This window comes from Corvus moneduloides, chromosome 1 (assembly GCF_009650955.1).
Source record: "Corvus moneduloides isolate bCorMon1 chromosome 1, bCorMon1.pri, whole genome shotgun sequence".
Classification (NCBI taxonomy): domain Eukaryota; kingdom Metazoa; phylum Chordata; class Aves; order Passeriformes; family Corvidae; genus Corvus; species Corvus moneduloides.
In genome coordinates this window covers 143,302,277-144,455,709 of record NC_045476.1, presented here as the reverse complement: position 1 = coordinate 144,455,709, position 1,153,433 = coordinate 143,302,277, and the positions used below count along the sequence as shown (strand labels likewise).

Below are 1,153,433 nucleotides of genomic sequence, written 5' to 3'. Positions count from 1 at the left end.
GCTTCAGAAGGGGAAGAGGTTGTGCTCCCTACACAGTGAAGGGGAGCAGAGGGATGCTGTACTCATAGCTGATTCACCAGCTGGCTCAACTGTGTTAGTTTGTTCCTCGTTTAATGTTCGATTTTAGGAATGCTGGATGTATTAGACTCTCAGAAATTTAATCATCAGGGTCACGCGAGACCTTTGTGCTCTTTACTACTAATCAAAGCTAAATAAATAGAGTTTCTTTCTTGAACATTACAACTTTGCCCAAATTCCCTGAACGTTGCCATGATGTGATCAGTGCCACTGCACTTGCTGGTGTATTGGCATCCTTTTTTCATCCTTTTTTCTTCCCAGCTCACTCCTCTGCTGAGAAAACCCTTGTGGCCCCACTCCCTTGAGAAAACTTGTCTTTATGCCCATAACCTGCTCAAGCTTTTCTCTCTCTCCTCTTTTCCTCACATAGCTCCTGGGCCAGGGATCCTTTCCAAGCTGCCCCAGCCCTCTCCAGTACTATACTACCTTTCTTCCTTTCCCTCAGTGCCTTGGGTGCCCAGGAAATTCCCTTAATTAGGGCATGCCCAAATCCCTCCTTTCTAAAAACCATGAAGGACCTCACCAACATAGCTAAAGCACAGAGCCAAATCCACAGGGCAAACCAACCACCCAGCTGGTGTGCTGCCAACCAGAGTCTGCGGTAAGGCAGGACTTTCCCTCCTGCCCTCCCCTCCTTTCACATCCTCCTTTTGCCTCAGAGCTCATTTCACGTGGTCCCAAGACGGGCTGCGCAACAACACAGCTCTGTGAACCAGCACCCACGGCACACGCCAGCATCTCAGAAGAACATGCAGCATTCTGGCTGGTGTCCCACAGTATTCCCAATATTTGCATGGAGCTGGGGCTCCTGCACTGTGCGGTGTGCTGGAAGGCAGTGGGGTTCAGAGCATCAGCATCAAACAGGGTTATGATTAAAACATTCCTGTTTTATGGCAAAACCTCTGCTTAATGCTACAATTTGCATCATGATGGACATGGACCAGATGCTGCAAATAGGGCTTAAGCTACATACATATTTCAGAATCAAGGCAGTGAACCAGAGGAGGCTGAAAGTATCCCTTTATCCTTTGCCTTCATGGGAGAGCTTTCACATGGTAGCATGCTCTGGAGCTTGTGGAGCTCTTGTGCTAGAGCATCAGGTCAGGACTCCAGGATGCCAGTCTCCCTGCCCTGATGGAGAAACCTCACCACAGATGCTCCTTTTCATGCAGAAAGAACAAAAACCCACTGAAATCCACCTTATTTTGGTATTCCTGGGTCATGGTGAACCTGGTGTGGTACTGGCAGAGCAACCAGTAATACATAGTGCTGTATGAATAGCTACAAAAAAACCAAGAAAAAGTTTGGTTGCTAGATTTGTCCAAAGTGACACAGTCAGTGTCAATCCTGCCTTGCAGCAGCCTGATAAGCAGTAAGGTATTCCAAGACACTGCCAGCTCTGTTTTCTGTGGCTTCCATTTGTCAGTTCCTCCTGTAATTGTCTCATCTTCAGTCTGGGGATCTGCCTGTGGCTGGGGCTCATCCTCCTGCATGACCAGTTCCTCAGAGAGCAGCTCCTCTGGCTTGATGGGGCCAGGAGGTGCTGGCAGGAGGTCCCATCCTGCTGGCAGCTCCGAAAGACAATCTTGGGTCTGTTGCTGGCCTTCTGGAACACAAAGCCAAGCTCAGGGGAATGTGCAGTATATCTTTCCTTGGTACACATATTCCTGGGGAAATTCCTGGGCAGCAGCAGTTCAGCACACACTCCCTTAACCTGGAGAAGGGTTTGCAGCTTTGGGCAAAAGGGCAGCATTGGCTCGTCGCAATCACAGGCTCTGACTAGCAGCCGAGGAGAGTGGCACCAGGCTGCTGCATAAGCAGGTGCTGAGGCAGAGCCAGAGCGTCTCTCACCTCTGCAGTGAGGGAATGGGCTGTGATCCAGCCATTCCCTCAGCCAGCTGAGCCCCTGGGTTACTCAGAGCACAGTGGCCCCAGCCCAAAAGGCCCCCAGATTGCTGTGGAGAGGCAGCGTGAGCCCACGTCTGCTCCAGGCCATGACCAGCGGCAAGCTCCAGAGAGGCAGCTCCTCTCTCTTTGCATCCTGCCCTCAGAGAAGCTGAGAACACTTCTGCATTGTGTTTGACAGCTCAGGCATCACTTCTGAAGGCTGCCAAGCTGATAACAGCAGCAGAACCCAAATAATCCACGTTTGCTAGAGCTGAGCTCCCACCCCAAGTGCTGCAGAGATGCTCACTGTTCTGACTCAAGCAGTTTATCACAGGGTCTCTCCTCAGTCGCTGTATTTCTGCAGAGCAAGTACCTACTCCCTTCACTCTCCCATCTCTTTACCTACCATATCTAATACATACTATTCTAGCAAGATAATTTTCGTATTGCCAGAGGTCACTGGTTTAAGAAGGCCTGTATATCTAGCCTTGGTCTACAGTAGCAGTTCTTCCTAACCTCACTCACTGGAACTGTTTGTATAGCATAGCTAGGGTTCAGCAATATCAAGGCCTGTACAAATTTGTTGTGCCATTGAGTTCTCACAGCAGTAATTAGTTTAAAGAAACCAAGGGGTTATGAAGTGGTCCCATGAGAGCAGAGGTAACTGGACTTAGGCTATTGCCATGACCTCTTGCAACAGCTCCCCGGAATATCTCTGCCAGCAAGATGCAAGGCTAGGAAACAGGGACTCCTCTGACTCCTCTGGACTGGCTTACCTGTCAAGTGTCACCACCCCCCTTGCTGGCCATAGCAACATCTCTGATCAGAAGATGCTTCTTCCCCACAAGACAGCTGAGTTATATGCAGGCCATGGTGCTGGGACACCTGTGTCTCTTGGAAACCAACGGAGTTTTATAACCTGTATTCAGTAAGTGCCTTTATGTAAGAAGGTGAGGTTGGACACTTGGGGTCAGGCCAGCTGGGTGTGGGAGATGCCTACAGCAGAGGCCATGTGCTGACAGGAGCAGGGTGCACCCAGGAGGCACTTGTCCCAGCACACCTTCAATTTCCAGCCATTTTCAGGAGAATAAAACAAGTCACAATTGGCTGACATAGTCTTTTTTTTCCTCGTGCAAATTTCCCCTGAGCTGCGCTGTTGTTATTGTGCAAAAAATAGAGCAAGATATGTATTAACTCTCAAAGGAAGGGAACTAGAAAACCAAGCAGGAGCAGGGCACCCTCATTAACTCCTTTGGCTGAAAGGGGGGCACTCACCTGCAGCAGCAGCAGCCTCTGCTCGGGCTGGGGGGCAACATGTGGGGGCCACTCACCCATCACCCATGGGCAGTGGTTGGGTGAGAGGGGTTGAGGGTCATATTGAGATGTCAAGCCACAGCCCTGCTGCAATCCCAAAACATGAGGGACCCTAAAGGGCCATGTCCTGGCTGACAATCCCACTGGGTGCCACAGAGGGCAAGTCCTGGGTCTTAGGTAGGGATAGGCAGGGATGGGCGTCTAAAACTGTGCTATCACCCTGGTTCTGGAGCATGTGATGTTTCCATCAAATGCTCCAATAACCTTTTCTTACAGCTAGCTGAGCAAGAGTAAGGGGATTTCAACGTGAAGTGACCTCTGTTTTGTGCAGCCCCTCTGTGTGAGTGCCCATGGTGAGGCAGCACTGAGGGTCCTCCACTGCCGGGCAGGCTGAGCTGCGGCAGCCATTAACCGGCAGCGGTGCTGCTGGCAAAGCACGCTCTGCTCTGTGCAGCATGGGGCTGGTCTGCTCTTCCCTGAGACACCTCCAGCACCTCATGGCCACCTGCCTGTTCCCTTGTCCCTCCATAAAGCACAAGCCAATGCTGAAACAAGGCCAGAGACTCAGCTGACTTGGTCTGAGTTCCCTGTCTCCAATAGTTAGGTGATACCAGTATCCTAGGGCCTCTTCTATCTCTGTTTCACACTGAGATTCAAGGGTACTGTTGGAGAGCTGCAGCCAGCACCTAAGCCAGCTCAGCTCAGAATCTGGACATCAATATGGGTCAAATTTTGTTCAGGTCCATTAGCAATTGCTCTGTTGGATGCCATGATAAAAATAAGGATGTGCACTCAGCTGGTGAATCCCTGCTTTGTATTGTGCTGGTCTTCTGGGATCAAAGTTACGATGGCTGCATTTGCTCCTTAGCCTAATAATGGCAAAATGTTTAGCATATTTTATATATTCAGGCCTCTGCTTTAGACCTGGGTGACAGACAGTACTTCCCAGAGAAGCAGCAACCTTTGAGCAGCCCAGCATGATGCATCACTGCAGTCCAACAGGGGACGTTGAGCAGAGTTGGAGCAGCAAGAAAAGCCTTAACAGGAAAAATAATGAAGCTGTAGCACAGTTTCTGGATATTACACAAGCAATGTTGCCTGGGGTACTAGAGCTATCATATCTACCTCTGTGAGAAAAAGTCACAGACATTTTACTCATAGAGAAACTGCCCGTCGTGAATAAACCAGGAAAGCTCTGCTGGGGCATCACAAGGGGGTGGAAAAATGACTGTAAACCCAGCAGAAGGTAACTGAGCATCATCTCCTCGTGTTCTGGTTTGCTGAGCTGTCTCACGGAAGAAGTGGTTCAAAGACTGACAGGAGGGGCTTTAGTTCCCTGCAGACCTGGGAATTGGAGCCCAGGGATGCTCAGCACTGTCAGGTGGGGTTCAGGTCTCCAGCCATGGGCACTGCAGTATGGGGAGATGCAGGATGGGGATACAGGGCCTGGAGACACCCTGGGAAGAAACATGAAACCACTGCTCTGCTTTTGTGTAGGATTTTGTGGCTCTCCCTGGCTATATGTACACAAACATTTAATGGGAGTTTTGTTTGCTCTGCCAGGAGCTAGCACCCCTCAAAATCCCCTGGCTAAAACAGTGAGAATTATTGCTCCTACCTGCCATCCTCCAAGGTGCAAAGACAGCACTGCTGGCAGCAGGGCCGTGGGCTGGCAGGGGGCGCGGGGCTGGGTGGGGTTCATAGGTATCAGTCCCTGCCAGAAAATACAGCCCAAGAGCTTGCAGGGCTGGGGCTGCAGTGCCTGCGCACACTGGGGAAGCCATACATTTGTTTACTGCAAATGTCTCCATAGAAACTCCTTCTCCAGGGCCGAAGATGTGGATCCTGGAGCTGTGGTGGAGTGAGCTTTCTGCCCCCAGCACACCTCGAGCAGCCTTGGCAGTCTTCACAGCAGAATTGTTTGGCAGGAAATAATTCAGACTAATGTATCCCCCTGTGCTCCTGAAACTGCGTGGAATTTAAAATGCTAAATGAACTAAATCATTCTAAGTGTGCAAGCACTGTAATTGTGAAGAGAGGCAAAGTATGCCTGCCTGTTCCAATGCTTTCCAGCTATAATTCTTGAAACCATCTAGCTTCAAAACAGAGCAAGCTGAGAAGCAGAGAAACTGCACCAACAAAGCACTGCTCCAGGCTCTAAAAAGGCACTGCAAACTTAGGACTTTGAAAGGACAGAAACAGCTGGAATGGTTGAATTGCTACCCCTTCCTCAGACAAACACAGTGTCCCATGCTACCAGGAAGGTCCCAGTTGCTGACATGGGCATGACAGAAGTGCCTTGCCACCTCTTGGCCTGTGATTGACCCAACGAACAAGCAAGAGAACACATAAAGCAAAAGAAAACAGATGAACAAGATATCTAGGGAAGCAAAGGTGGTGACTGAACTGAGAAGTAACTTTGCAAGAGGCTGCACTGGGAAAGGGAAGATGAAATGTATGAGAGCAGGAAATCTGGTGAGCAAGGCAGAGCCTTGGGTGTCAGATGGTGTTAGAAGCTGCAATGCCACAATGGGATCATGAGAGAGAAGAATGCAAAAACCGAGGGGAGGGGAGGGAGGCAGCCGACATCCCAAGTATTTAACAAGCAGCAGGAGAAGGCACAGTCCAATTCTTCTTTGGACTAACTGCCTTAAAAAGAAAAGAAAACAATTATGGCCCTGTACCATGGCTTCTTCCTCGCAGGAGAAGCCCTGGGGACAGGCAGGGTCCCTGAGGCAAGGAGCAAAGCCAAGGAATCACATAACCCTCTTCCCTGGGCTACGCAGCCAGGTGGCTGCTGCAGCACTATGCCTCCCCACCCTCACCCTTTGCAGGGTCTTGCTTTTGGGGAACTGCCTTCCTGTTTTAGACCCTTGTATTTCACTGTCTGGAGAGAGAAAATGAGGGAGCTTGTAATGCAATAACCCATAATAGAGCTGTGCTCTTACACCAAGCTGCACTGCATGATAGCTTTAAAGATGCTACCACGTGGCAGCCCCGAACTGACCTTTTAATTCTGCCTCCCTCTGTTTAATTACTTTTTTTTATATATAGATCTGGATTGTATCTGCACTGAAGTCTCAGTTGCCACCCTCTCCCCTTCCAACCCTCCTGTGCCTGACCCCACCCACCACCCAGTGTTGTCCCCCTCCTGCCCCAGCTGGGATTTCATTGTGCCATGCCTGCTTGTGGACCTCCCTGAGGAGCCAGAGCTGCCCAGCAGGAGAGATCACACAAGCATAAATGCTCAGCTAAAAATAAAGCAATAAAAAATAATAATAATGTTAACAACAAGTTTTGGCCTCACACCAGTGCCCACCGTAGATCACAAGCTTGTCTGTGCCACAGTCGGGAGCAGGAGCTGACCCTGGAGGACGCAGGTCTTTCCCACCGAGCCTGACAGTCATCTCATGGCAGTGGGCAGTGCCCAAACCCTGTCCTTCCACCTTCAAGGGACAAATTCTGCCTCCAAGGCCCTGGGCTGGCTGCTGGCAAGCTGTGAGCAGGAGGGAAGGGAGGAGGGTGAGAACCAGGGACAGGCTCTCCTCTCCCTGCAGCCCCCACAGCAGCTCCACCACCCTTGTTGCCTCCCCCCACAAACAGTGGCACCTGGGCCCCAAATGCCCCTTGCCCATGGGGACAGCAGACCCCCACCACTGTGTCCACATGGAGATGCCAGGCAGAGGGAGCTGAGGGGGAAGACAGCTACAGTGACACACCCTCTGCCAATGTCAAGTCACTCCTTGCCCCCTTCTGGTGCTGGAAGCATCACTGGCACAGCGCGTGCTGGGCCCTGCCACACCTTAGACAGCAGAGACAAAGGTGGCTTTGGCAGGACCTGTTGGGGCCATGGCAGGTGCCACTGTGAGCAGCTCAGTGGGTGTAGTACAGTCAGTGGTGCTCAGGCTTGGCCCCTTGTCCCTGGCAGCTGCCAGTCTGGGGCAAGGGAGATGAATGTGGCTGCTTTTGTTTTAGTTCCTCATGGTTCCATGGCTTTTGGCCTTCACCCTGACCAACATGGGCCTACAGGACAGAATTTAAGCCTATCTGGGCATTGTCTTCCCCTGCTGTTATGCACCACCAGGCTTTCCCAGGCTGGTCCCTGGCGAGGTCCAAGTGTGACTCTGCACCCTCAGGAGGTGCCACACCTGCCCTGTGGTTCCCTGTGGGTCTTGCAGAGCTGCCGCCAGGGACAAGTTTCCCCTTTCCATGAACCACATGGATGTTGACAACATCACACACAGCCTGTATTGCAAATAGATTGTTTGTGGGCCCAGCCTCCCTCTCATCAGGTACTAATGAGGTTCTTGTATACAGCCGCAGTGCCTCGTGTGGCAGATGGTGCTGGGTTAGATTTGGATTATTCCTGTTCTGCTGGTTTGTCTCTCCAATGTGCTAACTCGTGGATAGCTTGGCTGTGTTTATTGCAGGAGCCGTATCAAGGACCTTTTCAAAACACATCTGCCCAGGTGTTTGCTGGGAGCTGCAGCTTTGTCTAAAATGGAGAGCAAGGCCTTCTGGTAGTGCTGAAAATAACTATTCAGCTCAACCACTGCCTGGCTGTTGAGGCACTTGGAAAATATTGATTTTCACTTCTGCTAAAACAAACAGGTTTTATTGTGCCTTGTGATTTCCTTGTCTGGAAATCAGTGTCACGGGTGGGCCACCAGCACTGTGCCTAGCTCTGGGGCTGGGTCAATCACCACATGTCCATTCCCACTGCTGGCAAACAGTGTATGGGCAGAGCACAGAACTGTAGGTCCTACGGAAACACACCGTGATCTCTTGCTTTGAAGTTCAATACACATGCTAGGGAATTCTGACTCTTCTCTCTCTTCTGTCTTTAAAAAGAAAAGAAAATATAATGCTGTAGTAGCCTGCTTGAAGTGTGGCTGAACAATCCTTCAACACAACCTTGCTTTGCTGTCCAATAGAAAACACCCAGAGCACACTGGGAAGCTGACCTGTGGCTAGTCCTCAGTTGGCTTTGTCTTCAAATGCCATGGCACTAACGCCTGGCATTGGGAAAGCTGGGCAGAAGGCGCTGGGCTGTGGCCAAGCCGAGGGCAGTGGGCAGGACCCCCCTAGGCACCAGGCTGCTGGGCAGCTGCATCGTGCTGCAGGCTGCCCTTTGAGGGACAGGCTCCCCGAGCAACTGGCAAACTGCTGACACCTCAGGTCATGCCAACAGGCACCGTGCTGTCCCCTCGCCCTCCCAGTGACACCATTCCTACATCACATTGGCTGCTTGCTCATTTCTCAGCAGATTGATTATGCTGCTTGATGGATTCATCAAATTCTTCCATCAGAGTCCTTATTTTTTTCTGCCTGCTGCTGCTACTGACATGGAGAAGGGCTTAATCAGTCTCACAGACTTCATCTGTCCCATAGCTCCTGCACCTTACAATTAATTAATAAATACTCAAATTGTGGTAACTCTCATAGGCATCAATCTTGTAAATAGCATGTAAACATAGTATTTCCCCAATCTTGCAAACAGTTAGGATATTTGAACTATACACAATATTTTCAGGCCCAACTAAAACTGTGCTGTAAACTGATGGGTTCCCTCCAGGAACTGGGAACTCCTGTGGATGGCCCATACCTAGCCTGCCATGAGGCTGTACTTTGCTTTTTAATTTGCTTCCAGGTTGAATATTGACGGTTAATACACAAGAAGTTTGGCTCCTAAAGGGTGCTATTCAAACAGGCAGTGTGATGTGCAAGACACAGGTGCAGACTCCCAGGAATCTAAGTCCCTGCAAAAATGTTTTGAGTAGGTCATCCCTTGCCATCCTGTTTTCCTACCTGTGCCCTCCAGTAATGATGTCTTGTACAAATATCAGCCTTGCTCTCCAGGCTCCTGCTCTGTGTCTCTCTGCTGAGCTGGCAAAGGGCAGGACTTGTGCAGGTTGCTGGGAAGCTGGAGCTCCTGTTCCTTGAAATCCACACCACCAGATTCACCACAAAGCATCATTACTGAGAGCTGCTGATGCCTGTGCTAGGTTTGGCATGGGGACCCAAGCACCCGAGGCCTCAGGATCACTGGTGATCTCCCAAGCCCATCCCCTCTCCTTTCCTCCATCCACCTCTCATCTGAAAGCCCCATTTCGACTCCTGCCCCTGCAGCTCACAGTCATTTCAGGATAAGCATCTATTCGTTATCATTCATTCCAGGTTGCTTACTCTGTGAGGGAGGAAAAACAACTTCTGCATCAAGAGATAGCTTGCTGCTGGGGTCACATGCCTTACAAGGCAACTTTTCTTCTGTAAAAGGAACCAGAAATTAATCTAAGGCTGCTTGACCTTGATTGCGTAAGTCACCTCCACTTCAAACAAATATGCCCATTTAAAAGGAAATGTTTCCTTAAAACAGTCATAAAGCAGCCTGTAGCTGGAATAAAGCAAGGTACCCATGCTCCAGGGCCCTTGGAAGTCCCCCTGGTCGCTCTATTTGTGTTATAATCAGTCCACTCAAGTATAAGAAGTTTTTCAGGCAAAGTAGCAAGATAAGAGGTGCTCCTGATTGTGTGTGGAGGTGAACTTCAGACACATGCCAAGCACTATCTCCATGGGAATTCTGCAGACTGCACAGCAACAGCCTCTGCCTCCCGCACGAGAGTGCTTCCCCCAGCTCCTTCTGCGCCAGCACAGCCCCAGAGACCAGGCAGGAGAGCACTGAATGGGCCTGAGGCTGCCCATGCTGGGCAATACACCATGCCCTGAGAGAGTCCTAATGTGCAGAGCCATAAAGTGCTATTGTGAAAAGAAACTGCTGGCCCCAAATATATGCTAGAACTTAAAGCCAAACCTGATTCAAAGGGCTGCATTAGCCAGCCTGTTCAGATTAAATATATCCCATCACACTGCAGGCTCCACAGGAAAAAGTCAAGCGGCAATTTTCTTTACTCCTACACAGGCAAAGTCAGAAGGACCTGCAATAAAAGCAGCTGATTTGCTCCAATCTAAGTAAAACCATCCTGGTATGGTCCCACAGCTTGAGCATTAGGCAATATTTCAGTGTCCAGAGGTTTCTTCTGTTCATGGGAGAAACCAAGGCACAGGGTTGGGCAGCTATGGTGCAGCTGTTCACAGCATCTGCTGGCCCTGCTGCATCCCTGGCCATTGAAGGGGCCCAAAGGACAGAGCTGCTTCCCTTGGCAGCACCGAGCAAGAGGCTCTGTGCCCCAGCTCCCTTAGCTCCTACAGACACTGCTCCTGCCTGTGTGTTCACCTCCTCTGCCTTGCTTCTCCAGTAGCAGTGTCTCATGCTCCTCCAGTGGCATCCAACACCCTCCCCAATGTATGTGAGGAAATCCCATGACTCCATTTCTCCACATTAGTCTGCATGTTGAGAAAGGCCTTGATTATCATAAAATAGAATAGTTTGGGTTGGAAAGTCATCTAGTCTGAGCCCCTGCAATGGGCAGGGACATCTTGCTTTATGATATTTTATTTTATTGCTGCCCATCTTAGCTGAAGTCCTGTACAACTGCTGGCTGCAACCCTGGCAGGAATGGCTGTAATGCAAACATAGACCTAAGGCTAAAGTCCTTATCCAGGTACAGCCAGGGCTTTGATCTCAGCAGGAATTTAGCCCAAGCATCTATCAGGGGTTTCATTGTTCATTCCCAGTAAGCTCTACCAGTATTTCACATCAGAATAAACCTAAATTGAAACCACATGTAAAACTCAAGACTTGAGACTGAAGAGCAAATGGAACTGGGAAAGGAAGTGCAAAAGAGGGCAGACAGTAATAAGAGCAGGCAGCTGTTGTCATGATGCATCCCACATGCCTGTAATGAGAGGGGCTTCAGGTCATTGTCTACTCATGCTTTAGTACAATGTTGGAGACAAGATGAGGCTAAGGTTGAGGAAGTCTGGAGGATGCTCATTTTTTACTCCTGATCTACCTGGGAACACCGACAAAATGTCTTCTTATTCAAATTATGACAAATAACTTCACCCCAGCGTGGTTATGGAAAACTGTATCTCACCCTATGGCAAGGCCAGGCTAGCACAGTGTGCTACACAGCCTCTGGCTACTGAGCCAGACACTCCAGGATCCTAGAAAGCCACACCGTGGGAAGCGCACACCCAGTCTAGAGAGAAATGTATCAGACTCTGGGATGGAACTTCCATAGTTTCACTATTGCCAAGACTGTTGCTGCAAGTAGATTACTCGTGCTTGTGACTGACCACCATCCAGCAGCTCTGGGGCACTGTGAATGGGGACACAAGGCCATCAAAGTGAGGTTGCTAATTACAGCTGGTGGTTAATGACATGGCCTCTTGAGTTACTTATTTTAAACAACCACTGAGTGCAAAAATAGCTCTGGCTATGAGAGACCCACAAAGACATAGGCATCTCCTGTGAGAATCAGACGTGTAACTCAGAAAAGGTGATTTTAAAGCAGCACAGTCAATCCAGGAGACTTAGAGCTCTTTGTCATTTTAGGAACAGCTTCTGAGATAGACCAGGCCACTCTGGGTGAGCCTGTGTAGTTTTCAAGACCTTCCACTTACTTTCTCTTGAAGCTCATTTAAACTAACAAAAAAAGTATGGGAAAACACCTTCTGGTTGCAAAGATACCTTTAAAGACAGTGTGAACAAACACAGGGGTGCACACATGGAAAATATTGGCTTGCATACCAATGATCTGCCCAGTTCCCCTCATGCTGGTCAACACTCTGCCCCTGGTTAATTATTTTTCCACCCTATTAGCAGGTAAGGAGGACAAGTGTTTTGACCTTGCTGTAAGTGGTATTTTGTTTCTCTCTTACAGCTTGATAGAGCTTGGGTCAATCTGTTTAAAGCGTTGCCATCCAGGTCTGACCATGGTGCTGGGAACAGGATACTGGGTGGCATGAGCAGGAGCTGGTGCCCCAAAGAACAGCTTAGTGGCAACCCCAGAACACCCAGAGCTGGGGCTGCCCTGTGGCATGACGGGAGCGGTGACCTGTGTCATGTAAACAGTCACGCTTCAGACTCTGGTTGGCAGCTGTGAGGAATAAAATCACTTAATTTTACAGGGAAAGCTCCTTTGCTGGTGCTCTCAGGAGCTGGGTTAGCAATGCTGCACGCACACATGCATCCACATACATGTACTTACCACCAGCCATCTCTTTTTTAGTGTTACCCCACCTGTACGACAAGGAAGAACTGCATGGAACATGCATACCTGACCTCCAGGCTCAAGCTAACCTGAGCCTCCAAGGTGTTAACCATAGCTTGACAATTCTTTTGAGTTAAATTCCCTCCATGATTTCTCTATTGTCCCAACGGGTTTTGTTTTATTAAAAATTAAATGTTTTTCTTGTTAAACTGCAGATCTTGGATACAGTAACTCTATGCTGATTTTCTTCTTTTGCCTGTAACACTTCTGTACCTTAATGCTTCCAGCTTTCAATCTTCCTTTTTGTTCCCCAGTGACTCATCTAGGCAGGTATTTTCTTACCATCCTAGGCAGCCTCCTAAGAGACCATGTTCTTTCCAGGTATCAGCTGAAAAATGCAACTGCTCAGAATAGAGCAGAAATGGGAAGGCAATCTGTCAGTCTGGAATGAGTAATTCAGTTCTTTGCAAAGCAGGGCTTGTTTTTGTTAAAAGCAAAAGAGGGTGAAAAGATCTTAAAGGCAAGATACCTCCACAGCAAGTTATACATTCTTGCATTTAATTCACTCCTCAGGTGGAGTTGCAAGCAGCTCTTACTCTCCAGTACTTTGCAGTGGCAAAACAAGAAGTATCTATAATTCCTGTGTCATTCTGCCTGCCTTAACATCCCAGGAATATTATTCTAAAGAGACAGGTTCTTCCTGGAAATAAATAAATAAATAAATAAATTTCTTATAAGATTTGAAATGCCATTTCCATGCCGTTAAGAGCACATATAAAGGCATCTCCTCAAGGAGCCATGCCAATGAAGAGTACAACATTCTGCTTTTACACATCGTATTAAAAGAGGATCTCAAATGCTGTCTTCTGGTGTCCAGGTCTCGGCATGAGCCCTACCTGTCTGTGCCACCCACAGCACCAACCATAGGAGGTCTCATGCAGACTTCATCCTGGTTTTGAAGGATTTTTTCTGTAGGATGACATAATCCAAACTAATCGAATCCCAATTATTTCATAGTGCATGCTAACATAGAACAGGAAGACCAGGCCAGCCTTGAGCCCAGATTTGCTTGTCTGTGCTCAAGTAGAAATAAAAATTACTACTAAGCCAGGTTTTCTTGCATGGGCAAATTCTCATGGTGAACAACCACAAGTGCTGAGGTCCCAGCCAAAGACTTGAGCTCCCACATTTGATTTATGGCACATAAATCAAGATGGCTTATGTGATGAAAGCACTTGTATTATTTGTCTGTCTATGCAGAGCTGTCTTGCTTTTTTAGTTCTTTATTATGGAGAAAGATTGTAAAGGCTCCCCAATAGAGAAAATTATATCTCTTATTTCCTGATGGTATTCAGAATGAAGATTTTCTCATATTTTTTAAATTACAGTGTCCAAACCCTAAATTAAGACTATCCCAGTGTGGTAAAGGAAGGCTCTGCAAAGGAGGTAATCCTCCCTCACCTAACCATCTTGGTGGAGCTCAGCATGTTTTCTCTGGAGACGCCTGACAGCTGGATCCAGTCCATCCAGTTGTGGTCTGTCTTAAATACCTGGCAAGTTTCCTGCCTCATTCACCATCCTAATGAACATCACACTTTCTGGGAAAAATTACTTCATCTCTCTGAAGATGCAGGGGAACTGTGAAAATCTTGAATAAGACTCTTAGATTTTTCAGAGCTCTGAAGAGGGAAGATTTCCAGCTCCCTGACTAGCAGCTCCCTTGCTGAGATGATATTTGACACTTTCTCCTCCTCTTTCTGAGGAGAGACAGCCAAGGAGGAACCAGCCTGCTTCTGTCCTGGAGATGTGTTCACACACTCACACACACACAGATATGCACACTTGCACGCTCTGCCCCGGCTCCCCTTCCCCCAGCTCCTCCTGGCGCCTTCCCTGTATGTGGCAAGTGAATAAAATGAAATTAACAACTGTGGCTGCTGCAGCCAAAATAAGGCAAAAGCATGGAGAGGGAAGAAGCAACAAGAACAGAGGCAACAAACACACAGCAAATCTATGAAATCAGGCCAGGTAAGTGTCGGCGATTGAATCCCAGACCCAGACTGGCAGGGAATCGGAATCGTTTATTCAAAGGAGTGCGTTGGGTTTATACACCTTTCTAAGGCACAGCATTTCCTTCAATGGCGTGACCGATCCCCTGTTGCCACATCGCAACACACTTCGTAGGGCTCTGCCGCATGACACTTCTTCCCCCCCTAGGCCCCGGTGGGGACAAGCGTCTGTGTGCCTCCGTGTGCTCCTTTGTTCTGCCATGTACCTCTGCAGGCAGGTTTTACAATTCTCTCTTACAATTCTCCATAGTAAGGGGAAGGGGTGGGGCTAACCTGGTCAGATGGATTCCTTTGGCTCCCAGCTGAATAGCATGCCCTTGCTGGGGGCTCAGCAGTCACACCAGAGGAAGATAAAAACCTTGCTCTGGAATGGCATAGTCCTGAGAGGGACGTTGGGTTTGCCATGCCCACACAACCACCACATATCCCATTTTTGGCCATGTTACCCCAAAACCACCCCACCAGTGATGCTTCCTGTGCAGCTCCTTGTTGTCCAGCCCTGTGGTCACCTCCATGCCACAGCCACGCTCTGCCGGGTGGCTGAGACCCTGCTGGGGCAGTGTGGCTTCCAGGCTTCTCATGGTTAGCACCCATCAACCTGTCCTGTAACTGCCTGTTCCCACCCAGATGGAGAAACTATTGGCTTGCATGGGACCATGCGAGCCTCAGGCTTTCTGCATGAGCATGCTGCCCCTGGCCATGGGTTGTGGCAGCTATTTTGGGTCAGAAGCAATCCACCTCCATTTCTTTCAGAAGCAGGTCTAATCAAAGAAACACAAAAGACAAAGTTGAAAGGGACTTCAGGAGGTCTTTTGTCCAGTCATCTGTTAAAGCAGAAGTGCCACTAAATCTAGGTCTTTACAGTCCCTTCCAATCCAAACCATTCTATCGTTGAGAAGATCCTTGTTTAGGCAAGTAGTTCTTCTCCTGAAACTCTTGGTCTGACTGCCCAACAGGAAGTTATGTTTCTCAGCTTTTGATGTTTTTTTTTAAAAGTTAGCCAGATTCTTGGCACCTTTTTCCCACTGGTTTCCAAGTTAACTCTGCCTAGCAGTTTCCTAAACAAGCCCAAATCTGCTCTCCTGAAGTAGAGACTCCTAAATCTGCAGCTTGCCTACTCAGTCTTCCTCTAGAGCCTGCACCCAGTCACCTCAGGGTAAGGAGATGGCCCCATGGTCTCCATCTGTCAGCTCACACACCATTAGTGATTTTCTTTCCTATTTTCATTACTCACTGAGTTTATATGCAGACTTGCACTGATGTTTGGCACTTCAAGGCTAGAAGAGGTGCCTTTTTGAGCACTTCTCAATGCACACTCACAAGTGGCTGTGTCATGCTTTACCTCATCCATGTACCAAATAGAGACTGAGCAACCAGAGGTATAACACTAGCAACTCTGACAGAATGTTAAAGGTTGGACAAGAAAACAAACCATCATTGCAAGTGGTTTGGAAAAAGGCACTTCAACACTCCTCACCAGGGTACCTAGTGGGGTCAAGGCCTGGGGACAAGAGCAGCTCTGCTCTCCCCATAGTTTGAAAGGGGCTTCTCTGCCCCAGGAGGAAGAAGCATTTACATTACAGTATTCCCAGTTTTGCACCTTTCCTTTTGCTACCTTGTTGTCACATCCAGTCCTCAAAGACCTTACTCCTCTGGTTTCTGCTATGAGAGGGCTCCTACTGCCAGCAGCTGCTAAGGGTTAGTCTGACTCAGAATCCAGGCCCGCATAGTCTCCTCTGGCTTCTTTTTGAATCCGCAAACTTGCCCTTTCTCAGCCTTCTCCGTGCAAAGCAGAACACAGAGTGACTCTATGTACAACTGCTATACCCTCCCATAGGGCTGCATCATCTTTGCTGCCTCCCCTGCCAGAGATCACTCTTGATGTAACTGCTTCCACCTGCTTTTATGCCAGGGTAAATCTGGGCCACAATTAACCTATTTTCTATTATGTAACTAGCTACACCCATGAACAAGAAATAAGATGGGTTTTATCCAGACCCCCTGCCTAACAGCTTGGCCTCAAACTGCTCTCCCAGGTCTCCAGGGAGAGAGCTTTTAGTAGTGCAACATTCTAGGAGGTAGTTCCTGTCTCTGGCTCTCAAGGAGCTGCTGTTGGAGACCCAGCCCTCAGCTAGAAACCCAACTCTGCAAGCCTGTGCAATCAATTGACCTGAATGTCTACTGGCATTTGGTAAGGCAGGTGACTAAACCCGAGGGGCCACAGCCAACAACCGTTCACCCTAGAGACTAATAGCTGGGGACAGCGTGTGTGGAAGTCCTTGAGACTTCCCCACAGACACCCACTGCAGCATACATGGAAAGGGAGGGGAGGTGATGAGAGGTGTCAGAAAGACAGGCAGCCTACTGCCTCCTGGGGAGAAGGTATCTCCTGGGAGGCTGGCATTGCCCAGGGCAAGGGGAGACAGCTTCTTCTGAGAAACCTCCAAAACGGTGGCAGGCACGCTGGCCCCACAAGCCTGCCTTGAGGCAGGGAGGTACGTGCCTGAGCACCAGGCACAGCTGTGTCCATTTTTCTTTTCCTGCTTATTAGACCAGTGGGTGCTTGATTTCACTATGCAAAACAGGAGTTTGGGAGCACTAACTCTCCCGCCAATGGTAGGAGCTGATACCCAGTTGGCAAAGGGTTCTTGTAGCAAATGGGGATATGAATTCCCTCCAAGAGGGGCTTGTACCCTGTTGGAAAAGGATTGGAGAGGCATCCCTTCCCTTCTGAATGGCCTGGTACTTCCCCTTGTCTAAGTTTGGAATAAAGATTTAGGGACATAATTTCAGGGGGAAGAGGGAGATAAGGGCAGCAAATCCTGAGTGCAGGATTCATATCTCCCTCAAATCTTGATAATGGGCAGAATCCAGCCCCAAGAGCTGTCTCACATGTTTCCTGCAGGCTACCATTGGGAGGGGCCCTGCTTGGCACATTGTTCTGTGGATCCTGCTTGGTGGACCCTTCTTCCCTGCCTCCAGGTGGTCTGTTCTGCAAATGTTAGACAGTCCTGCAAGGGCAGAGTGTCCAGCCTTGGAGCATCGTGGCCTGGCACCAAAAGCTTCCAAGTTTCCAAGCCAGAGGCATGAATGGCGTAAAGCTGTTGCTGGTACCTTCACCCAAGGGAGCACAGCAAGGCAAAGTAAATGCTGTTCCACTCAGCCTGCTGGGGTTTGTTCCCTGTGCCCCACACAGCCCCACACAGCACATGCCCACTCAGAGGGTTGCTGGACCCTGCAGAGGCAATTGTCTGCTGCAGAAGCTGCCAGCATGCAAGAACGTAAGCAGGAAAAACAGAGAATTGTGCTGTGAGATCAGGATGTGGGATTTCAGTTTTTCCACCCATCTCCAGACTGGGAGCAGGGTACTCATGGCATTAATTGCCTCATCCACATTTCCTCTGGGTTTTTTGACAGTGAAATACGAGCATCATATTTATCACCAATACTTACTGTGCTGGACATATGTGAGCATGTTCAGTGCATAGCTCTGGGGACTCTGTGGTTTCCATGCAGGACACCCTTTTGCAGCTGAGCCTGCACTAACACCTTGGGGCCTTGAGCTGGGGTTCTGCGTTGCTGCCAGGCCTTCAGGGAACCTGTTTGCTTCTCCTTCTGAGGCAGCCTCTTCAAGCCCACTGACCACCTGGGGAATGAAATGTCACCATTTTTTCTCATACTAATCCTGGTGTTTGTACTGAATTTCAGCTGGATGATCACCAGTCCTTCTGGAGTCAAGCTGAGCTGTAGTACTGCTGGGATGCAAGAAGGGACTTGTGTCCCTTAGCTCCCAGTTAGGTTTCTGGCGATGTAGTTTTCATTCCCATCTTTGCTGCACAATATTAAGCAAATGATCTGCAGTCAGGTTTTTCAAACAGCCAGCATTCATCAGCAAAGCTCGGTCTTCAAAGCATGGAAGTCTTGCTAATGCATCATGATGGAGCGGCAGATTTTAGTAGGAGATTTTAGACATATAATCTTTTAAGTTTTAAATTTTTTTTGCCAACCAGAGTACTGCTATCTTAGAGCAGTCTGGCTCACTGCATTCTGTTTTCTCTCTGGTTGATCCTATACATCAAGATGCACACATCACACTCAGAATATGAAATAATACCAAGTCAACAATACAAGTTCAGACTTAGTTGGTTTGAATGGTACTCTCAGGCTTTCCTGAATGTAATTGTTATTTGTAAGTGTTCTCAAACACTTGAGAAAAAAAAAAAATATGCTGTGGGTTGTCTGCAAATGTTCATTTTGACAAGTTGCTGTCTGTTACTGGTATTGGACTAGTCACACAGTGTATCTTATGTTCCCTAACTGGATGACAAGCTTGGAAAACAGAAGAATAGCAAGTGACAGATACTAGCATGATTTCTGGTTATTTTTTATAGTTCCTGATTTCATGGGCACTGGAAGCTCTACAGATTTCATGAACAAGATATTAGGAATGAGGAACTTGTTGGGAAATATGCCAGCCATGGCAACTTTGTCACAAAATGAAAGGCTTAATGATGACTCAGGTAGCTTCCCTTCACACAGCACAATTCACTTACTGAGATGTACAAGGGAAGGCTTATAGGAAATAATCAATAGGATACAGTAAGGTTTGATATGTGAAAGACTTGTCTAAGTACCCTTGCACATCAGAAAAAGTGTTTCACAGGCGTTTCCTACCTACTTAAACACAGGGGAGAAAAAAGGGAAATGTCCTTAGAGCTCAAAACAACAGCCTAGCAGCCCAGACACTAATAATCTTTTTGCCCTCTTAAGATGTTCTTCATACCACTCTCTTTCCACTCTAAGAAGTTCAACACAGTTTCAAGCTAGAACAACAATCTTACAGAGACACCTTGTTCTCAGGAACTTCTACCTAATGTGTACACAGTGAGCGCCTGGTTTCCCAATCAATTCTTGCACAGAACTGCAATAATTAACCATCTGGTTCTTGGGTTACAGCTCAGTGCAGTTTACTGGTCTGACAAACATATGCCATCCATCAATCAAATAAGCTATTTAATTTAACTGTAAGAGTTATAGTTAATAGAATTTTAACTGATTTTTTTAAATATATTTCAGAATAAAACTCATGCTTAAAATATTAATGTTTAGCTAAAGGGATTGTCATTTGTTCCAAAGAGAAACTGCAATATGAGATATGTGGCTTTGGTAGCATTCCTTAACCACAAGAAATTTGGCTTGGTAGGATATTCCCCCAGAGCTTCTGTTGCAGTTACTCCCCAGATTCAGATCTCCTCTTCTCAGGGCTTCATAGTCTAACCTGTCAGAATCATGGAAAGGGATTTCGAAGCTGAAACATGACCTTCAAGTGAACACATGAGTGTGTCCAAACTGAGAGGTGGGTAGTAAAGGAAAATGTTCGTTTCAGACCCCTCTTCCTTAAAGCTCTGTAGTGGTTTGGTCCAAAATACTCATTACTGTTTACCTTCTGTGAGATAAGAATTAGGAGAAATGCAAAGCAGGCACCAAACTTGAAAGAATATAAAGAAGTTTATTAACAGACCTAAAAGAAGGGATAAAATAAAAATTATACCACACCTTCAGAACTCTTCTCCTCCCCCCACCTTCCTCCCTTCTCCCACTGACAATGTAAAAAGACAACCCTTAAGATGTTCAGTCTGTTTACCACTTCCGTAATAACCTTGTTTAGTCCATTTAGAAGGAGAAGTCTCTTCTTGCTCATGCAATGAAATCATTATCACAAGAAGACAGCCACTCACTTCCAAATAACTCTGTTCAGTCCATTTAGGAAGAGGAGTCTCTCTGCCTGCGTGTGAGTCCCTTCCCCCGACTTGCCGCTTTTCCCACAACTGCTTTCGAGGGTCCACTCTTGAAGGTTTTTGGGGTACAATTTTAAGGTTGAGCCGTTCAGAAACAAAAGTTCTCTTCACCCATCTCTGGGAGCATTTCATCTCTAAGAACAGAGGCCCTTCTCCTTTCCTGGGAGCAAAGGGTCTTCCTCATCTTCATCTGTAGGACTATCTCTGGGAGCATCTCTAGGAACTGAGGTTTTCTCCTTTTCCATTTGGAGCAAAAGTCCTCATCTGGTCCATCTCTCCCTGTCCAAACTTCTCATGAAATTACAGCTGCGTCAGCATCTGCCTATCTCAGCGCAGGTGCTTTTGCTTACGAGTTGAACACTCCACCCCCCATATCTTCATGAAATTACAACGGGTACTCTGATATATCATAGCTTCACAACGGAATTTCAGCTTTAAGCATCTCCTCTTTCTCTTCCCTCAGGTTTGCAGCTCTTCAGAGCAATAAAAGGGTTAATCTCACCTCGGCCTTGCAGCTGGAATGTGGTTTATCGAAGCAGAGAGGGGGGAAGCCGGAGAGGGGGGAAGCCGAGCCGCTCCGTCTGCCCACCGCCGCGCTGGGGGGGGGGGGGGGGGGGGGGGGGGGGGGGGGGTTGGGTTCCGTGGGTGGAACAGGGCCCATCGGCTCCAGGATGGCCATGGCCCGGCCCAGCCTGGCCCGAGCAGGGCCTGGCCGGGCCTGCTGGCCCCCACACGGGGCCCGCAGCCACCTGTGCCAGCGCCGGAAATGAAACAGAGCTGGGGGGGGGGTTGTCTATTCTTAAGTGTGTATCACAGAGGCGGTCACAATTTTAAGTGGCTTAAAGAATTGTCCATATTCAAACTGGCCAGCTGATAGGTTCTGTCAGATCATGGGGGAAGCTGTAAGCACTCCTTTGCGAGAACATCACTTCCGAGACTATGCTAGCTAACCCATGACAAGCTCCTTAAAAAGAAAACAGGCCTGCTTTGGACCATGGCATCAGCACAGACTGATGGGAACATCTAGTTGGTATCAGCTGGTCCAAAAGGTGTCATGTACCACAACCTATATGGTAGTAACAGATTTGGCCTGAATTAGGGTATCAGAATAAGAACACTTTTACCACAGTTGAAAGACCATGTCCATATTATCCACACTGAATAAGAAGCATTCTTCCTATCATCTGTGCAACTAAACTTCCTGGAACTCAGACTGTATGACTTTTGGTCATTTATGGATTTATGGAAGATTAAGGTCAGGTAAGAACATCCACAGATGTCAAAAACTATATTCAAATTAGTACATTTGTGACCATAGTGGTGAAAATCTTTGAAGAACCTAATCTAGCTGAAGGGCAACTCAAGGCACAGGAAATGCAATGCAGATAAATGAAAGTACCTGCTAAAAGGAAAAAAAAAAATCTACACATCACAAGGTCCTAAATGAACCCACTGACTCTGTAGAGACATGGATGTAATGCTAGGTTTAGGCAGGGGCCATGTAAGTAGCACATAAATGAAATGGGTAAGTCTGCATACAAACAGAACACGATTCACATACCACATGGCCCCTGCCAGCCCACTGAACATGATGGGAACTAGGATGAGGAAACACCATGGGCCCAGCAACAAGGCCTCTCTCCCTCTGCTTGGCAGACATCAGCAATTTAGAAAGGACTTAGGAGGCCCTGGTAAAGAGCAGGTCTCTCCTATAAATGCTTTCAGCTTGACTAACACTTCTATAGGCAGCTCTCAAAGATGAACAGCACAGGCTTAGAGAAGTGAAGGGATTCAAATTTGTATATAAATTGTGAACAGAAGTGAAATGAAAAAAGAAGTTCCCCAAGGAACTATTTCAGCCTCTGTACTATCATTTAAATCAAATCTCATTAATCACTATGCCAACCATACAGGTTTAAAGGCAGAATTACCCATTTCTGATGGGGGATAGTAATTGAGGGACTGCAAGTGTTCATGGCCCTCTCTGCAAAAGAAAGACAGAAAGGCCTGAAAAGGACAAAATTTACCTAAGCTGAGGTGGTTCTGGACCTCGTTCTAGAAATGGCTTCCAGCAACTAGTGCTACCTTATCACTGTATATTTAACAGGAAGGACAGAGATGTTACTCCTCACTTGCCACCACCACAGACAAGGTGAAGTCACCCATCAGCTGAGGCAGAATTCACCTAACACCAGCCAGGGAGAAGCTGGGCGGCTGCTGTGTGTTGGCTGCCTCCCAACTCCTCTGCAATCAAAGGAGAGGGATCAGGCACTGTCATGGGTGACTCACCACTCCTAAGAGAGGTGTCTGAAGTAGGTGGGGTGACTCATCCTTGGGGTGGTCCTCTCCACAGATGTTCACAGGATCCTAGATCATAGCATAAATTACATGCCTGCCTTTCTGTCCTGTCTTGCATTACGAGACATTTCTTTCTCTGTTATCTCACACTTACTTAGGACTTCTGGAGGAATGCACAACCTTGTCTGGGACTTGATGCACTTAGTTAAGGCCTTATCTATGCAGGGGGCTAGAACTATAAAATGGTTTTCACAACTTTAGACAATTTGTGCTTCAATTATGTTACATCTCAGGCCTTTCCTTTCATGTAACAGCAGTATCAGCAAGGTCAGGGTGAGAGTAAGGCCCAAACTCTGCCAGATGACCAGCGTGGGCAGCAGGACACTGGTCATCACGTTCTAACCAGCAGTGCAGACCGTTTTATCACTAAGGTGGTAAAACATAGGACATTGAACACAGAACATTTTGACATCCTATCCTGTGTTTTCCATCTTCCGATGAATCCACAGCATCGTTAGCAGAAATGCTGAGGAGTGGATTGTCAGAAAGTCTGTAGTCTTATAAATATAAGAGCTTGTTATGTAAAGACTAAAACTGAATAAATTAGAAAAGCTTAATAAGTAGCCATCTTGCAATATTAGAACCAAGGAAAAAGTTCTTTTGTTAGGTCAGATGCAGAGAGAAAATTAGTAATTATCTGGAAACTGCACCAACTCAATAGGCCTGGGCACCTGTGGCCAGATGTCTCCTCTCCGCCTGGAGGCTGGAAGAACTGCCTGCACAGGACACAGAAAACAAAAAGCAGGACTCAGAAACAGTACTAGGATTTCCTTTTGGGGAAATCCGGAGATCTGCCAGTGGGACGTGTGGGATGCCACCTCTACTCTCTGATCTTTGTGTTAACACATCTCTGAATAAAAAGCATTAAGTCCTCCTGAAGGCAAAAAAAAGATTGACTTCAACATTTATGGAGTCAGGCCACAAGGAAGGGATCCAAAAGCTTTGCTTTGCATCCAGATGTGCTTTTTGTTGATATCTTCCCTAAGGGCACAAGCATTTTTCTGTCTGTCAGACTGTGGTTATGTTAAATGCTTTAAACCCATGTCTCATAATGAGCACCAGTGAGAGCACTGGCTCTGTACAGCAGATGGCTGCAGAACATGAGCGCCTTGAGAAATCCAAGGGATGGTCTTGAGCTGTGTTTTTATGTCATCTGCCTTGGAAAACCCAATACATCACTTTGACACTGAGGGTGCTAAGCCTCCACCAGTGTAATACCCCAGCAGAGGTGCTGCCTTCCTGAGGTGCACAGTTTGGGAGTGTGATTTCACCGCCTGTACACGCAGTAGCAGTTTTCACCTGTAAGGAAGGATAACTTTTGTGCCTTTTATGACTATGTGTTTTTTTTCTTGGCACATTTCAAAATGACACCTTTCTGGGTATCTTGGAAATGAAGTGAATAAAGAAGTGGATCAAATTGCCTGTCCTTGAGTAGAGGGACACATAATAAGCACTGTATTTCAAAACTGGTTAATAATGTTCATGGAGGGCTTGATTCCACCAAAGTTAGTCATGCTGAGTAGTTTCTTTTTCCACAAGTAGCCTATTCATCTCAATTAGATTAGTCACAGCACAAGGAGAACAGAACTGGACTCAGAATAATTTCAATTAATTTTCTGCTGTAAAAAAGCACTATTAATTAATATTTCCCGTTTCCTCAGCATTTGGCAAATATGTTTTAACTATGCATAAATATTACTCATTTTCTACATTTTCTTCACATAAAACATTTTTGATAGTTTGTCAAGTTCCACTTAGCTTTTTAAAACAGTTTTTTGTCTAAGCATAATTCACTGCATGATCTAAACAGAAGTGCCAGTCCAGAGCAGGCATCGCTTTATTCTGTTAAAATTTAGAGTATTTACGATGAGGGCCAATTTTTTTATGTACAGAATTGGGAGAATTATTTGACTGATCTAATGAAATTACTAACATTTAATGTTATCTTTTCTGTGTCTTTAATATTATCTTGCGTATGTAGGGAAATGCTGAGTTCTGCATTTAATCCTCATGGTCGAACGTGATGCAATTTTGAATCAAAACTCTCTTCCACTCTTACATGCTGCTCTGGGTCTTCTTCCATGTAGGATAAGATATCCTCTTCTGAAAACCACAGTGTGGTAAATAAATTGCAGAGTATCAGTGTGCAGGTTATCTATAAATACGGGAAAGGGGGATCTTGCGGAGAGTCCAAAGCATACATATGGCCTCAGGATCAGAGGTGGTGACTGCTCCAATAACTGAAGGAAGGAGCTGTGCTTCCAGAAAGGTGCTACAGCTGGATGAAATTCCTACATCAGAGGGCAGTGCTTCCCCTGCACCCAGGCAGGAAGGGAGGGAGTATTGACCTCCAAAAGCAGGGGTGAGATGTTGTTCCTGAGTTTAGCCCTGCTGGTCCCACTTGCTAAAGGGCTCAGGTTCTGTATCTCTCCTTCTGATCATAAGCAAGGGTATAAATAGCTTAATGAAAGGTTCAGCATAAGCTTCCAGAGGGAAATGGAGGGAGATTTATCTGCCTTCAACAGCACCAGTGGGATACTGAGGAGGTCAGGGCAGTCAGGTGAACTTTGGGATTAAGGTTTACCAGCTCCAGTCTGACAGAGACATTTCTGGACCACTTCTGCAGACAGAGGTGTTCCATGACTCGGTACCATCAGGAAGGGAGGGCACTAGTTGTTTGCCTGATCTGCTGCCAGATAAATGCCAGTACTTAGTGGCACCTAGACAGTTTGCTATCAGAAGTATCTTTAGCTGATGAAAATATCTGGCCAGTTCTGCCCAGGGGAGTCTTCTGCGAAAGCCTCTGGAAATATCTGAACAAGTTCCACCTGCTGCCTGCATATCCACAGGGATTTTAGGTGGCATTTGATGAGGTCATGTCTAAGAGCTTGTCTTTGACATGCTACAAGTGAGTTACAAAGGTTAGAGGAAAATCTGAAAAAGGGAGAAACTGTTTCACTCAATGCTTAGACATCTCTCTTTTTAACTTCTCCTGTGAAACTGATACCTGCCAGAAGTTTCATGCTGTTGTCTTACATAACTATACCAATTCTGCCCCTGGCATCACTGCTCCTGACAGACACACAGCCATCCCCTCCCAAACACACAGCTGATCTCCATAAGGCTAACCAGAAACTTAAGGAACCAGATCAAGAACCACAAAGCAGACAGATATCTCACTTCTGTATTTTCTATGAATATTAGGCTGTGCTATAGATCAGGACCTTAGTTATTCTGAACACAGAGCATAAGCAAAAGAAAAACTCATGTTATGAATACAAAAGAGGTACATTTGTTTCACAATGCTGCACTGGGTTATACAGATGACATTACAGGGGAGTAGCTTCGGGGAAAACAATGTTTGTCAGCATCCTTGAATACTGAAAATTTAAAATCCATGAGCAGAGAAACTAAAGAGATGATCAGACCTCTTCAACCAGTCATCCAGAATGCAGCATTAATTTGCTGCTCTACCAAACCCTGAAATGCCATTCTTAATAGATGGGGAGTGATTTGTTAAGATCCCTGTTATTTGCCTCTGGGATTTATAGAGATAACAGCAAGATCAGACAGAATTAACACCTTATCATATAATATCTCATTTCTCTGAGAACATCTGAAAACACATTGCAAGTAGCAGTGATCCTTCCCTGATGCGTGGTACACCGAAGACACCGTCACCTCAGTAAAAGGGACAAAGGACCACTGCTGCTCTCCTCCTTAGCAAATATAATCATAGGCAAGAAACAAGAGCAACTTTCCATCACTGCTTTACTTCATGGACATTTCTTTTAGAGTATTCCTTGTAAAATAATTAAAAATAAATGGTGCACTATTTTTCCTTGCCATAGAAAAGGTTTTCCCATAGGACCAGTAATAGCATACTACAGCAGTGATACTGGTCTCCATTATCTCAGAAGCTGCATTTTCTCATTGCTGACACTGAGCAGCTGGTCTGATTTGTTTCACATAACAAAGATAGTATAAATTAAGTTGCCATGTGAATCAAGAAGGAATCCCCCACACAAAAAGATATGCAATACCTTTTATTTAGCTTTGTGCCCTAGAAGTGTTCACAATACTGAAGCCTACCATCCTGCAGTGAGGGAAAGACACATGTTGGGCCATTTCTTCAAACACCAAAGACATTCCTTCAGGCTTTGACTTTAAGAGTAGGTGAATCCATATAAAATATGGATTTTTATCTTTACAGCTTTAAAGAAATTTCTGCAGTATAGTTGTCGTTTTCTTCAACAGTGTAGGTTTTTTTCCTGTTTGTCATTCACACAAACACTGTTATATATGGGGGTTAATGAATATCCGGTTTGCTGATGGTACCCCAGGGACCTGTGCTTTATGGTAAGGATGCTCCTTCAACAGATACCTCACTTACCTGTCAACTTGGAGGTGTAAGACTGAGGATTTCTATATTCTCATTTCACTTATACAAGTACTGCCTTTAAAAGAAATTGTTTCTGGCAGCAGTCCACTGGAGTTTCTGAATGACCTAGTTCCCCCCTGAGGCATGACTCCTAAAACCACTTAATCCAAAGGCAGTTACCCTTAATTCTTTAAAAAACACTTCGGAAAAAAAAAAAGAATCCCAAATCCAATGTTGTGTTTATCTGGCCAGCACTTTTGTGCTGGCTCAGAAGTACCTTCAAGTTCATTTTGGCACATCCAATCAAGTAAGGGATTAATGCCTCTCATGCGGGAAAAACAACAGATAGGCAGCTTCAAGGAGTCATCGCACCACCTTGCTCTTTGACCATTCTTGGTTTAGAATATTGCATTTTGTCTGCCCTTCCAAGTGCCAGCAAGGAGAGAAAACGGGAACTTCGCAAAAAGAACAAATCGAGCCTAGCTGGGCCACCTTCTCCTTTCACTTTTTTGTGCAAAAACCTCTCTGAACCCATCAGAGGTACAGGCCCTTTCTCTCAGATATTTGAGCACATATCTGCATCATTTCCTGGAACAGTGCCATCACGTTTCCCTTCTTGGAAGCATTCTCCCAGTGTGCAAAGGCCCTTACCAGTGTGCAGCCCCCAGTGAAGGATGTGCTGATGGCTGAACTGTGTGAGGAACAGCACGACTGCAGTCCTGCCCACAGCCATAACCTGCTGCATAGTTTTCGTGGAGTGAAAATGCTCTCAAAATCCTGCTTATCTAGCAAGAAGATTTGCAAAGAAGGAGCCCTCTGCCCCCTCATCTTGCACAGACGGTCTGACTCACTGGACTCAGGATTCCCATCTGGATGTCTCTTTGAAAGATGGGTGCAAGCCAAGGAGTTCGTCTATTCTTAGCCTTATCTGTTATAAAGATAGTTTTCCCCATAAAAATCTGCTGTCGTTCAGCCATCTCAGAGAACACCTGTCTCTAAGCAAAAGCAGCAGCAGTGTGAATCCTGTTCCCTGCTCATTTTAATGCGGTGTTAATATCAGAGCCCGATGGAGATTATATAAGTGCTGACATAGCTGAGGAAAACCGCGAAAGAAACAAAAATAAATGGAAGTCAAATAATTTGAACCCTGTCACCATGCAGTGCCAGCTACAGGAATATGAATGGCACTTGGAGGCAGAAAAATCTTCTTACACCTCCTGTGCTCCAGAAATGACACCACTTGCTTGCCAGCTTCTCCGACCAGCATCTTCCCACTTTCTCCTATGCTGCCTGAGGACATGGCATGTCCTGGCTGACGTGATCCATAAAACTGTGCCTCTCTCTGGTTCTCTGCAGCGCTGCTCCCCTCCCCTTGTGCTCCGGATTGCTGTGGGAGCTTGGCCCCTGGCAGCCAGGCAGCAGCAGAGAGGGATGCCAGAGGGGGCAGTGTATATTAAAAAACAACATGCAGCCTCTTAAACCTCCTGGAACAAAATTGTGCAATAATTGGTTTGTGCAACCATGTGATCTTATCACTGTGAGCCAGGGTTTTCAGAGGAAACTGAAAGGAGTGAAACACCCACTAGATCCTGCTTCAGATCATCTGAAAAGCTCGGCTGTTTCCTTCGTCCTCCTCTCTTCATGTTTTACATTTGCTTGTGGTGGTATTTCTCCCTGAGCTCCTGGGAGGCCAGGCTCGTTGCCAGACCTGTTTGTACACACTCGCAGGGTGGGTTTGGGTTGTTGGCCAGTTTCCCTGTGTCCTGGCTTTCCCTGTAGCTTGGAGCTGAGGCAGCCCCGGTCATCTTCCAGCAAAAGTCTGGTATGGCCAGGCAGGGCCAACCAAGCACAGGGTGGGATTGGCCGTGTCTCTAAAGGGCTCTGCAGGCTGCCACCCTAACAGGGCCAGGGGTGTGGGGGGGGGCACCTTGAAGAGTGATGTGTTGAGACAGACAAGATATGGAGACTTTAAAGGCCTGAAGAGAATGAGGAAAGAGAAATCTTCCTCACTACAGACATAAGACAGAAAAATAAGAGTCTGTAAAGATAGGAAGAAATTATAGCAGAGCATCCTGGTGTGCTGTGTGGTTCCTGTGCTGGGTTTATGAAGAACATTCAGGACCACTGTGTTTCTAGTCTCTTGGCTATCCATGACAAATACCTGAGTGTCTCCCTTTCCCACAGATGTATCTTGCAGCTTGCCCCACCTTCAGAAAGGATCTCTGGTTGCAGCACTGTGTGTATCATCTGCCAGGGTTACATGGTGCAGCTGACTGCATTTCCTGCCCACACATGTTTCCTGTGGAAGCTATGATCAGTCAGGGATGCAGGGAGACATGAGTGGCATGGGGAGCAAGAGGACTGGGTGCTGGGATGGCAGCTCCAAAATAACTCCTCTGATAGTCAGTGGAGAGAAATCAACGTATCCAGAACATGATTTCTCTTGTCCTTGTGCACATGTAAAAAGAAGATAAGGCAAAACACCTTTTAAGTACCTGTTTCTCTCTTAACTACAAAGGGAGCCCCATTGCTTAACTGAGAGAAGAGATGTGAAAAGCCCTGAAATCAGGTGGTATCAATCCCACCACAGCTTTAGAAACCAGGGCAATTTCACACAAGCGCTTGATATATGGCACTTATACGTAGACACAATTGTGTGGAGACACGAACATGTGTAACATTATACCAGTGTGCATGAGGAACTGTCATCCTCAAGATGGTATAAACATACCCTTAATAGCTTTACCATCATATAGCCACTTAGTACTTAAAACTGTGTAAAACACCAGAATGACCTTAAAGAGTCATCAGGAAAATGCCTAGAAGTAATTTGGGACCAGAGTGACCCCAGAGCTGCCAAGCCCCAAATTGGAAGAGTGTGGGGCATGAGGCCTCATCTAGAAGTCATGCATGTGCCACAATTTTTTTTCTTTTTTAGTACAAACTGCCCTTGATTAGTCATCGACCTGGTTTAGAAGTCGCACCACTACCACTCAAGCTGTGAGTGGAGTACATATTTAAATATAATAGACTCTGTGATCATTTTAAAACTGGCCTAGATCTAGGCCCACAGGGACCTATAACTAATTTGATAGAAGCTGTAGCTTCTAAATAGATCCACCTGAGACCTCTCCAGAGTTCAGCTATGGGGTTCACTGTTCCAGCACAAACTCTCAGCTCAGCTCCCCTGACTTCTTCACAGCCCTTCTCAGCAAACTGAGGCCAACTTGAGGGGCAGCAGAACTCAGTTTCCTGATGGGTATCCTTCCCACTGGAAATTATGAAGCAGAGGGAGGAGGGGAATTATGGTTTCAACTCCCCAAACCACTGGAGGGATGCATTTTTGCACAGTTTTGAGTCAAAACCATATGCAGCACCACAGTTTTGGCTGTGGTTTGCCTTGGGTTTTTTTGAGCTAACTGCAATAGTGACTGATCCAAAAGGTAGGAGTAAGTAAAGTCACCGTATGTTTTAAACCTTCCATACTGGAATGGTTTTGCAGTATGCAAGTCCCGCTTTTAATGTCAGAAGCACTTCCCACCTTAGATTTTCACTTCTTCAGCATTGACTAAGCACCTCTGCAAACTCAGGACTAAATATCTGCCTTTAATCCACAACCACAACACTGTAAAGCAAGTAGGTTTGTGTGTCTGTAGTGATTTTGGTTGCATTATTTGCAATAGCTGGTACTCCTGTACCTTCCAGACCAGAACATCACAGGGGCTGGCTCTACTGAGTGAACAAAACTTCGGCTGATTGTGGGTGGCACTTCAATGCTACTGAAGAAAAAAGCATCAGCCTTCAGACGGCACCATAGCTGAGATTGCTTTGCCCATCTCTGATGTCTGCTGAAGTGGAAGTCAGCCATTGCCCCAGGCTCTTTATTCAAATTTAATTTTTTTCAAATTTCATCAGTTCCCTCTCCAAAAAAAAGGTTTAATGGGAGCTTTGCGTGAGAGTGCTGCTGTGTTTGCCTCCAAAATCTCTTTCCCACTCCTGTACCATAGTATAAATACCACAAATCCATGAAAAAAAGAGACAGTAAAGCAAGTGTTAGTACTGAATTCTAGGATCATTTTATTCACAAAATCACAGAATGGTTGGAAGGGACTTCTGGAGGTCACTTAGTCCAGCACCCCTGCTAAAGCAGGTTCACCTAGAATAGGTTGCATGGGATCATGTCCAGGCAGGTTTGAATATCTCCAGAGGAGACTCCACAACGTCTCTGGGCAGCCTGTTACCCAGGTTTTCTGTCACCCTTGCAGTAAAGAAGTTTTTCCTCACATTCAGATGGAACTTCCTGTGTTTCAGGTTGTGCCTGTTGCCCTTATCCTGCCACTGGGCAGAACTAGAGAGAATCTTGCCCCATTCTCTTGACACCTGCTCTTAAGATATTTGTATGCATTATAAGATGCCCTCCCAGCCATCTCTTCTCCAGGCTAAACAGGCCCAGCTCCCTCAGCCATTCCTCGTAAGAGAGATGCTCCAGCTCTCTTGTCTTCTTCACAGCCCTCCACTGGACCTGGTCCAGTAGTTCCTTGTATTTCTTGAATTGGAGAGTTCAGAACTCGACACAGCACTCCAGATGTGGCCTCACCAGGGTTGAGTAGAGGGATCACCTCCCTTGACCTGCTGGCCACACTCTTCCTATCACCCCAGGATATCACCCCAGTGGCCACAAGGGCACACACACTTCTGGCTCATGGACACTTCATTGTCCACCAGGACCCACAGGTCCTTCCCTGCAGAGCTACTTCCAGCAGGTCAGCCCCCATTCCGTGCTGGTGCATGGAGTTATTCCTTCCCATTTATTCCTCCCCGGGTGCAGGACTCTGCACTTGCCTTTATTGAACTTCCCTCCAGCCTGTCCAGGTGTCACTGAACAGCAGCACAACGCTCTGGGGCATCAGCCACTCCTCCCACTATTGAACCACCAGCAAAGTCGCTGAGGGTACACTCTGTCCCTTCGTCCTTCACTGTGAGTCAGGTGAACAGACTGGGCCCAGTGCTGAGCCCCGGGAACACCGTGAGCTGCAGCCTCCAACCGGACTCTGCATCCGCTCACAACGCGCTGAGCTCTGCTGTGCAGCCAGCGCCCAATCACCTCACTCTGCTCATCCAACACACGCTTCCTGAGCTCGCCTGTGAGGACGTTATGGCAGACAGTGCCAAAAGCCTTGATGAAGTCGAGGCAGACAACATCCACTGCTCTCCCCTCATCTACCCAGCCAGTTGTGCCATCACAGCAATCTGGCTGGTCAAGCATGATTTACCCTTGGTGAGTCCATGCTGGCTACTCCTGATCACCTTCTTTTCCTCCACATTCTTAGAGATGACATCCAGAATGAACTGTTCCATCACCTTTCATGGGATTGAGGTGAGGCTGACTGGCCTGTCAGTTCCCTGGCTCCTCCTTCTAGCCCATTTTGAAGACTGAAGTGACATTGGCTTTCCTTCAGTCCTCAGGCACCTCTCCTGTTTTCCATGACCTCTCAAAGATGATGGAGAGCAGTAACATTTGCCAGCTCCCACAGCACTTGTGGGCACATCCCATTGGACTCCATGGATGTGTGTGTGATAAGTTTGCCTAAATTAACTCTAACCCGATCCTCCTCGACCAGTGGGAAGTTCTTATTTCTCCAGGCTTTGTCTCTTGCTGCCAGGGTCTGGGATTCCTGACAGCCACTCCTGCAGTAAGGACTGAGGCAAAGAAGGCATTCAGTAACTCCACCTTCTCTGTATCTTTTGCCATCAGGGTGCCCACCTCATGCAGAAGCAGGCCCGCATTTTCCTGTTTTCTTTTTGCTACTTATTCATTGCAGATGATGCTACAATGCACATTCTGAATTCAGTGCTATGCAACTGACCAAATATTCCAGTGTAGGTAAAGTTCACCTATAAAAACATAAATATCAAGTGCAACTTATTTGCTAACTAACTTTTTTTTTGCATCAAATGAAAGCGGACATTCCTAAAATGTTGATTCTGTTATGCCCTCTCCACACCAGCACAATCAGTGTTGCAAAGTCTGCTATATTCATAAAAAACTCCACATCCCTTAGACCCTCGTCATCAGAACGGTATCATGCCCTTTCTTGCCTGGGGCACAGGAACGATGCAAAAGGGAGACGTTTCCCCCGGATTTGAATAGAGGAGGGATGTGGCTCACTTTACATGCAGACAGGGTTAATTTTTTCTTCTTCCTGCATTCTTTCGAACAGCCATCCCGGGGAGGAGTGTCATATTACCTTACCTCTCATTCCTAGGCTTCTAAGTTGGACCTGGATTTGAATTTCCCTGGCATTAGAGAGGAGTCTCAGTATTCTGGTTTGGGTCCATTGCACAATGGTGGGTGGGAACTTCACATGAAGGGAGTTTTGATTTGCTTATTCCCATTCCAGATTCTCGTTTTACACAAATCCTGTGTCTAGTCTCCCCCCTTTTGTGCAGCTGTGGAAGATACAGGGACGAATCACTTCTTTAAAGAGGAAATGAAGCATTGCCTTCCCACGGGAGAATTCCTGAAGACAGAGACAGGGTGGTTAGCACTGCAGCCTTGTCCTGGCTTGCCTACACATGAAAGTTATTTCAGAATAAGCCAGGGGTTGAATGTAAAGCAGCATAGGCATTCCACAACTGCTGCGTGTGTTGCTGAAATCTCAGCAGAAGCAATGGGCCGAAGTAGCTGCATGCTGATTCATTGGGACTTCCCTGTGTCTTCCTTAGCTGTGTCCAACAGAAAGAAATAGGCGAAGATTTTTGGAAGTCTGTGTTTGGTGCAAACAAAAGCAGAACTAAACTACTGCAGAATAGTCAGAATTAAATAAAGAATTCTTATTTTCCTAACTTTATAATACTGAAGCAATGAGACATCTCCAGGCCTTCTTTTCAGAGTAGAATAAGAAATCAAGGTGAAGATACATGGAAAGGTGACTTCAAACCATTTTGTTCCTTCTGGGTCCCATACAAAAGCCATTTCAATCCTGCCTGTGCCCCTTCAGCTGCACCATGCCTGGCTCTAGCACAGCCAGTGGAAGCTCACAGGTGCTCTTCACCACTTGAAAGGCACGCTGTGGTGCATGACTGCTCAAAGGAGCCAGACCACAGTCCAGAAACATCTACTCCATTTCCCACATTGGCACAGATGCAATCCAAAGACAAACACTGCCTGGCATCACTTTAGCCAGATTCCACCCAAGTATTCTATGCTAACCTGAAGCACCAGGTTTACAGAGCTGGCCTTTAACAGAAACTTCATGTCTACCATTTCCTGAACAGGCTGGCAGTGCACCTTTGGCTCCACCTCCATCCTGCCCTGCTGCTCACTGCAGGACAGAAGAGCAGTCAAACCAATATAAACCCCACCTTGAGGGTGGAGAGACGCCGGAACAGTTTGCCCAGAGAAGCTGTGGCTGCCCCATCCCTGGAAGCGTTCAAGGCCAGGCTGGATGGGGCCCTGGGCAACCTGGTCTAGTGAAAGGTGTCCCTGCCCGTGACGAGGGATTGCAACTAGTTGATCTTTAAGATCCCTTCCAAACCAAACCAGTCTGTGATTCTATGGTAATATGTTGGAATAAAATGTTTTCAGAAGGGTGACTGCTGAAATGAACACCATTCAGCGTGTTCAGCATAAAATTAAATGTTTTTAACATCCTTTCCTCCCCTGAATGGGGTAGACTCCAAACTTCCCAGCTGGTGGAAGCAGAAGCACTTTATGCCCCCCGAATTTAGGAAATATTTCCCCTGGATTTATAAGTATGCACATTTTTGTCTTCTCTAGAATGTGATCAGAGACTAATGAGCAAAATTTACTGTAACAATGGCTTAAAGACTTGTTTGGGTTTTTTTTCCCAAGAAGTCCTAGGCTATGTCTTTACCTTGAATAAAAAAAAAATGTATTTTAATGTACCTATAAAGTCCAAATTGAAATAGGTTTTCCTACTGTTCTGCCACAAACTGACTGCTAGAACGGGGGTTAGGTTAAATTTTTAGAGGGTTTATCCAAAAAAATAAGAACACTTAAGCATTTTTTTGTACTTCCATGGAGAAATCTGGGGAAACTCCATTATATTACCTGGGCCTCGTTGTGTGAAACATCTCCAACTGTGAGCAATAAAGTAAAAATTGCATTTGAACAGACATAACATCTTTGGAGGGGGATGAAAGAAAAGCTCAGTAAATCACATCAATTTGGTAAATCTGAACAACACTCTCTAACACCTTTCACTTGGCACATTGGCAGTAGTCACAGATATTTTCTCCTCTAGCTGGAACTGCTCTGCAGTGAGCAGCTCCTGCCCTCTCCCCTCCCTGCTCTCCATAGTACTTTTTCTCCAGCTCAGAGATGCAGTCAGGGAACACGCTGATGTCTTGCTCCTGTTTTCTGCAGCAAAGATATAATTCTTTAGTCAAACACATCAATTCTATAGAGGTAAAGCTTCAAAAACAGACATACGCACAGTGCTCCAGAGAAGAGTTACCATCTGCCTTCCCCTCTCCTCCTCCTCCTCAAAGGAAGGAAGAAAGAAATGTAGCAGAGGCTTAGCTCTTCATTACCTGCTTGCACTGACATTCATGAGATTCCCTGCAGGATTTTTCTTGCTAACCAGGCAGGATGAACACCCACAAAAATTGGCAAGGAGATGACTTTTAACTCATTTTCACAAACTGGCTCTATTTCAAGTAGACAGTGTCTCTCTGGTATCAAACCAGGAAAAAAATTGGTTTTGCTTTCCTCTGAAAAATAGAAAAGGCAAGTAGCCATCCTACTGGTTGCCTTGAATACTAACAGTGAAACATGATGTTTCGAGGATTAAAAGGAATTCAATTTCACCTCTCAAAGCCTGAGGATGAAGTTCCATGTTGGCCTGATACTATATTTTAGCTGAGCATTTTAAAAACCCAAAGTGGAGTTTGCTTTCTGCATTGTCTGCTCCCCTGCCACTACTCTAGAGGTGCAGGCACTACTGCCTGCAGCAGGGAACACACAGGTGTTGAATTCAGAGCTTAGACATTGTGTCAGGAGAGAGCTGACACTGCTATACCAGTTGTTAGAGTGCAATACTATGCATCCACATGATATTTGTGTCCTGGGAAAAGCAGACTCTTTGTACAGAAGCAAAAAAGTAACTTTGTTGGGATAGGTTTTTTGGATTGAGGAAAGTTAAACCATCTCCCTCAGGGAAAAAAAAAAAGAAACCCAGCAAAGAAAACAAAAGTAAACCAATCAAACTTCTTTTATCCAATGTACCCTGAGTAAGGAAATTTACTCTCTTGGCAGAACTATACAAGGCTTGACAAGGCTTGAGATAGACATGACAGATGACTCAGATCAGAAACACAAAGAAGCAGTGAGTAAGAAAGTACTGTTGTAGAAGTGTGGCTGCAGAGTTACTTGGTATAGGAAAGCATGTGCAGCCTCAGATAATATTAATCTTAATTAGCTTCAATTTAAGTCAGTTTGTTGTCTGGGCACTACCACAAAGTGTTATGCCAAACAAGTTATCCAAGATAGTTCCCTATCTTGGAATGGTTGCTTCTGGACTTTGAGCTATAACTCAGCTGATTTGAGTCTCTTGGGGCAGTGAGGTTCTGCAACTGCACGTAAGAAGTGGCATGTTTGAAAGAAAACAACCAAGCTTTGCTTGGAAATGGCCAAATTTGCTGTACACTGTCTCTTTTGTATGGCCCCTATTGCAAGATCAGAAAGCAAGGCACTGGGAGGAAGCAGCACCCAACAGAATTACATGATTGAGGCTTTTATGAGTTACTGGAAGTCTTCCACAGCCTGAAGAAACAGTTGCAGTTTATTGCATCAATAAGAGTACACTTTACATTAGAAAGTAAAAGTACATTGTTTGTTCCAGGAAATTATTGCCATAGCTTGACACCACTTACTCCTTGAAGGTGAAGAGCAATATCACTACCTTGTCATCATTAGCAATAATTCTGAACAGCGCATAAACCTTAGTACCTCCTGTGGCAGACAGGGAAGCTTTGACTGCAATTGCTACCATTTACAAGTATAGAAAGCAAGTGAACTCCTGAATATCAGCAACAGTGGGATGGATGACACTTTGTGTTGCTACAAATATATGCAGCACCAGAATCAGTTACTTTCCACCACTTTGTCTTGATCAAGCATGAGATTTTTTACTTACCATAGGAATTTATATGGTTTCCTTTCACCTATACTTGTCAAAAATTTTATAAGAAATATTGATGTTTCCTGGCTTATTTAATGTTTCTCCAATGCCATGTTAGGTATAGAGTCTTGGTCCAGGTAAACACCAGTTGAATCAGCTTGTCTTGAGTGTGCTTAGTTAGCTCTAGATGGTCCTGCCACTGCATCTGGCTGCTCTTTGCTTTAGATTCAAGATGGATTCAAGATAAATGCATTGTTCAGATTTACCACCACTTCTGGCCTGGACATGATCTAGCAACAAGAAGAGACTCCTCCGATTTCATTCATCTATGATGAAGGTTTGAACCCAAACTCCAAATCCACATACTCCAGTCACTGCAGATATTTGCATTTTGATCCGACACTACAAAAGCTTTGCTAATACTTATACACACAACTTCCCAGTAGGATGGAGAAACATTTTACATTAGCAATGGAGACCTGTTGCTGCTGACAGAGTTAAACCATCTCCCTGAAAAATTCCAGCTCTCTAGCTTTTTTCACCTTTATGTGTTGTGTCTGCTTTGGCTTCAGGTTTCCAGGAGAACTGGCAAATCTTTGTTAGTGAGAATATTGTTTTTTCTACTCCTGAGCCAGTGGGGCTGTGCTGGGAAAACTTGGTAACCAGGACCTGCCTAGCATGACTCCTGTCCACTTTCACCTCTCTCTGGGCAGACTTTACAACAAATGATGTGCAATATCTCACTTCAGGCACCTCACCAAGTCTCCTTCCCCAGATCATGTAGCTGCTAGGAAAACCAGTATCCCTCAAATTAGACACCTACTTTAAAGAAGAACAGTGTGCTTCACAGCAACAGACATGATAAATGCTGTGAGTAATGACAGATCCATGTGTTAACCACACTATCAGCCACCTACTGGCTCCTTTCTTCTTTTGATAAAGGCTTTTCTCCCCGGGTTTTGCATGAAGCATACTTCTTGTGTCAAGGTGGATCTCTCTGCAGAAGCAGTGGGAGCAGAAGGCAGAAGTTCTGAAGTCCTGACTGCAACAGTGACACAGGCTCAGTGGTGATCAAACAACAGGGGCTCTTTGCCTCAGTTTCCCCACTTGTAATAGGAATAATGTCTGCATTGCAATCATGCTGCAAGGTGCAGTTAATATTTGCACAGTGGTGCTTGGGAGATACCAAGCATCAGATATTCCCAGGATGCACCAGTAAATCAATTGTATCTACGCAGTGAACAAAAGCAGACACAGATGCTAGCATAATGTTATGTATTTTGGTACAAAGCAAAATAAAAATCTTGCCTTCTGTCCTTAGATTTCTTGTCAAATATCCATTGCTTCACATGCTGAAGCCGTTAGTAATACAAAGCATATTTCTATCCTACTTTATTTTACACTAAAAAGCGAAGAACCATGATTGAATCTTAATACAGAAAAAGGGCTTAAGTTACATTCTCCTGGGATCATCTGTAGCAAAGCATAATAAGTTTCTCAATATCTGACCTAATTATATCTGTCCTTCTAAGTTTTGTTTCCCATAAGAGCTAAATGTCTGGTTAAAAATAACATTTGAAATTCCTCCATGTTCCAACAGAACTTTTTCAGCCTCTCTCAAATTTAATATCTATTTTTGTTTTAATTTTCACCCAACTTTAAAAGTTATGGTTTGAAGGCTGGCATTCTGCTCTGTTATCCAGTTCCTAAATATGTTTGTATCAGATAAACTCAAGAAATAGGGAGGAAAATCCTATTATGTGTGCTTATTTCATGTTAGAAAATTATGGCAGCTATCGGAACAAGTGACAGATATACATGGGGAAGGAAGGATGTCTTTGTGGTTGGAAAGGAATTGGCTGTATTAGAAATGTACCTTCTGATTCTCATCAAGGTCTCTTGATAGAAAACACCAGGCAATTCTACAGTGGTTGTTTGTATCATCTGTCCTACCTAAGGACCCAGTGTAAGTCACTGCCCCGGAGCAATGGTGATGGAAGGTGATACAGACCCCAGGCCCTGTGACCCATCAGTCCTGTTTAGAACTCCCCATGTCCAGGCAAAAGCTGGCAAACTGTACTACTGTTGGGATGGCAGAATTCATCATACTCATCTCTTCCTGCTGGCCCTGTTACGAGAGGGCTGTCACAGACCTGAAGCTGGAATGATTTGCATTTAAATCCACTTCACACAGCAGTCAGAGATGCCAGTGGCCATTTAAGACCTTTGTGCCTCAGTTTCCCACCTGTAACCCATGGATAACAGCACTGACCTTCTTGAAGAGACGTTGCAATGCTGAAGTGCTAACATTTGCCAAGGGTTAGGAAATCAGAGCTAAAGTGTTACAGAAATACAAGGGATTATTGTAAACAGTCCCACTCCATTCCCAGGGAGGTTGATAATAAATAATCTTTATACAGCACCCTCCACTGTAAATAGGCCAAGAAACAAGTGAGTCTGCAAACAGAGATACAAACAGGATTTTTGTATGGGAAATTCAGATTAGCCCTTTTCTACTGAGAAGCTTTTCAAGCCTTGTGAAAGGAAGAATCTGGAGACCAGACTGACTGTTTGAACATCGAGCTTTGTGCAACTGCAGGAGTTGTGCATCCATCACTGTGGATGGGCCATAAAGCCCCATCCTGGAGGTTTATAAATGGTGCTGCCTGCTCACAAGAGCAGAGCCGGCGTGAGCTCTGTTTTCACGGTTCAGCTCACGGGAGGGGGGCACAGGCTGAACAACAAATGCAGGTTATAATTGCCCAGTCGTTCTGCTTCAAGGGTCTGGGACACTTAAATGTCACAGTATATAAATGGTAATTGTTGGAAGAAATAGAGCAAAGTGATTTCAAAGGCATCCGAGTCCAGTGCTTTTGCTAGTTCATAGTACAGGTTCAAGGCTGGAGCAGATTGCCTAAATTCCCTCAGAAAGAGGCAGCGAAGGGCTGGAGGATGAGGCAGCAGCTCCTCTGTGAGTCCTGCAGTGAAAAGGTCTGGTTTGGTTGGATGGGCAGCAGCACAGTTTGGTGGTTATGATATTCCCGATGGATATGTGCATTCAGATCCCTGCAGGCTGAGACGGGCTGAGCTCTCCAGTTTCACTGATCTTGCCTTAGCTGGGAGGTTATTCTGCTGGGGCAAAACCTGATTGCAAGCTCTGAATCCTAATATAACTAAAGCATTTGATTTTTCCTTAAGAACTCCTGTGACGGACATATTCATACCTTTCCTGTGGGCTGCCTTAGGACCAGGGGATGCTGTGAGTCCCCAGCTTTAACTGCAGCACTCTGCTATGGGGAATTCAAGGCAGAATCAATCAAAGGCTCCTCAGAAGAGCTGGTGGCACTGAGAATTGCTATCCTGAGAACAAGGGGCCAGGGCTGAGTTGCTCCTGCCACAGGAAAGGGGAAGGAAGGGCAGCACTGTGACGGAAAACCAGGCTTGCTACTGCCACCCCTACTGCAGAGATAGGAAGGGTGAAGACAGAAATGCTGTTGCAGGATGGGGCCCTCCCTTTACCCCCAACAGCGAACACTGTCCTGGCTCCCTGCGCTCCTCTGCCGGCCACTGCAGCCACCAAGCACCAAGCCTGGCAGAGTTCAGGCAGTGTTTGAACAATGCTTTCAGCCTTTGGTGTGACTCTTGGGGATGGTCCTGTGCAGGGCCCAGATATGGACTCGATGGTCCTTGCGGGTCCCTTCCAACTCAGCTTATTCTGTGATTCTGTGATTCTGTGAGCCTTGTTTCCCGGGTCTGATTCCTAGTGTTGCTGTGACAGTCTGAAGTCCTGTGCCTGTGCTGTTTGTGCCCAGCACACACCCTGTGTGGGGAGCATGTGGCAGTGGATATTTCCCTGGGGAGCTGGGGGTCTGCATCTGCAATCTGCACTTGGTGACAAAACACTGTGCAGCCCCTGTAGAAGGCTTTGCTAATATCTAATATCTGCTTGGACTAGATGATCTCTGTATGCCCCTCCCAACTATTCTGTTCTATTCTATTCTATTCTATTCTACTCTACATTTCAGACCCATCTTACTCTTCGCAGTGATACGGCCCCATACAGCAGGCACTTTATAAAATGTCTGGAATCAAGGCCTCTCTTCCCGAGACAGAAACCATTGTGGGGTGGCTGGGGCTGGCAGGGAGCAGAGCATCCCATGTTCATCCCCAGAACAACAAAACCACCAGGCAAAGGAAGAAGGAAGACCAGACAGCAGAGCTGGGCTTTACTTACATGGTATTCCAGCTAGTTGAGGAATGGAATACAACAGTGGTACCCTGGCTCACTTTTAATGCAAAGGGGATGTTACCTGTGAATTAAATACAATGTGCTTCTATTTTCTAGCTATTCTCCCCTGTATAAGGTTTAGATCTTATATTTCTTTTATCCACCTTTTTTTTTTTTTTAGAGTAAAGCATAGTATAAATTATGGATCTTAAACACTTCTGAAGGTTTAAGTAGCCCACATTTTGGAAACTGGGAGGCTTTTTTCAGTAAGATGTTTTCTAATTAAAAATGGTTTGCATGCACTGAGCCCATGATGTTCTCTGATGATCTGTCACAGCTCTACCACTACCACTTTGGGAAGCAGTACATAGGAAAATGGCTATTATAGAAAAGCCAGTGAGATAAATATTGAAATAATTTTACCAACAGTAGGCATCTTATTTTGGGAAGAAACTGAAGAGAGGAATATTTTTTTTTCCCAGAAAATATTGACATTTCCAAAAGCAAGATATTCATAGGTGATGAGACTGATTTACAGCAATATGTGCACACAAACATTCACTTGCTCCTAGATTGTGAGCAGGAATGTCAGACTCATTTCTAAATTGGGCACTTGCACCTGTGTGTGTAATATTCCAAATATAGTAGGTGCTTCTTACTGTTTCCCTATGTCTGATTTTGAAAAATCTGTTCCTTGCTAGATTGAACTCATTGCTTCTCAAGTATCTTCTCTAAATACGAGTTTGCATGTGACATTCACCTGGGAGTTCTCTGCCGATTCAGTTCTGATGCTGTACTTTCAGATGTTATTTGTTTTCATTCTTCCGTAACATTGTTCAGTCCTCCCTTTCATTTCTATCTAGCTCTCAGTAAACCTTTATAATCCTGATATGCTGTTTTCATAGTTTCTCCAATAATCTCTTTGAAGAGGCTGGACAAGCTAGACCGTCTCTCAAATGATGCAAAACATTTCCCTAATGTGGATATTATGTGTGCCAAGAAATTCCTGAATTAGTTTGAGTACTCCCATACTGCATTCATGAATGTCAGCAGCAGCCAGAGGAGCTGTCTGTCCTTGCTGGAGACTGCTTATTCCCAGGAAGGATATTTTGCACCTCTAGGTTACCACATCTGCCACTGCCAGTTCTAATAAAGAGTTTCCCATCCCTCAACAGGAAATATTCGATCACCCGCCCAAAGCCCATCAGGACCAATTCTATTCAGTATCTAAGCAACAATTCAGATAGCAAAGGTGGGGGGCGAGGGGGGAGGAATTTTGTGGCTAAATACTGTCCCAATGTCTCTTTTTAAACAATGACCTTTTTTTCTGCAGCTTGTCTAGACCAAGTTCTGATCACCCAGGAAAGGCCAAAGCAAAGACACTTTAAGCAGAGAGACATAAAGTCAGGATCCTCTACCACGGAAATTTTGGATTTCCAGCAGAGCTGCTCTTCAGCTGTTGCAAGAGCCTTTACACAATCCCTGTTCCTTTGCTCCTTTCCCTGCCCTGTAGGGAGGTTTCAGCGCCCTGCCTCCCTCAGCACCCTGGCTGTCACGGGCTGACAGGCTGGGGCCACATGTGGCAGAGGTGCAAAGCAGTCCTGGGCCTGAGAGCTCTGCTGTGCCCTGGCTGGGAGTCAGAGCCTGCCCACTGCACCCCTCTGCAGCCTGCGGGACCCTGCGCTGGGCAGCAGGGCCCCCGCTGCTCCTGCCTGCTGCAGGCCTGCTGAAGGGAACGAGGGCTTCTTCTGCTATCTCTATTTGTGACAACTTTCAAATACCACAGTTAAATCCAGGCTTATCCTCTCTTTTCTTTACATAAAAGCTTCCACTCAAAGCAGATGTTCTCAAATCTATTATCCTCTATATTGTTCGTATTGGTTCTAATTTTTCCCATGTTGCTCAAAGCTCTATCCTCAGGTGACTGTTCTCTGAGCTTTCCCAGCTCAGCTTTACCTTTCAAATAAGATTTATCCATTAAAAAACAATTCTACTGCTTTTTGCAGCTATCATTTTGTCACATATGGATTTATTCAATAAATGCTTTTATTAGCAACATTTCTAGGCTTTGTTTGTCAAGAGCTGCCAGGCTTTTACAAGCCAGGGTTGGCACAGACGCTGAATTGCCTCTCTGTACCCAGGGGAGAGTCTCCTGCTGGTCATGACAGAGGTCCTGCACACACAAATAAATGAAAGGAAATTAAAAATATGGGTAGCTACATAATTCACAGCCAGTAAGTGGTGAAGAGTATCAGGCTTCCAGCAACTTCTGGACTTCAGCAAAGCTTCTAATAAAAGCTGGGATATGTGATATTAATTTGCAGTTCCAAAATCTACTGAAAAACCTAAAAGCCCAAAAGTTTCAACACAAGCACCAGGACAAGGAACTATATAAAGGCCATCAGCAAGAGCAAATTCAGCGAGCCCAAGGGCATTGGGAAGTAACAGCTGACAGGACAGAAGAGAGGTCAAAATCAGTATGCCAAAAATCTTTCATTCATGGGTCAGCCTGAAATTAAACAGCATTGCTGTTGCCTGCCTACTGCGTGCTGTGGGGCAATGGGTGTCCAGTGTTTGTGTCTTGGTGCACCCGGCATCCGCCCACGCAGGACTTCACGGGTGTCTCCTGAACTACTGTGGAAGGTGGTGGTTATGAAAAAAAGAGGGAGTCTTTCCCTCTGTTCTGTTTCCCCAGTTCCTTCTGAGGTCTTCAGATGTCTATTGCTAAACTGTCCTCCTTGAAAGTGGCACAGCACTAAGTTTGTCTAAAGCAAAATCAAAAGAGAAAATACATTGCCTAATATTATTTTTTAGGTTTTTCAAGAACTCTAAACTTGTTTTGGTGCATCTTTTGCTTTCTTTCAATGAAATATTTAATACAGTCAGACATTAATAGGATTTCTTTTTGCTCATTTTCCTCCATTCTTTCCATACTTACCCATTCAGTCCCACAAGGACTTATTAATTAAATTCTCTCAGTACAGTGTTATCTCTCTTTGACTATTTCTATTTTCTGTACTGCAGCTTGTGTACATTGTAGAGAAGAACCAGAGAGAGCAAAGAACCAAATAAAAAGATCCCTCCAGGAATACAGTATTCAATTATACAAAGAAAACCAGCAGTTCCGATTGCTCATCCTTATTTCCCACAGGAGGCCTCAGATGTCTTTGTTGTTTGGCTCTTTAAAAAGAATTTCCTTTTCTGGTAAAATCATTTTACCTGTGAAAGCAGGCCAGGCTTTTGGTCGCATTCACCTGCTTTTCCATTAGCAACTGTTACAAATTATTCTTTCCCATGCTCAGCCTCCAACAAACAGCTGTGGGGTATTTTGCAGCTCCCCATGGCTTTGTGCCCGGGCTCCAGGACCTTCCACCAGATCTGGGTTTCCAGGGGGGAACATGCCTCATGTGAACCACACAGTGGGCTCTTCTCACAAACGCCAGAGTGTCATAAATGCATTATTGTTGACAACAGTGCTGATGAGATCCTGCAGAGGCCCGGAAAGGAATGAGCATGGGGCCCCAAGCCCCCTCTCATCTCCTGAAGGGCTGTACCTGTTTATGGACAAAGAACAACTTCTGCTCCCAGAGTTGTCAGTCAAAGTCAGCTTCCCCAGTGCTAAAGTGACCACAAATAACAGAATAACTCTTACAAACTTCAATGGGAAGTACAGTAGTGTATATAACTAACCAAGCATTTCAAGCTGTGAACTCCCTGTGTCCTTGAAGTCCACAAATCGTATGACTCACAGCCATCACACCTAGGGTACATGTGCACACATATACATGCTTTGATATGTTCAGTATTTTGTTCTTGTCTAAAACTAAGCTTGCAAAATGGAATGGGAAAATCCATTTGCTCCCTGGGAACCTGGTATTACCTCCAGTTTACCATCTTCCCAGCTGGCTAGATATTGTACCATTTATGTTGGGCCTCCGGCAAGATTAATGGCATCATCTGTACAGTGTTAACAGCCTAATCTTGCTAAATCTCTTTGTTTTGAAATTTGATTGTGCCTGATCTTCATTATTTTAATTGTTTAACATATTATAATTAATTAGATCTAACAGATTCCAATTCAGCCCAACATATTCACATCTGTCTGCGAGCTGTGGGAAGCACAGGACAAACCAAGCTGATTCCATGCTGGCTTTTCAGTCCAGAGACCACGTACTATTTTTGCCACCGTCTTTTATGTTTGTCTGCAGGCAAGTCATCTATCTTTCTGTTTCTCCAAGGGATTCCAGCTTGCTGTGTTTATAGCCTAACTGGATCTCAGCACAGGTTGACATTTTTACACGCAAGTGTTACGGAAGTAGGAATAACAACCCACAGCCCATCCCATACACAGCTGCCTTCTAAGTGGGACTGGCTGCTGCTTAAACCCAGCACACCAATAAAGACCGTGAACATGGAGGCTTGTGAATATGCATGTTGTTTCAGCCTAAAACATGGAAACCTCCCTTTCCTTCCCACCCACCTCATGTCAAGTTCTGGCAAGATTTTGGTACTTCCCAGAGGACGGACTTTCTGCCTACACAGAGGGATACCTTTTACTTGCTGTGCACGACAGAGCCCCATCGGAGTCTTGTCAGTTTTTTCCTGAAAATGCTGCTGCTGTTGCTGCTGCATGCACAGGCCTGGCATCCAGATCCTTTGCACCATCTCTCCAATGGTGCACCATCATTCTGCCCACGTGCAGGTTGAAGAGAAGAATATCTTTTTGCTGGAAATTAAGAGCTGATTGTTTCTTCTTCTTCTTCTTGTGAGCAGAGCAAGCTTTCCTTTCCAACAGTGAATGAAATTGCCTACCTTCTCTTCCCCATCACCTTAACACAGCACTTCAGTGGGAAGAGCACTCACCCGAGACATGGAGAACCCAAATTCAATTCACTCCTCCACCTGAGAGAACGCAGATCCATTTCTTCAGGGCACACTCTTGCTATCAATCTCCACAAGGGGATCTTTAGCTCCTGCTAAATGTTTGTCATATTTATCCAAAATTAATAACAGAGCATTGATCCTAAGAGCAACAGCAACAGCAACAGTCTGCTATCCAGAGCTCACAAACAAGGGTGAAAAGATTTGGTTCTGCTCTGTGCCCTAAGGACTACTTTTGCATCTTATCTGGTGATTGCTGTGTAAAACAAACTCAGGATATCTTTCCAAGGAGTATCAGGATTCCCTAGCGCCCTCCTTGCAGCAGTAAGCAGTACAGCAAAAGACCAAAACTCCCCCATATAAAACAAATCACACCTTGACTGAATTCATCATGAAAAAGAAGATGGGAAGAAACAAACATATGCAGAAACCTGCTGCTGTCATCTCCACAAGAAAACCACGTTAATGCCTCCCAACCTGATTAAAGACATTCCCTTCGGCATTGTGGACAGCCAACTGCCCGGGGTCCCTTGACAGTAATGAACAGATGCTCCAAGGAGGACACAACAGGTGTGCCATGAAAAGAGCAGCATGCACTTGGTCCAGCAAAGATCTCCCCACAAGGTTACAGAACAAGCCCCCACCAATACCATATCTCAGAAATACTGCCTTTGCAGTATCCATGTTTTTGTGGCAGCCAGCCTTCTCTAAAAATGTCTAATCAAGATTAATTAAGACTCTCCCCCAAAAGCCCCAAGAAAAACATTATCTTACTTGGGAACCTTGGTTCAAGAGAGCAGAGAAAAGTGTCTCTAGCAAACATGGAGATCGATTTCAAAACACTAGGAGGAAAAAAACTATGTACCTCCTGTATTTTTGAATCCCTTTAATAATTGTCAGTTCAGTAAAAATATTCAGTTAGAACAACTGTAATCAAAATAATATACTGTGTGCTTTTGTCATCTTGTTTGGGGATTCTTTCCCACTCCCAAAACTCAGGCTTGGTTTTAGGTAGAGACACTTTTCTTTTTGCAATTTATTTTTTCTCTGAAGAAAATGCACTTTCAAATTACATGCAGGATGGATTAATGAATTTGAAGCAATTTGCAGGCTGGTAGGGGTGAAAAAGGAGTTTGTGGCGTTGGGGCCAGGTATGCTCACATGCAGCCCTTTTCATGGAGCCAGCCGGATGGCTGGGTATGGCTCAGCTGGGACTTTGTGCTGTCAGAGGAGCTGCCGAGCAGTTCTGACTCAGATGGGCAAAACACTTCACACCCCAGTAGCCATCACCACAGGCTGGGAGGAACCCGGCAGGAGCTATTGTAGCCAAGGGAGAATTTGTCAGAGCAAGAAGCTTGCTGGGGAAGGGAGGAGCAAGACAAAATCTCCAGCAAGGCTGGTCTGTGGGAGGAAGATCATGGCAGGAGGGAGAGCGGGAATTTTTGGTTGGTGGCAAAGCACCAAGGCACAGGAAAAAAGCACTTTAGTGCTGTATATATCCAAATGAATGTATTGAACAGTCCTTGACCACCCTTTGAGCTGCTATGCCATATTTACTTGGGGAAGTGATCTGCTGGGGATATAAACTGTATGAATGTCAGAGTGGTGCCAGGGAATGTGTAAGCCTTGGGCAGGACATGTCAAGCAAACTCTCAAATCCTCCTGGGAGCGGCACACTGTACAAGTGCCAGGAGAGGCTTCATTTACAGCCGACGTGCAGGTACATCAGCCTAGCTCATTACCCAAAAACCTGCAGGAAAAATCTTCCCTGAGTTTGTGTCCAGATGCTGAGGAGTAGGTTTGGTGTTGCAGATCAAGTGCCTATGCACTGAGAACTTAAAAGCTTCATCAGAAAGAAAACTCCTAACCATGCTTTCCCCATCACCAGCTACCAGTAGGAGATGGAGAAAACAAAAAGTTCAGAGAGTTTCTTCATCAGTGCTGAGCAGCTGTACCATAGACTGCATTGATAGACGGATATAAGCCTGGAATTCAGGACATTTTGAGAACTTCCTGCTTGAACATCAACCGTAGCTATAGCTGGACACCTCCAAATCTCTACTTTGTCTTATAAACTGCTTCTTAAGAAAACCCCTACCCCATGTGCTTTCTGATAGTTGCAGGATACAGTACAGATCTTTCTACATCCTGTAAGATCATCTATGGATCTCATCTGTAGTAGTGATTTTTACTACTTCTTTTTCTTCAGCCACATTTTGACTAGATAGGCTTCATTCTTCTTTTATTACCCTCCTCCCTTTCTGTTTTCATAGTAAGTGGAACATTTTCTTCAGCAGGTTCTTTTCCCCAAATCTTGTCCCTCCACCTATTCTTCTTAGAAAGGCACCTAATCTCTGCTTTTGAATTCTGAGCTTTCCTTGTGCACACCTTCTTCTCTGAAAATTGACTTAATCCATAGCCTAGTAAGTCTTCCTGTGCACTGTTGTCTCCACACAACTTTTTGCATTTGCAGGCGTGAGCTGTAACCAGCTCTGGTGACAGTTTTTCTGTAAAAGAAGAAAAATGACATTGTAAAATCTGGAGCTGATCAACAAATCTGTTGGTGAAGCTCAGAGCAACTCAGCATTCTGAAGTTAGTCTATTGCTATTATTGTTCTCACATGCTGCTTATCGTATCATAGAGATCATCTGGTTACAGCCTAGTTGCACTCTTAATTAGCCAAGCCAGAAGCCTGCAAGTTTGGAAAAAAAAATAGCTTAACTGAGAAGTGAGACATTAACTATTTGAGAGATAATATCATCTATAAACTTGGTAGTCTTGTTCAGCAGTTTAACCTCTTTCTCATTGAAACATCTTTTTCAAGTTAGGTAATACAAGAAAGAGAATCCAAAAGTTGGGAGAAAAAAAGAGTGCCTGCCCTGTGAGACCTTAGGCCTGGATTTTTTCTTCAAAAATCTTTCTTTGGGGCCTAGGTTTCAAAGTCTGCCCTAGATAAATGACAAGAAAGATTGGCTTGGTAACTCTGGCACTAGCCTGCAAATGTGATCTCAGCCCCTTTTTCAGCCTCAGGTTTTTCCATATGGCCACAGGGAAATCATATGGACATTTGCCTGGGAGCTCTGTCCCTACAGAGACTTTTCCTGCAGGACTGGGTGTAGATGTCAATTTGCTGCTGACCTTTAAACGACTGTAAAACTGTGACTTGGCCACACTGCAAGTACTCCCACTAATTTTCTACTTCCTGGGGCTTATCTATTATGCAAAACCAGTCAGGTTTCACAAGCTGGAAGTTGTGTAGAAGAGCAGCTTTTATCACAGCCCAGCACTATGCATGTGTGTAGTCTTTGTTTTGACATCAGCTCAATTGTGTCCTGTTTAGATAATTGACCAGAGAAGAACAACAAAAATTTCCAGGCTAGATAAGCTATCCATCTTGTGAAAGAATCTGACAGAAAACACAAAAAGGAGGCAAGCATTTTTCTTTGTTTCTCTAGCTAAGCTGATTTGTAAAATATACAACACTCACACATTTTTAGAGTAATACAGACCCTGTAGGACAGTTGTAAAACTCCATATAGGAATATTATAAAACCACTGCAATGTACTATTTGAAATGTGTGTATAGATTAAAAAAGTAATAATTCGCTTCATTCTAGTTAGCTTCTCTTAAACTAGATTAATTAGTTCCCACACACAACAGCTGGGTCTTCAAAATGTCAGGTAGGTGGCAAGGGGGCATGATAAGAATGCACAAGTGTTTCAGGAGTATAAATATCAAAGCAGGAGATTCTCCAGTCAGGATGGAAAGGGGTAAGTACCAATTAGTTTTGTTACAACTATTGACAGGAGCACATCCTAACAGCCTGGTTGAACTTCTTGGAGGAAGAAACAGCCAGCCATTAACTGGCTCACACCAGGGTGTATCTGAGACCTCATTTCTAAATCAGACAGAATTCTTAGACTGGTTCAGTTACAGGAATTGATGCTAAGCCAGGAGAGCAAAGGGAATACAAAGATAGTAACAGACTCCAGAGATCCTGGGAGGATAAAAGGTGTTCAGGGCTAAAAGGAGGAAGAAGAGGCAGAGCAAGAGAATCAAGTTGTTCTGTAAGAAATTGAACAAACAAGGTGGGGTTTGATTGATTGTTTTCATAGACTTAAGTTCCTTGTCTCCTAAAATCTCCTCTGCCGTTACAACCTCAGGACCTCTCCCAAAGCCCACTGTCTATAGGGCACATGCTATGCTCAATCAAAAATCTTTGAGCACAGTCCATCAGGCTGGCAGCTCTCAGCCACTGCAGAAGGGCTGCATCCACCTGCCTTTCCTCGGCACAGGCATTTCATTACACGCTTTGTCCTCTGTACAGCTGCAGTTTTTCACAGGCCTTATTTATCTTGAGATTTCAGCTCATCTTTCAAATTTGCTTGAAACCCAGTCCCAAAGTTTTTCGGGGGAATTGCTGAATGTACAGAGAGATAAACAACATAATCTCATAAACCTAACTTCAAAGGCAACCAGGCTAAAAAATGCCAGGTTTTAATTTCTTATCCTGTTCGTGCCAAATGTTGTCTAACATTTCGGCAGCATGTGAAATGCTGTGGCCCTGAGAGCTTCCCTCAATATCCTATCATGAATATAAAATAAACTCTGATAAATGTAGTCAGTATAAAATAAAATGAGTTGAAATCGGTTGCTGGGATGCAAAACTGAAGCTGACAGGCAGTTGTGAGGAAACTTGCAAGAAAATGCTTATTTTATGTATTTCTTTGGGGCTTAGCAGCCTGGAGCTGTCAAGATGGTTTTGCACATGCTCGGCAGCAAAAACAAGGGAACTGAGCAATTTTACCCGTAGAAAATATAAATTCGTACTGCATTAAGCAAAGCTTCAAGATTAGAAGTGCTATTAATGCCTATAACTTGAATAAAGTTACTTTAGTATGTATTTAGGGGCCTAAGTTTTCCTTGTAAAACTACATTTTGAATTTTTTTAGTAGCCTGTTGTGATAATTTTGCCAAGGGCTTGTGAAAATTTAGGTAAAATATATTAGTAAATTCACCTTCATCCACAGCTCTATCAAATCATTCAGATACCAGTAAGTGACTAATGTGGTTTTTTTACTCTAGAAATTGTCTTTTATAGGACCACCTCATAAAATGACCTTTGAAGTGCTGTCTCATTTTACTTTTAACTTCAAATTATTATCTGATAAACAATTCACTGTATTAGTAATTCCTTGGATTACCTTACAGACATAGTTTCAATATGTGACCCATTGATCCTTTTAATGGCAAATGTTTATAGTGAGAGTTTAGAACTTGGCATGTATCCTATAGGAGCTATGCTGTTTCATTTTTTAGGTCCTCCAGAAATCCTCAGAACATACCCTATAAGACTTGCACCTTAGCATTTTTTCCTGAGCCCTTCAACTCCAACAACTACGTTCTATTTCTAAAGAATGCAAAGAAAACAAATAATTTATCTTTAAAAAATAAGAGACAAACTCACAATAAATGCATGCAACATGAGAAGCTCCGAAACTAAGTGGCACAACTGATTTGAACCAAGACATTATGGAGCTTTTCTCCTGACAAACAACATTAAAATAACATTAGCTAGTAAGAACAAATAAATAAAAAATAAGTCCAAAAATAAATCAAAGTAGGTATAATAGAATAATGTTAGTCTCAAGTTTGCTTCAAGACATCCTGTCTCTTCTGGCAACACTTTTTAAGTGTTATCCTGCTCACTCAAGAGCAGTTACACATAGTGGAAATGAATACAAGCTAAGAGTTCTGAGTTCCCAAATCCCAATGGCTATTGTTAGCAAAGAGTAAAGAACTGTATTCATCTATAAATGATAAGGATTACTCTGGATTCAGTAATTCAGTAATTCAGCCCTATGTGAATGACTGGGATAAGACTGACGCACAGTGAATTTATCAATGCCATGCTAAGTTAACTCAAACTCGTACCTGCAGCCCCAGGGGACTCAGGTTCAGTCAGTGCTCCCAGTGGAGTGGGTGCCCAACCAGCTTCACACATCCCAGGGCACAGCGTGCCCCTTTCAGCACCATCCATCTTGCTTCCTGTAGGGAGAAATGGTGAAGAAAATAGATGTGATGGGCTCTTTCAGTGTGTCTTTGGAAGACATGCAAATACCTCAGCATTAGGCAATCAGATAGGAATGAGAATATAATAAAATTATAATATATAAACCATGTATATTCTACTTGCAGGCCTCTGTCTAGCCAAGTTTTTAAACATTCATGTTAAATCTCCTTGTTGCTGATGGTGGGGATATTTCATTTGGTTTCTTCAAAGTTCTAATGACTGCTGCAGCATCCCCAAAACACTTGCTCCCTAGCTGCATCTCAAAATAGTCTGAATTATCAATCTTACTCATGTGTGATGAACTTTATCCTTACATGCAGCTTTTGAGTTCATATCTAGTATTGTAAGATCAGTGCAGGTAGAGAAACAAACCGGATTTTCCCTAAGAAAGCAGATACACCCAAAGCAATGGCACGATGACTTTTTTCAAAATCAGCTCTCAACAGCTCAAGAATTTGCGCACTTTTACAATGCCGCTAACGTACTTGAACACGACAATGAAAGGAAATAAATGAGATTCAGAACCTATACATACATACAAACATATATATATGTATGTGACAGCCTCTCCACCCAGACCTCTCAAACCCTCCTTTCAGCTAATGGATTACTGGAAGTTATTGCAGCCCTGTAAGTGCAGCCAGTTCTTGACGTTTTCCCCCATCTCATACATTGAGGGTCAGAAATTAAGTTCTTTAGAGTAAATTCAGCTCTTAGTGACCCCTCTGCAAACTTACCTTCATAAGTTTCAGCTTTTTCTAAACAAGGAAGACCAGCATCTATCTTCCGTTCTCAGAAAGGTCAGTAGGAAGCAAAGAACAGTGCTGATTTATCTTCATCACTTGGTGACAGGTTCTGTGAAGGCAGTTGCCATTTTACATTACTTTTTTATCAGAATCAGGGAATGTGGTAACTTGCAATTCATCATTTCTATGCCATTTATTTGTTGGGTATCCTGACATCCTTCTTGGATACTTGTCACTGTTGACAAGATGTTTGCAAACATCTTTAAATTATTTTGGTGGAAAGGATCTTTGCATTGTACTGACAGGTGAATTGGAGGAATGACCCTTAGGGACACTTCCAACCATGCACTAACTCTCTAATATAGATACTTAAATCCACCCATATACAAAATCATTTGAGGATTTGAATTCAAGGTAAAGGATTACTCGCACAGGACTCACTGGTACACTGATTCTTTGGCTAGATTTGTAATTTTTATAAAAAAACTAGACTACAGATAGATGACGAGGTTACATAAGGTTCGATGAGGCAGAGAGAAAGGCCATGTGAGATCCAGCAGCTCCAACTTCTTTCCACTCAGTGATGGAAAATAGTAGCCTTATCCACAATTCATGTTTTATCACTGGCACCAGACAGAGAGTCAGAATCTGACTCATTTTAGAACACTGGGGGTGGGGGAAGGGAACAAAAAAGAAAAGAATACTCTAAATGCATGCATCCTTCACTAAAGTCTTTTGGTTGGGTCAACCTACAAGAGTGTCCTGAGGACGAAGGGTATCCGTTGATCCAAAAGCACAATCAGACTACAAAGTAGATGAACAAAAGATCTCATTCCCTTGTGCAAAGCTTGAAGTTCGGCTTGCAAATCACAGGCAGCGGCCAAGGAAAGAAATAAAGATAGGTAAGACATATTCCTAAAAATGTCAATAAATGTTTTATTCCAGAAAGGTTGTAATAATCAAAGGATCTTACTTTTGCTAAGTGGAGGGAAAGAAGTTCAAAACCCTAGAGAAGCACACAAAAGCTGCATAAAAATACACCCATATGCATATGATCATGTAGCCTGAGAATCAGCACAGAAAGGTATGTAACAAAATCACAACAGTCAGGATTTTAAGCAAGCAGCTTTTGGAAATGTAGCTCTTAACAGTAGGAGAGCACACGACAGAGCTGCCAACTCTTCTTTTCTTCCCTCTGCAGGCCATAAATTTGCAGAATCATCTCCTGGTCTCTGGGGAAATGCCCTTTGCTAGGCTGCTTTTCCTCATTTTCCTGTTCCCAGAAAAAAAAAAAAAAAACACCACCACAAAGACCAACCAACAGTAACTCAGAACATCTCCATTTTCTAGCAGCAGCCTGGTTAGCACCAAGGGTCACCACCACTGAGCCTTCCAGTCCTGACAGCATTCACCAACTTCTAAAATCTATTCCTATGGATTTCCTGGGTTGTCATTCCTGGTGTATGTGAGGGTGACCCCCAAAAATCCTGCCATCCTCTTCTAGTATGGGGATAACCCTACCTTGTACTCATCTACTTTTAATTAATTATGTTTAAGCACAAGAAAGAATAACTACACACTTGTGGAGAAAGGATGGGAGGGAAGAAGAACGAAAAGCTGTTTTAGAGGGGAAATAAAAGATACTGGAGTCATTTTCTCCCCTCCCCATCCCTCCATTTCTTCTTCTCATGTAAGAAAGTAAAGTAAGAATGAGTGTAAATAAACATGCATATATGTACTTTCATATGTAAATGTTTCTAACTCTACAAATGAGTTTTTGCTGCTGGCTGCCGCCTGAGAGTCTGAGATAGTGAAAGTGCAAGTCATCAAACAAAAAGCTGTGAGGCGAGCAACAGAGAAAATGCATCTAAAGAACAGGAAAGCTGCTTAAAGCCTAGGTTTTTAGGAGACCAAGTTCCCTGGTCAAAACTGCAATAAGCAAGACAAAATAAAACATTCCACAATAGGGGAAAAGTGCAGGAAATATAAGAATAGTAGACAGCAGGAGAGTATCTGTTCAAGGGACAGCATATGCAAAGGTGAGTAATGTCTAATTCCTTGGATCTGTTTCAAATGGCAGTGTTCATGAAATCCAGAGGAGTGGAAACGGTGTTCGGCAAAAATAGCGCACTTAAAGGGGAAGGAGTGCAGCATCTATTGATGCACGGGGCTGTTAGCAAACAAAAACTATGGTTAGTGGCAATTAGGGTTGTTGCAGGAGATGTTCCGTTCACTCCAAAACTGAAAATAATGGAAAGGACAGAATGGAAAGGCTGATGTTTTCCTTCCACAAAACTATTAACACTGCCTACAGTATTGCAGCCTACTTCACAAGGGGTTCCACCATATATTTCCTGGAAATATCAAAAAGCAATACACACTTGTGCTTCATCTAATGCATACTCCAGTCTGGGTTCTTTATGCACTTTTAAGGATTACAATTTTTCCTGTATCAGTTAATTTTTCATCATGTTACCACGAAGTGTTCAAGTACCTCTAAAAACGTATAGTCTATATTTGGGTGGTTGCCATTTCAATGAGACTTTTCTACAAAATAAAGCGTTTTAGCTTATGTTAAAAATGAACTCTGTAACATAACTTGAAACAAGTTGCAGCAAATGCTGTGCCATCATACCATCTGTGTTCAAGTACAGCTCTAAAGCTCTCCTCCTATTGCTTCCTAAAGTGGAAAATAATGGTAAAAAATAAAAACAGATAAGATGAAGAAGCACTATGTATTGGAATACATTATGAACCTAAGCCTTACAACGTTTGTTTCAAAAAAACCCCTCTGCACCTGTATACTCCAACAAAGCATTGTTCAGAAACCAAAGAAGAAGGTTACATTCTTCACATTTAAATTAAGCAACAGTGATGTTCTCACCTGACACAGCAAGTAAATTCTGGTGAGCTTCACTCTACACAACATTGCCCATTTTGGTTTTTTTAGCTCTCTCTACATATCGTTGGAATATTTCCAACAATATTCCATAGGAACATGAGCGAAATTCATTAAACCTTGGAGTTAATGGAAGGAACTAGAACTGATGAGAAATAATTTTTTAAATATCCCACTGTTATATTAATGTCTAAGAAAACAGAGGCTGATGGGCAAAACTTACATGGAATAAAATATACATTATGACAAACCCCAAGATACATCTTAGGCCACAAGGAAAAGTAGTAAGAAATCCAGAAACAAACTCTGATGGTAAAATGCCACCATGGAAGAACTAACTGCTCTTTATATGATACAGTGAAAAAAAGCCCAGTTCTTAAAAAGTCAACTTTATCATGAGGAGCTTAAAGTAGCACTTTTCTGATATTTAGTCAAAATACAGGATCACTGTTTTGAAGATTAAAGTGACTCCATCCTTATAACTTTCTCACTCTCAGGTCTACAGTCACTTTGTCACTGCAGGGTGGAAGGAAAACAAGGACCATGCCGGGAAGCTATCCTGGAACTGCCTGGAAAAGACACAGAGAGGCGTGCAGGCAAGAGCAGGAGGCAGCGCATCTGCGGGAGAATCTGTAGATGCTGTTTTCTCTGGTACCGAACCAACCTGCACCCTGCCACTCTAGAACGCAAATACATCCATAACTTATTCTTGCTTTCCCAGAAACAAGCACCTCACTCTTCCTACGCTACTCCCTCACACTACCCCACCAACAGATTTTTATGACTGTCGACATAAATACAGGCCCGTCCCCTGCCGGGGCTCTTCCTGCGTGAGTTGTTCCGAACAGTCGAGCGAGTCCTTTCGGTGCGGGCGGGAGTGGCTGGGGAGCTGCTGCCGCTGGACTCGCAGCGCGGCTGCACCGCCGGAGGCAGCCCCGGCGCGGGACCCCCGCCGAGGTTTCCGCGGTTTGCGGCCGCCTGCAGCAAGCCCCGCGAGGGAATCCCCCTCCCACTCTGGAGATGCCCCTGTCCCATGGCACTGCCAGATTCCACATGAGTCTAGAAGAGAACCTTTAGCCTAACTGGCCTTTTTCAAAAAATATATCGAGCGGCTTTCTCCATATTATTATTCTCCATTTTATTTCTAATTCTGTGAGACAGCGCTGATCCCAGAGCCCAGGAGAAAGCAGGAGAGGTCAGGACACTGCATACTTGAGACAGGGATTCAAGCTGGGGCGTGCTGTTCAGAAAAGGGACAAGTGAATACCGACTTCCAAGACCTTTAGGAAACACTTTTTTTTTTTTTTTTTGAGAAAATGAAAATGCGTTCCCAACAACAGCAATGTTTAATACTCTTCCTACTCTTGTCAGCACGTTCTCATCAACGTTTCGGTGGTGCTGTCCGAAATGCCCACTTGCCTTTCCAAGGGAGAGGCTTCCAGAGGGACGGTCCTGCGCCTGCAGAGCCGCTGCGCTCCCATCTGCCAGCCCCGGGTCTCCCAGGGCCCTGCCGCCACCCCCGGGTTCCCATCCTCTTCTACACCTCTCGTTTTTAACCCACAGCATGTGTCGGGCTCCCGGTGCACGATGAGGCTCCCGGGGCGCGGTTCGATGCGGAGCCGTCCCGCAACCGCGCGTGTGCCGGGACAGTCCCGGTCCCCCCCGCACCCTGGGGGCTCAGCCACCTAGCCACGCGCGGAGCTCGGCGGGGGTTACTGGGGACACTGGGCGCTCTGGGCAGCACAAAGCCTGGAGAGCCCGCCCGGGGTGCGCGGGGGGCGGCGGTGACATCCGCGCACACCCGGCGGCCACACGAGGAGGCGGTGCTGCCGCCCCCGCTCTGTGCCGCAGGCGCGGGCACAGCTCCGCCGCGCACGGGCGGGTGCGGGGGTCTCCCCGCCGGGCCGGGGCCGGTGCTGCGGGAGAAGCGGGACGCGGCCCCGAACCCGCGGCGCCCCGGGCCGCCCCGCTCGGCTCGGTGGGTGGGGGCGGGGGGGTGCAGGCGCGCGCCCGCGGGCGGGGCCGCCGCCGGCTCTGGGCGTGTCCGCGGGGTGGGGGAGCGAGGAGGGGGGAGGTTCGCGCGCGCCCTCGCGCGCCGTTGCCATGGCGCCGCTTGACGTCACGGGCGGCGCGCGGCCCGCGCGGAGCGGCGCGGTGATTGGCGGAGACGCCCCGTGCGCGGCGCCGGGAGAGGGAGGGAGGGAGCGAGGCTGCAGCGCCGCGAGCGCCAGAACCGCACAGTCCGCGCCGGCCGCCCGCCCGCACCGACGCACCCGCGCCTGCCCGCCCGCCCGCCGCGCACAGGTAACGGGGCCGCCGCCCGGGACCGGCCCCCCCACCCCCGCACACGGCAGGTCGGGAGCACTGAGCGGGGCGGCCGGCGGGCAGCGCCCAGCCCGCCCTGCTCCCCCCGGGGCGGCTCCGCGGGGAGGGAGCGGGACGCGGGGGCCGCTCCGCGGGGCGGCGGGGGCTCTTCTCCTCCGGGGATAGGAGGGAAAAAGGGGGGAGCACCGGCGGAGGGGGCAGCAGGTGAGGGCGACCCCGCGGGCAGGGGAGCGTCGCCCCCGCCGGGCGGGGGCCGGGGCGCGGGCGGCGGGCGCTGCCGGGTGTGGTCTGCCGCCGGGCGCGGAAGAGTCGCGGCGGCGGCCGCCCCTCGGCCGCGCTCGCTTCCCTCCCTCCGCCCAGGCTCCCCCCCAACCCCCCCTTCCGCCGCCCAGGCCCCCCTGCCTCCGCCCATCCTCCCCGCCCCGGCCGAGGGGTCCGGGCGGGAGCGGCGGCTCCCCCGGGACTGGAGGGGGCTCCTCCTCCGCCGCTCCCCCTCCCCCGCGCCGAGTCCCCCGGGGATGGGCCCGCGGGCTTTCCCTCGGCCGGGGCGGGGACGCGGCATCCTCCCCCGGGGGCGCTGGGCGGAGGGGAGCGGGATCGGGGCGGGCCGGGCTCCGGCGCCCACCCGCCGTGACAAAGGCGGCGGGCGCGGCGCTCGGTGTCCCCGCGGCGGGCGCGGCGCGGGGAGGGAGGGAGGAGCGGCCGCAGCGCCCCGGGGCCGCCCGCCCGCCCCGCCCTTCGCTCCGCCCGCCCCCGGGCCTCTCCATTTTCTGCTGTCACCGCGCTCGCCGTGCCGGAGCCGCGGCAGCGCCCAGCCCGCGGGGGCGGCGGGCGGCCCGCCCGCCCGAGGATGCTGCCTCCCGGGGATGCTGCCGCGGCAGCCTGCGGTGCCCCGAGGACTAGCGGCGGGGCCGGCGTTCTGACCACGTTTCCCCGGTCATGCCGAGTGGTAAATAACCACCGCCGAACGCTTGCTTTAAAATGGCTCCTTAACCCCGCCGCGCGCGGTGCGGGCAAGTTCTTCAACGCGCGTCTGCAAACAAACGCCGGGTTTGTGCCCCTCTGTTGGGGACCGGAGCTATTAAAAGTTGTAGTCACCTGGAATGTTAGAATGTGCTTAATTTATTCCCAAAGACGGAACATAGCCCTGCCATTGTTTCTCCTAACATCACATGAAAGGACAAAAGTCAGAGTGGTTAAAAATTAAGGTGCTTGGTGGGCATGTGTGGAACATACATAAATATATAAAGCATTCATGACTAAAATTGGTTCATGCTTTAATAATCTTGTCAAACTTTAAAGGATAATGTATCCTAGTTCCTCCAAATGATCACGTTAGGATACACGGAAGGATGGGGGGTGAGGGGCAAGTATTTTTTCCTCCTGTACGAAAATAAATTTCTCAATACCTCTGCTCAGCAGAGCTTGATTTTTTTATGTTCTTTAAGTGCTGATAAGACAGATTATGAAGCATCTCAGCCAGGTTGTGCTATCTGAAATACTCATGTTGAAGTAATGTTTTTAAGTAGTAAAATTTTCTTTTGTCTCTCAAAGCACAGCCTGTCGGGCAGAGCAGCAATACCTGACACACAACATCCCATAATGGGGATTTCCATTTTGGGAAAGGGAGTTAGCACTGTGGGAAGGTGTACAACTTGTGATTTAGATATTTGTTGCATTCTGACTTTTTAACATCCATTGTGGGTTTTCATCTGCAGATCTGTATGTGAAGTACTTCTGCATGTAACTATGATTCTGTTAAGGCTCAGAATGCTGCTTGGTATTGTTTGTCCAACCTTTATTTGGTTGTCTCTTTTGAAAGCTTACTACTGGGTATTTTCTTTGTTAGTTTTTTTACACTGATAATGTAGTCTTATGAAAGAGTGGTGGCAAAGAATTGGGATCATTTTTGTGCATAAGATAGAAATTATTTTGTTTCAGTTCACCTTTGGATGCTTTTTTTGTGTTTATTGAAATAACATACTTTTAAAAGTTAACAGTTTTTCAGGAGGAAGCAGTGGCTTTAACTCTTTACTCCATGTGTCCACGTGTTTGAGCATCAAGTGCTGTTAGTATGCCTTTGTTCTGGATTTCAGTTGTACCTCTTACAGTTCCAAACTACTTAGAGAATACAGGTTGCTCTGCTTATGAAGTTAAAACACCTTTGTCCTTGACCAATGTCTGAATAATGCCTCACTATTTTTCCTCTTTAGAAATATCAACATGGATAAAAATGAGCTGGTGCAGAAGGCCAAACTGGCTGAGCAGGCTGAAAGATATGATGACATGGCAAGTTGCATGAAATCTGTGACTGAGCAAGGAGCTGAGTTGTCCAACGAAGAGAGAAATCTTCTCTCTGTTGCCTATAAAAATGTTGTAGGAGCCCGTAGGTCATCTTGGAGAGTCGTCTCAAGTATTGAACAAAAGACGGAAGGAGCTGAGAAAAAACAGCAGATGGCTCGAGAATACAGAGAGAAGATTGAGACTGAGCTAAGAGACATCTGCAATGATGTGCTGGTGAGAAATAATGAAACTGTTGATCCATTTTTACTTACAGTTGCAGAGTAAATGGTACTGGGCCCTCTGGGAATATTTCTAGTCTGTCAGTAAAGCTGTGGCCGCCTTTGCTATTTCTGATGATAAGGTTTAAAAAATGTCTGAATTTTTCTTTCCCTGTAATGTGCTGATTATTTGTATACAGATTATAGTTATGAATGCTAATAAATTTGGAGACATGTAGAAACATTATTGTACATAAAGTAATAGTTATGAAGGGTCAACGTATTTCCCTGAGACTGAACTGTATACAGGTTTAGTTTGAGGGTTTCTCCTCCCCCGGTGCCCTTCCCCCTTAATGCAATATTTGTATCCTAGATCTCTTTGATTTCTGCAACTTTAATATGCTGCTGTAATTGTAAGAGGTAGTTCTTACTCTACGGAAATTGTGCCCCTCCCTGGGTAAGATGATGTAATGTTAGTTATGACTCAGCTGTGCAGAAAATTGCCTGCGGGAAGAGGCAGTAGAAATGCTGTGATACCCGCTTAAACTTAAAATTTTTAGTAGCAAACTAAAAGGGTGTTCAAGTTAGGCATTTTCTGAGACTTGTAGTTACATTAAAATGTGCATGTACACAGCAGGCAATGCTGTATTTTCCCTGGGAGGCTGGTTTATGAAATCCAAGCCTCTTCCAAATGCTTATTCCAGATTGTCAGGTTTTTTCAACTGCACATGCCTTTGGTGCTTCAATGAGCACACGAGGAGCAGCTGTTCAGTCCTGCGACCACTTGAGAGGTAGAGGTTAATGTCAGCAATAGAGTTGTCCACTGCACTATGGACCCTGCTGGTGCGTCATCCCATATGTGACCAGGGATCAACTGTAGGTGACAGAATGACATGCGACATGAGGGAGGTGTTAAATAGCTACATTTATGCCTGAAGATCTGATACCAAATGAAAATTTAAGATCAATGAGTAGCGTAAATTTTGCTTGATGTGTGAGATAACTAAATGATAGGTGATGATAGCTTCTAGAAGACTGGTTTTCCAAGGGTTTGTAAGAGTCAGCATGAATAACTGAGTCTTGGCTTCCAGTTCAGGCTGGCCGCTATGGTTATTGTAACACACACAATTTTGTATGTTTTGTTGTCTTGTGTAAGGATAGCTCTTTAACTTCCACTATGAAAATGGAAATGCAGAACTTATCATAGGAAAGAACTGATTTACTGCTACTTGTGTTGTAAAGTGGTGGCTCATCTATTCAAGCCAAGGAAATGAGGATCCAAATCTGGCATTCTAATTGGTTGTTATTTCTTTCTTTGTTTTATTAATGGGAAAGTCAGGCTGGGGGTAGATGCTTTCAGTTGAGAGTGATCTGAAATTCTTTTGTAAGCTGCGTTTTGATTTAAGAAATTATTTTAATTAAATCTGGATTTAGAAACCTTAGAAGAATTTAGTGTTTGCAATTAATTTTTTGCCTGATGATGGAAACAGGCTAAGGTAAAGCTAGCTTTTACTGTGCATGCTAAATACAAAAATTAAAACAAAACCCAGCTTTTGAGTTTGCTGCAGCAACTAGAGTGCCTGGGAGGGGAGGAATATGGGTGGAGAGTCTTGTTAAATCTTCTGAATCTCAAAATGGACTTGAATTTCTTTGTGTTAATGAGACATACATTATTCAAAGAAGTTATTGTTCTCTGACATGTTACTATTTTTAAGAAGCTAATGACTAATTTTTAACACTGCCAGTCCAGTTTTTCTTAATATGTTAAGGAAAAATTACTGTCCAGAAGAAACAATGCCTTAGGCAGTGATTAGCAGTAAAAAACCTACTTTTTTGACTTAAAAAGAAAAAAATGAAAACTTTTGTATTCAAAGGATAGGATTTAAAAATACTTTCAAATGACATGTGCTACCTTTGATGTTGCCAATTCCACTGAAGAATTAGATTTATATTTAAAAACATACTCTTGTTTTCTTTCTTGAAGGATCCTATTCATGTATGTTCTTACTCACCCAGAAACGTGGCTGACTGTATTGCTTTATCTGACATCCACTTCTCTTTAACAGAAAAAAAAAGAACTGTGGTAACATGTAGTTGTTTATTATGAACAGAAGTCTGCACAGTGCTACATGCAAATATAGAACTAGGGTTTGGGTTTAGTTTTTGGGGTTCTTTTCAGAAGATCTCTGTAACTTTTATGCAGCATAATCTAGTCTATAACTGTTTGCGGATGTGAAAAAGCGAGGCTTACCAAACCTTAATTGGTGTGAGGTATGCCGCTGATTAATAAGACCTAAAGTGTTAAACTTTGAAAGCTTTTAGTTATGAGCCTTATCAGTTAAGAGTACAAAAGCAGCTCAGCAACTTTTGTATCTTTTATTGAGTCTGTGGCTCTGTTTGAGCTGTTGTTGTGTCTTCAGTTGTCTGCTAGTGTCTTAAGTAATATTTAATGCCCAGGGGTGTTACATCACAGCTGAGTATGCCTGCTGTCCTAACTTCAGTGTTGAAGGGAGGAAAGCAATTTAGAGAACGTGTTTGTGACTACAGAAGAGTGTGGCCAGAGCTGGCTCCTCTGCAGCTTCCCGCTCTCTTCCCTCATCTGTTGGAATGAAATCTAGTGTTCTGGAAGAAATAGCTCCTCTAATCCTGTAGATACCGAGTATACTAAGTTCTTCCTGGACTTTGTTTCTATCTCTTCTACTAATTTTCAGAGAGAATAGGAGCAATTAATGATGAAGTTCTTTCTTGCTTCATCCCTATTGGGCCCAATGATAAAATTTTTGATAGTTATGTGGTCAGGTCCAAATGTTTCTTTCTCTCCTTTACACTGACCTTGCAATGGGGAAAGACAGTATCTGCATCCTTGCTACTTCCTGAATCCTTTTTTCTTGAACCTGCCATGGAGTACCTCTGCAACTCTACAAAGAGTTGAACTCATCCTCTTGTTTGCTGCAGCCTCAGAGTGCTTCTGTACAAAGAAGAGACACCTAAAATATCTTGTTCCAGCACCAGTTCTGTCATATATGCATTTAAGTATATTAAAGTGTAATGTAACCAGCTCTAGTTTGGAGTTGGTCTGGTAGTGCTGGTAAACATCAAGTAATTGTGACACATTGAGTGTAGTACAAGCTCCTTGCACTGTGGCAATGAAGACTGTATTTCCAAATTCTTCAATAGTAATACAGTCTGTGTGACACTGTGTGTAAGGAAGTACATTGCTATACTTGAGCATCTGAAAAGTGCTTGAGTATTATAGAAAATTTCCAATTGATACAGGAAATTAAGCTTTTAGTTAAGTACTTTTCCTCATGTTAGCTAACTGTGTGCTTCACGTCCTGTTTCAGTTTTTATAGTAGAAAGGAGGGTCTGTCTAAAGTACCAGTATAATGATCTGTTACAATCTTTTGTCATTTCCACAATAAAAATTGTTATTAATGTAACAGGTGTGGATTTTCTTTAAACTGCTTTTTGCCTTTAGTAGACAAATGAGCTGTAACTGAAGTGGTTCAAATTAAATCTGCAGTAAGCTGAATTTTTTAGCTAACAAGGGTTCTGAAACACAGAAGAATGGAGAGGTCTTTGAATAGCTAACTCCCTGCACTGCTTGTATGTTAAAAGTTCTCAGGAGCTCTGGTAGCTTTCAGGTAGACTCTGACATGAGCTAAATGTAAACTAGTAACTGAAAACATGACTGGCTGTCTTCACATTAGTATGAATGTAATTCCAGACAGTTGCACTCTCTTCCCTAGGCTGGCACATACTGCGGCAGTCCCTGCATGCCCCCCAAGTGCACAGTATGGGGCAGTTCCCATGTTCTTGCCCGATGCCCAGTCTTCTGGGTGATGTTGCTTCCCCCTCCAAGTTCCACCACAGAAATACCCTAAGTAAAACTCTTCTCTGGCAGCGCCCAAGCACCCTTTCACTGTTTCTTTGCCTTTGTAGTTGTTAAGGTCTGGAGAACTTCCGCAAACCTTGGCTCCCCTTCAGCCTTCTGGAGTTACTGTTGCACATAGGTGCTACTCATCACTTTTTCCTCACTCCTTTCTTGCCAGAAAAGCAGCAGGTTAATGGTGTTGTTCAGGACCTTCCAATAAGATGAATTGTTTGCTTTCTTCACTACATTATTTCTTCCTAATTTCACGCTCAGAAGCAGAAGATGGTACTCCTTGTGTGCTCATACTTGAGATTTCCTTGCACTTCTTATGGATGCTTCACTTTTTAGAAGTGGTAGTTGCGAGAACAGAAGGTTCAGTTACCTCTCAGATTAGTGAATTTAGGTTTGCATTTCATTTTTATGTATATTGTTGAGAGGGGGAGTAGAATGTTTAGTAACCTGTCATGGGGCTGCAGTTCACTGGGGTAAGGGAGTGTAGTTCCATTCCAAATGCATCTAAATGGCTTTTTAAAGAACATACCACAGAATTAATGCCTATTGCCATCGTTCTCAAATTACTGTGGAACTATTTTCTCATTGCCTGCAAACATCTAATAGGTTACTATGTTAACTTCTATAAAACCTGTCTAATAATTCTTAATGACAGGGTTAGGAAATTTAATCTTCTCTCCTACAAGAAGCCATATGCTTTTTGACTTGCACATGTGTGAATTGTCTTCTTAAAACTCAGCCACTGTATGCTCAGTGTGTCCTCCTGATGGATAAAGAGCACAGCTAACCTGTAGTCTGACAATACCATACAACCTTGCTATGATGATATCTGATACAGAAAATTCAGTCTTCCGACTGAAAATCACTACCTTAAGTTCTGTGACCCCTTCAGGCTTGCTTAAAGTTTTTTTTTTTTTTTTTAACTGCACTTTGTCTTTGAGATGTGTCATTTTTTTCAGAAAAAAAGGGGAGGCATTTATTGAACCTTATATTTGCAAAAATGTCTGTTACAGAAGGGGATGGTTAATGTGTTGAAATCCAGGAGTTAGGTGCCCAAAATAATTGAGGTTGGAAGGGAGGACAGATCTGGTTTGATCACTTTGCTCAAGGCCTTGTCAGTCAAATTTTTATTATCTTTAAGCGTGGAGATTCCACAGCTTCTCTGGGCAGCCTGTCTTAATATTTGTTCACTTTTATTGTTAAAGAATACTTGCATGTAATCAGAGCTTCTCATGTTGCAGCTTGTCTGCTGCCTCTTGTCATGTCATTGTAGACCTCACGAAAGAGTCTGGCTCCATCTTCTCTAGGCAGCTATATGCAGCAGTAAGATCTGCTGGTCTTCTCCAGCCTGAAGAAAGCCGTCTCTCTCAGCCTTGCCTTGTACCTCATGTGCTCAGCCCCATAGCCCCTTCAGTGTATCTGTGTCTTTCTTGTGCTGCGGAGCTCAAACCTGGATGTAGAACTCAAGATGTCATCTCAAGTTGTTAGAATTTGCATTAAAAGATGTCAATTGATAACGTGTGTTAGTGGCGTATGTGAAAATACTCTCTGAGTACTCTGGTTCGCAAATGCTTCTCTAAATGAACTTTTATATATTGCAGAGCAAAATGTAGCCAGGGCTTGCTAAGGGTGGTTATAATTTAAGCTTTTGATTAACTCTCCAAGTCTGGCTTTTTCAGTAAGGGTTTGGTTGGTATAATTGCTCACATACACTGAAGGTAGGAAGCAGAGGCAATTTGTATCAACCTCATTATTTCACTTACTTGCCTGATTGTAGCTGCACCCTTTCGGGTTTGGGGGGTTTTTTTGGCTGTTGGTTTTTTATTTTGGTTTGGATTGTTGGTTTGGTTTTTGTTAGGGTTTTTTTTTTTGCTTTCCTGTAGTGAAAGCAGTACCTAAGCTGGAGTAATTTCCTTTACTTTTTTAAGCAATTAGACTGTTGTAGAACTGTTGAATCTTTGATAATTAAAACATCCTTCATGGATCAGTTTAAATATGAGATTACTTGTGTTGTTTTTAATTTATTCTAATCGTAGCAAGAAGGGCATCCATAATGTTGACATGTATGTTTAATGCTCCCATTAATCATAAAATCAGCTAAGGTGCTCTGCATAAATGCATCTACTTCTTATATTAACTGTGCATGCACATGTGTATACACGTATGTACATGTATCTACATCCTCTTGCATTTATTGGAAGTAGAAGAAACCTTTATTATAACCACTAGCCCACTGTACTAATTTCATTTGGCAATAATGTTTAATAATTGGCTTTGATTTACAGTAGAAAGGTACAGAGTGCTTATACTGTTCAAAAGTATCCAAGTGACAACTTGCTTTATTTGACAGCAACCTTGTTATGTACCTGCTGCTGACCTGCAGTTCTAAACAGCGCAATAAAGTAAGTTGATCAGTTTAGTCACCTGTGACAGATAACTCTTCATCTTTGTGCTGCTGAAGAAAGAACTTCATTGCATGTACTTGAAATTTTGTGAAGCTGCTAGGTGTATTTGTTTCACTGGTTGGTTGCTTAGAAGTCTAAGAGCAGAAACACTGCATTGTTAATATATCAGCTTCTCCTTGTGCCTGTGGAAGCTGTAAGTGGTAGAAACATAAAATTTAGAGTGTGAACAGTGTTAGTGCATTATCTCTGCACATCTGTATGATCAAATACTGCACTATCTCTGGTTTTATCTAGAAACTTCTGTCTCATTGCCGTGCACATGACAGAAGTGCATTTCTGAAACAGGTTCTCAAATGCTTCACTTACTCTTGGCTGTGGGCAGACACCAGCTCCTGCCTCTGAAGCTGGTTGTCCATTCAGGCAGTAGTTGACTACTATTTTGAAATAGTTTGAGAAAGCTTGTGGTATTAAAGTTGATGGAAGAGAATTAAGTTTGTGATTATTTCTTAAACTTTTTTTTTACTGAATGTCAATCTTGTGCAGTGGATTATTTTTCTTGAAATCTGACAGAAGATTGGCAATGCCTCTTCAAAGGAGAAGTAATAATAAGTCATGTTCTGCTGAGACCAACAGTAAATTCTTAAATTTTTTTATCAGATAAAATATGTTGGACTTAATGATCTCAGAGGTCTTTTCCAGCCTACTTGATTCTTTGATTCAATGAGGCAGAGAAGTTGTCAGTTGGTTTTTGTTGGTGGTGCATTTTTTTCTGGGTGTTACCCTTTGTGATTATTTTACAAAGGATTTAACAAAGGTAATCTGATCTTTTAACGGGTCATTGTCTCCTAGTGCAGAATAGGTTTACATTGCTAAAATGGCATTTTTCCTAATAAAATGTTTTTATTAACACTGTGCTATAGTGAGCCCCTAGTCGATCCACATTCTGCTTCAGGAAGTTTCAAATCTGCTCAGAGTGCAATATGCTAAAGATAAATGGCTCCTGCTTCTATTTCTGATCAAGGATAAAATACATCATATTTATGGGGAGTTCTATTGTATTTGTTTAGACACCGAAACTGTAGAGTCTTAAGACAGCTTAAGAGGTGTTCTGGTTTGGAGTACAGCTACAATAGCTGTAGTTGAGACCTACCGTCTGAGCAGAAATTCTCACCCAACTCAGTTGGTTTCAGTTTTTTATTATCTCAAGTTTCTCAGAGGATGAAAAGAAAACTCTTTCTGAAAAGAGTAATGATCGATGTATCTGGTACCATTTAATTTTGATGCAAGTCCCCAGTTTTCAAGAAGCAGTTTAATGAGGTGATGATGAAAAAAAAAGGGCCCAGGTAAAAATTGCATATTGACTTTGATCCTCAGTGGAAACTGTTTATTAGTATCTAAAGCTATGCCTCAAAAAATTCAAGACTTCAATCCTAATGTTTTTCTGTTAAGTGTCTTTATAGCTGCTGCCTTTCATATGAGTTTCCTCAGAGTGGGTCACTAAACTGGAGAGGTGTTTTTGCCTGTGCTTCAGAATTTGGTTCCTTTACCATCATGTCTGTTATGAATGCTTTGGTAAAAAACAGTAATGATTGGCATAAAACACATGAGCAGTCTTTTGAATTCTCTCAAAAGAGCATATCCTGATACAAGGCACACTTGCCTCCCTTGCCATAAATACTAATTGGAAAGCAAAATAGTAGAAGAAACTAGCTAGTAAAGGATATGGTAGTCTTAATTTGAGGAAGGCAGCTCTGCAAAGGGAGCTACATGTATGGCTGTAAAAGTGTGAACTGAGATGCTGTTCCTCGTTGCCTCAGGTGCTGTCCTTTTCTTTTTTTGCTGACCAGTGGTGTGTCCATGCCAAGTAGCCTGTATGCATTTTTGTGCATACACCTACTTCTTACTGACTGGTGTCTATCCCTCAGCATATGTCTCATCATGAAGATGATTTTTCAGGGTGTCCTACTTCTTCCATGTTTCCTTTGCCTGCCCATACGTGAGGCTGCTTTTGTTCTCTTTTCTAAGGAAACACATTTAGACTGGTTTAGTAGTATTTTTATGTATAAACTAAGATTTCTTGCCATTTTTTCTGTCATATGGGAGTCTCTTCTGTCCATTAGTCCTTTAAGATCTTTTTTTCAGTTACCCTCTTACTACTCAGACTTCATTTCCTCTATTTTCTTTTATAGATCTTCACCAGATTGACTACAGCAAAACTGCTAATCAAGTGTACCTTTCTCCTGCTCTTAGCAATTACACGTGTCCCTATGCACTTCACATCTGCCACTGTTGCATAAATGCTGCAAATTACTCTGCAGTCAAATTCTTCCCCCCCCTTGAAGGTTCTTTGTCCTAAATTCTGAATTCCTCCCCTGCTGAGGGTCATGCTTCTCACCTCATCTCTTCCAGCCATCCTTGTCACCTTTCTCAAACTTCTGCTGCTGTTTCTGTGGGCAGCCAATTTGATGGGAAGAAAGAATAACTGGTACTGAGGACAAGCAGCAGGCTGGTTTCCTTCTTCAGCTGATGCTTTAGCAGAGATCTCCAGTGCCTCAGCAGCCACTAATAATGACAGCTTTTCTTGTATTCCTGTTCTGGTGGGCAAATGAGTAGAGAGTGTTCTGTAGCTAACTTTAAACTGTAGCTTCACTTTTGATTGGAGTAGAAGGCTGACAACAGTCCTTTTGGTTTTCCCACAAGAGGGTTGGAGGTCACCCATGAGGCAGCAGTTGCAGAGCCCAAACTCTGGGCAGAACTGTAATCAGGAGCAGCATAGTAAACCTAAACAGGGTCAAAACAGGGTTTGGGAAGGGATTGTCTAAAAATATTCCTCTTAAAAATGCAAATATTCATCACTTTTCTCCAACAATTCAGATGGATGCGTGTAAATAAAATGACTGGCCACGAATGGTTTAATTAAACCGTTTGTAGTGTGTGTGCCAATCTGTGCAGTGCAGCTAATTGCATGAGTTGTTTTATAGCTCATAACTTGCCTAATCCTTGTGTGGAAAACATTTATGCAAAATCACTTGCTAGCTTCTAATGGGAGTTGATAGGTGTCTTTTCTTTTTTTTAATGAAACTGAGAAGTAAATTAAAGACAAAAGTGGCACTCTTATGTACAGGTAGGCAGGTATCTACAGCTTCTCTTCTGGTGCATTGTGGGTATTAAGGTTATTTTGATGTAATGGGAGTTTGAAAAATGTGTGGAATGTGGACAAGAAGCCTGTTAAAAGGTTATTACCTTCATAGAAACCACACCTGGCTCAGGAAGTCCCTGGACATTGATGAAGGCTAAGAGAAGCATGACACTTTCTTGCTTTGTTCATGTGTTTTTCTAGTGGCATCCTCTTTTGGGCAGTGTTGCAGTGAGGTTAGTAGACAGAGGAGTCCCGTCAGCCAGTATGATCCCTCTTGTGTTCTTATAATGTCTTGGAGAAAGATAGTGGAATGCTGATTCCATCATGAAAATACCAGGCTCTTGTCATTAAGTATTAAATTAATTTTAGGCTGAGCTTAAAAAAAAATACCCTTTTTTTCATGAATTTAAAAAGCAAAGAGTTCTTCCATGTAATCTTCATCCCTATGTCGTACACCATAGATGGATGACAAGTGAGTTGAAGTTCAGCTAGTACTCTTGTGTAATTTATTCTCAAAATTAGAAAAAAATGTCATAACTATTGTCAGGTGTCTTTTGATACTGCATGAAAACAAAAAGCCTGTTTATTTATTAAGCAAAAAGTCAGGTTATCTCAGAGGAGAACAGATACTATTTAAATTACCTAAAGTTTATCAGTGTATTCTTTTGGAGTTTTGCCATTCTGCACCTTGGTTCTTTTGTGCAAGAATAGTATCTTTTTATTTCTCCAATAGTTCTAATGATTTTACTCAACTAGATATCTTAATAATTAAATTTTTTTTGTATTTAAAAATAAGGCTTCTTGTTCTCAGTACTTTACCCTATGTATTATCCACTAATTTCTACTTCATTTTTCTAGAATCTGACTCTTATTTTCTTGCTTGTCAGGAGGGAAATACATAAATAGAAAATCGATTTGTTGTTGCAATTGTCTCTAGTGCTTTTATAATTATCTAAAGTTTCTAGGCAATAACATGTACTGAGACGAAGCCTTTAATAAAGGGAAATAAGCACTGAACTAGAAGCAACAAGGCAAAACTGAGCACTAAAATAAAATTAATTTAATGCTCTTAAGGTGGATTTGGGAATAGATTTCTGGCCGATGCAAGATGCAAATGCTTTTAAAACAAGAGTAGTTTTAAGCTTCAAGTGTCAGGAAAGGACTCTTCAAGTCTTTGTGTTGGTTTCCTGTCTTCAACTGCAGTCCTCACCACAGTTTGACTAATGAAGCATGTCCACTTGCAGTAAGAAGTAGACAGGCTTTTTGGAGAGGGTTGGCTATTGGGAGTTTTTTTGTTACTACTTGTTAGGCTTCTTTCATATTCCTGAGTAAGTCTGGTAACTCTGAACCTTTCAGACTTTATCTTGCAAAACCGCAGGAAAAGGTACATAGAGCCTTTCATCGAAATGGGCTTAAAATGTGTTGTGCTTCATGTTGCCACTTGTTGACTGTATCCTGTTCAGGCAGTAGAATGTGTGAAAGAATGAAGAAAGTCAATCTCTTTCCAGTTTAGTGTTTAAAATAAGCCAGAATTGAAGTTCACCATTAGAATAATTCAAGTTGTGTGCAGACAGCTTCTGGTGCGTCTGTGGAGACAAAGACTTTTCTCTAGTACGTACATGCTGGGGATGAGGGAATGTACCAAATCTTATCAATGGTATGTGTGAGCACAGCTGACATCTCCCAAGTCTGAACATGTTTGTTTGCCAGTCCAGAGAACCAGAAAGCTGTTGACTTAGTCATAACCAGAATTGCAGGTGTGAAGTGTTGAAGCCTGATCTTTGAACAGCCAGCATATTAGTAAGAGTTGATACTCAGATTTAGTACATCCTTTCAAAAAAAAGGTAATTCCCATTAAATCTTTCTGAAAAGACTTACAAAAAGTGCTAGGAGCACTTGTACAAGCTGTTACAGGTTTGGGCCAAAAAGTACTTTAAAATGCTGGGCATCTGCCTGGTTGACTACAATGGTATGGTTTGTTTCACAGCAGTTAGACTCTTGCTGTCAAATTAAAAGCTCTTGACAATTACTGCTGTGTCCTTGGGGGGTTTCAAGGGTAGGGAGTGGTCGTTAAGTTTTGTTTGGAAAACTCTTCCTACCAGATGCTGATCAAGATGCTGTAATTAACTGCTCATGTATTAGCATATATGAAAACTGGATGAGAGTTTTGCGTGATAGCAGGAACATCATGAACAAGCATGAGACCTTAACTATATCTAATGTAGCTATAATATACATGGGCTGTATGGGCTGCAGTTGTCAGGGCGTTGTATGCATTGCAGTGGTGCAGATCACACAAACTCAGTAAATACAGATCACTTACTGATCCAGTCTTGGTCTAGCTGCTACCACTTCAGTGGCCTGTATGGTGATCAGCTCTATACTGATAAACACTGCCCTATCAACTGGTAAAGGAGAGGGAAGGTGGGGCATGTATTGCTGGTACTGCTGAAGCTTTGGACAAGTCCTATGAACAGGACTTAAATATCAAGATATTCTTCCTTGTGGGAAAAATTGTATCCTCCAGAGACACTTTGCAGTTAAAGCTATTAAAAAAATCCACAAGATAAACAGTATTCCCCATAAGCTGACGTGTTGGCAAATAACAAATTGTTAGATTTGTTGTGCTTTTGATTCTGCTATCTTCCGTAATTGAACTTTTAAAGGTTAGTAGTTCCATTGGTCTTACCTGTCTGGCTTTCTGTAGCCACACCACCTCCATGCAGGTTGTGCTCTCACAGCCACTTTCTAGGATAAAAGAGTGTACTCTGAATCTTCAGCTAACTTTAAAGGAGTGGTCTCTGTCTACTTATGCCAGTAAAAGAAAACAGATCCTGAAATAAATGGACTAATACAAACAGAAAAAACCGAATTTATAAAACTAAACAAATAATAGGGTAGAGGTCTCCTTTCAGTCATTCCACATGCTAGCTTTTAAATGTTCATCTGCTTACAGGTTTTATTGTTGCTATTTATTAAGTATTTGGCATAAATAAAATTCTTCCACAGATAGTGGCACACCAGTCCTACGTGTTGTTTGTATAGAATAGACTCTTTCATCCAAATATGAGTAAGCGCCCAGTGCAGTTTGAGTCGGAGTCTCTTTGCATTGGCTATATTCTATGAATAGCTGTTCAAAGGGATTTTCTCAGTTCATCAGTCTTTGAAATTCGACATGGCTGTAGAACTTTTTCCAGTACAAGATTTACAGTGTTCAAGCTCCTGTTGTCCTGCTAGTATTGGTCTGTTTAAGAAGACAATGAGTAGTCTTTCCTACTATCTGTCTGCCGGTGCAATTCGCCCATTTAGTTTGCAAACAACTTCACCTGGTTTGTGATCTAAGTGAAGTTTAAATCTTGGAGCTTGGTCGCTGCTGTGGGAGTGAGTAGAGCTGTATGTTTTAATCAGATGACTTACAATACAGATGAGGAATAATTTCTGTTTCTGGAATCACTGAAAATATTTTGGTCTTGCCAATTAATGGAGGAGGCAGAAGGAGGGCAGCTTGGTGCCAGAAGGGTAGGTGCAGACTGACACACCTGGCTTAATTGAAGTCTCACAGAGAAAAACTAATAAGGAGCCTCATTCTCAGTAGCTGGTAACCTTCAGTTGTAACTGGAGTTTCTTGGGACTCAAGAAAACGTCATAGCTACAAAGCTCGAAGCTCTCTAATGGTGAGGACAGAGCATGTGAGTAGTTACAGAGAGCTGAGGGGTGTGACTCATAAACCTGCCAGCCTCCTGCTACATCCCAGCCTCACTGGGGCAGAGATGGCTCTGAACCCTTCTCCTGGTGTGGTGGGATGCCTTCAGATGGGTGCCTTTGGCATGAGGCAGCTCGGCAGCCCGTTTGACTGTCTCCAGAGAAAACACTATTGCTTCTGACTGGCTTGTGTTGAGTTCCTTCTGTTGCCAAAGAATTGTCTCTGCTGTCATTTGGATGGGAAGCAAGGACATGCAGTATTTTTCAGTGTCTCCCTGCGTGGTTATAAAATGAAGTTATATACCAAGCCCCATAGTACTGGAAAGGCCTAATATTATAGATGAACGAATAAATCCACTACATTAAGGCCACTAAAGAAAGTCTACTTACAGGTTTTTATCTCATTGTAGCATAGGCACAGCTGACCTTGTCTGACTTTGGTTTCTGTCAGCCTGATGTCTTTATTGTCTGTATGGTGAGATAGAAATGATGAGAGAGATGGGTCACTCCATTTTGAGCAATTTCACACAACTTTGAGTCTACCAATAAATATTCATTATTAGCATTAGTACCAAATTAGCAGTGCTTTGATTAAAGAAAAAAGCAACCAAAACAAAAACCAACACCAGATTTGCTCTTCTTGCTCTTGCTATGAATTAGTTTTCTGTAGCTTAACAGTTGGCCTGTTAAGCAGGGCAGGTGTACCACAGGTGCCCATGTCACAGTGCAGTAGTTGCAGCATACCGTATCCAGGGTATGCCTATCCCAAGAGTATGTCCTGTGAGACATTCATTTAACCTTCTGGATGGCCTTGAGAGGAAAGTACTGTAAAGCAGCCATCATTCTGTAAGTTGGAACTAAATTAGTTTGTCCATTTCTGTGGTATCATTGGAAATACAAGCTAAAAAACTGAAGCAAAACTGCAATGTCAGTCATCTAATCTACAGGGGAAAAAAAAGATGGCCAAAAATTTGTACTAAAATTTCATTTAAAAAATTATTTTCTGCATAGCCTTCACCAAGTATATGTAACAGCCTCTGATTAAATTCTGACTATTCAGGCATGCTGTACCTTTTTTGACTTTTAAATAACTGGCTTTTCTTACAAAGTCTGACTTCAAGCACTCAACATCACAAAGTTTGACAAGCTTGTACCTTAATTTGACTAAATGTGTTGGAGATAGTGATTTTTTTTTTTTTTTTCATCACAATAGAACTCTTGCTAAATTATGTGACTGCCTCAGCTGGGAACTATGCTATAGTTAGAATAATCTAGAAAAACCTGGTCTTAACTGTCAGCCCATGGGGAGTATTTGGTGGAGTGACTCCAGAGAGCTACCTTTGCTTTGGAAGATAGAGGAAACACCTATTAGGGCAGCACATAAAGTCAGATAGAGGTGCTACAGAGCTGAATGTCAGATTGTTAGCTGTCTGGAAGATTGTACAAGAATCCAGGTTCACCTTGTGGTTTCTTGCTGGTGATGCCAGTAGAGCATTCAAGTTAATGGGAACTGGGCTAAGGAGGCTTATTTATTGCCTGTGTTTGTAAAATAATTGAGTCTCTGATTTGGCAACTGATGTATCAAATGCTTTTATTGTATTTTGTGGATGGAGACTTTCTTCCATGATATACCCTCTGCCCAGAATCTTTGGACTGTCTTATTTTTGCCATGGTTCTGTATAATGGCTTGTAGAATGCCATCCTTTGGTCATATTCATCTGCTAAATTGACACAGCCTCCTTCTCCCTATCAAGGCACACAATGCAGCATTCCTTTTATATCTAGAATCGGAATCCAGAACACGTTCTGTAGCTGACTGTGTTATGTAGGATGTGAAGAAAATAAGCAAAAAGTGAAGCTGTCTTGACTTTGAAATAAATTGAAGTATAATTGAATTGTTGGTTCAGCATGCTGTAAAAGTATGTATGTTCAAAAAAACACTGTGTTCTTTGTTTCCCTTTTAGTCTCTGTTGGAAAAGTTCTTGATCCCTAATGCTTCGCAAGCAGAAAGTAAAGTTTTCTATTTGAAAATGAAAGGAGACTACTACCGTTACTTGGCTGAGGTTGCTGCTGGAGATGACAAGAAAGGTATTGTATGTCAGCTCGTGGATGGACATTGTCCAATTAGATTGCCTTCGGTGGGGCAGCGACATAACTCTTAATTTTAGAGTATTTCTGATTTGGATGTAAATTTCTTTAGTAATAGGCTTCCTGTTTTCTGAAGGAAAATTATGCATAAATTGTTGGCTTTCAGATGAGTTACAAAAATTTCCATGTACATGCCGATGGAACCGCGAAACAGGTGTTGAGTCACAAAAGGTTGAAATCATCTCCAACTTCTGCATGCACCTGGTTTATCACTGAAGTACAGGTTTATGCATTTCTTGTCTGTCTGAATGTTAGGGGTTTTACTTCCTTGTAGTCTTGTAGCTTTCTGAAGACTTACTCTTGCCATTTTTCCTGCATTTCTACAGAATATAAGAAGTCTGCATAGGTTCAGTGAGCAAACAGACTAGAAACGACCTGGGGGTTGTTTCTCCTGGAGGAGAAAAGGTTTAATAAAATTAATCTTACTGTTAGGAAAATTTCTTCTGTAACCATGGTTGTTCAATGTCCAAATGTCTTCTATCTCCTCAAGTTTCCGATATTTTCATGTAAGCAGCTTGTTACAATTGCAGGTAAGTTGCCTTCACTTAAATTTAGTTAGAAAAGTTAATATGAGGTACTTAACATTTTGGGTTCCTTACCTGCTGTATTTGGAGACACCCTAACAGCATTGCTGCCTCCATGCAGAGTCACCTTCAGTTCAGAGCAATACATTAGCTGAGATCCAGCTTGCAGCAAACAGTGCCAGGCTGTTTCCTGGAGCCACTTCAGGGCTGCTGGCAGCATGCCCTGGGGAGCAGCACACTTCAGCACAGAGCCAGCCTGGTATGTCAGACTCACTTGGGCTGCCCTGAGCCTGCAGGAATTTGGGATGCGTGGGAGCGTGCAGACAGTCTGAGCCCACGGAGGTGGCACCCTTGGGGGTGTGGGCGCTGAGCTGTGCAGCCGGCGCTCGGCACCGCTCTGCCCTTGGCAGCACCCGCTCGGCTCCTTGCAGAGCTCCTGGGCACCTGCAGCCCCTGTGGCTCGTGCTGCTCTCAAGCTAATAAACCCCCCAGTATGGCACAGAACGATTTTGGTGGGACTTCAGAGACCAGATTGAGTTTGGTATAGAGGTGAAACAGATGTGGAATAATTTCGAGGGGATAGATGTGTCTGCTTTGTGGCATATGTGTTATATCCACGTTAACACAGTGAAGCCCAGTTTCCCCAGCATGCTGGATAATAGAGAGTTACACAAAGATCCTAAGGCTTAGTACAGAAGGCTCAATTTGATTTCTGATGTTTACTGACCCAGTCTTGGTAACTGCAGAACTGTATGTGTTAGCAGTACTTTAGATCTGTTATAGAGAGTTACCATGTTTTCCTTTGGTAATTTTAGTGATCTCTATTCACATGCATAGGAGGTAAAATATTTTGAATCCCGGAGTTTCTTATTCTGTTGAGGATTAAGTTACAGGCTCTAAAATTAGACTGTGAAAATCTTTGTTTAAAGTGCTTTTAAAGTTTATTTTTATTTTACCCAGTCTCCTGGTGGAGCAGCTTTTGGTGGGTTTCCATTTTTTCAATTTATCCCCCACCTCCAGTGTTTCATGTCACAGGCTTTTCCTGTATGTTGTCTGTGACCTTGAAGAAGAGCAGTCAATAATTATTATTTAGGAAAGAATGGCTGTTGAGTTGGACACTATTCTTCCAGCCTTTTGCAGTAAATACAGCAACAATATAAAGCTCCCAACTCTAGGAATTGTATTTTTGTTTATTTTATCAAATGAGGCTTCCTTATGGCAGTCTAGCAGACAGGAATGTCAAGCAGGTACCTTACTCTTATTTTATCCTTGAACTTTGGAGCTGCACTTTCTAAAGATCTCAAGGTTAAAAACTTCTATACTCTGTGGCTGATTTAAAAATTAACAGAATACATCAAATTATGCATTAAGTGCTCCGAATCATTGCTCAAAAGGTAACTGTTTTCTCAAATAAGGAGAAAAAAATACGCTTTTTGTTTTGAAATTATGTTAAAGAAAAATTACTAAAAAATAAAACTCTCAGCTTCATTCCCTGAAGTTACTTGTTTTTCATTCTTGTTTTGACTTTTATAAACAGCACCATTTTCTAAGGCTTTTCCATTATGAGAAGACTTAAACATTTCTCAAAATTTCTAAATGTAACTTGCAGTAAACTTAGTTCTTCTAAACTGTAATGTACTAACATCTGGTAATTTTCAAGATATTAGGGCAGCTGTCTGATCTGAAGCATTCCATTATTAGTGATGAATGTAGAGAGGACAGTGCTGATGAACTGTGCACTGAGTGTCCTCACTCTTCCATGTGGAAGAGAACAATATGATGCTTTAATTTTTGTGAGTATCTAAGGGTGAACAAACTGATTGCATAAACATCCTGAGTATTGATATTTAGTTGTTTCCACTCTTGGAGTCTGAAAACTCCTTACTTAAATACTGCTGTATTTTCGAGTCCTTAGCCTTAAAATTCCTTTCTTTGTTTTTGAATACATGTGACTGCACTCTTGCAGACATCATGCTGGATGCCTTTCTGGTTTGATCCAGAAGTGGTAGGATTGAAGACCTTTTGCATCTGAATTGAATGACTTTCTGCCCACCTTTTTCTCAGATGCTGGTGGGGAGCTGAGGAACAAGGGCCCCTTTGTGCTCAGCATCCAGAGCCTCCCTGGCCCCTGCAGCTTGTGGGCTGTGTTGGGCCTGATGTCTGACTTGTGCAGGCAGAACCTGCTCTAAGTTCAGGTGCCTTCAGTGAGGAAAGAAACTGCTGAGCTCTTCAATCTTCATATACACATTGTAGTTTCTGCTTTTTGCCAAGTGTTTATAACTTGTACGACTGAATCAATTAAGGGTGACAAGAGATTCATCTCTAAAAGAAAAGAGCCAAATTATTAATTTTTCTCCCTTGGAAGTTTATAGGCTCTAGAACTTTTAAGTTAGGTAAAAATGCTTTTCATATCTGCATTGGAAATAGAACTATGTTGGAAGCTTTTAAAAATATGTATTTAATTTGAGTTGAAGTATGCCACAGTATCTTTGCCAAGCAGTTTGAATGGAGACTCACAGATGACTGTTACTGGAAGGGTTCAGCATGACAGGCAAAGGTCATCGGTGTTTCCTGTGACTAAAATGTGGATCTCTAATGCATTGCAGTGTTTAAAGACATTGAAATTGTGGTAATGTGTCAAGTAGATGGTGGGTTTTACCTTCAGTGCTACAAAACTGCTGCAAACATTTGTAAATAAAAGTAGCCACAGGAAGAGAAGAGACAGTCAGGAAAGACTCAAACCTGCAATTTGGTCAGTAACAACTTCCCTCTTTTTTAGTAAATTGAAAATGTAATTTAATATAATCTCCATTAAATAGTGACTTGTTAGGTAAAGTGCTCATTCACAGGTGTTCACTCCTGACATGGTTTCTTCATGCAAGCATGAACACAGTCCTGATTGTGTGTCTGGATACAGTGTGTGAATTACTTACTTGTTGTGGGTTTTGTTTGTATTTGTTTTTTTCCCTAAGGGATAGTGGAGCAATCACAACAGGCATATCAAGAAGCTTTTGAAATCAGTAAAAAGGAGATGCAACCAACACATCCCATCAGATTAGGCCTGGCTCTGAACTTCTCTGTGTTTTATTATGAGATTCTCAATTCCCCGGAGAAAGCCTGTTCCCTTGCAAAAACGGTAAGTCAAAGAGGGGGAAATTCCGTTTAAATTATTTGCATAACCTTTTGTCACATGGCTAATGGAGTTGTTTGTTTTTATAACACTAGGCTTTTGATGAAGCAATTGCTGAACTTGATACATTAAGTGAAGAGTCATACAAAGACAGCACGCTAATAATGCAGTTACTGAGAGACAACTTGACAGTGAGTATCATCAAAGTTTGCATATAGGCGACAGGATTGGTCTTCCTGGCACTCTGAGTTGTCCTTTTTGTTCGCTGTTCTGTCACTTAGGAACAGGTCTACAGTACATCATTCTTCTGAGCTAAATCTTTCTCCTGCCTACTTTTTTTTTTTTTTTTTTGTCTGCATGCTAATTAACATTTTCTGACAGATGACAAATGAACCACATTTTTCAGGTTATTTTATTCAAGGAATCTAGCATGTTTAAATGATGCAGTCTGGACTGTGACTAGCAAACCTACTACACAATGTTAAACAGCATTTGAGAATAGTTGCATTTCCCTCTTTAAACCTTATGTCAAATTTCATATAGCTTATTCTGTGTGAATACATCTGCGAGGAAGAGATTCTGCATGAAAACTGGAAACAAAGCTAGCAGCTAGCAAGCCCATTTAAGCACCTGTTGTTTGCAGGTTTTAATTTTGGTAAAACTGAAGTGGAAATCAGTGCTAGCCAGGCTATTTCCATCGCAGTTGTAAAACAACTGTCTTAATTCTTTTTTTTTTTTTTTTCCCCTTGATCTCACAGCTGTCTTTGGTGTAAGTTGTCAGAATAATCAAAATCTTCATCTTGCGTGCGGATTTTTTTAACCTACTTTGAACTTTAAAACTGGGAAAGATAAACATCTAAAGCAAATGAAATTAAATGTAAGCAAACATGCAATTGTGTGATTAATGGCTTAGTTCACTCCTTGGTCTGTGGGGAGAAGAGCTGCAAGCAAGAAATGAAAAATAAGAAGCACCTCTTGTTGTCACATGTAGCCCCTTGTTAACACTTTGTGCATCTAATATCAGAGACCTTTGCAAAATAAATGCACTGCTTTAAAAGTAACTGCAAGTAGAATTGTACAGTTGCATAAAATTGGAGTTGCCATACTTCTTGCTTTTGTGTCTAACATTTAATTTCTCTCTTTTGGAGCCTTTTCCACTGGAATGACATTGCTGCAAAAACTACTTGTAATTTTTCCATTTGTTGCTTACAAAACAAATTGAAGTGATTTCTCAACCTCTGTATTGGAGACAGATACAGGGTTGGTATCACTCTCAACGTCTGCGTGTACTGTCCTCTTGAGTGGGATTGCTCAAGAGCTGCCCTCTGAATGAGTGGTTTTGAAACAGAGAATAGAAGCTGACTTCAATTGCTGCCTTCCCAGTAAAAATAATGTAAAGCTTGTCATAGCAGTTGGAAAGCAAATTGTTTCGCACAAGCAAAAGTTGGCCTGAGCTACCACAGTGTGTGAATTAGGGTAGTAGGCCTGATAATTGATGAGAACTTTCCATTATAAGGGAGAAAGCTGTAAACAGATGCAAGATTCCATATTCTTGAATGAATGATGTGTCTTGCCGTGAATGCTTAGCGTGATCTGTACGAGTGCATTGATTCCATGTTTATCCGCAACTTCTTGAGGTAGAAAATAACTTTTGATATGTGTGTGACTGACAAAAGACTACAGTGAATTTCATAAATGTAAAAAAGGTCTGTTTTGCCAGTTATGCAAGTTGTGCAGGCTGGTGCACAGCTGAGGTAGGTGGGCTTTAGACAGTGATTCAGAATGTTGATCAGTTCTGTGCAGGAGCACTTTCCTCAGTTGTTGGTTCTGTTTTGCCTTGAATCTTGTATGGCTGAAGAAGTCTGTGTTCATTCTCAGTGGGGACTGAAGGCAGAGGAGTGTTCAGAGGGCTGTCTAACATACCATCAACATCTGTTTTACTGGAATTGCTAGATTGTTTCTTTGCTCTGTTATGAAATTGTTTTGTTTTCTTTTATTAAATAAAAGGCATCCCTTCTTCTTAAGCAGTTCCCCCCCTCCCACCAGCAGATTTGTTAAACTGATCTCAGTACCTCAATTGGTAAAATTGGTAATGCCCCTTTCATAGCACTCAGGCCTTTTATCTTAATGAATGTGTATGTTTAGATTGGACATGAGGAAAGTTTTCATCACTAAAAGAGTTGTCAAGCATTGTAACAGGCAGCCCAGGGAAGTGATTGAGTCACTGCACCTGGAGGTATTTAATTTGTGTAGATGTGGTATTTGGGGACATGGTGGACTTGGCAGTGTTAATGGTTGGGCTTGATGTTGAAGGTCTTTTCCATCTTAAATGACTCTGTGGCTGTATTCTGGGGGTGATGATTTAGGATAGAAACCTCTGATAGAATTCTGATAAAACTGTTCTTACTAACTCTTCCTTACAAGAATAGCACTGAAATTGAGACTAATGTGGTAATATAATAATGTAGTAAAGATCACAGTGCAGGTCTAGAAACAGACTACTGGTGTGCAGTTGTCTCCAGTAAAATAACTTGTTGCTTAATGCCTTCAGCAAGGAAGATTAAGTGCAGATACCGTGCATTATGTTCAGAACAAGAACAAGGCTACTGGTCTTGTGCAGGTTTCACTATTGCCTTCTGCTCCTGAAAGGATGAAAAGTTCCTGATGATGGATTTTAAAAATAAAGGCATTCTGTGAGAGTTCAGTGGTATAGCACTGTACGTGGAGAGAATTAGTTAGTTTTATGTTTTACCACCTTATACTACGGAGTGTGAATGATTCATTTAATGCTTCTCTAACTCCATAAAGTGAGAGATGACAAATCATTCTGGACTGGTAATAGTTTGGAAGTAGCCAGCATGGAGATACTTGGTTCACAAAATAATTTCTTGGCCCTGGCTGTTGCTCTGGAACTGATGCTTAGTTTCCTTAGCTGGTACTTAATCTTGATATATGGCTCCTTAGTATGATTTTATGGAGCTGAAAATAACATTTTGTGCATAGTGCACGCTTAGCCTGATGTTCTTCCCTCCTGGCCCTGCCTGCCAAGTTGGCAGCTCCGTGTTCTGAAAGTTGCTAAAGAGGAGCACAACTAACTGAACAGAGCCAAGGGATAGAGATTTTGGTGAAATATTTTGGGGTTTAAAAAACAGAAAAAACCTTCAGATGCCTGTTCTGAAGAAAAGGTAATGTTCGCTATAGCATTGGGTGTGGAGAGATACCTTTACTGGAGCTCTCCTTCAGAAAGGCATGTGAAACTTGCTTGAGGAGAAACAAATTGCTGTTAGTTCCTGATTCTCAATTATCTGTTCTGTAGATCTGATTCTTGCCTGCTTGTTAGTTGTATATTACTCAGCCTCGTGGGTAAGAGACGGGTATTTGTTGGAACCCTGGGTTGAGAAAATTTAGGTTTATGGGATATAGTAATATAGATGTAACAAGATGGAGGATTTTGGGTGTAGGTTAGTTCCTCTTCTTTCTTCTTCCTTCTTCCTCACAAGTTTGGGTGATCTGGTATTGGTTCAAAAAAACCCCAGTGCAGAACATGAATGATTAGTTATTAGATTATAAGTAAAAATAAATTAGTTGGTATTCCATAATTGGGTAGCTTGGGCTTTAAAAGGCCTTGGAAGGTAGAACTCGAGGGCCATTGCCACCTTGTCAACTTAAAGGCACATTCCATGCAGCTGTACCACAGATAAGAAATAATAAACATCTGAGTCAGAAGAAAAGCTCAACATCTCCTGTGTTTTAATCCGAACTCTGAGTAAAAGAACTCACAAAACAGAGGCAAAGAAGAAAGGAATGGAAACAGACAATTTAATAGGTATTGACTGTTCATAAACTTACTCATTAAATGCAGTGTAGGGTTGGGTCACCTAAAGCTGAATTTCCATTTTGTCATAGCCAAGAAATAGATTCATGTTACTGTGTGCTTTTTCTTCACAGTGCTTAGTAGGACCTCTTAGAAGTTATTCTTAAGACATAGGCCTTCTTTCTAAAAATTACTTACTAATTATCAGTAATAAGTGTATAATAATGTACCTGTTACTCTGTTTCCTTTGCTAAACAGTTGTGGACATCGGATACCCAAGGAGATGAAGCCGAAGCAGGAGAAGGAGGGGAGAATTAACCAGCCTTCCAACTTCCGTCTGCCTCATTCTGAAATTTAAACAGTAGACCATTTGTCATCCATGCTGTCCCACAAATAGTTTTTGTTTACGATTTGACAGGTTTATGTTACTTCTATTTGGATTTCTGTATTTCCCATGTGGTTTTGTTTAATATTAGGGGAATAGAGCCAGTTAACATTTGGGGAATTTATCTGTTTTCATCTGAGGTGGCCAATATAGGGTTGTGAAATTTTTATACAAGTTTTACATGTTTGGCATAGTACTTTTGGTACATTGTGGCTTCCCACAGGGCCAGTGTTAAAACAGCTTTCTATGTCAGGCAAAGATGACTGCTTGCATATTGGTCTGTCATGATGGAAAAAAGGGATAATCAATGTTGCAGCCACAGGTGTAGTTAGTATGAATATCCAAGCTGGAGCACACATGGCTGCAAATACACTGATGTCCCATAGATATTGCATGTCACGTGAACATGTGACATCTGTGGAATATTCCAATCAAGTGTACATCTTTGATTGCAGCTGAAGTGTTCCTTAAGACAGTTTGATAACCCAGTCAGCTTTCTCTAGAGAAGGACAGAGAAACGGTTCACATTCCATTATTTGTAAAGTTACCTGCTGTTGCTTTCATTATTTTTGCTACACATTTTATTTGTATTTAAATGGTTTAAGCAACCTAAGAACAAATGTACAAGTAAAGATGCAGTAAAAAATGAATTGCTTGATATTCATAATGACACTGTATATCGAGCACAGCAGTAAAACAAAAACCCATGTATTTAACTTTTTTAGGTTTTTTGCTTTTGTGATTTTTTTTTTTGATACTTGCCTAACATGCATGTGCTGTAAAAATAGTTAACAGGGAAATAACTTGAGATGATGGCTAGCTTTGTTTAATGTCTTACGAAATTTTCATGAACAATCCAAGCATAACTGTTCAGAACATGTGTATTAAGTTGATGTAAGTGGAATAAAAGTTTTATGAATGGACTTTTCAACTACCTTTGGTGTAGATTTCATGTCATCTCTCTTCCCACACCCTTTAGAGTAATGGCAATACCATACAGAAATTTAATATGAAAGTGTGTTTCTATTAAGGAAAATTTTAATACACATCTAGACATTTAGTTCATGTCAGGGAAGTTGAGATTGAATACATCATACCTGATTTTAAGATTGCTCTAATTAATTACTTTACAACTTTTAGCTGCCTAAGCTTTTTGACTGTTCCTGATTGGAACTCTGGAGATACCTTAAAAATGTAGATGGTCTCCAGACTTACAGCAAGAGGCATAAAAACTTCCTTAAGAGCTGACCTTTTGGAATAGTTCTATTTATCCGGAAACCCCTGGCTTGCTACTGTTGGGTCTGTAAAGGAGAACTGGGCCAGGAGTCTTCATGTTGTCCAGAGGATTCAGACACTACAGCTCAGTTTGTGGAAAAGCCCAGAGTAATGAAGCCAGGGTGCTCTTCCATTCCACTTCCCCAGGGAGGTGTGCACCCACGGTATTCAGAGTAACTGTGGCATTTGTGGATACTTGGTGTGAAACTGAAATAGTTACAGAGAGATTGAGACTGATTTTCAAACAGTGTCACATCCCTGTCATGTACTTACCTTGGAAAGTAATTGAATTGTATTAAAATATTAATGTTATACTTATGTAGTCAACATGGGGGAAGCTTGAGCGGCTTTTTCTTGATTGAGCCGCACCTGTAAGTACAGTGTAAGTATTTTCTAGTTTTAGATACTGTTTATTGGGGTGAAAAGTTACCAGGTTGATCTTGATTCCTGGAGGAATGAGTTGAACCACCTCACTGATCATGAACTCAGTGGCCTTACCTGTTTGCACATGGAATTGACTTAAACTAAGTTACAGATCTTACTTTGACAAATTAAATATTCTTGTATTAAAAAAAAGTTTACATCATTGCATTTAGATCAGGACGTTCCATTTCCAGAAGCACCTAAGCCCTTTATCCTGGTATTTAAGGGTCAAGATATTGGTAGTAAAGGTGGTTAGGATAATGTAACACCTTTATAAAAGCAGTTAGGGCCATAGTCACCATTCCTAGAATTGGAAGGTGTTACAGTACATAATAAAAATTGGAACCTGATTAAGAACAGGAAAAAGGGAAGAGTATGGAGGGCAGAGGTTAACAAGGTTTTCTAAGGAGAGCTTGGTACATCTCTCAGTCACCAGTGAAAAAGTAACAATGACTTCTTTAATACATGAAAGCACTTGTCAAAAGGAAAAAGCAGTAATCAAATACATTTACAAAACAAAGGGCTACATTCCAGTCTGGAATCGAAGCAAGTTGACAGGCCATGACTAAAAAAATTCCAGTGGGGGTATTTGATCCACTTTTAAAAAGGAAGGACCACAGCTCTGTGGCAAATGTGAGTTCTGTCTCTTAGGCTTTAATGAAGACGTTGGCTGCTTCCCTTGCTAAAAGGATGTGGCTTTCAGCTTGCATGGTAAATATTTAAACTAGATGAAACAACGTGCCTTGGAAAATGCCTTTTTTCTTTTTTTAACCTTTGTCCAACTGTTTAAGGAAAGCTTTGAGTAATAGGGCTCTGTGAAGCTATTCCATGTACCTGGAGAAATCAAGGTATTCCTGAAAATTAAGAAGCACATATAATCAAGAGAGTATAATATTTCTTCTGCTGTATTCCACTCTTGTGCCTTTAAACACAAAATACAAAGGTATATTTATGTAGGTCACTGGATGGTGTGGTGGGTTTTGTTTAAGAAAGCCTTCTCTGATCTCAGCAGTTAGGCTGATCTTTTAAATACCACAGGAGGTTCACCTGGAGTCTTCATTTCCCCCATTCTTCCACTCAAGTGATCTACAATTTGTGATGATGAAAAAATGTCCTGTATTGAGTGATCAGCCTTCTCTTACTACAAACATTTTCACGTATTTTGCATCTTTGTTCTGACGCCGAAGCCCCTGAAGTGTGGCACTGCTGCCTCCTGCTTCGCTGAGCAGAAAATGCTTCTGGCGGCCTCACGTGCTCTGAGTGTTGAGTGCAAGACTGACACTGCACACTGCAAACATTCCTCTGGGATCCGCACAGGGCTACAAACGATGGATGGGCAACAGAGCTTGAACAGGCGAAACCAGGAGGGGTTGGGGGTGTCTGCGTGGAACCCCGCCATTGCACCTAGGGCAGCCTTGCCTCCCCAGCAGCCCTGTGCCCCTCTGAAGGGGAAGCTTCCCAGGATGACGGCCTGGCCATGCATAAGCTTTAAAGGTGCAGTTCAAGGCGCTGCAGAGGCAGCCCTGACAGCCTAGGTAGTGCCTGTTGCACTTCTGGGAAGGCAACTCACTCAGCTGGCTGCTCTTTCTGCTGAGGCAGCTGTGCAGCAGGCATCGTGTGATGGGGTGTGTTCCTTACTGCCACTAACAGCTCAGCAAGGTCCTGGCAGGCTGGTATCCCAGGTTCTGGACAGAGGACAGAAGGAAAAAAGGACAGACAGCCCTTTGGATAAGAAAATCTATTCAAAGTCAAGATGTAGTTGCTTTTCCCAGCTCTCTTGGGATGTTTTTTTTAATGGTAAGTAGCTTTATCTTCTTCCAAGGTACAGTTAAAATCTGTTGGAAGATAGGAAATTCCAGTCTTTCTGAAAATGGTTACTCAAAATACCCTTTAAACAGGGGAATTTGTTTGCTACTGTTGTGGTTTTAAGGTGCCTCAAAACTCACATGAGGAGAACTGTTCTAAGCAATCACTGTTACCTTTGAGCTCTTTTCAGAGACCTTGCATTAATCCTATGGATTTAACTGAGAATAATTTTTGCCTACCCCACTCTTTGAAAAACTGGCATTGCCTGTCAGCTGTAGTAGTAGGAGCTGCTAGTTATGATGAGTGAGACCTAAGCATGCTTTTCAACTCTTGGGGTTACAAATTCTACAGTAAAGGTTGCTTTATATGTTTATTCTTATGTAACAAAACCATTTGTCCTAAGGATTGTTCTCCCTTTTTTTTCCTATCCTCTTGTAGCTGGATTTGAAATAACAGAAAACATTTTTAAACCTACCAAGTACTAAGTGTCATAACATCTACTTGATCTTTGAAAAATTGAGAAATATTCATGAGACAACTTCAATATTAATCCAGATAATTAACCTCAATTCAATGTTCTTTACATTGTGCTCTGCTGTCTCCAAACTCTGCTTTTGAGAGATGAGTGACAGAAAAGTGCTCTGAAGACTTTGTGTCCTGTGTTAATTCAGTTTCCAGCTGAAAGCAGAAAAGCTGAGGCAGCTCTCGGTTTAAGTCTCAGGGTTGGTGTGATTTTCCTGGAGTCAGCACTTCACATTGTCACCAGCTCTTTGAGTTGAGAGTCAAATTACCTTCTCTCCTCGGCGAGGCTGAGGTGTAGCTTCAATAGATGCAAAGCACTTCCATCTTTAACCGTGTGCTTGAAACAGAAGGAACTATTGTAGAGGTGTAGATTTGCTTTACAGATGAGCAGGGACACGAGGGGCATGAGCCATCCTGTCAGCACTGGCTGGTGTGGGAGGACTCCTGGATCCTGGGGTCAGGCTGTAAACTGGGCATCCCTTATCTCCACCATTTAGATGAGGGATGCCCCTGCTGGTTTTCCAGTGTGCTAACACTTATTAGCAGTGAAATACAGGGTAGAGCCAAGTCAATCATGCCACATGCCAAATTGCCTTTTCAGAACTAGGGAGAAAATGACAGCTTCAGGTTCTGGTTCCAGGCAAAATACAGCAACAATTATGGCTTGGAAGTAGGAGTTCCTAAGGGCTTTGGAGGTTCACTCTGCAAGCCATGCAGTTTTGCTTGGCCTCTCAGGAGCCCACATTTCTGGAACATTCAAGGTTCCTGTAGCAAACAGGGCTGTTTGAGATATCTTTGGAGAACTTTCTGGTAGAGCTGTTCTGCAGAAGTTTTTTATTTTTCAGAATTTTTTTTTTTTCAAAAACTTTTTAAGGTCACTGCTCAGATGGTTGTTTTGCCCTCCTGGCAAAGCCTCCAGATATTACCAGACTGTAGTGGCTGAAAGTAGCCTTGAAAGAAGCTGAAAGGCAGGGTCCCCCTAACTCAGCTACTTGATGCAGATCTGGAATGCTGTAATTCATTGCAGATCCATTATTTCATGTGACTCCTGACTGGGAGGAAGAGGGAAAAAGGGTTTCAAGGACAGAACTTCAAATATGTCACACCCTGGATTACGTGCCTGGAGCTTGTCTTGGATTGGAAAATAGTTGAAGAAAATAAGCTTTTTCAACCATAGGCTCCCTTCCTTTTGTTCTTTCTTAGGCTGAGTGTGTTTTATGGTGGTTTCTTTCTTACTACAGATGTGCTTCTCTGAAGCAACTTAGCAAATTGTTTTTGTTGACCGGACATTTCTTGCCTGGCAGGAAACATTGGTTTCAGTGGGAGAAATTACTCCTTTACTGTTTGTTTGCTTTGTGTTCTTTCCTCTCCTTGCTTTTAATCCTGGTCCCTTGTATAAACTCTACTAGAGTGCTTTAAAGTTGGAGCATTTCATCAGGAATCAACATCTTTTGGTGAGTAAAATGGTATTGTTGGAAGCATCCACTGGCAGTGCCATTAGCTGTAGATGAGGGTGCCAGCCACGTAAAATGTAAATGTCACACACCTGAGCTACCATCCCAGGCAGGCTGGCATGGACCCCAGGTGACCTGTAGGACAGACACAACAGCTTGTCAATGTGTAAAATTGTAAAGCCAAGTCCCTGCTGCTGAATTTTTTAGGTTCGTTAGAGAGGAAAGAGTTGCTTAAGTATAAATCTTTATCAAGGTAGAATATCCTTAGATTAATGTCAAATTTAATTCCATCAGGTTTTTTCTTTACATCTAAATTTTATAATTTTTATTTCTTTACGTTTGAAAACTTGGAAATATTTTCCTATGTATTAATGCTTTCCGCTGCTGTGTAGCCCCACAGGGAGGTGAGAGGAAGACTGATTCCCAACCTTGTGCCACAGAGCCAAGTGCTTGCCCATTGCACTGAGTGTTTTTTAAGAGGCTCATTGCAGTTTAACCTTCTGGGACAGGGTATTTAAGCTGTTTGGCTGCTAATGCTAAGCCATTTAGCATCAGCACGTCTAATTCCACTCCCACTGCCAAAAGAAACTGGAGAACCCTTCTAGGTCAGTGAGGTTGTCTCTGGGTTGCCAGCAAGTGGCATTTCATGAATGGGAATTTTTCTGATCAAAGGGTGTTCCTGGGGTGGCCAAAGGGGATACCAGTAAGCTTTGTAAAGAAAACACTGAACTTCACCAAAGCATCTTTTTGTGTTTTGAGACCTGGCAGCTTTTGTTTATGTGGCTTCACAGTTCCATTCAAGGTAGAGGAAGGTTAACTCCTCAGTGCTTGCAGCTGAGCTCTCACCCAGGCTAAGTGATGGAAGGCGTTGCAGTGTGAGTTCAGGCCATTCACCTCCACGTGCTCATCATGCCATGTGTTGAGGAGCAGTGACCATGAGGGGTGACAGGCTCTTGCACTACAGCAGAACATTACTGAAGCAAGGTGCCTACCCTGTAATGGGGAAACAGAAGTGTAGGTCTGTTACCTAAGGCAGCAAACACCAGCAATGAGCAATTTCCTCCTCCACGATGAAGCAGATTAATGGTCATTCTGCAATTCCAGCATAGCTTGACGTGCCAAGTCATAAGGTTTCTGGCCAGCAGGTCACGCAGGTTTTACTTCCTGCTGCCCATCAGTAGTATTAAAGAAGTCTAACATTTGCATAGCAAGTTTTGTAGACTATCCATCTTTTCCCAGTCTATTTTTGTCAGGCTTGAAATTCATTGTGTGCTAAAGCCCCAGCAAAACAGCAGGTTGCACAGCTGGGCTATAGAAACAGTTTATGTTTAAGTGTTAGGGAAGATAGTCTGTGGCATTAAGTATTCTGGAAGATAAATAGCTGTTTTCCAAAGAATGCAAACAGACGCTTTGTTGAGGTGAGCAAAGAAAATGCTGATGGCAAGACTAAAACAAAAGGAAGTAAGAAGACATGCTGAGAGAGATAGGGAAGTGAGGCAGCAAAAATTCAACCTCAAAGCACATTGGAGATTACACAACCCGACTTCCAAGCCAGCCCTCTGAGCTGGGACCATTCGAGTGACACATGCAGTGGGACCTTCCATGTTGTAGGACTGGGAGGTGTTTCACAAGCTGTCCACACGTGGACTTGACACATGAGAATTTTTAGACAGAATGCAACCTAGAGAAATGGTCTGGACTTAATGTGAAATGGGATCAGGTTCATTAAATGTGACCTTCAAAAGCACAGTTATATTTGTATCTTTTTTCCCACCTTTTTCTAAATTAAGAATGTATCTGTTAAGCATGTATCAGGCTTGTGTTACTGACAAAACTGATGAGATGTTGATGAAAATCTGGTTTTGGTTGTACTGCTATCCACAATAGAAATTTAGGTCACAAGTAAGGTCCTAGGGGAACCAGTAAAATGATGTCATCATTGGAGTGAAGATACCAAATGCTGCACAGATTAAGACTTTTAAAGGGAGTGCGTAATTTATTTGGAGTTTTCTTAGCTAAAAAATCTGCCACTGCCTGGTGAGTGCTGGAGCATATCATCACAGGCTCAACAGTTTCTCCTTTTCCATTACTGCAGGAGCTCAAAATTATTATCCTGAGGGGTTGATCAGCTAGGGGAGTTCAGCTAGGGTCAGCTAGCTTCAGTAACTGTTTCAGTGATACAATATGTACCAGGAACAATTCTTCCCTGCTCTGGAATCGGCCGTATATAGAAGGCCCAAGGTTTTGAATAGGCTTGCAAAGTAAAATGAAAATCAGACTTGACATTCCCAGTTGCAGTCTGCTCAAGCCAAGGACAATCTCCACCCATCATGTGGGAGCTACCTGCCTGCTGCCCACCCAGTTGCCTTCCCTGGCTCCTGCTGCCAGGAGCAACTGCCAGGATAGACAAACTGCCTAAGGAAGCCCTGGGGCTTCTCAGAAGTGTTCAGCAGATTGGGAGAGAGGTGTGGGGTTAGGAAAGCAGAAGGCGATGGTTTTTCAAGAGGAGGAAGGAAATAGCTCTAATGGTTGGGGTGCAGTGGACAGTCTTCCTATGGTGGGGTAAACATAATAAAAGCTGGGGAAAAAAATCTCCAAAGAAGTCCCTTGTTAAACATTTTTGCAGTACCTCATGTTCCAAACCCATGGAAATGTAAAGGATGGATCCAGGATGGTTTCTAGTCAAACTGCACTTAATTAGGGAAACCCCTGGAAGTCAGATCAAAGGCTAAAATGGATGCCTAGATGGCCACTTGGTGATGACAGAAAATGTATGTCTGGAGGGGGAGGGTGGCTTCCAATGATCACAGGGATGAAGTTTGTGATGAGTTTGCAGCCTCCCAAGACTGTGCCTCATACCTTAAAGAGCCACTGATTCATGAGTCACCTTCTCCTTTATCCTACTAATACCTGGGGACTGATAGCAAAGGGAAGAGAAAAAAAGAAGTTGCAGGGCTGGTTTCAGCCAAGTAGGTGACTTAAAAAGAAACTTTACGCTAAAAACTTTAGACTAAAAAAGATCTGGATTTCCTATCTCTGAATTTCAATATTTTTCTTTTTTTCTCTTTTCTTTATAAAATGGATGAAACAAGGTGGCCAATTACTGAATTGCCTGTTCACTGGTAATTCTGTATATACGGTATTTTGTTACAAAAGGATAAGGAATCTTCTTCCCCAGAGAAGCTCAAGAGCTCATTCCCCTGGTTCTTTTCCTTAAGTCATGCTGCTTCCCTGTCTCCATGAGCACCTGGAGTGGGCGATGTGTGTGTTGAGCACCTGCTGCTGACCACAGGAGCGCTCCAAGGGCTGCACCCCCAGCTGTGTCTCTCTTCTCTGAAACCCTGAGCAAATTCCAGCAAAGCCATGAAGTTCCCCTCCCAGCAGGTAGGTACAGTGGATGCCTGAGGCATTTTTGCAGGTTAGTCAGTTAATGCATTATGGTCATTAAAGTTTGGGATGTGAACATCCTGTCCGAGGCTGACGCTGTGAATGACAAAGCCAGGGAATGGAGAGCCAGTCCTGAGCCGTCACTGTCATCACTGATGCAGTATTCCAGACTGGTCCCCCAGGAATTCAGTTCGTTTGAACCTGGAGTGACAATGTGATCGATCTCCTTCCCCTGTTTGTCAGCTCCTCCTCCACCAGGGAAGGCACTGTGAGGGATAAACCCACAAGGAGCTGGATGGATTTCCTGCAGGCCTCCAGTGCAGACTGCAAGTGACACAGCTCACCCATGGAAGGCCAGCCAGAGAGAGGGGCAGCTCTCTGTGCTGCAGTCACACCAATCCTCTCCAGTGCTCTCTATGTTTTGTGGGATGATAATAGGAAATTACATTTTCTTGGAATGATAATGAGAAAGCCTAAGCTCTTCTCTGCCCCTACATGCTATCCTTACATGCTGTCCTTAAAGGTCACACCTGAGACATTGGCAGAGAAATTCAAGGTGGCTGTGATGCCATGATGATTTTTTGCCTTTTCTTTTATGCCCCTTTTATACCTTATAACTTCTGTATTCTTAGTGGTTTTTAGCCTACATTCTTAGACTTATTTATCAAGCTAGGAGACTAAACATCTTAGAAGCCTCATAGTTAGGGATCAGAATGCCCCAGACACCAAGGTCCTCTCCAGAACACTTTTTGTAAACTAAGATAGAACCATCCAGGGGAAGATTCCTTGGGGAGGGGGGGCTCATTCAAGCCTCTCGTTGGGGAATCTTTGATGGATATGCTAATTAGTAAAACCTATAATGTTATATTTGATCTATTGTGTGAGTGCATTGCGGTGTGCATTGGAGTGCATTCCACCTGGATGTGGTACACCTAAGGATCTTTAAAATAAATACAAAGGTAAAACCCCTTTTTCCCTTCTAACCCTGTTTGATTCTTGATTTTAAGACCAAGAAAAGGCATCAGCTGACTGCCTTGCTCCTGCTCCTATCCCCTGGCTAAAGAAAGGAATTCAGTCTGCAGGGCTGCCAGGTTTGGCTTAAGTTCATATAAGAGATCTTTTAATTGAAATGTTTGATTAAAGCATTTATTATTCAAACAAGGAACTTCAAGATGTACTTAAAACCTTATACAAAATCACAGATATTTTTGAGGGAGTGTAAGCTGAATTTGGAACAGACTCCGTATCACATATGGAGCAAAAGCTATATCACACTCTCCCTAACAAGGTTCCTGGAACAAATTAAAAAATCAATTAAGAATCCTTCATGATGAAATAAAATGTCCATGAGAGATGAGCCAAATGACCTTCTCTTGATTCAAGAAACGTCTGTTACACTCTGATCATACATTTTTCTTTTACTTGCAAGTCATGCAGAACTGACTCTGATACTATTTCTTGTGACAAGATCCTCTTTATTTATGTCTTTTCTATCATGTGGCATGTGCTAAGGCTTCCAGTTGTGTCATAGACCGAAATGCCTTCCTATAAGACCATATGCATCTGACAATAAAACACAAAACCTGTCGCTGTTGCGCGCAGGGACAGCGAAGAACAACATGCACTCAGGTCAGAGAAGATGATCAAAGCTGACCTTTTAATGCCAAGAACCATCTTTTTATAGCATGGATCGCAAAAGAAAAATTACATGATTGGCCCATCAGTTCAAGGTGATAGGCTAAGAGGTATAACCACCCATTTCAAAATATTATTCCCAGTAAACTGAAAACAATTCCACTTCGTTCTCACAACAGCCCTGCACCTGCAAATGTTTACCAACTAGCAAACCATCAGAGAGATAGCTTGCATGAGAACAGAGACTTTCACGTGAGACAGTAAAAAGTGGAGAATTTTTCTCTGCTAGCCTCCTCAGCATCTACAAAAACCCACCAAAATAACAAGAACCTATCAGACATTCTAATGCAACTTCAGTGGTGTGTTACAGCAAGAAATAAAATCCACCTTTCAAAAAATGAACATGTTGCTCATGTTGTTGATGAAAAACAAGTATTCTTGTAGTTACTTAAGAGCTACTGTTGAAACTATTTGACACCCACCTTCAGCTGCCTCTCTGAGGAGAGCCTGAGGATGCTATACAGAAGTCTGACTATTCTGTAGCTGAGGAAGGAGTACTGAGAGAAGGGTGTGTTGTTTCTCAGAATTCTCAGAAGATACAGAATTATCTGAGAGAAGAGGAAAACTTCTCAAGAGATGTTTCTCCTGTTGATAATGGTAGCAAATGATGTGCTGGGCTCCACAGGGCATAGCAAACACATGCCCTCGGGGCTTATGCTCTCAGCTGTTGTTCAGTGCACCTGCAGAATTCTTCCAGAGGCTGAACACCATGCTGAAGTTCATTTCTCTGTCCATAACTGCCTGGCAGCTCCATCTGCTAAATGTCCAGAGACCGAAGTACTAAAGCCTTGGTGCTTGCAAATGAGCACTGTTGGCCGTTCAAACTGGGACTTTATTTTCTGCATTAAATAATGAATTCTAGCACTTGTGGTAGAGCAGCAACATGTTTTCTGTCCAGAATACCCAACATCTTTCTTTTTGCCTTGATTATAGGACAACATCATTATCTATCTCCTGACAGCAAGTGTCTGGTGTGGTAGGTCACAGACTAGAAAGATGTCAGGCTCCACATTTCAACACCACATCCAGCCCAATGGAGCAGTTTTGAGCCCAAAGACCCCTGGACAGTATTCCTCAGCATCAGACCATAGAAGAGGCCATGGTGCCAAACTGTAAAGCATCTAACTTTCGGTCTTGATACTGTAGATGGGGAAGGCAGAGTGGGAGTGTTCCCTCCACTTGTCTCCAGGAGCAGGCTTCAACGTGGCCCCCTCTAAAGCCAACAGAAAAGAATGGGTCCCTCTACATGGGTGACTAATGCTGTATGTGACAGATACTGGGATCTCCTGGAGATGCCCTTCCCTCCTGTGATGGGCAAGTGAACCCGTGTTTCTGACAGCTGAAGTCAGAGGAGCTGCCCCTCTGCATCTTACTCATGCCTGCTCTGTTTTGTGTGTGCAGCCTTGTCCATCATTGCCAGGCTCTGTGTGTTTAAAGGTCCCTGTCCCAGGAGCAGGCAGCTGTGGCACTGTTCTGGAGCTGGTGTGCATGAGGAGCTCCAGAAGGGCACCTTCTGCATGGCTGGAGACGACAATACAAGGAGCAGGGGGATTCTTAACCCTCTTATTTTTATAACGAATTCCCTCTCTGCCAAGCAGTGGGGAAAGCGACTCCTGCAAAACCCTCCAGGTTTCTCTTAATTCTGTGCTTATGTGGCTGAAGCAGGAGGGCAGCGGAGCCACTCCTTGACCGGGTTGGTGCCTGCACTGACCCCTGTGCCTACAGACACCCCAGGGCCTCAAGAAGCTGTTTCTTGCCAAAATCATAATCTCTGAAGAAACAGAGGAGCTGTGCAGACAATAAACCTTTGATTCAACCTGTCATACATGCAAATCCAAATGCTGCTGAGAGTAAGTGTTCAAGCAGAAAAAGCACTTGGGAAACCTGCAAATGGGACCTGGATATGTTTTTCTTATTAATTCAACGCTGTCTGCAGCATGTTGGTGCTACCTGCATGGAGTGGTGCTCACCAGGACACTGACCTCCTCTCCCCTGCAAAATGAAGGAAAGGAGCCCTGTTTCCCCACACAGCCCCCACACAGCCGGGGGGAGTGGGTACAGGTCAGGTTTGGAGGCTGGTCTTTGTGCTGTGCTGCGAGAAATCCCGGGCAGGGAATCGGCTGTTTCTGAAATCAGCACGGGCCTTGCTGTTACCTTTCAGAGAAACTATATTGGAAGGTCAACAAGGCAGAAAGCACGTGCTGCAAATGGAGAGCAAAAGCATCATGGAAAAAGCTGTAGTTTACACTGCAGGGAAAGATTTACGATCCTGCTGTTTCTTTCCCAGGAGGACTGGGCTGTCCAATGCATCTCTTCATCTGGTTTCACAATCAGAAAACTGATGCAGCTGAAAACCAAGCTGCATCTTCTATTGGGTGAGGTCCCTGATCTCAAGGGCATGAGGCACAGCGTCAGCACCGGGACTAGGGGACGACCCTTTGTGATCACAGCCCATTAGGAAACACAGCCTGCATGAGGAGCTTGATTCTGCAAACTTGCAACAGCCACGTGCAGTACTCAGCTTCTCCATCCAGTGGAGCAAAGCCATATTTTGTGTGAGCATTTATGATCTAAACCAGACTGATTTGTCCATGAGCCACTCCTGTGTGAAGCAGAGGTCGCTTGCTGCTGGATACTGTCCTGCACACACTCTACTCCTGTGTAAGATATAAATTGAGGCTAAAAATGTTTACAGTTTTTTCTATTCCTGAAAAGAAACTAGGTTAGGCAATAAAAAAGCACTTTGCTTCATTATTTTTTCCCAAAAGGAAAGAGGAAGGTGAACTTTCTGTTTATAGACAATACACATGAAGGCTTTTCTTAAGTGAGTTTATCTCATCCTCGTGTTGTTACTTAATGAAAACAACATGCTGGTGAGATCTCCTAACATTTGCTGCAGGATTATGATTTTGGGGGCATGCTGCAGTAACCAGGATGAGCTGGAGACAGAAGCCATGGAAGATTTGTAAGGAACCAACCTGTACATCGTATCAGACCAAGTTTAGATTGTAAATGTTGGGCACAGCATCTCTTGGTGCGTTTTCACTTGATAATCTCTCCATGACACATAGGTAGGACCCTGGGTAATAAACTGAATTTTACAGTGTTTGCCATCTCCTATGAGCTCAGTTGGAGGAAAGGGGATGGAAAGGGAGAGTGGGGGGTTAATTTGGTTTCCATTGCCCTGTGACAATTCTTCTTAAAACAGTTCACCCACCATGTGCCCAGACTCCAGCACCTCTTCCAGAAACAACACAGGATTGTTTCCACCTGCCCTCATCAAAAACCAAAACTCTGGCATTGCCTGCAAGTGAGGGGGTTGCTGCTTGTCAAGATGAACCATGGTAACTGAAAAGAAGGTAGTCTCTGGGGGTTCTTAATATTCCTAAATTCCTGAAGTACATGTGCAGTAAGATAAAAAAAGCCTAATTCATTTTGCATTTGAATAAGTCCTTTGGCAAAGAACTTTCATTTCACAATCAAGAAGACTGGTAACAGCTGCTGAATCGATGTCAGTATGGCAAAAATTTAGTGGCACCTCTCACCTGAGATCAAGACAGTCTGAGAAACTGCCTTTGAAAACACACTGCTGGAGGCAAAGGTACAATCCAGACATTGTTTTTCATGCTTTATAAGCATGATGATATAGCAGCTTTATAAACATGATCATCGACAGCTGATGTTAGGATTGCAGCTGCTTGGCCAATGCCGTGCTAAACCGCTGTAACCTTGGGCAAGAACCATTCCAAGTAGCGCCATCATGAACGGCACCTGTGGGAGGCACAAGGCGGGGCCACATCCCCTGCCCAGCTGTTGGCATGGCAGAAGTGAATGTCCCAGCTCCTGCAGCCCTTCCTCTCCCCTCACCAGAGCCCCTGTGAGACACCAGTGGGTGCTGAGGCTCTGGCAGAGGCCCTGGGAGGCTGCCAGAGAGCGCTCCTTCACTGGCAAGAGCAGCAGTTGTCTTCCCACACTAAGATTTGCTGAAATGGACATGCTCATGTTGGAATTAAATCCCAGCCTTTTGGGTGTTATCAATAATTTACACTGCTGAAAAGGAGACCATGAGATCATCTGAAGTTGTCTTTTGTATAAGCTTAAAACTACACTGTCTGGGATGTGATGAATACTGCTCACAAAGGCTCAGGCGACCACCCAGGAGTTAATATGATTAAGATCATTTATTCCTTTTGTAATTCTAAGAAAGCTTTCAGGTTCATCAAGTGAGTGGCTTCTGTTCCTTTTATCCTGAGATGGGTACACCTACTAGAGCTCGCTGTGTGTCATTTTGACAAAACACATTTTCTGAGCCTTATTTACATGAAAAAAATCCAGATTATGATAAACATTTCTATTCATATAAAAAGCATTTTTATTTTGCAAGCATTTCTTTGTTATTTCCTTTGCTACTGAATCACAGCTGCTGAGGGATGCTGGCATGTTGCTCAGCCTTCCCACCCACCACTGCTGAACCAGTGGGGTTTCCATTCCTGCACAGGAATGTCAGGTCTGCCACCAGTGGCCCAGGGACGTGTGCACACTCAGAATAACCCCTGGACTATCCATGCTGAAAGCTTCAGCCCCAGGAGAGTCAGGGAGAGTTGCAGGATCCAATGTCCCAGCATTGTTCTGCCCAGGTTTTCCCATGCATGTGTGGAGTGACCATCCCTCATGCCCCACCATGAGCATTGATGACCAGAGGTGAGAGACAGACACCAAAGTCTCAGCAGGGAGCCAGGAGGAGGAGGAGCAAGAGCTTCCAGCACCTAGCCCCTGCTGAACCGCAGCTCCTGCATCTGCTGGGCACCGATGCAGCTGGGCAGAGGCAGCAGGAGAGGCATTGCTGGCGGGCGATGCCAGCCTGAGCGGGCCCTGGGAGACACAGCACCTCAGTGCTGAGTGCCATGCTGCTGGGACGGGGCCTGGCCTGACGTCTGGAGAAACAGAGGAGACCAGAAGCTCCTTTTCAAGGTGGGAACAGGCTCTGGTCAGCCCTGGGAAGAATGTGGTAACTTGGCTGCTGGGCCTCGCCTGCAGAGCTGAGCTGCAGCGAAACAGGACATGGCCATGGCACACAGGTACAGGTGCCACTGCACGGCAGCAGAGTGGCATCTGGCCTTGCAGTGTGATTCCACAGTTCACTGTGGGCTGTGTTCTGGGCCCCTTTTTCTTATTCTGCTGATAGCATACTTGTTCACAGTTGTCTCTCTGTGAAGACCCTGCAGCAGTCACACGAGATGTTACATAAATCAGTTACTAATTTCTTCACGGACTGAAATACCAGCCAGCCCGCGGAATGGCTCAGCTAAAGAAGCAAACCTGGCGGGGGTGAGAGGAGGGGACAAGAAACCCCCCACAAGCTCAGCAGAGCGTGGGATGCAGGCAGCAATGGCAGCTAAGCTGAGAACAGTGTTTGCACCTGCCCAGCAGAAGGAAAAATTAACCCATCCAGCATGTTTTCAGCACAGCTGTGAGCCTGCATGCACCAGACAGCCAGGCCGGTGCCAAGCTGCTCCCTGCACCAATGCACTGCTCTCCTCCCTCATGCCCAGTGAAGCCTCTTTGGCTCTCACTGCATTGACCCATAAAATTCTCAGCCCTTCAGATCCAAGCAAGGTAAGCAGGCTGCAACCTGCCTGGGCAGAGGCGATGCCACCTCCTGCCCCTGAGCAGGAACAACCCCAGGCACCAGCACGAGCTGGGGTCAGATGACTGAGAAGCACAGGACTGCTCACAGCAGCCTTCTGCACCCTTTCATTTTTTCTTTCTTAAGTAATTTGTTTTATAAACGCATACGTTTCTCAGCCCATGCCCTCAACGGTTTGGATATTGCTGTGCACTGCAGTGCTAAGCAATGCCCTCTGGCAGGAGGCTGCTCCCAGTGAGTGCGGGGTGTCAGCGTGGTGGGGCCTTGGAGCTTTCACCTGTGCCTGAGCAGGTGAAAGAAACCAGACTGGGGGCACTGAGGATGCAGGATGGTGTGGCCTCAGCAGCCCAGAGAAGCTGAGCTAAAGTCTTTTGGATGGCAAAACCTCACTGCCAGAGGTCATCCCCTCATGCTTGGAGCCTCGTGCTGTCATTGTCCCTGCCAGGTCTGTGCATGGTCTCAGTAGTAGGATGGGGAAGTTTTGCCAGGGGTCCCATCCAACCTACATAGCCCTGTGACAGCCTGCCAAGGGTTCTCCTGGGTGTCTGCAGCATCAGAGACTGGCTAATAACTGAGTAATCATACAAGCTAATTACAGGGTTACTTTTGCCCTCTACAATAAAGTGCTACCTCATAATTAAAAATAAAGAGAATGGCAATCCTAATTATTAGGCTTTCATTAGGCTGACAGGGGCACATACGGCACTGCAAGGACTGTTCTTGTGACCTGCTCTCAGTCTCCACCCACTCCTGCCCATGATACTCCTGGGGAAGCTGAGAGCAATGTCTCCCACTGAAAGCAGAGGGTGAAACATCCATCTCCATGTAGACTTCACCAAATGCCACACAGATTGGAGGATCTTGAGCTTTCCTCAAACTTGGATGCCTGCTGCCATCCGACCTGCAGCCTGCTGCTGACGCTCAATCCTCGGCCACCTTAGCAGCTCATACATTGCAGTTTTAACATAAATTACACCATGTTTCATGTGTTCACATCCACATGGAAAATAATCACAGTGTGATGTGTCTTTGTGCTTAAAATACTGCAGCAAATACACTGTGTTGTTCTTCCCAGCCTTCCCGAGCAGCCTTACCCCTGGCATGCTGGGGAAGGACAACCTGTGTGGGGCTGCGCCAGGCTGCCTCTGCCAAAGTGCCAGGTACAGGCAACTTCTCTGGAAGTAGGAGGGTTTACAAGCTTAGCAGCTATAAGTCTTGTTTCCACTGATAATGAAGTGACAAAATATTGTGTTAAGAAAAAGTGAGCACTTTGGCATTGTTTGTAAGGTGGTACAGAAGAGATACCAGGTTATTCCTATTCAGCAAATGCTGAACTTACATTAAGATGCCCCCATTACAGGAAAGACACTTTCACAAGGTCTGTCTCTGCCTTTCCCTTGCAAGATACGACTTTAGCCAAAGACTTGAAGGCCTCAGATGTAAGCTCTGTGCTGAGGGAGTGCTGCTACAGTCAGAGCTCGGGGTGTGAAGGACAAAAATTTGGCTCTTGAAGGTGTCTCAGTCTGGGCAGACAGTGGATTTTCTCATATTCCTTAACGACCCTCTTCAGGTGTGCATACAAGTCCCATTCACCCAAGCAGGCAGAACTTCCCACCAGCAATGCCTTCAATTTCAACTGGACAAAACACACAAGAGCTCCCTGCTGAAGAGAAGTGTATCCCAGCCCTTAGTCTACAACAAAGTGGATTGGATACATCTCAACAGACATGTGGATCCGATACATCTCAACTCAGATCTGCAGAGGCAACTCTGCTTTCTGGGAGCTGGACTGAGCACCTGACGTTAGAGGAGCCCCATGGTTTTGCACTGCAACCAAGAAGCTCTGGGGTCTGTTTGACACATGGCACTAAAAACAACCAAGCAAACCTGGGGCTGCTGCAGCACTGCCTTTGCCACTGTGCAGGTTGGAATACAGAAAAAGAGGAATCAAAGTGATGAAGTGTAAATGTCTGGGAACCAGGGAGAACTGAGATAAGGTATATTCCCAAGGCAGCCCTGCAAGCCCTGTAAGCCAGCCCTTTGCACCTGGTCCCTATCCCTTCCTGCCCCAGGCCAACCCTGCCCAACCCTGGTGCTTTTGTGCTTACTGTCTACTTGGAAGCAGCCAGGAACAGCTTACTCCTTGTGTCTGAGGCTGTGACTGAGGAGCACCCTGACCTGAACACTCTGTGCTCTGGTACTCAGAGTGCACGGATATGTTACCTGAGCCAGCTTTCCTTTTCTTCCTGGTTAATCAGTGCTAATTGATTGATTTGGCCTCACCCCCCCACATTTGGAAGAAGAGAGGCAGCATCACTCTTGATGAAGCACATGTATTTGCTTTCAGAAAGCCACCAGCATCCTTTTGAACATAGCCAGGTACATTCCCCAGCATAAAAAGAAATCATCATGTAAGAGAGATGGAGAGTTGCCATGTGCCTGCCCATCACTCCAGCACCTCTGCCTGTCAACAGCAAAATGCCCAAGTGCCACTCAGGAGTGATGCCCCACTGCTGTCAGGAGCCCTGAAACCCTCCTCCGCTCGTGCCACACCGAGATCTCTCAGTGCATTTAGCATGTACCATCTGGAGCAGCTTTTTCCATTGTCCTTCACCTGGGGATGCAAGGGATCAGGAGCACAAAAACAGTGTGGGGATTTGGTATTTCTACCAGGGGCTGGAGGTAGCACTGGGGAGATCAGCAGGTACCTGGCTACCCCAGGGAACAAGACAGGGAGGGGCCGGAATGGGTTGTGGAAGGAAGCAGTGGTTTTCATCAGCAGCAGGAGGGGAAATCCAGCAAGACAGCTGCTTCATCAGTGCTGGAGCCTCCCAGGGCCACATCATCTTGCTGAAAAAGGAGCTCATGTGCTGGAATAGCAAAAAATTGACTCCAAGGTTATTTAGTCACTGGCCACAAGCTGGTGGTGGAGTTACGAGCGTGAACACGGTGATCTCCCAGCATCCACAGCACAGTGCCTGGAGGACTGGCTGTCTTTGCTCCCACACACCTCATTCCCTCTCATCCCCGGCAGTGTGGTGGTACAGGGGACATGCAGTTGGTGGCCTCTGAAAGGCAGCTCCAGCCAGCCAGGAACCCTGCACTGGGCTTCCCTCACCACAGAAGGGGTAATGCTGGCCTCTCCTCTGCTTGCATCTAGCCCAACTCCAGCCCAGGGGCATGGATGCCCTGCAAGCACTGGTAGCCTGCAGAGAAAGGGGCTGTGCTCTGGGGACGTGCCTTGGGGACGTGCCTGGGGAACATGTCTGAGGGGATGGACCATGGGCTAGCAGGAGCAGGCTGAGGCTTTTTGATTCAGTTATTCCTATCCAACTGGGAACAATCTTGGACATTCCTTCAGGGCCCCACATGGTTTAGAGGAGAAGCTGTCCTCAAGGTTAATCATTTTGCACATTTTAACACAGAAAGAAGAGCAGACTCCCATCCTGTGCCACAAGAAAGTGGATGGCAGGAGACCCAAGAGACCTAAGCTTCCCCTGAGTGGAGAGGCAGCGCTGCCAGGAAAAGTGAGTTTAAAAGCCTGGTGACATCCTTCCTTTCTCCATGAAGGTTGCAGGACATGGCCATTTGGAGATCAGAAAAGGAGATCAGCAAAAGGAGATCAGCATTTCAGGACAACCTTCCCTGTTCTGCTGTTACCTTCTTTCTAAAACCTCTGAAGGGTGTGAAGCAACAGGAAGGAAGCCAGAGGAGCAGTAGAGGCAGTGAGAGCTGTGTGCCTCACCGTGAGGTTGAGATTCGTTACTCACAGAACGGGGATGGCAATCAACTGTTAAAAAAGTGGAGGCTGAAGGAGAACTCAAGAAAGGAGAAATCAGCTTTTTCACAAGAAAATAAGCTCCTCTGGATTGCTATGGTCACCTGCATGTGAGACATCACAGAGCAACAAGTTAGGAGAGATGGCTTTCTTAAATTCACTTTTTTGTTACACATCCCAAATATGGCTTTCCACCCCATGTTGTTCTGGGGTGACAAGCTGCCCAGGTCTGCAGGGAGGATTCCGCAGCCGCTGGAAGAAAGGTCCTCTCAGGATACAGGCTTGTAACCATCAGCTTGAATTCAGACTGTCAAATAAACACAGGTTAGATTCAAGCTGGAGTAATAGTTGTACAGGTGAAATAAGAGAGGTGTCCAGACCCACACAGCTTGAACTTCAGGGGAAGCAGAGCCCATCCTCACGCATTCGGTCCTGAGATACTAGTGGAAGCTAGCAGCAAATTTTGGACATGAATCAGATATTTACAGAAACATATGCAATTTCTGAGATCCCAGCTTCTGGATCAAGCCCCCCTGTAAATTATAGTTCTACTTTTCAAAAGACAAGGTAGGGAGTGTTAATTAGCCAAAAAGTTCTTGCACCAGCCTTTTGTAAATGGTGTTACAGGACTATAATTTTCCATTCAGCTCTCCAGGCAAGCTTTTGCAGATAGGATCTCATTCCCTTCTGGATTGTCACTGTATTTCAGAGAAATGTTTCAATCCTTGTTGCTGTCAGAGAAACTAGTGACTAGACAGCTCTACCTGGCAGACTCTGTCCTATAGCACACTGGGCACTCCAACCTTGGTCCAGCAAAGGGACAAAAAAGCACATGAAGATTCCCACAGAAGTCAGTGTAAGGAGCCAGTAACCTCTGGATCAGGCCACCAAAAATGCATGGAGGAGCCACCAAGTGGCTAATACTGTCATCTCTGGATATGGTTCTTCAGAGCGATGAAGTGGTGAGTCATGGTCAGTTCCTAGTCTGTACACCTCTGCTATGTGACACTGGATTTCACTGCAAACATTTTAAGTTTCTCCAACATGTGCCCCATCCTCCTTGTTGACAGAAATTAGTGAGTCATTTAATTAAAAAAAAAAAAAAAAGCTTCCTATTAAAGTAAGGAAACCATGACAAAGCAAGATACATCAGTGGTAAAAACAAATACAGCTTGCCTAGCAGAACAGCTATCCTATTATCTCATCCACATGGCACAGGCAGGGGAAATTATAAATAGCAGCAGCAGTAGTGCCTGGGAGTTGCATCTTGGAACCAGTGCCTCTGGCCACCTCCTTCAGGCTCCCAGCGGTTGGCAGTGAGGTAGAGGGCAGGGCACAGCTAGAAAATTCCCGTCAGCCCTCTGCCCCCTGCTTAGGCAGGGCAGGCCCCAAGCCAAGCACTCGTGGGGGGTGCAGCAGGCAGGCTACCACCAACCTGATCCCAGTCAAAACAGCAGTGGAGAACAAGGCTCTTCTGTTAGGAAACACAGATTTTCCTGGTGCAATAGCTGAAAGGCCATGGGGAAGAGATGGAGAAGGTAACTGTTCTTAATTGGTTGACCTGACACTTGCGATAATGGTAGATGATGTAGCCTTGGCTGTGATAGCCCCGTTTGCAGCAGGGAGAAAGCCTTTGTGCCACTACTATGATAGTGGACTAAAGAATGGCAGGAGGAGAGCCAGTAGAGCTGGGAGAGCCTCTGTGGGCTGGCTCTCATACCAAAGCTGGGAACAGAGGGTACCAACTACTCACTTGTTTTGGGATGGCTTTGTTAAGGGTGTAACTATGTTCATGGAGAATAGTGAAGGAAACAGCCTGAGCACCATTCTATTGCTTGCATATTGTTTCAACGATATTGGGAGACATGGATGTACATGAGCACTGAATTGCAAGACCCTCATGATAAGAGACACACAGATCCAGACCCAGCCCAGTACTCCTGAGTGGTTCCCACTTTCTTTTGGGTTTCAGACCAGCACACTTTACTGGCAGCATGAAGAGACATTAGTCACAATTGATAGTTCATCTGATGGACAGTAATTTGGGAGGTCTGGTAATCTGAAATATCTTACCTTGTGTAGGGTCAAGCCAAGCTCAGCAGATGGGATGGAACTCAAGATAGAATGAAGAAGTTTTTTATGATGAGGGTGGCAAAACACTGGAACAGTTGTGCAGAGAAGTAATGGATGCCCCATCCCTGGAAACATTCAAGGTCAGCTTGGAGTTCTGAGAAACCTCATATACTTGAAGATGTCCCTGTCCATGGCAGGAGGGTTGGACAAGATGACTATAAGAGGTTCCTTCTAATACAACCTATTCTAGGATTCTATTCTACAATTCTAACCTGCTAACTTGACTGCTTCAAATCCTGTGTCCCTAGCCTAAGATCTGTATTTAGTCAAGATACTCACTCCTGGCTCCACAACCAAGGCAAACTTCATCTCCATGACCTATGTGAAGGTCAGGAGGTAGGTGTGATACCTACTGGTTTTCAGTATGGAAATCATCCCCAGGTACAGATTCAAGGCACAATCCAGCTCATGAGCAGCACATGGAGGCAGCATGTGCTCCAGGGCCTTGATGGGCCATGGGACATTCTGCACCAAATAAGACCAAGCTGGGACCCCTCTGCTCCCAGTTTGTCTTTCAGGCTGATTTCCTCAGTGACTGAGAAAAAAATCTTGCAGAATCTCCATAATAACAACAGGAAATGCTTAAAAAACAGGCTATGGCTCAAAACAACCTGCCTGGTAGCTGCTTGCAGGAGAAGGGCTGGGACACAGGAAACTGTGCCAGGCTCTTCAGAGCTGGTGATTCATGTTCTGCAACCACAACCTGGCCACAAACTTCTGTGCCAGCAAAGAATGGGGCAGCAACTAAGGGGCTTCAAATGGTCCAAGGTAACAGCTAGGGATCTGTCAGGAGGCTGAGCGAGAAACAACACAATGATTTAAAAAAAAAAAAAGTAACTCAGAGAACAGGAAACTCTTGGACGGAACTCTTGTTCTGACCATCTTGCAAAGGGGGAAAAGGGGGATGAAGAGAAGCAATTTGCAGATGCGTGAGCAGGGCAACGGGGGAAAGGGGAGCTGCAGAGTGCCTCACCACCACCAGCAGCCCTGGCAGTGAGGCGAGTGAGGGGGTTCACCCACACAGGCAGCTGGGTTCAGCTGGGTTCACTTCTCCCCATAGCCCTCAAGTACTTCCTGCAGGTTGCTCAGAGGCACTTGGAGATGGCCCAGATCTGTGTCCTGCCTTTACAATGTGCTGGCAGCCTGTCTTAGCCAGGTCTCAGCATTGCCAGGACATCTCCTTCCCCATGTTTTCTTCCCCCATGGCAAAGCCAGGAGACAGCAGTGTGGAAGGAGCACAGGGTGCTGCTGGCTGCCGGGACTTGTTCTGTGTAGGTAATGGCAAACTTTTTCCTTCAGGGAAAGGAGTTGCACAATGGGTTGTGTATTCCTGCCTGCTGCAGTTTCTCACCATACAACCCTTCCTTCTGATAAGCCAAGCAATACATGTCAGGGCTCCTGTTTGCTCCCTGGCAGTGGGAATTAGTGGTACATCCTGGGTATAAAAAATGCTGGCTTTCAGGCGGACCCAACAAAAAGAACAAAGACAGAAAGGGGATAGGCAGGAAAATTGAAGAGCAGAGATGAGTGCAAGATACAGGTAACTGGACATCGGGTAAAGCATGGAGGCAAATCCCTTTCCAAGGGAACAAAATGCAGAAAAGAAAGCCTTTCATTTTGGTGCTCCAGTCCCAAACAGCCACCATTTGGCTACAGTGGCAGAAGGCTTCATCTATGACAAAGAAGTGAAGGTGGGGCAAAAGCAAAATTATACAAAAAATCAGGAAAGCCAAAGCTAATTAGCAGCAGAATTTCCTGTGGAGTGGTCTGTTTTGGGACACTCATGCCTTCCTGGGACTGATCCTTCTGGAGCAGAATACAGGATTGTTTCCACTCTCAAAATGACAGAATTACTCAGAAAGTGAGAATGAAGAGCCATGGGAAGCCAGCCCTGTTTTTCAGTTCCACATTCCTGTAGCCCAAGGGTAGTTGTGGATTCTTCACAAAATCACAGAATGGGTAAGGTTGGAAGGGACCACTGGAGATCATCTAGTTCCACCTCCCTGCATGAGCTGCGTCTCCAGAGCACATTACTCAGGATTGTGTCCAGGTAGCTTTTGAGTCATTCCAGAAGGAGACTCCACAGCCTCTCTGGGCAGCCTGTTCCAGTGCTTTGTCACCCTCACAGTAAAGAAGTTACTCCTCATGCTCAGACAGAACTTGCTGTGCACCAGTTTCTGCCTGTTGTCTCTTGTCCCATTGCTTGGCACCACTGGGAAGAGCATGGCTACATCCTCTTGACACCCTCCCTTCAGACACTTACAGACATTGATGAGGTTCCCTCTCAGTCTTTCCTTCTTCAGGCTAAACAGGCCCAGCTCCTTCAGCCCTTCCTCCTAACTGAGGTGCTCCAAACCCCTAATCAATTGGACTAGATGATCTCCAGAGGCCACTTCCAACCCTAACCAACCCTGTGATTCTGTGAATCACCTCCATTACCCTCTGTTGGACCCTCTCCAGTATTTTCCTGTCTTTCTTGAACTGGAAATCTCAGACCTGGACACCGAACTCCAGGTGAGGCCTCGCCAGGACTGAGCAGAGCGACAGGATCACCTCCCTTGATCTCCTGGCACCCTATCCTAATGCACTCCAGGGTAACTTTGGTCTTCTTGGCCACAAGGGCACTGCTGGCTCATGGACAGCTTGTTGTCCACCAGGACTCCCAGTGCAAAGACTTCCTCCTGAATTTGGGAATTTTTTGGATAATAATCTGGCAACATCTTGGCTGTGCCCCGGGGAAGAAATTGAAGCTGTTAAGTCTGAGCTGCCCAGCCAGCTCTTATGAAGATGGAGGGGGAATTGCTTTTATGCAAAATAGCTGAACAGTGACAATTTGTTTTTGAAGACCAGTAACCTGGCTGCAGTGGCACTGTTGCAGGAAGCAGAGGCTGCTGTTAACCTCCTTTTGACTCCAGTGAAGCTGTGCTGCTGCCATGTGAAGCTGGCTGCAACACTAGGGAGCACAGGGACTGCTGAACAACACCCAGCATGAGCCCCACGGGACAGTGATGTCAGAAAAGACATGGAGGAGTTAGAACTCCCCCATCCCTCCCTGCTCAGCTGTGCTAGCTGGCATCAGTGCCCTTGGGCTTTGTTCTTTGCCAACATGATATGGAAGATGATTTTGGATCACTGTGCTCACTGCTGCAGATCCCTTGGGAGTCTGCCAGTGTGCTGTAGTGATACCTGCTTATTCATGCCCGTGCAGCATGTACCACAGGCAGAGAGCACAAAAACATCAGCAGCAGAGCTGAAAGGTGTAGCTGGATGAAACAGACTTGTTCTTACAAAGAAAAATACCTGGAAAAAAACCCTAGCCAACTAGAAGAAACCAGTCTACATTCACGTGTAAGTCAGATCCTTGTGACTATCAAAGACAAGTTGTTTGACTTTGCATTTCTGCCTCTCCAAATCCAAGTGCACATTCACAAAGACTTCCACACTCAAGACCACTGTGGTACGTGAGCATCCCTGCTCTCAGCGCTGGGGCATCTGACCTGCTGAAGGCCCTCACACCTCACACACAACAGGCACAACCCAGGCTGAGAGCTGCAGAAGATGGCAGCAGCAGATTCCCACCAGGTGAAGATCTGCACTGGGATGCCCATCCCTATGCTGGCTGGACATCCCCTCTGGTGCTGCATGCCTAGCTCAGTGTCATGTTTGGTGAAAGTACTGGGTGCCTCTGTGCCACAAAGCACATCACTCAGTCTCTGGCACCCTGCAACAGCCAGAGGCATTTGCTACTTTTCTGAGCTCTGGATTTATTTTCAGTCTGCATTTCATGAAGGCAAGAGACTTGTATAATCCCAAGGCCTGACAGCCTGTTTCTTTTCCTCAGTATCCCTAGGTAACCTTGGTCAACTTTGGCCAGGATGCCTCAGATACACTAGAGTTCTGATAAATTTACTGGAAATTGGTAGCTGGGCATAGAAGAAAGAGATAGCAGCAGCCCTGTCCAGGGAAGGGAGGCTGAGCTCACCTGGTAGGAGCTTGGTCTGGTGGCAGATGACATGCCACTCAGCACATTCCCCAGCCACCTCTCAGCACCTGGGCACAGCTGGGGTGGCCATGCCCCCAGCTGCCTCTGGCCCAGCAGCAGCATCACTGGCAGTGAGATTTCATGGGCCAGGCAGCTCATCAGAGCTGCGTTTTGGGAGCCTGGTTTTATCCATTCCACTGCTCAACAGCTTGTTTCCTGATGCTTTCAAAAACTGGCAGCTTGCAGTGTATGAAAAGACCAGTCTTTTTTCTACATTTATATATTTCCTTGGGTTGCTTTTGCAATGACATTTTTAGTAGCTGTTTCTATTTCATTTTCCTTTCATTTTGGGTTTCACTATGCTCCTTCTACTGTAGTTAAGAATCACCAGCCACTTAATGGTTCATCTTCCATTTTAAGCAGGCATGTTTCAAGTATTGCTTGTCCATAGGCCTTTGCCACATCCTCAGTGGATGACAGCTGACATCCTGTGCTTATTCAGAGGATCCTGTCACTTGTACTGACAGAGCAAGTGCAGAGCCGGGGGGAAGGCTGCACGTGAGTGTAGTAGGAACCAGGATGGAAGGGTTTGCCTCAGGATGCTCCCCAGACTATGCAGGCCAAGCAAAGAGAGTATCAGAGATGTTTCTGAAGCTCTTGTTTTGAGTGAAGTCTGTAGTGCTGGGCTAGATGTAATTCCCTCTATGCTCCCTTTCTTCCAGTCCCCTTTTGGATGGGTTATACACAGCCCTAGTGCTATGCTTTGCCCTCCCCTTCTCCTCCCAGCCAGCAGCTCTGTGTGGAGCAGAGCTCGTGCTCCACCATACAACACCCGTGGCACCCAGTCCTGGCCAAGGTGGAGCAAGGCTGATGTTGCAATGAACTGCTGGTAACTCGCTCCTCTGGGCCCAGTCACCAGTGTCTGGCTCTCTTACTACATCCACCAGACGCATCAGCCTGGGGGAGGAAGCCCTCACCAGGCATTCATCATGAGGCTTTCCAGTGAGCTTGCATGGGAAGAACACTCTATCACAACTAAGGGTTTGGGATTTCTCACTAGAACACCGTAAGTTCGGGACAGCAGGTGCATGCAACGTATGGATGGACACTGAGGTATGGATGCTTAGAGCAGGATGAACATTTCTAGAAGCAGAAAGGCACCAAAGCGTTCAGATGCCTCTAAGACACCCAGAAGCAGGCAGCATGTGCCACAGGCTCCAGCAGCCAGTGCTTTTGCTCTGCTCCTCTGCAGAAATGGCTGAGACTCAACATCCCAACACATGCTTCAAAATAAGTCCAATTGCTTCAGCTCCCCAGTCAAAGGCGGCGAGTAGTCATCTTTCCTAGGAAGGGTGGGGAATTTGTATATTGTTACATCTTTTGCTAATTTTTGCTTTACTTGTCTCTTGGAGCTGCAGGTAACTGGACAGGATTGACTCCCTTGCACCAGGGGAAGCAGAGTCACTCTCAGCTGGGAGGAGAACAGCCCCAGCTGTTGAGGGGCCAAGGACCAAAGATGGGTCTTTTAGCTTCGCGGTTATCTTAGTTGGCTGGAGAGCTCCTGCTCCACTTCCAGCCCAGTGCTCCTCTTCCTCTGCTCACTGACTTTCTTTCTTTGCAGACTCATACAAAGCCCAAGGGGAAAGGTGCAAACCTGGCAAGAGGAACAGAGGCAGTTCTAGGAGTCTAAATTGATGACCTTACATGACAAAAAAACCTAAGTGTGTTTTATCTGACACTGATAATGTGGCAGCAATGGGAGAGGAATCTGGGTCTTCAGAGAGACCACGGTGCTTAGCCAGAGACACACCATCTATTTTCCACACCAGCTGGGCCCTGCCCTTCTGTGAGGACAAAGGGGACACGAGCCAAACATGTTAGACATTTAATCCTGCCCTAGACACCTCTTACAGTTCTTAGTGAAATCCCCCTTGCCCTGGACAGTCACTGAAATCCTCTTCCCATCCCCAGCCCCAGGACTTGAAGCCCCTCTTGATATATCATCTCTCTCTTCAGTCCTTTCACCAATATTCAAGCCTTAAATCTCTCTCCTTCCCTTCTGCTCTCCCCCTTTTTTAGGCAAAACAGCATGATCAAAAAATAGTGTTAATTATTCCTCCAGAATTATGCTGCAAATGACATAATTTCACAGGAGGCCATGAGGCCATTTAGCATTTTATCAGCACTGGAACAGTTTCCCTTTGTCTCTGGGCCACACACCCTGCTGCTATCTTCTGTCAGCACTGGCTCTGGGAGCAGATCTAAATCACTAAAACATCCCAAATTAACTCAGTGCAAAAAATAAAACCCAATCCTACAATCAACCAGCCCTTAAGAGGGAAGTGGTCAGGACAGCATGGACTGGAGAATGGGAGAAAGCCCTGAGGACAAGGGAAGAAGGGAGCAGGAAAGGGGAATAGTCATTCTCAGTGGTAACAAGCCCCTGGGTACATTCAGCAGATGATGGAACCACAAACAATCAGTCAGTGCCCTCTAAAGGATGGCCAGGCAGGGCTATGTTCCCAGTCTGTGAAAACACCAGGTTTGGCCACAATGGGTCCCAGCTGTAACCCAAAGTGCTTTGGAAGCCAGACACCACAAAACATAGGTCAACAGAACAGTTATCATGATATGTAACAATGGCAGCACCCTGCTCCCCACCTCACACAGGTAAGAGCCATATTGCAGGGCAGTGGCTGCCGGCCAGTCTGATCCCTTTGAGCCGTGAGAACTTTGCTGTGGTGTAGTAGTGGAGAGGGGAACAGGGTCAGCTTTAGCCACAAAGCACATGTCATGCTATGGGCAAGTGGTCTGCCTCCTGTCACAAGCAAGGCCCACAGTTTGGCAACGCAATAAATCAAGCTGCAATGTCCTAAAATTTGGTTAAAGGCAGAAGCATTTACTGAAATAAACTCCTCACAGTGCAACACATTTGTCCAAACAATTGTGTTTGTTTAATTTATATGAGATGGGGCTTTATGCAGGTTCTGTCATCTGTGCCTGGGTCAGAGTTTCATGGCACTTCCTATAAAGAGCCTTAGAATATCTTGAGTTGGAAAGGACCCACAAGAATCAATGAGTACAACCCCTGGCCCTGCACAGAACCTTGGAGGTTTTATCGTCTGTTCCTTTTTGTTCTCCATCTGCCCCTTTATCCTCCACGTCACCAGCTCCCTTCAGTCACAGATCCTTTCAATCCTGTTTGCACCTTCTCTCTGCTATGTGCCAGTCTCTTCCTGCCTCAGATCTCAGGTCTTGTGTCCGACTCAAAAACATGTTTCTCCAGCCCCTCCTGCCACGGATGCAAAGTCACACTGGAAATGGGAGCACAGCATAGAGATTGTGCTGGCAGTGGGAGAAGGGAGCCTGGCAAACCGATCCACAAATCCTTAGGTGGGTGCAGCATTGTGGAGCCGACACATATTGACCAACGTGAGGAGTGAGAGTTCAATCAAGCCAACAGAGAGTCAACAAAATCTCATTCAATTACGCGTCTCCATGCCCTGTGCGCTCCTTCCTCAGCAAGCATCCTTCCCATACCATGCTGCCCCTGTGGACCCACCCCAGTGCTCAGCATCAGGCTGCAGGAGACACACAGTCTGCCACCCACTCTGCCTCTCTGCCCTCCCTCAGTCTCGCACAGGCCTGTGAATCACATTCTACTTGAGTTTCATTTTGACTTTTCCTCTCTGTACTTGGTTTTCAGACAGTCCCTGCAGTTTTCTTTTGCTCACCATGTGAACTGAGATAATTAATCACAGGCTGGCAGGGCCTGCAGGGCTGCGCTAGATGAGCTGCAGGCTGGTGTCTCAGACCAGCAGGATTTCAGCACTGGGTTAGGAGATTACAGGCTACTGATTCAAAGGTGGCAGGACCATAATAAAACAGTCAAAGCACCTGGACTGAGACTGTGAGAAAATTTCAGGGCAAAGCATTATCCATGGAACACAGAAATTTGTCCTGTATGTGGGTAATCTCAAGTCATAGTGAACAGCTAAAGGACTTTATCTATTGAAACGGACCAAGGCATCCTTTGCTATTTGGTCCTTCTGGTTCTCCTGGCAGTTGAATGAATTGCAGATGGTCCAGTGAAAGTCCATGTTTTCTCTCAAGCAACACACTCTTATGGTACTACCATCAGCCTTTTGTAAATGGAATATCCACACAAAATCCCCACAACACAAAAGGTCTGGCACTTCATCATGCACAAGTTGTGGACATAGCACAGCAATAGCAGCTTCCTCTGGAACAGGGAATCACAGATTGGCACATGCTGGCACAAGAATCACTATCCTGTACACATGCTAATTCAGCAATGCCCATCTGAAACAGATTATCTGTTCATGCCAGAGCTCACTCTAGTCTGACCCACTCCCTGAGCCAGCACCACAAACCAGAACACTTTCCATGCCCTGGAAGAGCAGCATGAGAAAAGAGAAAAGGAAAGAGAAAAGAAAAGGAAAGAGAAAAGGAAAGAGAAAAGGAAAGAGAAAAGGAAAGAGAAAAGGAAAGAGAAAAGGAAAGAGAAAAGGAAAGAGAAAAGGAAAGAGAAAAGGAAAGAGAAAAGGAAAGAGAAAAGGAAAGAGAAAAGGAAAGAGAAAAGGAAAGAGAAAAGGAAAGAGAAAAGGAAAGAGAAAAGGAAAGAGAAAAGGAAAGAGAAAAGGAAAGAGAAAAGGAAAGGAAAGGAAAGGAAAGGAAAGGAAAGGAAAGGAAAGGAAAGGAAAGGAAAGGAAAGGAAAGGAAAGGAAAGGAAAGGAAAGGGAAATTCTGCACTTCCACTGGGGATAGAATGAGAAGGAACTGCAAAAATGGAAACCTCGGTCAGACATTAGGAAAATAATTTCCAAGTTAAGGACAGTAAGGCCCCAGACCAGAATAGACTGCCTTAGAGAAGACTGAACTGCCATTCTTGGAGAATTTATATGAAAAAACTTGAGAAATCTCTGTTGGGATGATACAGTGTTCATATTTATCATGTTTTCTTCCTGTCTCTTCCCTACACCATCCCCCCCGTCCCTCCCCAAAATTCTGCGTCTTTAACAGTCTATAATCTAGGTGCTCACATAGAAATATGGCAATAACTTTGTTTCCCCAAGTACACAACATTTTACAGTCACTGTGTGGCACTTCAAGGACACTCGGGAACAGCAGCGCAATACTCAAATGTTTTTGATTAGAGTACTTCTATTACTGAGTTCCCTGCCGGCTCCGTGGCTCACACGCACGAACACACAGACGCAGGGATGGCTTCAGTAATATTAAGCTGACGGCAAGGAGTTGAGAAGGGTCCTTGTGTAGAGTTCCACAGAAAGCAGTTTATTGCTACAACTTGTGAAGGTTTCCAGAGGCAAACGACCCCGAGCATGTGGCAGCTCAGGGTAAGTACAGGGGTGAGGCTGACACCAGGAGCCAACCGGGGAACCTGAACCGGGGTACAGCACCATAACTGAACATGGCATTCTGGGAGACTGCCTTACCAAGAGCTCCCTCTGTCCCTTGTGCCACTGGCCAATCAGCCACCACATACTTCAACTCTTTAGGAAGAAATACTGGAGCTACCAGTGGAGGGAGCAAGCCTCAGAGTTAACCAACTCCAACTGTAGCTAATAAAGGGCAGAGGGAAACACCAGTCTGTTTTTCACAGTACCTTGATTTGGTGATTTCTTAGTGAGAGGGGTGGATTGTATCTGGCAGAGTGAAATGGAGCAGAGGATGTTGCTGAGAGGCTGTATTAAGGACAGGGATGGAGCAGCACGAAGCTCACTCTTGGGAAGGAAGAGAGAACTGTCAGAAGACCCAGAGCAGCTGAGCCTGTCCTCAGTGCAGTCAGTGACAGCCGGGCATGGACCTGCCCTGCTCCTGCGTCTCGCTGTCCCTCTACTCCAGACACAGCCTTCCCAGATCAGCTCCTTGCCCAGCCCCAGCTCCAGTACCTATTCCTCTGCCCATCCATCTTTCCAAACCTGATAGTATCTCCTAAGGCTTAATAATTAACCAATTCTTAGAGTGAGGAGGGGGAGACAAAGTATACTCGAGGCAATATTCCTGACCAAACTTGGTTCACTACATTCCTATTTCCTCAGCTGCACTGGGCATTAGGGAAAACAATCCCACTGCATAAGCCTGTTGCTTTGTTTGCTTCAGGCACATTACAAAGTAATTAACTATTACCTTTCCAATGTCATGATTGCCTGAGAATGACACTTCTTTCCCTGTTCTGTTGCCAAAATGATTTCTCCTTCACAAGTTCAGTGAACAGATATACAGCTCTTTGTATGAATGCAGAATAGTCCCAAAAACAAGAGAGCAAAATTGCTTTTGCCCACATTCAAGAAGACTCAAAATACAGAGCTCTGAGGTCTTGACATACCTTCCCCCCCCCCCCCCCCCCCCCCCCCCATTTTTTATGAAATAAATTACTCAGAATTTGTGTTTGGCTGGGCTCAAAAGATTATCTCGCACTGAAAAGACTATCTGGACTAAGTAGGCTACCAAAAGCAAACAGTGTTATCAGTCAGGCACTTAGTTTAAAGAAACTGGCACTCCCCTTCAAAAGGTACATGTTCTTCCTTATCTCTTTAACACAGACCGTCAAGGTTTTAGCTTTCACACTGCCAATTTAGCACATGGCAGTGCTCTGTAGCTGAACAGAAAAGGAAAACGCTGAGATGTGAAAATGATCAAGCAGTTCCTGAACTCAGAAACAATGTGTGTATTCTAAACAATAAAACCTTAACTATCAGCTGTGTTAATAAAAAAATCTTCAATATTGGCACTTTACAGATACTATTTAAAAATGCTTCCTGTGGCTAACTATAAAGCTGGGTAAACAATAAAACCTTTCTAACTATTCAGCTGTGTTAATTAAAAGAAAATCTTCAATATTGGCACTTTACAGATACTATTTAAAAATGCTTCCTGTGGCTAACTATAAAGCTGGGTTTGCATAATTTCCAACAGTTTAATGCTATCCATCGTGTATCAAAAAGTCATAATTCCTAGGCAAGAGAGAAAATTTATTGAAGTCTGAATGAATTTCAATAACTTCCCTACTTCCATGATAACCTAGAATAAAACCAATTGCATTCACAAATCATAATACCATTGGCACAAAAGAAAAATCTTGTGTCTGCTTAGAGCTTTAAGTTACAAAGGATCTTTATCTAACTTTGGTAGAGCTTATGCTTAGAAATAATGTATCTGGAACTCTGAAATATTTATCAATTATTGTCAGTGAAAAATATTGTGTACACTTTACTTTTTTTCCTATTTGTTAGTTCTATGAACAGTGAGCTGAAAGGAGGCAACATGTCCAGGTAACTTATCTGGATTGCAAAAATACTTCAAAGATTTATAATTAAAGCATTATTGCCCCCCATTCAATCCCTGTTTGACTGCAATTCCCTGAAGCTGAGTTATATATTCTAGCTAAATCTCAAACCAGGGGTTTCAAAGAGGAAGTTTCTGCTAAGAATGCCAACTTCCAGGCCCAGCCACCCACGTGTAACACCTGCAAGGACAGGACACACACCCGGTCTGGGCAACAAGCCCAGCTGATGACACAGGTTCTCTACAGTGACTTTTATCAGACACCATGAAGAACTTGAGAGCAGCAGCAGAGCTAAAATGAATCTTGGAGAGATCCAGATGAGAATATCAGGTAATACTCAACAAGGGCTCTCCAGCTAGGATTCCTCCCAGACCCCAAATCTCACTCAGGGCTCTGGACTGCAGTTCTGGTGAGCAGTCAGCAGAACCAAGCACACAAACGTCTACGTCCTTTGCAAGGTTTAATCCTAAATCAACTAGGAGAATTTTGCAGTATTAGAATCTAAAGTTTAATGCAAATTCTGTGCCTCAAGCATGAAAACATTCTTTCCTGTTGCCTTAAAACACTTACGCCACATCTTGAAAAGTCAATTTGTTACAGAGGAGGACAAGATACTGTTCTGGGCACCATGAGAGGGGCTATACCTACCTCCTACTGTGACAGGGCTTTTCTCTATAGTCCCCTTTGCTGCTTTGAGGGGGGGCAGTGGGGAGGCAACAGACAAAACTTTTACTACGTTACACGCTTGTTTCGGGTCAAAGCCAAAGGAGAGCAATTTTTGAGGACAAGACTCAAGAATATGCTATTTTGCTGAAAGAACAAATACTAGACAAGTTTACTTAGAAAGCTACAGTGCTTTTAAGCAATAATTTGAACTCTTTTGGATATCCATATAAGGTTGAGAGTGCATTTTTACTGCCTTAATCGCATTTAGTGTTAGAAAACTCTGAAGTCATACCTCGTTAAGAGACAAGATCTCCAAGAAGTCCCTCTCTATGCTGAAAAAAACTTGCAAATTTGATTCCTTAAATTGGGTAAAGGAGAAATGCCTTACCATGCTTTGGGCTCTGTCTTGCCATTGTCCAGGAGTGCCAAGGGTAGAAACAGAGCAACTTAAATCACAAGAAAGAGCAGGAATACACCAAGGGAAGAAAAAACATGTAATAATATGACCAAGTGCCAATGACAGAAAAGTGTGAAAGAAGCAGCAGTATGAAAAAAGACAGTTTAGGGAAAGGAGACATGCTGAAGAACAGAACCATGTAAGGAGAGGAAAGACCAGAAACAGTACATAGTACATCCTAGGGAGGGCATTATAAACCAGTATATACAGCAGGATGTGTTCATGTGTCAGCTGCTTCAGATTCAAGTTGGTACCTCAGTTTAAAGCCAGGGCAGGGTGCGGGCTGAGCAAAGATGTCACACTTTGCCATGGCACACACAGGGAGATGCCAGCTCTGCCATGGTTTTGATCACCTACAACAAGAGAGAGTGAAACTGCAGCAGCTACAGTGCAGGTGGAATCTTCACACTTGACAGCAAAATTCCACAAGTACTCCCCCCTACGACTCTACTTAAACGCATAATGGCAAATGCTGGTCAAAGAAAAATAAAACATCATACAAAATATAAAACAAGACAACAAAACAAGATACAAAACTGCAGACCATTCTTTTTCTTTATGTTGAAATAGAAGAGCAGTTATCTTCAAGATTTCTGCAAATCCACGATCTGGCTTCCTGCCTTAAACTTGCACTAATGTTCAGCGTTTAGTACAAGTGTAAGTACATGTACATTTGTTTAGCAGAAACAAAGCACATTTTGTTTGACTCTACTATTTTACAAGAATCTGAAACACATTTAATTAGCTGGTAATAAAAAGCCCCATAGAATTCTAATTGATAGGAAAATATTTTCCTTTCTCACAAAAGGATTAATTTTTTTCAGGACTAGAGAAGCCAGCTAAAAATAAAGCAAGGTTTTTCAAACTGCACAGGATTGCTTTGGTGTTTAAGGAAGGACTAAAGGCGGCACTTTGTACGATAGTGTAGTTGACATGGTGGTGTTCAGTCAAAGGTTGGACTCGATGATCTCACAGGCATTTTCCAACCTAATTGGTTCTGTGATTCTGTGTGTGATTTTCCCTGAAAAATTCTGTATATGGCACAACTCACGAAACTCAGCTGACAAGTTTCCACAGGTATATTCGCAATGTGGCCTTACACCACCTCCCCAGACCACCCGGGATAACAGCGGTCACCTCACCCACCCACAGAGCTGCAAAAAGATGCCCAGTCAACTCCCAACGCCTTTCAACCTACAGCCCGAGCTTCTTTAGCACAAAACACAGCGATAAAACACGCTTAACTTAAGGAACGACCAGAGCAGAGCCTAAACGCTAAACTCGGTTTATTCCCGGCCTAGTGACACTATTCCTCCCGAAGCCGCAGCAGCTCCAAACTTCCCCCCCCGCCGCTGCGCACGAGCCGAGCGGGCCCCGCCCCCTTCCGGCCCCGAGCGCGCGACCTTCCCCCGCCCGCGCGCTCCCCCGCGCGGCCCGGCCAGCGGCGGGGTGGGGCGCGCGGAGCTCGCGAGCGAGCCGCTAACCCCCCGCCCCGTGCCAGCCGTTGGTCCGCTCGGCGCGCACGCGCCCTTCTACCCGCCCCCCCCCCGACCCGCGCACATGTGCGCTCCCTCCCGCGCGTGCGCTCTGCCGCCGAGCCGCCCCCCCCCCTACACCGCCCCCCGTGACGCCGAGCGGGCGCAGGCCCGCTCCCCGCGCGGCCGCCCCCCCACTGCGCCGCCCCGCCCTTGCGCATGCGCCGAAGCCGCCGCTCCGCGCCGGCTGCCGCGCGTGTCTCCACCCCTGCTCGCAGGTGCGCGTGCGCGGTGCGCGCGGCGCTCTGCGTGGCGCGCGGCGCGGCGGGGGCGGGGGGGCGGGGCGGGTATATATAGAGCACGGCCGGGGCGGCGGCCGCCCCCTTGTCCCCCGGCCGCCGTCGGAGCTGTGTGCGCAGTGCGTGTGCTCCGGACCACCCGGACACGCCGGCCCGGCCCCGCAGCACCATTTATTACTAAAAAAATATTTAAAAAAGCCAAAAAAAATCCAAAAATCTTAAAAAAAACCTTTTAAAAAAATAATCCTCTTTCCTCATCCAACCTTCCCGACAACCTTTCTGCAAACGGCCGGTTTGATATAAAATAACCCGGTGAAGCGAAGTCCCCGGACCCGGCGCAGCCGAGAGGAGACATACAGCGAGCCCGACTCCGCCGAGCGCAGCACCCGCCGCCGCCTGCTCCACCCGGCCCGCACGGAGCGACCCGACCCCCGCCCGCCCATCCGCCGCACCCGCTGCAGCCGTTGAGTCCGAGCGGCCCCTCGCCGCCTCCGCCGGCCCCGCTCGCACCGACCGCCGCGGCCTCTGCCTCGTCAGCGCCCCCCCCCGCGCCGGGAGACGGCGGCAGGATGAACCCCAGCGCCCCCAGCTACCCCATGGCCTCGCTCTACGTGGGGGACCTGCACCCCGACGTGACCGAGGCCATGCTCTACGAGAAGTTCAGCCCCGCCGGGCCCATCCTCTCCATCCGCGTCTGCAGGGACATGATCACCCGTCGCTCGCTCGGATACGCCTATGTCAACTTCCAGCAGCCCGCCGACGGTGAGTGCCGGGCCGCGGGCGGCGGCGGAGCCATGTTTGTCCCCTGCCCCCCGCCCCGGCCGCCGCCCCGCATCCATTTTGCCGCCCGGGACGGGGCGGACCCGGCGGGGCGCGGGGGGAAGTTGGCGGCGGGGCTGCCGCTCACACGCGGCCCGGGCCGCCCGCGCCTCGTGGCGGCCGGAGAAGCGGGGGGGAGGCGCTTCCGCGGATCGAGAGCGGCCGCGGGGCCCCGGTGGTGGGCGGGGGAGCGCCCGGGGAGGCCCCGGGGCCCGGCGGGGCTGCCCCGGTCCAGGGGAGGGGGTTGTGGATGAGTGTGCGAGCGGCTCTTCACGTCCGTCCGAGATGAAGGGTAGCTTGAGGAAAACATCGCAGTCATTAGCACCTTTTAATAACCGCGCAGGAGCTGTGTGTGTATGAGTGCGTGATTAAGAGGCCGGGAGAAGGAAGTAGGGCGCACCGGCGTGGCTGGGTAGTTTCACAGGCGTCCAGGCCGAAGCGTTTGTTAAAACACCATGGCAGGTCTGTCACGTGCAGGGAGGGCATGAAACTACTCGGGCCTCCATGTGCTTCTTCCTCATGTAGCTGGAGCCCGAGCTGTGCTCTCATCCGTGTGACTTCGCACGAAACTCTGACATTGTTTCCCAACTCGTGTTTTTATGAAACTTGGTTTTTTACGAAGTGTTGTTGCTTCTCTGAAGTTATATCGGTAAAGAAACTTTCTCTGTAACACTGGGAACAGTGGGATCCATTTGGAGGGTGTTTGACTAAAAGAGCCGAATGTGACGGTTTTAAGTTTTATGGAGTCCAATTTAAAAAAAGTAGTAACTGACCAACTAGAAAATACGTGATTTCAAGTACATTTAAGTAAACAGCTTTCTATTATAATGGTTTTATTTTCAAACGTTTGAAAGTGAGATACTGAAATTACAAACTTTTCAAGCAATTAAATTTAACTGGCTTTCAAAATTAGCTTTAGCATACAACCATTATCAGATCAGACTTTGGTGTACCGATGGTATCTGTATGTAAGTAGTAAAAGTTACTGCCTCATATTCTTAATAGGCAGATATTTCACCTGTTAACAGCTCTCACAATTCAGAGAGCTTTTGATTTATTCAGCCATTCTTTAGGATGAGACGAGTTGAATGCTTGTTTTGACATACTTTGCTTTTATTCAATAAAAGTGTATATGGTACAGTTTCTCAGAAAGAAAAACAAGAGGGGGTTAGCACAGGTCAGTACTGTGATACAATAATGTCAGGGTATAAGCTGAAGGTGATTAAAATGCTTCTTCTCCTTAGTATTGAGAGAGTTCCATAAGGGCTGACTTTATCTTGAGCAAGCAGTATATGTTATGACTTGGTTTGTGATTTTTCAAATGTGGAAACAAATACAGCTTTTTCACCTGAGCAGTGCTTAATTCAGAGTTTTTGGATATGTCTCTTAGAAAGGTGCTGTTACTCCAAATGTTACATGTATTTTTCAGACTTTGGGAGACACACATATTTTAGGCTACAACTAGTCTAGTTCAGCTAAAAGAATTTTTCATCTGTATCAAACTGCATCTGGCACATATCTGGAAGCAGTTGTTTAAAATACAGTTCAATGGTATTGCACGATTATACTTTTTCAAGATTTTCAGAATTTTATATTCTTGGCAAATACCTAGAAAGCATTTGCTGGGGGCTCTTTGTAGATCATTATGTTAATTTATTGCAACCTTGAAATAGGAGTTTTGAGGATGAATGGTTATTCTTACAATAATACTGGTTTTATTTTGCTTCCAAACTAGATTCCTTTTATTGGTTTAGCCAAGTTTTTAGCTACATCTCAGGCGATGCCTATTAAATAGCTAGTAACAACTACCTTGGGTTTTGAAAAACAGCTTTGAAGGTGTGCTTGACATTACCAGCTGTCTGTAAACGAGAGATCTCAAAGCTCTTCCAAAAACTAATTAGGCCTGATGACACATTTGTGAGGTATGCACACATTTCAGAGTTGTGACTTTTCTGAATTTGAGTCATAGTCTGGAGTAAAACTCGGGCAATCTTACTTAATCACTAAACTAGAAATATTCTTGAGTAATCTGAAACTGCACCAGAATCCTTTGGATTTTTAGAATGGTTATATTCCCAGAGCTATTTTATTTCATAGCTATTGCTGTTTACCTTTAGCACAGGTTAGCATTAAGTGTGTATTCTGTGTGATTTTGAAATTGTTAAAGTGGACTGTCCAGTCGACTAAAATGGGAGCGGGTGAGTCATTGAACGAGAGCTCCAAGCAGAATCAGCAGAAGTACAGCCTGGGTAGGTGTGTCCATTGGTAACAAGTTCGCTGCTGAATGGAGCTGCCTCCTGCAACCGGCACAGCCTTTTATGACTGAAATGTAATGAAAGTGAGCCAGTTTCACTCGTTGGTAATTTTAATGACAGTAGCTTGTACCTGGTTGTAGATGGAGTCTACTCATGTTTTAAAAATCTACCGTGGAATGAAAATGTGGTGTTGATTAAGCAGAAGTATTTAAGATTCTTGTACTGCTGCTCCATAGGAGAGATGAGGAGAGCTGTTGGAGTTTCCATGCTGTCCTTGTGGAGAAATTGCTCTGGTCTAAGACATGGGCTCACTATTTGTTAAGAGTGGTAATGCTTGCGAAGGACCCGTGGACCCAACTTTGAGTCAGATGATTGGGAAATGTGTCTAGGAACACACATTTTTGAGGAGTGTCAGGATTATTCTAGAAGCAATTAGCATGAATTAGAAAAGCCTCTTTTCTAGTAAAGGAAGCCCTGTTACAACTTCTAGAAATAATGAACTGTTTGTTGCTGGCACATCTATTGGTGCTGGTAGTAATAATTCTAATGACATCCAGGGCAGTAGTGAAGTCTTACAAGTTTCTACTGTGGTCAGTCTGATATCCACAGGTTTTTTTTTGTTTTTAATTTTTTTTTCTTTTTTCTTTTTCATTTCCCCACACCCCCCCACATTTGTAGTATAAAGCCTTCCAATTACTTTTATTTCTCATTAACAGTATTAGGTTGCCTTTTCTCTCCTGCTTAATTTATATTAAAGTTTTTGAAAGCTTTATTAACTTACTTAGAAGACTGGCATGTAGTTTTTGTGGCTTCAGTTTAAATCAGTTGCTGAGTTGCTACTGTCATGTGAATATGGTAATAGTATCAATAATATTTTTCCCCATGAAAATGTTAGATATCCATCTCTTTAATGCCCATAGATGTCTTTCAGAGAATATAATCTTCAAATTTATTTCTAATCTGACAATGTCACAAGAAAGGATAATTAAACATGTTGTGTATCAGCTGAATTCCAGGCTCATTGCAAATTGTCTTTGGCTGTGACATGCAACAACATAGCTCAAGATAACAGCAGGACTTAAAGAACAAAAACCTTAAATAAGGGTTTTCATAATGTGATTGGCCTTTGGTCCTCGCCAAAATATTAACTGACATGGTTGCTGTTTTTAACTAACACTAAGCTGATTTCAGTTGTGTTAACATGGTGTTGTTCTGATATTTGCAAATTACAGTGAAGTGAGTTAATGCCAATGGCTGTGACTTCAGGTATTTACTGGGACTTTTTTCAGTGTTCTTCCAGACTTACAGGAGCAGGGATGAAAAGGAACTGCTGTATTTGAGAACTATTGCTCTTTTGTGCTTAAATATGTTGCTGACTTAGAACATCACAGACATGTCTTGTGGCTTTGAAGAGACATGTGAAAACTGAACAGGTCTTGATACTTCCCCATCTAAATACACAAATAAAATCCCCTGATTTTACATGCAGGATTTAAAAAGTTAGTTACGGAGTTCTACTGGAAAAACTACTCCATTGGAGTAACAAAACCTGGTTTACATTACCCTGGTTTGCTGTTTTAATTCTTGCTCCTTCATTGAGCTCTTACGTATTTCATTGTGAGCTTTTAAAATATATGTATCATTTCAGATTCTCAAAACTTAATAAGTGCTAGTGTTGAATCTCTTTGAACTGTCTTGCCCAGAATTTCATCACAGATCTTTTTGGTCACTGACGAAGGTGTGTGGAACAGCTGCCTGAGCGAGGTTTGAACATCCACCTAGAAAGGAAATTTTGTTGGTTTAGAGGTATTGGTACTGTAGGTGTTCTTGGGTTGACGTTTGCAAAAGGCCTCATATAGGCACAAGCAGTACCCCTACAAGCATTTTTATTGGCACAGTATACACCTATGTGATCTGGGATAAGCCAGCTGGTTTTCACAAATGTAAAAACTTTGTAATGGCCACCACTTGCTGCCTTTTTTCCTGTCACCATACCATCTTTTCATAGACCTAGTTCTATAAGCTCATGAGATTTCTACAGCCTGCTCAGCTGACTTGTGCTACTTCCTAAGTGCATCTTTCGCTGATGAGTTTTTGCCAGTTCTTCCTTGCATACAACAGACTACATTGGAGGCTTAGGTTTGCATCTTGGTGATGGTGCTGGACTTGAAATAGTAAAAATATTATTAAGCATTGTAATTCAGCTGGTATTTGTGTGCTTATTAAGATAACTAGCATTTTCTACTAATTCCATAATGTTTTTCCAGCTGAACGAGCTTTGGACACGATGAACTTTGATGTCATTAAAGGCAAACCAGTGCGCATCATGTGGTCTCAGCGCGATCCATCTCTACGCAAAAGCGGTGTAGGAAACATCTTCATCAAAAACTTGGACAAATCAATTGATAACAAAGCTTTGTATGACACATTTTCTGCTTTTGGGAACATCCTGTCTTGTAAGGTTAGTGGAAAATAAAACATATTGACACAAAGACTTCTCAATTTATGCTGGAAACATTCCATGGGTATTACAACAAGGTTTTTCATTAATAGGTGGTGTGTGATGAAAATGGATCCAAGGGTTATGGATTTGTACATTTTGAGACACAAGAAGCTGCAGAAAGAGCAATTGAAAAAATGAATGGTATGCTGCTTAATGACCGCAAAGTGTAAGTACATAAATACGTGTTTGGCTATCAGCAAACTGAAATTCATTTTACAGCAAAGGTTTAAAAGCTTACTTAGGAAAGGAATGTTCTAAAAATTTCTTAATTTGAGATGATGTAGAGTTTTAGTGCTAGGGATTTTAAGAATTGTGTTATCTGCCTATTCTAAAGGCAGACTAAGTTCAAAAAGGCAAATAATGGACTCTGGAGGAAAAAATCATTGTGTTAATTGTCTTCCAAGCCAATACTGTAATGAGGATTTGGCATCTTCCCTGGTTTTCTGATCTTATGGTCCGAGATAAAATACAATCCATTGAGTATTCTGAATAATATTTCCTTTGTAAGAGTTGTGAGATAGGTGTGTTATCCATATTTTGGAGTCAGCTGATACTTAGAGTTACAGTTACTTGGCACTTAAGAGTGGTCAGATCAGACTAGTATTTTTGTATGAATGTCTGTTAATAGGCATATCTAGGGAGTAGAAAATAAAACTTAGAGAAGCGTAATGTTTTAAACATTATCACTGTTCACCGTTGTAGGAAAAAAGTTATTTGGCAACTTGTTTAATAATATTTAGGCTGGGGGAGTGAGTGTGCCTCACAGCTATGCCTAGGGGATCATTATGGTGTTTGGTATAATTGCAAAAGAACAGCTTTCTAAATACTTAGGAGGGTTTGGAAAAAAGATAACAGAAGTCAGCATCAGGTTACCATCATGGATTATTTTTATATTTAGAAATGGATAGATCAAGTCGCATATAGGGAGGACATACATGAAATGCCAGTCTTCCTGCTTGTTCTGTTCTTGACTGCCATACTGTGGATGCTTTTATTCAGCATCCATGTTTATATAACCTTAAATTAATAAAAATGGTCAGCATGCAGTCATAAAAGCATGTGGGTAAAATAATATCATGAGAGTTAATTTTGCTTTGAATTTCTATTCAAGCTAGTCTTTTAGAAGTCAATTAAAACACTTCACTCACTATCAAAATCTGCTGAACACACTGCACTTCCATTCTTACTATACTTGATTGCTATAAACTGGGTGAAATGTTCAAAGTTTAAAAATTACTTAGTTACTGGATGCTACTGTATTGCATTTGCCAGATTTGGAACTATAAGGTTAGTACAATAAAATTTTAAAGGGGGAGTCTGCTACAGTCAGAAATCACTGTCAACCACGTACACTCTGTGCTAGGGCAGGTCCTTGGGCTGCAGAATGTTATGTTCAGGTTCTGTACTTTCTGACAGTATGAGCTGTCATTGACATTGGTGCTCCCAGCCAATTTGCAATGGTATTTGACTCAAGAGCAAATTAACTATTTATTTCACTATGTCTTTAAAAAAAAAAAAGTCTTTGATATAGGCTGGAAAGGTGTGTTAGGGAGTGGGGGCAGTTAGTTAAATATTGCTTGCTTAAAAACTGGATCAGAGAGCAGTGACTGCTTTAAGGCTGCCAAGTTTTTAGTATGGCAGAGGGATTATGCTGTTACCTAGAATTTCTGTTTAGCCTCTTTACTTAGTACTCTTTCCATTGTCGAGCTCTTGTTGTCAGAGGCTGTTTTGTAAGAGTGAACAGTCTCACCAATGGCTTGAAAGCATTTTCATGCCTCTTAACTGGGATAAACATGCTGATGTAGCAAAGGATAGTGGAGTTTTTTCTGATGGAGTTTTATCATGAACATTTTAACTAAAGAATTTCATACCTATAGTGAATGAGACTGATTAAGAATAAAATACAGTGCTAGAGGACTAAAGTAAATGTTTAAACCTTGAGAGACTTGCTTTAATCTGTATTACTCTGTTCTTCCTACAACTAGATTTGTTGGAAGGTTTAAATCCCGCAAGGAACGTGAGGCAGAGCTTGGAGCCAGAGCAAAAGAATTCACCAATGTTTACATCAAAAATTTTGGAGAAGACATGGATGATGAGAGACTTAAGGAACTCTTTGGCAAGTTTGGTAATGTCTTAATGTTTATATAAACACAAGTGAACTTCAACTTACTACTTGTATCCTATCTGTACAGTGCCCTGAAATACAAGGAATCAGGGCTGTCTGATGTTGATTTAAAAATGTAATAAAGGTTACTAAAAAGTTGGTACTTAATTTCAGTTTCAAAAGTGCAGTAATATCTGAATTTTAAATAGGCAGAATAGCATATATAATCCTGTCATCAGAACTGTTTCCAATAATCTGAAAATAGTGTGTCTATGGGTTCGGCCATTTTTTGAAAGTTGCAAATAGAAGTGTTCTTTGGTTTAGTACAGACTGATGTTATGAATGCACCTACAGGATGTGTGACAAATGAGTTTACTGTTGCTTTCACTGACCTGCAGACTTACCTCTGTTATTCAGTTGTATTGTGGTGGTTGACCTAATACAAAATTATAAGGAACTATTCCAGTGCCAAGCTATGACATTCTGCCTTGATCCTCAGTTACACACAGGGCAAAATTATGGCAGACATATGACCATGATCTAGTAATGTATATGATGTGTCACCATCAAAATAGGAAATGGCAAATCCCTTAATGCAGTTACAGGTTCTTCACCTTTTTATTTTCAGCCTCAGCTTTTTTAAAAAATTTTCTTCCCTGTATGCTTTTGATGTTCTCCAGTGGATATTATGTAAAGCAAGGGAAGCCCTTGTACAAGAAATACCCTGTAGCAGCCTTAAGCATCATTCCTTAAGCACAGGAAATTCCTTTCTGCTCTTCAAGTATCTGTGGTTGAAACAGTAGCAAATTTAGCTGCTACAGCTAAATTAGCTACTTCAATTGAGTCTGTGAACTCCAATTTTCTAAAGATCTGGAATTGCTGAACTAGGATGCCCTTTCACCAGGAAAAATAGTAAAATGTATACCTAATTGCAAGGCCTCCCTCTGGCTTTTTCAGTACCTGTTTCAAAGGATGGAAGTGCTAATACTTTTTTAAATGTCATAATTTTTAATGATAAAATAAATTTCATTCACTTTGAGGTAAAATTTTGTTTGAAAATACAGTAAAAAGAAAATCAGCATGGCAGACTTCAGCCATAATGGATGAAGTTCATTGGGGCAAATTAGTAATTTCTTATTAATGGGTGATACTATTATTGGTGCAGGAGTCTTTTGTATTACAAATGAAATAAACTAAATATCTTCTAAAGAGGATGTTCAAAAGGTGAGAAGAATACACTGTATATGAAGCATAAGTATTTCATTCTCCTTTTAGGTCCTGCTCTAAGTGTGAAAGTTATGACTGATGAGAGTGGAAAATCTAAAGGCTTTGGCTTCGTTAGTTTTGAAAGACACGAAGATGCCCAAAAAGTAAGCTTTTGGACTTAATTTTAGGAATTCTGTAACTGAGACCCAAGTAATACGTTTCATTGAGTGATTAAGTTTTTTTAATTGGTCAAGGACACTACAAAAAGAAGTGCTCACTCCTTAAATTACTTAACACAGTTTCTGTAATTTAGAATGCTTTCTTATGAGTAAATGTCAATTGGTCTAAGGAGCCTGTTAAGTCAAGATACTGTGATACAGCTGGAACTAGTGCAGATATGGGGAATCTTGAATAATTTAAAAACCTGTTGTAGTTGGGCTTAAAGGGCTCAATGATATTTGGACTCTCTCATGCTGAGGAACATACAGCATAGTAAATTACTACATCTCTGAATCATTGGATCCAATTCGGTTGCACAAAATGTTTGTGCAAGGCAGAAGGAATTGTGTTTTCAAACTGTAGCTCTGCAAAGTCAGCAGGAAAGCTATTAGTTTTATAAAGCATGTTTGGCACAGCTGTAAGAAAATAGTCATAGAGCCATGTGATGTTGCTTTTACTCTGAGGGGTAACTTTGGAAGAAGGGTCCTTTTTATTTGTATATATGTCTATAACATGCCAGTATGCTGTATAACTTAATTCTTTGTCAATTGGTTGTTTTGATATGTCAGTTGATTGTGACAGTAGGGACATAGCATCAGGAAAAAAATGCAGTACAGAACAAATCATGGCAACAAACAAAAGTTTGCTTTTCAAAAGGCATTTTGGTGATGTGTCACTACTGCGAGTGTACAAGTGAGAGATTAGAACAAATTCTGTCTGTCTTAACATCTACATTTTTCAGTCTAGCATACATTAATTGATGAGTAGTTTCTCTTACTGTAGTCAGAATCATGTTGGGTATTTTAAATGATACAAAATTCCATTATCTCTGTAAATATGTCTAAATTGATCATAAATATATACAATAAACTGGTGACTTCTGGTTTTAAATTAATTGAGCACATATGTGCCAGAGTTTTCACATCTGAAGAGTTGTAACAGAAGTAGTTCATATTTTCATACTTCTAAGTATTTCCTTAATGAAAGACTAAAAGTGAAAAATAAAAAAATAAGCTATACATGCTATCCATAGCTTAACATGTAGTATAGAAAGATCTGATAGGTACTATGGTTTCAGATGTTACTTTTAAAGATAGCACTAGGTGAATTAAAGCTTTTCAACTTTATTTCCTTACTTTTCTCTGCTGTTAGCAAGATAAGGCTGGAGAAATAGTTCTTGCAACTTGGGATTTTTCATCCAGCTTCATATAAAAAAAAGTGGTTTGCATCCCTTGTGACTTGTCTTCAACAAGACAGAAGCATACTTGGAAAGCAATTTTCATGTTAGCATAAGTGGGGAAGTTTGGGGGTATTTTGTTTCAATTAGTGGTATTTTAAGATGGATTAGCTCTTTTTCTATAATCCTTATGTAGCTTTTTATATTTAAATTGCATTTTTTTTGTATGTCTGAAAAATGCTTGAGTACGAAGCACTGCTAACTTGTTTTTTAATGAAGGCTGTAGATGAGATGAATGGGAAGGAGCTCAATGGAAAACAAATCTACGTTGGCCGGGCTCAGAAAAAGGTGGAAAGACAGACGGAGCTGAAGCGCAAGTTTGAACAAATGAAGCAGGACAGGATCACCAGATACCAGGTTCAGTTTTAAAGCAAGAGGACTAACTCTATTACATGGTATTTTGAGATTTACACAGAACACTTGCTTTTAAAAATAACTTGCCTGTTTTCTTAGGGTGTAAACCTTTATGTGAAAAATCTTGATGATGGGATTGATGATGAGCGTCTCCGAAAAGAGTTCTCCCCATTTGGTACAATCACTAGTGCAAAGGTAAAAGTTCATCAGTTGTGCTTATCTGTTCTCTGAAAATTAGTAGTAATCTGTCACCAAAGAAAAGTTTATTTCATTCAGTAACAGATGTGATCCACTATAAATATGGGCATAAGCTTTCTTGATTATTGTACACGTCAGGTTAAATACCATATGATCATCCTTTCTTGAAATAAACTAAGTCGTGAGACTAGTGCGAGAAAAATTACATCTTTCCAGTGCAATATTGTGCTCATTATTATTTCAATGAGATTTTCATCTCTATTCAGGTAACAGTTAGCTATTAATTACACAATAATACTCGTTTTTATAAAAAATTCAGTAAAACAAACTGTGGTCTCACTTCTAATAAGCTGAAACAAGAAACCCATGCAAGTTCAGTAGGCATGGCACAGGACATTTAGTTATAAAATTAAATTTTGTACTGACAGGTGATGATGGAAGGTGGCCGCAGCAAAGGATTTGGATTTGTATGCTTTTCATCACCAGAAGAAGCCACCAAAGCAGTCACGGAAATGAATGGTAGAATTGTGGCTACTAAACCATTATATGTAGCTCTAGCCCAGCGTAAGGAGGAGCGCCAAGCTCATCTCACCAACCAGTACATGCAGAGGATGGCAAGTGTAAGAGCAGTACCTAATCCTGTAATCAACCCCTACCAGCCAGCACCTCCTTCAGGATACTTCATGGCAGCTATTCCTCAGGTATGTGTAGAGATGAGTAACTGTATATTTTTTACTGTGTTTAAAATCTGCTTAGATTTAACAGTAAATATAACTTAGCATGTGTCCATGATTCCAGCATTTCAATTTCATAGTAGGATGGTGATGGGCTGTTCAGCATGCCCTTCACAGACAACAAAGTTACGTGATGTTGTTGTGTTTGGCAGACTCAGAACCGTGCTGCGTACTATCCTACTAATCAGCTTGCTCAACTTGCTAGACCTAGTCCTCGCTGGACTGCTCAGGGTGCCAGACCTCATCGTAAGTCACTTCTTTACCTCTTTCCAGTGATTGCTGTAAACTCTGTAGCATTTACCTTTGCACTTTCAAATACATTTTCATGGCATTGCAGTATCAGTCTTCTCTTTGTTGTGTTGTCACCACTCACTGTTTCAGCATGTAACAGTATATTTTTTCCAAACCACAGCATTCCAAAACATGCCTGGTGCTATCCGCCCAGCAGCACCCAGACCACCGTTCAGTACCATGAGACCAGCTTCTTCCCAGGTTCCAAGAGTCATGTCAACGCAGCGTGTTGGTGAGTTTGATTTATGCAAACTTTAGGTATTAGACTTCTGTTCCAATTTTGCTGGTTCAGCCTGATCTTGCAAAAGCATTTGGAAGTTTATTATCACACATGGTAACACATCCTCCTTTTATGGCTCTTCCAAATAAATAAGCTAGTATCACCTTCTAGTAATTGCTTTAAATACTGTCCCAGCAAAGACTCCAGCTGTGATCCCATCTCTTTAGGATGAAGTACTTATTCTTGTGTGTGCTTCAGTAATACAGTATGATGGCTTCTGTAATTTCTAAACATAGTTGCAGTAATTGTAATAGTAGGTTGCATGTAGAAATAGAGATGATACAATTTTAGCTCTTACTAATTTTTTTATATTTCATATATACATATTTTATTATTGTGAGCCAGTATCATGAATGCAAAATCTGCACATCACTGAATGAAACCAGAATTGGCTGTAATCATAGAATGGTCTGGGTTGGAAGGAACCTTAAAGGTCATGCAGTTCAACCCCCAGAGGCAGGGAACTCTCTACTAGGCCAGGGTACTCAGAGCCCCCCATCAAGCCTGGTCTTGAACATCTCCAGGGATGGGGATTCCACAACCTCTGGAGGCATAATTCTCCCAGAATGTATTAGACAGCCATCTACTTCCTAAAAGTATCTTTTTTAGAATGACTGACATAATGTGCTCAGGAAATCAAATGTCCTTTAGCTTACAATGAAATTACATTAATACTCAAACAAAGTGGATTTTTTATCTCAGATCTTTTTTCAGTAGCATGTAAAAAGGGTAATTCATGAGTGAAGTGACTGGATAGTAGCATCCAGTAAATTTCAGGGTTTGAACCTTTGGATGTGACCAGTAATGTGACAGTTGACAGCACTACTAAGACGAATCTATAACACAATACCTAATTTAGGTATTTGATTCAAGTTGGTTTGTTGGGCAAAAAAATAATTATAATTATTTGGATATGGAATTATGTTACTATTTTTTCAGCTAATACATCAACACAAACAATGGGTCCACGTCCTGCAGCAGCAGCCACTGCAGCCACTCCTGCCGTGCGCACAGTACCACAGTACAAATACGCTGCGGGTGTTCGCAATCCTCAGCAGCATCTCAATACGCAGCCGCAGGTTGCTATGCAGCAGGTATGTGATCTGGGGAGCTGCTCTGTGCTTTTACTGATGCTCTTTGCACAGGAAGGTGGTGAGGGTGATGGGAGAGCAATTCAGGCTCTGCATCATGGCAGTAGAGTAAAAGCACTAGGGAATTGAGTATATTTCAAGTTCACATGGGATAGGATGTGATCCTGTGTTGCTTCATACTTTTCAGTTCCCTCATACCTTAGCCTAAATTCTTGTGTTTGCTCCTCAGTGAGGCAGTTTCTAATAACCTTCAGCATCATCACTCAGCTCTAACCAGTAGTAGTTGATTAAATAGACATAGCTGTTAGTTTCTTTGATGTTTCTGACACTGTAGGCATTGTGTATGCTGAGTTGTGGATTACTGGCTATTTGAAGCTGTACCTAATTATGAAGTAGAATTTCATTTTCAAATGTTGTTAAATTAATTTGCAGCCTGCTGTCCATGTGCAAGGTCAGGAACCTTTGACTGCTTCCATGTTGGCTTCTGCCCCTCCACAAGAACAAAAGCAGATGTTAGGTATGTACATGATACCTTTCTCTACACATTGTAGCAGAAGGACAGTCAAAGTACACTTTTATCAATCTTAAAATGCAGAGTAAATTGTTTTAGCAGTAGAACAAGGTGTTGTGTTTCCCTTATCCCTTAAATTTAGGCTAGATTTGTCCCTGATTAGCTTCTTTCTCTCTAGGTGAACGTCTATTCCCCCTTATTCAAAACATGCACCCTACTCTGGCGGGTAAGATCACTGGTATGTTGTTGGAGATTGACAACTCTGAACTCCTCCACATGCTTGAGTCTCCTGAGTCTCTTCGTTCGAAGGTAGGGGGACTTTGGCCTTGCACTGGTTCCATAGGTGGTTAAGGCTTACATGGATCTAACAGGTGTTTGTGCTGGCACAGTGGAGTAACAGCAATGCAGCGGTGGCTCAGGGCAAGAGTATCCTCTCAAAGGGTGACAGTGACTTACATTGCATAAACTGGAATTGTAATGTTCTCCTTTTTCTTTTTAACAATGCAGGCGTTGTTTATATATATGATTTCCACTGTATTATTAAATATAAACGAATTGCTGTGCTTCTCTTAATTAATTTTTCTTTTTTACTGAACAGGTTGATGAAGCTGTAGCCGTACTACAAGCCCACCAAGCTAAAGAGGCTGCTCAAAAGGCAGTTAATAATCCCACTGGGGTTCCAAGTGTTTAATAAGTAAGTCGGACCACTGTAGTTCCATAGGTTGACTGGGGCAAGTCTTTGGTCCATGGCCTTGTAAGCAGCATGTGTCCAGGCTCTGTGTCATTTGCAGCCACAGGAAGTAACAGCTATGGTAAAAACCTTCTGTGCTCACTTGGTTAGCAAAAGTTACTGATGTGTCGTTGTTTTTAACAGCACATTTAGCTGGAATTTGTTCTAGGCATGTGTACAAAAACGGGCAGTTCTGTCAAATGCTACTATTCATACTGTTGTTTGAGAGCAACTTATGGAATTGAAATAAGCTTAAAAAGGCATTCCAACCCCCTTTTACCTTAAGTCATTAAAGAGCTTATTTACACTGTAATCTGAATATACTTACCAAATTCTAAAATTGTACAGTAAGTGAAAATTAAACTATATATTGTCTTGACTTCACATTTGGGTGAATTTAATGTCAATTAAAATAATGATTTTTCTTCATTGCCTTCTGTGGGGTTGGTGTCTTAATTGTGCATGACAGAGGCAAATGGTGGTACCTTAACAATTTTGATAGGGAAGAAATGTGAAGTTGAACATAAAAAGGAGTCTGTTACCTCTTCTGTCTAGTTAGGTTTTGCCTGTGAACTTGCTTACCACATTTGTAGCTATCATTTGAAGGTGTCTGCTTTAACATCTGATCACACAGAATTTTCTTTTTTTTCTTGATATTTTAATTTCTGCAATTTTCCTTTTGGGGTCAAAATTTGAGTCATGATTTTTACACATTTTTTTTTTGCTAGTGACACTTTCACAATGGAGGTAAGTGCTGAATAGGTTGTCTCTCCTAAACTAAGATGCCCAGACTTTGAGACCATTACTCTGTCTTCTGCATGATGTTTTAATAATTGAAAATTGAAAATACTACTAGAGTAGTTATTTGATGAGCCTCAGTGTGCTGGCCTCAAGAGTAGATGTGACCTGAGGTCAATCACTGTAACATTGTGCTTAAAGTGGTGCTGTCTGAGGTACTGCCCAGTTCTAGAGTCAGTTTTGTCTTGCCAAGGATCACAGACTTTTGAATACTTTTGTGTCCCTAAAAAGTGGGGGGACTTCTGATACTCTGCTTCTAAAGAATTTTGGTGTCATTGATACAGTGAAAGCCCGGAGTGCTGTGTGGCATACAGCAGCAGAAAGCATATCAGAAAATGTGTAAGGTGCTGCTTTCATTTTAAAATGTAACAGCATTGTTCTTCTTTGCAGAACTATCCGGGACTACAATCTAGAACTTCGCTTCACCGAAGAAAAAAAAATCTAAACATGGAAAAACTATTAAATATTGAGAAAAACATTGCAAAATATAAAATAAATAAAAAAAGGAAAGGAAACTTTGAAGCTTACGTACAGAGCAACGCCGGGGCTAGCAAAACAAATGCTGGTCCTAGATTACTTATTGATTTAAAATTTAAAAAAAAATAGTAAAATAAAAAATACAAATTAATGTTTTATAAACCCAGGGGAAAAGAATTTTCAGCACAGTACAAAAATTTAAAGCATTCCTTTCTTTAATTTTGTAATTCTTTACTGTGGAAAAGCTCAGAATATCACCACTGTTTTAGTTGACAGTGAGAATTGATAGCTGAGCAAAGAAACATAATTTGGATTATAAAATTCTTGGTTTAATAAAAATTCCTTAAACACTGACTTAGTTGTGATGGTTTCTTTTGTACAGTGTAATTTTCATAAACTTGTCATCCAGAATGCCAAGTTAGAATCCCACTCTATAGTATGCTTTAGTGGATTGTAGAGAAGATTAGCCTACACCTGTAGACTGGCTTCTAAACAGTAGAAGTGAAGGGAGGGGGAGAAATGTTTGGGGTTTTTTTAATAAATTGCTGCTTTATCTGAATCTGGTCTAGTGTACAATAGCATAGAAGTAATTCTGTCTTTACCCAGGGATGATGGGATCTTCAGGTCCGTTTGTGTCACTAGAAGGAGTTTGCAGTGAAATGGCTAATGGCACTAAAGTGGGAAGAGGTAGCACTGCCACGTGAGCTGTTTCATTTGCTACAGAACCATACTGAAGTTGGGAGTTTTGTGGGATTAACACTTAAATGCGTAATCAAGCTAATTTTTAAATGCATAACTGAGAGAGTAAAAGGGCTTTTGTTGTAAAACAAACTTTCCTGTGTGAGTTAGCAGATACACTGAAGTTTGTCCATCCACAGATGGATTATCCTACAGTTGCTGCCCTGTAGCTGCTTTCCTCCCCCCCCCCCCCCACACTCTTTTAGAGAGGGAGTACTTTCTGCAGACCTGTGGAATGGGAAGGGATATTTTCTGCCCAGTTTAGCCCATAATTAGCTTTAAAAGTTGCTTTGTCAAAATTGATAATGCAAAGGGAGAAATGAAGCAGTGAAAAATGGCATGTCCTGCTTTTACAGAGAAGAGGGTAAAACTTGGCATGCTGGGATGGGGTTGGGAAAAAGGCACTAAGATCTGTTAGTCAGGGAGGAAGGCATGACCTTTAGCCACTGGAATCTGTTGGGTTTCAGTTGCTGTATGTAAAGAGTAAAGGCTTTATGGAATTCACAAGAAGGGAGTAGTTTGTTCTGGAAGTTTCTGAAATCCATGTTGTGTGGCGGGAATAGCAGTGTTCTCTGATCTGTTGTTGCAGTCAAAACCCTTTAGTATGCTTTCTGAAGTCCCCTAAAAGACAGTTCAAGAGCCCCCTTATTTTTCCTGTCTTGCAAAGATCTTCATGTTTTCTGTTACGGAATTTGAGAAATAAGCTTAACATAATGAGGTGAAATTGGTCTGGTGTAAATGGATTCTAATTAAAATCCTTTGCTGTAAAAGCATTAGGTTAAACTTGTGTAATTCTTACACTCAGTCCTGTCCTGTCCTGATGGTGACAGACTGGGATAGCCTTTCAGTTGCAGTCTTGCTGAGATGTATGTCTAGAATTAAGAATTTTTGAAATTGGATGGTAAATCCTACAAAAGAGAGAGTTCAAGGAAGATATGTACATGTTAAGAGGCTGAATTTATAACTTTGATTTTATGTAATGTCAACTATAAAAACATTTAAACTTCAGAGACAGTTTTAATGACCTAAAAATATTTAGCACCATAATGGGAATGCTGAAGAATCTGATGATATTAAAGGTTTAATGGAAGGTCTAAAGGATAATACAAAAATCTTCAGGATTCTCAGGGCACTAGCAGGAAAGTAAGAGGCCACCTCACTTGTGCTTGTTTTCCTAGATAAGTTGGGTGTTCTGTGAGTCTGCTGGAGTTAACCAAACTAATTTTTGTTTTGTAAGAATCAGCAAATTATTTAACATCTTGCCTATGGGGAAACTGAAAAAGGAGAACAGGAAGTCTTTTGGTTTGTACAAGATTGCTGTAGGTGTGTCATGCACTAGCATCTGTACCAGCATGAAATACTGGTAGTAACTTCTGTGATGGAAGGAAACAGTGAGGCAATTCTGCCAAGGTGATCATAACGGCTTAAGAAAACAAAGCTGTGGGTTGATTGGGTTTATTTCTTCATCACAGTCTTGATTACGAGGTAATTCCCTGCTGCAGATGTCTATTTAATAAATGTCTTCTATTTTATTTCCTTAAATATTAAAGATAGCAAACAAGTCATTTTTTAGTGTCTTTACCAATGTGTCTTTGCAATACTACTGTAAAACAATGCAGCATGCAGAAAAATCAATTTTTTCAATGGCAGTAGAGAACTGTTCCCTTGGATTAAGAGGCAGCCTGACTAGTAAGCACTTCCTACTGCCACACGTTCCCTCTAGTATGTGTCAGAGGCTTATGCTGATCCTCTGCACCCTGCAGCCAGCCAGTGCTAAGCTGATTTTGCTGGATCCTCTGGCATTTCATTCCTTCAGTCCTTTCGTGTCTTCCATCCTAACCACAGCAAACACTTTAGAGTTTAGCAGCAGCCAAAAGCCTGCTCCTGAAATGAGTAGCGGTTTGAATGAATGTGCAGTATTATATTTGCCATCTGCTTTTCCAAGCAAAATGTGGCTATATGAGCAACTAAATCAAAGGTTTGGTGCAGAGGTAATCTGGATTGTGCACATTCTCTTTGCTGCTCTGCTGAAGTCTAGGGAATTCAGAGTTCACTGGGTCCACGGGACGAGGGGGCAAGGTGGTGGAAATTACGATGTTCTAGAGTCTGGCAATGTCTTATTGCCCTTTTGCACTAATTAGGTGTCTACCCTTGAATAAATGGTGTCTTCAGTCCTTGCATCTTGAGTTTCCTTCTTTGTAACATTCTTAATGATTGCTATGGACAGATAACTGGATGTTCAAAGGTAGCCACTTAACATTTTGAGTTAGGAGTCTTGGAAAAAAGATTTCCTGAAATCTACGTCTAGTAGACATATTTCTGCTTGGGATAACTGAAAAAAAAAAAATCCAAAACCTCCCCCAAACAACAAGGATTTGTAATCATTTTCAATAGGTCTAGGAGTTGTGGTCCAAACTAATGCGCTAGGGAGAGCCACACTCCTTGGGGCTGCAATTCTCACTAGACTTTTGTTGTTATGTGTGAGTCCATGTGGTGTGACTACCTCGCTGAAGGAAAACTTTTAGTCTCGCTTTTCTTCTACAGGACGTGGTCAATGAGAAGGAGTGGCTGTGTGGAAATGAAAATGCAGCTGGCAAGGTTACAAATCCTTAGGATGTTGCATTTGAAGTGAATACAAATTTGAAACAAATGTTTTAAGCTACACTAAGACCACAAGGTGCGCACGTAGATGCAACTTGGGTAAAAAGAAAAAAAAAAGAGTATTTTCAAAAAAATAATTTGAAACTTAGATTTCTCACTTGTATTGGGATGAACGTAATCATTAAGAAAGAAAGAATTGACAAGCTAGGCCAACATAGTGGCCCTTTTGTACATGAAGTACTAAGAGCAGAATATCTGCCAAATTGACTCCTATCTCCCATGTCACCTGCTAAGGAAACATCCCTCATTATGTAGTGTTCCAACTGGCTATAGCTGGCAAGACATCTGTACTTTTTTATAGCTCTAAGCATGTTTTAAAGTATACCGCATGGTGTCTGAGCATTCAAAAACTAAAAATGATGCCCTGGGCAGGCTGTGTCACATTTCGGTTACTGGGACCTTGGGTTACATGAGTTCTAGGTTAAACCTGAAGTCACTAGATGACATAAAACAGAGGTTACACTTCAAAAAGTGGGCCCCAGGCATATTATGTTGTCATATCTATAAGCAGAAGCTTACTTAGTCCTGTCTCTTACCACTGCTAGAGATTTGCCACCTGTGGCAAATCCTTAACACCAAAGATTTAACTAAGTAAGCCACCTACTTCCCCCCTGCCCCTTCAAGTAAGAGTGGGACAAAGGCAGAGACTATGGGTTGGGATAACAATTTACTGAAAGCAACAAGCAATGGAGTAAGAAATGCACAGTAACAGCAGCAGTATTAGTTACAAGAGTATGCAAAAAGAGAAGGTGCTTTACCCACAAAAAGGTGTTCACCACCTCGATTTAGTTCCACGTGGTCCCGGAACAAAGCCAAGATGGTGGCTGTTACCACGCTGGCAGCTCCCTCCTGTCCCTGGGCCTGCGACAACAGAAAACAACAATGGACAAACTCCCAAAAGCAAGATTGTCCGTGTTGTGCTGGGGCTTGGGGAGCGCTGCAGATTTGACTCCACACTGCTGCTTTGGATGCTGGACTCAATTCTGCACGGTTGCTACCAGCACCACCAATTTTGATTGCTCTGCCCGACTCCACCCAACTCTGCTCAGCTCCTTTCAGCTCAGCTTGGCTGGGCTTGGCTCAGCTTCCCCTGGCTTGGCTGGATTGGGGCTTGCCCCCCACTTCCTCCGTTCCCCGGCGCCATCCTTCAGCACCACATGGATTCTGTGTTTCGATGCTTTTTCTTCAGCACCACGTCCTGTAGCTGTGTCTCGGAGAAAACAGGAGGGGATGGATGGCAATGGCACAGGACAGGGTCTGCAGGGCTGATGCTGACAGCCTTCCCACTGGGGAGAGGGAGGTGAAAATAGTGCAGTTTGGGGTGCACTTGTTGGAAATGATACAGCTTTTAAATTTTTTGAGGTAACTTTAGTCAGGAGGCTGCTCACCTTTGCCCCAGGGGGAGCGGAATTAAGTTTCTCTTCAAAAGATTCTGTTCACCAATGCTGGGTGAGGCCTGATGAGCTTAACATCTACAGATTTGGAGTAGCCACAAGATACACAGGAGATAACCAAATATTAACAAACATCACCCCCTGGTGCAGTCAGAGACACCTGGTCTGGGAAAAGATTGATAAGAGAACCATAGAATGAGGACCAAATTAGCATCAAAGGCAAAGGGATCAATAACCAATAGGAGATTGAATGCTAAGAATTGTGTAATTTAGGACCAATGAATGAGAATGTCTTTGGGGTTTTTATGCATAAATATGTGAAAAGTTTGGTATAGTACTATGTGTGATGGAATGATTTTCACTGCACAACCCAGGTATGTGTGGATGAAATTATTTCTATTGCACATCCAGGCCAAAATAACATCATGGCCAGAATAATGTAATGCTAATTCTCTAACACTGAAAAGATGATGTTGGAGAGTTTCTGTTTTTCCTGCAGTTTCGGTGACACACTCACCTTTGCTTCCCCCCAAAACCATGTCCCCAACAGTGACATGTGGGTGGTATAGAACAGCAACAGAGCCACGCCACACCACGACCTGCAACCGGGACACCACCAAAATAAGCTCAGTTTCCCCTCCTGTAGGAGGGTTCCTCCAGGAACCAGATTTAGGCAGATCAGAGGAGACCAACAACCTAGAAAAACAACAGTAGAAAATTCCTGTGACCTGGAGCGTAGCTCTCTCCTCTGTCTTCTATACCTCACATTTTTCCATTAAACTCATTCTGCAGGTGCTTAACCTCCCAGGTTACAGAAGTGGAGATATGGATTTGCAAAGTGGCTTAGGATACAAACAAGGATGCACATAGCAGCCTTGCTCAGGAGTAGAAGAAAAGCTCTTCCAGAGCTCCTTAGGGTGTGGGGAGCTTCATCTCCCAGGTACACCAGAGCAACTGTGACACCAAGGCTGTAAAGTTGGCTAAGAGTTGGTTGTGGGGGTGCTCCTGAAGTCACCAGACTAGTTACATTTGGCTGCACAGACGAAAAATAAAAACAAATCAAGTTATTGAACACATTATACAATTTTATTTTACTTAGTCTTCTCCATTTCATCCACAATACTCACAGTTAATCCTGTTTCTTGAAAAATATGTATAAGCCTTGTTTTACTGGGAAGGGGTTTTCCCCAAGGTCATCCAGTCAATCACAGCCTTCACAAAGCAATTTTCTTCCTTCTGCAAAAGGGCCTGTTGGTGAGGCTAGCATAGCATACTTGCATCAGGCCCTCTGCTGCAGTGGCATCATTTCCATGTTAATGAACTCATTCCACACCTCCAGCAGTGCTGCTTGTGTAAGTCTACAAGGACTTTCACATGAGAAGACCCAGCCCTGCAGTGCCTTTCCCTCAAGGGTACCAGAAACATGGGAAAGGAAGCTGTGAAAAACAGCAAGAATAAATCACCCTTATTGTCTGGGAATTAGCGATAAACAGAAGTCCCAAGCCAGAGATGGATGTGCCATTTTAACTACACTTGACCTCCAGTGAGGCACTTTGTGAAGAAAGGATTTAGTTTTCTTACAAACCTGCTGCGTACCCCTTTCACCAGATGGTCGCTAGTTCATCTTCCTTGAGAAACAGTGAATTACCATCACTTCATAATGAATTACCACTTCGTAGGCTCCTTCCCCAAGCTATTCTGAACTTCTTCTCTGCCCAGCCCCTGTGCTTCAGTGCCTGGGTCCCCCCTAAGGCACGGCGGGGCCAGGTGTGGTGTAAGGGCACGGCGTGAGGGCGCAGTGTGAGGGCACGGCAGGGCCAGGCACAGGGTGAGGGCATGGTGTGAGGGCGCAGTGTGAAGGCGCGGTGTGAGGGCGCGGCAGGGCCAGGCACAGGGTGAGGGCGTGGTGTGAAGGCGCGGTGTGAAGGCGCGGTGTGAAGGCGCGGTGTGAGGGCGCGGTGTGAGGGCGCGGCGGGGCCAGGTGTGGTGTAAGGGCACGGCGTGAGGGCGCAGTGTGAGGGCACGGCAGGGCCAGGCACAGTGTGAGGGCATGGTGCTGCTGCTGGGCCCAGTGCTGCGGCTGGGTCCTGCCAGGCCTGGTATGTGTGGAGGGGCTCCTGCTCCGCAGGGTGCGACACAGCCACAGCTCTGAGCCGGTGAGGGTGCACCTGGTGCCACCCTGAGCCCTGCCCTCCCACCTGGCCCTCACACCCTCCTGGTTCTCCTGATGCTGCCGTGTCGGAGGGCAGAGCGCTGCTTGCGGAGCACACACATTTGCAGGGTGAAATCCAGCAGCGCCTGAGAGGCAAATCCAAAAGAAAGCCAAGAGTTGTGGCAGAAGGGTACGGTAAGCCTGTTTAATGGGAAACTCTGGCCAAACAGCAGCAGCTGTTGGCTCCAAGCGCCTCTTTTCCTTGGCCTCTGGCAGAGAGGTGCAGCTGCTTAATTTGGGTCATTAATCCCATGAACAACTCTAGAAAGTGTATGGCGGTCAGTCCAGGCAAATTGCACACTTGATTGCAGGATTTTTTTTTTGACAAGCTGGGGGTTAACCAAGTGTTGGATCTTGAATTGCCTAAATCGATACCTCCGGAGTGACCCTTTCCACAGAGACAGTTACAAAACAGCTGGAACACAGGTTTGAAGTATTCCAAGAAATAGTGAGCTTCAGAGAATAATGTACGGCCCCAGGCAACAGAAGTGGATGATTTCAAGGTAAATCTGCCAGTTTATTTCTACTTTTGCTTTGTTCCTTGTTGAGTTGCCTCTGTCATGTCCCCCTCTATCCTTCCTCTGGATTTCTTAGGAAAGTAAAGGGCAGCATGTGATGCTGAGCTTTTCTGTGAAAGCAGAGTGGCTGTCAGCCTTCTCTTTGCTAGCCTTCTCTTTGCTCTCTGGCCTTTTCCAGTCCTTGGCTCCAAGCAAAATCTCTTCAAGCTTTTCCACAAGTCAGGGTACACACTGTTATCCTTTCTGAGCAGCATAGTTTTGCCTCAACAGCCCTATTTCAGGGCTCTTTTTGATGAACACTTATGCTGGTGGGTTAGGTAGGTGCTTCTCTTGGCAACTTCCTTGCTGTGCTCTCAGTTGCAGTGATGGGACCACTCTGAAGCAGTTTTAAAGCCGGTAAATCTGGATGGGTATCAATCTATTTCTCCCAACTATGTATGACTGCACCAACAGTAGGAGTAGCACAGCTAAAAGGCAGTTGAGTCACAGCAGGGCTGCCATGAGAAGCAATGTTTGCTGAGGTACACCCTTGGAGTAGCAGCTCTGCAATTCTGTTCCCTGTTGGACATCTCACAGTAGTGTTTTGCTTTGGTAAATGGAACATTTTGGATAACCTATCTGAACTAATAAATCTGCTTATGCATTTGCTTCCATTTTTAAAAGTCCTACTGTTTGTTGCTCAACAGGTTTTAACATCATTAGTCCTCTCAGCAAAATCATTCCCTTCTCTGCATCCCTGGTAACTGAGAGTTTGCCTCATGCTGGGCTTTAGAACTTGTTAGCTGATTTTTATTCTCAGTTCTTTCATTCCTGCTGTTGGTAGCTCCCACACTTAGTCTTGAAGTTTACAACTACACTGTTGTCTCTTAACTGCCTTCCCTATTCTTCTCAGAGGTTGCTTGTCTATAATTATTATACCCTGTTCTGCTTCTTCTACTTGAAATACTCTGTTAATGTAGAAAAAATGCACATGTATGAGAAGCCTTAAACTCCAGGATAAAGTAATTTTCACGACAAGTGACCAGATCACGTCATGACCACAGTGTCCCACAGATGAAACAATTCTGTGATGTAAAGGATGTAGATTTCAAATAAACTTTGTCATGGATAGATTTCGGCATTGCTATACTTGAGGGTATTTCTTGAATACTACTCTGGAGGGTTCTCTGGCATCTGTTGGATAAGCTGCTGAACTAATTGTGCCCCTTTCAGGGTAGCAATTTTAAAAGCTCTCCTATTCCACCTCTACAAGCTCCTCTCCTAACTTGTGATGCAAAGGACACATAATTCTTGTTTGTGAGGCTGTGCCTTATCTGCCCCTTTTCTTTTTCTGTGCATCTTCCTGCTTCCCATCACTTTTTAGTCTGAGAGTGCTTCTGTTGTTGGACGCTCCCAAAGTCTGTTTCTTCACTGTCTCCCAAAGCAGTTGTTCTCTCAAAAAGGACAGTATGAAGGGAACAGCTGTTCAGAGGCACTGTGTGGTGATGGAGCATATGATGTTTTGGACGCATTGTTGAATGGGGAGGTGCAGATACACTGACTGTGAGCAACTTACCCCTTGGTGCCTCATCTCCTGAAGGGTTTCTCGGCCTTAAGCTGAGGACCCATGGGAAATCATAAAGTGGGAAATGTGATCAACCAATAATGATATATTAAAAGAGATCTTGCTTAAAATGAGTTGCTTAGGTAGAGCTGTCAGAAATGTTGAGGAGACTGGTGCAACTTTAGCCCTTGTCCTCTTGCATAGGCACTTGGCTGCGAATTGACAGAAGGTGCCTGTCTTGGTATGAGGATCTACAGGCTCAACCTTCCTCTGGGAGATGGGGCTTTGTATTGGCTCTAAGAGAGTCCAGAGGTGGCTCTATGTTCTCCCCTTTTGCTTCTTCTTTTAGGAGCTAGAGCATTTGATTGCTCTAGCAATCCAGTTTTCATTTCCTCTTTTGTCTTGGTATTTTATTTAGTATTAGCAGTAGGAAGGAGAGCTGAAGGACGAGTCTCCCTTTGCTTGGGATGAATTCCACGTGTATTGGGCTGTTTTCACTTGCTGAACTGAGATTTGTGCAGCCATTCTCTGCAAATGACTGGGAACACCTTCAGCTGGAGTGTCAATGGACATGGCAGATGGACGTGCATTTGAAGGATCTAAGCTTTGGCTTAGATTTACCTGAGGACAGCCAGGCAGTGCTCTGTGATGTACTCATGCTCTCTCCTGAGAGGTCTCTGGGGATTGCACACTGACCAGAGCACCCCTAATAGAGCTCTGGGGATTTATTCTACTTATGGAGAGGTAAGGCTCTCTTGCAAGACTAAGTTACAAAAGCTTCTAGAGTGGGATCGAGATCATCTGGACAATGGTTTGTGCTTTAAAAATGTCGCTGGATTTCCAGGCCCTTCCTGGTTTCTGCCTTCGTGATTTTTTTGTGACGGTTGCATTTGGCTTTTCAGTTTGGCAGCTGCTTAACAGGTCCCTCTCTAAAGAAATACCACAATCATTAACCGACTAAAGAATTATAATAATTAAGCTACTTCTATTGCAGGACTGAAAAGAACAAATCATTTCTTCCAGTTGTTGGAGTATTCACTGGGTTACTTCAAGGCAGGGAGTAAATAGGAGGTGTCTTCTGTAGGGTTAAGAGCGAAATGCAACATTGGTGGATTCTGGTCATGATGCCACCCTTGACTGAGTCACTTAGCATCTGTGATACCTATAAATGACTGTTGGGGAAATAGTTCGAAAAAAATCTGTTAGTCATGGCACAGCAATTGGTAAAAAGTAATTAAATATAGAAAATATCTTTTTAAGTTTCATTTAGTCAGTCATGTACCAGAATAGCTTCATACCTTTGATTGTTTGACAGTTTCTGCACACATAAATTTTTATTTTCCCATGAAACATGTTCAGGCATTTTTATCTTAGAATGGTGTCTCCTCCTTTTTTTAATATTTAATCAAATGACTGAGAAGGAGAGGGCTATAGGTCTGTTCCTTCTGTATATAATCCATACATAATAGCTGTATAGTTTTAATGCTGCTCTATTTTTTCTGTTTAGCATTTTTGTCTCTGTTATTCTGTCTGACTTCGAGATCTGCACATTTCCAGCATGGCCCTGGGTGAAACAGCTGATCTAGACAGCAGAGGCAGGACTAACACCAAAGGGACCAGCCCGGTAGCTCACAGCATCAGCTTCCCCAGATCCAAATGGTAAAGGTCTTGCTGCACTGGGCAGGGCTCTTGATCCACTAGCTGGTCTGTGTGTGAAGGCAGAGGCAAGAAGGAAGAGGAGGCTCAGGTAGAGTATTTGAAGCAGCACATTACCCTCAAGGGAACCAGGGACTGAAAAGCCCAGAACAGCCAGTTACACAGGATTTTAAAGGGAGGTGGGGCGAGGGGCAGGAACAACTTCAGGGCCAATAGAAGAAGTGAAGGGGAGGGGTCACGGGCAGGGCTGTACACAGCTACCCAATGAGAGTGAGCTTGGGGAGGGGAGAAATTCAAAGGGACCAATGGGACATTGAGGGGAGGAGAACTTTCTAGAACAGGGGAGGGGAAAGGGGTGGTATACACGGAGGATTGCCAAACAGAGCAAGGCATATACAATGCTAAAAGGGGAGGGGAAGCAACAAACTGATTGACAACATTTTAATTTGGGACAAACCATGTACGGGAAAAAGGGGACACCGGAACACTAGGCTAAGTAGGAGGTAATTAATTTTGGTCAACTACACTTTGAAACTGGTGATGTCTCCTGCTGAGGAGAGGAATATTCATTGCAGAAAGGTGAAAAAAAGCCAGCAGCAACTATGGCCTGTGTCTTTACTCCTCTTTTTGAAGATAATAGCTCTTAGAGCTTAAAATTGTCATAGTTAGGGAAGCTACTCTATCTATTTTAGGTGGAAGTCTTGGATGAAGACTAAGTACCTCTTCCACCAGGTTGGAATGCCCTATCTGAGTTTTCAGCACTGTACACAAATACACACTTAAAGTTTATGGGCATTTTCCTTTAATTCTTTGGGACGTGAAAAAATGTAATCAGTTGCAAGAAGTTTCTCTTCTCTGTAGCCCAGATCCTGAGGACTCACGATTTCATCCTCAGCAGCAGGCACCGACATGAATTAATTATTTTTTTAAGTAGGCCAGAGTCTCAGTTTGTGTGAAGTGATGATAACAGACGGCACCACTTTGTGTAGGTGAGGCATGGTCTGAACACAGAGGGAAGGGAGAGGACCACCTGGTTGTCAGACTCCTGGAAAATTTTCTTGCTCTATTTCCTCAGTTTGCCTGCCTGTAGAGCAGAGATAAGTTTTCCCTGGAGGAAAATCATGTATGTGAAGAGCTTTGAAAATAAAAACCACTCTACGCTCACTATTGCAGTTAGCTTTACATTAAACCAAAGCATGTACTGTATCTCTGAGTGATTCAAACATCATATCTAAAAATCAAGACCTGGGAAATGCTAGTGTGTTGTCAGTGTAGGGAAAGTGGAATTGTGAGAATATGCTTCACTCCTGGTTTTAGCCAAGAAAAAGAAAAGGCATTGCTAATTCTTGCAGTAATAAACTTTTTTCCTTCATACTTCAGTTGCTGGAGTCATGTGAAAGACTTAGGCAGCAAGGGCCAGAGGGGAAAATGTCATCTTTCACATGATTTAATGACACTAATTGCTGAGTAGAATACTGGTGCATAAATTTAATTAGTAGTAATGTCTCAGCATTCTGTAGGGAGTCTCATTTTACTGATCAGATGACACATTGTTTTGATTTAGGTTAAAGAATGTTTCCAGGCAAACTTGCTGTATTTTGCTGTGTTTAGTAATGTGCATTTTGAGAAAGTAAACATAGCTTATCCTTCTCTTGAGAGTGTTTGCCTACAGTAGACAATTTTTATACTTTCAAGTGACCAAATACTGTCAAATGTCCAAACCTATTGGAGCCATCTTATATCAATTGTAAAGTAGTGTAATTGTGGTTTTCTAGTACTTCCAGGTCTGTTTATAGATGATGTAGGGTTGGTACAGAGATGTTATGCCCATCTTAGCCAGCTGTAATAACTGGAGGAAGAATCAAACTTTCTGATAATTTTGTTCATTGAAGATTTTTGGGGGTTTTTTTGGTTTAGGGTTTTTTTGATTTAGGATTTTTTTGGGTTTGTTGTTTGGTTTTTTTTGTTGTTGTTGTTGGTTGGTTGGTTTTTGTGTCTTTTTTTCCCTTGTCAATATTAGATGATCGGATAACTTTTATCACCTCTCACAGACAAAAGAGTAAAAGCCTCTGAAGTAGCACAAGGACAAAAGTTACCAGCTCATAAAAAATAGTTATGTGGGTACAGAACAAAGAAATCCCGTATGGACATACTGGAAAGAGAAGACATCTGTAACCAGACCTTACTTGGGTGTAAGACCTAGCTGCTAAAGTTAGTATAATACTAACTTTTGTGGCTTGGAGCAGGAGCTCAGAAGTGGTAAGATTCTAAAAATGGGGACCTCACACAAAAAGAGGTTGCTCACTTGGGCTGTCTTCTGGTGGCTGCCCTGATAAAGGCAGTGCCCTTGCTGTGGGCCCTGAGGTCCATCAGGGAGGTTCTGCATGGGTGCCCTGTGCCTTTTGCAGGACATCATGTCTTGCTGTCAAAACAAGAGAGCACTGAAAGCTCCTTGGAAACTATGGATACTTCCTCATTTTTGTTTAGCTTTCCTTTGTCTGTTTTGCAGCTGAGGCAGCTTTTTGGGAGCACTGTGCCTGCTTTCCCATCCAAAGTTTTACCGGACAATGGCCAAACCAATGGCAGATGAGAGAGAGGCAGTCGCAGCTGGAGCAGTATCTTCAGAATGGTAAGCTTGGCTATAACAACCTGATCAGCTTTCATATGTTGGCTTAAACCTTCAAGGATGTGTCTACAACTGTGACTGCAGGGTGCTCTACCTTCTATACTGAGCTGAGTTAGGGTGTTATCTAAAAGGCTGGGGCTAAATGTTGCCGCCCTGTCCTGGCTGTTGGTTCACTGGGTTTAGAACATCAGGGTATCATATTTCTCTTATTTCTGAAGCACCTGCCTTTCAGCAGGTTTCCCAAAATGTAAGAGTGTTTCACACTGAACAGTCTCTAGTCTGTCCATTCGCTGTCCCTCTGGATCAGTGAGTGGAGCCACCCACCTCTGCTGCTCCATAACTGCCAGAGCTGATGTGGGACCCAGTGTGTAAAAGGCAGAGGCAAAAAAGACAGGCACTTGGACAAGCAGAAGTGTAACACAGACCTCCTCCCTTCAATGGTTTGCAAGAAGACTTTATGAGAATTATAGGAAGAGTTTGTAGAAAAATTAAATCTCAGTGCAATGTGCTGTGTCATAGGGATCTGCAGGATCCCTAGAATGGGTCTTGTGAATTTCATGTAAGCCAAGAAAAAAGAAAAATCCATTTCAACTACCCAAAGTTGCAGGGGAACGAGCTTCAAGAGGTTTTGTAGCCTCTGGCCTCAGATATTTTGTGCCAAGACTTACATAAGAGAAACTCAGGGTTAGTCTTTAAAGTTTTACTTAGTGATTATTCTCTTTTTCCACTTGAGTATTCATTTCTTTTAAAGTTACTGTCCATGAGTGACCACAGAGTTACATGGCCAAGAACATTACTGAGGTCTTGCTTTGGGAGAGCAGCAGCATTCCATGTATTTTTTCCCTGCTCATAGCTTCAGTGATTTAACAGACTGATAAAGGCAGTTGGGCAGAAACCAAAGGATGAGTAAAGTAACACTGACTGTTTAGTCAACAGTCATGTTTTGAGACAGTGGCCATGTTTTCATCTGTTGGCTACATTTGGTTTCCTCCCTCCCCATTTTCCTTTTGTGTTTCAGTTACTTTGGATTCAAATATTACAAATAGTGATGTCTTCATAGATTCTTTTTGAAAGCTACAACAGGTAAGTTTTGAATTTTTCAGCCAAATAGTTTGCTATATGAAAGAGTTGAAATATTATCCTACCTCCCAAGTTCAAGAATTCCTTTGCTATCTTCCTTTCCTTGTGTTCTTAGCGTATCACTCTGCCTTGTAAAACAGTGAGTTCCAATGACAGAGTGCTCTCTGTGAGGCCTGGGTGGCAATAATAATAGTATTGCTATTGTTTTTTTCTCCATGTACAAACTTGTTTCTCACATGGAAAGAACTGCTTCCTTTGTTTTTATATTCTGTGGCATATCTGATGAATCTTTTGCCTCTAAACAGTTCACAGGAAAGTCTTTGTGAGAGCTCAATAGAAGGATTACACACATTCTTGGATTTTGCAATTGTAAATGCTTTTTGATAGTGTCAGTGGTTTGCACTGATGAGTGTATTGATGACTGCTGGGAAAATGTCGTGTTCTCTTATCTTGCAGTTGTATTGATGGGCAGAATCTGGCATATATTTAGGTTGTTGTAGCCTAGATGACTTTTCAAATCCATTTTAATGTGGCCCATGGCATGTCTGATCTTTCTTTGGCAGGCTTGGAGCTTTCATAACTTTTGCTTGTGTCTGACTATTGGAAGTTGCCATATGTCCCTTTTCCATTCCTCCTTTCCTGTTGCTGTGGTTCTAATGACAATAGTAGTGTTTTGGAGCAGGGGGGTGCAGTATGATTCCACAGCATTTTTAGGGAGGGGATGCTGTTTTCATTTTCTGGGAAGAGCTTGGTGTGCTGTGATAACCTTGCTTGAAGTGAACTGTTCTGGGAAGTGGGCAAGTGTTGAAGGACCAAATAAGAGGTTTGTGTCTCCATAATGCTTCACTTTGCTATGTGTGACTAAGGTATGTAAGGGGAGTTCAGGAGGGCTATAGAAAATGGTGCGAATAAGTGTTTCTAACAAATTCCAGAAAGGTTTTTCCTACCTACTTTGTAAATAAAAAGATACTGTTTATTTACAGTCTCTTAAATTCGGACCTACTGGAGTGCTAAAGATGGTGAATGATTTCTGATTTCTGTTGTGAGAAGCAGTCTCTTTAGTTCTGATCCAATGCCTGCTATAGCCCTACAGATGACTCCCAGTAATTACTGATGAGTCTTAATTAGTCTTGATGAGACTGATAACAGGGCTGCTAAAGAAAGTTAAATCCATCAGGAATGCCTGCAATATGTCGTCAAACACTGCCAACTGACTTTTCTTCTACAAAGTTCTGGCAGGAAATAATTCTTCAAAATATCAGTCTCCAGGGTTTAAAGATGTCTTTTGACATGACAACATTGTGGATTTCTCTTAAGGCACCAGCAGAAATAATGTATATTATTTTTTTCTCTACACCAGGCCCTTTTGGTGAGGAGGGGTGATTTGGTAAGTACATGTGCAGTACTAATTTTACAGGTTATGTACACGTGTGTATGCTTATAAAGGCAGGTGATGACTGTGCTACCAAAAGCAGACAGTTATTTAGTAGAGGTCAAGATAAGCACAGAATTATTCCTTAAATGGTACAAAGTCAGTACATTCTCAAGACATAAAATGAACCCAAATTTCTGTTCCACAATACAGTGGATTTTAATAAGCTATGTTTAGGCTCCCTGGTTGGCAATGACTGTAGTTCTACAGCTTTATTTGCTTACAATTAAAACTTAAAATGGCTGTGCTTTCATAAATGCTGCTTCATAATACAAATAGCAGTAGTGCTTTTTGTGTTCTTTTATTATGACAAAGAACAATCTCCAAATAGAGATCAAATAACTCTGTGAAAGACAAGAGTGCATTCATTGTCATCACCTGCGCACAGTGCTTTTTATTGGTGTGACTGAGAGTTGAATAAGTATTCATTTTGGCTGTTAAAGAATCTCACCCAACATACTGGCCTTGTGCTGCATGTTCTAGTATTTATTAGCATACTGTGACTCGAGAGATGTTTTATGTCAGAGTGACAAAATTTCTCTAGCAGCATTGAAAGATACAGAGTGAAGTTCATTCTTAAAGCACCTCTGTGCTGTTCTTTTCTTCCCCATTGTTGAAGATGTGTAGGCAGCACTTAAGTGTCCTACGTGTTTCTCAGGAGGGAAAACATAGTGAATGTTTCTGTGTTATTGAAACTTAGTGTTAAAACCAGTCATTACCCCAAACTTGCTCATGTCATATTGCAAGAGGGATGATTAATGAATAAAAATATCATTAAAAATATGAAAAAGTATGTTCCTTTACTGGCAATGGCATGGACTGCCCTTGAGTAGTCCATCTTGGCAGCCTGAAACAAGTTAGCACACATCTGTGCAAGCAACCTGGCAGCTGATGTGGGAGAAGTGGCAGAGGGATTGCACTGCAGGTGGTGATGAATGGGAAGCAGTCACTTTTCTGCCACCATAGCAATTTATTGAGCACAGATATGTCTGCAGGTCAAACCAGTATAGCTTTTACAATAGAAATCTTCATTTTTAATAGAATGAAAAGATGGGAAACTAAAGGTGAATGAGCTTGCTAGGGTATTTTTCCCTAAAAGTTCTATTGCTGACCTTTTTTCACCTTCACTTCTATCTTTTACTATGAGAGAGAATAGGGCTATTCGCTCAAAAAATCCGTTAGTACTTACTTCATTTTCTTGATTTGCCTTAAACAGCAGTATTTAAGCTTCTACCTGAAGGGATTTGTATGTGTCACTGACTAAAATATAATATGCAAAGGGGAAAATCAAACTGAATTTAAGACTTTTTTGGTCCTTGTTCTGTCTTTCTTCTGAATGGGGTTGTGAAGTGTGTGCTGGAGTGGGAGTGCTGTGCAAGGACCATGGCTTTACTGCAGCTACTTGACAGTATTGAACATAACTCATCTGTGTCTGCACTCAGCATCACACCAACCAGCTGTTTCCCCCAACCTTATCTAACAGGGCCAAATTTCCAAGTTTGGAACAAGCCCATGCAGGCTAACCCTGCTTTCCAGGCGCCTGGTTTTGCCTGGCACCACCTTTTCCTGCTGCAGAGGTCACAGCAGGCATACTCTGGCTGTTGGCCCAGTAACTTATCTCATGGGAGGAGTTGTCAAGGGACAGCAGAACACCCAACACGACGGGAGACAGCTTGACAGAATGGATGTTTTGCTCAAAACAAGCATTGCTGAAATATTTACCAACACTATCATGTAGTAGAGTTGAACACAGAGTTGAATGACCTAACACCCCTGCCCTTCCACTCTTTCAAACTCTGCAAACTTGACCAATCTGGAAAGACTGATTCCATATATCCCTTACTACCTCCAGCTCCTAAAGACAAATGCTGTGGTTCTTGCAAGAAGCCACTAACAAGAGGAGACCTTGTGACTATGTTGTGTCTTCTCCTTTTTCATCAGGAGAAAGACAGTATGAGCAGGTACATATAATCCCTATCATTTCCATGCAACTCATCGATATCCTGGAATGTAACCTGAGATTATGGTCTGTGTTGGGCACCCATGGAATAATGTGGTGTATTCAGGATGCAGCTGTGAGGACAGCCAGTAATTATGCACTTATGAATAGAATTAAGACATGTTTCCTTGAAGTAGCAGAAGTTTGGAGTTGGCAATCTAGGAGGCTGACCTTTTCCAGTCTGTGTTGAACACCAGCCTCTAACATGAGAAAAAGGATTCAGGTGCTGATGAAAGGACAGATGAAAAATTTGAGTACTTGAGCAAATATAACAGAACAGAGCCCGATAACAGGCAAAAAGTAGCGTTCTTATGTGGTTCTTCAGCAAAGGACTCTGATATAAGGTGGTTCCCTCTTTCCAAAAAGCAAGCATGAGGCCAAGGATTGAATACCGTAAGAGAGTTGTGGTGTGTATGGTATTGGAAATGTAGGTAAAATGTGACCCAGAAATCTGAAGGTGTTACCATGAATCAAAGCTGGTCTGATCACAGGCTGTGTTTTCTCGGCTAGAGCCCCTGTCTCTGACCATGCAATCTCTGCTTCCCTGACCTTGTAACACACCATTTGTGCAAGCAATGGAGGAATGCATGTTTGGAACATTCCTCTCTTCCCACTCAGTAACTCACAAATGCGTTGGATGTGTATGTACACAAACAGAAGACTGAGTACCTAAGATTTCAGCACTGCCCTAAAAATGTTACTTGTTCATATCAAACTAGGTTGTGTTTCTTATTTATTTAACTTCTATTTCAAAAGTGCAGCTGGACACAGAACTGAATTTCATCTGAATTTCATATGGGAAGTTCCTATACTTTCAGACTTGTATTGTGTGCTGGCCAAGGGGGAAGGTTTCTGGCATAGAAAGCTTTGAAGAATTTTAATTCAAAGATGTCTGTTTTATTTTTGTTTCAATGTTGAGATACAGTTCAGTCTCCTGACCTGCTGTTCTTTTCAAATCTGTTGTAATAAGGACCTCATTCTCATCCTTTCTCCTTTTATGGTCCATGCTTCTTAGCTGAGCAACAGACCCACTGAGAGCTTGCTGAGGATTCAGGTTTGACTCCTGTTAAAACAAAATCACTTAACTTTAAGTTCTCTAAAGGAAAAATGGGAGGAATAAAAAGATATATAGATATCTTTCTTGCTATATTAAATACATATTTTTGAGGTCTTTCTGCTTGTTTCCATTTTTGTTGGCTTATTGTTTGTTTCTGTTTTTCTTTCTTTATGGAAACTTTTCTTTTTTTCATCAAAACCAAAACCCAAAGAAAATGCCTTATCAGCTCTGTACTATTCTGTACTCCTATGTTAATGATTGAGCTGTGCTTTAAGCTACTGGGATAGACTAGTGGGTAGTAGACAGCAGTTCTAGATGTTTCAGGAGATTTTACTACAGGTAATAGTAACACTGTTAAGGGGATATTCAAACAATATTAAGGGATACAAAAAAGTGTCCAATTCAAGTTACATGGCATGTTTCCTGAATTTCAGGAGAAAAAGTGTAGGAAACATGAATAATTCTACTGAACATCTACTGTTGCCAAAACACAAGGTTTCTTTATGTTGGTGCCTGTTTTGAGTAGATAAGACTCTAGTGCTCTTTCCAAAACTGAAATAGTTGCTTGGGACAAAATCTGAGCTTTTGCTGCAAATTTATTTAAAAAGAAATTTCCATCAATTTTGGAAGTGATTAGGATTGCCACATGCACTTACTGAATGGATCATTGCTCACAGTGGTAATTGTTTTTTCTGTTGTATTTGTATTAAAGTTATGCTTGATTCTATCATGTTATTTTTGGGACATGTCTGTATTTGTATTCCTTCACTTAACACTGTCTTCTCCTGCCTTACAGACTGCACTGTTTCCTCCTTTTATGTAAGTAATTTTCTTTGGTCTCAACAATACTTCACTGATAAGAGGCTAAACACAAATATTTGTAACACTGAACAATGTGTGGAGTTTCTGGCATGGACAGTTCTGCCTGCTGGGTTGAAAGCAGGTGATAAAAGGAAGGGGGAAGGGAAATCCCCAAACGCAACAGTTTAGGATGATTCTTATTTTTGGTTTGCTGTATCATAACCTTACTAAGGGAATCACAGAATTATGGATTGGTTTGGGTTGGAAGGACCCTTAAAGATCATCTAGTTGCAATCCCCCTGCCATGGGCGGGGACACCTTCCACTAGACCAGATTGCTGAGAGCCCTGCCCACCCTGTTCTTAAACACTTCCAGGAATGGGGCATCCACAGCTTCTCTGGGCAATCTATTCCAGTGTCTCAACACCCTCACAGTAAAGATTTTCGGCCTAATATCTAATCTAAACCCACCCTCAGTTTAAATCCATTCTCCCTTGTTCTATTACCACATGTCCCTTTAAAAAGAACAGTAATCAAAAGTTGGAGATAAGTAGTGAATTTGTCCCCAATGCCACGATGTGAAGCTGTGCTTGTAGTTCAGTAGAATCAAATAAAATAATGCCATTTAAAAAAGACAGATGTGGAAACTGCTGGTTTAAGTATTAAACAGTGATACTTAATGTGACTGTTCTACATGAGACAGATTTCATTTCCCCTAACACATCCTTTCTTGAAGATCCTCAAATTAATCTGCCTATTAGTATGTTGCACAGTGTTCTTGGAGAACTGAAACTGCTTGGAAGTAGCTTGAACCTTTGAATCATGCTTGTCTTTTTTCCCCTCAAGATTGCAGAGTAGAGAGGTGGCAAATAGGCTAGTGTGCTGTCAGATGGGACTCCCTTGGAGTGGCAGAAGGGTAACGTGATCCCTGTGTTCCCAGCCCTGGGCAGCCGCAGTGGATGAGGTGCCCTGTATCCAGGTTGTAAAAGCTGTAGGGGTGGCAGTGAGGATCTGGGAGAAGTAGATGTATGAAATCCTCCATGTCCTTTCCCTGTGGAGGCTTCATCATAAACAGCACACACCCAGGAGCACTTACTGCGGTACTTGAGCCTTTGAGCACACTTTAGCCCCCAGCACTGCTGAGCCCCGGCAAGTAAACTGGCTCTGTAATAACCTGCTTGCTCCTCGTTGAGAGTCAATGATGAGGGGTGGGTCTTTATCTCATTCTGATATTTGCATGTGTTTGTTCCACACTTCACATACATTTTTATCACATGTGAAGTATTTAATACCAAAATATGTGCGCCAAAGGTATTTGTGAGGAAGTGTCTGCTCCTTCCCGTGTCAGGAATACAGTAGTCAAGAAAGCATGGCAGATGATCCTCTGTGTAAGAGACAGAGGGGCTTTTGTAACTTCACAGAAGCATAGTGCTTATTTTAATAAGAGGAACAACTAGAGCTATCTCCCAGATAAGAAAGAAATAGATTTGGGGATAAAGATTAAATCCCTAGAAGGACTCAATGCCTTGAGAAGAGGTTCTTTTATTCCTTAATACATGTAAACAGGTGTGTGGGTATGCAGATAGGTGAAATACTGGGTGTCAGGAAAATCCATGAGAAGTCTGTTTAAATAAGAAAGATTGTTTTGGTTTGGCTTTCCTCAGCTTTTCCCCACATATTCTACAAACTTTTATAACAGGTTCTTAATTTTCAGTTCTTGTTGGGAAAACCCCCAAACCAACACTTGTTGTTTGTACTTGATCTTACCTTGAAACAATTCTTAATTGAGTCAGATTTACTGTTGCAGTGGGGATCCTGCAACATACATATACCAAACCAGGAGTCCCGTGGAAAGGAAATATATATGGGCAGACGGATTCTTGATAGCTGTTTCAGAGAGATGTTTATTTCTCCAGCCGCATGGCCGGGGCTCTGCCGAGGAACTGTTCCAGTCACCGGACCAAGGGTCCTTCTGCCCGTGCAGGGAACACAAACCAACCAATGGGAACGAGGCTGAGCAGGGACAGGGAAACCCCGTGTCTGTGCCCTCAGGGCCCCTCTCCCAGGGCTCCATGGCAGGGGAGGGACCCCAACACCTCACCCGTTTTATTTTAATAAAAGGAGAATGAAAACAACTGGATAAACATAACAAGAACAGTTTCAAAACAAAACAAACCACCCTCCTGAGTCTTTAAATGTCCAATCAGATTCTGTGGAACATCTTAGGGCTGACAGAAGGGAGACAGAACTCTCTGAGCATGCTTTGTGGGGAAACTGAGGCAGGAGAGGGTTTAACTTCTTCCCTCCCCCTTTTCATCCCCCACTCGGCATTGGAAAGGGATTTTTGGGGAAACAATTGGCAAAAGCATGGTTTTGTGAGGGAAACCATGGATAAAAAAACGGATTGGGAATACACTGGGGGTAATAGGACATAGGGTAAAAGGGAAAGGTGGGATTAGGAAAGGGAGACTGTAGGGGGGGTTTACAAGGGAGATATTGTCTAACATGACTACGATTTTTAGCATATATACTGCCTTTCACAGAAACACCATCAGGCCCAGTGACCTGCGATGCTTGTAACCCTTTTCTACCTCGTATAATTTTGAATTCCACTACCTCTCCATCTCCCAAGCTTGGGATGCATTTTTCAGGGTTATTCTTTTTAATAGCAGTTCTATGCACGAATATGTCTTGCTGGTTGTCACACCTTGTTATAAAACCATAATTTTGCTTAACATTATACCATTTTACTATCCCTAAGGTCTTAGTTACTATGATCTTTTCCTTTTTCCGAGTGGCTGCTGTTTTCTGTCTCGCTGCGTCTTTGCTCTCTCCTTCGGTCGCTCCCGTGTTGGAATTGTCGGGGCTGCTCGTGCCTGCGCGCTCTTCCCGGGGTCGCGTTCGGGGCTGCGCGGGCCGGGCCGGGCCGCGCCGCTCAGTTCTCCGTGCGTCGCCTCCTCTGGTCGCAGCTTCGCTGCCGATGCCGGGCGCTGCACCCACGTCTCGGCCGGGCCCCCGAGTGATGACCCCCCCACGCCCTGCTCCAGCGCATGTTTCGGCCGGGCGCGGCTCCGTTCCACCGCCATCGCCGCCAGCCGCCGCCCGCACGCCGCCCCTCTCGGCCGGGCGTTCACGGGGCTCGCTCCACCACGCGCTGCGCGGGACCGGGCGGGCACTGCCGGGTCCCGCTGTGCCTCGCTCCGCCACCGACGCTGCGGCTCGCGTGGCTCCGCCCGCGCGCGGGAACTGCCTCGCTGCTGCTTGCAGAGCGCTCGGTGCACGTGGCCTGGGCCGCACGGTCCCTGAGGCAGGCTTCCCTTCGCCAGGACACAGCTGACATTGCTCAGCAGTCTCGGTAACTAAATAATATTCACGAAAATATTCTTCCATCGGCATATATTTTGACTCCAGTATTAACTGTGTCCAAACGGTTTTCCAAAAGCCCTTGGTAATAATTAAATCCCAAGAAACATAGAAAAAGTTCTTAAACAACCATGCCAGGAAGTGTTTCAGTTCTTTTTGAGCTTGAATCAAGCTAAAATTCACAAATCGTTGTTCAAGAATCATTTTAAGTTTAAGATAAATGTCCATATGCGGCTCTGAGAGCCAAGAGTCTTCCCACGGTTCCTCCATAGTTTAGATATGGAATAGCAAAGCAAAACCAAGAAGAGGAATCCAAAGTTTCCAGGGTTTACTCACACAAATCAGTCGCTTAGGGATCGGGGATCGTTCTGCTCACAATTCTCCACCATTATGTTGCAGTGGGGATCCTGCAACATACATATACCAAACCAGGAGTCCCGTGGAAAGGAAATATATATGGGCAGACGGATTCTTGATAGCTGTTTCAGAGAGATGTTTATTTCTCCAGCCGCATGGCCGGAGCTCTGCCGAGGAACTGTTCCAGTCACCGGACCAAGGGTCCTTTTGCCCGAGCAGGGAACACAAACCAACCAATGGGAACGAGGCTGAGCAGGGGCAGGGAAACCCCGTGTCTGTGCCCTCAGGGCCCCTCTCCCAGGGCTACATGGCAGGGGAGGGACCCCAACAATTTACGGGAAATATAGTCTTTCTGACTGAAAAAAGTTACCAATGTGAACTGAGTCAGTTAATTGGAGTCATGCATCCTAGGATGTTCTCTAAGGTACCCAAAGAGGGGTAATAGAGCACACAGCATAAATGTCAACTCTGCCACCCTGCTCTTGCTAACCTTGCAGGAGTTGGGAGATTCTCCTATATACAGACACCATGAAGACTCTGCAGAAAGGTGCCAAGAGTACTGTATTGGGTTGACCCTGAGTTGATGGACAGTCTTTGAGACCAATGACGCTTCTCACAATTTACATATTTAAACCGCACGGAAAGATGGGACTTCCCCCTTTTGTCCGAGCTCATCTGCTGGAAGGTGGGGGGGGGCTCCGAGCCTCCAGGCCCCGCCGGGCCGGGCCGGGGCCACTGCCCCTTCCCCAACGCTGCGGTACGGACCCTGGGTCGCTGGGGGGGGACTGTCCCAGAGCCGCAGGCAGCTAAAACCAGCCATGGACTGCCACAGCTAAACCCATCCAGCGCGGCTTCTGGGGACAGGCGGGTCCCTCTCCTCTCCATGCGGAGCCAGCGGAGTCAACGGGAGCCGGCAGAGCCTCCTGTCTGCAGCCAGCACACTTCGCGCTGAACTGAAGAGGACACCATGCAGCCAGCAGCACAAAGGGAGCGAGGCTTTCTCCACCGTAAAGCCTGAACAAGAACACCCTTCAACATGGCGGCTTCGGAGTCAGAGAGAAAGAGAAGTGAGTCCCGTGAGACGGAGCTGAGCATGGCGACGGGAGAGAAGAGGGCGGTGCCGCGATTCTGGCGCGCAGCTTAAAAAACCTTCTTGCATGCCGTGGTAAGAAACTGTAATACCACAAACTGTTTGTCTCTTTAATCCATTTGAAGAACATGGGGGGATGGAGAATCCTCATGTGGCCTGTGAAGATTGTGAAGAGTGCCTATGCCAGGCTATATAGAAGTAGTAAGAGGCTGTTAGAGACTTGTGGCAAAGAAAAGCCTTTGTGTGCAGGCCAAAATAACTTACCCTTAAAAAGATTAATAACCCCATGTGATGGCCCATGTTTTGCAGTGTGAAAGAACTGTGAGATTTTTCATGGGAGAGATGTTTTACACACAGCAGATTGTTTGTTTCCGAGCGGGTCTGCTGTTGGTGGCAGTTTGGGAACCACGTGCAACTGAAGGAAAACCCTTTTTTCCTTAAGCATAAGAGAGAGACTTTTCAAGAACTGGAACACTGACTAACATCCCATGTTCTGTTATCCTTGTGTGAGCTGGGTAAAAGGAGAGAAGTGCTGGAAAGGGGGGGGGGGATTTGCTTTAATTTTTTTTTGTTATTTTTCTTTACTTTTAATTCTATTAGTAATAAAACTCTTTTCATTGTACTGCAACTGTTTAAGGTTTGTGCCTGCTTTGCTTTTCTCCTAATTCTTATCTCACAGAAGGAAAATAAGTAAGTAATGAATATTTTGAACCAAAACCACTACACTTAATTGGTGTTTCCGCCCGGTTTCGAACTCAACCCTCTACAAGTACTTGAAACTTAAGGGTTCCCAGGAGCCCTTCTATATTTTCTGCCAAGCTAGCAAAGGTGGATACAAGGAACTAAAATTTAATGTTTCATGCAGTTATGTACACTTCCAGCATTTTCCTCTGCTATGATTGTCAAGGGAAGTATCTCTTCTCAATTAACAAAAATGCCAGAAGGACCACTGCTGTCTTCTGATACAGGGCAGTCAACAGGAGGAGGAGATGCAGTGATGAGTTTCTGCCACCTAATCCAGATGGAATCCTGAAGGTGTTCTCAAACTAGTCCCCATCTTCCTGAAATGAGTAACAGACTTCTCATGCAGAGCAAGGCATGGCACTTTCTAAATATGAGCTCAGGAAAGTCTTTTAGGGACATATAAAGTCTTGATATAAAACCAGTAGAGAATAACCCATTTCTGTGCACTACCTCACTGTTAGAAATGTCAGCTTTGCCTCTAGTCTGACTCTGTGTATCATCAGCTGACAGCCAATGGATCTAGCTTCTGTGCTTTAGTTTTCCAGATTGCAAATCACCCCTTTATTATGTCTACACAAAGGACAGTTCTCTGAGGTCACTTATTTGAGACCTGTTTTCTTATGACCTAAATGCTTTCCAGTTTCTTCTTTATACCCCTCTCACTGTGCAGGGGTTTGGACCTTGGGCACTGGCACTGCACAGTATTCCTGTAGCAGTGGCTCGGTCTATTCAGATACTATAGGCTCATTATTCTCACCAGATGCTTTCCTAGGTGTAGTTACAGGGATGCACTTTTTCCTTTTGGCAAGACTGTGGCTTTAAATATTCACCTGCATTTGTGTATCCACCTCCTCTTTTTGGAGTCTCTACTTCCTAGGAAGCCACTGCATCATGCCTACAGACACTGAGACACCAGGTAGCCTGTGTCTCTTAACACCAAAAAGACCCTCTAATTCTTCGGTATCTTCCCATTTGCTGTTCTGCATATTTATTTTTTGTCATCTGCAAGCTTTAATAGTAATTTTAATAACTTTATGTGTACTAAGTGGTAATATCAATTGTTTATTTTACTTGGGTAAATAGGGAATGGAACATCAGCATCTTCAGAAGTATTTCAGCAATATGGAAAGCTATAAAACAATGTTGCATTTCCACCCAACAGGATACATTTAAGATCCAAACCCAGAGAGCCTTTTTGGACGTTCACCTCCCTGATGGCAGCAATATTAGACTTTATATCCAGACATCAGGGACTGTAGAAAGAATATTATAGGTAACGGCTTTCTAGAATTGTGTTGAAAGTTCCCATTTGTGAGAAGTGGACAAAAATTAATATAATTTCAATTAGGAAAGGATAAACCTCTCTATTTGAAGATATACAAGAGTATTTTCTATGGGCTTTGAGGAGTTTATTGTTCCAGAGGGCTGGGGAGCATTGCTGGTTTTGCAGATGAGATTTTTGGGTTCTTAGAGTAATCCAGAATTAACTTCTCAATGTTACATGTCTTCTGCTTCTATGGCATTTAGCTGTCAAGTTCAGGTTTCCTTCACATATGATACAATCAAAAAAATATATAGAGACACATTCATTATTAAGTTGCCTTTGGTTTGGCATAGTGTGGGTGAAAGTTCTTGAATACTGAAGTCAGAAATTATCTGGTCTTCACTTATGTCTTGGCTGGCAGCTGCTGTTAAAACTGAGTGCACAACTGATGCATCTTTTTTTCTGCGTGCTTCTCTTTACTTGTTTTGTGTCCCTTGGTGCTTTCTGCGGAACTGTGTGTTTGCAGTGTTGGTGCAGTTCTAGCAGTGGCTCTGGGATGTCTGTAACAGCTGTTGGAATACACACAGTAAACAATTGCTAGTTACAATTTGAAACCAGTAGCAACCAAATATTGTTTACACAATTGGTTGGTTTGTGTTTGAAACTTTAGCTGAAGTTCCCTCCTTATGCCAGAAGAGGAGGAGCAGCAATGGCTCTGCCTATTTTGTGTATTTGCACGTGTGTGCATGAGCAAGGCTTCTTTGGTTGCCCTCATTTCCTAATCCTAACAGCAATAACAAAGCACACATCTGTCAGATAGGTGCTGCTCTTTGTCATGGGATTCTGACATTTCCTCTCACCGTACAGAAAAGTGTGCACCGTGTTTCTGCTGTGCCTTTGCAATCTGAGTTTGTGAAGGCAGTTCTCAACTGGCCACAGGTATAAAGGAGCTGAACATGTATTTGCTGTGCTCTGTCTAGCTGATGGGTGTTAGTCCAGCCTCAGAACTTACACTATCTGTGCACAGGAACCATAAACTGGGTAACAAAAGGTGACCCCTTGCTGGCTTTGTTCTGCCCTGGGGTTTGCACCACCTGAGGCAATGCTGGGACGGGTTCTTCCAGGGAAACGTAAGTGTCAGAGTCGGCCTTAGACCCTGCAACAGGAGACTCATGAGGTGGGAGATGCCAAAGGCAAAAAGCCTTGAGGGTGGTAGGGAGATAGGAATTCTGATTTGGGGAGAGAGAAGTAGGTGCTAAGAGGATGGAAGAAGTAAGGAGACATTTTTAGACAAGAAATGTGTATAGGAGCCTTGAGTAAGGAAAGGATTTTTTAATATACTTAAAACGTTAATAATTTTTGCTTGATAAACTTGTCAGTTTGCAGTGGGTCACGGTAATTTCCAAGCCAGTCAGTGGTGTTGTATATTGCTTTGTATGTTGCTTTTATATATGTTTAACGTTTATGTGCTACTGTAAAGAAACAACAACATTTAAAATACTGCAGATACCATTTCTTCTCTTGTGGTCTTAAAGATGAAATAGGACTTTTGGGAATTATTTAACTTTTGTCACTGTAAATTGCTACTACATTCACTGTTATTTTGTGGTGGAGGTCGGTTTAACAACCATCACTCCCTACTATTCTGGTATTCAGGCAGCATAAACCAGTTTGTGCTTTGAACCAAGAAATAAAACCAGCCAAAATCATATTAAATCTGAGATCTGTGTTTGCCATTCCTTGGAAATGCCATCTGGTATGCTTAGTATTATACTACTAAAGGATAACACATTAGTCTGTGGCTAGTTTCTTGAATTAATTTGTGACAACAGCACAGTGGCAGAAGAATAAAAGGTGATAGTCACTTTTTTGTCGTTTGTGTTTGGACTTCTGAAACTTTCTTCCCATCATATCTGGTGTCTGAATTGACTATGAGACAAGTGATTTTAATGGTCTGCTGCCCTCTCTGGTAACAGCCCTGATATTAAGAGGGATAAGGGAAACCTCACTAATGTGTTTTTTAATTTTAACTGCGAACAGTTCTTACCTTTACCTTGGTATCTATTTTTTTCTATGCACAAAACCGTCTGCTTTTTAAAACAGCTGATACAGCTGGAGAAAACCCTTCTGAACTGTGAAGATGAATTTACAATGCCGTCACTGTGGCACAGAGTTTGAAGTGTATTGGAAGAAGAGAAACCTGACACTTCCACTTTATGCTCAAAGTCCATCCTCTCTGACCAAAGCATTAGGTTGCATGATCAATAGCTATGACAGTAGTATTCTCAGGACTGAAGAGATTTCTTATAATTGCCACACCACTTTTCCTGAGCAAACTCAGGGGGTTATGGTCACTGTGGAATTTAGGAATGCTTCAATGGTACTGAATTCTTTTAGGTTATGGCTGTTTAAACTTAGGCTTTGATTTTTCAGAACCTAAACCATAATAAGACAACTGTCCCAATCAGATTCAGTGGTTAGTGGGCTCACCTCTGCCTGATTTTTCTGTCCCCACTATCCCATTGTGCAGCTGGTTCTCAAATATTGTCTGCATTTTCTGTTGGTGCTACTTCTGCCCTTTTTTCAGAGAAGATGTAGAGAGGCCACAGCAAATTAAAAGCAACCCAAATGTCAAGCCAGATAGTGTTTCTCCTCCTTATGCACTATTGATAATGAAAGCTCAACAGAGCTCAATTCTGCTCTTGCCAGAAGCCTTGACAGAGAATGCTACGAGACTGGTGTTTTCACTAAAGGGGCAGGACATGTAGATATTTCCTAGAAAAACAAGAGAACTTTATCAGCCTGGAAAAGACACAAATCCTGTAAAAATACGTATTTGTGATGCTCATAAGTAATGTTGTTAACTCAGAGCACATAGTGCTCACTGTAAAACAGGATTTGAGGATTTAGTAGTGAAGATCTGGAAACACATGGCAGATGCCTTGCATTAGAGAATAAATTCATGACAGTACTAAACACAGTCTATTTTATTACATTTTTACATTGCTTTGAAAGTTATGAAACTCATCACAAATTCACATGCTGGAATATGGGAGTGGTTATATTTTCTTTTAAATGAGCAGTTAAATGGGACATAAGGGAAAATTTAAAAACAGTTACATTAATAGGTATTGAACACTTCTTTATTCATGCTAGTGTATAGTGAAGCTTCTGACCTTCTTTGTTTTTGAAGGTTACATTGTGTGAGGTGGGTCTGTCGAGAGAATTATAAAATATTTTAGCCTATTTTTTTTTTCAAGATTGTGAGGATAAAGCTCTCTGTTAAGTTTTACAAGGTGCTTAACTTAGCCCTCCCTTGGATTTTTTTTTTGCTGTTGTTGTTGTTGGCTGCAGTGACCGAACCTGAAATCTGAACAAGGCTTGCATGATCCTGCTCAGGTTAAAAGACCCATCTGGTGTGATAAATTCCCTCAAGCTCTCTCTCCCTACATCTTGGAAAGTCTGGTAGTGGGGAACAAAGTATGGCAAGAGAGAGTGCGGTGTAGGGGTAAGACTTTCACATATGAATGTCATCCCTTTGAGTTTGTAAGTCACGTAGCAACTTCATCACATGGGAACTATTGGGTGTGTATTCTAGGTAGGCATTTAATCAGATGGCCATACCTACATAAAACAGTTCTTAATTTACAGATCACATGCTGAGTTTAACAATAGGACAGGGAGCTCTCTTGTTATATTTATAACCAATGTCTCTAGCTTACTTTCCTTTATATCATTACATGTTTCTTTTCTTAACTGCCAATAACTGAAGTTTGACCACAGTGTTATTAAGCAAGCTGTAAATCAGGGTTGTGAGTGTGTGAAGAGGCTTTTGTGTCTTCATTGGTCTCCTGATGTCCTGTTTCCCATGCGGGTGGGTATGTGGATAAGGCAGGATCCAGGCCTGTGTGACTGGGATAGGTTCAGGCCACATGAGGATGGTGAACACTCTTAGCTGTTGACTGGAGTTAAGTTAGGCATTGCAGTCTGTTATAAACTTATATTGTAATATTGGCTTCTCGCAAGTATTAAGGTAGGTATTATATAACGTTAGAAATGCTTTTGCTGTGTGGATGTAGTTTTCTTTCTTTTTAGCAAGAATATTAGCAAGTGTGAGCAAGTAAGATAACCTCCAAGCGAACAGAGGGTGAGGCCCGAGAAGCTGCTGATCAACACTTTGTCCAGGGAACAAAGGGGCCCAAAGGCTGCTCTGCCCGGAGAATGGGGGGGCCAGGGGGCCCCAGAGCCGCTATCACCGCTCCGCCCGGGGGGCAAAGAGGCCAAAGGTGCAATCAGCCCTGACTGTCTGGGGAATTAAGAGGCCCACTCAACTATCAACTCTCACCTAGCGAGCCCAAGAATCAAAAGAAATAAAACCGCAAGGCAGAAGAATACGCATGCTCTAAAAAGGCGGAACCAAGGAATGGCCATGCAGAACAGCTCCTGGAAAAGTTTGAATATGCATAAAGAACAGACAGTAAAAATGGCATAAAAAGGACTATCCTCGAGCATCAGGTGTGTTCTTGGCAGAGCGCCAAGGCACCCGGCCGTTATCCCTTTGCTTTATTTTATGTGTCTCTTATTGTCTTTATATTTAACCCTTTAAATTCTCACAGGAGAGTGAACCCCGTTTTTCACAAGTCATTTAGCTTTTTTCAGTCTTTTCATTGGCATAGAGATGTTAGTGCTCTTCTGAATGATTTTTAAAATGAAGATCCAGTTACTACTAGACTTACTAAGGAACTCAGGCTTACTTAGTGAGGTAAGAACTTTACAGTCTGTGTCTATATTATTTATTATTCACTTGCCCATTTCATTCAGCTGTGAAAGATATCTCTGAGTACACAGTTGGCAGTTACTATGTCTCAAATGTATCTTCCACTGCAGTTCCAGATGAAATTATTTTTGCCTTGTATTGTGATATGATCAGATACAGAAGAGAATAGAAAAGTTTTTCAGTTGATTACATTTCTATGCATCTTTGATAATCCTCACAAATACATCAAGTCCAAATGTAATCCACATTCCACTGCCAAAAAATGTTGAGATGCTCACAGGCTCGAAAAGGTATGTTTAAGTGTTCTGCTGAATCATGCTATCGGCTTAAAATTAAATGGTTACAGGTTTGGGCCTATTAGACTCACATTTTTTGAAAAAATAAGCAGAAAAGTAGTGATCTCTGAAGAGTGACATGCTTTTCTTGCTGTACATTGACATTTTATACATCTCATCTGGTGATCTGTTCCAGAAAAGCACCAGTCCTGGAAGTTTGCACCCACGTGTCCTGTAATTAGCTTGTCTCCTTACTTTACTCCAGAATTTGTATTGTTTTTCTTCTCTAAAAGCACATTGCTAGCCAGCAATAATTGATACATGAAAGTAGTTGAGCTATTTCACTAGATTTCACCAAATGTCTCTGTGATTTTTCTTCTTTTCCCAGTGGCGAAAAAGTGGCAGAACTTGAACTTCCTTATGTGAGTCTTCAGAGCATGAAGGAGTTGCACTGTAAGCTTGGGATCAGAAAGTGGTGAGCAAGAAGCTTAAGTGAAACTACTAAGATGCATGACAACTACTACAAGCAGAGAAGGAAATCCCTTGAATAACTTAGTTATGAAGCCTTCAAGTTTCAACAGCTTGACTGTTGGGGTTTTTTTTTTCGAGGCCAATTTTTAATTGGAATCAACTGGTTTCTGTGGTGCTGCATGTTTTAAATTTTAGCACTGTAGTACTCCTGAAGGGTCCTTTACTGTAGCTAGCTATTTATTCCCTCTTTCTTTCAGAATAATAGAGAGGTGTTTTGTGGCTCCTTGCCTCTTAATATTTATACTTGCACAATGCAGTGGCCACAAATAAAAATATACCCGTAAACAATATAGAAGAGAACTTCAAGTTCTGAGTTGTAAGCTGCCCCTCTGGGCAGAGATGGATTACTTTTTTTCATCTGAAGTGCTCATTTCTATACACTAATATACATAATACCTGAGACCATAGCTTGAGCATTTCTTTTGGTAAGTGGCCTGGCTTAAACAGCAGAGCATTCCTCCCCTTTCATTTGCTTGTTCCTTGGGCTACCCCTCAGTTATGCTGGTGGAATTGTGTGGGCAGACAGTGGTGAACTGGACTGGTGAGCTAACCTGGTCTAAAAATACTGGCTCTTTATTTTTTATTTGGTTTTGATGGCCTATTTTTGGCCTGAGTCAGTCCCCTGGTTCTGTTTGCTTGCAGCAAATGGTAATGCTGACTTGTGGGTGAGGATAAACCCTGGGGACAGGGAGCCTGGTGCCAAGGTCCCATTTGTCAGAGTGCCCCGAGGGGGCAGTTAGGCAGTATAGCAGGGCCAGTCTAATGGCTCCTTGCTGCAGTTGTGCTCTGGTCTACTTCTCCCTACAATGAAAAAGAAAACAAAAGAAATCTACTTTTGCTTGCTTAGTGAGTTGTATTGACTGCAGCAGACGAATGAATGGAGCGGAAGAGGAAGAACAGACCATGTCTTTTGGTGGCAGCAAGGAAAGTTGCTTGGCTTGAAGGTACTCAAGAACCTGTTGTTTGATGGTGGTAACTTGTCTGGTTTAAATCTACTGCAGTAGAGCTTGGCCTCTATTAATCCTTCTCTGTTTCCCTATACATGCCTTTATGAACTGCAGAGCTAGCAGTCCAGTGAAATAACTGCATGCTTCTCAGCTATGGCAAACTGTCTGAGTAGATACTTCTCCATCTAGCACTGCTCCAAGCCCAGAGGTAGGAAATGGGGCTGTCTGGGCTGCAGGACCCGGAGTAGTGCAAGTGATACATCTGTATTGGCTGTGGAGCCTGTGCTGCTCCAATTGTACGGTTGTGGAGATTTACCCAGGCTGCTTTAGATCAAAGGGCTCAGGCCAGCTGTGCCCCCAGCACGTGGATCACTGAGTGTTCAGTTTGCTCTGCTGCTGCACTGACCTCAGCCTGCTGCAGCTCCACAGTGGTTGGTGGTGCAGCTAGCTGGCTTCAGGCTAGGTCTTGTATGCCAGCACTGCAGCATGGCAGTGGCTGCTCTAAGAGCCTTACCAACTACTGTGTAGAGAAACCCAGAGCTGTTTGAGAAAAGGAGGGAAAAATGTTAGCTCTATGTAACTTCTGTGCTTGGTACTACCAAAATCAAAGTGGAGAGATTGGATAACCTGACTCTAGTTTATTTCCATTCTGCTACAATGTATAAAGAATGAGTACAGTACACACTTCAAGATCACATCTGTTGTTTGGCTGGGTGGTTTTTAATCTGGTAAGTAATGACATCTTTCTGGATTGTGTTCCCATTTTATTTAGCTGAAAAAAATCAAACCACCATTCAACAGAAGCATTTCTTCATGTTTTATTACTTTTTTCCCCTTGGCTTGGGATCCTTCTCTCGATACACTGCTGATGGATTGCAGCACTTCACTGACCTTGCTACATATGCAGGTAAAACTGAAAGGACTTTGTAAACTTTAAGGTTACCTTTTCCACGTTAAATTATTCAAATGCTTGACATATTTAGAAATGGTTCCTGTTGGCATTGCTTTGTGGCACTTTTCTAAGTGTTGGATATAGCTGTTGTTGATAGTGGGCTTGCTGGTGTTTTCGGTTTTTTTCTCCTTCAAACCCTTGTATTAGAGATTCTAACTCGCCTATGTCTTATGCATGGGAAAAATATTACACAAAAAGGACACATTTAGGTATCTATCCACTGTATTTTCAAGGTGATATATGTATCCTAATGTTCCTAAGATGTAGGCACTCTGCCATGATATGAGAGCATGTAAGTGAACTGTAGGTGTGTTGAATTGTACACCTACACTCAACTTAGGAAACTATTAATTCATGAGGAAAGAACAGTGTAGAGTGAATTTGTCCTAAAATCAAAGGCTTTGTTTAAAAAGCTTGTTTAAAAACCAAAATAAACCACAAGCTTTCTATTTCTATGTATTTCTAAATGTTTATGTAAAAGGAAATATGTTTTTGCTGACTTTTGCTGCTATTTTTAAAAATTCTTTTAAGGCAATCCAGGAAGTTAAGAGGAATTGGGTTAAATCAACAGACGAGCAGATGTAGGAACTTGAATTTCTACAAAAAATATAAACAAAGCAAAGGTAAAGTGGTATTTAAAAAATCAATTTAAACAGAACAAAGGAGTGGGTTTTTTTAAGAAATGGTACTAGGGGCTGTGACTTCAAAAACAGAGCATGGTTTTGTGGAGTCATTTGAACTAGAGACCCAGGTCTCCCATCTCCTGGTAAGATACTGAATGACCAAATAGAAAAGGAGATTCCTATTTCTGTTGATATTTTTAAAAAATCCCAACAGAATGAGCTGGATCCCAAGGACTGGGAAGAAGTTTTCGACTGAATGCTATTCTTCTCTGCAAAACTCAGGTCCAAAAGTTTGTCATTCAGCTTAGGCAACCAGATGAAAATTCAGACTGCTGGGTCTGTTGTTCACAGTATTTCTTACTTGTTATTTTTATCTCTTACTGTCATCATATCTGATAATCATCCAAAAGACCCATTTCATCATATCCCGTTTAAAAAAAAAATCAAGTTTCTAACTCTGGACTGTGAGCACTATTCTCTGAATCAAGCACTGAACCTATTGTGGTGAATCTGTGTCCTTCCAGAAGAAAGAGTATTAGGAATTTTAAACATTTTTCTTATAGCACTTTTTCTTTTCTTTTTTCCTTTTTTTTTTCTCTCCAAATCACTAGACCTACTTGCCTTTACAGCAAATTGCATTAGTTCTGTCTTTTTGGTGCAGTTCCCAATGCAGATTTGAGAAATGCAGTTCTGTGGTATGTTCAGCTTAATGTTTGATCCTTTTATTTGTGACTATCCAGAAGAAAGCTGTTCAGCTGACATCCATGTTGGTAATGATGAGATCAGCTGCTGTATAACACCACCTACTAACCAAATCAAAGAGGTCAGCTTTAAAATCAACAGGTTAAGAATTTGGCAGGTTACTCTTCTTATAAGTACTTCACTGACTTTGTATCTACATTCACTTCCTCTTCATGAAAAATAAGGTTGGAAGGTCTGGGGAGAAGGGGATGATGTGTTTTAAATCTCTTCCACTTGCCCATGTTCCCCTCCAAACCTCTTCTGAATCATACTCCCTTGGCAGCCTTTACAGCAGTGAAATATCTTGCTTTACTCTGCCATTTTCTTCCTTTCCTAGCATTCCATGTCATGCTTTACCTGCCCCTTTCCTCTCCTTTTGGAGGTAGAGTTGTCAGAGTTTTGTGAGGGAGCAAAATAACTGCTTTAGCCAGGTTTATGCTCACAAAGACTCCCCCTTCCTACCTCCCACTTGCTCCTTCCCACAGGGAGAGTGTTCTGGTAGAGATTTCAGCTGTTTTATTTGTATACTGTATAAAATGAACCTAATTGACTGGTTCTGATTTAAGGCTGAACACATTAATGCTGTTTTTAGCTGCTCCCTGTGTTCATTGGCTAGAGGGTTTCTGGTTGGTTTTTCTGTTTGTTTGTTTTTCCAGGGTGCTGCAAAGGATAGTAAAGACGACACACTGGAGCTCCAATTTGAGGACAATGACTCAGGCACATGAAACTGGATAATTTTGTACACAAAGCAGGTTATTTCTCAATCCTTTTAGGAAAGGATCAGAGTAAAATGTAATCTTACAGGGTTAGTCATGCTGAGGCTGGGGCACAAGGAACTGCAGCTCGTTTGTTGCACTATAAGGATGTTAAGAAGAGAGTCAAATTAACTGAGTCAGGAAAATGATAGTTCAGTAGTTAGGGACTGTAATTTTCTCCTGGAGAAGGAGTGGAAGAGTCAAGTATGTCATTTTGAAGAAATCAGAAAGTTCTCTGGTCTTTAGACCTTTTTGTTCAGTAGCTGCTTGAAGAAAATGGTATCAGAACAGATGATGAAGGCAGCCAAAGGCCAAGAAATGGTGAGCATGTGTGTTGGTATAGGAATTTGTATTTAATATGAGATAAGACTGCTACTCTATCACTCTTACAACTGTGCTGAGAGAAGTACCATTGAGGAAAAGTATCTTGCACATTCCAAGATTTCAGTCCAGGATTAATTGATTAAAAAGCACATCTTTGCTCAGTTTTACTGAAATAATATTCTGAATGTTAGAAGGTTTTTCATCACAGCTTTAATAATATGTTTTACATTCTCTCTCCTTGCCTTTGACTTTTTCTGAGTATGGTAAGGATATAGATGGTATAATTTTTTGTATGTTCTGCACTACCCTGTTATATCCATTTCTGGCTTTCAATTTTTCCCCACTTCACTTGCTAGCTCCATCTGCTGCAATGTTAGACCAAATTGAGATCTGTGACATTCACACTGAGAAAATTTTTGATTTTAACTAGAAGTGTTAATAAACTAAAAATCTGATTTGCAGCTAAAATACTTCTGTCTTTTGTGTGGGCCTTTCAGGATGGAAGTATGTTTAGATATTGATATTTTAAAAAATTATTTCCAGCATTAGTAGTGTCTTTGTTTAACCTTGTGATATCTAAAGACTTTGTCTGCCAACTGAAAATGTCTGAAGAGGGAAAAATAAAAGACCATGTGTGATCTTGTAGGCCCATGCTGATTAGAGTGAGCAGTGAGGCAATGAACATCATGTTATTTCATAGTTTTAAACTATAACTGATTCAGAAGAAAAGACCAATTTTAATCTTGGGAAAGATTGGACCTCATAGACGTAAACTTTTAATTATTAAGATTGGCATTCATTATGTAACTAATCAGCTGTTAATAGGTGTTTGTACTAAAACAGAGAAATTATGAGAGAAGGGCCACTCTCCCAGTTCATTTCCTACACTGTTGCTGCTGGTTGTAACTGAATGCTGAATTGCTCAGCATATTTTATTACAGTACTTGGAAGAACATTTCAGCTTATTCTAAATTTACATTTGTCAATCTGTTCCAGAGATTAAGATGCCTGAATAGATGAAAAATAGTAAGAAATCCATCATCCAACAGAAACAGGTTAGTGAGTGAGAAATTGTCTCCAAGATGTAAAAACACTGTGTACTTGCTTGTGGTGTTTAGCCCAACCTCTGTTTTTCTGGTTACGTAAACTTCTAAAAAATTTAGTAAGAACTTCTTTGGGTAGGAAAAGGAGGAAAACTTGAATTTTGGGAGGAAGAAGAGGGCAAAAAACATGTCTGAATAAAAAATTTTATTTTAGCTTGATGGGTTCAACACCTTGCTTCATTTTATTTGCTTATTGCAAGTGTTTCTGAATGACACATTTGAAATTTACAGAAAGACAGAATATATTTGGAGATCAGGTATGTATATCCATATGCACCTGCTGATATATTTTACAGACTCGTACTTAGATTCCACACTAGGATTGTTTATGCATTTGTTTTTCTCTCTAGTTGAGAATCATACCCATTCGGAAAATTTAACATTACGTATCCATACACAGACATTCCCATCACCTAAAATATGCAATTCCAAGTTCATTTGCAGGAATCAGTATCCGTTGCTGATGGTTCCTGAACAGCTAAATGACTAAAAGATGTTGCTCTTTCAAGTAATTTGTTGAATGAAGGGGAATAATGTAAAGTGAATTAAAATAAATACCTCTGTTACAGTGTGTGATTGGCTGGAGAAAAACATTTCTAAAAAAAAATATTTCTAAAAACTCAATCTGAATTTAAAAAAAGTGATGTTGCTGTACCTTCAGAAACCATAAAACCAATCACTAACTGCTCTTCAGTAAGCAAATCGATTAAACTGTGTAGTGGGTTCACTTGCTCCTTTCTTTGAAGTGCTCTGTACTTGTTACCACTGGAGATGAGATTCCAGGTTTGGTGTGGCCTTCAGCATTCACAAATAACTTGCAAATAATATTAAGAGAAACAACACTGACAACATTTTCTGAATAGAATTGCAGCTGTGCTGGAGACTGAAGGATGTGGTTTAGTGGCTTTGCTGTGGCGAAGTTTTAGCAAGGACTAAGTTCTGTGGCACTCTGGGCTTGAGGCCATTGCTCTGACCTGAACATATTTAAATTTTTTTTTTTTTGCGAGAACAGCAGCCTTGGACAGGGCAACAGAAAACCACTGAGCTTATCAGCTGTGTCTGGCTGCTGATACAAACTCAGTGAGCTAAGAAAATTAAAGCTGATAATTAGAATAGAGCTGTTAAGGTCAGTCAAGGTATGCTCTTGAGTTAAACAGTGGTAGTATGGAACAGTATATGTAATTTTATACAGCAAATTTGAAGTGGTTTAGGTCTTCACACATCAACCTGTGTTTTTAAAGAATTAATATAAAATCTTAAACCATTCTTAGCTAGCTTCTAAATGCTGTGATCTCAATGTTATGGTTCTTAATGATTTTCTCTGCTATTTCTCTATTTTTCTTTCAAGCAAGATGCTTGAAAAATGTTTTAAAAGTTTATCTTTTGTACATTCTCATTTGAAAAAGTGTTGAGTTGGGTCTTTATAATTTTGGCATTAGCATCCCCAAGAGTCTTAGAAATCTTTGCTCTGAATTGGAGAAAAGTTTAACTGATGCTGTTGAAAGACTCTGGAAATTTATACCAAATATTTCCTGCGGACTCATGAGAAGAAAAATGTAAGGTTTATTTTGTTTCTTATCCTGTAGAGAGTACATGATACTACAAGATGAGCATAACAGCCTGAAAATTCTTGTCTGAATACACAATCTAGTGCAGCAGTAAGATTTAGCAGGAGAACGAAGAAGCATAGATGGACTGTGTAGATAGTGAGGCTGTGATGTAGAAGTGCCTGCACCTAGGCAATTCTGCCGTTATGTCTTTTAGAAATCTTGAAACAGGCATGAAATAACTTTTACAGAGATAATGTATGCAAAACCTGGTTCCAGCTTCCTAATGCCTTGATGTTAGTTATTGCAGCGTGGTTACCATAGCTTCATGATAGACACTTTTATTAGATTTTCAGGACATTTACTTTACAAACATATATTAAGAAGAAAAATCAGTGCCATAGATTTCCTTAATACAACAGAAGAAGGCAGATACAGGCAACAGAATAGTATAATTTGCCTGCTTATACCTGCCAGATGATATGGTATTCAGAATCTTCAGACAGTACTCGGTAGCCTTTAGGAAAAGTAGTGTTGAAAGGTAACATTTATGCAGTTGTTATGGTTACAGAATGTGTGATTAACAGAAGTCAATCTAACTCAGAAGGCCTATTAGGCAGTTAAAGCACCTGCATATATGTCCTTGTGGTCACTCTAATGCCAAATAACATCGATGGTGGCCCATTTGGAACTGTTCAATCGACACGTACAGTACATTGTAATAAGCCTTAGAGCAGAAACAACTGTTCTTGTGTTCTATCTCAGCAGAAAAAAAAAATTCTGTTCTCTCTGAAATACCTCAGAGATCAACCAGACCAGTATTATGTGACATTTTCTAGCTTATGTTTGTATCTACCTATGCTTGTTGAAATGCACATGCCCTTCTAACTGTTTATTTGTTCCACTGCATGTAGTTAATTTGGGTTCTATCTCAAGGAAAAGATTTTTAGTTAGGCCAAATGAAGATGACTGTGTATTTGAGAAAATAAGAGAAGAGGACCTTAATAATTTATTTTAGATTCTGTCGTTCAAAATGAATTGTCTGAAAATAATAAACCCATTGTTGAAGTCCTGAATTATAAAGCAAAAAAAACCCCAAAAACCTTCAGTGTAATTCCTTGACTGTGCACTGTTCTTTAGAGTTTTTACAACTCTAGTTACTAATGAGAATGGGTGCTGAGGCTCTGCTTTTATGTTTTGTTTTGTTTTTCTCCAGACACTGTTCAAAGAGAAAGGGCGGGGTTGACAGGAAAAGGTGCTACTCTATTAGCAGGGAAAAAGTATTTATGTATCAGTTTATAATGTTTCTGTGAGTGTCTGTAATTGGTGTGATGGTTGAGCAGGCTATTGCCACCTAGGCATTGTCTGGGAAGGGCACGCATTTCCTCTGATCCTTCCAAGCAGACCAGACTGTTGTGGTTCACTTAGTGACCTGCTGAAGTATCATCCATCCAAAAAAAAAAGCTACACTAATATTTTGGGTGAAGTCAAATAACTTCAGTCCCCACCCTTTCTCCCCTCTCACCCCCGCCCCCATTCACTTTTACTCAGAGAACCTTGGTGCTAAAGCAAGGTAGGAACAGAGGCACTGTACTTTTGCCTGAATTGTTAGCTTGCTGATTTTTGTGGTGTTGTAGGGATAGCACACACTGCAGTGTCAAAATGGCAGAATTAGAGAATCAGGTAGGTTGGAAAAGACCTCGATCGAGTCCAACCTCTGCTGGAACACCACCCTATCAACCACACCATGGTCCAGTCTTTAAGTCCTTAAACACCTCCAGGGCTGGGGACTCTCCCACCTTCCTGGACAGTGTCTAATCGCCCTTTCTGTACAGAAATTTCTCCTAATGTCCAACCCCAACTACCCCTGGCACAGCTTGGGGTGGCGTTTTTCATCCTGTCACTTGTTACCTGGGAGAAGAGCCCGACCCCCACCTGGCTACAGCCTCCTTTCACGGAGTTCTAGAGAGCAACACGATCACTACCGAGCCTCCTTTGCTCCAGGCTGCTCCTCACAAGACTCGTGTTTCAGACCCTTCACCAGCTCCATTGCCTTTCTCTGGACTTCCTCCAGCTCCTGAATGTCCTTCCTGAATTGAGGGGCCCAGAACTGACCCCAGTGCTCGAGGTGTGGCCTCCTCAGAGCCGAGTACGGGGGGACAATCACTGCCCTGGTCCTGCTGGCCACGTTATTCCTGATTTCCTGCCTCTCGGCGGGCCGGCACCGCACCGCGGGTCCGTCCCGTCCCGGTGCCCCGGCCAAGGCGCGCCGTGAGGCGGCGGATGGTCACGGATCGCGCGGCGGCGGCGGCCTCCGCCCAGGAGGGGGCGCGCGCACCCGCCCCGCCTCTCGGCCGCTCGCTCCGCCCGGCCCCGGCGCCCCCCGAGAGCCCCGCGCAGGTACGGCGGGAGCGGGGCCGGGACCTCGCGGGGCCGCGGCGGCAGCGGGAGGCCGGGGAGGGCGCGGCACGGCAGGGCGCTGTCACCCCCGCTAGGGCTGTGCCGGGCCCGGGTAGGGACCGGGGACGGGCCCTCGGCAGAACCCGGCCCGGGAGCCGGAGAGGTGGAGCGCTATGGTGCCGTTTGGTGGGAGAACAGCGGGAGCAGTGCCAGCCTTCACGGGAGGGGGGGAAACGGGGACGGGAATGGGAACACGGCCGCCCTGCTGACAAGGCGTTGGTAAGTGTGCGGCTTTGAACGTGCTTTCCAGGAGAAAACAAGATAAGTGAAACTGAAGTACGTATTTTAACCTGCTCTCATAACTGTTCTTGATGAAGCAATTACTGTTTTTAAGGGAAATGGAGTAGTTCCGTTTTTTATTTTCTAGACCACACTAAAGCTGCTGCACGTTGTTATTGTGGTGAAAAGGTAGGGATAACACCTGAATTGTTGACAGGATAGGGAAGTAACTAGAGGCAAACTATGGTGGGTAATATTGAATCGAAAATCCATCACGTCTGAGTATCAGAGGGTATAAAATTAGTTCTTTGAAGATCAGTCTTGAGACCAATCTTATTAAATATTTAATAGAGGTCTTGATGTAGTATTTGAAACTTCGCTGTCTTAATTTGGTAGTAATGAAGAGTTGGGAGGTATTGGCAATATAGAAGAGGGTTATAGTACTATGCAGAAAGAATTGGGTGATCCTGAGAACTAGAGTATGAAGTAGGTACAATAACAATTTAAAGAATGAGGGTTTACAGTTGTAACCTTGCAAGTAAAAAATTTGTGGAAGAAATTCTTACCGGTTGAAAGCAACGCAAAACCAAAGAATGTTAGGTAGTTACAAGATATTGAATTGTGGAAAAAGTAAATGCTGACTACAGTGATCCAGTTAAAGGAGTTACTATTATCCATGAACAGAACTCTAGAATTCTTTGTATAATGTTAATCATTCTCAGTTAAAAAGTGGAAGAGAAACAGGAAGATATGCTAAGGTCAAGCAGGGAAATTAAGAGTGTTGGAAGAGGCATTTGGCTTTTTAAAATTTTGCAGAATAATTTAAATTTTGCTTTTTATTTAAGTGTCAAGATAAACACCATGAAGTGAATAAATTGAGCTGAAGGATGATGTTAATACATGAATAATTTAACATAAATTTTAGGATTAATAATATATGAAAATTTCTAAGCATCAGAGAGCACTGATATTCAGGACCAGCCTTCCAAAAGGTCAAGGAAGAGCAAAAACCAAACACTTATTAGATGGAACGTGACTGGTTTGTAAAAATAATGTTTTTGTTTGCTGCAGCAGAGTCCTGAGCTTAGTGTTACCTGTATACTATGGATCAGTTTTTCTTTTTTGTTCGTTTGTGAAATAGATTATTGGCAAGAACTTAAATTGTTTTTTAGAAGAAAAATATTTATATAATGTTTGCAGTCTGAATAGTAGGGTTGGTGACAATCAGGAAATGACAATGGCTAATTGCTGTCTTTTTTGTGTTGAAGAAAAGGCGTGAAGAGTAAGCCGAGATGAGTTGAAGGTTGAAGTGTAGTATGTGCATCTGCTGTCTTCTTAGCAGAGCAGTGTGAATTTGCAAGAGGGTACTCTAAAATTCGGTTCTGATCTGTAATCAGCAACACGTTTCCTCTCAGCAGGTTTTGGCTAACCCATGACATTTAGGTAAAGTTGTCTCACCAGCAAGAGCTAGGGATGTGAAGCAATGCTTTAAGTTGACTGTATTATCTCACCTCACATTCTTTTGAACTTAATGTTTGAGCACATGTGGCCTTGAAGTCCTCATCTGCAGCTCAGGACCTGAGATACTCTGTTGTCCAAGGAGTGAGCTACTACTAGAGGCTCTTCTAGGGATTTGGGTATGCTGGAATTTTGAGGGCTGCCACTCTTTTCTTTTGATTAGTCTGTCAGTTAATATCTTCCCACATGATCTCAAGCTGTGGATATTCCACTTCCAGATAGATCAGTTAATAAGCACGTAAGATATTTTATAAGGCATTGGTTTATACATGTTATGTGAAATACATGATCCCTGAAGCATTGAGCTTTCTGGAGAGACCGTCCATAGAATGCTGTTAGAGTAGGTGACAGGCCTGTCTTGAATGCATGGGCTTGTTCCACCAAATTTCCATTGTGAGTGTTCTATTGTGTTTCTAAGTCAAGAGCACAAATACTGAAATGGTCGGTTTTGTTGTGGTTTGCTTTGCTATTTAAAGGTGATACTAAATATGTGGAAAAAAAGGTTTTATCTTGTGCAGTCCCTCACTGCAGCCATGTCTGTACTTCCAGGACTTAGATTCTGGCTTTCATTCATGTATCAACACCACTTTTCCGAGTGGCATTTGTTCTTTTACTTTATCAATAAAATTTCAGTTGGCTGAGTGGAACAGAGCTGCTTAAACACCAGTTTTGTCAGTCAGCAAATTTCTGACATCCAAGTAATGCAGCTACATCAGCTGAATTTTATAATATAAACTCAAAGGCATAAATCCTGTAATGCTCACTGAGGATATTCTTTCAGCATGCTCAAGACCTCTTAAGAGTGTCTGACCAGCAATAGTGGATGGTGACAGAAGAAGGGCAGCAGCACATTTCAGGAAAGGCTTCTCGTGTATGGGCTTCCCATGGATGGTGTAAAATGCTTGTCTGTCTTCTTCACCTTGGTGGTTTTTATCCACAGAAGAATATGCCTATCCGTGTTACATGTTAGGGGCTGAGATCAGGTACATTTTCAAAGAGCTTGCTACATCCAAGGCTCATCAGCTTTTACTCAGGGTTACTGAGTAGGGTTGTAGGTACAGGTGATGTGGATCTTCAGGAAGCATTAAAACTAAGTACCTTACCAGAGGCTTTTGAGGAGACTGGATGCTTACGGCATCAAAGAAATTTCTTACATGCAGAAGTGGTTGAGTTGAAAAATTATGAAGAAGGCAAAAAGAAATTGCCAAAAAAAGGAAGGAGGCAGAAAGATGGCACATGAGCTTCAGTGTGCATAAAGTAAGATGACGTCTTGGGTAGAATAATCTAAACCATGCTCACATGGTTGTGAACTCAAAACTGGCAGCCACCAATCAAGAGAAAGTGCTTGGAGTTACCATTGAATGTTCCCTGAAAACCTAAGCTCAGTGTGCTGTGGCAGCCAGAGAGCCAGGAAAATGGTAACTGTCCTTAGAGAGAAGAAGAGAGAGGGTACCATTTTTTGCTGCAGCTGGTGCACCTGTATCTGGGGTAGTGTGTATGGTTCCAGTGTCTGCATTGGAAGAAGGATACAGTGGGATAGGGAAGGGCAACCGAAAGGGACAAGGGGATCAGCTTCCTTAAGAGGAAAGACTGGAAAGTCAGGATTGTTCACAGAGGAGATTGCTAGGGCATGACCAAGACTTACACAATGAAGGCAGTGAATAAAGTGAGAGTTATTCATCCAGTCTTGAGGCGTTGAAATGGGAGTTGCTTGCTGGGGCTGTTGGGAGGGTGGTTTCAGATGGATACAGGGAAGGATGACAGGGCCACTGTGATGGCAGTGTGAGCAGGTATAGGAAGGCATTAGAAAGCGGACAAGAAGTCTGTTGAGGGGCTGCTAAAAGAGCTGCTCAGGGAGGTCCCCAATGTACTGTAGTGGCTACTGGGGTGTGTGTGGAGAATGGACTGCAGGAAGCAGAGAGGCTCATGTGCTCTCCCAAAGGGGGATCTCTGATGGCCACTGTTGAAGGCAGAGCACTGGGTGAGTGGGATCAGTTTGATCCAGGACACCAGTTTTAGTGAACTTATGATCAAGACTGGAATAATTGTAGTTTTGGCTTCTGAACTGTTAGAATATGCATGTCAAGCCTAGAAAAGGCAGTGAACAACAAGGTGATAGTGTTTGCCTGGACATGGGTAGTAAAGCTAGGGTCAGCTATGAAAAGCTGCTGAAGGACCCCTGTAAAACTGAGTAACTGGATAACGCAACGTACTGGCACATGAGTTCAGTGTAGGTAGAGGGATTCAGATAGCATAAAGAGAATCCTAAATTCCCATATGAAATACTGGGCTCTCTGTAATGAGCATTTTGTATTTAAGATTAGCGGTTCAATGAAAATATAACAACAGTGTTAAGCAGCAGTGAAAAAGATAAAATGAACAGTAAATATTACTGAGAAACAAGTAAAGAACAAAGAATACTGTCATACCACTGTGTTATTCCATGGTTCACCCTGAACATCCTGATTGAGTCACTCCTGCTCTGTCTCCCAGCTCAGAAAACAGAGTTAAAATGAGTGAGATTCAGAGAAGTAAAACAAAACTGGTCACAGACACAGACCCACTTCCAAATGAGGAATGACCAAGAAAGCTGGACTTCAAAATTCATCCTGGAAAGGGATGTCTGAGGAGCCTGATGAAGGCCTGTAGAATGATGAGAGGCAGGAAAAGAATGGGCAGAGGTGCTCTGTCTGTTCTCCCCACAGCAGAGGTGAGGGTTCACAAGGGAATCTACCAAGCCCCTGATTCAGCAAGATCAAAAGATGTTGTTCTTCACAGGTAGCTGAGTTGGAGAACTTAGCAGAGTATGTTGTGGGTATTAGAAGTGTTTGTGTTGAAGAGGAGAAAGAGCAGATGTGGAGGGAGTGCCAAATATATAGAAACCCCATCCATTTTGAATAGAAGAAGCAGTATTATGTATGCTTTTGGCCACCATTTGAAAAATTATACTAGGCCTAAATGGATCTTTGTTGTGATCTGCTGTGGCTAGTTTTGTGTTGGGTTCTTATTCAGAAAAGTAATAACTGACATGGACTTATTTTTACAGTTTCTCTTCATCCTTTCTCAAATAGAACTTGTCAAACCTGTTTAAAGAAACATGGGTATTTCCTGTTCATTGACTAGACACCAGGTTTCATGTTCAATTTTGAGTCTTTTACAGACAAGTTACTGGTATTTACTAAGTTACCTAAAGGCAGAAGTTTCCCCTGTATATGTGATGTCTTTTGTTTCCAGGCTCAGCAGGATAAATTCATGCAATTGATAAACATTGGTTGAGCTACTTCACTCTCAGGTTCTTTTCAATCATCTTTCATTGCATTTTTGCTCAATTCCAGCCCCTGTGCAGATCAGGAGCTTGAGGCTGGCCTCCCTGATTCTCCTCAGACTTGCCTGTTGTCCTGGGAACGCTTAGGCTGCTGGTTTACTCCTTTCAGTCCTTTAAGACAGTGTTGGGTAGACACTAGCACTACATATTTGCCTACATGGAGGATTTTTTTGAGCTTAAGCATGGTGAAGTAACTATTTATGCCAAAGTAGTATCACTATGTATATATTAATTAGAAATACAACCTTAATAGTATTACAATTTCATCTTACTATGTCACATAACATGATCCACCATGATACAATTAAGTTTTTAGTCATGCTGTGTTGATAGATATTTAGAATACTTGAAAGAGTAAATATATCAGTTTACTATTTGTCTTTGATAAACTGGTTTAATGATTTACTGTGTGAATAGAAAAATTCTGAGCAGAAATATGTGTATCCAGCAATTATAGTAAGAGTCGCATATTTGACAGTGTTAGTTGTCTTACCATCGGTATATTGATATAAATACATCATTGGTATAAAATAATGAACTTCAATGAACAAGCAGAGCAATATATTTTTTCAAAGGTAAAGTCAAGCTTACAGTTATATATAAATGACTTACAGATTTAGGAGACATCTGCTTTCAGAAGTGACCTGCTTCTGTTCACTAGCCACTAAACCAGATTTGATGTTGCACACTAAGGCCATGTCATCAAGGTTATGTATGACTAAGGGCATAGAAGCTATTATATATATTATAAGGAAAAAAAGGAAGAAAATATGAACAATATAATAATAAGTCATTTGTGACAGGTTCTTAGTTTGGTTTATTGCTCTTACTGAGTTCTGATTTCTGATGATTCCTGGTGGCCACAGAACATTTTTCCCCATTTTAGTAAATGTGTCATCTCAGACTTACTGTTTGTCTAGGTAAGGACTGGGCTTTTTTGGGAGGGCGGGGGGGTGTTTTGGATCAGTTTGGGGGTTTTTTTAAGAAACAGGCATAAATACATACTTTTTAAAATTAAATGCCTTTGGTTTCAGAACTCAAGCAACATACCAAAGTCCTCATTTCACTAACAGAGGATCAAAGCTTAAATGTGAATGCTGTTTATACTGCAAAGAAGTAGCAGTTTGGATTTCAGGATCCTTTAATAAAGTTTCATAAAACCTTATTTTCAGGCTGTTCATAATTTCCTTCCCAGGAAAACAGAAAACACCACAAATGTAGAAAAAGTGGTCTGTGTGAGTCCAGGCTTACACACCACACCAGTACCTAAAGGGAACAAAACTACAGGAAAGCTGGAGAGGGGCTTTTTGCAAGGGCATGAAATGATAGGACAAGTGGGAATGGCTTTAAACTGACAGAGGGCAGGTTTAGATTGGATGTAAGGATGAAATTCTTTCCTGTGAGGGTGAAGAAAAACTGGAATAAATTGCCCAGAGAAGCCATGGATGCCCCATCTCTGGAAGTGTTCAAGGCCGGGCTGGATGGGGCTTTGAGCAGCCTGGTTTGGTGGTGTCTAAGGTGTCCCTGTCCATGGCAAGGGGGTTGGACCAGATGACCTTTTAAGGCCCCTCCCAACTCAAACCATTCTATGATTCTGTGCGTCCCTCCCGTCAGGCACAGGAATTCATCAGTCCACGTGGTGGCAGTGTCCATCCAGACTCCGGTGCTGTTCCTGCCTGGGCAGCCTGCAGCCAGCTGGAGCTATCCTTTGTTTCTCTGTCAGTGTTGTCTTCTTTTCCAGAAGACTGCTCCTAGTCTGCGGCAAATTTAAACACAAACACTTAATTAAGACTGGAAAAATTCTCTCTACTCTTGTTAAAAACCAGACAAATAAACCAGCAACAAAACCATATGTAGCAACCTTTAAATATTTTCTTGACCAGCATACACCCTACATGTTCCCAGCAGCAACAGAAAAGGAATTAGAGTAGAGGTTTGTGAAGAGGTTGATAATTATGACTGATATGATTCAATAACTTTATATAAAAACAGATGTATTCAAACTGGCCACAAAGATCAGAGAAGTACTGCAGTTATATACTGGTTTAATTGAGCCATTTGTGGGGAATTAAAGTTACAGAGTATTTGAAGAAATCTGTAAATTGCCTTTTTTCCTAAATAGTTCCTGTGCAGAAGATGAAAGATAAGCAGTGTTCAAAAATACTTAAGTATATATTTAATAGAAGTTAAATGTGCTGGAACACGTAATGCAACTGAATTAACAGTTAAGTTTAGCAAGGATAAAATGTTTGTGAATCTGCTTGTTGATAAAGGTGTTTTAAGAGAATGATCTCTTTCTTATTGTTCCCTTCTTTTGTGTACATAAATACACAAAGCTTGTACTGTTTTATCTGGGGAAGCATTCTGCAACCCTGGATTGGCATTTGAGGTCTTGTATATTTTTTATCTTGTAGTGTTGATATACTGGGCAATAATGAGCAAAGCTCCCCGTTTCCCAATGCCATCGTCTGCTGATACCTAAGAGCAGTAATAGTTGTTAAAACTTTTTCATAAAGCACTTTGTAGCCTGTACTTGTAAAGTAGTGCATACTTTGTATATGCAATGCACCAGAGTTTCTACTCACAGGATGGTCCTGACATAAAGAGAGCATTACCTGTATGTCTCATGTCTGCATAAGGGAATGAGAATGATTGAAAACAAATGGCATAAATAATGTTATTCTATTATCACCTACTGATGTGGCTGACTAGGGGCATGAGAGGGGATGAATGTGTTACAAACCTGCTGTGATACCTCAAATCCAGGAACTGTTGAAAAAATAGCTAAAGTTAGAAAGGGAAAATGCTGCAAAATACAGCGGTGTGTAAAATAGGCATCATGCTGTACTTAATCTGAGGTGCTGCTTTTAGCAGCAGTTCCATATTAGTGGAGCCATAAAACTGTTCCAGTTGTACTGAAAAGATAAAGGTTTCTCACAGAAAATACAGAACCTAAGTGGATTTTGATGTACATGCTGGGGTTCTTTCCTAAATGGAAATGAGTTGATCACATTATTTTTTTACTAAATATAATATTTATTCAGTTAAATGACTTCTCAGTAACTTACACATAAACCTCACAAAAATACGTGTGCATGAAAACTTAGCAAGGAATTTCTCCCTCAGCATTTTAAGCAAAGTACTGGAATGTTTTTCATTCACTTAAATAATGAAGAGGAAGAGCTCTGCAAGCCACTGCCACTGAAGTGCTCTCAAAGTGCATTACAGAAAGAGGATGCTGTTTAACCACAAGGGAGTTGACAAATGCAAATTTGTCAAGTAATGCATATTGTGTGTTTGCTGGCATAGGAGGTTACTATTTCTTGGTTTTGTTTTAGTTTCCATTTCTTGGTAGTGGCAGTTTCTCTATTAGTAATCGTACTGATGCCTAGGTTCTAAATGTCAAAAGTGTGTGTTAATACTGAGACATCTCAAGGATAGAGCAATCTGGTATTGTTCTGTTGTACTGATAGGTTGTTTTACAGTAGGGACAATTAGTTCCGTTTTCCTGAATGTGCTGGGAAATACTGTAGTTCTGCAGAACTGGTATGTCCTATGGAGCAGTGACTGGGTGATTAATCCCAATTTGGCAGGTTCGTTAATACTTTTGTAGAGGAGGGATGGGTCCCATGGGTGATTCTGTCTCTCATGTGGAGCCGTTCTCTCCTGTTCCTGGGGCTGTTTGGTAGCTGTTGAACCTAATGAGAAAGTAGAGACAACAGCATATATTTACTGTGAAATAAAACTCTGCAGAGTTAACACAAATTTTAGGACTACTTTCAGAGGTGAGAGAACTTGCATTTAGCTCTGTGGTTTGAATTTTTCAAGATCACTGCTGCCTTCTGCAGGCGAGAACATGTCCTGCAATAGATCAGTGTGTGACACTGAGTTACCATTGTACCCAGTATAGTGAGAGACAACTGACTCGTATTAAATAAATTGGTTTTACAGAATGAATTAATATAAGCATTCCTTTGATTAAATTTTCTTATCCTGTACTAATCCACGTATGTCATTGAAGAGGCTTACAGCATAATTTCTAAAATTACTAATTAAGAAGTACAATGTGTTGAGGCTATATAAATGTATAAATCTAGGGAAAAATGTGTTCTTATGCCTTTCTAATGGGAATCCCTCTAGCTTGGGAGGATGTATTTGAATATACTTTTTTTCAAAAAACTAATTTTCTGTCAAAGTACCAAGTTATTAAAAGCAAACCTTTTTTTTTAACAAAAATACTATTTAACAGATACATTTTCAGTAGATAGTGATGCATTTTTACAAGCAGTCATTTAATTCAGTCTTTAAAAATTAGATTTATTTAACTGGTAGTAGTAATTTTTAGGGATGTTCAGGATGGTCATTTTGCAATATTTTGTGTCTTATTACTAATGCAAGTCCATTTGTCCTAATTGGTGCCTGGGAAATCAGTCCTTACTGGTAGTGTACCAGCTTATGGACAGGTTCAGAGTGGTTACCTGATTCACCTTTCAGAAGCAATTTAAAGGGAATGGCTAATGCCATTTTGTTTCTAAGTTTTGCTCCTAAATCTGTTGTGTGTTAGATAGTCATTGAAGCAATAAGCTTTTTGATACTGTGGGCCGAAATGTAAGCACCATTGGTTTAATCAAAAATACCTAATTAAGTTGACTTGAAATTTTTTTATGAGTTTTGTTACACAGGAAATTTTGCTAAGTCGGGTTAATTTTGAGGCAAGAACATGTCGTTTGGGGACTGACATTTTAAAGATGGTGCATAGTTCAGCTTTGTATGCAGCTTGTATTTGGCATAGGTTAGCTAGCCATATGTGAAATAGTAGAAAAAATCTTTTTAATCACAAAGATAAATTGAACCAGATGGTCCAGATTTTTTTTTTTTTTTGTGAATGTATTTGCTTAGTCCACAATCTTCAAGTATTGGGAAGAAGGATTTGCTTCATCTTTGTCTTTCTTATTGTAAAATACTAAGGTTTTACTTTAGTCTTCTACACATCAGTGATCAGTTCTAGAAGATTCTAGTGATAATAAATTCTGAATCAGAATTATTTCCGGTTACACTTTCTGTTAACTGCTAGTCTTTGCACATCCTTTTCTGAGAAGATAAGGAGGTGACTTTTTTGTCTTGGTATTATTAGCTAATATTTCATCAAAGTTGGGGAATTCTGTAAGGCTTTACCAGACATACATATCTGATATGAAAATACAAACATTAGCTTACCTTTAACAGAGCATGCCATGCTGTTTCTCAAATAGCATAAGTCTCTTCCATATAATATTCTCATGTTGATTTATGTTAGGCCTTGTTTTATTAAGCAGGTTTAAACACTTGAGCATTATCTTACAAGCGAATCACAATCTTTTTGTCAAGTGTGAGTAGAGGTTTGTGCTATTGATCTGCTGCTACTATGGCTGATAATTGGAGGTTTTAAAATTATTTATGATCTTGCTTTAGGGAAGATTTAGTGCAGAATATAAAGGTCACAATCACATCACAGAGAAACTGGGCCCATTTTTTTTCTCAGCGAAGACTGGGCGAGCAGAGTGGAAGAATTCTCGTATCGTTCGTGATTTGGGTGGAAAATGGGCAAGAAAATTGAATTGCTGTCATCTGGGAATTCTTAGCTTTGTAGCATCCAGGGGATTGTAACATATTCATTGAAAATGCAAGTAATTACATTGTCCTTTCTTGCTGTATAGGGTTATAAGGAAGTGCCCTACATGACGCCAGTCTCGTGCGAAGTTCTACAATGTATCAGTGAACTGGCCACTTGCTCTTGGAGATGGTTGTGGAAAAGGGTTCTTGAGCCAGTGATGTGCTGTCTCGTGCTTAAAAACATACTTGCAGCCTAGAGGAATGTACTCTGCTTAAAATCATTCCTTATACAGATACCAAGACATAGAATTTATTTCTGTCTCTTTCTCTCCAGCATCCAATAAAGAAAAAAAGGTTCTGCATTTCTGCACTGGAAAACTAGACAGTGTTGATATATGTAGCAGAATTTGTCCAGATAGGAAACACAGCCTAGTGAAGTTTAAATATGATCTATTAATCTCAACAGCCCCCCAGTGCTAGAGCTGTTATTCAGACCAGTGTGTGAACATTTTGAAATTACTTCTGTAGGTACTTTGATATTGAATTTGATCTAAAACATAGGGGAAGAGCTATAAAATACAGACATGAACTCTCAAAAAAGGAGAGGTTTTAAATTGAATTCTTTGGCTACTGGCCATGTTTCCATTCTCCGGGCTGAATGAGTGCACTGGTGTGGAAGGATACCTTATATAGATGAGAAAATTTAAATCTGTGTATAGCAGTTTTAATAAGAGGTTCGGATAGTTAATTAGAGCACTGCTACACCATGAGCCCAGAATAGAAACCTTGGTCAAGTGAAAAATACTGTTTCAAGTGATGTTTCAGTTCACTCTCTATTCAAAGCTTTTCTAGTAAAATCACTTTTCCCTCCTGTCACTTGAACTTTGTCTTGTCTATATTGCGATTTCTTCTAGAGGATTTTTACTTGTTTATATGATTTTTTTTCTTTTTTACCTCCTCTCTGAGGCAATGCAAAAAGAGGACTGTTGTCCAGTCTTCTAGGTGTTTTCATTGCTTCTTAAAATTGCCTCATGAACATTTTACCATTCTCTTGCTAAATCATTCTCTTTTTCCTTATTGTTTTCAAGTCATCTTTTCTGTGTCCCATAAGCACACAGTCTCATCATACCCTCATTATTTGACTTATCCTTAAAATACTCTTCTGCAAAACTGAAATCATAGTCCATCAAATATTCTAGACCAAGTAATCCATGGTGAAACATTTATCTTCCTCTTTCATGTCCTGTTACAGAAAAGGACTTAATCCTTTATTTACTATTAAGCCAAGGAAACTACATGTGTGTTTCTTCATGTTGAGATTCTAGTCAAACCCACAGTAGCTCTGTACTTGATTTTACCATTGTCTTCCTTGTACCCACTTCCAGTTTTCAGTGGGCAGTTTCACCTAATACATTCAGTTTTCTGTGTTCTGTATTGCTGTTTTTGTTTGTTCAGTAGTTTGTGTATCTCTGGCACTGTAAAAATAATGTTCTGGAAAGGCTACTGAAAAATATATTTCTTGCAGAATGGAGAAATTAGTATTTTTATTAATCAAGCATTTTTAGCTGTACTGTAGTTTGTGCATTGAAGTTCAAATTCAGAGGGTGAAAATCCCATTAGAACAGCTTTGCTTATAGCTGGTAAAAATTGCAGTTAGTGTCACTGTACCAGTGGATTGAATTGTTTATAGAGTTTTCCCATTTATGAAAGGTTCTTCCTTTCTGTCCCAATCTGTGGTGTTTTGCCCTTTAATACCAATACTACTACGTGTGATTTCTTACTAGGTTGAAAACGAATCACCCATCTTGCATTTGTGGCAGAGATCTTAGCAGTTTCCTCTCATAACACAGCTTTGCTGCGCTTTCCAGAGGTGTGAGCTCTTTCCATATCACCAGAAGGGAATGCAGCACATAAAGTTAACGTGTATTAAAAGGAAGATTTCAGAGTTGGCCTATAAGCTAGTTTGCATTCTTGTTTGGGAACCTGAGCAGTCTACTGAATATTAGCATTGTGTTTATTTGCCTGGTTTCACCATCATTTCTTCACTCTTCCTTGCAGGTTAGTCAGCTCCTCCTAAAAGAATCAGAGCAATGTCCTACGTTTTTGTGAACGACTCCTCCCAGACAAATGTGCCGCTGCTGCAGGCTTGTATTGATGGAGATTTTAACTATTCCAAACGACTGTTAGAGAGTGGCTTTGACCCAAATATTCGTGACAGCCGAGGCCGAACTGGCCTTCACCTGGCTGCAGCCAGAGGAAATGTAGACATCTGTCAACTCTTGCATAAATTTGGTGCTGACCTACTAGCCACTGATTACCAGGGTAACACAGCCCTTCACCTGTGTGGGCATGTCGATACCATCCAGTTCCTAGTTTCTAATGGACTTAAAATTGATATTTGGTAAGTCACTTTTTACAGTACATATTTTATAATATATTAATCTTCTCTCACCAGAGCCTCGCATGTAAATCTGCTGTTGCTGAAATGCTGTATTTGGTGCAATTCTACTTTATAAAGATACCACTTAATAAAAAAAACAAAATAAAAAGGCAGGAAAACAGTAAGAGGCCACTTCTGCTAGTCTGTGCAGCAAGCAAAGCAAATGAGAATAGCTGGTGTGGGCTGCTGAATCTGATTCTGCCTCATTGATGACATCGCTGCCCTGGTTTGGCCAGACAGCCAGGTGTGGGTGGTTGGCACCAAAGAAAAAATCACATTGACTACTTTAAAAGAATTTCCTCCACCCCAGTTTCTATTGTTGTACTATATAAGACAAAAAAAATACAGTATATGTGTGTGTAAGTTCATTCCCGTACTCCTCTGGTAACAATGCTTCCTTTCAGTGTTTTTGCCCTCCCTCAAAGTCTATGACTCAGAATATTGTATATTCTTTCCTTCTGGCTTCCAGCAGCTGTCAGATGCCAGTGTTCAGATGGAAGCTCTCAAGCTGCAAAATAGCTGGCTGTGTCATTCCTGTACTGAATCACTTTGTTTGTGGAACTTTCTGCATATTCACAACGTGTGCAAAAACCAGGAGTGAAGTCAAAACCTTTGAGTTTTTAAATCTGTGCCTTTTTCACCTGTCTCTCATTAATGTTTTCAACTCAGCAAAACTAGTTATTGGTAAACCGGATTATTTATGGGTTGTGGGGTGGGATTTTTCCCCCCTCATTTCAAACAGCTCTGGTGGAAATTCCTGGTCTAAAGGCAGCTCTGGACCTATTCACTATTATTTTAATAGCAGCAGAGGGACCATCTGTATTTTATTTCATTTTTGCCTCATGTCCTAATACCCTCATGGAAAAGGAACTATTAGGAGCCAGATTGCACAATTCTTGAAGTTAAGGTTAAACTTGAACATTACCATAAATCTACTGGGGGTTTTTTTGTGTTTTTTTTTCTATAACACCCAGAGATTCCAATTATATTAGAGTCCTAGGAATTCTGATTTTATTACAGGGGGGAAAAGAGTTGTGCAATTTCAAACCTAAATACACTGATTTTCTTCTATAGCCAATTGTGCTGTAACTTGAATAGATTGGAATTTATTACTGCCTGATAAAACAGAAAATAGTTCTGAGGACTTACTAAATTGTAATATGCTGAGTTGACCTATTACAAAAATTCTATATTAAAATTTTCTTATGTCTTTTTATGGGCTTGTTTTAGCAACCACCAAGGTGCAACACCACTTGTTCTTGCCAAACGAAGGGGTGTGAATAAAGATGTGATTAGACTGCTGGAATCTTTAGAGGAGCAAGAGGTGAAAGGATTTAACAGAGGAGCTCACTCAAAGCTGGAGACAATGCAAACAGCTGAAAGCGAAAGGTATTTACCAAACAAAAAGAATTACTAGGAGAAATAATGTTTATGGCTTTTAGATTTTGACTTGATTGTTTATTCCTCAAAACAGATAATATCAAATTTGGCCTGATACTATCAGACAAAATCTAAATTGAGTGTTAAATTTTGGAAAAATCTCTTTAATCAGACCAAATGTAAGGAAAAAAAGAGCTTCTATTGAGATTTTAATTCTATGGTAGAAATTTAAAGAAATAATTATTCATTTTCCATTATAGAGTCCCAAACACAAATATTCTACCACCTGCCAAAAAGCCAAGCGGGAAATAGTGTGAAATGCAAAATGCCATTATCACAGGCTAACCTGACATCCTTTTGATGATTGTCTATGCAAAGAAGGGGTAGCAGACTTTTCATCCATCTGAACTTGAATAAAAGATTTATATGGTGCTGTATATAAAATTTCTATCGTTAGTAGTCCTGGAAAAGATGGAGAATAAGAATTTCGTGGTGGCTAAAGAGACAGTTAATGCAGAACTGAAGGTTTTGAGAAAATTGCTGACCATTTTCAGGCAAAGTATTGGGTTAGAGGGAAGTTACTAATGAATTCCTAAGGGTCTGGTTTTGGGACTGTGCTTGCTTAGAATTTTCTTAAATGAAAAAAGCAAAAGCATGAGAAGTAGAAGCATGTTAATGATACCAAGAAGTGAGATACAGGCAACCTTGAGGAAAATTGGGATGGCGTGGACAAAAACCTGGGGTTACAAGGAAGAGGAAACCAGTAGGAATAAATTGTAATTTTGTAGCACAAAATGCAGCTCTTAGTTACTGAAAGCTGTGTGCCATAAAATCAAAGTTTCTCAGTGGAAAACAAACATATAGGAGAACAGGCTTGGTGCATTAGTCAGTTGCAGGAGTTAATGCTACCCTGAAAAATGCAATGAAGTCCTACAAAGCACAAAACATGTATTTCACTACATAAAGAAAACTCTCAGTCCTGTTGTATAAAGCAATGGTGACTTCTGCTCTGTAGTACGTCTTGTTATGCTTTTTACCTGCATTCAGAAGGGTTGTGGCTTTCTTTATATTGTCTAATGATGGCCATGAACTATGACTACTGGAACAATATATCACAAAAGACAGGGAGTTTTGTTGTATAACTGTTGCTCGGTTTAAGTGAAAATGTAGACAAGCTGTACTGTAAACAGGAAAGAGGCTGTATAGATGGAGTTAGATCTAAGCTGAGTAAACAGAAAAGGTGAAACTAACAAAACTGCAGAAATAATGCCCAATACTCCCAGTGAGCAGACATGAAGTTCTTATACATCGGTATCTTATACCCCACCTGTCAGAGAGACTGTTTTAAGCCCTGAAACAGAAAATGAATTTTATTTTCAAAATTACATGGTTATACATTATAAGAATTAGTGCATATTACCTTTCTGACTTCACTAACTTTTATTGAAAATTTCTTGACACACAGAAGCGCACTTAGGCTGGTTTTGTTTAAACATATGAACCAGCAGCTCAGCCCCAGTTAAATTTTGATTTGATGGTGTCCCTTTACCGAACATAGCTTCCTTTCTGTTATTTGACCTTCATAAATGTTACATTGTTTGCTTTGGCCAGGAAGTCAGCAACTCTCCTTGGGGACAGGCATAGAGACATAAACAGTGCAGTACCCAGCTTGTTGGGAGCGTGTTTAAAATGTCTGAAATACATTATTTTTAAAGTAACAAATAGCAGATGCCTACAGGAGCCAAAGCAAATGAGCTTGTGTGCTGTTTGCTTTGTAAATAAATAATGTCTTTTTACCAGTTGGCTTTTCAGACCTCCACAGTTTCACTTCTCCCTCTTCGTATTATTTTCACATTTTAGAGACACTTGGATTAATGTCTTCTGTCCTCTGCCCTCTGATCTCTTACATTATGTATGAACCTATAGAGAAATAACGCTCTTTCTAAAAACAGCCTCTGACTTCAGTTTTTTGCTCCTTGTTACATGCAGTTGCTGGTGCTCTGGAAGCAGAGGCCAGAGTTCTGTTCCCAAGTCAAATTTGGTTTTGCTTGCTTTGCCCTCCTGCGGGTGAGGAGCAGCCGTGCTGCCAGGAGGCAGAGCTCCCTCTGTCCCTTTCTCACACAGACATGTGTCTTTCTGCACAGCCCAGCAGGACCTGTGGCTGTGCCACAAGTGTGTCCAGTTGTGAACTCCCACCTGCTGTTGGACACAGGAGAACCTCTGTGCTGTGTGGCACAAACTCTTCTGAGGACATGTTGCTGCATTACCAGTTCTTATGCAGCTGTAATTTGTAATAAGAAAAAATATTTTGAATAACATTGATTTTAATTGGCTCATAATATAAAATAGCAAAAATATTTTCTTTGTGCCCTTTTTAATGAGCAGGCATGTGATCTTTTCACTTAAATTGTATTGCACCTTTATTTAACCTCTCTGTGGTTACGTATTAACTAGTTAGTACTTACTAAGAAGTTCAGTTCTACACAAAGGGCTGTCTTTTATTAAACCCTTTGTTTTGCTTGGGAAATTGTAATAAGCAAGGAAGATGACTAAATCCTGCAGCTATGGGCAAGTTAAAATACCTTTACAGTGTGGTAAATATTTAAAAAACAAAAATGCAGGCTTTTAGTAGGAAATTCCTGAAATCTTGTGCATGGGATGCTGCAATACTTGAGCAAGCTGTGGTAGTTCAGGCTAATTGTTCTTCACTGGTTGTACTTCCTGAGAAAAAATACTATATGAATAGTGTGAAGTTTTCCCATGGTGTAATCTTAGAAGAGAGATTCATGAATGAGACTTTTTTCTGATAACCATCATTTTTCAATTGATTTCTGTCATGAAGAACAGCAGCATTTCTACAATTAGTTTTGCCTTGGAAATTACTTTTCCCAGATTTTTTTTTTTAAATTTTTATTATTAGTCCTATAAGAAATATCTAGGAATATGGTAACTGAAAGCAGTTAAAAGGGAGGAGAAAAGATACGGGTTTTTTTCCTCTACTTACATTCTGCTTTTGACATCATTGCGTATGTGGTTGATTCCACCATTTCCTTTCTGTGGTTTTCAGGGCCTGATCCTGAAAACACCCATGCATGTAATTTCACTCAAGAGAGAAGTAATAAGGCTGCAGATGGCCAAAATTTAAGTGAAATCAAGCTATGAGGAAGCTTCCCTAGTCTTCATGAGATTTTTCGTAAGCAACAGATAGTTTCATGTTATAATTGTCCAACCAGCAAAATTGGGAGAATTACAGAAGCAGCCATGCAATATTTTGAGACAACGTACATCTTTTCTAAAGGTCATCCATTGTCAAGAATACTGCCTCACTCAGATTTCATATTTGCTTTTCGTTTAAAAGTGAGATCCAGTCCCTAATTTATAGTCTGACAATTTAAGGGGGCCTGATGGATTGGTAGTGGAATGCTAAAACATCAAAGCAGTCACTGCCATATGGCAGAAAACACAGCAATGCCAACTATTTCAGAAAGTTTCTGAACTTCTTGTTATCCAAATTTATTGTTTTCTGTGATTTTTTTTATGCTAGAGAAGTGGCATGTAACAAAGACATCCAGGAGAGTAGTAATGGTTACTGCAGAATTCAGCATCTAAATTAATATTAGTTAAAGTTTGCATTTTATTCATCAGAGTTTATTTTTAGTCATGCTTTGTTTTAACAACAAATAATGTGTGCCTCTTGAGGTCTTAACTTATGCTTCATTATATTTTACTAAGCCATATTTAGTAGGAATTATGGGGACTGACCTTTGAAGGCTTCTGGGTAGCAGGCCTGAAAACTCAGTGCAGTTGTACATAAACAAATATCATTCTCTTTGCACAGGTTAATAAAATGTCCTTTCAGCTAATACAAGTTTAGGAGTTTTTTCCTGATTTGATTTGTCTTGATTTACCAGAAGCAATGCTATAAATCATTTGGGGGGTTTAATTTTTAATTTAGAATTTTTCAGTTGCCCTTAGTAGGATCACTGTCATACTTACAGGTGCATTCTTTTCCTCTGATGTATTTTTAACTTTAATCCTTTGTAGTGCAATGGAAAGCCATTCCCTTCTTAATCCAAACCTACAGCAAGGTGAAGGAGTTCTTTCCAGTTTCCGCACAACATGGCAAGAGTTTGTGGAAGACCTGGGCTTCTGGAGGGTGCTGCTCCTCATCATTGTCATCGCTCTTCTGTCCCTTGGAATAGCATATTATGTTAGTGGGGTGCTTCCTTTTGTAGAAAACCAGCCTGAACTGGTGCACTGAAGCAAATGCAAAGAAGTACAGTGTCCTTTTCCCTGTTCTAACCTAATCTTATTTTGAGCTTCTTGGAATTATTCTCTTGGTGCAGACAGTGGCAGCTGTATATACTGTTTGCCTTTTGTACTTGCTATTAACTCCTATGAAAGAGGGATTAATTAATTTCAAGTAAAACACTAAATTCTAAAGCATTCCTAAGCTACCTCTGTCTTATGTTGACTTGCAAGCAAGATGTGAAGATAGTCCTCTCTGATAAAATACTGTGATTAGAAAAGGCCTTTCATTATGAATACTAAATTCCTGCATATGAAAAATATATTCTAGTACAGAACCAAATTTGGTTTATTTTTCCTATGAAGAGAGGTAAATATATTGTTGGATTTTTTTGTATGTGCTTCAGTTGAAAGAAAAATACTCTTAAAAGTCCTCCTCAAGAAATCTAAATAATGTAATAACACATTCTGATATATAGACAGTGATAAGCTGCGACTCCATAGTTATTTTAATGCCTCTCCACAGTTTCTTATCTGCTAGTTTATAAAAAGAATGAGAAATAGTTCAAGTTTTACTATGTCTCTGATGTATAGATCACTCCTTTATTTATTAGGTTATTAGATATAGTGTGTCTTCCCAGATGAATTTAATGTTGTTAATACCTGCCTGAAGTAAATATTGTATAATAAAACTGTCGTGCTTTGGAAGAAGCCTTGGGCTAAAAATTTTGCATTTTTGTTGAAATGTTGCTAAGCAAACCTTTCTTTGTAAGGGTAATTAAAGAGTGATTTAGGTGTTCTGTCATGTATGTAATAGTTCTGTAAGGTCATTGTGAAAAATGTCATGAAGGGTAACTTTTTCTTCATCCCATAAGGATCGGACTGAACCATATAACTGTGTTTTCATGTTTGTGGAGAGAACTCGATTGAATAGAATTCCTTTTTAGAACTGTTTTCCATTTCAGTTGCTTTCAGACAGAACCTACAAGCTTGTGAATTATTTTCTGAGTATGCAGAATACAAGTGTTTAAAAAACTAATATTTAGGAGCATTGTATGAAATTAAATCTTGATCCATTCTGTACTTTGAAACCCTTTGTTGTAAATAATCTAGGGATAAAAATCCATTAGATATTCCTTTATGAAAGCTAGAAAGGTATTGAATAGTAAGTTGGAGGTTTTCAAAGAAAGTGGATTCTCTCACCCCATGCCCATTAGACATCTAATTCTCTTTGTTGCCATTGCCTTGAAAATCCCAAACAAAATGAATTCTGCGAGCATAAGGAATCAATTTTTATTTTTTTAATTAGCCACTCCTCAGTTGTTGCTAAATAACATGAAACATTTATTGTACATTTAAATGTAACCTACATCATTCTGTTCTGGTACCATGTATATTTTTCTTTCTTGTTTATTGATTTGAATGAAGGGGGTTGTTGTCTTTGTTTTGATGTGTTACATGGGTTTTGCTGGAGCTGGACCCCATTCTAAATTGCATCTGAATAAATCTTGATCTCAGTTCTTAAGTTAGAGCTTAATGACACAATACATTTTTAGCAGCACAATGCTGCAGAAAAGAAAGCATCTTAAAAAAAACCCAAATGAGAGCATATTCCTCTTCTGAGTATTTCAGTTATGGTACCGTTGTTCATGAACAGATAAATATAAACTCATCATATACCTAAATTACATTTACTTTTCTAAATAAGTACATTTCTGTTAATAATACCATGCATCTTGATTAATGACATTGTCTTTCAGTATGTATTATCTGCATAATTTGTAATTGTATTCTCAGTATGGGTGAATGCCACAAATAAATACATATAGTCAATATGTTTTGGTTTATTATTACATTAGTGCAGCAGTAACTCATTTTACTGAGTTTGATGTGCATTGATAATGAGTATTTCAGAAGTGGGGAGGTTCCCTACACAAGAAATGGCAACCATGGAGTTGCTGTAAATGAGGTTTTAAAGCACAGTTTCTTTAGATTTGCCTGTTTTATTTTCAGTATTGTTGCTGAATTAAAATTGCTTCTGTCTGTCTCTCTTCTCTTAGATTCAGTTGTTGAACATGTGGTCTAGAGGCCTCTCAAAATTTAAGATTACCTGTGAGGGGGTATGAAACATAACCAAGAAAACCAAGCTGTAGCCTTTCCTATTTTGCTGCGTGCATAAGCACACATACAGGAACTACACATCAAAAAGGTTTGAAAAATTTTATTTCAAATTAAGATATTTCATGTTTTAAACCAGAAAGAAATCCAAAGCACTGTTTGAACTTCACTGTGTAATGAATATTGCTCATTGAAATAAGGACATGATAAATGTCTGATAAAAGTGGAGTTTGTTCTGTATATACCTCTGTTATTGAAAAAGGTCTGCTGTGCCTTTCAATATCTTTACAAACACTAATGTCTTCCTTTTCAAGGACTTCTAAAGAATGAATTGCCTCCTGTAACTTTAGCTTACTTGTCTTAGGGGGTTTTACTTTACTATTTCAGTAGTTTTTTAGATCTTGGGTTGTCTGTAAATAAGATATCTTTTATTTATTATTGCAGTGGTGTCTTGGTACCTTGATCCAGGTACTTACTTTTGTGCCAGGCAACACAAAATTCAGCTGAAGTGCTTAAATATGATTAAGATAACAGGTGCATCATATTATCCTGCAAGTGCAGGTACAGAATTATCCCTGTTGCCACCAGAAATTAATTTCATAATGTTAATACAGATTCAAGATTAGTCACTCTTTAAATTCAAGACAGATTGTTGTCTCAAGCTGTTCTTAGACTAATGAGCTGAAATGGAGTAAGGAATTGAGAGGGGAAACAAACATGGAGGTATGAAGTGATTTCTTTTTCCAGTGACATGAAACAACTTGGTGGACTAGATAGCGCAGGGTAAACTGGAGTGTAAAAAGGATAGACACAGGCTCCTCTGCAGTGGGCTGTCCTGGTGCTCACATTTATCCCATGGCAAGATCACACCTATCTTACCTCATAGTAACTTATTAATGTACCGTATTTCTTTATCTTCAAGATCTCTGTTTTCACTCATATTGGTAATTTGCATTGTAGAAGGGGATGTTCTGTTGAGTGACTGTCATGAGTAGATACTGTTTCTGGCTGCCACTGCACAACAGGTATTTAATTACTGGACATGATCTGGCACTGAGAGGCTTTTCATAATGAAAAGCTCCTATGAGAGAAAGAACATGGTTTCACTTTGAAATATTGAAACATAAGATCTAGGTAGTTTCTGGGTCTGCAGGTAATGGGGAGTTGGATTTTACTATCAGTCAATGAATATCTAAGGCTGTTTTTAATAGTTAAAATAAGTAAAAATTATGAGCTCTGGCTAGTTAGCTAAGTAGCTCTTTTTCTAGTCAAAATATATTTGGTCATAATTACTTAGGGAAATGCAAATTAAGTAATTTATTCAGAAGTACAAATTGCAAGTGATGACTTCCCTGAAAACTCAAAAAAAAGGGTGATACTGTCTGGTGTCATATTCAGGATTTATAAAAATGTCTAGCATATATTTAAATGTTACCTAAAGTTGACGTTTAACAGAACAGATAGTTTCCTTAGCTGACACAAATTAACTGGTTTCTGAAGTTGTTCCTGTTTCTGAAGTCAGCTCTTTATTAAATTCATATTGGAATTGGTCGTTAAAATAAGTCTTCAATGATGTGAGAATTAGGTCAGAATGCTTTTCCTTCATTTGTTGTTCTTTTTTTTTTTTACATTTTGATGTTCATCATTGTAGACTGATTACTTGTGATACACTTTGTAAAATTTCCTCAGTGATTCAAAGTGTTACAGAAAACGTTGCCAGTTGTTCCTGCACTTTTCATCTGTGGTGTTGGAGCTTTCTAGGAGAATTCAAATGTCATTGCAGTTTCATAACCTGCAGTTCTCTGTGAACTCTCTAACTGCTGAAATACTGTTGAATCATGAATCCTGAATCTGTATTAATATTATTAAATTCATTTATGGTGACAACAGAGATAATTCTGGACATGCACTCACAGAGTATTATGATGTGCCTGTTATCTTAATCATATTTAAGTACTTCAGCTGAATTTTGTGTCACCTGGCATTTTTTGTACTGCTCTGACAAATGCTTCAAGGGGAGAACACTTTTAAAACACTCAGTATTAGGAAACAAATGCAACTAATTGGTAGTTCTTTGCTATTTATTGCTGGGAAGTGAAGTGTTCCCAGAGTCATGCTGCCAGAGAAATCTGAGATGAACAGTAGAAGTCCCCGACTGACAGTGATGTGGTGTGTCTGTGCTCTTACGCAAAGCAGGATGGGTGCTCTGATGTTGCAGCTGAGCAGTCTGCGTGTGCAGAACCCTGAAAAATGTGTCTCTGCTGTAGGCATTTACAGTTTGTAATTCACTCCTGTAACTAAGCATTGAGCAACTAGTATTTCCTAATGACTATGATGAGACAAAACTGTTGTTCTTCATTAATGCCAAGGGAACGGGGAATCTACTGGAAATTCCCATAACTAAAAAGCAACAAATTGGAATATCTTATGAAGTGAACAAGTCACAACCATGGCTTCAAGTGACACATCCTTTCCATTTGTGATTTTAAACTACCTTCTGGATAAGGAAAAAATAGGGAGAGAGACATTTGGAACAGAATTTGTTGTGTGCTATGTATGGTTCACAGAAACTAGGAGGGAAGTGACTGCAGTGAGCCAAGACAGCAGCACGGCAGGCAGAGCAGTGTGATACCTTCATGAATCACTGCTTAAAGGCCAGTCCCAACGCTTGCAAGCAGTGCGAGGAGTGACCAGTAATAGCTTCCTAGCAGGAGAAGGATTTCACTGGCTTGTGATTACACCATCTCACAGGGGTGGCCGTGCAGCCCTGCAACCTGAGCTGGCCCTTCTTGAATTTCAACGTCTAGAGCGCTGCTATTTCAGGCAACTGCGTGTTTGAATGTGTGCCTACATTAACAGCTGCTCATGTGGAAGCCAAACTGGTTCCTCTTGTACAAGGATCCCTCTGCACATAGGTTAGCAAAAGAAGTTTTACCAAATGTGAACAGAAGCTCTTTGTAAAACATTAAATATTTCTGGTGTATTAAATTATGTTTATCTAAATATCAGAAGGCAGGAATCCAGATGAAGGATCAAGTATACGCAATAATATCTCATTTTCCTTTGCCAAAGAAAAAAGAACAAATAACATTCTCTTAATGCAAAGCAAGAAGAAAATCACAGTAAGTTTGTTTTGATCTGTAGAATATGAATTCCTTAATAAGCCAAATTCCTTAGTATGAGGGGTTTTTCAAAGAAATACTCTGGCAGGTAAGTTTTCTAAAAGAAAAGCTGACATAGCCTTGCAGGGGTGCAAAGGTAGTAATGTTTAAAGGCTGTCTGGTTTAATGAAGTGTGCATACTGAAAACTAGGTAATAGAGTGAATTTTTGCTGGGATGTAAGAATTGAAATGCCATATGTTCATCCTCATATTGTTGTCTCATTGCAGGCTGAACATCTGGCTTGGTTTGTTTGGCTACAGATATTTTCAGACAAAAATAAAGTGTGTGGATATCAATAGGTTTCAGCTGGCAAGACCAGTTTCTGTAGACGACATGAAGGGTAATGAAGTATCCTATTGAGAGTCATGACAGCTTGTATGTGGACTGCACAATCCTGCCAGATGTTTTCCTTACAGAACTGGTGGTTTTCTCATTTATGGTACTGATTTGAACCCTTGTGTCAGTCAGTGAACACCAGTGGTGAACATAGGGCTTGAACTGAAGGCCGTTCTCAAAGTTTTTAATTATAATGGAAGTCAAAGCTTTATTCTTTATTTCAAAGTTCAAGGAACTTTTTTTTTTTTTAATCTAATGTTTACTAGAACTACAGCCTGCAAGTGTACACAGATAATGAGCACGTAGGTGTCCTTACTCTGTGCACTCCTATGCCAAAAGGGTATTTAGTAATAGCAAAAAAGACCTCCAGTGAGATCAGTTTGAAATAAGTCTGATTTAAGGATTTCTGGTGTTTGTAATTTGTCATCAGATTGGTATTTAATATACCACCAGTTCTGTTTTTATTTGTTGTGCTGACTTAGTGACATATTTTCTTGGTCCTGGTGATAGAAGAAGGGTAGATAACATCATCTACCTCTCAGAGGTGTGCTTCCCCCACGGAGCACCATTACTTTGATAGTAAGTCAATTTGTCAGTTTAAAAATGTCAGCTCTCTTTGGTTTTTAGAGTTATGCTGTCTGTTTTGCAAAGTGAGAAGCTCATTTGCTAGTGTAGTACAGTTTGTTTAGTTAAACACTTGGGTTTTTGTCCCATTTTTCACGTGAAATTCAACACTGGTTAGAGGAACTATTGGCCTTGGCTTAACTTTGTCCTCTAGAACAACCAAGGAGGTGGAAGTGGAACAAACACTTGGGAGAATTAAAAGACGGTGTGGCAATAAAGCTGGAAAGGTGTCTATTCACAGCATTTTCAGGCTTTCCAGGACCCTGGGGATTTTGTATTGGCCATTCTGAATCATTCTACCCAAAGGACAATAATTTTGCAGAAACTTTAGGCCATTATGTATGTTCTGAAATTCAAAGGTGTATTTTGAAAACTTGTGTCTTCTTCCAAGAAACAAACTGTGCTCCAGTGGAACAATTAGGAATACTTTATATGCATTTTTAAGCCAAGAAAGTAATCTTAACTGCAAGTCAGTTTTTAAATCTTAATTAATGTAAGGGTACAAGGCCACGGACTTCACCTCCTGCCAGCACCCAGGCACTTGCTACTTCAATCTCAATGTGCTTCCTTGCCATGCCCTGGCACTAGTGCTTGCATACCTCTGACCCCATGGGCTTATACTGGGAAGCTGTGTGAGGTAGCCCTAACAGAAATTTACTCTCACTCCCACTGCATTCTTCCTAATTCTGCCCCTTCTTGTAATTTCATCTTCTGTCCTCCACTCCATGCCTCTGTTATGCTTCACTTTGGCTTGAGATTTACCCCATTTCATATGCACTGAGGATTCTGCTCATAAAACACACTTCTTCCCTGTAAGTTCTTTCAATTTTTTCATCTTTATTGCTTATAGCACACTATCCCCCATCTTACTTGAGCCATTGTCATTTCCAAGGTATCTTTATTTGCCTAGCTTTGTCTAGAGTGACAGCCCTTTATGGGATGGAAGAGACCATACTTGAAGAGAGGGTTAACAGTTGGCTCCAGTTCACTAGTTCACTGCTGTCAGTAGTAATCATCTTTTTAATTTAGACTTTCCTGTAATAAAGATACAAGAAGCTAACCTTGTTGTGTGAGCCTTGTTTTCAGTTTTACTTCCCTTCTTTAGTGCTGTAGTTAATTCTTCTGTTACTTTTATTAAATCAAACTGAGTGTGTGGATTACTTCACTTGTCAACAGAAAATGTCCAAAATGTGACCTGTGAACAAGCTGAACTTGGTTTAGGTCAGAGTGGATGTAAGGAGTCTGTGCACTACTTGTGAGACTGGATAGTGGGACTGGAAGGAGACCACTCTCTGCTTCATGGAACAGGGTGTTTGTTGTAGTCTCTGGACATTCGTAGTGCACAGCAGCAGCACAGATCAACATACAGGGATGGCCTAGGTTTACCACCATTCTTTTGGCTATGGCTTCATAATAGACAAATGGAGGATGCTGAAATAGCCTCTGGAGTGGACACACAGCACTGCAGATGCTCCCCTTCTGCTGGAAGTGGTGTAGGACATAGCCTGTCAAGGCCAAACCAGATGTCAAGAGTTGAGACCACTGTGGTTCCCAGTCACCACCCAGAGTCTGTGAGCTGGCAGAACCAGCTGCATGGCTACCCAGCTTTGTGAACATACCATGGCATTTGTGGCTGTGCCCTGTCACTTCAGAGAAGAGACAAGGATTTGCACCCAGTGCCACCGTGGGGAGGAGAGGAAGTGGAGCCAGTGCCGTGTAGTCTGCGCTCTCTGCATGGCCAGCTTGGAGGCCACACACCATGTGTGAGAGCCACTCATGCACAGCACAGATCATATTTTCTTCATAAAAATATTTCATTTAAGTAACTTCCCCTGGTTTGGGTAGGTTATGTTTGGGTAGGTTATGATCTGAGTTTCAGTGTGACTTTTTGGCGCATGAAGAAAGAATGCTCAAAGTAATGGATCAAAAAGAGTAAGGAGAAAGATTCACAGAGAGATTAGTAACTTCCTTAGAAACTACAGATGTTTCTGAGGAAAACTGGGCAGACACAGACATGCTGCAATGCTCCTGGCAAAAAGAAGAGTTTGGGGGGAAGTCTTTTCCTTCTTCCAGTTACAGATACCTAAGTGTAATTTTACCAGAGCTCTCAAAGTGAGCAAAATATTCCTAGTTTTATAACAAGAAATATTAGCAAAATTTGAGTTCTTTCTCTTGGCTGAAACTAGTAAGATTCTTAATGTGAATTTTATTTGCAACATTATTTAAGATGTTTCTATATACCGGGTCTCAGAAGTCAGTTTCTGAAACAGTAATGCATAGTAGGAGTAGTGTCTGGCTCTGACTTAACTACCCACAGAGTAAGTTTAGAATGTCAGGTTCTAAATTAAGTATCAGAATATGTGATTTCTCCATCTATTTTTTACATGTGAGTATGGGATCAGGAGCTTTTCCAGCTGCTTGACTTTAACCAAAGTCAAGTTCAAACAAGGCCATTGTTCTTTAATCTCTAAGGGGGTTTTTGTTGATACTTTGTCACTTGACTCTCAGTACCAACCTCTCTTTCAGTACTTGAGAAAGATTGTTGCAGGTACTTAATTTTAATCTGCCAGCAATAGGTTGGGATTTGTCCCATGTCATAAAGTGTGTAAATGTAAATGAGGTGCAGTCAGAAAAGGGAGAAGGCAGTTTGCAGCTTAAACCACTGTGTGCATTAAGGCCTCTGCAAGTCCTGTCTGATTATTCAGGTAGCTGTGTCAGGTTGAGCAACTCCCTTTGTTTACCTATAAAAGGAAATTAACTTTTTATGGATGGAGACTCTGGATGGAATGGAAATGAATTCTTTATTCCTGCTCCAGATTCCAGATGGTCTGGTTGTAGTATTGTCACGTAATCAGCACTTCCTTTCACACTTGTCTTGGTTAATGTCTGACAAAAGGTCTTTGAAATTTCAGGGTCAGTTCCATTTAATTTTCTTGGTTTTCTGAAAATGGTTCATCTTTAAAACAACTAAATTAATATTTAAATTCTTAATTTGCTTAAAACAGGTTTGGGTTTTTATACGTATTCCAGTACGGACAGATAGGTCCAACTCTGAGGAGCAGACTTATATAATATAGAGCAGTAGCATAGAAATAGTCTTCAAGAAGCTGAAATAACAGTATCACTGCTTGTTTCTTACGGTCTCCTGGCTGCCAATATCCACATGGAAGGGAACAGTTCTGGCTTCTCTGAACTTTTCAGCTACATTGGGATAAACCTCCATAAACTTCATTTGAAATCTCAGACACATATTAGATTTCCTTTGTACTGGAAATCTCGTGACATAAAGCTGTTGTGTTTATTTTAGTTTTGTTAAAAACGCTGTCAGGACAATTTCCCTCATGTTCTTCTAGTGCTTCTGTTCCTGGCTAACGCACTGATGAGGTATGACACCTTGAACAGAAGTTGACTTGTGTTTTTTAAACGGTGGAAAACTTTTTTTTTTTTTTTTTAGAATTAATGCTTACTTTTTTTTGTACCTTTTGTTCCTTCTGATTCCTCTTGTCCCTTAAGAGTTTTTTGGAAATATGCATTCCACAGTTAATCAGCATGACCTGCTGGACCGAGCAGAAGGCAGATTTGGGAGTTATAAATCCAAGGACTTACTTGCTGTGTGGCCTTAAAAAACTTACTTAACCTCTGCTTCTCTGCCAGTAAAATCAGAATAACTTACAATATTTGAGCGATGTTGTCATTAACATGCATAAACAGTTTTTAAAATTAATACTGGTACTGATAGCCTGTAGGGTTTTTTACTCAACATAATTATATTCACTTTACCCAATATATTCATGACAAAAGAACATAAATTCCTTGATACGTCAATTAATAATCTCATTGTTAATCATTATTTCTTTAGCACTCTTAGGCATGCATGAATTGCAGACAAAAGCTCTGATCTTACATCATCACTCTCCAGCTGAGACTTCTGCTGTGTGTGAAGTCCCATTGATTTCAGTGGCTGTGGGCAAAAGTAATTGATGTCCAGAGAAGATTTAGATCCAGTATCATGGCCAAGGATGGAAGACCTACCTGTTTTCAGCTAGACATAATGGAAATGAAACAAGATTAAAACAGAGAAGCCAAACCAAGTGTTTGCCATTTCTTAGTTTCTAAGAAATTCATTCCCTGTGTCACTGCCTCTGACTGAGGTTCGGTGTAAGCAGAGTAGGAAGGATTGTGAACAAGACACTTCCCTTTCTTCTTTCTGATGAATGTAGGGGGGGTCTCACATTTCCCTGTTGAGCAGGGGATCAGTTTTCATTCTGGAAACAAGTTTGGCAACAAGAGGATGTATGAGCTATGGATCAGAGCTTTGGAAGGTCTTCAGTGACATTTCTCCATTCTTAGCACATCATTTAATGACAGCACTTGATGGCCAGATCCTAAATCTAGCATTCAGTCTCAGAAGTCAGGCCAGACACTGCATGTTTGAATGCAAGAAGCTGGGAAGTGCTCTCCAGCCATGTCTTGGACTAGCTGTGGAGCTACTTTGCTCAGACTGCTCCAGTCCCACAGTTGAGTTTGTAAAAAGGAGCTGTTTTATTTCCTGTAGCACTTCCAAGTCCCATCCATTCTGCTCACTGCGTTTCCAGTCCAGGCAGTCACACAGGATCGTATCTTAAAGGTCTTATTCAGTTCTCCTGCAGCCCTTGGCAGCACCTGGTCCTGTGCAATAGACGTCAGGGCCAAAACTCCTCACAGCATTAGAGGAAACGAGCAGTCTGTTCTCAGAGCTGGAGCCCAACTTGGTATCCAGCTGGTATCCAGAAGGAAGAAGCTTGGGAAATTTCAAGGGAAAAAGAAAATTAAACGCAATCAAGAATCCACTGAGAGACAGGAGGGAGGAAGAGTAAAGGGAACTCAAGGTACTGATAGAGGCTTGTAAGGCTTTATTTTGACTGTGAAACTCATTGTTTTCACCACCCCTGTGCACAGTGTTGGACTGTGGGGAAAAAAACACCACTGTTCAGGGTGCAGCATTGTGAAAAGCTGCCTTGAAGTGTCACCCTAACTTTGGGGAGGCTCTTGGTGCAACATCAGACACTTGTCTGGTAGGAAACAGCAAGACTAAAAAATATTCTTAGCGCTGCAAGACGTATGAGTTAAGCAGTCTTAGACCTCATGCGTAAGCTGTGTTGTTTCTATTTTCTGTTGTGTTGTACTTGAGAAAGTCCTTTACCATATATTTTATTGCACTAGGTTGAGGCAAGATCAAGTGTGAACCCCTCTCCTTAGATGTTCATGTTGAAGCCTGTGTTGGCCACATTGACCACTAAGAGGTCTGTTGCTTACAGTGATTGTTAAATTTAAAAATAATAGCAATTCTGATTCTCCCTCTGCAATCTAAGGTCTATCTTCCTTTGGAGCAGCTGAATCTTTTGCATTCTCTTACTTGGCTGCTTGCTCATCTCCCATGAGAATAAACACAGAGTTTAAGGGAATTTCCCATGTGGAAACTCCCTGTTCTTCATGAGAACACTGGGTGCAGCATTAACTGTGTGCAACAGCCACTTCGCTTTATTTTTGGTCTAGTTTCTTTTTCTTTAGCTTCATTATCTTTCTTGGGGAGGAGAAAAAAGGTGAGAAAAGGATTTACTGACCCATTATTAGTTGTTCAGATTCCAATCTGACTTTCTGCACTGTAAATCCAGAATAATTCCACTGAAGCAATGGTATTGCTCCAGCTTTCCACTGTGGAATTGCCCATCTTATTGTCTTGAAGCTCATTGTACATAGAGATACCCAGTAGAGACTGACAAAGTTGTCTAAAAACCAATAATGTCTCTTTCCAGCTGTGAGAATTGCAGGCAAGTTTCCAACCATTCAAAGCTCAGAAAAAAATTTTTGGATACGGGCAGCTCATCCATTCACAGAAATACTGGTATGCCTCAGCAGGGCAGCTAACTTAGGACAAGCAGCTATGCAGTGGACTTTGTCTTAGCAGTTCAGTGATATGTAAATATCTGATTATAGTTTATGATAGAAACACAAAAGGGTGGGAATATTGATTGACAGTTACTCTGGGAATGGGGGAAGAGATGGATAAGCCAGGTGACATTGCTTGAATGCTGCAACTGACAGACTCTAAGCATCATTAAAACCCTGTGTAAAGTGTAGATTCCTCTTCTAAACACAAGATTAATTTCTAAAGACAAGATGAACTGTTTTATATTGCCAAATACTCTTCAAGGAGTTGTTATAATTTGTAAACAAACAACTATCTTAGCTATTACAAATCACCAGGCTGGGCAGATTTTAGTCTCTGTATCCCCAAGTCACCCTGCTGTACTCTCCAGGTGAAGGCACACTCCTTTTATTCTGCCACAGCTGGGTTGTTGTTTTGTTGTGTTTTTTTAATGAACCAGCTCTAAGATGAGATGCTGTCGGGGTCCCTTCCCTCCTGCCGTGGGGTCCTGGGAGAGGGGCCTAGGGTTTCCCTAGCCCCTGGTCAGCCTCGTTCCCCAGTGGTTGTTTTGTGTTCCCCTGCACGGGCAAGGACCCTCAGGTCCCGTGATTGAGCAGTTCCTCGGCAGAGCTCTGGCCATGCGGCTGGAGAAATAAACATCTCTGAAACATCTACCAAGAATCGGTCCATAGATATTTCTTTCCACCGGCCTCGTTGTCTGATACATCGTGTTGCAGTTTCCCTGCTGTAACAAATGGTTGATAATGCAGGCAGAACGATCCGTGATCCCTAAGGACAGCGACTGATTTGTGAGTAAACTCTGGATTCCTCTTCTTGTTTTGTTTTGCTGTTCCATCTCTAAATTATGGAGGAACTGTGGGAAGACTCTTGGCTCTCCGAGCCACATACGGACATTTATCTTAAACTTGAAAAGATTCTTGAACAAGTTGTAAACTTTAGCTTAATTCAAGCTCAAAAGGAACTGAAACATTTCCTTTCCTGGTTGTTTAAGAACTTTTTCTACATTTCTTGGGATTTAATTCTTACCAAAGACTTTTGGAAGACCATTTGGACACAGTTGATTTCTGAGTCAAAATATATGCCAATGGAAGAATATTTTCGTGAATATTATTTAATTACCGAGACTGTTGAGCAATGTCAGCTGTGTCTCGGCGAAGGGAAGCGTGCCTCAGAGTCTGTGCGGCCCAGGCCACGTGGACCGAGCGCTCTCCGAGCAGCAGCGAGGCAGTTCCTGCGTGCGGGTGGAGCGGTGCGAGCTGCAGTGTCGGCAGCAGAGCGAGGCGTGGCAGGAGTGGCGTGACCCGGCGGTGCCCACCCGGCCCCGCACAGCGCGTGGTGGAGCGAGCCCCGTGAACGCCCGACCGAGAGGGGCGGTGCGCGGGCGGCAGCTGGCGGCGGTGGAGCGGAGCCGCGCCCAGCTGAAACGCGCTGGAGCAGGGCACGGGGGGCTGCCGCTCGGGGGCCCGGCCGAGACGTGGGTGCAGCGCCAGGCAGTGGCAGCGCAGCTGAGAGCAGAAGCGGCAGCGCGTGGGGAGCTGAGCGGCGCAGCCCGGCCCGGCCCACACAGCCCCGAATGCGACCCCGGGAAGAGTGCGCAGGCACGAGCAGCCCCGACAGCCCCGGCAGCACTGACAACCCTGGCAGTTTCAACACGGGAGCGAGCGAAAATGAAAGAGAAAATAAAAACGCAGTGAGACAGAAAACAGCAGCCACTCGGAAAAAGGAAAAAATCACCATAGCTAAGGTTTTAGGAATAGTAAAATGGTATAATGTTAAACAAAATTATGGATTCATAACGAGATGTGACAACCAAGAAGACACATTTGTTCATAGAACTGCTATTAAAAAGAATAACCCTGAAAAATGCATCCCAAGCTTGGGAGATGGAGAGCTATTCAAAATAGTGCAAGGAAAGAAGGGTTTACAAGCAGCAAATGTTACTGGGCCTGGGGGTATTCCAGTCAAAGGCAGCCATTCTGCACAAAATTATAAACAATATCCATCCCAGCAACTTCCCTACCCATAACCTACTTTCCCCTTTCACCCTATACCCAATATGAACCCTTTCCTAAGTGTACCCCATTCCCAGTTTATTCCTAATCTGTTTTTCACCCCATGGCTTCCCTATACAATTCCCTTTCCCTACAACTCCTCTCCGATGCCAAGGGGGGGATGAAGAGGGGGAGGGAAGAAATTAACTATTTTTGTTTAGTGTTCCAACAGGTACAAATGGAAGAAACCCTCTCCTGCCTCAGTTTCCCCACAAAGCATGCCCGGAGAGTCCTGTCTCCCTTCTGTCAGCCTTAAGATGTTCCAGAGAATCTGTTTGGACATCTAAAGACTCAGGAGGGTGGCTTATTTTGTTTTGAAACTGTCCCTGTTATCTCATGTTTATCCAGTTGTTTTCAATGTTAAGTTTCAAATCTCTTTTTGTTAAAAATAAACGGGTGAAATGTTGGGGCCCTCCCCCTGCCATGTGGTCCTGGGAGAGGGGCCCCGGGGGGGAGGCACGGGGTTTCCCTGCCCCTGGTCAGCCTCGTTCCCCAGTGGTTGGTTTGTGTTCCCCTGTGGACAAGGGCCCTCGGGTCCCGTGATTGAGCAGTTCCTCGGCAGAACCCGGCCATGCGGCTGGAGAAATAAACATCTCTGAAACATCTATCAAGAATCAATTCATAGATATTTCTTTTCCACGGGCCTCGTTGTCTGATATGCGTGTTGCAGAATCTGCATTGTAACAAGATGCTTGCCGGCTTTTGTGAGTGTAGATGACAGAGTCAATCACTGTGCAGAAAGCTGAGGCTTTCTGAAAGGTCTTTCAGTTTAGGTCTATCCAGCTCTCTGTGACATCAAAATAAGCTTAAGCTTGGAAGAGGTAGTTTTACAGCCAAGTTATCTTAATCCTTTCCTAAGGATAGATAAATAGATATATAATAGATATAAGATAAATAGCTATAATAAGTACAAAGTGTGAGCTTCTAACTTGTTCTCTCAGTCCTTGCAGCAATGCTTGTGTTGGTAAAGATTTCCTGCAAAACCAAGAGGTGCAATTATTAATGCATGGAACTTGGCTACTCAGAATTAAGTAGCAAATCTAGCTAAATTAAATATTGATTAAGATGCTTAGTCTCTGCTTGCACCATCTTTAGCTTTAAACTCTGAATGCATTTTCTGTGTATTGGGAAAAATAATAATAATAATGATGGTGATGAAAATAGGTAACTTGGGGTTTTAATGATGAGGTGCTTTGAAGACCAAGTCCTGAAAGCAGGAAAATTATTCTGAATGGCATATTGGAAAGCAAATGAAGGTAAAACCAGCTCTCCATAGGTAAGGGAGAATTGGTTAGACTTCTCAGCCAAGTAGAAAACAGAAAGGCTAAATGAATGAGACTAGAATTGTCTTTCAATGTAGAGAGTGACTTACACCAAATAAAAGTCTATGCGATTCTGGCAAGGAAAACTACTCTCTCACTGGAAATAATGGGGTATAACTCTTTTTAAAATAAAATTAGGATTCAGTTCTGTAGTTCACTCACTGCATTGGAATGGCACCCTGCCTCATGAGTTTTCAGTAGCTTTGTCTTTACTTTCCATGTTTATTCATCATTTATATTAAACTAAAGGCCTTTTTGTGAGAAAGCAATATCATCTTGCCATGATTGCTTCCTGGGTATTAAAAATGGAAATAATAAACTCTATGTTGGTTTTTTTTTTTAATTTATGTACCCAGTATCTTTTTTTCCCTGCACTAACGATGAAGGACGGAGCCCGGCACAGCACAGCCTTTGTAAGTCATAGGCAGTGTAGTTCTAAAAAGGATGATGTGCATAAGATTACCATTGTGAAAGATTTCCAGAGTCCTTGCAGGTACTGGATCCCTGACAAGAACGGTCATTTATCAGAAAGACTATTGATGACTTGAAGGGCAGCAGATTCAGCCCACTGGCTATGAGTAGCATCAGAAACCACACCAAGCACCCCAATTCTTTGTGTCATTTGTTTGAAATGGCACCCCTCTTTTTTTTTTTTTTTTGACCATCATAGCTGCTTTGGGAACAAAGATATCGCAGGTGGGTATGAAGCTTTATAATGTTCATAACTGTGTTCTGTTCAAGTAAAACAGGGCAAGTAGAAGAAGAGTGTAAATATGGGTGTGGACAGAATGGACTAAACCAGTGGAAGCCTGGTAGTTGGTGCTGAGAAAGGATGCAAAAAAGCAAGCAGTGAAAAAAAGAAAGAGAAAGTGCAGCATGGAAAATCAGGGACCAATTCTACCAAACTAATTAAGCAAATATGAAGTAAGTAGATTCTGTCTTGATGGAGTTACTGAGGTAAATACGTGTTTACCTGAAAGCTGTATCTGCCCTTAAGCGCTGACTGTGTGCTTCTCCACATCTTCTAGTTCTTGCCCTGAAATAACCATTTTCTGTCAATAGAACATGATTCACCATTTTTCCAAGAGTACCGATGTTCTTTTTCATGTCTAACCTTGTGTTCTGCAGCTCAGAGCCAGACCAATTTTTGTTAGGCATGGCACAAGCATCCTGTTCCTCCACAGCATGCAAACCCTGTTCAGACATTCCCCAAGTATTAATCACCACAGTACCCTTAAGTTGAGACTGCTGATGGCAAAGCTTGGTAACAATAACAGGCTTTTTATATCTACAAGGCTACTTCAAGAAATAAATTACTTCTGGGGAGATACCACCTGACATTACAAGAGTTTGAGCCATAGTCTGCAGAAGTCAGCAAAATATTTTCTGTAGGCAGCAGTGCTCCTGAGCAGAGTTGTCACTTTTCATGCTAAACAGAATGAAAAACACAGACCATTTAAGCTGACCTTAGTGTTCCTCATTCTCTGACAAGCTTGAGCATACATCATTATGCAAAATGGAGGAAAATTGTCATTTTCCTCCCCAAAAGTTACTTCATTCTGTTTTGTGCCTATGGCATTAATTTGCAATCAACTTTGGGATTTCTTCTAAAGCATACCATTACTTTTTAATTTATATTTTTAAAATATCACCAAAATATTTGCATTAGCATTAAATAGTAACCATCACTCATGCTGTCCAGCCATCAGATACATGGCTTGCTATGAGGATAGTCCTCAGAGAGTAAGAGCATGGTAAGCCATTGCTCTCCTGGGTCTGTGGGTCCCAATGTATGCTGAAAACTCAACGAAAAAAGCAAGAAACAATTTTCCACCCTGAGATACAGCCATTTGAACTTACAGCAATGCCAAATTTTACAAAGCTTTTATTCTACATCAGCTCTTATGACTAGCCACATCTCCATCATCTCTGAGTGCATTCCAGTACTGCCTAAAGCACTGTGCCCAGCATGTGTCCAGTGGGGTTTGTTCTCTCACTGTTGCCTTGTGTTCGTGCTTTCCAATTTAACTTTTCAACAAGAAAGCATGTCTCTCTAGGCTCTGCTTCCTGCTATTTTTGGTCAAGTTTCGCTTCCTCAGATATCTTCATCCAGATATCCAAAGCAACTTAGCAGGCTAATGAATAGCTCCAGCTGTTGCAGTTGCTGTGGGAAGACAGAGACTTTTTCTCAAAATAGCTTTTTTGTGAACTTGTGTGTTATTTCCTTTTCCCACTTTCTAAGACCTTGAATAGTTCCTTAATTTTGGTTGTTGGAAAGCTGTCACTAAGCTCTTCTCATTGTCTAAGCAGACACAAACCAGAAATTTCAGTGAGATGACCATCTCCCAGCCAATGCCTGCTGTAAGCACACGATTCTGGGATGGCTCCTCTGATAGTGAGACCTGGTGCTGGCAGGCAGTGACAGTGCTCAAGCTGCACCCACCCCACTGTGTGACCCACTCAGCAAGTAAGCTTTTTTATGTGTGTCTGTTGTGACATGCAGGGCTTTCCACCATCCAAACTTGCCAGAAGTGCCTGCAGCTGGTCCACTAGTACAAAAACCTCTTCTTCAGAAGTGGATGTTTTATCTGTGGAAGACAACTAATGTTGTCTCCAAAAGCCCTGTCTGTCTTTTCGGTGCAGTAAAGAGTCCTGAGCTTTCTTAATAAGTTTTCTTCAGTTTCTTTGCAAAAAAACCTTCCCTTCTCAAATACAATCTTTCCATCCTCCCCACTGTTCCATTTAGTGTTGGCTATGAAGTAAATTCAGCATCTGTTCAAATGGACTTCAAAGTTTCTCAGCACTGTAAGTGAAACTAATTTTTTGCTGTTGCAAGGATGGCCTAGTCTTATGTGAAAAGGAAGGGACAGACGGAAAGATTGGGGTGGTCCTGAAGTCAGATGTGCTTCTGCCATTGCCAGTGCCATGGGAAGGTAGTGACTGCTGCAGCTGGGAGGACTGTCTTCATGAACCACAGGTAGTACAGAGAGGAACAACAGGCAAACAGAGAAACCTGAATAACCACATAATCCATTACTGTAGGCAGAAGATTTGTGGGAAAGTAGAACATTAATAGTATTGGTCACTGTAGTTGCAGTGAGTGAGATTCATCAGGAAAAATCACACAGTTGTTCCCACTGCATCTTTCACCCACAGGATCTCAAAGCATCTATCGGAAAAAAAATACCAAAACAAAAACAAAACAAAAAGCAACACATTAGCATACCCACATGCACATCCCCCAGCATTTAAAAGGGTTTGAGCCCCATATTAACACTTTCCACTTGGTATAAATATAAGTAAAATTGTATAAACAAAAACTCAGTTAATTTGCAATGTCAAGCACTCAGAAAATGAAACAAATATATTTTAATCCAAATTTATTGTGCTTTTCTTTTCATACATGATCTGCAGCTCCCAAAACATCTTCTAGACACCCAAAAATCTTCACTATGTCTCTGTAAGGTCAGATACGGAGTGTATAAGTAACAATAAGGTGGACAGAAAATTGACTGGACTGCCTGATTCAAAAGGTTGGGATCAGCAGTACAAAATCCATCTGGTGGCAGGTTACAACTGGTGGTGTTCCCCTGGGACTGGTACTGGGGCCAACAGTTTTTAATGTGTGTATTAACAACTGAAACCTTTGGATAATACCAAATTGCAGGGATGTGGTTGATATTCTGGAGGGCAAGGCTGCTATTTACAGGGACCCTGACAGTGGGAGGAATGGACTGACAGGAGTGTCATGACAATCAGCAAAGGCAAATGCCAAGTCCTGTTCATGGGATGGAATAACTTTGTGCAACATCTCAGTCTGGCCAATTTTCTAGGAAGCAGCTTTATAGAAAGGGGCCTGGGTGTCCTTGCGTGCCTCAAGCTGGATGTGAGATTAGCTCAGTTGGTCAGAGCATGGTGCTAATAACATCAAGGTTGTGGGTTCAATCCCTGTATAGGTGCCGTGGTTTGAAGCTGGCTAAGTGCCAGGCATCCACGAAAAACTACTCACTCATTTTCCTCTGCTATAGCTAAGCAGAGGAGGGGAAACTAAAACTTCATTTTCATTAGTTGAGATAAGGATTATTGAGAAAAAGAAAAAAACTTTAAGGCAAAACAGGTTCAAAACTTAAACAGTATAAAGAAGATTTATTATTAACAGAATTAAAAGTAAAAAGGGTAATGAGAACCAAAGCAAATCTTCAGAACACCTTTCTTTCCCAGTCCCTCCCTCTTTCCACTGACCACGCAAGGAAACAAAACATGGGGTTTTGGTCAGTATTTTACTTCTTAAAAATCTTTCTTCAGTATGCTTAAGGAAAAGAGTTTCTTCTGCTGTGCCGTGGGATCCTTCCCACGGGAGATAGTTCTCTGTGAACTTTTCTAGCGTGGTTTTAACTTCCACAAGCAGCAGTCCCGCCCCAACCTGCTGCAGTGTGAGTCCCTCCCACGGGCCAAGCAGTCTTCCCACAACTGCCAAGCGTGGGTCATTTTAGCTCATGGGGTTTAGTCTTTTAAGGATGAGCCGTTCTAGTTTGAAAGCGAAGGCTCTCTTCCTCTATCTCTAAAAGCAAGGGTCATCGCTCTCTATTCAAGTTCCTCACTAGATTACAGCTTTGCAGCATCCACACGCTCCAGTGTGAGTGCTCTTCTTCACAGGCTGCGCGTGGATCTCTGCAGCCCCCATGCACCTCATGAATTACAGGGAAACAGTTCGTTGTATTGTAGTCCTCACCAGGGCTTGTAGGTGAATCTCAGCTCTGATGCTTGGAGCACTTCCTTCCTCTCCTTTTTTCACTGACCTCAGTGCTGCCATGTTGGTTCTCCTTATGTGTCTTCCCTTTTCCCTTGTCTCTGACTTGGGAGAGAATTGGTGTCCACAAGTTTCATTTGGTCTCAAGTTCTATCATTTGAAAAGTTTTTATAGAGTTCTACAATGCTGAGACGTTGATCCTGTCTGGGCTCTGTATTGGGGAATTGCTTGCCATCCCCCTCGCCACTGGCCCTGTGGTCTCCGCTGGCACCGCATGGGCCGTGCCGGCCGCTGGCTCCACTCAACGCCTCTCTTCATGTGGGGCGCTGAAAAGGAAAACGTTACTGCTGCCCCTGCCCTTCTGTCTGCAGCATGGGTGGTTAAAAGCAGCTAAGCAAGTAAAGTTCATTGCAAGCCATGCTGAGATGGTAGCAGCAGTGCCATCCCAGCCACATGGGCGCTCCCGGTGCTGGTCCTGGCCACATGGTCTCTGCCACGTGGCTGCTCAGAGTACTGGGATGGCCCCCCCGGTGGCATGGCCCTGGCTGCCAAGCCGGGAAGGGCCCAGCAGCCCCTGTCCAGGAAGGGGCCTGAGGGCTCCCTCACCAGCCCTCAGAGTGGAGCAAGAAAGAGAGCTTCCCCCGGTTTTTCCTTTCTTAAATATGTCATTACAGAGGCATTACCAACTTGTCTAAGTGGGCTAGTAACCTGCCCATCGTCAGAGCCTTCAGCAACTGGCTCTGTGCCAGACATAGAAGCTCCAAGTAGCTCTTCCTGCCCACTAAAAACTTAACTGTTTTTAAACTAGCACAATGGGCCATTCATTTAAGAGCTGGACTTGATGGTCCCTCTGGGTCCCTTCCAACTCAGAATATTCTGTGATCTGTAGTATGCTGGCAAAGACCAACCATATGTTGGGCTGCGTTAGCAGGAATATAGCCAGCAGGTCAAGAGTAGTCATTCCTCTCTGGTATTCCACACTTGTGAATAACACAGCTGGGGTACTATGTCTGCTCTGGAGTTCCCCAGTTCAAGAAGTTCACTGACAAACTGGAGCAAGACCAGCAGAGAGTCACCAGGGCGGTGAGGGGGCAGGAGCACATGGTGTTTGAAGAGAAGCAGTCAGAGCTGGTTTTGTCCAGTCCCATGAAGAGAAAGCCAAGGGAGATGGTTTTGCTCTCCCCATCTCAGTAAGGTGAGTCAGAATCCTCTGTGTAGTGCACACTGATAGGATAAAAGGCAATGGGCAGCAACTGCAGCATGGGAAATTCATTCAGCTGTTAGGGAGATAATTTTCACCGTGAAGGGACTTCCTTCCAGAACAGGCTGCTCAGAGAAGCTGTCTCATTTCCAGACATTCAAAACTTGACTTACAAGGTATTGGGCCATCTGATCTTGCTGGACTAATGTTTAACGGGAGAAGGGACAAGATGATTTCTAAGGTCTCTTCCAAACTAAATGACCCCAATTCTAGAGGGAAGGGCTGCTGAGGGGAAGTTCAATCCCACTAAAAGATATTGCTTCCGTTATGAAACTTACTGGTTGAGTGGGATGTGAAATGAAAAGCTCATGCCATCCCACAAGAACAGATTAGATTTTAGAATTTTCAAATTATTTTAGTAGGTCAACACCAAGGTCTTTTAACAGTTTTGTTTTGTTTTTTGTTTCTCTAAAAGGACATGAGAAAAGATTAGATGTAATCAAATAGTAACTAAGTCTCGAGCTCTTTCATCCAGAAAAGGTGCCCTGACCTTCAGGCCAGAAAGTGTTAGCCTCCCTCCTCTTTCCCTGGCACAGCATATATTCTATCTGGAAAACTAGCTCTGAAAGGGTAAGTGAGGCATTTTTACAGGGAAAATAATTCAGTTAGAATTTTTTGATCAGGTCTACATGGCCCCCTCAGTGCAGGACCACCCAGCAACTTTAAATCAAGAAGTAAAGAAAGAACTTCCCCACACTGCAACCACTGTAACTTCTGAAATAGAAGGATATTGTGAAGACAAAGAAGTTGGCCAGTATTTTGAGATTAACACCTCTGAAATGTAAAGTATGTCCCAAACCAGATTATAATCATAAATTATAAAGCTCTGCTTTTGTGTCTCCCACAGTAATGATGCATTTGATCTAAACAGGGACTTCCCACAGGAAAAAAAAAGCAAGAATGAGACTTCAGACTTTGAGCTCATGTGGTTGTCAGTGTCTTGTGACTGTGATGCTTTCGTGTGTGGCAAGAGGGGTGGTGGTAACCAGTTTTGGAGCAGACTTCATGATCAGCTACAAGATTAAAATGCTTTCAGTGATACTGGCCTTTATCTTCCTTGCATCATTCGGACAGTACAAAGAGGTGTAAATCTGTCCTAAGTATCACATAAAATCTTTGTTGCCTGCTTCTTCATCACCTCTTTTGCCAGAGATGGTTAATTATGGATGGAAAACGCTCTCATTTGCCTGACAGCATTCTAGACATCATCCTGTAAGCCAAGTCTGAAGAGGTGATCATGGGGAAAAACTGGCCCTGATCATTCTCCTTCAGAAGAATCCAGACTGCATTCAGATGAACATTCAATATTTCATCTTTCCATTTTCATCTTTCGTTGCAGTCTTGAGTTCTTCCAAGTGGGCATTGCCTCTGCCTGGGTAACCAGTGCCTACCACAACAAGTTCCTGGCCCCTTTTCACTACTGCAATAGAATAATACTTATCCCCAGCCATCCAGATGTGGGCATGCTTGTACTGTGGAAAATGGTGATAGCAAAATGGGAAGCAGGAGGAATTTATTTTTATGCTGTTGGTAGCTACAGGGCATTTGGGGAGAGCATGTGGAGCAGCAAAAGCCATGCTGCCGTCTGTGTGTTAGCTATCAGAGTTGAACTACGTTGTCTTGAATGGTACAAAGACTCTTTTATATCCAGTTCCCAAATTGGTTGGTGAATACAGGGAAGATTATGCTTCATGGATTTGATGGTCAAAAATTGACCATCCTGACTTGTAACTGGCTTGTACTTGGGTGAGGCCCAAGGATGCTTAAAGCTGCTTTTGAACACCACAGGCACATTTGGGAGTTCCCAGGGAACCTAAGAGGACTTGGCTTCCCACAGACACCCTGGGAATTCCAGGGAGTCTTTCGTTACAACATATTTGCTGGCTTGATTCTGGTTCTGCTCAAATATTGATCCTGGATCCTTACTTGGATCCCTGTATCCCACTCCTCTTCTTGGTTCTTCATTTCCTGCCCCAGCCATTTGCACTGGCCCAGTGCCGCCCCCACTCCCTCCCCCCCCCCCCCCCCTTTTTGGGGGTGTGGAAGGGGAGGATGTCCCTGCTAGACTGCTAACAAAGTTTTTCTCAAAAAATGCTTTACCACATCCTAGCCAGGATATATCTCCAGAGAAAAATGTCACTTTACTCAACGGGGCCATGGTGTTCAAATCAGGTAAGCAGAGTTTTTAAATAGGTTTAGTAAAGTCTGTCTACCAAGCCTGTGAACTCTCAGGCCATGAGAGGAAGCTTTTAAAATGCTCTTCATGTACAGGAAAGCCTTTTCTCTTCAAAAGTTCAACACAGGCCCCTGTCCCAGCTGCACAGTCCTGCTTCCCAGAGGGCTCCCATCCTTTACCCCCCTGCTCTCCACTGCTTGCTGGAAGTGAAAGATGCCACATCAGGCAGTGCTGCGGCCCTCCGGGTTTGGAGAGGTTCTTATCTTGTGTTTATACTCTCAGAGTACAGTTCATGGTCACAAAAGAAGCCTGCCCAGATCTGCCTGCTATGGCTGGTGGTAGAAAATGTGCTGCCTGATGCGTTCAGAGGGGTGACTGAGTCAAAGGGGTTTCAGGTTTTTTCCATCACCCTGATATTTTAACTTTTTCGTTTTCTGTTAATAAATCTTCATGTTTAGAAAGACATTGTGTGTGAGAGGTTATGCATAAATTGGCGGGGGGGTGTTAGCTGTTAGACTATTAGCCTTAATAAATAGTTATATGTCATGGTAATACGACCAGTGACAACAGACCTAAGAAGTCTGATCCCCAGAATTAAGTAAAGGAGTTTTTTACAGCTCAGAGACAGGGGAAAGGGTCAGGCACCCAGCTGCCATGGCACCTTACATTTCCACAGTCAGCTCTGCCACTGTGGTAATTGTCATCAGGAGCTGATGTCACACAGTTGTCCCCCATGGCCTCTTTTCACATCTCTGTTATCCCGAGGTCTTCACAGGAGGAAAAAATCAGTGTGATACAGTGAGGAGTAAGGCAGAGTTCAAGATACTTGGGGTTCTTAATTGTGGTTTTAGACTATCCAGTGTTCATCATTGGAGAAGCTGGTTTATTAAAGATGTTTAACTTTGGAAGTTTCACACTTGAAAAACACCCTATTATATTCTTACACATTTTGTACCTGTAAGTAGATATACCTATATAACAATTTGAGACCCAGATGGATGGTCTACTTTTCTAGAGCTTATGGATGGAAATAATCTTGAGCTTTTAAAAATACTTGCACTTTTACATATAAAAACGAGTAGATTACAACATTTTGATATGTGGTTTTGTTTTTGGAAGATGAGTTGGAATGTTTTCAAGTTTGTAATTTTCCTTACTGTGCAATCTCCCTAGAAGAGATGGTAGATTTTATCTTTTCAAGAGGAACTCTCAGGCCCATATCTGCCACAGGCTGTATCCTCTCTTTAACAGTGTGTTGGAACATTTATGAACAAAGTTATCAAAGCTCAAATATCTGATCAGTTCCAATATAGTCTGTGCTCAGGGACTCCAGCATCCATCCAGTGCAACTTAGTTTTCCTTCCTCTGGATCAATAATAGCTAATAGGGATGAAGGTAACACATCAAATGCCTTCAGTATAACTATTGATGCTTTCTGACAAGCTGTTGATTGAAGGGAGGGACCCCACAGGCACTTTTTGTTAAGAAGAAAAAGATAACAGTAAACATTTTTTCAGTGCAATCCCTTTCATTTACAAAGCATGTGCAGAAGTCTGTTTCTTTTAGAGCTGAAGAAATCAAATAGGAGTGACAGCATCTTGGAGCTGGGAACAAAGACATTATCTTTCAGCCAGAAGTCTCTACAAGGGTGGGGGATTTTTCCTGCTATGAAGACTTCTATGTTTGTCCGCATATAGTTGCTAACATTTTTTTTCTCTGCTGTGTCTGCATGTCTTTAACATTCACACAAACCACCAGAGATAGCAAAGGAGCCACTCTGCCTTTGTTGTGAGTCAAAATCTTTGTTGTTTGAGTGATTTGGTTCCATAAGGGAGCCTAAGCCTTCCTGTAATAATGGGAAGTGTCTGTGTCCAGCCCCTGACATTACATATCATATCATCATAATAGCTCTGAAGGTCTAAGGACATAAATGAGGACAGGACTGTAGGTGTAATTTAACAGGAGACCAACCTATCTATGCACTCAAAAACTATGCATAAAACCTTGGGAATCTGAGCTTGTATTATAGGTCTGAGACAAGCAGCAATTTTCATGGTACTGGTTAGGAATAATTGCTTTGAGATCAGTTTATTTTTCATGCAATAATTTTAATAGACTAAGGTAATACACCCATGGACCACAGAGAGTGTGGTAAGGGGAGAGGTGGTATACAGCAAGATAGGAAGTACTGAGACTGTGAGGGATTAGCAAGTGAAGGATGTGTGAAACATTGCAGGATGACATGAAGCAAATGTCTCTGCCGATCTGCTGATTTTTAGTAGCTAGTAGAGGTGAATACTATTCCCTAGGCTTATTTTTGGTAGGTCTTTCTTGAAAACTGCTGAGTAGAGAATGGGTTAGTTGTTTTACAAAAAATGTTCTTTCGGGGGTAGCTGATTTAAAGATGGTCTGGGCATTGGTCCCGGGCTTGCTTGCTCAGACACCACTGCACATGCTAGCTAGAGTCTTCCTCAGATTCTGAAATGGGCAAAATAGTAATAAAAAGTCCAAAATACAGTCATGTGAATTTTCTTATGATTTAATACTTTTTTCTTGTCGTCTTGTCTGATAAACTTGCCCAGCCATCCCCAAGTAATTTTGAGTATCTCTTCTGATGCAGGAAAAAACACACAACTGATTCCATTCAGATTAGTTCAGCTATGAGAGGGCGTGAGTGTGGTTGTGGAGGGTGTGGTGCATGCTCATCAAAATCAGATAATGCGGGGAAACTAATTACAACTTTTAACTGTTGTTGCAATCTCTTCCGTGGAAGAGAAGTTTTCACATGAATATTTCTTGTATTAGAGGTGAAATCAGATCCTCATCCCGCACTTGCTGTGTTTGGAGTGCTGCCAAAAAGCTCTTTTAAAAAAGGCATTCTTACTGGAATATGTCATGGACTATTCTCTGCTCCCAGCTCATGTGGGGAACTGGAATGCAGACCTCCCAGTCACACACTAGTGGCGGCATTTGGGAGGCTCACATTGCAATCTAGAGAAAATAAGCATCAAGGCAGAGGCAATACCACATGAAAATGACAGGGAGAAACAAGCAAAAGCCATGTGCTGTCTGCAGGGAGCTCAGCAAATCCGCAGCCCTACAAACCTGTGTTTTACACAGGCTGGAGCTTAAGTCAGCCTAACAACTAGCTGGGATTTACATAGATGTACTTCTACTAAAAAGTTATTTTATTGCAGTATCTCCACAAGAGAATGAGCTGCCTAAAGAGTAGAGTGAAAAGCAAGAGGAGAAGGAAGCATGTGAGCTGAAAAGGTGAGAGTCAGATCATGGAAAACTCTTTAAAGAAGAGCACTAGATGCAGAGTCCTCCTCATTAATCTTGTGGTTAGCTCGTCTCCCTTAGAAGGGATTACCCTTCTGTAAGGAGAAAGAAGTGCAAATAAATATAGTCTGAACTAGAGATAATTTTGCTTTAGATTCTCTGTTTCCCAGGTTTATTTTAAACAAGCAGACACATTCCCCCCACTCCCCCCCGCCCCAGTATATATTTCCTGCTTTCTTTGGTGTCATGTCAGATTAAAACTGAAATATCTTTCAGAGACCATGTGAAAATGGTTCTATTTTTGCTGGGTAACTGTCATGAATATCAATATACTAAATAGAACAGACTGTGACAATAAAAATGTTGATCTCTGTGGCTGCTGAAAGAGTGACATTAAGTGACTCTCATTGATATTTAATTTGCAAATTGAATTGCACCTATTGAGGGAGAGGAAAAGCAGCAACGCTTGTGTTGATGAGAAATTCTGCATTTGAAAGCGCTCCTTGTTAATGATTCAAAACATACAGCTCCTAAGAACTGTAAACAAGTCCAGTATTCTGCACACTAATCCATAACCATTATCATATGTAGAGAACAAGAAGTTACTCATAAACAGATGTTCCCTTTGCCAAACCCATTCATTTAATGCACATTTTACTTTCCGAGTCCTAGTTAGCAACTTTCTGTGGTGGGTGGATTACATGAAAGGATGGAAAAGCAGGGATAAGTTTGCCTGCAAAGGAGCAATGTTTTCATGACTGTTCTTTTTCCATCTTGCCTTGTAGTGGAAGAGTTACTCATCTTGGACTTGCCCTCACTGCCCTGGAGGGCACTCAGCTTTATGCTTCCAAGTACTGTGAGGCAGTGGGAGATGCCAAATGTGTTCTGTTACCAGAGAGCTGTGTCATTAACTGTGCTCTCTGCTCTGACTGGGAATGAAGCCTGGCATTCACAAATGCTTATGCCCAGAGAAGGCAATTATCTTGCCATAAGTTATAGGTGAGCTTTAAGGAAAAGGTATGCCAAAAACAAGGGTGGAGGAAGAATTACTGCTCAAAGCAAAACTAATTTTTAAGTTACTTCATGTTTCTCAGGGCCTAGTTCAGCCAGGTGTTGAGTGTCTCTAAGTATGGAGATCCCACCACCTGTCTGAGCAACCTGTTCCCCTGGTTAAGTACTCCCATGAATTTTTTTTCCATATGGCCAGCTGGAATTTCTCTCCTTTTTCTATGCACATCCAAGAAGCATGTAACTCAGTCTTTCCTGTAACTCCCCATAAGGAAGATGTATGCAGCATAAAGACCTTCCCTCAATCTTCTCCAGGTTACACAAATCCAGTTTTCTCAGTCCCTGCTCCCACAGTGAGGGCTGCATCACCACGACTATCTTGGTGACCCTCTACTGGACTCTCTCCAGTTTGTCAGTGTTCTACTAGGAGCCCCAGACTGGGCACAGTAGTCCAAATGTAGTCTCATGTGTACTAAACAGAGGGGATGTTTACATGGATCCTAACAAAGAAAAGGACAGTCATGAATTAAAAACCTGGCCAGGCTGTGCTGAGATCTCTCAGAACTCTGTCACTGCAATTACTTAAAGGGGGTTTCTCAAATATATTTGAAGAAAGAATGAGAGATAATGAGCAGAAACCAAAATACAGGAAATTCCATTTAAATGTAAGAAAAAAATCTCTCACTGTGAACGTGGTCTAACAGTGGAACATTTTGCTAGAGGGATTGTGAAACCTCCATCCTTAGAGATACCCAAAACACAACTGAACACAGCCCTGAGCAACCTGCTGTGCCTGATCCTCCTCTGAGCGGGGGTGGGTTGATGAAGTATCTTCCAACCTCAACTAAGTTTGATTCTGTGATTCTGTGAACTGTTAAGTGAGATTAAAGCTACATGTGTAAGGCAGTTTCTAGGATGATCCACATTTGAATCTTTATCAACATGAGATGCACAAACACAAATAAAAGATTGTTTAAAAAAGAAAACAAACCAAACCTAGGCATAGAACCCACAAAAAGATGTTATTCTGGAGTTGGTGTTGGGTGGCACACAGAACCTACTTCAGATTTTACTGGGAGAGCAATTCTGTGTCAGTAGTCACAGTACAGTCAGGGCAGTGTTTCAGGGAGAGAACAACCCAAGCAGATTCAGCACATGGATATTCATTTTCAAGAGAGGTTTATCAAAATGAGATTAAAAAAAAAACAAAAAAGAAAAAGAAAAAAAAAAGGAAAGAAAGGAAGCAAGTCTTAAACAGAGAGGTCAAAAGCCAGAAGGGAACAGGCAGCCTGGATGCTGATAAAAAAATACTGTATTAAAATCTCAGGTGAAAATGTTGACACAATTTGAAAAGAAAACAATGTGATCCAAAAACAGCTCAAGAGGTACATTAAGGATGCTATCACAAGCAGTAAGTTAATGTTTTAAAAATGGGAAGCTTACCCAAATTAGGAGAACAGGAAAGCCCGTAAAATAAGGCAAGTCAACCATATACCAGAAATTAAAAGGGCTAAAAAATAATGTGAGTTGAGCCTTGCAAAGACTGATAGTAAATAGTTCTTTATATAGCAAAGGCAGGAAGCCAACTAGTTTGAGGACAAATATGTAAAAGGCCACTTGAGGAAGACAAGAAAACAGCAGAAATGCTCACTGGGTTTAATGTTCCAGTCTTTTCTGGTGAAGACATGAGAGGGCCCCAAACCCAGCATATTCTTGATAGCCACTCTTCAGAGGAGTTAGTGCAACCTGAATTGAATTCCCTGGAAGTAATAGACCAAACAGATAAGCTGGAGGTCAGTAAACCAGTAGGACCAGGCACCATTGACAGAATAGTTCACATGTGAAGCTGCAGAACTGGTGGCCCAAGGTGTGTAAACTGCCATTACAAGTGGCCTCTGTGCTGGAGAAGGAGGGCAGAGCTGCCACTGCAGCCCCCCAGCTAGAGGGGTCTTGGAAAACAACAGGCCCGAGAGTTTGACTTCCATCCTGCCTACAACAGCAGAGCCAAAAGACCACGTACACACAGGGAAGTGTGATGTCAAGGGAAGCAGTCAACACGATTTCTGTAAGGGACAACCTTGCAACCAGTCTGCTGGAAGTCCATAGGGGTGGTAACAAGAATGTAGACATACTGGACATATTGTATTTAGATTTTCAGGTAGCTTTTGGCTGTTTGTCAACAAAGGCTATGAAGATACTAAGTCATCATGGACTGGATGAAAGGTCCTTTTGTGCTTTGGAAATGGAACAGAAAGGTAAGGGCTCAAATGTGACTTTTTTTAGGATGGAGAAGCAGCAGCAACAGCAGCCCTAGAAATCACTCTGGTACTACTCAACATCCTCACCAGCAGCCTGGAGTAAGGATGTGTGTGTGGTTTGCAGTCAATGGCAAGCTCATTTGTCTGGTGAAGTGCTGAGCTGTAGGTGAAGAACTCTAGAAGTACTTAAAAAAGCCAAGGGAGGAGGCAGAAGGGTGGCACATGAGCTTCAGCGTTCACCAAGGTGATGTCTTGGGTAGAATAATCTGCAGAATAATCTGAATCATGTTTACATGGTTCTGAACTCACAACTGGCAGCCATCACTCAAGAAAATGCTGTTGGAGTCACCATGGACTATTCTCTTAAAAACTCAGGTCAGTGTGCCGTGGCAGTCAGAAAGCCAGGAAAATGGTGGACATCCTCAGGGAGGCTCTTCCAGTGTGGTGCACCCACATCTGGGGTAGTGTGTGTGGTTCTGGTCTCTGCATCCCAAGAATACAGCGGGTTAGAAAAGGGCAACCAAAAAGGACAAAGGGATCAGCTTCCTCAAGAGGAAAGCCTGGAAAGCCAGGATTGCTCACATTAGAGAGGAGATGGGTGTGGCGTGATCACGACTTTTTAATGAACTTATCTTTCACAGAATAGAGGTGGGTGTGAAATCTAGAAGTGAGGGAGAAACTTGCCTAAAAGAAAAGCATTTGTTTCCAGGAAACCAAAGGCTTTGTTGATGGTGTTGGTAGTACCCCAAAGCAACTTGTCACAAGGACCAGGATTATTCCTCTGATCTCCTCACACCCTGTGCCCAGGAGGCTCTGCAGATGGCTAGGCAATGTCCTGTGTTCTATAGGAAGTCAAATTTTTGCTCTGTCACTCATGAGCCAATGGCTGATCCAATCCGTGGGTGTGCAGTGCTGCTGGAGCTTTTACTTCAGAAGAAGCAGAGGGCCTGAGATCAGCAACAGGGCTGAGGTATTTCCATATGAGCCAGGCATTTGCTCCATTCTTCTGGCCAACTTGTTTTGCATGTCTTTTTCCATTATGTGGTTTGCAGTTGTGTCCCAAAGGAAAAAAACTGGTAAGTGTGCTGATTATGCTCTTTATAGTATATTTAAAAAAGGGGGGAAATTCTCAGTTTTGAGTTTCCTTCCAAACAGGACTTTTTGGTTGTCTTTGGATTTTTTTGCCTTAATTTGTTTCACTGGGTAATGTCATCATTCATCTTTCCTGTTTTTGCTGTAGAACTACTTAGATGGTTCAAAGATGTGCACTGGAAATGAAAAGGTAGCATGCTGAATCCTGAACACAAATAATCTTCATTTGTAATTTGAGCTGTTATTGCTCACAAAAGAAGACAGAAAAGAGATTCCACTTGATCTTGCTGCTTTGGTTTCTCTTTTCCCTGGAATTTTAAAAAACTGCCTCCCAAGACTTGCGCAAGAACCAAAACAAGGTTTTTTTACAATAACATCACAGCTCAATTGGCAACCTTCCCCAAAACAAGTTTTCCTCATCCCATAGTTCCTTCAGGCCTTTGCTAAATGCAATGGAACTTTCTAATCAACAAGGCTGTGTTTTTTCTTTTCCTTCATCTCTTCCCACTTAAAGCAGCTTGTTGTCCTGGTCAAGTATCTATTTATATTGTTTACTGCAAAAAGCCAGGCTGATCTGTAGACACATTTCTCTGGTTCTCCCTATCAGCTGTTTTTTTCAAGATCCCCTTTATATCTATTTTCCCACTCAAACATGTACTTGAGCTCATAGACATGACCCCCTCTCAATCTTCCAGGTCTGAACAGAGAAGCTGCTGACTCATCTGCTCAACATGCTGAACATCTTTGGAGATGGACCCTTCCTAATTTTGCATCTTTCTGTTTCAGATAGGACATTCTCTTCTTAGAGGAAAGACACGACTCTCGAGGCACACAGTGACAGCCCTATACCATCTGCCCCTGTAAAATATTATTCCCAGCTATTTCAAGTGTGTGTAACATCATATTTTCTTCAAAACATGTGGTAAAAAATACTTGGTTGGAATGTGAACTATTCAGTGGAGATGGTGGCAAACATCCCCATGCCTGGGGATGTTCCAACAGTGGCAAGAGTGTTAGAGTTGATTGTGTTCCTGCAGAGAAGCTGTGTGACAATTCAGCAGAGAAAGGTGGATGAGCATTAAGTATACCAGGCATCTCTGGAAATCATGTCATGTTGTTTTCATTAGTTTCCAATCTTGGTAAACTGGGATTGACTAAATATTCTGAAGGAGTTCAAAATGAGAATAGCTGAATCACAGCAGACTCACTGGAGTGATCGAAGGCAACAGCAAGCAGAAATCTGCATGAGTCATCCTAAAGAAGAGGCCAGAGAAAAGGGTGGGTGTGCTTTGTACTAAAGTACATAGCTCTTCTGGGAACATGGACTTCTCAGGAGCTTCTGCTTTCCTATTCTGGTGTAAATCCAAAGGGAATCTACTATTTTCTATTAATTGCTCTAGATAAGGATAGGTTCTGCTGGAAACAAGAGGTACAGCCCAAGTTTTTACACCCATTCTATCCTTCAATCCAGCTGTATTTCACCTGCTGCAGATCTATGTAAGTGGGAAGGCATCACTCAAGAACCAAGGCCCAGGGCTGAGCAGGGACAAAAATTTTCCCAGAGACATTTCAGGACCATTGCCTTAGCTTCTTCTACTGTGATATTCTAAAAGTGTAAAGAAAAGGATCTACTCATTTTGGGCAGAGGCTGCGAGCACAGTGCCTCCCACAATAGGGCCATTCCTTGCCCTCACATTGCCACCATGCACAGCCTTCCTTCCACACCCTGTCTGACCAGGCATGGTGGCGTTCACCCTACTACACTTCCCACAGCTGCCAGTGCTGGCAGCAAGAGCTAGTTGATGTGACAGGTGGATGCATGGATTTTTTTCTACTTTTTCCTTATGTGGATTGGTGATTGGCAATGCCACAAAGGATCTTGGTCTGAATCCCACAAAGCAGTGTCTCAGCACCTTCACATTTCGACAGTAGCCCCACAGCCTTTGTAAAACTGTGTTGTCTACTTCACAGTAAATATCTGCCTGCTAAATACAGCCACCACCAAGCCTTTGCTTGAAATCCTTGAAGGAAACCAGTTGCCCGGTCCTCTGCATATCCCATGGTTGTTTCTAGAAGGGTGTGTGTTGTAGCCTGCTATTCTCAAACCAAATAATACCTCCTGCTGCTCAACTCTGGCGGAGACAGATGTCCCTTCAGCATGTTGGTGACACTGCTCCCAAATGTCCTTCTGTTGGAATCAGCTGGGTGAAATGACTCACTGTGAGAAATGAGACAACTCTTAAAAAGATTAATTTATTGAAAACAGAAAAATTGAAAAATTACAGAAATTAGAAAAATATAAAAATTTGGGATCCTACGGCTCGGTAGATGGTATGCCCCAGGAGCGCAGGGATTTGAGATCTTCTGGCTGAGACAGCACTAGACCTCGGGTAGAGAAAAAGAACTTGCAGTGCTGGGCTGACTTTTAGCTGGTCCAAAGTCAGGAAAAAAAACTACTAAAGGCTCCTTAATAGGAGTAGGCTTTTAACACCCAGCACTGGCGTCCCCCACAGTTAGCCTGCAGAGAGCGAGAGGGGAAAGAGGCCCCGCCTCTCTGCCTCGTTCTTTTTATAGTGTCTTTGCTCCGCCCCCAGTCTGCCCACAGCCCGCCCCTTCGGTTTAAAGTGATTGGTTCTTTCCCTTTGATAGATCATCTCTGTCCACCAATGGCTCATCGTTTGTCAGAGGGGTGGTATTAGTTGAGATAAGGGAGCTACAATGCCTTCATTAAAATTCAGGTATTCAGGTTGCCATGGAGCTTGCCTGCAGAGTAATGGCTCTGTGGCTAAAAATAGCTGCTGGCTGTTAGAACTGGGGTTTTTGGCCTTGGAATCAGAATGCAAGTGAAAACACCTAAAAAAGGTATTAAAATACATCCAACACATCTTAAAACACTTGTAAAAGTATACAGTAAACACAGGAAAGGTAACTCTTATGGTGTACCGGTGGTTTGAAGTTTGAAAGGGGCAAGTTAGTGATTTTTAACTGGGGAATTTTTAACTGGGAAGGGTGCAACTCTCTTAATAAACTACTTTGAACAATTGAAAACACTGATAATGGAACTAGATTTTTGTACCTGGGCTGATGGGTTAATTTTAAGATTTAATCTAAAAATATTTAACTAAAAATTAATTAATTAAAGCACTTAATATGCAAAGACCAAGCACAAATAGGGATTTCATGTATGACACTCACTTTAAATAATCTGTTGTCTTGATAATTTGGGTCCTTTTAACCCCAGAAGATTTGGGACGGCCCAAATGAATACCCACCCTTGCAGTCTGCCAGCACACAGGGGCTGAGCCACTGAGCGCTCACTCACACACTCCCTGCTGCTGAGCACCAGGCAGCATGTTTGAGGGACTCCTTCAGTGACTCCAAAGGCTTCCTCTGGCCAGGCTCCTGCCGAATTTTCCACTCAGGGCACTGTTATCTACAAAGTGTCATGCTTCCACAGCATGGTCCAAGCAAGGATCTCAAAGCTCTGTACAGATGGAAATTAGCACCATCTCAACAGCGACCTTCCCAGCCCCAGCCTGGAGCCACAGTACCCCCCAGGTGCTCCCATAGCTCACCTCCCCTCTGCCTGGCTTCATTGTCCTAAGTTTATTGCTTTTGGTGTTCTGTTTGCCAGAGGAAGAGTGCCAGCATGACCATAAATTCTGTGTTCCCCTGTGGCAAGGCACCTCCACGTTCAAAGGAACTAAGTTGTGCTAATGTTTACAAGAAATATTCTAATTCCAGTGTGTGAAACCATCCTCTTGACAACATCCTTCTGTGGCCAAGCATTAAAATGTTTATTCAGACTGGACCAAGATCTATTTCAAGTCAAAACCCCACAGTCAGACATTCCTGCATTCTACAACAGCATTCCCTAAAGCTGACTGTGACAAAGCTGGCTGTTGCTGTCTGGGGGACAGAAAGATTCTCTCCTGCTCATGCATTGTCTCCTTGTTTCTGAAAAGTGTTGCACAGTCACAGTAAGTGATGGCTCACTAGGTAAGAAGCACTGCTCCTCTGCATGTGAATGAGTGCCCAGCACTTTCAGGAAACTATGACATGGGCAGTTCCCCTTTTTAATGCTCTTTGATGCCCAATAAAAAAATATATGTCAAAATATGTGCACCAATTGCTTTCAGCTAAGCATTGGATTTACCTGCATATTCCCACCAATTTTCAACTGCAGGAAATTATCTCATGCAAGTTTTCTTCCTTTCTAGTTTTGCTGTTTCTTAATGTGAAAAATCTAGTGTCTAATAAAATATAGCTGGGTTTTTTTCAGGTTTGGTTTGTTGGGGGTTTTTTTTAATCACATTATTAGATTTCTCCCAGAAAGTTTCTCCTTGTGATCTTATGGTATGGATAATCTTCAGGGTATTATGCATGTATCTTCCCAGATGAGTCTAGGAAATGTAATCAGGTAAACAAACAGAAGTATAATTACATATTCCTCCACCTTCTATATATATGAGCATTTGATATGTGTATAAAAATACAAGGCTTGCATTGATAAATGCGATTTTCTGCAGAGAGACACTGTGGCAACAAATGTGTGTCCGTCTACCTGTGTATATTATACTTTCCTTTTCCAGAGTGTGGTATTACTAACTTGGAAAACTGAAAAATAAGAAGAAATGATCACACTTCCTTAAAAATTATGAGATTTTAAAACATCAATATATAGTGAATTCTCTGTCTTTCAGTCTTCAATCTTCAGGTTCTGCTCTAAGAGATACTTTCAAGCTTAAAAGAAAAGCATTGTTGAGATTCCTATATAATCAAACCAGGGCTTGAAAAGACACCATTTGTCATAAGCCACATACTGAATCTGTGAGAGCTGGCAGCAGTGACAGTATTACAATTAAGAATAACATTTTTTCCAGATAGGATAAACACCATTTGTCACTTTGGATGTGAAAATGGAATTATGACTATTTTCTTTTCTCATCCAGATGTAGATGATGTTACTTCATCTTCTGACAATGTATTATTAGACATCATTACATGAAATTTAAAGCCTCCTCTCTTTCAGCTCCCCTCCTTAATCCCCAATTTTGACACTATTTTCTTGATCACTGATACAGAAGCCATCCGAGTGCTTTATTACTGGTTGGCTGTATCACTTCATACTCAAAATGTGCTATACCAGAAAAGGAAGACACAAAAAGGATGACAAAGAACATGTGGGAATATATGAAGTTGTTAGTATCCATACAGCAAAAATCTGGTATTGGTTATGACAGTACATTTCAGAATTGCAGGTCTAGGGTCAGTATGACAGAGGTAAATTTGTAGCTAAATTGGATGCCTGGGTATCTTTTTGTTATGACAGTTGCACCCTTTACAGAAATGTCAATAAAGCTGTTAGCTATCCATTCCATATGTCAGCAAAGAGGAGAGGGATTTCTGTGACCACATCCAGGGATGCAGCTGGGAATGCTTACTGCAGCACTGCAGAGCAGAGGAAACGAGAAAAGATCCTGGCCAGGATTTCCAAATATTCCAAATGTAATATTCTGGTACACATCATCCAGGAAATCTGTGTGAGTGCTGGGTGTATAACAATTTTTAACACCTCTGAAAATCCTTCAGCCAAAAGAAGCATGCCACCAAGGGAAGCACAACTGCAGGGTGCTGGACGGACCATTGTTTTTCTCAACAAAGTTAAAAAGGGATTTTTAATGACCACAGATAATTAGCATCCAGGTAATGCCTCTTGCTGCTGAGATGTTGTCTTGGTTTGAAACAAATTAGGAGGAAACATCCCTCCAATAGAACGTAGGTTTCTGCAGCCCCACCCCCACCAGGTTCAGAAAAAAATTTCTTGGAGGAAAATGAAAAAAGCTGTTTATTTAACAAGCAGGGTGCATGCAGGCACAAAAAAGAATGAATAATGTTAAATAATAAAAACTCTCGCTGTGGAGAAGACCTGGTAGATTCAGAGTCCTTTCTGTAGGTGTGGCTCTGCTCTCTCCGGAGCTGGGTGTGGCGTGGGGCCTCCAGGCTGCGGTGTGGGGCCTCCTGGTGATGGGGTTCTGGACTGGAGCAAAGCTGAACAGTTCCAGGAGAAGAAGAAGCCACAATCCCTGGAAAACTCCTTGCTTCAGCTAACAGGCTAGCTAAAAAGCAAAGAATTTTAACTCTCCATCTCTCTCTCCTGAGAAACAGAGCCGAAAGCTGGCTAAAAGCAGGAAGGTGCTCCCTTGGCTCTGCAGCGGTGAGAGCATAGGGGAGTCTGTGAGTTCTTGAACACAAATCACGCTGAAGAATTCACTCGGCTTCCCCCCCCCCCCATTCTCTCGGACCCAGCTTAAAGAAACTCATGTCTGGGCAATAAGTAGATGTCATGCGTTAGCAAAGACACAGAGGAAAATCTGCCCAAAAATGGCCATCAGCACATCTTGTAGTTCTTATATATTCCTTTCTGAAATCTCTCTTGCTCTCATATGCCCAGCTGTGAGCCACAGGGTTATCTCCTTGAGAGATTTTGCCTCCTTGAGTGACTATCAGAGTTCTGCTTGCTGGTGTGCTCTGCTCCTCCCTGGGCTTTGGACACTGACAAGTCATAATCTTTCCAACTGTTTTTCTTTTATTGGTCTGGATTTTGATTTTTTTTCCCCCAGACAATATGCTCCAAAGTGTTGAGAGGCAGCCTGGATGCAGATATTCAGGCCAGAAGCCTCTCTCCCTCACAAAGACAAAGAAAATGTAGATTCCTTTGCAGACTCATCGCAAGAGACACACAGGTCCCCTCTGCCCATCCCTGTCCTCACCTTGGCAAGTGGTGGTGCCCATGTTTGGGGGAGAGAAGCGTGGCTGGGCTGTTCCCTTTGCCCTCCATTGAGGAGAATGTCCTTCCTGGGTCCTGAGTTGATGCCTGTGTTAGTCTGCACTCAATACTCCAGCGAAGAGCAGCACAACAATGAGCACCAACGATTCACCTTGTTCACCAAAAACAACTCATCAAAAAGGAATGGTAACTTAAAGGAAGACACTGCATTTACAGCTCTTGAGAGACAACACCCTACAGCCACCACTAGGAACAAAGCAATGACTTAAACAAAGTCACCACTTTTCGTGGTGTTTGGCACCTAACCAGCGTCAAACCACGACATGGGGGACAAAAGTTCCACATCCAAGAAGATGAGATGAAGCTTGTTAGACACTGCAAAGTGACATAACCTAAAAAACTCAAGTAAGTGCTGAACAGCCTCAGCTTAACTCTGTGTATCGCAATAGTCTTTCCCCACATTGTTGTACATGATGCCTTCACCAAGGCCAGGTACGCTGTGATGGGCCATGAATGACACAGGTGCTGTGCCCCCAAGCTTCAGCCCATTGTTCAAGGCCTGGTTTCCTGCCCAATGGGCAGCCCCAGCCTTGCCCTCTGCTCCCACATGAGAAGCAGTGCACTGAGGCAAAGACTCCTGCTTTATCCCCCATATGGCATCCCAATTCTGGGGAGAATGAGGACCAGCCAGAAGATGGGCCCTTCACCCTCTTCTGTTCCTAAAATACCTTGTTTATAACCTTAACAGCCTGGACACTTGACATCTCCACTGTCTTTGATCGTCTGACATCTACTCTGTCTGCCTGCAGTTTCCAGCCTGGGAAGGATGGAAATTTCATGATAGTCCCCCTCCATTTAAGCACGTGCCTGCCTTAGGGTTGAGTCATCCCTGTTGAGATGATTTGCAAAGCAAAGTTGTCCCAACCTGAGCTCACTGTGCTCTGGGTGCTGCCTTGCCTGTCCTCCTGGGGCTGTGAAAAGAACACTCGCAGGCATCAGCTGGTTCACAATGCACAAGCTCAGAAGCATCAGAAAAAGTGTTTGACCTTTGTGTGTCGGGAGCCTTTTGAGCAGGAGAAAAAAGGAACTTGGCAAGCCTTTTGATGTGTCTCAGTGAGCAAGCAGCAACATCAAAAAGGACAGGAAAAGATTTAGAAAATCATACTTGTAATAGCTGAACACAAAACTGTCCAAAAGTGATGATTTTGATAGTTTCAGAGACAATTTGCCTTGTGTTGTGCCTGATTTGCTGTCTTTTCACATAATACAAAAACTTGAAAATAAGACACAGTCAAAATGTTCTGGAGAGGTAATGGCTGCTTCGTTTCCTGGGCTAACATCCTGCCTCAATTGCACTTTCTCCGTTCTACAGTCAAAGGTGGAAAGTGTCCATAGACATCAAGATGGAGATGATTTAGGCTGTATTATTTAGAGCTACTCTAAGTGAGGGGAGAGACAAGGAGATGAAAACAATCCTTCCCTTTTACCTTTCTGCTTGCCCTCCTACAGTGAAAAATCTCCCCTTCCAATGGGCTTTGCTATAACCCTGGTCTGGGAAGCTCAGGTGTTTAACCAACAAAGTCCAGCAAAGAAGAAACTATAACAAGGACTGTGACTAATTAAGATGTTATCTTGTGAGAACATTCAGATGAAAGTTCCTGGGAAGAGAATAAAAAATTGTAAGTAGCTGTAAAGTGGTTCTTTTCACCAACCTTAAAGCAGGGTACCACATAACAACTCACAGCTGTGCATATTTGATCCCCATCTAGCATCAGTTCATGCATTATTTACATCCTTATTACTGGCAGTGGAGTTGAACAGAAATGATGGGAATATCTGTTACACCTGATGGGAGACAAGCATTTTGCATAGCTCACACTTGTGGCTGAGCATGGCCCAGAAAGGCTGGGGCAGAGGAGGTAGGAAAGCAACTGAGCTCAGAGAAACTGGAACTCCTTAGAAATCAGATAAATGGGAAGAGGAAGCATATTTTGGATTGCGAGCAGACACTCAGTGGATGGGAGAAAGAAAGAAAACTTGCTCACTTTGCCTCTACCTAGAGCTGCAGCAAAGAGCAGTTGAAGTAAGGAGAGGCATAAGAATTAGCAATGCATGAAGCACCAGCATGCTTCAGAGAGTGAGCTGAAGTCCTTGTTAGTAGTGTCCTTTGATTGACACTTGATGCTAAAGGTAAGGGGTCAGGCAGGTTTCTTGGCCACTAACCCAGGCAGGGAGCTGCTTCCTGGCTCGGAGATGTCTAATAAGGCACAAAGGGCCTTGACACTCCCTTAAAAGAGATGGTGAGGCACACCACACCCTGTGGTGATCAGGCAGTCTCCTGCCATCAGGAATCCCACGACTGCTGTCGTGTAGTCCGGTTTTGGAGGTGACTGGTGACAGCTTTTATATGGATGACTGCTCATGGGGAAATGGATGGACACCACCAATTACACTTCCGCAGAGCACTCGACAGCAGGTGGCAGCTGAAAACTTTGCTTCCTTTTCAATGAGGTCTAGAACAAAACCATAAAAAGCTGTGTTTTCTATACCTGAAAACCATTTTGGCTCCTTCATACTGTCTCATAGGCACCCTGGAGCAGATTACTTCTGCTGTCTTTACATAAATGCTCCAAACTCCTTGCTGGACAGAAGGGACAACCTTTCAGACAGGCTGCCAGGCAGAATGGTTTGGCTCTACTGCTGCCTCATTGTTATTAGCAGAAGTGTATTCCAGGACCACATCCAACTGCAGGCAGAAGCAGGCAGGAAGCTAGCACACAACCTCCCATACGCCATCTGCCCTAAAAACTGGAATCCAACCCCAACCCAGCCCTTCAGGCAGTAACATGACTATACCCAGGTCAGCTGAAACCAAACTCTCTGCTTGAATAAGCAGACCTCCAAGGATGACTTTTCTGATGCACACTGTAGCACCATGCTGGATCATCACACATAAGATGAAATTAGCCTTTTTCCTGCCCTGAACACCAAGTCAGAGCCAATTTTTCACAATTGGTCCACGTGGGTCATAAAACAGTAGCACAAGATTGCAAAATCTCTGTGTGCTGGCCTGGCTGCAGAGGAGGAACGTGAGGAAGAAGTCAGCAGCACGAGGCTCACGTCTGGTCAAGTTCCTGTATACATGAAGGGTTTAAACTCAAATGTTACCAGCTGCAGCCACCCAAGGCAGCCAAGGCTCAATGACAAGCAAAACTTCTGTGTATGAAGGTCACAGGAAGAAAAAAGGTCCAGAGCTGTACGAAAGGCCATGGTCCATTTGGAGGACCTCTGAGCAGTGGCCCCCTGGGGAGGCATAGCTGCCAGTGTGCATAATTGCCAAGAGGTTTACAGGGAAAACCCACAGCACAGCAGGACTCTTAATGTTGTCCAGATCAAAGCAGTTTTGTGGTTTAGAAAATGTGTCATCAGAGGGAGGGAAAAAAATTAATGGCAACCTCTTCCAGGACAACCTAGTAGCGCCTACTTGGTACAAATACCTTGTGTGAGATTTGTATAACTCTCACAGACATCTGGAAAACTGCCAATGGGCATGAGAAAAGAGGGCACAGCAGCCCCAGCAGCCCCAGACCAAAGACAAGTTCATGTGCATGGACTAGGTTTGTAGGCTACACCACATTGCAGCCAGTTCAGCCTGCTTTCCCCTTCCAGGGCACCTGGACAATTTTGACTGGTCTTGCATGTTTCTAGTGTTTCATGGTGGTTTGGGAAAATGTGAGGAGACATAGCTTCAGCTTTCCAGAAGCTTCCCTTGCAAGGCAGCCTTGCACAGGAGAGCTATAGAAAAACTCCTTATATACCAGCCCTCCCTCCCTTCCCAAGTTCTTCTATGCAGGGGTGAGGTGCAGATGCACCTCAGCATTTGCTGTTTGGAGACAATCCTGTACTTGAGACCTTTATTTAACTCACCTGATTTGGCCTTACTCTGGGGTAAGGGCAAATCACTCCATGCGACTGATATAAGCAAGCAGTAGGACAAGCCTGGTGTGGGGGGAATATGTTTGTTAGCACATTCCATCCATCCAGTTATCCACAGATGCCTAACGAGACCCAGGAAGGCAGCCACAGGCCAGGCAGCTCAGACTTCATCTGTAATTGCTGCTTGTGCAACAAGTTGCAATCATATGACAGCTACAAACTTTAAGACTATTGCCCCACCAGGAACATAAGCAGGAGGAGAGACCTCCCTGACACAATTTTAATTCAGATCATCTCAGGAACCCTGTGTGCTATGAGAATCACAATTCATGGGCTAAATCCTGAAGGCCTTGCTCAGCACTTTTCTGGAATTGAAAAGCATTTGTGGAGGCTGTGCAGAAGCCCTTACCTGGCTAAATGCTTTGAGACCAGGAGCCCTGCTTTCCCTGAGCAGGTATCTAGCACCACAAAAGCCTGCTTTGCTTTACAAAGCACAGAAAAGGGATTCTCTGACCTGAGGAATCCACAGTATAGGAGATGTCAATATGAGGGTGGGCAGTCTCTTAGTCTTGTAGTGGATTAATCTCCATTAACCTTTAGGTCTTTTAGATTTTGCCATATTTGAAACAAACAAACAAACAAAACAAGCAAACAAACAAACAAACAATACCAATGTTGTGAATCCTTTTAGAAACCAAAGGTAGCAGGCCACTCTTGCATGTTTTCCAGTGAGACTGGACAAGAGCAGTGGCTGGGAAGCTTCAGAGGAATTCTTGCTTGTTCATAACGTTATGGCAGGTGCTGACTGGGGGTACATTTCTCAGCCCTACCAGGAAAATGGAGAGAGAGCTGGGAAAGAACAGGCATCTGAGTCCTTGCTTTGAAACAGGCGATTAAGTTCTACCTTGTGTAGCACTGTGTATGTTCTGGTAATGCCTGCTGAACCCAGTGAAGGCAAGGGGTCCTGTGGCATTAGGTACAGACACTCAGCCTATAGTAGGCTGGGGGCATTGTTTCTTACAGAACACAGCAAGAGGTCACACAGAAAGATGCCTCTCCTCTTCAGTATTTACCGTTAGGGCTGAGGCTCTTTCAAGGATTCCCTGCCCTCCAATCTCTGACAGACTGAGGTCAAATGAGAACACAAATCTCATTGATAAGGTTGTAAAATATGCCATTTGAATGCCAGATACAATTAGAAATGAAGATAATAGTGATGTGATAGCATGTGGGGAGGAGATGCTGAATCAGTTGTAAAAATGGGCAATATGTTAAAGGAAGCAGCAGATCCCAAGCAGAGTGAAAAGGTTTTACACTGCACAGCAAAAGTAAAATCTGGATGACAGTGCAGGAAGCTTTACTATGAGCACACCAGTCACTGTGGGAGGGTTTGGAATATCTTCAGGGAAATCACCCTCTTATGACACCCAAATGGTTTTGGGATAACTTCCAGAGATACCTGTGATTTCACTACATTAATGTGTTGCATTAGATTCCCTGGTACACTGATTTTCAGCCTGGACATCTATCTAGCTGAACTGTCTCTAGGTGATGGTGGTGTGTGCCCTTAAAGAAATTAGTTCTTTAACACTGTTTGTGCAGCACCAGGGATATAGCAAAGAGAGGGAATCCCCACACACACCCCATTATCAGGATCACAAGGACAATTTCCCTATTCCTTATTTGCATCAGCTGCTGTGGCATATATGCTCCAGGTCACGCAGGAATGGCCGTACAACTCCCACCACTCAGACTACAACCCCACGCATATTTGCACAAGAAAAGGCTGGAGACTGAGGTGGAGACGGAAGGAAAAGGCTGGGTAGAGTACTGCACTGCTCTAGCAATGAGAGTTGATGAAAGGCAGGACAGGTGTCACAGTGCCCTTTCAGCCACCCCAAAGCACCTCAGCAGAACTGAGAGGTGATGTGGTCCAGGTGAAGAGGACCTTGCCTGTACCTCAGAAGAAGGCAAGGCACAGGGAAGAGCTCTTGCTTTCCTGGCTCATGGTTTCTTGTTTATGCTATTTCTGAGATAGTGACCCCACATGAAGCTTCAGACACAGAAAACAGGCCACTTCACCCTAATCTCAGCCTCCTTTATTGCCTTGTGTTCCAGTTTGTTAGTACGGGAAAGTTGGAGCCAGCAGACCCTGGCAGCTCAGCCCGACACACCCCTGGGCCCTTTGCATACTGTGGCCATCCACGGGTACACCATGCCCAGGGCACTCTCTTAGAGTGCTCTGCCTTTCCCTTCCCAGGCACACAAGCACCCTCCTTATCCCCAGCATACCTCTGCATCTCCACCGAGTCAGAGCTCCCATCTTGGCCGAGCTTAAGGAAAAGCAGCAGAGAAAGCAAATGCTCCGCACCCGTGAGAGGGTGTTTCTGTGTAAGTAGTACTGGCACACACACAGCCCTGGCACAAATGGACCCAGCTGTAACTTTCACACAACAAAACTCCAGACAAGCCTAAGCTGATGGTGGGAGCTGAGGCCACCAGGAAGGAGGTTTCTGGCCACCAACCCCAGAAATTTGGGTTAAGCTTTCATATCAACAAATCTTCCCTTTATATTTAAAACTCCCTCTTGTCTTTCTGCTTTCATACTCTACACCAAACATGCTTTACCTACTGGTGGCTTACTGATAGTGAATCAGATGGAATAACCATTTTTCTTGCACTATCACAAAGCCCCATTTTGGGGTAACTGCATGTGTGGAATTTTCCAGGTGGTTGTGATAAGCAGCCCATGTGAACAGAAAAATAAACAGTATGGCTTTTAGATGCTACTCAAATTGCCCTGGATTGTTTCCGCAACACCTGCACAGGCCCTTAACCAAAGCCTCTGGCTGCCTCCAAGTGAAACGGGGCATTTGATGCTATCACGACAACCAGATGCTGAGCAGAGAATTTAGAAAGTGTCAGCAAACAATACTGGAGTTGTTGGGATATTTAAAAGTGTCTCGAGCAACTAGAGTACATAAAAGGGAATAGCAATTAATTCACAGTGGTCCACACCATTGATCTAACACACAAATGGGAGGAGCAGGTGACTAAATGTCATGCTTCTGGCTTGTACCTGAAACCCAGGTAACAGATTTCCACTTCCTTATCAGACATGGTAGAAAAAAATGTGTAGTGATGTACCGCAGTGGCTGTGGAGTCAGATAACTCCAATAAGAGGGGTTGTTTTCTCTAAACCATAGAAAAATGAAGAGTATAGAAGAAAAGTCCAGTTTCAAGTCAGTTGCTTCCCTCCTATTGTTTTCTTGAATATATTTTAATTTTCACATTTAGCTGAATTATTTCTAATTAGTGGTATGTTATATAAATCCCTCTTACCTGAAATCAGATTTTTACAGATTCTTCCATCCACTCCTGCTCTTCTTAAAGCCAACAGAAGTTTTGTTGATAGGAGAACTAGTTCCAGTGCAGATCCTGGTCATGAGAACCAGTGTACAGGCATCAGAAAGGTGAAGGCATGTACATGGGATAACTGTGTACCTCCCTCCACACATGTCTTTTAGCAAAAGGCACAGAAAGGGCATATTTAGAGGGCAGTCCCATGTCTGGGCTCAGCAGGGATGCTGTGCTTGCTGTATGAACCAAATGCCCTCAGATGATGCATTGTGCAGCAATATATATGCCCAGGCTAGAGAAAAGGGCTAGAAAGGGCTTCTGGGATGATCAAGCTGAGCTCTTGACTGCCACAAACACTGAATCTTAATTCCCAGTATGAATTTTCAGACAGGACAAGAGGGGATAGTCTCACTTTCCCCTTGCACCCCTGCCCCATGACACTGCATACCACATGGTGGCCAGGCTGTCCAGTCCCCCTGCCCTGTGTGTGTGAGCTGGTTTCTCACTGTGCATCTGCTTCTCAGAGCCCCTGAGGTTATCATGTGTCCCTGAAAAGCCTTTGAATTGCCTGGCAGTCTTGTTCCCAGCCTTAAGCATTGAGCTGTACGAGGGAAGAAGGCCATACACCTTATTGCTCCTGCAGCTACACTTGTCGGTCTTGGTCTGGCCCTTGACCCCTTCCAAAACTCTTCAGTTGCCATTTTCCTAGAGTGGACCCCCCACTTCACATCTTTCACAGCCTGCCCCATGCCAAGGACTCCGTCCTCCCTCATCTCCTCTCTGCCACACATCCGAGCCTTCCAGTCCTTCGCATCCCTGGTTGCTCACATGGTCACCTGCACACTCCTTCCCCAGAAATCCTCTGCACTTTCAGTCTTCTGCCTTCCCCCTCCCTGGTGAGCATTTGGCTGCAACGCCAGCTCTGTGGCCCACAGGTGATCCAAAAGAGGCAAAAAGAGAGCAATCCCTGTGACACTGATACCTACATCTCCCTCTCTTTGCTTGTTCAGTCACATGGGACTGAAAAGTACCAGAAAGGTGCAGGCATGGGATATCATTCAGATACAGCTTACATCTATGCAGGCATGGGATATCATTCAGATACAGCTTACATCTATTTTGTGAATTACAAGCAGGAAAACTTACGGGGTGGTTGTGGGCAGCTCCCAAAAACAGCCTCAGTGTTTTTCTTCAGCCGGTGCTGCACCTCAGGTAGTCCTTCAAGGCTGGAGCTGAGGCAGCACGCAGCAGCTTGGAGACTGCTCTGTGTGTGGACATGAATTCAAAGGTCACAAGAAAAGCAGAGGCTCTTGGAGTCATGCACAAATTCTGGCTGTGCCACATGAGCTGGGAACACCATGCACAGAGCAGACACTAGAGCCACATAGCCCATGGGAAAAAAATCAGCCCAAAGGCTTGAAAGGAGACAAATTTCTTACAAACCACACTTTTCCTGCAATACCAACAAATTGTGCTCACGAGATCTACCTCTTCTTTTAGAAAAATTCACCTGACATGCTCCTTCTCGTGAGAAATGTTTCCAAGCCCAAAGTGAGTGCAAACAGATGCAAGTATGTCAGAGGCTGTGAAAAGCTGGAGAATCTTTAAGGGAAATGGCAGCCCCAAAGAAATACACCCAAGATTGACTTTGAAACTTAATGATGGTAAGGAATGGTGTCAAAGGGGATGACTTTCATGAAATATCCAGACAGCTCACCTGTTCTGTAGCTCTCAGTGCTGCTGCTACCTTCCCAAAGGCCGATGCTCCTGATTCTCCCTGCCTGGCTACCAAAACCTCCACTGCTCGTCTCAGGATATAGCCTGGGATTTTTTTTTTTAATCATTCTGTAGTGCAATGACAATGTAATATTTAAGAGGAGTATGAAATTAAATGTGGTCTCAAAGTAGGTCTCTTCGTGAGTGCTGAACAAGGTGCATTATTCATTTTCATATTTAATTCATTCCAAAACTCCATTTGTGGATCCTGTTGATGTGTGCTGACCTGAAGCAGCACAGAATCAGTGTTTCTCACCACAGAATATATGGGGACCCACACTACATCTTGGAGAGCTCTCTTCTACTTCTTGGGTATCTTGAACATAAAACACAGAAGTTCATATCTGGATTCAGATGGCTCAGTGGCTTGGGCTGTTGTCTGCAGTTAAAGGTGGCTTGGTGCTCTGTGGGCTCATTTTTCAGAACTGCTGAGCATCAAACTCGGCTTCAGGAGCTAAGCTTTGAAATTATAAGTATTATTTGGTGATGAATACTGTGAAAAAATAGGTATATCTCAAATCATGTCCCCCAAGTTTTTTAATTTTTCACTTTAATCTATCTCAGTTTTGTCAAATCAAAACTACCTTGCCTTAGTCTAGCTCAGTTTGCCATTAGCTATGGACATCACCCCTACAGAAGAGTGGAAACAACCATTTATTTCCAGTAGCAGTGTTTGAACAGCATGCAGCAACTAGGATGCAAATTCACCTGTGGAACAGTCAGGGGAAAACTAATTTTGCCTCACTGCTCAGTAAGTTAGAACCGCACATTTCAAACACTGAATGAGGTGATGAAAAAGCTAAAACCAGAATATATGATCAGGTAATTAGCAGTATGCAAAGGGACTGAATTAAAGTGGCAAAGGACTCCCTGGTCCTGGTCTTTCCAATCTCTGTCTGCTTGACTTTGCAGCCTTAATGTTCTCTGAACACAGATTTTGAATTATAAATTAATATTGTGTGTGATTCTGTGATTTATATTACAGGATTACCCTCATTTCCCCCTCAAGACAAGATGCACCAGTTCAGGCATAGCATCTGATCCACAAAGCCTACTGCCTAAGGAGACTAGTATAGGAGGAAGGGAATAAAGGAGAAATAAAGCTTAAACACATATGGTTGTGTGTATATATATGCACACACACATACACAAGAGTGCATCTCTATATTTAAGTTACATATGTACTGATTTAAATAGCATTTTTAATAAATGTATATGCATAGAGTGCTCGCAAAACTATATGTGTATGTATATATATGTGCAAATATATATATATTTATATACGTCTTGAGTATGTAAGAGAGCACTGCCCTTCCCAGCTGCCTTGCAGCTTAGATAACATACAGTGGCTGGTTTTCCTGCTGGTGTCATAGCATCAGCAGGCTGTGAGAGGCATATCAACGACAAGGCCTTCCAGGTTTCTTCAGGGACATGCTCAATGCGTAACGTGCAATGGTAGTGCAAAAATGTTGGTGAAAGGAATGAGAAAAATTTTGAAAGCTTCTAGGAAATTACCTTTCTTATTAGATTTGGCTGAAAAAAGAAGCATTCTCACAGGAAATTATTTTTCAATTTCTTCTATTTACTTGTCTTTGGTAGACCTTGCCCATTTTGCTTATTCAGTTTGAAGGAGAGAGAGCAAAACCTGATATTTTTACTTTCCAAAACTATTTTTATGTGCATCACATGAAAATTGAGATTTAATGTATGAGTTTTAACATAAGAAAACACTTTTTCACTGTGAGGGTGACTGAGCACTGGTGCAGGTTGGTCAGGGAGGTTGTAGAATCCCCATCCTTGGAGACGTTCAAGTGCTAAATATGTGAATCTGATGATTTAGATTTTTCATTTATATAATGTCATTTACTGTCATCTATCTGCAAATGGCAAAAGTGGTACTCAGTAGTTTCCAGTTATTTTTGAGTCATTAAGCACTAAATGTTTTCCAGTAGAAATACAGATTTATCTCCAGTAAAATGAAACCTAATCACTGGGAGTTTAATTTTCTTACTCATGGTTTACTGAGTCTCCTGGTCCTGGGTCAGAGAATCCCAGCACAGCTCCAAAGGCTCCAGTAATCTAATTGTTATCATTAATAACCATTTATTTTCTTGGAAGGACTTTGAGCTCTATAAGGCACATTCAAATACCTACCAGTGAGTAATAGAAATCATTGAGTATTGAGCCACATGGCACTGCTCCCATCCTTCAGGTACTAATAGAGATGCCCCATAAACATCTGTGGGCTGTTCTTGGGGCACAGGTAAAGGAAATACCTGTCAGTCTCACACACAGGAACCCTGGGTTCTAACCCTTAGTAGGGTTTGTTTCTGGAGTTCCACTGATTCATTTTTGAAGCAGGCAATTGCCTATTTTAACCAACCTTACCAAAACCAACACACCTCTTACAAGAGCACCGAACATCCCATGAAATCCATGCAAATACTCTTTTGCCTTCTTGAAAGCCTACTTGTGCCGTGTACAGACTAACAAATCAAAGTGCCTGCAGTGGTGACTAATGCCTCCCTTGAAGAAAAAGACTGGTTTCTGCGATCTGCTGTGCTTAGCAAACCTGCCTTTCCTCATTCTCACCAGTGTAAATAAAGACTAATTTAACTGAAATCAGTGGTTATACTGCTGGGTGTAGTAGGATTTGATTCAAGCCCATGGTGGTGAGTATACAGTTGTTGACAAGTGTGCATAAAACAAGCCAATTACTCAGCTCTCAAAAGGACTGGGAAACCTTTACATCTGTACCAGCTAAAGTCTGTTCTTTGGAATGACTGATCTCATCCTGGCCCAAAAGGTAAAGGAAGAGAAAAAGAAAAATTCCCTTGTTCTCCTTATTCTGTTATTAGTTAGCATTTTTATTAGTTAGCATTTTTCTACATATTAATAGCACTCCAAGTGCCCACCCTTCCTTCAGGGCCTGCTATGAAGGGATGAGTGTAAGAGGAATGACTTTTCAGTGGAGGAAATGAGTGGACCAATGAATCAAGGAGACAACACCTTCCAAAACATGGGGAAAGGCAAGAAGGCATGGCTGAGAGGAGGCAATCACTCACATGCCACATGCCTCTTAGAGTCTTTGTGAGTCTTTTTTTTCATTCAAGCTTATTTCACAATTGCATTCAGTTGCTCCAGCCTTCGCACAGACTGACATGAGAGAAATTGTCCATCAGTGTTACAAATGGTCTAATTCTTACTCGACAGTCGTCTGCTGTCACACAGATTTTATATTAATCCTGGCCGCCTGGAACACATGGCTCAGAGTCTCATCTTGAGAACCTTGCCTTAAGTCTGAAGTTAAAAGCAGGGGGTTCTTTTCCTATTTCTGATATAATATACTTGAAACACATGTACTGAACTCTGGAAATTTCTGCTACTTTATATTCCTTGATAAAGGCTCTTCCAAAAAAAGCTCCTGTATGTGTTGCAGTGTTTGCTAGAGGCACAGTGGTAAATGGGTACTCTGTGTCCTTTTGGTTGGCATTAAGATTGTAATGAATCATTGATAAAGCTAATAATGTACTCAGTTTAATCTAATATTACAGCACAGTAGCTGCACCCAGGGCTTACAGCACAGGAATATACAAAAGTAATTAATTTTACACTACTGCTGCTAACTGCGGTTAAACCTCTCCAGGTCATGAAAGTTTGCTAAAGCAAGTGAAGAAAATGATCACTGTAGACTGGGCAGGTGCTCAGTTTTAAAGAGCTGTGCCAGACTCGGTGGCACTTTAACAAAAGAGGATAATTATATCTGATACACATCTGATGTATCCCAAGCAGCCCATAACAGAGCTATTGACAGCTACATATGAAACTGAGCTACATGGGAGCTCACTTCAGATAGGAATTGTTGCTTCCCAAGTCTTTCATGGAGCATGATGGATGTTTACTTCACAAGCAGACTCATTTCATTTGCAAAGTAAGAATAGATAATATGGGCCCAAAGTAATCATAGCCCTGAAGCCAGCCCCTTTGTTGGCATGTACCATAATAGCTCCTTGATGGGAGTCATGCAGTCATGGGCCAGGTGGAGCTCTGACCCACTCCCTGAAATTACAAACTAAGCATTGTCTTTTAAATTAACATTTTTTTAAAGTTTAGATCGGAGTATTATATTCCAGTTTGCTATACATTTAAGTAGTGTCCATAGACAGACAATTCTCATCTGGTATCATGTCCTACCGAGGTGGAAAAATTTAGTTGAACTCACTCCTCTGACAGCAAAAGCCAGAACCAAATTAAGCCCAAATTTATGCTGGTCTGTGGATCATCACAGCCCAAGACATTCACAAGGGCATTGACTGCTTCCTCACTAACAACAATGCTGCATTTTCTGCCTCTTCAGAAACTGTACTGTTAGCTAGAGCATAAGAAGCAGGGCAGGATAGGAAAGGAGAGGATGCGACAGGACAAGGATACATTGCTGGCTTGAGCTTGTGATGCCGTCAGACTCAGTCTTCTGCTACGTTGGAAATGTTTCTGTCTCAGAGACTACCATCATGCTACCCATCTGCCAGGCTCACTCTCCAGACTGATCAAGGAAACATCAGCTCAAGCCTCCAGCCAGCCTCTGAGGGAAACCATCCTCTTCCTACTCAAATGCCCAGCATGTCCTATCTTCAAAGGAAAGTCAAACAGATGGACTTGACCAAACAGGAATTTATTGGGCAGGAGACTTGAAGAGCAGAAAAAGCTCCCCAAAGACAAGCAGTCATTCCACAGCCCCACATGAACTTGTCTCTTGGTGGAGGCCTATTTGGCCAGATAGCCACTGCCCCCCACTGCTTAGGGCAGGCTAACCAGAGATGCCCTCCTCCTCAGCCCCTGCAAACTGCTCTGCTTTGACTGATGCCTTTCTGCACCAACTCCACAACGAGCAGGGAGGGCAGCAAGTCCCCTGCCTGGTCCCTTCCCTTGTCCATAAATTCTTTACCTCAAGATGACAAAAGCAGGTGGTGTTGCTACTCACCCTACTCATGTGGGGTTGGTTTGCCCTCTGGTATCATAACAGATGGGTGTATTTCACATCAGGTTATGACACAGCTACTCTTTTTCCTCACACTACTAGGACTAGGACAAGTCAGACATGGTGGGACAGAGCTGGGATTCAGGTCCTAGCAAAGTCAACAGTCTCCAAAAGGTTAGGCTCCTGCGTCATGTTTAGCAGCAGTGCTAATGAAGCAGAAGAGCTCAGTGGGAAAAGAGTCCAAAGACAGATAAAAACATTAACAGAGATGGAACAACACAAGGAAACAAGAGTACTATAGCCAACTGAAATAACACTGAACGTTGGAAAACTGCTATCAATCTAGGAGATAGCCTGTCAGAGCTGAAAAACAGGGCTTTGGCACAATCACCCATGGGTTTGCCACCTCTTGATTTGAGCTTTAGAGCTAATCTATTTTTTTGTACTTGTTTTACAAACCTTGTCCAGCTGGATGGAGATTTACAGAGAAAGTTCACTGTGTTGATCAACATTGAGGTGAGTTTTGTCAAAAACACAACTCTTCCGGCAGTATGTTGAGTTTTATGGTGATAGTCATTTCAGAGTCTTATTTTGAACATTCTGCTGGGAAGTCTTTATCACCAGGACCATTTGGTTAAACAGAGAAGATTCTTAAAACTATTCAATGTTGCTTTTTAACAGCAAAAGTTTCTACGGAGTCATTGTTTTATCTCTAAAGTTGCCATAAATTTCCATCAGCTACTTTCCTCTTTCACTAGAGATCTGTGATGATAACAACAATAATAGGTCAAAAACAATTATGAAAGGTCCTAGCAAACTAATTTGTATTCAGAAGGATAGGACCTGCTTTGACTATTGTCCCTGCTATTCACAAATCCCTTCATCAGTTGAAGTTTCTTCATGTGCTCATTTTCTTGCCATTTGTCTTGGCTTTCTTCAACTGCCCTTTAGTTTTGCATAGTGGAGATTAAAAGGCAAAAAAAGAATAATGAAGAAAAAAGACCCAATTGCTTGAGATGATTTTTCTGCTTGGTGGGAATGTCTGTCTCTTCAAGGAGACCAATTAACATTCTCATCATCTCTCTGGACCTAATCTAAATATGAATAAAATATCAAACCCTTCCTAAAATTGTTCTTTGTTCTTCTTATCATACTGAAATTAACTTTTTGACAAGATGCCTGGCAGAGCTTCTACAGAAAAGGCATGATTCCTCCCCATCCACATTTGCATAATATAATGCAGTTGCATGTATCACTGGGTAGTGCTACTGTAACAACGGACACCCATCTTCCCCAAAAAATCCCGTCACGTAACAATTCAGAACTGTCCCAAAGTTTGGGGAGTTTGGATATCCAGATTATGACACGTCATTTATGAACATACGGCACCACACTTTTTAATTTGCTTGAAGAAAAGAGATTGTACTGAGCACTGAACATCTCATAGAAAGATGAAAACCTTGCATATGGAAACATTTGCAAAGTTCTTGCTGACTTCTGGCTAATTATGGTCATTCCCACAAGTAATTACATAAAGTGCTCTTGCAATCAACGTAATTGTGCTAAGTTGTTGAAAAATAAGCTTCATTAGATTTTGCCTGGTAAAATGTACTGTTTTTCAAAACCTAAATTTTTATCTTAGTTGTCAACAGGACTTTAAAAGTAAATAGGTTTTCTTTTGTCTTCCTTTTCCCTTTCTTGCATGCTGGTGTGAGATTTTTTACATTCATTACAGATTAACTGTAGTCAGAAAATTGACTATAACCTCTTGTAAAAAGCTATTATGTGTGTCTGCAAGTTATTGTATGGTTCTCTTTCATTTTGAAAACCATAAGATCTCTAGTCTTTATGGTTCTGGAATTAAAGGAATATTTCAAAATGTGAATATTGAGTGTTTAGGTAATTCTACCCTAAGTCTGTCGTGGGCTGAAATAACAAATAGTCACACAATAAGCAGAGCTGTTCCCTGACTCCTGCTGCACCCACACAACCATGCTTTGGAGGAAGAGAGTGATGTGCCAGAAGCATGCTCCCTCCCAGCAGTTTCAATTGCATTCTGTCTAGGATATAATACACCACCACCTCTCCCTTTCTGACCCCACATCTCTCCCTGGCAATCCGCCTGCTGCTTTCATTTCCTTTCCAAATGGTTCCTCTTTACTCAGCCATTTAAAAGGGGAAGCTGTAACTGCAGTAAGGTGCCCTCTGTGTCCTTCACTGCAGCTAGGACTGTTTCATAGGACCTGCTCATGCTGTTAGCAAGCATTTGGACTGGCATCATAAGCATCTGCTGCTCAGGAACAGTGGGAAGTTGCTTGTGCTCTGGAGGGAGAATGGTGCTGGGGTGAGAGGGAAGAGCAGCCCTGAGAGGAGGCTGAGGCTGCCCACAGCTCTGCTCCAGTGATGCATCAGAAGGATATAGCCCCTTCAGGGGTATATTTAACCTCACTGGTATCCTCCATGGAGGGAAAGCCAGCTCTGTATCAGCTTAGCAGCCCTGGGTTACACCAGAGGTGCTAATTGTCAAAAGGATACAGTAAATGCCATGCTGAGTGTGAACATCCACTGGTACGCCTCTGCAATCCTCTGTCTGACACATACTTTTTCACATCATGTTTTCTTTTGGAATAAAAGCTACTTGCTTATCAGCAGTAGGTACTTGAGTCTCTCCTCTCTTTTATATTAGCTAAAATAAATCTCTTGTAACCCTAAGGACATACCGGGGTCACTATTTGTTCCAGAGAAGGAAGACAGATATGGAGAGAATTTCATTAAATAGGATCTTGAATTTGGTATGGGACACCAACTGAGTAGCGTGAAATGGGTTGTAGTATGAAACAGACTCTCCCTGGCTTCAGTGCTCAGAGATGAGTGGGGTATCAGGAGCCAGAGCCACCCCTCAGAGGTCTGTGGAGGCAGGCTGAACCTCTCAGCTCTCCAGCCTGCAACCCAGTCACTTGGGTACTAAGGCAGGATTGACCAAAGTCTTCTTCTGAAAAAAGTAAATGACAAGCCCTAAGCACAGTTTCAATAGATTTTCTCTTACTTTCCATGCCTTCCTTTCATTGTAAAGGAGATTTTGTCAGAGTCATCTGTAACAGCTGCACTGTAAAATACCTCAGTCATGTGGCTTTAAACAACCCAGAGGGAAAAAAATCCCAGTTCTTTAAATAAAGATACATGTATTCTTGTGACATTTCCATACAATTGCAATTTTCAAGGGAACCAAACACTCATTACTACACAGTTCTTCAGAGGCCAAACCTGACCTTTAGTCAGAACAAATTCCCATTTGGCTAGGCTTATTCATACAGCCTACAGTTCTGTTTGAATTCTACATTGACTGAGAAAATTTCAAACTGGACTGGAGAAGAAATTAGATTAAGAGTAGGACTATTAAAAAAGCCTACATTGGCAGAGTAATGGGATAAGATCCTTAGCCTTAGGAACTAAGTTTCTCATCCTACATGTATGTTCCAGAGATCTAGATTTGGAGAAGAAGTACTTTAGAATAGTGTATTGTAACTGTAGGGAGGAAAATGAGGGTAAAGAATGACTACAAAGAGGTTAATCAAACTAGGATTTAAAAGCCCACTCAAATGTCCAACTTTTCCATATGGTAGATCACAGGTCAGAGAGACTGTCTTGCAAATTCTGTCTCCCCTGCTTCCAGGGTTGTGGAAATCTTCTTTTCTCTGGTACACATTCACATAATGCCCCTGGGGCAGCTGTGTTCATTACTTCTGTGGAATACCATTTCCCCCCTGCTTTTACTAGAAGCTAGCAGCTGGAAAAGATGAGGAGCCAGCAACACAAGACAAGTCTGTGGGGACCACTAGGCAGCTCTCCATAGGTCACAGTAAGAAATTTCTAGACAGTTTGAAAAGAATTGGTCTCACTATTGCTCTGTGCACTGACACTGAGACATCATTTTTAGTTTCCGCAGGAAAAAAATATTCAGTAGAGTATTATATGTGTAAAGTTATGGCGGTTTTTTTCTGCATTTTCCTACTAATAGTTTAAAGGCAGGTACAAACAAGAGGCAAATGAAAGTCCACAGCATGCAGTATTTCCAAAGCTGTATTGAAATCTTGGCCTTTTGGATAAGATATTAGAAAGCATGATTACTCCACTGAAAAACAAGAAGGGACAGAAAAAACCTGCAAAACACCAAGGGAAAAAAAATCTCATTAAATTGGAAGGTATATAAGAGTTGGGGAAGTGAGCAAGCTGCAGAGAACTAGGAGTGCATGGCAGGGCTCTGCTCCAGCAAATTCTGGCCAAGCCAGTTGGAAAAGCTCCCCATATTTCCCAAAGGAAAGTGAAAGTCATCAACACTTTCCTCCAAGCCTATCTGTGCATATGAAAGAAGGGTAAGAAAGAGTTTTCTTCCGTGTAACTATTTTTAAACTGTCTTTCATTTACCTGGCTCTAGAGAATGGCACTAGGATTAGATATATACCAATGGCAGGTTTTATTTATTGATCAAAAAATTGCCAATTGAAACATTATAATGTGAAGATATCCATAGGCAGCAGGGATGAGGCAAAAGGAACTTTGAAATGGAAAATGCCCAGAAGATACATCTAGGTGCTTTTCTTTAGCAACACGAGTACTAGTCAGTTTGGACACCCAAAGATTTTCTTAACTCCTGTTAAGACATTACACATGGTTTTCTTGTTGCCCTGCTACTTAATTCTATATATGAACTATTGAGACTATTTCTCTGACATTGGTATATAAGTACCTTATATTCTGCCAGTCTCCTTTTCAGTTTCAGGAACTTAATATTTAGATATAATTGATATTCTTTCTTGCAATTATACTAGCTCAACAAGTTTAATTGCTCAACTTGATTAAGCTCAACTTCATTTGTGGCATAGAACTTCTCTCTTTTCTCCAACATACTTTAGCATGGTTAGTGAAGAGCATACTTTAGTGAAGTTCCATTTGCCCTTAACTTCCCTTTTCTATAGATAACAATCTATTTTCTCTAAGCATTCTGCTTAAATTGATTTCTCAACTGAATGCAATGTTTTGTCGTCTTCCTCAGAATTCTGCAACACTATTGAGATGGCCAGAACTGACAGCCTCATTGCTCTTGTTATGTGTGTGTGCCTATGTGTAAAAGAGAGCACTAGACCTTGCAACAAAAATATATATCCAAATTACAGATTCACTGGCATCATGTCTTCATACAGTGCTAAAATAATCTCCTGCAGTCTATATTCAGTGTTTCTGTTTATGCAACTTGTATTTTGCTTAGCAGTTAGACAAAAAGCAGGCCATCATGGGCACAGCATTGAGAGGATGTTAACTCTCTCCTCTCTGGATTCTTCCTAACCTATCAGTATTGAGGGTGATTCTATGAAGAGCGTGAAAATGACAGTTCAGTATGGTACAAAGACCTATGATCTTGTACTTTCTCATTCTACTTATTCTAACCCTCCCTTAGTCCTGACATACTTTAAGCCCACATGGAGCACTCTCAATGGCTGAGGGACCTGGCTGTACAAGTCCTGTGGCTTGACCCTTACTCTGGTACTGCAGAAGCAATAAATCAAGGTTTCACATGGAATAAAGAGGAATAAAAACCACCAACCAGCTAGCTGACATCTCTGCACAGAAAAAAAATCCTTGCAAAGAGGTTCCCTCACTGCTTCCAGTTGCCTGTTGTGATTTGGCTGACAGAATCCTCCAGCTGTGGAAATGGTATAAGAGTCTATTTGCAAATTAAACTATGTAAGCTATCATCACAGACTACTCATAGCACTTTGCTTTTAAGTATGAACATTTATTATATCAAATAATTCTTCAAGGATCACTACCTAGATTTTTAGTAACGCTGTGGAGGAACGAAAAAATGAATATTTGATATCTTTTCTGATATTTCGCTAATTTGAGGACAGAATTCATCTTACCTAACCTTAACTATTCAAATGGTAAGGTTGAACCTAAGATCATAATCTGTGCTTTCTCTACACTGAAAGAAGAAAGGCAGATGAAGCCAGAAGGTGATTCATACAGCTTCTTCAGAGACTAGCTCACATGAGGCTACAGTATGTCACAAAAAAGTGACCTGCCTAAAATGTTTATACCAACCTATGTCTTCAGTGTCAGAATATAAACTGTTTAAGTATCTCCAGTCTTCAGAACACTATGGTTCATCCTTCATGTCCTAATTGCAGGTGGTCAGGCTCCAAGTTTTACTTACCATGGTAAGTAAAAAAGATTTTAAAAATTAGTCTTCACACATACTTATAATAGATTATATGAACCCAATTTGTGACACTTTTTCCTTTTTTGTCAGCAAAACTAAAATAAGCAGCATCCCTCCAAACCTTTGATAACTACATTAAACTCATTTTTGGGATGGGAACATGTTTCACGCCTGTCCATTGCAACCAAGAAAAATCTTAATGGTGACACTAGTTTCTAAATTCTAGCAGTACGTAGAAAGAAATTGCAAGTGGGAAAGCAACCACATCAGAGCAGTGGAAAATTGCAAGCAGTGAAAAGATTGTCCCAATAAATCTAGAATACTGCAAAAAGGAAAATAAAAAAATACAGAAAGCAAATAGGAGATGGCACAGAATCCAAAGATTTCATAAAAATAAATGTATTGTCATTTTGTCTTCCCCTTAGGCAGTGATACTGTTTTAATGTAACCAAGCAATACAGTTGTCACGACGCAGGTGCGGAATCAGAAGGAGTGTGTCATGAGATTGCTGCTGTCAAGCTGTAATTCAGCACCATGAAAAGGATTTCCACTGATGTCATTGGAGTATTTGTTGTCATGACTAAAGTAATTACTCCACTGAGCCCTGTCTCCAGTAGCAGGCAACATCTGAGGCTTCAGAGGAACCCTCTCCTATGAAGACTGAATACATGTGTGGAGGTGCATATTCTTCCCTGGTCAGGGGTTAGTAGATTGCATCGTTAGCTTGTTGTCTTCTTCAGCTCTGTAGTACATGAATTTCTTTTTGATCATAAACTTATCCAACCTTTTGTATATGTCAGCTAACTATCTGGGCATAATAATGAATTCCAGTCACCAATAACTTCAGCTTCTATATTTTATGGCCCAGACCTGACAGATAAATAGATAGTGAACTGGGATGACCTAAAGCTTAAAACACACAGCCCTGGCATTGCAGAGAGACCTCCACATAAGCAGAGATGTGTGTTGCCTGTTACTGTTGCAGGGAATAATTTTGTACCAAATCTCATAATCTCAGTATTCCCTAGGGAAGTGAAGGCCAAAAAAACGGAAAATTCAAGCAGCAGTGGAAAGACTAGGGTCACAAGATCTTGACCAACTCATTGTCAGCACTAATGCTACAAACACAGAGCACTTCACAGCCTGGAAGGCTGGTGAGCTGTTGTTCTTCACTGAGCTCTGTGCTTGCACAGCAAGCTGAACCCAAGTAGAACTGGTTCAAATGCATAGATAAGCCCCCCAACAACATCAGAGAGCCTGCCTACTGAGCAGTATGGCTGCCCTTTTGTTGCTTCAAGCAGAAGCCTGGACTATCTCAGTGGTTAAACTTTATCAAAACTTCAAACAAACAAACAAAAAATTAAACAAGTTTCAGTGCCAAATGTCAATTCTAACCCTTTAGGGATAAATGTGGTGCAGAAACACCTTCCATAAAGCAACGAATAGCACTGCAGTCTCCAGGGAGGACTCACTTCTGCAGGTCTTGTAGTAGAATGCATCTGCAGTGAGTGTAGGATTAGGAATGGTATCTGAAGGAGAAAATGATCTCCCATAAAGCAGGTGAAACCCTAACCCTTCCTTCTAATCATCCAGACTTTGTGACTCATTATCCTTGGGTGAGAGGAAATCTCTGTCCATGTATCTTGGCCAGAACTGAGTGCAGGGGGTGGAGCAGGGGGCACAGCGAGTGTAGTCTTAGGTGTCATGTGTTAAGTTGATCTAATGCAAAAATAGAAAGGAATCAAGGGAAAAAACCCTGTGAAAACAAGCCAAGGAAAAAGAAAAGGGAAAAAAGGAAGCAACACCAATACACACAGTACCTTCTGTAGAACTTGAGGCAGACACAGTCCTCAGAGAAGCCAAATCCTCTGATTCCTGACTTGATTACTTTGGGACAGTAGGCAAATTCTAGAATGAAAATAAAAAGGCTAGTTCTGGTTCCAGAAATTAACAAGCATGGCCTCAAACACATATATTTTTAAAATAAATTCTGTTTTCTTTTTGAGAAGGAGAGGCACAGTCAGCACATCATCCAAAAGCTGTAGCACCCAACTTGTAGCACAGCAGAGATGAAGCTGGATGGAGTACCAGCTCCTGGGGACCTTGTTGGACAGCAGGGAGAAGAAAACACATCACAGCATTTTCCTCACTTTGACATCAATGCAAATGCATGTAAAGTCCCCCACATAGGGCCTTGAGGTGAAGCCATATGAGGAGCATCTGAGGTGACACGTCTGTTCAGCCTGGAGAAGAGGACACTGAGGGAAGACCTCATTGCAGTTACAACTTCCTCATCAGGGGAAGAGGAGGGAAAGGCACCAATCTCCTCTCTGTGGACCCAGTGACAGGACCCAAGGGAATGGCCCGAAGTTGTGTCAGGGGAGGTTTAGGATGGATATTAGAAAAAGGTTCTTCACCCAGAGAGTGGGTGGGCACTGAAGCAGACTCCCCAGCTGTCTTGGGGTGATAGCACAAAGCCTGACAAGAAGCGTTTGCACAGTGCTCTTGGGCACATGGTGTGACTCTTCTTCGGCTGCTTCAGGTACTTCTCTTGCATGAGCAAAAGACATTTGAGACCAGCAGTTCTCTTCCAGTCACATAGCATCGTGGTCAATGTAGGCACGTCCTGGTATGCTGCCTATTGTGAATCAAAAACAGTATTTAGAGCTCTCTGTCAAAGATTTCATTATGTACCATTACTGGGTAAACTCACAGCACTGCAGTCACTGCCCTCTTTGTGTGACACAAAAGAGGCTTGAAGTCTTGGAAACCGTTGGAGAGAGTATTGGAATTGGGTGCTCCTGACCACAGGAAATTGCTGTTATTAACTTGTGTCCGGAGTCAGCTTCATCCAAGGAAGCAAGAGTTTCACACTTCTGGAAGGCCTGGTTCTGGCTAGCCTGAGGAAGGAGAGACAACAGAGGAGACTTCTGGGCAAGAGGTAAAGGCCAGAATTGCTGCTTTATGAGGGTCATGCTGAGAGCAATCACAGTAAACAGAAACTTGCCAGTGATGTTGGCAGGAAGGCAGGCACAGTCACGATGCTCATGGCGAAATGGCCACCCCAGTGCCAGCCTCAGTGCATAGAGGAGAGCACTGTAGTTGTAGGACTCACCTGACGATGCTGAGGAGAACCAGGCTGCATCAGAGTGCTCTGCTCATGTCCTCTGCCCTTGGCAGTGGCTGGGGCTGCAGAATGTTTTACCATAAGTGGGAATTGCCAGACAATGGGGCAGAGATGTGTTTGCAGCTCCCCACGTAGAGCAAGCGACTCTCTCTTATGGCTTGTCTGCCCTGGTGAGGCCAGGAAGGACAACACACTTCTGAAAAGCTCACTGTGCACAGAGGTCCTGTGTCCTACTGCTGCCTGCTGTTGGCTCTCACAGCTATAGTATGAGAAAATGTGTTCCCTAAGCAGGGGCTAAAGGCAACTGCTCCTCACCACCTCTGTAGTTTTCATCCACCAATCCAACTGCACACAGCAATGCTCCTGGACAGAGCTCTGCTTCTGTGAGCACTTCTTGAAGTCAGCCAGAGGCAAAGCCATATTGAGTCTCTCCATAATGATGTGTTGGGACCCTGAGGTGCCCGCCTATGGCCCAGGATCCCATGGAGCCACCAGCCCCTGCCCAACGATGGGTCTTACTGAGCTAGGCACACCTGTGGGTTCATGTCCCAACCTGGCCTCAGCCTGTCTCCAGGGAGGTGCCCAATACCCAGGGCTGGGGCTTTCCAGGGCTGGGGCTGCCCCAGGGCCTCCAGCTGCCTGGCTTAGGGCTGGAATGGTGGGACAAGCCCTGGCGGCCAGGTCCTGCCCTGCCACCATGGGGAGTCCCTGGCCTGTGCTGCACCCTGACGAGATGGTTTTGTGGCCACAGGAGGGTCAGACGTTGTACACTCCCTGTCCAGCCAAGAAGGACACCTTGCTTACTGTCTTTATCCAATGTGTGCTCATGTGGGACATGTAACACCTAGCATGATCGCACATGACAGCATGTGACTGTGGGTTGTGTCATGTCATGCCTGCCCAGAATCCCTTCCTTCTGCTGTCCAGGCTGGCAGCTGGTACCCCAGCTGCAAACACACGCTGCCTTCAGGTCCACTGACCTCCTGGCCATGGACTTGAGGCAGGTCAGCAAACACTGTAAGGTGCTCTTGAGGAGAAACACTCTGCTTCTGCACATCCCACAGACAGTTGACAGAGGCCCCTCATTGTCACACAGATGGTTTATATTTTTAAATGCCTGTGATACTTAACTGTGGCATGAGGACATGCAGAGAGAGAAGGCCACAAAGGCCTGCTGCAACACATTTGGAGGTCCTGCACCACCAATAGCAGAGTGCAGCTACAGTGCACACTGAAGTGGGGCCCTTGTGGGCATCAAGCCCCTCCCTCACCAGCCTCCCAAATCCCAGTTTATTCATGAAGGAACCTGTAGATAAACTGCGGATGAGCCACCCCATGAAGAATTAGGCAGTAATGGGGCAGGACTTCGGGGTGCAGTGCGTCACCATGAAAATATGGAGTAGCTGTTTGTGACTCAAAGGACAGCTCAATCTGAGCAGATACTTGCCCTTCATTTCAGTGAAGGTCAAGTCTAAATGCTCCCTGGCTCTGACAAAGATGGACTGTATATGCTGCTTGAAGGACTTACTTGAGAACAACTTTAGAAAAAGTATAGGTCTTCCCTGAGCAGGGTTATTTTCACCATGATTTTCATCTCTTCATATCTCTTCATTGTGATGAAAAAGTTATTTAGAAAACCCTAAAGCACTTTTACCTTTATGCAACATTTCCCCCTATCCCACTGTTCTCACACTTAAACCAGCAAAAACATTCTTGCTCAAGCTTTCCACAAACAATTTCACCTTTGGGCAGAGAATAAGCACATAACTTCTGAACCCAGAAAAACAGAAATTTCAGGCTGTTCCGACTAACAGAGGAGGAAAGCTCAGGAGACTAGAATGGAAACAGTGTTGTGCAACAGAAATGATAGCCTGCTGCTTTTTGCAGTATAAATCTTACTTGATTTTCATTTATTTCTCAAACAAATTGAAGTTTTGTAAGGATACTGACAGTGATAGCCAGCTGGCCTTTAAAAATGGCTAACTCCAAGAAAATACACAGGCATCATTTTTGCATCCTGCAACTCCTTACCTCCAGAGCTTAAATAGTACATCTAGAAGTAGAGTTTTAGGCATTTGAGAAACGTTAAGCTCACATAGTAGTCGTTTGCAGACTTTTGTAGTCTTGCAAGTTGAGTCACATCTTGTATGTGTTTAGGAGCATTTTTTGGATTCAGGCACCCAGATTTCTCAACCTGTTTTTATTCTCTGTCATTGGGACTGGAAATAAACCTATTTATTTAAACAGATTTTCCTTCTTGCAGTAGGCATGTTCTAGGGACTGCAGTTCTATATATTATAAATGTTCTACTTTTACTTTTTCTTATTGACTACTACAGAAATGGATTAGATCAGATGACATAATTCTAAGATATCTGAGATGTTTGAAATGGCTATGGAAGCCTTCATCTTTAATGTTTTATGACATGCCAAAAAATTTGGAAAGTTCTCAGCTTGCACATTATTTACTGGTATCTTGCCACTTTGTAACTTGGATCAGTGAGATTGCATCTACATTAGATAGCTCTATTTGTCACTAATCTCATTATCCTAGCCATGTTTTCATGGTACACAGGTATTAATTTTTTTTTTAATATCTACTGCATTCAATATAATTGATGACAATCAGTGCATGGCAAATAATCTTTCACAATGGGCAAACAGAAACCTGATGGTATTCAACACTTATTCTTGTCCTGTGCAATTTGTCTCTTAGCTGTATTTATATATAATATTTGTTATGTAGTGGTATTTATTAATGTTTCCTATTTTTGCATGCCTGATCTCTGTTTCACTATCCATGCGTATTGCAGATATTTTGATTTATCAAAGGCTTTTATCCTTTCTTCTTTATTTGCAAGAATGCATTTCCATACTACTTTTTTTCCGGCGGCAAAATTGATCCAGACAGTTCTCTTCCTTCCCTATGCCACTTGTTCCTGCTGCCACATCAATCTTCTGCAATGCTTTTTGTGCAAATGCAGCCATCTGTGGGGCAACACTGTAAGACAGATGAGTAAAATCAGGGGTGCTAAAAATAAAGTCTCCAGGAAAAAAATTAATTGACGAGACAGTTGAGCTGGAAAATGTAGGAGAGTGGTGAATCTCCCAACAAAGGGTGTTCTTCAGAACAAGATGAAAGAAAGATCAAGGACATAAATGTGTGCATCAAAAGGGGAAGGTTTGAGGACAGGTTTTTCCCTAAAAATGATGGACTGGAGACCAGATGATGACGGAGCCTGCAGGAAACATGCAATTACCTATACAAAAATAGAGTTTGGCTTTGCCAATTTTATGTTGAAGATGATGGTTGAATATTCAGATAAAAGATTTCAAAGGGAGACTCAGATGTGGGATCAGAGACATGGAAACATTTACCCATCATATTTGATACTCTTCAAACATAAGTTTAAAGAAAAGACTACCAACACATCCAAGTCTGGCCCAAGGTGCTGATTTCACACTACCATATGAGATAGCAGTGTTTCATATGTAAATATCGAAATTACACTGAGGCCAGAAGTCCAGACAAGCAGAGATTATGAGAAGGATATACAAAATTGAGATGAGGTTGTCCATCTCATACCCTTTTCTCCATTCCTTACCATGGAGAGAAAAAGCCCTTCCTCAGCCCTCTGTGCTCCCCTCTCTTCATGCTGACATGATTTTTATCCTTCCACGTTTGACAGCATGTTGTGTGTGCTTATGCCTCCTTAGAACATACCAGATGCTTTGCTTGGAGGGCAGTATTTTTGTATTGTGATATAATACTTTGTACTTTTCTGCCAGCAACTGAATTAAATACCCACAAAGGTTAAATCCTAGATGTTCTTCAGAAAGTGTTTTGGAAAGACAGGCTAGTTTGCATTCTTAAATCCTGTATGCCTCACCAAATGCAGTGTGCATAAGGTATTTCCTCTCTGCTAAAGAGTTTGAGTAGACCCTAGTTTTCCTTAATACCTTTTTGTCATCCTGTTTTACAATAATAAGCTAGCAAGCAAGCAAGCAAGCAGCCAGTTTTGCTCTACAGCTTGTCTAGAAAAGGTTTTCTTTCTTCCCTATGATTTGTGTATTTGGTTAATTGACTCTTTTGAATACTTCTGATGAAAAGCATCTATTTGGCTGCAGGCTCTCTACTGCCAAGCTCTCAGGAGGGTGGCTGGCTGGAGATTTGCTTTGTCCCTCATCAGCTTCAAGGAGAAACCATCTGACCACCACAGTGACTGCTCAATGTCTCACTGCAGAATTTTAAAACACCTGGGGTCTGTTCCCCTCCTATTCTCCAGCATTAGCCAAGAGATTTCAGAACATTTGTACTGATGTGCTGAATCCCTCTGGACATTTAAAAACTAATACATTACTGCATTGCTTTGCTGGCTGGTTTTTGTGTTATTTGTAGCTGCACATTTGAGCTGGTAGAATGCTTTGCTGTTGCTATTCCAAAATTTGTTCACTATCCTATCTTGCTATTCTATATGCTAACCTTCTTGTTTCTCTCTTCATTGTCTTTCCGTCACACACCTCCATTCTTATCTTTTTCTCCTTCCCTTTCTCTAATTCCCTTTTTCTGTATCAAATCCCATACATAACAAAATGTCCAAGACTTTACTCCACAAGTTATTGTATGCAATAAACTTCTGTATATCTTATCCAGCTGAACACAATGGCACCATTTACACGCCCTAAGCGACAGGTATGTGTTTGCAGTACTGGAGCCTGAACAACTCACCTAGCCACTGGCTTTTACAAGCAAAGAGGGAACTGCTGTGGTTTGTATACAACATGCCAAAATTCCAGTATAATCTCATTGCCTTTACCCTTACTTTCCACTTCCCCTCCCTGTTTGTTGTAATTGTCTATTCTGTCATTTCAGATTAAGTATCTCACCATGGAATGACTTGTATTTACTTTTAATTTGATGTACTGGAAGTAGTCCTATTGACTTAAATGGAATGATGCACATAAATAAAGGTAAGTATACGTGCAAGCTTTTAACTGATGGAACACTGCAAATCCCACAGGAAAAGCATGGTACATTTTATTCATTTTACTGTCTTTGCACACGTTAAATGCAGGCTGGGTGATTAATAAGTTTTCCCAGCGTAAGTTTTCAGGTTTCATACCAGCTTAACGGAAGAACCACTAGCCATAAGCACAGGATCAGCTCCAGTTCCACAGAATTCTGAGATGACATGAGACAGTATGAATGATTAACTAGGAAAAAAAAAGACCAATGTAATAAGAATGTATGCAGAGAATTCTGCAACATGCTAGAGGAGATTCGGAATTGGGCCAGAAGTGGAGGTCAGGAGCAGCGAGCAGGCTGTGGAAAGAGGGCGGCAGCTACGATAGGGTTGCAGAAGGAGGGAATCCCGTGGAAGACGGCATGAAGGTCGGTAGCAAAATGAGACGGAGAACCCGAACTCAGGGACGGGTGAGCGATACAGGTCGGCCGGAGGCAGCCCAGGGCTGCGGCTGCTGGACGCGGGAGACCAAGAAGCCCGAGGCTGACCGCAGCTAAATGCAGAACAGGCCATGCCACGAAGGAAAAGCTGGGGGCTTCTGGGCAAATTCTGAGGCAGCTTCTGTTTCAAATGGCAAGGGGAGTGAAAAGAAGGTAAATCTGTATCTTACAGCACGGAAACAGGGTTTTGTCATTTTGGCAAATGAATCAGCGCTCAGCAGCACGACCCTATTGAAACGCCCCGATAATTCATTCTTCGCCTCGCACTTTTCCATTTCCATGGGTGTGAAGCCCACGGAATTGTACATACATATAACGTTGTACCTTGTGCTCCTGCTGCAGCTGACAGCGCTGCGGCGTCCCCCACCACGGGGGCAGAGACACCGCACCCACCCCGCCGGCTCCGAGCATCCCCCGCACCGCGCCGGGAGCGGCAGCGAGTGGGGGTACAGAGACGCACCCCCGGCCCCACCGCGGGGTCCGCAGCGTTCCCGCCCGCCGGGGCCGCCCTGCCGGGGGCGGGCGAGGGGCGGCACCGCCGTGCGCGTTGAGCTCAGCGCGTCGCGGAAACAGACGGCCCGGGCGCCGCCTCCCTCCCCGGGCAGCCCCGGCCCCGGCCCCGGCCCCGGCCCCGGCCCCGGCCCCGCGTCGCCCCGCCCCGCCCCGGCCGGGCGGTGCCGCCCCCTCCGTTCCTCACTCACACACACGCACACACACACACAGACACACACACGCACGCACGGAGGCGCTTCCTGCGCGGCGCCGGGCTCGGGCGGGCGGAGCGGCGCCGCTTCCTCTCGCCGACTCGCAGGTACCGGGGCTGGGTCCGCGGCGGGGCGGGGGGCGCCGAGGGGCCCGGCGGTGGCGGCGTCCCCCGGCTCGGGCCTCCGCCGGCGGCCGCCGCCCTGAGCGTGGCGGCGAGTGAGGGGTGGAGCGGAACGTCCGAGCCGGAGCCGCCTCTGGGCGGGAGCCCGAGCCCGGGGGGGGGAGAGGGCCCGGGAGCGTCCTGGGGGCTGGGGGGAAGTCGGCGGCGTCCCCCGCTGCTCCTCACATTGCTGGAGGGTGAAGTCATCGTGCCCATTGTCTCCCCCCGGGCGGAGCGAGCGGCCCGTGGTGGAGGAGGGGGGCACGGCCGGCCCCAGGGCTCGGGGAGCCCCGGGTGGGTCCCGCTCGGCCCCGGCGCGGCGGACGCGGTGTGTGGGGAGGAGCTGCCGCCCTCTGCCAGCCCGGGTGGGCCGCGGGGGCCCCTCGGCCGGCGCTGCGCTCCCGCCGCCCGGCAGCGGCATCGGGCCGGGGGCCTGGGAACTCCGGCACTCGAACTTGCGGGGCACCGGCAGACCTGGCACAGGGAGAGGAGCGCGAGCAGCTCCCGGGGCTCCAGCGCACTCCGGGGGCACCGTTCGCACCCTCCCCCCTGAGAGTTTCTAGCTGATCTCTCTGTGGTCGGTTGCCCGCCCCAGATCCGGTGGGTCGGAGGAGTGGAGGGGTTGGCAGGGATACTGGCATCTCGGCTGTGAAGGTGGTGGGGGACAAGCAGTGGGAATAGCCCGCGTCCTGCCGAGTGTTTTCCATGCACAGGTCCTTCTGCAAAGCTGGGAGTTTTCCACCTGGCAGTTTGCTATACATACACAGCAGCTACTGCAGGACCACGTTCGAAAGATAGGGAAGAATTGGTAACATACTGTGTGAAAGCCAGCGTGCATGTAAGTGAGCTGAAGAGGTGATGGCTGGCAAAGGGAAGGCGTCCTTCTGCCTTTCTTCTTCTGCTCCAGTACTGCCTCTTGACAGAAGGAAATGGGGCTTTGCCAGAGAGGGTAGTATGGAATGGAATTATGGGGATATGCCAAAGGGACAGTACTAGAATGCTGTTACTGCTGAGCAGAGAAAACAAAATTTGAAGCCTTCATGCCCTTATGGTTGCTTATTGGATATGTGCCTGTGTTTCTCCATGAGCACAACAAATCTTGTTTCTGTTAAAATAGTGTAGTTGGCATTGGTACTGATAAGTGCTTTAGCTCAACTATTATCAAGGATAGCATTATTTTATTAAGGGCAGTTTGGGGGGGAAATGTGTCTTGCAGGGTTTAATTCTGGAGACAAAACTACACATAAATTCATTTCTTAAAATTAATTTCCCCCCTTGGTGTTTTTTTTTAAATAATTAAACTTTTTGTCAGTCAAAGAACCGTATTTCAGTATCCAATTAAGTGTTTCTTACTAAATTCATTGGAAAAGAAAGTTTTTTGTTTAATATCCAGGTCAAACTGAAGTAAAATTCTGAAGTGCCCAGCTAACAGAATTCACCTGAATGCTTAGAAATGATGGCTGTGTAACATTACTTAACAGTTTACAAAATCTGGTACTTACTTAACTGTAAACATTTAAATGCTTGTACTTCAAGCTTTCAAAAAGCTGAGAAAGCACTTTTTTATTTTTAATTGCATGTGAACTTGGCCTATTTGTCCAGAAAATGGAAGTTTCACCTTTGCATAATGAAAATAATGCTAATCATAAAAACAAGTTCAGTAAAAGTCATACATATGTGTAACTCTTCTGTGTGCATATTTCTTGAAGTATGCCGGTTTCAACTGCATTTTATACAATTCAGCATTTATAAAATGCTGAATTCTAGCTGTTATGTTTATGTTGTCAGCTGTTTTTGAGTTTTGGACATGAGAGCACCATTTCTAAAAGGAGTTGAAATGCTTAAGTGTGGTTTTCTTCTCTCCCCTTCAACTTAAATCTGTCAGATAAATGACACATTCCTTATGCCAAACAATCATCAGATTTTGATTAATCATGCTAGCTGAGGCTCAGGAGGAAAGAAGATACTTGACAGATGTATTTGTTTACTTTTATAGTGAGTACAAATTCTGGTCTCTCCATTAGTAAATGAATCATTAAAACTCCCTTAGCTATGGGATTCCCAGTTAGCATTAATACATGCATTAGGAAAACTTGTTTTATGTGAATATTATCAACCTGTGAAAGAACACAAGCCTTTGAATTCGTTTGGCAGTTGGGTAGAGCCTTCCGTGGTGGAAAAGATACGGTTTATGCGTTTTTTCCCATATTCCTAATTAACAGCATTTAGCTACTATTCCCCACTAGAAAAACTTCAGACTGAATTTGTTCAGTGGTTAGGTGATTCTTCCTAACTAGTCCAGTATGTAGGGTTTTCTCCCGTTTACTGGGTCTCTTAGATCCATGCTTAGTCTTACTAAAGTATTCCTTACAAAGATCCAGCCCACACACCACCCTCCTTCCTTCCAGGATGACAATGTAGGATGCCTCAATCTTTTCATAGGACTTCTGAATCCTGGTTTGGAAGCACTAAGAAAGATCTTTGAGCTCTGAAGTACAACTACAGTACTCTGGACCACAGTCCTCTGATGGCCTTTAGCCAAGCTTGTGGTCTCCATTATGGGGTCAGTTCACTCTGGCCCATGGTCAGACATCCATATTAGCTTTGTGATTTGTTTTCTGAATTGTATGTAAACATAATGTACCAGCAGAATAAGTTTTAATACCTGAATTAAATGAGTTGATGGATACATGTTTTGGGTTCTATTCTTAGTGTGATTTCTGGTTTGTAGCTGAGATGTGAGTCAATCCAATTCTTTCTGAGGGTCAGCGAAAGCTCTTTGAATGATTAATAAAAGTCTTAATTCTAACACTGGCTTATCCATAAAGAAGTTGATTTCAGATTTTTGTCTTGTGTTTATCTTAGCTCTGTTTCCATTGTGCCTTCTGTGTTAACTGATGGAAGATGCGTAGCTGAATAAATTGGTGTGCCTAATACAGCTTCAAGACACTGGGAATGGTGTTGGATCTTACTGCTAAGAACATGTGAATTGCACCTGGAGGTAGACTTCTACCAAGAAGGTAAAAAGTTACACTGAGACTCAGAGAACCGATTGTTTTTATTAGTGTTGCAATGTACCATTTTTTTCCCTAGTAGGAAGAATATGGAAGAGGCTGTATCAGTACCTCTTAAACAGTTAGGGGTTTTTTTTTTAATGTTCCTATTTTTCACAAGAGGAGGCTTCCTTGTATTTCTGAGTCTCTGAAGTGGAAGTTTTGTTCTTGTTTTATTCTAATTTTAGTTAATTTCAAGTAGTTTGTATTTTAAATCATCAATGAAATAATCTTTAAAGAAAAGCATATACCTTTGTATGTTATATATAGATTACACTTCAGATACTTTTGTGCTGTAGTTTAACTCAGAAAGAAACTTACAAATAGAATTCAGAGTAGAATTACGCTCTTCCCTCTTAAATATTCACTTGAAGGATTACTTCAACAGATTTCTTCAGGCACTTTTTATGATTTATTTTATTTCTTGGTGCATTGTGATAATAAATAGGTATTTAGTCTATTGCTGATATTCATGGATTGACAGATTTCTTCCAAACTTCTGTAAACTAATGTTCACCTCATTATTGCAGATTTTCTTGTAAGTTTATTTTTAGTTGATGAAAAGAGACTTTGTGGAAGAGACTTCACTCATCTGAGTCATAAGGTGGCTTAGTCTTTTCTTCAGTGATCTTGATTGTTTCATGTACATTTCTGGCAGTTCTCAAGCACTTCATAACTGTGTTTTACAACTTGGTTTTGGTGGCTGGTCTTTCTCTGGCATGGGTTGCTTGTTTTTTCTGGTTTTTTTCTCTTAGTGCAAGTACTGACTCAAGGATCCAAACCAAAGCAATGGGTATCTATAAAGAGCTGTAAATGTTGTGTGGGGCTCTACAAGAAGTTTTCTTGCTGTTGTGAGCATGTCTTATGCCAGCTTTAGAATGGTCTTTGAGTTCTTCAAAGTAGAATTTGGACAAGGAAGAAAAGCCCCATAGGTGAGCTGTTGAGATGTCATTTGTGATACCACCCTTACATCTTTCATCATTAAGGCAAGGGAAAAGGGCTTTCAGTGTCTGTTTTGCTTTAACTTCATTGATGTTGTAGCATATTTCTTAAAAGAATTAACTATACCTTGGGGCTTATCCGTTGAACAAGAAAAAGTAGGAGTACTTTCATTTTAGGTTACTTTTTTGTGATGGAAAGATTACTGTAGGCTTTTCCACCCTTAAACTGTGGACTGAAGTCAGTCACCTACTGGGCAACTGGTAGCCTCCTGTTGGACAGGTAGCCAAACACTGTAATTACCTTTTACAAAATGAAAATAGTTGTTGTCCTTTTTTTTTTTTTTTTTTAAGGGCAAGTTTCCAAAGATTCGCTTTGCATCTAGACATACTGCACCAGTCTGGAAAGGTGATATAAGAGTTATTTTAACCTAAAGCAACTTAGCAAAATGACCTAATGAAATGAGCTTAAAGTTTCATATATACAGGTGTTTCCTCAGGCATTAAAACTTCCTCTCTTTAGAGGCCAGCATATCCCCTAATGATGTCTTCAGCAAGACATTTGAAGGGCATCTTGCAGAAATAAATGTTTGTACCAATTGAGTTTGGTATAGTCACTTGTTTTTGCTTCCTAAATAGAGCACAACTCTGTTAATGCAAGTATCCTGTTATTGTTCAGCACAAACCATCATTGCAGGACTATGTCAGATCTGTTCTGCTTCCATTTATAGTTGAGACAAATTACTGTTAAACAAACATTTTTCCATAGGTCCTTTAGCTGCTCCCATAAGGCAGATTAGAGCTTACTCTAAATTGGAGCCCCTGGCTGTCCCCTTCTGTTGTTCCATTTAGTGGATGAAGAACTGCTTCAGCAAAAGGACTAACTCTGGGGAAATTATGTGCAGTAAGAATCATGTTGCTTTGTTCTCATTGTGTTTCACTGATGCTGCATATCCTGAATAAATAAAATTATCGCTTTTAAGTTTCTTGGTTAATGATCAGATTTTTCACATAAAACCAAACTCTGTGAGCCACATCAAGTAATCAAGTTCTATTTTTATCCTAAAATGCTTAATCTGTCAGACCATTCCAGATGTAGTGTTCCGTGCATTGTGTACGACTTCTGGTGAGACAAATTTACCTTGCATGTGTGTGCAAGAAATGTTTTTTAGGGAGTGCAAAGTAGTCTTGAACCTCGGGGGATCTTCTGAATAGTGCAGGTTCTGGTGGGACTGAAGGTTTTAGTTGAGGCATGGGGCTTTCACAGTGCTGCCTGGCTTGGATATGATGGCACCACAGCACTAGTGCGAACTCAACCAAACTTGTTTTTATTTTTAAATATTTATATTAAATAACCTTGTTAACTGCTCTTAGACAAATAAGAGTCTTTCTTAGCACCATAACAGTTGCATTCCAGAGGAAAAGACTACTGGTGTTGCTGTGCCTAAATGTATCATTCATCTGTTTTCTTCGCTAAAAGTACATGGTGCTCAGAACTTACTGTATATTTCTGTGAAACTGGACAAGGGGAGGGGATGTTTAGGCAGATCTTTTGCAGTATTGTCATTCAGAGCTCTATTTCAGGAGGAAATTTTTATATGTTTTTTTGGGAAATAGAAGGCTTTTATTTTGTGTAAATTAGATAGTTGAGGAGTGCTTTAGGCTTTTTATGACCTGAAAATTGGGGCCATATGCCAAGCCCATATTCATTGTTGCAGCCCTTCCTTGTATCAAGATCTAACAGGACTTTCACAGTAAATGTTTTAGTGAGTATTAATTAACATTTGTACAGGAACTGTATGTAAGTGAAGGTGCTGACAGAGTGTGGTTGTTGCAACATAGTGTTTGGCTTTTCTCCTTCATATCAAAATGCATTATGTAGGGAACTTCCAGGTGTCCCTCAGACTTCTGATAGTGAAAGAACATTTGGATGGGATTAAATAATGACTGCAGTGACATGATCCTGCTGGCAAAGACGAAGCCTGATAAGAAACATTTTCTTCTGGTCAGCCATTGGGAATATCTTGCTCTGGGTCTGCCTTTCATGTTTCTGTAATAAGCAATCTAATATGTTGATCAATGCAAAGAAATGTGTCTGGAAGGTGGTGTGTGTTCAAGGTTACTTTATTTTTAGATTGTGTACTGGAAAAGTAACTTTAATCAGCATGTTCTCCACTGTGTGTCCTGATGGAGGTGCTCTGATTTTGTGCTCTACTATACTGTTAAGTCCAATATAAACAGAATAAAGCCTTTTAAAATACTTTTTTTTTTCCTGAGTTGAAGACCTTGCTTCAGTTTACTGAGAAGAGCAGCTACCTTTTCACTTTCATTCTACCTGTGAGGCTGTATCCGATACTTACTTTTTGGTTGAGTTCGCTTTTTTCAAAAGAAGAAGTTAAGCTTTCCTTTATATGATACTGCTAAAAATACATCTTGGGAAACCAGGAGCCCTTTTACTCAGGGTCAGAGATGGAGGTATCAAACTTCTAGCTCCTTTTTAAGCAAAGGAGACCTTAGTGCTTATAGTCTGTGAAGCCAGGCTGTTGCTTTACTAAAGTGTAAGATTTTACAGTCAGTGTAAGTTTTATCTGTGGGACAACACAGGGGAGAAACCTGCAAAGCTGTTGTGCACGCTACTCTTCATTTCACACCAGCGTGGTTTTAAGCCATCTGCATTTTGATTGAGTTAAAGTTCCTATGTGACTAGTTTTTTTTGTTTGTTTTATCTCTGGTCTTTCTTCACCTTCCTGTTCCTATTTGCTACTGCATTTTTTTCTCCTTATGTGCCAGTATGCTTTGTTTGGGCTTTGTCTGTGATGGTTGTGCATAGCTACAGAAAAGCAGACTTCGCCTTCTGTGACCTGACACCAGGCAGAAATTCAGCCAGGGCAAGAATAGAAGAGAGCCTGTAAACTCAGCACAGGAGTCCTGAGTCTTTCCATTATTAACAATTAAAGATGATTCCAAGATGAATTAGGTAATGGATTAACTAACTCATGCAAAGAGATCAAGGATAAACAAAGAGATATATCCTGCTTTGCAAGAATTTAGATTATTAGGATTACATGCTGCCTGCATGTCTGGGAAAGGAAGAACAAAATTCCCTGTTTTCAGTGTCTAACTTTGTTAGTAGATAAGGTATATGATGTGCCAGATTAATTCAACAGCAAAAGATAAGTTTAAGCTTTGCAGGAGGTGTTTTTACTGGGGAATGGGTTAAGAAGTAGAAGCATCCTGTTTAGTCCTGCCCAGCAATGCTACAGCTTTTTCTTTTAAACAGTTACGCAGTGCAAATGATTTCTTCCTACTTCCTACACCCTGTCCTAATCAGCATAATATCATGGCTGGATCTAGACCAAGAACTGTTGATTGAGTAAAATATGAAGACGATGACATGGTTTTGTTTTCATTGTTCCTTTTTTCTGTTTTGTTTCTGAGGTGTGAGATATTGCTGGCTTTTTATTAGGGCTATACAGTCATATCCTTTTTCTTATCTCAAAGGTGATACAATATTATCTTTCTGTTTTAAGGGTAAGAAATAATTTTTAAGTCACAGTTGCAACTTAAATTACCTTTCACAAGCTGTAGGGATCTTTGCACTGTATGCTTTTTAAAGCCACTTTATGGAAAACTGCATATGCACAATTAATGTAAAGCCACAGTATGCTGCATTTGTGGGATGGAGTCTCTTAAACTATCTGTAAGTTTGCTTTTGTTTCTCTCTGGTGGATAAAAATAATAAAAAATACTGGTAATAAAGAATATTTGATATGGTTAGTATTCCTCATGAAATGATGAAAATGCACCTCTAAGTATGTAGATGAATAGTTTTATTGTGCTAAAAGTCATTCAGTGAGAGAATAAATTAGAATCCTGAAAGGAAGGAGCTTCCAGTTGGCAGTACAGTGAACAGAAATGCAACACTTTATGGGTAGCCTTGGGTAGATTGATACTTTTATCTGCAAAAACGCAGTGTGGGTAGTGAAGCTCTCTGTAAAATACAGTCCTTCTGCAGTTAGATCTATTCGCCTTTAAAGTTCATCCCTGAAATAGATGCTTTGTACAGCGTTACTATAGATTAATACCTGCATTTGGGTGGTTTTTGGAGTATTAGGTGATGAAGTCTTGTTTTGGTGATATGATTTCCTTCAAAAACAGGGGGTTTATTAGATTTAGCTTCATTATCACTAGTGTCAGGTCATAAAAATAGTTGACTGGAGTATGACTTTGAGTATGTATTATCGAAGTTAGTACCTACTTGCAGTGACTTTAACTTACCTAGTGTGCATTCTGCAAAACTGTGCATTTTGTAAGTGAAGAATGGCTCAGGTTTTCATAGTGTATAGAATGCAGGAACTCTTGTCTGTTGTGAAGACAGGGAAGGTAGCTTTAGGATCCTGGTAGTTTTAACTGTATTTCACAGGAACCAGTTAAACATGATCATGAGTGCGCTAGAAATACCAGAAATGATAAGGTATGACTTCTGCAGCAATTACATGACTTGTTTGCCCAGGCTTTGTAATGTGAAGGATTGCACATGTAAATGAAAAGTGAAACTGATTCTGCCACTGCATGCAATTACTTGTAATTTTAAGGTTTCAGGTAAAATCTTCAAATGTTAAGAAAGGCCAGAATTAAAGTTGAAGAAGCAACCATAGTTGGATTATCTTTTCTGCCTACCTTTATTAAGTTACCGTTCTTAATTATACAGCTGTGGTTTTTTGGTTTTTTCTTCCCCTGCAGAAGCATTCCTCAGAATACAGGTGCTCTGTCTACTGGGGCATCCATCTACTTTGGGCAGAAATAAACCTAGTCTCTAGGGCAGTTATTTCCATTGAATAAGAGATATAATGCAAATAGAGCAAAAAAAGATTTTTATCTTGTCTGACATAGGCATCTGAATCTTGGCTGTATTTGGTAGGGGTGGGGGTGTGTGTACACAATTGATACTGCAGGTATTTTTGGACATATTTGCTGTGTAACATGCCCAAGAACTTAGTTTCATTTAGGCTTTCTCAGGTCAGGCACCTGAGATGGTAAATAAATTAATCCTTAATCACGTTCTAATACTGTATCTGTTAACAGGGATAATAACCATGCTACTTAAGTGGAATGAGTATGTTTTTTGACTATTTCAGCAATATTTATCTAATATATTGGTGCTCTGCAATGACTTACGAGGAAATCAATTTTTGCTTTCAATGTAGTATTATGCAGCAGTTATTTGTTTGTTTATTTATTTTTATAGGGGACACAGTGAGTAAGAACAAACAAAATCCTGACCAGTGACCTAGTAAGTGTATGCCAGGCAAAAATACTGGGTGGGGGGGGGAAGGGATGAAAGCCATGCAGTTAAACTGTCATAACATACTTCAGCAATCATTTCCAAATGCAACTTCATCAAGTGAAGAGAATTATTTCTAGTGTACTTTGTGTGTGGTTTCCTAGCCATTACAAATAATAATTGCAGTCATATCAGGAGGTTTGGAAGCTGCTCACTAGGCAGAGTGCTGTTTGAGTAGTAGTATCTAATAATACTCTGTCATGCTTTATAGGGATTGACCCGAGACAGTATGATCCATGTGCTTGTGTAGAGTGTTTTGTGGATGTCTTTGGACTGTAGAGGATGGGCAGTAGCGGAAGACTTGCTTTGACAGTACGAGCTGCTTTTGCTGCTTTTTCTTTGTCACCGGCAATGTAACTTTTACTTTCCTCATCATTAACAGTGTTTTATGCAAATCCCATTCATATTTAGCCAGTTAAGTTTTTTGTTAGGATGATACCCTAGCTGATCTAAAATCATATCCTTTTCAGTACCTAATCTGATGTCTTTGCTTTTTCTCTTGTGACATGGAGATACTTTTCCTCTCTGTTCCCTGTTCAACTACTCTGTAGAATCTCTTTCTTGCCTTTGTTAACTTGTTTTCCTCTAGTGTTTGGGATCAGCCAGTCCATTCTGTCTCTTGTATATAATCTCTTATTATTTGGGCTGAAGTTCACAGATTACTTCCCCGAACAACAACTGTTGGTTTCCTCAATCTGCAATCCCCATTTTTTTCTTACATTTTTCTCTTTATCATGCTTTGAGGGAGTTGCTGTTCAGCTATCCAATTTTGGTGCAGATTTCAGTCACCTTTCTGGCAGCCACCACTTTGACTATTGTTAGAATTGCGACACGGTTTAGGTTGAAATCCAACCCCCCCTCCACGCTTGGTTGAAGTTTCTTCTGCATTGCTGCCACCTAATAGTTGGATGTTGTAAAGGATAAATCAGCTTCCTACCTTTATTTTCTGGTACTTTGATCCAGTATATTGTTTACCTGGAAGTGAAAGGAAGATTGTATTCAGTTCCAGGCTGGATCAAGTTTAGTAGAGATATTAGCAGATAAAATATACGCTCTTTGCTGAAGACTGGGTATCTTTTTCTCACATTCCCAAAAACTTGCAAGCATGGATATATTCACATTGCTGGAAGGGTGATAAAATATACATCCAAGTTACACAGGCCAGAATGCAAGTTCCAGCTTCAAAGTGTGCTAGGGCTGAACATTTCCAGAGAAAATATTGCCAAGTTTTTGATTTATTTTCTCTTCCAGGATAATCTTCTTCATTAGATTGTTGTGGTTTTTGAGCCGTGGTGGTTTTTTTTTTTGTTATTGTCTTAAGTATATTGGTTGAAATAAGAGTTCTGAAGAAGATCTTAGTATATAACTTTCAGCCCAGTTTGCTTGAGAAGGTTCTAAACTGGTTGGAAAATAGGATGTTAGAGTGGGAAGTGTCAGGCAGTCATAATAATAACTAGCCTTTCTTTTAACAAGAAATTACTGTCTTGAAGTAAATTACTTGCTAAACTGTAAAAATGAGGTGAGTCACAGTGCATTTAACTTACTACTTTATTTTCTGTTTTCAATAGCATGGTTCTATTTTTCCAATATGACTTAATCTGACTGTGCGCTTACAATCTCCTCCCCCATAACATCTGCTGTTTAACCATGAGGTGCTATATCCATCCTTGCTTTAAAAGCCTGCTGCTGCCTTTTGTAGGACTGCTGTACTCTTTTGTGTGCTACTGGTATCTGGCATCTATAGAGTGAATTCTGGTAAATGATTGCCTTTGGGAGTTAGTCCCACAGAACAGTGTACAAACTAGTTTGGAAACTTGGCTGCTAGCAGAAGGACATTGTTAATTTAGCAAATAGCCACAGTAATTTAAAATGTTATACCTTCTGTTTATTACTGCCCTTCTCTTGGAATTTACTAACCCACAGCTATCAATATAATGCAGTGAGTGTCCTTGCTCCTATTCAGATCAAAAGATTTTGCTTAAACCTCTATTACCGGCAGTTTAAATAAAGTATGTGACCTCGGTCTAAAGAGTGAAAGGTGGTCTTGTTCTGAATTTCTGCTTTGGGGTGGGTTAACCTGCAACAGGAGACAGCATGGGCCACTGCTTGTACTAATTTAACCCTTTGAAGCTAAGTCAGTGTGGGCTGCTTCTGTAGGATTCTGAAAATATGTAGTGAAGCTTACTGAGCATAAAGTCTCTCTATACCAGAGCCTCTTGCTCTGTACATTGGAGAAGTTGTATTCTCTTTAAATATTTTAATACATTCACATCTATCTGCCTACATTCATGTAGATCTGCCGTGTCTCTGTCCACACCAAGTTGCTTTGTACATTGTTGGAAGAAATTATATTAAAATACAAAAAACCTGCAAGCTGCCTAATTGCACATTAATATAATTTTGTAAATGTATTGTTTCCTGCTGAAATACATTTCTTAAAGCTATATTTAGCTTAATTAGTCTTGAACAAGTCCAGATGTTACTGTAACTTCAGTGACAACTGATTTATAAAATAAGAAGTGTATTTGAACTAAAACTGAAGGCACATTGAAAACAAGCGATGTAGTATCTCATGGAATTGTGCAATCTAGCTTAGAGGGGGGTGTTGTGTTGTTTGTTTGTTTGTTTTAATGATCATGTCCCTAGGTATTCTACGGTATTATTTTGGTGATGCTGAGGATTTTCTTCATATATTTACAGCTTGAAGTGGCATTGGTCTTTTCTTGGCACTGTGATAATTTTATTTTGTGTTTAGGGCCATAGAGTATTGCTTGCTAGTACTGTGAAAGCAACCCTGTGGTTGCTTTCTTTTAATAAAGTAGCGAGATAAATATTAAATTATATGTTCTAGCAGGTAACATAAGGAAATGCTTGAAAGATCTGTGCTGTCATAAAGTTTGTTTTTTAGAAGTTTAAATAGTTTTTCAATGAAATTATACACCTGCTTCCTCTAATGTATTTGTGTAACTGTTTTCTTTGGAATTATAGGAGGAAGTAAATGGTTTCAAGTAAACAGTGAAGCTCCTGACTTCAAAGTACTTCCTTCAAAAGTGAAACAGCTTCACTTTCCTTTCTTAAATAAATAAAAACCAAACATACCTTCCTATCTTACATTTTTTATTCATGTGTATAAATCTGAAGGATTTTTTATCTTGAGTCTTTCATAGGAAAAGAACTATTGCTTTAGGACACCTCAAATTAGATTATATTAGGGAGATGGTTTAGTGGTGGTCTTAGTAGTGTTAGGTTAACACTTGGACTCAATTGTTTTGGTTGTCTTTTCTAATGTAACTGATTCTGTGAATTTGTGTTGGAAAAGGTTTCCTGGATTTATTCTAATTTTGCATATCTTTATTATAGTGGTGTACAAGGAAAAGTTTTCCATGGAAATGAGCTCCCTGGTTGAAAGAGGCAATACAGATAATTTTTTTTTGTAGTGATACTGCAGTCTTTTCTCTTTCAGTGACTCCTTACCTGGAGTATTCCAAAAACAGACCAGATAGCATCTCTCTCATGCTCTGCTTAACCAGGACATTACTTAAGGAATATAATTAAAATACAGTAGTTTTCACTGGCAAAGGTTGCTTAATTAGGATGTCTGCAGGTACTTCATTTTCAAATAAGCCGATATATGCACACAAATAGGCAAATGTGTTGGACACCCATTTGTTTTCATTTTTCTTACTACAGCTACAGTATTGAATGCTCCTGAAATTCTGTCATGTTTAGATTTCACTGCCAGTTCACTTCTTCTGCAGATCTGACCTGTGAGGACTGCTTCCCTGCATTCTCTTGCGATGCCATGTGTTTACTATTCTTGGTGTGTCTCTATAAATGTGTGGTTAGCATTTTAAAAACCATGATGCTTCTTGTTTGCTTTGGTCTGTTACCAAAACTGTTCATTAAAATGTGCTCCTTTGATATTATGCTCTGTAATAAAGTACTTTCAGCAATCTCCTGGAAATAATGTAATTTCCAAGATTTTTACCCGTTCAGCTCTATTTCACAGCCCCTTTTTGGTAGCTTTGGAGAAACATTTATCAAGTCCATGATCAGTGAAATATTTTATTCTTGTTGACAAGCCAGACCAGGTGTGAACTACAAAAAACCAAAGGACTATGTTTTTTAAACTTAATGTTTTCCCTGGCTTAGTAATTAGTCTGACTTCCTCTTGCCTTTACTCAGGGCCTAACATTAAATGTTTGCATCAAAACCATGAAATTATTTGGCATAAGAAATCTGTCACAGCTAGATGAGACTGTACTTTAATTCATTAGAATGAAGTTAATTCTTTTTTAAGGAGCTTTTCTTCACAGGTTTGTTTATTGGTTAGAATAAGTCAGTACCCTTACATCATAATATAGTATATTGCTTTCCATCATGTATTTGGTATTTTGGGAAGGATTTTAAAAAAACCCAACAAAACACATTTGTTGGAAAACTGAAATACTAATGCACATTTATATGGCCATAAAATTTTAACTTCAGGGTTATATGTGTAGTTTAACACTTGACTAGCTTGTTCTTCAGCAAAATTTGTATACTAGTACTCTTTTTAAAAGTCAGACTTTGAGTTACTAGAACATCTGAGATCCAAGGCATCAGTTTAAAAATTCTCCTTCTTGCCAGTTGTGATTACTGACTATTCTATAGCTAATTAATAATTTCTGAGGCATTTAAAATAATGAGAAAAAATAAGATTTGGAATAAAAATAATTCTTTTTAATAACTGGATTGGTATTACAATATTGGATTTTTTAAAAATTCAATTAATTTGATAAGATGTGTGGACTACTGTAGATGTTATATGTAATGAGAAGGGAATATGGAAATAGGAGGGAGTTACTTCACCCTTTGCTGTAAAGGAAAAAAAAGACAGTTTAGTGATGTGCAGGGGATCAGAATGTTCCTGCTGTATTCCTTTTTTCCTCGGTATCTGATACAGTGATTGACAGGAGTTCAAATTTCCCCTCCACTTATAAAATGAAACCAATTTGAATCCAGGTTCCTTCCTCAGCCCAGACTGGGAAAGTATGTTGTTGAAATTATATGTTGGTTTGGGGAGACAAGTTTGTTTCTGACCCCTCTGGGTGACTGGTGAAAACTTTGCAGCCTGGGATTAAATCACTAAAACCGATACTAGTGTTAGCTGAAAGACATCCAGCATGCTCCAGGGTGGTTCTATCACACCTTTAATAATACTTCACAAATGAGAAAAAAATGTGCTTTCAGTTTGCCATAAAATTTATTATTAAGACAAAAACTGTGCCTGCTCAGAATGCAGTTTTGTTCATTCGTTCATTTCCTTCCCCATAGATTAGTTTTGATTGGGGGAGGCTAGGGGATGGGGAGAATATTTGGTGCAAAGTTGAAATTCAAGAGATTAGTGTGGTCTCTGGTTGGAGTTACAGCCTGGTTCTGTTCTTCTGTATATGCAATTAGAAAGCAGTCTTAAAATGTCATGTGACATCACGAGTCAAAATAATCTGGCTGTTGACTGCCATTTTAAATTTTTGTGGAAAGGCATTCTCTTGAATAGCTAGCTTCTCTATTTTTTTTTTTTTTTAACATGGTTATTTTTCACTCCTTTTAAATAACAGATGGGACAGACTAGAAGAAATGATGCTCAAAGATGACAGGATTTTGCACTTGCATGGGAAAGTGATTTCAGAACTTGTCATTGCATGTTACTTACCACAGTTCATTGAAGGAAGTCCTAGTAAAATGTAAATGTATTATCAACAACGTATCTGTAAAATGGAGGCCCAGAGATGTTGGAAATAAAGCTTGTTTTATGGCAAAGCTGGAAAGAAAATGAAGGGATCACTGTAATTTGGCACTGATTTTTGTTTGGCATCCCTCCCGTCTTTCTTATCTTGGCTGGTGTTCCATCAGTCAGTGAACTTGTATATGGATCATGATGCGTCAGAAAGACTGTGGAAGACACCTGTGATATGACATAATAAAAGAAAAAGAAGACCCAAATCTGTTTTCCTTTTCTGAACAGTCCATAGTTGCTCTACTGTCTGTTAAAACTATGATTTTTAGATCAATTTGTCTATTGAAGTTCCTGTCACTTTAAAAAATAATGAATCTTATGTAAGACGAAGAAATTTCATGGTGTTTCTTCTCAAGATTTATATTTCAGCCTGATTCATTTCCTGGTTTTGTGCTAATCACTGACAAAAGGAGAAACAAGTGTTCTCCAACTGTTTGTTTGTAAATCTAGAAAGTATGTAATTTACTGTATTACAGGTGGCTGTGTGTGGCTGTAAGTGATGCAGAGATTTATACAGTACTTCCCTCTGTCAGTCTCTGGTCATGCACTTGCCTTCCTGGCTAACACTGCTGTTCCAAGGCTTTACATCTTTCTAGGTGGAAATTCAGTTCTCATATGAGAAAGATGAGGATAAGCTAGAACTTCTGTCCTCATACTATACTGTGAGAACAAGAATATATTCAGTCGGATTAGTAGTAAATTAAGTACTGATTTTTGGAGGAGCTGTTTTTTGAGCTGTTTCATTAGGCTGTTGAGCTCATTGCCATAGATCTTCTTGGGGTATTCACAGCGCTGAGAGAGAGATTTGGTATTTACATGTATGGCAGTATAGAAGGTACTAGAACGTACTGGCTGGGAGATGAATGTACTTTTTGGATCTGAAACCATTCTGACAAGTTAAAAGTTCGTGTTTAGGTCCTGGGACCAATGGAAGATTTGTTTCACCTGTCATTTGCACCGTGGAGTCTTACATACGCTGGAGACAGGATCCTGAACTCAGGAAACCAGGAGTGACTTGTTACATTCTGGTGAACTTGGAGGGTAGTCAGGAATGTTGATTTATTTAAATAACAGCATGTGTTTTCTCATGGTTAGTGATATCTAGAAATGTATTAAAATTGTAACATTTTAATGCCTTTTTGTATTATTTACATTTGAGTAGATTGGCCTTTAAGGATGTTTTGAAAGAATGTCTTACACAAAAGCTGCATCCCCTCCCTTTCAATCAAGTACCTGACCACTTCCAACAGGGTTTTTTTCATGTAGTTCATGCTGTAATTTGCAAATTTATGAATTAGTAGACAGTTGGAAGTTTGCAATTTCTTTACAAAACATAATCAAATTAAGTGATTGCTTAAATAGCTTTTTTAAAATTAAACTTGGGGTTACAGTAGTATATTATTGAAATCCTTTTAGAACTTATACTTCTGAATTAATTTGAGTGATAATATAGCTGGTTTGGCCTTTTACATATTTATTTCTTGGTTAGGGAAGAATGCTTCACTTTGGAGAAATGGATCAAGACCTTCAAGCTTTTAAAACCATTTCATCATGACCTTTCCTTCTAAAGTTACCAACACTTTTCTGTTATAATTTAAGAAGTCAGTACATTAAGTTCTTTGAAATTGTTTTTCTGTTTTTTATCAAGTGTTTGTCTTTCCTTCTAGATATGTATGTCTTTCCTTCAAGGATGAGAAAGATGTACTGTAGAATGGCATTAAATGCCCCCAGGCTACCATTACAGACCATATATTTTGCCGAACAAAGGAAAATGTAAGGGGATTTTCTCCAGTGATGTCAGTCTTGTGGAGGATATTGTACTGTAAAATGAGCAGGAGATAAAAGGGAGAAACAGTTGCTTGTACTGACACAGTCTGTGGATATTTGGGACAGATCATGGAGTTACATATGAAGGAGGAAAAGGCATGCTTTATTTCTGTTCCAAATGGTGGTGGGATTTATAAATGCTATTAAGGACAGCCCGTTATGGTGAGTGGACCAGTGTGCTACATATATTAGAATACAAGCAGATGAGTACAAGTTGTGGAGTTACTGTGGCTTAGTGCTTAGCAGCTCAGACAGAGGAGGCTGATCATTGCTGCCATCCCATTCTGGCTGTGAGGTAAGACACGTTCTCCTCTGTCCATCATCAGCTGTTCTGTGCATTGTCTCTGAGAGTTTGGCAAGTCACATTATCTGTGTGCTTCAAACATCTATCTGTAAAATGAGTGATGCATCCTTTCTCTTTATGCTTTGTTTTTAGAATTTATACTGGATATGAGAAAATGCACTTGCACATATATGCTATAAGTATATGGTACAATGGAAATGGTCTTGATAGGTATTAATTTGGACTGGGGCTACTACATCAAGTAAACATCAAAGAATTCCTCTGTTTAGGAGTTTTTAGGAGCTCCAAGTATTGTGTATACAACTGTGTATACAATACTTAGAACTGTCAGTATCTTATTTATATAAGGTTAATACTTCACATTATGAAACCAGGCATTCAGGTTTTTGGTTATATTTAAGTCAAAATGTATTTGGTCTGAAGCATTTATATTTTGCAGCTCAACCTGGATATTAAACAAAAAAAAAAAAAAACCCCACCAAATATTGTTTCTGAGAATGCAGAGGAAATGTTTCTTAATGTTTAAAAATACAGTGCGGTGCAACTGCTCTGAGAATGTTATAATGTCTGTGTTTTGGATCAGAGGTCGGGGGTTTTTTTCATTTTCTTTTGCTTTTATTTTCTTAGAGAAACCTTGCTCCATTTTTATTCTATCTCTGTGAAAACTGGCTAGGAATGGCAAATTTTTAGAAAGTGGTTTTGAGCATTTTCTTTAAAGACTGATTGATTGCTGTGGCACCAAAATTCTAAACATTTCACATACGGCCACACTTTTTCAGCCATTGTAGCAAGTGGTGAGATACTTAAATTTTGAATCACAGCTGCCAGGCATCAATAATAATGAGAGACCCAAGTGAGAAGTGGGATTGCTTCCTTCTGCTCTTGATTCTCTGTCAGGATGAGAGGCTTCAGACAAAGTGGGAGCTGTCTACCTTCAGTTCAAAGGAGGTATAGGAAAACGTGATGGGTAGAGGCAACAAAAGAGGTAGAAGGAAAAGGGATATGTGAGGAAGAGCAGGAAGAAAAGGTTGCATGAAGGAACTAAGGGTGAGGTAGACTGAAACAGCTATTTTTTAACCAGATCTCTCTTTTTATGATAGCTTTCTCTGTTTCACATTTTTGCTCTCAAACTTGACCACCTGCAAAAGAAAATGATAAAAGAAAAATAGGGACTGTTCACAGGTCCTTAACCCCTGCTAATTATTGACCAACATCTGGGGAGGAGGGATGGAAAGGTTTACATGAAGCTTTGCATGCACAGCCCTCTGAGCTACCACCTGTGTCTGCTGTTGCAGGAGCAGGCATTTATTTTACAGGGTTCCTCCTTTGAGATATAGTCCACAACCCCTAGTTCAAAACATGCTGTAGCAGACTGTAGTGTCCTTGAGAGAAGACATTCTTCTAGGTTTGTCGTCATCTTTAGAAACCCATTGGCCAGTGTTAATCAAATCTGTCACGGGGATAGAAGTTTCAAAGAGAAACTAATTCTAGTTAATGCTAGCTGAATCTTTGTCACTTGGTGTCTGCAAACTATTAAATTGCAGAAAATTTGTGTAAGAGAACATTCTCATGCCCTGACGACGGAAAAAATACTATTGGCGTTTAAAACATTAGACAACAGCCACATTATTTGATGTGTGCTGGGGTATAAGCTTAAGATAGGGAATGCTAGAACAAGGAGTCTGTGGCACCTCATTTGTAGAGTGTGGTGTTGGGCAAGGCCCTTATAGAGTAGTTAGGTGTTTTCCTCTGTGCCCATCTTTAGCCATTCAGGTGTTGATCAGCAGGTCAGTGCTGTCAGTGCTCAACCTAAGTTTTGAACCTATACAGTCCTATGTTGATGCAAAACAGCCTTACAGCTTTGGCAGCCCACAATATCTTAATCTCATTTCAAGTGACACCATTAGCCTTGGTGTCTGTTTCCCATTTTGCAAATTTGGAAAAATAATCTTCCATTGCAGAATTTCTATGATGATTTTGCAGGACTGCTTTGAAGATCGATTTGTTAATGGTTTTGAAGCCTTTAGTCTAGTAAAAATGTCTTAAGGATTTGTGTGGTATTTGTGAATTCAGTGTTGTATAATGTTGTTATAAAGCAAAAAATATACAACATGTAGATATGGAGCCTCATTTAGCATGGAAATGAGAAAAAGCCATTGCTGGAATGAGGCCAGCTCCAGAAAAATCAGTATGTCTGTGTGATTCTACCGGAAGTTGAGAAGCTGGACACAGCCTTTAGGGTCTCCCAAAGGCCTGGAAATGACTGCTAGAGCACTAAGTGGCACCCAGCAGTAGTCTTCCAGCTTCTCTTAGTGGAGCTCACCTACCTGGTGCTGTACTCAGCACTGCTTGGGTGGGAAGCAACTGGCCCCACTTAATCTATATCTGCCTCTCCTGGTAGTTGGATATTTGTTGGGGACAGGGGAAGAGATGTCCTGATGTCCCTGGAAATGGTGACAAGGATCAGATATCACAGCCAGACGTCATACGTGCTGAAACTGGACCAACATTTGCATTGCCTTCCAGTGCATCAGCTGTGCTGTCAAATGACTGGATATGGGGGATGCTGTATTTAGTTTTTATGGACAGCTTGCTTTCTGGAATCCTTAATTTTTGAGTGCTCAAGTGTGCAATATTAAATGTCCTTATATTTCTTAGTGTAGGTTTGTGTGCCTCTGTTACCCGAAGAGTGTTTGATAATATTGTAGGTCACAAGATGATTGATTTACTGGGAAAAGGACGTTTTAGGGGGCAGAAGGAGGGTAAGAATTTTGTTGTCTATAATCACATTAGCAGCGGTGTGATTACAATAGCGTTCACTTGTTTTTGCCAGGTATGGCATGGCAGTGTAGAACTTCTAGGTACTATAAGTACACTCTAGGAAACGGTTCTACATGAAAAAGTCATTTAACACAACAGTTTTATTGTCATCATGGCTAGAAAAAGACTTGGTAGCTCAGTTTTCTTGGTGAATCGTGATACTGCAGACAAACATAAAAGGATTAGAAAAAGTGTTTTTACTAAGGTAGAAAGTCAAAGTAGAAACCAGAGTAGTCAGGAATGCTGAAACATAGACGTGATCCAAACTTTTATATTAATTTCCTTCTTTGTTATCTAGCCAAACTTAAGAAAGGAATAGATATCACTTACACAATTACTCTACACCAGTGAGTACCTAATAAGGAGGAGGAAACTTCTAGATATTTGTGGGTTTTTTTCTTACTGTCCTGAGAACAATGTGTCACATCCTCCCCCTCTTTCCCTTCTCTCAGTAATTTGTATGCCATATTGGTGAGGTCAAATCAGTGAACAAACAATACTGCATCTATGTGTCAGTTGTATATATCCTTGTGCCTTTTATCACAGGTTGACTTTCTCTCCACCCATTTCAGATTTCTTTTCTCTTTCTCATTTTTCTTCTCCCCCCTTCTGTCTCAGAGAACAGTCTTCTAGGATTGTGGCTTCTGAGGTTACTATGTGACTGGACATTTGGAGAGAAAGGAGAGGGATTGTACCAAGACAGGGAAACCTGTTAAGTTTTAGTAATGGTTTGTTCTTCCATTGCTGCAATGCAGCTGAAGGTGCTGTAACTTCTCTAATGGGGAAGTGTGGGCAGATACAAACTATTTCAGTTATATCAAAATTGAAATTTAAACAAAATGGTATGTTTTTTAGTGTAGCTGTTGCCTTCCCAGTATGGAACAGTCAGCCTGACCAGCAGGTATTTAAAAAGGCTGCACTCAGCATACATTTAATTTTAAATTAAGGCTTGCTAGTATAAGTAAATAATATAAGTCTTGTGAGCTGTAGCAAACCCTTTTCAGACATAGTGTTGGGACATGTGAGTTGACCTGGCATATTGTTCTTGTAGTTTATTTGCATTTATCATTCATAATCCCTACCTGTTGTGATGTTTGAATCTTTTTAAATGTGCCTTGACCTTTCAGCTTTCTTAAGTTCTATCACACAACTCTCACAGTTGAACTGCTGTGATAGTTGTGATAGCTGCAAGGTGACAACAGATTTGCTCTTCAGAGGAGGGCTCTTTAATAATACTGGCTAAAACTACAGCAGAGTACTTCTGTAGTTGCACACAACTTTAAAAGAGTGAAGAATCATTTATGTTCTTTCATACAGTATTTGATAATTTTCTGTCACTGGAATTACTTGAGGATGAGTGGTGAAGAGTGGGATTGCAAATCAGAAAGGTCAGAAATAAGGACAGAAAGTGAATTGTTAAAGATACCTTTTTTCATAATGGTGATCCTGAAAGATGTGAGAATGAAAGAAGTGAGTGAAAGAACAGTAAAAGAAGTAAAAGAACTTCAGAATTAATTTCTGAATAACTTTTCAGTTACAGCCTTTTTGTTTTCCAGTGCAGTGTTGAGTAGTTGTTCAGAAAACAGAGTAAGTTCCCCTTACTGAAAATAGCCAATATATCAGAAATGTTAAAGAAACAGCATTTTTTTGCAGAATAGGATTTATTATCTACTGTTTTCAATCATAAAGTTGAAGCTTCTAAATAATTATTAAATCATAAAAGCTCCTGTTTTATCAACTTACCTATGTTAAAATTGTCTGATTAAAATGTCTCACTTCTACACTACTAGAACTTTTTTGACATTTTATATGCCTTATCTCTCAGGTAAAGTAACTGAAAAAGTTAATCCTACAATGGAAACAGATGTGCAACCGACATTTTTGTAGGGGACTTTTGTTCCTCAATAACAGTGATTGCATTTGTTTTATTCTCTGTGCTGGCACTGGTACAGTGTATGATTCATTTTTGTCTCATGCTAGCTGTAGCAAGGAAACCACACACATACTGCAGTGTAACAAGGCTAGAGAAGTACATTTCAGACTGAGTATGAAACAGTCATCAAGAATATTTATTCATTCTGTTGAGAGTTTCACCCTGCCTTATAAAGCAGACTTGCAGAAAAAAAATAACCTCTTGCACAGATGCGTTTCATGTTTTTTGTAGGCACTTCTGTGCTGCCTGAAGAATGGAGCTGGTGGTAATAATCCGTTCTTGAAATCTTAAATACTTTCAGAGTTTGTTTATTCTGGCTGTTTCTTCCTCGAGGCCCAGCCACCCTGAGAAAACATACCACGTTCTAAAAATTTGTTTAAAGAGCCAAAAGAAAGATTTGGGTTCAGACCAGAGCCTAGGAGTTATACCTGTGTAGTAATCCTTACAGTTGAGGGGAAGAAAGCTGTGATATCTGGACTTTCTAAAGAACAGCTGGTATCATGTCCAGGTATTTTGTACTGATCTGGTCTTGCTGTGAGATAGCAAATACAAATACAGGGGTTGTCCAGATCACAGTGCACTGAGTTAGAACAGGATAGTAAGCTACAGTTAACTCAGTCATGTTTGACAGTGTCACCAGGTTATCTAGAGACAGATGTGGCCCTTTGTAAACATGAAACTTGAAGCTCTTTGTGTTGGTTTTTGTTCAAATGTCGACATCATCTCTGGTGTGTCTGGTGTCTCTGTCACATGCTCAGTTTTCTCCCAAAGATGATTTTCATTAATGAACAGACTCATGTCAAGGGCTGTGGAAGCTAAATGTCATTATCTTTAAGTATTCAGTGCAGGTTTATAAAATCCATGTTATAAATCTGTTTCAGAATGCTGTCCTCAGTGAGGGTTCTTCTGTTTCATCTGGCACTTGCTGGATGTCAGGTAGAAGCTCTAACTGAAATGAGGAGCCTTTTACTGTAAGTGTATGGAGTGCGTAGAGTAAGGCATGAAGATGGTTGCAAGGTCCGATGGCTTACAGACTCGAGTGTGAGGATCTATGACATGAGCTGTTACAGTTATGAATGTGCCTTCATGTTTTTGTGTTGCTTGCTGAGTGTGAATGCTACATTTCTGAGTTAAAATTCAGAATGTTACTGGTGTTGGATTGGTGCAAAGGTGAGCCCTGGCCGCTGTTAAAAAAATTATTGTTCATTCCCCAGGCAGCCAGTGTGAGGTATTCTGCCACCACCACGGACCAGTGTCCGCAGGCAGTTTCAGCAATCCCGTAGTCTTCAGCAATCTGCAGTGTGTCCAAACTGTTAGCTTTGGCTCTGGTTTCTGCTTTTAGAATAACTCAAATGTTTCTTACTTGAGGCATCTGGTTTGTTTTTGGAAGGTGGAAAAGGCGGCAGATGCACTGCCGTCTGCCCTCGTTCTGTCTGGGTCAGGCGGTGTGGCCCGAAGGGACAAGGTGTACCAGGTGGGGGCTGGTGCTGCCAGCCCGGCCGGGAGGACGCACGGGGCAGGGCTGTGCCTCTGCCTTGCCAGCTCTCCGGCCGCCGCTGACCTCTTCGGCTCTCCTGCCACTGCTTTGTTCCCTTCCTGGCTCTGCTTGACAGAGAGAATTTACCTGAAGCCTGCAAAGCGAGCCAGTCACATGGTCAGACTGTGCCAGATACAGCTGTAATCTCGGGTTGAAAAATTGAATTTGTCCTCCTCCTCTTCCTGCTCTTTTGCATTCGTTTTCCGATTCAGGAATGCAAGCTCTGAGTTACACAGCACAATGGAGACTTAATGTAACTATTTCTAAAGCGTCTGCTGGCAAGAAAATTCTGACGTCAGCAAAGTTAGGGTGAGGTTTTGCTTTGCGCACATTCAGTCGCTCCCGTCTGGAATAATGGCATGCTGGAATGGAAACAGTGTTTGTGGGGATGTCACTGGGAGTTGTCCTTGGAGCCTGCTACTCGCTGTGTATCTTTCGTGGGTAGAAAATGTACTTGATAAACTATGTTTTGTCCCATTTATTTATTACAGGCATTTCAGAATATTCTGTAAATACTTGTTCCTGACACTACTGGCTGGCAGGATATTGCTTTTAGCTCTCTAAAGTGTGATTACTGTAACAGTTATTTGCTGGTGTTGCAAGTGAAGGTATTTTTTAGAGGCAGACTAAATCTATTACTCAAGGACTTTTTTTTTCCACCCCAGTGTTAACACTAGGTTTAGATAAGCAAAAAGAAAATAAATCAGTAATCATCTACTGCAATTTGAAATTCTTAATGGTTAACTTGCAAGTAGAAAGAAAGCAAGGACTCAAAGACACTGTGAATTCATGATCCACTAGAGAAACTGGTATTTTGTTTTTAAGGTGAACTGAGATTTGACTTCTGTTATTGCTGATTAAACAAATACTTTTGACTTGAAAATAAATACGAAAGCCGGTGTGTTATATTCAGTTTAAGGTCCTTGTTTCATCTTAAGGTTTATCTGGATGCAAACAGCTTAGGAAAGCTATATTTAAGGCCATCAGAGCAGAACTGTGCATGTCACTGTGACAGGATTCAGAATCAAGCTGCAGGATTGCAGCTGATCTTAAAAATAAACAAGAAGCTTTTGTAGTGTTTGCAAATTTACACTGCTTTTTAAAGGAAAAAAGAATCTCGACCTTTGAGGGCTATATCTTAGGTTTAGGCTAACAGGTAGTCATGGCTGGAGGCAGCACCTTCTGTACTAATTCAGTTTACCAAATCTGATGTTTCTGTGGTCTGGGAAGCTTAAAAAACCCCAACACCTTAAGTCAGATTTAAAAATATTTACTAAAAAGGGTACAGTTGAAGGCACATTACCAGAGTTACTATTTAAAAACCACAATGTATGGTTTTACCTCAGAACCTGAAATAATACAGGTTTGTTTGGAGACTATAATTAGGAAGTGTTTAGCTGTTCTAAATAATGGAGAAAATAAGCACAGTAGCTTTTCTAGGAATTGCATTATGCTTGCTTTGTATTTTCTACCTGTAATTGTTGGAAATAGATGATGTGTCACAGTCTGTTGCACAAAGGGCCCCAACTAATGATGTTTCCATAATTATGTAGAAAGAGCTGTTTAAGATGATGCTTTGGAGGGAAAAAGTAACATCCAACACAGAAAGACTATGTGAGTTTGAATGTGAGGGCGTGAGTGGAGGGGAGAAGGCTTTACAATCTGTCTTCAAAAGCATGCGGGCAAGGGAGTTGTATTTCAGAATACAACTGTGTTGTGGGGCCTGGCAATGGAGGTGTAATTAACCAATTTAAAAGTAGTAGAGTAAGTGGAATAGTGCAGCTACATCTTGACACATTCGTTTGTGTCACTAAGCTCTAAGAACTGCTGCAGCATCCTCTGATGGCAGAGGAACATCACTGTAGGTCCTCTGTGGGTTTTTTTGACTTTGTATTCTGTTGGTAAAATATGAAGCATAGCAGGAAACTTTTGAGTATTTATTTTTTAAAGTTTGATGTGAAGCTTTCTGACCATCCAGAACATGGCAGCACTGCCAGGGTTTTGTCAGCACTTTGTGACCCACTGTGTCACCTGACACAAGGCCTCTGGCTGATGTAGTGGCTTGCAGGGGATTCACAAACTCCCCTGTGTTGAGTCATGCTTGGACACCATTAGCAAGGCAATAAAGACTAAGAAAGTTTCACAAGATAGGTCTTTAAAGCCATGAGGTGGTGTGTTTGTGATGACTTTTCTACCCGTCATGTGCAGCAGTTGTTCTACATAGAGAAACACTGCTTATTCCTCAGTCTGTGTTGATGTCAGTGAAAAATGTTGGAAAAACTCTCATCAATCTGGCTAAATCCTGCTATGTGCTGACATAGCATATCTTTTGGCATAGTATGATGTTTTTGTAGGTGGGATAATTGTGCTGGCAGAATAACTCCTCCTATTGGCATGTATTGTATTTCCAGCATAGGTTAGTACAGCATGCGATGTACTTTAAATGACTGTCATTCAGCTTTTTCTTGCTTTGTGCTTTTTAACTAGTGTTTACACTATTTACAGTGCTAGTAGAGTCTGCCTGTAAATGCTGGTAGATCATTCCCCTTCTCTTTTCAACCTGGCATTTTTTTATTTATTTTCAGTAGGACTAGAATAATCTTTTCCATTAATTCTTTCTCCAGAGACACATCAGTAAGATTTAAATTTTCACCTAGTGTATTCATAAGCAAAGATCTGTGGCTAGTTGGTTTGTCTTTACCTTCCTTTTCTAATGTTCTCCTTTCATTTTACATAGGTTCAGCTGTGAGATAAGTTTCATGGTACTTCTGCCCTTTCCTGACGCCAATGGTTTTTCTGGAGGCAATGAGTTTCCTGTCTGGAAGCTACAGGCAGTGTTTCTGGCAGGATGAAGTATTTTTGTTTCCCTGGCTAGACCTTTCCCTGTCTTTGTTTTTGTCTCTTTTTCTCTCAGTAGTTCTTTTTTTTTTTTTTTCTTTTTTTTTTTTTAAATCTTGGACTGTATTTGATATTGCAGCAGTTAATTTAGAACTATCATTACAAAAAACTGACTTGGTAATTTGAAATATATCCATGCAGGATTTTTCAGTTAACATACTGACAGAATAAATTAGTAGATCAGGTTGGAGGAGAATTGAATGTGTTTTGCTAGGTTTTGACCTAATCTCACCTCTTGAGTGAACAGGAGCGGTTGGTTAGGCTGGTGCAACTTTGTACCTGACCTAAGGGCAGTTTCAAAAGTTGTGGCATTAGCCATAACAGAGTTCAGAAAACTCTGTCATAGTTTCTGTCTGTATCCTTGACTTGTTGCTGCTCGAATAGACAGGCATGGATTATTCACTCGGTCATCCAAGCTTTTCTGAAAGTTTTATATTGAATTATATTTACCAAAATTACTAGTTCTCTGTAAAGAGATATATCAAAGGAGACCAATGCAGGGCAGTTACTCAGTTCTCAAGGGCTGAGATGCTGGCAAAGTAAGTTACTGTGAGTTGTCACAGTGACTTTCAGAAACTGTGACCAAGTTCTTATCTATCCCCATGGTAAGGTCTCATTTAGTCAGCCTAACTTGATGTCGCTGAAGAATTCAAAACTCTTTACTAACTCGGTCCCTTTTAATTAGTTTACTTTAAAAGTTTTATGCAAAGTATATCTGTCTATATGGGGAGGATTAAAATGGTAAAATAGCACCAAATGTTTGAAAAAGTAATCCATTAATAGCTTCCAGCATTTCTTAGTTTGAGGCAAAGGTATTTCAAGATCAACCGGGGGGGTGAGGGGGGAGGTGGTGGAATGTTGGTGTTTGCAGGTTTTCCTGTATTTTTTTGTCTCCCCTGCCTCGAAAATGGAGGTTGGTTATGCCAGAGATAAAACAGAGCTGGAAGATACTGCCAGTCAGACAGTCAGTCAGTCAATAATGTCTTCCCTCAGCACAAGACAGAAACTCTGGCTCTTGCTGAATTTAAAAATCATTAGGAGCCAGGAACTGCAATCTGTAACCTCTTATATGTCCCCTCAAGCTGCTGTCTCTGGTATGCTGTTCAAATTCTGTGTGCTCTCTCTGGAACTCGTGCTCATGCTTCCAGATCCCTCTATTACAGTGTTTGTCCCACCTTGTATCTTGGTACACTTTATTTGGTTTGTTTTTATAGTAGGGCTAACTTGTAAGCCTGCTTGAAAACAAAAGTTTGTCAGAACTCAGTATGTAGCCATTACTGTTTGACCAGGCAAAATTACAGACCTGAAATTAAATCTGCTTGTTCTGGAAATCTGTTGGTATTGGTTATTTTCATTTTGGAACAGTTTTCTGTAGAACTTAGCTCATCATTCAGAAGTGTTGCAATGTTTTCCACTTGCAGGACTGGTGACACTGCAGGGAACAAAAACTGTCTTCTGTTATTTCACTGGTGTATGTCTTTACTCTGATTATTTTGCAATGTATAGTGTACAATAAAAAGCAACTGCAGGAGTGAAAGTATTAATACAGTTAGATTAAACCTCTTTTTTTGGTACATAGGCAGAGGCAGCTTGTGCAGTTTTTAAATCCATTAGTGTTGCTTTCACTTTTCAGACCACTAGCTAGTCAAATATTTTAGAACATTGCTTATATGTCTATATGTGGATATGGATACATAAAAAATAAATCTCTCCACTATATTCAAAAGAGAAAATACATGCTCCTCATTGCACTAAGAGAATATATTTCAATTACTTTTGCAAGGAAAACATTGTCCTAGTGTGAGGATTTTAATGATTAAAGGATTAAAATAGTTAAACGTTTTGGTGATTTTTGTTTTGCTTCCTGTTTGGTTTTGTTGTGGGTTTTTTTCCCCTCAGTGTTTCCAAGAGTTTGGTTTCCTCTTGGCAGAGTTTGGTGTACATTTGTTTGCAGAATGCACCACAGTGCATAGGAGAAGCTTTTGACACGCAAGTGAGTGCGTGGTTGAACTAAGATTGCTCTGCTGAGTTAGATAAGGGAAAACTGCAAAGTCTTATTTGCAGCAGATGCAGGCCTGCAGATACACAAATAGAAAGCATCTCTCCACTGAGTTCTTAGTTTTGGTCAACCACTGCACACAATATACCCAGATTTAATGCTGCTGGTTTGGAAAATTAATGTTTTTAGAATTTAAGGAATTCTTTCCTTTTTGCCACCAGACTGAGGGAGGCACTTTGAGTGTACTCTCTTCTCTACAGGCATTATCTGCAAGAGGAACAGTTTTGCTGGAGTTGCCAATCATTTCTTCAGAGACTTTCAGAATGAGTTGAGCAGCTTGCAAGACTTCCTTTCCTAATAGCAGCTGTCATGGACACATGATACAGGATGTATTGCTCATAAATTTCTAAGGAAGAAGCATAACTTTTTTTTTTTAATAAGCTGTTCAAGATTCTTCTAGCTGTCAGGATTGTTTTGTCATGTACTACATACCACTGAGAATTTTAAAACAGAACATTGTATATCAGTTCACTTTTGGCAATTCTGTAGGCTTCTCTGTATTTTACATACTGTCAATCTTTCGATTTTTATGCCTAATCAGTCTGACTCTCTCAGGCCTTGAGCCCAAGTGGGCTCATAGTCAGTCTGTTTGTGTCATTGTTTTACAAACAATATTGCTTTGTTCTGTAAGTGAGAATAGAGTTTCCAGATAATTGACACAGGACCTTAAGGAAAAATAAAGTGCAGTCAGAACAAACTGAGACATGGTAACAGTGCAGTAGAGATAATTTAATCTCTGTCTCACAAATGCTTTTCTCTTAATTCTTTATAATAGTATGCATGAATATCAGGGGTTTTTAATAACATTGAATCATAGAATTATGGGCTGCAAGGGATGTTAATCTTGCTCCAACCCCCCTGCCCTGCGTGGGCAGGGATACCACCCACTAGGTGAGGTTGATCAGAGGGCCCCATCCAACCTGGCCTAGAAGACTTCCAGGAATGGGGCATCTGCAGCTTCTCCTCTGGACAGCCTGTGCCAGTGCCTCACAATCCCCTTGAGTAAAGAACTTCTTCCTAACATCTAATCTAAATCTCCCCATAAGAAGTCAGGAGGGACCAATTATTAGAAGACTTTCCCTAAAATAAACTGACTCTGCATTGTAGAATCTTTCATATGTTAAAGCAATTCCTTTTGCTCCTGGAAGACCCTCACTTTGCACTGGTCTAATGGCCTACGTGTGCCGAGCTGGCTTATTCCAGAGGGTTTGACTTCCTTTCGAATTGGGGATAAGGGCCCTACCCTGTTCTGCTTACTGTGCTGATATGGGCATGTCCCAGATCTTGTTAGCACCTTTGCTGAGCCCACTGTGAGCTCCAACATGAAATTAGTGAGTGAATGCTTGGTATGGTACTTGCTGGGAACTCTGCTCCCAGCCTTTTGGATTTACATAAATTGAAGAAGTGATATTATTTCAGTGCAACTGTTCTTCTGTCATTTAAAGATGATATGTGAAGTTTAAATCTTCACATGGCAGATTTCTAAAGGTTTTTAAAAACTTGATTAGTTGTGGATTTGGGAATTCTGTTTTTGAAATAATGGCCTCTGCAACTATCAATAGTCCATTGTAAGTATAAAGAAATTAGATGTAATTAGCTAAATGATCAAGTACTTTTCACTCCGGAAAGGATTTACTACTAGTAGGAGCAACTCCAGTAACATTTGTAATAAATGTTCTTCATGCTTTAAGAGAAGCATTCACATACGTGGCTGTTAGAACAAAGCAGGATAGAAAGTAAAAGATATCTTCCTGCAAAAGTGCCTGAAAGGTAAGACTTTCATAAAATGTAAACTACCATACTGGTGCCCTTTTTCGAAGGAGAACAGTAATAATGAAGTAAAATTTACATGAGTATATACTGAAAGTAGTTTTACACAGTTCAGTTTGATTTAAGTGAATTATTTATGAGGCTTTGACAACTTTTTTTCCATCCTGTACGTCATGCTGTAACAAATCACTGTAAATGTTTGATAAGTATCTGTATGTCTGAGTTTGTGTTAAAGGGTTGAGAAATCTCCTGATACAAATTTGTTAAGTTTCTTTTGTAGAATTAACTTTTCAGTTCAATCCAAATACTATCAACCCTTTATTTCACCTTTTATTAGAAATCAGTTAGAAGACATCAAAAATGCCAAACAAATTAAGTTGTACCTTTACAGTCTTTGAAAAATTACATGGAAAATGTTGCTATTCTTGATTTTAGTTTATGAAGGGAAATGTTCTGAAGGAGTCATAAAGGTATTCTGCTAATTTTTGCAGTTAAGCATTTCACCTGCACAATATGCATGTGCCTAACACAATATGCTGTATTATGTTACCATTAAAGGATTTTATTTTTCATCTTACTGTATATAAAGGTTCTGCCAGAACCTTTGTTGTTTCAACATAATTTCCATCTGTTTTCTTCCAAGTTGCAAAATGCTTGTTCTGCTTGTACTAAATCATCTGTAATAAAACCCAAGTAACAGTCCTAACATGCACATGACACCATGTGCATTGACATGACTATAGTGAGATGTTTTTAATGGGGCAGAGTGTTGTAGGAGCACACAGATGTCAAAATCTAAACTTGTCAAGATGTTTAACTTTTCCAGGCACTCTTTAAAGTAAGCAGTGCCAGATGTATACTTGAACCTGAGGCATGTGTAAAGCAAGTAGGGGTGTATTCTTTTAGAAATCCTCAGGCGAAAGTGTTTGTATTTTTCCCCTGCTTTTAAAAATGGTTGTGGAATGAGCTGACATTTAAAGAATGGCCATTGAAATGAGGCACTTGCTTGCCGTTTCAAAATCCTGTGCCTTGGTATTTCATTTAGTAACTTCAGCTTTTGCATATTTTTGTTTTACATTTTATTCCACTGTGTTTATAGTTCTTAGACCATGGATTAAATTAAAAGGAAAATTTGTTTTTGATGCCTCTTTTAGATAGTTAGAGATACCTCTATGTTAAGAACATCACAGCTTAGAAATTTTAGGATGCTGTGTGATTGACAGGAGATGCTCATTGGAAGAGGGAGGCAGGAATGATCTGTGATGGTGGTTGAAATTCAAGCTCTGAATGGTTTGTTTTTTTTTTTTACAGCTCTCTTTAAACTGGATCAGTGAGTGCATTTCAGAAAGCCGCTAGAGAGTATAGATGTTGGGAATTGCAGATGTCAGAAAGGAAGCTATTAGTAGTCAGTTTTAATCAAGAAGTAGCTTTCAGTGTGCTAACAGAATTGGCGCTTGGTTAAATCATTGGAGGAGCAAATGTCTGAGATGAAGAGAGTTTGTTTGGAACAGGAGAAGTCTAGATTTGCCATTTAAGCACCAATTACACGAGGGAATATTTAAGGGATTTTAGTGAGGATGTAGTTACATCTGTGTTCATGGTGGGTTTTCTCCTTTTCTACACAAGGCTGTTTAAGCCTGCCTTTGTTTTGCAAACATATGTGAAACTGTTTGTCCTGATGGCCGACTCTGATTTTTTGCCCCTGTACACCAGGTTGAGCATGTAATGGAAGAGCATGCTGAGCTTGTGCCTCTGATGTGTTTGGAGGACAGTTAGGAGCATGCGGGAGCTAGTCTCCCCCAGCAGCTGGCTTATGGAGGTAGGCCTTTGTCACTCTTTCCTTGCAAAATCAGCAGGGTTATTCTCAGCTGCCCTTAGGGCATTTCCAGAGTGTTTTGAAATTGATGAGAGAAGCAAAGATTGTGCTGTGGAGAGCCATATTAGAAGATACTTGTCACCCCCGTCATCTCTTGAGTTGAAATCTCCCTTTGCAAGATTATTCCCATCTCCTTTCCCTCCCCTTTCATTACATGGTCAGCAATAGCATTTTCTTAAAAGAGCATGGTCGAAAAGAACTATTGAAAGAAATTAGCTGCATGCTCATTAGGTTTTCCTAGCAAATAGTGTTAGGCAGGGTTGCAGAAGGAACAGATAGCAGCTTAATACTGAGCTTTAGGTGAGTTGCAACTGTAAATGTCATTTATGCATCTTCAAATGACAAGGTGAGTTTGTGCTGTGGCAACTAGTGTTTTGTGGTAAGTCTGTGGCACGAGCAGAATGCAAAGCATGGCTGGAATTCAGATTTGTGGTAGGGCTTTGGGCATGGCGGGAAGCCAGAAATATGGTAATCAGTAAGTGCTTTTGAGGAAATGTTGAGAACAGTGGTGAACTTAAATTTTCAGGATTTGCACTCTCTGGTTTTTCTGTCCCTTTGCTGTTGCCCATATTAGTTTCTTCTGTGTGTTGACAGAGTTTATACTGGTCAGTTAGAGTAATGCAAAACTTGCAAGGATGTTGCCTCAAAATCAGATTATTTATTATTACCATAGCTTGTGTGTCTCAGCTCATTTCAAGTAGTTGGATTTCGGAGCTTCAGTTTGCAAACACCGTATCCCCTTCATGTGGACTCATTGTGACTGGAATAATACAGGCATTGTGTTCTCTGGCTGTACAGAATCAAGTATTTTTTACTTCTTTTTGTCAGCAGAAACATGCAGATGCTGTGTTGGGTTGGGCAACATGAGAACTGGCCAGTGCTCCAGATTGCGCTAGTAAAGCTTTTATGATTTTGTACAGCTCTGATCATTATTAGCGTTGTAACATTTGTCTTCATTTTTTCCTGTAATAAATCATCTGCTGAATCTTTTCACTTCGACAGAGTCATCCTTGAACGTCACTAAAATGTCAATCCAAAATTACTATATAAAGAAGAGCATGGCTTTTAAAACTAGTTTTATGCTTTTAAATCTGAAGAGCATAATTTATGATTGTCTGAAATAACTGGAAACTTTTCTTTTCAAAAATCCTGTCAAAGTTTAACTATTTTCCTTAGAAGAGCAATCTACTATTTTAGAGAGACTGCTTATCAGATTCCATTATGCAGAGAGAACTATGGGGACATTCTGGTCTCTTTTTTTACACCATGGGAGAATCTGTGTTTATTTAAAAAGTAAAAAAGTACAACTGGTTCATCACCAGAGCTGCTATTTCTTGATTTTGTACATCTGTTGGAACTGGCAGAAATGCTGTAATACGCATTCTTTCCTCTCCAGAGGAAGGGAGGAGGGGAAGGCTTGTAGTCATAGATTTGGCTATGTTACTGTGTTTACTTCCTACCTTTTTCTATTTTATTTTTAAAAACAAACAAAAACACAAAGAAACCCCACCAAAACAAACAACAACAAAGGACTTTTTGCCTGAAATGAATGCTTTCCTTGCTGTTCATTTTGTTCATGAACTCTCCTGGTTTAGGAGGATGGCACTTTCCTCTGCCCTGGTAGTATATGTGTGAACATACCAATGTTAGTAATTATCCAATTATAAAAATGATTTTAAGGTTATTCTTGCACTTCTAAACATACAAATATAATTTATTGTCAGCCATGGCTGTATCTGTAGTATATTTCAGACACTGTCTACCAGTTGTGTCTATCTATGATGCATCATACCAAGATCCTGGAGGGAAAGGTGTTGTCTTCTGTCAAAATTATGGAGCAGTTTTTTTCACTTTCACTTTTTTTTTTTTTTTTTAAGGTCAGGGAATCTTTTAGTTCATTTAATGAGAAACAGCGGCTGCAAAATTATTAAATTTGTTTTGGGAACAGGAGCAGGTAAAGCATCCAAGATTCCTTTTGACTAGATTTTTTGACTAAAAATGTTCCCCTTAGGAGGGAAGGAAGAGTATGTTATGTTCTTGAAATATTTAGACTCTTTATTTTAGACTCTGGGAGTAAACTAAGATTATTTTTTTAATACGTTCACAGTGGTAATATTTTCCTTTATTAGAAAAAAAAAGAAGAAAGAAGAAAGCAGTAATAATTCAGCATTTGTAAAATAGAATGTAGTGGCTTTTTAATTCCAAAAAAACTTTGGGGGCTCAAAATGTAAGACCTCTTTTTATCAGAGCCAGATGTACAGGTTTTTTGGTTGGGGTTTTTTTCTTTTCCTTTTCTCTCTTGTCTTTTTAATTTTTATGCTTGAGGAAAGTAGTGTTCTTGTGCTGTACTGCTATACTGGGGGGTAGTCTAATTTGAGTAGTGTTGTCTTGGCTGCCTGCTAGTACATACATAACAGCTACCTGTGGTGGTCTGAAGAGGGCCCAGCAGTGGCTCCTGCTGCGTGCATTGCTGTGGTGACGTGGACAGCCTGTGGGCTATTTCTGTGTTTCCTTTTTGGAGAGGGATTCCTGTTTCTGCTGCTGGTCAGCCATCCTCTGAAACTTCCTAGTCTTGACCCACGCAGCTCAGTGATCCCATTCTGGAGACTACAGCAAGTGTTTGGATTTGTGCCGGTCTCTAACCAGTGTGCAGACTGCTTAGCTCTTGTAAACAGAGGCATTCATCTCTACATTACTTCGTTTCTACCTTCGGACTTAGTTTTAGTATCCAGTTTCTGATTTTATCTTTTGGTAAAGTCATAGAAACCTATTCACGCCTTTCTAGGGGGTAGGTTGGGAAGCACTGAGGTAAGAAAGGATGCTGGCAGTAGTTACATGCAGATATGCAACACTGGTGCCACATAAGAAATGCCTTCTCATTCTTCTGTTACAGATGCAGTTCACCAAAAGGTAAAAAAATTCCTCTTGTACAGTGAAGCTTCCAAGAAGTGGGAATAGTTGAATGTTTAGGGAGAAGTTAGTGGTTTTGGTTGGAGATAGTCTGCCGATTTTTCCTTTGTCAGAGGAAAATAGGAAGAGTTCTTTCTTTCTCTTCTCACTCTGCAGTGAGTTAGGCAGCAGAGAACAGAAGGAAATCCTTGGTGTCATCTTGTACATAGATAATAACTGAAGTTTGATACATGATGGGAATCTGGTTTGGAGGCTTTTTGTTTTGTTTTGTTTTTTGTTGGTTTGGTTTTTTTTTTTTTTTCAGAAATACATCTAATAAAAAATTCAAATGTTGTCACCTTAACTGTAGTCTTTGCCATGCCCTTCAACTTCCATACAGTCAGTGTTGGCTGTCACTCACTCTGCAGCTCTGCTCTCTGAAATATTCAGATGCCTTATGCTATAAATATGCATACTTCTCTGAGAACCCTCAGATTTTGAGAATATCTTGAGCTCATGAGCTGTTTAGACACAGTGATTTAATTTTTGCTGTCAGTCTAAATGGATTCAAAACACGCTGAGAAATCTTTCTTTTAATTAACTGTATTGGATTTGTACTTGACCTTATCACATGTGCAGAAAATGTAAGGTAGAGAAAACAGAAAAGTTTCCAACGCTGTAAGCCTGTTGCTAAGCTTTACAGAAGAATTTGCACATTTACTTGTGCAAATTGTTGTCACCCTGAGTTTTGGTAATTTCTACACGTGCATAGACGCATGCACCCACTCCTTCAGGGAGCAGGGGAGTGCAGATGCCATTCTCTGCACTGATTAAGTGTAACAAAGATAGTCCTTGACCAGAAGGAAGTTTCAGGCTTGTTAAGATAAGAAGGATGTAAAGGGTAGAAAAAGCTGACAGAAAGAGAGATTGGGTCAGATGGTGAGGAAAAGATGGTAGTAATAGGAATAACAGGTGTGTTAAAACAGGAGTGCTGTGACCTTTCAGAAGCAATAGTGGTGGTTGTGATTCTAATCCTGCTTTTTTTCATCTCTCCTCCGAACACAGGGAATTCTTCTGAAGAATCTGCTGGACGCAGACACATGTGAATTTTCTGCCTGAAGGCTCTCAAACTGGATTACATAGTAATATGCCTGTGTCCTCTGCCTCTGTTTGATCCTTAAAAATGATTAGGATTGTATATGAAATTTAACCCCTTTCTGATGAGTGACCTAGACATGAGTTTACATCGGCAAATGGGCTCTGATCGGGACCTCCAGTCTTCTGCTTCCTCTGTGAGCTTGCCATCGGTTAAAAAGGCACCAAAGAAAAGAAGAATTTCATTGGGCTCGCTTTTTCGGAGAAAAAAAGACACGAAACGCAAGTCTAGGGATTTAAATGGAGGTGTTGATGGAATTGCAAGTATTGAAAGTATTCATTCAGAAATGTGTACAGACAAGAACTCTATTTTCTCCACGTGTACCTCTTCTGATAACGGAACAACCTCTAGCAGCAAACCAAGCGGAGGACTTCATGGAATGCCCCTTGTGCCTTTTGCGGCACTCCAAGGACAGGTTCCCAGAGATAATGACTTGTCACCATAGATCTTGTGTGGATTGCTTGCGTCAGTATCTCCGGATAGAAATCTCTGAGAGCAGAGTTAATATTAGCTGCCCAGAATGCTCAGAACGTTTTAATCCTCATGATATTCGTTTGATATTAAATGATGACATCTTGATGGAAAAATATGAAGAGTTTATGCTTAGGCGATGGCTGGTTGCAGATCCTGACTGTAGGTGGTGCCCAGCTCCAGATTGTGGGTATGTATTTTTCCTATATTTGCAAAAAAGTGACAGTGTAAATACATAATTTTCACAGCATTATGATTTTTGAAAAGTTGCCTGTTTTACTTAGTGTGTTGTCACAGTTGTACGAGTAGGTAGCAGGCGGAATTCTCTTAAAAAAAAAAAAACCCACAGGAAATCAGAACAAATAAAAATGAAAATGACGATAAGAACCACCCAAGTCACAACCACCTTCCAAAATAAAATGCTCTCTCAAGTAGGTTTTTCTTTTTTTTGCACAGAGAGAATTTCAGCAATGTCAAGAAACTTTTATTGGTAGATGCTTGCCATTTATTTACTGCAGGCGAAAGAAATTTAGATGTTGCACTGCCAAGGTAATGGTGCAAAGCTCAAACTAAAGAGAATTGAAAACGTGGTGACTGTAGTTTAACTTAATTTGTTAAAGCACAGTGGGTATTTTGGCTTTTTTAGCTCGTGAAAAATGATTTAAGCTTTTCTTTTGAATTAAAAGGCCTCTCCCTGCTTCAGATATCTTCCGTCTTGTGGCTGGTTGAGACAGCACTTGTTGCCCGTCAGCAGGATTCTGATATAAGATAATCAGCTTGTTCCTGCTTATTACCTGGGGAGCATAATGTTTTAACTTTGCTTTAATACTTTAAACAGTTCTGAAACCATGCTGAATTCTAAGTAGCCTGAATACTACTGAGCAGCAGCTCATCATGGTTTTCTGCTGGTGTCTCATAATGCCATTCTTCAGCAAGCTGCTTTTTTAGGGATTGGTTGTGTTATCATACTGCTTAAAGATTTATAATCTTTAGCCATGACTGCAATCCAGATGTGCAGTGCACACTAATAACTCAGGATGACAGCTCTGTTTCAAAGCCACACAGATGAGCAATAAGTAGAATGAAGAAAAGGAAGATTGTTACAAGAGAACAAGCAAAATAGGGCATACTGGTAGGTAGATTAAATACTCCAATACTAATAACCAGGTGCTTAATGTTTAGGACTTATTTCAAATACAATTTTGATTTCTTACTTTGAAAGAAACAGAATTTGCTAATGCAAGTCAAAAGCAGGGACTGGAAATGTGATAGTTTCATATCTGGTCCAAAGTGGATGGCATTGCTGTGGTGTAGTTTGAGGACAAAAGGAGAAATAACTTGAGGGATGTTTTGATTGCATGAGCTTGTAACGATGTCATATGGACAAAGCCAGTACAGCTTACTCTTAATATTTTGATTTTTTGCAAAAAAAAAAACCAACTAGAAGGTATTGCTTAATAGGCAGAAGTATGCTTTGCCCTGAGTTTTTGTGTTACAGTTGTTATTCAAGCTGAGGAGAAGCATTTAGGAACTATTAAAGTATTCTCTATTAAACCATGTTTCAGTGGTTCAGGTACTTTTTTAGTTCTTAATTAAGTAGGCCAAGGCAGGTTTGTTTAACCTGTTTTGGTTATTATGCTTCAATTTCCTTATCTGTTTTTTAAAAAAAAACTCCTAAGGATCTTTCAGTGGTCAGAAACTGTGATGATAATTGCTGAGGATAACATCATTATAAAAATAAAAAGTGGGTCTTCAGAGCCAAGTTAAAGTTCCATGCAGTCGTGTGGGGCCACAACAATGTGTTAGTGTGTGGCAAGTATTTAAATCATTGCTCCAGAACTGCTTGTTGTATGCTCCATACTCTGGGAGTGGAGTCCTGTGGAAAATACAGTATATTGCCAGGTAGATAAACTCTGCCAATGTCTCTGTGAAGGGAACAAACTCATACTGCATGGGCAACCTTATGTTGCACTTCTGATACCATGATTTTTCCTAATATGGTTAAAGTGGCAGGGAAATGCTTCACAGTGATAGATTAATTCTGCTTTTAATGCACAGACAGTTCTTCCTCACTGACTTCTCATTACTAGTTTAAAGTGGCTTAAAGTTGGCTATTTGGATGCTTCTCAGGAGGATCACTGTTTCTGGTGGTCATCCTAAACAAACAAGAGCTCCTGCAATCATGTTTTGTCTTTTTCCCATCCTTCTTCTGATTGTTTTGAAACCTTCAGAGCAGTTAGATACGTTGGGCAGCAGGGTTTGAGCATTCAGCAGAAGTTAATCTAAGTAGTTTAGGGAAAAGGGCATACTGCTTGAACAAAAGAAAAACCATCAGTAGTGCCTCCAGCAAGAGTAATACCTGTGTATGAATCCTCCAGTTAAAAATTTAAATTTGGCTTTCAGGCAGCACCACAGCACTGTCTGACAAGTCTGTATGTGCCTAACTGAGGGAAAGCACACAGAGGGACACAGGAAGGAGAAGTGGGAGTGGTATAGAAAATAATAACAGAGATTTAATGTTGTGGTGGAGCATAGAAGGAAGGTGAAGGAAGGAACTGTACAGGTGTAAGGTTTAGGGAAGCAAACACTACTCAGACTTCCACAGAGGAGTCTTTGCTAACAAACACTGTTCAGAGATTATGCATGACATACAGTACACACCAACTTCAGATCAGCAGGCGTTTGCTTTAATAATTATGTGGTGCAACAGTAGTCTCAGTTTCTAATTGCTTTGGCAGCTAATCAAGTTGTACAATATGCAGTTAAAGCTGAGGCGTTTTTTCTTTTTCTGAACAGTTCTTGAAATGTAGTACTAGCGAAATGCATTAGGTTTATGACCTTTTAGCATGGATCAAATATTTCATGAAGGAGCTGGATGGAATGCATTTACAAATTTGCAATTAATCCTGAAGTAGGAGAGGTGCAATAACTTCATAGGGTAGCATCTAGGAACAAGTACTGTAGGAAATAGGAAATAGGTGAAAAGTGGAGCATTTTGGTAGGAAAAACTTACTGCACAAATAGGTAAAAAATGGATGGTGCACAAGAGTGCTTCAGCTCTTCTCAGCATTGATCCAGCATCCCATGTAATACTGTTTCAGGGTTTGGGCATCACACTAAGTCAAAAATCTGGACCAGATAAAGAGCAAATAATTATAAAAACTTTGATCCCTGAAATGAAAAAATGGAGAGAAGCTAGATCAGTCTGTTAAAACTTTGGGGGTTTTTTTATATCTTTGGTCTCCTGGGTTCTAAGGAAACAACAGTTAATAGTTAAGAAGTAAATAGCTTTTTCCTCTCTGTTTCAACTGTTTGGATAAAAACAAGTCCTGGGGACAGGAAAACATGACCCAAACAGATTTTGAAGCAAAGTTATCTGCAGTACCAAGTATATTGCTATTACTTCTGTCCCAGTGGGGAACTTATCCTCCCAACAGGAGAACTGCAAATCAGTTTGGAGGAGAACCTCTGCTGCAGCAGCTCTGTCCTGGATGGGCTGCCTTGGAGCTGAGGGGTCTCCTGCACTACAGCAATCCAGTGCCGGAATGGTCCATACCACTGGCACCACAGACTGTCTGACCCTAGGGTGCTTAATCCTCAGTTTTTGTTGCAAGCTCAGATGCATCCTGATCGTTTTTGTTACCTGAAACACTGTAAAAGCCTGGACCAGCTGTAACCTACCGGCAGTGGTTTGATAGGAGACACTGTCACATAGGTGATCCTTCCCTGGAGAAGGAGCACTGATAAGGAAACCTCATGAGCCTTCTCCTGGACCAATATTTTTATATTCTGTTTTCATACCAGTTCTGTAGTGTCATTTTAACAAGCATTACTGAATCAGTATTCAAAATGTGTTGTCTTTTCTTCTGTTTGAATTATTTAATGGTTTTGCTCTGAGATTGTATTGCTGACATCATTAGAAGAGAGAAGCGATTCCTAAATTTTCATACCTTTATCATGCAAAAAGCAGATCATGCAAAAGAATACAAATTCTTCATCCGTCCTTTCACTGTGCAGCCTTCAATTAATTGCTCACTGCCTCTGGTTTTTGTTTTACTGGGTTTTACTGGGTATTACTCCCTTCTCTCAACCTAAACAATGACTTCTGGCTTTCCTTCTCCTTTAAAAAGAATGCAAATGTTAAAAACCTGTAATCCTGTACAGTTTGAACTGAGATTTGCTCTGGTCTAAAAAGTTACTTTCTAAAGGTGTGCCTAGTACATCATTCCCAAATAGGTAATGCTTTCAGGGATGTGCCTATGCTTTATTAGTGGTAGGAAGGAGGCAGGATATAAATTGATACTTCATTGTGTCTTGCACTTGAGTTTTTTTGGTCCAACGTTAGCAAGCCTTGAATGTATCCCTGTATGTTGAAGAAGTGTTTGGGTTGGAGGCTCTTTGTGTACATGCAAAGCAATTATCTCTTCAGTTTGCAAAAAGTGGGGAAAATGAAGCTGATTAACTTGGCAGCAATATAGAAGAGTCTAGCAATTATTGAAATAAATTTCTACTTGGAAAGCAAGAAGTATTTGCAAACAGACAAGCATGTGTATAATTTGTAGCTGCATCATCTCTAAGTTAAAGGTTGAAAGTCCTCTATTTGTTTGCAGAGTTTCTTGGGAACCTCAAATATGCTGTTGTAAAACAATAATGGAAGGGGTAGGATTTGCCTTAACTTTGCAGAGTTTCAGCAACTTTTCAGAGTTTTTTAAGCTACTCTTAAATAAAAGTAGCTAAATTTTAAGATAGGCTTGTGAGTGGGAATAATTTTTAAAGTATCATTACTAATAAAGAATATTTCGAGTTAATTTATGCAACTGCTCTAAAACAGACGGGGTAAAAATAAAGAGTCTTTTAAAATAAAATTACCCTTATCTGAACAGACAGAAACTTCAGTCTTGCTGCATTTATAAATCTGTTGAAGTCTACTCAGGGACCCTGTTCATGTGAATAAAACCATACATCTATTTTAAATGTTCATACCAGTGAATTTAGTATTATATATTTAAAAGAAAACCATTGCATAAAATCATTGAAAAAAGCTACAATGGGTAGGAATTAAGAAACATATATACATAAGTTTGTATTTTCTGTTAATATGAACACATTGTGTTTTTATTATGTGGACTTTGAAATGCAGGTCTAATGAAGGAATAGATTTGTCTCTACAGCTGTTCATGTTGTGTCTGATTACAAAGTAGTGTAACACAGTTTTGTAAGTCTCAACGTTCTTGGAGGTTTTGAGCTGTGTAGTATTGTCAGAGTAAAGGTGGCTTCGAGGCCCTGAACTCTTTACCAATCTTTGCAGTTCCAGTTTGAAACATATTTTTAAAAATGCACTAATTATTGAGAAACCAAAATCCTATTAATAAAATACTTAACAAATACCTATTTAAAGTAAATAGTGGTATTCATGATAAAAGGCAACTAGTAAAATCCTAAAATCTTGCAGTGCCAAATCAGATGTCGTAACAGCTATAGGTTACACTGCAGATCACTTAGCAGGGATCCTCCCTCACTATAGACAGGGTCAGACTTAGATATACCCATAGTGACTGGGACACCTCTGAAACGATAATTTTTCCTCATTGCTAAAACACCTTTTTTGGGTTTATTGTCCCACTCTTCTAAACTGTGGTTTCATTGTGACTGTAAACATTACAGTATTGCATTCAGCTTTAAATACAGTATATTTGAATACTGCATGGAGTAAGGTAAGTGAGTGTTGCAGTGATTATGGTATTTCTGTACAATCTTAATCTAATGCAATGGCAATAGAGTTGTGGAAAGAGGTGTTCAGGAACCAGTGCTGGCCACCTCCTGAAGGAGGTAGTCAGCTCCTGATATCCACTGCCTTTGTACCTGCTTCAGCTACTCTGACAGCTGTCTTGTCAGCTTTGCTCTATACTTAGAACTGGTTTTATTACCAAAATTCTCTCTTGCCCCTCTTGATCGTTCAAGATACGCTGTAATCGCATTTGGATGTGCCAGCTGCCCCAAACTGACATGTGGACGAGAAGGCTGTGGAACTGAGTTTTGCTACCACTGTAAGCAAATTTGGCATCCCAACCAGACCTGTGATGCTGCTCGCCAGGAGAGAGCTCAGAGTCTGCGCCTGAGAACAATTCGTTCTTCATCTATTAGTTACAGCCAGGAATCTGGAGCAGCAGGTATTTATTATTAGGGTGCTGTGTCTGTAAAACATCTCTTTTGTACATTTGCACAATTAACCCTAGAAAATGAAAGGATGGAATAGTGACATGGTAGATAGATACTAGGTGCTTTGTCTTTCAGAAACAAAAAATTACAATTCTAAATTTGGATTAAAATTTTAAATGCTATACTTGGAAGTACTCTGTGGCCAGAACATCTGACTTAAGTCTTAAAAGCTCATCAGCATTTTAAGTGCTTACTTCGTAGTTGAAAAATGTGAAATCAAATGAACTTGCTGCAAGGCATCTCACATGTTTAGCATGTTGACTTCTTTAGTTGTATCACTTCCACACTGGTACACTTGTTTTCTCCACTGTAGGTGAAATTTCCCAGCTGTTAAAATTAAAACTCGTAACCACTGATTTTCTGTTTTCAAAAAGACTATTACTCTGATGCCAGCTCTGATGTTTGACATCTTTTTTAGTACTGATTTCTAGTTTTCTAGGAAATGCTCATCTGTCTTGTCTGCCACAAAGCAAACAATACCATCTCTCAAAGCTGAGCTTATTTGTAATTCCCCAAAAAAGAGGATAAACTATTCAGAGTAGTATTTAGCACATCGATTCCGGTTTGCTGTTGATAGGAACTGGCTCTGAATTAAATCAAACTCTGATTTATTTGGCAGCTTTTGTGTCTGCCTGTAAAGCAAGGTAGATATTTGGGGTAAAGAGTCTCACTTGCACGTTGCAGTTAGAGCTGTTTTTCTCCAATCCAGCCCCAGACTTGAGAGTCTCTAATTTGTAGTTTGCACTGGCTTATTTTAACAATGCATCCATCCCATCTTTCCCTAAAAATTGGCATCTTGCTCTAGCTTTCAAATAAATTTAAAAATAAGCTAAATAAGTTAGCACACCAGCTCCTTTCCTTACCCTTTCAATTTGTCTCAGCCTGAAGAGCAGTATCTCTGCCTTTCCTGTGCTGGAGAACTTGCTCAGTTTACTTACCGCCCTGTAGGTTGTGCATGTGCTCCCATATGGGAGTAGCTAATGAATCCTTCCAGCTGCTTATTCCTTGTGCACTGGAGTTGGTAGAGGTACTTTTTTCTGCTGGTTCTGCACCTCTTTAGGTATTCTTTCTATCAAATATGAACTCTCCCTTTATCTTACATCATAGCACTGAGGCAATAGACTTGGAGTTCTGCACTAGGAGCTGCAAGGTATTTCTGCTGCTGTGAATAAACAGCTTGTCCCAAAGTGCCGGTGCTAACCAGGAATGAAGATCATAACTGTGGTGTGCGTGTATTTCACTGTTGCTCAATGACCCCTCGTTTGACAGAGCAGGTCACTTAACCTCATTTTTCCACATTTGACTTGGGAACATAGAGATTCTCCAGAGTTTTCTTCTGTATATTTTACTAGGAACTAAGTAACTAAAAAGTAGGGCTGTGAAAAGGACTCAAGCAGAGGTTGGCAAAGAAGTACATTAATGTGAACGGAGAGATGGATTTGAGATACGTGAACAGAGTGGAGACTGAATATTCAAGTATAGGATTCATAACAGCATGAAATGTAAAAGGAGATTATATTTGAAGAGACCATATTATCAGTCCTGTGTTAGCATACATATTTAATGTCAGACTCTGTTTCATTAAGCTTAGAAAATCCTTGAACAGAGAGTATGCATTAACTATTCAATTACTTGAATGTGGTCTAATACACCTTGTTTTCATTAATTTTACTCAGTCCAAGGTTTGTAAAAAAAAATTTGATAACAAGTCACTGCCAAATGAAGATTTGTAAAGCAACCTTATAAAAAACTTCTTCAGTTTTTCAGATAATGGTTCAATCAGTTTTCCCAAATGTATGTCTGTATTGTGATTATATTTGCTTGTCTAAGAAACTGATACAATTTTAATATTCATTTTTAAACAGCTGATGACATAAAGCCATGCCCACGCTGTGCTGCTTATATAATAAAAATGAATGATGGAAGCTGCAATCATATGACTTGTGCTGTCTGTGGCTGTGAATTCTGTTGGCTATGTATGAAAGAGATCTCAGATTTACATTATTTAAGGTACATTTAATAAAAAAAATTCTATGTGGTTGGTAATTTGTTTTCTAAGGTATTTAGAAGGAGGTTCCCAAGTGCTGTAAGTCTGGCTTTCTTCCTCTCAGAGTAGAGAATCACAGTTGAAATACCCATATTGGAGAATTAAGTCAGTTTTAATACATGTATTTAAATTAGTTCTTTATTGTTTTTTATTTTAAAGTATTTTGTAAGTTTTATGCATGCAACATGTTCTTAGTACAAATCAAGTATTTTAGATTAACACACCCTCTTTTTACTAATGTCTTAATACTGCTGTATTGTCTTTCTATTAGGCAATCCAAAAGTTCTGATTGTGTTACTGTGAGCCATAGATTGGTGTGTGGCAATATGCTTCTTGTTACATTGCAAAATATGCTGTCAAGGCAAAAAACAATCTGAAGAAATAACTGATGATTTGGTATCCATAATGTCTGTAACTTGAACCTAAGGACAATAATTTTGTAACTAGGGAAATGTTCAGTAGGGTATAGCTATGTTGATTTATTTACAGTTTCTTTACAGTTTTCTTATTTCTTTTTATTAGCCCATCAGGTTGCACATTTTGGGGGAAGAAACCATGGAGCCGTAAGAAGAAAATCCTTTGGCAGCTGGGGACACTTGTTGGAGCGCCTGTAGGAATTGCCTTAATTGCTGGCATTGCTATTCCTGCTATGATTATTGGAATTCCTGTATATGTGGGACGTAAGGTAAAAAGTGCTTCAACTCCCAGTATGCTTCAGGTTTTACCTTCTGTTGTATGGCTTGGGTGATGCTATGTTCAGTTGGGTATCTTAACTGCTGCTAAAAAAATCCCAAACAAGCCCAAAACAAAAACCCAGTCAATCTCCAAAAAACCAAACCAACCAATCCCTACTTTGTTTAAGGATATTTGTGTCAGTTGTACGGGAACAAAAAGCAGTGTTTTTAAGGATCTAGTTTCTCTTAAAACATGCAGAGCAAAACACTGAACAATTTCCAGTTTCTGCATCTTGCCATGAAAGCTCCTGCATGCTTTTTCAAAATTGCTCTGGTTTTAATCTCTGGTTCCCCTTGTGTCCCCTAGAATTAAACAATCTTTAGAGGACAAGGAAGAAATTTTTTTTTTTTTTCTTAAAAGCAGATAGTTACCAGAATTTTAGTATAAAATTATGCTAGTTCAGGTTTGTGCATGCACATATTTAAGCATTTATACTCAGCAGCTTGGTAATTGCCTTGGGTCGGTCCACCAATGTGTGTTTGGTGCTAGCTAGCCTGTCTTCATTTTACTTCTTTTGTGAAGGAGCTAGAAATGATCATGTTAATCAGAAGGCAGTTGATGTATTTCCTCTTAAAAAATATAATAGCTTTTACTATAAAGTAATCAACAAACTCTTATATGTAATTTAGGATATAGTCATAAGTTATCTAGATCTTTTGGAAATGGGCTTTTTGAAATGATGGCTTGGAAGGTTTGTTTTTCTGCTTTTATCAGCATGGATTCTCACAGTGACTGGCACAGACTCATAATTCTGCATTTATTGGGGGAAGGGGGAAGAGGGAAGGGGGCAAGTGTCAGCTAGACAAAAAGTTCAGGGGTGCAGCTTTTCCACTGTATTTATTTAATCTTTTTCTTTCAAGCAAGTACCCTGCTTTCTGCTACAGTTGGTTTTTGACCCTTTTATTCTGTTATGGTTTAGTCCCATATAGTCATTGGAACCGTCTAAGTGAGAAGAGGAAGAAGGCAGCAGTTAATCTGTTTCAAATTACATCTGCATGATTAGCTTTTCTCGTTTTATTTTGGGATAGGACCCCATCACAGAGCACCTTTCATATATGAAAGTCTCAGAGCATTAGTCTGTGAGGGCAGCCTTATGAGAATTTCTGTTGTACCCCACTGCTTAGTGGTCATTTCTCTGTGACCCCTGTTACGCGTTTGCTGTTCAAAACATCTGATGATGGAGATCTCACAGGGCCCTTAAGCTTGGTTTTCATAGAAAAGTTTATTGGTTTTAACATTGGTATAGGACGAGAATTTACATTAAATTCCTACTACCCTATTCTTCAGCTGATGTAGAGAATCCTTCTATTCTGCAATATGCTGTTACATGTTTAATGGTACTTTTAAGTCCATTCTTAACAAACTTAGCGCTTCCAGCTTTTCTTGACAAACTGTCAAGAAAACACACTAATTTAGGTTTCTCATTCTCTTCTTCTGGATTTCCTTGTAGTTGTTCATGCCACCTTTGTTTTTGTCCAGTTTGAATACAGCAGTGAAGCTGCAGCATTACTACTGCTGAGTTAAATGAGAGGGTGATTCTGTGCCAGTAACTAGCAGTTACCTCTTCTTCAACAGCGTGCTATTTGCATTTTGTGTACACTGAAACGCAAACCCTTTCCCACTGTACTGGTAATTCAAGCAATTGGCTTCCTCCTGAGGGTGTTCTTGAACTCATTGCCATTTCAGCTGCGTCTGGTCATTTCAGACCATTTTTTCAGCTTCTCATGATTGGAGTGAATTCTGGCATTCTTGCAACCATGCTAGATTGTATTGGCCTGAATTTCAACACATATATTCTTCTCCTTCCATCTTCCACTTTAATGAAAATGTTCAATACTCGGATCCAAGGCATACCTCTTGGAAAAAGTATGGAGTGAAGAGTCTCAATTTGGGTAGTTATAAAACCTAATGACTATTCACATGTTTTCTGTAGTTTCACATGAAGCTTCGTAGATTTCTCTCATCCATTTTTTCAGTCTGGACCATTATAACCTGCTTGAGTTTGTCATACAAGAATGTAAGAATTTCATTAGTCAGTGTGTGACATCTGTTTCTCCCCATCCTCAAGGCTAAGTTATCTTGTTACAGGAGAAAATTAAATTGGCATGATTTCTACTCGGGGAAAAAAAAAAAATCAGTGTGACCTTTTTGTTTCCTTCATTTGCTTTGATGTCTACAAGTTCCCAATTTTCAGAAAATCAAAGTTCAGTTCAGTGGTCTTTTACTTCCTCAGCTTATTGGTTTGTATTGTACCCTTTTTAAGATTATAATTGCCATTTAACCATTTCCAGTTTTCCTGGATTTTTTTTTCAGACATCTACTACTAATAATTTTCAAAAATTACTATTAGTGACTCTGAAATTGGGCCTGCTGAGATATTTTTCAGATCAGCTCATGTAAGTACGCGCCAATCTGCTGCATTTGTACTGATCTTACTTCTTTGTCACCAGTTGTCTGGCTCACCATTGATCTTCAATGACAACTGAAGGGAAAAGGAAATAGGAACAGGTCTCCAGTTTCATTTGCGGGCTGTCTTTCATTTTTGTTGAACAGCAAATTGATCCAATTTGGTCTTCCTCTTACTAGCACTGTACTTGAAGAATAATTTCTCCTTGACTTTGATATCTCTTGCTTTTTGTCTCTTCTATTTTAACCTTTCTGATTTTGGCCTAACACCCTCATGCTGTTCTTCTATACCCATTCATAGTAATCTGACCTACTTTCTATTTTCTTAATGCTGCTGCTGCTTTGGTAAAGGAAGCTTCATTGTTCTTTTTCAACATTCTGTCTGTCCTTTGCATTGGAAGAGTTTGTGCTTGTGCTTTGATAGAGTTTCCTTGAGGAAGTGCTAGTGCTCTGGTTTTATACATACAAGTCTTGTAACCTAATAGGTTTCTGTGTTTATATAAATCTCTCTTCTGGCCTAGTATTTTTGTTTGGTTTTTCTTTATTATTTAGTCAATATTTGGAAGTCTCTTATTTCATAGTAGTTTCTACCAGTGTAACCTTTTATCTTGATGTTTTAAATCAGTTTCTGCTCTGTAACCTCTTCCTTCCATTTCTTTATTTTTTGCTTTGTGTTTAAGGAATCCAGTAACCTTTATGGATATCTGTTTGTTGTATTATGCCTTTTGTTTTGGGAGTTATAATTGTCCATAACAGTAAAATTCAGCACCTGAGGTGATCCTGCTAATTGCTCAGAGCCCCATGAAACCTAATCTTTCTGGGTTTGTAATTCTTACACACTCACACTGTGAGAGCGTTCACGTTCAATTTTTCCTTTTTAATCCATACGCATATTCAATATTCATGTGCTCCCTCACTCCATGTTTCTCTCTGTATAATGTACCTCAGAGCAAGTAAATGGATTCTCTTTGCACAGTGCCTTCTCTGCCCTTTCCTTGCCTGTCTTGCCTGAACAAGTACAAAGACTTATTCCAAAATGAGAACAACCCTTCCAAATCTCTAATTGAAATTATATTTTAGGAAGCACAGCATTCAATAACGTGGTAATTTAGAGAGCATGACATCCAGCTCATTTTTTGTCATTATCTTCTTTGGGTACTCATCTCTTGTGTTCTTCCTTAGATGGAGTGAGGATTAACTTGGCTTTGCGACAGCCATTAAGATACCTGTTGTTCCTTTGTAATTCTATCTTAGCCAAGCATGATGACAGATGTAGTGCATACCTCTGAGAAACCATGTTCCTAAAGAGAGTAAATGAAACACAAAAATGTGGGAAATCTCTGTAGAGCAATGTTCTTTAAAGGCCTTTTAGCTTCATGTGGGGTTTGTGGCAGGGAAGTTTAATTCAGTCACATTTCAGAGTTATTGCAGACTTAAACCATCAGTAAGAGGTTTGGGTAGCAGATTCCTCAGTAAACAGACTCAGGTTTGCAAAAACATTTTCTATCTCAGTAGCTTGTCATGAGGGGGTGCTGGAGCAACAGTTCTTGCTTTCCCCTCCTTCCAGGCTATGTTTGGTGAAGGCTCTCTGATAGCTCTGTTATGTCAACCTGTTTCCATAGATCTAGTAATTCGTGAAAGTTTTAACTCCATACTGTTCAGGGAAAAGATGACTGGGAATAAGAAGTGTCAATTTGATCACATGTGGCAGTTCTTTTATCCTGAAATTTTGTCTACTTTTCCCAGCCATGTAAGCTGGAGTAATGGTTAAACAAAGCCATTCAATTACTTAGCTCTTCAAACTTGAGGCTGAGAATAAATGCTTAATTGCTGGATGGGAGGACTTCTTACTTGTAAGAGGTTGCCTAAAATTAGGATATGTATAAATTTTATTTTCTTTGAGATAAGAAATCATGACATAGAATGTGGTCTCTCTGGAAGAGAGCAGGATACAGCTCCAAACTAATATATATAATATAATATAATATAATAATGTCACTTCTTTCATCTGTGCAGCAATGTATTCTTGATGTTGATAATACTCTAAAACCCCTTTCTTTTCTTCTTTCAAGATTCACAATCGATACGAAGGCAAAGACATTTCAAAGCACAAGCGAAACTTGGCTATAGCAGGTGGTGTAACCTTATCTGTAATTGTTTCTCCAGTTGTAGCTGCAGTAACTGTAGGTAAGCAAATACTATTATTTTGTGTCTTGGTAGCACCTTGCAACCAGAACTCTATAAACACTCATGAATAACACAGGTGAGATAGGTGCTGTAGTTTCCTTTTATAGGTGAGGGAACCAAGACAAGGAGGAGTCTGAGGTTATACATTTATTGTGGCAGAATGAAGAATACAGTACTTGATTTTAATGTAGCATTTCCTGAAGAAGTAAAAGTAATTTTTATCTTGAAAATTGAAGTTTCCACATTGTCACATCTGGCTTTTAAGATGGAAGTATTTAAAGGTTTTTTAAATGACCAAGAAAAAAACTGTTGCCACAGAGTCTATTCATATTTTAATAACTTCATATCAAACTTTTCTCAATGCAGAACAAAAACAGTCTCTTACTCTTAGCATTGCAGTAGTTGACACTTGCTTTGCTCCAGGAGTCAGTTTGAATTGCATTACACTCTTTCTCATGGTGATTGTTGAGGATAGCATTTAAGGAAAATCTTGCTGTTCGTTACAAAATAGTTGTCTCATCTTCCCAGGTAATTTCAAGATCACTGTAAACCCAGATTTTTTTTGAAAGGAGGGGACTTGTCTGACACTGCCTTGCTTCTTTGTTGCAGCACAGGCATCTTCACAGTTGCACAGTAAGCTGCTGAGGATATCTGACTCACACTAAGACCTACCATTGCATTTTAAGCTGGATCATCCCCATGTACACACAGTGTTGTCTGCAGTGTTCCCCCTTGTGCCAGAATCAATGCTCAAAGAGTAATGAGTAACCTCCGGAAGACAGGGCCACTTTTAGCAAGTGATGGTTCAAACTGACCAGGAGGCTGTGGCTTTAAACTGCCTGTTATCAATGGTGGACCACTGTGCAAACAAGGATATGCCAGCCATGAAACTGGTGTCAGTCTGCATTGCATTTTTCTCATGTGGCTGTGGTGTCAGATCCCTGCTAAACAGGTGGTGGGACACAAAGTCTCATAGTTGTATTTATAGGTCTGTCTTACTTCATTTCTCTCAAGCTGTTTTCTTATTCCTGAACAGAGATGAAATGTGGCTTTTCAGGGAAAGCAGTTAGGTTTTATTTTGTGGAGTTTCGCTCTTGCCCCATTGCCATTAACACATGGCCTCCAGTCTCAGGGCATTGTGTAGTTTCCAGAATAATGACCATAAGAATATGGAATTCCTCCTTGAATGGGAGAAATTTCTAGTGAAGACTTCATGTAATTGTAACCCTTCTTTTAGATTAGACTGAGGAGCCTTTCTATTAGGTCTGCTTCTCTCCTGACTTTTTCAGAATGTGCCAACTTGACATTTTTCAGTCTGCTCATTTTTGCACTTTCTATATACTTCCATCAGCAAAGCCCTAGGATGATTTAATTCGTATGCCAAAGGACTAACTTTCACATTCCACTTGAAGTGGTGGGATTGGATGTGTGTATATCTGTGTGTGCTTTAGTCTGCAGAACCTTTAACTGGTTTCCCTTAATTTCTGCCACCCTGCTCTGCAGAATTGTTTACTTTTAAGGAAATCTTATATTGAAAAATCCCAGAGTAATAATAATGTTAAGGCCTATTAAATTGATAGCAAAGCCATGTCTGCCTTCAGTGGATGTAAATTGAAGCCCCTTATTAAAGCAGTAGAGGTACTAATATTTTTAGTTGAATAACATTTGAAATAGATCTCTGCTATTTCTGCCTCTCAGGTGGAACATTATTACAGCCCCCAGTGGAGCTTTTGTGAATATTGAAAGTACTTTAATTTTGTTTGTAAAGTATGTTATGGACATACTGAAAGTATTAATTCATCAGTCATTAAGCTTCTCTTCCTGCCAGTGCTGACAGAGGACATTCTGCCTGCTGAAAGTACTTTCCTGTCATTTCGCCGTAGTGATTTACCAATACTTCTTAATTTTGCTCCTTCCTTATCTGTTTCAAGTGTGATATTAATCAAATATTAAGTAATCTTGGAAAATGAAATTGCCTTTATGAAAGGCTCTACAATAAAAGTCACTTTTAATGAAAGACTACTTCCCTCTGTAGGTATTGGTGTTCCTATTATGCTGGCTTATGTGTATGGAGTTGTTCCAATTTCCCTCTGCCGAAGTGGAGGCTGTGGTGTGTCAGCTGGCAATGGAAAAGGTGTCAGGATAGAATTTGATGATGAAAATGATATAAATGTTGGTGGAACAAATGCAGCTGTAGGTAAGAAAATTCAGTGTTCCATTTTCTATAAATACGGGCTTTGTGAGTTGTATTTTCTATCTTAGATACTAGAGTAGTTATTTGCATTTGAGGCTGCTTCTGCTCATTGCTGAAATTGAACTTCTCAGATGATAATAGCTCCTCTGTGTCACTTTGTGTTGGGCTATAATATAAGTATTAAAGCTTTTCTTGCCCACTTTAATCAAAGCCAGACTGAAGTCTTCTCCATAGGTAAAAGCTTTAACGTAGCATTACTGTTGCTCTTTCAGAATCCTGGTTCATGGAAGCTGGTTACATTTTTTATTTTCAATAGGGCAAACTAAAGACGGGTCTGATGCTCCAATTTTTTGATTACATGGCACTATCCTGTGTGATAGGGTTTCTCTGTATTCTTTGATTCCATGTTTCCGATCCTATCCATGGTTAATTTTTTGCTATCTTAAGTATGTGATGTCAGGCATAACCATTATAGCAGCTCCAAGAAAGGTGTCTTTTTAAATTATTTCGGGTTGTTTATGGTTTTTTGGGGTTTTTTTTGACAAAGTTCTCTTTTTGTGACAGTATGTTTTGTAAATCCTTCTCAGCATAATTTCAGAAACAGCTTCTCTGATCACATTCTAGAAACAGCTGAGTGCAGCTTCTGTACCTGACGAGCCTTCTTTGTTTCTGCCCAGATACCACCTCGGTGGCAGAGGCGCGTCACAACCCCAGCATAGGGGAAGGGAGTGTCGGGGGGCTGACGGGCAGCCTGAGCGCCAGCGGCAGCCACATGGACAGAATAGGAGCCATCCGGGACAACCTGAGCGAGACAGCGAGCACCATGGCCCTGGCTGGGGCCAGCATAACGGGGAGCCTCTCGGGGAGCGCCATGGTGAACTGCTTCAACAGGTGAGGGGCGCGCTCCCACCCTGCTCTGTCCTGCTCTGCTCCTGGGCACAGGAAGTGCACCTCCTCGGTTTTCCCATTTTTGGTTTGTGATACTGGTTCCTATTAAAAGGAACTGTCTCTGGGAGATAAACAGTTCATCCCTGACAAACTTACTGATTTTCAAGAGATCCTGCCTGACCACAATCCTCAAGACTTTGTTTAGGGTAAGTGGGATGTGAGATCGTGTTCTCCTGCTTCCCCAGGAGAGCTGCCTGTAGGCAGGAGCCAGAGGGAGGCAGCTCATGTCTAATGCAGTTTTGTTCTCTGGTGCACCTCACCCAAAAGTCAGAACTGCTGACTCATTCTGTCATCCAAGCTGTGCCTTCAGAACACCTGTGTGGAGTGTGCATTCCACATGGACTTCAGGCAGGAGGGGAGGCAGATGAGCACCTGGCCTTGCCAAGGTGGCAGCTTCTTGTCGCGTGCTCAGTGCCTTCTGTGAATTTGGACCTTTCTGGTACTTGGCTCTTCTGCACCCTGAAGAGAAAGGGAGTGTGTACAAAGGATTGTTAGCATGTAGAATTCAGGATGGAATTTGCTCCTTAAATTAGCTGCCAACACTGCTCAGTTTGAGTAATTTCGCAGTCCAGGCCATAGAGAATAAAGACAGTGGGATAGTATCAAGAGTTCCCCTATGCTGGGACAGATGTTTCAGGCTGTGACTGCTGAGTGAGGTATGCATACCCTCTTCTTTAAAGAGCTGAGAGTGAAAAACAAAAAAAAACACTTCAATTTCACTGTCAGAACACAGATAAACAAAACATATGGAAAAAAGCTTGTAATTTGATTTCTGGCTTATCTGCTGAGCCCAACTTAAGATTGCTCATGTTTCTATTATTCCTGTTGCAGTTGATAGCAATACAATATAAAGCAGAATACAGAACACAGTTCTCTGCCTCTTATTTGATTAGTAGTAATTTGCAGCAGGGGAAACATGGGAACTATCATGTCATGAATTTATGTACCCTTCTGATTGTTTCTACTGTTTTTAGAGTATAGTGTACTATCTGCAAAAGAACTGTAGCTGAACCTGGAAGTTGTCCTTGTGAATCTCAGGAGGGAGAGAATCCAGAACTTTTGGTTAATGCCTTTAGGAAATTAATCTGGTTTTGCTTTGAGGTGTTTCTGTTTGCTTGGTTTTAATCAAAAAGTAGTCATTTTTGATAGTGGGAATGGAGAACATGTGTCAGTAGAGTAATTAAGCACATCAGTACTGGAGTGACTCAGGAACTCTATTTATTACTGACTCACTTACTGCCATCTACAAGGTGACACTAATTTTCAGCTAGTGTGCTTTAACTGTTGTAGTATGTGTAACTCTCTCTCTTTCTCTCAAAGACTGGAAGTACAAGCAGATGTGCAGAAAGAACGATACAGTCTGAGCGGAGAATCTGGCACAGTTAGCTTGGGAACAGTTAGTGACAATGCCAGTACCAAAGCAATGGCAGGATCCATCCTGAACTCCTACATCCCTTTGGACAGGTAAGAGAAATGTGGTGAAAATGGAATATTTATAAGCCTTGCTTACTAAAGGATATTCTAAGCATGCCTCAGCTGTTCTACATTCAAGATCACACTTTGAAACAGCAGATTTTGTTACAAATGGAATTACATGTGACTGCTTACATTTTGCCAGGGTTATTTCCAAAGAGGAATGCCATTGCTATAGCTCAGTAAAGCGTTTGGTCTTTCAGACTTTGTGTTTTCCTTTGGGCTGTTTATGTGGTTAAATATTTCTCTTTACAAGATACATTCCTCTCGCTTTCACTGTGGTATATTGGAAAGCAGCAAGAGTTTGTTCTGCCCTCCGATGGCCACTTAACACTCACGGATTCTCCCCTGTTGTAGGGAAGGCAACAGCCTGGAAGTGCAGGTGGATATCGAATCCAAGCCAGCCAAGTTCCGGCACCACAGCGGGAGCAGCAGCGTGGAGGACGGCAGCGCTGCCGGGCGCGGCTCCGCCGGCTGCTCCGGCCCGCCCGAAGGCAAAGCCGGCGCCACCAAGTGGTCCAAGGACAGCACGGCGGGGAAGAAGTGCAAAGGTAAGCTGAGAAAGAAGAGTAGCATGAAGATTAATGAGACGAGAGAGGACATGGATGCTCAGCTGTTGGAACAGCAAAGCACAAACTCCAGTGAATTTGACTCTCCCTCTCTGAGCGATAGTATTCCATCGGTAGCAGATTCGCACTCCAGCCATTTCTCTGAGTTCAGTTGCTCAGATATGGAAAGTATGAAAACTTCCTGTAGCCATGGTTCCAGCGACTATCACACTCGCTTTACCACAGTCAGTGTTCTCCCAGAGGTGGAAAACGATCGCTTGGAAAACTCTCCACAGCCAAGTGGAATCCCTGTGCCTGTTCCAACAGCTCCAAGCACTGACGTTCCACAGCTGAGTTACATTGCTGAGGAAAGCATTAATAATGGATCTTCGACAGACGTAGATTTAGGTGTTGGTGAAACATTGAAAGAAACAAACAACAACCACTCACAACATGCTGTGGAATTAAGCACTGCTATTCAGACTGAAATTTAAATCTGTAAGTGCTGCAAAAATATCTTTGCCACTAAAGAACCCTGTCTGAAAGCTGGTTGAATCATAAGCGACTTCTGTAAGTTTCAGGTGACCAGCAGAAGCAAGGTTTTGATATAACTTCGTTTTCTATATACTTGTCTGATAAGGCAAAATACTTCATATGCATCTTCAACCTGTGTGAAGAGACATGAAGGCTTTAACCAAGTGCATTACAGCAGTACAAATATGTCCATGTTTTGTATTTTTGCCACAACTTTGCTTGAAAGCGTATACTTGGTGTATTTAGATAAAAATTGGTAAATTCTTAATATGTTAAATGCTGAAATGAATAATATGTCCTGCACTGTTCACTTGGAAAATATGAGGTTTGGGGTAAAGGGTGTTAGCTGAGCATTAGTGACTTAAAACCATTCTTGTGTGAACCCTTAAATTTAAGGGAAGCGAAGACCTGCAGAGACCTATACAAACATACTTCAACAGTGAATATTCAGAATGATAATTTTGTTTCATAACTGGACACACTGTATTTAGAATGCATGTAGAATGAACTGCATATCTTGAGATGGATGTAGCCTGTGTCAGAAGTGTTTGTGTGTGTGTACACTTTGAGCAGGGTTATGGCTTTTACGTAATTGTAAAACATAAGAAATTGGTACTTAATAGGAGTGGAGACATCACCTGTGTAGAACAGTGGGGTTACCTATTAATTCATGCAACCAATCATGCAGCAGATAAGGCTACTATATAGTGTGTAAAAACTGTAAAATAACAATCCAGTGATTTATAAGCATTGTAGACAAGCAGATGCAGTCACCTTTCATTAGGGGGAAAATTGGTGCCCCATCCATTCTTGGTGCCTTTAGAAAAGACTGGGTTTGAAGTGCCTGGTCGTTTGAGGATTTTACTGTAATGTTTTCCAGAATGTCCTCTTTGGCCACCTTGGATCACAAAAGAAAATCCTAGTGAATAAAATGACTGTCATAGATATAATAATGAGGTATTGGCCTACCAAAGACTCACTCAGGCTTTAGTGGACTTGACATCTCTTTGCAAGACATGCCTGTCTTCAGTCCCGGAATCTTAAGTGCAGTGCAATGACTGCCCAAGTGCAAAGATGGGCTCCAAATATGCTTTTTTCTTTTTCTTTTGCATATGGAAGATGTACAGCTGAACACAAGCTGAAGTTGGCCAAAGCGCCTGCACTGTTAACATTTTTTTGCTAAGTAATTCACTAAAATGGAAAAAAAAGTTGTGAATCTCAGAATAACAGTTAACAATGTTCTGTCTTGTGTTTCATGTATTGCCATGCCATTATGGTGCTACTGGAAGTTTAGTTGGATGAAAAGAATGCCATGAGCTACAGTCCTCTTCCATGACTTACCCTCACCAGTTTCAGTAATAGCTTATAACACTAGTGCCAGTTATGTTATTTGGTAATGCTTGTTACAGTATTTGTATATTTGCAATTTGGTTTTGCTCAATAATATGCGTGTAAACTGCATATCTGAAATAAATGTCTAAATACTGACTCCTGGTGGTCTGTTGTGTAATGTGCTGATCAGCCTTTAAAAACGGGTATGTTCCCAGGGAGCCGTTTTCCCGGTAAGGTGCTGGCTGCTCTTACCTCTTGCTGCCTTTAAATATTTTCATTTGATTAGGTGTGCTTTGAAAGTTGAATGCTCTGATTCTTGGAAATGTAAGATCTAAAGTCACTTGCATTTTGTATAAGACTTCAGCCTTCTCTAAGATGAAAAGAAATCTGAGCTGCGTCTCTGGCAGGCAGGACAGTAAAAGGTTTTGTGAGAGGGATGTGGTTCTGGCATGAGCTCTCTAAACAAAACTGCACCGTCTTGGCACAAAGATTGCTGACTAAACTCAAAACTCCACTTTCTTCATCTAAAGTGATGCTCTTCTCAGTTCACATGGCCTGCACAGAAACACCACAGATTGGCCAGAGTTTCTGGGTAACACCTGTTGATTTTTGCTCAGCAGAACTGCCTGTTCCTTAGGCTCATTTTCTCACCTGCATCATGAGAGGCTGGGGAAGTGAGAAACTAAAACCGATGCGGAGGTATTGCAGAAGCCCAAGCTGGATTGCCTCATCCCACACCCATATGTAAGTTATGCTTCTGTCAGATGGAAGAGCTATTTCAGCAAGCTTAAACCTACCTCTTAATTTCTCAGGACCTCAATTTTGCTGTGCAGGTAATTGAAAATTACTCTTGTAAGTAAGTTTTATCATATAGTACCATTATTTTCAGTCACTCTGAAATCATCTGATAATTTTATGCATCACTTTAAGAGGTAACGTTGACAGACGGGTAAGTTTTTTCTGGAGATAAGTTTTTAGCAGAAAACTGTTTTGCTGATTAATTTTGTAACATTTTTTAATTCAGAGGTAATATTTCATATGTGAGAAAGTCTTAATAGCACCAATAAATTTAATGCAGCACCGAATTTTGAGTCTATAAAAAAAGTAAAATATACACTTCCATTAATACACTAATGCAGAAGATGCTTCTGTTATTTACGGATCTATTGTAAGAATTCAATAAAGCAAAGCTTTTTTTTTTTCACTGAAATAAATCTCAGGAAAGATCAAGTTTACATCTGGTCTCCTAACACGGTGGTTCTTTTTCAGAAGTATTTTTCATGATTCATGGCCAATTTGACTAATTCATGTCAGATTGTGGATCTTGAGGAAATTTATTTTAATATCAGCTGTATCCGAGACTATTTGAGATAGTTACAACATTAAATAGATAAAAGCTATCATAAAAGCTTTCCTCATGATGTTTGCATGTCTTTTGTAGCAAAGCATTTAGGCTTGTACATCCATCCTTTCGTTCAATCAGTGTCACAAAGTTTTGCATTTATGAGCTAATTACTTTTTACTGTTGCATAAAGATTTTTTGACTGACTTGCATCTCTTCCAGTCATTCAGATTGATTTTTAAATAGTTGCCTACTTAGTAATGCCACCACTCTCATGGATAATAATGCATTATAAGGATAATCAAGCAGAAGGTTGAAAAATACTAGAATTAATGAACTTAAAATCCATTAATATTCTATCTAATTCAGGTGAAACTGTAGCAGTCTTGAGTGGAAATTTTAGAATGACATTGAGATTTATTTAGAATGACTTTCTGAAACAACAAAGATCTGAAGAGCACATTGACTGCTCCTGCCAGTCCTAGAGGTGACATGCTGGTCTTCTCAGATGGAATAATCTGGTGTTGCTGTGGGAGTAAAATGGTCTCCCTGTGAGGACTGAAGAACCCCCAGGCCCGATCTGGGTGAGCAGCACAATCCCAGACTGGTGACAATGTCCTTGTTACCTTCAGTCTCAAAGGGTAGGAGTGGCTATGAGGTACTTGGTAATCAAGAAACTGGTGTGGAGGAAAAGGAGGAGTTTGATCCACAGCCTCATGGGTGGCACTGAAGTTTTGTGCTGAACACACCCCCAAGTCTTGGAAGATGACTCTGGAGCTGAATCTGCTGTCGCACCTCACTTGTGTGCCAGGCCAGGTAACTGAGTGTCCTTGAGATGTGACTGTCTCAGCACCTGCTTGCACACAGGTACCCAGTAAGCTGCAAGGCACAGCTCTCCTTGCACCAGATCCTGCTGAGCTGGCTTGACAAAAGGACTATTTTTGCTTCCATCTCAGCAATAAGGACATTAAAATTCCCAACAGCCTAAGTTGGAGTGGCTGTGTTTAGGCACCAGAGCAGTGCTGATGGGGTTGCGTGGGCTTGAGCTTCCCTTTCCTCGCAGGTTGCATGCTCAAGACATTTCTGAGCAAAGCATTCTGTGTGATGGGCACTTCATCCCCTTATAATCCCCCCCTGCTTACAAGGGAAACCACTCTTACGTCACTGACTGTATTTACAAGGGTGGCATTTAGCAAGGGGCAACCGAGAAGTGGCACAGGGTTGCAAGGAAAGGGCACTGCCACAGCTGGAGGCTGTGCCTCCACTGAAATGTTACATCCCAAGGGGTGGACGCAGGCAGGCACCCAGGGAACGAGCGAGGACTGGGGGGGAGGTGATATTTCATCCCCGTTCAGCCAGCCGGGGGGAGCCCCTGCTCCAAGTTGCCAGCCCTTTGTCCCTTGGGGTAGCTGCAGCTCACAGGCGCTGAGCAGAGTTCCACTGACTTGGGTCATAAATCCTGATGTAGAGCAGGGAAGAAGCTTTGTTCCCTGCTGTTCAAAACGATGTTGTTTATTGTAATGAATAAGTCTAAGTCTTCTGCAAGGTCTGGCAGCCACAGGAGTGTTTGTGTGCAACCGGATTACGTAAAGCAGAGCAGGTTCTGATGAGTGGAAATACATCCCACATAAGGGCATGGACTGTGGTTTGCCAGCACCTGGGCTCTCACCACTGCCTGCACCCCTACACAGGGAGAGTGAAAAGAGTGGTAGCCCTGTGCTACATTGACTTTTTGGCCAGGGAAGCAACCCAGCCACACTGACACTCAGCCCTGGTAGCACCTGTACCCTTTGGGTGACAGCAGCTGTTCAGCCTGGAGCTAGCTGGCTTCTCAAAAAATGTCAAAAATTTTCAATGAAAAATTTCATTTGAAGGACCAAAAATAACAACTGTGTGACCTTCTGTTCCCGTGCTATTCCCTAGCCCCAGACTGCATTTTTAGTGGCTCCAGAAATAATCTTGCTCTCTTGTGTGAAAAGCACAGATGTGCTCCACGAGCAGCTGGGTCTCTGCAGGCCTGGTTAGCTCGGCTGGACAGGACAGGTCCTGTGTGTGTGACTGGCTGCATTGTTGCCACCATAGGGTCACATTCACTCCCCTGCTCCCATCACCTGCAGAACCAGTGCTCTCCTCCTGCTTTTGTCCCGCTGGTGGGCTGGGTTGGTTTGTTTTTATAGAGGTGGATGTTAACACTGAGGGGATGAGTGACAAGCCAAGCGTGTCACACCATCCTGGGATTTGGGTCTCCCTGCCACAAAGCCAGGTAAGACATTTGGGGTGCTCTTCCCCCCCCCCTTTGCCCACTCTGTTGTTTTTGGGCGCTGTGTCCATACTGAGCCCGTGCACTGCAGTGCTGAGGTGGCAGCTATGGTCTTTCTTACTTTTGCCTGGCAGAGCAGCCAAAGCTGCAGCAGAGATTATGGAGGGCAGAGGGAAACAAAACAGCATAAATAAAGGCCGAGCAGAGAGTAGAAACAAGATCTAAAATACGGGAGTGTTGAAAAGTCAGAGGGGCAATATAGACCAGAGTGTCAGGAATGGGGGACTGCCCAGGGGGAGATAAGCTCCTGGCCCAGCAGCGAGGAAAGCAGGAATTGAGCAGCTCTGTGGCTTCTCTTGCTGACCATTACACAGATGGGACACAAAACGTGTTTTGCAGCAAGTCCCACAGTGAGCAAGGAGCTACTTGTGGTCAGCAGCTGCTCCAGTGCCACACCTGGGATGATGCCTTAGGTTTTAACTTCCATATTTTTCAAATCCTGTACTGCCTAGTGTGTAACTCTGAAGTTTCCTGTAGCCTGTTCACTTCTGCTCTCTCAAGCTAGGTAGACGTAACAAAGCCTCTCCGGGCCTGCTCTCCAAGGACACTCAGACTGTCCTAGGCCAAAAATGTGTAAACCAAAGCCTCTAAAGGGGGGGCAAGCTTGGGGAAATTACCTCATTAACTGAAGCTTTAATTGGAGAATTAACCCTGATACGCAAATGAACCAAACTTACAAAAGTGTGAAGAACTCGTGACCTGTCATCCATCTTGGGGTCCATCTTGGCAGTAGCATCTGGACTCCCCAGGGTGTATCTTTGAAGGCCTTCCAAATAAATACCTACCTTCATTCCCTTATTCTTGTCTAGTCTGTGTTTTTAGGTGGCCTCTCAAGGCATCAGGGATGCTGTGGCTGCCTCTGCAGAGGCCACTTGGCCTCAGCTGGCCAAGGACATTGTCTTTGACAAGTGAGCCCACGTTTGCTGTTCAGCTGCAACTGTTGGGAGCTGCAGAGATTTCTCCCACTGGCCCTGAGGCAGTCTCCCAGACGAAGGCAAGAGGAACAGACTTAGGCAGGGCTTACCTGTCAAACAAATGGTGAAATCCACACCTACATATTCCATTCTGCACCCCATGCCTCCAAAATGCCTTCCACTGGTCTAATGCTGCCCCTTCAGTTTTGAAGACTGGCGCCCTTGGCTTGAGCTGCTCAGGCCAAATCAGCAGTACAGTCCCTTACAGGTGTTTGATTCAATTTTTTTTCTAAGTTCTGTGCCTTTAGAAATTGTTCTGCTTCTCCGTCAGGCCCTCCCAAATGCTGTCTAAAAAAGTAGCCAATCTCAATGAAACCTGAATGAGGCAGGACCAAAATGACAGAAGGCAAATGCTAGTGCTTTGTATCTTCAACCAGCCAAAGTTCAGGGTCTACCTTAATCTGAGGCAATCACACACACAGAAAGTGAAAACCTGTTAATTGCTAAATATCAGTTGTACTGATGATGCTTTAGGAATTAAAAGACTCATTCGTGGCACTCCAAGATGAAAGTCATAATACAGGTCAGAATTATAAGCCTAAAGAGTACTGAACGAGAAAAGAATCCATAATTTTACTTTTCAAGAAAAAACTTTATTAATTAATATATACCTGAGAAAAATTTTTACTAGAACAATATACTTAATGCTATCTCTGAAGTGCTAAGTGAGTCTGATATACATTTATATCACCTGTGCAAAGAAGGCATTCGGGTATTTAAAAATTTAAAAGCTTCACCTTTGAGGGAACTTTGTCAGAATCAAATATAAAACATAAGTAATGCCTGAAATAAAAAAAAAAACCCAAACCATACTGGTCCAAAAAAATTGTTTTAGTTTTATAACTGTATCTGTAAACAGAAATAGCTAGTATTTTAAATAATCTCATTACAAACCTCAGAGCTAAATACTTCTATTGTGAAGTGCAACCACTTGTTCTTCTGTCACTGCCCAAACAAAGTCAGAAAACCAGCCATCCTCTGGCACACACAGGAAGAAAAGTAATTCTCTGCACTAAAAATTACTCACTTGTTAAAAACATACCCATCCATTTAATAACTGTTTCCATGACAAGCTAATATATTATTCATTCACCTTTGTTGTTGAGATGTATTGAGCCAAAATATTTAAATCTGTTTTGTACAGACCAGGAATACTGAACAAACAGATGGCCTATAGTAGTTTTCTGAAAAATGTTAGTACTTTTTGTAAACTCATTTTAGCGAAGTTACTTCTAACTGACCCGTTTATCTTGAAGACACTTCTTTATCACAAGAACATAGAACTCACAAAATGATTAACAAGGGATGACTGAAAGTGTATTTACCTACTGTACCATCAAGGTACTTCACAATGCACATATAATGTAAAATGTATTTTTCTGTATATAAATAACCATCTAAATAAAATCAGTATGCCAAATGAAATGAACTCTCTTACTGAACACAGATGGGCATTAAATTCTAGAGATGTATACAACTACAAGAAGAAAAGAGCAGCAAGTTTTAAATGTGCATATGCTGTCAAAACAAAATAGAATTCCATCTGTCCAGGTGAAGACCCACTTGAATCCAGGCAAGTCTGCAGAGTTCATTCATTCATCTTCTACACATGCACTATATGCATGCAGCCAATAAACTTCTCAAAGTTCATAAACCTTTTTAAGTCTCTCAAGATCTTCCAGCGAGTACTGATCACTCTGGCTTTCTGAAAGTAAGTCGAACAGTTGCTGCACCTCTTCTTTTTCACTTTTGCTAAGAAGGGCCAGCACCACCTGAAAAAAACCCCCAACAAATTATTTTATAATCAGCACAGGTTGACTGAAAATCATGGTATCTGACAGAGATACAAAAATATGTGCATTGTTTCCTTTTAAGATATGAAAATTTCCTTTAGATTTCTGTGCAATTTAATACACATTCAGTCTAGGTTCTTACCTTAAATCTTTCTGCTTTGCTTAAGTAGAAAAGGTGCTGATATGCAAGGCCAGGATCTTTTCCAGCTACGTAATGTTCCAATGACTGGATAAAAATCAAAAGGATTTTTCCTTCAAGTTTGTTACTTAGCAGCACTGGCAACTTTTTTGGATCAGTAATTGTTAAAAGATCTGCACAAGCAGCTTTATCCTTATTGGCATTCACTGCATTTATAATCTGACCAAAGTCATAAGCATTGGATGGTTCTGAAACACAGAGTTTCTCAGAGGATTTTTGTGGCACAAGCTTTGGAACAGCTTCCTCAGCAAGAACGTGATGAGTCTCAGCATCTTCTGATGTAGCAAACTGTCTCTCTTCCTGTTCATCAGGTTCAGTCACCTTCACAAAGAAAGTGGCAACAGATCACTTAATGTGGACATAGAGATAACCTCAAACTTCATAAACTGCATATATCCATCATATCAATGGATTAAAGCTGGCATCCTGCTCTTCATAAAGAAAGGCACCCCTGTTCGAAATTTCATGTCCTACTGCCCCCCAGAAAAGCAGCTCTCTAATTCTTCTAAAGGCTCATAGTCACAAGTGTGTATTTACACTGCCTTTCACTGCTTGGCACTGCACCAGGAATTACACCTGGTGAGCACTGGAGAAAGGAGGACTCTACACATGCATTAAATGTGAAGTTCCAGAAGATAAGGAGAACTGGAGTCAAGGTAGAAAACAAACATGTTTCATTTCTCTGCTGTGCCTCCAGGGCAGTATAGGCACATGGCAGCTGGATCAGGTTGTTGTTTGGAGTCTTACTGTGGAAGGAGAAAGCTCAGCATGAATAAACTGCCTCACTGTCCACTTAACTTCTCCTGAGATTGCAGCCTCTATCATCAAGTTTCATGAATTAGTCACTAGAAAATTAACTATGGGGCCAACTACATTTGCTAAAATCTATTTCAAACCATCAAGAGTTGTGAAATTAGTATAACCTGACTAAAACTTATTGAACAGGATCTCTCAATGCCAAGTATTTTGAAAAGTCTGAAGATATTGTATTGCATAGAACAGGGGATTAGTAATTTTTGGAAAATACTGCATTTGGCTTACAGACATTATGTTCTGTTTTTCAACAATCCTTAGAATTGAGGGAGAAAATGTGACTGTCTTTTATATAATTATAGCTTAATTAACACGGAATAATGATGATAAATTATTTTTCTAACTTTATTTTTCTTTGCAGTCTGTTTTCATGGAACCACCTTGGACTACAGCAGGTAAAAGAGGAGAGCCTCTCCACAGGGGCAGTTTGTAACTGTGACAGCAAACGTAAATGCTTCCTGCATCACACATAGAAAAATTACCAGTGCCAGCAATGTAGTTAGCTGGTCTCTGAACAATGCGGTCACTTCCCAAACCTTCTCTAAACACTTGCCAGGTCCCTTTGTTTGTTGCAACTCAGAGCTTAACAAACACTATATCAGCTTATGCCCGTTACATAAAATCCATGAGCTCGTGACAATCTGAAGTACTTCAAGAACATATTTCTTTTCCTGTATTAGTAACTGCAGCCTCCATTATACCACATTCTGAAATTACATTATTGAATTACAGTATCACTGTACAGACTGTAACTGTGTATTTTAACTAGACATTTTTAAATGAAAAGGGGAAAAAGAATTCTTAAACAACCAGAAAAGCTACAATCCAAAAAATCAGATGACTGAGAAAATCCTTTCATCACCTAATTCTATCCAGAACTGTGCAAAGCTAACATTTTGATCCTGTACGTAACATTACATCCTGTGTTTCTTTTGTAAGATCCTACATATGTTTTACTCTTGCTCTTTAAGGCAGGATTTCATTTTTCACACCCATAACTTTAGGACCAGCACAGGAGCAGCCAGCACATCTGCTGATGACAGACCTCTGCCAGCACAGCCCCAGAGGCTGCCCAAGAAGTACAGACTTCAAAAGCAAAACTGCTACTTCACAGCTGCATTCTGTAAAACATGTATTTCAAAGTTTAAGCAGCTTTTGTTTACAAGGAACATATCCTCAAGTTTAGTGCCATCTAAATGGACTATTTCCCTTTCTGCTGTAGTTCTAAATACACTTGTGAGCAGTCCAAGCTTTATCACATGTAAAAATCCTCCAATATGCCCTCAAAATAACACCATCCCCCCAAAGATACAGATTCAAGATGGGCAAACAAAAGCTTTAACTTTATCTCTTCATATGTGTGGCTTCTGTTGTGTTTGCTTTTAAACAATGAACAAGTATACCACCTCTTGTATGGTTATTTTCTTCCCTTGCTTTTGTCGACTGCCAGCTCCAGCACTGCTGTCAAGGTCAAGCAGTCGGGTTACATCCTCTAATTCCTTTTGTGCTTCAACAACACTTGGATCTATTAGAAGTACCTTGTTGAAATCATCAACACTGGCTTCATAATTCTGTAAATAGAAGAAAATATTTTTCTCATAAGCACATCACTAGAAAAATAAATCTGAACTACCATACTGTCATAAACAAGTAAGAAAGGTAAAAACACTGGGATCGGGACACTAAGTAGACAAAAATAATCTAAATATTGATACTGTAATTTCATTAGAGGGGAAGAAGGAAATGAGAATGAGTTTGAGTTAATACTCTAACTAAATACTTCCAATTAAATATGTAATATTAAATATGTAATATTTAATTTAATTTAATGTAATATGTAAATATGTAATATGAAAACCTATTCCCTGTATCAGAGAGCAAATTATTGAAGTTTTCTGCTTTTAAGCATAATTGCTTATAGTGTAACACTGCTTCACAATGAATACAATGTGAGTCCAGCAAGTCTGCGTACTTGCTTTGCAAATAAGAGAGCTAAACTGAGCTGTGATTAAAGATGTATCTTCCTGGGCTCCAATCCAATGGACCATCTCCTACAGCGAAATTTTGCTAATACTTGAGGAGACTGGGATTATGTTATGAACTCTGGGCTAAACAAGATTAGGACAAACACACTGAGAGTGGTATTAGGACACAGTTCCTCAATAACCAGTCTTGTAATTTGTTTAATGCTTTTATTTTGGATTTTTTTCCATATAAATTACTATTTTTTAGACTAAATTTTCTGGAGAGATGAAGTTAATAGCATCAATTGAGGAAGACTGGAATTATCACATATAAAAACCAAGACATCTCAAGGGCTGGAGTATCAAAAATAAAGATGAAATATAGCAGTAAACAGTAAAAGACCATGCAGACAGTAAAAGACCAACATAATTTCTTGTGTGGGTGGTCTAGTATTTCTTCTTTTCCCCAGCAGTATTATAAGGTTAATATTAAATCATTTGTGTATCATGGAAAAAAGTAAATCCTTGTGTACCACCTGAGGTACTTCCTCAGCACCTCAACTGTAACAGAGGAGCCAGTGTCCAAGTCACTCACACTCTTTCCCACAGAGAATATTCTGTTCCACACTGGTGGCCAGTATTCAAGGTGCAGAGAGGCTGCAGGATGTCAGCAGGTGAACTGAAGCCTGCCAGGTCATGAAGGAAGAGGGAGAGAATGAGAATTATGTGTCCCTAACAAAGGAATGCACAAAGGGGCCAGGGGGCTTTCATCAGAAAGCCACTACTAATTAAGTTAAATAATTTGAATTACAGCTGTGAGGATTCACGATTATAGAGAAATGAGATTCTGGAACAGACTTCTGAAAACAGTAACAAGGGTCAGCAACCAACTCTACTGAATTTAGAACTGCAGCCTCCCAGACTGCCCAACAAAAATCATAGATGATGACTGTACCCAAAGCAAGAGAGTGGACTACCACCTGTAGGAGATGCTGTGTGGGGTCCTGTGTCCTATGTCACAGGCCTAATGCATCTCACTAACACTTTGTCCTGATCTTCCCTTAACTACATCTCGGTAAATCTGTAAAAAAACCACCTCATTTACTACATTAAATTCCACTGCAGCTTTTGTGGTTAAATGTCTGGCTATTTGTACACAAATAATACTTCCCACCTTAGCTAGGTCTTTGCCAAACTACATGCCTTTAGCTTATATAATTTTTCATTAGAGAGTCATTTGTCAACTTCAGATTACTTTTGTTATTCTCTCTGGCTTTACCTATCACTTGTATCCCTGAAATGAGCAATAATGAAGGCATTAAATCCAACCACAACAAAACATTTTCAGAGTCCTCAGCTCAGACTGTTCTGAAGGAGTTCACGAACACTATGTTTCAGGTTGTCTTCAGTAATAGAAAAATAGCAATTTTTTTCTAGGATATGCAAAAAAAGCAGAAGTTATTTCTCCAATTCTCGACCTTCTTCGTGAGTGTGAATGGGTAATACCCTTTTTTTCTGTCTGGTAGAATCACTATGTACTTATATTTATACTGACTTTTTATCACGTTCAACAACATAAGGTTAGAGATGATTAATACCAGGTAGAGCTTAGCACAGTTACAGAAAAAACATTACACAAAATTAGGACTTTTCACGCTTTCAAAATTTCATAGCTACTGCAACAGAGGAACAAATGTATCACATTCCTAGGACTTGCATTTGGAATTACAACATGGGTCGAGAATAGGCTGGTATGCTGCTAAGCAGAAACAGGGTCTCAGGTGATTTGTAAGCTGAGACACCATCAGCTAGTTTTTTGTTAAGGCATCAAACATAATGGAGGTCTGAGGTTAGTGTCCATTTGAAGGATGAAGATGAAACTTGGTGGACCTCCAGTCCACTCCTGCAACATGGAAGAAAGCACTTCAGATGCTTGTTTAAAGACACTTGTAAATTTAATACAAAGCAGGTGACGAGAGCTGCCATCGTGAGCCTACAGAAGCAAGAAGCTGATAATTCAACACCAAGTAAGAGCTGATGGGTAAAGCAAGGATTGCCATGAGAGAATTATGGAGGGTAAAGACTAATTTAACATCACTCAAGATGGGGAACCACCAGAGGGAGGGACAAACTGAACGACATGTTCAAATGATGGAACATGAGATTTGAAGTCACATTCAGGATGGATATGAACAATGTGTCTGCACTTATGGTGATGAGATAAAAGGGTACTCTAAAAACTGTATGTAAGATGAGCACTGTAGAGACACAACCACCGTGCAGGTGGAAAAGGCTGAGAGTACTGACATTGCCACAGAGTGACAAAGTACAGTACAGGCAAAGGGTTGTAATGCATTTGGGGGAGAGAGAAAACAATAATTAAAACCCTGGTTTAGTATGTTAGGCACTTAACTTGAGCAAATGCCAAGACAGCTTGAGATTTTAGTTTGGACAGATGAAGACAGACTTGGAGAGAATCCATTTGTCATCAGAAAAGTTATAGTAAACTCCTTGACAGATAAAGCAGACCAGGATACCCAGAAGGAGAATATTAGGAACATTAGAACAGATTTGAAACTTGCTTAAATAATCTCCAGTCAATCCTTACTTATTACAATATTCTTGTATTTTCTCAAATTATTACATCAACATGCAGGTTTTTATGTAGCAAAAGTATTTATATAATGTTTTATGTATGCCTAATGCTCTACAAAGTAATAAATCATCACACCAAGTACTTTGTATTCACCCATTGACAGCAACTACCTCATTGCCTTTGAAGACGATAAGCAAGTTTAGAAGTGCTGAAGCATACCTGCCATGTTATTTTCCTCACCTGTAATCCTTTGTATGCTAGTGCTCTTCTATAAAATGCTTTAATATTAGAATCTTCTATCTGAAGAACATGATCACAATCCTGCTTAGCCTCTTCATATTTATACAGTTTCAAGTAACAGAGAGCTCTAACACAGAAAAAAAGAATATACTGCAATGTAAGTAAATTCTACACTGCTGTAGTGCCAACATTATCTGACTCGCAAATGTTAATTACAATACCTCACACAATTCAGTCTCAATGGATTTTTTTTTTAAAGTACATAAAACTATTAACTATCAAGAACATCACTGGAAAAGGCCAATTCCTGCAATAAAAGTCAAAATTCAAGTATCCCTAATGCTTAAAGTTAAGCAGATATGCAAGTATTTTAAAAGCAGAGCCTATGTTAGTATAATATGATAGTATAGTGGTTAACGTAATATGGATTTCATACAGCCATTCTGGGTAAAAAAGTGCTCTGGATTAAATAAACAACACTGCTCTCTGTACCTAATTATTACTTGGAACTCTCCTCTTCAAATACTGGTCTAATCAAATCCTTCTTAGTTTGTAAAAGCTGATAAGATTACAGCATAAAGAATTATACTGCTGAATTAGGTCAACCTTTAAAATGAAGCTGATGTATGACTGTGTTCTTACTTTTATTTTCTCAGAATGTACATTTTCTCTGAATTATTACTCTTTGTATCTGAGATACTGCTACTGCATGTTAAGTTTTTAACTCAAATCATACCAGTATTCTCAAAAGATGTTGCAAAATGCTATGCCAATTAAAACACCTACTATTGCCTACTATATTTATATAGACGATTTTAAGATATGTATCAGTGACATTAATACCTGCTCCCCTTGAAAAATGTTGTTTAACAATAAATCCATTTTGTTATTATGAACACTTACCAAGCAGGAAAAAAATCCCTTTTTCACAACAGTGAGTGAAGTACGCAAAATCCCTATCTGCAGTGAGAAAACGTAACTACTGTTATCCCACAAAGCAGCATTAGATTTTGGATCTTTACCTGTTAGTGTAGACAGTACATTCCTCAGTATTTAACTTCATGCACTCACTGTATTTATTTGCAGCTTCTTCATATTCCCCCATTTTTACAAAATCATTCCCTTCATTTTTCAACTTGTTGAACTTCTCCATAGCTTCCTCACCTACACCACAAAAGGATCACAGTGTTACGTAAGGTCAGTTCATTAGGGGTAGCTGCATGATCTGTGCAGACTAAGGATTAATGCCTGGCAATGGAGTCTCTCTGTCAATCTGCACGCAGCCATTCCTGTCCCCAGCCTCCCCTGCTGCTCTAACAAAGGCATAAACCACCAGATACATTTGGCTCAACAAATCTTCCCCATCCACCAGCGTAAATACTCTGCTGAAAGTAACAGGAATGCAACAGTCAGCTTTAAGTTTTCAGTTTCTGTGTGGTAGAGAAGACCTACCTGTCTCCACTGAGATCCTGGTTTTACAATGGTGGAGATTTAATAAGCAGGACTGAAGGCCTTCCAGACCTCCATCATCACACCAAGGCAGCCACAGTTTGATCTAATATTCTCTTTGCAATCAACTACCACAATTACTATGCTAAACTGACAATGACAAACAAATCGTCACATCAGTTGGAGTTAGGGATACATCAGTAATATTCTGTTAACAACTATTTATAAAAGATGCAGTGAGGAACCTAAAAATACCTAACTACACTTTTTTTTTTATTAGTAATACTGTGTTACTCCATAATTGACTTTCCTTCTTAATTCCACATCATTTGCTGCAGATATTTTCGCTTAGGCTACAGTTTTTAGCTGTGTTTGGAGTGAAAAACTGATCCCGACTGCAGCTTCATGCCCCTGTTGTGAGCAGACAATAATGAGCAACACAGCTCTAAGTAAACCATAATGAAATAATCTACTTTTTGCACCCTACTGAAGAATATGAGCCCCTTGCCAAGCTTCAGGTTTTCAACACTGTATATAACCAACAATTTTAACCAATAATTAAGCTCACTGAGTTCTAGGAACATGGCAGTTTCCTATGCCAGAAAACTACATGTGGACTTGGGGAAAAAATAAACTACATGAAACACACAACTAAATTATAACTCAAGTTGTAAGACACAAAGAGAAACACACAATTGTTGCAGAAAAGAGTCAGCCAACAGTGAGGCTTAACTACTGACTGAACGTTATTGCTGGCAGCCTTTCAATACCAGCTATCGCTGTCAGGTCTCACTGATGCAGCACAGGCCTGAGAAGGCAACCAGAACCTTAGAGTCAGCCTTCTGTGAAGAAAACAGTTACACAACAATTGTTTAATAAACACAGCCTAAACAAAGCCTGGTCTATTTGAAATAGTCTGAGACATGTTTTGCATCAAAATGCTGCCCAAGCATTTGGAGGACATTTGGTACTGCAGTAATGCATTATAGACAGATAACCCCACCACTGTGACATATTTGGCCAACAGCCCAGTCACAAACTGCAGTCACCCCTGTATTAAATCAAGGGGAGATTATCTTCAGTACTACATTATACTGAAATAAACTCAAAGGGAAACCAATACTTGAATAAGGAATCACAGGGTTAAAGCCTTTGCAAAAAGAGTGTTTGATGTCAGTAACAACTGAATCAAAGGGCTTCCTTCACCTTATTTACTGAAGAAGAAAAATGAAAACTGCAATGAAGGGAAAAAAAAGGAAGTTTCCTAGTGTTCAGCACTCAGTGATTATGCATAGACAAGTTCAGAACATCTCTGAAACATGTCTCCTGAATGTCTTCTGCCAAATGTCTTCTGTCTTCTGGATGTTTGTTTGGGTGGTGGTTTTTCTGGGGGAAAACTGTGTTGTAACTGTATTATGTGTCAGGGAAACCACCGATGCTCGTCCTGAGGGGCATCAGGCACAGCATCGCCAGCCAGGCAACGGAGGGGATTGTCCTGCTCTGCTCTGCACTGGTGTGGCCTCACATCGAGTGCTGAGGGCAGTTTTGGGCACCACAATGTAAGAAAGATATGAAGCCATTAGAGAGCAACCAAAGGAGGGCCACGAGCATGGTCAAGGGTCTGGAGGGGAAGCTGTATGAGGAGCGGCTGAGGTCACTTCATCTTTTCAGCTTGGAGGAAACTGAGGGGAGACCTCACTGAGGTCTTCAACATCTTCAGGAGGGGAAGCAGAGGGGCGGGAACTGATACCTTCACTCTTGTGACCAGTGACAGGACTCAAGGAAGCAGAGTGAGGGGATGTTTAGGCTGGGTATCACAGAAAGGTTCCTCACCCAGGGGGTGGCTGGGCACTGGAACAGTCCCCAGGGAAGTGGTCACAGCACCAGGGCTGACAGAGTTCAAGAAGGGTTTGGACATGGACAATGCTTTCAGGCACACAGTGTGACTCTTGGGGTATCCCATGCAGGGAGGGCCAGGAGTTGGGGTTTGGTGATCGTGCTAATTTTGCCGATGACTATCTGCTGATTTTAGATAACTTCAGAAATTACATGCTGCAGACTACATCACTTGGTTTAAAAACATTACCATAACTGTAATCCACAAAGCACATTAAATTCAATCACGTAAATTACAGTCATCTACTTTGGCTTTTCACATAGGTCTCTAAAAAGTATTTTCTAAAGCAGTTTCTTTGACATTGTTAAAATGTATTCCATTTTCTAATTAGGTTTTTTCCCTGAATGTGTATTTGCATTAGCTATACATACGATTCATCTGCAATTGTTCTTCTCTGTTGATGTCTATAGTACTTGGCTTATTTTCTGAAGTGAGGCTTCCTCCATCCCACCTGTGTAGCTGAGCAGCAACTGGAACAACTGGAATTGGTGGCAGCTTCTCCCTCCAACTGGGACCATCCTGATCGATTAAAGTCTTTGTTATTCTGAAAAAGAACAGCCCCACCAACATGACTTTTCATACATTTAACTCGCACTTTAATTAAACTTAAAACCAAATTAAATAATGCAACATTCTAATTTAAAATAAAACCAAACCTGAACAATCATCCTTAACAAAAAAAAAAATTGTCACAGCAGTCAACAGTATTGCATCCATTTAAAATTCAGACTTTTTCCACTTATTTTAGAGTATTATGCTGCTCTTCAAAAGACAAGCTGATTTCTGCACAATCTGTAAATATTTAAGCCAATAACTGATGCTGCAACTAAGCTCTAAATGCTGCCTACCACATCCAGTAAAGAAATACGAAAAAAAATCCATGTATTTATTTTATTCTTCTCAGCCGTTCATAGGTGTTACTTGTAGTAAGTGTATATTACAACATTCTCAGGCAAAATGTGATACTTAAATTTGCAAATGTCAAATGAAATCTCTTCTACAACAACTGTCTAAAAAAAGCAATGCAGGTCACAAAGTAGTCTGCATTAAGTTGCATTTTATAGTTATATAGTCAGAAATGTATCAACCAATCCCCATTTAAAAATATTTTAATTATCTATAAAGACTGTGTCTTGGGGTGACTTGATGTTGCATTTCCTATTGCTGCACTATGCCCAGAAATTAGTATTAAACTGAGCCTGAGAGAGGAGAGAGAAAAGCGTACTTTTTCAAAGCAGTTTGTTTTCATGTTCTGAGGTCACAGAGATAAAACCTGTCTGCTTCTGCAGAGCAAGGGTGGGGAAGCAGCCTGCTTGCTTTCCAGCCAGCTTTTGGCCAAGTTTTTCAGCTCCTTTTCCTCCGGAGAGTTGAATTTTTGTTTTCCTGGGACTTCGGTTTTTTTCCTTTTTTCTCTGCTGGACTGTTTCAACATCAGAATACATCGGGAGGAATTTCCACAGAGGCCTTGGCCCTGGAGGTGGGCCCACCACCCCATCCCATCTCCAAGGAGGGGGTGAGAGAGAGATCTATGGAAGGACTCTGAAACTCTCCACAGCAAGAGGTTATATTATTTAGCATTATTATTCTTTTCCTGTGTGTTTGTTAAATAAATAGTTTTTATCTCTTTCACTTTCCTTTGAGGAAAATTCAATTTTTCCCAAACCTGGTGGGGGAGGGGTGATTGTAACCTGCCTTCTATCAGAGGATATATTTCTAACTTTGGCCAAACCAGCACAGACTGTTTAGTCTTTCTTAAACCAACACACATATATATGTCAACTATTTCCATATATGAGTTGTTCAATCCAAAATCCATTTAAGTGGGAGTTTCCCATTACCTTCTTCTCTTTTGGAGAAAGACGTAAGTAGACATAGAAAGTGAAGCCATTTAAGATTTCATGGTTCCCTTTGAAATTTTGTAGTGTTTAAAAAAAACCACCACCAATTATGAGAGTAAGAGTGAGATACACATCTCCTAATCTCAAAATGGGCTTAAGAATCAAGTTCAACTGGTAATAAGTCTAATTCGTACTTTAACAAAGGAAAATTCTGAACTGAGTAGCAAAGCAAGTCACATTGATAGTACAGCAAATAAAACTGAAATTTTTATATCAGGTGCACTTCCATCTAACACAGGTGTGAAAAACATACTACATGAATACACATCCAAAAAAAAAAAATTAAGAACCTTGAAAGTGACATGAAGAACAATACAGAATGAACATAAATGACCCAATGGAGTTTTCTTACTTACTTTTGTTCTTTTAAAGTATTTTAATAACAGCAATTAAAAAAAAAGAATCATCAGTATAATACTTTGGCAACAGAGTCAGAGCACTCAAGACATATTCTTTTCCCATTACGGTCTGATCAAAACACTGATACAAGAAACAACACCAGTTCTAATTGCCTTTATGTAAAATAGAAATTACCAAAATATTTTAAAGAATCATAGAGACTAAAAAGTCTGTTTGTAGAGCTGTATAATGAGTGAGTTTACGTCTTACACAATGCTGCATAAAAAACGTGGTTTTAACTTGAAAGTAAATTTTTTCATTCACAGAATATCTTATTCCATAGTATAATGTAGTTGCTTTGTTTGTTTTCTAAGTGACCAAAAAGACTATTTTAATGTGTGTTAACCACATATGCCCTTGCAGGGGCTCTCCACTGCCTGCGCTATTCCCAAGTATTTTAAAGGACATACCAAGAAGGTGGCTTGTCCAAGTACTGCTTTGCTCTAATTTTACTAAAACTTTAGGATTTTAATGATAGCCTGTGAACTCAACTGCTAAGAAAAAATGTGGCACATCATCATAAATTGAACAACCCAAAGATTTACTCAGGTTGTTTTATTAGGCAACAAAACAGTACACTTCATATTAACACGTCAATTAATTACATTTAGATATTTCCCATAGAAAGTAATGGAGCAATTCTACAGGAAACCAGAGTCATATTGACTTCCTATTTTATTTATTTTTTCATTTATCAGAATGGGCTTAAAAAGTTGGAGGAAGAAACTCTAATTCATCAAAATCCACTGAAAGAATCCTGCAGTATCTGATGATAACTGACTTCTTGTAATATCATAATGTAAGCAGAGTCTTTTGCAAAAATGCATACCTGTGTGCCATGATTAGTTTAAAAAGCACAGGTGTCTCATGAAAAAGCTGGGACAAACACATTCATTTCCCACCACCAACACCCAACTCAACCCAATAATCCTGCAGTTCTGGAGTTGATCACAAATTTCTTTCTGCAGCACAGTGCTCATACAGGACCTTGTAAAAATAGCTCCCAAGCCATTTGATGCAATTTGCTCAATGATACTAAAGGAATTGAGACAACTGGAATGAAACTTTAATTTAGTAAGACAAAGCGCATAAATATATTTCCACACATTAGAGCTTCTGTATTTCTAACAGAGAAAAGCAAAAAACTAAACACACCAGAGGAAATTAAAATACACAAAGCAGGAAATCTGTGGATGTTCACAAAGCTAGGAAAATGCCACTAATTAAAAGCACACTTGAAATGCAATTTCCAGTTATTTGGCATATACCATTAAAAGAGACAATTCTTCCAGTTTATCTAAAAAAATCACCTCAGGAACCAATAAAGAACAGTCAAATAACTGCATATACTTGTTTGGCTTATGTACATAAACTCAATTATTTCCTTTTGATTGCATAATGATCAGGTAAAAGCTTGGTATTAAAATATGCAACTGATTATAAGGTTTTTGGAATGTCTGCTTAGCTATGTAAACACAGAGACAAGCTTCAACATGGTTTATCAAACCCACCCTCAGACACAAGCAGGATGATGAGTTTTTCCTGTCAGCATCCTGTAGCATCGCCATCCAACTTCGCACAGAAAATTAAAAACAAAAAAATTCTCCAATAAAAGAAGGTTGTTAAGACCTGATCTTCCTAATATTAAAAAAAAAAATTACATTTGGGGTTGTTCCTTTAAGTTAAAAGGCAGTAATGTTTTCTTAAAATTTGTTTTTGGAAAGGTCTCTTACTTTGGAAATGAAAATTAATGCTTTAGTAAACAATTTCAGTTGAATTTACAAAGATAAAATATTTTTTAAAGAATATAGTTGAAGTTCAATTATGCAGGAGGTCTATGGTTTAGAAACTAGTAATTTGCAAGCAAAAATGAATTACCAGCAGAAGAGAAGAAGGAAGAAGCAGCTGAAATAAGGTGATGGGTTGCCAGGGAGGAAAGAGTAATGAGCAGTGAAGCTAAAAACATAAGGAAGGCCTAGAGAGGAGAAAAGGAAGAGTGTTAAGGGGAAAAGGGAAATAAGCTTATTACTAAGCAAGTTCCAAGTCAAGGAGAAATACGAAAAGAATTATCTGCAGATAAAATAAGCCAACAAGATTTTTAAAAAGTGTAATAATTACACAGGTACCAGAAAAAGCAGCTTTTCCACCAATCCAAGTGCTCTATTATCACCACAGATACAGAAGATCACTAATGATTTGTTGTGTTATCAAAAAAACAGGACTTCTAAGAGATGATGAAGTGTCACAATTTCCTCTGGTCAAATAAGCAGAATTTAAAGAAAGATATTATGGACTTTTTAATGAATAATGCAAGTGCTCATGGCCTTCCCTTAGGAAGAAAAAAACCATACTAGATTCCACTGTAAGAGTTACACATGTGGATTCCTTCTCAGTGATTAATGGCTGTTCTGTTTTCAACTTTATAGTATTAAAATATGATTAGAGAAATTCAAACATCTTCTCTTGGCAGCAAAAATTAATGTTTTAAGTATTAATACTTGAAAATAATATTCAATTATATTTTTTACATGTCCAAGCTTTGCAGCCAACCACTGTATTAAGCTACTTCAGTATTTCCACAACTGCAGCATGCAGAAGGATCCACACTTAACATAAATCTCCAACTGCCACAGAAAGATTGTTAATATGAAAAGGAAACGGGATGTCAGAGAAAAGGCATGGACCTTAAACTAGTACTTTATATAGTATAAAATAGAAGTTAGGAAAGAGAACAAGTAGAAGCACTAGTAAAAAAAAACCCAACCTTAAAACATTTGCAATATTACCTTTTTGAAAAAAAACAGCAAAGGGACTCACTGCCAGGAGACAAAAACTGAAATTATGGGAACACAACTAAATGAACAGCCAATCCTCTAGCTATAATGTACTAGTTGTGCAACAACTCTGAGGGTACAGAATAGAGGGAGCATATAAAACAAACAAATTTGAATTCTACTTTTCTATTTTCTATTTCTATTTTTTATCAGAAAATTTCTGTGTGGAGTTACCTGTTAGCACTATCATTTGCTGCCTGGATGCTGCTGTCTATTTGTAGGACTGTTTTATAATCAATGTATGCCTGTCGATACCGCTCCATTGACTCATTTGCCATTGCTCGGCGTAGAAGAGGCTTAAGGGAAAATGGCTGAAGCTCCAGAGCTCTGAAGAAAACAAAAAGAAAAATGCAGGATTGAAAAAGAGGAACTGAAATAAGAATAATAAAACTATTTTATAATATACACAACTATATGTAACTCTGTGATTTCAGATGGCACTAGTAAAGTAACTAAGGAAAATGGGTCTAAGTGGTTCATATTAACACCCTACATTATACCCAGTTTTGAAATCGTTAGTGTTTTCACTACAGCTTACTCTACTCAAAACCCTATCTTCCATCTGGAAAACTGCTCTCATTGCCAAGATATGATTAAGGTAATGGCACCTGCTTAAGAGCAAAAGCTATTTTTCTTAAGTCATGCCTAGATCTACAAGGATTTCAAGTATATGCTGCTTTTGCTTACGTGACTTTCAGCTCTTCTTCCTTAAATGAAAGTATGCACTTAAAAACCCCATTGAGTAGGACATGAATATACACCTGTCTTTCTTTGGACTTTAGGTTTTTGCCTGCCTTTTGTCTGTTTACACTTCTGATTGTCTGCCTGGTCAATACCAAGATCAACCTTGTGCAATTAGAACTCCTTCCAAACACCATGCACTTTTCCAGCAATACGAAGCAGTTCACAAAGGCTTTATTTCTCAACAACTACCTTTTTTTAATGATTCTTGCTAAAGAGAGATAAACTTTTGAAAGAGTGAAATTAAGGTTAGTCTAGACAATTTGATTTCATGAAGTCATAAAGCAATCCAGACCGAGATGTCTCAACTTTCTGCTACAGGTATGGATGGTCAGCTCCAAGATCAGACAAGGTTGCTTGGGGCTTGATACAGCTGGGCCTTGAAAACCTCCAAGGGAATCTCTGCCCAGCATCTCTGGGCAAGCTCTTGCAATGCCAAGCACTGTTCATGGGGAGAAGGTTTCTCCTAATATAACCCTACATAATTTTTTACTTTGAAATCAAGTAACCTATTTGTAGATCATCTATTATATTGTGTTGCCTACTGAAGATTTATTTGACATTGCCTAATTTATGTGTGTTTGCATATTTGCAGTTCTGCTTCCCAGTCTCTATATTATTTCTACCTCTGTATTATTTCTACTGCTAAGCATCATGGGTCCTTGTGCATCCAGGAAATATGCATGACATTAAGGACAGCATCATTAAGTAGTAAGAAAAAAAGCTTCTAATTGGTAAGAATACAAAACCTAAAACCTTTGTATCACTGATTTCAGCTGAAATCTTACGATCTTCGCACTTCCTGAATAGAAAAACGTGATGGCTCTTAAATATGCCATCTCAGCCAGCTGTCTGTGATCCTTCATCTATTTTAACATGTCTGTGATCCTTCATCTATTTTAACAAAATACTGCTAATAAGTAATTTTTTTAGGAAACTTACTCTGTCAGGTAGAATACATACAGCAAGTTAAATGTTTTGTACCTTTGTATTACAAAGGTACATCCATATTTTATTTTTAGTTTTGGAGGGCTTTTTTAATTGTTGAGTCTTGCTGTATAAAAATCTCAACTGATTAATTAATATGATTTCTAATTATTTTAAAATACTTTTTTGCACCTTAAGCCTCAGCATTACAAACTCAATCTATGGAAATATTAAAAAACCCCAAAACATCAAAAATACAGTAATCATTTAGTGGGACACAGTGTTTGGAAGTTATTGACGGTGTCTGATCTTCTCTAACTCCTGCATCCTTAAAAGCCACAATAAACAGGAAGGATTTTAGTTCAATTCCTTAACAGCTGTAATTACCGTTTATAACTGTGTCAAGTATATATTAAAAAAAACCCAAACCAAAACAACAAACCAAACACAGAGAACACACACACACACCATACATGTGCTCAAAAGCAATTTCCAATACTGTGATAAGCATCTGGCTTAACAAAGCTTTTACATATAAGTTACTGCAGAACACCACTGTCAATCTGCTTTTATATTAACGATTTTAATCCTGCTATGCATTTCTGTGTACACAATAAGCTTAAAAACTGCCCTTACACAGTAAGACAGTAACTTAAAAGTTGTTCCTTTCCTAGTTTCCATGTGACTGTTTATGTAACAAAGGTATCTGTCATTTAGACAGGGAATCAGACTTTATTGATACTGTTCTGAGTCAAACAGCACTAGCATTGTATCAGTTAAAATGTTTAATCATCACCAGGAATGTTGTTGTTCCACATGGGAGGTTCCAATTTACCTGTTACAATCCTGAATGCAGTCACTGCAGTTCCCTTCTTTGAGGTAACATGCTGCTCTGTTTGAGTACAGGATACTTAAATCGTCTGGACTTTGTTCTCCTAAAAGAAGTCACAATTAAAATCAAATTGTATTACTGAAATTAGGCTCAAGAATTAAAGACTCGCATGCTCCAAGTTGCTCTGCAGTGATGCAGTTTGCAACACTGCAAAGCAGTTAAGAGTTTTCTTTTATCGTGTCTAGAGTATCTACGTATTCAAACATAAATAAATGCTGACAGCTCTACCGCAAGAAAATTGAAACATTATTTCACTCATCGTCCAATGTTTTCTGTCACATGAATTGCTGTCTACTGAAATGATGAAAGATTTACTGCACAGTAACTCCTGTCAAAAATCCAGGGGCAGGTTAAATTTGTTCACTTGTAGCTCCTTTAAATCATCTAAACAGTTCTAGATTTAAGTATAAGGTATTACACTCACCTAGACCAATGACATATTCAATTGCTTCCGAGTATTTGAGCACAGCTTCTCCAAACTGTCCACTCTTAAATAACTCATTTCCTTCACTTTTTAGTTTTGCTGCAGTAAGAGGAAGTGAAGTGGAACTGCCACCACCAGCCGACTGAGACCCTTCTCTATGCGGTTTGGAGATCTCCTCAGCTTCGGGGCTTTCACTCTTCTCATCACTGCGTAAATAGCCATTAACTTCACCTTCACGGTCTGACAAATGCTTTCCTGATTTCTTCTCTGATGCGCCTTTTTTTGATCTGCTCTCATCGGAGTCCTTCTGCCTGTGCGTCTCTCTGTCCTGCGCCTTGCTGCCGCCTTTGCCGTGGGACTTTCTGTGCGCGTTGCCCATCGCGGGCTCCCCGGCTGCCGCCCGCGCTGCCGCTGCCGCGGCGGAGGCTGCAAGGGCGTTAATGAGCGGGGTTAGAGACGCATCATCAGAGCGAACTATCGGCCTGCTGCGACAGGGGGGTGCTGCAGAGAGACACCGACCAAAGCCTGCAGCATCCTAACGCTAGGGGGGCTTATCTGCCTCAGAAAACACTGCTAAGGACACAGAAGAATTCCTACTTACAAGTAACTTTCAATTGTTATTGAGAAGGGGTTACTGTGAAGCCTCATTTCTCCTTGCTGGGCACATGGGAACCCCTGTCCTGCGGTGTCAGAATGGTACAGGGCTCACCTTGAAATTAACTCTTTAAATACAACCTATTACAACACGGACACTTTGATTTTCCATGACCAAATCAAAATGCTTGCATGTTAAAATAAGATCACAAGCGAAAAAACCAGGAATGTTATACAAAACTCTCCTCAAATACAACATAGAATAGGCAGGACAAAAGCTTATAAATCCTTCTCAAGAAGATTTCATTTAGACATGTCAAAAATCCTTTTATGCATACTTGTGATCATTCAACTTTCATGTTTATTTATTACAAATTTATTTAGGAAAAATCACAGAATAAGGATATTAGATAATAACAGCTCTGTCTTCCTTATTCTGCTGAATTCCTACCAGATTAGCACCACAGTATTCAAATACAGATTTCTGCAGAGCCTGACTCTCGATACTACTAGCCACAGAAGGACAACTTGTCTTTTGGTACTACTAAAATGCTCTCTTCCTCTTCCCTTCACTTGATGTATTTATCTGTCCAATAGAATTTTTTCATATATTGGAGTGATACTTTCAATTGACTTTAACTAAACATCTGAAGCTGACTCAATACGGATGAACTCCAGATGGTTCCAAATGAAAGAAATAATTTTTTTTAAACACACAAAATGTTACTGAAATTAAACTGAACAGGATGGGAAAGCGTAAGACTTGTAGAAACAATTGATGCTCTAGTGCCTCCTACCTAGCTGTAGTCCCTGTTTTGAAATACCATGTTTAATAGTAAGTTCTTACTCCACAGTGGGAACAACAATAGGCTAAATCTACCCACACAGACATTTTTGTAAAACTTAAATTATTTATATTTGAGACATCCATCCACCCATCCAATTGGTGGTGCCAAATATGCCAAGAAGGTTTAAAGTCTATTTGCTAGGGAGAACGGTGGTAAAAGGCATGCTGGGCAGATGAATGAAGACAGCAGTATATTAACAACTTGGTTAAAATACATGCTAAAATGCTTTCATTGTACATACACCAAAACAGAAAAAAAAATTTAAATGTCACAGATGAACAGGTGATAGGACGAGCTTTTAGAAAACACAGCAAAACACTCTCAAAGAGCATCTTCTAGACACAAAGAAAAAGCAAGGCAGGCACATGTGATGTGAATGTGCATATTACTTCCTGAATACAGGAGGAAATTTCCTAAAGATGAGGTGCACAGAACCAGCCCCAGACTAAACAGGAAACATTTATAGCATTTGGAGTCTGGAGTCCCCCCCGACAATAAGAATACTGATAGTTACCTTGCTTAGCTGCTGGGTAATGCTAATTAGTTAAATATTTCATGTCTGAGTAAACAGCATGCAAAAAATTGTACAGCTATACTTCTCAAATATAATTCTCACTGTCTTTTAGTTTCAGTGTTTATAAACAATGTTCCTGTATCTACGAAGAAATGTATTCACGAAAGCAGTATTCTGGGCTAAAAAAAAATACCAACACTTCTGAACTTTTCTTAAGGGGAAAAAAAAAAATGCAAGACACATTATAAATTCCAAGGAGAACTTAAAGAAAGGTACTGAAAAGTATGGACATAATTTTGACCAGAATGACAACAAATACACACTAGAAAGAATTTTAATTTATGTTATTACTAAAATAACAAACTTAAAATTGAAGGACCATCATAAAGCTAAAAAAAAAAAAAAAACCACTGAATAACAGGAATATTTGAAGTTTGGGGATTGTTTAATATCATATATAATATTCTTTAATATTGCAATAGACCAAGTAAATACCAGACAACTCAACAAATTTTTCTTGATTAAAAGGGGATATTTAAAATATATCAATTTATCTTTACACTGTATTTATCACTTGAGGTTATAACTACTAGAAACATGTCAAAATACCAGGTGCTTTTTCAAGTACATACATGATTTTTAGGTTTTACAGTATCTGAATACTGCTTTTTAGAGTCTCTAGGATGCAAGCAATTTTCCATTTCTATGGGTACATAAAGGGTTCTATCTACTTTTGCTTTCAGTTAAATAGAAGATGAAGAGAGACTACACTCTATTTAGACTGTTTTGCTCAAAGTTCAAAAATCAACTCTTCAGAGCTAAAGAAAACAAACAATATTTTTATTTTTTTTTCCAATCTCTAAATTGTAAATTTAGTAGGAATGCATTAGGCTTACCAACTAGAATGTGAAAAAAACGTGACTACATGACAGGACTACATGGACTACTGGACTGTCTATGACTACAGGACTAGACATTTAGTCTACTTATTGCTGTTAGGTTGACAGTATGTTTTCATTCATTTACTGAACTGAATTCATATTTGTTTCCAGTTGTACAAGAAAACACAGAGTAATCTGTGAAACTGCTTGCCACTTAAATCTCAGAAATATTTATGTATATCACAGGAACACATTTGCCATTGGCATCAGTTGACAATCTTCCTTATGTTTAAAAGCCTAACCTTTCATCAACAGAATGGATGTCTTCCTATGGAGCTAGAAGGCACATAGTCATCTGAATGCTCACAATAGAAAACAACCCCAAATTACCTGACATTTAAGGCCAGGGACATGATACACCTTTTCTTCCAAGGTTTTAGGTAAGGAGATTTGGTACACACCAACTGATTTGGAAAAATGTTGTTTTCCCTAATTTTGTGCCAATAATGCATTATTGTATCACACATGTACAGTCCAACATTCACAATTAAGCTGCAGAACCCACAGACTGATTTAGTTTCAAGATAAAACACACAAAACATAAAAATCACAGCTGTCATGCCATGACACCTTAAAGAACCAACATAACCAACAGAAAAGAGAAGGGTGAAATCAGCCTCAGGATGTTATTCTGTTGCAGGCTGGAGGCCAGCCACGCAGCTCAATCTAAAAGCAACCTGCCAATGCAAGCCTTCATAGCCCCTGCTGCCGACTTCCTCCTGCAAGCCATGGATTCTGATTATGCCAGTGGCTTCATCTCAGCAGCCTTGCATTTAGTCACACACTAATCCAGGAATGGGAGATACACTTCAACTGCTTGTAAACTACATACAGTACAAGAATTACATGTTGTTTACCTCTAATAGAAACTTTCAGAGCACAGAGATGACCTCTTACAATTAAAAAAAAAAAAAAAAAAGAATGAGAGTTTCCAAAACAAACAACAACAAAAATTACAGATGTTGACAAATTACACTTGACCATTTTTACACCCTTTGATGCAAGCACGGGAAGAAAAATGCAGAAGAAAAATATGCTAGTAGGAAGGCAGGAAAGCTGTGTGTGAGAAAGATCTCAGGAACAGAAAATGTTCACTAACACCAGAAGAAAATTTTAACCGGGTTCACATCAAAGGACAGGTATAAAATTACACAGAGCACAGGAATGTAGCTGATTTATAGCAGCATTTTCCATTTGCCTCTGTTATGCCCATTCTAGAAAGAATTACAAAGATGTGTAATAAAACTGGATTCTAGATTTCACACTCAGATCTACTTTAAGTAGTCAGTGTAATTTTAGTCTTCAAACAGACAAAATTCTTTGCAAGAAAATATGGATGAATTTTGTGAATAAATATTGCAATCTCAAAGACAACAATTTTTTCATCAGGACATAAAATAGGAAATAATATGACATTACTTTTATCTCCACCACGTCTTTCACATTCTTCTGTATTTTCCCTTCTTTCTTCGCCATTTTCTGAATCATCCAGCTCTTGAATGAGTATTCTTTTTCCTTTGCCTTGAGGCTCAGATACAGGCTCTAAACCTCTCAGTTTCTTTTCAATCTCTAGCAGACTTTTCTATAATAGAGGAAAAAAACAGCAATATTTGTTATGTATATAAATTACAATTTATGTACAGCAAATACATTGTTAAATAATCCATGTAAGATCCTGAAGAACTATCAAGATAAATGTTGCCGATATAAAAAGAGGGTAAATAAATGTGAATTTTCCAAGAGTCAGCATCAAACCAAGATTAATGGTCAATTTCTATCTCTTACAAAGATAGATATAAGATATCTTCACATCTTTGTGTGAAGATATCACATAAACAAATAAATAAAATACTTTCTTGAATGCACTACTTAAGCAAAAAAAAAAAAAAAAAGAAAGGAAAAAAAGTAGATTTATGATTGTGAGATCTGGCATGGTCTACTAAGAAGAGATGTGGAAAATGGGCTCTCTAGAGAATCTCCAAAAAAGCCTAAAATCAGAATCAAAATTTATGCTACAGAGAATCTGATGTCAAACGGACATCTGATGGAGAAATATAACTGAGAGAACCAGTTACAGTCTCTTAACCAGAACAGTCTCTTAACAGTGCAGCAGCAGGACACGGTTGAATAATGATAAGGTTTGCTCCTCTTGTAAGAGCTGCAATTCGATGATCAAACAGTTTCTCATTCCATTACATTTTTCCATTACTCAAAAAACACTCTTTAACTGCACTTAGAATTGTCAAGGTTGGAAGAGACCTTTAAGATCAAGTCCAACTGTTAACCCAGCACTATCACTGTAACTCATAAACCACTAAACCACTTTACACTGTTAGAGTAAGACACACCCAACATTATGTGCTATTCTGAATGTAATTCCATGCTGTGCAAGGAAGTGCTATCTCAGTACTTCCTGTCTCAAGAAGCAGGTAAGAACAGGATCAAGCAAAGATTCACATGGACAAAGCACCTTGAAGAATTCCAGTTACTGACAACCAATTCACTTTTATATTAGTGATTCTGGATATAAACATGCACTCTGTGTATGTTCCATACATTCGTATTTAGCTCAAGAGGGTTTTGAGGATCCTCCAAGCAATGAGAAACTTGAAAAAATGCCCTGCCAAGCACTTGTCATTTCTAGATGTGCCAGCTAAGGCATAATAGCTGGCATGGATAAGGACAAAGTACAGACATCTGCTTTCAGCTACAAAAGCACTGCTCAGCAAAGGAATTAATGGAACGGTCTACTCAAAATGAGTGACTGTCTATGTCTGGTATTTTAAGAAGTCTCAGCACAGCCTATTTGATACATCTTTTCACAAAGACTGTTGTGGAGTTTGCCATCACAGACTGACAAGCTATTTAGTGATTCAGTCTTATAAACAGAAAAAAAAAAAAATAGACCAAAATCTCTTTTAGAACTCAAATCTTGAGACATGTAAGTCCTTGGCTGATGTGAAACTCAGGAACTTAGCTCCAGGAACACCCTAAAAGGGATAAATGCTGTATACGGTGAATTTGACACAAGAGACTTGTACCACTTTCACTGGTTCAAGCAATAGCAGTGATCAAGTAACTCCATGGGAAGAAGCAGCAATGAGCAAACTGCTAGCAGCTTACAATATGCCACCAACAAGAGCTGGACAGATTTCAGAGGGTGAGACAATTGCACAGCATCCAGAAGCCATATGTAAAAAAATTGGGAGGGTAGTAGTATGATGGATTCATAATTAACAAAAAGAGCAATTTAGTACCGAAACTGCCCAGTACTGAAGATTCTCAGGACATGCAGAGTCCAAATGCAAGGACTGTTCTAACCTGCAAAACACCCCTAAGATACCAATGAAAGGATATAAACCAGTCCTCTCCTAAACCGCTGAAGTAGTACAAGGACCACATCCTGACCTTAATTTTCAAAGAAAGCATCTGGCTTTCTTTGATCCAAAATTGGTTATGAAGGGTCCAGATTTATCAGAAGGCATGGAAGGTTTTTCATTCTACCCTGGAGATGAGAAATGAGGATTTATAACACCATACTGAAACGAGGACAGAAACCAGCTCCTCGCCTTCTGGGTTAACTTTACCACTACAACAAAAAAAAAGCCTGGAATCTCTATTGAATTTTTCTTTTCATTATGTATTCAAACTTAAAAGCACCTGTCTCAATGGATCTTTTCAAGAGAAATTTCCATATATCTTTGATCAGCTAAGACACTAATACTGTAAGCGTGTTCAGCAGAAAATGTTTTAGGCACCTAAGTTACATTAATAGAGAAGACTTTTCCTCACAGTCTCCTGAACAGAAGATCTGGCCACATTCAAGTAACTTATTTCCACCACATGTGGTCTTGGGAAACTGGTCAATGGCACAGCAGATCGAGTGTGTCCTCAAAACTCATAGTTCTATCAAACAACATAAACTGTACTCACTTTATGCCACAACTGCATACCATCTCTTTCTAGCCATATTCAAGTCACTGATCTTTACCTTAGCTATAGAGCTTTCTGGTTCAACAGACAACACTTTATTCAGATCCTCTATAGCTGTCTGGTAATTCTGCAGATGACTGTGTACAGTGGCACGGCGCATTAAAGCTACAAAAGAACGAAGTGTATTATTTATGTATTTAAAGTATAAAGTGAATAAAAGTACGCTATTTTTTCTAGACATATTAAGTGTAGTTATGAAGTTTTAAAAATTCTTCACTTCTATATTAGTAATAACTGTTCCCTTGATAATTTTTAATGATGCAATTTCACATGATGTCTTTTGAGGTAGCAGTCATGAATTGTGAAGCACCTTTTCATAGTTTTTAAATTTTCCCCCCTCCACCCATGCAAATACAGTTAGCTACATTCAGAAAGGAATAAATCAGCAACTTTGATTGCTTTCACATCACTTTTAAATTAATTTGTAATTCATTGTGGGTAATATGGAAACACTGCACTGTACATATACAAGAGGGCTTGTAGTTATCATATGAAAAACATGTTGCCACGTAAGAATTCCCATTACAGATCAACAGGATGAACTGCATAAAACTTCACTAACCCTCAAAAAAGAACCATTAAAATTGCTTTGGGGAGCTACGCTGTTTCCTCATTTGTACTTAGACCTAAAGCTCAGTTAAGTCAACTAACAACATGTACCATTTTATTTGCTAGAGATAAAATAATACATTGATGAGCAATTTTATTTTCTACTTTACCTTTTATGTTGCCAGGTTCCATATCTAGTACCATCTCACAATCCTGCAAAGCACTGTCCCAGTCCTGCAGTTTGATTTCTGCTTGAGCTTTGTTATTATACACAGCTGCAGTTGGTATTACTGATATACTCCTAAACAAAGGGAATATTGACCATATTAGACTCACAGTCAGAAAACCTGAATCTAGAAACACATCGCTACTGGAAGCTGATAAAGGTACTATAACAATATTAATACTGGTATTCTAACCCCAGCAGTGGTTAGAGACTCCCTGCTGTGAGACCACAGGTAACCTATCCACCAACTAGATTTACTGTCTTCAGAGGCCTGTTGCTTGCCAGGGCTTAGACCTGAGATGTTGCAGAGAAGATGCTGTGGCTCATCTGTCACTTAGACTACTACCTCTTCCTGCCATCCACGTAGACTCCAACAAATGAAACCTTTGAGAGTATAAAACAGCAACTACACAGCTCTGGGGGTTATGATGAAGAGCATGGGAGGTGGGAACACATGGGATTCTCCTTGATCTTGCTTGTAAAATGGAAAGACTCAGGTAGCAGTGGATGAACTGTCCAGGTCAATGTCTGGCTGCAGGGCTGGTACTGTAGGTAGGGCTTTAGCTTCTGTTACAACACGATCATCTCTGAGGAATAAGGACAGCTAGGATGCACACAACAAAATGGTGTAAGGGAATTTTTGCCAACAACATTGCTAATGTTGCAAGGACCCTAAGATGTGTTCACTGGGAAGATTAGCAATGGAAGTGCCAGGGAGACAGCACACTGCAACATACTCACACTTTCCTTGTGAGAAAAACATGATTGAGAACAATCTCAAATGCTTGTCCACAAATGAGCAACACATGGGAAACAAAAAAAGAATAAAAGGTCTCTGCAGCTATGATCCCAGTGGGAAAACGGATATGGTGGGATAATCTGTGCATGCTCTTTAGAAAGGCTAGGAGGGTGAGGAAGAAGTAAAGATACATTCTAGCCTAAGCAGTGATTAAATGCGTGAAGGTTTGTTTTGGAACAAGCAAGAGACTGACAAGCCAGTCAAGAGAGCCAATGGGTAAGAATAAGAGGTCAGACTCTATGTTTTCCATTTTAGCCATATACAGATAATCCCTTCAGATTATTAACAATTCACTCCAAAATATTTTACTTAAATAGTCGTAACTCTAAGGAAACAGATTTCAGATAGGATTAGAAAAGTGACCAGTTAGAACAGCATGCTGTCAATATCATACATTTCAGAAGGCATAGAGTGGCCCATGGGGATCAAAAATGGAAAAACTCTCCATTAGAAAGGATTCTGCCTATCTTAGTAATTAGTAACTTATTTATGTTCCAAAAGCAGACATTTTGACTTATTTTTATATTATGTATTTGTGTTTTATTTATTGTATATGAAATACAGCTATAGACTTTTTTTATGTTTGTGTAAAAAAACCAAACAAAACAAGAAAGATCTTAAGGCTGCAAGTCAAGAACAAAAAAACCCCCATCACACATGAAATGCCTCAGTTAAGCAGCTTGTGCTCTATGAATATCATTACAAGCATGCACACACACACACACACACACACATCTATCTCAGCAATCGCCAGGTAAATTTTCATAACCCTGCCTCTTTCAGTGACAATATGAATGATTCTTCCTAAACATAAATCTGTTAAATATTTATTTTATTGCTGCTCCACACTACTTCTATTCATTATTTTCTCCATACTTACCTGCACTGACCACAAATGCCTTAACATTCTCATACTTTTTTCACAGCCCATGAATTATCTTCACGTTTCATCTCACAGTAGTGTCATAGCATTACCCTCCGTTTACACCGGTAATTAATACCCCAAGATTCCCATAGATGCTAAATTTCTAAATGACAACTTTGACACTTCTGATTTCTGGGTTTTTTTAAGTCCTTACCATTTCAAAGCACAGAGTTAAACTACATTTGTAATTTATTTAGTTTCTCAACACTCTACTTATCCTTTTATTTTTGTAAACATGCCCTTGAATTTCAGTGAAAAATCTGAAGAAGTTTGTGACACCTGCAGATTGTATTCCATCACTATCTAGCCCCTTCTCTTCCCAATAAATAAAAATTAGTATAACGATGCATCAGTGCTTTAAATATTCTTCTGTCAAATCCTTTTGTCCTTGTGAAAATAATTTAATTTTCACTAGTTGCTTCAATAACAAGTTGGTTCAATTACATTGGTCTAAAAACAACATTCACAAGTAAGAGTCATTAAAATAAAAGAACACAATAGCATTTACTCACCGAGTGTAATATGTCACTGCTTCCATATAATCACCAATGGCAAAGGCTTCATTGCCCTTTTCTTTTTCACGAGTAGCAATAAAAATTTTCTCTCTCTTTGTCAGTCCTAGCAAAAAATACTTCTACACAACAAGAACTAACAACTTGCACAGATGTAATCAAAACACTCAGATAAAATACTTTGAATCTCATAGTCTGCATTTTTTAAAAAAGCACATGGCTAACTAAAAGACAAATTTGAATTTCGTTTTCTGTAATAAAACATTAAATTCTTCTGACAGGCACTCTGATACAATTCAGAGTGCAAGAAAAAAGCAGTTGACTTACCTCTACCATTCATTGATAATACCAGATATATGCTTTACTTCTTTACCTAGTGCTCTCAACTAAACACAACATAAACATTCTTACTGTTTATTAAACAAGACTAAATTTTTTTCAAACATGGCTTCAAGCTCACTTGATGATCTAACAACTTTAAGCATCTTTACGGGCTAAAAAATGAAGGCACTTTAACTCTGATACACGTATTGATACTCTACAACACTATTACAACTAAAGAAAAATTATGTTTCTAAGGTATTACCAGTTGTGTCAATTTTCTTTTCAATTACAGGTGGACTTGGCCTACTGAAGAATCTTGCTTTTGAGTTACCTTCTTCATAGTCTTCATCAATTTTAGAACATTCCTTTTCCACATCAAACCTTTAATTAATAAAATGACAAATTCAATAGTGCTTCATAGCAAGACTCCTCAGCTGATAGAAAGGCATACAGTATTTCCATTATAAACCCAAGGAAAAGATATACAGGCTGTGTTCACTTATCTGTGACTAACAAAACTCTCTGCCTCACCTCCTCAAAAAAAAGGACATCTTCCCCCAAAAAAGACAATGGTAAAATTTAAGAAACAGTATCATCAGGCTCAATCCTAGTCCTATCAAACATCTCTATCAGCCTTTGCCAAAATAACTAAGAGACAGCTTCAAAGCAGTTTATACAGTAAACCTGAGATAAGTAGTCTCAGGCACTTGCAAAGCTACTCTGAAGCAGCTTCTGAAAACAGTATTTAGGAATGTAGAGCGAAGAAATATTGCTGCCCTAGTACTGTAAAACAAATATAAAAATAATAAATTCTTACACTAGAAACATTATTCTTACTGCTTTTCTGTGTAGGGCGTAATGAAAAATAGCCTTTCCTTTCACAATAACCTTGACAATATGAATAATTTATTTTGGAAATCGAGATAATATTTTGAAAATTTATCCAATTCAAAACCTTTTCACATAAGGCTAATTGTTCTCCATTTTGAATCTGATCTTTTGCTAGCTTACTTTTACCTAATTATTATAAATTAACCACATTTCAAATAAATATTTGAAAAAGTAATATTTGAAAAAAAAAAAAAAAGAACCCAAACATTTTGTTCAGAAATTGCCTAAACAATTATTTGAAAGTTTTGAAGTTATCGTCGAAACATTTTAAAAACATGATATGCTTTAAATTGGAAAATGTCTTTCAAACAACTCTGCTTCAGTATACTCATAATTCAAAATAAATACACTCTATGGAAAATTCACAAACTGTATTATTATCAGCATGCTAAAGCACTTAAAGACTTTGTACATAAAAGTGTAAACAAAATCTGCACAAGATTACTTTGGAAAGATACAGTAGCAAGGTTAAAGAATAAACAACGAAAGAATAAATTGTTGCAGAAATTATTTTTATAACCTATTTTCTTCGTTCACATTTGAGCAGGAAGACAACAATTTGTGAAAGATACATGCATGAAAATAACTGATATGCAAAACTTATGCAGAACAGGGCTTTTATAGGGGCTTTGGGGTACAGTTTCATTACCCAAACCCCACAGTATCTAGATTTAGCTCCCCATCTACTGCACTAGAAACTTCTGCCTCCTCACTCTGATTCTACAGCATCATATTCCAAATTTCAGGAACTACAGTAAAGCTTCTACCATGTAAAACACAAGTGTGTGCTTTTCAACAATATGGGCATCAACCTGCCACGTAACGTGGGAGGGTAATATGCCACCATTACATGATGCGCAGCGTCTTGGTAACAGAGCTTCATCCATTCTAAAAATAGTTACTGGCTAAACCTCTGTTATGTGTAATTGCATCTGAGTAAACTGATGCACCTGCCTGAAGCTCATTCTTTGAGGTTAGTGAGGTTCAGTGCAGGAGTAAGTATTCACCAGTTTTGTTTTCAATTTAGAACCATGTCTTTAGATATAGAGAAGTCCAAATTTATAAGTCCATGTTAAATAACCCAAGAACTGCTTTCAAAAAGGTCATCAATTAATTAATCAGTTTTTATTTATTTTTCTGCTGACTTACTATATTTCACACAGCTTGTACAAAAGCATAGACTAATTTGTTCTCAGCTGTTAGCAACATATGTTATTTGCATTTTAACAGAATATTTATTAAGAAAAACCAAAGTTTCATCAGTGTTACACTTGCCTGATATTTTGCATTTCTGCAAAATGCATCAACTGTGTTCCCTAGTTAAACAAATAAGTAAGATTTATTAAAAACTGAAATATAAGGGATTTAACATACTTGTCCCATTCACTGTAATCCCGTGGTAAGTTTTTCTTGCTTCTTTGTTTGTTTTTCAATTTTTTGTTCTAAAAGAGAAACAAACAGCCAGCCTGTAAAACAATTTGTTGCAGTGGAATTCACAGTGGGTTTTTTTGTTTCTGCAGTACATATTTTCCTAGTAACCAACACTATTTGTCACTAATCTCAGATCAGTCTTGAAAATGTAATTCATCTTGGTTCAAAGAAAATCTTGATGCATTTCAGGTATCATTGTAATTTGAGGACCTCTTCAGTCTCACTTGTTTTGTCCACTGTCCGGTTATACATCACAGTGGCACTGAGTAAAACCTTCTAATTAGTATCTTGTGATGCCATCTTCCCAACCATCTTCCACACAGGAAGGGAGAACTCAGTCTTGGGGAAACCCAGCCTTGTGATGAGATCTTTGACACTGAGATTGAATCAGTAACCCGGTTTTAGGCTTCCCTTTCCCAAGAGAATTCAATGCACAGATTTTGGTAGTCCCTGGAACACTCACAACAAATTTGCAAGTAAATGACTTCAAAGTAGTGTCTGGACTTCTTTTGACCATTTATCACTTCACTGAAGCCAATTCCAAGATTATTTACATTCATTCTCGATTTTAGACAAGATCCATCATTGAGGCTTGCCTTACCTAAAATTTATCTTGAGGACCTTCCTGCAACAACCAGTTCTGACAATCAGATTTGACTGCCTTGTATCTCAACCCATCTCCTACGCTAATGGAGTCTATTTCCATAGCTGTCACCTTTGGCATCTCTTCTACCTCTCCTACCTACTGCTATGTCCCTCCCTGCTTGTTGACTTCAAAATACTTAATAGCAAGGTGTGGTTCCAAACAGGTATTTCACAGTGGAACAGCCAGTTCAAAATATTCCTATCTACCCTATCCTGGCCATTCATTCCTCCTCTTACCTTGCAATCCAGCATTCACTGAGTTAGACCAGTGTAATTCTTTGTAGAGTTGCAGATTTAAAATTTTCTGGGTTTAAACAAACAATCTGATAGAGATTACAGTACCACCCCCAAATATTTGTACCAGTTCCATTCAGCATGTGATAAACTGGACCAAAGAAATGACCAGAAGCTCCATAAACCTGCTTTACCAGTGGTGACAGACACTGTAAGAAGGACATACTTCTGCAGCTGGATGTAAACGCCTCAATTTACATAATGCAAATGTGACCCTTCCTGTAAACACTTCTGACTATCTATAATGTTAGGTTACACGAACTTTTGTAGTATATAACTCCAGAATTAATGTTATGTCTTTCAGGAAGCTAGACAAAATGACAAATATGTTTAGTGATCAGCACATGTTTAGAGGAGAGAGCTCCTAAATATGCCTTCCTGAAACATGAGTTATCATTATATATCCATCCAGGTTTATATTATAAATGTACAAATTTAATAAATATCAAGTAGTTTTTTCCAAACCAGAAGTCCTTAATTTAAATAAGCAAAAATATTGAAACTCTCAGAAGAAAGTCTCATAAGGTACTTATACTAATGCAACTCCAGCTTAGGGAGAGAACTATAGCATGTACATTTAAGGAATAAGGCAGAAACACGGACTCAAAAATCCACAATTTTAAAAACTCCACGTCTCATATTTTTGAAATAATTGTAATCAAGTTGTGGTTCCAACAGAGTCAGGAATTTCTCGATCAGTAGTATTTCAGAGCATCTCATCCAAGAGGCTTTGATGAAAAACGTACGCTTGCATGCTGTGGAACTTGAAAACAAAAAATCTCTGTGCTTGTCATGTTTCCTGCCATAATTCATAAAGCATGAATCCCACTGGGTTGGAAGCCCAGTGAACACCTTCTGGACCAAAGATGAACACACAAATTGGCTTCAGTACAGGTGACACAACTTGGCCTTGGTTCTCCTGTGGGCCCCGTGTGCTGGCCTAAGACACTACTATTGTATGTCAGCTAACCAGTGCTCGTTTTCAGTTCAGAATATCCAAAACAACATGAAGGCTATTGTTGGGGAGGATGAAAGTTTGGTAAGAAAGTTTCACAGGTATGTAGGCTTGGCAGAAAGATCTCTGAATGTAGAAACTGGGTATGAGATAGAAATGAAAGCAAGTTTTGATATAGAATAAAAGATGTTTTGCTGAAACAGTGATCGCTGAGTAACTGAGAAGGCAAAGGTTGGAGATGAGTTGGAAGGAGATTTTTAGGAGTAGGACAAAGGTATGTGACTACAAAGACATGTTTTTCACCAAGTAAATAAGTCTCAAGAAGAGAATAAGTAAATAGAAAACATGTCCTTACCAAAAAGAGAGATATGGCAGGCAAACAAGAAGTGTTGATGTAGCAAGAAGAAGAAAGGTCTGGGAATTTTCCACTGTAAGCTTAAATTGTAACTTACTTACTCTTGTGATTGGATAATAATGACTATAATATGGTGATGGTAGTAGTTATGATAGGCTATAGGCAAATGTAAAGGTATTGTGTATGGTGCTTAGTGGTTGTTACGTGTCAAGATACTCTGCAAAGAATATATAATGCTTTGTAACTTGAACAGAAAGCGGCTTCAGGTGTCCCTACAGCTGGAGCTGGCAGCTGTAGGGCTGGCTCTGCATACCCACTCCCTGAACTGCTCTAACTTCGCCTACGCAATAAACAGCTTTCAAGAGAGCCGCCTGAAGTCCAGACATCCTTTGTGAAACTTTCTCCTATAGGCTATTAGATCCTATCACAGTGGATTTTAGAACATAAAACTTGGAATGCATTTTGCATGCCCTGAGCTGTAGCATGAGGAGGTATTTGAGGACAGAAATCTTCCTGGAATAGTATTAGGAAACCATGTTTGGCCAAGGCACCTAAGCTGCAATCACACTCTTTTGAATATAAATATCTTTAAACACATGCTTTAATTCTCTCCTGGACAAAATGAGGCAGCAAAATTAATAGTTATGCAGTGTGGACAGTTAAGACTGTTCTGGGCAGTATGACAGGAAAACAAGGGTGTAAGACAAACTTCCACATTGTGTTATAAAGGGAGATATTGCATAAACTTAACTCTTTTTCAGTCCATTTTTGGAAAATCCCCCCCATGGATTCACACCGTTTAAAAGAAAACACTATACAGAGGTATAAACTATCAGTAGTGAATTGAAACTATACCTACATAAGGTATCAGCAAGAAAATCAGACTGCAGACAAAACAAGATGCTTCCATTACCAAACTTGTACCCATTAGTGCAAATCCACTGGTTTAGGGTCAATGATTTCCAGAATTGGATTCATTGAAAATGCTGAACTTTTTATGCATCAGATCAGATGAACAGTCTCCAACCAAGTAACAACATAAAATTGTGGAAGGCTTTGTGCATTTCATTCTAGCAGAGAGGATAAATTTATCACGATGACTTTAAACTTGATCTCCCTTATAAATTATATTATGCCAGTCTAAAAAATAATTATAGTCATAACTGATTAGCCAAACATGTTTAAAAATTGTAGGATGACACACAGCTTTATCAGAAAAAAAGAAAAAAAAAGAAAAGCTGATTAGGTATATTATTCTTTTTTTTTTTGAGATTTCATGTTACAGGTATAAATTTAGTGTATGCTATACAAACAGCTTTTTTTTTCAGTAGGGATTTAGTAGTGATTTAATTGTACTGCTGCATAAAATGTTTCAGGCTTCCCTTCACTCTTCCAGAACAGGTTACAATTCCTTCAGAGGCCATCTGCTTAGACAAAGGGAACGGAAATCACCTACCACAGGTAAAGCATAAAGCTCTATCTAGGTTTCCTGGGTAATAATGCTAACCCCTAAACCTTGTATGGAGAAAAAAGCTGAAGAACAACAGAAGAAAATTTGACCTGAAGACTGATGCATGGTTTAAAGGAGGAAGAAAAAAAAGTGAATAAATTTTTGTCTTTGAATGGAGAACACATCCTCTATAGTAACATGGTGTATCCTAGATTTCAAGACTCTCTCCATCATTTTATGCTTACATTCTAAACTGGATTTACTGAGTTGAAATGGTAGTATACCATTTTCTGTTCTAGTAGTAATACAGGACATGAATCAAAGATAAAGCTAGAGTGGCACACTCCCTCTCAGCGAAATAGCATAGTCAAGAGGAACATACATCGCAAAATATGAGAGTACATTAATTTAAAAAAAACCAAACACAAATTAAACCAAACAAAAGCACACTTCAACCCTAACCGCTTACAACACATTCACTGGAATCCCCAGCCTCTTTGTATACCATGTAACAGAGACTGCCTAGCTATCCCAAATGTCTTGGTCCAACATCTATGTACCAAGCTGACAGTAAGAAGTAGTTTCTGACAACACAGGAACACACATCAGGCATTTACTAATACATATTTATTCAAGAAAAACAGAAATTAGTAAGAAATATCATGACCTGTAAGGATTCCTTTGTAATATCTCTGACTCACAAACCTCCAAAAATAACAATGCTTAATGAATTTCTTACAGCAGTGTCCCAGAATTTCAGAGAAAATTTTGAGAATCAGACGGAAGCGATCCATGACAATTCAAAAAAATCCCATCCACGCCTACTTGTCTACCAATCCCTTCAGCAGCACTGTATTTAGTATTAGCAAGAAAAGCTGGCCAGAAAAAACTGATTTCAGGTAGATAAATAAATGAAAAAAAACCGATCCCAAAACATAAAGAAACTCCAAAACATAAGGAAATTAGAACCTAGGAAAAAATGTAAATATTTGTTCTGTAGTTACGAAGATTTGTTAAGTCTGCTTAAGGGCTAAATTAGGAAATATGCTCTATGACTGCAGTGGGAATACCAACACAAGGTATAAAATAAGTGGAATCAAAGGCTACATATACATTGGCATTACCCAATACAGAAATGGCTATAGAGTAAAACAGTTGCTGCACAGAGTCTAACATCCATGTATGTGTTCCCGGGTGTTTATTTTGGACTAGCTCCTGACAGGCCCCATGGAACAAAAGCCTACTGGCAGCTGGAGAAAATCTCCTGCAATAATTTCATCCAGAAGGAGTCTAGTTTACATGCTTAAACAGTACTTTGAAATATGAATCTAAGAACATAATAAGAGTGTTTAAGGAGATCTACTTTGGCAGTGAATTACTGATCAGAATTAAAATATTATTACAATACACATGCCAGTACTATGAAAGCATTTTTGTTTAAGAATTGGTCTCTTGAAAGGGAACCTAAAGGTTTTTATTTTCTGGTTAACAAAATAAATCTAGTAAGAAAGGCAAAATGGTAAGAAGCTCATACATATAAAATCCCCCAGTTTTACAAAAACCTGTAGGTAACACTTAAAATTAACACAAAAAAATGGAGATACCTGATTAGTGGGAAGGCAGCTGCTGGAACAACGAATGGGAGGCAAGTTATCTTGTCTTTCATTTGGTGTGTCTGTTCTCAGGAGCTGTGATTTCTTATCATCTTCATTCATTTCTGTCAGCCAGCTCTGAAAATAAATAAATAATATATTCTCACCTTAAAGCAGTAGAGAAATTATCCTTAAAAAGCACTACTCTTAATGGGGAAAAGCAATTAAGACAAAAAGCAATAGTGCTGTTTTGAATAAAAAGTGGTCTACAAAAAATCTGTAGAGCTAAAATGAGCAGTTTAGGTTCAGTGACATTAAGAAAGAAAATAATTTTTAAAACTCAACATAATCCTTTGATCCTTTCCCCTTTTAATCAAATAATTACATTCTACTTAGGCACAAGAAGAAGATTGATACATCACCATGATTATATTATGACCATTATAAATTAGACACTGTACCATCAGTTCACTATTAATTGCTTCCCATTCTTCAGCTGTGAAATCAGAAGCTGTGGCTGCAGGCTTATCTTTCCTCAGAACTCTGCTCCTGGGATCTAAATGCTCAATACGCTTTTCACAAACCAGTGTAAGTTCAGGGTAACATCCCTCTTCACCAGACCTTTAAAATGCACAGATATAAACGTTAACGAAAAAGAACTAAACTGCACCACATCCTCAGTATTTCCCTCCATGTGCAGTCACTACAGTGACTAAACAGTCACACTATTTTCTTGTTAAAACCCAATTTTACTATCATCTAACAACATTTTTATTAGAAAATTCCAGTTACCCTTCAAACTTTTTTCCATTTTTTCCACATACACAGTTCAAAGTTATCACCACAGTGCTCATAAAAAAGAAGCTTGTGTCATTTACAGCAGAAGTTAAACAGGCGTGGCCTCTGAAATTACCAGTCAGACAACATTGATTATGAGAGAACCAAAACAGAGTGGCAGCACTTGACAAAACCCTGACATTGAGTTACTAAAACCTTTTGGATGGCTAAGTAAGGACTTGGATTTCTAGTGTTATCATTGGGACACTTTTAGCATAATTACTTTAACCTTGTACTTTAATTTTTAAATTAGAAAGTTACAAACAGGTTCAGACAAGTAAGAGTATATAGAAAAGGGTTCCCTCAAATTTTATTGAGCAGGAATATAATTATTAATGAAGGTAAAGAAATACATTTACCTTAATACCCTGAGAATCTTTTCCAGGTGCTTAACATCTGTGCATTTTTCAATGAATTTGTAGTCCAGATGACTAATAGGTATTTGATATGTTTTAGTGGTTCCTTCACCCAGCAAAAATGGTACTGACTCATCACCCATAACTAAATACTAAAAGAAAAAAAAAAAGTATTGATTCTGTAAACGTTTAGTTATATTTTGAAGTAATGCCAGTTTAAGGAATAAACTTGCTCACACTCCACCCTCTCACGCAAGCAGACCTATAAAAGAAAAAATACCAGATTTGAAGGTCTGATCACATGGACTGTCCCGAACAGAGGTTTACTGACAGAAGTATGAGATACGCTTTGTAAGAGTATGCAAGTCTACTACTTCTGCAAGGCACAACAATTCATAAAGACCACATAAAGAAAAATCGTCAATTTTTGCCTACCTCATTCTCTGTTTTATTAAACACCTGTTTTAAGCAAGTGGGATAAGCATAAAGGAGAAGATAGTGGAGGACACTCCTTTTTTCAGAGGGAAGACATTAACCAGTGCAGGGTATCTAAAGGAACTAAAACTTTTGGCTTCTCTGTAGTCAAAATAAATCAAATTTTCTTTCCTCACTAACTGCATTTTCTGGGTCTCTGATTATATCACAGCACTAATCTGAATCTTTTCCAGTAAGTCTGTAACTGATGAAGTGAGGGACTCAAATGGGACATTTCTGTCTCCATGTACCTTTGATCTGCTCATCTGCATGTTTTTCTATTTTGATCACAAGCTCTATGGAGCTGAAATTCTTTTTTTCCCCTTTTATATAGTGTATGAAGCGATCAGTTATTTTTAAGAAATACAGTAAGGGCAACTAGCTAGTATGTGATAATAACTATGTGTAGTTATAAACCAAATTAAAACAATTGTGTTCTAATGTCTTGCATAATTACACATACTAATTTGTAGTTACACAAAAATGTTTACAATACACTATCACTTAAATAATAACTGGTCATAATTAGGTGTTGCATAGAGATTCTGCCCCAAGACTTTACACTTTCAGTACTGGAAAAGGAATAACACACACGGGAAGCGGGACAAATGCAGGAAATAATTAAAGAATAATAAAGAACTCGTCACCACCGGCGGTTCTTCCCGTTTATTCCCATGGCCGTGAGGCAGCTGCCCAGCGTAGCTCTCGGGCACCGCGGTGACCAGGACTCCGCGGCTGCTCGGGGGCACAGCCCCGGCACAGCCCGGCGCGCCCCTCTCCAATGCAGCTTCCACACACATCCCCCACCCCGGAGTCAGGGATTTACCTCGAGCCGGCACCCAAGGCTCCCCTCACGCACCGCCGGAGCCGAGGCAGCGCGGCCGGCCCGTGTCTAGCAACTGTTGCTATGTACAACATGGCGGCAGGGACACGGCTCTGCCTTCCCCAGGGACGGCCTGGCGAGGCTCCCGCAGAGCCCCGCCGGGCTCCAGCAGCGACACCGGCGCCGCCTGTCGTTTTCCGGCACCCACCTGCCCGGTGCCGCGCTGTCTCCGGGACACGGACGCGGCCCGTCCCTCGCCGCAGCGGCGGGCCGCCCGTCCCTCGCTCAGGCCGCGCAGGCGCGGCTGGGGTCAGGGCTGAGAGAAGCGCCTGCCGAGGGCCGGCAGAAATACCGCACCGGGCGGTGCAGCTCTAATACGCATCATCCTTGTGTTTTTCAGCGTAGTATTTTACTCAGCGGAGAGCAGGTGGTCCCTCTCCCAACGCCGGTGTCCCCAGGCGCCCACACCACTGCTGCCCGTCAGCCCTGCACTCCCCCGGCGCTGCTCTCCAAAGCAGGTCCGTGTGCTTTCCCGAGAGCAGCGCCTTTGGCAGCCAGAGGCACCCGGCGTGCCCACAGAGGGGCCACACCCGCCTCCGTTTGCTGGAGACCTTCCCACCCTTCTGAGCAGACCTGTCAGTAGCCGACCCCTTCGTTCTGCCATGCAGGCACAAGGTGCACGCTGTGCAGGCCAGGCTGGTGAACTGATAGCAACTGTGTAGTAAAAAAGGTTATCGTTTATACCCGAGTGTATCTGGTTTCCAGGAAAAAAATCTAGTCTTAATAGCATAAATCAGATATCTAAGAAAATCTTAACCAACAGCTTCAAAACAGCATCTCAGAATGCTTCTTTTATCCCTATAACAAGCCACTGTAGTTCATTTATAAGCCATCATACAGTCATGCAGACCTTAAAAAAGACATTATTACAGTGATGAGTTCAGCACATTATCTCAACAGCACCATTAGCACCATCAAAACAGAGATCAGGCACATACAATCCAGCAGTATGTCGTAGTACACTTCAGTGGTATTATGTAACACACATTCCAAATGGACAGATGCAAAAAGTTTTGGCTCATCCTCACAAACCCATCACTTATTACAGATTTCAGAAGTCATCTGAAAAGCAAAACAAGGTCCTATTTTTGGGATGCTACCCAAATTATCTTGGTAACACAGATCTAATTCTTTACTTGAATACAAACCCGTCAACCAGCACTTTGGAAATTTGTTTCCACATTGCTTCTTAATGTTTACCTTGCCTCCCCCCCACCTCTTCTTTCGAGAGAAAGGATTATTTCCACACTTCCAGACATCCATACTTTTGACACATCCAATATTGGGTGCCAGAATTGGGTGCTTTGAAGTCCTTCAAAATTTTCTCTTTCGAGATCCAGATCTGTTTCAGACCTAGCCTTCTGTAGCCTTTTATTTCTTTTCAGTGGAATTTAATTCAAATCACAGTTATTTTATGCAGCTCACAGGAGTCCAAAGAACATTTAGCAAAGTTAAAATGCAAATAAAGTTTAGATAAGAGTAATGAAAACAAAGACAACTCAAAAAGAATACAATTATCACTGAACTTAAAAAACCGCATACTCTGACTACAATTTAAACAACAGCTTTAGAAATCTATTGCTGGAAGTTAATATAGACAAAATTTAGTATTACAGTAAACTTTAATATTTCAATCTCTTAAAACACAAATAAGAGTGTGCATTTACACACAGTTTTACAGAACAAAGTGACCAGAAAGATTACTTCATGAAGTCACTGTCTTCAGCAGAGATCATCGGGCATCAAAAACTACCACTGGAATAATGCAGTTAAAGAAAAAAATACATTGTGGTTGAAAAAAAGATGGGGGAGAGGAAAAGAGAGAGACTGTCTAAATCTGAAGTCACAACTATCTACATAAAGTATTTCAAAAGCCATCTTTAATAAGAGACTGAATAATATCAACAATTCACAGTACGTCACCCAGCAGATTATCATAACTTAATATATCATGCATAGAAAATGGAAAAAAAAAAGAGAAAGTGCCAGGAAAGAAATCAAGGTGCCAAATCACACTGCAGAGATTGTGCTACAGTAGTTTGCTCTACTGTATTGATTTTTGACTCTGAAGAATTGTTACGTAATTATTTGAATCTTCCATTCTGTTTCCCCTTGTCTCCATCCACAGCTTCCCAAATGCATTCAAGTGCACTTGTAAAAGGATACATCTTTTTGTCCTTTTCTTGTACATTATTCTGTAGCCACATTCTCTGCACCTGATAGGATCTCTTGCCTTTATTTCATTTTCCGTATGACATTCTGATGTTATGGAGGAAGACAAACGAAATGGGCAAAAAAAACCAGCATTGTTAATGCACAAGTAACTTTGAAAAGTTGTGACAGTCAAATTTCTATTTGTGGCAAACACACAGAGCAAGTGTAGTGAATCTGTATCAAGAGCTGAATGATAACAAGATACCATGAAAAGAAGAAAAAGAGAAAATAAAAAGCAAACTTCACTTACATTAAGATAAAAGAGAATCTTGCTAAAAATCACCCAAATATTACTGCACATAACACATTCCACACTTGATACTGGACTGTTTACTAATGAAAATTTCAGCTCAGCCCTCCAAAGCCCAGAGTCTGTTTTCTTAAAATACAAAATATTTCAGGGATTCCTGAAAATCACCTATTTTTGTTACCTATCTATAGGTAATAGGTAGAATTTGACTACAGTATGTCAGTGAAAGCTGAGTGCCCTTACAGCACTATCAATAAAACATGCAGAGATGGAGGAGCTCCACACAGCAATAAAAGCTGTAGGGAATTACTTCCACCACTGCATATGTACCCCATATATGTGTTATCATCAATGCTTTAAAGATCATCAGGATACACACTGCAGGATACTATTTGTACCTATGTACCCTTCAGTATAATAACTAAGCATCATTCATTATTAAAACACCAAATCTCCAATAACAAATAATAAAAAAATCACTAATGTCTTTTCTTTACCTCCACAAATGTAAATCATTGGCTGCTGCTTTGGAGGCTGAACGTCCTTCTGTGAATCCATGTTCTCAACAAAAAACACACAACATGCACATTAGCTTGGGTTTGGGGTCTTTTGGTTTGTTTTTTTTTTTTTTTTCCCAAGGTATACACCATCATTTTAATATCTCAATCTAAAGCTAACAGAAGATGAAATCACTGCCTTAAAAGTAAATACAAACAAATTCCATCTATATTTGATACACAGGACATGGGTTAATTCACCTTGAAAGAGACTTCAGAAAGTGATCTAGTTCAACTTCTTAAAAGCTAAGTAACATCAGGTTTCATAGAGCTTTACCAATCTGGTATAGAAAACCTCCAAAGATGAAGACAGCATGATATTTTCTATTAAACAGTATTTTAAACATTAAAGCCCAATGAGTAACATTTTCTTTCCTCCTTCCTGCCAATGTTAAGAATTTCCTTGCTGGAAGTGTAAAATTCAGTAATTTCTTTAATATCACTCATGTAACAATGGTGCTAACAAAGAAGATGAGCCTTGTCATCTTTCCTCTCCCTCTGACACACTAGCTAACCCAATGTACTTTTCATTGTTCTAAGTTACAGAAATCCTGGGAACAGACTGTGGGTAGAAGAGTAATAGGAATTAAAAAGTAAAACAAAACCCCAAACAATGAGGGGCCAGAGAGATGAAATTCCAGCCTTCGAATTCTACCAAATCAAGAGTGATAATTCAAGGCTACTCTTCAAACATCTCTTAATGCCCTATAACAGTTTTGATTGTTCAGACTTATTTGAAGACAAGTGTTTCTTCATAGCATCAGACTGAATAGTTACATATATTCCACAAACACTCTACCAAGCTTTAAGTAATCCTGTCCTAACATGTAAATGTACTTGCAGCCATGAATTTTAAGGTGATTACTGTACACAGATAAACACTTTTTTTTCCACCCAATGCAAGTCTAGAAAAGAACATTAATATTTCCTTGTAGGTTTTTTGAGGCTGCTGTTTTCTGTATTCCCGTTCTGTCTGACACAGAAGACAAGAATTCCTAACCCTTATGCCAGTAAATAGCCTTTTTGATGCTTCCTTATGAGAATGGCTCTCAGATGCTTTTGCTTAATATGACAGCAAAGATTATTTCCCTGATCTTCAAAGTTTGTTTCAGCATAAATTCAGCTGGGAAAATTACGATACTGAAAACAGGACAGGGACAGCTCATACTTTAAGAGTCTGATCAACACTTATAAACACATCTTGTTAAAACTCCCACATTATCACTCCATTTAAGAGAACTGGAAAGAATCCATTAAACTCTACAGCTTTCAATTATGCTACACCATAACCATAGTGGCACCTTAACTTGCATGCGCTACAGTTTTTTTGTGTCAGCACATTACAGTAAGATATGAGCAGTCACCCACTGGCACTGGAAAACAGCAGACTCTTCTAAAACACAGAGCTAAACTAAGGTGGATCACAGCTGTAGCTACATAACTTGGATTAGTGCTGCTTGTGCTGCAAAATTATACTGCTGTTAAGGGCAGCAGTGAACTACAGTTATGTGTTTTGCAGGGAGGTGGTATAATTTAGCTGGCCTTCACATACCCTGCAACCCTAAGTGCCACCAAGCTGACAGAGCCAACAGGCACAGCGATGCACCAATGTGTGCGGGTCATCCGGTCCAACCTCTGCTTAAGCGGGATCATTCTAGAACACATGACACAAGAGTGCACCCAGATGGTTCTTGAGTATCTCCAGTGAGGGGGAGTCCGCAACCTCTCTGAACAATCTGTTCCTGTACACAGTCACCCACACGGTAAAGAAGGTCTTCCTCCTACTCAGGTGGAAGTTCCTGTGCCTCAGTTTCTGCCTGCTGCCTATTGTCCTAGTGCTTGGCACCACCAAGAGGAGCCTGACTTCATCTTCTTGGCACCCTCCACTTCAGATATTTTTACACATTAATGAGGTCCCCTCTCAGAGCATCTCTTATGCACCCGTAAGAGAGGCCAACCCGCTCCTTCACGTCCCGCAGAGCCCACGAAGAAAGGCAGACAGCCCTTCTCACAGCCCACGGGTCCCAGGCTCCCCATCCCGCCCCAATTCCGACCTCCCCCACCGTCCCGCGGGTCTGGCACGCAGGAGCGAAGCCCACGAGGCTGGTCCCGGCCTTTCCCTACCCACCACAGCCACGCCACCACGGCCCAGCAGCGAAGGGAACACACAAACACCCGGAGCAGCCCCGCGCCGCTCGCCTGCTGCCGCAGCTCCGCCGGCCTCGCCGCCTCGCCGGCGCCCGATGATGACGAGCGCCCGGCGCCGGCGGAGGCGGACCGTGCGTCACCCCGCCATCAGGTCCGGCCTCCGCAGCATGAATAGTAATTAGGTGGAGAAAGTAATAAATATTCAACTATGGATGTTAACCACCTGGGGGGGAAAAAAGAAAAAAAAAAAAAAAAGGCACACAGCCTATTTTAAGGTACAAGCTTCCATATGAATAGCAGTGTCAGTTTCCAATGAAGAAAGTAGGCAGCTGCACGGTTAGGTAAAATCAGCCCCAAGGTAGCCGGTGTTTTCATTCTTTTATTTGGCTGTACCCAACATACTCGGGATGCAGAATGCCCCGCGCCACGTCTGGTCATATGGCTCCGGAGTTTTAAACCACCGAGGTGTTTTACGTCAAGGTCCTCTCTGTTTTCAGAGCAAGTTTACCTAAAATTCGTGGATGAACCCGGCATCTTGGTATTTTGATGTCGTGGTCGGTATCATATGTACCCACATGAAGCCAAACATACATATTACACATTTTAAGTGCAAGGTCCTATCATGAAAGAAATTCGTATGTTGGCATTTCCCGATGTGCTGAACTAAAATAGTGCAGGCAAGGTTTGAAATGACACCGGTTGCTTTATCACTGGCTCCGCGCCGCTGGCGGTAGGAATTTTGAATCTTCGATTGGCATTTTGTGGAATCAGGTATCTTTGCTTTATTCTCCGCCCCCCCCCCCCCCCCCCCCCAATGTTTAACGAATACTATGTTTTGCGAATATTCCAATTTAAACTACTAGATCATTCAAAGGTTCTCTAGTGTAAGGAAAGGTCTCCTTCTGTTCCTGAATACTGAATAAAAATTGTTTCCTAAGCACTCAAATTAATACGGATGAGGTTTTATCAGTTGTAATTCATTGATGTTCTCCTACCAGCAAACCACCTTCATATATGACTTGTAGCTTACCTAAAACTAACTCGGGTAATAATAAATAGTTTTAGTTTTCCTAATTTTGTGTTTGAATTAAACGTAATGAAATCACAGTAATAACTTTAGACTTGCTTCTTCACACTGCTGTGTAAGAATAAAGCTAAGCATAACTTTTGGAGTGTCAGAATAAAGCACGGGCAAGAAAAAGAGTTTGTAAAAGGCAGAGGTATTAGGTTATAGGTTACTACTTGCATCCTCTTCTCCTCCACGGAGCCGCGGGTGTGGGTGCGTACCAAGAGGTTGAAACAGGAGAAAAACAGCCTGAACTCTATCTTTCCTGGTAAACGCATGCTAAGAAATTACCAACTCCTAAATAAGCAAAGAAAAAAAAACCCTGGTATTATTTCTCTAGGCTCGCTAGTATTTAAAAAATGCGTTTGTCAAACCGATAAATTTAAGAGGACTTACTAAGAATACCTCCATGAAAAATTTAGTTAATCCTGTGAAAATAATGTCTCAATTATTAAGAAAGAAATAATGTAATTGCTTTATTATTGGCTTCCTTTAACCATTCCCTTGGAAAAATAAGATGCTTTACCAGATCTTGAAGCTTCGGTTACTTCAGCCGTTTCCGATAAAACCTGCCCCTTACGAGAGGAGTGCTTTAGTAACTCCCATTCCCACGGGCTGGTAAATTCTAGCCCTAAAGATGCTCCTTTGTATTTAGAGTAGCAGAAAGTGTTGAAACTGTGTGGGAGACTCCCACTGCTCTGTAAAGTGAAACAGGTCTTGGGGAGTTGGTAGGCAAGTGAGAGGAAAGGCTTGGGCGTCGAGATGGGGAGGGCACAGGGGCAGAGGTACTTTTGACATGGGAAGCCGTAACGGAGCGCAGTGCGACTGTTGCAGAATGTTTTACCTCTTTTTACTTGTTAGAAGTAGCGTTCTCAGGTTTTGGTTGGGGATTTTTTCTTTGTTTGCTTGGTTTTTGTTGGGGTGGGTTTTTGGGAGAGGGACTTTTTTTGTTAAATCACACTTTCTAATGTGACACTTCTGTGTATTGCATAAAATATCACATTACGACATGTTACATTTCTTGGATATTTTTAATCCAACTCGCATAAGTCCATCCAGGTTTGAGTGACGGAGACAGAGCTTGCAGCTGTTGTGTCCCCCTAGTAAGCTTCCAATTTTACTGAGAAGGTATCTTATAAATAAATATAAATATTTGAAAAACAATTTTGTTCAAAACAGACGGTACTACAGAAAGCACTTTCAGAAAAGTTCTATTACATTACAGAAAGTTTCTAGTGTTTTCGCCTTTTAAAAAGGATGGGGAAGATACCCCAAGAGTCTTTCTCTTTTTAGCCATGTTACCTTGTAGTCAAATAAACCGATATTCTTTCCCTAAAAATGACGATTTCCGCCGGCTCTGGGTCGGGAATTTTTAAGCCCGTGTTTCCTCGGGCGCCACTCAGGCTGCCTCACGCCAGGAGGGATGCGAGAGGCTGGAGGAGCGGAGTTGCCAAAAGGGAAGGCTGAGAAGTTGTCAGACCCCACGTACAGGGATAACGTTACTTAACCCTGGAGTTTGTTTATTTAAATGTAGGTGTCGCTTTTAGAGTCGGCTTTAGGTCTCTCGTTCAGGTCTGAAATTCCCCATCTCGCCGGTGTGAAGCCAGCAGATAGGCGAGCGTGTGTAGTAGCCTCACGTTATCCTTGCCGAGCCCAGGAAACACAGGCATCCGCGTACTCGTAGTTTTGGCAGTTTTGTGTTTGTTTGGTTTGGGTCGATTTTTTGGTGGGTTTTTTTGTTTTGGTTTGGTTTTTTTAGTATACGGAAAAACTAAAACCACAGCAAAACCCAGGCGCCAGGTTCTCAATAACTACAAGGTTTTAAACAAATTTAACAGGAGTACCCCTTAGGCCGTTCACGACAGGACAGGGTGTGAAAGATGTGCTCTACTAGATAGCCATGGAGAATGGTCTTTCCTGGAATCTCTGACAAAAAGTACCGGGGGAGTCTCGAGGACGATCTGTGCAGTTCTGGAGTCGAGGATCCTCCACGATTGCTTTGAAGGCAATGTACTTGACAAACGCTCTGTGACTGTTTTGGTCCTGGGCTGTCGGTTAAATAGGTGTTAATTAACTCAAATTAACTAGCACCCTTATAAACCAAGCTTAAAGGCTGTGGTGCAGATAAGGCTTATTATCCGTGAGTGCCTCAGGCACCCCTGAGCCGTCCCTTAGCGCCGGCGCCCCTGCCCCTCATTCCCCTTCCACCGGGAGCGGAGCAGGCTCTGGCAGAGGCGGGAAAACCTCTCCCTCGCTGGGTGCCTGAGGAGAAGCAGAGCAGGGGCAGGAACGACTCAGGGGCGCTTAACAGTGGGCTGGGTGCGGCGGGGGCCGCGGGGCTGAAGTATAAAACGTGAGGAGCGGGGCGAACCTCGCCAAGTGCTCCCTGGCGTCCCTGAGGAGCGGGCTGGGCACTCCCGGTATCCTCAGGCTCCCGGCCGGGGCCGAGCGCGGAGGGGGCGGGGAGGCAGCGGTTGGTGAGGGCGGGTAGTTCAAACCCGAGCGAGGGAAAGCGGCGGCGGCCGCACGCGAGGGGCCGGTGTGGGTGGGGAGAGGCGAAGCGGCTCCTCGCCAAGGGCAACGGGCCTAGGACCGAGCGGCGAGAGCTGCTGAAGTCACTCCAGCCCGCCTTCACTCCTGCTTCTCGCCCTCAGCCCTGCTCGGGGAGCCCCGCCGCCGCCTCAGCTGCACCCGCTGTAGGGCGGCCTCCAGGCTCCGCTCCTGTGCCCACCGATTTGCTAGACGAGGGGGTGAAGAGGTTGCTTTGCTCGTGTCCGGCATCCCAGGTGACTGAGAGACCCTCGGGTGCTGGTCCTCAGCTACACCTCAATTATCACCATCGCTGGGTAATTAGGCATTGCAGTTAACACATATATGTGGACTGAGAACTGCCTCTGACGGGTAGTGTTTCTCTTGAACCTCTCTCTTTCCTCTCCACATCCTTTCTCACTTCAGGTTATCACTAGGGGTAAGCAGTACTTTGAATACAGCACCTTTGCACGGGAAGATCTTGATTTGCTTCACAAATTAGGGTAAGTGACCACATCATGTGGGTAGGACTTGGCTATGTCAGATTCAGTATTATTACTTTTGAAGGTATCAATTACTTTGGGGTCAAAGAGCAGAATCTGTTTTTCTGCAGATGCCATATCTGTTTACATAGCAGAGAAAATACTTCTGTATCACCAAAACTTTGTCTTTATTTGTTTTGTTAGCAGTGGTGAACAGTGATTTTAAAAAAAGGCAAAAACCGTCTTGTTCAATACGTATGTGTTCAGTGTGGATTACTGAGGAATGTAAATTACTAGGAATAGGTGTGACTCTTCCTAGAACTTATGTCTACATTGGAGGCACCATCTACATTGCCTTCTAATAACCAACATTCTTACCTCTTTAGGGTGCTTGGTAAGACTAAACTTGTTAGAAATTATTCCTTGTCTAAATTTATCAAGCTGTCCTAAATTTAGTTTGGGTCTCTGAATATGAATTATTTTGTCCAGTAAACTCCCAGAAAGTTTGCAGCTGATTTGTAAACTAATTTGAGAACTGCAAAATTAATATTAGATACGTGAAATGCATAGAGCACATAAATCTACACTTAGTAGATATGGATTTTGTTGCTTCCTCTGTAACTGACTAGTAGTGTGACCAGCCTTTTCCTCCCGACATCTAAGACAAGGTTAAAAAAACTTTCAGAAACTAATTAAAAATCCTCAAATGAAAAAGGTGTGGTGTTACGTATCAAATTTAGTAGATGAAACTTTTCTCTTGATAAAAAAGAAATGCTTATAAAAAGCAGTTGTTATAAGAGGTTTTATTAGGCATCTCTTATGAATATAAGTAGAATCTTGCTCTATTATGAGGGATGTTCAGCACCTCTGAAAGGCTTTTCCTTCTGTATTTGTAAAATGAGACCTTGTGTTAAATTAAATCTTAATTCATACAGGTAGTACATTTTGGGGGAAAAAAGCATATACAAGCTTGAGGTGTATTCTGGGGTTTGCTGTAAATCATAGAATGGTTCAGGTTGTAAGGCATATTAAAGATCATCTAGTTCCAAGCCCCTCCCATGGGCAGGGGCATGTTCTACTAGACCAGGTTGTTCTGAGCCACATGCAAGGTGACCTTGAACACTGCCAGTGATGGAGTTTCCACAACTTTTCTGAGTAACCTGTTTCAGTGTCTCATTGCCCTCATAGTGAAGAATTTCTTCCTAACATCTAACCTAACTTACCTTCTTTCACTTTAAAGCCCTTATGCCTGGTCTTATCACTAAATGCTCCTGTAAAAAGTTCCTCTCTAGCTTTCTTGATGGCCCCCACTGGGTACTGAAAGGCTACAATTATGTTCCCTGAAGCCTCCTCTTCTCCAGGCTGAGCAACCCCCTCTGTCTCAGACTGTCTTCAGAACAGAGATGCTCCAGCCCTCTGATTATTTTCATGTTCCTCTTCTGGACTTGCTCCAACATGTCCATGCCTTTCTTATTTTGGGGGCCTCAGGGCTGAAGGCAATACTCCCAGAGGGATCTCACAAGTGTAGAGGGTAAAGAAGTAAAAATAAGTATTAAAAAGTATGAATTAATGGAGAGGTATAGAAAAGAAGTGAAATGAAGCTTAATGGATGGACATTGTTCACTTAGTGTCAATGGCAATTTTATTTATCCTGTCATATTTTCTAATATCCAAATCAATGCAGTGAGCTCACACGCTCCCCCTGCCGGACGCTGGCCTCTGTACAGCATTATGTTTGGCTTTTACTTGAGTTACCAACATTTCTTTAACTCTGCTATTCTGACCTCCCTTGTAGCTGCAAAATCTTGTTTCACCGTGATTTTTATGTTACTGGAAACACAGGTTTGCTTATTTTATACCGAAATATTTAATTTTTTTATTTTCAGTTCTCTGTTGTCCCATAGAATGCCTGAGAATGAAACTCCAAGCATGAGGTTTTCCTTTTGTTGTTTCTTCAGCACGCTCCCTGATTATTAATTTCCTAAGCCTGGAAGCCTTTGGGCTTTTATTAAGTGTGTGGTTAGTTTGACTGTGTTTAGGAGAAAGGTTAATACTTTTAAAGGCAAGTGTGGGTATGTGGGTTTGGTTTTTTTGGGGGGGTTGAGATTTTGAACAGGTGTCTCTAGCATTCAGTTTAAATCTGTCTATCAACATTTTTGGAAGTAATATTTACTGGCAACATTTGCTAACTAACTGCAGTTCTCCAAAATTCAGCATAAAAATGAAGCTTCTATTCTTCTTGTAGAGTACATGAAGATAATGCCCTCTTTTTATGACCGGTTTCTTATAGGTCTTCCTCTTCTTACAGAAAGAAAAGCTACAGTCACGTGGTCCTTTGCTTATAGCATGAATAATTGTGCTGCATAGAGATTTAAAAATATAGGAAAAAGTTATTTTCTGGTTCATGATAAAGCCTTTTCAGCCTATTGCCTAAAACCATGGAATCACAGAATGTGTAAGATTGGAAGGGACCACTGGAGTCCAACTTTCCTGCTTGAGCAGGGTTCTCAGAGCACATTACTCAGTGCTGTGTTCAAGTGGCTTTTGAATATCTCCAGAGAAGAAGACCCCATGAACTCTCTGGGGAGCCTGTTTCAGTGTTTTGTCACCCTCACAGTGAAGAACTTTTTTCTCATGTTCAGATGGAACTTTGCACCAATTTCTGTCCATTGCCTCTTGTCCTATCACTTGGCACCACCGGGAAGAGCCTGGCTCCATCCTCTTGACACTCTTCTTTCAGATACTGATAGATATTGATAAGGTCCTCTCTCAGTCTCCCCTTCTCCAGGCTAAGCAGGCCCAGCTTCCTCAGCCTTTCCTCATAACTGAGGTGTTCCAGTCCCCTAATCATCTCCATAGTTCTATGGGACTCTCTCCAGTATTTCCTTGTATTTCTTGAATTGGAAAGCTCTCAACTGGACACAGCACTCCAGGGCTGAGTAGGGGGTCAGGATCACCTCCCTTGACCTGCTGGCAATGCTCTTCCTAATGAACCACAGGATACCCTTGGCCACAAGGGCACACTGCTGGCTCGTGGACACTTCATTGTCTACCAGGACCCCCAGATCCTTCTCTGCAGAGCTGCTTCCCAGCAGGTTGGCCCGCATCCTGTACTGGTGTCTGGGGTTATTCCTCCCCAGGTGCAGGATCTGCGTTTGCTTTTGTTGAGTTTCAGATGGTTCTTCTTTGCCCATCTCTCCAACCGGTCTAGGCCCTTCTGAAGGGCTGCACAGGTCTCTGGGATATTGGCTGCTCCTCCCGGCTTTGTGCCATCAGTGAACTTGCTAAGGAGGCATCTATCCCTTCATCCAAGTCACTGATGGATAAGTTGAACCGTAGTGGGCCCAGGATCAACCGCGGGGGGATACCAGTACTTACAGATCTACTAAAACATGGAGAAGTGATGCAGATGAAACCTTAAATGCTATTTGGAGTTGGTACTGCAATAGCAAAGAAGTAATCTCTATTCATTAAACACTAGCTTAAAGCTATGCCCTTGTGTTTCCTATTTGTGCTGTCACTTATTTCATTGTTTAAAACAGGGAATAAGGAAAAAAGCAGAGACAGAAAACAAATGGGAAAGTTAGGTACTTGTGGAGGTAAAGGGGAGAAGGAAAGGAAGCATGCCAGACTTCAGAGTTTGTTGTTGTCTTGCAATAATTTTCATGTACCTGTCTTTCCTGGAAGAGCTTTTCTCAGTTATATGTATGGATTTTATCTGTTTAAGTCTGTTTCATTTCATACTGATATTAGCAAGATTGTGTATGCCTTTAAGCCAAGGTGTCATTCTGCTGTTTAATATCCTTTTCCTTTTGAACTTCTTGTGTTGCTGTCTTCTTACAGTAGAAAACAAAATATTTTTTTTATATTGCAATAATCTTAAAAAGTGCCTTCTGTATGGGTCAAAAAATGCTAATTAATGACCCAAGATCATCAAAGAATTGTTCTGCCTCACCTCAGGCAGTTTGGGTTCCCACTGCTTGTATTTAGTGGCTTAGGGCTAGATTAAGACAGGACTTTTGGGATATTAGCAATGTCTTAGTATTTGGTGTTTAAGCCTCCTTTAAAGATTCCTACTTCTGTCTGTTTTGAAAGTTCAGTTGCTATTTCTAGGCTTTATGTTCTAGAATATCAGTTTTAGAGGCCAGTAACATACCCCAGTAAAAGGTGCTGATACAAACTGTTGAGACTTGCAACCTTGATGTGAACTACTTTGGTAGTGAGGGCTACCTGGTAGAGGGCTGTGAGAACAGCCCTCTTGCTGCATTACTCGTAACATCTTTTGTACAGTTATTGTGCATAGAAAGCAGTGACCCAATGTCACTATGGTTAGGGTGGAGTAACTCTGCAGTGTACGAATGGCAAAAGTAAGCCTGGTTCCACACATCTTTTATTTAAGAATGTGCATCAGCCACTTCTAACTTTTCTAGGAAAATACACTGTAGCTCTTAAATGCTATGGACCTGGTAAGTGTGTTTATAGTAAGTCATTTTCTTTAAAATGTAAGCCTTCAGAACACTCGGTTTACCCACAGAGATGAGCAAAAGCAGAGAGCTTCTTTACAAAATAGCATTTAAATGTTAAGGCAGATAAAAGAGCACTTTTCATTTTGTAACTAGAGGTCAAATTAATTCCCTCTGGGGAGTCTAGGGATCTAAATAATAGGGAGACTTGTAGACTTGTGACTTCATGATTAATCCTCCCATTTTACTTAAGGAGAAAATGCATTTTGTCTAAACTCGCTCACTTACCAGAGCTTCTGCATTTCTACACAGTGCTAATAAAAATCTTGCCCCTACTGGAATGATGGGGAGTTTTGTTGCCAATTTCAGCACCAATGAGCCTCTAGTTGCTGTGTTGCTTATTTGAAGTGTTTTTCCACAGATGAGGACTGCCAGGTCAATTAGCTAAATGGATGTATATTTGATTTGCTTAACAGTATAATATGCATTTTAATCACTCATTCTAACCATCTACTTCTGTGTTTGTGTATAAGCACTGTTTCTACTGAGGCTAATGAAAATACTTTTGTCATGACTGCTATCTTGATAGACTTACACAAGGTTTCCTCACTAATCTGAGGGGTTTTTGGTGACTGCTTTTGTCTGTTTCAGAAACAACGGTGGGATCTTCATTTACAAAGTCAAAGTGTCAAGCAGAAGATGTCAGACAGTAAGCCAGCGAGGTTCAATATTCTTAGAAGAAATAGATTAACACCTTCCAGCAGCAATTTTAAATACTCAAATTTTAAAGAAACATGTTGCACTTCAGCATTTCTGGACAGCAGAAGCAACAAGTCAGTAAAAGATCCTGATGCAGAATGTGAAGAAGCACCAAGTGTAAGAAGTGTATCATTGCTACAAGAGCATTCTGAACACATTCATCCAAATGCCTTCTTTCCCAGGTCACCATCTATTGAAAAAGAATTGAATTCTATGTCCTTATCAGAAGAAAGAGAAGCAAATAGAAGTGCAGATTTCTTTGAAACTCCTAAATCAAGTAGAAAAGGCTCCTCACTACGCAGGAGGCTGCTTCTACCCAAGACTGTTGAAGCTGGCACAACTGTAGGATCCTGTCAAAGACAACCTAATTCTTCAGGAAGCATCAGGAAAAAAATATTCTCTTGTGTTTTGAGCTCTGAAGAAAAGCTTTCACAAACTGCTGCAAATTCTCCAAAAGATAAAAGTTACAAACCTCTGACAACTAGCACTTCAGAACCTGAGGACTCTAATCCTGATTCTCCAAAACGGAGGCTTTCCTTCTCACAACAAAGGACTTCTACGTTAGATGAGTCCCAGTGTAAGGACCCCATATTGTTAGAATCAGAACATTTATCTCCAATTCCATGTAAGGGTGTCACTGTTAGTAATACTAACAAATTAAATGAAAATGTTCTTATGAGTGTTAATGATGGGATGCTTAGGACTCCTACTTACAATGTGTTACCTGAGGCCAGTGAGGGTAAATTCATGACTTGTATCACCAGTCCTGTAGAGAACTTGAACTTTGGACTATGTGACATAAACTCTCCCCCTGTTAAGGCAGCAAATTACCCAGATCTTTCTACACCTGAGGATAGTGGATATAATTCACTTCCTTTGGACAAATCAGGAGACTCATTGTCTGATTATGAGGGATCTTTCCAAGAGCTCTTCCAAAAGCACAAAGAAGAATCCAAAACTTTAGACAGTAAAAGAAAGACAAGAAAACTTGAACGAGTCAGAAGGTTATCCACTCTTCGGGAACTAGGCTCTCAGTCAGAGACAGAAGATAATCATGGCAGTCCTACTTCAATGCATATATTAACAAAAGAAAGAACCTTTGTCAGTGAAGATCATGAGTTAGTTCTAAAAGAACACCCTAGTGGAGACCTGGTTGTAAGTCATGGTGATCTCTCAAGAACTCCAGCTCTGAAAATAGTTCATGAAATTTGCTTGCAAAGACAAAGATTGTACCAACAGCAAATCTCAGAGAATATTGATGGAACAGAAATATTTGCATTAGATCATGTTCTTCCTGGACTTATTGGCAAGAAAATGGGCCTTGAAAAATTAGATATTTTAACAGAATTAAAAGATAGAAATTTAAAACATGTTCTTGCTATAGTTTTAGATGCTTTGACAGTGGAAAGTCTATGCAGGTAAGTACTATTGCTTCACACAAAAGGGAAAAAGACGTGCTTCTGCAAATGAGTTAGAATAACTTCTGGAATACTAGGTGTTATCAATAAAATTTGTTTGTTTCTGAGAAAATTGAAAAGTTTTCTCCCTGTTAATTAAGTAGGTCCTTCTGTGTAGATCTAAAAATAAATAGGGGAATTAAAAAGCTAAAGAAACACAGAAAATTAGTAAACTCAAAACTAAATCACAGTACTTGTAAATTTTAAAGTATATTAAAAATTCCTTTAAGCCTAGAAAGTAATTTATTCTCATTACAAGTTCCCAGTAATGCATAGCACTCAAAACAAGTTTTTTATTATTTTTCTTGTGTATTTTATTTCCTCAGTTATTTCTAAGCACAAAGATGCTCAAAGAATTTTGATTCATGGGCAGTATTCTAGATTAATTCCTAATCAATAGGAACTGTTACATTTCACACAACGCTCTTGATTTATTTGTTGTTAGTTACAAAGGGAATGGGCGAATAGATGAAAGTATAAGGGCACAGATGTTTTCAGAACTCTTAACACTAATGTGACTAGAAACAATCTTGGTAAGTGGCTTACATGGAGGAAGAAACTATTTTTTAAGTCAAAGATATGCTGTGCTATTTAGGTTGCTGTTGTTCTCTAGACTCTTCTGTTATTCTTATACAGTGATACGTAAAGTACGAGATCTGTGTTTCATAGCAAAATTATGCAATAGTCTATAGCAGCAGTCTGTAAAATGACCAAGAGTATATGAAACCATGCAAAAATCTTTACCAGGTAGTCTTGCTATAATGACTTCTGCACTACCTGGGAAATTTTGAGAGTGGATAAATTTTTTATTTGTTCCAGCATTTGGAAAGTAAGCAAAAGCTGGCGTGAAATCATTGTACAAGACAGAAGTGCAAATAAGAGGAGAAAGTTGTACACAAAACAGCTGAAAGAAGCAGCTCGGGTAAGGTGGTTCTCAAAGGTGGGTTTTTTTTCAAGTGTGAAAGAAGATGAAATATCTTGTAAAGCTACAGAAGGGTGACTTGACTGAGACAGTTCCAAAATGAGTAGGTGACAGATTCTAACAGGAGAATGTAATGGCTCTTACTGCTTTTCAGTTGTCTGCAGTTGGACTACTAGTCTTTCAACCATGTAAGACTCTTATTTACCCTCCTGCCCTGTCTTGAGAATCCTGTAGGATCTCTTCCTTGACTAATTCTAGCTTTAGATTTTAAGTTCTGCTCATGCCATTGTGCCATGCTGTTCCTCATCGTCCATTTTACTCTAGTCTGCAGTGCTGTAGGGCCTGCTCTAGACTACTTCCTGATTGTTTTCAGGTCTGCTTGTGTCACAGTGTATTGGTGAACATCAGAAGGATATATAGAAGGTTTTTTAAGGGGCATCTTGAAAATCAAGCATATTAGTAGCAGTATATTTTTTTCAGGTCTTCCACATGATACATGCCCACTTGCTATTGAGATGTCCTAGTTTAGAAACATGAGCACCAGTAGAGTGTGCTAAAAGACAGTTGGCTTTTTATCCTGCTCATGGGACTTGGTTTTTAATGATTTCTCTCTTGAACCCTTGCTAAAGATAATCATTTAATAGTAAATACTTGCAGTATATATAATTTTCCTTTCTTATGTGTTGTTGCAGAGGGAAAAACCCAATCAAGTAAAATCCAGCTGCAAATCCCAAATGAAATAAAATACTCATTTGCTCCCCCTTTTTTTTTTTATAATTATAAATTAACAGGAATATTTATTGAAGGCTGAAGATGCTGCTACAAGACTTAATATTCTCAATAGATCTGCTCTAAGGCCTGTTCAAGCTCAAGCCAGAACTCCTATTTTACAGACACCGCCTTCATACACTGCACTTACACCTAGGAGATGCAGTTCTGTTCCCCACTCAGCTAGTAGGCAGGAAGAATACATGAAAGTAAGTATCTAAGAAATGCTTCATTTCAGTTTTTAGAAAGTTTTCATTTACAAGACTTAATAGCTCTTCTCTCTCTCCTCTTGCTACAGGTTGCTAAAACTCTGTTCACAGATGAAGCTCTAAAACCCTGTCCAAGATGTCAATATCCTGCTAAATATCAACTGGTAAAGAAAAGGGGGCTATGTAGCAGAGAAGCATGTGCATTTGAGTTCTGTATTTTATGTCTGCATGCATTCCATGGGTCAAAAGAGTGCAATAGTTTATCTGCAAAACGGAAGAATAAAAAAGATGCTCCACCAGGAAGTGCCCAAAGCAAAAGAAATTTAAAAAGACTCTAAATTTGTAAGGCATGTAACTCCTTACACTTAGTTCCTTGTCCCCTCCCCCTAAATTCCTCATCTTGTTCCTATTCTTCCTAAAGGTATACATTTTGAAAGTATCATCCCATTTGTTCTTGCTGACTTACCAAGATAACCTCTCATGTATATATCTTAATTAACATAGTATATTTTTGTTTTTTAAAAAATGAACATTTAAAAATATTTTATGTCTTGTTTTACCTGTTGTGTAGTAGGTAGGAACTTACTAACATCTTAATTTTTAAATAAAGTGTCTTAAATGTAGTCTTCAGTATTTAGCTTACAGTACCTCATAGATGTTTAAAAATGTGATTCGTCTTAAAGACAAATTAAAATTATTTCTAAAAAAGTCTTTGAAATCGGATTTATTTATTCACTTTAAATTAGAATAACTGTTTTTAAAATGTCTCAAAGTGAGGCAGTATGTACATTTGCAAAAAATACATCAATTTATATGAATGTTGATATGTCAAAACCAATATATTAGTTGTTTGAATTTTTTACTGGAATAATTAATCTGTTGTTCTCTTAGCCTCTGTAACAGAATTCAATAGAATAGTAATTTATAAACTAAACTGATGCTTTGTGGATATTCTGTTGTACTGAGTTTTACAAAGTTTTCATTTTGAAAATGTCAGGTAATACTGTATATATTCACATATCTAAAAATGCTGTGGCATCACCTTTGCTGTTGTGAATTTACCTTTATGCTTAACTTGACTTCAGCTCACAGATACCAGATCACCTTCACACTTCTACTTGAGCTAAAGGATTATCTACAGCTGGAAATCCCTCTTTCGCTATCTCTAGCTTTATTAAGGGAATTCACGTATTTTGCTCTTGAACTAAATATGCTGATCTGTTATAGAAAACTAACTCAGTCTGTCTCTTGGACCTCAAACAATTTTTGTGGTTTTGGTTTGTATCCTAGCAATTACAAACAGCTTGAAATACAGGTGACAGAAATGGACACAGTACTTCTATGAAGATATAATATCAATTGACTTCTACAATTGATACTGTTCTACTTGTCCTTTCAAAAAGTTCATTTGTCACAAGCATCTTGCAGAACACTTGTCAGCTGGTGTTTATTCCCCACTTTCCCTCTGATGTTGTCTTTTGTGTTATATTTTTGATGTTGTTATTTTACTGTGTATTTGTAGGTAAGCCTCAACACTGAGCTATTTTAAAAAATCTGATTAAAAAAAAAAAAACAACCAAAAACGAGCTTTCAAGTAAACCATAAGCTTTGTATTTGCCTCTTTTAATATTTATTCACACATCCCTTTATTTTTAGTGTCTAAAAATTTTAAGTAGCATCTAAGATTTTTTTTTTCTTCTTTATTTCTTTTTACGCAATGTGTGGATGTTTAAGCCCAGTGGACCAGGATAATACACTTCAGGATGTTCTAGAGACATCACTTCTTATTTCTCGTCTATAACTGTTGTGATCTGTAATTTGTTTAGTACTTTTACCATTCTTGATTTTTGGCATAGTAGTTTTACATAGTATTTGGAAGGAGGAGAGACAACATGGTTAACAAAATGGTATAGAAGTTTTAACACTAACTCTATTAACCAAACCTTATCATTAAAGAAGGAGTCAACCCAGTATATCTGCCAGAAGATGCCATGTTTATTGCATGAATATAAGTATCAACACTTTAATTCCATACTTATCTGTGTTTGCTGAGCCTTTGCCTTGTTCTTAGGTTAGACTGGTAGCAACTTGAAGACTGCTCTGTCTGTTCTAAGGGAACAATTGAGGCGAAGGGTTTGGGGGCAAGCTAGGGAATATAGAGTATATGTGCATATAGGTCTGGATTAGGAAGAATGGAATTCATTACAGAGGAGGAGACTGCAAGTGGGACAATGGTTAAATGACTTGATTTGTTTAATATTTGCATTTCTCTAATTGTTTAGAACTTTAGGTGTTCAAGGTCTACTTAAAAGTTAGTTAGGTCCAAAGAACCATTGGATTTGTTCTTTATTCCTTAAGTATATAATAAGTAAGTATACAATTTTAGAAATGTTTAATACTTTCTATTAAAGGTTAAAATGAAGAGCTTTCTAGACAGGAAGTTATATTACACAAGAATCTGAATATATGTCATTTATCTTCATAATAATTTGGACTAGTTTTGTTTCTTACTGTTGAATTACCAAATAAAGTAGGGGATGGTAGTAAATGCAATGCAGATTAAGTACTACATGTCATAACATTTCAGACTGCCATTGTCATCCCTGCATATTACCTAAATGCCAGTATCTCTAAAATGTCTCAATTAAAAAAAAGCTTTAAATGCATTCTTGAAATTTATGGGCAAGTTATGATAGGCAGTGAGAGTATCTAGCTTGCCTTCTGATGTGGAATGTTGCAGCCCAATCCAGAAATACATGGGATTCAATAGCTCTGAAAGTGTTACTGAAATAGGTGCACCTTTGAGTGGAAAACTCAGTTCAAGAATCAGTTAAGTATCTTTTCCATTTGAGAAAATTTGGTAAAGAGCTGTGTTATCTTTTGCTAATATCAGAACAATTCAGGGAGGATAGAGTAAATTGGTTCTGGTACAGGCATTGTTTGTTTTTAAAGGTAGTATCTTTGATGTCTACAGTATCCATTCAACAAGGAGTAGCTTGAAAGTAAAAAAATACTTAGATCCTATTTCACAATTTTAAACATTTTTCTCTTCTTTTGGCATATTTAGAAGTTTCTTGGTTTTTTTTTTCCTTCTCAATCTCTCTCACAAAAATATCTTCTTGAATCACCTGTCTCTTGCTCAATTGGGTCTATCACAAATGTAATCTAGTGATTACAAATGTAATCTATGCTCTGGTGTCTGGGTGAAATGTGTTCTTTGTGGTTGTTACTGCTCTACCAGAGGTGAGGGAAGTGAGAAAGCTAGACTTCTCATCTCTGGGTAAATATACTCCATGACAGTGATTTTTTTTTTTTTTTTTAAAGATTTCTTTTAAAATAAAATTAGCTTTATGCCCTGATCCAAGGGAGAAATAAAATAGTGATGTTATTCTTTACCTACACACTAAGTATATCTAATAGAACACAAGGTATATGATAGCTATCTAATAGTCTCTAATAGTTTGGGTGAAAGGAATAAAAATTCTTTCATTTTATGATTGCTTTATTGACAGAAATTAGTATTTGTGGTAGGAGAGTGGAAATAAAGAGTCCCTGTTAGTATGCTTTTTTCTCTATACCATATCTCTCAATTAGTCTCCATCACACATCACGAAGCATGAGTCTGGACTTAAATGAAACAGCAAAGGAGGACATAAGTTTTTCATAAGAAAACAAACAGCCAACACACTACCCCAGCACACAAACACCACTCCTAAACCCCCACAATGACCCCCACCCCACCTCTCTTCCAACAAAAAAACCAATCAGAAAACAGCTTTCAAGTATCAGGGACTCTAGGGATTCACATCTACTATCTTTCTTTTTCTACTGGGCTGAATTAATTCTTGGAGACCTGAGGTCATGTGCTAGCACAGATAAGAAGAATGAAAAAGTACTCCTGGAGTAGAAGTTACAATGATCAAGAGTATTCTAAAATATCTTGCCCATGGTTATTCTCCAGCTCAAGATTTCTTCTTACAACTGACAACAGGTTTTTTGGAAAGGGAGGAGTGAATTGTCTTTCATTCTGGAACATGGGGATAATGTTCAAGATAATATTTGTGTTAGTATAGGACTGCTGAAAACTTTATTTTTGCAGTCCTGATTTCCCTTCAGACAGACATGATCTATAGTGGGAGGAGTGACATTGCCTACAAATGCCCAGGGAATGAATTCAGTTTTCTGACCATGATGGTTTAAGCCAGAACTGTGGGCTTAAATTCTAAAATAGAATTATTGGAAGTAACCTTTTGCTGCTGACAGATGTTGCTGCAAGAATTTTACTTCATAAATCTTTTTTTTGGAGCAGCAACCATAAACCTCAAGTGGTTTGTGAGAAGGAAATTGAAATTACTTAAGTCTCTGATCATTCTTTCCTTGGTGACAAGTATGGAAGAGCTTAGGCAAAAAATGGTTATAAATCTTTGGAATTGTTTATAGGCTAGGGAATGTTAGTACATTTTATCAGTAACTAGCCAAAAATGATAAAAAAATTTGTTCATTAAACTAAGGAGCTCAACAACATACGTCAGATCATTTTCCTGTTCCTTATATTGGTTATTCTTTGGAACACCTTAGGCAATTGAGGCCATGCTGGTTAATTTTAATACAAGAAGTAATTTCTTTTACTTCTGTTTTCATAGGCACATGAAGAAATACAGCAGAGTTAGATTAGAAGGGGACTCCTGGACGCTAGTGCCAAGCTCTTAAGTCAGCTCCTCAAGTTCCGTCTTAAAACTGGTTAGAATACTGTTCCATTACCATGTTGCTGACCTATTTCAGATTGCTCTACTAGTCACTTAACCTGTTGCCTTTTTTTTAGCATTGCTATTAAAATAGCTATTCTGTATATCTGATCCTTCTCTTAGACTTTTATTCCCCAATATTATGATTGTTCTTTCACTGACAAAAATCCTCTGAATTCAGACTCATCTTTTAAGACAATCACAGAGACACAACAGATGTGTCTAACAACTCCTCACTGTTTCCACTGGAATCTATTATTTGAGTCAATTCAACCAGTATTCCAAGTGAAACCTCCTCAAGACCTTGAATAATATGGCTTTTTTTTCTCTATAAGAAATACTTTGACCAATGCATACTAAGATGAATATTTTTTATAGGTCTTCTGCACGTTCACAGTTCAGTCGCTTGGTGTAGTACTCCCACATTCTTCTCACAAATTTTGAAAAGATCCTTATTTTTTGCCATTAATTTCTACTGAACCTTAAATGTGTAACCTTGTACTTTGTTCTTTTAAGCTTCAAGCTTTTTCCTTTCTCTTTTTGAGTCTTGTGATGATGTAGTATTTGATGTGATTATATTTTTACAGGTGCAAATTTTTTGTCTGTACTGAATCTTACAGGAATTTTTCAATGCAAAATATCTAGCAGGTTCTGTTATCACTTGTCAGATGCCACAGCAGAACCTGACTGCTTTCTGGGAATGATGTGTTTATTTTTAGTTAAACAAAACAAAGCTTGTTTTCATTTTCTTACTTTCTGAGCTCTGATTAGTTGAAATACCCATTACAAAAAGACTTAACACATTTTTTCTCTTTGACAAGCTTCTGAAGAGTGTTAGAACCTACCCAAGTTTGTCAGAAGCCTAAATGCTAGTACGACCTTATTGAGCTGGGTGCTAATGGATGAGTAGTAATGAAATCAACTCTTCAGCTGAAAATATTGATGGCATGACGTTTTTAATGAACTTATAAGCACTGTTGAACACTCAAAGTTTCATATAAAAGTAGATTTCTGACTTGAAGACTGGAGTTCAAGTGTTAAAAGCCCCTCTAATTTTTCTACTCTGTGCTTTAATACTCATTCTGAAAGCAATTCTGCCACAGTGCTTGTGTCTTAATTCTGTAGGTACTTCAATCTCTCTGTAGGCAAATGGGATGTGGAAACTGTGCATGTATTTCAGCTTTGCTTTTCACTCTGGACTTATAGTAAAAAACCTATTTCCATAAACTACTTAAACTTAGCTATTGTGTCATGACTAGAACCAGCTGAAGTGGTAGAAGGACAGTAGCTTTGGAAAAAGAGGGACAGCTAGTTGGGAAGCAGTAGTACCCTAGAAAACATAGTAAAGCTTGGTAAAAGTTACTGTTTGGAGCTGCAAGGTTATTGCTGAATTACTCAGCAGTTGTGCAGCAGTCTTCCACTTCAGCAAAAATGTTATCATCCTGAAGTACTGCTGGTGCCTAAATGGAGGACTCCTATCTCATGTTCACTGAGCAGACACTAAAGTTCCTGAAGTCCTGAATTGAGTGTAATACATTATTAGGGGTCTAAAGAACACATCTCCTACAAGTTCTGCCAGGACTCAGTACCACAGTACCCAGCCTATATGTAGACCACTGGGACACAAAATGAAATTTACCTCTGGTATGAATACATCACATTTTCCTGGTGCACATTTTGATAGATTAGATGCTATGGAGATTGTGGCCATAGCAACCTTTTTGGCTTTTAAAAATGAGTTCTGATTGTGTTGCAAACATTCTTTCCTCTTTTGAAAAGATTTGTACAAAAGCAGCACTCCGTGAATACTGCAATTTTAGTCTTCATTTTCCTTTTTCCCTTGTGTACTGTATTGTGATGTACAAAAACTATTACTGGGATGCAGTTACCTTTCAGCATTTCTGCTGGAAGTGTTTCTGAAGTTGTTCAAGACTCTGTATCCCAAACAGGCATAATATGAGAAAGTATGATGGATCCTGTTTTCTGCTTCAAACAGAAATGCTCACTGGGACACTATTTAAGTTCTTGTTCCGGACTTTTTCCTTGGCTTAAATAATTGGCATAAAGTAGTCCTGGGAGAATGTCATATAACGCGGAGTAGATACCAATAAAACAAACTAATTCTTGAAAAGCTTGCTCAATTAACTTACTTAAATGTGAAACCATCTTAATGTTGAACAGCTTTCCTCACTGAAAATAGCCCTAAACTTCAAATGCTGATGATGAAATATCACAAGGGGGCACCAAAGGTTTTTCTTACAGAACAGAACTCTAGTTTTCCTTCTCTCTTTAACCCATACACACCGACTCAACGTTACAAATGCAAAATATTTTGCATGGCTTAAAGCACTGGTGGCTATAATTCTTGCCCCCGGGAGCTGCATACCAAAATCTACAAGAGGAGAGAGCATCCTGGGAAGCAGTTCGGATGGTATTATTTCTCCAGGGCCTCCTTTACAAAGTGAAGCTGTGCTGGGCCCGCAGCCAGGTCCTACAGCAACCAGGCAAGATCATGGAATTATAGACTGGCCTGAACAGTGCCTCCTGGCTCAGTTCCTCTCTCAGCCAGAGACTTGGATTATCCAGCAGTCTCCATGCCAGTCTAGAGTACAAAACCTAACTCTTTCATGGAAGTGTTGCAGTTGAAGCGTTTGAGAATTGGTAGTTTCAGGAGTTGCAAGCTCTGGACTTTATTCCCCAAGTACAGAAAATATATTTGATAATAAAATCCAATATGGTTTTATGAAGTATGAATACTGTAAAAGTGCCTCCTCTATCATGGTTTTTAAATGATTACAGGAAAAACATCGTATGGATTTTATTCATACTTAATTGATGCTCTGAAGGCTTTAGTAAACAAGAAAGGGAAAACATTAACTTTTTTAAACTCAAATTGGAAAAGACTAAGTATTCCCATGTAACATATTTTAAACAATGTCAGAATGACAGCTTTTTCTTTTTCTTTTTTTTTTTTTTTTTGTTTTGTTTTGTTTTGTTTTGTTTTGTTCTGGTTTTGTTTGTCTGTGAAATGAAGATGGGGTGGGAATTTGGTAACTTAAAGTGTTCTTTATTTTTTTAGCTAGGTACTCCTGGAGTCTAGCAGAGCAATAGGTAGTTAGGAAAGTCAAATATCTACAAAAGAAGACGGCTGTAATTTTTAGATGCTTTTCTGAAGCATTATTGAAATCTTAAGGAGCACCTATTAGTTATGGATTCTCATACAATTCTCAGCACCTGTTGAGTAGACACTGCTGTGTTCTTGAAGTGGAGGAACATGAAATATTTTTCTTTTTTTCCTCCTGATTCTTTTTTTCTGCTCAATGAGTCTCCCAATCTATTTCATTATAGAACTCCACAGCAACCACAGCAGTGTAACAAAAACGTGGGAACTGGTGGTCAGTGAGATGTTTTGTCTCAAACAGCTCTACTGCTATCCAGACTTGGTGCATCAGTAATATTTCACTTGGATAACTCAGCTGGGGAATCCTGGCTTTGGGGACTGCTGTCGACACCTGCTTGATAGCAAGGAAGGGAGGACATGCATGCGTTTAGTGTTTCTTGTTGGTATTTGACACCTACTGCCAGGAGATGATCTGCTAAAGGACGTGTCTGATGTTATTGGCATATGCTATTCCTGTCTGCTGAAGCTTCTTCATTATGCCTCTTGCATTGGACCTTTGGTGGACTGGAATTCCTGTTAAGCCATGATCAAGAAACTGACCTGACATAAACCAAGCTGTGAGTGACTGCAAAAAAAAAAAGAAGTAATGAAATTTACTTGCGCAACTAGAAGTAGGAAGTGGTAATAAATTTGAAAAGCTTAAATTAGCACAGCCAAAATGTATTACAAACATGACTCCAGTTTATCTACATGGAAAACAGATAATAGACAGTAACAATACAATCTTTTGTACATAGTGCCAAAACTTTGGATACATCCTCTGACAGTGAAATCTCTGTGAGAAATAACTGTCACAGTTTCTTCTGATCTATATCTATGTTTCAGCTGAAAGATATGCTACATAAATCTGGTAAGACACTCCTACATTGTCCTGATAGAATAAGATTTTTATAGGAATCCTTGGGCCATTGGCAACATGGACAAGCCCAGAAGTATTCTCCAGTGACTATCCGAATAAAGACTTCTGTAGAGGTAAAGCTCTTTGGACTTCCCTCTGAGATTCTCCTCCAGTAGTTAAAGGTTTTTAATGTTGATAGCCCAAAGCTAGGTTACATTTCTTCCTTTACTGTTTCTGGAATCATAGAATGGTTTAGGTTGAAAAAGCCCACTAAGATCATTGAGTCCAACCATTAACCTGGCACTGCGAAGTCCACCACCAAACCATGTCTCTAAGTGTCACAAGTTCCGTAAACACATTCAGGGATAGTGACTCAACCACTTCCCTGTGTAGCTTGTTCCAGTGCTGGACAATCCTTTTGGTGAAGAATTTTTTCCTAATAGCCAATCTAAAACTCCTCTGTCATAACTTGAGGCCATTTCTTCTTGTTCTATCACCTGATACCTGGGAAAAGAGACGGACCCCCACTCACTACAACCTCCTTTCAGGTAGCTGTAGATAGAGAGTGATAAGGTTTCCCCTGAGCCTCCTTTGCTCCAGGCTAAACACCCCCAGCTCCCTCAGCTGCTCCTCCCTCACAGGACTTGTGCTCTAAACCATTCCCCAGCTCCAGTGCCCTTCTCTGGACAAGCTCCAGCACCTCAATGTCCTTCTTGTAGTGAGTGGCCCAGAACTGGACACAGAACTTGAGGTGTGCCCTCAGCAGTGCCGAGTACAGAGGGACAATCACTGCCCTGGTCCTGCTGGCCACACCATTCCTGATACAGGCCAGGATGCTATTGACCCATCCTATTTTATTTTTAAGCACTTGCTTTTTTGCTCTTCACCTAGACTATCTTCAGGAATATTTTCTCTCTCCTTTTCAAATTCTTTTGACTGTTCATATTCCCAATAACAGTTTCCTCAGGTGTTTGCACTAATTTTTTCTGACAGCCATAGAATTGCATTAAACCATGCCTGTAAACTGGGACTATCAGATTCAACTCAGAGGCCTTACCATCACCACAGGCAGCCTCTGTGCTTTTGCCAACAGAATAATTTAAGGGCCAGCTATCTGACACTGGGTTTGTACTTCCCTCTCATGATCTGACTCCCACTTTGGCACTTCTGCAGTCAATGTTTAAATAGGTTTCCTAGCACCTGTTTTCAGTGTATGTGACTGCAGCTTTCAGATGCAAAACTAAAATCTCTGTGGTAATCATCTGAAAAAGAAACAGTAGTTATATCCAACTAAAGTCAGATTTCTGTAAAAATATTTAGGTATTAAAGGTGTCATAGCAGGAAATGCCCCCTTATATCTGAGATGCAGTGTTTCTATGGAAAATCAATAGCTGCCCTTGAGTATCTCTCTAGAGGTGTATCTGCATTTTTGTTATTAGTATTTGCTACCTTTTGAAAATTACATGAAAATTCATGACTTCACTATGACCACTGCCAGGAATCAAGCACAGGTTAGCACCTACAAACACAACTGTGCATTTGGATTTAATAAAGCAATCCAGTTTACATTTTGCCTTTACCTGAGCAAGTCCCAAGGAGGCTTGTTCATCCAGCAAGCTGGCATAGCTTATACATGTGGTTCTTTGAGGGCAAAGTTGTCTCAGCAGTTTTGATCTGCTTTGCCTGGGGAATACTTAGAAATCCTTACCCTGATAAATGGCAGAAAGCAAAAATGTCAGAGATTTGTGGAGGACAGATTAAAGGCTTGACTGAAAGTTCACCTCTCCAAATGGTTCTTCATTAATACAGATGAGGGAAATGCCAGTAGGTATGAAGTGGACCAACTGATGTTTTCCTTCCACTTGCCTTCCAGTGCAGTCTCTGCCTGTGATGGCCTCCTGATAGATTACCATTTTCTAAAATTTCTAACACTTTTAAACCTACTTTTAGTATTTTTGCTTTCTTTTGCCTAATATTTTACAGGTATCACCTTTTTTAGAACTTTTTCCCCATCCTGTCTAGCCATTCATCTTTACTACAGGATAAGATGCTTTTTGGGATAGATCATGGCTTTGACTATAGTTGTGAAACACCCTGTAGGCCTGCAGATCTGCTAAGCTAAATAATAATAAAAATTAAAATAAAATAAGAGCATGGAAACAGAAATGTGAAAAAGGAGGAAAATGAGATTTATCTTTATATCTCAGCTTCACTAGCTAGTGTACTTTTAACTGACAATATAAAATCAGGACTGAAATGCACACACACAAAGTATTTGACCTAAATGTGTGTTGTTAACTAGGATAATGAAAAAGTGATGATGACCGCTAATAGATTCTCCATGAGAGAGTACAGTGTGTATTTTTTGATGAGCTTAATCCTAAATGTAATCTTTGAAGCACATTGAAACAGCACAAAGACCTAAGAATTTTATGTCAAAATATACCTGATGATAGAAGGATAGAAAAAGGACCTTTTAAAGTATTATTTTTCTTAATTGACTCATTCCCAGATTTCAGTTGTTTCTGAGCTGCCTTGTAGCTTCCACTTCTAATAAAAAAAAAAAAAAAAAGCTCATTCATCATGTTCCTGTTGTATTTTCTTCAAAAATTGCAAGCAATTAGGGAAGTTTAGGAGAAAGTTATACGCTGCAGACTATGTTTATACCTACATCAGAAAGAAGGAGGGGCGGGGGAAAATGAGCGGAATGAACATTAGCTTAAACATTTAAAATCATATTAAGTAGTTTGGTTATGAGACAATCCAGGCGCATAATACAATGGAGTGCCATTCTTCTACCTGTTGAAAAAGTTTAACTTTGCATTTTATGGGCTGTTATGCATATTTCTCTTACATATGCATTAAGTATACCTCTTTGAAATATTTCATAGTGACAATAGAATACGTCCTGATACATAGCACTAGGAAATTTGATGTTAGCTTACTGTTTGTCATGTCTTATTGAATAGAATCTGCATATAGAGGATGTAAGAATAGTTAATACTTCATCAGAATACTGATATTTAAATTGTCAATAGCTAACTTGTCTGAATCTTTATATTTTATTCTTTACTTTTGTTGAGTATGCTCGCTATGAAACTTTTGGCTGAAATGTGTATCTTGAATAACTATTATTCAGCATATCTCTTAGGTCTTTGGAAATACTATAGTCCCCTTAAGGGACACCCCTGCCCCCCACCCTGAACCAAACCACCCTAAAAAGCTAATCAGACAGCTAACAATACTCCATTGAGACAATTTGAAGAAGCATTATTCTGGCATTTAGCAATTAGATCAGTGATTGTATTTGGACAGGCATCCTCAGGAGTGAGAATGCGTATCTGGAGTAGAGGGTGCAAAATATCATGTGTTTCTAGATGAAGCCATTTCCCCTGCCTCTATGGTAACAGATTTGCTGCTTGTTCGTTATTAACACTCATCAATTCCGGGACTTTAAGCTGCAGTCCCTGAGCATGTGCATTTGTTCTGCTTTTACTTAACCATGGTTTCCACCAAAGTCATGTACAAGTTAAAATAAAACTTTTTTTCACAACTGAGCAGTACAACTGAATATACTACTCTGTGAAAGGGGACGCAAATGATAATTATCTGGGAATGGCAAGGTCTTGGTGCAATTTGGGCACTTCCCAAGTCCCAAGATGGATTAGGCTTCTCAGAGGAGCCCTTCATGTGCCTTGCATACATGACATCTTGTACAACTGATCCCAGTGGGATTTTTGCCAAGCTGCTAAAAGTAGTGCTGGTCTGGAAATAAGCAGCAGTAATCTTTAGTGAACTTTCATGCCAAAAAATCCTGAGGGATTTATGCAGTTCTAGGATAAGGTACTTGCTAGGCAGGATGGTTTTCAGATTCCAGTTGTGAAATACCTAAATCCCACTGAAATCCTCACACAGGAGCCTGAATTCCTTCTTTGCACACAGCTTTTGCTGACCCCACCAGAAACGTGACTTTTCCTTACATCTTGGAGCCAAGGCAGAAACTAACATTCTCGGAGTGTTTAGTTTCATTTCTGGCTACAAGTATCCTCAGATTTCTACTTCTCAGGCATTTCCTTTGGGACTGTCCTCCCTCAGGGAGCGCGGTGCGGGCTGGGCGCTGCCCGAGCCCTGTTTGCAGCGCCACGGCAACGGCGCGGCGGCCTCAGGCCGCTGCCGGGCCCGGCGACCCTGGCGCTGCTCCCGCCGCTCTCCGGGATCTCCCCTTTGCAGCTGGCGGCTGCGGGACCCAGGATGCGGTCCAAGAGGCTCACCACCGGTACGTCCCCGCAGGGCTGGGCTGCCTCCGGGGCGCACGGGGGCTCGGGCCCCACGGTGGCGGCCTCAGGTACAGAGACGGTGACACAAAACAGGGGCATTTGCCCGGCAGAATTCATCAGTCCGAAGAGAGAACTTTACTCCCTTCAAACGGCATCATTAAAGACAGGATATTCTCCTAGAATGAATGAGATTTGATTATTCGGGAACACAATTGCATCTTTTTAATTTTGTCATATGATTTGTAATTGCTGTTCAAAGCTTTGCAAGTCTCTTACAAATCTGTATTTTCATTAAACCACCAAGCTTCTAGTTGTCAATTTTGCAGAGGAAAGCTGACATGAAGTTAACTGATATGTATGAGAAATAATATAGTTAAATAATACTTGAATTATATTTAAATAATTCTTGTGCACGGGTCAACATTACTGCATATTCTTAGTTTATTTTATTTCTTCAGACTAAGTTATTTTATTTCAGAATACCCAGGACGGTTGTCATGCCTCACTACTTTTTGTTTCTGTATTGTAGTTGAACCAGCTTGACTGTATTACTTGGATAACATATTTAATATCTTTTTTACAGAACCTCCATGTATAACAGAAGAAATGTTAGTAAGTATGCTTATAAGGCTTGGTCATTATTTTCATCCTGCAGCTATGGAGCAAAAAAAGCAAAAGAACATTTTGGTAACTGTTGTCTGTTTTCTCATTTCTTTTCTGTAAGTATGGATTACTGAGCAATTTCTTAAAATTTTGTCAGACAAAATACTTTGTTTGAAAATAATTAGTGAAAAAATAACAGAAGACTATGGAGAATAAAGATGGAAATGAAAGTGAATTAAGATGAAGGAAGGAAACAAATAACTAGAAGATTCAACCTGACAGGTTTAGCAATCTCCGTACTTTACTTTTTCTGCCCTTTGCTCATAACTCATTGTAGGATTTCCCTGATGTTTACCTTCTTGTTTGAAAGGTATATATGTTTGTCTGTTACCTCATAAGAAATGACACCTTTAATGTTGCAGCTCAGGTAATGTTTGCCTATTCCCTGTTTTGGATGCCTTTGTCACTGTGTATTTTAATGTATAAATTTGTTGATACTGCTTTTGGGAACCTCTAGATACTCTTTTATTTATAGTGTTTATTACCATAAACAGAACCAACATAAGTTTTGGACCAATTTTTAGCACACCTTAACCTCCAGCTGCAATTCTAAGGCAGCTTTTTTTAGTCATAATTTGGACTGTGCAGCAGGAGAGATGGTATGGGAAGAAATGAAACCAAATGCTTTCTGACACAAAAATCTAAGCTATAGTATTGTACATGCAACTCCATAACCTATAATGTGCACATACAAAAGTGCAACTATGATTTCAAATGAAAATAAGACTGTCTACAAAAAACCTCCAAAAACCAGGGGAAACTATATTGTGTATAGATGCAGTAAGTAATAAAGCTCACATTAAGAAGATCATAAACATTTTATCTATTAATCAACCATTGTGTTTACATTTCTTGGTGTTATATGGGACTACAGAGAATTATATCTTTGGGAAATTAAAAACATATTACCTGCATATTCCTAAAGAGCTTAGACTTCAGCCAATAATAAATTAATTGTTTTGAATAAGTCCTTTGAAAAAATAAAATATTTTCACGATGTATTACCATATCTAGTCCTATCTCAAGATTCATCCTTGTCAGTGTCAAACCAAATATGAGGCTGACTATAGCTTGTTTCTAATTAGTTTCTTTTCTTGATTGTGTTAACACTTGCAGAATTGATATTTCTGGATCTGATTGCCTATCGACATTAGTGAGAGGATCTTCTGTTGATTTCAAAATGGGTTAGGCACTCTGGTAATTTCTATTTAATCAGCGCCCAAACATCTCTAAGTCCGTGGCACTGCAATTGCCTTGGGCCACAGGCCTGTGATGCAAATAAAGCACGAAAGCCTTGCTTTCAGCACTGGCAGCATTTTCTAGTGAGTGTGAGCTAGCTTGCCTGTCCTGTATCAGTCATAACAGCAACCACAAGTGCTAAGGAATAAATGCTGGCAGACTAGGGCCAGACAAACGCCATCTAGGTCTAGTCCCGACTTGTCATGCATGTTATCTCAGATTTCTTCCTTATCTGAGCACAAGCTATCTGTATTTATGTTAGACCACTGGGGTTTGGATCAAGATACTGCCTGCCTGTACTCTGTGCATAACCTCTCTTTAATGCTATTCCTCACTAGCACAGTTCAATGCTATGAACTTAAGAAAGAGAAAAAAGATTTGTGTTGCAACACCTTTGCTGCTATTGGCAAATACATTAGGTTTAAATGCATTCTCCTTGCTTTGCAAGGCTGAAATTATAGAATATTCAGAAAAATGAAACTATTAAAAATTATTTAAGTGTCTTCATTATACTGAAGACACATATCTGAAGACCAGAGGAATGATGTTCCAGTTTTCCCCTCTGTTGAATTGAAATGGGGATGGTGGAGATACTGAGTACAGTAAAAGTAAGATTTGGAGCCATACTTTTGTATTTGTCAACAGCAAAAAAAAGTCAACTTCTAGTCCACAGTTTTTGAGTCAAGTTAGCAGGATTTAAAATGCAGGGGTCAAAAAGGATACAAAAACACCTGCAGATGCAGTCTTTACTTTGGGTGAGGTGAACAGGAAGCCTCCCAGTTCTGTCAGATTCAAAGTATGGCGTACACTGCTTGCTTGCTGAGCCAAATTATAGGTTAGTGAACTCCCTTTTTTCCCTCAAACATCGCCAAGTGGCAGCATGAGAGCAGAAGGTGGCCCTGGTGAAATACTATACTCTCCTTCTTCCCAAGTGCAAGAGAGAAAGGTACAACGTGGGGAATTTCTAGACTGTTAGCTTATGCACATTTTTTCAAAAGTAAACATGCAGACTTTCAGCATCTAGAAGCTGTTGGGTTTATGAAAGCTTTATCTATACATTTATTGGCAAAGGATTTACCTTCATGTGTGTGTTTTAAATTGCTAAGGACCTTGGCAGTGTGCAATGGCTAGAATATAACAGTGATGCAATGACTATATTCTCAAAAATGGGAAATAATATTTTGCAAAAGCTTCTATGTCATATCTCATGGAAAAAATACAATTTGAGGCAATAGTGCATTCAAACCATGTTAGTGCAAGTTATTACAAGCCATGCTTTGTGGTTTTGTCTCTATAGGAAGAATGCTTAGCCACAGATGATGTGCTTGTGGATTACTTTAATGAATTTTTGAGTCTTCCGGTAAGTACCTTACAGAAATCCATTGAAAAATACAAGAAATGCCTTACTAAGATTAAGAGTAACTTAATCCATCTTGGAAAATTTTATATTTTGCCGCTTGCTACTTAAATGACTTTTACAATATATCTGTATTTTAATGGTAGCAACTCTCAGTGCTCAGTGTTATTATCAGTAAGAACAGCCCAGCATCTGGACTTCTGGAGACAGATGTTATCTTGCTAATTTACAGAATCACAGAATGAGTCATGTTGGAAGGGAGCACAGTGGATCGGTCATCTGGTCCAGCCTCCCTGCTCAAGCAGGGTCATCCCAGAGCACATGACACTGATTTGTATCCAGATGGTTCTTGAATATCTCCAGTGAGGGGGACTCCACCACCTCTCTGGGCAGCCTGTTCCAGTGCTCAGTCACCCACACAGTAAAGAAGTTCTTCCTCGTGTTCAGGTGGAACTTCAAGTGCACCAGTTTCTGCCCGTTGCCTCTTGTTCTATTGCTTGGCACTGCTGAGCAGAGCCTGGCATCATCCTCCCTTCAGATACTGATAGACATTGATGAGGTCCCCTCTTATTTGTCTTTTCTTGAGCCTGAATGTGCCTGGCTCCCTCAATCTTTCCTCATAACAGAGTTGCTTCAGTCCCTTAATCATCTTCATAGCCCTCCACTGGACCTGCTTCAGAAGCTCCATGTCTCTGATGTACTGATGAGCCTTTGACCTGCTGGCAATGCTCTTCCGAATGTACACCAGACCTTCTTGGTTTATGTATTTAAACTTATGTAATTAATAATTTATGTATTTAAATCACAGTGCACTAAAATAAAATGAATAGGAAATGAGAAAAACACATAAATACTTATTTAAAAGGTGTCTGCCCTATTACAGTGTCACAGCATGACGGCATAATGAATGTTTGTCCTTTTACAGTTTTCTGGCAATGCATTCAGTGATTAATTAACATTTGAGCTCAAGAATGGTTGAGCTTTTGATGGGATATCCTCCCTTTTTGGATGAGGGTGAAAGAGCAGAGGAGGCTGCTGTCCTGCTAAAGTTCTTTATTTCATAGTCTCATAGTTTTCTGAAGGTAGAGTTCGAAGGGGTTACATGATAAGGCCAAGCAGCAACAGCAGCACCAGCAGGCAAACAGCAAGTAGAAAACAGCTTCTTCTTCTTCTCTAAACTTACAGAAATGTGGATTATATTTGTTAATTGACCAATAAAATTAACACACAATTCTAGTTTTTCTTTTCTTAACCTATCCTGGTCTAATTCTAGTAGTTGTAAGTCTTACACAAATGTTACATAGGTATTACACAGATTTGCATATATAGTTTCTATCAGCTCTTTTTGTTTATGTGAACACTCTGTCTAAAAAATGTGAACAGTATAGTTCCATCTATGTTTGTATAAAGTAAAGAAATTCTGTGAAGGTTACACTGCTGCAGTAGGAACTGCGTTTAAGGTCTCTGCTGCAGCTTTTCAATGTTTAAAGCACTTGGCATATATTTCTACTAAAAGTTAAAAATCTATATTTCTATTTCACTTTGGTGTGACTTCATGTATCTCAGCTTATCCAAAGGTTTTATTCAACCCCTTTGCTTTGGCTTTCCTCTGGGCCTGGGTTCAGAGGAGCTCTCACTCCAACAAAGAACAAACTCTTTCTCTTCATGGCTCAGAAGGTTTCAAAGTTGGCACTTCCCTCCTGTTTCTCTCCCATTTTCAGCTAGAAGGATGCAGCCTTATCCTGTATTCTGTGTGCTGATCCAGTTATGGTTAAACCATCACACCCAGTACCCTGTATTTAACCAGTTCTCCTATATTTTGCTCCTTTTCCCTATCAACTAGCCTGCCTCCCCATACTCAATTGAGAGTCACATGTACAATCCTGCTCCCTCAATGTGGCAACCTCATCCAGCTTCATCTTAGAAGTCTTGGCCCTGACACCTTACAAAGTCCCTTGCCAGGTGGCACAGGCCTTTCCACAGTGTCACTTGTGGCTCCCACCTGATGTGCCACAGAACTGCCCCGCAGTCCATTCCCTTCCTAGGGCACTGCAGTCCAACAGGCTACATTACAAGAACATATATCCATTCTACAGCTTGCTTGGTAGGAGCCACTGCCAGCATTAGGAGAGGGTAGAATATTTCTTGATGCTCCTTGGACCTCAGACTTTGGTGAAGCCACTAATGAAATAAGTTCAGTTGTGATTCATAACTGACTGATTTGGCTTACTAAATTGAACCGGACATAGCTGTCTCTCTAAGCCACATCACAGATTTGTGTAAATGTACACAGCATGGAAATTGCGCTACTAAGGATGGTAGAATGGGCTCCTCCTGCCAAATTTAATCCTAAAATAGAATCTGGAGGTATTAACTCTATGTCAGAGTGTGAGTTTTGTGCACAGCGTTGATACTGACTTCTTTCAGGAGCTCGGTCTTTATATGCTTTCACCACACTGCAAGATTCCAAAGAGTATGCAAAGCTAGAGAGACACAGATGGAACAAAATGTGTGGTGGGAGGGCTGGATTTTTTGTTCCTCCAACATCTCCACTCCCTCAGGCCCCCGCTGCCCCCCTCTCCCTGCAGCTGCCTTAGGATGTCTGCCTAAATCCAAGCCTGACTACTCAGGTTTTAAACCCAGGCCTTCCTCCATGTGCCAGATTGTTCTTAGCACAGGAGTACCATCTTCCATGCATTTGCTGCTTGTTTGGAAACTATGCTTCAAGTTTTGCCCAAATTGCAGAGGATGGAGTGGTTAAGAAGTTCAGCCTTTTTGGTCTCTTGATCTCCTTGGACATACGCAAATTTCAGGACATCTGTTGGATGCCAAAATTCTTGGGCTCAGAGATCTCCTCAGCCTACAGTCCTGGTGCAGCTCAGCAGCTCTGAACTGCAGCAATTGTCCAGGCACTCCTGACAGCTCTGGAAGTCCACAGAAAAGAGTTCACAGTCACTCCTAGTAAACACTGTTTTATGCTGGTAATCTTGATAGGTTTCTAAGATGATGCATGGTCTCTCTTCTACATATTTACATATCTTCATGAAAACAGATGATCTATTAGCTATTTTTAACTGTAATGTTCTCATAATTGGTTTTATTTTCTCTTTGATCTTTTCCTAAGGATTTATCCTCTTCAGGATTAAGTTCTGTTAATGCCTTGAGTTCTGTGGTTTGAATACCTTGCATTCCTGATTTCCCTCTCCTTCTCAGAAGGCTTCTACTAAAACAGCGCATTGAAATTTCCATTGCTTTATTCTTGTTGTGCTTACACACTGTTGCCTGGGAACAGTATTACCCAGGTGTGCTAGTAGTTAGGCAACAAGTTAAACTGAAAATATTGTGAGACTTGATACAAGAAATCAGGGGGAGCATATGCTTATTTTAAGGGACTGCCTCTGCATTGATTTATAATGCACCATTAGTAGATGGAAAATTGTATCACTGGGGACTTGCTATAGCAGCAACAGGTTTTTCATGTGGGTTTTTTTTTTTGCTTTGATTTACAGTGTATCCCTTATGTGATCCTCTTGTTATAATGGCATTCAATGTAATCTGACATAAATATCTAGGTACTCCAAAGAGCTATATACTGTAATAAAGTGTAATTTACAGAAAGTATTTCTGAAATACATAATACAAAAAACCTCAGGAGGGTACTTGTTGCCAGTAGTACAGTGCTTTCACAGTAGCAGAAACCAATTACATGGCACGCAAATGAGTTACACCTTCCTTAGTAACTAATGTAAAATGAAAGATTTAAGAGAAACATTGGCCTGGCTATATTTCCATTTCTAGGAGTTCAGGCTAGAATTTGAATCTCTGATTCATGTATTAAAAACATCCAAGGATATGTTTAGTCAGGAATGAAAATTCAGAAGTCAGAAATTGCCATCCAGCTCAGTGTTGAAGGCGATCACAGTAATGTCAGCTTGTTTCTCCTGCACTCTACAAGCTGCTTGCTACTCATTCCATCCCAAGTCTGTGCTGGGTCTTACCTGTCATTTTCCAGTTACCAGTGATCCTGAGGAAGGCACACTCCTCCTCTTTGCAGCCTCAAGGAGTTGCACTAGAGACAAAAGTGCCTCAATTGAAGCACATTCAGGAGATGACATTTTGGTGGCAAGTCCCTGGTTGTTGGTTTCCCTTGCAGCAGAAATCTACTAAGTGACCATAATTTTATCAACTTTAGATTTGAAGAATATTTCTTTTGAACATTGTTTTCACTGTAAAAGCTCTCCTCCAAGTAGTCTGGGGTCCAGCATTTGATGCAGGTGATGATTCTGAAAACAATTAAAGCCCAAGTAGCAAAGCTTGGGCCAGTCGGTCTTTCTGAAGACAGAATGGTCCTGCAAACCTAGTGCTGTCAAGAATAAAATCTTGCTTGATCTGAGTAGCAGATTACAGAAAGGGCAGAAAGCAAAAAAGCAATCCACTCTGCTGCACAGTTCCGGCTCTTCACGGCTTTGAAGATGACTTTGAATAATTCCATACATCAAATAATCTATTCAAGGCATCAGTGCACGCTCATTAGTTTCCTCTTGTCTTTTCCAGGTGTGAGGACGGAGGCTGCAGTTGCCAATATAACCTCCCTTTAAAAGGCTTTGACAGAAGGCCCTACATGCATGTTATGTTGAGACTTACCCAGGACTAAAATTGGCATCATGTCTTTGACATTGAAGGAAGCAAACAAAACATTCCTGACTACATTCCTCATTGATAGTGTGCTTACTCTAAATGTTCTTCTCTCTTAATTAGATTGTGATACGTGATTACGACTTTTGTCTTACTCAACAACAGAAGGGAAATCCTGGACTCGCTAAAGTCAATGGGAGATTTTGCGTTGACCATGTGTAGTGTGAATTTTTCCAGACACTTCATAGAGCTGCTCAAATTCTCCTCTGGTGTGGACTCTCACTGACATTTATTTATGATATACATATACCCTTCTTAAGGAAGTTTTGGCAATGCTCCTGGATGAGATCTCTATTCACTCCCGCCCTTAACCTAAGAAGCAGCCAAACTGTGGTCATTCTGTTTCTCTTGGGATCAAACTACGTTATTTGGGTCTGGGATGCGAGCATATTTACACATTTGTTAATTGTATCCGAAGTTGAGTGTATCTGAAAACTGTTAAGACAGAGAACAGTGAGATTTATATGTCTGATATCCTGGCAACATGGTGATGGATGCTGTTTTGGTTTCTGTTATGGGAGGACTGAGAGAAATTTGTCTTCCCTTCAGTTAAGTGTATAACTTCAGGTTTCAGAATTATGTATTCTGTTTATTTTTCAGCTGAAAACCGTATTCAATGTGCATTTCACAGCTAAGAAATTTCTTTGCTGTCAAAAAAGTATATGCAATTGTTTATTTATTTAATAGTATTGCTGTACCACAGTCTGAAAACAGCTTTTTGTTATTTGCTCAGAGATTTTTTCTGAAGCTGAGATTACTACACTGAGTGACATTGATCATACTGGCTTTGGGGGGAGACTTCCCTGTGAGTGAAAGTTTGCGAAGTCTGTAGACTTCTTATTTGTTGGTATTCTCAAGTCCTTGATCTTATTTATTGTTCTACATTGATAATGTATGAACCCCAAGCTTCAAGGCTCCTGCCAAACTCGATTTATTTTTTCTTAACATCTTGAGGTATCATTTCTCCAGAGATTTCCCTTTCTATCTTCAAAGCATCAAAAATTGGCTCAAACTAAAGAGAATGATACACTTAGTCTGTGGTTAGTGTATTTTACTTGTCTGTTAAAAGCCAAAGCACTTGCCAAATGTGGGGTAAGAAAGAAATTTCTTAGTATATTAGATTGGCATGGATAACTTCTTCCCTTTCCTTTATAGTGCAGACTATCATCCACTCTTTAACATAGGCATCTTCACCAAAGAGATTCCTCATTATTGCAATGCCGGAATATTGGTGGTGCCATAAACCTCTCTCATTTTACAGTACTTGACTTCCACTGCAAAGGTTTTAGGTTTGCTACAGGGTATTGAACAGTTTCTTGGTGCATTTTTTTTTGTGGCTTGTAATGTGTGAGAATGGTTAGATTGTGTGTTTTGCCCCAAAGTTCTTCACATACCGAAAAGAAAACAGATTGACTGATCCTCACTCCTGTATGGTAACTGCGAAAATGTTTCCTGCAAGAAATCAGGTTCTGGGGGTGTGTTTTTGTGTGTTTCCACTTGATTTTTCTCATAACATTATCATTTTTGTGGTGATGATGAGTTAAGAAGATTAGGAATTATCTCTTCTTTTGTTGTGCTTATAAAAACATTCTGATTTATCATTCTAGTTTTTTTAAAGCAAGCTTCTCCAGAAAGCTTGAACTATTCTAAAATGCTTTTATATGATAGTTTGAGAGATAGAGAGATTCTCTCTTGGGAATCTGGGACTTGTACAAAGTCTGGAAGGGACTTTGAGGAGGTCTGTAGTGTGGCTTCCTGCTCAAAACAGGGTCAGTGCTTTAGTACTGACACCAGGTTGCTTGGCACTTTCTGCAATTGGTCTTGAAAACCTCCAACAGCTGATTCCTCTCTGGACAGCCTGTCCCAATGCTAATCATCCCACAATTACGTTTTTTCTTATAATCTAGTTGAGACTTCTGTTGTTTCAGTGTATGCTAAGTGGTCCCACCGTACACCGCCTTAAAAAGCCTGACTTTATCTGTTCAACAATCTCCTTGTAAATACTCTAAGGCTGCTGCTAGTCTTCCCAGAGCTTGTTCCTTAAGAGTGAGTGCTCCAGCCTCTGACCATCTTGGTAGTCGTCTGATGGACTTGATCAAATATGTGAATATCCTTCTTGTACAGGGGACCCAAAACTGGATGCAGTATTCCAGATGCATCCTTACTAGTCTCAAGTCTACTGGCTGCTCTCTGACTTGATAGAAGTATGCATGCCTTTTGATGTCCCTGGGGATGTGTAACTACATCCAAACCCCAAAAGTCTGGACTAGAGCCCCCTTTTTCAGCAAAGTTTGTAGTGTACAAAGTCTAAATCTTCCTATCCCATCACTGCATGTTCTTTTGCTCCATTAATATATTTGTCTTATAAATGATTGGTAATCATACTCCCAAAACAGCAATACACTTTACATTTTAAAAATTGTCACTAGCATCTGTTTCACTATATTAAAGTTGCCATAGTTTTCTGTTCAGCTAAACAGAATATATATATCAAAAAAACCCTAGATCTAGAGTAAGTTACAAATGATTCAATAGAAGTAGATACATGTGATAAACTAATATTGTATTTGCTTAGTTTTCAATTTGAAAAACATGGAACCAAAATAATCTCATCATGTCTAGTCACATAGCCCTTTATTACAAAATTTGTATTTTGCTTGCTTTTTTTTCCGCTTGTGAGAGCATTTCACATCCTAAGAAACGGAAGTACTTTGTTTCTTGGTGTACTTTCTTCTGTTTCTTTTTTAAAACATGAAGGAATATATAAGGAAGAGTACATTTAAAGGCTATTAAGGTTGCACAGTTAGTCACTTAAAAGCTGGTAGCAGCCCAAATTAGGTTTGAAAGTAAATGAAATGTACACATAGCAAACTGGGAGGAGGTCTGAATGTAGGGAAATCTACTGCACATAAAAGGTTTTTTAGATGCTGTTCAGTACATCTGGAAAAAAAACCACTAAAACCTGCAGAGTGCCCTGGAGAAAATGAATGCCAAAAGAGGCACAAGGTGTCAGAGAACAAAAACCAATCCATGATTTCAGCTGAAGTTTGGTAACTGAACAGACTCGTGCAATTCAATGCATGGCCCTGAGCAGTGGTGGTGTGATGTCATAGGCACTAATCATACACTTAAAGCTCTCACATGCTGTGTGCTTTGCCAGGCTGAGCCTCCACAGTGAGACATTATGGGATAAGTAGGGAATGTTGAAACCACATGTTGCAGCCACATGGTTCAATTATGGTCATTGCTCTACAAGACATTGATCAACAAGGGGGCTTCAAACAGAAGCAACAAAATAGGTGACAGTAATATCATTACTTTGGGCTTATACAGGTGTGAAGAAGAATCAAATTGTTCTGTAATATATTTCTATGCTATATGTAGCATGTATTTAGCATATTTAGAATGTATATTAATTATGTCTGTGTGCATATATGTGATATATGAAAAAGTTCAAGGAAATTAAAAATATAGTACTTGAACAAATAAAATATTCTTATTACATGCAGGGGAATGACAACTGTACAAACACCAGGTGGGATCCTGTCTGGAATGAAGCCAAAATGAATTTTGGCACTGGGTCTAGGTGTGGCCATAGTTTCCTGAGTGCTTAAATACAACATGCCTTGTTGTCCAGCTGACTGCAGAGATGCTTATATACTCTATATAATATAGAGTACATAATGGACATAAATTCTATATAATCTCCTATTCATAACAGTCATGGGTATCCTCTATGACTTCTGTAAAATTCATCCATATTTTTCCTCTTCATTTCAAGTAAGATAATTCGAAAGTCTTTTAGGGAAATACCTAATATTAGAGCTTAAAAGATGAAAGATATCTCTGTTTTAGTGTGTACACATGCAGTGGAGTTTTGTGCCTTGACAAAAGTCACAATTGCATGGCCAAAATTGAATTTTAGTCTACCTCATCTATTATACAGTATCTGCCTGAACTAGTGATGTATAATAAAATTTACTACAGGGCATGGGTTTTGGTACTTGTTCAACCTACAAGTAACAATATGGTGCCAAACCTTTCCTACACATGAAAATCTTCAGATTCATCTTCCTCAAATGCATCTCACATTTAAGAGGTCAGTTTCATTGTTAATATTTTCAAGCCTTGATTGTTGATAATAATGAATGGGAGAATAATACTGGAGATCTGATACTGTAGGTGAGTACTTCTCTTTGGGACAGTTACTAAAGTCACAGTTAATTATATATTCTAGATATCAATGTGCTGGATCTCTTATTTACATGTGAAAAATAATGGTCTGTGATCTAGAATGAATTAAATTCTTGACAATTAAGCATTGCTGAGATAAAAAAGTAGGAATGCTTTGGAAAGCTATACAGCAAAAACAAGAATGCAGAAAAATTACTATTTCAGGCCCCAAGAGAAAGAAACCTCATAATACAGTTTTGTATTCTGTAGGATGCCTCTATATGATAAAAAGTAATTTGTTAAATGACAGTTGCCTTATTACAGTACCATAAGCTTTCCAAACTTCTTTTGCAGACTTTTGCCCAGCCGGTGAAGTTTAACTCTGACGTTGGGGCTTTTGAAGTAGTTAATTATCCCCCACGATGCCTGGAACGCCAGCCGAAAAAGATTCTACATGATCAGAAACCTCCAAGCCCCATTTATGATGTTCTAAGGAAAGCAGAGAATGATGGGCAGCTCTCCAAAATGCACAGTGCTTCTCCAACCTTCGGTATTGATCCAAATTACAACACTATGGTAAGCATCTTATAGCCCCTGAGTTTATATTTAGATCTTACTGTAGAAATACTGGCAATACTTATTGTTGTGTTTGGCTTGGTAGCTTGGGAAAAATGTTAATTTATGTTAGGAAAACATAATGATGGGCCAAATTATGCCCTGTAATGCACATGTGTCTAGCAGACAAGTGAATGGAATTACAGATGCACATCCTGTAGCACAGAATTTTGAAGATTCTGTAGGGCAGGGTTCAACTGTGTGGTCTGAATACTTTTTAATATTAAAAGAAAAAATATTATGACAACAGTTACTTTACTAGTGATCCCTGGAATGTGCAAATTGACTGAAACTAATGCAGCTCAGTCTTTCCTTATTAATTAATTTCCTTGTGTGGCTATGAGCTCATCTGTGGTCTGGCAACACATAAGTCTCTCTTCCATTAATTCCTAAAGGATTTACATGGTTAGCATCAATTGAAATGGCCAGAAAAAATAATCTTTGGCAAGAAGAGAGCTAAATTAATGGAAAAATGGGTTGGAATTCAGAAAAAAAAAATCCGGTTTCAGGCTTGCTTAGACAGTATCAGTTTTGGTATTCTTACCTGCCTACTTCCCGGGCCATCTTCATCACAAACTAGGAAGGTTAAAATCAGGAGTTGAAGCATCTTATGCACCTGAGAGAATACAAGTTGGTATAATTGGATGTGGGACTTTAAAGAAAATGTTTTGAGGACAAAAAGTATTTCACTGGGTTGCTTGGTTTGTTCCTTTCTTGCTTATTTTGCATGGATGTGACTGACATGACTTCATTTTATTCAAGGCCAGTCTAAGCTCTTGCTACATTTTTTGCAGTGGCTGCTCAAAATTATGTCATATCTGGAAAACTGAGAGAAAAGCAGGGAGTTATAACAGACTGCTGCTTTTCTCCATATAAGATTAATGATTTTCAGAAAAGAAAACAGTGTTGAGAGAGGTCAAAAGGCAATGATGTTTAACAAAATTATACGAATGTGATATTGCACTTATCTGCATTTAAACTGGACAAATGATACAAAAGGACAAGGCCCACAGACATGCCTACCAAGTTAATTAATGATTTTCACAAATACTTTGCTTGAGAGCACAAAAGCAGAAGAGGCTACTCTTGATTTCTTATTTCCTCTCAGTATTAAACTGAGGAAATGCTGTGTGTTTGTGCAAGTGTGGCTCTCTGGGCTAACCTCCCATCCTTACCACAGTGGATGGCCTTTCTTGAGAAATTCAAAGCCATTTCACTATTACTTTCTTCTTTCATGTGGTCTGGAGAAACAGGGCTTCTGTATTATTTAAGATTCCATTTCTTTCCCTGGGATATTTTCCATAAATGGGAAGCATTATAGCCTTTTGAGGAGCAATATGCCTCAGTACCCTTTCTTCTCCTTTTGGGTGGAAAGGGTGGTATTTCTTCTTATTTTTGATTCCTCCTTTACTGGATGGGCAACACAGATGCCTCATCCAGTTCAGCTTGGCATCTCAAGTCTGAGCAGGAAAAAAATGGCCTGTGAAACAGCTTGCCCCCAATGGTTACTGAAACTACACAAGGTGAAAGAAGTCAGCTCCATTCATTGTACTACAATGACCTAACCAAGAGAAGCCACCCCAGATCAACTCTTATCAAGTAGTTCTGTTCAAATCAAATAGGATTTGATCTTTCAGTCGTCAGGTGATGCTGTTTGCTTTGCTTTGGCTGCCTTCACACCGACTGAAGAAATTGACAGTTGTTTTGAATGTTACATTGCTTACAAAAAGTCACCTTGAGTGGTCATCACTGGCAGGTTACTTATGGAAAGGAGTTATGACTGGAAAATCCTAGTAGGCCTTTCAGGCTATGGCCTGAATTTAAACACATCTTGACTAAGAAATACACTCAGTGGTATTTTTCTCTGTATTTTACTTCCTTCTCAGATTGTTACAGATTTACAGATAAGCAAAAGTTCTCTGCATGCGTGTTTGCAGATTTGCAAATCATTGATGTGGAAATAGGTGTCTTCTCATCGATAGTCAATATCAATGGTGTAAAATATGTTGAGAAAAGAAATCTGTGGACTTGTGTAGAATTGATCACAACTATGGAAAGAAACTGGCTGGCATCCCACATACCTTACTTCAGAGAAACCCCAGTTCAGCAAAGCACTTAAGTATGTTTTTCACTTTAATCAAAGGAAGTTAAACACATGCTTAAACTTAAACATGTGCTAAAAGCTTTGCTGGATCAGGTCCTAGCAAGGCCTAAGGCTGGTTGGGTCAGGAAGCTAACCAAGGTAACAAACCCCATCAAATTAAATGTAGCATCTTTCTCTGGGGATGGGGAAAGAATAGAGATTCTTTCCTTCTGATATGACATATAGTTTTGCGTACCAGCCATATACAGACGTGAGCATGTTATGAATCATTCAGATAAAAAACTGGGCTGTAAGTCAGTAAATGCATAAATATTAAATGCCAAAATAAAGAGACTATCTTCTGTATTTCAAAAAAACTTGTCAATTGCCAAAAAGAAGCATACACTGTGTGGTTGGGAGTAATTAGTCTCCATCTCCACAAATTACATTGTATGAGCCACTGCCAACATAAGCTTTCCATATTTTGAAATATTTTCTTCTCTCTAAATGAAACCACCCACTTTCTGAGTAATTCAGATTTTTTTAATCCCCTACAGATACATATGAGGCAGAAATAACCCTTGCCCCAAATGGAATATTAGCTCATGGAAAGAAAATCCAAGCTGTGATCTACATAAATTAATTACTTGATATAACAAGTAGTATCCGTCCTTGCCCAAACTTCACCTGTTTTTATGGACAAGGGTAGTTACTGCATTCTTCAAAATAATTAGTCTCACCTTCACTAAAAGGAAAAATGCACCTCAGATGAATAAAATAGATCATCCCCTAAGAGTGGGAAAAGCACACTATTAAAAAAACCCCTAGAAAGTGCTGTATGTAATTTCTAAGGGAAACAACTATGGGTTGTTATGGCCCATAGTCAGAGATCTCACTCCCTGTGTAAGAATCTAAGTGTAACTTCTTTGTTAGCTGTCTCTGTGTAGTTTGCTGCTCAACATTTCCATTTCATCCCCAAAACACTCTTTGGAGACATGTCTCTTTCTGCTTCAACGAGGCATGGAGGCTTTGACTGCCTGAGCAGAAATTTATTGTGGCTCCAGGTCACAATACACGTAGGTTTCCACTATGAAAATGACTGTGTGCGATGCAGTTATGCAATGATCCAACATAAAAGCATGAGAGGTGATAACTAATTGGATTTCTATTTGTTTGATTTTGGTTTTAATATCCACAGCTTCTTCATTCTGAAAGTATAACTTAATCTAAGGGTTCCTTAATCTTTAAATTCTTGAGGAAAAATACAGTAGCTGATATTTATAAAATGTGTTAAAAGTCAGAAAAACTAGCAGTTTTCTATTGCAGAAAATTTTTGTGCATCTAATGTGCATTTGAAATTGTACAGTAAAAGAATGATTCTTACACACATTATTTCTGAAGAAAAAACACTCATGATTTGTTACAAAAGTTGTACTCTAATAGGTGAAATCAGATTTATACCTTTTTAGCTTTTAATAGGAAAGTAATTGTTCCAGCACAAAGGTGATGTTCACTCTACATTTGTTTTCCTGAGACGATGTTTCTGTAGAAGGGGGATGTAGAGAATCTGTTACGAGGCAAATAAGCCAAGAAACTCAAGAATACTGCAAATCTTTGGCATTTCTTTTTTAATAGCAACTCAATCAAGAGCAAGCAATTCAGTGGATTAAGAAAGAAAGGCTTCCAGCATTTCTAGAAAGTGACTGTTACTTTGAATACAGGTATTGCCATCTTTTATGTTTTCTTTCAGTTTTAAATGTGTATGTTTTCCTCTTTTGTTTAATTCACCTTGGTAGTATTCTTAAAGTGGTTTTGACCATCTTTTGTTCTGTTTTCTTTATTGTAAAATTTTAGTGGCCTGCATAAAGCCAGTGACTTTTTTCACTCATCATTCCTTGACCATGAATAACATCCTATACTACACCATTACAGAGAGCAAGAATGGGATTTACTGTTTTCTAAATCTCTGTTCCTCAGAGATATCATGGTAGCAATGCATCTTTTGCTAGTCAGTATGTAAGCCATATAAGTAGAAGTTTTCCAAATCCATGAAATAAATTTGGAAAAAACCAGCAAGTCTTTTTTATTTCAATTATTGATTTTGTGTCATTGGGCCCACTGTCAGAGTTCCTTTAGCAAAGTTCTCTGTGGGATGCCATGGCATAGCTGGATGACTTACTGTTACAAACTTGCAGTGTTTTTCCAGATGTCCTTTCAGCAGATGTTCAGGAGATCTAGTGTGCTTTGTTGGAAGGACCTACCTCTCCATCCCTAAAGGCTGTGTCTAGATGCAGATGATTGTAGCATGTTTTAGGGGCCCAAAAAGAGAGGCAGCCTGGCAGTATGGTTCACAAAACTCATGTTTACTGATTGTAATGGCAGAGTGGTTACTGGCATATAGACTTCTACAGTTAAAAAATTAAAAATGTTTTTTTATTTTCAATAACCTGGAGACTGCACTTAAGTTCAAGGGGGAAAAGTGTGCAAACTGTGAGAGTGCTGAATTATACCTTTATTAACGGCCTGCTTTAACATATCTGGGCCTCATGAAACAATAACTTTGATTGTCTGCTGTAACAAACGATTTGATCAAGCAGAGTTTGACAATTGCATAAAACCAACTTCAAGCATGTACCTAATTTCAGTTGACTTCAGGAGTTCAAGATGCTTTCCTGAATCAGAATCAAGATAAATTCAGATGCTAAAAGGGAAACTTGTGTTTCAAGACCAAGACAGCCTAGCTCTAGAATTAAATCCTATTTATGTCCAATAGTGGGCACAAATAAAACTGAGCACTCGCTTGGTTGTAGGCTCAAGTGTAGGCTTCATCTTCCCTTCACATGTGACTTGGTTGGCTTGTACTTCTTTCTAACTTAACTAAGTTCTGACCAGTTCTTGAGGCCAGAACATCCTCACTGTCGTCATGTGGTTCTAAGATTTCCTTTCCTGAACTTTGTGAGGTTCACACTAACACAAAGTAGCATTGGAGAACTGTTCAGTACTATGAAATCCTCACAGAGCAGCCTGCTGGACATGAGAGTGCCAGCTGTCTTGTTACCATCTGCAAGTTCGATCAGTGTGATCAGTGCTGTGGCATTACTGCTGAAGATTGCTTACGTCGGGTACCAGAGCTGTAGTATCTGGTAGTGATACAGGGTTTCTGCAGTCTGGGAGAATAGTTCAATTTTAGTGAACAAAATGTTCAAGGGATTCTTGGCAGGGCTTGGGACTGCAGAGATATATGCAAAATCATCCTGAAAGAAGTAATTTTTACTGGTAAAGCTTGGTAATGCAAAGTAGGGCACTATCTGTAAAGCTGGTGAGCTGTGCAGTGGCAGTACTGGCATTTACATATGTGACAGCAGGTGAAGGCCGAAATAATACATAGCTGGACTCAGTGAACCTTGTGGGTCCCTTCCAAATCAGGATATTCTATAATTCCATTATTCTATGAAAAAAGCAGATTATGAAGTTCTCTGTAGCAATTTTTTTTAGATAGACAATTTTTTTAAATTGCCAATTCTGTGGACAAATCAACTGTTTTCTCTGATTAAAAGCTAAAATTAATTATTTTCTTGTCTCAACATTTATTTTTAGACTAGCTAAATTGATATCACAGGTAGAATGGAGCAAGAGTGGCATTAATTTCGTTATAGATAGTGACTACTCTCCCTGGATATGGAAGCAACGCCCAATTTCTCCCCCTCCTGAGGAGGATGACACTTCATTGACTATGAAGAAGTTCTATGTATCACTTGGCGAGGTAAAATAAACATGTTTAGCGGGTGTAACATCAAGATAGATTGAATGAATTGTGTAGAATTTTTGTAACTGAGGTCACGACCTAATGGGACAACTGACTCTTGAATAACCTAGTCTAGTGCAGGGGGGTTGGAAATAGATGATCTTCAAGGTCCCATTCAACCGAAACCATTTTCCGATTCTCTAAATAGCTTTTATATTCAAAGTTTTTTGTGCTATAGAAGAAGGTCGATGAGTTGTATGTAACCTAAACAGAAGCTCAGCTGATACAAGCATGCTCAGCTACTGTCATACAGCTCTCTGCACTGGGAACAATCCTTACAGAAATCTACACAAACAGACTGCACAAAATTCCTATGGACAGTAAGCTGTAGCTCTCAGAAATACTGCAATAAACAGAAAAATTTTAGTTGTTCTATGAAACTTCTTTTCATAGGCTACAGTTTCTCAGGTAAAGGATTGGTTTACATTAGCAAAACAAGATGATTCTATGAAAACTACAGATTCATCTATGCATCCTGTAGCTTCCAGTACAATTCAAGATACTCAGCATTTGCCTGGGCAGCATAAAAGAGACGAATCATTACCTGAAAAAGGTACCCATCTGGGTAAGTAACAAGGGTTCAACCCTGTGGTTTATGACGCAGCTCAGACTAGGTGGAAAGAAACGGCTTTCTAAGGAATTGTTGCTAACTCCACTTGTTACCTTCTGAGTATCACATGGTATCTGAGGCTTCAAACAGGCCATAGCTACAACATTAAGTGAAAGTTTGAGCTAGTTGCCAAGTAATTTCATGATAGTAGTAGCTTCTTCTCTTACACATTTCTGTCTCATAGAAATCAGTAAGTTTCAGTTGAGATGTTCTGGGTTTTTTGGGAGGAGAGGCATTCATATGTTTTGAAAGACTTTCTTGTCTGGATTCTTTGGGTATCTGATAGTGTATGACGTGTTTCAGCCATCTTCTTAGGATATTTGTGTTGGGCACTTAAAGGTCTTTTGCTTGCCAATTTGTATGAGTCTTGTAAAATGTAATCATTTGGAATCCTATCTATCTTCAAATGTATTTGAAATTGTTCATCAGGTTTCAAAGGTCTGGGAGAGAAAATACAGATGCACATATGGACATATACCTGATTGCACAGCCTTGCTTCTGCTTTTTACGCAGTAGCAAGGTGAAGACAACCCTCAGCTCATATGTTAGTAGCTTTCTCTCTCTCCATTCTCAGAGATATATCTCCCTCCCTAATTGTCTCAGGTTTTGTGAAATGATTCTCCATGTTTCCATTTCACAGACCTGTGTTGAGAAGCTATAATTTTTCTTTGTCAAGTGAAAACATTTGAAGTAGGTTAAAATTAATAAAAGATATTTTAAATCACACTGATTTTTATGTTAATATCAACACATTTTGCCATATGTAATTAGGAAATTATGTAAGTGCAGAGCAGGGGATCTCTAGGCCATGTTCCTAATCTGAGTGTCTGTGACAGTGGCCAGCACTAGTTAGACATGTCTTATTTTCAGAGGAAGTTGAAATGAATGTCTAAGTAATTAGACAAAGAAGCAGGTTACCTGTCTAAGAAATGCCACAAACAAGAGTTTCCTTTCCCCTTCAGGGACAGCATCTGCAAAAGCCGATGTTACCTGTGAGAGATCCAGAGAGGCTGAGGAGGGCTATTCTGTGGCCATTGCTGAACCTGCTTCCCACACACAGTTAAGAGTTTATCTAAACCCGAAGTGGGGCAGTGCAGCAAAAGAAGAAAATGAACAGGGAAGCACAACTTTTCAGGCACCAGAAAAATTCATACCAGCATCTGCTCAAATTGCCATGAAGGAACCCATTTCAGAACTGACCCACCAGCCAGCTGCTGACATTGAAAGTAACGTAAAGTTCCACAGAACAGCCTGAAGTGTTTACACACAAGTTAGCAAATAATGAATTTTCTCATGGTACTGCAGAGTCATTCTTTAACCAGAGTTCTTCTCCACTTACAGCTTTGGACTCCAAGGAAGACGTAAGAAAACAAGATCCTGAACAAGTAAGCTTAAGTTCAAGTTCTGAAAGTGGTGGGCCAGACAGCAGGGCTGCCTGGTGTATTAGTCACGGGACTTATGACACTGGCAACAGACATGAGTTTGAAAGATTCAAGAAGTTCATTAAAGGAACACTTGGGGAGAAATACTGGTGGCTCTGGATGGATATTGAAAGACTAAAGGCTCTTAAGAATGCTACAAGGCAACAAAGGTACTTCCCGTTATTTAACAGTTACTCCCATTGCTTTAATACTTGTAACCTGGATAGATCAATGTAGGTTTTGAGATTTCAGAATAAATTGTAATGTCTGAATAAACAGACACAATTAAATGTGTGTCCTGACAAGGTTTGGGATGACTCTGCTGAAGCTGATAAAACTCTTTTTGCAGAGTCATGTTTGCAAAGCTTACATGAAATCAGTGTCATCATATTATTAAGGCTGTGTTAGAAAGAGATTTGGAAAACAGATGGCAACAGAAAGAAAATAAAGAATAAAAAAAATTAAATTCACAAGTAGGACATCAGTATGGCAAACTGCTTTAATGAAAGATCCTGCTGGATTCAGACAGTCTGTTCTACAGCACTGTACATTTTGTCTTATACACAACCTGTCTCTAGTTTGTGGAAAAGTTATTTTGGTTTCTGCCACTTGCAACTAAAAACATGTTGCATGGCAACAGTTTAAGCAGTAGGATGAACTGTAGTTGGTTCTGTACAGCATTTGATGCATGCTTATGTAACTATTTTTGTTGACTGCAGGCAACTCAGTAAGATGAAAAAACTGTACCTGCTGAGCAGTGGAGACTATTTCCTCAGTTCAGAAGTGTTACTCAGACTTGAACTACTGCATGGAGATCAGTGGAATATAATGCATTTAAGACGGATTCAGCCTGAAGTAGTGAAACCGCTACTTCTTTACTGGTATGAAAAAATGGATGTAAAATAAAATTCTATTGTTTAATAAATCCCCATTTTCTTTGATAAGCCTATTATTTCATGTCACTTATCCCATTGCAATTATTAAAAGCAATGTCATTTTAAGTACTGGTACATGAATTTTTAGTTGAGCCTAAACTACACTGCAATCTGCTGAGAAGCCGGATAGATCTGCCTTAATGAGCCCTTGTTGTTTTTCTACCAGAGCACCTGAGCTGCTTTGTGATTCTCTGCCTTGGATAGTATTTAACTAAACTTTAGTCTTCAGGATAGGAAAACCCCTCCAGGCACAGGAGATTAATTCTGTCCTAACCTGTTCCCCATACTGCTCTTCCCAAGTTCTGAGGATGCTCTGTGTGTATGTCTTTGTGGGATTTGACCCTGAGACTGTACTGTTCAATGCCTGCCATATAAAATGACTTTTACGTATTAACAGCTTAAGTGAGGATATAAAATCTAACCTATTTCCAAAATATGGGTTAAATTTTGAAGGTGTCCTCTCCTCCTCAAGGAGGTTCAACAAATTGCAGGCATAAACAAATACCTGCAGTTGTGAACTTTGCTGTGGATTCTCACATGACTTGGGGTCTCTGGCCTGTGGCCTGCAATCCTTTCCTATGCTTTGCTGCAGGATGGATGTGGCATACCTTCCTGCAGACTGATAGAAAGGCAACTGTGTAATGGTGCAGAATTTGCAACCTAAGTTTGCTTAACATGTAGTTTAGTTTTAGATTTGGAAGCACACAATATCTAAACATATCTTTGATGTGAACTGATTTTTAATTCTAGGTGCATATAGCACCATATCTTGGTACAGTAAACAACATCGCTGGGAAAAAAAAAAAAAAGAAGCCAAATAGCCCAGTGTTTCATTATTTTGGAAAGTTCTACTTACTAGGTTTTTCTCCCTAGGGGTCCCAGATTTTGTGTCACTCATTCAACAGCAGTAGATGCTGCCAGTGCAAAACTGAAGTTCTGGCACACATGTCAAGAGAGACCAAGAGTGGACATTGATCCTTTCCCACAAATAGTATCATTGCTACCACTGACCCAAAAGTCTGGCACACCACCTTCCCTTCTTCAGGTAAGTAGTATCACAACATTGAAAACAAAGCTTTGTCCCATCAAAAATAATGACAAAACTCCTTGAATTCAATGGAACAAGAATAAGGTACTTGGTTTTTTAGGAAATCAAGATTTAGCCAGCTGGTATATTGAAGATGGTTATGTATAAAAATGCAATAAAATTTCATTCTACTTCATGCAACAAGTTGCTATAAATTGAGTCAAATTATCTTAGTTACACCCTGGCTATTAGCTAAGTCCTTTGGATAGATATTTTAGCTGGAAGTTCTCAGAACTGCAAAATTAAGTCCCTAGCAATGCGGCTTCTGCCACTCAGCCTTGTTTTAATCCAGAGTAATTCTTACAACTTCACTGCAGTTAACCTAGATCTATTCTTCATGTCTGTAAAAAAAGCAGAATTCTGCTCATTTTCTATCACTACAGTCCTTCAATCAGCTACCCATGGTGTTGGCTTTCTGCAGAGGACCATGAGACACTCAACAGACCTTTTCACAGTTTGTAGGTTGCAGGTGGCCAGTTCAGTTTTGGCTCTTTTCCTTCTTGAAAGCCTGAATGTGAGCGGTAACTGCAATAAAAGCTATAGGTTTTCAGCAATACAGTGTTCAGCCTCAGGAAACATGGTACTTGGAGAATGTGGATTAAAACTGTGGTTTCCTTATCAAGAACTGTATAGGCTATGCCACAGATTTGTCAGCACACACTTCTGTTACTTTAAGTTGGATAGTTTGGGGCTACAGTTACTTCCTTTGAAATCTAATTCATGGAGGCAATGGAAGAAAACAGTGGGAGAGATTTCCTGTTTAGAAGAAGCTGGGTTCAGAAGCCAGGTTCCTGTTGATCATGGCAGGAATGGGAGCAAGAAGCGCCTGTGTCTTACAGTGACCAGTTCACAAGGTGTGCTAATGACCCAGGACTAGCTGTAAATCAGGCAGACAGAAACATGCAGGTTTTCCAGCCCCTGTTGAATTTGACAAAAATTATGACCTGGTACCATGAACATCACAGAGTCAGCTGATGGCCCATTTCTTGCTCTTATTTTTTTTCCCCAGAAGAAATTTGCACTTTTGAATCTTCCAGCTACACTGTGCTTGCAAGAGCTTAGAAAGGGCAGCAGCTCTGGGTGAATTTCTGAGGGCACTCTTAATGCAATTGGCATCTCCAAAAAGTCATAGCATGATTTTGTCAAAATAATCAGTGATGGTGTGGCAGAATGACCCCTTTCTCTCCCAGTCTGAGTGATTGTATCTATCTTACAGTGAGCTGATGTAAAATAATCTTCCTAAAGTTTCACAAAACATTCACATCCTCTTCACCTGACATCCTCTGTAGTTCTGTACAATGTACTTGTAACATATTTCCACCTGTTAAAAATGTATTTTTTAAGATGTAGTGGTTATTAAGATATGCTGAAAAATCTTGAAAAATATTCAGAGATTTTTGCAGCTTGCCATTTTACATATTGTGATTGTCAAGGAAGAATAGTCCTGAAAACCCTTGACTGTTTTTGAGCAGTTAATGAGAGCACATTAAGAAAACAAAAAGGTGGAAAAATAATCAGAATTGCCTTATTTTTCTGTAATGTCTTTTAGAAAAGTAGAACTAACTCACCAACAACTATTAAAACTAGCTAAACCAAATTTCTCTTTGAAGAGTTCATCAAGATTACCACCTACTCTCACAGGAACTCAGATTCTCCAAAGGGATGATATTTCTAGCAATAGAATGTGGTAAGTACTAAGTCCCTTGTGTATCTTTCTGCACACCAATATACCTCAAATATTTATGAAAGTATTTTTGATTCTACTGTTTTCATGAATACTTTTCTTTAATACAATTATCTGCTTAGTGAAGCACAGTTATGGTACAGATTGTTTGCATGGAGAATTCCTTCCTAGCTGATTCGTTTCTCCCTTGTTTATGCCACAACACAAAGGGGTTTATTTCCCCAAATACAAGTGTTTTGTCTTATATAATAGTCGATATTCTATACATTCATATTCTTTAAACCTGTCTGAAATGCTAACCCTCAAAGTCTTGCTATGCCAGTGATTTCCACAGGGCTGTATGTAAAAGGTATTCCTCTACATTTTTTTTTCATTATAAGTTTGAGCTCCATGTACTTTTTCCTCTACTATTCACTATGTCATTACACCACTTTTCTGCCCCTTCTTATTTTTTCATTCTATAAGCAGCCCTAGATTTTTCTTAAATATGTATTAAAATTTTTTTGTTTGTGATCCAGGCCAACATCAGTGGGCACAGACATGATTCATAGCTTAGCTCTGGATGGGACCAAAGACTCAAAATACCAGGGTCATAGAAAGTACACCTATGCTGAGCTGCTCCATGTAAGTACTGCTTGAAAATACTAGTTGTCTTGAATTGTGGGTTAAAACATTTTATTCTGCAGTATGAAGTAGTCAATAATATGGGGAAATTGGTTTCATTTTATCAATGTCAAATCTTTATGCAGAGGTATAATTAGAATGTCTGCATTTTCTCTGTTGTATCTGTCACCTATTTGACAGGAAATCATGGCACACACAGATGTTTATTTTCACTAGAAAGTGTTGATCTTCTCCATAGTGACCATGTGTTCAGTAGGCTATTAGGGAAAACTCTCTGGATAAATGCTTCAGTGGAGTCATTGCCTAGGGAATTATACTAGACTTACAGTGAAAACTGAATCTGCCTTAGAAAGTCATTAAAATCATAACATTCATAAGAGGAAAATGTTTCATTTGTACAATCCCTCTTTATTGCTTGTGTACTTCATTTTTTTCTTTATTGAATTATTGCCTGCTAAGCAGGTCTTCAGCGGAGCAGACCTCAGGAGAGACAGGCTTCACAGATGAGCCTTTTCTCAACAACTGCTAAAATGCTGACAAATCAAACATCTGAGATGTCAACATCTGGCAATCTAAAATTTATCCAAAACCTTTCTCATTTGTGGAATGGTCTCAAAACAGCCTGCTGTTTCATGGAGGTATTGATACCCACAGGCTTACAGCTAAAAGAAAAAAAGTTAAAGAATCTGAGCCCACTCACGTGCACAGGGTTTGCTGAGCAGTTGAGTACATGCTTGTTTGTTTTGTTCTTCAAAATCACGCTTTGTTTATTACTTCACTGCAATCATTTCACTTTGTTATTTTTGACAGAAAAAAATGTTAGTCTTTGCAATTAGGGGACATTTGCAGTTGGGAATGTATATTCAGCAGAACTTCACACTATGAAGTATTAGTTTTTATACATCATCATACGCAGTTTTCCTCTTACTGATGGAGGAAAATACCATAAATTTACAGTGGTTAGACTGGTACCTACAGTAAAGACCCCACAATTTGCCATTACAAATATGATGCAAAGAGGAATGCAGGGATTCATAGTTTAACTTCATACTGGGGAGGGAGATCTTCCTACTCTGCTTCAAAAAGGGCTTCCTCCGGCCTTTCTCCATCCCTGTTACTATTTGGAAAGAAGCCGATCGCCAGCCATCACACTCATCTGCTTCCACTTCTACTATCAGAGACAGCAAGTCAGCCATAATTTCTCTCTTGTGATCACCAGAAGTTAATTTACTACTTACAGAAGCCTCTTCTGGCTTCTCTGTGAGCATTGACAAAATGGGTGTATTCTTCCTCACATGCTTTAGGAGCTAGCCATGGTAACAAGCATGGATTTCTGGCTCCCTGAATTGCTCATGATTTTGTTGCTCATGTCAGTGGTGTAACTCCAGAAGATGTATCTTTTGTTCCATGATAGTTAAATGCTTTGAATCTTGACCAAATAACCACCTCTTAACTTCTCTTAATTCAAAACACAGTAGCCTGAGCTGAGACTCTTGACAGCTAACTGATGTTGTTGAGTATCACTGGAATTCCCCAGAGCTAAAGACTTAATGACAGAATTAAGGCCAGGTTTGTCTTTTTGTTTTAATATTGAGGAACCACCTAAGGGATGCTGTGATCACTTAGCTACTCTGCATGTCTTCAGTCATCAGATTTATTCCATTGGATGTGAATATTTAGTGGGAAAATGGTCAATTGCATACGTAGTAGAAAATGGAGGCTACTTCCTTGGGATGAAGATACTAATTGAACACACTTCATGGCCTTCCATTGCAATGTAGACATTTGAAAATAATGAAAGCCTGTTATTCCTTGCTGTATAACTATGTTTTATTTGTCCAGGGGGAAAGTGCTGCTGGCAGTGTTGTCTTTGGGGGATCAGGAATTGAAAGCATGCTGCAGTCTCTTTATTTGGAGAACAGAGCAGGCTACTACTTCACAAAATTCTGTGAGAAGTCAGGGAATAAGGTATGAATATTTTCCTACTCTGTGATAATTTAGTCCACAATTGACTGAATGCCAAGTTATAGAGAGCAGCCAGACTGAAAAAGAAAAAAGAAATGGAGAAAGAAAGATTGATGACTGGATGAATTATTACTTGTGAGACTCCAATCCCTCAACAACAATAAACTGTTCATGTATATATGCAAACTAATGACAGGTCTTAACCAAACTGTCAGATTCTTACTGTCTCAAACCTATTGGAATTCTTATTGTACCATCAGGGATAAAAAAAAAAAGACTAATAATTTTTAAAAACTAACCTTTAACTTGGCAGAAAAAAATGAGGTCTTAACCCGCAAAAACCATTTTCTAAAAAAATGGAAAATCTGCTGTGCTATTACTCATAATAATCTGATTTCTTCTTACTTTTTGGGTTAGTGATGTCCAAAATCTCCAGTATTTTAAAAACGTTCTTATGCTTCCATGAATCTCCTTGGATTTCTGAGAAACATAACACTATTTCTTCTATGTAGTCAGCAGGTCTATCATTCATTGCTGGGTGTAAATTGAGGATTGGATTGGAACAAGTTATGAATATTGAGTTAGTGCTTAGTGGCTTTGCAGAAAAATTGAGTCTTTAGGGGAGATTTGAATGCAATCAAGATGGACATCTGTTTCATCACTAGTACAACCCAGAATCCAGCAGCAGTAGCTAGAAATGCCTCTGGCTTCTAGAAGGCAAGATCCAGTGTTTCTAAAGCTGAATACCTTCAGCTAAAATGTTAAATGTGTATAGATAGAAATCTAAATAAACTTATTTTTTCATTGGAGATAGGCAACCACCCACGTGTCTCTAGCCTTTCCAGGTGCCAGACTCCTTTCAAAATGATTTCCTTAAAGTTTTCTCTTCAGCTGTGAGGCCTATTTCACTCATGTTCCAGGTCCGGAAGGCTACGGTTTGTGGAACAAAGTTCCTTACCCCTACCTTTTCAGAATGCATTCTTTATTGGTTAGTGATGGGGATTTCAGGGTATTTTTAGGGTCTGAACCCCATAAACACATGATTAAAACAGAGGACTTGGGGAAAGATCTAGACTTCTTCTGAAAGATCTTTTGCTGTTTGTTTGCATTTATGAGATGAGGCCAAGACTCTGGGTCTCAGAAATGCATGTAATAAAAATGTAATGATAGTCCCAGTAACATATGTCAAGTACACGGTATTTAATTGTTTTGGTTATTGCTGCAAAATGCTATTTTATTGTGGCACAAACTTTGCATGTCCATTATCAGCATCTCTTCTTTAGCCCTGGCTTTATGCCACTGAAATGTGGTTACTCTTCAAATGTTAACTATAATGTTAACGATTTTAACGGCCAATTATGCATAAAGGATACAATAAAAGATAGAGTATCACTGTGACAATGCTATTAAATATGTTGTCCTTCTGCCAGTATGCAACAGAAGATTAAATCCATCTTAAATTGAGCTTGATTTATGATGACTCCAAGGAGCTAAATAATTACTTGCATTGGAAAGTCAGCTTTATAAAAAGTTGTGATATTTGGGTAGCAATAACTTACAATATTTTTCATCTCTAGTTGTGGAAGAACAGTGTGTACTTTTGGTTCGACCTACAGGCTTATCATCAGCTTTTTTACCAAGAAACCCTTCAACATTTTCAAATATGCAAGCAAGCTCAAGTAAGTTGTAAATAATGTGTTTTTCCTTCAAAAATACGTATGTTCATTCCCTTCACAAATGCAGTTGTTCAGTGTAAAGACTGAAAAGAAGATAGAAAATAGAAAAGTTTCCAAATCTTGACAACCCACACTAAAGTAAATCTGTGTTGTGGACAATGAAAGAAGCTCTTTGGATTGTTTCCATGGAATTTCTTGATTCAAACGTTAAACGTGCATAGTTTGATTTCCAGGCTCTGCAGCCTGTTCCCAGTTTTATCTATTATATTCAGTTTACCTAAACTCCCCTTTGCTACACTGCGTCATACTTGGAAACCGTCTGCTTAGTGTTAACATCAGAGATAGTATTTTTTCTAAACCCTCTAATTATCCTGTACCTTTCCTTCCATCTCTTGTGGGGGTTAGAATTGCAGATCTCATAGTACAGACCTCAGATAATGCCCTCAGTAATGAAAATTGATCTTTGTCAGCCCTGTTTAATTTTTATGATTGTCAGGGCATCATTATTATCTTTACCATGATTGTCATTCCCCTAAATAGATCTTTAGACCCTGATTTAATGTTAAGTGGAACTGATATTTTCAATAAAAGAGTATTATAACTGAGCATGCACTTAGCCCACGGTGGTGCTGATGGCAGAGTAGACTGATTCCATCAGGGAAAGAAACTGCAACAGTGTGATATTATTAGAAGAACTCTGAGGAACTTCTAAAATCACTTTGTGAAACTTTGGTCTGATTTTCCTCTCTAAATCGTGTGTAGGAGTATATCCTATCCGCATATTTCAATATATACTGTAACAGAGCAAAGCTACTTCACATGTTATTGGAACAAATATCTGTAGAGAGCTGGTGAGAATAATATCTTTATATGACATGTTACTGAGCATCTGGACATCCTTGAATTTGTCTTCTTTTCCTTCTTGGAGGTTTTATTGGGCAAATGACAGAATTTTGCGTATTTGTCCAGAATTCTCATCTGAATCAGTGTTATTTGTACAGAATCTCCAAGCAGAGGCCAGGGCATGGATTCCTCCCTCTCTCCTGTCTCGTACTGGATAAACTGAACTGCTACCCTATTTAGTTGTTTTCCCCTCCAGCTCTTTTTATAGCCTGAGGCTGTGGGCAACTGAATGTCTCCTTAAATCTGTCTCCTGCATCTGCCCAGGCCTATGTGTAGCTGGGGACCTCCTCACAGCAGATATGCAAGCTGATCATATCTAGTCTGTGCCACCATTTTCCTATGTGTTTTATTGCAGGCCAAAGCTTAGCTTATGGTCCCTGATTGTTTTCATTTTGGTTTCATTTCACACCAGTTTACATTCTTCTTTGCAGTAGTTGCATGGCTGAAAATTTAAGGCCCAGGTCTTTTCTACTGATCTTATTTCCAGCGCTGGCCTGGTGGTGACAGCAGAACATCATACAATCAGTGTTACCAGGCAATTGCAGACAGGACATACACATAGCCATTAAAATAAATACATCAAAACAAAATTTGTGAAACTGTTCCATTAGCATAACTAACAGCTGAAATGTAACATAACAAATCAACACATGTGCTGCAACATTTGGTATCATTCTCAAGCTTTCCTTTTAAGGCTGCAGAAAAATTATACTTGTTTTCATTGGAACACCGTAAAGAGTCAAGCTGCAACCAATCTACAGAGTCTGCTTACGGAAGGGATGCCTTCCCAAATTCTCCACTCACCTTTGGCATAAGAAGACAGCCACTCCAAATACTCCTAAGAGAATGCGAATCAGATTCGCACGACACATTGTCATATATATTTTACTATTTATTACAGAAAGAGACCTACAGAGACAGAGTATTCCATATGCGTGCTGCCTGCTTCCTGTTAGAAACAAGAACAAACCTTGATTGCTGTGTATCTGCTACTCATTGTTTCATTTGTTAGGCATTGTTATCTCAGCTTTATAATAGATAGAGTAATAAAATGCTTTCCAAGGTATATATACATTCACCTGGGGAAAGAAAGTACAGTGAGAATGAAATCTGATGGATAAGAATAATGACAAGTACTGGTAATCATCCAGGAATGCACATGGTTATTCACTGTAAACATAAGCACAGGAGTGTAAAAATTTAAAAATGAAACCAATAAAGAAATATTGGGTTTTAATTTAAAAAAAGCTATTTAGAATTAGAAAGTTTAAAATAGTTATGGGAAATACAAAATTTTAATGCTATAATCAATTTAGATAAAGGGTGTCCTCATTATTGTGAACTTGTAGGGTCAGATACAAGATTTATGTTAGTGGGAAGTGATGATGGAAGTTAAGGCAGTTTAGCCTCTCTAACACCAGCCAGTGCATTGCATTCTTCCATCATATGATTTTGCCAAGCAGCTGCACAAGCCCCTCATTTAGATCAGAGCAATATCCATTCCTTTGGGCAGCAGTACAAAGCACTTGGACTTAAATCTTTCTTGCATTTCTTGCTTCACTCCAGTCATTCTGAAGTTGCTTATCAAAGCCTTCTCGTCTGGGGATGAATTCACACCAGAACCCAAGGCCTATGCAACCCCTGATTTGGAAAGTCATAAATGAGGCCAAAGTCTTAATCTGAATTTTCTAAGCATTTTGTATAATGAGGTTTGTAATTGTAAGTAATTCCAATTGTTGTAAGTAATTCCAATTTGCAAACTGACCAAATTTGCAGATAAGGTTTTGGGTTCAATCCGTCACATATTTATAGGAGCATTTATAGCTGGCAGGTAGAAAAATTCTTGTGTTTTTCAATAGGAACAAAACAATGAATCAACAAAGTTTAATATGCCCTTGATGTCATATGCTTCAGATTTTTGTATGAATTTGTTAACCTGTAAGTTCATTTAATGTAATTTTTCCTGTTGATCCCTTAGGAGATTGACCAATATAACAGTTTCAATATTCCATTGAGATTGAGAAAACCTCAAGAATTCCATGACATGGGAGTATAAAAGGCTATGATTATTGCTTTTTATAAAACGTGTCTTGCAAACTGCATTGCCCAGTGTTGAAGGCTGTGAACAGACACTTTTCCTCTTTTTTGGCATGTCTTCTCAGTTGGTTTTCCTGCAGTCCTTGCCATTGAATCTGTGCAGATCTACAGATGCACCTCAACTCTGTGCAATGGACACAGGCATGAAAACTACTTCTAATTTCTCTCCTATCTGCAAGTGTATGTATTTACTTACTTGGTCAAGTCCCATAGCAATGGATTCTTACAAGAATTCAAGTAAAAAGATGCCAATTCCTCAGACACTGTAAATGTGCATCCTTCAAAGGAAGAGGCCATAATGATTACACCACCAAGGGTCTGGTTCTTTGAGTTTGGAAAAGTGTGTTCCTCTAGCTAGCTTAACCACCTCTAAAGTTTTGCTTCATGTGTATTGCCAGCCTGACTATTGGTTCTGGAGAAAAATACCTGTCTTTACTATGTTCTGGTTTTGCATGTGAAATTATACAGAACTGGGGAGAGTTCTGCAGGTAGAGCAGCCTGCAAAGGCAGTCCCTAATGTGGCAATATATTACAACATTGTTCGTGTGAGCAGATTGTCAATAGCTTTTGGTCAACACTTCTTAGTCTGGGCAATTTCTGACTTGGTAGACTGGTATTTTTTGCCAGCTCTAAAGAAGAGTAGCAAATATACTCAAGTTAACCTATTTCATACAAAATCATAGGGGAAAGGAATTCCACCCAAGAAACTAGTGGTGTGTTTGTTTTTATTTTATTCTTAAAACTATGTTCAAATGATCACTCATTTAAGGAACTATTTTAATTTGTGCTAAAATGTTGAGGACTTCTTTTTGAAGCTTTTTACTAATTTACAGATCCCTTCTGTTATAAGTCATAACAGGTAGAGCAATGTAGTCCTAATGACAACTGAAATGGTTAAGCCCTTTTTAAAAAGGCTATTTTTAAAGATACCACGTCTTTGTATCATTGGAATTGTCCCTTCTAATTTGGCTAATTTTGTACATTAAATGTTTTGGATCAGATTTAACATGATTTAACTGAAACTTTCCTAGTGATAGGGCTCTTCAAAATAACTTTCAACTTTTGAAATCACTGCAAATATAATTAAAGTTGGTAAATTTAAATGTACCTAGGGATTTTATGAGAAGGGTTTAATTTAGGATAATGTGGTCTTGTTTTCGGCTAGGACTCTTCCTATGGATGTCCTCTTTCTCTTACACCTTGCACCTGCGGATCATTGTTGCACTGATAATGTGGGCCACAGAAGGCACAAACCATCTTTGTTTTCAGTGAAAATGTAGAAAGTGGAAAGAGTGTAGAATCCTGCATACACAATAAATACAGTAATCATAACGAGCTAACTGGGGGATGGATGTCAGCCATCATAGCCCTATATTCCTCATGACCTAATAGCAGGAGAATCTAAATTCAAATTGTAAAGGTCCAAAGTAATGGGGATATACTCTATTACTGTTGCTGTTTGAAAGAGAGAGTCTAATAAATCAACATTAATTTAAAACAAACAGAAACATAGTTATTTAATGTACTCATTCTCCCCTTGTGCTTGAAATCTAAGCACACCAGTGTTTTATTACTGCTTGAACACAGATGAAATGTATTATTTTCTTCTCTTCTGTTGCTTTGTATATCTGTTAGTTACAGCTGGACTTCAGCAACATAGGGAAATGAGAATTATCAGAATCCTGAATTCTTCATTGTCAAACCTGGGTGATAATAAATATTGAAAATGGACTTGTCAGTGCTATCCTAGAGAGAAATTCTGATTTATGCGACTAATCTTGTCCCTGACTGTATGTTTGAAATATAGTTAGACTTTAACAATATGAAGAAGAGAAAATATTTCTATGAAATATATTTTGGCAGCATCTTTTTTTGCTTGAGTTCCTAGCTGCAGTCAGAATCATGAAGTTTTAGAAAGCTATTCTGGAATATCCTTTTCCAAGATATTCCTGGAAAAAAAAGTGTTTTACTCTGAGTTTTTGATGTTCATTTTCATAGCATAGCTTATGAAACATTTAGAAGACAAGAATTTTATGTAGGGGACTGTACGAAAAAAAATTGAAATAAATAAAAACATTCCTCTGTGCTTCAAGAACGAGCTGTTAGGGAGAAGGAAATATCCTCCAGGTTTAGCTTTCTGCTCCTTGTACATGTTGAATGGCAAAACTCTGTGCTTCAGATAAGAAGCATATTGTAACTGTTGCTTTGGTAAGGGCTTAGACCTTAGTTGTGCAGTTGTATCTCCTACACAGATCCTGTACTATGATGAGTCTCACCATTGTCAAAAAACTATGCAAGAGAACCTCCTCACAGAATGAAATCATATAATATTCCATTAATTTTAAGTTCAAATTTACAAATTACATCTCTTAGAAGAAGTAAGAGATGGCTCAGCACATATTCTGCAAAACAACAGTGTGACTTCATGAAGAGCGCAGATGCTGTAATAATTGTGGTTATCTGAATCTAAGTATCAGCCAAATATATCCAAGTGAAAATTGCATTAAGCATTACTTTGTGGTCTAACCATTTTAACAAGTAAGAGTAAAAATGGCAGGGGGATCCATTATGTCAATAACTGAGTTTTGGACACAGTAATAATAATAGTAAAAATAAGGTAACTGTAATTAGATATATGTATTAGAAATTAGAAATATGTATTAATTCTCTCCTTCAAGGGTCTGTAACCATTGAAATGGATGATGGCTAAGAAACAGTTTTCTTCTGTTTTACTGTAGTTCCTTTATGCAACTTACATTGCTCCATCTGCCAGTATGGACATTGAACTTCATCAGAATAAGAAAAATATGATTTATCAGAAAATCGACCCAGCTTTTGAGGACCTTTTTGACCCAGCAGAAGAACATATCCTCACTATTCTGCTGGAACCATGGATGAAAATGGTGGAAGCAGACAAATACACTTACAGAAAGGTAATATCTGGATGACAACATGAAAAATTCTTATTTTAGGGAAGAAAATCACAAGAGCATTCATGTGCAACCCTGTTGTATTTATACTCAGGAAGGGAGAAGTATTACAAGATGTTTTACTTACTCACTCCTTTCTATCCTGATATGTGGAAATAGGCTGAGCTTCTTGTGGAGAGCAGACTTCTCATCTGAAAGGAAGGTGTGTGCTTCATAGACTTCTTGGCCTGTGAATTAGGGAGGAATGCATCTTGCTATGGTAAAACTTCTCTTTGCACTCAGGAAGTTTCATGTTTCTGCAATTGTACCATTGATCAGAAGTAATTTTTTATGATGGGTTGCCCACAAACACTATATATTTTTAATGATAAGCACATAGTAAGGTGGTTTTCTAGAGTGTCAGTGCAGTGATAGTAGGCATTTCTGGTGTTTAGAATTTAAGTGCAGTTACTGCTTAGCATAGAGGAAATGTGATATGGTGATCCATGTATTTGCCCCAAACACTTTTTAGAATGCTGCTCTAAATAAGTGGCTCAGAAGTGTACTCAGTTCTAATCCCAGAATGCTCTGAAAGCTTGAATTGAGCATTCTCATGGAGGTCAGAGGAGATGGCTGCAATCCTGACTGTACCTTTGACAAATAAGAACAAGAAATGGTGATGACAGTGGTGGATGCTGTGGCTCTCTGTTCTTTGCAAACTTACCTACAAGTTGCTATCTGTAGGTCAAACTCCTTCTGGGTGCCATAATACGAGAAAGATGTAAAGCTATTGGAAGATGTCCTGAGGAGGGCTGTGAAGAGGATGAAGGGTTTTGTGGAGAAGCCTACAAGGCCTAAGGTCACTTGTTCAGCCTGGAAAGGAAGAGACTGAGGGGAGACAAAGTGGTCTACAGGCACCAATCTCTTCTCTGTGGTGCTCAGTGGCAGGACCCAAAGGAATGTCCTGAAGTTGTGTTAGGGGAGGTGTAGGTTGGATATTAGGAGAAGTTTATTCACCCAGAGGGTGTCTGTGCACTGGAACAGCTCCCCAGGCCAAGTGCCAAGCCTGACAGAGTTCAAGAAGTGCTTGGACAATGCTCTCGGGCACATGGTGTGACTCTTGCGGATGATGCTGTGCCAGGAGTTGGACTCAATGATCCTTGTAGGTCCCGTCTAACTCAGGATACTCTGTGATTCTATGATTCTAATTTCAAGTCTTTAACATCTCTCTCGGATATGGAAGGACAAACTTACAGTGGGGAATCAGGAGTTAGCAGGCAGGAAGTTAGTTCTTTTTCCTGTTTTTCTTTGCTATGACCCTAATTAGATGAAACATCTCCAATTTATAGGAAATATCTTCACTTACTGCTGATACTTCTGTCAGCTTGTAATAACATGCCCCCATTTCCCCCTGCAAAATATTTTGAAATCCTTTTGCAGAAGTTTTGTAGTACAGTATATTTTTTGTTCTATATCATGCATGCATGTAAGAACAACTGGATAAATAGATACCTAAAAGCAAAGTTGAGAATGGTCTTCTAAGCCTGTTAGGTGGTAGCCAGTATTAAACATTTAAGAATGGAGTATAAGAACAGAAAAGAAACATATAGCCATATTCAGCGCTTTGCAACCAGGGAAGTTCAAGGATCAGAGATCTTACCCACATTTTTGATTTCAATAGTCTTTGATGAGGTTTTTTTCCCCCACGGGTTTCTGTAAACTGTATCTTGAGTGATACATCTTCAGCCTCACTGTAGAAGTGGGTTTCATGGTTTAGTCATGCAATAGGAGAAAAAAATGCGTATCTTGATTTGTTTGCAAACCCCTCCTTGATAATTTCACCTGGTGCCCTAGTTTTGTAAGTCATAAGGAACAAGTGAACAATTGTTATCCTATCTCAATGTCCTATTCTCAATGTTGTTATGTTTTTACAAGTTTCTATTGTATCCTACTTCAATTAGATCTCCTTGAAACTCAAGAATCCTAGACACTTTGACCTCTCCTCCTACAGAGGAGTTCCATACCTTTGTTGCACTACTCCCCCCATCTGTATGTGTTATTTTACATTCTTTTGATGAGATGCAAGCAGTACTCAAGGTCTGGATGCACTAAGGATTATCCAGTGGCAGAACCGTGTTTTCTGTTGTGCTCTTTGTTCCGTTCCTAGTTGTTCATTCTAATTGCCTTTTGACTCCTGGTGAACTTTGAGTGGATGTGCAAAATGTAAGCTAATAGCCATCTGCAATGATTCCAAGATTTCCTTCCCAAGTAATAACTACTAATGGAAAGCCCTAATTTGGAGCTCACTGGAATGACTTAATGTTTATTATCGTTGAATTCAGCTGGCCTTTTATCATGCAGATGCTGAAGTGTCCTGATATCCTGCAGCTTTTCACAGTCAATTTAATTTTTTGCTCTGTGGAATAATTTTGCAAACTTTGTTGTCTTCTCACTCACCTCCTTTTCCAGATAGTTTCTGAATGTTTAAAAAACAACCTCAGTGCAGATCCCTGTGAGACTCCAATAGGAACCCCACCCCATAATGAAAGTTATTTATTTCTTTGGTTTTGATTTTCTACCTTCTAATTAATTCACAAGGGGACTTTCCCTCTCATCCTGTGATAACATAGTATCCTTTAGAAACTTTGAAAGTTTGAAAAGCTTAGTAAAATGAAATATACTAATCCAAACACATCTGTAAAATATTTTCTTTGCTTTTCAACATCTTTTCTAACCTTTCAGATAAATTACTTTTTCTAAATTATTTCAGCTATAATTCTTTATGACCTTCAGTGCACCTTGGAATTGCTACTTTTCATGAACCTGAAATTTTATTTACTTCCTATCAGACTAGTTTTAGACTCTTGTAACTGTGTATTTTCTGTGCATACTATAAGAGTTGTCTAGGGTCTATTGCTGGTCCTCACTGAGTCAAGTCACCAGCACAGCTGAGGGTTTTTTACATTGCTTTTGCATAAAAAGGAGTCTGCTTTTGAGCTTTCTGAATACTGTGTTTTCACTGCTTCTAGTGATGGAAAGATTCCTCCAAAGTAAGAATTGAAGAGATAGACTTCTCCTTTCACTTAATATGTGTGGCAGTTTACATCTCCTTGAGTTAACCACAGGATAATCTATTGCCCTTTCAGTTTAGAGGATGCGTTGCTTTGCACGTGTAGTTACGTGCAGACTTCTCAGTGCTCTAATAACACAAGCATCTTAATCAGAGCACGAAAAAACCAGCTAAATCCTTTTGACTGCACAATACGTGTGTTTGCGAAGAGTTATAATACAGAGACATAAAACGACCTGTTCTAGGAGGCACTAGAGTCTCTTTGTGCTAGGTGCAGGCTGATACTTAGGCACACTTCTTCCCAAGCACAAAGACAAAGTCTGCTTTGTATTTTGTTCAGTCCCTGGCTCTACTCTTCCCCTTTGTTCTACTCTATAGCAGGACGTATTTGGCCCATAATGAAACAAGATATTTTATCAAGAATTAGGTGAGTCCAAAATTGTTTATTTGGGACATGTTCAGTATATATACCTACGTTTTTTCTTTAAGTGAAATATGAAATTAAGAGAGTTTCTTTTTACTGTTGACTCTCATCCTGCCTCTATCTGCTTTCTCTTTAAACTTTATGAAAAATGTTCTGAATTATTTTACAATTTGCTTTTAAACTATGTTTTCTTTTAAGGGAAAGAATAGCCCAAAGTACTTTATAACAATGGAATAAAGAAGACATTCAGATAACACAGTGATTAGTGTGGTATTCACATTTAGATGAAAGTATCATGACTATTAAACATTCTCTTCTCTCTCTGCACATAAACACTTGTATAAGATAATCACAGCTTTCTAATCTTTGTAATGGGCATGCAGATCAGTATAAGGCATTGGCTTGATTTTGCTAAATATCCTAAAATCTGCATTCAAATGGTTTAGTCAGCCAGGAGGGTCACCAAATATCTCTTGCAGTTACTGATTGTTTGTACATAACATGAAGAACTGCGCTAGTTACATACATACAGCTTCTAATTAAGTTAAAAAGTGTCAATACTTTTTGAATTCAAATCACACACAGTTAATTATTTAAGGAAGGGGACAAGACTGAAAGTCGGAAAGCTTTCACCTTTATTTTTTAGATATTTTAACATCTTTCTCATCTTAAATTTCTGTTTCTCCAAATCTGTGGCACTCTGTCTTTTTGACATTTCCTATTGAGAGTCCTAGTTTTAAGAACTGTTTTTCTGCTTCTCAGTGACACTTTGACATACAATTTGCTGGTATAGGCAATCAGGTACGTCTGACCCAATATACACAATATAATACATACACGATATATTATGTACACAATAGAATTTAGCAATTTTTTGAATTCAAAGTTATTTGCTTAAAGATATAGTTAGGTTATTTAGTGGTATTCTGTAGAAATCTGCATCTGATCCTACAAGATGGGAAAAGTTTGTTCTACCAGGGCTTTTGATAGAACTGTTTGTCACAAGAATGTGACTTCTTGTCTTTTCTAAACATTGGTCTCATTACTGGCAAATGTATTATTTTCTATCCGCTGTCACTGGCAAAGTGCCCATGTAGTTCTCCATCTTCCTATAATGTGTACTGTAGCGGTGATATAAGATATTATTTTTATTAGGTGGAGTTGGTGGAGGAAACTCAACAGCTGGACTCCGTGTACTTTAGAAAGTTCCAGGCTTTGCATCAAGTGAGTAGTTCCAAGAAGGATGAGGTAAGACAAGTACCTACTAACAAAAACAAACCCTTTCTCTATCAGAGAGGGCTCACACTTTGAGTATCAGCAATGAAAGACTAACCAGATGCTAGTTTGGAAAAGCAAATAGTCTGATTTCTACCATTCATTTTGGGGACTGATTGACAGCCACTGTGTTAATTAGATATACAGGTCTTCTGTCAGTTCCATCAACATCAGACCTAAAGTCTGTGGGATGTATTTTGGGCCCCTGCTCTTGAGTAAATACCTCAATTTCAAGTGAATTACAGATATATATTGGATTATTTGATTATGGAACCTTCACACACTGATACGTTTAAAGCAAATAAAAAAGTAAAGCTTACTAGGAGCTGGAGCCTTAACTCAATTTATTTTCTCAGCAATCAAAAAGCTATTTTACAGAGATAGGTTATCTAATGCAATAATTATTAGAGCAAAATACAGAGGTGAAAAAAACAGTTATGCAAGCAAAATAATTTCTCCCCTCAGAGTACTGTTGCTGACATTGGGGCTCTCAAAGAAGATCAGCACTTGCATCAAGTTCCCAAAGAATTGGCAGGTCCTAATCTATCTGACCTGATCCACAACAAAGAGAAGTTAGAACAGTTCTGGGCTTTTCTTAATGAGCATTCTGCTAGGTACGTTTCTTCATTATTATTATTTTACCTAAGTTCAGAAGAAATCTTTTCTGAGGATCTTGGCTATCTAAATGTTGACAGATTTTAGTCTTTTTAAAAATGTGTTTGCATATTTATGAAATACACACGCACATTGTTCAGACAACTGAATTTTTCTTGGGGTAAAAATTCTCCTGTCAAAACATATTTGTATTACAGTTTTGCTTTCAGTTTCTGCTTTGATTAGTGGCAAACCCCTGAGTAGAACAATTAGCCTATAATGAGTAAAATTTTCTCTTTTTTAGTACAGATTCAACTTAGTACATTTAAAAAATTAAAGCTGGTTATTATAAAAATGTACAAATAGAAAACAGGCATGTTATTCTCATAGTGTGACAGCAACCACAGTTTTGTGTTTGCTGAACAGATTTAAATACTAGCTTGTAGCAGATACAGTCTTAGACAGGGTCTTTGAAAAAGTGAGCCTGTTGTTTTTAAAAGTAAGATCTAAACAGAAGCTGACACTTTTTTTTTTTGTCTTTAAACTGTCACTTCCTTCTTTTAATGGGTTCCCGTGAGTTGATGCTTTGCATATTGGCTATTAATTCTAGTCAGGCAGTGCTATAGCTTTCCATTGGATACTGGTCAGCTTTTTCAAAAGTGCCCAGAAAGGGGCATCTGGCACAGAACTCCTCTGGCCAAGACTCAATGTCATCACTTCTGCTTATTGTCACATTGTTCCCTTTGTAGTCAGAGAGAGAAATACACACTTCTGGACACAATACACCTAATTCTGAAGGTAACATCTAAAACCTATTTGGCTGAATCATTCCTAAAATGGTTATTTCTTCTTAGTGACTACAAAAGGGCTGCAGATAATGAGTTCAGATGGATATTCTTATGCTGTAGGTGCTTATAGTCAGGTAACTTCTGAGTTAGTTGTCTAGAGCAGTGGTCTCCAAACATTTTTGCTTGCGCATCTCATCAGTAAAAACTTTTTGAGCGTGGAACCCTAGTATATATATACATATATATGTGTATATTTAATTTTTTATAGATTATATACATGTGCTACTAAAGTTTTAATATTTTCCTCCTGCCCATCTACAAATGGTCTTGCACACCCTCTTCACACATCGCAGTTGGGAGACCACTAGTCTTGAGTTTCTCTCTAACTGGGGAAATGGTAGGAATCAGCAGATAACAGGTCCTGGACAGGTATGCTGAACTGTGTCTGGTATTTCCTGCTTCTTTGTTAGTCACAGACAAGTCCCATCTTAACTGGTAGAGCCAGGCAGAGAAATGTTTAACTTCTGGACTTTTTTTTCCTTTTTTGTAAAAATTCATAATGAAGAAAAATATTTGAAAAAGTCTCACTGAAGTGTTTTAGGGCTGGGTTCAGACTAGTTACTCCGGAGTCCAGCGGGCATGCTACAATAAAGGTGCTTAATGGTACTATAATCTGAAGGGATCCTAGAACTAATGCAGTCTGGAAAATTTCAGAAAAAAACAGACATGTAATTTGCCTTTTCATCAAAACTTATGGTTCTGGTAACGTCCAATCGTAAGTGATCCAAGTTTCAGGAAGGAAAGGCTGCTGAGTACCTGCACACAAAATGAAGAAACTAAACAAAGCTCCATTAATTAATGCTCTGTTAAATATATGGGATATATTCACACAATTGCAGGACAATTTGTGTTACTTTGGGTTAGTGAATTACACTTATTAGTCTCGCCAGGCTAATTGACTGTGGATGTGCTCCTGATCCAGTATGCCAGGATAAGTCACCACTAAAAGGTTTATCTAACACACTTGAAGATTATATATTTTGCTTTTTAAATTAGGTGTACATATTTGGTCGGTTGTCTTAGGTAGATGCCAAGGAGTTACTCCATAAACCACAGTAACTTGGATCACTTGCATTTGGGTGAACTTAGTCATTTTGTGATGAACTAGCAAATGAAAGAATTTTAGTCTCAATAGAATTTAGGTCTGTAATGGTCTCAAAAGACTTTTGAAAGGAGAACATCTGTTCTTAAATCAGTCAGATGCTTTTGAACGTTTTACTCATAGATTAATGTTTTGAAAAAGCCGGTTATTAACTGAATGGAAAACTGAAGCAGATTTGTCTGAATTCAATGTTTCATATTTCCTGCTGCAAATACAGTGAATGTACTCACTAAAATGCTCACAGAACTTCAGCTAATAAGATACTGTCGGAAAACAGTCATATAAATTAAAAACTGAAAATTGTAGATATGTCATTTATTCTGTTGCCTGGTTTAGAGAACAAAACCATTCGATGATTCTGTGAAAACAAACTTAAATTTACAATGTATACTCAGATATTATGAACAAAATATAGATTGTGAATTGCATCATTGGAATGATTTGTCACTGACTATGACTAATTAGGTAAGTAGTAGAATTGGTAATTTATGAGAAAGCAGCCCACAAAAAGCCGTAGAAACAAATTTTACCATTAATTGTTTTTATCTGCTTAAGTACAGACTGACTTAAACTCTAGAACTTCACAAGGGGCAGGAAGGGAGTGATTTCTTGGGCTGATGTTCCCAGCTGTCATCCCTGCTCCTTTCTCAGGCGATCTAACAAGGAGACAGAGCGGGAGGCATCGACTTGTCTCTCAGTGGCTCACAGCCTCAGTACTGATTCAAATTCTCATCTGTTTCATTTTTCATTCTCTCTGTGAGCTCTGCACTGTGGTTCTGGTTCACAGTCCCTGCTGGTTTTAGCAGTGGCATATTGAGGAGTTACTCCTTTCAGGGTACTCCAGATGGCATCCTAAGTGAAATCTCTAAGATGTGTATTTGCTCTGCCTGTTCAGCAAGTGCCATGGTCTCAGCAGATGGTACTAGCAGAGAAAAAATGACATAAAATTTGACCTGGTATTTAGGTTTTGAATACTTTGGTGGGTTGTGGTTAAACTAATAACTCCCTAGAATGTTGATGAAATTAACTCAATATTGAAATAACATGCTGTTTAAATTTGTCTGTAGCATGGATCTCATGTGCTGGCTAGATATTGAAGAGTTTAAAAAGATGCTGCACAAGGATAAAGAAAAAAGTAATGAAAAATCTAAGGACATTAAAAACAAGTACTTAAACAACAGGTACTTCTTTGGACCCAACAGCCCAGCTACCAGAGAACAACAAGAAAAGGTAGCAGTTACAGAACTATTCATAAAGAACAATCAGTGTGAATGTGACTGAGATAAAAACCCATAAGTGGGTTTGCTCCAGCTTTTCCCCAAGCTATCTCTTCAAATCTTAACCTGTATTTTTGGCCAGAAATCTGGTTCTGTTCTGGTTGTATAGGTCCCTTCCTTCCTGTTCAGGCTTTTCTTCCCTACCACTTACAGAACATCTTTCTTAAACTGTGATCTGTGGCCATGGCCAGAGCATGCACAAGACAGCTCAGAAAAAGTGTAAAAATTACTCTCAGGCACAGTGACTTGTTCCAGCTTTCTATTTTAGTATGTCAGTAAAGCCACAGACAGCAAGTCTGAGCTGTGGTACTCTGATATATCTTGATACTTAGGCAATTTTCTTGGTCAAGCTGGGGTATTATTTGCCAGAGTCTGTATCCTATTATAGGTAGGGACAAATGTAATCTGTTCCCTTTTATGAAAAGTACATGTGAGCCTTGGGTAAGCATGCATTAAGGGCTTTGCTTACAGTTAAGCTCATGCTTTGCTAAATCAAGGATATAGAGAGATAAAGGACTTTTGGTATACACAAAAGTTTATGTCATGTGTTATTGTATTTGGATTGCTTAGCTAATGCATTCAGGTGGAGGAAGGAGACAAAGCCTTCATGATCAACTTTCGGCAGCCGTTCTGCTAGAAGTTCAGCAATGTGTCCAGAAGAGATTAGAAAAACAATGGCTGCCATTGTTCCTGGCAGATGAACACCATGGGGCAGAAGGACAAGCAAAGGTAATTTTTTGACAACGGCAACACATACAGGCATTGTTTTTTGTTTGGCTCATAATTTACCATTGGGATAAAAAGGTTTAGAGGAAAAGCAGACCACATCTTACTTTCAGTTTACATTGAAAGCAGGTTGAAGCATTTATCTTGGTAGGTTCATCTGAAGGCTTAATTTAGCTGACAGCATTACTGTTAGATCCTAAATCTGAAGGAGCTGGTGTTAGCTCTGCTGCCATCCAGACTGCCAGGAGAGTGAACTAATCTTTGCTGTAGTGCTACACTCTCCCTGTGCCATTTTGCCTTGGCCATACAGTTGCACACTGAAGAAATACTGCTTTGTGTAAAGGATTTGCCCAAGGGGACCAGAACACAAGCAGATGAGTGGGCTTCCCATGCCAAAATTCTTTCTCTTACGCTGTCCACATTCTCCCATCTGGAGCTGCAGTGCTTGTAGAAATGACTTCAGGACTTGTGAAATTCTGCTGAGTGGGGAGCTTAACTGCTACAAGCCTTGTTCCAATTGGTTATTTCAGAAAGTTGCCAAAAAGCTGGGAGTGAGGAGCCTTTCACTCCTGCTGGTTCATTAGAAAGACTGAGGAATGGGCAGAGCTAACATCTGCCTTTTATGAGTGCCTGTGTGGCTGTGATCCTTGTAAGGGGATCATCCTGCTGGTGACAGATGCAAAGACTTGGGGTTTCCACTTCCACAACAGCTCTGACATGTGAATGTCATAGCAGAAGGAAACTTCACAGTTCCACCAAGCAGACACATATGCAACTGCATTGATTCATAAAACTCATTTTCTGTCATCTTTATAACATCAAGAAGGTTGTCAGAAGTGTTGTCAGAAGTGCATATAAACGGAATCTATTGATTCAGAACACTAAGGAATCTGAAAGATACACATTCGAATAAGAGAAATTGTAATTTTAATAATGATTATGTTAATTCTGTAAAAAAATCCTAACCCTCTGCCATTTTTAGCTGAACTCTGCCTCCTTTACAAGCCCTGGCACAAGACCAAGCAATAACGCTAAAGCTGCTTCCAGGTCTGGAAGCTAACTCATGCCTCTTTTTGCACCTGCTGCACTGTGTTGGCTGGGAGATTAGCCCAAGTAGTTTAGAAAATGCTGTATTCAACTCAAACAGTTTACAGGAAATACATACTTCTAATGAGCTTTTAGTCTTTTCCTAACTCCATTTATGTCCGATTGCTATTTTCTCTTTCTTATTGAAAAGTCAGAGGATGAAAAGGTTCTTTGAAGAAAGTATTTTAGAAGAAGTGAAACCAGATGACATTCTCCACTGGCTTCATATTTCACAGTGACAAAACAGTGTGGGCATGCTATGTAGTCCTTATTCAGGAAACCTGCCCTTTGTTTGAGGTGTAATTTTGCTACAAAGAAGTTGCAGGATCAAGTCTGTATTTCTGATACAGCTGTACAAAGGAACTAAAAACATACTAAAAAAATCAAACCCAACATTTATTCCTCACGTAAGTGGTCCCTCAGAACATTATGGGTAAAGTAAACCAATTTACTGAGTGCACAGCTTGACTGCTATTGCCTCTTGTCTTCTCTAATTCCCCAGTCTTAATGAGCAGGTGCTCATTTATAGCTGAAGAAGGGATGGCATTCTGCGCAGGTCCACGACAAGTTTCAGACATAAAATCCATAAGAAGACATATGAACTATTCTACCACTGGGGTCTTAATCATTAGAAGGCTGAACAAGAAAGAAGAATATTTAAAAAATAAAATAATAATCTTCTGTTCAATTATAGATAAGGGACATAACTGAAGATCTTTCACGCAAAGACCAGCAAAAGACAACCGGGATGTGGAAGGCAAATAAAATTCACTGAGTCTCTTGTGTCTGCAGTTTCACAGTCTTTTTCATGTGGACCTTGCACATTTTTCACAATTTCCCTGTTGACAGTCTGAGGCCCAAATGTAATGTTGAAAGCAATCATGATTGTTCTGGTTATAGTGGACTGATTACTTACATTACTCCTGATTAGCTCCCTGCTGGATGTTCATGGTAAATTTCTCTCCCTTTCTGTCTGGAGAGGTCATACTTGAAAATAAAGGTCTCTTGTCCTCAGCTTTGGAGCACTATTAACACTCTTCAAACTCATATTGTACCTCTAATTCATATTTATCTGTATTTTGCATGCAGTGGACTTATTTGGACAAGCTGTTCATTCCAGCATCTGGTAGTTTATTTATTATTGCAAGTGGATTACGTGCAGACACAAAAGGGAATGTGAAGTATGCAGCAGAGTGGGCAGGTTTAATCATATCTCACAGTATCTGTTTCGTTTAGAATTGTATTTTAATCTCACACCACTGAGATAATATCAAATTTAAACCTTTTAAACCTTTGTAATAATACATTTCATCAGATGTTTGCCAGTTTTTTCCTCTTGAAGAACAGTGAACTTTTTGTGATTGCCAACATACAAGTTGTGTACATTTGTTCAGTTGAACTTTTATTGTCTGTTGAAATCAAACTAGAGACCCGGTCACCAATTATCCATGCAAACCATCAGCACAAAAGGGATCCAAAGTGCATGTGGGTTCTGTTAACTGAGTTTTCCCTTCATCTGTTTGTCAGGAAGATGGTTGTTTTCCGTGTTCTGCTTCAAGGTTGTTGACCCATAAAATAAGCAGTGTTTATATACTGGTGTAGGGATGGAAGCAACATTTTGTTCTTCCCTTCATGAATATGCCCTAGAAATAATTTTTCCCCAAAGTTCCCTAAATCCTGGTCACAGGGAATAGATCATGTTTGGAGAATTGGAGAAGGGCTGAGAAGATCCAGTGTTACTGCCTAAATTGAGCTGACTTTATTTTAACCAAAGGACCCTCTGGACAGCCACCACCCTCCTTCTTGCCAGGGTACGCTCTCACCCCGGCAGGCTCTGCAACAGGACACTGAGCATAACCCCTGTTTTTAAGATAAGCTGCAGAAACCCTTTCAGCTTAGGATCAGGTTAGATTTCCAGGACTGTTGGTAACAACTAAAAATGTTTCTGACCCATGCTCACCATTGAACAGCACTCCACCCCTCCAGGACTTCAAGAGTTTTAAACCACTTTTAGAAGATGGTTTTCATTCATCCATCTGATAACAAAAGGGGTTTTTTTGGCTTGCTCCTCAGCAACAGCACAAGAACTGTTTGTTCAGGAAGGCAGGCCAGCATGAACTTCAGTTCAAACAAACTGTCCCTGCATAAGCCATCTTTCTTTCTCCACCCTTTCCTGGCTGCCTACTGTTCTGTGCTTGGCAGCATGAGGATTTCCAAAATGTCTCAAGGATTTTAAATTCTATTTTGCTATTGGTAGCTTTATTTCACAGAGAGCAAACTCTCTGGCTTCTGTTGGCGATCATGGCAACACATTTCAAACCTCATTTTGGTGGTGAGATCCCTGTCAGAAGCATTTTACAACTTCAAGCTATGTGGTTTGTGTGTTCCTTTTTCTTTGTTGTTTGTTTGCATAAAACTCAAACTGTTCTCTAGAAAAGTAGCCCATTTTCATAATCAATAACAATAGCTGTTTCTATACTTTGTAGTCATATGGTCTAAATCATTGTCAGTCATTTCCTCTCCCATCACATCTTCCAAAAAATGTTCCCCAAACCAAACTGGGAAAAAAAAAAAGGAAAGGAAGAAATGAAACCTTGCCACATTTTATTGTATCCATGTCATAAATTCATAAACTACTGAAAGTTAGGGTCAGTGCAAAGATAAGAATCAGACAGTTTACACTAACTAATGCCTTTGTTACTGCTTTTTGAAACAAAGTTTATTTGGTGCATCTATTTCTTCTTTTGACAGCATGTGGACAATAAGAGCGTTTCTTCATCTAGTGAAATAATTGCTTTCCGCAAAGCACTGTTGGATCCAGTGACAGGAAATCTGTTTCAACGTTTTGTGTCACTGAAAGGAGACCTACTGGGGAATGGAGTGCTCTTTTGGCAAGAGGTGCAAAAGTATAAGGTATGGTGGTAAAACGGAGCAAAGGGAAAAGTATTCAATTTGCAAGCAGATGCATCCATTCTTGCATATTAGGAGAATTTTAACAAAAATATTTATGAGCATTCTGTTGTTCATAGTAAAGCCTCTTTCACTGTTTAAACTGGTTTTTTCTTCAATGAAAATCCTCACATCTTAAAGGTAGCTATTTTTGACTCAAATGCATTATCCCTGTATTTCTTTATGCTTCTTCAAACTGTAACATTCTTCAGAGTCTCTAAAGAAACACTGCTAACTCACTAATGCCCAGAGTTTGGTATACATCTGTTGAGCAGTAGAAATATGCAAGCATTAAAATGTTCATTCTGTCTTTATAGCTGCTATCTGAATTTGTAATTTCTCAAAAATGAGAGATAACTTTTAAATTCAATCAAATCTACAGATGTAAAGATGGTATCCACCCCAAAAAACCTGTATGTACAATGCAGACCCCAGCTCCCTTGAATTTTGTAGAATCAAATTTGACTTGAGCTAAGCTTGGAACCAAAGTGAAATGTGATGGGAAAGGTCAGCAGGATTACCTCTCTCCCAAATATATGTAGTTTTGTGAAATTGCTGCTATGTGCGTTGAAACCCAATGGAAAACCTCTGGAGTGAAACTTTAAATCAGACTGCAACCTCCTAGGAACACCCTGGATTGAATGCAGGGACGCCACAGATGTTTCATGTGTTCCTCTTTCCTTTTGCCTCTGGGATAGCAAAAGTGCTACCAGAGTGCAGAACCTCTCCTGGGCTCCTGAACATAGCCCATGTGGACAGGGCAGGCAGGGAGCATGAGATTAGCTAACATGGTCAGAAACTGGGCTGTAAGCACAGCTGATGTTGCAGTAGCACTTGGAGAGCCTCCGCAGGCGTGGGGGTGTATTTTCACTGTTTAATTTTATGAATTTGAATTTGGTGTCTGCTTTAGAAGGTGAAGCTCCTCTGTTTCCAGGGGACAGTCTCTCTTCCTCACAAAGGCTCTGATCCCCAGGCAAGGAATCACAGTCTGAAATGCTCTCTGGGGTTGCTGCTGTCTCTCTCGTGGTTACAGAGTGACTAGCTTAGATTAAAACTCTGGTATGAAGGCATCTGGTGTTCCACAACATAAATCCTTTTCTAGATATTTGAAGTTTTTTTGAGACTTGTGACTCTTCATTGCTACATTATGGAGGACATGGAAACTTTCTGCAAATTAATGTAGAGTGTAGGTTAAACTCTTTTCTTTGTAGAACTGCTCTCTGAAGAAAGCCTTTATTGTTTCTTGTCCCACCCCTTTTCCTGCATTTATGTTAATTTTATTTGTCTTGTTATCAAGAAAAAGTACAATCTGACCATATTTCTCCATGCATGCAATTTGTCATGGTTGGCAGTTGATGCTCTTTGTAGAAGCAAAGGGCTGGAGTAGTAGGAGTGTTGTGGGTCAGGCTGAACTGCAGGAATATTGCCAAAGGCGTGGGCAGCACTTTGCACAGTGCATATTTGTATTGTCTGAGCCCTATCATGCCATCAGTTTAGACAGAACTCCCTTTAGGAGTCAATGACTGCATCGCTCCCCATAACCCATCAGGCTGGCGGCACATCTTGGGACAATCCAAAACCAAGATTTTTTTTTTAAACAAATATGAAGAAACATAACTCTGTGGATCATTTCCATCTGTTCATCTATGCTTGGTCTCATCTCTCCTCATATCATATGGCTTGTTTGTCTTCCCTCTTACTACAGCTCTCTGCCTTCTATGCTAGATGAGCGAAGAAAGCCGTAATAGATATTCTTAGGATATATTGAATATGTTTTTGCATTGCCTTACTTTCTTTATTATAGTTGTTATCATTCTTTTTTTTTTTGTTTCCAAAACTAAAAGTATTCATAATAAAGCAAGCCAACTCTTTCACATACCACATTTCTGGTTAAAAGCCATGGTTTTAATTTCTTTGCACAGTAAATATATGGCCTTCTATAACAAAACTAAATTCAGATTCTTCATTTAAAGAGCTCTCTTCCTGAAAACTCTAGAGTGATCATTGTGTCTCTTAATATATATGTGATAGTCTCCTTGTGTTATATAAATTTCTTGATATAGATGGACAGAGGGAAAGTTCATGTTTCAAAGTGTTGGAAGGACACTCTTTGAATTATTTTTCCTTCATGTCAAAGTCTAATGCTGGCATTCTCAGGGTGTCAAAATGCAGTAATAACAGGTTTTACAAGAACAATAGGATCACATTAAAAAGTAGAAAAGCCCAGTGTTCCTCTGACATCTCACTCCTGTAAGTTCAGGTTTGTTTTTTATTCTATAGTGCACAGAGTTATTTCAAACCCCGAGGTTTTGGGAAACTAAAAAATCTTAATGAATGGTGAAAGTAGAAGATTTCAATAAATAGAAGATTCTAGTGGTAGCTGAAATTGTCCCCTCTTGTGACAACATTCCTGGTTAGAATATCTTGTACCCTCTAAATATTTCCCCTCTTTTGCTGGAGCACTTAAAACATTTCTTTATCTTTTAGTTACCATGGATATACAAGTCATAGCAGGCTCATTGTGAAAATCAGTGCATTTCACACTTGTAGATGGGTTTCTCTTTTCAGAAATGTCTCCTATTTGCCAGTAATGTACTTAAAATCTAAGCTGTTCCATCAGAACATGCAGACAGAGATTATCACCTAAAAGCAATGGTTTCTATGCATCTGCATTTGCAAACCAGAAGCCCCATTCATGTCTTAAGCATGGTTTTGACCATGCACATTTACCAAAATAATTTTGCCCTGCATACTGAAGGAATTTATTGTATAATTATTTTTGTATGACTATTACTCTTTGATCACTGGCCCCCTGTAAAGGTTCTTGCATGCGTCTCTCTCCATTGACTGAAAAGGCTATTTTTCATCTTTCAGGACTTGTGCCATTCTCATTGTGCTGATGCCATAGTTCAGAAAAAGATCACAGCTATTATTGACTGCTTTATTAATTCTGCCATACCCCCAGCTTTGCAGATTGATATCCCACCTGAACAAGCAAAGAAGATTGTGGAGCGCAGGAAAGAACTGGGACCTTACATTTTTAGAGAGGCACAGGTAAGAAGCCGGGCGAATCTCGACCTGTGTAATAGGTCTGGCTAGAGACTGTGTGCCTGATTTTAAGAACAGTTTTCATTGCTTATGTGACAGTTAGGACTCCACACATAAGCCTGGGCTTAAAGGAGAAAACTATAGTCATATATTTCAATGAGACTGGTGGAGATGAAAGAGAGGCTTCGGATATATACTGCTCGGTAAAGAAAATCTCTGACAGCTAGCTGATCCTTGAAAGGTGTTATCCAGGTCTGTGTTAGGAATTCTGGCGTTAGAAATTAATTCTGTCTATGTTCTTAATTACTCGTTCTTTACCACTTGGTTAATGTCAGAGAAGTAATTTGTAGTTAGAAAGTTTGTGGGTTTTGTGTTTTATGAAAAATACAGATGTGAGTAAACCATAAAGACAACTTAACTTGCCGAATGCCTTTCCCTTCTTTATACAGAAAGTGTGCATTAAGTGGCTGTAGACAATTTTCTCTCTGATCTTTCTATTAATCAGGTTGAATAGCAGTTTTTGAACCTTTACTACAGACTTACTATTTTCTTATCCCTCGGTACTGCCTTATCTTCTAAGTCCAAGAAAAGTAATTGTTCTTCTTTTCCTATAAAATTGCCACCGACACCTTTAGACATCAACTGTGAGTCCATAAAGTGTTCGGATGACAAAAGATGAATGATTTGTCAGAGAAAGGGGTTCATATAGGTCCTAAGAGAAAGAGAAGTCTCATTTCAGCCTGTGTAAAACCCAGTGAACTCCAGAAATGTGGCACAAAACCAAAGGAAGAACTAGGCCAAAATGATGTGACTGGAACCCAACAGTGACTCACATGTCACTTTCAAGCCCATTGAGCCAGAAGCAGTGAGGTGCTAAGCATGCTTGGCTCCTTTGAAGCCAAGTTTCTCAATGCAAATTAAACATCTAAATAAATTGAAAAATGTGAGCCTTAGTACGTGCAGCAACAGAATTCACTGAGCCCCTCTGTTTGCTTTTCTAAAATTGTTTTTCTTATTCTAGTTCAAAAACGACCCTGTGAGAGATTATATCATTTAAAAATTATCCAAGATTTGCTCATAGATGTGTAATGTGGTTTAAGAGCCTTTCCAGAGGCAAAAAAGTATTTCCTTTCTCTTAAGGAGGGAGAAAAAGCCCTCTCCCTAATGAACTGAATATTTGAAATACTTGAGCAGAACAGTGGTGCAAAAGCAATTCTACTGGTGTATATTTTATCAAGAATACTTGTAAAAAATGATGGATGTTTTCATTAATGCAAACAATTGTTTAGGGAAATATAAAAAAAGAAAGTGCCTTTTAACTGTGTTTTAGGAAGATTTCTCACCAGTAATAAACACACTGATGAAAAGCATGTGCCGAGCAAAGCTGGGCTGAAATGTCAGGACGGAGTTCGTGGGAGGAACAAGGCTGCGTGTTCAAAAAAAATAGTTATCTCATTCTGCATTTTATTTTACAGTCAACTGTTTCCTTAATACGGTCAAGATTGACTTTATTTTCTTCCTGCGCAGATGAGTATTTTTGCTCTTCTGTTTAAATTTTGGCCAGAATTTTGTAAGTTCCAAAGCAATACGGACCGTGACAAAATTCTAGTTGCCTTGGAGAAAAAAAAGGAAGGAAAGATGCAAAAGAAGGAAGGGATAACAGCAAAGGTAAGGCTCATAATGTTTCAGGTGACTGCTGATGAACTGAATAACATGAGCAAAGATACATAAATTAAAATGTCCCTTTCTCAGCCTGATCCAAAGCTACCAAATCTTCTTGTTAGATTTCAAGCTTTACATGCAACCCAGTCCTAAGGTGATTAGTTCCCAATTCTGCCAATGCATATACATACGTTTAACTTGAAGCAGATGAGTCAATGGAATACTCCTTTCATTAACCAGAGAAAAAAAATGTATTTTAGTCACCTTTTGTGCCAAGAGAAGAGAAAAAAAAGAAGGCTGAATTAAGAAAAACAAATCTGTGTACAATCCATGTGTACATGGGCTACTGCAGACCTGTTTATTAGAATTTACGTTCTGTATCACAACTGAAATCAAACCAAACCCAAACCAAAACTGATTTCATATCTATTTTCCAGAAGGACTATTTGAAAATCCTGCACATTATTTTAAAAAATATTTATATAGTATATTTTATATGCTTTGCATAATCTTTGCCTTTTCTTGAATATTTCTCAGCTTTGAAAGTGAAATTGTTAGACTGTTCATAGTGAGTTTCCAGGAAGTTCCAGCACATTAACAGAACTGTGACCTCTACAGTGGAATGCTTGTTTGTAAAATTGTTTTTCTTGGATTTTTTGAATTAAAATATAATGGATTTCTTTTTCTATTGATTATAGGCTTTGAAAAAGTTTATTTTTTATTAAATACAATTTTTTGGCGAGCATTGAGGAGAGAACATTCTTTCAAGGGCAGAGAAATTATTGGACTTGCAAACTATAATAAGTAGCATTACAAAGACCTTTACATATTTTAAATATCATGTACATGTGTTGAGATGTTACACATGACAAGAACCACACAGGTATCTGGACAGATAAAGTCATAGGCCCATAAGAACATGTATACACTGTTATCCCCTTTTAGGCACGTGAAGGTTGAGGACCAGTGAAGCGTTACTCAAGGCCACACACCAATGTCAAGGGAAGTCTAAAATCCAAGAACTCATGTTCCTTTCTCCAAAGTTCGTTGTCTCCATATACATATGTCTGCCAAGGCCATTGGCAATGCTTACAGTGCAAGAATGCAATATTTCAAAGTAATGCACTTCTGCGTTTTCACAGACTTATTTTCCATCTGTTTGTTGCCTGTCTGTGAAATTTCTGATAAAGATCAAGGAATAAAGAGAAAATCTTGGGCAGGAGGGCAAAAGCCTAGCTTTTATGGAGAAAAAATAGGAGAAGTGAATTACGCTTCTAAGCAGGGAAAGAGAGTAAGAAATTCTAGAAAGTGTCAGGCAGAGAATGCAGCTCAGTAAACAGTTTGTAGACTATTCTCACAAAAAAGAACCCAGTAAACCAGTTACCTTTTAAAATTTCTTAAAAGAATAGGTGCAACAGAAAAATCTTTCCAATATTTTTAAAATCCTTTTCCCTTTCTGTTACTGTTTAAAGAATTTGCCATTTCCTGTTCTCTTGCCTGAGATTTCTGTCCTCTCGGTGACAACATAACTATTCAAATGATTCAGTGTCCCTGAAGGATACTGATAAGGTTCATCTAATATGAGCAGGTTCACTTGTTGGCTTGTGGAAGGTGATGATTTCTTGGCCATGAAAATAAGGACTATTTTCCTCTGCCCCACCAGGCTCACTGAATGGGAGGAAAGCTCTGGCAAGGGTTAGAAACAGCTTTTCTTATATGTATCTCCTCTCCACCCCACAAATCAGTTGCTATTTTGGGTTTATGCCAAACAGAGCAATCATAGTTGCAGGGGAGGAATTTGCTTTCTTCTTTCTTTACACACGTGTCCCCTGGGCACTGAATCTACCTGCGCTCACCTTAGTTTTAGAACTGAACAGATAAGAGTTGGACTTTTATGTAGTATAGTAGAAAAAATGAGCAGACAAGGAGCTTTTCACCAAGCAGTGATGAATAAGTTGGTATTATTTGACTATCTCAATATTTTTTGTGTGTGCCTATTTGTTATTTAAGGGGCAAATTCTATCAAAGGCGTCCTGGCAATGGACTTGTTCCTTTGTTAGCTGCTAGATGCACATGCCACATACTTTCAAATATATTAGTCACTTTTTGTCTACTGCCTTGATGCCAGTACTAGTAATTGGTTGTATACATCATTGCATTTTATCTCCAAAATAGATTTTGGATTTTTTTGCTTTCAAGTGCAAAAAATAGCTTTAACTTTTTAGCTTTAATTTACACTGTAGATTTGTACTTACTCTTTCCATGACCTTAGCAAAGAAAGCTGTCAACATTATTTTCCTTTTCTCTTAGCAATAAGCTTATATGTTAGTAAGTGGTGTAATGGCATGGGATCTAAATTCGCTATAACATTGCTTAATTTATTATGAGAAGTCATTTTTAAAGACCTTGGTTAATTCATTATTCTCATTGAGAGAGCCAGCACACATAAACTGCAGTGCAGTAGTATTCATGCTGCCTCTGTGTTTGCATTGGCATCCCTTTTCCACCAACTGTGTGTGCCACAGAAGTTACTGAGCCTGTTTCTACAGAAAAGATCAGCATCACACTGCCTGGGCAGTTCTGTACCCAAAAGTCACTCTTACAGTATATAGGTTCATAGGACAGTGGGAATGATGAGGAAGGAAAAGGCACTTTGGGAGCAAAGAAACAAGATAGTGTGATCCTTTTCCAGATCTTTCAGGGACTTAGTAAGTGACTTTGGAACCATTTGATCTCCTTTTTTTTTCTCACTTTCTCACTTGGAACATGGGAGGGTTATATTATTCAGCTCTTGCAGATGTTGTGGGGTTAACTATGTGAGGTAAAATATGACCATCGGTTGATGTTTATAAAGGGTTTTGGGATCATCAGACAGAATGTGCAAAGGCGAAACAAAACAACGTGAAAATGACAAATAGTCAATCACCAGAGCAGTTTGCCAAGGGTTACAATGCCTTGGTCTTCACTGTAGATTGCCTATTTTCCTAACTTGTATACTGTAGTTTGTACACAGCTACCAGACCAAGCTGGAATGAATCACAAATCCTACATTCTACATTTATACTTGAGGCCAAATTAGAGGCTCACAATGTCCTTTCTGTCCTTAAAATATGTTCTGTTGCTGTCTATCTGCCCTGTCACCTAGCTGTATTTTGGAGCAGGTATTGAATCTGAAAGGAAGATGGTCTGCAGGAGTGTAGAGGACAGGAAACTAGAAAAAAGAAATGCTTTAAAAAAGCAGCTGCTATTTTTTATATGCCCAACATGATGAATTATGAAATTGAGCATTACAAAACATTACTGCAAATGACACTATCTCATTTCCAATGACAATTTTTGGTTCCTCAGACTTTGATTTCTACTTTAGCTCTGTAACGATTGTTCACATCTAATTATGAGTTTTTAGTATTGGCAGGGTAAAGAAGCGGGAAAAAAACTCATCAACTTGACTCAACTTAAGTCCTTGACTCAGCCTGAGCCCTTGACTCAGCTTGAGCCCTTGACTCAACTGCCAAGGAGTATTTTGGTAGATGAGCTTGATATGAAGAGAGGATCAGAAACATCTTTAGCACCTGTAGATGGATATGGGAGGAAGGTAAATAAAACAAGTTTCTACAGATGTCATTCAAGAGATAAAATCATCTTGGGAAAAGGGGAAGGGGGAGTTTGATTTTGAATACTGCTGTCACATGGTTCTTCAATAACCGTTCATTCTTCTACAATTAGCTTTCCAGTTGTAAGTTTACCTACCTTACAGGTGATTTTTTTTTGTTGTTGTTTATTCATTTTTTAAGATGTAGGTTCTGAGTAGTATTAACAGGTAAAAGAATGTTAAGGTCCTATCGTGCATGGATTAATAAAGAATCTGTATTTAAAGATAAATTGAATAAAAGGTAGTTCAGTTCTGAAATAAGAAGCTTTTCATTAGTTGTGAAATTCATATCCTGAAAGAACTTGGTTTAGGGTAGAGTCCTGTTCTGGTCGTATGTCAAAAACTGAAGCTGAACTCCTTTAGGAAATCTAGGTATTTGAAAATCTGACAGCAAATACCACTTTAGGACTTCTTCCATAACAACTCTGAGTATGCATCAAATCTGTAGTCTAAGGTACCAGTTATTTTATTGGGAAATGGGAAAACCAGACATGCTACATTGGGCATATCAAGGGATCATATGAATGGCTGAGTTGGCACTGCCAGAACATAATGGGGAACCTGTGCAACCACTTAAGCCCAGATATGTCACGAGAATCAGGAGTAAATCACTGTAAATTTGGCCACTGCTTGTATTCCATAGAGCTCTTCTCATGGCATTATGTTAGTGAAGAGCAGAAATAGAAAAATGCACTGTTAAATACCCCCAAAATCTGTAACCACTGTGAATTGCATAGATAAGCTTACACTCTTACCTTTGACTGGACCTTTTTGCTTTTGCTCATACCTATTAAAAAAAAGTGAGTTGAGCGAGCCAGTATATCCCTGGCATACGCTTAAGCCCTCAAGAAGAGGCAGAACAAACAATAATCTTTTAAAGGGCAGTTTCTTCTGTAAGCCCCTTCCTACCATAGGAAGGTGCTGGAAGTTCTTACTGAATCATGATATGATAAATTGGCTCCAAATTTGTCATGCTATAAGATAAAAACCAGGTCAAATAAAAGTGCAGTTCTCATACTGGGAGAGCAGCCTATTATTTATATGCAATCTGAACTGTGGTTGTTGCCTTTAAAAGCAGTATTTTATCCTTAAAAAAGGAAAGGATGACATCTTCAGTTGATCTGCCTCTAGTGGTAGCAGCATTCTGCTGGAGAGGGGAGGCAGAAGGAGCTGTGAGGCTAATGAGACCAGTGAAAGGACATCCTCTAGAAACAGCTTTTCTTATACGTATCTCCTCTTCACCCCACAAATCAGTTGCTATTTTGGGTTTACATCAAACAGAGCAATCATAGTCCTACGGGAGGACTAAGGGTGTAGCACAGAGATAAAATCAAGTCCTTGATAGCACAAATGATATTTTGGGAGGGGAAAGTTTTTTAAGATGAGAGAGACTTAACACTCAGACCAGGGATGGAGAATAAATATAAACATTGTATCTGTCAAACTTGCTTAAATCATGCTGTTTTGAGATTTACTTATTTACAACAATACTATTTTTCCCATTATTCCAATATTGTAATGAAAAAAATCTTCTTAATATTTGTAATTATCCAGTAGCAGGAATATAACATAAACAAGTTTTTTATCTTACTGTTGAAATGGATCAGAAACTACAGTGATATGACCTGAAGGCTGATGTCTTTTGATGGTTCTTGCAGGCTTCCTGGTCCTATTCCAAGTACATAGAAGCCTTGGAGCAGGAAAGAATATATGTTAAAAGGCAAGAAGATCTGGAGAAACCCTCATTATCATTCTCTGCAGGTTATTAACCAAGCTCTGTAGTTTAGCAGGACAAGCTTATAGCTTAGGTGAAATTCTCACAGTACAAGGACTTTGCTTGCTCTTCTTTTGAGTTGTGTACAGAAACCTCTGCCTCTCTTTTGCTGTCTGTAGGGAAGTTGCTCTCTGTGCTGTTCTCATGAGTGATATATTTTCTAAGAAAGGAAAAGTAAAAGGTGCAGGTTATCAGCACTGTGTTTACTACACAGGTCCTGCTGCAGAGAGGAATAAAGCCATTTCTTAATTCTGCAGTGACATGGCAATCACGTATGCATTTCACCTCCCTGGCTTCTTGTGCTTCATCAACTTACATTCAAGCAGATACTGAAACCTCTTTCTCAAAGTTTGTCAGTATGTTTTTGGAGGATGTGAGAGGCATTGCTTCATCCTTGCTTCAGATGTGAACATCCTCATAGGTCTTCTGTTTACCTATTAAAAATATCCATTTAGCAGTAGGGCTAGCAATAGCACTATGTAATATTCAGTTCCTTCAATTTCACATAAATTTAATTTTTTTCCATATGCAGATTCCTTCTCTGTGTCCTCTCTGAAGCCTGAAAGTTCTGTGAAAGCCACCATTCCCACAAAGCGTAAACTGTGAATCTTCCCAAGAAGCAGGAAGTGAGTACGAGACTGCCAACAAGTGTGCTTTAAAATGTGATTTCTTAAAAGCTAGTTTTCCTGCTGCCAGTGCTGATGCTAATTAGTAGCAAGTTATCCCACTCCAAATCATGTTTAGCCTCCATATGAAAACAAGCTTATTTTTCACGCCAGCCATGGTTAGCGGATCTAATGTTGACCAGATGGAATTTTTTTGCAAAATGGCAGTCTCTAAAATTAGGTTATCTAAGCTTTCCAGTTAAGATATTTTAAATAGGAACATGAGATGACTGGAGAAATCTCAGACCCTATGAAGTTACTGTCAAGAACCTGACACAGAACTAGCATAGATCACCTTTGCCAAAGCCAATTAAATATTAGACTGAGAGAAAGAAGTAGGAAAGCAAAAAAATCTGTTAAAGACAGAAAACCAGATTTTGCTTCAAAGCTTGAATTTCTAGAAGGAAGAATCCTCTAGAGGTTTTGTTTTGGTATTTTTAAGCCTATGTTGAAATTAGGTGGACTTAAAAAAATTAATAGAACTTGGAATATTGCTGCCTTCCTTCTCTGCTTCTCCTTCTTCTTCTAATTCTGTACTTAGCACTGCTATTTTAGGCAATTTGGTGTCCTGCCCTCACTAGTCCTCCTAAAATTCCAAGTATCTGAACATAATCTTCCTGTGGCAGCATTTTCTGAAAATTACTTCAGAGAAAACTGCAGCATTCCTTCCTTTCCTCACATTCTCTTTCTGACCTCTTATCATGTCCTATAGTTGCGGTTAAAGTAATCCAGCCACTGGGGCCTCATGTGCCTTGCAGGTGTGACTGTATTCCACACATGGTGCCTTCTGCTCCACTATTCTGCTCTCCATGGAGCTGGATCATTGTGGGGAGTCCTGGCGCAGGGCCTCTGCTCCTGCTCTGTGGCTGAGAACCCTCCAGCTGGGCCCAGTCACCACACACCTGCACCCCTTGCTGCAGCCCAGCCCAGCCATCTCTAGACCTCCCTGCTATTCCAGACCTCAGAACTGCATTCCTGCCAGGCATCAGGCTGCAGTACAGGCTATCACAATAAGAAAGTTGAGGTTCTGAGTAATTTGAGAGGTCTCTCCCACCAGCTTCCGTTGCAGCCCACTCTCTAATGCCACTGGAAATTTGCCTGCCACTATCCTATAGTGATCTGGCCACTCTGCTGGTAGGGTGAGATAGCCACACAAAACCATCAGTGCTCTTGATGGGGCATCTTCCCTCCACTTTGTAACAGAGCAGGTCACACCTTGTCTATTTGGGATAAATGGTGAGGCTGGCAGCAGGAGGCTTGTGAGAGAGGCCAGGGCTGCCATGTGCTAGGCACAGCCAGTCCCAGTTGCCTCCAATGGACCCATCACAGTACCTGGCTGATCCCTCAGCCAAGATGGTGGCACCTTGGGGAAACCCATTTCAGAAAGAGCAAAGAAAGCCAGAGAGTGGAGGAAGGAATACAAAGAATGATAAACAACAGGGAGCACCAAGGGCAGAAGAGGACATATAAGAGGAAGAGGTTAATGAGGAAGTTGAGGAGGAGGAGATGCTCTATGGTGGAGCAGATATTCCCTGTGGCCTGTGGAGGACTGATGCTGCAGCAGAGGAAAATAGTGAGAAGGAAGAAGGGGCTTCCCAGTGCCTCACCAAAGGGACAGAGTGCGACCTGTGGTGGTAACAAGGAGGGGAGAAGAGGTGCTTGGAGTGAACTTAAACCTCGGAAACGCAGACGAAAAGTGTTTTCTCTCAGTGTGTAAATGTTCTTACTTTCTTTCCCTCTCTCCCCCACCACCCGAATCAGTAATGATTTATTCTAATTTGCAATAAATTAATTTCCCCAATTTGAGTTTATGCATTTATTGAAGAACTGTTCTGTTTATTTCAACTGGCTGAACACAGCAATGACATTTTGTTACCTTTTCAGGCACATTAAAATCTCTCTGAGGAAGGCAATGCAGAGACATTCAATGGAGGTGGCCAGGAGACACAAATGTAATGTGCACGCAAGGTTTGTTCTTACAATTCTAGAGCAAAGATGACAACTTGGAATATTTTTAAGAACCATGGGATCAAGGGTAGAAAATAAACATCTTCCAATGTGTTCCGTATCAACCTGATTGCGACACTGGCTCTTGTGTTAATAATTTAATAATACACCTTGAGGCTCAAATCACAGTAAGATTCCACTGAAGTATGCATGGCACAAACTACTAGGTAGTCTCCATCTTAAAGATCATATAATCAAACACAGTTCTTCATTGCCTGATCTAATGAATAAGTAAAACACTGCCTTGAACTGACAGCCCTGAAGCAGTGTGTTTTGGCACGCTGCTCTCACTATGCAATTCACACAACTTCTGTTCATTGAGGATAACTCATGAGGTCTGTGAGTTATTATAAAGACAAACGCTCTTGTTGTTTGCTCCCAGTTCAGTCTGATTCCTGTTTCAAAGTTCACCTTCTGTTTAATTTCTGAGTTTTGATCCACAAGAAAGGCTTAAAATCTATCAGGACACAGATGGGATTGAGAACTTCTATAAAATATCACTCGTCCCAAGGCATTACTCAACAGAAGGTTGCAGGAGCTCATGGCTCTTGTGTAGCTCTCCCAACTTCTAAAAAATTTTTAAAAGACTTGGGGCACAGTGATGTGGGGACTAAGGACCAAGGATTAATTGGGGAATTAAGAAGGGGTGGGGGAAGAATTAACTGCTAGGCAAGAGACAGGATGATACTAGACCTCTCCACATTTTTCAGACCACTTTAAAAACCAGTCCCCAGCCACAAAGCTGTTGGCTCCATTCTTGTCTACATGTGTGTAACGCATGTAAAAGAAAGGCTGATCAGTGAGCTCCAGCAAGCTGAGTTCCCGAGGATTAGCCCTGAGTTAGGGATAGGACTGTCTCCTGCTACTCGTCCCGACCCCTTGGACAAGGAGAATGAGCCATGTAGCCCTGTCTCCTTTGTCAGAAGTACAGGTTCTTCAGTTGGAGCTCTCAGATCATGCTGCTAAGGACCATCCAAGAGTGGTTTCATCCTCAGTGTGGAGGGGCAGCTAAGGACAACTAATAGACTTCTTCACTCTTGACGCAAGAGTGAGCAAGAATTGTAAGGGATTTCCATTAGGAGTGGCTTCAGACCGGCTGGCAGGGAAGAAATACACTTTCTTTTATGGATGTAGTTGCCCTGCTCATACATTCTCACAGAAGGAGCAAGGGAGATCATTGGTTCATTTCCTGCTTTCCCTATGGTTCAGAGTTTGCTTCATGCTTGTCTGCACTCCTTCTATGTTTGGGTTACCTGAGAAAGATGTTTTTGGTGGAAGCTACAAGGGAGTAAAACACAAAATACTTTCCCTGGTTTTTATGTTTTCCCAAATTTCACAAATGGAGTAAACTTTAATGTTCAATACATCTGAGGAGGTTGGAATGCAACATCTTGTAGTGAGCAAAGCACATGTGGTACTGTGTGGCCTACCACTCATTAATATGAAAGGCAAAGAAGAATCATGAAATGCCACAAATGCAGTGATGTATGTCACCCTAAAAAGCACATGGAAGGCCACCTTCTACTGGTCAGTACAGTGCACGTAACCAAATGCTGGAGCACGGCAGGCAGTTTATGTTTTGCTGTATTCTTGCCTTCATGGAACTTTGAGGCAGTTAAATAACATGTAGAAATTGCTTATCTTATGCTTGTAAGTTCTGACATGATAAACACTTGGATCACTTCAAAAATTAAAAATATTATCCAGGTATTTGTCACAAATGATAAAACTCCTTGTGAATATTCCAGCCTTGCCAAATAATTAACAAAAATTTACCAGCAAATTTACCTCATGCAAAAATTACTGTCCTGGACAGTTATGATCATTAATACCATACATGCCTATGAAACTTAAAAAGAAGTACTTTATGTACTTAATTAGTGAATAGAATTTTTCAAACTGGCCCTATTCACTCAAAGTGCTGCAAACTGAAGTTTACTCTCAATCTAGTTTGCAGTTCTGTCTCTGTGACAGCTGAAATATATAAGGATATATATGTGTATAAGCACACACACATGCACTTTCTTAGTGCCAGAGGCCATGTCTTCAGTATGCAACTGAGAAGGACCACATGTATTAGTAATGCTAGAACTAAATGTCATATCATTATTTTCATTTTATGTGTCAATTTTAAAGAAATATTGGGCAATTGAACAGGGAATATATTAAGAGACAGGACCCTTAAATTTCTGGGTTACTGGATCTAATCTAATGCAATGGCAGATACTCCAGAACTGCTATTTGGTGATACACCTGAAATGGAATAGTGGTTTAAGTTTCATCCTGAGGGACCAGTTCCAGCAGAGAGCCTGAGAACTGACTAAATATTATTGTTCTGAATGGTGATTCTATATAACTTCATAACACTTGAACTGCTATTATCTTTTTGTCTTTTTCTTGAGATCTGTTCTCTATCTGGTTGCTGATTTACCACCTATGTGAGCTCAGCATTTTTAAAGAGCTAGAAGAGTTTTTCTCAACAACCCTAGCACCTCTCCCTTCAGACAATTAAAATTTATTCCTTGTTTCTTTTAAGTACTTATACTTTGGGACATTCGGAAGTCTCTACAGCAGAACAACAGTTCTCTGTGAAGTTTGCTGTTACAGACAATAGAACCAATTCTCTTTTTCAGAAACTTGCGAACCTAGAAAGCTCTTTTGGATAGATTTATGCTTTAGTGGTGTCAAAATACACAATCCAGTCATACTCATTCAGACTTACTTTTGATGTTTACTCCCTATTAATGGATTATAATAGTAGTAGGACTACTTTGGATTTTTTAAAGACATAATTTAAATTCATAAATATTTACATTAAGATGCTATTACTGTGTATTTCACTTTACTCTCATCAGACCTGACATGTTTATTAAAACTGTTTGTAATTTTTGAGAGTGCAGTCCTGAAATTGCTCATTCAAATACTTTTGATATCAACACAAGCCGTGATTACATCCTTCAGTAGGGGCTTTATACATTTTGCTTTGACTTCTCTTCTGCTGCTGCATGACAAAATATCAGACTATGAGATTAATTCCTGAAACTGCATAGTGCTGCATTATGTTACTAAGGTGCACACTTATATCAGTTTACAAGAGTGGTAGTAGCCATCACCAGGCCATTTAAAGGGGGCAAAATGCTTTTTCATTTGTGTCTGTGCAATGCTGCTCTGCCATTGCCTCTGTACTCTTCATGATCCCCTTTTAATGGCTGTTTCTTAAAGTACTGTTAATGGGGAACTGTCTTAGACCATGGACTGTGGGTTCATTTGTCTCCTCCAAGGTGTGAAAATCTAGTTTTTAGTAATCAGATACTGAGATCAGCAATGGAGAGAGGTGTTTTGCAGATGCAGTTGTAGACCTGATGGAGCAGACCCAGTTTCTCTTACTATACAGTATGAGGTGGCCAAGGCCAGAGTGATTTGTGCCACATCTTCTACATCATTTACATGAGAATGTAAATCACTGTGATTGACTTTGCAAATATGTTTGACTTAGAGAAACCTGGAGTAATGAAATCTACAGATAAAAGCATCAATGAACTGGTTATTTGCATCAATTTGGGACCCTCAATTTCCTGCTGTTGAGAGCACTGAAAAATGGCAGGTGTTCCTTCATTGCTCCTTCTGTGCCTTTAGCCCTATACAGTGTTACAGGTACATTTTCTATCCTCTACCTACTTCTATGCTTGTGAAATGGCCAGCCCCCAGTCCCAACCAACACCATTCCTCTAGTCAAAAACATTGACTTTAGCATGTGTGTATAAAAAGGACTGAAAAGAGAACAGATGTTTCAAAGTTCTGTCCCAAACTCCGAAAAGAAAATCCTCAAATTATTTATGTTTCTAATGTTAAATACTGGGTCAAAGTGATCACTGTGAAGCTTTATGTGGCCAATGGAGCTGCAGTAATCTGACTTAAATTTGACCTATTTAAACTGTGCCATTACATTCAACTGGTGATTTTCGTTACTGCCTTTTAATAAAAGTCTTTTTAGCAAGCCATTGTGAATCATGTCTGAATACAGCTAAGATGGGGTTAACTGATTTTTTTTTTAAGCTTATGGAACATTGTTGGTTTTAATACATTCAGTAGTTACTGTAAAAATTATAGGGAAAGACAGGTTTGAACAAAAATTTTAGATCTGGATCTGTACTTACAGTTCAAACCCACCTAATTTGGAGCATTCCCAGGATTTCAGAGAGTTATAATTCACATCTGTGTTTCCAACTCCTTCATGCATGATTGTTTGAATGTGCACTTTTGGAACAGGTCCATGTCTAATAGGCTAAACTGTAGTTCCCAAATCAGAAGCCACATGGTATTGCTATATAGTTTTCTTTTTGACTCTTATAAAGTAGCCTTCAAATAAGGTTCTGTACGTCCAGCAAATTGGATTATTACAAAACACCAAAGTCTACACTTTCTACCTACCTCCTATTGAACTCACACATTTTGATTTCTACCAATGATTTAGTAAAGCATTTGCACAATGGCCACAGTAATCACTGCCAAGTAATTATTCATCAGAGCGCTGGAGCAGATTTGAATTATGCAGGACCCACTAAAGTGTCCTAGTATGGTAAGAGTAGTTAAGGAAGAGATGAGATTCTCTTATATTTAATACTCATAGAGTCAAACTAATTTTTATGTCAAGCACAGGCTGTATTTACTTGGATTTTCCTCTATTTCTCTACTAATTAAAATATTTTAGTTTTGTGGTAACATATGTGAAAGTGTTGACAACAGCTTTGCTTATTCCACATGTTAATTATGTGTTTGCTCAGAGTATGCTGATGAACTGTGTGCATTTCTCACGTTAAGATTTCATTTCATGTCAAAGGAAAAATGGGAATGTATTAAGTGGATTTGTGCTTTTAATTTTAGATATTTCTTTTTGCTCTCAAACAATCTTGTACGATTCCTCCGTACCACATGCATTTGAAAATCTTTTTTTGGCAAGAAGTTAAAGAAGAAAGTAATACTTGCTTCTCAGAATAGGATTTTTGAACAAAGGAAAGCAATTGTGCCATTAATGAGAAAGTTAAATGAAACAAATGACAAGGCAAGCAAGAAAAAGACCACAGCATCACACTCAAGGAATGCACAGGCACACAATAGTTTATGCAATATTGCCCATCTGACTAAGTCAGTAAATACAGATATTTCCTTGGAATTATTCACTACAATAGGCCATGGTGACTATAGCAGTAAATGCAGTCAACAAGTTTAAAGCATTCTTAGTAGTTTTCACCAGTAGGCAACTCAATGGATTTCATGCCAGCTGCAAGACCCAAGAGATCGGCACTGGGTTTGTAAACTCTGATTGGCTTGGATACCACTCATTTCTGAAAATGGTACTTTGGGAATTGAATCTATCACATCTCTAGAATAATTTACACCCTTATAGTTTTGTATGCGCATTTTGTATATTCATTTACAGGCACGTATACGTGCATATATATATACACACACACGATCCAACACATGCATAAAGTTGCCTTCTTTGATAAATTGTTTTACTGTCATAATCACATATGGCTTAAGTTTTGTGTATATAATTGTTTTCTTAATACAATATTTCAGCCATTTTCCTCTGCGTTATTTTTTTGAAATTAAAGTCTTTGTTTCATTGCAATGTTTGGGTTTGTACTCACTTGCATGTGAGAAACAGAGCCATTACACTCACTTTGTTGAGGAATATGGCTCCTTCCAGAGGACTGCATGGCTGCTGAAAAGAGAAATAAATGCATTTTGGGGGAGTTCTTTTTCTTCTAGTAAGCATATGCAGGAAAAAAATTAACTTTTGCTGTGTTTTTTCTCCCAAATGAGAAAGTAATTAACAGCATGTGTGGGGCTATTCACTAAAGACTACAATAAATTATTTACTATTTTCAAGCTAACGAAGTCCTCTAAAAAAAGGACAGTGTGTATGATTATGTTCATTTTCCAGTTATGACCTTCCAGTTCAAAGATCATCTTAACTCCTGGCTGCCTGATCCTTTAATTTGCTGAATGTATTGAAACTCATTCTCTTAATTCACATCTCCAGAGATGCTCAGCACCTGGCAATAGTAGGTCTTCAGAAAGCTGTCCAAAGGACAAAAACAGTGAATTTTTTTTTGAGTGAAACACCAGAAAAGCATAGCTTTGTCACTGCAGTTCCACATGAAAGGATATTAAAAAATAACAAAGCAAAACAAAATCAAAACACAGAAATACATAGGCTTAGTTGGGCTTGCCAAGGTAACGTAGTACTAATCAAAGATTGTATTCCGACACAATAGTTAAGCATTGGAAACAAACTGCCCAGGGAGCTTTTGGTATCCTTATTGTCATCAGAGGGGCTCTAAAACAGATAAGGTATGCACATCTGCCAGGAATGAGTAAGTATGTTCAGACCCATGCTGGGGCAGGGGAGTGAGTAGATGAACCCTTGAGGGACGTATTTTCTCCGAATCCATATTCAGGTTGTTCTGAAGGCAAAAGCTTAGCCTCTGCTAAGGAATCTTATGAGAGTCAAGGGCCATGACACTTCATTTGCTCTGCACCCGAAACTCCCGCTGAAGCCAATTATTCAATCTAATTTAACAAAGACCACAGCTTCTCTGGCTGTGCAATGTTGGTAAACCATCCAACAAACTGATTCATCTACAATTGGGCCAATGTTACAAAATCTGTTTCTGAGTTCTTGTTTGTACCTCATCATAAGATTACACCAAAATTAAAGCATGCAGTACTTGAACTAACTTCAAAGGCTGAGCTTGCACTTCTAGCTAGTTCAGGCTTTTTATTGGTTCATGTTTTCCATTTGGCTTCAACATCCTGTTCCTTACTGATGCCCTTCTAGAGTTTCATTTACAAATATTATGTCCCTGGTTAGTGAGCCACGCTAATTAATACTGTGGTGGGGGCTATGGATTATAGTAATCTCATGCCTCCTGCCTGGAAAAACACTGCAATTTTTCCAGACGTTTACATGTAATGCCGTATTGAACATGGCCAAATTTGTTTCAGGAAAATGTATCCTGAACTTATTTAACCAAAATATACTTAAGGTTGCTTATACTGTTATCTATTGCCAGTTTTGTTTAATCACGAAGTTCAGAAGTTTCAATGCAGTAGAAAACTGAGACTCGTAATTTCTCTAATTAGATTTATTTCAAACAAAACAGTAAAGTTAAACAGTCTGGTTTAAGTATAGATATTTTTAAAAGTTTATGCCAATAACAAGTTTGTTAAAAAAACGTGAACAGATGATTTGATTACTTTCTAGAAGCCTCACATGTCTGACTGTGCCTCACCTTTCAAACCTGGGCCCCCAATCTGAGACAGATTTTAGCTTGTCTGGGGATTTTGTAGTCAGAGACTCCCTGACTCTGGGGACTTAAAATGTTCCCAAGGTTATGATTACAAAGAAAAATCTACTATATTTGCAATACCATCAAATACCAAATAGAAAATTATGGAGCCTTTGCAAAACATAGCAATCCTAAATTGGTAGATTCTTCCAATACCAAAATAAACAAAAGCAATGGCGTTTTTCTAGGAAGAATATTTTACTAGACCAGGTAATGTAATTGGAAACAATGAATAAGATTTCAGGCTCACAATTAATTCACCAGATCATAAAGAGGTCAAGAAATACATCATCTCTGGGGTACTTTTTATTTTATTTTTGGTTTTTAATTGTGTTCATGAACTCTCTTTTCATAAGTGGAGATGGTTTGATTCATGTGACTGCACTATGATGATATAAGTCACAACAAATCTGAGACACCCTTCACTCCTTCTAGACTCTAATTTCAGGCACAGAAATGAAAACTTGCCAACATCTCGTAACACTTACCATGTCATCACCTCAGTGTGAATTAAAACAGACTAAAATGAGATGTTCAGAAATCTGTGAGAAAAAGTCTAAAAATTGCCACAGCAACCAATTGCAAAGTGATCTTTATATATAACCTGGGCCAATCTTCTTCTGTCAGAATGAGCTCTGTATTGTACTAGGTAAATTGAATAAACAGCAAAGATATCCCTAGGTTAAATCCTACCGCTGCAAATTTTTAGATGTCACCCTTGCAGGGTGCTGTCCCCAACCTGAGCAAGGCCCCTTCTCCTCTCTGTGCAGCTCACTCCTCCAAGAGGAGCATGCTGAGCCAAGAGCTGTCCAGAGCAAGTACTGTGATGCTAACCAAGGAAGGTGCAAATGTAATGCCTTGTGGAGAGTGAGTCTGATCCTCTATTTGAAGGAGGCTTTCCCAATTCACAGCCACTGTTTTACACCCACAAGTTGGGAAGTTGGTCTTTCATTTTCTGTGAGAATTCATTCCTTGAGCAAAATCACAGCTGTGTCAACAGCAGCAGTTGGCCACTTTCTGCTTTCTGGAGGTCTGATGATCACTGGTCACATCTAGGAAAAATAGAAGCTAACAAAGGGTCTGGCCTAAACTCTGTTAATGTATGAAGAACATTGCTTGTTTCAATGGCTTTGGACTACTGTGAATCTTCTGCTCAGACTTACAGTAACACATCTATAATCAAGGTAGGGAGTACTGGCAAATGTACCAGGTGCATGTAGGGACTCGTCAGGATTGCTGGGCACGTCATGCAAGCACTGTCTGCCATACAATAGTTTCTGTATGGTAGATGATATTTGGAACTAGAGAATTTTGTCCTGTGAAACTAAACCATGTCACAGCACATCAATCAAACTGTGCTTTGAACAGGAAAGGAAAACTTGGCCTTTTGTCCTCATGTTGTGGTCCCTGCTTTCATTTTTTAAGGGAGTAACTCTGCTCCTGTTCTTACCCTAGACACTTTCTGGAGCTGAACGCAGACTAGGAATATTTGTGGCCTACATTGGGTGGGCTGTCACTTGCTGAGATGGGCCTGTAGAGACCATAGACACTGAATTACATGTAACAATTTTATGTGTTGAGTGGTTAAATTTTAGATTGCAGTATTTGTCTGTAAAGATGGTGCCACATGTTCCTGGAAAAACAAGGATGAGAAATGAAAAACTTTCTCAGAGTAAGGCACCACTATTCAAATCCAGAGGAGTAAAGGAACAGTACAAAAATGTTTCTTTGATGACTTTATTTCCATTGCAGACAAGCTACATAACTTTTAAAACCACAAAAGACAGAAGAATCTTGGCATTGTTTAAAGGGCTTTGAGCAAGGAACAGGGACTGGAAGGAGGTGTTTCTTGTGGGTGTGGATTTGGTTTTTTCTAAGAAATCAGATGATAATGTAGAACATAATGGCAATGAATAACAAAGTAACACTTGTCTAAGTTAAGCTTCTAGGTAAGAATGACACTTATAGAGTTCTACTTGTTTAAAAGCCCAATTTATCTAACCAAGGGTCTCCTGTTGCTAAAATAAACAGTGTATTGGTTTCGATAGATCCCCCGAATCTAGAGGACTTCAGAGTGAGAACAGTTAATGCAGAACCATACTCCAGAAAACAAAGTGTCACATGAATGTTAATGTCACAGCTCTGAAACCTGGTGTGTTTTCTGGTTCTTGGGCTGGAATACACATATTAGCCATGTCTTGACTGCAAGCTGGGAACTTGGGAAATAGCTCTTTTTTTAACAGTGTAACTCGTGGTGGAACCAAACACAGGATCATTGGCATAATTCTTTCACTATTTCATGTGTATTCAATATACCAAAATCTGTCTCTTTACAAGTGGAATAAAACTTAGGAAATCACTTTTTTGGAGATTTTTCTATTTCAGAAACTTGCATAAAATTAACAAAAGCTTGTGAAATCCCTGTCTGCTCCATTTATTGTGATTTGAACTTTTATATTTATCTCCTTTGTTTATACTGCTCTTTTGGAAGTACAAAAATATTTTCTTCCCCCTACTAATTTTGACTTTTTCCATTTAGGAATCATTGATTCACCCTTATTTTTTTGTACAGCTGCCATTCCAATTCTGTTAAAAAACTTCTTGTGCCACCATATCTTTGTTTCACAGCACCATTGGTTGATGTAGGCACAGCTGTGGCAAGAGAGTATTTGATCAGTTAATTTCTGGCACAGAAAGGGGAGGATGAACCCAAATGTATGCATTTTCATATGTGGCACATAGCATTGTTTAACTTCTGTTTCTTTTGTGATAGGTAGGTTTTATATTAAACTATTTGGGAGTGCGTCTGGCTCAGGGGATTGCTGATGTCCCATGTAATCTTTTTTCCAGTGGATTTTTGGTTCTAATTTGATCCAGATTATGATTATCTAAAGACTTTTTGTGGTGTATGCAAAATCACTTGATTGTCATAGTCCTGTTCTTAGTTGGCATCAGTCCACACCACAGAAAGTACAGTCCTAAGTATCAGAGCTGGTACTCTTTGTGGAAAAGACAAGGATTCACTGACTAAATTTCCTCTCACTTAAGTCAGAACTGAATTTTACTTTCAATTCCAGTGGAGCACAAGCAAGAAATGATTTCGCATTAATGCCTTCCTTCACTCTTCAAAAGATGATCCCTTTCAAGGACACAGTGGGGAAGTGTAAACTGTTGCTGGCTCTACAGTATTTTGGAGAGGAAAAAACGGACTGAAGATTCTACTTTGATAGCTGTGACACCTTTTGAGTGACAAAATACTAACATTTGTATCCCAAAGGTAACTGGAATAGGTGTCAGAACCCCCAGGGAGTGGGTGGGCTGGGAAGGAAACAACTGCTGTTGTCTCTGCATCTCTGTACATATGCCTTCTTGTTTTCAGAAGGTTTATTTACTTTCAAGCATTTGGATGCACAGGGTCCACTCACGTCCAAACTACACTTTCCATTCAGAATCCATTCAGAAACTGGTGTGACAGGAAGCCACTCTGCACTGTTTGTCTCTGCTCTCCTTCCACAGCTCTTCCTGTAATGTATTCTCCATGCTTTTTTTTATCTTATTTGCACAGTCCCGAACTGCCCTTTACACAGAACAATAAGGAGTTGGCTGTATATTCCACACTAATGACATCAAAAGATGATAACAATTAGCACTTCATTTAACATCTTAACTGTAACACAAAGATGCCTAGCCAGCAGTATCTCAGGCACATGGGGAAACTGGCCACACAGAAAACAATTCCATGACCTGGCCAGCCATGAAGGAAGCTATTGAAAACAGCAATCAAGATTTTTTTATTTACAAACCTAGTTCCATCCACCAAAATATTGTCTCCACAAGACTGATGTTTATAGGAAAATTACTCATATCTTACCTATGATGACAGTAGCCGTGAAACCTGACATACTTTTATTCCAATTACTTTTGTATAATCTTTCATGAGGGCAAGTTCAGTAAAGAATTTCTTTATTATATCTAATCTAAACCTGCCATCTTTCAGTTTAAAGCCATTACCCCATCCTGTCACTATATGTCCCATGTAAAAAGTCCCTCTCCAGATTTCTTGTAAGCACCCTTTAGGTACTGGAAGGTTGCTTTAAGGTCTTCTCGGAGCCTTCTCTTCTCTAGGCTGAACAACCTCAACTTCTCTCCACAGGAGACAGGAGGTGTTCCAGCCCTCTAATCATCTTTGTGGCCCTCCTCTGGGCTCACTCCAATAGGTCCACGTCTTTCTTGTGCTGGGGCTCCAGAGCTGGATGCAGTGCTCCAGAGCTGGACACAGCACTCCAGGTGAGGTGTCACCAGAGTGGAGTAGAGGGGCAAAATCATCTCCCTCGACCTGCTGGCCATTCTGCCTTTGATGCAGCCCAGGATTTGGTTGGCTTTCTGGGCTGTGAGCACACATTGCTGGCTCATGGGGAGCTTCTTGTCCACCAACACCTCAAGGTGTCCCTTCTTATTCCCCACCCAGCCTGTATTTGTGTTTGGGATTGCCTCAGCCCGGGTGCAGGATCTGGCACTTTGCCTTGCTGAACTTCATGAGGTTTGCACAGCCCCACCCTCAAGCCTGTCCAGGTCCCTCTGGATGGCATCCCTTCACTCCAGCGTGCTGACCACACCATGCACCTTGGAGTGGACAGTGCTGAGGGCGCACTTGATCCCACTGTCCATGCCACCAACAAAGACATTAAACAATTCTGGTCCCAATACTGACCCCTGAGGAACACCACTCGTCACTGGTCTACACTTGAACATTGAGCTCTTGACCACAACTCCTTGAGTGCAATCATCCAGCCAATTCCTTAGTTCCTTATTTATGAAGTGGTTCATCCACCAAATCCATATCTCTCTAGTTTAGAGATATGGATGTCATGCAGGACTGTGTCAAATGCTTTGCACAAGTCCAAATAGATGACGTCAGTCGCTCGTCCCTCATCTACCAATGCTGTGACTCTGTTATAGGAGGCCACCAAATTTGTCAGGCATGATTTTCCCTTGGTGATGTATCTTGCCATTCTTTCTGCATGACATCATTAACATTTGGGGTTTTTGTGTTAATCCACATGGGAAAAACTCTTGGACAGACATTCTTCATTTTGGTCTCAACTATTGTGACAAACTTTTCTTCAGTTTGAGGGAATATTGTCCAAATTGCTTCTATTCAAACCGCTGTTGCAAGACCATTCTCCCATCTTGTAGCCACAGCTGCATGATTTCCCTCTGACATTTTCTACTGACACTTATCTCTTCTTAATTCCATCATAGGAAAAGCAACTCCTCTGCAATTTTAAGAGTCCATCTCTGTCATTTGATGGCAGGATCTGCTGGCTTTGGCAAGGGAGCAAAAGACTTGAATGAATTCCTTACTGCACAGGAGGGACTTTTCAATGCAGGAATTTATGGCGTTCAGTGTAAATCCCACAGAGACTCCCCAGGAATAAAAATGACAATTCCACATGCAGGTGGTGATTAAGTGGAAATCATGGGCAAAGCATATGTTCCTCATTTCCAAGAAAGGTACAAAAACTGGTTAAGGGACATCTAGAAAGAATTACAAATGGCTTAATTTCTTTCTAGGCTTGGCCAATAATTCCTGGCAAACTCTTTATATATAAAGTCCTGAGGCCCTCAGCACAGCAGTGTCACCCAGGGCATCCTTCAAGTGGGTAACTTGGTTTTCTCCCATGGCTCTTAATAGAATCACAAAATGGTTTGGGCTGGAAGGGACCTTAAAGACAGAAGAAGGGACCTGAACACGAGCCAGTGTGTGCCCAGGTGGCCAAGAAGACAAGTGGCATCCTGGCCTGCATCAGAAATGGTGTGACCAGCAGGACCAGGGCAGTGATTGTCCCCCTGTACTGGGCACTGGTGAGGCCACACCTCGAGTGCTGTGTCCAGTTCTGGGGCCCTCAATTCAGGAAGGACATTAAGGTGCTGGAGCGTGTCCAGAGGAGGACAATGGAGCTGGTGAAGGGTCTGGAACACAAGTCCTGTGATGAGCAGCTGAGGGAGCCGGGGGTGTTTAGCCTGGAGCAAAGGAGGCTCAGGGGTGACTTCATGGATCTCTACAACTCCCCGAAAGGAGGCTGTAGCCAGGTGGGGGTCGGGCTCTTCTCCCAGGTGACAGGTGACATGACAAGAAGACATCGCCTCAAGCTGTGCCGGGGTAGCTGGGGTTGGACATTAGGAGGAATTTCTTCACAGCAAAGATGATCAAACAAACATTGGAATGTGCTGCCCAGGGAGGTGGTGAAGTTGTCGTCCCTGGGGCTGTTTAAGGAAAGACTGCACTTGGCACTCGGTGCCAGGGTCTGTCTGACACAGTGCTGTTCGGTCCCGGGTTGGACTCGATGATCTCAGAGCCCTTTTCCAACCTAATCGATTCTGTGCCTCGTTCCCACAGGGGCCGGGCGCCGCGCCCGGCTGGGTTTGACCCGCGCCGCCCGCCGTAGGCCGCCGGCCCCCCGCGCATGCGGAATAGCGGCACCGCGGCGGGAGCGCGGCCGGCGGCGCGGAAGGACCTTGGTGGGAGCTGAGGTGAGGTCGCTCCCCGCTGCCGCCGCGGCTCCCGCTGTTCCCTCTTTCTCCCTTCATTCCCTCTTCCTTCCCTTATCATCCCCATCCTTAGGTTCGCCAGCCGCCGCTCCCCGCTCGGCCGCGGCCCCGTGACCTCTGCGCGTCCCTGAGGGTGGCGGAGCCAAGCCCAGCGGCGGCGGCGGCAGCGCGGGGCTGGGGCGCCCTCGGTGCGGGGAGCGGCGTGGGGCCGGTCCCAGCCATCCCCAGTACTGCTTAAAATGTCTTCTGATGTAAACATAGGACAGCAGGCCTGGGAGGGAAGACCCTGCGGGAAGCGCAGGATTTAGTGTGAACAACGAAGGCCAATCTTGGTTTCACAAATACTGGGTGTAAGGAGTGTAAAAACTTAAACTAGATTCATATCATAAATAGGCTGTCCTTGAATTTTGTCCCTTAAATATTCTCATTGGAAGGTCAGACAGACAGGAGCACTGTTGCTTATATCGTGAAGACGATTATTACACGATAAAAAAAGTGATCTTTTTGTAGTACAGAAAACTATTTTAAGTAGAGCTTCTCCCACAATTCTCTTACTTCATTTTTTCTTTCAGGAAATACGGTCACCATGTCAGCTGCACTGTTGCCAAAGCCACAAATGCGGCGCCTTTTGGCCCGGCGGATGAAGTTTCACCTCCTTGGGGCATTTTTGGTATCTGTGGGAGGTGCGACTTTATACAAGGTGGGCTGTGTAGTCATTCAGTTATAAACTGGGCTCATTGGAGTATTTAAAGAACTCATAATATTTTTCTGTTGAGATTGGGTTGAGCTGTTCATCAGAAAGGTTTAGTAATGTATTTTTGTGAGCATGTTTCCAAAGCCCAAATAAATCTCCCTAATCTTCATTTGAAGAAATGATATGAGTATCATTATGATGATAATGATGGTTTATGAAGGGCATTCAAGATCACGCAATTCGTGACAACTTGACCTTAAGTCTCCTAGTCCCAAACTGCTCTTGACCATTCAGAATTGATGCACATTAACTCTAGATAGTTTGTGTTTTGGTCTGCCACAGTTTCTGAGACTTGAGAGAGTTGTCCAGGTCTTACTTTATCTTTTGACTGATTTCAGGACACTTGCTCTTAAGCAATTTGGAAAACTCATCCTTCACACTGAAGACATCAGTTTGAGAAAACCTAATGTGGTTTTTAACCTGTCCTTGCTTTTGAAGCATTGTGTGGAAATGGAGCATTACATTTCCAGAAAAACACCCTTACAGGTTTGACTTCTGGTAAAGATAGGAGCAGTAGTTGTTCTTGAGTGCTCTTACTAAATACTTCTGGGATCTCATACACGAAGCAAACAACACAGTGTGAATTCTTGTGGAAGAACTGGATGTTGCTTTTCCTATTGAAGTCATGCAGATACTGTTGGCAGCATTTGAATGCTCAGGAAGCTACTGATAAAAGTGACTAGAAATGAAGTTAATTTCAGGTTTTTCACAACTTCTCAGAGCCACAAATGTCTGTCAGAAACAATAAGCTCACACATGTACTTAACACATCTGTTAAGAGGTAGACAAGCTTGTTTGTGGTCAGACTTAGAATATAGCTTTTTTAAATAGTCTCTGGGTCTGTACCTTATTTGGCACCCCCATGTTAATACACTGGTAAGGTAGCAGACCAGATTTAGAACAAGTAACATGCATCTCAGTAGCAATTTGCTCTGTTCCCTGTTAGATGCTGTTGTACAAACCCACCTTGGAATTTTTTTCACATTTTTGAGAGTTTTTTGAGTATATCCCTGTGCTTCAGGTGAGTGGGTGTCCAAGGAATGAGGATTGTGTCTTTTTATGTTGGTGAGCTGTAAGAGTGGCTTGGCAGCCTTGTAAAATTTTACCAGATGTAGTTGACTTACAGTGTAGCTCAAATGTAGTCCTTCAGTGTAGGATGCCATTTTATCTTGAGTTAGAGTTTTGCAGCTGTCCACAGGCACAAATGATACGACATTATTACCATAATGACATGTTTTTTGTATAAAACTTTTAGCAGGGAGGATGTTGGACACTTGAGTATCAGTATAGATGGAGTGGTTTTGGATCTTGAAAGTGTGATGTGCTACCTTGTAACAGACTTCCTTTTAAGGTTTTACTTCAGGACATTTGTTCTCCCTGACCAATGATCAGGTAGCCCAACCTGTGGGTTTTTAACAGGAACAAAGGAACTTTTAAAAATTTGAGCTAAAGGCCTTTTAGACTAATAGCCACTGTTAGAAGTTATAGAGACTAACAGAAAAGAAATCTGTTCATAAAGCTTTGCAAACTTTAATTTTCTGTGTGTTACTTTTCAGTTTGGAATTGCTGAACCCAGAAAACGAGCTTACGCAGAGTTCTATAAAAGCTATGATCCCATGAAGGACTTTCAAGCCATGAAAGCAGCTGGTGTGCTTGAGTGTGCACCACCCAAATGATGGTAAGCTGCATCTGCAGGTAGTGAACTGCTCTGCATTAGAACAGGAGTGAGATGATTTCAGTGAGATGTTGTGCTTCTGCTTGGGGGGTCTTCCTTTTTTTTTTTTTCAAATCAAAAGGGGTTTCCAAGGAGAAAGGATACAAATTGCACTCAAGAGACCTCTGGGTAATAAAAATGTGAAGAAACAGGAGAAGTGGGGACCTGGAGTAAGGGGCAGGATAGAAGCTCCTGAGTAGCTTTTGCGGAATTTGTTTAACTTGCGTGATGTAGGAGACAGAGTAGTGATGCCAGGCCTTTGCCCTCCTCACATAACCACAGAGAGGAGACAAAGCTCTAACATTAAACTCCACGACTTGCCTGATTCCACAGCCATGTTGATGCTGTCACATCTTGAACTGCTTAACTTGGAGCTGTCTGTATCTTCTGCTTACATACTTGTGGTGGTACAGTGAGTGAGAAAATGGAGAGGCTGTTTCTCTCTCATAGCATGCATCTTAATGTAAGAAACAGAGACAGCTTCTGCACATAGTTTTGTATTTTGAAGTTGGTGAGAGGGGGAAGATGACTAATCATGAGGGGAAATACATCTATATACACACGTACATATATTAAAAAATCACAGTGGCATACAGCTCTGTGTACTAATAATCACATTTTTGCCATATTGTATGAAGCTTGAATAGAACTTTGTTCACAATACTATTTTTTAGCACTTGACACTGCCTTTTCTAGGAAAAACTACCCAACTTTGTTCTCCCTTGCTAGTAAAATCAGGAAAAGAGTCTTGATTTCAACCATGTTGTAGTTACTAATAACTACACTCACAACCATGTTGTAGTTACTAATAACTACACTCACTGAGCTGCACAGGCTGATGTGACAACTCAATCAAGAGTTACTCCCCCTTTCTTGCTGCAAATTTTTTACATTCAGTTCTCTGCTTCTCCTAAAATGACTTCAGACTAATCTAGAATGATAGTTTTTCATTCTTTTGGAATGTTTTCATATTGTGATCATTATGTGATAATCTGTGGCTTTAATTATCCTGGCCAGCTGGATTTTCTCAGCCTGTTTGCATGAAGCAGCAAGATTGAATAAAAGATTTGTACTCAACACTCTATGTACTAAATTCTGTTTTATGACAATCTGCAACTATCTGGTTTCTGCATAACACAATTACGTAAAAAACTCGGAGCTCCATCTCTTCTAAAAATTTGAAAAAAAGGTAAAAAATCCTTGTGTCAGTTCCAGCCTTTGGTAGTGTTGTTTTTTTGTTTGTTTGTTTTGTGAGAGTGGGATACTGCTGTTCTTTAGCTATGACTGCAGCAAAGATAAATGATGAAATTATAAATTTACCTGGTTTAAATATTGGTAATATTACTAATATTTACCTGGTTTATATATTAGCAATAGGACTGAACTCTGGTTCAGTCCTATTGCTAATATATAGTCACTTTTAAACTTCTTTAGACACTGGAATTGCATTCTTTAGTCAGGTGGCATTCATCAGTGTATTCTGAAGGGCCATCTGGTGGTAAAATCATTTGAAACAAACACTGTCAACAAGGCTGCATGTTCAATATTTAATTGAAATCATGAGCAGGATTTATTTCAGTGCAAATAGAGCTCCACTCTCAGCCTGTGTTCCCATTGGCAGCTTAAAAAAAATTGCACATTGTGTGCACCTGTTAAAATTAAATGTTTCCTAAACAATTCTTCCATTTCTTAGTTGTACTGGCTTCAAAAGAAAATGGCAGACAAATCATCTTATGTGATTTTGTTTGAATTGCCTGATGCTTCTTATTCCTTAGCCTATTCATATAAGAACAGATATTTTTTCACTCCTCACAGTAGAAAGAGGTTGTTTTTTGTTGTGCCTGCGCATGAATACAAAAGTAGAAGGGGAAAACAATGCCAGTGTTTCAAATGTTCTGTAAAGGCTATTAAAAAAGGACAAGTACCCAGAACAGATGGAAGACGTTTTTGTTTGCCTCAGAAGTTTAAATCTTAGCTATTTTGAATGTGAAGCCTTTTTTTGATGTAGTTACCTAAAGGGTACAGTGATCATGCACACTCTACATCTCCCATTTTACAGTTCATGTCCTGTATACGGCAGTAAATAGAGTGGTTTAACCTCACAGAATACTCTCTGTGGAATCCGTACTTAGCCCCAAAACGTAGGAAGGGGTCGGGTAGGCAGGAAGGAGAGTTCATTAGTTCATTAGCATGGCACTCTACACCAGGTTTTTTCCTGCTGGGGATGGGGACACCTTGGCACCTCCCTGTGAATTCACACTGTTCCATCTACTTGGTGTGGAGTGTGGTGGTGATACTGACAGTGGAAGTTAAGTGCAATTATAAATGTGAGGAGTATCTGGTGTCTACTGTGTGCTCAGCCATGGAATAAAGGGGGAAGCTCAGAGTTTGGTGCTAACCACTTCCATGACTCTTGTCATGGAGCACAGCTGGTCTTGGATTTGTGTTCAGTATAATGGGGAGAAGCAATTTGAATTTGGTTTTCTTCCTTCCTTGGTAGGCTGCCTGCACCACTTGTTTCCTCTCTGGCTCCTATCTGAAAGCTGCATTCCTTTCTCCTGCAGGCCCTCAGCAAGATTGATTCAGTTACCAGAGCAGTATATATAGTGAATCTGATGTGCTGTGCAGTGTTGTTCCAGCTCTTGATTTGTTCCATGTTTCACTTCTGTTTGCCACATGAAGGGTGTGTGAATCTTCAAGCATCAGGAAATAATGGGGAATTCCTCTAGACTAAACTACCACATAAACATTTCTCTCTGCTGCTTTGCAGTCATACATACTAGTATGTTTACTTAGAGCATGAAGTTTGTCCATCATAACTTAATGGTTTTTTTCTTATCTTGCAGATTTCCTTCAGTTCCAGGAGACTTGATGACCGAACCTTATTTGTTCACTGAAGTGTTAAGTGCAGTGCACTTCAGTGCGTGGCACGCTCTAATGCAACTCAATAAATAAAATACATGTGTCAGTGACATTTAGTTGTCTCCATTAATGTAGAAATACTTAAAAGGCTCAGGTGCTGGGTAGAGTGGTGGAAAGTCATCAGAACTTGCTCAGGGTGACTAAGTCTGTCTTTCTTCCAGGGATTATTTACATCTCTGTTTTGGCCAAATTCCATATTTGATAGCACAGTATATCCCTAAGCAGTGACAGCTAGTTTGTCCCAGCAGCTTAATGGGAATGTGCAAGAGGACAGATGTTGCAGGAGGGGAGAGGATGGATTTCTGGAGGGGTCTGTGTTACCTTTGGTGAGCTGACCTTGAGAGGAAAGAATTTGGATAGAAATTCTGGAAATATACCAGCCAACCTTTCTGTCTTTTTCTGCTGTCATCGCTGCATTGCCTTCCTCACAGCAGCAGACTGTCACAGCAAGACTTACAGACAGTGCAAATGCCTATTCTTATACAAGGTCTATTACTCTGATTGGAGAATGACTTTCAACTGCAGGTATGTTCACGTGTATTTGGTGTACAACAGGAAAGGGGATACAGGCAGACAAAATAAATATTTTAGGATATTATGGTAATTAAAATCTTGGCATGCTGCTTTTAGATATCTTCTTAATAGCTGGAAGTAGTCAGCTAAGCATGGTTTGGATCTGTGCTATATTCTGTGCAGTCTGAGACATGGTGCTCTTTGTGCCATGATACCTGTCAGCGAGAGCAGGCTTTGTTATTGCCTGTTGCTCAGGATGAAGAAGGTACCAGCACTGCAGCTTTTGTTTGCTGAATGTGGGTACTAGGAGAGCAGGCAAAAGCTGACTGCATGAAAGGAAGGAAGTCTTTGTATGAAGCAGCATGACAAATTAGGCCATCTGTGTTGTATTTGAAGGTCTTCAGTTCAAATCCTGTTTGGAGTAACTCTTATTATTTTACATGGATCATTAACTACTTAACACTTAATAGGTATCCTTGAACAACATTTGGACTAATGAAAGCACATAAGTAATGTATGTGATCCAGAACATTTTATAGATCAACATGGGATTTTCTTTAAACTTCCCATTCAGGCAGTGCTTCCTTTAAGCAAAGGAAGAATTTGACATTAGTGATGCAGGGGAAACCATCTAGTAATCAAAATACCCCAGTTCCTATAAATGTAAACCAGAGCTTAACAATAGCAAATGATACCCATTTATCTTCCCAGTGTACAGTATAAACAGTGTATGCCAGTAAGTACTGACATTTTCTCAAGCCTGTCTGCAGGTTTAAATAGCCAGAGGTCTTCGGTCTTACTGACTTTCAGAGGCAAAGAAACTTGCTACTGCCAGGTGTGCAGGCTAATAGATGTGACTTCCCTTGTTGTTCTAGGCCCTGTATTCTTCACAGTTGCCATGAATTAATTTACTGTTAAATTCTTAAGTTTCTTCTAAACTGTTGTAGCCAGCAGCAGTTACTGTAGTCTGTGTTCCTTCAGCTACCAGCACGTGATTTAAAGAAATGAGAGTTTTGTGGGGGAAGGCAGTTTTCCACAGATATAGCAGAGCTCAGAGATGTCTCTGGCTAAATGTATTTAACAAAGAAAGGTGAGTTCTAACTTCTGTGGCTGTGCTTTGAGTCTGCAGGCTGCAATTAATTCTGGATGCATTCTGATTTCACACAGGATGCAAGGCAAGTACTTCCCTCAAGAGGCAATGCCAACCAAACCACAGCTTGCTTTCCTCTGGAGTAGGAAGGGAGTGCAAAGCTGGGTACCTAACCAACCTGCTTTTCTGAAATCAGCACCAACCCACCAGGTTTTTTTGTTTGGTTTGGTTGTTTGTTTTTCTTTTCCCTTTACCAGCAAGAGTTCAGCTAATTCTATCATACAAAGAATTGGAGTGGTACATAGCATAGTACAAGACCTGTGAGTTAGCCCTAATCAGTTGCTTGTTACAGGGTCTGGCATGCTGTTTCTAGGAGATGCAGAGCTGAAAAACACACTTGGCTGCTCTCTGAGACTATCCCAACTGTCTGAAGGTTTTTGCTATATTTATGTATGAAATGATATATAAAAAGGAATTATTTGACCTGAACTACTTTGGGAAAGGTCTTGCCTGACTATGCCTTCAAATTTTTTGGCTAGCTTACTTTATTCTCAAGTGTTTGAGGAGTGATTGATTGTTCTGGAAGCAAACTAAAAAGATAGATTTGAAGTTGTGAGCTCTCCAGGTCTAAAGAGCGTTATGAGAGTAGGCATGTTTTAAGAGTACACATTGCACTGCTGTAGCAGCTAAGTACAGGCAGCTGCTCTTCGGACAACTTTGTTTTCACAGTTCACACAGCTCATATGTAGGAGAGGTTGATTTATGTGCAGTCTCCACTCGTTTCCATACATGTGGTCAGAAGGGGGAGAAAGAACCTGCCTAATGCAGTAAAGATGCAGCTCAATTCACTGAAGAAAAGTGTAATTTAAGCAAGTGTTTATTCCAGGAGAATGTAATTCAGGAAAAACACAAATGTATCTTAAACAATGGCTGAAATCTACAAACTTTTAGAAATTAAACTGCTGTTCCTCATTTTTTACAGGTGTGTTTGCATCCCCTTGGCTTGTCTGTGTACTCCATAAATAAGGAACAGATTAGTCTAACTGAAACGGTGACTACAGTGCTGTTTTGATTCAGTTAGTCACAAAAGCATAAAACTTTTCAGCACACATTTTTGGCAAGCTAGTCACCAGTTTTTACTTCCAAAGTATTGTCATGATCTATTGCATTTTCTGGTACACTACAAAGTCCAGTGACCAACTGGGATCTAATGGGGCCCTCATGAAGCTTGTACATCAGTCTTGTCATTGTTCTACACCTCATAACTGAATGAATAAACAGCTCAAAAAAACCCCAAGTATTACAGGAATAGCTTTATTATCTTTAAACAATTATATTACAATTTATCCATCAATATGCAAAATTAGAAGTATTAAACAACTTCCATAAAATATTCATGAATGAAGCACATGTGTGTATATACACATACATTTTTTAAACAGTGTTACTTAAACAATGACTAAGTTTTAAAATCATTGTATGAAATGTTGATAATGGATGGGCTTATTTCACAGTCAGAAAAGGACAATGCAGACCCCAGCCTCCTTTATTCTCAGCAGATGAGAGACACAGCTTTTAGAAATACCTTTTAACAAAACAGAACTCAAGAGAAAAACGTATCAGTTACCACATTCTTATTTACTGTGCATTTGGTCATATCAAGTATGCATAGAAGTTATTAACTATAAAGCATATGCTCCAAATGGTGATCAGATTTTATTCCAGTTTTTGACTCCAATTCCAGCCATGTTCAGGAATCTCCAGACAAAATTCATTTTGGTAAGCATATAGAAAAGGGGAGAAAAGTTAACATGCATAGTTGGAAACCAAGTAAGCTTTCGGTTTTAAAATAAAACTGCCATGGCCAGATTTGGTTTGTAAAGTCATCTAACTGTGCCCAGAGACTGATTCTACAACAAGAAATACAGGTGTTTAACATATATTCGTAAGTGTATTGTGATGGCATCATTAATGTAATTGGTGCCTGTGGGTCCACAGTTTTCAATCTTTAAAAAAAAAATCTCACTTTGCTTAGTACATATTTGAAAGGTCACGTTTCTAAATATTCCTGTTTTTATCAGTTTGAAGATGATAAGCATAAAATGAATTAGGGCTGCAGGGAGCACATACAATGTAGTGGTGGCAGATCAGAAATAAGCAAGACCCCACAAGGCTGTACTTAGCACCTGCACATCTGGGTTACATTGAGCTTAGAGATTTTAAGGAGACAGCTCTATTTCTTAAATTTTTGAACTGCGTGTTACTGGCTTCCAGCTAATGAACAGACAATGCACAGTCATACATACATTGAAAGTACTTCTGAAAATTTGATGATGGATAAAATAAAGTTTCTGTATACAGACAGTTTTAAAAATAAAGTCATGTTCTAGTTCATGTTTTGTTCTCCAAACCACACAAAGGCACTAGTTTACATTATGGACTAATGTCCTGCAAAACTTCAGTCAAATAAAGGAAGCTATTTTAAGGTTAAAGTGGTGCTAAAACCCAGCTGTCACTAGTAACTTAAAACAGCCACACTGGGTTTTTCAGATTTAGTGGGGGAAAATGTTTTGCCTCAGGACGCACATGTTGGGCGGGTGTGGGTGTGGGGGGAAAGGCTCAGCCTTGAGCAAGTTTTTACAGCTGAGTTATAAACCTGGTTTATAACAGAAACTGGCAGACCCTAAAATATGATATAGAGGTATTGATACACATTTCTGTGTGTGGTAACAACATCTGTATGCACGCAATTTTTCCCTATTCTCTAATTTTTGGGTATCAAAAAGAAAAAGGATTTTGATTGAGATGTAGTCCAAGGCTGTTCTTTCTCGCTTTATTCGTTTGCCAGAACACTTTCCTTCCAGCAGTAGTATTTTGGCTAGGGAGCAGGAATGTTGTCAAGATTAGAAAAGCTATTGGGCTTTGTTATCAATTTCTACCTCCTCAAAAATTATAAGCATCTCTACTTGATGTAGGTTACTGCAGAGAAAGCACTGCTTTCAAACTGGTATGGTATTACTACACGCACCCGAAATAACTATTAATTAAATCCTTTCCTCAAGGCTTTATTTTTCACCATGGTGAATTTGCTAATGAATACTTGGGCAAAATTTGGATCAACTATATACTGATAGGTTTTTGTTATAGTTGGGGGCTGTTCAGCAGCCACAGTTTGCAGAGCTGGCACTGTGGTGGTGCTGGGAGTGAGGTGATAAGATGTCTTTGTGATGTACTCCATGAGGCGGTTGTACTGCTGTTCTGACAGCCTCTCTCTGGCTCCCTCGGCCTGAAATCAGATAAGATAAAATAGTTACTGAGTATTTGACAGTAACTGAACTGTGTAGTACAGACAATAACTTCCACATTACTCTGATAAAAATCTTCCTGCTTGAAATATTACAATACTTTAAAGGATTTTTTAAAACATGAATATCCTCCTGTAGTTGAGTCCTTAGTGAATTAGTTCTCTCCTCTGCTGTTTTGGACTTCTGAGAAGCTCTAACTCTGCCATAGAAAATTTAAGCAGTATCTTTTGAGAATTGGTCAAGAGTAGAACTTAACAACAGATCAACTCCTTGTATACAGCAAAGGCATTGAAACCTCTTTTAGAAAAATGTCAGTAGCTCTTGGCAAGGCTTATCATACAGAAATTCTATTTAGCTAAAATATTTTAGGCCTTTAACTTACTTGATTCAAAATGAAGACTAGAAGCTACCTTCCAGGTGAATGTTCTATGGCAGGATATATCCATCTGCTTCTGGTAACAAAACCGTCATTCACACAAAGACATTTTTCTAAACAAAAGGGTTTTACTAAAGATGATTTGGGCATTTTGTTTCTGGAGAAGACATTAAGGGATCTGTGTTTTGCAGGCTGAAATAGGTAGAGGTTTAAGGTCCTAGCAAGAGGGATTCAAGCGACCTACCCTAGACGAAAAAAAGTACAGTGGATCAAATACTGTAATCTATCATATGGTTCCAACCACATAAAGTATTACCCAGAAAAGCTATGGGCAAACCTGGCTTTGGAAGATCAATCTGCTATGTCCTTATTTTTGAAGAAGTTGAAGATGACTATGACTAGCTTGAGAAGGGAAGGCAAGCAAGCAGGCATCAAGCTGGTTGCTTGGTTTCAAAAAAAACTATATTGCAGAAATACCACCATGGATGCTACAGTAGTATGACAAGCTAAGTCATTCAGAATAGAAGTTATTTCCAAAATATGACAATGAAAAAAAAGGCAGCAACTATCATAGGGCTAGGCTTTGATGCTTCCTTATTTTACACTTGGAGAATCGCTGACCAGTTTAATTTTTGTAGGGTTTAAGATTTCCTTGTTGTACATCATGCAAAGGATTTAAAGCCTGTCTTCTGCCTGTCTTTCAGTGAGTTTTACAGGTCTTGCTAGATAGGATGATATTTTCAAACAGTGCCATTAGATTAAATTTAACATCCACAATCAATATCTTGTCATGTCTTTGGACTGCAAGACTCATTTAAATACTCTGTTGCTTATTTGAAGAAATAATTAATATGATAGATAGTGACAGGTATCACATGCACATGAAAACAGTCCCCTCTGGTTTTCTTACTATGTCTTTGGAGATGGATTTGCTGCTCAGCGAGTAGAAACACTACTGTTTTCAATCATCATCACAAAATTGCTAAAGGAAGCAGGCTCATGAACAAGCTCAGAAGTTCAAGGTTGCCTAGAAACAGCGGAAATGATGAAATGGGCAGACGAAAGAGTTGTTTCCATGAACGACCTTAAGGGACGGAAAAATCAGAAGGCAGACTGCTGCAGCAGACTCACAGCTAACAGTGGCAACAGTGTCTGAACCACGTCTTCGGTCTGGTGGCTCAGAGAAAGTATCTCAGCAGTCAGTCTGTTTCAGCAGGTGAAAGGAGAGAAATATGCTGAAGTACCACCTATGTAAACTGGATTTTAAGTTACAGGGTAAATATTGCATGTAGGTGGCTTCACACTTTTTCCTGATTTCTCCAAGGGAGGTAAGCCCAGGGGCAGCTGGGTTCTGCCTCCACATTGACCAGAAGATCCTGCTTACCAAAGGAGATGGAAATGGTGCTGGCATCCCACTCACCTACTCTTGTGAACCCATTCTTCATTCAGCCCCAGGCTATTTTCCACAGATAAAGTGTAATTATTCAGGAAGAAATATTAACTATTGTTGGATGGTCTTCCAAAGTAACTGGGACCCTGCTTGCTTCTAGATGACTTCATCTGTAACTGTCTGCTTCAACAGCCACTTTCAGTTTGGCTTATATTGTCAAGATGAAATATTAGAACTGATGCCATTCTACATTTTTTCCTAAATGGGACCTAAGATTGTCACTAAGTGTCCACTGCTTTGACCAATTACTGTGTCAATATCCAGATCATTCAAGAACTCAAAACTTGATCAAGGCTTGCTTAATGCACCTCCTAGAGGAGTATTACAGATATCATGTCCCTTCATAATACAAGGCCATACTTCTGGGTTAAGAACTCCAGTATTTTTCTAAAATTCCTCCCATTATGGTTTATAAAGAATAAGCCTTCAGCAATTCCACAGCAGCTATTACACCTGTGCTGTGCAGTCCACTGATGGGCTCCTCTGTGCACACTGACTAAGGAGATCCAGCTCTTCAGGATTTTTTTTCCATTGCTTTGGTAAGTCCGAAGATTGGTTTTCAGCTCCAAAGACAGTAACACGTAGGACTGTTATGAACACCCTGTTGCAGATCGTCACAAAAAAAAATCTGGAATATGTGAAATTCCAGGGCCCTTTAATTTTTTGTTGTCTTCTTGATGTTATGAGCTATACCAAGTGCAGCTGGAAGAGCAGGCCTTTTGAGTTTGACATCTGTCTGGAAACAAGCAGTGTCTCAATTACTTTGGAAGATAATCCAAATACAATTAATGCTTCCCTTTCAATAACAAACTTGTCAGTGCCAGAGTTTTTAAGAATCCATCCAGGCTATTCCTATCCAGATGGATTGAGTTATATATTGTGGAGGCGAACAAGGCATCAGGCAAACCTATTGCTGAAGGAGTCAAAATATGCTCTATAACATCTCTGGTGATTACAGCTGTAGAATAACTCATGTTTTGTTTCTTAACTGTTCCAAGAAGCTGAGGAGAGGGAATGGGAGAAACTGTTTTGGGCAGAGCTGAAACAAAACTTTTGGCAATTGTTTTTGTGAGCAGTAATCCAAAAAAGTGGATTTTTATAGCCTTGAAATGAAATGTTTCAATTTTTTGTATTATTTCTAGCATCTTCGACTAAATTAATCAGAAAAATAGAGATAACTTACATTTGGTAACATTAGCTCTACTTTGCTAAACTCATAACATTTTGGTTGACCTGACTGGGCATTTTCCAGCTAAAAATTGAGGCCATCTTTGCAAATGTCATCATGCACAGACATGTCTGCACTTCAGCTGAGGACACCTTCAGTGCAACACAATGGCCTACTATTAGTACTGAGGAGTTGTGCCTATTTAGGCATCACTCTGCAGCTCAGAGGCTGCTCATCTGCAAGTCACAGCTTGTTCTTAAGGTTTCTTTTCCTAGTCTGAAGAGTTTGTAGAAGCTCTTGTCAGGGAGCCGAAGGGAAGCTCTGGCTCCCATCAGCACCAGTGCTGCACATGACACCTCAAGGACCACAGATTCAGCTGCAGAATCACCAAGCATGAGATTTCCCAATCCACTAAAAAACCATAGTAAATATTAATTTAAAAAGAGTCTAAGTAATTACTAAAACTGTATATGAAGCTTTTTGGAATCTTTTATTGTGTAGCTGCCTTAGCTGCCTTAACATAAAAAAATTCAAACTTTATTCTCTTTTTCTTTCAACTGCTAGTCCTTACAGCACATTAATTTTTTACAAGAATTTCAGTATCAGTGTCTGCATTCTGAAGGAATATTTTGCCCAGGTCTGTTTTGTACAGCATCACTCAACATTTGCTGTCTTGCCATCACTGACTTGGCTCCACCTGGGACACATGCACTTTTCCCATGCCATATGTTTTCACTGCATTCTCAAGAGCCTGTGTCAGCAAAAGAGATGCTGTATTTAGGCTGGGGGGCTCAATCCTAGAGTTGCATTGCTGCACCACTTGAGTAGGACTCCCATATTTCCATCCAGAACTTCAGTAAAAAAAGATGTATTTGGTGCAGTACCTCCAAAGGAGGGTGTTATGAGCGCATTTGTGTGGGAACATTGGACTCTGCACATGCCATGCAGGGTTGCTCTGTGCATTCAGGGGACCCACCTGCCATAAATCCTACATATTCCTAGCTGTAGCAGCTGTGGGAACTGGAATTAGGCCCCCTGTCCCTCGCCTTCCCTTCTCCTAACAGGCAGACCCTCTGCACCCTCCATCACCCACTTGCAGCAACCTTTGGGCAAGCTGCTCTTCCCCCACAGCAGCAGCCTACTCCTTGCCCCTTGGATAACCAGATGCAAAGACAAAAGCCATCACACTCCAATCCAATAAGAAAAAGATCTGGACTGGTGCTAAAGTTAGGATTAGGATAGGTTGAGTGCATCCAGTGCCTTAGTGAGAACAACTTTTCTTCTTCTTCTCTCCAGGACAGTAGCTCTGGACTGAGCAGGACAGTCTGGACTCTGATAGTCTGATGTGTGCCTCCACCAACCACTCAGCACTCAGGGACAAAAAAAGCTGAGCTTTGCCCACTTGCTTCCCAATTTAAGTAATTCCTCATGTAGCTTTGTGGTGAGAGAAGGCAACTTCAGTCAACAGCTCTCTGTGAGACTGAGGTTAGTGGAAAGACAATAAATATAAATAAGAGAATTCAGCACTAAAGAAAGCTTTCATAAAAATATTCAAGTGCTGTTGCAACACAGATGAAGTCCTTGCTGAAATCGATGGCAAAACTCTTCAGTGACTTCAGCAAAGTCAAAATTCAAAAGGATTTGACTGAAGGTGCTCCTACTTTTTGTCATACCTCATACTTCATGGGCTTTTACATGTTCTTTTCTTTTATTTGAAGGAGAAATTTCTGGTATAGCAGTCTATAAACTACCTGTCACACTTTTATAAAAACTGGGACATGCATGTTCATTTTTGAAATGCTGTCTCATATGATTCTACTTGAGAATTTAATGCAATAAACATTGTTTCCCTAAGGTGTAAACATATAACATTCTTCTGCCATTAAAAGAAGATAATTAACCCAAAAACCTCAGCATTCAAATGGCTTAGACATCTTTCAACACGAAGATGAAGGGTTTATGCTCTTACTGGCAAACACTTGGTGCGTGCAATCTCAGAGATGAACTAATCTAATTTAAAGCTAGCATTTGAAGAAGAAGGAAGATCTAAGGAAGTAAATACAGCCAAGCAAGACCACTATTCTAGAAGAGACAAGCTAAAAACATGCTGAAAGGAGCATCAGCACCACTGAACTGTTAAGGAAATTCCCAGAAGAATAAAAGGAACTGCTTTTGCTGGGACTTTGTAGGCACAGGGCACAATGCTGACTTGCCAAACAATAAACACCTTGTGCATATGTAGCCATGAGAACCTTTTCAGAAAAGAGGTAAGCACCAAGAAACCAGACTTCCTCTACTTTTTCCCTCAGAAAATTCCTGTCATAGATATGGTGTATCACAATCGATAAGAGGATAGAAGGGATGAGACACATTCCTTTCATCCAAGGGGCAACACAGCCAACTATGAGGTGCAGGTCTCCTGGTTTGGCACTTTGACCTCTGACCTCCCATCCCAAAGGCGAGTATCCCCACTGCCAAAAGCACCAGCCTTAGTGTATCTTCTTTGAATGAAAAACATACTCAGGTCTTTACCTCCAAGTCAGAAGGCACTCTCTGTTGTTTTAGCTGAACCTTCAGCAGATCTTTTTGCTGATCATCTTCCAGACAATCGATTTCAGTCACGGGGAATGCCTGCTGCTGCGTGTCTTCACTGATGCTCACGACAAAGAGCACCTCTGAGGTGAGCAGCAAGCATCCTTCATGCTGCTGGCCTGATCCACTCACAATCATGACATCTAAGGCCATATGAACCTCTGGCCTTCCCAGAGATTGCAGCATTTTCCTGCATCACCAGGTTAAAAAAAGAAAAAAAAAGACAAAAAAGAACTAGTCAGTGTAGTGCATTGGATCCTCCAGGGCTTATTTTGATCACTATGTTTTTACTTAAGCGTGTAGCTATCACCTACAGATGTAGAATAAGCCAGGGAGTGAACTTCAAAACTCCATTACTGAAAGATGTAGGACTTCAGATTTAAAGAATGAATGTGAAATTACTACTTTTCAAAACCCCTTAATAACTCACTGCAAAAGTGGCCTAATATCTGTGCTAGGTTAGCCTATTTCCCATCCTATTTCCTTGATAATAGAAAACTTACCCTGAGAAGTGGCTTAGAAATACAGTGCAGAAAATAAAGCTATCTTCACTAACAGCTGTTTCTGGAGATGTGCAGTATTTTTCTTGGGCTCAGTGCAATGATAAATAAGTAAGAACTCACTGAATACCATTAAATAAAGATCAGCTCTGTAGTTTCAAAGCTGGATGCAGATCAGCAGCCCATCATTTGCAGATTGGGTTTCTATGCACTACCTTTGTGTTTAATGCTCCTAAACAAACTGCCATAACTCAGCCTTTCCTAGGGAAGCAGCCTGTTAACTTGACCAGAGGCCAGAACCTATTAATAAACAATGTGGATGTAAAAATGAGCAATTGTCTAAATAATGTTACCAGACGTATTTGACGTGGCTGTTTGGAGCCTGCTCAACATGTTCATCATTTGGATGAGAGCGCTGCTTGGGAAGCTGAGAAAGTCCAGCTCCATGCAAAATACCTGTGGTAAGAGAATTCAGGTTTTTTAGTAGTTGTTGTCTACAAAGCAGTTACGTGTTGCAGTGATGTCATCTGTTTAAAGCAGTTCATAAAATAGTGCAGATCCAAAATGATGTCACGTCTCTGGAAGCTGTAGTCAAGATAATTCATTAAATATTACAATGCAAGAGTTGTGCACTTAACCCCTGTGATCTTGAGTTAGCAAGAAACAAAAAAACCCCCACTGCGTGTTCTATGAATCAGCTACACTCTTGCAATCAAGAGAAACATAACACTCCTGAGAGCCATCACTTCAGAGCAGGATTGGACACATCACTTAGGATTTATGCAGAAAAAATCAAGATCATTGTTAACTTTCTTGCTTAATATTAAAATACTTTCATATACGTGTCATGATTGGTACAAATTAGAAGGCAAGTTTGCCTACATACTGTATTTAAATATTCAGTTACTTAATCCAGCTGTTAAACACAGATCCATATACATTTATGAGATCTCCTGGGGCATATGGTTTATTGTGAACTCTTCTTAGTGCCAGCACAGAATGGAGACTACAAGCAGCAGTTAAGCAGGTTTCTAAAGAGACTCTCCAAAGCTGAAGATGATACAGTATGTATGATTTCAGATGGCCTGTAAACTTTCAATGATGAGGTATGGTCACCAGAAAGAATGAGTGGGTTGCAAAAAAATTCACAAATTAAGTAGTTTTAAAAATTTTTACACGACAGACACAAAGTAGGTTGTGCAGCAAGCACTAGTGTTACATAGTTTGGTGCAAAGTTACTCTTTAACAAATATACTTCTTTACAAATAAACAAAGAGACTTTCTTTTGTCTAAGCATTCCAAAGGCATTTTTGCATAAGGGTGTCAATAACTTAGATTCCCTCTTACACAATGGATAATAATTTAAATGAAACATCAGCAATGAAAACAAACCCTTTAATTTTTAGCACACATGTTGATGGTAATACTTAAAAGCATCATCCCAGTTGTAACAGTTGGCTTACCGAGGTTCTCAGCATTATGTGAGTGAAAATGTTATTTACAGATGGAGACAGAGAGAACATGTGTTTATTTCTGTGTGGTCCCCCACCCCTTGGTCCCCCCCAAGAGGCACAGTACCACTTCCAATTCAGTTGTGGGTAAGAGTTACTTGAACTCTTGTGTATTTTCCTCTCACGCACTGCCAGCTATTATTGATACCGTTTTTATGTTTTTTCCTGGCTAACTCTTTTTGTCACATGGTCATGGAAAACATGCTGTCTTATATACCATATCTGCAATGAAAAGTGTCCCTCTACTACTATGAGTTTCTTAATAAAGATGGCAGCAAAATTAAATCTAGAAAAAATAATGCCCAAATGGGCAGCAAAGCCAACGCGGAGACAGCCAACAACGGAAAAAGCCTTCTAATTTTGCTGATAGAGGTTTTACAGCTATGGGATGTATAACTCAGGACAACAGTTATTATTTATGCTCATACAAACAAGATAAAGTTAATTTGAAAGAATTCTAATTATTGTTTCATTATTCTCTAACTAGACGGAATGAGCTGTGAATCTTGTGGGCAGCATCCTAAACTTAAGCCCTATGAGAACTACTCATATTCTAATCAACACATCACAAGCATAAATATTACTAGCGATTAAAGTCTTAAATATTCGAGGTTTGTCTGGTATAATTAGTGAGGTGAAATTATTGACACATTGTCCTTCTATCAATAGATCTTCCAGCTTCTCTTCCCTGACTCCCTCCAACCAGCATTTCTTCTTAAATATTCAAACTGGAAGCTTTGATTAATTGATACTGGAAGCAAAGAAATTAGTGTATTTTGGTATTTTATTTTTATCTTTTACACTTTTTGTTCGTCCAGAATTATTCCCATCAATTTGAAAGGATTTAGCACCACTGCCATTAAGTGCCAAGTCTAGTTGGAAACCCCACCTCTGGTTGCTAAAAGGTTACCCTTGTATCTGAACACAGGGCTGTCTTCTCATGAAGCTCCAGTTTAAAGGGGATGCTCTTACTACATGACTCACTTCTTTCTCCCAGCAATGCAACTCACTCTTTGCGTAGAGATAGCACAGCTCTTTCCCTGCCATAACAAAGCAATCTCAAAATAACACTCTAATTGGAAATAGTGTTGCTCTAATCCTTTTATGTCAAAAACTATTTTGCAAGCACATATGTTTCTGTAACTAATTCTACTGTATTCCAAGAATTACTTCATGCTTTCTGCATTCTGTGTTTCTGTGGCTGTACATCGCTGATCAGTAACACAAGCGAGAAGCACAACACGATGGCGTTTCAGAAAAGCAGCACAGCATTTGTAAGTATTTAGTGGTGGCATTTCTGAACCTTTCTCTAAGTCACACAATACTGAGCTGGATAAGTAAGAACACAGCAGGTTGTAAATGAAGTGCATTTTAAAATTGAAATGGAGATGTTGGATATACAAAACTCACCATAACCTGTCTGGGAGACGAGCTCAGCTGCCCCTCCAATGGGCTTTGTGAAGACGCCCATGATCCCCTTCCCCACACCCGAGATGACCCCTCTGGCTTTATGCCCAGCTGAAGCTTGGGCCTCAGATACTCGCTGAAAATTCTGCATTGGCTGATCCACAATCCCAGCAATTGCACCTGAAAAAACAAGAGTCCCCAGTAAGTAGCGAAGATTAATATTCCAGAATAAGACGAAATCTTACTACTGGACCTGAATATTGTTTGGATTAGAGACCGTACCCCATTCTTACACAGCTATTTAGCATGTGACCAATTAGCTAAACACTGCCTTAGCTTCAGTTTAGTTAGATCTTAACCTTTTTTTTCTAAACATTTAGATCACCTAACCTTACAGTATGTTTCCCTCTTTCAACTACTTATGCTAAATGCTTTTGCTGAGTTAATTTAATTTGGCTCATTCTGTGTCACAATTCTGAGAATGCTGGTCTAGGAATAAAATCCTCCAGTTTTAGATGACTTGAGCTGCTGTGGAAATGAGATTTTCACATAAGTGTGAGATTGACTTCATGAGAATAAAAACTGCTTGTATTCAATAGATCATTTTTATGTCCTCTTCCACTGCCAGAAATGTTCATAAGCTAATGCAACTTTTGATATATTACTAAGATTACCAGAATTAGACTTTGAGACATTTTGTTACTTTTTTTGTGAAAACCATCATATTTTACTTTAATGTGCATGGGTCAAACTTTTACAAGTGACATAGTGACCTTCCCAGCTTTTAGTATCAACAGAGAACTTCAACTTAAATCTTCCTAAAGTAAACAGGTATGTGAGGTGGGACATTTCTTTGATCTTGAGTTTACACTAGCCACTTAACCACAGACATGTCTCTAGTTGTTGTAATTTTGATAGATAAGCTATTTGGAAATCACTAAGAGTACGAGGATTGGACAAAGCGACACCGGTCTGCTCGATCCGAGCTGCTTTGCTCAGTAAAAAGCAAGTTTGCAGTCTCCTTTGCCAGCTCTCAGTTTGCACCTGCAGCTGCAAATATCAAGATTAAACAATTATTTAAGGAGTAGGACTGAGTGTCATCCTGGTTACCAGGCATTTTCACTGCAACCTACACATCTTTGAAGGTTCTGCTTTGTGTGTGGAAGGGAATCCAGGCATAATTCCACAGAACTGGACAATCACAACCGAGGTATTTGGCCCCTTGTGTTTACCAGCGTGACATGCACTAGGCAGTGAGCTGGTAACTGGTTTTCAGATGTTTTTAGTTACTGTCATTGGATAAATGAAAAAATTGCTGACTTTGAACAAGAACTAATACTGTACTTGTGCAGTTTTCTGTCCAAAGAAAAGACTAGGATGAGAAGCAGCACACATTTCCCCAGATCCCTGTCCCGGGGATACTATCTATCAGCAATTCAAGAAACTTGCATCCCCCATAAATGCCTTCCTCTCCTCTTAGAGAGACTTCTTCCAACTTCTGTATGACTAGCTGTTTGATAAATGCATAGTATTTCCACAGAAAATGCTGGTCTATCTTTAAAGTGATGCCTGGTTTTAATTGAGGTCACTCACTGAAGCTGAGTGCAGCTGAACATACACCTTTTGTACCATAAAGGCCATGAAGGTTTTTCCTTAATGCCATGCCATTGAAATGATACAATTTTCAATTCATTAGTACTTACCAGCTGTTCCTGCTGCTTGACTAAAATAATATCCCAACACCACATGACACAATTGGGATTGTTTGTCCAGTCTTTAGTGAAATTGTGATGCATTTGAAGGCATAAAACAATACTTGGTGTTCTGCTAACTTACAACATTATACTACCCTGTGACCTCCTTCACCCTATCTGTTGAGGTCATCCACAACAACTGCACTTTCAGAACAGAAGTTATTGCCTTATAAAATGTAATCCACCTAAGTCCTAGCACTAGTAAATTATTTACTGCAATACACTTGAGCAAAGTTATAAGGTAATAATAAATAAGAGCCTACTCCAAAGGACCTGTGGCATGCTCCAGGCACTGCTCAGCTGGAATTAGGCTCAGAAGACAAGGAAATGGAATGGAAACTTCTGGGACTGTGTTATATAAGATCATATATACAGTGCCCCCCATAATATATAGCTTAATTAGCCAGTTTTTAGTAATACCACAATTTCTGTTACTCTGGCATTTTATGCATGCTCTGAACCTCAAATCCTCTTTGCAAGTCTCGTTGTTCTACCTGCAAAAATACAACCAATGATCTCTTCCTGAGTAATTCCTTATCTTGAATTGCAACTCACTGCCGTAACTCATTTATGTGCCGTGGCTATGCCCACAAATCACAAAATAAACTATAACCTTACTCCTTTCATTGAGGAGTGGCTGGTCCTACCACCCTTGCGCGGGGAATCCAGATCTGTGCAGCTCCTTTCCTGTGTGCATCATGTGTGGGCAAAGGAAAGAAACACAGGCCTGAGCAACCTCAAAACCCAGCAACAGTGAGAGAGTGGTGACACACACGTGAGGTTCAGGGCACTCCTCACACCAGAAACTGTGCAAAGCACATCTTCCCTGTGCCTGTACGACTTCTTACATTCTAATAGTTCTTGGCAGGAGCACCGTGAGAGATGGACTTACCACAAAAAGTCTCTCCCTGTCAGATTTCAGCAGGGTATCAGGAAAGCAGAGCATGGAAACACATGTAGTGGTTCCTCCCTTCCCATTCTCATTCTCATACTCTCACACGGTGTCCTACTGCTGTCCCTGTCCTTTCCCTGTAATGTCCCTTGACCAGTATTTTTTTATTAAATGAAAACATTCTCCATTTTTCTTTTTTTTCCTTACCCTAGGCATTTGATTTTATATGCATGTCCACATATGTACACACAGATTATGCATGTATAAAGAAAACCTCAATAAAATTAAACACCAAAGCGACAAAACAAAAACATATTCTTCCATTACTGGACCAAAGAGGTTCCAGCAACAACATAACATCTGCTAAACATCAGATGGGGTGCACTCTGGTTAATACATGTTGCTCAGTAACAATAAAAAAGTTACTTTGATAGCTACAAAATTCAGATAGTTCAGAATATATCACTGGATTACTTCAAGAAGAATTTGATTATGGGCAGCAACTGGTTTGTGTGCAGACTGACAAAGTTTGGTGAATGCAGCACAGCTTACAGACCTTGGCAAAGCTCAGACTGCTTGTGACAAACTCTTTCAGAGCAAGACATAATTGGAAAACATCCCCCACTAAGAGAAACTGGCCATGCTTTGCCATGAGACTGGAAGCTGGCCAAGCTGAGGCCATTTTGCTTCCTTTTCTCTGTTGTCCTTCAGGACTGCCACAAGTGTTTCACACCAAAAATGGCTGAATCATAGTCTCATCACAGCAAACATCACAAAAATACAGCTCAAAGAAAAGAGCACCTGTTGCCATGCATTAATGTATTTGCACAATTAGTGTGTGCAATAGCACACAATTTCAGGATTAGCACTGGCTTGTGGTATCTTGTTTTGTAGATAGGCAAACAAAGAGTGGCCCTGATTCAGTGATAGTTCACAGCAAGAACAGCCACCACCACCCATAATAACAAAAATCTGAGCTTCTGAAACCCAGGCTTTGCCTTCTCTACCAGGACAGTTACACTGTCAGTCAATATGACTCAATCCACTTCCCCAAAAGCAGGAAGGAGTAACTGAAATGTTGAGCACTTCTGCCACTGTAAATAATAGCTTTCTGAATAGTTGTCAGCTTTTTGGTTATTCAGATATGCTCAACTTCCTAAAGGCAGCCACTTCAATATAATATTTTTGACTAGGACCAGTGGTTGAAAATACAGCCTATAGTTTCAATAGTCTCTTTTACATGCTTATAAGTTATCATTTTAACTTTGACCCTGTCATGCAAAATGCAAAAGATAGTTCCTCAGTGGGGAGTCAATCATCTAAATATTTTACAAACAATTTCACTGCATTTTTGTCTAAACATAGAAAAAAACACACCTATCATAAGTTGTTGCTTCTTTTCACACACAAGTGTTACTAAAATGACCCAGAAATCTCCCCCAAACTAGAAAAGAAGGCAACAGCTGGCCAAAGATAACAATCAAATCAAACAACACCCTGACACTGCTTGAGTCATTTAAAATGAGACAGGACAAAGCACTTAAGAATGTACCACAGGGAACAACTTGCACTGAGGAGGAGATGAGAGTACATGATTTTGGCCCTGATTCAGCAAAGCTCTTAAGCACATGCTTAAGTGCTCTGCTGAAACAGGGCCACTGTGAGCCAGATTTTCAGAAAAATCAGAAAGGCAACTCTACTTTCTGGGTAGATACCACAACGTATTGGTGAACTGAGGGCTCTTACATGACTTCACCTGGGCACAAAATCTGCATTTGCAATTGTCTTAGCTTCCTGCATGGGTCAGATGGCTTCTATGAACATGAGAGTACTGTGACTATCATAGAAATCTCCTGCACACTTTTCCAATTTTACAATTAGAAAGTAATATAAATTACGGCTTCAAATAGTTGTGCTTTCTGCATTTCTGTGCTCAGAAAACTTTTTATCCTTGCGAGTGAAAATAACGGCAGCTTCTCTTTGCTTCGTTATGGATGAAGAACCTGAAGTGCTTTTAGAGTAAGCATGTTCATGTTTATTCTGAACATGCTGGTGAAAAAAAGCACAGTGATACCGTCCCTTCAACTACGACTGGTTTTTTTGGGGGAAGCCACAATATTCTTTAAACTAAATGGTCAGGACAGAAGCACCTTTCTGACATGTTTGTAAAAACTGAAACATAGGTCTATTCATAATTTAGGTCTTGACACAGTTTATATGAATGCTGCTGCCTATACAGAGGAAACATGCTTTTTAAAAATCAGCTGTAAATAAAAAACTGATACAAAGTAAGTGGAATATTTCTTATCTCTCCCTTAGTGAGAGTTCCATATTTGTCATGTCCAGCTATACAGTAACTGTAGCTATTTATCTGGGTGCTTCACTGCCTCCACTGCTAAGAAAAGAGGTATTTAGCAGTGAGCAATCTCTAAATAATAACAGTGGGAGTAAGAACAAGACCCTAGCTCGTGGAGGAGCACTGTTTAAATGCTAATATGAAGCTCGAAGTTTCTAACATGAAGTCTGATTTCTTAGGAAATCAGGGACACTGAAATTCTAGCTCTATTTTTTTGCTTTCCTTTTAGCTCGGGTGTACTCCCGCGAACCACGGAATCCGTGTGCGCAGGGAAGTGCAGGAATGGCGTATTTGTGCATGTATGTGACGAGTTCCCAGCTTTCTGGAACAGCAGGAATTTTGCCTTGTTACAGCCAAAGCTACAAAGTTTTGCTCTTTACTTCAGGCTGTACAGCTGATGTTTTTAGCTCTGAAGGGCTCTAGTGTGTCAGTGAAGGGGATACAGACACCATGTTACCTCGATGCTTTATTAATAACTGAGCCAAGATCACCAAACCATTTCACCAGCACATACACTCCAGGCTGACAGTGCTTCTAAAAGTATAATCTTTCATCCAGCAACTCAACCTGACTGCCCTTAGCCCAATAAAACAAGAGGGAAAAATAAAACCTCCTCCAAACTGCCTTTGATTTGCAACACCAGTAACAGCTTACTATTGGGACAGTGGCTACTAATATATGGAATTTCTCCTTTATGCACATTTCTCCCAGGACACTCGCTTGCCGGTTTACAGGCATTATCAAATGACAATGCTTCACATCATCTAATGTTATTGCTTAAAATAATTCCCAGCAACTTAACCCAAACTTGTAACATTTTTACCACTTCCTCTTTGGGGCTTTCAGGGTTGCGGTTGCAAATTTAGGAGTTGTGTACACTACTGAAGATTAGGAAACAGGACAAATCCTTTCAAGCTTCAACTCTTCTAACCTTTTGCACTGGACTGCTTTTGGTCACTTTGATCTCTAAGAGATTCATACTGTTTAATACATACTGAGGAGCTCTGCCAAACAATACAGTTCTGCATTCCTTTGCTGTGTGACAAGTCGAAGTAACCTAGAAAATCCAGCCCTTACTGCAAAACTTCTCACAGAGACTTTTTCCACTGTGGGTTAGTTTTCAAATTTTTAGGTACTATTTTGAAATGGATAGACTAATCTTCACTTCTAACCAAACCACTTGGCTGCTTGATGAATAAAATTACACTGAATCAGGATGATCTGGGTCTCTTTGTAAAAGCAGAATTCCTCATCAAAGCTTACTTAACATCTGCACTAAGTTGAAGTGGTTTTCAAACAAACCCAAGAATCCCTGATATCTATAGTGCTGCAAAAACAAGCAGTTCAGAAGGCATTCCTATAATTCATTGGAAAGTAAACATCAGCATGATGACGTCTTCTTGTTGAATTAGTTACAAGTCACGCTGCCCGATGCAGAATTATTCTTTTTTTCCCTTCAGATCTACATCATGTACCAGCGAAAATATTATTTCACAAAGAAAATGCAAACTCATTCTATATCTGCAATTATTTTATCAGCAAAAATCATATACAAAACTCACTAAATCTTGATAAACAGTATCTAATATACATACTGTGAGGCTTTTTCACAAGAAGACACCAACCCCCCCCCCCCCCCAAATTTTGAATTATAACTCACAGTTAGAAAAGGCTAGTGAGCAGATTAGGAAGCAGTTATTATCACTTAACTTGATATTTAATAGTACATTACCTAGAAGGCTAATGCCTAAACGAGAGAGCCCCTGTCTCAGTCCTTCTCCCAGGCTCTCTGGAAGCTGCCTTCTCCATTCTTCTTGTCTGTTGTAATGCTCCTCATCCAGTGACAGCCTATCCATATTCCGAGCAAGACTTGTTGCCAAATTGGTAATTGATGTCAGTGTACCTAAACGCATGGAGATACACATTTGGGTCTGGATCAAAATGCTTTAATTTAAACCACGGAGACATTGTATGCCTCACTGCAACACTGAGCTTATGAGCAGAACAGCAAGTCAAGTGAACAGTCACCCATGTGTAACATGCTTTACTATTTGTTAAGTATCACCACGCTGCTGCTACAGTCCACGTCACGCCTTTTACATTAGCCTGCTCCAGGTTTGCCTGGCCGGTGGGAACAGAAACTCATCTGAACATCTTTCTCCAGTTCCCTGACTTGTGTGAGGCTAATCTAAATGGAGAGGGGGGTGATGGAAAGGTAAACAAATATTTACAGAAGGAGTCGTGAGGCCGTGTCCTGCGGGAGGCCGGAGCAGAGGCTTGGAGCAGCAGCCAGCGCCGGGGCAGCCACTGTGTCTCTACGGCGGCTGGAGCCACGCGATGGCACTGTTTGTACAGCTTTGCAAAGAACAAGCTCCTCCTGTTCCCATGGCAGGCCAGCCCCACTGTCAAATCCTATCCACGTACTCCTGCAGTTATGACAACTGTATCTACTTTTTTTCTTTAAATAATAAATATGATGAGGCGACTGAGTGTAGAATTTCTGATGGCTTGCAGAAGTGCAGAACACCTTTAATACTTCTGCAGTTATCACATGAAACACTTGCTGAGTGAATATCTATTTCCCACTGTGAGGTTTAAAATTCTGAAGTTTCTGAAACATTCTCATGCACTGCAGTAAAGTGGTGATCTGTTTAATACATGAGACATTACATGTGATCTTGTTACCCTCTTAGCTTAGTTAAATAGGAACTGTTTGGTCTTTGAGCCCTGGTACCAGGAATTTCAACTGGCACTGTCAGAGCAGCACAAGATATGGCAGGGCCGGGAGACTGAAGGACGGACAGACTTTATTGCTTAAAACTTTAACAATGCATGACAACAAAGCAGTAGTTGGAGTAATAAAGTGAAAGCTCTACCTTTGGAAATGTGTTTTACAAATGATGTTGTTCCTCTGGAAACTCCACTGACAAATGCTCCTGGGCCTCTGGTCAGCCCTTCATAGGGGAGCCTAAAGAAATCAGCTATGCCATTCCCTATGCTTCTCACCAGACTAGCTGGGCTTCCAAGAATTTCCAACGATCCAACAACCCAGCCTGTGTGGAGAAACAAGACACATGTTACAGCTGCAAAAACTGCAGAAGCAGCAGTTGTGAAAAGGTTATTCCTTAATTATCTTTTTCACACTAGAATTCATTGCATTATGATCTTCCTTTGAGCAAAACACAGGAAATAACTCATCCACTATGAATTCAGAAATGGCAATCTTTCATACTTCGTAAATCAAAGAAATCCTTTTGGCAAACTCACAAATAGCTTTAGAATTACTTCCTTCCAGGAGCTTCCCGTATTTCTGCTAAAAGTGTGTGAGGGAGGCGGATGCGAGAGCCTCACAGCTACAGAGGAATGGGACTGCAAGCTCTGATGGTTGGGTTGGTTTTAGACACTGTAAGGTAGCGTTGTGATTTCACATCCTTATGTGATAGAATTGTGACAGGGAGTTTACACTGATACAACGTACTGCTTTACAGGAGTGTGCAGGTCAATTGCTTGATGGAGTGTTAGGAAAAGGGATGCAGATTTTTGACAAGTGCTTAAGAAGTTATTTTAAATCCACCCCAACCCTTCTAAGCTGATCATTTTCTTTCAGAGTGCAGTGAAAGCCAGACAAATGTCTTCTGCTCAGTACAGTTGTGTAAACAGCAATGACATCTACATGCTGATTAGGTTACTCATAGGGGAGTATTCCTTATGCATATCCCAGGAGAAGTATCTGCAGATCTGGTTTCCTATATAAACGCAGGGTTGCCAGCAGCTTGCTGGATGGCTGAGCACGCAGCAATCTGTTGCTGGAAAGCTATTTGCAGGTCTTGTCTTTCTCAGGCTGGTAGGCAGCAGATTTATTAGGGAAACAGTGCTGCATAACTCTTTTTTTGACAGCCCAAAGAGAGCAATTCAGAAATGGCAATAAATGTGAAACAGGAACTGTTTGGTCTTTGAGCCCTAGTACCACGAATTTCAGCTGGCACTGTCAGAGTGGCACAAGGTGTGACAGGGCCAGGAGACTGAAGGATGGACAGACTGGTCTCCTGCTCTCCCATGAGGGCCCTTGATCTGCGCTCTGCCCTCCTCATTCCCATCTCATCATTGAAAACTCCTGCTATCCAGATGCTTTTCTTGTTTTCTTTTAACCCCTCCCAGTCATTCCTGTAGATGGCTGAATCATGAAACTGAACAGAAGAGAAAATGTTACTCATATGAAATGAATTAATCTCATACTATCATTCTAAGCTCCTGGAAAATCTATTTTCTTGTTGAATCTGTCCCACATTTCAGTTCTGGCAGGTTGAGAACTCCAGTACTTGTAATATAAAAAGCGGGAACCAGAGTGGACCTAAGAGCGAGGGTGTGATGGACTAGGAAAACAAAACCCAAGTGCTACTGGCAACACAATGAACAGAGCAGTAACACACACTGTGGCCCTGCTGTCCTGGAAAGGAGCACCCCCTGCCAGTCCTTTCCTGATGGGGCCAGAGGAAGCCAGAGCTCCAGGCTGGGCCTGCAATTCCCTCGCTGTAGGACTTTAAATAAATTATCTTTGCCACTGTGTGAAGTGCTGAAAAGCTGGAGGGGTGGGGAGGCGTTGAGATGTTTTTGGGAGATGGGAGAGATGTTTTTTCTGATTTTTCTGATCATTATTATTGCATTAATTCCTTAGAGCCTTTTTTTTCCCCAAATATTCTTGACATTCCTTGTACTACATGGTGGTGTGATGGAAAGTGGCTACAGGACACTGCAGTTTAGTGCCTTGGTGCCCTGCAACATCCCCAGCAGGTACCACCAGGCTGGGACATGGGGGACTCCAACTCCACTCACCTGCTGGGCCAGCCAGCATGTTCAGGAATGCAAAAGAGATAAAATCCAGGAATGAAAACAGTTAAACACAAAGCTGATGGGTTTCCCGCTAGGCCAGGGATGGTTTGTTGTAATCTGTCCCTACCTGTCAGGTTTGGGAAGCTCTGGATGGATTGTGCTCACCCTTGGAGAGCGCATGGGAATAACGTGCAACCTGCAGCATGGGTGACCCTCCTTGGCCAATGCTGAGAGCAAACCCAATGGCTCCTCACTGCCAGCTTGGACCACCCAACCCAAGGAAGAAGATGTGGGAGTAAGTCAGGAATAGGAGAATGAGGAACCAGGAATAATCCCTCAATTCACAAGCTCTGTGTGGCATTTTACTTTGCAGAAATATAGTACCATGTCAGGTTACCATTTCCCACTTATGCTTAGTAATTATATCCACTGACACGACATAAATGACTGTATTAGCAGAGAGCCACTGAATTTTCTTTATAGGCAACTATAGGGTCAGATCTGGTACCAGTGATATTTTTGAATAGAATTTTATTAACTTTTATATAGAGGACAACTTAATTAGAAAAGAATGGGAGATTTCCATTGCAAGTTTGGCTGATTTGAGATAAGCAGTGCTAATCAGCATATTTGAACAGAGTTCTCCAACCCCATTCATGGCTTTCATGGATTCTGACCACTCCCTTGCAATACATGGGGCAGCCTGATGCACCCCCTTCAGCAAGTTTTGGGGCAAATCCTGCCCCCTTCCACAGGTCAGCAGTGATCCTGCACACAACTAAGGGCAAAAGAGTGTATATCCCTGAGTATAAGGTATAGCTGTATGGGAATGCTGTCTCTGCAGATGCTAACAATGATTTATGCATGAGACAGTGGTGAGCAGAAGGAGGTCAAACAACCCATATTCCAGATTAATGTAGTTAAAATGCAGAAGCACGAGGTCCTCTTCCATAAGAGACTGATTGTGCTAATGGTGAGAAAAAAACCTCAGGGTTTGCAGATCATATAAAAATTTTTGCTTGATTTTTTTCTTCTTTTTTTACTTTGTTGATACAGCTTTTTTGACAAGTGTCACAAAGTCCTCAACATAAACCATCTTCTTTGCTAAAGCAAACGTTAATCAGTACAATTCACCATTTTAATCACAGTGACACCTTTCAAACAATACATTTTAGTTTTAGTGCTTTTAGTGGGAGTTAAGTATATATGCATATGTATTTTCCTGAAGAGAAGTTCCACCAAAGCAAACCTCATTTCTTAATACTTAAATCTGCTTGATTTCAGGTACATCACTGATCCCACAGCAAGTGATGGCCTTTGCACTGCTGCACACTGCAAGGGTAGCACAGAAGGAAAGAGCCAGTCATGGGCGAGAAGCATTTACACCGTGGACCATATTTGGCTACAGTTTCACTCTTAATTACCAAGAATCTAGATCTGCCCTTCTGTGCGATGAGATTTAACTGCAAAACAAATCCAAACAAGTAGCCAAAAGAAAAACCTGCAAATTTTGGAAGCACAATACTGCAAGAAAATAATGAATTGGTACACTGTTCTGGTGCACAATTGTGTATACTGTTGTCACAATCAGCAGTGTGAGTCAGGTATGCACACAGTGAAAGACAAAGTCAGCATCTATAAATAACTAAAATACATGTGTACAGTTTTGGAAAGTGTGCACAGAAGTCAGGTTGCAGTTATGCTTCCAGTCCAAATGGCAGCATTAGGATCTCAGAAAATCTGACCATAAGTATTGCAGGGAAATAAATCCCATGTTCCAGTGTGGAATATGTTACTTGTGTGTGATCACAGAGGAGCTTCCTTCTGTCTCAGGCACAAATTCTGTGCTGCACCAAGACACATCAGAGACCAGATTTCATTATTTCTACATTAGTATTTAAGGAAGACAAAATGTACCTGATAACATAAAAAGACTAATTGCTTGCTATTGATCCCATATGGGAAAAACTTACTAACAGCAAACTTCATAGTTCTTGGATCAAAGGACAACAAACATCTGTGTGCCAGTTTAGATTGAAGGCTGTATGAAGAAAACTGAAGCCAAAAGGACTTTTAACAACAAAACATCATTCAGGTCTATAATTTACTTCTGAACACAGAACAACATGCTGAATAATTTGATTAAACACTGTTTTGGGGAGTTTATGTAAGGAGTGTGGGTTGATTCTGACTACTGCTACAATATCAAATGACAAAACCTAAGCCAGCTAGAACACATTTTTATGCTGTGTTCAGGGTTACGGGTGGCTAAAGCCTTCAGGTGGCTCGCTAATGTTTAGCACAACGTTGCAAATCTTCCCTGGTGTCTGCTCAATGATTTCATTTCCCTTCTGTTGTATGACAGGACCTGAAAGGTGTCTGAAAGTATTGTTCTCAAACAGTCTCTGAGGAAAACAAAAATTCAGGTTACTCGCCTTGAGTGACACTCCCAGAATCCTGGTACCCAATGAGAACGTGTGTTAAGGAAAAGTACTGACCTGCTCTGAAAAGTGCTCCAGCAGCGTAATGCATGGCCAAGGCGTGGACAAGTTGCCTGGCAGTGGTGAAGATGGGTCCTCGCTCAAACACAGAGAAGGAGAGAGGGGTGTGATCTGAGGCTATATACAGTTTCAATGAAGCATGAATACTGACAAGGAGATTAACAGGCTGTATTTTTAATTTTCTTAGCTTCACTGGCTTGACTAAAGCTCTTGCATGTTCTCTCACTTGCTCAGGCACTATTGGGGTAGTATCTGAAGCATTCGTGGATTTACAAGCAATTTTGTTTTCTGGAAGATATGTATCAAACAAAGTCTTAATGTAGTAAACAAAGGTGTCTTCCACATATAGCCTAGCTGGCTTGAGCTCAAAGCTGAGGTCATTCATGTGAAACATGAAATTCTCTTCCTCGGAAAAAGCAATACAGAGTTTTATAAAGCAGTTTTCCTTATAGCTTTCCAAATCTTTGTTACAAACAATGAAATTGTTCATTCTCGACCACTGCACGGTTTCATTTTTCTCTTCTTGGCACAGCAGGACTGCAAAATGGAAATTGGATTTGCTGTACAACTGATTGTCCAGTTGCAAGTCTTCACAATACACTTGGAGACTATGAAATTGTGGGAGGCCTTCCACAGAGTCCTGCTGGAACTCCTGTGACAGGGAGCTGGTGGCTGGGGCCATGTGGAGGAAAACATTGTCTGCTGTGAGACGTAGGAGTTCAGATGACACTTTGTGGTTTGTAATATCATCAAATGCAGCAAGACTTAACTGACTGATGAACATTTTCAGTGACAGGGTCAGCTCTTGACTTCTAGACAGGAGGGAAAGTAAGTTTTATTACTTGTTGTCTTTTGAGTTCACCTGGCATCTTGCTTGCTCAAAGAGCTATCAAGAGAGACATTCTCTATAACACACGGGAAACTCATTGTGCAAGTCCTGCTAATGTTACTGGGATTTGGTAACCTGAATCACCACAGTGGATACCACCCAGGAGGTTTTCTAAGAAATGGGACACTATACATCTACACCAGGGTTGTCTGTCTTTTTTATCAATCAACAGGATAGTTTGGACAGGAACATCTCTACCTACACAGTAATTCCCTATTACGTTTGCTACAGAGGAGAATATTAAAACACACAACAAATGCAATTTTCTGATAATTCATGTACAGCCTCAGATGTTTCACAGAAGGTTACTATTATGGATAATCACTTCATACCACATGCAGTGAGTGCCCTCCAATGAAGCTGCTGCAGTATTTTCATACTGATGCCATTGAGGGCCTTCCCCCTGCAATGTGAACTGTCCATTGCTAAGTTTAACTAGCAAATGGACTATTAGGTACTGCTGATGACCACTTGCCTGGGGATTAATACTTAATTACAATGCAAATAAAAACAGTACAACAAATTCCACTCTAATTGTAACAGGATTGCTGGAGGCCAAGCATTCTGCAGCTTAAAAATAAGTAGTATTACAATTGCACTTGAATGAGGCTGAGGACCAGATTGTGGTGTATTATGGAAATGGGGATATCTTCCTAAGAAGGGTGTCATGATCAAGTACAATTAATTACTAACTGTAAGACTATTTCTACAGCTCTTGCATAGTAAGTTTCCTTGGGAGCTTGTAAGATTACAGATGGCAGGATCTGGCTAAATACATTTTAAACTAATGAACACACTCAAAATTAATTATTATGGAAAATGTCTTTTTTTATTTAATGAACAACTCAGGTCCTCTTTTTGTACCAGTCATCTAGTGTTTACCTTAAAGTGACATGACTTTTGATGTCAGATTGTCCTTTTTAACTGTTATATACAAAGCCATATGGTCTAAACACATGCTACAGAGCATGCAGCAGTATTAAACAAAACAAACAGTTAAGACAAAGTTTCTAAGTCAGTTAACACTTAGAAAGCTGACTGACCTCACAGTAGTGTTTGGCAATGCTTTTTATCATCTTTTATGCACTTTATGTACCTGTTGAGGTTGATATCAACGGGTCCTGCTCTTCCTTCTGGGGCCAAGGTTATGACTATTGTTCCACAGTGATGGGTGATGTCCACATAAACACAGCCGAAACCAGTTAAGAACACAATCTAGAGGAGAGGGTTAGAAACACATGGAATGTAACCGAAATTACTGTTTTCAGTGTCATACATTAAATTAATACTATCAATGCCTTCTGGTTGAGATCTTTTACTTAAATCAGGACACTGTTCAGGAAGAAAGTCAGATTTCAATGATTCAGAAAATAACTGCTCTGCTACTTTAAGTATTTCAGTTGTACAAGGAGATGAAATTTGAACCTCATCCTTCAACTGAATAACGGAATACATTTTAATAAGAAACTTCTCCAGAAATAAGCAAGATATGCTGGGGAGGGTGGAGTTTATATGAGAAGAATAAATAGGAAATTTTAATTTGTGATTTTGGATTAAGAAGAAAGGCATGTTCCTGAAGCTCCCAAGCTGAAGTTTAGGGTTTTTCCCTCTTCTCTTTCTATTTCATTAAGTTTTACACAAATAATCCCACTTTCTCCTCTCGAAAACAAACCCTAAAATAACATTATGTTGCTACGCCCTAGCTCAGAGCTGGGTAGATGAATTGCTGATAGCATGATAGAAAACACATGAAGAATGAAAAGTAACATTTTGGATCCATGAATATTTGCATAACAACTGAACACTGAACACATTTTTAAGCCATTTAAACTGGTGAGAACACCTTCACAGGCAAGGTGCCGCCACAAGGAAATGGCAAAAAACTATTGGAAAGCATAAAACATCTAAAAAGGCAGGAAAAATGGGAATTTGACAACAGGTTTGTGTCTTGCTTACAGGTGTACAAACTGTCATTTTGGACAAGTTGACTTTAGGAATATCCTACTTAAAGAAGTGATCGGTTTTGGAGCTTAATTCTGTATGATTTCCATGCAAGTTTTATATAGAATATAAAAGATTAAGGTCTTTTAAAGGTTTGGAAAATTCACAGCAGTCCTTGTCAGAGTAAGCTGGCTTCTCTTTTCTTGTAAGGCTACTATCAACACAATTGTTTATTCGATTGCAATGACAGAAGCTATAACGTAAAGGAATGCAAGCTCAAGAAATAACACCAAGACAGTGGGCTAGCACAGGTAAAATAAACAGCTGTTTGTCTTGAAGAATCTTTACTGCTGTTACGAAGTCACCAGAAGCAAAACCAATTGGAAGTTTAGTAGGATCAGCACTGAAACTGATTCTTCTTAGACTAGTCATAATAACTTTGTAGAGATAACTCAATTTTATTAATCAAACTTCTTATTCTTCTGAGAATTACATATAAGAGAATTTCTAATTTTGACATGTCAGTTTTAATCCTTTGTTTGTCTGGAAGAGATTCACAATCCTACATGGAACTGGAGAAAAAAGGACATTTACAGAATTTTCAAAACTCTAATTATTCTAAATAAACCTCCACTGATCTTGAAGATTGGTCATTTTAATTCCAATTTCAGATGATTCTGATGATAGACACTTCAATATTTATTAAGGTATTAGTTTTAAGTAGTTTTTAATTTACTTTCTAATAGAAAAATAAGTACCTATGTGTGACTACAAAGAAATACGCATTACCTAAGATCCTCCAAATCCCAGTTATTTCACAACCTGAACCGAATTGTATGTGACACTATTAGTATATTTCTTATTCACTTATATTCATAGTTTTCTAAGAGAAAGACAGACTAAGAAATCCTGGGAAAATTTTCAACATGTACATTCTAAAACTTCAATTACAGAAGGCTACACTTTTTCTGGAGAGCTCTTCAAGTAGACAATGATCCCCAAATGTTGTCTTAGCATCTAATTCCTTCTAGGAGCCAGATACTTATAAAGAACCCTGGTCTGGCATAACATTAATGACTGAAATTTGAAACCTTGCATTGCTTGACTGGCTTGCTGAATGGAACTGAACTACTTGCTATATAATATAACACTCAATAATCAAGAGCATTTTGTGATTGGTGCCCAGGGAAAACATCTGAAACTAGTATTTCTTTCAAAGAGCCAAGCAGTTTATGTTGATTCCATGTAAACTAATGACTTCAAAGATGGAAAAAATTCTCATCAAAAACAATTACTCCAGTCAAGGAACCTTTCATTTGCCTCAAGACTCAGAGAAAAATAACAGAAGGAAAGAAAAGGGAGGGGTTGTTATGTTTTAGAGAGACGTGAGTAGCTTCTGTAAAGACACAGAGGGAGAATGACAGTGATGATTCCTACAAGATATAAAGATAAAAATCCCTTGATAATTAAGCCACCAAGTTTTCCTGGATCCTGTGGCATTCTTTGCTTACAGAGCCCAGAAATTTTCAAGCCTGATTTTTCCAGGCAAAACCAGGTTGATTCAAAAGAAGTGAAAAAAAAAATCAGTGTTATAAAGCCTCTCTTTTCAATCTAGCTATTTTTAAGAAGTGACAGTAAAGAAGATAGTCTGTGTTCTAAAACTTCCACAGGAAGGGGCTTAGGCAGGAGAGTTCCCAGGAGTTAAAACCCCCTTAAACCAACAGAAAGGATACATTTATTGCAGAGGATTGATGTACTGTGCAGGTCAGGAAGACAACCATTTATGGTGTGAACTAGGAAGTGGTTTATAATGATTTACTTGTGTTCCTTGGTTGTTGATGTCCACAAAATCACTCCATTCATTTACTAATTCATCAGATGACATCACTTTCAGGAGAATACTGGGCAATATATCTCTTGTTTTGCAATCTGGATAGCTGGAGACTTGATGGTAAAGTTCATGATGAACCGAACATTCAGCTGGAATCTTTCTACAGTAAACTTCAAACTTTGGTGTATCTGAAATTTTATAAAATATACAAGATCAGAGCTTCCTAAAACCTGTATGAAATCAAAACTCATCTATGCTTGCACAAATGAGAAAGTTTCTGTGTGAAATATTACTAATAAATAAAAACATTGCTTTTCTATTGGTTGGAATATTGTATGTTTGGGTTTTTTTCTTTTCTCTTTCTATTTCATTAAGTTTTACACAAATAATGTTCCGCTGATCATCACATTAACTTACTGTAACCAGAATTTTAACAATTTGTTTTGTGTTACATTTGCAAATCTGAGGAAATATAAATGTTCCATGGGATTGAATTGATGTCAACAAAACTCCACTACCTATGAATTTCCTACTGAGCTGAGTCACCTTGACAGCTGGAACCAGGGAGACTCAAAAGCCTGGAGACACTTAAGTTCATACTCCTGACCTCACTATTAGCTCCAATAGCTTCCAGAGTCTCTCACCTTGAGACAGACTTTTACAAGGGCATCAAGTTCTTGCTATAACCAAAACACATATTGAACTCAGTTTTGGACTGGAGATACAGTAAAATAAGATATACTTCAACAGTGCACTGTTTCTAATTATTGCATAGTACCTACCTTTGAAATTCTCTTTTACAAGCAATGGAATGGAGCACCTATTGTGGATAATTATACGAGGACTAGGATCTTCTGTAAGTGTTAGGTACGTCACACCAAGATGCTCTTGGTAAGTCAGTGCTATAGGCCTAAAACAGAAGCAGATATATTGAATTTTGCATGTTTTCAATGAAATCTTTACATATTATCCTGAACAATTAAAAAAAATCAAAACTAGTATCTGTGAGATTCTTCATGATCAAGTTCCAAGTCCATAGATACTTATCTACATTTAGGCAAGTACATATCTCTACTTCAACAGAAGAACATGTGGAAATAGTCTAAAAAACGTGAGAGAAGAAATTGCTTCATGGAGAGTGCTCATGAGTTAAACTGAACATGTGTGTCTACAAGATGAGAGCCCTAGCCAGCAGAGATTTATATTAAATTAAAAACATGAGATTGTAGGCCCAAATTTTCAACATAAATCTTTAAAATTTTCCAGAAGAATTTGCATGGATACTTCTCTGATACACATGAAAGATATTTCAATAAATATGTAACTCTAACTGACTGCTCCTCTGGAATGATCCACAATGCTACTGCTCTTTTAAATGTTAATGTTATGGATCATCACTACATCAATTTCCAAAATGAGATTAAATTAATTTAGTTCTACTCATTAGCTACATAAAATATCTTCATGAATAAACATAAATTCTTTCTTTCCTCTTGTGCAAATTTATTGGCTATTGCTAAAAAAACTTAACCTCATGGTGACTTTTTAAAACTCTGAAGTCTGAAAATTAAAATTATTAGGAACATGAGAATCTCTATGCCATTCTCTCTGTGGTAGAATGATAAGGAATCCTTTCCTTACTCTTTCCATTAAATTTTTTTAAAATCTGAAGTCTATATGAGAATCTTTAGTATCCACAATGACACCTCTTGGAATCTGCAGAGGAACTGTAAGAGGGTTTGAATGATATCAAGCACTTCAGGCAAGAGAAAGATCACATCACTGGTAATACAGACTGATGTAGCTTCTCTAATTTCAGCAGATTGTTTCTTGTTTGTACTAGTATAACCATGAATAGATTCAGATACCAGGTTCAAGAAATGAAGCTGGTCATCTGACAAGTCACTGGATTATTTTTAACTAGCTGGATCCATAAGTTTGTAAGTAGAATGCACAACTGCACAGTTCAAGCTTTAAAACTTGAAATCTTTCCTTGCTGTAATCTCAAAATAGTTTCACCCCTTTTGTCTTTTCTTGTTTATCCTCTTATTACGCTTAAAAGAATATAGGTCTCCTTTTAAAAAAAGCCTAAATTTTTGTGTTGTATTATTACAACACTTTCCTTGAAATCTTAAATTGTTGTTCACAAGTTAAAAAAAACCTTAATTCCCCAATATAAGCTTTTCATGATCTTATTTGCATGCACATAATAAAATAGCAGGCCATATATTATAAAAAGTGTACAACTTGCACATGGTCGTATCACTAAACCGTTTGCAATAAAAGCATCAAAACTATCAGAAGATAACAATTTTAAAATTAAAGTAAGACTTGCCTTTACATATGGGGGCATGTGTTACTTGGACTTTTGCATTAATCTCTTATGGTTTCTGACTAGCTGAGGCTTTCTAGCAACAAGCCTGGTTCCCTGTTGGTGAGTGCTCAGCGCACAGTACCTGGTACAAAATCCACTTTCAGCACGTGTGCCCGTGGGCACCGCCACGCTCTGCCTCGCGAACTCCGCGCTGACGACGGCCGGGAGGCTCCACAGCTCGTGGCTCCCGGCACTGAAGCTCAGCACCACACGCCTGTCCCCGAGAGATGCCCCGGCCGCCAAGGGACCCAGCTCCGACATCAGGTCCCAGCAGGGCACGGCGCTCAGCACCTCTCTGCAGCCTGCCCCAGCTGCGCCGATGCTGAACACCGTACTGTCAGGTGAGTGGAAGTCCTGGAAACAAAAAAAAAGGTGGTGGTAGCATGGCATGCTGGCTCCTGAAAGGGAGTTTATCCATGCTGATTTTGCACAGAACCCTCTCAAGTAGCCAATGACCACAACTAACTAAAGGTTGCAGTAAGTACATTGAATTAAAGTCTATTTGGCCAAATTCTGTCTTCAGGTATAGGTTTGCAGCACAGCTATCTGGGGGTACTGAGCAACAGGGTCTAGTGGAAGATGTCCCTGCCCATGCTGAGGGGTTTGGAACTAGATGATCTTTAAGGTCTCTTTCAACCCAAGCCTTTCTGTGATTCTGTAATTCTGTGATCTATGGTCGGCTCTCAGCAGTACAACATAGCTGTACCAAAATCAAGTTACATTGCTGTAATACAACTGTGTGAACAAAATGCATTTATAGTTACAAAATTAAGACTGGATTTTAGCCTCAACATTCTCTCAACTCCCCATCCCATAAGACTGCCACAAAATGTGTGATGCACAACTGTAGATACTGATGTAAAGAAAACTAAAGCAGAAGGAAAACAATACAGAAAGAGGAACTTTAAAAATTTGTTGATCTGCCAACTCTTCTAGTAAGTTTGACCCTGAGAATGCTTTCCACATATTTTACTATAAATGTAATCTTCAATAAATAAGTATAAACGGTTGATTAAAATATATTGACCATGCATACATTTTGGTTCCTGCAAGCTAATCCTTAAATATTCTGTGAGATTATTAGAAAACTGATATTCACAATTTAATGCAGTTTATGAAATACATAAACTTTGGGCACGTCTCTAGTTCTGCAGCTTTGTTCAGATAACTGGAATCTTCCCAAAAGGATAACAAAATGTTTTCAGCTTGCCAGGCCAATATACCTCTTTTACACGCAAACTCAGTAAAAATTCTGAGAACATTTTCAACAGCTACTACGGATTACGCTGCCTATTTTACAGAAATGGCCATTAGTGCCTGAACAGATGGAGAACAGGCAGAACTAATTCTGCAATGTGCAAGAATTTGCTGCTTGCACAGATTTCTGATCACAGTTAATTACTGGAGTTGAATTTACCCAGGATTCAGTATTCTAAATTATATAAATTACTTTATCACTATTACTTTATTACTATGTCTAAAGATTTCTGTTCCAAGCTTTGCTAATATGCAGCTCATCTAAATAAAGATACAGATGTAAACAACCATTTTCCACAGATAACAAACAAAAAGAGTATCTACAGTGCTTTACCTCTTCTCCTGAGTGGGGTTTGGAAATAAAAATCTGTGGCCTATAATAGATTTGATATGCTGTATCATTGATTATTGTTGTCTTATCTTCTATCTGTAGAATTTGTATACCTTGTCGAACCATGGAAGAAATGCAGAATTCACACAACTGTAAGATAATGAAAATTGCGATGAAGTCATACAAAACTACAAAAGGTTGTAAAATGTAGCAGTAGAACTACTATTTTCTTTCTAATCACAGCAATCCTCTCTATATTCATGCACTTCGTAACTGGAGCCACATCACATACTTTTGAAGTTGCATCTGTCAATGTTATTCTAACAAGATTGAGAATTCATTAATTCTTTTTCCAGGAGATATTGTATTATCTTTATGGGTTGCACAGTATGTTTTTGGCAATCTACTTCTTTAAATTATATTTCATACATTGTTTATACTCTCTTTATGTTGGACATATATTAACATAATTAGGGAGACGCTTTCACACTGCATACATTTGATTGTTTTATCTGCTATATGACTTTGTTTTTACATGATAAAGTTACAAATCATTATAATTTTCTTCTAACCTTTTGATGACCTGGAAAAGCACCAAGTTTAATTTCAGCTTCAACAAAACCTTCTTCATCCAATGTTACTACTTCTCCATTATCGGCATCCTTCCATTTTGGGGAGGTTACATTATGAACCAGTTTAATTGCCACTGATTTGTGCACAGTGTTAGTGTTTGCCCAGTATATTCCAACCTGAAAAGCTTCCTGCAAGTGAAAAAATGACTGATTATCAGTTGTTGATAATTTGATACACTTCTACTACACTTCTAAATGCAGTTTCCAGTGGGCAGTGAATATAATTTCCTGCCTTTCTCCCTCTGATCCTTTCTATGTGGTACAAGGATAGCTGAAACCACAAGGTGGGTAAGGAAGTGACCCTCATGGGGGATCAAGGCCATAGTCTACACTGAGATGTGTTACTAGGCAGACCTTTTCTTTATCAACAGACAGACATGGGGGGAAAAGAGATGACAAAATAAACAGGGAGTATCAGATTGTATAACTGGAATTGACAAGCTGCTATGTCAAATTATTTTAATTATTTCAATATTAAAGAATATCAGAGTTTTAATAAAAGAGAATGTGCATGGCCAAGATATGTGGGAAGATCAGTTACACAAACCTCTGAATTAAGGAAGGCAGGCATTCTAAAAAATCTTCCTACATTGTAATTCATCCTATGTCATTATCAACTTTCCTTGGTTACATTAAAAGCTATGAAATAACATAACATAAAGCATTCTCAAACCAAACATTCTTTTTACACTGTCAACTTTGCTACTGTAGTCAACAATTTCCCAAGTGACACGCTGGCACAGCAGGGGCCAAAGTCTTTACTTGGCCTTTACAGCAATTTTCGTGGGCTACTACACTACACCCATGTTGCAGATTCTTTGGCTGAACTGAGAGGAAAGGGAGAAGGCTGCTGATGAAATGAAGGCCTTCTTCCTACAATGTTTTGCAGTCACTTTTTAACTATGCATCTTTTGGATGTTGTTTTTCAAACATTGCTACCAAGTATGTTGTGCTACCCACTCAGTGACTTAGTCAGTGTGGTAAACTCCTATTGTTATTGCTACTCCTCACCATATGACTAACAGATAAACAGACAGTGACTGGAAAGTGGGAATCATCTGGAGTAATAACCATTCTCCAGAATCAGTGTATTTAGCAGAACTGTGCCTGCTAATGTGAATGGCAAAGTTACCTCAAAGTTGGGAGGTATAATTACTTTCCCACTAGGCACTTGAAGAACAATTTTCTCTCCTTCAAACAGCCAGAGGTCCCACTTGGACTGATTGATAAGCAATGCCCAGGGCAGGAGTTCAATCAGCAGAGTTTTAACACATGGTTTCCACACTGACAGCTTTACCCGCATTGGACTATCCCATTGGGAGAGCTGTTCATTGCTGTCAAAAACAAATAAGCAAAAACATAAAGTCAAAGGAATAATGAATTCAAGATGACAAATGATAAGGTGTTATTTTCAGAAATTTGCAAGGCTTTCCTGGTTGTGAAATAGAAAAACTTCTCTTTTTACCTTATCATTCTGGAACACACTGAGGTGCTGTCAGAAAGATCTAGATACATGTAGACTACAAAGGCATATTTTTAACTCCACAAGCTCAACCTAAATTTAGTCAATTAATAAATGCTTTAAGAGAGTTACCACTGTCCTTCAGAACTAAACCTGTGACTTTTGTAGTCATCAAATCACACTTCCTTTTTTTCCCAACAACTACTTCTACAGCAACTCCCTGTTTCTGTACTGAAACAAACAGCAGCTGAATAAACAACAGCCTCTAGAGCTGCAGTAAAGAAAGTGCATTCACAAAAAAACTGTTCCATTTTTTAAAAATACATACTGATGCAATCTTCTCAGTGTAAACAAGGGCAGCCCTAAGGCTGACCTCATTATTTTCCCCACCTGCCACAGATTCTGCAGTTTGCATGCAGGAATCATGTAATTGCTGAAAATATACTCAGTGTTCATCACATATAGTCTTCCAGAATGTGATTTCAGTTTATTTGGAAATGCAATGCAACAGTCATGAAGAAGGTTTAGCAAGGAATTAATTACCTCTCTGAATCCTTCCTATTATAAGGCCATGCAGGCTGGGGAGGACTAGCGGTGCCATAGAACTCGGAGAGCACTTGGCCGACATTGCCACCTGGATGGGATTTAGTCGCTATGTGTTTAATCAGAGTAGTTGAGATAGGGACTGCACACTCTGATGGATCATCTTCCTCCCTGTCATTGAAAACAGACTCAGTCACTTACACAACAAGATCAAGCATTAGCATAAAAATTTTCTCTAATGAGGCTTCCCAAGTGTACTCTGCAGCAAGAACACTCTCAAGGTAATTGTGGGTGAATCAAGTTATGATGTCCAACAAGTTCCTGAGGATTTACTGGCATGCATGCATTTGTCATGACACTGTAATGACCCTAAAAACTCTTCACTATTCTCAAAAAAAACATTTCAAGATCATTCAGGAACTTATTTTTTAAAACACAAGAATGTGGTCTGCTTAATCAAACAAACGCCAGTGTGTTTAGGATAGTTATAGCAAATTTAGTATTTCCTATGATATCATTTCAGGCTACATACGCTTGTTCTGCCACAGCATACTTTGGGGAAAAAATGCAGAAGAAGTTTAAGTGCAAATTATTCATAGTTTTCCACACAAATGAACCATTTTCAAGGAAAATGAGTATTTTACCTGGCTTGAAAAGTCAGGTGGTGTGTAAGATCCGGTTCTATATTTTGCAGTGCTTTCTCTTGTCCTTTCCCTGGAATCACTTGTGTTTCATTCAGTCCCAGACTTCTTTTCTCTACATGTATGATAATAGGGTCTGGAAGATGGCTCCTTACAATGAAAAGAGGGCTGAAAACAATCTATAAAAAGAAAAGAATACACCGATTTAAAGCCGATTTTATTTCAGTATTACAACTGTCAAAACAAACTATTGATAAATCTTTACAGCGGGTCATTCTGACCTTAATTTATTATATGACATGTAAGGCATAAACATTTAGATTTCAGAGACATTAAATGTACTTACCAATCGCTGTTGCACATGCGAATTGGGCTCTAAAGTCAAAACTGTGCACCACACATATGTAATTGAACTCTTTGAAGATGGTACCTGTTTGCAGAAAGATCAGCATTACATTAACATTATTTCAGGATGATAACATTCACTATTTCATTATATCAAATAGAGGTCTAAATGCGAGTACTCAGTTCTCTCAGACATTTTTAGTGCTCTGTTCCATATACCCATTTCTAGCCATACCTGAATGACAGTGCTGTGTTCTGTGTGTTTAGAACTTAAACGTACATCTTGGGACCAGTCTTCATCTCCTGTAGATTTCACGCTCAACTCAGTGAGCTCATTGTTTTCTAGGATATATGAAGGCAATTTCTGCTTAGCTGCAAGGCAGTTGATGTGTTCTTTAACAACAGCCTGTCCATCTTGACTAATGTAATGCTGAACCACTTTCAGTTCAATACTTTCAGAAAGGTAACTACAGACTGTCTGTCTTCCACAGATTAGGATCTAAAACACACAAAAAAATACAGCTCATATGTAAACAATTGTGAAAAAAAGAGTCAAAATTGAATTAGAGAGTGAAAACCTGTAGAAGAATAATCTCCCTACTTTAGGTTTTCCCAAGCAGTGCTGAAGGCAGTGACTGGTAAAACCTTATTCTTATTGGCCAAATATATGTGCAATTTCATAGAAATCTAGGCACTAAAATGCTTGAAATATTGCTAAGGCAGTATCCAGGCTTGAAAGAAACACGTGACATATCCACTTTCCTTCCCACTGAACTCAGCAGTACTGCCCATGGCTGACAGTTCTGGTTTGGATTTTAAGAGTTCTGTGATGGTCTCTGAATGTCGAGACATTTCTGAGCAGTCACAGGGAGGTACTTCAGAAAGGTTGCTACTGATACCTCACATTCCCGTCACAAACCAATGATCCAGACCTTTCACAGTATGTCTGCTGTTTAAAAGCTTACAATTTCATTAAATGACTGTAACTTGTTTCCGTATTTAAGTGCACCCACCTAGAAAATGACCAAATTAGATTCAGTGTTGTTGCTGTCCATCACGCATGAATTGTTTATTGTAGAAATATATCTGACTTTTTCCAAGCTATACCAGGGAACACCATTCCATGGGTATCCCTGTACAACCATCATCATTTCTTTTTTCATGAATGAGGGCACACACCACAGCTACAGCCCACCAAGCGAAATCTCAGCAGGGCTTTCAGTGACACCAGGCACTGCTCCTGGCTGGTTAGCTCTACTGCTGTTGTGCTGTGCAGCACAAGGCGCTCTGCCACATCCATGAGCTGAGCATGTTCTGTCCACCACATGCTCTGGCTTCTGCCAATGCAGGAAGAACAGCTGCAGTGTTATTACACATCTCTTTACAAAGATAGTAAATGGAAAGTTATTATTGCACAGCAGCTCATTTTCAAATGTTAATTTGGTAATTCTTTCTCTTTAAAAAATATGTAGTCCTGAATTACAACCCAGAATATATTATGTACAGTTTCTTTAAAAAAATTAAGAAAAAAATCTGTTTCTCAAGAGCTTAAAACATGTAAGAAATTGTGTAACTTAGCACTGTCAGAACTTATGAACCACGCAAAGGGATGTTTACAGGAGCATATAAAATACATGTTGGTAACCGAGCTTTTAAATGCTAAGATCAACACCAAAGTGAAGAAAAAAGTTGTAAAAATTCCCCAAAATAGCCCCCAAAGACTGCTATACTTGTTTTTTGCAGATCCCAGTAGGAGAAAATAAATAACAAAGTGACTAATTCATGAATAGGCAGCAGTTTAAATTACTCATGTTATTTTTTCCTAACTGGATCAAATCCTTACTTGCTTCTGCACTCCACTGAGCTGCTGAACCTTGATAATAAGCGATGCTGTCCGGCCCTTGTACTGAATGGTGCGAATAAAGGTCCCTGTATTGTCCACACTGAATGGCTCAGACCACCGCCAGTTTCCCCAGCCTTCAATACAGATGTGTAACAGCTGGAAAGAAAGAAGTTACTACTTCAATACATAACCAGGAAAAAAAAGTGCCTTGCAGTAGGATATAAATTCCCATGACAGAGAAATATTCTTGGTTTGAAATCTCAGCAATGCTAAGCACACCAGTTGCCTGAATGATCCATTCAGTCTGTAATTCTGATTCCAGACACAATCAGAAGAAGAAACAATACCATAAAATGACTCTGAATCATGCATTTCTAGAAATTACCTGCTTTAACAGTATATTTAACATCTAGGCACACAACTGTTCAGAAAAAAAAGGGGCAAGTAGACTAGAGAGCATAAAACAGGAAATAAGAGATTTTCTTCACTGATTTTGAAATTATTCTAGAAACCCACTCTATTACCAGCAAGGTGATATGGAACACAGGCCTATGCGAGATTTTTTGCCTTCAGAATAAGACAGAAAATTACAAACACCCTTCCCTTCAAAATAAAGAAGGACATGAATAGGTTGCATGTATGTGTGTGTTAAATGCAGAATGTGGTATATTGCTGAGAGATGGGAAACATTTCATTTCTTACACAAATGTGGTGGCAAGTTCAAGCTTGACTGCATGAGAAGAAATTTAACTGCATAATTATACTCCCTATGTGATTTATTCCGGAAAAGGAGTGGCTTTTTTCCAGTTTAACTTAAATCACTTCCAGAGCAATACAGTCTTTCATCATTTGAAGAGCCTTTCATCCATTTACCCACCATACGCACTTACCTCTGTCCCATGGAGATTTTTTAAGCCAGAATAGTGAAAATTGGTACTGTTCCATGTAGGTCAATGAAGTTACATAAATTTACACCAGCTGAAGATCTGGCTATTTAGCGCTGTATAGATCTTTTGTGGCTGTGCAAACTTAAGGATGTGAGTTATATATAAGGGATCAAAGCAATAAGCATTCTGGGTAAAATTTATTCTTTGCAGAGGGCCAGCACAGAGCCTAAGCATCACTTAAGTTCTTTAAAACAGTCATATGAAGGCCTTTTGGGAATTCTCTCTTGAGGCTTGAATTTCACTCTGATTTTGGACATCTGTCATTAATTAATTTAAGTAACTGAGAACAGGATCAGGCCCAAAGATTGATTATTTATACTATGAAAAACTGGAACTTGTAAATACTGTATTCTTCCATGATTTGTTTCCAGAAAGAGATAGCATTCACCATGGGTCTGGTCAGTTGGACTTCAATGAAGGGCTGGATGTTGGGGTTTCCTTCATTGTTTTAAGAAACAACCACAGCAGTAACTTTTAAAGATATTACAACTCAGTAGCCTGTTTGCAATTTGTGGTATCCTCAGCACAAGTTACACACAGAACAATAACATCCATTCAGTGGGTGGCTTTTGAATTTGCAAGAGTGATGACTGTTGCATTCAGATTCAAATGAGTTTTATGCTGGAAGCACAAAGGCTGATACGTGCCCGTGTGTTCGAGGACAGGCATCTGGATGTACACACATGCGGGCACAGCTTTATATTCAAGGTTATGCTGAGGGAGGCTATACACTAGGATAGTCAAACTCATAAACAAACATGTCACTTCGATTCTGAAGTATTAGTTACAGAAAAGGAAAAAGAAAACAACAAAAAAATCCAATTGCAGTGGCTGGAATACGTTCAGTTTCTTACAGAGGCAGCTGGGAATAAATCTCATCACATATGAAAATTAGGAGAAATAAGAAAACTGTTTACTTTGGAGAGAATGGTAGCTGGAAGTGACAGCCAAATAATGAGAAAAGGTACTTAAGTGGTCAGTCTCAGCTTGCAGGTCCACAAAATACTGTGTTCTCCAAAGATAGATGTCATGTAATGCCAAAATTGACGATTAGTAATTGCATGTAGCTACAACGTTAGGATGTCTCCCACCCTGTATAAACAACTTTGCTCACGAGTTGAATGTTCTCAAGGAACATGCTGTCAGCTTTCCCTGAGCAGTCATTAGTTCCCAAATGCTGCCTTACTAATTTTCTTGTAGCACAACGATTAGTCTGCATTTAACTTCAAGGTTCAGAAAGAAAAATAAAGAAAAGCTACTATCATATATTGGCATTTTCTTATTTTACAAACATACAATTTGCATACCGGTAAACATGAAGTTTACAGCCTTCATAATTTACTTTAAAGATATCTAATATCTAAGAGTATAAGAACTGGGTACTGTATAAATGTACTTTTGAGCCAAGAAACATGCATTCCACGAAAACAAAAAAGGATCTCTGGATGATTAATTTATTTAAATGTGAGATTTCTGGAAAAGATGGCTAGAAATAATTAGCAAATGACACTAAGTGATGCGGAGATATATGGCAGGAAATAAAAACGGAAGTGATTTTAGAGAACGAAGTAATCAGACATTAGCATTATTTTAGCAGAAAACAGGTTTACAGATTCACAGAATTTTCTAAATTGGAAGGGAGTCACTGGGATCATCAAGCCCTTCTCTTACGTGAATGGCCCATATGGGGACTGAACCCACAACCTTGGTGTTATTAGCACCTTGCTCTGACCAAACAGGTATCAAACGGACCTGATACTACAGATCTGTAATAATTGCCATTAACTCCCTTTCACTCATCAAGCTTTATGCTAATTCTAAGAATTTACTAGAAACTCTGTTCAAAAAAGTTCAACAACTATAGTGAGGTATGGGACATATATTAGGAGAAAAGAGAAGTCATTGCATAAAGGTACAAAAAAATGGACTTCAAAGCTTTCTAACAAATACAATCCAGTGATAAGTGAAAATTTGTAGCTGAGAGAGAATTTAAACAGACTATCTATTGTATACGTGAAGATAGGCACTCATTCATGTAAATATTTGATTTCTGCGTTTTCTGTCAGGGAAATATACCAGCAGATAACCCAGAGAGTTTTGTTTTGACTAGACTTGGCTGGGGCTTGGATTTGTAATTCTTAGCCATTATGGATTTCTGTTTTGAGAGGAATAGAAATTACTTCAAGGGAGGTAGACTAAGATGAAGCTGCTCCTATCTTTAAAATAAAGAATATCTTTATCATGCCTCTTCACAGAATGTTTCTATGTGCTCCTCAAAATTTACTTAGGTTTTCAGCTAGATGTGTGAGTGAAGGATATAATCTGAGTAAATAAAGCTGAGTGTCATATGACAAGGCATGAGGACTAAAATGGGGGATTAAAAGTGAGACTAAGAAGAGAGAGAGCCTGTCCAGAAAAGGCATAAATTTCCAGCTGTATAAGTAATTTAAAGCTTGAGCCCTCAAAATGCTTAGTGATGCAAATTTGACTTCTACTTTGCTTGTAGATTCACCAGATTTAGCTTGGTTTCACCAAGATTCTTTAGATTGTATTTGTCTTCTAAGTAAAATTAGAAAATGTTTTTTTTTGGGGGGAACAAGTGTAATCGCTATGAACTCTTGAGAGCTTTGGAAGAATCAAGTGAGGACCTGGTTAATGGTGTGGAAGCAGTTGTTATTTTAAAAGACAGAAGATAGTAAAATAAAAGCTGTAATAATGCAGCAGCATGGAGGAAATGTAGCTCTGGGGATGGGAGCTGAATTCTAAGACTTGAAGCCAAAGAAATTTTTAATTGAAAAATTAAAGGAGAAGCTTGATTTGTATTTTTTACTGTGTTTTCACAATACAAGGTGGCTCTTGACTAGGATTAGGATTTACAACAATAAAACCAACTAGTATTTGGAAAAGCAGTGAATGAAATATTTATTCTGCACATTATCAGCTGCAGTGCCACCAAAACAGCTTGAATTTCATTTTGGCTTCATTTTCTCATGTGACCTGGGAGATACGGCCAGTTCAATGCCATCTGCCCTTGTAAGACAGAAAGCCAGTACAGAGCATGGAAAAAGGCTATTTCCACTACTCGCATGCTGACTACTAGAAAAAAGGTCACACTTGACAGATAAAGTCTGACCCTGGGGGCTCCTGGAGATGTTGTGAACCTCAACATAACCTGCAAAGCAGACCTCAACCTCACGGATACAAACTCACTCTACACACTGAAGAAGAGACTTTTGGTTAAGGAACAGTAACCAGATTATTAATCCTTATCTGCCCCAGATAATATCTAGAAATTCAATTACATGTAATATAGTATAAGCATTAGAATGCAGGACCCCCCAAAAAAGCAACAGCATTCTTCTCACTACTTGAACAGTGTAAAATAACATACAACTTTTTTTGCCTGATGTTGTTCTCTAAATGACCTGGGGAGGATTATGTAAAGTACAAGAGATTGTTCAGAGAACCTGTAATATACCTAAACAGTAAAATGGGAAAATATCCCAATAACAACTGATATATAAGTTACAGTTTCTAAGTTTGAACTACAGAGTACTGCATATAATTTTACACATTATATAACCCAATATTTGAAAGAACCGCAACTTGGAAATAAATAACAATGATCCTGCTGGACGTGCAACATGAATCAAAATTTGGCTTCAGTCATTTTTTGTAGAAGAATGAGGAGGTTCTTAAATAGCAAATTCACTATTTGTTAAACTATAGTAGCCTTTAAAAAGTATGTTTATAAAATTTAGACATAGTGTTCACAGACATATTACTTAAAATAAGAAAAATTTTAAATGTGTTCCAGTGAAGGTATTAATAATGTAGTAACCAATACTAATATCTACTCAAGACTTTGTAAGTGTATAATCAGAAAAGTGATAGACATATTTTCCCTCAAATTCTATATAAGTAGCAATAAAATGACAGAGCGTATTTACTTCGGTAAGAAATAAATACATTTTATTTATAACCACATTCTCATTGATGTCATTGCCCAATTCAACATAGGAACTGATTTTTCTCCATTACATCTGCTGCTTCAAGTTAAAGATGATGAAAAGTGAAAATGGGTAACTGTTACTGTAACCCTCGAAGGAGACTGTAGAAAAGTATGAGAGCTGCTACTTCTAAAAACTTCTCCTATGCAACCCTATGTTTTGCATAGAAAGCAAAGCAAACAAATGAACTTAAATCCATCACTCTGTGCTTCCTCAGAGGACTTTGCTGAAGTTTGAGTGTGGGGAAAACAATTAGTTATAACTAGCATGTTATAGCCAATTTCTGCTGTCTGTTCATAAGCAAACAATCTCTGCAGAACACATTCAGGGGACTCTCACATGAGTATCTGGTTTTTACATTTGCTGTGATCCCTAGTGGGACCCTCCAATTGCCTACTGTCTTTCAAGACAGAATTCCTTAACTCTGAATAAATTACTAGGAAGATCTGATCTCTTCTAACTTCGGAGTTTCACCCTATGTATCATATGCTCCAGTTCATCTAAAAAACACAGCTGTCTTGGAGACAAACATGACTTTTGATGTAACTGGGGCCCATCCCACAAAACAATGTGAAGATCAAGATAAGGAGTACAGACTGGATCCAATAATAATGTAGGAGCCAGTGTTGTCTGTAGAGCACAAGAATGATGTATCTTCTTTTCCCTTTTAATGATATCTTACAGACCTCTAACTTTCATTAAAATCTGCAAACGGAACTCACAAGATCTGGCAGCTTTAGATAGAATTGCTTAAAGCCTCAAATATCATCAATTTTGGACCTACCCCAACTCTGAAAGGGACTATATAGTTGGGGGTGTCTTATCCCTAAGGGGGGGCAAAACCTCATGAAATCTGAGGAAAATGTGGGGGATGGAGCGGTGTAGAAGAGTGAGCATTGGACCTCAGACTTATTACTGAAATACTAGCCAAACTAGCGAGACTTGCAGGAATCAGAGTGAAACTTAAAAGGGAAAGGTTAGGTTCCCTGAAATGTAAAGGATCTGGGCAAGGAAAAAATGAAGGAAGCAAGGGGCTTTAAGTTAAGCCAAACAGTTGGAGGGACACCATCAAGAGCTGATAAATCCAAACCCTTGGTGTGCTATAGCTGTTTTCGTAACATAAAAAAGTTGAAATTTTTCAAATTATAGCCTATAGTTCCATTATTAATAAAACTAATTCTAAATGTAAATAAAGCATTATAAAACTATCTGTTAAAAATATTTTAGGTGTATATATATTTAATTGTGTTAAATAATTTAAATGGGCAATTACCGCATCTCTATGCTTAATTAGCAAAAGAAAAATGGAGAATTTTATTGATGTGAATGTAAAAGAAATACAATCCTTTTAAAACTATTTATTTTCATTTAACTGAACTGCCTTGCCATACTAAAAAAACATTTTGCAGAGGTTAAATAAAGTATTTCATGGCAACCGCTGCTTCTTAGTGCCTGTGTAACAAGAAACATGAGCCAGCCAAAGTTGTGCAAGTTGGTTTTCTTTCCCAGTAAGAGAATGTGGTATCTAAGACCTTGTCCTAACTCATTTTATCCCCAAGAGTAAGTCAAGTAAGTCAAGTATGAACTAATGCCTGAAGGGAAGTCCCTGACTCCAGAAGTATGGATTATTTCACATTTATCTTACAATCTGCTCTCAGAGTTCTTAAAATTCACTAACTTGGCAAGTCAGGAATTATCATGAGAAATGAAATAATTTCATAACTATGAAGTCATCCAGCATTCCATGAATATGACACTCAGAGGGTTTGTCCTTGCCTGGGCATTATTCTGACCTTTGGATAACAAGCTTCTAGATGGTTTTGCATGGAAACAATTAGAAAAGTGCTACAGTGTAACAGGGACAACCTGATGTCTTGATTGAGTTGTTGTTTTCATTTCAAGGATTTGTATTAATCATTAAAAAAATGTACACAACAACATTTGTAATAATATTTAAACAAACTTGTTTTGTGTGATTTAAAATGACAAAGGATTGTACTGTTTAGATGAAATGCCATTCTGAAGCATGCTGTATTTACAATGACTCGTACTGGCAATAACCAAATGAATAAGCTTACAGGGGAATGCCAAGGTTCTCTCTTTACAAGAGCTTTGTAAAGAAAATTTGTTTCTATCTCAACAGTGTGTGCTTCCATACAGTTTCAGTGAAATTACCTCAGTGCTGTTTTTTAGTCTCTAAATTTCCCAGCAAGACATGGCTGTTTAAAAATGTTAAGAGAGCAGAAATTGTCTTGAAATTATTCCAAAGGTTGGGACAAGGGAGGTATAACCTCCCTACTAGAAGAGCCTGCTGGCCAGCAGTGTGGCTGAGTCAGGAGTGAGCTGTTAGCTTTGCCATCTCCTGGGACATGGGAATCCATCATAACACTCCTGACTTTTTATCAGCCCAATTCTTCAGTGAATCTAAATCTGATCAGAACAAAACAGAATGGGGAAACCCTTTGACATCATCAACTGTTAGTTGAAGAACAAATATCTGAAAAATGAATCTGAAGCTCCTATTGTCACCTCACCCACTCCCTTATGTGTGATTTGGTTTTCTGATGGACTTTTCCACTTCTCACCATGCACTTTTATTTTTTTCATTTAATAAGAAAGTTACGTAGCAGCCATGAAAATGGAATGTTTTGAACTGCTCAAGTCTGTGACTGAAAGCACTGCTTAAGTTTTCCAGGTGTTAGATGTCTAACACCATATATATATATCTGCTGGTGGTTTTTAGCAGTTCAGTTGCAACTAAGAGAAAGTATCAGTAATGAGCTGTCATTTTAACTCTTCCACTTTTCACTTGCTTGAGATAATCTTCATTTTCAAAACTCTTTCCAGTTTGCACCATTATTGAATATACACCATAATCAGAACTACATCTTTAATAGATCAATCTAAAATGAGGATTCTCACAACTGAATAATTTTACGTAAGTAACCAGAAAATGGATGTAACAAATTTTTAAGAATAAAGCCTTACTTAGTTCTGGGTTTATTTACATTGCTTTAAATATTTCCTTCTTCTTCCATGTATTTATGAAAAGGTTTAAATATAATTTTGGGTGGTTGCTACAAACGCAAATGATAATTGGTTATGAAATAGAGGTCACACTTAGCCAGCTTTCTTTCTCCCTCACACAACCAAAGGCAATAACAACAGCTGTAATCCTGTGTCACCTGATGAGTGGGGATCCTGTCTCACACTCTGACACATGTCCAGCTGCACAGAACACAGTCACCATTTGGTTTGCTCGCCTGTGGGATGGAGCATCACAGGCATTTTGCGTGTATGAGAAAACATGGAAAGGGACGTACGGTGCTCCAGGGTCTCTAAGTCTCCAAAGGCCTCTCTCTGTCACTACTACACCAGCACACACTTTTTATAACTGCTCCTCTGTTGCTGGGCTAAGATGGTCCTTTATTAGCTTGGCTTCCTCTTAACTTACACCTTGACTTCAGTGTCAGCTGCAACTGTTTACTCTGGCAGAATTTGCTCTGCACAGATTACCACAATCATGTAAAATTCAGTAGTTTTGCATATCCATCAGCTGACATATGAAAACCACAGCAAATTTACCATCTCTGCCTCCCAGTGTAACTTGAAACTTGTCAGCAGTGAAAGTGGGCATAGCTCCCGTTTAGAATTACTATTCAAAATTCACTTTCTTTCTCACATGCTAAGACTGGTATTTCCTGGGGCTCTAGAGGAGTTAGGAACTTCCATTCACTACATTCCTCCTAGGATCTGTAAAAATTTTAGTAATGTTTCATGGCAGGACTACTGCTCAGCAAATGGGGTGGCATAGGTCTGTAGTTTCCTACTCAGCAGGAGCTGAGTATATACTAAGAAAAGAGAAGAAATGGGTTTGCTGTTTCATAAACACTTTATTCAGTTTAAGTTCTTGCCCTGTCTTCAATTAAGACGAGAAGTCTATTTTTCTCCACCACACAAGTGTTGGTCTCCTCTCCCAGTAACAGTTAGTAATAGGACAAGAGGAAATGGCCTCAAGTTGTGCCAGGAAGGTTTAGATTGGTATTAGGAAAAGTTGTTTCACGGTAAGGGTTGTCAAGCACTGGAACAGGCGACCCAGGGAATGGCTGAGTCACCATCTCTGAAAGTCTTTAAAAGATGTGTGGATGTGGCACTTAGGGACATAGTTTAGTGGTGGACTTAGCAGTACTGGGTTGGACTCAGTGATTTTAAAGGTTTTTCCAACTTAAATGATTCTATAGTTTCATTGAAATACTTCCTTTTGATAGTTTAAAAATATTTTATTTCAGTTTCAGTGTTTATCCTAAAAAAAAAAAAAAAAAAAATCCAGTAACCCAGCAACTGTATTATTTAAACTATATAAGTGGGGTGTTTCTGACAATTTCAAATATTTTCTAAGGCAAGCACCAAGTTGAGAGCTTTGTCCAGTTTGACCCTGTTCTGCAAACAATTTCAGTGAACAGATGCTTCTGGTAAAAACAATTAATTAAAAAAATTCCCCAAATCTCTATTGTACATCTTGGTAAACACTGATTGCTTAGTAATAGAAACCTGGCAAGCTGTCCTTCCTTTTTTCAGAAGCTTCACACAACTGCTTGGTTTTATAAAAAGTGCACATCCAGTTCTACTCTTGAGTAACTTCTAAAGACTCCTGGCTTTCCTCACACTTTGTTTACCTTTTCTCTGTGTTGCACCCCCAGTGTGTGACTCCTGAAGGAATTGGAGCTTTAGAGATAGTTGAGACCACAGAGAAAACCAAAGAATCAGCGCATAAAGCCACCATCAGCTTTAGCAAATGCTGCCCTGGAAGGGCTCTTTCTGACATACCTGTGGGGACTTGTGAGACCGCCAGCTGTACTGGTGGCTGTGGAGAGTAGCCAGCAAAATGTTCTCATCAGTATCCACCTGGCCAAACCGCAGCGTCTCTTGGGTGTCATTACAGATCACGAAATGGCTGAAGACAAACTCCTCTGCCTCAGGGCATCGGTTCTGAAAGGAAAGGGATATGAAAGCCAGTAAGATGCAATGTCAGTTGCAGGACATTTGGCAGCTGCCTGCCCAGTGGCAAGTATTACAACACAGAAATTCAAGATCTCTTTGCTTAGCTTTGGCCTCGTAGTACTCTCTGCAAAATCTAGTTTTTGGGTTGACAAAATATATCCTAAGGCTTAAAATATTTTACTTTATGTTTCTGTAATGCAACTCTTAAAGATTTAAAACTACAATAAAAATGAAATTTTCTAATTTGGGTAAAAAACATCAACAACATTAAATTCTGTGGGAAATGATATATTACATAGGGCAGACAGAGTACAACAGGCTGAGCAGAGAGGCGTGAAGACGTTTCTGAGTGCTTGACAACTGAGCTCCTCTTCCCCAACTTCTGCTTCTACTTTGAAATATTGCTGTGGATCAGCAGAAGACTCCCTCTTTCCTGATACCACAACACTTGAAAAGACAATTAAAGAAAAAAAAGGAGACATGAGGAGAGTATTTTCACAGCTCCATGAGGCTAGTTTGAAAATGCATCATGGCATTTAATAGGAAAAAATTTTTAAAAAATCATGGGTTTTAAAAGTATTTTAGATTTACAGTATTTTTTCTCCAGCAACTTTCCATCCATCTCCTGCTTTTTGTCTGGCTGCTTGTCACTCTGTTGACACAATGAGACTACATGATAGTCATAAAAATTGCCACAGCTACAGGTCTTCCACCCCTGAAGGCACGAACTATAATCCTGTGTATGGGAGAGGTCACAGTGTGACTGATGATTCTGCCCTAGTCACTAGTGGGCTGGCACCTTCCACTGACAAGCAACTATGTAGCAATGACAACAATTACTTGAAGAAACCCAACATTTGGATAGTCTTTATACAATTTAATGGTTCTAACACTAAGTATTCATCTTCTTGTGGTTTTTGTTACCTCTTAATTGACCCATCTTTCCTAGCACACTGCTACGACAATATTTTTCTGTTGGTTGATTTCCCTCTTCACAACATAGCTCAGCTACTTGTTTCTCATACTTTCTTCCCATGACATTGTCTCTAGCTTATAAAACCTCCATGGCTTTTGAGAGCTGATTCTGCTTCCCCTCCTTGCTCTCTCAGTGGACCTTTTAAATGGACATAACAAAGCCAGCACCTTCCCTGCGTCTAATCATACAGGTCCCTTAGCTCCTTGATAACAATGTGCCTGGAAGCCTGCAGAAATTCAGAGATCAAATAAGAGGGAGAGAAATATTTCCTCATATCTCCCTATGCAGTCACAGTTATCCATGAAAAGCAGTCTGGTACATTGCTTGTAGCATGTTACTGGGTGAGGAACATGGAAGTTCTCCTGAGAAGTGAAGTGTGCAAGGTATGTTCAATTTAGCATCCTTGAATGCATGTTCACTACTGGTTACTCCAGAACAACCTAAGGTGCATCTACAGGCAGAGTCACAGGATGTCTGGGGCTAGAAGGGACCTCTGGAGGTCACCTAGTCCAATGCCCCTGCTAAAGCAGGTTCACCTGGAGCAAGCTACACGGGATCCCATCCAGGCAGCTTTTGAGTATCTCCAAAGAAGGAGACTCCACAACCTCTCTGGGCAATCTGTTCCAGTGATTGGTCACCCTTACAGTAAAGATGTTTTTCATGATGTTCAGATGGAACTTCCTCTGTTTCAGTTTGTGTCCGTTGCCTCTTGTCCTTAATCAAGGCAGGCTGTAATTCCTTTTTTAACTAAATGTCAGAATGATCACCTGGGAGTATTTGTGCAAATACTATTCACCCTAGGAATATTTTAGCATGAGAATATTTAGATTAAAACTTCTTCCCAAGTCTCATTACTTTTTCTGCATAAGATCAGGAATCTTTTGTGAAACAGGAGCCAGGTGAGCACAACCAAAACTGCACTTCTTCCAAGCAACAAATCTCATTACAGAGCAGTATGCTTGTATCACATTCAGTAGCAGATCTGGGTGTGCTAAAGGCTGACATTTACAGTGCCCCTTCAGAGTGCAGAGTTTATTTTGGCATTTTCTAGTGGAGGATCTATGACTTTTTACTGTCAAGCTGCCATACCCACATACCCCTAAGTCTACCGCAAATATATATTTTTTCCTGTTACAGCTTTGCAAAATGTTCTTTTTAAAAGGGAGGATTTACTATCCACAGAGCTCAGCATGTTGTTAGAGTCAAACCAATACACAATCCCAGGGGAATTTAAGAAAAGCTTTTTCTTTTCACTCCAATACATTTTCTTGCTGATTACACAGAGATTGAAAGAACAATGCCATAAGATGATGAACTTCCTTCTTTTTAGCTTACTAGCTAACTTAGTTTCAAGTAAGTAAACACAAACTGTAGGTTTTTGCATTTTCCAGAGGGAAAAGAGAGTCCAGCAAGTTTTTGGCATGCATATAACTTCTAAATTCTGCTCAGGGAATGTTATCCTATCAGGAATTATTAATAGACTTGCACACATTTTGGTGCTGATGAATGACTGCCATTAATCATTAGTCTTGAAAGCTGGATTTGCTACTAGAATCCAATGCTTTTAACAGCAACACTTCTGAAAGTTAAGTGAAAGAGGTATTTTAGGCTCCATTTTATAATAGTTCCAAATTTCTAACCAAGGAACACCAAGATTTGCATAACAAGGTGTTGCTCTGTGCTGCCAGGCTTAAGAGAAAGCTACTGATGCCTCCAGTCTGGATGATAACAAATGACTAAAGGAACATCAAGGAAGCTTCAGGATGCTTTAGCTCAGTGTGGCTACTAGGAAACCCATGCTTCTTTGTCCTTGGGGATCTGCAGCAGAACCCTGCACCAATCACAGGGAACTGGATCCCACATTGCTGCTGAAGTCTGATAGTAGAAGCTTCTAGAGTAAGCAGAAAAGGAGGAAAAAAAAAAAGTCAGCAAAAGGATGGAGTGAAGAAATCTTGACTGATAAAACAATGTCTAGAGAAACCACGCACAATAAAACCAAATAGAACCAGACATTTGTGTGGCAATGATGCTGAAGGGCTGAATGATGACTCCAGGAGCTGAAAACACCTAAGTGTGGATTAGGAAAAAAACCCCTCTCTGAATTAAAACAGCAAATCAAAAGAATCAGCAAAATATTAACAGCCTGAATCAGATACAGATTAGGGTCAGTTCCTGAGGGACAATTTCCTGCCCCTCTTTAGATCATTTTTCAGCTGTTCTTTTCTCTCAGAGAGGCCTGGAAAGTGTCTCTCCTTTATTGGTCTTTCAAATATTTTGTGAATTCTATTCAGAGAGGGGGAAAAACATCCCACATAATACTTGTCACCAGGCTTTCCCTGTCTCAGGACTTTCTGCTTGTGTCTTAGCTCACAGCTATTTCAAAGCATTTCTGGATCTGGAAAAAACCCACACCATAAAAGCCTAGGCTTCTTTATATGCGCAAAGTTATTTTCTTTGTGCTTCGCAAGCTACCAAAGACCAGTGCAAGCTTTTTCTCTCCCTCACACACACACACACACACACACACACACACACACTCACACACTCTATCACCTAGTAATGTTTTTTTGACAGAAAGTCTTTAGCAACTTCTTATCTCCCTTGAAGCCCCTCTAAGAGAAAAGAACATTTTCCTTAGGATTCTTTAAACTTCACTCTCATGGTAACGTCCTGACATTATCAGCTAGAAACCTTCCATATCCTTTTCCCTTTGTTCTTTGTGCTTATGGTAGAAAGATGGGGAAACGACAGTGACCACAGACGTAATTTTGACTGATCCCAGCTCATTAAGAAAACTTACGCAACTGCCAACAGAAAGGCAGAAAAGCACCATGCAGATCTTGAGGAAAAGAAGTTCTAGTGGTCTAAAACAGTTTTAAAACAGGAGCTTTTCCAATTTCTGAGGAGTTTAGGAAAACAGTTGCAATGCGAGACCACAAAGGAAAAGCTTTTTCCCAGGAATCACACTTCATACCATACCTGGGGAGCTGTTTTCTCAGCTGACCCTCTGTCTCTAGATATCTCAAAGCACTAAAGCTGTAAAACAATTCATGGAGGCTTAAATGCCCAAATAAAGGGAATAAACCACCACACATTCTACCACATGTATATTCACAGAAGACATGCCTTTTCTACCTCACTTGATAGTCTGTTATTATTAAATAATAAAACTAAATTAATAACAATGTTGAAGCTCCTTGGTCAGGTCTTTAATTATTAAACCCATTACTCTAGCTTTGCATTTACATGTGCATTAGCCAGTTACTGCTTGTAGTTAAACAGGAATTTCAGATTAGACAGTGAAATATGTCAAAAGGGGAAACCGTTTTTAAAAAGTGCTAATCCTCTCAGATTTTCAGCATGTGACTTAGAAGTATAAAGCCTGGTATTTTTTAGGTTTAATCCACTTTCAAAATGTTCACCATTAATTAATTTAAAAAAAGAAAAAAAAACAACTGAAAAAACCACCACCACCACCACCAAAAAACAGTCCATATCCAGGAAACAAAGACACTGACAGAGGCTTCTGTTAATTCTGAACTCCTGACCTAAAGGTGCATGGCCAAATTGTTTCATGCTTCATCTATCTGTCTATTGACTCCAACATCACTTGTTGCAGATTTTAATCCAGTAAAAAATATGTGGAGAATTCAAACAACCTTTCCTGGTTATTAAATTCATGCTTCTACTTGTAGCATTTATATTTCATTTTGTGTGAACAGCAAAAATCAAACAGTACTTACTATTGGGAAATTTATTCCTCCCCCATGCAGTGCATGCCAACCCCCTCAAACTGGAGGTAAAGTCACATAAAGAACATCTTGGCGATAATTAATTTAATAAGCCATTTTGAACCCACTTGCGTGCTAACTGTTCCTTAATTTCAAAGCAATGAAAGTTTTTAATCTCAAATACTCTGGGCTAGATACCCACCACATCAGAACATGGTGGCAAGTACCCCTGACATGAGAGGAAACGAGAAAATTACAGCAACAATTACAGAAGTATATCCTCCTGTGGCTCATGTTAACATTGCCAAATCCATGTATAAATCAGTACCAACTATTCATAGAATGTACCTGTCAGCAATATACTATGCGACATATGGCTCTACTTAATCAAATATACAATTCAATTTTTTTCAACTCAGAATATTCCTTCAAGGCACAGAGTAGTCAGTCAGTCATTCACACTGTGATGTGGTTTAAAACATTTAAATATTTATGCACCATATTTTATTTATATGTATAGCTATGTCTGAGAGATTTTTTTTTTCCTCCATCCAAAGAGGAAACTGACCTTTCTGAAGGCCATTTTGCAGTAGTTGCCACACATGTCTTAGATGAGGGACTAGTACTAAGTCAGAAATATTTTAAACAGCCTACCAAGGGCTCTCTTATACTTTCTATGTTTGTTTTTTATTAAAAGCATTGTTCAAAATATGACAAAAAACAGAAATTGGAGCTACAAAGATTTTTGTTCACATTGATATTTGAGCCAGCTGTAAAGATTTAAATCACACTAGATCTTGTTTTATGAATGTCCTTTTGCAACAAGAAAACCATGGAATGCCCTTAAAAAAGAATTTTTTGATATAAAACAGATGCTTTGTCCTTTTTTGGGGGCTTTGTTATTGTAGTGCCATGATAGGTAATTAATTCCCAGGCTCCACATAGGTCTTCAGGCAGATGAAGAGAATGATTTGATTTCAAGGCTGTAGTGAAGTAAGGGAATTACAGGCCTTTGAGGGGTCATTGCAGAAGCAAGTTTCTTATAGTGGGACTGGCTTCAGCCATTAATGCTGCTTGCACAGAATGTAATGTGAAACTAGTGTTGAACTTCAATAAGGATGGAAGTAGTAGCTGGAAACAATATGCTCAGTTGCTCAGACTGAGCTGAGCTGATGTATCATGTGGCACTCACCTTTTCGTAAATTAATGGAATATTTTGCATTTCAAGACCAGGTCTTTGATTATTCTGATATAAATCCATGTAGTTTCACTGAAACTCAGGTAGTTCTGGCTACGTTTAGCTTTACATAATTTTTTCCTAATTTTCACTGCTACTGTAGAATTAATGTTTATTAGGAAAAAACACTATCAGTGTAAGTTAGAGCTTTTAAATCTTGGAATATTTTTAATGAAAGCAGTTGATATTCTAATTTGCTATTAAATTAATCACAATAGCTATATTATTTCTCATTATTTGCATACCTGTTGCCAAGCTTGAATTGCTGTATTTAGAGAATGAAGTGCATATTGGCCAAAGTTGATGAAAATAGGGTCAACCATTATCGTGCAGTCCAACAGCCTTCCTGCTGTGCTGCTGGAAATAGCAATCTGCCCCCAGATTTTGAAAGGTTTCACAACACTCTGCATGGTCACATTTCGACACTCCAGAAGTTTACAGTCAGCTCGAGTCGAAAACTGGATCTCCTGGAACACTGACTCATCGTTCCACTGACGAAGATATACATGAGGCTCTTCAAAGGAAACTATCATGTATTCTAGTTCAGATGGCATGTTCTTATCAGATAAAAATGGCTTCAGAAACTTTGGTGGTGCTGAAAAGTAGAAGAACAAACAAGACTAGAACATCATCATTGCTGCATTCGGTATGTATATATTGTAAATTGTGTTTTTACTGTTGTACATAAGATGAAAACAAGTAAATTCATTAAAGAGTTGACATCTCTGAAATCTGAAATGAATCCTGTTCACACTGTTTGTCAGATATTAAACAGTATCATAATTAATAGCACCTGCAAACAGAAAGTATCTGCAAACCAAAATCCTCTCATGCTAAATGGACCAGCCAGCGAAACTGCTTTATCTACACACTGCTCAATGCTTCTGATTGCCACCTATTTGGAATAGAGACCATATTTCTGTGAGAATTCTTGCTATAGTAGGTGTATATGATATTCCACACATAGCACATTACAAACACAATAAAAATTAGCAATATAGTATTTGCTGACATGTGACTGTGCAGGCCAACAGGCTCCACACTGGAAGTTGTCTTTGCTGCAATTACGGACAGTTCAAGACCACAAACGGACTGAAATGTGACATACAACCCCATAATTCTAGAAATGAAACAAAACAATATCCTGACACTAAAGCATGAGAAATTTATCACAAAAAAAATCTTACCGCATTCACTGAAGTTTTAGTCGTGCAAAGTGCTGAGCACTGAGGCAGCAGACCCTGCAAGCACGTACACCCCTTGTGCAACATTAAGCATGCAAATATTTCCATTGATGTTATTATTTATGTTGCTGGAACTACTCACATGCTTAAAATTAGCATATGCTCTAGTGCTCTACAGATTTGGAACCAAAACACTCATCCCTATCCAGGATCAAGCCGTGTTATTCTACAAAAGTGTAGTGGATACAACAAGTTTTGTGCTCCCTTTGTGTATAACATAGCACAAAGGAGCCCCAAAACTTAAGGCCTTGAGATGCTATAACAACAGTAACAACAGCATCAATTCAGTCACTGTTGAGAAATAAACCAGCTGTGTTTGATTTTAATCTGATTTTTGCCTTTTCCAGTATATGTAGTTTTAAAGACTGAGCATCTGGAATTGGACTGTAATAGTGAGGAAGATTATGTACTGATAGAGGTAGCTGATAGAGAAGAAATTATTTTCTAGTCATTGAATGTCAGTCTTAGGATGATTTGATAATGAATATATTATAATACTTGCAGAAACACAAAAACTACTCACAAAGATAGCTGGCCCTGTCAAAATTATCCAAGAAGTTTGTCCATCTTCCATAGAAAACATTCCTGGCATTTGAAAATCGGACAATAATCTAAGGATCTCTTGGAATGTATTTGCCATTAATGCAATGACAGAGAGCACTGAACAAAACCAGATGTAGCTCCAAAAGTGATCGTAACTGAAATAACTTAAATCTGCAGTTCTCAGAGCTCTTCCAAGGAATTCTTACTAAGGGGGTTGCAAAATCTTCAAGTATTTTAATAGTACTGTTAATATGCTGGAAAATGTAAAAGATCAAATTCATTCACTAAGATGGCTCAAAAGTGAAGTGGCACCTGCTGTCCCTAATCAGACTACGAGAAACACACGGCTTCTACAGTTACCCGTTCCGGTGGCAGGAAGGGGCTGCTCATCCAGCCTCACTGCCGGCTGTGGGGACTGGCTCAGTGCACACAAGTCATCACACTCTGAAGCCTGGGCCAGTGGCGACTCTTTGTGATAGCTTATTTCAAGAATACCTGTTTGAATGAGGAAATGGGGACCACACAGAGCAAAAGAGTGGTTAACCAGCATCAGTGAACTGTATGTTTTTATTATTCGACATAAAGCAGTACATACCTGTGCCGAGTTGATCAAGATGATGGCATAGGTGGACTTCCAAACAGGTAAATTGGATCAACACACTTAGTGATGGCACAAACCAAGGAGAAAAACAGGAGTCAACCCTGGTACAAGCTGCTAATGCCGTGGGGGTCACAAGCTGGTCACATGTGCTTTGGGACCCAGATTCACTTTCTGAGCTGCAGAAGGAAGATAACAAAGTAGTACTTCAGCACTTCCAGGATTTTACCACCTTACAGGAGGAATTGATGATGTTCCACATGCATTTTCTGACACAGACAACATCATGGTTTTATTTTAATTTATTTTAATTGTCAGTGTCTGTACTTTTTCCATAGCAGAACTTAACAGACAAGATTGCAATCCTTCCATGCCTTTATCAAACTGCACTTTCAATTTACAAATATTTGAACCACAAACCCGAAGCCTATTTGCAGAAAATAAAACCAAAATATGCCAGGTATCTTTAATTGTTGAAATAGCTAAACAAAGTATATTATCATTATTAAAGCTATAAGAATGAGCTGAAAGTTTATCTGGTCAAGAGAATGATTTCTTTGCTCACTTGATTTTAAGGAAACCAACTTGCAACCATCAAACTACCTCTGTGTACGAACCCCTAGCCTATGTAAGCTTTATTTCCTTTGCCCTTCTCATTCTACAGTCAGAATTCAAAAAGAATCTCCAAGTGTTATAAGCTCAGACTGGAGCCCTTTACTAGCATGTATTACAACATATTAACTATTCATTTAAAGTTCCACCCTATGATTTTTTTTCATAGCTGCGCTCCTAACACCATGAATTTCCAAGCATTATCTTTCAGTCTCTTGAGAGAAACTAACACAACATCACAATTCTATAGGCTGCTAAGACACCACAGAAGTACAAATAAACTTTCTAATTTAAGCCAAAACTATCCTTAAAGTTCCTTATTCGCACTCCCTTTGAAGTTTGGCTCTGAAGAGTTTTCGTTTAAAAGTTTAGATTTCATTCAAGAGAATAACGACCGTATCAGTCAAATACTGTCTTTATTTTTAAAATAAAATTTAATGAAAGATGGACTAAGGTTAACTTAATATTTTTGTCTGAAAGTCATTAGTTTTTATCAAACACCACAAATACATTTCCACTGACATTTTAAAGATATTTTAAATTCAAACATAAGTTTAAATTTGAACAATGGCTTTCCAAGCAACATACCTTATGCTTTTAGGACCAGATTTTTCATCATGCAATGTGTTTTACTTCAAAATTATGCACAAATATAGAAGGTACTCAAAATGTTCAGCTGCAAATACATGGAATTCCATCGATAGGTAAATTTATCAGTATTATTTTGTGTTGCAGTAACTATCTAGTGTAGTATTTATTTACAGAGCTTAAATACAGCTCTATCTTAAAACTTATGGACATAAAATACTTATGCAGCAGTAAAACCCAACCAAGATTAGCTAATTATCAAAGAATCATGACAGGGTATTAAGAATGGATTAGGTCACTAAGGTATGAAACATAAATGACTTAATTAGAATTTCAGCTGCTTTCCTGTGCTTCTTTACGTGTTTAAATTGCTTGTTTACCTTCCAAAAACAGTGCTGTAGGCCTTTTGAGAACTGGCATCTTTGGAAATAAAACTATTCTTTGTGTGCACATGATAAAATATCTGTGGGACTGGACCACAGTCAGAGAAATGGGATGCTTTACTTTGCTCTGCCATGGATATTTCTCAGATTGCTGGAACAAAGCAAGGAAGCAAATCCAAAAGGACGAAAATTCATATGCTGATTTAGACAACTAAGTACTTTTGAATCTTTGAAACTGGTTAGTTCTCTCATAGCAAGTATTAATATTTTAAGATTGTTTGCTCATTGCATTTTGATTAGAAGCAGAAATTCAGGAACATATGAAATGAAAACAGAGAAAAGGGTAGATGAGTGCAAAAAAATGTTAACCAAACTATGAAGAACTTCTAAAAAAACTAATTGCACATTGATATTCTGAATTAAGATTTAATTAGCATCAACAGCTGTAACACTGATTGCAGTAAAGAGGAAGGAGATTTATTTCTGATATTTATTTCTTATATTTGATGTTTATTCTGAAAATATCTATTTCTGTTCTTCAGAAACCTACTTCTTGATGCATCTATCAGTGACGAAGCATTTTTATTTCTTTTTATCTGTTTTGGAGATGCATATTTTCATAGAATAAACACCAAACAAAACCTTCCAATTACTTATTCAGTCAAATTTTATATATCTGCTTTTTATTCATTGAGCATTTTACTGTGGTGGAACTTTTGTAATTTCTCACTCATAAACACCATGATGACAGAGCAACAGGACATGCTTGGTGCAGAAGGAAATGTGGAAATGTGGCAGGAGCTTCATACCAGGGAGATAATGTAAAGCATTTAGCCATATTTTTCTCCACTTTTTCTGCCCCACAAGCATCAGACCACACAGAGGTAGTACTCTGCAAGTTAAAAAGCTGGGAACAAAAAGATTCAAAGCTGCTTTTTGTTTCCTAATGGAGTCACCTTAGAAACCAAAAAGGCACACCACTGAAACAATTCCCTGCAAAATTCAGAGTCCAACCACATGCTTAAAACCAGAGAGAAACAGCAAACGAGGATGGGACAATGCTGCTCCATGGGAAAGAATTGGCCTTGAATCCTCTACTCCTGCCAGGGAGGGACAAGCGCTGTCAGTGCTGGACTGAGAGGAGCAGGACAGTGCATCCTAAACCACGGTTAAGACGGTAAAGTCTCTACAGAGAGAAAATAGCCTTGTAGGAACCATCTGAAAGGAAATACAATGAGGATCTTTCATCACTGTTTTCCCCATCTGCCCAGACTTTTTTTGAATACTTGTTTTATCTGTGAGGGGGTTCATTTGGTTTTCACACAACCAGAAATCATATCCAGAATTACAGCCCTCATGTCATGAAAATAAGAATACTGTAACAGTATAAACCAGCTACAGTACAAAATAAAATAAAAGCAGCAATCAAATTAATGTAGTATTTCCTTTAAAAAACCCAACTGTAACGAAAACTCATAATATAAATACAGTTTTTAAAGAGGGACTCTAGTCACTACCATGACCCTGTGATTTTAAATTAAATCCCATTTAAACTTTTTGCTTAGGTACACTTCCATCAGACCTGTAGCACTGCCACATTCTTCTTTGACTTTGCAGAGAGCACAGAAATAAAAACCACAGACCTTTATCACATGCTGTGCATAAACAGCAAACAAAGCAGTGATAACTGAAAACACAGGAAAATTTCTATTAAGTCTTGGTGAACAACAGTAGGAGCACTAATATCGGAAGTAGATGTGATTGTGAAATCAAAATTTGTTCATCAAGTGCATACAATACAAAAACACCCCCACACTGCCTGGCTGTCTTGGTGCTACAAAACGCAGTGTGGACTGTCCACAATTTTTCAGCTGCGAAAGAAGAGGAAGAACCAAATTCTACTGCTTTTGTTTGGTACATCATGCTGCAGGATGGATGTGGCAAAATCGAGGAAATTCAAAATAAAACTGACCTGACTTTAATACCAGAGTTTTTTTCATCTTCTTGTTTTTTTTTTTTCCCCTCTTCCTTTTTTTTTTAAAGTGCTGGGAAATATCAGAATATTTAAAATAGAAAATACCTACATTTGAAGTCATATAAATTATGATATTTCACATCATGCAAAGCAGTGTAAGTTAAATATATGGCAACCGAGAACAATGACTTAGCAGTGACCTGCATTATTCTTGTTATTTTAAGAGGGGAATATTTAAACCAAAACTGCCATTTGTGATGAAACTACAACATGGGAAAATATCCACTGGGAAGAAGAAAGAGACCACTTAACTCATTTAATTTATGACTCAAATGCTGGTCTGAACCCAAATTGTTAGAGGTCAAAATCCAGTACATCATTTACTTTGAATAAAAGCTGAAACAATTAGCAAGAAACATGATCATGATTCCTCACTCGAATTTTTAAAAAGTAGCAATTTAAGGCTTATTTAGAAGTTTTTGTACTTGTTTCATGGTTTGTATCTTAAGGCACTTTCTATTACTATTTCACATTAGTATGTCAGTAGTTATAAAAATACTGTTTAAATTCCACAGAAGATGCACAAATATATAAAACATCTTGTAATGTAACTCATTTAAACAAAAAATTATAAATCATTCCCAACCAAACAAGGAAGGGGCTTTAGTGTCTCACCAACCAAACAGAGCTTAAAAAGTAATTTCAATTATGATTTGTTAGTCCTGCAATAGGCAAATGCAACCTATAAAAATAATTTATTCTGTGATAATTTCCTTGTAATCCCCTGTTTTAAGGTTTTCCATAAACAGTCATTTATGGCATATACGATTTCTTTCATAAACACTGTACTACATCCCCAAGGAGATGCTACATTATTTCACTTAGGAGTTCAAATTTGTTCATTCATTGAATAAACTTCCATAAATGTTCATGTAAACCTTATATATACATATATATATATATGAATGGGATACAAAATTCTCAAAAATAAACAACATACATGTATATATTATGCCCTTCACCAGATAGCTCCTTGATTTTTATACTTCCAATTAGTTCCTGATAGATCTCAGAAAAGCTTGCATACCATAGGATTTAAATCATGACATCTTTGCATATTCCCATATTCATTACTGGTTGATGTATTTCACCCCAATAGCTACTGCTCATCATATCAGCTGAATTCACATCTCACAAACCTTGTTTTCATGTCACATGAGACACCTAAATTTCATACCTTATAACCGATGTTAGGAATCAATAATAAAGTACCACAAGGGATCAGCTCTCTGCTATTAATAAGTAGCATACCATAGAGGTTACCACAAAAAAAAACCCTGCAGAATTTTAAGGAAAAAATATTATGATTGAGCAGCAGCTGCATGCATATGGCAGGGGTTAGAGTCTGACCCAAAATATAACATCAAACTAAGAAGATAAACTTCAACAAGACTAACTTTTTATACTTTACAATTAATAGTGTATTATAATTGCTAATCAATCATACAGTTTCAGCATGTGATTAATGTAAAATCATCATGGGTCTAAAGAAAAACTGAGGTTCAACTTTTATACAGCCTTTGCTTCTTGCTCTCGCAGATCCCTCAGTGTTAGAATTCCTTGGTTTAACATTCAGCACTAGCATTAAGCCTTAAGGCTCTTCCCACAAGTCTGCAAAATCCCATGTTAAATGCTTGCTTTAGAAACAAGACTTTGAAATTTACCACAACATGGGCACTGTGTCTGTCTCTCAAAACCAAGAAAGTTTGGCATTTCTTGGTTAAGTAGAATCCAGAACATATTTCAGAGTGCTTGGTGACAAGAAATTATCCATACCAGTAGCAATATGTTTGATGAAGCCACAGTTTCAGCAAAGTTACTGCCAATATGGACTTCCTATAAAGCCACTAGATGTCTAGAAAGGTTCTCCTTCTCTGCAGGTCCACAGTTTACATCACCACCCCCTACACAAGGCTTCCCTTTAACAGAACATGATCCCTTAGGGCTTAACCATTACCTTCAATTTGTTCTGCAGCTGTAACCATACACATTTCAGTGCTTGTGCACTGTCTCTGAATCTCCAGGTCAGCGACATGCGACTGGCATGTTTGCTCTGTCTCCAAGAAAAAGCCACTGTGCCTCAAACACCATAGATCAAAGCCTCATATCTGAGGAACAGCTGCTCTTGTTTTGGCCCATTAAGTTTTTCTGAGAAGGATCACTGCGGACTGGTCAGGACTACTTCTTCCACAGCAGTCCTTTCTGCAGTCATCCTTATGAAAGCTTGCAGTGCAGCTTTGTTTGGAGTTAGAGAGACCAGTTTGAATTTCTATCATAGAACCACAGAATGGGTTGGATTGGAAAGAACCTTAAAGATCATAGTTCCAACACCCCTGCCAAGGTGTTGGAATATAACTCACACTAGACTAGGTTGGTCAAAGTCCCACCTGGCCTGGTTGAACATTTCCAGGGATGGGACATCCACAGCTTCTTTGGACAACCTATTCCACTGCCTCACCACCCTCACAGTGAAGAATTTCTCCTAATATCCGATCTAAACCTGCCCTCTTTCAGCTTAAATCCATCCCCCCTTATCACTACATGTCCTTGTAAAAAGTCTCTCTCCAGCTTTCTTTAGGCTCTGGAAGGCTGCTCTAAGATCTCCTCAGAGCCATCTGTACCTCAGACAGAAAAATCCCAAGTCTCTCAGCCTGTCTTCACAGGAGAGGTGCTCCAGCCCTCTGATCATCTTTGTAGCTCTTCTCTGGAATCACTCCAGCAAGTCCACGTCCTTCTTAAGTTTGGGGCCCCAAGAACTGGACACAGTACTCCAGGTGTGGTCTCATGAAAGCAAACCCATGCCTTCAAACTAAAAACACTGCTGAAGCAGGGAATATAACTTTTTCTCTCCTCTGATTGAAATCAGAGGGTTTCTTGTATATCTCACAGGTTTCTGGCTTCGGGAGTTCACCCTGACCTACACAAATCTTTAAATTTCCAGTCTACTGTTAGTGCATCTAGGTATAAACCACACTTCTTAAAGCTATTATTGAATTTCCCAGGCCAAGAAAAGTATCAGGACTAGTGACTCTGAAGCCTCTGGACAGGTAGGTGTCAGTTCAAGGCACTTTCCTTTGACTTCCCTCTTTCTCTTCTGTTTATTTACCTTCAAATGCTTCAGTAGTATGGTGAATGTTTTTTGGTTTTTCTTTCCTCTCCTGCTATCCTTGTGCAGTGAATTGCAAATGCTTCAGTTTAATTCCTGTTGTTTCTGAACAATTACAGCTCATTAGCTTATCAGAGCTCCCTGAATGAAACACTGCATATAGTGATAAACCCTATTTGAGCAGAAAACAATACACATGACTACAGTGCTAAATGCCTTGATGAAAAAAAATCTACTAAATTTCACTACATCATTTCCAGTTCCCACCGAGTTCACATTTCTGTGGTGTTAAGCTGACCAGGAAGGCAATTCTGCCAGGGTCCCACATTCAGAGGAATTAACCTTGTCTAAAACACTTAACTTCTCAATGATGAAAATGCATTCTTTCACAATTAACATCAAGAAATCATTTTCAACCTGATACTATTAATGGAAACCAGATGTTTAATTTTCTTCATTGATTTTGTTAGCCATGCTCATATTCCCTGATTTCTCTGAATTCTGTAGCTTTGTTCACCACATTTATGGATGCTACATACTCATACTGAAGCTGGGGTTCATAAACAAGCAGCAAGAATCAGCCAATACCAACAACGCAAGAGAGTAACTTTGGGTTTTCTGCTCTAAATATAAAATGTTAAGCAGGTCTTTGAAAGCAATTCCACTGCTGTTTCTGGACGGACCTTGTACTCATTTCTTTTACTCCACATATTAACCAAAACAGAATGAATGCAAACAGAGTGAATATCTGTCATTGCACACTGTTTCTAGCTGTAAACATAATGAAAAATGGATTCCCAGTGTTTCAAAACACTGATTAAATTTTTTTTTTACTGTTAGCATAGTAAGCAATCTGTGTGAATAATAATGCAATACTATTGAAATAACATTTTGTTCAATATATTTAAAATAGTCATTGACTTGCACTGAGGAGAGAATCAAGGTGATATGTAAGTATTGAATGGAAGAAGAATATTTACTACTACATTATAGAATGGATTGCACCTAAGCCTTCTTTTGTTAATTAGCTGATTTTACTGCCTCGTGCAGCTAGGAGGTTTCAGGACCTGTTTGTCTCCACTTCTCAGTAAGCCTCGTATTCAGAAAATGGATGGTTATGATGCTGCCAGGCTGCCTATGAATCTAAAGGAAAGCTCTTTTTGTGCACACTCCATGCCCTTGTGTGAAGGTGAACTACAGTCTGAAGTTCACACAGGACTAACTACTCTTATTGCATATGAAAGCAGCATCTTAATTTCTAAGTCTCTTGAAACAGATTTTTCAGGAGTGTAGGTAGCATAAGATGTCTTTTCCCTCCTCCTTTAAAATTACCTCTGGTCATCAGCCACATTCTGGCTGCTGTTGAGGACAATCCTCCACAGGTCAGAGGCTATGAGCTCTTTCTGATCATTCACAAGGCTGATGCTGGGCAGCTGGAGTTCACAGACTTTACTTTCTGATAGACTGAATTCCCGGAATGCAACAAATGATTTCTGAAGCTCATCCCAGTACTCCAAGCTGCAAGGAACCTGTGATAAAAGGGAAAAGGCATAATTACTTTATGCTTGATTGCAAATGCATTTTCATCTACACACTGAAAGTGTAAAACTAATTAAACTAAATAAAAGTAAATGGTCATATAGAAAATCATAACTGTAACCATTACTGAGATCTTGTGCTGTCTTGACTTAAATGAAAATGTTTTCAGAATGTCATTGCAGACTAATACTTTCAACCTTCTCTTCCTCTGTACAAAAACAGCTTCTTATTCCACAGGAAACCATGAATACCAAAGACAATTAATCTAACCAGTATTTGTATTATGCAGCCAAAAAATCCATCAGATGTCTACGCATCATGATATCAAAGACATTCTAGTCACAATTTTATTTTTCCTTGAACTCTTTGTTTTATTTTTATTACATAACAAAATATAAGTTTATTAAAATAATCAATGATGCAGAGAAGTAATTGTAATAGACAACACAACACTTTGTGGTGGGCCAACACGTTGCTAAAAATCTTGAGCGAAATAATGAAGTACTTGTAAGCACATGATAGTTTCTTTCAAGGAATATCTAGACAAATAAATACAAATGAAACCAAATAAATACATAGTAGCTTCTGCTTAATTACATCCCTAAATTTAAGTCTGTAAATAATCCACTTGTAATTATTTCTAGATGTATCACTGAACTGGAGAGAATGTTATTATAGACATTTCTATAGGCAATAGAAAACCAATTTTAATAAAAGTATAGATCTTAAAGGGTTGTATCCTAGGTGTCTTTTTCTTCTTTTTTTTTTTTTTTTTTTTTGGTAATAGCAAGAAAGTGAATGAGAATATGAATTTAAAACAAATGCAAACTCACTCAGCTATAAAGATTTTAGAATTAAGGTACAGAAATCCACAGTTATGGCAGTTGTACACTGCCATATTTAGCTGAATTACTAAACGTCGAGCTGACATAAAGCAAATAGTAAGAAAAAATTGCATGTATGTCCTATTACCTGTTTTATCCCTGTGTACCTATGCATAGACATGCATACATAAATAACCAGGGAAAAAAAGTAAGAATATGGCAGAGATGCAAGTAAATTTAGAAAAAGTTTTGTAAACATTCCTCCTTGTTATTCAGTAAAGATTATAATGCAGATGGAGGTGACAGCAAGCTGATTAATTAACAGGAATGAAGGTTAAGAAGGAAAATTCAGGGAGCTCAGTGGTTCAAGCTGGGGAGGGCAAAGGAACATAAATAATCACCAAAGAATTCTGGAGGAATTAACATGTGGAACCACAGAGCCTGAAAGGTGGATTTTTACTACATTTGTCAAGTCACAATGATATGTGAAGACTGGAAAAAGCAACCACAGTTACTAAATTTTTTTTAGTTCAAAATGTAGGACAAAAAAAAAAAATCCGGTAACTGTCAGTAAACCTCTGATGCCAGTAATGTATATAACACAGAGTACCACAGCAGTATCAATCAGGAGAGCTGATTTAATTTTGAAGACTAGAGTGTGAGAAAAAGGGATTGATTTAACATCAAAACCACATGTCATATGTGTAAACATAACAACACATTTGTTTACAAGGTACATATTCAATTGGAAAGGGTGAGATCTGTAAATGTCAGTCGGAAATTGTGAGGCAGTATGATGATGCCTGGAAAAAGCAAATGCCATCCTGAGACACAGCAGGTGAGATATTTACAAAAAATGAGGGACAAATATTAATTCATTTCTATAAAACATCAGTAGAGACTCATCAGGAGTATGCCATGCTTCCAATTCTTCATCTTAAAACTCTATTAACTCTTGCTGTGAAGAGTTGAGGACTAAATGAAATTAAACAACAGGAACATAATTGATCCACCCAGACACTTCCAGAGAGAAACAATTAATAAAAGTCAAGTCTATAGAAATTTCGTGTCAAAATTGAGTTGCCCTATAAATAAAGTGTAAGGCTAGAAACAGTACAGAAAAAGATGGGGATGTGCAAGGACAGTCTTGGTGCTCAGGAAAGCTGCTTTTGATTTGTTAATTAGATGGAGAAAATAATAAGCATTGCCCCAATGGGAGGAGGCTGGGCTTGATGACCCAGAAAACAACAACAGTGCTGTGCACAACAGCAGCAATAAGAAATACCACATTATATTTGTAGCCGTATTTCAGAGTCACACTAAAGTGATTCTTTTTGCTCTCAGTGCCACTAGAGTTTTAGATTTTTTTCAGAACTTCTCAGTGTTAAATTATTTGAATGTTTAATGCCTGCGGACAAACACTCAAGACTGCTACACTAACATAGCAATGTTCCTACCCTTCAATTATGGATACATCTAAAGAACTCCCCTATGTTAACTATGAACACATAAAGAGCAGCTTCCATCATCTGCTATCTTTTGTACTACATTGTGGAGCCATTCACCCTCACATACTTCTTTTTTTAAACCTTCACAATCTCCACTGGTAATAAAACATTTGAGTTTATTTAAAGATTGTAATACTTGGCATACTTCCTATAGCATAAAGTCTTGGAATTACATAATTACAAAAGGATCTGTTTCATTTCTGACAAAAGGCTGCAGCCTTTCATGGCTGCATATATAGTTTACATTTAGCAGTATTTATTTCTGCACACTTTTTAATCTCAGTCCTTAAAATACCTTGAGATTCTTTTAGGAAACTCATTAAATATATTTGAATACTTAGTTTGGTCTTGTGCTTCCTAATGTCTATCAACATCTGAATTACCTTTTCTTATCAATGTTATTGAGTAACACGTGTGCAACAGAAGTCTCATAAAGCTATCATATTTAGCATATTTATTTCTCTTAGATTACATCTCAAAACAAAACTTGTTTTAAGTATGCAAATCTCCCTAACAAGAATCTCATAAAATTGGATTAGAATAGAAAGTAATGGGCATTTTAAAGGAGGCTAGGAAAGGTGATGAATTCTATTCCCACTAAGATTAATGAGCTGGAAGAACAAGTTAGAGAGTACAGTAAGAGAATTTCTTAAGTGGCACTACAATACAAAAACCATAAAACTATCAGTAAGGATAGAGGAAAATAATATAGAGAGATTGAAAATAAAGATTAAAAATAAAGGCAGAACAAAACTTGAAAAACCCAAACTGGATTTCACACATCTTATTTAAAAATAAAAAAAAGGAGAAGGTACATCAGTATTTCCACCCACCCCGTAGGCAGTAAATCTATTGAAACACCTCTTGAGGAAAAGATGGCAAAGTAAAATGATGAAAACAATTATTATGCCATAAAGAAGTAATAACTTCATAACTCCTCTTCAGGCTGTGGTCTGTGGTATAAACTAACACAGTGGAAGTTTCATCTGAGTATGAGGAAGAACTTCTTTTTGTGTGGCTGACTGAGAGAGATTGTAGAGTCCCCCTCACTGGAGATATTCAAGAACCACCCGGGTGCAATCCTGTATCATGTGCTCTGGGAGGACCCTGTTTGAGCAGGGAGGTTGGACCAGAGGATCCACTGTGGACCCTTCCAGCCTTACCCATTCTGTGATTCTGTATACTTCATGACAACCTCTAAAGTGAATTACGAAAAATCTGGAAAGGCACAGGAGCGATTGCTGAACTCAGCGGTATGAGTAGCCAGAAAAAACATCACAAAACAGTTAAACAGACTGGTCAGCAAGAAGAAAAGATTATTCCTCTTTATTTTGGTTTACAATTTTTTCTAACTGTGTTGTAATATGCCAAGAAATCTACCAGAGCAAGAGACAATATGTTTTGAAGTGTCATCTGCATATTAGAGATAACAAATCAAGGGCACACATTATGTGATTGCCTGTAAAAATACAGCTCATGCTTTGGAACTACACAAACTGTAAGCTTTCTAGTTTGAAGCTTGCAAAAGACTTAGTTGACTCAGAATCTTTGATTTCTACATATCTAGCTTTATTTGTTCTAGGGGGTTTATTACTAATGCCTGATCTGGATAAGTTTAAGAAAAGATGGTAGCTCTGGGCAATATAGGCTGCCAAAAATAATAGTTGTGAAAGCCTGGAAAGGGATTATAATGCCAGAACTGAGTCATCAGCAGCGGGAATAAGTGAGCTAGTTGCAACAAAAAATTCTCCACATGTCGAATTAAGTATGGTGCTTTTACCTTAAAATATTTGAATAAAACCTGAGCTATAATCCAAATAATTGTTACCTCTTAGAAAATGTGACCACTAGGGCTGCCTCTAAAAAAGCAAACACAAACAAAGCATATTCAACTTTTTTGCTAAACAACAAGCTTGGTTCTCCAGCAGACACTTCCCTGCAGCTTTTTGTCTTCTTCCATAGCTCTCAAAGACAGTTTTAATTGCAATGATTGTATGCACCTGTCACTTAAGTGTGCATAAAAGTATTATTTAACTGTGAGCTCAAATTTAACCAAGAATCTCCAAGCTCTTTTTTGCTAGAAAACGACACACTAACACAGTTATTTAAAAGGATGATTATGGCAACAGGGAGCAAAGACACAGACAAATGCTTTACTTTTCAGAGCATTAACAACAGAGATTAGAAGCAGAAATGAAAAGCTGTATGAAACAACCTAAACTCTAAGCAGAGAAATTGAAAGCTGCTCCTTTTTCTCTTTACTGCTGTGAACTACAGACATTGGAGATTTGAAAATTGCATGGCAGTGTTTGAAAGAAGAAGGAAAATGGTGTATTGGCAAATTCTGACTGGAAGAAAAGCAGTTGTCTCCAGGTGACAATTCCAGTCACGCCCCCTGCATGTAGAGGATACAAACAACTGTTTAGACATAGCTGCCTTGGAGCAAAAATCTTTTTAATTAGAAGAGAACAGATTCTTGTTTTCTCTGAATCTCGTTTCACTCTATTTTAAGACAAAAAATTTTCATGTACATTACACTAACACATACGAGAAACATCTCTGATTTGTGCAGAGCTGAAACCTCCAACATACACATCTCACCAAAAAAAAAAGTCAAACAACGAGAAACCTGAAAATCCTCATAAAACATTGCATCCTTCAAGTAATTTCCTTCATACTTGGTAATCTATCAGCAGAACAGTATTACATTAGTTACCAACATGAAGTACTAAAGCATTACAGTGTGATAGATTGTGTTTTTTCTTATTCATAATACATTGTGTCACACATTATCTGTACCAGAATAATTTAATCCCTACTTGGAAACTAGGGGGTCAAGAAATGCTACACAGTCTGTTAATGCTCTGTTATTAATTTCATCCTTGTGTTTTACAGATGGATACTCCTTATTCCCACTTGTGGTTATGTGTAATATTAAGACTTCATAGAGAAATGAGTGTTGACCCTTAAGTGCTTTTAAAGAATTTCAAGATCACAACATGCTTCTTTCTATATTTTCCTGCGAGCTGATGTTATCCTCACAGCTTTAGACTACTTGGCTAATTTGGATTTGAAAAGTGCTGGGTGCACAGCACTTATCTGTCTACAGGTACAATTCAATGTTGAAATGCAGCTGAGCAGAGAGCCAACACCAGTGCACTTCTACAATCTGTCATGTTACCATTAACGATCATATCTATTATTCAGTACACATTTTGTCAGAATGCTAACTGGTCTCAGACATGGACATAATTTCCAACTAGGAGAAAAATAATTAAAATATTTCTTAACTAATCCCATCTTTTTCACAGACATCTTTTTTGCCTCTAGGAAAAAGCTACTGCCATCAGCCTACTTCTTTGAAGTTGTTGAATGAAGGCTGTACAAAAAGTATTATGCCTTAAATACTGAAGCATGTGATTTTAAAACTCAGTATAAAAAAAATGAACTTTTAAACTATATACATGCAGATTTCTTAGGTTGCAAAATACATCTTGTCCAGTTGAGAAAGAAAGATAGATATTAACAGCTGGGTTACAGGATGTGCCTAATGTTTCTTTCAGTGATGCATCCTTTTGATTGATGGATTTGCTAGGAAAGAAGCTTTTACAGAAGATACATTCATTTCTCGAATCTCAGTCCCCCAGATCGTGGGCGCTTCCTCTTGGAAATTAAGCTATTCTTGGTCCAGAAACAACTACTGTACAAAAAAATGCACACAGAAGACAGGAAGTGTGTGTGTGTTTTATCTTCTCCATGCAGGGCCACCTCAGTGAATGAGGCAGAACACAACACAAACTAAAAGCACTCTGAGTCAGACACCAACCCATACTGAGATTTTGACTTCAGCTTCCTGAGCATGAATAAACTGATTGCTCTTTAATAAAGCTATTCTTTTATTAAGATATTTTACTGGTTTAGGGCCAACTTTCTTAAAAATACAATTCTCTCATTAGGTGAACAGAAGTTGCAGTAGCAGCAAATAAAAAGTTTTATCCAGACTTTTATAAGGGAAAAAGGCTTGGCAATAACTACCAGGAACATTACTTTTGAATTTGATTTTGAAGTATTATTTATATAAAACTAGCAAAAGAATTTTGCAGAAAAATATAATATGTAGAAAATATGCCCAAAAGAAAAATAATGTTAAATATAATAGAACTTTGTAATACGCCTTTTCACACAACACACACAATTCAATTTGACCAGCAGAACACCTACTTTCTGGACAAGTGTAGGATACTTCAACATCCACATTCCTGTTTATCTTGTGTGATTGACACTGTGAAATCATGCTACAAACCACTGTTAGAGAATTTTTTTTTTAGCCTTCCTCAGAGCTAAGATGGTATTATATCTGTGTGGAAAACAGACGCTCCTGGCACAGCTACAGACCACCAATATCCCCATTTCATGAAGGAAAAAAACCAAACAACCAAACCACCAAAAAAAAAGTGATGGCTTACAGCGAGGTAAAAATATAGCCTTATGTTAGTAGTGTTAGGATTAGCTGTAATACTCAGATTAAAATAATTTAGTTGTACAAAGTATTTGCTGTCCCACTCTCTTCAATCTCCTTTGTGTTTTCAGTATGATTTTCTGTACTTTGACAGCAGTTTGAAGTGTTACATACCTGTATATTTCAGGCAGTAAAAGTTATTCCACTACAGTACAAGCTCAATTTTCAACACTCTGGAATAATCAGACACCCCAGCTGGAGATGTTTTTCAAAATTATGCCATATAATTTCTTCACAGAATTGTTTTAATTCTCTTTGAATTTTTTAAAAATAAATTTGGTTCTAAAGCTAAGACAAATTAAAAATACTCACTTTAAAATTTAATGTGCAATATGTGCTTGATTTAATTTTTTCCTCTATCCATAGTGAGGTCTTTGGCTGACTAATGAAAATAATTACTATTTTGTTATCTAAGTAATGACATATACCATGGCTCGCTCAACTCCACTTAACATATAATAGTCCTATAAGTACATTTATTTCATTTTATTTAAATTTACATCTGTCCTGCAGTTTATAAAATAAATATCAAATAGAGTTATAATAAAGAGATGTGAAAGAAAACTCTTGTCTTCTGAGAAAAATTGTTCTTTAAAAATACATAACTTCCTTTTAGCTGACTTTGGAAAAAAGCTTCTATACATCTTCAACTAATAGAAGCTATAAAAAACCTTTTGTAATATTGGAACCAGTTGAGAAACCACAAGTATTCAAATGCAGGAAATCATGATTTTATAACATTTTAATGTGATCTACTCTTGGGAAACAAAGTTAACCAAGCCCTATTTCTGTACAGGAAATATTCCACTGTACAGTTGTAATACATTGTGGTGAGGGGTACAGCTGCAATTTTTTCACCTGTAATGCCCCACTGGTATTGTGGCTTACTGAATTGCATCAAGATTGCCTTCCTGTCCGGAAAGCCTTCTAAGTACAAACAAGACTCTAAGCCCAGGTTTTATTTTCCCCTGGTATCAGAATATGGTAATTTAAGAGCCCTGAGAAATGCTTTTTAACCTTTTAGAAGAAATATGTAGCATTCTTTTATTAGGAACTATGTTCTTTGCCTTTTTAAAACAACATGTGACCAACTTATCAATTTATCAGGCTAGCAGGTTCAGAGCAAATGCAGGTGTGTGGAGTAATGTAATCTGTCACAGATACTGGCTTTTTCCATTATGGAAAAATTACTCTAAACACACTAACAGCTTTTGTTAAGAAAGCACAGAATAGTGCTGGGCTGCAACTGAGATTTCTGCAGGACTTTAAATAGGAAAATTACATACTGCTAAGTGTCAAACTTTTCTAATAATTGTCATTCAACTTGAGACTGAGTTTATGTGATGACCACTTGCCTTTTAAATAGCAAAAGCAACAATATTTCTTTAATTTATTAGATCTTAATGTGTTGTTGCAACTATTGAGAAACAAAAGCATTCAGATTGGACATTTTACATTCGGGACTCATCTACTTCTTGCAATACACTTTTTTCTCTCTTTCTGATACAGGAACTATCTTCCATGTTTCATTTAAGGTTTTTAGTTTTCTAGGCTTCAGTATTTATTATTAATATATGGACTATGCTGTTGAAATGTAGTCACCTCTGGGATTGAGGTTAGCAGTCTATTAATACATAAAGTACCTTACAATTTTCAGTATATGAGCTACTTTGACCACATATTCTCACCACAGTAAAGCCTGACTCCTACAAGAAGTACCACAAAGTCAGTGTACAGACGGAAGTACTTGGGTTTGCAAAGTTTCATAAATCAGAGTCACAAAATCTGAAGAGTACAGAACACGAGGAGAGTGTAAATCTGTCATTAAGATAATCTGATGGTTTCGTCAGTCCTCTGGCACCCGGTAGAATTTTCACTGGCTCAGTAACCCCTAAGGGTAAATTTCACTGTGATGCACAGGCAAATTATGCAAAACTTCCATTAACATTCCCAAGAAGTTACGCTTAACTCCCTGCAGACTGCACAGAAACTCTAGGACAAACGATACAGTCTCATCTTGATGAAGGGAACACTAAGATCACACAGCAAAATAATTAAGATTATACACACACAAACCAGTAACAAAATAGTAAAGTCTGAGATAATCCTACTCTCAGGCAAGGAAGTGCACAAATAATGTTTAAAGCTGGAATTCCCAAAGAGAACGGGCTCTGTTTCAACATCTGCTTAAGACTCCCACTTCTTTAGTCCCTCTTTCCTTCCTTGCAAGAAAATGAAGACAATACTTACAATTAATAATCAGAGTCTTAACTTTGGAAAACATGTGCAAAACTCAGATCAGAAAATGTGCTCACATGCAGATCATCTGGAGTGTAAGTGGCTCAAGCTACAAGCAAACCTACAGCCCTCTTACACAGACCAGCTGTTTACGTGATGACCTGCACCCATTTTTGTCTTATGCATGAATGGAAACACTGCATTTACTGCTGAGAAAGAGGTTCCCTACATTAGAATAAATGGCATTTGTTACACTTCTAGTTTATGATCAGATATGTCCAACAACTATTGTTTCTTTTCAAGCTTTTTGCAACTCTTCACACAGTAGAGAGATAATAAAAACACTGTATAGAGTCTTTATATAGTAGTAGTGGTGTGACTATTACAGTAATTTTGAATAACATCCAAAGATAGAATTAACAAGAAATGTAAGCTTTAAAAAGCAGACAAAGCACCAAATTTGCCTTCTGAGCAATTCACATTATTTCTCCATCCATCTAAAAAGTCTCATTATTCGAAGACAGTACTGAACTGTGTGGCAGTAGATTCAATAACTTGCAAACCAACAGGTTTATCAAGAAGCACAGTTGAACTTTACAGCTTTTTATCTAGTAACACCATGAGCTTAAATCACTAACCTGTCACACACAAATCATCTGGATTTCCAAAATTGTTGTTGCTTTGGGAATATAAGAAATAAATCAAAAATTTGTGGTTTCCCAGAAAGCACTTTTCCCAGACTCTCAAATGCCCAGCTGAATATTGTAGCCCCAACAGGGAATGAAAAGTAAAAAGGAAGCAAAGCCAGCCAAAAATGAAGTATTCTCTGTTAAAAGGAAAAATGAATGTCTTTGACATTGATCATAATTCTTTTCCTGTTGACTGTCATGTCAAATCCTTCCTGGAATAAATGACTTGCAGTAGGTCTAATGTCGGTCATTCTTAAGCTCATGCTTCCTTAAGCCACTGTTTAAACAGCCACGAGGTGTTAGAAAATTACTATTTATTGGCTGACAGCATTAAAAAAATCAGATTCCAGACTAGCAAGTTTGCAAATGCTTTATTTAAATAGCACATGCATGTAAGGCAATGCAACAATTTTTTGAATCCCTGCCTTTTGAAGTTGGAAGTATTTTATGTTCTCCTAAAAGAGATTTCACCACCTTTGGAAATGCTCTGTGTGAATTTTACCACAGTGGTTTTCTTTCCTTATTAAGGAAAATAAGGTAGTCTTTCCTTATTAAATCCCAGTTAAGCCCTTGCAACCTCAGAGCTATACTCACTGCCCTAAAATTTTCTTCAATAGACCTTGAGATTTGCTTAATTTAATCACCACTTTTCTAAACTGTGTTCTGTTTCTTAGGACACTATATAAAGAAGAAAGGCCAAAAAAGAAGACCTCAGCACACATTAATCTTTTCATCAGCTGTTATAATGCTGACTACACTTGCATGCAATAGGAATCCTGGCAGGTACACAAGGGAAACATCCTCAAATACAAAAACCTGTCAGGGTTATAGTTTAGCAGATATTTTATTTTCACTTAATATGGAGAAACCAGCAAATGCTATAGTTTATCTTTTTTTTGTTCAACAGCTTGCATCTCTCACTGGATGACAATCCAGGAGAAAGAATTTTAAGTTTGTGTTAGTGATGCACCTTAAATAAATCAGATAACTCATACTTTGGAGCACTACACATTGTATGATTACCTTGATTAGGCAAATCTGGCTTTCTCTTGCTTTTAAATCCATGTCACTTGAGTAAATGCTCTTGTGACAACACATAGCTTTTTGTTTGAGATACGTGGCAGTGCCAGCAACATCCCTCATTGGAAAGATAACTCTACAATGGAATGGCAATAAAGGAGAATCTCTGTAAAAGGTTCACTAGACAAAATAGGCCTCCAGCTGTACAGGAAATAATTTGTGTGTCCTGTTCACCTGCCTGCACAAAAAAGCAGAATATTTCCCTGATGCCATATGAACTGTTTTCCTACCTTGGTGAGCCCCCCTAACCCCCCATCTTTGCTCTCTCCCCTGCCAACCTAAACCTGTCAACCTCGTTCTTGGTAAAGATAAATGATATAGAAATATAACCCAGATTACATCAGAAAAGTATAACAACATCACAGGCAAAGATAAACATAAATCTGAGATTCTCAAGACTGCAGGAAGACACAGGAAGACCTTGGGGAAACCAGACACACAGTGCAAGTACAGTTCTAAGCCCCACAGCACAAATACACAACAGAAATGTTTTTGAGGTTAAATATCTAAATGTAGCTAGCTTCATATTGTATCTGCACAATGTGAAAGTCACTAATGAATCAGTAACAGATTTTTTTTCCTGCTTTTCTTTTCCTGCTTTCCCTCCTTTGAATTTTAAAAATATCACAGAAACGAAGATGACTTGTCCTTCCTCAAATACAGACCTGACAGATCCAAGGAACTGTACAAACATAGTTGAATTTAGCATCACACAACAGTTTTGAAATACAGCCCTTTGTTATGATGTGAAATATATTATTCTTATTATTCAATTTTTCTTTATGTTCTGGGACTGTGGAATTACCTGCATAATCATAAACTGTTGTCTGAAATTAGAAATTGCTCTTACTCCTTTCTTCCTAACACCATTCTTCCAAGGCAACCAGAATAACCAGGATGGAGGAAATTGCCACAAATTCTATTTCAGCTGTCCTAGTAGCCAGATCAAGCCAATGTCCTCATCATTTGAGAGATGAAGAGAGACACTATGAAGCCTTTACTCTGAAATTTAGACTGTCTAGCCCATTCTTGTTCCTATGACGCTCATGTATCTTCTGCCACTCTGATACCTCTGCAGGAGACATTTCTACATCCATTCTAAACCAAAATCTACTTGAATCTATTACCACGCTTCAAAGTCCTTGGTGAAAGACATTTTATGGTCAGATTTCATAGGAATGAGAATCATCACTGATTCCAACTCCCACAGATTCCAACTTTAACTTCCATGCAACAAGACCATCACAGAGCAAATAGAAGACCTTTGTCCTGCAATGACAAGCTGGTTGCCTTGTAGAATATAGCTTAAAGTTACACTGGGAAACTGAGGCATGCCATATGTCTTCACATGTGAATACTTGATGAGACAAATTTATAAACACCTGCACAGTTTTTATTATAGAAATTATCTGCACATGAGAGTGACCTAAATGTAGCAGTAATTAATTTTTTGCAGCAAGAACAGTAGGTTTTCTCTCTCTGGTTTTGTGTACATACCTTCTTTAAGCACAGAATAAAATAGGCTTTTGAAGTTGCTCATCCACATGTCTTTAACCACAAGACTTCCTCCTATGAGCAGTATACTTGAATAATTTAAGTTTCATCTGTTATGGCTGAGAAAGTCTCAGAGAGCATCCCTTTTTTTGACTTATCAATATATCAATCTTCAATATTTTAAAAATAATGGAATTGCTACTTCATCTTGCTTTTTACCTTTTGAATAAAATTTGTGACAATTTTCCAAGTCTGGACTTCCCTCTAGTCCTGAGGTGGGAATATTATTCTCATGTCAATACCATCCTACACCTTTGAAAGGTGTTTCCTCAAATACTAGTTACCTGAAAGAATGGTAAATCACACAGAGCCAAAGGACATTTGCAGCATGTGAAAATGGGACAATAAGGGCTTAAAAATTAAAAGTGTTTGCGATGTCTATTAAACAGGAAGTACAACAAATTCAGATACTTTCAATCTTCCCAAAGAAATATACAGTTCTTGCAATCAGATCTAGGATTCTCACTTCCTTCAAACAATTAGATCAAAGTTCTATTTCAAATTGCTGAAGAAAATGCCACATGCTATGCCATGGCAGAGACATCAGTTCTTCCTGTTCCCTCCACAAATAAAAGCAACAATGTTTGGACTGTAAAAAAAAAGTATTAGAAACTTGACCAGTGAAACTGCTTACCTTTGCAACAACACAAGGGAAAGCACAAGAAAACAGCTCTTGGGACAATCTAGAAATAGCAGCAAGGTAAGGTTCAACAGAAACAATATAGTTCATATAAACTTATAATCTGAAGCTGTTCTCTATCCTTTGGCTGTAGCAGATAACATGCACCTTCAATATTTAGAAAAAATCTCTTTATAGTAAAGCTTTTTCAAGTTCCAGGAATTTGAAAAACAGCTATAAAACCAGAGATTTCTAAAACCTACCCATGATTAAAACGTTATGCTCAAAGTTTAACAAAGACAGAAAGCTAGATGAAATGTCATAGCAACTTACTCAGAAAGAAAGAACATGCAACTGGAAAACTTTGAATCCAAGACAAACTACAGAAGTGCACCTTTGACTGTATCATTGTGAAGCAGAGGATTAAGGGAGACAGGTAACACAGCTGGTGACATTATGGGTCCTCCTTACATTTGAACATATACACAATCCCGGTTAAGTTTTAAAAATATATTTTAATATAGCTCGATATCATTATTGTCTTTATATTTAGACCCCTTTTTTTCAAAAAAGCTGAAGTCCTTGGCTTGCAGATGTTTCTCTAATGTTTCATTTAAAGAACGGAATAAAATAAATGTTGCTTTATCATTTTTCTCTTTGTATTTCATGAGTTTTCCATATGCACTAAATCCACAGTATATTAATTAACATACATCCATACAGGGGAAAAAGTGGAGCTGATGAAAGGCCCCACGATTAACTTAAATTAGAATCTGAAGTTTGAGATGAGTATTTGGTAAATGTAATTTACCTAAAGAAATTAAAAATTGACTCTGTATTACTTATTCCACCCACATACCTCTGTTAGATTATTAAAAAAATGCACACTGTCCATGTTTAAAATGGCTGTTCATCAGGTGTATGGCCATTTCTGGAAAATGTGATAAACCATCACCTTGGGCCAGGTAGCAATTACCACCGTAACTAACGGCCCACAGCCAAAATGTGGATATTCTTGCAGGCATTTCTGCACATGATGTGCCCAAGAGCAGAGTTTTTGACTAGATGTTCTCTAATTTGGCTGATATCCTTATATTTTCTCTTGTGGTAGAAATCTGAAGAATTACGTGAACACCAATAGAAGCTGACAGAACCTGATCACTGGTAGCAGAGTGCTTCTCACTCTCCAAGGCAATCATAGTGATTCCATTATTTTCTTCTCTAGACCATCTTATGGAAGCACAAAGCAGAACGTTTGTGCTACTCAAAGTCCAGCTGTGTATACCCACTTGAAGAAGAACTGATATCCCCCTTGGACAGGGTCATATTATTACACAAGCACATACATAATGGTTCATGATGTCTGTTCTCTATAATGGGAGTGTAATGTAATTATACCAAAAACTTGGTGTACTGTGCTCCAAAAATACCAGCCTGGAAGAAGGCAAAATGCCGGCTTTCATAGCAACCTCAAGACAGCCTACAATAACACAATTTTGATCTTTGATTCAAACCTCATGCCAAGTGGAGCTGATTTTTTTCCATTTAATTTTAATTTTCATATAACTGAAAGGAGCTGACATTTGGCTGTCTAGAGGGCAAAGAAATTGGCAGGACACTTACATGATCTCACCAACAGTATGTGCACGGTAATAACGTTATACCATTTATCTGAGGAAGATTATGCTACTTATTCATAACTCAAAGCATATTGGTGAATAATTAAATTTTAAAAGCAATTTTTAACATCATAGCAATAATGAAATATAATTCAACAGTTTTGAACAAATAGGAAGAACTGGGAAATATTTATTTCCCTTGACTCACAACACTATTCTGATTAACAACCAGATTGAAATTAAAAAAAATAATGACAGGTCCAATTTGTAATACAAAAGGGAAACTGAGATTACCAGAATTAAAATTGAGCTAAAGTCAAAGTAAGTACGGAGGGGATAAGTGAATTTATAAAGAATTACACTAGACAGGAGAAAATCTAATGACCTGATTGCATATGTTAGAAAGCAAAAATTCCAGCGCATTAAGGATCACTAATTTTGAGGTATGGTCTATTTTTGAGGCACAGAGACTGCAGCACTCAGCTCTCCTTAAAAGAGAAGTTCCACGATCTGACACAAACTGTACCATCCACTTCAACCCTCTCAAAGCAAAATGAGAGAAAACAGACTCTTCGCCTCTACCCTGTGGATCTTACTAGAAGCAGCACAGCTATCTGCCATTACAGAAACAGAAGAGAATGGCCAGATTGGAGATTTTACTTCAATGATTCCACTAGATCTTGGAAATTTCAGACCAGGTTTTTTCCTCATGTTTCAGTTTCAAAACCAAATGAAATCTTTAAGCAAAGACTGATGGATGAAACCATAAAAAGACAAAATAAAAAAAAGTATGCTCGCAAACTAGAACTGATAAACTTGGCTATAGCTTATTATGCAACATAAAAAACTTTAGAGGTAAGTGGGGTAAAATGTTTGTACAAGTAGTTTTGAAACTAAAGATGTGCTCAAGCTGTGGAATGTACCTCATATTGGTTTTATAGAGCTCCTGACATTTGTTTTGTGCTAGTTTTTAATAAATCTCAGTTTGAAAACTTTCACTTTACAGCAGTAATATTTTCATTTGTTACTTAAAGTAGAAAACTCACTACCCACCTGAAGGACATCTCCAAGGTCAGCAGTGCTAATATCTGGGTCTTCAGTGGTATTAAAAGGAACAGGATTAATTCTTACAAGAGTGAGCACTCTGGGTTCTGGATATCTCCACAGCATCATTCCTGGACTATCCTCAGTTTCATTGTAAAACACAACTTCATAGGCACTGGGCAGCTTTTGTGCTTCTGTCAAATGAAAGAAAGCTATAATCTGTTATACAATTTCTAGAAAGAAACATGCTGGTTTATGAAACCAAAGTGATTAAAAATAAATCCCTCAGGATCAAAAGGAGAGAAAATAAAAAAGCAATTTCCCTGACTTTTAAAACATTACAGCTTAATGGAAAGAAATCAAAAAAGTCTTTCAAAGTTTTTTTTTTTTTAATTCTAGCAGATGTCAACTGCTTTTCCAAAAAATATAGTTATTCACTGTAAGAGGCAAGTAATGTCTAATAGGTTACTACTGTTTTTACTTTATAATCTAGAAAAAAAAGAAAGAAAAAAAGAGAGCCAAAATTATATCCTTCTTACCTGCATCTTGTATATACTGGAACAGGCCTGTTCTCAGATCATCTGAGGTGTGCTCAGTTTTTGAGGCCTGATTCCTTTCCGCAGAAAAACAAGTGGGGTATGTATGTTCAGGTATCAAGGTCTCTACACTGCCCTTTTTAGTCAGGTACTGCCCCAGAAGCTCCTGGAGAAGAACTAAACAGTTCAAATGCTCTTGACCCCAGAAAACCTTTAAAAAGAAAAAAAAAAAAAAAAAGAGAGAAAAGATGAAAACATTAGATACAAATATTCAGCCATTTTTGAAGGGAAAAACACCTCCCCAAAGCATAAGGAACTTCATACAGATTTGAGCCTGCTCTACTTGGACCTTTATTGTTTGCAAGCATCCTTAATGTTAAAATAAAGAACAGAAGCAACAAAAAATCTTTACAAAACCATGTGTCAAATCTGTTCTTTTCATTATCTGAAGGAAAGCATTAATTCCTACCACTTTTTGATGCTGCCTGGAAGACCACAGATCTTAAAAGTCATATTCAAAAACAGTACATAATGCTAGGACTGGTCACAGGTCTTCTCTGTTTAAGATATGACAAAAACCCCTTACAGATACAAAGTTTAAATTCCTCAAAGAGCTTGCGGCTCCAAAACTGGAATTCTGGGATACATTTAAAACTAAGTGACACAACAAAGAATGTGACTCGAAAGACATATGAAAGATCATCTTAAGCACAAAATTGAAGCATATGAATTGGGTGTTCTGTAAGTCCTCCAAGTGAGGTTAAAAAGTTCAAAGTTTTTTTAAGTTTAAAACAGAAATACAGAAAAATATCTAATAAAATTGGGCATGCAAAGTCCAGAAGATTCACACACTTTGTAGCAAAATAATAGGCAAGAAGACATTCCTTTCTCCCAGCTTTGACAAGTATTGCTGCTTTTTTCAAATCAAGCTCCTGTTTGAGAGAACCTTATTAATGGGGACAAGTCCTTTATACTCCATGTTCAGAAGCAGGCCTTGAAGCAACATGGAAGACAAGTAAGCAACTAGCAATTAATACAGAAATTAGACTTGGAACCAGTGTGGGATGAAATCAAAATCCCCAGACAGTAACTTAACATGGTAAGGGTGTGAGTAAAGTAAACAAGTCAGGTGTGCACATAAAGAGCAGTGCAAATTTTTCCATGGGGGAATACCAATTTTAAAATGTGAACAAAACCAAAAAATGCCTAAAGGGAGCATAGTAGAGCTGTCAAGAAGGCAGGTTCTCCTTGCCCTGGATCTGCAAGTAAGCCCACAGAATAAACCAAGACCCTCTTGAAACACAGCCACAGCCAGTCCTGAGTTAAACATTCCCAGGCTAAGCAGGTCATTCCCTGAATTTAGTGCATCTCTGCTATGGTTTCTAGAGTACCTCTGGTCTCAGGGTCCCACACTTAATTACTTTAGGACCTCCTCAAAGGAGCTCTCTGTCACCTTAAGCCAATCTCAGAGACCCCAGTTCCCCACAGATAGAGGAGGGATGAACATTTTTTCCCTCATACTTCCATTAATTTAATTTGTAGGCAGCTGGGAACTCCAGGGCATGGAACTCCTACTACAACATACAGTGATGAGGCACCGATTTTACATAAGCTCTCAAGGTTCTGCTGCAATACAAATTAACAGTGATAGATGAAGTCATGTTTAGAGCTGGTAAAATCATTAGCCATAAATAAATTAATTTGGAACAGAACTGCTAATGATTTTGTCAGCATTCTCAAATCTATTCTGCCAGACCAAACATTTTTTTATCTTCTGCAAAAGCTAATTGTCCTTAATTATACTCTAATAATAAATGGCTTTCTGAGATTTAAGATTTTTTTTTTTTTTTGGTACTTGTCAAAACCCAAAATTGTTGGAAAAAAAAATAAAATAAGCATTTTATTACTAACATATAGAGGTACTCAGCCAAGTACCTGTGAAAAACAAATAAAAAAAGAAGCAAAGAAACAAACTAACTTTATTTATTCATTAAGATATATTTTTTCTAAATTTGTGTTATCTGATTAACCCTATCCCAGTGCTGTGGTTCTAAGAACTCCTAATGCCAGTTCTGGGATGAAACTTAATGACACAATTAAATGTCAAAATTTCCTTTTTGTGTTTTATATACTTGATTTATGTATTTATTTAAAACCATTTGGTATGTATAGATACTATAATAGAAATAATTAAAACAAGACATATCTTAAAGCCCACTTGTTTAAGCCCCACAGAATCTATTTTTCATTTCAAGAACTCCCATGTTTCCTGGACTGATTTCAAGTTGTGGGCACTTCCAAAAAGGAGAGGATAGCACAGAAAACTGAGCATTAATTGCTACAAACAATAGTTTGCAATTACTCCCCTGAGAAATTCGTAGAAGTTTAAAAAGAAAGGATATGTACTTCTTAAGGCTACCCCTAGGCATTACAGACACACAGGTCATGGACAGACAAACACACACCCATCAGAGCAGGGCCCTAAATATTAAGTGTTAGTAATTTGATCCAGTAGTTTTAAGGAACACACACATACAGCTACAATACAGAGCTTAAGTAGTATTAAAAAAAAAAAAAAAAAAAAAAATCAAACCCAAAACACTGTACACAATTTTTCAATCAACAGTTTACATGGAAGAGTAGATACTTATTTTATAAGGTAAAATAAAAACCACCCAAATTAAACATGCAAAAAACCCCAACCAAAAAACCCAGTTGTAGGATGCAAAGCTTTACAGGCTTTCATGCAATTTATTTACGAAAACTCAATCATCCAAAGCCAGTCCAGCTCAACAGCACAACCATAACCATCTTATACAGACCTGCAGCAGTCCTCCTCTCAAATCAATGTAGATTTTTGGAATAGATTGCTCTGGGCCAGGATCACCACTGTGCTTACACCACTTGGCTTCCACATTAACAGAGCAGCAAAAAGGGCTTATCAGAGATTTGGCTCTTTCTTTGAGACTTGTTTTAAGTAAGAAATCTTTTATGTCAAGGACTAAAGATGATCCATGGATTCCTAAAAAGAGAGAGAGAAATTTAATCCCACTGGCAGTTATTCTCCCAACATTTATGTGCTTATTTCCTGAATTCACTTTACCATGAGCCTGGGAATCCCTTCCCGCCAGCCATTACTCACACAAGTAGTCCCACTGACTTTCATGGAAATACTTGTGTGGACAATCGCTCTCCTCTCCAAGCAAGGGCATCACAGTTGGGCAACAAGATTTGTAATTTAAAAAAAAATTTCCTGGTTTTTATTTAGCTTGCTCTTCCCACACTATCAGCCAGGCTTTATACCATGTTGCAGTTACAGAGCAGGTATGTCTCATTCACATTCCTTACAAAGAACTACTTGCCAAAACATTATGACTTTTTGCATTGTATTTTAAGGTTTATAAGAAGAGACATTTTTCATTAAACTATGGTATTTTTTTTCCAAAAAAGTCTATTAAGAACAAGAACAGCTGCTTCACTTGATTATATTTCAAACTGACAGGAAATAGCTATTTTGAACAGTTCCCTCTGCTTTTGTCTTAATTACTATAACATAGCACCTTGCTAGACTTAGGAGTGCTTAGCAGAAGAAGAAGGGTAATGTTTCAATTCAAATAATTCAAAACAAATGCTTATCTCAAAATATATAATGTACATTTCCTGAGAAAAGAGTTTAAAGTTTTCATATCGTAACCTTTTGTACTTTACATAGCTTCATAAAACCTAAAAATGATAATGGCAGATTACATTTATGACAGAACTTACATACTCTCATTAAAGACACAAATATTTTGAGGACAGAAACATTACCTAGAAATATCCCAGCTCTTGTTAATTTAACTTACTGCAAATCACTGTTTAATAAAATAAACCATACCTTATATCTCTATTTCTTTAGTATATTTACAGGAAAAGTACTACATCTGAGGTTGGCTTAACTTTTATCTCCTTTGGTGCTAATACTTAGACTCAACACCCTGAATACTGGATGTTACCATACTTTATAATGCCCACAGCTTATTTTTCTAATGAAAAATAGACATTTACAAAAGGCAAAAAATTAAAAAAAACCACCTAAGGCTTACACACAGGTGTTTCAAGGTACAGTTTCATTTAATAGTTTTATAACTTTGCTGGTTGAAAAATCCCCCCAAAATACAGCTCACTGTTTTGAATACATGCAGTAAAACTTCTCCTATGAACCTCTCCTAGTATCCAGGGAAGAAGTCTCTCTGCATCCTGGGGGTTACAATTTCATAATACTAAAAACTATTTTTTGGAATGGAAGGAAATTCTTGGATTTTTTTTTTTTAAACCAGCAACCACTAGGAAGGTGGTCCAGCAGTCCCCATAGTAATAATGACAATGAATTGTGTCCAGCCTGAGTAGGAACCACAAACCTAAACCATCTCTCCCTTGAGCAGCTGGAGTTTAGTAAGAACCATCAAGGACTCGAACAAACCATTGTCCCATGCCAATCGACAGGACTGTTGTCACTGACTGGGAAAGGAGTTCTAACTTTGGGGTTTTTTATTTAGGCTGGCTTCTGAAATCCTGCATCTGCTCTCATGGGTAACAGGCTTATAGGACAGAAATTGGTCAAGGTGGGTTTTGACACTGAATTTCAGTGACAATCAAGAAAACTAGCATCAACACACACTGACACCCTGCTATGGTTAGTTATAAAATAAGAGGCAGTACAATATTTGGAAATTAATTTTTTTTTCATATTCTATATGGAATTTTGATTTGACAGAGAAGAAATTCTTGGTAACTATTGCACAATTCTTCAATATAGAGAAATGCTCTTCCTATAGTTTTATTGGAATATGTGCCAAGTTGCAGAAATAACAAAAGGGGAAAAGGAATGCCAGAATGCAAGTGGTTTTATTTATGTTTTCTTTCACTGGGATTACACTTGGAAGGATTATGCTTTGCAATCTCTTTGTGTTGTCATCTCAGCTCCACAAAGTACAAAGAAAACACAATATCCAACAGCTTAGAAGCAGAACTGAGCATTCAGCACATAATACTGCTTGTTCAAAATCAGCAGTGCCTTTCTCAAATGCTAAGCAAACAATGAGAAATGAAGAAACAATTAAGAATAAGGAAGTTGGTTAGCTTTCAATACATGAAATATTACAAGACACATCCATGGATTGTGTCCTACAAATACCAGGAAAAGCTCAGGAACTCAGTAAGAGATTTTTATTTTTGTTGCTGTGACCCAGATTGCTCTTGTGTAGACAAGAATCACATCCTTGTCCCTTCTAGCCGTTGTATCTGCATGTCCTTTCAGGGATGAAGTGATTCAGTATAAAAACCACTGTTCACTGTCCAAAAAATAGAACGCAGAGAGTATTTAGACAAACTTGCATGAAGTGATGTTTTGAGGAAGCTTAAAGAAAACAAATGAAGAGCAAGTATGCGCAAACCTTAAAAAGCAATAGTAAATAAAGAGATCTCTGTGTCTGAGAGAAGTTTCAATAGGGTACTATTTCTATGGAAATCATAAAAGCGTATGTTCAATCAGTGAAGTGCTTTCCCATGACTAAAACAATCACCTCAGAAAAGTAAAGAAGCAAAATAATTTTCCCGTTTTTGCCCTCCCACACACTATTTTCAGTCAGTCCTTCAATGCATCTCTCACAAACCTCTATTGTAGAAGTCCACCTTCAGTTTAAATAGATTAAATCGAAGTCTCCATTTGAAGTGAACTTGAGATGGCAGCACACATAAGCAATATATCTTCATAAATGATTGCTGTGACATGTAGAAGTTAACTTGTGCTGTTTGGATTTTGGCTCATGGACACCAATGCACTTTTCAGTACGTGCAATAATTTACTTTTAAGGAACAAATAGTTTCATGACTTTTAAAATACTCCTCCAAGAGACTAATAAATATGAAGCAGTTGCTTTGGACAGTGTTTAAAAAATGCTGCCAGCCCTCCCCTGTCAGACTCCAGCCAGAAACACAAAAGCACCACAAAATGCATCTACACTAATGGAGCAAAAGAGAACTTAGACCAGGCTTCTGTGTGCTATTGGAAGGACTACCTTTATGATGATGTATGCTCAAAAAGAATACCTAGGTATTTTTATATGGTTGGAAATAATGTCGGAGGGTTTGAAAAATAGCTAGCAGTTGCTCGTCATGTTCAAGAAATTAGCTTGCTCCAAAATTAAAGGTGGAATTCATTACAACAGAACAGTGAAAAAATTTTACTTGAAGACATTTACTTTGATATTCTAACATCTTTTTTTCCTAACATCAAGTACCTACTTGATTTATGCTAAGATTTACAAAGACATCTTATGGAATCTGAGTACCTTAATACAGTTTTACATATAGTTAGATTAGGGTTTATATATAATTATAGCAGAGTTGCATTAGCCTTTGTCAAAAATAGGCAGTTCCATCCTTGTTAAAGTGCTGTGTGTGCACAAACCCATGTGTGTGAATAGAAAAAGAAAGAGCTGGGCCATTTTAATAGATGCAGCAAATACATGAAAACAATCTTTGCCTTACAATAATGATCACTTAGGGTTTAAGCAATACAGGTGTTAAGAAAGTGCTCTGTTTATTTTTCCTGGTTAACAAAGCAAAAGACAATGTTTTGGCATAAACTATGGACTGTCTGTTTTCAAAAACATTTCAATGATGGTATTTCAATCAACTCCAAATGAAATTAGTAGAAATGTAGAGGGAGCTTTTTTCCTCCTATTATTCCCTGTGCATTTGCTCTTCCTTAGCTGCAAATGCTGTTTGGTTCACTGCACTGCCACCTAATGCAACATAGAGCACGATTTTAATTGGCAAGCTTCAAAAGGGGACAAGAGAATTAAGAAAAAGAAAACACATGTATTTTAATAAAGGTAGCAAATGACACTGAACTGGCTCTTTTGAAAAGCTAGTAGCTTTGCTACAAACAATAGCACTATGAAGAAAATTGCTTTTCTGCATGTGGGGCAGCTCAGAAGCAAGAGTGTGTTCCAGAGCACAGCTCCAGCTGTGCTGGTTCAGAGGCATATGAACAATGTGGTCTCACTGACAGCAGCAGCCTGTCGACTGTATTCGCACCCAAGGGATCGTGGTTCCCTCCAAAGGAAGAAGTCCAGGCTCTCCCATGGGTCCTCCATGCCTGGGTGACAGAGATACAATCTGGCTGCTGAAGGTTAATTAGCAAGTGGTTTTCTTTAGTGCCTTCTATTGAAATGATAATCTGTGATATTTACTTCCAAACATTCACTTTTCACATCTGTAACTTCGGTAGCTATTTTCAGATTGTCAGTGACATTAAGACAGCTATGAAAAAGCAAATGTGCCATTATATCTAATATATCGATACAACTATCTACATAATTTTTTCCTCATAAGAAAATTGTATATACATCACATACTGTGTAGTTATACTACAGTTACAATGCTCTGTTGACAAGTATCCTTGACAAACCATCTTCTGAGAAGAAAAGGTAACAAAGCTAAGAAAATAATTACAGGGGAAATACTGCAGTTAATTTAAGAGCCAGCCAATTTACTCAAGTCTGGAAACAGCAGTAGCAAACAAATGGTGAGGCACAGTAAAGAACAATTTTCCAGGAGAGATTTAGTTAACAATCCACTGACCGCACTGGATTTCTCATTAGTATTGAGCTGAATCTTATGATGGTTCATTCTCCCCATGAGAACAATACTTACACGTTACCAATTAGCTATTCTTTAGTGAAAGAGAGTTTTTCAGCATTACATTGGGACACATATGGGCTCTGTAAAAACATGAGATGTGTAACACACGGTAAACAGAAAGTAATGATCTTAAGCAGGCCAAACCCTTGAATTCATCACTAATAAATGTCCCCATGCATTCAGCGGTACTGGCTGCTGGGAGCCTGTTTTCTTCAAGTACTTCAAACACTAAAATCCAGGAACATTTATTATTTTAATCCATTACAGGCAGTGCTTGATTTAACTTTATTGGTTGTGGTGGTGGTAGTAGTTATAGTGGGGGTAAAGCTATGTTCTTTTACACATCATTTCAAAAGGGCTTAATTATATTTTATAGCTCAGGCCAGGAATCCTGCTTGTTTTGTGTCTAACAAGGTTCAAATGGAGTTCAGGTCAGTGATGAATCAGAAGAGAAGTCAAAGATGGTTATCTATTTGAAATGAGCTCATCTCCCTTAAAGAATAACTGGGCAGGTACATCACGCTCTTTACACTATTGCATACTAAATAAATGAAAAATCTCAATTCACTTGGTGATTTAGTAATTTTGGATTTTGTGATACCTGATCAGAGAGGGCATATTGAAGTTTAGATCCAAAAGGATTTTAATTACTGGTCCAGGCTGCCTTTGGAGTACAGTAATTTAGAATATATTTGTAAAGCTCGATATTGCCTTATGTTATTCCAATTATGTGGAGAAAAATGCATAATATAAACCAACAAAAATAGTGTTCATTTTGCATCTGTGAGTCCAGCTGTCAAAAGTGAGTGCTATATTGATATGAGTAGTACTTGCTTCTTTTATCATAAACATTTTATTTTTAGAAATCAGCAGGTTTCAGAAAAGCAGCTAAACATTCTTACTCAAGGTCTACAGATGGGCATGGAGATGTAATTCAATTTACAAAAAGATCTATGGGTTTTCACATCTTAATTTTAGGTGGCTGGTTGAAAACTTTGGTTTATTTTCAGGAGATAGCTGGTACCTACAAACCTCACTGATCTTTGAAATTGAACTTACTCAAGTTCTACAGATGGGCATGGAGATGTGCTTCAATTTACAAAAAGATCTACGGATTTTCACATCTTAATTTTAGGTGGCTGGTTGAAAACTTTGGTTTATTTTCAGGAGATAGCTGGTACCTACAAACCTCACTGATCTTTGAAATTGTAGATACTTAGCACAACTGAAAAATCAGACACTGAATGATTGCACAGCAAATGAAGTATTACAAAATAGGGGATGCCACTCAAAATGTAGCCCAATATAATCACCACAAAGTTGATTTAGAGTTACAGCTTTGATGTCTTGCTCCTCTGGGTTTACACTTGATCCAGTGGATTTCAACTGCTTTAGTAAAATAAAATGTCCATGAACTAGAGGGTAACTTTTCTTTATAAATAAACCATTCTGAAGATCGTGCCTGGCAGCAGCTGAGCTCTATTTGGGCCTCTATAACCCAGCCAATTATACTTGTGGAAGTCCAAGGCTTGACAGATAAACCCGGGCCACACAAACCAAAAAGATTTCCCTCTACTCTTGGGATGTGGCTCCTGAAGATCAAGGACAGTCCAAGTCCAGGCTTATTCCACTCTTCTCCCTTCCATTCCTCCTCCTTTGTATACTTCTCTGTATTCTCATTTGTGCCAGCGTGGTCATTAAAGTGTACCTCTCCAGTGAGCCAGCTGAAGGAGTCAATCTTGTTGCAAACTTTTCTTTATTGCTGGGTTAGTTTTCAGAGAAGTGAGTGCCCTCACTCAACCAGTGATCAGCTACCTGAGTAACTGAGCTAGCACAAGGCAGCGTGTGGAAATGTGTGGCTAGGGTAACCTGAATTTCCTATGAAATTGCACCTTTTTTCTGGGCAGCAAGCTAGTGATTTCATCCCAAAAACATATTCTTGACATAGAAAAAGAAGAAACACGTCAGTATATCAACAATTCAAACTGCTTAAGGAACTGGTCCCTAAGACTAGAAATAATGTCTAACCTCTGTGTTCTGTATCTCACACTGAAAAATGAAGATTGAACTGGAAGAACATCACAGAAAGCATAAAATGTATAAAGAAAACATCCAGCTTTAACTGTTATATCTATTTTCTCATGAATTTAAACAATCTATAAAATTGACCTCCATGTAAATACTGTATCACCTACTACCGCCACATACAGCACTGGGATCCCATTATCAAAAGAAATTCCAATCTCAAAAAATAGGTAATCAGTTTCACAGTAGAAACTCAAGAGATTAAAAACCCTACCATATTTGTTCTGAAGAAAATTTCATCTGAAATACTTCTAAAGCTGAGTTACTCAAACTGCAAATGCAGTTCTACAAAATTAGTGCACACTGTCTTGAATAAACAACCTACAAGGAACTTTTTATTCTTTTTTTTACTCCACTCTCTCAAGTTAACCTGCAAGTTCATCAGTAGCAATTCTGAACCCTATTACAAAGTATCAGTAGGGAATCTGACCAGGATTAATAGTGGTACTCAGTCCTGGGATTAGATGGTGTCTTGTTTCATGGATTTTAGGCCATCTGTTCTTCCCTACTACATTATATTCCTGCAGAACTATAAACGCACCTCCACCTCAGGGACTATAGAAAGGAATTAGAATTCTTCTGCTTTTCATTATCACAAGATTCAGTAACTCATTTCATTGTCAGGATAATCCCCTTTTACTCTTTCTTTTGCGCTTGCAGGATATGCCAAAATGACAAATAAAATCCCAGATGTTAGAGACCTGATGAGGTCTCCACCTTTCCTTGAGTGTTGTGTTTAAGCTACTTGGGACACGGTGTCAAATCTGACAGGACCCTGATGCCCACACCCAATATTCATTAAGGTTTGTTAGTGATTTGTATAGCTGTCTACAAGCTGCACTTCCACCTCAGTCCTCAGTGGCCATTTAAATATTTAGTTTGTCCTCTGGCTTTTACTGACAGAGAATTAATTTCCTATTGTTCAAGTGTTGGAAAGAGTTTATATTTCTTTCTAAAAGTAACAAACGCCTTCTGGGTGTTGTAAATGGCTTGTTACTGCTGCATATTATTTTAGGTAGTCATATCTAATTTAAAGTTTTATTTCTCCATGGGCTAGCTTGCATATCTGCAGCATACAAAGGCTATGACAACGCCTTAGCAGAGTTTTCTCGAGGGAGTTAGTTAACTCCAAAACGAAGTTTGGTCTTTGCTCTATACCAATTCATATCTGCATTTAATTTCTAATAGTTCTGTAAAGTATCTCAAGTATGTAATTATTTTCAGGTTTAGTAAAAATACTTGCAATTATCATAGCCTCAACTAGTGTTTATTTTTTCCCCTTTATTTATATGCTAAAGTAATCATCTCTACATATGGGACAAAGGACTGGGGAATTCTGTGTATGATCTTTGGAATATTTTATGTCCGTAACTCTCTCAGTTCACATGCGGAACAGCAAGACTTCCCTCCCATGTTCAGCCAGAGTAAAATAAGGCTCCACTGAGAGGTTACAGGCTTCTCGCTGTCTTTCACTTTGGGGAAAGAATGGTCCTCAACTTCTCTTGCTTTATCTGCTCTTTTGGCAGGTAGGTAGTGCTAATTCCAACAACAAACCTAAACTAACTGAAAGCCATATGTTTAGAATTGCATTCTGTTTTCTAGTATTTCTTGCTAAAACTTATTTTAGCTCTAATGCAATGTGAGAGTTAAGGAGTCACACACCTCAAGCACAGTACCAAGTGATCTCAGATCTGACTGGGTACATGGGACTAGGGCTCTAAGCATTTTACAGAAGATGCCACATACTTCAGAGGACAAAAATCACTGAACCAGTATAACAACAGTTCTTGGAGTTGGGGTTTTCATCAACAGTACAAACAAGCTGCCAAATTAAGTGTTTGGTATTTACTTGTATAAAATGGGTACGAGTTTTAACTTGTAACTCCAAGCCACAAAATATAAAATGAACATCAGTATGACAAAGTTCTACCCTTAAGGGCATAAGGAAAACGATAATGGTAACCTCTTTTAAAGTAATTTTTTTTTTAAAGAGGGTTTTTGTTTTATTATTTTTCATTTTGTGCCAGTACACAGCAACACAGTCTACAACAGTGTTACCTTACTAAAACCAAAATACTCAGTATTTAACCATGAGTACAGAGAGGAACATAAGTATTCTAACAGAAATAGTAACCATGTTATTACAAGTAACTGTTGTACTCAAACCTGAAAAATGTCCAAAAAATGAAGTCCCTTGACACACTAAAGGTTTGGGGTTGAACAACAGCACAGCAGATATATAGAGATAGAGTTGTTTTAGTTTGATCCAACTGCAATGTGAGTGTTCAACACTTACAATTTATTTTTTTGAAAGTGAAATCATTCAACTAATTAGCCCCTCTGCTTTTCAGAAGCTAAAACTTTTTAGTTTTGTAAGAAATTAAGAAGAAAAAAGAAACCAGAATGCCTGTAGTTTCCATGATTAAACCAGTAAAGTCTAGAGGGAAAACTGATAATTAAAAAAAAAAGTTGGATAGCAAGCTCTTTTCTTAATTTCAGTTGAAAAGAAATGAAAGCAATACACAAGGTCATGCACTTTTATTTTCCCCCATAAGGGAGGAAAAATGTCGACAATATATATTCTTGCAAGGTTTTTTTTGTTCAATAATTCCTAGCAAATAGGGTTCCTTACAAAACAACTTCATCTCCTGCATTAAAACTCATCTGGAAAAGGGGCCGTTTACACTGTTTATAAAACACTGCCACATAAAACGTGTAAAAAACCATATTTCACTAAAAATAGCTTGCGTAAGTAAGGGATTAGAGTAGTTTCTACTGCTATAATTGTTCCTTTGTAGTTTTTTCCATGATGTTTTTGAACAGTGTTTTTAACTATGTTTATTAAAGTCAGCACATCAAAAAGGATCAAAGAGCAAGCTAGTGAGAACCAAAGAAACCCCAAGCGTATTGTGTTGTCTCACTGGGGAGTTATGCAGATTCAAGTAAACAAGTGCAAATTGTTGAGGTTTTAATGAAAATTTTCTACAATTATTGTATCTGAAGTCATTCTATATAATAACATCTGTACAGCAGATGGCCATACTGTACAAAAGGCAAGCAGTGCTCCTTTTTCTTCCTCTGTTTTAACAGTACATCTGAGATGACTACTTTTGTCATTGCGCTTAGCTTGGTTCAGCAAATAATTCGTAAAATGCAGCTGCTGCAGATGGTCACAATAGTTATTTGACTGTAAAATCAAAGACACAGTGAAGTATTCACATATTAGCTTCATTCTATTAAAAAAACTCTGACATTAACCCTGTTCAGCTCAAAAGGTGTATCTATAAAACCTTTTATAAAAAGAACAGTAGGGAAGAACTGAGATATTTAAATGCTCCTTCCTCTCAAGACACAGCTACAAACTTTTACAAATTGAGTTAGATTGCATAATTACGTTGTAATAATAAAACAACTCTAGTTAGCAACTGTGGTATTCTTCTAAAGGATTTTAACACAAGATACCATTTCCCCCACACTAAGTATTTTATCTTCTCTCCTGAAGTTCTAATTTCCACTTTGGTTTCTATCAGCACCTTAAATTCAGATTAAAAATTGTAAAAAAAATTCCAAGCAATTACTTAAATTTTTTTTGACCATTTCAATCAGTTTCATGGAAGTGTGTCTTTTGCTCTTATTAAAACTTAATTTATTGCACCATCACAACAGTATGCAAAACCTCATGCAGATGTATTTTTCTTTTTATAAAGTAGAGATAAAGCATTTTTAACTGGAAAAAATGTGAAAATTGTCTGTTGATGTCTATTAATTGTCTGGTTATGAAAGTTCTTTATATAGAATAACTAATGTCTGTTTTCATTAGATTTGACATCAGTGTTGCTTTACTTCACAATGCCTGCCAGACTATGACCATACTGAAGATTCATGTATGGCTTACAGCACGTAAAATAAAGATTGATTTCCTCAGACTGACAGAAGAATTAAGAAACAGAACTTGTAGCTGAAAATGTTTCTGAGGCATAACATGCAAGGCGAGGTACGTCCTCCTTCTGGGAGGATGAAAACTCCAGGGTAAGTGAAATACAGTGTGAGTTTGCCAAATTGCTTTATAGAACAGTGACGGAGTGGCCCGGCTTTGACATACCGAAGCATGATGTGGACACCATAATGTACCATGGGACAGATAACGCATAAACGATACAGGCGAAACAATGGAAGGGAAGAGGATTATTACACAGAAACAAAACTAAAACTACTTAAAGCACATTATAAAGGCTTTTACTCAGTTGCAGTGCCTTCTATGCTAGAATTGTGATCCGACTGGAAAAGCGTGGGAACACAGGCACTGTTCCTGCCTGCACTGCTGTTTATTAATGGATAAATCAAAAGTTTCAGGCCCCGGCACCTTCACGGGTTTTCACGTCCTATGAACCTTAAATTTTTCATTTTTAACTTTTAAAACAATAAAGAAGAACTGAAACTTGCTGGCCTGAGGAAAAAATATTTCTAATGAAAAAGAAATAAATCACCACCTCGCTTGGCCAACAACTTGTTCCTCTCAGCTACAGACCATTTTACCTCACAAGCTACTCTGCCAACTACCTACATCTGGCTCTTCTCCACACTGTGGAAATATGCCATCTTATTAATTTTATTGAAATACTAATAAAACAATTTACAATGACACTCAAAATATCTTCATTTTAAATGAGTCTCTGGTATCTGGTTAATTGTACCCGAGGTGTAACGTTTCCTTGCAGTGCTTCATTAACGAGGCCAGAGTGCCTGTTTTCCCTGTGTGACTCAGGTGTGCAGAGGAAACATGTAAAAATTGAAAACTTCGTAAATCTGGAGGAGAATAACAGTATGACCCAATATTTACATAGTAGCACCTGTCAGAGCTCTGAACAATTATTTTCACATTTTTTAAAGACAGAAACAAAGGTCCTAACAAGAAAATCTAGTTATAGAGTGAAAACTGTCAAAATTTTGCCCTTTGAATTATGTGCTAAATTATTGGAATACCAGAGGAGAGGTTCTCATAACCACTATTTCAGCCAGAATTCCATCAATAAATTAGTAATTACAAGCTGGGGGATATTAATGACAAAATTAATCATTCTTGGGTGCTGCCTCACTGAAAGGAAAACTCAGGTAATAGAGTCTATCAGGGATTTGCTATTTTCTATTGTGGATTTATGATGTTGGCTAGAGCAGTTCCCTGCACTGCCCCACACTTTGAAATGGTCATTAGACCACCACTTAGACAAACCAGTAGCACTTCCAACTTTAAAAGAAGCCTCTTACCTGCAGTTTTATGTCCACTTTTAATATTCAGGCTTCCACTGAGGTTTGAGAAAGAGACTAACAAACAAGGTTTGCTGGGATGTGGGATGGTTTCCATCAAAACAACCATTTGAACGGTGTGAATGGAAATTTTCTGGAAGCAGGAAAGGGCTTGCCACAAGTTTTCTTGCACTGAAGCCTTTTGCACAGCGTTGGTGTGCACAGCAGGTAGCAAGTCCTTTGTACTGGGGTGTCTGGATATAAAAGTGACATCCTCATCTGGAATAATGCCGGCTGATGGAGCAGCCTCCTTCCTGGGCACATCGTCATTTGCGGTTATGATTTTCTTCAAGAACTGGTTTAATTGGTCAAGTCTGGCAAAACTGAGATTTGCTTTCAATGGTTTTGATATGTCCACATTTATGTCAGCTGTAGGGGAGAATTGGAGAAAGAAATATGATAAGCTGTAGTGCAATTATTCAAGCTGTGTGCAAATATTAGGCATTGAGTGGAAATAACTTTTCCATAATATTTCCACCATGTTTCATTAAAAGGACCAAATCAATGTTAAAACATAACAAAACAATATTTTTAGCAATAAATCTGAATTAAAATATAATGAAAAATACTGTAAGCAACTTTCACTATATACAGTTTTAAAGGAAAAAACGTGGCACAATGTGGATCTTAATCTCCTTGTTTCTTCCCAGGGATCACCACAGCTATCCGAAAGACACACACTTTATTTGAGTGTGTAGGAGGGTACGTACATTAGTTCTTTTGTGTCAGAATAAAAATATACTTCACATTCTCTTGAGTTTTATACCCAGAAGAACTACTTGACTAAACTCCAAAGCCAACAGTGAACATTTTCAACACATTTAAATGAGTGAATAACATGTGTATTCTGTTGTTCCCTACACAGCTCATATGCAGCAGTCTTCAATGCATTTTCAAGATGAAATGTGAAATAAAAAGCAAATACAAAAACTGAGGTATGTCTAGTTTTCTTCATTTTCCAGAGAGATTGGAATAATTTATTGGTTTTAAATTTTTTAAAAAATCATTATTACTTTAAAAATGTTTTTCATCTCCTTACCAAAAAGGATTTTGGTATTTCTCAGACTACTAAAATACTCACAGAATTTTTAGGAATCACAATTAATATGAACAACATTGTTAATAGTAATATCTTAGTAGCTGAAATGTAGGAATTACCAAAAATTATTTCACAGATAGGAAGCAGGACTTCATGAAGGCCGAAACTTATTTCTGTGCTGCAGTATCAGTACATAATTCCTTACAGAAATCCAGCTTTTAACTGAGTTTTTAGGATTTTTCATTTCAAATTCAGTTTTTAACCAGTAATGAGACAGCTATTCTGGTTAGGGGGAAAAGTGCTTTTCCCTTTGATTGCCACTGCTCCAATCCCATGAACCAAAAGTAATTAAAATTCTGTGCATACATCTAAACTAGATTAAATGTTCAAACAGCACTACTTAGTTTTGAATTTCACTATAAATATATACAGGAAACACTGTCTGTTGAAGGTTTTACACAGATTAATGAATATTTCATCGAAGTTTCAAGTTGTCCAGGATCACATCTTACTCTTAACATTGATGCAAATTAATGAGTTTGATTCTCCCATTCTTTAGGTAATTTTTAGACCAACGGTAAAGGGCTGCCGGGGCAGAGTTTCAGAGCTGCTTTTAAGCACAGGTTTATAATGACTTCAGAGACTCACAGGCACATGACAAAGTACTTTTCTGATCCCCTCCCCCCAAAAATATCTGGCACATTTTCTACAAAGATAAGAGAAATTTATTAATGGCTGTGTAAGGTCTGTCATAGCTGAATTAAAAAATCCAAAACAATGTTAGAAAAATGTTTGCAATACTCCACAAGCTACAGCTAACTGAAATTAAAGACTGAAACACTATCTTAACAGTAACTTTTAATTTTAATTAATGGTTTTCTGAAAATGCTTTCTCTTGCACTGAAAGCCTTCCACACTGAACTAGGAACTGGCAAAACACTAGCTAATATGTGAGTCTAGTAGAAAGGCAAGTACCAAAGCTAGGAAACTGGGCATTAGAAGAAAGCAGGATTGGAAAGGGGTGTTAAACACTGGAATGGACTGCCCAGGAAGGTGGTGGAGTCACCATCCCTGGAGGTGTTCAAGAAGCAACTGGACGTGGCACTTAGTGTCAGGGTCTAGCTGACACGGTGCTGATCAGTCAAAGGTTGGACTTGATGATCTCAGATGTCTTTTCCAGCCTCAGTGATTCTGTGAAGATTTTCAGGCATCCAAAACCACACAAGATCAACTTGGAAGTTTTTTCAAAATCCTTATATACTGACATTTTTAATTAAAACCATGGGAAGAAAAATGTCGTAACACTTTGGAAAAACTCCCCACCCTTCCTGGCACTTGGAATATCCCAAGATTTGCCTGCTTTCTAAGCAGACATGATTGGGTCTCTCCTTCCTTTGGAGAGAGAAAGGAGTTAGGAAGAAAGTAGAGACCCATGTGACACTATGACATTAATTTATCTGCAATACTCAAATGAAAAGGACTGTTTTTAAAATGAAATGTTAAAAAAACCAACCAAACTGCCTTATCAACTTAAATTTCTCCTTTAGTAATGTAGCAAAAAAGGAGTAAAATAGATGTTATTTATTGTTTTTGCTAAATAATTAATTTTCTAAGTTAGTAAAGGAGGACCCTTACTCCTTGGTATGGCAACTTTCACATCTAACTGCTTTATCTAATGCACATACAATGGCCAACACTTTTCTATGGTAATAGAGCCCAGAAGAGGGAAAAAAACAACAAAGCTCCCTGACACCCCAAATCTTCTTAGACATAAATTGACACAAGAGGTGTCAAGGGCTTAATCCAAAAAGCAAACTGAGTGTGAAAGATTGAAAAGGAGATAAACACAAAGGCAGAAGCTCTTTTTGGGGCTTTCTTGGGCCAGGGCAGAGAAGACATAGGGTGCTGGTGCAGCTCAGTGCTGGAACATACTTGGCACCTGGGTCTGTGATTTATCACTGCTCTTGGCCACTCATCCAAGAAGGCAATAAAAAAAGGACCACCAGGACACCAGAGAAATGCAAATGACTTCCCTCTTTTCTGTTTGGAAACTGTGCACGTCACACAGAAAAATCTTGTCATGACTGATAACTTGACAAAGTTTTGTATGAAGTCATTATAATCCACTAAATCAGCTCTGACAGAATGTGGTGGCAGCCAGAAGCATAATTGCAGAAAATGCAACTTTGGAACCTTCACTGCAAATATTTTAACTATCTCATAATGATATAGGTTATTTTTACAACTGGTTAAAGATTATGTAAAGAGATTCTTAGGCATTTTAAGTAAAACATTCAAAAAGAAAAAAAAAAACAACCCACAACTGAGCAATCTTTAGTCTTTGACCTCTTTTACACTTTATCCTTAGTAATATAAAAGAAACTTTAACATTCCTACTAAGGAAAATATATTTAAGTGATGGACAGAACAATGCAAACTGATGAAATATGCAGAGCTATTTATAGGAGTTGATTAAGATAGATGTTCAGCAGCTTCACGAGACAGTCAAAATAGGCTAAAAAGCGATTTAAAACTTAAGAGTCACCCAGATTCAACTGGAATAAAATACTTGGGGTGCAAAATCCAAGTGTAACTTTTTTTTAGATTATTTTAAACACCTAGGGAAGAACAGCACATAACACTGTGCAAATTCTGTACCTGTAGGAAAACACAGTCTTCCTGTAACTCAACTAACTCTTTGAATCGTCCAAAATTACATCAGAATCAAGACAGTGCAAAAGGTAGCTCAAAACTGCCTTTAACTCCTCAATTACATGAGCTTCTCCTTTGCCTACCAGTGACTAGCTACCAAAATTATAACCCAAAGCATTCTTTAGATTTAAGACATATTAGCAATAACTTATTTTGCCAGCTGTTATCTATTTCCAGAAAAAAAAAAGTGAAGAAATTACTGTGCTTGCAAATAGATTGCACCAAGAGAGTTATTTCTGTTATGTTTAAATCAAACTGAACTAGATGGTATCAAAGCAATTTTTTTTTATTACAGTATAGCATTTGAGTGTAGACTTTGAATTGTTCTTTCTCTTCCTCAATTTCTTCACTACTTCTCTTTAGACTACCCAGTAAATCCACGTATTTCAATTATTAGTTTCTAATTAGACTTTACAACTTTCTGAACAGCTACTAGGAAACAGAATGATGAAACAACTAGTGAGTTAAAAGGAGATTAGATAAATATAAATAAATTACACTTATTATATGCTCCCACCACACCAGGAGATGACTTAACAGTGAACAAAAAAGAAACACTTTGGAATAATGAAATCAGAGAGGGAATTCAGGTCCCAGAGGTGATTCTACGGAGTTTTATGTTAATGTACACCTTGTGGGGGACCAAAAATCAACTGGAATAGTTTCCTGAAAACCGTTTCCAGCTATTTTCTCATTTTAAAAGTTCCAACTTCACTTGACCCATTAGTCATCATATTACTTACATTTATTATGTATTTTGAAATCTATTACAAAAAACCCAATGGATTCAATATGGCCTGTTTGAACTAAATCATAACAACTATAAAAGAAAACCTATGAGCAGCATTCTGAAATTTCTGTCTGAAACAATTTCTTTCTTTGACATTTTATTACTTAGAGCTTCAGAAAAAAATTTCAGGGTTATGAGTATTTTACCCTTGTTCTCCATAACATTCAAATTTGTACTGGGAAGATATAATTTTCATCTGTGAACTTGGGATAATGATATTACTCAAAAGGACTTTTTTATTCAGAGTGTTAAGGATGAATAAGCAACACAAAAATAACAAAAGCTCCTAGCATGTTGCTCCAGATAAATTCCAGCTCTTACTGAAGTCAGTGGGTTTATTCTAATATATATGACATAAGTTAATGTAGACAATGTTACTACTTCTATGACTAATAAACTATCATAGTATTTTCTTAATCTTAAATACCAGAAAGTAAATGCCATGAAAATTAGTCATAAGCTGAATATGGACAGGCTGGATCAATGGGCCAAGTCTATGAAGTTCAATAAGGCAAAATGTGAGTCCTACACTTGTGTCACAACAATCCCATACAGCGCTACAGGCTGGGGGAAGGATGTCTGGAAAGCCGCGTCTTGGAGAAGGACCTGGGGGTGCTGGTTGACAGGAGCGGAGGATGAGCCAGTGTGTGCCCAGGTGGCCAAGAAGGCCAGTGGTATCCTGGCCTGTATCAGCAATAGTGTGGTCAGCAGGACCAGGGCAGCAACTGTCCCCTGTGCTGGGCACTGGTGAGGCTACACCTCGAGAGCTGTGTCCAATTCTGGCCCCTCACTAGAAAAAGGACATTGAGGTGCTGGAGCATGTCCAGAGAAGGGCAACAGAGCTGGTGAAGGGTCTGGAGAGTAAATCTTATGAATGGAAGCTGAGGGTGTTTAGCCTGGAGCAAAAGAGGCTCAGGGGGGACCTCATCACTCTCTACAACATCCTGAACAGAGATTGGAGCCAGGTGGGGAGTGGCCTCTTCTACCAGGCAACCAATGACAGGACAAGAGGAAATGGCCTCAAACTGTGACCGGGGAAGTGCAGGTTGGACATCAGGAAGAATTTTTTCACTGAAAGGGTGGTTTGGCATTGGAATGGGCTTCCCAGAGAGGTGCTGGAGGCACCATTCCTTGACGTGTTCAAGAAATTACTGGACGTGGCACTTAGTGCTATGGTTTAGTTGACATGGTGGTGCTAGGTCAAAGGTTGGACTTAATGATCTTGGAGGTCTTTGCCAACCTTAATGACTCCATCATTTATAATACTGGGATCTTTTCGAAGACTGAGGAATGTTAAAGTGTGAGAGAGAAAAATATGCCATTTTCTAAGAATTTGTTCATTTTCCGTAACTCTCATTCAGCAGTGGATCTTTTACTTCTTACAGCTAACACAGAAAAAAACAGGTCTTTCTCCTTGAGGCTGGACATGGATCGATCTCTCCCCAACTCCAAGGCGGCTGTAAAAAAGAAGGCTGTAAAATATTAAACTTCTTAATATAGAGTACTTCTATAGAAGAAACTACTATTTATCCTAAACTCTTAAGATTATTTAATTTCCTAGTCCTCAACAGGAGAGGAGCAGATGATGGTATAAAACATTTTACCAGCACTGATATTCTTTCTTCCTCAGCCACCCATCCTGATGTAGGGACTTTAAACAGAGGAAATCTGAGGAAAGTAAAGGTAATCTTGAGCTCTGATCCTGATTTGGAGTCAGGGTGGCCCTTCAGCAACAGGGTAATGGCTGAATTGCAAAAATTAAATTTATAAAAATAGGAAAGAGACATGTAAAGAGAAGACTAGTTGTACTGTTCTCAATTGTCTCTGGTCAGGCATCAAAAGAGACACAAATTAAGAGAAATTGAAAAGCAAGAAGAATCCAAACGAATTGTTTTTATCCTCTAATTCATCATTCCCAATTTGGATCAAGGGAAAATGAGGAAGAAACTTGAGACAAGGCTTCAGAGGCCATCTGCAGTCCATCTTGCATTCTGCTTCTGTGGGACAGATGCCAGTTAGTCTAGAAGAGACTGGTAGTCACTGCTCAGTATTTCTCCCTACTGGTGTCTGTGTGCTGCAGCCCCACAGAAAGAGCTCTCCAAGGCCAATATGGCAAACTACAGCCTTCAGGGAGCTTAATCACCCTGAGCCATGCCGGGTGCTCCCCAGGGGGAACAACACCTACTTCCATGACATAGTATGTCATTGACATTACATGAAGGTGACACTTAGACATTAACAGCTCCAGCTAGCCAGTGCCCAGCTTTGAGATCTCATGCAAGGCTCAGAGTGATGCAACTCTATTCATTTTTTAAAACTGTCCAAGTAAACCAGGATAAATTCTTGTAGGTCAAGAAGACCAAAGATACCATTAATAAACAATGGAGGGTTACTGCTAGTCAGTAGATGCTGACTGAAATTAAGCAACTGTGCAGCTACCAAATACAGCTCAGAAGTGTGTCAAGGGCTGGGTGGTGAGGCCAAAAACTATAATGGGGGCATCGGGAGGCACTATCATGAAAGGAAAAGCCTGGCTAAGGGAAACATTAACTCTCTCAACAGAGAGTCAGGAAAGATGAAGCACAATACAGTGAGATGAAATAAATTGTTCCAGGTCATGGAGCACAATTGTGAAAAAGAAAAGAACCCATAAATACTAACTCTCTGTTTTCTGCTTAGCTGCTGAATAATACATCTATATTAAGACACACATGGAAAAAAAAGAAGAAAAGAAGGTTTCAGAAAATGGAGCAAATGTTTGACATAAGTGTTAAAAGAATTAAAAGAAAGTATTTACCAACTTATCCATGTGGCTTCACTGTGCAGTTTTCATTTTCAGTACTAAGACATATAAGAAACTAAATTTAAAGTAAGTGTTGTAGACACTGCTTTTAGAAAGGTACTTTGATAATTTTACTCATTATTACACTGATATTACAGACAATAGATGTGTCAAATCCAAAGCATTACCTACAGGCTGGTACACCTGTTTGGAATATTTCTCTTTGCCCTCTTAATCAAATAAATATAATTTCATGGCTACAGTGTCAGTGCTTTAAAAACTTGTTTGTAAAAGAGCAAAGGGAAAAAAAAACCTACTAGAAAGCTCAAAAGTTTTGCAAATGACCCAGAGTTAATTAGAAAAGTCTGCACCCTGGCTAGTTCCCCTTCTCACGTGTCAGCTCTCATTAAATCAAAAAATTCTCCTTTCAAAGTTAACAAACACCATGGTTAACAAAACTGTTAAACTGGGATCAAGTGGGCACATTCCTAGGTTTATATATGATGTCATGCTAAGCAGCACACAGCTGAACTTGCAAGTAGTATGAATGATTTTTCAATATATTAAGTATCTGATCTAATGCTAATTTTCTCTCTATAGGCTAACTGTGCTGGGAACAGGTGGCCCTGCTTTCAATTATGGAGGGCTAACATGCCAGTGTGAGGCCTGGATTAGTTCACCTTCTCACAGGGAATTTGCCTCGGTTGGGAATGGATTTATTATGGCTTCACACATGGAACGGAGCTCATGTCAGCTGAGGGCAGTGATACATCATATGATTCAAATTAACCTGCTGTGGACTGTTCCTCAGGGCTGATATTGTGTATTAAAATGACGACATTTTTAAAACAGCTTGAAAGAAACCAGGATTGCTGAAGTGCAATGGTTCCAATTTGTTCCAACTAATCTATCACCTGCTGGAGATATTATTCTAGTGGGTTTCTAGTAGCTGCTATTTTCCAGGTTTCTCCAAACCACTGACCTTGGTAATGGATACAATTGTTGCCTCTGCAAACAGTGGGGAAAAAAGGCTGGAGAGAGTGCCATGGTGCAGTTCTGATTATTGTTTTTTATGCCTAAGCCTAGATCCCCTGCTGTGTCCCTCGTGGAGCCCAAATCATGTGTGGAGGGACTGGCATGAAAGAGAAACCCACCAGTTCTCACTTTATTTTTCAGTGGGACGGACACATTGCTTAGTTTATTTGGATATTGTCTTCTGCAGAAATTATTTATAGAGATGAATAATGAAGGACCTCCATTAATTCACATCTAACCCAATGCCTTCCCAAGAAACTACTTGGGAAAGAGGACTTCAGTATAAAGCACCTATAATTGGTGTGTAAGTATTTTAAGGCAATTTGTATGAAGCTGTACTTCATAAACATGTTTTGTATCATTTGCATCCAGAAAGACTGCATCAAAAAGACAGCTTTTATAGCTAAGAAAGGTGATTTAAAAAAAATCCAGAAGGAGGACTAGAAGGTAAAGGCAGTAATTATTCAAAAGCTATTAAAACAAGATGGTCATATTTGTTCCTCACCTAATGATCTATATCTAATGCTGAAGCAATAAATAGTTCACTTCTATGTATTAGACAAGAATTAGATGTACAGTCCAGTAACAGACTGAATATAAAAGATAGAGGGTCATGTAAAGTGATGTAAATGGAATTTTAAAAGTTTTAAATAATTAGTTTTTATAGAAAGAGAAGGAATAGTCCTTTAATATGTTGTGGGGTTAAAGTTGAGGTCTGTTCCCACAGGCCTGATGATGAATGCTTATTTCTCCTAGGATCCTATTACCTTAAATCTGGAAGAAATATAGTTTTTCTTTAGTTGCCAAAAATGTACAAAATAATCAACTCATGTGGCAAGAAGTGCATTAATGTATCCTGTTATTCTCATTTAATTAGTGGTTTCCAAGTTTAGCTACTTGCTGTAGTTTTTTGATCTCCGAGCTAATACAGACTGACAACCTGGTTTCCTGTGTGGTGAAACCATACGATTTTTCTGTGGAACACTATCTACTTATCTACTTCAGCTGACAAACTATTTGCAAGGAGTACTGGTTTTGTCTAACACTGGGAACCACTTGAAGACTTTTTTCTGTTAACTGCTCGATAGTATTTTCCATTATAAAATATAGGCATGTTTGATTCTTATATTTGAAATTTAACCTCAGCACACCAACAACGTATTTTGAAAGAAAAATGGCATTACAGTTAAACCACTGGACTCTGAACATTTAAGATCGACACAGAAAACTGTATAGTTATCCCAACTACTACACCAGATTTTTGTCTGCATAGGCACAGCTTTCAAAAATGCGCTGACTTTTCAGAACAGTTGATCATCTGTAACCAAGAGGCAGCACCTCCTAGTACATATAATGCATTTCAGCAATTTACTTAGTGCAGTTATAAACCACATATACATAAATGAGTATGAAAACATACACACTATGTCATTAGAAAATAGGTCACTTAGTAGCAGCATTCTTTGCCAGATATTCACCAGAAGAGTAGCCTTCAAGGCCTGCAACATAACTCTACTCCAGTGGTGCCTTTATTTATTCAATTTATTAGCTAAGCTGTCTCCCATCACAGATACTGTTTGTTGACCTTGCAAGAGCTCTTGGGATTTTTGCTGAGGTTCTTGTCCTCAGAAAACAATTGCCAGCTGAGTTAGGATCTGGTGGTGTAACACTTTCTCCAGGCCTGCTGACGGCCAAGCTACCTCACCCTGGAAGAAGCTGTGGTTAGGGGACTTCTTGTCCCGCAGGGAATTAGTAACTAATTTTCCAGTAGCCTGCTGAGGAGCTGTCAAGCTCTTGTAACTCCTTGCATGTGCTGTTCTGATGCAATCACAAGCAGAATGAGCCTTCCATTACTCATCCAATGAAACTTCCATCCCCCAAGGAAGGCTTCTTGGTAAAGGTTAGTTTATTTGAAGAGGATCTCATAGTGGTAACAGCTGAGGTTAGGAAAATCTGCAAGGGAGGGTGGAGCTGTTTTGTTATACTACACTGGCAAACACTTCATTAAAATTCAGAGAAATTACTGTTGAGTCATGTGTAATGATTGTTCCAATTAGCAGCAAAAAGATAATGAAAAAATGCCTTTTGGCTAAGAATAGATCCTGGAAGAAATCTCTTAAGTTTTAAATGCTTTGCAAAAATAAATAAATTGAAGATTATGATGCATTAATTTATGGTTTTCCCGTTCCTTATTCATCCAAACACTATGGAGGGGAGAGATTTACCACTAATGCAAGATATGACTGAACTGGTGAAATTGGGGTGGACACTTGCACTATTTGTGAATATACACTTTGCAAGCTGGTACCAACTTCCATGTTTGCTAGTTTAGTTAGGAATCTGTCCTACTGACAGGACAGCATCAGGGAAACATCTTCAGGTGTGTAATAAATTAAATATAAAGGCTGTGCCAGGAAACTACAGTGAGAACACCTTGAGAGAAGTGGAGGGCACAAATGAAGGGTCTGGGAATATGGAAATCTGACAAATGTGGAGACAGAGGACGTAACTGGGGGTAGAAGGATAAAAGAAAACCATTCTGGCAGCAGTGATAAAATGTTCCTGATAGGAGGTATCTTTACCACTCTTGTGCTGTTCCTGATTCAAATGAAAAGCCATAGTTTCTATCAATTAATCTTTTTTTTTTTTTCTCAAATGGCACCAGAACATGCAGTAGGTCTGAAGATTCAAAGGCCTAATAATGTACCCAAATATACATCAATATAACAAAAGCTCTGCATTATCAAGTGGTTTTAAAAGTCTTCCCTAAAATTATGTCTTTAGATAGCATGGAAAACCAAAAAAAAGGGGCAATGATGAGGTTGTTCACATACTTTATTGTTTCCTTGAGACTTCTGCCTGTGTGCAAAGTATGTTTTTTCAAGCTACTTAACCACAGTACTTATAGTCAGGGGCCAAATATGTGTGTCTCATTCACTGGTTACTCAATTGATGTCTTAGGCTCTGATATTCAGAAGTGATTACTGCTTCACCCAAAGACAATATGAGCTGTGTTCCCAACATCAAATGCTATATTTTTAAGTATTTTGGAAAACTAAATTGTGTATTTTAAATTGATAACCTTAATACAATGAGAAAACCTTTAATATCTCTGTGTCTCAGTTGTCTTCTGTGCAATCGCAAGGGCATTAGTATTCCATTATCCATATGAGGGTTGTGCAGGTAAATTAGTATTTCTGTAGTGCTCAGATGCTACAGCTGTAAGGAATGCAAAGGTAATTCTGCTGTAGATCCAGGATTAGATAGTGTGCTGTAAAACTGCATGAATAGGTAACTATGAACAGGAAAATCCAGCACTGAAGAGCTGCTCACTAAATGACTGATAACAGCTCACTCCGTGCTGTGTGAAGATATTCAGGATAAGAAAATAAGTTAAACAATTCAACAAATTATAACAAATATGCATATGAGAAAATAGTTATGATGTATTTTCTAACTTTCACTATAACCTCAATTATTCTGCATTGTAATGTAGCTATAAATATATACTTCACAAAATACAGAATGCAATTTTCAGGAGCTTCTGATGCTCTAGGAGTAGAATTTCAAGTCATATTATGTTATGTAAATGCTAAAAACCCACCACTTACATTAACTAAAGAAACACAATATCACTAATTTTTAAATTTTACAGTATCAACACTTTGGATGATTGGAATTTCCAATGCCAGGTATCCAGATTTCAAAGAACCCAAGAGAAGATGGCTTAGAAAAATCTTGAGAACCATTATAAAAGTAATCTTTTCTAAACACAACTGCAATAACATTTCAGTTTTCTAGGACTAGAGGCAGGTAGGCTTCATTCTGCTGGAAACTTGACAAATTCAGCCTTTCTAAATTTACTGTGGGAAGAAAATGAATAATTAGACCTTAAAACAATGACTGGTCCAGGACTGCCCATTCCCCATTTTTCACTTTCATTCAGGGTAATTGCTGGAGGAAAATTTCACATTCATGAGCTAGGAATACAAGACATTTCTGATTATCTAATACCACTGAGTCATAGAATAATCAGGGTTGAAAGGGACCTTAGTGCTGATCTCCTTCAACCTCCCCTGCCACGGGCAGGGAGATCTTCCACTAGATTAGGTTCCTCAAGGCCCCATCCTGTGTCTATGTGTGCATATCTACAGATTACATTAGAAAAGGAAGATTAAAGTGCAGCGCCTACCTGGTCCATTAAGGAAGTCTTTAATTTGCACAGTGATAAGAGGAGGTGGAATACCACTTTTAGCATCTACCTCTCCTGCTACTGTCTGCAACCAAATCTTGCAATAATCCAGAGCTTCTGGTAGAGTCTTCCCAGGATCTGCAGATGATAATCATCATAGTCATTAATTATATTCCAGGAATATGATACATAACAAAATGCTACTACAAAATTGATTAGACAAAATTAAAAAGTTTTAAATGTAATATGGTAAATATTATACCTAGTATGACTGGTTTACATAGCATTTGTGCCTACAGACAGATGCATGTGTAGAATAATGCATGCACACATGGGCAAGAGGGCAAAGCTCTAATTATACAAAATTTAGAAAACATGCAAAAATACCAAGTAAAATACGAGTAAAATACATCAATAAAATGACTATAAATAGCACACAATTTTAGCTTTAATTAATGATTAAGTAATGATACTTAAGGACTCCTTACAAGAGAATCTGGGCCCAAAACCTGCTACTAGATTGTATTGTCATTGCTCGGTAGAGAAAATAATACTGGAAAGGTAAATTATAAAGGCAAAAAGACCAGAATGCTGTGAGAGCTCAGGAACAGAGCATGACAACAGTGCAGTTGTATCATTCCCTTTGGACCTTCACTCAGTAGCTAATCAGTAGCTCTTCTTGGGTACCACCTTTAATTGTGTTCCTTTGATCCCTCTGTAATACTACAACAGTACATTAAAATTAAATCCATCCAAGTGCTATTCTTGTCTTCATTTTCCATGTATCACACATAGCAAAACCAGCAGTGTAAAAAGGCTTTTTAATCTTTAGGGACTCATGACCTTCAGTATGAGCGTTCTCAATTCTGGCCTTACGGTCTTAAATTATAAATAAGCAATCATTGTTTATTATCGAGTCTGCTATGTTAATTATTGAATGTCTGTCTCATCCTTAACAACTTAAGGAGATTTTCTTGAAGCTATTCTCTCCTTTTCAGTCAATTCAAAACTGCTATAATTGCTTTGAGTTTTACTGAATTAATTCCTTTCAGGAGTAGGATTTACATACTCACTGTTATAGTCAACATATGGTATTGTGGTATCACAGTCATATGTGGACTGGGTATATAAAGTCAGCTTTGGAATTTGTGTTTCTTGACCTTATCATGTGATTCATATAAAACTTGGCACATATGAACCCTTATGTGATTTCAAAGAACCTACTGAAACCAATTGATCATGACTTTAGATCTATATGGAAAAGATCAAAAGTTAGCACATTCTTTTGTTTTTATTTCATCAATTTTCAGGCAATGACTTTATAGCAGTATTTGTACTGTATGGCATATACATTACAGCCTTTTCTTTCCTCTGTTCCTGCTACACATTTGTAAAGTCAGCTCTCAACAGTTATTTAAGAGCTGTCACTGCATACAACAGATTTGTATATTTTCCATGAGAATTTCCACATTTTTATGATTCTTTTTCTTTTAATTACAATAGCCAGAGTTATGTGGCACACTCTGTTTTCTATAGTAACTGTTTTAGGGAATATCTTGTTGCATCTGGCATTTGTTAGTATACTGAAAATACTACTACTACTACTACTGCTACTACTACTACTACTACTACTACTACTACTGTTGCTCATCATCATCATCATCCTCTTTACCACCAAGGTACACATTTTTTCCAAAACACAGATTTATAGCTGTTCTGAACAAGGATGTTATCTCTGTCCTGGATCTATAAAATAACATCTTGTTTTGTGCTGGTAGATCATCATAAACAACTAACATTCTAATGTTTTTTAGACTACATACTGTAAAGCATTGTAAAAATGACTGAATATTGCTCAATGAACATCACTGAATTGATTAAATTCATCTCTAAATTACTGTTCCTCTGTAAGTATCAATATAAACATTTAGGTGTACCAATATGGCACAAAACATTGCAATATGCCATTATTTTGTCTCATCTATGGAATATATCATCACATACTGTATATAGCAACCTATATCTTCCACCAGCTTTTCAGAAAATCCACTAAATTTAGTCGAACATTTCTGTTGTAAAATATACTTACAGGTAGTCTTATTATCCTAAGATGTGTTTACATTATAAAATACCTAATAATTATTTCAAAGTTGTAGCTCTTTCAAGCTGAAAATATCTTTTATGAAAAGAACTTACATAGCAGAAAATCCCTGCATGACATATTACATTAACTATACAAACTGCCCTCAGGTCACTGGGAACTGCGGCACTTAAACACAGAAACAAAAAAATGAAGCAACCATGCGACTCTCAAGAGATTGTTTTGCTCTGTCATGTCTCCAAGGAGCGCAGCATTGTCATCTCTTCATCACCTGGGGCACTGCAGGACTGGGATATGTGAACAATGATAAGGACTCCAAAATGTACGTATTAGGAACACAACACAAAGAAACCTCAATGCACAAAATTAGCCCAAGTCCAACAAAATGTATTACTTTTAACCCAGCACCGATCTTACTGAGTTCAAGCATTTTTTAAGTTCAAGTGAAACTGAGCTAATTCTGGAAGCAGGGGTATTGCATTGACAGTTTTGCATCAGAGGTAAATGCATCAAAGGGCCATGCAAAGAGCCAGCTTGAGTGCTTCCAAGTCCACGGCATAGAGTTAATCTGGAACCTGCATAACAGACTTGGCTGTCCAGCCAAAAATGCCAGTTTTAAGTTTTTATGTAATGATAAGAAAGCTAAAATCCAGAGGTTTCAAAATTGACTATGCTTGTGTATATCAAAATCTTGAGGGGAGTTCCAAATAAAATGTATACATCAAAGATCAAACAACCAAAAGATGTGTATCCCTATTAAAATATCTTCAAAGGTAGAAAATAGCACATTCATTTTCATAAGATCAAGAATCAGAAAAGGAATAAACCAATATCAGTCAATCAATCCCTATGCCAAAAGCACAGGAAACAGAGAAGTGATTGAATGAAAAAAAGGAATTTTAGAGTGAAAAGTGAGGAATTCATGATGAGGAGAGCTACTAGAAAAAGGACTTGTCTCTCAAGGAAATGATGGAAGCATTCAGAATGTTTAAAAATACACTTGACAGAACACTATAAAATATACAATTGGGAACAATTACGCATCAGCAGGGAACTGGTCTGAATAATGTATTATAATAGGTCATTTCCATTTCCATTTTCTATGATTCTCCCAAAAATCAACACTTAAATTCGCAGTTATTTGTATAAAGAAAATGCTGGAGAAAACCCAGGGGATGCATATATAAGTAAAAGGAGAGGCTAGAATTACTCCACAGCAAGCCAAGAGAGAGAAAAGAAAGGATTGAGAAGCGAGGAGCAGTGAAGAAAGCCAGAAATTTTATCCTCTACACCATGTGAAAAATTTGTCTGTGGCAGCAAAAGAAAAATGGCGAGACAACTATCACAGATCGACAAGACTTTAAATTACATGACTGTAATTTAAAATCTGTAAGATTGAGAAGCTGAAGCTTTCAATAGATCCACATTTACCTTCCTCCCTCTCCTCTAAAAAAAAAAAATTCTCTGGCTATTTTTGAATTCACGCAAACATCCAAATCCACTTTTAGCCTTGCTGAGATCCAGACCTCAGCTCCAAATCTCAGTTTATGAGATATCTTCCTGTACTCGATTTGAATTTGCAAGCTTTTGATTTCACTGCTATCTCCTTGGTCTTCTGTTAACAGAAGTTAGCAAATCCCACACTTCTGAGGAAAACAGGGAGTAAGGGGAAAGGAAACAAGGAAGGCAGGAGAAATTTTGCATCTTGAAGATTTTCATTCTCCAAAACGTGTCTTTGTTCCTCTTTGTAGCTGACAGCCAGGCCAGCTCAGAGGGCATAGTGGGAGGCTTTAATGATGGGGGGGAGCACAGGGACCCAGAGCCCCCCGTCAGCCCCAGGTAGGGGACAGGGCTAACCAAGTGTGTGTGCGGGACAGCAGCTTGGCCTGCTCTGCTGGAACGCTACCCAGCCCAAACGAGCGCTGCAATGTGCTTTTATTTCAATGGATGAATCATATTTTGGTCTGCAGTCAATTTGAAAAGCCAGTATGATGCTGCAATCATGTCTGCATTTGAAACTCTGAAGTGGAACGTTTGGTCTTGTTTTCAAAACGGTTTCCACTGGAATTTAAAGAACACAAGTGGAAAAACATTTCTGCTAGCGTACTCACAAGTGCTGTGTCAGGAAGTTCAAAAATGAGCACTTAGAGTAACCTGAGGAATGCGCATTCCCAGGCCAATTTGGCTTTATGGGTGGGGGCTGCACCGTTCCCCCCGCCATCCATGACTGCAGATGTAGTGGACAATAAATATACTCAGAGTCGAACAGGTGACACTCCAGCAGAACTCCCTCAATGCTATACTAGGAAACAGCCTTAAATCCTCTCTCTGCCATGTAGGAAGCACAGGCTTACAGAGAGGCAGTGAATCAGACTTCCCACCAGAGCCAGCCAGTGCTGCTCTTCATGCAAAAGCCTGGAAAAGGCTTTCCATTAGATCAGAGGTTACATGTGGTCTTAGCTACTGCATCTGCTCTTCATGGACCCCCTGCCATCAAAGGCGTGGGTGTCAAATAAAACAAAATAAAATAAAAATCAAAAGTAATTCTGGATGGCCTCACAGTGACTGTTTTTTGCAAATGAGTTCTTGGCGGAAGTTGAAGAAATTCCATGCATAACAGATATTTACTGAGAAATTTCTCTCCCTTGAAACAACCAAGCACCACAACCTCCTCTTTGAAAGTAAACAAACAAACAAATAGAAAAAAGATTTTTCAAGAATGCCCAGAGCACAGTGGTCAGGAAATGAGGCAATTTTGTATCTGGATTACATTACCTGAAACAAAGCAAATAAAGATTTAAAAAAAAATATTTATAAAAGCAGCTTATGAGATTACATTAAAAACAATTGCACCCACTTTTATTTAAGTAAAAATGGCCAAAACTCTGTTTGCAAAAACTAACAGCTAGCAGATGCCTTTTTGTTAAATATAGGATGAGCACTTAATAAAAAAAGGGCCATTTTACAGTATCTTTCAGTCTATTTTTACAGAATCTCACAAGTAAACTCAAAGAGCAACTAGTCTTTCTAGTGCCACTTCCTAAGGATTTAAAATGTATTCGATTAATTTATTTACTTTGATTTCAATTTCCTGTACCTTGCAGTAGCGTAATTGCAATCAAGCTGCACAATTACAAAACACAAATTAAGCAGTTTAGCACAACTATAATAACACTGAGCTAACACTTCAACAACCTAGTAAGTCTCCTGCTTCTACAAACTGACTTGCCACTGGACTTGGTTGTAGAGAAGACTGAGGAAGCACAACCACTCGGTCTTTAGCACCCTGGCAGGCAAATGCTCCCACATCCAGACACTGGTTTGATGGTAATGTGCTGCTACTAACTGCTAATTAATAAACTAAGAATACTTAACTTTTAAATAGCCTATTTCCTCCTATCTAATTCTTAAATTCTTATTTCTTTTGTGTTTCAGAAATTAAGCTAAAAATAAATTACAACTAGTGACAGAGGAGCCAAGTTCTATGGATGAAATTTGTTGTATCGGCCACTGTACAATGCTCTGTGTCACAAAGGGAGTGATAGTTTAATGTGCAAGATTGTGAATTTTATGCTCTATTCAAAACTAATAACAAAACCCTTGTCCTAAATAAAATACATATGGCTTCATAACAGTATAAAATCTTCATTTCTACACAATGTTCAAAGCAGTAAACCATCATGAAGCAGTAACCCTTAATTCTGTCACCAGCCAAGGACTATTATTCTCTTTAAAAATCATGTTGGTACAGTTTTGAAGGATAATTTCCCTGTTTTATAAAAAGGTTTCATAAACAGGACTGTCATCAAATTACCTGTTAGAAGCACTTCTAAAGTCTAGACAAACTTCGTTGACTTACAGCTAAACAACACATTTCTTAGAAGTACACTATTGGGAGGTGAGGGATGAAAAGCACAGCTAGATCCAGACTACTACCAGGTCTTCTTCATCCTGAAGTTTTTTTGTGGAACTAATGTCAACCAAAAAGTAAGACCTTCCTAATTTCACAACAGAATTTTGTATTTGTTTCTGCCTTGCAAAAAATTGAGAGTTGTTTCAGAACTGTAGATTTTTTTCTTTTAGGAAAGCTGTAAGAAATGGCACAGTATTTCACAAGAGATGAATCTACAGCTGTTGAACTAACATTATTGAAGTTTTCAGAATTTCACACGAAAATTGATACAAGCAATTTTTCCAAATGTTTTAAAACATTCCTAAAATACTCTTATGCAGTGTATATGGTGTAGAATGCATAGAATGATTTTAAATGGGAGAGATTTTATTAGCATGTTTTGAAGGTAATGTAAATATTTCATATATACCTTAACTACTATTAGTAGTAATTACATATTAGTTTAAGTAATGAGAAAACACCCCTGTAGGATTACCAACAAAACTTTATAACAATGTATTTTTACTTTTGTTCAGACCAGTCTCAATCTTTAGGTTGTGATCAAAATTTCCAATGTTATAGGCCTGAATTTTTTAGATGCTGCTGTGCTGTTGCCTATCTCCATCACACAATGGAAAGTACACAATATTTTCATTAGGTCTATGACTTGGTTGGTTGTTTTTTTGTTTTGTTTTCAAGGGGGAATATGCTCCCTCAGTTCTTAAAATCCAGTTAAAATATATCTTTTATATTTAGCTTGTGTTCTCTTCCCATTCTATGTTAGATAATAGAGAGTCAGTTGCATACATATGTATACACACAAGAGCAGTCTTCTAGAGAGGCTAAGTGGAAATATGGTTTAGCAACATTAACTGTAAATGAAACATCATTTATGTCTTCTTCCTACTCTCCAGTCCTTACAGAGGAGATACACAGAGAAAAACAGGAATATAGTGCATGAGTACTGTACAGAAGGAGAGAATCTAACTTGGTTCTTTCAAATAAACTTTATATTGTTCTTCACATGGATGATACATCTCTTTCAGACAAAACTGTCAGCAAATAGTCACAATATCAAAAAAAGTTGGTGTGAGTGATGAAATCAACCACAGCAGCACAAAAATTGCCACAAATAGCTCCTTATTCTGTATTATATGATATGCAATATATAGAGTGTTTGTAATATGTACACACATACACACACACACACATATATAACACATATAGTTCATGGTTATTTTCCCTCTAATACATGTTAGAAATTAAAAATAGAAATTCCCCAAACTAACATGTTACTACAGCAGTATGACATTAATCCTAAATGATGCAATTACCAGCACAGCAGGTCTTCCTAAACAAGAGGCAGTAAAAACTTTATACTACCTATCTTGCTGAGTGAATTAGTGTGTAACTTGAAGTGTGGCTTAATTTTATTAACTTATTAATATATTTAGGATGGTATTTTTAGGCACTAGAACGTTGGCACCCACCTCTCAAACTCTTTTGAAAAGAGCACTACTGCTTTGGCAGCAAGCGCAAGTTTCTGCGTGATACACAAGGAAGGTACTTATTACTGTGCACAAAGACAGCAGGATGAGACCAGAAATTCTGCCTTCACATAATGTCCAAGTCCTGCCTTCACAGTTTTTTACATTTGCCTGACATGGAGACATAAAGCCAAAGAAAAGGGTAAGACCCATGTATGGCTTATCTTTGGTCTTCCAATTGAGCAACCCATGGAGACTGAGGAGCTCTCAGGCTGTATATTCCTACTATCTTTATTATTTAGACTTCTTACCATGCTTCTGTGCTCTCTGATCCACTTTCAATTTATAAGAAGACTTTATTACAGCTTGTGTTTTCTGGAATTGCTGCTATAGACATGAAGACGGCGAAAGACTTCAAGAGGTAATTGTAGAAGCAGCATGGACAGAACTTTGGCCAGTTCATTGGTCGTGGCAGCTTATACCAAGGACACACTTGAATACCTCAGACATCAGAAACTGCATCTTTCCAAAGCACTAACTTCATGAAGATGTGATCTTAGACCTACTCCAAGCTGCCTTCAAGCTTTGCTTTGTGAATTCTCTTCACATTAATTGCTGCAATGACCACATTTTACATAGTATTTAACAAATACACATGAGAATCTGGAGTAAATCAAATTCATGACACAGATGTGTTTTGCAAGGCAGGACAGAACAGGAACAGCAGAGAAAGATGAAAACAGAAGAAGGATTTAAAAAATGTAGCAGAGAACAAATTTCCCTGTTTAAGTATCATCTCTTCCACTCAATACCTCATCTTCCTCACTGTTCAATCCCTCTTAAAAGTTCCACTACAATTCAGATTTCTGAGAACAGTTAAGATTGCATTCTTAGTCTTTTGCATAAGCACATTATTTTAATGCTAATTTTCTAAAGATACAATCTAATTCAGCAAAGATGTGGTAACGTTGCACAGAAAAGCATACTATTTTCACAACTGCAGTGCTGGGAGTACTATCAAGGAAAAACTAGCAATACTACAGCTCTCATTCAGAGAACAATTTGAAACCCCATATCATGCTGGCTGTATGTTCACCTGGATCTCTGCATACTCATTTTTACTTTTTTGGGGCAACACTGCATAATGATGTATCTCATGAAATCATTATACCCAGTACTGACTGCTAGACTAATTGCAATCATTTGATTTATCTACTCAGCGGTACAGATAAGGCAGAAAAAGAGTATTTCAGAATATTTTCTACTGAACAGCTATTTGGACATCTCTCATTATAAGCTTTGCATATGGAATTTAAAAAAAAAAAGGGCATTTATTAAGTGATGGAATTTCCTGCAAAACCCTATTGCTCAGATGAATGAAAACTTAAAATACATGACATCACTTGATGCCATTTGAAAGATCACTTTATTTTTTTTACAGCTTATGTCCAAAAAACCAGGTGCTTCCACAGTGTTTATCTTGACATTTTATCAGTAGTCTAGTATAGGAAAATACTGTGACATTCAGTCATAAAAAATGCTCTGTATGAAGTTACTTTTCAACTTACAACTTCCTTAGAACTTACAACTCTTACTTCCTTAGAAAACTTTGAGAAGTTACAGCAATGCAACAATCCCTGTCACAGTCTGGTAATGAGAAAGCAATACTAAAAAACAGGAAGAACTGGTTGCTAAAAGGTTAGATCTTAATTCCAAACATTTTACACACCTAACTTGATTCATCTGTGAGGTATAATCCTAAAAATACGTATATTTAACGATTGATATTTAAAGATGGCCTGAAGTTCTCTCAGCTGTTTTCCACCACCCTTTGTAACTTTGAGACGTGCAATCATTTTCACAGTTATAACCAGGACTGAATGTTAAATGCTCTTACCTGTACATTTGTAGTCTGAGGCGACTCCTTTAAGGCCCGCATCGAACACTGATATTTCTACTTTTTGCTTTCTGTGGTGGCAGCTGAGGAGCACAGAGGGCTGTGATACAACCAGGTAGAGAAATGGCTGTAGCTCAATGTCCCCAGTTCCTCTGCGCCCAGGCTGCCGTACAATAGTTATACCCAGGGCTTGTCGAGCAGATGATCTTGTGGAAGCGTGCAGACTTTCCAGTGACAAAAGTCCCGTTTTTCTCCCAGCAGACAGGGGAACGTTACTGTTCAAAAGATCGTCTGCTGTGACAGAGGAGATGCACGGCTGACTGGGCTTCTTGGTATCATGGCTGCTGCCTGAGACTGTTTCTGGAAGGTTCAGGGAGCTTTTACTTATCTTCTCACCATCTTTCTGATCTTGCACTGATTTTGATTTAGGTGAGGCAGTGCACGAGTAAGTCATCAGTGAGATTCGACTTGCTGTAACAAAAATGTCAAAGGGAATGAAGTTGAGATTCTTCACAATGGAAGACTGGCGGGAAGGACGAGCAATGCGGTGCTGGCTGGTACCACTGTGCTGCTCAATCTGAATGATTCTGATCTTAACGCTGTCGCTGCCAATTCCACTGTCCTGTGCCCCGCTGTAACGGGAAGAAGTCTCAACTGTTCCTCCATCAGCCACATCCGTCTTCTTCTGTTCTTGTTTGGAAACCTGCAAAGGAAAATGTTATATTAACTTCTGATATCCATATCCCAGCTATTTCCATTTCAGTCACAGCAAAAAATCTCTACATAAACATGAGGTCAAAAAAGAGAATTATGAAAAAAAAAAATCTGCCGAGTTAACTTTAACAAAGTAATCACTCATAAAAACACAGCAGGTGTCTGTTCCAATGAAATGATGACTCACAGTAGCTGAAGAGCCAAAAAAATATGTGAAAGAGAAAAAAAAGAGCAAGCAGTAAGGATTTCTAGGCTTAAACAACATTTTAAATAAATTAAACTCTTTATTTAAAAAAATCTAAAGAATTTATAAGAAATATAAGGATTAATATAAACCATATATCTTTGAAATAATGTATTATAAATAAAAATACTAGTTAGAATTGTTTTCCAATTTTGAGCACTGATGCTCAAAATGTCACCTTTGTCACTAAAATTTTGTACTGTGATTAGATGAAATAGAACATAATATTAATCCACTACACAAATATAAAAAGACTAAATGGAAATTATAAACTTAAATGTATAGAAAGTATTTTGTAGAAAAAATATTTTTCTTAAGAGTCATGGAAATGGCAGCTGCCTTATATAAAAAACACCGAAGTTAAAGGAAACATCAGAACTATCTAAAGACTATCTCGGTGATGAGTATGAGTTCTTGGCTTACCAAGGCCACATAGGGTATTGGCTGTGACATTCACAGGGTTTCACATGAGAAATCATTGCATATAGAAATATTCCAAAAAGAAAACATACACATACACATACAAAAAGAGTGTTCCTTCTATCACACAAAATGCAAAAGTGAAATAAAAAGTTGCAAGGCTGTTTCCAGAGACCTTATAGTCTCAGCTCAAGAGAGAGAGATATCCCAAGACAAAAAAGTACTTCAGGAAAAACCACTTTCAACACTGCTCATGAAACAAGTAGAAATCCTATCAAAAGCTTGAGGACAATGTGGGGAGCACATACTAAAATATATGGCAAAAAAAAAATCTGCAAAAATTCAATAATAATTGATGTACGACTAATTCCTCAGATTCATATGAAGGCTAGAGTCATACATTCACCCTGTATAGCTTCTACAGCGTAACTAACACTTCCATCTGTGCTGCTGCAGAAGAGTTTCTGCACCACTCTGTACAGGAGCTAACGTAAGAAATGCCCAACTCGGTTGGATCCATGACCCACCTAGCCCAGAACACTGTTTTTGATAGCACCAGGAGGAAACTCTGTTAAGAGATACCATGAACTCTCTCCACTTCCTGGAATCTGTTCCTCTCCTTCTCCCCAGGCATCCACAGCTGTTGTATGCAGGATGCCAGGGGTTCATGTTTGTGTTGTCATTTCAGTAACCATTTCTGGGCTTCTTGTCCATGAATTCATCCAGTTCCTTTCTGAACACACTGACAGTGTCTGTTCTCCACAACCTTCGGGGGCAACAAGTTTCAATTTTTTTTGAAAAAATTGCTTTAAACCATCTCCTCCTAGTGACATTGCATTCCCCCGATCTTTTGTAGCATACGAATTGTTCAGGTCCACATTTGAGCTTTATAAGTGTTGTTATGACTTTATAAACTGTGATCACAGCTCCCCTCAGCCTTCTTCTCTTCAGATGTGGAAATCCCAGCCTTTTTAGTCTCTCCTCACAAAGAAGGTGCTCTAGCACATTTAATCTTTTTAGCTTCCCTTCTCTACTTCTGTAACTTCACTATGCACTTCTTGACTACTCTACAAAGCACCCAAGAAGTGAAACCATTACAGTTCTCTATAAAAGTGAAATGCTGCCTTCTGTCTTGTTCTCCATGTCCAACCAGATGTCCAGTATTTTGTTGGTTTTTTTTGGCTGACACTGCACACTGACACAATGATTTGATTTCTTCGTTCCAGGACCTATTTCAATAATTTCTTCTTATCTTCTGCACGCTAATGAATCTTCAAAAAGTGAAATATGAACTAGAGCAAACAGTACCTTAACTTCCTCTTTGAAAGAGAATAATGAATAATAAAAAAAAAAATTATCAGCAACTTAACTATAGGAATGAAGGGCAGTGAATTACTCAATTTCTTCAAATTTCTGTGGTCTTTATGCAGCAATATATTAGATTCTATATGTACTGCAAAAATTGGGTTATGAGGGAGGTACAAAAAAGCAAGCTTTTTAGACCTTCCTTTATATTGTGCTTTATGGAACAAAGGGAACAATCCCCTCTCCTTTTCTTTAAAGGAATGAACATACTAGGAAAAGTATTACAGAGGAAATCCTAAAACAGAACCATTAACTAGCTGAGATTTTCTTTGAAAAGGTTTTCGCCAGCTCTGGTTACAATCTTTTCAGATTCACTCATGTACATATTTTTCAAATAACCAATAAAATTCTTTGCGGCTGTTTTCTATGGCAGACTCATATCACTGACTTGTAAATGTGATACCACTTTTAATGCAGCCTCTGTAAAAATAACTAGAGACCATTTTAATGAATCACTACATTGTGAGCCAAGAAATCCTCATTCCTCCTGATATCCTAGCAAAGTTAGGCTATTTACACCTCAGCCTCTCTGCCTGGTGAAAGTGCTTCACCCATATCCTGCATTGATGGTACTTTCAAAATTGGTACAGATGGTTTCATTGCTCATGTACTGAGGGCAAGCAGAAGGCAGAAAGGATGGCGCTGTGAAAAAATCTTGCCATAGAATTTCATGGAAATGCTGCCTGAAATGAAGTTGAGAGCATATGCTGCTAAACCCAGCAATTTTTAATTGCTACACAGACATTAGTTGAGTCTGATCAAAAACGTTTTCAGAAAGCATGATTCAGTGGTGAATGACACTCTTATGGTTAGTACACGGTATTCTCTTGTTCTCCTCTATGCAGCATAAATTTCTGCAGCTGCATGACTTGGCCAGAAGAAATGAAAATATGGTGTCATCCACTAAGTGACAACCTTCCAGGGAGAAAAACATTGCATGTGTATGACCAAGTGGAGGGAGAAATCACAGTTCTGGTTTCTGAATGGATCCTCTCTTCTCACACCTAAACAGGTTCGAATTGAAGCCTAGTTCTTTTCCCTTGACTCTTTTTATAATTAAGTTAAATGTTCTGGTCTATGCAAAGCACCTCAAGTAAGGTCAGAAAGTAGCTCTGCCTCCATCCCCAGTCAGAATATAGGTTCTCTGTGCAGACTGCTGCAAGGGTGCTAATTGGTCCCAACTGCTGAGCTTCCTGTTATGTGGACATTTGACTACAGAAATTTTACTGAGATCCCAAATCAATTCATGCAGGTCACTGAACTGCACTCAGAAGGCAATTTCTGCTCAGTATTAAGCAGTATGGAATATGAACCAGCACCCAAAAGGTGAAAGACACCATATCCTATTACGGTTTTCCATGCCACCCGGTTCCACAATGAAACTTTGACTTATGTATGGTCTTACCACATATATTATAAAGGTTGAAACATGTGCGTAATGATTTGCAAGACAGCTGTATGTAACACAGCCGAGTACAAAAGAAAAGTGAAGAAGTATCACTGGAACTTCTTGCATCAATTTCAGCTCAGTAAAGCATCAAGCCTTCCAACAATGTTTCACAGTTAACCTGAAGATAGGCCTAGTAATAAACTTGGGAACCATTTAGGTATTCCTCTAATGGGATAAGGAGATGAGCGGGAACGAGTCTCAGTATAACAACTCTAAAATGATTCTGTGCTGTATTACAGAATAAATGGGCCAATACTTTAAAGATGCCAAGAACAGCAATATCATCTTGCTGTTAGCAAATGTAATGGTAACATTTATCATTGGGCTGTATTATATCAATTCTCTTAGTCTTTACATAACCCATTTAAAATGAACAATAAAAGTTTTCTTTAATTAGCTACTGGTGTGCATTAACATGATCATGATTAAACCATAAAAACCAACCGTACATTACTCTGGTCCCCTATACCATGTGTTTTTAATTGTTTTAGTTGAAAATGTACTTTGAGTCCCTTTTAAGAGTTCGACCTTCTGCTTTCAGAGAATTAAATGCATATTACTATAGTGGAGAAGATAATGTTTCAGACCTCCAGGCATATATTAAACACACTGGCAGCACATTAGACAAAATGCTTTACTTATTAGATACTTCCTATTCTAAACAGTGTCATCAAAGGCTAAAAACAAAATCCGTATAAAAGCTGCACAATGCTTCCACACAGAACCTGTGCCAAAATCCCTGTACTTTCCAGCTAATGAGGAAAGGATGTGTACTCTTAACATATGAATGTAAGATTTTCCAAGCATTCACTTTAGGAAACAGGACTATTGATTCCACATGGCTTATGTTAAATGAAACTGTATTGGTAAAATAACCTTTAAGATATTTGGCATGATAACTATAATTAAACAGTATTCAAAGGAATAAAACAAAAGGGAATTTGGTTCCACAATGGCTAATTAAAATAAAATGAAAAAACACAGCATGTCATCTATCAAGATAAATTGTTATTGTTTAAGAACTATTTAAATACTGTTAAAATATACTTTTAGATAAAATCTGAAAGGACTGGAAAAATATTTGTGGTTTAAAAATTGATAGTTTGGTGAAAAAAAAAGTATAGGACGCTGAAATTTTAAGCTGAGATAATAGCTTTAAAGCTATGAGCATAACCAGATGGTACTTAAATCAGAGATATTCTACAGTTTCACTGTCAGAATAAGTTGCAATATGGAAACGTTTTCAATAGCTAGAGAAAACACATCAAGATGATAGTTTATTTCTTAGATCACTTCAGTGCGTTTTCTTGTCCTTTCACAGTTATATATCCTATCAATACTACACACCACAGAAAAGGTGTTGAAAGCTGCACTAGTAGCTGGGGAACTGTGGTTAATTCCTCCTTTTCATGTGTTGAGATAGGTAACTTGACTAGCTTAACCTCTTGAGTTCACTAGGGCATATGACACATATATCTATCAAGAGAAAGGGCATGGAAATGGCATGTCCTGTAGAACACACACACATAAGTACATCATAAAATCAAGGATCAATAAATAGATTTGCCTTTCAACATTGGCAAGCAGTCCTATCTCAGGTCACAGCAATTTTAACCAGGTAAGTCTTATTTATTTTCCATTTTTGATCACAGTATTTAGATGGTAGAGATGTCTTCAAAGTTTTCACTCCATAAAGAGCAGAAATAAAATCATCAAGGTAAACACACAACCTAATACTTAGACCAGTAATTAACACATTTTCCATATAAAAGAGAAGTGTTTTACAACAATTGGCAGAATTGCCACATTATATTTCTTAATCCCTCTAGAATTTTCAACAATAGCAAATGTAAGCATGTGCAAATTTCACTATAAACATTTTTATGTTCTTTTTCTGGTACTTGACAGAATAACTCTTTAGTTAATAGAATAACTGTAAGCAATATGATCTTTGGAAGTGCAGCCGCTCTAGAGGAAAAGCATCTACATTTGCATATTTTTTCCAGCTTCTCATATTAATTATAGTTATATAATGACACTATTGAAGTAAAATTTCCAGTCATTTCTTTACTCTGATAAAAACCCTTCGGCCAATCATGAGCTCATGCTTCACATTACATAAGCTACGGAAGGACTCACAAGTGTGAAACCACAAAATCAAAGTGCCAATCACATCTGCTCCATCACTGTTGCATGTGACCTAGTTTTATTTCTTTTGCTAAAAAGTATTAATATTTACATGGAAATAAAAATCTTGCCTACTGGACGAAGTAAGTTACAGAAAAGGAGTATGCTCCATTTTTATTTTCTGTTGTGCTTAAACTGGAATTACAAAGATAATACTGGATAACTTCTTCCTTTGTTTTAAGTACTTCATCTACTGCATCAGAAAGTTTCCAACAGTTCAGAAATTTAGTTAATGTATCACTGTTATCTAAAGGACCTCTGTTTGCCACACTGCTCTACTGAACACTGCAACTAAAACAGTTTTATTATGTTTTGTGTATGTTATATGACTGAATTTAATTCTGACCATTATAAAAATGATTTTACAAATTGACATATTAATTTCACATGGAAAATATAATGAAAGACACACATACAAACATATTTGACTGCTAAATTATGTCCTCCAGTCTAATAAAGTTCCAAATTAAAACTTCAGTCCTACTACTAAATCTAGACAGGTTGCTTCTACTTGTATCAATCCAACTGCAGAAAGAGTCCTTTACAACATGAATCTAAAGCTGTCCTCCAAAAGGCAACTATTAAATCAAGCCAAAGTGAGGCAACAAAAATAGCAGAGATGTCTGAAGTAGTTTATCTCATAAAAGTCAAATGGGTTTTTTTCCTCTAAGGAGTTTTCTTTTTAAGCAGAATTTGTTGCAAAACAAATGATGCCGATTTGAAGTGTAACTGTGTATATGAGCTTCTGGATGTACAGAATTACTTCAGATGGGAACTGTATTCTTCACAATACGGCAGGAATTACATGCAAGTTGTGATGGCAAGGAGCAATACAAACTCAGTTTCTTTGTGCAATGTTTTCCCAGCTCTTCAAAAGTAAAGAGGCTACATTCCGTTAAACACTGATGCAAGTATTCATAAATCAAAGCTGTGTTAAATGTTCCAATTGTAACATGGATATGCAAGTGCTAAATCCTTTCTAACGCCGACAAAATTAATTTTTTTCATCTTAATACAAACAATATGTTTATTTTGCTACCCTATGAAGGCCAGTAAGAAACTTGTGTTCAATTTTTTTTTCTTTACAAATAAGGGCTTTCAATTTAAAAAGACCAGGATGAAATCTGGCAGTTCTTTTTTCCACAATATTTTTTCATTAATACTTTTACTATAAGCATTAGCCTTTTTGGTGTTATTTTTCAACTTTAAATTCAAATTTTAAGTTAATATCTTTGCTTTTATACAAAAAATACTGCCTTAAAACACACATGCGTATTTATTTTAGACATGGTGATGGTTTGCTCAATTTTGTATGTTCTTTTCTGATTTTTTTTGTTTGTTTTTGGTTGGTTTATTTTTGTTTTGTGTGGGGCTTCTTTTGGGGGGGGGGGATTGTTCTGGTTAAAGCCAAGAAACAGCATTTTCCCATGGGAGTCTGCTTGCATAATTCATTTGAACATTTTCAAAAGCAATAGTTGAAACTTTACCTTGATTTTGCACATGTACATATGGCACATACAGGACAACTGCAGGATCAGACCCAGTCAGCAGAAGTTTAGGAAAGGCAGATCCTGCCTGATCAAGCTGATCTCCTTTTATGACCAGGTAACCTGCCTAGTGAAGGCTGTTGATGTAGTCTACCTGGACTTCTGCAAGAAGACATCGAGGTGCTGGAGGGTGTCCAGAGAAGGCCAACAGAGCTGGTGAAGGGTCTAGACAGTAAATCCTACAGGGAGTGGCTGAAGGAGGTGGGTTTGTTTAGTCTGGAGAAGAAGGGGCTCAGAGGAGACCTTACTGCTCTCTACAAATGCCTACAGGGATCGTAGCAAGGTGGGGGTCACCCTCTTCTCCCAGGCAAATAGTGAAAGTGCAAGAGAACACAGTCTCAAGCTCTGCCAGAGGAGGCTCAGTTTGGACATCAGGAAGAATTTCTCCACTGAAACTGTGCTTAAGCGTTGGAATGGGCTGCCCAGGGAAATGGTGGAGTCACCATCCCTGAAGGTGTTCAAGAAACAACTACTCGTGGCACTTAGTACTATGGTTTAGTTGGCATGGTGGTGTTTGGTCAAAGGTTGGATGCAATGACTTAGAAAGTCTTTTCCTACCTTACTGATTCTACGATTCTAGGACATTCTCTAACAATTCAGTATCAAAATTTCAGTATCAGACTGATTTTACCAGTCTCAGTTTTGGGTCACGTTTCCATCCAGTTTAAATAATTTAATAATATTAAATATAGAAATATCAGAAATATCATTCACTGTTATGACTTCCGAACATGAGAAATTTAACAAAGTTACTTACTCCCATTGGAGTAAATTGAAATATTCTCCAGTTGACTAATATTGAGCATTCTGTAAAATAAATTAAAATAAGCAGAAGGAAAATGCCAAATACCCTGGCAGCAATTCAAAGTGGAATTCAATGAAGCCTCAAAAGAGAAATTTAGGCATCATTTTCTAAGAGAGGATGAATATTGTTTATGAACAATAAAAAGTCATTATTGTAATGTGGTAAAGTAACTTGGTACTTGACTTTCATAATACAGACTCTTTCTTCAGCCTCTTAAATGAGTAACTGTACAGTTAAATGAACTATTGCCAGAATCAAATGGTACAATCTTTTTCTTATTATATATTAGATACTTTATCCATTTTGAGCATTTTAAAGGCAATTAAAATAACTAAATCCACAGCAGATTAAAAGATTTCATGTACAGATGCTGCCCAACTAAACAAACTTCATTCTACATTATTTCCAGTAATTAAGTCAGACTGAGTCAGACTACATGCCACAAACAGAAAAATCCACAGTGCAGGAGTCTCCAGTGAGAAATATCCAGCTGCTGGCAAACTCACTGAAACATGTGCTGGGATCTTGAGTGCCTCAGGTTTTAAAGCTGCTAGATGTCTGGAAAATGATCTTTCTGTACCTTACTGCCTTTTTTTCCCCCTAGGTTACTACATCTCTCCTGTATCAACTTGTAATTAAACTGATCTTTGACTAAATCATGTTTCAATTTGTTGAGAATACTTTAAAGACTACCTGAGGAAGTAAAGCACATAAAATGGCATGTGAATTCAAAACTACAAAATTAGGAATTCCAGAGTATGTTTTTTTGGTAACAAGGCCATGACAAAATATCCCCATTTGTAGCAAGTTGTTTGTTTCAGCCTTGGTGTACAATTCCATGCCAGACTGAATTTGTGTCTTCTCATTTGTGTCTTATATGACAGTAAAACAGCCAGTTAAGGGTCTTGGAACATCCAAAAAACAATAATCCCAGGAAGAAAAAACAACAAGCCAACCAATCAAAAAACCTGAGAAAAAATGTACTTGTTTTTTTGGCTTGTTCTGTTTCCTTCACTGGTTCATTGTACAATACAAAGCAGTCCAGCAAAGCACAGACTGTGGCACTTCATCTTGGATTAACTTAAGCCTCAAAACTGCATCCTAAATTGCACCCACTGAACTTGTTTAAAACAATTAAAATAAAGAATCATCGCACTGGAGCAGGAAAGAAAGGCCCAGAAGAGGACCTCTGCAAGCTCCCCTCAGGAGTGGGTGACACACGGAGCTGCATCTTCAGGCTTCTCTGACTGATCAGGCCCGGCAGTTTTCCAGCCCCCTCAGTCTCTCGGTGGTGAGAGGCTGCTTCAAAGCACCCAGCACTCGAATCATGCTGATGATGCCTTAGGATTTTACCTTTTATATTTTTCATATATTTGTAGTTCTGCAATTCTTTGGTGTGTAACTCTGAACTCCATATAGTCTGCTAGCTACTGTCCTCCCATTTTGGTCAGAAAAAACAATTCCTCTCTAGGCCTGAAACTCAAGGATGCCTTACTGTCTCAGGCCCCAAGAAATACAAACAGTAGTGAGTTGGGGGGAGCAAATTTGGGGTAAATGACTTCATTACGTGAAGTTGCAATTGGAGGATTAACCCCCAATATGCAAACTTAAAAATGTATGAAAACCCATGACCCTGTTGTCCATTTTTGGGTATAGCCCCTGGGTGGGCTTCATCTGCCCTAATGTACCTGAAGGCCCTTCAATAAATATAACCACTTTTTATTCTCTTAATTTTGTTTAGCCTCTATTTTTAGGTAGTCCCACAAGGCATCACTGAGACTGGACTTTATACCTTACTGGAAAATCAGTGGAGAACTATTGTGAAACACATCCTGCAGCAGTCTGAAATTTTCAAAGCTTTTATCTGCAGTGGTACAATTCCATTGGAGCCATTCAAACAGTGGGCTGGTAACAACATTGAATTCCATTAGCGGGCCCAGATACAAACAGTTTACAAAGTTTACTTCTTAAAGAAAAACACTTCTGAACTTTACATGCTTCTATATGGTATTACTATGATGTACTATAATAAAGATGCAACAAGACTGCAGATATTATTGAATATTATTTACATATACTGTTTTTCCATAAAAATATTTTTCCAATTTTGGGCCATGAAGTTCCTGTTGGTTCACTAACAACTGCTGCTTTTTCGGGGGGGGTTTTTTTGTTTGTTTTTCTTAGTTGTTAAGTATTATTAAAATACTTTCCTAAGTATTATTCTAAGCATAATTTTTTTAACTGGGCATAAATTCTTTTGCTGTGGTGGGCTTGCTCCCAGACATATCTGGAAAAAGACCCAATGAACCACTCAACCAAGACCAAGTCTACCCAGAAATTACATTGTACAACAATGATTCAATAGAAATACAATGGGTAAAACTTCCAGATGTTCAATATGCAATGAACACTTATCTTGTGTGGAGAAGGCACTACTGCCTTTATAATGAACTTTATGAAGAGCATGTAGATCAGTTAGGTGCACACCTCCCACTGAAAAAAATGACAGTTTGGCAGATAATTTATTTGTGATTCTGAATCTCTCATACTCTCTTCTGTTCCTGTTTTGGAAGGCAAAGAATCAGCAGAAAAGGATGATCTGTAGAGAACAGACAGCATATTACAGCAGAAAAGCAAAAAAAGACATACAAACTACTGCAAGAAAACAGGTGAACTAATGCAAACCCACAAACCTAATTATCTAATTGTCCCTGTAGCTCTGTGAAGAAAAAAATGCCCGACTTTCTAAAATAATGTCTTAAATCACTGGTGTTCAGACAAATACCAGTTTTATGAAACTTGTAGACAGGCTTCCTACTCAGTAAAGCTAATGGATTTTCAGTTTTAGGGATTCTCTAATTCAAACAGCTCTCCAATAATCTGAAATAATTGTCACTGCTAATTTCTGAGAATACTTTACTAAGTCATTATTCCTCCAGTGTTTTGATGGAGAAAGTTAAAATTAGTGGAAACCTTTACCTAGCATGAGTCAAGAATGAAGCTTCCAGTCTTGATTCATACAATGAGTCACAGGTAATCTAGGGGGAAGGTACAGTCTCAGTGAAACGAAGAGCTGGAAATATTGCCTAGGAGCATGCACTGAGGAAAAAAAGTGCTAATATGCAAGATTATTAAGCAAACCCATTAAGCACAGCAGAAACACTGAAGCTGCATACTATGTATAAACAACTGAGAACTTTAAAATGTCTTCTCTCGAAAAAGGTAGTGGCAGCCAATTATCTGCAGAGATAAATTCAGAGAAATTAGAAATGGCTGCAAACCTGAATGTGATTCAGTACATGTTATTAGCATCATATGCATGACTCATACCAATCTTTTATGACAATCATAATCTATGATTTCAACATTTGATATAGCATCCAGTAACTCAATCAGAGTGAAGCTAGCTGTAAAAATGGAAGTATTGTCCTGCTCTTTAATCTCCTCCATACTAATGAGAAACACTCTGCAATGTAAGTCAGTGTCACAACTACTTCTTTTATCTAAATGGGAATACCAACAGTACCAGATTGTATCGTACCTACCAAAGCCACAAACCCTATGCATGTACTTTGTAGCCCTGTCACCAAAGCATGACACAGCACTAAAAATTAGTTCACTGTAATTTTACTAGGTTGGCTTATATGATAGGTGGCAGGATACATTGAACATATTAGAAAGAAATTAAATACAGCTAGGCTCCTTATTATCCTTCAACTCTGAACACTGTGTGTCCACGAAGAAACACAACTACTTTCTCTGCTCCACTCAACCAAAATTCAGCGAAATATTCAAATGTTCAAGACAAGTGGAAAATTATTATTACTGACACAAGTGAACTTTCCTGCAAGCAAGACACAGAACAAAATAAATTGTTTGGATTCAGAGAAGCTCAGAAGCCCACATCATCCTAGAAATAATTGTTGATGATCAGGGGAAGGATATTAACATTCAGAAACTATTGTCTACCTGTGGAATGCTCAACTGAAGTGTAAAGTTCAAATGATACTTTTCCATTCAAAATATCTAGTTTTAATTCAGGTATCTCAAAATCTTCATAGCATGACTCTGGATGCAACTTGTGCAGCATTGCAAGGGTATGAATGAAACTGCAGAGCAATTCCAAATGTTAAAAAATACCATCTGCTTAGATTTGAAGTGTAAAAATAAATTGTGCATTTCTAAAAATTCCAGGCTAACACAGAACTCAGATGTTTTGTCATGAGAGGTTTTCGCTGTGTGAAACCTCTGCATGTGTGCACATCCACATACATGCTTATGTCCTTTGGAGTAATCCTCACGTGTTTTGTCTTCATGTCTGCAAAATGGACCCTTCCTCTTAAGGCTTCCTCCTTTAGTGTGAATTTACTTCATCCCTAAATCTCCTTTTTTTTTTTAATTGAAAAGCAAGATTTCTGCTTTGAAGATTCTTAGAAAAATCACATCCATTTTCCCCAATATAAGAACAGTATCTAGGTTTCCACTGGAATGAGAATGTTTGCTGATATGAAGTATCAAGAAGTACTGCACAGTCCTTCAAAATGATACCTCCTCACTGGTTTTGGCAACAAAATCAAATGATGAGACAAAGCTTCCTAAGAACGGAAACAGGGTATGGCAATGACTCAAGATACTGGCAAGGACTTTATTTTGATAGTGTCCTTGAACTAACCAAAATATGTGTTATTTCCAGGAAAACATCCGACAAGTGGGCTAACCCAAGTACTGGTAAAGGTACCAGGAAAATGATGCAAGTATTATTCAGCCATTCCAGCTAAGGGTTTTTATTGGCATTCTCAAAAAGTTACGTTTTTGGCACTCTCCCTGACACTACTGAGCTACAAGATTATGTTTAGAACATATGAACAGTTCAATGGTAACTATTATCAGAAGAGTTCTAATGTCATATACGTTTCAAAAGATTTAGCCATTCTACAAATTTTAACAACTTAATAAAGCAATTAAGTCTAGCAAGCCTACTGACTATCTAAGTGGATTAGATTAATCTGTGGAACAATCTTTACAAAGAAAATGAAGTTATGCATGGTGCAAATTTTCTTCATCAACTCTATGCACATGTATGTCTTAAATGTGCTGACTTTTTTTACATGTCTTCATGTTACTATATATTTGAAAAAACCACACAAATTAATTTGTACAGCTCCTTTGACATGTCAAGGTTTCAGGCCTTTAACATTAGCAGAAATAGAAAATGTATGCCATTTTAAAATTTAACATTCACCATCTTACAAAGCTGCTACAGAACATAGATTTTCAGATTTAGGTGAAACTGATTCAGATGCCATTCTTTCACTAAGGTATAATGAATAAAAACTTCTGCTCATAGATTGGCTTTTTTTGTTTGTTTCAAACATTATAAAATTACTAAACTATAAAATACAGCTAATCCTGGTCAGCATAAAACTGCTTGTAAATGGTACAAGGATACCGTTGCAGTTTAGACTCATGCAAATTAATTTCACAGGAAACAGGAACCACTTAACTGTGTCCAATAACAGAACCTGGACCACATGGACAACTTTGATCCATTTGATTTTATATACACAAAAGGCTATGCTTTTGTATGTTTGAAGTCATGACTAGTTAAAAGAAAATTCATTCACGCAGGTATTGTCACTCTTCAAAAAGTATGAAAAACATGAATTTCTGCTAGAACAGACAAATGAATTGTGAAAAAATAGCTATATTTGTATCCTGACAAAATCTCAGGCATGAATAACAGGATGTATCATTCTACTAGACAGTCTCAGATGATACAACATTACCTGAATCTGAAAACAGACTACAGATGGCCAGAAAAATTGAAAAATTAGGATGGCAGCCATATAATCACCAGCAGTATACTCTGAAAACTATGCCTCATTACTTAATAAACAGGATAGTACTAAAGTGGAATTCTGTCCTAAAGAAAATCAATATGAAACTAAGCAGCATATTTATCCCTAGGTGATCAGCCAGTCTATCACAAGCCACACAAGTGACTGAACGGTGACTACTGCCTCCTACTGAAAAGGGCTTTCCCTAAGTGGCAATTCCTGTTTTGGTTTGCCACCATACATTTCCTTTTTTTTTACAAAACAGATAAAAAATTAATTAATATTGAGACTTCTATTCTACTTTCTAATTTGTCTGAGAACACAAAATATTACATACTGTTTGAAGAAGACTGACATACAGAGTGACTATATTAGCTTTATTTACTTCTAAAAATAGGTTAAAATGCATGAAAAATTTGTTCCTTGTGAGAGAACGCCGGGGAAAAAAGGGAGGATTCTTCTCACAAAGAAAACAGGGAAGTTCAAATCTAAATTGCTCACTGCTCACTCACTATACCTTCAATTAATTCTTTACTGGCTTCAACTATCCTTCCTCTTTATATTTCTCGTCTTCCTCTTTAGGAAAAAAAAAAAAATCTTATTTTGCTTTAAAATGAAGGAAATTACAGAATCCATGTATTTATAATTGCTGTCAAGAATCAAGTTTTCCACACTACCTAGCAGATGATGTTCCATGCAGGGAAGAAACTGTCACTAGTGCTGTTTAAAGGTAATGTTGCCACAGCATCAAACTCCTCTGTATACAAGCATCAGATGACTTAGAAGATTAGTCAAGATCAAAGAATGCAGCACCCTCAGTCTCACATCGTGTGACTAACACTGGAACTTTCGTCTCCTTGTCAGACATTTACCAAATTATCACTGTGACACATCCAATGTCCACACTGTGAGAAAGTCCAAGCATGTGCTCTCTCACACTTCTCTTTAGGGTGAGTTTAAGCCACCGTCTTGCCTTCAGTGATTTTGTCCTGCATGTATGTCAACAACCAACTATACTTGCTATTTGTGGCAAATCTATAATAATTCCTACTCAATTTATGGTTTTCTAACTTTTTTTTTTCCCCAAAAATTAACCAATATGATTTCTTGCATGTGTTTTAATCTAAAGAACAGTTTGAATTTTGGACCTTTTTAATAGCACCATTTTTATTATCTCTGTAATGAATACTTCAGATTATTTCGGTCAATACATTAAATGATCAGAAATTGTGAAGTTTTGAATTAACTTTACATACCATTCAGTTATTGTTTTACTTGGATAAGAAAGCACAAATTCAAGGTAATGATTATAAAAATAATTCACAGGTTACCTTCAAAATCTTGCTAGGCAGGGTATTCAATACAGAGATTGTACAGAATGTTTATGTCTTTTAGACTATTTCACTAAGGGTAGTACAAGATGGAATAAATGCAATTCATTGAGCAGAAGAAGGTCTGATTCAGATAATCAAGCACTGTAGGCTAAAAAAGAAAAAAAGGTGGACTGAACCCCGACTTGCACTTAAAACTCATGTAAAAATTATTCTATCCCATCATGTTTTATCTTAAAACACTTGGAAAAACACCAAAAGAGAAGAGAAAAAAACCCTGAACCTTGAGTCTTTAATTAATATTGATGAGAACATAGAAGAAAACCAACACTTCAAGGGTTTTGTTCGCTTTTTTCCTGTCTCACTATAACTTTTTTATTTTGCTGTTATAATTCATTTTTTCCAGAAAATAACAACAATCCCTATGAGATGTTTTCCCATTAGATTTGTTCCAGCTTGGAACTCTTTCAACACTATTGATATGAAGCTTCACAGTATTCGAGTGAAATGCTTTTCCTTTCATTAACAATACAAAATATCCTTTTGTCTTGAAGCAAGGAATATTTGGAAGAATACTATTTATGAACTTCTTTGCAGATTATTGTATTGAGTAAATTCCTCCCCAGACATATTTTATGTGAAATCTTGATATGCATGAACATCTTGTCACCTTAAGTGGTCACAAAACACATTCAGGAAAACGTCCTTAGAAACTGGTGTTGAATCATGAAGTGCTCACACAGCTATAGGATACAACTTTCCATTTTTTTCCCTACATAGTTTGCATGCTTGTGGGCATCAAAAATCAGCAGGAAAACCCAGTTTCTTCCTAGCAAAAAGGAAGTACACTTTGAATCTGTAATTTCAAGTCTGGTTTCACTATACTAAGAATTCTTTACCTTGTCAGTTTAGTATCTATCTTATTTAACATGTTTGTTCATCTTTCTCAGCTACATAAGTCCAAACATTTATTGAAGAGACACTTCATTGTAAAAAAAAAATTTCCTATGTATGTCAAAGAGAGACTACAAACACTTTTTTCCCCTTTAATTTTGTATTTGCAGAATCTAAGCATGAAGATCTCTTCAAAAAACCATTTTCATTGCAACAATCAGTTTGAAACATTCTTTTTTTCCTTGTAATTCTAGGTGAGAAACTAAAGGTCACATCTTTACAGCAAAACAGATTTTCCTTTGTCTCCTACTTCTTAATTTTCCCTTTTCACATTCTAAGGACATTACAAAGATTGACATGAAATGCAATTCTTCCTTATCAAAACTTTGTGAGCTTTTAGGTAGTGGAAGTTGTTGTCTTTTACAAATTCTTCTGGGATGTACAAGGTGCAGTCTCGATTTGAAACACACAGAAGTGGCCTCACTCTGCAGGAATGAAAGCATAAGACATCTAACTCCAGTGACACAAATCAGAGCTACTTTGAGGACCTAGTTGTGGTGTGTGCTTAGAAACTATGGCTTTCTTCAATCCTTCTCATCTGTGAAAACGCTTCTCTGGATATATTCCATTGTTTCCAAATCCACAAAACAAACTCAGTGAGAATAACCAAGCCTAATTTTAAACTAAACCCTTGTCAAGTTGCTTGAGAATCTAAGTGTTTCAAATCTAATTAATCCAAATTTTGTTACTTTCTCTTTGCTTTGCTTCTCCATTTCTGGTATCTGAAACTGTACATTTTGTAACCTAATTAGAGGTTTTATAATAGCTTACTCTTTGAAATGTAAAATCATTAAAAAAAGGAAGCTACATTTACTGATTATTCATGCAAAAATGCAGTTCACACATCCCAGGTCATGAGATTGTTGCTAACGATTTTATCAATAAACTGAACTTTTTAATTCCAGCTGCAATAAATTTGCGATTCTTCAATTGCAGTGGTGAAGATCCACCAGAAAAGCATCTCATAGCACAGGATATCAAAGTTATGGTACTGTATGCTGCGTGACCTGCTATTCCCTAGAATGAAAGCTCAAAGCTCTAAAACATGGGCAGAACTGAGCAGGTACACAAGATCTGAGCAGTAATTGTGCAAGCTACAAAAACCCCCAAATTCTCTGAGAAATATTTTATCAGTTTGCACTTCAATACCTACTATTTCTGAGCCATTACTAATACCATAGACTAAGTTTGCTCTGTTTCCACTCATTACAACAAATATCAAATGCATAATGAAAAAAGTTTTTAAACCCGCAGGAAGTTATCTTTACACAGCATTAGCTTTTTTAATGTGCCAACACATTTTAGGATATCAAGATATACCTAAATTCAACTGATTTATTTAAAATACAAAAACCAAGACTGCTTTGGCTCTTTAACACTGATTACCTTAGATTTCAGTAATTAAAAGACAAAAGATAAACAGCTTCTTCAAAAGAAACTTGCAAATGGGAATGCCAGCTTCTCAAAGTTTCAACTTACTAAAAATACTTCCGATTACACAAGCGTTCCATAAGAATACTAACCAGTCAACACAACATCTGTGCAACATGTGCATCTGCCATTTCACACTTTGACTGTCTGGCTTCTTAAGTAGTATTATCTGGAACTTGTTTTACCAGTTTTCTGACTGTGATTTTTCTCTAAGCAAAATACAAATGGAAAACAAATTTCTGCTTGTTTTCAACAAAAACAAATTTTTTTTCATTCTTCACACAAGTAATTAATAGCCTTGACTAAAGTGTAATTAAATTGCTCATCACTCAAGAGGTTACTCTGCTAAAGTATCATCAGTCAGAAAAAATGCTGTGAAGTCCATTAGCTATCATTCCTTCAAATTTTGTGTGATGCAATTGTAATGGCAATTTTGTACATATAACCTTCTGACCGTGTTCTTTATCTTACAGTGAAGTTACAGCAACAGCAGAAGGTTTGTGAGATTGTCATAAACAAAAATCAATTACAAGAGAACATAACAGTCCTACTGAGTTAAAGATCTTTTTAGACTCCTGTTCTCTAAAAGCAGATATCAGTGGATGCTTTGAGAAAAAAAACCATAATTAAAGAAAGCACAGAGAAATGCTTCTTCAGCATACTCCTCCAGACTTCCTGAGCCAACATATTACAGGGCTTTAAAACTTATCAGAAAAGCTTTTTAAAGCCTCCTCTGCAGCAATAGAGAATCACACAATCTGCAAATGTTACAGCAGTATGTCTAATGTGACAAATTAGTACACAGTCAGATTCAGCCAGGCTAGGGAGGAATCAGCTGCTATAGATGAGTTTTATATGCCTTCTCCCTTTTGGACGCTTCTCAGCTACTAATTAGTTCACTCTAAGGGTGTGTTGTTTATTACTCAATCAAGCATTTGCTTAACTTGTTTGGGTATCTAAGCAGGTAAGAGCTATACTTCTCCCAACCTTTCCCATTATTTGGATGAGTATAAGTAACATGTCTTTTCACCTTGAAATATCCAATATTTATATTAGTTAAACTCCAAATGTAATTTTTGTGGTAAAATAACAAAATGCCAAAGTTGAAACAACTTTTGCTCCCCCCTAATATTAGTATCATTTATTCAGGAAGCTGCTGGGTTGTTGCTGCAATTTATCAGAACTCAGGGGTTTGCCCTATGGAACATGTCAAACCTGTTGGCGGGGTTTACTCAGTGATTGGCCATGAGCCAGGTCTAGAAGCAAAGTATCACCTGCCAAGCTGACAAACACTGCTGCAGCCAGTACTTGTGCAGCCTAGGCAGAGTGCTCAAAGGTCAAATACCTAAAAGCAGGCTTTAACAAAGCAGAAAACATTAGCCAGCAGGCCATGCCTAGAATTTCTGAAAGAAAGCAAAGATCTGCCCAAACCAGGTTTCCCCCGTTTTGCTCAACACTTCCCCCAGGTGAATGACAGCTTGTGCCCATTGCCTATTTGCTCTGACTGCAAATTATGCTTGAAATATGCATCAGCTTTGAAGAAAAATTCCAATCAGACACTTCAAGTGTCAGATCATTCTTTGTGGGATTGTTTTGCCAGCACATGTGAGTCCATACTTCATCAGCTCAATTGTTAAACATAGTTGCTCCTGCACTTTAAGAAGTTTTTCTCATGTATTTTGTAGAGGAAAGTAACTTCTTAATCATCAAATTTTGGAGGACCTACTGTAGTCTAATGGCTAACAACACATAAATACAATAATAGCAAGTACACTGAAGAACTTTGGAAGGTTTGTTCATTGCTTAGGCAGGAATAAAAGAGTGCCAGCCAGGGGAAAAAGAGGTCTGAGAAGGATCCAAAGGGACAATTTTTTCATTTCTGTTTAAATTGTGAGAAAATATTTCCATATTTTCAAAAACTGAGTGAGTGCTGCATTCCTCACTGCAATTAAAAACTTGAAAATAACCATGATTCAAGGAAAAGATGATGAGTTTGGCTATTATTCTTTCAAGAAAGAGTTTATGCTATTTTTATTAGTATATTTGCTACCTATCTGAATTTCAGACTGCATAGGATAGCTATGGACTTGTAGCCTATGGAAACATGCATTTGGGCTAACAGAAAATAAACAAACAAGACTATATAACCTGAGAAACAGGGATAAGGTGAAATGAGCACTCTCTGAATGGCAGGTCTCAGATGGGTGTCATCATTGGCACAGGGTTTAACTAGGCCTTTTACTAGTGGTGTCTCCCAAGGGTTGATACGGGATCCAGTCTTGTTTAACTTTTCTCCTCTGACTCGGATGAAGGGGCAGATGCCTCCTCAGCAAGTTCACTGATGGCACAAAGCCGGGAGGAGCAGCCAATATCCCAGAGACCTGTGCAGCCCTTCAGAAGGGCCTAGACCGGTTGGAGAGATGGGCAAAGAAGAACCACCTGAAACTCAACAAAAGCAAATGCAGATCCTGCACCTGGGGAGGAATAACCCCAGGCACCAGTGGGGGCTGACCAGTGGGGCCCTCTATTCAGCTCTGGTGAGGCCTCACTTTGGTGTGCTGTGTCCAGTTCTTGGCTGCTCAGTACATGAGAGATGTGGAGCTTCTGGGGTGAGTCCAATGGAATGTTATGAAGATGATGAGGGGGACCTCAATTAAGAGGAAAGGCTGAGGAGCTGGGCCTATTTCAGAATGACTTAAGAGACAACTGAGAGGGGACCTTATCAGTGTGTATCAGTATCTAAAGGGAAGGTTTCAAGAGGATAGAGCCAGGCTTTTCCTGGTGCTGCTGAGCAATAGGACGAAAGGCAATGGGCAGTGTGATGCACAGGAAGTTCCACCTGAACATGAGGAAGAACTTCTTTATTGTGCAGGTTCACTGGAACAGGCTGCCCAGGGAGCGTATGGGATCTGGAGATAGTCAAGAACGGTCTGGACACAATCCTGTGCCATGTGCTCTGGAGGACCCTGCTTAAGCAGGGAGGTTGGACCAGAGAATCCACTGTGCTCCCTTCCAACCTTATCCATTCTGTGACTGATCCTGTGATGGAGGGGATAAGGAGAAATATACCATAGGAAACAGAAAGTGAGTGAACACTTTTGATAGACATCCTCTGGAAAATATTTCAGATGTTTCAAGTTGCCTTGAATTTTAAAAGTAATCCTCTTCATCTAGAGCCATAATCCTCACAGAGATATTGTGAAGAAAAAGTAAGCATTTCAAAGCACCTTTTATGTTTTTCAAGGAAGATACAAAGTAACTGTACTTTGCATTCAATGCCTCCAGTGTAGATAGTTATTAGACAGGGACATTCTTTATGACAAATTGAAACAAATTATTTTTTTATAAATCAATATTCTTTCAAAAGTCTAGCCTTAATCTCAAGCTTATTGGGAAGTAGAAGTTGGTAATGTGCTCAGTAGCCATATTTGAGGAGTGTAACATTCACTGACTTGCAGTAAGATATGTTATCCATGCATTCCTACATGGTCAGCAGCAGACCAAGATGTGTGTTGGTTTGTGTTTAATTTCTTTTTCAAAGAGGAGTTCTTGTGTTTTCTGCTTCTAAATGATAGTATGACAAATAAGTCTTGCCAAAAATCTCCAGGTGGTAAGTGATGGACATGAGGAAATACATTTGCCAGATGAAGAAATGAACTCCTTGAAAATTCACCTGTTTTATCACTGATCAGCAGTAAAATGAGTTATCATTTATACTGGAAATACTTTTACCAGAATATTAAAAATTCTTCTAAGAAGGAGGAAATGTGGCCCTTTTATTAATATTTCACCTATAATATTAGATGTATCACTGAACAAAATCAGAACATTAACTGCACTTCACTCTTATATTTGTATTTAATTTCCTAGCACTCCTGTTTCTGTTCTCCATGTGTAGGTATTACATGTTCTTCTTCTAAGAATTTGGCATATACTAATTTTGAAAAAGTGAATAATTACAAAAAGGCAGCAACATTCTTTGCCCCTCCGGTAATCTATCAAACACCACATATGTGTCCTTACTCTAAAGCTGTCAAGTAGATCAAAGCAATATTCTTTGCAATAATAGACTATACCTTATGAAGAAGTCAGTACAATAGGTCCACTGTACATCAAAGATTTATAAAACAGTATACAGCTAGGGTTTATAATAAGTAAAAACACAGCACTGGAGACCTGGCATGAAACTTTTTACAGAATATTAAAACACTTGAAGAAAAAAGAGATTTACCCATAAATCATCACTTCCTTTTTTTTTTTGTCTACACTAATCTTTACGGCATTGCCCTGTAAACCACCAAATACAGTCCATTCGGAAATCACACTTTTAAAGTTTAAACAAGTGGTTGCTACTTTGATGACTGTCATTCCTTACCCCAATGTGATTGCCTCCTGTGATGAGATGATAGATTCTGAGGACAGAATACTAGATAATGTATGCTTTGCCATTAGCAAAGTTGACTAAGCTTAAGCAGTCTTCCACAGCTGACTTTTTTTTCAAAAAATTAAGTGTGAACTGAATGGATGGACTATGAGGTGGGTAAAAACCAGACTGGACCACTAAAATCAGAAAGTAAAGTAAACGTTCCAAAGAATAGCTAAACTCCAGTTACTGACTGACATTCCTCAAGGTTTGATCATGTTTAATGTCTTTATTAAAGACCTCGGCAATGACACAAAACATATCCAAAGAAAGATGACACCAAACTGGGAGGAGCTGTTGATACACTGAGGGGTAGGGCTGCCATTCAGAGGGGCATTGACAAAATGGAGAAATGGTTTAACATAAACCTCATGAAGGACAAAGGTAAACACAGAGTCCTGGACCTGGATGTGGCACTTGCCATGGTCTAGCTGACAAGGTGATGATCAGAGGTCGGACTCAATGATCTCAAAGGTCTTCTCCAACCTAAATTCTGTGAATCTGTGAGATGGTAAAATCCCAAATCAAAAACTGGCTGGAGGCCAATGCTACACAACAGCTTTGTAGAAGCAAACCCAGGAGTCCTGGTGGCCAGCAACTTAAACACGTGATAGGAGGATGTCTCCGTAGTGTGGGAGACTGAGCATTTACTAGGAAGCATTACCAGCAGCACAGCCACTGGATGAGAGGTGAGATAATGTGATACTTGCAAGTGAACATCTCGAGTACTGTCTTTAGCTTTGAGCTCAACAGCAGAAGAAAAAGACTGACAAACCTGAATGGGCAGGGGATCATCAAGAGGATTAAAAGGTTAAAGGAATTTATAAGGAGAGGGTGAGAGGGCTGGGTTTTTTCAGACAGAAAAAGAAAAGGATAAGGATGATGGTGGGGCATCAAATTACTGTTACTTAAAGTAGGGCTATGAAGAAGATTGAGTCAGACTGTTCTTGGAAAGGTATTGTGAAATGTTAAGAGGCAATGACTGAAAGTTTTATCAAGCAAAATTCTGAATGGATATAAAGACAAAAATATGCCAAAGCAAGCGTAATTAAGCATAGGACAATTATCCAGATGGTCACTCCTCTGAGGTAAAGAAAGATCTGCTTGAACAAAATGCTGAAAAGCCTAGTCTAGCTGGCACATTAGTCTTCTTTTGAGCAAAGGAATGGTTTCAAGAAGTGTCTTCAACCTAAATTACATTTTGATTCTTGCAATGAAATAATATGGAGGTGTGAAGTATGAAAAGCTATGTGCAGACTCCTGATTTCATTCACTAAGATAAAAAAAGCAGCATACAATCAGTGTATTATGTTTCTTTTGGTTGACTAAAGAAGAACCATGAGAATAATAATAAATGTGCATACATTAGAGGGTGGGGTGGCTTCATTTAGGCACATAGAGCTACACAATACTGAAGAAGAACTGGACAAAAAGTACCAACCAATGCACTTACATTTTCAGTACAGTAAATGCAGACGTAGTTGTATGACTTACTAAAGAGAAGGCAAACACCTTGAGCCAGAAATATTCCCATTATTCATTACAGGAGACTTCAGTGATGCAAGGGAGTTATGAATAAAGAACAAATAAGTATCTCAGGATGTATTCTGCAAAAGGCTTTCTGAAATTTTGTAGCAAATTCCTTTTACGTTTGTACAGTACAAGTAAGTCATGCAGCCCTTCTGCACAAAGCCAACTCAAAATTTAAATTCTTGGCATCCATTCAAATCTTTTGATTCTGTCCATTCCACTGACAAGGAGAAAACAGTACTCTAGAAATAATTTATTGAAGATATTACTATATATAATTTACAGTATTCATCTCCAAAAGAGGCCCTGTGTCTGCAAAGTATCCAAGAAAAAGAAAAATACACTTCATTTCTTCTCGTCATCTTTCATGCTTCCAAATGTTAATGAAACAATGCCCCTTATTTATCTCTATCATTGTGAAGGGATAAAGGAGTGGGGGGTGATGTGATGCCTAGATCAACACAAACAAACAGCTTCTGGGGTTTTGACAGGGTGAAGAGAGAGAAATGTAAATAGTTTGGCTAGTCTAGAGAATTCCTTGCTTCCACCCAGACTCACGTGCAATGCTGAAACTGTGAGATTCAGGAAAGGAAGGAGAAAATCTTCTCCGGTCTTCCATTAGCCAGATTCTTGGAATAGTTGACTGTGTCTTGCTCAGTAACTCTTTCTCTAACTCTTGTTCTTATTTGTGGAGGTACCTCAATATGTCCAACAGCCATTCCAGTGGAATTTGTCATGTATTAACTCCTACTATCTTAAAGATGCTGTCAGCCTGACTAGATTCCAGGTTTTGAAGATAAGAAATATATATTTTTTCTTAGGGCAAAAGTTTTCCCTATCCTTTCTCTTTTCTTTTTTTTTTTTTTTTTTTTTTTGTGTCATCCCAGAACTGTAAAATTTAAACCTAGCAGTCTGTCACAGTGATTGGCTTTCAATACAAACTGAGGTATCAAGTCCCAGTAATAAAGAATGACAAAATTCAAGAGACGGCTGCTGATCACTAATATTCCAGACAAAAAGGAGAGATTAACTGTTCAGATGAAGGATACCCCATGATGTACCCATCAACATTATTGCTAAAGAAGTATGAAAATATTCAGAGGTGAATTGAATGTTAGGGACCTGAGAGAAGAAAATTAATGTCAGTAGAGGTTACAAGGCACAGAAAAAGTTTTACAGTTTACTAGCTTTAGTGAAGGACAGTGTAGCATGTGAACTCACAAGAAAATACACAGATTCGATAAAAGTTCAAGTTCAACATCAAATAACCTCAAAAACCTACTTCACAAAAATTTGTTTCCTTCATCATTTACATAAATCTCCTTGTGCATAAGATGTTGTGGAACCACTATAATGAATAATAGCATTTACTGAATAATATTCTTGTTCAAATAACTCATTCTATTCTTAAATCAATGTCAGAATGCATTTTGAAACTGACCACACAAACAACAAAAACCATGTATTTCAATTACCTACACAATTTTTTCTAGATGGTACAACACCTACTCATAGCTACAGTACTTTGCAGATGGATTTTTTAAAAATCCAGTTGCAAACCAGGGAAAAACCTACCTCAGTGGTGCTACTGGAAGGTTCCAGTCCAACCATATTGGCTTGTACCAGCTGCTGAAGAAGTTGTACTTGAGCCACATTGAGGAAGAAGTCCAAATTTGTTGTCACATTCACTTCCAAAGAATGACCACACACCAAAATTTCCTGTGAAATTAAGGGGAAATACTAGGTAATAGCTACTGGGAAAATAAGCTTCTATATAACTGTATTGTGGTTCTCCACTGTAGTCAATACTTAGCATTATATATAGTATAAATTTGGTCTTTTTAGGAAGAAACTGGTGTGTCACGCTTCTGAAGGATGTGGCTGCTTCTTTGCACAGCTTTCAACAGCATAACTGTTAAGGCAAACTTTGAAAGAAAAGCATCTCATGCACAAGGCCTTGTTTCCATCTCTTGCTAGTATCAGTGGGCTGTCAGAGTGTCCTTGGCAATGATTCCAATTCTCCTTTCCTTCCAAGAAAAGGATGTACTTTTTTTTTAAATTTAAACATAAACTCTGCTTGATTTATAATGATATCATGTGTTGGAACTCACTGATAGCCAATCTAATTGATTTCTCTTTCCCTGTAAGCCATTCTTAATACCTTGGCAACACTAGCTGGATAGCCACTGTTTTATTGGTGTTGTCTAGCACAAATAAAGATCTTCACCACTGTTGGCAAGAAATAAAGAGATGAAAAACAGAACCTGTGCAGAAGGGGAGAAGAACTGCTCTGTCTCATGAGAAGCTTTAACAATGCTCAAGCTCTAATCTAAACTAGACCTCTCCCTTCATGATGGAATGTCATCCAGGGAATAGATAACAAGAAGAATGTATGTACAGAAAACACTGAAATTCTTGAACATAAGCATTAGCAAAGCTCAGATTTTTTTTTTTTTTACTTGAATAATTTCTACGCATCCTAGCCACACTGGGGCTTTCTATTTCTTTTTTGCATTAAATAATTTTCCATCTGCCCTTTTGATGACCCTTTACACAAAATATGAAACTTGATTTCTTCTTTCTATGGCCACTAGCTATTGTTTTCCAACAACGTATACCTACTGCATGTTGCAATACACATCTACTATCTTTACACTCCTGTACCAATTTTACTCTTCCCAGGAGGTAGCTTTTAAGAGAATTTATCCTTATGAGATGACAAAAATTTTCTGATATTTTTCCCTATATAAAATGTTCTTGAGTTATGAACTAATGCCAAAAAGTGAGCCAATACCTTTTGTGTGTAACTTGCTTCACAGACTTATCGTGAACAAGCTTAACAACACACCAGCAAAAGTGATTGTTAAATCTGAGTGCCTGGAATTACCCCATAGCAAAGGCAGTGAAATGGATGCTTAGTGGCAGCTTGGGGTCTTGGAAATTTGGCTAAGAGAACTCAGCTTAACTTTCTTATTATAGATAGTCCATAGATTGCATTTTCAGGTTTCTTTACAAGAAGCTTGTGAATACGATGTATTGTTATGTTGCGCCTCTTCTCAACACCTTTCTATCATAACTTTTAAAAAATAATCCTGGAAATCATTAAAGGATTCCCATCTTTGGTACTGAAAATAAGCTTATCTGCCTCTGGAAGGACTGCCTTTAATATTGAATGCTATACAAAAATTATTCTCCGGCAGAGAAAGAACATTTCAGCTCGTGACCTTTTTCCAGTTGGCAATTTGAAAACACACCTGAACACTTCAAATGGTGGAATGGTAAAATATGAAGATTATCCACATATTAAAAGTTATGCTATTTTTGTTGACACTTTGTACTAACCTCTGGGTGTAAATTCTCTGCTGCATCAATTTTTGTAAAAATAATCGCAGGAGCTGCAGTTATTCGAACGGTGAAATCTGTTAAAATTGGAGTTAAAATAGCTCTCCTTTCCTGATGCCGCCTTATGCTAGGAAACAAAGGGAAAGAAAAGTAAAAATGAAATTATATTGTAAATTGTTGAGAGGCAAAAACTTTCCATATTATCTTTACATTCAGTACATAGCAAAAAACTTCTTCAATACCAGTTTGGCATTTGATTGCTACCTTCATAATAATTAAATATCATTATTATAAATCATACTAATTCCAATCCTGAAGGCAGACTTCTATCTTCATTTCACAGGAAAAGTATATCTAAATATTTGCCTCTTCAACCTATCTCCAGGTAGACAAGTTTGACACTTGACATTGCTTCTTCTCCCATTTAATGCACTATACACAATAATTTAAAAAAAATGCAAACTTTATTATCAAGTTTTATTGTCAAGTTTTTATTTTTAAAACTTGCCTGTGGATGCCATTCACTTTACAAATGGCTGTTCTAAAGCCTACATAATATTTGAATTTGTGCATTAAAAGTCTGTGCTGAAGAAATATGCACAAAACTGACACAAGAATGAAATACATGGAAAATTAAACTAGCAAATCCCATGCAACACTAGGACTCCCACATGAAATTAGTGACCATTGCCCAAGATGTTTAATACTATTTGAAAAAGCAGGGATGTCAGTCTTCCTCCACTCCTTCTGTCACTGGTTGTTCTTGGTGCTTTTTCAGCTAAATATCAACATTTACTTACCAAAAATATTTGTGTCATTAGACTCGATAATTGTATTTCTTTTTCATCTGGGTGTTTAGTTTTGAGGTTTTTGTTGGGTTTTTTTCCCCCTTTAACCAAACAGTAAGCCTACAAGCACAACTCTGTTATAGATGGATCACTAATCGCTTATGACAACACATTCCAAATGGCCAGAATCTTCTGGGTCAGGTCAAATAAACTATTGCCACAAAATGCCATCTGAGAGCCTCCAACAAGGGAAAAAAATGTAATGAGATAAAGATGGTGTTCAGCCTCTAAAAGAGGATACACTTCGAATTCCAATGAGACTCCTTCCATCAAGATAGTTTTGGTTTTTTTTTTACCTATTATCATTTGTAGAAACATCAAATACCCACATTTTACCAAGGTTAATTCTAAAAATCCTCTAAAATAAAGTTATAGGTCTCAGGAAGTTTTCCTACACTTACAAAATTAGCAACTATGAAATTATGCAAGTTTAAAGATCAAACTACATTGCCTTGAAGAAGAAATAAATAGATCCATGTAGAACTCTTCATCAGCATGTCAGTTACATTTCCCTATATTACCATTAATTTTGCTATCTCTAATGAAGACATGGCAGTTCAGGCCTCAGCATAAATCACACAAATGAGCCACACACATGAACTCTGCAATAAAGAATTAGTCCCTACCATCAGCTAGAGTTATCCATGTTAATATTATTAACCAATATGGTTATATGCCTGTCCATGCAGAAATTGCTTGACTGCACGTGTAATAGGTATTGAAATCTCTTGATTAAAAAGGGGTATTGAGATGCATAGTCTAGCAATGGTTCTGTAATGGATTCTGTAGGAAAGCAAACAATCTCAAATGCTAATGGTTTGTAAGCCGAGAGTTAGGCTGGAAATAAATGAAATAGATATCATAACCTGAGGTGTAATTCATTCTACTGCAAAATACACAAAATTCATACTGCAAAAGATAAAAAAATTATTTTACTGCTTAGGCTGTTTTAATTTTGATGCTTCAAATGCTACTAATAATTTTTTAAGTGTCCTCTAAACATCTAGAAAAGATGGTGATCTATAAGGGAATATAAATTATACAGTGGGGGTAGGCCTTAAAGCTTTTAAATTTATTTAGGACAACAGTATGCAGAAGTTAAGAGCAGATGCCACAGAGCCAGGATTGGCAGAGCACAACTCTAATAAACTTTTGCCTCAAATAACCCTCACTGCTGAGGAAGCTGCACACTACCCTAGGAAGCGTGCAGTTTGCCTAAGAGTAAGCCAGTTAGTGAGCGGAGAAAACTGCCATCTTACCTTAAAAGCGTTAACATTTTGGTCAGCTATAGCTCTGTTGATCTCTAATAATGGCTTTTAAAGTAAGATTAGTCTCATCAAGTCCCCAAATTAGAAGTCAGAATTGTTAATGGTTAGTGAACATCTTCAACTTGAGAATAATGGTCAGATTGTTCCTCTCCATGCCATCACCTTCATTTTAGATTTAAACCAAATGGTTTTCTACCCAATTCCTATTTCCCCTTCTCAATGGGATGAGAAAGCAATGCCTTTTTTTCAGGACAATGAAGGAGCTAAATAGCAGAACAATTCTATGAAAGAATACGCAACTATACATTAGAAAACTTCTACTTGAAGTTTCTTGAAATGCTAGTATGTGTGATTTTAATATATGAAACAGAGCTGTAAAAGCAAGTTATTTGTTGAACCGCAAACCCTCAACTGGCTCTCTTCAATTGATCAAATTATTTTTCAGCTTATGGATATTCCCATTTCTTAATTTTCATACTTTATTCTAGTAGATACCGAGTACACTGCATCTTAAAGGACATTTTTGGTAATATATATTGATTACTGCTTTATTTTATTTCATTTTAAAAATCATACTTATGTGCTATCCCTGTCCTGCTCAACTTACTACTTCTGAATTTCTTGTGGGTGAATTTTAACCTCAGCCAAATCAAGTATTAGGAAAATAATTGTAAGTACAAACAGAAGGCAAACAGAGAACAGTAAATAATGAAGGGAGAGGATATGAGAAAGAGCATAAAAGGAACAAAGAAACAAATTCCACTTTGAATTATTGAGTCTTCCACACTGCACCTAAGTGCAATGTTAACTTAACACAGGTGTACGCCACATGAGCTTATGAAAAAACTTGATTGTGAAGAGTGTAATGATGGCTCTATGTCTGCAGCACATTCATTCTGTGGTTCATTTATGCATCTGTTATATATTTGTCTTGGAAAAAAAAGGAAAAGCTAGTATTTTTAGAGATGTTAAAGCAGTTGATCATCTACACTTAAAAGTAAGTGCATTTGAAAGACCATATGCTAACGCAAAGGAACAAGGCAGTTAAGCAACTGTGATAAGGTTTGGAGGTGCCTTAGTGCAGAATTTGGGCTGTATCTGCACAATAACATAAACTCTGGTTATGGACCACAGATCCACATTGCAAAAGCACAGGATGAAAATGGTCTCTGTCCTCAAAGGCTTACAATTTAAGTATAAGAAAAAACACACCCACAGACAAGGAAGTAAAAGTAAACCACTAAGAGCAGCATAGGCAATGCTATCCATACAGTGGCAACCTGTCTTATAGTTTTTATATTACAGTATACTAGAAATCAACTTTTTTGAAGGATTTAAAATAAAATATTGCAATAAATATGTGAATGTTTGCAGGAAATGCCTTTATCACACACAGGAGTGAGCAAGGAAGTGCCTTTTTGAAACATTATGTGGTCAGTCCTGGTAACTGGTGTGATGAGGTCTGATGAGCAGGGAGTGTAGATGTGTCAAAGCAAATAAGACACGTAAAGGGGAATGGATAGACAGGGGGTCTGGAAGTACTGCAAAAGCAAGGACATTTAATGATTAATATGACAAAAAATGTTGTGGGAAGAAGAGAGAAAAAAATGTGAAGAACAGAATTTTGCAATGGAAGCAACAACATTTGATTACATCAAGTCAAATCATCAGTATTTAATTATATCCAGTCAGAAGCACGTTGAAGTTATACGAGGAGGAAAGACTGCCAAAGAGATGATGTTGCCCTAATTAAGGAGATGTGATGATGTGAGATTGGATAAGCTGAGAAAATGGACAAGTAGGACTAAGTCCTACTACTATGACTCTCATGTGGAAAACACTAATCAAAACAAACAGAAAATGTGGCCACTAATAGCTAAACATAACCTAGATATGAAATTTGGAAAGGTTTATCTTATTATTAATTATATTTTTTTCTTAATAATACCTTATTGAATCTAGACTTTGAGCCCTTATATACTTAAAAATTCATAAGGCAGGAAGAAACTTGTATACATTCAATACATGAATAACAATCAAAAGCACATTTGCACCATGTAATTTTACTAGCTACAGAAAGATGAGTCCTCATGGAGAATTTTGTGATGTGAAAAAGAAAAAAAAAAAATTAGCATGAAATAGGCCACAAAGTCCAAGTGTTCTCTAGTAGTGTTGAGGCATACAAAATGTCCAAAGATGTTATTTAAGACAGCATGTTAACTTGAGACTTACGAAAGGTTTTTCTCTTGCAGGCTTCCCATGTAGCTGTTTAAATCAGCTAATGCCTGATATACAAATGTGTTAGGAATGTATTAGGATATCTAACTACTAATGACTAATTCACATCCTTTCATCTCTCTGAGGTGTTGCAAAGACATGTCACATGGCAGTAAAATAGCACAGCAACATTCTGAGGACCATCTAATAACCAAAATTAGATAATGAAAAAGTATAAACCACCTAGTTGTAAAGAATTACTATTTTTATATTATAAGACCTCAGGAAAGCTATTTTTTATCTTATGAAGAATGCTGTGCAGCATTTCTTTGTTGTGGATGATTATAAAAAATAAAACGCCCCATCTTATTGAGAAAGGCTTTGTACAGTACGAATACAAGCACAACTTCAGGTACAACAAAAGACAGCAACTAAAATAAATTACTGAATAAAAATGCATTGCATTTTATTCCAAAAGATTCAAGGGGAATGCCCCTACTTCCTTACACAAAGATCTACAGATCATTTTTTTTCTGGTCTTTCTCATTAGAACTTGGCAAGTTGCCAAGAACTTTCCAAAAAAGCAGGAAAATGAAAACTATTCAAAGAAAAAATCTGCAGGAAACCTTTCTGAGGATCCTTGCAGTGGTATTTTGTTCAGTTTTGTACAACAGATCATTGGCTCCCTGATGTACTCCATGAGAGCTGTTCCAGATGGTGGTATGCCAAGGACAAAACTGTAACGCAGTATATTGCCACACTCAATTCATTACCACACAGAGAAGTAATGCTTTTAAGCACAATTATTATTTTTTTTAAACAAAGTTTATTCAGGCTTCAGGAAGGAGAAGTTGCTGCTGGGAGCTGTAGAAGGACTACACAGGGATGGGGGCGAGGCCTCAAGAGAGGATATATTTCTTTATTTCCTTCAGGGCTGTTGTTTTTTCCATTGAGTGGAGGGAGAGGGAGGAGGAGATCTGCAAGCTGAAAAAGCAGTTTTCAATCAAGAAAACTTCTTTTGGTTAAGTACTCCCAGTTCCCCACATGCTGTTTGGTAAAGGGAATAAATGTGGACAGGTTTCATTTGTACATAACCTTATTAGAACTGTCTGACTGTTTCCAGTATTCTTTTTATATATTACACCATTAGGGAGCTTTTTATAACATCTATGGTGAAGTATAAACATTTCATAATGGAAAGAGTTATGATCCCGGATCCTCAGTACAGCACAGCATCTAGACAGTTTTTTCTGCAAGACTGCATGCACCCTAACAGAGTGTTCCAGTTCCCCCAGTCTCCTTGGGGTGACCTGCAGAGACACAGGAGGCATCACACCAGCATTTCACTGTAGCCCTTCTTGAAGAATCTTACACTAAACACCTGTAAGTATTCAACAGCTTAGTCTTAGAATGGTGGTTTGTTTTCCAAACTGCAATGTAAGGTTGGGGGTAAGAAAAAAGGCAACCCCTTAATATATTAAGTACTAGAAAAAGTGATGGGAAAATCTGAAGGATTTACTTTCAGTGTAAAGATTGCTAAAGCATTTAAATGATAAATTATGTCAAAAGCCTTCAGATACTTGTTTGTGTGATATCCATAGATCTCCTACTTACAGTGGTTTGGCTGGCACACAAATTTTTTAAACCAGGCCAAATTTCAACTGTAGATTAAAATACAATATAATTTATTTCAAAATTTTTGCAATTTTGATTTGAAATAATCCAGTAATGCTTTTACAAATTGGAATGGAAAGGGAATGGCTAGTATCGATGTTGAAGTTTTCTGTAAAGTAACTATGAAAAACCTGGATATAGGTTAGATTCTCTACTGCCCCACATAGCACTTAAGAATTACAAAAATGAGGGAAACAGATATCTTTAAACCCAGTGATCCTAATATACCATAACACTGGGTAAGAACAAACAGAAATATATTAAAACCAAACAAAGAAATTAACCCTAAAATAACTCAGGAAAAATAATTCATAATGTCCCAGGTTAAACACATCTAAGAAACAAAGAATTTTAAAAAATGGTATCACTATTAGGTTAAAGCCTAAAGCTTTTGTGGTATTTGCAGTAAATATTAAGATAAACTTAACCCTGGAAACAGTAAGCACCCTGTAAAACATCCTGCAACCGCCCTCTTGCTGCATGCCGGAAACAGTGCCATGGATGGCAGAGTTCAGTGCAGGTTCTTCCAGTTCTCAGCACATCACTTCCACAGGTCACAAAATAAACCCAGATACAGCAAAACTGACTGCCAACTAAAAAGCAAAAATGGAAAGATCCTGAAAAAACCTTTAGTAAATGTGTAAAATTTAAAACCAAAAGGATACGAAAGCATTCATAATTTTTCTTGAAAACAAATTCAAGATGGAATTAAAATACTGTAATTGCACACCAGAAATGAAAACCTAATGTATTTAATTAAAACTGATCTAAATTAAAACCCAAGTACAAGATTCATTCAAAAGCAATTTTAAACCAAATATACTTATTTGTATTCTAATAAAACTTCATTTTGGAAGTCTGCTGAGGAAGCATGTCCAAGCAGTTACAGGGGGGGAAAAAAAAAAGAAAAAGAGAACTCAAGATTGTCTGTAATAGCTGCTTTCCTTGTCCTATTAGCTTTTCAGGAATCCTACCAAATTTCCTATCTAAACCTATAACCATAAAGCTCAGACTCAACGTGTGCTGGCAGTAGGATTTCAGTCACCAATGGAAAGGAAAAGGAAAGCCAATCTCTCAGTGGCTGGTTTTGCTGTGTTAGTTTAAGTTGCAAATTGGCTGTAAGTCCTTTGGATATTAACATAATCTTATTTTTCAAGATATTCCAGTGAATGTGGAATTTTGTGACAAAGAAATTCATGGGGAACTCGTCCAATATCAAGGCCCAACTAGAAAGTCATACACATTTTTAAGGCTAAGAACTTAAAATAAAAAACATCTATGGAATTATATGAGTTTAAAAAAAATAAATTTTAAAAAGACAGCAAGGAACCATGTGATCTTATAAATTAAGATCAGAGTCTATTTCTCTGCTAAAATTTTTATCTGTACTCCTGTGACTACTTGCCATTTTATTATTTCTTTGGTTAGAACTGCTTTTCCTGGCCTCTATTTTTCAAGGATAAACTGGAATTTATTATTGATCACATCTTTTTCCTGCATGGTCTCCTCCAGAGTGAGCTTATCTGCCCTCTTGGCCCTGAATCAATACATCACTTACAAAGCTCAGTCTGTGTGCCATTCTCATGTAACAACTTTGCTACAACTTGCCTTACTTTCAGAAAAATATGACTCCTCTCATCCCATTTTACTGAAAATTAAGCAAAAAATAGTTATTTCTGGATGATTCTGCCTGTTTTTCTACAACACTTTTAGGAACTCATTCCTAAATGCAAATAGGAATCATGTATTGGGAACCATAAAATTATGCACACATTTCATAAAAATCAGATTGTTTCCGCATGAATTAGATATAAAGGACTTTTAAATGAAAACAAATAGCTAAATGTATAGGCAAAGAGGTATCTCCTAGCAGAAATGCTTCTAAATACACAAAATTACTTTTGAAAGCTTGCTCTTGGCCATCAGACCTTATTACTGCCAGTTTGAAAAGTGAAATCTGACTGCTACACAGTCTGTAAAAATTTAGTTTTAAACTTGTATGAATTTTTAAGTATAAAAAAGTACATTAAAACGAAAATAAGAATGTCGAATCTTCACAAATTACCAATTAACTCCCCCCCTTTTATATTTGAAAACTTCAAAATTTAAAATAGCAGGCAAGTGTATGCATGCTTTGTCTTTCAACCGTGTTTAAGCAGAGGGTGGGGCTTTGTGTGCACATATACAATATCCAATAAAGGAGACTCAGTTGAAATATCTCATTCTCAAAATTCATCTGGTTTTAGTTATAGAAGTGCAAAAACCAGTTCAGAATCAATAGGAAATGTTCTACTTTATCCTTCTCTAATTTAGAAATGTCTAAGCTGGTTTTACTCAAGCTCTGTAAAAATACAAACAAAAGAAGTTTAAAAACAAAGAAAAAAACACACCACCACAAAAAAACCACACCCTACACCCAAACCCCTCCACAAAACAGAACCTCCCATTCCTTATAGAGACTGAGAAGCTGAAGTCTCAGCCCTGGAGTTATTTTTATGGACAGACAGTAAGTCACTCAGAGAAGAGCTTATAATGGAAGCAAAGGCCCACAGTAACTAGACAGTAACTACAGCGGAACCACAACAGTAATATGCATTTCAAATGTGTAATCCAAAACTCTATGGAAATGTGCTTGTAATGTAAAGCAAAACCAGTACTGAATTATTTAATTCAGGTGTACCATGCATACTCTCTGTAGTGTTTGTGCTGTGTAATTTCAGAGAAGAGTAAGTTTTAAAAAAAATCCCTACCTACTGGCCATGTTCCATTCAAGTGCTGGATTTTGAGAATTTCTCTCACTCTCTGTCAAAACCCCTCCTTTTCCACTTTCCTTCTCTGGTTTCAACTGATTCCAATAAGCAGTACCGATGTTGATAGATTGAAGATCTATTTGATATTGTCTGTCTTCAACCTCTGATCCAGGGTCTCGAAGAATTCCTAGATTTAGTGCTCTCCTGTAATGTCAAGAAAAGGAAAAGAAATCACCAAAGGTCAAAATCAGACCAATCAGATATTCATTAAGATCCAAATTAAAAAAATGAAAGTATCAGTTTTGCCTTTTTTGTCTACACTAAGCATTATTTTAATTTCAAATCTTCAAAAATAACCCATCTGCCTATGGAATTCAATGGGAGATCTGCAAATGAATATATTCCTAAATTTAGCCAGATGTACCAAAGTTGATATGAGATCAATGCATTGACTTCATTGCACTTCCAATCAAGTCCATATGAGCAGCCGTGTGGGGAAGTAGGACTGATTCATATCACTGAATGGATAAAGGATGTCACATTCAAGTCCTCACAAAGAACAGCTACACATCAGTACAACCAAGAAGTTCATTGTGAGACAATTGTTCCACTGTTCAAATTTATCCAAGAATAAAAATGAAAAAGAATATTCCAAGATGATGGAAAAACAATTCAATCCTTTTAGCACTGTATTTCAGCACAGTGCTTTTTAAATAAAATTCTTCGGACAAGTGAGCAAAAAGCATTTTTGAGTGAACCACATTCCTCGTGGATTCTTCTGGATTCTACTACATTCAACTTTACAAAGTATTTCAGTCTTGAGCTGAGTTTTGGAAAGTCAGACTCAACTTCAACAAAACATTCAAGAGTTATTAAATGAGCAGGGAGACCACTCAGTTTTACCACTGACCAGTAAGAGGAGTCTCCTACTACCATTTGTCTTCTGCTAATAAGCACTGAGAAATACTAAAAAAACTATCTTGCCCTTTCTACACTGGGAACAATACAGCCTTTTGTGCACTGCTCATTTGATATTATAAAAGGAATTCACCATTATATTATCACTGTATTTCAAAATAAGGGAGCAAGGGGATCTTAACTTTTTTTTCCTTCAATCTATGATCACAAATTGTAGTCCATTGACTGATTTCATATATGTGACATCCAATTTGCTGTTCTGTTCAAGGTTGTTGTCTTTTGCCAGAATGACTTAGTTTACAGCTCTTGTCTTCCCAGAAAAAGTAATAATTCTGCAATTTGTGCTAATTTTATGCTAATTATCTAAAAATAAATAACTATTAAAGTAGCACATCCCAAACGGCAAACTCAGAGTACAGGTATGCAACCTACAAGTATGCAATCTGTTTCAAAGTACAATCCCAATGCTGCCTAAATCCAAATACAGTTGAAACTGCTAATACACTGCCATTGTCACCAATGGAGTATGTTAGCAATTAAGAAAATTAAGTAATTAATCATATGTACCCACAGAGGCATGTGGATGACAGGAAAGCCATTTTGATCAAGTCACTTCTGGTGAGGCAGTGTGATGGCATGGTTCAGTAGTCCCTATAACTTTCTTAAGTGCTTAGTAGAAACACACTGAAAATCTATTATGTCAGTAGCGGTATTTCAAAATCAAATGTGGTTTCTTAAAACTTAAGAATGTGTTTGTCAACTTTCCACATACCTAACCACAACCACTGTGCCTTTTATTATTCTTTTAAAGGCATTATTTTGTCAATATGAATGCAGTTTAAAAAAAAAAAAAAACCCCACCACGGTAGATTATTGTATGATCCAATATCTATTTATATACTTTGTCTAGTACAAGTAAATACTGGAATACATGTTTTGTGAAATACTACTTTAAATAAAGCACCAAATTACGTATTTTAGGAAATCTGCTTATGTATATAAAACAGAATATGATATTAATTTCACGTGCATAATGGACTGCTCTTTCTCGTACTTCACAGTGAGCATTTTTCATTTCTTCTTCTATGAGCAGCTTGATAACGTGCAATAGATTCACCTAGATATTCCTTAGACCCATTCAGATCTTGTGAACCAAATTCCTTGAGCACAATGTGTCTGTATGAGCTGATCTGAAACTCCCCATTGTGACGATGGCTTTCTTACCCTCACAAATTTACTTATTTAAACATAAACCACAACAAAATCACTCTTTGACAAACATCTTCAGGTGCAGCAAAACATACAAGGGTGTTATTTAAACACAAGGTACAAGTGTATTGCTTTGCTGGTGTAACATTCGTCCACTGTATCTTTTTCTTTTTTTTAATGTACTTTGGGATATTACAGACTAATAATTCAATATTTTCATGCTGATATAAAAGTTCACATTTGCATTTTGTTTCTACTATTAGCAATCTCCTATATGTAATACAAAACTCTTCTTCTGATGCTTCAGACATACTTTTGAAATCCAAGCAAACAAACTGTGTTTCTATAGCTGACCCATTTCAAGCAACACATATTTTGCACATACATGTAAAATACAAAGGTTCGTAATTAATGCCTTGATGTTTTGACAAAGCTCATTATGGCTTTCAGAAAGTACATCATGCCCTTTTTATACAAGGATCAAAATATAGCCTTTTCCCAAACAAGTAATATATATACAGGCATTTACATAAGCCCTCATTTCTAGTTTCCCATTCAACAATTTACACACAGGCATTTACATAAGCCCTCATTTCTGGTCTTCCATGTCAAAAATTTACCTAAGTATGCCTCCAATTTATTAGTTGTATACCTCCTAGAAGGATAAAAGTATGTTAAACCACAGCAAAACTGGCCTAATCTTAAGCACGCATGCTTTGTTTGAGCTCTGCAGTCTCTGAAATCCTTGCAGCAAATAAATTCAGGAAAACAGCATAAGCCAAATTCATGACTTCTCTATCTCCAGCATAAGTGATGTTTTATCAGCTGAAATGTACGGTAGGGGTTGTGATTTTAATTGCTTCCCTCTTCTGAAAACAACTTCACTATCTTATCTGAACCTTTCGGCAGGTGGTGTAGAATACAACAGTTGGTCAATAATACAGTAAGATCATAAGCAACCGAAGACGATCATAAGCACGTAACAGGAAACGCAGGTTTGAAGTTTTTCCTTTTTTAAATTGATTTAGTCTGGGTCAGGTTTTTTGTATGTTTATTTAAGAAGCAATTCATGTTGAACCAGTTACTACATGCTGCTGAATAAGCATAATTCTTAGACCCACTGTAAAGAAGTTAAATTTATTCACTTACAGCTCATCTCAGACCTACAAAAACCTACATAAGCCAGGAAAATGGCAGTTAAAGACTATAAATTATGTACTAATTAAGAAATATTTGCAGACTTTACATGAAACAGCTAATTTTTATTAGTACTTACTGGATCTCTGTATGCACTGATTTCTGCTTCCAAGCAGAGAGATGACAAACCTATCTACCCAAATTTCAATTATTAAAGGTTTTTTTCTGGTGGTTAAAGATACTTCCTATCCTAACTTAAAAAGGAAACAGACAGTAATCTTGGATGAATATATACTCTCTATTTCACAGGGGTAAAACCTGTGGCACACATGTAAAAGGACCCCTTCCTCTTCTGCTTAAGCTTCTGAAGTCCCAGGCTAAATCTAGTCTGAAAGCTCCTCATCAATGCATGAGATGTGACTGAATACTGTAGAAATCACAGCAGTATTTATCACTGACCTAATGCACCTTAACTGCCTTTTCCCCAATTCAATTTAATAAAGCTTCCTCCTTGAAAAGCTATTGAATGTATTGTACCAAACAAGGAAATTGAAGCGAGTGTTTCTTAGGGACACAATGGACTCCATCTGGAATGACATGCTATAGATGTTAAGAAGGGCACAGAACAAAAATGTGTTAAACCGAGACAATCTATGACAACAACACTGGCCTTTGAGAATGCTAAGCTTCTCTAAGTAAAACCTCAGACAGTAATCAGCTTTTCAAAGAAAGGCAACTACAGCTTTGGGTTTTTTTAATTATACCAAATAGATGTGTTTTTATCACAGACAGGTTAACACTTGAGCCCTTGGGAGAGAAACAGAACTGCCCCAACATCATATATCATGATATACATCATGATCTTAGTACTAGAATAAAAAAATCCTGTAGCATGACTTCTCATGATGGAAGTCCTGGATGTGCCTAAATTTGGAGATATTAAAAACACTTATTTGTGAGGAAGATGGAAAGAAGAATGAGAAGTTAAGCAGAAAGAAAAGGAGAGCACAGTACTGGGCAAGAGGAATAATTATGGAACCTGATCACTGAAGCTGAAATTAAAGAAAAGCAGCAGATAAGAACATTCTGATGTTGCAAGAAGAGAGGAGGAGACATCTTAGGCAAGAAGAGAAGGTCCTCACATGATCCTGGGTACATATTCTGCCATACTGAGTGATACGCATGTCTTCCGGGACAAGGGTAACCCCCGCTTTGCTTCCCCACCCTGCCATCTGTCCATAGGGACACTTACTTGTGGTGTAACTGAAAGTGTTTTATGACTGCCAGGATGTTGGAAACCTTTATCTTAGTCTGGATCAGTATAGCAGGCTTTCAAATGCCATCAGCAGTAAACACCAATTCTCACTGTTCCTGCCTCTTTTCTCCAGGAATTATGCTACATATGAATGGCTTTGTTGGCAGCTGCCCCTTCTCCCCTCTCCAGCTCAGCCTCCAAATAACTCAACTACTGTCCCATCTCCATATTTGCTGGCAAGACACTCTGGATTGGGTACGTGCAAATTTTTATTAAATGAAAATATAAACTGAGTAAAGTTTGTAAAAAAGTAAAAACGAGTAAAGTAAAGTAAATTGCTTAATGCTTTTCTGATTAGCAAGTGATACTACTGATTACATGAATCTCTTTAACAATGAAAACTGCATTCTGTCTGATTAGCCCTTGTGTTGTGTTCTGCACAGCCAGATACACCAACATTATCTACGGAAGAAAATACATGGCAGATGTCCTATAATTCAGAGTGGTTAATCTTCATAATATGTATAGGACTCTTGTAAAAAGAAAACATCAGCGATAGCTCTATGAGCAAAATAAAAATGACTGAAGACTTCTTAACATTTACATAGCGGACAAGTACATTGCATCACTAATACAAAGGAAAAAGTTATTAATTGCATTATAACTAAATATGTTTTGTGGTCAACAATACTCATCAGTTCTAACTTTATAATGATTTATAGTGTTCATGATTTTCGTACAAAGACATAAATCAGCCGAGAGGTAGATTACTTGTACAGTTAGTATGTTGACAAAAAAAAGACCAGTGACTGAAACATATGCAAAATTTTCTTCTGATTGCACCCGACTGCTTCAAACAATTGATACAGGGATGCACAAATGCAAGTGTAACAAGTAACTTTCCTCTTTTTCAAATTAATGTTGGATAAATGTGTGACTTCTATCTCTTGGGCACTGGTCCGTTTTTTGCTCTGTATACCTACAGAGAGAAGTATCACTGAGAGGAGAGGAACTGGTATAGGTATTAAAAAAGCTAAAGAAGAGGACGAGACAATAAATAGCTATAAAGATCATTAGGTAACACAAGGATATGCATATGGGAATTTAGTACTTTTACATCACAAAAGAAAAAAAAAGAAAGATGATTCAATTATGGATTAGCATGTCCTAAAACGATTCAATACATTAATGCTGAAGTGCCTGGTGAAAAAAAAAACCCTGGATGCATTATCATCTAGAACAGCTAAACAAATAAAAGAGCAGTAAGATTTTAGTAGATTGTTGTTAACATGTCTTTTAGTCTCCTTTGTGTCAGTCTGGAATAAGGATGTGTTAGATACATGTTTAGAAAATTCAGCCTTGAAAAGGGTTTGAATTCTGCTATTTGAATTCACTCTCAGCTTCTAGATACTTCAAGCACAGTACAGAATCTACTACTATGACAATCATGGTTGCTGACAGAGAATGACATTAAGAGAAGGTATTCAGGATCTTCAACAAAGCCATCACAGTACTCTACCTGCGTTTCCCTTAAAAAGTTCCAAGCTAGTTATTAAATAGTCACTTTGAGACATGTAGATGGGATAGTTAGAAATACAGTTAGCTCTTCTCTGATTCTAGACTTTTCTAGTTGTGCAGCAATAACTCTTCTACAGAAAATAATGATAGTAATAATCAAACTTTATCTAAAATATCCAAATATACTATTTTCTTTGCTAATATTTTTCAACACAGCTTTTTCTTGCCAAGCTGAAACAGACAGGTCTTCCCTTACAATTACTTTGTAAGCTTTTTCTTAAAAACAGACAACACAGAAAAAAGCCCTCAGTTCTGAAAGAAATTGCTCAGAGATGAAAAACTGTAAAATTACAATCACATTTTGCTAACTACTGTGTGTCCTCTACGTGACTAGTTTCATCAACCACAACTACTGAGTCATACAGGTATTTATTTAATCCCAAACCATTTTATAAAAGGACTGACATTCATTAAGCTATCATAATGCAAGAGAAGAGAGATTTGGTTTTGAACATAGAAGAAGAAATCTAGTGAATGGAATGCAATGGTTTGTGCCTATTTTGCATATGTGGTTGACACCCTCTCAGAAGGAACAGAAAACACTCTCAGTTAGAACTCGAGGTGACAAGTCTAACTGGATGCATGGACGTGCAGGAGAGCAGAGTCTCCTTATGTTGTGCACAAGAATGTTTGGGACTAGACAGACACTTTTGGCTGGCCTGCCATGGGCCTGCAGGACATGCTTCCCCCTTTGCAAGGATAGAACATGCCAAAGGAAAATAGGAGAGGCAGATTTCATTCCTGTTCTCTCTAAACTTGCTTACTGTGTATCTGTAAACAACAAAAGCCACCTCTTTAACAGTCTACTAATTTATACTCTGGGCATAAAGCCATAATAATTTTGTGAATATAATTAATTGCATAGAAAACATTTTGAGAGTATTCTGAAAATGCAAAGATATAAAATACGGATAAAAATTAACAACTGTGATTTTAAATGATATACTATTTATTTATTCTATTTATGTGACTACTTAAATATTTTTATTTTGAAACCCAGTAGGTAGCTATTCAGAGAAAAAAAAATAATCAACACCCCCTTGTGCTTATTAATTACAGTGGTGGTGCCAGGTGGGTGCTACTATAATTCCATTTGCTATCCATTTAGGAAGGTCAGATTTTACTGAACTGGGCCACACCAAGGTCAGGACTGGTAGCAGTGCATTGATCATATAAAAGCTACTAAACACATGAAAGGAATTACAGTAGCTCACACATGAAACATTTTGGCCCTCTGCTTCCTTTCTTAGTCCCAAGGGCAGGAAATGCTCTACATATCCTGTGAGGTGACCAGACATATAAAAGTAGTCCCTTGTTACAAGGGCTGTGGTACAGTAATTGCCTGCAAAGAAGCTGAAGAACTTCTGTAGTGCACTTATCTTCTAGAGTTGCTTCTGGAACACAGTATGAATACCCTATAACAATAAGGTATGGTATTAGTAAACAATGAAGTAATTTTAGCCTCTCTCAAAAAACGTGTAAAATGAAAGAAAGCTGAACTTTGCAGCTGTGCATTTAGATGTCATCTGTTTAATTACTTCTGTAATTTTATTGTTTAAATTCCTCGGCAAAAATAACAGCATGAGCAAGTCTGAACTCGTAAAAATCAGTTTTTCATTTTTATACTGTTTAATGTTTAGACAGTTTGAGAAATCTCTTTATACTTTTGAAGCATTCACCCAAATTCAGGGAGCACTGTATAAATATACACTTGACAGACTGTATAAATGATAAGTATGCACAATTCCAATGGAAGGTCTGTATGATATTTTTGGATGCCAAATGTTCCTTAAAAAAAACCAAGCGGAATAGAGTTTCTCTAAATAGTGGAAGTCTGGGGAGGGGACTAGCAAAAAAGCCAAAATACAATATAACCCAAAGACTTTTATGCTTTTGTTTTATGGTAGAAATATTTTTATCTCAAAACTTAATGCTGTTCGGCAGTCAAAGGATCTTTCATTTCAATCTTTTAAATATTTTGTGTCTACTTGCTTTACCACATGACTAAGATAAATAATCTTGTGATTTTCCCACTGTTTTCAGCCTGCATTTTACTTGGTTTAATTATTAATCTAATTAAATGATACAATACCTCAGTTTTTCCAGATGTTCTATAAATTCACCTGGAAATACCTGTTTCACTGAACACAGGCCTTCATATTTGATGCATGGAATTTCTCTAAGTGGTGTGGTACAACCTGGTATAAAGGAACTGGCTGGAAGGCCTGTCCTCAGTGTGTTTCATAAGCTGACATGGGACAAGGTTCCTTTTTGCTGCTGTGTCAGTATATCAAACTCATACCTGGACATCAATCAAATTGTATCTGAAGCAGAAAAGAACATTATAAATAAATAATTACCAGCTTTTCCTTTACATTAAACAATGTATATTAATGCATACCTTCAGCATGTGTCTATTGCAGCAGATAATGTTTATAACTTGGATAATACAAGAAACTATTCTAAAACATGAATATTCAACTTTCCAAGTCAATTCACATTTATCTTTGACGCTGATTGCATTAGTTTCTCAAGATGCCACTTGTATTTTCTTCTTCTTCTTATAGAATCAACATATTCATAATGGCAAGCTGAAACTATTTTTGAAATACTGTATATGATACTATAAAATACGTCAATAACACAGTATTAAAACTAACCTTCCTTTAATTCTTCTTTCCTGAAGTACTGGCACTACTTTGTCTATTTCAATATCCCTTGAAAACTTTCCTGATATAAAAATTCACTTCATATTAATTATGGAATACATTACCTGTCATGTCAAAGCCAGTGTTTTTTCCTCCTTAAAACCCCACTAGACTATTGTTAATGGCACCTCCTAAGTCAGTATGAATCTATGCCTAACAAAATATATTGAAGGGGACTTTTACTTCTAAATATGCATTTGAAGAGGGGTGAAGAGAGAAACAAAAAAGATGCAAATCTGCTCAAAATATCCCTGTGTACTCACAATATTGACCATGAAGACTAGAGATTCCAACGTCAGGTAGTTCACTGACTCCATGATGCAGCCCAAATATTTAAATGATGGTGGTTATAAAGAAAACTTAAGAGTTTTATTTTTCTACCTGGAGCTAAAAAAAAAAATTGCAAGGACACTGCACAGATACAAACACACCAACAAATACACTGCCCATGTGGGAAACAGCAAATTCCACCACCTGTAGTTTGAGTCCAGCTTAGTAAATATAATTGGTTACACTCTTATGAGCTGCAATGAGTGAAAAATACAATACATAGATTTGGAAAATTATTTTTAGAAAACAACTTCAACAACACTTGCAGTTACATAATGTATCAGGCATTTTTTTGACTATGCCAAAAACATGGAAAAATCAATCATTGCAAGCTGTATGAATAAAGTAGGTCAAAAAAGATATGCCAGAGAATTGCATTCCTCTGTATTTTTCTTGAATACATATAGGCACGTATTTATACACTTCCAACCTTAAACTGGGAAACAGAAAAATTTCCAATTTGCTTTGCAGCTAGATTTGCTAATCTGCAAGTTTCTTCCTGTTCCTTGAAAAATCATCACATACAAAGATTAAATAATACTATTCAATAGTTAAGTAATTTTGGTTATCAGAAAGGGTTCAAACCTATTCTGCTCCTATCTTGCAAGTACAGGGCATATCTATTTATAGATACTCCTATGTTCTATTTGTACCACTTGTTTATTTTTTAGTGTTGGAGAATACACAATATCAAGCCAGAAAACTGGAGTAGCTAACTTATGCCAGTCATTTACATTGAAGCTAATAGAGATGCCTGATACTATCTCTGTATTTTATTACTCTCAACATGCACTTGTGTTAGCCATTAACATACCAGTGCTGGCCATTGCCTTCTCACAAAAAAACCCAAAACCTAGCAACAAAAATATCAGTGGGCATGAAAAATGTTTTGAGAGGCTCAAGAATGGTACGTTTATCTTTGTGTCCAACAACTAATAAAGCCCATAAGATTACAAACCACCCTTAAAAAAAAGTGATGGGTTGTTTGTTCTTAAGAAAAAAAAAAAAAGGAAGAATAGCTTCTGAAATGCAACAAAACCACTGTACACGACTTTTAATCTTTTTTTTCTTTCTTTCTTTTTTTATTGCAGCCTAATCAGGTTTAATAGCACAGTAAGACCTTAAACATAACAAACATTAAGCATGACTTTTGACCATACTCAAGGTGGTTGAGCTAAGTGAAACTATATTGGAAAAATCAGTTAAGAGCTAGGAACCATAGTCTATTTACAAATAGTAAAATTTGAGTTGCTCAGGATAACAGTAACATGGATTTAATTTTGCCATGAGAGCTTGGAAGAGTATCCCATAGAGAAATATGCTAAAATAACATGTTACCATTCTGTATATTTCTGATAATCCTTTTTGTTAAATAATTGAAAACCAAAGTTGAAATACTTACAAGCATTAAATGAAAGACACTGGCAAACAGTTTTGCAAAAGAAAGAAATCTTCTATTCAAAATGTAGTTTAAGAACTGTGGTATGAATTTGTCATAGATAAAACCCTGTGAGGGACATCAGAGAACCCACAAATATTTATGGAATGAACCACAATCTGTATACAGAAGTTAACAAATGTTTCATTACAAATGGGATATGCTTCTCCCTGTAACAGAAGCACACAACTTGCATTATATTTACCTTGAGATCCTGTTAGAGTTAAAAATGCTACAAAGAAAAGAAGCCTGCTTTATATATTACTGGAAAATACTTTTCAACAAAAAGCATTGTTTGAAACCAGATCCAATGGAAATTATATTTACTCACAAACAGTTATGAAGAAAACTGTAGAATAGGAAGTTTTAAAAGCTCTCCTCAGTTCCTTTAGAATAAATCATTTACTGCAGCTAAGACTTTTAGATGTTAATTTTCAGTACATAAGACAGAAAAGCAACCTTGATGTGTGAATTCAATCATATATTTTAAGAATCAGCAATGTAAAGTCTGGGAAGAAACTGTAAGGAGTTTGTGTAAAGTAAAGGAACATTACTTAAGTAATTCATACAGAGGAACCACTCCAGCTCGTAACGTGGCATTCATTTCTAAGTACCAGCTAATTATTTTCTTCCATGTTAACAGAAACCCAAACACCTCCCCTCATTTCCCCCTGTATTTCACAATAACAGGCGCAATATAAAGCTACCAAGGTAAGGGAAAAAGAAAGATTAAAGGGATGTAACTTGAAGAAATGTAAAAACTTCAATAACGTTGCTTTATAACAAACATAAAACACAAAACACAACTCATAGAAAAATTAATTCTATCTTTCAGATTACCTTTTATTTCCCAGTTTTACCTGAAAAGTTTTTCATTGCATTAAAGTTGCTGAGTATGTAAACAGTGAAAGCATGCTGGGATTTTTAAGTGGTATTTCATGTGTTTTTTCTTTGTCTCTGTGCCCTTTCTTGTTTACCTTTTTAAACTGTTACAGTCTATTTAATAATGTTAATGCTGAATCTAAGAACTATTTAAAAATTCTTAGTACACAGTGTCAAATTCTGTGCTGTTTCAAAAGCCCAGATCATGATGACAGATTAAGCTGATCCAAGCCAAGGCTGACAAAATACACCTTTTTGCCAGGGCTAATCCTTGTGTGCCTATACAACAAATAGGCTTAGGGTAATAACCTTATTGAAAACAATTGCCTGATGGCCTCAACACTTTTTATTTCTTTCAGGTCCCTCAGCCAGTTTCTTATACACAAGTACAAACAGGAACACCACAGAGAAGTAGATCTTAAAAGAGTTCAAATTTAGATTTACAGTTTAAATGGGCACAAAACTCATTACCGAATGATCATGGGTAAAATAATGCTTAGAAATTGACATTACATGCACCCCACTCTGGGCTGTCCCAAGGAAGCCTGGGGCCACACATGACTCCTCTAGCCCCTTCACTGGGCATGGCTGGTCTGCACATCACTTGCTTGGATGGGAGGGCGAGAGACTCCTCTGCTCAAAGAACTCTTCAAACATCTGACATGTTTTCTCTCCACCGTGATAAAACATGAATTGCTTTAGGGAGGAATTAGAAGTTTGGAAAATATTTTCAAATGGGAGAAAGGGCCATTATAATAGTTAAGGGAAGCAAATAGTTACAGGCTTGATCTTAATGAAGGAGGTGCATTTCAGTGCTAGTTGAAGAGACATGAGATTTCTGAGGGGTTCATTCAAAATGTGCAAAACATGGAGGGAAAAAAAATGAAAAGAAATTACTCTTCCTAGGGAGAAGATGAGAACAACTGCAATGACCTTAGGTCTCAAGAAAAAACCACCCCTATGCATAACAGGTATTTAGAATCTTAAGACTAGGGAATATCAAGGCAAGAAGTTCAAGAAATGGAGCATTCTAGTGTACAGAATACAATCAAAAGATTAAAAGGATTAGAATTAGCCAAAAAGCCAAACAATTTGTTTTATTTTATTTTGATTGGCTTCATCACAGCAGAACTGCCATTTTTTGGGAAAAAAAGGAAATGGAAAAAACCCATGTTAAACAGCATCTCAAACCAGCACAAATGAAAGAAATCCTAACCTCTGCTCCACTCAGTCACCATAAACATATTAGATTTCAAAACTGAGGTTGTATGGATTTCACATGCCAAGCTCTGCATATACCACACAGAAAATACTTATTAACTGTGTTAAAACAGTATTTGAGACAGTGAGAAGTATCAGAAGACCAAGGAAACTCTGAGATAAGGCTGCTGTGTATCTCTAACAGCCTTGACTTTGCAGAAGATATAGTAGTTAAGATCACCCACAGCTGAGAAAACTTTTTATAGAACGAAGTATAGCACATGAGCAAAGCAGAGACAGCAATGCCCTTGTGAAAGTTTTTCTTTACAACTGCTATTTACTTCTGACCTTAAGCTGTTTAATGATGGCATCATAATTAGTCAAAGAAATGGAGTATATGCTACAATAAATTATATAAAGTATGTAGACATTGTAGACTCCATTTAGAAGAGATGCATCCTTCATGCCTGGCTCCTAAGTTCACAGTTAAACTGTCCAACCTGAGAATTTAATGATCTGAACACACAATCCAGTTTAAAGGGAGTCTGGAAACCCATTCCCAATCTAAATGACACATACCTGAATAATGAAACAATCTTACCCACACTGTAAACTAAATGCTTTGTGCCTTAACTAGGAAAGTTAAGCACTAACTATGACTGGCTTGCACATACACATCATATTTGCCACTGAACTGGTCCACAATGCCAGGGGAGACCATTACATTGTCCTGCACTGCTGAAGAACAGGCACCTCCACAAGGTGCCCAAGGTGAGTGGTTCTCCTCACCATACCTCAACACTGGAGCCCCTCCCAAACACATGAGCAACTTCCCATGGTCTTCCAGATCAAACTTGAATGGTTTTGAGAGATTTCTGAAGCTGTTGTTTGAAATCTCCATCTGCCTCTAAAGCAGGGCTTTTGGCCACACATAAACACATCTCTGTGAGTCTCCAGAGAAGTAAGTTCATTCCTCCTCCCCACCCCTCCATAAGAAGGACTGGGATGCAGCTAGTGACAAGAACCCAGTCGTGCAAACACCTCAGCCAAGTCAGAAGCAGAAAGGAAGGAAAAGCTTTGCAGATAGAATGCATATTAAGTCCTCAAAACAAAGTTGAAAGTAACAATAAATCATGGAGGAAGGACATTATTCTTCATATTAAAATATTTTTGATATATGCACTGTATAAGACTTACTTGACTTCAAAAATATCTCTATCAATTCTATATGCTTCAACTTTGATCTGTTTAAATTAATTGGTTATTCCTTCAAATTCGTTCTTTATTGATACGTACTTGTTTTTCTTTTCCCCCAACATACTTAGTAAGGTTTCCAGAAATGCAGCCCTGATCAACAACAAATGGATGCTTAAATGACATAATGACACTACTCTTTGATAGGAATGGTTCTGTGAAGTATATTTCAATTTCCTTTCTCTGAGGAACTGTACAAAGAAATTTAAAATTATTTAAGAATCCGGTTCTATGCTACTAGGTGAAAGAAAAAATATAAAGTAGGTATGTGTATTGAGAACATACAGTGACTAAACTGATCAATTAAAGACAAAAGTAAAGTTGTAAAAATTATTTTCTTATAAAATTTATTTTATTTTTACTCTTACACTATAAGGAAATGTATTTCAAATATATGTATTTAGGAAAATTATTTATGTTGAAGATGCCTGTAGAACTCACAAAGAAATTTCAAGTAAAAACATGTTTCATAGTTAAAGCTGAACATTTTTAAAGCCAAATTCCAAATATAAATTTAGCTTTGAATAGCTTTTGGTATTAGATAATTAACAAGCTATATTTCTCAAACTAAATGGGCAGTTCCAGCTGTTATTTTACAATCAGTTTCCACTGAGAGTTTTAAATTAATAACTGCTGCAATAGCCTCAAACATGCCAGTGCTAATTAGGAGTGGTGTTTGCATGTAATGCTATCCATATATACAAATATTTTACTGGGCAAAAGGTCTAAGCAGACCTTCTTTTTTGCCTGTCTGTTAAAGATAGAAGAAGAGAGAAATGTAAAGCAGGAAAAGACTTTACTTCCAAGCCCTACTCCAGAGAGTAGTATAGAATTCTTACAGAAGATAAAGATGATTTTCTTAAGTCTTCAGACAACCTTATGCTAAAAAACATGTGTTCAAGTTAATAGCAAAGAACAATATTTAGAAGTTGCTATTTAATATGAATATTTTGATTTACAGCCCAGTTCAACAATTAATAAATCTAAGGATTATTAAATACAACAAAGAAGCAAAATTGTATATTCAAATTATATGTAGCGAGCATCCTACTTTAAAAAAAAAAATGTATATCTATCTATCTATCTATCTATACATATCTATATCTTAAGAAATAAAACCATCCTGGTTTGAAATCTGAAAAAAATCAGTAAATAAATTACAGGAACAATTTCAAAATCATTGCTGTTAGAGTTTTTTTTCCTTAACACAGACAGATGAGAACTGAAAAGGATGCTAATGCAATCCCATTTCACAGCTTATATGCAATAAAAGAAATACTTTTTAAAACACTAAGAATTTAATCTCTTAAAAGTTTTCTTCCTAAATAACATTACCTCTGCATTTTTAATCATTTTGAAATTTACAAAAAACTGCAGTAGAGATTTTACAATATACTAAAGCTGATACTTTTTCTAATTCCCTATGGTACATATGGACAATTTAATAAGCTCACATTTCTCACAAAAACTAGTGCATACATTCTTTTTCACTGATTACCATTGTTGCCTATATTGAAAGAAGAAGAAACTCTGGTCAGCATTAGCTAAGTTTGTGTTTGCTTACGAAATAAGCCCCAATGAAGTATTAAAAACTAAAAAAAGGTAAAATAGAAAATAAGTCTTAATAGAACCTTCGTAAAATAATCAATTCTTAAAAGGAAATTATTCATATTACGTCCATATTCTGGGAAACAGTTATCTTAATGCTAACTTCTCTGCAAAAACAGAACAGTTTTTAAACTGTTACTTGGTTTGAAAAGGAAAACATCAAAAATTAAACTTTTTACTCATAATAAAGTTATAGAAAATCCAGGCTTTTTGCAACAATAATTTCAAGGTATAGTTTTTCAAATATAAACATGTCAAAATATTTCTGAAGAGAAGATGCTTATAGATGTGGGTGCTGTTGAAAAGTTTTGAAAAGCATTTGATTTCCCAAACCACATTTGAAAGAAAAAACAGATTTCCACACAGACTGCTGGCTATGTATGTGCTTCTTTCACAAATTCCTTGAATCATTTTTTCCTTCTCTTCACTCCAGCACTATCAGCACAGACATAGAAAATTGTTTATTACTCCTTATTTCACTGAAGAAATTTTGTTAACCAATTATGGGCATTACATGATTATTACAAGGATGTTCTAGACAGAGTTCCTTGAAATAAAGATAAATAACAGATTTTCTATAAGGAAAATAGCTTTGTTTTGCTATTTGCAAATGTTTGAGAGTTAAACAGTGGAAAACAGTAAACTACAAAAATGAAAAAAATTATAATAAGAAAAGGCTTGTATTAATAAAAAGTTTGATGAAAAAAATAATAAAATCCACAGCTACCTTTTCATGAGTAAACTCTTTGCATGTAATGTTCTTGGGGGAGAGGCATGTCTAAAGAATTTCCATTTACAGTCACAAATTGGAAACAGTCTAGAGACAGCTTTATGCTTTGATCTATGAAAGATCTACACATGAAAATGACCATGGAACACTCAGACCTGGACTGTTAAGCTTTGATGTATGACATGAATGAAATCCTTGGATCTCAAAAATGATGAATCAAGAGCATGGACAATAATTAGGTTCTTTATTGTCCAAGCTGAGGAAAGCCTGGGATTCTGCTTACCTAAACCCCAGAACACGATTTTAGTTTTAGTTTAGCAGTATTATTCCTGACTTTATAAGTATGACCTTTACACAACAGCCTCCATTATCTGAGCTCTTTGTCAGCAATTTCACTTCTGCATTAACAATATTGTAACTCAACATTATTTTACTCCATCTGTTCATGGACACTCCCTAAAACTTTATTAATTAATATTCCATGACAGTTTGCTAAAAACACCCTGTTGGGGATGATCAGCAATTACCTATATAATTGATCAGACCATTAGCACAGTATTTGGTGTAATAGGGTCCTTATCCCAGAACAGAAGTAGAACTAAATGTCATCTCAATTTCAGCTCTGTGGTGCCTCGTATTTAAGCATATCCATGCATCTACTTCCTCTTATTTTTTCAGTCAGAGAAACAGAATTTCTGGGTCTTGTGACAAAGTTTTCTCAACCATTTTCCTATTGAAAGTGTCCAGTTCTGCTGATAGCTTAGCTATTCACTGTTCATATCCCCAACATACACACTTCTAAAAAATTCATTAGTGTTTATGTCATGTTTCCATTGACTAGAAGTGTTCAAGGATTCCAACTATGCTCAGCTTAAGTGCACTACGCTCTCTTTGTACATACAGGAAAATACTGTTGTAATCTGAATGGTGACAAAATTATCTCATAGAACGTGACATAATTGGGCAGAGAAGTGATCAAGGTGACTACAAACACATCTGATTCATCACTTCCTTAAAGCACTATAATTTATCCATGCTGATATTCTACATTAGCCACTTTTATTAAAATAGAAAGAACTTAGGAAATGGCAAAAGGAAAACATGTGAAGACACACAAAGAAGAAAATGTGGCTTTTTGAATTTCCTGGGAGATGCTATTCTGCTGCAGTCATCTCCATAGATGGAAAAGGATTTTCTTTCCGGGTGCCTTCAGAGTTGCTTTATAGTCATCAAAAGTTTGCTCTTTTGATAAGTAATTATCAAACATCTAAATAATCTGCTAGATTTTCTGTCTGGAGAGAGAAGTGAACAACTTGATCTAATTGCTTTGAGTGGGAGGCTGAACTAGATGAACTAGAGAAGTCCCTTCCAACTGAAATTACTTAATGATTATATGCTTAACTTGGACTTTTTTAACAGTCAGCCACATAACTGCTTTTAGCACTTTCTACATAATCATACACTTAAGTTTTCAGAGAAGTGCTCACTGCAAGTAAGAAATCTTAGCTGATGTCCTCCAAAGCAAACAAAGTATTGCAACGAACACAACAACTGCTAGAAGTTGTGTAGTTAAGTTCTTACTTTCATTACACTAATACTAGCAGAAGCATTCCATTCATATAAGGGACCAAAGAAACCATAGATGAGATAGTTTTATGAAGATCTTAAGGAAAGAAACTTCAGATGAATTTTTTATACTAGGCACCAGAGAGCCAAAGAGAAAATGCAGGCCTGAAAACCGAAACTTTTTGCCTGCAAAAAGATGCTTGTTTCCTCCTGTACTTAACAGCATTTATAAAATTTCTCTCCAATGTAATTTATCCAATATCACATAACGGGCTGACTTTCCCTGCATCAGGACATTAATATGATTTCCTGATCTCAACATCCTTCCTCCCCAAAACTGCTAGACTTTTGCCTGTTTTGTCAAATGTATTTGACTACTCATTTGGCCACTTCAAAACTTCTAACACACACAGCACAATCACACAAGCAATAAATGACCACATCAACTTGTTTTTCTGCAGCCTGCAGAGTCATCTACAAGCAGCAGCCTCACTCACTCCCAATCCCAAGTTTAATATAATAAGGTAGTTAAAGCCCACAAAAATATAGTTCCCTTCTTCACTGCTTAGCAGAAACTTCATTTACTCTGACCAACTCCTTCACAGTTTCAATTAACTGTTCTTCCCTCCCTTTAGCCAGGCTAGGCAGCTACCTTTCTTGCATTCTTATCCAAAACCCCCTTTATTCTGCTCCCCGGCCCCATCCCAAGGCCTTCTGATAATCTACAAGAGTTCCAATCAACAGAACTGGCAGTTTCTTGATGGCAATGTACAATTCTGGTCATATTTGTAGAAGACAAATACAGCTGGAGCTGAAGTTTAAGAACCAGAGGATATGAGAAATCATTAAAACCAACAAACCAACTCCTACAATTTAGCAGAAAAAAGAAACTGAAAAAGAGACATTGTCTCTTACTGTCACCAGACAGAAATGTGTCACCATATTTCTTTCAGGAACCCTAAATTTGCTGTTATGGTGCATGTATCTTTCTTTACTACACATTAATAGTCAAAACTAAATTAGTCCATTTTCTACTGGAGGAAATAGACTAAATTTTATATGGGATAGGAAAACTGAAGTTATGTCAATACATTTCTCTCCAACTTCCAATAATCACCTGAAATGATATTTGTGCCCAAATGTTTGAGGCACATTGTTTTTCCAACATTCCATTTTCAGTTTAGTTCTCTCTCCAAATTAGCATGTAAGCTCTTTTTCCTAAGACATAATAGGTGGAGTCACTTCAACTTACAGGCCAAAAGTGGTCTGGTTTATTTAGTATGACCTGGAGCTGTACCAAACTTACCTTTCATGCACTGGCATTCTACTAATGACATATGAGCACATGCAGTTTTTCATCTATAAATTTATGGGACAAATTCAAAAGATATTTGGAAATACTATTCAGCCTCTAGCCATGTTTCTCAGCCTTTCCAAAAAGAACAGTTTCTAAATGAGAAGCCAGAATTCTTCTTTCTCATGAAGCCCTACAAAAGTGACACTAATTGCATGTGGTTGTAGTTCAGGCCTAAACAGAAGACTGTTTAAAGCAAAGTGACACCATAAATTAAGTTTGTGTCCCCACTCCAGAAACACTGTAAAGACAGTGGTTCAGACAACAATTTATTTTCTTTTATTCTATTAAAAGCAGCAGCATCAAATTAGAGAAGAGAGGTTGGGAAAAGACAGAAGATGACATGTTGGGATTAATAGGATGCTGTAGCTGCTAATTCTTCAGTAACCAACAGGCTGCTGTAATTTTTTTTTTTTTAGAGTCTCTTACACTGGATATTGTATTACTTGTACCTCTCTTAGTATTTACTAAGAAATCTTTCACCTAAGTACATGAGCTACATATTGTGTGTGTTTGCTCATTTTATTACTCAGTTTTTAAGCATTTTGTATTAGCTCCAGGTTTTTTATCTAGTACCATGGGCACGTTTAAAAAGGACAAATACTTTGTAAGAAGAACTCTTCATATTTGGAGAAACAAATACTAACATTAGACCTAACATCATGTGTTAATAATATCCCATTGGCTTTTTTTTCCTTGTATACAGAATGTATGTCCTGCCCAACAATACAAAATCCTTTGTACTATTTTATTTAAGAAACAACTGAAAAATGGTGAAATTAACTTTACTTAGAACTCCAGCAGTCTAAGAGCAGTGACTGCCATGTAAAAAAATGAAGAGATATCTTCAAGCCCGCCTCTGTAGATATACTTTGTTCTGAATCAAAGGATTTGTAATTAGAAAATGGATCTAGTTCAACCCCAAACAGGAATCTAAATATTTTTAATTTAAACTTCTTTTTTATTCTTTGAAAACATTCAAGCTTGCCTAAACAGATTAAAATAGTCACTTTCCTCCCAAAATCAAAAATCACCCTCTACCAACTTCAATATTGTCCCATAAAATGCTACAAAGTAACTTGATGCTCTGCTCTGATATGTCTTAGAAACAGTAAAGCTAGTATGATTGGCTGATTAAAGAAAGAAAGAGAAGACAATCATTTGACAGATGAGGATAAATTAGGAGAGTGGTCATTGAAGCAGAGGAAATCACTTGAAATGTCAAAAAACTCAGAAAAAGACATAGGAAGCATGATATTGGGAGAGTGGTCACAAAATGCCAGTAGCAGTCAGATGTCTCTGGCCCAGCTCTTATTTCTACCTTACTCATTTGGTGTCGTGATTTCTAAAGGAGGACTGGAACATACCATAACTGCATTAAAACTATGAAAACCAAACACATACTGCACAAATCTTGTCTGGAACATTTATGTATATAAGACCCACAGGACCGTAACACAAAATAGCATCAGAACCTTTAAGTAATTTGAGTGATTCGAAAAGCACTGAATTTCAGCATTTCAGGTAAAGCCACAAAGGCAAGGATACAGACTCAAAAATGTTAACTAGCATAGCCTCATTGATTTTAGATGTAAACGAGTTGCTTACTCACTGGTTTGTAATGTGCATACAAGAAACAGTGCCCCTCAGTGACTGAAATGACCTTACAGAAGCTGGTAATTGCAGATTTCACTTTATGACCAGGGATTTTTCTGATAAAGTTTTTGTTGCTATGAGGAGAGTGGAACCTACATTTGGGTCTCTAACTCTTAAAGCAGGTATCAGATGGGAGTCTCCTCCGATGGAAAGAGCAGAAGCAGGAAGAGCCTGTACAAATGTCTGGAAGATCTCTTTCATCTGTGAGCACATGGAGAGCTGGATCAGGCCTTGCCACCCAAAGCCATTGCCAGTGCCAGGCTGTAAGACTTCTTCCATGAAAGCTCCATAATACAAAAGATACAATGCTCATTTAAAAACAAAAGGGAAAAAACCAAAGGATAAACTACTATAACCAAACATACAAGCAAACCCATTAATTTAAATGTTTCCACATGGAAATATGAAGAAAAATACTCTCTTACAACTTCTAAGTGATCAGAAGTGAAATTGGAGATATTTCATGGTCTCCTAAAAATCCTAGTCTTGACAAGAGTAAAACTTGCTGTCATTTTCTAGGCAGTAAATGTTTTACTGCTGGGAAAAGATTTTGATGTTCGTAATTTCTATTGAAGAGCACTATGAAGTAGTTAAAAATACTGCCACATCTGAAAAACAGACCAACGGGAAGTATATGACACTTGTTCATCTGTATTTCTGTGACTTTTCTCACTTGGTATTATTTGCAACCCTACTTTCATGTCTGGCAACAGTGCCAACTCTACTAAGGATCATATATTACTTTTATCATGTTGATTACATATGTTCACCAGTTTTGCTGCCTATATATGATTAGTGTGGTTTGCACATACTTAGTGACACAATCCAGAGCATGACATTTTCACAGAAAATGTGTTTACTGGGAAAGAGCTCCTTAGAAGTTTGCGTTCCTTTAAGCTTTGATCTCCATGACATCAAGAATCCTACAGTTTGAATATATGTTTACCATTTATATTATTAAGATCTATCTCCTTCTCACTATATGGCTACTGAACACTTTGGTAGTCACAAAAAATTTCCTTTTCTCTAAGGTGAACTTAGTAGTAGCTGAATAAAAGAAAGCCCCTTAAAATGTTCTCATCTGTGAGTTTAAACTTCATAGTGATTTGACATTTAAATTCTGTTATTCATCAGCACTTCACAGCAGAACTTGATTTCTCTAAATGGATTTGAAAGCCCACAAGTGAAGAAAATCAGAAAAACCTGGTTTTGAATATCAAAGATTGTATGTGAAAAGTATTTTTACAGGCTGCACATACCCATTTTATTGATCAATTAACTTCTCCCAGAATGAATTTTTCTGAGACCATATATGAAAGGCCAAACCCTTCCCCTGACACTTACTGATAAATGTCTTTTCTGAGCACAGCTCTACTAAGAGGGTTGTCAGCCTGAGGAGCCATAGAGACAGATCCAATCTTGAGAACCAAAGTGTCTTCTTTAATTGATGGATTAGCTGTAGTTAGGAGAGAGGAAAATATGTGTTTGATTAAAAGTGAAGTGCACATAGTAGGAACACTAAAAAACTACTTTATAAAAAAAAAATGTACACAAGAATATTTGCTAAGGATTCAATTTTGCACAGGAGCAACACAAAATCAATAGCCCTGCTGTGATACATAAAGGCAAAACTATTGTAATTTCATTTCCCCAAAGTTTTATCACACCACCAAATCCTGGTCTGTGTCTTCTCATTTTCTCTGACACTTTTTTGGGGGGGAGGTTTATTTCAAAATTACTTAAATCATTTTATCACAGAATCTTTGTGATCTGTTTGTTTCTCCAATAATTATTTGCTGAAATATCAGCATGTAAACCACTCTGAATCGTGCACCGTTTTTATTATTTAGATGTAAAACACTGCAGGATATCACAATATAACCATCCTGGTAGCATTTGGAGTCGGCTGCAACACACATGAAAAGTTCAAACACAAGGACTGAAACAAGAGAACCTGAAATCTGACACATATACAAAGAACAAGATGTAGTACTGGACGGTAAATTTCACATCAGTAACAAAATTATTCCAAGAAGAAAAATCTCTGCTTTCCACTTATCTCCATAATTTTCAAATTTCAGCCACATGTAAAGTTTTTTAGTTATAAAAGCAGTGGTCATATTAGATAGAAAACCAAAGTTCTGCCCAGAAATAAAACAGCACCAGATTTTTTGTAGAAAGCTAACTCTGTCAGCAGGCACAGACAAAACACTTGGGTAAGGTTGTGCTCAGAAGACTCTATATTAACTAGGAAACTCCGGAGCACATGTGATGCCAGTTCAAAGAGTTCATCATCCAAAGGGAAATGGTTCACTGCAACACCTGTATGAGATGTAACACGGATGGAACAACATCACACTTGCTCCCACATCCAAGGAAGTTCTGCAAGATTCTTGTATATGAGTTTTGAAAACAAGATTACAGTAGAACATAGTTTAAATATTTTACTGAAGTGTGAAATGCTTGGTGTGGTAAGAATCAGCAAAATCTGTAAGTTTAAAAAATGATTTCTTCAGACCAGTAATGTCTTGGTGAAAAAGACACCATGCTTTGCAGCTAAATATGTATAAAGACATGTTTATTTTTGAACAGATCGAAGAAGTCACAGAAATTCTAATACGGTATTTTCAAACTGTTGTAGGGAATACACCAGTAAATATGCGGCGAAGTGGGAACACAAGTTGTGATACACAAGTATATTAGCACACAAGTGATCTATTTAAAAGAACCTCATGTACTTACGAAGTAAAGACAAATCCTTTAGCCCCCCAAAGCAAAACAAAACTATTTACAGATGGCTTGGTTGCTAGAAATAAGATACAAAAGTTAAGCTGATGAAAAACTCCATTTTCTGACTAAATCTGAACTCGTATTTTCAAAAATTAGTAAGGCATTGTACTAAGTACTAGAATACTGCCACTATACACTTAGGTGTTGGATATTTGCTTTCCAATACTCACATAAGAAAATGGAGTGATGGTGTTAAATGTACATCTGATTGTAACTGCAACTTAACTAGGTGGCAAATGCCTTAGTCTTGGGAAGGGGTTCTTAATAAAATATATCTTAGGCTAAGAATTTTAATTTGTCTCTGACACTTAGCAAAGCAAAATAAACACAGGACTACCCATAACGATCTCTATTGTGTAAGTATTTTAGGAGTTTATTTAAAGGCTGGGCACGGACCTTTTGCATACAGTTTACTGTAGGTTAATAAATTATGCCAATTTTAAACCAGAAAAATATCACAGGAACTAATATATTCAGCTGGTTTCTAAAGAGTCATATGACTTATGATGAATTCATACTTTCATTCATTAACCCATGCTTTTCAAAATATGGGAATAATATAGTAAACAATCACAGTCATAGCAGATATTAAAAAATTAGAGGGGAAAAACATCTACGCTACATTTTAAAACATACTTACAATTTAAGTATACTTACAATATAATACTGTACATATATTACTTTATACTTACAATATAAGTATAATCTAGGAAAATCTTACAGATTCAAGTGTAATAATGTTGTTCACAATCTCATTTGGTTTTATCCACTCCTCTCAGTCATCTTTTTGCTAAGGTAAATACATTACGCTCTTTTAATCCTTCCTTTTAAGCCTTCTCATCTAGCACTTAACATTTGTGATAGTTTTCAGCACCATCTCTACTTTTATCAATACTCAGTTTTATAACAGTAAGCAAATTGAACATGATATTCCATCATCTGCCATATGCAGAAGTACAGCTACCTCCCTTATTTCTTTTCCCTCAGTCCACTGTGACCCTCAAGCTGTTTCAGCCACTGTTTCCCAGGATAGTCTCTCCAGTCCTGAAGACCCAGTCTGTGTAAACTGTTTCCTTGATTTGTAACTTTAGCTTTAGAAGTTTTACTGTATTTTCTACAAGCAGTGATATAAACACAGTAACCCGGATGCACAGCCTCAGGAGATTCTTTGCAACAGTCGCTGATGATAGCAGCAATGGTTTTACATTTACTTTCAGACTATTAAACACCAATTTCATTATTATTCCCAATTGATGAGGCTTTGTGGATTTTCTTTTTTTAGACTCCTGGTTAGCCATTTTTAATTCATTTAACATTTCCACAGATACAGTATGGGGACGTATTTAAATTAAATACCATGAGACAAAAAGTCAAACGCTCCAGAAAAGTCTAAGCATATCAAATCTTTGCATAACATTTTATCAACTAAGAATTGAAACCACAATGAAGAATGGAAATCAGATGTTTTTAAAAAGTCTAGTTTTCCATAAAACCATATTTATTATCATGTAACAAATATGTAATTCTTTATTAACTGAATCCTGTAATATATTTTCCTTTATGTTCTCTGAGAGCAATAAAAACTACCTGTCTTAAATTTTATTTGAACATTACACTTTTCATTTTACTAGATATACCTTCAGCTGTCTAAAACCTGTTCTTCCAAGGTGTGTTAAAAATTAGCCTCAGAAGACTAAGATCCCTGAGCACAACTTACTCAGCCTGACTGATTTGAAACTTAAATAGTAAGTGAGGAGGATGTTACAGACCATATGTTAGGACAGACTTCAAAGTAGAGAGTCATGTTCATGACTCTCTTGCTCGTGACAAGAATATATCACTTCTACAAATGCAGGACATACATTTATTCAGTGTGCTGCCTTTTCTTTTTCTCTATCAAGAAATTTATCATGTCCTTTGTAGTGATTCCTGATATTTTGCTCCTAGTTTGTACAAAAAAGGGTTGTTATTGTCCTCCAACCAGCCAGATGTAGATTTTTTCTGTCTTTACAACTTCTTATCAGTTTTTTGCAATTTAAACTTTTTACTTATAGTCTTCTACTGTACAATAATTCTTGTTCCTATTTGTCATATATTGCTTTTATATATTTAGTTATCTTTACTTCATCGCTAAATAAGTGTGGGCTGTTGGCCAGAGTTTGAAACACCACCTGATGTATTAACAAATCAAACTCAGAGAAAGCAGCATTACTTATTGCCAAGGATAGAATGCTGCCCTCAGATCTACCACAAAAAGAAATGTTAATCTGGTGCTGCTGCAAAAACCATGAAACTAAAATATTATAAAATTGTGGGTGTAGTCATGCATGCATGTATGCAAATTCCCCAGAAGAAACATGATTTTGATTATTTCAGTGTTTGTCTACCGCAGTTCATTGTGCAAGTTGCGAGTAAACAACAGATTTGTGTGCTTTTTTTTTTTAACTATACATGCAAAGTCACAATTACATGTGGGGTTTGGGAGAAGGGTAGTTTTTGTAGCTATCAGTATGAATAGCAGACAATTGACTTGAAGAAAAACTGAAATAATTTTTTTTTACTGCAGTGATCACGAATTGAAACACACAAGTCTTATTAGATTGAAAATCTCTCCTAGTCAATAAATGATGAAGGAGAATCTTATGGAGGCGTATCTCCACAATATATAACACTCTTCTGACCTAAGACAACAGAGATGTGGGTCTTATTCAACTCTTGCTCCTTACTGCTTCTAATTTATATTGTTCTTGTAGACAATAAGCAGGAGAAGAGTGAAGCAATTTATTTAGTGTTCATAAACAAATGAGACTTTGGGAAAATCTGGGGTGAAAGAAGAAATGAAAGAACAGTACCTATTGTCATAGTGACGCTATTTCAGAGTTTTCCAGTGGAAGAGCGTAGCTGGCTTTCTTATCAATTTAGTAAAGATAATCTTTAGCATTATGCTTTAAAAGCATACAGTTTTTCTTCCTACATTGACTGCTTAACCATGGCAATTCTGCTCCTTGCAGGCATTCTTAAGCAAGAAACAGCAAAAAGACAATTTTTTTTTATAAATTCTTTTTAATGAAGTATACAGCTACAGAGCTACAAAAACATACTTTTACAAAAAATTTCCTTGACAGCTTGCCCTAGAACTTCCTTCCAACTAGAATCATAATTCTTTCTTGCCAAGACAGCCAGTCTAATTTTATCTTCCTGTGTTTTCAGCATTCCCAGTTGGAAAATTGTAGAGGATGCTGGCAAAAAAATGATCTATGTAAATTCTAACTGCATGCACTTCTTGCAATTAGGTTATGAGAAAAATCTAAAGACTATACTCTTAGGATTATATTGTGTGTTGTTGTACATAATGGTAAAAAAATCCTCCATACCTACACAACTTATGTAAACATATCATGATATTAGTAAAACACTACTTTTTATAATCTCTAGAAGAATTGTGAGAAGTGAATGTACTCCTACTAGCTGTTACATGGTCTAATTTTAACATCAGCATCTCTATTTATATATAAAGATTGTAACAGGGATATATAAAGATTGTAACAGGGATGGAAATATATTTTTATATACAAAGGGAAAACAGTATCTTACAGAACAAGCATTATCCATTGATCACAGCTATTTATGAACATCTTACACTACCCAAATTCTGTAAATACCTGAAAGCCTTGCACAACAGAGCTGGAATAGCTTCAACTAAAGTGCTAAACTGCATCATCTGTTGGGCATCATCTGCTAGGTACATTTTAATAATATTTTCCAAACTAAACTAGGATATCTACTTGTTTTACTACTACACAGTTTTCCAGGTGTCAATGTCCACAAGAGCTAAGGCTGCTTGCTTACACTCCACTGCTGGAACAGGTGTCTATGGAACATGTACTGATACCAGTGTAACGAAAACTGACACCAAATCAACACTGCAGAACTGGGCTCTCTTTCCAAAATTCTTGACCATTCTTTATAATCACATTTTAAATGCAAACTCTATAGTTACCAGGAAAGGAAGGATAAAATAAATTGCTAAAAGAAATTTTGAGCAAATGTGCAGAGAAGTAGCATGAATGTTAGATGTTTCCTAACTCTGAGCTTTAAAACTGAAGCAGTGGTCAGTGACTTAACTAGAAGTATTTGTCTACAATACTGAACAGCAAAAAAGCTCTAACATAAAATACTGTACCTTCTGCAGTATGATGATCTTCCTCATTTTTGGGGAAGAAGACTCTTATTACACCAGTGTTGATATAAATCAGAGGCAAGTTGCGGGAAGTCAGAGTATGAGTCCTCATTGGTTGGCCTGGTGATTTTCTTTTCTCCTTTTGACTCCTTGGCAACCTGGCTTGAAAAATGCTTGCAATTGCATTTAGCAAAGGAAAACAGAGGACCACATCAAAGGCCTGAGCAGAGAGAAGGATCTCATGGAGAAAATGAGGAGAGCCATCAGTGTGACCTTCTGACAACTTATGGAATGTTCTTCGTTCATTTCTTGATATCAGTTTGTGCCGGACATTTTTTGTCACAGCTTTTGTATAAGTGAGAGAAAGAAATCCATGTTGCTGGTGTGAACCATCTAAAAGTTTTGCAGTTGTCTGTTTCAAGGGAAAATAAATAAAGAAATGAACTGCTGCAAAAATCTACATGTAATATTCATCAATTACCATACTTCTGGTTATTTAGGATGTTTAGGGTTTTATATTTTCTAGTAGCTTTCTACAGTCATTTAATAGTAAAAAAAAACCAAAACACCTTTCATTTTTTTGAATGCACAGTTTGTCCACCGCATGTCCACACTTCTCTGCATTGGGTCATCTAAAACCATGAATTTCTCAGAATCTTTTTCTTTTCTAATTATTTATGTTTCACCAAAGTCATATCTAATCAGCTAAAAAAACCCATATATTCAAGAAAATACATTTACCAAATCTTTCTGGTATTTTTTATAGTTATATATTTTGATTCCTCCTTCACTTAAAACATTTGTAGATGTTACTCCCTCTGCATTGTTCCTTCTGTATGTGCAGACACCATAGCTGTTAAAATATCACTCGGGTGCTGAGATAGCTTCACCCCATCTCAAAATGGTTGTATAAACAGCCCATAGTCACCTAAATAAGTATTGAACTGGTTTTGCCTCATCATCTCTGAGTATTTAAAGAAAATAGCTATGCTTCAAGCTAAAGCACATAATTTCATGATACATTGCATTGTACTTTAAAAATAGCAGATTCCTTCACTTAAGACAGATTTGTCTAGCTGAAGATGACAACTAAATGCTTAGCTCCCACAAGATGTATAGAACAGTTTCCATATTACCTTTGAAAGTTTTTTAGTCATTGTTAATGATGGAAAAATGTAAAAAACATCATTTTAACAATGTAATAAACATGCTGACAGAATTCTGTAAAATTATTTAAATATTAGCTTTAATCATGTAAGCTCAAATGAAAGCAACTATATTTTGCAAGTAGTTGCTTCTTTTAGCATCTTATATTTGATTGAAATCAACTTAATTTAATTTAAACATTGTTGCAGAAGACTAACACCTCTTTCTTAAATAAACAGGATACATAGCTTAAATGGTGGAAAACTGGAAGCTTTTACAATTGAACAAATTAAAACAAACTGGTAAATTAATTTACAATAAGAACTGAAACAAATAGAATAAGAGAAAGTATTCCCAATCAATATTCATGATGAAAATAAATCAGACCATCCAGAACTTTCACTAACATAAAATAATTCCATAGATCCACGGATAAAGAGGCCAATGTCATAACACATAAAGTCCTTCAAGGATAAAGAAGCAAGAAGAAAATGGCTTAAGTATTTCACAGTGGGATATTCTGAATCTGCAAGTAATGTTCCAAGCATTTAAAAGAAAGACTCAAATATGAAATTATTAATTGTTGCATTATCATAATCAGAGAAACAATTTTATAAGGCTGCATAAAGGTATACTGCAGTAATACCAATTACTTAAATCCCTAAGTAGATCTCAGAATTACACTAAAAAATGCAGCATTCAGTACTGGCTTTTACATATTTGGCCTTCAAACATACTGTATGTGCTCACTTCTAACATAAATGAATCTCATTGACTTCAGTTGTCTGTTGTTACATACAAGATTGTGAACTATCAACCCTCATTCCCTTACCTACTAAAAAATGACAACTATTACTAAAGGATAAGATGGAAATAACACAAGTAACACAATCAATATAAGCAAGAAATATATTCAGTACAAAAAAAATTAAATGACAAGAAATTATTAAAGGGGTTTTTTTTCTTTTTCTTTTTTGATAGCATTTATTAGTGAAAGTTCTGTATTAAAAAATTTTTAAAAGATTCTTACAGAGGGAAAGAAGCCAGAGAAGTTACTGAAAGGATCCTGCTTGCTGATAGGTCGAACCAACAAGGTACGTCTGTTCAGCTTGTCAGTACATGAAAGGAACACACCTCCATATTGCCCCAGAGACCAAGAATCTTCCCCAAGGCTTGAGGTAATGAACGAGGCATGGAAGATCGGAAGAAAAAAAAACAACAAAGAAACAAAAAAAGTTGCTATAAGCAAAAAAATTGCTTACATTTAGTTTGCATGTTTCGATGTAACTGCAAGATATACCTATGCCATACATTTTCCTAAAAAGCTGAAATTCAATCAGATCAAACAAAAATAAAGAGATTAAAAAAGGTAACTGTAAAATTTTATGTGAAAGGACAACCTACAGCAAGAGGTCAAGACATATGAGAATAAAAATATAGTAAAATCCTGTGTGTAGAAAAGGAACTTACCCTGGATTTTCAGCAGACAGCTTTAACAGAACAAGGAGAAAGATTACAAGAACACAGACACTGTGTAAAGCTGTATTCATATGTTACAAAATCAGTATTATTTAGAAGAGTTTAGATTTTAAGTGTTAAAGTGTGCCTTGTACTACAATTCTTGTAATCATTCTTTTTAATATATAGAAGAATAAAGTGAAGTATGTTGCTTAAGAAGAGTTATTGAGGTAAGCACCTTAGTTTACTAAAGAAATCTCACCAAAAGTTTTTCTCTGCTTTGTAGAAAAATTCCTTCAAAATGTCCTGACTGCCAATCTCCCCCTGGCCTGGAAGACAGAAAGTTCACCTTGTCTATTCTCTGCTTTCGGTTTAAGTCCACAGAGATTTACACACAGGAAAGGTACTCCAAATAGATTAGAAAATATAAATGAGAAGAGTGATAATTTCGTCAAGTGGAGTAAGTTTTGGGTTTGTTGGGGTTTTTTAGGGTTTTTTGTTGTTTTGTTTTGGTTTTTTTCCCCCAAAGCTTGTTAAGAGGAACTGGCTACTGGGATTTCACAGAACCATAGAATATCTTGGGCTGGAAGGGACCCACAAGGATCATCGAGTCCAACTCCTGCCCCTGCCCAGCACCATCCCCAAGAGTCACTCCATGTGCCCAAGAGTATTGTCGAAATGCTTCTTCAACCCTGTCAGGCGGAGGCTGTGACCACTTTCCTGGGGAGCTGTTCCAGTGCCCACCCACCCTCTGGGTGAAGAACCTTTTCCTAATATTCAGCCTAAACCTTTCCTGACACAACTTCAGGCCATTCCCTCAGGTCCTGTCACTGGGCACCATAGAGAGATCAGTGTCTGCCCCTCCTCTTCCCGTCACAAGGAAATTGCAGACTGCAATGAGGTCTCCCTCAGTCTCCTCTTCTCCAGCCTGAACAGATCAAGTGACCTCAGCTGCTCCTCATACCGCTCCCCCTCAAGGCCCTTCACCATCTTTGTTGCCCTCCTTTGGATGCTCTCTAGTAGTTTAATATCTTTCTTCTATTGTGGCGCCCAAAACTTCACACAATATTCAAGATGAGGCCACTCCAGCGCAGAGCAGAGCAGGACAATCCCCTCCCTTGCCCAGCTGGTGATGCTGTGCCTGATGCCCCCCAGGACACACTCGGCACTCCTGCATTGTGACATGATTTTAAGAGATTTTAAAAAATAAAGTAAAAACTTTAATTAGCAAATATTACATTATGTACAAACAATAACTGCATTTGTAACTTAGGCAAAAAGACAGAAATTGAAATAATTTTTAAGACAGCTCATAAGGAATAAAATCATAAAGAAATTATGGTAACGTTGCTAAATTGATACTAAATCTCCTTCCTATTATACACAGGGAACAATAAGCATTCAATAAGACCTTGCAGACATTGGTTCCCAAGTCAAAATGATTTGTCCTCCAAAATATTTTCGTTTTTTTCAATGCCAAATGCTGTGCTAAAGCTTTTAACTATGTTTTTCCTCACAAGGAGTAAGACAACTATTCTGTTTTCTCTTAATCTCTTAATTTGTAGTGGAATTTGTTGATCTGTAATGGCAAACGCTACCCTAGTTGAACAAAGACTACATAGGCCCTCTCCTTGTCAAGGCTAGTGTGCTCATGGGCAGTACAAATTAGAAGGTGGCACACGCAATCTGTCTGTAGAACTGTGTACATGGGTGTTAAATGACACAGTCACATTGGTGTAGCAAACCATCCAGACAACAGGACTTGCTAAAGTGGAAAGGCAGACTAGGCCTTGCTACCTACTCTGAATTCACACAGTGTTGATGATACACTGGGTGAGATTAATTACTGAAGTTTTATTCGGCCGTCTTTGCACAATACTGTGCCATGTGACACAACACAGGTCATCAGCTCAGTTCTCTACATGACATTAACTGCTGCTTTGCCACAGCAATAGACATTTCTGAAAAATTGAGTTGTTTCTTTTCAGCATGTAAGAGTAAGATATCATAAATCACTAAATACTGGCTCTTGCTAGCACATCATGAACCAACATTTCAGGAATTTCCCATCCCGACATTAAGCTAAAATGAATTATTTTGGTCTAATGGATCAACAGAGCAGTAAGTGTGAAAAAAACACCTTCCTAAATTTGCAATGATTTCTATGTGTTTCTTTGGAATTAGATCTAATTCTGAGGAAACACAACTGTGATTTTTATTACTTAAAAGGTTAAAAGAATTTAACTGAAATTGAATATCTACCTTAAATTCAAGTTAAGAATTAAGAAGAAAAAAACCCGAAACACAACCCGCCTTTATCTTTCAGCCTGAAATTAAAGCATAACAACTCGCAGGAATTACCTGTTTCTGTAATGGTCAATATTAAAGCTTTCTATTTTACATTTGATTTTGGTATAGACATCCTGCATATCCACTGAGGCACTGAGATCCTCTAATTCACTGACAATACAGACTTCTGCAATAGTCAAAGAAAATAAAAATTATTAATCTGAAACTTGAAGGCTTTTAAGCAAGAGATATATCTGAGACACTACATTTTGTAAGTAGGATTATGCTACTTCTACTCAGAGTTTTCTCATAAAGCACTTTTTGATTCAAGTGTCACTAGAATCCAAACCTTTTTATACAAATGTCTTGAGAAACATACATATGGGTTTTCTAGTTTAGGTATTTATAGCATAACTCCGGGGGGGCGGGGAATGAAAAAATGAAAAAAAATTTGCTGAGATATTTACTCTAATTATACTAAAGTTTTCTTTCTCTTGTGTGGTTAGTTTTTTAAAAGGGGAAAGTTTATGCCAAAGAAGGACACTGAATTCTAGTTTGCATGAGGTAACCTAACAACAGTTTGTTGCTGTTATTTAAAATACAGCTCCAACTCATTATTTCTATGTTACAGTGTTCAGTAATGTTGATACAAGCTCTGAATAGCTAATACTGTGCTGTAAAATAGGCTACACTGCTTGGAATTTAAAATAGTACATTGGGGAAAAATGCAGAATACCTGTGCCATTATTTCTAGGATCAGGAGCAAAAAATTTTACAGTAATTTTTGGCAACATCCACTGCATCCATAGGCTGACACGTCCACTTGAGACTCCAATATTACTTGTTGTTTGTTCCAACGTAATGGAGTCTGAGAATGGAGAATCATCACCACCCTGAAGAGAATCAGCCTACAAAACAAAAGCAATAGCTGAGGAAAAAATAAGTATTGCATTTCCGCACTTCTTTTTTTATTTCTATCTTAACTGGTATGGATGCACAAACTCTAGAAACACAGATGTCCAAATATATTTGAATTAAGCCATTTGTAACACCAGGAAAACATAAACAAAACGTTTTTCCCTTTTCTTTGGTAGAGATAACAGACTTTGGCAAAGACTAAATGGTAAAACAGTAAGGTTTTATGACAGGTCTCCCTGGCATAGCACACTTTCCTCATCAACTCTACACTATGGAAACACTATCATCAATTTAAAACAAAGGCTAATAGGAATATTTGGAGATGCAACAGGAAAAGCGATATGGAGGCTTGCACATACCTGAAAGGCAAAGGAAGAAAGAATCATTGGAAGTACCAAATGAAGAGCCACCCAGTGAGGCCATAACACCTACATGATGAACACACTGGGTTTGGATCATTCTTTTCCCCCTTGTCTGTGCTTCCCTGTAATTTCTTGCAAACATATTTCAGAAAGTAATAGCTTTTCGTAAGAATTGGAAATATTTTATTTGCCACTTTCTAAATACTTCTGTTGTTTAAAAAATGATTGTCACTTGTAATATTCTTAAATGTATGAAATGTTGACAAATGAGCTTGTAGAAGTTTCTGTGCCATCAATAACTCTGTTCATTCCCTAAAATGTTAAGGCCTCAACAAAAAAGACATAAAGGTTAATGCTTATAGGAGCCCATGATGGCAAATGAAAGCTATACTGAAAATCCTTTTATGCAGGCCTATTAGAGCAATGCAGGCATGTTCTGGTAATATTTACCAGCCAAAGGACTTCATCCTGCTCCTTTGCTGGATCATACTGCCTCCAGATAGGGAAAGAAAGATGCAAACTGTAACTGCTCATCAGCCCCTAGTGTTTACAGCCTATTAAACTGAATGCAAAGGACACCTAAGTCACTAATGTCATCCAGAAGCTACTGAATATCCAGGAGCATCTTCACTTGCAACTCCACCATGTGTTTCAAGTTTTCTTTATTCAAGCACAAAAAAAGGAATAAGGTTTAGTCACTTTGATCCACTAAGAGTAAGTTGTTTCTAAGATTAACAGACCAATAAACACCCAAAGTCTTATCTTTCATTGAAGGTTTGTGGGATTAGGCATTGTAAATTATGATGAACAACACATTTGACATTTATCTAATTAGAAGCCAAGATTATTTCTATGGAGGACAACTTGGAAGTCAGACCTACACAGTAAGCACCACAATTGGACTGAAATCATTTTAACCTGTCAGGCAAGAAGTCAGAACGCACTCATTTCAACATCATATGTCCCAGGAAAGCCTACTTTCAGTGGCAAAAAGAAAAATCTGACAGTACTTGCCCCATTCTGCAGCCCAAGGCTGGAAAATGCAAGTACGGAGATTCTGTTAGCAATGTATTTTCTGGATGGGTAGGACCTATCCCAAACCTAATGACACAGCTCATATGGAAGCATTTATGTTGACAAATCACATTTTTATTCAGCTCAGGCCTACAATTTAATTATATGTTTTCTGAACTCTTCAGAGGACACAGAGAGAAACAGCAAAGGTACTTTATCTGTGTGCAGCAACCTTTACCCTTGAAAAGCTCAGTGACACTTACTACAAGTGGGAAGAAACGATCTACGTTGTCAATAGCTGACATAGAGAACTTAGCATTCCAGATACTCATTCATATGAGGAAGGGAAAGCTTGTCCAACTAACCAATTTATGTTTCTGGAAAATAACACCTAAACAAGAGACTATAATACCTGGACCACCACAACAGATGTAATTTGAAGTGTTGAAATGAAAATTAAGCTCCATCGCACCTTCAATTATCTACAGTGACAGTGGCTTTGTGTTAAACAGAATGCATGAAAGAAAAATATATTTCTGTTTATTTTTATATTTCTTATATAAGGCATTATTGCTTACAGCTCTGAACAGATTACCTGGAGAGCCATAGGTGACCATTTTTTGAAAAACTGTGAGACTCCAGAGGCGCAAAAAGCATTTGCTCCCTATCACATTCTAATCAAGCTAACTTCCTTACACAATCCCACCTGAAATCTCTCTCCAAGTCATGGATTTAGCATGACCCTCTTGCTTTTAGTGTTTGTTCACTCTTCCTCTTCTGTTTTACTCTTACACTGTCTGCAAATTTAATTATTAAATATAGGAGGGCCTGTCTCCTGCTCTGTATCTAAGAATAATTAATGTCTACCACAGCAGGACATCTAACTGGAGAAACCTCAGATAGCTCATTTCACTGTATAGCTAGCTCCCAAATAGTAGTGGCACATGGAACATAAGACACCCAACAAAATGAGCTAAAAAAAAAAAAAAAGGTGTGGTAGAAGCTGCTAAATAACATGTTCAGGGCAGAGGTTAACTCCTTTTTGCCAAACTGTGACTTGAATTTCCTATTTGCTTCTTCAGCAAAATCCTTCCTGCCTCTTGCCTTTTTTGTCCAGACTCCAATCTCTTAATGCTTTTGCCAACCATGTCCTTGCAAGACATTTCCTACTGTCTCCACAAAGAGCTCTACTCTCTTCAGTGCCACTTAATTATCCTACAAGGCAGCACTAACTGACAGCAACACAAGAGTAAATACCTTTTCAACACTGTAAACAAAAATTCAGTTTTGTTTCTTCAAGGATGCCGGCACCTGTCCTTAGAATGAAAAAGTATGGGGGAAGCAGCCTTGCTTCCCCAGCATCTGAAAGGATGTAGGCAGAGCAGTCCCTTCTCCAGTGCAAACCAATGTTACTCCTTATTGCTCCTCCTCAAATGGCAGGCTCCAGTAGTAAGACAGTGACATAACCTGTGGGATATGCCCGGCCACTGCCCTGGAGGGATGTCTGCTGAGATAAGAGATTTCGCAATCGCCCAGCAGGACTCCCTGGAAAGGAAACGACTTTTGAGTCATGGCGAGGAAAGGTAGACCCACAATCCTTTGGGGGACTCTATGCAGATCGTTCTGTAACCCATTGGTCTGTCCCAGACCCTCTGTAATCCATTGGTCCCCTTGCTGATCCCCTGTATCCCTGTAAAAGAAGACCAATTCGCCTCTGTGGGGGGAGAGCTCGTCCCTGGCTTCCCTTCGCCGGAGGGAACCCACAATAAAGCTCCCTTCGTGCGGAACCAGCCATATGGGTCTTCTCGTCTCTCTCTCCGGTCTGGTTTGGCCTAGAAGCTGCCCTGCAGAGCTGAGCTGGAATCACGAGCTGATATCACTAAAGAGCTGATAGCTTCTGCAAGGGCTCCTCTGCCAGCAGCTGAGAAGAGGACACCGGGCCCCGGGAAGGCGATTGCCTTCAGGACCATCTCCCCGGACCGGTCATCTCTTCCTGGGTCACAGCCTCGGACCCCACCACCAGCTGTAATAATAACCCAGCCATTTTGGTGTCCTCTGACCATCCCTGTCAACCCTCTGCAAACACTAGCTTGCCTCCCTTCAACTATTTACTCTGCTCACTCGTAAAGCAATGAAAGGTAGGAGTGACAAATGTATCCTTACAAAACCAGAAAAAACCACAATGCTTTGAGAATCCTATCTCCTGTTTTAAAGAGTCTTTATTTGCAAAGTCCTCATTCTTTGAGGACATCAGAGAAGCCTCAACCTATTTCATGACTTGAGATTTCATGCCATGAGAATGGCATTAGTTCTGAGCCTTTCAATTTCTGCCAATAAATTCCTATTTGTTTCTTTTGTATAACATCTATACAGCTCCTTTGACTCTGCCTTTCAGTAACTTCCCACACCTTCATATTTGCCTTTGAATGATTGCCCCAAAAGATGATGCTTCTGTGTTGGAATTTCACTGTGTCTGAGATGACCCTTCCATCAAACCTCACATGCTCTAGAAAGACAGTGGAGTCAACATTACTTTGGAGCGGGCGGATCCCTTCAGCAGGCGTATCTGAATGAAGGAGCCAGCCAAAGAGAATTTCCCTGTGCTGAGATCTTCAGATGGATTTCACAAAGTATCAAGAAATAAAAGCCAATTAAAGTAAGGAAAGGGAAAAACAATACTTACATGTTTATTTACAGTTCAAGCCAAAGCTCAAGCCACTTGTGACTTGAGCTTTGTGACTGTCTATTCTTTGCATTCTATAAAAAGCAATTTTTTTCTTTTCTATTTTTTTTTTTTAATCTGAAGAATTTTGCAAGTTCTTTTTGTACTATAAACACATTTAATTTTGCCAAACCATAACTTACAAACTGTTATGGAATGGGTGGGAATGAGAGATAGTCTCCTTCTTGTCTTCCACACACACCCCCACTCTCCCACTGAACGTGTTCCAAAATGGATTTTGAATGAAAATCAACTTTGTTCTAAAATTTTGGCAGGTCTCTACATTTCTGATAGTTAAAAAAGAAGAAACAATAGCTGATTAACTTAAAGGGGTACACTTAACAGCAAACAAGTATTGCCACCATGGCAATTTTTGAATTTTGTAATTGGTTTCTCTTATTTCTGTAATTTAATGTTTTCAGCTGTTTCATGCATTCTGTTAGGGCTTTTTCCACAGAGAGCTATTTTTATTTAGTGGTTTGAGTAGAAAGATAACTTTACTCTGAAGGAAATCAGGCTATAATTTTTCCCACACTCCTTTAGGATTATTTTTCTGAAGATATGAAATTATGCACAATGCCTCTCAGAGAATCAGTCAGTTGATACTTTTGCCACAAAGTTACTTAAGACAGTATTTGTGAGATTTTTGAAGAACTGCATTTACCCTAGAGTTACAGATACCGACCCAGAGGTATCATTAGAACCTGGACCTGAAATTGCCAGGGTTTGGAATTCATTCTACCACAGAGCCTGAAAGTTCTAACAAGAGCCTCAACTCACTTGTGCTTCACCTCACCCTGCTATTCTGTACTTGGGCTACTGAATTCCCACCCAGTATTCCAGGTCACTTGCCCGTACTTCCCCTTGGACTGGCAGCATGTCAGTGTACCTAAAACTGGGTTCAGCTGCGGCCTTCAGCAATAACCTCTTGCTGGCAGCCATGGCAGCTGCAGAGCTTGTCAAGAGACATCCCCAGCTGCTCAACACCCTGTCCCTGTCAGAGGTGACATGGTACTGCCTCTACCTACTTCAACAGTTTAACTTCAACATACTACCTACATTTTTTCTGCCATTAAACACGTAAATGTGTAAAGGTTGAAATGGCCCATTCTCTTCGTGAGTGGCAGATGCTCCTCTGAAGACAGATATAACATGTTGCATGACTGTCCTTTGGGAGGCAAAAGAAATGGAAGACATTGCATTTCTTCTTGGCCTTCTGTTCATGGTACTGTAACCACAACCATTAGGCAGAGTCAAAGTGCCTGAAAAACTGATAGTCTGCAGTAGCTGACATCTTCCCCCCCCCCCCCCCCCCCCCCAAAATAAGCTCAAATTCACAGAATTTTTTTGCAGTGAAAAACTAAGAAACCAAAATAAGAAGAAAGACTGTGCTCTTGTTTCTCATGGAATTTCAATGTTCATTTTGGATTTTCAGCACCCAGCATGTTATTGTTAAATATGTTTATGCATTACTTTTCTGCTCTGTTTCCAGATCTACTGAAAAATCAAGCCAGAGTCAGAAACCCTGAACTATTTTCCCACAACTTCTCATGCCAAGTCCTAAAATATACAATTTAATTCTTTTACCAATTGTTGCAAATTGACCAATATACTGAGTTTATTTTCTTACCAGAATTTATCTTTGTTCATCAGGAAGATCCAAACATATAAGGCCTTCATCCTTGGCCTGCCTAAAGCTCAGGGATGATCACAGTTTGGCCACACTAATGCTATGCCTTATCAAAATAACTTCTGCGTTCTTGCTCAATCACTGAGTTTCCCCAAGGACTAAACACTTCTACCACTGTTTGTACTTAAGTAAACAGTAACAAGTGGCCTGTTGTAGTCTGTACTACCTTACCTTTTCCAAGGTAGGGATGGTAAAAATGACATTTAACTGTTTCCAGCCTCCAGTATTTAAGCCTCTCACTCATGCTTCCCTGTCCTACCACCACCCAGGCTAAAAAGTCAGTAAGCCTAGATAGCTTTATCCACATCAGAGCGTGGTGCTCACATCAAGTTGTCAGCAAGAAAAGAATTAGACACAGCTTAAAATATAAATCATTCACAAATCACATAAACAAACTACTTTTTTTTTTGCTATTTGATATAAACAGTTGTGCAAGTTTGCTTTCTTCTTTTATAGCAAGTCTGTTGCAGCTGAAAGAAGCTTTAAAAATAATCATGTGTCTCCCACAGAGCAAAACACAGTAACTATAAAATCTCTAAACTTAAAAAATCCCATAGCTATGGCAGCAAAGCATTTTCTGTTTGACAGATTTCAAGATTTCAAGGCTCAAAACCATCGAAATATATAAACAAAATAGTCTGATAAATAACTTCTGGAAAATTTCTCTAAGTCAAACCTATAGAAATATCTATTATTATTTAATTACTCTATTCTAATGTTGTCCCTTGTTCAGTAATTCACTAAGCTTCATTTAGATCATTTAGAATTTTTAGGAGAAAAATTATCTAGCTAGTGAATAACATTTGTTGAGAATAGGAAGAAAATTAAATAAATGATGGAAAACATTTTGCAAAAGGGTAGGATGTGAGCACTGAATTTGGACCCATATTACCAAAATAATCTTGGTAACATATGGATTAAAACAATTACTGAACAGTTTCAATTAATGCTCCAAGTACAGCATGTACTCCAAATACTGCTGTCCATATAGAGGATCAAAACCAAATTGTTATTTATAAAGCTGGTGGTTTCTGATTTCAATGAGAAACTGATTTGATGTGAGTAGGTGGAAAAATACTATTTTTGTGACCACATTGTTTTCTTACTATTATTGCTTACCTTTAATTCTGTATCCATGGCAAAATTTTTCACAACTGCAATCATGCACACATAGAAATACACCAAAACCAAGGCTACTCAAATAATCCAGAAACATTTTAGTGGAACAATTTAATAAATGAAACTCTAGCTCAAAGACCTTTTAACGTCAGTTGCCTCTTTGGGGGGTGTGTGTGTATGATGCATATAAAAAGTAGGCACTAGCAATCACCATTTCACTTTCCCCAAACCTGGGAATTAATATAAACTATACATAGGGCTAAACCAATCGTGACCAAATGTTGAATTCGTAATTGCACTCAGAATTCAAATTATTGTGTATCTGCCTGTATTTCAGAACTGTTCTATGTGGTGTCTCTAAAGTTGATGGGGTTCTCCTGAGACTGAAACCCAGTCATTCAGGAAAGTCTCCCCACATTCTAATAGATTTATGTTAAAAACAAAGAATTGCAAATATGTGATACCCTGGGATACCTTCAACTCATCTTACACATTTTTGACTCTCTCCTGTAGCACAAACAAGATTAACTCACTATTTTAACTAATAAACCTGACGGGCACTAAGAAAACCACGAATGCTATGCCTGTGCAGTTGTACAGCTTCCTATGACCACCCATTCTACTCTATTACCAGCTACCTGGTGACTTACAGCTAATGATACTCATGGATGAATTTTAACACTGCATTCATGCTGATAAAGGAATTAGCCTCCTTTCCTCAGTACAGCACAGGACTCCTCCCCCTGCCTCGAATATTTTATAGTCTTAGGCACACACGGACATTATGATCAGGTACCAGACTGCCCCTGGCAGTTACACAGTGTTGTAAATTAAGGAAGCAGAAATACATAAAACTGAGTGGCCAATCTTATATCTGAAGATGCATACCCAAATGCTCATGTGACTGAGCTACAAAAGCAGTTCTAAGACTTGGACAGCTGAGAGAGGCGAATGGACGGAGCTTCAGGAGTAGCTCATAGATGGCATTGTGGTTTAACAGTGGCTGGATGGAGGTGGGGTGAGCACACAGCTGGGTACAATGCCAACCTTGGAGGCCTTCACAGCCCAGGTACCTCTCCTGGTTGCCAATACAATTTACACACAGCAGCTATCTACTGACCCAGGCATCAGAGTGACTGGCTCACTACTTGGAATGGCTCACAAGTAGCACAGGTATTTCCAAAACAACACTACTAATTCTGGACTTGAAAAACAGCTTATGCTTCTTGACCTGAACACACTAACCACAGTTTTGTGCCACAAGCTAATATGCACTCACTTCAAAAAGAAACAATACAGACAAATAATAAATATAGGCCCAATACAGCAAATGGTTTTTCTCTCTCTTTTGTTCTGCCAAAATGACTAATAAAGTATTCTTCATTAGTTTATTGGGGCAAAGTTGCTTTCCACCTGGACTCTACTACTCTTTCTGATTTTTCTGATTCTTCCTTGACTGCACACCACCACATTTTGTAGGTCAGAACTCAATCAACAAATTTTTTTAAGAAATAAAAATACCTCTGTAGTGGTACCAATGTCAGCAGATGGACTGTATGTGCTGGTATCTGGTAGAATGGTACCAATGCTACTTTTAACTGGAGAACTAGGAGGAGCAGGTCCTGTCATGGTTTCAGTATAGACAGAAGACACAGATTGATGTAGAACTCCTTTCCTCTGAATTTTATTCCAAACTTTACTTGTGATCTCAGCCAGTTCGTACAGAAGCTGCACCTAAGGGACAAAATAAAACTTAATCTTAGGATGACGCTTTTCATAATGAGATGAAGGAAAAATTATCAAAGTCCTCCACAGAGACTTGTAATATAGCAGAACTGAACTTCTCACCATTTATAATGTTCTGATAAGCAACTACATTGCTAATAAAATAATAAACATCAGTTACAGTATAGTGACTTCGATAAAAATAATCTTTGCTTTCTGTAAACATATGGTGCATAGCTCAAAAACATAACAACATGGTCTTGTAAAACTTTTACTAATAGAAATTTTAACAATTAAGCAAAGGTAATTTATCGTATATTTCACATGTACAGATACTGTCTCTAGGAAAAGGCAAACATAAACTTTATCAAAAATTAACAATGCAAAATTAATCATTCAAATTGTATTAAAATAATGATTGCATGCAGCATGTGAAATTGATCTGCCTTTGGAAGAATGTTCACTACCAAACTCGATAGTCTCCTGGTATATGTCATTCCAATATTCAGAAACACATTGTTTAACTTGCACATTGTTTGACTAAGTTCTAAGATATTTACACAAGTTTTTGTAAATAGGCATTAATCATGGAGTTTGTATGACAACATACTGGAATATACTGTATAAAAAAAGGTCAGAGAAAACTGAAAATAATATATAAGCAGATTCACAGCTGGATACCATACCCAAGTTGCCATTATAAAAAACTGAAATTCTCATATTTGTAAGAACTTTAAGCCTCAGGACACTTCTGCTCTATGAAGCTGGCTTCTTATGTGGGCAGAACAGATGCAAAAAAATACTGCTGTCAATCTACATTTGATAGAAAACAGTACTTGATTTTGTGCGTGAGAATGTGTGATGAAGTCTCAAAGTACACGCTGCAGCCCTTCCTTAAGAGGTGAAATGCTGGAATTTTATAAAAACCTTCTTAATTCATCTTGGATTTTCTTTTGAAGTTTCCAGGTTTACACAGAGCAGGTCATATAATCTTTTGACAGAATTTTCCTTAGAGGAGATAAACTTCACAGTACATTTTTCTCTTCATACACAGAGCAATCTACAGACGAACAACTCCAGCGGTGATGAAGAGCTCTTTCAGTTATACTCGAAAGTATTTTGTGTCTGTAGCGCTCTGATAGGCACTGGTAACCTTTAGATTACCAAATTCTAATTTCAAAGTTTTCCTGAGTCTTTTCCATGTAATGCAGGAAGCTCAACTAATGTCCAAATGTAACTAACTAATGTAGCATCCACCCAATTGATTGACTAATATAACATTAACTGCTGTTGACACTTTGCTGGCAAAAGTTATCTCTAGAAATTTAATAGAATACAGGCAGATATCCAAATCATACATGCTTGCAATTTCCCCATGTCCCAATTTTTTTTGAAGAAACCAAAGGATAACTTAAGGTATATTTGTTTTTAATGAAGCAGGGCTTTCAGAAAATTATTTGTGCTACTGTTCCTAAAGGCACAAAGTAATGCAAAAGAAGGAACTTGTGTTTACATATATGCTCATACAGCAAGGTGAAGAGGTTTGTCATCAGTTAATCCAACACTGAAAGGTTTAAATCTTACTGGGGTTGCAGTAATCATAATCATTAAAGCTAATAATTACTTATCTTGTCAGGAAGATTTTTTTAAATTGCTCAGGCTAGAATCTTTCTAGCCACTCTGAAAGAGTAGCTATTTCAGACAGTAATAGCCATGTCTCTGAACATTACCAGCAACCAGCCAACCAAGTAGTATGATCAAAATACTCTATCCTGCTCTGAAACTAGGGACAAAATAAGTTCATCAAACAAAAATGCACACTTTCATTAGAGGGAGAGGATTTTCATGGAGTTATGTTGAAAGGTAAAAAAATACCAAAAAGCCTCGGAATAAAACCTCATTAAAACAAAAAAGATGGCACTTGTCTACATGTAAATAAAATTTCAAAACTTCAGATAAAGTCGCATCTTTGGTTATTTTTAATGCACTCCATTGGTTGTTACTGATTAAAATAGAAGGATTTCTACTTCTCTCGTTAGTTGCCCGTTTTCAAATGTGTAGTCTCAATAATTTGCCAATACATTTCTGATTATATGAGAACAGCTAGTGTAAGTGTAAGGCCTCCCTCCTTTCTAAGTATTTTTGAGCATAACAGTTAATATATAATAATTATTTTTAGAACATGCTATTTAAGAGAAGAAAAATGGCAGGACAAAAAGGATAACTGCCAGTATTTGATAAAACAGGCTTCCCCCTCTCACTGCTTCCACCCCCTCCTCAGCAAAACCACACATAATTCAATAAGACCCCACTGACTACTTGGCAAAATCTGTAAAGCTCAGTATGTTACAGCATTTTATACTTTAAAAATAACACATTACTACAAAATTGAAAACTACAACCAAAGACAATATCCTGGCAATTTTGCGCACTGGAAGTATCTACAGACTTTACAACCATCAGAACATGGTTTCATATTAAATCATAATAGTCATATAAATATAATACTTCACCTTTGCTACCATTTAACAAATTCACCAAATTTCACCTAGTTTAAGGCTGTCATCTATAGAAAAAATACAGCCTGTCATTGTAAGGAATCAAATTTCGTAGTTACTCTACTGTGAATTTATAACTATCAAATGCTGTTTATGTAACTGTATTTTTCATCTTCTGTTCTTCGACATCTGGTTAAAGAAGACTGATTGCTTTTTTTTCTTCCCTTTTGCATAAGTAGAGCAGAAAGGACAAGTAAGGCACATGTAAAGGGGGAAAGACAGGTCAAGAACCTTTAGTAGACTCAAATAATTTGTCTGTATCTTTTCAGTCATTAGAATACTGCAGTAAATTAATAAGATCACAGTGTACAAGGACATCCTTTAAGACAACAACATTTGACCTAATATTCCATACTATGACTTCACTTTAACATGTCATTATGCTCATAATATGATTTATATGGAGCTTAGAGTTTCAATTTTTTAGTGGAAATATTTTCTTAGTTTGCAAAACAAATTACTCAATTACACTTTAATAGGAATGCTTGAAAAATATTGTCTTTTTCAATTTTCTTTTTAGTTCTCAACTCACATTTAGGTAAGACTTGCACTTATAACAATGCCATTCCACTTTTAATATTATTAAACACCTACTCTATTTGAAACTACATCAAACTAGGTCCAAGTCATTAAAACACTAGGTGTACTTTCTGAAAAATCTAAGAACACCTTTTCCTTCTAATAAACACAAATGAGGTGGTAGCTTTTGTTTACATGCATTCATCTGTTTTTTCTTCCCTTTACTGTAGGATACCATTGCTTGCCTAAAAAACACATTAGGTTCAAAGACATGTTAGTTCTGTGAAAATGTAGCAAAAAAAATTACATTAAACCACTTCAATATAAGAATCCACAGTGACAGCAGAACAGTATCATAGCATTTAATGGTACATCTGCAATTCATTTAGCTCCATCAGCCAAAAGATGCATTTATACTACAGCTATTACATTTGGAGAAGAGTTTAAATTACAAAAGTTGAGAAAGCTTCAAAGCAAATCTCAATCTAAGCATCTTGATCTTGATGGCCCAGTTAAAAAAAAAATTAAGACAGAGACCCTCTTCACGAAAATGCAGATCCGTCTTACTTAAATCAAGTTTTTTTAAATTTCCTTTCATAAATCAATTAAATGTACCAACCTGGGGATTGGAGCATTTTATTTCAAGGGATTCAAGGTCAACATGGAGGCAGACGACAAACGAGTGTCTGGATTCTGGCCCTGAAGCAAGCAGTTTCTGAGAAGTCACAGCTAAAGTAGAAGTACAGCCCATTGGTTCTACTAAATTAAGTGTCATTTGTTGTCCAAGAAGAGTATATATACTGAAATGATGCAGACTAATTGTCCATGGAAAAGCATCACCTAGTGATTAAAAAGAAGGGAAAACAGTTAAACAGTTGCTTAATAAAAAGTAGGGTAATAATTTCACACAGCTAGCAAAGGCCTTATTCTAAACCACCTTAGAAGTCAGCAAGTGCAATCAACAACCATTAAATTGATCCCAAACTCTCATAAATATAATTCAACCATCAGTTCCATGTTATACTTCAAAGTCTAAACAATAGCAATAAATTTTTTACAACTTCTAAAAACTGAAATCCATTGGGAATTTTAACTCCAAATTGTGAACAACTTTAATGAAATTCTTCTGCTTCATACCATTTTCCTCAAAGTGAAGAATATCCAGAAACCACTCCCCACTTTTTTCAGCATTATTGATGCAATTCAGAGGCAATTCCTTCTACTATATACTTATACCTATTTACCGGTTGTAATACTAAAAACGTGAATTCTTTCCTCAAAAAGTCTACAGGTTGTACCTCAACACAGTGATGCCACAGAGTGAAGCCTATCCCAATGCTCACAGTGCAGCTCTTTCCACTGTCTCACTTAACTTCTTAGGAACAGAATGGTGATGGATTTTATAAAAACAAATTATTATGGACATACACTTAGGGCTTGATTTCTTGTATTTAGGAGGAAGCCTACCCAGAGACATTCCTGGCATCCTACCAAGAATCATTATGAAGAATAATCAGCAAGGGAATTGGCAATGCACAGCTGAACAACAAAATGCCTACAGCTTCCGTACAATCAGTTTTCTTTAGGTTGTCAATAGATGAAACATAAAAGTTTCCAAAGCAGGATCACAGAACTATTTAGGTAGTTCTTTAAAGGGCTAATAGGAACTCCTTTTGGTGAAGGGAAATTTTCCACAGCTCTACCAGCTAGAATTGAGGGAAACTGAGCACACAGATTAAAGAACTTGAAACAGAATTCCTGTGGTGAGTTGACCCTGGCTGAGTGTAGAAGCCCACTACAGCTGCTGTTATCACTCCCCTTACTCGCTGGACTAGAAGAGAAAATATAACAAAAGCCTGGAAGACAGGGAGAAATAATTCACCTGCTATTGTTCATGGGCAGAACAGACTCAACTTGGGAAAGTCCATCTAGAGCCGGTTGGAACTGGCTCTGTTGGACATGAGAAAAGATTCTGGAATGTTCTCACAGACGTCAGCCCTGCAGTCCACCCCACTACCAAAACCTTGCCATGTAAACCAAATACAATCTCACATATGATAACCAGGTCCCAGAGAAAAAAAAATTAGGCTCTGGGAGAAACACTGAACCAAAACCCAAAGAATACTCAAAAGTGAGGAAAATAAGGCAATGAAAGATATATGGATAATTCTAATTTTACCTGAAACAGATACAGGCTTTTGCTCTTCAGCGGTCTAAGAACATAATAATATTTCAGGGAGCCTTTGGGGTTTCTTTTGTTTAGTTTTGTTTTCTTTAAAGAAAGTCTTCATCCCATTTATCAGATTTTCTACTGAGGAAGTTGTGCCTTTTTGTCACAACTTGAACAACAGAGAGTGTGTGCCCAGCATGGGAATTTTCAATCTACCAAGAGAAACTGCCTGTCCCAGTATGAAGTAATGTAAAAGCAGCTGGATGCAGTGTCAGATTCAAACACAGCAGGCTGGTGAGCATCCACAAACCTCAGCCATGCCTGAAACAGTCTTCATCTTTGTACGGAGAACATTCATCTGGAGAAAGTGAAGGAGAAAAGTTCTCCTTCCTACAGGAAAATTCAGAAAGTTATTTGGTATGAGGTTTCATTTTTCAAAATTTTGGCCTAAGTCTTGGATAAGAAGAGTCCAAATTAATCTAATACCCCAGAAGCATGGGAGCAAGTCTTGAGAACCAGAGGAGAAAATGGTAGACAAAGGTACACTGGGATAGGCCCCTTGGGTCTCATGGGACAACAAAAAATTCAAACCAGTGTTTTTAAAGAATATATGAAGAGTGTGTTTGCTGCCTGGTGTGACCTACAGTCAGTACTGTCCTGCTGAGAAATCATAACCTAAGAAATAGCACCAACTGGTAACTGTGATTATTTAAAGAAATTAGAAGGGATCTGAAATGAAAAGAAAGCTTCATTCCAAAATCTTTTTACCATATTATTTTAGTAAGACTTCTATTTTTTCTTCCACAGGTGGCTTCAGCAATAAATTTATATAGTCAGAAGTATGTATCAGAAAATCCTATGTGTCTCATCCTAAGAACAAACTGAAAACTTCAGTAGTTTATTTTGAAGCTATTACATACTGAAGAATTCAGTTCAAAGTAACTTGAAAATATTTTCGAAAGGTTTACAGATTAAAAGTTTTGAAGCAGTTAATTTGTGCTTTTTTCCAAGTTCAGACAGCCAAGAAAAGACAAAAAAATAATTGTAGTAGATGGGAAAAAATTAAATGCAAAGCCAACTCCAATGACAAGTTTCTAATTATTATATATGAACTTTGTTTTTCTCTGTGACCACCACAGTAAATTAAGATAGTTTATATTTCATGGATTAGAAAGAAGGAATATCTAAGGAAAAAAATGAATGGTAGCTCTCCTAGACTGCACACATGATATACCTTAAAAGGAAAACACTGATAAAATTTTATCAATGTACAGAAACCACAGTATGTTGAAAAAAACACTCTAGTAAAGATACAGTGAATTTAAAACTATAAAATTCCCCCTGATGTCATCAATTACCTCTTATTCAGCTCCGTATACACTATGTGCCTGTCCTAACACTACTGGAACTGTGCACCTGATAAATCCTTGTTTTGTTGTTGTACCTATGTCTTATTTGTTTTTCAAAAAAAAATGTACCTTCATTCATTTGCAAATTTGTTTTATGAAACTATTAAAAAAATTACTTCAAAGCATCTAAACATCAAAAGCAACATTGCTTATAGGATTTTCCCATAATTTAAAGGATGATTTCTTGGTAGGAAGGAAAATCAGTGCCGCATTTAGCAGAATTTTCTCTACATCTAACCTTCCCATCTACATATACTATTATTTTGTCACCTAATTGATGAAATTCTGAAATATTTTAAGTAAATTGGAAAAACTGGAATTGCCTTCAGTGACACTATAGCGCACCCAACAACTATTATGTAAATACTATAAAATATACACATGAAAGACCCCTACTACCGTGAAGATTCTGGTTAATTCCTGCCCTACTACTATCATAAATTTTTATTTTTAATTTCTTAGAGCATCATCACTGATATGTATTTGAAAATTTATTTATTTCCACTGCTTTGATAACTTCTTAAATTTATAAATACCACTTTCAGGTATTTGGCAGTTGACTGAGCCAACTATCGGACAATTTTAAATGAACTGCCATGTACCATTTATCTGCTACTTGCAGTAGTTTGGAAAGACTACTTTCCTACAGAATTTTTGAATTATTTTTCCAATATATAAATAAATAATTTGGTGTGTGCTAGAGCTTTCTCTGGTACTTATTGACGCCCTTTGTTTCTTTGCTAGAGTTAATTACTCATGTTCATAATGAGACTTTCCATATGCATGACATACAATATTGATAAATGTACTTAACTACTAATAATTGTTACACTTGCTCTCATTTTTATGTACTACTTATCTTTATTTTAAAAACCAGATTGGAAATGTGGTATTTGTACACAATGCTGTGTATATGATGCTGACAGTTCTACAAAAGAGGAATTTTGTTTGTTTAAAATTAGTAATGGTAGGAGAGAGATCATGAAAGCTTTATCATGCATGTGCTCTGGGATCTATTCCCAGGCTTAATAGTAGTATCCCTTGCAATCCTTAAAAAGCAACCTGACTACTCTGTCTTCATTTCCCTTTCTCTACCCACACTGCAGGCTCTTTACGTGCATTTCTAAAGCCCTCATTCTCATGTGACATGCAATGTTTAATAAAAAGATACTGCAATCACTACATGTTAGGTCACTTCTACATCCTCCCAATCATGCAACAGGGAAGTAGTTCTATGTCTGCATAATCCCAGCTTCTCAAATGTGAGAACTAATTTTACAAGGCATTATCATAATGTAAATTAAATACAGTAATTACTATTACAGATGGTGACATTGAATATAAACTCAAATAAACCAAAAGAAGGTAGATTTAGATTAGATATAAAAAAGAAATTATTCACTACAAGAGTAGCAAGACACTGGAACAGGTTGCATAGAGAAGTTGTGGATGCCCCATCCCTGAAAGTGCTCACAGCCAGGATGGATTGGGCTCTGATCAACCTGGTCTAGTGAAGAGTCCCTGCCCTTGGCAGGGGGGTTGGAAATAGATAATCTTTAAGGTCACACACAAACCCTTCTGAGAAACAGCACACTATTTTAATGCCAAATATTTATCTTAAATATAATAACTGAAAAAATAATTTCTGTAAATTTATAGGTAAACATTTTTTAAAATCTAATGCAAGCTGATAACTTCTAAGAATGCCAACATACTGCTGTTCTACTTAAAATATTTAGCTTCTGTTTTCAGGTTGAAATCTATGTAGCCCTAATTTCCTATTTCCCTGTAAGTCACTTGACATTATATTGAGTTTAAACATATATTACAAAATTCTGTGAAGATATATAATCTGTCTTATTTCACCAACAAAAGCCATCTTTCAAATTTAAATATTTGGAATACAGTGATTCACATGACTGTCAGTATGTGGCTATCCACCTGAAAATATGAGTACGATTACCAGCAGTATCAGCAATTTTAAGATATGTTGAACACTGCTTTCTAAAAGTATTTTACTGTGTCTTACCTAAAGATCTGTATCTTACTGTATCCGACATAAGCAAACATTTTTACGAAGATAAATTAATAAAATTTACTACTATGAACCCAAAGAGGAATATTATTATATTAATAATTAATTAATATTATTTTAAAAACATTAACTAATATAATTCAAAATGTAAACTTCTAAACACAGGAGAATTTCATCAATACTAAAAATTTTCATCATTACTCTAAAACAGTGCTTTACCTGAAGCAAAAGTTCCCTTCATGTCTTCAACTTGTTTTCCTGTTATAAGAGTTTAGACTTTTGGAAGACCACTTGGCAGTCCAGAAGTTCTGACCACAGCAACATATGTTGTCCAACTATATTTACCACATTTTATCCTATTGCTGTAGGTTGCAACTTGGAGATTATACAGAGGAATTGTCAAGTATTTGAAGTTAGATGTGCACGGAAAGTCACAACTCACTCTAAGCACCTCTCTAAACATTTCAGTTTTGCTCAAACTGAGTTTCTAACTATTTACTTTCTTCTCAGTAACTATTTTACATAAAGGGCAGTTACAAATAGGACAGAGGTCCTCCTCTTTACAAGGTGTCAAAACAGAGAAGACAAGGGGCAACAGGTACAAGTTGCACTGGGAGAGATTTAATATTGATATAAGGAAGTTTTTACAGTAAGAACAATCATTAACCAGAACAGCCTCCTTAGAGTGCAGGCTTTCAAGAAGCAAATGAGCAGGGTGTTGGATAATGCCATCTTAGGTCCCTTTGCCATTCAAGTTTGGACCAGATGATCATTCAAGTCATTTCCAACCTGGCCTTCCAGGCTCTATGATTTTGTGATTCTACTTTAACATCTTCAGTAAATACCACTACCTCATGGATCTCTATCTGATAATTTTATTTATTTATTATTAAAATAATACTCAATGTGATTCAATACCTTACTTAATTGTATTTGTTATTCAACGGAAGTTCAAAGGAATATTTCATTCTTTACATAGATAAATCCATTTATGGATTACTTAGTTATTTAGGATGACTGAGCTACATTACGTTTCTGAATGGAAGTACTGTAAAAGTACTTTAAATGTTCTTTAAAGTATTCCTACAAACTAAAATTACCTCGGAGATGCAGCAAAACACTGAAAACAAATGGAAAAATGGGATTGTGGGATAGTGTATAAGCTATTTTTACATTATGTTGACATCTTGAGGTCAGTAAGTATCTGAGTAGGATGAAATATTCCCAAATGACAGTAGGAATATGGTCCCTTTTTCTCCGCTTTTAGTCTTTCATGTAGTAAGAAAAATACATCAGTGAGCACACAGCTTCCTTAAAAGTAACAACACACCCTTATGAAAAAGCCTTTTACTTATAGCCTCTTTATAAAGAAGGAATGATCCAAACAATGGAAAAGCAATGTTGACTAAATATAATTTCTGAGAGATGGTAGCATGTCTGAAGAATAACAGTGTCCCTGAAGTCTTGTTCAAAGACAGAAGGCAAATTAAGAGACTTTCACAATACAAGTCCATAAAAATTATTTACCTCTACAGGGGAAGAAACAAAGAAGGTGACTTTAAAGCTTTGAAAAAACTTTGAAATAATCTCTTTAAGAGAGAGTCTTGGCATGGGAGAAGGCAATGGCTCCTTCAGAGAATCAAAAATATCAAGATTGTGAGAACTTCTGTTTGGCATTACTCCCAGAGCAGAAAGCCACACACAAATAAATTCCTTACCATAGGCTTTATCCCAACCAGGGGGATTCTTTTCTCTCACTAGGATCTTTCCCTCAAATCTGGGTCTGACAAAATTCAAATGACTTTTTACTTTCTTAAATGGTTTAAATTACATCATCAGTTTAAAACAAACAAAAGACTTTGGTTAAATTTATCTTCTCTCTGTCACTATGCTTAGCAAATTAGATCATTCCTACTGAAAGTTATTAGGAAAAACACATATACCTTTCTCTCTTTCTTTTAAACTTTTTTTCTTTTCATTTGGCAGCACCTCTAATATGACTTTCAATACTAAAAACTACAGTTTTATCTCCATTGCCATGACTTAAGGTAAAATACAGAAAGAAGAAGAATCCAATGTAAGTGGCAGACCAAAGGGAGAAGAAACACAATGTTGTAAATCCAAACAAATTTCAGATGCAGTAGCAGGACTAGCTCTTGAATGTGATTTTGACTCAATTTTTCATGCCCTTTAAATTGTTTATATTTCAGCAGTAAGTACACAGAAAACAGAGTAATTTTCTCAGAAAATGCTGTCACAAAAGCAATGGAACAATTGCTGCATCTCCCTCTCTTCATCTTAGAATGAATACACGAAACAGCAAGAATTCTTTCTAAAGAATACATTTTGAGAATAGAACAGTGAACTAACATTGGTAACTAACTGTACACCAATGCCCTGGTTTTGTCTGGGATAGACCTAACTTTCTTTATAGTAGTTGGTATGGTACTGTTCTGGATTTGTGCTGAAAACTGTGGATAGTATGGGTATGTTCTAGTTATTGCTGGACAGTGCTTAAGGTGTTTCCTGCTTCTCACACTGCTCCACCAGCAAGGAAAGTGAGGGTGCACGAGGAGTTGGGAAGGGACACAGCCTGGACAGCTGACCCCAAATAACCAAAGAAACCAACCAAACAGAAAGGCTGGAACACCTGCCTACTGACGGGAAGTAGCAAATTAATTTGTTGTTTTGCTTTTGCTTGCACCTGCAGCTTTTACTTTACCTATTAAGCTGTCTTTATCTCAAACCCTAAGCATTCTCACTTTTGACCTGATTCTCTCCTCCAGGCCACCAGAGAGGAGGAGTGAGGGGCTGTGTGCAGCCAGAGCTGCTGGCTGGAGGTATACCACAAATACTGGCATTTCCATGAAATCTATAACTTGGGTTGTGAGCCTAGGTCTCATCAAAGTCCTTAAAACAAACCTGGAACCCAAGGCTCAAGATGGTTCAGAATATTTGCCTCACCTATTTCCAGTACACAAGTTTTCATATAAATATATATAGAACAAGATTTTTACATCAGTATTTCTTCAGAACACTGCTGCAAGTCCATTTACCATTTATTCTGATCATTTCTAAGGGCTCCATTAAAAAAACAAAACACAGTAAAAAATACTGAACATAAGCAACTTGTTTTCACTTGCTAGGTCCTTATCAGCTTATCTCCTCCTTTCATTTCTCAATCAGTTGCAGAATGTTAAAAGCTGAATCTTCCCTCAAGCTGGTCTACAACTCAAACCCCTATCAAATATTAGCTTTTCAAATAAGAACTACTGTACTTTTCCTCAACCTTTACAATTTTTTTCTTCAAATCTCTACAAAATCCTTGCTACAATTCCTAAGTCACAACACAGAACACAACTGTTGCCTATCAGGATGACCGTTAAAGTCTCATTCTTTTCTTTTGACAGTTTGCTATATTTACGAATTTCTTTTCTCATTTTATATTGAATCATAGAATATCTCAAGTTGGGAGGGACCCACAAGGATCACTGAGTGCAACTCCCTGCTCCTTGCTGGACTGCCTAAGATTAAATCATATGACTAAAAGCATTGTATGGATGCATCCAGAACTCTGACAGGCTTAGTGCCATGATTACTTTCCTGTGAAGCTTGTTCCAGTGACCAACCACCCTCTCAGTGAAGAATGTTTAACTAATGTCCAGTCTGAATGTTACACGCAAGACCTTGGTGGGATGAGCAGTTTTTCCTAACCTGTCTCCATTTGGTCTTGGAATTCATGATTTACTGTCACTTCCTGTTGTGTCAAAATCCTCATCATCATATACACCACAACTTGAATAACAAAACCACTGAAGGTAAAAACTGAACTTTTGAATTATTTTAGTTTCAAATATACAAAACATATCACAGAAGTAGCTCTTTGATGATGAGTTCCATGTTGATTTCCATGGATCTGACCTTGTAAGTAAGATCGCTAGACATCAATAATACATAACAACATTCTGCTAAAAAAGCAGTACAAAATCAGACATTTTCAAAATAAAATGAAGATAATTTTTATAACATTTAGAAATGGAAACGAAAGAGTAAGGTTTTTTGAGCTCATCATGTTACCTTCTTCCAGGATGGGTCTCAGCACAACAAATGGGATTTCTTGCAATGGTTCCATGTGTTTGTGTCCAGCACTCATAATCTTTATCTGGGGCAAGCAGATGACAAGTGTGCCAGGCATACTGGCCTGCCCATGGTACCAGTTTCGCACAGTGCCAGGAATGTCACCTGACACAATAGTACTTGGAGAAGGCAGGCTGTCATTTGGAAGGAATACACAACAAGACTGCACTTCAAGCTGAAAAGACAAAGCCAAGAAAGATTCTCAGAAATAGATTATTTTCTCCCTCACTGTGGAGTATTCACCTTGGTACAAAATCTGAAGTTATTAATGCATAACAGTTGACTGAAAATAGTCTAAACTTTTAGTTGAATTAAGAGAAAAGATGAAGCAAAATGCTGGAAAATAATATTTTCTCTTAAATTATGATTATAGGAGGGGAGAAAGAAGAAGGATGTTTTTGCTGTGTAAATTCATCAGAAAGGTGTTGCCATGTAAAGTGAACACACATATATCTACATTTCAACAGATTGTTACAAAGTGCAATTGAGTCAGAAAATGTTCTGAATGAGAAAGCCCTCCACTTTTTGCTGTTCATTAGCTTTTGTTAGCAACAGCTAAGTCTCTAGAACTAGTCAAAATTTTATATGCTGTTACTTTCTATAAAGAACTGTTTCAGGGAAAATTCTGCCTTTACTTACTAGTCAACAGTATTGAGCAAGTACAAAAAAGTTAATCATTAGAAAAAATAGGAAAAACACAAACGAGAGAAAAAGTGACTGAGTTTTAAACAGAGAGGTGTACACATAAACAAAGAGATAGTAATAAAGTTGACAAAGTTTATACAGCTTTTATCCACTTTTCAATGCAAATAAGAAGCAGCACATATGGTTTCATACAAAATAATATTTTTTTTTCTTTATTTTCAATGTTGTTACCCTGAAACATATCTGACCATTTTGACATCTTCTTAGGGGCTTCTAGAGAGGCTGAGCAAGTCCAAACCAAGAAGTCATCACATCTTGTTAACTCAGAGGTGATGTAAGCTACGGACTGTTAGTCTTCCTTGGCTCTTACATGTACCATTCTGGCACCTGGATATCGAAAGGCTCCAACAGCCTGCACACTTGAATGCTTTGTTAAGCAAATACAAGCTGTGATTCAGTTCATTTCTTCACATTGCTTGGAAAAGCCTAGCATACAAATTGTTGGACAAGATATTATTTGTAGCTGTGATAAAAACATTTGTTTGCTGCAAACTTACATAACACTCTTTCGATGTGACATCGTTTAAGACAGCTTAAAAGCAATAACCAAGATTTGTACTTCATACTCTTCCCTGAAGGCTATTAGGCCTTCAAGACCACAGTAGTGATTTGTAATAGAGCTAGAATTCCATGGCACTGTAAGTACTTTGCCAGCCTAGTGAGTACACAGATATTCATCTTTCTTTCAGCATTTTTGTGCCCTTTTGCTTAGACAAACTGACAAGAATTCACTACAGAAAAATATAAGTAGAATTTTGCAAAAATAAATACATTGGTTCACGAAGTCTGTGTTTGTTTCTGGATTTAGAACTGTTTGAGTTGTAAAATGAAGTTAATTACATCTTTGATAAGTAGTTTATTGATCCAAGGTTGCAGAGTGTACTTTATTTATACTGGATGAAAAGCTAGGGTGTATTGTTACAGATGTAATAGATTTGGATTTTTTTTTAATGGAAAATTAGTCTTTGTGTCAATTTGCAAAGATTTTTACAGTGTCACATTAGATCGTTTTCTGGTCTATTAGTAATAGGTTGCAGGTCAAGCCATCGTGAAATAATGATAAATAGATGACAAAAGAACTTATGATCAGTATAACTATTGTTTTATCCCTGCATTTGCTGAGTAAACAGTTTATAAAAAATCACCCATTCTTCATACACACACACACATATATATATACATATCTATGATGATTAACATCAAATGCTGCCTGGATATACGAACCATGTGGTAATAATAATCCAAAAATTCCACCAACTTAAAGAGATACTATACTTCGCATTACCAGCAACAGGGTCTAGAGGACATGTTTTACAAAGCACTCTCAAGAAGAGATCTCAATACTCAGTGGAGTTTTTGCACTTTGTTTACAGTTCACTACAGCTTTGTACTAAAGAAAAGTTCTTTGGATCCCATTTGGTTTATTTTACTTTACTGTATCAAGAATACTGAAGTAGAATCACAACAGTTTCACCCCTTTAAATTCCTGATGGAAATTCTTTTTTTACACAAGGAACTCTTTGTTATTAATTTTAAAGCAACTGAATGGGACTTGGATCATGAATTTTGGTGGGCTTTAAATGATAGCATCAGGCCTCCATATGTGTGATGGATACACTTGGCCTCCTTAACCGGACCAGCAGTAGCTCCGTACAAGCTCCAAATGAGGTAAAGGCCTGAGCTGTAGCCAGGTCAAGAACTCCTCCAGGAAACCCTCAAAGAGCAGAGTCACCCAACAAGCATCACACCTGATCATGTGTTTTAACACCTGAATGTGTTTTTTCCAAGACTCAGTTATCAAGGAACAAAGAAAGCTGTGGGTACAAGGAGTCTCTTGCACACCCTTCCCACTGCATGCAATTTGACTACAAGCCAATGACAGCCTAAGTGATCTGCCTTTGAGTTCTCCCTGCCAGGCAGGATGGCTGCAGGGAGACACCTTTCAAGGTTGTTCCAAGTGGCAGAGAGGCCTTTCTACTAGCAACAGATCTCTGGGTGAGTTCAATTCAAGCTTTCTCTAAATTGCAACTAGACTGCACACCAGTGACTCTCCCCTTGAGCTGGGATGCCTTCCAGTGTTTGGGATTCCTTATCTGAGACTGAGTGTTCCTTCCGTAACCCAAGGCAGAGAGATCCCTTATTTGCAGTAGAACATCAGAAAGCTGCTGATAGCATGCTAAAATAAAACGAATGAAATCCATGTTAGGTAATTCCTTCAGATAGACTGTTGTCAAAGTTGAGACTAAGATTGGACCTAAGCTCCATCAGCAGTTTAGAAAGCAAGAGGGTCTACTCTGAACCTCATGACTCAATGGAAGGACTTCCTTACTCTCTGTATTTCTTCTGTTAGATATAAACTGTTGTCCAGATCAGATCCAGCTGCACCTAAGCATCAGGGGTGTGGCAAGCAAGGAAATCCGGTCTGAATTTCATGACTCAATGTTTGGGTTACCTTATCCTTTTCCATCTTCGGCCTCCATGTAAATAATGCCAAATTTATCCTAATTCCATTTTCCCTTGTATGTTTCAACCATGTAGTAAATGATAGAGCAAACCTTGCTATTGAACTTTACCAAGTTACACCTTTATGACTTTATGTTAAAATCACCTTTGCTAATGCCTTTGATGATGATTCTTTAAGTTCTAAATCACTCATTCATGACAAATTGGTGCAGTCAGCAGGATCCTAAATCCGGATTCGTTAAGAATTGATGGTATGTAATATTACAGAGTTGCTTACAGATATGGTTTTGCTTATCTGTGTTTCATTTAAAGTTTTATATGAATAACAAATTTTGCAAAACATTACTGCAGGATTTCAAAGCCCGACACAATGAATATATGGCAAAAGTCCCCATTTTAGAGCAAATTTTGCAATTATTATAATCACACAAGAAATTACCAAGTCGAATGCACAAGGGCCCAATAAGTGCAAAACTGAGTTGCACCTGTTGAACTTCTCAGAGGTAGCTTCACAACTACCAACTTCAATGGAATTTATGTACATTTAATTCACAGAATCCGGAAATTTGCCTATTCACAAGTTCCAGTGAAGGAATGGAAGAGTGCACCTAAAATGATGGAATTATATGCTGGACAAAAGTGAGAATGTGCACTACAGATTGCTTCACCAATCGGAAAGTGTTTCAAAATATGTGTAATCCAACTTCTTAAAATTAAACTACATCAATAGTATATATTAAAGCTATCATATAAATCTTCTTACACTTTTTAAATAACCGTTAAACTGTGTGCCTAAAATTGTGAATTTAATGTAAGATGTGACTGATTTATGTAACTGAATATAAATCTGCAGCAGTAAATCCTGCATTAATGTAAGGATCTGACAATCCAAGGGAAAGAAAATGAAGTAATCTGCCAGTAAGAAGTCCTCAAGCTGAGGGTCAGATCCTGTTCATGGAAACCATCTGGTTGGGACCCTCCAAGCCACACCAAACACAAATGATCTTTTAAAAAAATATCCTATTCATTAATGCTTCGCAGCTGCACTGAGTGTTACTTCATTTTTCCATGGCAACATCCTTTCTGTTTCAAGGATCTGATTTCAGTTTTGGTAGCAACATGTTCGTTTGCCAATACTGAACACATTCATGTGTTAAAGAGAACGAATTATTACATTCTTGAAACAGGATCACCCCCTATTTTCATTTCTATTATGTCAAGGCCTATACATGCTAAATAATGTACACTAATGATAAACCAATGAAGCAAGCACTATTTTCCCTTCTACTTGTAAAACATTATGTAAAGTATAACTCTACACTCTACACTTTTACAAACATATAAGCCTAAAAATGTCCAATGACTCTTGTATAAAAAGGAAAAGATTAAGTTACTGGAGTATTTTTAATTCTTATTTTATGAAAAGGAATGTTGTTTATTAGAGAGGAGAGTTAAATAAATACTGCTGAAAAATTAAGTCTTCCTAACTGAGGAGGGTAGGTCGGAGGGAAGAAAACAAAACAAGTGACTCCCCACAAGTGCAATGAAGAGGGACAGGTTGTTCAAGTCTTTACAGCCTTTCATGATAGTGATACCATAAGGACATTCCCTTTCATAACCCACATTTTACGGCTACATATGTCAATTAGAGGCACTGACGATTTGCCACAAGGTGACTCTTGCATATGGGTATCTCTCCAGGGAAGTTGCCTCTCTCTGCATTAGTCAGCAACCCTCATAGCTCTCAGCAGAAAGGTAACATGTTTTTCTGGGTACAGAGTATCATCTTGCACTGACTCCCCAAACTGCAAAGAACCACTGCTTACACATCTCATGTGCAGGTTCTGGTGCACCCAGTATTATAAGACCATAGCTCAGCTGCCAACATCCAAATTCGTTCTGCACTTAGACCATCTGCAGTTGAGGCAGACATGCAGTGTTTTTTACAATTTTAAAGGGAGAACAGAAATACGTGTCTTGAAGGTAGACAAAGTAAAAACGTTATAAATGGAAAGCAGAACACAAAAGAACTAGGAGAGCAGGCTACCTGTACATAAAAATGACATAATAAGGATCAGATACATTTTCTTTGACCACTTAAAACACAGTGTCATTGTGCTTCATAGTATTCCTGTTCTTTTCTAAGAAAGCTTTTAAACATTTTAAAAAGGTTTTATTTAGTTACAGAAAACTCAAATTATTGCTGGTTTGTGGTAAGTAACCAACTTAAGAAATAATCCTATGTCATAATTGACAAATAACTGCTGAGAGCTGAAACTGCTAAATTACAAGTCACAGAATCTCTTCCTGACCCCTGGATAACAACATCGTTCAAAGAACAGAAGTCTTATCAATTCTGTCCTTCCCTTTCTCACCTTTCAGTGTTTCACTTCGTCAGAAATTTTTACAAGTTATTTGTGTTACAGAAAATAAAATTTTCAATAGTTTCAGGTAAAGGATTTATTTTTTTTCAAATAAATTCAGGGATATTTAAAGGCATGTGACATACCTAAGTTTTATATGTAACAATTACATTCTTATGTGGTTGGCACTCGTTGCAACATTACTCATTAATTAATTTACTTTTAATACAGATCCTTCATTGTTCTCAATGGAATTCAGCATTAACAGCCAATTAAAAAGAATTGTGTTTATACTGCTTCACAACTTTAGCAACTATTAGTATGAAGAACATGTGAAAAATGAGTATTACCCTCCTACACAGTGTAACTGCCAAAAAGACTTCAAGGCTGCATATAAAATCCTACAACAACTAAATAATAAACCAACATTTTATAATTAAATATGAAAGTCTTTTCCCTTAAATACTAATAGGTTACCACAACTCCAGTGCAAAAAATCTTCATGCAATATTCTATCAGAAGCAAGCCAGGGCTAGGCCTAAGCAAGTACCAACTTTGGATCCAAAATAAACTTTCCAGTTACTTTGGTTCCAAACACATTTACTTTCTCTAACTTCCACTAAAAGAATAATCCGTTGATGATTTTAAGTTATGAAGTTCAGTTTTATCTGACGACAACTACAGACTTTTTTGTCCTACAATCATGTTACTAAAAGATCCAGGAACATGAAAATTAGCTTTAGAAAAAAAGCCACAGAATCTAAGTGCTCCAGCATTTAACCAGACAAATTATTCTAGAAATTTCCCTTTTTCATGCCAAATAATAATACAGAAAATCTGTATGAATTTAACATTCAAATATAGTTATATAATTGTAATAAAATGCACATTATGTATAATAAAATAAATATAACACACTTGAATTTCAAAACAGAGTCATGATACTCATTTTCTTACCCTCTATACATTGCTTTGCACAGATTTCCCATTTTGGATGGTATTGAAAGAAACAAGATATATATATATGGCATTTGTGTCTTGAAAAACATATTTAAATAAATTAGAGATAGGGACTACTAGTAATAATAAAAAGAACAGGAAACATATCTATAAATCCTTCATATTTCACAAGGAAGGACTATTGCACATTTATGTGGAAGAACATACTTGAACTTTCCTGTAGTGCTTCCTTGGAGTCTTGAAATGTTTTGCTGATAACATGTAATAGACTTCTGGGAAGATACTGGCAAACACTTTACAAAGTACAATTAAAGCATAAGGATGAAACAAAGTGTGTAAGCTATTGTATGAATTCATAGGAGTGTTTAATTTCAACACAGAGAAAAACTAAAATTATCATTTCATGGTCATAATCATGAAAATAGAAACCATGAGTACTCCACCAAAAAAAACCTGTAAAAAGTAAATAAATCTAGAACTTTGAGCACCAGAAAAAGTACCCATACCTCTGCCAGTGTGAGCTCTATTCTGTATGTTAGGTCAGAGAAGCAATATATTTACAAATTACTCTTTGAGAAAACCCTTGCCTATCACTGCCACCAGTCTTCATCTCCACAGAAAGAAACGCTACCTTTTTTTCCTATCTAGTAACACATAAACTTCATGGTTGGCATTTTAACCATTCGTCAAAACATTTGTTGCTCACAAAAAAGAGTATCATGAAAAACATATGAGCCAAGTATCATAGTCCTGATTCAGTTTTCCCCCTTTGTTATATTAATATTTTTATTATGACTCAAACTGTAAGCCTCATTTATATAGGGAGTCTCACTGTGCTAAGTGCCACCCAGACACATAACAAAAATACACTGCTTCCTTCAAATAGATTACAAATTCTCTCTCTTATCTACACATTTTAATCTACAGTGGTGAGAATATTAAGAAAGAAAGGAAAACAAGCAAAATACTCATGAAACAATGATGAAAGAGAAGGCTGAAAACTAAATAGATTTAATGGAAAGCATCTCCTCAACTTCACTGTGTTCTGCAATCAGGTGACAAGTCTAAAGTTCTTGCTCAGGCAAAACTTTCAAACTTTCTAAAACTGTGAATTTTAAGTACTTTCTACATAAAAGAGGGGTGACAGACATATTCTGGGATAAGCCTGTATATTATTAAATGTATTTCTTGATAGCAAGAAGGAACAGGCATTCAACAATTACTTTCTGTAATAAAGACAAAAAACTTGCCAAAAGTTGAAATAAAGACAATTTTTTGGCATTTTGTGATTTAATTAAAAAAAAAAAAGAAATTGCTACTATATCCTGGTGTACCATAAAATACTGATCTCATAGAATGTATGGTTCGAGAGGCACAGGTTATAATAATTCTAAATTAGGATAATTTTTCAATAAGCACTTGGTAAGTACTGGGAACAACACAGTCCTGATTTTAGCACTTCTAAGCCATCTAATATTTGTTCTTGCAATTTTAACATTGGACTCGTAACGTGGCATCTATACTGATGCACAAAAACTCTGCTTTCACTAATCAGCAGCTACAATCTAGAGCAGTATAAACCAAAATGCTTTCATCCGAGCAGCCATCTACTTGTCCTTCATGAAAAAGTAGGCAAGTAAACCGCTGAGCCTTCACAGTGTAACAACAGTAATTGTATCACACACCTCAGGAAAGTATTTATCATATGCACTTTCCTCAGATGGTTTTAGAAAAGAAAGCATTCTGCAAAACTGACTGCTGGTTTTTAAATACAGAAAAGTGTGACAAGCAATTTTTATTCATATAATTTTTGAAGGATCTTTCCCTTTAAGTACAAAACAGTATTTCAAAACCTAATATTTAAAACCAAAGTATTCTTTGCTTAATTTACCCAAAATCTTACTTTATTTTTCATTCTCTCAGACTTTGAAGCTACTGAAATAAGACAATAAAACTTAGGAGCTCCTTTAAAATCCCTCTAATAAAAAGCACTAGGATGCATTAAAAGTATCATAAAGTTTGGAAACACATAGGGGTTTTTTCACTTCCTTTTCATCTTACCTGAAGTGTAAGGCACTTAACTGCATTCCACACTATTCCAATAAATTCCTTCATTCTTTCCTCAGGACTTCTGCAGCTTTCAGATGAGTTCAGCATGGTTTTCATAGGGAGTGACAAAGGACGAGATTCTAATGCAAACAAAAAAACTCAGTTACAAAAAGAACATCTAAGTAAATAATATACTTACTGATAGCAAAGAAAAACAGTTACTTTACATTCTAAAAGAGTCTTTCTCTCACTGTGTATATCTCACTATGCACATAATAATAATGTGTCTGTATTAGTTTTAAACTTGTCACTACAACTGTACCGGTTAAGCCTTGTGAGAAATACAAAGCAATAAAATTAAATGCTCCAACTTTTTAAACATGAACTGCTAAGAAAATAATAAGAAGAATGTTTGATTTAAACAAATTAAGACAGTTTTCAAAGTGTGATAACCTATTTGATGATGCAATCGAAATCCAAGGGGTTTTCACATACATTGCTGCCAGTGCCATCTAAAGGTTTCACCTTTCTAAAATTGTAAGAAATTACAGACCACATTAAATAACAGCCTTTAATTTGTTTTCTTTGAAAAATTCCCTTAAAAAACTTGAGCATGCTTCCAAAAAAAGGCATAAAAATTAAACTATTTTCTTACTTTGTCAAATTTTAAGGTAATAAAGTATGAAATATTTCACCAAAATCCAATGTTTTCTAATAAAAAGAGACATTTCCTTAAATCGTTAGTTATTTAATAACATGAACTTGAAAAGATTTTAGATAACACAAACATTAAATTAAATATAAGCACACTAGAACTTCAAAAGAGGACTGTGAGTGGTGTATAGTTCCTTCTGACATGTTTTACAGAATATCCTTCTCCTTGTGTTTTGGGATACCCACCGAATTATTGTCAGCTTATTTAACATTTCTAGTTTTGGCCTACATGTTGTCGAGCTGACAAAACTGCAGGAATAAATTATGAAGACTTCATGACTTAAATTTAAACTAAATTGAAATCAGTGTGTGACAATTTATGTCTACCAATTTTACAGCTAGGAGAAATCTGTGGCGTGAAAATTACAGAAAAATTCTTAAGACAAAATTAGGCTATCAATTGAACTAAGGTAAGCAAAAATGTATGCTCCTTGATATGCATCACCGGTTCTTCAGTAAGGCAATGGAACATGCGAAGATTTAAAACTGAAACATCTAAGAAGTGAATTTCTGCCAAGAGTATGCAATGTTAATGTCACTGGAAGAATTAATTTGTGCCATTTCCCCCCTCAAGGCTAGAATTCAGTAACATTATCAGAAAAAAATCCCTCAAGAAATAGTACTTTTAATCATCTTAAAGAGAAATGGTCACTTTATTAAACTGATGCAGAATCCAAAGACTCAGAAAGAGAGGTGGTCAAGAGAGTGAAAGAGGATTTTTACGGCTGCAGTATAATTATTTCTCTCAGAGATTCCTGGCTCCAATTATGGATATGTTAGAAGGATAAGGAATGAAAACTGGATCGTGAGAGTGTAAAAAGCATGACATTTCAGGACTGTTTGTTGTCAGCTGTTCTGGAGAGACAAACATGTAAATTGTCCATCTGGAGAAGCAGCGTGCAATAGCTGTTTTATAACATCTCACACAGACAGTTTTATGCCATGCAGTATGTCTTCCATCCACATTATGAATGGATTAAGTTAAAACAAAGAGATTAATCAAGGAATAGCTGCTCCCCTTTAACTTATTACCCCACCTCAATTCACACCATATTCTGTGTAGTCAGGCCCTACACTATACATACACTACAAGGTAAAAATTAGGAACAGCTTGAGCACCAAGAAATATTAAAATAAGAGTCATTGAAGCATAGAACTCTACAACACAAGGGTGGGTAAGGGTGAGAATGGCATACGAAGTCACTCTGAGACTCTGGGAATTTCACAGGTAGGATACTTCAGTTCAGGATGAGTAGATAAACACAATGTAAACCTACATATTCTCCAATCCATTCAGCAGGGATTCTCAACATCCTACATCGCTTAACAAGCGCATCCCTCATGAGTGGGATTTAAAGCTAGGTTTTGTTCCAATCTCCCATATTTTATTTGCAGGAAAACAAACAATGCTAATTCTCTCTCAGTTAGTGGAATAGCCAGAAACAATAATCTGTGAATTAAAAATAAAACTAGCTCACTGAAGTACCTCCTGTTTTTCTTCATAAACATGTAATTCAAACTTGCAAAATTCCAGAAATATCCATGATAAAAACCAGCTTCACTATGACCCCTCATGCTCAACCAAGAGATCAAAAAAAAAGAAAGTCTCAAAATCTAAGAGACAGATAAGGAATCATTCAACCATAAATCATAGAAAATAGAAAAGGAATAAAAAGTATATCAGAGTGGAAGGAAGAAACAAGCAACCAAGTAACTCCTGAAGAGAAAAAAAGAAAGTAGTACATTTTTTTTCCTGTACTGTAAACCCCAGAGTTTTGCCTGAAGGGATGCTGGGAAAGAAGTGTCTTAATTCCCTGTCAGGCAAGGACATCAGGAAATGACACTTGCTAAGACACTGTCAGGTGTGGCTACCATGAGTGTTTGGCTAGTCCTCTACAGTAGACATGTAGACTGGATCAGCCTCATCTGTCTCAGTATGAAGGTATTTTCCTAAAATAATTATGCTACTTAGCTACTACTGAACTGAAAACCTCAAAACATTTCCTGGCAATGTAATCAGTCTTGTGTTGAACCCAGGTGCCAGTCAGCAACAGCTAGATAAAACATATGATTTGTATGAAACACTTCCAAATTGATGAGGGGGAAAAAACCACCAGAGCAGGGACTGCTTCAGGTTACACCAGTTGAATTTTTAAGAAAACCAGTGTACAGGAACATTTTAGTCCTTTATTATTTAATTCATATTTTTGCAAACATATACACCACCTCAATCACACAGAAGCTTCCACGCTTACCAATTTCAGAACACATTGATAATGAACAGACTTTTTCAAAAAATAGTACTCATCGAAGGAGCAGTTTTCATAACTCATTTCACAATTTCTGGTTAAAGTACAAAGGGAGTTCCAAGGGGTAATCCTGCAAAATTAATTATTAAAGTAGTCACTTTGTAGGAGATTCCACCAAGCAAGACTTAGAGGTATAAATTCTAGTTAAAGGTGTCTTTTTTATACAGACATGTCTCCTTCTTTGTGTTTTTTTAGCCTACTGGGAATGAGTTCTTTTAGAAGTCTGATCCAGAAAATACGTAAGTTTTGAAAATAAAAATAACTTTTGTGAAAATGACACTACTCTGTGCCATTAATATTCAGTGACTTAAGCAATAGAAAAGGGAAAAGAAAACTTCTGATGTGCGATATGGGACAAATGGACATTTCCTCAAATAATTCAATGCAAAAAAACCCACACATCAGAGACTTCCATTACTGGGTTGAGGACTCCTGATAATCTGTAGTCAGTGATGGTCTCATGCTTTCTTCTCCTTACAGCTAGCAATTAAACTAAAGGGGGGTGCCTTATTCCTGATTTCTATGTGGTACAGGCCTATCAGGTCTCAATCTCTCTGGCACAAGATGGACTCATTTCTCCAGTCCCACTGTGTGCCTCAGATACCTCACGCATTAAGAAGGCAGAAGCTTCTTTCTGGCTGGAAAAGGTTATCCTGCTGCAGGCAAACCCACACTTTCACTGATGCTCAAAAGCTCAGAGCACTCCTGCTTCAGGACAGGTCACAGACAGACACCCAGGCAGCAAGACTCTCTCCTCCATCAGATTTCATGACTGTACCCAAAATGTGTCTGTCCCATGACCTCAGCAAGCTGGGCAAGCTTTCCTTCCAACATCACATCATCTATCATACAGCTTTTCACACACCAGAAGGGAGCTAAGCTGAGGAAAATGCTGGTGCAATCTGACCACAGTTACCGAGAGGCCATGACAGCAAAACACATTAAAGGAAAAAAGCAATCCAAGGAAAGTGCACTCTTACTACATGGCTCTTTTTCTAGAAAGATTTTTCTTCTACTAAAATTGGAAGCAGTCTGCAGAGAGTCAAAGTACTCATTGGGATTTCTTTAGCAGGTACTCAGTTTCATGCATTAGATACATCTTTCCATAAAAAAACAAAATAAAAAATACTAAAGTGTTTGCAACAAATGCAACACCCTAAGGAACTGATCAAGGGGTCTAAAGGACTAGAAATGAGATCAAAATACAGTGGAGGAGAAAATTCAAACTTTAAAAAACCCCCCAAAAATCAAAATGGCCTACAGATACATATATACATATATACATATATATATATATTTTTTTTTTTTTTATTACAGATGATGAATTGTTTTCCTCATATGTAAAAAACCCCCAAAATTACTCCCCTAATTAATCCCCAAACAGCCACCACCTTCTAAAGACCTGCAACTTTTTGTAAATCAGCAGGTTTTTGGTTTTGTGTATAATATTAAATAAAAGTAAAAATTCAGTGAAACTTGTTACATAAAAGCTTGTTTGTCCATACATTTGCCTTCCAATTTTCCTCACAAGTCTCTATATTTTTATACTTGCAACACAATAGAACTAAACATATGTGTTTATAAAGATATTTGAAGGCATTACAAATCATCCACACTTTTGTGTAAGTATATATGACAGCCAAAGAAATTCTGTTCCAAATATAATACACTTCCATTAAATAATTTTATTCTGTGATTTAATATTAAAAAATTTTACATATACAAGGAATTGCAAAAGCACAGAGGAATATCTTGTTAAAATACTTCCTATCTTAATGCACTATTTTTCCCACCATTCAATTCCAAAGCAGCAGCTCACTGAAACCATGCTGAGAAGCTCAAACCTGCATTTACCAATATTTTCTGAACCATCAGTACCCTTCAGAAGTCTTTCGCAAATATTCACATTTTATTTTGAGGTGTCTTAAGACAAGTTATTCCCCACACTTCCATTCCTGGATGAATGATACTTGAATTATTCATATAACTGATATTTTTTTCCTAAGAATCGACTATGGTAATTACTTTTTGAAGTTTGCACTCTCCATCAGAATGCTTGAGAATAAAAGCAGTACTTAAATGACAGCAGGAAGTCCTTTTAAGCTTATAAAAATATGCAATATATTTGCCAGCATACTGAGTAGTCTTTGCATAAATAATTTCTTTACTGGCCTTTGAGCATTCTTGAATTCTACTTTACTAACACTGCAGATAACACATTACTTTTTATCAAGATAATAACTGAGCCACACAGTCCCTGGCAAAGCATGAGAGTGAGTCCCTTACATGCAGGACAATGGCAGCAGAGAGGTATAATGACTGAATTTGTGTGGTCACCCAATGAGTTAACAGCAGAGTAAGTGTTAAAACACAGAGGCTTTTAACATGTGTCAATAAACAAAGACAAATGTGATATTAATGTTGTGCAACAAGAAAGGATCTTTCTGTGTGAAAGTGTATGTTGGCTAGGGAATGCCTATGGTCAGCATTTTCTCCCACCAAATTTTTAATGATTGCTGCACTGTTTCTGGCAAAAAATACCTATTCGGTTCTGGGAACAAAAATAAAAGAGGACTGACACTTTTGTACAAATCAAAACCAGCCATTCAGAGGCCAAATTGAGCTACCATATTAGTAATTACAAAAATGTGATATTTGTGTGTTCATATCTAATGTCCGCATCTGAATTTATCTTAGTATCAGTTACCATTCCAAATACAATTTATACCATGAAGTAAGAATTTCAGCTTTTGGATCTGCAGTAAGCTCTGATAAATGTGGAATTCTGCCTAGTACTCTGCCTTTTTAAAAATACACAAAGTTCCTTAGAATTATAAATATAATTTAAAAATAAACAACCATTTGCTCTCTCTCAACACTGAATTTCTTCATACAGAAAGAATGTTTGATATATGACATTGGCTTTGAGTTACTAACGTTTCTGAAATCCACACAGTGAACTGAAGAAATCATGCCACCATAACAAAAATGTTAAACGTTTTACTAGCTGACAAAACTCAGAACAATTCATTTTCGATATAGATATGTGACTGTCCAGCCATTTAAAACTTTCCATAAATCACCTGTGCCTGGACACCTTCCTTTTAAATAATCCAAGAACTGAAGCCCATTTATAAAAATCCTAGTATTTTCAGGCACCCTAGGTAAATGTGCATCAGATTTAAATTCCTGATTTTACTTATTCCTTCAAGTATTTTACTTAACCTGTTTAGCATCTATTTAATTTCATTCATCTTCCCAAATTAATCATCGGTCATACATTTCATAGTAGGCATGAATAAACGATAATCATTCAGTTCATTGAGCAGAAATAGTGACCTACTAATTCAAATACTTCAGATAATCCATTGATTTCTTACCAGCCAGATTTCTCTCACATTTGCCAGTTTTTTTGCATTCCAACAGCTCATTTTAGCAGGAATCTAACTACATTCTAGTTGTACTTTAAGAAAAACAAAATCAGTAACTGCATCCAGTTTTGCTATGTACAGGTCCTATTCTGCTACACTGAAACTTTTCAGTAGAAACTTTAGTAACTTAAGACAAAACTTCAAATAAAAACATCAATTTGTCTGGAATCAGCTGTTCTAAATAAAATAGAGACATGTCTAAATTTAAAGCCTTGTCCCTTCTTCAGTTTTATGTAGAAGTATTTAATAGTGGTTCAGAAATATCCCATGTATACTTTGAAGAAATTTTAAGAATTCAGTAAAGCTTTCAAAATCGAATTACTAGCACTTCCCATAAACCCCAAGAAATTCCAGTTATAGTAAGTATCTAACTTAAGCAACTTAAGTTTTATTATATCTACACTACCAAATGTTAAGAAGTGATTAAAAGGAAGGATGGGGATCTTTCTTTGCCTGGTTTCTTATGGAAAGAAGGCTTATGCAATCCTATATTCTCTGCGAATGCATGCAATTCATTTAGTTGACCTGTAACTCCTTAGGTATTTGCTGGTCAAATTCAAAAGCATAGTATTTTAAAGATACTGTTTCTACAAGTTCTAGGAAAATAAGAGGGGTAAACCAGCAAGAAATTGGCAAAAGGAGTGCTGCCCTTATTAGAATTCAGGTGATTTTTACAGAACAGAAAACATAAAGGCTATCTAAGACAAGAGGTCTCAATTTTCTTGCTATTACACCATCCTCCATCTACTTGAAATACAAATAGTGGACTAGGTGTAACAGCATTTTTAAATATTTCAAACTCTTTAATTATTTCTCTGTAAGAACATAATTCCAAAGAACAAAACATCAGTGTTGCAGACAACAAGAGATTTTTCCAAAATGCAATGCTTTTATATCCTTTATTTCTCTCCATATGCACATACTCTTATGCAAAACATCTACACTTCCTGCAGAAGGAAACAAGGCTGGATTCTCTTCTCAGCTTTGAACTTGGAACTAATACTGAATTTGTAGTGGAATTAAAAGACCAGTTTGCTGTGTGTGAAGTGCAGACCTGGTCTATGAAAAATGTTGCCCCAAACCCACCACTGTTTCATTCTCTTTTGCAAATGCCCTTCCAATCTGTCCACCAGACAATAAAATGGAGCAGTCAGGTGCTAGACATAGCAATGAAAAACATCTGCTTCCTTTTGCAGGCCTAAAGTACGCTCATGACAGGGCTGAAACGCAGTCACCACCTGTGCCATGAACAAACATCTCACTATTGCATAACAGGGATCAGCAAAATTTTGTTTGACAAGTGTATGTTCAGTCATGGGACAAAGCAGTCTGTTTTCAGATGCTTTCATAAAAGGTTATGGAGCTTACTCCAACCAGAAAGTTCGCGACTTCTTAGAAGATACATTAAATTCCATTTACCTACCTGTTCTCTGGCTGTAAGAAAAGCCAGCTTTCAAGATTCTGAGTGACCTTTTCAACCTCTCTAAAGTAGCCTCCTTCATCAAAGGCATTCTTCATACTAAGAGCATGTGTGAGGCTACTTTCCCACTGTTACTGAAAAATTAGATGCCATAGTCACTGGATTATACCTCATAAGGTAATGTTAAATTTGTATCTGCGATATCATGGTTACTTCCACACTGATAAATGTTGGATGTCATGGTAGATGTTAGTGAAATTAAATTTCAGTGTCATGGCTAAAAAAAAACCTCACCAGGAGGCAGTAAAAAATCCAAACTACAAAACCCCCATATTCAATTCCATCTTTGATCATGAAAAATGCTGTATTTTTCAAACAAAATGTGAAAATAATTATAAAAAATTTATAAATATGAATGAAAATTACAGATTATTTTAGTAATGAACAAGCACACATCCTGAATGTGTGAAAACAGACACTTGGGCTTAAATCACTATTCAGTAGTGTGCCCAAGACAGCTTTCAAGGATTGACCTATTCATCTACTGCAGCCCATACTATCTTCCTGCATAAGTATGTTACATATATTACACAATTACACACTTACATAGCAATCATTTTTCCTCTATCGAGACATGAGATCTCTACCTCTATACACAGCTGTAGGTCTCTGGATCACTAATCATTGAACATGGAACTGCTGAATTGCTGAGAATGGGAGGAAAAGTGGGTGGACAGACAAACAGAAGTAACCTTTTTTTTCAATATTCTTTATCACCTTACTTGTTCACAGCCACATCATACCAGATTTAAACAATATATTCCATTATCTTACTCTGGTTGTGAAGCCACTGTGGTTAAGGAGATTTATAAACAACCACAGTTCGAGACTTAAGAACAGTAACCCTGGATTTTCACAGATGCCATATAGATAGTAGTTTTGCTCTTTTCCCATGCTACATTTTTGGCAAGGTGTCAGCAGCCATTAACTAATAAACTGAACTCAAGATCAACATTTTAAATAATTTTACAGCTGTGATTACAAACTGCATTAATTTAGTACATAGGGTTGGTTTCCAGCAGTTCTCAAGGGAGTGACTGCTGAGATCATGCTAGACCTGAAAAGAATTAATTCAAAATCACAACCTGAATAGCATGATTTTCAGATAAATCAATCTGCAAAGATCATGCATATGTACACATTATCAATGTAGGATCTCAGTTTTCTGACAACTTAGAACATGTGTAGCTAAAGCCCTGATGATTAATAAAGATGAGTTGTACAAGGATCACTGCCTCTTTATCTAGAATGCTTTTGTAGAGTTGGTAACATTAGACATCCTAGATGTATAATCAGTGTGGTATTCCTGTTATAAAAAGGTGACACAAATAATGAAAGAAAACTCAGACAGAAAGTAGGTGAAATTAACAGAGAGGAAATAAATTGAAAGATGGTGGGAGTGAGTGAGCCAGAAAAATTAGAAAGAAGAAGAAGAATCACAGGCACTCTATTTTTAGTTTAATAAACTATGGTCACTCATTCATCATGTTCTAACACATTATACAGCTGTAAAGAAACAAATTTTGAAAGAAAGAATCCACTGAAACTTCTCTGAGAACGGGATCTCACCTTTCACATTTGCATCCAACCTTTTCTAACCTCTGTAACTCGTAGCTTTGTAATGAGAGATCTTTTATTTCAGAGACACAAAATATGTGTTAGCTTCTACTGTCCCCTGAATCTTCCACTACAAAGCCAGTTTTTACAAACCTGGCACAAGGAAACTCTACAGGAAAAGATTCCAACATGACATGAAGTTTCAGGGGACTATACACAGAACAAGCCTGCATGGCCCTGCAGCATTACATGACTCTTTTTAATTAAGGGAAATCTGTGTGGTCTACTGAAGCAGACAGCATCTCTTCAATTAATTTAATTACTATACAAGGCGTTTCCTCTTTGACATTAATTTTGTATTTTTAGTCATAATTTTTGTACATAAATATCAAATATTTCTGCTATATTGTACCTGCCATTTTATCTCCAGAGTATAACAAATACATAAACATTTTAAAACACAGGTGTGCTGGGTTTAGGCTGGGGTAGAGTTAATTTTCTTCACGGTGGCTAGTACAGGGCTGTGTTTTGAATTTGTGCTGAACATAGGTTGACAATATAGTGATGTTTTTGCTATTGCTGAGCAGGGCTTACACAGAGCCAAGGCCTTTTCTGCTTTTTGTACTGACACAGTGGCAGGGGACTGGGCTTTTATGGGAGGTTGGGAGGAGACACAGCCAGGACAAGTGACCCAAACTGACCAAAGGGATATTCCAGTCCATATGACATCATGCTCAGTAAAGCTGTGAGAAGGTGGAAGGGGAGTGATGGAGTTTGTCTTCCCAAGTCACCATTGCACCTGATGGGGCCCTGCCCTCCTGGAGATGCCTGAAAACCTCCCTGCCCATGGGAAGCAGTGAATTAATTCCTTGTTTTGCTTTGCTTGTGTGTGTGACTTTTGCTTTCTGGATTAAACTGTCTTTATCTCAACCCACGAGTTTTCCAGCTTTTACCCTTCCAAGTCTCTCCACAATCCTATTGCTGGGGGAATGAGCGAGCGGCTGCTTTGCTGGCTGGGGTTAAACCATGACAACAGGCTGACCTTCAACACAGTAGTGTCAGGCACACTGCCTCTTAAAAATAAACCCAGTAGACCCTCTGATATGTATATATAGATTCACTTGAAAAAACAGTGCATTTTTTCAACAATTTTAAGTTGAAAATTAATGAAACCAAATTCAATAATCTCTTCTTTAGAAGACCGCTTCTAATTCCAAAAAAAGAAAATGCTTAGTCAATGTTCTCCCTTGAGAGAATTAGTATCATCACCTCTCATTTCTATAGTATCAAACTCTATGCTGCAAAATTATTAATAGAGAAGCCAAATATCTACTTAATTTCAAAAAATCGTCAGCATCTAGGCTAAACTTATTGGATAAATTGAATGAGTAAAGCAAGTGGCAGATAACAAATGAAATCTACAAATGAACTTTTCATTTTTGCAGCAATGTGTGTTGTCAGTAACTGAAAACAGATCTTGATATTGACTTCAAACTAAAAAGGTGAAAGAAGTTAAGATGCACAGAAACCCCTCTTTTGCTTTTATGACATTTTTTAAAATTTATAATTTCATTTTATTATTTCTCATACACACAACCCTGCCCCCAAAAAGAAAAACTGGCATCCATGGCATTTCTAGATTTTGAACAATAATATTTTCTTTTATATTCTGGTGTGATCAGAGAAGATGATACTCAAAGTGAGGAATAACAAACACTAAAGAACTAAAATGGCTACTGCGCTGAGCAGGTACCAGACTGGGACACTAATTTTCAAAATCCAAGTACAAAGCTATTTCTGCAAACTACATGCCTGCTTTTTATAAACTGGTTAAATAAATGAAGAAAAAATAAATCTAGAATCTATTCATGCAAATAGCTGGGTTTGAATGTCAAATGTTCAAAATAACGGAAGTTTTTCTAGTGAATTACACCTTTGTGCTTTGCAGGCACAAGTAGAATTAACATCAAGAAGAAGCAAATCATATAATTTATGATGTTGATAAAGCAGAACAGATGATAAATACTGTTAAAAGAAGAATATGCCTGGTACAGTCATTTCATCACAGGCAAGAATAAAGTAAATGCATAGATGAATTGTAAAAATAAATGGATAAATGGTAAAAATGAAGGATATTCATGAATGAAATGGAAGTCGTCGACATTAATCTGCTGTCTTACTACCAGTGACAACATGACAACCCACTAATATTCAGCAAATAGATTTTCTGAGTTAGCCCCTTTTAATCACAAAATAACATTTAACTCGACAATTATTGAACAAGACTGCGATCTTAGTTTCAGCAGACAACATCTTGAAGTGCTTCATGATAATCTGAAAATAAACATCAATGCAAAGGAAAAGAGAATTTGTTCAGTGTATTTCAGAAGGATCACTAAAAGTCTCAGCTGGATAGTAATTTTTTTTGGATGATCACCTACTTTACTACTTGCCGACAGTACCATATGAATAAACACACTAGAAATTAAAAAAAAAAAATCATCTTGATTAGTGATAATGAAGTTTCACTTTAGATTCTTAAGTGGCCAGAAAATACTCCTAAAATAAATAATTTCTTGAACTCCATAAGCAGAAGTGCCAACAAATGCACTTTCTATGGGTGACTGATTTTGAAAATAGTGAACTTTAACTGTTTATGCACAAGTCTTGACTTCCACAGATGCCAGACTTTAAGCAATGTAAACAGACTGACTGAAATTAGAGATTAATCACAGTGTGAAGTCTGACAAAATTATGGACTAAATATCAAGGCGAATAGCAGATATTCTATTGAAAGCAGATCTCCATTATCTCATTTTACAAAATGTGTTATGTGAGACTATAAGGGCCCCAAAGAGAGCCCGAAACAAAAATGAGAATATACATGTATTTGAAAATTATACATTTGATTAGTTTTAATGTTAAAGGTTTTAATTTCTCTAAAGCCGGAAGTTTTTCCACAGTACTTGCACAGCTGACGCTGTTCAGTTGTGGAGGCATGTAAGTGAGGAAGGTTGCAGATGCACAATGGATAGTTTCAATTAAGTGATATACCTGTTACTGTTTTTGTTTTGACAGGACTGCTGGCATACTCAGAGGCTTGATTTGACTGCTGCCTTGCCAAAGGTGCACTTCCAACTGATGCTTCATCCTCTTTCTTTCGAGTTATCGACACACCAAGCGGAACAGCTCCTACAGACTGCTAGAAAAAGAAGCACCTCATGAGCCACTAAAAACCAAAACACATTAATATTGAATTATGGCACTGTCAGGAGAAACCTGTTCTAAACTACGTATTTTGAAATGTATAGAAGACAACTTGAAACACTGATTGGAGCACACATATTTTGAAAACAAATTGAAATGAAATGCTACATTCAGACTTGCACTTGTAGTTCTTTATTTCAGTCCTGTTAGTCTGAGGAAAAGCTCTATGAAAACAAAAAAGTGAAATAAAACTAACTTAGAGTACCATGGTTGTTAGCCAACAAAAAATCATATGAATAAACCTGGCTGATGACTGAAGTAAAATAATTATCTAAATGTTTAATGGAAACTGGAAAATTTTAGCCAGTTATGAAGACCCAAAGGAATTTATTAACCTTCAATAAACTTCAAAATATAGGATGTATGGATATTTCCACATTATTGTGCTTCTTCTAAAAATTTTAAATATAAGATTTAACTGACTGCTACTGATTTTGAATTGTTTTGTCTTTCAAGCATATCAATAAATGAGAAACTGCTCAAAATGGGAAACTGCTATACAAAACTAAAGACATTAAAACCAAGTTTGAAGGACTGCATCCTTATTTTAAGATTAGGAAAGAGTGATGTGTATTAATCCACATGGGTTCTGGAACAAATGAAAAGAGTCTATTGGCTTTGTTGTTACTCTTTCATTAATGCAAGCTAGAAAAGACAAAATTATTAAAAACAATTCGATCTTCCATGTTGCTATACAGTTGGCACTTAACATTTTGCTGTAACATCAGCTGCTATGTAAATTGCAGATGCATCCCAGTTGACAAAAGCCCAATACTTCTACCGCTGATTTTGCAGAGGGTTATCATTTAAAGATGACAAAGTTTTTTTCTAAAGATCAGACATTAGGATTACACGCATCTTAATTTTTGTGTAATTTAATTTTGTTCATATTGGAGTGAAAATGTAATCCATATAACTGCATAATGAGAAACCTCACACATTGCATTAGGAATCTCTGTGGGAAACAAATTCGTGTGAGGCAGGCAATGTGCTTGTAAATTTTCTCCAATAGAAAACAGATCATTGAATCAAACAGTGTGCAATATGTGCACACATACAAAACCCCAAAACAAACAGAAAAATCACTTAATTGAAGGGGAATGACTTCCAAACGCCTTCACCATTTTCCACTATAAAAGTAAATTAAAATAAGACAATCAACTATTTAATCCTACTCCAGTGAAAACAATCAATTTATATATACAGTGGTATGCAAAGTTAATAGAAAAATACTAATGTCAATGACAAACAGAACTCTCATCTCTCCTCCTCCCTCTATATGTACAGTTATTAGCTTTGTCTCCAAAAGCACTAAAAAGCTTTTCTGGAATACAGTAACATGCCACCTTGGCATACCCTCTAGTTATAACACCAACAAAAATCCCCATCAGCTTTGAAAAGACAACCTTTACACCACAGAAATACTTCCCGCTTGCATACAGGGAAAGGATTTGAAGTTTCGTAAACTTTCATCAGACATTTTACACCACTTATTTTCAAAATCTTGCAATTTATCTGATACAACCTTTCATAAGGCATAGCCATCTGCAGCTTTCCCATGACAGCAACTGTTGAGCCGTGATTTGGCAATTCCGGATGTAACATTGCAAAAACACTGACTTGCCAAAGTGAAGCAAGAATTATGGAAGAATGAATGCAGACACTACAGGACAGTACAAAAGACAACAGGATGGAAATACCGCCTGAAGAAGCTGTACCTATTTCTGAACCACTGAAGAAATGGATCAGCAAAATATAATAAGTTACACCACTAGTCAAAGAGTGAAAAACATCAAGGCTATCACAGCCAGATAAAGCTGGAAAAAATTATGACTGAATATTGAGTGCTGATCTGGACAATAAAACAGCTGTTTTATCTTTGCTCACTGAAATCAAGCCTGATGTTGCTGCTGATGACGCCCAGTACAATCTTGTCAGGTTTTTGGCAAAAGATTTCTGGTTAAAAGAATCCAGAAGATGAAAGATCAGTGTTGAACTATATGGAAAAGGATCATCAAGATTTGGGGTTTAGCCACAAACTGATTAGGAAATTGTGGCTTGGGAAATAGCAGATGACAAGAGCCCCACAGCTGTAGGAGAAGATGAATCTGATGGGAAAGGAGACATTGCAGGCTAGTGTTATCATAAGCATTTCATCAAAAATCCAAAATTTTGGAATCCAAAAAGCCAGCTATAAAGTATGTAGTAAAGCTTAAATACACCTACTTGGGATTAAGCTTTATGGTTACTAATTGGTAGTGTTATAGAAGATAAAAAGCATGTAACAAAGTTCTGAAACTACAGCAGCATTTATATGAGGCTGTTTTGTTGACACAAAGTCAAAATCAGATCCTGTTCTAGAATACTGACGGTTCTATCAATGCAAGAATGCAATGCAATTATATACAGAATACTAAAATAATAAAAATGCATGGAATTCAAAATAAGAAAGCTTACTACTTTTCAAATGTAATTATTACAATTAGGTTTTTAAGCAGTGGCTGAAAAACTACAGACAAGCAATCCTTTTCTTAATTTAATTTTTATAGGCACAAATAATCTGACATTACACACCATATTAAGTATGTGTACACAAAACACACATACACTTAAGCATGCAAATAGATCAACAGATACTTTTTTTTTCTTTACTTCATACTATGTGGTCAACTTTGGAAATGATAAAGATCTAAAACCAGAGAAAGGCTTGGAAAAATAATAGCTAAAAAAAAACTTGCCAAAAATACAATGGGCCAAAGTATTTCCTGATTTATGTGGAGACATGCCAGCTAACTAAAGCTAAAATATACTATAAAGAGGACTAATTTGCCTTAGGTGAATTAATATTTTATTTTCCTTGGGACTTTTTGTAATTAAATATTTTATTTCTGAATTATAATTTCCCACAAGTGTGAGGCTGAAGAGACTGCAGGCAGATCTAGGAACATGAGATATAAGTTTTACAGAAAACTTGAACAACTGAGCAGACAAGTAACTTTCATTTGAGGGATGCCTATACAGTCACCTCCCTAATATCAAACCAAAGGCAAAAGAATATTCCAAGATAGGAACCTAAATATTATCACTGGCTTGTGAAATGTCAAATTCAAAAGCCTCAGCCCAGACATAGGCTGCTGTCTTTGAGATGGTACTAAACCCAGTTATCCCCATATGGTGGATGCTGCATGTACACAGCCCAATGTTTACATGTGCAGGAGCTTGCAACCAGCAAGGAAGAAAAATAAACAAAGTCTTTGGAGTGGGGAGAGAGAGCAGTTCTGCTCAAGATATGGTGTTTATTGAACATCTAAGATCACTTTCATGCAATCACTACCTAGCTCAGAGAAGAATATTTACCCTTGCTTACAGGACTGTCCAAACTGTACCAGAATGAGCTGTGACTGCCAGGAGGATCCACCCTATGTACCTTGCAGCAAGTTCTAATGACATGAAATTGCAATCACTGCTTGACTACCAACTTACATCTAAGTGTTTTGATTTCTAAGATTACTAATACACCTAAATTTTTTCAGAGAGTTCAAACAAAGCAAGGCATTAGGCCTAGTTCCCAATTAAAATGAAATGAATGAATAAAATTGCATTAATTAAAGTTAATTGCTAATAAAAAGACTAGGCTTGCTTAACCCCTGGGGTTCACAAAACCACCTTCTTTCCTGGCAGGTGAACTTGCTAATTCAGATGAAATTCTATGACTGCTTCAGGTATGCATTTCAGGTATTGGGAAAGTGTTCTGCTGAGATAAAAGACTGATCACTGATTAGCTGTAATGTTTCCAAACCTATGCGATGGACTGATGTCAGCCAAGAAACCCCTCATTTTCACCAACTGATGAAAGCATTCCATCACCAGTTTCAAGGGGCCTCTGAAAGCAGAAGATACAAGGTTTGAGTTTCATGTAGCTTTAGTTCTTGAAGCAAGCAGCAACTTCATTTCTGTATCCTTCAGAAACTTAAATGCTTTCCATGGGGTAAGAGGTGACGGAACCTGATAGGGATAAACACGGTGCTTCTGACCTGCAAGCAATACCAGAAATCAAAATCTATTACAATTTGAGAAGTCTCTGCACACCAAGAGGATAATTATGTTTACTGTAGAAACACGCTTGTTTTATCAAAGCCTTTCCAGCTATTTATCAAGGTAAAAGAGAAAAACGAGGCAGCACAGCTCTGCCCTCAACAGCCGACTTTGCTGCAACATGGAAAAATACTAAGTTTGGGTAATGAAACTTCCTCTTAACATTGTGTCATTCATTCATTGCCATTCATTATCAGAAGCATTTGGCTCTTAAAGCATCAAGGATGTGCAATATTCCAAAAGTCATTCTTAGACTGAACAATTTAAAGGCTCGACTTGTTCTACAAGAGTCTACTGATCAAGTCAAGATGATAAAATTACTTCATCTTAGTCAAAAATTCCAGGGAGATCTCTGGTGCAGACTTGTGAATGAAGTACCACCTGAAGTACACACATCAAGACTGATACTACCTTCAGTTCACAATGAACTTTCCATAAAGCTGTGAAAGGATTTTATAACATAGTAAAATTCCTAAGATAATGGTAGAGAAAAAAGAAAATGAGCAGAGAAAAAGCAGAGTTGAAGAAAAAAATATTAAATTGAATTGTTAATGACTGACTTTTTAATCTACCTACACAGCTGACAAAAAATTCTTAGGTTTGAATTGGGATACAGTCTTCCAAAGTGCAGATGTTCATGAGAAGAGGGAGAAATCTGGATTCTGAAATCAGGTAGGTGTATTACATTCCAGTGTTTTTAAAGCATGATGAATCTGGAATGAGTGACTTAGTATATATAACTAATAGTTCAACCTGACCTCTTGGGTTTAGATCTATTCTGTTACTGAAATGCTCCTTAAACTATGTAGTGACACATGCACATGTATGGAACAGCCAAAAAAAACTGACAAAAATATGAGCAATACAGATTTATATTACACATCTATGTGTGCATATTTCTGGTAATTCAGTCTTTCCCTAAAATTACGCATCTTACCTCACAGAAATCAATACTGTAAGAAAAGTATTGACAAGTTACAAAGGCTTTACAGTAATGTGCATTTGAGAAAGATGGCACGCAATCATTGATAAATTTATTGCAAAAAGTATCACACATACTGACTGTCCCATATCAAAGTATAGCTAAGGCTCCTTATCAAGGAAAAGAAACTTCCAAGTTTTATCTTGTAAAGCTAAGTATGGGCTTTTACAAGAGAGCACAATATAGAAAAACAGCATTGGTTTACAAAATTAAAGCCACAGTTGAAAAATTCTTAAAAAATAGTCATAATAAATATTAAAGAATAGCTAAAAATACTAGAAACAAGGCCTTGCTTCCACAAGACTCACCTGAAGAAAATCTTCCAAAAATGTCAAAATAAAATATTAAATTACTGGAAACAAGGCCTTTAAAATTGGCTTTATTTTGCTTTTTATTTGGGAGGCATTGTTAACAAGCTATAAACAGCATGAGTACAAGAAGTCACTCTGTAGTGGTATCTTTGTCAAATTCTGTTCAAATTAACCTTTCATAGGGCATTTATAAAGAATTTACCTTTTCAACAGGGCACTCAGACTAAAAAAACGCAAGGGGTTTAAGCAGATAAGCAACTGGTGCACAAACTGCTCCCACACTGAGTGTCGCTACACTTACAGCTCATTTTACAAAAACCATCCGTACAGACTAAAGTATTCTTAAAAATGAACATGAATATACTGGCCTCAGTTATTGCACCAGTTCTACAGTTATTAGCTGCTGGGCAGCAAGATGTCAACAGAGCTTTGGCTAGCAGTAGGACAACAGTAATAAATGAAGAAAGGTGATCCTCACTGGGCTGCATGTACCCCCACATCCCAGCACAGCAGTCAGTCATTGTTCTGTTCCAGCTGAATAAAATCTCAGTGAGGCCAAAGAGAATTACATTTCTCAGTGGCTTCATCATATTAATCTTAAAGAAGACATAGCATGGCTTTATGAAAAAGACATTGAAATGTTATGAGTTTTGTAAAACTGCAGCTTGTTATGTTCCGTATTTCTAACTTTTCATGCTTTCAGATAAAACCAGTTATAACAGACACGGTGAAGATTTCAGTAGATAAAAAATACATGTACCACCAAATTGGCATTATAAACCTAAACCTAAAATCCCAGAATAATAGTTAAAAGGCAAATATGAAGAAGTTCATATGTAAAGGTGTCCCCTTCCTGTGGGGAGCCAGACAATCCCAGTCCTGTCTTTTATGCAATCAGAAGTTTACATGACTATAGTTGTACCCTGAAATAAATTAATATTTTCATTTAACTTATTGTATCAAGTACTAACATTATGAGTTAAATGTATACACAAGAGCCAAATATACTGAAAGGTTTTCTAACTCTGTGTTCTCAGATAGAAGTCACAACTTTGACTTACTCAAAATGACAGAGCAAAACCATTGTATTAAGTAGACATTAAAACTTAAAATATCTTAAGATCTCTGAATCATACAAAGAACTTCTAAAGAAAGTATTTTCTTTTTTTTCTGTTGCAATTGTAAAAGACTGACAGTTAAAATAGAGGAAGAAAAGAACTTTACCAATCAATAACATTTTGACCATAACTTTTGCTTGAAAGCATCATATCTTTTGGCTATTCTGTTAAATGTTCAAAAATTAGGAAGGCTTTATAGAGCATTTTTGTTTGGTTATATTAATTAGACTGTGGTAACAAGCTGAGTTTTTCCAAAAAATAATGCACAAGGCCTAACTTTGACTAGAGTCCTTATTCTAGGATAATTATAGCATTACATAAAGAAAAAATCTGTGGTTAAGGCTAATTTAATACAGGTATAGTTTTCTTTTCAAATAAAGTTTCTTCATGACTGCTACAGACACTTTAATTCATATTATTACATGCTGTCCATTACCACAGTTATGTTAATGATGAAAATAGTGTGACATTGACAGTTGGGTTTATAAACTCATATTTAAAATAATTTCAAATTTCTAAGACATTCTAAATGCTAATAACATTAGAATTGTGATACAGTAATTTTAATCATGAAAAAATTTAGAAGACTGTATAAGGTAATAACACAAGTTACAAAATAAATACTTAAACAAAATCTGGCTAAAAATGTTTCCACTGATGATGAAAACCTGGGACAAACAAGTTTCCTAATGCAGTCACTTAACCCATCTAGTCACCCAGTATCAAAAGAGAAAGCATCAACTAACAGCTGATTAAATACAGTGATGTTAAAGACACTTTCATACAAACATTTGAAATAAGCAGGATAAGCAGGATCGATTACATTTTGGAAGGCTACGTAACAGTAAGAAGTAGAAAAATGGTTTGTTTTGCAGAAGAGATATACCAGGAAATGTTGTGCTGCTCCAGTTATGATGCAGGAATGACGAATAACTCAATACATTTAAAGCAGAGTAAATTTATTAGAACAATAATAAAACTTCACTATCACAGTGAAGTTTTTCAGATGCTGGTGCAGAATGAGCTTAATGGGACTCAAATTAATGTTTGACAACTACTACCCAGCAAGGTCATTTACACAAAAGAAACAAATGTTTACAAGTCATGTTTATCCTCCCTTTTCAGGGGCCCAGAATGAAACTTCTCTGACATGCACAGTATTCTATAGTTATGAGACAAATATCGAAAGATTTTTACACTTATCACTTAATAAATGACCACTTGTGAGACAGAACATCACATGACATAAACCACCAGTCTGATCAGTTATAGCAAATTTAAGTTCCAGGAAATTCTGCCAAATAACAGTTATAAGTAAGTCTAGTTTAAGGCAAAACCATTGTTCTTTTCAGGTCAGGAGTATGTGGCATGAAAATTAGGGTTAAGAATATGTCAAAGAAACCATTGCACCACACAGACCCACAGCCTTAGCTTCTTCTTTTTCAAGCACTTCATATGCAAATATGTATTTTGACATGATACAGAATCTGCTACAGTGTTCACTTCTGTCAAGTTATGAACTGTATGGTTCATCTCCTATTAAAATGGGGTTTAATAAGAATGCTGACTTTACAACCAGTTATGCAATTATTTGATAGACCATCCCAATATTTAAAATATGATGTACTATTCAGATACAGGCTTATGATGTCTCAGCAGTTAAAATTAGTTGCAAAATAATGATCCTAAATGGTGAACACAAACCCACTTTCTTTGTTCTTTTAATTAAAAATGAAAAAATTGTGAAATTAAACTTTTAATATGCCAACTTAACATTTTAAATAATTCAAAATAAGATCAACAGTGCGTGCAAAAAACTACACAGAAGAGGTAACAAACAACAAACACTTGGAAAAATGCACTACCAGGATATATAGAAGTGAAAGCTTCCCCTCTCCCCATCTCTTTTCCTTCAAAAATACATACCTGCTGAATGTGTCTACTAACTCGTTTCTGAGGCTGGTAGATGAGCCAAGTATACAGGACTGGATCAACATTAATTGCTAACCCTTGTACACTGGACAAGAGAACAGCACCTGCACACCATAGAAAAGAGAAAAAAACTGTAAACTACCTTCTCAAGAATCTCCTTATATATATTCAGTTTTCTTGCACACAAATCATCTTTAATGAAGACTTTTTTTTGGCTTGGATTTACATATATAATAAACAATAATACTTAAAGCATAAATGTCAATAACTTACTCAAAGTGAGAAACTTACCAGCACTACCAGTGTTAGGGAAATGTACACATCAAAGAATTGCAGCAACTTGCATTTTGATTTTGCTTAATAATTTTTGTCAAGAAAAATGCTTGTTTCCACAAAATTGCTTGTGTAACTGAATACACAGAACCCTCAAATTCTCAGCCAACATTAAAACTCTGCAAAAAATGAGTCAAAAAGACCCTTGACAGAAAGGGAAGAATATAATGCATGACTCCCCACAACCTCAATTAAAAAAACCCCATGGTCTAGGACAGTGAGTTCTTTTAATAAAGGCAAGCCTACTTTACACTAGTGCTCTGTCCAAAGCTCAGGACAAACATTTTTCATGTAATAATGGTCGTGAATATTTTTTAGAGGATGAGTTAGGCAAAATAAGGCAAATTTTTTAACTCTGACAACACTGGCAGCTTCTGTACTGTGAGCTCTTAGGATTTTCCTAAGCTTTATTATATACATCTTATTTTCTTTAAATCTCACCTTCTAAGACCTAGGACAAGACAGGGCTACTTTATTTCTTAAAAGTAAACTTCTAGTTTCCTTACATTTGTGAAGAAAAACTTACATGGAAAATGTTAAGGCTCAAAAAAGGAGAAAAACTATCTCAGTACCCAAAAACATTAGCATATACATCAAACCATGCACACTAAAACCTAATTTATGAAGCACTATCTCCATTAAACCTGCATTAAAAATCTGATGATACATTGGTGAGGCTTTTTTTCTAATAGTGTATAATAATGATAATGTATCTATTGCAGCAGAACATAATTACAGAGCTGTACAATTCAGAAGAATTCTTCTATTGAAGAAGTGAGGCAAGTAGTAGTAGGCAGTTATCTTTTCACATAAGCTTTGCAATTTTACTACAAATTAATAAATGAAATAATTAAATAAATAACAAAATAAATTTAAAACTAAATCCTGGTTACTAGAAGATCCCAACACCAAATTCCACAGAATTACAGTAGTTCTATAATACCAAGAATCATAGTTCCTAAAGCAATATATACTACATTTACTCTATGGTATATAATGTAATTATGCAGCAATCTGAATTTAATAATAAATTCAAATACATTCAGAAAGCTTGACACACAATTCAATGTACTTTCCAAAAAACAGTAAAAACATGTGCCTCAAAAGACACATCAGAAAAATTATAAATGGGAAATTAATTTTAAAAATGTAAGTTATGAGTTTATTGTATATAAAAAAATTTTAAAACCAGCTGAATTCCAAGTGGCAGAGGACCCACCAACCTGGGGTGACACAAGCAAAGCCTGATAAGCACAATGGGAAAATGGCCATCAAGAAGTACACAAAGATAAATCATCTGCCTAGCACAGGCTTGGAGCTGGAACACACACTGTGAGGAACTCCTATACACAGACTAGTCCATGTGAGCTGAAGGTTTTAAATGTCAGTAATAAACCTTAGAAATAAATCTGCAGTTAAAGAAAAAGCCAATGTCAAGCATGAAGGGGTAACACACAAGTAAGAGCAGATCCATTGTGGCAGGATGTGCAGGAAACCAGAAAAAGGAAGCAGAAGGCAACAGAGGATTGATAAAATATATGCTACAATCATTATCTTTTATAAGATACTTATATGCCAAAGTAAAAGAGTCCTGCATCTTGAAGAGACATCGCCTGTTGTCAGCAGTACTTAATGAAAGGTTTAATATATATGTGATATGACAAGTGGGAGACAGACCTCCCAATGAGTGCAGCATAAAGTCAGCCTACAGGCAAAGTCAACAGAAAATCCTGCATTTCTAGCAGACATCTGAAAAGAAAAATACAGTGTTACTGTAGCACAACTTTCTAATAACTTAACATAGTTTCTTGATTACTGAAAAAAAATAGCTACAACTAGGAAGTTCAATACAATTAAGTCAAGCTTTGAACTGAAACTCTCTTTTCCCTTCAATTAAGTCAACACTAGCACAATCCCATAAAATTCTTCAGTAAGGCCGCACAAAGAGTAAACATTTTTCCAGTTGCCTTTTGATAGCTTGTATCTGGGATATAAAAAAAAATAAAAACAAGCAAACAAAAAAACCCAGTAGAAGTACTCAGATAAGCAGCTACAAAATTTGTCTTTCAATTTGACTGTCAGGTAACTTCAGCTTCCTAAGCTACTTCTGTCACACTAAATTACTGAAATTTACTGCTGTGTTTGCTACTCAGCCACCGTATTTAAGGGCAGTTTAATCACCTATGTAAAGTTGTTTTCTGTGTAACAGCTTTCTTCAAAATCAATACCTAGTAAAAAAAGTTTCTCAGATTTGCCTCCTGTTTTCATGCCAAGAAATAAGAATCCTCCCCAGTTTTTAAAGAAGCTCTCACTGATTTGAGGATCAAGCTTGAAGCTGGCAACAGACTCCTCATATGCCTAAAAAAAAAATTAATTGCTATTCTGTTTCCGTCAAAATGCAATGCTTGAGTTCCCTGGATTTCATTAAGATTGTGGAGAACTTTCTTTTCTTCCCCTCCCCTTTTCTCCTTTTAATTAAATTTACATTTCAGAAAAAAACAGACCTTAGTCCCATAGCATACTAGGGTTTCCTTTCCAGTTCTCAGTTCTGGCCAGAGTTATCTATTACATCTATCTAGTAACAGATTTGAAAAACAAGTATGGACCCAACACCGTGTAATCTTTAATGTTTGAGAATTTCCTGAGTCATGGTGTCATTTGCCAGGCTCAGCTTGGGCAAATAATTTCCTTCCTTCACTAATTCCCACTCTCTCCTGAAGGAACAAAAGATGGGGAGGCTGCAGGCAGGCAGAGGAGGACGACGAACAGAAGGCAGCAAAGCACAGCAATGCTTGGCACTCTCATCCTGTGGATGAGCTTCCTGACGAGACTCCTTGGATGATGACAGCTGCAACAACAGCACTTTCCTTCCCGAGGGATGGGAGCCTGCAGAAGATAACTGGGGCCTCCTGCTTGGGTTGGCTCTGCTGCCACCTCCTCCCACTTGGAGTGCTGAGCATAAGCTGCTGGAAAAGCAGGGAGGAGAGGGGTCACTAGCCTGGGGCTCTCTCCATAGAAACTCGGGGGAAAAAGACAAGTGGTGAAAAAAGGGAATGTGGTACACTTCTGGTGAGGTGGAAGAGGGCACCCACCCTGAGGACACAGCTGGAAAGAACAGAGGGTAGAGGTAAAGACAGGATAGATGAAATACAGAAGAGTTCAGCAGTAGAGTTGTGGAGATGAGGAATGCTCAGTCATCACTAAAGAACAGGAAAGGGCCTCAAATATCAAAGAGACACAAGAAAAGGATGAAGGAAGCAGGACAGTGAAAGAGGAATGTGGAAGTGAATGAGCACTTTGGGAAGGAGAAGGGAGGCGGCAACCCTTGGCAAAAAATGCTTTTTGGAGATGCACAAACCTTGTGAAAGAGTAAACTGCATTACTGAGTCACTCCTAGCAATTTGGAGGAAAAAAATTACTAGGAAGAACAGACAATAAATATTCTTGTGATTTATGCACCTGAAAATGAATTTTTGCAACAGTAAAGGACCCCCCTGGCAGATTTTTTTCCAAATTCTGCTCTGTGGGTAAGCAGTATCCAAACACACCTTCATGTTATTTCCAGTAAAAACTTTCAGCAAGGCATTTCAGAAATCCCCCTATAAAATGAACTGAAAAACCTGTACAGGAAACTCAAGTTTGAGATGATGTACATTTTCTGTAACGGAGGGATCACAAATATGAACAAATTGAATGACCCACAATAACACCTAATTCTGACAAGCTTTGTATATTTTTTGTAACTAATTTAAAAAATATTACATCATCTTGCTATATAAACTGCACCATGAATTATTTTAGCACTGAGCACTCATGACTCCTAAATGTCTCAGGACACATGAATGATACGTAGATGCTAACAGGTTGAGTTAGCAACATTAATTTAGTATCTCTTTATTTTAAATGATACCTGAAAGAAGAAAGTTTTTTTTTTTACTTTTTTTCTTACTGTTTTGAAGGGCATTTTCACTAAGGCATACTGTAAAAATGCCGATCTGACACCTAAGTGAAGAGTTCTATTTTATAAAACTATATAGGTAACTAATTCTTTCTGCTAGCTGACTCAAAGCAGATGCATTGTAAATCCCTAAATGTGAAAATATCTTAAGGGAAAAAGACTCTTCTTTACTACTCTGCTCACTGCCAGTACTGCTGTGGCTCACTTACCCACATTCCAAACAAGCTTTAACAATTAGTTATCCTGTGGCACGACAGCCATTTTCAGTAACATCCCAAAATGAAGAATGACAGCTGAAGATTTAGAAATTGCAGTTACACAGCATAAAAATAATCAAACAACTTTGGTCTAGTTTGGAACACCAAGGGCAAAGTCAATACGATTGTCTTGCAAAACAATCAGCTTGCAAAATAATCAGCTTATCTAAGAGACACTGTCCTGCATTTCATCCTGACTTGCTGAGTCAGACAACCGAAACAGATACTTCAAGCCTCATCAAAGTTTATGTGACTGTGAAAAATTATTTTTACATTATAGCTGCTACAGTAAGTTAATACATTTTGCCTAACTATTGAAGCATATGTCTGCATGTCTCTAATCAAGGTTGACTTGAATGCCTACAGATGTAAACATTATCCCAATTTTATCTCAGAAAAAAACTCCAAGTCTACTGTACTTGCACAGAGTTTTACATTCATCAAGTGCTTAAAATAACTCTGAGATCAATTAGTTTAGTTGCTTAGACCAATATTAGAATATTTCACTAAAACGAAAGTAGTGGGCTAACACTTTCCCATAAACTAAGGCACTTTGGTGTGTAATATCACAGTTCCCTCATACAAGTTATTCTTTGCCCAAGAATACATACCCCACGATATTTTAGCACTATTTTTTATTTTTTTAAATTAAAATAGCTTTTGATATTCAGAAACTTTCAGTAAGAATGTACTTCTATGGCTATTGTGACCTTCTAACTCCTACTGAGGCTTATAGCAGAAAACAACTTTTAAAACGAAGAGGTCAACATAATTATTTTTATTTCAAAAATAGAGAAAGTAAAGCAGAGAACTGCAATTATTAAATCACACAGCAGGACCCAGAGATAAACTTCAGATGTTAAAATTATGTGCCACAGCTAAGTGCCTACTGTAGCTAATAGAAAAAAATAAATGTAGAAGTCCATCTTGCGTTAATCATAACTAAACCAGACAGGCCTAATTTCAGTTGAATGTTCTGATAAGGCATCATCTTTTAAAGAAAACAATATCCTGTCTTTGTCTATATATATACTCAAATGTGCACAAATGCTGAATAATAGAATTATGATATAGAAGTATACTCAAAGATAAAACATAATGAGGCAAAACACAAAACTCCTGGATACACTGGTTAACACAAAGCGCTGTATGTAAGGCATCATTTTTCAATGTACAAGAAGACATATTTCTGCAAAACAATCTGAAGCAAGCCATATCACATCAAGGTATGGACAACAACCTTCAGTTATTTCTTATGATCTTGATGTTAAGAATGGAACTAAGTCCATTTAGCATTTTGTCTTTCTTACTGACTAAAAACTTTGTGACATGCCGAGATGAAAGTTTTCACAAAAATGCTAGAATATTAATATTTAACTTGTGTGCTGCGTGTTTTTGAAACAAAAAAAAAAGTTATCCTGAAAGGCTACTTTGTTTTCCAAAATCATTTGAGCAAAACTTTAATTTCCTTTAGAGAATATGGTGATGTGGATTCAGGGAAACGGTTTAATAGGCAGTAAAGATCAAGAAAAAAAGAAAATGTGTAGGCAGCTGTAGTATACAAAAATATCAGCTTAATTTAAATGATTACTGAATCATCTCTATGAAAATGTAATGGCAATGTTCCTATGCTGAGCTGCATAGCGCCTCTTCTTTAATTCTACGGTTTTATTGCAAGAATGTCTCCTTTAAGTATCATTTCCTCCTGTTCACTTTTAGGTCCTGTTTATATATTTAACCATCACACTTACTATTCTGTAAATAAAAGGAAAGTGAGGAACTCTAAATTCAACTGACAGAAAGGACTAAACAGACAGAAAGCAAGGATATACTATAAGGACTTCAAAACCATACTGTCAGCAAGTAAAGAAAATCTGAATGCTTTTGAAAATATGAAGTGTTTAGAACAGTTTGTTTTATTCATAAAAGAATATGGAGAAATATAACATCTGAGTTGCCCAGAGAGCTGTTTCCAGTCAGACACTGCAGGGTGGCCCAAACTGACTCAAAGCAGAGGCTGTTAATGGACACCGTGCTATGAAAGCAGGTATTCACAAACTCAGTAACACAAACTAGCAGTTTACAAAGGTTTCTACCAAAATCTGATCCCTTTGTCTTTTCTTCCTGAAGTTCCACTAGAAAACTATCTACTAGTCCCTATTATAAATCTGATGGTCAATCTCACTCTCAGTCCTTAGACTTGATCATTCCTGACCAGGTTTTCAAAATGCTAACAAAGGCTTGAGAATTTTAGCTTATTTAGCTCTCTGACAAATGAATTCAGATACATGTTGCAATGTCAAGGCTGTTCCTTTCGATTCTCTGTATGGAAGAAGTACCACTTACAGTTACTCCTATGGATCATGAGGAGACTACATTCCATTAAAGAAAGAAGTTGTTTGAAGCTCTGAAGCAACTATGTGGCAATTTTCCTAATTTTTTGTTTGCCCTGGCTGAGACCTCCTCAGTCCCATTTTAAAGGCTGTTGTGGCCATTTTTTCATGTTACAAAGATTTTTAGTCTCACTCGTAAAACACAGTCATTCCAAGGAATTAATGAACTACTGAAAACACACATTCTCAAGAAGATTCGAAACAAAATCTTCATATGGATGTTTTATCAAGAATTTTGCTAATTCCTTTATTTAATGGACTGAAACTAGAAATCAGAGGAGTCAAGCAACAAATCTCTTTTTCTAATCTCAGGAGTCTAGTATTACTTTTGGATGATATTCTATTCTGCAAAAAAATTGTGAAAACTTCAGTGATAAAATAAGAAATACTATGGCTCCAACCTGGTGTTCTAGAGAATCAACAAGTACAAAGCAGATTTAGTTATGTAATCTACCCTACAAAAATTGCACACATTGTTTAATCATAGGTTTTTAAAGAAACTAGTCTATCTAGAAGGGATAAGAGAGAAAATTAAATAAATAAATCACAGAACATGCTGAGCTGGAAGGGACCCACAAGGATCATCAAATCCAACTCCTGACTGGCACACGACACCCCAAGAATCACATCATGCAGGTGAGAACATTGTCCAGACACTTCTTAAACTCTGTCAGGCTTGGTGCTGTGACCACTTCCCTGGGGAGCTGTTCCAGTGCCCAACCACCCTCTGGGTGAAGAATCTTTTCCTGATATCTACTCTAACTCCCCCCACCCCGCCTCAGCTTCCTGCCATTTCCTCAAGTCCTGTCACTGGTCTGAGATAGGGTGAATTATTTAGGAGAAAAGAAACAGGCATAGGCAAACATGGTAATTTTCACTACGGAAAAAGGCAGAGCCTTGCAGGGACCTGAGCTGCCCAAGCCAAACATCAATGTGGTGACCAGCTCTGCTCAGTTATCCAGAGTAACCACAAACAGTGCTGACGCAAGAACTCCCAAATATCCCACCTGACTCAATACAGATAAACACACTTTTCCTACTGGTATTGTTGCCTCATATCTTCACATGTAAATGATAACTGAGCTGACTACTTTGCCTAAGAAAACAACATTTCTTTTTATTCTAGGAAAGTGTTAGATCAACGTTCAGTAGGAAGGAAGGAACACACAATAAACAGAAAATATCCTCTATGCCACTGCATAAATGCATTGTGTACAGAGAACTGAAATATGGATTTTAAACTAAAACCAGCAAATTCTCTGAAAACTGCACCCAGCTCCAGTCAGCCAAAAGGTTCAGTTTTAAGCATTCAAACCTGCAAACTTCTGTTTCACAATACCATTTATTCAGTATTTATCCTGAATGCTCCATGCCAAATGCATTATACATTCTCCAAATCCCAGAGCAGAAAGCACAGAAATAAAAAGTATACACATGTACTGGTTAAATGATTTTCTTTTCATCATTTTTAAATGATTGCCTATTTACTGTAGTCAACTCAAAGCAAATGGGTTTTGAAAATCTCCATTCCAAACCACCTGGATGTGGACCTCAGAGACAAGCTGCAATGCCAGAACCTCTTCTAAAGGCAATATTATTTGTAGGTTTTTATCGTTGCATTATTCTAGGTATGTGTGAATGCAATTCTGAAGTACCAACAGAAGCTGCACTTTACAGGCAGTTTACACAGACGTTACTGATGAAGATACCAGAGTCTCCATGTATGCAACAAATAAATTCTAATCACTGTAGACAATTCTGCAAAACAGCTTATTAAAAAACCCCTCCAAAGTCCATGCAAATTTCTGCATAGAGAGCTTCAGCTGAAGGCCGAAAGGCCATGGAGAGGCAAGCCACTGAGAAAACGTGTCAATGGACAGAGACCTCTTGCAAGTGAGTGAGGGGAATAATATTTTGACAGAGCAGATGTCTCAAAGCTATCTTAAATAGGCTAGGTTTGAAAGAATTAGTCATTCAGAACCATTCTATATATAGACTATATATCTATATCAGATATAATAGGCAGAAAATAGCTGAGGTCTGCTCCAAGGCTCTGAAATCAGGGGAAATAGGTATTTGCTGAAATACTTGATATCACCCAAGAGCCAGCAGGGAAGAGAGGACTACATACCATCACCTCTATGAATGCAGAGAATAATATCAGTCATGACCCAAATGTATTATTCTTACCTAAGCTGTGAGAATGCCTAATAATCTCTCTCAAGTTTTCTACTATGAAAAACAGCAGAGCGAAGCTTTACTACATTTACAGATTATTATTTCTATGACCTTTAGGCAGTTAACTGTGCACCACAATATACATAACCACACTGGTAAAAGAATTGCATCCTCCCTCTCTCTATGGCTGGATTGGTAGAGTGCTACCACACCTTTTCTTTGACTATGACACAACATTATAGGAGGATTGGGAACTAATAATCTAGTTAAAATGAGAAATGCCTCAATATATCTCCTTCTAAGTGATTTTCAATACAACCTTCAGTTATATACTTTTAAAATATGGATTTTAAACTAAAACCAGCAAATTCGCCGAAAACTGCCAAGAAGCTTCTTAATACAGTTCAGCTTCTGCATTTACAAACACCTCACTATCATCTGCCAAAACTGTATTTTGCAATTTCTTACTGCAGTATGCTTCTGGGAATTGCAACAGGATTCTTCCCCTATGGCAACAGGGCACCAAGGGAGCTATTTTCATTCCTTCTTTAGCAGTTGAACATTTGTAATGTTGTGACTATGGATACCAACTGGTCTTTCACTTTAAGTTATAAAACTGAAACGTTTTCAGCAGTAGATGCCTCATGTGCCTCCTTTTAAAAGTAATTTGAACAATATACAGTTGTGGTTTCTGTTTCCTTTTTTCTTAAACATTACAGCTTCTCAGAGGCAACAGAGAACACATAGATGATTCCACGTAATTTCTGAGGTGCTCAATTAACAATGCACCCACAGGCACAGAGGCTGAGGAAAACAAAAGTAATTTAGAAAGGCAAGCAAGATTTACAGTAGAAATTCCACATAAGGTTATGCTTTTCTGTAGCAGTAATGTAAGTAAAGGAAGAACAAAAAACTATATATCTTCCAAATAGGAAGTCCTAATTAATTAATATATTCCTTTCTATTGCTTAAGACTTTATGCTCTATACCAGTGATTCAAGACTGAAATAAATAGCATATAAATGAGTGGCCAAACAATGAGCCTGAATAAAAATAGCCACAGTTTGTATACTGTTGAAGTCATGACACTGCAAGGTAGGTAAAGTTACACGAGCAGTTCAGCCATAAACTTTTTTTTCTTTTCTTTTTTTAATATGTGCACTTCAACAGAAACTTGATACACAGGGCTCAAGTTGAAAGCAAATGTTTTCTTTAAAACAAACAACAACTTTGAAAAATATAAAATCTGTAGTGCTTGGTTACTCAGTGGGAAAGATATACTAGTCTTACATACCATGAACATAAAATGGGCAAATTTCCTAAAGGACAGTCAATCTTGGTCCTTTTTGCAGTTGCTATCTGAATAGGCAATGCTTTCAAAAGTATTTGTGAATTACAGCAGACACACATTAAAAAGATATTTCATCAAATGTGTACTCAGTTTACATAAATAAGGCCATTTACATTTTAGAGGTACACTTATTAATATCATATTAACTTCATTCCAAATTTGAATGAAATCCCACAAGTCCATTAAAGATAATTTGATTTTGAGATTTACAGTAGCACTTTGATAGAATTACACCTATCATGTAAAACCAAAACTCCTCCATCAACTTACGAAACCTGCACATAAGAAAGGAGAGAGGACAGACAAGCATCTCCACGTACACTGAAATGGTTGTACCAAGACATGAACAGGCAAGGACTAACTGACATCCCAAATGCAGAAATAATTCTATTCACACCTACAACAGGGGAGCCAGCTTCAAAAAGTCTTGACAATGTGTTGCAGTGTCAAGAGATTTCAGAAAGAAGATTTCAAGTTAACTACATGACATATTGGAGGTTCTTTTCAAGATATACAGTGTACTATTAACTGAAAAATGCCCACACAGCATAAATACCAAGAAAAAAAACGCCCTGTTGCTGCATATTGTGAAATTCTCCAGAATTCTGATTGAATTTACCTATGAACATATTCAGTGCATAGAGCACAGTCTGGATTCCTCACTTGGAGTTTTGTCTGTAACTTCTCTAACATTCATCTGGGATGCTAGTAAACTCATCAGAATGAATAGCTTTCCTTTGTATAATCTTCTTGTAAAGAAACAAAATCTAAAAATAGACAATTATCAGACTATTAATCCCAGATTCAGTCATGTCTACATTAAATACAAAACTACGTGTCTACATTACATGCGTCCTGACATATTGTTTTTTAAAAAAAAAAAGAATGATAACATTCAGAATATCCTAAAAGATATCCAGATTGCCAAACTAGTTTATTATAAAAATTGCTTTTTTCTTTTCCTGAAACAATTCTGTGAGCCTCCAACGCAGCCAGCAGAAAAAGTAACTTTGTTTTTTCATATCAGAAATTAATGCGCAAAACTGCAAACAAAGCCAAAGTTTGTGCAGTTAATTTCTACCAGCAGTGAACGGGGGAGATGGTTATTTGACATTTACTATTTTTACAAAATAATCATTTAGTTGATGTAGAAGCTATTCTTCTCAATACCATTATTTTGTGAATTTGGAACATACAATTAAGGTCAGCTGTTAAGATAAATGTTTATAAAGATTCAGAAGTGCTAAACATGATGCATGCAAAAAACTGAAAAAACTACTATATAACCTAGTTTTCTTTTAAGCTGAAAAAGGCATTTTTACATGGTGTTAAGACATGGTGTTATGAATGCCACTCATGTGGATCTAAGACAGGCTAACTAATATTTTTGAACTATAGAAAATCTGTATTATATTAACTATGGATAATATGTATTATAGCATTCATTGTATTATGTAAACATACTTATTTTCAAATCAATTTTTAACCTCTTCCACCTCTGCTAAGCTTTTTACAAAAATTGAAACAAGGTAAATTTTAATTGATTCCATACATTTTGATTAATAAATCCAAAATTTTGTTTAATTAAATCAATCTTTTAAATGCTTAGCTAGATGGAGAACAGGAATTTTACTTTCACTTTTGGGCTTGAATGAATGGTTCTCTTCCTTCATAATATAAACTGCACTGTCTAGTTACTTTAAAAAATTACTATTGTGTTTTAAAAGTACATAAACTTCGCCAATATGGGCACTGGAAAAACACAGGTAGGGAAAATTATAAAACTGCATCTCTTAACTAGGAGAAGTGTAGAAAGCTGCTGTCATACATTTAGGTCACAGTGGGAGTTTTTAAATATGTTGTCTTGAAAAACTGATTTTTAAGTGAAACCAGCTTTCACATTTTTACAGTGTCTTCTGCTAGAGATGTTACAAATAAACAGAAACACATAACCTTTCGTATTATTTTGACAGTAAGCTCAACACTGCAGCTTCATGATTTTGCAAACCTCATTTAAGATTTTTAGCAAAAAAAGTGTTAAGTAAACTGTATAAAACATCTGCACAAGCATTATCAGAACACGGAGTTTATTTACAAAGCAAGTATTACTGCAGATGGCTAACAGTATATCATGTTGTCTTCAGAATACTAATTTTCTAAGCAGATCTTTTGGGGATGTGCTCCAAAAGAGTGGTATGTGCTCTTGCGTCATATTTCCAGATCAGCAAAAAACATACCTGTAAAAACTATTTAGATCAAGTTTTCCTGCTTTTATTCGTGCACAAGTCAGACTATTAAAACTAATAAAAAGAAATGCAATCAGATAAAAAGAGTAAGAAAATAAGTGAATAGAGTTCTAAGTAATGAAACATTAAAAGGAACACTTACTTATAGCTATGCTTTAGATACGCCCTGCAATTTTAAATTTTCTGCCTGACACCACATGTTGGGGCCCTATGGGGTCCCTACCATGTAACCATAGCACTATCTAAACAAATCATTTGCTAATCCAGATATCTCAGAGCTGTATCTCTGTGCTGAGGCTGGAGAGGTGCCAGTTCTAAAACCAAGGGGTGAACATAACAGCAAGCATACTATGGTGTTTCTGTACCGGGAAGAGAAAAGAAACCTAGAGGATTTTACATCATCTTTTCTAGTAATTAAGGGAAGTAATTCTGACCAGCTGCTTCTTCCCCAGCTCATTAACCTCATAGTCCTTTATTATGATTATAACACTGCATGTAAAAAACAGAATTCTGGAATAAAATACAGATGTTTATAAAGTCCTGTGCCTGTTTACAGCTTTATATTTTGTGATACTAAGTGGATACTTGGCATTTGGGTTGGGATTTTGAGTGGGGAAGAATTGTGAGAACATTTAAAGGCCGTTTAAAAGTGACTGAAGTATATGCATTTAAAATATGCAGTTTTCATTCAAGCAAAACTCTTAGTTTATGGACTAAGTAATTTTAAAGCTTCACTAAGTCATGGGTTTAAGAGGACACCAGTTGATAAACACTGCTAACAAAAGAAGCACTAACACACCTGCTGTGTTTCAGTTGCTTCTTTCTCCTTATCACATCATGAATTTCATGTGGAATAAACTTTATCTGCTTTAATACTGTTGCTGCGCAGCTGCTTTCTCCTTTTATGTAAATTTATACCAAATCCAAAGGCTTTTAAAACACACACAAATTTTCAGTAGATATTAGTCTATGCTCAGCTATCTCCGGAATGACAAGCTACATGCTAAACACTGTCCAACTGAAGAACGTGACAAGATAGCTCAGAATAACTCTGTTTACTTAGCTCTTTCCAGTCCAGGAGAAAAGCAGATGAATAGTAAATATGACAACCTTGGAAGTTTTTGATTTCATGTTCTTATTTTACAGATACGTGTAAAGAAAAGAATTTTCGTCTTCTCTTATAATCCAGAGAATTTGTTGGAAAATAATTTCATGTCCTTGGTAGCTAGGAATATCCCATTGTTTTTACACACTAACTTGAGTACCTCCTTAATTTATGGAAAATAACTTCTATTCATGTCAATCCAGTTGTGTTTACAGTATGCCTTTAGGGAGACTCACAACAGCAATCTGCTACAGTTACAGGCATATTGGAAGCACATTATTTAACAGAATTTGCTCTGAATTCTTGTACTGTCAGCTGGAATGCTCCTGTCTGGATTGCCACGAAATTAGCAAAGTTCACTGAGTAAGCAGGCACCGCATCGTGCTGCTTGGACTGCTTGGTGGTCATGAGAGCATGTTTACATTAGTGCCTGCATCTGTCAAACCTCGGAAGACCTGACAGCATCCTCAGTTATCTCATTAAAAGCACCTGTTCCTAACACCCTTACATATTCTAACACAGATGATTTTATGCCAAATTCTACATTAATCCTTTTCACACAACCACCCAATTCAGAACATCTTCCTGCACAGCACCAGATCTTTATCACAAGCTGAATTATGATTTTTTTGTTTTAACAATTTGTAGTGTGCTTACAAACTTATAAGAAAGATTATTTAACAGTCTAAAGGATTTGTATTTTTGAATAGTCTAGTTCTTCTCGTTTGTCAATACATTCAGCTATAGAAGAGCAGGATAAGAGATTTCAGTGAATGCTTATGACTAAAACAGGCTGAACCTGAACTTTATTAAAACTCCCAGACACTAAGAAAAAGATGTTCCATATTTGAAATAATTCTAATAGCTATAAAAAAGAAATACTCTGATAGTTCTAATTCAATCACAGAAGCACAGAAAGAGTGAAAGAAAACACAAAAGCAGTATTTAAATGTGAATGAAACTGAGTTGTGAGAAAGCAAATGTATCCAATTTCAAAAGATGACAATTAAAAGTAAACGTGGATGGCAAGATTAACCTCACTTAAACTGTGACTTTTCTGCATCTATCCTAGGTGTGTATTCATAAGCTGCAACCAAGTCAAATATTTCTAAATATAAAACAGATAGTGCATGAAAGTTGTTGCCTCGGAAGTATGGTAGAAAGGTAATACACCACTTAAAAATAATCTGTTTTAAACATGTATTTTTTGTCAGACCACAATGTAATGAACACTAATTTTGCTTAAAAATCAAGGTAAAAAAAGGTTCTCAAACATGAAAGATGAGCACTTTTAACATCAAAAGAACCTACTGTACATTTCCTTATTAGATATGACTTTTTCACTTAAGCAGAATAAAGCAAATTAATGAATAGATCATCTGTGGATCTAATCTTTTTGTAGTTGTGCCCATATCTTATGCTCCCCAGCTGTAGTGGCTAGTGAACCGGTTACAGGCACTGAAAAAAAGTATTTTAAAACTGATGTTTTGAACAACAGGTATTTCATGTGCAGCACATTTTCTACAATGAAACATTGTGATTATAATAACACTATGGGGATAATCCTTACCCTATTTACTAATAAAAATCCACAAATTCATTCAGTCTTGTATTATCCTATAGCAGAACAATAGTTTCTTCACAATATCACAAAACCACTTAGCATTAACTCCTCTAACATATTCTACAGACAGATTTTTAATGTAAGAGATACCAGCATTGCTGTAATATCTAGAAATGCTGAGATATAGACTTTCTTTTGATTCTCTGTTTTTTATAACTTAAGAGATAACTCTATTTAAAACACTCCTCCAGAATTATATATATATATCCCCATTCCCACAGGATATGCAGAGTCTTAGCAAAGACTTTTGTCACAAGGATCATCTCATTCAGGAAAGGGATGAGAATCCCCCACAGATGCCACTTGAAAAACTAATACACACAGTTCCCAGCACCTTCTGCCAGAACTAGCCCATCCTCCCCAGTTGGTCTGGCTATGCCTTCAACTCCCAAGCCCCCAGCTCCATCAGGGAATGCTGGCTGGCACAGAGTAATTGGGCAGGATCTTTCCCTCTTGAGTACCAGCAGCCTTCTTGTGCTGACACACCCATAACTGATACGCCGCCTGCAAAACGCCAGTGGCAGATTACCCCAAACCAGCCCTACCCCCAGATAGGTGTTTGAAGGGAAGATACAAACTAACTTCCACAGGATATGCAAGAATTCTATCATGTTAGATATCCCACTGTGAATTAGAAAAAATCATTTATTCTAGCCACAAACTTCATGGTACTCAAGCTTCAGTATAGCAGAGTCAAATAATAAAGTTCAAATGTAATATACATGAGTATTATATCAAAGTTTATTTTTCTGTCACTACTGCCACATTCAGAAGCAGCGTACAGCTCTGAATGTCTTTAAAGTATTTTCCATTACTGCAAAATGTTTGTACATTTTCTCTAAGCTGAAGAATCAAATATTTGGTGTTTTTTGAAGAACCTTTCCCTCATTATTCTGTCATTACTAAGTCAGCATATAGTGTAAATTGATAAATTAGATTTTAAATACTGAGAGAAGCCATAGTCTCCCTTTACAAATATATATATATTTTTTTACAGGCATCACAGTTTTCATATTGTCCAATGGAAGCATCGAGTTGACACACAGAAGTCCATGATTACTGATTACCAGGATACTGTGGATCCTAAATGACAGCCCATGAATTATACCTTAGATGCCTGAAGAAAGAATGCATGAGACATGCTGACTAGGCAAAATGGAAGGGAGAGGGGGAAGAAACAAACTCACACCCAAACTCAGTAGATGCATCTTCTATCATTTCCTTTCTAGATCTTTTATTGGGTCAAGAAGGAAAAAAGGCATTATCAGAGAATAAGCTATGAAAAACTATAGCTTCCTCTATAATCATCAACTCGCTCCCAGGCATAGACGGACACTATGGGCCTGTAAAGAGACCCAGCAGTGCCCTCTGGTGATTCGGGTCAAATTTAGCGGTGTTATACGGGCAGAAAAATGGACCCTACGGTGCCCTACCAAAGCTCCAGATATAAAGGAGGAGGACTCTGTCACCTCTGCTGAGGAACTACAAAGGAACACATTCTATCTGCATATATGTGTACTGTGCTGCAAAATTTCTGCTACAACATTTACTTTGTTGGAGTGAATAAAAGCTGTATCTGCATTTGGGGATGAAAAAGCACCAATACACATTGTGTCTGATATACTTGTTGCAAGTTGTTGGTCCTTTGGTGACACTAAAGAAGACAGTGGTAAATACAGCAGTTTTAGAGGACAACAGAATAAGCATGAGTTTTCTTGCTTGCTTGGTGGCCTTCTTTTTTTCTTTTAAAATTACTAAGAGATTCTCCCACAAGAACATGGTAAGTTCCCACAAGAACACGGTAGAGTAATACGACTGAAATTAACTAAATGGAGCAGCCTGACACTATCTTTTGGTCCATTGATAAGTTTGGGAGAATCAATGAAAAATGATAGCATGGGAAGCTCTGGCAATATTGCTGGTCTTACTGAAAATTAGGTATTCAAAACCCACTCAAAATACTTAGCCATATGGCAACATCTACAGGTTAGAAATCCCAAATCAAAGCTTAAAAATATGCTCTTAAGGCGTAACTAATTTATGTTCTTTATATACTGATATAATCACTTGTGTTTCATCTTTTTAACTCTAACCAGTTACTCTGAGTTTTAACCTTCCTTCCATCCATTTTGTTATCCAATAGCTTCCATCTGTCTCATGTTCTTCTGCAAGTCCATGTTATTCCTAACATACCAAATATCTTTATTCTCATTGGCATCTTTTTTTTCTTCAAATGTAGCCAGCCCCTCAAGAACATGTAATATTTTCATTTTTGACACACTGACATACCCCATACTCTTAGAGACATGTTGTCCTACACTTATCCTTTTGGTTTTGTTTCGTGACTATGCTGAGTTTTCTGAATCTGCAATACAATTTATTTTTTGAAGGTACCATTTACTTTTACAGTGTGACAGATACTTTAGAGTAATCTGATTTGTAACTCAGTTTTGGTAACTGAAGTTTTATGGCAATCTTTAAATATAGGTCTCATATAGTAAATTATCATCTATAAAGTTCATACTAGGTTGGCATTATTGCTATTTCAAATTCATACAAAAATTGTCAATAAAGTAGGTTTGAGGTCCTGCATACACTTTGATGCTGTAAGCCAAATGTGAAAATAGCCTTTCAAATATATTCTTCTGTTGAACAGATTTAACTAAAACATAAATGAAAAGAAATTCAGAAACAGGAAATTCAGGAAAGGGAAAGTGAACAAAATTATAAGACAGTATTTTGTTGTTTTGGTTTGTTTGGTTTTTTTTATTTCAACAAATGCTAAGGTAATAGAACAAGAACCTTCTACATATTTTGTATTCTCACTTCAGCAATTCACTGGAATGATGTTACAGAGCAGTCAGTTAACTCAGACCATGTGGATCTTGCTTTTTCCCTTAAGGAAAATATGGCACAAGACAAGGAGTGTGTCACTCAGCTCCACTACAACAGCTGTTCTTCCACTCCATTCTATGTCAGCTAATTTTTCTCTGTAGTCATTTTACTACTATCTCCTGTGCAATTGGCTTTTACGTCTGCCCTAAAATGGCACAGAAGAGCAGCAGATGCATTACCAAGGAGCATGACTTTAATTCTTATCTGGCTGCAAAGTGGGGTCAGAAGTAAACATTCTTTTAACCGAATTTCTTTCCTAAAATACTATCACTCCTGTTAAACCATATTATATGCTAATTATCAATAGATTATTAGGGCATGAATGATATGTTGCTGAGCTTCTGTTTCATTTCCCATAGCTTAAAATGTTTCCATTCTTCTTCTGTTCCTCACAGAGAACAGCAGCGTACGCTGTCACGCACACGACTTGCTGCTCTCTGTGCCGCTTTGCAGCACTGCCTGCTTGAAAGGCAAATTGCTACACATTACAACAGAACGAACACTTCAATTCCTAACAGATAATCATGCAGGGCTTGCTATTCTTACATTAAGGGGACATTTGTAATTCCTTTTTTCATTTGGTCTTCATGTTATTTTGGGCTAGTTTAATTCCAATATTGCAAATGAAAGCCTCAATCTTACAATAGATCTGAAAAATTAATGAGTTACTGAAATGATAATTCAGTAGTATTTACAAAGGTCTACTTTAGATACAAAAGTATGTAAATGCCTACATATCCCCCATTCTTTTTCCTACAGACAATGAACAAACACTATCCAAAATAAATTCACACTTCAGAGGCAAGTTCATGTCTTTTCATTTGAAAAATGAGTTTTATCAAATTACACACATACAGCTGAAGAGAATGAAAGACTTCCTTGATGGGGAGGATATGCTGTATGCAGCAAAAATTGTTGTTTGGTATCATTTTAATGGTCTCAAAATGCAGAAGAAATCAGAAAACATTTTTTCATCAAAATAAAAGAAATCAAATCACTACTGGCCATATTTTAAAGATTACCAAGTGTTGTCGCTGTGCTTAATGAAGTTAATGTTACAAATGCTAACCTACATGAGCGTGTTTAAAACAAACTGGCATTAAGCAAGCATATAGTGTAACTATAACACTGACTTTAAACTCGTAAACATCCTTTCCACACAGAGCCCTTTGGGACATTCGAAGAATTTACTGAATGAGCTACTTGGAATAAATAAAGAACACTCAACACTGTAACACTTTAGCTGATTAAAAAAAGTTTTAACTGTTCCCCTAGTTGCCTGGAAATGGCCATTTAAAAAAATGCTGCTGTGGCAATAGCAAACCTTTATTAATTCCTTATTTTTGGATTTTACTGCATGGGGCTTGTTAAAAATAAACTTTCAATCCAACCAGTTCAGGACTGAAAATTTAGTACTTTACAGTGAACCACACAAAGTTACGGAAAAAAAGATGAGTTCCTTTTTTTTTCAGTACTTTCTCACAGAAACCAGTTAACTCTAGCAATAAAATTAACTTAAGTGACAGTTACATAAACTAAATGAGAATATGTATTTCTTCCAGATAACCATGCTGAGCTTTAACAAAAATCACCTTTAATTCACTTGCATGTACGAGCTACACAACTTTATTCAAAAGTTAGAGGTAACATTTAATATTTTAAAATATTCAAATGGATTTTAAAAGTTTGCAGCTACACTCACATAAGAATTCACTTACAAATAAAGTTTAAGTGTTGAATCTCTATTTGGCAGTAAGACGAATTTCGAGAAAACCTGTGGATTACAGGTGCATTTGCAAAACTATGAGTTATAATTACTCTAAAAGTGCATTTCTTTTCAAGTTATCTGTTTAAGGGCATCAGCAACTAGCTTTCCATAGTTGCTCTGTTTGATTACCAAGCAAGTAAAAGTAAGTTGAACTCTAAGAGCTCAGAGTTGACAAAAACCACCCCAAAACTGCTTTATTATACAAAATGACTTCCCTACCTCCACTGTATGTTCTGGCTATATCCATATGGGGGCAGTAATGTTAAAGAAAATATAACACCTTAAAGCAGTCACCTTAATTAATTTGTTCACAGACAATTCCTTAAACACAAGGTTCTCAATACAATACTAAAAATCTCAACCAGAGCCTAAATCTATTTGTTGGTGGTTTTAATCACCCATATTATCAATAATCTGCTATTATTTTTACATTGTAGTTGCTCAATCTAAAGCAATACCTACAGCGCAGCACCGGCCCAAGATAAGCATCAGATGGGAATTCATTTGTCCATAATGTTTGAAGACACAAGATACTAAACCAGGTATTATGGATTCTCGCCAGAGTAACACTCCCTGGATTAGAATTTAACCTCAATGTAAATTATTCTATCAGGGCAGCTTCCATCCACCTCCATGGAGCAGCTGGAATCTTGGTGGGATAACCCCTGCCTGGACACTCAGAGCAGCAACTCCTGCCTTGAACTGAAGTTGGCCTGAATCAAGAGGCCAGCCAGACACCCAGATGAATGTCCTTACAACCTTCATTCTGTAGCCCTTAGGCAGACTTTGCCAAACTAGCTACAAAAACCCACCCTCATCAGTGCCTCTGCAAAAAGGGAGTTCTTTCCCAACCTTTCCACAAAACCAGATTAAATCACCACCAGTTATTCAATGGCTTCCTGAATATACTGGTAATTTACAGGGAAGAAGTCATTCAGTGTTAGGTGAAAGGCTGTAGGAACACAGCAAACAGCTCCATAATTTATTAGAAGAAAGCAGGAATGAGCTACAGAAGCATAAATGTTTACAATGTTCCGTGGAAAATCACCCAACAAAAATCAAAACCCAGAAAATATGCCAAACATACAGTGGTCATTACCCTATTCCCCCCACTAAAACTTCCCACTGCAGTCCTCCAAAGAGCCTTCCGACTTTCCCAACACAACAGCTTTCGATCTTTTGTGGTAAAAGGGTTGGAGCTGCACCTGTGTGAAAACAGGCCCTCCGCAGTGCAGCAGCCTTCATACCACACACAAGTTCGAAAATCCAGAAGTTAACACAAGTTGCAAGGCACTGTAATGTCCCAAAGCAATCAAAAGAAATAAATACAAAGTTTCTTTTGTGTTGAAGGTTCATTCAATGACAACTACTTAATAACTAAAACAGAGAAAAAACCTCAGAAATTAAGTTAATCATATCAACACAACTCCAAACCACTGTTACAGCTACTTGGAGATGGAGATTACATAACTAGGTTATAAAATGTTAATAATGACGTTCAGTTGGCTCTAAATGCCATCATCCAAGGGGGTGTAACACTTTTGAGTCTACTCAGTAAGAATCATATGATTACCATAAACCCCAGCATAACCTAAACACCATCACTTAAGGTGCAAAGGCTATGGCATTTGCATCTAATTCTGCAAAACTGAGTGGAAGCCTCCTTGCCTCCAACTGTGCACGTGCATTGCAGGATGAAAACAGCCATTCCTATGACCCTTCAATGAAGGCAAACCTATTTTTCCCTCACTCTGAATTTCCAAAGGCCAGCTTTCTCACCACTTCACAACCTACGCCATCCTCTCCAGCAGCTCATCCAGGCACTATTCATAAACATCTCACAAACATATATTTACAGATTCTACTTCTGTTTATTCTCACAAAATCCATAGAGCAGAAGGAAACAGGAAAGTAACTGAAAATAAGAGTACTTTGAACTGTAAAATAAAAAATAATCTGAGTTCAAGAATGATTTTGTGAATGAAAATCACAGTTATTTGTAAATACTAATTTCATCTCAGGACACGAAATCCCAAACACCACTGAAGTCCCGCTACACTGGGAAACATGCAGACATATTCTACAAAGTAATACAGTAGTTGATACAAGTCTGAGGCAATTGCATAAAACATTTTGGTATCAACAAGATGTGCCTGCTGAGCTCCCAGCAACTTTGAAAATGAGAATAATTTACTTCCCTACACAAGATTCAGAAGCCAAAGTTTGAAACCCAGATTTGAAAAATTCTAATGAGGTCTGCAAAATGACATGCAGTACCACAACTTCTTAGATGTAATTAAATCCCCATAAAAAGTGAATTGATATTTGATGATAATGATAGCTTATATTTGCCTTTTTTTTTTCTTTTAAGGACTTATCAGAATGTCTGTGAGTTCAGCAATAAATTAAAAGGAAAATTAGCAGCAAATCAGTTTCTTCCTGTACTACAGAAATAACTACAAGTGGCCATGTTATGCAATGACTGTAATGCATAATCCTTTTAAAAGTTAGAAGAAATGAAAATGGCTAACAGGATGAGAGAAGGCTTTGACCATAACTATATATTGGAGCCAGCTAGTAATTTTGAAGATGCAATAGCCTGATGTCACTTCTGGAGTAACTGGTCAAACAACGCTTGACTAGCAGTTTTTAAAGCAGCGGTGAAGTTTCAAAGCTCTGTTACTTTTGAGGGAAGCAGGGGCTGTATTAGGGCTAAAGGGCTCTCCTTACTTAGGAGAGCATGACAGCCTTGAAGTAGTTTTCTGGGGTAAGGAAAGCCTTATTATCTGTGTCTGATCATTAGCTCATGGAACAGACACTTTCCTATATAAAGGGCAGGAAAGGGTCAGAGCCACAGAGCATGTCTAGTGATTATGTTGATAGCTGTCATGCCAGCCGACAGCTGGGGGAATTGTGGGGTGCATTACACATGAACCTGCCTTTATGGCTGCAAAGATATCAGCTTTCCTCATAATTTGGAACTAACAGGGAGTTTCCTCTTAAGGCATATGGATTTTTCTGGCCATATGAGAAAGATGTTGGTTGTTAATTCTAAGAACCTGTACAAAGAGAGAGAATGCTAACAACTGTCTTAACTGCACTTCTGACCAGAATACCCCCAGAGATCTAGACTACAAAGCTACTGTATCAGATAAAATCTTTCCCCAGACATTTGTTTGTCCTATTCAATCAGGATTTCACAGATAAACATTTTGGATTTGACACTAGCAATTCTAATTCTACTTATGAAAAGACGTGCTGAAAGGTTTTGGTTTTGAAAAGCAAACATGAAACATCCCTGGTGCACAAGTTCAGCCTGAAAGAAAGAAATCTCAATACGTATTAATCCTTGTATGCGTAGGAGGTTCCTGGTAAAAACTCAGGGGCACTAAGCTCTCCACCTAAATCAAGAAGATACTCTGTTCTCCTTTACTAACAGAACAATGTAAAAACAGTTTCCAGGTACTGTTCTTGTGTTTCTGTTGGAAGCTGTTGCCAGGACTAAGGAAAAAAAAGAAAAAGAAAAAAGAAAAATCGAGAAAAAAAAGTAAAAATGTAAAAATAAAATACTTTAGCACATTTACTTTTTAAGTCATGGAATCTAGTTCCCTGACTACACGAAACTAACACACATTATCCATTTTTCCCTGCTGGGTTGAAAAGCTTGCTGTTACCTAAATGACAGCATAGTCAGAGTTTAACAACAATTGTAAGCACACTGCAGCAAATAAATCAATCCTGAACTCCACAGGCTGTAAATCAGGCTATTATAAAATTTACAGCCTAAACTGAGTGGAACATAGCATGACTTTTTTGCCTCTGATTTTTGTCAGACACTCCTATTTATTTTAGAAGGCATGGAGGGTTTCCACTCTCTCAAAGGGATAGGATCAAACTATCTTTAATTGTGCTAATTATCCAATCAGGTCACATCACATATGCATTTAAGTCAGCTTAAGACTGGTCTGATACTGACTGTGGATGTAAGCAATCTGTGTGCTCATAACCACAGCACCTATAACATTCAGAATAACAAGAGCATCACCTTTTCACTGACAACTAATTAGATCAGCTAAGCCCAACAACAAAGCTATGGTATTACATACTGACCTGATTATTCTCTCCAAATGAAATATCCAATAAAAAGTTCAGGATAGAGAGAAAATAGGACCTGGATATACATACCTATATACATGCATACATATGGGCATATATGTACTTGGTCAAACTTTTTGTCTCCTCTATCTCTTCATCACCCCCTGTTAAATCAGTCTAGTATCCACCTGTTTTGTATTACATAGTTAAACAATTACATATATCCCAAAAGACATGAAAAGATTTCACCTGCACCAAACTACCAGTTCAGATTGCATTTTATCTGTAGAGCAGAGCCTTTACAGGCTTCAGTTTTACAGATGAAATCCATTACTCATGTCAGATAATTATGTATCATATAATTTCTTTATTTAGGCTTGATTTCCTTTCAGGGCACCCCAGATTGCTTTATTTATTTAATTTTTTTGTGGTCAGGGTGGCCATCATCGTAGGTATCAAGCAGCTATAGGACACTACTCCTGTCTCCTCAAATACCACGTATGGACCTTCCTGCCTTAGCAACAGGAACGCATTCATACACACTATATATACATTATCTACATCTTCACAGATACCGGCTTCCTACCATCAACATTTAGTTTCCTTCAAAGATCTCAGATTCAGTAATAAAACCAAAACTTTTTCATAATGTGATGTTTGAAACACCATGGTTATGTGGACCAAGTCCATTAGTACTTAGCAGAAAACACAGGTGACTGCTGGGCTTTACATTGAATGTGCCAGTAGCTACTTGAAAATATATCAGGGGGGACTGAACCACCCCTGTTTGTTGACCTCTCCTCACTACACCAGCAGCGAGGCTGACTGGGTGACCTAACATACCCTTTTCCAATTCTTGCTTCTGTGACAGCTGACAGGTTCACAAAAGAAGAGCTTTTGAGGAGGAGTTTCAATGGAGATGGGGAAATGCAATGCACAGTGACAATCTAAGGAGAATAAAGAAATTACTGAAAACAAGGCACTTAAGAGATTGGCCAGTCTGCCATTTCAAAGAAAATGATCTTTTTTTTGCCATTTGAACATCTCGTTGGCAGTGGACAAACCTAAATACATCTTTCAAATACTATTACTATCAAAAAAATACTCACTAGTTGCAATCTCATGAAACACTAGTTGACTGAAAAACATGTTTAGGTTTATACATATAGAGAGTTAATAATTGTTGAGTTTTCCATTATCACAGTGAATTAACTTTCAGAGCAATTCAGCAAAATAATAGATGGGAAGTTTGAAATCCCCTTGCAGTTTGTAACAGTGCTTTCCAATACCATTATAATTAAGAATCTGTTGTCATTGCTACTTAAGACAAAACAGGGTGAAGGTTTATACTTCCAGCGATCAAATAAAAATTTTACAGGAAGTTATGTTCAGCATCCCTATCCTTTTCCAATAAAAGCCGTGGTCAGGGAAAGTAGCCTGTTGCATTAATGTAATCAGGTTTTGCATCATTTATGATAAATCTAATTTTTAAAAAAATAAATAATTATAACCTGAATGTACATAAGTCTGTGGGACCTGATGAGGGTCCTGAGGGAACTGGCTGATGTAGCTGCCAAGCCTCATGATACTCAAAAAGTCATGGCAGTCAGGTGAAGTCCCGATTGACCAGAGAAAGGGAAACATTGTGCCCATCTTTAGAAAGGGCAGAAAGGAGGACCCCCTGGGAACTACTGACCTGTCAAACTCACTTCTGTGCCTGGGAAGAGCATGGGACAGATCCTCCTACAAGCTGTACTAAGGCACATGGAGAAGACGGGACAGCCAGTACAGCTTCACCAAGGGCAAGTCCTGCCTGACCAACCTAGTGCCCTTCCATGATGGAATAAATACATCAATGGACACGGCAAGGGCTACAGGTGTTATTTATCTGGACTTCTGTAAAGCCTTTGACATCCTGCCCTCCAAGTTAGAGAGAGAAGGATTTGATGAGTGAACTGTTAGATGGGTAAGAAAGTGCAACCAGAGGATAGTGGTCAGTGGCTCTGAGCCCTAGTGGGTATCAGTGACAAGTGGTATTAGGACCAGTGTTATTCAATATCTTCATTAATGATGTAGATGAAGGGATTGAGTGCACCCTCAGCAAATTTGCAGATGACACCAAGCTGAGTGGTGCTGTTGATATGCCTGAAGAACAGGATCTATCCAGAGGGACCTGGACAAGCTTGGGAAGTGGGTCCATGGGAATCTCAGGAGGTTTAACCAGACCAAGTGCTGGTGCTGCACGTGGGTTGGGGCAACCCCCGGTTATCAACAAAGGCTGCAGATGAACAGATCCAGAGCAGCCCTTTCAAGAAGAATTAGGGGTGTTGGTGGGTGAGAGGCTGGACATGACCCAGCAAAGTGCACTTGCACCCCAGAAAGCCAAACATGTCCTGGGCTGAATCCAAAGCAGCGAGGGCAGCAGGACAAGGGAAGGGATTCTGCCCCTCTGCTCGGCTCTGCTGAGACCCTACCTGCAGTGCTGCATCCAGCCCTGGGGTCCCCAGCAGAGGAAGGACATGGACCTGTTGCAGCAAGTCCAGAGGAGGGACACCAGGATGATTAGGGGGATGGAGCACTTCTCATACAAGGAAATGCTGAGAGAATTGGGATTGTTCAGCCTGGAGAAGAGAAGGATTCAGGGTGACCCAATTATAGCCTTCCAGTTCCTGAGGGAAGCCTACAAGAAAGATGGCATGGCACTTTTTACAAGAGTACGTAGAGAGAGGACAAGAAGAAATGGATTCAAATTTTAAAAGAGTTTAGATTAGGTATAAGAAGGGAATTCTTTGCTCTGAATGCGGTGAGACACTGAACAGGTTGCCCAGAGAAGTTGTGGATGGCCCATCCCTGGAAGTGTTCAAGGCCAGGCTGGATGGGGCTTTGAGCAACTTGGTCTAGCAGAAGATGTCTCTGCCCACGGCAGGGGGACTGGAACAAGATGATCTTTTAGGTCCCTTCCAATCCCAACCATTCTACAACTGTCATTTCCCAGTATTGCAAAAACATTGAAAGGAGCCTGCCCTACAGTCTGCACTTCTAGTACACACAGTAATTGCATCAGAGGCTTCCCAACCAGCTAAATGCAACTTCCTTTTTCTCCCCTTTCCAAAAAACCAGTATTTCAATTGCATAAAACATTTCTCTTTGTGACAGTAAGACTGTTACTAGAGAACTTCATTTATTTTTAGATCATTCTCCTTTCACTGTCTTCTTTACCACATGTACACGGGAGTCTCTGCATCAGTCCTGCAAGAGCACAAGCAGCCTGAAGTAACAATCTGTTCAAATGAACCAACTAAACAACTCCCGAGGAGACCTCTCAAGACAATAATGTCTAGTGTTGCGCTCAGGAGGATGCAATCACTTTCTAATTGTGGCAAAGTAAAACAAACTTCTCACTCTACCCAAAACTTGCTCTCCTGTCACCAATTTAAAGCACTGCCCTCACCCTGCTTTTGCCATTGCTGCAGCTATTGATTGCACTCCTCCACACAGCAACAAAAAGCCAAATACTTTGCCAGACCTCACAGAAGAAGAAACAAATAAATAAGCAGTAGAAAAAGTAGAAAGCAAAGCTTGATAAGAAAGGTGTTAACAAAGGACATAGCTGTCAAGGAGCTGCGCCACAGACAAATCTATAAATCAGCAGCATAACCTAATGAGATTGTAGTGACAGTTCTTAAGCCCTAATGCCTGTTCTTTATCAGGTGAAGACAGATCTAGGTCTTTGACATTTTAAGGAAGTAGAACTATTCCGATTTGGGTTATCAAATGAAGCCAGAAAGTGCAAATCAACCAGCAGCTAGCTGACCTTTTCAGCAGCAGCCACACAGTATTAAGAGTGATAACAGCTTCACAGAACCCAACTATTCCTACTTACTTAATACTTGAATTATGGGATTGTGGTAGAGAAGAACTCTCTATCTTAAGAAACATTTAGGATTTTTCCAGTAAATAAAAGGGAAAAAAACCCTACAAATCAGTACATTAGGTCTAAGCTTTAACTTAAATTCTCTGTCAAACATGACGTATGTGAGAAGAGTCCCTGAATTCTAACAATCTAAAAAATAATTGTTTCAGTTCTAATTTCCTGCATCTTTTCCTTTGCAGTGTACTAAAAACAAAACAAGCAAAAATAAACCAAAATTTTGAAAGACATTTCATGGAATCTCTGCTTTGCTAAAAGGATAAAGAAAAGCAGCTGAGAAATTTTTCTAATCCACATTTTAATATTAAATATTTATGGAAGAATGATAATTTTGCTCCTATGATACCACAATCATAGTTCATGTGATTAAGCAACAAATGCCTTCCAGAAACTCACGCTCTTTTAAACAAAACATTGGAGCAGATCTGTATAAATAACCTAAATACATTAAACTCTTCAAATGTCAGTCACAACATGAAATATTTGTCACAACTTTATTCTAACTCCCCAAGCTTGAGGATTCAGATTATTAATTTTCAGTGTTTGCTTCCTACAACTTGACAGTTTCTGCAAGTTTCTTGCTAGCCCAAACTCTTCTTCTAATGCATTTATTTTCTTTTTAAAAGGTATATGTGATACCCGTCAGGTAAAAATAATCGTGATCTGGGCTTAAAGGAGCAGAAGGGGACAGCACAGTAGAAAAAAGTAAAATACTGAAAACACTCCTTTTATGAGGTTCCTGGCATCACATGCAGACTAATCTGGCTTTTGTTGGGCTAGCCATCCAATCCCTACTAACATTAGACTTCTATGCTCTGTTCTGACCCCAAATCCTACTAGGTTCATGACCTTTTCAGCAAACAAATACAACTTTTACTAGTATTGGCATAAAACAACCCTGTTGAAAAGTTTAAAAATACTAAAGAAAGGCTCTTGCTACAAACAGCCAAAGAACCAATGTTTAGTTTCTTGGAAAATAATTCATTCCTGAGTCTTGGAGTGCATATGTAGGGACTTCTCTGGGTCTTCTCCAAGTCCTAGTGCTCAGGAGAGTGTGTGAGCTATAAGACTTCTACAAGCTTCCCACGACTTTGGTGAGGGTCAAACACATGCTGATGCCAATGGAGATTGTGAACCAAGAACCCTAAACTTGACAGAGTGGAGGTATTTTAACACTGCTTAAGAGTCAAGTTATATGTATTTTATTCTGATTTTTTTCAAATGGAACAGATTTACAAGCTGCTCTTTTCACAAATGATGCAACACTATCACAATCACCTGTTAAATTTCATGTGAGTGAAACTTCTACCTCAAATCACTGAAGATTTGCCAAAGTGGCTTTATTAGTAAATACCACACTTAGAACTGAATTAAATGTGACTACTAGCCATTAATCAACTTTTGGCTGACTTCTGCTTCCAGGCTTCTATTCTCACAACAAGCTTTATCACCAGTTTTAAACCAGACTACACAACTTTCAACCCCGGACAGACATTAAAAAGTCATATTAACTGAAGGTTTATATGTCTTACCAGTCAAAAGCAACTTCTTTCATTCCAGTGAGGTAGAAGTAAATATATAAATATTGTCTGCCTTTGTCATACTCATGCAGCAACTTACATTCTGTGATTCTGTTTTGAAAAACTGAAATATCACTGACCCTCTGATATGCGATTTAAGTTATGCAATTTATATTTTTCTTATGTTTTGGCATAATTCAAACAATAAATAAGCCTTCCCAAAAAAATGTGAAGCAGAATCTCTCAAAGTTTCATCTGTAATCATTATTCTTTGCTTTTCTTCAAGCAGCGCATGGAGTAATTCTTTAAGAGATGGCAAAATGCATGATCCATATCTGCTTATTCCATTCATAGTTGTCATTTAAGACTAACTAGCTAAAGTTTTACTTCAAAATTACATTAAAAGACAATTATAAGGATAAATTATCATAAGTAATAAAAATATTCTAATTAAGCAATCTTGCAAACTAAAGCCCCAACAGACACTTGATGCACCACTATATTGAAGTTACAAGGAGGTTCAGTGTCCCACATTTTATAATCACAAAGTAAAAGTGAACTTGATTAAAGACTCATTCCACATTTCAACGACTGAGAATTCATTTATATTTAAAATACACAAGCACAAAAAAGAAAATTAACTAAAGAAAAATGGAATAATCATAAGAATACTCTGATTTTTAGCTTGTGATTCTAAGACCTGGCTCTAAAATACTTGGAACTGCCACTACACACTCCTAATTTCCAAAATTATTATGCTGTTATATAATTGTCATCAAAAGTTGTCCCGTTAAACCAGCTTTCCCTTTCTTTGGTGGAGGAAAGAACAAAAACTAAACTAGTTTGGCCTAATGAGCACCTAGTCAATAAACATTCTGTGCTCCAAGAATTAATATTGGTTGCATTCCATCAAAGAATAACATGTTCCTCCAGGCTGCTTCTCTCCAACCCCTGCCATCAACTCATCTGTCTTGCTTTCAGCCAACTTCTCATCCAAATTCTCTATCTTCATTAGGCACTGACAAAGGCCCTTATCCATGGAGACACATGCAGTGATGGGTGCCATCATTGCAATGCAATCACTGTTCCATGAACCAATACGCAACATATTCAACAGATGGTTAAAATTCAAATATTTCAAGCCTTATATTAAAAAACCACTTCTAACTTTTGCTATCAAACAGGAAAAAAAAACCCTACCTTTTGAAGTAACCCGAATGACCAGAAACAAGCATTGTGCATCTTACTGATAGCACAACTGAATGCCTGCAAGAGTGGGGTCAGTTGCAATTTTAGTCTTCACTACATATCTTGCTTGTATTTAATATATCAAACAATGTCCAAGACAATCATCGACATAAAGTTGCACATTACTCTTTTCAAGGTTTTTCTTCATAGCAAGTACTACAGAATTCTACAGATCAAGAAGTTAGCAAAAAACTCTGAGGAAGAGGAGTACTGGCTCATTATTTGCTAACATACCAAACAGGATTTCTACCACAGAAATCTTTTAGTACCATGTACTAAGTGAGAGACAGCAATGCGTCAAGATCCATCCACTTAATTAATTAATTCTACTGAAAAGCAGGCAGCAGAACTTTCTTCAGTTAGCCTTCAAACATAGCTGTTGTACTTGAACATAACTTCTAAAAAAGCCCACATCTGGTTTTATCATTACAAGTATTAGAGAACACATTGATCACCCTTCATAAATTGTTCTGATAATTACAATACACAGCTCTTGAGTTTAAATTGTTCTATAATCACAGTTCAATCTCATTTGATTCTGAAAAGCTTCAAAAGCCTGTTTCCTTATCAATATACACAGTTTATAAAGCTATCTCTTAACTACCTTTTTAAGAGTAAACTAAGACACTTCATTATTTAAAACAGGTAAATTGTATAAGCCCACGTAAATCATTACAACATATTTATTGTGCTACTGCTCATTCTAACATTTGACTGATAGAGGTAAGCATCTCACATTCCACTTTCTCTCATGACCATTTTTACTGTACTCCATATACATATTCCATAATTTATCTATAACTGGTATCAGTCAGCAATGCTAGTACTACAAAGGCTATAACGTCTCTCTTTCAACCCTTCTTCTTCTTTAGCCCTACCCCCAGAAAAACCCAACACCTGTATTTTTTCCAGTGCTACGAAATTGTTTTCTCAAAACTTGGTAAAAATTGAGAGTAATAATCTAGCTTGATCCACCTCCATTATTTCTTTTAACATAAATGCAAATGCCAGCAAATAGGCAAATTTGAGTTTGATCAGGTCTCATCTACTATCAAACAGCTGAGATTATCTACTTTTAAAATTACCTAGTAAGCAGTTCTCACAGTGCTCAGTTTATCATACCCTCAACTGTCAATGTTTAGCGATCATTTTTATTTCCTCAAATCTGGAGAAGCAGTTATTCCCAAAACAAGCTGTATCCATTCTCTGCAGCATCACTACTTTTTATTCCATATAGTGAAATCTTACGCAACTGGCCTGTCTGTATTTAAATAAGAAATTAGAAATTGTCTTGTGGAAAAAAAAAGTACATCCCCTCGCCGAAAAAAAAAAAAGATGATCTGTTTCAAATCACAGTTACACATCATCTCTTGCTGTCATGTTTCTAATAAATTTACAGGGAAAGGTTAAAGCCCTTCAGGTTAGCCATTCTGATGTAGCAGAACTTGCACACTGAGTAGTGAGAGGATGAAATGACCAAGTCATTAAGGAGAGATGATCCGATCAACATCCTCAGACTAACAGTTACGGGTGGGCTTTATTGTAACAGAAATAAATACACCTGCCTCACCAGACCTAATCTGGGCCCTCAACCAACAAACATCACTCAGACAGAGCAAAACCAACTCATCCATAGATGTTTCCATTCACTGGACAACAAAATCAAGATCAGGTCATGCCTGAACAATGTAACTAATTAGCACTGCACTTGTATAAAAATTTCAACTGCTTGATTCCTCAGGAATCAAGTATATAAGGAATACAAAGCACTGAATACATTTTCCCCACAAAAGCAATTACAAATTCCAGGAACTGAAATAGTTCGGTTGCATCTTTCTCAAAATACACTTTTGAAAAGAAAGCAAAAGTACAGCACAAGCAACCTACCCCTTAAGAGAAAATCTCTTGATGCAGAACTAAAAAGCATGTAAGTCAGAAGGATGTTTTGAAAGAGGAATAGTTTTTAAAACTGTGTTAAAACCTCAGGGATGACCCTCAACTTGTTTCTTTCACCAAGACCAGATTAAAATAAATTTATGTAGCTTAATTTCTAATTCTTTTCTTACGTTCTTATTTCAAAGCCAGATTTCCAGCAGAGATCCAACTGTTGGCTTAAAACAAACAAAAAAAAATTCCAATGCTTTTATCTTCGCTACTGTCTGCAAGGATCTCCTCCAAACCCCCAACTTTATGCATGTTTGAATCTTACATCCCATCCTGCATTCATTACTTCACCCCATTAACATTCCATGCAGAGAGCCCTTTGCTAGTTTTACGAGGCAAAACCACAGAACATCAGGTTAACAAAGCCCTGCCGAGAACATTCTCCTCAGTAAAACTGTTCATCGGGAGTCTGTTTACATGGATTTGCAATGACTTATTAGCATTAGAGAACTGGAGGAAAATTAGAAAGGTTAGTAATAAGAATGCAAGGCTTATCTCTATACCTATAAATAATACTGACCACTTCCTTCATCACTGTTACTATTTCATCATATTGTTTATTAAATGAAATTTTAAAAAATTAATATACTATTTTATCTCAGAACTTGTTTGTTTTACTCAGTTGACTATAAAGTGGTAAAAGGAGAAGGCTTTATGGCTTGTAGGACATGTGAACTGATGTTTTGTCAAACAAAGCTGACTTAAAATTATTATTACATTGGCACATGTAATGCATTTCATGATGTGGATGACTCAAGTCTATCTATATTCTCATACTCCATATACATAAATTAATATTTAAAAAACCAGTCTGGGTATGTTTTTCTGGGGTCTGCCCCATCATTATTTAACATCATTAAATAAAGAAGGGTCAGACTGAATGGGCTTTGAGCAAACTGGTTCAGTGGAAGGTGAGGCTGGAACCTGATGATCTTCAACGTCCCTTCCAACCCAAACCATTCTGTGAAACTGCAACGCAGTAGTTGTGAAACTTTTATATGAATAATATTAATTTGAGAATTAAACTATTATTAATACACAGATCAAAATTAGTGTAAACATGTATATATCCCCACAATAACACACAAGTACAACATTTAGCCCTGCCTAGAGGGCTTTAATTGAAGTCCTCCTTATTCAAAAGCTTCTTCCTATCTTGCAAAGCCACAGGAGTTCTTTGTGTCTTTCAACAGGGTCATAACAATGTTTGTATTCATTTCAGATTGAAAAAATATTACAAAAGTATGTGGATTAACAGCCATAAAATAAATTTCACTCCTCTAACAGGAGTGAAATTAATTAGCCAGTGCTTCACCCAGCTTGCAAAAAGGAGAAATTAGATGCTACCTTTATTCTGGTTTTAAGAAAGGATTAAAAGAAAAATCAGATAATTAGACGTTAAATAAAACAATCAAAAAGTATGCTGAAGAAATAAAGCTATATACTTAAGAGAAGGTTTGCATAAGGTACAGCTGTGTACTTTTAAATATTTTCTATAGCTACTAAAACAAGATTGCAGGAATAGAAGATTTTACTGATACATGATGGAGGGATTTTTACCTCACATAACAGTTAATTACATTTCAGCAAACCTTCCTTGTATCCTTTCTATCTTTAAGTTACCATCACTAGAATAAAACTATTGCTGCAAAAGCATATACATAAAAATGCTGATTTGGGGTGGTTAAGTTAGATGACTTACACTTTATCTAGCAAATTTTAAAAAGAACAGAATGGGAAACCATCTTGAAATTATGATTGCCACAGGAAATTTTAATTCAATGTCTATTTTTAATAACAGAAAATATTTGCACACTCATATACATCATTTTACTGTGGATTCAACGACAAAACCTGCCACTTGGAATAACTTCAAATTAAGAGATTTTCTACATTTTCCAAAGGCCATTTAATCTTACGAACACAGCAATTCTAACACTGAATTATCTGGTTTCATATTGTAGCATTTCTCATGAATAGAAGCATAATGAAGGTTGTTCAAGTAAGAATTACTTACATGAGTGCTTCCAATTTAATTCTCATTGCAATGACACCAAATATCCCCCCATTCAAAAATCTTATTTATATATAACACTACACAGCTCTACACTTGAAATCTCTACTTAGCAGCAACACATCACTAAGCCGCTAATTTTACTTTTGTCCTAAAAGACAAAAAAAAATTGTTAAGGTCAGAAGTAAATAAGAAATGCCATTTTTACAGGGACATTACTGATACAGTGGGAATACAGAATAATGGCCATCTCCAGTAGGCAGCCAACTGCAGTAAGAAATCACTACGAATATATCCAAGCTCTGCAATACAACTTGTTCGACCTCCAGCAAAAGGCCACCTCTTTCAGGCAATTGCTTGTTGTTGGTCCCTTGGGTGGTCCAAGACCTGGGTGGTCCAGTGAGTTCAGCTTGGACAGCTTACTTCATTTTTTACTGTATTTAACTGTCTCACATCACATTTTATTCTTCTGGAGAAAGAATTCAAACTTTACTAAAACAAGAAACAGTCTCTTATTTAAATCTTGCTTCCTGAACATTAATACAAGTCTTATGGGAAAACTGTATCACATAAACCAAACCAAACAAACAACAAGCTTTTACACCACATCATTCCAAAATGAGATGAAGGACCCTAAGGACCCAAAACAATCCTGAACACAACATCTGCACAGTAGTTTGAAATATTTAAACATTAAGGCTACTATTCATGCTCTCACACCACAATTTCCAACATATTCACTTGACAGAACTGTTGTGAGCATCATTTTTTTCTTATTAGTGTGGGATGTTAGAAGCAAGAGAGCGAGTCAGTGCAGGTGAGGTTGATACTTCCACAGTTGGCTACATTGCTTCTGGCACCTGGCTGAGCTCTGCTTTGATTGTCATCCTGCACTTGACAGGCAATCTGTTGTGGTGCGAACTTGTTTGAACAATGATGGTACCATGAAGCATTTCTGTTAAAACTGATTCTTAAGACTGCTACTATCCAGAAAAAGAAGTGCAAGAACCAAAGTGGACCAGGTACCAAACCCTCACATTTATCCCACTAACAGAAAAGGATGGCACTGCAGCTGGAAGAAGCTCACCACAACACTGTTGATTTTCAGTATTTCCCAAATGAGAATTGTTGTCCAATTGCTTTTGCTGGGCCCTGTTCCAATTTCAGTTCTATCCTTCATTTTTCCCATCAGACCAGTGTTACATTTTTTTTCCCTTTCCATTTTATTCATTACTTATCTTTGACATGAAGAAAATAATTTATCTTCATTATAAAAATTCAAAAACTTTGCATTAGACTGTTCAATTGTTCCACACAGTGATGTGAGCATCATTCACTGAAGTCTAAGAAGATAAAAATTAAAAGAATATTCCAGTAACATTAATTTTGCAGGTTTAAGACAGACACTGAAAAACACTAGAAACACTAGATGGTACCAGTAACTGGAAACAATGAACAATAAGTAACCAAAACAAAATGAAAATAACTCAAAGTACAGATGCTCATTTAAAAAAAAAAAAAAAAAAACACCTCAAATAATTTTGATCAAATCAGAAATTTCAATTTGAATGGGAGGGGAGCAGGAAGCAGCATTGGTATATTTTTTTCTACAATCAAAAATATGTTCTGAATTTTCAAATGTATTTCCCCCTCTTTTTTTTTAAACAGAGGTGATTAAATCAAAACTACATGGTGCAGAAAAATTATTATTAATGAAGGTCAAAAAGTTATGAAAGATTCAAGAAACACACTAGCAAAGGCTTGAACTACTATTATTATCTCCCAAGCTGCCTTCAGGAGGATTTAGCAATAATGCTGCCAAACAAGTTTTTCATCAGCTCCAAATAGAGTCAATTTAACTCCACATATTATAAAAATCTACTTCATACTTTTAATTATTCTTATCTAATTATTAATGTGTTAGATGTTACAGCTTGCCTCAATTCATTACATTCTCGGGGAAGACGAACTATTATTGGTCAATAAATGACTCTTGAGAGTAGTATTGCACAAGGGGGTTAAAAATAACCACTATCCCATTTTCCACTGAAAGTAATCCTCCTACTTTTGGAGAAAAAAACCAAGCTCATAGATATGAAATTTATATAATACACTTGCTTCATCAGAATGATTTAATATTTAAAATATAATTTTAATATTTTAAATGCTTAAAAATAGTAACTATGCTTATTTAATAAAATAATTCCTTCCTATCAGCATTAATACTGGTAAATTATGCAGTACCCAGAAGCTAACACATCAGCCCAGCAAAGACAATGAGCAAGGTCAAGACAGACACTGATTTGGGAGATTGTGTCTTTTCCTCTCCAAAGATCAGACAGCCTGTGACATTTGAGGAGGGGAAAACCAGCCCTAGAAAAAAGCCTGTATTTGTCTCATTTAAATGTATTTTAATAGTTTTAGCAGGCAAAAACATTCTGTATTCTGAAAAGTGAAGAAGCATCAAACAGACAAAAATCCTTCCTTGACCCAAGGACAAGCTCCAAATTCCTCCTGTGAAATCTCGCTGTGGGATAGAAACAGCATCTGAAGCAGCAAGGAAAAAAAAAATTTATTATACCTATATCTTAAGCAATAAACCTATTTAAAAACTTTCAGTTGTAGAATTCTGCTGTGCTATTGACTTTCATATGGAAAATGTAGGAGCAGCATATGTAAAACTGCTCAAATCATTTTGCTGTTAAACAAACAAGCACATGCCTAGAGGGGACAGAAGAAAGTAACTGGTCTCCTGATGATGAATAGCATTAACTTGCTCTGGCTTGCCAAGTCAGTGAGTGGTGTGAATTTAATGGCAATTAGCCCAGATCAAAGTTGAAGTACCATGAACAAAGTAGGTAAAACTGACAAATGCAAAGAAAGGAAGCATATCATGAGTGACTGGAAAAAAAAAAAAGACTTAGATTTATTTATAATGTTCGCAGCTGTTAATGAAAAAGGACAGATCCTTACAAAATGTTTGTTTTCAAAACAGTATTACTGATTAAGCAGATTTCCAGGAGACTGCTTTCAGGGGTAAATTGGCCAAAAAATCTGATAGCGAAGGAAAATATTCTGCAATAGCTTCTATTGTTGACACATTGCACACAATGGTATTTTCTCAAGAAATTAGACTGTGAGTCGAAGTCAAGCATTCTCCCTCCTACCTGGAAAACAATTTACCAGTCATTGAAAACAACCAAAAAAGTTCACAGGTGTCAGAAAGAGGCAGAAAAGGAGAGAATTCATGCATTTTACATGCAGTTGGCTTTACGGATTATTAGTAATAGGAAAAAATATTCCTGACAATAAATCTACATGTCTAATTAAGAGTGACATTTTAAAAGCTCTAAATTTAAAATGTACATGAATGATCTGGAAAAAACGGCTTTAGATTGGTTTTTTTTAAGTTTAAGGAGACCTCCACTTCTACGTAATATTAGTAGGAATTAAATTCCTATATCAAATATTAGATGTTTATAAAACCTACAGCATACTCACTAATACCTAACTACCATCACTACAAAATTCCAGTCTTCATGTAATACCTTCCAACTCAAAGTCTGAAAATATTCTTATGGCATTTCCCATAACATTTCACATGTATGGTAACATACATTTTTGCAGATGAAATGATAAACAGAGAGTTAAATAATTAGCCAGAAGCAGCAAGTTAATAGAAGAAATTGGAATAAACAGAAGATCACCTCTTTCTATTGTAATCACTATTCTACTCTTTTAATATAGGTAAAATAACAACAAAATCAAGTGCAATTTGTTTGAATTAAGTGTATTGAAGCTAGGCACAGAAAAATGGTCCAGTACAATAAACAGCAATGTATTTTTGACCATAAGCTGAAGGGTAAAGACCCAGCAGTTCTTTAGCAATTAGTCAGTGATGCTTATGAGAGATTTCCTTGAGCAAGGACTAAGTTTCCCAGAAGATCAAAGATAATTGGCGTTACACTCTGCCCTAACCAGACCCAGATTCACACTTTCCATTACTTATTTACATTGATCTTATGACTATTTTTATAGATCCATCACAATAAGTGTGCTTTTACTCTTTTACTAATACTTGTTAAATTAAGTTAATTAATTACAGGTTAACTGAAATGTCGTACAAAGACCTCACGCAGCTTTCAAAGTGTAGTGGGAATCCTAATCCTTTTTTTTTCTTTTAACTAGCAGTAAGGATGAAGTCAATAAATTGTCAATTAATAACATACTTGCTTTGATGGCTCTTCAGTAATTTACTTTCATACCACTTCATAAATTTCTTAGGAAAACTTCTGGGATTGCTGATACAGTACTTCTGCCATGGGAAAATTTCGTTTAAATCTGCTCTACTGCCAATAAACCAATAAGACTAACTGGCTGATAATCCTCCCACACTACACTGTTTAGGTATATGCACTCAAGCAGCAAAAGTTTAATTTGTTCCGCTAATGGCACAGAAAACTACTCAAACTTATTCACCATATAAATTTGAACTTCAGTCTGCTACTTCTTGTTATTCCTTGGGCAGAAAATTCAAGCTATTGGATGCTTTGTAATTCGGACTATTTTATCTTTTCCTTGATCCAAAGCATAACAATAATAATGGGCACTATCAGTAACTAAATATTAAACTGCACTTCACAGAAGAAACATAGTAGAAAGTCTGAATATTATTTGCATTGGCACACTGACATACAAGGCACATTCTGGTGCTCTAAGTAGGTGTAATGTTATTCTGAAACTACTAAAAGCAGCAATGATAGCTGCCTTGGTCATATTTCAAGTTGCCACACAATATCTTTTGTTCAGAATTTCTAGTGGGATAATGTACTTTATTAGATACAGCCTATTTGTTTGAAGACAATTTAATTTATAAAAGCACAGTAAGAATTTAGTAAAGAAGCCATATAATGCTAAAAATACTGATTTTCTCTAAAGTTGTGTTGATGGCATTCATATTGGTTAATATAAACTAAAAGATCTATTACGTAAAAGATAATTTGGCATGCAAAGTTCATTCAAAAGTGCTGCACATGAATACTCGTGACAGGACAAGGCCAGGTGGAGTTCCCAAAAGAAGCACAAAAAATCTATAAGATCATAAGGTATTTTATTATTATCTTATGTCTTATGAAGGAAAATTACTGGAAATTAACAGGAAAAATTCACTACACATATATACTAAAAGACATGTATATATACTTTTATATATATATATATATATATACACACTAATATATGTATACCTACACACACACACACCCCCCCATTATATGTACACACACTGTATCTTCTGTCCCACATATATTAAGGAGAGTTTGTCTGCATTTCTCTAAAAAAATGTTGATCACATTGCCCTGGTACTGACAGCAACTAGGTAGAATTTGTCAAAAAACAACAAGTGTTTGGCTATCATTCTTCCCGGGGTATGAAGAACCAACTGGAGATTTTCCAAAGGGACTGACTTATGGATAAAGGAATTAAAGAATTTGTCCTCCTGTTCCACTAGTAATCCTCTGGGAAACAAGAACATCTAGAGCTAAAAAGATTTATATTTTCTCTCAAGTTGTAGCTCTCCAATATATTTATAGGGCTACGTCACACAATGCACCATGGATTACACCATCACTTTTCTAAGCTTTCCTCCCAAACCTCAACAATACCCAGAATATCTTATTCACCAATAGAATGAGAATAGATATTTTTTTCTCTCCTTGTACTTATATACAAGTATAGCTAAACATGAAAATGTTTAGGAAAATTATACCAGCTGTCTGGTAAGTAATTATATTCCCACTTTTTCCAACCCTAATTAAGAAATTGACTCTGGCCCTTTCAAATTCTTATCATGGCATTCCAGTTTAAGAAATGAAGGGTAAAAAGAGGGCTTTGTCTCTAAAGAAAACAAAATTCTCTGAAAAATGGAAATAAGTAGGACTGCAAGCTGGGTTAGTTTCACTTTCTTACCTTTTAATTTTTTTTTTTTAATTATTATTTGCTACTCTGTTTCTATTTCTCTGAAGCAGCAATCCTAGAAAGGCTTCTGATGTTCCAATGCTGGTGAGAGTCACAGCCCTGTGAGGTGCGAACCCCAACCAAACATCCACAAAGACTAGGTCCAAGGCTCAGGAACACACAAACAGCAGTCCTCCACGCTGGCTGATATGTATGAGCCAATAACCACCCCTAGCAAGAGAATTAAGGAAAAGGAACATGCAGAGGTACCTCTACTACACAAAAGTGGAAGAACTTTGCTTTCCCCATGTTGATAAGCATGGCAGGAACTCGGATGTTGCTTTATTTCCTCAAAGCCAGGTCCAAAATGCTGCTGTAACTGAGTCTAAGTTGTACTGGCTGCCAATATAGCAGCATTCATTTGCAAGTGTTTCACTATGGGGGACCTCATGGAAAATGAATGAAAAACATCTTGTTCCCTTAGCATTACCTCATGCTACTTTTGTACAACTATGCTTCTCCATTACCAATTTCTTTGCTCTCAAGTGCAAGTATTCTGGAGTAACTTACTTGAGTTAATTCACATCTCAATATAGAGAAACCTTTTACTGGAGCTAGCTGAGCTGCTGCCATCTGAGAAGGGGTGAAAATCCGTGGCAGCTATATCCAAGCAGAGCCAAGCCACAGAAAAGGCTTGGTGCATTCTTACTGCAAACATCCCTCCATCATATACTTGCAGCAGCTCAATAGAGAATCTCAGTGGAAAACAGCAATGCAAACCCATCCGAAATGCTCCACTTTACAAAACAGTCTAAGATAAAATATTGTCCTCCCTGGTTATATAGAATCATAGAATCGTTTAGGCTGTAAAAGGCTTTTAAGGTCAGAGTTCAACCATCAACCTGGCACTGCCAAATCTACCACTAAACCATGTCCCTAAATATCACGTCTAGATGTTTTTAAATGCTGTCAGGGACAGTGACTCAACCACTTCCCTGGGCAGCCTATTCCAATGACTGAACACCTTTTCAGTGATTAAATTTTTCCTAATAACCAATTGAAACCTCCTCTAGCACAACTTGGAGCCATTTCCTCTTGTCCTATTGCTTGTTACTTGTGAGAAGAGATCAACCTCCTGGCTACAAACTCCTTTCAGGCAGTTGTAGAGAGAAATAAGGTTTCCCCTGAGCCTCCTCTTCTCTAAGGCTTAACAACCCCAGCTGCTTCATCCGCTCCTACTATGACTTACCCTCTAGATCCTTCATCAGCTCCATTACCCTTCTCTGGACAAGCACCAGCACCGCAATGTCCTTCCTGAATTAAGAGGCCCAGAACTGGACACAGTACTTGAGGTGAGGCCTCACCAGTGCCCTGTATCGGGAGACAATCACTGCCCTGGTCCTGCTGGCCAGACACTTCCAGGTCAGGTGCCACTGGCCTTCTTGGTAATCTGAGCACACACTTACTGGCTCGCATCTAGCCACTGCTGACCAGCACCCCTAGGTCCTTTTCCTCAGGGCCGCCTTCCAGCCACTCTGCCTCAAGTCTGAAGCACTGCATGGCGTTGTTATAACACAAGTGCAGGACCCTCCCCTTTGCCTTGTCTAACCTCATACCGTTGGTCTCAGCCCATCAATCCAGCCTGTCTAGATGCCTCTGCAGACCTTCCCACCATCCTGCAGATCAACACTCCCACCCAACTTGATGTCCTCTGCAAACTGACGGAAGGTCCACTCAATCCCCTTGTCCAAATCATTGATAAAGATATGAAGCAGGACTGGCCCAAACACTAAGCCCTGGGGAACCCCATTAGTGACCGGTTACCAAATGGATTTAGTTTCATTCACCACCACTCTCAGGGCCTGGCCAACCAGCCAGTTTTCCTACCTAGTAAAGAATACGCTCAACCACACCATGAAAATCCAGTTTCTCCAAAAGTGTGCTGTGGGAAATGGTATCAAAGACTTTACTAATGCACAGGTAGACAACATTCACAGCCTTTCCCTCATTCATTAGGCAGGTCACCCTGTCATTGAAGGAGATCAGGTTGGGAAAGCAAGACCTGCCTTTCCTAATCTCACACTGGCTGGACCTGATCCCTCTGTATTGTCCTGCATGTGCTATATAATGACACTGATCTGCTGCATAACATTGCCCAGCACCAAGGTAAGGATGACAGGCCTGTAGTTCCCCAAATCCTCCTTCTCGCCATCTTATAGATGGGGGTCACTAGTGCCAATTCCCAGTCACTTGGGACCTCCCCAGTTAGCCAGGACCACTGGTAAATGATTGAAGATGGCTCAGTGAGCTCTTCTGCCAGCCCTCCCCAAGCACCCTTGGATGGACTTCATCTAGCTCCACAGACCTGTGTATGTCTAAATTGTATGGCAGGTCATTGACTATTCCCCCTTGGATTACGGGGCCTTCATTCTGTGCCCAACCCTGTCTTCCAGGTCAGGAAGGTCTTGGTCATTAAAGACAACTGGTCTTGTCATTAAAGACTAAGGCATTAAGACATTAAGTACCCCAGCTTTTTCCTCATCTTTTGCCACTATGTTTGCCCTGGCATCCAATAATGGATTTTGTTGCTGATGTATTTACAGAAACATTTTTCATTGTCTTTCATGGCAGTAGCCAGATTAAGTTTTAATTGGGCTTTGGCCCTTCTAATTTTCTCCCTTTATTACCTCACAACATCTTTGCAGTCCTTGTGAGTTTTCCACTCCTTCTTCCAAAGGTCATAAGCTCTTCTTTTTTTTCCTGATTTCCAGCCAAAGCTTTCTGTTCAGCCATGTCAGACACTTCCTCATCAGCTCAACTTTCTCAGCACATGGGTACAGCCTGCTATACCTTTAAGATTTCCTCTTTAGTTCTGCTCAGCCTTCCTGAACTCCTTTGTCCCTCAGGACTGTCTCCCAAGGAACTCCTTCAACCCATCTCCTAAGCAGGCCCAAGTATGCTCTTGGAAGTCCAAAGTAGCAGATCTGCAGCTCCCCCACCCCCCTTACTTCTTCAAGAACCAAAAATTCTGTCATTTTGTGATTACTGGGCCCAAGAGGCCTTCAACCACCACATCACACACCAGCCCATCCCTGTTCACAAACAGCAGGTCCAGCCTCTGCCTTTCATAGTTTGCTTGCTCACCAGCTGTGTCAAGAAGTTAACTTCCACACTCCAGGAACCTCCTAGGCTGTTTCCTCTCCATTGTATTGCATTTCCAGCAGACATCTGGTAAATTGAAGTCCCCCATGAGAACAAGGGCCAGCTATTGTGCGATTTCTCCCAGCTGCTAATAGAATATTTTATCTGCCTCTTCATTCTGCTTGTGAGGTGTATAGCAGACTCCCACCAAGGCCTTGTCGCCCTTCTCTCTGACTCTTAAACACTCACCCTACTGTCACCATCATTAATCTCTAGACAATCAAAACACTCCCCAACATCCAGAGCTACTCCAACACTTCTCCTTCCTTGCCCATCCCTTGTGGAGGGTTTACAGCAATCCATTGCAGCGCTCCAGTTGTACGCATCATTCCACCATGTTTCCATGATGGCAATTACACCACAGTTTTCCTGCTGCACAATGCCTTCCAGCTCCTCCTGTTTGATGCCCATGCTGTGTGCATTGGTGTAAATGCACTTCAGTTGGACTATTCATTACTGCCTTTTGGGGACGACAAGCCCTAATTGCTATGTAACCATTCTCAGGTGCTTCCATAGTTTCTAAAAATTCAATAACCCTTGCGTCTTTGCTGCTGCATGGATTTCCATCCCCTACCTCCACTGAGGTGGCAGACCAAAGGACCTTGCTATCACAGCATCCCTCAGACAGTGGCATACTGCCCCCAGGTTTATCTGTAGTAAGCCTGGTTTTATTCCTTTCCTCCTTCAAATCTAGTTTAAAGTGCTTTCATAAGAGCTATACCCAGTAACTCTACTAGGGCTGCCTTGGAAAAAATATAAGTGAAGACTTTTAACCACCCTACTTCTACCTTTAAGGTGGATTATTCTCACCTCTCCATTTTCCCAGTACCAGGAAGGACAGCACAATCTCTGAGTTGGTGGCTTAATTTGCTGCCATTGTGTAGAAAACAGATTCTCCTTCCATCATGATTTTGAGATAGTGATTTTTCCAGGAAACAGACAAAGTGCAAGTCATCTTAATTCTACTTGTAACAGAAAGAAGAAAAAAGCTACTTGACCAATTCCTGAATGATCCTTAATTAAGCACCCTTGCAGTCTCACCAACTGCTGTAAGATGATTATGAATATCCCTGGATAGATACAATATGGACTTTATCATCTGTCTCCAAAGTGCAACACAAAGTTCACACTGCCTTACAGATGTTCCAACATGAAAAACTGGATTTTCCTGCTCTCACTCACTTCTTGTGATAGGAACTTGTACAATTCCTGCAGTAAAAAGAAGAGTGTTTACTTCTGTGCTGGTAGCTTGGGAAGTGTGAGGATACTTGAGAAACATCTGGCACTTCTAATGAAAAATCTCTGTTTCAAGTATAATGGGATGCACACCCTTTGGAATTGTGCAAGAATTTGAAGAAAAATTAAAGCTGAACAGTTAATTTCCTATATGTCTGTCTTTTCAAAGAAAACATGAAATCAAGCTGTGAAGACAAGGAACCTGGCAATGCCATCATCTGCAAAAAACTGTGCACACAGCAACATCTCAATAGTGCAAACAGACAGAGATCCTTTTAATATATGGCTTTTACCAGCTATTATACTCTTATGTCCTTACTGAGCACAAAGGTAGCCATTTTGGAATTGCTACCCACACATGTGCTTTATTTTGATATTTTACACATCTTTGGGATTATTATTCCCTTATTACAAGCACAATAAAAGTTAGAGAAAAATGTATGTATTTTAACAAAGTAAGTAAGATCTTCAAAAAATGTTGGAATCATCTGTGCAATCAAAGTATGCAAAAAAGCAGATAAAATATTCTGATTCTTCAGGCCTATATGTTCCAAGAGCCCTAGAAACAAAAAAGTTTTGAACTGAGGATGTAACAACTATAATAATATTAAACTTGGTTAGCAATTAAATGATCACACTTCCTTTCAGACTAAAAATGCAGACAACAGCTAGTAGCTGACATCTCACTTCAACATTTTACAGCTGCTTTAAAGACTCTAGACATTTGGATGCATGCATGCATCTTATTTTCCCAGGATTTCAAAGTCCACATCCAGGCTGCTGCTCAGCCATTATAAATGAGTAATTCAAGTAGGGCATGACTGCTTCTTGTATTAACTTGATAAAGATGTTTCAGTTGAAGTGCATCAACAGTTGTGTTAAGTCATCCTTTTCACAGGCTTATGCTCTGCTTATGTTACCAGTGAAAAAAAAAAGTAGCATTATTGGTTTCAAGTTTTTATAAAAATCTTTACACTGAACATAATTAGTATTGTGATTATTATATTTTATTACTCCTGTTTTGAAAAATAGAAATATTCCTTAATTATTTCATTTTTCAATTAAAAAGGATTTCAATCAACTGACTGCAACTTGCATTAAAGTTTAATTTTATTAGTTCAGACATGCAACTGCTTAAACGACTGATATGTGCCCTTGAAAATCCACATCTGTTTTCAGGAAAGTACATTCTATCTGTAAGATTTTCGAAAAGTTGGTTTAAAACCACACTTTTAATATAATAGGTCCATTTTAAGCTTATCATTGAATAATGAATTTATTATGAAACATGTAAGAAAGAATTGTTTTACAATAATTTTACTGCCTGAAAAATAAAGATCCACGGCTTAGGCTAATACATCTTTCAGATACTACAAAGATCGTTTGAACATATTTCATTGTCTTGTATAAATCTTCAGGTCACAACCTGAAAGAAGATTTGCTCAATACTGAATTCTTCTTCTCTTATCACAACAGGGACATAAGAGAGCCCAAAAGTACAGAAGGTAATTCATATTCTCATTTCATTAATTTATTTCTATTGAATAGGTGACCAACCATGAACATAGTGACACTAAAAATAAGAAATGTGCTGCACACATAATTAATGCAAAGACCAATACATAAAAAATGTGCTTTATCAACTTTTAGCTAAACTGGACATCTGACTGATTACATCTATGCCATGGACATACAGAAGAGAAAAGAATACTATCCAGAAGTGATGATCAATCATCACATGTGCTCCATAACCCTGCTCACTAATGTTGAGCCAGATACTGTTTTTAATAATTCTTATATTCAATCATATCTTCTCTTGTTTTTTGAAGTATTGTTTCTATTTACAAAATTCCCATTATTTTCCCCACTTTAAGGGGGAAAAATTCTTATGATAGCCAAGCTAGTTCTCATTTTATAGTTTAAATTGTATTTACACAATATTTCTTTATGGTTTAATCATTTTTATTCCAGAAGTAAAACAAGCATAGGTACTTTTGAGGGCAGCAGGAGATGGGAAGAGGCAGACAGACATTTATTCAGATTATTAATTTGAATATTAATGTTAGATATCTGATTAAACTTTATTTTCATTTATTGTTTGCATCATATTATTAGAACATGGTCTTTTTTCCACTGGCATGACAGTTATAAACACTAAAAGTCAAAAAGCCATGGCTCAAACTCTGGTCATGTCCACCTTCCCAAAGGCAGTGGTCTATTTTTGCAAGATATCTGGACATGAGGCAGCATAGCCAAAGATATTTCTTCAGCTTGGCACAAATCCCAGACGAGCAGCCCCAGAAGCTCTACAGTGACAGATGGTGAACCCAGGCTAAAAATGTAAGAGTTGGTAGATGCAGGCAAACTCTTACTGTAATAGCTGAAATGTTTGGAACTCCCCATCCCTTCCATTCACATTGTCAGAGTACCCATTCATTGCATAACCATGAAATGTTCTCGTAAGTTCATGAAGTAGAATCCCTAAATTATTTGCTATTCTACAAATACACAGTTTTCCAAATCTCCTGGGGGAAAAAAATCACATTTTTTTCCAGATCCGTCTACTTCACCTTGAAAATACATCAGAAATTAGGAAAACACTCAGGAAGCCAGAGCATGCACTAATATGCTGTGCTGCAAGTGGAACTCAGTATCAACAATTAGCAGCAGAAATGTGTTTGGATAGAAACTCAAGAGTCAGGTCAGCAAATTACTTTGCTCCAGCATATGTTTGTCTTAACTGAACTGGCTGCAACACCTAGAATCTTCTCTTTCATATATGACTTCTGAAAAACAAATGGGTGTTTTTCCTTTTCAAAATGCCTTTTCCACTACTGAAGAGTGTAAATCAGATTAAAATTAAGAATTAAAAATATCTGGCTATTTAACTAAACTATATATCCACTCTAATCCTATCGCTGCATTTCTCAAATAGATTTAGCATTCCACGTGATACTGAGAATGTCAGGATAACCTCAAATATATCACATTTGTGTTTGAATTTGCTGTATTTAAAATCTGTCATACAGAGATACTCAACATTAAAGACTCACATTATATAGGTAACCTAATTTTTGCTGTTAACTAGAACTGAAAAGTTATACAGTGCACTGTTTTCCTAGTATCAATTTTAACTACTTCTGTCAACTTACACAAGTACATATTATGTATCTTGAACATATTAGTTCTATTTGAGTGCACAGGTAAAATGAAATCAGCTCATACAGCACAGGAGTGATTAAATGGTCTAAAGGTTACAAGTGAATAATAGTTCCTGTAGTACTAATTTTTATACAGTTTGCAGATTTCTGGTAACATAGAGATTCTGGTAATAGAGATTGACTTTGAGAAGCTTCACAGCACATGAAAAAAACAGAACTAATTTAAATGTTTCCAAAGTTCGACACCTTAAAGATCATCTGTCTGTTCAAAATTATTTCAGTTTGGTCAGCTATAGGAGTCTGTCCTAAATTGGGAGTCATCACAGGGGTTATCTAGTTGAATTTAAAAAAATAAAATACTGTTAAAATTCTAACCTGCTTTGTCTAATCTTGACTGTGAACTGCTGCTTTCTACATAAAATTAGCTGTTCAGTCCCTTGGTAATGGCCCAGCTTTAATTGTTGACCACAACTGACTATTTGTACCATCATAGGAAGGAATTTCTGTTGAAACTTCTGAACAGTAATGTTTGGGTAGAAAGGGACAATGTGGTTGAATATTCACTCTGATTGCATCCTAAATCATAAAAATGAGACTATTAGTACGTTTGTATTATAACAAGAACACTGGAATGTTGGGAGTGAAATGTAGCCTTTTTTTAACCTGCTACAGAGCTGAACCATGAAAATTACTGAAAAATATTTAGATTAGGAACAAATATATATTTTTATATATATAATCTCTGCATTAAAAATAAGATACTTCATTTAGCACTGTTTTTTATCAAATGTGCTATGATGTTATTGAATTGCTTGTTACTAAAATTTAAAAAAAACAGAAGTTGACCTAGTCAAAATGCATTTACAATTTACTAGCAAGAGTCTACTGATTTTCAGTCATATCTATTTAGCATTTCATTACAAAAAAAGTAGCTATCTTGTATGAATCATTTACATCACTAATGAGGCAGTGAGAGCAATATAATTCAATTATAAAACCTGGAAATAGTTTAAACACTATTTGAAAATAAACAGTTACAGTCCCTTATGCCCATGTCTGGGAAGCATCCAAATGGAAGTTAAAGATCCCATGGCATTTTTTCAAAATGGGAGGGAACTATCCCAATATGCTGGCCAACATATATTTTCTCAATTAAGAACAGATTTCAATGTCCAAAGCTATGTGTCAGCAATTGCTGAGAGCCTATACCTGTCACATTTTCAAAACACTCCAAACCAACAATAAGAATCCAGTCACCTTGCTGAACAATGCTTTTCCAGATGCCATAAGTTAAAAAGGTAAATGTATTTTCATAAATAAAGGAAGCACAGATACATCAGCCTCTACTGTTATGAAAATAGAAATTATCATTTGAACCCACATGCAGATTTTTTTTTCAATAACAGAAGTGTTAAATATGACTCTGGTGGCCATATGGAACACTTTGATACTGCCAGATTGTAAAGTGAACAGAAATCCAATGGAACACACATGCACACACACAAAATAAAGGTAGCAGTAATAATCTCATATCTGCCATTCCCTAACTTCTACACATTTAATGAGTTAAAAGTTTAAAAAAGAAAAAGCTTTTTTTTTTAGTTACTTTTACAGAATTTTCTAGGTTATGAGCTGTTTAAAGAGAAGGTGGAGAGATCTCCTTCATGTACTTTAAAGACTGCATACCTCGTACTACCCACCACTCAAGAGACCAAACCATCCCAAGAACTACAAGCTCAACTACGTTATCTAAAGGCAGAACACATCCTGCATTAAAAGAGAAAGTCAGACAATGAGTTTTTACAGAAAAAGTTATAAATCCAGATGAGATACAGGATTTCCAGTTCCCTCAGTCAACAGATTCCCCAGTGTAATGTCTAAGGCTCCTGGCATTTGGAGTTGAGTCCCCATCTTCACTGTGCTTTGTTCTTATTCTGCCCTATTACCAAATTCTTAATCTTAAGTGACTCTATTAAGGAAAAAAAAAACAAAAACAAACCCAAAAAACTTAAAAAGCCAAAAGTGCTTCTTTGACTAAAGATATGACTTGACTTCCACAGTGCAGCTGAACAGTACATCTCAAAGTCAGTCTGAATTGAAAGAAAAGCAGAGATATTTTCAGGGAACTTGACTACAGAGGCTAACTTCCTAAGAACTCACATGACTGCGTAGTTTTTTTTATTTTTTTCTTTCTTTAAGTATCAATTTTTAAAGTAAGATTTTACAAAACTCAAAATCCTATTTAGTCACAATCTCAGAATTCTAGAACACATGTACAGCTGAAGGATTTATGGCATATTGAGAGAAACTGACCGCAACATAAGCAGAGAGATGAAAACACCTCTTGCCCAAGAGGATTTGCAGAATTACTTGAGGGAAAGTTGAACAAGCTGTCTTATTCCTGCATTGTGCAATTACCTTTCTATAACCAGAACCTACTGGCAGTTGCCAGATTTATGCAACTCACTGTAAGTAGTCCTAATCTAGTTAGCATAGTATAATACATCCCTCCCTGCTGCTACTCCTATGAACATGAAATCTACAATTGCAGCCAGCAGAGGAACAGACTGCACTTGAGGACAAGTATACTCCTCTCTTACAATAAGTACTATATGCTGGATCTTTGTAAGAAAGTAGATGATGCAGTGGTGATTCAACTCTGGAAAAATATTTGCTATTTAACACGGCTGTAGTGCACAACATACTCAGGTTGTGAGGATAATGGCAGAGAATGGAGCACACACAAACTGGTGAATGTTAAAAGAGGCTTTTACTTTCTCTTCCTTGGTAGTAATTAACTTGGCACTTACCACTGTTACCAAGCTGCTCTCCCCCACACCATTCTCCCTTCCTGAATTGCTCAGCAGCACCACCATCTGCTGCCCTTGCCTGAATTTCAGCTAAAGTTAAGATGTCAGACATCTTGTTTGCTACAGTCAACTAATTGCAAAATCACCAGAGAGAAAGGGAGGGAGAAACTGCATTACCACAAAATACTTTTGCCCACACATTCTGTCAGAAGGAAAACTTCCAAATATAGCCTTGCAGTTCAGGCAGTTGAACTGCTATTTTAAATCAAATTTTGAAAACTACAGGACGTTGCCAAAAAATTTTTTTCTAAAAATGTATACTTATCGAATTTAAATCCACCCTCCAAAATAAGCATACATGAATACTGTGTTTTCAGTAACTCATACTATTAACTTTCATATTTTTCCAACAAAAAAATATAAGAATAAACCAGATTTTAAAAGCAATTAAGAAGATATAAATGCTGTGCACTGCCTCAGCACAGCTCTCAAAAGACCAGAGTCCTGGCAACTATCATAATCCTTTTGAAATTGTGCATATTAAGATTAAAGATCACTTTGTTCCTCTATTCCCACAACTAGTTGGTATGGTAAAAAGATCAGTCTCCTAGTTTTATATGTAACATCTTTAACATTTGCTCTCCTTTCTGTGCATGTGATTAAATGTAACATTTTGAAATCCCAAAGTTCTGAGAAAAACATAAATCCTTGTCCACAGCTGCTGTTTGACTCTGGAAACACATGCATTTTCTTTTCAAGCATCTACCATCAAAAAATCCCAAAGGACTTGAACTGGAGAACACCTGCATCTCTTCATTTAGTTCCAATAACAGAGTCTAAACTTCAAAATTACAAAAATAGATGCTATGTTCAGCTGCAGTTACATTCTCCCCCTAATTCCCGTGAACAAAAATGCTAAGAGCATGAAATCATTCAGGCAAGCTCTGTCATCGAGAGGATAAGATTTTTTGCACCAGAAGCCCAGTGGGAACTTGATAGAAAACTGGCAACAATTACAGATAAAGTACATAGTGAAATCCTCAGGGAGAGAAAAGGAAATGCAGTAAGATAGATGGGTATAATTTTTACACATTTATGTCCAAACCACAAATGTGAATTGTCTTTAATTACTCCAATATACTAAGCATTTTTATTCATTCATTGTGTTAAATCTTTCCAAAATACTTCGAATTAGAGTATGAATTCTCTTTACTAGAAATTTTTTACTTATTTACTTACTACCACAAGGACTTATCAGTTAAATTAGATGAGAACTTAAAAAATGTCATTGGTCCAGCTTTAAAATTCAGACTAATATCCCTAGTGCAAGCAGTCGAAATTAAATTTAGAACTATGTAAATGAAATGCTTTTTTAACTGTAAAAAAGGGAAAGTTGGGGGGCATATGTAGGTGTGTATGCTTAAAACCAAACATACCTATAATCTCTCACCTCCTTTCTAGTAAGTTCTAACAGATAAAAATCAGATGGTTTACAAAAAAATAAGTTTATGTTCCTGCTGGTACAACTTCTATGGCAATTTTTTCATACTTGAAGATATTATTTCTTTAGTTATTTTTTCCCTTTGGCATGGGAAGGGGGTGAATGGAGTGATCTTATCTAAATCAAAATACCGACAGAAGAAAAAAAATTCTGAAGTTTTGGAAGTTTGAGAAACATATCACTTAAACAAGAAATACCAACTTTTATAAGGTTGAATGTTTGCTCTTCAGCCTTTATGCAGCTTCGACAAATTAGAGAAGCTTTCCCACTCTTGCTTGCTCCACTGGGTGTATAAATTTAACACATATGAGCCTGATATGAATACAAGCACTTTTGTTTACTCCCTTATTTCACTGCTGCATTATTGACTATTTAAGCTGATCTCAGAGAAAACTTTATTAATTGTATTTTTTATTTTTGTTCCTCTTGATTTATTTGTAATAAAGCTGTCCATACACTGGCTGTGCACGCACTCCCAATTATTCAATATGGCAAACCAAATAGAGCGTAATCAGCTCACCTCATCTATTCAACAGCTGTTCATAATTAACCACTAACACCAGCATTCATTTTGAAATCTCCCTCTTCTCTCTAAGGCCAGGTGAAACAAACAAGGTCTGCAGCTTGCTCCCAGGGTTAATAAAGCTAGGGTTATTTCAGAGAAAGAGTAAGAAGACCTCCCCAAGCCCTGGGGTAATGGAATAATCTCCTCTCTTGTATTTATTTTATACGCTGCAGTTTGAAGACTGAGGAGCATATTCACTGGTTTTTACAACTATGCATAGAGATACCTGGGGCAGTTTTTCATAAAACAGAAGTACCCAAAATTAAAATCACAGCATTCAGACTTGTATTTAAGGACTAAACAAAATCATATTTACATTCTTTGTCTCTAAATACTTCCTTTGCCATAGGTTTTCCACTGTAATAATGACACTTTATGCATCAGACAGTAAAACACTCCTGACAGGTAATCATCAGTATATGCACTTGTTTTATACTTGTTATTACAATGTACATGCTACACATCACATGCTTTAAATGCTGCCCTTTTTGAAAGTACAGTTTAGAGCTTTTTCCTTTGATGGTTGTACTCAATGCAGTATGGTACTACTAGAACTATATTCTTTTTCCTCTTCCTCTGAACAGCACAAGGGAAATAGCAAAAAGGAACATACTAGTGTCAAATGCTTTATCCCTCAGATTGTAAATACATCCTCAAACTTTACAGGGCCACGTACAGACAAGCCGTAGAAGGAAGTTGCACAACTGTCCTGATCACCCTGGATTATATGAGTCAAGTGCTACAAGACAGTAGACAGTCGCTGATGCAACAAGGAGAGGAGGAGGAACAGTCCCCTACCTGTTCTCCAGGTAAATATGCCCTGATTTATTCAAGCAGCTCATGCCATTTGTACAACCTCCTCCTTAGCATTTTATAACCAAACAGCTGCTTTGATTTTTGACCGAGTTATTTTCCATTGTCCAAATTCCTATTCCAGATAATTATATACAACATTATTAGGAAAAATTTCACAAACAGCACAACTTCAGTACTGCACAATCACCTTTAGTAGAGTACAGCTTTAAAAAGCCCTCTTATTACCAAAGGATGAGATTTTTCCATGAAAGCATCCAGTACAGCTTTTTAAACTCCCAGAAGTGACTGCAACTGACAGCAAATGCATTTTTATGCTCTCAAAGCATTTCATGTTTTCCCTACATGTAATTTTCACAGTCATAATGAAAATGATAGCCATATCTCCTGTATTAAATTGCCCCAGTTTCTTTAGCAAGTATTTGAAAGCAAAGGCTTTTGTTTTGCTGATCCTTTGTATAGAACCTGAGACAACTGAAACATTAGTTACTTCTGGTTTAGTTTATGTTAAAAAAAAATAAAATCATTTGCAGTATGCCATTCTTCCTGTTGACTGAGACCAAAGCTGTAGCAAATCAGTCAGCTTTTTCCTCTCACTTGTCACTCCTCACAGGTGCCATCTCACAGATCTAGGGGAGCAGAGCTAGAGCCTGAACATGCAGGTTAGAGAATGCCATTGAGTCCACAGAATCACTACAACTTTCCTGAGACACTGAGGGGGTAGGTGAAGTGTCCAGTACATTTTCAACTCTAAGATCTTAACATTTTTAATGCATGTTCCTTCATCTACGAAACAGGTACCACAGACGATTGTCTATTATAAAAAAATATTTTGCTTCTCAAAGTCCCTGCCTGTGAGTCTGGCCAGCACTTCATTTGTCAGTGCCTTAATTCTCGTAAGCACTTCCTGTCACAACCCATCAAGGACTTTCAGCCATCTAACTGGACTATCTATAATGATAAGCAAAAATGTATGAGAACCTTACAACCTGTAACAAAAACACTAATTCTGTAGTATAGATCCTTTAAAATATAACTAACAGCCTAAGATTAAAGTCAGAAAATTAAACCCAAAAAATCCTCAAAAAATGCAACAATTAATCATAGTAATAAATACTGTTGTTATGAACATTTAAAGTTATTTAAGTGAGTCAACAGGTGCAACAGATTTTAGCTTCTGTTTAAAAATGGATCTGAGTAATTCAGATATTGTTGAATCATGAACTGCTTTTTGGCAATGCTTTAGGAGCCAGGAACTGAAGATAATTGTTATAAAAACACTGCTATAAACATTTCCAACATGATGCTCTCCAAGAAACATAGAAGTACAATTACTGAAAAAATAACCTAACAACTGCTGGAGTGCACAGTGCTTACAAATATTTACTCCACATAAGAATCAAATGTTGCTTACATATGCACATAAAAATTGCACTGACAGTAATAAATTCACTGTTACTTTTCAGACTAATGACATTCAAGAATAATTTCACAGGAAAAAAAACAGAGAAAAAAAACACACTTGAAGCGTTCAAGTTATTTCTGTGTTTCATAATACTGGGGTCAGCTAATTCTTTTGCTTTCCTTAACCTAGATATTTTTGGATTGGTTTTTCCCCCCATTTCATTCTATGCCTAGCATGCCAATAGAATAAGCTTTGAAAAACATGAAAGCATGGTTTTTAAGAAGCAGCACACTGACAGCAAAACCTAGTTCCATGTGTATTTCACAAACTACATGAGTTATTTTAAACTAGACACATTTCAAAATTGTCAGTGTTGCTTAAAACAGACCAGTGTTTGGTTTCAAGACCATAGAAACCATAAGAATGTCAGGTAAAAGTATTTATACTCACAAAGTCAACAACACCCTTAAATTTAGCCAAACAACTCTCACAAATTATTAACTTCTCTTTTAAGGCCACCAAATTTGATGAGTTCGGATGTGTGCCCTGCAGTATTTTTAACTGTTAACGAATTTTATGCTAACCAAATTCTTAATAATAAATTATCATGCAAATTTATATGAACTCTTTAGAATTCAGTATGTCAACTTCTGTATAAGCCCAACCCAGTACCAGGAAGAAAGAATAGACCTAATATTTTCAACATGGATCCTGCCTCATCCTTCCCCCTGCCTAGTTTACAAAAGTTACATATAATTATTTTAAAAGGCAACCTAAGTTAACGAAGCATTCCTTACTGAAGACGACATACATCAAAATGCAGCTTTTAGTTCTTTTGTCTCACAGAGAGCTAGTTATAATGTGTGCAGTGTGTGTAAAAGATACTTTGACATTTGGCACATTTTATATCAAGCCCCTCTTTTGAAAATTACATTGGATAGGAAAAATGTAATGTGATACCAGCTTAACAAGAGTTTTGTACTTACCAGAATTATGGCAGTAGTCCATATACTGTGGAATTTGGATTGTAAAGGCTACCAAATCTGGAGCTAAGAGAGATTCTGGCTTTCTACTCTCATTGAGCCATTTACTGCTGTGTAAGTCTCTGGTGTCAGAAGGGCCTTGAATTAAAGGAATCAGCTTCTCTTTTCCACCATCACCTAGGATAAAGATTAGACTCCTTACAGCTTTTAGTGTAACAAGATAAATTTTCAAGACAAACATTCACTAGTCCAAAGAGAACACCTATTAATTAACATTGTGAACACAGAATTAAAAGAGGAAATAGAAAAGCAGCATCATATAAACTGTTGAACAGCCTACCTAATGTTTATCCTGTAAATGCCTTGACATCCAGGACGATTTCAAATGAAGTAATTGATTATCTTTAAAATAGTAATTTCCTTCCCAATTTTATAAAATAATCTATTTAAACATCACCATGAACTCAATTTACAGACACTTAATTTTTAATGTTCTTGACATTAGCTGCTTTTATACATAAAGACATCATAGACATTGGTAAGTTCCCACATGCTCCTCAAGAAAAATTGTTTTAAAGAAGTAAAAAAACCATCATGGAGTCCTCAAAAACTTCACAAGCAAAATACATACTTGTAGCATTAATGGAAAATGAGGCATTAAACAATCAAGAGAACACATCAAAATTATGCTAAGGATAAAGCTAGGTGAAAGTATTCTGTATTTCTCCTATTTCTTGAATGTGTCTAGATTAATACTTGTCTCAGCAGAAAAAAAAAAAATCTATTTTTTCTAATTCAGTGTAAAATTTGACTATACTGAGGCAAGACTGGATCATCATGACATACTTAATAATAACAAAAAAACCCCAAAACAGAATACAAAAACCCCTCTCTGATTCATAGGAACAACGAGTAAATTCTTGTTTCAGTAACTCCCCTTGTAAAAAGCAAGGCCAATTCTCCTATACAGGCAATAAAGTTTTACATGGTCCAGCTGCACATACCTGGGGCTTTGGCACAAATTTTTATTGATCCCACGGTCCCAGAGGCACATTTGACCAATGATGTGCCGCAGTACTTCAATTCAACATTCTGGATTGAGCCCTCAAGAGTTGGCAGGGGATTCTTAGATTTCACACCTAATAAAAGAAAACTGCAAATGTACTAGCCTGTTGAATTTAAATATTTTTATATTCCTTTACCAAGGCATTTAAACTTAATTATATTTTAATTATCTACCTTAGATGTTCTTACAGCATTTTTGTTGTGATTCACAGTTTTTAAATGAAAGTGAAAGAATTCTGCTTATAAGTTTTTTAAATACAAACAGTTATGCATTAAATATATATATAGATACTGTGAGGAAAACACACAAGACCACTTAGAAATTGAAATAATAAATATGCATATACACACATAGATACACTTTTGTTTTCACTTTATAAGTGCCACGTCAACTATCCTCCTTCATGTTTTTATTACGACCATTTAATTCCAGGATCTTAAAATGATTAAGTGTTTTCAGCTTTTGTTTAGACGACAACATTTTACTCAGTAGCTATGTAAAGCATTAAATCCACGCAGCTGAGCGGTACAGAAGGCCAATGGCACACTTGCCATTTTTCAGCGGAAACTGGAGTTCAAATCTTGCCTTGGGTCACAAGTGGAAATAAGTTTTGGTGGTCTTTCCTCAGCCCCCATTTGTGAGCACCAGAAAACTACTGCACCACTTGGAAGAAGTCAGTGCTATTGGCAGTCACTTCTGAAGAGCTGCCTAGAACTGCGGCAGAAGCAGCAGGGGATCATACGAGCCAAGAGTGAGATATGTTGGCAGAGCTTGAGGGCAGCCCCCTAAAACAGCCCCAGAGCATAGGTGGAGGAAGCCAGCCCTCCAATTCTGTAGAGCACTGCCTATCAGGAAAAAAAAACACATAAATTCACTTGCAAATTAGAAATAAATAGTTTCAACACCTGTAAGAAGTATGAAAGGAAAAACTAACAGAAGTTGCCTTTTTTATGGTTCTTTTTTCCCCTCATGCAGAAGCAACTTGGAATTTGTCAGTTAAAATTGGCAAGCAGCTTGTTAATTATGCAAACATTAGTATAATTATGAAACCATTTCCTCGTGTATGTAACATAGAATTTGTTCCAAAATCCATAATTATGCAAGGAAAGTATTGTGGAATATCAGGTAAAAAAGCATTTTTATACATATTTCAAGATTATTACACACATTAAAGAAATTTAGTATATTATCTACAGAACTAATTAATTAGTTTTTTTGCAAAATCTCTCAAAAGACTTAACCCAAAGAACAACCTTTGATATATCTTAACTAGTAAGGAAAAAAATCCTAAAAAAATTATAGAAAACAGAAGATTTCAGATTAAACTTAGTAATTATGCTTAAGTTCACTGTGCCTATTCCAGTTCCTAAAGACTGAAGAGTATTTTGTAGTGCATATAAAATCATTTAGCAAGCAGTCTTCTTTATATATATTCAAGGTTTTTTTTCTGGTAAGACATTAAAATAATTTTTGAATAAAAAGTACTTTCCAAGATAGAATAAAAGAAGCAACACATGAAGGCACACACAGCACTTGGTAAAGCAGACTGCCATCTGAAAGTAGGCTTCACACTACAGGTATAATTTCTCATCAGAATTTAACCTGTCTTCTGTCTGAGGTATGTCCAGACTTTTCCTAATTTGTGACTCAGGAAGGCTTCAGGCTCAAAGAATGCTCACTGAAACTAATTTGTGTGCCTTCCATTACAACACCCCATCAGTTCTCAGTCTGAAAGACCAACTACCAGTTTGTCTTGTTAATAAACCCTCATACCCATTTTTGTCCATGGTAAGACTCTTTTAAAGCTGAAAATATCCTTTGATCTAAGGCATGGTATCTGACACAATGCACAAATGCATCAAAAGAAACTAGGGTATCCGTAGGCATTTCTGCCTCCTCATAGTTCTATAAATCTGTACAAAATAGAGGCCATTGTATTCAAATGAAAAAAAAAAAAAGTTTTTGCCAATTCCAAAACAAAGATTATCAAGTACGGTTAGTAGCAGCCACTATTACAGTTAAAGCAAATCAAATTGAGGTCACAATTTGATCCCCGTCTTTTAAGCCGTCTTAAAACTGGTTGCTTCTTGCTGTTTTCATTTTCCAGCAACACTTCTAAGAATCAAAATACAAGGTGTGATGTCCAATACATTCCAATACATTTCTCTCACTTCACTATGGAAGACTAAGTACTTTTAAAACTAAATAATTTCCATAATGGAGTTCACTTTTAGATGACAACTGGATACTCTGAACAACTTCTTTGAATTGAGACTAAAACTTTCCATGTTACTTACATGCATAATTTACATTTTAGTTTAGTATCCTACTTGAAAAAAAGGAACCAAGTTTAGTGTGATTGTGCTCCCTATTTGTTTCTGTTTACTCCTAGTCCCACAACAAGTAAGTTCTGGACTTACTGAATTTCAGCAAGATATGACAACATTATCCAAGACATTTATTTTCTACAACCTTCATGAAAACATGGGTGTATTTGCCCTAACTGACCGGTTACTGTATTCATGACAGTCAGCAAAGCATTGCTCAAATGAGACAATGAACTGCTTTTTCACCCAGCCAGCAGTTAAGGATCATGATGGGAAGCCAGCACAGCTTAATGGCTTGGCCTTAAAGAAACCCACAAACCCCTAAGATTCATGATCATATATAATTAACAATTTTATTTCCATGCATATGAAGAAGCAACTGGTAGCAGTAATATGCTATTTTTTTTCTGTTCTAGGGATAGTAAACACTTTGTCCATTGTTTTCAACTATTTGAAAAGAAAATAGAAAACTATTGGAAAAACACAGCATACTCAGACTGTTCCTTTCCTATGTTGCTTTGATGTCAAACGGCAAACTGCTTTCAGCTTCAACACCTGATAACCACAGCACAGTAATCAAGGAGAAGTTGCCAGAAATTCCACTTGGGTTTCACAGCTCTGGTCTGATGGATACTCAGAAAACCTATTTATTAATTACTGAAATCCTGTACAGAGAATACAGTAAGAAACTTGGAATGTCTAACTAGACTTTCATTACAAAGACAAAAATCACCTAAACATAAGGTGATTGCCCTCGCCAAGTTACAAATCTTTTTCAAGGCACAGAAAGTTTAGAGACTTTTAGTGAACCATTTCTAATGAATTGGTTTAAAATAGGAGGCCATTTTCTTCAGTCTCTGAAAATTTTTGGAAATTATAAACCATCTCTCATAAACTTGTCAAACTGGCATGCTGCTCTACAGAGAAGAAAGAAGCCTTGTTTCCTTCATACGCCTCTATCTGTAGTTTCCATCCCTGTAACTTTAGTTCCTCCTAAAGAGTCTCCCTTATTTCTTTCATTATGACAATATCATCATAAAATTGAAGTCTCAACGGTTGTTCACATAACTAAAACACTCCTTAAATACCTATTTCAGCAAACAAATGTTTAAGCAAACAAAGACTACAGCTTCCTTCCCTCCCCTCAGTGTTTATGAACTTTTTTAAAGTAGTGTTTTAAGGGATTGATTGAGCATGAAAATGTTCAAACTCCTAGATAAGAAATGCTCCATGCCTCCATGTACTAACTCAAATTTTGTACGGAGACAAACAAACCACAACATTTTAATTAAGACATTGAGCATGAATTTTAACAGAAACTAGGAAAAGCAAATCTATCATTGCCAACAGCAAACATTATGCAAATTCAACATCCTGCAAATGAAGTAGGAGAAAGGCTTATTTCCAAGGTGCAAGACGAGAGTAGAACTTGTGCTGTACTCATTCTTCTGGAATCACACTTGCAGAAGCAGCACTCTGATTTACTTGACTTTGTTGCCCAGTGGAGTCAAATTAGGGCAACACCTTTTTTTTAGTACAAATCAATTTTTCTTCAGTTAATTTATTATTTTCACCAGGAACAGGGGAATCAAAGACTTTATGGAGAAAGAGATACATATGCTGGTCTCCATCAAATATAACTTATGGCTCCTTCCAGACAAATTTTCTAGATGTCTGATTTTTTTTCCTGGAAACATCTTGCCCATTGTAGAATGATTTGCAGTAAAAGTCAAGTGTTTCCTTCCCAGTACGTAGCCATGTGTATACTTGGAGATCAAGCATAGCCTGTTTCACTTGATTCAGACACATAGAATACATCACATCACCAAAGACTTAAAAGGCTGTTTTTTCCATACAGTAAAACCCAAAAGTAGGCAGAAAGGTTTTCTAACTAAAAATCTACTATACCTTGACAATTGACACCTCACACACACTAACTCACTTTAATTCCAAGCCTAAAGGGCCACTGTGTTCCAGATACACGTACAGAAATATTGTGCTGCCAAGAAAGGTTTTCCCACACTTTGAAACAGGTATTCACATCCTCCCTCCAACTTTCTGGGTATAGCTTTGGTCTGTTCCATGTACATAACCCAACCACACAGCTTGCCCCACACTCCTGCATTCAGTATCATTCCATGTGCAAGCAGGGGGGAAACAAATACCTAAAGGCAGGTCACAGCTATGTCTTTATAGATCAGCTCAGGATTTCTGCTAACAAGCCTAGAAATCTAAGCACTCATTTAATTTAAGCACTGTTTAAAAACATTCCCTAAATAGTGAATTTACCAATGAACATCTTTTACCAATCCATTTGTGATAAGGTGAATTTGCAATGATCACCAAGAAACAAAATCTAAACTGATCAATAACAAGGACAGAAAATCAGCAAAAGAGGTATGTTACTGATTCTGAGGACAACAGTCAGGACTGTGCACTGCCAAATGCCTGAAATACAATAATTCTTTAGAAAGATCATAAAAGAAAGAACTGCAAAATATGAAATAGGAAATGAGTAAGGCATGACAAACTTCTAGAAGCAACTCCACATGAATTGTCCCCACATTTAGGCTGCAGCCTCAGAAGGAAAAATTTCAATACTTAAAGCATTAAGTACCAATAAACTATGGTTTGGCAACATCATATAGTAAAAGACTGTCACATACTTGTCAAAATTATTTCAAACAGTAAAAATATCAATCCATGAATAAAAGTAAGGAGCTATTAACTAAATGAAATAACATTGAGGCATAAGTCTTACTGGAATCATGACAAAAAATGTCAAATTATTTTCACAGAAACATATATTTAGGTTTTACATGACTAACACAGAAAAGCTAGTAAACAAATTGAAGCATAAAAGAAACCTCATTTCCTTCCTGAGAGATACTCATCTGTGTTCAGTCTCTGCTTTAGGCAGTGCTCAGTGAGAACTTCTGAAAGTCTGTATTGGACTTGGTTAGAGAGATGGCCCTTCTGAGGAACTCCAAGCTAAAACCAAACTTAATTCCTTCCTCCTTCCCGAAAGAACATAATAGAAGCCACAAAGACCAGCTCTAGCTGGCACCAGTCCTACTTCTCACGTTCAAAGCATTGGGACAGCATAAAGCTTTCACATTCTTCTTTGCAATAAAACAGCAGCAACACAGGAATTTCAACATCTCTTTCAATCATTCTGCCTCCCCACACACATCACCTGAAAACACTGGGGTGTTGTGTTTGGGGCTCCCTGCACCCCCCATGCCCCCCTTCCTTTTTTTAACTGGAAAAACAGAGAAAAAGAGAGGTTTTCCTAAATGTAGAAGCTGGGGTATAAATATTTTCTGGAGAGGTTTTCAGTAGTAAAATTGAATCTTTGCAATGAAGTACCTCAAGCATCTTTACTGTGTTCACAATTTCATGTTTTTCATCTGTCACCATAGTCTACAGACCATATTTTTCAACCCTAACGTACATACTCACAGGCTATTTTCTTAGTTCTTCAAAACAGTAAATCAGGCAACTTATTTTAAGGAACTGTCAAGGTACAATTGTTTGGGTGTTTTTTCTAACTCAACTTTATTTAACATCACAGTTTCTATTCTGATTATCATAGTTATTTATTTTTGTGTAAACCAGTTTTTAGTCTACATATCACTATTCTAGGAAATTATTGTTTCATCCCCACCCACTCCCAAGACTTAACAGGGCACTAACAACAGGATTATGGTAGACTTGTCTTGCCTTTAATGTATTGCGAACTGGACAGGTTTTCTACTGTCTTGAGCTTCTGTGCCAGAGCTCCACACATAAGAGAACCCTGTCCTAAAAAATAGCTCTGCTTTTGCTTTCTCTTCAACCATGGTACTAAAAGAAAAAGCAAATGCATGAAAGGGTGAAATTTAGTGACAGCCTGAAATACTCCCTAGAGAAGGTCAAGCTGCTTTGTTCTTGGGCAACAATGATAAAATACTTATCAAGGAAAGTATCTATCATTCTCTTCATCAGAACATAAGCTGCAAAAAGCACATGTTAAAAATCTCTCTAACTAATCGCTTAAATCCTTAAACTGCCTGTAAACTAACTAAAGTTTCTCCATTGCCTAAATACTAAACAAGATGCAGGACCATCATTATAAACAGAGATTTACATATTGCAAAATACTTCCCAGCTTGCTAAAGAACAGCAGCATTTCACCTATAGGGAGAGTCACTTAAAAAAGGCAAAACCCTGTTGCTACATTCCTGTTTCAAGATTCCCCACACAATGGCCTTCATACAGGTTGCCATTTGCCCTAACCCTAAAGCCTCTTGATTTTTCTAAAATCCTTCTTCAAATGGAGAGGTAAATAAGAAACCTGTGGTTCAAAAACCAACGTTGAAGGAAACATAGGACATTTGGAATAATATGTTTAAGGCATCCTAGGTAACAAGAACCTTTAAATATTCCTTATCAATAATCTATTTTAAGTGATTTTTCCAGTTAAGTAAAATGTAGTTTTAATTTGGAATGCTAACAGAAGAACTAAACAGCTACCACTGAAAAACGCACAGAATCTCTGAATCATAGAATCATTTACACTGGAAAAGACCTCTAACATCATTAAGTCCAACTGCAAACTTAACACTGCCAAGTTCACCAAAAGAAGTAATGGGATGACCAAACACCCTCCTCCAGGTGCTTTTTACAGTGCAGCTGGAGGTGATGTTAATGGAGATAAGGGTGAAAATTTTAACCACGCTTCCCTTCTAGTAATAGAAACATTCCCTTGTAGACCTACCATAACTCCCAATGTGCTGTTTCCACCTGCAGTGGTACTAACACTGACTGGAGCACAGCTGGACAACAATTTTCAAGTGTTGCACACTGACTGCTAAGCTTCACGTGTGATTAGTAGTATTTATTTAAACTACTACTGTGTAGTATTTGCTAAGTTTTTTCAGGATAGAAAACGTGGGGGGGAAGATGTGAATCTCACTAGTAGCAATTGCTCTGTGAGAGAAATCTGCTGCAAAAAACTGTACTGGATTTGGCAGAGGCACAAAGCTGGGCCTGAGTGCTGTGAGAGCAGAGGAACGAGGTGGCAACAGCTCTACCTCAGCAACTGTAGGGAAAAACCAGGGCAGCTCAGACAATGGATGGCAGACCTGTGAGCCAGTGGGGCTAGGGAGTGGAAAGCAGCATGTCCCATGCCACATGTCAGAGGAGGCCAGGCCTGGGCAACGCGGACAATCTCAAACCCCTGTGCCATGAGCAATCTTGACCTCATCCCACACCATCAGACTTCTTTTGCTCCCTGTTGGACTGTGGATCTTTTTGATCTAAATAGCCAGCATTTAGAAAAGGAATACCACTTTCCATCTCTAAACATAAATAGTATTGTAAATAGCTCTAAAACCCTGCTGTGAAAAGTGTAGTTTTGGGCAATCTCTTATTTTTAATCTCGTTATTGCTAACATTCTGGCTATTCAGGCATCGCCAATTATAATTAAAGCCAATATACCTAACTGAAGCCATTATTTTGGATTTGGCAATATCACACTGGACAGGACACAGGATTAAAGCAGCTTAAGTGCTACTGTTCCTACTGTGGTAAACAGAGGTTTAAAAAGAAAAGGACTGATTTTCCTTTCTGCCCAATTCAACAGCTGCATTTCAGATATTCTGTATCACTTGAGACAAATGGTAGAAGCCAAACTTGATGCATTAAAATAACTTTTGTCTTCCAGGAAAATGCAAAAAAACATATCAAAATCTGGATTTTAACTCTAGAAAAGCATATCCTATAAATCCTCATACCTATGTGTTGTCAGTAGACATGTGCTTCAAGTGGCATGGATACAAATGCTTCCAGGATACAGAAAAATAAGAACTTGAGAAACTTACACAGTAAAGCATTTGAAGCAAGATCCTGAAAAGGATGAAGACAGATAGGTGGAGAAAAGAGTTCACAGTTTCCACCCTCAGTAACACACCCTTTGGTTGGAAGCCATGCACTTGCAATTGGTCGCTTCCATCTCAGTTGTACAACCCTTCTATCCATTTCAAATACAGTAGTTTTGCTGTATCTCAGAATAATAGCTCATGCCAAATGTCAACATGTAAAATATATGAAAACACTTCCACTCATTAATAAATGCTAATAGGATTTCAAAAAATCTGAAATGCATTTTCTATCTATTCAAGGTCAATCCAGTACTAGCTCAAAGGGCTTATCTTCAAACATACTAAGCAAAAAGTGAAATTTATCTTAGACTCTGGATTAAAGTCTGCCTTTTGCAGCTCTTAGTAAAAAGCTGGGCAGCAACTGAAGAAAAACTTTCTAGCAGAGCAAATTGTAGGATGAAAGAACAAATTCTCAGACAAATCAGAGCTCATGTCAGACCTTATCACCTTCTGTTGCACCTGTGGAGCTCCTTTCTCTAAGGCACACCTACTCAAATAAGCTATTTGGCACCTATAAAACTAATAAACATTTCATATGAGTTTGTACTGCCTTTAAAAAGCCTCCTTCACCAGAACAGATCCAAACCTTATAGTGCTATGTAACGTACGTACTATGCAAAAGACAAGAAGTGCCAGATATCACCTGGACCTACACATGATTGTGAACTTCCCTGTAACACACAAGACATCTGGTCACCTGTTTGCTGTCAAACACAATATCCAATGGCTGAAATCTCTCACAGGCTCAGTCAGAGCTAACTGAATATAGGAGAGAACAGTTATGGGCCAGTAAAAAGGTAAACAAGATGAGGATTCTAGAGGATGGATATAGTAATCCTTTAAGCAGTGAAGAAACTGCAAAGGTTTCATAAAAATTCAGAAGAAGGTCAGATGTGTTCAGTAATGGTATTATCAAAAATAAAGAACATCTAAGGTGTAATCACTAACAGTTAATTTCCTGAGTTGCTAAGCATGGGGAGAAAGCAAAAGAGAATGTTAACATCCCTCAGTTGGGAAGTGAAGAAAGCCCACAATCACATGATTAAAAGATGGACTACAGAAATTGCTGCTACAATCACTGATTATAAAGGAGTAGGAAATGGTAGGAAAACAGTAATTCAGACAGAGCAGGTATGTAAAATATGACAGAAATTAAATAGAAAGATTAAAATACAGTATATCAGTATTATCATGAACAATCTTCCCATGATTCTGCTTCTCAGAGCGTATATGCTGCTTTAAATAAAAGGTCTGAGGTTACCCCTTTACCTGTGGTTTTCCATGCACATAGATTATAAGATTTCACTTTCATTAAAAGTGAGGTTTTTTTCTAACAGGAGTATCATTCTTCATCACAATTTTCTATATCACACTGCATTTCTTTGTATCACTGTATTCCTTCCAACAATTTAATATAGGTTGTTTAAGATATCAACTTAAAAACACAATGCTCTAAGTTTAACAGACATGTTTGTATTTTCTTTTAAATAGCCTGTGTAACTCCTGAGGACTTAAAGAAAACAGTATATTTAGTGTCTGGAATGGCAGTTTCTTACACTAGGAGGATATTAACCTTTAATCCTTGAAATCATTAAAGAAATGTTGGTAGAAATATTTTTAGCCTCTTTATCTGGTCAAAGTACTGAAAGTTAAGTCGTGTCTGTACAAACCAATCATTTCACCAGCAGTTTTATATTTCTTTAAAGCCTCATATAAAAAGCACCTGCTTAAAGTGAGTAATGGAGTTTTATATTCATTGCACTTAGGAACAGCGTATGTAACCTATTCCGTTTTCCTCCCTTGTGGAATATATTTCAGCTTATATTGCACAGCACATTACCGATGTGTATAAAGACTCTCTGATCAGCAATTTGGACTGCAGACAGCAACCTGCATGAATACACTTTTTTCCCCTTCCTTAAATACAGTATCCACTTGATTCACCAACACAAATTAAAACCATCCTTTAAAGATGATGATCTCACCTTTACAGTGAATACATGAAGCCCATGCACAGAACACTATAGCAATGTCAGGCTGCAATCTGCAGCATACCAACAAGCAAGACACATGCTGTCAGCATTACAAAGAAAGAACCTAGTATAAAATCTTTCCTGGCCAAAGAACAGGAAATATCCATTAGTGTGATTAATTTTTGAGATGTTAAAAACCTTATTGTCTATTAAGATCCAAAAAATAAAAGAACATCCGAATGCAAGGAGTCCTGTAACATAGCACATATTAAAGACACAATTTAATCTTGGAATCTGCATTTTGTCAGAAAACATGAAAAAGGGTACTTCCATGCTATAGCTTATAAAAGCATATGCTTCTGATATCTTTATAGTTGAGAAATTTAAAGAATTTTTCAACTCAGCCTCAGCATCAGCTTTCCCTGCAGAATTTAGTGCTGTATTTTAATAACAGTATGAACTTAAAGTAGCCTAACAACAGTAGTCTTCAATTATGACAATACTTATGCTGGATTCAAGTATGTAATATATGCATGATTGTAACAAAAAGAACATATTTTAATTTTTTCATTAAAGAAACAACAGTGGCTTTTGATGGCACAACTTAAATATGTTCTGTAAACACTGTTGCATGATTATCCATTGTATTCATGAACTCATCATAATATGTATCACTAAACAAAGTACACTGAGTTCCATGGATTTCAAAGCAGAATGATTTATCCCCTATGCCCTATCATATCATCACAAAAGCAGATGCTGCTTTAGAGCAGACAGTCACTTTTTGCACGTTCTTCCACCCACAACCTCTCTCTGCTGGTAAATTTTAAGTAACATGGAAAATAAATTTGCCAGAAATTAAACTAGGCATAGAATTACCCATCAATATTATTGCACGTAAGTACTTACTCACTGAACTAAACAGGAAGAAGGGCTATATTACATTAGCTTGATTAGTACCTCATGGAAGGCTGCAGACGTTTTGAGGTCAAGGCAAGTTTACTGAGCCCATGAGAAGTGGAAGGAATAGATATTCTGTAGTCACACATCTGAGGTAACATCTGTGATAGGGCAATCGCATATTTTCTAATTTACTGTAATTAGGTTAGCACTACAGTAACCTTGTTTGCTACAAATTTTCAATTTGATATACTTGGTACAGTAAATATTGATAAATCTACCCAATATTAAAATATCTGAGGAAGAGAGGACTTCAAAATTAAAATTAAATCCTGCTAAATCTTCACAGTACCTTTGAATGATAACCCAAAGAGATTCTGAAAAGAAAAAAAAGGTCAAATTTTTAAGACAGAGAAACAATACTATGAACTTACTGGTTTTACAATGCTTTTTCTTTTCCCAATTAGACTTCCTTAGCATAATTAAAAATCTGTATTAAATGTCCTTATAGGTATTATAACACGGCTTAGTTTATAAAAAGGAGTGCTATATGAATACCAGTTGTATGCTTTTCAACAGAAGGATGTAAACTTATTTAGCGATCTGTTTTTCTCTTTCATCTTATCTCTAGTTTCTGTGTAGATTTATAATGCTCATTGTTTCCAATTTTAACAAATCACCTAATGGCAGAAAGGAAAATATGTTAACCTTGGAATTATTTGCAGTTGTAGAAATCCCTTTTGTCTGGCTCATGCCAGGCCTGCAATCTGTTTTAAACACAGATTGTCTGTCTTTTGTCTGACAGCCACCAAGCTGCACAAATTACTTTCTGCCTGTTCACCTGTTTGCAGCTGTGTCTGTAAGCTAAGGATTCTGTAGTTTGACTTGAGCAACCACTCCAGGATTGATGACATGTGCTGCTGATAAACTGAGCAATTTGAAGAAATTACTGGCTAAACTTATTGAAAGACATCTGTGCATGAGCTGAGAACTAGAAGCCTTCAGTTGTGTGTTTGCAACCTGCAGTGGCGGCAATCTGTTTGAAGTGATATCCTTCTATAACAGAGCTGGTCCTGCCACAAAATAACTGAACCATCTTTGCAACATATTTCTTCACCCACCAACAGAATTCTGCTCTTTTGGTCTTAAATATACATCCTAAACAGAGGATATAACAACAGTTAAGACTTCCTATACTCATCTAGCAGAAGTAACTTCTTTTGAAGTGTTTCCATTTTTCACTGAGATCTGGCATTCTGTGTTGTTTCCCAGCCCTCTCTGCTCTTCAGACTAGTTCTCAGCAGTTAATGCTAGTTTGAGCATCTCACAGACACACTTATTATGTTAGCCAAGAGGATATGCCTTGGCAGTATTATGGGGGTACAGCTCAACTCTTCAGCTAACTAATAGTAATGCCTGAGGTTTCTGCTCTAAAAGTCAGTCATCAAAAAACTCTATTTCTAAACCATGTGAACCTGGATAATGTTGGAGCTTCTGGGGGATACTTGCAGATGTTCATTTGAAGCACAAGAAGCCCAAGACTGCTCTCTCAGGGTGAGCATGTGCATGCATATGTGCGTATGTATGAAATTCTTTTGCTTTGAAAAAACTCCACAAGCCTGGTGAGCTGTGTGTGATGGCTAGTCAGTTCTAAGCTGTGCACTACATTTAGCAAAATAAATTCCTAAGTCCTTTGGGACACATTCTATAGTGATACAATTCAACGTTGCTCCCATTTCCTTTGTTCTTACACACATAGCATAAATGCATTTCAAGTAGACATTGTGACAGAGTAAGCCAAAGCAGAATTCTGTACATCTTCAAATGTTGTAGTAGCCCAGAACAAACAACAAATTAAAAACATTACTAAAATTGCTTCACACAGTAATGCAAAAAAAATTAATAGAAGGAAAGTGTGCTAAGCCTAAAAAAGTAACTAAGGGCTTAGAGAACTTCCAGTGACTAGTCAAAAGCACAAAAGTTGTCCACTTTCACATCTGCACGTTAACCCTCTCTCCCCTGCTAAGCCTTCATTTTAGGCATTTAAAAAGGATTAAGCATGCAGTACTTAAGTACCCAAAACAAACTATTAATTTCACCTTGTTGGCTTTACAAACACTTCATACCAAAAGCCAAGCTACTGACTAAAATCATCAAACCATCAGAACTCATATCTGTGCTATTTGTTAGCTTTAGCAAATGAAATTAGTGCTTCCATTGTAATTTCTTTAGTATTTGGAAGCAAGTATTACCTTTTAAAGTATTTTCACAAACAAGGTTTACTAAAAATTATAACAAATTTCAATATACATATTATATTTGATGAAAAATTATCACTGTGCTCAAACACATTTGAAAACAGGAAAGCAAAGCTTTCAAGTTAGGTAGCTATATAAACTGGGCTTTCACATTTCAGAACCCATAAACTGGATTCACCACAGAGCTGAAGTGACTTCCTAGAAAAAGGAATATATAGCATAGTGTATATGCATACAATAAATCAAGTCCTGATTATGTGCAGCTAAAAACTATATATCACCAATAATAAAACCTTTAAAATACCATCCTACAGCAGATATCTAAGCAAATACAGCACGTTTTTGTCTTTAGCATCTATGCATATTGTGCATTCGAGCATTTTTAATGTCAGCTTTTATTTTAAAAGAGCTAAGTCGTGAGAACATTCTTATGTACCACTTCATAACTCTGACACCAAGTATGTATAAGAAGATTAGCCTTTATTTGGTATAAAATCAGTTGGCAGTTTTACATCTGTGCAATGCAACATAAATACCCCAGCTGGCATCTCAAGCTCACACACATATGGACTTCAAAACAGAAACTTCCTTATTTGCAGCACTGCCAGGGTAATTTTGTATACTCCGCATACTACAGCTATTTGTCAGGCCCCTGCAGGTGTGCACTGCACATAAACACACAGCTGTAGTCTAGCAAGCCAAGTGTTCCATCAAACACATAAAGGGAGACCTCAGCAGCTGGATTAGTCATCCCTGCAACAGGTCCAGAGAGAACAATATGGGTTAGTATTTTTGGAAAAGCATGGATGGTAAATTTATGATTATGCTGGCCTTACCAAATAACTGCTGGATTGTGTCATTTTTATGCAATGTCTACTTATTAAAGTTTTTGTTAGAATGGCTGGAACAGACCGAATATTTTTTAGTTTTTAATATAAACAATAAGGTAGTTTATGTATAAAATAGTTTATTAAGTGCAAAATGTTAAAAGGTTTCCATGCTAGTGGTTGGTTTTTGACAGATGTTACAATTATTTGCATTGGCCTTAACAGACAAATCGCTGGAATCAATTATAGTTAGTATATCAAAGTTTCTTACTAGTTATATATTATGCTTTGTCACATTTACTATAGCTAAAGAGGATTTTTCTATTTCTTTTTTGCTGTAACTGCTTAGATCACAGGTGAATTCCTAAAAACACTTGATAAAGAGAAGTGCAGAATGAACACTTTACTGTGATTAAGTTGCTTATTTACACTGACTTTAATACATTTTAAAACTCAACTAAAATTACTTTCTCTCAGTACTGTTTAGAAGACATCAGCATCCACAGAATTTCACGGAGGTCATACAGATGTTAAAAACATTTTACTCAACCAGAAAAAGCAGTAAACTTAATTTTATGCAAGTTTCCTTTAAGAAACTTCGTATGCCAAAATCAAGAATAAAATGAATCAGTAAGAAAATGAAGAAAATTTTTAAAACTATTTGCCACCTATTTATTCAGAACCATCACTGTATGGTAAGTATTTCAGCATTTTAAAATTGCCTTAGAAAAGATGAGAAACTATGAACACTATCAGGAGTAATCCTAGATTAATTTCATCCATTAAACTTTGAGTTCAAATATGCAGGCACCTGTGCTTGCTTCTCTTTGGTGTTTGGAAACACAAAAATTTACCAGACCTTATAAATTGCTCTCTTTTCTGACTGCGACATGTTTACATACTCATAACAGCTCTTCCAGATTTCATGTGCTGAGGGGAAGATGTCAATTCGACACATCGGTACAGTAGACATTGACTGGCACTGAGAACATTAACCACATTTTTCCTTGCATAGACCAGGACTTGGCAGCACCTGGGACCACTATGAGCAGGAATCCATTCCCAACTGCCCCTGCTTCATTAAGTTAATTGCATCATTTCAAGAAAGAAGAGAAGGGGCTTCCTAAAGGTCACTTTCCTAAACATGACCTAATGACATTTCAAGACCACATATGTGTCATCCACCAGGAATATCACTACTGGTGGCTCAGAAATGTACAGGAAGGTTATGTTAATATTATGGTAACATAAGATCTAATCACTATAATTACTGATACGTAACTAACAACAACACAGTCATTTCCTCATGTCTATAAAGGTAGCTGGTTTTTTAAGCCAAACAGGTTGTAGTAAATGCTGAAAAGGCACCAGACTCAGATGAACAGTACTCAGCCATATCCAGTATAAAAGCCACTAAAACATGTCAACATGTAACAAAATCAGAAAGAAACACACTTCAAAACAAAAAATGGTTATTTAGAATATAGAGAGTATGAATCAACACATACAGGTAACCAGAGCAACCACCAAACCACAGCTGAAATGCAAAGAGTAGATTTATTTCACTCCCTCACTAACAATGCTGGGTGGCAGAGACACACCTGGACATGGGCACCATTAGACTCAGCTCATCCCAGAAGACAGAGACACATGGGGACACAGAGACATACCTGGACACGGGCGCCATTAGGCTCAGCTCATCCCAGCGGACAGAGACACATGGGGACACAGGTTCTGTTAGGCTCGGCTCTTCCTAGCAGAGAGCAGGAGGGGCCACTTCCTGCCCCAGTATACCAAAGGGCTTCATGCATGTGTAGTTTATCACAAGGCTGAGCTTTTATGATCTCTGAGTTTTTGTTCTCTCACTCTGTCCCAGCAGGAGGCTCAGGCATTAGAGTGTATTATCTCTACATGGGAATTCTACTTCTCAAAACAGACAGAAGATGAACAGCACTAGGCATAAGAAATGGAGTTTTCCCACCCTGGTATTCTTAGCATTCCCAACAGCAAGGTCACTTGGGCAAATTTACTGTCCTCCTCACCATTCTTCCACTTTTAACCCTTTACTTCCAACACAGGGTAAATGTACAGGGCAGAGTAAATTATTCCTTTTCATTCAAACAACTATCTTTCTGAATCACAACAGAAAATCTTTAACTTCAGGGATACATATTTTGCACCCATCTTGGATCTACAGCCTACAAAATACATGTATAAAGCTTTAACAATGGAATTACTAACCTGGTAAACTGAAGGCAGAGTTCATACCAAAGATACAATAATAAATGGAAGAGGGCAGAAACTGACTGATGGTTTGATGGCAAAGTTTTCAAGATTTAATGGCATACTATAACACTGATGAAAAAACTACATTCAAAAGAACAATAACTGCTTTATTAAAATGACCTACAATCTTAATAAGAGCTTCGAAGAAATCAATTTGCCCTACTTCAGATAAAAACCTAAAATACCTTTCTTGAAAAACAGCTAAAGATGACCACAATATTATAGACCAAAATAATGCGATGCCCATAAAGCAAAAATGTGACTTCTCAGGATATCTTTAAGAAAGTGTTTTTGTGAATGTTACAAAAGAATTTTAAAAGAGGAATTAGTGGTTTTATGTACTAATATTATGCAGTGAACTGTAAGAGAATACAAATTTAAGAGGGAAAGAGAGCAAGGAGAAGAACAAGGTGGTTGGTGAGTGGTGGAATGTCCTAGTAAGAGACAGACGACAAGGAAGGAGAGCCCTGAGCACTCAAAGTAGTAGAGCTCTGCAAAAGGGTAAGTCCATAAAAGCCAGCAGAACACCAGGACCTACTTCCCTGAGCAGACTAAATGTGGAACCTGGCTTAGCCTTGTTGTATGTATGGATTTGAATGTGGTCTGAGCCCTCCAAGATAACACGTCCCAATTAAAAAATTAAAGATATAAGCACCTCATGATGCAACCTTCCCTCAGGCTGTTCCCATATCCTGAAGAACTGCATTCCAATACAACTAAATCAAGCCATAGACCCTCTTCTTTGTCTAGAGACCTCAGGTAAGCAAAGCACTTTCAACAAGAAGTCTTTTCCAGGAAAAAAATGAACTTATTTGAACTAATGGATAGGGAAACACAGTTCTTATGATGAAGGATGTGTCTATACAGCTATATGGCAGGGATGACTATGTTATTTTTGCTTGCACAAGTCAAACCATATTTAGAATTTCTTCACAATCAAGTAATCTACACTTTTGTTTTCTTTTAATTTAAAACTCAAATTCAAAAATTTGCCTGCCTTAGCTGGCTGGCATTTTAGGTACAGTTATATTATGTATGTCTTATTCATATCCTGCCTAAGACTGTATCAAACCCTTTAGAAGCAAATAAAAACCCGAAAATCTAGGGAAATAAAGTCATTTTTGAAATTCATTTTCTGCTGCAGATAGCATGCCATTTTTTAAAATTAAATAATACAAATTAAAGTATAGAAGAGTCCCACTTCGGAAATATTCAAGAATATTGATCAACAGCACTGCAGAGTAAGAGCATTTCATGTCTCCCAACTTTGTATGCATTTATTATGCCAGACATTCCTGTGCAATGTTAAGCTGGCAGACTTTGATAATTTAGTAAAGTAGATACACATTGCCTATTGCAGGAAAACTGAAAGCTACTGCTGAAACAGCAACAACAGAAAATTCTTGCAGTTCACTCATTGACGCTACACGTTAAAGAAGAGAATGATAAACAATTGTTTGAAGGATACAAAGGTTTCCTAGATGAAAGTTTGAGACTCAGCAGTGAAAAATTTTAGAACACACCATCACTAACATATTTAGTGTTCTGTAAGAAACAAAAGAAAATATTTTCCCTGTTCAAAAAGCCTATCAACTGAAAAAGATGGACAGTGCAGAGATACATTCCATTTACACAAATAGATACAAATGCAAAAGTGGTAAAAAAAGATTTTGTATTACAGAGAAATACAGGGAAGAACTGCAAAAGGTTCTATAATTATGGTCATTATTTTAGTTAAATCTTATCCTGGTAAACATTAGAATTTAAAAGCCACCCTACATAATAAAAATGCTTGAGAAATGCATATTGACTGTATCTCCAAAACATTTTTAAAACCTAATAATTGATAAAGAACTTCCTATATTGAGAACTATACTACTGTTGCCCAAACAGCTGAAGCAACATTACCCGACTGTAACCAATTCCAGACCCCTTCGGGCATCACACAGACCATGCTTGCTTTTCTCTCCATTCCTACCTTCCTTTTTTCCCCCCATTTTTCTTAAAATACAAGCTATTTTATAGGGTGACTGTAATATGATACTATGATCATTGCTGATTGCAGTTAGAAACAGACTCTTCTCATCCAGCTGCTCTCCACTTCAACAAATGCCATTTAAAAGCTACTTCATAAAAACATTATTGCTTCATACTTAAAAGACATTAAGTCAAGATTTTGGAAATTCCATTCACTTGATTATATCAGCAAGTGTACTATATGCTAGATTTATCATTAAAGCAAAATCCATGAGAATTGTTTTCCAGACTTCAGTTAATGCTCTTATGACACATTTGGCCAATGAAAAGGGATGAAAACCAGTAGTGCTTTGAAGCAATAGCCAGTAAATGCCACTGTGGTTTACGAAGAGTGGGATGCACAACATATTAGACCACAGTTAATGAAATTAAACCATTTCTTATGCTTTTTAAATGTGTCCTGTATTACTTGCTTGGAAACTACACAACTGCTTCATCTTTGAGATTTTACTTTTTTTTTTGGTAGTAAATTGTATCTCTTACATCTACTGTTAATTAAATCAGTAAGTGACGACCACTGTTTTGTATTTTATAATACTGTTTAAGGCAAAATAACTTGATAAATAAACTACATATTCTTTTTTGTTTCCACATTAAAATGAAGTTCTAACTTCATGTTACTTACTCAAAGATCCGGGGAAAAGATTTCCATGCAGAAAAGAGGATAAACTATTTGCATACTACCTACTTGTATCAGATGTGCGTTGATAAGTAGTTTCCTTACATAACATGCCCATAAAATGTGGATTTCATGTGATGCTTTCTTGAGAAAAAAAAATATTCTCCTGGCAGATATTCTGGTGAAATACATTTCTAAAGCTTTAATTCCAGTCAAGTACAATTTTTTCAACAAAGAAATGAAGAGGTTTATTTACGAAAATAAAACACTGTTTGTCCTCTATTATCCTGAAGTCTTGAAGAGCCAAACAGTTAATTAATCTTAAAAACCCCTTTACTTCTATAGCACTGCTAAGTATTTACATATTAATTATGAACCTATAGTTAAAGCCCAGCTAAATTAAATCCTTAAAGACAACTAAATTTCTCCTTTATATAGCAACACATTGCATATTCTCTTATTTACATCAATAAAACGATGAAAACTAATATTTTTCCCTTAGACTTTAAGACAGAGAGCTCACGGGTGAAAATCAATTTTTTTCTAGCACTCCAACCAGCTGTTGTCTTAAGCTAAGAACTCAATTCTCTTAAGCACTTCAAACTGTCCAAATGTAGCTCTTCACACACTGTATTTCAGCAAGTTAATTTATGACTGAGCAATGCTAACTAATAAACTTTTCCAATTAATATAATTAGTTAACTGTAAACTGAGAGATGGTCAATAGTCCAGGTCATTTTTACACTGCCCCACCATAAGGAGCAACTACTATTCTTCCAGAGGGACTATAATGCCACAATTTTGCTAGTTACAGTCATCAGCAGAGAAGGAAGATTTATATGTGAGAGATTAGTAATGAGATAGCTTCAAAAACAATCCGTAAGAGAAAAGACAAATGGCAACAGCCCTTCTACTAGTCCAAGTCAGAAGAGCTGCTGTCTTGTTTGCTACTTAGAAACACTTTATTAAATATTTGGAAAAATACTGATATAAAAATTAGAACTCTGATACTGTGACGTCGGGTGGTGGAATGAGGAAATAAAGATATGGGGCCTTCCATTAATGGAAGTTTTTTTCAGACAAATCACTTTTTCCACATAAAACCATTAAAAAGTCAACAATGAAGCTCTCAATGCAACTTCCAATAGTGAGAATATAATTCCTGTATCTATTAAAAAAGAAGTATCCTAAAGAGAAATAAAATGGGATTATTGCACTTAACAAAGAACTGCCCTTCTTAGCAGCAGTATTGAATAACAGCGGCCTTTAACACAAGTTACACTGCGCACCCAAGTGGCAGTGAAGTTCAGATCACAGACCCTCATTTCCATAATCATTTTCACATGCCTAGAATGCATTAAATACAATACCATCTTAAAAATGAAAAGCAGACATTCCTTTGGAAATTAATTCAATATTTAGCATGTCACAGACAGAAAATACTCCTCCCTTTATAATGCAGAAAAATTGGAACATAATAAATACTACAAGGATGTTTCTTATTTCATTTGCCTTAATTTTGTCCTATAGGCACAAGCATACACTGCTACAATTGTGGAAAGATTAGATTCATGTCTAGAACACTGTATTCTAACATGGAATATTCTTCATCACACATTTTCACGGACCTCACATCAGCTACTCCTGCTTAACAGTCTCCAGAAAGAAACACACACACCCCATAATATTTTACCTTATGAGATTCTTGCCCCACAAACAAATATGTAAGCCTATGCTTAATGGATATACATACCTTAAATTCATATATGCCAGCATGGAGCTGGCATATATGAGCTAGGAGGTCCATACAAAAGCAATAATTGACTTTTGGAGAGGATCAAATCCTTCCCTAGTCTGTATCTGGGCTATCCACATTCAAGTTAATTCTGCTCTGAGGATGATTGCTTATGGAACAAAACTAAAATTACTGCATCTGCAATGGCAGTACTCTTGCTCATTTGTAATTATTACTTCCAGAGGCAAGCCTGTGGTTCTTCTCAGGATGGCAAATTGAGCTCAACTTCACTGTGAAGAACTCAATTATTTCTTCTGGATAAACAGGATATCTTATGACAAGTCACCAAAGAATTAAAGGTAAGTAGAGCTAGGTGACATTCTACCCAACAATCAAACAAAAGACGTTAAATTAAGCTTTAACTTACATCTTCTTTCAGGACTTTCCATTATGCTACTACAGCACATGGGAAAGGCAATTACCTTTGCAGTAAGCCCCTACTTTGCTAAGAAGCCCCTACTCTGCAAATGCATAATGAACCACAGTAATGAAACTTCAAATGACATGCATATAAGCAAGGGAGCAAGGGAAAAATCCTCTTTAAGTTCAATTATATCATAGAAAAAATTCTAATGTGTAGCTTCTCCATTTACATCACAGTGTATTAGCTACTACTTGGAGTGATTACATTATAGTGTAGATCCCAGGACTTCAGACAATGTCAATAAATACAGGAAATAAATTTTCTCAACACACTAACCAGAATGCATAATTAATAATCAGACATATGTTTCAAATTAATTCCTAGAGGAAACAGTAACTAATAAACTTTTCACAGAGTACACAGAAGCGATGTGTAGATCAGCTGGATGAAATGGCAACTGATGTTGAACACTAACTTTCAATAGGCTTCATTCTGTCACAGGAAACTACACATCTGCCATTAGATTCATAGGTGGAAAGATTTGGAATATCAAAATAATGCATTGCAACAGGAGAAAATACACAAAAGACATAAAATATTTACAACAGGACATCAAAGAAAGAGAAGTTAACGTGATTTGTGAAAGAGAATTTACCCCAAACAGTGATCCGAATAAAAAGAAATTTAATAGTACACATACTAACACATATGCAAACATTTCTTTAAAAGGCATTTGAATCTTAATATGTCCATACTGGTATGGACACACATAAATGCAATGCATAAAGAAAAAGACAAGACATATATTTTAAAAAAAAGTCAATTTCTTATACAAGAAATTATTTCTGCTAAGCACATCATCAGTGTAGGGTAAGGCCAAAGAAAGATTAAGAATAATCTTGCTGATGATCAGATTTTGTTTCTCCAGAAGACAGTTGTTAATGTTAAAAATGAAGGCTGTTGGCAGTTGTAGAAACTTACTAATTTAGAATTAGTCCAACTTTTGTACAGATGATGTTTTGGGTTTTGTTTGGGTTTTTTTAAATGAACACCACAGTTTTAGAACTCATTAAGCTGCTTTCAAGCTGCACATAAGCTAACATTTCTGTTACAATTCCTAAAGATTTGCAGAAGTCTACAACATTTCTGCTGCAATGTATAAATTGAGAAATTAGAAAGCAAACAAAAAGAAAGTAGTGATAAGGATCTTAGAACACCACGTAAACTACCTCAGCAGCATTGCTAATCAGTTACTTTGCTCACAAATATATTACACATTCAAGAGAAATAGAAAGAAGCAAAGATGAAAACAAAGATATTTTAATTGCACCCAGTGATGACAAAACACGTAGCTCATTTACACATTCAAGCAACTGAAATGTCAATCTTCCTTAGGAAATAAAAATCCCAGGGCAAATGAAAGTGGAAATGAAACCAAGGGAAAAAGGTGTTTGCCTCTACATGCTAAGAATTGCCTACAGCAGCATATTACAGAGAGGTCCCTGGAGTTTGGCTGAGCTTCAATGGCAGCAACTTTGTGCTGTAAGGATTGGGTCATCAGTGGCATAGCTAGGCAATTAAGAGATGAGGTAATGTATTTACTTATTTTAGTAAGAAACTACACAGAATACAGCCATACAGCCTGATGTACAGAAGATTTTTGTACACTGAAATCAATTAATTAGAAGGAAAAAAATGCCTAAGAGACTTGAGGGAGATGCATCTTGACTATTTGCACACAGACAAAACCAAAGTAACCCCACCACCATCCCCCGAAAAGTAAATACAATAAATTCATATTTGTTCCAGTAATACCATACCAGAAGGCCTGTTCTTGTTAACCAAAAATCATCTTGTTAACCAAACTGCAAGGCATGGCAGGTCTTACTAAAAATATTTAAACTTGTTTTATATCGTGGATAATAGTAATGCTTAGAAGAGTTTTGGATAAGAATAGCAGTTTTCTTTGCATTGCATATTCCTGCAGCTGTACAGGGGCTTGCTTCACAACTCCTCACAATTGCAGGATGCCTTCGCAAACACCATCTCCGTATGGACCTTCCTACAATCAAAAGTTTCTTTTCTCTGCTCCTACTTCCAATTTCTCCTCTTACATCCCCAAATGATGACAACCTTTCTCTGTTGATATTTTCCCCTCCCTTTAAAGTAAAAAAAAAAAAAAATCCAGATGAAACTTTTACAACAGTATATGTGCAGAAATTTCACCATACAGGAGTGGCTAAGTAGTGACATCTTCTGAAATGACCACCAAATAGTAGCAGTATAGAAAACTCTGCATTACAAAAAGCTCCTCCTTCAAAATCGAGAGACTAAATCCCACCTACACGCTGACTGCAGACCTCTGCTTTGTGAATTTTCAATGTAGGGATGTTAATAAGAAAAAATTCAGCAGTTTTACCTCTCAGAGTAACACACAAAGTATTTTTGGCACAATGCTACAAGTACATTACAGCATAGAAGAATGTAAAATTTCATCAACTTTGACATCATTTTCCTTGAGACAGAATTGATTTCAGCATTAATAGATGAAGTGCAAATAATCCTGTGCCATTTGCCCAAGTCCAGTGCAAACACTAAGAAGCTAGTATTAATAATTATATTAAACACACAAAGAATGTAAATGATCTTAATCTGCAAGACTGTACATCTTTCAGAAAGTAAAAGAACCTGATGCACTAAAATATGAGCTTGAGATTGTTGCAGAGAGTGATACCAAGACCAGCTTATAAATTCATTCATCTATGAGGCATTCTCCATTGGGGCAATGCCATCATCCCCTCTGCCTTGAGTTGCCTCTCATGCTCATGTGGGCACATTATAAGCCAGAAAAACAGCAAAAATGACTGAAAAACAACCATCAGAAGGAACAACTTCCAGCTGGATCTACAAGCTGAACAAACTGCTCACATATCTGCTTGACTATATATGTGGGAAAGCTGCAGTCAGGAGTGCAGTGCATAGTGCCCCTATACAAAGTAGTATGATCCTACGTCCCACAAGTAAAAGGAAATCACATCCTTTATAAGACAGGACAAATGATGTTTTAAAACCCTCCTAACCTTATAAACATGCCTACAAATCAAAATCTGGCACCAAAACTCTTCAAGAGGTGTTCAAGAATAACAGGTGCCAAAAGTTTCTATAAGACTATCTACGACTTTGTAAGAGCTAGATGCAAGTGTTACATGTTTATTTCTTGAACCCTAATGCCTTCCATTGGCGTATGGTTAGACTGAAAAAATAGTTTAAAAAAAAATCTGACTCAAACACACTGTAATCATGGGTCTGAGGGGCGCAAAGCAAAATTCTTGATCCATTATAGATGAGACATGACAATTGTAAAGAGAACACAAACCATTGCTTTGTAAGGTACTTAATACCCTTCTTTTCTAAGGTAAATATTATTTGTTTTGACCTACTCCCTAGGAACCTCAAGCATCAGGGCCCTGTTCTGCTAAATTAGTAATTCTGAAAAGCAGCTATGAATGCCATCACTACAATAATTTAATACATTTTAGTGTTAAAACCCACTATGGATTTGATATCATAGTAGAAAAAAAATTCATAACATCTCAGATTCTATACCTATTGCTAAAGGACGTTCTGCATTTAAAGCACAGTCTAATCAGGGAAATCAGGAGACAAATATGTGGGCAGGACTGAAAACTTAGGATTTACAATTTCCACCTCACATCCCTGCAAATAAATTGAGTAGAAAAAGTTACCAGTTAGTACTTAGAAATTTTGTATTTTATTTTTTCTCATAAAATGACAAAAGTTAATAATGCATATCTCTTCCACAGGGTTCTTGTAAGTAATTACAGACCACAGAAGCTCAGATGCTTTGGATACTCAATTCTCCTATTGACATAGCACGACACAGAAAAACCTTGCTGAGTTGTGGGCTGCTATGGTTCCTACACGTTTTCAGTATCCATACTTTGAGTAGTGAGATCCTCTTTTATCAGTTTGGTGTACATTTCTTGTTCAAATTTATATAATTCTGGATTTTATTCCAGTGGATCCCAAAAACCATTTAATTCAAATCCTACAGTGCGACAGCCCTATTACTATTGTTTTGATATTCTTCCTAAATGAAGTGTTTTGCAACACATCATGGTGAAGTTTTTTCCAACGGTTCTGAGAAAAGGATTATTTCACCTTTGAAATGATGAAAAGTTCTAGAATAATAGAAAAGTATACTTAGTGGGTTTTTTAATAAAATATTCATACCACTACACAAATGTAACTAAACTGAACTGATGCACAGGCAGTCTTAACTCAGGTAAATGATGCATTAGCATGAACAATCATAAAAAATGCGTAAGGAGTAAGAAGCCTTTTTAATGAAAAAAACATAGAAATGTTTCCATATGTTTTATGAAGTATTCTTTACCCTTTAAATGAGCACATTCAGATTTAGTCGCTGGCTTTGTTTCAGAGAAACCCCATCTGTACACTACATCGCTTACAGGCACATCTCAGTCATGCAACAGCTATGTCACAGCTCATATATCAAATAAAAATCACATTCAAGGCCACACAACCTTATATACTCAAAGTCTTCCATTCTATTTTAAGTAATCCTAAGAGAGCTCTTATTGCACCTCACTGCTGATGTCACATGACTTTTGTTGGGAAACAGAGTCCTACAACTGAAATATCAAAAAGTTCTTAACACAGATGAGAATGATATAAAGGAGAACTCTACTGTACCTATATATTCTGGAAGCATTTTTTTTCTGCAAAGAAACAGGTGTGGAACTAAAAGCTTAAGAAGAGTAGCACTGTACAACATTATGTTGTACTGTGAAAAGCAGGACAAAACACGTGGAACTCACAGTAGGCTTAAGGAATTAATCTGACACAGATTCCAGTGCTAATAAAGCTGATGGTCCACATCAAGGACAGAAAGCAAAGAAGTTATCTAACCTTCCTGACATCAAAGGTTTCAGTGCCAGAAAACTGCATTTCAAAACCAACAGCAAGGATAGCTGAACAGTCAAAAGGCTTCTATCCACATTACATAGCAGTCCATAAAGTATTAACTTTAGTAGCAAGGAAACAGTATGAACAGCTATGTAAGAAACAATGAAATCATACAAACCCAAGTCATCTCCTCCACAGAACACCTTGACTAAGCAGAATGCTGCTGAAACAATTCTATATTTAGGGTTTTTTCCCCTTATTATAAGGAAGATACCCTTGCCAGAGAGAATTTGCGAAAAACAAAAAATATCTGAGGTAGTCGGCTAAGTAAAAATGCCTTACAATGAAAACCAATTAGCTCCAATTAAAAAGAGAGGTTTGATCTTGCCAACATCTAAAATGACAATATATCTCTGAATTACCAGCAATATATATAAAGATGATTATTCAATAGCTGCTGCTTGGTAAGTTCCTGAGAAAGATATGTTTCCACTAGTATATGAAATAGGTCAGTCACTATAAAAGAACGTTTGATGTTTTGTTTTTTGGGTTTTCTTTTTGTTTTAAAGATTACACTGATGAATGCCATGACAATGATCAGGAACTTACATTATTTGTCTTTAACTTCAAATCAGTTTCCTGGGGTTCAGACTACCAATATTTAATATCTTGCATTTAAAAGAGTTAGTTAAGAAAAACAAAGTAACAAAATATACTTCAGCTAGCACCTAGAAAGGGTGAACTGCACTAAACAGACAACCTGAACAAAAGGATAGCTCAGAAATCAGCTGGCCTCAACTAGAAAACTGGGGGAACCAACATTTCAAACAGAAAATTTGTGAACCATCAAGTAACACAAAATGAATAGGAAAAGAAAGAAGCCTTGTGATCATCCAGCCTCGATTCTTTTAAAATACAGGCCGCAGGATTTTCTTCCTGTACTTAAACACCAGCATAAATCTACCAAGAAATGCCAGCAGTCTCACAAAGTTGTTACAGTCATGAACTATTGTCAACATAAAAAGCATCTTTTTTAACTGGAATTTGTTTTGGGTAATGGAACTTTTTGTATCTCATTATGCTAGACAGAAAAGTTACATTTTGAATAGATAATGCAGTTGACTGAAATACAAATAGATTTGCCTCTTACTAAGAAATTTTTTATGGTTTGCATGCAATCTGTTATGAGTCTCATGTCCCAATCCAAACTCCACATAAGTCGTAAGATGATCAGTGGCCTTTCAAAAGAATGACTTGAGCAGCATTTGGAAGTCAAGTTGATCTTTGAGACTTCTGGGAGGAGAAGACAACATAGAGTGTTAATCTGAAGTGGAACCACCATGGAGTCGTTTCTCAGCTTGATGCTCTTTTTGTTTATATGCTTAAAATTGGGGAAAGCTAAGAAAAAATGGCAACAAAATATAATCAACATTTTAATACAAAGACTTGGTTGAGAGGTTATATTTGTATTTAATATAGGTGAAAGCAAAAGCGAATGGCAGCTATTATGGCTTACAAAAAGAAGAAAGCATCCTGACACTATGGCCAGCAGGTTCCTGAGCTCCACCTGGTAAGCAGTATCCAAACAGGGAAGCACTCATAAGGGTACTTCAGCTCTGAACTGCAATTTCAAGTGCAACTGCACTAAGTACCTTTCTAATTGCTAAAACAAGAAAGCTCTGTACTACCTCAATGAAATAGAGCGTGACTACTAGGTATAGGAGAAATCTGAAGTGGGTTTTACAGAAATGAGGAGTATATATTTTCCCTTTAGATTATGAGAAGACTTAACTGACTACAACTTACTATTAATGAAAACAGTTTCAAAACAGCAGCAAAGGAAAGTAAAGCAAAGAGTTAGTTACAAAATTTACACTGTGGTTCATAGCCATATGAACACAGACTAGCACATTAAAGCTTCAAGTTTCTCCATTCCTTGCAATAGAAACTTCTGAAGTACTATAAATGCGTAGGAAATAAACATATTATAAGAATATGTTCAATTATATTCAACGTGTGTGATTATAGCCAAACGATAGAGTAAAAGTACTCTTTCAAACTGCCAAGGAGATTAAGGAATGTGATACATACGCATAGAGAAGTTTATATTCTACACACAGCTAAATCTTACTGCATTACACCAAACAAGAATTTCAAAGGAAAAATTGAAGAAAATCTAATGATACCCATCTGATTAACCTACAGATACTCGTTTTGAAAGCCTAAGAACAAAGCCACCTGGTACAATAAAACGATCTCATGTTCACCCTGGAAGCATGTGTACAGTTCGATGGCTCCCAGAAAAGATTGGACAGTATTAGAGAAACCTGAACGACAACCTTCATAGCTCAGACCAGCTTCTGAATGTAAGACAGAGGGAAATACACAAATTCAGTTCACTAAAAAATCATCCGTTTTACTTGCACACACACTTCAAGCTATTGTGTTATAAAGTCTGCAGCTTCTTTTGCTGCAGCTCAATTTTCTCATCAAGTGTTACCATAGCAAATGCAACATCTGATTGAATGCCTGATAGTGAATGCTTAATAGGCAAATATTGAAAAAAATGTGTTTTCAGTGAATGCTCTGTACCATATTTCTGTATTTCATCTCATAACCATGCGTGTGAACTTTTTAGCGCTTACTGCAATGCTGTAAAAATCACCAGCTCTTTTCTGTTGATCATTTTCCCATCCAGTTTTTAAGTTAGAACAGCTTTCTACTGACATTGTTAAAAAGAAACTTGCCTAAAGGCTTACATTCAAACTCAGCAAATCATTCAAATGAAGGCAGCAAAGGAAGTGGGAGGGCATGAGATGCGAAGACTGAGGTCATGACAATAGTTTGGTCCAGTACTACTCCCTTTTTCAGATAGTTCTTTTCCTTGCATTTAGGAAATATTTTGTACCTGTGAAGAGAGTTTTTCAAGACTGTGCAAATTAACAGAAGGCAAATTTTATGAATTAAAGAAGCAATTGTTCTTATTGCTGAATATGGTAGAGGTACTACCTTGGTGATAAGCTCAAAATCTGCTGGCAAGCTGTGTTTCATTGATAACATATGGGATACTGCAACATACGAATAGACAGCGGCATAAAAGCAATCCCACTGGGAAAGTAGCCTGGACACGAAGTACACATCAAAGCAAGTTTTATGAAAAGCTCTCTTGAAAGACAAAAGATCAAGTGCTTAGCACTTTGGTGATCACAACCACCTCATCTAAGCCCAGTGAACGGAATACAGAGTTAACTGATAAAACCAGGAGCTATGAGAGCTATAGCAAGACACAATCATATGAGCTTTCAACAGAACTGCAAATGCTGTTATGTCAGTGCCTCAAAGCTTTCCTTTAAAGCTTATGCTCAGTCTAAACGAGTAGACGTAAATATCTATGGACTCCTAATGTCTCTGAAGTGATCTAGTTTGTTGGCAGAAACAGTATATTTTTAGATACAATTTCCTAAGACCATGCTCAGAGTAGTGCAGTTCACCCCTCTGAACCATACGTTATCTTTGTTATAACACAATTCCACAGCATTTGAAAAGCTCTTGAATACACACAGTAACTATGTTCTTTAAAAGTCAAGAGGGACTCTAAAAGAATCTGCAAAAAGATCAAGTATAACAGATATCTAACAGGTGTTTTACATTGTATACACTACAATTCTAAACCGGCCAGTCAGACGTTTACTGACAGAGCATACCAAGCACAGTCATAACTACTTACAACAGCAATATTCACTGTCAAGCACCAATAAAAAATTACATTCAAATCCTGGGATGCATGAACAACAGTATGACTAGTTTAAAAAATAAATACATAAATAAAATAAATCATCCTCTCTCTTCCCAATTGCTTTGCTTGTAACAGACTGTAACAAAAGAAACTGTTTTGCTTTTGTACATCTTTGATGCAAGGGAAGTACCCTTCTGGAAGGCAGGGCTGCCACTCTTCTCCATTCTACAGGGTAAAATTGGACTCATGTCTGATCACAAATCACAACAGACTCTTGTGATATCCAAAGACCCTCTGACAAAACCCCTATTTTATTCTCTAACCCTAGTCATTGTTTGGAAGCGCAGAAGTTTGAAAATTTCCTTTTTATCAAGCAAACAATTAAACCAAGTTCTTATTTAACTTCTTTTGCTGAACTCAGTGTAGACGGATGACTGATTTATTCTTCACAAATCCAAAGGTAATGAAAAAACAGTAATTCTGCACCTCAAAATTTGAGGTCTGAGTTTCTTGAGATGACACAATCGTTCAAGGAGAGGAACAGAATTTAGTATAGTCCATCAAAAGCCAAAATATCAGAAAACACAAAGCAAGAAAGCTGATTGGACCCATCTATCAAACAGGCATAACCATATTTGGAGAATGTATTTTTTGCTACCCAAACTGAAACCAAAAGACACCAGATAACTTCTGAGTACAATCCACTGAGTTCTGATAAGCTGATACTGAGATAGCAAAAAAATGGATTTTTTCCTAAACGTTTTCCTTAAAAAGACAGCAAAATGTAAGGAAAATATTCTGGGAAATAGATGAAAATGGAAACCCTATTGGGGTATAAATGGACTCCTTGACTTCCTAAGATAGTTAGGAAAGCTATCAGTCAGTTTAAAAACTCTTCTTGGTCTTCTTGCCTTGTAGCAAAGCAAGTGGTTAATTTATTAGTATTTTTAATCATTATTACTTTGAAAACTTTCTCCAGTAATTCCAATTACTAAAATACCTGGTATTCGGCTACATTACAAATCTGAGTTTACATATAGGAGAATGAAAAATGATAACTAACAAAAGAATAAAGCAGTTGACGTAACAGAAGTGCTATATTCAGCTGCGGTATGCCACACAAGCCAGGTAAAACCCAAGAAATCCTATGAAGGAAACTGCAAGTCTCATGAGAGGTGTCAAAATAGCTGGCTTCTATAATGTTGGAATTCTTGCATTTCGCTCTAAATCATCCAGCATTCACTTAGCTCAGAAAACAGAAACAGACTATAATATAATTCCATTATGGGGACAATTCATTTGAAGAACTAAATGTAGCTTCTCAAAACGATTAGACCCCGTAGAGCAATTAAGCATTTCTTCTTCCAACAGCAGGTTGAGGAAAAAAAAAGCCCACGTCTGCAAATTGGAAAATTTGAGTAATTAAGTGGAATAGTTCAAAACAGCCTTTCCAGCAGTGAAGATTTAAAACATTTCTATAACACTACACAAGATTTGCATTTCTTCTTAGTTGCTGTATTTTCTAGTCACTCCCTTGCCCTTCAATAACTGAAGTGGGGAGAGGGAAATGGTTACCATAAACCCCGTTCAGAGAAAGCACCTTTAATGAGAAAAACATTTAAAACTACCATATAAGACACAGTTCTACCTATCCGTTCGTAACTGATCAGGTCCCCTGTTACGTATTAAAGAAGAAAAAAGAGGCAAATCAAAAGAAGAATGGATAAAGACTGTAACCAAGAAGTTCATAAAGAAATGGGCTGACTATCACAGGATTTGACAAAAATACAGTAAAAGTAGGAAAAGAGCATGAGCAAGATGCAGCAACAAAGCCATGGCATAAAACTGGGAGAAGTCAGCATAAGATGGCATAATATCTGGATTTATTCGGCATGCTACGCTCAAAGCAAAAAAAAAAAGGCAAAACACATTTGGTTTGAACTTGATAGTCATAAAAGAAAGAAACTAAGCTCAGACTAGGGACTTTGCTTATTTATATGATCTCCAACTAAAACAAAGGTGTTTCTGGAAATAGTTCTGATTACTTTCCTTGAATAGCCAGCAGCCCTGTGACAAAGTATGTTTTGGAGAATGTCAAGCAGGTGTATGAGCTCTTATTTCGCATAAGGCAAAGATCCCAAAATCCAGGAGCTGTGGTTATATACAGACCTCTGACATCTCCTTAGAATCCAAGATTCTGATGAATGTTTCACTTTGTGTGATACACACCTTTACAATACTACACATACAGGAATACTTGCCTACAGCAGTACAACACTTCAAAGCAAGATCAAAGCAGCTACATCTGCTTGTGCCATTTTTAATTTTCCTATTATGCTTCACACAAACAGAAGGGACATTCACTGGATACCATGAAATAACACTCTAACAGAACACATCCTTTTCTATATTAGTTCCTTAATGATTACCTTCCAACAGCAAAATCAGAACTGTAAAATGTTAATTTATGAGTTATCTTGCTTACTATAGTTTCCTGAGAACCTAGTATTTCACTGACTTTGTCTCCCTTATCATTACTACCTTTTAATACTGTGTATTTCTACCTTTGGTAGAATTTTTCTCCAAAAGAACTGCCTGCCTTTAGAGACATAACACTAACTGGAAAATTAATGGGCAAAGAGCTGCTATAATTGTAGCTCAGTATTTTCCAGTAAAAACACACTTTCTGTCCTTACCATTACCTTATTACATGTACCTTGTATTAATTATATTCTGTGACTGTAAGGCAGACTAGACATGTAGGAAAAACATTATTCTCAACTACAAGAAACACAATAATTACTCCTCATACAGTCTGCAATTTTAACAGCTTAACAACTCTCCCACATGATATATTCTTGCAGAAGAATGTATTTTTCTTGAATATCCAGCAATTTAAAAATGGGATTTGGATCTATAATCACTTGGTTTAAAATAATTACAAGGTATATATCTTTTTTAAAAGCCTGATTTAATTTAATAAGAAATCACATGGGACATCAGACTACAAAATACTGTTGTAGTACATAATGCTCTGGTATCTCTATGGCAAGAATACTATTGGTATTTATCATCTTACCTTGCCACAAGTACTAAAATGCTCTCACAAATGGAAACTAGTTTTCCATACCATTCACTAGAGTTCATTCCATAAAAGTAACTTCAGAGAATACTAATATTTTTTAACTCTTAGTATTGCAGACACTAATGAGTTTTAAGCAGCAGTCCAGTACTTGGAATCTGTCCCATGACTTCAACTCAGACAACTTCCATTTGATCAAGACTACACATATTACACAAACTTACTACTCAAAGTCAGCCATCAATGTTACATATTTGCAAACAGAAAACATGCTTCTATCATGCTTAATAGTTGCTTATTCTTAAACCTATCTACTTTTGATTATGCCTTGGGGTTTTTTTTCTGAAGATTACTAGTGCAATAAACACATTTTTACTACAATAATTTCCTCACAGGAATATTTCGATTTTATCTTTACTATTTTCTCATTTCATTCACATTCTGTAATAATCTATTCCATTAAAAATTTCCTTGCTGATATTTCTTGCCTCATCAAGATCAAAACCTGTAATTAGTCTGTTCCTTTCCAAACTGTGAAATGTCTCATTCTGAATAAAAGAGGAGGAAGATATGCACTATAAGGCATTCCAAATTCTTTTGAAGTGATTCAAGTTGTTTCAATAAATAAAAAGAAATAAGTAAACATAATAAAAAATGTCCAATGAAACCATAAACAGAAAACATTATACCATAATGGACATAAACTACAGATCATTTCTTTGCGCTGTAGCATCTGTATGCATTTTCATTTCCTCTCAGAATGTCTCACTACATAAACTAATATCCTTCAATATAGGATTCTTTAATCTGAAGGGGAAAAGGAGAGATACTGACTTCTGGAATTTCCACAAATGTCAAACCAGCACAGAGTGATTGATATTCTGAGCTGGAATTAATTCATGTCATACATCAGTATACTTGCTAATCAGACAACAGTGATTGATTTTTTTATGTAATGAGACATCAACACACAGGTTAAATCTAGCTGGTATGAGAATTAGAACAGGAAGAGAATTTTGGAGTCACCATCATGGGGTCTTAATACTAATTAGGGTTTCTCAGCTGTAGTTTTGTTCTAATGTTTAATAAGGTAGTACCAGCAGTAACACACTTGACATACTAGCAGCCTTCCCGTATGTATGAGATGGTTGTGATGAAGGCTCTAAACAGAGGTGCACAGTAGTAGGATGAAAGACAATGGTCATATACTGAAATATGAAAGGTTCTGCCTGGAATGGAGGAAATGTTCTCACCATGAGAACAGCCAAGCAGTGGCACAGGTTGCACAGAGAGGGTGTTATTACCCTTGGAGATTTTCAAGGTCTGACTGGGTATAGCCCTAAAGAACTTGGTCTGATCCCCTAACTGACTCTGATTTTAGCAGAAGGTTGAACTGCAGAGACTTCCTGGAGACCCTTCCAACTTGAATTTTCTGACAACCCTATTATTTTTTGCCATGTACAAAGAAATAGCTTCCTTCTGCTCTTCTGAAGAACGGTGTTCAGGAAATGGCAGTGACTGGCATCAATACTTCTACTGCAGAACCTCTGCAAGAACTTTTTCTTAAAAAACACAGATGTCAAGAAAAATGTCAAGAAAATGGCCTTCTCATTCATGATTTATTCTTATATCAGCAACCACTGATGGTTTCCAGGTTCACTCTAAATTTGACAAGTTCTCTGGGCCCTCCCACAAAAAAACAACCTTTCCTTCTGTTATCTCTGAAGTTTTGTTTTGTGTGTGCTCTGAACGCCCCTCAGAAAATTAAATTCCGAGTTCCTATTATGCAGCAGATTCCAGACTTATGTTCTTCCTAGCCTTCTTGCCATAACACTGAATTCCAGTAATTTAGGCTCAATATTCTCTATTGTTATTTGAAAAAAAGCCACCCTCTCAACCTCCCTGTAGAGTTTTTCACCTGATGTAGTAGTACCTGGCAGTTAGAACAAGGCAAAAAGACAGCCTACCTCTCTGCTATCCAAGCACAAGAACAAGAAATAACATCAAACTAGCAGCTGAACAAACAAAACAGGTGCTCTCAGTCATGGCTTCCATCGCTATTTGTGCAAATAAACTACAGACTCTGGAGTAAGGGCACTATTTATAGCTCTAAGCTTAGGTGTCTTGATATTTGGTAGCCCACCAACATACGCAAGAGTTTGTTGTTAATTTCAACATACACACTGAACTGATCTCTCCTGCAATTCTGAAACAATTCAACTTAAGAAACTTATATACATTTATATACAGCTATGGATTTCATGCATCCATGTATTCCTTTCACAACCTACTGGGGCTTTTTATCTTTTCTTTTTCTTCCTCACTGTACTGTTGACAGCATGTATACATTCACTTTCAACACAACAGACATCTAAAAAGTCTCATGTGGATCTTTAAGTATATTAGATTCTTTAGGACAACATTACATATCAAAGTTAAGCTCATATGAACACCTTAAGTATGCCTACCACCATTCTTTCACCAGAATACTGTATGTTTCAATTTCAAGCTTATTGTTGTATATTAATTAGACCAGAAAAAAATAAAAAAGCAGTCATAATTACAGGTTTCAATGCATACTTTCCATGACAGTTCCTCATTTCAGGCCACAACAGAACCATTGCTTCTGGCAGAGGATTTATTCAGATACTCAGCAAGATAAATCTCACTGATTACGTATTGAAATGATAAAATGTCCCACCTATCTCCTTTCAGTGCAACTCAGTTCATGACTTAAGAATATCACTGAAAATTTTTGCTGTAAGAGGAAATAACACCTTATACATGACTATATTAAGCTTAAAAAATTAAGCTAAAGAAGAAATTGTACTTAGGTTGCTTATCCATGCTGCTTTTCCATCTGAAATAAGAGCTGATAATCTACCAGAGTTTCACAGAAATGCACAACATATAAAAATAATACTATTTACACACTGCCTTCTGGGCCTGTATGAAGAATGAGGACACGTGTGGGTAGTCACCCACACAAGACAGTAAACTGTTTATACAAGTTTCATACAGCTGTGTCCTGCCACTCCCAAGCAATTATGAGAATACACTCCTACACTTCGACTTCAGACAGAAATTTCAATTCATACCCATCAAAATGAATGCAAAATTGGCCATGTTATATGGAACAGAGATTAAATGTCAGTATGTTGAAAGGAAGTGATTAGAGCTGAACAACCTGCATTACCACTAAACTTTGAAATGTTGGGCTTTTGCTGGCTTTTGTGTTTTGGAGTTTGGTGGCAAGGGAGCAGGCAAGAGGAAAAAAGTCGTTTTAAAAACAAGGGTATTAGAAAGGCAAGTCACTTATTTTAGTCTTTTTCCTAAGTGGTTAAAAGAACTATGCAGCAGTTCCACAACCCTTTTTTTATATGTACACCTGGGAAGAATACTGAATCCTGTTACTTTCCTCACTGTTACCCTGATGTGGTTTAGACCAGATGTTTAAATGTTACAGTATGTACATTTTCTTCTCTTCTTCCAAGGCAAAAGCAAAATAAGAGGAATATTTGACTTCACTCCACAAGAGACCTATTTAATAGTTTGGCGGTTATGTAAGTAAAGGTAGCTTGGCTAAGTCAATGTTGACGACATACAGAACGACATGATCCTAATGAGTTGGAAAATATTGGCTCTCATGAGATTCAACCAGATGCTACTGCGCTGAGAAAGCTACTGTATTATTGAATTTCATTTTTATGAGGTAAAATTTATTATTCAACCATTAAGGTATCCCACATGAAATCTTGCATAAAATAGTTTTACAGTTACTTTCTGGAAAATAGATTTTATTTTAACTTTAAGACATCATTTACATGAGGGATTCAATGCCTATTTGATCACCTTCAGTAGAGAAATGTAAGGTCTGCAAGCAATTTTCCCAAAAATACCAGATTAATGGAACCGAACTGTCAACAAAATAATGAACTACCTGAACAGGACAAGGAAAAAGTGGTAGCAAGTTCCAGTTTTCCAGAGTAAACTAAAGCCATCTGTGACTGTGTATGTATTTTCTTGGCAGGATGAAATGGTTAGAAACTGAGTGCTTCAGGTACTTACTAACAAATAATGGAAAAAATACACAATAAAATTACTCTATAGGATTAATCATGCTCAACCTTTGAAAGATCTTACCTGGTGCCCTTTTCCCAATATTTTGGCAATTTTTACACTTACTTTTTGTTTTAAAAATTGTATAATAAAAATTGTAATAATATTAATATCTATACATGCAATAATGTAGAAAGCATGTTGTATTTCAAATTCGTATTTGTTTCCACATTTACACTGATTGAAATGCAAAATCAGGATGTTTCACAAGCATAAGAACTAACATTATTTAGCTGACATGTAACATGCTGTTGTACTTGTATACCAAAAGGCTTATAAAATTAAATCAAAACATAGATTTCCGAAGAGTTACATGTGGCTTGAAGACTGCTTTTGTGCTATTTTTTTATTTTAGATGTAATGCATTAAAAAGTTAGTAATGCTTTTTCTTGAACCATGAAAAAGAGCAAAAAGCTGTTTGCAGCTGTTTTACTTTCTGTTTGTTATGCTGCATTTTGTCACTTGTATTCCCATCTATTTTAAATTTGCTATTCTTTGTGTTCTTGCACAACTATTTCAGGCAGTATCCATCAATCTTGAATGAATAGGTTTTATCATTCAAGTACAAGCAGTAAGTTTAATTGTTTATTTTTTTTTTAAACTATCTTGCCTTCTAAGAACCCTAAAAAGAACTTTTTGCAAGTAGAAATTTAAATATATGGATTACAAAAGGTGCAATTGCAATGAAGGGAGTTAAGTGCTTTCAGAAACTCCACGAAATTCCATATAACTTACGATTAAAAACCTGTTCTTAGCAGAATTAAATCGTCTCAAGCTAAGACAGACATAATATTTAAACATGTTTATAAAAAATTTCTAGTGTAAAAATCATACATCTTTCTTGACATACTCATTTTGTCTGTCCTCCACAAGTTCTGAGCTCAATCAATCACAGTACTGTACACATCTTTTACTGGAAGTTTTAAGATAAGAGACCTTACTAATATGTATGACAAATACAAATTTTAGGTAGTACAGTCACTTCATTTTTACATTCTGTCAGAAACCAAACACACACACAACTTGCTTTTGAGACTTCAAATTTCATTATTTTTTTTAGACAGCTTGCCTTTGGGCAAGTTAATTAAAAGATAAATTCTCAGATGATCTAATGAAGACAGCAATCTAGTAACAAACTAGGGAATATTTGACCAAAGTGTCTTTCTCCTAGAAGGAAAAGGTTTCTGAAGAGCAAAAGAAAGAAAGTAGATGGGGGACAGAAGAGTGTTAATCTTCAAGCAATCTTCCCTTTCTGGTATTCCATTAATCTATTACCAAGAAGAATTTGTAGAGGATAGAGCTCAGAGAGGTTGTTTTGAATCCCTAGACCAACTTCAGCTTCAATTACCTTTGAAAGAAGTTTTGGAGCAAGATAACATTTCTGCTCTAGGTGAAAATTTAGGACAGAACCCCAGATACCAGCAATAAACTCTGTTCATATGTTTGTGGAAACACACAGTGCAGAGCTCCCTTTTTAAACTAGATCCATAGAAGGTCTTTCAGCTGTTACCTAGCAAACAGGTCCCCAAAGGGGCCTTTGTACCTTGTGAGCCTCTCCACAGCAGATGAAAGAAAGGGCCAATAGTCATGTGTTCCTCTCTGAGGTTTCCTCCACTCCTGCTACTCATGTGTCTGTACTTGTCTTCCTATTAATTTTTGGGTTTTTTAACTTTTACTGCTTCTCTACTTTAACTCTTTCTACTTTTCTACTTTAACTCTTTCTACCTGCTTCTTCTTGTTTTATCTTTCTCTGCAGCTCTCTTCCCTTTTTATTAGGTGACCCTCTTTCTCCTGTTTTTCTTTCTTTTCATTTTTTCTTTTTTCCCTTAATTTATCTGTTCCTCTCCTATAGAGCATCCTAGCCCATATTGTAAGCCTATATTGTAAGTTTCAGTGATAAAGTTTTAAAACTGGAAGAGATGGCTGTGTTGGAAAAAGCATACAACTATGCTTTTAACATAATTCCTGCTAAAAAAAAATCTTTGCTGAGAGGTTACAAAGGTTTTGGTATCACTTTTGAGTTCAAGTAGTATTGAACTGATGTGTTAAGGAAGCCCAACACACTCAACAGCACCTGACACAAAGCCCCAACAAAGACATAAAGAGCTCAGCAACAAGTGTTTCAGTCCAATAATACTCTTCAATCACACACAAAAAGTGGCAATACAGTCACACGCAGCTGAGAAAGTAGTAGGCTATATAAACAAATGGCAAACACATTTGAGACTAGCTATGTGGAAGGAGCTACCCAGAGAAGAAAAAATTCAAGTCTCAGTATATTTCAAATTTGGTAGAATAGATCTGGGTGGGTAGCTAATAACTAGCCCATTTCTATAAGAAGACACATTTCATCCACAGGTTATAAAACAAGCATGATGTTGCACTGAGTATCAAGAACGCATAAAATCCTGTGATCCTGCCTGTAGCAGGCAGATTTGCTGGAAGCCTTGGGATAACAACAGACCACTAAAAATAGAAGGTAAATTACATAAGCCCTTTTTTCTTTTTCCTTTTTGTCAGAGTAATTTCATGTGTAGGGAGAGCTTTTTTATTTATTTTTAACAGGGGAAAAAATCTGGATAGAGACATAGCTGTTTGCCCTGCTATAGTTCTAACTAGTTAGAAATATGGTTTTTAGAAGTTTGAAAATGTAAACACAGAAGAACATTTGTGCCACTGTATTAACGAAACACATAGCTTATAATTCTCTGTAACAGCAGAATGTAAGCAATAAATTTCAAGAAAAAGATTCCCTGAAAAATGGATAAAGTGAAGGAAAGGGAATCTTTGAGCATATTGTTGATTTTTCCTGCAAGAACACTACAATTTAATATAAACATAATCAGAAAAAGAAAAGGAAGGCAAGAGCAATAAAAAAGTGTTTATACTTCCATTATTTATACTAAATTAATCAAAGAAGCAATCAATCCACAACACCATGAGGATGGAAAGCTATTTTCTTGAATTATTACTTCTGTGCATAGCCAAAAACAAGTTGTGCTCAGAGGGAAAACACAATACCATCAGAAAAAGGCAATATTTTCCTTGAGATTTTAGGTTACACAAGTAAATCTCACCTGTTCACCCACAAAGATTCTCAGAGACACAAGGGCATGAGGAGGAGCCCAAATACCTTATCAAGCTACTGCCAGGCCCAGCACACAAGCCACATAAGGCCACTCTGTGTAAGCCCAAAGGAGCACCAGGGCATGCAGTGGCAGGCAAGAACTCAAAACAAGGACTCCCAAGAAACATTCATCAGCTTTTGTTTTATGTTGGAGAAACTAAATTGAATGTAAGTAAAAGTGTTTAACAGATGTGCCGTGTTTTCTGGCAAGTTCCTTATTGACTGCATTATCCTCATATTTACTTTGTAAAAAAAAAAAAAAAGGAAAAAAGAAAGAAAAATTACAAAAGAAAAGCTGAAATTTCAACTTCCCTGTGCAAATATAGTCAAGTGTTTTTTTCCAGATGCTTACATGCATACACATTACTGTTAAAGTATGTGGAAGCTGACCCTAATTACAAGGATGACTTTCAACAGGGCATGATACTGTATTTTACACAACAGTATTCCAACAAAAGTTTGTAGGCCTACAGAATCAACCCAAAAATTAGGACAAAGGGATTGACAGCAATCATTTCATAGCCTTGAATGCAAAGCTGCCTTCAGTCTAGTTAATGCCAAGCACAACTACAGAAGTGTAAAATTTACCAGGTGAAACATTAAGCCATGAACAAGAGAAGATCAAAACGAGTGCATTATATTGTTCATTTACTTTATTTGAAGTACTTAAAATGTGTGCTCCAGATTTCTATTCTGCGAAGATACTGTTAGCAGAGCTGTTTCACAGTCCATTGAACTGACAGACTGAAACACGTTAAATAATAGAATAGGTTCGTTTGAAATCGTGCAAACCTAAGTGCACCTGAAGTGATCAAACAACTGTATTTTCAGATTTCTCCATGGTGTGGATTGTAAACCTGCTACCCTCACAGGTACCAGGACTTGAAAATAAAATGTCACAATCCCACTCTTAGGTGACCCACACAGACTGAAGGAATGAAGACAAAAGTGACTTTTATGAAAAATGGAAATCCTAGGCACTTTAAACAGTAATTCCAAGGGTTACACAAAAATACAGCAGTTCTTTTGCAACATTAGATCAACACAGATTTAACTTCAATAAACAGGAGAAGTGAAAAATAGAATGTAAAGGGTCAAGAAAAGCAGGGCTGAAATACTTCCAGTGGTCTAATCCACCACTCTGCTTCAAATCACAATTTTCTACACCTAAATCATTCTCCTAACACATTCTCCAAGATTGGCAATGCTGTATATTCCAAAGTATCTGTTATTCTTGTTATGGGTTTATTCACAACAAATAAAAATAATAGCTCTAAATTATTCTAGCCTGCATAGAAATCTTAAAAAAAAAAAAAAAAAATTCTGGATGACCTTTATGTACTTGAAAACTCTGGTTTCCTCTGTAAACCGGTCAAAATCCTTAATTTATTCCCAAAATCTATGGGTGTTTCACAAAAAGATGACAGATAACAAGTTTCATTATTTATGTAATCATCACCAACACTTACATATCTTCAGCAATTTCATAACAGTTAAGTAACATTTATTTATGAAATAATGAGAAACATCTGCAGCCCTTCTAAAGAATTCAATGTATGCCATTGATTAATAAAGCCCTTAATAATCCAGTTTCACCTTTAAATGATCCTGAAGTAATAACATTGTACCATATAAGGTAGCAAAAGTGGATGTTTCGGATGAGGGAAGCATGGAAAAATGATCCTGTATGAGAAAATTAAATGCATCCAGAAATTGGTGCCAAGGAGTGAGGCTGGGTGGCTTAGCTTACATCCTGGATTTTAAATATAAGCTATAAATACCCATATACACACAAAAAACCATTCTGTCTGTTAGCCACTATAAGTAAAAAGCTGGATTTAAAGGATATAGTTGTATGCATGCTCACTAGCAGTGCTCTGTATCACAATAAATATTTAACCAGAAGCATCATATATTTACCTGAAGTTTGGAAAACCTCATTCAGTAAAGCTTCATTTACCACCACTGAACTGACATTCCCAACAGGATGACACCAGCTCTGATAAATAGTTTGAAGCAGAAGGGTTTGAGCTCTAGTTGCTTGAACTGTCAAATTAGGGAGCTCAAAAATGCATTCTGTTAGTGGGACATGAGCTCGCTTGGTCCTGTTTAAAATAATAAAAGAAAAAAAGGAAAATCATTACTTTGGCACATAAAAATAACCATTTTAAAACTTAGTCACAGAATATCAGAGTACAAGAAGTTAGTTTGTAAGGTTGAAACTGTGTGCCTATTAGATTTCATCTTGTAAGAGCTGATTCAACTGACACTGAAATGAAACCTAAACAGTACTTGTTATATGATTTAACTTTATATCTCCCTCAAGAGCATAACAGAAAAAAAATCACATATTTTTATCTAATTATCTCTTGGTTTTAAAATATTCAATAAAAGCAATTCCATGTGCTCCCACCAGAAAGAGCTACTAAAAATTGTGCAGATACTAAAAACACAGAAAACATTTGTTCAAAAATTGAACGTTCCGGGTTTTTTTATTTACAAAGCTTACAGTGCATCACTAAATGACATATGGCTAGTGACCCAAAAAACACATAGACAATATTCATACATCCAAATACAAACAAGTCCACATTCCGTATTTTGCTGACAGAGCTCATTAAGTGATTCTACTATTTTTCAATGCCCTTTATCTTTCAGCTGGGGAGGAGCAACAGGAGGAGACAGGCATTTGGTAGGGCGAAGTAAAGGACATTTGTTTGGGAAATAAATTCCTCTGTGACAATATAATCCACCATTTACAAGAATGCTTTACAAAAACCATAGCAACATCAGTAATTTACTTTTTCTTCCTAATATACACACCATTACCTGAAATAAAGCAACAGACTGATCTTCTACATTCAACAAAAACTATAAAGGTTCTTTAGCCATCTCAGTTTGGAGCCTTTTCCTGTAGCATGTTTTCAACATTATCATTCTTGCCCTAATCACCTCCCACTTCATCACTGAAATTTACTTCTTCTGTTATTTAGCATTATTTTCTCTAATGTCCCACATGGCAGGAGGGTTGGAACTAGATGATCTTAAAGGTTGCACCAAACCCTAACCATTCTATGATCCCATGAAATATAATCACTGATGCACATATTAACTAATTCTCATTTTGAGGAATCTCCTCCATTAGAAAATTTTAGGGACATGCTTAAAGCCCCTTAAAAATAAATAGTAGATTAATGTTCCACTGGAAATCAGAACCTCAAATGAGGCAAAGCTGCTGATGCAGCACACAAAATCCATTGGCCCTGGAAAAAAAGCATGCTTCACCAAAATACTCATGGAATGAAAATGTAAAGACATGCAGGTACTCAATGACTCTTCAGATCAGCAAAACCTTCCAAGGAACTCTCAGAAGCAGCCATAATACACCACATCTCCTATCTAAGTCCAAAAGAAAATGCTAGCAGCTGTATGACCTAACATATGTGAGGTAGTACTAGCAGTAGAGACTCTGCAGGAGGCTCTATGAATTCAGAAGCAAGCCATTCGTGATGCTCAAATTCTAAAACCTCCAGCAGCATGAAGTGACACAAAATTCTGGTAACAAGGAGCAGACTTCTTGAACATTCTGCATCTGATTGGGAGAGTGGGCCTTCACCAAGACAACTGTGAAAAGGAAAATACTTCATCACTTCTCAGACCCAGGATCACTATGCTCTAGATGAAGCAGCAGAGTAATAAAATATTCTGCTGCTAACACTTTTGGCCCATAAGCTGCAGATGTGACTTTAGGAAGCATGGTTTGGAAATAAGCATTCTGAACATCTGAAGACATCTTTCAACTACTATGTTGACACAGTGGTACAGCTAAAGATAACATCATCACTTTCAGTTTAGACTTGGACATACAAGCATTCACTCTAAGTCCTAAACAGAGCACCTCCCTTAATTCCTTGTCAATACCAGGAAACAGCAAGGTGAAAACCATTTTCTCTGGACCAAGAGGAATTATTAGGGTTAGATACCTAAGGCGTAAACAAATATCCATGCCTAAGACCGTGGTCTAGAACCTTTTAAGGAAAATTGAAAGAAAACAGCACATGTAGACATAACAGAGATCCATTCATTCCAGTTTTGAGGATTATAAATGAAATGTCTCTGCAGGTCACTGTTTCTGCCCACTGCTTCTAAAGGGACATTACAATATTCCTTAGCTGTGGATGTCTGCACCACAGATCAAAGTGTCAGATAAAGCCCATCCACAATAGCCATTGCTCCTCACTATTTTAATATGAAAATAAAAAGAAAAACTGATTCTTACGAAAAAAGATACTCATGAAAGATTCTCAGAAAACAGATGTAAATACAGACGAAGGACAAAGAACAAACAAAAACAGATGTTGTAACCTTCTGTAATAGTAATCAGTACTCTTCAGAATGAGGTTTTCCAACCTCATAAAGCTGGGAATCAGGATTACCTGTCTCAAAAATACTGAGAACCGGGAGGAAACGAGCAACAAGACTGCCTCTGATTTGCAACTCATTTGAAGCTAATGACACAATTATACTCCCAGCTTCAAATGCCATTTGCAGAAAAAAACATGGATGAAGGAAAAACATTTCATGTTTATATGGGAGAACTCAGCCTTGCGTCTGGTAGTAGAAATTTCTTTCATATGAACAAATACCATGCCCCACAACACCCCCACAAAAAGACCGGTCTACTGTTTGAATAAATCTGTCTTTGAAGTTTGAACCTACCTATAGGTACAGCCTTTATTGCTAGAAAAATCAAACCTCATTAGAGGCCTTTGAAGAAGAGACCTTGTATTAAGCCTTGTTTGGTTGGTTTGTTTGGATTTTGTTTGTTTTAACAGGAGTCACGGATATCAAACAGCAAGCTAGAACAAAGAAGTTACATATGCTTGTTTGGGGAACTGTGCATCTCCCACCTGCCTCACCTGCTGACAGACAGGTACAGATCTTTCTGGAGTACATGACCAGACCACATTCCAGGCTCTTTTTCAGCTTCAGCACAGCATGACACCATGACACCAAAAGGGTAGGAAATATCTGTACAAAACTCCTGAAGCTCTTCCTGTTTCAGTTTGAACATACTGCAAACCTTTCCTGACAATGTTCTTCTCACAAAAAGTACAAATCATAGAAAAGAATGCATCCGAACACATTTGAAATTAGCTGGTGTAAAAAAATCCATCTAAAAAATGCATTTTTTCTAAACATCAGAAAATTACCTATTCTGAAAATTAGAACTACTTTAAGGAGAGATGAAACAAAAGCTGAAAATAATATCAGTATTAAGTCAGGCAAATAGAGACAGACCACCTGGTTTAAAAAAAAAAACGGAAAAAAACAAAAACAAAACAAAAAAAAAAAAAAAAATAAAGAAATAAAACCCCCAACCAAACAACCAACCAAAAAAAACCCCCACCACAACCACAAAACCACACCAAAAAAGAAAAACACTTTGACTCAGACACCCAAAAGGAATAAAGAGCCTGGAGCATATTCTGACCATTTCTACCACACAAATGCACAAGAGGACACATGATCACTGTCTTGTGGATACAATTAGAGAAAACATGCATCCCATTTCAGCTCTTCAGATACACAAAAAATGCTCTGTGCAAATCCACACATATGCCTGTAGCCACTCAAAGAACAGCTCTGAGTTCTGTGAAAAGAACAGGTGGAGATTATAGTTCTGCAACATCTTCTGATGTTCATTTCACGTTAGAATTTAAACTTGTTTTCCTAAAATTTCCTAGAGTTTAAAGCCAAGCTCAGTAATTTAGCAATTTAAGAAAAATAAGTGTGCATGAGTGAAGGAGTATAAAAGGCAATTCTGTACTTAGGAAGACCTACTCCTGTGAAACAAAATGGTATACATAATAAATAATTTATTTTAAAGCTTAAGATTAGACAGACGGCATAACCCACTTCTTTTACACAGAACTGAAGTTGGAAAACTAGATATGCATGTTACAAAAACTTTTGCAGGCAAAAAGATATGTAATGCATAGTGACATCAGAATGCTTCCTGGTTTTTTTTTTAAGCCAAGTACTGTAATCCTTTATTATTTATCTCATTACAAAAGTGCAGTTACGTTTTTCCTTTCTGGTATTTTTTCCTTTTGTTATCCTTTCACACAACACATTCTCTATTTCCCCCCTCTTATTTCTGAATACTGTTTTGCAGGATGAAAACTGAGTATTTCGGAACAAAGTGTCTGAATATTTCAAAAGATGTGTGTCCTAATGTAAAATTGGGAAGGAACAAAGGTAGAAAACATTTTTCAGCAAACTTCAGAATGAACATGACTCTGCAATAAGTCCATCTAAACACATTTTTATTAACAAATTAATGTCTTTCAGAGGGAAACTGAAGAGCTGTGACAATCACAGCATATAATACAGCAGTGCAGAAGATTTGGCTTTAAAAGTCTGACTATTCTACTAATACACATTACAGCTACTGTACTGACCTATGCTACATTCAAAACTTAAAAGTTTCACATAAAACGGTCCCTTAGGAGTAGTAACAGCATATGAATTTTTTTTAACAATATGCAAATTCTACACATACTGTACTTTAAAAATCCCATAGGAATAAAGACTTCTGGTCCTTTTCAGATAAGTTTGGAGGAATGGGAAGTTGAAAATAAATCCTTTTTTATAGGAAAAAGCATCAAGGCAGGGGAAGCATTGTACCATGTGTGCAGCAAATGTTGCTTAAAGGAAATTTTAACTAGACCCGGCTAATGATGAAAGTATAATTATAATTCAGGATTTATTATAATAGTTTTGAAACACAAATAATGCATTTAAAAGATCTTAAAATGTAAGTTTGCCACCAACCTGCACCTGTTAATACGGAAAATACATCATTAATAAGGTATTGAGCTATATTTAACCAAGTTTTATGACCCAAGAGATACATTTAAGTAGTAAGTGAAAATACAAGTACAAATAATTTTTTTCAGTAAACCAAGTCAGATCTGTGGTTCTATACTGTATCATTAAATTTGCATTAAACAACTTCAAATCAAAACTCTTCACCATATTAAAAAAGTTGTGGCACATAGTTTGGGTCTAAAACTACTGCTTAAACTGCATTTTAGAACTGCAACAACAATAGGAATAATTATTTCTCAAGTCTTTATACTCAAGAGTTAAGATGCAGTTCTGAACATATGTTCATTTAACTGAACAGGTTAAAAAACTACCAATTCAAACACTCTTCTCTAGGGGAAAATAAATCCTAATGTAACTAGCAGGATAGGCTACTCATTAAAGCTGAACTTGGACAAGTTCCAGAATAAATTTAAGGAAATATGATCAAGCAAGTCTTGCTGTGTAGTGGCATGGAGTGAAAATGAATCTGTCCTAATTAAATGATTTTTAAATACACTTTGGCTGTACTCAGTTTGCTGACAAACTGTAATACAGACTTGCTGAAATATTTGAATAAATCTGGGATACCATTAAAGAAAATAGTTTTCTTCGCTGTTTTTGAATGAAAACATGAATTGGTCCTTATTATACAGCATGCATAGGCACCCATATAACCAATCCACATAGGTTCACAGGCCTGTTATGAAATATTTTCAGTTTGTAGACTTTAGGAACAGCAACTCATTCTTGTAAAATCAACACCTCTGAGTGATTGAAAGAATATAGCGGCGAACAGCTGGGTCCAGAGGTTTATACAGAGTCCCTTAACTGCAAAGCTGGAACCTGCAAAATGCTTGAAAAAATTTGATTTTTGTTATTACTCATATCCTGTACAGTAAAATACTATTAGTTCATTTTTTCCAAAATAACAAAGCCAGTAACCTGCTACTAGAACCTAGCAATTGTGCCTTAGAAAAACCTGAATGTAATTTGAATGCCCAAATAATTTCAGTCAGTATTTGCATACTTTCCCTCTTAGGCAAGCAGAAAGTGTATGCTGGTTTTATAAGACATGAGCAAAGGCTTCATCTACATACCTACAACAAATCTGTATTTCTACTTATTTTCATGTTTCATATCAATTTAAAAAATGAAAGTTTTGATCCTTTTCCTTAACATTTAAGTAACTACTATTATTGCAAAGGAAACAATGTCTAGATACTTAATGACAAATATCAAACCTCTGAAGGGAATATGTAGGAAGGGAAATGGAACTATTATTGTTTGAAATGACAAACTGAAGTTTCTGCTATTCACAAAAAAACCCAAACATATCACATGTCCACATATACTAACACAATTTTCAGCCTTCAGAAAGTGACATAAAATTATTCATGCTAGTGGACCAAGTTAGTTACCACAAAAAAAAACCCCAAACAATTAAACTTGCTTTAGAACACTTCATTCCAAAAATGTCTCCAAGAATGATGTCTTCAAAACTTCTGCTCCTCTATAGACTTCACTAAAGGCTGCCTGGTATCTTACATCATCTCTTACATGGAGAATTTTCAGGAGCTGCAGCTGCCTTGGCCTCTTATTTGTAGGAAACACTGTAAATCATACAATTTATTACAAGGGAGAAAACAACGAACTTAAAGGTTCACCAATTATTTTTTTTTTTTTTCAGTAAAGCAAAACATTAACTTGGTATTGCTGAAAATTTTACATATGGGATTAGAAGAGAAGAATTGTATCATTTTAAAACAGACTTCTGTATAGATTTTTTTAATACCAGTTCTGAAATATAAATTGTCAGTGATGAAAAAACTTCTGCAAAGTGTTCAGTCATATGCAAACTTCAATAAAATCTCCACAGATTTCCTTGAAACAATTGTGAAAACAAAACAATATAGGCAGAGTACAAACTTTTAATATGGCTTAGAAAATGAACAGAGGCTATCCATTCTCAATTCTCAGTACAGTGTGTGTTTTAATGGAACAATAAAATTCAACTTTATACAGTGAAGCAAAAATGAATGCATATTGCAAGAAAAAAAATCATAATATCAAAATATATCTGAAAGGAAGAAACCTTGAAAAAAAAAAATCTCTTTTAATGGAAGAATGCACAACTGGACATGTTAGAAGCTCTAAATGTGGGTTGTTTTTAAAATCATTTAATTGATTTTGTCCCACCTGGACATTAAAGTTATGACCATTAGATTTAAAATTATGATTGCTACATGCAAATAATAATACTGTGAAGCAGCAAGAAGTGAGAAACAGTGACCTGTATTGTAACCTGCTATGAGACACCATGAGAAGAAAGTGTGCAAGAAAAAAACAAACACCTGGAATGTGAAGGTAAGAAAGTTCTAATTTCCCCCAACATGATTTGAGCTGTACTAAGCATCAGATGAGTCTTTTTACCCATGGATTAAAAGTTTCAGAAAGCAGGCAAGAAAGCAGTCTGTGATCACTTCTAGCTAGGTCATTGCCTATGTGCCTCAAAATGCAACAGATCTGAGCTAAAAATCTGTTGACACCAACAAGGGATTGGGGGTTTTCAGTCTTATTTTTGGACACATGACCAACTAAGGTGGCTGCTGAAATTGCAATACAGAAACATGTTAAACCTGCAGCTGCATTAGAGAAACATATTTAGGATGTTTAGATCAAATTCAGCTTACTGACTCATCAATGGGACAGATGCTAGGGATCTGAACTGCCATCACATTGCAAGTGGATGTCAGTGACTAATTGCTATTTCTTTCTTTGCAAAAAACTCTTTTTCTAAGCACTAGTTAACACATGTGTCCAGAAATAATCATTAAAGTGATACAAGCAATCTATAAAAGAGTAAAATTACAAGTTCCCTGCTCCAAGGAGATAACAAGCAGACCTCAGTCTTCTTTATGTACTTAAGTTGTTCAATGTGTGTAAACCATATATATTATGCATAAAGTTACATCTTTAGAGAACTGCATCTTCAGAACTCCACAAGGCGTGGGGTGGAGATCTGAAAAAAAAAGGGATAAGAAACTTTCCCCATGGAATGCCCTCAATGAGAATTCAGGACTTTTTTAATAACTTACACTTTAAACATCCAGTCTTTCTTGACTTCTCCAAGGAGGCCTAACTTTTTTACTTGGATCTAGGAATCCTCCTGTTGTTGATGGTGGGTATTAGTGAGAACAAGGGAAGGGATATAACATTTAGCTCCATTATGTTCCACAAGATCCAAATATAAAGACCATGAGAAAAATCAGTATTGATTACAGTGGCCAATAATCAAAATGTATTACAGGCAAAAAAAAGCCAGAATCAAGTCTGGAAAGAAGCAGGGACTTTCAATAGGGAATTACTGACTTAATAAAGACAGTACAAAGGAATCAATCATGAAAAGCAGAGAACTTTTACACCTACGTTTTAATTGTGCCTTGTATCTTTTGATTAAAAAGAGATCCTACATGAAAAAGCAGCAATGCCAAACTAAATGCTATCCATCATCATTTATCTTGTAGGTAAATGTTAGTTGCAGGTGGGGGACAAGAAGGAAACAGCTGAAACTTGCTGATGCTGTAACTAAACAGCTGCAGATGACCAAAATCACCAGAGGTGACCAGGTAAAAGTCGCCAGCGGCCATAAACCTCCAAACCACAAAGATCTGTGTTAATTAAAACAAAGCAAGCATTACTCTTTTTTATAGCTTTTATAAATCCAGTACCATTGCTTTGGATACTACAGTGTATCCAATCTCAGGAGCCACTGGGGTGGTTCCTTCCCACAGTGCAGCCTGCTTTACTGCCTAGGGAAGTAACCCCATCCTCTCCCTTTCCCTCTCCGCCTACCCCCTTCACACAATCCCAGAAGCAGCAGAAACAGCCATTAAATCAATCCTCTAAATCTGCCACACAGAACCATTTGGTTGCCATTAGGAGGTAAAACAGGGAGCCAGAAGGACTCAAACGTGCTGGTGCTCAGTGAAGAAAACTGCACTGACAAACCCAGTTCAAAGGTCTTCTTGGGAACTAACACAGTTTCAAATTCCTTGCTAAAGATTTAAGAGCTGAACACAACCCCAACTTCAAGTAAACACTAACAACTGATCTCAGAAAAAAAAATTTCTCCAAAAAGCTAAGTGGGTTATGATTTGGGGGCTTCTGTGAATTTCTTCTACTAAAAAGTTTCGCATGCTGTTTGTTTTCTTTCATAAATAGAAAAAGTATTTTGGTGGAAAAAAAGGACACATTTACAATGAGAGGAAAAAAGGTTACTTGAAATTCTGGCAAATTTTTTATAGCTAGTCAGAGCAGTAAGAAGGTGCATGTCTGCATTAGTGAAACAAAATTATTGGAACAAAATTATTACCCTAAATGGAGATGTCACAAACAAAATACACAAGACTAAAAGAAACAAAGCTGTACTTCTGTATCTGAATTCTGTCAAATCCAGAAAGGTAAATCACAATGGCTGGGGTTGGCAGAGAGATCCTTTAAATCCAACCACACTGCTAAACAAAAGGACTTGACTCTGTGGCTTACAGTACCTCAAAAGCCAATTCCACTATCCTTTAAGAGAGAAGTTACAGCACCAAAAAGATGTTGCTGGAAACAGGGAAACATGTTTTGTTTTTTTGATTACCAGAAAAGCCTTTAATATAACAAAGAATGGATCAAGGGTGTCTTCAACAGCAAGGACATGAATGGACAAGGTGTACTAATGGTTCACATGTACGCACTGCCTAACTGCAGAAAGAGTATAAAGACTTTAAAATTATTATTTTGTGGCCTCATTAAGTACCAACCTCAAAAGAATTTTAACGGCTATCAAAAGCTATTTAAAGCAAAACATCAATCTCAGTAAATGCATAATACTTTATACTTCAAAGAGTACAATTATTGTTAAATCCGAATTTACCATCTTTAAGTACTGACTCCAGCATTACTTTACACCATTCATTCCTCAAAAATAATACAACCTTTGAAGCAGATTCTGTGGACATAGTTTTCCTGTGTTCAGTTTTGGTTTATTCACTGTGTCTCATAACATCTATTTAATTAATTAAAAACTCCACAAGCCCTAGTGAGTCTTCAAGACCATCAAAATCATCACATACACACATAATGAAGAAAAGATACTGTCAGTAAAACACATTGAAAAGATATATTCTTGTATTATATCCATGCACAGCCACATCCAACATGTATGCAAAATCAAAGTTATACAAGTACTTTGAGAGCAACAGACTAAGTCAGTGACATTACAGAAATCCCACTTATATTTGCTCATTTGAAATACAAAAGTCAGATTCTTAATTCTGTCATTCTCCATGGATATTTCTTTATTATCAAATAAATACTCTAATCATGTTCACCAAATATTTCCTTCTGTTCAATTGTTCATTTTGGAATCAGTCATTAAAATCAAAGAAAAAAACAGTTAAACATCAAAGAAAATAATCATATTGGCTTTTGTTTAAAAGAACATACATGTTATAATGGGAAAAAAAATCTGATCATTTGAAAAACAAATCCACAATTTTTATACTGGTGTCTGAACTAACATAATCCTTTCCATTTCTTCCATTGATATCAGAAGTATCTGCAACCGGTGTAACGATTTCCAAATCTGATAAACAGGTTTTATTCTCACAGTTTACTGTTTAATAGCTTCATATCCCACCTGAGCCTGACTTGACTTGTTCTCTTTTTTGTTATTTTTTCAAATGGCCCTCTAACATTCTCATCCAAAACATGCCATGCTAAAAAAATCTAGTTCAGAAACTGGGAGCTGGTGTCCCTTAAAAGATTAAAACATAATGAAAACCAGAGAATATTTACCAAACATACAGGCCCAAATGGAGATCGAGATGTTTATATGCATTCAGTACTGTACCTCAGTACTCATTCAATACTATTCCTCAGTATGTACACCTGACAGGTTACTTTAACTTCCTTTAAAAGGCATTGCTAAAGAAATAGCAATAAAAAATAAAAACCTATAAACAACTAAGTTAGAAGTGCTCGAGGAAAAACGCTGAGAATGCATAGTGTTTGTGTGTAAGGAAACACTTAGCTTAGAACCAAAGAGATCCTGATCTATGAGAAGGACTATACCTGTAGGAAAAAAAAGCACCTCTGGGTCGCAGAGGGAACAAGCATGAGGAGAATACAGCAAACAAATGATACTGGATAGAGGACAGTATGTTTCTTCCACCTAGAGATGAACACAGGTGCAGTAAAGATGCTCAGGTATTATGGACAGCTGAACATCCACATGAGCCTTTATATTTGGGTTATTTGAGTCAAGATAAATACAGCTTTTTTTAAATAAAATGTTTTCAGTCACCATTTATCATGGTCATCAGCTTCAACTGAGAGTCACATTAACATGCTTGTAAGAGTAGGTGCATAATTTAAGACTCTGGTTTCTGGTACCTCACTTCAGGTGGAAGTGATGCCTACCACTTGAGAGTGAAGCTGTGTACAGTCAGAAAAAGATATGCTATAGCCTGGCCAGTAACATGACAATGCTCCATGAGCATAATGCAAAAATCAGCATTTTATATAGCTTAACCAGTAAGTATATGGTTTATTCAAGAAGCCCTTAAACACACAGCTTTGGTAAGGTGCATTATTTCATAAACAAGGTGAATAATCCAATATAGTTGCCTGTAGAATTATTTTAAGTCCTAATGAATGAAGGGCCATTTTTTTTCCTCAAGTTATTCTATTTAATGACTACAAGTTCTCAAAACAGTGCTTTGAATCCTATCAACTCCCATGGCATTACCTTTAAAAGAAGATGCAAAGAAAAACTGGTGAAATGTGAGAGAGCAACTGCAACACTAAAGTACAGTTCTTCAGAATTCTGTGTCATAACCAGCATTTGAATGGGGCTGGCTAGCAGAATGACACCACAATCAGTTTCAGGGTGCATGTTTCAAGCATCCTTGTTTGCCAGCTATTGAGGCTGAGTGCCAGCTCCAGTAATGGTCTGTGCTGTGCATACTGCTGACCTGTTTGCTTGCTCTCTGCCAGCCTCAGGCCAGGGCAGCTGGCACTTTCTCAAACAGTGCTGAAGGGCCCAAGCATGTCAGAAGCTGTCCTCAGCCTGAAGCCCCACCATACGTCCTTCCTAGACCTAATTTTATTTTTTCCCACCTTTTGGGACTGGAAGGGAAAGCTACAGGTAGGTATGTGTATATGAACTGGGACATGAGAAAACACCAAGCCCCAGGGTCACAGATGGGTTTCTAGCAATGTGTTATTTAGCAGTAGAGATGCCAACCAGAGACTGTATTTCTCTTCATAATTCACAGATACACTTAGAGGCAGAAAAAAAAGACACCAAACTGCAGATAAAATTCTCGAGAAACAAAGGACAAACTTTGTGTGAAGAACAGCATCTTTCTAGCCAGAGTCTACATGGGTAAAGCATCACAGCTGAGAATATCACTGAAAATCCTAACCAGATCATTTTATACATAGTGTTACCACTAAGAGAAAGAGAATTTCTAAATACATCCAGTGCAAAAGGAATATACATTAGGGATTCCATTTTTGTTTAGGTTCTATGCTATGTAACAGCATTTCAGCTTTAAGGCTGGGTTTTTAATACCTTTCACCAGTCTCTAACCAAAATGCAGTTTCAACCCTGACAATCCTGCACATTTTGAAATATCACTTGCTTGTTTCTAGTAAATGCCAGCAAATCCTGATGGCAACAGTTACAAAAACCAGGATTAACTATTCACCATGTGCAATCACTTTCCCTGGAAAGATATTAGTTAATAAGCTTAATTTACTTTCACTGACAAGACTTGACAATTAATTAGTCTAAATAACTACACTGGAAACACTCCCAATGACTACCCTGTAGTGTCAGCTCTGCTGAATTTCTTCCTCATTGACAATACTGAACAATACAACTGCTTCCAATTTACATTGATTAAAAGTGTACTTTTAACAGATTTGCTGAATGCTGCCTGCCACATCTGCTAAGAACAGTAACATTTGATCTGGACTTGATTTTTAAAAAAAAATTAAACTAGAGGTTTGCAACTGAAGTTAATTTGTTGTTACACTAATCAAGCTGCAAGTCATGTATTCAGAATGCAAAACCCCTACTGTTCCAAGTGCTTTTCTTGGTAACCAACAACAGCTCCTTCCAGAACAGTGCAGTTGCAAAGTGCCCCAAAAGGTTCTTGTTGAAACTTAAAATGTTAATATCACTGCAGATCAGAAATGTTCCACAAAAGTTCTTTAAATAACTTCATCCTTATAAACAAACATGACCTCCTTGAACTTTTATAAAGCAAGATATGTCAATGAAAATCAATGAAAAGTCCTTCTGTTAAAGCTGTTAAATCAGCCCACATTACTGTTCATAATATGCTATACAACATTGACATACCTACTCCTCAAACACTAAGACGCACAGTAAATCAAACTTCTGAAAGTGCCACTCACTGCTCACCTAATGTACTACCAAAACCAGCTAACTATAAATTATTTTAAAAATCTGATTTAGCATTATGTTCTTTGATGCATTTTCTAGGCAATAGCAGAGAAGTAGACAATGCTGAAGCAATCCAGCACACTCCTTAGACTGACTTTCACACGTGAGGCACACAACCAGCTCTGCAGAACCCAAGAGAACGACTGCTGTGCTCTGCTTTCGCACAGCCCCTATCACTGGCAAATCTCAACAGTTCAAACAGGTTTTAACACGCGCCGGATCCAGAACTGGCACAATGCTGAGGTGGCTGAAACTCTCCTGTCCCATACACTGAATGCATCTGTTCAGACATTCAACCCCAGTTCTTCTCTGTTTTGAAGAGTACCCCAAATTTTCATCTGGCAGTTAAATACAATTACTGACATAACTAATAGTCACAACCAAATGCTACAAAATGAGTTTCATGTGTTTTCAACCTGTTTCTGCTTCTGACCCAAGAAATGAGCATGCCCCTCAACTGCCCATGTGAAATGCAATCCACACCCAATCTAAATTGACATTACTCTTGATCTACTGTGACTAGCCAAGAAAACAGGCTGCCAAAATCAAGACCTAAGTGTCAATTTATTGGAAAACTTCTTATATTTATGATCTAATGCTCACAGTTTGTGGATATCTGGCTCTTTGTTACCTGCCAGTAGGATCTGCTTGCCTCTTACTAGGACAATTGCACTCAATGACATGACAGTTACATCTCGTGACTCTCAAAAAGCTCATAAATCTACTGTGGTTTCTAGTTCTTAGCAGATTACTCCACTGGACATACCCTGCAAAGATGTTTTAATCACAAAAGTAGCAAAAACAGGCAGTTCACCTGATCCCCCATTATACACTTTTAATCCTCTCTTTGGTGAGCAGCAAATCCTAAAATCTCCATCATCACAGTAGTACCTTGTTGGTAAAGGCCATGTCAGCAGAACCTAATTCCCTTGCTAAATAACTTCTTACTGTGTAAGAAGCCAGATCTCCATCTACCACCCTGCTTGCGGATCAACATGAATTGCTGTCATCCTTGTCAGTTCATGGGGATACCATTAAATGCACACAGTATTTACAAGATGACCCCTAAAGCAGACATGAGCAGGTGCACATCCTGAAATTGTGTAAGGAGTCTAACAACGAATTCTATCAATAAGAATACAATTGTATGGAATACCAGGTACATGGCTTCTATTAAGAGAGGGATGTTCACCTTGTAAGGGGACACATGACGAAAGAAAATGGAAGTAAAGCTATATAAAAATACAAACACCTTCACAATAGCAAAAGTTTGAGCAAAAGCTTATACAGTAGTAATGAGGGAGTTAGAATCCTCAGGTTTTGTAATGTTATTATTGAAGCTAGAAAATAAAAGAGAAACTAAATTGTGTGTACAAAGCAACCATTTCACAACTACACAGGGACAAAATCAAAATAAAACTACGGAAGCGAGATAAGAAAACAAAATGCTTTTGTTCAAGTTGGTGGCAAAGTATATTTCTCAAAATCTTTGCATAATAGTTAGCCAAAAGGCAGTTATAACCTTTTGTGCCCATCTACTCTAAATGTAGCAGATTCTAAGGATACAGTAAATGTTTACAGTTAAATCTGTGTTATAATATTAAGAGCAGCTATGCTATATAAATGTTCTTAAGAGTTCATAAAAAGAGCCTACAGAAAATACACATATTTATTTCATGTGAAGAGCACTGCATCTAAATTTCTGAAGTGATCTTTCAGAACTATAAGTGCACATATTAACAAAATAACTATGTCAGGTCTATAATTCACAGCTTTCACAAGTAAAACAAGTGACAGATCTCTGGGCAGTTGAGGTGCCCAGCATATGATACATGTGACTGCGTTTAACTCCAGAGCAAATTTTAAACTTTTTCCAGCTTTTGTCAATAATGATTAACACTTCAGTAAAAACACTAAAGAAATGAAATTACAATGCCAACACAAATCAAATCTCCTGTTACCAAAAATCCTTCTTCACCAGAAAGATGAAGCTTGACAGAGATTAGCACACTGAATATATTTAAGCTAAAATTTATTTCTTAAGGCAGTCTGCAGAGAATAGCTCAAAAGAAAGAATTTCTGCAAAGATTCCATCTATTTAGTATCTCAAAGACTGTTTTTTGTTTACCAATAATTACCAAGATCTAATTGCAAGTTTCTATTCAGGATTTTTTGTTCTGATAGAGTAAAAATTCAAGAACAACCAATTAAATGTTCTGTACTCTCTAATAATTCAAGTGCAGACCATGAGGTCCTAGACAATAATTTACCCAGCAGGCCCTCAACCTCTTTATAAAAGGTTAATTCACACACTCAAACTTAACATGACTAGCTATTAGTCAACTCTCTACTGGTGCTACCTTGAAGGCAGCAAACCAGCAGCTATTGCTCTAGTCTCCAAATAATGAAGAGGGGACTCACTATCAAGAAAACAGACCTCTTGAAAGTAGACGACAGGACCAAGAAGCTGAATAGAAAGGAATCAGGGATAATAATGTCATTCTTATTTATAACCTTATTCTACTAGAGCTCAGAGTCTCAAAATCTCACAGGTAGAGACAGTAAGTGAAAAACTCCCTACAGACCTGATAAAGAAAAACAAAAACAAGAGTCTGGAACACTTGTTTAGAGAAGACAGGTTAAGAACAGCAATAAAATAACACACATAACTAGACTGATACCTAGCTGAAAATATACAGAGGACACTTCACTATCAATCAGATACCAGAAAAATAAAAGGAAGGCTATTAAGAATCTATATTCTGTAATGTTAATTTAGCATTTGTCAGAAGTACAATGAAGTGGTATTTTATACGTGATAGAGGGTTATAACACTGAAGTGTCTCACACCAGATTACCTCATCTGTTATCACAGACATTGTAGCCAAAAGATAAAAGAAAATCAGCTAATTCCTCTCAAGATTTCTGTTTGGCAATAAACATTCTTGTCATTCACTCTAGGCTTTTAACCATATTCTGCTAATTCTCAGTTGGTTTTAGACATCCTCCTGAAAGCTCTGAAAGCTGCTTTACAATCTGGCATGCAACACTACATAAAGCAGTTGTAAAATATTGACATTAACATTGTATTTTGCATCTTGTTACGCTTGACAAAAACAAAAGACCAGATGGCTTGTACTTTCCAATAAAAACAGATTAGCTATGCAATTTAAAAGATGTCCAAGACTTAGTTACTAGTGAGTCTGAGCACATTTCTTTTATATGAAGAAAGTGTATCAACTGAAATTAAAAGAGACATCAATCTAATAGGTAAACAAAACAGCAATTTATGGCTATTTATGGTTATTTATTGGAATTCACTGGGCTGATGTTGCTGAAATTTTATCTGTTAAAACATCCTGCCAATATCAAATCAACTAGTTTTAAAAAAATTAATATTACTACAGTATTTTATACACTGTATATAACAGTAATTTTGAGATTATTGTACTGAAACTAGAAAAGAAACCTATTCTACTGATTTATGTCAGAAATAAAGTTGAGATTTTCACTGCTAACTCAAAACATACTACCTAAGGGATTCCATAACAGTTCATAAAATGTCTTTGTTTTTAAAAGGTATGGTCTGTGGTATGTATTTTCTACGAAGAAATAGAAGAACATATGTAGCATCAGATGTGTGTACTTTAAGAAACTGTGGAATGTGAAATCCACAAATCCAAATAAAGCAGGTGGTATAATTTGGGAGGGAGGACTGAATTTAAGTTTAATGACATTACCAGGTTATCCTACCAGACTAATTCTCACTCACTGCATGACTTCAATGAAGCTCTCAGTCCTCATGCTGATTTCGATTTAGTTGAAGTGCTATTTGATGCGTTTCATCTGGAGTTTTATTCACTTCAAACTACACTTCATTTACCCAGGCTGCTGCTGTACTCATTTGTTTTTCTACTTTATTACTCACAAATTGGTGTTGCTTAGTTTAGATAAATTGTTGGAATAAATTCATTTTATAAAGTTTTTTATTTAATTAATAAATAAATAAGTCATAGAAAGAGATCACATCACAGGAAAAGAGTGAGAAAACTATCAAAGCACACTAGACCACAGTATTACAATAAGTGTTGGTCTAACAATATCTCCTAATAAATGCCAATAGATGGTTTGCTGTTCTAAGGCAGGACCATTCCCTTGCCTCCACTCCCCAAAACTACAGGTCTTTCCAGTGGGGCATGCATGGTAGTACAATGCATTTTTAAAAGAAAGAGACAAAGAATAAAAAGAGGCAAATTGCATGAGAGAATCCAAGAATGCACAAGACAGAGAATGCAAGGGCAAGACCAGGAACACGAGACAGAGTGTGAGGGCAGGTGTGAAACAGTACACGAGGAAAAGCACAAGAAACCAAGTGTGAGCGAGCAAGAGACAGAGCACAGCGAGCACGAGCACGCGCAGAAGAGCACAAACACACCCATGAGAAAGCAGCAGCACTTGAATACCATTAACTTGTCAGAAGACAGATGTCTTTAAAAATTAATCTCTAAAATAATTTTTTTGATTTTGCACAACTATGCCTGGGGGTTTACAATATAGTAAAGAAGTCTAAGTTTGCCATTCAACACTAATTTATTCTTACAGTTCGCTAACCAGGATTACTAACCAGAGCTTAGTGTTAAATGTCAGATAATGAAAGGAAAGGTTGTCAATTGTAAAGTCCTGAAGTACTCTGATTAGTGCTGATTATAGGGTATCCTGGATACATTTATTTTTTATGTTACAACACAATGTTACAACACAACAGCAATTAATTTGAAGTCATTAATTGCAATATAAACTATTGATAGAAAATATGACAAAGTCAGTTAGGCTGCTACCACCTGGTGGTGTGCTGATAATGTTAAAACCCATTTACATTTAACATGGTATCACAGCTTGTGAGAGAAAAATTAGTATATTCTTTACATGACACTAAGAATAATCATAGATGTAGACTTTTTTTGTATAATCCATTAAGGTTTCACAAACAAATGTATCTTAAAATTAGCTATACAACGCAATGTTTGAAGCCAAAGTATTTAACCAGCAACTTGCTTTTTTATTAATTTGTCACTTTATGTAAAATTTTTTTGCATGGATTTAGTCATAAAGTAATGTTACAGACAGCTACTGCTCAAAATGAGGGATAAAGAAAACTAATACCTTGTCCCAAGTATTGCCAAAATGCATTTTCCTGAAAATAGTTTTTATAAATGTAACCTATTAATATAAACTATTACACACTGACATTTATGATCACAAGATTTGAACTGTAGAGATAAATTTAAACACTGAATTTCCATGGCATTTAAGGCTAAAAAAAATTATATAGCACATTTCATAATAAAGTACAGAACTGTTTTCAGAAGAAAAATATTTCTATTTAACATCTGAACTACTACAAACAGTTTAAATATCTCATCACAATGTTGAAACACTTTCAACGGTAATAAGAAACAAAGGAAAGTGTAGTAGAAACGCTGTGGGTTTGAGATACTTGGGGGGTTTACCCCCAGTTTGTTGTTTTTTATTTGGTTGAGTTTAAAAAAGAAAAAGCTGACCTATTCAGTTAAAAAAAATCAAGCTTGCCATCAGTATGTAACTTCAGCTTTTGTATCAGCTCAAGAAAGAATGGTAACTGGTTCCAGAAACCTACAAGGTCTAGAAGAAAGCCATTTACCACAGGGCTTCTGTATCACAGAATATGCAGAGTTGGAAGGGACCCACAAGGGTCATTGACCTTAAGTGACTGGCCCATACAGGGACTGAACCAGTGACCTTGGCATTATTACCACCATGCTCCAGTTCTCTCAGCCAAACTGTAGTGTTTATTGACAGCTATCCTTACAAAGAAACCCATGAATGATAACAGATATAATAGCAGAATATGATAGAGGAGACAGAGAAGTTTACAGATATATATGAAGCTTGGCATTTTTAAATCACTCATAAAAAATGCAAATGTAATTGTGCACATGACTTAAACACACTGTACAGGCTTAATGCTCACCAATATTTGTGGAACTTGATCAGCTTGCCATAAACAGCAGTACTGAATGAGGGGATAACTGGAACAGGGATGCAGTATAGTCCTTTACTGTCCAAAGAAGTCAGTGCTGCTTGAAAACCAAATATCTGGAACAAATTCAATTGGTCAAATGGTATACTATCACATGATTAGATTACTTTCAAGATATTTTATAACATAATATATGTATTTATAAATATACTCAGTAAATATTAAATAAATTGTGTATTATTTTTAGATAATTCATTTTCCCCAAACATAAATACAGCTACAAAAAAATCTACCTCAAATAATGCCCTAGAAATGCATGTAAAAATATTTTCTTTGCTCAAAAAGTGTTAACTACGGTCTGATGAATTTTAAAAAATGCTGAATTAAAATTTTTCAATTCAAATACTTCAGTCTATATCCTTTAAACTTGCAGATTACATGCTGCTTTTCATATAAAGTAAAATCACTTTGAGTAATTATAACAACACTGGTACAAAAGAGTGGTATTTAAGGAAATCAGAAGGTTCCCTTCAAAGCTTTTTTTCATAGTAAGAGCCTGCCTAAAGAACGATTCACCACAAAAATTCTTTATGATATTTCCCTGTTCAATATGGCAAACAAACTGATGTAGAGTTGCCTTTTAACATGCTCTACCACCCTTCACAAGAACAGGACACTTCAGCCACTATTAAAGCTAGCAAATAAACCCTTTAAAACTCAAAGCTGATGTCCAACTTTTGCTACTAAAAAGTTTTCTGAAGAGAAAAAAAATCCTCTCAAACTGAAAAACATACAGATAGCTTGCAGTACTGCAATTCCTATCACTTAAAATGTGACAGAAGGTAAACATGTCACCCAGAATACTGAAAGCTTGCCATGCAATTCTGGAACACAGTTTCTTGTATGTAGATAATAAAGATTTAAATAATTAAATTCTTACTAAAAATATCAGCATGGAAGTGAAGAGATAACTGGGAAATTGAGAAAAATTAACAGTAGTAGTAGTAAATATTTATGTTTTAGTAGCACCCAAAATGTTTCAAACTGCCTAAACACATCCAAAAAGGCTGGAAAGGCCTGCTTTAAAACTCCTCCTCAGAGCAGATGCCAACTGAACCATCTCAAAATAGTTTTCCATACCATAGGCTTCCCTCAGCCTCACAATAAGAGATCCTCTCATATAATGCATCTTTAATTGAGAACATTCAGCGATCTGTCCTCTTATAATGAAAAACAATTAAGTTCTTTGTTAGCAGTTCTTGATTGCATATCTTCACTATGGTGGTTTTGCTCTATCAATACTACTAGTGATGGTTTCTCCGCTAACATCCCATCAAGTTTGTAAGTGTGTTTTACAGCAATATACGGATCATAAGAGCATTCTATCAGATGAGGAAAAAGGTTTCTTTCTGAATTATTTTAATTCAGTCTTGTCACAAGAACCTTGGGGCTTCAGTTTGCAGTTTCCTCACATGAAGCTCTCTGTGCGTATTACAAAACACTTGGCTCAAGTCAGAAGCAGCAATCCCAAACAACAACATTCTGTGAAATGTGTTTACTCTATGGCCTTTTAGATTAGCTGAAAACATTCTTACAGGAAACCTGCTAACACTTAGGATTAACTATATGTACACAATCTTTTTTCAGCACACTGCAGTAAGAAACACATCTCAGGCCCTCATTTACCTTCAGATAGCAGTGTGAGTAACAGTAGTGAAGCAGGTTGTCGGATGGCTGGCCAAGGCTGCTGACCACGTGCACCAGTTGTTCAGCATACATCGGCACTGAGTGCTCCAGGTTAACCTTATCCACCAAAATTCGGATGGAAGGTAAAGGCCGCAGGGGCTGGAAACTTGCAGCATTTAGCAGTCCACTTAAGTTCTAGGGCAGGGGGGAAAAATCATGTAATAATTATATTACAGATGTATTATTTATCATATCTGTATGTTCTTACTCAAACATGCAAGCGAATCTACATCTAATAAAGTATTTACAGATACCATGGCATTATACTATGAATCCTCAAATCTTCTCAAAATATTTTCTTTGAAGTTTAAAATAATCAACTTTTTATCCGGAATTGTCTTGGGTGCAGGTGTCCAGGTGCTGGTAGTCAGGGGTAGCCTCTGTGAGGGGACACCAGGGGCTGTCCCAGGCCAGGTTCAGCCCGTTCCAGCCAGTGCTGCAGGAGCCCCTCCACAAGGCACAGCTGAGCTCCTCAGCCAAACTGGGGCCACCTCTGTGCAGACAGATTTTAGAATGGGCAAAAATGTCACACAGGCTGCAAAGACTTGGAGAAGAAGTGAGAAGCAGCGATATGAAAAGCAAGGGCAGAGAAGGAGGGGAGGCAGTGGTGCTCCAGGCACCAGAGCAGAGAGTCTCTTGCAGCCCATGAAAGAGACAACACAAAAGCAGACATCCACACTGCAGCCCACGGAGGCCCCCATGCTGGAGTAGGTGGATATGCCCTGAAGGGTACTGCACCCTTGAGGAGAGCTCATGCTGGAGCAGATTCTCCCTCAAGGACTGAAGCCTGGAGGAAGGACTTGCAGTAAGGCAGAACAGTGCAAGAATGAGGGAGTGCCAGAGATCAGCTTTACAGTCTGACCCCCATCTTCTATTCTCCATCCCCCTCTGTTGTGGGATGGGAGGTAGAAGAGTCAGGGAATAACGGAGTGAAATTGAGTCTGAAGGAAGAAGAGGGATAGGAGATATATATTATTTGGATTCTTAGCAATAAGTTAAATTATTTGCACCAAGACAAGTTTGTTTTGCTCATACTAGTAATTGGTAAATGATCTCCCCCTCCACCTGACCAGTCCCATTCTTCTCCCCCATTCTGCTGAGGAAGGGGAGTGAGAATAGCTGGTAATCATCTGCCAGCTGGCCGATGCCAAGTCAAAATATTTCATCCTATAAAATATTTGTTTACCTTTTTATCACTCCAAAGCACTATCACCATAATAATCTCATGCTGATCTAGCCTTTACACTGTCATCTGTCATGTATTCACAGTTATGCCAGGTATCTCAGCAAAAGAAGATGCCTTTCCATAGAAAATAAATACCACAATTTTAGACATCCAAGTCTATTTTTATGGCATCCATTAAAATGGAGTACTGCATCCAGCACAGGTTGGACATGGGCATACCAGAATAAGTTTGTTGGAAACAAAGTGGTTATGGGGTTAGAGCACATGAGCTCTGTCTCAGGAGAAACAGAGACAACTAAAGTCATTTAGCCTGGAGAAGGCCAGAGAAGGATCCTACTGCTATCTACTGCGACATACTGGAAGGGTACAGAGAAGAGAGAGACAGAAGAGGTGCTAATTCAGTGCTTGACAGAGCAACCCCTGGAACATCCTGCTCTTGCTTTGACCAGGACACTGAACTCCTGCAAAACACCTCCAAACATCTCTTCCAATCCAAATTACACTACAAATCTAAAAATTTTATTAAATATGCATCAAAATAGGACAATAAGTTGATGTATGTACAATTTTCAATCTAAAATTCAAAATCATTATTTTAAATAAGGTTGGCTTCATTCAAGAAATGTAAATTGAGACTCCAAGTAATGAGTACACCAACCAAAAAGTTCACTGGAATTCAACTTCTTTGCCTCAAACCTACAACAAACATGGGACTGTTCTCCCATTATAAAGATACCATCTGCCCATGCCCATAAGGTGAAAAGCACCACCACCCATTGCACTACTCAGTGCAATGTATTAGAAAGTGCTAAAAAGGAAAAAGCCTTTCTGAGCAACCTGTTCCAGTGCTTCACCACCCTCTGAATAATGGATTTCTTCTTAACATCTAAACTAAGTCTGATCTCCTTTAGTTTAAAACCATTGTCCCTTTTTCTGTCATTATCTACCTGTACAAAATTCCCTCTCCCTCCTTTTTAGAAGCCCCCTTCAGGTACTGAAAGGCCACAGTGAGGTCTCCTCGAAGCATTTTCTTCTTCAGGATGAGCTATCACAGCTCTCTCAGCCTATTAGATGAAATACTGGACAAAAATTCCTAGAAATTTAACTCAAGACTTGATGGGGCTTTCTCTTCTTCCCACTCCTTCCTTATGCATAAAACACTTTCCAGCCTTCGGCATGAGAGAAACCTACTGCAAGTCTTCACTACAAGCCACAGATTTATCCCTACAGTACCTCAGCTTTGTGCATTGAAGAAGGTGGCCTATAAGAACAAAACCAGTATAGGATTCTTCAGCTGGCATTATACTACGCATATCCAAAAGATAAAACTAACATAGGCTGTTAGGAAATTTCTGTTTCTCTGAGCTAGTCATTCAGCAGTTAAATGCCCAAGTCCTGCTGACATCCTGTCTGGAACTAGCAGAGAGCTGGCTGTTAACATCTATGCAGTCTCTGTCAAGCCTATGTATTAAAAGATTTCACACTTTACCAAGCTTGCAAAGACCTCCACAACAGGTTCTCTTCTGATCAAAAGATCTGATCAACTGCTTTTTCATTTGCTTGATGCTTTAAAATCTTTTTTATTCATAAGTATTTTTCCTATCCTTACACAAGACCTTCACTTTCCAAGTCTAACTAGTCAGACAGCACTCCTTTTAGGTATCTGAATTTAAGGCTCACGGGCACCAAACTACTCCAGAACTCAGTGATACCTCCAGCACATGAAATAATAGGCCAGTAAGAAAATGCATATACATATATATATATATATATACATATATATATATATATATATAGAATAGCACATACTGATATAAGGAACTGAATTATTATCTGTGCATACATACCTTCTCACCCATGATTATGGGCAGCAAGTGGTCTAGTAAATTGAATTCTGCCACAGGGATTATAATTGTACACTTAAGAACAGTGAACGTTGTAAGTCTAGTGGGAATGTATTCTTCCAGTGATGCTATTTCTTCTGAGCTTGGCATAGTTCTATTTCCATCCATAATATCTACAATAAATCAAGATTACATATGTTTCACTAAAATATATAAAGTTGATGTTTTAGAAATGCCTAGAGACTAGCAAAAAGTGCAAAGCTCCCCCCACCCCTTCATAGTTAATGTTATTCCACACTGGTTTTACCTAAGGCTAAATGCAATACTAACTGGATTTTCTCTACCTGAAATCTGTATTGCTCTCAGAAACCCATCTTAACAGTTTACCATAACTTGTTTCCATGCATTTTCATCCTGTATGACTATTATTGTGAACTAATAAACACCAATAGGAATACTTTCTTCTCTAAGACTCCAAAATTAAGCTAGAGTAGACAATGAAATAAGCCATTCTTACTCAACATGAGGCTTATGACTAAAACAAAGGGCTTTCAAAGTGTCTGAAATTATCTCAAAAGTATATCCAACACTGATGGGGATATTGTTGCTAATTTTATCTTTATTTTACATTTTGCTCTTTGGACTCATAAAATCCCCAAGAGGTTTGGAGTTTTAACTATTTGAAAGCTGCACCTTCAAGAGCACTAAACGGAGTCTGGTTTAATTAGTATATTTGTGTATATGCAATAGGAGCAAACCTGGCTTAGTTTTGCTGTATGGTTCATACTCGTGTTCCAGAGCACAAACTATCATTTTCATTATCCGGTGTACTGCGCTGCTATCCAGTCGAAGATTGAGTGGACCCACAATGAGGCTTTTTGTCGACATCTCCTGAACATTTCCCAAATCTTCACTCTTTACTGAAGAAAGGTCTTGCTGATTCCCAGAAACTACAAGAAGTTTTATAAAAAGTTACACAAAACAATTGGACATAATAACATTTTTTATCAGCTACTTCTGTTTCAAATTCTGTGATCAAAGACTTATAAACATACAGAAAAATATAACAATGCAAATATAACACATGAATATACAATGACTGGTTTAACAGGTTTCAACAAAATTATTCCTGGTAAATGCAGAGCAAACAGGACAAATTTCTGCCTTGCTTCCAAGCACAGTACAACTTAGGAACTCTTCCATGAACTTCCTGTTTCTCAAATTTGGGACTCTTTGGAGGTGTCTATACTTCTGTGGCAACTTAACCCCACATGTCAGTGACAGCCTTGGTGTTCAAAACTTTCTACAGCTTGTCACCAAGATATCCATCCCTAATAATCAAGGAAAAGGTGTGGTGCAAAGACACATGACAGATCTGGGCCCTTGAAAGGTGAGCTGCCTTGACAAGGTTAGAAGAACCAGACTGCCAACTAAGATAAACCTTTCCTTCCATTCACATTTACCCCCATTCACTGATGTACAGGCAGCAAGAAAGAAAATTTCTTATATCATTATGTCTCAGACTGGTTTTTTTTAAGAGCCAACGGAGATAAACGAGTAGTTTAGTAAAGTAGGGTAATAAGGTAGACCAAAATCACACATTCACTGTATACAGGCTACTCATCAGCTACCAAACAGCACGACTATTTCTCTAAACATACTTCATGGAAATTCTTCAGTTAAATCATGCAGATTTCAGAAGCTCAAGTTTTCCTGTCACATATGACTTGTAAAAATATACCCCCATCCCTCTAACATACTTAGTTTGCAGAACTTCACTCTGATTTTTTTTCCTAATAGATCACTTTGAAAGTGTCTTCATTGCTTTGACACAAGCACTAAACATTAAATGTCTTGCTGACCATTACATAAATGAACAGTCTGACAAAATAAACATCAAGATTAAACGGATTCTGAGACTACAGAAGGGCAATGGAGCTGGTGAAGGGCCTGGAGCACAACACTTATGAGGAGCAACTGAGGGTGCTGGGGTTGTTTAGCCTGGAGCAAAGGAGCTCAGGGAAGACATTATTGCTCACCACATCTACCTGGAAGCAGGGGCAGGAGGTCAGTCTCTTCTCCCGTGTAAGAAGTTACAAGATGGGAGGCCTCAAGTTGTACCAGGGGCAGTTTCGATTGGATATTGGGAAAAATGTCTTTACTGAAATTGGCTACGGGCATTGGCACAAGCTGTCAAGGGAAGCATTGTAACCACCATCCCTGGAAGTGTACAAAAAATATAAGAATGTGGCACCTGGGGATACAGTTTAGTGGTGAACATGGCAGTGCTGGATTAACGGTTGGACTCAATGACTTAAGAGTTCTTTTCAACCTTAATAATTCTATGATTTCTGGTTGCCCAAGAGGAATCCAGTCATTTACCCTTTTGTCTCTCTCCTTTACTGAACTCTTTTCACTGCACTCATTCTAAACAGTCTTTATATTGAGGGAAGTTGAACTTGGGGGAAAAGGAAGCAAGGATAGGGGTTTATTTCCCTTATGTTTAAATCATACTCCATAAAACATTGTTGCTTCTAAGCACTGGTGAGGAAAAAGGTCCTCAAATAAACTGAGACTATGCCAAATTTGATGCACAGCTGGCCTAATGCTCTGCAGGTCTTTAGAGGCTTATACACTCAGCAGAAGAATTAACTTTATCCTTAAAAGCTCAACAGAAGTTGATGGTGAGAACATTTATAGCCTCTGCTTCCCTTGGTTTGTCATTTTTCTGAGAAGAAAAAGAACAATAAAAGAAAGATAAAAGGACAGAAGGACACTACCTTATAAAACCTATTGAAATCTTCAGTTGGAACTGAGTTACAACCTTTTGAATAAATCCTGAAAAAGATTTTTTTAAGACCCAGCTTACAGACTTGTGCATTTATTTTATAGGCAGTTAACATACATACTTTTATCCTTCCAATTCTACATGGTATTCACTTCAGATGAACACTACCAAAAGGTGTAAAAAACTGTAACATCACATAAAAAATAATAAGTCCAAAAATAATAAATCCAGAAGTAGTAACAGCCTACCTTTTTAAAGAAGAAAAACCAGACTTGCCTGTATATATTGTATGTATGTGAACAGGATATCTAAGTTTCAGAATTTATACAAACCAATTTCTGGAACAGCTCCATATAATTCCAACTAAGTGCAAAGAGAATGGGACACAAAATCTATTGGTTCTACAGAAGTAGGTGATCACAGGTGACTTGAAACTTCATGGATGCATAAAGACAGCCAATTTTCAACCACTGAGTTTTCAAGCTCTCTGGAAATCACATGTCTACTTCTAACCAACAAAAAATATCAAAATGAGTGCTGCATCATAAACTTGCCAGCAAAGCAGAGAGGTACACATTACAAACAAAAGGTAACTTCAACAGCATGCCCTGCTAGGTCTGTAGGTCATGCAAATCAGTGGTCAGGGAACTGACAGGCTACGTAATGTTTCGGGTAAATTGTTCTGCACTGAAATACGAAGCAAAAAACCAGAAAAATAAAGGAAGGGGAAGACAGACAGAATTTCAAAATAAGACTACTGTGCATAACTATCTTGCTTTCATTCAAAATACTGAAATTGATTAATGCACTTCTGTAAGTGACAGATGAAAATTCCTAAGGGTTAATGTTATCCAGGAGGCACTTGTGGTTTAATCAGTAATCCTATGCTTCAGGAAAGGTTAAAGGTGCAAAGAATGTGTCAAACCAAAATTGCCTTGGCAGATAAAAATCTTACAATCACAGTAACTGCCTCCTATGACTTAAGTTGGGTTAGGTTTTTTGTGGTATGTGGTGTGCACTAATTGTAACTAAAAACAGTTATACCAAAATAAATAGTAAAATGCAAACTTTCATATAAACAACACATTAAAAATACAGCAGATATATACTGTTTTCAAAATCTTAACATATTTATACCTTCATCTTAAATAAGTATTTTACACCTATTCATTTATATTCTATTTAACAACTATGCATTTAGCCCACAATATGGAAAAATTAGCTAGAAAATTACTAGCAGAAAGCATCACATTTGCTTTTCTGAGGAATAAAACTATTTGAAAACTTAAGATTTTAAGTTCTTGGCTCTAGAGAAACAACAACCATTTAAACTATTTAAAAATTAATTATTCCGTTCTTTTACGCAGCCAGGTTGCTGAAACTAAAGAAGTAATACTGAAAAAAAAGACTTGATAGGAAACCAAGATACATTTTGTGAGGTGTTTTCCTAGTGTCTGATGGAGCAAATAGAAGCCAAGGCTCTGAGAAAGCATTCTGGAAGAAAAAAAAGGAGAAGCTAAGGAGGGAAAAATGTAGCCAAAAAATATGAGTAGCCTGGCACTGAGTAAAAGAAAAAAGTCCTTCCAAGTTCAGTAATTTCTGAAAAGGGTTAATTAAAAGTCAGGAAGAGATATGATCATAACATTCCTTATGCATTCAGAGAAACAAGACAAAATACTCCACAAAAACAATTTTTCTTCATATTGCACATAGTCTGTGCATATTTTAATTTCTATACTAAGGTTCAAAGAGGAGATAAGGCTTACCTGAGGTTTTCAACTTCTCTACATAGGAGTTCAATGTGCAATTAAACATTATATCATTATTAATACTAGAAGATGTCTGCAGTAGACATCTTCTTAATTGTACATTTTCAGAGCTTCACTCCACACTCATGGTACAGAGGAAAGCCTCAGTCAGGAAAGAACTGTTAAATTTCCTGGTGTATGCCTCTACTGCTGAAGGCAACAGCATCATTTACTTATTTTTCTGAGTTTTTTACAATCCATCCTCTCAGGAAACTGGAAGGTTCTTTCCTACTACTCTTAGCCTTAATGTCCACCAAGTCAAGAAAACACAACTGAACATCAGGAGTTGTGATTTCTCTTACACAGAAATAGAAACACAAAAAACCAAAATCCAGATGAATTGGACTACGAAGCAAGGACTGTGGACTATGAAGATAAATTCAGTCACAAAATAGCAAGAAGTTCCCAACAGATATCCAGAGAAATAGTATTCACAATAATAAATACAGATAGGGAAGAAGATATTATTAATTTGACAATAAAACTGCAGAGCAGCAGCTGTAGATGACAGCCTACTGAGGAGTGAGGGGGAAATTATATCACAATTAATGCTAAGAATATGTTTAAAAATATAAACATACTACTTGCTGATAGATTAACTCCTTTGTCCCAGCTTTTGTGACACTGCAAAACTAGGTATACTTACTGCATTAAAATCACTTCTCAGACTTAGAAAAGAATTGATAGGAATCTCAAAAATTATTTAGAATTGGCCAGTATCTATGTGCACATGGTTCAGGCTAATATTTGCTCATCACATTGTTTAGATACATCTATTTAAAGATAATTCTTCACACTATCTTGCATCCTTGAGTTTTTCTTCATAGAAGAAAAGCAATAGTCCTTTTCATCTTCTGTGCCAAGTATATAATCAATCTCATTCTTCAACCAGTTTCTTAAAAGATATTTTTTTACATGCAAAGTCAGTAACTTTAAAAAAAAAAAAGACATTATACTTCATGAACACTACAAAAGAATTACTTTCAGTTTAGCAACTGGCTATAAAAAATATCATTATGATTACTTATGCAGGAAAAGAAAAATAAAAAAGGAAGAATACCAACAATCAACAGCTAACCTAAACAACCAACCTGTGAAAGACATCAATGAAGATGAAGCATTTTAATGATGATCCCAATGGTAAATCTAAGGTAAGTTAGAGGACAGCTGGTCAAGGACCATCTGGGCATTAAAAGTCTTTGTTTCTATTATTTATCAGGGTAAACAAAGGAAAAAAAAGGTACCTTTGCCACTGGTGCTTTCCATTGTGTACAAGTAATCCATGTAGAAAGCCCCAAACCTCTGCATTCCAGCTATCTCTGTGTATGTCTCCTACCAACAAAGCAAAGCAAACAAAGAAAATGTTGTATAAGGAAAGAATCTTGAGACTACCAACTGATAGACTGGTATTAGAGAGATATATTCATGTTTGGATTTGTGCATCAACACAGGGAAAGGCTTATCAAAGCAAAGGACAGAGGTCATCCTAAAGAATTCACCTTTCTGATAGGTAATGTAACTTCCATTTGAGGCCACACAAATGCACATCCATAATTCCTGTGGACATGCTGACCAATTCATCAATAACATCTAGTCAATTAGTACCTTTAATGAAGTAAATATTCTTCATTTGACCTCTTACATGCAACACATCAGCCTAATTAAATACACTGAAAACTTCAGCTCATTCAGTTCGGCATTGTTATTCAAGGAATATTGTGGTTTTATCTTTCAACAGCAGGAAACTTATCAAGACTTTATGCCAACATTGGGATTTATACATAATACAATACATTAGCAGCAAATTTGTTTCCTCTCTTGCCAAAAATATAGGCAAATTGTAAAAGCATTGAAGACAGACCAAACCCAGAGTAAAGCTTAAAACTAAAACAAACTATAGGAAAAGTCTGAATTTAAGTACTTGTGATTTTACTAATTTCATTTTCTCATGTGATTCTTCAGGGTTACACTTCATCAATAGTACTAAAAAGGTGAAAATAGTAAAATTTAAATTAAAAGGAAATTAGATACATTCCAAATTGTAAATGGCTTATCTGTACAATAAACAGCACAGACCTCCACCTATGAACACACCTGGAAAAGACCACCTTGGTCATTGCAACCAGTTTAATAATTGCAGACAACCAGGGAATGAAGTTTTACTGCACAATTTACAACAACAGAGACTAGAGGTGACTGAAAATTTGTTTCCACAGAAGGCAGAATTAGCAAAATTTTCTCTGAGTAGACAAATACAGGACACAAACAATAGAATTAACACTGTCCAAATCTGCCAGCACTTCTTAGCTTGAAGACCACAGACTACTTACTGTTTGGGTTTAAAATATGTGCTGGTAAAGCTTGACTTTTTGGTAGTATTCTCTCATGTGTCTCTTTTCCTCTTAAAATGTTCTGTGGTTACTGCTTTTGGAAACTATGACATTAATTCAGTTTTGGGGCAGGAGGGGAGTTGGGGAGTTTGAGGTTTCTTCTGGACATGTTTTTTCAGTTTGGCTCTTTCTTTGGCTCGGTTTTTGTGGGTGTCTTTTTTTTTTAACACAAACAGATTTACTTTTTTTTTTTTTGCCAGCTACAAAGTAAGATTCAGCTAAATGTGAAAAAGTAAAGAGAATTCAGTCCTCTAACAGTACACAGATCTAAATAATTATAAGAAATCCATGAGAGAGCATTGGAAATTATTCTGTAAGAAAAGTGTAATTCTCTGACCTTATGATGAGCTGCATCCAGTATGAATTCTGCACGAATACTATTATTTTCTGGACTTCTATAATCAAATAGTGAATTGGTAAGGTATGTCATTCCTTTTGCACTCAAATTTTCTCCACAGTTAAAGAAGCATGCCTCCTTCATGAAGCAGTAGAAAGTGAGGCAGGAGAGGAAAAAAAATACACAGTCAAGTTAACAGAGCAATTTCAATTCTGTCATAACACATAAATAACACACAGAGTGGCATCCCTCAAGAGCGTATTCCATTATGAATGAAGATAAAACAATGAAATTAACTTTATTTGTTAAGGCTAAGCTCCTGTCCACTCCTTCCCCATTTTCAAATCAATAAAAATGGCCTGAGCTAATGAATATTATACAACTCATGATACAGAACATACCAGTTGCATTTTAACAGCAAATAACCTCAGATCATTGTTGCTCCAAATCCTGCCCCATCCTCTTCAGTATACACAAACTGCATACTCCATTTCTGGCTGAACAATCCTTTCAGATGCTGCATCCATCCCCTCCAAGACAATCAGTTTTTTCCCATGTATGACCTCACTGCTGCATTATCATTCTTTATTCATCTAGATTTTAACATGCCTTCTCCCAGACTTCCATCCTTCTGAAATCAATACAACTTTCCTAACGAGTTATTAATCCAAGTAAGTTATTTAGGAGATTTATTTTTTCCAACTATCTATTCTCAATCACAGGCAGAGCCAGAACCTTTATGAAAGGCACAATCCCACAACCATAGCAGTACACAGATGACAGGCAAGTAGTATCACCACCACTGTCACAAAGCATGGATTAGACCAGAGAGTGGCAGAAAAATGAGTAAGAATAAAACTCCAAATGTCCCTTATTAACTAGCCTAAAGGAAATTAGCTCCGTTAGTCAGAGCATAGTGCTAATAATGCCACAGTTGCGGGTTCAATCCCTGTATGGGCTATTCACTTAAGAGCTGGACTTGATGATCTTTCTGGGTCCATTGCAACCCAGAATATTCTATGATTCTGTGAAATTCTCTTGCTTACCCACCCACCTCAGTCTAAAAAAAAAAAATCAATTCTCTCACAATTTTATACCTGACAATGTCAGTTTCCACAGACAAAGTGGCTGTCTACCCTAACATGCCCAACCACATCTCCCTTGTCCTTAACAAGGCCAGCATAGCATTTTTCCAGTTGGCTCACCCTTGCTTCCCCACCCCTTCTTTCTGGAAAAGCCTATATGTATCCACTGCAGCACACCAGTCATGTAGTGTGTCCCACTGCATCCCTGAAATCCCAACAATGTCATACTCAGCAGCCGTGTAAGGATATTTTCTTGTTTTCTGCACTGCATACAGAAACAACTGAGATGCATGCCGACCCACGACGCTCTCACAGGGCAAAGATAAGAAGCTGCCCCATCATACCTATCACAGTACAGTATATGATTTCCCACATTAGGAGATATTTGACATAAATATAGGCACTTGGTATTTTCTTTCACATTCTTAATTTTTCTCTTTAAAATACTTTCCAAGACTTCACAGGGCACTAGCACCAAGTTAACAGGTCTCTTCTTGGCTGCATTATTTGTTTTTATTTAAACATAGATAATAGTTGCTGTTCCCCAATACTCTTCTATCTACAGGGCACTATTCTTTCGACAGTTCAACTAAAAATCATTATTATTGAATTCAGAATTTCATGTAACACTTCATTAAATATTTTTAAAGTAGTTCATAAGGATACCTGATTTTGTGTTAGGCAACTGAAGATTTGCATCTATTTAAAATACAAAAATTAATACTGTCTCACTCCTTCACGTCATACTGCTCTCAATCTTACTGAAAAGTGAGGTAAGACACTCATTCAGTATTTGTACCACATGTCTATTATCTTCAGCACGCAGTGTTCACATTTTTTCCCTTCCAATCTTCTATTGATTTAAGTACTTGCAAAGATTTTCAAATGTATTTTAATTTGTTATACAAAATCAAAGTATGCCAACAAAGGCAACAATGGGTTATTGCCCAAAAAGAAAAAATAAGTCTTATGTTCTGCCTCTTCTCAGTCTGAGGAATTTCTCTTTTCAACTCTAAGGAATGGACATTGAGTTCTAGATCACAGTAACATCCAAAAATCACAATTGGTAACATCAGTCTTTTCCAATTTTACTATGAAATATTTTAATAAAGGATAACAGGATTGCTTTTCAGCAAATCAACTGATATTTCAACATACTCACTTCATCACTCCGATTCATATTCTCTTCAAAATCTTTAATTCCCATAATTCCTTTAAGGCACATAGCTTGGCAACCAACAAAACCAATTTGGCAATCAAAAAAAAGTTCACCTTTCATAAGGACCTAGTGAGAAAAAAAAAAAAAGTGATAAATATTAAGACTTCTACTCCACAAGAAATAGAGAAGATGGACAAAAATGAAGCAAAATATGCTTAGTTTATAAATTTAGAGTTTTAATAAACACCAATCATACAGAGCACTTAAAAGGAAGGGATTATTAGTGTTTAACCACTACAGTATCGAAGTTTAGAGAGTTAATATCTACATGATTATTACAATAAAGACATCCAGTATGACAGAATATGAAAAGTCAGCAACACAATAATTAAAAAATATTTTATTGGAAACTATTTGGTATATTACTTATAATGTATCAAAAAAGCCCTGTCAATGGAAAGTTACCTCAACTGTTGTTCCTTCTTGTTCCCAGCATATAACTTCTTTGGATTTTACTTTCTGAGGGCTGTAATAACTACTTTCAGCTTGCATTTCAGTGAGCTACAGAACAACAGGATAAACACCTTATAAAAGTCAATATTATTATTAAACAGCAGTACTGTCATTAAAACACAGAACTGATAAAGACAAAGTAATCTATGGGCAAAAAAATATTAACTGTCAGGAAACAGGTGCAATTAAACAGCTGAAACACATTATCCATACTGGAATGTCTCATATTCAACTTCTGGTGGAAATATGCTATAACAGAATGTTTAAAATCCACTATAGTATTTTTAGTTTGCTTATCTAAAGAGAAACTGTGAAAAGATGAAACAGATACACAGCTGCATTATTAATATCAAATGAGCTTATAAACTGCTGTAAAAATCCATTAATACTTTATTCATTATTCCCAGAAAATAATTAAATATGGTAATATTACAGACACATTTTGATTACAACCATACTCCTTTTTGTTTCACGTCAATGCAATTGAGAGCAACATGCATTTACATTTCTTGCATGATTTTGATAAAAAAATTCAAAATGGGAAAACGCATACAGGTTAAAAAGCACTTAACCTACAGCTAAGAAAAACAAGAAAAGACAAACGCAATATTGAATATATTATGTTTGGCATGAAAAAACACAAGTTAGTTTATGTTGAACAGCTTAAATACTTCAAATTCTAATTTTTATAAAGGAATATTTACACACTTTTATTTTCATGACTGGATACATGGATGCTGTTTCAATTCAAAATTTTGTAACCCAAATGTCCAAGAAAATTGGATTAAAAAGAATCACTGATCACCCTTCACCTGTGTGCAATTATTGTAGAGGAAAAGCAATTAATTGATTAAAAGAACTCAGAAATTACAAGAATAGTTTTCACCATTATTAGAAAACGGTACATTTAATTTGGCATAATTTTTAGCTGGAATGATACCAACTATTCAAAATGTTAATGCAGAAACTTGACCTTATTTTTTAACCAAAAGATAAACCACAAATTAATTCCATACATTCTTTGCATGCAAGCAGAACAATGAATTCTGTTTTCCTTCTGTCACCATATTAGCATCATACATCACATTTAAAATTTATAGAATGCAAACTGTTACATTTTAAGTAGTTTTTAATCACTTCGTAATATAAAATGTGTGAACTTGCAAATGAAGCATTAGGAAAGCTCTCTCTAGCAAAACACATGTTCAAAAAAGAAGTTCATATTTTTAAGGAGTCTTCTTGCACGAGGAACGAGAGCACAAAATTACTACTGTATGACAGTGCAAAAGAAGATGCTGAGCCGTGATAAATGAGAAATTTGAGTTTTAATGGCTTGTTCACATTTCAAGTGGTTTCCCAAGGATACAATAAATGGAGGGGAAAAAAACATTCCATTATTTATTTTTAGCCTCTTTTAATGAAGGCTGAAGCAGATTGACACAAAAGAACATGACTGAATGCTTGAATGCTGCTGATATCCTCAAATTTTGCAACCAAATTTTTCAGGAGGCTGAAGCTTAAAACATCAACCTCCCCACAGGATGTCTACAGCTTCCAAAGTCACTTGTCTTACCCTTTGTAACAGTTGCTGAGCAGCTAAATGCCATTCTACACCACAAAAAAAAACCTGCTAAATTAGGCATAAAGCCCCATACAACACTCTTGTGCACAGATGTCAAGCCAAACAGGCAAGAAAGGGACAGGGAGCTCCTGATGGTATCGGGTATATAATCAGGCACATAGTTCTTGTATGAGAGTTATGAAAGTATTGCAGTTCATCTGAAAGGCTCAAAGTCATAAAAATAACCCTAAATTACTCTGTGCCAAAGTTCTGACCTTGATTTAATACATGCTTAATTGTAAAGCCAAGAGGCACTTTGTGTAGTTATGCACATAAAATTGCTTGCATACAATTTGACACATGTTAAAAGTATTCTGCTAATTCAGTACCTTAATTTTTAATTTCTGTCAGTACATCTCAATATCTTATTCACTCTCCATATTCCCTTCTGGAAGCTTACAAAATATTAGAGAGAAGGGCAGCAACAATTTTCAGCTTTGCTTAGAGGTAATACTTAAATCCTTCTCTACATACACAGTTTATAGCTCAGACTATATGCACTATTTATCTTTTTTTCTTCAATGCAATTTCAACCTATAGAAAAAAAATCCAACATTATCAAGTTAAATTCATATTTTCACACACAACATCCAAAAAAAGAGTAGTCACTAAAAACTCCTCAAATCCTACTTCTATGAAACTATAAACTAAAATTTTTATTTAAAAAATACCTACTTGTATAAACATTAGATGGATAGAATACTGCAATAAACATTTATAGAAAGCCTTTAGGCTTTTTCTCACATCAAAAAATATTAAGAAGTGTTAAGTAAATTAAGTAGTTTACTTGAAATATTACAAAGTTCACACTCAAATTCTAGCTTAAATAACAAAACCGACTCACATTGCCATTATCAGTCGAGTGTAATGGAAGAGGAACTTTCAGCATTCACATTTCCTGTTACTCATTAATATATTACTCCCATCATAATACCAACAATATTTGTCTTGAATCAAACAATATACAAACACTCAGAAAATCTTTATGCACTTCCCCAACAAGTCAAATGAATCCTTTATAACACAGAGAAATATTTACCTTAAAAGTCACTGTTGCCTTGGTACAGTAAAATCCAACTGAAATAATAGGATCCTTGAGGGACTGAGATTTCTGCTGTTCTGCTGTTCCATCATCAATTCCACTAGAATCATTCTCTTCATCATCATAACTCACAATAGCAGGAACAAAAGACCAAGCCCAAGAAACCCATCCTTGCTGCTGGTCATCATCTTGATGTAAATAAGGATCTTGACTAGTATACTGTGCAGGATATTGCATTACTAAGCTTGCTTCATCATCTGTGCCTTTTAAAACAAAAACCTAGTTAAATTTCAGATAAACCATATTTGAAAATTTATTTATTAAACTCATATTTATGGTATGTGAAATTTATCTCGGACAGTATTCCACATAGCATTCACTGGTACTTGGCTTATAATCATAGAAAGTGAGTAGAAATTTTAAAATACTGAATATGAGTTTTCAAACACTTCTTTGATTCATTAACATTTTCCTCCAAAAAATATTAAGGGTCTTAACATTTTCCTCCAAAAAATATTAAGGGTCTTTGCCATAGTTCTAGTATCACACATCTGCAGTGAGACCAGAATTTGCCATCTATACCACAAGCTTTCAAGGCTTCTTCCATTAAAAACCTTCTAAAGCTGCAAAATTAAACCTTACTAAATAATGATATATTATGATCTTGTAGTTTCCAATTTTAAAATAAAATTCAAAAGTACTTCAGTTGCAACAGCCTAATGCAAAAAAACGTAAATACAGCACAGATAAAAAACTTAAGGTTGCAGACCTCCTTCGTTTAAAACTAAGCTTTTCAAATATTCTAAGATACAAATTTATCTACGCTCAAAAAAGTTGGTATCCATCTGTGAGCCAAAGTCAAAATGTTGGTCTTCTGTGAAAATTATTAGAGATAGCACACAGAGCAAAACAAGAACTTCCCCCAAAGACTCAAGTCTAAGACTCATGATCCAAACAGGTAGGTAAAACTGCATGTACAAAGAGCACAAAAAGCTTTTATCTGGTTTCATCACCACTCTTATGGGACTCACGAGGGCTATTAAATACTTCAGAATTACTACAGGCAGTACAGGATGCAGTACTGTTCCTGTAGGTGAAGGGTATGTTTAATGAATCATTTAACTGAGAACAGAAATAGGCATATTCAATTTCTATTTACCTATTTTTAAACTCAGAGATCCCATTCTTACAAGTTTTAGACCTTTTTAGTCTAATTAGTCTTTAGCCTTTTACTCTATTTATACTTGCATACTGGAAGAAAGAGTAATAAAAAACACTCATGAGAATTCTCTGCACATGCTCAAGAGGCAAGGACACCTCCTCCCACAAAGGCATGCAAGTTTCCTTTCTGCTCTCTTCACAGAAGTCTCAGGGATCAGATTTCAATCCAAACATAAATATTGAAACACAGCAAATACAGAAGAGGTGCATGTAAAATCTTGGAAAAAGCCAAGAGGAAGAACTGCCAGCTATAGAAGGAAAAAAACTGATAAGAAGCATGATTCAAGTAGTTAGCACAGACTGGTGTTGGCAAGCACAAAAGAAATGGTGGAAGGTCTGGCAAAAACTGAAAAAAAGGCACATGTGTAGACCCTGGGCCATCCATAACATTTGGTCTACTTGGCCATAAAATTCAGCCATCATTTAGCATACTCCTCTCGGCAGTACACAGAGACAACACCAAAATATGCCAAGTAATAGTTTGGATTATATTTTTTAATCTTTTGGAAACCATTAAAATCAGCACCATTTTAGCCTGGCTCCTCTATCTATGTACTGTGAGACAGAAAATTGAAGAGGAAGATGTATCTATTTTCTATCACTAAATTAAAACTACTACAGCCACTATATAACCACCAAACTTCAGAGGAAATGCCTACCAGCCTCATAAGCAACACTCAACATCCTCTAAACACTTCAAATATAAATACAACGTAAATTCCTTTATAACAAGGAATATATGAAGGGGAGTATGTACTTGGGAAACATAAAATCTCTTTGCTTTGAATTAACTACACTAACCACTTCATCACCTGCAAACATATAGGATAGTGAACCATAATGACAAAAACCCTATTTCACATACATGAGTTTGTTAAAGGACAAAATGTTACTCTGCATCAGAATTCTATAGCCACTCTTTCTAGCCATCCACAGCGAGTTCACATTGGAACAATCCTGATCCATAACGCAGGGCAGTGATTCCAGTTAACAAATATATTTTATATATATTACAAGATTGCAGTGTGACTGCATCTCATTGTTTGCATGTTCAAATCAAGTTCGATCTTCAGAAATTTACTTTCTTTTGAAGGGTTTGAGGTATTTATCTGTAATAAGAGTCTGGGAACTGGTATCTCTCAACATAAATCTGGAATTAACCCAGCAGAAAATTACCCTCTTGGTACTTATTTATTTATTTATTCCTCTGTCTGCATTAGTTTTCAGCCAGGCACAGGTGATCCAGCTTAGCCTGTGGCTACACAAATACAAGTACTGGCACTAGAGGAAGAAGGAAGAAATGCATCACTATCCCTGCTGGCAATAGCACAAATTTTCATCTCATTGAATCAGCCATGAAACTTCATGAGCGAAATTTAGTACATACTTCAAGGACAGAACTGTAGATGTTCATTCTTGTATCACTAAATAATATAGATGATTTCCTCATTCAGAATTTGACTGCTATAAACTGAAGAAGGCACTGCAAACTGACAATTAAGACACTGGAAACAAGCATAAATGGAGTGACCATTTAGCCTCTGCGTAGCAAAATATTTTGCAGTGAAGATAGAAATGGGCTTCTAAAACTACTTCTACATCTCTGGCTTGGCCATCCAACAATTGCCATCTGTCTTGTGCTCCGAAGGAGATAGTTCTGTCAAATACATATGCTCATATAATCAAGTACAATGATCATGTTAGAGCACAGCATAGCTGAACAAAAATTGCGTAGGAAATTACGGATTTCTTCTTTTGCAATCTTACTCTAATCACTGACCCCTCTGAAAAATCTTGTGTACAACAGTGTGAAGTTACATTCTATTATTTCTTTTTTAGATGGCTGTTTTATGGAAAGCTAGTAAGTAATATTCACATTTGTTCAAAAGAATGCAAATGGGATTGATCAACAGCAATTGCAATTCAATCTTCCTGAAGGTATACATTAAAAATAAGGATGATGGGATGGATTACCAAAAATTTTACACATATTTGGATGTAAGAATCTCAAATTTAATTCTAGATGCAAAAGAGACTGAATACTTGTAGGCAGATGCCTTTTAACATTAACCTTTGCTTAAACTGTATTTGTTTCACCACTTAATTTCACACCTTAACCAAAAGAAGCCAAGTAAAACCCGCTTGGCTCTGCTGACTTCTGTCCTCTTCCACAGTTAAAGCTTCATTCCAGTTTTCTCATTACCCAGTTACTCTGTCTCTAATCCTTATATCTTTTTATCTGAAACTCATTGCTTACCCATCCCAGCTATTCTCATATTGACTCATACGATTTTTCTATTCTTCCTGCATCTTTCCTGTATTCAAATGGCCTTAGTTGCCTTATTGACTCCAGGAATGCAGGTATGAAATTCAAGCAACTCTAAATACATTGTAATCCTCTACAGCATGAATATTTAGCCAAATCTAGGGGAAATTTCATGCCAACAAAAGAAAGATATTCATGATACAAAGACAACCCTCTGTCTGAAAGCAGTGCTTCAGAGAAAACTCCTTCACACTTACTCCTGTAAATAGTACAAAACATTGGTTAGATGTAATGTTATTAAAACACACACTAATCATTTTTCTAAAACCTGTATGCTTTCTAAGTCTCAGCAGAATATTAAGCCAATATTTCCAGAATATTAATTACTTCTAATCATAAGTCTTGTGTAATGAACTTCTCCTTTCTTGCAATGCAGAGTTTCTAGTGCAGAAAACCAAGCTTTAGAGAAAACAAGAGAACTATTTACAGATATCTTATTTGTTTGCTCAGTTCCACAGAGCAGTAACATTACAGAGAATTCTACATCTGACATAAGAGTGAAACAGTTATCTGTGCCAACCAACAGTGAAGGCTGTATTTTGGAAAAAAAATTTCCACTCCTTTCATTTATCAATCATGTATCTATTTCTCTGAAACCAGAGATGACAGTAACACAGAATAAAATAAGAAAAAATTATCGTCTTCTAATGCAAAATAAAATGGTATATTTCTTAAACAGAACAAAATTAATTAAATAGTTTACACAAAGCTTCAAACTGCTGAAATATTATAAACTTAAGGCTAGCTTATGAGAGCTGTGTCACCTTCAAATGAAATTCCAAGAATTTTCTAGATATTGTCACGCTCTTGGGTGGTGAGATAAATCTCTCTTCCTATTTCTCCAGATTCAAATCCAATCTTGGAAAGATAACCAAAACTTCTGTCTTGAGGAGATTAAAATTAAAATAAAAATCTCTAAATAAATTCACAAAATCACAGAATATGCTGAGTTGGAAGGGACCCACAAAGATCATCGAGTCCAACTCCAGGCCCTGCACAGAATTACCCCAAGAGTCACCCCATGTGCCTGGGAAGCAGCAGATGAGAAACAATCACAAAGGTAAAGAAAATTCACCCCTCATCACTGCAATGCTCCTGAAAAGATCCTGTTGCAGCAAGTTACCATGAAAGATCATGTAGAAGAGGGAATACATGTTATATGAAAATAAAAAGCAGTTGAGACCAGACACTGTAAAAGGACAAAACTATGGAAACAGTGTAAAGTAATACTTTGCTGTTTCGAACAAGTTCTGATATATCTATTCTCAATCACCATTTTCAAAGAAATTAAGAAGCACACTGGCTTTTCTCTTATTTAGCTCAAATGTGGCTGCTGCCAGTTTCAAACTTGCTTATGAAAAGGTGCCTTGTTGTATGGTGTATTGACAGATAAATCCAAAGTACTCTACTGTGTCACAACTCCTAAAATGGTCTTCTTAGATCATATTTAACATCAGTTTAGTTAAGACCATCAGAATTCTTTATGGAACATAACATCAAAGACATTAAAGCACTGCATACCTACCCAGCACAATGAACTGCCTCTAACAACTGCAGACTGATGAGATACTTGGCAAGAACTAGACTTGGATATTTACATTCACAAAAAGCAAAGAAACACGTTTTTAACATTTCTTCTTACAAATTAAAAGCTGTATTTACCTGTGATATTTCCCAAAATATCTTTCGTGTGGCAAATCAAATCCTCACTTTCCCCATCTTTGAAGTTCCCTATTTCTCCATAATAAAGAGCAATCCCAAGTTGCATTATACGTATAAACATAGGAAGCTGCTGATCAGAGATTGAAAGTTTCAAACTTTCAACTAATGTGTGAATCTATAATATGAAAAGAGAACAAAAGCAAATAATAACAAAGCTCTGTCATCAGTAAAGCCCACTTTTAAACCATACAATTCCATATTCATCTGCTATGGGCATTCTGTTTCCAAAAATGAGATTTGCAATACAACAGAAGGCAAAGGGCTGCAAACAATGAAAACATTCACTCTTTGGGAGGTCACACAAGAGATCTTCAGTTGAAAAGTCAAGTGTAACATGTTTACACATACAGAAACACTTTTGTATTTGTTTTTTAAAGTTGATGCTGACAAAATTTCTCACATATAAGTGATGTAAGAGCATCTGATTAAACTTTTCATTATGGAGTTTCTTTAAAATCTCTGCATGCTAAAGAAACTCTAGATATACTGTTCTAATATACAAGGTCCTTCATTTTGATTCTTTCCCACTCCAAACTTTGTTCCAAGTGGCCAAGTAATGAGGGGAAGAATTAATTCCAACTGAAGTGCAGAAAACTGGCTCCTCTGAATATTCCATTTCAAACATGCAGTTAACATGCTTTTCACTAAATGAAAGAAAGCTTTGCAAAGACTGTAATTATTGGGATGAAAACTTATACTTCTTTAAAATTTTAGCTGTAAAACAGCTATTTTGTGTATGAGCTTATTCTATAAAGACAAAGCCAAACAAGATAAGAAAGCTACCTTTCATTAAATAAGAGCTGCATAAAATAAAATTATTGTAACAAAATTACTGTCTAACATTAGGCATACTTTTAACTCCAGTAAGTAAACTATGTGCAACATAACCAAAACCAAAATCAAAATATAAACTAAAAAAAGAAGTTAAAACATCTTAGAACAAACTAACACGTGCCTTAAAATAGGGCAGAGGCAAAAAATGGCCAACAAAGATGGCCAGAGAAGTTTATAGTCCATCACAGTGCATTTTAGCATGAGTTTTCTTTTAGTCCAGTATCCACTAAAAATTGTAAGCAATAAAATAACAATCATCATTTTTTACAACTATATAATTTTAAAATATATGGAAGACTGTCAGCATTTACATTGAAGTGCGCTGTCAGAGACTTGTAATTTGGCCACAAACTTTTGCTCTCCAAACTTAGCATATAGGATGAGCTAGTACAGATTACTTCTCCAAAATTAAGAGAACTCTTTGGCTACTTAAGAATAAGGCTTTTTAACATTAGGATTTACTGTGTATATGCAGCAGACCGTCACCACAGAACCTAAGCCTGTAACTGGTAAGCTAAAGACAGTCATATGAAGAATCCTTATCATCACTGGAGTTCATATACATTGTGAAGTTAAGGCACAATGTTAAAAGTCCTAGTATCATTGAATACACAGCTCCTTGTTTATAAAACTCAAAATAGGCAAACTTCCAAAATTGCTACCTATTCTGAACAAAGGAGGGGGAGGAGAAGCTTTTCTTTCTAGTATGAAGAATCAGTCTTGGCATAAATCAAGATCCACACATGAAAAAGAAGCTTCTGCAAACATGCATACCACCAGGCATTTGTGTGCAGCATTTTGTGACTCTTCTTAGCCGGATAAATCCTCATATGGTCATTGCCATATCCACAAATCCTGAAATTTGCTCAAAGTAACCAAATGCTTACAGTTCCCACACAGTAAAGTAACCAAAGGCATACAGGGCACTTGACAAACTGGACACGTTGAACTCCCAGCCTCAAGCTGACAGCAGCCTAGGGCTGCATGAATCGTATCACGAACTGAGTGACACTTTTAATTGTATTCTTGAGAAATGCCCTTCAAAACTTACCTAAACATTTACCATTTTGCAGTGCATACGCATGGAGATTACTTTTTATTAACACTGTCTACATCTTAATTTAAAAAACACCTCTCAGCTGACTAGATGGGCACCACTGGTTTCTTTGAGAGCAGGGAGGAAGAAAGACAAACCTTACATGCATGACTACTCAGAGCAGAAAAAACCAGAGTAAGGTAGTTTAATCTCTCCACCAACTCAATACTTGGTTTCTGCACTGCAAAATGTAAAGATGTCACCTAGTGTCAGATGTCTGTGAATAATATTTAATATTGCACCCCTGCTCACTAGGAGATGAGTTTGGCTTGCTAATCCATCTCACATGGTTCACTGCAGAGTGCTAATACACTGAAGTTTCTTGTTATTCATGAGAGTTGGAGCTACATTTGAAACAATAACTTAAGGCAAAAAAAATCCTTTGCATCTTATTGCAGACACCCTCAAGTATACTACTGGGGTTTTTTAACAGGTTATCTGCAGACTTTCTTTCCTCCCTTACAATTTCTTGGAGTTTTTTTAAACTCCAAGAAAAAATGAAAATATTAGAGAGCATAACTTCCTTAATTACGTGCTGTTTCTGTACATAAACTAATTGCACCATATGATCAAAACACAATTGAAAAATTTCTTTAGCTAAACACAACAGCATAAGCATTTCGTTTTACTTAAAATTCTAAAGGATATTTTGAAAAGCCTCAAAACTTCAAAAGTGAGTAGCAAAAAAATTATTTTGGATACCTACTTTAATAATTGATGGCATTTTGGAGTTGAGGTTATCATAAGTAAAATGCAGACGAGTCCTGAAGGAACATTTGTACAGCAGAGGTTCCTGGTAAAATTCAATTTTACCACTAGCATTTCTCTTATCAAGACATACTGTGCAGTCAGAAAAGTTGATCATCTTCCTTAGTACCAGATCAGTGGCTTTTAAAAGAAGTGTATAGGTTAAAAAAATACATTGCATAAGAAAAGTAAGTCATGCATACAGGTTCTTAACTAGAAGAAAGCAATAGAAGGTAGTTTTTTGGTATTGATATTTAAATCAGCAGCAAAGTACTTGCTTATGTAACTAAAGAGAAGCATTTCCTGTGTCTGACTTTTTCTGCTGAATGCACAGGAAGTGAGGACAAATTTGTTACACCCAATTAAAATTTTCACCCTGTTTGCTGTACCTTAGCTCTTTTTATAAAAGAAGAGTACTGTTTCATGTGGAAGCATACAATAAATATCATTCTCATTATTCTTCCAGAAACAATTTTGCATATTATCCCCCAAAGTTTTCTTTTGAACCTTCCAAAAGAAACGAGCTATAATAGTGATCTGTCGCGGGTTGGGTTTGTAACCGGGCGGAAACACCAATTTAGTGTGGTGGTTTGGTCTAAAATACTCATTACTGTTTATCTTCTGTGAGATAAGAATTAGGAGAAATGCAAAGCAGGCACCAAACTTGAAAGAATATAAAGAAGTTTATAAACAGACCTAAAAGAAGGGAAAAAAAAAAATTATACCACCTTCAGAACTCTCCTCCTCCCCCCACCTTCCTCCCTTCTCCCACTGACAATGTAAAAAGACGACCCTTAAGATGTTCAGTCTGTTTACCACTTCCATAATAACCTTGTTCAGTCCATTTAGAAGGAGAAGTCTCTTCTTGCTCATGCTATGAAAACATTATCACAACGAGACAGCCGCCCACTTCCAAATATTGTTCTGTCCATTTAGGAAGAGGAGTCTCTCTGCTCACATGTGAGTCCCTTCCCCCGACTTGCAGCTTTTCCCGCAACTGCTTTCGAGGGTCCACTCTTGAAGTTTTTTGGGCTACAATTTTAAGGTCGAGCCGTTCAGAAACAAAAACAGAGGCCCTTCTCCTTCCCTGGGAGCAAAGGGTCTTCATCTGGTCCATCTCTAGGGACTGAGGTTTTCTCCTTTCCCGTTTGGAGCAAAAGTCCTCATCTGGTCCATCTCTCCCTGTCCAAACTTCTCATGAAATTACAGCTGCGTCAGCATCTGCCTATCTCAGCGCAGGTGCTTTTGCTTACGAGTTGAACACTCCACCCCCCATATCTTCATGAAATTACAACGGGTACTCTGATACATCATAGCTTCACAACAGAATTTCAGCTTTAAGCATCTCCTCTCTCTCTTCCCTCAGATTTTCAGCTCTTCACAGCAATAAAAGGATTATTCTCACCTCGGCCTTGCAGCTTTGCAGCTGGAATGTTGAATTTTTCTTATCGCAGTGGAGAGGGGGGAGAGCCGAGCCGCTCTGGCTGCCCACAGCAAGGCAGTGGGGGGGGTTCCATGGCTGGAACAGGTCCATCGGCTCCAGGATGGCCATGGCCCGGCCCGGCCTGGCCCAAGCAGGGACTGGGCCCTCTGGCCCCCACACGGGGCCTGCAGCCACCTGTGCCAGCGCCGGAAACGAGAGAGAGCTTGGGGGGGCGGAGTTTGTCTATTCTTAAATGTGGATCACAGAGGCGGTCACAACTTTAAGTGGCTTAGAGAATTGTCCATATTCAAACTGGCCAGCTGATAGGTTCTATCAGGTGCCAGAGGAAGCTGTAAGCACCCCTTAGCAAGGACATCCCTTCCGGGACTATGCTTGCTAACCTATGACATGATCTTAACATGAAATATATTTTGTGATTTTGTCATATTAGTTTGTAATTATTTTAGCCAGAACAAAAAAAATAGGTTCAGGAAAACATTAATTGAATTCCCCACTCTACCTGAAATCTTCTCTGTGATCTTAGCACAGTTACTGTGCCCTAGTTCCACCTCCATCCAATGTCAGCAAGAGCACCTAGACTTAGAGGTGAACGTTGGCAATTCAAGGACTGAAACATTCAAATACTGAAGACCAAGATAAAGAGTCAGAAGCTGGGGGCTTTTTCCCCTGAACATGTGAAGTGAAAAGGACCAGTCTTGCAATTGGTATGCTGTGCTCGCTATAGTGCAGCACATTTTACTGCCTCTCTTGTCAGCCTGTTTAGAGTTTTAAGATCATCACAAACAAGTGCAATGGAATTCCTTAACGTGCTACTGCTCATTCACAAAAATTGCCTAAGCACTCACTGCCAGCAGCAAGCACAAATTCAAATATCATCACACGATGGCAAGTGTGGGCAGAGGACTACAAACCATCTTGTATGATGCATGTATGTAAGAGCAGTGGCACATTATTATCCTTCATCATACAAGGATGCAGTAAGAATCAATCTATATTATTACAATGGGCTCATCAGAATTAAGGTAAGGACAAGAAAAAAAAGAGTACAAATCAAAACAGGCAGAAATTGTCTTACTTCTCATAAAAAGAGCCATTTTATGAGACTTCTAAATTTCTGTATGAATTTAAGAGTGCCTCCACAGTTATATGTAAAACCAAAAAATATCTACTCACCAGAGATGTCCATAAATGCTCGATCCCAAAACTCATCCACTGTATAGCATTCTGCAGAAGTGATATTGACTGAGAGAACAATATCATCCTCCACATACTTTAATATGAGATTGTTGATCACAATGTTGACATTGTTTACAACACGCCTAATCAAACTCTGAACATAACCTATAAAATAAAACACATTGTTGGGAATGATAAGGAAGATGTGGTAGACTCATTTATTTAGTAAAAAAAAAAAATCATTATTTCAATATGTTCCTTATTTTCAACTTGCATTCTTCTTTTAAAATCAAAATTTAAACAAACTATGTATAATTGTACCTTCTTTACCCATAAAATAACACGACTTAAAACTCTAACATTCTGTGTAGTTGTTAAGTCAATCACATCCTAGAAATGCAAGCTACTATAAAAAAAAATAGTTAAAAACTATGGCTACAATAGAGCATAGAAACTAATTAATTTTCAAACTAATTAAGGAAACAGAACACTATGGATTATCGTAGACAAAGAATTTTAACAATCACTCTTTTACTTGAGAGAGATTTAGAAATAGGTTTGGAAAAGTGAACACCAGCTGCTGGGTTACTTTTCAAGTGTGCATGTATCACGCCTAGGTACTCCCTCAGTTTTTTTATAAGTTAACTAAGCATTAACACACCTGGTACTTTCTCATTCTAAAACCTAATACATCCACATCTTGTTCAGTAGGACCCCTGTGAGGCATTTCAAAAACAATTTCTGTCAACAACCCAAATAGTAAGCACCTGCACTGAAGCCTGTTGGGAACAAATCCATTTACATGCTTTTTAGAGGTAATGTGATTGGAAAAATCATCTCATCTGGGAATTCAGAGTATGTGGCTAACACTCATATTTTTAACAATATTGTAAAGAAACTAAATACTACCCATATTCATGTCTTTCATGTATATTGGATCTAACTATGGATCCAACTCACTTGGTCTGGAAAAAAGCAAGCCTTAAAATTTCTGTTTTCAAATTTATAGCATTATGCACATCTAAAAATACATTCAATACACACTCTTGAGTTCTAGTTTGGTGACTATGCTGAAAAAAGCTAATGATACAGGCTTAAATCCACAGGCTTCAAGAGCAGTTTTCTGAAACTTGCATTAAATAAGACTCATTTATACTGACAACTTTAATTCAAATTAAAAATTAAAATTAACATCAAAACACTGTCAGAACTACAAAAATACTTAAGTTGCTACTTCCATTCTACTCTGCTTTTTCTAGGTATTCATCTTTTTCATACTCAAATATAACTTTTCACCTTAGAGTATATGGAAAGTTTTATCATTACATAAGTGATTTTCCTGAGTTCCACAACTACGAATTTGCACAGCTGACATAAGACTTTTTCCTTTTTTCAGGATTCAAAGTCAATGACCAGAAAAAGGAAATCCAGAAATGCAGTCAAATTCAGTGTTTTCAGAGCTTAGTACTGTCAGATTTCTAACATAATCTGAATTTGCTTCTTTTGCGTACCAATCTAAAACTACTGAAGAATATCTGGAATAACTTGTTTTTAAGGATTTTCTCACTGACTCCTTCAAAAGATAACATTTTTAGTTTATATGAATTCAGAAAACCAGATGTATTATTTCAATAATTAAGGGGCATAAGAGACCCATATTCATCACCAGAGTGATGTAAACTGAGCTGTATATAAACAGAAGGCAGCACAAGGCATTTAGCGCCTTTTCCTAATTTCAGCATAGAAATATTTTTGCAGACTATTTAACTAGCAACTATAAAATTATAACCAGTTATTTAATTATGATTTTAAAGCAAGCTACTAATTTCATAGAAGAAAGTGAAGCTGTCTTGCCACAGGTCCAAAGGTTTTTCAATATTTTGCTTTCAAGGGTCTTTCAAAGGGAATCTAATATACATTTTCCTGCTGTGAATGACAAAAACATTACATCATAGAAGGAAAAAAAGGCAAGTTGTACTGATAGTTTCCAGAGGCATTCAGGAAAAGAGCAACACCATTTTCATCTGTATGTCTTTTTGGGTGAGTGCATAAAAAGAGGGAGCAGAGTTCTATCTTCCAAATAAAATAGGGGTCATGGATTTCCTAAAAACTGTCTATGAAGGTATTTCCAAGCTAGTGGTACAGTATATTGTTAGAAGTATCACACAAAAGCCAGCTTCCTGGTTAAGTTTAGCTTCAAATACATTAGAAGCAGATTTTCAGATGTGAAGAACAGTCTTTTAAGAAACTATAATTCCTACTATTCAAAACAGAATAAGAAAAACATCTGCAAGTTCATGTATAATAAAGGGTTTGCTGCTTTTCGTGTTTGGAGGATTTTTTTAAAAGGGTTTTGTTTCACATACAAGTGGAAAAAAGCAGGTAAAGGTTACTTATACTCCTGTGATTTCTAAGAATAACACTATGAGCATCTTTGCCACTGAAATACAGGTTTTCTACGGTAAGTGAATACAACCACCAGAAAATCTGTAGAGCTATATTCCTTCCTGAGGTGCAACACAAAATCCACAAGTATGTTTTTTTCAAATTGTCCAGAACCCAGGAGGCTGCACTGTTTATTAAGCACTACAAATGCAGTTTCAGATACAACACTCCAAAAACTTTGTATCTCTACAGTCATAGAATTGATAGCATCAGACTGGACACATCTAAACAAGTTTAGCAGGAGTCTATTGTCAGTTACATTTTTAGCTAAACTTTGCCTCTAGAGCTTCATCTCCAAGGACACTAAAAACAAAAGGACAAATAAATCTTTTTTTAAAAAATACAGCACAAATATGATACACACATCCTCCAAGGACTGAAAAAAACCAACCAACCAACACCTAAGTAGATGACTCCACATCTAACTAAAGCTTAGGACATTTTACCACATAGGAGGTCTATACTAAACAGTGCTATTTGTCCACTCAAAAACAAAATCAAAGCCACCTGCATTTACAACTTTGTAGTTTACAAGAATTAATACAACTGTACTAATGCAATTTTGCCACACAGGAAGTAACTCACAAAAATCCTACAAATGTCACTGAAGGAAATAAAATCATACAATTTTTAGGTAGCCTTTGACTTTTGTTGTTTGCAGGTGTGACCCAAAGAACCGAATGCCAAGGAGCTGCCACAGCTGAAGCGCTGTCCATGGTAGGAAAAGGTTTCCCACAATTCCGAGCCACTGGAGTTTATTGGATCCCAAAGCTGTAAGAGACCCTCCAGACCTGGCTCCTCCAGTAATCATTCCAAAGCAAGATGATACTCTATAGCACAGAGTATTCCACACACTAAATTTCAATGTTGTCTTTTGATTCAAGTCAAGTATAAACTTTCTGTTAACAAAAGACAGCAAGAAAGCCTAACACAAAACTCTCATATCTTTAACCCATCTAAAATTACATGCCCCAGGAAGGCAAACTGCAATTCATTCCAGTACTCTCCAATTTTAATTTTCTGCATGAAACTTCATATCCAAATTCAGAGGCAATAGTAATCAGACACACAGTTCCTTAGACATTTTTATATCACAAAATATCTCCAAGTTCAGGATCCAAATTTCACATTCACATTGAAATTCCATATCTGGGCAAAAAAAAACAAAGGTGAAAATCTCTACCAGTAGATACAGAGCTCAATAAAAAACATGAATAAAACATGAGAGAGTTTGGGTTGTTCAGCCTGAGAAAGAGAAGTCTCCAGAAATACCTTATGGCAACCTTCCAGTACCTAAAGGGAGTCTACAAGAAAGCTGGAGAGGGACTTTTCACAAGGGCATGTACCAATAGGACATGGGGTAATGGTTTTAAACTGAAAGAGGGCAGGTTTAGACTAGAAAATAGAAAGAAGTTCTTTATTTTGAGGCACTGGAACAGGTTGCCCAGAGACGTTTTATTCAAGGCCAGGCTGGATGGGGCTTTGAGCAAGCTGGTCCTAATGGAAGGAATCCCTGCCCATAACTGGGGGTTGGAACTAAATGATCTTTAAGGTTCCTTCCAATCCAAGTCATTCTATGATTCTATGATGCTACCTTGAACTACAAATGAGTTATGTGAATGTAAGAATTTGATGAAATGAAAAGAAAGGTTATCAGCATTAAACTACATTTTATTGTGATTTGGTTCTATTTTCTAGCATACAAGTATTTCACTAACCTTTATGTGATTTGTAGGTAGACAAAAATGTAACAATCTAACTTAAACACTGTGGCCATCTGAATAAACATTTGTATTTGAGTTAGAGAAAATACCTAACCAGCTTTTGAAATTTATGGATTACCTGGAGGTAAATCAGGGTCAGGAGAAGCAGATTGCTGAACTCGTCGTGATTTTACTGCTGATTTCGTGCTTTCTGTGGTACTGCGGTTTGTTGAACTGGAACCACAACTTTCGTGGTCTTCCGGCTAGAGGAAAAGAAAGCAATGAAGTCAACAAAACAGAAAGAAAATAAATGTGGGGAGAACTTGGTAAAGGTTCTGTAATTTCTGTTACTGTTTTTCCATCAATTCAATCCTGTACTACAGAAGTTAATACAAAACTAGCTGGACAACATAAAATTAATACTTTCACTAACTTTACTTTAAAAAGGAAACCTGTCATTTAAATATTCATTTCAATTGAATATATTTCTTCTAGCTCCATTTCTGCTGAAATGTTTCTTCAGAGACAGAGCCCTGCAGATTTCCAAAACAAGTATGAGAAACTACCTAATTGTATGAGCTTACATGCCTACTCATGAAACCACCTCACATGGTTCCAAGATGTCAGACTCACATCCTTCCTAATACCGCTAATTGAAGTTGATTCATAAAGCAAAATATTTTTGCAGACTTCTATAACAGTAAAACATGACCCCAGAAAAGATAAATGAACTGAGGGCACCTGCTCCTCTTGAGCTTCTATATAGCTCATTCAACATAAGGAATTCAGAAGCAGAAACATGGCTCATAATTACAGAATGTGATATAAGCCTTACAGGATGAGAGTCGCAGACACAAGAAAACTTTAATTAGCTGAATCTAGGATTTTAAAGACACCAGTAGTATTCCCATTACATTCCAGAATGACAGTTTAACTACCAGGCTCAAGTGTAAGAAAGCCAAGAGAAGTAATGCAAATATTCTTGTAAATGTATTAAAAGAACAGGTTAAAGAGGATGCAAACACAGCTTTTGACCTAAGCCAAATTACTTTGATAGATGTAGTCTCTTGCAGAAAAAGTGAAAAATGCTTTCTGGGTCATGCCACTTATCACATCACACACTTTGCTCACAAAAAGAAGCTTTGGGAAACAAATGCCAAGTACCACAGTATGAACTATAATATTCTTAAGTCCTCTTAACACCAAAAAGCAAGCAGCTTAAACTGTGCTGGGTTTTTGTACATGACAGATCATGTGTTTCCCCACATGCTGCCTGGTATTTCTAATAATCTCAGAGAAATTATAAAAGAGAATCTTCCCATTACTTGCTCTTTGATGTGGATTTTTTTTTCCATTGAAAAAATTAAGTTACATGCAATGATACATTTTAAATACAAGTCTAAAACTTCAAAAGTAACTGAAGAAATTTTTTCCTTCCACTCTGTACTTAGAACAACAAAACCGGGAAACTTTCTGATACAATGGAAATACCATTTCACTAAGAAAAAAAAAAGAGCAATATAATCTTAGTTGGGGAAAAAATAAAATTAAGATAGAAGCTTTAACGTATTTGGGGCAATTGCATAAGACAGACATATTCATATATTAGAAGACTAGATGATAGCTTCTAAAAGAAGGATGAGTTTCCACAAATTTTCCAGTAACAAATACAGTATTGAAAAGCAAGCTGTTGGATGTTTTTTAATTTATGGTTATTTGGCAATTTTAATCATACAGGAAAGTCTCATTCCAGTGCATAAAAACCCCGAAATGGGTGTTGAGCATCAACTCTGTTTAGAGGGCATTTGTTTGTTTTGTTTGTTTACTCATCTCTGACAAACTTCTGATACTTTTCATTGAGGAATGCAAATCTCCTGAAGACTCTCTCTGAACTTCGAACTATGGAGCAATTTCATTAGAAAACCACCTCTCTCTTCATGGCATACCTGACAGAGATAAAGCAAGAGCTTCAAGCTTTCATTAAGCCCAGTGTGACGGAAGCCTCTTCATCAACATGTATTTTGCCATTAGCAAAGCTCAACACTCCTTCCTCTCCAGTTTACTGAGAAAACTTAGATCATACACTTTCAATCTAAAATTTTTGAAATAACTTTTAGCTATACTCTTTCTTGGAAACTAGTTCATGTGTAGCATGAAAATATTTTTTCAGATAAGTGACTATACAACTACTTATATTTTGAACTTGCAAAAAAGCCCAAGCTCAATTACCACATTTTCTTCTTTCCCAAGCTCCCTCATGGGTTGCACAGAATGCTGTGCTGCACCTTGGTCTGATAGGATCACATTACACTTGACTTTTAATATTTATGTCAGCTACAAATAAAGAGAAGAGGGGACAAGGGAATGAGGAAATTCTTTTTCTAAAGTGTTAACTCTATCAAGCCTGATTACATTCAAGTCTAACTTTTCTATCTACATACTGCTACAATTATGCTCAATACATGTTCTCAAAACTTCATAAAATCTATGCAGTATTTTTGAGTATTACGAGCAAAGATTAAGTAAGAGTGGTTTAAGCTCTTACCAGTTTCAGAGAGCTAGGAATAAACACTAGGACTGTGGCTTTTGAGAAGGGATTGGTTTTTTAAAGGAAAGGGAAGGAGAATCCTTAGAGTTAATTTTGAAACAAAGTCTCAAATCTCAACCTATAAACACATTAAATATAATAACCTTTTTATATTTCCCTGAGCTACAAGTCTGTTGTGATGGAAAATGGTTGGAAATCGTTTACAGCAATTTGGACCTAAACACAAGCAAAAATGTACATGTTCCAAAAGGATGCCAAAACAAAAACCAAATTTTTATCAGAAATATACCTGTGTGACTCAATCCATATGAAGTAACAGAGTACACCTACATTTGAGAAGAATTCAACCTGACATTTGAAAAAAAAGGGTGGGTTTTTTTTTTTAATCTGGGATAACATCCATTCATTTCCTTACATTACACAATTATCAAAAATATTTTAGAGCTGCATGGGCTGTTTTTGGGTTTTTTGAGCATGAACACACACCATTTTTCACAAGAGTTACTGATACTTTATAAGCCAAATGTATTCTCCAATTACTGAAAGATGATAAGAGTGGCCATGAACTTATAAAAATTACATTCCTAAGTACACATATATCCAAAAGGTTTCTGTATCTGCACACTTCTGCTCAATGTTAACTTTTAAGAGCACACTATTAATTTCTCAAACATGTGGTTGTCTCATAATCCCAGAAGTAAAACATGTTCATTAAAGAGATGGGGAAAGTTCCAAGGAAACTGCCAAAACTAGCATAATTATGAAACTATTTAAGACTGGAACCAACTAGAGTCACACGCTGTGTCTAGATCACAGTGATGTCATCAGTAACACCCAGCCAAAAAGCACTAAAATTACTGCGCTCCCATAAATCCACCTCACACCAGATGACAAACACTTAAAAGTTGAAGTCAAAATCATAATGGTGGTGGGAAGGGAGTTACATTCTAGAAGTGCTAATAACTATAGTTACGATATGAGATTTGACAAACTTCCATTCATTTTAGCATTAATGATCGTGATTCCAAACAATAGTCACAGCATTGGAAAACTAAAAATACTCATGATATATCTAGAGTGATGATTTTTAGATAAGACAATTCATGTACAAAAGTATCTTTTCCCACTAGCTTGTATCATAAGTAGAGCCCAGAAAACTTAAATTTGAACAAGAGGTCCTGGTTTGGGGTGCTGTTATGCAAAGATAATAAATACAATTTTGCACAACCAGGCTCCTTTTTCACTTTTGACAGATGTGTCAGATCCAGTAGTCAGCCGAAATGTTTTTATGAAGCACTATGGTTAGTTCTAGAACTATGTAAGTCATAAGTAATATGCTAAAGACACCTAGGCTAGTAAAGTTATATTTGAGCTCCTCAGTCAATTTTCTACTGCAATTTAAAACCATTACTACAAGGTTTAGAGCAAATTACAACTGACAATACCTGAACACAACTATAACAGATGAGGTTTATTTTGATCTTTTCTAGTAAGAGGAGTTTATAATCTTTGTTCATTATTCTTTCCTTTGTTTGTTATGTTTTCCAAATTCAAAATAGTTTTCTCCTTTAAAAAGACACTTATTTTAAAACACACAAATCCTACTCAGTGTGCAAGATCTCCAAAATGCCTCAGCAGCACACTTTATGGGAAAATAATGCTCTCTTGGAGATCACTTGGCTATTTATGCAAGTACTGTCCCTCTGCTTTCATAAAACCAAGTTAGACAAAGAAAACCGGGTTCCATAAAAACAAAGAAGAAGAAACTGTTTAAAACCAATGAACATTACGAATTAAAATTTTAAAACCCAAACTGACTCAAATTACCTACTACACAAATTTGCAGAGTGATCTCCATACCCATTTTTTCCTTTTTGTCTATAAAATTTACTTTTTCTCATCCTTTATCATTTCTAAAACAATAAGCTTAATATCCTTTACAAGTCATTAAAAGACATCCATTCATATTTCTGTAAAATGTATTTTAAATAGCAAGACGCAAAAACTGGGAGAGTAGAACTTATTTCCCACTAGTGGACAGTGCTCATATGGCTGAGTAATTGGCTGCCTGTGGCAAGGCTAGAAGCAACATTCAGGATGTGTTCATTTTAGCAAGGCCTTTGATACAGTCTCCTCACACACCTCATTCACAGACTGGTGAGATATCAACTGGAGAGTGGGAGTTCAGTGGAAGAGTGGCTGGACCACTGAGCTTGAAGGGTTGTGTTCGGGATACAAAGTCCAGCTAATGACTGGTTACTTGTGGCATCCTTGAGAGATCAGTACCAAGCCCACGGTGTTTAACATCTGTACTAAAGACCTGAAAGATGGGATAGAGTGCACCCTCATCAAAACTGTGGATAGCACCAACCTAGGGAGAGGAACTGATGCACTGCTGGGTAGGGCTGCTATTGAGAGGGTCCTCAAGGGGCTGAAGAAATGAGCTGTCAGGAACTCATTGAAATCCAGATGTAAATACTGAGTGCTGGAGTACCTGGGATAAAGATGCTCTGGAGCTGCAGACTAAAAGCCAAACTGCTAGAAAGCAGCTTTTCAGAAACCAATCCAAGGGTCCCCGGGGATAGCAAGCTGCCCATGAGCCAGCAGCATGTCCTTGCTGCAAAGGCCAACTCTGTGCTGGGCTGTATTAGCAAGGGTGAAGCCAGGGGCACAATTATTTTCTGCCTTTAGCTCCCTGTGAGACACTGTATGGAATACTGCACCCTGTCTAGGGTGTCTAGGGCTCTCCAAGACACCCCAGAAGCAGATCCTAGAGAGGACCACCATGGTGGTTGGGGCACAGGAGCAACGTCCTGTGCTCTCTCTCAGAGGAGATTGAGATAAATTAGGGTTGTCCAGCCTGGAGAAGGGTGATCTGACTGCTGCCTACAGCTACATACTGAGAGGGTACAGAGAAGTGGGTGCCAGGCTGTGTCTGTTGCCACTCATCTTTTCACGGTACAAATCTGAAACATGCAATTCCAAGCAGGGCAAGCTCTTTTTCATCAGAAGGGTGATCAAGTATTGAACTGGCTACCCAAAGAGGTGGTAGAGTCTCAGTCCTTGGAGTTATTCAGCACTTTGCTGGCCAAGCCCTGCAGCAATCTGCTCTAACTAGACTTGCTTTGGGCATGAAGTTCAACAGAAATCATTCCAAATTGCACCATGACTCCTCTGTATGTGAAAATGAAACAAAAAGTAATACAATTTTTTAAAAATACTATCTTTAAAATACTAAAATTTCGCTAAAACGGTAAGCACCATCAAGATCTTGCTTTCAAAAGGGTATCTGGTTCTTTTCCACTGGTATACAATTGCTAATAAGCATTATGCATAAACAGAGAAATTGATTCATCTTACACTTCTAACCTCAGAATAACACTTCTGCTGGCTAACACAGGTCAAGCACTACTTAGAAATTAGTACAGAAAATTAATTTTATTTTTTTTCTAATGAACAGCAAACTAGAAGCATAAGACTGAAACAGAGAAAATCCAGTGACCTAAATATGACATTTGTATATCTTTTGCAAGGTGTGATTTAACACCCTAATGCACATTAACATTAAAATTATGTTAATATATGTATATTTTAAAACTATGACAGTATAGAATACTGAAGACAATTTAGCCAAATCAGGTTGTGTTACAATTTTGCAGAATAATTAAGGAATTCTGTATTACATATAGAAATTACAGGTTCTCTATATACACTTCCAGTATTTTCAAAAGACTATTTGAGACTGTTCATTTTTATTTCACTGTAACAAAACTCAGTTTTAAATCTTTTCAAATCATGTATCTCAGAGTGAGTGCTCAGAGACTGAGCTGTCTTTCTCTATGGCAGATGAGAACATGCTGGAAAGTCTTTATTTCTACCAAAGTTTTTTTCAGTACTATTTCGTGTAGAAACATGTCAAAAATAAACTCTTATTATGTCCCAGACTACAAAGGAGAAATACCAATGAATTTGGGGCAGAGAGTGGGGCAAACAAACAAGATTTAAGTTTGGTTAACAGAACAGACAAACTGGAACAACCAAGAAATAATTTAATCAAGGGGTCAGCCTCCATTTGCCTCTTGCTGCATGTGATCTTGGCTGATGTTAAATTAACAGGAACAACCAGCAGCGATGCCCAACAAGGCACACTTAAGATACCCGCATTAGATGAGGATGCTACATCCACCTCCCAGTGATAGCATAAGCCATGTTTTGTTAATTCGACATTAGCATAGCACAGTCTACTCCAAAATAGAGGTACAAGTTAAAAATTCACACAAATGCTGTGGACAGGCTAAAAACCTGCCACAGCAGCCTGAGAGGTAAACCAGGAAGCTTTGTAAGGAATCTGTTTGCACTGATATCTAAAATGTGTGCCATCTTCATATTGATTTCTGGACAACAACATCTCCCTGTGATGTTGCTACTGTTTTGATTAGCTGATTATCCAGGGCATTTGAAAGGAACATTCCTTTGTTTACAAGAAAAGGAGCTGTCAAGCATCTGAAAGTCTATGGTGATAAGGTCATAGAGCCAAAGATAAATAAAACAGGCTGTTCTCACTAAGTGGTTCTCAGAAATATACCCTAATTTCTCAACACTCAAGACAGAGTAACAAATAAAATTACTCTGCAAGTTCTTTTTGAGGGTAGTTGTACAAATATCTTCTTTTCATTATGTAAAGAAGGTTAGATTAAAAACTGTAACTGATCATCTAGTAAAGTTTGTGATAAATTTACTGTAGTTTTAAAAAATTATGAGGCCACCTACCATGATGTAAGTGCCTTTTAATAGAAATAAACATCTCAAAATGACTTTCTGCAATTTCTCCTAGGATAAGCTCTTTCAAGATTTCATTCCCTCGTGTTACAGGAAGTTTGTGCAGTGCTTTGCTTGGGGGAATATGGGTGGGTGGTGTTAATTCTGTAACATTATTCCGCGTTTGATATCAAACAAAGTGAAGTCTGATCTATGACTAGAACTCTCAGAGCTACCAAAAAAAAAAAAAAAAAAAAAAAAAAAAAAAAACACCACCACCAAAATAAGAAATATTACCAATAGCAACTGAAGGCTATACTCAAGATTTAGTATCACTGTAGAAGCAAAGATGGAAGGGATAAAAAAAGTCAGTTCTGACATGTTTGTTCCACAAAAGTCACAGTGCATAGAACTCTAACTCAGTAACTCTCACACCAGGCTGACTGAAAAGTCAGGAGGAAAGACATAGCAGAAAGATTAGTGCTAGGTGAGCTCCTTCAGCAAAACTGGTAATGTGAGCTAAAATGGGTCATTCTGCCCCATATATTCTCTGTGACTGAAAATGAGAAAGAAGAGTGACCAAAACAATTTCACCCTGAAGGACTAGGAGAAAAGAGCGACAGGAAATACACTCAGGAAAACAGACTGCAAACCTAAGAGAAGTGGCCCACAACATTTTTATTCTCTTTTCCAAATTGCATTGAGAAACAAGTAAATAAAATTAAGAGAGATAAAAGAACTGATACCTATTCAAAAATCTCTTGAAAATTAAGTGAGAACAAAATAGGATAGATATTTCAAGTTTAAACAATTTATCTCCACACAAAAAAATTCCAGACCAGTTTGTTTCACTGTCATCCAGCCTAACACACAATTTGGGGTCTCTTAGAGGAGCATCTCACCCTCTTACAGGTCCAGCTACTGAGCTGGCCAGCACTGCAACAAACAAACATTTTTACACCACCTGCTTACATTTTTGTGTGTGCTATTTTGGAAGACACTGTACCAAAGACTGGACATACTCTCATCCTTGTTGCAGGTCCCTTGGAATATTGAGAATGGCTGAGAACTACTTCTCCAGCATTTATCAACTATGCTCCTGCAGTGTTCACCATGACATCAAATCTCACTGCAATCATGGCTCAGTTGTATCACCGATTCATCAAACAACAACTGCGAACCATTAGCAAAAGCTTGATCCATTAAGGTCACTCTCTCATACTCTCTTCCACCTGCCAGAAGGCTAGCACTCATCTCCAGCACTATTTCAACTGGCACCAGACTTCACCAAGACATCACTTTCTTTTGTGGCGGTACATGATTGAGGGTATTTGTTTCCCCACGTGGTTCTGATGGGTTGTAGCTCACACTTTCTTTAGAGGGTACTTTCCCCTAACACATTTCCTACTGGATTTTATTAGAAAGCCAGACCCCATGTGCAAGAATTTTCTCCACCAAGCACCTGCCAAGGATGTAGTAATAATTTTTATTACAACATAACCTTGCCACCCACTTCCTCCAGAGAAAGGTAGAATACTGTCCAGACCAAATTTTCTCCTAATCCCAAACACTACTGAACAGCAGACCTACAGCAGGGTCCCAGCAAATTGAGTAATCCTCAGCTCTCAAATTTCCATCATCACAACAAACCTCTGACATGTAACAGTGAAAGGCCTGAGGCACAAAGCTTTGCCTGGAGAACCTGCTATCCAAGCAAGCTCTTTTCAGTGCTGAGCATCATTTGGCTAGAGCTTGGCTTTTGGCAGGTGCTGGGGACAGAAAGAGAGCAAACAGGTAATGAAATGGCAAGGAATTAAACATGTCAATGTCAAAAGGAAGAGTGTACCCACAAGAGTCTCTCCAGCTGCTATTGATTCTCGTAAGTGTTTAGGTTATCCTTACAGTGACTAATTCGCCATCAAAATTGTTTGAAATTACACAGGAGGTTCAAAATTTCATGGGGCAGTGCAAAAAAAGAGGCAGAGAAGACTGAATGACAAAGCCATGCACATCTGGTTTCCTTAAGATTTCAATCTTAAAACCCAATGCAACTGAAAAGCATTTGGGTCAGAGATTTTAGCCTAGATGTCCCTTCTTCCTCAGTTACTGTACGAGATAGGTCCAAGCAAAATTTGAGCTTGTGGCCATTCTTCACAGAACACACAACAGGGAATTTTTCCCAAGGCAGCACTTTTCAGGACATTTTTTCCAGTACAGGAAGGTTCAAGTAGAAAGATTTCTCAGCCACAGGTACAGGAAGACTAAAACACTGCAGCTTTCACTGCATTGTGCAAATTCAGAAGCATGGGCATTTCGTTAAAGAAAAAGTAAGATCTCAGCATACAGTACAATCTACAGAAGGAGACTGGAACACCAACACAACACTAATAAAAAATTATTCTCCTTTTTAAAAACTAAGCACAACCTTTACAAAAATAATAGTAATATAGTAATAACAGTAACATAGTAAAAGTAATAATAGTATTTACAAAAAAAAGCACTTTTTAGTGCTATGTTAAGATCAAACTTCATTTTCTAACTTATTTCCAGTAGTTCTCATGTAGTATGCTTTTCATCCATTCTATGAACATACATGTTACATTATATAATTGTATTAATGCTATGTATGAATACCCAAACAGGTTTAACAAAGTCTACTGAGTATAACTGTACATCAAATTTTAGATACTTCCATATACCTGTCTGAAACATCATTTCTCTTAACTTGCATAGTATCCTTACCTTCCAACTGATCAAATTTTAAACACAGAAGGCTAGTTGAGAGCTTCATTATTTAGTTGTCTCAAGCAAAACCTCCACATAATTTTCCCAAAATGCTTGTCGTCTAACTTTCGAGTACACATTAATAGCTCTGCTGTATTTCTAAGAACTCACTTGAGAATTTGTACTTTATTTTTATTCTTGCTTTTTAAGCTAGACTTCAGACACCATGATGGAGAAGTACAGATTTTCACCAAATATAATTTATCAATTACATCTTATTTAAATAACATTATTTAAAACTATTGGACTAAACTACAAAGCTGGCTGAATGGCTGCAAAAACTTCCTGGTTAATCAATGTTAAAAAGTACATATAAGAGCAACTTACTCAAAACATGTAGTTACAGGTTTTCTACTTATAATCAGTCTTTTCTTTTGCAATTGTCAGTCTGTAATATGTAGAGCATTTCAGAGAACTTATTGCTATTTATAATGCTCTAGTTTTTAAGTAAGAAAGCTTTTGAAACATTAGCTTAAACCTAAATAAACAGTAATTTATCTTCTAAAACAGCCAGCACTCTATCACACAATACCACCAGAATCCTATATATTAAGTCGAGTGCAGCCAACAGCACTACACTGTAAATGTTGCAAACTTTTACATAAAATGTCTATATTCTAACATAACATGTAACTTTTTATCACATTGTTTAATTTAAAATACAGTGTACCTGCTCTCAGGCAGTATGGACTTTATTCCAGGATTCAACATTTGTTACTCTTTCTAGTGAACACCGTGCACATGTCACTTCCTTACACAAATTTGAACATTCAGAATTCAAATATACCTTTTTTAGTACTAACTAAATGGATGATTTTTAATATCAAATAAAAAAATACCTTCTTCCAAATTTGGGCCAACCATTTTGAATGGAAAATATATTTTATCCTTGGTCAAAGTTGCAATGAAAGAATAAGTACATGTTTAAAACAAGGTAGGAAAGTGAGTGTCAGAAAGAAATGAAGTTGAGTGCCCAAGCGAACAAAACATATAAACATTCTGAAAGGAGCTGGGGAGACAGGACTGTTACTGTTTGTGCTCAACTGTGACTCCAGCCACGTGCAACAGGAAGAAATTAAAAACTGGACAACAGGATGGAGAAATAAGATTGAAAACAACTTGGGGGAAAAAAATATGTATGTGGCAAAGTAAAAAAAGCTTGGAAATATCTTCTAATCTCACATAATGCCAAGAAGGAAAGCTCAGAGAGCATTTCGTGAAGAAGAAGAAAATACTGTATCTTGTTTCAAATCAAAACATGGAATATCATCTGTAACAAAACTACTGAATAACATCAGCTAAAAAATAAAAAGTTAAAAAAGAAATTAAAACTCACAGAAATATTCTCTTACATCATTAATTCGTCGTGATTTTATCTATTAGTTTACACTGTGAGATCTGTTTTATAAATTTAAGTTTGACACAAATAATCACACATAACATACCATTAAGACGTCAACTCATTCTGGTTTCACCAAGACTTCTTTTACAAAGTATTACAATCGTGGATAGTTGCAGCACCTTCAAGAACTAACCTAAGGTGTACTATCCAAACTGCTATAAATTCATGTAAGTGCAACTGCATTCATGTCAAACTAAAAGAGCTTTTCTTGACTGTTGCTTTTCATCTGCAGTCCTGAAGAGCAACTGAAAATTTCATTAGTCAGAAGGCAAATCCCTCACTTCATAGATAAGTCTTTCTGTAAACTTTAGGTAATACCAATAACTCAAGGACTAGGACAATCAAGGATTGTCCGACACCCAGGGACAATCACCCAGGGATTACGTTCATGCTTTAGCACCCTCCTGTGGCACAGACCATGGTCCTTTCACTCCTGAATCCACCATACACAGACTCCCTTGATTTATTCTATCCAGGCAGGTCTCCTCACTACTCTCCTCTTTCTCCCTCAAACAGCCAGTGGACCAGATCTTTACCCCATATTTCACAGAGCAAACTGAACCAAGTTAGAAACTGCAACTACTACTTCTGAATGTGTCTTATATACCATTAAAATAAATATCCAAACAGCGTTTCAAAAACTATGTTTGTTCAACAAAAAGTATTGACACATACATACTCCTAAGTAGCTCTGGAAATGTAAGGCTCTAAAGCCCATCATTTTGAGTCATGCTTTATTCTGAATCTTCTCATGTAAGCATGGTCAACCGATTCTCAAGACTTACTGTTGTGGGAAGAACACAAGTTTGTGATTTTTTGAACAAAGAGATGAAGTATTTATTTTATACCTTATCAGAAAAAAACTGCATCTAGCTTTCATATAGTTAGCAAGCCTGTACATTATTTCCAAATTTCCTAGCAAAGAAGACAGGATGCAAAAAACCACACACCTCCAAACTGAAAAAATATTGAAGCACTGAGTGCCTAAATAGTCCTTTTTGTGTGTGCGAGTCTCAAAGTCAGATTGTAAGCAGCAATAGAAGGTCCAAAGAAACAATATACTGCATATAAAGGAAGTTACCGCAAGACATGATTGTGGCTACATATATGAGTCCTAACATAGCCACACAGGGATTTCTAAATATCCTGTTTTTAACTACACTGACTGTGCTTCCTACATTGTGACTTTCTATGTTTCTAGAAACGCCATCTGGCCGTTAGAACTTCATCCTAATCCTGCTTCCTCTGTGGAAGTACACAGGCACGCTTACATGTAGGTAAGTACTTGAACCAAATGATGAACAGCAGATTTCTACCCACAGGTATTCTTTCTTTAAGCTATCCCATACTCCAACAAGCATTAGAATGAAAAGAGATAGTTTAAGTAGAAAAAGTGTATAAAAATTAATTTAAAATACAATCAAAGAGTTGCAATTTCAATGTGGTGGCTAAAAAAAATAAGAGATGCAATACTGGAGATAGACAACCTGTGGGGTCCAGTAGCTCTTTGAAAAATAAATTAGGAACAATGTAGATTAAAAAAAAGAGCAACAACATTATGAAGCCAAAAGTTCATGCCAAATCATGATACAGGGTATTTTAAAGTTATCAATTGTATATATAATTTAACAATTTTCATTAAAACTCTAGATTACAAAAAAAAAAGAAAAAAACAGCAGAAACAAGAACAACAACAAAAAAACAGTCACAGTGCTATCCTTTAACTACAAATTTAAGTTATGAATACTTCATACGGATATACAGATGCAGGCTTACAAAAGTGTCATTTCTAACTAAAACTTAATATGTAACATAAAACCTAAGGATATTTCCACTTCTACTGTTCTTTTGTGGCTGAATTATAATCACATTACGTGCACACTTGCCTATTATAAACCCTCTGCTCCTACTTGCAAATGTACTATATTACAGACCTTGATTACTTTCCAAAAAAGACTACTTCATTAGGCTATTTTTGTAATGCTTATCAGTGTAGTATATAAATAAGAGATTAACACACACAGTATATGTAGATATGCTTAGAGCTAAACCAACAAGCAGTTACATACGGTTTTCTGCATGTATACTTACATATTTATAAACTTTTGCTTAAAGTTTCAGATATCTAATATCATTATCTATTAAGACATTGTTTTACAACTTCTTCCATGAACAAAATGTCCCATAACTATCTCCATGGACTGAATTCATACTAGAGTTTTTCCCCTAGATCCAGTATGCAAAGTAGATGTAAGACAAGAAACACAGAGATCCCAAATACAGCACATTTTTCACAAGTCATCTGTGTTCCTGTACTTGACTTTGCAAAATACTATATGAATGTTTTTGGTGAGAAGTATTGAATAAGTGATATTTGTCCATGGTATTCACAGTGTTCTACTTTACTAGTGAAGAAACTTTGTATTTCATCAAAAACTTTGCATGTTACATGTTCTAGGCTAGGGAGAAAAACTTTGTCTGTTACTGCTGCAACTAACATCCACAACTTTTTATACCTAACTCTGTAAATTAAAGATCTTTACCTGGTCATTTTTTTCCCCCCCACTCAAATTTACACTTCAATGTGAAACGTTTTCCTGCCTGATCAGGTTTTTAAACTGTATAGGTATTTTAGAGTTTTTTTGGTCTACTAAATGAGTGCTAAAATTATACAGTTAAAAACATATTTATTAAGTAAGAATTGCTTGATTTAGAAAACCAAGCAGAGCTTAGATTTTTCTTTTAAAATGCAAGCCATCTTCACCACTACATCATTTTAGGCCAATCAGAACAGAAATGTATTTGGATTTTCAGTAATACGTTCTTTTTGTATCAGACTGAAGACTCCTTATGCTCCAAGCACAAAATCTCTCCAAACCTAACAGGCACGATGTGACAGCAGAAGACTAAACACATTTCTTAGTTTCTCCATGATAGGACCAAGTGGGGTTTTCTTCTAGAATAAAAGCTTTGCACTGCAATTAGGTGCTAAAGATGAACACAGACAGTACCTTTTCACTTTCGGAGAGTTTTGATCAATGTAAATCACTGATAACATCCCATTAGTTACCTCTGACTGGTATGCTGAAATAAGGTGCACAGCACTAATTTTCAAGGGGTCACATCAAGACATTTACACACAGCAACCATTTTCATTATTTACACATTCCTAAAATCAGAAAAGATCTTGAAGGCTAAAGAGGACACATAGAAAAGGCTGGGAATTACTCAAGGTACTGCACCTGATCACTCTTTTCTTACTAGTGCTGATTTACAGCTGCAGAAAGCAACCACAGAGAGTAAATCCTGGCAGTAGCTTGGGGTTCTCTCCCAAAGGGAAAATGACCAAAGATGAGGGGACCATTTACACAGAACACCTGCATATTGTAAGTTTTTTGAACAAGAATAAATTCTCACAAAAATATTTTAACCATCTCTAAACTCAACTTTAAAAGTCACACAAATTGAGGGCCTCCAAAATGAATTTTTGCTGACTACTGCATCAGCAGCATGAATGATAAAACTGCAGGAAAGAAAGATAAAGCACTGAAAAGTAGTGGGGCTTTTCAGTTGAATTAAACAAAAACTCCAACAGCTGCTTTTTGAGTCTAAAGATTGGGCACGTTCCACACAGTGCTGAGGAAACAAATATGCAGAAATAGATGGTGCACATCACATCCCAGAGGACTTGAGCAGCACCAGCATACTCATCACTTCTTTTCTGGTCTCCACCCCCTTTATTCTGTCACTCACTGCTCCTATGCAAATATTACACTTGGCTTAATACACTCCATTATGCTAAGTTCACCCAGCCACCCATATTCATGCAACCAAAAGATCTATAACTCATCTTACCTAATATCTCAAAGTATACACCAGCCATAGACCACTAGTCCAGTTGAGTCCTTTCCCAGCTTTACTACTGTCAAAATTGTCAAATTAAGGTGTTCCAACCTCTGTGGTAAGTTCTGAACACAGAATCTTCCTCCCTTTCCTAATGTCAGGAGAGAAAAGCAGGAAGTACTCTATTTTTGCTTTCCACGTTATAGTCTCATGTTGTTCCCCTGCTGCAAGTGCCATTAGCCCAGAGCACCTACTCTGTGGCAGTATCAGAGAATCATAAAATCACCACGAGGAAATTTTCTCTTATACTTCCAAATATGCAAGGAGATATTCGGTTTCCTAGGGCTGCTTAGCCCACAAACATCCTGAACAAGTTTTTTTAAAGTGCTTCATAAGTCTACCCAAGAAATGCTTTTAGGCACTAGACTAATATTTTGAGTGCCATATTTCAGCCCACAGAAGAAAAGTGATTTATGGTAACCCTAAAGCTCAGGGAAAATTAGCTCAATTTATAGACACTTTCTTGTAAGAAGATGATCAAAAAGCTCCTGTTGGTGTTAAAATCCTATTCATCCAGGACGGTAGGAAGCTTCTTCAATAATTGTTTATTCCAACATTGACTACTGAATAATGCCAAAAAAAAATAATAGTGCCAAAACTAGCAGATGATCAGAAATAGAAGTGAGATACCACAATGATGACAAAATACAAAGGAAAATGAAAGCAAAATGGTAGAAACAAAAAGCAAAGTACTTTTTTTAAAAGCATCTTTACCACAAAAAGAAAATATAGCCTTCAAAGAGTGTAAATCATGGCATGGCCAGTCACCTGGCTTAATCTAAGAAAGAGAAAAAAAACACAGTAGACATGGCCCATATTCTCTTTCTGATATATCTCTTTTGCTATGTAAAACTCAAATGTGTGGTTGTTTCTCTACAAGATTTTAAAGGGATCAAAATTTACTAAGTGGCTTATGATACATAAAATATGTAAGTTTACTGAAATAGTTTGGAAGAAGTTATGAAAACTAGTCTCTGAACAACAGCCAAACCAAGAAGCATGAGAAAATTCCCATTAACATCTTGCAGCAATACTTCAATCAACTACAAAATACTAAGTGGAACTGCACACAGTGGTAGATCTCAGTTCCAGCATTATTAAATGGAAAAAGAAACCTCACTCACATTTGACAGTAAATTTTAATTTGGCATCTGAATGTAAAAGTATGTCCAATAATGTATTTTGATCATATAAAGACAATTACATACACAGCTATTACTAGATATATAATAAATACTGCAAGACCTATAAAAGTTATTGGAAACAGGTTTTTCTCCATACTAATGTACAGTAATTTAGATGACTACTTTTAAACCATCTTTATATCCCACAGCACAGTGTTCAGAAACCAGGTGCCAGTGTGCACCTCAGATACACACAGGAACAACTGGATGTAACAGAACCACATGAGACAATATAAGTAGAATGAAGAAGCTATGTTAAAGCATTTCAGATAAGCAATGAATGGTATATTTGTTACCTCTACATATCTAGCAAGGTTTGAGCTTTCCTTTTCTCCCTCCCGGCCTTTATTTCTGGAGGAAGAAGCTTTGTTTCTCAGGCAAAAGGAGCCTGAGTTTCCCAGTTACTTTGCCCCAGTATTACCTTTCAGGCAGAGTTTGGGACATTCTCCAACTGAGGGGGGGAGGCCAGCAGTAGGGGGAGACTTAATTCATTAAGCATTCTGCTGAAATCCATACAGGTGGATTATTGTAGCAATATTACAAAATACCACCATGAGTGTCTAACAGCAGCTTGTTATGAGATATTCAGTAAAACATTTATTGAATAAGAGTACAACAAAACCAGCTATAGCAAACCATGGCCCCCAGAGAATCATAAAACTACCTGCTACCCACACGGTATTCTGCATAAATGCCACTAAGTACAGAATTTAAATGGTTAAGTACTTTCAAAATTATCTTTGGCCAAACAAACTATTGGTTTCAGAATTTCATTAAGAGCAATACATATCACAGCAGTGAAACACACTGGGTAAAGCTACTAAACTGCACAAGTTCTGAGAACTACAGAAGCTGCTGGGCCACAGACAAGGTGAAGGAAGGGCCATGGACAGCAGGGGATGAGATGGCCAACCGTGGGAGACAAGGATGTGGCAGACCTCTCAGCAGCTACAGTATGGGCAGTGAAGCACAATACTGCTGTCCCCAAGCTGATCTCATACAGTGACAAGCAGCCTTCTGCACACTCTACAAAAGGCAGTGCCCGCCCCAGCAAGAACAAAAATGAGCTGTCCACAGAGCAAACACCAACAGGCAGCTAGCTTCAATTGTCTCTGAATATCTACATGCACTAGAGACTAGTTTCAAAATCTGATAAGCTCAGTTTTATTAGGGACTTTTTCCAGCAACTTACACATAGCTAGAAGATTGTCTCAGCTGCTGTTATACAGGAGTAAAAGAACTGATTTACTGATAATGGAACTCGATGTGTGGGAACATAATATCTGCAGCCTCATACACACAATAATTAAATAAACAAACAAACCACACCGTCAACCCTCTTTTCAACCAAATTCCAAGGTACATTACTGCTAATAAGTTTTTTTCTCCAAGTCTTAAGACTATAGCAAGGAAAAAAAAAGGCAGAGAAAAATATTTGCATTTAACATAGCTCTTGTCATTTAAATTTCTATTTAAATTCTTATTACAAATGACCATTCTCTATGTTAAATGGAGTATATAGCTTTGTTCTCATGAAAGGGGTGATTTTAATTAAGAGACTGGGAAAGCAATGGCTTAATAAAATGGATCATAAATGGCATGACATTACAGTGATGTATTGACTTCAGTCTTAAATATTTAACATTCTAGCGAGAGTATAAAGTGGTTTTATAGATATATATATATAAAAGAAGCTTTGGATAAAACATCAAATATTTAAGCAGTACAGGAAATAGCATTCTTTTAGAAATTAAAGCTCCCAAAATATAAAGAGAAAAACATGACAAAAGTAGCATTCCCAAGAGGGTAAAGAAAAGGCAATTTTTCCTAAAATAAACTGGTATTCATTAAAAACTTTTTAATGTGAGAGCTTATAAACAATTTCATTTATGAACAGAAGATAAAGACAACTATTATTTGCATTTTTACTGCCAGAAAAAAAATACCAACTTCAAAAAACTCCATGCACACTACCTCTGCTACCAAACCAAATGCAAGTACTTTGAAACTTCCACAAGAAAGCATGCAAGTGTTCACTTTTTTAAATTTATGAGATTCATCCAAATAGAATCCAAATTTGAATTTTTATCACATAAAATTAGACTCAAAGAGACAGCAGTACATAATGTATTCTATCAGATAAATACTTCTCAATCCTTAAGACTCATTAATCTTAAAGAAATAAACATTTCCAACTACTGTAAGAATTGGGAAAATTTACCTTTGTCTTCTAATCAGTTCCTATGCTAATTTTCAGCCTAGTTTAGATCAGGATTCTGAATAGAGCAAATATTTATAGAAACTGGTTCAGGACTGCAGAAGTTTCTAAGGGCTGGCTTTCTGACAGGGAGTGTGCTTCTACTACTCATGTCTCACACTCCTTTAATTAAAACAAAATCAATTATGCAATAGCTCCAATAAATCTATATTAACCTTCAAAATGAAGTAGCAATTGAAGCACTGTGAGTTTGTCAAATGAAAGAGGTGGCTAAAGCAGGGAAGGAGAGTTTGGAAAGGCAAAGAATAAGCCCAGGCAGCAGAACACCACCTTACAAAGCAGCAAGTATGACAGCAAGTGGTGATCTGAAGTACATGGGGAACAGAAAGCTGAAAACAGGATTAACTACCTGAGAGATCTCCTAAGAATAATTGTGATAATGTCCTAGCCTACCAAACTGCTACATGCATGAGCTGACCTGGATGTCAATAAGCATTCCTGCTCTCCTCCCTTCCACGTCTTCCTGCCTGCTCTCCTACCATTGCTAAAACAAGATCTGAAACCATAGTGCAAACACAAATTTAAAAAAAAAAATCTCCACACCATGCAAGACTGGTCTGATGCTCATTTAGGATCTTTATGATTAATCAGTATATAGTCAAAAGCAAGTAGCACCACACTTCAGTATTTGCTTTTACATACATGGTGCCTTTCAGAATCAGAACAGGACACAGATTAAGTCCCTGTTCTTTTGAACAGGCTGCACATTGCAGTGAACCAAAACCAGAGCAAAGGCAAATTACGTGTTTGGGAATATACTTGTGTTTCTTAAATTGCAGGAAAAAAGAGGATAACCCTGCATGAATAAAACCCTTTCTTACTCAGTAACAGCAGTAGACCTGATATGAATTTATATTCAAGAACAGAAACAAATATCAAGATGTGATTGGTGCAAGAAATTACACCAAGTCAGTATAAATGTAAGAATCATATCACACTTGAATTCATTACAAGAGTGTCCAGTGATGAAAACAATGACGTACGAAGGAAGTTATAATGCTGTTATAACCTGAATGTGTTTATAAGGCTACTTTATAAATCACTTAAAGCATTACATGTCTCCTTAGAGACAGGAATGAAAACTGAAAAGAGCAGAACAATCACCTATGTCCTCGCTTTCTGCCTATATAGCGAGCCTTTTGCACAAATCCAAGAAATAATTTTTTTCAAATAGAAAAACAAAAATATAAAATACTAGTGTGTGACACGTTAAAGACACAAGTATCACTATTAGGAGTTTTAACTGGGTAAAGATATCCAAGAATATTATAATCATAAAAACAGGGATCAAAAACACTAGGACAGAAAAAAAAAGAACCATTAAGATCATTTTAAGATGAGGCAGAAGGAAGTGGCAAGAATGGAACAGGTATATGTGTGATGCCATTTTAACTCTTTTGAAGCATAGCAGGACAGGATGAAGTTGAAAGAAGAAGGGCACCACCACCACTCAAAAAGCTCAATCCCACCACACCATGCTTCCTTAATGTTTCTGTTAGAGCGGAATCTCACAAGCAGGGGATTGCTTCATAACTGCTAGCTGCAATTCCCTCAGCTTTCTCTCTCCTTGTGGCACTAGCCATCATTTATTCCGGAGCCAGAAAACTGCCTACAAGTTGTTTCCCACAAAAGATGAGAAGGGAGCACATCAGATTGTTCTCCACTCAGGAGAATTCAGAAGCCTACTAAATCTGAAATCATGAAATACCAGTGTCAGCAGATCATAAAAAATACTTCAAGAGCCATGATCCATCTTTTATTAACAAGCAACACTCACAGAACTCATACCAATCCCACTGGTGCCAAGGACAGGATAGGATCCTGGTATTAGTATAATCATCAGATTGGTTGAACAATGTGTAAAGACATTTAGTATTAGTTTCAAATTAGCTGCAGTTTACCCTTAAAGAGAGTCAGAATCTTATACTTGCATCCTAAACTAAGAATCTGTGGGCCAGAATGATCAACCTCTAGCCAGGTCCAGCACAGCCAGAGGGAAGATGAGTGCTCATGAGCTGGCAAATCTGAGGCAAGTCTGTCCCTCACCAGATACTAACATACAGGCCAATTCACTGAGTCAGGCTCCTGAGGTTTCACAACCTTGATACTTGCATTTAGTACAAGATCAAGATGAAAAGTGGTGCAAAAAGAAACATTTAGTTGGACACATCAAAGTTCACTTTCTGATTTCTTAGAATTTGAAGTTTGCTATTTCTGTTTCAAATAAAGTTTTCCAACATTACTGAAAACAGCACAACTTTATTTTGTATGATGAAAATAACTCTGCTGTTTTCATACACAAGAAAACATTCACCTGAAAAAAAATGCAGCCACAAGACACACAAGCTCTGAGGGTAGCCAGTTCTTTCCTCCAAAAGAACATCTCCCTGGGGGTGCCCTGTAACCGTAGTTACAGGGCACCTCATGTACCTCATTAGGTGCTTCAGAGAAAAAGACAGCAATGCTGCTGAGGAAACACAGCCAGGAACACAGTCCAGAATAGAGAACCAGACATCCAAGCTACACTTCACACACAACACAGGAGCTGTTCAATTAGATACAGCTCAATATTGAATAGGACCAAGAACATGAGGGCCCTGCTTTGACAAGCAGAAAAATACTGCCCTGCGCTGTTCCAAATGCAGTATCTTGTTTGGGTTTTTTTTCCCCAAGACAAGAGACACTAAAACCACCATTTTACAGAAATTATGTTTTCATCAGAAATGCCAGAAGTAAAATGAGTGAGCAGCTATAGCATATTCTTTTTCCCAGTTGATGGGTTATACAGACACCAGTAGAAGTGATTCTCTGACTTTCCTACAACTACATGAACAGTTCACTTGGTTCTACTTGACTGAGAACAGAAGTGCTTAAACAATTGGTATATGGGTAATAAACTAAAGTTTTATAAGCCACATTTATGAGAGGAATACTCTTTGATATGCAATAAATGAAGAATAGATTACAGTATCTTGACCTTTAGATTACAGTCCTGAGAAGGGAAAGTTAACTGCAGAAGGTTTAGCATCATCAACAACTAGAGGATTTCAGATGAAAAGAACTGGTGCATACACATAAGGTAGATAAAAGATATGTCCACCATTAACTCCATGCCATGCAATTGCTTTCAACTTTTATATGGATACAACAACCATACTTCATTTTTGTACAAGTCAAGCAAAGTAGAACATCCTTAACAGAGCAGGAAATGAAGTTTTAGTCATTGCACAAAATAAATCAACAAAAATGTAGTGTCTGTTGATGACAATGAAACCACTAGCATATGCACTCAGGACTCTGATCTATTCTGTCCACCAGATGCTCTCTCTTTGTGAAAGGCTGGTAAAAAGAATTAGAGAGTTCATTGTGGCTTAAGCAGATTTTTTTCATGCTGTTAAGTATTTTTCTAAAGTTTTACTGCAAAATCTTAATGTTCTTAAGGATCATAAGCAAATATCTACGATGAACAACTCATAACCCACAGTCCATATGCAGTGTGGCAGGACAATTCATCTAGCTTGTTCCCTTTGGCTGCCTCTCCTAAGAATCTCAGCTGCACACCAGATGACTGCAGTGGAGCAGACAGTGTGCTCCCCACAACCATTTTATCTAGGGGGCTTGTAGCCTCTCCCTCACCATATAATAAGCCCATCTTTAAATGCATGCTGGGAAAAGGGTTGAAGAGCTTCCAAGAAAGATGTCCACTTCCCACTGCCAGAACAATGCATTTATCCTACAACACCATCACTGTCCACATCTGAGGAACAGATGGGAAGAGGACCATCAAGAACAGGCTGAATGAATCGTATGGAGTCAGCAGCAAACCCCTGTCTGCCCACTTTCTCAGGTCTTCATCAGGCCCTGCTGGGGAAAAGCTGCAGGGTAGAAAACTTAAACACCTGGAATCCAGTAGAGATACAGGAAGGCAGAGATTTCCAGAAGGCAGCAGAACTACACACATATACAACACAATCCAGATGATATTCACCTACAGAAAGTGTTCCAGAAGCTGTGAAATATGACACTCTTCTGCCACTGGGAATAAAAAACAAACCTGAAAGCAGCCCACCCACCCAAGGACTGGAACACTGCTGTCTACTGTGCTCCCCCATAGCAGACAGCAGAGCAACGCTGATTGCATTGATCAGGAGGCCTCTCACCTCCTAGAACTGCATGGAAAACCACTGTGGTTCTTTAAAAAGTAGTCCTGCATTACCAACACACTTTTAGAATACCAGGACTAATGATCTTGGGGTTTAATTCTATGTAATTACACACTACTGCTGCTGCAGCAGATGTGAATTCATTTCTGGAAACCCTAAACTAATCTGAAATATTGAATAATGCTGAGAGGTTAACAGGCCTAACAGGCTTTGATATCTGATGAAACCTGAAGACATTTTCAGCTTTAACTGAAAATACCTGCAAATTAAATAACTCAAATCAATAGAACCCCTTACATGACAAAAACTTCCAGAAGAATGATTTATGTATATAAAATAAAAAAGGAAAAGCAGTTTTGCATTGTTCATCCTCCAATTAGGTGCAATACATAAGCACTTTAACTGAAAATGAAGGATAACACCTCATAGCATTCTGGGCTCTGTAGAACTTCGCATGTGTAAAGGAAGCCAAGTGGATCCCCTGAAGCCAAGGTGAGGGCCTCAGAACACAGTTTCTCAGCAAGTCAGTGGCAGAACCATTAAAACACACCAGAGGACAGGGAAGAAGAAAAACTCATGTTTCTCAAAAAAGGAATCAAGTTTGTTCAATGTTCTCCAGAGGCAAAGAAATAAACATTTACATTTTAAGTTCACACTTTTAGAACAGTTGGAGCAAGACTAGATGGTCCAGAGTACTGCCAGTAGCACAGTACAATTTCCCTGAGGTTCTACGGCCTGTAAAGAGGAAAGACAATGACTTTTCCTTAGAAAAGAAAGCACACATTTATACCTAAACATTTACCCATTCTTTTGGAAGAAGTGACTCTCACTGAGACTGAATTTATTATTATCCATAAGTGTTCAAAATAAAACACAATCTACATCAGTTGTGCATCAATTATTTAGCAGGAGCCACTCTTCAAGTGCAGGTATTGCAAGGTAAGCCACAAGCAATAGGTGAATAAAGGGAATTTTTCTCCTTAAGTTTTATCTAATAATTTATAATCCAATTATACCCTTTTAGAGAAAATACTACTCCTTCCAAAAAGAGCAAGCTATAATGTCAGAGTATAGTTTGTACTGAAAGAATTAAGAGTATTTTGTCTTTTGGAATTTTAAGATGCTTTTACTGAAGGTGAACAAATTACAGGATTTTTCCACTACAAAATCTGTAATCATGCCCGTTCTCAAATAGTAGGTTCAGCTGTAATGAGGAGCCAAAATACATTCCAAGAAATTTATCTATACTTTAATCTATCAACAAATGAGGAAAAACTACTTCCTCTCCAAGGACATATTTTTAAATGCATTACCTCACCTCATTCCCCATTAAACCACACAAATCCAAACTCTTCACCCAACTACATGAAACAAAGCTGGACTGTAGGGTCCTGATTTGATGTTAGCTGGATCAGGATAAGTCTGGAATTACTCCAAAGTAAATCAATTGAAGTAGTCCAGACCTACACTGGGAAAGCTGAATCAGAATATGACCCTAAACTTCTAGGAATTATGCCAAAGATGATATATAAACCCTTTTTCCCTGTACCTAGGAACAAAGACACTGACTATTGACATTAAATTTCGTTGCTGTAAGTAGGTCAGGGAAAAAGTTGAGTAAAGATCAGTAAATGGACAGGGATTACTACTAATCTTTCTACTTTATACAACTGTATCTACACATCAGAACAGGTCGTCTGTACTTTATAAAGACAAATACACAATTCACATGTTAGTACTTGTATTTGTCTTAGTAAACCTATTTTCTGGAAAATAAATCAGCAATGTTGTGGTATCTGAGTTTCAACTCTTACATTGCAGCAACCACTGTCAGTCTCTGCTCCTGTGCAAATGGGTTCCTTTCCAATATTCAGGAATACATACTATGACATCACTCCCAAATACTAATTTACCAAATTAACCACAGCAAAAAAGAAACCAAACAACCTTTTCTACCTGGTGTACCACCATGAACAGCAAAGACATGCTGTGGCAACCTTCTTTTAAAAGCAGCTGGTGTAGGTTTAAACCCTGAGCTGCCTAACAGCAAATGCAAATTCAGCCTCATCAGTGATACACCAGCTTCTGCTCTCCAAATGCTTTGTATACACCAAAGGGAAGTAAAGGGGCTGTGGCAGGGATGAACAGATCTGCTGGCTGGCTAGCACAAACTAATTCAGTCAGTTTCTTGTCCAGGACTATCCTGCAGCACAGCTCCTCAAATAGATGAACTCTTGTATCACCCTCCTCTCTGTCTCCATGGATAGTCTCCCAATACATAAACTTACAAATAGAACACTTGTAATTATCTTTTTAAGTGTTGGCATTTAGGTTACTTACATATTTCAAAAATCATTATGTATTAACACATAAGTTTCTGGCAAGATGATGTGCTATTTTTTCCTGCTAACTTTGATGTGATAATAAAAGCATGACATACAAAGCCACAGAATTATCTTCAAGGGGACTTGTGTCAGGAATGAACGTCCAGAAGACCTGAACAGCCAACAGCCCTCTCACCTTTTGGAGGTACCAGTCAGTTTGACAACGTTTTCTTGAACATGAGCACTCAAAGTAGATTTTAGAAAACTCATGTATCTAGACAGACAAACCCTCTTTGTACTCACACATATCCCAGAGGCAATAAATAGTTTAACACAAGTAAACTCATCTGAAATACATAAGCATATGCAAATCACTAGCATTAGTTAGAGGTATTAGTAGGTTTTTTTACCTACTAAACTGTTGACTATTTGGGATTTTTGCCAGCAATATAGCATGTTAAGCTGCACTAAAAGCAATTCTATTGCATTCACATTCAAATCCACAATTTTGAGACCCACAACATACTCCACAGTTCTAAAATACAAATTAAATCGCTCAATGCTGCATTTGCTCTAATATTTAAATTATGCCATCCATTTCCTTGCTATGATGTTGGTTTGCTGTATGTAATTCCTTCAATTCCCCAGCAGCACAGCCACTTCACTGAAAAATTCCTGAATACTATCATAGCTGATACAGAACAAAACAAAACTATTTACGTTTCAACAGTTCACTTTCTAACTGGTGCTTTGCCAGGAGTTCAACCTGACATTCAGTTTCCAAGTTCGTTTTGCAGCCTAGAAAGCTCTTATATATATCTCCTCTTGCCACACAGCATAGTCAGGTGACTTGCTTTATAAACAACCATAACATTCACACTCTTGAACTTTCCAGAGTATAGCTGTACTATGTAGTGTAAAATAGTCTGGGGTCTGCAGTTTTCTAGTGATCACAGAACGTGTGAAGACAGGTCCATGAAAGAACTTCAGAGAAAAAAAAAGCGGTTTTGTTTGAGGGAAGCAAGTTAAATATACATTGACTACCATTCAGCTGGGCATGTGTGACAGTGCCTGCCCACAAAATAATCAGAAAATGGCTCTTGCCTGCTCTCAGTGCCTTACTAACTGGATTAACGTGAAATTATATAACACATGCAAAACAACTGTTTACCTATGTACTGAGTGTAATCTGTATTTCCTGTCCTAACTGTTCCTTCTTACTATCAAGCAATAATGAAATAAAAGTCAGATGGGAAGTTGTCTTTAAGGCATAAATACATACACACATATATACACCCACCCAAAGGTAGGTATCGAGAACAAGCTCCTATAGCAGCGCCGTACAAAAGGTAAGTGTCGTTGCTGCTGCCTCACTTGTTAAGTAACATCACAATCCCCCAAGCAAAGGAATCTAGAACAACAAAGTAGAAAATAAAGAACTACAGTTTTAAATGAGTAAAAGGAGGAACATGGGCTTCCTCTGAGACAAACACTCTTCCCCTTCACATGGGCAAGGCTACTGAAACTGTAAACATTCAAACTACTTCACAAGCAAAGTGGGATATGTACAGACTCAGTGTCAAAAGGTGTAAAAGGCAGCTCACTGGAGTGAAATTGTACTGCAGGCCAGAACTCGTACAGAGATGAGCATAGAAATATGATTCGTCATGCTGAGAAGAGACGCACCTGCTTTTGGTTAAAACAAATAATACATATTTTGTTAACACAGGCATTTAGCATAGGTTTATTAGTTTTCATGTGCATAAATAAAGAGAAATGTGCGTATCTGGGGGTCAAACAGCTATGGGTCACATAATTTGATTTCCAATTTTTCTTTTCTTAATGGAGCATGACTTACCAGTGGCAAGTTACAGTCAAATTCTAGAAGTAGTTTTAGAGAATGCTATGGAAGCAGAAATTAAAAATGGGGGGGGGGGGGGAGAGACAGGGAGAGATAAATGGGTTGACTGTGACTTGTGCCCTACTTGATAACAGTATGTTCAACAATATACAAGTTTCCACAACTAAGATATGGGGAAATGCTTGTCAGAACACACTCCCAAGCACAGCTTGCACCTTCTATGCCAACAAATCTCTAATCCTAATACATTCCAGGAAAAGTCTCATTGATTGCTATCTAGCTCTTGTTTTTCAGAAGCATTAGCCCATCTGCAACAAGCTCATAACACTTCAACTTCCAGCAAATGAAAACAAGTATTTTCTATCAACAAAGATAATATTGAAAAAAAAAAGAAAGAACATGTTTATAACCATTTATTGATTTAAAACTAAATTTTGAGATTCTGAATTCTCATTATGTTATTTCCCAAACAACTCAGTTTTGAAAATTAACATATTCTGCTGCTTTACTCTCCATGTTGAGTTGCCAATGTTAAAATTGCCAACTGCATCGACATGGCATTGCAATATAGACACTGGGTCTTGAACACTCTCTAGTCCCAAAACACAACTCTTGGGAAAAAAATAAAGCACTGGCTATAGTTCAGAAAGATCAGTTCAGTAGGTCAGCTGATAGCTATTCAATACATAATTTAGTAGAATGAGACTGATCAGATAAGGATACACTTACACAACACGTGGATGAATGAAGAGATTCCAAAAAGAAGAGGAATCAACTTCGACAGCCAATAGTCAAAGCACAGTTATAGTTAAACCGGAATTCTAAGTAGAAAGGAGAAATCTAGCTAGGAAGTCAGTGCCCAGAGTTTAAGTATTTTTAAAAAACCCAACACACGTAAAAGAACAGGATAAGAAAAAAATATGGGAATTAACAAAAATAGTGAGAAACACGGACTAATTTAAGAGTGCCTGCCCAAAAGCACAAGGCTTTTAAAAAGTACAAATCCAAAACACGTCACATAAAGTACTGATTTCTGCTGAAATACAAGTTGATTCAGAAAACAGCAAGCCCCATATCCACTTCTATTTTAGAACAAACCCATGCAGTAACTTTGTTGTAGTAATCTGCTCTGAAAATATTTTTTTCAAAGCATAGGAGAAAATAATAATACATTAAATTACTAGGTCTGAAATATTATGACAGATTCAATAAATTCAGCACTATGCAATATTCCCAAAAAAATATACATACATGGAAAACTACTGCAACACGTCTAAAATTAGGATTACTTCTTTCCAAAATATGGCATCCTGAAAAGGTTCCACCGAAATAAGTGAGATATTTCTCAGCTAGTCAGGTGTTCCAAGGCAAACAAGTGGAATTCTTCATGTAAGCATGCTACCCTCACCTGATTAAACAATCTATTTAGAATTACCTGTAAAGATATGAAAGCTTAAAGGATCACCACGCACTACCCCAAAAAAACCAACCTTCCCCTTCACATCCGTCAGGTTTTTTTAATCTCTTCTCACCTAACTGATTTGTCCGTTTAGGTGCCTCAGCATTCCTTCACGTACTACTCCCATCTGCACTATCCTTTCCTCTTGCTACTTGAGAAAGACAGAATCCCAGCTGATGTTCCACATCAGACCAAAAAACTCCAAAAGTCCTAACAAGCATCTTGTACTAAGCTAACAACACCATAAATCTGATATAAATCATTTAGTGCCTACTTTTGTAAATACACATGGGACACTACAGCAAGACTCCAGAAGAGCTCTCTTGGTTGCAGGATATGCACGTTTCAATCTGGCTGCCTCAGACTTCACCAGCTGAAGGACAAAAATTGAAGCCGCAGTCTCTGCAGTTGCAAGGCTTCTCAACAGCCTACAGATAGGTCATACACTGAGATACAGTACTAGCACCACACAAGCATTTAAGAGAGGTCCAAATCCAGACTCCAAACCTGAGACACTGATTTGGCAGTTAAAAGAAAGTTCACATACACTGTGTATAAAGAATTGAGATATTAATGTATATAATCCACATTTATACACAAGTAAACAAATTTCTGTCCTTCTTGAATTTAAAGGGCAATTAAACTGGTTTTTTGGAGGGCAGTGAGTTGTTTAGAACTTGAAAAGTGTTATTTCCTTTTTGGCAAGGGCATGTTTCTCAACACACAACTGACACCTTAAAAAGGCAAAGAGCCAGTCTAAGCCAATACACGCAAATAGTAACAAAAAGCCCTGAACAAGCCTTAATTTTAAATACTTAAATTTTAGAAAAGCAAAAAGGCAACTTGGAATAGATGACAAGAAGCCTAGTCCATACGCCTAAGTCAAACCAAGCATATGATTATACTAAAAGATCAAGTACTATGAATTATAACAAGGCAGCTAGGGAACCTGAGGCCTTGAACAGTTTCAACCAAACCCCAACAGTTGGCAGGCATTACTAATGCTGAAAAAGAGTTGTTTTACACAGCAGTTCTCCACTGAGATAGCAGCTATAAGATAATACAGCCATGTCACTTTAGCTTTTTAGCTACCAGCATTGCATTATGAGGACAGTCTTTCAATCACTTTTTGCAAACCAAAGAAAACCATCAGTTTAGAGAGTTCAAGCAACAGACAGAACAAGACAACAGGAATTTGAGCTTTACTTCCAAAATGTGAAAAGCAGAAACTTCTTGCTCTCTACCAGTACTGCAATAGATTCTACAGTACATAGGAGCACAAAATAAACACCAGCAAAAGTATGAGGTGTCTATGCATGATAATAAGACTACAACCTTGAGGTTTGTTAGTACGAAGGACAAAGGTCTTCACTGGTTCATGCCTGGACTGGGTTTGCAGGGTGAGATTTTGGTAGCAGGGATCTACAGGGGCAGCTTTTTGAGAAGCTGCTAGAAGCTTCCCTTATGTCTGATGGAAGCCATACCAGCTCCAAGACAGACCTGTCACTGGCCAAGGCCATCAGTGGTAATTACCAGGAAAAAGATTTAAGATGGAAAAAGAAACTGTTGGACAGAAGCAACTACAGCCGGAGTAGAGAGAAATAAGGACATGGGAGCTAAAGAACCCTGAAAACACCAATGCCAGTGAAAGATAGGGAAGAGGTGCTTGCTCCAGGCATGGAGCAAAGATCCCCCTGAAGCTCATGGTGAAGATCATGGTGAGGCAGCTATGCCACTGCAGCCCATGGTGGAGCAGAGATCCACCTGCAGCCTGTGAAGGTCCCCACACCAGAGCAGGTGGATACCTGAAGGACACTGTGATGCCATCGGAAGCCCACACTGAAGCAGGTTTGCTGGCAGGACTTGGGATCTGTTGGGATCTGTTCCTGAAGGACTGCATCCCATGAAACAGACCCACGCTGGAGCAGTTAATGAAGAACTACAGCCCATGGGAAGGACTCACATTGGAGAGGACTGTCCCTCGTGGGACACTGGAGCACAAGGAGAAGTCCTCCCACTAAGGAGGAAGCGGCAGCAGTGTGATAAACTAACCACAACACCCATTCGCTGTCCCCTGTGCCACTGTCAAGAGGGGGTAGAGAATCAGCAATAGAGTGAAGCCTGGGAAGATAGGAGTGGTGGGGGAAGGTACCTTTAAGATTAGGGTTCACTTTTCATTATCCTACTCTGATACGATTGGTAAAAAAATTTAATTAACTTCCCCAAGTCAAGTCTGTTTTGCCTGTGACAGTAACTGGTGAGTGATCTGCCCCTATCTTTATCTCAACCCATGAGCCTTTCATTATATTTTCTCTCCTGTCTAGCTGAGAAGGGGAGTGATAGAACTCTCTGATGAGCACCTGACAGCCATCCAGGGTCAACCCACCACAATGCCTGAGAAAGAAATTTCTTTAACAATCTGAAGTACGGCTGCTTGGTTGTGCCAGTGTCCATTATCTTCCTTATTAAGGTATCACTGCATTCTCATATGCCTCAAATTCTTCAAATGTTCACTGAAATCTTCTTGACAAATAATCTCATACCAGAATGTTCTACTGTTGATGCAGAGTTAAAAACACCGCTGGAAGTACAATATGAGTAAATAATTTGCTGTCTCCTGCCAGTGTCAAATACATAGATACCAAGCACTGGCCTTTGCCTGTAATATGGGACCTGCTTGACTATCACAGACAGTTTTCCTTTTTCTTCTAGTTTGAGTGAGATGACATTCTGAGAAAGCAATTCCAGATTGTTTACAGAAGGCTTGCTACTTAAATCATTATAAAAATTAACAGAGTGATAGAAATCCATTATTTTGGAAGCTCAGATTCCTCTTTCTTACCATACAAACCCTTTTCTGAACCCTTATGTAAGTAGAACAGGCAATTTTGCTAAAGCTTCAGTGGACACTGGAGGGATGTGCTTTCACAAAGGAGGAGAGGGAAAAAAAAGTGATGCTCGCACATGTTCATAATTTGATATTTTGTGAGATGCCTACTGTCCCAGACATACTAACTATGAAAAGCAGACAAGCTGGCATTAAATGTAGGTTAGATGTAGACTTTTTGAACCTAGGCTGCCAGAACAGCTTCTGAAAAAGGAAAACTCATCTCATGGGATTCACCAATGTAAGATACACTATGCCTGGTGATCCATGACAGGATATTGATTCTACTACCAACTCACACAATCTTGTGCTCTTCTCATTCCAATTAACAGCTGTAGCACATTTTCCTTTTAATGTGCTCTAGGAGAATGGTAGTTTGACCAAAAAGGTATACAGCCCATTTGTTCTGAGACAACCCTGTTACAGAGGTCAAAGCACAGTAAGCCTGAACAGCCAGGAGTTTCTTCAAAATCACAAACTTGGTCTGAACATCACCACAAAGAGGTACACAGAGAAGATCTTGTTCAGAAAACAAGATGAGAAAAGGCAACATTTACTCACTAGATACTATTGCTCCAGCTGCTACAGGAGCTGAAGTGAAAACTCTAAGTACACACAGCTCCTGGCAGCTTCCTTAACTTGCAACACCTATACCAACACAGGGCCATACCCTTACCCTGTTTTCTCTTCATAACATGCAAAGTGCATTCATTTAAATCAAAAAAGCTCAGATTTTGAGCTTTTTTATATTGAAAATTGCACAGATTTTGAACGCAGTTCTTGTCAAGGAAATCTTTTGATGTTGTCAAAACAGTTAACAGACTTGATGATCTTAAAGGTCCTCTCCAACCGAAATGATTCTATGGTTCTAAAATCAGCCTGGTTATTATTACAACAGGTATTAAGATTGTATAATGTCAGTAACAGGCATTCAGGTAAACAAGACAGGTATTGAGACTGAGGCAACACAAGGGCAGTGGCAGGACTCCTACAACTAGAGTATTAAGGAATATGCCAGCAGGAGTCTCTGAACAAATTCACAAGGACAATTTCGTTCAAAAGCAGAATTGCTGCAATCTACAGCATCAGATACTTTGCTTTTGAAGTCTATTAGAGTAGTTAGTAGGAACAAAAATACGTAAATTACATGATCACTCTTGCATGCCCAGCTAGAACATGTGAGTATTTATCCAGCTTTAAGCAAAGCTGCTCATCTCGTCCTCAGCCTCTCATTTAAAATCACTGGAGAAAGACAACAAACTGTCTGAACCAAATGCTGCAAGGCCTTTTCTAGCATCTGTTACAGCCTGCCTTTACTACTTCCTCTATTGAAAGAGTAAGTTTACTAAATGTTTTTGCAAGAGATTTGTGGGGCATGGTATTTATCTCTTAAAATGATAATATCCTTAGATGAGAACCTCCTACTAAAGCACTTTTGCACACATAAAGCAATTCATAGAAAACATAACTCTTCAGACAGGAGTTCTTGACAAAAAATGGCACAAAACCCAACAAAAGACTCTGCCAAACCCTCCTGAACCTTCGGAAAATACTAAATTACAGTCTGATTTGCATGAAGCAATTTGTTTAAATTCAAAATAATATGGAAAATTTTTCTTGTTACTTATATATACACTAATTTGTATGCATGCACACACAAACTTAAGAGCCTCTTTTTTCTTATATTAATCTATTAAAACACAAATAAGAGCATCAAGAACTGGCTGCTTAATAAGAATTTCATATTCATCCTTAACCTGATATGATTCAACACTAGCTGATAACATAGTTTGCTTCCTATAGAGCAATTCTCAGTATAACCTTCACCTTAAATTTTGCATACAAGAGCTAAAATTCAATATCAGATTTAAATTAAACTCAATATCTGAACTAAACATACTACTATGAAAGTAAGTACCAAATAAAGAGCATAAAGGTGAGCCACTAATGACTGTTAGCAAAGTCTTCTGACTTCAAGTCTTACCATATTTTTGCAGTCACAGAACAGCAGACTTACAGACTCAAATAGAAAAAAACAGCACCGCTTGCCCATATAGCCACATTTGACTGAACTACTACAACCCAGGTGAGGGAAAAAAACACTAAAGCTCTGCTTCAGATCTGGAGCTAACTTTACCACCAAAGCAAAAAGATTTTATATAACTATACCCCTCAAACACAAGCCTTCTGTCTTCACCTTCCAAGTCCTGCATATTCTGTCAACACACCTTATCTCCCATCTCAATCATTTCCCGGTCAAGACCAATTTCTGCTTCCAGCATTCTTTGGTGGCAGTCTCTACCAGTTGTCAGGTAAGAATGTGTTTGGTATTCTGACAGTCATGCTTGTGGGCTGTTCTCCAAAGCTTCCACAAAGTTACTATATTCCTTCACAACTTTCTTTGTAATGCCTCATGAAATGCCTCAATTGTTTGTATGCTGATCCAAACTGCTTGGTTTCTCTGTGCCCCTCTAAGTGCTTCAACCTCACAGTCTTCCCCAATTCCATAATTAATTACTCTTGGAGTACAGAGAGCCTTCATATACATCAGCATATTTCTGGTGCACTGTGTTCTGCTTAAAGGCAAGGACTCAAATGTGAAGCAGTAATACAAATAACACATTTCTTCTTGATCTCCTCATTTGCATCAGTTCCAAGATGAAAAACCACAGAACTCAAGGCTGAACATGAAGAATAGTCTTGTGGTTAGGTATAATGGCAGGAAGGTGAAGAAAACAGACACGGGCTTACAGGCTTGTCCCTCCCAATTTGCATTACCTGAACTTAAAGCCCCTAGCGTGGGCACAGAGATATCTTAGCATGGAGAGGGGAAGAGAAAGGAGCAAAGAATTTCAAATAGCTTTAAAAAAAAAAGAAGAATTTGTGCAGAAGAGAAAAGAGTTAACAACAGGACAAAGGGAAAAAACCTCTCGGATGTAAAACAGCAACCGACACAGGTTTAACAAAGCGCTTTCAACTCTATATGAAGTCTGGAGATTTCATATATAGAGATAGGTAATGAGAAGAATATAATACTGGAACTTTAACCACCTTCTAAAACAAAACATAGCACTCATGGAGAACAGTGTCAGGACAGTCAATTACTATTAACTCAAATACAAGTCAAGCAAACTTCAGAATCACATTTAAGTGTTTAAGAACATATTTAAAAATCATACCACCATATTTGAGAACAGTATAAATGCTCGTACTTAAAACTCAGTGCTGCAGAAGATTAGTTCAAGAGGAAAGAAAAAAAGCCAGACACAGCTACATTAGGCTGACAGACATCAAAAAGCAATGTGAAACATCTTACAGCCAAATTCTATTTCAAGTACTGACATTAACCTAACTCATAACCAAAAGTGCACATACAAAGCGTGTTCAACAGAACACCACTTTAATCGCTGCAAAGTTCTGCTCCTGATGCACTTCAATTTAATTTTCTCATAAAATAGCCATATTTAGCATTTGATTTTTAGATGTAGATATAGAAATTGAAAAAAAGGAAAAAAGCACAGAAGAAAAAGGGGAAAAGCAGTGACCTTCAAAATGTAAATAGAACTAATGCTACATAATTCTGGATTTTGTACGTCAAGTGAAATTACTACTTATAAAACACTTCTAGTTTTATGCAAAAATTCTTTTTCTAAGCAGAAGTTGAGCCATTACTATCTAATCCAAATTTAGCTGAGAAGATGCTGCAATAAGAATAAATGACAAAAAAATGCTAACTGAACTAACACTGAAGATGAACTAACAATGACACAGCATCACAGCAAAGCATATATATACACAAAAGCACCCAGGGAACTGATACTCTTCAAAAACATGGGCAAAACCCTCTCTTCCTTTCCACAAAATCTGTAGGGTCCACTGGACAATAGCTTCAAACAATGCCATATATTTTAATCTTCACATATCTTCAACAGAAACATTGAAATAGCACCTCTCCAAAAAAAACCACATCTCACTAAGTTGAGGTCAAGAACTTTATTTTTTGCTCAGGTGAAATTATGCATGTGCTCATTAGAGGTTTCACCTGAGGAAGGAAATACAGGATCAAGCCAATCAATTTGAGAACAAGTTCAATCAAATTGAACTTGCTTCCTAATCATGCTCTTCACTGATATGAAGTTCTTGGCAGAACAGTTCCAACTGGTGCTAAACTCACTGTAAGTTCATTTTACTATCATTTTCCACAGAAATATTTCATTTCATTCATATTTTTTATTCACTGATTACAGAAATTTTTATGACAATTGCTTTTAGCCAAGTACACTGTCATACTTTGAACACTTTCAAATAGTAATTTCAAAATTAAATTCAACCCGTCAACTTTTTAAACCATATCCTCAGAAAACACTATTAAAGTGTTTTCATCTACATTCTTGTTAGTCAAAGATAATCCTTCTATGGCACAGACCCAAATTTTACCCTCCTGAGCATACATACCACTGAATAATTTGTTCAAATGTCAGTTGCAATTTTCAAAACTCTTTTCTTGCCTCTGAATCTTAAACATCTGTAACAAATACTTGTTTTGAGAGTGCTTTACATTCATGACACTTGACCTTTTGATGTATGCACCACAAAATTTAAGTTTCAAATACCATGCAAGAAGGAAATTTGATCATTCCAGCAGTAGCCATCTGCAAGGTCCCATATCAAATATTAGTTCTGGGTTGCACAAAGTCATGGGCTACAAATCTTTTTCTGCAACTCATAATTAGTTGTAATTTGCTGCTTCCAAAAACACATTTCTCATGGAACATCTGGTCTCAAAAGCTTACCTTGACATTGGAAAAATATTTAGTATTTGGCTGTTGGTGTGTATATATGCACACAGATCAAGTGTAACTACAAAACACAAGCATGTCCTCTCTGGGTGGCTAGGACTAGAGATTTCTACTCCAGCAAAAAAGCCTCTTAGCTCTGTAACTGTAAAAGAATATAACAAGAAATACCAAACATAACAGGAAAGTGTTTTCCAATGTTCTTGCTGCCTTGTATCTAGTTATTGATGTTAAATGTTAACAGCTCATCAAGCACCCTACCAAACACTTGAGTTTTTCACAAACTGGAATTTTTGTTTGCATGATCCTTAATGTAAGTGAAGAACTGTTGAAATTGAAATGTGAATAAGGCTTTAAAAAAACCAACAAGCAAAACAAACTTGTAAGCCTCTCTAGAATTAAAGCATCATAGTGATTTAAAAAGACCCCACAGGTTCAACATTAACGTAACCAAGTACTTTTGGTTAACTAAGTTAGACACATGAAAAAAATTGAGCCAGTGCATATTGCAGCTTCATCGTGTCAGAAGGAAACCTTTCCTGAGCCTGTGAAAACAGCCTAATGCACAAAATATTCTGAGCAACTAAAAGAAAAAGAATCCCTGAAGACCCTTATATACGAGAAGTCTTCCAAGTACACTCAAGCAAGCACTATAACTTCTAAAGGTAAAAATTAATTACACTCCAGGATCTTCAAAGCATTCCTTCAATAACAGCAACACAAGTTTTGAAAAATGCCCAGTGCTGAGTTGTGCCACATACAGCTGACTCAAGCAACCAGCACTGCTTCTTGGGAGACAGAACCTGGAAACACACAGGATGCTATACTGCTCTTGAAATCCATTTCTTCTCAATCATAGGAAAATCTAATAGAGCACTCTTAAGTTGCTTTCACATCTACAAGAACACAGCTAGAGCTAATAAGAGTTTAAAAATAAGCATGAAGGAAGATATTAGCCATGACAAGAAGAACAATATTAGCCTCTCAGAAATAAAAGGGATCTCAACTTCACATGCCAGATTCTTCAGAAGGCTTTCAAGAAAGTGACCTATAGAAGCTCTTATTCTCATGAACCTCACAATGTTGGAAAAGCATTCATCACATTTCTCACCTGAGCACCATCCTTTAACTTCAAGATGCATTCCATTGTATTGATAGTGATGACAACTGGTTCTGATCCCAATTTCGTCCATGGCACATGAATCCGAAGTTCATGAATATGCCCACTTAAAAAAGTAAACGGCAGTTTCAGCTCCTAACAACAACAAAGAATGCAGAATTAACTACTGAAACATATCAAAATTCCAGACACATTTGTAACTCAAAATAGTAAGGTTCTATTACAAAACAAGTCAAAAGTTATTCTTCCTCCCCTAATCAGCAGTGTGCCACAGGACTTGGCATTTGCCTTTATAATCACTTGTACAATTATGTTATAATTAGTCTGTTCAAAGGAGACATTTGGATTACGATGTCCTCAATAATAAAAGATAGTTTAAAACCACCTCTCACTCACATGAAGCTATTGCAAAATGTTTCACTATTCAAGGGACAAGTAAAAACAAACAAGGTGAAGGTAAATACTTAAACTGATATGCAACCTGTATTATTGTGAAGAGCACAAATTTGGAATTAAACACTGACCATGCCACAGGAAGGCAATTTCTTTCAAAATATTTCAGTGTTTAAGAGTTTTAAGAGGTCAGTGCTCTTAAGACTGGCCCATTGTTGCCCCTTTCACATCAAACTGCTTAGTAAATACAAAGTTACTAAATTTTTCATTGGCAAAACCAGACTCCTGTACACTAAGGTGTAATGCAGATGTCCCACTGCTTTAAAAACTAGTGCAAGTCAGTCTAGAACTCCTAAAAAATGCCTGGGCACTCCATCCAGCCAATGCATAGATCACAGCTCTGCAGAACAGCCACAGGGAGGCAGCTGCTGCTTGCAGCAATGCAGAAGGAAGTAAGGTGCCAAAGTTCAGATTAAAAGTACCCAAGTAAGTAAATTGGGGTACATACAACACAAAAATTTCCCCAGTAGCTTCAGGTGTTCTCCTGCAAAAAATGAGTTTAACACTTAAACAACAGAAGGGTCAGGCTAGAGAGCTGGTCCCAGGACTAGCAATCAAGATTTGGAATAATAAGTGTTTACGGTAAAATAAAGAAGCAATATTTGATATGTCAGAATTTTAAAAGTCAGCATTCTCAATACTAAGTATTCTAATGCTCAGTTTTCAGTGATGAATCATCTTTTCAGCTTTCTAATCTCATATTCTGACATTTTTTAATACCAAGTTTTAAAGTTTTAATGGAGAAAAAACAACACATCTTCAAGTTGCTTATAGCCTGGTGTTTTCATCATCATCTTAGACGCTGGGAACTACAGGTGTAGTATTGTCTTGGTTTGAAAGACAGGTGTCTGCTAAGGAAGGCAGGAGCCTCCCTTGGAATGGCAGATGCGACCCCCCTTCCCTCCGAGTTATTATAATTTTGAAATCAAGGGGCTTTCAGGCAAGGATATGGGAAATAGGAATAACAGTTCTTTACTATTATCTATCTATATGTGTATAACCAGTCAAACAAACAGCAATAACTGTGGCAGTAACAGCAATCACAAACCCAGTGCCAGCCTCTCTCGGCTGTCAGGCCCTTTCCCCTCGGGTGGAGTTCCGCTCGCAGCCGGCAGGGGCGCTGGCGGCTCCCGGTGAGCAGGGCAGGTGCGATGGTTCCCCCGCGGCTGCAGGGGGCGCTCCGGAGCGAGCTCGGGGAGCACGCGGCACCGGTGCCCTGGGATCCCGGGAAGGGATGGGACAAAGGCTTCACAAACCCCTGGGCAGCCGATCCCGGTGTCCAGCCGGACCCTCGGGAACAGCAGGCTGGAACAGCAGGGACAAGCACAAATCCCAGATGGCAGATGAAATGTATCAAAGCTGCGGAGCTGCAGTGGGAACCCCGCGGAGGTCTGGGCAGGCAGGGTGAGCACGGCTACAACATAGAGAAGGCTTGAAGCAACAGTGGGGGCAGGACGGCCACAGCCCGGCTCCCAGCGAGGCGGGGAAAGGCGGGCTTGGGATCCCAGGGTCTCTCCGGTAGAAGGAAGGCAGCCGAAGAAGCAGCCTCTCTCTCCGTCCAAACGTGGGGAACTGACTGCCCACAGACCTAGGTGAAAGAGATGGACCCCTCCCGCTGTGGCCAGGTCCTTTTTTTTCCTTAAGCACTCAGTAATTTGTCCCCCTGGCAACATGTATGGGGAAATTTCCTTTAAGAGAAAAAGAAAAACAGGAGAACTAAAACCCCAACAAGTATGTTCTCAGGTTGAGAAATAAGTGAATCTAAGTCTCCTAAATGCAGGGCAGCAGTTTTGGCCAACCTACAGTGACCATATAGTCCAACTGCCTGACCAATTCAGGGCTGAAGTCAAAGCACGTTATTAAGGGCATTCTCCAAATGCCTCTTACACAGTGACAGGTTTGGGGCATTCACCTCCTGTAGGAAGCCTGTTCCAGTGTTTGATCACCCTCTCAGTAAAGAAATGCTTCCTAATGTCCACTGTAAGCCTCCTCTGGTGCAGCTTTGAACCATTCCCACATGTCCTATCTCTGAATACCAGGGGGAAGAGCTCAGCATCTCCCTTTCCTTGTCCCCGCCTCCGGAAGCTGTAGAGATCTGTGAGGTCACCCCTCAGCCTCCTTTTCTCCAAATAAAGCAAGCCCAAAGTCCTCAGTCCCTTCAAACAGGACACTGCCTCCAGCCCTTTCACCACCTTTGCTGTCCTCCTCTGGACACGTTCACATCCTTTGCCCTCATTCTTCAGCTGAGGGGCCCAGAGCAGCACCCAGAGCTCAAGGTGAGGCCGCACCAAGGCTGTACAGAGGGACAGTCACCTCTGTGACCGGCTGGTGATGCTGAGTTTGATGCACCCCAGGAAGGGGTTTGTCCTCTGGGCTGTCAGGGCACACTGCTGACTCCTACTGAGCCTGCTGCTGACCAGCACACCCAGGTTCTTAACTGTATTTTGGTAAACTCAGGAACATGAACATTTGTTCACTCTGGAATTATCCTAGCAAGCCAGGGCTTAAGCACCTTTCCCCCTTGGCTCAGTTTATGTACATGTATCACTCAACTCAGAATTTCTATGAATGAATAGATGTTACACAGAGAAGGTCTGTGAAACTCAGAAATCAAGCAGGCAAGTTGCTAGGGAATTTCAGACAAACATCTACAAGTGGATCCAGAAAGCCTCTTTTCCTGAACTGCTGGACCCTAGACCTATCCCTGCTGTACAGAACTTCTGTATGAATAAAATTTGGGGACAAGGGCATTTTGCATTTACTACTTGATATGTACTATAAAGTCTTAAAGTCTGCCTATACAATATTTCTGTGAAGCTAGCTAATGTCATTTTTTGCCTAAATATATTGAAATAAATACATTTATTAGTGATAAATTCATGAATAATTAATATACAATAAAATCTTGGTGATATGTTTTGAAAGCCCACTAAAAATTTTTATTTTCTTAAGTAGTTACCATCTCTTAAGTTCAGAGTGGAAATAACCACTATTACCTGTGACAGGTTTGCATCTTGGGATAGTCTTTGGTATGACTAGCGGCAAGTCAACTATTCTTACCAATACCTACACCACCACAGCAACAACAGCTGCTAATAGGAGCAACTTTAGGGAACACTCCCCCATTCTGCAGCTGATACCTCCTAAACCTTTCTACTGGTGCTATGAAAAAGTTTATCTTGTATCCAGGAGCTAAGAGTATTGTATATTCACTGCTGACAAACTCTTCAGAGGAGGAAACTACACAAAATTATAACTCTACTTTTTTGCCAAGTACAACTTTCAGTTTGTAAGTTAGTTTTTGGGTCTTAATCAGTATTGATTAATGAAGTTTAAAAAAACCATACCCATCTCATGCTAGGGAAACTCCTGACTCCTTCCTCAGCCACGCTTACATAAAGTCCTATCTAATTTCAGTCCCCACTCTAAGAGATGACAGTTACAGTCTTTCTCATTAAAAGTTCAAAGAAAATTTTTAATTTTTTTTACAAAGTGTTTTTTCTTCATCTCATTCACTACTACACTTCATTATTTTAGCCAAAAAGCCCTTTGTAAAAATTTAGCCCTAGGCTCACAAGCAACACAAATAAAATTTTAATCCAGACAGTTTCAGTGAAGACACTGAAAAGCAAATATTGGGCTGTTTAGCTACAGATCTTGCTACATAATTAATCATACAATAACTTAAGTATGTTAACTTAATAATAATAACTTAAGTGCCTTTTGTCCCAGAGCTTTTTTTTTTTTTTTTCCGGGGGGGGGGGGGGTGGAATGTGGGGCGTGGCACAGCAACAAATTATAAAAAAACATGCAATTGAAAAATACATTACAACATAAGAGACAATGCTTTCAGAGATCAAAGCAGCAAACTACCACTGTTAACAATCATAGAAAGTTTTTTGTCTTCCAAAGACTAATTCCCATTCTGGACTTGTAGATGTGTAAGTTTTTGTCACTCATCAATATCACAATGTCTATTTAGATCCTGGCTTGTCTTTACTTCAAAAGGCATTCTGGAATAGCTTTTTTTCTACTATTTGCTGGATGTATTTAACACATTTTCATTTATGTCTAGTTAACTCCAAGATGCTGAAAGAAACTGAAGTAGGATTTATTTCAAAACAAAGGTGATAAAAGCAAATGCCCGACATATTTAGAAGATAGTCCTTTTTCAAAGAAATTTAGTTACAAATGTTATCTGACATTAAGGAAACACGCTGTCCTGGTTAGAGCTAGGGAATTAGAATAAAGCAATGTGAAGAACTCTTTGTTGTACTATTCAGTAGACAATACAAATGTGTGCCAAATTCAGTAACTTGTTCATAATACAACGTAACAAAGAACATTTTTATTCCTCCTTGTTTCCTACACAGTCTTTTTCCTTTCATTAAGTACTGCTTGAAATTCTTAATATTTCTTCTGTACCCATGACTGATTACATTTTGCATTTTAGATTTTCCATTTAATCATATAAATCTTTCACAAAAATATATATGACTAAAACCAAACTCCTGGCCTTGACCCACAAGTAACTAACAGCATATGATTAAAAACAATTGTCTGGGCTTGACCCATAAATAACTGACATGTCATACTGCAGACTAGGTGATCGTAATTCCCCTTTGCCTAAAATCTCCCCTTGCTCTAAAACACAAGACTACTCTAAAGGTTGGGGTGATAGGCAAGTATCTGTTCTCCTCATCAGTGTTAAGTCAAATACCTTTTCTTCCCAGTCAAGGCTCTATCTCACAAGTAACCAGTGGCACGTAACATAGATTTAAAATAAGGATATTACAATGCTCCCATTTCCTTAAAATTATTTTAAGTACATTAGAATTTTTCATATTTCTTTCTTTACAAATTATTTTGGATATGAAAAATCCACACTATAATAAAACTGAATAATCTTTAGATCTAGGTATCCTTTGTCTTCCCAAGACTACTTCATCTTTCCCTTCTGCATTTGCAAAACAGCTAAAAACTAATTATGGGAATATACACAAGCAGCAAGAAGAGATCACAATGTATCTCATCTTTTTGGCACCACTGTATCAACAGATAATCTACACCCAAGCTACTTACCAAGTTCAGCGGTAGTTCTGTTACCTCTGGTACTACGAGGACTTCACACAAAAGTTTACAAAAGTGCTCAAAACACTTTTCCAAAAAACTCTTTAAGATATTAATTTCAAAATTTTATTACAAATTACTTTCTTGAAGCAGTTTTTGTACAATATGCATATTATGTACAGATGGAAAATTTCTTGGACTGCTTAGTCTTCTAGTAATTGAATGATTCAGGATAGGAAAAAAAAAATCAACATTTCATTAGACTTAATCTTTAGTTAAAGATAATTATTATAAAATTAACTGGCTATTCAGAGAGTGACACAATTATATACAAAAGCTACACTGTACCTACAAGATTCAAGCCGAGTACAAACTAGTACTTGACCTCCACTACAGAACTGATATTGTACAAAAAAAAGGGGACAGAGAGAAGGACAGACCCTAAGAGTTATTACAATGACATTCAGCTTAACTTAATGAGAGTATGAAACTTACATAAACATACATAAAAAATATGCAAAGTATTTTCAGGTACTGGAACATTCTCTTCACATTTGATTAATTTGCTATGTCAACAACTGTATTACATCTGATTTCAAGAGATATTGGATCCAACTTGGTCCCAAAAATAAAGTTAAATCTTCTATAAGACAAACAGCAGTTTATGCTCTGTTCTCATCTGTCCTTTGGGATTCTGTTTGGTGGCTCATAAGAGCACAACATGACATGGGAACACTAACATCAGTGAACTGCAGGGAGCAGGAAGCACAGACCTGTTTCCAAACCTTTTATAAGGTGCTTTGTCCAGGTAGTTTGGCACCTATGCTAACATTCCCAAAAGGCCATGTGTAACTCCACGAAAGATGGAATTCTCTGAAAACGTTTAAGGCTCTAGACAGATAGAACCTGGATAGGTGCATTTGTATCTAAGAACCCGAAGCATGAAATTAAAGCTGTGTTCATGTCAGATAAGGAGCAGGGAACCAGGCTGGGGATAGCAACACAGGACAGAAAGACTAACTTCAGGTATCATGAATCCACCCAGGGAGAGAACCCAACTAAAATAATATATACTGGTAATTTCTAGAGAGCAGTTTTTCAAGGGAGCTCCTGCCAGCTGCAAGGGCTTGGTGACTTTGCATTACCACATACTGCTTACTCAAAGGGTTTTGCTGAGCAGACATAAACAGCATCCCCTCCACAAAAAAAGAGAAAGACATTCTAAATACAGTCTGTGGGTCCAGACAAGTTCCGAAGAATAATAGGAGCCAAATGAAGATAACTACATTTCACAAACACCCAGCCAAATAATGTAAAAACAATGAATCTGAGCTAAATTTTGCATTCATTGCATATTGAAATTCCCACTCAAATGAGCATGGGTACATGTGGCAATATTTGCCACAAGAGCCATAACACTATCAGATTGAGCCAGATATTTAGGAACCAGTTCATAGGCAGACAAAGACGAAGCAAGGAATCATCTATCAAAAAACTGCAACTACTGGAAAGGGAACATCAACAATGAGAGCAGCAAAATTCTTAGAGTGTCAGGTAATACAGTAAGTTTGATATATCCATCCCAAGTCATCATTTGTTATTAGGACAAACTTTCTCTCTGCACAGCAGAGCACTGAAACAGCTTACCCGGAGAGGAGGTTCTCGCCAGACAGGAGATTTCAAGATTTCAAGACTCAGCTGAAGAAAAATACAAGCTTATCTGACAGCCTTGCTCAGAACAGGAGGTTGGACTAAATGACCTCCAGAACTCCTTTCTGATCAACCCTTCTTTGGTTCTATAACATAAACACTTAAAAAGGCTCACGGGGGGAACACATCCTACAGAACATCAGCTGTATGGACAAGATGTACCAATTAACAGACTTGAGAGAAAATACAGTGGCTAAAAAATGCTTGAAGGAAGACAAGTAAAGTTCTTTAAAAAGCACAGAAAATAGGACAAGATCTCTTGTAAGATTGTCTCCTCTTCCAGAACAGGATCAGAGACTCTTTACTAACCATATGCATTTCTTTCACATTTTAAAAGGCGTCCCTGAAAGAGACAACCAGCCTATTCCAATGTCTCATAATCCAACACATAAATGAGATTTCCATTTATGTCTAACCTAAGTCTCCCAACATGCAATTTATTCACTTCCTTCTTGTCAGATACAAATAATTCTTGCCCCTATCATGTCTCCCCTTATTTTAGCCAACATTAAAAACACATTCCCTGTATATTTTAGTCTTCTTTCAAGGGATGTATTGTCTAAATTTCCTATTCTTTACTGCATTTCTCTCAGCTCCTTCACTTGGTTGGACTACATCTGGCCACAGGACTCCAGCTAAGCCCTGCTACATCATGCACAACAGAAGGCAGCTTTATCGGCCTCACACACTCAAGTTGTCAACTCAGATAAGCATAAAAGGAAATCATCCTTGTGCTAAGGCTTTATCAGTTCATATTGACAGCAGGCTCCAAATTCTGTATCTAGTGTTTTACTTGGTCAAGCTTGTTATTTTAAGGCTAACTTTTACTGAGTCTTTGATTCAATCCACAGAAACCAGATGATCAAATCTATTCCTCAATTACTCTTAGGTTTAGATACAACTGGAAACAATGAAATCTGGAGTCAGAAAACAATACAAAGAGCACAAATGGGGTTAGTATGCATAATTAAAAAGAGATCACACTTTACTTTGTGAGCTTTCAACTTAGTTACTATATGTAATTAGTAAACATGACTGGAAAAGCAATTTAATTAATGTTCATACCCTAAAATAATAGCTACTGAAAGAAGAAACACATCCACAAAAAAGCCTCTCTTCACACTCCATAACTTATAGAATGTGTAAGAATTACCATTCATTGCTAAACAAATGGCATGAAATGAAAGCAAGAATAACTAAACGCAGGGGGAAAAAATACTTGCATAAGAAGAAAACCAGCAAGGACTAAGTTATTACTTAGCTGTGCAGACCAACCTAAAATATTTCAGTCAATTTCTTTTAAATCAAAGACATGGACTGTAACTGCTATAAACATAACATACCTGTTCAAGTACATCCAACTTTAATTCAAGTTTACTAAGCACAACATCTCCTCCCCAGAGTGACAACTGCAGATCTGAAGGCTTCAAGTTCTTTATGTAACGATTCACATAACTCATCAAAATAGGAGTTACATAGGACTCCAGCATTCTGCAAGATCTCTGTATTACAGGTCACACACTAGGAAAAGAGAATGAGATTGAGATATTAGTTATATATCTCCAGTCTAATTTTCAATAATGTAACATTCCCGTTGTTTGAATGTATGAAAATAATTCTAAACATTGTTTATAGTCAGAGATTCATACAGTTACATATAAAGATAAAATGCATAGAAAGATGCAAGCACGTCTACTTGCATTTTTGGATTTTCAGGTTATATATATGTAGATATATGTATATACACACACACATACGTATGTGTGTATATATATACACATACGAACTAGTAATTAGCTTGTTTAAAAGAAAATCTAAATGAACGAAGAAACAGAAAAGGTGATCGAGCAGTCTACCATGCTTTCACACAGCACTTAAGTGACAAGAAAACTTCTTTTTGGAGTCATCAAAAGGATAAACTTTTATCGATAACACCAAAAAAGGGTAATTTCTAACTTTTAAGACTCCACACTAAAATATCGCCTTAGATGCACCTCACCGGTCTCAGCACCGTGTACAAGGCAACCCCGCCAGTTTCGTGCCACTCTGAACTCCAAGAAACCAACATCGCTCATGAACCGAGCTGAAGATACATTAGGGGCTGCCATCACTCCCATCCCTCTCCACACTCTTTCCCAAACTCCCACTGTCCTGAAGAGACCCTTCCCTGTCCCGTCACCGCTGCAGCCCCACCCGGATACCTCCACAAACCCGGGAACCCTGCGCCCGGACCTTCGGGACACATCTTCGCACGTCCCCCCCGCGGCCCCTCGCTCCCTCAGGGCCCCTTTACCTGGCTCTGCACAGCGCCCCGAGGCTCCGCGCCCACCCCGGGCCGGCCGGGCCGCGGGAGCGCCGCGCACGCAGCGCCTCCGGCAGCGCCTCCCGCCCCGGCTCCGCCGCTCGGGCGCTTCCGGGTTCGCCGGCGCATGCGCGGTCCTCCGGCGGCCCTCGGCCGGAAGCGCTTGGCGCGAGCGCGGGGCGGGGCCAGGCGGCGGCTCTGAGGGCGGTGGGGGTCACGTGCCCGGGAGGGGCCGGGAGGGGCCGGGAGGGGCCGGGAGGGGCCGGGAGGGGCCGGGAGGGGCCGGGAGGGGCCGGGAGGGGCCGGAGGGGGCGGGGTTTCCCCGGCACGGCCGTGATGTGGGGGAAGCGCGTGGACTGCGTGTGGGAGCCGCAGGGACACAGAATGACTGAGGCTGGGAAAGGCCGCCGAGGTCAGCGAGTTCAACCTGTGACGGAACAGCACCGTGTCAACTCTACCGTGGCACTAAGTGCCACGTCCAGTCTTCACTTAAACACCCCCAGGGACGATGACTCCACCACCTCCCTGGGAAGTCCATTCCAGTGTCTAATCACCCTTTAAGTGAAGAAATTCCTCCTAATATCCAGCCTGAACATCCTCTGTCACAGGTCGAGTCTATATCCTCATGTTCTCTCGATTGTTTTCTGGGAGGAGGCGCCAATTCCCACCTGCCTACAGCCTCCTTTCAGACAGTTGTAAAGAGCAATAAGGTCACGCCTGAGCCTCTTTTTCTCCAGGCTAAACATCCCCAGCTCCCTCAGCTGCTGCTCACAAGACTTGTGCTCCAGACCCTTCCAGCAGCTCCACTGCCTTTCCCGGGACCCTGTCCACACCTCAATGTCCTTCCCGAACTGAGGGGCCCAGAACTGCACGCAGCAGTCGACACAGTCTCCTCCCAGGGCCGAGTGGCCCGGCCACACCCCAGGGGTGCATGATCCGCTGCCGTGGGGAGGTTGGGCATGGCGGGCTCTGATCCGGAGCGCTGTGAACCTCTGAGATGTGCCACTGCCTCGACCAGCTTCAAGGTTTGGTTCAGGTTGTTATAATTGACAAATGACTGTGTGGGGCAAACTCCAGTGGCAGCAAACATTTCTTGTTCCTACTCTTCTTAATAAAGGTGGGCATTTTCTGGCTTGGTTTACAGCAAGGTTCCGCTTAGGTTCTCAATTTCACCATTTCAGATGTGAGAGTAGTTCCTGACACCCAGGAACACCCTTGATGTTCTGCATGCCAAGAGTGCTTCTCACTTTTCTAGATCGTAAAGAAAAGCCCTCTCCAGCAGCCCCGAGTCTTTTGGGGTTGCTTGTGGCACCCAGAAAATGCCCTGGAAAGGTGAGTTAATAGAATCCTTGCAGACTGACGTGTTGGCATGTGGGTGATCTGGAAAGGAGCTGGGCTCATTTTTGTCAGGGAAAAGTGCAGTAAGCAGTGCCTGTGGGCATGGCTTTGATGTAGATAATGAATAACCTTTTACAAAGGCCTCTGGTTTGAGTTTTAAAGGAAGGCCTGAGATATGCCTCTTGAGTTACATATTCCTGCCGGAAATTTGAAATCCCACGTGTTTAATCTCCAGTGTAGTTATGTGGCTGAAAACAGATAAGACAACATTATACAGCATCTGAGATAGTTCATGTGAAGCCCAAACAGCAAGTGCTTGGGTGGGAGCCTACCACTATAGCAGTACACGTATTTAAATGTGGCTGACCTAATCAAGGTCTGGAGGCTCCAACTCCTGTTGGATTACCTGTCTGGTCTGCCTCTGGTATACACATGCTGAGTTAACCATGAATCAAACTTCATTTTGCATACACCATTGCCTCACTTGCTGTGCCATCTTCACTCATGAGTCACCATCTGCCCATAAGGCAGTCTTTCACCTCTCAAAGAGTCAAAGCAGCTTGGACTGCTTTTCTTCTAACAGTGGTCACCACTCCCACAACTCATACTTGAGGGTATGATCGACCATTCTTCAGCGCCTGTGGCATGTTAACCTGTGGCTAAGAAGTGGTAGCAGGCAGGTGAGGGACAGGAAGATTTTAACAGTGTCAGTGGTCTTTAATTAAAGTTGTACTTCTGACTAAACAATTTCTCTAGGACGAACGTTCTTGAAGAATTCCTTTGCAGAACTGTTATACCTTTCTGTCCCTCTGCTAGAGTCATGAATTTTACTGGTAAAACTTTTCAGGAGTCTGCACTGCAAGCCAGCTCAGTGAAATAATCAATGTTAATGGAAACAACCTCATTTATAGCACAGCCTCCCCACAGAGTTGCATTGACACAACAGAGGGATGTGCCAACAGATAAGCGTAATGTTGAAGCACACCCTAAGCCTGCATCAAAAGCCCTTATTTCAACAGAAAAACAGTCCTCTCTTTCTTTGTCCGTTATGTTATTACTTTTGAATGACATAGCCAATCAGTGCTAGAATGTTTTCTGAAAGTTCAGAATTGAAGGACAACGCCCTATTTTGGTGAAAAATCAATCAAATGAGAATCCAAATCCAAAATGAGAAGAAGAGTAGGGGAAACACATAGTGCTCCTGGCAGCTGCTTGGCAGACCTAGCAGCTGAGAACAACTCTGTAATTTTCCTGGCAGTTAATTAGCATTTCATTATAACTACCTCCATCTCAGTTCTAGTTCAAGCGTGTTGACACCCTGAATAATTTATTTCCCACAGTAGGAAAAAAATGGAAAAAAAATTGAAGGAAAGGATCATGCAGGAATAAATCTTTGAAAGAAAGGAAATGGATGGTATGAACCAAGAATAGCTGGAGAAGGTTGTGAAGGTCCCTGATGTACAAAGGGATGAGAGCTGAGTACATGGGGGATTTGCAGGTAGTAGGCAGGTGGTGTGCAGTAATGAGCTTGGGCATACTACAGCAGCGAGGGCATGCCTTTCTAGAAATGTCAGCTCCTTGAGCTAGTCCAATTTATTCAGTATTTCAACACTTCACTGAAACATGCAGGATAGGTATAATTAAAAATTGCAGATCTAGTGGTATGTGAATCTTGTTCAATCATATAACTTGAATGATTGGAAGTCTCTGAAAAGCTAACAAAAGTAGATACAGTTTACCTGGAGACTGAAAAAGTGTATACAAAAAGGTGTCACTTTTGGCCAGACATGAAAAAAAAAAGCATTTCAAGGAGGTCCTCATGAAACATCTACCTGCAGAGTACTTTTTCTTGATAAAAGAGTCTGTCAATGTGTTTCTGGCTTCGGTGTTGTTGCTATAGGCTATTTCCCATTTTCTGCAACAGAAGTGGGATCAATGAAATACAAAATGGAGGGGAAAAATAGAGTTCATTAAAAAATGAGAAAAATCTAAAAATGGTAGAGGATGATTAGGTGGCTGTTACAGAATTACTCGATCACAGAATGGTTGAGGTTAGAAGGCACCTCTGGAGATCACCCAGTCCAACCCTCCTGCTAAAGCAGGTTCACGTAGAGCAGGCTGGACAGGATTGCATCAAGGAGGGTTTATATCTCCAGAGAAAGAGACTCCACAACCTCTGCTATGCAGCCTGTTCCCTGGGTTCTCTGTCACCTGCAGAGTAAAGTTCTTCCTCATGTTCTGTTGGAACTTCCTGTGCATCATTTTCTGCCTGTTGCCCTCATCCTACTGCTTGGCGCCACTGGGAAGTGCCTGGCTCCATCCTCTTGGCACCCTTCCTTCAGATACGGATAGACATTGGTAAAATCATTTCTCAGTCTTTCTTTCTCCAGGCTAAACAGCCCCAGCCGTCTCAGCCTTTTCTCATCCGTGAGTTGCTCCAGACCCCTCATCAAATTCATAGTACTCCACTGGACCCTCTCCAGTAGTTCCTTGTCTTTCTTCAGCTGGAGACCTCAGAAATGGACACAGCACTCCAGGCATGGCATCAACCAGGGCAAACTACCTGAGGCTGCAATCAAGGGGAAAAACGTGGAAAATAGACATCTAAATAGATTTTTTAAAGTTTGACCTGGGCAGTTTGCAGGACATAAGACAATCTGAGGTTATTGACAAGAAGGGTTGAAAGACAACCTGTGAGGATCTTCTTTTTTAACTGGAAAAAGGTTTTTATTCCTCCAACCTCCTTCACAATGTCCCTCAGCTAACACTGGATCCTTTAATCAGGTTACTGAGCAAACTGCTGTCCATGTCTGTTCTGCTCCAATGCCTCCAAGTACAGCAGCATGCATATAGGCAACTGGTCCCAGAAGATTTCAATGTATTCATGTGGCAGAAAACGGCTGGTTTATGATTCTTTAGAGCCTACTGAGGTGTCCTGTAGACAGCATGAGACTGACAGCATGAGGGAGATCGTAATCATAAATTATCAATATGAATAGAGATACTTCAGAAGTACCTGTGGGGAAAATAAAAATTACTTAGGCTTCTTTCTCTCCTCCTGTTGTAGGTGTTAAAACATGGACTAGTTGATTTGTAAAATTTCTTGTTGGTTCCTTTTTCTGTTTTTACTACAGATTACACTTGTAGTAAATTATGTAGTATATTATAGATAGGTGTAAAATATATGTATAAATATATATATATTGTAATATATAAGAATAGTATACTATAAACATATTAAGATTTGCCCTCTCTGTTTTACTGGGAATTTCCTGAGCTCAAACTAAATTGACGAAAAATATGTATCTTCTAATATTTTTCAAACATTAAAAAACTACATTAACAAAAACAAACAATGTAAATCAATCCGGTTTACTATTAGAAGTAAATAGGTTATTGGTGATGCCCTGTTACCTAATTATTAAATCATAAATCAGAAACTGGGAAACAAAAATTGCCATGCCACTTTTATTACTATAATAGACCCCATACTACTATGGGGTTATTTTCAAGCTCACCAAAATGCACATAGATTTGAAATTTGGAAACAACAAAAGCAAATTTTTTTTTAAATTGCACATATGCTTTCACTGTAATCTGAATTTTTGGTATATTCTAAGTTTTAAGGTGCAAACAGTTGTCTATCATAAGTTTTATTTGTTCTTCTATTCCCTAAATTGTGCCTGAAAATCATAGTGAAAAAGCTCTCAGCCATAGTCCTGAAGTGGTAATTTTTTTCAAGTGTTAAGGAAAATAGATTTAATTTTGGGACCTTTAAAACGGAAAATTAGTATTCAAAAAAGATCAAAATAAATTTATTATTTGTAACTATGATTATGGGCAAGAGTCTGTTGGAACAGTTACATTCACTCTGATTTAAACAGGAAAGTATTAATTTAGTGATCAAAGGTCATGAAGTTCTGGAAGCTTTTGCTGTATAATCCCAGCTCATTGCTGCCTCATCTGGCTTTTTAGGAAAACGCTTTTACCAACCCTGCTAAATTTAAATCCCTGCAGCAGTTTGGGGTTCAGAGTGCTCAGGACAGTGGGGAGCAGGGCACATTTGTGCAGATTCAGATGCTAACCCGGCTCCAGCTTCACCAGTCTCACCTGACGTCTCCTCTGTGGGTGAGCGTTCACTCCGAGTTAACGGGGATCTGTCCAATCCCCTCTTCTCAAGGGTGACCAATGGACTAACAGCCAACTTAACCCGGGTGAGCAGGGCTGGGTTGGAAATGGTTTGGTCCAGACAGTGACGGTGCACTCAAATGTAAGGATTTAGCTACAGTAACTGGTGTTTTAAAATGTAGCCTGCATGCATAAATTCTTTGTACATACATTTGGTTGCTTTAGGAATTATTAAACCTCAAATAAAGAGGCAGTATTACGTCTCCAGAATGCATGGTCCTGAATTTTATTCACATGACTGAATGAATGAAAGACAAGATAAGAAACCTGAATGGAACAGGGTGGAAATGTACAGTTTAGTCTTCTAGGAGTATAATTTTCAGGTAAATCATGAGAGGCAGACATGGCTATCTAACCAGGAAAGTTAAAACTGGAAAGTGGTTTTCAAGTTTTTGTTGAATTAGTGACAAAGGAGAACAATTACCTACCTTGCAGTAGTGAAATTTTAGGGTATATAGCAGTATTTGACCTGTTCTGATACACTTGAAGGATTTATGTATCCTTTGGGTAGAAAGTGGTATCTTTGACTTCTACACCTAATTATGAAATACGTTAAAAAAGTCAGCCAAGAAGATGTTATTTCTGGTTCCAGTACATGAAATATATGTTTGACAATTTCAAACTGAATATGTAGAGAAACTTGTAACTTATTACCGCCTCTGGGTATGAGGAGATTTATGCACTAAAAGTTTCACACAGGGTTTGCTAGACTGTTGCAATACTGTTCATGCAAAATGTGTATTTTCAATGACAGCTTCTAGCATACAGTCTTTTAAAATAGTCCTGCTTTTCATGAGTTAAATGATCACTTTTTTCTGGTATTTACATATTTGCATTTACAAAAAATTACAAGTCTATGATTTTATATGTACTTGTACCTATGAATGATTTTCAGTAAATATGAAGTGCATAAATATGCTGTCAATATATTTCAAATAAATATTTATACATATTCTGCTATTATAATTTTTCTTCAGTAAAAATTTTTATATGTTATCAAAAGTTTAAAAGTAACCAACAGCTTCTTTCTGTGTCGTTTGTTGGTTCTTGTCCTGGGTTGCAGTGCATTCTATTACCATCCTCATGAGCTGTTGAAACCAGGTGGGGCAGTGGTTCCTTGCCTCCTCCCTCCGGACTATCTTCTGTTAATGAGCCCATCAACACCTTGCCTCATGACTCATCATCCCATTGTGAGATGCTCCACCCAGGAGGAGGAACCAAGCATTCCATCCTGGATATAATCTGAGATTCCAAACACCACAGACACCCTTTTCCATTGGATTCCCAGAGGACAGGAGCTACATAGCCACCACTGGAGCTTCCGAGGAACAACAGCCCCTTTCTACAGGATCACTGCTTTGACAGAACCACATCTATCACTTCAGGAGGACTGCAGCCACCATTTTATCAGACTGCCACCACCACCCTGACTAACAGGGTGTCAGATTGTATCCTGACTCTTGTCAGTTTAACCCAGTGTTTTTTGGCTTTATTTTTTGATTTCCCTGTTAAATTGTTATTCTGACTTGTTGCCTCCCACTGGTTTGTTTTCAAATTAGTACAGTTCTTTAGAGGATGAAGATAAAAATGGCAAAGCTCAGGAACCTTTTTTGCTGGAACTATGCTAAAATCCAGTTCCTTTCAATATTTCTTGGCAAAGCGAGTTTTTCAGTGAAACTATAACAGTCTGTGATGCCCTTTCTTTGGCTTGTCCTGCAGCTGTACCAGGAACATTCCTGCAGAAGCTGAAGTCTGTTCTAAAATTTCTGCATCATGTGAACAAAAATGATCTTAGATTTGATTTACATATTGTAGAGCTGATATTAATGAATATCAGGCATGTTGGACAGCAACAGGAGCTGCAAAGCCAAGAAAATGTGCCAACTCCACAAAGTCACCCTTGGAACCTGAATGGCAGACTCAGCTCCATGTGAATAAAATCTTTAATATTTCAGGGCTGATCTTCTGGGTTTCTTGGACTTTATAGATAAGTAAACATGGGTCCTAATATTTAAATCAATCTGTATAAATTGAAATCAGACTGTGAAATGGATAAAGGACTGAAGAGAAAATATGGAAAACTGATAATTGAGATACATAGATCTTTTGTAAGACAGAGGCTTTTTGTCATTTCCAGAACTTTTAGTAATATTTTAGGTCTTTGTCCTAGCATATAATTTACAGGCCTTAGGTAGGCTAACTTTTTTTCCCTCCAAGAACTTACAGATGTTAGCCTTAAATGATTTTCTGATGTATTTTATCAGGAAATTAAGTAGCTGTTTCACACCTCTCCAAAAATCCATAGTTGTAAAAGCTCTGCAAGGATCCCACTTCTGATAGAATGACTGCTCAGAATTCCCTCTGCCCCTGAAAAACAAGGTGTAGAGTCTATTCATCACACTGCAGTTTTGAGACATTTTTGGTTTGGTTGCTAATTTTGAGACACCCTGTATTTATTTTTCCTTTTAAGTGAGTGCTTCTTGCTGTTTCAGCAGCCATTATCAGTTGCTTGCTTTCCATCTTTTTTTCTTTTCATTCATGTAATTTCCTGCCCACATTTTCAATTCAGTGTTGGTAACAACAGTAACCTAGGGATGAATTGGAAGATGTAGAAGGTTGAAACTTCTCCCTTCAATCTTAAATTCTCTGAGTAGGCAGGATTGCATATCTTACATTTCATTTCAAAGACTTACTTCTTTTTTTTTTCTTTTGTCAGTCCATTCTTTTCTGAAACACACTGTCAGTTAATATTGATTTCCAGTGTGCTGTATCCCACATGCATTGATGTGATGCAAAGAACTTCTTGCTATACTTCTTGTTACACATTTTATATCATCCAGGCATAATATAGGGAAGAGTTCTGTACAGATTGATATCATTCATTTGTCCAAAGATGATGGATGTGATGGTGTGGATGCCATTTCAGTTACATGATATTCACCTATTATTTTCTCTGTATAATCTAAAACCTGGAAGGATGGGGAGAGTGTTACCCCAGGTTATTAATGGTAGCCAAAATTTGAAAGACTGTTTTATAAAGTGTGCAAATGTTTATAGCATGATTGAAGTGAGAGATTATTGAAATACTGTGTAAGATACTGCAAAATCTTTTATTAGTGATGGCTCTCACTCTTTCCTGAATCTTGCTTGATATTGGAAATTTTCAAGGTCTGTATGAGAAATGAAGTAAATACAACAAACTCAGTCTATCAGTAGTTTACATTTGTGACATGAGCTGCAAAAATAAAGCTTGCTTATATCCAGACACTACGTTTCTGATAGTTTATTCAAGATTTCCAGAGATAGCTCTCATGCCTAAGAACAAATATCAGCAAGTCTATAAGATGGAAAGAACTTTCCGAAATTAATTTTTAGATTTTATTTGAAAAGCTGACACTACATGAATCACCTGCTTTGCAGCAATGGGTCTCATTCTTTCATCCACGTTTTGTCATAACCTTTATTGTGTTTTCAAACAAACATGTGATATTTCTAGAAATGCAAATTAGGCCTAACAATTTAGTGTTGTAAGATATTCTCTTAGCAACAGAAGACAGCTGCTTATTTTAATTCTGGTCACAAGTTACCTGGAAAAACTGAGTCATTTTAGGCTACTTTTTCTTCATACCTCTGCTTTTTCTAATGTGTCACACAATTTCTTTTTCAAAAAGAAACAAATCTGTGTGAAAAGGGAGAAGTAGTGGTATTTCATAGCAGAGTGTATTTGCTTCTTTCAAACACACAAATTTGATACTGAGAAATGATGAATACTTCCTTTAAGGAAGCTGGGAAAAAATTCTCAAGGTAACCTAAACTTTACAAATGGAAAACTTCTGAAAGTGGAACAGCTGCTATTAATTAGCAAGACAAAGTTCATGTTCTCATCAGCTCATGTCTTGAGGTACAAGAGCATCCTTTCTAAAGCACTTGACTACTGCAAATTTATACCATTTCTCTATAAAGTACCAACCTCCCCTTTGCATCCCTCCATTAAGTTGTTTGAGTTTATCACAATAGAGATGAAGGATTTAATTTTCAGTGCTTTGCACTTCTTTCGAGCACATTACGCTTACTCTCCCTCCTTACTCTTGCAGATGCTTAGGCCCTTCTGCGCTGGCAGAGATGCAAATAACCATCCCAACACCAAGTTTTTTACCCTGTGCATGTTATCACCTAAGCAGTCTTTCATACATGCAGATGGCATGTTTTAAACACCTCTGAAAACCCTCTCTATACTTTGTCATCTCCTTTCTATAAAATTCACTGTCACCAGGATGTCTATCAATACGACAGCATCTAGGAGCAAGGGAACTGATACCCTCCCTGTCCAATGGATCACTGTCATGTGATTATGTCCTTGGGCTCCCCATCCATCAGTTATATCTCCATGTTGTTACCTTAGGATGTAATTAGATGCAACCATTTTTCATGTAGCAAAGCTGATGTACAAACACATGCCAACTGCTACATCTGGGGAAAGCATAAAGCCAAGTGACACCTTTATGTTGTATATTTTTCAGGCAGGGATCATCTTTTTTTTCTGGGTTTGTGTAGTGTCTTGTAAAACATTACTTTGATTCCTGACTGCAGCTTTTAGTTTTGCTCCACTGCAAGAAATGTTGGTAGCAAAATCTTTTCAATGAGATCCAATTCATTAGACTGGAGTAATGTAAATCTAGTTTGCATTACTTGGATGGCCCTTAAAACCATTTGAGATGAAAGCAATGGTCATTAGCTCATGGAGAATTGCATGTCTCCCAATCTTTACCAGCTCAAGGGCTTTCCAGCAGCAAATAATATGAACTGGCAAGATGACTAAAAACCTTCCTGTTCACTGCAGTTCTCAGAATTGTCCCCTACATAAACGAAGGGATATAGTGACCACAGAGAAATACAGCCAAAAGAAATGTGGTGTGTAAATATGACTGGGAAAGAAGGTGAACCCAAGCCTGAATAGAGTATGAGTTTAACCCAAAAGATCCTAGGATCTTCAGGGAGCTGGGAGCACTTCCAGTAGGTCTGTCTTTGTCCAGATGCAGTAAAAAAATGAAGCGCTTCTTTCCGGACACCAAGACAAAATAAGAATGGTCAGCAGATGAGTCATTTTTTCCCCAGCTTTGTGATGGACTGTTTCACTCTCACTTTACAAAGATGAAAGTACAGAGCAGTACAATCCTCTTAGTGGGGTTGTAACAGCCGCACAGACCCTGATCTTCTTGCTCTTTGGGGGTGTGCTACCTTTGTGCTCTTTCATAGATGGTTAGCACTAAAACCACTAAAACATTGCCATCTCCAATTGAGTGAGAAGCTGGGGCCATATCACAGTAATTCTTTGCTTCTGAATCAGTGGTCAATCCATTCCAGGAAGACAAAAAATACAGAATAAATATAGTAGTTATTACATATATCCTGATGGTATTGTTTCAATCTGTTGGCTGTACAGTCTATGAGACAGTGCACTGGTTAAAGTTGTAAAGGCCTCTTTTAAAACCTGGGAAGTTAGAACAGATATTATTTTAATGAAAGCATAGATGTGGAGGCTACAACAAAATCCACAGGAAGATTCTAAATCCTCCAACACTTCAGATTTTTCATCAGCCTGGATTTAGATTGACCCTAATAATGTGTATACTTAGTGCTTAGAATCACATGTATAAGGTCCATAAAAAATACAATTTACCAGCTGTGCAAGTATTTTTCTAATGACTCAGACTCTCTACTTTTTTGTTATTGTATAAAAATGTGACGCTTTTAAACTGAGCAGCATAAATTACATTGTTGCTTCTCTGCTGCAATATAATGTAACCTTTCTCCATGGTTATACATTTTTAAAGAAATGTATAGAAAGTTCTGTGTATCCAGTGCACCTCCTGGAGTTCAGCTTTCAGGCCCTTTTTCCAATCGTTTACTTCCTAATCCTCAAAGATATAAAATCCTCCTGTTAGCTGTTTGCATCGTGGGAGGCGTGGGGCACCTTTGCTGTCAGGTGTCTTTCTCTGGTTGAAGGGATATCTTCAATTCTTAAGCACTTCATTATTATGGCAAAAAAACCCCTGTTGCTGTCACAGAACATACCTTTTGCAGACTGTTGCCATAAAATATGTTACCTCCCATGGTAACATATATCAGTCTCCTATGAGACCAAACCTGGTCAAAAATACCTCTATCTGAGACCATTTCTCTACAGGGAAAAATACAGATGAATGAAAAATTTGTTCCCAAGCATGGAAGGTAGCAATTTTGTTTTCTCATCATCAAGAGCCGCACTGAGATAGATAGGACTAGGACGTGACTGAGCCCTGCATGTAATAATTCTGGGCAGAACTAAGTCAAGAGTCTTGCATTACAAAATCATTAAACATTAGCTTTTTTCATGTTTTGGCACAAAGATTGCACCATGCCATCAATCTTTAAAAAGTATGTGCAAAATATAGCAAATTTCTCGGTTACACGCAAAGTAAAAGATTCCTCTGCATGTCATTCTTTACGAGGGCAAAATTAGCATAATAGCACAATAAATCAAAACATTAAACTGGAAGATGTATGGTGTGGCTTTGTATGTGGGAAACATATGACCCATATGACTTACAGAGTGTCCTAGTCTTGAAAAACTGCCCCTTTAGTGGGACTTTGGTGCAAGTGAATCTGTTTGCAGAAGGGCAGTAGGACCTTATTTTGCACTCACTTAAATGTATGGCTGAAGCATCCTCAGGAGATTTGACTGTGGTTTAACAGGTATCCAATACGTAGAACACAGTCCTAAGGGCTAATTACTGCCAATATGGTGTGTATTTCAGGAGGCAGTTTAATGTAAACTTGTATTAATAATGTACCACATATTGTGCTATAACAACCCATCTTCCAGTGTGATTCAACTTTTCCTGAGATTCAGTTTGTTGTGTACATTTGTCCCTCTTTCAGGAGGTTAGAAGAAACTGAAAAAATTGCAGCAATTTGAAGTGAAATATGAAAAAAAGTGAATGTAGCTTCTTATATTAACAAAATAAATATATGTTTTGATTTTCAATAAAATATTACAAAAATACTAGCAAGCAGTGCAAAAATGTAAGTATATAAACATAATTTTGAAACTAAGAACAAACAGAAAAAAACCCTAGATACATTTATTGTCTGTTTATTTTTAAAAGATTTTCCTTTATTCTAGGGAATTATATTTGTAAAAGGTTCTTTCCTTAGATATAGTAATGCAAAAGCATTCATATTTTTTTAATTGCTTGGACTTTTATTTAACTTAAGTACCATGTACATGCTTGGAAACCTAGCTTTCAATAGCAACAAAGTATGTACATAATTAGTAATGGGGCCTTCAATCATTCCCCCTCTCATGTTCCACTGTTTTCCCATATTCCAGCACAGTTATGTGCCCTTTAAGCTATTTTTATCAAGTGTGACAACTTTGAACTTGTTCCAAGACCATATTGCCTTAGATGTGACCTTCTGGTGTGGAAGTTAAATGTTCTCTGAAAATCTTGCATATAACATGTACTTCTCTATATTTACTCTAAATGTAATATCTTCAAAGAATACCAAAAAGTCAGTGAAACATGAACTTTTTCTATAACAGCCTTAGAGCCTGATCCTTTATACATGACTTCAGTAGGATTTACACATGTGTAAGGGCTGTGGACCATGTGTGCAAATATGGACACATGTTGTATCATATTAAGGTTCAATAATAAGGCTGGCCAGGAAACAAGGACTCTGTTTCGTGAAAAATTCTGAGGTTTTGGCATTTGGTTTCATTCTGATGCAGGGTGAAATCAAGACTTTTCAGCATGTTTTGAAGGCAAGAGAATCCACAAAGGAGACAGATGACAGACACATAACTGCGGCTAAGTATATACCTGTCATGGTGAATCCCCATTTCAGACACTGCTTCAAATCTGAGAGCAGTGATTTAAACTTGAACGTGCCCTGGGCAAGATTAATTTCCTTGTTACCACAACAAGTGAAGCCTTTCCTCCTCATTTTGAGTGAAATTCCATTCTAAGGTTGAGGTAGGCAGCTCTGGTCCTCTCTCAGTAGGACGGGCAGCACTGCTGGCCAAGCGCTTTGCCTCTGGAGCATTGTCCAGCTGTGAGCTGTACTGTATGCCAGGGGACCCGTGTGGTGTGTTTGGTCACAAGGCAGGTCACAGGCCATGGTGCTCTACTCTGCTGCCTCTCAGGGCTCTCCAAACCTGTGCCCAGTGGTGTTCCCTGAAAGGCCGCAATCTACTCAGCAGGCACTCACAAAGCAGAGTTTGGGGACCAATGATACAAGCAAAAGGGCAGGGTGTGGTGGTTTTATATCTCAGGTTTTTATAATGTGACACAGGAATTCCTGTCACTGGAGTTGTTTGTGTGTTATAGCTGTAAAATATTTGCCTCGGATGTATGTTTCTGAAGTATCAGCTTTTCTTTGGGTTGACAAGGAATTGGGTATCCAACAGAGTAAATATTTAGTTAGATGAATGAGTTTTGGTCAGAAAAGAGTATGAACCCCATCAGCTCTGCTTTATTTCACTGGTCTCAAATGAAAGCATGCATTATTTGATTTGTTTCTTTGAAACAAGATAGTGTTGCTAAAAAGATTTTTAGATACATATGCATTTGAGATATATCTGTATCACATAATCAACAAATGTTTTTGTGTACTTTGAGCATTTTGTGTCCCGCAAATATTGTCTTAGCAATGTGCTGATTCGTTCTGCAATAATGTGGTAGATAATGACAGTAAAGCAAATCTCACACAAATTGCATTTCCGTTTGGATTATACTATAAAAATTAACTTTTTCAGATTTGATGTAAGATCTAGCAAGCATTAGCTGATAACTTAACTGAATATATATTTGAATATTGATTTCATACAATAAAAACCCCAAAGAAACCCCCAAAAGTTTGAGTGGAATTCTTATGGACAAATGGAGTATAGCTTTGCCTGTGGGTTAAAAAAGATCTGGAAATATTAGTAGGTACCTATTTTGTTCAGCTGCTTTACTGTCTGTAAGCACTGAACTGTGAAAATGGTAGGAAACAGTTAAAAACCAGTAAAGACAAAATTCTAGAAGATGAAATAGAAATTGACAGATCATTTTAAATTTAAATATTTAGAAAATTGATGAACAGGAAAAAAATCTAGATTTTCTCTAAGTTTATTTCCAAGACAATGGTCCAAATTTAGTCTCTCTATTTGAAAAAACTCAAAGACTATATTTAAAATAAAAAAAAGTTTGCTTTCTTCAGTATTTGTTGTTGGCATGACTGTAGACAAGTTTTTGGTTCATTTTGCCTGAGGGCCAAAGTAATACTTCCACTCTGAATGTTAAATACTATCCAGCAATCTGTCCTAGATCTTGACGTAAGAACTGGCCAAGTAGACATTTATTCTGTTCTTTTTTATTAGAACAATATTTCAAAGAGTTACTTTCCACACAAAAAAAAAAAAAAAAAAAGGAAAAAAAGAAAAAAAAAAAAGGCAGGGAATTGGACCTGCTCTTTTTGAAGACCAGATGATGGTTAAGTTTTAACATTTATGTGGTAGCACCAAAGAGGCCTGACCTAGTCCCCAGTCAAGTAGAGGCAGTTTAACAGATGATATGAGGTGTGAATGCTGAAGATCTGCTTCAGTGTGCCTGGTAAATATTACAAGCAAGGATTACTCCCTCTCTGTAGATGTAGAAGCAAATCCAAAAGATCATAACTGGTTTTGACCAGGAGTCGGTGTTAGAGACAAGATTAGAATTCGAGAGTTGATCGCTGTTGAGTTTAGTTCAATAAGCAGTGCTGAGCCAGCCCTGAGAGCCCCATTCCTGCAGACAGCAGGTTTTGGCCCTCTGAACTGAGCCACTCCATGACCAACTGTAGGTACTTGCTCACATGGTTATGCCACAACAGGCCACAGTCAAAGTAAGGATCGAATGCTTTTCACAGAAATTCTTTGACTGAGCTCTTTCACTAAGGATATATTTTAGCATTGTGTTTTCCTACTATTTGTGTATTCAAATGAAGTGGACCAGCAAGACTTCCTGCAATAGTGCTCCTTTAATAATGTATCAGATCCCCCCAAAATGAAACTTTGGTTGCCTTGTGTTCAAGAGCTCAGCTGGGAATGGCTGTGTGAGGGAGCATGAGTGACCTTTCGTTGTGGGGAAGAAAACAGTGGCACTAATGCCTGCTCATATCAGTAAAACAGTAGAAATACTATTTTAACAAACAAATCCATGAATAGACTTCATGGATGGTAAAATCTTTTGTCTGAAAGGCACAAGTGCATCAATGTTCGTATCCTTTTGGTCCAATAGGACAATGAGCAGCGGAGGTCTCACAGTCGTATCAAAATAGAGTAAACAGAGTGGTTTAAGTCTCTCTAAGAAGCTAGAGGACCCAAATTTGTCTTTACTTTGACCTCGGTGTGTAGAAGCAAATGCCAACCAGAAGAGGGAGCACATGTCAGTCTATTCCCAGAGCTCTACTGACTCAACTAATTACTATGCTGAAAAATACAGCCATGTTGGCAAAATAAATAAAGAAGATAAATCCAGGCTTGCCTTCTGGAAAAGGTCAAAGCTGATCAGAAAGGAACTGATATGTATATACACCATTGAACTGCCCTAGCAGAAGTATTTCCATGTTTAAGAGTGGCTGGATTTGAGACAGAAATGTGTCACTCTTATGCTTTCATGTATATTACTCAGCTCATGAGATCCACAGCAGGCTCCTTGCTGTGCCTCTCCCGCTTACAGTTCGCATAGGGATCACTTATGTATGTAGTACGAGTCATTTCTTGCTGTAAAGAGGCCATGACCACTAATTGCTTTCCTCTTTTACTCTCTTCCCTCTTTTGCCCTCTTTTGGTTTTCCTTTTCCTTATTTCTCCTGCTGCTCTGTTCTTCAGATATCGTTCTACCCTCAGTTCCCTAGGCACTGGCTTGCAAAGCAGAGGGGAAGCTGTAGCGGTCTGGCTGCCTGCAGCACCCCTGCGGCTCTTGGGTCGCTCACCCTGCGTGCAGAGCAAGTACCAAGTGACTCCAGCCGTAGCCAGCTGCAGCTGGGTCTGTTGGCAGGAACACTTGGCTTGGGGAGAAGTGAGGTTTCCCTGCCACAGGACTCTTTCTGCCATCTTTTCTGCTCCCTCTGACACTGGACCACAGCTCCAAATTGTTGTCTTGGCACTGAGGCTGCGCAGCCATTATCATAGGGTGACTTAGAAGGGTTGCATGTGGGTAATTGGGAAGCACTGATTCATCCAAGAGGGACTTGCCATTCTTCCTTAAGTTTAGCACTCATGTGAGATTCTTTTCCTCCCTTTACAGTTTTTTTACCCTACACTCATTTTTTGTAGTTCTGTCTCTCCCCTGCCCCTTGGCGTCTCTTATTCTCTTTCTCTGTCCCCACTGACTTTTATTTTCAGTCTTCTCTGTCACATTATTTACCCTCCACTCCCTATTTTCTATTGTTCTTTTTATTCTTCTTGTCCCCCCCCTTTTCCTTCTTCCTTGTTCTTGTCTCTGCCTCATCGTTCCTAATCCCATCTCCAAAGTGACATCTCACATCTTCATCCTACCAGAAAATAGTCTTGTTTGCAAGCTTACATCTATTTTTCTTTCTTCTGCTGGATATGCCACTTAAAACATCTTTGCTTCCTTGAAGGGCTCTGATTAAGATTGCAAATATTTTTCTTTAAGTGGTTAGAATGGAACAAGGATTTGAGGAATATTGGCTCAACAAATTATTTTCTCTTTAATATATTTGCTGCTCCTCAAATAGTCATCAAAGTATGCTACAGTATATTGCAGTCTTAACAACAATCAATTAACATATAGACAATAAATTCAGAATAATTAAAATTAAATTGCAAAGCTTATTTGAAATCACAATTTTTCTGATCATATATGTAAGTTACATGCCTGTACAAAGAAACTAAGATACTAGGTATAGGTATTCATTATTGTCTTTTTTGAAATCTGTCCTATGGTGTGACTTTTTGCAAATTATTAAAAATAGATAATTTTGCAGATTATTGGTTTTTGTTCATTACTGTATCAAAACTAGAAAGCTATTTTCCTTCCTATATTATTAAGATCAACAGAAGAGGTGTAAGTGACAGTTTTATTTACTTACTATAATGGGACAAGAGATCATTAGGCTTTGCATAGTATGGAGTAACTAATATTATTCTTTCCAGCCTTTTCTTTCTGAGACACTTGATCTTTTGAGCACTTGATCTTTTTAAGCAATGCTAGGTCAATTCAGTTATCTAAGGAATAGTTTGCTAAAGAAAACAAAAAAGCAATGGTGTCTGACAGTCTTCAAATGCACTTTGTACCTTGTTGTTTCAGTGTCAGCTATTGACAGATCTGGTTGGGGAAATTTCTGGTCCTATCAGCAACAACAATTCAATCTTCCATAGCACTTTTCACATCAGAGCACATTACAAATAGCATTATCATCCCTCTGTTGATAGCACAGGGGTTGGGGTAGGGATAACTGACAGGTTATAGGTAAAGGAAAGATTTGACTGGAAGAAATAAATTTCCAGCAGGAAACAAATACAAAGTTATGTCTTTCAGCAACATTTCTCCACCACTAAAACAATCTTACATGAAGAAATTTTCAAATCTTGCTGAAATTCCTCATTCTATAATCTGACTTTAGATATAGTTGCAAAAATAGTGACATTTGGATGACTTTAACTGACATTGTTTTGGCTTAGTCAGGTCTTTTCTTTCTTTTTCTTTCTTTTTTTGCTTTTTCTTTTCTAAAGTACAAGTTCAGTCTCTGAGGAAACATTCCTTCTCTACCACACAAGTGGTAAATAAAATCTACAAATAAATTCTATTTCCCCAAATGTATAGGATACAAAAAAATGTATTCATTAGTGTGAGATATAAAAATGTAGACTCACACTTCTGAAATCTATGGCTGTTCCTTTCACACTTGTGCCAAAGGCAAACAAACATAATTCTCCCTGGCAGCTGGACGACATTCCAAACAGCCACCACATTAATTCACTCACCTCCATCAGCCTCCGCCTGCAACCTGCACAGCTTGCTGCCAGGAAGCCTGGCAATAAATTCCAACTCTAAATACCAAACAAGGTAGAAAATACCATACAATGCATTATTCCAAGGACAAAATGGGCTTGCTTGATAGGGCTACTGAGCAAGGGGCTCTTCCACTGCCTTTTGGAGTTTTCTTATTGCCCTTGTGGAGATCAGCAGTTGCCACAGAAAATGTGGGTTTGCACTGGCAGTTAAGGTCTGGATTCTTTTCTCAAAAATCGAGTAATTTTGAAATGACAATCAATAGCTAGGTGTTTGATTAAAAGTAAAATATTTTATGTTGATGGTGTGCAGAATAATGGTAACACCTGATGTAATTATGAGGGATAAAGCCTGGAACTGCTGTGTATTCAACTGCTTCTGGAGAAGGGTGTTGTGGACACTGTGCTGCAGTTCTGCAACATCTCTTGGTGCAGCTTCCTATTTTCTCTCCAACAAAATATATATGAAAATGCAGGTAAGTACCAAATTATAACACCATCTATGGTTATAGATTATGTTTATTTACTTTATATTTATATTAGCTTTGGTTCAGTTTTTTTTATTTTTTATACCCATGTATGTACACAAAACCTTTCCACTTTTCTCTTGGTCTTTAAGTTTTTTTTCTTCTAATTTCAAGAAAAAACCCAAGAAATAAAAGTAATTCTGTTTTTGGAGGAAACAGAGTGCACCTTTCTCACCTAACAGCAACTGCAAACAAAATGGCCACTGTCTCAGGAGACAGATCGTTTCTCATCAAGGTAGAGTATGTGATAAAGGCATCCCAAATTCCAAGGTGTTCAAACATGGGCTAGTTCTGTTGCTTTTTTCTGTTCATCTTTTTCAGAGAAGTTGTGTATTCTGAAATGAAATTAACATAGTATGTTAATTTTGTTTTCCCTGAAATAATTTTCAGGAGTTCAACCTGAAAGAACACCCAGCAATCTAAGTTTTCCAACTTCCCAGGTTCTATAAGTATGAAGATCTGGGAGGGAAAACTCAAGGGAGCAGCTGTCAAAAAATGTTATTACTGGTTTGGCTTAAAATTTCACTCGGCACACAAGTCAGCCATTCTGTGCATTCCAGCCAAAAGTAAGTGGAGCAAATGGGATAGTAAAGGAATAAAATCATTCTTAGAAATGTAACAGGCATTTTGACTCTCAGAAAAATTTTGGTCTGTGTTTTGAGCAAAGTTGCTGACAATAATTTCATGCAAACTTCTTCCACACATGTTAGTTTTACTTACTTTGTGTTAGTTCACTGCATCTAGGGATGGTCAAAAGCTCCCTCTGTTTGATTAGTCTTCTATCTTGACTTTATCTTTTTAGAGTTTTGCAAAGCTGATAAAAATACAAAAGTTCACACAGAACAATTTATTTGGATTTCAGCAAAAGCTTTGATAAAATGGGCTTCTGTATCAGCAAAAGTAGCTCATTTTTGAACAATAGATAAGTAGTTCTTGAAAAGGTATTTTACACCTAGGAGAGGCATTACTTAGGAAAACCTTGTGCCCTGTAGATCTATGCACTTTTCATGCTTTCCTTGAGTGAGCACTTACTCCTCAGTACAACAATGATGTATTTTCAGTGCTTTCTTTTTGCAGGAGTAGAGAGGTCGTTCAGATGATCTCCACTTTTCTTGTTGTTTCTGAAGTTGCACTAGGATCTCTACCTGTAGGCTGTTTACCATGTTGAGTGGTTGTGATTTCTGTAGAGTTAGAGCTACTACAAGCTTTCTAATACAGATTGAATTCAACCCTGCTTACTCCTTCTGCCCAATTCTATTTGCACTATATTTCCTGCCACTGGATCCTAGCCTGAGATAGAGTTTTGTTCTGTAGGTTACAAACTGTGCAAACGTTTCCCTCCCTTTTTTTTTGACAGCATAGTTTAATTATTTTCCTGCATAGGTTTGGTTTAGTCCACTCTGATGGACTAAAAAATCAGGACTGACGCTTTACAGTTACATGCTTTCCTTCTTTATGATTTTCTTCATCTCAGAATAATTTAAACTGCTCTGTGGACTTCCTAAAATATCAGCATAGGGTAAGGAACTATACAATCAACAGGTCTTGCTATAATGGCTACCTGGAAAAGGACTAAGTTCTTCAGTCCTGTCACATTTAAAACTACTGTTGACCTCGACAAAGCATAAGGAGCTAGTTGGTTTTAACTGTTTTCACCTCCAAAAGGGCATGCACTGAGCAAAGAGACATGGGGACAAAATTGGCTAGGAGAAGTATACCTTAATCTGCACTTGCAAGTCTTCCAGTGCTTCAGGCTTTTTCATACCAGCTGCTGAGCTGTAAGTGGCTTTGCTCTCAGGATATTTTTTAAGTTAACTTTTCTTTACAGAAATGACACCATTGTGCTGTATTTTTGCTCTACCTTCTTAGTAGAGATTTACAATCCAGATTCCAGAACAAGAGCTGCTTTAGACTGGGGGGATGGTGGTGCTCAGTTTTGAAAAGTCTCAAGATTTTATCTTGAGTTTCAATATTTGCTTCTTCCTTTATAACTGCCATTCTTGGATGTGAATGAACCCATGACCGTTTTAAGCTGCTTTTTCTTTGTGTGCCTTTCTACTGGTCACATTTGTAACATCTAAAAATATAAATGTGGTAAAAGATTAGGAGTTTAAAAATTCCACCTTATTTTTTCTGGAACTTAAGATTTTTAAGCTAATCTCATTTTTGACACTTCTAGGATGCCAGTTTTAGGGTTAACAAAACTATATGCTTCAACATGCGTTGAAACCAAGGGACTTAACAGAGCCTTAAAGAACATCTGACCAAAAAAAGACAATAAAGGAAAAAAAAAAAGGAAAATCTCACACACACAAAACTGAAAAAGACACTTTTTAAAAATGAGTTTATAATTCAGTTAGTCTTTAACTGGGACAAAATGAAGATCCTTATTTTTCATTTTTGATTACTTTCCTATCATATTTGCTAAATTTACAGGTCAGAAATCTTTTTTTTTTTCCCAGCTGGCAACCTACAGCTTCCACACGAGATTTGAAAGTAACAAGTATTCGTTCTGCCTCATAGGTCATTGTTGGTGATAAAGATTCCACAATAGGAAATTAGCTGAGAATTTGGTTGAAGATGTACAAAACAGAATAGAAGCCAGCTCACCCTCCCAGAGCTCCTTGGCTCTGCAGTGCTACCAACAGTAAAAAGAGGTCAGAAAAGTAAGCAGCGCTAATTGCAGGGTACGCAGGGAACTGCTCTGTTGAGTAAGAGCGTGTTCTTTAACGCTGCTGCCGGTGCTCAGTGCCGGGGCAGCTGCGTTGTGTTCCAGCGGCAGGCAGATGCACCGCCAGCCACCAGGGCAGGGAAAGGAAAAAACAGAGATACCAGGGTTTGGGTGGTAAGGTCCTTCAAAATGAAATGCCAGCAAAGACAAGATGTGCTCTGTTCAGCTGGAATTAGTCACTGGAGCAAACAGGACTCAACTCTCCTGAGTGGCTGCATGACAGCTGGGTTTATCTCCTTCATGAACAAGAGCTGGTGTTTTTCTTTCTTCCTGTACCTAATAAAGAAATTGCAGGGACACTAAGAAAGAAGTGTTTGTTAACCCAGGATTTTCTCATAAATGATCTTTACATAGAACTTCATCTGTATCAAAGAATCTCCAGAGATATTGAAATGGTTGTGGCTCTGTGTCTTATTCCTCCCCAGAGATGAGGGAGAACAACACATAAACCAGGACTACAAGTTTAAGTTTGTTCACAGTCTGTTCCTTGGGTAGAGCAACTACGTGCATGAGCAGCTTATAACCCCTTAGAAGGTTAAAATCTTGCCTGTGGCAAGGATTACTTTAGTGAAAATGCATTAATAACATGGGTTTGTCTGCAATGATATAGTCATGTGTCTGACTCAATATTATTACCAAGAATAATTAACTCGGCAACAGGGAAAACAGACTTGTACACATATGAGGTGCTGATGTTCATGAGATAAATTTCATTTATCATGAACAGTCTCACCTGCCTTCTGTTCTGTATACCACCTAGGCCTCTAAGTCTAATCTGAAACAGCTGGAAACATATTAAGAGCCAAACAACCAAAAATACGTATTTCCAGATAAAGGTTTCCTTTCCTCTTCAGAGGTGGAAGAAACATAGGTCTTGGATAAAGTGGTATTTAGTGTTGCATCTGGGATAGATTCAAAAAGGGGAACAGTGAAAGAGAGGGAGAGTACTAGAGATAGCAGCCTGCAAAATTTTGGCATGAAGAGACATGGAGCAGCTATTTTCAGGTTATTTTAGAGGATTCTTGTATCACAAAGAGTTTTCTATTAAGATATCTAATTCAACTCATGCAATATCAGAAGCCTGATTTAGTGAAAATACATTCAGGATAAAATAATATTTAACTTCAGGGCTATATTGCTGCCCCCAGCCTTTTGGAACACATTTCATTTGTAAAAAATCACAGATGTCTGTCATTGAAAGAAATTAACTTTATCCAGTTTGTTTCTTCCTACAAAAGTGGACAACCCTATCATTCCTTTTGGACATTCGCCAAATCCTTTGGGATAATTGGATAGAGATGCCATGGAGTTGTGAACAGTTGTAGTTCTGCTGTTGACCTACAGTAGCTCTGTTTTATTTTTTTCTTGTGTGAACTTTCCTTGAGGAATGCCTGCTCTGAGGATTTTATCTGCTCCTTTCTGATAGGATCTGGATACCATTCCATACCGTGTTGTCTTGCAATGCAATGGAGCCATATGAAGTGACATTACTGGCTGCAGGAGGATCCCTGGAGAGACTGACACACGTAGTGCCCTCAAATATCTGCTGAGGCAGCAGGAGACATTCTTCTTGTAACAGGCAAGAAGAGACAGTGGTGTGGTGCAGCACTCCTTTTCAAACAAGCTGGAAAAGAAAAATCCCTCTTTGCTTTCAACAGAGGAAAGGGAAACCTTGCTTCACTTCTGAAAATACTTCTGGAAGCAAACAAAAATGCCAGCTCTAGTAACATCTTCTTTTACAGAGCTACAGCCCTGAGTCAGGTAATACTCCTTTGATGTCAAATGCCAACATTGGGAACTATCCTCTGGTAAGGCTACGGAATTTGGCCCATTTAAAGTGACTAGGTTAGCCTTCATTTTGAAATCAGCTTTTCCAAGACTAATTCTATTTTTACATTTATTCAAATCCACAGAGGAAATTAGATTAATTAATTAATCTCTAGGTTACACTGTTGTAAAGCTTTGGTTTTCTAAATTCCATGACTCAGCTATTAGGGGCTTGTTTTGTTATCATTTTAGCAAACATTCTGAATCCCGGGGAAGTTCATCACCTGGCAGTCTTTTTTCCTAAAGGATCTTAATACTACTGTGAAGGAATCAAAAACCAATTATGAAGTTTTACCTGAGACAACAAATTTTGTGGAGGCACAATTTTGCCAAGTGATTAGGTGGAGGCCAAATTCTGCAAATCCTAAAATCACGTGTGTATTCCTTTCACTTGAAAAGGACTCACAGTTTGAAGAACTTCTCATGCAAATAGGGATCTGTAGGATTTGGCCTTTTGTGACAAGGCTGATATCATGGCTTTGCTGTATGTAGTTAACCTGAATTGTTTTTTAAAGGGTTCATCAGAAAAGTGGAAACAGATTTTCCTAAACTAAGTGCTTACAGTTGAATTTAAAAATGCTGCCCTTGTCAGAGGTTAAACTGTTCCCTGCCACTCTCTTATAAGCATTTTAACTATCTACATTAAATACTGTGAATAAATACAAGGAATAAGGGCACAATCTAAGTACAAGAAGATGTAAAACAAAAGGGCAATTTCATGGTCCCTATTAAAATACATTTAAAGTCCATCCAGCTGCTAGTGTTTAACCAACAAAAAATATGGTTTCACACCAAAAGAACAATCTGTTCTGTGAATTAAAGCATTTAGAAGGCCTTAGAAACAAAGGTAAGCACATACACACATGAGCAAAGTCAATGGCTCTATATATATTAATCTGGATAATGCTTTGAATCTGGGCTAAAAAGTATATAGAATAACTGGACATGGTTCTGGTTAGAAATTGATCCAAGAAAAGCCCAAATACCTGAACCATTGTGGTGAAATAAACAGAGGTGTGTAACATAGAAGTGAAGTTCAAGAAACTAAGCCAAATTTCTAATTTCCATTGCATCCCTTTCTGTCCTGTTGGACAGGAATAAAAATCTGGCAGTTTAGACCTGTCTCTATTGCTTACTTTCTCAAAGGTCATTACTTGTTTTCTGCATAGAGAGAGTTGGAACTTTTTCCCATGAGGGCGTAGCTAGAAATGTTTATATACACATCACTGTACCTGTTGTGCCTCCTGTCCACTCTTTTTCAATGTCAATATACCCTATCAGTAATGCAGCAGCCTAATTAGCTACAGAGATCTAACTGTGTGTTCATGAAAGGCCTAAGGAAAGCAAAAATACGTCTTCCAGCAGGAGTGCCTGTTTCCAGCATTTGCTTCCAACCTCCCAGATGTTTCATAAATATATAGTACATCTCTTCCCTAACAGCCCCTATAAATAAAAGGACACTGACCTCAGTCAATATTTACTCTTTTAAAAAATTACTCTCTGGCTTATTTTTCTGCTTTTCTTCTGCTTATTTTCTTTCTACTTTTCTCTCGTTTGCCCTAGAGTTTCCTTTAGTTTCTCCCACTATTCTAGATTTCTTGCCCAAATTCTGTTACATTTTCATTTTCTTACTAATTTTCTCTTTTTCAATACTATTTTTGCTCTATTTGCAGTTTTCATGTCACTTCACTTCCTCTACCTATCAAGTTTTTATTCTATATTCTGCTTTACTTTTGTTCCACATTTCATAGACTCTCTCCTGACTGCCCTTGCTTTGTTTCATCCATCTGCGCATCTTTCTTCTGCCTGGCCCTTTACTTCCCTTTTCTAGCTTGTGTTCCTCTTTGCTGCACCCTTTATGCTTACATCCCACCTGTAAGTGGAAATCCTGACAGAATAGAATGGAAATATCTCAGGCAAGACTAGGAGGGAAGATATTCACACCTTATCTTATCTTTCACTGCAAATGATGTGAAGAGAATTAACTGCTCAAGGAAGAGCTGAAAATTTCCCTTAACATGGAAAAATCTATGACACTTTTTTTGATTCTTTTTGAAAAGTAAATGGGACAATTTGAACACTAGCCAGTAACAGAGATGCACAGGTACAGCTAGAAGGAACTGCTTTTCAAGAGAGCTTGTAAAGAAAAGAAAAAATTTTGTCCAAACTAAAAAAACCCACCCAACCAACCAACCAAATCCTGCCACTGCTCCCCCCAAACCAAAAAACCCAAACCAACCAAAAAACCCCAACCAATCAACCAACCAAGAATTTAGCCAATCAAAAAAACTACAACACACCAAAAAACCCCAAACCAAAATCATAAGAGAGGTAGCAATCAGATGGTACTGACTGTAGACACTTTTCTGTCTCTATAGTGCATTTTATACCAAAAGAGCAATAATCCCCAAACAAAAAGTCCTCACCCTAGAAAACTCCTAACTTATCAAACAAAATTTAAAGTTGGCTTTGTTTCCCTTGCATTTCCTCAATGTCTTCACATTATTTCTTCCCATTTAAAATTCCTATCTTCTTCTATTTCAAGGTGTTTCCTCTTTACACTGCCAGTAGTCGGTCCCCTGCTTTTCTCCTCTGCCTTTCACGTGCTGTCCCTCCCTGTCTCTCTGGACTACTCTTATCAATCTTTCGGCTTCCTGTGTTCCTCACTCTGATTCTTCATGTGCTCTCTTTGTATTAATCTTTTAACCCAGGTATTTCATCATACTTTCAACATTGCAAAGCTCTTCTATGCTAGCTCCTTCCCACACTACAAATTATACAGTCATGCCCTGCTGGCATAGCCACAGAAACTGACTCTCTCCTGCTTTCACTTGTACGTGCTCTTGTTCTCTCCTATGCACACACATTGCAGCAGCACTTCAAAATTAAACCAAATATGTGGATACATGAAGATTTTCCCTGTATGTGTTTGTCATGTAGAACTCTGCTTTACAGGTTCTTGCCAGACCCAATTTATGTGAGAATTATAATGTAACCTCCTACTGAAACACATTTCATTTCTCTTCCCCACTTTCTTCTAGATCATTTTTCCACATGTGCAGAGAACCTCTTTCTCATGTCTTTTCTCCTTTCATGATAGATCCACCCTCAGAAGACTTTAAAATAAAGGTGTTCAGATTTTGAGTGGTAAGGAATCAGCTGGACTGAAAGTAGTTGAGTGAGTGTTGTGGGGGACAGATTTGCTCCTCTAGTTTGGAAAAACTCTCCAGATTTTCTCAGGGGAGGGTTTTAAAATTTTTTATCCCTGAAAGAAACAAAGGATCATCTTTGTTTTGAAAAGTAGGATTTTGGTAGCATATTGCTGAACAACTGGGCTGGAAGAGTATCCTTACTTAATCTTAGGAGGAAGCTCATTTGACTTTTCAGAGGACAGTACTTATAGCATGCTCTTATCACCCTTGATTTTAGGCTTTTTTTCTTGACTTCAGGAATGTCAGAGAAGAAACTTAAAACTAAGGTAAGAGCAGCTTCATGACAGAAGTGAGGTTCCTCAAAGCAGTGCAAGAAAGGACAACCCTAACTACTGATTCTTATGTGACTTATGACTGAGGTGCAAACAGTACAGTGCTACCAACCCTTCTTCAGGGCTGGGTAAGTGACACAGAAAGGCTGACACACCCCATAGAGAACCTGATTTTATCAGGACTTGGGGAAAATTATTTTAACTTTTCTCCAAGTAATTTGCCCTCCTCTTGCCCACCCAGCTAACGGCAATATGGAGACATGACTTCCAGCCTTTGTGCTGGAACCATTTTCTGCAGCCTGCCTAATGTACTGCCTGTCAGCAGAACTCTCTCAGTATTGCAGCTACAATGAGGGAAGGCGAGCACTTGCAGAGGTCATGGTTCAGCCTGGCTGGGCCCTGTACCTGTGTGAGCGGTGGGCCAGAGCCCCAGCACAGGGCACGCACCAGCTACCCAGTGAAGATATAGCACAAGTCTATCAAGGTGTACTTTGCCAACAGCCCCTCAGAATTGTGGCTCTTGGCCTTTGCAATGTTACCCTCCTCAAGGCCCTCTCAACTTCCATGAGACTTCCACTTGTTGATCACTGAGGTGCTTAAAACCTGGATCTTGACTACTGTTTATCAACTGTTTGTTGCCCTGTGTCCTCTCTATTCAAGGCCTGCCCCACACACCTAAACCCTGTGATCCAACCTACACATGCCTTCAGCCCTGAAGCTGTTCTCAGGCTCCTCACTCCACCTAGTCTAGCTTACTCCTCAGCTGCACTGGGAAATTCTTACAGGGAAAAAGAAACTATTCAGCTCTTCAGACTGCAGTTAGACATGCTGGTGGGTGCACGTGTGCGTGCTTGGTGTGTCCCAGGAGTTTCAATTCCTCAGATCAAAAATGGGCATCTGGTTAAAATACAGGGCAGCTTTCCTCTGGACAGGATGCTGAAGTTTCTTTGTAGTAATGGACAATGGAGAAAACAATGGAACTGAGGAGGAAAGTCCTATGTACTGAGAACCCAATTTTATGTGGGGTTCCTATGCAGATCTGTTGCTTTCTTAATTTCAGGATCTCCATGGTGTGTCAAGGTCATTATGCCAGCCAGGGAATTTCTCAATGCCCATCAGCAAGCAATGCTGAAAGACCTGCACCTTACTTGTGCCCTGGGAAAGTCAGTGTTTTCTGTCTTACAAGTAAAGCAGGAGTAGGAAGTCAGATAGACTTGGACAGCAACTCTGAGACCATGTGCTTGTCTTCCAGCCATTTTTGGCCAGTCTTTGGTAGCAATTGAACCAAACTATCAATTAAGTGTTTGTATCCTTTCATAATGAAATACCAGTCACATTCTAAGCATCAAGTCATTATTTGCATAAAATGATGTCACATTCTTTTTACAGTCATCTAATTTCTCGTATGATCAGCAGTTCCAGATGATTCACTTGAATGCCAGTTATGCCACAGAACAGACTCCTGTCCAGTGAGTTCTGTTTTGGGCTTGATACTGCTTTGGTTTAAAATCTTCATAGTAGTGGCTTCCTCCTATATATGTGTGTGAAAAAGCAGGCACACACAATGTCACTGAGGTCTGAACTCACAGAAAGTCCCACAAGATCATTGTTTAGTCTCATGCATTAAATAATGTCCAGGAGCCTAGGATGTGTCTACACTGCTGATGAAGAAATTTTGCCTGAGCTGGCATGGCTGATAAGTGGTAGAAATGTGCCTGAACAAACGAGTTCTGCCTTACGCCATCCTCTGCCAGCCCCTGTCTAGCTCATTTGCACAGCAGGGATCTGTGCTATGCCAGATGCTGACGTGGCTCCCTGCGAGCTGAAGGATCACGCTGGGCTCAGCATGGAGACAATGCTAAAAAGATCTGACTCCCAGGGAGCAGTGGTCAGGAGGAGGACATGCAGAAGGGAGAAAAAGGCTGACTGCTGTCTCCTTTTTTGCATTACATTCTCATATATTCTTATAATCTTATTCACATATATTTTAATTACTTATATTTATGCTTTTCATTACTATTTTCTCTCATTTCTCCTAACAGACTATAAAAAATACCTATTGATATTTATTCCAAGAATCTTGAATGCATCGGAAACCCTTGAAGCAGCTCCTGAGGAAAGATGCTATAGAAAGAAAATTTCAGCATAATGCTGCCATCACATCTATCAGGGAACATATCTCACACCTTTAAATGCAATAACTAAAATTAATAGTAAAAAATATTATGCAATTGAAACAGAACTGGGGCATTGCACTGAAGACAGAAATATTCCATAGCTTTTATGTCAAGGCCACTCTTACCAAAAGGCTGAAAATATGCACTGGGAAGAGTGTCTGGCCATAGAGTTGTGTATGAAAGTTTAAGGGCAGAAAATCATAAGCAACTTTTAACAAAATCTTCTGACTCTGCAAAGCAATTCTACTTTTTTATATAAAGAATTAATTTTGAGCCATAGAAGTCCTACAGCGTGAAGGTAGTGAAAATGAACAAGAAGTACTCTGACAGATAGAAAATCCAATCATACACTGTTTTTAACCAAGGATTAAAAAAAAAAAGTGAGCTTCTGCCCAATGTATCTGTGAAGTGGATAGTTTTCTTTTTTTTCAAATTCTTATACAGATGGTTTCAAGGCAGGCATTTGGAAAATATCTGAAAACAAACTTCACAAGACAAAGATTTACAAGTGCTTGTGTCTAGATTTCTGATAGGGTAGCCAGCCATCAGGGAAAAAATTTGCTTGCTTCTCAAATATATTGGAGCTATCAAGATGAATTGAGCACCGAAGATAATGTATGTAAGGGCAGTTGGATGACTGAAAATAGAAACTCTTAAGAATAACACAGAGTGATTTTGGAAGAGAATTCTGTATCTGGAGAGCCAGAGGCACAGTAGACTGGCCAAACTATATCAAGAATATCCAGGAACCTGGTAAGCAGATGTGAGGCATGTGGGGAAATGTGGTCCAAACAGCAAAAGATTCTGTGAAAAACTGCAGCAACCCTTAGCAGGCCTTGCAGCATAGTAGGAATGGACGTTCTAAGAAAACGCACTGAGAAGTTACAACTTTGAGCTAGAAGATAGTAAGTATTCATGCATCTCTTGTAAATGTGAAGTTAAAGCACTGTCACAGCTGCGTAAATTTAGCCCATATTTCTTTGGTTTTGAGCTGCATGTTGTGAATTGAACTGTTTCCCAAGTGAGAGATGGTAAGTTAATATAGGAGTGTGTTAGCTTGGGTGGTTGCAATGGCCTGAACAGAGTGTGGGACTCTATCTTTGCAAAAAGCAAAGAAAAAATATAGCCAGCCCTTCCTGAATAAAGAAATACATGTACCAAGAGCCTGAACAACATCTTGAGGCTGCACACAATGTTGTCTGCAAATTTCTACATTCATAGCCCCAGCACCACTGTCACTAGTGGTGGTGAGAGGACAAGGAAGAGCGGTGCATGTGAAAAGACGGGTATTCACTACAACCAGAACCCTGATTGCCTTCTAAACAGGAGACTTTGTTGTAACTGGGGATCTCCCCAGGACAAGCTGTGATCATGAAAAAAATCAGGGCACTGAAGGAGTAAATTGTTGTTGATATAATACAGCAGTGTGTTTCTCTGAGACGTTATTACAACACTGGGTCATTGGCATTGCTATGAAGGATAGTAAGATCCACCTTCACTGAGATATGATCAGCACTACATTGAGAAACTACAGCCACACAGGAAGGATTGACTGCAAGACAGCCTCTTGGCACTATCAAAAGATAAACACTCATTAAACTCCTGCAGGGTATATCCAAGACCCTGTGCTACAGCACAGTGTGGAGCAGCACCTCTCCAAGCCCCGAGGAAAATATCTTAGATCCTACACACAGTTAAGGAAAGAGAAAGAGACAGATGAGTGTGTTAAAGTATGTATGATGTTAATGAATTTCAGACTTCAAGGGTGTGTAAGAGAATGCTAAGCACATAAATTGGCTGTGGTAGCTGCAATTAATTTTGGTATCCTAAATAAATGCAGTAAATGGAACATTAGTGTAAGTATAGTTCCTATGGGGACATTGTCACAGGTTAATTTACTGTTTAAAACATGTCCATTTTTACCCTGTACTGTTGGCTGATATCAGTAGTATTTATGAATTTAAAGCCCATCTATGCTGCCACAGTAAAGGCAAAGGAAGCATCAGCAACAATACCTACATCAGATTTTATGTAAGTATTTCATGCAACAACAGCGACTAAACACAGGAAGATGGTTTAGCACAAGCTTTGCTAATCTCCTGGGGGTGAGTGGCTGCTTTATGAAGGTGGCTGTGCAAGTTACACAAACTACTGATGACGTTGTCTAAAGTGGTGTGAGGATGCTTACTCATTCTCCAAAATGAAGTGCAAAATTACTTTGAGGAAGCTGGTTTGAGAAAACAGCATGCAAGGCTGAAGGAATACTGCCAGGCTATCGTATGGTCCTGACTATCTCACTACCCTTGCTTTAGGAACTGAATAAAACCAGGCTTCTGCAGTCAAGTAGATTGGAGAAATCCACCTCCAGGCACCCCTTTGCCTCTCCATGTGCTCCTTCCTCACAGTCTTCTGGGACTGGTGATGTTCAGGAAGGGAATGACAGAGGACCTCCGTCACCCGGCCCGTCTCCACAGCACTGCGGAGAGATGTGGAGAAAGTTCTGCTGTGGGTGAAGCCATCCACCTCTTTCTCTCCTCGCTTTCCTTCACCAGTTGATGTGCTCTGGAGTGGAGCACATGAAGTTCAACCCTGTTGCTTCTCTAAGCACGAAAGCTGTTGCACACAACCACATACATAGACATATAAGAGGGGCAGGCAGTGAGCAGAATTTTTTCCTGCACCCCTATCCAGCTATGTTCAACTTGGATGTAATTTGGTCCTACATCATATAAAAAAAAAAAATCGATTTTTATATGATTATATATATTATATATAAATATAATAATAATATAAATAATTCAGAATATCTTCTGAAATATTTCTTTTTTTTTACTTCTAAGTTACTTAGTACATTTCTAACTTTGACTTGAACCTCTGAATGTTGATGGTCAGTAACTTCCTGAATATAACCTCTCAATGAGCACTGCAGCCAAAAGGGATCCAAGGGATCCAAGAGCATGCATAGAGCGAGGAAGATGATGTCACTGCTACACTTAGCATTGGTAGGACTCATGATGGGCTACAGTCCATTCTTGATGTTTTCAATCCATAGAGGATGCTGAAGGATTACACAGACTATGAAGAAGAGCCATGGGACTGATTAAACCACTAGAAAAAGTTTTACAGCATACTCTGAGAGTTTCATCTGTTGTTTTAGAAAAGAAGAGGCTAAGAGTTGAGATGATCACAGACCATAAGTATCTATGGCAGGAACACGATTTTGATAAATAAGTGTTAGTCTAGCAGACAAAGGCATAATAAGACTTAATTGCTGGAAGCTGAATTAAGGGAAATTCAAAATAAAAATAAGGCTCAAAAATGTAAGGGCAAGGATAGTTTTTCCTTGAAACAATTCACTAAGGGTTGCTGTGGGCTCTTCATCACTGGAAATATTTTAATTGAGATTGGCTGCTTCTCTAAACTTTGTGCTCCAGTTCAAACAGGAATTAATTCAGGGAAGTCCCATGGCTTGTATTAAAAAAAGAGGCAGAGCCAGATGATCACAGCGGCCCCTTCTGACTTTTTCTTTTATGAGCTCTGATATAATCAGACCCTAGCACAATATAGCCATAGGCAAAAACACTTCCTATTCATCACAGATCATTATAAGAAATGTTAACATTTTCTCATTATAAATCAGGCAGTACAGTTTATGGCTGTATTAAGCTGGTAAAACGTAACTCTAGTTTCATATGTCTTTCACTCATTACCTTAAAAAACCTCAAAACATTTACCCCAGCTCATCCCAACTATTCAGCGTAAAAAGTGTTTAAATGTTGAGAACAATGAGTTCAGGCTCCAATACCGCTGAGCTGTCCTTCAGTAAGAACACACAAAATGTATCCTAATAAATGAGCAACCCTAAAGTAAACCCTGCATCACTATCACCTGGATGTAACTACACCTAATGTCCCCTTGATCTTTGCACAGAGCTCTCATTGCGTACACAGCAAGAGCAGTAAATGGCTCTAAGGGGGTAGATACTGTTTCACAAAAAGGTTTAAGACAAACACAGGCAGCAGAGAAATGCTGATTTAGTAACAGAATATTTTACAGCAAAGAAGGTCACAAATTGGCAGCATTAAAGGCTTTATTTTGGTTAGTTGACAAGTGCGAATGAATGCTGTACAGAACAGGTAGTCAAGTGCCAGCAATATTTTTTCTTTTGAAAATGTTATCTTCGCTTCAATCTTCAGTAGAATATCATCAGTCAATCATAAAGCTGGCTGTTCCAGGCAAATACTTTTACCATTACACAATCCTGTGTGAGTATTGGGTTCACACAGTGGAGACATAATCCTGCAAATGCTGAAGAAGACAGTATTTTCTAATCCAAGAAGAGCCCATTTCACCTTTAGACATAGGAAATTATTGTTTTCAGAAAGCAGTTTTTAAAATGAGCTAGATTCCTGTTCCAAATAGACTGCCTTAACTTTATTTACAGAGTTGAACGTTTTGGTATTCGACAGAAAGACAGACAGTTTATCTCCAGCATATTTTTCATGCACAGTCAAGGCAGTATCTTGTGACCAGATTCACAGAACACACCATTTAAAGTAATGTACAGCTTTTAGAAACTAGGTAGTTAAAAGCAAGCAATGGACTTAATGGTGACTTTAAGCAGAAAACAGAAAGAAGTTTGGTGGAATACCATAAATCCAGCTGTTTCATGTTAGCCACAGATTCACACCAACTAAATTTACCCAAACTGTCCCGACCAGACTCTTTGTTGCTTGTTTAAAGTTCATCAGGAATAGGATATTTTTTAAATTATATTTCTATTTTTTGTAGTCATACAAAAGAAATTTCAAAAGAGCTGTGGAGTCTCATTAATCACCTTTTCATCAGAGCTAGATCATATTTTCAATGATGGGAAGCAGTTGTCACAAAATATTGTCACAAAATATTTACATGCATATCATCAGCAATAGAGGCAATTTAAAAAGCGAGTGGATTGACTTAATGAGCCAACAAGCAGCAGCTTGTGGATAAAGTTAAAGCATGCTGCAGAATTACCAGCAGAGCTCAAAACTAGTAACATCCTCTTCGGGTTTTTTTTTTTTTTATTTTAATGGTCCTGACTGCATCTCTGCAGTAACACACTCTAAATCTCATACCACATCTGGCTGCCTATGAAATTTCTCACTGGCCTCTCCTCTGGACATTCCCCTTCCATTCCTGATACTGTCTCTTCTGTGTTATGTCTTTTTCATTAGACTGCATTACTTTTTCCTCTCACTTGGACACTTACCTAATTTATACTACTTGAATTCAGCTTAAAACCATGGAAAGCAAAGTCAACATTTTATCCTATTCCTCATAGCACACACGTGTCATGATTTGAGTTGTACCTTCATGTTTATCATCCCCAAAGTGGTACTTAGACAACAAAAATTTGCAGGAAATACATTACTGATAGACATAAGATTAATAGTTTTGATATGGGCATTGCCTTTTGGCAAAGGACTTGACTTTGTGGTATAGTTTTGATTGCCAAAGATGCATGGATGGACTTGCATACACCAATAGCTTAAAATCACACTGTTGTGCACTATCAGGAGGAAAAACATCTATTGGCTGAGAAAAGAAATTAAAGATGATGTATTTCAATCCCAAGGACAAAGTAGCAAAGCAACCTAAATAAAAGCAAACCCCTGAAAAGAGCATCTATCGGAAGATGAAAGGGGAATGTCAGTGATATTTTATGATTTATAGTAGTTTTGCAGTTGCAGGCTGTGATGTGTGAATGTGATGTGTTTTCTCAAAAGGAGAAGTAAGTGCTCCAAGTTGATCCTTAAATAAATGTATAAAGTGCTGAAAAGCATGAGCAGAGACTATGGCCTGAGAAGTGTAAATATACATATGAAATGACTGCTCTTGAGTGCAAGAGGCTGGGTGATAGAACAATGAGAATGAAAGTATATAGTGCTCCTTAAAGAGTTTATTGTTTAGTGAGGAAAAAATGAACATACTATCTTCAGTCCTACACTCCCTCTTTCTTTCTGCCTTTTATCACTTTGCCAAAATTGTTTGCTTTTGAAAAATAATTACAATTTTTAAAAAATGACAACCCTCCTTATACCTCAATATGTTGCTTCATTTCTTCAAAGGGCTCAGCAAACATTGCTAAGCCTTCCTAACAACATGGCTCTGAAATATTACTATGAGATTGGGAAACTGAATCCTGGAGATGGAATGACTCACCTGTGGGCTCATATTTAAAACTTCTAAGTGACACTGTTGTACAAATAATGATTATATTTATAAACAATTCCATTAAATAGCTGATAATGGAATCAAAGATGGGACGTGGGATTTGCTGCTTGTTGTGGGCCAGAAATCCTGCTGTAGAAATTGATCTAATAAAGTTCTTCTTCAGTATGTTCTTACTTTGCTGTATGAGCCTCTTATCAATGAATAATCAATTCCTGAACTATCAGTTTAAAACGTTTCACATTATGTCTCACTTGCACATTTTATCAAATGGGATTTATGATCCATTCTAAAAATCTTGGAGTATGTGCTTGTTGTACGTTGAAAATCCAGTGTCATCTAAAGGGGTCCAAATGCTCTTGGGTGTTCCACAAGTCCAGCAAAAGAACATGATGGTCTCCACAGCTTTCTGACTAGGAAAATGTCCTTATATCAGAAAACTGTTTCCCCAACTGACAAGTCAAACTGGAAGAGTGAAGACTGCTAGCTTGCTCAGAGAATCTCTTTTATTAATAATAAGTTTCCTTTCATAATCAAGCTGAAGAGAACTTAAGGGACAATGTGAGTCCTATTTGCTGTAGCTACGAAATGGACATGCTTTACTTTCTCTTTAAGGAAGCCTTTTAACCTGTGAGAAACTTGCAGAAAAGGGAAGTTTACAACACCCTCACTCTCACTTACCCAAATAGCTGAGGTTCAGGTTTACCTCACTATAGCAGTAGTAGGCAAAATTATACAGTTTGCAAGAATACACCAGAATATAACAAATACCATAGAATACAATAGAATGCATGGAACCGTGTATTCCATAGTGTGGCTAGTAATGTTTTCTGAAATTATGTTCTTCAGCTGGGTCATTCTTATACAGATAATCTCTTCTACAATTATGTTTTGAAGATCTCAGAAAGCTTTTCCAAAAAATTAATTATTTGTAGTGTGTCTTACAGGAATACTTGTGTATGGGACTGCTCTGCGACTTTGATGGCTTTATTAAAAATTTTGGCACTGATGGGCATATAGTTAATAGGAAGTCAAGTTTTTTTGCTAACTCACAGAAATACCAAATCCAGCATTCTGGTTTTGGAACACTCCCTTAAGGACTTTGTGACCATAACCTAATAAATGGATTATATTCATTCCCATGAGTTTTCCCCATCTCTGACAGGTAATTCAGTGTTCTACACTAAGGTAAAATAGGGTGATCAAAATGCAGCTTCTTTCATGCTCTACCAATTCACCAAGAAGCATTAGGATTGATGCCAAGACTTTCAAAATCTTGAATCAAACGCAGAGGCTGAGCCCCAGAGGTTTAAATAAGGACACTGACATCTTTGAATATCTGGATGGAGGCAACACTGTCATAGAGCAGGAATACTCACAGCCCAGCTGCAAATGGGTAAAAATTGCACTGAAAGCAATCATCTTGGGAGTATGAGGCAAGAACTCCCACAGTTTTCTTTCCTCTTCCTCAGGCTAGTAATAAAAACCCCACAGAACAGAAAAAGTTTCCTTTAGTTTGAATTTTAGATGTTAAAAAATATCTATGTCACTTTCATAGAGCACCTGATGAATTAGGTCTCAAATAACATGAAAATTGTTATATAACCCAGTAATCAGTGGACTCAATTGTTTATAATATGCCAACAGTAAATGCAGGAGGAATTTATAATCATATTTTCATGGGGAGTGAGCCAAAACTCCTTCTGCAACTCAAACAAACTGCTTTACTTTTTCATTTTGGACAGGTTTAAAATGCAAAGAGAAATGACAACATGTCAGATAAATTTCTCTTGTGGCATTTTCCCCATAAGGGTGACACAAAAAAAAGTCAGATGATTAGTTTGTTATGCCCAGTGTATTTACAGGTACTGTACAGGTGGATGGTTACAATAGGCTGATGACAAAATTGCTGTAGAAAAAAAAACAAAAAAAAACCACACCAAAAAATTTGCTTCACTAGCTCTACATTTTGTATTCTTCCTGTCAATTCTCCATTTTTTCTGCCCTCTTCTCAAAATGCTCTTTTCTTTCTCAGCATATCTCTCCAGTAGACTTTTTTTTTTTTTCTTATTTTCCTGCCTATTTTAGACTCCCTCAACAATGGAAATTAAGTGGGGTTGACTGAATTGGTTCAAACACAATAGAAATACAGTTCCAGAGTCTGGAACTTAAAGACAGATTTCCCCTGACTGATGTCTGCTAGTCCTTACTGTTTTGAGACAGTATTTTAAAATTATTTCTCAGATGTTTCTTCTTCCAGCGAAATGGTCCCATTCACAGCAGGGAAAGACACAATACCTTCCTCATTTCCTTGCTGTTCCTCAGCTGCTTTTTCTTGTTGGCTTCCTTCTACCATCCTCCACTCATTCCCATCCCTAGCCTGAAACTTCTCTCAAAAGTGGCTCCAGTCAGGAATGCGCTTGAGCACCCAAAGCCAATCCATGACCCTCTAAACGTCCCAGTACCAGCAGGGCAGTGCTCCTGCACTGGCTTGTCTACGCTGGGATTGGTAGCATGGTAGCATTGCAAAAGGCCTTCTCTTGTCTTCCATTTTTACACAGAAGCTGTTCTGGTACTTGCAAGGGGAGGAGAGCAGCTCTGCCTGGAGCCTAACCAGGCCCTTTGCCAGGGAGCAGGACAGGAGCAGAGGGCATGTCCCTTCAGCACACGCTTGCTGCCTGGCACAGTGAGGTAGGGAGCGTGAGGGATGGTGACAGGAAAGGCTTTTTATCAAGGTGCACCAGTCTAGCTAAGGAAAAGTAAAGAAATGAGAGGTAAACCAGATACTTGCAGCCTGATGAGCATTTTTTTGAGTTCTCTGCCCAGTGTGATCCCCTGATACCTTCCTGATCTACATGTGAGCCCTCAAGCCTCACACTCCTGCCTGGTTTTGATTTTGCTCATCATGGGGTTTTTTGTTTTGCTGAGTCCTTTCTCCTCTGGGGAGATCTTGACACTTCGGCCAGCCTATTAGTGCCCCAGGCAGCCCTGAGCCAAGACTAACAAAAGTTTCCTTACTTTTCCATTAATTTCTGCTCACAAGAAGGGAGAAAGAGTTGACACCCCAAGGACGGAGGGGGTGAAAACTGTTCAGACCAAGGCACAGCTATAATTTCAGTCTGTGAATGTGAGTTGTAGTGGAGAAAATCAAGATGCTGTTTTTCCCAAGCCCTGCGGACAGGCCAGGGTAGGGACATACTGGAGAATGTTCTCTTCACACAGAAACATTTCACAGATTCCTACAGACACTGATTCCTCTTCCAAAGTCCAAATCCCGCTTTGGCTCAACACCTATGTTTATGCCACAGCTTTAAAGGCCAAGATCTTGACTCAAAGTGGTGCAAAACTGCCAGTTTTTCTCCTTGAATTCAAGGCAAAGAAACCTTTCCTGCACTTGGGCAAAGGCACTTGTGTTCAGCGATGAGGCTAAGAGATTTGTGCTTGAAACATTCTTGGTAATACAACTTCAAGATGCTTGGCAGGGCTGAACTCCCGTGAAAGAATCTGATGCAAGAAAACAGATGAAAGCTGCGACGTGGTTGAAGGGAATTGCAGAGATTGGACTGAAGACAGGATTTGGCCTCTACCACTGAACATTCATGAGGCCAAACATGATATGGAAACTGTTTCAGTAAAATGTACTCCACAGAATCAACATGCCAGGGAGCCTGAACAGCTTCATTTATCACTGTTCCACTGCTGGTGCTTGTCTTTACACAGGGTTATAACTTCTTCCATTAAATCCTGTGTATGGCTCTGAGTCTCTATTTATTTCTAAGGATGCAGAAAGAAGATGTTTATAACCATATCTGTGTATATTCCTTTTTAAAAAGAGAGCTGTATGTTTAAAACCCTTCTGACCAGGAATATATGAGTTTGAATGTTCTTAAGCCATTGAGAGTAATCACAAAATTGATTGCTACAGATAGGTGTTGTGAAGAGGAATAGTAAATGTTAAAAATACTGTCTTTAGTATAGAAGAATGTCTGTGGCAGTACCCTAGCTTTACAAATATGGAGACAACTATGGAAAATTTCAGACTCTTTGCTATCACAGAACGAAATTATTCAAGGATGTAGCTGCTTTTTCACTCTCCATCTCCATGTGATTCATTTATCCTTTGTGTGTTCCTTTAAAGTAGCACAAATGCCATTGGTGAGAAGAGCTTTCCATGGTATTTTTCCCATAAATTTGTTGAATGTTGTTCAAAAAAAGATTTTACACATATACATTTATTTTCATGTGGAAATCTTCAACTCATGAAATGAAGATAAGTCTTTGCTCTCATATCCAGTGTTTATTCTAGTTACACATTTTAAAAGTGATGATAGTGATTTGCGCCACTAAACAAAGAGCATGTTAGTATTGCAAGCAGTCGTTTTCCATCCAGCTAAGCTTTCTTTGGAATGTAGCTGTCACTTTTTCCCTTTTTCAAACCCTGAAGGAAGTATCCACATTTATTCAAATAAAAGATCCAAAATCTTGGACTCCTTAGAGCAAAATAAGCCAGAAGGTGGAGTTGCAACTGTAATTATGATCCCTTCAGTGCCTGAGGACAAGGTCTTTAGCTAGCTAGATGCATTCCACTGCTACCAATGCAGTCTGTTCATGTTTAAAAATGTTTATTTTGCCCTATCTAGTCATAGCTCTCAATGGTATTGACAGATATAAGCAATGTGTGCATCCAATAAACATATGAAAAGAATCATTGAAAACATCCCTTTCTTATGGGTCCAACATCGGGTTCAAAGGATCTGTTTCATAAACTACTAGCTACTCTCTTATTTGATGTAAATGTGATAAATTTAATGCTTATCCCAACCAAGCAATAGTTTTTAAATTGTTTTAGAACTGTACATGTACTTAAAATAGAATTAATCAGATCAATTTTACATATGAAAATTCACAAATTACAGAGATCAGGAAATTGTAGAGATCAGAGAAAAAGGGAACCTTTATGCAATTCAGGTAACAAGCAGGTTGTCCTGAGAAGAAAGTATGGGAACACTACAAAGCTGCAATGGCATGAGAACATCTTCTTCTATTAGCTTTCCACTTTTTGTGCAGTGGGTTTTGGTAAGAGTCTGCTTTTAGCTTCACTTGCACTTAAAACTATTTTAATGTTTTTTGCTACAAGTAAATATTACTAAAGATGGAAAAAACCTCTAAGACTGTGAGCTGAGAAATATAGCACAGTGTAATTCTGCCTGCCCATCGTCTCCACCTTTTTAGTTTGAAATTATTAGGAAATTTTTTCATGGAATGAAAACTCTTAGACATTATACATTGCACCCTCCTGTCAAAATGTGATCAGCAGAGCTCAAGAGTGACTGGGTCAATACCATAAAAATTAGCACTTGTTTGAAATGTGAGAACATTGTCTTGTTGCAGGCATTCAGAAATGATACCTAAATGTCAAGATTTTTCCCTGTCGTTTACCTATTTCCCTTTGAAAAAAGTTCATGCAACAGGTCTGAGATAAGCTATTTGGTTGTAAAACTAGTGTGAAACCATGCCTACAATAAAGGAACTGAGAATTATAAATTATTTAGACAACTATGAAGCAATTTTATAATTCTGTTATACTGCAAGTTACTCAGCTGTTCCAAAGGCTTGGAGGTTCTGCATGTGTGCATGCAGGAGTGTGCACGTGTATGCATGTGCACATGTGGGTTGTATCTATATGAGCTTTTCATGGCAGTCACATACGTCCAAAAAGCTATTGCACATGTCTGTCCTTCAAGTTAAATGAGAAGAGCATTCTAGTCCCTTCAGGAGTAGGAGGCTGGAGACAACAGAAGATGCAATCTGGATCGTGACAGAGCTCGGCCAGAAGCAGGCTGAGCTTGACCAGAATCCCCTGTGGCATGTGGGGGTTAGGAAGCCAGCTTGGATGGGGGGAGGAGGAGGCTTGGGTGTGCGTGTGCATGTGCATGTCTCACCTCACTGCCCTTGAGGAGCAGCAGCCAGGGAAACAGCCCTGCCAGGGGCCCAAGCCAGAGCAGTACGGCTCTATGGAATACACACCGCACTACAGACTCAGGCTTGGAAACTTTGAGTAAGAAAAGTGCCTGTTGTTTGTTTCTGCTGCATTCAGAGAAACAAGATTCTGAGTACATGCTTTGTAAATAAACCAAAGACATTCCTGACTCCTATCATCAATTTCTCCTCCTAATGGAAAAATCCAGCAAGTTTCCACTCTGTGAATAGGGGCAATATTATAAGCATGAACACAGGGCCAAGTCAAGTGCTGTCCTCACTTATACTGGTACAGCCCAACTCACATCAGTGCAGGAAAAATGGTTCCTCTATAGAAGAGTCAGAGAGATACTTTCTCTCGTGTTTGAATTGCCAAACTCAAAAAGCTATATGTAGAGGGATCAACCGTGCTCATTCCTTTGGCTGGAAACAGAGTTGTGCTTCCAACAAAGTGAGTAGAATTTGATTTCTCTGAAAAGTTTTAATTTATGTACCAGCATTTTTCTAGTCCTGAATGTATGGAGTTAGTTTGCTCAAATCCCTTCTCTTCAGCCTTCCCAAATGAAAAGCAGTTCTCACATCACCGCACCAGGCTGCTTCATGAGAAGGTATGAGACCTGATTTTCTCAGACTGAAATACTATGAAGTCTTTTGGGTAACACATATTGGGCGCTCAGTTTCTGGTGGTCAAAGGTAGTTTTCCATAAGTGCATGTCTTTGGAAAGTAAAATTATATATATTTATATTAAATGTATACTATAATGTCTATTTTTATTATAAATACTATAACTGGAGGGAGAGATAAAACAGTTCTCCTATATGGCAAGCTTGAGTCATGCATGGTTCATGAATAGTAAGTTTTCAAAAAAGATCTTGGAATAAGTGTAAGTGCTGGCCACATACATCCTTTAGGATTGGAGTTTATTACCTTTTGATAATGCATTGTCCATATCAATGCCATATTACAGTTAAACACTAGCAGAAGCCTTGACATTTTCTACCATCTGTTTAAAAGCCACCTTTGAAAAATCACCTTTATTCCAATAAAACATTGCTTTTAAAGTCTTCTAACTTTTCCTCCTGTGATACTGCAATGAAAAAAGTGCATATGAGGTTGAGTGCAGCCACTTATATAAGGGGTTAAACTGTGTAACAGCAGGCAGGGTTGTACCAAGGGCGTTCGCACAAGAACCTTGGCCACCCTGATCCCATCGTGCAGAAAGGCAGGGAGGAGAGCACAGAGGAGAGATTTAGGGCTGGATCAAGTAGGTCGTCCACAAAGACTTTCACTAATATAACCCTCTCTAGTACAAGAGAAGTCCTACTGCAAGAGTAGGGGTCCTAACCACTGCAATAGCACAGGTGAAATAGTCAAGCTAGTGATAAGTAGACTGTGAATTGAAAGATAGTCTTGTCAGTCTATTACTGAGTTCCCTGCCGGCTCCGTGGCTCACACGCACGAACACACAGACGCAGGGATGGCTTCAGTAATATTAAGCTGACGGCAAGGAGTTGAGAAGGGTCCTTGTGTAGAGTTCCACAGAAAGCAGTTTATTGCTACAACTTGTGAAGGTTTCCAGAGGCAAATGACCCCGAGCACGTGGCAGCTCAGGGTAAGTACAGGGGTGAGGCTGACACCAGGAGCCAACCGGGGAACCTGAACCGGGGTACAGCACCATAACTGAACATGGCATTCTGGGAGAGGCTTCTGTCCCTCACCATAACCAAAGTCTTTGGCACCAGAGACTGTCTTAACAAGAGCTCCCTCTGTCTCTTGTACCACAGGTCAATCGGCCACCACATCAGTCTTATCACTTTCATTTTCAAGAACCTACCTCTTAACTTGATTTCTTGCCTGGGGTATCTTGCAGAAATAGGACAGCAACCAAGAAAGCACAGTAGCCCAAGTGGCATCAAAGAATGGCCAGAGGGAAATGGCCTCTCCACAACTACAGAAGTTGGAAAGACACAAAAGATGTCACCATGTGCTAGAGATGAAAAGAAATAATACCTCTGAGAAAAACAAATTCTTACAAGGCATTTGATCCTTAGTTATAAATGAGGAGGGAACAACAACCCCAAAGTTGAAAAATCAAGGTTCTAAAGGAAGTTGACTTTAAAGTCCAGATAAATAACCAGACTAAAGGAGTGATTGTCCTTCTGGTCTCATGACTTCTGCATTCCTGAATGTGTGGTGGCCCAGATTTAAGAAATGGGAACGGGTGGGCTTTTTTTAAAATGTAGACAATTAAACTGAAAGCAGGAGGATGTGGCAGAAGACACGTGGTAGGTCTATGACTTGTTAGCACAGTAATGAGTTCTACATATCTGTTTCTGGTAGGAGGTTGTCCAGAGATGAAGTGTACAGAAACCAGGGAAGGACATCAAAGTCAAAACCTGAAAGAGTCCTTCGAAAATCAGTAGGGGAACATAAGAAGGAGTTTCCAGAGGACTTGTTAGAAGAGTGATTACAGAGTTGAGAGAATCACAGAAGACAGAGAAGACAAGAAATGAGGACAGGATTGAAGGCAGGTGCTCTAATTGCTGAGAAGGGAGAGAAAGAATGAAGTTGGGAAGAGCAATCCAAAAGGAGTAGGACTTAGGCAAAGGAGATGGGGATGAGGATTTACAAGGTCTGAAAATACTTCACAGATACAGACCCCACTTACCCACAGGGTGTTTGTGCAATTGATGAAGTGCAAGTCCAGTTACACCCCTGCCTCAACACCTCCCAGCCAGCCAAGGATTTCTCCACTCAGCTGGACCGATAACCACTTCCCGGCAATGGAAACCCCACTGCCTGCTGGGTGCCCCAATTCCTCTTCCTCCCACCCCAGATGCTCCTGGTCCCACTCGCTCCCATGCGCAGGCTCTGGTGCTTACCCAGCCCTGCATTAAGCCCGAATAGAACTAACCCAACAAAGCAAATAGTTTTCCACCAGCTTAGTGTACTCTTAAGCAATACTTTAAATAGCAAAGAAAATACATGGGATGACATATGGAGACACTTTCCCACAGAGGCATTAAAGGGAGGTTAGCACAGTGCTTAGTTTCAAGACATATGAGTATCTTTGATGTCTGTAGCCCCACGTTTACTACTGCTTGCAGTCTCAGAATACCAGATGGAGAGCAGGATGGATATATAGAGGCCAGTGGTTACTCTGAGCAACAAAATAAAAAGGCTACAATGCTTATAAGATCGGAGACACACAGAAGCACGTTATTTCAGCATACACAAAAAGCTGTGCAAATTGAAATAACAAGTTCTCGTCACACTGGTAAACCCCTCATACATTTAACTGAAACTGCAAGTACATCAACCATGTGTATTTGGTCACAGCCATAACATAACAGATCACAAGTGTGGAAACAAAAGCTGTATCACAAAACACAGCAGCACAAGGCAACATCCAGTTGTGACAGGGCTGCCTGGCAGTCCCTGCAACATCTAGCTTCTACATTGGGATCTACCTTGGGCTTTAGACTGCATGCTGATGTAAAAAAAAAAATCTTCTAAAATCTAGAAAATTCTTCATCCTAGCAGCAAAAAATGATGTTTGGTCATACATACATAGATTTAGATTGGGGGTGTAGAGTTCTTTATTCTAAATATGAGATTGTCACTGGATTTTTTGGGAGTATAATAGAATGTTAACAGTGCAAATTACTGATAGTATTAACATGTAATGTAGTTATTCCCCCCAGAAGGATGAAATTAATATCATGACGAAAGTGTATATGTGGAGCCAGCTACACACTGCAATAGTACATTTACATATAGAGAACAGCCAAAACATGCAGGGACTCCATTTCTATTCCTTCCTCCATTTATGGAAGAAGGAATAAGAGCCTAGTGTTTCACTCTCTTGGGTCTGTTTCCATGTTTGCTCACAGAGCAATCACTGATTTTAGCCATATCTAACTCACTTTTCAGCCTCACCTCAGTGCTTACTGCCAGCATTTGCATTTTCAAGACTTTGCAGTGTTGCCTGTTCATCACGAGCACAGTAGGATACACACTTGAGCTCAGAAGGCCGTGGTACATGTGTATCTAGCAGAAGGAACTTTTTATTTGGACAATTAGGTGACACATGTCACTCAGCTTTCTGACCAGAGTTTGGGAAGGGCAGGCAGCCAGGGTACACATGCCAAGGGCAGCTCTGTCATACCTGTGCCTTGGTGGGGAGGGCATGGCCATAGTGTGGTGCTGACCCAGTTTGTTCAGGTTCACAGCATTTTTGTGGAGACACATGGAAGCTCTGATCTCCCCAGGCTGCACAGCCCATGCACCTGTGCTGTGTGGGAGCCCAGCCTTCCTTGGTGCAGACAATGTGGAATGTACAAGCAGCGGTGAGAAAGGTCCACAAAATATGGGGAGAAACCACAGCCAGGGTGCAGCTGAGCCACTGTTGATGGCAGAGCCAGGGAGGAAAGCAGGGAGCAGAGCTCCCTTTCAGTAGAAAACTCTCTGGAAGTGCTGGCCAGTGATTCCAGGAAAAGTTGTTGCATGTTGCTGCTCATCCCTTATGGGGTTCAGGAAAGCAGACTCTTTATTCTTTGTGAATAAGCCGGATTGCACCAGAGAATGACCATCGATCTCACATCCACAGGAAACACCCAAAAAGGCCTTAGATGCTGTCTTACATCTAAGACTATGACAGTAGAGCTGGTCCAGCTTCTAACATCCAGAAACACAGAGCTGGACTCTGTCCCACCCTGCTGGCATGGGGAAGGGGCTGTCCTTTCTACAGTAGCCTGACTTGGCCACAAGACCACACATGTGGGGTTAAATCCCCAGGGAAATATTGGGGTTCTGATGGTTCAAGGCAGGAACTTCAGGGTAGGTCTGGTCAAACTACTCCCTTGTACAAAAATTGTACCATCTGCCTCGGATAGCTTTAGTATCGCTGATGTTTGAAAACAATTGGAGGTGACAGGTATGATAAATCTCTTTGGAACAGCTTTACTGGAGGGACAGAGAAAGGCCAGCCCCATCCTGCAGGTACCTCACTCAAACAGTCCTTAACTCCTTCTCTGGGGGTTTGGTTTTGTCTTTGATTAAGGTGATCAGGATTTCACCAACGATAACCTCGCCTTTCTGTGAAGCAAGGCAAGGTAATGAAGTTCACAGCTCTCCTGGCCTGGCCAAAAATGTAAGGTACTTTAATGCAAAGCGGTACTTGAAGGCAGCTTAGGGCAGGCAAGGCAGAAGTCCCATCTCGGATCCAAACCTCAGATGGAAAGTGCATGGGCAAAATACAATCACTCATGCTGATCCACTCTCATTGGCATGCCGAACTCTTTGGAAAAATTATGCGGGATCTTTGTCATGAATGACAACGGCTGATTTCACATCTTATCCTGAAAGACTCCACTAAAGATCCTGAGGAATTTCTTAAGTAACCACATATGTTGAACTGTTACTTATCTTAATGAAAAAAAGACAGTCACTTAACAGAAAGATATCCAGAGATGAGTTCACGCTATGGATTATACAATATGTATACACACCCCCCCACCTCAAAAAAAAAAAAAAAGGAGACAATTCTAATTTATACAAGCGCAAAATTTCCATCTGAAAATGCTAAACGTAATTGTTTCCCATCATTTGAAGGAAGTCCTGGCTCCACTGAAGTCGTGGCAAAGCTCCCATTAACTTAAAATGAATCAGGACTTAAACCTTTGCCTTTAAGAACATGCCGAAATATTTTTAAATTTTCTTTAAAAAAATTTGAAAGAAAAATCTGCTTGTATTTAAAAGTTTTGATGCCAAGTTTTTTCCCAGAGTGAATTACTTCAGCCTTGATATAAATCTATCAAAATAGGTTTAAAATATGTAAAGATGAACACACCCTTACAGAATAGCTCTGCTCTCTTCAGCTCAGGTTCATGCAACAGAACGTTGCACAGACAATGAAGTGAATAAAGGAGAAAAGATAAAATAACAGACCAAATAATATCCAACCTGGATATAATCTGCAATTTAGAAGTATTCAACATACTGTTGTCCTAAGTGCTTCATAGGAAAAACATTTGTTTCCCTAGCTTCAATTTTACTTAGATTCCCAATGTTCAAGAAATAGAATTAATCTATTACCTCAAGTAAAATTAACTAATTACAAATAATTAATCTGAGTAAAAAAAAGGCACCTTTTCCATTTCATTTAATGTCTTGCATAATACAAGAAAGTGGACAGACTAGTGGTCAACCTGTCCCTGTATCCTGGTTTTGGCAATTTTAAGAGCATTGCTTTAAAGACAAAGTATAAAGCCAGGACAAACATAGAAGTATCAGGTCAACATCTTCTAAAATGCAGTAGATGCAGAAAGATCATTGAAAGATTTTACTCCTTCCACAAATTCAACTGAGATTTTCTAAATCTGTTCTGTATTTGACAATATTATCCTGTGGAGATCAATGAACTAATGCTGCAGTTTGGTGTTAGTGTAGATCGTGTTAAAAATTCTACTTAAATAAAATATTTGCATCCTTTCCATTGTAATCTTGATTCATTTGTAGCAATGTTAATCAAGAAACAGTTCCTCTGTACTTTCACATGTAAGTAGAGAAACAGTTAGTGTCTTTTGACTTTGTCTTAAAATTAACCAAGCTCCTAAACTCAAAATAATATCCAAACAAGTTATGTAGTTTTCCCAGATGCATTAACACAGCTCACTGATCATTGCAATAATAGTAGGACATGAGGGCAATACAATTTTGCTGTATTGGTTACAGGGATACCAAAGGAAGAAAAAAAAAAGACTCGATACTGCAGAATGTTGTAGAAACGATTTCTCTTCTTTCTGATTATGATTAAATCTTGGTGTGCTTTGAAATCCCTAATGTGTAATGCAAACCAGGATTTGGGGTGTTAGGAATGCATCCCCACCCTTCTTCCAAAGGCTCTGTAAATTATCATCTGCAGACCCCAAATCCTTGAGTGGAGGGGGGAAGAAAGGAGAGGAAGGCAGGGAGTGGAAGAGGGAGAGGAGGGGGAGAGAGAGAGGAGAGAGATTAGAAGCACTTTTCACCTCTTGGTCCCGTCAGTGTGCTCAACGCCGAGAACCGTGCTTCCAATCCGGTGTTATCGTTAGGCCTGATTCAAAGGAAGTGAAATAGTCTACTGAGAAAACAGTGGAAAAAGTAAAGGTCCTGAAGAAGTAAGTGCTGCATGTTGAAACGTATGCATGTCACACCCCATTTGTCTTTCATATTGAAGAATAAAGCAGCCTGTCCCGCAGCAGTTATTATACACCATATTCTTTATTTTAAAAATGCAAGAAATTTGGCACAAAGAACAAAAAAATCAACTGATGAAAAGCATTTATGTCATGGTTTAAATTAAGACCTTTGTAATGCAAGAATTACATCAGCAGTGGGCTTAGCTTAATGAAAATAAGACAGTGTTTTTCAAGACCATGAACGAACAAATCCCCTCTGCTTTCTGAAAGAGAGAAAAGACAGATATAGACAAACAGATAATTTAAGCTGAAATCAGAGCAAATCACACTTTGATACCTTTAGGAATTACTGAAGTTTCTATTCTACTGACAATTCTGGGTCAACGAAATCAAGTGAGAAGTTATTTTATATTCATATGTGGATTTGAAATATTGTCAGGGGATATTGGGTATTACAAAGTCTCTTCAATATTGTCATCGCTTGAATTTCTGGCTAAGATTAATTGAAATTTTAGATTCTTTTCTCTTTTGACGTGTTTTTGTTTTGGGGTCCACCTAGCAAAAATTAAAAGGGCAATGTTCTACATTATCAACTATTTAAAATGTTTATTAGCATATTATTTTGATATAATGATACTTAGGGATTTAATAAAACAATCATTTTCAATGAGAAGAAGTGAATTAATAAGAGCCATTTGGGGCTACTAGCAATGATGTAGTAATGATCTGATTAATGTGAAAATCTACGGGTGGAGGTAGCAAAAAGGAAGTGAAGTCTCTCCGCTTTGATGTGTATTGTTTGATATAAACTTTCGTCTATTCTTTGTGCACATTTTTATCTTTATCGTTCTGCCGAATGGCTTATGTGAATATAAGCAGCAATTTTTGTGATGAGAAAGGAACATTGTAAAGCAAGATAAAATAGTGGTTTCTAATAGAGATGAGAATAGAGTTCAAAATCCAGACAGAAAACTTTCTCCTGTAATACGGTAAGTACAACTGTATGTTATTTTTATATTTCTATACTGCATTAATGTGACAGAAAACTGCAAAGCAATTGGATCCAGTCCATGTTTTGCTACTATTGATGACAAAAGCAACTGGTTTAGCCACAAAACATCGTATATATTTTGGGTGTGTGTTTGTGTTAATGTGTGTGTCTCCAAATATATATGTGTGTTATCTACCTTCTGTAAAAATACCTTAGGCAACTGAAAAAAAAGTTGATTTAATTATCTCATTCTTAAGGGGGAAAAAAGTGCAGTATTTCATTACTCTGTTACTTTTTCTGTATGAACTAACTGTGAACTAACCATCCACATGTTGAAAAATGAAGTTGCATTAAATATTTGGGGAGATAAATAAATGAGACGGGCATGCACAGCACAGAATAGGCACCAATATTTATCTTTTATAAGCATGTTTTGTTCATGTATCATTTCTGAAAAATGTGATCAAGCCACTGCCAGTACTCAAGATGATGATGAATATTAACACATTGCTAGTCAATCTGTTTTAAAGATTTTCTGATTTAGTTATGAAGAATAAATTATTTCTTATCTGGGCAAAACTAGCTATCCAAATCTTGAAAGATCCTTCAACCTAACAACATTTCTCTATGTGTCTGTTTGGGTTTCCAGGAAGACAGTCCATTCTGTGATAAAACAAGCCTTGTTCCCTGTGCACCCTCAGTAATGAAAGGATGAGCAGCAGAGGGTTTCTAAAAAAAAAAAAAATATGGCAGTGTTTTAGAAAATAATTGTCATCTTTCACTTCCAGAGAACTTCTGATATATGTTTAGTTCTTAAGAACTGCGGAGTAAACAACTGACTTTCATTTTCCACATCCTTTGGGCTGTGGAAATGAAAGGGTGAAGGGAAGGGATGAGGAAAGACCAGGCCTGAATCTGTACCCAGAGCAGGTCAGCAGTCAGGGCTGGTGCTGATGAGAGCTGCTTGAAAGCAGCAGCTGCAGGACTGGAGCTGATGCCAAAGGTGATCTGGCACGCAAGAAGGAAGGGAGATAAGAGGGTCGGATTTGCTGCTCTTTTTATTTGTGCACACACACACACGTTTCTTATTGATCAAATACTACCCTTCCTCTCACAATTGGTGTCTCTCAGGGAGCACTCAGAAGGCTGTTAGGAGTCTGCCCACTCCTTGAAAAATAGCACACAATACACAATGTTTACCAAGGAATCCCTCCCTCTCGCTAAGTATTGTTTTCAAGAAATTTAGGTAGGAGGTAATGAAACAAAACAACTTCAAGCTGTCTAAATTGAAAAAAATGGGGTTTCTTCCAAGAATTCGTTTCCCTTTGATTTCTGTAATGTCATGCCAGATATCTTGTGCTTGCATCATTCCTAATATCCACAATCACCAGGAAATAAAGGGGGTCAGTACCTACCTTCCTGAGAGCAAAAAGGAGAAAAATATGCCAGTCTTCTTTCATTCAAGAGAAACCCAGGCAACAGATGAAAAGACTCTAACACCTAAACCATGGATCACCTTGAACAAAAGCTGATGCCAACATTGGTGTTCTCTGATGGGATGGCAGCTGTGAGCTGGGAGGGCAGAGGCTGGGGTGGGAGGCAGAGGAGGTTGGTCCCCATCCAGGATTTCTTCCCCTTTTGTGCTGAGCGGTGTCTGCACGCTGCCCTATTGCTGTAACACTGTGGTCCTTGGACATGCAAAAAATAAGAGCAGCTTTTCTTATTGGGAAAACAGCTACTCTGTTTTGCCAAAGGATTTGACAGATGCTGCTTGTGAAAAACTGTCTTTTCACCCAGTCACTGGTAGGCGGATTTGGGCATTAAGCTGCTCTCCTGCCCTGCTGAAGTTTCTGAGCTTTCAAAGCACTTTCCCGGACAGAACGGGCACCAACATGAAAAACGTTAGTGCCAAGGAACTCCTTCTTGTGGGCAAGGTTCTGACAGCTGAGTATGCCAGGCAGGATCCTGAGTGTGGTGTTTCATGATGTTGTTTACAAAGTAGATATTGCTCCTGATGCGCTAAATCAAAAGAGCAGGTCTTAAAATGTGGTCAACAAAACATGATTTCTAAAGAGCTGGCTACTCACCTGGTACTAAATTCGTTTCTTTTGCTAACTGCTAAATTGCAATAGACACAGACAAAAACCTATTAAAGATTTTCCTTACATTAATTTTCTTAGTATTAATTTTCCATGTTGGCAAGGGTTCTCATTACCGCAAATATGTTATGCAACTGCAGGGCCAGATCTGCACTGCAACTGCTATCTATTAAGGTATAAGCCACATCATGAAAATATTAGAGGATGTCTGCATTAAAAAATTACTATCTCCTCTTTAAAGCAGGTTTATATTAATAGGAATTCTCAGCCTAAAGTGTTTTGGGAGAACAAGCTATCGCTAAGAAGCTTGGTGCAGAGCTAATGATCACAGGGCCCGATCTTTGGAAGCGTGTGCGCTCATAAATAGTTTTATCGGAGGCAGAAGCCGTGTGGAGTTCCAGGGCTCACTCTGTCGAATGACAAGGATCCGTGTTTGCAAAATGGCCGCGCAGGCAGCCCTGGGAGGGTGAAGAGTGCACTTTGGTACGAGCCAGGGGGAGAATCTCACCAGCGAACATTATCTGAACACATTCGCTTTTTTTTTCCTAGAATACGGCAAAAGGTGCTACAGCTTTAGACTTCAAAGTTTTAAAAATTATTTGTGGTTAATCCACCTCTGTTACAAGCTCTAACAAGAACTCTGCCCACGCTGTAAAAAGCCACTAATAAGACTATCTTGACTCTAGAGCCCGGCAACTGCCCTCTTTGATGAACAATCACCACCACCTTCCCCAGCTGCATGGTCAAATTACAATAAATGATAATTAGCAAATTAAAGCTTGAACAGTGATCCTGCCTGCTTGAAAGGGAAAAATTGGTTACAAATGCATTTATCTATTGCTAAACTAAATTTTATTGCATCATACATGTGTGAATTTTTTTCCATAGAAAAAGAAAAGTCAAACTTTACCCTCCTCAACATCTAAAGTTGAACTTCATACACAGATGCACACTTACACACAGGCAGATTTTTGCCCTTCCATCTCCAGTGATTTCAGTCTTTTAATTTGTAATTGTCCTGACACATTCCTACTTCCATTTATTTTAATTGTCTCAGATTGTGACTCCTATTTGGAAACTGGAGCACTTGAACTAATTCAAAACTAGTTTCTGAAAGAAATATCCTTCTGTGCAGCATTTTGTAACACTACTGTTATAACATATTACTGTTATAACAAATTGGTGTTGTCAGACCACCATAACAGCGACCATCACTTCCCTGCTCTACCCTTCTGAAATGTTTATTTTATCCTAAAAAAAATCTAATTAAGCCTCATGATCAGCCTGATTGCATAAATAAGTGTGAGTTGCCTTGAGTTTCTAACAAGACTATGGAAGCACAGATGGGTTAAATGAGTTGTTAAAAGCCACACAGTAGCTGCATTTTTATTGTAAGGGCTAACTTGAAGGGTAGCTTCACTGATTTAAAATATGAACAAAGGAAAGAGAATCCATATGCAAAACAAATGAAAAAAATTCACCCTCTGTGGACAAATTTCTGCTGAAAAGGATATGCACAGTGATCAAAGCAAATTTTAAAGAATGAACGTCTGGAAAAAAAAACTTTAAAAGATGTTTTAGTTATAATAACGCAGTTATCCAAATGTCAGTGAATTTGATCAAAGCTGATCTACAGAGCTCAGGTTTAGCATTAGGTGAGTCATTTTCTTTTATTAGTGATGCTTTTTCATTCAAATGGGTAAAAAGGTGAGAGTTTGAATATGTTGAAGGTTTCATTGGCTTACAGTAGGGACAGACAAATGAGGCCCACCTAGTTTTACAATCTGGCCCACAGTTACTTTGTTTTTAATAAAATGCAGCATATTGAAAGGGCATGTCTCAACATGTCTTGACCCATCCAAACTGGATCAAGATGGAGAGTCCCATATTGAAACCAGTCCACTCCCAGGATGGGGCCTATTGTCTTCAGGGAGTGGGAAGAGTCACTACCTCGCCATGGGGCAGACACCAGCCAGCCTTGCTCCTATCAGCCATGCATCCATCCCTCTCCTGTCTTCTTTGGGAGGAATATATTTTCAGGCTTCAGTGCTGCAGAGAGTCCTAGCAGTTTATTCAACCATCTTGAACAGCTTTTATACTACCAAAGACTGTCTACATTACCAGTGAGAGCAGTGTGGAAACCAGAGTGGTGTTAAGTCCTCGGGGGCAGGTTGCAAAGCCCATCCAAATTTGGGGCAGGGATTTTCTCCTGCCTTGCACTCCAAGCATCTGTATGAGAACAGTCCCTGGGGCTCTCCAAGGAAAAAAGAGTAAGGCACTGGCCAAAACCCTAATTTCTCCTCTCATGAACCCTGAACAGCATGCATCATTTCCTCGAGAAGCATTTCAGGGTGCCTGTTCTGCTTTCTGGTGCAGGAAACACCTCAAAACTAGGTTTTAATATAGAGTCACCTTCCTAACCATCTGTATTTTGGCTGGGACACTGTAAGGTGCTTGGGAGTTTGCTGGGACATTTAGACAGCAAACTGCGTGAAGACAGGACGTGGGTTTCTTGAACATCATTGGGAGATTGTTTACTACAACAAGACCCTCATGCTGCATTAGTCTCAGTGCTATTAGAAAAAACTGTATTAATAGCAGGGTTAAAATTGGGAGTTTAGGGAGCTGCTACTTTTCACGGCTTGCAACTGAAACTGAGCAAATGCACTTTACAGAGCATTCTCTCATCTGCAATTTCCTGTTGCTGAAACCTGACGAATTTTAGTCAAACCAGGTTGCTGCCTGCAAGTGGCTGTGAAGCAAAGGCCAATTGAGAACCGAAGCTCCCATGCCATTCCCTCCCCTGAATCAGGATTTTACAGTGGGGCTTTTAGGGAAATTAACCTGTTGTGCCCCAGAGTTTAGGGAGACAACCAACTGCCATCAGCCGACAGTTTGGCTGCTCTGTGGTGGCAAGTGTCCACCTGCACCCTCTTACCCACAGCATCTTGTAGCAAAAGCCAAGTATATCATTCCCTGTGGGAGAGGAAAAGTGAGTTTGCATTTTATGAGGGGGTTAAAGAATACATTAGAGCAGTTTCTGGGCAGTAGCTGAGGTGCTGAACTTTCACATCCCCTGTTTGCCCTGCAGTGACTCGTTCATTTGCCCACATCCTCACTTCCCAGTTGGAAAGCCCTGTTGAAGTAGACAAACAAGTGCTGCCTATGTAAGGACAGACCTAGGCAAAGGCAGCAAGGTCCCCACATTTAGCCCTCACTACTGTGCAATAATGCCAGTAAGCTCGTTTGAACTTACTGGGTCATTTTAGGGAACTGGACCTGTTGTGCACCCCAGAAAAGGACAGGACCACACGACTGCATTGCAGACTAATTTTTCATTAAAAACTTGATGTGTCTAGAGTTTGTTTTTTGTTTTAACTAGGCAAATGAGACTCAGAAAAATGTGAGGTACCCACAGCTGAACTACTGAAAATCTGTTTTTAACCTTTTTAATGGGAGTTTGAAAATATGAATCATGACAAAGGTACAGTTGTAGCTTGGCAGGAACATTACATGTGATAATGTGAGCTGCCACATACCTCTTAATGCAGCATTAATTTCAAGACCCAGCTTTCATGAAATAAAATTAGAGGATAATCGGCGCATGACAAATGAAGTTGGTGAGGATCTGACTCAATCACCTAGATTTATTCAGTTGTATATATAACTGAAATGCCCTCGAATGCTTCCTTGTTTCCCTAGCGTTTTTCTGTTGCGGTTCATGCCGAGGATTGGGCCATCATTTCCTCTGTGGGGTGGGAAAAGAAGGCCACAACATGGAAATGAGAGGCAGAGCCATGGGGTGCTTGTGTGGTTAAATGATTCATCCCAGCAGAACCAGCTCCTGGACTAAATCAGCACTGGGTTTACATTGCACCCAGCCCATGCATCCTTTAAAGGACTCAGGGGGCCATGGCACCCTGCAGGTAGGTGCACTGCATTTGCATTGCCCTCCAAGGCAGCCTGAGCATGCCCGGGGCTGGAGCTGCCCATGAATCCCATCTGCCATCACAGCTGGGCCTCAGGGCCTTCTAGAAGGGCCCTTGAGGTTTTGCCTTCCCGCCACCCGCCTTCCCATCCCAGTGTGCCGGCAGACAGGGCAGTGCACAGCCAGCACGGCGCAGGGAGCCACAGGGCTGCGCTGGAAGTACTAATTAGGGCTGTCCCCAGGGCTGGCTTCAAGGACACTCAGGCAGGCAACCTGTGACCAGAGCAGCCCCCTCGCAGGCCTTTTGGTCCTTTTCCTGGTGACACAGTGAGCGCTGAGCGCTGCTGCCCAGCTTAGCTGAGGCGGGGCCCACGGGACCCGGGCAGGAGAGGGTGCCTCTGCAACCTGGGAGCATTCACTGTGCTTGCTGACTACAAGCCCCAAGATTAAGAAAACCCAGCTGTCTGCCTGTGTTTATCAAGCAAAAGAATTTACAATGTTTAAATAAAGGGACTATGATAGAGCAATGAAAACACCTAAAGCATGTAACTTGTGTGGAAGATATTAAGTCTGAAGCAGCTGCGCCCGTTTCACACAGAGACCCAAGCGCGAGCTCTCCGTTTGTGCTCAGCGTGGCACATGGAGGCCAGGCTGCTTTGAACGCAGGCAAACTTGCATTAACACGATGGGAAGGAGTAGCTACATTCTAGCGCACCAGTGATCCGTGCAAAATGGGTCACCGGGAGATTTAGAAACTGTACCTTTCAATTCTAGCCAAAGAGATACATCAAGGCGCATTGACGTGAAGCACGACTGACACACCTTGAGGCATCTTCAGTGCACTGAGTGGTAGTGACGCCAAAGGTTGTCAGCTGGCAGTAGTAGAGATAATGCTTTATAAAGAATCTCTGAGGGGAAAAAGAAATAAAGGTTTTGCTTCCTCTTACACTTGAACAGAGAAAAGCAAGCAATCAGTCAATCTGCTTCCCCCAGATGAACAAATGGGTCTCCGAAATGCCCTGGCATGTAGGAGAGTCCTCACAAGTGCTCTGCGAGGGAGCCTCAGGTCAAGGCACTGCCTGGGGGAGTGGGAGTCTCGCTGCACTGCCTACGGCACGGCACCACCGGCACCGCCCATGCCAGCAGGTTTCTTTCCCGATTCCATCCCCGATCTGCAGATCGGGGCAAGGTGAAGTCAGCTTGTTTCAAAGCCAGAAATCTGGGGGATTTCTGCAGAGAGGGAAAGTGAAAAGACCTGGGGCTTGTAATCTTCTCCCAGCTGCAGCCCTCAGCCGTGTGAGGCAATGGAGCCACTCTCTGGATCCTACAAGAATTTCAGCGAAGCAAAAGTCCTGCTGCTCCCCCTCTCCTACTGAGACGAGGCTGATTTCAAATGGATTCTAAAGACCTGGAGATTCACTTGGACAATCTCAATTGCTCCAGAGACTGCCCACCACCCTCTTCAACCCCCTTTCAACGTGGCCCAATGGAGGAGAGGTTGTAGGAGTGCTCCTCATCTCCCCAAATCCAAACCAGCCCTGTGATGGATGCAAGGCCTGGCTGCTGCAGCTGGTGGTAGCCTGCAGCCAGAAGAGATGCCACCTTCAGCCAGCACTCCCAGGTCTGAGAAAAGAAGTCTGCCCTTCCTCTGGGGCCATTGCATCTCCCAGCACAGCATGCGAGGTCTCCACTGGAGCCATGTCCCCCTTCCTGCCTGTCCCCTGCCTGCCTGTCTCCTGCTGTCTGTCCCCCTTCCTGCCTGTCCCCTGCTGTCTGTGGGCTGCAGCGCTGCTGATAGCAGTGCTTCCACCCTGAGTAGCCCAGGCTGCCACCAGGTGCATGTGCCACCAGCCCTGGTCCTCCTGGGATTATGCTGCTGGCTTTGTGTCAGAGCCAGCATGCTTAAAGGGGTCCAAGTACATCTATGGCACCTGTTCTGGCGTCTCCTGAGTGCCACATGGACATGGCATCAGTTAATGGGATCAGCAAGGAAGGACCAGCAGAGTGTGAGAAGTACCACACAGGGGACACAAGCTCTGGGTCAGGGAAGAGAGAGGACCTCATATGGGCTGGTGGCTGAAGGACAGAATGAGGCAACAACTGGAAGTTGGAGTGGTTCAAAAGAGGGAACCAAAAAGTCTGAGTGAAGGAAATTGTTCAGGAAAAGAGGTTGAAATGGGATGAGACATGGGAAGGCAAAAAAGAAACGAGGGAAAAAGTAGGGAAAGAGATGGAGGTGAGTCTAGACAGGAGGCAGGGTGTAGTACAGGATGTCTGGGGTAAGAGAAGCAGCTCCTGAAGCAAATGTCCAAAAGTAGACCAGTGCGAAGGAAGAAGGAAGAGGAAAAAGGAAGGGGAGAGCAGGCAGAGAGGAGTTCAATAAATAGTGGTTTTTTCACATGTTTTACTCAAAGGGACCCTGGGCACCAGCCCCAAGACCCAGTGGCCATGCTGCATTCCTGGGTTGCTGCTGGATGCCTGACATTTAGATCTGGGCTGTGCATATTCCTAGAGTGGTACTGGTATAAAGCTGGGTTTTGCCAGCAGATTTGGACAGGCATTGGATATTGGTCTGTGCTGGTCTGGAATAGCATGATATGCCACTGCTATGTAATATTTACCTCATAGAAAAGCTTTATGCACAATTAGCTGGGCTGAGCTGCTCTGCCATCAGCTGTGGACAGCATCTGTTTCAGCAACTGATGTGCAAAGAGCTCAGTTTTCAGATGCAACTTAAAGGGCAATAATTTGCCCCCAAAAAATGGAGATTATTGTGACATATCTTACTATCTGCTGTTTTATTCTCCCTGGTATGTAGTACAGCTAGTTCTTTTCCCTGCTACAGCACTGCAGCTGCTGCCTCTAACACAGCAAAAAGTGCAGAATGAGCCATGCCAGTGCAGGCAAAAAAAAAAAGCAGTGCTGAAAAAGAAGTGGCAATGGGAGAGGGAAACACGGAGCAGCAGGAGGCAGGTGGTTTGGGAAGCTCTCAGAAACTGCAGAAGCATGGAACTGTGTGCTGTGTTCTGCAACTGAGCAGAGAACTTCCAGAGGGAAGGAGGATACTTCACAAAGGCACAAACAGCAGTCACAGCGATATTGCTGTATTTAGTGTTTGCATTGTGAAAGTCAGGATGGAACTTTATGGCTATAAAAACCCTAGCCCTGCCCAAAAGGTAGCTTTACAGAACTTGTTTCTGTTCCCAACAGGTCTAAAACCAACAAACCATATGTGTATTTTAACATGTTCTTTATAGCTGCCTCTGAAATTTTCCAGGGAGGGATGATTTTTTAAAAAGTGAGTGGGGTGTGGCAGTGCTATAGGCAAGTGTATTGAGAGTAAAGAGAAATAATAGATCATTCTCTGACATTTTAAGATGATAGCTACTGGTTTAAATATAAAATAACAGTCCGTGGACCAACGGTTAGAAATGCTTGTCATTGACCCGCTTCAGTAATTTAGGTTTTTTTTCTGGCTGCTGAACTTTAGAAATCCTCAGAAGATAAATTTACAATCTGTGTCTGCTCAGGAGGAAGATTATTAAACAAGCAACCCCAAACAATTAAATAAAACCTTAGCTATATACAATCACTTTAATTTTGTGCTTTGATATTCTTCATCTGATTAAGTTCTTTCCAAACAAACTTCACATAGAACTTGGCCTATGAGGAGCGGACTAAGCACATATGTATCCTGACAGGAGTGTTTACTCAAACGGAGTCATCCCAGCTTTGCTGTGTGTACTTGGGAACGTAAAATGGCCTGGGGACAGGAACTCAGTGGACAACAAGGATAGAGAAACTTAGAGGGAATAACCTACTGGGAGAACAGGAATGCACTGGGAGTAGAAGAATCAATCAGATGGGAAGACATCAGGTATTGGGAAGATGCCCATGAAGAGGAAGCAAAAGATGGCCATGAAGAGTGGTTTGGAGAGGAGCAGCGTGGAGAGAGAAGCATTTTGAAGAGGGAGAACAAGGGTTGCCAGCAGGGCAGGGCAGGGTGGGGGAGAAGATGGTTCTAGGGGTGCAGCACCCCAGCAAAGAAGGGGTGCAAGTTCACAGGTGGTGAAGAGGAAGAGAGCAAATGACACAAACTTTGACTAGGGAGGCTGCTCTTAAGCCAGCAGACCAGTATTTCTGGCTGCAGAAACTTTCTTTCCTTCTCCATCTTCCTGGATAGGGGCAGATGGAGAGATAGGCCTTGACCACATGATAAATTTTGTCTGAGTTTGGGACTGTCATATCTGGTGTACCCGTGGAAATTCACCTGTCTGCCTGGTCTGGGTCAGAGCAGGGCTGGCTTGTAGTCCCTGCCCCGTGGCAGCCCTCTGTGGAGGTAGTGCAGGCAGCGATGGAGCGCTTTCTGCACTGATGGTCTGACTGCAGACCAAGCACTGCTGGTTTTGACTTGCTACTCATTAACAGTGTTCAGGCAGTGTGGTTACCCTGCCGAAGGACCAACGAGGATCAGGGAGGGGGACAGTGTAGCCACACAAGCTCTGTCAGTACCCGCTGCTTTTGGGCATGCTAGGATCTGTGATCCTTTCCATGGATGGACCAGCCTGGAGTTCTGGTACCCTGCTAGGTGGAGTCCAGGAGTGAAGCCCTCCCTGATGAGCTGGGAGCAAGGGGATTGCTCTCTCCTTGGATAGGGCTCCCTGGGCCTGGGGAAGAGATTTCTCCCTGCTATTCTAACCTGGTCCTTTATTTGGCAGAGGAGTAGGGCAGGACGGTTGCCCCTAGCCTGAGAAAGAACAATTTTTGGGGCCCCAAACTACTCAAAACACTGTGGAAAGGGTGCCAGAAGTGACAAGAGCAGTGGGATGGTAATGAGGGGATGCACATCCAAGTCACCCTGCAGTATATCAGGGAAAATGCCTCAGCGTTGGCACCATGCCTTTCCAGAAGAGTCCACAGGCACTGGTGAGAAGCTTGCAAGGATGACAAGCAGGGGAGCCCATTGTTCAGTGCCACCATCCTGCCGGCTGCAGAGCCGGTGCAGGCACTGAGCGTGCGGCCCATGGGGTGGACATACTGAGTCGCCGAGAGCCACCCCGGCGGGGAGTGCCTGGGGGCCCCCACCGTGGGGTGAGGGTCTCCCGAGAGGGGGGGAACAATCCCTCTTCTCCTCGCCTCTCCGTCCAACCCCCTGGGCGTGACTTGCGCTCGGCAGCGCAGATGGAGGAGGGGAACGGGGTGAGGGGATCCCTGCTCCCAGTGCCGCAGCTCTGCCAGGGGCCCGCGGATGAGCCCGGGGCGGAGGGCGGTATTGGCGCCTCGCTCTTTGCTTCCAGAGCTGTCGGGAAAGAATCGTCTTCTGCAGGATAAAGTCCCTGTCTAGGCAGGTGAATTGCCCGTGTCCAAAGTCTACAGGCAGGAGGCTGCCTGCTGCAATCCCCGTGAGACGGATAACTTTTACAATATACGGGCTGATTGCAAATAAGTTACTAATAAGCCGCTTTGGTGTAAGAACGGCTCTATGCATTATTTCCTAAGATCTGTTTATTTGCAAATATTTCTTACTTTTTCTTCTTTTAAAAAAATCGTTCGGGAAAATGAGGAAAAAAAAGTACAGAAGTTAATATTTAGACATTCATACTATTAAGTAATAGAGCTATAAACTCTCAAATAAGGCACTTTCATTTTACTTAACAATAGATAACACAACAGCGACAGTGGAACAGACCAAACAAAAGTGATCACCAAAATTGTTGTGACAGTACAATTACCCAGCTAGGAAATTTATTCAATATGCTTTACCATTGCATTGACACAGCAGGAAAAAAAAAAAGCCCAAATGCTCAGAGAATAATACAAGAAGGCAGGAGGTATTTGGAAAAAAAAAAGATTTATTTTGAAATACATTTTTAAAGAGATACTTTGCCTCCACGATTTGTTATCGATGTGCATCTGACACGATACAAAACAAACAAATGAAGAAAAAACCACGTTCTGTACAGAGCTCTAAAATGAGCCGCGATTATCTACAAGATGAGCTTTACGCTTGGGTGTGGGTTGGAGAGGGGCCCGATCCTGCAGTCCGCACTCTCTAAACGAGTTTCGCAGACATGTGGTAGGAAAGCTTGGCCCCGAGTCTGCGTGCGTGTCTCCGTGTGTGTGTGTGCGCGTCTGTGAGTTCCTACAATACACTCCTTGAGTAAAGTGGGCAAGTTGGAGCTGCCGGAGCGGGCGCGGGTCCCTGGCTGCTCTAGAAGTCCTGCCGCGGGGTGTGAGTTAGACTGTGCCGCCGTAGATCACAGTTTCGCCTGAACACTTTGCCGCACTGCTCACAGTTGTAGGGCTTGATGTCTGTATGGGTAAGAAGGTGAGTTTTCAGGTTACTTCTTTGATTAAAGGTTCTTCCACATGTGGGGCATTTGTGTGGAGATTCCTGTTCAGATTTGAAGCAAGCAAAGGATTAATCCTTCACAAACCACCTGGTTTAACGTATCACTGCACTTTTTCTCATCGCAACGCACAACTTGAGATATCGGGGGAGGACACGAACGAGAGGAGCCCCGTGCGGCCGGGCGGCCGCCCACCTCTCCCTATCCTGCCCCAAAAGCCTTATCTGATAGTTCTCGAGTCGTGATGTTCCGCGCCCCTGGGGCGCACGGAAAGCAGCCTCCGCGCCGCCCTCCCGCTCCGGGACTCCTGCTGCCCGCCCGGCTGCCACGGCGGTCCCTCCGCACCGCTCTGCACCGCATCCCGCCACCGGGCCGCCCCTCTGCCCCTCGCCTGCCGCCGCCGCCAGGGCAGGGCTGCAGCCCTCAACGAAAAACGCCTCGAAGCAGCGGCGCGGACAAATCCGAACCCGGGGCTCACTCCCGGCCGCCAACCGCGTCCCCGCTGGCTTTAAGCCTGTCTCCCACGGCCGCCGTTTTTCCGCGGGTCTCCGGCGGCCGCCGAGGTAACCACCGGCCGCTGTCCCCCCGCGGACCCACGGGACCCTCCAGTGCCGGAGCCCCCTCCCCCCTCCCCTCTCCACCAGAGCCCCGTTCCCCCGATGGCCACCGCCCTTGCCCCGCGGCGGGCTAAGCCGAGCCGAGCCGGGCCGAACCGGGCCGGGTTGGGTCCGCGCCGGCGGCACGCACGTTGAAAGGCCGGGGAACGCCGGGCTCACCTGCATGTGTAGGGTTTTGTGGACCGCCAGGGTCCTGGACTGGCAGAAGCCCTTCCCGCACTCCTGGCACTTGAAGGGTTTCTCTTTTGAATGGATGTACCTGGAAGGCAACCCGTGGGGTGAGCAGCGCTGCCGGAGGCGCGTGGGACACACGACCCCACACCCCACTCCCCCAAACTCGACACAATCCCCCAGACGCCCTCACCCTGCTCTTTCCTCCCTTCCCCATTATTATTCTGTTTATGGTTAAATTTCTTGGCGGGTTCAAATCATTTGCAATAATTCATATCGAAGCGTGACTGCACTCTCTGGTGCCAGACCGGGACAGCATCTGAGCTGCCGGCCGGACCCTAGCCCGCTCTTCTTCGAAGGCGGAGAGCATTCTCCGCTCCGCGGCCGCGGGCGCCTCTCAGCACCAGCCGCGGTGTGCGGAGACGGATGGGGGACCAGCAGGGAAGCGCCCACCTGCGACCCGTCCTGTTCCCTCCATCCCCCAGGGCCATGACTCAGAAGCACAAAAGCCCCGGGATCTTCATCTCCTGCTGTGAACCCCTCTGGCTCTCCCTCAGGGGGATACCCGTCCCACACAAAACGCAGGTTTCGGCTGCCCTGGTCCCTCCGTGGCCACGGAATCTGAGCCGGGAGCTTTTCCTGCGCGGTTTCCCTGGCTCAGCCCAGAGCTCCTGGAGCCGCTGAGTCTCGTCCCCCTCGAGAGGCTCACCCCACCCCGGCTGCCCACGGCCCGACCCCGGTCGTGGTGGTCCCTCACCGGTGGTCCCGCAGGTGGTCCTGCCTCCGGAAAGCCTTGTGGCAGATGTCGCAGGTGTAGGGCCGCTCGTCCGTGTGGGTTCGCTCGTGGATGAGGAGGTTATAGGACTTGGTGAAGTGCCTGCCGCAGAACTTGCAGATGAACTCCTTTTTCGTCTTGGAGGGCAGGCGCCCGCGGGAAGGCTTCCTGTCCGGGGACAGCTTGCTGATGCCCGACAGGGGAGAGGCCAGTCCGGGACTCAGCTTGGCGAGCTCCCCCACCTTGGGGGGGTCCTCCTGCGTGGCGGCCACGGCCAGGTTGGCAAAGTCAAAGCGGGGCCTGTCCTTGTGCAATGCTGGGAGGACGTGGGCGATGGCCCCTTGCTTGGGGTGGAAGAGGTGCGTGGCGAAGGGGAGCGCGGGGAAGGGGAAGCGGGAGTCCACCAAGCCCTGCGCAGCCGCCATCTCCGTGATGGTAGAGCGGGTGATTTCATGCACATTGGGGTAGCCCAATGTCCAGTGGTTCATGTGCATGGTTTGCACGGCGCTGAGTCCGTACAGACCTTGCAACTGGTCCACAGCTGCGGGGAAGGTGTTCACAGCCTGGAGGAAGGAGTAGTTAGTGAGTTGCAGGGACGGGTGCAGCGGGATGGGGGCTGGCAGAGCTTTGCTTCCCATCTTCCCGAGGTGGGCGCGAGCCGGCGGAGCAGCTGGTGCCTCTGATGGGCTTCCGAGACGGGGAGAAAATCCTAGGAAGAAAGAGGGAGAAAGGAGGGGAGAGAGACTTTTACTGAGAGCAGCGTGGTGCTCCTTAGCCGAAGCGAGCGCAGCAGCGGAGCCAGGGAGGGACAGGCACGGCTCCGGTGCACTGTCTTGCCGCGGCCCCAGCACCCCGCCGCAGCCCAGGCTCCCGTTCTCCGCCGGGACCTGAGGCCGACACTGACCCACAGCGCGATCGCTTCGACCGGAGAAGCTAAAGCGTAGTAAATAAATAAATAAAAATAGCGTTCCCGAAACGCCCACACCAAATTAAAATAAAAAGGAGAAAACTCAGCACCGAGCCAACCGAAGGCGCCGCAGATTCAAATTAAACGAATCGTGCAAAAATACAGGCGTAACAGAAACGGGGCCGGGGACGAAGCCTCTCCGCTTTCCGTCACCCTGCCACCTTCTCTTGCAGCGCCCACCGCGGAGACCCCGGAGCCGCCTCCCTCCTGCCCCCCGCGCCGACCTGGCCCCCGGCGTCGCTCCCACCCTCCGTCCGGCCTCCTGCGGGCGCGGAGGCCCCGACCCCCGACCCCTCCTGGCTGGGGCCTCCCCGGGATAGAGCAGGATGCTCACGGAGAGGCGAGTCAGGCCCGGGGAGCGGAGTGGGGGGGGAATAAACCCCGCGTTCGTTCCTAGCTCCGTTGCTTATTTTTCTTCCTTCAACAACAACTCATTTATCAAGATAACCGAAGGAGAGAAAAGGAGCCCTTGCCCCGCACGCACACCTCCTACCCAGCCCCCCGCGCCGCAGCCATCCCACCGGCGGCGAGGAGAGCGGCCGGCCCGGAGGCCTCCCCGGCCCACCGAGGGCCGCCCGGCACGGCGCTGCCCCGTAGTCTGCTCCCTCCGTCTCGCAGGGCCGAGAAGGGCGAGCGCAGCCCCGGCGGCACGGAGCAGTGCGGCCGAATCCCCCGCACTCCCTCGGGCGTTCCCCGGCCGGGAGCTCCTCCGGAGCGGCGGGGCCGTGAGCTAATGAGCGGTGTGTGACTGTCAGAGGGTTTCACTCAGCTCATTCAACCGAAACCGCCGGGCCCGCTGCTCCCGTCGCAAGGGAGTCCCCTCGGCGGACGCGGAGCGACGCTCCCTCCCGCGGGGTAGGGGGACATCGGCATGGGGGGCAAGCCACTGCCGTTTCCGTTTTTTTTGCTTTCGTTGAGGGTTCACTTCCAGCAGCCAAGAGGCTGCCGCGACCCAGGAAAGCGGCCAAAGCAAACGCCAGGGTCTCTCTGGGCCTGTAAACAAGAGGTAGGGCCGAGGGTGACCCAGCACCTCAAGGGATTTGTGTGGAGGGTCTGGTAACGCTCAGTTCCCAAAATAAACAAGAGACCCTCCCCCCGCAAAAATCCTGAACCACCCCCTCCAAACAACAACAAAAATAAAGGAAACTCTCCGAGCGCAGAGCCCGGGCTCCATGAGCGGTGTCCCTGCCTCACGGGCCGCTGCCGCCCGGCTCCTGCCGTTCCACTGGCACCGCGTACACTCCGGCTGGAAAGCTGCTTTCCGGGTTTTTTTCCTAAAATAGCTTTCCTCCACGTTTGTGGCACCGCACAATTGCCGACTGGGGAAAAGAAATGCGGCAGGGAGGTCGGGTGGGAACTGCACTGCTGCCTACCCCTGTTTTCGTTTGCCTCGAGTCGTGGCTCTCCGGAGCTTCCTCCGCTGCTCCCCAGTTTTCCTCGTTTGTGATTTTATCGACACCAGAGACAGTTATCGATACGACCTATTACATATGGCGACCTTTTCGTTTTATTGGGGGGTGGGGGGGGTGGTTATATATAGAGACTTATTTTTAAAGATGTCGTAGTGTGAGTTCCTGTTCGCTTTCTGCGAGGAACCGAAACAGAAGCAATTAAATCGCTTTTCTCTGGCTGCTCCGAAGGCTCCTGCCTCCATCCTGGTTGTTTGAGGCTGGGTTTCGGAGCCACCGGCTGGAAGCTATGACCGAAGTAGGGGCAGTGTTTCCGTAGGGCAGAGCTCCCTCTGTTACGACTGCGTTTGGTGGCTGGGGGGGGAGGGGGGGCGGGGGGTGTCATTGCACCACGCTCGTTTTGCTGTCCAAAACCCAACTCTGAACACGGAACACGAAATCCGCATTTTAAGGTAGAAACTTTTAAAACTACACTGCTGTCTGAATGGCGGTACATCTGTTACTATTTGTATTTGGAGGTAACTTTAGTAAAACGTATCAAAAAAGACTAGAAAGCGCCTTCGTACGTGATTTTAAGGCCATTTATGTTAAGGTGTGTTGAGACGGGGGGGGGGGGGGGTGGTGAAAGTCAACCAAAAACGGATGTTACTTAAACCTTGGTGCTTCCTTTTCCCATTCTATTCAGAGAGCTTAATTAAATTAAGCCTGGTGCCAGGACACCCCTCTCTACCTGCTTGCCTCCGACCTGCTGGTCCGGCCCGTGCTCCTCGTTCTCCCGCGGTGGGGCCGGGACCGTGCCCCGAAGGCGCTGCCGTCCTACCCAGGGAGTGGGCAGGCACCGGGTCGCTTCCGCTCCCCGACGGCCTCACCCGAAGCCGCGGCCGCCACTGCCCGCGCAGTCAGGTGTTTCCCCTGACCGAGGATTTCTCCAGGGCGACCCGCGGCGTGGTTCCGCAGTCCATGCACGGACTGGCTTCTCTCTGCTAGGAATTTCGCGTGCAGAACATCGAGAGCGCATCCCGGGAGGCTGCCGTCCCCTGGCTTCACACCAACGCGCCCGCGGCGTGGAAGGGGGGGACACCCACACCCCAACCCGCCGCGAAGCTGCGAACTGAAAGTAAACCCGGCGGCCCTGCGCTCCCGGCTGAGCGCACGCTCCGCTCTCGGGGCGGCCGCCCCGCTCCCACCGACGGCAGCGGGCAGGGCGGGCCAGCGGAGCCACTCACCTACCGCAGCCTGCTGCTCCTCCCGGGGCAAAGCTGAGGCGGGAGCCGCGGCACCTTCACGGAGACATTAGATCCACAACGGGGGCGCTCAGCGGGGCCAGGGCCCGGCGGCGACCGGCATGTTGCGGAAGGCTGGGCGGCGGCTTTGAGCTCTGGCCGCGGCGGTCCCGGGGCCCCGGCATAGATCGCCGCCTCCCGCCCGCAGCCTCCCTCCTTCGACCCCGGCGAGGCTCGGCGCGAGTCTGAGCCGCCCCCTGCCCGGTCCATCACATTTCAGCGGTGAGTGGCGTGGAGCGCTGTCCCCGCCCGCCCGCCGCCGCCGCCGGCCCACCCCGCGGCGCGCACAGCCCCGCGCTCGGGGCCGCGCCGCTCCGCCCCGACGGGACGGGACCGCCCCCGGCCGCGGCCCCGGCCCCGGCCCGCCCCGCCGCGCCGGCCCCACTGTTTACTTGTGTTTGGGTAGCAACTGGGCTTTAAAGTGGCAGAACGCCCCCCGCTCCCCCCGTGTCACCTAAGGTGACTTTTCCCTCCGAGAACAGCTCGACGCCCCCCGCCCCACTACCGGGCGGGGGTGTTTGCGCGCTCCTTGCGTCTCACCGCCCAACCCGGCTGCCCGTCGTGCCCCAGCTGGGGTGACATTGTCGGCCCGACTGGCTTAAATATCTAAAATAACACCCCCAAACCTAGAGCGTGGGGTTTTGAGGGTGCCCATGTCGCCGAGAGTGGGTGCAGATAGTGCTCACGTCCAAATGGGCTTGTGGCCATCATGTCGGGTCGCCCCATGGACTGTCAGAAATTCGGCGCTGCTCTTTCACTGCGATTGAGTCGCCTAAGGGCAGATTCAGACAGAAAAGCTCTGCGGTGGCATCCCCATGCGCGGTGACTAAGCACACAATCCCTACCTGGAACAGACACATAGTTTCGAAAGCAGTTTCGATTTATTACCGGGGAATTTACTGCTAAATGGGGCCTCCCTAACCCTCTTCAAATATCTCGATTTGGGCGTCCAATTCACTTTCGTCGATAGCTGCAATGCGGCTGGTTGCATATGTCGACTTTGGGTTACATTTTTTATCTGCAATATTATCTTGTTGTGTGCGTTATTTAAATCACATGTATGGGGAATTTATCGTATAATCTCTACTGGAAATTGGAACTAGAATTGGAAAAGGACAGAAAGACGTCGGAGAAAATGGCACTTAAAGGACAGCTTTGAAAAATTTTCAACGGGAAGGTCTGTGCTAGTTAATTCAAGCCCGAGGTAGAGAAGAGGACGTAAATTACAGCTACATCGGGATTTTTTCTCCTTTTAGTGTACAGAAAGAAAAAAATTAATCAAAGAGGGAAATAAGAGTCGGCAGACGAAGGTTTGGCCGTGTCCCCTCACAGGGCAGCGCAGCCGAGGATGGCGCACGTTGCAGCCCGCGGCTGCCACCAGCCGCCGGGGCTATTTTTCGTTTCTTTTCATAAATCCCTTCTTCGAAAATGCTCTGTTTTAAATCCCAGACAGCCTAAATAAATAGTATTTCTTCTCCCGGGAAGCGAGGATACGGAAGCTCACGATTTCGGGAGAAGGAGAGATTTCCTCGGGCCGGGTGTGAGGTGGGTGCGGGCCACCTCGGGGAGCCTGCACAGGGCAAGGGCTCATCGGTCGCGGCTGAGCTGGGGCACTCCGGCAGGACGCGGGGGCAGGACCCGCATCCCCTCGTTTTTCTTTCTCGAAAGTGGCAGGTTGCCTCAAGAACGAAGTGAAAAAGGTACTTCAGAGACGCAATTTCTTTCCTGCACTACTGGCTTCTGGATACCAAGAACAACACCCCCAGACTCAAGGATCAAAGGGAAATTGTTTCTGGAGAACCATAATTTCTTGCCCTTTACAGCAAGTAGAAGTAAGCCACACTCGTGGAGGGAAAAAAGAATTAAAAAAAAAAAAACCCCAAACCCCCATATATATATATTTAACAACCAACCCAAAATCAAACCCAGAATCTAAAAAAATCCCCAAACAACAACAACCTCCTCAAATAACAAGCCGACCAGGCAAAGAAAAAGCTTCAAAGCAGAGGGAACTCGGGAGGGGAACGGTGCGGTGGGCGTCACTGCCCGGGCTGTTCTCTCCGCGGCCGCTCGTGGCACGTTTCGGCTACGCCGCGCTCTCCCACCACCGGCAGCGCGGCAGCCGCCACGCACGTCTGCGCTGGCCGGGAGCACCGGTGACCCCGGCGCCACTCCGCCCGGCCCGGCCGGCAGGTGCGCGGCGAGAGCCGGCCGCGAGGTCCACCGGGAGTGCCGCGTCAGCTCCGCACCAGCCGGAGCCCGGGGTCGCTCGGTCGCCGGGGGGCTCTACGGCAATGGCACCCGTCGAGCAGGGGAGACACTAGCCGGGGCACGGGCCGCCGGTCCCGCAGGAGCCCAGCACTCTCATGTCACCTTTCCGCGTCCACCTCGGGCGGGCCCCTCCCGCACCCACGGGACTTCCCCGCCTCGGCGGGGCGGCCTCCCCGTTGTGCCCGGGACGGGCGCGGGCACGGCCGGGCGGTGCTGGGGGAGCCGCCGGAGCCGCTCTGTACCCGGCGGCGGCGGCCCGCGGTGCTGCAGCGCCGCCTTGAGGTCGGTGCGGCGCCCTGCGCGCTACGCCCGCCCCGGCGCGGGCCCCGGCCCCGCCGTGGGTGTCCCGGCGGACCCAGAGCATTGGGGCTGGGGGCCCCGGTGGACCCAGAGCGGGGCTCTTCCCGCACCGCCCGAGAGACGGCGGCCGAGGGGCCCCCAGGAGCGCGGAGGTAGCACCGCTATCCGCGGGCGACCGAGCGCTCACCTCGCACCGCCTTCTCCCATCCGCGCGTCTCGCCAGTGCAGACATCGCCGCAGTTATCTCAGCCTCCCCCCGCTCTCTCTCTTCCCACACCCCCCAAAAAAATTCATCCGGAGTGCTGGATTCCGTCCAGGGTAGCAAGGAGATAGGCAGCGTTTGTTCTTGCTGCGAAGAAGAGATTTAAGCAGTTCCTCCGCGGCCGTGAAGCCTGGGGCAAACCTTGACCCTTTCTGAGCACAGAAATGCGCCCGGGACTGCAGCGAGCCTCCGCGGCGGTGCTTGGCGGGCCCTCCCCCGGGGCACCGTGCGCGGCTGCGGTGGGCGATGCGTGCACGGAGCAGTTCAGACCACCGCTGTCGGCAGTGGGGGGCCGCGGTCGCTGGGAACTCACCCCCGAGAAAATGAATGGGACAGAGTCTTCAGGGGGGTCAGGGGTGCAACCCGCAGCCGGCGCCGGAGAGACAAGGGTCAGCGGGTATTCGGGCCGGCTCCGGCTTATCACAGGGGCTAAGCCAAGGGAGGGGGCCGGGAGCACAGTCCCCAGTGCAGGGCACCGCTGCATCCTAGTTTGGGAGGCGACCCGAGGGCTCCCGACGGCCGCTGGCTCGGGAAGCGCTGCCGGGGCGCGCAGGGCAGGGAGGCCGCTGAGCAGCGAGGGCACGCGCGGACCGAGCCCAGCCCTGGGCTAACGCCGGCCGAAAGATAGGCCGGTGCGGCAAACGACTCGGCTACACACCGAGGACTTAATTTTTTTTTTTTTTTAAGGAAAACAGTGACCGCCCGTCTATCTGGCATCTGATTCCCCTGGTGTTTCTTGATGACTAAATCATTACCGACTTCGCTCCGTTTTATTGGGTGGGATATTCTGTTTTGTTTTTAATGAACTAGTCAGGAAATGCCAAGATTTGACAAACAGGCGTAGGCGGACGGGGACGCGGCGCTTGGCAGGCTCCGGGGGACACCGCCGCTGCAACTCCCGGCCAGCGTGCCCTTTTTTCCCTTCTCGGACTCAGATCCCCGTAGAATACCGCCGCGATTAATTTCTATGAAAGAAGAAAGTAATTAAGCACTCAACAACCTCAGTGGGCTGGATACCGCCCGCATCTACCCCGGGTGCACAAGCCCTGCCACCCCCTCGCCCTCGGCCCCTGCCCGCGGTCCCGGCCTCAGGGCTGCCCCTGGGCAGCAGGGAGCGGGCCCAGGCATCTCACCCGCGGCACCGCGGCTGCCCGCCCCGACGCCTCCCCGACGTGCATCACCACCGCAGCCAGCCCGACGGGTGCCTCCTCCTCGTCTTCCCCTCTCTAGGGAACACAGAGCCCCGGGGGGCTTTTGTTCTCCAGCCACTGCCGAGCCCCGGCTCCCCGCTCCCGAAGCTCCTGGCTCCGCGTCGGACACCGCGGAGCTCACGGGCGCACCGGGAGAAGCGTCAAACCGCCTTTGGCCGAGTCCGGCTTTGCCGTATGCACAGCGGTGGGGGCCGCTTATCCTGCGGAACTTGCGCGCTGTGCCTCAACTGTTGCCTCGGTGCAATAGCGCGGTGCGGATGGGGCGACGGATGGTGCAGCGGCGGCCGCCGGCGGCGCGGGGACCGAGGAGAGGACGCCGCCAGCTGCGGTGCTGCCGTCTTGCCCCGAGCCCTCGATAAATGGACCTTTCCAGTCTAAAGTGTTCCTTCCCCCGCCATCAGCAATAAGAGGTTTTTGTGGTGTCTGAAGTGAGCAGATGCCAGGATATAAAGAAATACAACATGCCATACCTTGCTATAGTTTGGTTTAAGCAACCTTTTGGCTAAAGTCTTTCCTGCCGTCAGCACAGAAACACTGAGCAGGGCTGTGCTGTGGAAGCACAGACACCCATTGCACACGAGTGGGCCCCTTTCTCATTGCTCCATACCTTGCTGCCGACCCCCTCAAGCTGAGCCTCGGGACTACAGAGGGTCCCTAGGCTGACAGGCTCTGCTTACTCTCTGGTGGTGGCATTTTACCTCTCTTGGCAGACGTGTCAAAGGACACCTGCAAGGTGAAGGTCGGCAGGGCTTCAGGGCTGCCTGCCTGCTGCACGACCATGGGTTTGTAGACTCCACTCCTGTGTTAAAGGGAGGGTTCAGGCCCCCATGAAGTTCTGCAGCTGCCTCAGGCCGAAAGGATCATGAAGTTTTCAATCTCTGAGCCAACTGCTAGGGGGAAAATCTAAAAGAAATATTGTATAAAAGCGATAAAGTGGTTTTAGAAATGCAGTTGTACATTTGGTCACATGCCTCGTAACTCACCTAGGACATGAGAACTCCAAGGCAGCAGAGAACAGACCCATACATCTTGTGCTGTGGCATATATTAAATAACTCCATTTCCTTTTAAGAACTTGCAATATCCCAGTGAATAACTTGGTTTCACAAATAAAATTAATATTATAGGGTGTAAGTCAACAAACAATAGAAAAGCTCAGGGAGTTTTTTCCAGTTGTAAACACTCACAATCCATACGGTCATTAGATACATCTGTGGGTTAAGCACTGATTTGTTTATGCAAGCCTGATGCTTATGATACTCTTAAACTGGGACTATTCTGTTGAATGCATGCATACTATAATCCTCTTTTACCTACCCTCCATATGCATGTTTCCTGTTTTCAGCATGCATTCTCAATGTGTAAACTGTGGTGAAGGATATGTTATAAACCAGGATACTACAGAGCATTTCAGATACTTTCAGAGCATTACAAGTACGGTGCAAGCATATGCAAGTCATCACTTACAGATGTGCACAACGTCTGTATTAATCTCTGTGTGGTTTTTTTCAGTTGTTTGTGGCATCTAATTCAAAGAAAAGGACAATAATGGATATTACAAAAAACTAACAGTTGCTCCTGGGCAAACTCACTTCTACAATGTCCAGACAAACCTTACTGATGAAACCCTGCACTTCTTAATAAAATCAGGGTTTTTGAAAGTTAAGTTATTGAAGATTGCTGAAATACAAGGAAATTGAGGGAAAGCTTACCAGGGTAAGGCATTAGAAAGCACTTAAAGACACTGCCAAGGCTGAACATAACTCTGTATCTCTACTGGGTATGATCCAAAAGGCATTTAAGTGCATGCTTAAGATCATTGCTATCCAGGGCAGTATCTAAGCAGGTGCTTCAATGTCTTTATATGCCAGTCATCTGCTGAATGTGTGGTTTACTGCTGGTTTTAAATATTTACTAAATCAGGGATATTATTTTCAGACTGCCTCATAAAAATAAACAAATGAACAAAAGTTTATAAAAAACCCAAGAGCAGTTACTGTTCTAGGCAAGAATTTTCATCATGCCTGCTTTCATGTCCTTTTCCATGAGTTAAGTTGTTGGCACTGCTATCTGTATGACTACCTTGTTTTTGCCTTAAATGCTGGTGTTCTCAGCTTCTGCTGTCACTTCATAGCACCACTTGTGTGCATCATCCTGTGGGGTGAAAGGACAGTCACACCAACACAGAGTCTGTGGATGCGATGCTGACTGATAACTTTAGAGATTTTGCAGTGTAGAGCAGTTTGAATCTAGCTTGTGGCATGGGGAAAAGTGTCTTTTTTTCTCCAAGAACTCTCCATAGCCACCGTGGGGGAAAAATCAGGGCAAGATCACTCTGGAGTACAGTCAAAGCAACAACTGGGAAAAGGAACAGATCATTTCAAGAATGGAACTAAGCTGGGCATGGACCAGTCAGAAGACTTTCTGGTAAAGAATACTCTTCTGTCTCATTTTCCTTCCCTTCCTGTTGAGCTGAGCCAGTGTCATGTCATGGCAGACAGTCTCTGGTGTCTGGGTATCATGAGTCAGCAACAAACTGAAAGCATGTGAAACCAGGACAAATCAGAGTGAAGATCCAGCAGTGGACTTCCACCTTCTTTGCTCATGGACTTTTGTTTTCTGTTCCCATGATGGTACAGGTCTCTGTATTGCTCTCCTTAGTTCCCTTTCACAGACCCCACAGAAATATTTGAGGGACTTGGACAGGATGGCGAAGGGTAGGATGAAGGTTGCAAATGGCCATTTTCCTTGTTTAGTCTAGAGTAGATGGCATGGTCTGTCTCATAAACAGTATCAATGATTATTGCAGGTCTGCCTTGTTTGCATTAACTCTTTAATTTATTTGACTTGCTCACCCATGCTAGGCTGGTGAAAATTAGTGGTTATACTATTCTTTCAAATTCCCCTTTGGGAACTGTCTCCAAGAAAAACATAAATCCCATTCATTTCGGCACCAAAACTCATTTTAGCACCAGAGGAGTGCTGAAAGCCAAGGACATGACATTGAAGCAGAAACAGAACTGACTCAAGGCCTCTTATTTTCAGCTTCAGAGAAGAGGGGAAAGAGATACTGTCAGCTACACTGCAAACTTTCCAGTGCAATATATATTCTCCTTTTCCATTTCAGTTGTCCTGATGACTACTGGTTGTTCAAATGCAATCAGGAGTTTTTGAATCTCACTGTTGCCATGAGGCCACGTGTTTCTGAGCTGCTGGATGGAGCCTGCCTGCGAAGGTACAGCACCCTGCTCTGTCAGGAGGCTGTGGAAACGAGCAGAAGAGACCCTGGGACAAGGAATACTTTGGAATGACAGCCTTCCTGGCTGTGATGGAAGCAAGGATCAATGGCATCTGCAAGACTGGGGGCTTTCAGGGAGTCTAGAGAGAGTGCCTATTGAGAATTGTGAGGAAATCTCCATCATTAACAGAAAAGCACAGGACAGAGAAATGAAAGCTGATTATAGAAACTGAAAAAATGTTTTTTTAATCCAGGAATGGTCCCACAAGAAGACTCATGAAGCCATCTGAAAGGATTTTTTAACAAATTGTATCTTGTGCTTGAATTGGTAAAATCTTAAATCTGAAAATAGAGAAGTCTCAGTGACTTTGACCAGAGGGCTTTTACCAATATAGTGTGGTAAAAATTTCTGTTGGAAAGAAGCATAAAATAAGTATAACAGTGTGTTTATTTCAGTGGGACCTGGCATGAAAGTCAGTCAGTGGCCACAGCATCATTGCTGACACTCCTGAGATCTAAAAGAGACCACCAATATAGGTCATTAGCTAAGGTTAAGCAGGGTTAACCCTGACCTTTCTCCAGTCTCCAAACAGGCATCTCTTAAGCAAATAAAAACCACAGTTATTAAAGAACTCTTAAACAACTACAATAACAAAACAGAGTGAAGTGGAGTCAAAACTACAGATCTGTTTTATTCAAAGCATAATATTTATGTATGACAGATACTGAAAGGCAGCAGAACTAGTTTTAAGGACCATCTCTATACCTAGATAGGGGAGGCATACTTGAAAGCATTCTGTCTTTTGAACAAGAGTGCGACATGAATTTAAGTTTTCCAAAATGAATATTTTAATTCCTAAATATTGGAAATTCCTAACTGCTTAATAAAGAACAATACTAGAAATATTTGACATTCTGTTAGAGTTACAGGTGGAGCCTCAAATGCTAAAAGGCTGTTCAAAGCATCACTTAAGTCTGATCTAGTTCAGCATTAGTCTCACATTATCTTTCCCACCCTCAATGGTTTCAAGAAGATCTATAAAACCAGACTTGAGCTGATGTTTACTTTTACAGCTAATGGTTCCTCAAATCTAAAAGAACTTCTAAAGAGTAGATAAAAGCAGCTGCAAAAGTGATCTAGAAATAAACATCCAGAAGAAAGTAAAACTGCAATCAAAGTTCCAGCTGTTCTCGTCTCAATTTTTATCAGTATTCTTTTTAATCAGGCACATTTTGAAGTCAAAGGCTTATTTCCAACAGCTTTTGTTCATATATATATATGTATGTAAGCCCCTTGAAATATTACAGAAGTTCTGTTTCACATCAAAATACTGTACATTGTCACTGAAACTATTAATTTTCTTTTCCTCATCCCCCATGTTCTCTCTGGGCCCCTCTTTTGCATCTGGCATGTGTACTGATACTCAAGATGACAAATACTGATAACTGTGAAGCTGCAATGCTGCATACCTCCATAAGGCAAAGCTTAGCCAAAGTTAGTCATTGATTTATGTCCCATATTCTGTTCAACAGCATAAGGGGTTTCTTTTCTAATTCCATACCTTTAATCCTCGCCACCTCCAACCTAGTGTGTGTCAAATTTCCATCTTATTGTTGCAGCTGTGGTTTCTTAAAATGAAAGTATGCTTCTTGAATGCAGTGACACATTCTTCAGTTTATTCACAGATTTAAATTCTCAGTTGTTCAAGAATGCCTGAACTTATTAAAATATGATAGTGTGAGATTTTTTTTGCATTCTATGGTTGATACAGAGTTTTTAAAAAACAAATTATGGATGTTGGGATGACTATTTTTATTTGCTCCAAATCTGTAGAAAGTATAGGAACTTAGGCAGAGAAAATAAGTCTAGGGTTCTCTTTATCAAAGAGATTACTTACAAAATACACAAGGTAGAAAAAGCTCTCCCACACATGAAAAGCCTTGCACAGGTGTAGAGATGAAAGGAAACAAACTGTGCAATGTCTAAGTACGGTATTACTTAGGGTAACTTCATAACACCACAGTAGGAGAGAGCCCACAAAGCAGATTGGTTGCAGGAGAATCTGTATTACTTCAAAACAGAGCTGCAAAAGTTTAGTATTTTTTTCATGGCCTTCACTGTTTTAGGAGAATACCCAGCTTCCCTGTGCTCTTTTATGAAAAAAGGACCAGAGGCAAGATGCCGTAAATATTCCTCCAGAAGCTTGCAAGCAAGTCCTCCACATTACCTTCCCAACCCTTTTGACAGCTGTCTGTGGAGCACTACTCTTCCTGCAGGTGAGCTGGTGAAAAGGATCATACCTTTGCTTCAGTTCAAAGTCTGGTACAGTAACTCAAACCCACTTTTATCATCTTTAGAAGCTAAGAGGTTAGTGTTTTCCACCAGAGCAGCTGACACAAGTCCAATTCCAGGAAAAGGCCAAGAAAATAGCTAAAAGCAGTAACAACTTAAAAACCACTGCAAAAAATCTGCCAGAGGACATCTGTCAAAGTCCAAAGAGTTCCAGTTATGTATGATTTCATTTGATCCCAGAGGCTAAATAATGTACAGGAAAGATTTAATAATGTTATGCAGATTATGTGTGGAAATGTAAAATGAACCGAATACAATGCCAGTTTGAAAAATTGTCATGTGCTCATAGCACTATTATTGCTGCACAGTCAGAAAACACAGCTTGAGCAACAGACTATGATAATAAAATGAAAAATTGGAATTGCTAGAATATTTACCCAGGTGAGGCTATTTGATTAAAAAAAGATGACTTAATATTTTCTCTCTGCCAGGAAATTATCAGTGGAGAGAGCCCCATTCCTGTTTCCACCACATCAAGTTCCATTGCCATGTGAAAGCCTGATAGTGAAAATGTGGTAACCAATGATCACTGCTCACAACATTTCCAAATGCCAGTGCAAAGGAGACTTCAGCTACTAAATGCAGAACAAAAATGAATGGCCCTCAGCTATCTCTACTTGCAAGGTTGAATTACAGCATCTGGCTGAACAAGAATTGCTGAAGTACAGGTATGATCCTTTTGCCAAGCCACTTCCAGAAACAGCAATTTCTGGCAGAGAAAGGGAAGAGGCAGCTGTAAAGGTGATGTGACTGGCCACTACAGGATCTGCCAAATGATATCTGTCAAATCTTCTGGTAGTGTAATGCTCCAATGCCATTTAACACAATTTAAATACTGGCAGAGGAGGGATTATTAAACAGGGTTCTTAGCCAGCAGAGCTATGGGCTTCACCATTAAAAAAACCCAACCAAACCAAACAAAAAACCCCGACCTGAAAGCAGAAGTAAATTTATCCTATCTGGCAATATCTAAAAGCTTTTGTCTAGGCTCTCACACAGGAAGCTAGTGCAACATTGCCTAGATTTCTTTTAGCCGGTACTTGTGGCAGCATTGCTTCAGCCAGTGTTTTTGTCTCCCTTGGGGTAGTGGTTATACTTTTACCAGCTGAAAATTTATGCTTAACAGTTTTTCTTTCAGTGGAAGGATCTAAGACTTTTCCTTCAAATTCTAGGTCTTTATTTTCAGGGAGTTTCAGTAGGTTTCTTAGGTTTCTCATTTCCTCTTGCTATTCCTGCTCTCATCTGTTTTGCAAATGGCCACCATAATGTTAAGCTTATCTAATGGCCAGGCCTCCAGCTGGAAGAATGCCAGCAGCATTCTGAAAATCAGTCATCTGAAAGCATTCAGAGGACATGGCCATCACCTTCTCCCTGAACCTCAAACATAAAACTTCCCTGATAAGCACAGAGTCCAACACCATGAAAAGCAAGAGGTTAATCTTAAATTCAGATATCACTCTAAGCAGCTTCTTTCAGTGACACTCGGACACTGTTGAATTCATCTCACTCTACAAATAATAATTCTTTTTTTCCCCCCAGTGTTTGGGATACTGGTTTTACCTATACACAGTAAAGAGTGAGTGTCTCCATAGTGGTTTCACTGCAAATGCAGGTTCACTACACAGTTGTTTCTCCTTATTTTGTTAATTGGGATATTTCCCCCCCTTCACTGGCAGGGTATAAGTCCATCTGTTCCTGGTTTTGAATTCAGGCGTATCCATGGCAGTTTCTTCTATCAGTATGACTTAGGGTTTTTGTCACAAGTCCTGTGATAAAAGTGGCAAGGGCAGAACAACTTTCTTTCCCTTGGTAAGAAGAAATCAGCAAAAATGCAAGATTTGTTGCAGGTCTTCATATGCAGACATAGAGACAGATCAAAATTCTCACGAATTTTGCTATTGACCTTGTTGAGTTCTGAATGTTATTCAAAAGGAGGAGTACTGGGCCTTCGATTCAGAAATCTGGGAAAAAGTCTGAAAAACAGCCCAGGGTTTGCATAAGACATTTTGAAGATACAACATGTGGCAATAAATATTGAAGAAGGAGCTAAGAAGCTTAACTTTGCAAATATAAAAACAGAATATTGTAATAACACTTATTTAGTTAAGATGTGATAAAGAAGAGCTGAAACCAACTCCTATACATCCTATAGGAGAACCAAGGAATGGAATCTGTGTGGAAAAATCATCCCCCATTTGGACTTCTGCTGCATCAACGAGAAGGGATTCTGAAGTTGCGGGAGATAGAAAAAACAGGCCCAAAGGAGGAAAGTACAATATGAAGGCATCTACACGACAATAGAGTGCCCTCTGCAGTAACCTTATTTTGGAAAGAGAGCTGACAAGAGGAAGAGAAAGATCTGCTGTCTGCTGCAGTATCTGTCTGCAGGGCTGGTTCAGCCAGCACTGACAGAGAGAGACATCCTGAGAACCTGCTGGGAAAAGTCTTTCCCACCTTCCAGGGATCTCAGCGCTGTGGGATGCTACTGCCCATAGTGTGAAGGCTGCTGAATATCAAACAGTTTCCATTCTGATAAACCAGAGGACACAAAAAGCAGAGAGGTAGGAATGCATGATGGAGCTAGAGGAGGTTTCATAGTATATAAGGTAAAGGTCTTCCTGGAAAAGAAAAAAAGTCATACCATTAATACTGTTCTCTTAGAAAACATAGTATATCTTAGCTTATTTATTTTGACTAAATGGGAATGTATTTAGGAGGGAGCTACATTTAAGTGAATTTAGAAAAAAATTAAACCAGTAGTTATGCAGGTTTAAACAGGCACAGCTCTAGGGGTGTCAGCCGGTGACTTACATGGGCTGCAAGTCTGCCTGGTACAATCATTTGTTGATTAAACAAACCTTCTTGAGGCCAAGGAATCTGAGTAACAACAATGAGCCTTCCTCCAGCTCCTAACTAACAGCATGAAGTCCTGCACTAGCTTTACTGTCTTAGGACTGAGCCAAACAAACAAAAATAGAATTTCTGGAATGCATTGCATTTCTGAAGAGTATTATTTAAAAATTAGACCGCAAAAGATTATTATCACAGGCATACCACTTAAGAGCAGCTTTCCTAGAAGCAAAGCAAGTTTGAGGAAAACCTCTCAAACAATCCCTCTTACTGTAAGACACCTGTTCTTCTTAAAGCACTTTTTTTAGTGGAAGTCACCCCAGCTGAATTAAATTTGTTTCCCTTGGGCCTGCATTTTCTTTAGCCAACACAACAGCTGCACCATGTGGAGATGAGCCACAAGAAGTGTAACAACACATGTTTGTGATTGCAGTATCAGCTTTGGCAGATTTCAGTGCAGAGGTCTTTAACTGCAGTCTATTAGAGGGCCAGCTTTGCAATATATACAACATTTTGCAAAGTAGTAGCAATAATATAGGTATAGTTCTGTGTATTTCTTATACATGCTGGTACATTAAAACCAGAAAGGAACTGACTATTACTTATAGCTATAAATATTGTATTATGCTCAAACGTTTTCTTTTGCATGTAAAAGTAGGATGTAAAAGTAGGAACAGAACACAAGGATGGGTTAACTACAACAAAATCCCCTGAGGCCCCTGTGCTAGCTCTTACCCAGTCCGGCAACCATTCAAAATGTGCACTAACTCTGTTATTTCAAAGCTGTAGTAAATTTAATCTCTCCAAGAAATTGCTGAATTCCTGAAAAATAATGCATAATCTCGTTTCAATGTGCTTTTTTCCCCTTCATTTCAAGAACAGGTGCCAAAAACTGGTCTTGTGGAGCCTAATTCAATATACTTTAGAACACAGTTTTGAAGACTGCTTTTGAGGCATTTAATTTAGAGCTTCTGAGTATCCCACACCCATCAAAATGAGGTACTTGTTTTGGAAAGACCATTTTGAAAGGTCAAGAAAAATGCCAATAACAATTGAGTCAAGCATTTGTGTTTATAATGTGTTGTTCCTACTACTTTATGTAAAATTAGTGCTGCATATATTTGTGGGTATACTAACACAGTTGTGTGGTTTTAATCTTCCTACACATTTTCTCACTTAAAATTGCTATACCATTGCATATTATACATAGATATTGTAATGCATAATACATTAGCATGCAATGCATATTATACAATATTGCATAAGTGTCCCTGTGACTAGGAACAGCAGATTTTCCCACTGTCTAAAATTTCAGATGCTTAGTATCTATTCCACAATAAGGGGACCACTTCTACACTGTTTATTCTCTCTGACTGCATAAGTTCTGATCTAATGAACCAATGGCACATTATTAAGAGGTTACTTCAAATAAATGCTAGTGTCTAATACGATCTGTCTCAAATCTTGAGTTTTCCTCTATCCTCCTGGGAGATGAATTGGGCGAAGGATGGAAGCACTGGTCAAGCAAAAAAATCTGCCTTTATATTCACACTCCCACGAGAAAATTAGACAGGACTCTCTTTAAGGACTGATCCTCAAAGTAGTATATTTGAAAGAAAGACTCTGCTGATGTCAACAGATTTTAGGTCAGGTCCTAGAGGCATTCTTCCTAGTTTGAACTGCATAGAGCAGTGATTTGCTATCTATTAACCTTACTGAAGGAGAGACACAGGATATTAAAACATGACGTTTGGCTTTTTTATTCCATTTCAGCTTTTCCTTGTTTAACCTAGTATTCAAATTAGCACATCCATTTTAAAATTAGCTTTAATGAATTTATACTGTGTATTGTTAATCTGGTAAGAGCATCTTAATACCACCGGTATAACAAATTAGATCATGGAACTACAGAAGAGCTCAAGGATGAAGCAATGAAAGTTATGTACTGGCCTGTTCAAGGTTACACAAAAACATTAGGTTCTCTCTTGTTTAGAAGACATTGAAATGTGATATATGAACACAAGAAAGTAAAAGAAGTAATGCCTTTAAATCTTAAAACGATTAGAGTTTTATTCTCTAGGGATCTATGGGAGGAGATGGACTCCACCCTGAGGAAGATAAAAGACCTTAGTTTTCTCAACTGGAAGGAGTGATTCATGCTAGGTGGAAGTGGTATGCATGTGATATTCCTTACGTGGTAAATTAACTGTTTCTATTAAGAAAGCTCCTAGCGTGTGGGATTGCTCTATTTTCCTCAGCTCTGCAAAGAAAATTATGCCACCAAAACTTGTTTTCTTTTTTGCTAACTCCAGGCTGGGTAAAAATGGGCTGTGTTGATGGCTGTTGATAAATTCTCTTGTGGTATTAAAGAAATCCATTAATCGTCCACTAAGAAAATTATTTTTAAGGAAGGAATAATGGAAAAAATTTAGTTCTCAAATTTAATGGTGTTAATTAGCCCTAGATAGTAACTTGCTCTGTGTTTTGCTGTGGTTTTACAGCCTTACCTATGTACACTTTAGTCACTTCAAAGTTTTGTTTTCAGCAGAAAGTTCCCCTGCTCAGTAGTGACAGCAGTTTAAGGACTCATCCTGGGTAGTGGTGAGGATGCCATAAAACTCTCCCCTATTGAACCAAATCAAACCCGCTTAGAGGAGACTCAAATGAGTGCATTGTACAAAGCCACTTCTGTGGCTTTATTTGCTGCTTTGCTGTTTCTTTAGCACACAGGCTGCTGCAGGGAAGCCTTCCGACTGCTTTTATGAGCAAAATGGGAATGTAAGTGCAAATCTTAATATTTTTCTTGTTTAGATTTTAGGTCTACTTTCCACAGGACCTTATCTTGTAATCAGACACATTGCAGTCAGTCATGAAATGGCCGTTATGTCCCTGAACAATTTTTCTTGGTAAAGTTTTAAGACTGGAATTGTATTTAGGTTTTGGATTTTTTTTTTTTTAAAGTGTGACTGTACATGTTAGAAGCAGCTTATTTGGATTTGAATTATGATCTTCTGGCATGTTTTGGTTGGGAAAGCCGGAAAAAAGTAAGAAACTGAAATGCGGTTTCTGGATTGCAAAGCATTTAGATGAGTGATTCTTCCTCATAGAAGCACTTGCTTCTTAATATTTATGAAGCAAGCTGGAGATGTGCTTCAGAAATAAATAGGAAGGGTTTTACCAAAACCCCCAAAACTCTGTAACTGACTAAACTGTAAGCACTTCATGGCATTGCATTTGTAGTGCATTTGTATTCATGATGTGCTTTCAGGTTGTATTGGGCTCTCCTTATTTGTTACTCTGTAGTTGGGCTTCACACATATTTATACTCCTCTTCCAGCACTTAGATGAAAGACCCACAAGGGCCAGGAAACTTCCCTCATTTGAATCTGAAAGAATGGGCCTTGTTAGCCTCTCAAAAGCTTTATTCCTAAAAACTGTAAATAAAAATCCTTATCCTCCCTAAATATTTCTGCCATGTATTATTAAAATTCTCAGCTCAGGAGCTAAAGGAAGATAGGAGAAAATCCAACAACCACGGTGGTGGAAGCTTTAGGCATAAGGCTGTGTGTATTCATGCAGTTGAAGTTGGTTTCATGAAGTACTTGCTTCCCCAAGTAATGATGATTCAATCTTTCTTATTGATACTAGTTTCTACCCCTAGTGCAGGCATCAAGGCTTGCTAGTTAAATGATATTTATTTATTCTCCAGGGTGTGAGCACACTTCTTTACAGACTGGAGAGCAGATGGCTCCTCTCAGAAAAAGGAGCAATATTTTTGTGCAGAAGAGAATCCAGAGTAACCCTCAGTATTACCACAACAACAGTAATCGTTTCACAAACCAAAATGAGACTTTTTTTTCACATCAATGACAATCTGTAGATCCCATGAGCACAATCAATGCAGCTGTAGTACAGACCGGAATATCTTCTGTGGTCAACTGTAAATAGCAACTCTGTATCCGTGGTTTATTTTTACCATAGTGTGCTATAATAGGAAAAATAGCAAATGGTAAGTCTATATATAGCCTGTTACCAAGACTGTGAGCTAAATGGTTAGTCAACAGTAAAATCCTATCCTAATCAACAAATGTCTTTAAGTCCAGTAATAGTATTTTGGATATCAAAATAATGTATACTAGGTAGTGAGAGGAATTGCAGCAGCGCAGCTAATATTCTACAGGTTTTTTATGGCTCTTTTCAATGTTAAGTAGGAATTTTGTGAATAATGCTGACTTTAACAGACTGGATATGGATGGCAGAATCTATGTTGCTGTACCTATATTTCCTGACTTCTTTTCTGCATCTTTCTTTTGTTGGACCAGCAAAAATTCATTTTCCTTTTAGGTGACATTAATTAACCATTAAATTGTGAATACTTCAGGAAAGGAGACCCCCCTCCCTCTGCCTTGTTCTTTATTCCTAAACTTATTTACAAACTCACTATAGAAAAGTATAAATTTTATTCCAGACTTGAAAATGTGGTGTTCTTTTATATTTTATTTATAACTATTTTGTGACTGACAAGGTTAGGAAAGTATACAAGAAATTCTTAGATAAGTCTTCAAGGTTACTTCACATTAGACACGATAGGTAGGAACAAAATACAGGCAGAAGTCAATTTTCCTTATCTTTTGTATAAACAAGCTGGTATTTCATTCAAGGCCTTTTCCTCAACTTTCGGCATACCAGATCACTATCAGGCAGTCACAGGGAGAGACATGCAAATATGTTGTTGTTGACTATTTATCTATTGAATTTATGAATTGGATTCCAAGGAAAGCAGGCTCCTGCATTCATTCCATCTTTGTGCTTGCCTGCCATTCCCTGTCTTTCTCCCCTTCACAATCATTTGTGACTTATCTTACTAGTCTTAAACATGTTTCATGAAAAGCTGGATGTCTGTAATTAGAGTAAGTTCCTACTTTTACAGAACTCAAGGGTAGAGGAGACAATGTCCTGCTTGTGGGGCTATCTACCCCACGGCAAGTGAAAAGTAAGGGAAACTCTGTCCTTACCTGGGTTTGGGACCAAGCTGTGGACAGGCCTGCAGCCTTCTCCTGTGAGCCAAACACCTTCTCCTGCAAGCTAATCAGCGGGTGTGACGGAGGCACAGCATCCTTGGAACTCTGTGGGGTTATGCCAGAGTGGGCCAAGGCATGGTGAAATATCAGTGATGTGGAGGGTTTTAGGGACGAGAGAGCTGGTAGCATGCTTGAGGGTCTATAGGGATATTGTGGGTTTTGGTGTGCCAAGCAGGTGAATGGAACTACTGTGGGATGTAATTCCACATCAAGGGAGAGAGCACTGAGGACCCTGTGTGAAAGAACTGGGGGGTACCATGGCAAAAGGGTAGAAAGCATATGGGAAAAAGGGCTGGGCTGTGAAAAGCACCACAGACATGATGAACGACTGGGGTATTTTGTTTGGGGAGTGTTCATGACAAGTATCTCTTGGAAAACACGTACTATTTATTAATTCTGCTGTTTTACAGTAGCATCATGTACTCATTACAATGAACTTTGTTTACATGAGCCTGATCGAATACCTTCTGAAGTAAATGCTGCTTTTATATGCTATCAAAGGAAGTAGATAAGGTCCCTGCTATAACATAGGTAATTTATTTGCATGATGTTTATGAATGACTTTGAAGTATGTATTTGTAATTTAAATCCTAACCTGTTAGAAACGCAGACAAGAGCTTCTCAAGTAACTTTTATTCTTCTTAGTTTTATTATGAATTTTATACAACTGAGACAGGATTGATGTCTTAAAACACTTTTGTTCCTAATTTTAGGGGCTTGAGGACTTCCTTCGTTTGTGCTTATACAGCACCTAATAGTTGTCCATGCCATCATGATTCCTGATTTCGTTGCAGTATAAGTAATTATAATATAGACTATTTTATCTGTTTACAAAACTATATTATAATACAAAATAATTATAGTACTCAAAAACTAAGTATGGCCTTCATCCATTCTTTGGTCTAAGGAATTACATTTGATGTTGATGCCAGTTCTGTAGAAAAGGGAGTCCTAATTCAGGCAGATAAATTTGTAAAGTGGATAAAATACTTTAGAAGGAAAAGAGCAATTCACTTAGTTTTCTCCTACATTTTTAGGATTGGGCTACATTAAGCCTTTTCTTACTCAGCCGCCTTCTTAGTAGTGTTAGATAGTCCTACTGTTGGAAGAAATCATGGGAATACTCATGTAGAGTGTCTGCAATTTCCTCATCTCCATCTTGTCTAGACACCAGCAATCTCATAGTATATTCATGCCTCCAGAACATCTAGACTTCTCTTGACTGGAAACCCTGAATGAGGTAGTAGAACAGAGGGAATCTGTTTTCCCTTTCAAAGTTCCTTCTTTGCCAGTGGCTAGGTTCAGTATTGTAACGAATACCAAATCAGTGTCATATTTCACAGCACGGTTCTCAAATTCATGTCACAGGGGAAAGGTGAGCTAGTGTTATTTATTCCAATGTCATAGACTAAAAATACTACTTGAAATTATAAGAGATGAATAAAGTAATCTTGAAAAATACCGTGGTATGTATGTTATCTTACTGATGTTTTATTTTCAGTTTAAATGTACTTAGAAAGCTTTCTGGCAATTGCATAGGATACAACTTAAATTTCTGTGAGAGAGGCATGGAATTAGTCCATACTTTTTTTGGCACTGTCTGCCCCACTATGCTGTAAAGCCAGGCTACCTAACTTTTTCTGTTTCAGACATCATGGGTTTTTTACAGCCTTTTCTTTCTTCAGTGGCATAGATGGAGGACAGTCCTGCTTTATCTTCCTCAGTTACTGAGGAGTCAGGGTATTTTTTTGAAGTGGGGATTGTGGTATTAAATAGCTTTGAATGAACAGAGCAAATATCTAAATCTGCTACTTTTTGCTTGGAAAAGATTTCTTTTGTTCTTGTCAACTGTCATTTAAAGGAGAGGTAAGAGTGGCAGATTAGACTGTTTATCCTAAGTTTTTCCAGAAAATGAAATATATGTGTGAATGGGGAGAGGGAGCACTTCTTGGCTCTGTTTCTTTGTATTGCTGTTACAACTATAATATAGTACCTGTATTTTATTTCTAAGAATGCTTTTCCTTGCTTTAATGTATAGTCTGTGGCAGCTTTGGCTTGAGATGTAGCAGTGAAACCTGCCTCCTCTGAAATAACCTGGACAAAATACTGCCTTAAATATTTATGTTAAAGGATGTGGAGACACAACCCCTGCATTCCAGGAGTATTAAAGCCAAATAGGGATGTCATACTTCCCTTCCTTAGGTGAAATTGGTGAACTGTAAATAATAATTGGCCAGTGGGTATAGCCAAATACCCTGTAAAACAAAGCTGGACACTAGCCACATGGTATTTGCTATCTGCCTGAACTCACCTGCCCTTGAAGTGGAAAATGGGACATCTTGTGGGATTCCTCCTTACCACTTTCTGAGGCACTCATACCATACTCCGTCTCAGGCATCTGCTGGCTCCTTCTCCTGGGTGGGTTTTTTTGGTGTATCCTACAGACTGTTGTTTATGGTATGGACACATCTGGCAGTACTGCTGGTGAGCCACTGCGGTTTGTGGGATGATACTTGGAAGAGCTCTGCATTAATCTGTTGTGCAAAGGAAGATGTTCTATTGCAGTTTTTCCATGACTCAGAAAAACAAAGAAACCTAAAAGGTCATACGGTGGTGTGTGATTTGTTTTGTGGGTTCATTCAGTATTGCCATTGTGCATTTGGCCCGACCACAGTGAGTCAACTGGGTTGGATTGACTCAGACAAAGTAGAGGACTTGCACAACAGTAGGACTTCATTCTAAATTCCCTTGCTAGTGCACATCAAAGAGATGAAATTATGTATGGAGTGCAAATTTTTTTATTAAGTGGGAGTGTTGCAATACTTGCACATCTAAAATCAGTTCGAAGTGGAACGTGGGCATCCCAGTATTTTTATGGAACCTGCCTAAGTGTTTTACTACCTTGAACTTCCATTAGTTAGGCAAATAAACCTACTGTCAGAAAAGGATATAGACATTGGCTTGAGCATGTAAGCTTTTCTTGTATTAACTTGGCTGGATCCACTTGGATCCAACACATTCAAGTACATTAACAGTAGAAAGTCGGACTTGTAAGGTGGTGAAACTGCAGCTGTCACATGGTGCTCTGGAGCCTGAAACCTGCTGCTTGAATAATTACGTGACAGCTTCCTCTGGCTTTGCAGGGTAACTTGTGTGCTTTGGCACCACACACCCAAGTGCCAAGAGCCACCACTTTCACCTCAAAAGCTTTACCGTGTCACCCGAGGCGGCTGCGGGGAGCAGCTCCCTCGTCCTGCCGTGACTGACTTGACTTCAAGCTTTCCCCCAGCAGTGCTCTGGAGCCGGTTGTCCACGAAGACTTTGACTTTCTGAGGAGGGGCTGGGTGCCGCTGCCTCGCCCGGCGTACACAAGCGGGTGAAAAGCTCGGCCACCCGGCAGCGGTGCCCCGAGGCCGCGGGGCAAGACCCGCTTACAGGCGGCAGCGCTGCTCGGGCCTGCCCTCGCCCGGAGGCGCAGCTCCCGGAGGCGCGGGGGCGGGACGGTGCCGCGGGGATGCCGGTTCGCCCGGCCCGGCCCGCGAGGGCGCCGCGAGGGCGGGGCGGGTTCCGCGGGCGAACTACACCTCCCGGCGTGCCCCGCGGGCCGTCGCCCTGCGGGGCATGCCGGGAGCTCGGCAGCATCGCGGCCTCCATGATCTTCCCCTCCCGCCGGCGCGGCAGCGCCCGCCCGTCTGGCGGTGGGAGGCGCTTCCTCGCGGCCGCCGCTCTGAGCGACGTCCGCTCCACGCTATCGGCGCCGGCTCTCGCGCGGCCGCAGCCAGTGAGCGGCGCGGCGGGCGGCTCCCCGCCGCGGCCGGAGGTAGCGGTAGTGGCGGCAGCCGGAGCGCGGCCGTGGGAGGGCGCGGGCTCTGTGTCAAGGGGCAGAGAGGCCGCTCGGGAGCTGTGTGGGTCCGGCGGCGCCCGGGGGCTCGGTCAGCGGCCCCGGGGGGCCGCGGCGGCGACGGCATGGAGCAGGCAGCGCCCAAGAGGTAACGACCCTCCCCGGCGGCCCCTTCCCCGCCCGGGAGCGGCGGCACGACCGGGATGAGGCCTCGGTCCCGGGGTCTGTGGGGGGCAGTGGGACAGGGACGGCGCTGAGCCCTGCCTAGCGGCCGGAGGGCTCTGTCACGTTGGGAAGGGTCTTCTGTGGGGAGGGTGCCACGAAATACCCCTTACAGTACATGCCCTGGTGGAGACGAAACCTTGGGGGTTGGCTGAGTTAGGAGAAGAACACTTTTAATGTCAAGTGAGGGAGACTTGGTCACCGAGCAGAGTCCTCTCTAGCTTGGGGGGGAGGGGGGGGGTCTCACTCCGTAGTTCAGGTTTGTGGCAGGAGCACACACGAGTAGTTCTCTTTTCGTGTTGGGAAGTGTCCTTGTGTTCTGCTGCTGGAGGGATGGATGCTTGTGGGGGTGGGCGTTGCATAATTGCAATTGTAAATCAGGGAGTGGGAAGAGACAAAACCCAAGAATATTCCCACAGTAGATGTATTTTCTCAAATATATAGGCTATCAGGTCATATTAATTACTATGCACGTTTCCTAAAAGAATTTATTGTTTGACTTCTTAGTGCATAAAATAATTTTGCTTTGTGTTAAATTTAAATTTAATCATATATTTTAGTTGGAACAAGCCTTTCTTGGGTATAGTTGTACAATACACAGACTGTAGTTGTGCAGTGTACAGAATGTAGTTACATGGTTGACATATATATCTATACATGTGTCTTAGGGCTCTGATTTTACTTTTGCTTCCTGAGAATTGAATGAAAAATCTAAGGACTACACAATATAACTTTATAATAGAGGATTTTAATCAGTTTTTACATTCATCTTTAAAACCTCTACATCCTCCGTTTAGAACCTTTAGAATTCTCTAAAAGCAGCTTCCTGCTGGATGATAGGACTTGAGAAGAATGTAGTCTTGAACTTCTGATGATTTCTCCTCCAATAACACATCAAGTGACAGTACCTACTGTGGAAAACTTTGAAAAAGAATTGGTTTGTAGTTGCTGTGTAGCGTGGTTTTAGCAGGCAGTGGGGTAAGGAGGGACCTCACTGTAGTTTCAGGCTGACAGTGCTGCATATCTCAAATGAAGGAAGCAGGACAGGCACCAGTGAGGATTTAGGAAAAGAAATGGAAATCTCTGAGGAGTAATCAATGTCACCAGCAGCAGTGGAAACGTTGGGATCTGGTGATATAACAGGATTGAAAATCAAACTGTGAGGTTAGCATAACCTACCAGGTGTTTTGGGGAAGATGGGGCATTTGCTGTAACTTTATTGCCTAGCTGGAGGTGTGTCTGGCCTAACTGAAACTAAGAGATGTTTAAATCTTTGGATTCAGTCAGGAGGAACTAGATGCAGGAATGTCTAAACTCTGGCATGTTTTTATACTCCACATGTTTTTTGAAGCTTATTTCTGGAAATTTGTGATGAGAACTTAGATTTGTTTCTTCAGTGAAAGGGAAGATTTGAACTCAGTTTTTCATAAGATACTAACTCAGGTTATTTCATAAGATTTGAGGCAAATTTTTCATGACTGTGTATAATAGCCCCCTTATTGGTAGTTTTCTAGTGTTTCCTGATTGTTGGTATTCCCAGCTATTCTTCTAGGCCACCCCCCTTTTTCTGCAAGTCCAGAAGAAGTGCAGATTATTTTTTGTGGGCTGCATTTTTGGTGCTGTCCTTGGATGAAGTAGTGGCTTAAAATGGACCATGTTTACTTGGCAAAACAGATGTGAACACTAGAATTCTTTACTTTGGTGCCTGTTGTCAACAGGAGCAGTTACTGAGAGGGATCTATTGGCATCATACCTGTGGTGGAAGACATCCATTTAGAGGTAGCAAGAATTTCATATGTACACCTCAAAGCTGCATGGATGTCCTAGAATCCCAGTGTTCCCTTAGAAGTATAGGGCACTTTTTCCCCACTTCACTGTAGAGGAGCACACAATGCAATCGCCTGTTTAATTTTTTAGTACTGCCCTTCAGAAAGTAGCAGTGATGATGGCCAAACGACATTCTAGGCCATTGTGACTTGTCAATGGGGGTGCTGTCAAAATAATGCACTTTTTTTCTTTGGCTAATGTACTGCAACAATAACACAAGATTTCTAAGGGAGAGTCCTTTTCAGAATATTTTTTACTTTAAAAATAATTTAGAGTAGATGTTCTGATTTTATGCTGAACTATTTGTGCAGTAGTTGACACAGTGTTTTCTTGCATCTGAATCTCTAACTGTACTTCAGATGTGCTTTAGGCTTTTTTCTCTCACTAAAAAGGAAATTCACTCTTGAAATAGTTAAAAAAATTGCCTCTTAGTCTTGTAATATTCCTCTGTTATTGTTGTATTTTTCTGTATGCCTGTGAGATGTGAGACGTGAGAATACAGGCTGCATATGAGGGAAAAAGGTTAGAGACAGAATTTTCTCAAGTCCATAATTCTTAATTTTGCCCATCTCCTGCATGCTGCTGCCAAATGAAAGGCCGCTTAACAAGCATAGGAAGTGTTAATTAAGGTTTTCCAGTCTTTTCTTTAAACTTGAGTTTAATTTTCACTGAAAACCACAACTTTTCAGGTTTTGTGGAAAGAGGAAGGACTTGTTCTTAGAATATGAACTGTTTGTGAAAAAAGTGTATTTTCTGATGTTTCTGTCAGTTGACATGTTGGCAGTTGTCAAGTTCCTCCTGAAAATGATGGGACAAAAATGTTTGGGCTTTATTGATAGAACGCTGAATGTAAGTACACAGTACAATGGTGTAAACTGTTTTAATGTTGCTCTTACTTGTGTGAATGGTGTGAAGCAGAGTAAATGTCTCAAGGCTTCCACATGCCACCTCTACATCAGATGACTGCAGTGATTTCTCCTACTACCTTTTCTTTTAATATATCAGTATAATTGATCCCATCCATTCTTTTTAAATGTTTATATGTGCTAGTTCTTCTGCACAATAAACCACATATTCATGTTTCTTGGAGCAGCTGTCCAGTTTTTCATAACTCATGACAGTAATTGATGGCGTTCTTTATTCCAGCTTTATTTGTATTTTTGAACTTTCAGGGAACTTTTATCCCTACCTCTGTAGCACATCACCAATTTATTTTGTAAAATCTATATATAGTGACTGTAGGATACTATACTCATACTTTGTTTTCTTTCATTTTTGGGGAGGAAATCTCTTGCTCTTTCATGTTGCAGTTCAGATTTTTCTGGTCTTTATGCTGGGATTGGGTGCCTGTTACGTTTCCTAGGTTTTTCTTTTCTAGAGTTTTGCTGATGTACTCAATGACAAATAAGATTCTGGTCAGTCTAAGAATTAATGTTTTCTCCTATGAACTGGATTTATAAAAATATAATTATTTGCTAGGATGTATTTTTCTTGTTAAGAGACTAGATGGTATGCAGCAAGTCAAACCTTCTTGGAAAAAGAAAATTCTTTTGACAGATTTTTCCCAGAATTGTAGTTTAGTTAGTCCTTCTGGTTTAAGGAACAGCTTCCCATCTGGAAGACCTCTAAAATAGCTCATAATCACTACCTGATAATTTTCTAAAGAAAAAACCCCCCAACCAACAGAATTACTTTCTACCCAGGTTTTATACTGAACTACTCTGCATCTCCTTTAGACTTTCTCATATGTAGAGAGATATATATCTATATGCACAAACATATGGCACTGGTGTCCTTTGGCCAGAATAAAGCAGTGCCTGGATTTACTGATCTACTGATTTATTTGTTGTGTTTTAAATGCTTGTGTTATGAAAGTAGAGGATGAATGAGGGAGAGAGGAATGGGACACATTCTATATTTCCTATTGTTCTTGTGCCCTTTTGTCTCTTCATTTTGCCTCCTGCCCGCTCTTCACCTTCTCCCCTCCTCCCCGCCATTAAGAGCTGGTGCGCATGTCTTAGCTGTGTTTCTCTGTCCCAAGATTGTTGCTTGCTTTTAACCAACAAGATAATATTTCTAGTCTCTTGTATTCTACTTGGTGCTTTGCAGCCAGTTATACTGGTTGCCACCTTCTTCCCTGTTTCTCACAGAGTTTTCATAAATGCTTTCTTTATTGTTGCCCTTCAGGGTATATCGTGTGATGTTCTGTAGTTCAAGAGCTGAATATTCTATTTAAATATCTAGAAACAGAAATCATTAAAATGTCTGACTCATTAGGATTTTTCTATGATTCAAAGAATTGTGGTGTTGATACTATCACTTGAACACCGGACCTAGCATGTGTACTGTTACAGTGTTTGTGAAGGAGTGGGAGGTGCTTTGAACAGGGTATTTGGTGATGACATTCCCGAGGTTGACATATTTTTCTTACTGTAAATAGGTTTTGTCTTAAGCTGCCTTAGTGTTAAGTGTGATTTGGTCTCATAGCATGTTTGTCAGAATTGGATAATACGAAAATAGTTTTAAAACTACAACATGCTTATTTATTTGATCTCCTTTGCCTCTCAAGTACTCCAGATAATCTGTTATTTGACAGTGACATTGGTTTTGATCAGTTTATGGCTGTTTGTCATTGTTTCATTAACTCTTCTCAAGCACTCACAATGCCTTGGTGTTAATGGTGCTGTTGGAACCCTTTTGGTATGGTTTTTTTTTTTTTTCTTCTTCTTTCTCATTTTAGCAGGTGTTACTCTTTTGATGAGCAGGTGGAAGTGTTCTCTTTATGGGCATCTCCAGGCAGGGGTGTACTGCATGCTTTCTCTTTTCTTGCTGTTATTAAAAAGTTCAGTCCCTTTGCTTTTCTGTTTAGTACATCTTTTGTTATGCAGCTCTTTGACCGAGAGACTCAGCTAAAGGTTATGCTTTTTATTTTTCAGGGCTCTGCGTATATTATAAACATACTGTGCATGGGTTTTTTTGGTGGCAAGAAGGGGATGATTGCAGCAACTTATTCTTGAATGCTGCTTTTAAGGCTGCATATGACTTGTTCAGAGAGGAAAAAAATTTGAAACAAAGAAGCAAAATGAATGATTTATTACTTTAATACCTACCTGCAAAATATTTTTTCCTCTTTGATTTGTCTCAACACATGCTTGTTCAGTAATGAAATATTTTCTGTTTTTCTGCAAGATATTAGCTCTGTCTTTCTGCTTTCTAGTGTCTAACCAGCAGAGAGAGTGAAAAAGAAGAGTTTTGATCTTGTAGGCCAGTTTTGCAGATGTTATTTACCTGTTCTCATTTGAATTTTTGGCTTTTTTTTCTCCATGTTCATGAATTGTGCCTTTCCTTTGCTGTGAATATCTTTATTTTTCCTAAACACACAAACTTTACAGCTTCTTGACTATTTACTGTAGCAAACTGCATGGTCTTTAATTGTAGTTAATGCACCTTTCCTTACTGATTGTGGATGCTTTTTGTATTCATATAATTGCTACATCTGTGAAATAGTTCTTTGATGTATAAATGTGTGCACCCTTGTGCCTTCTCTTCACCTTGCTTCCCTTGTTTAGCATCAATCCATATGACCTGTGTGCTTTTACAATTACTTTAAATTTTTTGCTTTTACTTAGATGGTTGGCAATTACAAGTCTGTTTTGACTCAGGAGTTCCCTCACTGGTCATTCACTTTAATTTTTATTATTTTTACGTATCACAGAATTGCATCTCCTAATATGAAGGGGTTTTTTTTTTTTCAGATCACTGTTCTTCCACTGTTAAGATTTGTCATTCTTTTCTGTCCATGCCCTCCTTCCTTCCCCTTTTTTGTATTTGTTTCTAGAAAGTGTTGTGGGATAACGTCATTTCCATAAGTTCTCAATGATCTGCTGTTCTTCAAAGCTTCCTTTTTTTTTTCCCCTTTTCCTCCTCCTGCATATGGAATACATTGTCTATATTTAACACTACACCACCAGCTATTCTTCAGCTCATCTTCTGCTTTTATAGTACCCTTGGCTGTCATGTAGAGTCAACTTGTTACTTCAATCTTGCAGCAAAATTCCCTATAACTTTACAGTGAAGGATTTACATGCTGCAGCCACCCAGCCTTGCCGCAGTGTGTGTGTGGTTATATTTTCCTGTGTTATGTTCAGTGTTGGCTCTATTGCAAGCTTGCAGCCAAGTTGTGTTTTGAGAATTGCCAGGAGTCTGGGGGGCTAGATAGCTGGGAATGCTAGAGACCAGGGAAAGGCTAGGACTGCTTGTAAAGGACAACAAATGGTAGTAAAAGGAGGTTGAAAGTGCTGGAAGAAATCACAGGGTGTTACTGAGTGATTTGAGACTGTGTGAGAGAGAACTAAGGGCAAAATATGGTGGTATTAGGTAATTTGAGATTTTGTTGCCTCCTGTCCCTATGTACATTCACAAAGATGCAAGAGAAGCTGCCCCAACAGCTCTTACAGTACTCAGCTCTTGGAATTTCAGTGTTCTGCTGCTACCTGGGAAGTGCTACTATATGCTCCCAGAATCATCTTGACTTCAGAATTCTGCTTTTCATGATGTTATTCATTGGCTGATGAGTGGTACAATTTAGAAACTGAGTATTTCATGTGGGTGAAGGATTGGTTTATAATTAGAGAACAATGTGGCATCCTATAGGCAATAAGGGGCATGTGTTTGCATGCTGACTGTTTTTTGAGGGAAGGTAAACTTTCCTGTATTCTTTGTCTGTTTCTACTTTAGCAAAGGAAGTGGTTTGAAGAGTGAATTGGTCCCATGCTGCTTTGAATTTAGAAAACATTTGTGGGAAACTGATAAAGACAAAAATTATCATAACTTTATTCATCTTATATGATAGTTGATTAAAATTTTGTTGCTGCACATTAAGTATTTTATTTTCATTGGAATATAGTTTTCTTTTTAATAATTTATTCTGTCTGCTCACTTGTGTGAAAATTTGCTTGGGTTCTTTCTCCCCCAAACAAATAAATAACTTTTGTCTTTCTTTTAGCAAACTGAAAAAGCTAAGTGAAGATAGTTTAACTAAGCAGCCTGAAGAAGTCTTTGATGTTCTGGAGAAGCTTGGTGAAGGGTAAGTACAGCTATTTACAGGGGCACAGGATCAGAGGGAAACAATACGTAAAGCGTACGTTGGAATATTAAGTTACAGAGAGAATGACTGTAAATGTCATAAGGAATGCCTCTATAGACAAGCTTTACTTCTAAAGCAAATGCATGCATCAGTAATTTTCCACACTTTCCCTAATATATTTATGCATTTTTGATGTCTGTTGTTTGTTAACACAGCAAATGTACTTGCACCTGTAATGGAACTAGAAACTCTAAATCTTGACAAAGGTGCGTTCTTCAGTCTTTCCTGAGGTCCTGGTAGGATTATATTTTTGCAGCCTGAAAAACCCTCAAACTTCTGCATGAGCATATGGCTTCTGTGACTTTTTGTGCATAATGGAAATCAGGGGCAGTTTGTCTTGTTTTTTAAAAAAATTGCCTCTTATTTTTAGGTCTTATGGTAGCGTGTTTAAAGCAATACACAAAGAATCTGGACAAGTTGTAGCAATTAAACAGGTCCCCGTGGAGTCAGATCTTCAAGAAATAATTAAAGAAATCTCTATAATGCAGCAATGTGACAGGTAGGTATGACATTCCTGTTCCCATTTTAAGAGTCTATGTGAAAATGTATTTGTACTTGTGAAAATAGCTAAAATATAAGCACCAAAAACTTTTTTATGGAAAAGTAAATTGTCCAACATAGGCTTTTTAATTAAAGGAACCACTTTGTAAGCCTCCTCTTCTCCTTAGTTTGGGTTGAAGGAAGTACAAATAGTGTACGTAACAGAAACTGTTGAAAGAGTAAATACTGGCCTCTGTTTAGAATTCTCCATGCTTGCTTCACTTTGCTTGCGCTGTTAAGGCAAAAGGTTACTGTTTCCTTTAAATGTCTTAGGCTTTGTGAAATTCTGAGTTACCTGTTTCAGAAGATTGATAAAGATGTTTCTAGCAGAAAATTCATGGCTAGCAGTTAACTGCCAGAACAGTATTCTCTTGGCTGCCTTTTTCATGCAGGAACATACCTTTTAAAAAGTGAACAATCATGTAATAGTGCTGGTGGACTGTTACCTTAGACTTGTTCACAAATGCTGTATCTTACGATTGCAGGTCTTGTAGAAATGGAAGCCTTGATGCAAGGATGCAGAAATTACTTCGCATTTTCTGTCTGTTGAGTTTTGGGCTGCAACTTCAAAATCAGATTTATTAGCATTAGTCTTTAGGCAAATATGAACAGTGTTTTGAGATTGTACAGCACTTGATGTTTTGAAAAATCACCTTATCCTGATTGATAATAACACCCAGTTGTTGCTGGGAATACTAGCATACTATAAGTGTGGTAAGAGATGGTCACAAAAATCAGTGGGTTTTGTTTAAAAGTAATACAGCCTTCCTCACTTCACGAGTTTATAAGGAGCAAGATCAGTATGTCGTGCTTGTAAATGATAGACATTTAGACTAGTTAGGAGGAGACTGACCCATCTTTCCTTCTGAAAAGGCAAATTCATTTAGTGCTAATAGTTGCTTTTAAATGAAATAGGTTTTTGATAGTGTTGACCTGTCTTTTCGTAAAGATAGTATCATGTTGCAGGAGGCAACCATAACTCCTCTCTTCTTCTTCTATCAGTTGTCGATACAAAGAATGTTGCGGCCAGAAATGCTGATCCTAAAATATAGTTCTTTGCTCCAAAACAAAATGGTGTTTATTCCACCCCTCAGTGTAGGTGTTCTGATGAGAAACCACTGTCTGAAATCTCAGTATTGCACTTCCTCACTTTGTGGGAGATAGATGACAATCAAACTGTAGCCTTCTTTGTTTAAGTTCCTGCAAAACACCCCACCTCAAACTTTCAGTCTTTTATTTCCGTAAATACACCATTTAATAACTTCTGAAGGATGATCCTTTTTATGTTAACTACATCTGTTTCTGCCTTTCTTCTGCAAGTGACTCCAAGGAAGCATTATGTCAAGTGACAAACTGATGAGTAGCAAGGCAGTATGTTCTGTTCGTGACAATACTATCACTTCACATGGGACACTTTAGTATGAAAATGCATTTGCAAATCCAGAAGGCTTCCAACCAACATTAAATTCTCTTCAATATGAAAGTCTAGCTCTATGCTTGAAATAAATTGATGCTTGCAAAACTGGGAAAACATGGGCGAGTTTCCATGTTATTTTGCTCAGGAGAGAAGAAAACAAGGCAGTCTTTTTAAGAAGAGAAACATTCAAGAGAGGCCTTAGAGGAGGGAAAAACAAAGCTTTCTATCAGATGACTGATGTTTGGGAAAACTGTCTTTATTTGAAGATTGCTGAAAACTTACATACATAGTAGTGCCTTTATAATTTTATTAAGTAACCAGAATTTATTCTAACCAGGCACTGGTCAAGCTAATTACAGATTTAAAATGTATTTGGTTGCACTTGCTCTTTGGCTGTGTCAAACCGTAGTTTTTAACAACAGGTGTGCTGGTGATTTTTTTTTCCTTCTACTAAGAATTCATCTATTTACCTAACATTTTTTTTTCCATCTAGTCCTTATGTTGTCAAGTACTATGGCAGCTACTTTAAGAACACAGATCTATGGATTGTTATGGAATATTGTGGAGCTGGCTCTGTTTCAGACATAATTAGACTGCGTAATAAAACGGTGAGTTGTTTTTTTTTTTTTTAAAGTAATTTTAAGAAGTAGCACTTCTTAAAACCAACTTGTGAATTAAGATTAGAAACCTGAATAAAAGTTGGAGTTACAAGACAAGATCTTGGCTGATGCCAAGGGGCCTATCTGTGCCTTGGTTCCCAGGAAGCAAGCTCATGCAGTTGCTGACTGTCTTTGTGCATTCCTCTGTGGAATGATCACCAGCAGAAGCAAATGCATTTTGAAATACGAAGATCTTGGGAATTTCTTGGAAATTACTGCTCTGTAGAAGGCAAAACTGTGGCTTCTTTCCCCTACACCCTTCCACCTTACAGTCTTGTCAGCAGCCACTTAGTAGCTGCATAGTTTGGAAACAGGCAAAAAACTGTCTCACTCTCACTCAGTAGTTGGGGAGCATGAGAAGTAACTGGCATTACTCAAGGAATGAGAAGGGGAAAAGATGAAAATTAAGGAATGTGCAAGGAAACCAAAATGAGGGTTGTATGGAAGTGTCTTAATGGACTTATAACAGCAATAATACAATGGAAGCCTGTAGGAAGCAGGTTTTGTTAGTTCTAATTAAGAAACAGCTTCTCTGAAGAGTGTTTTTTGTAGGTGTCAAACAACCTGGAATTCCTTTGAGTCCATTGTTTTCAGTATTGGGCTGTAACGTGAGGTATTCTTTTTACCAACAAATACTCTGAGGTGACACTGCTTGCTGGGCTTCACATTTTGTAAATACTCCCTGAAATGTTCCTTGCACCTTACTTGGGAGCAGAGGGGGAAAGTAAAGGAGAGAAAAGGCCTAGAAAACAAGACATAAAGGAAAATGGAATCAGGTTTATTAGGAAGTGGAGGCGATGTCAAGACTAAAGGTAGCCCCTTTGGCAAAGGTGGCTTGTATCAGGGCTCCTGCAATGTTGAACTGATGGCTAGGGAGAAGCCAAAACCAATGTGAGATTGCTGGAGTTCTGCAATCTCCAAAATTGATGTTCTTGCAGTTGTGTATTATCCAAGGATTAGTAGCTCCAATAAGAAATGGCACAAGCTAGTTCAGAATTTAAAAAACCAAAACAAACCATAGCCCATTTAAAACAGAATTTAGAAAAAAAAGGAGCAAACTTCTTGTTTGCGCATTGACAGAAAATGCTTGATTTTTATTTTAAAAAAGGTGTACATGTGAATGTGCGTGTACTTACGTAAAATCAGTTTATCTAGTTTTTCTTACATCTATTGTAGGATATTGACATAGCAGATATATTAAAGATTTGAGGGGAAGAGATATTGGAGTCTTGGAGCAAATGCATACTTATGATCAGACAAACTACCTGTTCTACTGCTGTTTGTGGTTAAAGTCTATATGATTAAATAGCATGAATTGTATGAAACAGAATAATCACTGGATGCAGGGGCTTTGAGGTTCAGTCTGGACTGGGCGTAGACGGACGGAGACGAGAGATCTCTGAAGTCAGATCTTGGAACATGCGGTTTATTGCAAAGGGCGTGGGTGTAGGGGCACTGCTTAGAGCTGCCAGCTGCAGCTCTGAGCAGGCCCAGGAGAGCAAGAGAGTAAGTAAAGAAAGAGAGAGAGAGAGAGAGAGAGAGAGAGGAATGCGAGTGAAGAAGAAGTAGTGAGAGAGAGTGTAGTAAGAGTGTAGTAAGAGTGTCTGAAGTTCTGGTTACAATACAATAAATCATCTTCTGTACTGAATATTCTAATTGTCACTAACCAATCTAATACAAGATACAAATCCTATAGCATTTACATACAGCCTGTAAGAGTTCTTATATTACCATGGAGTGTTACATCTTAACTTCTAAAAACTACTCTTTGGACCCCTTCTGCTGAGCTAGTAGGGTCTGCTCTGACCCTTGGACCTGCCTGCAAGCAGAGGGTATTGTTCAATCAAGAGGGGATTACCTTCAGTCGGCCATACCATTGTTTTCCAGTTGTTCAGTAACTAAGATTTGGTATTACAAAAATGGCTTTCATTTCGATGTCGCCTGTAGTTTTCATATTCCCAAAATCTTTTGTCAGGCAATCATATTTATAAGGCTTTCCTGTTTCATCTTCCCCAACAACTCGATACATAGATACTGGTGATAAAGCTTTTGTAAAGGCAAGTCATGGCATGCATGGCTAGTAGAGTTCTGTAAAGGAGTTGGTAAGGATGCAATTAATGCTGGCTGGTGTAAAGTTGGTTGGATGTGCTGAAATGTTTATGGACAGACTTCCACACCAGAGGCTCTTCAAGCTAGTACAGCTGTAATTTGGAGTAAATGGGAAGTTCTTTCACAGGTGGGTAATTGTTTTAAATACAAAAAAGAGGGTGTAGGTGGTTATTTTTGGCCTACTCCATGGGTCTATGCTATCCTGTTTCAGAAAGAGGGTAGAAATACTGGTGAGAGAGGTTATGTTCCTAGTGGTTGAAACTGGGAAAGACTTGAAAGGCTTTGTGGTACTGAGAGAATCAGTACAAGTAAATGTGAAGAAATACATTTGGCTTGGTGGGGAAGGCAAAGTCTTTATATTCAGGTTCATGAGCACTTCAGCTTAACTTTTAGAAGTAGTTGAATAAGTAAAGTGGTTGTCAGAGATTACAGTGGTACCAGGGACACCGCAGAACTGTGAAAGTTAAAGGAGGTAGCAAGGGTGATCAGAAGTAAAGACTACTTCTCTAGAAGCAGATACCAAGTGCATTTGGGTATTTCTGTGATGAGAAGAGGTACCTGGAGAGAGAGACATGGTGAAAGGTGAAAGGTTTTGAAAACCATGAGTAAAGAAGAGTAAGATATATGGGTATCTCACTGTTTATTACAAAACAAGAGATCACTTGTGGTAGGTGATGCAAAGCAAAAATTTTTTCTTTGCACATGATGATGAGGGTCACTGTATAGTTATAAAAGTTCTTGTAGATGCTGAGAGTTGATTTTCAAAAGGCAGCTAAATAAGACCAGGAAAAAATGACTGTGACTGCACTCAAATGTGTAATGACTAGAGCAGGAAGTCCATGTGCTTCAGATCTCTGGGGAGGTGAAGCAGACAACTATCACAGTTTACTTGGCATGTACTTACATTCAGGCAGGCTACCAGGCTAGACAGAATTCTCATTCTGGTGTAGAATAGGGAGTGTTGTAGCGCCTGTAACAAAAAAATAAGCAAAGTAAATGTCTCAATTTCTCCCTTGCTATGCCTCTGTCTTGCAAATTTTGGAAGATTTAGGCAGAGTCTTTGGACTTGTTTGAATTCTCTAGCTCTTTGTGGAACAGTGGCCTGATCACCCAGACTGTGTGTGATGGGAAGCTTGTGACTCTTATTACTGGAATGAAGCTGCTTGAAGTACTCGAGCATTCTGTTGATGGCCTTACATTTTATTTATTTATTTATTCATTAAATGGAAATAGGAAATGGTTTTATGAGAAGAAAATAAGTATCTTCACTTGCAAACAAGGAGAGAGTTGTTCCTTATTTTGTCAGAATAGTTACTGAATACAGTCAGGCACATAGAGTTATGTGTTCTGTAACTTTCCTAAATTGTCAAATGAAGATTGTGGCTGGGCCAAGGAAAAGTTTATTTCCTGCTTCTTCATATTTAAGGAAAAGAAATTGAGAAAGTTGAAGTAAGAACCCTTTAATTCAGTGGCTATTAGGATTATCATTTGGATTTGATCTTAAAGGTCTCTTCCAACCTAAACGATTCTATGATCATTATTAAATTAAGTCATAGGAAAAGGTGGATTTCTCCTCCTGTTTGGGGAGGAAACATGAATATGTATTTGCCCTTGTTGCTCATATCTATGAATTTGTTGATCATCTTTTTCTGTTTTTGTGGTTCTCCTACTTTTTCAAAAGTTGTGTTTGTCTAGAAAGTGAACAACACTGGGCTTTGCTCTAATGGACCAAACCCAAGGGAAACAGAATTCAGAGTTAGGGTAGTTTTTAGTGACTGTTTGGAGCCTATTCATATAGAGAAGTTTTCAGCTTGATAAGAGCAGGTTTTTGTCCAAGAGGCCTAAGACACTAATTTGAAGTTAAATGGACCCCTGGAATTCTGCCTGGAGTCTTCTAGTGTGCCAGGCAGATCAGCAGCACTTCAGCAAATTGACGATGCTTGTTAGCTCATCTGGGGTGTGGTATTCATCACTCCTGGGCAACAGAGCTTAGATCTAGTTTTGTCTACTTTTCTCAGAAATTGGTTTGGGAGGTACATGTATCTTGTGCAGTCAAACTGTGGGTTGCTGCCAGGAAGGGCAGTTCTGCTGTTGTCCTCCAACCTGAATGATTTGTTCCTCCTGCCTTTTCTGTGCCTCAGATGCAGTGATTGTCTGTGGCTGTAGGGTGATCTTTGATAAGCTTGATGATATGATGGGGGAACTTCCTCTCTAGTCTGTCCTCCCCACCCCCTCATGAGCTAACTCTGGACTTATTATGGCAGCACAGTGGCTTGATCTGATGCAAGAGAGGCATTAGGAATGAGCAGTGCGGAAAGGGAAGGAAGAGAAGGTATGAGACTGACTTTCAGTGTCAATAGAATGAGGTAATTACAGTGTGAAGCAACACTCTAAGCCTTACTGGCTGCTCTTAACATAAGGGAGAATATTTACGCATAACCAACCTTGTCTCTCTAATGGTAATTAAGAATGCACTTGCTCATCCACTGATCATGATTAACTGAGTCATTCTAATCCTGACTCTTTGGGGACCAAGTTCAGTTGGCTGAAATATACCAGGTAGTGGCTATGTTGTAGGTTTATGAGACAAACCTGTCTTATTTGGGTCAGTATTGTAAGTGACAAGTGTAGGATTGGAGAGCTGCGCAGGTAGTGTGCAGTTGGGTCCAGAGATTCTGCATTTTGTATCTAAAATTACTTCCTTTACATGCCAGTTTATCAGTTATGTATATAGTGCTTCATGTACTCTTAATGATTAGCTTCTGCCACAATTTCTTAGCTAAGTAATATTTTCATGTCTTTAAGCTCCACTAATTCAAGTGAATAGTGTATCCAAGTCTCTGGATGTTGTATTTAAATGTCTTACTGGATTCGCTTTCTCTGTATGTTACCATGGGGATCCAGGGTAAATCTTTTGTTATCCAGGCTAAAGGCATTTTGCTCGTAAAGATGTTTTGCGGATTTAAGCAGTCATGTTTCTCAGTAATTTCACAGTTAAAATAGTCTCGATTTGTAGGTCTTTGCTGCACTAAAGTACATGTGATTATCAGCTGTAAAGTGGCTATCTAGGACCAAGTACCTCTTTTATTTTTTGTTTAAGTAGTGTCTATTGCAGTATAACTTCCTCAGTTGAGCCCACATGGAGTAATTAATAGCCAGGCTGTCCATACACAAAGATTGAAATTCCTTCTATGCTGGCTCACTTGCTTATCTGATCTTGGTGACCATGGACGAGTCCATCCTGGATGTGCTGCTGACCATGTTCTGTCAGTGGGCCTTCCAGGTGGTGAATTGACTCAATGGGCTAATCAGCTGTGTTATTATTCAGAAGACTGATCTTTAGGCCAACATTTTTAAATTACTTTTCTCTGCAGCCAGGCTGAGGAAAAGGAGGAAAGAACTCGATCACAAACGTCCTGGTTGCCTTATTCTGTGTTTAGCCTTACAAAGCAGGGTAGCTTATACTAGCTTCTGCAATGTAACACAGAGATTACTCAGTGCTTGTCTAATAGAATCCTTACCGTGGTTCTGAGTGATTGACCGTTACATAAATACTGGGAATTATTTTTCCTTAGTTCTTTAGGGTAGCATTTTAAGTTCCTTAAAAAATGGGTTGTACTGTCTGACTCTCAGGATGATAGACCTTTCTTTCAGCCTTTCATTAAACTGTATTCATCTGCTTGGAAATTTGCTCTTGAAAATTACTGTTCTTCCCTGAGTTGAAAAAACTTTATGTGCCAGAAATAAGACGTGTGTTATGTGTTGGCTAATTTTTATTAAAGCAAAGGAAGCTTGAGCTACACTGGTATTCACCCATTTCCAAAATAACTATGTATATATTACATGCAAATACAGTGGGGAAGTTTCAAAATGAAGATTGGCTATGCAGCATCCTCTGGTAAATGTGCTTTGGGATACACTTACTGTCCTCTCTTCCCCCTTTTTCTACAGTGTTAGCAGATCATGCTCACTCAGTGAGGAATAATATGCTATTAAATTATACATCCTCTGAAGTCCGGTGTTTATTTATAAAATACTATAACAATTGCTCTGAAGACAGAATTATCTCTTCCCAAACTTTATCTGACCTTCCTCTTTTCATTAAAAGAAATACTGTTGTTAACTAGTGACATGAACATCTTCAAGTCACTTCTAGGGAGAATTAGCTTCCTGGATAATTTCTATAGTTTCCTTACTTAGATTACCCAATGCAGGTGCATAAAATATTGGAGTTCTTTTTGTGGGCAGTTTTAAGTTGCTCAGACAATAAAATGACCATGTAAACACAGAATATAAAGAAATTTACAATAAAATCTTGCAATAAAATGTAGCTGTTTAAATGAATGTTTAATCAGGTCAGTCATCTATTGGTACCCTGTATACAGCTTGTATTGCAAAACACAGAAAATCTTATTCCTGTTGTAATAAAGGGTGGAAGTTTAGCCTTATTGCCTTCTCACACTGCTCTTTCCCCTCAAAAGAACTCCATCATTGTTTGCCTTGGAGAGCCAGAAATATCAGCTGAATTTTTAATGTATTTCCAGTTTGAGTCAAACTCTCTGCATATAAAGTTATCATCTGGGCAATAAAATTTGTCTCCATTCAAGGAATTAAGCCAAGTTTCATTATGGTCTTCCACATATATTTTAGTTTACAATAAAAGAATCTTTATAAATTTTAGATGGGTTTATTGCTATATATTATTGTGGTGAGGAAGTGGAGGAAATGTAGAAAAACTGCAGGTGAAAGGTTACTCTTTTGAATTTGGATGTTTATTTTAGAGGTGGTAAGGAAGGAGGTGAACAGTGTGCCACTAATTTGGAATAAGTGATAATTTTAATTTGAAAGGGACCTCTGGAAGTCAGCTAGGTGAATCTACTCTTCCAAGGAAGGAAGTCCAGTTAGTGTTTAGGACCTTGTTCAGATCAGTGTTAACAATCTGAAAGGTGAGAGACTCAACAGTCACTTTCTCCAGCTCTGTGAACTTAGTTATTCTTGTATATTCAGTGAGGATTGTTTTGGTTTGTTCTAGCCCCTCTAGTCCAGTTCTAGCTGGACTCTCCAATTTGTCAGCCTATCTTTTGTAGCAGCCTGGAACTGGGCACAGTGTTCCAGATTTGGCTTCACAAGTGCTAAATAAAGGGGAATATTTACTTGACCTGACTGTGCTTTCCTAATGAAGGCCAGTGTATGGTTAGGGTGTATTGCTGATGTTGCTGACTGATGTTCAGCTTGTCTTCTGGAGCCACCCAGAACCTTTCCTGCAGGAGTGCTCACTGCCACATTGATTGTCAGTCCATACTGGTCATGACATGAGGTTCTCCTCTCCTGGTGTGGGACTCTGTTGACTTTGTTGAGCTACTAGATTTGTTGTCAGGCTAATTCTTCGAGCTTGTTGAGATCCCTCTACATGGCAGCCCTGCCCTGTCTTTTAGTGTATTGACTGTTTCCACCCTGTTTCATGTCATCCACAAACCATGATGGGGTGTGTTCTTGCTCTTTGTTCAGGTTGTTGATCAAGATGTTGGGAGTATTCACCCTATGATCAGTCTCTGAGAACATTGCTTCTGTCTGGCTCTTGGTTACATTATGAACCACTGCTGAGCCTGGCAGTCCAGCTGGTTGTTCTTCTACATCTTCTCCATGATTCCCCAGGTTTAGCTAAAAATATCTTTTGAAGACTGCCAACAGCCTTTGTAAAGTCAAACAAAATGACATCCTCGTCTTTCTCTTCATCCTCATAGGAAGGTGACCAGGTTAAATTGGCATGATTTCCTTCTGGTCAGCTTATGCTGCCTGTTTCCAGTCACCTTTTTATCTTTTGTGTGTCTAAAAATTAGGTTCTCTGTGGATTCACCCCATAATATCCTGGGGCCTGAAGATGAGCTGATCAGCATGTGGTTCCTCTTGCCCATTTTGAAGATGACACCCTGATTGCTGTAACCTTTTAAAGTTGATGAATAGTCGTCTTGAGTTGACATTAGCCAGCTCCTTGGCACCTTTGGATGTGTTTTATCTGCTCCCATGGACTTGTATTTGTCCAATTTACAGGAGTAATTCCTAACTTGTCCCGTTTTCCTACTAGGCAGAGACAACTGAGATCCAGAGAAACCCTACTAAAGGCTGATGCAAGGAACATGGTTGGGAGATTTCTGCATGGTTTGTCAATAGATTGAGCACTCAACACAAAATCTTTCTTACGTTTCCTTTCCCCTTTTTCTCTGCATATAGACCAATTGTAGACAATCTTCTTGCTGTTCTGTTTCACTGTCCAGATTCAAGTCTGCCCTATTTTTGGCCTTTGTAATTCAACTCCTTTATATCCACGCAGTGCTCATTTATTTATCATTAGTAGTCTGTTCCTGCTCTTTGTATGCCATGTTTTTTGCACTTTAGCTCGGTTAGGAGTTCTTAGTTCATTCAAGATGGGTTCCTGCTGTGTTTACTTACCTTGCACGTCAGGAAGGACTGTTTTCATACTTTGAGGAGGTTGCCCTTTATGCTCAGCCAGCTCTTTGTTCACTTGTAAGATTGTCCAAGGTCTCTCTTGGTGATGCTGTCAGAACCAGTGGGGATGTTATGAACAGGCGTGTAGTGTGTGAGCCAAGTGATCTATTTGCAGATGTGCTCTATTGCAATGGTGAGGTTGGTTTTAAACAGTGACAAGTTGGATAAGTGCTTCCTGTCAGAAAGGCATACAGTTGTATTGTTTTAGCAGACCTGTGGTAAGGGCTTCCAGGGAAGTTCTTGACTTTATTCACAGTTCTTAACCTTATTCTTGTCAGAAGAGGACTTTGAAAAACCAAACTGACTACATTGGTGCTGATCACCGCTGTGTGTAGACATGTCAATGTATGTGCTGCTGAATCATAGTTAAAATCTGCACTTACTACAGTGCTAAAGAGGTTCTGTACTTTTCTGCATTGCTTCTAAGGTTGTGCTCAACATTTGGTTCAGTACTTCATAGATATCTTACAGGAAGCTGGAGCATGGTAATGAAGGGCTGAGGAGTCTGACTTCCATATTCTGATCAGTTTTTGATCTCCCTGTGCCTATGTATTAATGTTAGCTAATGTTAAGCATGGGAGACACCTGAGATTTCCCAAAATCGTTTTTCGTATGAGCCACTAGATATGTTTTAGATAATTTTGTGTTGCTGCTAGGCTATAGTAATTTTCAAACTACAGATAGAAGAAATGTGTTAGCACTATCTTTAATTATCCAGTACAAAAATGCTAATTTAAGGAAGAGAGAAGATATGGTCTCTTGCATATTATATTCAAGAAATATTATGAAAGTTATGTTACTGGGATTATGTAGTGAAAAACAAATCTTAAAAAATACCAACACTGATCGTCAGCTATACAGTGAATATTTGTTGTTATGTTTATTGCAACATATTTTCTGTATTATTTTATGTGCAGCATGACTTGGGCTCAGTAATAACAACTCTTGCCGCCTCTCTTATGATCTTATGCCTAAGTTGTTATACTCTAGTAGCACTGGTAATTCTCTTATGGTAGTGAGTTCTTACTCTGTCCATTACTGTAATGTTGAAGTGTCTCCTTAGTTATAGGATTAAGTAGAGATTATCTGAAAGTCTTAGACCAAACCTTCTTTTCATAAGTAATGTCATGATTTGGTACTTTACTCCAAGACAGAGGCTGTGATTTTGTTTGAAGAGCACTGTCTTCACACATAGCCTACAGATCTGCTTTAAAAAAGAAGTCTGAAGTGTAGTTGCCCTGAAAGGGACGCTCAAGGAAAGCGATTTCAGGACCGTGTAGTTTGTAACAGGTAGTGGGAACTAGAATCTAAGATTGGCTTCAGGCTAGAACTGTATCTGTAACAAATCTTTTTCTCTCTGAAGATTTCTGCCTTAATTCCCAAGTTAGATGTCAAGTATTACAAATGGCAAGGGTATTGTGGTAACTGTCATTCTTCTCGCCTCCTTATTTGCCCATCTCTCCTGCACCTCGGGTTTTTTGTTAGTCCAGCCTTGTTTTCATGTAAATGAAGAATAGGAGAGGTGTGAGATTCTGATAGGATGTAATGTTTGAGCTTCATAGCTTCTGGTGGAAGAATGGCTCCTTTATTTGTCATGAGAGTGGACCTACCCGATGTGCTCAACCTAATCAGAGTGTTTAGATGCAGTAATCTGATACTTCCTGAAAGCATCAGACTTAATGTGCATGTATTAGTGTAAAAAGAGCAGCTGGGAATGGACTTAAGCAGTTAAAACAATTCAGCTGACCCAGACCCCTTTAGAGGGGCCTCAGGAAGGAGAATGACTGCGCAGAGAACCTGTAGATGAGTTGTCCCAACAGCTGCATGGGTTAGGTAGTGTGTGATGAACTTGAATGTACCTCTCAGTCCCCCTTGTGTGTGGCATTCATAGTCAGCTAGATATAAATATGTGAATTAGCTGGTCTCCTAATAGATGTGGAACACTGGAATTTGATGCTTTGCTCCAGATTTTGATTTTAAAGATTGGCTTTGTGTCTAATGTATTTTATGTAGGCTGTAGAGTTGTTCACCTTTATTATTCACATTCTTTTTGATATATAATCTGCATGTGGTTTTGATGGTGAAGCATTAGAAACTGCTCTATGGCTGAATCATATTTAGAGGGTAGCACCAACCCATCAAAGGGACAGCATACAGGATTAGAACTAGCCAAAGATACCAAACCGATTAGTGTTCCACAAGGTTTAAGTGAGGATCTTGACACGAATGGAAATCAGAAACAAAGCAGAAAGATGATGACTGTGAAATTATACTAAGGTGCAAGGTATAGAGCTGTGCTGATGAAAGAAGGATGGCATGCGTTTAAAAGCTCAGAATAAAGTAGACCAACTCTTCTACAGGAAAGATACTGCCCATACAGATTGATCAGCAATAGTATAGTGTAAGAACCATACATCTAGATCAGATTAGCACCACTGACTGGAACATAATTTTATATTAATACGAATTAGTTTTGTTTCTTTTAATGGTTCTGTGTCGTGATTTTCAATGGCATTGCTTGTATGTCAATATCCAGCTACCTCTAGAACCAGAGAGTACTGGCCATTGAGTAGATGGCAAGTTGTGTGCTGTGACAAAGCATGTAATGGTCTGGTTCTGTACTTAGCTGTTCGTATGTTGAAAGTCACTTGTAGGGACACACACACTATACTACCTACATAGTGACTTTTCACCATGCTTATGAAGACAGATTATGATTTAGAGTAAAGAAGGGAGGATACATAATTAGGAAGCATTTTTGATGTGGATTTTAGGAGTTTATTTGTGGTTTTGTGAATAAATGAGTAGTTGTAGGAGCTTTGGATCTGTTTTTATGCACTTTGGTCCCTTGTTGCTTCCAACAATTGGTAGGCTAAAAAATGTGTCTGCCTGCATTTTTTTTCCCCAAATTCCATCAGGTTTGCATTAGTTTACATGTCAGCTAGCCTCTATGATGTAAAGACGAACTATATGTTATTTTTTGTCACGTTTAAAAGAAAATTTCAATATTTCCCAACAAAATAGTTTTTTTCCTATCTGGTAAATATGAAGACATAAGGTGTTGATGCATTTAGGTAATCTGTATTCAGGAATATGTCTGTATGTCCTTTTTATGCAAGTTTAGAATGATGGAATACATTGTAAAATCCAGATGGGGTTAACTGCTATGCTCATCACAGGGAGAAAACCAGAACAGAACAGAAAACAATATTTCAGTTAGAAGCGTCCTACAGTGGTTATCTGGTCCTACTGCCTGATCAGTTCAGGGCTGACCAAAAGCACGTTATTAAGGGCTTTGTCCAAATGCCTTTTACACAGTGACAGGCTTGGGGCGTCCACCACCTGTAGGAAGCCTGTTCCAGTGTTTGACCACTCTCAATAAAGAAATGCTTCCTAATGTCCAGTTTACACCTCCCCTGGTGCAGCTTTGAACCATTCCCACATGTCCTATCCCTGAATACCAGAGGGAAGAGCTCAGCATATCCCTCTCCTTGTCCCCTCCTCAGGAAGCTGTAGAGATCTGTGAGGTCACCCCTCAGCCTCCTTTTCTCCAAATAAAGCAAGTCCAAAGTCCTCAGTCCCTTCAAACAGGACACTGCCTCCAGCCCTTTCACCACCTTTGCTGTCCTCCTCTGGACACGTTCACATCCTTTGCCCTCATTCTTCAGCTGAGGGGCCCGGAGCAGCACCCAGAGCTCAAGGTGAGGCCGCACCAAGGCTGTACAGAGGGACAGTCACCTCTGTGACCGGCTGGTGATGCTGAGTTTGATGCACCCCAGGAAGGGGTTTGTCCTCTGGGCTGTCAGGGCACACTGCTGACTCCTACTGAGCCTGCTGCTGACCAGCACACCCAGATCCCTTCCTGCAGGGCTGCTCCCAAGCCATTTCTCTCCCGGTTTATGCTTGTCCCTGTATCTCTCCATTCCAGGCATAGAATCTGTCATTCAGGCTTGTTCAGTTTCATGCTGTTAATCATTGCCCAGTGCTCCATTCTCTCCAAATCCCTCTGCAAGGCTTTTTGTTCAAACAGCATCTCCCACTTTGGTATCCTCGGAGAACTTTGCTAATGGTGCATTCAATTCCTGCATCCAGATCATTGATAAAAATAGTAAATAGAACTGGCCCTAGAATTGTGGGTATGTCACTCGTGACAGGTCACCAGCCACATGTAGCCCCATTCACTACAACCCTTTGAGCCCTGCCCTTCAGCCTCCAGATCACTGTGTATATGGTCATCTGGCAGAAGAATGCTGTGAGTAACAGTATCATAAGCCTTACTTAAGTAAAATCTAGTATCCACCACTTACTTTTCATTCACTGCGTTATCATAGAAGGGTATCAAATTAAACAGGACTTTCCCTCTATGAACCCATGTTGACAGTGTTTGGTGATTTCATTGTTCTTTCAAAGCCTTGCAGTAGTACCTAGTGTGATGTTTTCCATTAGTTTTGCAGAAACTGAGATTAGACTAACAGATATGTTGATTCCTGGGTCTTCCTTCATGCCCTTTTTGTAAATTGGAATAACCCTGCCTGGCTTTCAGTCAGCACGGACCTCAGCCACTAATTTTTCAAGAACTAAAGCTAGTGATTTTACCTCCTTAGGAACACGTATCTGCTTTTTGTTCAGACAGTTCAGACATACTTGCAGTTTAAGACATGACTTAGTTATTCCTTAGTAAGTTATATTTTTTTATATATATATATATAAATAATATATTAAGATATATTTTGGAATTTTTTTATTTTGGGGTGATATTCAAACTTTAAATGTAGACAAGTCAGCTAAAACAAACCACCCCATGATTTATTCAAATTGGTGTAAAATGCACCTAATTTTGTTGTATGGAGTTGTAAATTATACTAGTACAGAATCATTGAATGGTTGATGTTGGAAAGGACCTCTGGAGGTCATCTGGCCCAACCAGCCTGCTAAAGAAGGGCCGTCTCGAGTTGGCTGCACAGGGCCATGTCTGCATGGTCTCCAAGGAGGGAGACTCCACAATCTCCCTGGGTAACCTGTTCCAGTGCTTAGTCATGCTCACACTAAAAAGTTTCCTGCTGTTCAGAGGGAACCTCCTGTGTTTCAGAATGTGCCCATTGCCTGTGCTCCTGTCACTGGGCACCGCTGAAAAGAGCCTGACTTCATCTTCTTTGCACCTTCCCTTCAGTTATTTGCATACATTAAAAAAATTCCCCGTGAGCTTTATCTTCTCCAGGCTGAACAGTCCCAGCTCTCTCGGCCTGTCCTGATCGGAGAGATGTTCCAGTCCCTTGATCATCTTTGTGGTCCTTTGTTGAACTCTCTCTGGTGTGTCCATGTCTCTTGTACTGAGGAGCCCAGAAGTGGACCCAGCACTCCAGGTGTGGCCTCTGCAATGTGGAGCAGAAGGGAAGGATCATTCACCTCCCTGCACCTCCTGGCAACTTTGTCTAATGCAGCCAGAATACCATTTGCTTTTTGGCAGGCAGTGTACAAAATACTTAAATACCATGAACGTGTCCAAAAACATCTGCACAAGATGGTTCTGGTCTACAGGAACAACATAAGTGGAACTTTTTTTACAATGCTTAGTGCATCCAGTAAGGGAAGAAACGGTGTATGTATGGCTCAGCTGCTATACTGCATAGTTCCATAATGTTTCTGGGTTTAGAAGTATTCATGTGGAGAACATCGTATTTATGTGCTTTCACTTTTATGCATAGATGCTATGTGTTCTGAAAAAAGTTCAAATTGCACAAAAATAATGAAATTAATGATTTTGAAATACTTTCTAAAATACTTTTTTTTGTAGTCATTGCATAATAAAGTTCAATATGGCAGTGCATTATTTTCTGAAAAGGTAATTTTGTCTAGGGAAGGTGAGTGCACTTTCTTGGCTTCTTGAGTAAGGCTGGAAATTCATTGCATGCTTCTAAATATTATTAGGTATTAAAGCCCAACATTTTGTCTCAGTATTATTGTGCACATACTTGGCCATGTTTAGCAATAGTATAAGCAGGAGTAATTTTAGTTGACTGCATCATGTTATATAGATGATGGTTATATGGAGCACAAGTGGATGAATCTAGGATGTCTGGAGTTGGGATTGATATGTCTTGGAACTGCGTGTATCTGTTCTCCCTTCTTTTGTTCTGTGCTTCCCTGTAACTGCTGTTCGTGATAAACATGACTCATGCCCGTTGCCTACTTAGAGGTGATGCTCACTTCTCTGGGCTTTTCTGACCACTCTGTGTATTTGGATGTGTAAATGCTTGGTTCTTCTGTAACATTTAGCTGTGCTAGAGCTTTGCTTTGCTGAGGGTCCCCAGATAGGGCATCAGGCTGCAATACTCCAGAACTCTCTTCTGGTTTGCTGGATTCTTGCTCCATAGCTTCTGTGCTAGCTTTTGGTTCCAGTATTCTCTTAAGCTCTCCTTTTGAGAGCCAGATTTTGCCATGCAGCTACAAAACCACTTCTCCATCTAGAGCTGATGATCCAAAGGTCTCCGTGTGGGTAATTTTTCAAGAACTAAGGTAGGGATTTACCTCCTTAGGAAACACAACATATTGAAGAGAGACCTCTGCTGTGTCCTCTAAGCACCATTTTTCATAATACTTGTTTCTAGATGAAAGTGGGCAGTAAGTCGTATGCTCGTCTTGCTACACATTTGTCAGTGCTCGGGATCATTTTCTGTTGCATGTTCAGGATTAACTGCATGGAAGTCTTTGGAGATTCAGGACATTGTATTGTTTTGGATATTGAGTGGATTTGGCAAAACTTGGGCAGAAAGTGTTAAACTCAGCAGGTCTTAAACCATTCATGATACAGTGTTTGTTAATAGCCAGAGTTTAAATTGCCTGTGTGAGTCTGCAGATAATCTGTTTTAGTGATTCACCATAGAATTTTTAGCTCACATAATGAGGATTGTCTCTTTCTCCAAATATCATTTCGACCATACTTCAGTTTATCTTACAGTTGATTTAATGTCCCTTCTTGCTTGACTCCAGATCAGGTAGACTCCATGGCACAATGCCAGGAAAGTTGTCTTATTTGAACAGGGTTTGCAGTTCTTCTGAAATACAGTCCTTTGAAGCAGCACAGCAGTCAGCATAAAGTAGCACAAATAAAGGCTTTGAGCAGTGTGCTGCTAAATAAAAACACTTAAAGATCTCAGAGATAAATGGTGGGCATGGAATGCATAATGCACAGCAGAGGCGGTAACTGCTTGGCTTGGAGCTAATACCACCATCAGTTTCATCCTCTGCTTGCATAGGAAAAGGTCTATAAAATCTCTGGAACTCTTCCGGTGTATCAACACATGCAGTTTTTTGAAAGCAATGCCAATCTGAGCAGCAGCTACTTAGCTTTGTCCTTCTTCACTATGCCATGAGTTGAATCCAGGAGCTGTTTTGTTGGAAAAATAATTTGGCAGAAAGGTTTGTTTTTAACTAGGGTTTGTTAACAGTTGTTCAGTGGAAGGGCTGACACAGAGTGTGAATTACTGCTGTAGGTTGCAGGGAAAGGAGGACTGGAGCTTGGCACTGCTGTTTAAATAAATGTACGTGTAACTCTGCTCTTGGGCTCCACACCCAGGTTTTATGAGATTGGATAGAAGCTGCAATGGGGAAGTGGTTCTGTTTGTTAAATAAATAAAACTTGCTGTGAGCAGCTCAAGTGCAGATAATCTTGCTGACTAATAATATTTTTTCCTTGTTGTTGATTTGCTCTTTTGGCTTAGAGTGATCGTGAGTGGGTTTTTTGTTTCTTACAGGCTTTTGGTGGTGGTTGTTTTTTGGAGGGAGGTGTGGATGTCTACCAATTTCAGAACTGAAACTGGAAGGAATTGCCATTGCTTAATTTAATTTCTGTGTAGGATTGGAAAAGTAGAGAAAGGGGGAAAATGCAACCCAGCATTGCAGCCAAATTAGAGTGTTCATCTTCAGTTTTGCCATTTCTTGCATTTCTAAGAATGTGTCAAGTTCATTTGTTTAGTTCTTATATTAAAGCATCAGTGTCCTGTAATTAACTGGCATTTCAGTTGTATGGATAATTTCTTTGTATTTCCTTGAGAAATTGCATCACATGGAATGAATTATATGTGTGTGCTTTTGCTTTTATATGAGAACAAATGCTGATGAAAATCTGAGTTCTCAAGGGGGTCTGGTATGTGAAAAAGAGACTCTTGCTGTTTCTCTGATAACACTTGTTCAGGAGCTTGAGTGTTCCTATTGTGTTGATAGAAAGCAATGAGGATAAACAGCTGCTAACTGATGACTTACTTAAGAGTCTGTGTTGTTTATGAAGCAAATAAAAGAAAATATGTCTCAGTTTTTTTACTGTGTTGTGTTTTCTTTGGTAATGAAATGTTTGTCAGCTTGTTGCCAGTTGACTTGCACTTACTGTATAATTTGTGATGGTGTATGACTCTGCAGTATATTAGAGTTAAGAGAAGCATTTTGGCCTACCGAGTCTATACCATATTTTTTTTCTTTATAGTTGGCATTAAATAATTGATTTTTTATTCATTTTTTTAACTTCAGTTTTAAAGTTTTTCTGGTCTGCTAAAAAAAAATCAAACATTGTGCTCTTTATAATAATCACTATGAAATGATCATGTTTTAAATAGGTCAAATATATGGACTGTATGTGTATACCTGAAAATGGTTTTATGTTTTTTTGCAGCTAACAGAAGATGAAATTGCAACTATTTTGAAATCTACTCTTAAAGGACTTGAATACTTGCACTTTATGAGGAAAATACATAGAGATATAAAAGCTGGAAACATCCTTCTTAACACCGAGGGACATGCAAAATTAGCTGATTTTGGTGTGGCTGGCCAGTTAACAGTAAGTAACTGTGGAAAGATCATTTAAAAATGCTTTAGTGCTCCTAGCCTTGTTCTTTCACGTTTGTCTTCTGCCTTGAATTTTATGTCTGAGAGGTGTCACTGTCACTAGTGGTAGTGGCAGAACTAGCATTCTTTATCACAATGAGTATTTAATGTAGTGCAGGGCTATTTAGTTTTTAGTTGTTTGTTTTTATAACCCAGTGTATCAAGTGCCTGATAATCCCACTTTAAATTTTAGTTAGAGGCTTACGATTATTGTCACCAGTTTGGCCTCTGTAGGCTCATGGGCTGAATCTGTTTGGTCTTAATTGGAAGTCACTACCATTTGATCTTTGGGTGGATAATTTAAAATATAGAATTGGTATAAAAATAATCTGAAAATAAGCATCTCTGGTTTAATTGCATAAACAATATAATTACAGGATACAATGGCAAAACGTAATACTGTTATAGGAACTCCGTTTTGGATGGCTCCTGAAGTCATACAAGAGATTGGCTATAACTGTGTGGCAGACATCTGGTCCCTTGGTATCACTTCAATAGAAATGGCTGAAGGAAAGCCTCCATATGCTGATATTCACCCAATGAGGGTAAGTGAATGGTGGTATTTTTTGTTTGTTATATTAAAAACAAAAAAATCCTCAAGCCCACTGATCATTCAAAACCCCTTAATACTGGAATCATAAAGCTGTATGGTTTTGAATAGAGATTTTAATACTAACAATTTTTACTTTCCGCATTGCTTCCTATTGACTCCAGTTTGCCTGTGTTTTAAGACGTTTCTGTAAGGTTCCAGAATGCCTTTATCTCCACTTGAGAGGGAGCTACAGCAATAAGCTCTGAATTGGCTTTGGGGTAATATATCGAATCTGTTCTGTACTGTACCTGCACTTGGAGACTTCCATCACCAAGAGTCTGTCCTCTTTTGAAAGGCAGTTTTGAAATAAAGGTGACCTAAAGAAGAATTCAGAACTGTCCTATGGGAGCAGTGCTAATATTAGTAACACCTGACAGCTTTTATTTATTATGGCTCCTAAGGTCTTTTACTGAATTAGTTTACTTTTTGCAAAATAAAATGTAAATAGAATTAGTTGCTTTATGAGGAGTAGCAGTTACAAAGGAGTTACCTGGAGAAGTTCATGGGGAGCAATGTTTACCTAGGGCTAACTCGACACTAGTCATGCTGTTATTTTGTAATGAGCTATAGAATAGCTATGCTGATTGCACTGAGCATCAATAAACACTCCAGTCTTAAATTGTTTAAAACCCATTTTGAATTAATAAGGCACTTTATATTACTTAAAGCATATTTTTTTCCAAAAAATCGTTGCAATTTGCTGCAAAAATGTCATGCAATTTTATTCAGTTTTCTTTTGCTGGTGCCTCCTATAAAGAAGCCACCAATATAGAAAGAGAAGGTACTGTTCATATACGATTCCTGTGAGGTGATGGACATCTGAGTTCAAGTGTATTCAGTGCTATTTTTTAGTGAGGTTCTTGGTTTTTGGTTGTGTGTGCTCTTTAGAGGAGAGATATTTCCTAAAATTTCATGACAATGTGCAGCTCTGTTAAAGCAAGCATGTGATTTGTGTTGAGACATTACATAATTTTGGAAGCAAAGTTTAATTATTTTCTTGCACCATGTTTTTTTTCCATGTAATTAACTGTTTTAAAATTACAATTCAAACTAAAAATACTCAGGCAAAAGCTGAGAACAAAATAAGTATCTCTGAAGCTGGATTTTGATGGGAATTTAAGTTAAGATGAAATAACCTCTAAAAATATTTTGAAGAATGATTGATGACAAATTGAATACATTTGATTGTGCTGGGATTTTTGGTTATATTTCAAACAGAAATGCTTTAATTACATCTGATTAACATCATTGTATGTAGTTGCTCCAGCTGTTGAAAGGTGAGGACTACATTATCAGAGAGAATTTTTATGTGCATGACAACAGCTGCTTATAAATCAAAGGTCACTGAGTTTGAATGCTTGTGGACCTGTTTAACTCTTGCAATCAAGTGAATGCTATCAAAGGCCAAAGTAATTTAACACAATTCTGAATTACATACATGTGTTCTTGTTAATAAATTACGTTATGGTTTTTAAGAGCTTGTATGTAGTTAGTACTCTTTTGTATATTTGATACCTCCAGTTTTTCTTCATTTTTATTAGTGAGTTGTTACAGTGGTTAACAAGAAATACACAGATTTAAGTTGCAATAGTTTTTCTGGTGTCATATGATACAGCTTCACAGGACTTTTGGCCATATGTAGATGCTTTGTTTTAGTTATGACACAGAATTGATACAGGCAAGCATGAAAGCTTGGGCAAATTTTCATTGCTTTTTCTAGATGTTGCTGGAGTTCTGTGGTATTTATGTAAGGCACAGTTTTGTTGCCTGGGAATGCACAGTGAAATTACCATGTGCACTATTTTGCTGTAGGCTGGTTGGCACTGCCACAAAGGTAATGCACTGCCAGTAGGCCATTTCCTTGTCAACTGCATTTACAGCTTAATAGAAATATTACATGACTTCTTTAAACAAGTGTTTTGGCAGAGAGGAAATAGCAAATTCCATGCAAACAAGCATAGCTTCCTCTGCTTAACCACACTCTGACTATTCCAAAGAATTGTACTAGTTTCAGCTGGGAAAGAAGAAGTGGAGGATGCAAAATGGTATTTCAGGTGGGAGGGGGAAGAAAAAGCAGGTTTTTTTCTGGCTAAGTATTTCTGTCATAGTGTATTTGACTGTGTAAGTGTCATCCATGCTATTTCACTTGTTTCTGCTGCAAATCTGAGTTCAACAGGAGCTGTAGTTGTCACACTTGGTTTGAGGCTCAAAGGTCAAGAGTACTTGCCAGCTCAGTAGTTTTAATGCTTTATTCACCTAAGATTTATGGAATGCCTCACATATTCAATGTCAGAGTCCTTTTCTGCTTTTGCTAATGATGAAAAGTGAAACTTCTGTATTTTCTGTGGTTTTTTTTCAAAGGAGTAGTGTTTTCAGGTAGTTTTAAAGGAGGGAAAAATGCAGATATCCTTAAGTTGCCCTAAAACATGATGATACAGCCACTAGAAATAGCAAGGAATTTGCTGATAAAAAAATCACTCAAACCTAGATAATTTAACCCATCTAGCAGGGCTAAAAGCATGTTGATTGCAGTAGATTGTTCAGCAGCCAGGGTTAATGTGGCTAACAGTGTTTGCATCTGCCTTTGATTGCTGTGGTGTGATGAGCAGGTAGCAATTTATAGTGGAGCTAATTAAAGGGGACTTCATTATAGTTCTAGAGTAAGACTCAATCTCTTCCTCTGAAGCTGCAGTGATGTTGTAACAGCTGATTTCCCATGTCCCCATTGACTGCAGCATATATGCTGTCCTGTAGTGATAAAATATTTGTCCTACCACAGACAAAACTTAATTCAAACCACTAACTGTTTTGTTCAGTCATTCCTCTGCATGTGATATCTATCCTTATTATTTCTAAATTCCCTTTTTTTAATCTGTAACGAGACCACAGAGAATGGAGTGTTTTACTGTAGCAGTTGTGATTTTGCTTTTTTGCTAAAAACTGATAACGTGCTTGTGAAATATCCTCTGTCTTTGCTAATCAAGCCATGATCTCAAATTGTCGTGTAAGAATTGGTTTTGGTGGAACATCCTTTAAGCTGCATAGTTTTTGTATGATCCTTCTGCTGCTGGTATTTGGCTTTAATAACAAGTAGATTAATAACACTTTGCCATAAAGCTAATCCTAAAACTTAAGCATGGCTCTTTTTGAGGTCCTTCTAGGCCACCCTTACTGAAATTTTTCCTTGTGTTCATGCAATGATGTGATCAGTTATTCCTGCAAGGCTGAGATTTTTATGATCAATTTAAGTGTGGGCTGCTGGTACTAGAGACAGGCTGTCCATAGCCAGGAGTTCCTGACCTTTCTGTTAAGCAAGCACTTACATTTTTGTGGCCTCACATGGATAAAGGAACTGATGTTCTGAAAAGTTAACATGATAGAAACCTCCTAGAACTGGGCCAGAGAAGTTGTAGGAGCATGTAGTGGACAGAGGAAATGGGCTGAGGGGAGTTACTGCTCTTGAGCCTTTTAGACCACCTATAGAACTGAAATGTGTGTGTTATAAAACTTGCTCTTCTTTGCAAGGCCAACAGTTACTGACAGGTTGGTGTGCTTCAAATAAATGCTGGTAGCTCTCTTACAAAAGAGAAGGAAAAGAAAAAGCCAAAAAAAGCCCAAACTCTTTTCTTTCATGCTTATCAGGCAGCTGCAGTAATTCACATTGTGGTGGCATAGAAGAAGCTGGTGCTAGATGTGTTTTTCAACACTTCACAGTATTGGTCTTTGTTTCTTTATGGTGAAGTTTGTTGGAAATGGACATGTGGACATCACATGTTCTGCAGTGAATTGGAGGAAGCCAATTTGAACTGCTTCCATTTGCCTTAAGTCCAATCATGATATTTATTTTTCCATGGCACTTACCCAGATTATCCATGCCTCCTGCTTTGCCTGTGTCATTTCCACCCTGGACTAATCTGTTTGTAATAACCTTTTATTCCTGATGTGTCTTATAACAAACTACAATTTCCTAGTTTTTTATTCTTGACATACTGCATTAAAACTGGAGATTGAAGTGAGAATTATTGCTCTGTAGGGCTGTAAGAAAAAAGGTGTCATGTGGAGCATGGCAGTCAGATTCAGACCAGTTTTTCAGCCATTGAGAAGACAGTTTTCTGTATGCCTTTTGTGCTAGAAATTGAGGAGAGGAAAAAAGAAAAACCACTTCTGTCTCGTCACTCTTGCATTTCTTCTCTCCAACAGATAGTGTTGTCTCATTGGTTTCTATTATTTTCTCTAAGAGTTCATATATCTTATCTCAGCATTACTGCTTTTAAATTAGGCTAGGTTTGTAAAAGTATATGGTTTTCTTATTTTAGTGCTTTTACTTATCTTTATAAAAGACTTTGAATTAACTTCTAAAAGTCCTTTACCTTTTAAGAACCTTCCATGAGACGCTGTTAATTTGTAACTTGAGGTCTTCTTGCCTGCTGTATCAAGATAGTGAGCTAATATTTAAAGAGTTTAAAATATGGGTATTTCATTGTACATTACTGTTCATTATTTTACTACTCTTCACAATCTTGTGGAAGAGTGACAGTGAGCTGCGATAATGTAAGGTGCACATAATATGTGTTTACAGTGAGGGACCCAAGACACTGATGTGATATAGTTGTGACAGCAGAGGAATTGCAGAAGCATGTGTTTTGTTGCAGGGTTTTCAAAAGGGTGTTGTAAGACCTTTGGCCCTCTCCTGGCTTTAAATGGAGTTTTTGTATTTGCTTTATACAGACCTAAATGCAGGTGATGGGTGCAGACGGGTGGTACTCCTACCTGTTTCCATGCATTTTCAACACCCATTTCTGCTGGAATGAGCATTTAGGTGGCCGCATGAAAAGCTGGATCAGAAAATGGATCCATCTGAAAACTGACCAAGTAGCAAGAAGTAGTTTTCAACAATATTGTTAACAGGGTGCTTGAACCAGGTGGGGACAAAAATGTGTGGCTGGGACTGGTAGAAGAAATGGGTCATCTGTTTTTGGGCATCAACCAAGTTGACTTAAGGTTATTGAAAAACCAGAGTCTCAGCTGGCCATCTGTAAATTTATTGTGATTAAAAGTTAGTAATTATTTAAGGAAACTGTAAAGCATCTCTGCAGTTGACTCTTAAAAATGCTTGTCCTAAGGGACAAACTGACATTTTTGTAGCTGTTCTGCCTGTCCTTTGTGGCTTTTTCTGGTTGGACATATTGATAAAATTAGACAGGATTCTAGACCTTTCATCTCTCAGTGTTCCCCCACAAAGCCTTTCTCCTTCTCCACCTCATTGTGTTCTTCCATCTTTATATGCTATTGCTGTGATACAGCAGAACTTCATGGGGGAAACTTCCAGTGGCCTTAAGTTTGCGTGCAGCTGAAGGGAAGTGTTGATTCATAATATATTTGCCTCTGGTACTATTTATAGCCAAAGTTTCAAATAGGTGTTATAACTTTATTCAAGAAAAAAAAAAAGGCACTGTTAACACCAGACTGTATTTGTCTAACAGAAGATAAAGTATATTCTCTCTATAGACTGAGGAAAAAAAAATCAATCTCAAAGGATTTGCTTTCCACATAAACCACCATGAGAAATATGACCCCATATTCTACTGGGGTATGTAACATTTTTTCCTTGGGTGAGTAGTAGTAGTATGTGGTTCAGACCAGTTGCACCTATACTAATACCAGTGCTGATCTGGGCACTGTATCTTTGGTAGTTCTCTTTTTTTTGTTCAACAGCTTTTCAGGATTGTACTCTAAGGAAGTGTGACTTACTTAAGGGGTCTTAACAAAGGAAAGCTTTAATTTTTAATTAAAAATGCTGCTAATTCAAATTAGTATGCAACCGGTCCACCTGCTCTGATCAAAATGTGAATGATTGCTGTGTGGGGATTTTTGTATGAATAGAAAACCAAAATAGATGAGACAATACTTTCAGCAGTACATTAAAAAAAAAAGGTACTAAATGCTTTTTCATTCAAGATTTATTTTTATTTGTCAAAATAAACATATTTACTTATTTATTTTAAATGAATGATCAGTTTTTATAGTGTGTGAACAGACCTCTTTACCTGAACTGCTTATGATGTGGCAGGTAATTGCTGAGGTGCACACCAGGTCATAACACCCTGTTCATGAGTTGACTCCTTTTAACAAGGTTTCTGGAATAAGATGATAAATGTTGGGCAAATGAAAATGAGTGATTGTGTGCATTTGAACTTGAGTATCTGTGCGTGTTTCCATTTTTTGTGAGCAGATACCTGAGGTCCTACCTAAATGAAATATTTGCATAGAGTTTGCGCGAATCTTAATATCTAGATAACAGAGCTACTGATCACCAGGAGAATTGCTCTTTCTGTGAGTTACGATGCCAGCTAATGCTTGCGGTAATTGTACCAACAGTTGGACTTGGTAGCTTATTTCGTCAGCTGTTATTCTTTGATGGGTGTATTGAAAGCATGTTTTCTAAGGGTTGTTATATGTACCTTAACGTGAGGAAATAAATTTCTAAATTTTCTGGAATACAATTAAGGCAGCTGTTAACTATTACAGTAATGGCATTTTTACTAGGTAAAAAGAGAATCTTTAGGTACTTGGTGATTGTGTCAGCTTGACATTACTTTTCACTGTGGTTGAGTTTTCAGCAGTGAATTGAAAACTAAGTAAAGGGCAAATTGTGATCCTGCAGAAAAATCATTTTCTGTCAAAGTTGCATTTGTGGTTCCTGGGCAAGCTGCTCATAGAGGTGCAGAGATCCTGCTCTGTAGATTTTTGAAATTCTTTTTCATTTCAAAGGGTATGTGATTCTCCAAACTTAAAGTTACAATTTATAATTTTAGTTAAAATATGTTTGGTGTTCACTTAAAAATGTAAGGTGATTTTAAGTGCTTTCTTCCTTAAGCTTGTATTCTTTGTGGAAATGCTAGTCACAGATACAGATATAGTACCCTTTGAACATAACTTCTTTTTTAATATTTAATGCCTGCAAGATTAATGCAGGCAGCGAATTTCAGAAGGATTTAATTTGCTTATTTGTTTGTGATCAGCCCTCCTGTGGACTTGCTGTAGAGGAGAAGGGGAGAAATTCTGATGAGTGACTAAGTCAACTCAGGGAACTGCTCTAGGGGTATAGTCTAGTTTCTTGTGATACAGAAATATAATTTCTTTCAGTTTGTCAGTGTGCCTAGCATAGTATTTTAATGAAAATTCCTATGGCATGGCTTAGTCAAAATATATAAATGGACTAAAAAGAAATGGTAGCGAGTCGTCCTCAGACACTGAAGACAAGTTTAGAGGTATCTGGTTGCAAAACATATGAAACACAGCATGTGATATTTTACTTATTAAATTGCAATCAGCAGTTCATTGCTTGACTTTGCCAGATTCAGTGACATGTATTGAGCCTTGTAGAGAATAATGTGCCAGCATGGCAGCATCCAGTTTCCAAGACTGGACAGCTTGCTATGCACAGGTATAATATGCTTAGTATCAGCCAATTTTATGAGAAAGGAGAGATTTGTAATACCATTGTGAAGGCAAGATAGGAAAAATACCATTTGTTCTCTGGCAAAACTTCAAAGATAAAAATTTCCTCCCTAATAGCCCAAGGAACTTTTTGAAGAGGTTCTGCCACATGGCTTCCCAAACAAAAGACTGACAGATCTCTCTGGTTTATTGAACTCTTTAATGGTACAGCATTAGCATTGATTTGCTGTGAAAACGCTAGATTACTTGAGGTGTGTTCAATGATTAAATTGGAGGATGACAGCATCCTACTCCTGTTCACATTAAACCTTTTGAAAAACTCTGCAATCTGATGTATGTAATTGTTGTCTTCCTGTAGGTATTGCTTTTTAATTTTACTCTTCTTTTTTCTTGCATCTCTCTATCTTGCTTTTCTTTTCAGTGAAGAGGTGGCTTGAAAGTTCATGTAATAAAACTGTTGCAATATAAACAAAGTGCAGTTAAAAGTTACAGAATCTAGCATACATGTTTGACTGTGGCTTAGAGAATGCATCATCACTCCTTCACATCTCTAGAATTTTCTTTATATCACTAGAAGTTTGGAAGTAGAATAAATGTTTATTACTGTTAAAAGTATACATTCTTTACATTTTTAAATTATGTTGGGTTTGCTGGTGCGTATATGTACAAAATGGGAATGTTAATCTGTCATGTGTAATAAAGTAGCAGAAGCAGAGAATATTTGGAATTTGTCCTGGAACTGGAGTTTAATTTGAATTAAATGGAAAACATTTATTGCGTGCTTCTAAATGAGGATTTAATTAAAATTAAATAAGTGCATCTTTTTAGACTTATCCTTGAATAGGAAATTTGAGACATGCTTCAGTTGATGGTTGGTTTTCTCTGACTTTGATTAATCACTTTCAAAGTAAGCGGAGGATCGGTACAGTAATTTCATAATTACACACAAATGCGTTAACTTGAAACTTTTAACTAAAATAACTGTAAGGGGAGTTTGATCTTTGTTAGTTTCATGTAATGCTGTGCATCTTTTGTGAGTGATTCAGATTCTTAGAAGTGCTAATCTGAAAAAAGGACTGTACCATGATGCTACCTATTTATTTACAAGACACTTCAGTGGGAAATGCTGGACCCAGGAAGATTATTTTTCGAAGATGTTGGAACAGTAAACAGAGGTTGAATGAAGCCATGAAATTAATGGAAATATTCTTGATGACTTGAGTGAGCATTGCCTCAAGCCCTGCATCTGTAAGCATTGTTAAAGATTATTTGATAGAGCTGTTAATGAGGGTAAAGTCTGGAATGTATTCGACAGACCTAGCATGGCATAGGTTAATAGTACCCCTGTGGCTGAGCTGGCTGCCTTCTTTCCAGGCAAATGTTAAAAACAAACAAGCAAACAACCCCCCAAAGAAAGCTTATTAAGAAGTTTTAAATTGGTATCAGTTTGCTTATTTGTGATGTTAGTAGTACTGTAAACATAGATCAGAGTGCAAAGCAAAATTATTTTGCAACTTGAAGATCTCAAGAAAATTTTATTTGAAGTAGGCAATTTGTAGTAAATCATCAAGATTCATTAAATATAAAATCAAAATTTTAACATGATGAGACTTTTTTATTAATGAGCTTTACCGCCACTGTTATTTGGAAAAAAAAACACCTTTCCATCATTTGTACATGTCATTGTATGCTGAATTTATTCAGTTTCTCTTTAACTTGCACTATGGATGTGGAAAATAATTCAGCACGGTGTTTATGCACAAATTCAGGAGAATTTATTTTATTAGCGATTCTATAATACCTTGCAGGATGTTTTAAAATATACCACAGATTTCAAAACGTTTAAGGGAAGAGCTATACATATTAGCTACAAATATACTTCCATTTCTTTTTATTTCTACTATCTTTCAAGTTCTAGGATTAGCACTAAATATACAAGGTTAATTTTTATTCAGAGTCTGGAAGTTAGCTTCATTAAAGGGGATGACTGTATATTGCTTTTAATTGAAATGAATTTTATTTGAAATGAATTTTTGTATATGACTAACGTCTTTTTAAGCCACAAACCCCCCCATTTTAAGACATTCTTTGAAACTTGAATTAATGTTTATTTATTAAAGTGAATTGTATGTTCATTTTCTTCTTAAATATGTTTTCTGTCAGTATAGCTAGTTGACCTGGAGGAAGTGCTTTAGAGACTTGACTGCTGTATTGCCAAATTCTTAACGTGTTATTACAAGTTTTAAAAGCAGAAGTGTATTTACTTGGATTTTAGTTAAAGGGATATCTGATTTTTTAATATGTGGGAGAAAACCGCAATCAGATTAGGAGGAAAAATATTAAGCTTCTGTTGCTACTTACCAGAAGATTTATCTATGCTTTAAGCCTATACTGGTTGTTTACTTCGTAAAAAATCTAAAAAATTGCTTAGATGGGGAGGAGGATAAAATTTGGAATGAGGAAAGCTTATTAAGAAAGCATGGACCCTGTTTCTGTCATGGTATTGTATTGCCTTAAAATGTACACTAGGTAATTTTTAAAGAGGATGATGCATATTTAATGAAGAAATTTATTTATTTAAAAGGAAGGGTTGCCAATCAGTCTAAATTTGCTTCAGTTAAAACTTGATGGTCTAAAGACAACTTATAATCCTTTTCTTGTTATAAAGTATTGTCAAATTTGTAGTAGTATCAGCTAAGTTTATGGAAACTTTGTTTTAAGGTGGTTTAAAATAGAACTAAATCTCTTAATTTATATTTGATGGCACCTGTTTTCATTTTGTTTCCCTGGCAACACCCGGGGTATCAAAAATTGCCTGTAGACCACCCTGGTTTTAGAGAAGAATGAAATCAGCCTGGCTCAGCCTTTTTTACTGACTAAATACTTAGACAAAGCTTTAACACACGGTCAGTACTTTGCAAACTAACTCAAATGATTTGGTTATACAATTTGAGATTTTTTTTAAAATTAGAATTTTCTGTACAAATGCCAGTTTGTATTGTTCTGCTGTTTTAAAAATACACTGAGATATGGGAAGTATTTTTGATATCCTTTGTCTTAAAAAGCTGTGTTTGAAAGCTGTAATAACTACCTGCAGAAAAGTAGAGTAAAAATTCATAGTTTTTAGATAACACAGTCTGTCTGCTTTTAAAGCTGTATGGATCCAAGATTTTATTACAGATGTAAGTTGTCATTATTTGCATTCCCATGGGAAACAAATAAAGGCAACATGAGTGTTACCTCCAGATTCTACTTTCTTCTGTGCTTCTTTACCATGTCTGAAAATTTTCATGTTATGAAAATTACATATATGGTGTTCCAAATGCCACAAATCTTAATGCATTATCAGATTGTGTTTCAGAAACACAAACATGGACATAATTCTTGCAAATACTGCTCATCATTACCTACCTGCCTGAGAAACTATGCTTTACTGACAGAAGCCTTCTCTGCAATATACATTCCTGAGCTCCATGCCATACTGTTGATGATTAAAAATAGAAGAAAAGTTGGTGTTCTGGTGGAGCAAATCAGATTTATAGTGATAGTTACAGGAACACAGTCTGAGAAGTTTAAGGTGTCTTACATTTTCCATTCTCCCCCAGAAATTTAGAATAATTCTGGAAGATAACGAAATAATCTGTTCCCAGAAAAGAGAGCACCTTTGATGGAATTCATGGGTACCTATGGTGCAGTACTTCCCAGTGTCCTGGTGCTGTGATTGTAGACTGGGCATTAGAGATGGCAGCCCAGTATTCTCTCTACTGCTGCTCCTTTTTTTGTGCTATGAAAATGTAAAACAGGTAGCATCAGCCAGCACAGGATTTATTGGCAAACTGACATGCATGTGTTGAAACAGTCATCTGTTTCAAGAGGGATGTTCCTTAAGAAATGTAATAATCATGGACTTTAACCTTGGGACAGAGGGCACATCTACACTGGGCAGGTACATCCAGACACAAGTGAACTTTGCCCATACTGTCCCCCTTCCAGTTTTCTCCAGGAGTTTCTCTAGAGCAACTGTGTGTGTACTGTAAATGTCTTGCTTTTTGTTTGTTTCTCTGAAAAATATGACTAATTTGTGCAAGCTGTATTTTTTGATATTTAGAAGTGGCTAGCCTTTGATTCTTGGTGGTGAAAATGAGCGTATCGAAGTTCCTAATTTGCAAACCATGTGTAGTTAAACAGAATAGTTAAATTATTTAGAGAAATTGGCACAAAGTTTCTGGTAACTTGATCCTTTTAGCAATCTTGTGAATTGTCATGTATAAATTGTGACTATGGAGCAACTGGTTGCATTGCCACTTGCTTGGTGTGAAAATATGTGGTGTGTGAAGTAGCTGGAACGTTCTTTCTTAGACTGGAAATACTACAGTAAGCTAATGTTGCTAGAGAAAGGTCTTACTGCTGTAGGCCTGGATGAACAGTAGGACAGGCTAAAAGCCAGAGGACGTGTCTTTCTGGATGGGTGTTGAAAAGTTGGTGGGTGCTCCCTCTGACAGCTGTGCTGCCCGAGGGCAGCAGGACATGACACGGCTCCAGCTCAGGAGCAGTGCACTGCCCTGACATGCCTCTGTACCCAAAGTAACGTGCTTGGTCTCTGAACTTGTTTCCATGTTTACCTCTCTCCGTGTAAAAGATACTTTCTATTTCAGGCTGTAATTCATAACCTTTCATGCTGAATTCATTCATGGTGCCTGGACTGAGTGTGGACACAGAAGTGCATTTCACGGAGCTGCTGAAGCATATGCTGCAGGATTTCTGCTGCTGGCATGTTGAGGTTAGATTAAGATTTGGTTCAGCATGAAGTTAGCTGATGCAAAATTTAGCCTATTAAATTTCTTTTTAAAATTAACTTATGGGAGGAGAACAATGTATTCTTTTGCAGTGTTTCTGATCTGGCATTACGATTCCTAAAGCTGCTTTAGTGTTGTCTGAAAAGAGCTTTGATAAAAATCAACTAGACTAACATGCCCATAATATGAGAGTTTGTTCTTGACTCCTTAGTTATTTAGCCTTTTCTTACAATGAAGACAATGTGTATAATGTTCATTTTCTTAAGCTGTTAAGTCATATATGTCGTCAGGTATTGTTTCATGCACTGTGTTCTTTTCCTACTGCTTTTTAATAGCCTAGTTAGGATGTTACCGTGATTCCTTACCTATATGCAGAAAATAAGAACATGGTTGGCTCAGTTTTCTTCACACCTGAAGGGAACTTTTTTTCCATAAAATTAACCTTTAATGTTAACAGAAGAAGAAAGTCTATCTGGAATATCATAATTACATTTGTAACACATTTAATTAATGACAGTTATCAGAAGACACATGGTGAGTAGAGGGAGACTGGCAAACCTGGCATTGACACAGGAACTTTTTTTTTGCCTTTTATAACATAACTTTGATGAAAATATGCTCTTGATGCATGTTGCCAAAATAAGTAATTTCACACTCCAGAATTTCAGCAATTGACAAAATCTCCACCTTTATTGGTTTCCTTTAACAATCATATTTATAAAAATAGCCTCCCAGAGTGACTTTAAAAGCAGTAAAATGGATTGCTAGGGGCCAAGAAACCAAATCTGGAGCTAAAAACAGGCACTAAAAATATCTTACTTTCTGTTTAAATTGGGGACTTATTACCTAGGCTCTGCTGCTGTAGTGTACATACAGGATGATTTGAGTTCTGCATTATTCCCTTGTCTAGCTTTGTTTTGCTTTCATGATAGGAATCAAAAACTCTGTCATAATTTCATGATTGCTATGCCCAAAATGGGCTTTAATTAAAAAGATGTATTTAATTATTTATTTGTATTTCACTACTTACTTATAAACATCTGGGGAATTTTAGTATTATGTTTGTAAGAATTCTGCTAGACTTTTAACATTGAAATGGTAGCTTTTGGTTGCTATTGAGGCTTCAGAATTTATTAACAAATTCATCTATAAGGGAAATTTGTTTTACAGAGTAAAACATTATGTTTCTAATGCCTTTGCATTTCAGATGGTGATGGTTTAAATTATGACACCAGCCCTGTGCCTTAGGGCTTGCAATTCTGTAACTTTTTTCAGATGCATCAACTAAGCGTTGCCTAATTTGTTATGAAATTGAAAGAAAAGTTGTTCAATAATTCTTACTAAGTTGTGCTGCTAGCATCTGTTTCCAATAAAATACTGGTAATATGATAAGAATTGTGTGATTACTAGTTTCAAATAACCATTCCAATGATGGTCAACCATAGACTGCTTTTCTTACACTGAGGGAGTGATTTGTATATATGGGGTGTTAAGTCCAAATGGCAGAGAAAGCTAAGGCTGGTGGGATGATATGCAAAGGTAAGGTGTGTTGGTTTTGGATGCTGTTCTTTACAGAACCTCTGGCAAATTTAGGAGTTAAGTTATATGTTTTCTCTTCCTAAATTTATCATTAAGTATATTTATAATTTGCCTAAGGAAATTATCGAGTATTCTCTAAAAAAATGAAGGTGACTACTTGTTACAGACAGTTTAAATATGTATGCTTGGCTTTTTTATTTTTAGTACATAAACAGTGGTTCTCAAAAAAAAAAAATTGTGTCATTTGGCAGATAAAGGGATGTGTTCTAGAAGTGGATGGTTTTAAATGGCCCCGTTTAGAGCCAGAGTAATGACTGGCTGGTCCCCTACCATAAGTTAAAGCCAAATTTTGAAACTTAGTCTGAGTTGTTAAGGTCAGGCAAGATGTGCTCAGAAGTACTGGGGTTTTTTTCCCAATTTCCACATGAATTTTCATCTCTTCCACCTCCTTTTGTATCCCTGGTGCTTTGGCTAGGCAAACAGGAGCTCTCCAGCATGCAAGCAGAGAAAAGGTAAGTAAAGTCACAGGAGTGAAGCTTGGCAAAGTCTCTTTGAGAGATTGAAGTTCTGTTTCACACAGAAAATGAGAACGCGCCATACCCAGACATGGTGATCCCTTCACTAGGGGAACCTCTGCTTTGAGATTTTTCAGTAGTAGTAGTTTCACCTGTATTTTGTTGTCTCTGCACACCAGCTTCTTAACGAGAAGAAACAGTGACTGTGAGTTCAGGATATGCATGTGAGTAGCTAATGGGATGTAATTGATATATTTTAAGAATTCACTATTCCTTAGCTGCAGTACCTCGTGCTCATGTACTGTAGAGTTATGCTTCATCTCCAATACAAACAGCCTTGCTAGGGAAATACAGGCAAATCTTGTTGAGAGGCAGAGCAATAAATTTAAAAAACTTGCATGTAGAAGATGGTAAAGAGCCTCAGGATTTTCACACAAAAATGAGCATTGTATTCTTTGTATTTTTTCCCATGGTTACAAGCTACTTCCAGACATGTGGAAACCTGCCTCCATTGAATGAAGGTGAAGAAAACAACAAATTTTTATTGTTACTGTTTTTTTAAAATATCTCTATCTATGGAGTTAGTTCTTTGAGGGGAATATATTTGTATATATAAAACCCATAAACATATCTCAATATCTATAAACAAAAAACTTAGTTTTTTATATGCAGGGATATATATTTATGGATTTATCTGTCAAAGAACTCCGTATAGATAAACAGGCACACACACACAGGAGTTCTTTGATTCTATATATTTGCAAATAATGCCTGTTACAAGTGGATGTTTTCAGTCAGGCAAAAAATGAGTATTTGTTTAATTATGTTTTAGTCTCTGGGTTTAATAACACTCGGAAGGCATTGTTTGTTCAGTAACTTTCATGATGTCTTCTTGGTGACCATACAAGTGCAAACTGTTGGTTTCTGTAGACCTTCACAAAATGTTTATGCCCAAGAGCTCCGGTGATCTTGAATCTCCATCTGATACTAAACCAAGACACTCTCAGTTTTACTGCCAAGAATGGATACCCAAGTAATGCTTAACTACTGTGTGGAAAATGAGTCTTCTTATGCATTTTCAGCATCAACTGGATGTCAGATATGTCCTTTGGAGTGGAATTAGGCAGAGCATCTGGTAAATCATCCGGTATTTATCTGTACTGCTGGGCAGATTCACATGAAAACTTTTCAATCGTTGACTATTTTTTTAAAATGAAAAATGTAATTACAGGCATAGAATCTTTGAAGGAATTTATCCTGAATTTATCCTATCTAAAACTTTTGCTGCTGTTTTTAAGATCAGCTTCTTAGTTTAATGTGTGCTTGAATTTCAGCTTAAGCAATTGACACTTCTCTTTACATGGTTGTCTTCTAAATCATTGCCTGTGTCAGTCTAACATAGGCATTACAGCCCAGCAGTCTGTAACAGGTATGTTCACATTCTATTTTTCTGTGTAAAGGAAACCTGGAACAATCCCACATCTCCCTTTTCTTTTGTATGTCAGCTGATTTAGGATTGACTGTGGAGTTTGCTACTGCTTAAAATAAAGGCTTGTTCAAAATAAGTGAGTAATTTCTTCAAGTGAGTGCTCTATCCTGGTTGGATAGCTTGTTTAATCATCTTTATGCCATTCCTAGTTACGTTTTTATGTTCCCTTTAACTTATGAAGGCTAATTTCCTTCTTCAGTGGGCATATCCATTTATGGACAAAGAAGATAATCCACTAGACATGGGACTTGTTGGTTGTCTTGGTTATGCAGTGCCTGGGGCTCTGCCATGGGAAAGGCCCTTTGGAGTGTGCTGTGCTGTTTTTGAGTCATTGTTTCAGAGCATCACCCTACGTCATTCCTTGTAGGTAGCCAAGAGAAACTGCAGAAGGAATGATTAAGATACCACCCTCTGCACTTTCTGGTGTTGCTGTCTGTTCTAGGGAAACCTTTGCTGTATGACTTGGCATTTGCTGCTTTTGGGTTGAGTTCTGTCTCTTCAGGCAGCATGCCCAGCCTTTCTCTGCCTGAAGTTTGTGCCAGTAGTCTTCAGCAGCTTTCTAACTTTTGCTGTCTTCCAAATCAGTTGCTCTCATTTCTGATTTGAAATAGGTTTGGGTGCACTGTGTGGTCTGCTGTTGAGCTAAATGTGTAGGGTTTCAGAGAGAAGACATTAGCTCTAAATACTGTGATAGAGGAAAGAGTGTTCCAGAAATGCACGGCACTCTTAATGCAAAGCCTTATGGTGGCCCAGCTTTATATTAGTGTGTTGCTTTGGCCTGGATGAGTGAACTGTATGTCTGGAATTTGCATTCACACTGTGCTAGCTCATAGGTGACTTTCAGAATCTGTCTGAGACTCTGGTTGCCTGGTATAGCTTCAGCCTTTGTCCTGTTCTAACACGATGGCAACATCTGCCTCCCATCATTCGCATCTGAGACTTTAGACATAAGAGCTCCTCTGTGGCCTGAGGACACTCTATGTACATGTGACCAAGAGGAGTGATATCGTAAGGGGGACTGCTTTTTCCCAGGTGAGGATCAGTCTCCTGAGAAAGCAAGAAGTCAAGCAAAGTTTGACTCCCTGTGAAGCTCTTTGTTCCTTAAGCTCAGTAATGTAATATTTGTCAGGAACAGTTCTGACACTTTTCAGGAAAACATGGGTCTGGAACAATGCTTCAAAACTTAACCTTTGTGGTAGGGGACTTCCAAAGAAGGTCTTCTTGCCTTGGAAATCCACAGGAAATGATGATTCTTCCTATTTCATGTCAAGACTTTTCTTTAGGATTTTTATCACTTGTGTTACTTCTCAATTTATTGGCTTCCATGAGGAACTTGTAATTCAGTCATCTGTATTTGAGTGCTAGGAACCCTGTTCAGCTAGGGAGTGTTCTGGAGCATACCTGAGGTATTCAAAAGCTATATGGACGTAGTCTTGGACATCTACCTCTGAGTGGTCCTGCTTGGTGGGGAGGATTGAACAAGGTGGCCTCCAGAGGTCCCTTCCAATATCAAACATTCTGTGACTGGTGTCCCTCAGAAATTCTTGAATCTGTAGTCATTTCCTTCAACCTGCACCTTTTTAATAGTCTTCCTTATTGTTGACCTTGGATCTGTGGAGGAATGGAGGAGTTTGATTAATTTTGTGACTCTGCAGACTTTTATAGGGATTAGGTTATTATTTTCTTATGCTGGGAATCTAACCAGCTGATAACCTTTTTCAAATTGCATACGTCCCTCAGCTAACATAGATGTCGTTCATGTTGTATTTTTCCACTGAGCAATATTTCTTGCCTCTATTGTGTCTGCTCTAAGGGATGATTCTAGATACTCTTATCTCAGGCTGGATAGAGAAATTTCTGTGAAGCTGCTCGGGTGGAATGAATACATACAATTAGAGCAAGAGAGAGAGAGAGAGATGCAAGTTCTTCACTGTTTTCAAAGTGTACCTTTCTCAGATCTGCAGAGCCTTCATTTGGTAGTTCCATACATGTGCTGTAAAGCATCTTGTCATTCAAAGGCTGTTCAAGCAAGATGAGTCTTGAAGATGCTTTTTGGGATGCTTTTAATGTGAACTATGCAGTTTATTCAGTAAATAGTTATCATATTGCTAGGGGAGCCAGGAGTATGATTGCAAACGTATCATTTGAGGAGAGAGGAAAGGCCATTTACATGTAACTGTATATGGTTACCATGTCTTGAAGAACCTCTGCATTCAGAAATCCTTTCCCCTGTCTGCCCTGAGGTATTTTTGTATAAAGTGGGGACAAGCTGCTAGGAATTAAGGGTATGATATGGCCCATTTATACGATATCAGCATTTCTAGTCGCTGCTTCAACTATTGCTGTATTGTTTGCATACTTGAGTGATTGCAACAGCCACATTGCTAAACTGTAATTTTTTTCAGTAATATAGGCTATAAATTTTTGTTCCCTGAACTGTTTGTGAAGGAATGTTATTTCTCTGTGTACCTATAGTAACAGGGCTATGCTTTCACTTGTTTTTTTTCTCTGCAGTGTCAGTCTGATACATGCCTTTGAATGGAACAAAATGTAGTAGGTTAAACCAGATGCTAACAAAAATGTAGAAAATATGATTAGTAAGTGTTTGGACAGGGCAGTAAAACACAGACCACAGACCCAACCCCAGCACTTACAAAATTTTGTAAAATATTCCAGGCTAAATAATGCAAGAGTCTTGATAGATGCTTGCTATTTTTTTCATCTTCTCTCTTCAGGTTTGTTTATAACTTGGTTTAAGCAAAGGAAAATAGATGCAAGGCCAATTCACCATGTTGCAGATCTTTTCTCTCAGTGTCTGTATTTCTTTCTGGCCTCCAAAATATCTTATTCTATGAATTTTTTTTCTTAATTATGAAGAACTTTTCTCTACTATGTCCTTGATATCTTGTAGAGTGATACCATGGACATACAACTAAGTTTATCTGCATGACGTCCTGTAGGGTGTGCAGTTCCTGTAGGATGTGCAGTATTTTGAAGATGACCAAGTCTAGTGGACATCTAATTAGCATTGGATGCCATTAGCGTAATGCATTTTAATTAATCTGTGTTGGGTTATGCTTCTGTTTCCTCTTTTGGGTGAAATTTATCAAAAGTGTAGCAAATCATATTGTGAGGAGTTAGAGATGGATACGAAACCTTTAGATGATACAAATAATAACTAACTTGTATAATTCAGTGTGTTACAGAATAAACAACTAGTGAGGCTAATAATATGCATTACATTTTATTTTAGCAGTTGATAACGGTGCTTGAGAGGTGGATAACTTCTGGGGGGAAGGAAAAAAGAGGCCAAGTCCAGACAGACATGATTAGAATATCACTGACAGATTTGCAGTCAGGAGCACTAGGTCTAAACTGATGTTTTATTTAATAGCATAGCTATTTTATAGCCAGTGTTTTTGTCAAAAGAGAATCAGCCCTTGATCACAACTAAGACATTAAGGAAGGCATATTGTTTATTTCTTTCTTGGGGATAAGCTTGAGGGTTTTCCTTCTCCTCTGGAACTAGTTTCTCTGCATTATCAGTAAAGGTTATTGTATGGCTAATTACATGGCAGTTCAGGTTGATTTGAGAATACAAATGTTATTGCAGAAATAGAAGAGGCTTATTTTTAGTGCTCACTAAATCTAGGGTGCTATGTTTTTCTTTTTTACTGTGGTTCAAATGAGCAGGCTTGAAAAGGTTAGTTAGCCACTGGGGATATTAAAAATAAAGTGGGAACTAAATTGTTTGTACTACTTAGAGTATTAAAAATGTGTATTTTTAAACTGAGTGGAGAAAGAGGAAACAACAAAAACTTTGGTGAATGTGTTTGTATGTATCACCTCAGGGTGGAAAGAGGTGACTTTTATATTAGTGTATTTCAATATGAGAAATCTAGAAGGCATGCAGGGAAAAAAAGGTAGTTTTTAGCTTCTCTTCTGTGTTTGATGTTAGTCAAAATGTAATTCAAGCAATTGTGTTCTGTAGCCACTGTATGACCTTCCCAGGGGCAATCAGCCCCCGCCTTTAAAAAAAATAGAAAGCCAGTTGGCCTATGTTTAGCTTACTAAATGTCATCTGGATTCAGTAAAATGCAAGTGACCTGCATTGAATTAGTATAATTGTAATACAAACAGAACATCTCATAGTTTTGGTCTTACACAGGAAAAGAGAAAGTTGAAGAGATTTTTCAGTTTGATAAATAAAACTGAAGATACAGAGTTAACTTTGGCTCACAGTTCATTTTACTTTTTACTGTCTCTTAAAAAAAAATACATGGCATTTGAATTTTGTGTGTACATTTTCTCTTTGGAACATTTTCCATTTTTGGAAGACTCTTCCTTATGATGTATGTCATATCAGTTATTAAATCATAAGTGATCGTTACCAATTCCAGTTTCCTCAGACACAATGCCATTTCAGAGAGATATTTTTTACTGATTTACCTAGCCTGTCCAGAATTTGGTATATTGCTTTACCTCTGTCATTTGGTAGGATTGCTTTTGAATTCTGTGATGTAGTTCATATTTTTCACTCTCTATTCCCGAGAGCAATGCTTACACTTACCAAGCTAACACAGTGCCATGAAGAACTGAAGTATCAGTTCAGGCAGTATATTTGAATTTTAACTCTGACCAATTTTAACTTTGACTCTATGATCTTGTAGTTGTCTTATTCAGTTTGGTTTAAAAGGCATGTTAGTTTTTTAAAATGCAAGATTAGTGTAATTGTGTAAGTAATACTATGCCTTGGTTGTACTTCTCTTTTCATTTGGACATTCAAATGCCCAGGTTTTACTTTGTAATGCCTCCCACTGCATCATGGCCTCTAGAACAGAAAAAATAGTTTTACTGTAGCAACTACATTTCCTTACAGGAAAACATGTGGCTATTACACTAATCTAGCAATGGAATTTAAGGGGCTACAATATAAATGACATTTATTTGAAACCAGTAGGGAGAATACTGGAAACACTAGCAAGGCAAGGACAGTAAGTGTGTTTTTTTGTGTACCTGGTAGCTGGGAAAGCAATACTATTGAGTCTTGTAGTCTCTGAGTACCTTGAGAGTCAGTGGAGCAGAAACAGGAGAAGTTTTCATTCTTCACTTGAAGGTAGACAGTGCTTTAAGATGTAAGAACTCAATTACTCTTTCATAGACTACTTTTATAGACTACAATTAATTACTCTGTAATTAATTGGTTGTTTTCATTATATCAGTGGGATGTTGGCATTTAATATCTGGAAATTTGTAATCTGTCCGTTTAATTTTAGTTCTTAGTTTGAACACTGCAAGTAAATGGGTCGTTTTTCTTTGTGCTGGTGGTTGGGTTTTGCTGTCACCTGTTCATCTGCTGCTACTGTAAAAGGTGAAGTAGGAAGCAGCAAATACTGTTGAAAGGGATTGTTCCTTTGTGTTTCATGTTTCGTGTGTTAAACATGGTCACATGGTCATTCTGTTTCTGTACCTAGGCTGACTGAACATGATAATCCTCTTTTTTGTTTTAAATTAATTTTATATGAGCACAGGGCAAATGGGGAGGTGGTGGTGGTGGTGGAAAAGATCTTCAAAACACATGCCCAAATTTTGATCATGAAATTCTGAAACTGTGTTTGTCTATATTTTTTTTTTTTGTAGAATAAAATTACAAGTTCTGGAACTTCTTGGGTAGTTTCGTGGCAACTTTCCTACAATGTAACCTGAATATTCCTTGTTAAAATTTAAACTCATTAGCTCCTCTTCTGTTCTTTATACACTTTCTCTCTTTGAAGTGGCATTTAACATGTTGGAGACTGTTACCATATCTCTCACTACAGTTACCTCTTCTTTAGACTGAGCAATCCTAATTCATTCAATCTTTTCTTGCAGAGTGTGTTTTTAAAATATCTAAGCATTGCAGTTACTATGTTTTCAAGCCATCTTCAGTTGGTTTACATCTCTGAAATTGTGATGCCTGAAACTGAACACAAAACTGCTGCTGGAGGTCTAACATACCCCAAATAAAGGAGAACTGCCACTTAATTCTTGAATGCCTTCTTTCATTACTACTGTCTGTGGTTGTCAGAGATTTCACATTTAATGTCCAATGAGTTTACTGCAGCTTTTTCTCACAAATATAAGTTACTCCTTGATTCTTCTACAAGTAAATATAATTGCAAATGCAGTTTTTCCACTTCATGTCTCATTAAATGTTAGTATGTTTCTGGATGTAATCATTGCCTCATTTTCTCAGAAACTGCGGTAAATACTGTGGGAAGAACAGAAAATATTCTTTTAGTAAAGTATTGGAGTTTTCTTGGAGGGAAAGTAGGTTTCGTATTCTGGGTAAAAACTTGGAACCTTCTAGGCATTGTGCCTATGAATTTTCAAGATAGTACTGAATCAGGAGTAAAACTAACTATAGTGAAAGAAGAGTAGATCAATCACAAGAGTATTCCTTGGATTCTGTCATACAGTGTGCACTTTCTGAACCATTTCCTTGTTCTGTAACTGACAAGAAAGTAGTTCCATACTGAAAAAAGAGAAGGTTGTTTGATTTCAAGTTCATGTTCTTGATCTCGTATTCTGTGAAGGGAGTGATAGCACAGTGATTATGTCATAGCAGGATGCTTCTGTCTGAGAGGTACCATCATTCACGAAGACATTTTCTCTTTTCATTCCTGGCCACCTGTGTGGGAAATATCCTTTAGGCAATGAGTTGTCTAGCTCTTGATCCAGAATCTGTCATAATGTATAATTTAGTCTGAGAGACTCTTAAGTGTTGAAGTTCTCTGAGGGTTTGAGTAGAATTGGCCAGTGGCCTGAAGTGGCCCCATTTCTCTGTTATGGTGATTTCCTCACAAAGAGGAGGTGTTCATCACTATCAAAAGGAAATTTTCTCCTATACAACAGTGTTTAAAAATACTTATTTTTCCAAATCTGTGTCAAGTAAAAATTCACTTTGAAGTTTAAGCTACTACAACAAATACTTCTTTCAGTCTAAAGATAGTTTAATATCTATTTATTTTTTCCTATTTCAACCCGCTTCGTCTCAAACACTTCCTCCTCTCAAATTAAAAAAACTCTTAAAAAACCCACGTACACATACATGCAGTGCCCCCTTCTTTCTCCTCCTGATTAAATGAATCTTGCTCACTCAGTGCCGAAATTGAGGGTACTTTTCAGAATAAGAATAATGACGTAAATTTCAGCTCATTTAGGTTTTCTTTTGGGTGAATGAAATTATTAGAAACACTGTTCTAGATGTTGTCTGAATGCTGCAGTTCCTTTCAGCTGTTAGAAACTTTCGTATTTTTGTAAGACTTGCTGACTTTCACTGTCTTGTTTTCCAGTAGTGCTTGGATTTTTTTGTCGGGATTTAAAATTTTTTTTTATGTCCAAGAACAGTAAGTCTTGTGCAGACTTACAATTTTTGTGGATGTGAACTTTCAGTATAACCTTTCAATAAAATGTTAAATACTTACACTTTTTAATACCTATAAGGGATTATTTGCACGTTACGTATTTTCCTCTGAAAATTCCTGTATATGTCAATTAAAATTCAGAACTGATAGCTGACTGCGTAGTTTAAGCACAAAATCCTGAGTAGCCTGAAATTATTTTTGTTTTCACTGAATGCCTTTCCTTGAAAAATTTTGCTTATCTAAAACACTGTCCTCCTCACTCCAAAATATCCCCAAGAAAACAACAAAAAACCCCAGTGAAGCCAAAGAAGGTTAAAAAACCTTCATGAGATTGCAGATTTTTGCCATGCTTTATTTTTAATTTCTACAGACTTTGAAAAGGCATTTGTTGCCCTCCTTTCAAGGTGTCGTGGTTTGCCAGGCACCCATGGCTCGCTCACCTTCCGCTGCTGCAGCTGAGCAGAGGAGAGGAAAAAAAAAGTTAATGAAGGGTTCATGTGTTAAGGACCGGGAGAAAACACTTCAAGGGCGAAACAGGCTTAACTTAAAGTTACAAAGTGAATTTATTACTAACAGAATCAGAGGAGGATAATGAGAAGTAAAACACCGTTTCCCCCCCAGCCCCTCCCTCCTTCCCACCGACAGCGCAGGGCGTGGGGGTTTGGTCAGTTCATCACCGAGATCTCCTTCCGCTGCTCAGGGAGAGGAGTCTTCCCCTGTGAGGCCGGGAGTCCCTCCCACAGGAGACAGTTCTCCCTGAACCTCTCCGGAGTGGGTCCACTCCCACGAGCAGCAGCCACCCCGCCCCTGCTGCAGCGTGAGCCCCTCCCACGGGCACACGGCCCTCCCAGACTGCTGCGCCGTGGGTCTCTCTTTCCACGGGGTGCAGTCCTCCAAGGACAGGCTGCTCCAGCCTGGAAGGAAAGGCCCTCTTTCTCTGCCGGGTGTTCCACTGGATCACAGCCTCCTCCAGGCATCCACCCGCTCCACCGTGGGCACCTCCCCCACGGGCTGCGGGTGGATCTCTGCGTCCCCCGTGGATCCCCATGGGCTGCAGGTGCACAGCTGCTGCACCATGGTCCTCACCACGGCCTGCAGAGGAATCTCGGCTCCAGCACCTGGAGCACCTCCTCCCCCTCCTTCTGCACTGACCTTGGTGTTGCCATGCTGTTTTCCCTCACATGTTCTCACCTCCTCCTCTTCTCTGACTAGAAAAATAAAACCTGTGTGCACTTTGATTTTCTTCTTAAATATGTCATCACACAGGCGTTACCAACCTCTCTAATTGGCCCAGTTTTGGCTGGCAGCATGTCCATCTTCAGAGCCGTCAGGGACTGGCCCTGCTGGACATGGTGGAAGCTTCCAGCAGCTTCTCACGGGAGCCACCTCTGTGGCTCCCCTGCTACCAAAAACCAGGCCATGCAAAACCAATACACAAGACTTGTGATCTAAGTTGAAGGAGGGAAGAATTTTGAGGAGTGGGTTGCTGACTGTGTCTTCTGTTAAAATGTCACTGACATCAATGACTTGCATCTTGCAGATGAAACGGGAACTTGAAGGTTACATCCCTAATAAAAGGGAATTCAGTTGCATGGCAGAATTCAGGAATATTTTGTGTTGAAGAGCTGGGTTCGGGAAATGAAAATAGCCCTACTGAGTTGGGCAGAGAAACTCAAACTGTTCCATTTTAAAGTAGAAGATGGAAAGTTGGGACAAGATAACAGTAAAAAACTACAGGCAAAAGTAATGAAGAGTTCCCCAAATAAAAGGGAATTTTTTAAATATGTTAGAAGAAAACCTGGAAAAATATTGATAGGTCTGCTGGGCTTGAAGGGAGAAGAAGAAAGAAGCAAACACAAGGAGGTCAGTGCAGATAAACAAAGTTCTTTCTTTGGAGTTGTATAACTCCATGAAATAATTTGTTGAGTAGCTTTCAGATATCTTTGGATTGTACAAGTGATGGGTTATAAGAGTTCAAGAAACATTGAAAAATGAAAAAAAGAAATGGATAAACTCATATTAATTAACTGGCAGTAAGGCAGCATGCTGAGGTGATAGTTCTGTGAAAAGATTGGTGGTAATAAATATTTTTGTTACTCATCTGACAAAATGGTTTGATAATGAACAGGCATATATGCAGAGGACACGATACTTTTAGCTGAGTTAGCAGGGGGAACTTACTCTTTGTCTTGATAAGTGGATAGCAGCTAGTGCAATAAATTCTGTCTTTTAAATATGCCAGTGAAGGATATGGTAGAAGTTTAAAGTTAGGAAATGCGATGGGATTTAAAAATCCGTTTTCTAAGTAAGCTTGTTTAAAACCAGTTATGAAAAACCCCAAACTGAATTAACTTTTGGCCTTAGAATGCTAACTTGACCTGTTGTCACATAACAAATAATCTGTAATATTTTTTTTTTAATTTAAAGCAATTTTTTAGAATCAAAGAATATGTCAATTTGGAAGGGATCCATGACTGGATCATTAGTCCAGTTCCCACCTTAGTACGAAGAGTAAATTCAGAGGTGAATCTCGAGACACCGTTCTGGTGCATGACGGTGCTAACAAGGCAAGGGTTGATTCTTTTCAATAGATTTGCAATTGCACTTACTATTGCAAAATATTTGAGATTGGTATCTTTACATTCTTGACCTGTTGTAATGCTGTCAAAATGTTACGAGCTTACTAGCAATAAAAAATATATAAGTAAATGTAAATGGCTTATCTTTCAATAACCCATCTTTGCTGTTAATCATGTGAATAGTCCTTCCATTATGTATCTTTTCTCTATGTTTATTGCTTTATTACTTTACATCTTAAGTGAATCATATTTTGATTTGATCGGTAAAGGTCATTATTCCAGAGGGAGGCTTATGACAGTAAATGGCTGTTAAGCCACTGGTACACGTTGTGGTTTGTTTCATTTAGTTTGGTTTTTTTTCCCTTATGGTGTTTTATTTTATTTTCCAGGTGCTCCTAGTGTTAATACATGTAATTTTATAATAAAGTAATTTAAATGTAATTTTTACCTTATGTAGTATTGTGTAATATGGTTTAATCAGTGGCCATTACAAAAACTATCAAAGTGAGTGCAGTAGAATTGCATGTTAAATGTCACACATATTCCGCCTCATTAGGATTAAAAATTTTATGTCAGTTATTGTTTGTCCAGAACTTCTCTGAACTAAAGCTTCACTTACCCATTCCTGCATTTAATCCTGTGTTTGTTCATTCTAGTAAGAATCAACTTGGATCAGGTATGTGATAGATGTCTGATGGAACCAGACCTGTTTGTAGTTCTGCACAAGAGGTGTGAGTACACTAGATGATCTTCATCAACGTCTGTGTTTGCAGATGAGAGGAAGCAGCAGTGATTTTTAGGGTGCTTCTAACAAATACATCTATTATTTACTATGACGTAGATTGTGAACCAACTTTCTTGACTTTAAACAGGAGGTGTTTTTCAGTAACTTTATTTTTCACTGTGTTGCAATATCGTAGTTCTGAATTAATAAAAACAAATCAAACAAACCACCCCCCAAAAAGCCACATCAAGAAAAAATGCTCAACAAAGCAAACCCAGTGTAGAACCTGCTAGTATTTCACCCTTCTCCATGCTGATGTTTCATTTTTAGACAGCTGATGAATTGTGTAAATGAATAATTAATGATGTTTTAGTAGTCTTTTTGAAGGCTATTCAAGAAAGGAGGGAGGTTCTATGTATCACAGAGAGGAGAAAAATGTGTCTTTCAGCTGATTCTTTGTTTCCAAAGTTACTAAAATTTTACAGTACCCAATATTTAACTCCTCCGGCCTCAAATAGGTTTTTGTACCCTGAATGTGTTAGTGAGTTTAATGTGTTTTGGTGTTTGTTTCCTACAGTAGATTGCTAAACTAAGTAGTGTAATTGTGGTGGCAAAAACTATGAAGTCACAAACTGATGTCATGGATCCTTACCCTGTTTATAAAAAAGTTTTTCTCTATAGATTCTAGCAATGGAGCTTCACAGCATGATAATTATAAATTCACCACAATATAGAAGTCTCTGGTGTTCTCTTCAGTAGCATTTATGGTACTGGGTAGATTTTCTGCTTTTTATTGCAAGTAACTTATTTCAGCTAAGTAATAGAGATAAGTTACTCAAGGAGCTAAAAGCCAGAAGACACGGTACCTCTACGAAATTGCTGTTGATCACTTAATGTGTTCATGGGCTGTGTGAAATACACATATATTACCCTGACTGACAAGAAGAATGAGCTGCAAGGATTTTCTGATTAGGAATTTCCATGTGTGGTATATGAGCATCTCATTTTTCTTTTGGCGTTTCCTAATTCATCATCATCACCATAATTACATTTTCACGCCAATAAAATTGTCCATAAAAGAACCTTCATGGAAACCCCCCCGCCCTGTTTTCAGCCTGGATTTAATTTAAAATACTAGACTCTTTAAGAATAATAAAAAGAAAATCCTGGGCTGACTTGTGCAGTTCTGCTCTCATTTAAGACCTGGTTCTCAGTCTGGTATTTAGCTTAGCTGTAACTGCTGATGATTGAGCAGAGAAGTGCTACCAGGCAACAGGTATGGTAGAAACTGTGTTGGATTGTCCAGTGTTCAATTCAGAAGTGGCCCCAAAAGCTGCCCTGGATGATTTTATCTTCCCCATATCTTTTGTCATACATAGATTATAATCTGCCTTGAATTCTGGTTTCACTGCAAGGTGAAGGATTTCCCTCAGACCAGTGTGTGAAAGATGATTCAAGGTAGAATTGGCTCAAGGTGCAGAGGTGGAAGGGCCAGTTCAGGACAAATTTGGAATGAGCTCTATGTTACAGGCAGGTGAAGACAAATGCAGATTAAGCTTAGCCTTCTTGTAGCTTTAGAGGTGTCTTTCTCTATTTAGAGATGATTGAATGGTTAAAACTGAAGACTGAGTCATACAATCTAATTCTTTGGTTGTATATTTGATGTGTTACTCTTGTAAGATTTGTTAGTTTGTCTCAGAAATGTAAGGAAATGTGGAAGGTGATATTGAAGGCGGGAGAGAGAAAAGAATTAGCCCCAGCTCTTTTATAAGTCAGAGCCTGCCCCTCTGTTGAGCAATTTCCTCCTAACATTTCCTCAGTTGGTACTGCCAGTTCAGCCCATGTAATTGGGTGGATAGTAGCTTATATTTGGTGTTTCTTTCAATCAACATTTGCCTAACACTGGCTGTATGAGCACTGTTCTCAGCCCTACTGTGAGAGCTAAACTAAAACCAATAGCTGTGGGAAACTTCTGAGAAAATTACAAGTGGAGTGGAGGAGAAAAAAAAAACTGCAAGTAATAGTTTGGGAAAACACAGGGACTGGAGAAATCTAAGGTAAGATGAAAGAAGCATGAAAAAACCAAGTATTTCCTGCTTCTGTTGGCACCCAGAGTGATTGAAATAGCTTAGTTTTGTTTTAAAATAATATACAGTTATTGTAGGGTAGAAATGACCTTTTTTGACAAGAAGTGGAAGCAAAAATGAGGAGTCAGTTCCTGTCAGATAAGTGTTTTGTTTTATTCCTGGAGATTTGGGACTAGCTTTATAATGCTCCAGTGAGTTCTTTGCAAGCCTCTTGGAAGGAAACAGAGTAGTTGAAAGCTAAATCATAGACTGTTTTGAAAGAGGACAGGCGTTTAACTTTTCTGCAGAGAGATAGGCAAGCCAAAATTCTGAGAGAGGCAAGATGGAATTGAAAACCAGAATTTTAGGCTGGTTGATAGAATGGAGTGCCGAGAGATGGAGGGAGAGGTACATGCTAGCAAGTGTGTGGCGTGAGTACCAAGTTGGACTAAACATTTGGAATAAGTAGTTTCTGTATGTTTTCTTGTATTACAAAAATGCATCTAATTTTTCTTTTCAGCTAATAGAGCTCATGTGACATAGGATTTTAAAAAGTCTACAGTTTAAGCATTATATAAATATACATATTTCTGAAGTAGGTATTTTCAATGAAAGTACAAAGCATAAATGTGGATTTAGGACTCTAACACTTGAATATCTCCTTTTGTGGCTTTCGTTGTCTGGCATAAAAGAATGATTCATGAATTTCCTCTTTTTCTCATTGTCCTTTGTGAATGACAAAGAAGTCAATTCTTTGCTGTGGTTCTTAACTGCTGTGTATTTGATGAAAATAGTTGGCCAAGGCAAACATTTTTGCTAGAACTGTGGAGCTGAGTAGGACTCCAACTTATCTGTGCTTACCTGTGGGGAGAGAGGTCAATGTTTATGATGAAACCTATTATGATGGTACCTATTTTGACACCACCTAAACAGAGGTTGGTAGACTTCTGTTACAGCTGTGTGTTTTCGATAGCTACTGCAGAGTTAGCTGTTAAGAGTAACTGAAGATAAGATCAAAAGTCATCAGTTCAAAGTTCAGAAAGATCATTAATTTCAAGGACAGAAACAGCTGAATTTGTTAGCCACTGCTTTTCGCCAGAAGCACTTCACTTGTACTGACACTTAATCTTGCCTCACAAGTGAAGTAGATAAGGCCAGTTACTGAGTGCCACGTTTCCTATCTGAGTCCATATACTTGTTTGGCATGGCTGCCCACTGAAAAGATAAAGCTGCTGTTGTAGCATACATTTTTGTTAAACAAAATGGCAAGTTTTGTAAACATTTAAGTATTTGAATTCAAGCAACTATTCAGTACTGAATTAATTTTTCATTAAAATGTTAGTAAACAGTTTTTACGTCATTTTGCATGGTTTCCACTTTCCTTCAGAATATGAGAAAAAATTTTCTGATGAGGGTTTGAATGAGTTCAACCAACTTTCAAGGCCAGTCAGACTTCTTTAGAAGCTATGGATAAAATCTCATTAAGTTCTTTCTGCCTTCTCTCTATGTTTCAGACACAGGCTGAACCTTCTAGTGCTTCTAATACTTTAAACATTTGCAGAATCAGTTTTTTTCCCTTTTCTGAGTATGTATTTCTGCCTATGCTTTTAGAAAAGCAAATGAAGAACTCTTATTCCCTGTGACTTTGGAAAATGTAGTTGAATTGAACCTGGGTTTAGAAGAAAATAATAGCCTGTTGTTCTTGTCAATAGACCTAGCTCTAGTGTGTTGCTATCATGTGTAAGTCTTAAGCACTGGTACTGGATGCATTTATTACATACAGAAGTTCAACATTTTTCATTATTTTGCAATAATCTGTCAGAGTTGTACAGCTTTTTTCCCCCAGCTGCAAGCATGAATTTATAATAATAATTATAAAAACCTAGAAATAATAATATAAAAAATGGCACTATATATATATATATAATCTTAAGTAGGACAAACATTTTTTTATATAGCATGAGTATTTTTCCCTGGTTGAAAAATCTGTCTGCATATGGTTCTCAACAGAAGAAATTTCTGTTATATAGGTAAAGTGGTGCCTTTTCAATTTCATGTAAGTTCTCAATACTGTAAACTAGTTACTTGATTATTTTATTTATGTCATCCTTTAGTGTTACCTTAGGTCTTTTGGCATATGTGTCTAAATCTTACTTGGACAAGCAAGTTTTAAAGCTGCATCTGATGAATTATGAATGCAAAAGGAAATAGCAATCCTCCCAAATTTCCTAAGCAATTCTCATATAAAACTAAATACACTTAAGAGAGGAGAAGGTGAGCTTGGCTGTTGTCAGCAACTTTATATGTGTGTATAAACGAGCAGTGCTGTCATTTCTGCTAAGAATTTCTGAAAGAATATAATCATCTCTTCAGATTGATGAACAGCAATCGATGAAATAAAGAGTCTTGTGCTCAATGGGGTACAGTGTAAATAGAGAAAATCTAATGGGAAGTAGCTACATTAGTAGCAGATGGATTTACTTCCTGAATCTTGATCTGAGTAGAAATCCTTGCATACTTAAAATTTGTCTTCCTGATTCTTAGCCTGATAAGAAAGGTGGATAAAGCAATTTCTTTTTTTTAACTTGGCTTCAGCTGCTGTGGTGATGTGTTTTGTTTAGACTTGCTATTGTTTTATTTTTATCTAGGCTATTTTTATGATTCCTACAAATCCCCCTCCAACCTTCCGGAAGCCAGAGCTCTGGTCTGATGAGTTTACAGATTTTGTGAAGAAATGCTTAGTGAAAAATCCTGAACAAAGAGCTACAGCAACCCAGCTGCTACAGGTCAGTATTTAACTTACTGAGGAAAAGCACATTTTTTGTTTGGGTGTTTTTTTTTTTTTCCCTCAAACCCAAAATATTGTGAAAATTTGTAAGGGAAAATCTTATTTTAACTATTGTTATGCCTTATTTATTTTTCACCTTGTGGTCTTTTCTCTGACAGCTCTTGCATCTCTGCCCCCATTTTATTTTTCTTCTTGCTGCTTCTGAAAATTCATTGCTCTTTAAATAGTTTAAGGCTGGTTCTTGCTATTAAAATTGGATCCTTGCTTTGTGGTTCGAGGCCCTCAATAGATCTCAGGATTTAGACAAGTGTTTAGTAAAAGAATTGAGCCCAGGTTACTCCTCTGTGTGGACCACACATGGAGTATATTCAAAGTCTTTCCTTCTGGTCATGTCAGGTTAAACAGGCAGGTGGCTGTCTGTCCTAGAAAGGTGTGATGCAGATGGACAAATGAGTTTTCTCTTGGGCTGAGTTAAACCAAGTGGGCACTTTTATATGGGAGCCACAGTTGTCAGTGTGGACTTTGGAGTTAGGCAGGGTATGCCAGGCTCTTACTGCCTGTATGACTCTCCTACTAGATTTATTCTGTGTTGAGCTAGCAATATCAGCTGTTAAAATTTAAATTCCAGTGAACTCCACTACAAGGAAAACAAAAATTTTGCAAAGTAGTTTTTGGTAATAGATCTATCAAATTCGTAGATCATGTTATGAATATTTAATTTTATAAATTTCAAAACACCAAAATGTAGACCCCAAGTTAAGTAAAAATTAAAAGTTATGTGTGTCTGTGTGATGTATGAATCAGTACTTGAGACCTTCAAGATTTGAAGTTTGTATGGTTAGCTGAATACCAGCAGCTGGATAGAAGAGACTTGCATTAATGTGAGCAAGTAAGGAGAAACAAACAAGAAAAAGCTTCAGCGTGAAGTTTCTTTCCACATGCTTACTGACTAGAAAACCAAATATTGTGTTCTTCAGGAGTCTGTGTTGTCTTTTTCCCCAGCTGGAATTTGGAGCATATGTGATGGAGCTGGAGGTGCTGTGAATGTGTTTGAGTGGGAATGAAAGTATTGCTTGTGAGGAGAGATCATGGAATGAAAAAGAGAGTAATTGAATTAATATATCAAGGGAAAAGATAGATAATAGGTGTAGGACACGAGGCTTCAATTGAAAACATCGATTCTGTTCTTCGTGGAACAATTTTTAAATATTTAATGATATATTTCTGAGGTGCTTAGTTACGTTTTGCCTAAATTAATATAATAATGCAAATATAATACAATAATTATTAATAATTAATATAATAATGCAAAATTCATATTTTTTCTAACAGCAGGTGTTTATTAGGCAGCAAAATGTGCAAATGGTATCATGCCCATTGTCTTAAATGAGAAAGTGATTATTTAAACGACCTTGAATTAAAATTAAACTTCCTGCTAAAAGTGAAGTATTTTTTTACTGGTTCCACATTTCAGCATCATAGATCAAGAAATATTTTATGACATTTAAAGCATAGCTTTGTTGAAGTAAGCAGCCATAGTTGCTCTGGTTAGAGCCACTAATTATGCTCTCAATTTGGTAAGATTAATTAACTTTTGAAACTGAATATCTGAAAAATTTTGGTTTTCTGTGTCAGATCATCACTATTTACTACTTACTGCATGTTTTCTTTGGAAAATTCTCTCCTCAACTCTAAAACAGTTGTTAAGTGATTACATTTCCCAAGGTTTGCAGTTACTAAAAATAGTTAAAGTAAATTTTATTTAATGAAGCAGCTGAAGGATACTGTATGTTGTGTTGGTATAGATTTTGATTATTGCGTAATGTACTGGAATCTGTGGTGTTGAATAGGATTTGTAATTAAATCTGAAGCACAACTGCTGTAATGATACTACATATTTTAATGATTTTTTTCCCCCTAGCATACATTTATTAAGAATGCTAAGCCAGTTTCAATTTTAAGGGACCTGATCACTGAAGCTATGGAGATAAAGGCAAAGCGACATGAGGAACAGCAGAGAGAACTAGAAGAGGAGGAAGAAAATTCGGTGTGTACCCATTTTTCCTATAACCATCTATACTTTACAGATAAGTTGCTGGTTTTCCCCTCCTTCCTGTAGTTGTGTTCAAATACTTTTTCGTACCAGTTTTCTGTGTGGTTTTAATGCTACGAATTCTGAGTATTCTACTCTTAATTATGAGTAATGCTGTAAAAGCCAGCTTTCAGCACTATTCATGAGATGTCCTAGTAAAAAGCTTTTCTAGAAAGTGGGAAAAGAAACCATAGCTGAATAGTCAGCTATTGAGACTAACATTAAAAACCCCCAAATTCTTTAAGGTTCTACTTTCACAGGTGGACTTCTAGACAAGTGGTTTAGTTTTTAGTTCAGGGCACTTTGCTTGGTGTTTTTTTGGGTTGTTTTGCTTAAGTCTAATACACAGAATAGTCACAACACTTAGTAAGTAGTGATTGCAGTGTGGTTTGAACCAAGTAACATGAAAATGGTGATGGCACTTCATTCTTCAGATGACATTGTGAGCAAATGTTTGAGGAGAGAGCAGGTTGTGTGATAAGTAGGTTGCATTTAGAATTGTTTGGCAGTGTTAAGTCTGTGTTCCTGGCATTATTACTCTTCCCAACATAATTTATTTCATGTTAGTCTTGTGCAATGCAGCAGAATGTGCTTCAAAGAAGTGTATTGCCACACATACAGTGCGTACCAGGGTAATTCAGGAAGAGCACAAAGAGAAGATGGAGACTGGAATGTTACAGCTTTGAGCAAACAGAAAAGAGCAGTGCAGTAAATGCAGTTTGTCCTATAGCAAATTGTAGAATCCTTGTTACAGAGTGTTATGTGATGATCTATATATAGGAATACTTTTCAAGCAGATTCTGTGCAATCTTTTCGATCTCCAGCAATCTGTGGTTTGCTGCATTTTTTTCTGTTCTAAGAGTGTGTGTTCTAAGAATATTGATCGCTTCTTTTTATAAAGGTGGTTTACTCTGAATTGTACTTGCTTAGTCAGTAATAAACTGGCAGGGAAGGCTGTGATTGCTTTTTTTATGTTAGGAAATTTTCCTGTGTGTGACTTGACACGCGGAGTTGATGTTTGTGAATTGACTTATTGAATAGTTGATTTCTGAGGAGACTGATTTACTACTGACATAAAAACCTAATGTCTTTACTAGTATGCTTTCATCTATAGTATTGCCTTCTGAACTAGAGATGTTAAATGCTTGGGCATTGTTGATGTCTTTTGCATTAACCCAAAATTAGGCATGACATCTAATTACTTAGTCTGAGGTTCAGATCACATTGCCAGGCACAGTCTGTGCCAGCTGAGGATGTGGTGTACACCTCCCTGTCCCACTACTGCGTGGAAGGATGTAAGACAAGTTTGGTTCACCTCAGCTGAAGAAGCATTTAGCAACTCCTCATGGCTCTTGCATGGGTGCAGAAGTCAGAACGTAACACTGCACTCCCCACTCTGCCGCCCCCCACACTCCTTCCCTCCACACTTCCCCCCATTTAGCATTTAGTATAAGAGAACCTCAAATCCAGGATTGAGGCAGCAATCTGTTTCTTGTGTTACCATTGTAGTAGTTGGGAATTCTGCCATGTACTCTTGTGGTGCAGTAAAGGAATAGGTTATGAGTAAGACAGCAAGACTCTGCTTGTCACTAAGTATAGAAGATAAGTGCCTCAAATCTGAAAGTAACAGGAATATATTTGATTAGCAGGGCTGAGAAAACAGAATCACAGAGTGGTTGAGGTTGGCAGGTACCTGTGGAGGTCATCTTGTCCAACCCCTCTACTTAAGCAGGGCCACTGAGGTTTGACTGCCCAGGACCATGTCCAGACAGCTTTTGAATATCTCCAAGGAAGGAAACTCCATGACTGTTGAGGTCCCTCCCCCTGCCATGGAGCCCTGGGAGAGGGGCCCTGGGGGGGGAGACATGGGGTTTCCCTGCCCCTGCTCAGCTTCATTCCCCATTGGTTGGTTTGGGTTCCCTGATAATGCCAAGGACCCTCGGGTCCCGTGACTGCGGAGTTCCTGAGCTCAGCCCCGGCCATGCGGCTGGAGAAATAAACACCTCTGAAACATCTACCACGAATCTGTCCATATATACTTCCTTTCCACGGGACTCCTGGTTTGAAATATGCTTGTTGCAGTAATCCCCGCTGCAACACATGACGTCCCTGTGTAGCTCGTGCTAATGCTTGGTCACCCTCATGGAACAAAAAGTGTTTCCTGATGTGTGCAGGAAACCTCCTTAGTTTTTTATATGCCCATTGCCTCTGCTCCTGTCAGTGGGCACCACTGAAAAGAGCCTGACTTCATCCTCTTTGCATCTTCCTTTCAGATATTTGCACATACTGATGATGGCCTCAATGAGCTTTGTCTTATTGAAGCTGAGCAGTCCCAGCTCTCTCAGCCTTTCCTCATGGGAGAGATGTTCCAGTCCCTTAATCATCTTTGTGGCCCTGTGTTAACTCTCTCTGGTGTGTCCTTCTCTCTCATACTGAGGAGCCCAGAAGAGGACCCAGCACTCCAGGTGCAACCTCTGCAGTGTGGAGCAGAGGGGAAGGATCACTCACCTCCCTGCACCTCCTGGCAACTTTGTCTAATGCAGTCCCTAACTTGTCTAATTAGCACTTTGGCTAAAAGGTTGGTTTGCTCTTAAAATTGAGTGCAGTTGTAGTATATGGAAACACTAAGTCTGTAATTTTTTACTTACAGTAATAGACTTTTAGGGGCTGTAATCATATACCAATGTATGAGCATCAACAAACCCAGAAACAGAAGTCAACCTCTGCTTGAAGAAATTGGTCTTTGATATAAGGCAGGAAGTAAGAGCAGTGGACAGCTCAGTATTTGCATACCTTGCTCATTTCTTTTTGTATATTATGATGTAGAGGAGTTTTAAAGGCCAGCCTTGCAGAGGGCTAGAGACAGCCCTGCCTGTAGTAGCACAGGATGTGAGAAAAGAGTAGAAGTTTGAAAACCTAACAGGTGAGTAATGGAAGAGGCAAACTTGAGGCAGAGCTGACTTCTCGGTACTGAACAGAGTGACAGAATAGGGGAAAGCCATGAAAGTGGGCTTGTGAATGAGACTAGTCAGTTCAGAAAAGAAAGGTAGTAGAAAAATAGAAAGAAGAGCATGACTTCAGCACAGTGAGAGACAGAAGGGGAGAAACTGGAAAATGAAGCTTTGTAGTATTTCCTTGAGTGAAGGGATCACTAGATGAGACTTCAAGATGACAAAAGGAGAAGGATGAGAGAGTCTGGGTAAAAACTTCAGCAATATGTTCTTTTAGAATGCTTTTATCATCCTTTGTAATATGATGTTGTGTACTCCTCTTTATTTTTCACTGTGGATGCAGACTTCCAGGCTGTAATTGATTAACTAAATTAATGAATAATACCAAACGATGTTTACAGGGGATTTTAAGAGACGTGCAAGAATATCTCGTAATGGACAAGAGGATATCCAGGCGCTTCTACTGTAAAGTTTATATTGAAGAATTAAGCATTTTCAAAAGTTTCAAAATAAAAAGATTAAGTAAAAGAGGATTTTGGTACCTACTGTAAAAAATAATTTTGTGTATGTTCTTTTATGCGGTTGAGATTTTTTTAGTTCCCTAAGTTTTCACACAGTTTTATGATTCAAGAAAATAATCTGTGGTAAGATTTGTAGTTAGGATTAAATATTTAACAGTTGTTAAAACTGGTGGTATTTGGTAACAAGTGTGACTTTTGCTACCAGTAAATGCATGTCCAATAATTTGGTATTGCTTGGTAAGCCCTGAGTGAAAAAAGAAATACTTAGCTTTAATAGAAAAAGTGAGGGTACAAATGATTGAAATGAAGAATATTAATGGTGAAGTGAGGAGGGATTTCCTTGTTGACAAAAACAATTTTTGGAGTGACCTATGGATATCTTCTGTGTGTCACAATGCAGAACACATTTTGTTCTGGACCAGTTTTAATAATTGTTTGGTCATAATACAGACATCCTATGTCTTGCAACAGTTTCAGTGCAGTACATCACTGTAAGAAATTCCAGACTGATTTGAGAGATAACACCAGGATCTTGTGTAGTTGCTGTCACCAAAGGTTCTGATCAGGCAGTAGTGCAAACCCAGCCAAACTAGGAAACAGCAGTGTAAACTTGTACCAGTACCTAGGGGGGGGCTACAAGAAAGCTGGAGAAGGACTTTTTCCGAGGGCATGTAGTATAGGGATGATGGCTTTTAACTGAAAGAGGGTAGATTTAGACTGGATATTAGAAGAAAGTATTCGTGGAGAGGATGTGTAACACTAGAACAGGTTGCACAGAGAAGCTGTGGATGGCCCATTCCTTAAGTGTTGTAGGCCAGGTTGGATGGGACTTTGAGCAGCCTGATCTAGGTGAAGGTGTGGTAGGGGAGTTGGAACTAAATGGTCATTAAGGTCCCGTCCAATCCAAACCATTCTATGATTCCTTGAAAGTCTTACCATTTTCTTTTTAATTAGAGAAGTTTTCTGTAAGGTGTTTCTTGAATGCATGTTGCTCATACAGTGCGTAATAGAAAACTCCTGAGCAATATGTAGGTATAAATGAAGCCTGAACTAAGTGGAATTCTGATTTTAGTTTTTTAATCATACTAGGCAGAGGTTAATCAATGGACCCACAAGTTATTAAAGGAAACCAGGATAAAAATCTGGAAGAATAAAATGAAAGCATTAGAATATTTAGGTTTGTCATTTTAAAAAAAGAAACAATCAATCCCCCCAACCTCCCACTTCACTTTGAAATAATGTATAATTTGAAAATAAGCTCAAAGATTGTGTCTTTCATTTAATTTGGAACTTGTTTGTGGAACTGCCAGAGAAAAGAGTAAACCAATTCTTTCTGCACTTCTGAGTGCTTATTATTTTCCTTTTGGAAAGGGAAAGCAGATGAGTGCCAGCTTGGTATAGTTGGTATACATTTTGGTAGTGGATGAAGTCAGCAGTCCAGCATTCAAGGATAAAGATAAATAACCCTTGCACATTCCTACTCCTTACGTATCTGTTTCACAGAACCCCATAAGAAATACAGGGCTGCTTGTATGTAGTTTGCATGACTACATGATCCCATAATTCAAATGACAGTACCGGTCTTGATAAATCTGCAGTGATGGCAACAGTCCTAGAAAGAGCTAATGACAGTCCCTATGTTACCTTATGTAGTAGTAGTAGTAGTGACAGTAAATAATGCATCTATTTATTAATATTTTAATATCTATAAATGTTTTTAGATTGTGTGTACTGTTCAGTTGCAAAGTAATAGCCACCTTGCACTTAAATTTTGAAAAATAACACCTCAGGAATGGATTTCTTCCCAGCCATACCACTGTGAAGTCCTCACTGTAGAAACACAAAAACAGACTTGAACTTTGAGAAATGCATATTTAACAATATCTAAAAGCAAGAGCAAATACTGGTGTTAGTGGTAAGTAGAGTCTACTGATGTTAAAGGTCTCTCATGGGCAGTGAATTAAGTCCATATACTATTGAAAAAGAATGGTTTCAGTTAACCTGTCAGGGGCTTGAATTTATTGATCTAACCCCCAAGAATTTCCTATATAAATTGTGAGCAGTTCTGCTCGTTACTCACTAGTACCTGATTTGGGATCCATCAAAAAGAAAGGTGTAAAATGTTCTAACTGTGAAGTTTCTTATGTTAGGAAACCTGTTTTAACCCTAACAGTTATATTTGAATAAGTTTTTGTGCTTTAATACCTTCTTAAAGTCATATATTATATAGTAAGGGGCATTCAAGTTAAAAGTGACTTGCATAACTAGAAGTAGAATGGAGTGGGTGGGTTTGGAGAAATAATCAGATACAAAGTTTTCACAATTACGTGCTTAATTTTCAGGGTCAATTCAGGTAGTTGTCCTTCAAGCGAGGAAGAGTCACATCCCTAAAATTGATTATTTTTCTTTTTCACCACTGTCTGTGAACATTTTATAGCATGAGAAGTTGTCAATTGTAATGTAAATACTTTTTGCTGTTCAAAACCATGTATTATAAAGCTGTAAATAGATGCCCAGGTTGAATACAGTCTTTATGTCTGTATCCTTCCTGAGAGATAAATAATAAAAAGACATAAATAGTGTGCTCAGAATTGATTTTATGCCTGTTATGAGAGCTGCTCATGTGATGAGAATGCCATCTGACAAACTGATGTGTTTTGATAGGTGCTGAGGTAGTTGTACAGGTTTTTTTAATTAAGCAAAAATCACAAGTGGTGTGTTCTACAGGAGGTTAATCCCAATATCAAAGTTTAAATGTTAGTTTAGGCATTACAAGACATGACCAATCTCTTCTCATGCATTTTTAGAAGTGTGATGTGAAGTGGATGCTGAGGCTGGGCAGCTGTATTATGGGAATGTAAAGTAACTCGTTGCCTGGCAGCTCACAGAAAACATGTCTAAATATTTGTTTCTGTGGATCTTTAAAGGAATGAGCTAACAAGCAGCTTTCTGTATGTTTTCTTTAACATTTTAATGTCTCTATGATGTGAGAAATGTTTAAGTCTTTTAGAGTATTAAATCAAGAAATTACTGCTTCAGTAATCCACTCTTTTTTCCTTGGGCACTTAGTGGTTGACAACTATCAACACCAAACTATCAACACCAAAACCAACTGTCGATAATCGATTGTTCCTGTATGTAGGATTATTTATTCATTCATACAAAGGGTTATTTGGTTAATCCTATATTAATTATGAAAATTTGTCATCTGTATTTTGAAACTCTAAGAAATAATTGCTGTATTTATTCCTTTATATTTTTACAATATTTATAGTGTTGTTTTAAAGGAACTAGTGAATCAAATGAGCTATCCTGTATTTTAAATCTGATCCACCATCCTGTACTTTTCTGAAGGTTTTTATAATTGCTTTCATGCTTCTTTCATGTGTTTGCATGTATATGTTATAGCTATATCTATATATATACATATAATTTTGCATGACAGTGTTAAAGCTTCCTCTTTTCATACCATTTTTTCTTTATGCCAAAGAACACTTGACGTATGTGTTAATTAAATTTGATTGCGGTACTTTAAGTGTCCTGAAGTTAGAAATATAGCATATTGTTAAAATCCACAGCAGCATAGAGCCAGAAACTGGTTTAGAGGAAGAATAAACATGGGGAGGTATGGGCATGCAGCAAGTTGTCGTTACCTGATGCATCAATTACCTGGAGGGAGAAAACACGCTTATGTGCTGTTTTGTGATGGATGTCTATTGAATGTGATGGGATTTGACTGTGTGCTGAAAGTTAAGTTTTTACCTGTTTTACTGATGGGTCTAAGATTTGTGTGCTCAGTATTAATCATATACTCAGGTTGAAGCTTGGCTTTGTACTTAGGAGCTTTTACGAAATCCTTGCGCTTGACCAAACGATATTATGTGTTTATGTAGCTACTACAGTGCTTTAAAAAAAGATAGCTGTGACTACAGCTACATTTTTCAAAGGTGATGATGAGGTGTTAATAGTAAATGAAATTATTTTACAGGATACTAAATTTTGCCAGCATGTAAATCTTCCTTTAATGCCTTGCAGCCGAGTTTCCCGTCTTTGCTGCCATCTAGTGTTCTTTTTACATGCCAAACCATAGGTAGAGAGATTTTAAAGGCAACTGCTGCCATATTTGCTTCTTCATATTTGTTTAGTTTTTTATCAGTCTTCGTCCCTATTAGTGTTTAAAATGGAACTGAAAAATCCATTAATCTTTATCACCTTGGCTCATTCACTTCTGTAATGATGTAGGCTCAGGTATGATCTGCAGGGTCAGCTTCTCTGAGAAAACTTCTTGTGTGATGAGATCTTTTATTTTACAAGCATATCATGAAGTCTTGTGTGTGGTTTTTGCTGAAGTCTTTTTGTATTTTCTATCCTGATAATCAAATCTCTATGATTGCATTTTTATGCTTTAAGGGTTGCTTTTCTTAATAATAACTTTTTTTGGAAAATAAGGAGATCCAGAGAGTTAGTCTTATAGGATTGCAGGTTATTGCTGGTACTTTACTTGTATTTTACATTATGATGTTATTCAGAGTTTCTGTAGTCTATTGTAAATTCTGTAGCATTTCAAGAGATTTTAGAGTTCTCACTTAGGCGCACCTTCTCTTGCTGTATAGTGGTGTAAGAGATACCCCTTCCAAATACAAGTTTGGTGCTTATTACTGGTACACAGGAGAACAGCAGACAGTTTAATTCCAGAATTAGTTGTTTTTATTGTTTGATTCTTGGATCTGTTTTTATAAACAGTATGAGAACATGACACTTCAGCTTTAATACTTCTTATTTTTTTCCTGGTTAAAATTGAGATTGTGTTTGTTTTTATTTAATCAGTGTGTTTACCTTTTTTAACAACAGATCACAATTTCTACACCAATATTTATGCACTGTAAAGCATGAATCAGAATTTGTATGAAAGAATCACTTTCATCTCTCGTGTAAATGTGCATTTCCATAACTTGGATCCACTGCATATTTTTATAAAGTTACGTTTCCAGAACCAGTGTAGTCTACTGCCATATTAGCTAAATCTCATATTTGTGAGAAATACTGGAATGACAGTTCTGGAAGCAATTTGTGTTAGCTACAAAACTAATTATTCTGGGGCATGCACAGGCCATGAAGAAGTTTTATATTGTTCTGTGTCCGTACATGATTCCTGATATACGGAGAACACCATTCATCAAAATTGATGTGTACTTTCCTTTTTGGGACAGCTGTTCTTTTTGTACTAAGGTGGGCTCTTGTGATCCTTAGTCTACTAGGTACTAAAAGATAACTGTTCTCTTTGCTGAGAGACAATACTAAGATAAGGCTTTTGGCACTCTTAGACTGGAAAAAGAAATGCTATTCTTTGGACTAAGCCCAGATACTTGATTTGACTGAAGAAATAAAAGATGATTTTTTTTCAGTGAAGCAGAAGTTACGCAAGTGGTAATTCAGGACTCTATTTTGTACTTGTTCGTATGTTCATAAAGCCATCACTTTTCTCCACTAACTTCTAAAATAAAAGTTTTGAGCTCCAAGAAAGTGTTTGTTTTATTTCCTATTTCAGCTTGGATAAGGTTAGGGCTGTATGCACTGCAAGTGGATATTGATATTAATATTAGTCAAGCGAATCTGTAAATCAAATGTAACTATGCCTTAAATTCAGAGATTTGCCTGCTTGTATGTTAGAGATGCCAAATTTGTAGTGGTTAGTGGGTGAAACATCACTTTGTTGTGAGTCAGTTTTGCGCTGTATTGCAGCACTGAAAGAAACACTTGTAGTTTAACTGTTCTGTCACTTTTAAAATGTGATGCAAAACTACTTTTTTTTCTGAGTATCCTTTTTAGAAGGGGAAAAATGCAATTCATAGAAAACACTGGGGTTAACAGTAACATTTGGTGGGAGAAAGTAGAGAAAATTAAAGTTGCCACCAGGAGGAGCAGTCCCAGAATATTCTCATTTTTTTTACTGGCACAGTTGCCTAGTGCTGCAGCTGTAAACTGTCTGTATCTTTGTGAATATCACAGGGTTTTTTAAGGGTAGGGTACTAAATAGAATGCAACTAAAAAAACCCCCCAGAAAGAATCCAAATGAAGAACTCAAGTATTTTTGCAAATTAGAATCTGGAAAATAAAGATTCCTTTGACATTTGGAATTTTAATATGTCTGTTTAGGTCTGTATCCTGGCTTCATTATGGTATGCTGTTAGTCAGACTTTCTGTATCAAGATTAAATCTGGTTTTGTATCTCTTAGTTGAGGTGTAATAGAATTATTTTCAGGAGCTGGTGTTACTGCAGACTCAATTCTCCGTATCTGCCTAGACCAACCCTTAGTGAAGCAGGCGCTTGGGTCATGTAGCTGGCTTGTGCATGTGTGTCTGTACGAGAGGCAAATTGTCAGGGACTGAACAGGAAGGAAAGGAATGAGTTCACTGAGAAACACAAAGTGCTGGACCTTGCAGGGATTTGAGTGTAAACTTTATTTTTTCTGTTCCCATTCTGTGTCTGTCTCCCCCAGCCCCTGAACTTACAAGTCTCTTCATAGTTAAACATTTAAAATCTGTAAAGCAATGCAAAGATTTAGGAAAAAGGGGAAATTTTTTCGTGGGCGAAGTAGTGTTTTAATGTTACATGTTACCCTGGACGTATTTAAAAGTCATGTAGATGTGGCATTTAGGGGCATGATTTAGTGGTGGACTTGGCAGTGCCAGATTAACAGTTGAACTGATGATTTTAGGGGTCTTTTCCAACCTAAACAGTTCTATGATTCTGTGTAGCAACAACATGTTATTTGTAAGGGGCAAATTAAAAGAAATAAAAGGGTTGTCCAATAGTCTTTTAAACTATGTAGCTAAAATATTTTGCTAATCAGGGACAGAGTTCATTTATAAAGGAACTCGAATGAAGTTTTGACACAATAGAGGAAATGGATGCATATATGGTTATAAAACTGGTGAAAGTAGCATTTGTATTTAAAATGTAACAATTTGACTTACAGTAACTTCACAGTGATGGATATTGTTACTTACATTTAATCAAGAAATGAGAATGTCTTAGGTTTTTTTCCTTTAGTAATAGATTTTATTCATATAGAAAATGTGTATAGCCAACAGTCCGTCACATCACATTACTCCTGAAATGTTGTGATGTTGTGTGTATAATCTAAATTAGATTCTGGAAACCCATGGGATTTCCCATTAGTGTTTTCAAATATTGGTATTCCATATGAATTTCACATTTCATTAACTGGATTGTCATTAGTTCTCTGTTTCAAATTCCTGGCCTGTTACCGTTACCGATTCAAAATGCTACTGTCTATCTTCTTGATATTATATCCCCCACACTTAGTGGGTAAGTATGTGCTCAAGGGCTATTTTTATGTGTAGTATTAACAAGTTATTGACTCAGGTTTGTAACAAAGGTTTTAAAATGGAAGTAAACACTTGAAGTAAGTCAAGTTGACTTTTTGTTTCTGAGGGGTACTTTACAAATTCTGTTGGAAGATTGTTTAGTAGCTAAATTGAACATGAGCCTGTCATCTGGGTCCTGTATGTAATGTCAGATGCTGGGCATGATGCAAAGTTAAGGGTGGTCAGCACCCTTGGTGACAGTCCCTTACAAAACAGCAAAATCACTTTCTCTAAATTGCGTTAGTGGTTTTTGGAACCCAGAGAGATAAAGTGGGTCATGAAAATCACAGAGATAACTCAAAACTGGATGTTAATGCAAAGTGAGTGGCTGGGCCACGTTTTATTTACCCTGCCATGCATCTGTGAGAAAGAAGAGTTTTTATTTTTCTTTATATGGAAGATTTTTTATTTTTCTTTTAAAGTTTTAATCCTGGAAGTCCAGCAGTACAGCTCGGTCACATAAAGATAAAAACTAATCAATAAGTGATTGCATCTTACCTTTATTTTATTTTAATGATCTGCTGCCTTCTGGCAAATGTTTCCCCATAGGATGAAGATGAGTTGGACTCTCACACCATGGTGAAGACCAATTCAGAGAGCGCTGGTACCATGAGAGCCACCAGTACGATGAGTGAAGGCGCTCAGACAATGATTGAACACAACAGCACCATGTTAGAGTCAGACTTGGGGACCATGGTAATAAACAGTGATGACGATGAAGAGGAAGATGGGACCATGAAACGTATGTTGTTCATTTGCTTTCTTCTAATAATGTAGTATGTTTTCTCATGCTGCATGACAGTGCTGTATCATGAATGGCTTTTAAGTTTCAAGTTCTGTGGTTAAAACAGGGGGAGAGGGGTATTTGTGTCTCTAAGCACTCTATAATTTGTAGAGAAAAATTTGACTATAGTGGGAGATTCAAAGCAGAAGTCTGGTTTTGGTGTTTTACTAAGTTTCTCTAGAGGACTCTCAAATTGTCATTCTATGAATTGTCCCTTTTACTGCTTGTCTCTTTGTCTCCTGTCCCACATACATTTGGACCAGTTCCTTGGAGCTAAACTGGTGTGATTATGCTGTTTCAATGTCACTGGTCCTGGGAACATATTGTGACTCTCTTTGGGGTCAGCAATCAGTAATATATTTTGCTGCAAAATTGTTTTGTAAATCATGATCACCTAGCAGATCTGTATTTTTTAAGCAAATAATTATTTGGACTTTTTTGGAATGTAATTCAACAATGGTTGATTTAAGGCCATGATCCAAAGATTACTGAAACCTAAGTAAAAAGTTCTAATTGATTTTGGCAGCATGTGAGGGAGTATGTAACAAAGAGAAAAAAAGTTGTGGATGTTTTTATGTATAAAATTATAACTTATACTGAAATATCCATAAATATACATTTTAAAAATAGTTAATTTACATACTTATTTACTGATACACTCGTTGTTTGGCTGAAGATTACTGCAGATTGAGGTTCATAAATTGTAATAGAATTAGTTGCTTAAATAGGCAGCATCAATAGATGACTCTAACTCAGGCTGTAGCTGCCTGATTTCATGAGGCACAATGCAGTGTTTAACTCCAGGCAGTTGTGGGGGGGTGGGGTGTGGGGCGCTCTGTGTGTGTGTGTAATACAGAGAGCTAATATCTCAAGAGTGGAAATCAGTGCCAAATAAATAACTTTGTAGAGTGTTTTGTAGTAAATACAAAGCTGCATTTGTGTTTGCATATAGATACCTGATGTAATTTGCTCAAGATAAGTTGGAAGTGCAAAGCAGATACTTTTTTTTGTGTACAGGAAGTTGGAAGGAAAAAGAGGTTTTGTAGATTTTGTTTGTTTGGCTTTTTTGTGGTTTGTTTTGGGTTTTATTTTGCTTTTCCTTTAGAGTTCTCAGTAATAAGATTGCTGTTGACAGTGATTAGTTTAAGTATGATGATTCACCTCCAGATTCAGTATGTGCTTTAATTTGTCTTTATGTTGAAACAGAATACTTGCCTGTTAGACCATGAGGCTAATGGAAGGTTAGTACAAGTGATCTCAAACCCATCAGTTTCAACAAACTAAGGACAAGCTAAGTGATTAAAAAAAAAAAAAAAAAAAAGAAAGGGGAAAGATAGTATGAAAAAATTTAGAATAAATTCTTAGGGTGGAAGTATTATGAATTAGGGTTTAGTGCAGTTTCTATGCAGCCTGACAAATCACTTCAGTCTTTTTAAGTAAATTCTGTGTAAGTAGTATACCAAATTGCACCACACTATCCATGTAGTTTTTTATATGTGCTGAGAGGAAATACCTGCTACTATGCCAAACAGATCAAAAGAGTGGCATTAGGTTTGCATTGCACTCTCTTATTCTGTGTCTTACTTGTCTGCTGGGGACACTGCTTTTAAAATGTACTGTTGTTTTCAATTTTTATTGATTCCCGTAATGATCTTTAGTTAGAAAGGGAATTGCCTTTGTACACCTTGACATTTGGTCAGTATATGTCTTAATCCCATTCTTCTTTCTTCTCAAACAAGAATGATCTTTGGGACAGGTGATAGGTTTCCTTCCCCTCCCTCCTCTCCCACACATGACTGTCTTGAGCCCTGTAACTGCAGCAAAGCAGAGCCAGCAAATTGGAGGTAGTTTGCCTCATGACAAGTGATGGTTTAATCATTCTGCTGTCAGGCCACAGGTTTGGTTTCAGCACTTCCTTGCTAAAATTTCTTGTATTTTGCATTAGGCACCCATTATTTGCATTTTTTACATTAAAAACTAGAAATAAGTCAAGAACAGGACCTCCACATCTCTCAGCTAAAAAGAAATATTCATCATGTCCACTGTAGCTGGTCCTCTGGTTTTTGTGATTGTTGTGCTATTGGCTGAAACAGGAGCAATAGCAAGTTTCCTAAATAAATGTCACCAGGAAGGGACATAAAAAACCTTGCTGTCTCTGAAAGGCAGACACAGATTTTGTGCTTCGTTGTACTCGACAAAGACACAAGATTTTGGAGATTGGTTGCTTTTTCCAATGTACCTTTATAGGCAAAATAGGCACTTTCTGGATGTTTGTGTGATTTGATTGTAATAAATCAGAATGAGTATCTTAGAAGTGCTCTTTGATACTGCTGAATAACAGAACATTGTAAGCAAGAAGCTTGGAGAAATAAACTTAGTAAACAAGGGAAGAAGGATTTCATTTCCTTCCTAGAGACACAAAATATTTATGACAAACTTTTTATTTAATTGCTGTTGTGTTTAGTTTCATGTTTTGTTTCCTTCTGCCTTTTGTTTCCCTGCTCAAGGACAAAATAAGAAACAATAATATGTTTTTATTTATAAGTACCCATGCTTAGAGGCCTCTGGGAGCCATGACAGAAAATAACCAAAACCATATTTTTTTCACTAATAGGGAATTGTGCCCAGATAAAATGGGGATCTGGAACAAGAAGAGGCCTGTCTTCCTACCCCAACATACAGTATACAGTCTAGTAATAAACAACATTTATGCTGTCTTGCTTGGTATGCCTGTGCATGTTCTTATCAAAGACTCTGTGGTATGTACCTGGAAGGAGGAAAGAAAATGAAGAACGCAGAGAGTTGGGAGTAACTTAACCTTACGAGGTTTAATGCAGAGTAGAGGAAAGAGTGAGAATGGTGGAAATGTTACTTCTTTTGTTCAGTTGCCTGGGTTTTACTTATTTTTGTGTGGAAGCTTTTTCATATGTCAGTGGAGAGACTAGTGTTCAGACCAGCTTCCTCACATTCCCCTTGTGGTTTTCCGCAAGGCTTAGTGTTAGGGCTTTCTGGTGCACCAGGAGTACTTACTTACGCTTGTTCTCTTTTCTCCTTTTCAGTAACATTCCCCCTGATTCTCTTTTTTGCCCTGTTAAATTTATAGTTGGCATCTGCTTTGGGCTGGAAAACTAGTTGTCTCTTAGTGCAGTTTAAGTTTATTCTGGGTTTCTAACTGTTGCTTCAGACTTTGGTGAAGCTTCTGCATAGTTTGTGGTTGGTAATGAATGTATTAGAAGAAGAGGACAGAGAATGAATGAGGTGGCATTTGACAACTAGAATGTAGAAAAGTAATCAGGTTTTTGTTTTATTACTTTTTGCCCTGTAAGACATGAACATTTTAGGTTTAGTCAGTATAATTCTTAAACACATTCTTCCTTCTAAACAAACAAGAATATAATCTTTGGGACAGCAGGTTTCCTTCCCTGGCCTTCCCCCCCCACAGGTGACTGTCTTGAGCAGCATAACTCCAGCACAATTGGCAAACTGGAGGTAGCCTGAAGCAAGTGATGGTTTAATCATTCAGCTGTCAGGCAGCAGGTTTGGCTCCAGCACTTACTTGCTCAACTTTCTTATCTTATTGTGTAATGGTAGTTTTGGTAATAGTGGGACATGCACCATGCTGTAGAACCTACATGTTGATAGAAGAATTCATGAGTTGGTTTATTCATTATTTTTTAGTGATTTCAGCATCCAGGGTAAGGGATTGTTTGATACTGTAAGTCAGTCTCCCCTGTGATATGAGGTGTATGCTTGAATAGCTTTGGAGTGGTGCTTCAAAACTCTTAGAAAGGCCTAAATCCTACAGCTGGTTTTTCAGCTGAAAAGCAAAAGCTGGTGACATGTTTTATAACAATTTATGACCTAATTCCAGAAATTCCTAATTAAGGAAACTTAATTATGGGCTGGTTTCAGTGGTGCTGTAAGCCTGGGCATTGATACTTCATGGATGTATTTTCAGTCAAGTGTGTTTACTGTGCCCCGATAGGATGGTTTGCTTGGTGCCGTACGTAGGTGTACTGGTGCTTTACTCCTGTGTATGTATGTATAAAGAGGTGATAGATGTTTACAGGTCCTCAAATGGTTCTCAAGCCATTTTCTGTGGTTGGTAATAAAGTTGTTCATTTATATCACTAGTAGTATTATATTTTAAAAGTGGGGATTTTTTTTTTTTATATAATGTTGTTAGCAATTCTGCTTTTGAGAGCTGTTGCAAAATGCTAGTTTAATGCGTATTTTCTTTGTTTTGTTAAAAACAGAAATAAAGTGTCATTCGGCTGGAATGGACTAATGGGAGGTGTTTGAACAATGCTCTCAGGCACATGGTGTGATTCTTGGAGTGTCCTGTGCAGTGCCAGGAGTTGGTCTCGATCTTCCTGATGGGTCCTTTCCAACTCAGCATATTCCATGATTGTAATAGTAATATCATTGAATATTTTTTTCTTTTTTTCAGAGAGTGGGGAAAAAAAAGAACAAAAATTATTAAAACAGTTTTACAAGTCTTATTCTTAAGAAGCAAAGCAATGTTTTGTGCTGGAAACTTTTTCCCATTAAAAATTGTAACTTGGGGTCATAGTCCTTCAAAAAGTCTCTGAAAGCTTCAGCTAGTTGAAAATTATGTGGATTTTCCATTTAAATGCCAGTTGCAATTATTTCTGGTAAATAGGTGTGTCATGCAACAAGCAAAAGCCCTAATGAGGCCTAAACTGAACGAAGACTTGGGTGTATAAGTCACTGTGATACAAAAACTGTGAACTCAGTAATCACTTTGTTCCACAGCTCTCAATAGTCAAACATTTCTTAGATTTGTCCTGCGGTAGACTCCCAGCCGCTCTGGCCTGCCTAACTGGTGCTGCTGTTACTACTGCTGCTTCCTTGTGGTTGCCAGTAGCCTGGCCTCTAATTCTCTGAGATGGTTGCCTAGTAGGCATGCGTTAGCAGCAGAACTTTCCCGCTCATAAAATACAGTCACAATTCCTGCGTAGCATATGGCTGAAGGAGGTGGCTGTGGCAGCTTTCTATGTGGTAGTTCACTGTTAGATGCATTTGCCTGGAGACTGAGGTCAAAATTCTAGGCTCCTGTCTCCCATTTCCCAGAATTACTGCCGCTGTGTTGTAGGGCACCTTGTGGGGGGAGAGAGTAGTGGTAGGAATGTATGGAATACAAAACCCAAGTAGTATGTGATTTTGTATAAGCTCTGGTAGCCTTTGTAGTAGGGTGAGAGCACATAGGTAGGTATAGGTCTAAAGAAGGCTGAAAGATGATTGCTTTACAGGTTCTGACTCTAATAGTGCCAAAGCAGTGTATTCTGAGGGAATAAAAATACTGACAGGATGTTCACAGAAGCACTTCAGAGCAAGGAAAGCCAGATCCCTAACTTCACCAAGCGGCTGAAAATGCTCCTCAGTTGAGCAGTAGATGGAGATCCACAGAATGTGGAAGGCTGTGGAAGCTCATGGCTTTCGGCAAAAGGAAGAAAGCTTTCCTCTGTAGATATGCAGCTGCAGAAGAGGTCCAGTGTCCTGGTAGTAACAGAGTGAGAGAAGGACTTACAGTCGTTCCACAGGAAATTGTAGTGGGAGTCTCCCTTCTGTAGGAGATGGTCATCCTCATCTGCTGACCTTACTTGTTAACTAACAGCAGAACTTATAAACTGATTTAAAATCAATTTTATAGTAATACAATACTTTTCTGTTGGAAATGCTTCACTACAAAATAATTTTTCATGGTGGATGACATCAGTTGAATTTTACCAAAATATGCATTAGAATGAAGTGTGCATCCTCCTTATTTTGAAATGTGTGTTGAGAAATGTGTGTTTGTGATAATGTTTTTGAAACAGTGTCATGGAGTTGGTGTTATGTCGTTGCCTCATTCATTTTATTCAGCATACTTTTTGGGAGACACATAACTATTTGGGGACATCCCTATTGGCTGTGTTCCTATCAGGGGTATTGCTGAGGTAGAATGTGTTTTCAGCATCAATGGTGCTCTCTGTGTTTTATGGCTTGCCAGCAATTTCTGACTGTTGTTTTATTATGGCTTTTTTTCCAAAGCTGTCTTTGCAGTAGGCAAGTGTAGGGGTGATAGGAGACCGATATTCTTAAATATTGAAACTGTGGAAAACATTTTTAAACATGATCATTGCTTATTGAAAAACAAATAATTAGAAGAACTGAAAAATCCAAATCCTTCTAGAATGGAACAGGCTATTGCACAGTAGGTTTTTGGTGCAAATGTGGAGTGATACTGACTGTGCTATAGATTTTTTGTGGCAAATGTAACTTATTGAATAGAGGAGTGAATTAATTGTCCTTAAGGGAATCTTTATGTATTATACATCTAATTTTCTTGGTTTTTGAAAGATGGTTGAGAAGATAATGTTACTCTGTTGTTCATGAAAGTTAGAAAAAGTACTTTCAGACCAAATAATCTCACTAAAAAACAAAAAAAAAAAAAAAGGTGTAACCTATATCAGTTTGCTATGGCATAGACCCTGAGTGTTTTATAAAGTAAATACAAAAGAGGAGCTTTCACATGGTCTTTAGACTGGTAGATGTCAACCCATTCCTATGAAGCACTAACTGAACCTGTTAAGTTAGCTAGAGATCTAAATAGTGTCTCTTTTTAAATTTAATTATTTATAAAAATAAAATAAAATCTTAAAGATAAATTTCTAAATAAATCCTTTGGGATTTTTTGCATTGGAGGAAGAAACCAAAAGAGAAGTTGAAATATATCTGGTCCCATAATTTTGCAGTTGTATTTCTGATTTTGTGTGTGAGTTTTTATATTTGCAGTGAAGGTAAGCAGCTCGTGCTGTTTTAATTGGGTTAACTGACTGTATGCTAAATTGAAATCAGAAGTGAATTCTAAATTCTTATTTATCAAGACAAATAAAAGAAGTTCTCAAAGTAAAAAATAAATGTTCTTTGCTTACCTTGGCTTAATTTCAGTCCTGTTGACTCAATTTCCATAATTTGCATTTGATAGCAAGGAATTTACAGGGGTTGGTTTGTTTTATGTATGTAGGTAGTCTTCTATTACATGTATAAGGAAGATATTTATAAATAGTTTCAAAACTTACAAGAAGTGCTTGGAAAATCTTCAGTGTTGCCTGATACATGAGAGGACGGAGACTGCCTTACCTGTAATGGGCCAACATTTTGGTACTTGGGGTTTTGAATAGAGACACTGGTAATCTTTTTGTTTATAGCTATGTCTCAGGGATGAAACTTAAGTACAGCCATCGCAGCAGAAGAAAAAATTGGTTGTGAAAGGCCAGCAATGTGGTGTCCTATCTTTTTGGTACAAATAGTTTGGGCAGCGATCACCAAGTAATGAAAAGTTTGTAATAAGAAAATGCATAGTGTTTTTTGGTTTTAATTCTACCTCCTTCATACTACTATCTTCTTTTGGATCTGTTTTGTAAATGTGTGCTTTTCTAAAATTTAGATTCTTCCATTTTTCTTCTGCTCTGCTCAGCTCTCATGAGACCCCGTCTGTAATACTGTGTTCAGCCCTAGGACCCCCAAAACAAGGACGTGGAGCTGTTGGAGCAAATCCAGGGGAGGACCATGAAAATGGTCAGAGGGGTGGAGCACCTCTGATAGGAAAACTGGCTGAGACATTTGGGGTTGTTCAGCCTGGAGAAGAGAATGTTCCAGGGAGACCTTGTAGGACCTTGCAGTACCCAACAGGGAGCCTACAGGAGAGCTGGAGGAGGACTTTTGACAATGGCCTGTAGTGATAGGACAAGATGTAATGGCTTTAAACTAAAAGAGGGCAGGTTTAGAGTAGATACTGGGAAGAAATTATTTACTCTACTGGAACAAATTGCCCAGAGAACCTGTGGATGCAGCATCCCTTGAAGTGTTCAAGGACAGGTTGGATGGGACTTTGAGAAACTTGCTCTAGTGGAAGGTGTCCTTGCCCATGGACAGGGAGTTGGTGTTAGATGGTTTTTAAAGGTCCCTTCCAACTCAGCCCATTCTATGACTATGGTTTTTGCCCTTTAGTGCTCTTTTCTGCTGGTTACTTCTCATCCCTTCCTCAGTCCCAGGTTCAAGAGATCAAGAAATCTCCTTCAAGGGATCTTGAGTTCAGTGGGGGCAAACTTGGGAGATTCTGGAGAAGAGGTGTCTGCTGTCCGGTCAGTTAAATTCAACCTGGAGTTTAGTTCACGGAATTGCTAGGTCACGGTTGTTACTAATTAAAAGATGGTGAGTAGAGATAACTGATCAGGGATTAGAAAAAATTATATGAAAAAAAGTGGCAAAAACTGAGAGAAAAAACAGCTAAAAAATGTGAGGAAAAGAAGGTGTGTATGGAAATAGCAGATCGAATGAAGGAACCATTGTGGAATTGAAGGAAAGCAGCTGAAGTCAAAGTTACTAAAGCTTAGAGCATGACAATAGAAAACATGCATTAAAAAATGCCAGAAGAAATCTTACTAGAACAGAAAAATTTAAGAAAAGCAGAAAGAAAAGAAGCAATAAATCAACATACAGTCTTTGCTTCTATCAAGAATAGTGTGGCCAGCAGGTCCAGGGCAGTGAGCCCTGGGTACTGAGCCCTGGGGAGGCCACACCTTAAATCCTGTGGTCAGCTTTGTGCCCCTCACTACAAGAAAGACATTGAGGTGCTGGAGCATGTCCAGACAAGGGTAACGGAGCTGGTGAAGGGTCTGGAGCACAAATCCTGTGAGGAGCTGGGGTTGTTTAGCCTGGAGAAAAGGAGGCTCGGGGGTGACCATAGCACTCTACAAATCCCTGAAAGGAGGTTTAGCCAGGTGGGGGTTGGTCTTTTCTGCCATGTCTCAAGTAAAAGGATGAGAGAAAATGGCCTTAAGTTTTCCAGGGAAGGTTCAAATTAGGTATTTGAATTTTTTTTTTTCCACAGAAAAAGTGAGTAAGCATTGGAATGGGCTGCCCAGGGAGGTGGTGGGAGTGACATCTTTTGAACGTCTAGAAGTGTCAAGAATTGTCTGGATGTGGCACTTGGGGTATTGTTGTGGTGATTATCATGTTTCTAGGTCAGTGGCTGGACTAGATGATCTTGAATGTCTCTTCTGGCCGTGATGATTCTGTGAAAAGATGGCAGTACAAAAATAAACATTAATGAAAAAATAGGCTGCTATTAGTCATGCAGCAAAATTAGAATGAATTAAAAAATCTTTAGACAAAGGGGATGGGAAGAGATGATGAAATAAGAGGTGAAAGAGAGGGGAAAAACCCACTTAGTGAATGAATAAAAACAAGTATAAAGCCAGATAAGGAGATTAGCAAGTCCTAGTGATCATGTTAAACACAAGCTGAAAAGATATTTTCAGTTTACCTTTTCACTTGTTGAAACAAGTATATCAAATAAAAATTCCTATTGCTTTGTTAAGTTTGCAATTTAAATGTATAGTTTTGTCTGGTTTTTAGTGTTAGGTTTTTCCCCCCCCATCTTAGTTATTTATCTCTCATCCCATTTCATATTTTATTTGTGGAAATACATTTCATATATCTTCGTGTCAAATGTGTTACACTTCCAGTAAGTACGTTTCATGTGCCAATGCTATGCAGAATATGGTCTCTGAGGTAACAGTTATGTTTGTTTATTGTGCTATTTAGTAATGAATTTGCTTTGAAATCCCACAAATGAAAACAAATTTCAGTCATTTAGGACTGAAGATATTTTTTTTTTTACTTTTAGTTTTGTGAAAAGCATAAAAGAGCAGGAGTTCATGCTGATCTCGATCTGCTTCATAAAGCTTTTGCAGCTGTTAGATGATGACAAAAATCCCCCAGGGTTTCTACACTATGGAGACAGGGTGCTTTGCAACCATCTGTAGAGGGTGATCCTGTAATTTTATGGGAATCTTCATTGGTAATGAATTGAATTAAGCAGCATCTAGACACAATTTGTGTACTTGCATTTTGCAAGTTCTTTTTCTAAATTATTATTAAATCCCACCTTTAGTGAAACTCTGTTGCTTTCCTGCAAGTGCCTGTGGACCAGGCCTTGAAGTTAGGGGCATTCAGCGCCCAAAGGGATGCTTAGCACCTCATGTTATTCAGTCTCTATAACAACAAATTGATATTGCATGAAGTAACTTCTAATATTATTTGTGTGTGCAACTCTGAAATGTCTTGAACATTTCTCCACGTTGTGTCTTGCTACAAAAATATCATCCTTTGACTATGAGCTTTTATGCCAAAGACCCTCAGGGGACAAACAGAGGCTTGCATCACATGCAGATGACTGTATTAGTTTCTGCAAACCCCAGGAAAATTAATTAGTGAAGTTTATAGTGCATTAATTCTTTAATATTTGAATAGTTTTTACCTTTTTTTTTTTTGTTTTCTTTCAACTAAGGAAATGCTACTTCACCGCAAGTTCAAAGACCTTCTTTCATGGACTACTTTGATAAACAAGATTCCAAGAATAAAAGCCCTGAAAACTGTAATCAGAACATGCATGAACCTTACCACATATCCAAAAACGTTTTCCCTGATAACTGGAAAGTCCCTCAAGATGGAGACTTCGATTTCGTAAGTACTTTTTTATTGTTTAATCTCTTGCATGCAGTTTATTTTATATATGCCAAAAATAGTTAATCCCGTTCTATAACTGTATTAATACAAGTAAAATAAGTAAACTTTCAAGAATACTGTCCAAATATCTAATCTTTGTGCCTCATCCTGGTTGCTGAAATAAGTACACTTGATAAACACAGGACTTTTTTAATGAGGAGTGGTGTATGACAGTATATACATTACTTTGTAATGACTCTTTTTTAAAAATTTTTTTGGTTCCTTAAAATTTATGTGCTATGGCAACTTTAAAATTTGACCCAATTCTGTTAAAAAAAAAAATTAAATTGCTACAGACATGGAATATTGTTGTCATGTTTGCTGTGTATCCCAGTAAAATGATAAGCATTTTAAACTGGATTGGAGCCATTTAATCAATCTCCTTGGAGATGTTTAAGACCACCTACTGTTTTGCACAAGTCACCTTCTTGGTACTATTCCAATAGCACACATCTCTTTACATAGAACTATTCCACCTAACACAAATTTATCTATTTTAGGGTGGAGTTTTTGCCCTCCAACATATGTGTAGTTTATTTCATTTTGCCTATGTTGCAAATTGTAACAGGGTCAAAAAGAAAATGTTCCTAAGTTATAGGTTGCACTTAAAATGAAATATATAATTACTGATTAGAGACTGGTAAGTAATTATACCTGGTTTTCACCGTTGCTATTTTTTAACATTTCAATGAAATTTTTGTTTATCTGTTGTGCATGAAATGTTCTTAACTACAGTGCAGTAGCTAAATATGATCACATGGTGCCTTTTTGAAGCACACTTGAGGTTTGAAGAGAATTGTTGTGTTTAATTTTAGGTGACAGCTGTAGGTGTGGAATTTTCTTTCCAGTTTTCACTTACAGCATTTCTACTTAAAGCTGACTATTAAATTTAAGCTACTGAGGTAAAGCCAGTTAAATGGCATAGTACAAGCTGTTGCTGCTGAAGAGTTTTGATTTAGTTGGATTTTGGTTTGGGTGGAGTTTTTTTAGGCTTTTTTTTTTTTTTTTCCTATGAAATGCAGTCATCATCATCTTGGTGATTGACTAACAAAATAGTTGCACTATTCATTGGAAAATAACTGGCCATTGTTTCAGTGGGTTTATTATAGTGGCAATAAAACTGCCTTTAGAACAATTTTAAATTCATCCTATCTTTTCCATTACTTGTGAAGAAATGCAGGCAAAAATTATTTTTTTTGTAAATGCCAAGATGCTGATTGTGTGAGTACCTATTCATGAATAATTCACACATGGATAATCACGTGGAATTTGTTGACATTGCTTGTACAATGAAGTAGTCTTCTTGAAATAGGAATTTGTCCTAGAACAAAACCCAAGGAGTTCTGATCTTCAGAAACTGCTCTGTTTTGTAGGCAAACCTTCCTAGTGGTGTTAGACTGGCAAATACAGACTTCAGAATCCTAGAATGGCTTGGGTTGGAAGGGACCTTTAGAAGTCATCTAGTCCAGCTTTCCTGCTGTGGGCAGGATCATCTTTCACTAGCTGTTTAAGGCTGTAACCTTTAAAACTTCCAATTTTGGGGCATCCACAGCTTGTCTGGGCAATCTGTTCCTGAGTCTCATGGAATTTACGTGATGTGCAGTTTGTCCTTGGCCTCCTGAAAAGGCAGTGTTGTGAGGCTTGTTGCTACAAAATTATTCTGATTGAAAACCAAGTAGGATTTTTTAAAAAGTGAGTAACTATTTGTATGGGCTCTGTGTGTGATGGTAGTTTGTTTTAAACATGATGAAGAGATAAGCCATCCTAAGAAAGAGTTTAGGAAGGTGCTTCAGTAGTGGATGTACTGCTTCAGAATAGTCCACTCAAAATTACATTTCAGTAAAGCGCCTGGTACCAGCCGATGTTGTACAGGATGTGGGTTTTAAACTGCCAGCTGATTTGAACCACTGGCAATTATTATTTATTGATATATCCTAGAAGCACTAGTATTTATATTTTAGACAGTGAGTGGCAGTATTGGCAAGTGGCCTGCAAGAGACTTTCTCAAAGGATAAATGAGTGGGCAGCATGCATAATATATTGTTTGTTCTTTGTGAGATCAACATTAATGTTTTCAGTTGCTGACATGAAGTCTTTAAATAATTTGTAAAAGGGATAAATGATGGAAACTTTTTGTACTAAATAATTCCATGCTATTTTATTTGGAATTAGCCTCAATGGGATCTAAAAAGGTATCCAAACTGTAAATGATGACAGTCATAATTTTATTTGAAGAGGGGATTGATACGCTAGAACTAAAATATAAATGATGAAAATTGAACTTAATACTAGTATACTAATAGTACTCCAGCTTTCTGTGTAAAAGAGGAAGGATGCTCTGTAAGCCAGAAGTCACCAAACTCATTTGCTGAATGAAACCATTATTTCTTACCTTTGTAAGCCAAACACACCATGGCAGTCCTGGCAGCCAGTGAGCACTTCACTTATGAGCCAGGGTGAATGACAGGGTCATGCTAAGAAGAAGTATTTAAGTGTATTGGATGGAAAGCCCTAGAAATATATTAGTGTATATGTCTGTTAAAGCATGAACTAGGAAGTAGCAATGCCACTGAGGTGGGAAAGAGAAGGGAAAAGAAAGTAAAAACAAACCTTATAAATCCCTGCAACTGATTAGTTTGCTTATTTCTGTATATTTTAAGGTGAAACATGCAGAACTGGGAGCTAATTCTTGTGGCCAAATAGTATATTTGCTTTAGGTCACAATGGTATTTTATCCTGTTCTTAGTCTATCGTACTGCTTGATAAAACATAGTTATTTTATTTGTTGAAATGTACAAATACATGTAATGTGCATAGAGCAGTTACATACTTGCTGATGTTTTTAGATAATGTAAATAAATGATATAGGAAACTGTTCTCATAATGTGGATAAACAAACTTATAAAGTAAGGCAAATGAACTTAGCGCTAGGTCTGTTTTGGAAGTTTTGGTGTGAGCATAGTTTTCTGCCCTGATATAAATGTTTTAAAAACTACTTGCCAACACAAATATAACTAGAAGACTTTCCTAAGAAAATAACATGCTTTGATCATCAATCTGAGCTTTAAAAAAAGTAATTTTAGCAGCATTATTTGCTCTGTAAGTATGTATTTATCCTTTGGGTTTTTTCTCTGTTGAAGTACATCTGTTTTGAAATTCAAAAGCTGATCTTAATTCTTTTTCACTGATACCATATGAGAACTTAAGAGCTATCTCTGACTTTTGGTCCTGCGTGCTTTCAGTTCTGTGATCAGTCTGTGCTGGTTATTGATGTCGTGTGCCAGGAGTCGATAAGAAAATATTGTCACCACAGACCTTCAAGTTTTATATTATATTGAATCACGTATACTGCAAATAACTTCAACTAGACTTGATTCTGTTACTGTATACTCACCTTGAATTATTCCATTTATTCCAAATTTACCCTGTTAAATTTGCTTCCAGACTTAAAGTGCTATTTTTCATGCAACAGAGGTGTTTGGAATTTTTAGACTACATTTCTTCTTGCCTTTTAAAAAGAAACTATGACCAAACAAAAAAAAACCCCAGTCAACCTCAAACACTTTTGAATGTTTTCTGTGAGTAGGAATTTGTATAGAATTGCTGGTTGTAATCTTTGTTTTTGGTTATTCTACTGTCTGTTTTTGATGTCTCATAAAAATTCTCAAACTCAAAAGTATGGGTCTTTGATATCAGTGAATCTCAGGGAAATGTATTTCTGGGGAAGTACTTGTAATGTTTTGTTTTGCTTTTTCCACTTCAGCCTTTGAAGCGGAGCTGTTGAAGCTCTGATTTGATATATAACTCTTTCAAAAAGCCCAAACTAATGTTTATTCAAACTTCAGCTTTTATATTAAATTGTTAATGTATATCTCACACTCAAGTATCATTGTGGATTTTTGCTTTCCATGAATTCTACCAGTCTATAGGCAATTCTCCTACACATTTTGATTCTTTTTAAGGGGCATGTGGTAGATAGCATAATTAAAGCAGTATTTTTAATCTTAATTCTGTCAGTTTTACTTGGAGTTAAGTGATGCTTTATGCGCAGCAAACCTTGATGCCAGTAAGTGTAATCAACAAGATACAACTTGTGAGGAATAGGGGCATAATGTCATTGAATAAGTAAAAATGCAGTAAAGCTCTGTAATGTATGGGTAGGAGGTTCCTAGAAGCATTAATGATGCATGGTATAAGCAGCTTTTCATAAGGAGGCTTAACTGTTTAATGGGCCGACTTTTAGTTTTAGCTCAGAAGTCAGCAGTTTGGATCAGAATGAGAGCAAATGATGTGTTTGTTTCACCCATCTGACTGGCCAGTCCTTTTAAGAACAGGGTTTTTTTGTAGATACTATGTATTCATATGACCATGTTGCTGTTATGATAGCTTTGTTCTTTTCATGGGGAATGTTTCCCATGAAATATGTACGTGCTGGACAGATCTGTGTATTAAATGAGTAATATAACTGCAGGGTGTTAAAGCAGCTTGCTTAAATTTTTTGTCTTTCACAGTTGAAGATTTTATTGTATAATTTTAATTACAGAAATTAGTTTTCACCAAGAAAAGGTGAACTTTCAATTCTGAAGAAGAAGAGTTCAACATTTTTGTTATGTGGGGATACCCAGATAAGTCTTAGCTTGCTAGATTGACATGCAGTGTGTACATGTTGTGAAATAACCTGCTGCTTACATTTTTACTGTATCATGACATTTTAGATCTCATTAAGATGTAAAATTGCCCTGTAAATCCTTCTGCCCCTTAGTAATGTGTGTTAGAGTGGGATGTGATTCTAACAAAGGATTTGCATTAACCTAATTGATGATAACCTCTGAATTAAAATTAGTCAGAGTGAGTTGCTAAAGTTCATTTGCACTAATTGAATATGTTATTTCATTTTAAATGAGTCGTTTACTTTTTGTTATGAGACAATAAAATGTAAAAAGGCAAATCTGTTTATTATAGCAATGCTAGGGTAATGATTCTGTCTCTAGTAGAATTATTTCCAAACAGGAACTGTATCCAGATTGTTAAATATTAAACAGTGAACATGTAGATCATGTTTTGCATGATAACTGCAGTATCATGTTTAAGTAGATGCATTTTGGGTGACTTAAAGATTCTGGAATAGCAACAAAAAATTGAAAAGCCATCTGTTACTGTGGGCAGAATATTTCCCTGGGTTTCAAAAGGAACAAATACATTAGAATATAATAATTTTGGAATAATAGTACTGCAGATACTGACACTTCAGTTAGCATTTATAAATGTATAAAGTAACAATTGATTCTGTAAAAAATTAAATAGCATGAAATGACTGAAGACCATCTAGAATTTAATTAAAACTTCATTAACAAAGCTAAGCTGAGTCAACTTCATTGGAAATATATCTTTGTCCAGAATCTTGGCTGGATTTATGCTGCCTTTAAGCAGCGGATGAGTTTGTTTGAAACAGTCCTCTTTCTAATTAATGGGAGTTAACATATTTTATCTATTTTCAATCATTTCTGATTCTCTTCTAAGTGATTTGAAAATTTTAAATGAAGTATTAGTATTTATTCATTTTGTTTTCTTTTTAATTAGTTGCTTGAATATCATGAAGCATTTCCAGATGCTGACAGGAAGAATGTTTTCTTAACTAAGCAAATATGAAACTTAGGTTTCTGCGTTTGCATGGGCCATATGCATATGAGATAAAGATATTATTGCTGCTTATAGTTTCCATGCAGAATTTCATTCAGTTCAGTTCAGGCATGGCAAAAAGGGGAGAGACTGTAAAATTAATATAATGAAAATGATAGGCTTTATCTAGGTCATTTTGTGAGGACAGTGTAATCCTCAGCAGTGGAGATTTTCTGTACCTTTTAAAGTAGGTGGCTGTTAGAGAAGCTTCTTGTGTCTTGGATGATTATTTACAAAAAATGAAAGGTATGTGTGTGGGTAATTTAATGGGAGAGATGTTGGTGTTAGGGGTCCACAGTGGATGGTTTGCATGTTGTGGCCATGGTTTGTTAGGCTTATGATGCAGCTGTTCAGGAGGGGAGTTTTTGCCAGCCTGACGCATAAACTAGAAGTGTAGTATTGGTTGCTGGGATTTCATAGGCAAAGATAACAGAACAACTTATTACACTTTTTTTTAAACTATGTAAGTCAAGTACTGATTGATTTAACTAAATCCTGTTTGTATATTCTGATCACAAAAGGAGAATTATTTTTCATGAAGAGAGGGGGAAGTATGGTACCTAAACAGAGTGTTCCTCCAACTGGTATTGAATATAGCATCCTTTCTCTTTGAATATGTCCCTTTATCTATTAGTATATAAGTAAATAATTGAAAATCAACCCTAGTAATTTTTTTGGCTGTAAACAGAATCAGTACTTTCTGTTAATCTTAAATTGTAGGATTATTGTAAAGCCGTTACTCTGACCACTGAGTCAAGCATAACAAAGTGCCAGTGCTATACTTGGGCAGCTTTGGAAAGTGAATTGTGATGTCTGACAAAGATTATATAAATTTTTGTATATTAAAAGAGCACAGGAAATACCCTCTGAGAGCAAAAAGCTTTTTGCATTCTTACATGTTAAAAACAGAACATATACACTGAAGACAAGGCAAGAGGTCAGGCTTGAATTGCAGCAGTTTATTTGAAGTTAGTGAGAAGAATGGGTAACTACATACAATAGCAGATTGCCTCGGAGGGTTGCCGAAGTTGCCGTTGTTGTAAGTGTTGAGGACCTGGTTAGATAAATACATCAGGAACTGTTTTGGTGGAGTTAATCCCACTTGGAGCAGGGGATTGTTATAGGTGACCTGCTCATGTAAATGTTTCTGATGGCCTTATTTTTGATGGCTTTTTAAGCTACTGCTGATGCCTGATGTTTGTAATCATAAAAGATGTTGAGAACACTTAGGTTTTACAAGCTTGAACTCTCAAAAATAGTGACATACTAAGTTTGTTTATTAGGAGCATCAGTGTTTTGGAGGAGCTAGACCTTGGGTAACCTTAATCTTTTTCGCAATTAGCAGTCAACTGTTACTTCCAAATATGAGTCCGCCTCTGGAAGATTTCAGCCAAGATTCAGTCAGTAAAACTTAGCCAGGTTTTCCCTCCCAAAACTTTAAAGGATCCCTGCCATCTTATTTTATCACATCAAATAGTTTCAATGTGCAGTGTGTTTTTTAATTATAAAATAGTTTCTAGTGAGAAAACATTTTAAAACTTACTTCTCAGCCAACTTTCAAATTCTTAGTATAAAGAATGAAATTACTTCACACCAAGAGTCCAAATGCTTGCGTCATCTTAATGCCTTTTTTTACCTCATTAGCTCGAATGAGGAAAATGAGAGACTGAAGTGTAGCTCTAGTATGGGTATTTGGTTATACAGCAAGTGTGTAATTTGTGCATAGTTTAAAGAGAACAAAGGAAAGAAATGAGTGAAGCTGATGAGCTGGGACAGTGCTGCTGGTTTAAAGTAACATCTTGTTACCGTAGTAACCAGTTGTCTGTACTAATATACCTCTTTAGGATCATTGTGTAATAGCTCAGTAATGTGCATAGTTGAGAAGGAGCTTTGAAAAACTTCTAAAAAAGCAGTTGTGGCTGGACAAGTTTTAAATGTTCCTTTTTTGTCCATCAAATTCAGATTCAGGTCTATATTCTGTTTTCCCTTGCAATTAAAAAAAAACCCAAACAAACAGAGAGGATATTTAATCCAAGGAGTTTTGGTGTTCCGTGTATCATTGTTAGTGTCAAGACAGTGTACCACACCTTTGTGCATAATGTCTGATCTCCGAACTGAGTGTTCACACCAAGGAGTGCTTGTTCCAGTTCAGAGTTTCAGCAGAATTTTTTGAAATCATCTCTATGTCAGTATCATGCAAATTTACCACTGGGAAACAAAATCTGCTCTTCTACTCTTTGCTATGGTAATTAATGCTAATGAAAAGGAGTAAAAATAAAACTTCCCTTGGGAGAGTGGGCGACTGGAATATTGCAATATTGTTTTAAGTTAATTTTTGTATCTTCTTAGTTTCAAGGAGGATTTCCTCACCATTGTTTGGTAAAGAACTTGGGATGTTCTTATCAGTTTAGGTTTTTTGCACCGGCCCTCCCTTTTTTTTTGGACTCAAATGGGATCTTGTCAGACAGGATTCTAGCAATTTAACAGAAAAAAAAATTGGATGAGCTTAGTGACTGTGTGGCTAACTCTGAATAATCACAATGCTTGTATTAGATTTCTATGCCTCATGTTTTGATCGGCAGCCAATAAGTACCATGTGTAGACTATATATTAAGCATAGATGTTAACAATATTTCATAAACAAAATGCTGGAAATTAAATGGCTGACATTTAATACTCTTGAGCTTTATGAATAATGGAAAAAAATCTGTGTGGTTTTAGTTTGCAAATACCTTGTAGAATTTGAAGAAAGAGGCTTCTGCATTTAAGGCATTGACTTCAAGCAGTCGGCTCAAATACTTGGAGTTATTCGTTATTTTGAATTAGTATCTTCAGATATCTGATTAGATTTGACTTAGTACACATATACCAAGTCCAGGGATTGTCCAAAATATTCTGCCTTACATGTAAATTTTATTTCTTTTCTTAAAACTTGCATAACTCAGATATAAAAGGGGACTGCTGTGAAACTTGAGAGCAAAATCTGTATTTCTGTAGTTTCTGAATAACTTGCTATTCTCATTTACTTGTATTTTAGTAATGAAAAGTATGAAAAGTGTATGTTAAAATTACCCAAATGTCATTCTTTTATGTTAGATCTGTGACTAAACATGCATTATAATTCACATTTACTTTCATTGGGAGTTGTAGCATTGCTATGAACTAGTCATTTTATTTTTGGTGAAAAAGATGAGATGTTTGCAGTGGAAATTTGTAATCTAACTCTTTGGAGACTTGACTTTTTTTTTATTCATTGATGATGTTATTTGTGGCTGGACAGAAATGTACCTCATGGACAGCACCAGTACTTAAAAAGATAAAACCTCATGTGAAATCCCCTGGTGTGTGGAGGGTACACACACGTGACAAATCCAACAAAGCAAAACAATTAATTAGACAAGTTTTTATACCTACTTTATATTTTTATATGAGTAAAAATTTAAAAGTAAAGCTATGCAAGCCCAGTATACAAAGCTGCAGTTATTGGCGAACTCTCCATAAAGACTTGCTAAAGTCAGTGGCAAAACTCCTACCGATGTCAATGTTAAGTTTCACTGCTGAGACTGTTGAAGAAGCTACTTTCGTTTCTGTACCTAAATGGGAAACTGCATTTAGATTTTGGGTTAGAAATTTCACAGCTTAGACTGTTTTTCTCAGCATTCCTTAGTTTAGGGCAAGTTCACCCAGTTCATAAGAAAGAAACACTTGAAGAATTAACACTTCTCTGTCATCTATTTAATGATCGTGGTATTACTTACATTTGCGTTTGACATTATGAGTTGCACAGATATAAGAATAGTAATCAGAGAATCTAGTTCCTTGACATAAGTGTTCCAGGACAAAATTGCTCAAATAGGATGGCTCTAAAGGTACAGTAACATGGTTATAGCTATTTCAAGAAGCTGTTTGATGCTCAGCTGAGAACCCTGACTTCATTTCCATGACAATTTTTAGTGTGCCATAGTGAGAACTAAAACAAGTTACCTTAAACCATTTTGAAAAATTTAACTTACTTTGCATTGCAGCAGACGAGGGTCATGGGCAAGGTTAGGTCTGTAGCTGAAAAGCAGGAACTTTGCAACCTGTGGAGCCTTGACTACATTATGTTGTATGACCGTGTTGTAGGGCTTGTGGATGTGAATTAGGTGGAACCTTCTAAAAACATGTTTGAATTTTTTTTTCCCTCATGGTGTCACTACAGTCCAGTATATGTAGTTGGTTTTTATATTTGAATATTATTCTTTCAAGTAAGAATGGGGGAAAAAGTGTTCTTCAAAGACACAGACCAAACTTTCACATTACCCTAAAAAGTTATCTAAATGCAAAAAGTTCTGTTAGTACAAATGACCCATCGTGAAATGACTACCTCTTTTATTTTGTTGTGTCCTCTTTGAAGATTGTGCTTTTTGGCATAGGGAATACTTGAAGAAGTGTGTGAATGGAAGAGGCAGCTTTCTTTTGAAAGTGCAAACATTTGGGTTACTTTAAGATTGCCATTGATTATAGTCACATGTTCTAAATGCCATCCACACACAAGAAGAAGATGTATTCTACAGAGATGGCTAACCACTTCAAGATGAGAACTATTGTACTGATAATGTTCACAGAACTAGAAATACAGTATTTCCATGGTGCTTGTGATGTGTGTGGTATAGGATGAAATGGGCTTTTTGTTTTGCTTTTGCAAAGTTGTAAATTTTATCGTAATTTCTGTCTAAAGAGTTTCCATTAACTAGTAGAATACAACTGTGAGGCGAGATGAAGAGACCTGCATAAGTACGCCTACTTTCAGGCAGGTTCATGTAACAAAGGCATTGAATTAAAAAATGAAACGAAGGCTTGTCCTTTTGTATTTTTTCTGTGACTTAAAATTTGGCAAGATGTGAGCAACTGTGTGCAGTCCATCTTCAGTGCTACTTTAGAGAAACAGAAGGAATTGGCAGGAGTGCGTTGGTTGTAGTGCAGCTTGGTGTGTATATGCTCATCTGTTTCATTTGTTGTCTCTTGAGCTGGCTAACTTCCTTTTCATGGGGTTTAAAGACCTAATTTCCAATGGTTATTCTTCCTTACATAAAGTTTTGAATGGTACTATTACAGCCTTTTGACGGAATGATGTTATGGCCAAATAATGCACCTTTTGCTTACACTGTGCAGTTAACAGGATTTAAATCTAAAATTTTGCAGTTGCTTTTTTATTTAAAAAAGAAAACTGAAAATCTCAAGTCCCAAATGGTTTTCAGAGTAAAGAATATATGCAAAGAAAAAGAGATGGAAAAGAGTTGATACCTCTGAAAGGGATTTCTAAAGGATTTAGGGGAAAGAGTGGTAGGTGGAGGAAGGCCAAACTCCATGTTAATTACGCATCCCTGTGAAACTCAAGAGTCTTGTTTTCTTCTCTTTGCTGGCTGCTGACTTAATAGCAACAGCCCAGCGATCATCTCAGAGATGAGCTAGTTCAAAACTACAGGGGAAGATAGTGACAGTGGAAACAGTGGTTAGTTTGAAACTCCCTGACCTGTTTTCCATGTTTTAAAGAGCTGTTGCTATGGCAACAGCAGCTCACCGAGGACGAGCGCTGTGAAGGTTCAGCAGTCACGTGTGCGTGGAGTGGCTGGATTGCTTCCAACGTCAAACTGTGCTCCCTGCACCCACCTTTTTTACAGATTCCTATGCTACCCTAGAATTAACACAGGTTCATTAGAAAACACATTTTCCAAACCCTACTGAGCAGTTTATTAATTTAACTTGGTTTCAATTAATTTCTTCCTTTGTACATCTCATCTCATTGCAGCTTCCCAGAATAGAACACCTCCAAAGAATGATAGTACCCTGTGGTCCTCATACTGTCCTGTCACCAAATACAATGGTAATTTTCTTTTGCAGTTCCATATCCCATGCTGTGGAAGTCTGCAAACACAAGCTGTTAGACCATAGGTTAAGGAGAAATTAATTTCAGAACTGAGATACATTCATTGAAAAATAACCTGACAGTTTTAATCAGTGAATTGCTGTCTAAAATGCCTCTACTGCTGGCAGTTGCCGTTCTAACATGTGGAGGTGAGAGGATTTTGCAGATGGCCAATTCAAGACACTGTTTTACAGCTTACATTGAAAATCGGTGCAGTGAACTTCACCTGGCATCTGGAGTGTACTGTGCTTCTTGTGAGAACTGTCACTTAGCAGGTGGACAGCAGTATAGTATGACAACGGAAGGTTTGGTTAGTAGAGGTGTAATAGAATTTTCAATTTAGGGCATTTTTCATGTTATGAAATTAGAAGAGTGGTTGTAACGTGACCTGTGTCTAAAAGGAAAGTACATTTTTGCCAAGAACAAATTCCAGGAGGTAGACCTTGTTTTTACTGCTTCTCGAATTCACAGGAGTAGTTGGGACCCCAGCGAAGCATCTTAGGGTAATACTGGAGCCTCTGCCTACTGAGTGGGAGATATGACAGAAAGAATACTCTAGCTAGCTGCTTTTTTTTATTCACCAAATCTATTGGCATTATTTTGGACTTTTTCTTGTTGAGCCATGGATTGACAGTCTTCCTTCATCTCTAACAAGCAGATTATAAGACCAAATATGAAGGAGAATGTTCATCTGTGATCTTTAGTTTGTTGGTTATGTCAGAAAAAGTAGTATTTGTGAAGGGTTCTCAATGCAAAAAAGAGTTAAAAATCTGTGTTCAGATGCTGAAATCAAATGGTCAAAAGTTAAGGAATTGTTCATTTATGATCTCTTGACCACTTATGGGCCCATTATTTAACTGAGTTTTAACCCATAGTCATGTAATTAAAAAATGTGTTACAGTGCTATAATTAGGAAAAAAAGCAAAATTAAGGTTGCCTAAAGAATTGTAAGATGTTCTTCCTTAGTGTCTTTCAAGTATTCTACTTAACATTCTTTCATGGTTTTATATATGGAATCACAGAATGTAATTTCATATCAATTTGAAAAAGAAAAGGAGGGAGAAGAGCAACACTTTTTCCATGCACACACAAAAGCCTTTCATTACGCAACATCAGTGAGGTCTAAGCACTGTATTGTTAACTTCTGGTACCCAGATCATATATGCTGACTGGCAGAGAGAGGAAATCAAAAGGAGGAATAGACTACTGGGAGTCTAGATGGAGGCAACAGAGAATACAACAAAACAAGGAAGATCACCTGTCTTTCTGCTGGTCATAAGATAGGAGTAATATGAGCAGATGCATTACTCTGAACAAGACACAGATGGCTTTGACCACCAGTCATTGTGGCAGAGAATCAGTCCAGCCTGGCCTTCATGTAATAGCGCACATGCGACAGAGTTGCCCAGTAGATGTGTTATAATGTGTACTGAGATGAGAATAGGGACTGATAAGGTAAGATGTGAGAGGTCATGTATCAATTATTTCTGCTTCCATGAAAAGTGGCAGTATCCTTAAAATGCTTCTAAAAAAGGGAGTTGGACTGTGTGGTCTTTAAAGGTCCCTTCAAACCCAAACCATTGAATGATTCTATGCATATGCATTTGTGGCTCAGAAGGCCACTGGCAGCTGCATAAAAAAGCACAGGCAGCAGGTCCAGGGAGGTGATTCTTCCCCTGTGCTCAGCTCTCATGCATGAGTCCTCACCTGAAGTACTGCATCCAGCTTTGGAATCCTCAATGCAAGAAAGATGTAGATTTGTTGGACTGGGTCCAGAGGAAGGATGCAAAAATGATCAGAGGGGAAGAAAGGCTGAAGCAGTTGGGGTTGTTCAATATGGAGAAGAGAAGGCTCTGGGGAGGCCATACTGTGGCCTTCCAATATCTACGATGGAGTTTTAAAAAAAGATGGAGAGAGACTTTTTACCAGGGCCTGTAGCGGAAGACAAGGTGCAATGACTTTAAACTGATTCAGTGAGCTGCAAGTGCATATTTGAACTGAAAGATTTTTTTTTTATAAGGTTGCTGAGACACTGGAGCAGATTGCATAGAGAACTTGTGGATGCTCCATGCATGGAAGCGTTCAAATATTGGATGGGGCTTTGAGCAGCCTGATCGAGCGAAAGATGCCCTTTCCTATGGCAAGGGGGTTGGATTATAGATGGTCTTTAAAGGTCCCTTCTAACACAAACCATTTAATGATTCTATGAAAACTATGAGGAGGAAGGAGTGGCAACAAGGAACTTTTATTGACTGACCATAATTGCTCACCATCCGTCCCTCTGTGTTGTTGGGGGAGTAGTGGCTATGAGTAGAAGAGTCTGTAATGAATGAGTGAAGTCAAGCCTGGGAAGGGAAAGAGACCAAGTATTGCTTCAGTGGTTTTCTGTTGTTGGTTGGTTGGTTCTCACTACATGAATCTATTTATATTGGCAATAAATTAAATTTACCCCATGTCAAGCATGTTATGCCTGTGATGGTAAATGGTAAGCAATCTCCCTGTCTTTATCTTGAGACACGAGCTTTCTCATCCTGTTTTCTCCCCCTATCCTGATAAGAAAGGGGGCAGAGTGAGCAGCTGGGTGGGCATTTGGCTGTTAGCAAGACTTAACCCACCTCACCTGCTAAAACTCATTTCAGCAATCTTCTATAGCTAGAAGCTCATCTCCGTCTCTGACATATGAATAAGTTTTCATGATCTGTATCAGCTCTTCTCTGTCTTTTCCTGATACAGCACTTCTGTCGTGCAGTCACAGCTCAATAACTAAGAAGCGCCATTGCAGATGCTCGCTTTATTGGAAAGAGTGCCAGGTCTGGTTCCCCCTCAGTGATCCAAAGCACAAATACCATCTGTCCTACAGTTAAGATCACTTCAGTGAGTTTCTACATAAGTGCTCACACATGCCAGATACGGAGAATCAGTCTAGCTGCTTTTTCATTTCTTTTTTCGGAGCTGTCCTCAAATTGCCCCATGACACATGTACAGAAGTACTGCTTCCAAATTCCTACTCATTAAAGTCGTCAGCTTTCTCTGGAACTTCTTAGAAGAAGGCCTTATCTGCAGTAGAAGGGCTACAGGGTGGCCTGAATGCATTTCTTGGCTGTTCACTGGAGTGAACTTTTGTCCTCAGAATTGTGATCATCAGAGCTGCCTTGGAGTCTTCTTGGTATTTTGCAACAGCTAGGTGATTGGCAAGTAGGTACACTCATGACTGTCTCAGTCTTACAGCTGGTGATGTTCATGAGGCAGGCACATGCTTTGTTCAGATACACCCAAAGGGTGATTGTGGTTGAAGCAATTGATCCCACCTGGCCCATCTCACCATGTTCTCCAGTGTGGTAATTAAGAAGAGTCTAACCCTCTGTATGTCAAGAATGCCAAGAACATACTAGGACAATAATTTCTGTGAACAAAAAAGGAGGCATGAGATCTTTATGCTCTGTAGAAAAGGTGATTATATGTGGAATTGATATATGTAGTATAAGACTCATTGACTAACCCTCATAATATTGGGTAGTGTGGACTGGAGAATTTTGAGTGAATAGACTTCAAAAAGGTACTCAAGCCAGTTTTGTGGTACATGAGATGCTTAAATGGGCCTATTTTTTCCCTGATAATGAAGAAGAAATATTTTTTATTAGGTGAATAAATATTTTTGGTCTTGGCCTGGTTTATCCACAGGGTCCCATTTGGATACCTCTTTAATCCAACAGTCACAGTCATTTTACTCGTCTTTTTCTATAACTTTATTTACAGATTTACAACATATTCCAAGTTGGAAGGAACCCACAAGGATCATGGAGTCCAACTCTTTTAAGTGAATGGCCGTATGGGGGTCAAACTTGCAACCTTGGCATTATTAGCCCCATGCTCTAACCAGCTGAGCTAATTTTGGGGTTGATTATTACTGATCCTTAGAAAGTTACAATATTCTAAGACCTAAGTTGACCCTAGCTTCATGAAGGCAGGTTTTATTCCATAATCTCTTCTCCATGGTAACAGTTAATTTTGGGTTTTCAGGCCTACTGTCATGGGACTTTCATTGCCTGATGCCTTAAGTGTTACTCCAGATTGTGGAAAGTATCCTGATCATATACTGGTCCTCTGAGAACACCCGTGTGAAAAAGTGTTCGGAAGTTCACTCTGTGTACACACAAGTGAACCAGTTTCTGTGGGTGATGGTAAGCTTTGTACTCATCCTATATGTTTTGAGGGGGAGGTCTCCTTCCCCTTGGTCAGAATAATTTTTTGAAAACAAAAATAGCAGTTATTCTTTAGGCAATCTTTAGGAGTACACCTTGTTCCTGGAACGAGTTCGCTGTATTCTTCAGCAAAATTTCCCAATATGAAGATTTATAATAAGAGTTTTCTGGCTGATCTAATGAACCAGTGTTTTATTGAGACTTTAATGTTACCTTTACATCCCCTTATGGATCATCTCTGTAAGTTCATGGCTGCATGATTGCTTCTTCAATTTTTTAATTCTTTGAGTGAAAATAATATTTTCTAGTGATTGCTACATACTTAGGAAAATATATCTTGAGTCATATGGGCTTTCTCTATGTTGAAAAAAACTCTGTAAGTTTGCATTTGATGTGGTTCCTGCAGCGTGTGAATCAAGCCAGGAAATCACCCTGCCTGTGTTCTTACCAAAGTCACACACATCTGAGATGTCAGATTTTTTTTTTTTTTTTTCAATTTTTATTTTTTTATGTGGACAAGAAGGTTTAGGAAGATTGTTCAGCTTTTCAAACAGATGGCAAAAATGCCTGTGTGCATGATGATTTCCTCACAAGGAGATAGTGTGGTAGTATGCTGGGTGAGGATCTCCTGCAAGAGGGCTAGAGGTGTGACTCGTGTATCCACATGAGCACAAGTGTGCTTTGAGATGTGAGAAATGTGTCTATCCCTAAGACTTGCAGATTTGTTCCTGTAAATTCCATATGTGCTTTTCTGTAAGCATGGTACCATCACTGGGGGCTTCTGTGCATGATGCAGCTCAAGTGGTTCTTAAGTTGCTGCTTTCCTTAAGGTTTTACATATCCTCTTCAGTAAAAACCAGTGGGTTCAGCTTGTAATGGAACTTCAAGGAATTGCATTCATGTGTATATACCTAACTCCATATGCGGTCCCATTAAAAGTTACTGGGGATTCTGGATATGAGGAACCAAGGATGCGCATTTACCAGTTGGTACCTCACATATGCAACCTCCACAGCATGAACTAGAGTGCATATGCCTGTGAGTATTTCAGAGACCAAAAAACCCCAATCTTTCTACAGTTGTGCATAGAGCATCACATTTCAAGGATGTTCTGGTTACTGCTCAGTAGCTTATTTTTGGATGTTGCTGTATATTACTATCTATAAAAAAGAAAAAAGCCCTGTGGGAATCCAACAGCAAATTTCAGGAAGGATACTTCTGCATTCATCCACTAGTTTAATGACATAAGAGGAATTATGAGAGAAGAAAATGTGAATTCAGAAGAAACTTTTGCTTGAAGAATCCTGCATGTAAATGTGTGGTTTGTTGCATAACAACCACTCAGTTAAGTTTTGGGGTTGTTAATTTCACACACTATTGGAAGAAAATGAAAATAGTAAAACCACCATGAGGCTGCAAGTCTTCTGGTAACATTGGAAACTGTAATGCTTGTTCTCTTTTACTGCCAGGTTTATGGTTTTGATTTTCTATCTGGGCATTTAGAAGAACTAGGATTTCTGTTCAGTAGTAAGGCATTCTGGGACAAACATGAGGGGAGAAACTTCAGCAGCAATCAAAATTAGAGGAAAGCTTGGACTGGAGTTATTCTCCATGGCAATACAATGTAATTGTAACCATCTTAGAGAAAGCAGAGTTGTGGAGGTAAATAGTTGGTGTAATATATTGAGTTATACTTTACATGTTAATATGACTATAGAAGACATTCACATTCTCTTATTTCAGCAGCTGTTAGTATTTTGGTTAAAACTAAAATTCTTTTGATAGCCATACAGTATGAAAAAAGAAAGAATAGAAAGAAGATGGCTCTTGAAATTGGGTAGAAGGTGGTTGGAGTTTTTTTTGAGAGGCTGCTTTATTTCTTTAGGAATTGATGTTAAACCCCAGTCACCCGATAACTCCATAAGTAAAATATGGAGTCAAAACTTGTTTTACACTTTCCTGTGTAAGACTGATGAGAGCATTTGCAACCCTTGTTTTAAGTGTTTTTTCTTGCCTTTTAATTGTTTCCTCTTGCTGGTACACAAACAGATTCACTTTATTTCATTCTTTATTCCACCTTTTCACTCACTAGAAATGGTAAGCACAACACTGTGTGGAGGCAGTTAATGAATGAATGGTTAGATCAAATAATTTGTATTAAATAAACCGATGTCAACTGTGATTTTTCATGTTTTTTGGTATGGACTCTGAAGATTTTCTAGCCACTAATTTGTACCTATCAACTACTTAAGCTTTCTTACGTCTGTAAGGTTTATCTCTGGCTTTGCCTCTCTGAGAATACCTAATGACACTCCTTGACTCTCTCATCCCTCTTCTTTCCAAGTACCAGGTTTCTACCTCTAATTCAGCAAAGCATTAAGTTTGCTTGCCTGTGTTATTTAGGTTGTAATTTACAAATTGTGTCTATAATAACGCTTCTTTAGTCAAGAGTCTATCTTCAGTTATGTGGAAAAATCTGCAGAGTCTCAATAGTAGTTTGCATCTGCCACTAAATTGCGAGTAGAAAGGGTTACCTGGAAAACACCTTGCATTTGAGGAAAACTTGCTTCTGCTGCTAATTTGTGGGCAGGCAAAATTTTTCCAAAGACATGTACTTGAATACACTACTACTTGAGGATCATTGATGTCTGACCTTATCTCTCTGGAGTCTTCCAAAACAATCTAGAAATACTGACTCTTTAAGTTGTGGGGAAAAAATAAAGGAAGTTATTTTCCTCCTTCAAATTAAAAGCAGAAAGGTCCGAAAATATTGTAAGTAGATGGTTTTCTTGTGAAGGATATAAAAGGTGACCTATGTAGACTATCATGATTTTTTGGGGTCTTTCAAAATTTTTATTTCAGATAAACTTGAGTTTCATTTTTCCTTTATGTTTTAAAGGAGACATAACATAAAGAAAATATTAGGCGCAAAACCACACAAGTCTACTGGTAGTATCCAATACAATATCCAAAATGAGAAAAATGCTTTATTCTTTCAGTGGTTTTTGAGCTACTTATACTACGGATGTGTTCATATGGTAATTCAAATTTGAATACATGTGGAGGTTGTCCTAAAGTAAATTAGCAACTGAATATTGATTCCAGTAGTTTCTTTCCTTATGTTTTACTCTATTTTTTTTTTTTTAGTAGGGTAGTTCTTGTCTAAACTATTATTAATCAGAAGAATGAGAGATTAAAATTACTTACTAAATGATCTTTTCTGTATCCCTAAAGTAGATGTGCTACCAAATACTTTTTCTAGATTAGCTTGACATGTCTGAATTTAAGGTACTTCCATTACTTTCCTTGGGGAGGGCTGTGTCACAGTTTTATAGATCTGACAGCTAAACAATATTTTTTGATCTTCAGTTTAAAATTTTATGATGTTACGCGTAATTAAAGCTTTTTGAACAATCTTCAACAATTCTTACTCCTCCAAGGAGGAATAACTTACTCAAGTCATATAGGTTATTAAATCTTCCCTTGCATGTCTGCCTTAGGGAGAATATTGCACAACTAAAACAATGTATATATGAGTGTTTAAATACCCACCCTAGAAGTTATGATAAAGATTTGGCATTCATGTCTACTTTGAAGATCCCTGAAGCATGAACAAGTTGTCAGTAGCAGTCAAGAATATGATCAGTTCCCCCATGTATCGATTCTGTATTTGCATCATGAGCATTTGCAGGTGGGAATAGCTGGTTCTCCAGGAGCAGGACAGCTGTCATCAGAATACTAATTTTAAGTTGTGACAAGTCATCCCTGGTTCTGGAACCATAGTACAGGAAACCCTTGTAAAAACCTTGTAAAACCCTTGTAAAAACCCTTATAAATGCCTTGACAACAGCCAGGGGAGATTAGTTAGGCTGTGTGTCATCCTCTTGAAGGAGCTACTTTCTTTCCCTACAGTTGAACAGACTCTAGAGAGACTCAGAAAAAAGGTTTTTGAGCTGAGTCTTTCTTTTTGGACACAAAGACAAAATACTGTCAAATGAAAAACCAACCAACCAAAAGCCCTCTGTTGTTTCATGTGTAAGCTGTTTTTATATACCGTGTAAATAAATTCTTGGTCTCACAGAAGGAAGAGGCTAGCCACTGGCAGACAGCAAGGAATTTATCACCAGGGATGCTGCCAGGATTATTAAAATAGTTGTGTATTGTAGAAAGCAGAGATGGACCCATTATCAGACTCAGTGTGTCATTCATGTAATTCAGTGGTTTGTAGGAGTGTTTTTTTTATAGTGGGTGACTTTTGCCTTGGACTGTATTGTGATGTCTTATGCCTGTTATTAAGGGCTTTAGAGAAGAGAGTATCTGCTAATATACATATATTGAGATAGGTTAATTAAATTCATCACTATAAATATGAATGCCCACTTATGGAAATAGTATTTGAAACTTTTAAGTTCATCTCTTAGTTCCAGTACAAAAGAAGAGAATAGGGATGAATTTGCACTCATTTTTAGGATTGTGTTCTTATTTTTGCTGTAGATTTGCCTTCTTGCAATATTTTTGACAACTATATTGTGCTGTCATTTGAACTATAATTATGTGCTTTGAACAATGCAGAGGCTAAATAATGTCAAGTTTTTTTGAATCAGATTTAATTGAACTAAAAGATTATTTTAATTTTCTTGCATTATGCTTGTGAAATGGTGATTTTTATTTTTATTTTCTGTTGCTATTTAGGGAAATAATCTTCAGGAAAAACTATCATGGTTTTCAATTTGCAGTTAAACTGTATTTTAACTGTTTGTGCCCATTAATTTCAGAGTTTGTGAGAACTCAGGTATAGAGCATTTTGTCCTGCATAGTCTCAAGGCTTTTTTTCCAGATTACCTTTTTAACTGCTGATATTGATTTTATTTCCCTGTGCTAATGTAACATGCCTGTTTGCTCCAGGTTGTTTATGTCACTAGCATTGTTTGATGGACAGGATTATTTTCACTTCAAAGTAGCATAGCCATGCTAGATCTGAAGAGAATGAAATACTGTTTGAATTTATGACATGTTATTTTTGTGTTATGTTAGCAGGTGCCATGTTTGTGCATCTGGCATAGCCTAGGTTGTGAAAACAGGATTTTCTGGTAGAGCTAAAGCAACGTCATTGCCCTGACAGAGACCTTTTGGTTGAGAGAGCACAGTGAGAAGGATTCAGATCTGAGTATTTATTCAGGGACTTCCTTAATTATAGTCTTGTAATGGAAAAAAGTTAATAAATGCTGTTATCAGGAGAATGATGACAGAGAAACTGAAGGTGTGTGATTTCACAATGAGTTCATAGCAGAGCTGGAATACAACACAAGAGTCCTGCCATCAGGTCTCATTTGAAGTGTAAATTCTGCTCACTCCCATATATCTCATCTTAATTTTCTAAGATGTACTACTTTGTGACAAATCTCATTTAGATCATATCCCCTCCCGGGCAGTTTGGAATGTGTCTGTGTCAGGCATTGGAGTCTTGGTTTGGATGCTATTGCATTTCAGTTAAATAATTAGTGATATATGTAATTGTTTAATCACAATCTATTACATATATGGTTTATGTTGTAAAATCTTTTCTTACTATTTCATTTATTTCAATATATTTATTGAATTCTGTCAGTGAAGTATTAAAAGTTTAGGATGCTTTTCTCCTTCAGACAATCAATGTTATTACTAGTTTGCCAGCCAAATAAATTAAGCAATGGATGTTTGTCAACATTCATGGTAACCATGAATGTATTTGCTTATCTATATAGGATACTTTTATATGAATTCGTTGAACCTATTAATTTGTTAAGAATTATTTTTTTCAACAAATATTACCTATTCAGACCTAATATACATGCAAAACACTAACTTTCCTGTCATGTATGTTCAAAACGTTGGCTGTGTCAGCGGTGACAGTAATCTGTTCCCATGCTGAAACATTGTCAAAATCTCTAATAACCAACTTCTCTACCCTTGTGTGCTGGAGTATTCTGTTACAGAAGTATGCTGTGGTCAGCAATATGGAACATAGACCAGTATTCAGGGAGTACATCTTTGAATGCCAGCTCTTTGTGAAATAGCCAGTAGTTCGGGAGATCTTTGTTGAGCATGCTCAGATTCTAATTCCTGTCCTTCCTTATACTATTACTGACATAATTTACCTCGTATGCACTTCACATTTGCTGTTCTGACATGCTGAGGTGGGAAGTGCTAGGGCTGTAACGATAACCAATATAAAATGATATAAAATCTGGTTATATTACAGGAATTTTAGGCCTTACTGAATTTTGTGTAGGCATTACATTCTGTTGACTTTAAATCCCAGATGCTTTAATAAATATGCTTCTTAACATTTCTTGATCACAAGTAGGAGTAAAAAAACGTTTATCAGCTGTGTGAAGACCATTCATTATTATATTGAAACATTCTTCTAAAACCAACCTGTCACTGAAACTCTTCAACACAACTGAAGATGGAATTAAAGCAAATACTCAGTTTCAAGCAGATAAGTAACCACAGTGAGCAGTAGAATACCTGATGTATTTAATTAAGTTTCTGGTATTAGAACCTTTTGTTGCCTCTTGCAGCATGTTGTCGTGGCTATAGCTTCATGTTCCCTTTGCTAGTAGTTGCAGTACTCAGACAAAACCACTAAAAAAAGTTGCTTCAGCTTCAACAGGCTGCTGCTTGACAAATCTAGATCTGGTATAGTCTAACACATTAAATATATCAGTAGTGTGAATTTGGTGTTTACCTGTAGAACTGTTTATAGCACTATTGAAATCTAAGAGGGATTTGCATTAATAATGAGGAAAGCCATAAAGGGTGTGTACAGATGTTTCCTAATGCAATAAGTCTGTTGCTCTAAAGCCATATGATCACATTTGGAAAATTGCTATTGCATGTCTTGGCAGTTCGTTAAAAACTGAAAAAGTTAACTGTTATTTTGATAGACTAAGTTCAAGGTCATCCTTTGTTTAAATGATGTTTTGTTTTCTGTAATTAGACCATGCCAGGTGTATTAAGTATGTAATTAAAACCAGAAGGTTTGGCTAATTCAGAGTAAATGAGAATGAAATACAAGGTCATTATTCGTCTCTAGTGAGACTCCAGAAGAACAGCGCACATGGAACTATTTATAAAACATTTTACATGGTCAAAAATTGCTTTAGGTTGCTGTCCATGGCTTTTAAATCAAACTGCTCACAGATTTTTACTAAAGTACCTGTAGCATAGAAATATGTTCCCATGCCTAGTGTTGAATTTGAATGGAAATAAAATATATATGATGTATAATTTTATGGCATAGATTATTAAAAAAAAAAAAAAAAAAAAGAAGGTAGTAGGAGAGCCTATGAGGCAGTCTTTTATTAGGGTGAGCTTCCACTGACAGCCACAGTACTGAGCAACTGGTTCAAAGCATCAGAAATAATACTTGAAAGAGAATAGACTACTTTTGTACCAGTGAGTTGAATTTCTTGCTCTGTAAATACTTAGTGTAGTAAGGTGATAGCAAATTTCCTCCATAGTACACAGTAATCAAACCTTAGTGGAGGCAGAATCCATTATGATATTCATTGCTTCTGCACCTCTGACCTCCCCTGAGGCCCCTGTGGTTCTCCCTGTATGGGGTGGGAGTGGATTGTAAACTACAGATCTGACCAGTCCAGGGCAGAGTCCATGGACGTTGGTTTAACCAGCGAGACTTCCGTGGTCTTCCATCTCCCACGGTTAGCATTCTGGTTTTTTCATACCATGTATACTTTTGGAGAAGAGTTGAAAAGAAATAAAGTGTGCTGCTTCGATTTCCTGTATGCAAGTGAAATCCCTTGGATTTGTCATACAAAAATTAAAATAGTCCAAAGCTACAGGGGTACATAATATTTAGGGTAGGACTTACAAAAGTGATAGGTGTTTGGCTCTTGGGGATTTTTTGGGGGTTATGGAGAGTTCAGTTTTTTGGGTTATTCTCTTTTGGGATTGTTTTCTTTCTTGTTGTTGTTGTGGTTTAGTTGTTTGGGGAGTGGGTTTTTTTTTCCTGTTGTTGTTTTGTGTTGTTTGGCTGTGTTTTGTTTTGGTGGTTCTTTTTTCTAAAGAAAATTAGGTTCATGCTATAAATACCATAATTTGGAATACCGTAAATTTACCTCGCTGCATTCAGGTGAAACAAGGAATATCTATACTTTGGTATTTTGAGTATTACTATGCAGTTGAAATTAAAAGAACTAGATTGTTTTTTACATGTTTTCTTTAGACTACAATGTACTTGGAAATGCTTTTCAGCGAGATTATCAATATTTTCACTCTGTCTAAAGTGACCAGGAACTGAAGAGAGGTGTCTTAGAAGAGAGGCCAGCCATGTATAAATGCAGTTTGCACATTGCTGAGCTTCATGCCCATGCCTTGTTTCCTGAGGAAATTAAAAATTCTTACACAGAATAGCTGGACAATTCCTTTTGCCATTTGTTTTGCTTTAGAGGTAGGACCAGAATTTCAGCAAGCATGGAAACTGGGACAAATGACTCAGCATGAGGGCATAATTCTTAATCTTCTGTTTATATTCCATTATCTCTTCTAGAACTTAGGCTTGTTAAATTCTCAGATGAGGAAGAAGGTATTGCTGGGCTGGTTTAGTTGTAGCTGTGGGAGTGTGATAATGTTTGGCATTACTTTCATGTCAGATTGCTGCTTATTTTTCTGAAGATACCCTTATTTCTTTTCATGGATTTTCATTCCCCATGCTTACAGCTACATAAGTAATCCCGATCCCTGTTGTCTGTATTTTTGTTCCTTAATCTTATTTTCTACTGTAAATGTGTTATTTTTGCAGTTTGTCCTGACAACATTGGATCCACAAAAGTATTAATTTCTTGGAACCTGCTGCCAAACAATTGCGCTGTGTTCTTACTACCTGATAATCCTTCAGTCAATTTGGAAAATAAAGCAAGTGGTCTAAGCTGTGAATTGTAAAGTCTCTCCCAAAAAAGCAAGCAAAGGTGGTGGAATACCATGTGGCACTGGTGTGATCCGCAGCACGTGCAGCAGCTGCTGTGGTGGGTGGTACCTGCAGTAGCTGCCCAGGCTCCTCCAGCCCGGGGCAGGGGGAGGTGACACTCACAGCCACCCTGCACGTGTCCATCCCCTACAGACACTTCTGTGCTGGCATCCAGCAGGGCACTGGGAAGAGCAGCTCTACATGCCGGGTCTGGAACTGGGAATATGCAGTCCCTGTTGCAAATTTGCGTGTTGGTGTCAGAGCCATGGGAATCCCCTATTCCCAAACCATGATTTGTGGAATGAAGACTAGAGCTTTTCAGCTAAAAATCAAAATGAGTGCCTGATGAATAATCCTACTGCGTCAGGAGCCTGGTGATCCTGCCAACTGCTTTTGCAGGACTGACTACTTTGAAAACGTTAAAAAACACCCCAAAGCAAGCAAACAAACAAAAAAATAAAGAAAAACAAACACCACCACCACCCCCAAAAAAACCCCAAGTAGCTATCAATCTGGAATCCTGTGTCCTGAGAATATATAAACGCATAGCATAAATCATAATTTAAGTAAGATCTGCTTTGTCTCCCGTTATCAACAGTACAAGTTTCTTCAACTGAGCAAAGGTGAAAGATTAAAATAAGACACATTCCAATTTGTGAAGTTAAATGGAAACGTTTGTGCTTGATGTAATGGGAAATAGCTTGAAGAATATTTTTTTCTTAAAAAGAAAAAAAAAAGGAAAAAGGTATTTTGAAGCTTCCAAGCTTTTGTATGCAGGTGGTTTATTAATTGAGTAAGTGATAGGTGTTTAAGTGAAAGCTGCCTGTCTTATCCATATGGGGTTTTTTACTTTTGTTGTGCGATTGTGCCATCAAGCTTCATGCTTTGTTTCGCCTTACGCTCATCTAAGCACATGGTACCTGGTGCCAGATAGCCCATGATCTCAACTACCCTTTTGTGAAATTTAAGTAGAATTGTTATGCTCAATGCATTCATGAACATGGAATATTTTTTTTTATGTATGAGTAATGTCTTGCATGCTTGATGTATTCTTTGAGTTTTTCTCCTTGCTGTGGTGCTTGCTATTGACTTTTTGCTACATTTGTACATAAAAGCATATGTTGATTTTTGAGGACAAAAATATGGAGTAAAAATTATGCTTCTTATTACTTTTCTTAATAGCAGCTATGTCTACTTGTAAAGCAGGCAAGAGAGAATTTTGCTGTAAAGACAGCAAGACTGTATCAGTTTAGGGAGATCTACAGGAGACATGTCAGGAGTTTGGTAAGTATCTTAAGACTGGTTTTGGTAAATTTCAGGCTCATGCTGACGCTGGTGCTTTAGGAGGTTCTTATCTGAAGGAATCGTTAATGGAGAGTTTCCTGACTGTTCTGTACCAAAATTTCCTTCCTATTTCTTCCTTCTAGAGTAGTTTTACCAAGCAACTTCACATTTAAAGTATAGAAGGGCTTCTACTTTTAGTCTGTGGGAGGCTTATGTTAACAAGTGATATCTTAGACTATATATATTTAAAGGTTAAACTGATCCATGTTCAGTCAGAGCTTTGTCACTAACAGTAACCGTGTAAGACTTGTTCTAATTTCGAAATTTTCAAAGCAGTCACCTGAAATTAGTTGAATCCCTTAAATTAGCACATATGTCATGAGGATGTGATACAGGGAATCTAAAGACAATTGGGCTGCACTTCAGACTTTGCTTTTGGAAAAGCCATCTGACTTACAGGATAAGTACTGTGATAACTCATTACATGGTCCTGGACCATGTACTGCACTGGATGACGGTGGGTGAAAACCTCCCTTTCCTGCTGCCTTTGGTTTCCAGTTCAGGTTGTAATAATCAATTGTAGCCTGTCATTTTAGTAACACCTTCTGACCTCATTGTTACATGTTGGATAACATGAAGTAAAACTGGATGAGTGGTATAGTGCTCATCACTAAAAAGTGTCAACTACTTCAGGGGTGAGGTAGGTTTTTCTTGCAGTGCTGTAGAATCTCAGTATTGGGAGAGTTTTAGTAGGCTGTCTGGTAACTTACTTTGCAATACTTGCTGATTTCTTTTCCCGTGTTTTTTATATTCGATAGGGCCACTGATGCCTTTTAATTCACTGGACAGAGAATTTACCAATAAACATTCACTTTCTGGTGAAACATCTCCTAATGAAACTGTGAATGTTATTTAAGCTTTTATTTTAATTAGTTGTGTTGTTTTTAATGTAATCAAAATCTATAGTAAAAAGTAAAATAGTAATTGCCTCAGTGAAACATTTTAATTAAAACATTTTTGTTGAAGCATTAAGATTGTAACATTTTCATCAGTGCTATCACAACAGTTGTAGACTCTGCTGTTTGTATCCTGCTTTTAAATTTATTGTGGTTTTGCTAAGGCAATGCTTTTGCACACTGGTAAGAAGATGTGATGCCGAGTTGCTGGAGGCTTTTCTGAGAGAGAAGATTTTGAATGCTTCCAAATTAAACGAGGGCTGCCTGAGCAGTTAGTTGAACAGGTCAGTAGTAACACTGAAGCAACATAAAAATTCAAATAAGTGACACCGGAAACTTTTTCTTCAAAGATTATACTTCCTCCTCTTTAATGGTGTGAGGGCTTTTTAGAATTACAATTGATAAGTTAGATTGTGCTTTAAAATTCATTGTTGTATAACTTCAGTACTTGAGTAGGTCCCCATCTACATCCACAATTGGGCCTAATTCACGTTCTTTTTATAAATGGGAGATCAAATTTATATAGAGAATAAATTAATATGGTACTAGACTCTTGTTCTATTGGAACAAGGAAGAAATATAAGAACATAAGAAACTGTTGCAATAGATTATATTGTAAGATGACATCATAAAAAGGTTTTCAAAAGCATTTATTGTGTAGTCCACTGATAATGACTGATGATTGTAACATAACATTTACTATAGGCATTTGGCATTTAAAAAATATCGTGAAGTAAGAAAAAAGTTTACAATTGTGTTTTCTAAGTCTACCAGAAATAACTGGTACAAAAGCTTTGCTTGCTGGTATTAACATTTTCATTTAACAGCTTGTTGGGTTTTCAGATGCTTTGCCATTTCTTGGTATAGGTATTGGTATTGTTATTTTGCTGTTAAATATATGGTGAATCCTAAAATGGGCTAAGGATACACCTCCATTGTGTTTCTCCTAAAGTGCTATGAATACCAGAAAGAGAAAAGCTGCTCTGTTGGTTGACCCCAGCCCTGCAGAATCCCCTACTCTTGTATTTAAATTACTTGTTTACAGTTTTGCACACAGTCTGAATTTGAGAAAACTACTAATCCTGTTCCAGAGCTTTGGGGGAAATACTTTATATGATTTAGAAGTTGTGCTGTATAAAATCAATTTTATTCACTTTGTCGTAAAAAGCACAGTCATCTTTCATAGATTTTTGTGATTACCCCTCCCAACCTATACCTACCCAAAATGGGATACTTAGTCTTACTATGTGCTTTCTGCTAACATTTAATCATACTTGTGTTTCAAATTTTTAATCACCCTGTACAAAGATTACTTTTGTGCAATCTAGCTGTATATTATTTTTCAGCTGTTTCTTGAGGAAATCTGATTTATGTTATTGTGCTGTTTATCCTGATAACTTTTGAGTCATATTGTCCAAATTTGGCAAAGGTGGAGGTTTCAAAGGAAGTTAATTTGCTCCAAGTTTCAATACTACGGCTACTAATTTGCCCCTTTGAGAAGAGGGATCCAGATTGACACCTGTGCTGAAGGATGGGTTGTAGCCTGAAGCCCCTAGTCAGCTGTTGTCTTTGGCATGCTGAAAGGTTGATTGTGGCCTCAGTATCTTGGAGCCAGGGACAGATGGGTGGTGTACCCCAGGCTTATTCAGGAGATGGGAGGTATGAAAAGATTGAAGCATGGCAGAAGGGGATACTGGCTTATTTCTGATACTTCCATGTGTCAGTCATAGCCAGAGAGCTGAGTCAGTCTGTCATGCTCAAAAAATGTCCAACACCCCCTTGTCCTCACCTCTCTCCCAGCTCACCCTACAGTTGCAGAATTGGTAGATCCTCATGCAAGGAAGCCTGAGGGTTTCACACAGCAGGACTGGCCCTTTTGGCTATGTCCTGTCATTAGGTCAGATTTGGTGTAGAATGAAGCTTCTTTAGTCTCTATCCTTTTTTATGCTGCTCCCAAGATTCTTGTCTTTCATTAAGTTGCATCTCACCTGAACATTTTATACAACAATTCCTTTCTTTATATAATGGTTTCCATATGTCTGTTGTATCAAATCTAAATATACCATCTTTGAGCTCCATTTTGATGCCATCTGATTTTTTGTCCTTCTTTGAAAGAAGAGAGGTGTAATAAGAAAGTGGTTTTCCTTGATTATGCTCTCAATATAAGGTAGTGGATAACATCCAAAGTGGAGTTTCAGTCGAGAAAGGTTTGATTTTGACTTTGTTAATTCTTCAAACAAAGAGCTGTAAATGTATTGTTTCTTCTACTGTACACAAAACTGCATTTGACTGGTCTGTGTGTCAGCTCTAGCTGTGATACAGAGATATCTGTATAACATTTTTATTTTAGGAGAAATAAATGCGTTAAAGATGTTTTGCTCATAGGTAGGAACGTCATATTATCCAGCCTGTATGACTTCCATGTTAAATAAAATTCAGGCTCCAGGATGTTTTCTCTGAAAGGTCGTTGAAAAGGTGAGGAGCAGAGATTAAATGATATCATCTCATGTTTACATTCATTATACAGTGCAGTAGTGGCTTGACCTACAGGAAAATAGATTCTACGTTTGAATTCCTTCATAACTTCCTAAGTCAATTGTTAGTTCCTTCTGCTGGAGGGAATTTTAGAAAACCATGTAAAACTGGCAGTAATTTAGCTATTACTGTATTCAGGTTGTGAGGGCTTTTGACTATTTATATTGTGCAACACTGCAGCAGTATTGTTATAAGCAAGAGATTAAAAAAAAAACCAAAAAGTCAAACAAGTTTCTATCATAATCTGTGCTGAATTTTTATCTAATGTGCTTTAGTTTTCTTAGAGGTTTCAACTAATCTGCATGTAATCTCTGCTGGAGAACACTGGCACTATGCCATACAGCTATGCTTTTCATTTTCCAACATGAACTGCCCTTTTCTATTTCTCCACCTTTTCATAATTCTGTCCATGAGCTTTTCTGTGCCTGAAATTTTCCTTAAGGCTAGAACTGACACAACTTGTTCTATTCTTATCTGTTTCTATGGCATTTCATCCTTTATTGCTTGGTATTTTCTTACACAATTTTCTATGGTTGTTACGGCAACATTAAATAACAAATCTGTTAATTTTCAAATTATATTGCTTTCAAAATGTTGCATGATATTATATTGCTGAGAAAGAGGTGAAATATTTTCAGCATAATTAAGGAAATTAATGTGATTAATTTACCTTGTAGTTTTGCAATGTTGCTGCTTCTAGGCAGCTTATTATGCACTGTGATTCTGCTTAGGGAAGTATAAATAGAATACATTTGTTGACGTAGGAGAAACTGTTAAATTGCTGAAAATACGCCTTTGCTATTACTATTCTAATGGCCAGGATCTGGTAAATGTGACTGGCATTCTAACATCATCACCAACCAGCTTAGTAGGCATTTAGTTCATAACTACTAGGATTCCTTGTGTAATACAGACCATCAAATTGATGCCTTAGGTTTTAACTTTCATATTTTTCAAATTCTGTACTGCTTGGTGTGTGACTCTGAGGTTTCTTGCAGCTTGTTAACTTCTGCTCTCTTGTGCTACGTAGACATAACAAAGCCTCTCCGGCCCTGCTTTCCAAGGGCACCAAGACTGTCCCAGGCCAAAAGTATAAACCGAAGAGCCTCTAAGGGGGGCAAGCGGAGGGGAAAACTGAACCTTTAATTGGAGAATTAAACCTGCTATGCAAATGAACCAAACCTATCAAAGAGTGAAGAACTCATGACCTGGGGTCCATCTTGGGGTCCATTTTGAGAATAGCTTCAGAGTCCCCAGGGGGTACCTTTGAAGGCCTTTCAAATAAATACCTACTCTTATTCCCTTACTCCTGTCTAGTCTCTGTTTCTGGGAGGCCTTTTAAGGCATCAAAATGACATAAGTACAAACTCCCAGAATGGAAGATATTTGGAGATATTAATGTCAAAAATCAACAGAATAAGCTATTTTTCTGAGATTCTATTTAAATCAGTAAGAGATACTGATGGAGGAAAGAAGAATGTGGTTTGAGATTGAAATGGGCAAGAATGAGAGTATAAAGTCAGAATCAGTAATGAAAATGGAAGCAAAGGTACTTATTTTACAAAATTAACTGATGGGCCAGTTCCACACATTTTTTTTGTATGCAACATGATAATGTTGCTACTTTAAAATACCTCTTCTTATGTTTTAGATTTTAAAATATTGTGAAGTCATTATTTGCATTTTGTGTTTTTTAATGGAGTCTTTGGTGAATTTGACTTTCACGGTAACAAAATAATTTTTAAAAAATTTTCTCTAATGTATTTGATTTTACAGCATTGTGAATTCTCATAGTTTATACAGTATTCATATTTTCAACTTTGTGAACATCGGTGTGTGTGAGAGATGAAGTAGGACTATTATAATGAGAACCTTACATTTTCAGTGATGTCAAAAAACCCAACAAGACATTGCCTTCTTCATGTCTATAGCATTCTTAAATTGCTAATGTAACTTTTGTGGTGATAGAATATTGGGACATCGAGATTTGGATTGCACTGATTTCAGACTGTAAGAATGCAAGTCTCAGAGACATTAAGCAGAAAAAGTAGTATAGTTTTTCCTCCATCCAAACCTGAGCTGGCAGTTTATTTCTTCAAGGAAAAAGTGGGTCCACTACTCAGTATGTGGGGTAGTTCAACAAGGCAGTTAGTATTCAAAACTGTGGCAGCTTTTCAGAACATGGCGGCTTAATGCCAAAAGTGACTTCTCTGTCACCAATAGAATCTACCCAGAAAATCATTTGAATTCCAAATGAAAATACATCTCTCTCTTTTGGGGGACAAGGGGAGATGATACTAGTACTGGGGATTCTTTAAATAATTACATTTTTGAGGTTCTTATGATTTGCTGCTGTATGATAATGCTAGGTTTCAAACTGTCTGAGGTAGTGTTGTTTTCTGCTTGTGACGGGATGTAGAAGTTATGAAGATACTCATGATTCCTCCCCACTCCATTCCTGCATCCTTCTGCCACATAAGGGGAATTTCTTTTGCATCAGTTCAAGAATGCATGCTGTATATTTACATGTCTTTCTGAGAGTAGGGTTTTTTTGACAGTAAATCCTAGTGCACACGTCCAGACGTGTGATAACTGGATCAAGAAAAAATCCATGTGCATTGCTAAATTAATATTTAAAGTCCAGGACAGATATGCAGTCTTTTGACACTAAACCTATGTTTCCCTGCATCTGTTTAAGCTCATGTATATTCATCAGATCTGTCAGTGATAAGGGAGTTATTCATCCGCTTTCTATTCTTACAAACTGAACAATGACACTTAATACATGACCAGTCCTGTAAATTTGTGCTTTGTCTCTCTTCAGTGTTGTATCTTCGAATGTAGTTTACCGTTCAAACTGAGGAATAGATGTTCTGTAAGCAGAAACCCCAGTGATGCACTCCAAATAAATTGCGAGGGCATGTATTTTTATCTTTACTGTGGAAAGGCACTGGTATGAAGATGGTCAGAGCTAGTGAACTGCTTTTACAATGCACTGCAAATTGAAATAACTTTTTCTTTGGCTTTTAATTATTTCTGAAAGTGCAGTTGTGAAACATAATTTTATTTAAAGCTGAGCCTGTGAGCTGTATAGTAGCTGACTGCATTGAGCATGGATTTTGTTTGAGTGCTGACATCTCTCCTTAGAGGAATGCATTTGTCTAGCTCACGTTTTCCTTATGCTTTTTATGTGGTCTAGGAATGTGCTGGATGAGAGTTCACGTTATTTCCTGCCCTGGTAGTTAGGTTTGGAAATAATATAGATTAGGCCTTTGGTTCTACTTCAGTTTCCAGATTGTGAACACAAAATCAATTCTAAAACCTGGATTAAATTTCCAACAGTTTTTCTTGAGAGGGATTTAGACTAGAGGTTACAGACAATAGAAGATTACCCATGTTCTGCGCTTGAACATTGAGCATTACTAATGTTCAAATGCAGTGTGTGTAACCTTTTCGTTATTGATACACTATGCAATAGATAAGATTTTGTAATTATTTTCTTTTTCTTTATGGATTTTTAAGTCTAGAAAACTGAGCCCTTAATTGAACCCTAGATAATTATTCAAGAGATGGATTGGAAAACCAGCAGAGAGGCCAGAAAGATTCTTCTGAGACTTGGTTCCCATCAAAAGGGTTTGCAGAGCTTGTACCGTTCCTCAGTTGTGGGCTCTGTAGTTGTCATCATTCACTCCAGAGGTGCGGAAGGGGAATAGTGAGCACTCTGAATTTGAATGGGGATTCATGAATGGCGTTGGCACAGAAGCTTGTATAGTACCTGTTTGCATCTAGTGAGTCAAAACTATATCTGCAGATTATGATCTGAAAAACCTAATTAAATAAACTAGTGTTGCTTTGTTCTCTGTGAGAAAGCAAATAGATAAATACTGTAGGCCTTCCTAGGAGATAATTCTTGAAGGTAAGAAAGAACTGTGCTAATTGTTGGCTTGATTCCACTGATGTTTGAGTCATAGACAAAATAAATACTAAATTTATAGTATATTGAGTCATAGACAAATACTAAAATTTTTCTTTGGCACATGATTTTGGTGGTTCTGGACTGAGTAAGTGAATATGCCACTGAATCATTGAATCTTAATGAATAAATGTAGTTTCTAAATTCATGCAGAGGGGGCATCACACTTCTCACAAGGTGGATTGTGTTTTAGAGACTAGATTTAGATTATGGCTAAGTGTACTATTCAGTGTCTAGATTCCCTGGATTTCTTGTTCATTAAGATGAATGGTCTATTCTACTTAATTTAGTGTTGCTCTTAGTTTTATGTTGGTACATAGAACTCTTGCATTTTGACATGAGAGATTATCAGTGATTATCTTGTTCTGTATATTCAGGATATTTTTTAGTATGTTATTTGCAGTAGAGTGGTCTACTACATGTTTGTAAAACAAGAGATTACTGTATATTATTTAAAAGCTGTTAGCTAAGTGGTGTTATTCATAGAATATCCCTTTCTGTATTTGTTCACTTATTTTAGATTTAGTTTAGTCTGGATTGAAGGCGAGCCAGTAGATGTCCACTAGATTTAGCCCATCATACAGTGGATTTCATCAGGTTCATTAAATATTATTTGATACTGTTTATTTATGATGTGTTTTCCAAATGTGGGGCTGGTGCGTTTTGCCAAAAGAAAAACTAAATCTACTTTAATGAACCAGCTGAAACTCTGTAGTGCCTGATTGGTATGATTTATAGATAGGGCTTCAATAGAAGGCACTATTAGGAAGATTTAATACACTATCATTTTGTTGTAAAGAGATTTTTAAAAATCTGTTAAGTTCTTGTGCACAATAAAAGAGTTTCCTAAACAATTTTTACCAGTTTTCATAACATTAAAACTTCCTTCAGCAAGTGAAATCTCCAGCCCCTGTGATTCAGCAAGCTGCTGAATGCCATGCAGGAGTGGAACAGTACCCTTCCCCTTCCGGGGGTGCTATGGGCCATGATGCTGCTATTGGGTGCCCAGATCTTTCAGGAAAACTGTGAACCGCATCAAACTAAATAGTAGCCAAGCAGTTCTGGTAGGGAAAAAAGGATTCCCACAACATGTTTGAGGAAGGAATAAAGAATTTTTGAGGAACTGTGGACCGAGAAGCATTCTTTAAAAGTCAACAGTGCTTCTCTTTGATCTTTAAGGTTGTATAGAAAAGAAAATTTGATGCTGTTTGGCAAAGATGCTGGTCGCTTCAGGCTGGAGGATTGATTCTCCCCTCCCAGTTCACTGCAGTCAGTCCCTATGTGCAGCATCCATGGGCTATGTGTTGGTGCTTAAGCAGGCTCAGGTGTGCTTGGCTGTCATCCTCCCCCAGTCCCTCTCTCAGGTGATAACCTTCAGGCCTTCCTGAGGCAGTGTTTTCCTCTTCTCTCTGCCAAAGATTTCAGTTAAATCTTTCTGCTTGGACCAGTCTTTATTGAGTTGCTGCAAGTTCAGATTATACAATTACTGATGTTTTGCAGGCCTCTTTCAACTGATGTCTCGGTTTTCTTGGGAGTTTTTTGCTGCCCTTGCTGTATTTTTTTCCTTCTCCCACTGATTAATAAACCTCATAAATTGCCCTGAGTTTTTGGACTGTAGGATTTTTTCTGTCTATCTTGTGTCAGTAGTCATTGAAACCCACCCCCTCTCATATGTGCCTTCCAGAAAGCTTTCTATATGAAATAAACCCCAGCAAACAGTATGTCTATCATTTTTCCATTTATTGAAGATAATCTGTTGTTTTCCTAGGTCTTTTCTGAATTGGCTGTTTCAAACTAAACTGAATTTTCTTCCTTATAAAGAATATAACTAAGTCAAGGTTTCCCAGCAAATAAGATACAAATTTGCGTGTGCGTTTTGGGTTTGGGGGCTGTGTCTCTCTTCCAGCAGACTTTTCCTGTTAGGAATATTTAGTTTTGTTGGTTTAGTTTTGAGTATCAACCTTTTATGCTTCTTGGAAGATTAGGATTCACTTGTATTATCCCTCAGTAGGACACTAAGGTTTGAGGTTTAAAATTCTTCTACCCTCTTTCATTGCTCTTCAGGTTAAATGCTTTTCTGGATCTGAGAGTTATTGCTGTGCATGCATTGTGTGTCCTAACTCACTATTAAATGAGTTTCCATTTTTCTTCCTGTTCTAAAAAGAATCTTAAATGGACTATTGGGGAAAAATAGCTTTAAATTATATCATTGTGTATTCGATGAATTTTTAGATTTTAATACAGCTTTTTTTTAACTTCGGGGCTTCTACTTTGAGTTACTTATGTCTTCACTTTTCACTATAGTTTTGCATTTACAAAATATTTTAGCAAAACTAGGAGCATCTTTCATTTTTTAATTTATCTTTACAATGTTTTGGTGTTTTAAATAAATGGTTTTTTTAATGGTTTCTCATCTCTAATAGCTTATATCTTTGTTCTTAATACAGCTTGCATTTATGTGTAGATCAGTAGAATTTTACAAAAATAAAATACCATTATTTACTGAGTATTTTAAAATGCTCTTTTCATGGAAGAATCAGATGTCAGGGAGGCAGTGCCTTAACTTGAGAAAACTTTTGGATATAAGAGTAACATTTGGGTTTATGTAGCTGAATGATAGCTGCAGTAGCTGAAATGTGATATGGTGAATTCAAGGGCACTGTAATTTACCTGCTGTTAGCTGAGCTCAGTATGAAGGATAATTTAGAAGCACTTGCCCTGGAGAGCTACAGATTAATAAAGATAAAATGCTGACTTTTTGATGCTACTTGCTTGCCATACTAAGAGCTTTAGCTGAAGAATTCCTTTTCCTTTTAAACCTTCATATCTTTCCTTGGTAATATTTAAAAGGATGTTTTGGGGGTTATTTTGTTGGTTTTTTCTTCCCATGCTTTTTTTTTCCCTCCAAAAGCAGAAGGGGCTGGGGGGGAAATCCTGCATATTTTTAGATCACGTGTGGTAGCTACTTTGTCATCAACAATGTGTGGATATATTTGCAATGAAGTTTAAACAGCATGGTGAGTATCCAGATGGAGTGTGTTTCCTAATCTTTAGCTTATTTGCTCTGTTGGGAGCATCCGTAAACATTTATAGTATTCTTCAGGACAAACTGTACAATTAAGCTTGAGATTCCTGGTATAGAAAATCACAGTATATAAAAAGCCACCAAGATTTTCTCTGAGAGATTTCCAACTGTGAATTTTTGCCTGTGATACTCTAAAAGAAAAAGTCTATGATGGATGATGAAATTCTAAAGAGAAGGTGATAGCAAATTAAAGTGTCATGCTTCAGTAGACCCTAGCATGTAGTGTAACAATATACACTGTGTAAATGACATAGGAAAGAGAGAATGGTAGGACTTTTTCTTTCTGTACACTTTGTTCCTGGTGGTGATATCTATTGAAATGTCACTTTATATGAAACTAAGAGAAGTCTCCTAGAGCTGAAAAATATTGATGGTAGTGACTAAGATTTAGCTTTGTGTTGCTAAAATTACATTCAGCTTTAATTTAGAGCAAAGATAATTCTATTAGTGAAAATAGGGATTAATAATTGAGAATTTATATACAGTTTTATCCCTAGAAAAACATTTTAAAAATACATTAACTTGTCCATCTTTAATTTTCTCTTATATGCTTATTTTACCCTCCAAGATGCTTAAGATGACTGCAGTCCTGTGGAATGAACTTTGGCTTCTGACAGTTGTCAGTCCTTCTCTTCTATAAATTGTTACAGTAAATGAGGTCCCTTTTATATTTGTATAACTTTGTGCACTGCAACAAGGATTCTTGCTCTTTTGACACCCTGAAATAAATGCTCTCCCTCCATTCCCCATCCAAGTTTGTTTTCTTGTGACCGATTTGCTCACTGTAGTGACTGCAGGAGTGGGGATGGCAGCAAGTCAGAGCTCTGGTGTGTGGCCGGTGGGTGCCTGAGATGGCTCGTCCTCACCTGACACTGCTTAGACAGGGTCAGCAGATTTGCTGTATAAGCAAACATAAAGCAGTTCTCCTCCTGTTGCTGCACAGGAGCAGCTGAACAGACAACAGTAGCTGTGGAGTATTTCCTTGCACACAAACATGTGACAACTTTTTTATTAGTGGGATTCACAGATTTTGGATGTGAATTCATAGTAGAGATAAATTGGTCAGAAAGGCCCACCTTGTACCTTTTGGATTCTGACCCAAGTCTAACTTTTTATACCAGAAATGAAAAAGAGTTTGAAACCATCAGTGGAGCTGATTCCAGTAGAGAAAAGAACACTCTACTCAGCAGAGGGAAGTGAACAGCTGGAGAGAAAAGTGTCTGTTACCTGAGACCACTAGCACACAAGACAATCCAAGATACGCACTGGTTAAATCTTCGAAGGTGCTATGGGCAACCCCCTTTTGCAGTTGCCATTGATGCAATAGTTGTTGTTAGCCATTCTGTTGATAATTCATATTGTAGGAATTACTAGCAGATGGGAAAATAGATGACTCAGAATATAGTATTAACAATCCGTATTTTTTTAATCAAAGGCCCCTAATAGGCATGTTGCACGTAAGATTCATTTGAGCAGTTGCTAGGAAGAATTTGTTTTTTCAAGTAAACACAACAAACTTGATACAGATTACTTTTTGACTGAATATCTACTTTCTTAACGATTTAAACCCTGAAAATAAAGTTGCTTGTTTTCACTGCACCAGCTAAATAGCAGTATTTCATAATTTACTTCAATAGACTAGAGGTTTGCAATGGTAACTCATGCATTATGGAATTAATAATTAAATCTACTTTTATCATATTGAAAACTTAATTGGCATAGAGGTTTTATTTACCTCTCTTGCTGTCCAGAATCGATGAAGATTATAGTGTTCTACATCCACCACAGTTTTGGCTTCCGCTCCTTGAAAAGTTTGGATGGCTACAGATACATGCTGGCCAAATGTGGCTATGGAGTTCCAGACCCCCCTCACCTAAATCCATGGACTGCAAGCACCACCAGGTATCTTGGATATATGTCCTTCCTGCTGACTCCTATGCTGGATACATGGGGAAGCCACTAGTCAGGATTTACATTGTGCTCTTTGACTTCATGACTTCTGAGAGTCCATTTTTGATTGTACTTTATCTCTTTCCTTCTGAGCTTGTTGCTACAGAACTCAGGTCTGTAGACAGGAATGCACACCTATTTTCCACGTGCCCCTTTTGGCTGGAATTTTCATCACTATGAGGGTTGTAAGCAAAATATGTAAGATAGTGTGAGTCCTCCCACAGGCAGTAGTATTGACTGCAAGTAATTATTCTTCGGTTTGCTGAAAATAGTGATCCAAATGAACCTCATCCATATGGGAGGCAAGAAGTTAGACCAAAAGACAAAAAGAGTAAAACTTGTTGCACTTCGCTTGCAGAAGTTTGGTTCTGGGAGGTGACTGCATCAGTATGTGAGGAAGGAGTTCCTTGTGTGTCACTGTTTGAAGATGTGTGAAAAAAACAAGCACCTGGAACCAGTATTGACCAGAGTAAGAATGTTTTCTGCATAGATGTATTGGGTTTGTGTGGCCAGGTTTTGATAGCAGGGTGGCTTCTGTGACAAGCTGCCAGAAGCTTCCCCTGTGTCCAGCAGAGCCAGTGGCAGCCTGCTCTGGACCTGCTGCTGGCCAAGGCCAAGCCAGTCAGGAATGGTAGTAACACCTCTGTGATAACATATTTAAGAAGGAAAAGAAAGGTAATGTGCTGTGGTAATTGTGGCCAGAGAAGAGCAGAGTTGAGACTATGTGAGAGCAGCAACTCTGCAGACACCAAGGTCGGTGGAGAAGAAGTGAGGGAGGAGGTTCAGCTCCAGGTGCTGGAGCTAAGGTTCCCTTGCAGCCTCTGGTGAGGTGACTGTGCCCTTACAGTTTATGGAAGTAAATGGGGATGCAGAGATCCACCTGCAGCTTGTGGAGAAGGCCCACACCGGAGCAGGTGGATGCTGGAAAGAGATTCATGAATCTGTAGGAGGCCCATGCTGGAGCAGGCTCCTGGCAGGAGCCTGCATGCCTGTGGAGAGAGGAGCCCATGCTGGAGCAGGTTTCCTGGTAGGACTTGTGACCCTGTGTGTGACCCATGCTGGAGCAGCCTGTCCTGGAAGGCCTGCACCTTGTGGAAGAGTGACCCACATTGCAGCAGTTTGTGCAGACTGATGCCCATGGGATGGACTCACATTGGGGAAGTTCATGAAGGACTGTCTCCCATGGGAGGGACCCCACAGTGGAGCAGGAGAAGGACTCCTGTCCCTGAGCAGCAGCAGAAATAACATGTGATAAACTGATCGTAACTTCCATTCCTTGTCTCCCTCCGCTGCTGGGGGAAGGAGGTAGAGCTGGGAAGGAGGGAGTGGTGGAGGGAAGTTGTTTTTAAGATCCATTTGACTTCTCGTTATCCTGCTCTGATTTTGTTATAAGTAAATTTAATTAATATCCCCAATTCAGTTCTGTTTGGCCCATGATAGAATTTGGTGAGTGATCTCTCCCAGACCTTATCTCAAGGTCATGAATCTTTGTTATATCTTCTCTCTCCTGTCCAGTTGCAGGAGTGATAGACCAGCTTTTGTGTGTGCCTGGCATCTAGACAGGGTCAACCCACTACAACAGGAAATACTCTTCTGATGACATGCTAATTTGCACTGTATTCAACAAATCTTGCATGATTATGCTGGATTATTGTAAACCCCCAGATTGATTAGCAGTGGTTCCTGCCACCTTCACACAAGGGCAGTGCGCCTGTCTGTGGAGCACTTGTAGCTCTGGCCAGTGCTCCGATGGCAACTAGAACACTTCATGGCCACAGCTGCCTCAGCTTTGGGATTTTTACTGTATCCCAGCTTAATGAGGACAGTCACATTAAGAAAAGCTTGCTAACAATTCCTTATCTGTTCTGCTCCTTTTTAACTTCTACACGTGGTGTTTCCTGGAAAAGCCTCTAACCTGTTACAAAAAAATGAGCAAGGAGGAGTTAAAAGATTGGTGTTCCATTTGCTAGAAGTTTGAGATAAAGTGTACCAAGTTTCCAGACTTACTGGTCTCCCAAGTGTGTGGCTGAGTTGCCTTTTCCAAAGATTAAAACTGAAAATTTTAGTTCAGTCAGAAGGTTAGTTATGCTTCTATTCTGTGCTATTCAGCTTAGGTTGGTGCTGCTGAAAGATACTTCTACCACTGGAAACTTGGGTTGATGGACCTCCTTTTTGAATGGTTGCCTTCCACCAGGATTTCCCCCTGATCAGGGAGAGGAGAAGGTCGAGGCAGGAGCTGCTGGCACTCAGCTTGCAGCACTGGAAGCTTGTCCCATAAGGATGACTGTTTTCTGGTCTCTTCGTAGGCAAAGTTGATTTCCCTTGCTGTAGCAAAGCAGAGAATTTCAGTGAGGTTTCTTTGCATGCGACTGTGTCTTGAGAATACGTCAGCTTCAAGGAGAAATTGTTCAACGTCATCTGGATCTGGCAGTGGTTTGACTTCCTTGTTCAATTTGCTTCACTTATACATTGTAGCTCTCTTTAATGATTATGTTGACAAATACACCTTTAAGGAGAAAAGTGGGGTTTTTTATACAGCTAATCTTTCTTCTGGAAAACAGGGTATGTGTACTCACTCTAAAAGGCTGTGTCTGTGTGTGGCATTGCAAGTTGGAGTTTGGACTATTGCTTTCCCAAACCCTTGTGATTACCTGGTGAAATAAAGGGTCCCAGTGAAGGCAAACACTGCTACCAGAAATGCCATTCACTAAAGACCTCTGCCTTGGAAGTGGCCCATCCTGACACTAATTGCTGTCTCTTGTGTGGTTGTGGGTGTTTGATCTCTGATAGTACATGATTGAGTCCATTATGTGGAGTGGCAGAAATTGAACTATCTATTATTGTCACACAAATGCTATCCTGATTACAATTGTAATTGTAACGATTTATTTGTTATAGTTAAAAGCTTTTTAAAAGCTACTGAAATACAATTAAAAGCCTTTCTGAATTCCTGTAGCTTGTACTGCTGAGTGCTCCTCTCTCCTTTCCCATTAATGCCAGTAGCCCCAGTAGTTACAACAACAAGCTACTTGGTGAATTATTTATGGCAGTTTAAATTGCAAACTGTTTGCAAGTGGAAGTAAATGAATGCTGAGCTCTATTGCTTTAAGAATTTGAACCAAAATATTTATCATGCAGGGCAATAAATTACATAGGAGTAATTAAGTATCTTGTTTGAGTTATTTCTACACATCTTATTTGATATATTTGCTGTTGCATTCAGTGTTTGAATTACTGCAGGCATTTAGGGTTTGTGAAGTAATACCTATAGCACAGACAGAAGTCAAAGAAATATATTTTTAAATTTGCCAAGTAGGCATAAATGTGCGCAGACACACGCACATATTTCCCAGATTCAGCTGTGGCCGATAACATGGTTTTCTCATCTGATGTCAGGTAGACAAGACCTTCCTAACTCTTCTATTTTCTGCCACTTTCTTCCTTTAAATATCCTGAGCATCAGCTGTTCATATAGGTGAGTACTGTGGCTATCTGGATCTCCTGGGTGACATGTCTGAGATAATTCCAAGAGATTCTCAGTCTCTGGCTTAAAAAATTCGGGTTTTTTATATTTTAATATTCATCCCAGCTGTCTGTGATCGTTAAAGAGTAGTTAATTCTGTTCGCTGGCTCTGTTTCTTGATTGAAATTTAAATAAAAACTCACCCACCGCATTCTTCTCCGCTGATTTATGAAAAATGTTTTTCAGGGCAGAATAATTACGTGATTATATCAGTTGGAGTCTATTCTGTGCAGTGTAACCCTGATGTCTGCAGTGGTGACTGAGAGAGCATAAGTGGCTGTCCAGACTGGTCAAGAGTGGGTAGGGACTTCATCACTGGCAGTTCTCACAAAACACATGCACAAGATTATTCAGTGTCTACCTTAGGCATTTGCTGGTCTGTGGAGCCCCAAATGCATTATTCCTGTCACACGTGCTAAATACATTATTCCTGTCACACGTGGGTTTATTGCTCCTCTCATCTGTGCTGTGGGATATGTTAAACAGTGGAGTCGGCACTGTCATCTCTTCCCATTATACTTAAAATCTCTGACACTTAACTCCTCTGAGAGAATATCTTCACTGAAAAGTGTGTCATGTGCCAGTTACATATACCAATGGGCTAAAAATCAAGTAGAATAGTGCAGGTTTTTAATCTTTTCTTTCTCTGAAAAATTAAAAGGTCTTTTTCTGCAAAAGTCTTGGTGACTGTGGAATTCCTTTCCCCCATCCTTTTTACTATATGTCATATGGGAAGAGTGCAGTAAACTGGATGATATTTGATGCCTTGGGAGGCAACTCTTTCCTTCATAAGGAGAAGAGTCCTTGGGAGAGAGCAAGGGAGGGCAAACAAAGTGTCCGAAGGAGGACAACAAAGATGGTGAAGGGTCTGGAGGGGAAGCCGTATGAAGAACTTGGTCTGTTCAGCTTGGAGGAGACTGAGGGGAAATTTCATTGCTGTCTACAACTTCCTCATGAGGGGAAGAAGAGGGGCAGACACTGATCCCTTCTCTGTGTTGCCCAGTGACAGGACCCAAGGGAATGGCCTGAACTTGTGTCAGGGGAGGTTTAGGCTGGATATCAGGAAAAGGTTCTTCACCCAGAGGAAGGTTGGCACTGGAACAGCTCCCCAGGGAAGTGGTCACAGCACCAAGCCTGACAGAGTTAAAGAACCGTTTGAACAATGTTACCAGGCATGTGATGCGACTCTTGTGGTTGTACTGTTCAGGGCCAGGAGTTGGACATGGGTGATCCTTGTGGGTCCCTTCCAACTTGGCATATTCTGTGATTCTGTAAGACCAACATTGCTGGGCATATCTGAGGTCTCATACAAGATCTTGTGATCTTTGGTCCTCGAAGGTGTTTTGACATCTGGGGTTTAATTCTCTTCTTCATTAGGAATCTTATGGTTAAAATGATGTTGCATGAAAATGTTTATCTTTTCCACATGCTCTGCTATGCATTTCTGGTATGTCTGCTCTCTGTATTATGACTTTAAGTTGTTTACTATGGAAAATGTGGTCTGTTAGTAGAAGTCGTAATGTTGGGCTTTGGACTGTATGTAGCAGTATGTGTTGCTAATTTGTATGCCTCAATTGCTGATAAAAATAAAGATCAAAAGTAGCAGTTCATTCCTTGGGGAAAACAGATCAGACTGTGTTGATGGAAGCCTGCCCTAGATTCATGAATGAAGTATTGACTCATTAGTAGTTGATTCAGAAAATTCTTTTTTTTCCCCCATGAGTTAGGTAGCGTGCTTGTTTGCAATATCAGAATATTTGCAAACAAAATAAAGATTTATCCCTTTCTTAAGAGGAAGTTATATGTGCTATTTGAAATTTGTTGGTATTTTTCACTGTGGTGAAGAATAATTGACACATTGGCAGTTCTGACAAGAGAGAAGTACAGAAAGGCACTAAATTACATCAGGAAAAAACCACATAGGCCGGACAAAGAATGCATTTCAAATGCAGATCATTCCCTGCAATAGCAGGTGGAGCAGTAGTGCCTGACCTGCCCCAGTATCTGACAAGACTTCAACCTTTGTTGGCAGCAGCCAGCAAGGCAGTGAAATCATTTACATGTTGTATGACCAGTCACTTTTAATGAGCGAAATGTAATGGACCATTAAACATTTTGAGAAAATATCTTTGGAAAGAAAAGAACTTGGTCAAAGGTAACTCACCATGAATTCAGGAAATTATTTCATGTATTACTTAAACACTGTTAGCAATTTGTTTTGACTAGTTCTGACATCGGTCTGTTGGGGAAGACAGGTGCCTTGTCATTCTTATCAGAAAGTACCCCATAATATCTGTCAGGCTATTACTTACAACAGCTCTCTATTTTTCAGGCTTCTATAAGAGACAGAAGTTCAGTAAGAAGTATTTGATTATGCAATGTAATTTATATACATGAGTATGTATATATATATATATATTTCTATTCTGTGGCATGCTTTTTTCAGCCTAATGAGTTAAACTCCAGCCCTGGATTTATTTGCAATTTATTTGCAAGGTTTGAAAAGGTTGGCTTTTTTTTTAAATTAAAACTATGTGTGTTTGATTTCATATGGTGTTACTTACTGTGGAGCACACTAAGTCTTTTGGCTATATCAACAGTTACATGTAAGTATACATACACTCTTAAGTGTGTAAAAACCCTTCAGCTGTAAACCAAAGGCTTACGAAAGGCAGTGGTTTTTCATTTTTGTTGAAAACAGTTTCTAATATGTTTTGTGGGATTCTTTTTTGTTTGGTTGTTTTACAGTTAAAGAATCTGAGTTTAGAAGAATTACAGATGAGATTAAAGGCTTTGGACCCTATGATGGAACGAGAAATTGAGGAGCTTCGTCAGAGGTACACTGCAAAGAGGCAACCTATCCTAGATGCGATGGATGCAAAGAAACGGAGGCAGCAAAATTTCTGAGTTGGTTTTACTTTCAAACATAATACTATGAGTCAGTGTGGACACTGGTAACTTTGTAAGTCAGAAGGAATTCGATTATGAGAGTTTTCAAAACTCCAGTCTGTTAAATTTTCCTTCACAAGCAGTGACAATTGGAGCAGTCAAGAACATACATATGGTGTTCTGCAAAGGCAGCAAACACATTACCACTTGTTTGCATTTTCAAATGTTTAATGTAATAGAAGTTTAATCTATTACTTCCCAATTTTTTTCAGGTGTGTAGTGGTAACTAGGTGTTGTACATTGGGAATTGTGTTTTGGAGCACCTGGAATGATTTCTTGATTGTGCAACACTACCGAGCCTTATATTGCAATGTATTTTTCTCCCACTTAGTAGCATATTTATTATGTAATCTTTGGTTATCCTATTTATTTTATGCCTGTTTTCTGTTGGGAAGTATTAGTATAATACTGGGGAGAGCAGAGTCAAATTAGATAAGATTGGTATTGTAGTATAATGAAAAGTTGCTCACCACTGTATTATCTTTTAAAACACCAATTTATCCCGATTCAGGACAGCACTTGAACATGTATCCAGCCCATTCATAGCAGTAAGATTTAGGAATAAAGTAAGTAATAGGCACATGTTTTTCTGCTTTCCTGAATCAGGGACTGGTGTAGTTGAGTAGCACAGTTGTTACACTACAGAGCATTCTTTGAGAGAGTATTTCTGTCATTTGTACGCACACTGAGTCAGCTATCATTAAACAAGAAAACAAGTGCCTAATCAGTTTTAATTTTTGTTATTCGGGAGAAGCAATACTTACAGTCACTCCTTCAATGTAAACTTCCAATTGCTATTGCAATTCTGACCAGTATAAACCTCTATTTTGCACCGTAGTTTTATAATGAAATAACAGCTACACTTTCTGGATATGTTTTTTGGTTCATTTGGGGTTTTTTTAATCACTGTTTTGAGGGGAGAGGGGAATTATTAGTGCTTTGGGGTTTGTTTGTTTTCACATTATAGCTACAAAGGATAGTAATTTAAAAACCAAAGAAAATAAATTGAATACTTATATTTAATAAGTATAGAAAAGAAGCAACATTTAATAGTGTTCTGAGGGGGTTGTCCTGTGATTGCTAAACATTCAAAATTCCTATAGTCTTCTGTTGGTAGATTTTGGGGAATCAGAAATGCAGGACCAAGATCTTAATAGCTTTTTACAAGTTCTTGTCTGGTTTATGTTGTGGAATATCTATTGGTAGAATTTAAAACATTGTGAGAAGTATTTCAGACTTAGCAGAAAATGTGTTCCACTCTCTGAACAATCTACTGTGTTCTCTGTTGAAATCTTTACTATTGTTGCCTTGTATGTAAATAACTTCATTGTGATAGTCAGACTTCTTTCAGCTGAAAAGATCTTTATACTCAGCCTTCAGCTGTTAAACTTTTCATGGTGACTACTATATGGGCATCTTCTGTTAAATGTTTTCTGGAAGTTAGTAATCATCTCATACCTCTTAACATTAATTGTCAACATATATGGACCATTAAGATTGAACAGTGCCGATTTTGGAAATGATGCGTTATGTCATAAAGCTTATGCCAATGGAGACAAGAAGTTCTTACAAGGATCAGCATTCTACAGCCATGCTGGTACCAGTACTTGGGTTTGAGCCATATACGTGCATGCACACCACACTCTGACATGTAAACCCCAGAGTCAAATAAATCTTAATGGTGATTGTTAGCACATCCTTATCCTCAGCTCTCTTCATACTTCTTAGAGCAATGACCATTCCATGTGAAAATGCAAGAACACAGAAGATCCATAAAAATTACTTTAGGCAAGATAAAATGCAGCTGGTAGTCTTATGCCTCACATTTATACAATGAAATGATGTAAGGAAAAAAATGGTATAAACATATCACTATATCATTAGATTATAATCATAATGCAGGGAAAAATAACAGTACCAACTTCCCCCTATTAGTATGGTTCTTATTTATTACAAGTAATTTCTACTTCTTGAACTTTCGTTCTCAAAAACTCAAAAGATGTGTGTGCATACATTGATATGTGTAGATACACACACATATGTATTCATATCTATATGTATATGTAAGAGAAAATATAAAACACGTTGAAACCATCAGGAGAGGAACCTAGCTTGCCTTTTCTTGGTGTGCCTTTTAAGCAAAGTGTCATTGTCTAGACACTCTTACCTTCATCCTCAGCAGCTAGATTTTCCCCTACTCAATCTTGAACTTTTCACACCAAAAATAAGACTTTGAGTTTGAATAATGTGGTTTTACAGTGTAATAGACAATGATACAAAATGATCACAAATTTCCTGTTTTGTGTATTCTGAAAACTTCAGTTAATGTGGTACCCTAAAGATGAATTGCATATCCCGAGGGCCTCCAATAAAAGGCTGTTTTAGACTAGAGCTGTTGCAGTCTGACATCTGAAAGCTATCAGAAGATAAAGGACATCCTTTTTTTTTCTATCTGCATAGAAAGAACTCAGTCTTTGTGCACGTGCACGCACACAAGAATGGAAAATACATGCGTGAGAAAAATCTGAATGCCATGGAATAAAACAAATAAAACAAGCTACTTAAAAGGGCAAAAAATAACATCTAGTGTACTGTAAGCTGGGTAGGTACGGGATGTTCATGACCAAAGAATACTTTCATGAATTAATATGAAATTAGTATGTGGCCATTCTGGTATGGTGGAGACTGCAGCCAGTGAAAGAGCTGCCTTAGGCTTCAGCACCAGCATATGGAGCTCTAAATTCTGTGCAAGCATTAACATAGAGAAATAGGTTTTGTACTGAGAGATGGATGCAACTTATTTTTTCTTTCTTCTGTTTATATAAATGAATTGAATCATCCATGTTGATGGCTACACATCTCTACTGGAGGATGGGCATCTCTGTGAAGGAAAGCCAATAATACAATAAATAAGATACTTTAAAAGCAAGCTTGCAGGAAATCTAATAGAACTACTGACAAGTTAACCTTCAGTAAGATTTTAACCAAGCAATTTCTTGTTTGCTTCTGACTTTGTATGTTTAGGTTTAGTAAGTTAAAAAAATTTTGAAAAATCATTGCTTATTACTAAACATTTTTAATAAAAGCTAATTTTTCATGTATAATTGTCGACTTGTTCATTCTAACTGAAGCAAAATTATCTTAATAGTAACCATTAATGTTCATTTCCTTAGGCATCCCTCATGTTTCATTTCCTTTCTGTAACACTGTGAGCATAGAAACCCACGTCTCTCAAAGTCAGCTCTGGAAAGGATTTTTCCAGATCGCAACATTGCTGCAAAAACTAGAAGTCTGAGGATCTCATGAAAGTAGATCAGACTAGGAATCCTCAGTACTCTGTGGAGGTCCCTCTCTCTGCAATCTGATGTTGCTAAAGACCTAATCCTGAGAGAACTGAGCATCACCCAAATACCTTCTTCGACATCCTTAACTTGGAGGTACATAAGGGGTTTGAGTTGTTCCTTTGTTGTTCTCATCACACTGGAAAGCCAATAGGCAATGGATAGGCTTAAGTAGGAAAAGTGGATACATATACATTTAATGTCTTGAATATAATTCCATTGCCCATTTCTTTTCTGATTTTTAAAAATTATTCTCTTAAGAACTTGCCCACGAATACACTTCAGTAAATGGAACTCATGACTGATGCTCCTTAGTGAACCATGGTATATTTGAAGTGACAAAAGTTCCTTGTGTCTTTTTTTATTGATGTACAAAGAATATTTAGGGAATTATCTCAGTGCAGTGGAAGAGTCTGTGTAATGGCATCAGCTAACAATCACTCCATGCCCTGTGCCAGGGCCTTTCTTAGTGCAATAGCACTATTCCCAAGCTTCCCAAGTTTTTACTGTGGGCACTGGGTTTAGCTTTGCCAGAACTGATGGTGGGAGCAGCAAGTTTTCACGTGCTGTAGGCAAACAGCCAGAGTTCTTGCCTGGTGCTGGTACTTGTTTGGTGCTAACAGACCTTTCTAAAGGCCACAGAAAATTCAGAGGGGCTAAACTGGGCACTAAGTAGGGTGCTGCCCAGACCTAGGCAGCAGGAAGACATTGGAAGGAATTAAACTATAATCTGATTCTGGGCTCAAATACTGGTTTTCTGTCTGTCACAATGGGGGAAAACATTAACGGTATTTACCATGTACCATGGCACTGCAACCCCCAGTGACCTTAAAAATTTTCTCTTTAGGTGTCACAGCTTCAGAAGTTAAATTTGTAAATATACGTGGCCACGTGCTAATGTATACGGATATATTTTCCTCTGTCAAATTAATTAAGCTGCATGTTGTTTACTAAAAACCTCGTTTCCTCTCCCTGTGGATATTTCTTCCGAGGACAGATACTATACATTGCAGTATCTCTCCCTAGCTTCTCCCAGAGAAATGCTCAGCCCTCCTCGTCCTGTTTCTCCCCTCTGGACAGTATTTGGAGCTGACCAGTATAATTCTTTAGCTGTTCTTTTGCTGCATACAGGTGTGCCCAGAAACAAGCACCCCGCCCCCCAATTCCTCCTTTTATTCCCTCGGTGTCACTGGAAGGATTGATGCATGAGAAGATGGCTGTGGCCCTCAGATGTTTCTAATGCTACTTTTTTCCCTACTCAGATCTTTCTGCTGCTTTACACTCCTCCTGGGCTCCCAAAGCCTGCATGGTTGTTGTTAAAAAAAGCCTCGCAACAAATACATCAAAGAGGGAGACCAAAAGCTTTTGAGTTGATTTATATGACACTTAGCCTTTTGTGTGATGCATCAATTGATATTTCATTTTTATTGCAGTATAGTGGGGTATATAGGCTTAACAGCAAGAGGTGTCCTTTTGATCTCTCATCACACATGAAAACAGGTGTCACAGTCCAGAGATTATGAAGGTCAGAGATTATTTGAGGAAGGATTAAGTAGAAGTACCATTTTTCATAGCAACCATATCCAAAACATGAGACTCTTTTAAAAGTGCAGGTGTTACTTCAGTCTCTAGATAAGTCGTATTTATTTGTCATATACCAGTTTTTCCTGCTGAAACTATGGAAGAAGACCAGAATTTTTCAAAGTGTTTTGTAATAAAAATGCAGAAACAAGTCAAATGCTCCACTTACAAATACAATTAATAAAATTTTGGGTTGCTTTTCCTATTAGTTGATCTTTACAGAAAATGGCCTTGAGACTGTTCAGAAAATAATGGGGTGACTGTATTAATGTTCAGCACTGTACCAATTTAAATACACATACAGTTGCTTAGTCCAATCTGATTTACCTCAGAAAGTGAACAGAATTTTCTGATGTGGTGAGTACCGGTTCAGTATTTCAATAAATACAACTGAAATACTGCTCTGACTCATTCCAAGAGTCTCTCATCCCATTAGAAACTCTAAAACAACCAAAAGCAATTTGGTAACCCACTATAGGTATGTGGGTATCTCTCCTGCTAAGGAAACACATCCACCACTGATAGCTCAGCTTTTATAAAAATAGATTAGCTTTTGAGGCTGTTTACATTCCACAATGTAATGTGGGTAAAATCAATAGCAATAGTGTTGTATTAGATTCAACAAACCCAAGAAACCTATTTCTCCTAGTTAGTGTAATTATAACTTCTGTTGACAAGCAGATGTTTAAACAGCCCCCAAATATGTAATTATTAGAAGAAATAAGGAATTGAGGCTCTCTAGGATTATAGGACCAGCAGTAGAGTAGCCCTGCATCCCAAAAATTAATGCAAATTTATTCCAAGAGTAGGTATAATTTTGAAGCCTTTTAAGTGTAGTTAGCATTGATTTATTCAGCCCATCAACTGACATAAGTTTATACATCTCATAGCGCTTGTCTTCAGTCACTGCCTCCACAGAAAGCTCAACAGTTTGGTCCTATCTTGCAGCTAGAGTAGGAGGAAGTCTTATTTGCACACTGTTTGACTAATGTGAACTGAAGTGTTTAGTTCAGCTCTTTGCTCTACAACAAGGAACAACCATTCAGGCATTTTTAGATTACTGCTCCATTTCTGAGCCGTCTTCCAGCTTCTGTCCTGATCAGTGGAAGCGAGGCTGCTCAGGGCTGAATGGGGGCCGTGCTGCAGAGCCAAAGAGATGTTCCTTCATCACAGCAAGTGACAGAACCTGTATGGCTTTACCTTCCCAAAATATTGTGAGGCTGCCAGCCTCGAGTTTGGAGTGCCATGCTGCTGACCCAGGTGAGGGAAGGGTGTGTCTAACACCCCTGGCTGTGCTTACAAATTTGAAGTCTAAACTTTTGGAAGGTGGTCTCTGATTCTTGGTCCAGATGTATAAATGAAACCATGCAAGACATGGCTGTCCTGTGCGCTTTTCAAGGAAAGAATTTAAACGCTGTTCAGCAGCAGCTTTGTTTTCCATTCAGGTCCATTCTTTTCTGGACTGCATTGTTAATTCTTTATTTTAAACACCCAGAACTGAAATAGACTAACTTTCATTCACTATGGCTTTCTTCTCATTCTTCTCTGGAAAGATGAAAAGATGCACTTCGCTTTTTTAATACTGCTTTCTCAGGATGGAAAATTGTCAGGTATCTTGTTTCAGGTATCATTAACTGTCTATCAAAGCTTTTTTCTTCTATATTCTTGGTATGTCTAGACTGACCTTTCTCTGAATCTAAAGGGATTCCTAAGGAAATCAAATACACCTAGAAACACCTACCACCTCCTTTCCTTTCCCAGCACGTTAAATTGTTTTGGTGCTCTGGGGCTTCTACCGAGTGTGAAGAAACATATTTGTATTTTTGTGTGCTGGTGGATGGGCCAGTGCTGTGTAACTACTCACATGAAGCAGGGTCCTTTGTGTGCTCTCCAGCACTGCCCTGGTAGCACTGGGAAGAGCACCAGTACAGCTCCAGTTTAGAAAATGTGACAGCCAGGAGTGGGGCTACCTTCAACCAACGTATAAGGAAGGTCCAAGCATTTTTGCCGTCAAAAGTATAAGCAAAATTTCCCTGTATTTATAAAGCGTTTCCAATACTGAAGTGAGATGCCCCTCCTAAAAATCAACTGCCAAACCTGGTAGTTGCCTTGCCAGGCTGAGTAAGAAAGGATTGGAGAAGGAGCTGCAGCCTGACTTTGGCCAGTTGCAATGTCCCTGTTGCGGGGCCTGTCTTGCCTCTCTGCTGATCGCTCAAAAGAGGGGGATATGCATAAGGGAGAGCAGAATGGGGATAACCCACTCCTGGAAGGTACTTGCAAGTGGCATCAGCCTCTTCCCTGGTTTCAGCTCTTATTTAGAGCATGCTCCCACAGGGAATGGTGAGAGCCAACTCACCAAAAAAAAATACATCCAGGGCTTCTTCCTTCAACAGGAAGAGATCAAAATGTTAAAAAATGATCATGCTAACAGTGGCAGTAGGAAGGTGTGCTTTGGTATGGAAAGAAGAAACATAGAGAATGGATTATTTCCCAAAAGGAAACCACAATTTTGACATGTTGTCTTTTGCCATACTTGGAAACGTAACATAGGGAGTTGCTAGCCCATGGTCTGACATGCCTAGGCACTGATACAATAGAAATAAATTAGAATTTACCTGGTAATTAAATGGATGGTCCTTAAAGGGCTATGGTAGGGTGTCAGTGTTCAGAACATTTCCTAGAATTTGAACACAAATTTCAAAAATAGCATAGTCATTTGAAAGGATAATTTCCACCAAAAGTTGGTGGGATTGATGTTCCAAAGTCAGGAACTCCAAACCTTCATCTTGCTGTGTTACAACCCCACCACGTCACCTGTCCTCATGTGTCATGGAGGCTCCAGGAATAGCCACATCAGGTCATGGCAGATAGAGAGGGGGAAGCAGGAGATACAGGACTTGGGATGAGCAGCACAGCAGCTGCTGGCAAGCAAACTGTGCTGCTGTGTGAGCACCACTCATCTTCCAAGTAAGATTAAGAGTTTTCTTTGAAAGTCGACAGTGTCATCAGTTGAATAGCCTGCTCAGAACTACAGAGACTTTTGCACCACACAGAACACCTGCACACTGGGTGACAACAAGCCAGGATGCTGGACCATGCATCTGAAAGTGGGCAGCTCTCTTAGGCTGCTTTAGATCTATAGAAGAAATGGTCAGATTTATAGCAGACTTTGTCCAATTCGTGAAAAACTTAGCCCTGTTTATATCTGAACAGAGATTTGTGAGAAGCCAGAGCCCATTAGTACCCTTAAAGAAAAAAAGCAAGAGTGGGAGGTGCTGATGTGAAGCTGAAATGCTGGATTTGTGCCACTGCCTCTTATGGCAAATTCATGTGCTTATCCAAGTGAGGACTTACATGATTTAGGGTTGTGTGTAAAGGGTGAGGCGATGTCAGGCAAACAAATTTCTGCAGTGGGAGGTCAGTGTGAGTCCCAACACCTGTGAGATGATTCTCCGTCCTCTTTTCTAGCAGGGCAAATAAATTCCAGAGCCAGATCTTTTCCAGCAGTGTTATATGATCTCGGGAAACACTTTCTAGACTGTTTGGAGGTTGCTTCCTCCACTTGACAACCCATAATTTTATATATGAGAGGTGAAGAGATCCACAATCTTTAATGAGAATGATGTTTCTTAGCAGCTTCAATGATTGTTCTGTAGAACTGTTGCTTTGAATAATGTATTACCCATTGCTCTATTTTTAACTCTGTAAATTATTCTCAGATGAGAAGCATAATCTTTTTTTTTTTTAGGAAAAAGGCAGAATCAGTAAAAAATGCTTCAGAAGTCAGATGGGAACATTCTTTTACCCTGTCTGAATAGTGTGCAACTTGAAAATTAGGTACAGGAGATCAAATTAATTTCTGGTGTAACTTAATGGGAAGCCAGGTGCATAAATTGGAAAAGAAAATAAGAATAACATGATGAGAAAAGAATAGTTCTGGCACAACACCTCACCGAGGGATATGAGTAGTGACTTGGGTTGAATGTTGTTTGAAAGTACCATCAAAGGTAGATTAAAGTCAAGAGTATTGTGAGAGGAAATGGATAACCAGCACAGCAGGAGCAGTTACTCCAGGGGCTTTCTGCTGCTTATATGTGCACAGCTGGGGCCTCTAGGGATGGGGGTTATTTTGGAAGAGATGAAAGGTCATGTCAAGTTGATTTAGTGCCTACAAATGCTGCTGGTATGTTGTTTAGTCCCCAGTCTGTCAGGTAGAGAACAAGAAGCATGTACTGTTTGTTCCACTGAAAAATGTGGGTTCCCCACCACAATCACCAATTAAGAGCATTTCTAAGAATAGAAATCTAGCCTGATGTGCATATTTAAAAAAAACTTATCTTCACAACGAGGCCCAGGCTTCTCTTTGATTATAATATATACTCAGAATGTTCCTGAAACTTAAATCAGTTCTAGATCCCTGGTGAAAGATAATTTTTTATGCATTTAATTTCCTTTTTGTGGCACAAAACTGAGTTCTTGAGTGCGCTACACACTACTGGGACAAGACACACAGTACAAAGAGCACCAGATACAGTGGTTCCCTGCAGTCTGGTAAAGTTCTATACAAAAAGGTACAAATACTGGAGGTAATAAATTTGGAAAATTAAATGCAAAGTTCTTTAAGTTTGCAATGTGAAGTAGCTCATGCTCTATATAATATGTGAGGAAAAACCAGTCTATTTTCAAAATGGAAAGTCTGCAGGGAAAGAGAGAATTAGCAGCTGATGAAATTAAGTGAGTAATAAACCAGGCAATAGTACAAAATCTGAACATACATAAAAAGCTTAATCACAATCTATATATAGATTTTACATCTCAGGAACATAATGCAACATATTGCTTCTCAAGGGCATCTCTGACTCTCATAATAGCCTAGATTTGTACTAGAAATCCAGATTCTCTAACAGTTTATTCCTGGCAATAAAGTTACCTCATTTGAAACATTACCACAATTCTCATTTAAACAATACAAAGCTCTCAGATGAAAGTGAATAGGCACAGCATTTTCACTGGTGCCAGAAAGGTGACTGTCACAGGCAGGAGGAGCACAGGCCGATGCAATGTTCTTCAGTAAACTGTACATCCATAGTAAGGAGATTTCTGACCACAGAAATTTTCAGATTTCCAACTCTGGAGAAAGTGGCCAATTAGTCCTCTCATCCTTCAATTCTGACCCACTGGTTTATGGAAGTGCAGATGCCCTGCTCTCACACAACAGTGAATGAAGAAGTCTGGCAAAAGTACTGACTGTGCAAAAAATGCACCAGCTCTTCTCCCCTGTGAGGATTTGGAGAGATTGCATTTTTTCTTCGAAGTGTAATGTAAACATTTTCCTGTAGCTTTTATTTAATGCGAGATAAGTTTTCTCAGCACTTACTGCACTGAGCCCTAGAATAGACATTACTTCATAAAATGGCAGGAAAGGTGTGCCTTATTCTTCCTTACCTAGATATTTTGGGGGAGATAAGACAGCAACATTGCTTAAATCATTGAACTGTTATTCTGCTCAGTGAAAAATTCTGTTAGTCATAAGCGAATATTAAAACTGCTGTACAATACTCAAACATAATAAATCTAAGCAGAAGTAATGCAGAAAAAGGGCTACATCCCCATGTGTGGTCAGGGGAACAGGACTTGCAAAAAGAGAACTAAAAGGAAGCTTGAGAGGTATAAACCTGTGAAAATACGTCTGTAAGGCCATATGGTTGCTGTCTATAAATACACTAAGAGCAAAATGAAATATTTAAGCTAAAGAATAGTGTTGGCAAAAGAAAAAAAAAACTGGTATAAAATTATGCTAAAAGTTGTGCATGTCTTGGAGAGCAGCACAGCTCTGGAATGGTCTTCAGGAGGAGGGGGCAGCAAAAATGTGACTACTTTTAACATGGAATTAGTTAAGTTTATGAAAGGAATTCCTGTACACTGTCTAAAGTAATTGTCATGATAATAAGATCATCTTAAATTTCAGTACTTTATTTATTTATTGTCTTTGATCAAAAGCACTTATATAAAAATGCAATAATGAAAATTCCTTTCAACCAGTACAATAAAACTTGGAATTCCTTGGGGTATTTCATTTTCTTTAGTAAAATGCAATTTTGGCACATTCCATTCAATTTTTGCAGAAATGACAGAGCATCAGCCCTACAAATAATAATAAATCTAGAACATAAGTTAAGCTATACGTTAGTGAAATGATGTGTTGCAAAGTTAAATCCAACCTTTGCAATGTTAAACTAGCAACAGCTGAGGGAATTTGTGGCTCTTTGGCAAGTCTACAGGTCTCACCAAATAACTGCCCTGGAAGTCCCTGGTTTTCAGCTCTGTAAATCTACTGCTTATGAAACTGAGATAAAACCACTGCTTGGAGCTGAGTTCTCTGAACTCCCCAGCCAACAGACCTAGTGAGAGTTTGCAGTGTCCTTCGCATTAGTGAGAGAATTTGCCACCCTTGCAGCATGTAACCTGACCAGAGTGTATGTGCTGCACATGCTCACCTCTTCCTTCCCTTGTTTCTTTCTTGGTATTTCAGTTCAACAGGTGACCTCACGCTGGTCCATGTGCTGGATGGCTGTTTGTGGGTGTGTCACAGTTTACACACAATCAGTATGAATCAGGGACAGGAGTATTGAATTTATGCCTGGGACTCAGCATAAATTGAATTGAACCAGCCCTATACAGAAGTGCAAACCTTAGCAAAATGTTTCAAGTTTGGACACCAAATTCAGGTTATCTATGTCTACCTTCAGGACCATGTATATGGCACTTTGAATTTCAGGGACAGCAAACGATGGCTTGCCAATTGACTTATAACTTGTGTGGGCTATGTTGAAAATTGGTAAGGTTGGAAAGGACCTTTTTCCCTCACACTTCATGGCCTAAATCAGCTACTAATTGATGTGAGGGGAGGATGTTCAATGGAGATGGGGTAGGGGGGGTAAGTTACTTCACTCTGTGTATTCTGTCATAGATCACTGGGCAAACAGAAATCCCGTCCTGGGTGCTCAGCTGTCTGGTTTTTAGGTGGAGCTGATACAGCGTCAGAAGATTCAGACCAAGCTGCAACCTCTAATTGCCTAAATGAGGCTATTAATTACCTATTATTAGGTAATTAATTACCTATTCGGACCATATTTGCTTTATTTTGTCAGTTGAGCCACGCTTTGTCATGGTATAAAAACACAGTCTTCCAAACAAGAAAATTTTAGCTTCATTTTAATTTCTCTTCTAACTAGCTTGAATTTAATTTCTGCACCTCTCTAGTCTTCACAAGTAAAACTAACAAAAAATTAATTGGAACATTGTATGTAATGAATGGGATGGAAAAGCAGTAGGATCTGAAGAGAAGTGCTGTTCTGCCTGCTGAGTGCCAGTAGTTTGTTTTCTAGCACAGATCCCAAGAAGTAAAAAGAGGGAGTCAGTACCTTCTGCCTGTTGACTACAAGTGTTTGATCTCTACAATTGTGTAAGGGAGGAGACTGAGCACTCAAAAAACAACTCTGAAGATTCATTATTACACTTGAAATCCCAGATGATCTGTTCTCTCAAGGTGTTGGGTTTTTTTTTAAACAAGTACATGCCAGCCCTTGAAAGGATTTAAATTGACTACATCACAGAAGTAGGTAGGAGGATCTACCCACAGATAGTGCAGTATTAAGCTCTTTTTCTTTATCCGTTCCCTTCTTAGGCCCTTATACTCTCCCTTAGCTGTAAATTGTGAGTTTCTTTCTGAGGGAAAATGGTTTTTTGCTTAGACTTTCCTTGGCAGAAATTTTAATGGAATTGTCTGTCATCAACACCTGCTTTCAAGCTTTACTGATAAAATTAGATTTTCTATCTCAGCATCACATATGGCATCTTTATAATTAGTCTTTTTGCAGTATATGAATGTCAATTCCTAAAATGCTGCCTGTACTGTTCATGTGGGAATATTTCACTTCATTAATCAAATCCAGGTTTTTCATTGGAGCTTCTAATTGTTGAAAGCCCATGTGTCTAATCTCAAAACCATTTTGATGGACTGATACAACACAACTGCAGCTGCACTGGGACCGAGCTGTGAGCAGATCCCTTCTGGAAATGGGATGCTGAGAGGTCTATATGGGCCTCCATACCTAGAGTCACTTGTGGAAATGTAGTCTTTGAATATGTAGCTATCTGAAAATGAGGGGTAGCCTTTTTCAGAGGGCTCAGTATTGATCTAATCTTGGAAACAGAGGAAGGTCTATGCTTAGGAGATTCTGAAAAATATTACTATACATAACATTTCAGAACATGAACACCCAGCTTTTAACACACATACTCAAGAGTAAGCAAACTTAGAGGTGTTTTCAGACAAGTGATGATCAGAATGACTGGTCAGCAATATGGGTAAAAGTGTTCCTGCATCAGTGACTCACAGGTGGCTGTTTTAAACCATTGTAAAATGCATGGGAAGTCCTATACCAGTACAGATACCAGTATAGGTGATAGGTGATTTTTTCATTACTCATGTCACAGCTGAGAATTTTTATTCCACTTGGGTACATTCATTTCTCTGCTCAGATGAGAATATGCACAAAGTAACAGATCATCACTATACCATTAGCACTAATGTCATGGAAGTGGTAACATTTGTATGGAAAAGTCAGCATTTAGTACCCCTATGCAACAGGATGAAAATGTGCAAACTGTTAACTTGTAATAGAAATGTCTTTAGTTTCTCAAGTGCAAAGTGCAGTGTCAGCAACTCTATCTTCTAGGGAAAAAAAAGACATATAGGAAAACATTTATAAACATAGCTCTTGGTAGCTCTCATGCAAGCTGCTGTCAGACTTGTAGACTAATGCAGTGAATCATTCAGGCTCAACTCACTGGGGGTACTCCTGCTCATATTGGTCAGACTGGCCATAAGGGATTTAACTTTATAAGCATAGTAGTCCCTTAAGTTGACAGATGGAACTTCTTTCATGCCATCACCAAAATCACAGCTTCTCATAGCACTCTCTAACTGCTTCTGACGCCTATAGAAGTGGGAGAATTTATTAAAGATCAGTGTAATGGGAAGCACTACCACTAAGATACCAGCTAGGATGCATGCAGATGCCGTCAACTTGCCAGCAGTGCTCCCTGGCACCACATCCCCGTAGCCAACTGTGGTCATGCTAACAGTAGCCCACCACCAACAAGCAGGGATGGTGGCTAACCCCTCATTCTCTTCTTTCTCAATGGTATAAGCCACTACTGAGAAAATGGAGATGCCAACAGAGAGGTAGAGTAAAAGAAGCCCCACCTCTCTGTAGCTATACTTCAGGGTGGCTCCGAGAGACCTGAGACCTGTGGAGTGTCTAGCAAGCTTTAATATACGGAAGATCCTCATGAGTCTCAGCACTTGTGCAACTCTGCCTAAATTTGCTAAAGTCGGACTACTTTCCACCACCAAGTTGACAATTAATGTAATATAAAATGGAAGGATAGACATTAGGTCAATCAAATTCAGGGCATGCTTGAAAAATTTTAAAAAGTCAGGAGCTACTGCAAATCTCGCCACCAGTTCAAAAGTGAACCATGCAATACCAAAATGTTCCACAATTTCAAAGCGAGGGTCTTCTTCGGGGTTCCCATTGCTGTCAACAATCTGAAAGTCTGGGAGGCTGTTCAGGCACATGGTCACAATGGAGCCCAGCACCACCACTATTGAAAGGACACTGAAGATCCGGCTTAAAACTGAGTACCCAGGATTATCCAAAGCAAGCCAGAGCTGCCTCCTGATGTTTCCAAAGGGCTGTTTGTCAAATTTAGAGGCATCATTGTAGAATGCCAAAATCTCATCAAAAGAAGATGTGGTACTTTCCTGGTCACTTTGTTCCTCCCATTTCTCTTGGTCTGGCTCCATTTTTCTCCCATGGTAGCTATAACTGCAGCAGGAGTCTATAAAGAATTCATTGATTCCCCAGTATTCAATCTCCTGGCTGAAAGAAAACACACAGAGTTCGCCCATCACATGGAGCTTGCCAGTGTTATAAAAATGTAGCACATAAGGAAAGAGCTCGGGGTTCCTGTCAAAATAAAATTCATTCTTGGTGTCATCATAGTCATCACAAAGCTCCAGTATTGACTCCTTTGAGTGGCAGCTCAGCAATTTGCCCAGCCTGGTCTCAGGGAACCTTAATAATGTGTTGGATCTCATCTTTTTCTTAAAGCCTCCAACGTTGATGCTGATCTCATTGTCTTCAAAATTTGCTTCAGATAAAGCCCTCAGACTCTGCCCTGTCATAGTGAGCTCCTTCCAAAGGTGGGTAGGGAATGAAAACCTAGGATACAATTACACAGAAAGTTGGCAGAATGAACAAATCTACAGCATGTTCACCTATTGATGCTTGCTTTCTTTTCTTTCTTTCTTTCTTTGTTTCTTTCTTTCTCTCTCTCTCTCTCTTTAATTCTCTCCTCTCTTTCTCTTTCTTCCCTTCTTTCCTTCTCTACTTTCCCTCTCCCCCCTTTTCCCCTTTTTTCCCCCCGTTCACTTGCTTTCCCTCCCTTTTTCTCCCTCTGCCCCCGTTTCTCCCCTTTCCCCCGTTTCCTTTTCCCCCACCTCCCACTGAAGACCTTGAGGGAGGCTCCTTTGTTCCAACTGCAGGCTCCTGTCCCTCCCCTCGCCCTTCACCTGGGCTGCGGCTGTCGCTCCCACCACCCCCCGTTACTCACGGCCTTTGTGCCACCGGCGCCGCGCGGATCTTTCATTCCCTCCCGCCGCTCCCGGCCCCGCCACACAAGGAGCCCCCGCTGGCCGCCGCCGCCCGGGCTCCCGTCCCACGCCGCGCCTCAGGGGCCGGAGCCCCCGTTCCGACCCGCGGGGGACCCGCCCTGCCCGGCTCCGCCGCCCTCCGCGCCCCCCGCGCCCGCCCTACCTGCTGCCTCAGCGGCCGCGGCCCCCCGCCGGCGCGCCCCGCTGCCCCCGGCCCCCGCCCGCCATCGCCGCCGCCCGCGGGGGCCGCCAGGGCTGGCCGCGCTGCCCGGGGCTGCCGGGGAATGCCGGTGCCGGGGGGATGCCGGTGCCGGGGTGTGCCGGTGCCGGTGGGGTACCGGAGGGGTGCCGGTGCCGGGGGATGCCGGTGCCGGGGGTGTGCCGGTGCGGGGGGTATGCCGGTGCCGGGGCCGGGCCGGTGCCGGGCCGGGCCGGTGCCGGGGCGGGCCGGGCCGGGCCGGGCAGGGCAGGGCAGGCAGGGCAGGGCGGCCCCGCCGGCCGCGCGGTGCTGAAGGGACAGCGGCCGCCCCGCTCAGCGGCGGGAGGCGGCGGCACGCCCGCTCGTCATGGCGACGACCCCCGCGGCTGCCGCCCGCCCCCGCCGCTCCCACCTACCCCCGACCCGACCCCGCCGGCAGTGATCGGGGAGGGCGGGTGGGCCGCCGGGGGCTGCGGAGGGGCGGCCCGGCGGAGCCGGTGTGCCGGAGGTGTCTCCGCTCGCTCGCTCTCGCTCTTGCCCCCGCGCACCGGCGGCAGCGGCGCCGCAAACTCGGGTTTCCTCCCCACCGCGATCCTGCTTCACGCCAGCTCCGAGCGGCACAACCTCCCGAGGGGCGACGGGGGACGCCCACCCACGGGCGCAGTGGCTCCGAGCACCCGCGGACCCTCTCCCGAGGGGCGTCGCCCGCCCCCCGCCCCTCTCCCCCTCAACCTGCCGGGAAGGGACCGGGGGAGCGGGTGCCGCTACCCCGCCCGCCCGTGGCCCCAGCGGGTCCTCGCTGTGGCGCCTGGGCAGGGCCCCTGCGGGGACTGACAACAGGAAAGACGAGGACACTTGTCAGAGCAATTTGGTGTGAGGGGAGCGGAGCTGCGTGTCGAAGCTGCTCGCCGCCCCCTTAGTTGCAGTCTGGGAACCCCCGACCTCCGCACGCAGCCCTGCCAGCCATTTCGGGAGGGATCATCGTGAACGGCGGCACTTCGAGCAGGACGGGTGGGAGGGCTGACTTCCTTGCGCTGCTGCCCTTGGTGGGTAGAGTTTTCGTGCTAGCACATGGAATAATGTCCAGCTACATGGTCAGCGATGGCAGGATCCCTGCCCAGGCTAGAGGCGGCTGGGAAGAAATCTCCCTTCTCTTGCTCAACCCGGGGTGAGACTGAGTTTCTCCGGGAGAGGCTTGATCGTGACAATCCCTGCACACCTGACCCCGCAGGGGCCGACTGTGCAGAGCACAGATGCTGGGAGACAGGTGCTTTATGCCGGGATAACCTACATCGTCTCCTGCCAGCGGCCTCGTGGCCGCCTCTCACTCACGCTCTCACGTATCTGATGTACGGCTCTGCGGCTCCTGGAAATTGACCGCTGTCAGTTCTTCATAGGATTAGGGTGTGCAGGGGGATGAAGACTCCTCTCTTGCTTCCCCCAGCCCTGTCAGAGCCCCGAGCACTCCAGCCCTATGCATCACCTTCGGCTTGTTCCTCAAACCCTTGGGGAGGGAGAGAGGTTACAGCCTCCAGCTCCAGCCACACGAGCCCTATTTACAAGGAACCCCCAGTATTTAAGATCAGCCCTTTAAGAGCCCAGGAAACTGAGTGCAGACATGGAGTGGGGCAAATAAGTCCTGGTGTATGCCACTGGCTAGGTGTCCAAGAGCCCGCTCAGCTTTCCTACCTGGGGTGTTGTGATCATCCCACCACATCCCAGCACATCCCACCGAGGCTGGTGCATTGTGTGGCCAAAGACTCCACACCTCTGGGGACACTCCCACAGCGTGTGCATGGACCCACAGCACCCTCAGCCCCTCGGATAGGCTTCAGAAGATCCATGTTTCCGTGATGCTACAGTTGGTCTCCCCGCTCGCCTGTTCTTGGGTGGTGTGTGCTCTTGCTTTGCTCTCCTGCTGGTGAGCGCTTCTGCCTCCCTTTCCTACAGATGCCCTGGGTCAGGGCCCTGTGTTCCAGCATGCTTCACTGCTTGTCCGGTGACATCCCAGGGGACGCTGAATCCACACGGAATTACGGACAGCAGGCTGCTCTCCTGGCCGGAGAAAGTGCTGCTCCTCTCAGCCCGGTCCCTCCAGCTCTTCCCCTGCTGGGAGGTGGCACGCAGGAGACAGAGACTGCACACAGCAGGCAGGAGGCTTTGCAAATGCAGGGGCGACCTGCCCGTTTCCCTGGAACAGCTGCGTTTCATGTCCAGAGAGGCAGCTTTCCTGCTTCCCGGGGGCAGTGTAGCTGCTGTGTGTTTGTGACAACCGCCCTCTCTCAGGGGTCTGCTGGCGAACCACTCACTGGGGAGCTCTAATTATGCTGGCTTTTAGTGCCTGGGGCAAGGGGTGGCAGGACACAGGACTGGGAACCACCACGTTAAGATTTTTGAGTTGGATGCCCCACCACATTCCCCAGGGCTTGGATAAATCACAAAACTTCTCTATTGTAATTTCCCACTCACTCTTAAGAGAGCAAAAATAACTCATATTCCTCAATAACATTACAAGGAATAGTGAACTGCTGCTGCTGGAAGTGCATTCAAGCAATGTCTGTGTGTTTTCACCAGCTCCTGCGTAGCTAGTGGGGGCTTTAAACATATTGAAACATCTTCAGCAAATTTGTAAAAAAAAAAAAATTCCTTTTATTTCTTATTCTTAAATTAAATATTTTTTCCCCCTAATGCTGCTTTGGAAGAAACTAAGTGGAGATATATTTAGAGGATTTCCAAGCTTTTATAAATTGTTCTCACCTTCTAAGCCACTTGTTTAAGAAAAAAGGGTTATAGGGAGTCTCATTACTCATTTATCCATCTCTGATCTTTATCTTGGAAAAATTGCTGGTCACTTTTCTAATTTGCATTTTCCCATTAAAAAACACAGCAAGGTTTGTGAAGAGATACTGGAGATAAACAGCAAAGCAATATAACTGCATAAGGATACAGCTCTCACTGGTCTGATATAACTCCTCCTGTAATTAGGACTAATAGACTCAGTCCAAGCATTTTGCTAATAAGGCTAAAATGCTTCCAGCACCCAAATTAGTAATCCAAAATCCATCTGAATTTTTTTGCAAGGGGCACACTCTGTTCCATGCCATATAAGCAGGTCTGTTACTGACCTAGTATTTTTGCCTTTCTCAACAGTAAGTACAGAAAAAATTGCTGTGGGCACACTATCACTGGTGTAATCTGAGGCAAAAGATATGTCAAAAGAAATCAGGTATGTCATTTTTGCACAAAATGAGCTTGTGATGTGTCAGATAAGAGCACATTTTGGGATGCACTGGTAGTACTCCAAATAAATACAAAACACCACTTTGTCTCCACTACCTTGTGGACACTTCTTGGATCATAGGGAATGCAAGAGCAGTGCTGAGATGGGACTGGGCTGGGAGCGTAAAGAAGCGTGAAAGAATTGCCTGTTGGAGTGGGGAGATGAATGAGTGATTCATATTACCCTAGGGCAATATTACAAAAGCTAAACTAACTTTGGGTTTGGTGGTTATAGTTTCTGACTGAGACTGTGTGTGAGAGACAGGACTTGTTTTATTGGTACATGTGGTACCATGTTATTTAAGGAATATCACAAGGTTCCAGTGCTGTGTAAAAATATGGCATGGGTACAGGTGCCCTTCAGGGCCAGGAACACTCAGCAACTGCAGTGTTTGACAATGCACCCTGCTTGGGGTTTGTGGTGACCTGAACCATGAGGGAATGTGGAAATTATTGTGATTCTACCGACTGACTCAGCGTAGGAAGCCGCTGCCTAAGAAGCCCTGTCCTCAGACAACACCTCCTGCCTGGTCCCTGTTGGCTCCCCCACCACTTCTACAGTGAACTAACACTGCTGAGGTCGTGTCACCTTTGGAAGAAGTGCCATGCATTGTCACTTCTGGAAGAAGTGAAACTGCTACAAAACGACTAAATCTACGAGTGCTAATGAAGTACTGAACAGGGTCTAAAGGAAGTTATGGGACCAAAGTCAGTAGTTTGATTGGCACGGTGGATATAGTGGGTAGATTCACTTTGAACTTGAGGA

The 1,153,433-nt window shown here is 39.1% G+C and overlaps 14 protein-coding genes and 2 long non-coding RNA genes across 36 annotated transcripts; 9 read left to right on the top strand and 7 right to left on the bottom strand.

Moving 5' to 3' along the window:
• Nucleotides 1–58,161: 58,161 nt before the first annotated feature.
• YWHAZ (tyrosine 3-monooxygenase/tryptophan 5-monooxygenase activation protein zeta) lies at nt 58,162–84,868 on the top strand. Its single transcript, XM_032130402.1, has 6 exons — nt 58,162–58,279; nt 60,514–60,817; nt 75,898–76,021; nt 79,578–79,741; nt 79,831–79,926; nt 83,808–84,868. Exons 2-6 carry the CDS (start codon nt 60,524–60,526, stop codon nt 83,865–83,867), a joined length of 738 nt encoding a protein of 245 aa, XP_031986293.1. The 5' UTR covers nt 58,162–58,279; nt 60,514–60,523; the 3' UTR covers nt 83,868–84,868.
• A 35,435-nt stretch (nt 84,869–120,303) lies between these two features.
• On the top strand, nt 120,304–136,424 carry PABPC1 (poly(A) binding protein cytoplasmic 1). Its single transcript, XM_032130389.1, has 15 exons — nt 120,304–121,025; nt 125,605–125,798; nt 125,891–126,006; nt 127,826–127,965; nt 129,220–129,314; nt 130,826–130,963; nt 131,060–131,155; nt 131,587–131,859; nt 132,045–132,138; nt 132,305–132,415; nt 133,403–133,557; nt 133,987–134,071; nt 134,244–134,374; nt 134,664–134,759; nt 135,984–136,424. The coding sequence occupies exons 1-14, from the start codon at nt 120,833–120,835 to the stop codon at nt 134,754–134,756; spliced, it is 1,914 nt and encodes a 637-aa protein (XP_031986280.1). The 5' UTR covers nt 120,304–120,832; the 3' UTR covers nt 134,757–134,759; nt 135,984–136,424.
• SNX31 (sorting nexin 31) lies at nt 135,537–176,197 on the top strand. Its single transcript, XM_032109456.1, is given in 16 exon segments — nt 135,537–135,542; nt 149,302–149,340; nt 149,342–149,383; nt 149,385–149,421; nt 150,437–150,501; nt 162,503–162,613; nt 165,798–165,900; nt 168,056–168,131; nt 169,972–170,041; nt 170,618–170,684; nt 170,687–170,709; nt 171,371–171,600; nt 172,124–172,202; nt 173,027–173,033; nt 173,526–173,588; nt 176,094–176,197. Coding segments are annotated over 16 exon segments (1,122 nt in total).
• Nucleotides 176,198–177,523: 1,326 nt separating this feature from the next.
• On the top strand, nt 177,524–198,196 carry ANKRD46 (ankyrin repeat domain 46). Of its 3 annotated transcripts, none has more exons than XM_032130371.1 (4): nt 177,524–177,579; nt 190,352–190,694; nt 191,964–192,122; nt 196,158–198,196. In XM_032130371.1, exons 2-4 carry the CDS (start codon nt 190,384–190,386, stop codon nt 196,372–196,374), a joined length of 687 nt encoding a protein of 228 aa, XP_031986262.1. In that variant the 5' UTR covers nt 177,524–177,579; nt 190,352–190,383; the 3' UTR covers nt 196,375–198,196. The 3 variants fall into 3 exon arrangements, with proteins under 3 accessions (XP_031986262.1, XP_031986279.1, XP_031986271.1); XM_032130388.1 differs by having other exon boundaries at nt 177,578–177,858; XM_032130380.1 differs by lacking the exon at nt 177,524–177,579 and adding an exon at nt 177,815–177,915.
• Nucleotides 198,197–252,295: 54,099 nt separating this feature from the next.
• LOC116454151 lies at nt 252,296–264,009 on the bottom strand. The gene is made up of 3 exons (XR_004244020.1): nt 263,040–264,009; nt 256,611–260,917; nt 252,296–256,509 (listed from the first exon to the last, which is right to left on the bottom strand). It is a non-coding gene; the product is annotated as an uncharacterized LOC116454151 (long non-coding RNA).
• Nucleotides 264,010–264,038: 29 nt separating this feature from the next.
• On the top strand, nt 264,039–321,678 carry RNF19A (ring finger protein 19A, RBR E3 ubiquitin protein ligase). Its single transcript, XM_032130351.1, is given in 13 exon segments — nt 264,039–264,191; nt 267,111–267,265; nt 268,054–268,230; nt 300,338–300,795; nt 300,797–301,089; nt 306,861–307,069; nt 308,984–309,128; nt 309,688–309,850; nt 314,379–314,493; nt 316,529–316,690; nt 317,365–317,578; nt 318,956–319,099; nt 319,466–321,678. Coding segments are annotated over 10 exon segments (2,454 nt in total). The 5' UTR covers nt 264,039–264,191; nt 267,111–267,265; nt 268,054–268,230; nt 300,338–300,471; the 3' UTR covers nt 320,151–321,678.
• A 5,051-nt stretch (nt 321,679–326,729) lies between these two features.
• SPAG1 (sperm associated antigen 1) lies at nt 326,730–366,023 on the bottom strand. Of its 4 annotated transcripts, none has more exons than XM_032130288.1 (19): nt 365,761–366,023; nt 364,259–364,407; nt 363,524–363,683; nt 363,075–363,200; nt 357,715–357,782; nt 355,712–355,830; nt 355,126–355,231; nt 352,834–352,964; nt 352,113–352,219; nt 349,541–349,703; nt 345,225–345,650; nt 344,744–344,843; nt 342,415–342,567; nt 337,481–337,653; nt 334,786–334,927; nt 333,764–333,890; nt 330,370–330,534; nt 328,094–328,471; nt 326,730–327,930 (listed from the first exon to the last, which is right to left on the bottom strand). In XM_032130288.1, the coding sequence occupies exons 2-19, from the start codon at nt 364,396–364,398 to the stop codon at nt 327,799–327,801; spliced, it is 2,916 nt and encodes a 971-aa protein (XP_031986179.1). In that variant the 5' UTR covers nt 364,399–364,407; nt 365,761–366,023; the 3' UTR covers nt 326,730–327,798. The 4 variants fall into 4 exon arrangements, with proteins under 4 accessions (XP_031986179.1, XP_031986194.1, XP_031986186.1 ...); XM_032130303.1 differs by having other exon boundaries at nt 365,910–366,023; XM_032130295.1 differs by lacking the exon at nt 365,761–366,023 and adding an exon at nt 365,556–365,750.
• Nucleotides 366,024–366,953: 930 nt separating this feature from the next.
• Nucleotides 366,954–370,885, bottom strand: POLR2K (RNA polymerase II subunit K). 3 transcript variants are annotated; one of them, XM_032130332.1, is made up of 4 exons: nt 370,758–370,885; nt 368,574–368,637; nt 367,779–367,871; nt 366,954–367,367 (listed from the first exon to the last, which is right to left on the bottom strand). In XM_032130332.1, the coding sequence occupies exons 2-4, from the start codon at nt 368,632–368,634 to the stop codon at nt 367,345–367,347; spliced, it is 177 nt and encodes a 58-aa protein (XP_031986223.1). In that variant the 5' UTR covers nt 368,635–368,637; nt 370,758–370,885; the 3' UTR covers nt 366,954–367,344. The 3 variants fall into 3 exon arrangements, with proteins under 3 accessions (XP_031986223.1, XP_031986212.1, XP_031986231.1); XM_032130321.1 differs by having other exon boundaries at nt 370,762–370,884; XM_032130340.1 differs by lacking the exon at nt 370,758–370,885 and adding an exon at nt 370,186–370,287.
• Nucleotides 370,886–374,760: 3,875 nt separating this feature from the next.
• Nucleotides 374,761–384,073, top strand: FBXO43 (F-box protein 43). Its single transcript, XM_032122145.1, has 5 exons — nt 374,761–374,879; nt 379,973–381,498; nt 382,357–382,459; nt 383,251–383,436; nt 383,526–384,073. The coding sequence occupies exons 2-5, from the start codon at nt 380,021–380,023 to the stop codon at nt 383,772–383,774; spliced, it is 2,016 nt and encodes a 671-aa protein (XP_031978036.1). The 5' UTR covers nt 374,761–374,879; nt 379,973–380,020; the 3' UTR covers nt 383,775–384,073.
• Nucleotides 384,074–396,175: 12,102 nt separating this feature from the next.
• RGS22 (regulator of G protein signaling 22) lies at nt 396,176–457,242 on the top strand. The gene is made up of 27 exons (XM_032130274.1): nt 396,176–396,476; nt 397,061–397,089; nt 399,677–399,739; nt 408,959–409,180; nt 412,938–413,023; nt 414,900–415,065; nt 415,501–415,672; nt 416,680–416,943; nt 417,059–417,308; nt 417,858–418,019; nt 418,947–419,118; nt 420,771–420,847; nt 421,363–421,468; nt 423,311–423,436; nt 425,011–425,112; nt 430,848–431,042; nt 435,668–435,760; nt 436,253–436,401; nt 439,399–439,561; nt 440,179–440,337; nt 444,172–444,333; nt 447,244–447,423; nt 448,945–449,085; nt 452,486–452,674; nt 454,390–454,492; nt 455,038–455,131; nt 457,055–457,242. Exons 1-26 carry the CDS (start codon nt 396,452–396,454, stop codon nt 455,109–455,111), a joined length of 3,630 nt encoding a protein of 1,209 aa, XP_031986165.1. The 5' UTR covers nt 396,176–396,451; the 3' UTR covers nt 455,112–455,131; nt 457,055–457,242.
• A 13,725-nt stretch (nt 457,243–470,967) lies between these two features.
• Nucleotides 470,968–476,529, top strand: LOC116454086 (cytochrome c oxidase subunit 6C). The gene is made up of 4 exons (XM_032130263.1): nt 470,968–471,069; nt 471,660–471,787; nt 473,398–473,519; nt 476,402–476,529. The coding sequence occupies exons 2-3, from the start codon at nt 471,674–471,676 to the stop codon at nt 473,515–473,517; spliced, it is 234 nt and encodes a 77-aa protein (XP_031986154.1). The 5' UTR covers nt 470,968–471,069; nt 471,660–471,673; the 3' UTR covers nt 473,518–473,519; nt 476,402–476,529.
• Nucleotides 476,530–479,378: 2,849 nt separating this feature from the next.
• On the bottom strand, nt 479,379–916,344 carry VPS13B (vacuolar protein sorting 13 homolog B). 10 transcript variants are annotated; one of them, XM_032130187.1, is made up of 63 exons: nt 916,257–916,344; nt 915,307–915,484; nt 906,722–906,865; nt 869,403–869,526; nt 865,113–865,280; nt 862,455–862,636; nt 859,759–859,933; nt 854,547–854,812; nt 851,839–851,934; nt 851,377–851,499; nt 849,130–849,267; nt 847,647–847,734; nt 842,565–842,756; nt 841,810–841,979; nt 838,717–838,911; nt 837,022–837,146; nt 817,535–817,719; nt 775,228–775,362; nt 774,227–774,400; nt 717,728–717,837; nt 709,083–709,230; nt 696,550–696,677; nt 687,938–688,172; nt 678,866–679,086; nt 674,966–675,178; nt 666,356–666,527; nt 665,692–665,806; nt 663,593–663,659; nt 660,730–661,138; nt 655,101–655,212; nt 632,934–633,137; nt 624,177–624,303; nt 622,410–622,553; nt 596,597–597,299; nt 587,220–587,357; nt 574,631–575,038; nt 562,414–562,613; nt 559,595–559,802; nt 559,065–559,249; nt 543,155–543,351; nt 535,096–535,277; nt 534,861–534,995; nt 532,959–533,308; nt 526,596–526,757; nt 516,812–516,967; nt 515,204–515,467; nt 514,970–515,053; nt 514,627–514,802; nt 513,983–514,153; nt 513,110–513,311; nt 511,918–512,106; nt 511,349–511,495; nt 509,840–510,111; nt 508,166–508,293; nt 507,372–507,571; nt 504,708–504,826; nt 502,720–503,534; nt 498,268–498,444; nt 497,124–497,294; nt 490,393–490,569; nt 487,825–487,927; nt 486,912–487,161; nt 479,379–481,366 (listed from the first exon to the last, which is right to left on the bottom strand). In XM_032130187.1, exons 2-63 carry the CDS (start codon nt 915,451–915,453, stop codon nt 481,121–481,123), a joined length of 12,147 nt encoding a protein of 4,048 aa, XP_031986078.1. In that variant the 5' UTR covers nt 915,454–915,484; nt 916,257–916,344; the 3' UTR covers nt 479,379–481,120. The 10 variants fall into 10 exon arrangements, with proteins under 10 accessions (XP_031986078.1, XP_031986061.1, XP_031986069.1 ...); XM_032130170.1 differs by lacking the exon at nt 663,593–663,659 and adding an exon at nt 662,903–663,044; XM_032130178.1 differs by lacking the exon at nt 663,593–663,659 and adding an exon at nt 662,903–663,044 and having other exon boundaries at nt 709,083–709,227.
• Nucleotides 916,345–935,385: 19,041 nt separating this feature from the next.
• Nucleotides 935,386–968,157, bottom strand: LOC116454042. Its single transcript, XR_004243998.1, has 3 exons — nt 967,363–968,157; nt 964,807–964,871; nt 935,386–938,370 (listed from the first exon to the last, which is right to left on the bottom strand). It is a non-coding gene; the product is annotated as an uncharacterized LOC116454042 (long non-coding RNA).
• A 9,449-nt stretch (nt 968,158–977,606) lies between these two features.
• Nucleotides 977,607–986,377, bottom strand: OSR2 (odd-skipped related transciption factor 2). Of its 4 annotated transcripts, none has more exons than XM_032130138.1 (4): nt 986,305–986,377; nt 979,870–980,596; nt 979,101–979,200; nt 977,607–978,368 (listed from the first exon to the last, which is right to left on the bottom strand). In XM_032130138.1, exons 2-4 carry the CDS (start codon nt 980,523–980,525, stop codon nt 978,186–978,188), a joined length of 939 nt encoding a protein of 312 aa, XP_031986029.1. In that variant the 5' UTR covers nt 980,526–980,596; nt 986,305–986,377; the 3' UTR covers nt 977,607–978,185. The 4 variants fall into 4 exon arrangements, with proteins under 4 accessions (XP_031986029.1, XP_031986012.1, XP_031986039.1 ...); XM_032130121.1 differs by lacking the exon at nt 986,305–986,377 and adding an exon at nt 983,490–983,797; XM_032130148.1 differs by lacking the exon at nt 986,305–986,377 and adding an exon at nt 983,490–983,797 and having other exon boundaries at nt 977,607–978,286.
• An 18,537-nt stretch (nt 986,378–1,004,914) lies between these two features.
• STK3 (serine/threonine kinase 3) lies at nt 1,004,915–1,136,648 on the top strand. The gene is made up of 11 exons (XM_032130089.1): nt 1,004,915–1,005,100; nt 1,012,007–1,012,087; nt 1,012,518–1,012,646; nt 1,014,598–1,014,712; nt 1,032,045–1,032,209; nt 1,032,634–1,032,801; nt 1,064,072–1,064,209; nt 1,066,133–1,066,258; nt 1,077,717–1,077,909; nt 1,088,312–1,088,487; nt 1,133,344–1,136,648. Exons 1-11 carry the CDS (start codon nt 1,005,078–1,005,080, stop codon nt 1,133,500–1,133,502), a joined length of 1,473 nt encoding a protein of 490 aa, XP_031985980.1. The 5' UTR covers nt 1,004,915–1,005,077; the 3' UTR covers nt 1,133,503–1,136,648.
• Nucleotides 1,136,649–1,146,227: 9,579 nt separating this feature from the next.
• KCNS2 (potassium voltage-gated channel modifier subfamily S member 2) lies at nt 1,146,228–1,149,404 on the bottom strand. Of its 2 annotated transcripts, none has more exons than XM_032130101.1 (2): nt 1,149,353–1,149,404; nt 1,146,228–1,148,758 (listed from the first exon to the last, which is right to left on the bottom strand). In XM_032130101.1, exon 2 carries the CDS (start codon nt 1,148,719–1,148,721, stop codon nt 1,147,288–1,147,290), a length of 1,434 nt encoding a protein of 477 aa, XP_031985992.1. In that variant the 5' UTR covers nt 1,148,722–1,148,758; nt 1,149,353–1,149,404; the 3' UTR covers nt 1,146,228–1,147,287. The 2 variants fall into 2 exon arrangements, with proteins under 2 accessions (XP_031985992.1, XP_031986002.1); XM_032130111.1 differs by lacking the exon at nt 1,149,353–1,149,404 and adding an exon at nt 1,149,150–1,149,234.
• Between the last annotated feature and the right edge of the window lie 4,029 nt (nt 1,149,405–1,153,433).

Coding starts and splice junctions, on each gene's coding strand:
- YWHAZ (XM_032130402.1), top strand. CDS start 60,524: ATGGATAAAAATGAGCTGGTGCAGAAGGCCAAACTGGCTGAGCAGGCT. Junction 79,742..79,830: donor CCTGTTCCCTTGCAAAAACG/GTAAGTCAAAGA, acceptor TTATAACACTAG/GCTTTTGATGAAGCAATTGC. Junction 79,927..83,807: donor TACTGAGAGACAACTTGACA/GTGAGTATCATC, acceptor TTTGCTAAACAG/TTGTGGACATCGGATACCCA.
- PABPC1 (XM_032130389.1), top strand. CDS start 120,833: ATGAACCCCAGCGCCCCCAGCTACCCCATGGCCTCGCTCTACGTGGGG. Junction 121,026..125,604: donor CTTCCAGCAGCCCGCCGACG/GTGAGTGCCGGG, acceptor ATGTTTTTCCAG/CTGAACGAGCTTTGGACACG. Junction 134,375..134,663: donor CTGAGTCTCTTCGTTCGAAG/GTAGGGGGACTT, acceptor TTTACTGAACAG/GTTGATGAAGCTGTAGCCGT.
- ANKRD46 (XM_032130371.1), top strand. CDS start 190,384: ATGTCCTACGTTTTTGTGAACGACTCCTCCCAGACAAATGTGCCGCTG. Junction 190,695..191,963: donor GGACTTAAAATTGATATTTG/GTAAGTCACTTT, acceptor GGCTTGTTTTAG/CAACCACCAAGGTGCAACAC. Junction 192,123..196,157: donor CAAACAGCTGAAAGCGAAAG/GTATTTACCAAA, acceptor AATCCTTTGTAG/TGCAATGGAAAGCCATTCCC.
- SPAG1 (XM_032130288.1), bottom strand. CDS start 364,398: ATGGGTGATGAGTCAGTACCATTTTTGCTGGGTGAAGGAACCACTAAA. Junction 352,220..352,833: donor GGAACCTGGCAACATAAAAG/GTAAAGTAGAAA, acceptor GTTCTTTTGTAG/CTTTAATGCGCCGTGCCACT. Junction 334,928..337,480: donor AGAACAATTGCAGATGAATC/GTATGTATAGCT, acceptor TTTGTGGTGTAG/GTGAGGAAGCTATGGAGAAG.
- POLR2K (XM_032130332.1), bottom strand. CDS start 368,634: ATGGATTCACAGAAGGACGTTCAGCCTCCAAAGCAGCAGCCAATGATT. Junction 367,872..368,573: donor AATGATTTACATTTGTGGAG/GTAAAGAAAAGA, acceptor CCATAACATCAG/AATGTCATACGGAAAATGAA. Junction 367,368..367,778: donor CAAGAAAAGGACAAAAAGAT/GTATCCTTTTAC, acceptor GCATTATTCCAG/TGGTAGTTTTTGATGCCCGA.
- FBXO43 (XM_032122145.1), top strand. CDS start 380,021: ATGTCAGACAGTAAGCCAGCGAGGTTCAATATTCTTAGAAGAAATAGA. Junction 381,499..382,356: donor ACAGTGGAAAGTCTATGCAG/GTAAGTACTATT, acceptor TATTTGTTCCAG/CATTTGGAAAGTAAGCAAAA. Junction 382,460..383,250: donor AGCTGAAAGAAGCAGCTCGG/GTAAGGTGGTTC, acceptor ATAAATTAACAG/GAATATTTATTGAAGGCTGA.
- RGS22 (XM_032130274.1), top strand. CDS start 396,452: ATGCGGTCCAAGAGGCTCACCACCG. Junction 436,402..439,398: donor CTTAATGAGCATTCTGCTAG/GTACGTTTCTTC, acceptor ATTTGTCTGTAG/CATGGATCTCATGTGCTGGC. Junction 444,334..447,243: donor AAGAGGTGCAAAAGTATAAG/GTATGGTGGTAA, acceptor TTCATCTTTCAG/GACTTGTGCCATTCTCATTG.
- LOC116454086 (XM_032130263.1), top strand. CDS start 471,674: ATGTCAGCTGCACTGTTGCCAAAGCCACAAATGCGGCGCCTTTTGGCC. Junction 471,788..473,397: donor GAGGTGCGACTTTATACAAG/GTGGGCTGTGTA, acceptor GTTACTTTTCAG/TTTGGAATTGCTGAACCCAG.
- VPS13B (XM_032130170.1), bottom strand. CDS start 915,453: ATGCTGGAGTCCTATGTAACTCCTATTTTGATGAGTTATGTGAATCGT. Junction 837,147..838,716: donor ACTCACACTGCTATCTGAAG/GTAAATGAGGGC, acceptor AATTTGTTCCAG/ATATTTGGTTTTCAAGCAGC. Junction 514,154..514,626: donor CACCTGACTTTTCAAGCCAG/GTAAAATACTCA, acceptor TTTCAATGACAG/GGAGGAAGATGATCCATCAG.
- OSR2 (XM_032130138.1), bottom strand. CDS start 980,525: ATGGGAAGCAAAGCTCTGCCAGCCCCCATCCCGCTGCACCCGTCCCTG. Junction 979,201..979,869: donor GACCACCTGCGGGACCACCG/GTGAGGGACCAC, acceptor GTTGCCTTCCAG/GTACATCCATTCAAAAGAGA. Junction 978,369..979,100: donor ACAAAACCCTACACATGCAG/GTGAGCCCGGCG, acceptor AAATCTGAACAG/GAATCTCCACACAAATGCCC.
- STK3 (XM_032130089.1), top strand. CDS start 1,005,078: ATGGAGCAGGCAGCGCCCAAGAG. Junction 1,012,647..1,014,597: donor ATAATGCAGCAATGTGACAG/GTAGGTATGACA, acceptor TTTTCCATCTAG/TCCTTATGTTGTCAAGTACT. Junction 1,032,210..1,032,633: donor GTGTGGCTGGCCAGTTAACA/GTAAGTAACTGT, acceptor ATATAATTACAG/GATACAATGGCAAAACGTAA.
- KCNS2 (XM_032130101.1), bottom strand. CDS start 1,148,721: ATGACAGGGCAGAGTCTGAGGGCTTTATCTGAAGCAAATTTTGAAGAC.